This window comes from Cavia porcellus, unplaced genomic scaffold (assembly GCF_034190915.1).
Source record: "Cavia porcellus strain 051 isolate PalLab524CR breed Dunkin Hartley unplaced genomic scaffold, mCavPor4.1 scaffold_1, whole genome shotgun sequence".
NCBI lineage: Eukaryota > Metazoa > Chordata > Mammalia > Rodentia > Caviidae > Cavia > Cavia porcellus.
The window spans coordinates 162,054,008-163,147,371 of record NW_026947484.1 but is presented as its reverse complement, the minus strand read 5'-3'; the positions used below and the strand labels follow the sequence as shown (position 1 = coordinate 163,147,371).

The 1,093,364-nt window shown below is 44.5% G+C and overlaps 6 protein-coding genes, 6 long non-coding RNA genes and 2 other non-coding genes across 47 annotated transcripts; 8 read left to right on the top strand and 6 right to left on the bottom strand.

The window, feature by feature from the left end:
* The first annotated feature begins 1,803 nt into the window (after nt 1-1,803).
* Leprot (leptin receptor overlapping transcript) lies at nt 1,804-11,413 on the top strand. 2 transcript variants are annotated; one of them, XM_003478829.5, is made up of 4 exons: nt 1,804-2,169; nt 5,828-5,903; nt 8,523-8,709; nt 9,996-11,413. In XM_003478829.5, exons 1-4 carry the CDS (start codon nt 2,154-2,156, stop codon nt 10,110-10,112), a joined length of 396 nt encoding a protein of 131 aa, XP_003478877.1. In that variant the 5' UTR covers nt 1,804-2,153; the 3' UTR covers nt 10,113-11,413. The 2 variants fall into 2 exon arrangements, with proteins under 2 accessions (XP_003478877.1, XP_012998514.1); XM_013143060.3 differs by lacking the exon at nt 1,804-2,169 and adding an exon at nt 4,078-4,572.
* Nucleotides 11,414-74,517: 63,104 nt separating this feature from the next.
* Nucleotides 74,518-147,263, top strand: Lepr (leptin receptor). Of its 3 annotated transcripts, XM_063259056.1 has the most exons (20): nt 74,518-74,789; nt 90,655-90,729; nt 93,392-93,490; nt 102,556-102,882; nt 106,024-106,141; nt 112,722-112,930; nt 114,658-114,803; nt 116,637-116,781; nt 119,645-119,935; nt 120,088-120,205; nt 122,224-122,423; nt 125,288-125,436; nt 126,582-126,741; nt 126,846-126,928; nt 128,502-128,718; nt 130,543-130,725; nt 131,880-131,975; nt 132,995-133,097; nt 134,000-134,075; nt 140,847-143,094. In XM_063259056.1, exons 4-20 carry the CDS (start codon nt 102,570-102,572, stop codon nt 140,883-140,885), a joined length of 2,646 nt encoding a protein of 881 aa, XP_063115126.1. In that variant the 5' UTR covers nt 74,518-74,789; nt 90,655-90,729; nt 93,392-93,490; nt 102,556-102,569; the 3' UTR covers nt 140,886-143,094. The 3 variants fall into 3 exon arrangements, with proteins under 3 accessions (XP_063115126.1, XP_023417101.1, XP_063115124.1); XM_023561333.2 differs by lacking the exons at nt 93,392-93,490; nt 140,847-143,094 and adding an exon at nt 143,786-147,263; XM_063259054.1 differs by lacking the exon at nt 93,392-93,490.
* A 99,750-nt stretch (nt 147,264-247,013) lies between these two features.
* Pde4b (phosphodiesterase 4B) lies at nt 247,014-773,073 on the top strand. Of its 7 annotated transcripts, none has more exons than XM_063258980.1 (18): nt 247,014-247,235; nt 356,810-356,921; nt 363,925-364,163; nt 658,893-659,087; nt 666,993-667,029; nt 667,149-667,219; nt 675,550-675,599; nt 727,111-727,215; nt 734,102-734,214; nt 755,902-755,995; nt 761,101-761,279; nt 762,422-762,520; nt 762,646-762,810; nt 764,590-764,689; nt 766,602-766,756; nt 766,856-766,978; nt 767,656-767,838; nt 770,809-773,073. In XM_063258980.1, the coding sequence occupies exons 2-18, from the start codon at nt 356,877-356,879 to the stop codon at nt 771,172-771,174; spliced, it is 2,319 nt and encodes a 772-aa protein (XP_063115050.1). In that variant the 5' UTR covers nt 247,014-247,235; nt 356,810-356,876; the 3' UTR covers nt 771,175-773,073. The 7 variants fall into 7 exon arrangements, with proteins under 7 accessions (XP_063115050.1, XP_063115076.1, XP_063115056.1 ...); XM_063258986.1 differs by lacking the exon at nt 247,014-247,235 and adding an exon at nt 247,531-247,547; XM_063259006.1 differs by lacking the exon at nt 727,111-727,215 and having other exon boundaries at nt 247,024-247,235.
* On the top strand, nt 527,065-527,197 carry LOC111754326 (small nucleolar RNA SNORA1). Its single transcript, XR_002789029.1, has one exon. It is a non-coding gene; the product is annotated as a small nucleolar RNA SNORA1 (small nucleolar RNA).
* On the top strand, nt 535,960-536,078 carry LOC111754374 (5S ribosomal RNA). Its single transcript, XR_002789068.2, has one exon. It is a non-coding gene; the product is annotated as a 5S ribosomal RNA (ribosomal RNA).
* LOC111754252 (uncharacterized) lies at nt 652,465-655,389 on the bottom strand. Its single transcript, XR_002788947.2, has 4 exons — nt 654,914-655,389; nt 654,223-654,383; nt 653,511-653,581; nt 652,465-653,372 (listed from the first exon to the last, which is right to left on the bottom strand). It is a non-coding gene; the product is annotated as an uncharacterized LOC111754252 (long non-coding RNA).
* LOC134478277 (uncharacterized) lies at nt 678,994-681,115 on the bottom strand. The gene is made up of 3 exons (XR_010050785.1): nt 680,790-681,115; nt 679,523-679,594; nt 678,994-679,379 (listed from the first exon to the last, which is right to left on the bottom strand). It is a non-coding gene; the product is annotated as an uncharacterized LOC134478277 (long non-coding RNA).
* Nucleotides 712,160-714,429, top strand: LOC134478282 (uncharacterized). 2 transcript variants are annotated; one of them, XR_010050793.1, is made up of 3 exons: nt 712,160-712,628; nt 713,994-714,211; nt 714,296-714,429. It is a non-coding gene; the product is annotated as an uncharacterized LOC134478282 (long non-coding RNA). The 2 variants fall into 2 exon arrangements; XR_010050796.1 differs by lacking the exon at nt 712,160-712,628 and adding an exon at nt 712,740-713,061.
* On the bottom strand, nt 729,191-736,578 carry LOC134478276 (uncharacterized). 2 transcript variants are annotated; one of them, XR_010050784.1, is made up of 4 exons: nt 736,025-736,578; nt 731,767-731,880; nt 731,337-731,516; nt 729,191-730,078 (listed from the first exon to the last, which is right to left on the bottom strand). It is a non-coding gene; the product is annotated as an uncharacterized LOC134478276 (long non-coding RNA). The 2 variants fall into 2 exon arrangements; XR_010050783.1 differs by lacking the exon at nt 736,025-736,578 and adding an exon at nt 733,593-733,727.
* On the bottom strand, nt 737,521-738,413 carry LOC134478279 (uncharacterized). Its single transcript, XR_010050788.1, has 2 exons — nt 738,042-738,413; nt 737,521-737,929 (listed from the first exon to the last, which is right to left on the bottom strand). It is a non-coding gene; the product is annotated as an uncharacterized LOC134478279 (long non-coding RNA).
* Nucleotides 773,074-784,771: 11,698 nt separating the features above from the next.
* Nucleotides 784,772-797,264, bottom strand: LOC134478270 (uncharacterized). 2 transcript variants are annotated; one of them, XR_010050774.1, is made up of 3 exons: nt 796,830-797,264; nt 789,825-790,094; nt 784,772-787,151 (listed from the first exon to the last, which is right to left on the bottom strand). It is a non-coding gene; the product is annotated as an uncharacterized LOC134478270 (long non-coding RNA). The 2 variants fall into 2 exon arrangements; XR_010050773.1 differs by lacking the exon at nt 784,772-787,151 and having other exon boundaries at nt 789,171-790,094.
* Nucleotides 797,265-883,008: 85,744 nt separating this feature from the next.
* On the top strand, nt 883,009-1,059,270 carry Sgip1 (SH3GL interacting endocytic adaptor 1). Of its 22 annotated transcripts, none has more exons than XM_063258831.1 (26): nt 883,009-883,180; nt 883,789-883,921; nt 954,419-954,482; nt 958,538-958,562; nt 959,512-959,595; nt 961,240-961,311; nt 964,801-964,857; nt 968,746-968,800; nt 969,434-969,609; nt 994,510-994,534; nt 995,405-995,456; nt 996,851-996,936; nt 1,000,030-1,000,122; nt 1,002,768-1,002,842; nt 1,004,937-1,005,437; nt 1,010,598-1,010,728; nt 1,011,606-1,011,732; nt 1,015,659-1,015,724; nt 1,016,610-1,016,669; nt 1,030,786-1,030,897; nt 1,044,297-1,044,452; nt 1,045,533-1,045,665; nt 1,048,621-1,048,823; nt 1,049,955-1,050,019; nt 1,050,594-1,050,758; nt 1,051,607-1,059,270. In XM_063258831.1, the coding sequence occupies exons 2-26, from the start codon at nt 883,912-883,914 to the stop codon at nt 1,051,627-1,051,629; spliced, it is 2,616 nt and encodes an 871-aa protein (XP_063114901.1). In that variant the 5' UTR covers nt 883,009-883,180; nt 883,789-883,911; the 3' UTR covers nt 1,051,630-1,059,270. The 22 variants fall into 22 exon arrangements, with proteins under 22 accessions (XP_063114901.1, XP_063114895.1, XP_063114906.1 ...); XM_063258825.1 differs by lacking the exon at nt 883,009-883,180 and adding an exon at nt 883,295-883,404; XM_063258836.1 differs by lacking the exon at nt 883,009-883,180 and adding an exon at nt 883,422-883,570.
* A 635-nt stretch (nt 1,059,271-1,059,905) lies between these two features.
* Dynlt5 (dynein light chain Tctex-type family member 5) lies at nt 1,059,906-1,082,137 on the top strand. Its single transcript, XM_003479108.4, has 5 exons — nt 1,059,906-1,060,642; nt 1,061,702-1,061,817; nt 1,073,924-1,074,015; nt 1,080,104-1,080,228; nt 1,080,981-1,082,137. The coding sequence occupies exons 1-5, from the start codon at nt 1,060,559-1,060,561 to the stop codon at nt 1,081,182-1,081,184; spliced, it is 621 nt and encodes a 206-aa protein (XP_003479156.2). The 5' UTR covers nt 1,059,906-1,060,558; the 3' UTR covers nt 1,081,185-1,082,137.
* A 6,742-nt stretch (nt 1,082,138-1,088,879) lies between these two features.
* Insl5 (insulin like 5) lies at nt 1,088,880-1,091,633 on the bottom strand. Its single transcript, XM_003478825.2, has 2 exons — nt 1,091,396-1,091,633; nt 1,088,880-1,089,330 (listed from the first exon to the last, which is right to left on the bottom strand). Exons 1-2 carry the CDS (start codon nt 1,091,568-1,091,570, stop codon nt 1,089,098-1,089,100), a joined length of 408 nt encoding a protein of 135 aa, XP_003478873.1. The 5' UTR covers nt 1,091,571-1,091,633; the 3' UTR covers nt 1,088,880-1,089,097.
* Nucleotides 1,091,634-1,093,364: the final 1,731 nt, after the last annotated feature.

Here is a 1,093,364-nt window from a genome sequence, read left to right as displayed (position 1 = left end):
ATCAGACCCTTCCACAAAAGCCATCCCTTTAAATCTCTGAGTATCTGACTTTCCTCCTCCTCTTCTGGCCAGGAGGAAATTCTCTGACTGACCCTGTCTGCTAGAGGATCACTAGATCACTGTCTCCAACAGAGGCCCGGGAAGGCCACATGTTGAGGCCAAGGCTGGACACGGACCCTGGGAGTTTGCCCATCATCCCCCTAGATGGCTGTGCCGGCTTTATGGAACCAAAGCATAAAAGTGAAGACTCCATGGTTAGCCTTTGGGTCTTCAGTCTCAAAACTCCCTGTCATGTGACGACGATCAGATTCGCTTGTTAGGGTTACTCTGGTCTTTAGCTGTGATCCTTCATGTGGGTGGAGAAGGACTTGTGTCCCCTCTATAGTCAACCGGTCTTTTGTGTGGCCTGTGTGAGACACACTGCCACACAAGGGAATCGGCAGACAGCTTTGAATTTCCCGCTACACACCGATGTTACTATTATTTACTTTTTATTTTAAAAAGGGAAAAAATGAAACAAAAAAACAAGAAACAAGAAAAACCTCAAAGGATAACAATATAGGGTTTCAAAACAAGGTGGCAGGGACTTAGCAGAAATTGTTATTTTTATAATTATCTTCAAAACTTACTCAGATTACCAGATAAGACATGCAGAATTGATCCAATCCTATGAGTGTTAACTATTTTGTTCTAAGAGCAGAATTAGTAGTACAATCATTTTAGCTATCTTTTGTATATATACAAATTTATAATTTTTCTTTTTTCTTCGTTTTACTAATTATTTCTAATTATAACTCCTGCGTTTGGGGGCCCGATCTCTGGGGGATTCCAGGTACTGACAGTAACTGGGCACTGAGCTGGGTTTTGTTGCTCCCCATTAATTCTTCTGTTCGTGGAAAGAGATGCTGACGTTTCTCTCCCCTTCCTGGGAGTTTTATTCCCCCGGAAACGCGGCACGCGAAGGCGGAGCACGGCAAAGCCGTGTTCGGGGCAGCTTCCTCCCTGCGTGCTGGGGAAGCGGAAAGCAGACGCCGCTATCCGTGTCCGCGCGCGGCAACCCGGGCCAGATGGGGTCGCCCGCGGAAGCAGGCCTGGCGCCCGCAGCTGTGTTTCAGAGCTGCCCGGGGGCCGCGTTCCGCGCTCTGAGCTGCGGAGGCCCAGAACGCATTTCCGTCTACAACCGGCTCGGGTTCTGGTTCCGGTTCTGGTTCTGTCCAGACTGTGAGGCGGCCGCGAGCACGCGGCGAGCACGCAGACACTAGGCGTGTGCACGAGGGCTCGGGGACGAGCATGGGCGGCCTGGGGGCGGGGACCCCCTACTGGGGGTTCTGCGTGGGGGCGGGGCCCGAGAACTGGGGTGGAACTATATGCAGGGGCGGGGTTCTGAGAACTGGGCGGGGTTATGCTCGTGGGGGGGCGGGACTCTGCGAATAGGGGCGGGGTCGTGAACTGATGGGGCGGGCTCAACGCGTCAGGGATTGGATTGTAGGCTGGGGGATGGATTCTGCGAGCAGGAGTCGGGTGATGGGCCGTTGGGGGCGGTACTCTGCGGGATGGGGGCGGGACTATAGGATTGAGTTGGAGGCTAGGAGTTGACGGGAGCGGGGCTTGGGAGCAGGGGGCGGGGATGTGGGCGTGCAGGGGCGGGGCTCTGAGTGCCGGGGTGAGGATCTGCAAGGGCGAGATTCCGCGTATCGAGGCAGGGCAACGCCCCGAGGAGTTAGAACTAGGGTTCAGGCTCCAGGGGAAGGGAGTGGGGGGTTCGAGGCAGTAGGGGCGGGGTCTACGTGCAGGAGGCGAGATCAAGCTTGACAGAGGTGGGCTGTAGGAGCGGGTGACACGTCTGAGTGGCAGAGATGACAACCAGTACGGCAGTACTCTGCGTGGCGGGGCGGTGCTGCGGGTTCCGCTCCACGGTTCGGAGGCGGAGCTATGGACCGCGGAGGCGGGCCTTCGAGGGCAAGGAGCAGAATTGGTAGGGGCAGGGCTCTGGGAACCAGAGTGAATTCCTTGGGCGGGGTCAGAGTGACAGAACTCAGGGCCAGTAGGGGTGGTGTTTCAGGGGTAGGGGGCGTGGCCCCGCATGTCGGGGCGGGGCAGGCCTGTCCGGCGCGGGGAGAAGCCGGAAGCAGCTGCGGCCCGGCGCGGGAGCCATGGCGGGTGTCAAAGGTATCTCTGCACCCCGATGCTGGCAAGTGGTTGCAGGCCCCCGCCCGTTCCTTCTGCGGTGAAGGTTTCCCGACCCTCTCGCCCTCCTCGCCCCAGAGCGGCAGAGGACCATGTCGGGCCCTGCGGTTCCTCCCCAGATTTGGTGCCCTGGACCCAGGCGGAGCCTTTTCGAGACCCCAAGGACTCAGAGCATGGTCCGGGCCCCAGCCCGGCTCCGAGTTCCACATCCTGCACGTCCGTTCCTGCTCCGCCAACCCCGCCCCATCCCCGCACTTTGAGGACCCTTTGTCTACAGCGTGCTTGGCGTACCATGTGGGCCGGCTCGGCTGCGGGCGGGTGTGGACAGCGAATCCGAGCCCGCCCTGGCTGGACTCAGCGTCACTCTCTCTCTTAGGTGTCTTTGAATGGGGCAGGTGACGCAGAAGGGACCAGGAACCACCCTTCTGGGCCTTCGAGGGTTCTGGTTGGAGTCCGGGAAGTGGTGACTGCGAGGCTGTCTGTTGTTTGTAGCATGGCTTGTTGCCGGGGCGGCGTTTCTGAAGTTCTTGCTGTTTATGCAGAGCTCAACCCTCAGGGAATCAGCATCCGCTGACAGGGTGTGAGATTCCTTATGCGCGGGCCGTGGACGCTGTCTGTGCATTTAGTTATCTGAGTTGTGAGGTGTTAGCAGCGGACAGGGTCTTATCTTTGCTGGCCAACTTTCACCTTCAGTATCAGTTGAATAAGCATGGTTTACTTGGACAGTGTTCAGTGTGTAAAACGTCCCCGTGAAGCCCCTGCAGGAGCCAGAAGACAGGTGTCTCAGTAGGACACAGCTGTAGTCACGGCCAGAGACTGGCACACTGTAACAGTATGGGGTGTGGTGTGTGAGAAATCGAGAAGTAGAAGCAAGGCAAATGGGCCATGACATGGAAAAGGATTAAGAGACGGAAGCATTTTGCAGTTAGTTCTGCTTTTATTGAGAGCTTCTTTATGTTGGATACTTGGGATCCGATGATAATGAGAGTTATGAGTTACTGTTGAGTGACATCAGGAAAGAACTGCATTGCTGTGTGTGTGGGGTGTGTAACCAAGTTAAGATCACACTTGCTTAGGGTGGGCACTGGTCCAAGGAGCCGTATCCTTCTAGGAAGAGGAAAATTTAGACATGGAGACCTAAGGGGACGCAGGCAGCAGGGGGAACCAGAGATGGCCAGTGACAGCTGTGTCAAGAAGGGATGAGGAAGCTTGTGTCCTTGCAGCCTTTGGGGGGAGCCTGGCCCCGCCAACACCTTGATTTCAGAAGTGTCACCTCCAGAATGCTGCAGGAATCGGTTTCTGTTCTGAGTCACCAGCTAGTAGTAGCACTTGGTAACTGCAGCCTTAGCCTTGGGAAACAAATAAATATAGGCTTTGTAACCCTGCTCCAGGGAGGAAGAGGATTCTTTTCATAGGAGAGGCAGTGGCTGAATGCAGGGACCCATGAGGTTTCTCCTGCTGAGGGACAGAGCAAGGGTGCAGTATATTCCCAGTGGGAAGACCAGCTTGCGACGTGGGGCCACATGAAAGAACACACGCCTCAGTCTTTGTAGGAAGTTGCAAGGGGGAGGGTTAAAGCTGGGAGAGCAGGTAGGAGTCAGGCTGGTGAGTGTCAGGTGCCAGGTATACAGATAACTTGTTATCTGTATAAGCAGTTACGAAGTGTCGGCACCGGCCAGTGTACATCTACACCTGTGATTGGGGATTCATTGGAAGAGTCACAATGGTGCCAGGCAAACAATGGTAAGGATCTTGGCTTGGGCTGTAGCAGAGAGTTCAAGCAAAGAGGATGGATGGTTTGAACAAGGTCGGGGTCACTGCGCCACCTCAACTTGTGCTCTGTGGCTGTTGTGCCCTGAGGAAGACCTGCAGTGCTGTTTGGGAGGGATGGGTGGGGATGTGATTACCACACAGGCAGAGAAGTCCTATGGATTGGTGGAAGTGTAGGCCTGGCTCTCAGGACCTGCTGTGGCCTGCAGTCCTGCCTGTGGCTGGGCCCTGTACCAGGGGTTTGGAGTTGGCAGATTCTCAGCAAAAGTGTGGTTGGATCCTCAGTCAACCCCAATGTTAAGAAGGGCTCAAAAGAATCAGGCAGAAAAATGGTTGTGACTTTGAGAGCCTGGTGTGAGAACAGAAGGAGGAGGTCTGTGGTTCCCAGCCAGGTCTCAGGGAAGAAGTGTTGTAGATGGTCAGGCTCAGAGGAAGCAGAGCCGGCTATGAAAAGGTCATCTAGTGAAGTACCATGTGCAAAGTTACTTTCCTTTCCTGTCCTGTGTCCCAGTGAAAAGTGACCTGGCATGATGGCACTTGGGATGCTGAGGCAGGAGCATTCTGAGTTTGAGGCCAGCCTGAGCTACATAGTGACAGCCTGTCTCACACTAAAAGGTGGGTGTACCGAGTGTGAAAAGGTACAAATGAAAATGGACAGCGCTTCTTTGTTCTGTAATGTCTGTGCACTTCCAGGTGTTTTCTAGAAAAATACCATGCCATTTTCTCTTTAAATCTCCTCTAAAAGTAATAAAAAAGCAATGAAAAGATCATGCTGAGGATTACTGGTAAGAGAATCTGGGTTGTGTGCTGTTCGGTACTTTTGATTCTTCTGATTTATACTTTTTAGCAAAGAACAAGCAGAAAATCAGCAGACATCTGCATGGGTCAGTGTTTACTGAGTAAACTTTGTCCAGGGCGTCACACAGAAGCCTGCAGGTGGGAGTGAGTTTCCCGCACTGGGAGCTTGTGCAGATTGGCTTGCTGGCTTCTAGTGACAGATGGAGGGGATTCGTGCAGCAGGTGTGCAGTTGCTTGAGTCACTTCTCCAGTTTTGATTTTAAAGTGATGGACACAGCTAGGCACGGTGGTGCAGGTTTATAATTCCAGCACCCTGGAAGCCTGAGGCAAGGGCAGGAGGATCTCAAATTTGAGCCCAGCCTGGTCAACTTAGCAACTTAGTGAGGCTCTGTCTCAAAACAAAATGATCACAAAAGACTGGGCTTGCAGCTCAGGGCAGAGGCCTTGGTGCCACACAAACAAAGCGATGGGTGCGCTGGGTTGTAATCAGATAGGCTGGCGTAGTGCTGGCGTAGTCATTTATTTCTCATGGGTGTGGAGCTAGACAGCCTGGGTCAGGGTGTGAGCAGATCCAGTTCTGGCGGGGTCTGCTTTCTGGTCTGCAGTGGGTGGCCTGCAGGGGTGGAGAGGTGAGGGAGGGGAGTGGAGGGACACTGAGCCAGGCCAGTGTGGAGGTCTAACCCTGACTCCTCTGCAGACTTTCTGATTGTTTCCCATCCTGAGTGAGGGCTCCTGCGTGTGAGTGACAGGGTACGCAGGCACACGTTCTATAAAATGTGAAGTCAGTTAACAAAATAAGTAAAATATGACATGTGCTTACATGTGGGACATTTTATTCCCTGTTAAGCAAAATTGTTCACTGAGATATATTCATGTACTGTAAAATTGAGCTGTTTTCACATAAAATTCCAGTTTGTCGCATATTTGTGAGGTTGCACGATCATCACATCTGTCTAGTCCCAAAGGAATCTGCGCCCCCATACCGACTCTGTCCCATTAGTGATCACTCCTTTCCTGGATCCTTCCCACAACGTGGCCCTGGGACCTTCAACCCTTGTTTTGTTCTGCACAGCTCTGGTGGCGCTGTCCTTCAGCGGGGCAATCGGGCTGACCTTTCTGATGCTGGGATGTGCCCTGGAGGATTATGGGTAAGTTACATCTTGTCTGTTGTGTCTGTGTCACTGTGGGCCCCAGTGGTTGAGCTGGGTCAGTTTAGTACCAAGTGCTAATCAATGAGCCAGCAGAGCTCTGGCTAGGAATCTGGCCCCTTGGGGCAAAGCTTTTTAGAATCCATGCTATCTATTTAATTAAGCTCCTGCTCTGGGCCAGCTGGGAATAGAAACCAGAGTGGATCCTCAGAGAAGCTGGAGTGAAGGGCAGGAAATGGTAGGATCAGAAGGATCCCAGCTGTGCTGGAGCAGGAGAAAGCCCAGGACTCTGCTGGGCAGTCAGGCAGGGAGCACTGCCCGCAGAGGCCTGCTTGACCCAAGACTTGAAAGTGGGGAAGTTTCTCTGGGTGACGGGTGAGGGGACGAAGGAGCAGTCAACAGCTTTCTGTTTCAATACCTTGCAAAAGGAGAACTGGAGTGGGGTACATTGTGTGTGCTGTACCTGGAACTGAGCATTTAATTAAGGAGGCTGAGGCAGGAGGATCACAAGTTCAGGGTCTCCTTGGCCAGCTTTGCAAGACCATGTCCAAAAATAAAAGGGCCGAGGCTCACCCAGTGGTGGAGCACCCTTGGCTGTGAGCCCTGTAACTTCAGATACACAGACACACAGACACACAGACACACACAGACACACACACACACACACACACACACACACGCACACACACGCGCACACACACACACACACACACACACACACGGGCTCCCTCAGGTCGGGAGGCTGTCTTTGAGGGTTAGATTTTACTACTCAAGGTGAGGAGAGCAAGGCAAACTGAATGTGGTCAGCCCCGGCCAGGTGGAGTTCTGGACACCTTCCAGAATCAGCTGAGTGCACTGGCCAGGACATAGTGGCCGGCTGCCTAGCAGGAGGGAGGCGGAGTGGGCCTGGGCTGTTCCTTGGCTGAGGTTTTCAGTGATTCTGAGACCGATTCCGAACCCAGGTGCTGTAAGGGTGATGCTGGGCTGTGGCATCCAGAGTCGAGGAGGTGACCCAGCCCTGCTGGGGATAAGCTCATTGTGTGTCTCCGAGATAGTGACCCAAGATTGTCATTTGCCTTGGAAACCAGTGCGGCAGAGCAGCTGCCTGGGGGTGATGGTGAGGAGCGTCTACCCGCTGCCCTACCCCCTCCCCCCACGCTCTTGCACTGCAGCGACCCGGGGAGTAGAGAGAGGCAGACCCTGTGCTCTGAAGTCCAAATGTTGTTTTTGGCCTTCTCGGGGTTTTCCGATTCTTGGCTGTGTGTTTACTGAGCAGTGTTTAATGTTTCCGTTTTGTGTCTAAGCAAGCTTGCTCCCACAGAGCAGCTCTCAATTGGGTCTCGGAGGTTTCCTGAGCGTGCAGATGGTCTTGGGTTTTTTTTTTCAGGAGCCAGCAGCTCCAGGCTGAGCCTGGGTCAGGTGACAGCTGCATCCACCCACACCAAGTCTCTTCCCTCTGAGTCTTGTTTCCTCCCCGGGAAAATGCGAACCTTGCACTGGAGAGCTCCTAGCCCTGGGTCCCGGCAGCCGGACTGCTTGGTGGTTGGAAACACACTGGCCTCCAGCTAGTCTCAGAGGCCAGAGTCCGAGCTCCTCACTGCCGTCCAGGGCCCTATCCCTTTTTGCATTTGGTCCCTCTCAGCTCTCCTGGATGGTGCCTGCTCGGGTGGCTTTGCCAGCTCCCTCAGGTGTGGACCTGGGGCGCCCGTGTGCCCCATTTTGTGTTCTAAACAAGGAGTGACGCACTGTCAGTGTCTCACGGATGGGGACAGAGATGCTGGTGCTCACAAAGATGCAGGCGGGGGTCAGAGGACAGGTTTTAATAAACGTGAAATAAGGAAAGCTGGAAGAAGGACCCTCGCGTCGCTTTCACAGCACTGTGGGGAGCCTGCCTGAAGTTTTACCTGGCCAGCACATCTGTTTTCCTGTTCCTTGTTAAATGCGCTCCTGTGTTTCAGTCATTAAACAAGCGTGTGTGGAGCGCCCCCTCTCGGCCCTGGAGGGAAGTGAAGTGAAGATTGACGCAGGCAAAGCCCTGTTAGGAGTCAGGAGTCTGAAATGGAGGGGGACCCAGGCGCAGGCGAGTTGCTCAGCTGTGGCCACAGGTCCAGAAAGAAGAGCGAGAGACCCTGTGAGGCTTCTTAGCCCCTGGCAGAGATTTGGGCTTGGTTTTAAAGCACTGATGACTTTCAGGCTTGCACACTCAGAAGATCTTTATTGTCGTAGCATAGCCAGCCTGCTGCATTCCACAGAGATGATTTAGACTTTGTCCCTTTTTTTTGTTTTGGGATTTTTTGAGACAGGGTCTCACTGTGTAGCCCAGGATGGCCTCAAACTCACAGCAATCCTCCTGCCTCAGCTTCCCATGTGCTGGGGTTGCAGGCATGCACCACTGCACCCAGCGATACTCTGTCCTTAATCAAATTGCAGCTCAGTGACACAGAAAGCAGTAATGTTTGCAGATCATACCTTCTGCAGTTGTTTCTTAACGAGCCACGTACCCCTTTGAATCCTCACTGTTGCCCTGGCAGAAAGGTCTTGTGTTTTAATACCCGTTGGAAATAATGCTTTTAAAACAAGAGAATGTCTTGGCCTGACTGTGCTCCCTGGTGCCCGCAGCGTGTACTGGCCCCTGTTCGTGCTGCTCTTCCATGCCATCTCGCCCCTGCCCTATTTCATCGCCAAGAGGGTCTCCTACGACTCGGACGCGGCCAGCAGCGCCTGTCTGGAGCTGGCCTATTTCTTCACCACCGGGATCGTGGTTTCTGCCTTTGGCTTTCCTGTTATCCTTGCTCGAGTGGCTGTGGTAAGTTCCATGAGCTAGTGTCTTCCTCGCTGCACGGGTTTGAGCTTCTTTCTTCCCGGCCACCGCTGTGGTCGCCTCTTCTCAGCAGTGCTGTCCCCTGCTTGCTTGGTTTCCGCCAGCCTGTAGGGTTTGTTGCTTTTCCTTCTTGCCGCTCTTCCCTGGGCTCTCTCAGTCCCTGCCTTGGAAACCATCGGGCAGATCCACAGGTCACAGTACCTTCCTGATTGCAAAATGCAGATGCTTCCAGGCCTTTACAAATGGGAGTCTGGGATGAATTCCCCATGCAGCATGTGTGTGGAGAGGGACATGGTGTCTTCCTCTGCTTGAAGACACTGAATAGGATGACATCCACGGCCAGGGACACCCACCCCTCGGGGTGTTTCTTTATCTCCAAACACACACCATGCATGGAGTTTAATGCTTTGATGTTTACTGTCTTTCTTACCCTTTGCTTTTATTCTGTATTTCAATTTCATGAAACTTTTCCTCCGGCAAATATGTGCACAGCTCGTTAGTTTGCTGTTCACATAGCTTTGGAGCATCTAGTGTCAGATTCTGCCCCCACTCCCAGGGCACAAGAAGCTTTCCCCTGAACCTGTGTGGTCCAGGCCTGAGGCACAAGCATCTTCAATGCCTTGCCGGTTTGAACTTTGCAGATGCTGAAAGATTTTGAATAAATGATTATCCTTATTCTTCTTGAGCCCTAGACTATCATTTCTGAAGGTTTGCTGTCAGAATTCTCAGTTTTCCCGTTCAACACTGCCTTGTGTTTGGGAAAGAAGTTTCTCCAGTCTTCTATTGGTTAAACCAAAGCTAACAAAAGTTCCCACAAGGGGGCGCTCTTCCCCCCAGTTGAGCCTCTGGCCCAGTCCGCCAGGGTGCAAAGCAGCCTCCCCTGGGATACAGATTATTATTTAAAGGTTTTGCTTGCCTAGAGAGGAAACAAACACATCTGCAATCCCCCAGTTTCTGTTTTCCGTGAAGGAAGTTGATGTGTGCAGAATTTGCAGTATCCAGGGTTGTAACGGATCAGTCTGGATTTTTCCATTCGTAAAGCTGTCATTGTCAGGTGGAAGCAGGCGGAGAACGGTGCTTACTGGGGACAGCACTCATGCCGACAGCAGGCTTAATTAAGGAGTGCAGAGGCAGTTAAAGCCCGACTGAGTGGCTCCCTGCCCCCCTGTGAGGTGGCTCAGCCTTTTAGCAGCTTCGTGTGATATGTCATTGGCGGCTTCTAATGCAGGAGGAGGGGGCAAGCATCTAACCCTTCTGTTCTTGTTTTTCAGATCAAGTGGGGAGCCTGCGGCCTTGTGCTGGCGGGCAACGCAGTCATCTTCCTGACTATCCAAGGTTTCTTCCTCATCTTTGGAAGAGGAGATGACTTTAGCTGGGAGCAGTGGTAGCTGGGGGCGTGGGGTTCTGTAGACTCTGTCCGGATGTACACGTGCACACCTGCCCTTTTACTATGGTGTTTATATGCTGAGTTTTTATACTTTTCTATCATGTCACTTCGGGCAGACTTTGTAAGTAAGGGATTAGCTTTCCTTTCAGCAAGCAGAATTGGATTGCAGCATTTGGCCGGCTGTTCACGTGGGCACAGTGTGCTCAGAAATGCATATGGACGGTGTGTGGACAGCTGCTCACTTGGGCAAGGCTCCTAAGGCCCAGAGAGAGGAGACAGAGTCGGCTTCCCAGGTGTCCTTGGCCGCCCTTCTTCAAATGGGATCAGGAGATCACGGGTGGCAGCAGCACCTTGGGCCTTATTAGCAACGGAGACCTGAAGGCCCCGCCCTGCCCCAGTGTGTTTTTGTGGGTGTCCATGGGTCTTGTGTACACATTAATGCTTGAGAAGCTTTGCCTTGGACTAAGCATCGCCCCGACTTCCCTGCCCTCCTTTGGCTCGACCACTGCACCCCAACAGCAACTGCTTGCCCCTTTGTAAGAGAATGTCCCACTGCCCAAGTGAGTTCAGATCCCTGTGGAGCCCGTGAGGGGCACATGCTTGGAGCGTCTTGGCAGGTGTCCTCGGCTGGTGACCCGGAGCCCTGCGGGGTGGGGAAGAAGGCTAGGGCTGGAAGTGGGGTGTCCTTTGTCACTCCCTTTTGTAAGCACCCCACCCCTGCCTTGCTTTCAGCAGGGCTCTTGATGGCTCTGACTGCTGCTTCCTAAAAGGAGGAGAGGTCTGGGAGCTGCAGAGGGCGGGGCCTCAGCTGTACCGACCCCTCGGTGTGCTGCTTACCCTTCCTATGGGACTTTAAGCCACTTGTAACTGAAGCATTAGCAATGCAACGTCACGTGGAATCCCGTAATCATGGCTTTTTTGGCTCATCCTTTTACCCAAGACCTGTTGAGGAAAGGAAACGTGAGACATGGAACCACTTGATCCATTACGATGGTTGGAGAGCACTGATGTGCCGCCTGGGCTGTGTGTTTGGGACACTCCCGCCCTGAGGTCCACGCCCCAAGGCCAGCGCTGCTTCCCTTCCGGACAGAAGAGGGTAGCTCCTGGGGGAGACCGAGATGCTGCGTGGGCTGTGCATGATCTCCAGTTCTCAGTGTTCTGTTTACATATGGAATCGGTCAGATTGTAGTCCCAGTATTTACATTAGAAAAAATACTTAGATACTTTATAACTTTAACCAGCATTTTCAATCATGACACTTGACACTGTATTGTAATAAATTTCACTTTTAACATACAAAAAGAGTTTGCTTTAAAAAGTCTTTATTCTGTTTGCGCAGTTTTGAGCAATAATTTGGCCTGGCTGAGAAATAGCAGTAACTTTGGGGATGCAAGTTTTGAAAGTCCCGTTGACTCGGCAGAGCTTTTCTTCCTCCCGATGCTTCTACCTTTCACAGGAGTTGTTTATAGGTGTTCCAGGTCGCCCAGATGGCCCTAACGTGCATTAGAGCTTGATTGTATTTTTCAGAATGATATAAAATATTTGCATAAAGAACGTTGGAAGTGATTTTCTCTGTGTCTGAAGACATTGTGTTGTACCTGATGCCATTTAAAGGGTCAGCATCAGGTGGGGGCGTCGCCTATGCAGACGCACAACGCAGTTCCGTCCAGGTGCCTCGATGCCAGCTGAGTTTTTTTCCTGTCACTGGTGGCCGTGGACTGGTGGCAGCTGGTTATTGCTGAACGCGCTAAGAGGTTGACGTCACTGCTGTAGGGCGGAGAGTTGGTCTGTCCGGTGGACATCCACGCATATAGATTACATCCTGAGCTTGGGACTGCACTCCTGGAACTGTCCACTAGTGGGCATCCTTTGGAAGGCTCTCTCCTTGCATTCCAAACTACCAACTGCTGTAGACTTGCAGCTTTTCCCTCAGCAATGCCACTTAGGATGGGTGGCCAGGCCCCGGGCCCGGCCTCCCGAAGCAGGCTGAATCCTCATAGAGCTGACCTGTGACACCAAAGGCCCCTGCACCCAGAGTTAGGGGAGTTCTAAAACCAGGTGCTGTGAAGTGTTTGGAGGAAGGACATGGGTTTTCACCTCTTTTTCTAACAGCAGGGTCTTTGCACTTTCGTGTTGGCACAGCACTGCCGCCCCAGTGCCCCAGGACCCAGGTCCTACGGGAGGGTTCGGGCCCGGGCTCCTCCAGTGGGCACCTCCCCCATCCTTGGTCCCATTTCCCCCCCCCCCCCCCCCGTTAATCACTGGGTGCTGTTGGACAGAATAAGACCCTGCTCAGTGTCCTCCAGTGAGCTCAGGGTCCCTGCACAGCGGGAGCTGTCTCTGTTCCTGCAGTCCCTGGGGACAGTGGTGTCTGGGGACAAGACTGGTCCTGCAAGGTGCGTTCCTCAGCCATCTCAGCTGGCCTTGCTTGGCATGGCCCTTTCTCTGCCTCCTGTCCTGACCTCTAAGTATCACCCTGGCAAGGACCCAGGGACACCCCGAAATGCTTTGTGCCATTAATACGCCCTGTGCTCTCAGACAGGCTCAGATGACGTCACAAAAATGTGACTTTCCAAAATTGGCAAAACCCAAACTCTGTATCCTAGTAGAGCTAAAACACAGAGTTCACCAAGAAAAGTACACTCACATGTTAGCGACTTGCAGTCCTGATAAAAGCCAGGGAGATAACGAAGGTAGTGTGTCTGAAGCCCACCATCCCTCAGTAAGCTTAGTATTGAAATATTTACATACATTTTTCTTTTCCTAGTGTTTACATTCTTTGGTGAACTGTTTTAAGGATAATACCATCTTCCAAGCATAGTAATTACTTTATCCCGGAAAGCATTTTGTGGATGAATACAAGCTATACATTTCAATTCCCCTTTCCCTCTCTGCCTCTAAAGCTCTCTAGGTACAAAGCTCTCCCTGTGTAAATAGCCCAAGTGTCCCTGGGACCTCCCTGCTGTGGTCTCCCTGACTGCTGTGTTTGTCTCTGACGGGGCTGCTTTGGGTTGCCAGGTTGGTATGTGAAGAGAATGGCTGCTTATTCATTTATTTATTTAGTCTTTTTGTGACAGGGTCTCTCTGTGCAGTCTAGGCTGGCCTTGAGCTCACTTTGTAGCCCAGGCTGGTCTCGAACTCACATTGATTCTCCTGCTTCAACCTCCCGAATGCTGGGATTATGGGTGTGAGCCACCACGCCCAGTTAGATGTAAAACCTTCGATTCGCAGGTCACCCAAGCCTGTGTGTGTTACACGGGGCACAGTAGCGGTGGGAGGAGGCCCGGCCTTTGGGTGCAGATGATCTTACCGTGAGTGGTGGTTTGAGGCTGCATTTGCTGTGACTGAAGAGAAGCAGCCTGGATTAGGACTGCGGTAGCACGGGCTCCCCCGGGGTCGTCGAGAACGGTGGGTGCCCTTGACGCAGGTGAAACCTCCAGCAGCTGAATGAAAGGAAGGCTGTCCTGTGACTTGCGGTGTCAGGTGTTTGCTTCCAGCAGCCGGGGAGTAAGAAGGGCAGTGGCTTAGCACGTGAGCTTCATCTCAGTAAAAATCCAGTTTGTCTTCTTTCAATAAATTAATTTTAAAAATCCAACAATAGTAGAGACAATTCAGATGTGGGTCAACTGACCAGACCTGGTAAGTACTTAGCATGGGCGGTGCAGAGGTTCTCAATGGACTGTGCAGGTGTTTGCTCAGCGCTGCGGGTATGGTGAGAGCCACTGCAGTGCTCACTGTGGAGGAGGGGGTGTGTATGGCGTGTAAATTATACTTCATAAATCTGCAAAGCATGGTGACCAGGCGAGCATTTTTTATGGATTAGTGAAGTACATCAGTTATGTCTAAGTTTTCTGGGAAAACAGTTTCAGGAGTGGAGCCCACGATGAAGTAGCTCCAAGTGTGAGGTGCTTTTCACCTGCCTACATCTTTCTGGATGATAGCACGTCTGCCTATTTCTCAGATTCGGAAATTTGAAAATTTTAAATGTGTCTTAAGGATTTTTTTTTCTTAAGAAGATTTCAAAATTGTACAAGGGTTAAGCTCCACAAAATTGAGAACTGCCTCTGGCCACAGCAGTGATGAAGGAGAGACCCGAGCGCAGGCCTTGGCAGGCTCACATTTCAGTGTGCGAAGAGAGCTGATGGGGCGGGAGGGCTGCATGAGAGGAGGTACCAGGCCTGCGGGCTGTGGGCCTCACCAGGAGGGAGGGCCCTCAGATGGGAAGCCAAGGTGGGAGGCGAGCTCCCCGCCTCCCGAGGGCAGAGTGGGCCACATCCCCGGCTCGTTCTGGAGCGGGGTCCAGCTGAAGGGACCGCGCGGTCTGGGCCAGGTCACCATCCCGCTCCAGTCTCAGCCTGCGCCCCTGCCTGGGATGTGGAAATTCACACTTAGAAGATTTGCTGATTTATTCAGGGCAGCCCTCCCCACCCTGTCTCATCATCTAAAATGGAACATAGGTTTAAAACTGATGTTGAATTATTCCTTTAATTCTTTTATTTTGCCGTTTTTCTCCCTTTTGTGAATTGCCTGTTTCTTTTAGAATATTTGTCATTTTTATTGATTAGTAAGTGTTTTTCAATATTCAGATTCTAACCACTGACCTGCTGATATTTGTACTACACCAGCAAGCAATAGCCCTGTGATTTTTAAATTTTATATAATTTTCTTAGTGATTATTCTATTATTTAGCCAAATGCATTAATATTTTACCTAAAAATGTGAACTTCTGTGTATTCTTAAAGTCTTTTCTGTTACTATAGGGAAAAAATCACAAATTTTCTTAAGGCTTTTGTGAGCTTGTGAAGAATGTATTTATCTTTAATTCATCTAGAATTTACTTTGGTAAATGATAGGGAATATTTTCCCCAGTACCTTTAGGCAGGTATCTCAGTTGGTTAATTAATTGATTGTAACTTGTTTAATTTAAAATATCACCTTTACCATGTAGTAAAAATATCTACATAGTTTATATCTGGATTTCTCTTCTTTTTGATTTATGTAAATTGGTTATATATATATATATATATATATATATATATATATTTAACCCTAGCTGTATACTATAAAATTTGGTAGAATTAATTTGTACTTATTTTTCCTTTTCATTTGTTTTAAAAAATGTTTAAATAGTTTTGTGTTTATAGATTGAGAAATAAAAGGTACCAATGAAACAGCTCTGAATTTAGGAAGTACAGTTGTGTGCTAGGTGGACCCCTAATCAGGTTATGGTCAAGGTATAAGAAAGGGCTGTGTGGGTGATGTGACCCTTAATCCTCGGGATGGTGGGATGAGGGGAGAGAAACTGAACTATTCCAGTCTCAAGTTGGAAAGCTAGGTAGGGCGATGTCAGGAAATGCAGTTATTCTCTTACCTTTTCCGCCCTTCTTCTGGGCTTTTTCTTGTCTGAAGGAATCCCCACGTGGTTGGAAATTCCATGGGTTGGGGGAGCACGCTTGCAGGCGTCTGGGCAGGTCATGGGGGTGTGCCCTGGGGTCCCTGGCCCCATTCCCCTTCCTCTCTGGTGCTGTCCCCCACTCTGCTTCCTGGCTCCCAGAAACTAAGCCGCTTTGCTCCAGCACACCCTTCCTCCAGGAGGTTTCAACCTTGGACAAACCGTGAACTGAGTCCTCTTAAAGCGTGAGCTGAATTAAGCCTCTGTTTCCCTTAGGTTAGTAGCCTCTCCCAGCCACAGAAATGCTGACTGATACGGGGATTGCCCACTGGCTCAGTGGCTTTGGGAGAACTCCTGAATGAATTGCGTGTACTTCAGGGCTCTGCTGGCAATCAGAAGAGTCTAATTCCACACGTTTTACCCAGGGGAAGGAATTCATTTCTGTTTTTACTATTTTCTTTTTTGGCACTGGGGATCAAACTCAGGGCCTCTCACGCTTGCCAGGCAGGCGCTCTGCCTCTGAGCTATATCCCAGCCCAAGAGGAATTCATTGTAACTTGGATTTCTTTATTTAGCCCGTAAGCACTTTAATCTGGATAAATACAGCTAAAACACACTGAGAGCTCAGAATTAAATGATAATTTGATGGTTCTTAGTACAGGCTTAGGGCATGGTAAGATTAAATAACTTTAATTAAAATGTATATTTGTTGAAAGAGATTAGATTGTGATCTATATTTTAACGCTTACTTTTTAGCCTTTGGCAATTTAGAACAACATGGTTTCTTATTGTAGGCATCTTTAATTAATTTCCATATTTACCCCTTTGAACCCAGTGAGGAGTTCTTGAATTCTGTCTTTGCATCTTGTTTGGGTTTGAGACAGCTCTTAGCAACATGGGTATAAGTAACGGCCAACTTCCCAGCCAAGCTGAGTTAACCAGCTGGCAGCCTGGGTACCTGGCAGGATGCATATGCCCTCACATGCACCACTGCTTAAAAAACGAACTGCTTCCTGAAAAAGGCTGAGAGTGTGTAAACATTCTCACTACAATGTGAATGATATTTAATTCGTTAGACTTACACATACTGTTGGACATGGCAGCCATACAATTTTGTCTGTCAATTAAAAGAATAAAATGAAATGTGTATATGATTTCTTTTCTTTCTCTTCCTTTTCCATTTCTCTGTTCAGGTTAGCTTGTGGACCTGTGTCTTCCTGTGCAGTCAGCAAAGTGATTCTAGCGTCACCAGTGAAAACCTCACTCCACAAACTCAGGGACAGGAATGATCTCATGTGATGGTTAGTTGCATGTGTCAGCTTGACCATGCAGTGCCCAAATATTTTCTTAAACATTATTCGAGGTGCATGTGGGACACATTTCTTGATGAGAGTAACATTTGAATCACTAGAGCCAACAGTGTAGATTTCTGACCCTCTGTATATGAGCCCCATCCCAGCACTGAAGACCCAAATAGAACAAAAAGGATTGGGTAAAAGGAAATTTGTTCTCCCTACCTGTTTTTGAGCTGGGACACTGGTCTTCTGGCTTTGGACTTTGACTGCACCACTGATTCTCCTGGATCTCTTGCTTGTCAACTGTAAACCTTGGAATTTCTCAGCCTTTAAGCATATAAGCCTTATAGTAAATCTGTCTATCTATCTATCATCTATCGATCTATATCATCTCTGTATCATCTATCATCTGTCAATCCATCATCTAGCTAGCTAGCTATCATCCATCCATCCCTTTGACCTCTTCCTCTGGAGAATGCAGACCACATCCCACACTGTGTATGGAAATCAGAAACACCTCATCTAGTTTTTCTTCTGTTTTCCGGCCTCCAGTCTTGTCTGGTTCAGGAAAAATTCAACTCCAGTTTTCTTGGTGTTGAGATCCAGGATGGCACAGGGAACCTTGGTCCAGGGAGCAGGATTTCAGCCTTCTCATTCGTGACCAGTCATTCACCCATCACTGTTTGAATATGCATTGCCTCAGATTTCACGACCTCTGTAGCACCTCTTGAGCACTTTTGGGGCCACAGTTGTGCAAGAGGATCCCTGCTGAGGCTGAGCGCCACGAAGGTGCTCCCCTGTTCAGGTCTCGTCATCGTCCTGGGGCCCAGGGGGCAGCACATGGGTCCACACTGCTTCCTGGATCTTCAGATAGGACCCTAATATTGCTGTCGACTTCCCCTACACGATCTATAGATTCAGTGCACCCTTACGTACTCAAAATCCGAGCACGTATTTTCGGAGAGAGAAGTTAATGCACTGCTTAATTTTTAGGCACGTTCACAAGTGTGTACCAGTTTGGGTAGTGTGAGGTTGGTGAAAGGGCGGTCGTCTAAGTCAGTGCAGCCACTGAGAATGTCTGGAACCAGACCCACATCCGTGTGGCCACATAATCTTTGGGAAATCTCTAGGACTAACATTCTCAAAAAATATGGAAGGGCAGAACAAATGCTTTGCCCTCATGCAATTTACCTGTAAATGGGTAAGACAAAGAACTTTTAAAAATGACAGACATTTGCATCTTGAGACTTGATGGTAGTCAATGCCACGAAGCCATCAATGAGGAGGAGAATGTGGAGGAGAAGCTGCCACGCAGGACGAGATGAGAGTAATGGGAAGGAGCAAACACTGTGGGGCTGCCCTTGGGTTTATTCACTCAGTACTGGTTTATTCATGCTTTCTAGAAATCTTCATTGAACACTTGCTATGTGGCAGATATGTTTCTTGGCATTGCAGATACAGTGATGAATAAAACAGACCAAAGCCCTTACCTCCATGACACTTACTTTCTTGTAAGGAAACAAAGAACAAACTACACACACTCAGACACACTAGAGTATGCTCTCCATGTAAGCATTTCCCCTAATGAGCTAAGATGATTCTTGAAGCTTGGAGTGGCCAGTGCAAAGGCCCCAGGGTGAGCATTCCTGGAGCTGGCCGTAGGCATTGGAGGACAGCAAGAGCATGAGGTCCTGTGGGTTGGGCAGCATCAACAGGGCCTCAGATCACCATAAGGGCTTTGGTGTTTATGTTCTGGAGATGAGAAGTCACAGGAAGCATTTGACAAGGCGCGATTCAGGTTTAATGGGATTACTCTGGTTGTGTTTTCATTAAACTCTAAAGAGAAAAAGAAATCACTTTTCCAAATCAACATGTCTCTGAAAGAAGGCAAAGAGAACATCAGAGCACAGAAAACATAAATAAACATAAATAAATACACCATGTTCGGGGACAGAAAGCCTGGGCTCTGGGAGTGAATCATGGGGCTCTCTGCACAGCCCCTCTGAGGACTCAGGAAATGGCTCGGTTCCTGATTAATTATCTGCAGAGATCAATTTAGCTGGCAGTCGGTGCAGTGGTGGATGGGTGCTCAGGAAAACATGTTTTCAACAACATGTAATTCAAAATACCCGGAGCTCTGTCCTAGTGGGGTTAAGCTCCATGTGCGTCTTCCCTGGCAGTGACCGCGGGGTTCAATTGGCTGTCCTCGAGGCGGGTGATAGAGACAGTGGCACTCGAGGCTTTGGAAGGGGAAGGGACACAGTGCCCAGAAGCTTCTTGGGGGCCACCAGCCCTGCATGGGGCCCTCGGCACATGGCAAGTGGTTGTTCTGAGGCTCGTGCTGGGCTGGGTTTTAGCTCTGAGCAAAGGAGGTGATTCTGGGGCTCAGTCCTGTGACTGCATTTTATCCAGTTAGCACAGTGGAGGGTAGCTGCTGCTTTAGTGGTTGATGATGGCACAGTTCTCACCCTGCCTCTTCCCAGGGTGTGTTGTCTTCTTTGCCCTGTACAGAATCTCGGATCCAGCTCTCTGGCTGCAAGGGTGGGGGTGCACTGTGCAGTGGCAGTGAGCTGGAGGCTTGGGGTGCTGATTACCATCCCCCTGAGAGGCCCTTGAGAGTGGCAAGTTGTGCTGTTCATGACATGATCCCCAGGTGTGAGATGAACTGCGCTGGCACAGCTGGGATGTGGCCGCCTGGGCACAGTCACATGGGCACAGAATGACCCTTCTCTTGGGCAGCACAGCATAGAAGCCCTTTCCCCAGCTTCAGGTTTCAGAAATGCTGCTTCTATCCGTGCTTAATGTGTTTTGGGATAAAATGAAAGATTTTTCTTTATCCTTTTTCTTTTCTAAGTGCTGCGACCTGAACCCAGGACTTCAGTTCATGCTGAGCCGATGGTCTATCTCTGAGCTACATGTCTGGCCCTAGGTTTCCTTTTGCAAAGGGATGTCACATGTGCGGGGAGCCTGGCATTGTACACGGGCGAAGTGCTCCTTCCGGACACAAATGGCGTTCCTGGTTGTGTGTCTGCTGCAGTTTGAGTGGGGGGTTAACTGAGGCTTGTGCAGTTTCATCTCCTTTCTTAAAGCCTTGTAGCACATGAAGATAAGCCTGCCAGTAAACTGATTACTGGGATCAATCATTGCGTGTTTTCCAATTTATGTCAACTGACTACAGTTTTCTTTTACTGCAAATGTTTTGATTAATTTGTAGTTTTAGTGTATATGTTGTCAAAGTGAGCACTAATTTGCATGTTAAGTAAGCATCTCTACTCTGTAAGGATATTGAATAGGTTTTTATTTTTTGTGACTTCTTGTCCTCCTCCCCCTCTATTCTGTGCATGGTGCTGACTCACAAGAGTTGTCTTGGGTTTGTGTGTGTGTGTGTGTGTGTGTGCTGAGGAGCCAACCCTGGCCTGTGGGTGCTCAGTACACACTGTACCACTTAGCTGCACTCCTGGCCCCTCATCTTAAAATATGAGATTTAATTCATTACTCAGTTTCATGTTTTAAATGCCCCTAACCTTAATAAGCCAAATGCTCTTAACATCATAAGGATATCAATTTGTACAGTGTGGTCTATCCTTGTCAGCGGTTAGGCGAGCTTGAGAAAAGCGTGTATTCTGCTGTGGTTGGGTGAAGTAGTTTAGAGATGGTTATTATATCCAGTTAACTGATGGGTGTGAGTTCACCTGTCTTTCCTGCTTTGCACTGGGAATTAAACTCAAGGCCTTCACACTGAGCTACGTCCTGGCCCTTCTTTAACATTTTATTTTAAAGGCCAGGGATATAGCCCAGCGGCACAAGCACCTGCCTGGGAAGTGCAAAGTTGTGTCTGATCCCTGGTACCATAAAAACAAAAACAAAAACAAAAACAAAATTTCTTTTGAAAACTAGTCTCACTAAATTGCCTAGACTGGACTCAAACTTTCAATCTTCCTGTCTCAGCCTCCCAGAGAGCTAGGATTATAAGCGTGTGCCACCACACCTGGCTTGTCTTTATATTCAAAGTGAATTCCTTATAGAGAACACAGAGTTCCATCTGGCATTTTTATCCATCTGCTCCTGGATTCTCCATCTTTGGATTGGTGTTTTTAGACCACTGAAATTCCAAATGATTATCCGTATCATTGAAACAATAGCCACCAATTTATTACTGTTTCCGACTGGCTGCCATTGGATTTCGTCCCCAGCTTAGGCTCTGATGAGTTGGCGTCCCCAGCGGCAGATGGCAGATGTCGTCAGAAGAACAGAATTCTAGGGGGTGTTTCACGGTGGCTCCACCCCTCACTGGAAGCACGAGGGGATCATGTTTACTGTTGGAACCTGGCAGAGCATCTGGAGGTGAAACTCAGAAGCACAGGAGCCCTGCCGCAGTGCAGCGCCCACAGGAGATTGTAACTCCCGGCTGTCTGCACCGAGCCCCCCGCTGTTGGTCAGAGGTGGCTCCGGTCATGGCTTTCCTGTCCCGCCCTGCTCCCAGAAGTCTCCAATTCTGTGTGTTGGGAGCCTGTGTCCTTCCCTATCTGTCTCCAGTTATTTTTGAGGGGAAGGGGAAGTGGGTTTAAAAGGTTGCTTGTTTTCCGTTTGTTGAGCTTTTTACCTGGTGGGACTGAGTGGTGCCTTCCAGACTCTTCACATGCAGAACTGGAAACTAAAGTGCCCAGCGCCATCTGTTGAAGGCACTTCATTCCTTCCTCGAGTTGCTTCTGTATCTTTATAAAAAATAAAATTAACGGTTTGTGTGGCAGTCTATTTCTGGGGTCTGTAACATGTTTCAGTGGCTTTTATTATGCCTCCCATGTGTCCTGTGCCACACTGTCGTGTATGTAGCTCCATCTGTAACAAGTCTGTAAGTCAGAGGTGATGTTGGGGTTCACAGATCCCTGCTGAGATTTTTAACCCACACCCACTGAGTCTGTGGATCAGTTTGGAAAAGCTGACATCTGAACCGCGCTGATCTTTACAGTTCGTGAATGTGATGTGCGTCACTTGCTTAGGTATTCTTTGATTTCTTTAAAGCATGTTCCTATAATATTTATCTCTAGGTAGTTCATGTTTTGTGCATCATAATGTTTTAAATTTAAATTTCTCGTTACTAATAGCCAGTATACAGAAATAGGATCAACTGGTTTTTAAAATAAAAGTTGACCATCGTGAGTTTAGGAAATCTCCAAGACCACCCTGAGCTTCAGTAATCCACTCAGAGAACTCAGCAGAATTGCCACATTCATGGCTTATGGTTTACCACAGTGACTAAGTGTCAGTTAAAATCAGCAATGTGAAAAGGCACGTGGGCGAGATTAGGGGAGTTCAAGTACAGACTCTGGATTTCCCTTTCTGGGGGAGGTGTAGGAGTAGGGTGTCTTCCTCTCAGCAGTAAGGTGTGGCGATGTACAGAGTCTCGGTGGCCAGGCTGGCCCACGCTTTGGCATCCAGAATTTTCCTAGGAGGTCAGCTGTGTAGGCCACGCAGCGGTCACCTGCAGGGCTGCCTTCGGCCTGCTGCTCCCCAGGGGTCAGGCTATGCCGGCTGACTCAAGAAGCCACCACCAATCATGTTGCCAGCTCAGACACCCAGCACGGTAGTCACCTTGGACTAAGTCACATGGTTTGTTGGCTACTGGGCTGGCCCAAGACTCCCAAATAAACCAGGAGACACTGCTACCAGGCAGGGCCGTCCAGGGTTTTAGAGGTGTCGTCCAGGGGAAAGTTTATCCTTGCCAGGCCAGGAATGGGAGTATTTTCTTAATGAGCTTACTGGCTCTCTGTGTCTCTTTGGAGAAGTCTCTGTTTAGATCTGTTACCTTTTTAAAGTTGTTGCTTGTATATATCTATATGTATCATGGAATTGGAGTTCTTTCTGTATCTAGGTGCAAATTTCCTGACAGATTCATGATTTACCAACAGTTTCTGCCATCACTATGTCAGTTTATCTTTTTACTTCCTTCGTGGTGTCTTCGGGAGCATAAAAGTTAAATTTGATGAAGTCCAGTTTGTCTCATTTTCTTTAATTCCTTGTGTGGTTTAAACGATGATTTATTATATAAATTTAACTTCTTTAATAGGTAGAGGATGCTTTAAATGATCTCTCATCTCAAGTGAGCTTTGTCAGATTTAAGGAATTTGTCATGTATCTTTTTTTGTTTGCTTATTTGTTTTGGGTACCATGAACTGAACTCACAAACTTGTGCTTGCCAGGCAGGCACTTATGCTGTTGAGCTACATCCTCAGGCCCCTGGGGAATTTGTCCCTTTCATCTAAATTGGCAAATATCAGAGCATAGAATTGTTCATAGAATTCCCTTAGTATATGTCTAATGTATGTGGAGTCTGTAGTGATATTCTCTTTTTAATTCCTTTTTCTTGGTCAGTCTGATTAGAGATTTTTCTTTTGGCAGAGGATTCAACTTACTGTATAATAGAGAATTTCCTTTTAGTTCCATAGAATTTCACTTGTGTGTGTCTTGGATATCGTGGGTTTTCTTTCACTACCGGTAGCACGGCAGGGTCCGAACCCCACACAGAGACAGCGGCTCAGTTTTGGAGCTGCAGGTGGCCGTGCATCTGCGTTTGGCTGAGGGGGCTTGAGTGTCTCCCCTGCTCCGCGGTGGGACCCGTGTGGTCACCTGTGCCACGCCGTGCAGCCCATGATGTTGTCAGCTGAAGCCCCAAAGTCCTGGGAACAGTTTCGACTGGGATCCCCCAACGTTAAACTTGGAGGAAGAATTTTGAAAATTTGTTTTTCTGTTTGTTTGTTGAAGATGGGGGTCTTGCTCTGTTGCCCAGACTGTCCTCAAATCCCAGGGCTTCAGAAGCCCTCCTGCCTCAGCCTGGGACTTGAGGCGCACATCCTAACAACATTTTGTGTGCCTGGTGCAAAAGTAAGGCCCTCAATCTGGTCTTGGAACAAACTCAGGTGGAGCGGAGGGAACGCCTTCCCTGTGTCACTGGGGCCTCCTCTCTCCCCAGAGCACCCCAGTACGACCTTCCTTTGTCCCTTCCAGGGTTTCTTTTCTGTTCCTGCCCCGAGGCGCAGCTGCTGCCCTGGCCGCATCTTCAGCAGGAAGCTTCGGGCTCTGCCTAGGGCTCAGCGCGCAGGCCCGCCCTGCCCCGGGTGAGACTCCACTCTCTTCTCTGCAGCTCCGATGGTCTCAGCCTGTGACCCCTGACATTGCCATCCTTTGGGTGTCCAGCAAGGCATCTTCTGGCCATGTCACACACTACCCATGGGTGTAAAGAGTAAAAACAGTGCAAATGTGACACACCCTGGGGAACAGGGGTAGAGAGAGACACAAGGAGAGGCAGAGAGACAGAGACAGAGATGAGGAGAGACAGAGAGACAGAGACAAGGAGAGGCAGAAAGACAGAGACAGAGAGATGGAGACAGAGAGAGACAGATATAGAGACAGGGAGAAAGAGAGAGAGAGAGACAGAGAGACAGAGATAGACAGACAGGGAGAGAGAGGGAGAGAGACAGACAAAGAGAGACAGGGAGACCTAGAGACAGACAGAGACAGAGAGACTGATACAGGGAGAGAGACAGAGAGAGAAGAAGACAGGGAGAGACTGAAGCCTGCAAGGGGCGCCCTGCCGTCTCCATCCCCCCTCCAGTGTCCACTGTCCCCAAAGCCAGTGCAGGACAGTCGTCCTGGGACCCCGCCCCAGCATCGCTTAGGGCACAGAGGGGTGCGCTCAGAGCTGGGAAACAGTGAAGCTGTGCACATGGGAGGCTCTGGCCCTGGGCTGAGGCCACCTCTGCTGCTTTAGCCCCCGTGGCGGCCGCCCTGCCCCTCCCCAGGGGCTCGGTGTCAGCCGGAGCCGGGCCCCAGCGCCTCCCAGTGTCCCTGCTCTGCACCCTGCTCCCCGACTGTGGGTGTGGGTGGAATGGTGGATTTTCTAAAACAAACAGAGTCTTGCTTTGGCCTCTGTACCCCCTAAACTCTTGGGCATTTCTGTTCCTGTTTGTTCTTTTGTGGGGTGCAGTTCTGGCTGTCCACTGGGGGTGCTCAGACGCAGCCCCTTACTCACATGGGTCCCCTAAATAATGTTGTGAGTGTTACGTACCACTCGGAGAAAAGCAGAGACAGTAGTCATGGAAACCTTCACAGGAAAGATTGCCTCTGGAATACTGTGGAAAATACTGGGTCCTGGAAAATAAAGACACTCAGGTGTTGTTTTCGAACACTGAGCTCCAGTGAAGTAGAGAGGCTCCTAAGAAGAGAGGGCTTTAGGGAGGGGCAGCAGGTACCAAGCCTGAGGTCCCAGAACTTAAGGAACACTCAAAAAACAAAGCCAAACCCAGAATGACGGGAAAAGTCCCAGGGAAGCTGGAACTGGTGGAGACTTTGCAGTGGCCAACAATTTTTAAAAATGAGCAACAAAATCAATAAAGCAGCACTGGGTTAATATCCAGAGTATGAATTCGCAGGGGCCACCCTTACTGACACAACTGGGTAAATAGCTAGAGGTGACTAGGTCAGTGCTCCACAGAGAAAAACCCCCATCCTCATGCTCCAGGAGGACAGCAGGAGCATCTCCATTCCTAAGTGCGGGCTGTACATCAAACTTCCCCTAAAGATGGGAAAAATCACTTTACGGTGGAGAGACTGGACCCAGGTCCCCAGCGCCATCAACAAACAGTCTTGACAGGTACTGGCGGAAGTGTCTTTTTCTGAGGTACCCTCACCAGACCCGTAAGCTCAGGGTAGACACAGTGTGTCGGGGACTCACAGCCGAGATGCTGGGACTAAAGGGGACGTGGTAGCCATGTAGGAAGATGTATGGGTAAACCGTGCAAGTCAGCTAACACCTGCACATTAATATCAGCTTCCAGGAGCCACAGATAAGCCCTGCGAGATGGGCATAAAGGGGAAGGGTGAGTCGAGGCGCAGTTTCATGGGCAGAGCCGCCTGGGCTGGCACAGGACTTTCCCGTGACCCTAGGGCCATGCTGAAATGATTGAAAATGGGCAAAGCAGTGGTATTTTTGTTTTGCAGCTTTTGAAAAAAAAAACAATTGCAAACGCAGAAAGGATGGGACCTGGGTTCCTGTCAAGAGCGGAAGGAGCAGGGAGGGGTGGCTTCATCGGGAGCTGGGCAGGGGCCAGGTCTGTCCGGTCCACTTCCTCCTGCCCTGCTCTTTGCGGGGGAAGCCCGGGCTCAGCGCAGCTGTGACGGCAGAGCCAGGCTTGACGCTTCCTCCATGTGGAGTGTGTGTGCGTGTGTTTCTGTGTATTTGCACTGTGCCTGCATACACTCGGGGACCCATAGCCAGCAAGTGAAACAAGTGTGTGTGTGTGTAAGAAGAGGGATGTTGGGAGGACCTCGCAGGAGATGCAACCCCAGATGTGGATCCTGCTGCGCAGCACTGGCAGGCACTCGCTGTGCAGGAAGGGGAGTTGGGATTTTCTCATATTTCCAAAGAAGCTGGAAATCCAGATGTTTTGAAAAAGTCTGTTCCTCTCTTTCTTTCATGGGTCCCTGTTTGCAGTGCACATATCCTCGTCCTTCTCTCCCTCCTCCCTCTCTGGCCCCCCTCCCCCGCAGAAGGGATTTGCTTTCCTGTTCCGGATTCTCTTTTGCGTTGCTCTTCATCTGCACCCTGGGCTCTCACACGAGAGAAGCCGCACGCTGTGTAAGCCTGTGCATCTACTTTATTGTGCTCAGCACCATGGTCTCATGAAGGGCTCCTCTCCCAGCCTGGGCTTCTGGCTAAGATGGCTTCAGATGCATCTTGTCCCTGGGTGGGAGGAAAAATCCTTCCATCCTGAGACCCTGCAGAGCCACACGCTGCCACTTCACAGTGACACCCTGAGCAGGTGAGCTCAGCTGGGCTCTGTGGGCACAGTCATCTCGGGGGAGTTGGGGGTTCGGCTCTGTATCTTGAGCTGATCCTTGAGCAAAGTTGGAAGGTGCCACTGGCGAATGGCATGAGCAGAGGTCCGGGGTTAGAGCACCCAGTGTGACACGCAGCCGTGTGAGGACGTGTGGGGAGGAGGAGCAGACCCTGGGCTGGAAGCTGAGCTTGGACCCCGGTTTTGACGGGGCTGGTGGTGGAATGTGTCCTCAGCTGCTCCTGCGAGACCAGAAATCTGAAGTTAGGATGAGAACTTCAGCACTGACAGCTTCACTTCCAGGGGTAGGGGGCGTGCAAAGCTCAGTGAATTAACACCCCAGCTCTACTTAGGACAGCTGGCTTCACCTGACAGGGGCCAGGAACCCACGTGGGCCGAAGAGTGGGTCTGCAAAGCCTGTGGTAATTAGGTGCTCTGCAAACGCTCTGGCCAGGCTTGGCTGGCCTGTCACTTTCATGGGGAACAACTCCCAGACCCCCCCACCCCACATTAAGAACATGCTGTGTTCGTCAGCACCCCGCTTCTCTCTCAGCACCTCTGAACTCCCCGAGGATGAGCGAACTGATCCAGCTCAGATGAAACAGATACTCTCACCCAGCCCTGCACCCAGCCCACAGCGGTGATCTTTGATGTGAGATTAGGACAATTAGGCCGGAAAAGGGTTTGTTTTGGGGTGACACTGCCCCCTCTGCTTGCCTGTCCTTATCCCTTGGGCATCCTGGCCTCCTTTCCCCTAAGTTCTTGTCCACAATTTTTATTTGAAACTCTCAGCCTCCCCTGCGTCACTGGATAAGCCATTTCTCAGTAAACAAAAGTGTGCTATTTCAGACCCTCCCTGTGCTAATGCTGGTATTTCAGCGGCCCCATAGGGGCTGAAATAACTGCTGTCCGCATCGCCACCATCTCCAAGGAGATCAAATGTCGTTTCTGGGATTCCTGGTGAGCTCCTCATGGGTAAAGTATGAATGTCAGAGTCCAAGCCACGGCACCTCCGTGTTTAGAGTGGGATTTTGTCGTGGCTGGCGTCTTTGTGGCTGCCTCGTTTGCTCTATTTGCCTTGTGAGGAAGCTCAGAGGACTCTAATCTCGTGTACATCATAGAAAACAGTGCTTATTAATAGTAGTGACTATTAGCAACCCTGATAAATGGAACAGAAAATCACCCTTCCCAAACCCTTACTCTCTTCCCAAATAAGCAAACAGGGATAAGTTTTTATTTGAGTGGTGGGGATATGGCATTGATAAATTGGTACCCCATAGGGCTTTTCCATTAAAATTTATAACAAAAACCCCTAGACTTTAGGGGTGCTAACTTTAGCAAACTTGTGCGCTAGACTTTAGCAGGAAGTGAAACGGTGAACATCTTCATATCCAAGAGTGTTTTCTATCCAAGAAATCAGCATGAGGAAGGATCCTGTTCTTATTTCTAAAATGTCCAGATGTTTTGTCATCAATAGATAATTTTAATCACTCACTAAGGGTTGTTCAAAGTCAATTAAGTGATGTCAACTGAATAAACTGAATGATTGAGACAGCCAGTCATTGTTTGGGGGTAAAAAGTGGGAATGAGGGAAAAATGAGATACTATTTCTCCAGGTTCTAAACCTGGTTCCTGAGTAGCTGGGGCACCCAGAGGAGCTCCAAGAGTGTCCTGGTGAGGGGCCATAAAGAAAGACAGAGCTCGCTGTGTTTGACCGATAGACGAGGTGGGGCTGACGGGCTCTGTATTTTGCAGACTTCCTCTGTGGATAGGTTTTCTATTCTTGGGTTGACTGCTCCTAACTTTGCTCCATGCCTGGAGAAGCAGATGAGGTGGGTACAGCATTCGTGCCTGCTGTGTGCTGGGAGCTGGGAGCAGGACGAAGAGTGTGGTGGACTTGTGATGGAGACCACCGCAAACAGCTCTGAGCAGGATTTAAAATTAACTCACTGACTTTCTATGTTTACCTGTGAGTCTGCCCTAGGCCTCGGCCCCTTGCCTGGAGATGGGCAGTGGATTCAGAGTGAGTGACCCTCTGTGAGTCACTGGTCCTGGCGGAGGCCTGATGTGGCCTGTGATGCCCTGAGGCAGCAAAGGACAAGATAAGGCCACAGCTGGGGTTGGGGCAGTTAATTGACTATATCTGCAGGCATTTCCCTCCTGCAGTCTCAGTCCCACTATCAATGTCGTCATGGATATAAGACGGTTCTCCTAACCTGGCATGGTTTACTACCCGGAGAAGTCTTCGAAGTGACTCCCGAGGTCCTGCTCAGGTTCCCTGTGCTTTCCACGGTTTCCATGGTTCCCTTGTTTGAAAGCCTAATAAATATGGGCTGCCCAGAGAAGTCTTTGTCTCAGTCCCCAGAGTCTCAAACTCTGCAGAGGGCTTCTATCCTACTGGAGCCCTAATATCATACATCTTTTTTATCTCATGTACTTAAGCCATACCATAACTCATTAGGGAGATTGGGATCTTGGGCAGGTCCCCGATAGACTTGGTCCCTGCCTTTGAGAACATGTGCTAGAAGACTTTGGGTCCGGGCATGGAAACCATGAACAGCAGGTCTTTGAGGTAGACTGATTGCTGGCCACTGCTACTGGCCGAATACACAGGGAAGTGGGGTCACCAGACGGCGCCAGGGCCTGCACCTTGACAGTGTTCGTGCTGCCCCTGCCTCCTATGCCCAAGGCCTCGGCCTACATGACCAGTGAACAGTGACCTGGTGAACCTGTTTTCCTACAGACCTTTGTCCGAGTCTTTGGCAGACAAAGAGAGCCATGTTTTCACAAGCAGAATGCTACGGCAAAGGACCAAAGTCAGGGGAAGAAAAAGCCAGGGCAAGGGACTAAGCTGAACTTTCAGCTTCCAGAGGAGACTCACGCCCTAAGGCTTTATGTGGAGCTGTTTATCTCTGATTGGTTGTCATCAGAAGTTGGGACACAGCAACTCACACAACACATGTTTATTAAGCACCTATGATGTGCTGAGCAGGGAGCTGAGGGTTGGGTACAACGGAAAACTGGTTTCTCTGCTCTAGTTGGAGAGACAGATAGCCATGGAGGTGAATACAGACCTATGAGTTTTGAGGTGGTGCTACAGAAAGCGGTGGGGTGCCAGGAGAGCCGGGGGGGGGGGCAGCGAAGGCAGTGGGGTTGTGTGTGCAGCGTGGTATCTTCAAGTAAAGAAAGATGGGTAGAAAGGGACAACAGTTGTGAACAGAGATTTTCAGGCAGCTTGGGGCACAGGGTATACATGGGTGTGAATAAGTTTCACATTGTGAACAGTTTCTAAAGTCTCAAAGAGGGACATACGGTCCCACGGTACCAGAAACTCTCATGGCTCCTCTTCCGTCTGGCCAGAATGTGTCAACAGGGAAGCTTCGAAGAAGCCGATACTGTCACTACCATCTGAGGTGGGTGAGTAAGGACTCTTTTGCATCCCAGACAAATCTGCAAACTTCAGCATCATGGTAAGATGTTTTTCCACCTCTGTGCATTACGCCATCATACTTTAACTCGAAAGATAAAGAGCAGCTCAGGTCTGCAGCGCATCAAGTTCTTCTGGGGCCCAGGCAGGCGCAGGACAGAGCAGTAGCACACAGGGTGGGACGGGGAGGCGGAGCCGCTCAACTGCGCTGTGACTCAGAAACTTGGCCATCATGATGGGGGGTGGCTGGTAGAAGTCACTGTGATCTTTCTTTTCCGATGTTTTCCCCTATGCGACTCACCTTGTTCCTCATGCCATTCAGCTGCCACTATATGAAAAAAATGTCTTAGTCACTTTTCTTTCATTGCTGGGACAAAATATCCATGCCCCTTATAAAGGAAGGGATGGTTTATTTAGTCGCTGTTTGTGGAGGTTTCAGTCCAAAGGCAGCTGGCTCCATGGCAGGAGCAACACTTCAAGGCAGCAGCCAGAACAAAAAGGGGCGGAGCAAGCCTCTCCTCCCTTATGTTGTATACAGGGAATTGCTTCCCCCGCATCCAGGGCTGGTATAGCTCACAGAATTTCCTTGCCTCTTGCACAGGCTGAGGATATTTACAATGTAAGAACCTGGCTCCCTGCTGAGTCTCTTAGTTAAACTTCTACACTGCTGAAGTTGCTACAATGTATCAACCATAGCAGAATTGTATTTTCCTTTCTTTAAAGAGCCAAAGTCTCTTTCCCTCCAGAGCTGCTTAGACACAGGAAATGTGTCCTCTGACCTGCCGTGATAAATGGTCCTCCTCACAGAGTCCGAAGGGCTGGGCTCAGGGAGGGTGTTGAGGGTCCCACATTTGTCACCAGATGCTGCAACATAAGCGTGGGTTCCCTATATTCAGTGAGCTCCTTTCATGGATAAGAAAAGGCACGGCTGTTCCCAAACAGAATCTCACAGGAAAAAGGGATCTCAGTTAGTGCCCATCCAAAGACTCAGGAGCCCAAAGAACGTACGGGCCCCCTGACTCCATGTCCTAGAGGTGGCAGTGCTTGGTTTCCCATGGCAGTGGTTCTCTAGTTTTGTGTTTTTGGAGACAGTCTTGACGTGTAGCTCAGGCTGGCCTTGAATTCACAGCGATCCTCCTGCCTCAGCCTCCCAAGGCCTGGATTGTCAGCAGCAGGTTCTCTTGGGATGGAGGTGGGCTCCACCCTTCTTCAGCCCCCATGCAGCTAATGCTATCCTGATTGCTTTCTGTGTTCATGGACAGTGCCAGGAAGTGCACGGGCTCTGTTTGTAACACTCTGGTGCAGGGTCCCTAAGGGGCCACTGTATGCATCTTACGTAGCTAGGAGCATGGCTACATGCTCTAGCTACATTCAACACCAAGGCCCTCTTCGTGACAAAATGTGTCGTCCTTACTTCACATCTGTGTACTTGAACGCACCTCTTGGCCTCTCTTCCCAGCTCCTCACATGGCGATGTTTCCTGGGGGCTCAGTGTTAGCTGTGACAGACGTGGTAAAAGTCGCAAGAGAGTTACCGATCCTGCAATCAGGACGGGAGCTCCCCAGAGATACTTCCTGCATGTTTTATTAGCGGTGTTTACTTTTAAATATTAATAGCAGTGTCTGATTGAAATATGGTCACTGCTTTCAACAGTGACCAACTTTCATACTCTGGATATTTATTTTACTTAATGTATGGATTACTTTTCTTGCCTATATAGCAGAGAAAAGCGGGGTGGTGCCTACTCCTTTAGCATTGCTGTGGAAATTAACATAACACATACACCCCGTGTTATAATTGATAAATACGAAGTACTATTATCTTTCTTTTTTGGCAATAAGCAAAATCTGTGTGACTGCTGTCTAATCAGACTTGTCTTATACCATGTTTATAAATTTTAATTTTAAATATACATATAACAGATTTAAAAATCCATACTAAATTTCATGATAGGTAAATTTCAGCTAGTTGTTACAGCTCAAATTTCGGTTCTGCCATTCATTGAATATATATTAATAATCCTGTCTAGCTTTTTGCTACTTCCACCTTGGTAAATGTATTATCAATATCGTGAAGTGGTTGCTCACCAGGATGGAACTGAGAAGCAAATGTTCCTCTCTGTGGGCACTGTTATCAGATTGTGTGTTTAACAGCTACATGGGAAGTGTCTGTGTGCTTCTCTATGTGAATCCTATGCCGGTTGTATTCCCTAGTGATTCTTTTGAGTCTTAAACTGCAGGCTCATGATTCTGCAGATCTCCTGGTACTGAGGGCACTGAATCCTTTAATAAACTCCCAGGAAAGAAGCCAGCCCACCTGGGACTGAGCGGGGCCTCTCTCACCAGTGTCCTGGGCTCTCTGTGGCTCTGTTTCTGTACTCGTAGAAGTGAACAAAAACATTTGCCCTTCCCTTCCTTCTGATGATATGGTGAAGATGGATTTTAAGATAAATATTCTTCAAATTGGTGACATACCGTTTTCAGAGAAATTCACCTCTGGTTACTCAGTCATTAGCAAGACAAGTAGATTTAGTGAGTGACGTCTCTGAACAGCCAGCCTGGGCATTTGTCACAGGCATGTCACCCACAGACCCATGCTCAGTGTCAGCCCCGGCCTCTGCAGGCATCCATTGAGCTCAGGTGCTTCATTTCCTACTTCACAGCCAGCAGAGGAAGGAAGTGGGGAGACGGCCGGTTGATGGCCGGAAGCAGGCACGAGAATGCAGTAAAGCACAAACAGCCTTTTAAACATAAGCAGAGAGACAAAAGAATTACACCAGTCAGAAACTGAAGTAAGACCCAAGTCTGGGACTGCTGAGGGCAGAAGTACGCTGGGATGGTGGCGTAGGCTGCAAGGACCCTGCCAGATGATTGCCTGGCACCAGGCGTGGCGCCCAGCGGCCCCCATCTCCTGCGGGAGTTCTGCATTGCTGCCAGCTGGGCTTTGGCCGCATTCCTTCTGGAAGCTTTTCCTTCAGAATCACAGCCCGAGAGCATTTCCCTCCAGAGGAACAATGCTCAGGTCTGGGGCCAGCCTGGGTCCATGCCCAGCAGGTCCTCTTCCTGCCAGAACGTGGACATGGAGCCCTGAGCCCAGCTCATCCTCTTGGGGTACCCAAGCACACACTCCTGCTCTTCGGGCTCTCAGAGGAACCTGGAGGGGTGGCCTGGCCTTCTCAAGACTGCTCACGCCACCTTCCATTCATCTGGGGTGTACCCTAAAATATGCTAATAAAATGCTCATTTGCTAAGTTAGGTAAAAGTACTCTCTGATTGCTCACAACTTATTATTCACTGACGCAGATTCATTAACAAAAAGACTTGTTGTTTGTTCCATGTTTGATGTTCAGAAGCCACCAGATATTTGTAAAAAAACTTAAAAATATTTCCATACAACTTTGTTGGAATATAATTGAAGATAATGGGCATTAAAAGGAGGCTTCCCTACTGAAGAAGTCATTGATTTCCTAGTCACACCAAACAAGTGACTTGTCACTGCATACAAACCCAATCCGTGTCTTTACAGCTCAAATGTCCCCGGGGTAACTTGCTCTCTGAGCATGACTCTGGCTAGCTGCTTGTTAAAGTGACCACTGCCATGCAACCTTCCTGAGGACACCTCAAAAGTGGATATGTGTTTAGTTGGGACCAAAGTGCTTTACACCTTTCTACAAGGATTTCCATCTCTCTGCAGGTAATGGCGCTGTCAAGAGCTGGGACAAAGTGGTGAGCCAGTGGAGGACACCCGGAACCCCAGGCCTGTTGTGCACCCTGCAGTAGCCTGGCTAGGAGTGTGGAAAGGAAAGAAGGTTCCCTTTGCTGGAGATGAGCTCATGCCCGCATCTCTGGCCTGGTCTTGCTCCAGCCTTGAAAACCCAACTTCTGCCTGTCGTCTGCACCCTGTGCGCCCTTTACCCATACCGTGCTCCCTTTTAGGGTCCAGACCAAACTGTGGAGAAAAGCTCTGTTAAGCTGCTCCTGTAATCACCACGGTGATGATCTCGAGGCTGGCATGGGAGTGACTGATCTCCTTCTGGGCTTTCGTCACTTATTTCTCACAGTGTAGATTGGGGCGTTTATGTTTTAACTCTAGTTTCCCAGTTGACTGGAGCTTCAGGAAGATTTATAAACATATCTGACTGAAAATGTTGAATGCAACATGCCCAGAATTCCCAGGATCTTCTTGAACATAGAACCCCAAATACTAGGCGGGAAGGGAGCAACTTTATATCTGATTCCACATCAAAACTGCTTGGGGTGGGAGTCTCCTAAAAAGCTGAGATGCAGGAACAGCTTGAGGATTCCAGCTGAGCTTGCACAAGTGCTCAGCACTGTGGCAGCATCTATACTAAAGTCTCGGTGGAACAGAGAAGTTGACATGGGCCGTGCGCAAGAACGAGATGAGAATTGGTGAAGCATCTGACTTGCTTTGTTTCTCTGGTGTGAGAAACCCAAAGGACAAACAAGGAGTGTAATGGAGACCTGGAAGGAGGAAGAATGTGTTCAAATGGGCAGGGGCACAAGGAAGGGGGAGGAAAAAGGGACGGAAAAGAGAACAGAAGGGGAAAAGAAAAGGAAACAGAACTTTTATAAATGGAAAAGTGGGTGGGAAACAAGAAGGACCAAGATATAGCACGTTCAGGTACAAATGCCCTGTGATGAGTGTAATCAGTATGTGTGATAGATTAATGTAAAGTTCAATAAAAAATAAAATTATCCGGACATGGTGGTGCACACCTGTCATCCCAGCACTTGGGAGGCTGAGGCAGGAGGATCACTGCGAGTTCAAGGCTACAAAGTGAGCCCAAGGCCAGCCTGAACTGCACAGTGAGACCCTGTCTCAAAAAAAAAAAAAAAAAAAAAAAAAAAAGACATAAAAAATCACACAAGCTCACATGTGCGCACACACAGCACACAAAACATGCCCCAAACCAATCTTCTGAAGGTGATCCCCAAAGTCACTTTCCTGTGTTCGCATTCAATCTTCTGCAGCTGTGAAGTTGCAAACAGTATCAGGACAAATGTCACCTCGCCCATGGGCTCTTCCCTTGACTGCCTCTCTCCTGTCTTCATTGATGCTTGGGTGCTTTCTGTACAGTTCTCCACCTTCTATTGATCTTTCTCCCTGGGATGATTTTCAGGCGCTGTTTTCTCTCACTGTGGCCTCTTGGCCCCTGAAAGGGTGCTTGGGACAGAGGCAGGAGGCATAGGTCTCTGGTGATGAATCTGAATGAATCCTCCCCACCCACCATCCTGTTTTCTGTCCTACTGGAGGCGCAAGGCAGTGCTGTCTGAACACAGTGCTTCTTGGGCCTTGCTGAAGCTCCCTGGGTTTCTGGGGAGGCCCCTGGGTCAGAAGCTTGCCAGGCCTACTTGGTGGTCCCACTGTGCCTGGGGCCATCTGGCCAGCGGCAAGGGTCACAGGCAGGGCAGGGTCTTGAGGAAGAGACTGCCTGTCTTCAGTCAGGTCCCCTAGGAACGGGTTTCCAGCGTGTCCCGCTGTGGACCTCGCACCAGGACACGCAAGTGTGTGTGACACAAACTTGGGCCCCGCCCGGGGCCGTGTCCCCGCTCTTAGACCAGCGCCTTGCGGCTGCCCAGGTTACTTAATGTGTGGACTTTAACGCTCAGCGTGCTGCTTTCGGGCCTTTTAGTCATTTCCTGCAGAGCTCCAGCCCTGCAGGGACGCTTTTAAAGTGACCTGGCCATTCTGGATGGAAGATGTTGGGATTTCTATTTGCACTCTACGACACAAATGAGAGCGTTTCTGGCAGGACTTGTGCCAGGACTTGTGGCCCTCGTTGCTCTCATTCTGCAGAAACGGAGGTCTTTAGAGGCCCTGCTTTCATCACCGGATGTTTCCCAGCGAGGCATCAGGTCTGCACAGGCTCACTTGGAATCTGAAGTGCACAGAGGGGTGCTATGGCCTTCTAGATTATGTGAGAGGGGAGCAAAGTTTCACGGAGAAGCAGCAATGCTGGGGGTTGGGAGATCTGGGTCCTGATGGCTGCACCCTTGATTCTCAGCCCTGCAAGTCCCTGTTTCCCTGGATCCCCTCCTCACCTGGGCGCACGGCTCTGTTTAGTGGAGTTGTGAGTGTGAGGGCCATGGTGGAACCTAGACCAGCAGAGGAGCCCGCCCTGATTACGTGGAGCTCTGAGGCATGGCATTGGGCCAGAGCGGGGGAAGGGAGCATTTTGGGCTTCTGAGCCCAGTTCTCCTTCTGCGTGGAGCTCCATGCTGGCTGCTCCTGCTGCGTGTCCTGAGCGGCCGAGTAGTCTACTGGCTGGGCACACGCATCCTTGGGCTTGCTCCCTGTGGTGCAGCTCTGTCCTGAAGTTGAAGCTGGAGACAGGGAACCTGGTCTTATTGGAGACTTAATGAATTTTCTTTGCTAGATGGAAATCAAAAAAATCAGAACCAGTACAGACATCTCAGGGGAGGCAAAAGCCTAGTGAGCCACGAAGAACAGACACAATTGGAGGCTGTGAGCTCAGGGCTGGGTTTGGAATGCAAGCTGTGCCGGTGAATCTGCTTCTCAGTCCCAGAGCTTCAAGCAGGCACCATTTGGCAGGCTGAGGGACAAGGGGAGACCAAGGGCAGCTCTGCCTACTCCACAGGTCAGTGTGAGAACAAGCAGGGAGGCTCTTCCGGTCAGGGGTCCGGATGACCTGTGAAAATGGCTCGCTACCCTCTTGATCCAGAGAACGCCCCCAAATCATGCAAATCGAGAGGTTCAAATCTTTGTGTTCACTTTAAGAACACCCGTGAGACAGCTCAGGCCAGCAAGGGTGTGCACGTCTAGAAGTCCCCAGGTGTCTGAAGGGTGTCACATTAGAGAAGCAGTGTGTGCCTCTCCCACACTGCAGTGTGGAGTGGGTAGCAGCGCTCAGGCCCAGTGGCGGGGTTGGGCACAGGCACGGGGCCCAAATGGTGCCGACTTCTGCTTAAAATGCAGAGAGGGAGGCTGAACCGCAGAGTTAAATGTGGGCTCTCTGTCCACTGGATGGACCCAGGTGAACGAAGCACCCAAGATGCCCTGAGTACTTCCAGAGCACAGGGCTGGGTTCACCCATGGTGAGCTCCTCAGCCCCCACAGCAAGGTGGTCTTTACTGAAGGGAATGCCTGGTTCCTAACCTGGAAGAGGAAGTTGTGCAGAAGGAGAAGGTATCCTAGGAGAAGCTACAGAAACAGAACTTACAGCATGAGAATAGACTAAGTATAAACCAAATGCAAATAAAGTTTAAAAAATGTAGAGAAGAGTTAGGTAAAGAGTTGGATACAGTGGCGCATGCTTGTAATTCTGCAAAACCCAGGAGGCTGAGGCAGGAGGATTCCAAGTTCCAAACCAGCCTGGGTTACTTAGCAAGACCATGTGTTAAAACTTAAACAGGGCTCAAGGTTTTAAACTTTACATTTCTATAATGGCCAGAAATGTTGAACGTTCCTTCCCGTATTTATTAATGGTTTATACTTCTGTGAGTTGTCTCCATTTCACTTGCTCATTTTTTGATTGGGTCATTCATTTTTGGGGATCTAAGTTTTTTTGTTCTCTATTTATTATAGGTATTAGTCCTCTGTCTGAGGAATAGTGGGCGAATGTTTTCCCCGTTCTGTAGGTTGTCTTTTCACTCTGTCAGTTATTTCCTTTGCTGTGCCGAAAGGTTTTTAGTTTGCTGTAACTGCATTTGTTTGGTACTATTTCCTGTGCCAGCAGGATTCTGTTCAGAAAGTCCTTGACCCCACCCAGACTGCTCCCTGGGTTCAATCTCAAGTATTCCCTCCCCCCAAAAAAGTAGAGAGGAAAAAGATAAAGCAGTATGTAGGGTAGGAAAGGGCAATATAACAAGAAAAGGAAAATTTATCTAGGACTTACCTCGGCTGGACTCCTTGGGTGGTTTTCCTTCCAAAACCGAGTCAGCTAGGCTCGGAGCCACACATCTGGCTGGGTTCAGGTCTGCTCCACGGGGTTCTCCTCGTTCTGGGACAAATGGCACAGCAGCATGAGTTCTTGGGTGGAACCAGAAGCACAAGAAACAAGGTAGCTTGCACACACATGATTAGGATCACAGCTCTGGCCACATCCTCCAGCACACCATGGCCAGCACGTGTCTTCCCAGAACCAGCATCAGTGATGTGGGGAGCTACATCTCACCTGGAACGGGGCGCGGGGGAGCAGCTGCAGGCTAAAGAGGAACTTCCCCAACTGGTCACTGAAAAAATGCAACAATGGTTAAAAGCCATTGGGAACCTCTCAGAAATCCACAAAGTGTCACGGTGGCCAAGGCTCTGGGCAGTCCCATCTGAATAAGACCGCTTGGCTTCTGGTTGGTATCGTGGCTCTCAAACTTAGCTAGCCTCTAGCCTCTGCTCCACATGTCTGCTGAACTGTGTGGTTTTGGCCGAATGCACACTGGGAGATGCTGTTTCTGTGCAGGCGCTGGCTGTGGGTCCACAGACCTTCCTTGGACTCCTGACCCTGGATGGGTTTAAGGTGCTTGGAATGCCCATGCAGACTGTAGTTTGCAGTGGACCGAATTAGGGTTCCAGGAGTTAGAGATGGCTGTGCACCTCACTGTGAGGCTGAGGTGAGAAAGAGGTCGGCGCCAGCAGATTGGGCAGACAGAGTCCAGCTGAGGGTTCCCTAATGGGTTCTGCTCCCACCTGGGGGACCCCCGCCCTCAGGGATCAGGCCTGCTCAGGTGATGGTAGGGAGAAAGTCTCAGCCCAGCAGAGAAATCACCACTGTGTGATGTGTAGGGCCGTTTTTACTTTTTCCCTCCCCCAAATAGGGCTCACACAGCTTTCATGCTGCCCGATATTCTTTTGCCGTGGAAACCAAAAACTCTGCGTTATACAGTGTGTGAGAAAATTTGGATGTGGTGGTTTGAATGAACTGTGTTCATTTTATGCTTTAAGGTCCAGGCAGGCTGCACATCAGTGGAGACAGGACCTGGCTGAGTCTGGAAGAGAGCCGCATGCCAGCCAAGGAAGAGGCTCAGAGGGAGGATGCGCATGGCACACACGACACGGTGACAAGGGTCAGTTCAGGACGAGCGGGACTGCGGAAAGGGGCTCTCTCCAGCGTGGCTTTGCCTGGCGGGATGTGGAAAGCTCTGTGTTTGCTTCATACCACGTCTCATGAAGGGTTTCCACTCCCAGAGGCAACGTGGGATGAAGCTTCCGCAGAGTGTCTGTCATAGCAGACAGGATTCTGAAGATCACGTATCCTGACTCTGTAATTATACAAATGAGAAAATTAGGGCACAGAGAGGAAAATAAAGCGTAAGACCATTCAGTAGGAGGAGACCGAAATGGATTCAAATCTTACAGCTTTTGGTACGGACACTTTTCCCAGCAGTATTAAATACTACTGCTCCTCCTACCACTCCTGTACTGTTACTACTGTTACCACTGTGGGGAGCGCCCAGACGCTCCTCGACCCTCCATGAGAAGAGCAGCCATCTCCATCCTGGATAAGCCTGGCCCTGTCTCAGGGTCCTGATCTGTGCAGGATCTGTTTCTGCTCAGATCTATTTCAGAGCTGGCCGGGCTGTTTCTCTGTCCCTTCAGTGGGCTCTAAGCAGTGTGGACTGGGCTGGCTGTGGGGCTGATGTGTCACCCCTGGAGCAAGGCAGCAGGTCAGTGGTACCCCGCCCAGGGACCCCCAGATACGTGGAGAGCTGTGCTCCACGCTGTGGGCTGGGACTGAGCCTGGAGAAAGAGGCGGCGACTTCCCAGGGCAGATGGGACCATGCATCAGAGCTGAAGCACCGACCTCTGCTGTGTTGCACAGATCGCTCTCTCTGCGTTTCTTGCCTTCTGCAGAGGTCATGGTGGTCATGTAGTTCCTGCCACTCTCACTGCTACTCAGCCCTGAGCCACGCCCCTCATGGAGAATTAATAAAACCCGGGTTGGACCCTGGGTCATGGCCTTTGTTCTGGTGAACCCCATCTCGGCTGGACTTACGACCCTTGGCTCCCCACAACTGTGCATATGCCGCAGTGTCTTTATTCTTGCCTTGGGTTGCACCGGAAGTGGTAGATTGGAATTAATGCACTAGAATTCCGGTAACTTCTCCATGGGGTTGCAAACATAACCCTTAGGGGCCCCCGATGAGGACGGGAAAGGTTCTCTGTCAGTACCACTACTACTACACTGGTTCTGCTGCCACCGAGAAAGCCCCGCAGGCAGCCATCGCTCTAAGCCGTCACCTGGCTCACCCTCCTCTGCCTCTGATAACCCAGTGAGTCACCATCCCCCCGGTACAGACGAGGAAACAGGCATAGAGAGACCAGCAGACTTGTCCCAGGGTTACGTGCAGAAGAGGGACAGAGACAGGGCACGGCGTGACTCAGTTTTCAAAGCAGCACCTTGTACCCATTGGCTTTACCCCCAAAACTTCTGTCTGACAAGGCAACACATCAGACCTCTTCTGTCACTCAGGCAACCAGAAAACAGGCTTGGGACATCTCTCTATGCTGCTATAAAGCTGCTTTCTTAGGCAGAATGCTTATTGCTGGACGCTTTTCCCACCGCTGGATTCATCCATCCCTTTTTTCCTTCCATCTTTTTGAGCCCAGGCCTTGCGGTGCAGTTCAGGCTCACTTTGTAGCCCAGGCTCCATTTGTGTCTTCTTGAGTCATCTTTGGTAACTCATGTTTCCAGGCATCTATTTCTTCTGTGTTTTCCATCCTATGGAAATAAAGATTTTCCAAGTAGGTGTTGGAGATCTTCTGAATTTCCAGAAGATCTGTAGTGATTTCACCTTTTCATTCCTCAATGTGTGAATTTAAGTTTTTTCTTTCCTTTTGGAGATAAGGTTGACTAGGGGTTTATCAATTTTATTTATTTTTTTTCAAAGAACCAACTCTTCCATTCATGAATTCTTTGTATCGTTTTCTTGGTCTCGATTACATTAATTTCTGCCATGATATTTATAAGTTGCTCCCTTGTATGGGCTTTGGGTTTGGCTTGCTCTTTTTCTCCAAAAGCTTGAGGTGCAGCATTAGCTTGTTTACTTGTGCTTTTTCTGTTTTCCTGAAGGGAGAATTCACCACTGTAAGTTTCCCTCTGAGGACTACTTTCATTGTTTCATTGTGAGGACCTCTTTCATTGGTAAGTTGTATTTGCATTTCCATTTGACTGTAGATATTGTTTAATTTCTTCTTTAATTTTGTCTGTGTCCCATTGGTTGCTCAGGAGGGTGTTACTTTCCATGTGTTTATGAAGTTTTTATGGTTTCTTTTGTGACTAATTTCCACTTGTGTTGCACTATTGTCAGATAATATGCGTGGGATAATTTCAATTCCTTTACATTTACTTGAGCATGTTCTATGGGCTAGAATATGGTCTATTTTGGAGACTGTCCCATACGCAGCTGAGATAAATGTGTATTCTGATATGGTTGGTGAAACACTCTGCAAACTCTCCTAAGTCCATTGGTTCACAGGTTTGATTCAGTGCTGTTACTTCTTTGCTGGCTTCTCATCTAGTTGCTCTATCTCTTGGTGACAGTGGGGTATTAAGGTTCCCTATTACAATTGTGTTGTTGCTTATTTGGGTGACATCCTAGGTGAAATAGTAAAATTAGCAGTAACCATAGCATTGAGTACAATTTAGAAACTGACAAACTGTGGTAGCTATTGATTTTGTATTTCACAGCGTAGGAGCAGAGTCTACAGTTATATGACAGAACCAATCGTAAATTAGGAGTTTGTATGTGAAGTGTTTCCTGCCCCCGCCCACCTCCGCACTCTTTACCTGAGGTCCTGTGGTTGTGAATAATTTTTATAAAGAAAACAAAGCTCTTTATGGAAAACATTATTAAAGATGTTAAAACATGTTAAAATACCATAATGAATGAAAGATATGATATCGTGGGACGCGATAGCTTGTGTTATGGAAACTCTATGTAGTGGCACTAAAATAAACACAGGCCTGGTTGCCATAGGCTTGGCCACTGACAGCCAGTACTAGTGACGGCACCTTCAGAGTTCGTAAAGTGCCACAAAGAGCCCACGCAGCCTCGGCCTCCTTCGCTGCTCGGGTCTCACCTCTTCCTACGCTCCTGCAACCTCTCCCACCGCTGTCCCACTCTGGTTTTCATGTGTTCTCTTACATTTGCTATTCCAGGTTTTGGAGTGTTATTCCTCCAGATAACCACATGGCGGGATCTCTCCATTCCAGGGACGGCCGGGTGGAAAATCACCTCTTAGAGATGATTTCTCTGACTAATTCATCTGCAAAACGACCAGGCTCCATCTCCTTCCTTGCTGTGTTTTTCTTTACAGCTTTATCACCAGCTTATGTAGCTGATGTATATTTAAGTGTGTATTTGTATTCCTGCACTAGACTGTTAGCTCCGTGAGGGCAGGGACGTCCTTCTCATTCACTTCTAGACCTCTAGTTTCCAGCTAGTACCCAGCTCTTAGTAAGCCAGGCTTAATGAATATTTGCATAATCAGGAAATGCATCATTCTTTACAAGCTTGTATTCAATATTTCCACATTAACCACATGTTTCATGGTAGATTTTAAAATCTAGTTTACCAACATCAACTTGGGGACCTTGTTATAGGCATATGCCTTCCGATTTAAAATTCATTTAAACTTATTAAAGTTAATTTGGACTTGTCTTTTAGCTGATGATTTGTTTCCAAGTCATTCCAGTGCAGATTTTCCCCATTGCACCGTGAGTTCTACCTGGGGAGCATCTCAGGGGTTCTTGTAACCCTGAGCTTTGTTCGTGTGAACTAGGAAACGTGGTAATAGAGGACCCTAAAGGTGTGGCAGAGACTGAGCAAGGCACGTGCCCATCAGTTCTAGAAAGGCCACGCTTCTAGAAAGGCCTCGGCTCTTCCTACGGCACAGATGTGGTGCAAATGTGTCCCCCGGGCCCGTGTCTCAGCAGTGTGGACCTCAGTGTACTAATGTGAGGGGTGGTTGGACCTTTAAGGGGTAGGGCCCCCTGCAAAGTCACCATCCTTGTGGGGAGCTGACAGTTCTCCTAGGACCCTGGCTGGTTCTCAGACAGTAGCTGTTATCAGAAGCAGGTGCCTGGCCCCTCAGCTTCCTGTGGCCTCTCCTCACCTGCCACCCTCTGCCATTATGTGATGTACTCTTACTGGAGCTAATGCCATGGGGCTTGGACTTTTGACCAAATTAAATAAATCTCTTTCCTCTAAAAGTTACCCAGCTTTGGATATTTTATTATAGTCACAAAAAAGGTTTCAATAATAATTCATGATCTCTTTCATACCAAAAGAGCTCATAACTGGTCCTAGACCAGTGGAACCAAGAGGATTTGTTTAAATTAGTATCAGCACAAACATTAGATCATGCGCTATACCTTTTATTGTGGTTACTGGAATCTGAAAATTTCATGCTTCTTTTGAAGAGAAGGATTGAGGAATGGTTTAGATAATCCCAAGATACTTCTATGGTTTTTGTTCTGTAACTAATCAGTGTATATTCACAAGGAGGTCTGATATCTAGTCAGTAGACGGCCCACACAGGCAGGAATCTGCTGTGGGTTAGATTTAACATGTATACCCAGTCTTGTGTGTGAAAGGTGATTGGATGATGGAAACATCCTACTTATCAGTGAACAAATTCATTGATAAGCTCAGTAGCCAAGTGTGCTGTGAGAGGTGGGGTCTGACAGGCAGAAGTCTGTCCCTGGGGTGTGACCTGGAAGGGTATGTTCTTGCCCCTGGCTCCTTCTTCTCTTCCTGGCTGTCCTGGGCTGAGTAGCTTTCCTCCCCCAGCCACCTTTACTGTGCTGTTTCTGCCTCAGAGCCAGGTGACCAGGAACTGAACCCACTGAAACCACAAGCCAAAATAAACCTCTCCTCATTTAAGTTACAGGGGTTGGGTATTTTGTCATAGGCATGGGGCAGGGGTTAACACAGATGGACTTTGGAGATGCCAGGCAGGGAGCATGGACTTGAACCAGGGCTGTATTTATAGTTAGAAGTCACTTCAGCTTTCATTCTTGATTTCAAACTACTTGAGTTCAAATTACAGCTCTGCCACTCCCAATTAACTTTGAACCACTCACTTTATTTCTCCAAGTCTTGGTTTCCTGTAGCATGAAACATTTCTTCATCTATAAAACAGGGAAAGCAATGAGGATACTCAGGTAAGGCGGTCAATGCATGCACGTGTTTTGTAACTTTTATAACACATCTATGTCAGGGTGATCACAACGGGCCAGGTGTAGTACTGGCCGGAACACTTTATGCTTATGATTTTACCTTTTCTGTGTTATGTGAAGTAAGCATTCTGCTTATAGCCACTCTCTAAATGAGAGGAAAAAAGTAAAGGCCTGAAGTTTGCATTTAAAGCTCTCACCTTTGTTGCTCCTTCTGTAGCCACGGGGTGGGGTGGCGTACAGCTGACCTCCAAGACTGCTCACATGGTCCCTCCCCAGGTCACCGGCACACACGTGTGTGCACACACTCTGGAGGGCAGCCCACCGTGCTGCTGGTTATATTCTTAGTACTGTTTTCAATGTGGGCTAGTCAGTGTACTCCTGCAATGCTGTTACCCTCCATGCAGTCAGCGAGGCCAGCGCTGACGACATGTTCCCTGGAGCCCCGTGGGTCTCTGACCATTTCTGCAGTGCTGTCTGCTCAGAGTTCATGGAAGAGTCTGGGTGGGGAGCAGGGTCAGGAGGCTGCCCTCCACAGGAGACGGCGGCCCCTGCTGGGCCTGGAGTGGAGTCGAATAGTGCAGGTCTTAGCCCCCACCCCCTCTCGCCTTCTCTCCCTGGTAGGGGTCCCTTTGACAGTATCCCCAGAGCTTTCCTCACTCGGGGTCTGTAGTTGGGATATCGAGGAGCCTTCAGTGCGCCTCTGACAGCATCAATAGAGCTCCTTTTTCTGTCTTCCTTCCTGTAACCTTTGCTCCTGATCTGAATTCTGCCTTCTGAAGCAGCGTGAACTAAATACTCTTTCTATGCACCACAGACCTTCACAACGTGAGGCTGGCAGCTGGGCTTCCTTCAGGAAGCAGGAATTGCATTTCATTTTGTGCTCAGATATAACCACGGATCCAGCACAGTGCAGGTGATATAGCAGTCGCTCATTAAACATCCTGATGAACCCCTGAACTCTGGAATACTGGACCACTTCTCAGTCTCTCCTGCATTAGCTCTTCAACTGTGGACATGGTCTAGTCTGATAGCATTACTAACGAAGTGACTGAAACAACTGTTCTATCTGTGCGTGTAAAGCATCAAATATGAGCATGGACTCTTCTCAGAGGCGACCTCCCTGCGGAGGGATCTCGTGTTAGGTGTGAGCAGAAAAATACGTGGCTGAAGGACCCCTGGAGGTAGAAGTGGGCAGGAGTCTACCCCGCCATACCTGCCTGCGGTGCTGAAATAAGGGGGAAGGTCGGGTTTGATTTGGGCCCATCAGGTTCTTCTCTTGGGAACTTGTCTCTGTGCAGATGAGCTGAAAATTCCAACACCGAGGCTGGAGGTAAGGACAAGACTAGTTAGACTCATGGAGGCCAAAGTTTCTAAAGAGCCAGGCCAGCACAGCAGAGAACGCACTAAGGAAGATCAGCCTGCGAGGTGGACAGGTGGCTCCCTGGCCACAGCTCCAGCTACCGTGAGGTCCAGCTATTCCTCTTCCTGTCAGACCACCAAAGCCTTATGACAATCAGGGTCACATGGCACAGGACACAGGGACAGACACACAGACCCACAGACACACTCCCACAGGCTGTGTTCCTTGAAATCAAACTACTGCTGAATAAAAGTTTGTTCAACGCAATACAATACTAATTCCTGGCTCCCAGTCTACACGTAGTTCACTGGAATGCTCAAGTTTTCTTTCTTTCTTTCTTTCTTTTTTTTTTCCACAAGAACTGTTATTAAGACATTTGCAGAAGAGACTTTTTGGGAAAGTTTGTTCACTTAAAAAATTACCCTGAAACAATACATTAAGCAATCTACATGTGAGTATACTTTTCAGAGTTTTGGTGTTTGTCAGTTGCCACACTGCATGTTGCTGGGGACTGCATCTGATCATCTTCCCTTTTGGTTTACTTCTTATCCATAGTGAACAGAAAAACAAGCAGCCCACCTGCATCTACTTCATGAGCAGGACAAGGAGAAGGAAAGTTTGTAATCTGCATGTGGGCCTGGCCTGCTGCGGGCTCTGAGCACAGGATTTTGACTGTATCTATTTCGAGCGGTTGTTTTGAGTACATGGTTTTCCTCTTAGGTTCTGGTTGCTGGAGGTATGGTAAGCAAATATTGGACCCCTGAGGTGGTTTTCTGTAGCCCAGATGCCAGCACAAGACACCGATGTTATACTGGGTACGAATCCATTTTCAGTAGCGACAAAAGCAAGAGAAGAACAGGGCTTTGGCTCTGGGCCCTGCGGTCTTCATGGGGAAAATCTCTCAGCAAGTCTCTTAATTTCTATGGAGGTCAGTTTCCTCATTTCTGAAAGGCTCCTTATTTCTAAAGGCTATAAATACTGTAAACGTACAAGAGATCCGAAGAGGATTAAAAGATTTCACATCTATAGAACCCTTCCCACAGCGCTGTGTCCTTAGTGACCACTCAGTGGACAGCTATCTCCCAGCTTTGCTGGAATACTGAGGCATTCCGCTGTCCCTGCCCCCAGAGAGAAACGGAGAAAACAGTTTGCAAGGACAGGACTAAGGCAAGCATTTTAAAAGTGTTGCTGATGCTAGCTTTAAAATGTGAGGAATTTGTGGTAGCAGTGTTTATTATTGCTTTGTGCTGGGAGAATGTGGGTTTTCCTTTGCAAACAGTCCCAAGCTTCTTTTATTGTGAGAGCGAATTCCCTTGTGCGTTTTTCCTCCGTGTAGAATCTGTTTTCCTGCCTCACTGTGGGTTTTCTGAGCTTTGAACTTTTCTCACTTCTGTCCCTGCTGTTTTAGTCTGGCTCCGGATGATATTTAAAGAAAAAAAAGGAGAAATGGCAGCTCGTGAAAGTAAACATGTGTTTTTAGGCCCTGGGTAATTTTACAATAATTTTTCCTCTTTCTTAATCATTCTGTGAAAAATGGTTTATCCTGTGGATTTTTTATTCTTGGATTTAAGGCAAAAAACCCTCTCCAGCTGGGTGCTATGATTTCGGAGGTTGACCTCCTAGCATTCTGGTGTCTGCCCTCTCAGATGACTTGTGGAGGTGTCTTGAAAGCTCTTTACTAAGCGATCTGAACTCAGATTTGAACTAAATTAGAGAGGACCACAGGTGTGTGATTTCCTGACTGTCCGTAACTGCACACTTTCCTGGCCGTCAATCAGCCTCACAGAGGAAGCGGATGGATGCATGTGGAGTCTTAGGGCACAATAGTGATTGCACAGCCCGTGGCTTGGGTCCTGACCACGAGCTTACAACTCCAAGCTGAAGATCGCAGGCTGGGAGGTGCAGTTGTGCACCGGCTGCCCCTGTGCCTCCCTTTCAACCTTGCAACCAGGGAGGCGTGAGGCGAGCCTGGTCCTAGGCAGGTTTTGCTAGTTCAGAGGTGAAGTGGTTGCTGTTTGTCAAGTATTTAAAACCTCTTTATGGTAAATTGTCACAGACAGTTGGTTTCCTGTGTACACAAAACATCCCTCCAGGTATCAAAGAGTCTAAGGAAAGGCCCTTTCTTAGGTCTCTGTTTATTTAGGTTTCGGTCACAAAACTTCAGAAAAATCTGTGAAGCTCATATTTCTCTGAAACAAACAATGACATTTCTTAGTTAATCTCTCCCTGTTGCTAAGCGGATAGGGCGGTTGCTCTGTCATCCTTTACCTGTGCTTTAGTTAGGATTTCTAATGGCCTTAGGGTCAGATTCACCCACAAGGTTCATTGTAGAGATTTGTCTTGGAGGAGAGTCCTACCCCTGCGATTTTCCTGCCTAGTGGAGCTGTGGGATCGTTCTGGTGTACAAAGCGAACCTTTTTAGCAAATAGCCTGATGTTGTGGCAGGGAATAGCTGGACCGTCTTGATTACTTCACCGTTTGTCAGGGACAGATGGAAACACCGTGAGCCGGAACATTGAGTTTTGCTTTTACCAGTGCCCTTGTCTGTTAGGTGGTGTCTGTTAGGGGTACTTAAAGTAAAATGGATTGCTTCTAATATTGCCAGATGAGCTATAGGGCAGCTTTCCATTTAATTAACTTTTTTTATTTTTATTTTTCGGTTTGTTTTGTATTTGCTACTGAGAAAAATTGAGTGGACCCTAAGCCCTCCATCCATTGGGATGTCCAAGTTGCTTAGAACCCTTTTAGATGAGCTAAGAGCACAGTTTCTAGCTATTCCACAAAGGACAGGGGGTAATTTGTAAATTTAATTTTGTGTCAGTTATGATTTACTTACTGAGCTCAGTTCTGTCTCGCACAGGGAGGCTGGAGGCCTTGTGAGCTTCTCTATGCCTCCTCCGACTCTCCAGGCTCCAAACTACCGATTCCCACGTTCTCTCGCCCCTTCTGAGCTATCATGAATCACACTGATTTGGTGTCAGCAATATTTTTCCTAGTTGTTCGTCATTTTTTATTAGTACTGCTGTTCCCTTAGTTCAGGACCTCTTATTTCACTCATTAAACATTCCTTTATGATACATTAATGTATTTATTAATCAACAAGAATTTAATAGTTACTAGGGACTAGGTAGTAGGTATTGCTGGTATTAGTAATGCCAGCAATCATTAAGGCTGGGTGTTGTCGTCCTACCCAGGTCACTGAGAGAAGCCTTTAAATTTGTATTTTATGTATTTTCTGTCCCTACTCCAAATGCACTAAAAAATAAAATCACTGTATTGTTTACTTAGCGCTTCAGTCTGGCCTGCGAGCCCCTCCTGGTGTGGTCCTGGTCTCCTTTCCAGGATCATCTCATAGTTTGCAGTGTTTCAGATCAGTGCCAGATCATCATCGCCATGGTTCCCGGCCCTGCCTGGCCGAAGGGGTCACCCTGTCCCTGCCGATGGAGAGGTGCTTTCCTTCACCTCCTCCACTCAGAATCCCTCTGAGTGTGAAGCTCACCCACTGTGAGGGTCCCTTGTCCTGGGCAGCTCTTTCCCATCCGTCGCCCTTGTCCTTTCCAGTGGGCCCTCCAGCTTTGCTCCCCTCCAGCTTTGCTGGGTCCACGCCGGCCTTTCCTTCTCTCTTCTCCCACTCCATAGCATAGTTGATCAACAATCTTTATTTTTTTCATTTTTAAATTAAAAAAAAACTTTCATTGCAGTAAGATACACATCCTGTGAGGCTGGCCATCAGAACCATCTTGAGCACATTGAAATGTGAAATACATTCACATGGCCGTGCAAAATAATCCCCAGAACTTTTTCTCCTGCGGGCTTTCTTTATAGCTTTGAACAGGCATGTCCTTGCTGGCTTTGTCTTGCCTCTTAGATGGAAAGTTTCCTGGGCTTTTGGACCCCTTCTCAGGGTGTCCAAGGAAGTTGACTCACTTCTTCCTGCATCCTAACCTAACAAATGGGCCCTCCTCGGGCCCCTCTCTGCTGACAGCCCTGGCTTCAGGGAGCAGTAAAAGAGCCTGACGCTCTTTCCACCTGCATCACTAAGCGGGAGAAGCCCAGTGGGGAGCAGGAGTTGGCGCACAGGGCTGGTCGCGTCTGCTCTGGACATTTTGCTCTCGGGCTGAACCGTGGCACGGCGCTGTAGTTTTTGTTCTGGGAAGTGGGACAGGGCGGCTTTATTTATTTTCAGAAGGTGGCAAGCCAGGAACACAGAACGGAGACGAAGTCACCTGCTGGCCTAGGGTTTTCCCGACCAGGCTGGCAGTAAATAAACTGGACTGTCCTTTGATTGGAAGTAGTTGCTGTGAAATGGGTTTAACATTTTATATTCCTAGAGCTGGGTGTGGAGAACACTTCCTGGTTCCTGCTGTAAGTTGGGGTGACCCACAGTGACAGCAGTGTTGTGTCTTTTTGTCTAATACCCTCGTGCTTGCCCTGTGTCACCCATCTTTCAGCCACAGAGGAAGCTCTTCTCTTCCCTTTCTAAAGGTCTTCAGAGCTTCTGTCTCTTACATACCCCTCTTGATCTCATTTCTGGTTTCTTGAAACTTTTTTTCATCTGCATATTGCTTCTTGTGGTTGTGCTCTGTCTTCCACCGACATATACCCCATAGCATGGTCTTGACTTTGAATTCTCAAAAGCATCATGTATTTCAGGTGCTTCATATCACAGGGGTGTAGAAAAATATATTTTATTTTATTTTCATACCAGAAATCGAAGTCATGACCATGTGTTTGCTAAGCAGGCGCTTATGCCGCTGAGCTGTATCCATGGCCTGAGAAGTCCCTGAGCTTCCTTGACCCCTGGAGATATTCTGAGGACCGACTTTCCAGTTTCCAGAGTCTCCTGCCCTATGAGCAGTTTCTTTCCATTTCATAATTTTCTTCTCCTTCATGGTTCTTGGGCTCTCACAGTCCTTCCAGATGTATTGTTATGGATTAAGAGCTGGTGGTCCACTTAACACCAGTTGGATTACATCAGCATGGCACTGAGTGAAGATGCTCCACCTGAGGAAAGTTGCCAGCATAAATAGGTGGAGAAGGAGAAGGAGGGTGTTAAGGCGTTAACCTGTTGTTGCATTGAGGTTCTCCTGTGGGTTCTCCTACCAGTTGCTGTTTGAGCCGTTGGTTCTCCTGGAGAAGCTTTGGTCTTCACGTTGAGCATTGCTTCCTGGCTCTGGAGGGGAAGACGTGTGCCACTTGGTCTCCAGGATGAACTCTTCACGCTGGCTTCCTGGCATGTACCCGGCTGTGCTTGTCGTGGGAGGAGCTTGGGGCCTCCGTGTCGCTGAGGATGGCTGTGGTGTCTTTCAGGACAGCCCTGATCTTTGTTGTGAGTGTGACTTCTCAGCTCTAGCATAGAACCCTCATCCCATCAGCACAGCTTCTCCACCCACCCCTGGCATGGACTTTCTGGCTTCCAATGCTGATGTTTGGGCCTTCCTAGCATGGATCTGTAAAAGAGACTGGCATGAGTCCTTGTGGGTTCTCAACGCCAATTGGACTCGGGGAGGCATTGTCATGAGCTCTGGGTCTTCACCTGGACTCATGTGGGACATTGCTGTGGGATTTAGGCCCTTGACTAAATATTCTATATCTTTGGTGTTGCACAGAGATTTCCTGCATTTTCTTGTGTTAACTCCCGGTGACCATTATAAAAATAATATTATAAACCCCATGTCCGGATTCTAATTGTTCTTTGTGTACAACCCCTGTCCACAACATGTACTTCTTTGTGTATCTTGTTCTGGTCCCTACTGCGTGCTGGGACTGTCCTTCCATAACCCTAAGGTCAAACTTCTGTTTTCACTGAAAGGATAAGTATGTCCTTTGGAGAATTTAGTTTTCAAAAATGTTTTATTTCTATAGTTTTAGATCTAAAGCAAACTTACCAAGTTAGTCCCAGGTTCTCAGGTGCCGTCTACCTATTTCCTTTACTGTTGACCTCTTCTGTGTTGGTGTGGCTTATTAACTGTAGTCAGTGGATCAGTTCTGACAGATGACTGCTAACTCAAGGCCATGCCTTTTCTGGACTTCTTTAGTTTTTCCTCCTGTTCCTTTCCTACTGAGGACCCCAGTCAGGGTAGCGCAGGTCATTTACTGGTCTTGTCTCCTTAGAGCTCCTGACTGTGAGCCCGTAGTTTCTGGAACTTGAGTTTTGGTGACTGTGCCAGCCCTGAGGAGAACTGAGGAGATTGATTCATCCAGGACTATGCTTCCCCCACACCCAGGGCACAGAGACCCTCTCTGCTCGCTGCAGTCACAGCTCTGTGTGGAGCTGGCTTTGGCAGCTGTCTGGCTCTTTGCCAGCTGCCGGTCCGGCTTCCCTCGGCCCCCAGGTATTCCAGTCTCATCCTAGAGCCTGTTTCCTGGTAAACCGATCTCTCACACCCAGAGGGGCCCCAAGTGTGTATAAACTTACAGCCAGTCTCATCGGTCTTACACTTTGCTCACAGTGATAGTAGGGAACAGTATGATTTAGGTAAACAGGGACTGGGACCTGTGAGACAGAAGGGGAGATCAATGGGGAACGGGCTTCGCAGTCCTCTGAGTCCTACAAACGTGAACAAAATATCGTGGAAGCCACTCAGGTGACATTTAGAGAACTGAAAAGAGAGAGTACTCATGGTACGCTGTGTGCTGAAGATTATCACAGCAGGAAGGAAATGCCCAGTTTCACACCACCCTGAGCACGGAGCCGGTCGGCCCACAGAGTCTCAACAGGGTCTTGGGTCCCTGAAGTCTCACTGGGCCTCAATCTGCAATGCAGGGGACAAGAGAGAGCCTGGCAGATGGATTTTCTCTTCTGCCTTACAGAGCAGGTGCTGCGGGGTGGGGAGCTGAACAGGGGGAATCTCTGAAGCTTCTGCCTTGTTTGTAGCAGCTGGGGTGACGTCATGGTTGCTGGTGCTCTGCTTCCTTGGAGTGGGGTGCAAGTTGGCCCCACCCTGTGCCTGGCCTTCTGGGCTTTTCTCTGGGGAGTGGTTTTCCTCTCACACTCAGCACGGGATTGTCTTCTCTACAATCTCACTGCCCTCCTGGGTACCTGTAATTCTCCTGTCTTTAATGGCCCACTGTGCTCCCAGCAGTGCAATCCAGTGGTCGGTCAGGCACATTGTGTGGCTGGACCACCTGGAGTGTCTGTCCTCCGCATCACTGAAGTCCAGCCCTGTGCCAGTCGTGGCCCGGAACAGTCACTCAGCAAATGTGTTGATTGATGGAGTGAGTTTCGAGCTGGCCGCTGAATATCTAAGATCTTTTTTCACATCTGTTGCGGCGGAATGGAAAGTCTCACCTTACTTTTCCCACTGTCTACGTGAAAGTATTTCACTATTTAGAAGAAGCAGGTGTGTAGAAAATTGGTTGTGTCATATAAAACATGAAATCGTCATTATTTGATTTCAAAGAGTGCCAAGGCTGTTATGCGTCCTGGGCGGAGCAGGGGACCCATCTGTGGCACACCTGGAAGATACTGGGGTTCTCAGCATCCCCATCCTGTGCCTGGCAGCTAAGTGTGTCCCACTGCGCCCCCTTGCAAGGGGAGTGTGGTGCCCTGTGAGCTGGGAGGCAGTTCTGGAACCAGCAGAACTTGAGAACACACTAGCATCTCTTTAGAAATGAAGAACTCCAGGCCCCGGTGCAGACCTGAGGCAGAGTTCACTGTCACAGGGTCCCTGGTGAGTTGCACAGTAGGACTGGCGAGGCACTGTTGTGAGGCTTTGGAAACCCGGCACTTTAAGTCAGCTGGTCCTTCATGCACTGGGCAGCTGTTCACAAGTCTGAAGGCAGAATCCAGATGATTCCTGGGCTGAACTTTCCCAGAATGGTTCTGGGATGGGAACCCCCCCGTCCCTTGCTCCTTAGCATGGTTTGAATGCAGCTGGCAGTCAGCACTGCTGGGTGACTGAAGGCAGCGGTGGGCTGCGGGCTGCGGGCTGTGGCTCCTTCTGCCATGGTGGGAGGCCCCAGGAGCAGGGAGGGACAGGGAACATGATTGTTTATGTGTCCAAGGCGCAGGTCACACAAACAGGATGACGCCCTTCATCTCACCCTGGGAGTCTGTCTTCTGCAACTCATGGCTTTTCCCTCTCTTTTCTATCCTTTGCAGACAGCTCTTTAAACTCACTCTTCTTAAACGCAGCTGGGTGCAGTGGCGCACATCTGTCATCTCAGCACTTGGGAGGCAGAGGCAGGAGGATCGTTGTGAGTTCCAGACCAGCCTGGGCTATGAAGTGAGCCCAAGACCAGCCTGAACTGAATAGTGAAACCCTGTCTCGAACGACAAAACAAAGCAAACTAAATGCACCACACGCTCCATGGAGCAGCACGACAGGATTAGAATGTAAGCTTTTGGAGAGAAAGGCTAAAATCCTGCTTCTTAAAAATCTCTAGTTTAGTCCATACTCAACAGAGGAAGTATACTTCACAGGTTTGTTGACTGTACAAGTGAGTTAATGGGCCGGCCACATGGTTGCAAGATCTTGGTCACCATCATTTCAAAAGGGCGCCTAAAGTGTGATCATCCCTGACACATGTGGCATTGCTAGCCGGCCAGCTATTGTATGGGCTGCTGAGGAGGATCGGGCTCACTCAGTCCCCCCATTTAGACTTGGTATCCTGGTGAGCTCAGCCCCACTGTGACAGGGAATAGTAACACCATCCTTGGGACTCGCTGTGGACAATGCCCGGGAAGACCTCGGCAAAGTGTGTGTAGCTGATTGACTAGGACCTGGCGGGGGCACGCCCCTCCCTCAGCTCCTTTCCCTGAGTGTGGCCAGCAGAGCGGTGCACCCAGAGTGGATGGTGCGGCATCCCGGTCCTGGAGCGGTGAGGCAGAGCGTGACATTTTCTGGTATTGGAGGTAATAATGGGCAGAGACGGAGGGAGGGGAGAACAGGCTGCTCTTCACCATGGCAACAGTAAGTGCACTTAGTCCACAAACAGAAGAAGGCGCAGTGTCCATTTGGCCCCTGTTCCTGTCTCCCCTCACCCCCGAGTCCTCCTATGTTCCGTGTAGAGGCTCAGAGGACAGCAGCCGTCACCTTGCAATGACATCAGTCGCTTTTCTCTATGCCCAAGCCATGCAGGGGCGCGCCCGAATCTGTGGTAGTGTATCATTTAAAAATAAATCAAGGACTTCTCTAAAAGCTTGAAGAATAGCCCGAACCTCTTTTGTCCAGCAAGAAAGCATGACCGGCCTCTTCCAAAATTTGCATCTTTATTTCAGGCAATAAATTTGCAAGCAGGAATCTAGGTAAAGCCCCCTCGGCCCTCACCAATTCACTGTCCTTAGGAAACTGTGTGGTTCACTCATCTCCTCCTGGTGGTCATCAAGGCTCTGACGGAGAAGCACTAAGTGGTCCCGGTCTAAGGGCAAACTGACGAGGGCTGGAGCCACCACACCCTCCTGCTGTGGAGAGCGCAAAGGGTGCTTCTTCCTGAGCAAAACGCCCTGAGGGTGCTGCCGCTGCTGGAAAAAGGAAAACTATTAAATGCCTTGGACCATGAAACAGAGGCGTGGAGAGGAAATGGTAGGGAGGGAAGTGGGGGAGATAGGTAGCTAACCACCTGCACAAAACACAACTCTCCTCAGGGCGTTGGGTGGGTCCACAGGTTTCTTCTCTTTTTGGAGAGAAGATGAAAATTGACAGAAATGTGGAGACTCATTTAACACATTTCCCCAATAACCCCAAATTAGTCACATGCGCTGTAGGATGGGTTGGAGTAAGTAGATAAGGCAAGAACCTAAAAATAAACCAGTTTCTGATACAAATATCAACTCCTCCGTTTGAGTGCTGCTGGGGATTTGAACCCAAGGCTGTGCAAGTGTGAAGTAACTGCTTTGCCTCTGGCTGCATCCCTGGCCCTGTTTATCTGCTCTGTGACTCCAGATGAGGTACTGGATGTCTCGAGATTCCGGCTGCACCAGGACAGGGAGGATAATAAATTCTACCCCAGAGAGGTGCTATCAGGTTATGTGTGCAAAGCCCACAGGTAGGCTTAAAAAAAAAACAAAAAAAACAAAAAAATTACATTTCCAAGTGACCGCCACTGTGGCTTGTATCTGCAGGACCCCTTTTTCCAGCCTTCTGACATCATCCTGTCTTTCTTGTCTGTAGTCCGAGAGGTTTGCAAAACATTTTTATGAAGCTTCCATGACTTACTCTACGTGGTGCATGGCTCACTCCCCACCTCCCAGGGAAAGGTACGGCTCTGTGTCATAGCATAGCATGGATACACCCATGACTGGACCCAAATAACACCTCCTTATAAAATCATGTCTTCCAGTATAGTCTTTTCCTTCCCACTTCCTGAAGCTTTTCCCTCCACAATTTTGCTCTTTTTCTGCCCCCTCTAACTACCTTCCCTTCCCCTTTCTGCATATTGAAAGCCTTATTCTTTTAACTCCAGTTCCAATGATAGGTTCCCCATGATGTTTTCCTTAATCTTTTAGGCAGGAAGTGATCCCTCCCTTGACTTAGAAATTGCCTAATAATTCATCATGTATTAACAGTATATTCCTCTACATTTGTATGATGTCCGGCCCTTGGGCACGAGGCCGTCATTGAAGCTCCTCAGGGCAGCTGACAGTGCCAACCACCACATCCAAAGCCCTCCTCGGGCTTTGCAAATACTCTGCTTTTCTCGCTGTCCCCTTGGCTTCTTCTCAGGGCTACTCACCTCCTAGGCCTTCAGTGAGAAAGTGCTGCCCATTGAGGGACTTCGGACAGCACCACTGGAGGGTGGAGGCCCACATGTGGTGCTGGGGCGCCAGTGTGCTTGAAGCATCTCTCGGGCACCCCTCCCCACCTCTCCTGGCCGCAGTGTCCCTGGTTCCAAGGCCTGTGGTTGCAGGGCTCCAGCCTGGCCATCCCGTGGTCAGCCTGGATGCGCTGCCTAGGGTGTGATCCTGCTGCACCTGTTTCTGTTAGGGCTCCTGTCACGCTGGTTTCAGGCCCCCCCACGTCTCACTCGGAGTCCATCTGCATAGACCCTGGTCTAAAACCCAGTCCTGTTCCTCGAACCAGGGTTTAGGACTTGAACCCATATCTTTGTGGAAGTAGTGGGGTTCCAATTTCTTCATTCTCCTTTCAGATTAGGGTTCTTCACAGTGGTTTTCTTGGCTTTCTTCTCTCCATAGGCATTTAATTAAAAAAAAAAAAAAGGGACCGAAACAAGTGTTGTACTGGCAAATACAGGGATCTGTAAATCAGTTATAATAAATGCAAAGGCCAAACAAGCTATCAGAGATGCATCTTTGTGACATACTGTCCTGGAATATGGTTAATTTCCTTTAAAACCATGCTTGAGGTGATAGGGATTTTTTCTTTGTTGTTGAGTCAGGGTCTCGTTCTGTAGTTCAGGCTGACTTTGAGTTCACTTTGTAGTCCAGACTGGCCTTACACTCACAGTGATCCTTTTGCCTCAGCCTCCCCACATGCTGGGATGTCAGGCATGCACCACCATGCCCGGCAGATGGCAGGTTCTTTAAACAATTTGACGAATTTTACTTTGACAGGGTCACAAGGCTGAGAGTCCGTAGTGATAAGCACTGATCCTGCAGAGGTTTTTCCACACAGATACACAGTGGCTGCACCTTACAGGACACGGAAATGATCGTCCAGCAGAAGAGCCATCCTCAAGGCCGGCTGGGAGCGCTGGAGTGAGAAGGTGCCTGAGGCTGGGAAGGTGCTTGGAGGAGGGGCCTCGAGGAGGAGGGGGACAGTTTCACGCGTGGTGCGGCCAATGGGCGGGTGACTGCTGTCTTTGTGAAGGGAGCAGGTCTGAACATACGCAGACCCCTGCAATGTGCAGGGATGCTGAGACTGGCTGTCTGAAAGCCAAGAAGACTACTGAAGCAGACATGGGGGTCTGCTTTACATCTGTAATCTCGACGCTCTGGAAGGCTGAGGCAGGAGGATCCCAAATTTGAGCCTAGTCTAGGCTGCTTAGCAAGACCACGTCTAGAAAGAAACACTGAGAATGCAGCTCGGTGCAAAGGTCCGGGGTTCCGTCCTCAGTACTGAGAAAAGTCCTGCGGATGCATGGGAACTCAGCCTCCAGGCTGCTGTGGGAACTCAGAGTCTTTAAAGTCAGTTGACTGGACAGTCACCGGGGGGTCCCAACGTTACTCTGGGTACACCTGAGGTTTTCAGGAGAAGAGAAAGCCAACAGCAGTAAGCAGGGAACCTGTGGGCATTCAGAGCTATGGGGAAAAACAAGCGGGACCGATTGTTACACGCAAGGCCTCATGGTGATGGTGACATGCAGCAAACACGAGTGGGATGGGAGGAGGGACCTGAGTCCCAGGGCCCAGGATGCAGGCGCAGGAAGTGGCCAGGGCCAAGTCCCTGAGGGGCACCGCCTGGCCTGCTCCGACCTGGCAGAAGCAAGCCCGTGAGGCCGGGGCAGGAGGGTAACGGGTCATAGAGACATAGCCCATGACCACGGGGGCTGGGGACTCGCGTGGAGAGGAAGTTGGCCTCCAGGAGGGGCTTAGCCTGGAAAGGAACGGAGGAGTAGACAGAGGAGGGGTGGATGGAGGAGGGAAGGCGGGAGAGGAGAGAGAATAATAAATACTTCCCGAACAGCGGGGATGGGGGGCAGGCGACACTCGGGGACTCTACAGCACAGGGTGAGCCTGGATACATGCCCCCTGTGTGCCTGTGGGCACTGTGGGGCGATCCTTTCCCCAAGGCTCCATGTGGAAAGAAGGAAAAGAGTGACAAAGGGGTGACCCTGGTGACACCAGTCCAGCAGCTGACTGAGGTCAGTGTTGACAGTGGCAAGTTTGGGGATAGCGGGGGCCCTTGGGTGAGGTAAAGCAAATGGCACTTTGCCTCTTGGTGCCCCGCAACCCTGGCATAGAGCCACGTCTAATCAGGAGGAGGATGTTATTGAGCCATAGCTGAGAGCCAATCTCCTAAATACCTGGCCAGCACCCCCAAGCTGTGCAGGCCCCCAAAACAAGAAAGTGCTGAGAGTGTCAAAGCTCAGAGCAACCAAGGAGACTCGCAGAGTCATGGAAGAGATCCTGGGGAGGAAAAGAACATGTGCAGGACACCGAGGAATCTGAGGAAAGCACGACTTCAGCCAGCAGTCACATGGAGGTGCTGGCTTCTGGCTTGTGACCAACACGCCGAGCTAGTGTAGGGTGTCAGTAAGAGACTGGGGTGGAGGACACAGGAAACCACACCCCACTGTCCCCGCCCTGTCTATCTAAATTTTTTCTTTTTTTTCTCTTTGGGTCTTTGTGAGACAGGGTCTTGCTATACAGTTCAGGCTGGACTCGAGCTCACTTTGTGGCCCAGGCTAGTCTCGAATGCACAAGGATCCTCCTGCCTCAGCCTCCTGGGTGCTGGGATGACAGGTGTGAGACACTGTGCCTGGCTATCTAAAATTTCTAAAAGGAAAGTGGATTGAAAATCCCCATGCATCTCCCTGCAGCAGCATGGGGATGGGGGGCAGGAGGGGTCCTGCCCCGTGGAGGCCGTCACCTTGTGACACCCTTGATTCACACACGATGTTCTGAACCAAACGGAAGCATGGAGTGTTTCTGTTTTCTCCCTGTGTGAAGCTGAATTTCTCATAACGAGCAAGATAAAAATAACGCCCTGGAACAAGCTGCCCATTTCAGTACCACTTGGTGTCACACTGCTGCATACAGAGCCACTAATTGACAGATGTACCAAGTGTGTAATTATGAGCAATAGTGGATTAAAATTTCTCCTGCAATTAAGATGAAAATAATCAAGTGCCCCACCCCCAGCACGAGCGTGGCAGGGGCCCCCACCTTTGGCTCCTCGCTGTGTTTCCATGGGGTGGCAGAGATGGTTCCATGGTCAGCTGTCCTCGTTCTGTCCTCATCGTGGTCCTGGTGGTGGCTGCATTTGCTATTGGTCAGCTCCTGTCACTGCCAGCTATCACCTGGCCCTGGACATACCAGCCCCTTCCTCCCACACCCCACTAGCAAGGAGGAATGGCGGTTTCTGTGTTGTAAGGTCCTGGGAAACTCACCGTCTCTTATGAATGTAGTCTTTAAGCTTTCTCCATGCTGAGTAAAATGTCTCTTTACTGAGATATTTTTAGTTTAGCCCTTTGAGGATGCCACCTGGTTCCTGTCCGAATTCTTCTTTTTTTTAATTTTATTTAAGGAGAAAAAGAAAAAAAAGGTACAAGTTGTACAGAATTTCAGAAAAAAATAAACAGTAGGAAATCACTAGTTAATGGGTTACATACTGTCATCCTAGAAATATTTGTTCAAGTTACAAAATTAAAGCATATAAAGTGGACATTCAAACAGTGACACTGCAACAGTTCTGTTCAATGATCCACTGAACAGAACATCCAAAACTCAGTAATATCATTGTCTATCTTATACACTTAAGTATACATGCAGTTATATCATTTAGAGCACTTTGTTTTCCTCTCTTTTGTACAATGACTATTACACTTTTTGGGTTTTATTACTCCCACAGTTCTTATTACTGTTTTGGAAGAAAGTAAAACCAAATGTGACATAACAGAACAGAGTCAGTCAAATCAAAAGGGCGGACATAATAGATAATGTAAAAACATAATACAAGGTGATCAACAATGGTTACCATAATGCCTCCCACTATTACCAATAGAATTGCCTATATCATCAGTTATAATAAAATTGAACAAAACAGTAAAGAACGAAACCAACAGAACCAAAACATTGGAGACATTACAGGTCTTCAAAAGTAGATAATAGTCAACCAGAATGGGCATCATAATGAATCCCACTATCGTCACAGCTGTTGCCTAAACTTTCGAACCTGGTACAAGCAAAACAGAATAGAGGAACATCAGTCAAAACAAGATGGTGAGAGCAATACAGGGCTTCAAATCAAGTTAATAGAAAATCAAAGTGGGTTACTATAATATATCCTGCTTTTTAAAATTTATTTTCCCTTAATTAAAAGGATAAAAATAAAAAAGTAAATAATAAAATGGAGACTGAGATAAAAGAGGGCATAACAACAAAACAGCGCAGATCAAAACATAACCATTTAAGCAAAATAGTGTTTCACCACAAGATAATCCCGACATAAAAGTAGTTACCATATTGTCTCTTTCCTTGAAATCTTTGAGTATAACTTCGTATACTGTAGCATCAAATATATCAAAACAGTGTAAAACCATTCAAGAGAATGACAGGATTACAGGGTATTTAGAATCAACTATCAGAAAATGAACAATGGTTTCTGTATAATCTCCTTGTCTATAAAAGTTTTTGTTTATACTATCACATATAATAAAATCCAGTAAGGTACAACATGTTAAGACCTATGGAGACAGAAGAACAAAAGCTTGTTGGGACTTCAAAACAAGATGATATTAAATCAGCATTACCCATTATGACGTCGTTTTCTCCAAAATAGCTGTTCCTATCATCCAATCTTCTCTGCCTCATTTCTGTTGAGCTCTTTTTCTGTCATTAGTTGTCAGTTTGTCTTCTTCATTTTGTTTTCTGCTCCATTCATTGTGGCCTCTCTGCCATTATTTCTGGATTCTTCGTATTTTTCTTTTTTAGTATATCCTGCAGTATTCTCTGTAGAGTTGAATTGGTGGTTGCATATTCCCCTAGTTCCTCTTTATCCTGGAAGCACCTTGTTTTTCCATCAATTTCCAGGGATAGTTGTGCAGGATATATCAATCTTGGTTGGAGCTTATTGTCTTTCAAAGCTTGAATTATTTCCCCCCACGCTCTTCGTGATTTGATGGTTTGTGCCGAGAAGTCTGCTGTAATTCTGATGGGTGTTCCCTTGTAAGTGATCTGTTTCTTGTCTCTGACAGCTTTAATCTTCTGTTCTTATATTGGATTTCTGGTATTTTGATTATTATATGCCTGGGTGTAGCTCTGTTTGGGTTGTAGGTGGCTGGGGTCCTGTATGCTTCATACATCTGAGTATCTTTACCTTTTGCTAAATTAGGAAAATTCTCCTGGATTATTTCTGCGAGTAGCTTTTGTAGTTCATTTGTTTGTGTCCTTACCTCTTCTTTTATGTTCTTTATTCTTAAGTTATAGATCCTCTTATCATCTTCTAGTCTTTGTATTATTGCTGTTTGTTTCTTTGTTATTTTTAAGAAGTTTTTCATTTCATGCTCCCATATTACAAATCTGCCCTCCAGTTCAGATAATCTATCCTTAGTTTCTTTCAAGCTGTTATGCCAGCTTGCAATAGAGTTTTTAGTTTCCTGGTAATCTCTTTGAAACTGCTTCACATATTCTATGTTTTCTTTATTTTCTCCATCAAACAATTCTGCCCTTTTTTTCTGTTCGTCCATTCCACCATCTGTTTTTTCTTGGGTAGTGCTTAGCATTCCTCTAACTATTCTGCTTATGTCATGCTTCAGGTCATTAATAACTTCATTCCTGAACTCGTCTATGAGGCTCTGGAGATAGCGCTTTATGTCTATTGGTGCTGTGTCTGCTATTGCCTCTTTCTCAGGATTGGGGGCCGAGGAGCCTTCTTGTTGCTCCCTCTTCCCATATTCTTTGTTCCTTAAATACAAGCGTATATAGGAGGCCCAGCTTCCTTCCCTGTCGGCCACAGTCTGAATTGCGCCAGCTAGGTGTTCCTGCCCATCCCAGCACACCAGGGAGTTACGGACCGGGCAGCCTATGTGGGCCCCGTCCCTCCAGGTCAACCTACCGAAGGCTTCACCACTAGGGTGCACCTCCAGGCACTGGGACCTGGGTTGTGCTAGCCTACTGGGTCTCAACCAGCAGCATCACATAGCCTAGGCACTGCTCACCAGTCCCACTTGAGAGGGGGATATGTGACTGAGGTCACTACAGCACCCTGTTCCAGCAAGTCTGCCCGTTCCCAAAATGTCCTCTGTTGGAGCCTCCTAGACCGTGGAAGAGTCCCAGTTTCCCTCACTCACTGCAAGTCGATGCACGGCTCCTCGCCCCACGTCCCACTCTCAACTCCGTTCACCGATTCCCATTCTCAGAGCTTTTGCATGTCTTTCTCCCTGCCGAGCCAATTCAGACACAGCAGTGGTGGCAGGAAACCCAAATCGTGTCTTCCAATGGTGTGGGCTCCAGCTTCCACGCTGAGGCTTTATCTGTTCCTGTTATAGCACCAGGATTGCATTCCCGTTGGTTTCTCTCAGCCCAGTTCGTTCTTGGGACAGCAGGGTATATCTCTTCTTGCTAAGGATTCCTCACTCCGCACCATTTCTGGATTCTAAGCTGGGTCTCTCATGGAGCCTCGGTAGCTGTTGCTATCTGTCCGCCATGTTCTCCCGGCTCCTGTCCAAATTCTGATGGGTATGATTACTATATATATAGTTGTCAACTTTCTGTCCCTGGGAATCATGACAATCATACCTCACCTCCCGTTTAGGATTAAATAATGTTCTGGTTATTACTATTATTATTCAGCCTGAAGAATGTGTCTGTGTGTGAAATGATGCTGACCCTAAACATTATTGTTCCTGAGTCCTTATTTGGCAATAGGAAGAGTTGGCAAATCTGTACTGTTTCTCCATCTCTGAAATTTCACTTTTGAAATACAGCGTCTGGGGACCATTGATGATCTGAACCAGAGCTTGGCTTTGAATAGTGAGGGGAACTCAGCTGCAATTTATTTTACCACAAGAATCTTACAAATCTGGTGAAGCTGCCAGGGGTGTTCGAGTCTGGTTCCATTGTTTGCACAACTTCTTGTCCTGCTTGTGGTAAAGAGGAAATGGGTCTAAGGGGAAATGGAAGAGGTTGTTTCCTGCTCATTGCCAGGTGTTATAGTGTGTTCTGTGTCTCAAAACCAGACAGCAGGGTTCTATTTCATAGGAGAATGGCTGGGCCGGGGGCTAAGGGGAAGGGTTGGTGAGTTCATCTGTGTTTTTGGCAAGAAGTAAAAAGGATTTATCAGTGCAGTGATGGCCATGACAAAAATTCCACCTTCCCAGATCCAGTAGCATCTGCATGGGTACGACTCCAAAATCTGTTTTATTACGCACACTTACAGGAGTCATTTATAGATGACTGTATTGCTAAGCAACACACCTTGGGCCTCTGTGCTAACTAACTGGGTGTTTAAGTGGAATTGGTCTCCTAATAAGCACATCAGTCTGTAACTGAGTGGAAAACTGGGAAGCCGCCTCTGCCTGGCTCAGGAGAAGGGGAGCTGCATGATCATCAGGGCTCGGTCTCCTCGACTCCACATCTCTTCTGTGCTGCGCCTGGACCTCCTCCTTTGTGGTGTGCATCGTGTTGGATTTTGCTTGTGAAGGCAGCCACACGTCTCCTCCTAGTTTGCATGGGCTTAGAATCACTGTCCTGTTTTATTCTCCTTACTTTTTCCTCTGTGGTTAGCTTAAGACAAGACACAAAGCCGCGTCTCAGAATCCCATTCTTTCCTTATGCTCTTTGAAAGGACAGTGGTGGAAGGGAATGAACAGCTTTGTCACAGAGGGGGCTTTTTATAATTACAGCGCAAACGCCAGGCCTCTTGTCCTTCTGTACACCATCAAAGAAGAATCAGCAGACTTGAGAATCTCCTTCCTGTCTCTTTCTGCTGCTCAAACTAAATAAGGGAAACTCTGAGCCCTGATTTCTTTCTTATCTGGTGGTGGAAGCCAGGTGATGGAAGGCTCAAGAATGATCACAGGGTTTTCCTCCACGTGGAGAGAATGTACTCTGAGAGCTGGGCCGGTCACGGTGGGCTGGGGGCTCCTGCCTGTGCTCCCAGCCACGCCTGCTTCACGCCATGGCAGTGACCCCTTTCGGGCTAAGCTCCTGTGCTGGGCCACTCAGGAGGGTGCCAGGGACAGAAGTGTAGAGAGAATAAGGGTGACAGGCCCAGGCGTAGGGTGCTTCTGCGACTCGCTTTTCCCTCTGGTGGCCTCTGCTCTTCCCGTTTGGTCCTGTGTCCTCCTGGAAGAGTGGGTCGTTATCACCCTGTGTGTCTGGCCCAGCATTTTTGCTTTTACCCTGTCATCCTCTTCTGCTCCTTTGTCTTTGTCCCTCTGCCACAGGAGATCCTGATGTACACCGTGTTTGGAGCCTCAGAACTGAGGCTGCAGCATCCTGCTCGGAGGGGCACAGGGAGCCCAGGCAGCCAGGGCCAGGGGCTTCGTCCAGGAGACAGCTCTGCCCCAGCAAGCACGCAGTGGGTGAAAGAGTTTTGCCCAGGACATTATGATGGTGGAAGGCCAAAGTGGGATGTTCACCCTGAGGTCACTTTCTCCTTCCCTTATTACAGCTTCCTTTTTCCTCTCCCAGCATGCACGAAGAAAATTCCAGCCAAATCCTTGTTGTCATCAATGCCCACCCTGAGCACCACCCCGTCAGAGGTTACAGATGTTCCATACCCCATATTCCGGTTGAAGGAGACAGCCCTATGAGTTGTGTGCTCCTTCCCACATCCTCAGCTTAATAAACCTGTTCATTTTGTACTTTTGCTTCTCAGCGGGTGCTTGTGTCTATCAGCATTTCGCACTCAGTAGGGCCAACCTGTCTGGGATCACAAGTTCACAAGGGCTAATTCTGCATGCTTCCCTGAGGGATAAATGGAGTTTTGGGATTGTAGGATCACCCTTTGGAGACTTCCCATTAGCTCCTGGCATGGGCCATCCTCTCCCACCCACTAAGACTAAATGAGTCTGCTAAAATGAAGAACACCACTCCAGAGCAAGGTCTTCTTAGCATAAGATCATCTCTGCCCCCCTAAGTCACCCTAGGGCTACCCGCTGCCTTCTGTGTCAGAGACTCTGAATCTTCTGCCAACCTGGAATCTCCTGCTAGGCCTTTCTGTCACTGCACACACCCACTGCATCGCACACACCCATAAAGAGCGGCCGGTTTGGAGGATCTGAGTCTCTGCCCATCCTGAGGCACTGCCCACCTAGCCGCCTCCATGCATTACTAAATTTCTCTATTTCTCATTTCATCCTTCACTGAACCCCTCACACAGGCAGCTGGGGATTGTGGCCAGGTCCCTGTTACCAGCCTGAAACGGGACCGAAGACTCTGGAGCATCCAGGCCTGATCCTTGGCAGGAAGGGGTGAGCCTGAGCAGAATCCACAGCCGGAGGCAGACACAGCAGTCCTGGGCGCCCTGCAGCTTGGCATGGTGTGGAGCAGCGTGTGGGAACAGCGTGTGCCAGGGCCGGGATCCCGAGCAGCTTCACAGAGCTCCAGCGGCGTTCGGCAAGGCGTTCGGCAAGGCGAGGATGCAGGAGAAAATCTGGAGGTGCACATGGGGCTTAGGAAGCCTGGCCAGGGCACTCAGGGCCCACAGCGTGAGGACCGCACCTCTCTGGGTCTTCAGAAAGGCCAGGAGCAAATGAGCAGTCTTTGATCATCCAAGACCTCTGGCAAGGAACCACACAGAGAGCAAGGCTCGCAGGACAGACAGACAGAGGAGCCAGACAGATGCCAAGTCTGACCGGTGACCGAGGGGCAGAGCCTTGGTTATCCTGGCCTGGTGCTTTCCCTCCCCGCTGGTCCCTGCCGGGGCCTTAGATGTGAACAGGGAGAAGAGGAAGGAGAGGAAGGAGGAGCCACCTCTGAATTACTTACCACAGCGGAGGCTGTCTCGTTTGGAGAACATAGAACCACATGCGGTGTGCAAATTAGTTCAGGGTACATGTGTGTGCGCGCATGCATGTGCAGAGCATCAGGAAAATCAGAGCCCCAGGCCTCCTCCTTCGATGGGCCTGGGGTCTGAAGTGCATTTCCACGAAAACTTCTCTGATCTGTGTGGCTCTGAAATGATTTTATTCCAGCCAACGCTTTACGTGCAGCAGCCCTGGTAATGCTAGGGAGTAATTTCCTGTGTTTGCTCTCTTGAGATTCTCTCAGGGTATTCTTTTGGGTGCAAGGAAAGAATTAATTTGGCTACTATGTAAAATTTAGAAGATTTTAAAGAATCCTTTCTTATCCCCCAGTGTCTATTTCCAATAAATAGAGAAATGAATAAGAGATATAAGGCTATATCATGAAGTACTGAAAACAGGTTAACCAAAATTCCTTGAGGAAAATCACTATTTTGGTCCTGGTATTAACATTAAGCTTTGAGGGTAAATAATTTTTTGTCCTTGGCACAGAATTGTAAACAAACAACCTGACCAGCTAGTCTTTCAACCCGGACAGCTTTGGATCCCAGTGTAGACAGCTGTGGTGAGTGTGCTGCCCAGATGTTGGGGTAACAGGGTTTTCCCACACCTGCCGGCAGCGTCCCCAAGCTCAGGACAGGCCTTCTCACAGGTCAGGGTCTCAGGAACGGGGAGACAGCACCCCAGGGCAGCATCTAAATGACTTTAGTCCAAAGGACGAATTCCTTAAGGACATCTAATCTTGCACAGATATTTTCAAATAACTTTTTTCATGACTACAAGAGTAACATATAACTTGGGAAGGTAAAAAATAACAAAGCAAATTATTCATCCATTATTCTATAATCCGATGGCTATATGGCTAATGTGTTGGTGGTATATCTCTTTTTTTCTCTCTCTGTGCCTATATAGTTTAAATGTTGAGATTATATGATATATATTTTCTATATACTCTATGGAAATTTAGAATATAATCTCTCTTTGGTATGTGAATTTTGTTTTTATTTTTTATTTTCTTGTTTTTTGAGGCAGAGTTTCACTTGGTAATACAGGCTGACTCTGAATTCATTTTGTAGCCCAGGCTGGCCTCAGACTCGACAGTAATGGGATTACAGGTGTGCACCTCCATGCCTGCTTGTGCAATTGAAATAGTACTAGTAAGTGTATCATCCTTGTGAAGTACATTCATGGTTTATGTCAGATACTGCCCCCCCTCCCCGCAACTCTCATGCAATCATGGACTCAGCTGAGTCTAGTGTTTGTGATTGGTTCATTAGACAATGAACTGGGATTGGTGGTGTCAGTGCTGTACCTGCCCAGGGGTGAAGCCAGCATACAGTGTAATGGAGAGAAGACGGTGTCTCCTTGCTGTTTGTAGCTGCCCTGCCATGCCACACTGCCTTGGAGCTAACTGAATATGGACTGAATCCCCAAGAATTGTAAGAAATAAACTTTTCCTTCCTTCATTTTTTTTTTGTCTTTTTCATTTTTACCGGTACCGGGGATTGAACTCACGACTGCCTGCTTTTAAGGCAGGTGCTTATGCCGCTGAGCTAAATCCCCAGCCCCCATTCCTTCATTTTTGGCATCAGGTATTTTGTCTCAACAATGAGAGAAAAGTAACCAAAACGAGTACTATGTGTAAAATAAAGCATTTTTTTTTGTTTTGATGCTTCTGAATTATACAGATGGAGGCTGTAACATCTGCCTTTTATACTTTTATACAAATATTTTAGAGCATAAAGAAAAAAACAACAACATTAACAAGATTCAACCTTCACCCTTCGGCCATTTACAGAGATGTGCACATAACTAACGACCAGATGAGTTAGGTGGTCTTTCACAATAAAAAAGAAGATAAATTTCCAGATGCTGGTTGGCCACAGATGGTATAATTGCAGCTGCAGCTTGGAAGGTTCCAGAGAAGGATGGTGGGTGGGATTGCAAGGGGCAGATGACTGGGTGGTTTAGGATGGAGACAGGCAGCCAAGGAGCAGAGGAGGACTTCAGAATGGGGACAGCGTGACCCAAAGCAGGAGAAGGAAAAACGGCAGGGAAGAGGACTCAGGTTGATGGTGGGCAGCAAGTAGAGGAGGGGTCTGAACCCAGACCAGGGAAGTCTTTTTATCATCAAATCCTTCATCCAATCAGAAAGTATTTCTGCAACAACTCTAGGAGTCTACTGCTGTATGACGAGCTTTATAGGACTATGTCTTCCAGGACTATGTCTTTCAGGTCGATTCTGGCCTGAAAATAGTATTTTAGAGGGAAAGATTTTGAATAACATTAAAGAAAAGAGATTGTTAGTGCTTAAGATCATCACTTTTTTTTTTTTTTTTTTTTTTTTTTTTTTGGTACGAGGGATCAAACTCATGCTTGCCAGGCAGGCACTTATTTCGCTGAGCTAAATCTCCGGCTCCAGGATCGTCATATTTGGTTAGTTGAGATCAATTGTCCTTTTTTATTAAAAATATTGAAACTTAGCTTTCCCTCATTTGCCCTTCAGTTCCTTCCTGCAGTCCTCTTCTTTCGTGGTATTCTATTTGCCTTAACTCTGAGTCAGTGAAACCTTTGGAAAAATAGAATGTATTTTACTGATATCATTTTTTGCTTAGTGTGGAAAATTAATTTTAAGCTTTCATTAAATTGGCTTTTACATTATGTGTTCTGAAGCTTATCTTGTCAAATGCAGTTTGGTGTAGGCAGAGGTGGAAACTGCTCTTCACTGAAATTAGTGAGCCTGCTCATTACCCACCAATGGTGTGTTCAGTGACTCCCAAATAAAACACCTTTCCCTGCAGGGGTCTCCCCTCCTGTGTTTACTATGGTCTTAGAACCCATTATGTAATTAAACAGTTGTATTGTTTATCCAGCTAATGCAACTCAGTACAAGCCAACTTAAGAAGGCATTTATTCAAGCCCAAGAATACACGTGAATATTTATTGCTATTGATTGATTGATTTTTTTACCATAATAACTTTCAAATTTGGACCTTCAGTTTTATATTCTTAGATCTAAATATTCTGAACTCACTCTGTAAAGTCTCATTATGTATTCAGAGACCAAAGTTTTGCTGTTCCATCACCCTTTTCAGAGCGGTGTTAACAATGCAAAATCAAAACAAATGCCAAGTGTTGGGATCTTCACAGCCCAGCAGTCCCAAGTCACTTGCCTGAGTTTTAGTATCTGTGTAACCTCCCACGGCTTTAGGGGCTCGGGGTGTTGTCTTTTCACCTCCACCCGTTGGTTTCCTTTCACCTCTAACGGGGTGAGGAGCATAAAGCTGGTCAGAGCCCAGGAAGCTTCACTGAATGTCCCTGTAGTCATGGACACGGCCGTTCCTGCAGGGGATTGGTGCTCTGGCCTGATAGATCTTCCCACAGTCTGAGGGCACAGTAGGGCAGGTGCAACTGGAAGTCGTCAAGGTGCCTGGTGGTTCTCTGCTTAACAGAGCTGGTTGAAGTCAAGGCTTATGTAGCTATAGTTAATTAACAAGCTGTAATTTTCCTGTTTCAGAGTTGTCAGTTTGTCTGAACCACCTTGAGAATAAGGCACCTCGATATTTATCCTATCTATCTATCTATCTATCTATCTATCTATCTATCTATCTCTACCAATCTACCTATTTATCTGCTATGGTTCTGCATTGTGTTAAGCTGAGCAGTTTAGAAGCTGAACTAATTTCGAGACTCAGCAGGGAGCCAGGGTCCTTACTCTGTAAATATCCTCATCCTGTGCAAGAGGAGGGCACGGAGATTTTGTGAGTGCTACCCCTGCCCTAGGGGAGGGGGTGGCCTGCTTACAACACAAGGGAGGAAAAGAGGCTTGTTCTCTCCTTTTTGTTCTGGCTGCTTTTGCTGGTGCCACCATAAAGTGTTGCCCCTGTGCCATGCCACTCTTCCTTGGAGCCAGCTGATTATGGACTGAAACCTCCATAAACAGTGAGCTAAAGAAATCTTTTCTTCCTTCATTTTGGGTGTTGGGTATTTTGTCTCAGCAATGAGAGAAAAGTAACCAAGACACTATCAATCTATCTTCTATCTATTTATCATCTATCTATCATTTATTCATGTATCTATTATCTATCTAATCTATCATCTATCTATCTCTCATATATCAGCTATCTGTGTACCTATCATCTATCTAATTGATCTATTTATCATCTATCTCTCTATCTGTCAATCATCTTTATCATTCACAACAGGTGTAGGCAGAGTAAGTGAAGTGACCAGCAGCTTTGGAGGAGGAAAAGCTCATATTCTTTAGGAGGAGGCTCCTCTGGAGGCCAGGCAGCATTCACACTATGGAGCCCATTGCTAATACTCCAGATGGTCTTTGGGTCCACACTCTGAAGCCCTAGCTCCCCTCATAGATTATCCGGGGTGATGGGGGCCGCCCTCTCCCTCACTCCAGGCTACCCCCCACTCCACCCCCACCACCCCAGGCTGCCCGCAGCATTCCTGATGGGCAGCCACACACAGTTCCCTGAGGAGGAGGAGGAAGGGGAGTCACCTCAGCGGGTGGGCAGCCCACCATCAATGGCCGAGAAGATAAGAAGCTTTCCTTTAGATTTGTGTCTGGCCCCCTGTATTTCCCATCACTGTCATGAGTCATAGTTGCTTACTGGAGCCACATAGAAGAGTCTACCACTGGCCATCTTTCCAGTGTTTGAAGCTTCCTTTGAAAGTGACTTTCCTCCTGTTTTGTTTGGTGTTGTTATTAAAGGCAGTCTCAGCTCCCTAATCCTCTTTGTCCTGTACTGGAACCGAGCCCAGGGTGTCCCATACCCCAGGCGAGTGCTCTACCACTGAAATACATCTCCACCCTTTTTTATTTCTTACTTATTTTTTGCTGTTACCCAGGCTGGCTTTGAGCCTCTGCTTTCCTTGTCTGTCTCCCTAGGAGCTGGAGTCACAAGCATGCGCCTCCCTGTCCAGCTTTCTGCAGAGCTGTGTATTCCTTGGGCCTCTGTAGTCCTTAGAATTTTCTTCTTTTTCGGTGGGTGGTGTAATTGTGTTTGAAACGGAGCAGTTTTATTAGCCTACTTCCTGTCTATTGAATTTTGGGAACCTGATTGCTTTCTTTAATTTTGCAATTTTATGTGTTTTGTTTCAAGCTAGAAATTTTCTACTGATAAAAAAATTCAAACAACATTATAGCCTTTCCGTACATGTCAGAGGAATTTATTCTGGAAGAAAAAGATTTACCTGTAACATTTTTTCCTAGATAATCTCTATATGGGGGCTCTACTGGTAGGCTGGAAGGCTAAAAATCAAAGAGCCTGTTGTATAACTGAATACTTTGCCTTTTTAATTTTTCTGAGGCATTAGGAAAGAATTGGCTGGTCACTCCTATCACAATTCATTTTCCAGACAAGGGGTCTCCTAAATTTTGCACCTATTGGAAACAGATGTGCTAAAGACTCCACATAATCAGATCTAACAATTCTGTCTTATCTGCTTTTTCACATCACGTCATAAGCAGCAGGAAAGCAGGCTGCACCTCCAGCACTCCGGTTTGGAGATCTCAGCTGTCAGCCCAGCTCACTGTGTACCAGTCCCGTTCTCCATGTAACTGCAGGCATGGTCTGCTGAGTGTCTGCCACCAGGTGGAAAGCACTGTGCTTCCTTGAGCTTCTGTAACGTGATTCTCATTTCCTCCTGGGCTCTCACCCAGCAGCTGCCTGCAGGTCCATGTCTCACGGTGGTGTGGGTATGCTGCTATTCATTCGGGCAATGTTTTCTCTACCAGAGACACTCATGCCCATATTTCCACTAAGAAGTCGGTGGAAAACAAGACAGGCTTCTGCTGTGTTCTCCAGCGCTCTCCTGGTGCTACCCTGCTTGCTTCTGAAGTCGTAGCCACATTCTGGGTCTTGTGGTACCTGTGCTCCATTTCCAGCTACCAAAATTGGTCATGTTTTGGTGAGAGTGAGTTGGTGCAGGGGACGCTGGGCTCCTAAACCACAGCACTGACTGCAGAGAGGTTAGCGGGACTCTGTGTGGGACGAGACTCGGCCCTTGGGTGCAGATGTGGAATCTTCCTTTCCTTCCCCCCTCTCCTTCATGCCTCTCCCCAGCCTCCTATGCTCTTTCTTCCTTTTCTTTGAAGACTCAGCTCTGTTTCCAAGGCTTTCATCTGCCGGGGAGGCCTGATGGGACCAGGCGGGTCCAGGTTATCTAGGGCAACCTCTCCTATAGTCAACTGGCTATGGGCCTTGATCACATCTCTGAAACAAGACCTGTCTGTAACTCCCAGATTGGTGCATGCTGCCCGCATCTGGGGCTGTGCCCGGGGAAGTAAGTGGCAGACAGCACACCTATGGAATGTAACAACCCTGGGCTCAGTTCCCAGTACAAAGCGCAGGAGATTGGGGAACTAAGACTGCATTTTAGTGGCAACACCAAAGGACACAGGAGAAACCTGTGTTGGAAAGGAGACACAGCATGACAATGATTGTAATAATAATAATCATCATCATTATGACCATCAGCACAGGGTCTTCTGTCGTCCTCTCCAGCATCCAAGCTGCCTTCTCATGAGCTCGTCTCTTGTGGTCCCGTGGGTACTCAGGTACTCGGGGATTCATTCTCCGAGGTGTACCGGGAGTGACGGCAAAGAGTTCTACGTTATTGGCCGAGGATAATGGTCCTTCAGTTAGCAGTTACCACTGAGCAAATTGAAAACTCTTTCTCCATAAGACAAAGCTTCATGCACCTGAAGGATGCATTTCCTTTGGCTGGGAATGGCCTTAGGATTGTGTGAATACTGTGAATAGTCTCCCGCAGTGGAGTCCACTGAAATGATTAATCGCATTTTATCCCAATATTGTTTAGAATTAAGGTGTGGAATGGCACCCCAGAACCACAGTGCACCCTGATTTGGGTGTCTATTAGTCTTCTAGTCGTGTGGTTAAATAGCAGCTTCCTTCCCTAAATGTGTAAGTCCTCACCTAGGAGCCTGTGCATGGGAGCTTATTTGGAAAAAGAGATTTTGTAGATTCTGGGATGGATTTGAGATGAGATCATTTTGGGTCCTCAGAGTGGACACAAAACCCAAGGACAGCTGTCCTTACAATGCAGAGAAAACATGGACACTGAGGAAAAGGCACCCAGAGGCTGGAGGCTGGGATGGGAGTGTCCTGGCTTTAACCTAAACAAAGCTGGAAGCCCCAGAGGCTGGCGGAGGAATGGAGATGCTGCCAGTACTGGGAGGAAGTGCAGACCCCGGACACCAGGCCTTCTGGCCGCTCGGATGGGGGAGGACATGATCTCTGTGGTGTTAAGCATTAAGTTTGGGGCACTTTGTTACATTAGGACACTAATAAGCCAGTTCCAACCAGAGTCTCCGCTTTATTCTTGCCTCCACCCAGTGCAGACTTCTGTGTTTTTCAGATTTGGTGAAAACCAGGTTTGCATCTCTGGGTTTTTGGTGCTACAGATGCTGGACAAGTTCCTTGAAAGCCCACATGTGACATTTCTGAATACACTGGCTTCAACCAGTGGGCTGGAGATCCACGAGCTCTTCCAAAAAGTGCCACTGCCCTGAGATGAGGTCTCTTGTGGAGGTACAGGGGTTCTCACCCATGGAGCCCTGTGAGTGGCACTTCCCTTCTCATGCCAAGTGCCTACCACTTTCTGTCCCCTGCCGGTCCCTTCTCATGGGGGTGCGGGTCACAATAACTTCTAAGCGCCCGGCCCGAGGACCCCCTCTCCCCTGCTTCACCCTCTGCTTCCTTCCTTGTGCTGCACAGCTCCAAACTCCCTGGACACTCGCTCCCCTCCCCGCCGCCCACGCGCAGCTCTGAGCTCAAAGGACAGGACTGTCCCTTTGTGCAGGGCCCTGGATCAGGTCACCGCAGACAAGTGGGTGAATGGACATCCGGTGCCGAGAGCCAGAGGGTCACTGTCTACCTCCGCGTTGGACTCAGAGTGTACAAGGGTTCCTCTTTTGTCACTTGCTGTGTCCCCTGCCACTGCACTTCCGGATCCTAAGAGAAGCTGTGATTAGTGCAAGCACTCCAGAGGCCCCAGTACCTTTGAAGCACCTTGGAAGACAGGAGACTCACTGCCTCACCGGCCCTGGGCTGCTCCACTTCCCCTTGCTCTGCCACTCACTGCAGGCTTTACTGTAGCGTTTCCCACGGAGCTGCAGGAGGGCCTGGAGTCTCCGGGTTGGAGGGACCCGGTGGGAGGTTGTCTCTTCATTTTAGCATCATCATCATCATCATCATCATCATCATCATCGCTCAGGGGCTGAACCCCGGGCCTCTGCACTGAGCTTTCTTCTCACCTCCCTTTCTTATTGGCATCTCCACAAGGGGTTCAGTTGCCCAGGCTGAGCTGCAACTTGGGATGCTCCCGCCTCAGCCTCCCAGAGGGCTGGGCTCACAGGCGTCCCCTGCGGGAGACTGCGGTTCCCGCCCCCTGCGGGCTGGGGTCCTCCTCCCCTCGGCCAGCCCAGCTCCTCCTCCGGGTCAGGAGTTCGCAGCGAGCCGCGCGCACCGCAGGTGCCCGCGCAGGGATCGGGATTTGGATTCGGATCAGGATCTGGATTGGGATCGGAATCGGCCCCTTCTCTGCCCGACCCGGCGGACCCGTATCAGGAGTCCCGGGCTCAGGTGAGAGCGCCCGCGTCCTGCGCGCACCGCCGGGCAGCTCGGAGCGCGCATGGGGTCGCGGGGCGCGGTGAGACCACCTGCGGGGACACCAGCCACCCGGACTGCGCGATGGCACCCGCTGGCCTCCGACCCGGGACCGCGACCCGAACCGTAAGCCCGGAGAGGGACCTCGCTCTGCTCCCGCTCTCCAGCGAGAGGACAAGGCAACCCCGGAGCAGCCCTCACCGACCCCGCCCGGCCCAGGGCTCGCAGGGGGACCCGGGCCGGGAGAGGAAGAGGCCCAGCGGGGTACCCAGCGGGTCCGCGGGCCGGGAGGGCGATGCCCGGCGCGATCTCCAGAGGGGAGACCAGGACGAGGATGGGGCGAGGCCGGGACCGAGGATTCCTACAGAATTCCTACAGAGGCTCCTGAGCTTTACACTTAGAACCAGCAAAGAGGAATTTGGGAGCGATTTCCTATGCCTTGTCTGCGTTACTATGGTTACCTTAAGTTCCCCAATTACCTCATCTTTCAAGGGAACCTGTTGGAGTGAGATAATCTCTGAGGGCCTTTTAATAATACTTAAGGTGTCTCCCACCTGCAAAATGTGTGATTCTTTAACTCGTTAACTGTTAACAACTGTTAGGAATATCACAGGTCTCATGAAACTAACAAGCCTGCGTGGAACTTGGCGTTTGACTTCTGTGCGTTTATTATTTAGGTTTCCAGGACTTTCCAGCGGAAAGCTGTAGGGAAAGGAAAACACCTGTAAAGAGCTGTGTCGTTTACCCACGACTGCTTAGACCGCTTTCTGTCTGCCAGCAGGTGCTTCTGACTGCGGCGGCAAAACCGCGGGGCTTTAGCAAAGCGCGGTTCTCTCCTAGGACTGTACGCTAGGAGGAAATAAAAACCGTCCTGGAGGAAAACACAAATTATATCGTTTCTGCGGATTACTGCTCTTGGAGAGTACTGGTTACTTTTCAGAATCAGGCTGTGTACAGAATGTTAATTAAGAGAGTGGCTTCAGATCACTGTAAAACTGAGCTCCATAGCAGAGGCAGAGATGCAGACTTTAGTAATGCATTCAGTTGTCTTGGAATCAACCTCAGAAAATACCAGAGATTAATTAAACAGATGAGGCAGAGGTTAGGCATTCACACACCACACACACACACACACACACACGCACACGCACGCACACACACACACACACACACACACACAGAAGTGGATGAGCAGTGTCATGGTACAGTATCAGGGAACCTTCGCTTCTCTTGTGACTGAAAATAAATCCTGACTAGTCCAGCAGACAGAGGATGATGAGTGAGCTTTGGTAGCTACTTGAAATGTTTTGCTGATGGTATTTGCAAAATAACTGGAGAGTTAGTGCAAGTCAGGATAAGTTTTGAGGTGCTGGTGGCTCTTTTGGTTGGCTTTGACCTCAAATCATAAAATCCTCTTTCCCCATCCACAAGTGCTCGGTGTGCGGTGTGGAGAGCAGGATGGGTCTGATGGCTGCGCTGCGATCGTGTTTTAACTGATTCCTATACTTCTTGGCCTTCGGCTGGCAATGTCATTGATATTGAGGGCAGCAGGTGGCCCTCATGTCTCATGGTGAAGGAGGCGGTCATCTCCTGTGGGGCAGATGCGGAGAGAGTTAAGGAAATTGCGTGGGACAGAGCCCTGGCTGCTGGTCAGGAGTGCATGTGGGTGCTGGAGATCCAAGCAGACTCAAGCATGGCTCGGGGACATCCCCTTGGGGCCAGCAGCTTTCCTCCTCTTCTTCAGTGTGGGTGTCTCTTCACACTTAGCTCAGCCAGGATGGGACCAAATGGTTTGTGTTTGTGCACTGCAGTAACTTGGGGAGGGCTTGGAAATAAAACATGTCCGGAAAAAAACAATCTCTTGGCAGACTCTGCACTGTGTTCTCTATTCCAAGAGTCAAACACACATGTCCTGTGGAGTTCAAATAGAAAAAGGAGCAGACAGTCTGTTCTGTGAGTAGGCTTCCCTGTGATTTACACATTTGGATTTTAATTACATTAGAAAGGCACAAATATACCCCTACTGGCCAGAGTTAGTATGTATGGCTTTTTGGAGTTTCTATTCCAATGTATCTGCTTACAATTCAGGATATTCCTTCTGAAACACTTTTTATGATTCCGTAGTAATAGTATCTATGTCTTTTAACACACTTGATCTTGTCAATCTTTACAAAATTTCATCACTTTGAACGGTAACAGGTGCAGAGAGAAATACGTAAAATACATTTATGAGTTGACTAGCAGTGTGAGAAATCCCAACAGAAAGGGAGCGGCCCACTAATCCTCTCTGGGGACAGAACGCTGCTCCTACCAGGTGACTTGCTTGTCACAAGCCTAGTTTTACTCTTTTTAGAAAAGAAGGACATGAATATAGTAGGCATTCTTTTGGAGAGAGTTTTGTTTAACATTCTGTTTATGAATTTAAGCCATTTTTCCTCTTCCTGTAACGAAAGACATTCTGAAAGAATTGTTTATTGTTTCTGTTCCCAACTCTGAACTCTTTCTTAACCCTGTTCCTATTTAATTTCAGTTTTCAATATGTGATTTCTAATCACATTTTAGAAGTAAAAGAAATTATACGCAGCTTGCAGGAGCTGGGAAAGGTCATTTCCCCTCTGTCCTAAAAATAGAATAATCTGAAAATACTCGTAAGCAGGAATATGCTGATGATCCCTTACCATTACGTATCAAATGACCCTGAAGTTTGTGGCTTAAAATAACAGATACTGAGTATTTCAGATATAAAGAGTTGCTAACTGTGTGGGTCTGTTTTAGAGCTCTGTATTTCCTCTTTGGTCTCTTTGTGGTTTATTGGCCAATCCCACATTGTCTTGATGCATGCGGATTTCATGATCTTATGTTGAAAAGCGCACATCTCCATCTTGCATCTGGAGTCCAGGAATGGCTGCTGCATTCTCTGCTTTGTTGTGCTGTGTGTCACTTGGGGAAACCACTGAAAGGGGAAAGATTTGTTTGACTAATGATATCCCAGGGTGCAGTGCATGGCCTCCTGGCTCCCTTGTTTCTGGCTGGTGATGAGGATGAGGGTTTGCGTCGCGGGGAGAGGTGCAGCGAGGCGCAGATGCTCACCTATGGCAGCTGGAGGCAGAGAGAGAAAACCTTCGCCATCCGTGCACTTCAAAGCTGACGGCCGAGGCTTCTGCTGCGTGTGTTAGCTCTAAACCGTGACACTCAGAGCTACCCACTTGCTGCACACCGTTGGAAAGACTGTATTTCCCCCCAGGAGGTGTCTCTGTACCTTACCAAAAATCAGTTTACTGGACACATAAGTGCTTATTTCTGGGCTCTCCATTCTACTTCTGTGACCTGCCTTTCTGTCCTTATACTAGAACAATACTGTCTTGGTTACTGTGACTTTGAATATGTTTTGAAACTGAGTCCTGCAGCTTTGTTCTTTCTTTTCAAGGTCGTTTTGATAATTCTTTTGTATATTCATTCGGGTTTCAGAATGAGCTTGTCCATTTCTGTACAAGCTGGGAGTTGGAGTAGCATTAGAGTGACTCAGAGATCAAGATGTATTCTCACTGTAACAAAACTATGTCTTTTAATTCATGGCCTACCTTTCTACTTATTTAAATATTATATTTTTAAAATAATGTTTTTAATTTGGGGGGTTACTTGGGACTCAACCCAATGCCTCCCACATACTAGGTAAGAGTGTGTAGCCTTTTCTTCTCTTTTTTGTATTGGAGACAGGGTCTCTCCAGCTGGCCCGGGCTGGCCTTGAGCTACGAGTATCTAGCTTCAGCCTCTTGAGTGGCTGGAATCACAAGTGTGTGCCACCACATCCAGCATATTTAAGTATTTCCAGCTTCTTTCAATGATAGCTTATAGCATTCAATGTACAAGTGCTACATTTGTTGTTACCTGTATCCCTATGAATTTTATTCTTTCTCTTATCATTGGAAATGCAATGACTTTTAAAATCCATTCTGACTGTTCATTGCTTATGTATAAAATACTAATGCCGTTTATATGTTGATCTTACATTCTGCGACCTTAATGAATTTATTAGTTTTTATGCTTTCTTAGAGATTCCTCAGGGTTTTCTGTGTCAGATCGTATCGTTAGAGAACAGAGGCCCTCCCACTGCTTCCTTTCAATCTGGGTGCATTAGGCTTCTTCTTCTTGCCTGCTTGGCCTGGCCGGAAGCTCCAGTGCCAGGCTGAATGGAAGTGGGCGGAGCAGGCCTGCCCTTCTTGTTCCTAACCCTAGCCGGAAGTGCCCAGTCTTCTAGCCATCAAGGATGATGTTAATGGTCCATTTATTTGTGGCTGTTTATATCCTTACATGCAGGACATTTCCTTCTTTTCTTTGATTTTTTCTTCTTTTTTTCTAATTTTTATTTATTTTAAATGGAAAAAATAAAAGCAATAGAACAGATTTTCAAAGCAGGTTAGCAGGAGAGTTATAATAATTAATACATCGCGTGTTGTGGTCTTCGTAGCAGTGATTCGGAGTACAAGATACAGGTGCGGTATATTGCCCAAGCAATATTAGCACAGACCTTCCCTTTCAATGAACTAAGAGAAACTAGCAGTGTGACTATCTTAACTGTCTTGTGGATACACATACTTTTTCTTCTCCCCTTTCTTCCTTTCCCCCATCATAGTTTGTCTTTTCTTTTGAGCATTTTCTTCCCAATTCACAATATCTGTTGTACATTTTGGATCTTATTTACTCTTTCAGCTTCTCACACTAGGCAGACAATATGATATTTACACACGTGGGTCTGGTTTATTTCACTTATGAGTATGGTCTCCAGTTGCATCCAGGGACTTCAGGAACAAAACCCAGATTGCCAGAGAAATATTACAAAGAATCAACAACTGGGATCTCACTGTGTTAAAAAGCTTTTGCATAACAAAAGAATCACCAACAGAATGAAAAGACAACCCACAGAGTATGAAAAAATTATAGCTAATTGTCTCTTACACAAAGGACTTACACCCAGAATGTATAAATTGAAGAAAATCGGGGCCCTCAAATTCAAAGATCCAATCCAAAAATGGGCATCTGAGATGAATACGCACTTCTCAGATGAAGAAATACAGACAGCAAATTAATACATGAAAAAACATTCAGCATCGTTGGTCTTTTGAGAGATACAAGTCGAAACAATGCTGAGATTCCACCTCACTCCAGAAAGAATGGCTGTCATTAAGAAATCAACCAATAACAAATGATGGAGGGGCTGCGGGGAAAGGAAACACTTGTTGGTGGGAGTGTAGACTGGTGCAACCACTGTGGAGGTCAGTCTGGAGATTTCTAAAAAAGCTGGGATTGGAAGTCCCATTTGACCCAGCTATTCCACTTCTAGCCATATTCCCAGAAGAACTGAAAACATCATACCACAGTGATATGTGTGCCTCCATGTTTTTAGCAGCACAATTTGTATTAGCCAGATCTTGGAAACAACCTAAGTGTCCATCAACTGAGGAATGGATAAAAAAGATGTGTTTTTTTTTTTTTTTTAACACGAAGGAGTACTGCTCAGCCATAAAGAAGGATAATCTAATTTTTACTTTTATTAATACATGTTTGTAGTGCATGATGACTATAAGGAATTGGTACATGTACATAACGGGCCTTTTAAGCCATGGCATGGTGTCAGGATTGTCCAACACTTTTGTACTGATATGGTAGTGTCCTTTCCTAGGTGGATTACACTCACTCCTCGTGTTCCATCAACCCTAATCCTGTGCTGAGTCCTATTTGGGTGTAAAAATCCCTTTCCCATTACTGGGCTGAGCTGCTGGTATTCTGTCTAGTTCTTCTGTGATGTCCTTGTTGGGTTTTGGTACCCACGTAACTGTCCTCATAGCTGGATTTGGAAGCATTTAAAAGCTTGGTTGTGGGAGGTTACATTTTCCACTGGCAACCTTACCACGTTTTCCAGTGCCCTGGGACCCTACACATGAACACTTCTGTTTCCCCTTTCTTATTCTCGGTGACACTGACAGTTTGCTCCTTCTTCCAGGATAGTCTTTCTGCCTTCTCCTGCTTCCTTTGCTGCACTGAGCGGCCCTCTCGCGTCAGGTCCAAGTCAGGAGCTGACGGAGCCGTGCTGGACGTGGGCCCTGGCGGGGGCTGTGGTTCAGTCTCTGGGAATTCTCTCCTGCTTCTGTTTTGCATATAATTGCTATCATAATCAAATGCCGACTGTTATCAAATGCTTTTTTATACCTTCTGATGTAATGATGTACCTTTTCTCCTTCAGTCTTCTTTCTTTTTTAGAGATAAGGTGTCACTATGCAATTCAGGCTGACCTTGAACTCACTGTGTAGCAGAGGCTGAACTCACAGTCATGACAATCCTCCTGCCTCAGCCTCCCAAGTGCTGGGATGACAGGCATGAGCCACCACGCCTGGTCTCTCTTTCAGCTTACCATTGAGGCTAATTATATTAGGTGTTTTCAAAAATACTAAATCATATTTACCTTGCAATGCACTGCTCACCCATGTTAATGATCATTTATATGCATTTACGTTTCTTTTTCATTGATATCTACTCTTTGTGACTTCTTTTCTCCTCCTAAGAGACACCAACTTCAGAGGCACTGATTCTCAGTTTGTTTGCCTGTTTCCTGTGCGTTAGCTTCGGTTTTTATTATTTCTTCACTTCTATTTTCTGTTCTAGCACTTAAATGAATGTTTTATTAAATGCTGTGCTCTGACTGCTCTACAGAAGTAGTGGCACGTTATTATGCATCGTTTTTCTTTCTGTAAATATTTATGGCTTCGGCCTGCCTTTTATTTGCTTCTCCCTGTGAAATAGGTTGGAGATGCTGTTTTCCTTTTGTCAGTTGAAATCATACTCAGACTTCATTATGTGTTTTTGCCGAGTAACTTAACACACTTTCCATGATGGGCTGCTGGATGACCTTTGCACTGCTGCAAATGTGCCGCTTCTTTTGTCTTAGAAACGCTGATCCGAGAAGGTGAATCTCACTTATTTGTTAACACATGTTCACTGAGCACTTACTCTGGGTTGAGCATATTCTAAACATTGAACAAAACAGATGAGCACCCTGTGCTTGTCAAACTTAACTGGCCAGATCAAAAATACATGCACTTGGTAAGCAAATAATAACATATCGGAAGGGGAGAGGTGAGAGAAAAGAACAAAAATAAAGCAACAGAGATCAGTAAGAGGTGAGGGAAGGAGAGGGAGAGGGAGAGAAGCTGCCTGGGGAGAGAAAAAACAGAAAGAGAGAGAGGGAGGTAGGGAGAAAGAGAGAGAGAGAGAGAGAGACAGAGAGAGAGACAGAGACAGAGACAGAGACAGAGAGACAGAACGGATATGAGAAGCCAGTACAGGAGTCCAGGTGGAAGAATGAGTGACCGCGTCCTCCTCCTGGACAGATGACTTCTGCAGTCTGTGGGCATCGGAGGAAAAGTTTGTCTATTGATTTAGGTGACCGCATGGAGCCTGCAGAGACTCTGGAGCTTGCATAATGGAATCTCCTGAGGCTTTAAAACTGTGCAGTCCAGTTTAGGAGCAGCTGCTGCCAAATACCTGTTTTGTGAGTGCATGAAAAAATTTCCTTTTTCCCCCTCACAATTACATTTTTTCATTTTACTTTAACCAGCGGCTGTTATCTGGGTGCCTAAACCTAGGAAAATTAAGACGCTATAAACACAAGATAGTTGAACAATTAGGTTTCTGTAGGTACCAACAGAACTTCTGAACCAAATTGGGCAGCGTTTCACAGATGAAAGGGAAAACAAATTACACAGATAGGCGGACACGTGCAGGTATGCGTATGTGTGTGTGTGATACTTCAGGGAGAGAGAAGACCCTGTACACACACGCACTGTCACTTAACATTGCCACTGTGTCATTATGACGTAGTGACACAGATGCATTGCAATGCTACCACTGGCGCCAGTCCAACTTGGGGGAGGAAAAGGCTTCCTCACGGCACCAGCAAGCTGTAAAAATCACTATAGAAATAGTCTGTACGCAGGGATGAGGTGTCGTCATGCAGGCGGCAGGCGTTTTCCCTTCTGGCTGTCGTGATTTAATATGCAAATCAGTCTCCCCGGAGTCTGCTGACCTTTCTTTCCCCTGACCAGACAGTCTGTGGAATCTACAGTTCTTCCAAGGGGCTCAGTGGTCCTCCCCTTCTTCAGGGGCAATGCTGTGGCTCAGGTCTGGCGTGTTCCTCAGAAGTCTCGGGTGGCCAGGGGTCTCCTGGAAGGTGACTGCTGGCTCATGAGTCCTCTGGGGTTGTCAGCAGGTCAGCTCACTGTTGAGGTCATGCTTGGGGGCATTAGGGAGCAGCAACAGAAACTTCGGAGCCTGTGGAAGGGAGTGTTCACGTGTGTGACCTCAGGGCAGCACCTGGTCCTGTGTCCTTCTCCAGCTCTTTCCCTCCCAGGGTGCTTCCTGGGAGACACAAGGTGAGCTGCCCCCTCCACCACACCCTTCCACCCTCTTGTTCCTGCTGCCCACAGGCCCAGAGCAATGAAGCCTGCAGACCCTTGATGGACATCTCTGGAACCGTGGGCCAAAATGCACCTGTCCTTCGCTGTTTCCTCTAAGTCGTTTTTACAGGTGTTTGGCCACAGAGATGAAAGAGCACTAATTCATGATTCTTGAACCAGCAGTGACCCGTTCTCTCAGGCTGGCCGCACTTCCTTAAATGTAGGACACCGTGGGTTTTCGAGATACGCTAACATTTTTAATATTCCTGACTTCTTCAAAAAGTTCTACCTAAGTATTTTACAATACTCTCTCCTTATTAAAGTCTGTTTCATTTACTTTCTTTTCAATTCCGGGCTGTTGATAATAATATTTTTCCAAAATAATGTTGTACTCTGGGCTGTCAAGAACAGTGGTGCAGCTGTGCAGAACAGATGCCTCCTGACCGCTTCCATGAACGCTCCTGGTGTCGACATTAAAGAGAGTCTTCCTTCTGTGACGTGGCTCATTTAATCGTTACATTTGCCTAAAATTGTATCAGATTTTACTTTGGTTTATATTTATATCTTGGCTATGTGTAAAGGATTTGCCAATTAATTCTGTTTTTTCTTATTGGGAAAGAAAGTGTAGCCCCCCCCCTCGCATCTTTTATGCTTTTCAGTGTTCTGCTTATTCTCTGTATTTGTTTAGAATCCATTTCGTCAACCTTTTTTTAAATGAAGACTGCGATTGTATATTCTTTTTTGTTTTAAGAGACAGGGTCTCACTATGTAGTTCAGGCTGGCCTTGAACTCATAGTGATCCTCCTGCCTCAGCCTCCCAAGTACTGGCATTACAGGTGTGCCTGGCTTCTAATTCGGACTAGTGGCTTCAGTTTGACCTTCCTGCCCCATTTGCCCTCACATTTCCCAGCCCCATTGCGTGTCGTGTTGCCTTTCACCTTGGTGCTGTCTGTGCCATGGCTGCTTTCTAGACTCTTCTTTCTCACACTGCAGGCCCATTGGAGGGCCTGGTCGCCACTTTCTCCTGAATCCGAGTTTCTGGAGTGGGCATGGTGAGCTGATGAGTGTGAGAACCCAGAGAGGCTGCTAAGCCGAGGGCTCCTCCCTGCAGAGTCCCAGGACCTGCTGGCTGGCTGGCTGCTCCAGAGCACCCTGCCTGGGATTTGGCTGTGGTTCTGCACTTTGCACTCTACTAGCTGGTCCTCCGGCCACACTGAGGTTCTGGGAGTGACCCATCAGTCCTGAATGAGTTCCTTCCCACTTAGACAGGCCGGTGTTGGTGTCAGCTGCCCCAGCTCCCTGGATTTGGTTGTCGTGATTTACGTGTGAGACAGTCGTGTGGCAGGCACAGGCCGTCCCGCCTCTCAGCCTCTGCTCCTCACAGCTGAGCGCCTCCAGCGTGGACCTCCCACGCTCTCTTCACCTTCCTCCCTCTCCCCGGCATCCTCACCAGGCTTTGCACGTCTGTCCTTTGCTGCTGGTCCTGCCCATTGCTGCTGTGGTCATGAACGAAATAATTTCCTTTACTGTAATCCCGAACACGTCTCAGAGGAAGAAGAGAGGGTCTTGCTACACCATGTGAGTCATAATCTGATACCCCAAGGCGCTGTGTTCCTGTTGGCATTCTAGTAATTTGATGTGTAAAGACACCATGAAATCAATCAGTTGTTGCTTTCAGTACTTTGTGTAGTAACATAGGTTTGTTAAAATTTGGTTAATATTTAAATGAGGATGTTTATGTGCAGATTTTAAATTTCTGTGTAGGTGAGATGCAACCTCCCAACTCACCCTACTTAGCTCAATGACCCTGAGATCTGTGAATCGTATTTTATCTTTCTGCTTTATTTTAGGAATTAATTTCTGACAAGATTGCACAATGAGAATCATATCAGGGTTATAGTTCTAAAAATTATGTTTTCACAGTGACAGATGCTTATGCCAGGATAATGGAACATTTTGAAAACAAATTTAAAAGTGATTGAAGTCTTTGCCAGCGGTGCCATGGGAAAACATGACCAATTTTTACCCCACATGAAGAAACAAAAATGCTTCACACACGGACGCTACTAAAAATAAGTCAGCTTACTTTTATTTTGTTAAATTTTTGCAGAAATAATGTTGGAAGTAATAATGTTTTTCAGCTACATTTAAAAAAGGTGCTTGAATGGTGTCATTTAAGAAAGAAGTGGATTCCTCTTTAGCAGAAAGAAAATGCCAAAAATTAGGGGCAGGGCTTTGAGCTCACTGGTCAGAGGAGCAGACTCATCAGGATCACTTTTCTTACTCATGAAGATGGCTCAGTCTCACAGGCTTTTGGAGCTCGCTAGAGAATGTTGTAAACCATTTTCTTTCTGTCCAATCTCTTGCTTAAACACTAGGACTGTTTTGTTTTATATGTAAGGACACTTGATAGATTAAAAATAACACAAGCAATGATTCACAATAGAAATTAAGTCTGACTTCCCTCTGAAGACACCTGCTGTGACCGTCCAGTGGGCTGTAGATCCGGAGTTTTCTTTTGTCTAACATTTATAGTAATAACGGAAGGGTTAGTGATAAGCTCAGTGTGCTTTCTGTCTGACTTATGTGCAAGTTGAATTATTGCCTGCACATCCAGGAATCATAGATGCATCATATATGTCAGACCATGGATGAGTCTTTGTATGCTTTATAAAGATTTCTTCAAATATTTGTGTATCTTCGAAAGGTTTTCTTTCTAAATTCCTAAATAACTGATTAACGTGCTTTAAAAACACCTGAATGGCTTTTACCTACATACATGACTCAATAAATGTTTATAAACGTATGATGTTGTGGAGAATGAGAAAATATTTGCTTTGTAAGAATTAGATATGGATGAGAAACACTGTGTCTTCTTTCTGTGTTCTGGTTAAGTTTCATTGCTCATAATTGAAATGCAGGCATGGCCCCAGGAGATTGCTGTTGTCCTTTCTGAAAAGTAGGGTTACAGATCTGATATGATTGGGCTGTTTTTAATAGACATCTGCGACTTTTATCTGCTCCACAAGCTCAGTCTTTAGTGGATCTTATGAGCCAGTTTGCTCTGGACATGGGAACGTGTGCGGTATTCATGTCTCCAACGCAGTTATCCTGGTAATTTACTGTGGCTGGGAGGAGAGTTTGCCAGCTTCCCATTGCTGCGACAGACACCTGAGAAAGAGCTTAAGGAAGAAAGTTCTGTTTTACTTTATGGTTTTAGAAGGGCCAGGCCATGGTCATATGGCTCCAGTGCTTCTGGGCTGGTACCACGGGGGAGCATCATGGCCAAGAGGGCGTGGAGGGGGAAATCAGTGAATCTTGAAATTGCACACCGCTCTGATGACCACACTTGTTATCTTAGAAAGTTAACCAGGAAAAATGCCTTACTTTTCTTTCTGTGGGGCTATTTTTTTATTTTTCCCTTAAGGTGTTTTATTTTGAGTACTCTGAATTTTTTTGACCATAGGGAGTTTAGAGAAAATTATGTCTCATTATTACGGAGCATCCTCTGATTATTGGTGTCTGGTGTGTTAGAATTACTTTGCTCACTCTTCTGCTAGTTGTCCCCTTGCTCAATTTTTTTCTCAAAAGTTTAATTTTCTTTTTTCTGTGTTGTTTCTGTAAACCTTGGCATATTCTTTTGTTATAACTTAGGGTTCCCGTGAGTGTCTCTTGCGTTGAATGGAAGTGAGATGGCGCCTTTCACAGTGCTTTGGCCATGTGGATGTCCGAGTTTCACTTATGGTTCTTTCTCTGCTGTATAAGAATGAATCCGGATTCAGGGATTCTGACCATGAGAACAGCTAATGCTTTGTGTGGAACATGAGTAAATAAATGTTGTCTTACATAAATATGACACCTGATCTTTTCAATCATGGGCCAGTTAAATGCGAGTTCAGTCCCTTGTGGTGCTGAGTTTTTAGTCATTATTTGCATCAAAGCAGTCCAGTGGTGCGTTGTACTTATGACACATCGTGGCTATGAAACTAACTCTTGAGTTTACTTTATAAGCACATTTTATATCAGAAACAGGTAATATTAAAAACAGGTAGGAATTTGCATGTGTCAGTGTGATTAGATCATAGTGATTCCAAGCACTGAACCAGTTTCTAGAGACCCTAGAGAAACATTGTGAATCGGTGTGATAATGTGATGGGTAGAATTGGATCCAGGAAAGGCAGGGGCTAAGTGGGAGCCACCAAAGGCAAGGTGGGGACTTTACTGTAAGGAACAGCAGAAGCAGGGTATTGATTAGAACGTCTGGATGGTGTTGGCTAATTAATTATGGTATTTCCAGAAATGAGGAAGATAAGAAGCCTACTAAATTTTTACTGGATTTTTGTATAAAATTTCAAGGTAAGGGAACAAAAATCTACCACAGATTTTAACAACAACAATGACAACAAAATAACAACCACTGGACAATTCCTTCTGGCCTTCTGGAGGGGCCCACGGAGGTCAGGTGATCAGGGGAATCTTAGCCAAGACCTTACTCGCAGTGGGTCCAGTGGCTCCCTGACTCCCTGACCCCATCCTGTGGTCATCTCCCCAGTTTGGGATGCATAATGCGGATAGATGTACTCAATACTTGGGGAGTCCCTGATCAGTAGTGTAGGTGTTACTGTGGTACTAAAAGCCACATGGAAGCCACTCCAGTTTCCCCTACTGGAAAAATAGTAGATCAGAGCAACGTTGTATTCCTGTAGGGATCACAGAGACGACTGCCACCCTGGGGACTGGAACGATGCAGGGGTGGTGATCCTACCACATTGCCATTTCGCTGTCCTCCTCTTTGGGCTGAGTAGATGGTGGATGGGTGGGATCGCTACAGGGGGGTTACTGTAGGCCTAATCAAGTGGTGACTCCAACTGTAGCTGTTGGTCCAGATGTGGTTTTGATCAGATTACCGCATCTCTTAGTACCCAGCACACAGCTACTGATTGGGCAAATATTTTTCATTTATTCCTGTGCACGAGGCCCACTAGAAGGAATTCCCTTTCAGGTGGTAAGGCCGGCGATGCACCTTCAGTGTCTCATGTTAGGGTTTACTGGCTCTCCAGCCTTGTGTCACAGCTTGGTTCACAGGGACCTTGGTCCTCTTTCTCTTCCACAAGGCATCGCATGGTCCAGTGCATTGATGACGTCATTTGGCTGGACAACATGACCAAGAAGGGGAGCTGTTCTACTTGTTGGTAAAGAGTTGCGTGTCATAGGATGGGACATAACCCAGCTGAAAGGCAGGGTCTTTCTACCTCAGGGCAATGTCTATGAGTCCAGTGGGACAGGGCAGGCAGAGACACTGCTTCCAAGTGAAGCTAGGATGTTGCATCTGGGTCATTGGACAACCAAGAAAGAGGCACAATGCTCATGTTGGAGGCAACACATTCCTCTCTTAGGTGTCTCACTCTGGCCCATTTACCCAGTGACTCGCAAAGCTACTGCTTTTCCTTAGGTCCCAGATCCAGAGAAGGCGGTGCAGCAGGGCCAGGCTGCTGTGCAGTCTGCTCTGCCCCCAGGGACGCAGTGGGACTGGAGGTGTCAGCAGCAGGCAGGGATGCTGCTTAGAGTCTCTGGTAGCTCTCTTGGTGGATTGTAGCAGAGGCCTTTGGGATTTTGGAGCAAGGCTCTGCTGTTATCTCCAGACAACTACTCTCCTTGTGAAAAACAGCCCTTTGGCCTGAGAGTGGGCCAGTTGGTAGGAACTGAATGCTTGACCATGGGACACCTGGTTACCATGCGACCTGAGCTGCCCATCATGGCCTGGGTGCCATTTGATCCACCAAGTCATAAGGTTGGACATACACAGCAATGGCCCTTCATTAAATGGAAATGGTGTAGATGTGATAGAGCCACAGTAGGTCCAGAGGCCACAGGTGAGTTGTGAAGTTGTTCAGATGCTCACGGCTCCTACGCCTGCCATATTGCCTTCTGCTTCCCAGCATGCACTTGTGGCCTGGGAGGTGCACCCTGTGATCAGCTGTCAGAAGAAGAGAGGGTGAGGCCCTGCGTGTTGTGTGGGCACCATCCGCAGTGGACAGCCACAGCGTTACAGCCCTTCCCAGGACATCCCTGCAGGACAGTGGCGATGGAAATCTTCACAGGGGCAGCTCTTCAGGCAGTGACCTGGTTGTGTATTTTTCTTGGAAGAAAAAAACGTTCAAATGTGTTATTGGACACTGATTCATGGGCTGTAGCCACAGTCTGGCCACATGTCAGGGACTTGGAAGGAGGTGATTGGAAGATTAGCGGCAGACGTTTGGGGAAAGGAACGTAGAGAAACCCCTGTCCTCTAAGTTTCAGATGTTGGATGTTTTGTTCTGGTGATGAAAATGTAACACACAGGTGACATCAGAGACAGGGGAATCTGCTCATTTTGGTGGGGAGAGAGCGTGGTGATTGCCAGTACTGAAAGGGTTTCTAGACATGCTAGATGGAAGTTGCAGTGAGAGTTACAAAGAAGCAAAATCCCGCGGAAAAGTGATAGAGTGAGAAACAAATGCCTCAGGATGCAGCTTGTTTGCTGTGGTCTCTTTTCTTCCTAAGAGTAAGTTGTAAAATAACCAAACCCGCCCTTCCTACTTCCTCATCACGTGGTGCGCTTTCCCGGGCATGAGTTCTGAGACCTGTGTGTCAATAATTGTACATTCTTTGCAGGAAAACCGTGATTTCTATCCTGAAATAAAATGTCTCAGAATCATAGACAGCTCGGGAAGGGGCCGTAGACTAGGTCATCCCACAGCCTGGTTTGATTACAAGGGCAGGACTGACCCCTCAGGCTCCTGACAATATAATCTAATATTTTAAATTGAGTAGCGTTCACAGGAAAGCTTATCTCTAGAATATGAATACCTCATCGTGAGACTTCAAGGAATATGACCACTCTTCAATGTGAATATCACCTTATCTGCAAATCAATAGTTGGTGTTCATTTTGGGAAATGTGCTATATTGGAAGTAAACATGTCATTCTCTGAGTATAATCCTTCATCTTGGTGGCATCCTATTAAAGGCAAAGGCTTTGGAAAATAAGGGGACTTTAAGCATGAACTTTGAGCATGAAAACAGTGTGAAGATAGTGACATTGATGGTGCTGGGGTAGTAGTTATGCATTTAATCAGCACTGAGAGAATTTTGGTTCAGTTGAAAATTCAGTCTTCTCCTGTGATAGTTGTCTCGGTATGTACGGAATAAGGGAAGACTGATGTTTCTTTATGGTTACATTTAACCATGTAAGGTGGCATGTCCAGAGCAATCAGTCTTTCTATAACATGACTGAGCAGGGCATCTTTCTGTTGCAGAGGACTGCAATTTCAGGCCGTGTTTATAACCCTTGTATGTTTCTTACAGATAACTTGTATACATGTGTTTTCCTATGTGTGTGTTTTCTTTCAGGTTTACTAAAATCTGGTGCATGTCTCTGAAGAAAAATGATTTGTCAGACATTCTGTGTGGCTTTGTTATACTGTGGTAAGTTATTTGGTATTTATATATGAAGAGGAGATTTTGCTGTTAGAGATGCTATTTTCTTACTGCCTAACAGAATAGTCTTTTCCAGCTTGGAATTTCATACATGCTTGTGGTGAAAAATGCAGCCAATGAAAGTATAAATGCAAAAATCCCAATCTCCTAAAAATGACTCAGTAGTGTATTTTCCCAGAATTTTCACACACACACACACACACACACCCCACATCTGCAAACATAGTTGCATGGCATTTTATACCATAGTTGCAAACATTTTGTTTTGCCAGTTGCTTTTCCCACTTGTTTTCACTTTCTCATGACAGTTTGCCTTACCAGTATTTATCAATGAACTTATCTGTGTAGTAGTCAAATGCAGCGCATCCCATGAATGCACCTGACCAACTCTTGAACGTTAGGCGTCCGGTTCTTTAAAAGATAATGCTGCATTGGAATCCATACACCTGCAAGGTAGTTTAGCTCCTGAGGAGGAATTTCTGTCCTGAAGAGGGTGCGCATCTCAAACCCCAATCCTGGGGAATCTGCTTACAAGAGTCTGCATCCTTTGCTGCTCCGATAGACACAGGTGAGGGTGTGCGGCCCTTGCATTTCCACAAAGACGCAGTCACTATTCTCTTACTGGTTCTCTTTCCATTCCTTACTCTTTGGCATTTCATTTCATTTATTTGACATTTGTGAGGCTGAGCAGTTTCCTGACCATTTATGTATTTGATGTGATTTTCTAGTTCATATACCTTCCCCTGCTGTTGGCTTTTATTGGTCTCAGGTGAATTTTAAGAATTTCTAAAATGTGATAGATATTTCATCCTGTAGTAGGGCTTTCCGGAGAAGGAGAACCTGTGTGTGTGTGTGTGTGTGTGTGTGTGTGTGTGTGTGTGTGTGTGTGTGAAAGAGAGAGTGAACAAGAGAGATCGGGAGAAAGACTGAGAGTGAGAGAGAGAGGGAGAGAGATTGATTTATTTCAGGAACTGACGTGGGTAATTATGAAGGCTGAAAGTCTGAGATCCGCAGTCAGGAGGCTGGAGCCCGGGCAGTGGTTCTGGTCCGAGAGGGCTGGGTCCCTCCAAATCCAGAGGGCTGAGAGCCAGGGCAGCGGAGGATGCAGGCTTCTCCTGGAGACCTGGAAGAGCTGACGTCTCACTGGTGGTCCGGGGCTGGGGGAGGCCACTGCCTCCGGCTCAGGAGTGCCATGGGTGACTGCATAGGGCGGTCCACACTGCGACGGGGCTCAGATGTTCTCACTGGGACGGTCCTCGAGGACATACATGGAAGGGAGATTGACCAAAAACACCTGGGGGCGCTGTCAGGCTGCCACACACAGTGCATCCTTTTAAGTCTGAAAAACTTGCATTCTTTACAGGTATTTTCTTACTGCCCATGATTTGCTTTTTTAAAGCTTTATTTTGTTTTACAGTACAGACAATTAAGGCCTCTGTGTGAATACAGAGATGTATGATAGGATGGCACTTAAATAGATCAGCTTTCCTTAGCACATGTGCCACTATTAAATTATAAACATATAGCAGGCGACAGTCAAATGTCTGCTTTATCGCTAAGCAGCTTACTTCGTGATAATGTTGAGAATAAATGACTGTGCCCCGAAGCGATGGGTTTAACTTTCAGAGCAGTGATGATGATTTCAATGCCATTTGTCATGGTCCCTCTGGAAAGTGATGGCAAGTGTCATTGTCAGGGGACTTTGTCAAGGCATGGAGTTAGCATTGGAGAACACCACCTTTTTTTTTTTTTTTTTTTTTTTTTTTTATCAGAATGCTTTAAGAAGTTAAATGGCCGGGCATCATGGTGTATGCCCGTGGTCCCAGTGCTCTGGGAGGCTGAGGCAGGAGGATTGCAAATTACAACTCAGCCTGGGCAACTTAGTGAAACCCTGTATCAAGAGTAAATACAATTTTACAGAGCTCTAAGGACACGGGTTAGTGTGAAGGCCCTGGGTTCAATCCCTGATACCAAAACCAGCCAAGCAGCTGAAACAAACAAGAAACAAAGATAGAGAAAGAAATTAAATACATACCAGCCCCTCCTCCCAGCCCTGCAGGACTGGCTGGGAGAGGAAGCTTCACATGAATCTTGGAATATCTTGTCTTTCCAACTGCTGCAAACTATAGGAATCTTACATTTCAAGTCAGCCACACCTTGTCAATAACGTTTTTTTTTTTTTTTTTTTTTTTTTTTTTTTGTCTTTTTGAGACAGGGTCTCTATGCAGTTCAGGCTGGCCTTGAACTCACTTTGTAGCCCAGGCTGGTCTCGAACTTGCAAAGATCCTCCTGCCTCAGCCTCCTGAGTGCAGGGATTACAAATGTGTGCCGCCATGTCTGGCTTCAATAACCTTTTTTTTTTTTTTTTTTTTTAAAATAGGGAAACCTATTTTTCATTGATTTGTTTTTTCTGCTTCCAGTTCTTTTTCTTTAACTCTTTATTAAAAAAAGTTGACGTATGAAGTTATGTGTATTTATCCTGTAAAACAGGATGCTTTGAGGTCAGCACATGTCACGCAGTGGTTCTGTCTGGCTGATCACTGAGTGCGCTGCCTGGTACAGAGAGCACTTTTGTGGTGAGAACTCTTAGCACTCTCAATGCGACCCTTCAACTAGGGTCCTGGGACTTACTCTGTCTTGTTCGCTTCAGTGTCGAGCTCCCTGGCTTCTGCCCCGTGAATCCTCCCCAGCCTCTGGTAGTCCTCTTCGCCTGTTGACTTCTGTGAGATCCACTCTGCAGATTGCACAGGTATGCGAGGCCATGGGGTGTCTGTTTCTCTGTGCCCCATTTGTTTCCCTTATCGTCCTGTCCTTCAGTTCATCCATGTGGCTGCAAATGAAACTTTTTCTCCTTTTTATGATTGGATGATGTTAAATTTCTTCATGGACCCGTTGGTTGCTCAGGATCATGTCATTTAATCTCCATGTGTCTGTGAATTTTCTGAAGTTCTTCCTGAAGCTGGGCATGGTGATAGACACCTGTAAATCCGGTACTCTGGAGGCTGAGGCAGGAGGATAGGAGGATCACTGTGAGGTCAAGGCCAGCCGAGGCTACCTAGTGAGACTCTGTCTCAAGAAGACAAAAAATTTTTTTTCCTGTTGTTCATTTAAGGTTTTATTTCATTGCTGTCAGAATTTCAGTCTTAACTTCATTAAACTTTTTTGTGCCCAACACACAATCTTGCCTAGACAGTGTTCCCTATACAGGGAAAAAAAAATTTTGTATTCTGCAGTTGTTGAATGGAATGTTCTGTGCTTCCCTACGAGGCTCCTTTGGTCTGGAATGTGGTTTAAGTCTGTGGTTTCCTTGCTGATTTTCCTCCTCAGCTGTGCTATCTAATGCTAAAACTCAGGTACCGAGGCCTCCTCTTATCATTTCCCACCGTCTGTCTCTCCCTTCAGTACACTGAAAGTTTGCTTTGTATGTTAGGCTCTCTGATGTTGGTTGCAAATCTGTCTGCAATTATTATACCGCCCGCTATGTTAAATAGTTTTTCTATCTTTACAGTTTTGACTTAGGGCCTATTTTATCTGACCTAAGTGTAGCTGTTTCTAGTCTCTCTTGGTTGCCATTTACATGCAGTGTATTTTCCATTCCTTCACAGTCAATTTGTGTGTGTTATTATAGGAAAAGTAAGTCAGTCTCCTCCTTTTTTCCTCTCCTGACTCTCTCTCCTGCCCCAGTACTGAATCTCTTGTAGGGATTATATTGTTTAACCTTATTTTATTTTAATTCATTGACCAACTAACTGTCTACTGGCAAACTCAGTCCATTTGCATTCAAAGTAGTTATTATGTGTGCTGCTGAAGCCAGCACTCAAAGTAATTCATTTTTTTGTCTTGTTGAGACAGGGTCTTGCTATGCAGTTCAGGCTGGCCTTAGGCTCATTTTGTAGCCCAGGATGGTCTTGAATTTACAGTGATCCTCCTAACTCAGCCTCCTGAGTGCTAGTATTACAGGAATGTGCCTGGCTCAAAGCAATTATTGATAGGTACCAATTTTTTGTCTATTGTTTGGTTCTTTACATTATCACTTCCTCTTACTGTCTTTCTATATGATCAGATGATTTTTCTTTAGGCATATTTTGATTCCTTGATTTTTATTTTCAGTGTATCTGTTATGGACTTTTTTTCTTGAGGTTACCTTGATGATTATAAAAAGTATCTTAGAGTTATAATAAGTTCTCTTAAGCCAAAAGACCTTAATTTTGATTTTAAAAAAACCTGCACTTTTATTTTATCTGTCCCTGCATTTAAAATTTTTAATTTAACAATTTATATTTTTCTTGTTACACATCTCTTATTGAGGTGGTTAGTTTTTTTTTTTTTTTTTTTAATTTTTATTTAAGGAGAAAAGAAAAGAAAAAAAAAACAGTGAAGGGTACAAGTTATACAGATTTACAGAAGAAAAAAATGCGCAGTAGGAAATCACTAGTTAATAGATTACATATTGCCATCTTAGAAATAATTGTTCAAGTCACAGAATTAAAGTTTGTAGAGTGGACATTCCAGCAATGATACTGCAAACAGTTCTGTTCAATGATCCATTAGAACTCTGTGATATCATTTTCTGTCTTATACATTTAAATATACATGCAGTTATATAGTTTAGAGCATTTTCTTTTCCTCTCTTTTGTACAGTGACTATTACACATTTTGGGTTTCATTGCTCCCACTGTTCTTATTGCTTTTTTGGAAGAGAGTAAAACCAAATGTGACATAACAGAACAGAATCGGTCAAGTCAAAAGGGTGGATATAATAGATAATATAAAAACATAATACAAGGTGATCAACAATGGTTACCCTAATGCCTCCCGCTATTTCTAATAGAATTGCCTATATTATTAGTTGTAATACTATTGAACAAAACCGTAAAGGATAAAACCGACAAAACCAAAACATTGGAGATATTGTAGGTCTTCAAAAGTAGATAGAAGTCAACGAGAATGGGCGTTATAATGAATCTCATTATCTTCTCAGCTGATGCCTAAACTTTCAAACCTGATACTATTCAGCAAAACAGAATAGAGGAACCTCAGTCAAAAACAAGATGGTGAGAGTAATACAGGGCTTCAAATCGAGAAAATAGAAAGTCAAAGTGGGTTACTATATTATATCCTGCTATATTTTTCCCTTTAATTAAATGGATAACAATAAAAAAGTATATAATGGAGTGGAGATTGAGAAAAAGAAAAAGAGGGCATAACAGCGAAACAGGGCAGATCAAAACATAACCTTTTAAGCAGAATAGTGTTTCACCACCAGATATTTCCGACTTAAAAATAGTTACCATATTGACTCCCTCCCTGAAGTCCTTGAGTACAACTTCATATACTGTAGCATTAAGTATATCAAAACAATGTAAAACCATTTAAGAGAATGACAGCATTATAGAGTATTTGGAATTGACTAACAGAAAATGAACAATGGTCTCTGTATAATCTCCTTGTCTTTAAAAGGTTTTTGCTTATACTAACGTACATAACAAAATCCAATAAGATACAACCTGGTTAGACCATTGGAGACAGAAGAACAAAAGCTAGATGAGACTTCAAAACAAGATGGTACTGAATCAGCATTACCTATTAAGATGTCATTTTCTCAAAAATAGCTGTTCCTATCATCCAATCTTCTCTGTCTCATTTCTGTTGAGCTCTTTTTCTGTCAGTAGCTGTCAGTTTGTCTTCTTCATTTTGTTCTCTGCTCCATTTGTTGTGGCCTCCCTGCCACTATTTCTGGGTTCTTTGTATTTTTCTTTTTTTAGAATATCCTGCAATACTTTCTGTAGAGTTGAATTGGTGGTTGCAAATTCCCCCAGTTCCTCTTTATCCTGGAAGCACCTCGTTTTTCCATCAATTTCCAGGGACAGTTGTGCAGGATATCTCAATCTTGGCTGGAGATTATTATCTTTCAAAGCTTGAATTATTTCCCCCCATGCTCTTCGTGATTTGATGGTTTGTGAAGAGAAATCTGCTGTAATTCTGATGGGTGTTCCTTTGTAAGTGATCCGTTTCTTGTCTCTTACAGCTTTTAATATTCTGTTCTTGTATTGAATTTCTGGGATTTTTATTATTATATGCCTGGGTGTTTCTCTGTTAGGGTTGTAGGTAGCTGGGGTCCTGTATGCCTCATACAGCTGAGTATCTTTCCCTTTTGCTAAATTAGGAAAATTCTCCTGGATTATTTCTGTGAGTAGCTTTTGTAATTCACTTGTTTGTGTCCCTACTTCTTCTTCTATGTTCTTAATCCTTAAGTGGTGGCTCCTCTTATCATCTTCTTGTCTTTGTATTATTGCTGTTTGTTTCTTTGTTATTTTTAAGAAGTTTTTCATTTCATTCTCCCATATTTCAAGTCTGCCCTCCAGTTCAGATAGTCTGTCCTTAGTTTCTTTTAAGCTGTTATGCCAGTCTTGTATAGACTTATTAATTTCTTGATAGTCCCTTTGAACCTGCTTCACATACTCAATGCTTTCTCTGTTTTCTCCATCAAGCAATTCTCCCCTCTTTTTCTGTTCTTCCATTCCACCATCTGTTTTTTCCTGGGTGGTGTTTAGCATTTCTCTAACTATTCTGCATACTTCTAGTTTCAGATCATTGATAACTTCATTCCTGAATTGGTCTATGAGGCTCTCAATATGGTGCTTAATGTATGCTGGTGCGGCGTCCATTATTGCCTGTTTCTCAGGATTGGGGGCCGAGGAGCTTTTTTTGTTGCTTCCCTTCCCCATATTTTTTGTTCCTTATAAAATGCAATCTTACAAAGGAGGCCCGGCTTCCCTGCCTGTCAGCCACAGCCTGATCAAATTGCGCTGGCTAGTTGTTCCCGCCCACCGCTGCGCACCAGGGAGTCGGAGGAGGCAGCCTACGCGGAAGTCAGTCGCTCCTCCGGGCCATCGTCCGGCTCTGGGATCTGGGTTAGGCTAGTCTAGCCTAGAGAGTCCGCCAGCAGCGTCACTCAGGCCAGGCACTTTTCTCCAATCCCGTCCGAGAGGGGAATGGCGCCCAGAGAGATCTCCGCCAGAGTCAAACTGTGGTGGGGGGTCAGATTCTCACTCACCTCGCCACCAGTCAGTTTTCGTGTACACCTCTGTCCGTCCTTTTTTTTTTCGACTCCGTTCTCCCGTTCCCAGAGCTCGGCGCTCCCAGAGCTCGGCGCGTCTCTCCTTGCTGAGCCGCTGTGGAGATAGCCGGCCGCCGCACGGCGGGAAATCCAAACCGGTTTCCGATGGCGCGGAGTCGAGCCTCCACACCGAGATTTTTCTGTTCCTATTTTAGCGCCAGGACTGTATTCCAAGTTGGATTCTCTCAGCCCAGTTCGTTCCTGAGTCAGCAGAGCATATCTCTACTGATTCGTGTCTCCCTAGTCCGCATTATTTCTGGCCTCTGAGCCGAACCTTTCAGAGAGCCTCTGGTAGTTGCTGTTGTCTGTCCGCCATGTTCTCTGGTCTCCGAGGTGGTTAGTTTTGCTTTATCTTTTAACCTTCTTATTAATGATGTAAGTGATTTACCCCCACCTTTCCTGTTTTACTGTATTTTGCATCTGACAAGTGACGTTTATACTTTCGCGTTACTCATTATCAGTATTATTATCTTTCAGATTAAGGTTCTCCTTTAGTATTTCCTGTAAAGCAGGTCTGGTGGTGACGATCTCTCCCAGGTTTTGTTTGCATGGGAAAATCTTTATCTCCCACTTCTTATTTAATTATTTCTTATATTTTTCTTGAGACAAGGTCTTGCTTTGTAGTGCAGGCTGGCCTTGAACTCATGATGGTCCTCCTGCCTCAGCCTCCCCAGTCCTGGGATTACAGGCATGTGCCACCATGCCTGGCTAGCTCTCATTTCTGAGGCCCAGTGTTCCTGGTCAGCAGAGTTTTGTACCACTCAGTGCCTGTTGGCCTGTGAGAATTTCTCCTGAGAAATCTTCCGTGGGGCATGTTGGACCTCCTTTGTGTGCTGTTTGTTTCTCTGTTTCGGTCTGTTTTCAGGATTTTATTTGTCTGTTGGATTATACAGATTCTTGAGTAGTTTTGTTTGGAGCAAATCTAATTTGTGACCTTTGATCTCTGTACCTGGGTATTTGTATATATTTCCAGGACTGGAAATTCTTCTTCTCTTACTTCTTTATGCTTCTACCCCTTCCCCTTTGTCTACTCCTGCTTTGAGACTGAGTAACCCAAAACGGTGCTCTTTTGATGCTGTTGCATTAAGTTTCATGAGGTGTCTTCTGTTTTCCGTTCTCTTTTCTTTTTCACCTTGACTCACATGTCAGTGGCTGTTCTTGAGTCCTACACTCCTCAGCTTTGTTCATTCGGTTCTTGGTGCTCTGTGTGTTTCCTTTTTCATTTTATCTACTCTATTTTCAGTCCCATTATTATTATTTCAGTTCCCATTAATTTTATTTTTCTGGTTGCTTTGTTTCCTTGTTTCTTTGAGTTTTCCTCTGTAGACCTGGAAGGTTGCCACGCTATTCTGGAATTCTCTGGCAAGGACCTGGTTCAGCTCCATCGCTGGAGAATCAGTCCCCGTGCTTAACTTCGTGCCCTCTGCGATGTCCTGGTTCTCTGCTTGCTTTGGCCCAGGTGCCGTGTGCTGATGTTTGTGTGTTGGAGAAATGTGTATCCACATCAGCCTTGTCTGGGAGCCTTCTGTGTGGTCCCTCTATGTGTGACCCCTGCCACAGGGGCTGCAGCCTAGGCCTGCAGCAGTGCCCAGTGCCGGGCAGGGGTTTCCTGGCCACCAGGGCTAACACAGGATGGGATGTCCCTGCCAGCCAGTGGCCACTGAGGCTCCCTGGCCTCTGGGGTTTGTCTGAAGCCAGGACTCCTGTGGTGGGTCAGCTGCTGCGAGGCCCCTTGTACAGATGTGGCTTCCTGGCTGGCACCAGGGCAGGTGGGGAGGCTCAGTCTGTAGGCCTGGTATCTGCCTGGTGCTGGGGACCAAGGTGAAGCTTGGCTCTTTCCTCTCTTCCCCGAGAGATGGTATCTGTCTCCATGCTGTGCTTCCTGGGGTCCTAAACCTGGTGCAGACTGCGTGGAACTGTCCTGCCTCCGCCTCCCGTGTGTCTGCACCTGCTTTCCTTAGCACTTGGGACGATTTTTACCAAATCTTTGCAGATTTGTCCCAACTGGTGTTTCTGCAGGGTGAGCATCCGGAAGAGGCCTCTCCCCTGCGCTTCCCTCATGCGTAACTTTTGGGGACGTGGTTCCCACTGGTCTCTCATCATGTTCTGGTGAGACTCTGACTTTTAAAAAAAACTTGAATCATCTCATTTAGTTCTGAAGTTTCAGCATCCAGGTCAGGGTGTCTCCAACAAAACCCATTTTGTCTGGTGACTGTCACCCGGTGTCGGCCAGCTCTGGGCGCCTGTCTTGCAGCTTCGGGGTACAGGTGCCCTTCATGCATCCCTGCAGGTCTCCCTTGTCACACTGTCCCTTCTCATTGTGGCCATCTTGGTCCTTACAGGAAACACCCAGGACAGCTCTGCTCACAGAGATGTCAAAAAGCCACGTTAGTGGGGTTATCAGGAGCAGTAACTCAACTCTTTTGTATTCTTCAGCTAACTGTGTTGTGTGCATTTACGAGAACCACATACTAGCTTTTCGATTCTCCAATTTTTACTAGGTTCTATTTAGTTCCGTTTTGGCTTCTTTTTTTTGTCTTTTTCCTTTTTATCGGTACCGGGGATCAAACTCATGACTGCCTGCTTGCAAGGCAGGCGCTCATGTCGCTGAGCTAAATCCCCAGCCCCTGTTTTGGCTCTTTGAAAGGGTCATGATTCGATCAAGCCTTGTGAATCAAACAAGACCCTGGGATGTTGGTGTCTGCTGTTGGGGAGTCGTTCCAAAGGAAAAAAACATCATTTGCAAAGGGAATGTGCAAACAAAATTTGTCTCTTAATAACGCTGTTTCAATTGCTGCTGTGTTTGTGAAGTTCGTTATTACTCTTTTGGTTTCAGTACTTGAGGATGTCAAGCTAATTTCAATTCTGCTCACTGAATCGTCCCTGGGCAGTGAGAAAAAACCAATGCTTTTCATTAGTGGTGCTGCATATTCATATTTTTAAAAAACTAAAACACAATTCTATTTTTATAGACGCTCTGATTTCAGAAGCATATGCTAGAGGGATGGAAGGCACAGAAACACCAAACATGAGGATTTGTTTTTGTGGGGTTATAAAACCTAATTGTTATTGTTGTGAAAAATTTTTCATTTTTATTTTTATTAGCCTGTATTTGCAGGACATAATGAGACCCTCATTGTAAGGAGGTGGTACATGGGCAGCGCCACCTCTCTGCTCTTTCTATCTCCTGCCCTCTGCCTGCCCTCTGTCTCTTGGTCTCCTCCCCTTCTGAAAAGGATGTATCTGTGCATATTTATATTAATTTGCATTTGTAGAAAGGGTTAGAAACGGAGTTATTATGAACATTATTACTTATTACTTAAGTATTCTTACTTGCATTGGTTTTTTTAAATTAAAGATGTTTCTGAGCTGGGCCTGTTGGTGCACGCCCACAGTCCCCATACCCTGGGGGCCCAGGCAAGAAGGGCTGGGGCCGGAGCTGCGAGGGAAGGCCTGGGCTTAATCCCTGGGACTGGAAGAATCATGAATTACTTTTTAAACATTTCTGCTTTCTTTTATTTTAATAGGCTTTGCTTTAGTTTAATCAGGGTTCACTCTAGGGCACTCTGTTGCTTTTGACAGACTCACGCAGGATCTCACAGGTCCTTGCAGAGTAATGGCAGGGTTGTATGTGGTACCGTCGGTGCCCCTGGACTGCCCCCAGCACAGCTGCTAATCTTTTAACAGTTTTGCTTTACCCAGAGTGCCAGAGTCAAAATCACGCAGTTTGCAGCCTGTTCGGATTGACTTTTTTTCTTGTGCATTTAAGTGTCCTCTCTGTCTTTTCATACTCTTTTCTTTTTGGAACTGAATAATTCTCTGTCTCAAAGTTCTGCAGTTAACTTACCCTTTCATGAACAGCAGGACATCTTGGTTAGTTCTGTTTTCTTACGTGTTTACCTTTCCCATAATTCCTCAAAATGCCCATCCTGTACAAATCCATACAAAATCCTCTACATTTGTGTGTATATAGGGCAACAAAGTAGTTGGGTTCTACGTAAAAATAGATCATAAAGCATTAATGGCTTTATCTTCAAGCAGTTATTTAGGGTTATCCTTAATGTTGGAGGGTTTTGTTTTGGACAGCGCTATAAAAGTGTTCATGGTCTTTTGTCTGAAAAGTGATAATCCCCAGCTGAAGCTCCCTGGAAAGAGCTGGTGGGCACCATTTCCGGGAGTGCATTCATACGATGCCACATGTCTAGAGGAGACAGCCCAGCTGTCTCACATCACAGATGGTCCAGAGCCTCTCGAATCTCACAGTGAAGGCGCTGCTCACATCTGCTGCTGCTGTCTGTGAGAAACTTTAAGGAAGTTCTTTCATACTCATTTATAGAAATGCACATGCAGATATTACTCATTTATGCCAGAAGGTAGAATAAGTTTGTTACTCAAAAGGCAACTAAAATATTTAATGTTAGTTTCTTTCATGAAAATATAGATAAAAGGCATTAGATAAATGAGGAAAAATGAAGCACAAATCTCCAGAGCAAGGGGCCCAAGAGTGCAGTCAGTTCAGGAAATAAACGAGGCTCTCGGAAAAACACCCTCACGCCCAGCCCAGAGATGGAGCTCTTGGAAAGTCAGATGGTTATTACCGCACACTGCATGGCTGGATTCACACACTTTTCTACTTCCGTGTATCAGGCAAAGCGATCACTTGTTTTGTGCGTGTCTTTTCCATGCCTTACCAGAATTTCTTTATGCAATGGCCGCATTCAACCTGGCGTATCCGATCACTCCCTGGAGATTTAAATTATCTTGCCTGCCAGATAAAATGGATGATTCCTCCCTCTTGCCCACTGGAATCTCAAACAACGATTCAGGTCTGAGTGGCGAGAATGAAGCAGCACTTGAAGCCAGATTTAACTCAAGCGGCACTGACATTGCTGACTTATCCCAGGCAACCTTCCACTGTTGCTTTTGGAGTGAGCAAGATAAAAACTGTACCGTGCGTGTGGACCGCCCTGAAGGGGAGGCCCTTGTGTCCACAGCGGATTTTTCTGCTTTCCAGCAGCCAGGTAAGTACTTCAGTGTTCTAAAACAGTAACCGTTAAGTTTTAACTAGGTTGATCGAAGTGCTTTGATTTCTGAAATACATGAATAGATGCCTTATGGACACGATTATTAACATATATTGTCATTTTAATATCAATAATAAAATGAGGACTCATGATGTGACAGCCGTTAATAATAAGCCCCTAGCATTTAAGATTCCATAGAATGTAGAAAGAGAACTCTCTTTGCTTTCAGAAAAACTAAAGCTTGAGATTCCACTTGTCCTGCTCTTCCCTCTCTAGATGTCTTCCTGAAAGAGGTACAGGGATCCCCACTTAAGGGATCCACGTGTACCCGTGTCATTAGCAGCAGAATTCCTAAGAGCTGAGTCTCGGAAGCAGTCTGTACATCCATCAACAGACGGATGGATAAAGAATGGATAATGAACTGTATTCGCACACAGTGGAGAACTTCTCTGCCATAAAAACTGATACACTTGAGTCACATGTAGGAAAGTGGGAGCACCTTGAGGCCTTGGTGTTAAGTGAAGTAAATCAGACACACAGGTTTAAATATGGGGAATCCAAAATATAAAGAGAGAACAAAATAAAAGGTAGGAGCAAGTAGACGATAGGTCTTTCTCAGTCAGGAGGGGGATTAAGAGTAGGAGGGAAAGGGGGGAGGGTCGGAGGGGACAGGAGTGAGAATGGGGTTAAGATGTGTGAGGTCCACATACCGGCTCCTCACAGGGAGTGTAGCCGTTTTGCATCGCAAGCATGGACTGATAAAAATAAAAATTAGACAATAAGAAAGTGAAAAGTAAAATTCACTTGTATCAGTTAAAAAAATATAGCCCTGCTAGTCTACTAGATTTGCTTTGAAACAGAGAAAACACTTGTTAAATAAAAAATACAGGATTACCAACGAAGCTGTAGAATTAGTCGCACTTAAAACATTTATGAATAACGGTATTTTTCAGGCAAGGACTCTCTCTAAAACAGAATCCATTTTGAATCAAGGGATTTCTTCTGGTTGTTTCAAGTATAACACATACTAATTCTGCACCTGAAAATGTAAACAGAATTATTTCCGTGTCTTCTGGGAAGGCTAAACAGGGCAGAGCCCACACTCTGGAAGCACAGGCGTGTCAGTTAGCATTCACCTTGCAGGGAAGCCCGGTGCCCAGGGTCAGCTTGGAGGGTTTGCTCCAGGTCAGCCTCGACTCCAGGAGCCACCCTGGTCTCTAACTACCCGAGGGCAGCGGGGTTTCTTCCCAGGTGCAGTAATAGTGAAGAACTGCAGGTGTTGCCAGATGTCCTCTGATGTACAGGAGGCACCTGGCTTCCGTGTCGCTGAGCAGATGGAAGAAACCTTGCAGAATGTGAAGTCAGTTTAGGAATAAAGGGAAAGCAGATGGGTGCAGTGAAGGCAAGAAGTGAAAACGAGCCGGTAGGAATAACTCCCGCTGTCTCCATGCAGCTTGTAGCTGCTCATTTCGTTTCAAGTGAGCACCTCTATTTTTGCCTAGGGGATTGAGTCCAGGGCCTTTGCACTGAGCTATATTCCCAGCCCTTTTCAAAATATTTTATTCTGAGATGAGGTCTCACTTAGTCACCCAGGTTGGGCTTAACTTCAGCCTTCTAGAGCATTTAAGCAAAAAACATCTGTGACAAAATTTAACTTAGCTAACCAAGTGGTTATTAAATATTCTAAGAATGAGTTTAACAAGTCAGAGTCTTTTTAATGAGGTGTGGGATGGTAAACTCTGTTAGTACTTTTTTTAGTTCTAGAGGATTGTGACTATAGTGCTATTTTAACTCTGTAGTATAAATTGGAGATAACAGGTTTTGTTATGAGTGGAGTTTACTTTTTTGCACCTAAAATCACTGGGTTATATAGTGGTCACCTGAGGGTTATTCCTCCAAGCAGACAGAGGGGATTTATCCTTTCTGCAGTTGTGTTTGGGGCTAGTGATAGTACAGTCACAGAATTATGTTTTAAAGAGAATAAAACCAAGCAAAATAAACTCAATCAAAACAAAACAGTGTAGGTGATAACAGGAAATCAATAATGGTTACCATAATGCCTCTTGTTGTCTTCAAACAGCTGCCCATGCCATCAGAGAGCAAAATCAAACAAAACAGAACAGAATAGAACCAATAAAAGCAAAACAATGAATGCAACAGATGACTTCAAAGCAAGATAATAGTAAATCCAAAATAGCTACCATAATATATCTTGTTATCTTTGAAATAGCTGCCCATGCCATCACATATAATAACATCAAACAAGACAAAACAGAACAAACCAAACCAAACCAAACAGTGAAGATGATACAGGACTTTAAGCCAAAATAATAGGGAATTAACAGTGGCCACCACCCTCAGAAGGAGGTCCCCCGATAGATGCCACACTGCATATTGTTAGCCTCTGAGTAGCTGATCAGATTACTGGCTTTAGACCTGCAAAGTCAGTGAAACCCTAAACACTACAAGCATTAAGATGTATTTTACTTCTGTAGCTATCATCTCTGCCTGTGCTTCTCCAGATCAGCTGGTTGCTCACGGTGGGGGCGAGGCAACTTGACTCTTCTTGTCTCCCAGCCATGTGCCAGGAGGGGCTGGCATCTGGTTGTCCTCCTTGTGGTCTGCTCATGGTACTTGTTGGGCCATTTGTGGGCCAAGGGGAGGAGAACAGGAAGCCAGCCCCTTCCTGTGAGTTGGTGCCATGCACAGGCTGCGGGGAGGACAACCAGAAGGTCACAGAAATTTAAGACATGAGCCAGAGACCCAATGCTTTCATTTGCTGATGCTGACACAGGAATGCCCCTCCCTTGTCCCTTGATATTCCATGTGCTTTGTTTTCTTGAGAAGTGCGAATGGACCAAGTGAGGTGAAGCTGGAGCTCTTCTGTTCTCCTCAAGTAGCATGAGATGAAAGAGAGTTTGAGAAGAGACATTGATTTAATTCTCTTCTTTTACAATAAGAAAATCGAGGGCTTTCAAAGGGACTTGAGGCCTGGGGCAGGCAGGCCATTGGCCGAGTTGTTCTTTCTCTCAGAAGGGGCGGTGGGCAGCAGGTCTGAGCCACATGGACTTAGAACTCCTCGTTCACTGAGTTGCTCAGAGTGTTTTCCAGGCTTAATGCAGCTCGTTTTTAATCCAGGTGCAAACTGGAACGTGCAGTGCTGGGTGACAGGGGACTTGAAATTACTCATCTGTGCTGTGGAGCCCTCCCGTCAGAATCCTTGCAAGAATTATGACCTTCATCTTTTCTATGCCCTGTAAGTACTAGATCAATTCGCGTGGCCATTTCCACTATGTGATTATTTTTTTCAGTGCAATAACTTCCATAGAGTGAAGCAGACTGGGGACCCCCTGTCCCCATCTTCCCCTCACACCTGTGGACATCTATAGAATGGCTTGTGTTTTTTTATATTACATTCTTCCCCTTTAGGTTTTCTCCATTAGGGAAAAATTTTGTGTGTATTTCTTCAGGTATAGTTTTCTACATTGGACTTTATGTGAAATTAAAAGTACAAATAATATTTATTTGTCCTAAGTGGAGAGCTAAGATGGTAGCTTAAGTAGCTATAATCCCAACAGTGGACATACCCAAGCTCTAGGTCCAGGGTCAGTGCACACTCTGGATTTTAACTCTTTAAAACAGTTTCTCATTGATTCTTTTATCTAATGCTTAAAGGGTGACTTAACTTTTTCGTTACCACTCAGTGTAAGAAATGAGACCTTCCTTTCATGGAAGTGAAAATTCACAGTGGTGATTATTTTAGAAAACTTTTAATCAAAATCACTGTTACACTGGAGAATCCCCAAGAGAAACCTTCCAAAGGCTTCCATGCTTGACCAAGCATGTTTCTTAAGAAACTGAAAGCTGACATCCATAAGGGATTTAAAGCCCTCCAATATGTCTGTGAAGGGTTTGCTGTGTTGTCTGCAGTGTTGTTTGAGCTCCAATGTTAATGTTTGTCACAGAACTGGAGGAGAGATGCCCAGAGGAACATTTTGGAACAGCATTAGGCATTTTACCTTTGACCCATGAAGGAAATGCTTTTCTCCTTCAGGAGGCCCCTACTGTGCACCCCAGGCCACAGCTCAGCTCAGGAACTGCGGCAGCCCCGGGGCTCAGCCCCTCCCTGGCCGAATGGCTCTGGGGTGGCCAGGGGGTCTTTCTGGCCATGTCCTATGCTCCTGGTTCTAGCCTTTAGCTAGCAGTTTATAGCAGCAGTGTGTCTGTCTGTCTGTCCTCCTTAGAACATTTCCTCCCTCCTTCTCTCCCTTCCTGTGTTCCTTCTTGTCAAAGTGGACTCATGGAGTCTTATTTTGCGGGAGACAGTCAGTTATCAGCACTATTTTGTTACTCAGATTGACCCATCCTTGGGCAGGGGGAGCCCGGGCAGGGTGATTTCTGTGTTTTTGGTGCGGGGAGGATTTCTGACTTTCTGACATTCCAGGGTGCTGCAGGCTCATCTGACTCTTGTCCTGCCTAACACTGGGAATCCTCCCGGGGGCCACAATAGCTAAAATAAAATTTTACAGAGTGATAGTTACAAAATACAAGCCAGTGCCGACTGTTACTGAGTTGACACTGCTCCTGGCTTCTCAGTGCCCAGAGCTAGGTCTATACAGTGCACGCACGTACACACACATGCACACACACACACAGGAATCCATTTTCCCGCGTCTCTGTACACGCATGCACTGAGTAATATTCCTACTAAATGTCTCGTTCTGGTTCAGAACCACTGGGCCCCATCTCTAGCAGTGAGAAGCCTGTCTTTGCTTCCTCACTGCACACATTTCGTGTTACTTACTGGCTCGGCCTTAGAGTACACAAAAGGGGGTTTTGCAAGACTAACACATACCAAGCACATACTAAGGGTTGTTCACACTCACTTTGGCATCACCAAGGCTAAGGGTTACATGACAAAATCTTAAGTTCCTCAGTTAGTTAGGATAGGTCTTCTCTCCCACCAGTGTGGGTGAATTAGCCTGACAGATTGGAAGGTTCTTTTGTTCTGTTTGCATTCATCTTTTCTTCCCTTCTCTTCTTTGTCCTTATGGATTTTCCCCTTGGTAATGTCTTCCACGGAAGAGTACTTTGTGTTTTGCAAACTCTTTCTGTACAGTGCTCCTTGATAAGAGCTCCTCACCTGGGCGGGCTCTGTAGGTTGGAGGTGGAGCTAGGTTGTTTGCACCTATTAAAAACAAAACTCTGAGTTCCTCATAGGAAGGCTAGAATGTCAGCTTGCTCCAAGTGATTTTAATGATGAGATTAGCTTGAGACACCAACCGGATTCAAGTAATTTGGTATTAGCAAAGTAAAGTTTGGGGCAGCATTTTTACAGATTATCAGTCTGAGATTTGAAGTGACTTGATTAAACGGTTTCCGAAGCTGACACTCAGCAATTGCATTCCTCATCTTCGGTTTATCTGCTGTGTTTTGCTGTCACTTTAGGTAACAATCAGAAACTTGCACGGCACCGCTGTGTTATTCCCACAGTGGCATAGATCTTTGCTTAGAGAAGTTTTAATGCATTCTTGGAGAAATCTGGAAGGAAGGAAAACTGAAGCAAAAATCAGAGGACTAACTGTGCTTTCTATAACCACACGTGGCCACCAAAAATGAACTTTCTGACTAAATAGTTAGGTCTCTAATTTCTAAGTAGAAAATTTTTCTGGAAGGTAAAAGTTGCAAAGAGGTTAAACTTTGGAATGCATCTGACCAATGTTTTGGTATCATTTTTACCGTCAAGCAAAGCTCATTCTCGTGTTGGGGAATGAAGTAGCACCGTGTGTCTCTGTGTGTGCCTGTGTGTGTTAGCAAAGCATAAAATATTTTGCTACATACAGAATTTCCAGGAATTTCATAAAATTTAGGATGTTATTTTAAGCCAAGTACTTGTCTTTATTTATTTTGTAATTGCAGACTTTTTAGATTATCATTAGATATGGCTCCTTAAGGTATTTTATATAATTTGTGATAATGAAATTTGATAATATATTTAATGTGGCTTCTCTGGTTTTCTGTCCTTTGCCCTGTAAGTACCCAGCATAAGGAGGATGAGATATCCCTGGCCTGTAGGTCAGGTGGGCAGAGGTTTTCTTAAAGCACCTGAGAGCAGAGACCCCAGGCTCTCCGTGACGACTGCCTGGCTCTGCCTGTGTGATGGTCGAGCTCTTCATTTGGGGGAGCACCTCAGTGGTACCTGTGGGCATTGGTGTTTGAACTCTATGTTATTCCCCGGGCCATGAAACAATTTCCCTTTTTCTAAGTTTGCAGATGTGAGGAGTTGTTCTAGAGCCCTGGGCTGAAAGCTGGACTTGGCCTGTGGGTTGGAGTTTGCTGACCCTGGAGTTTAATTCCAAAATTAGCTTTAGGTTAATTTCCATAGTTTCATCGTGGAGTTTCTGTTCAAGTGCCTTGGGGAATTTCTGACTAAAGCTTTTTCTTTAATCAAAGAAATTGTGAATTGTTTATATTTTTATAGTAGAGATACTATGTAATATATAGTCATTAAGAATATATACTCATATATAATTTTTTCACATATTAAGATTATTAAAAAATGAAGTCGAGACTGAATAAATAGATAACATAAGGCTGGGGAAATAGTTCAGTGGCATAGCGCCTGCCTGGCAAGACTGAGGTCATGAGTTTGATTCCTGGTACCCCCCCGCAAAAAAAAACAGAAAACATAAGAAAAGTGATAGAGCAGATATTTATCTAAAAAATAATCAACTATTTCCACAAATAACCCCTGTATCAGAAAGGGATAATTTGGCAAGACCACCTTTTCTGAGATGATGTGATTCTAAGTTTATTTCATATTTTAGAAGGGAAAAACAGGCCTAGGATCCTATATTTGGGAGTTCTTTGGCCAAAGTATGACACTCAAAACCATGCCCAGATTTAGTTTTTTTTTTTTTGGTACCGGGGATCAAACTCACAACCTCACACTTGCAGGCAGGTGCTTACACCGCTAAGCTAAACTCCTGGCTCCGTGTTCTGACTTAGAATACCACTTTTTATTCTATTTGCAGTCCTGCTTTGTAAACCTTTTGTTTTAATTTTTTGAAAAACATAAAAGGCCTGGCTTTGGTATTTTAAAAATTTGTACTTCTTTGGCTTCGTTTAAATGTGTTGGCAAAATTGAAAGCACTAAATCATTCGGTGTCTATTTTAAGACAAAGTTTTGTGGGTGTGTAGCAATTAAAATTTTTCAAAAATGCTTTTATGTAAATATTTTCTTTGACACTCCCAACCACCCTGTGAAGGTACAGGCATTTCTCGGTTATACCGATTAAGGACAGAGTCTCATGTTATGAATGTCTTTTGTCTATGATCTTATGGCCAATAAGTACTTGATTTTATGTGCTTTTTACGATAATGTTAACTCCTTACACAGTACCCAGTGAGTTCTTTGTACATTACAACTCTGCAACTCTTGCCAGATTGATTTTTTTAGAGCTAAATTAATAATAAATTCAATATTAGGAAACTTGAAAATCTATCATCATTCAAAATATTTTGTACAAGTGGTACCCTCGCTGTGTGCGAGGGTTTATGGTCTGTTTTCATGTTTTAATTGTGTCTGAGTGTGCCCGCTGGCGTGTACGGGTCTGCAGCCATGCTTTTTCCACACTGAGTTTTTAGCAGGGACACAAAATTACAGTGTTTTCCCCCCAAAAGGGCTGCAGTATCTCTGAAGGCAGTGATGGTGCCTAAGCGCTACTGTGTTTTTGCTTGAGAGTGGTTTGGATGCCGTGCGTGGCCTTCGTGTTTGTGGGCAGCAGGGTGAGCCTGGGCCTGGGCAGCTGTGTCCAGCGCCTGCCCCTGTTCCTCTCACGCCCTCCCTCTCACTGACAGGGAGGTGGAGACTCTCTAAGTATCCCGCATGGTTACAATGAACGCTAATAAACCAGAAGCAACCGCGTTCTGGGTCTTGCTTGCTGTTAATTCTTATTTTTATTTTTTCTGAGACAGGGTCTCACTTTATAGCTCAGGCTGGCCTTGAACTTCCTATGTAGCCCAGGCCGGCCTTGAATTTGTGATCCTCCTGCATCAGCCTCCGCTGGGGTGCTGGAATTACGGTGTGCGCCACCACACCACAAGGATTACAGTAATAGGCAAAAGTGCTCACAAGAACCCTTCTATATTTTCTTTCTTTCCCCTTCTGTAAATAGCTTCATTGAGATAAAACTGATTTACAGTAAACTATAGATTTAAAGTATAAATTTTAATAAGTTTTGGTATATTAAATCATGCATAAAACTACCACTGTCATAATGAAAGTAAATATATTATCAGTCACAAAATTTCCTCTTGATTTTTCCTCTTGCCCTTCCCTACACCTGGGGAATGACTGATCTGATTTCTGTCACCAAAGGTTACTTTGAAATTTTTAGAATTTTATATAAATGCATTTATGCAGTATTTTACTTACCATGATTGTTTTGAGATTCACTGATGATATACATGACAATATTCAATCTTTTTCATTGCTGAGTAGCATTCCGTCATGTAAGCTATAGCCCAGGACTTTATCACTGTCCTCACCTGTTGATAGACAGTTGGGTTGTTTACAGTTTGGGGTGATGACAGATGAAGCTGTCCTGCCTCTGGCCTGCTTTTGTTTCTGTTGGATGATTCTGGGAGTGGTCCAGGTGTGTTCACAGGGTAAGTGTATGGTAACATAAGAATCTGCAGAGCTATTTTTCAAAGCTGTGTCATTTTCCTTTACCACCAGCAATACATTAGTGTTCTGGTTCCTCCACTCCCTCACTGACATGTGATATAGTTAGTTTAGCGCTATGCTGCTGTGTTTTTAACTGTGTATGTGTGTGGATGCAACGGTGGCAGAAACACCGAAACGACACCCAGGGCTTGGAGGCAGAGGCCAGCTTTCCTCATGAGGCACAAAGGCAAAGAGCACCAGGCAGTTCCCTGAGTACCTGGTCGTGTGGGATCATCAGCGACCAGGCGAGATCAGTGATGTCCGCTGCAAGACCAGGTTAACGACCGCGAAGCTTGGTACAGTCGACACCCAGCGGGCTCGGTCAGGCTCTCGCGGTTACAGGCGGCCGGAAAGGAAGGACAGAGCTAGGCAGTTTCCAAAAGAACAAAGCTTTAAAAATTTTTAGTTGTTTTTTCCTGTTTCATTTATTCATTGTTCCTGTTTTCCTGTTTTATTCCTTCTTTTAAGTTAATTTTTATGATTCTAGTCTTCTTTGCTGCTTATTAACTGTGTCTTTTTATTATTTTTGTGGTTGCTTTAGGACTTACAATGTATGTTTTAATATAGACTTGTGATATTTTACCCTTAAATACCACCACTTCACGAGCAGGGGAAGATGATCACAGCTGTGTACACACCTCTCCTGTCCCAAGCTTGGTATTAGCTCTATATAGTTCACTTCTACCTACCTTGTAAACCACCATACATGGCTGTTATTTTTGTTAAATGATCAGTGAGTAACCACCCTTTTTAGTTAAATTTCATTTCTTTGTGTGAAGCCCTGTTTCTGGCTGCTGTTGTTTCCCCGATCAGAGGACCTCCTGGAGCATTTTATAGAACGTGGCTGGGTCTGAGGACAGGCCTTTCCCCCGTGCTATTTCAAAGCCATTTCACCAGTGCAGGACTCAGGGTGCGGGACTGCAGCTGTTCTTTCCTTTCAGGGCTTCCCTCTCTTGCTGGTGTGATTTCTAACACTGCCTCCTGCAGTCCTTGGTCTTTCTGACCCTGTGTGTTTTTTCCGGAAGCCCCTTAAGCCGGTGCATGACACTTTTCCCATCCGTCCTACTTTGACATCCAGGTTAATATTTAGCTCTCATTTTTCATATAGCTTGGAAGTGGCAGGAGGCTCGCGCCTGGCTCCCCAGAAGGGTAGCTTTGAGATTGTCCAGTGCAACTGCAGCTCTGAGGACCGCTGGGAGTGTCGCGTGCCGGTACCGGCAGCCAAGCTCCATGACTCCTTCCTGATGTACTTGAAAATCACAGCTGCTTGGGCAACTTTTTGGTCGCCTCTGATGTCAGTTCAGCCCATCAGTGTTGGTAAGTGGTGCCTTAAAAGGCTGAGAAAGCTAAGCAGCCACACCTGTCCAGGCTGCAGTTTGTTTACCGTGAGAGAGAGATTTTTCTCCGACTTCTGTCACTTTCTAGCACTGGCAACAGGGTGACTGGGAGGAGAGCTGGGCTGTCAGCAGCTGCTGGGGGGAGTGAGCGGTGATAGAATTCTCTCTGCAGCTGTCGCTTCAATTCTTGTTTTACAACCAGGGAGATTTTCCATTGAGGCGTGCTGTGCAGGGCACTGAGATGGGAAAGTCAGAGAGCACGGACACGAGGCTGTGTCTGGTGCACACACGAGACTGAGCTGCCTTTGGTGGGCGGCTGGCTGGGTCTGAGGTCTCGGAGCCTCAGGTGTGGAAGCCGTTAGCAGATGGGGTTGTTCGGGGGACCCAGCTGGGGCTCAGGAAGAGAAAGCCTGCGGGGTGGTCAGCGGAAGGAAAGAGGGCTGAGCTGGACGTGCGGGCACAGGTGTGTAAGGGAGGTGGGGTGTGCAGCTGTGAGCAGGGCCACCACTTAGGAGGGACGCGGCGTCCACCCAGGTGGCAGCCTGGTACGGCAGGTTCAGTGGGGTGAGGAGGAGGACCTGACCAGATAGGATGGGGTGAGACCAGTCAGGGTGAGGGGTGCCTGGCGGTGACAGAGAAACCCCCCTCTGCTGGAGGAGGCAGATAGAGGGTAGCTATGGAACTGGGGGTGCAGGGGCCCAGGGAAAGCGCGCGTTTGCATTCCTAGTATTAATGCACATTAATATGCAGGTGGGATTCTGATATTCACGCACATTGATACACAGACGGGAACTGCTCAGGGTGAGGTTCAGTAGTTTCACATTGCTTTTGTGTCTTTGCTTTTTTTTTTCATTCTGTGTTTGATCATGGGGACCTCATAAAGTTTGCCTTGTGGCCTCCAGATTTTAGTCTTTAGTTATCTCTGCTTCTGAGTAATTTACATCTCTGGTAATCATCTAAGCTGAGGCCTAAAGGAGAAGAGGAAAGCTGTGTCTAGATCCCTGCAGCTAAAGAAAGTGAGACGCAAGCCATTTTACTTATTAAAAATAAAGTTCAAATCAGTAGATGTTTCAAGATAGTGATAATACCTGTGCACAAGAGTATGTGCCGACTGCAGAAACCTTGCAGGTAGAGGTGTGCAAAGAAAAATATGCAGCATCTCTTCTCCCACTTTGACAAGCTTCTGACTTTTAATATATATTTGTGCATATCCCTTTCATTAACTTTAACACATCAGGACTCTAAATGTGAATATATGATAAGCTTGTTAAAGAACATCAAGAAGATTTTTAAAATTTTATTTTGAGACAGGGTCTCACTGTGTAGATCGGGATGGCCTTAAATTCATTATGTAGCTCAGGCTGCCTCAAACTCATGGCAATCCTCCTGCCTCAGCCTCCCAAGAACTGGGCTTATAGGTGTGCGCCACTATACCTGGCCTCAAGCAGATTTTTGTAGCAGAAAATCACAAAGATCAAAGCCATCTAATTTACAGATTTATAGTCTTCACCGTTTAGGAGGAAGGAAATAAAGATACACAGGTATCTGATAAAGCAGACCGGTACTGGATCTTTGTTTTGGTTCTGTTATTAGCCTATGAATAAAGTTACCTTTTGTTGAAAGCCAGGGGAGGCTGAATTCACTGTGTTCTGATGCGACTGGACTGAGACTTGCTGGACTTAGACCTGTTGTCTTTTCTTTCTGAAGTCAAGCCGGAGCCACCGCTGGATTTGCATATGGAAATCACAGAGGACGGTCATTTAAATATTTCTTGGAACAGCCCGGTGCTGGCACCATTTCCACTTCAGTATCAAGTGAGATATTCCGAGAATTCCACAACAGTCCTTAGAGAAGTAAGTGTGCTTTAATAAACGGAGTAGAAAGTCCAGAAGCAGCGCCCCCCAGAGATACTTCTGCAGGCTGCGTAGCAGGCTCCTCCCCAAAGGAACCATCGCTGGCATGGCATGCAAGAGGTGTTTTGTGCACACCCCCAGCTCCAGGAAGAGCGTCACAAACACTTTGAGTAATTGTTTTCACTTCCAGATGACTGATTTTTCATTTTAGGCTTTTAAAAAATTGCCCAATAATTTATTTACAATGGGTGCATGTTCACTGTGAAGTGTGACAAATCTTTTTTTATTTTTATTTTTTAAAATCAGCATATCGAGATTGTTTTACTAGGTGGAAAACAATGAAGTAGGTGTAAAATTAAAATGATTAGGAAAAAGTAAATGATGGTTTATTGCTGTGTGTCCTGTGGGAATTTAACATGAAATTGCCAGAACTTTTCATTGAACTAAATATAGGGAGCAAGTTTTGTTTGGTTATATTAAACTGAAACTTGTAATATTAAATAATAATGAACAACTACAGCAATATTACGTTTTAATCAAGAAAGCAGCAAATCAAGAGTGCTTCTTTTCTGAGTATAATCTGTTTTCTCAAATTTTAAAGAGAAAACCCAATAAAAACAAAGACACACAATTTCAAAAGCAAGATGACAGGACACTGACAATGGTTAATATGTTTTGTTATCTTCACAGCAGTCACTCAGATCCCCAGAGGCAGGTGCACAACCAGCACACAGCACAGGCACGAACCGTGTTTTCGATGAACTATGAGGACCCAGTAGCATCATTATCTTAGCTACCTGAGTCTTGTTTTAATCATTCAGTGTTTGCTGAGCACCTACTTAGGGCCGGGGCCTGCTTTCTGAACATCAGGTGGCTTTGGGGAAACCAAAGAGGAGGGCCTGAAGGCTTTGGGGGTGCTGGTGGTGGGGCTGGTGAGGTGAGTGGAGGCCAGAAGGCAGAGACCTCAGACAGCAGTGGGGCTGGCAGGAGCCGCTCAGCAGGGCTTCTTGGCTCAGCTGAAGACTGGGCCTCCTGCACTGTGGGGCCCAGTTATGTGTAATTCAGAGCCATGTGCAGATCTGGGCCAGCTCTTGAAAGCTTGCTTTTCACAAGGAGCAGTTTGGTCACACTGCACCTAGTGTGGAAAAGGCTTGCTCATTTGCACTCTGGAGGCGGTGGGCTCTTGGGAGGCATCTGCCACTGTTCCTTGCATTCCTGGTGCGTTTTGTTATTTTTAGTCTGTAATTCTTCCCTGACCATCTTAAGAGGCCAGGGAGTTTCATAACTGGTGGAATTTTGGGGGAAAACAGTCTGTTCACCGTGGAACTCTTACTGAGTGAGAGGTTGTTTTGTTCCAGATTTAGATTCATGAACCAGTGATGACCAGGCTCAGGCTCTTCAAATCCTTCTTCCTGCCCTCCTTCCTTCCTTCTTTTCTTTCCTTCCTTCCTCCCTTTCTTCCTTCTTTCCTTCCTTCTGTTCCTTCCATCCCTCCCTTCCTTCCTTCCGTGGCCCTGGTGCCCAGGAACTCTTCCCCTTCTCTCTCTACCCTGTGCCGTGCTCTCTGCCAAGGCTGTTACAGGTGGCAGTGGGGCCTGGGGGTTTCCCACCATCCTTAGCTGCATTACCCAGAATTCTAAGGGTCCCACCCAACTGTGTGCTAATCACCACTGTGACTTTTTTGGGCCCAGGAGTGATGTGCAGACTTCTGCTTCTTGGTCATTGATTGCTGTTTTAATTCCTCATGGTGAGATTTTCTCTGAAAATCGATGAGACTTGCTTGTGATTACCTAAAATGCTTCACGAGCTGATGTGCTCACCTGCGTTTGATAGGTGGACGAGATGGTCTTGGCCCCGGCTCTGCTGGTGGACAGCGTGCTGCCTGGCTGCTCCTATGAAGCTCAGGTGAGAGGCAGGAGACTGGACGGCTCGGGGGTCTGGAGCGACTGGAGCACCCCTGGAGTCTTCACCACCCAAGGTGGGTCTCGGGACCCTTCCTCTGCGAAGGCAGTGCTCCCCAGTCTGCCTTCCCTGTCTCGCAAGCATCTGAAGCTTTGTGGCTCTAAAAGCAAAGAGGAGACACAGTGTGACTTTTTATTAAATTTCCTACAAGTTAACTTGATAGTTAAGATCGTGTTGACATTCCCGTGTTCACGTGCTTCCACCACATGCTCTAGTTGAGGTACTTTCTATTAAAAAATTGAAAGTCACAATCAAAACCCTGTGTTCAGGACACAGTTGCAGTGGTAAACCTTTAGCTGTCAGGTGAAAGGAAACCAAGTATCTTGGTTTGCTGCATATGTTAGATGTGAAAGTTTTATTTTCATATATACTTAACGCATGAAGTCTTTTTTTTATTTTTTAATTTTTTTTATCGGTACCAGGGATCGAACTCACGACCATGCGCTTGCAATGCAGGCGCTTATGTCGCTGGGCTAAGTCCCCAGCCCACAAAGTCTTTTTACTGTGGATGCTTGGATTTGACGTTTTCAGTGAAAAAGCTTCATAGTTTTGAAGACCAATGGGTTGGTGGTGGTGCTGGGGTTGAGCCCAAGTCTCATGAGTGCTAGGCAGGAGCTGTGTACCCAGGCCTTGAAGTTAGTTTTAATCAGAAAACTTGCACTTTCCTGGGAGAATGATCCCGCCCTGGCCCCAGCTACGCCGTGATGATGCGCACTGGAGTGGCTCCTCCAGACTTTTTCACTACTCAGCTTGCTTGGGGATGTGTGGAAATGCCAAGTGTGTAAAGTACCAAGCAAATATTCGAGCCATTTAGTGCAACTGGTTGATTTGTGATTACTTACTGCTTAGCAAGTGTTCACTTGTCCTTAACAAGTAGCCTTTGACTCTTGGGAAGCACCAGGGAATGTTAAACACTGCGGTAGACCAGACACCCATGACCGTGTGCCCAGCGTTTCCAAGTGCAATGGGGTGTGAGATTGATAGGACTGTGGGCGGCAGCTGAGTTCTTAGACCTTTCTCAAATGCCTGTTAATTGTTACCAAAGCAGAGGAGAAATTTACATCAGGCAGTTTGCAAGTGGGAGCTCTTGTTATGGGTTACCTCCAAGAATGGAGCCGTCAGAGGCGGCCTGTAAAGCCCCAGGAGAGTGCTTGGCCAGGTTAGGCGAGGTCCTGGTTTCCATGCTTCAGGCATAGTTTGTGTGCTTTTGAGTAGCTAATGCTGTTAATGTTTGTGAATAGAATTTCCTCTTTTAATAGAGTTCATTCATGTGAGTCTTGCAAAGGGATCACTACTGTGTCATGAGAAGAAAACATGTGTTCTCATGTGACATATTAAAGGCTGCATAGTGTCTCATGAGGCTGATCTCTGTTCATATCAATTATTCAGCAGTTATCGCCTACATTTTAATAAATTTCAGTGTACATTTTTAAAGTTGTCAGATTTTTGTTAACTTATTTTTTGTTTTTTAGTTTGATTGAAGCATTTAATCATGTCAGAACACGATAAATGTAACCGCATGTCTTGATTCAGCTTTAATAATGCACTTCATTTTAAAGTAAAATGCTTTGAATTTTTAAGTCATCTTTTAAAACTTTAACTTATAAAAGCTTATTTGTACTTTTATTTAAAAAAATAAGAATTATTCTGACATTTTTGAGGCAGTTAGTGATACATTTGTGTATATTAAAGGCAGGTTAAATTTGCTGGGTGTTGTGGCACATGCTTATAATCCCAGCACTCTGGAGGCTGCGGCAGGAGGATTGCTGTGAGTTGGAGGCCAGCCTGGGCTGCATAGTGAGACCCTGTCTCAAAAAAAAAAAATTACTACTAAGAGTTTTCCTGTTTCTATGTGATTATAGGCATATAAAACTGAAATGTCTTGTGTGGGTTGTAAATATACAGCCATTAAAGCTTAAAAAGCTATTACAGAACAGAAAAAGCCTTATGAAAACCAATGAAAAATTTTGTTTTGATTGTAGTGGTCACTCAGGTCATCCATGTGCAAACACTCAGGAACAGACAGCAACTTGCTTTAAACTGTGCTGTCCAAATACACCGATACTCTTTACTGTGTTTTAGTAGACGTAACCCCTTGCTGTGTAAACTGCTGCCTACCTTCGTCCTCCTCCTCACTGATAATAACAGGCAAACTAAGCTCCCAATAATAGAACATTTAAAAAGAGCGTGGAACAGTGCACAGGCATTAGAAATCAGGGTTTAGGGAATTACCGGTTCCTCCTGTCCACAGTCACAGGACACTCGTCAGTGTCAGATGACCCGAAGTGAAATCGCAGGTGAGTGTTTAGCGTTTCCTCTGCTCCTTACGCTGGTGCACTGTTCGCACCACATCTCTGAACTACGCTTCTTATTTTTACCTCCTTTCTCTCCTTCACCTGCTTATTGGAAATCTTCACATATTCCAACCGGACAAGCGGCCGTTGTTTTGCAGCCCGTCTGGTTGGGGGTTTTTGTGGTGTGGGGATTTGCACTGAGAACTCACCTTGAGTTTCACTGAATCCTACAGCAAGGTCTGATGCCGCTGTGGAACTAAACCATGTTCCACCTTAGCTGGTTTTCTGCCTCTCAGTTAGCAGGTGGCAAGCACCAATGGAAACATACATTGTGGTGAATAAGCTGGTGTCTTCAGGGGACAGGAGAAACGTAGTCTGGGGGTCACCTCCATGCACTGGAGAGGCGGGGTTCCTGTGACACTGCCCATCCACAGGTTGATAGGGTTATCTGGTTTTCAGTGCCCTTGCCGTGGCTCGGTGGTGAGACCCTGGGAAACGTCGTGGATCTCCTGGGCCAGGACAGGCTGCTTTCACGCTGTTTTCTTTCTGCACCTGACCGCCTGCCTCTCTCTCCTCACGTTACAGATGTCATTTACTTTCCACCCAAGATCCTAACGAGCGCAGGGTCTAATGTTTCCTTTCACTGCATCTATAAAAATGAAAACAAGATTGTTTCTTCGGAAGAGATTGTTTGGTGGGTGAACCTAGCGGAGGAAGTTCCTCCGAGCCAGTATGATGCTGTGAGCGATCATGTTAGCAAAGTGACCTTTTCCAACCTGAAAGCCACTGAGCCCCGGGATGAGTTCAACTACGACGCTGTGTACTGTTGCCAGGAACACCAGTGCCACCATCGCTATGCCGAGTTGTACGTGATTGGTAAGAATGCTGAGGTTTTGTTCATTTTTGACCCACGAATTGAATCTTGGCTCTAGGCTTTGCACTCTGATGAAAGATGTCAATAAAATTTTTTTCATTAAAAATTATTGGTGCTTTTACTTTTTATTAATATTTTAATGTGTTTTAAATAGATGTCAATATCAATATATCATGTGAAACTGATGGGTACTTAACTAAAATGACTTGCAGATGGTCTGCGAACCCAATGCAATCACTTGTGGGAAGCTCTTGGAAGTTGAGATATTACAGGTGCGTACTGCTTGTGCTGTGTGTAAGGTGAGAGGAACACTTTCTTTAGAAACATTGCCGTAGTAGTAGCCTCGTGGATTTTCTTTCTGAAAAGAAAGATAAAATATTCATTGGGAAATGTTTCAAGGTTTAAGTAAATTGGCGACTGTTGAAAACATTCACATCCAGGGTTTTAAAAAATTGTGATTTGTCTTTTTATTTCAAAGTATCTTTTCTGACAACCAGTCAAGGTCCTGTAATTGCATTTGAACTCCGGGGTCACACACAGGAAAAATTTGCAGATGTTTTAATTTGACTTAGAGAGTTAACTAGAGTTGAATATGATGGATTTAGAAAGCGTGAAACATATTAAATGATTTGGCTAAAGATTAATAATTTGGAAAAAACAGACAGATGAAAAGATTTAGAGAGACAAGGTGAATGATTTTTAAAACTAGATGATATTTAAGAAATAAACACTTAATAAAGAGCAATGTGTGCCAATGGGGAGAAATCTGTGCTATTTAGGATTTTTTTGTTTTATAAATATTTAAGACCTCTCAGAGCATCTGCTCTTGTCTCTGTAAAATGTATAATATAAAAAAAACACCCTTGATTAGAGGTTAGGCATGTTTTTATTCTTAGAACATTCCTTAGTAGTTTTCAAGAATGTTTTCAAGAATGCATTTGGCTTATAAGCACTGTTCCGGGCTTGTTTTTATTTGTACTGATGATTGGTATAGTGTACTCATTTGTTCTTAAAATCTGAAATTTCAACTTGAAAATAAACTACTTCCTCGAACGCTGAGGTCTGAAGTCTATTACTAGTGCTATGAGTCTGCTCTTATTTATCGGATTAGAAAAACATGGCTATTTTCTACTTTTATCCCTCCTCTTATGAAGGTTTAAAAATCAGTGTAGTCCATCTTTATGTGCTTTCTGCACAAAGGAGGAGTCTGTAGAAGACCATGACACAAACTCTGTCTGTGCCTGGTTTGCCTGGCTGCCAGACCTTGAGTGACCTTGAAACCAGCTCAGATGATCTGAGTTTCTTAATCTCAGTTTCTTTGGCTGTAAAATGAAGGACAGAGAGGACTTATGGAATTTGTATCAGCACTGACGATATATTTCACAGTTTTAATTAAATGGTAGAACTTCTAGAAAACCTTCAACACATGATAGTGGCCACCTTGGTGCCAGTGGTGCTAGCCGCTTGATTGCTCCTGGACACGGTTCTTATGCTGCTCCCCCAGGCTTGCTTTCTGTCCAGCGATGATTCTTATCCCTCATTTTCATTTTTGCGTTCACAAGGGTGTAGTTTTATTTTCCTTCTCATTTTTCTCCCTCCCACTCCTGTGGAAAGAGTAACTGTGACTTTTCACCATTTAAATACCTTGCTCAGAAAGGTAGGCAGTTGGCTGGTGGGCAGTTGTTTCAGAGAAGGAAATGCTACCTTCGTTCTGAGCTGGAATGTTGATTGGGACTCAAACTAGTTTTGCTTAATTTTCTTATCTGAGTATGATACTCTGGTACATAGTTTGTGTATGTATCAGAAATTGATAGTATTTTAACTATATTAAAATAGTAGGGTACTGGCAACAAAGCTATAATTTATTGCCACTGACGATTTCAATTGGTGGTGGCATTTAATTGCCGGTGTTAAGGTGTGAGGAATTTGTTTTCTTTCAGTCCCAGAAACCCCCATGTTACTACTTTTGACTTCATACTTTTACAATCGTGTCTCTAGCATGTAATGCCAGCATGAGCTAAAGTGGTGGGAGGTCCGCTCTGGCGACACTGTCTCCTTGTTGGAACAGTCATTTCTTCTGCATCCCTGTTTAGTGTATAGTGAGATCTTGTGTAGGACTTACTGTCTGTTTCTATGGAGAGACATAAGATTGGGAAATCAACAATGCCTCTCCAGTAGCAACAGCTGTTATTGGGTGGAACAGAACTCTTCTAAACAAGAAATCAAAGTCTGGAATATTTTCATTGCTTTCTTGATGCTGTATACTCACCGAGTGTTGTTGTCTTTTAAGGAGAAGCCTGTATTGCTCTGAGCGTCCATCCATTCACCCCGTATCGGAACCCAAAGATTGCCATTTGCAGGACGATGGCTTTTATGAGTGCATTTTCCAGCCAATATTTCTGTTTTCTGGCTACACAATGTGGATTCGGATCAATCACACTTTGGGGTCCCTGGACTCTCCACCAACGTGTGTCACCCCTGACGCTGTCGGTAGGTCAGACGGGGCTGCTGTGTACCTTTCTGTGCTTGCAGACCTGAGAGTTGAACTAGGGTCCTGGGCATGCCAGGCAAACACTCTACCACTGAGCTACACCCCCAGCCCTAGGTGCCTTTTTATTAGCATAGTTGGATCTAGAGTGATTTAGGGTTAATATTGTACTTTGCCATTTTTCTGATCACATTAGATTTTGAAAAAAGAAATGTTTACATTTGCAATGGAACTGAGAAGTTCAACCACAGAGTTTCATATCTTTGAGTTTATCTTATATTATTTACAAGTGTACTTTTTCAACAGTTGGAGTGTTATCAACATGCTGCTTGATGAATTATTTGGAATACTATAAATAAAACGTTTTAATAATGTTTTTATAAATAATGCATTATTTTATGTTTTCCTTCCAGTGTATTTATGAATACTTGGTGTTTTTAATCCAAAAGTTTAACTTGGATATTCTAAGATATTTATAATCTGAGAAGTCAGAACCCAAGGCTTTGTGAGGTTGTAAAACACAGGTATTCAAAGTATCTAAAGTAGGTTATAGCTCAGTGGCATAAGTGCCTGCTTGGCAAGTGCAAGGTCCTGAGTTTGATTCCCAGTACCAAAAACAAAACAAAGAAACCAAAAAACAAAGTATTTAAAGTGTAGTAAATAGGCAAAGATAATAAGATCTGTCACAATAACTTAAAAGATTCTTTTCAAAAGGTGTTTTGATTTCCAAGGACTCAGAGAGCTCTGGGGAAATTTGATGTCGATATCAGTGCGAAGTCTTTGAGAAACGACCTATTTATAATTATACAGCAGAGTTAAAGAACGTCTTTTGGTGCTGTATTCTATTTTCTTGTGAAACAGTGCCAACATTAATATTTTATTCATTATTTTTTCAATTAGTACACATTTGAATTAAATCCTATATTTTGTGAAGTTTAGGTCAAGCCTATTTAAATTACTAGATGTATTCTCCAAGATGACTTTCCAGTCAGCTGATTTCTCTTCTCCTCTATGTACTTCTCTTTTAAGCAGTTTTGCCGCAAGTGGTCTTTCCTGGTACTAAATATCCCAGGCCAGCAGGAAACCTGCTACCCCATCAGCACACACAACACACATTTATATGTGACAGACATGACTTGGATAACCTATCTGAGTAACCTTTGGTGGTTTGCTTTTCAAAACTAAATTAAAGAGTTTAAATTGAGCTTGTGTCACTTAGCAGGAGAAAACAGTGTGGAAATTTAGTTGAAGGATCCAGTCCCAGCTTCACCTCTTACTAGCAGTTGGTCACACGAATACTCTGGCCACCCTTAAATTGCGGGCAGCGGTTGGCGCCTTCCTATTGTGAGTCTCACTGCAGGTTTCCAGTCACCAACAATTACGCTTCAGAGAACACTGCGGCAAACTGCATAGCTACTAATATGTCCGTGTAATTCAGACAAGTGCGATTGTCTGTTTAACTCTTTATGGCCCCCTGACATCTTTTCCTGCAGAGAAACGCTCCATTGGAATAAAATGTCTTCACCATCTTACGGGGTTGGTGATGAGTCACTCCTTCGAATGTGAAGAATTACGTGAAATACATGTTAATGAAAAATGTTAGGAATTTTTATGAGCAGTCCACAGTGTTAGTGTCGATTGTTTAAGCAAAAAGTGATGTAAAGGATGCGACACCGTTGGCACAGCGGGTTTTGGTTAGAGAGTGAGATTCAGGGGCGAGACTGTCGGCAAACACGGGTGCTGTGCCTATCTGGCCTGGTCCCCTCCTTCCAAGAAGAGGGGCCTCGCAGCTGCAGTCCTGAGCTGGCTCTGCCCCAGCAGGTGAGGGTCGTGGCGGGTGTGGGGGGGATCCAAGGTGATATTCTCAGGAGAGCAGCTCCTCCCAGGCAGCACGAAAGGCTGGCACTTGCTATTTTAGCAGGTTCGTTGGCACGCCAGCTAGCTCTGTGCCCTCTGCGGGGACCTCTCCACCCGTGGTGTAGGCACGGCACACGCAGCAGCCTCACGAAGGTGATACTTGGCCCGGCCTCCCGGAGCTCAGTGCGTCCTGCAGTTTTCAGGTTTTGTTTCGGATGTGTCAGGTTTCTGCATTGTCCTTTGTTGTTAGGGAGAGTGGGTCTCCAAGACTGACCACCCGGGGAAGTGTGCATGGTGGGTGTACGCCTGTGCTAAAGTTTTGCTGTAGCTCTGGGAACAGCAGCATCATGAATGAGAATAAATCAAGATAGCTTTTTTCTTGACATTTCTATATTTTGTGGTTTTATGGCACTGTATCTTTACATCTATCTTGCTTATGAATTTATAGTTTTAAGAGCTGTTGTTTAAAAAAATCACTTGCTATTCAGGTCATCTTTGATTCTATCTTTCTGCTTATTTGAAAGCTTGTTTTCCCCGGCCTGTAGCAAACCAGTTTTTCTCTGGGAAACGACCCCTGACCTTGACCTTAGCATAGAAATAATTAATAATAGAAGAACAATCTGACATGCTTGCGATTGGATACAGATTCAAGGTGTGATTTTTTTTTTTCCTTAAAGTAGAACTCCCTGCAGAGGCAAGTTTGCTATTTTGATATTTACGTGTGTTTGCTGTGATGCCTTTTTACATGGAGAGTCAACTTCTAATGGGGTGTTTGTATTAATCTGCAGAATGACAGGGTTAGTCTGGTACTTTTTTCACCCTCTTTATTTGCAAAATAGAGATCTCCCTTTCCTGTATATCATGCAGAGTTGTAGGAGATCAAATGAAGTAGTGAACGGGAAACTTCCGAAAAGCATACTGCTTTATTACTAGGAAGTATGAAACATAGCAGTGCTTAGCATCACTGCTTTTAGTGACTTTTGCATAATGTCATTTTTAAAATTTCTAGTGAAACCGCTGCCACCATCCAAAGTGAAAGCAGAAATCACTGGAAATGTTGGATTATTGAAAGTATCTTGGGAAACCCCATCCTTTTCAGAGAACCAGCTTCAGTTCCAGATTCGCTACGGCTTGAGTGGGCAGGAAATCCCATGGAAGGTACCTGCAATCCCCATTTCTTTGCCTTGCTCCGCGAAGCGCTGTTTCTTACCATGTCTACAGGTTGGGTTGATCTTACTTACACAAAATGCATCCTACTATATGCTCTGTCTTTTTAGTAATTTGACTCGTCAGCCTTTTAAGAATAAATTTCTTGGTCCACTGTTTCCCAGCATGGAGCAGTGGCCTCACGCACCGTTCCTGGTGGTGAGACCGACCTCGTGGCTAAGCAGGAAACCTGCACCACTGCATCTCCCTCATGGGAGATGTGGTGCTTTGCATAGTAAAGGCTTGGAGACATCCTACCTTAAGAAACGTCTGTGACTTTATTATGGCACCTGTGTTTCCCACTCATTTATCCAATGAATTCTGTTTCTTTCAACACCTGTTCATGTTCTTGAGTGTTCCACGTGTGTTCAGTGGAATGCATTTTGCAAGAGGCTGAGTCATATCATTAATGGCCAGTCGCATACGGTGGCTTTGTGTGTCAGTATGGTGATGGTAGCCTGAGAGGACCCAGAACTGTCAGGAACTCGAGTGATGGCATTAGCTCACAGCAACTGCAGTTACAATGAGTGTGAGTTGGGTGTGGTGGTGCAGGCCCGCAATCTTAGCTGCGCTAGAGGCTGAGGTAGAAGATTGCAAGCCCAAGGGCAATGGGGGCGACCTCGCAAAAGCCTATCTCAAAACGAAAAGAGAAGGGGGTTAGCTCCGTGGAAGAGTTCCCCTGGGTTTGAGCTACAGCACTGCTTAGAAATGAATTAATACATAAACAAATAAAAGAACGTGACAGTTTACCTGGTTAATGAGGGAGGCAGTATCAGTGGGTGTCGTAGGGGGCCCTAGATACCACTGTTACATTCCGGACATCCTGGTGCAGGGGGCTGAGGACAGGGGTGAGTAACAGGGTGAGGGAGAGCCTGGGAAATGAAGCTGCAGGTGAACTAGTCCGGAGTCTTTTCACAGCAGCATCAGCATCACAGTGACACCCCTGACTAAGGTTCTGTGACTCTTCCTCAAGCCAGCTGGTGCAGTTGGTTCTCTCCTAATGTTGAAGCAGTGCTAAGGGTGGAAATCAAATGCACTCGCACCCTCCAGGTAGACCCACAGTTGCGACCCACCTGACGCTTTGCCCTGTTTTACAGACGCACGAGGTGGATGACGCCATGATCATGTCCACCAGTGTCCCCGTACGAGACCTATGCGCGGCCTATGCTGTGCAGGTACGCTGCAGGCGGCTGGACGGACTGGGGTTCTGGAGCGACTGGAGCAGCACTGCCTACACGGCCGTCATGGATGTGAAAGGTCTGCGAGCGTTTTGCAAACATGTCTCTAAAGTGCATCAGGTGCCCCTGAGAGTACTGCTGCCAAATCCCCTTCTATAGCCTGTACTTCTTGTCATTTTACAGTTCCTGCCAGAGGACCTGAAGTGTGGAGACGCATGGACGGCGACATTACCAAGAGAGAGAGGAATGTTACCTTGCTCTGGAGGGTAGGCTGTTCGTATGCTATTGTTAAGTTTGCTTTTATGCGCTTCAAAGAGATGCTTCAACGCTCCCAATCCAGAGCCATTGTGAGCCTCCTGGAACAATCTGCAGCCCTGTGCTTTCATCCAGGTTTGAGACTGCGGACCCAGGTGTGTCGTGGCTGGGCACCGGCCAGGAGTGAGGAGCCTTTAGTTCTCTTCTTGGCTTGGTCTATTACAGTGAAGTCACTGCTTTTTTGGCAAAGTCACTCAGACTTTTCAAGGCTCATTTTCTTCATCTGGATGAAACAAAAGATATTCAGTATTCCTCAGGGCCCCAACTTTATTCTTAATAATTCTGAATGACATAAATGTGCCTTGCCTTCGCACCCCAAGAGCATCTAAAAGAGACTATTCTGTCTGTATGATGGCATATAAATCATGATTTTTTGGGGGGGGGTACCAGGAGTCAAACCCAGGACCTTGCACTTGCCAGGCGGGCACTTGTGCTACTATGCTACAATCTATGGTCTTAAGTAGATGCAATCTAGAAATTTGAAAGTATTCTTCCTATCAAATAAGTTGATTTCTGTCCCAAGAAGTAGATCATTTGATCAGCGGGTACAAATTTGCGACTGACTTGGAAATAGAACACAAAGGACCCCAAGTGAATTAACACATACTTAAAAATAATTTCCTGATTTAAGTCTCACACCCCTGTGTCAAACTAGGGTATAAAAGACTTTATGTACACTTAGTTTGTAGTCCAGTTACATTATGATTTTGTGTGGTTAACAAGCAAGGCGATTCTAGGCAGTTCTCCATTTCAGTATTTCTGATTTAATGTTAGTGGTCAGAACTGCCACTGGCATTTGCGAAGCCCTTACATATTCCAAATCCCTCTGTGTCCGTCTCCCAGGGAATTCAGTGCCGGGGGGTGTCCCTCAGTCTGTCAGTGTGACAGCCCTGCGCTCCTCCCCAGTGTCGGGAAGAAAAGCCCCGTCTATCGTCTTGCCCAGCAGGGTCTTTTCTCTCCCTTTGCTGTGTCTCTGGATACTGGCTCCAAAGATCTGACGGTTTCTATGCAAAGGACAGGTGGCGAAGTCCCAAAGACAGGTTCAGCTCAGCCATAAGAAGAATTTAGTCGAGGTGGCCTTTCTTGCTCTTATTTATCTTCTCGCAGCAAACTCTCCTGGCCCCCGGGAGCTGTTGGGGTGAGGGGCGTCTTCTTTCCCCTTTCTTTTTGCTTTGTGCAATCTGAGAGCAAGGCCTGACGGCTTGTTGGAGGGAACGCTTCTCCTCTTCCTCCTCAGCCTTTGTTTCTTCAAAATGTGTGTGCAGCTGCTGGTGGAAAAGGGTTCTAAGTATAAGCTGGCTTTGTTCTCCTTGGTGGGTACAGTTGTTCTTTCTTTCTCTGGGGCTGAAGAAACAAACCTCAGAGCGGGGAACTAAGCTTCCACAGCTACCCAGATCCTTCAGGGAGCCAGTGTCCTCCCCAGCCGGCCTGGCCTGGCCCCTGTGCTCCGGTGGGAAATGCATAGTGTGAGCCCTGGGCACTGCGCTGTGGCCTTGCACTAACCCGTGCTCGCGTCTCCGGCAGCCCCTGATGAAAATCGACTCTTTGTGCAGTGTGCGGAGCTATGTGGTGCAGCATCAGACCCCCCACAACGGCACGTGGGTGGAGGACATGGGGAACCAGACCCACCTCACTTTCCTGTGGACGGAGCAGGCCCACACTGTCACCGTCCTGGCCGTCAATTCCATTGGGGCTTCCCTTGCGAATTTTAACCTCACGTTCTCGTGGGCGATGAGCGAAGGTAAGGAGGATTCGACCCCTGCAGAGCCTGCCTGTCTGGGTTCCCTTCCTTCTTTGCATGAAAAATAGCAAAAGTGTCGCACACTGATGGAGGTCGTGTGGTGAGACCCAGTCTAAACGGCATTGTAACAAGTGAGAACATTCTAGTATTTCTGCTCTTTTAGAGCAGCGTATGTCGTAGATCAGCATTTCTCATTCTGTAAAAATACATGAATCAAGCCATGAATTTTGCGACCAGAACCATGGGAAGAATTAAGTTCATGGACCGAGGTCCAGGCTATGACGCCTTGGTTTACAAGCTTGATTGTTTCCATGATCCTGGCTGCAAACTGAGTCAGATGAGTACTGAATCAAATGTGATTGCAGGCAGGTTCAGTGCTGTCCTTACAGGAGATTTGATTTGGTGCTCATTCAATCCAGTTTGGGATCAGAATCCGGGAGAGAATCCATTTTGTGAACTGAGGAGGCTCTGTACATGCAAGTAGATAGTATTTATTATATATAGCATACTAAATAGTAGTATATTACAGTATATTAATAATACTATGTATACTAATAGTAGTATATTACAAGTTTTTGTAATGTATGTGTAATAGTACCACAAGTTACCGGGATGCAGGCTAACGGCTAAGGCTTAAAAATCACTGGATTTCATTTAATGTGAGTGGTAAATCCTTTTTCAATAATCTTGACATATTTGATTAATCAGAGCATTGCAAACCATTTTCACTAAGAGTTTGTAATCTGGATTACTTATTCAAAGTATACATTTTTAATGGAAGATACAGATTTCTTGTATTTCTACTGATATCTGAAAGCCTTTACAAGTATTACTTCCTCTGTGAAATTTCTACGCGTGTGTGTCTTATCTCTTCTTTAAATCTCGAGGTGATTCCCATCTTTCTTTGACTATTTTGTACCCTGCCTTATAGTATGATTACTTTTAAACTTACAAGGTAAGCTTCCTGTGATTACTTGGTACTGTTTTACACTTAAATTTACACTTAAATCCCCTAAGGGGAGGAAATTTCAGTGTGAGGAACCTTATACTGGTGGCCCCACTTAGAGTCTAAAGGGTGAGACAGACACAAATCCAGTCATCAGACAGCCAGTGTCTATTGGTGGCTGAGATAAATGTCCTCAGGAGAGGAATAATACAGTTTCATGGAAGAAAAGAAAAGGGAGCCTGACATGGCATCAAGGGTCAGAGAACCCACCTCGAGGACATGGCATAGAGGTCAATGTGCTCTATAGTGGGAGTTGGAACTCAGTTTTCCCAAAAGGCTGGGGGCAGGGAAAGAGAGCCGGATCCCCCAGGAGAAGTCTTCCGGGCCTAAGATGGAACCTGCAGGAAGGCCTGCAGGGCTTCAGTGGGGAGAATTGGCTTCAGGATGGAGGACAGCAACGGTAGAGAGGTGGGTCCAGACTTGGCCCCCACAGCCTGGGACTGTCCCCTCAGCCCCCTGTGCAGGACCTGTTACCATCAACACATCTGTGCTTTGAAGGCCATGCTCCATGAGAGCAGAGCTCCGAGGGTATCGGAGAGAACAGCCAGTGGGCCTGGGCAGGATTCCAGCTGAGAGCAATTCAGACTGACAGATTCCTTCTCCTAGACTTTCAGGAGAATCCGTTTCCTCCCTGTATCATACACGCCTTTATCCATCTCTTTATTTGACGATGCACAAATGACTGCTGTGTATTATGTTTGTACACATTGGCTGCCTTCTCTTCTTCGCCCTGTATCTGTGGGTTATGCGATCCTCAAGAGTATTAGTAAATTTCCACTAGTTTTGAATTTAAATATAGATTTCCTTCTTTTCTTCAGTGAGCATCGTGCAGTCCCTCGGTGCTTACCCTCTGAACAGCAGTTGTGTGGTTCTTTCCTGGACTCTATCGCCCAGTGATTACAGTCTGATGTACTTTATTATTGAATGGAAGAATCTCGATGAAGATGATGAAATTAAATGGCTTAGAATCCCTTCAAACGTTAAGAAGTATTATATCCGCGGTAAGTTTCCTATACATCAATGTATTTCTCTCATAAACTAGTATGACACTGCAGATAAACAACTCAAGTTGTATAGCCAGTAATGAGAACTTCAAAAATATAGATGATACCAACATCTTCACACTGGTAATCCTATTACCTCGTCCAAAATTTCATTCTATTTACGTTGACATTTTTACTGTAATATTTTATACAGTTGTAATCATGTATCACATCGGGCATTTCTCCCCAGTCTTTTCTACCATTATTTTAAGTGGTCATGTCATGTCTTATTACAAAGTCTACTTAAACTTTTTTATTTGAGATTCTTTACGTTGCTTCCAACTTCACCTTTTAAAAACTGTTCTAATGGCTCCTGAGATCTATGACTAAACTGTTTCCTCAGCCACTTACAGTGTCGCCAGCAATGAGTGCTTGGCCAAAGTGTGAGGGTTTGAAGCTAAGGGTTGCCATGATCGTATCACACAACATCAGACCTGGAATGCAGCCTCGGGTCAATTTATTTATGAATTTCAAGGGAGACTGATTCATTACCACTACTGCCTACAGCACAGTCTCTGACTTTCTTTAAACCCTGGGGATATAGCAGTTAGACTTCAAGAGATCGTCCCCTGGCATAGCATTCCTATATTGTTGGCCTTTGCAAAAATCACTGCTGGATCTGTTTTGAGCCTAGCTTGCCATAGGGGTGATCGTTTTCCATGCAGGAGGACCCCTACACGTTGCAGGAGGACCCCTCTTTGCATCTTCTTTGCCTAGAATTTCACGAGACTTTAGTCTTGCAGACACCTTGATAGGGAAACTAAGTAATAAGCGTACTCCTGTAGAAAGGGATATCGTCTGTTTTGAGGATGAGGAAGGGAAGAGGGGTCACACTGTCCTGGAAAAGGAAGTGAGGGGAGGCAAAGACCTGTACAGCCTTGAACAGAACATGACTTAAAAAAAATTACACTCTTCTGTATCTGGGTTAGATTTTTGACAAATTATTTGGAAATCTGTCTCCATTTCTAGCGATTTGGGCTTAGATTAATTTTGCAGCTCCCCCATCCTCAGTTTGGTCATCAGCAGCTACTGACGTCTGTGTTTGGGTGCTTTTTAGTACACAGGCCCCCGTGAATAGTGGTTAAATGAGCTCTCACTTTTTCTCTCCTCAGATTATTTTATCCCCATTGAAAAGTATCAGTTCAGTCTGTACCCAGTATTGTTGGAAGGAGTGGGGAAGCCAAAGATACTAAATGGCTTCACCAAAGGTAACATCTTTACATTCAGTTTCCTTTTACACCTGCAGGCACTTCTTGGTTTATAAGGGAGTAATGTTGCCATTGGGTTATTATCATTTTCCTTAGGAAATCATGGAAGAGTTCCTAGGCTTGCACATTTAGGTATGTAAGGGGGGGGGGGAATCAATAGGAAATGGTTTTTTTTTTTTTTTCCTCTGAAAAGCAAGCTGGATAAACTCACGGGGCCTCTTATTATTATTTCTGATTCATCTCATTTCGTTTGGAGTGCCAAATTTTGATGCTGGTTTTTAAGTTGTCTTCAGATTCAAGCCAAGTCAAATAATGTAGCTCCAAGAGAGAACTGTCTTTGCTATAGAATAAAAATGATTGTAGAGATTATTTATATATTTTCCAACAGATACTGGTTGAACTTTGTTTGACGCACTAGAGATTGAATGGCAAGCAATCCTCCCTGGTTGCATGTTCTATTGGAAGTGGGGGCAGTAAAGTATGTAGAAAGTAACATCATTTAGGAATAAGTTCCATGAAGGAAAATACGGATAAGATGAAGTGATGGAGTTAAAATGTGGAATTTTAATTAGGAGGCCAGAAATGGTCTTTTTTGGAGCTACTTGAGCAAAGCCCCACATTCAAAAGGGCAGGTTCTTCCGGCTGAAGGGCAGCATGTGCAAAGGCCCTGGGGTGTGAGCAGGTGGCTCTCCATGTGCCAGAGTGCACAAGATGGAAACTGGCGGGTTGGGTAGGTCGGGGTCTTAGAAGCAGAGGGTGGGGTTCATCCTTGTGGCTTTACTTCACCAAGAAGGATCAGGTGAAGATACTCGACAAATCTTTATGAAAAGCTGTTTTGTTAAATTTGAAGTGGAATACTAAGCAAAGCAATCACCTCACTTCTGGGATCTTCTCTTCATTATTACAGTTTTGAATACTCGTTTATGATGAAATAAAAAAAAGCCTACCATCATTTTCGATACAGAAGGAAATGAGTGTTTTCTTAAGCTTGAGTTGTGTGAATTGTATTTCTTTTTCAGTTGATGAAAAGCACCAGAATGATGCAGGTCTCTACATAATTGTGCCGATTATTATTCCCTCTTCTGTCTTAATGCTGGGCGCACTGTTAATAGCACACCAAAGGTACTGTACTTGGTGCCAGGAATATTTACAATAAAGCCCCTGAGTGTATTTAAATCTAGACATAAAAGTCAAATTGTGAATATGCTTGTACTAAAATGTTTTTATCTGCATTCCCTGTATACTTCAGATAGCATAAACACGAGAGGGCTGTTTTCCTTTTTGATAGGACAACATAAACCTCAAGGAAGAGTTTATTCCCCCAACTCCCATGTTCATTCAGGAATGACACCCTTACAACAGGAAATCCTGGCCAGCGTGGTCTTGGATGTGGTCAAAGTGCTTGAGGTTTCTGCTGGCGACCACAGGTCTTTTGAAGTGGGCTTTAGTTTAGTAGTGACCTGGTGCAGCCGGTTTATTTCTGACCAGCAGAGACTGGCTCTAGTGGCTGGACGGGGCTGTAGCCTGCCTGGTTGTAGACACACAGCTCTGAGTCCCGAGGGTGGGCTGGGCACCATGTCCTTCTCTCTGCTGAGACATGCAGACCCAGGGAGGCCATCTGACCCATGCCGTGTCTGTAGAGATATTTGCCTTCTAGCTAAAAGGAGGGGAAGAAACTTTCAGAGTCTGACTTTATTTTTTAGTGACGTGAGTGATGGGCCATGTTTCTGACACTCACGTGATGGCCATTCTTAATATTATGTTTTCCAGGTAAAATCATGCAAAAGGTAACACAGTGCCTACACACGGCCTTCAATAAAAGTGGGCCATTTTTTTGTGATATTGATTATTAATTTGACATTGATTAATTAAGCGGGGAATTTGGTGAAATTCGTCAAAAGTGAATCTGACCTTACGGAGTTGCTGGTTTGATGGACTAATTTCTAGAGTGCATATTCATTAACTATTAATATTGTCAGTATGTATTTTTTGTGTGATTCTAATGCTGTGTTTATCCTTTGTAGAATGAAAAAGCTGTTTTGGGAAGATGTTCCAAACCCCAAGAATTGTTCATGGGCGCAAGGACTTAACTTTCAGAAGGTTACTTTTTCAGTATTTTCAACCCAGAAAAAAGAGGATTACAGTTTAGATGCCATGTGACTTCTAGGTCTTTAAACATTTTTAAGATCTAAAAGCATTTATTTTATTCATTTTAATATGAGTCCTTTTATTAATAAGATAGCAGGGATTTGTAACTAGGAAGAAACAAAATTCATTAGTTTATCATAGGGGAGCTGACAATATATATGTTTCTTCTAGTCACAATACATAATAAGATAAATGTTAGATTAGTAAGGGTCAGATCTGAGGAAGGATAGATACTGGGCTGCACTTTTTGGTACAAAGTGATTGTCTTTGGATAAGAGGATTAGAATCAATGATCTGTATTATTTAGTAACTATATTTATTTAAATCAACTTAAAATTGTATAAATCTTATTTTTAAACACTACAATCAGAAAACATGCAGTTATCCTGCTGAAGCTTGTGTCTATGCAGACAGTCCCATTCCCTGTAGAAGACCTAATAAAAGTCAGCTATAAAAATAACTTGAAATTAGTTCTATGATAGAATTTTTCAGAGAAAAAAACCTAGAGCTTGGTGATTGCTTTACTAACTTCACTTGTAACAAGGTTCACTTTCTGCCTATAAAAACTGAAAAAAAAAATCAGATTCAGTCTTTGTGTAAAACACACTATGTTTTTAAAAAGTAATTACTTGGAGGTTATGGTGTTCTTGAAGATCACATCTTTGTCATGACTCGTTCGTGAGACGCCCTCAGAGGCTGGCTGGGTCCGCAGCTCTCTCTACTCTGTCCCTCACCTGCTGTCCAGCTGTTCCTGACTTGGGCCTCAGTGGTGCTTCTCTGTCTAATTCCTCCAGCTTTGCAGCGCCTTCCTCCTCAAGGAGGAGCCTGCTCCAGGCTCTTCCTTCTGCCTGCCTTCCCAGAAAGATTTCTACCCTGCTTCTGCCTTGCTGCCCGTTGGGAGGAATTTCTTCCCTGCTGAAGTTCCTAGATCAATTTGCTGTTGGTTTATCGTGTGTAATGCTAAGGGTGAGGCCGCATTTTATCCCTCACGCATATTGGTGGAGCTCTTCTGGCTACTCAGAGCACTAGAGCCGAAGTCATTAAATATGGGCCACTGACTCTTAGCTGGAATGCCTGTTTATTATGTCTAAGTCGCTGAGATACTCCTCCATGCGTGTGGATTTTGCCTGTAATTCTCCATGCCTTGTTTCCTCTTCTGTAAAATGAGGTAAGCCATAGCATTATTGGATTGTTCTGGAGGTCACAGAAGCCAGCGCTTGTGATGCAGAAAGTTCTCAGTAAATATTAGTTGTTACTTTGTATCATGTGCATATTCGAGTTGATTAGTGTCCTTTCTCTAAGTAGGAGGGTTTTTTAGTAGGAACTACATGATGTCTAAACAAGACACTTAACGTTTCACCTCTGAATAGGTATTAGATCGGGAATGATCATTGTAGCATCTCTTAGACTCTGAAACTCTCTCCTGCCAGCATGTCACACGTTGACATCTCACCTGTGAAACTGTGAAAAAGCTTCTTGGATTTCCCCAGGCAAGGCTAGACCCACTCCAGCAAGATGCAGCTTGAACCTGCACTGATGGATTCCCTCCCATCCTCCATTCAGAAAATGCCTGGCACAGAGGAGCCTAGGCAGTGTGGGCAGTTGCACCAGGGAAATATTTGTAGACTATGTCCTACCAAAATTCTCCTTTTAACATTCCCGAAGGTGAACGTAGCTCCTTAGGGTACGTCTGCCCGGTATAATATCAAAGTAGACTGCAGTATCACCAAAATTTTCCAGATTCTGGGAAAGAAATGTGAAAAAAATTTTAAGATGTTTAATCCTTTCTTGGAAAATTGATTTTTTTAATTTCTGCAAATATTTGACTTTCTAATCCTATAAAATATTTCTAAGCCTATAAAATATTTCTAAGCTGAATGGAGGCACAAAAGCTTAGTTTATTACTAGGGCTTTGCAAGTACATTAAGAACAGATCAGTTTTGGAATATAATGAGAATATTTATGAAGTGAAGAATAGAACTTCAAAGATTTTATTAAGGCTAAAAATTGTTCTGAAAAAGATACAAACTTATTTATGATACCTGCCCTTTCCACTTCATTCTCCTGAATGGCTGAAATGTATTTTTGGAAGGGAAACTAAAGCAGGAAACCAAATATGCTAATTTTTTTAAAAGCCAGTACTTTAAGGGGTTTTTCAAAGAAAACACTTCTTTAGAACTGCTGCATGCAAGACATTGGCACACAAGGTGACACCATATGTGATTCAAAGTTTCTCCTAATGTAGTTTCCCCCGTGATCTTTTTCACATTACACTCTTTCTATAGTTTATTCTTCATCTTTTTTTTTTTTTTTTATCGGTACCGGGATCGAACTCACAACCACCTTTTAGATAAATACATAAAAATAGAATAATAGAGGGGTGGGGTGCCGCTCATGGTAGAGTGTTTTACTAGAATGTGTGTGTGTGACCGACCCCAGGACCTGCTATATAAACACAGTGTCTTAACAGTTTGCCTGTTGGTCTCATTCTTTTCATAGTAAGAGACACAGATAAAATCTGCTCTGCTTACTCCCTTTGCGGGTTCCAGCCCCTCTTCCATCCAGCTGTGCTCTGAGGCTTCCCAGGCTCACCTTTGTGTGGGCGTGGCCATGGGCAGTAACCCTTTGGGGTGTGGTCAGTGCTAGTCCACCACTTTGTTTCCAAGGACTTTTCCTGCCTGTGTTGTGGAGACGTCTCCATGGCGACAGAGTCACTGCAGCTCATCCTTCTGGACTGGTCTTTCACAAAGCAGCCTAGGAAGGCACCAGGGCTCATTCATCTGCACCTCCATGGCTGCATGCTTAAATTACCCGAGCTTTCCTTCCATCTGTAGGTCACAGACTGCTGCAGGAAGTGTGCCTGCAAATGTCTCTTTGTTACACCTAACATTTCCTACTCTGTCCAAAGAATATTCTTTGAAGACTATATTTCTTTCTTTATGAAAGAAGTACCTGTGTGTAGTTTAATAGTGAAATAGTATGAAGAACAGTTATTAAAAACCAGTGTCCTCCTCCACCTCCCCCTACTCTTAGTCTGGCTTTTCCAAGGCTCCTTCATTTTACTGTTGTGATTTTAGTTTTTCTGACAGTTTACCTTCATATTTCTAAAAAATCACAGCACTGAGCTGCTGTAAACTCTAGCTGCTGATTTCTGGCCCTCATAAACGACTTGCTCATTCAAGGACTTTTTCTCCCCTCCTTTGTCTGCTCCTATGCATTGTTTCATTGTTTTTACAATTCCTTGGTAATCTCGGGATTACGATTACTGCCGCTTCCGTCTTGTGTTCTATCAGAGAGACTTCCTTTTTGCTTTTTGTAAAATTAGTGCGCTAATTCAGTTACTTTCTTCTCCATTTCCCCCTCTGCTTTCCAATCCCTAGAAATTACTAACTACACTTTTACTAAAGTCACAGTTGGTAGCGGCCTGTGATCTATGTCATCCATGGGTTCAGTTTTAAAAATAGCAAGCTGCTGTATGGAATTTCAATCGTCAAAATTACGTAAACATTCCTTACAGAAACCGGTAATACTATGCGAATACTTTTCTTGGTGTATCCAGTGCTAAAGGAGAACTTTTTAGAAAAAGCCACTAGAAATATCCTACTCGATCAAAGTTGTGTCAGATGGCAGTTGGCTTCATCTTTTCACGAGTTTTTATCCTTTTTCTTTTGCTAAGTTTCTAGTTGCCTATCATCTGTCTACCCTTTACCCATTACCTACCATTTTTCGTCTGCCATCTCCCTGTTTATCCATCGTCCATCTGTGCACCACCTATTGTCTGTCTGTCTTTTCTATCAGCCTAACCTTTTGTGCGTTTCTGTTACATAGACTATTTTATCCAGCCCTGTCTTTCCTGGAAATTAGCCTAGCACAGTCTGTCTGGGATCCTTTCTCTGCCACCTTCAAAGCGAATTAGGCCTTCTGTGAAGGCCATAAACCCTCACTGCCACTCCAGAATGTTCCTTTAACTCATTTCTAGGCCTTGCTGCTTCCCAGCAGGCTTTTCTTTGTCTGTGCCAACTTAAGTAACCTCCTAAGAAAGCTCTGGGCTGGGCTCAGTCTCTGCATGCCTCAGATTCCTTCTGCTGCAGATTCCTATGCTGATAATTTTCTGGAGTATTGATTTGATTTGTAGTTTGAAAAAATTGTTCCAATAGAAACTTGGGGACAATTCCTTCCTTCCCTGTGTCCAGCGCTGTTGCTCAGAAGTTAGTACCCCCCCCCCCCCGCCTGCCCTGCTGACTGCGTGGTGTAGTTTTATCTTTTTAAAAACACTTTTCCATTCTTGATGTTGCTTGATTTCAGCACTGAGTCAAAGATGCTTCTTTTTTCAGTGGACGTGGTGTCATTTGAGGAGACTCAGTGTTTTCCCTTGGTGCTCTGAGAAATGCCACATGTCTTTGATTTCCTTCCTGTCTTGTCTCTTGGGTTCTCTCTTTCTCGTAGGTCTGTTTGTTTCTTTGCTGGATGTTGAGGATCTGTGTGGACTTTCTGTGCTTCATATCTCTGATCCCATGTTTTCTTTGCCTTTTTGTTTTGCATTCTGAGACCTTTCTATTCTTCTAAACCTTCATTGGAGTTTTATTTAACAGTATTATTGTAAATTTCTGAGTAATTTTTTTCAGAATATTCTGGTTTTATGTGTGTTATGGTTCTGTAGTCTTACTAGAAATGCCAATTAGAGGATTTTTTTGAAAATTTGACTTTTTTTTCTATCCCTTGAATTTTCTGTTTCTGTTGGATTAGATTATTCTCTCATCTTAACTATTTTTAAAAAAATCTTGGCCCTCCTCCAAATCTCAGGCCATCCTTTGCCTTTTATTGTTGTGTGGACTGAGAGGTAGACAGGCTTCCTGAGAGCCTGGGGCATATAGACAGGAATAGTTGTCCCAGGTGAGTGGCCTGGGCTCCGCCCCAGTGCCCAGAGGTGTGCTCTGAAGAGTGGTGTCAGCTGACAGGGTGGCTCTCTTTCTCTCTGGCTCTTTCTCAGTTGCTTTTGCAAGCAAGCTGTCCCTCCTTTTGGGTGTGGGGGCGCTTCACACACAGGGCCTCTCCAGTGTTCAGTAGAGGCACAGTCCCGCCCACCTCAGCCTCTCCTTCCCTGCTTCCTCCTGGATTCTCCTCCGTTTCCTCCCTGTCTTCTGGCTCTGCTCTGCAGGGCTGAGGACTCACTTCCTCTGCAGCTGATGCCTGCTCTGGATGCATTCTGGACTGCTCTGGACCTCCTTTGCTCATGTCTTCTGAGCTAACACTGCCCTTAACGCCCTCCATCTGTCCCAGCCGGATTTAAGCTGCTCATTCTCTGTTACCCTGCTCAGAGCATCCTCTGTGTTGTGGGTCTTTGTTTGGTTAATTCACATGCATTCACCCTAACAGCATCTGCAGGCAGGGAAAAGACGCATGTTCAGTCTGCACACAGTTTCTCTTTTACTTTAAAGATCAGAATCTTAAGACTGAATCCTTGGCACAGGAAAATGTATGGTCTCAATGGCTTTTCCCGTACTTCCATTTCACAGTATAAGAGATGACAAACCTTTCTTCTTTAGCATTTTTGCCTAACCAGTTATTTTTTTCCCTAAATCGAAATCATCTGAAGCTTTTCCCTTAGAGTTATTTTAAGACTCTTTGATCTGACTTTAATTCATTTCATTCCTTTGCATTTTGAAGGTTTTTTTACAATATTTTCTCTTATTTTTTCCCTGGTCCAACTCTATTCTCCTGTCTAAGTTTCTTACAAGTTTTCTAACAATTTAACTGAAGGGGCTGAGTAAGACTAAAGTCAAGTGGATTCTAGCTGGGGCTCTAACAGCTCCTCTGGATTGTTTATCAGCCAACATGGAGCTCATAAAGAGCTCAGCACTGTCCTCTTCAGAGCCACACGGATCCGGGTCTGGACTGGGCCTGCAGCTGTGTGGTGACCCTTGCACATATTTAGGAGATCTGGTGCGACTTGGAGTTGGACGCTCTGTTAGAAGTCGCTGATCCCTGCTGTGCTGTAAAGTGCGTGTTCCGGGCCTACAAGCATATATTTCACTGGTGTCCAAAATTAGTTCAGTTCTGTTCTTATTCCTTATCCCCCTCAGGTCATAAGGAATCAGGAGAAAATATGATTTAATCAGCTCAGTGCCATTCTAGCAAGTAGAAAAGGAATACAACAAATTCTTCTGCCCTTCTGTGTGTTTGGGATTTCTGTCATCTTTCACTGAGTTTAGAAAGATAGCGGAGCAGAAGAGAAGCACTGAGCTGGAGTCCTCACGCTGATCTGATTTGCGGTGTAACCTTACATTAAGGAAAAATCCCACCACAGAAGTTTTGTGATTCTCTTCTCCGCTACTTTAATATTTCCTTCTCTTTATTTTTAAATTTTTCTTCTCACCATTCTATCCTTTGTCTTTTTTTTCTTCCAAATGCTCCAGTATTACTGTGGTCTTGTCTCCTCTCTTCTCCCAGCTCCTTTCTTTTCTTCTGTTATTCTCCTGTGGTCTTCTGCTAGAGTAAATTCATTCTTACAGTATTACATTAAATCACAAATTTAAAAATTTCAAAAAGCCACCTTAGTATAATTTTCTTTTCCTAAAATGATACATAATAGTAGTATAACACAAGAACCTAACTTAGAGTCCAGAACCACGCCTAACAGAAATGTTTTGAAATCTTTCATCTTTTCCATCCTGTGTGACTTTTTATTTTGCTTGCTTATTTTGTTTTGTTTTATTTAAACAGAATGGACATTCTTTGAAGTCTGATCATGATCACTGCTGATGAACTCAATATGCCAGCTTCCCAACAATTCATAGCATCTCAGAAGATTTTTAAATTCTGAAGAAGGGGAACAAATCAAAAGCATAATTTTAACTATTGAGAACTAACATGTGGTGGATTATGTTTGTTTGAAATTTAAAATAGATATGTAAATTTGGGTCACAACAGAGGTTTGAATCCACTTCAGTTTGGATGTGTTATTTTCAGGCTATCTAAAATTTAAAAGTAATACTCATAATTTTGGGCTTGCTATCAATCATTTTCATAGCCATAAAAGAAAAATATTATGACTGTGTATGTTGGAACATATCTATCAGGCACCATCGTGTATCTGGTAGCGAGCGCTGTGGCCCAGCACACACTCAGGCTGACAGGTGGCTTTGCAGACAGAGGACGGAGCTGCAAGGGGCACAGAAAGTACTGCTCTATGTTTTTATGTCTCAAATTTTTCATTTTAGATCCCTGTTTAGGCACTTGAGCCTATGAACCGACCTGTTTGGGCGTTCTTTTGAATGTGTGGTAGCTTTTGTAGATGTTCTTTGGGTCAATCTGGGAATTTCAGTTTTTAATAACCTGAATAATGCCTTATGTACTAACTTTCATTGCAACCTAAAGAAAGCCAGGAGATGTGGCCTGTACTGGTCATAGACCAGTGAAAATTACAATTCCTATCAGAATAACCCTGCCTACTCAGGTTGGATTCCCCAGATCAGAAAAAAAAAAAAAAAGCATAAACTTCTGTCCACTTTGCTGGGCAGTTCTTGCCCAAATCTAATTTATTTCCACGGAACTGTCCAAAATGTTAAGCAGGTATGGAAATGTGCCATGATGCAAAGAAGAGAGAGTCTTTGGAGCTTTTACGAATAGTTCATGAGGAGGACAGGACTTTTTTTAAACTCTGAAAACAGACCACTTGCCAATTCTGTGAGTTTAGTACCCTAAGCATGCTCAGTTGTTCACAAACTAACATAGAGAGTTTGGGGATGAACCCAAATAATATTCAAATTTAGACTACCTGTGGATCACTTATATTTAGATTTTACTCATGGTTTTACTGGGATGTCTTAAAAGGTATAGGAAAGCGGGAAGAATGTACCTTTCTCCTCTTTTATTGAGTATTTACAGATGTCCTTGAAGTACAAAATCTGTGTGAAATTATGAACAGATATTCTTTAATTCTTCCCAGCTGAGTAAATATTTAATATGTGCCTAGACTGTTCTAAAATCTCAAAATATTGGATATTTGTGAAACAATTTTAACCAAACATACTTTTAGTAAAACTTATGACCCATATGTTTCAATACTGTATGGATACGTGATTCCTTAGTATTAATGAAATCTGCCATCTGAATGTGTTTTTAGAGGAGCAGTATTTGGTTCCAACAAATTAGTTACCTGCCATGAAGCTCCAGGAAACAGTGATTCTCTCAAACAAGCACGAACTTGAGGAACACAGAGAACAGGACTGCATGCGATGGGTTGTTTGATCTATTTTTGGTTTCCACATTGGTAGCATCTAATTCCTTTATTTAGGGATTTTAATTTTCAAGTTCATTTACATTTTAAGACAAGTCAGTGCATGCATGCACATACACAAACACACATGAAACCTTTAGCAAAAAACAAAATGACCAAGCAAGTATTTGAAGGAAACCACAAATCTACAGATTCTTGCTAGAAAGAAATTAAAGACAGAACAGCTTCTCTTCCTATATCATGTTGGTAGACTAATAGAAAAGGTTATATTAACACACGATTTGTCATTATGCAGTATTTTAATACCTATATGAGTTTGTTCTATTATTATTATATTTAGTGTTTGATATGTTCATTCATGGTTTTAACCACTGATACATTTCTCATAAGAGTTTGGACATGTGCTAAAAACTTGTATTTTTAAATGGAATGCACTTGCCAATGTGAGGAACAGGTGGGCGTGTCATGATCTCAGGCAGATGTGAAGTGAGTCTATTCATTTAAAAAGCGTGAAATTAAAAAGTTTAATGTATGATATACAGCACATTTTCTATAAAGCTCAATTCAGCTGTGCTAGCTTTTCACTGTGATGTATCTGTGGTGTTTTTATTTATCTTTTCAGTACATTCACACTGTATGATTTGAGCTTTCTGCATGCAGATTCTTGATTTGTACCAGCTCTGTAAGATTTTTGTTGTGATGTAACCATTCCTATAAAAACTCTAATGTGCATTTGTCTTGTGTATGTGTCTTCATTCCATGTCTGCTGCATATGTTTTTATATGAAGTTACTTACGAGGTATAGTGACTTACAGGTCTGTTACCGTTTCCATCATCATCATCGTTTTCAATAAATCAGCACCAAAGCTCTTCTTTTCCTCCAGCAGCCTCCAGCAGTTCTGAATAGTCACAATTATTTTCTCTTTGTGTCATTAAGTATCTCCAGACACATTTTGCTCATTTTATTATCTTTCAGTCTATGTTTTTTCTAGCTGGGGTTTAAATTTTCAGTTTGTGGGAATGTACTTCACTGTACCAATTATTAGGAGTTCTCTGGAGGATGACGTTCTCTGATTAACATGATGATTGTTTTTTGAAAGTTAAGCACCGTGGACACTGCCTTGTTTATTCCTAACCACACCACGGTGAAGCAGTGTTGCGCTCATTTTTACAGATGGAGCAGAGAGGTTAATGTACTTGGTCATGATGACAGAAGCAGGAGGACTCAGCCTCAGTCCATTTCATTCCACTCTTAAGCTCCCTCCCTTAAGGTTTTGATATATGTTTTAGTCCAAAAATAATTAACTAGTAGGAGGATCACACTCCTGCTTATTAGCCCTCCACACTTGCATTTCTGCGAGCATGGATTAATGAAGTAAAAATATTAATATAATCGAGCAATCCAATGTGTCTTTTCTTTTAGCCCGAAACATTTGAGCATCTTTTTACCAAGCACACAGGATCAGTGACCTTTGGTCCTCTTCTTTTGGAGCCCGAGACCATTTCTGAAGACATCAGTGTTGATACCGCATGGAAAACTCAAGAAGATGTGGAGCCAGCAACTTGGGTCTCCTTCCTTGCAACGGCACCTGACCCTGAAAAGGGGTCCACCTGCACGAGTGACCAGTGTGACAGCTCTGCCTTCTCTGCCAGGCGGGGCACCACTGTGAGCTGGGAGGAGGAGAGCCCCACACAGCCCTCCGTGAAGTACGCCATGCTGGTCAGCACCTCGAAGTCAAGTGAAACGGAGGAGGAGCCAGGGCTTCTACCTGGATCCATGGGCATGGGCTGCCCTGGCAGGAGTTCTCCAGGGAGAGACTCTCTCTCTGCTGGCTCCTGGGAGATAGAAACAGAGGCAACTTTTATCATATCAGATCAACAGCCTGACATGACTTCAGCACACCTTTCATTCTCCGAAGGACTGGACGAACTTTTGGAGCTGGAGGGAAATTTCCCTGTAGAAAGCCAGAGTGAGAAGTCTGTCTATTATTTAGGGGTCACCTCCGTCAAAGAGAGAGAGGGTGGTGTGTTTCTGACGGAGGAGTCGGGGGTGCTGAGTCCATTTCCACCCCACTGTCTATTTGCTGATATCAGGATCCTCCAGGACAGTTGCTCACACTTGGTGGAAAGTAATTTCAACTTTGGAACTTCTGGTAAGAAGACCTTTGTGTCTTACATGCCCCAATTTCAAACCTGTTCTACTCAGACTCAGAAGATAATGGAAAACAAGATGCGTGACCTGACCGTGTGAGATCATTCCAGAAACCTTCGGGTTTGTGTTCTGATGGCCACAGGAAGTGTCATGGATTCTTTTACAGCCGGGTACAGGAGAGAGAAAAAACTGTCATGGTGGAGTGTGAAAATGATTGTGTCAAAATTATGGATGTCTGTCTGTCATTAATCAAGAGGAGAGACCAATCAAAGAAATGTGAGAAAGCCTTCAGGAGCCGAGGTGGGTCTATGGACTGCTCCAAGGAGTCTATTCATACACGACCGTGGGAAAGCCTGTTTCTAGCCAGAAATATTCCCGCTTCTCAGCGAATACCTCCTTTGGAGCCTTAGACCTCTGAAGAAAGAACTAACCTCTATTTCAGCAACATCTTTAAGAGAGGGTTTCAAATCAACACCTGTGAGATAAAATTGTTATTTCAAGGGTGCATTTCCCCTTGGGTTGTCTTTGTTTTGCACTAATTCACACACCTACAAGTTTATACTTCATCCAGGTAACCTAGAACATTCTGGAAGCGTGTGATGTGTTTGTATTTTTGTAACCAGAACATTACAAAGCAGCACGAAATAGGTGTTCCATCAAATGCTGGATATAGAGCTGTGAATCCCGGCCCGAGGTTGTCCTGGTGCAGACAGACAAGCCAGCGAGCAGTCGCGTGCCAAATCTGAGTCGCTCAGCACAGGAGATTGCACGTTAGTGCGGTGTCACCCACTGCCAGGATCCGGAGGAAGAGGAAACGCACCAGTCTTAATTCTGCTCTGCAGGACACTGACAGGGCCACTGTGTGATCTCCTTGCATTGCCAGGCGTCACCGTGTCTGAGCCTGTGTGACTCACCATTGTCAGCCATGTTCTCCACCTGCACATAAACTTTCATCACTTCCTGAGCATTCTTGTTTTATAGGAAGCAGCCACTGTGCTAATACTGTAACTCAGTTACTGCAATAATCCTACGAGACATTTGTTATTGTTAGACTCCTTTTAAAGATTAGGAGATTAGATAATCTGTCCCGGGTCACAGAGTTAGTGGGGTGATAAAACCCTCTGCTGTTAAATAGTGGATTGTTATAAAAATTTAGGGAAAATTTAGACTGTCTTATACTTCAGGATGGTTAGATACTTACCTTTTCTTCCCAGGTATTCTATGAAAATAATTTAGGGGGCAAAGAGGTAAATGCAGGCTTTGGTCTTTTAAACTTATGATAAATCTGAAACTTATCTTTTTAATTTAAAGACCTTTAATGACAGCATAAGCTTCTAATCTGTCTCTTTAAATCTGAACTTTATGAAAAGAAATGCAGGTATTCATCATTCGAGTTATAGCTTCAAGTGCAAACAGATTGTTAGAAGCTAAGTTATGGGTCAGGATTTGTGGAATTTTGTTTCTCAGCTTGAAATCCTAAAGTTCAAAGATTAAAAAAAAAAAAAGGAAAAGCAAACCCACAAGACCCTGAGGCATGCTTTCCAAAGAGTAGGGGCTACTGTAGGAATCTGTGCCTTGTTTGAGGTGAGTTCCAGGTTGGCAGGAGGGCTAGGGACAGAGACCTTTTCTTTGTAAACCTAATCTTCAAATAATAGAAGGGCCTGAATGGGTCTCTCCAGCCGCAGGAGAGCCTAGACTTGGAATAAGGGTTTCTAGCCCCAGTCATTACATTCTTTTTCCAAAAAACCCGGTTTCCTTTCCAAGTATCAAACACATGGCCACATTGCTTCAGGAATACTGACCCTAACTGCCCAGAAGGCCAAGTGAGATTCCTCCTGGGGAATCCTGGCTGGCCTGTCCAGGACCCACGCCAAGCAGGAGACATCACAGACCCCAGGTTCATTGGAGAAGAAGAATCTGGGAGAGAAACTTTTCCCACATTCTATCTTGCAAGGGTCAGCTTGAGGTCACTTTCATGGACTCTTGTGAAACATTCGTTATTGAGGATACTGATTCTCAGATTTTAAAATATAAAATTAAAATTGTCCATGCTATGTTGGTCAAGGTAAGTTACATTTGGAAAAACAAAAAAGACAAATGTGGTTAGGAAAACCAGGAAGAGCTGTTTATAAGAGAGAACTAGGGCAGTCGGTGATTTCGCTTCCTGAACAACGCGTTTAAAACAGTAGAGCACCTCTGTTCCTATCCACCATGTGCAGGGAACAGCTTAAAATACAAAGTTGTAGGTTAGAACCGAGGTCTGTTCCATGCATGGTGAGCGTCAAAATGTGAATCCCTTAGGGTTTTATATTGAATGTGTTATTTTTATACGAAGTTTATCAAAATTTATTTTAGAAAGCTTCTGAAAAATGTCTATTTTTCAAAATTAATTGTGCTTAAGATGAAAGGCATTACATTTAATTTTATGAGGACCTCTGACAGATTAGTTTTCAATAACATGTTTATTCAAAAAATGTGGAGAATGCATTTGGAAGCTATTTAATTTTGTAGTGACAGACATCTATTGTAGATGACATATTTTTGAAACCTGTTTTTGAGTGTTTGGCAAACTGAACTTTCTGTTTAGTCACTGTGAGTATGGTAATAAATGTTATTTAAGTGTCAAAATATGCATCACTAATTGTTCTATAAAGTTATCCTCTTTCTCCTTTATGTACCCAGGTTCATAAAGTTTGTATGACCATATATTTTCACCTTTCATCATTATGAGGCATAAGCAATGTTATTATTTTGGGAGATGAAGGTCCAAATAGAATTATTATGAGTTAAGGTTACTTTAGGGTTATTTTATCTGCTGTATGAAGAACTGGTCCTTGTAGTCAGCTGATACGAAATTATTTTTCATCATTCCTCGATCTTGTCCTCAAAGTTCCTGCAAATACACCTCCTCGCCCTTGGCAGAGGTCGCAGGCATTTGCAGGTCCAGCTGTGTCCTCTCTGAGCTATGCAGTGGATCCCCGCAGGCTCTGCTGGCTTCCAGCCACTCGGGATGAAAGGGTATTCATTTTAACCACCAACGAAGATCGCTCGTGTTAATTAAGAGCGAGCTTTAATTTGCTTCTCTATCTCGTTAGCAAGTCCTGATGTATAGTGATCGATAAACATCCATTTTGTTTATTAGGTTTCTAGTAAACTGCATTTTTGCCACTATTTATCTAGTATGTTCGATCCTACTCGTCTTTGTGAAAATGCATGTTATTGAGGTAGTGTCTGCTTGTTATGAAATTAGTTTTTTTCCCATGATGAGTTTTCTACATAATGTGTTAAATGTACCAATTTCAATATTTTAATAGTCACATGGTATTTCACTTCTCAAAGAACAGTGACTTAATAATTCAGGATCGATGAACTTGTTTTTAATTTTGTATTTTTATGAGCAATACTAAATTGAGCGTTCTCATACAGACTTATGTCTTGGGCCTACTTTTGTACAACTACTTGTCAAGACTCTTGGTTGTGAATTAAGAAACCAACTCAAATCACACACAGTATTATACACCAAAATCCTAGCTCTCAGGAGGATCACAAATAGGAGCCCAGTCTGGGCAATTTAGCGACTTAGTAAGATCCTGTCTCAAAAAAATAAAAATAAAAAGATTGGAGATGTAGCTCAGTGCAAGGGCTTCAGGCTCAACCAGTTCTGCAAAGAGAAGGGGTGGGGGGAGAGAGAGAGAACCTCAGATTAATGAAAGTACCTTTTGGATATTTTAATTTTAACTTCAATGAATTTGAACATAGTTCCATGTGTTTAAACTTTTTGTGGTTTTCTGCCTTCATGTGGTTTGTTTAAAGTTCTGTTTGTTTACTAGAAATCTGTTGGTCTAATTCATCGTTATGCTTTGTGATTTTATTATACTTGAGATATAACACACCCTGCGAGTGCGGAAGCCTCCATTATAGCTTAGTGGACTCTTGGCACTTTGCCCCCCAAAGGTGTATGCTTTGGAATGCATGTTCCTCTGCTGGGACACAGGGTGGGTTTTTACTTCATTGTGACGGACACCGCCAGACAGTGGATGCATGAGCCCAGCTGTCCACACCATAGGACAGTGCGGCTGCTCCCCGAAGGAAGGACACCCTGACCAGTAATGGAGCCATCAGCCGTTACCCGTGGCCATTCTGATCATGTGTGTCACAGTCTCTCATGCTTTTCATTTGTATTTCTCTAATACGAGATGATTTTTGGTAATGATTCTCTTTCTGCCACGTTGGTTACTTGTATCATGTATATTTTTTTCTCTCTACTTTATTCACGCCCCAAACATTGTTATATTGAAGCCTTATGAAATCAGTAGTTTTGTTTGCTTTTGGGTGGTTTTTTTTTTTGGTACCCGAAACTGAACTCAAGACCTTGTGCTTGCCAGGGAGGCGCTGTGCCGCTCAGCCAGATCCTCAACCCAATCAGTCGTTTTTTTGAATTGGCTTTTGTGTGCTGTTTTCCCTTGCATCTCTGTTTTTCCACTTGGGGTAATATTCCTTCATCCTCACGAACTCCTTTCAGTGTGTCTGTCTGTGCAGTGATAAATTCCCTTGGGTTTTGCTTGCAGATATAACTTTACCCTGCCCCTCCCACCAGTCATGCAGAGTGCTCTTCTGGCCCTGTCTTCACTTCGGTTCCATGTGAGTCTTTCAAGCTCCAGCTCCCTGCACTGTTTTAGGAGCTCAGAAGAAGCCACTGGGCGAGGTGTCCACTTTGGTACCATCGGTGCCATGCGGCCCGTAGCTTTCCATCACATTGGGGCTGACCTGCAGCTTTTTCTGAAATGGAGAGCACTGCAGTCCCTTCTGGGAAGCATAGTCAGCAATTGGTCTCATGTTGTAGAGTGTGATGGGCCCACATGATGTTTGCCATGACCCATGCAGACCTTGAGGTTCTTGGGGTGAAGGAGAGGATGAGAAAATAAACTGGGGTTAGGGGGAGCCCTTATCTCCTGATGTGAGGCATAGTACCCTACATGCAGCTCTACCCTGCAGCATGTTTATTTATAGGCTCCAGAGAAGAATGTCAGTTTCAAGCCCGCTGCCTAGCAACTTGTCTGCCTGGCTGGCCTGGGCCCCTGTCTTCTTGGAGCTGGAACAGTTTGTGTAGGTGGCTTGTTTTGGGCTCTCTGTGTTCTCAGGGCCAGCCTTGCTTTAGCCCCACACACGTGATCAGTCTCCAGCCTCAAGGGCTCCCACAGATGTGCACTGCATTGGTCGCCTAGCCCGAGAGCTGGGCAGCTGTCAGCCAATCCCACCTTGAGTAGAAGGAAGGGAAGCCAGGGAAGAGTGCAAAGCCTTCCACAAACTGGGGCACTGAGCACAGGTCTGCGGGTCATAAGTCCACAGATACAGCCAGGGAGGCCGGGGGTTCGCTCTGCTCGCCCCTTCCTCTCCCCCCGCTGCTCCTGTGTAATGGCAGGCAGCGCTGTGTTCTGTTTTGTCAAGCTTCGCCCTTGTTGCTGGGAGGCTGAATCCAACACAAGTGCTTTGCCATGGTCACTACAGAAGTGTGAGGAATTCTTTGTATATTGCAATCTGTTCTTGCTCATACACTTGGACATTTGTCGTATTTTTCATTTCTATTTTGCCTGTAGTATCATTGCCATTAACACACTTTGCTTTCTTCCATCATTACATGTTTCCACTTCTTTATTCCCCCTGCAGCTTGCATCATATTTAGAAAAGTATTACACATTTAAACACTTGATTAATAACCAATTTTATACTATTTACTGCTATGACTTGGGGATCTGTATTTTTAATTTACTGAAACTTTATTTTAGTGTAAAAAGTAGAATCATGGCCTATCCTGTACTTTTTTCTTCAAGTGGCTGAAGTTAGTTGTCTCAACAGAATTGGATTCTAAGAAAGCAAACAAATATTCTTTTATTCCGCTCACTTAGCACTAAAAAATGCTTGCGTATTTGTGTTCATTTGGGGACTTTCTATTGTTTTTCATTGATTATTAAACCATTTTCTCCAGTACTAAATTCGTTAATTACCAAAGCTGCTTGATACATTTTGATATCTGGAGGGCTAGATTCCGTATCTTTGTCTTTATATCTAATTGATGTATTTTCCAGACCAATTTTCATTTAACCAAGTTTTTGAAAAAAAAAATTCAGTTGGCATTGCAACTGTTAAAAGCTTTGAAAAATACCACTTTTGTGTTTGTTGTCCCAAGATCATACGCCCATTTTAAGACAAACTTGGGAATGATACTGCTTACATCTTCCTAAGTAATGACCCAGAGAAATCATTCTGATCATATCTGTGATATTAATATTCCCCAGAACCCTAGTGGTGTGGTAGGTGCTGCTGTGGTCAGGGCAGCCTGCTGTCCCAAAGCCCACAGATAAAGAGGTTTGTCACTCAGTGCATTGCCTTCTTCCAGTCTGGAGGTGGGAATCCGCGCTGGGTACCCCAGTTGTGGTGGTAGGGGGCTCTTCTTCGAGGCTGTGACCCTCCGCTTCTTTCTGTGTCCTCACAGGGTGAATCGTCCGCCCTCCAGGATCATTCGTTAGAATTTCAGTGTATAAATCTGGGGGGGGGGCATAAGCCTTCAGCCACTATAGTGCTCCAAACGTCATACCTTAAACTCAGGCTCTCCACGGGGGACAGTCCGACTGGGTCTGTCCTTGACACAGCGCATACAGGGACTCCTTTCACTGGGGGGTCTTGGGGGAGGAAGCAAAACTCCACTCCTACCCTCAGAGGACTCTTGGGCGCCTTGAGACTTAAACTGACATAAGAGAGATGAATAGAAGGGAAGTGTACAGATGTAGTTCCTACATTTTCCACAGCACGGGAGCCTTGGAAGGGAGATGAAGGCTCCAAGAAGTAGTCACTGCTGCTGGACAGAGAATGGCGGGTGCAAGACGTGGACAGGTGAAGAGGTCTGGGCTGAGGGAGGTACATGGCTGGAGACAGGAGTGAGTTTTGTTTGTGTGGACTCCTTTGTCTTCAGTTTCCCGGACTTCGTGACAAGCAAGCTGCTTTCAGGGTGCAAATGTAGCTTAGGAATAGAGGGCTTGCCTTGGTGTAATTCTCAGCACCACAGAAAGAAAGAAGAACCCGAAAGAAAAAAAAAAAGAAAAAAAAAAAAAAAGGAAGGCAGAAAATAGAGAAGAGGAAGAAAGGAAATATAGAAAAAGGAAGAAAGGAAGATTTCTTTTGGAATAAGGAGGACTTTTTTCCCCCACAGGAATCTCAATACATTTTCAAAATTGGGTTAACCAGAGTGACGTTGTACCTGCTTTTCTTTTAAGCCCCCTTAATTTGAAATTGTCACTATCTGCAGCAGCTATTTTCTGGTGACATGTTCTTAACTCCTTCAGCTTACAGTGTCCAAGTTTAGACAAGAAAGTACGTGGTCATCCTAAGTATCAAGGCTTAGCCCTGCTGATGGAACTTGTTACTGCTGCTTTTATCACCTCTGCCTGCCAGGGGTCCCCAAATTTGTCCAGGCTTAGGATACCTGGAAGTCAGGGTACTCTTTAAGGACAGTAGGGAAAGTGGCTTACCTTCATCAGACCCCCTGCAAACAGCTCCCTGCTGGCCACTGGCTGTTATTTGCTTTTGATCCAGGGATGCGGTGAACACATGTTCATACAAATCTTTCCCAGTATAACATAAACAAAAAACTGCTGGAGAAGGATGTTGTTGCAATGTGCAGGTGCAGTGAAAGGGAGAGAACTCCAGAGGAGGGCACTAAGCTGGGATCCCAGGACCTCTGCGGCCGTTGTGGCTGGGTATCATCTGCATGCTCCTTGGATGTGCATGAGCTGGAAGCTCAGTCCTCCGAGTGCTGAAGCTAAGAGGAACTGGGGCCTTTAAGGACTGGGGTTCCCAGGTTGTTCCTGGGCCCCAGAAGGACTAGGGGAGCTCTTGTGGACACCGAGTTAATTCTTGTGGAAGTGGGACTTGGCAAAAGGAGGCTGTCCCCGCCCTCTGGCTTCCTGCCAGCCTGTGCTCTTTCCCTCCGGTATGTGCACCTGTGTGATGTAGTCTGCCAGACTGTGATGTGGCCAGCAGGTCCTCACCAGAGCCAGATGATGCTAGGGCCCTTCCTGCAGGTCTGCAACTGTGAGCTAAGTAAACCACCTTTCTTTATAAATACCCAATTTTGGGTGTTTCACTGCATTGCTTCCTCTTCATAGTGGGAAACTGATGGACATAATGACCTACAATCTGGTTCTGAGAAGTTTTTAGAGGAAAAAAGACCGATGAGGACCCCAGATGTGAGCAGAATAAAACTCTGACTGGGAAAGGAAGATTTATGGCTTTTATTCCTGTTTTAGTCATTGCTCTGGACTGAGTTGAAAAGATGAAAGTGAAAACACAGGTGCTCTGAGGATTCCTGTCCTAAGGGTCGTAGCCACTCATGTCTACACTAAGGTTTTCCTTTCTGTAGCTCTCAAGTTGGAAATCAGAGTGTCTATGTGCTTCAGAAAGACAGGGACATACTTAAAGTCTGAGGTCCGAATTATAAATAAAGAGCATGACACAAGATAATACAAACAGGAGATGAAGCTTTTGCAAAAGGAAAGGGACCTGAGATGGAGGGGGAGGGAAGGCGATGCAGAAAGAATTCAGCTGCCTCGTGAACATGCACTAATTCCCACACAGGATGTGATGTGATGGGTATGTATGTGTCACAAACACGTCCTCACAGCATGTTCCAAGCACCCGTGTCCCCGGGACAGGAAATGACCAAGCTGGAGACCTAGGCTGGCCGACCTCCAGGAACATCGCAGGTGCAAATGCAAGTGGCCTAAAGGGAGTCTTCCCTCCACGCAGATCCTGGTGACCTCAAAGACCCAAAGAACCTAAGAACCCAAGGTCATCAACAGAATCACACAAGGATGTGTCCTCTTTCCTGAGCTGCAGCTGGAGTGACAGGTGACAGTGTCAGAATCACAAAGATGGAAGACCAAGCCAATCCATCAGGGAAGGGAAAAGTTTTGGGCCTCAAAGACTGAACCCCTAAGCATATCCTTCACTCCCTACTTTTGAGCACCTCAAAGAGCAGTTAGTTGTCTTGTGGGTTAAGCTGTCTTAGTTAGGTTTTCTATCAACAGCTGAAAGCATTCAAGGCCTAGGAAAACAGTCCGTGGTTTAAGAGTAGAGAAACTGGTCACAAACAGTGCAGTGTGATTGATTCCCGAAATGCGTATCGTTCTGTAGTTTTAGTTTCAGAGACACAGCCCTGCTAAAGTGGAGGGGGATGGGGGAAATCCTCAGTTTGAGGGAAACACACAATCAAACATTAACACATAGACCGAGCCCCACAAAACATAAGAGCGTGTTTCTTCTTTCCGAAACAGTGAATTCAGGCCACATGAAATTCCTGACAGCCTCAGAAGTATGGAAAAGCCTCAGAAGTATTGAAAGAAGCAAATAGCAAATAGCTAGCGGTCTTAAGACACAAAAGTGTCTTCAGTGACAAGTGACACAGAACAGACTAGCTACCCTAGCTAAATTCAGATTCTCCTTGAGAATGGCAGGATGCATATCCTGATATAAAAAAATATTCAATTCTTTCTCACAGCGTAGGACTCACTGCAAAAGGAGAGTCGTATTGAGTACCTTGGGAGTTGTTGTAGTATGTCCTGTAAAGTTTCCCTGACGCCTTCTCTTGTGTACAGAGCCTGGGGCTTTGAGAGTTCCCGGAGAGACTCGATTTGCGAACTACTGTTGCCCTTTCCTTAGTGGGTATACATCCTCCCCCCTCTGGGGTTCGGTTTCCTTAACTAATGAAAGGTTTGCTTTGCTTAACTTCTCTGTGCTTTTCAACTTCAAATTTCTAAAGATCGCATCTCTTCCTGATACTTCTTTTCCTGAGATTGTTGATCTCAATCACAGGACAAGAAAGATCATCAGAAGGGCACATTTTCAACCCCAAAGCCACCTTTCTCTCTTGTTTCAGAACCAGGGTTCTTGGGCTGGAGTTCTCAGCTTGAGGAGCTCTCCTGTCACAGCTTTAGGTGAGCATACCACCCGCAACCACTGTGCTGCTGTGGCGATGGGTGGTCACGCCTCCGAGGACGGGTTACATGTAGGTAGAACTCGTGGGGGGCGTCAGCAGCCCATACAGGTGACAGCGACTGATGGGGAAATTGTTTTCCATAGACTACATTGCCAGCCCTGGCATGTACGAGAAGGATCTACTTATCTGTCTGTCTATCATATGTCTGTCTATCTATCTATCCATCTATCTATCATCTATAGTATAAATGCAACGAGATACAAAATGAATGCCCCTGGTCTCTCCTCTGAAAATTTCTCAAGTGAATATTCTGTCTACATTCTCAAAGTGTGGTCTTTCAACTATAATTTCATGGGAAAGCGTCCACGGAAAGTCATTTATTCTGTAATGAATAAATATTTTTTCATGAAGGTACCCTATACTTCTCCTGGACTCTTCCTGATGGAGGGCTTTTAAACTCTTTGCACTAAAGTTACCACACTTTGTTAGAGAATTTGATGTTGTTATCTTAATTAGCACACTTAGCATATCACCACATCCTACTGCTTTTATCTTGTGAGTGTCTGCAGATTTTACCTCCTGTTTCCCCAGTCTGCTCTGGGGCTCCATGGTGTCTCACGAGATGGTACAAAGTCTGTTACTTTCCAGTATGATGGTGCCCAGAAAGCAGAGCCATCTCTTCTAACCAGACCCTGCCTGCTAACAGCAAGTCTGCAGCACTTCCCAATTATCCCATGGCCTGTCCAGGTGAGCCCCTGACCTGTAAGCATTGAGGCTTGGGGGATACATGCAGACCTAAAACACAACAGTAACACTTTTGGCTGGCAGGATTTTCACCCTGTATCGGTCTCTAAGATTTCTTGAATTCCCCACTGGTCTCTAAGATTTCTGCAGAGAAGGCTGCTAACAATTCTAGGGCCCTCCCTTAAATGCTGTGGCCACTTTTACTGCTCTCCAAATTCTTTCTGGTGACTTTGGACAAATTAATTATAATTTTTCTTGTCGTAGACTTCACGTTGAACTCATCTAAGGTGCTTTGGGCTTCTGGGAGCTGGTAGTCTGTGTCCTTCCCTGAAGCTGAAAAGTTTTGGTCATTATTTCTTTAAATGAGTTTTCTGTTTCTTTTTCTTTCCTGTAATGCATACATTGGTTTGCTTGGTATCATTTATAAATCTTTATAGTTTCCTCACTTTTTAAATTATTTTTTTCCTTATGTATAATTTTAAATCTTTGAGTTCTCTGATTCTTCTACTTGATTGTGTCTGCTGTAGAGATTCTCCTTTGTTTTTGTCCCTACAGTTTTTGTGTTTTTTATTTTAGTTTTGTAGTGTTAGGGACCGGACCCAGGGCCTCACACATGCTAGGCTCTACCACTGAGCTCCCAAACAAGCCCTTACTGACTGTATTCTTTGCATATAGACATATATATGTACATGAATATAATTTTTATCATTTCTATCCATTTGTTGAGTTTCTCATTTTGTTCATGTATTGTGCAAGGAATGATCAAAATATATTATAGATGATGAAATAAAAAACTTACTATAGTAAAAAACACTGCAGTCTCTCTCAACAATCCTCCCCCTCAACAATCCAACAATCCTCTCAATAACCTTCTCCCTTATGTTGAACGCCCTTATCCCAGCATTCTTGCCATTTCTGAAGCAGTTATGGAAGTCCTCTTTCCTGAGTGTCTTTACCAGGCATGATCAAGAAATATGGTGAATGTTGCTGCTGCAGCCATGGAGAGAGAGCTGTGTGAAAAGGTCACTATGTGTCCTGATCCACCTCGCTCACCGGGCCTTGGCACCGTATGACCTGCAGCTCCTCCCACAGCTGCCTCAGAAAATGACAAGAATGATGAGAAGAGTGAGGCTGAATTGGAGGGATATTTTGCAGGGGATTAAAGGTGACATATCTTTTACTGCATTAAGTACTTAAAAATGCAAACATTTACCATAATTTTTGATTCAACCTCATTGTTTTTGATTGGTTGAAGTATGTATCTTTTTTGTAGCTCACTGAGGTTTAAGACAATTGTTTTGAGTTCTTAGACAGTTTGCACATCTTCATTTCTTTAGGTTGTGTTTCTCTGGTGACATCATATGTTCTTGGTTGGCAGGGCGGGCGGGGGGGGGAGGGTCTGATGGCCTTGAGTTGGAGCCCATGAATTTAAGGAGGTGGTCACTGCTGCTAGAAGTCATCTTCATCTGTGAGAGGTGTCAGGCATTGACTGGGTGAGCATGTGGTAGTGCTGACCCTAGCAGAATCTGAGGGCCAGTGTGGTCACCGGGTCTGGTGCTACATGAAGACCTTGCAGCCCAGCTAACACCAGAAGGTGTAGCATCCTTTTTTGTGGAATAAACTCTTCTCATTTCAAAGAATACTTATAATAATTCAAAGAAACAAGTGTTTACTTTAAGAAAATGATGTTAGCGAGATTGATCTTCTGTGTTGTTTCCTAATATGCTGGGAATACCAGAGATGCCAAAGGGTCACTTTACCAGCCTTCATATTTTAGACCTAACATACATCTCCCAACCGCAAGAAACTTTTATATGACAAAATCTTTCCTACTTACTGTTTCAATGGCCCCAACTATGTATAAATTATAGTCTTTGTGGAACTGATGTTGTTTCACCAGATGAATTTTCCATTCACTTAAAAAATGCCTTCTGTCACCCTTTGGACAGAAGCTGCCCCCTCTTGATTCCTCAGCAGTGACCCATGAGCACCCATCTCTGCTCAGCTTCTTTTAGTCCAGCTTGGAACTAGAACTAAAAATCCGGAAGAGACTGGAGAAGCACCGAGGGAAACAATTCCAAGATCTCCGTTCCAGCTCCTCCACTGGGCATCTCTCATGGAAAATCTGCCCTGAATATTTACAGATTTAAGCCCTTCTCCCTACTGCTCAGTCCAAATAACAGGGAGGGAGTTTGTTAGCTGCCTGTGTTCCTGGAACACGGTCATATGCTTGGTCTCATGTTGACCTTGGTCGTGGGCCTCCGCATTGATAAAATCACTGGCACTGGCCAGGGGTGAGTTACTGCTACTTCTTCACTGAGGTGGGTACAGGGGGATTTAAGGTGGAAGGGCACCTGGACTGCTGTGTGCCCATGGTGCTCACTAAGGTCTTCATGCAGTGGTATCACATGTCCCGTGCTTCAGCATGTTGTCACAACAGAGGAAGGGGTGACTCATGTTAAAGGAGGACACTGGAGCAGGAGCAGGCTGGGAGGAAACACACATACAGAAAGGGGAGAAGGCCAGGGGCCATGATTGCTTTTGGGGCCCTAGATGTCTGGCCCTCTGCAGAGGGCACTGGGAATGAGAGATGCTAATTATTTTCTCCATGGCAACTGACCCAGGAGAGCCTTGTGACAGATCCACTGCTTCTGTTCCCCAAATCTCCCTCTCAGTGACTTCAGCACCATGCACCCACTATTTGGAGCAAGGCTGTCTGGCACACACCTTTTCATCAAACCTGGGTGAGAGGCTGTGCCCGGTGGAGACTTGTGGCTGGGTTCAGCAGCTCAGTGGGCTGAGAGTGCTGGCTAAGAAGGGAACAGGAGAGGTGACCTGGCTATGGGGAGGTCAGCACAGTAGAGGAGAGAAAAAGCAGTAGAGGAAAAGAAAATTGAGCCTGGAAGGGACTCATGCTGAGTAACACTGGCAGATAAGCAAAATTCAGGACAATAGGTGGTCTTCAAAATCGCTGGAAGCATACTCACCTAAAGCCAGGAAAGTGTTGACCCTAAAACGTTACATAGGAGGGAATTTGTTTCTAAAATAGACAGACCTTATAGACACGGAGGGCTACTGCTGATCTTCAGAACCAGCAGACTGTGATCACAACCTTACTGCTCTGAGGAGTGTCTTACCTATGGGGAGCTATGCACCAGAGATGTGCAAAGTGACAAGGACAGCCATGGGCTTTCTTATGCTGGCAACATGTGACTGGAAGTTAAATGTCTACTTTGAGTTGTCTGGCCTGAACCTGGAAAGAAAAGCCAGTCCTGGATGCCGTGGTGGCCATGAGTGCTGCAGTCTGTTTCCTCAGAGGCAAGGTTTGCATCCGCATTCTAACATCAATTCTGCAAAGATTAAGTAACTTACATTCAGTTGGAATCAACTAAAATAGGAAGGAGTCTAGTATATAAAAATTTCTTGAGTTTAGGAAATGCACATTAGAATTAAAAAAAAATATGTGCTGAAGTGATTTTGGCAATTACAAAATTCCCAGAATATTTGTAAACATAACACAAGACGTATCTTGGTTCTGTCCTTCTATTCCTAGTACATTTTACAATTAAGTTTGAGCTAGCCATCCTTTTCTTCAAAAACTTTGCCATAATTAAGACACCAGTAGCAAGAGTATTTGAAATTCTGTGAAGGGTGGGGAAAGCTATGTAATGTACTTTTGGATATTTGCAAAAAGGCGAACATTAGGTGCCATTTGGAGATTACTGTCCATGTTCTGTGGATAACGCATGGCTATGTAGGAAAATATCCTCATTTTTACAAGATGTATGTTGAAGTTTTTACATGATGTATGTATGATGAAATGTAAAAATAGCTATAGCTTACTTTCAAATGGTTCAGTATATAGTATAACCTTATCTATTATATTAATTACAGACAAATACAAAGTCATTGAATGTAAGTGTTGTTCACTGTTATCATCCTTTTAACTTCCTGTCTGAACATTTCCATAGTAAAACTGAGAGGGAAACCTTTAAAGAGAAAATACTAGCAGGGGCGAACCTCCTTTGCCAGTGTACTTTAAAATATTACTGATGTTCTCTCTGTGCAGCAAAGTCCTGACCTCTTTATTTCTCACCGTTTGCCCACTAAGTCATGGGCTGGTCATGGGGAAGGGAACAGGCAGGGTGGACATCATCCATGGGGACATCACCTTCAGCTGTAACTTTAAAATAGAGCTTGTTTTAAGACAGTGGCTAAAGCAGTATTCTGGAAACCAGGACTCCATTTGAAACATCCATTCTTTCTTGGCAGTGATCAAGTACAGTGTTGAGAGGGCATGTCTCAGGGGGTTGATGGTAGATATTAGATGAAAAGGAGGTCTATTTATGATGGGGTAAATCACTGGGTTCTTCACTCCTCAGAGCATGTGCTTTTCAAAGTCAATCTTTGAAGAGGTTCTTTTGTCTCTCTGTCTCTGTCTCTCTCACATTCTGGGGACTGAATCCAGGGCCTTCATATTGACCTACATCTCTAGGCCTTTTTTACTTTTTTGATACAAGGTCTTACTAAATTGCTAACTTGCCTAGGCTGAATTTGAATTTGTGATTCTCCCATCTCAGCATCCTGAGTACTGGAATTACAGGTATACATCACTGTGCTCTAGTACTGGAGGTGTTATCTTCTACACGTCTTTCTATTCAGTAGCTCAGAGTAGCACAGCTCACACCAGCTTAACACCATTGACCCGTTCCTTGACCATCATGAACTACCGCAGCTTGATCAGGAAGAAGTTGTTAACCCAGATTCTTCTGTGTTCATTAAAGAAACTGAACTTGTTATTATAAACCTTTCTGTGAAGACAGCTTTAGCTCAGATGGCTTTACTGGTAAATGCAAATTTTAAAGGAAGAAATGATGGCAATCTTGCAGTCTCTTCCAGAATAAAAAGAAAATATGCTTCCCAATTAATTTTATTGGAATTAGATACCTCGTATCAAAACCAGACAGACCTTGCAAGAATGAAAACTAGACATAAGTACAAACATAAAAGTCTTCAGGAAAATATGAATGAATCAAACCTAGTAAAATATAAAAAGGATAATGATGTTAAACCAAGGAAGCTTCATTCCAACACCCTCAGGCTGATTTGTCATCATAAATTAATCAATGTAACTCCTCATAGTAAGTAATTTAAACAAAAAAATCATATGATCTTCTCAACAGTGCAGATAATGGATTTGACAAAATTCCATATTGGATATTGGCGATAAAAATTCTTACCAAACCATAAATTGAAGCGAGCTTAGCCTGAGAAACAACATGTAATAAAAAAATCCCTGCAGTTCATGCCTTCCTTAATGGTGCATTAATATTTAGAGCTCACCCTAAGCCTGGGAATGCCCAAGGACAGTCCTGCTTCTCATTTCCAGTTACCATCGCACTAGACATCCAAGCTATGAGATTTAAAAAGAAGGAATGAAAAGGAGAAGGCACATAAGTCAGACTAGAATAAAAGAAGGAATATATCTCATTCTGTTATATGGTGTGATGTTATATATGAAAAACATACTTCAAGGACTCCACAAAACCCGACCACTAATAAATCAGTTTAGCACATTTACGGGTTACAGTTATACACAAAAATTCATTGTATTTCAGTTACAATGGAACTATAAATTCTTTAACATGCCATTTAGAATAGTACTAAAATATACTGAGGCATAAATCTACCAAGATATATATTGGATGCATATACTGGAAACTATAAATCACTGATGAATGAAATCAGAGATATAAGCAGATACAAATACAGCATTAATAGAAAACACTTTGTTGCAATGTCAATTACCTCAATAATCTGTAGGTTAAATACTATGTCAATAAAAATCTAAGCAGAGTTTTTCATAGGTTTTGATAGGCTAATCCTAAAATTCGTGTGGAATGCCACAGAAACTCAAATAGCCAGGATTGTTTTGGAAAGAAGGACTGAGTTGGGGAGCTCACACTGCCTGATTTCCAGGCTTCCTATAACTCTCCAGTGATCAGGATGATGTGATACTGTGAAAGGACCGACTCCCTAGTCCTTGGAATAAACTAGAAATCCCCCAAATCTGTCAGACATGTGACAAATGTGATCAGTGAATGTTGACAAGGATGGCAAAGCTTTGCAGCAGAGAAAGGAGAGTCAAGAGAAGTGCAGGAAACCAGATATGCAAGTGCAGGAAAACACAGCGCTCAGTCTACAGCTTGCGCTGTACTAAAAACTAACCCCAAATGGACCAGTCTACATGCGCATTTTAAACCTGTAAATGTGTAGAAGACACACTGAAAGCAAACTGGCACCAAATTGAGTTAGACAAGGAATTTTTAGGCGTGATATGAAAAGTACTATTAGTGAGAGAAAACATGGACTTTATTATAACATTTTGCTCTAAGAAAGACTGCTAAAAATAAACTTCATACTAAGAGAAAATGCTTGCAATTCACATTTCTGGCTTAAAGGCCACATCCAGTATACAGAAAATGCTCAGAACTCAAAGAAAATAACCTGTTTTTTTAACGCATAAAAGATCTGTGCAAGTTTTTCACCCAAGAGGATATTATGTAGGTGAAAAATAAAGGCATGGAAAAGGGCTCAGAATCACTAAAAATTGGTGATGGTGGTGGGGCATGAGACCTGTCCCTCTACACATCTGTGAAAACGTCTGGAGTTGAACAGAAGCCTGCGGCTTCCATGTGCCATGTGCTCCACCGAGTGCCGGCAGCCTGAGGTCTCCAGTGTTGTTGGTCACAATGGGAGAGCCTTGACTCCCTAGACAGCGTTCTGCAGTTTCTAACAAAGTCCAATATATGTCAGCAAGTCCCCAGCACTCGTAGATACGTACCCAAGGGAAAGGGAAACTTTCGATCACGTGAGAAAAATACACACATCAATCTTCACTGCTGCTCTGCCTGTGAATTGTAACCGTCAAAGCTTGGAATAACCCGATGCCTTTCAGTGGAGGGAGGCAGAAATCGCAGTGCATCTGTGACTGTCACTCAGCAGCAGAAGGACAAATCACTGGATCCGCAAATGACGAGACGCGGGCGAATCTTAGTAACCTGTAGTTTGCTATGGGAAAGAAGCCACACCAAAGGACAGCGGACTTTTGGATTCCTCAGGCTGATGTATCGGGAGGAAATCAGTTGGATGTGTGCAGGAGCCCGGGGTCTGGGAGGCTCTGGGGTAGCGAGAAGCCAGCCTGGGGGGTTGGAGGCTGGGTGTGTGAGGGAAATACTTGGAGTAGGACTGAGTAGGACTGCACCAGGTCCCTGAACCTGTGCCTTTGCCAAGGCCTGTAAGACGACTCCACAGAGTGAGTGCTGGTGTCTGGGTTACAGATCTTACCCGGAAGTGGCAGCAGGAGGGGACACCAGCTGTGCCCCTTATGCCCGTAAGGAGTCTGGTGACCAGCACTCAGCAGGACAGAGAAGGAAGCTGGCCCCGGTCAATTTTAGAGAAGTGTTAAATGGATGCATATTATAAGGCGAAAGAGGGAGAACTGGACGCAAATCCCGCATTCCACGTGGGAAATTTACTTCTTACAGAAGTCTGGGGTGGGAATTTATTTAGTTACGGGGGTTGGAACAAATGTATAACCCATAAGGTGCGATCACAGTGTATGGTGATTGTTTAAGTTTAAAAAATCACATTGTTGATAACCCCCTCTAAATTCCCTTTGCTTTGAGCAAATTTACACTGTCATTCGCACCGCTCTCTGCAAGTGCTAGGATCCTCTCTTATGCTGTGTGGAGGTTTGGTAAACAGAAATCTGGTAACTGCTGCCGTTGAGTGCGATGCACAGGAGAGCAGTTCCTAAGAACACGGTTCTGGGTCCTCGTTCACCAGATCCCGCACTGCGTGACTTCTGGCTCCTCCTCAAGGTCAGGATGACCTGGAAAGGGACACGTTTTAAAGCAATTCAGGGCATCCAGGCAGCCAGGACAGTGCAGCTAAAGACACTCAACAAAAGGACCTTGAAACGTCCTACTGATATTGGGGTCTCAGGGGTTGTGACTGTGCCTGACACAGAACAGGTGATGAAGTGTAACGGATTTAAGTGCAATGCTGAGAACAGCACCATGCTGACCCTGCTAACAACTCACTGCAGTTAGACTTAAGAAGGGAAATTCTGGCAAAGCACCATCCCATTTCTTTTGTATTTGAAGTGGCACTCTCCTCATATTAGATTACCTCTTTTCACCTCACCAGATTTAGAAGGGGCAGCATAACTGACATCCGATGGGGACTGTCCCCGTGATGGGTGTTGTGCTGGTCACTCTACTCTGTTCTCACTGCAATCCTCACAATGCTGGACACCCTAGTGTGAAAGCAGGGGACGTGGTGAGTTTCCACTAACACAGAACCAGTACATACGGGAGTCAGCAGAGGACTTTAGGCCCAAATGTGTAAGTATCAAAACTAACTTGTCAATAGCAAGTTTGCATTGAAATATCCCTTCTTGTCTTCATGCTGTATGAACTGGCAGAGAAATGGGTGGGGACAGAGGTCTCCAGACGCCAACTCACAGGAATTCATCAGGGGTTGTCAGTTACAGTAGGACTCACTAAGTTACTTATATTGTGAAAAAATCAAAAACCAAAACACGAGTCAGGTAGACCTAATATACTTCTGGTAAGGCTGTATCCCGATCAAACCCACTGCGAGCTGACCTTGCTAGAAGCTGCAGATGCATCCCAGGCAGCTCTCTGCCTGCACGGCACAGCCGTGAGCGAACAGGACGTTTGCTGTCTGCTTCCCTTCTGATCCCAAGGGCTGACCATGGGCAGCAGTTTATCTTCATGGCTTGGCATTGGAAGTATCACACTTCATATCGCTATTCTAGGAAAAGATCAAAACTCAAAGTCTGAAGTATGAGGAGGTGAAGGGAATCACTTTCTCACCATCACAGAGCTGAAAAATGTCAAGTTGAGCTAGGGTAATATGAGAATTTCTGTATAAACATTGAAATCTTTTTAATAATTTTATTTAAAAACCCAGAAATTTATCTTTCAGTTTTGGAGGCTGGGAAATCCAAGATCAAGGCACCCCCTCTTTCCCAGAGGCTCCCACAAAGCCGTCTGATTTGCACTGTGCTCTGCTGTCACCTGCTGGTCATCCAAAAAAAGGCAGAAGGACACTGTCCCTCAGGGCCAGTGCTGGAAGCCCAGGGAAGACTCCAGAGAGTACCAGCTCTCAGCTCCTGAGTAAACACCCCAGACTTAACCCCTTTCAGCTGCTCTTATTTAGCCTCTAACCACCTTTACATCAGCTGAACACCCCCGGGGCCTCTCCTGGGAAGGGGAGCTTTTTTTTTTTTTTATTAGTGTGTTTGTGTTATGGCATAACTGCATTTATCATGGGGGAATTGATACATAGATGCACCCCATCTGAGTCACTTCCTTTGCCTTCTGCTTCCCTTCTAGTCAAAGGGTCACAGCTCTGTTCCTCCAACCCAGACCCATGCTCCAGTCCAGCAGGAAGTAGATCAGCTGTCACCCAAGTCCCTCAAGAATGAGACGGGAACAAAGATGAGACTTAAACTCAGGGAAAACCTAGACTGACCATCTGTCCTTAGTTCCTGAGAAATCCCCCAGTGGGAATGAACCTACGGCACGCATGCTGCAGCGGGCTGTTGGATCACTGAAATCTCTACAAGGTTCACCACAACTGCTCTAGATTTCTGCTGCTCCCAGTTCCCTGCTTTTTAAAGGACTTAGCCAGGATCACCTGCTCTGAATTCTGAAATCTGGTTTAATCCAGTCACCTGCTCTTATTTAACCTCCAGTCATTCTCACAAAGCGTTTGTGGTAGTCATTGTTTTCTGACCAGGACAAAATCCCTGACATGCACAATCTAAAGGAGGCAAGGTTGATTCTGGCTCATGGTTTAAGAGGTTCCAGTCCATGCTTAGCTGGCTCCAAGGCAGACATGTCACATGGAGAGGCCTGGTGAAGGATAGCTGCTCACCTCACGTGGCCAGGAAGCAGACAGAAGTGAAACAGCCAGACTAGGGGTCAAGGAGCAGACCTGGTCCTCAAGGTCTCAATCCCAAGCTCCCAAGTGTGCTTTGCTATTGCGGGCATCTCTCAAGCCACTGTGCCAACAGTAAAGAGGAGCTGGCACGGTATTCCAGAGCCATGAGTGTGGACAGGCAGCATCTGGGGAAAACCTTAGCGATGATGTGTGTATGGGTACGTTCACACAAATACAAGCGACATAAAACCGTGACCAGAGATTGATTGTCAGTAGTTCTTAGCTGACAGCGAGGGAGTGGTTGCTTCTCCTCACCTGCGTTTTCTCGTTCCTTCTTCCGTGGGTATTTAGTGCTGGCATTAATGCTGTTTAACTTACACAGCGTCTCGAATGTGGAGGATCTGGACTGTGGACCTGGGACAGATGGAGAGGAGCGCGCTGGGGCGAGGGGTCCCCTGGCAGGAGCTGGGAAAGCAGGAGAGGAAGGGGATCCCTGCTACAGATGGCTGTGTCCTCCCCTCCCCTGGGCACTATGAATGTGGTGGATGCAGGGTTTGTCCTCCCTGACACCACGGTCAGCTTGGCGTGGCGCTGGCCTTTCTGTCACCATGTGCCTTCTGCCATCTCTTTCTGCTGCCTCTGAACCCTGCCTTCCCGCTCAGTGCTAATTGTCCCCTCCCTTCCCCAATCTCTCTCCCCAGAGCCACTTGAGAATTTCACGAGTGGGTTACTAGACACAGCCGTGTCTCTGTTAGGATTCCCTTGGGGGAGGGGAGAGGAGTGGCCCCAAAGCACTTTTTTGCACTGGAAAGATCTGTACAAATCCAAGTTCAGACTTACCAGTGGTGCCTCAGTTCCAGCTAAGAGGGGCTGACAGGAGTCCCCGCCCCCATTAGCAAATGAACCCTCACCAAAGCAAAACCAAGTTGGCTTTCTCCCCGCTACTAATAAATTTCCTCCTCTCCTTTCTGGAAACTTTAGATTCTCTCAGAATCCAAAACTACAAGATAGGGGTTCCTTTTGCTCCCCCCATCTCAGCAACTGCTACACCCTGAAGCCCTTGTCTTAGGGTGGCTCTCCCCACTCTTCCCCACTGGACCCCCTGACTCTACCCTTTGGTTCTGCTCTGTACAGGGTACCCCCTCTTGGAGCTGTCCTGTTGCCTGCCCGCCTCCCCGTCCATCTGACCTGTCCACTGGGGGCTGCAAGTGATGATCTTGCCCTGCAACACTCACAAGTCACCCAATTTGGCCAAATAATATCTGAACTCTATGACTGGTCATATAAGCCTCCTAACAATCAGTCTCAGGCTTGTCGCTATTTGCTTCCTTGTCACCTGGTCAGAATTAGTCAGATTTGACTGTTGTCTTCAGGCATTCAAGCTGACCCGAAAGCCGTAGAGGAGAGAGATAGAGATGGAGATGAGAGAGAGTGAGAGACAGAGGGGAGAGAGAGAGAGAGAGAGAAAGAGAGAGAGAGAGAGAGAGAGAGAGAGAGAGAGAGAGAGAGAGAGAGAGAGAGAGAGAGAGAGAGAGAGAGAGAGAGAGAGAGAGAGATAGCCTCTAGGTCTTATTGGAGACAGCAGTATAGGGCATGCTGTAGAGAGCTGTCCAGGGCTCACTAGGAGTCTGGACCATGGAGCACCAAAGGCCCCTTTAGTCTAAGGGCGAGCAAGGAGGAGGAATCAGGTTGGGGCAAAGGCAGAGGCTGGGTTTGGGGACTTGTTGCAGAAAGCCACGGCCGGTGCCGCTTCCCATGGCCTGGGATGGCTGGACCCCAGCTGCAGGTGAGAAGTGCTGGGGAACGACGCTGAGGACGTCATGTCAGCAGGTCCCGCAGCGCTTTGACTTCTCTGGTCACCGAGCCCTGTGGCCTTGGTACTGCTCATCACTCTGCAGTGCGTGCGTCTACGTGGGTACCTTGTGATGGGGAAATCGGGGTAGGTTTCCGTCTAAGGAAGCTGGGCTGGTTCAGATGATTTTTTTCCCAAAGGCAAAGGGATTGGAAGAGCAAGGCTAAAAGACCGAGCTTTCAGCAGTGGATGAGAAAGCCCTCCTCTCAGCGGGAGCTGAGACCTGGCCTTCCAGCTCTATTTTAAGAAAACTAACATGGGGCGCTGCCCTGGGGCTCCCTCCCCAGGGCACCCACTCAGCACTGGCCCCAGGCTCTGGAGGGAGCTGCACTGTTCTGTCTGTGCTCACCGGCCTCCCTCTCTGTGGCCCTCACTTAGCCCCGGTGGATGCCAGTGTGCCAGGTCACTTGGAGCCATGTTATCGCCAGGAGCGGCCTTTGGCCTTTGGCCTTGCCCACTGGCCCGCAGGATTGTCCTACTGAGGTCACAGGAATCCAGTGACCGCTGTTCTGAGTGCTCTAGTGCTCAGCTCCTGTGCTGGAAAATAATTTGCCCAATTTTATTTTGCCCTTGAGTCTTTTGTTTTCAGGGTGCCGTCTTAAAAGGAGTGGTTCCTTCACATGTGTTCAGCGAAGGGGACACAGGCTGTTTCATTTCTCGCCGCCGTGCAGAGGAGGAAACAGGAATGTAGCTGCATTAGCTCACTCACGTTTGTGCAGCTGGGAGGTGGGAAAGGTGATTACAATCCCGGGCCATGCTGTTCTGCGGGGTTGGCCACACAGGGTCTTCCCTGCCATGGGTCTTGGCATTCAGGAAAACTCAGCTCAGTAGCAAGCCCATGTTTTTGTGCCAGGCCCAGGACTTAGTGGATCACATCTCCCAGTCTCCTCTCCGGCTGCTTTTAGGGTAGATCAGGCCACGGGGGCAGTGGAAAGAGACCCGGAAGTGGGAGAGGGGAGGGGACTTCCTGTCTGTTGCCTGTTCTGGACCGTGTTTCTTGGGGTCACAGACAGGTGCCTCCATGGCCCTGAGCTCGTAGGTCATGTCCATCTTGCTTGGTCACAGTCGCCAGGCTGGTCCCAGGCCCTCTGCAGTGGAGGTTTGAAACCCCTCCAGGTCACTGGCTGCCGGGTTCCTTTGACTGAGCATCAGGGCTGCAGGGCTTCCTCTGAGAAGTCTGAGTTCTGGTCTTCAGAACCTGCCCAGATCTTCTGCTGGGACTTCGCCTCTTCAGGGAGCTGAGGTTGTTTGCAGCAGTGCTGAGTCTCTGGATGACAGCTCACAAACATCACTCTATAGACTCACGTGTGAGTCTAGGGCTGGGGATTTAGCTCAGTGACTCAACTGCCTGCCTAGCAAGTGCAAGGTTGTGAGTTTGATCCCTGGTACTTAGAAAAAAAAAAGTGAGTCTTTGCGGGCATCTAAGCAAAAGTGACTTTTTTGTTCCTCATTGTATGTATTTATGTGTTTGTTCACATTTTCAGGCTGCAGTGACTACATTTCTCTTGGGGGCTGGTCCATGTGCGTCCTGTGGGCATCCCCTACCCTTGCTGTAGCTTTGGTCTCGTCACTGAGCAGCACAGAACGCTGTTGACTGCTTTTCCTCCCATGAAACTTCCTGGTGTCTTCTACGATGTTGTACTCTTGTGGTTCCCCTGTGTCTCTGGCCTCCCCCTCCCCATTTCCTGAGAAGACTTCTCTTTCCTTGTCTTGGTGTTTCGTAGGTCCTCTTAGAGGCCTTTTGTTCTGTCAATATGCCTGTTTTTCCTGGAATGGCTCATTCTTTCCCATGCTTATCCATTTTTCTGATGATGGGTAAATTCATGTTTCAGCCACATATTTCTTCCCAGTCTCATACTCATTTATTCCACACCCCCAAGACACTCCCATACAATCACTCCTCCAGGTTGCTTGAGAGGTCCTGTAGGGAGACCCAGTCTGACCCGGTGTGTGGCTAGAAAACCCCTGGTCTGCCTCTCAGTCTGAGCTGGTCGTCACCTTTGCATTCCCCCCTTTTCCTCTATGTTTCTGGAAGGAGCAGCAAACTCTAGTATTTGTCCAGCTGTCCAGGTGAAAGCAAATTCTGGGTGAACATCATGCCTCCTGCTTCTCCCTCACATCCCGTACCCAAGGACGTTCTGTAGATCATGTCCCTGCACTCAGGTTCACCGTGTCCATCATCGCCGTCACAGCTGCAGTCTAGGCCACCACAGCTTCCAGCCACCTCCTAACTAGTGTCTCAGTTTCTGACCATGATATTTAAAAGCCAGCTTCTAGGCAGCAGTGGGAATGTTTTCCCCAAATAAAAATCTAATCAGAGTCTTTCCCATATTTAAAATCTTTCAGTTCCAATTCTACCCTTACAATCAAGCACACAACCATAGCAAAGTTTGTCACATCCTTTACGATCTCGTGGTAGGTTCCACTAAGTGAGGGTTGTGTATTTTATGGGACAAGATGGTCACTTAAAAGTCTTTAGTTCCACTATGTCTGTGGGACATCAGCTGGACAGCACCTCGGGAGGAGACAGTGCCTGGGAAGGGTGGCGTGGGTCTTCTCTTTTGCTTCTAGTCTTGCTAGGTGACCTGTACCATTGCCTGTTGGGAAAGGAAGACAGGATGTTGAGAGATGAGGCAAAGCTGCCTCTTTGAAGGCACCTAAATGGTCTTCAGCTAGAAGAAGGGCTCTGTGAGTTTCCCAGGAACAAAGGGAACCTCATAGCTTCCCTTCTGAATTTTGCGGTTATCAGAAATTCTTTGATAAGTGAGTAGTATCAGTTGATAAATCCTCAGGCAACGAAAATCACCATGAGAGTAAGGAGCATTTGGGTGCTTGAGGGCCCATACTGACCCTGGGCTATGAGTGGCTCCTGTCAATGGCATTGGTATCCGTGGAGAGAGGTTCTGAGCCAGCAGGTGGGTGGGATGACCGGTCCTGTGGATCGCAGCCAGCTTCTGTCCTTAGCCATATCAGGGCTGGTGTGATGAGCCCACAGGGGCCATTTTTGGCAAGAAGAGATGTTATTCTTAAGGCCAACTGCATAGATTTAGTCTCCCAATGACAATGGCTACTTGTGAGGGGAACCTGCTACATGACCAGCTACATAATTGAGAGGACCTGTGTTCAAAAATAATTAAGGATTTCAAGACAGCAACAGCAGCAGGATTGGTGGCTCATGCTTGTAATGCCTGCACTCTAGGAGACTGAGGCAGGCAGATTGCATGTTTGAGTCCAGCCAAGGCAATTTAATGACCTAGTGAAACCCTGGTCTTAAATACAGAATAAAAAGAGCTGGGGACATAGCTCAGTGAGAAGGCTCTGGGCTCAATGCCAATTGTCTACATACCAGAGTCCAGTGTGTCTTTCTCAGGCCTGCATTCATGAACACTCATGAACACCGAGGATGAACCATCACTGGGACCAGTCATACTGGAGACCTTTCAACACGGAGTGGTGATTTGTTCTTGTAGCTATTCCAAACACCTCGGTCATTTTCTCCTTGTTGGAACAAAACAGCCAGCCCCCACAGTTTGAGAAAGAGATTTAGTAAGCTAACAGTCTGGCCTAGGAAAGCAGATGGTGTCACTGTGGCCAGGAGACCCAGTGTGAGGAGAGCAGTCTCTTCCAACCAGATCCTGCCGTGCAACAGCTCTGAGCTCCTCGGTAAATTAATCCACTGGTGAGTCCGAAACCGCTGTGATCCAAGAACCTTTTCAAACACCCACCTCTGAACACATGAGCATGTCAGTGGGCATTGTATTCTAAGCCATCATGTTTCAGTTATGCCTGACTCCCCAAATAATTGTGAGTATTTCTTGATGTGAAACACATTTAATCCATCTCCGAGTCACTGAAGGTTTAATGATTTCAGCACTGGTGAAAATTCCAAGCCCAAAATCTCCTCTGATGCCAGATCTGACAGTACATTCCTAAACTCAGGAGGCTGAGGCAGGAGGATCACCAGGAGTTTGAGACCAGCCTGGGCTACATAGTGAGTGCAAGAACCAGTCTCAAAAACAAAAACAGGAACAAAGTCTCCTCTGAGACTCAAGGCAAACTCCTAGCTGTGAGCTCCTGTAAAAATCAAAAAAAGAGAAACACTGCTGACATACAATGGCATGGGGTAAACATTTGTATTCAAAAGGGAGAAACAGGGATAGAAATGATTTAATAGCGTAGGACCAAAGCAAGATGGAAACAGAGCAGGACAAACATTAGATCAATGTCCCACAGCTGGGGTAAGTTGTGGTCAGTGGCCTCTCTCCTGGGTGGCTCCTCTCATGGCCTGAAGCTCCTCTCAGCAGAAGTTTCACATTTCTTGCATCTCCAACATCCTTGGGTCTCCACTGGACTTTGGCTTCACTTTCACAGGTTGATGCATATTCCTCTCAGGGGCACACTGCCTGGCCTCTTAGGTCATCTGAAATCTGTTTGGAATCTTCACGACTCCACAACTCTTGCATTTTGTATTCCTGAAAGATCAGTACCATGTGGGTGACTCCAAGGCCTACCACCAGCAGCAGCAGTAGCTTGGAGCCTTGGGACTATAGTAGACCATGGCTGCAGTAGCCTTTGAGTGGCTGAATGTCTGATTTATTTCACTTTTGAGTGTTGGGGTTTGTTTTAATGTAGTCCAACAAGAAGAAAAAGAACTATTTGTCTGAGGTAGCAGGTATAAAAGCCAACAGGCAAGGTGAAATAAAATTAAAGGCAAAGGTTGACACTCAGCTGTCACTTTATGGCGTACGGGAAGCAGAGGAGGGAACCAGTTCTGGGACCACACAGGGTACCTAAGGCCACACCTCCATGACCCCCAGACACACTCAGCAGTGTGCTTCACTACGCAGCCAGGTGTTAATTAATCCAGTCAAGATGACAGATTGAGATGACTAGTCACAGGTCTGCAGGCTCCCTGTGCCATTATACATCTGATTATCTTACAACTGCCACACTTGCAACAGTAAGGTTGAGGACCTGGTCCCTAGAGGACTGAGCTTACAGCCCTGCGACGTGACACTACCTTCGATTCATACAACACCCTTGTCACTGTCCATGCTGTGTGTGCTCTAGTTCTGGAGCTCATGGTCCTGTGTTGCTTTAGAATTTATTGGCTCCTAAGCTTCAGCACCCACGGTGATGACTGAGCTCATTTTAGTCTCAGGAACATGATTTTTTTCAAGTTCAAGATACATCAAAAGTTTTCCCTCAGAGGTTTCAACTGTAATCTTTGTGCAAAGCCAGAAAAGATGTTGGGAAGTAGGGGTTGGGGTGCGCTGAACACTTTTAGGGACCCCTGAGGAGGTGGGATAAGTCCTCCTCGCACCCCGCAGGGTCTCAGCCCCGCCACCCCCACCCCTTGCCCACAGGAAGGCAGCTTCTTACTCTGCAGCCTCCCCACCTACTTCCTACTGTCTGCTTCACCAGAGCTGGGATACAAGGTCTTGCATTTCAGCTAGGAAGGGCACATTACCGACATGTATCTGCCTACGAGAGGCTTTGTTCCCTAATTTGCAGACACCAAATGTTCTAGGATGGCCCTAGAGCCCAGGGCTGCCGGCTTCCCAAAACATATGGAAGTACCAAGCCTGAAGAGCAGAAAATATTGGCTCCCTACAAAGAAAGCTGCCCGGGTGAAACAAATACTTAATCAAATGTCTCCCAAGGAAAATACTTTAACTGCCTCTCAATTAAAATGTATTATGCTTCCATTGAACGGGATATGATGGAAGGGTTCATTTTAATGTTCTTGATATAACATAGGGCAATGAGTTCAAAAGTGAGACAACTCAGGGCTTTCAAAGGACCCCCAGGCCCCGGAGCATCGAGAGCCCCTATTTCTTCTTTGGAGGCAGCATAGATTCCGCTGACAGCCCATCAGGATTTGGGCCCCTGATTCATGCCAGGCTTGAAGGGAATGTTTAACCGGGTCCCGAGGTCCAGGTCAGGGTTAGGGTCTTGCTGCTGTGTCCCCATTCACAGTGGGACCCAGGCTATGTGTCTTATCCTTTTGCGGCATCTGTCCCCTTCTTCAGTGGATTCAGGGAAATCAGGGTCCTGGGAACAGAAAGGGAAACTTTCAGGTCAGAGTTCAGTGTAGGCTTCCAGGCCGTGAAAGCAACCCAGAGCAGAAGGCTCCTCGCTCTTCGGCTCAGAGTCAGGAAGCAGGTCTTTCCCACTGGCTAAGCCTAACACCCACCTTCCCTGTGAGGTACACTTCGGGCAGCGCACTGGGCTCTGGGGGTCACATGCAACCCATTTATCTCAACTGTGTTGCCCTGAGCTTCCTTCTGGATAGGGCTGCGGCTAGAAGCTTGAAAATAATCCCCAAGTGAGATTCTCCCTCCCTGCGTCCCCCCAGGGAGAGGACACAGAGTGAAGCAGCGAGCTGAGGATGTCCTGAGCCTCACAATGTCTTCGTTAGTGAAGAAATAGCAAAGGACACACACTCTGGGTCTTCTTTAATGCTCTATGTCACCTACATATTCTGTGTCACTTTCCTTGTTGCTTCTGTACCTGGCTTTTGCCAGAGCAGCAGATTTCTTTGCTCATGCCCTTTTGGTTTTCAAGCTGAACAATCCATGCTCATGCATCAGTTCAGGCTGCCTGGCGCTCCTCAAAAGCAGCAGAAAATGACTGCACCTCTGAGTGGTAACCCCTAGAATGGGTACGCAGGGAGCCCGGCAAAACTGAGCATGCGGGGACAGAGCCGTGCCATCTGCGCCTCCAGGCTGAACGCTGAGCCAGGCCCGCAGTGCTTGCGTCCTCCTGCAGGCCCGCTGCTGTCTTGCCTTCACCTTAGGACATGTGATTAACGACCATGGCCCCCCCCACTAGTTAATTTCTGTGTTATGTGGGCACCCAGTCCTTGACCGTAATATTTAACTCCTGGCAGATGCAGATTTTCTTCTAAGTGCCTGCATTTTTGTGTCCAAAAGGAAAAAAAAGATAATCAGAACATTCCCGAGTTATAACTCCATCTTCCTGACAGCAATCTTGACAGCATCTGTGTATCAAAAACTTCAGAGTGGGCACATTATAATTTAGCAATTGTAGCTCTAAGAAATTACTCAGAGGAGATAATTAAACCTTGGTAAACGTGTACACATTGGCATCTATTGATAATCTGAAATACCCGTGAGTATTAAAGAGATTGTGGAAGGCTGCAGTGCTCTTACAATTATGCTGTGGAACAAAATGGCACAGACGAATGCTTATAATTAATCCATTACCAGAGACAGCGAGGTTATGAGGCACTTTTTAGGAAATGAACTTACTGATTTAAAACCTGGGCTTTGCAAAAAGAATGAAAGAGAATAGGCAGATTATTCAGTGATTATGTCTGGATGATGGAATGAAAAGAAATTCTTAATTTCGTTTCCCTGTGCCTTACACCTTTTCTGGTGACCGGGTATTGCTATTACTGGTGCCCAGTAACTCAGGAGTTCTTTTCCTTCAGGGCGTTTAGGATTCTGGTTCCACTTCCTGCAGTATCATTTCCCCCTCTGTTGATCACAGCTCAGTCTAGATAATGATGAAACCCTGGGGTTCTTTGTTTTGTTTTGCTATTTATTTATTTATTGTACTAAGGATGAAACCCAGGGCCTTTGCACTGAGCTGCATTGCCAGACCTTTTTTAATTTTAATTTTAGTTTTTTTAAGTTGAGACAGGGTCTTTCTAAGTCACTAAATTGCCCAGGCTGGGTTCGAACTTGTGATCTTTCTGCCTCAGCCTACCAGAGTGCTGTGATTAGAAGTGTGCACCCCGGGATTCTTTATTATGTCCTGGCCCTTCAGCACTTGAAGACAGTATCATGCCTATTTGATTTGTTGTTTACTGCTCCCATTCAAATACAAGCTCTAGGGCTGGGGATATAACTCAGTGGCATAAGTGCCTGCCTGGCAAACAGAAGGTCCTGAGTTCCAGTCCCCTTACCGAAAACAAATATAAGCTCTAGGGGAGGGGGACTGTTGGTCACTCTTCCTCATTTTTGCAATGGCCCTCAGTGTCTTCAATGTAGCTTTCATGTTTAAATATTTGAAAAGGGTTGGAATATTTTGAGCTAGAACTTTTCCACATGCCCATTCTTCTTCACCCTCCCGACCATCTGATACTTTGATGGCAAATACTTTGTTCAGGACACTGTGGTGTCTGGAACAGATGCTAAAACTTTTAACATTCCCGTGGCCAGGGAGGGCTCAACTCTGGGGAAGTGTGCGGGGTTGGGATTAGAAAAGGCAAAGCACATGTGTGTTGGACAGAGAAGCGACAGCCCTAGAAAGGAGGTCACTGGCCACCTGGGGGCCGTGTCCTTTCTCTTCTCATTACTGCCCTGTTTTCCTTGAAGCAAGAGAGAAGGGGATTGATTGCAGGATGCAGACTGCCCTTCGGCCCGGGGGCCTGTGGAGAGCTGCTGATTAAAGGGCGGATGAAGCACTTTTCCTGTTTCATCTCCTTGAGTCTAGAACCAGCTGCGTAGCCAGTTGAGTTATTGCGCAGCTAAGCTGGGAAGCAGGTTACGACCTGATGCTGGACAAATAGTGGTGTTGGCTTCTTCACTGAGAGCTGATCAGCTCATTAGAAGCTCAAGGGCTGAAAAAATTCTACTTTCAATTAAGTGCACATCTCCTTACCCTCTGATGAGTTGAAGGGTTAAGAACAGAAACACAGACGTGCGTGTGTACTGAACAGCGCTGACCCAGAGCCTCTGTTTCCAAAGCATCCGTCACTGTGGGCAAATTGAGTTCCCCGGAATTGAAACGCTGGGTGCTGCCCTGGCTCGTTGTGGAGGCCGGGCCTGCAGCTGTGGGGTGCTGCGTTTGCTTTGTCTCTGTCCCCGAGGCTCCATTTATAAAACTAGAGCACACGGAGGCAGGTTGCATGCTCCAGCCTAAACCACTTTATTTAGAAAATGTGGAAAGCTTTGCTTTACTGGAGCCCAGAATGTTGATTTCCTTTGAGCACTTGCCCTACAGAAATGAAAACACAATATCCAGTCATCTTTCCGAGGGAGGAGAGGATCGTGCCAGGACTGGTGTTTCTGTTCCACCTTCGCTCACAGCACCTGCCCTGCATTACCAGCACTCTCAAGGAAAACAGAGTCTAAAGCTTCTGTTCTGATTTGGATTAGGAGGGTTGGAATGGCAGGTGCTGCTCTAAGATTGAGAGATTTGGGGTCAGGTTGTACAATTCATTGTCTAAGTATTTCTCACTCTGATATCTAGGGTACCAGCCAAACAAATGTGCAGAAGTTAGATCTCCATTGAGATCTAATTTGTCAATAAGGATTTCAGGACAGCAAACTTATGTGGCGTGTATCTGCCGCCTGCTAGGCCTGCGGGGCCTTCTCCTTCACTGGGTAGCACAATTCCTTGGTCAGAGAAAACCTCTGAGAAAACATTTTCATGGGGTAAGAACTAGAGGATTCTTCAACGTTACCCTGATCCTTACGACCTTCTGGAGACTCCAGGTTTTGCAAGGATCCCAGGAAAACCCTTGCTTCTTCAGCTCTCCTTAGCTGTAGATGCTAGTGAATCCATATCTGCCAACTGGTGTCACACCCTGTCCCCACACTGGTGTTGGAAATCCCCGTCATATTGCCCTTCACCAGTGGGTGGGCTCTCAGGCCCATCTTGTTACTGGCTCATCTTGTTCCTGTGTCCGGATAAAAGATCCAGAGAGATGTCCCTTTATCTAGGCCCTGACTGTCTCCTTCTGGGAGGGAGGTGTCCTCTGACTGCCTACAGGGATTTTGCTTCCACAGTGGTCAGCTAGTGGACAGCTGTGGACAATGCACTGGCAACTGTCACCTCCTGTGTGTCAACGTGCCCTGTGCGTAGACTGACTATACAGTTCAGGGCAGTGAAGTCAACAGCCAGTATTTATGTGAGGAAGCATCATGTTCTTAGCATGATCCTAAGCTTTGCCTGTTCTAGTTTATTTAATCTTCCTAACAGCCCTACAAAGAAAGTACTATTATGATACTGTTTTTAAAGATAGGAAATTGAATACAGAGAAGCAAAGAAAATTATCCTAAGATTTAAACAGCAGTATGATTCAGTCCAACCCATCTAATTCCAGAGTTCCTGCTCCTAAGTGATAATAACATAATGAGCATCTTTGGAGGTCAGCAGGATGTTCCGGCACACTGATAGGTTTCAGAAGCTGGGGTCCATACAGATTGCTAAATATTTTGAATATCAGCTCTTCCCCTTAGGCATTGTGAGGAAGATTTGTGAGGGTTTTTGTCCTGTGACTAAGCCCATTCTACCTCATTCTGGATTTCATTTTTTCCCAGTGTGTTTTTCCAAATGTCTAATACTTTTATAGTGGTCTAAGAATATAACAATATGAAACTATTGTATCTCAAATCATATGATCATGTTAGAATCAAAACATCCATTTCTTTAAAAATGCAAATTATTAAATCAAGTGTTTTGTATTGAAGTGGCAAAAATTATTTTTAATACTATTTAATGCCATGGGAAAAATAATTACATGTATGGCTGAACAAAAAAAGGCAAAATATTTACTAATAATGGTATCCTTCCAATTTCTTCTAATTAAACAATGTTATTTTTACAAACCATGTAAAATAATTTAATCATTCAAATTCACCTGTTACTGAAAGTTTCAGTTTTCCTCCAACAATGAACAGGAGATCTATGAAATGCACCCAACCAGGTACTATTTATGATTCTAAGCTACTTCCTCAGCTACTAATAATGATGCCGAAGTCTCTCCAGTAGAGGCCAAGCTGTAAGAGCTTTCTTGTTTGTCATAGCGTACATAATGTGAGTTTAAATTTTTGTGCTCTTAAGGGTCTCTTCATCAAAGACACTAACCATGCCATTGTGAAGCTATTTCTCACTTTGGCCCCATAAACTCCATTTACCTCAACTAGTCCCACAGCTGTGGTACATGATTGCAGCAGATATAAAGAAAGACGAGACAAGTCCTTGCCCTTGGTCTTGTTAAGATGGGCATTAAAATTAAATTTAATGCATTAAAAAGATAACTGGCAGGGTGTGATTCAAGGCAGCTTACACAGGATGCAACTCACAGCTATAGACAAAGCCATGCAGCACTTCAGAGGGAGAAAAGTTACCACGACTTCTCGGGCAGGAGGTGGGATTTGATCTGAGCCCTGAAGGAAATGTGGGACCTACAATAAGATGTGGGGAGATGAAAACACCCTTTGTCCATCAGGCCAGGTTGATGGAAAATGGTGATCACAGAAATAACTGTGAAAGGGTAGGAAGGGTCAGAGTTCAGCCTGAACCTTCGCTGTGTAGGCGAGGATGAAAAGCAAAAGCCAACTTCTGTTCTTGCGGATATTTTCCAGCACAACTTCCTCTCTGTCGCTTAAAACTAAGAACAGCACGAGTTTTAAATTCTGTTAGTATTTCTGGCACAGATGTACAAGGAGAGGACCGAAAGCGTCCTTGATGAGGCACAGAAATAGATCTCTCCCGTGGGGCTGGGCCCAAGGGTGCCCACTCCAGGTGTGCTCACTTGTCCCAGCAACCTGGGAAGCTGCAGGAGGCAGGGCACAAGTCTGAAGTCTGGGTGACTTAGTGAGATTCTGTTGCAAAAAAAAAAAAAAAAAATACGTGCAAGGACATGGGTTGTAGCTCAGTGCTCTATAAATTCAGTCCCAAGTACAGCACACACACACACACACACACACACACACACACACACACACACACACACACACACACACACGGTTCCAAAAGGATGCCAACAAGGGACAGGGTTGGCTGTGATCTAATTGATGACAGTGAAGTGACCATTTTAGACCCAGAAGGGATAGCAAACAGGAACGTGACTGGATTCTGGATCCAACCTCTCGCCCTTACTGGGACCTCTGGATATGTTTTTGCGGTACCCACAATCCCCGCTCCCTTCCTGGAGTATGGTTTGCATATGTGGGCTTTGTTATAGGCTTCCTGGGAACAAATACCTGCTTTGCTGTCATTCAGAGGTTAAATATTCTGGAAGCTTTTATTTTTCACATCTTAGTGCTTCAATTTCCCAATCCACAAAATGGAGTAAATGGTTATTTCCTACAGTTATTGTAGACATCGATGAATTCATTTAAAAATTAAAATAGTTCCTGGCAAAGAGAAGTACTCTGTGTTACTTACTTATGAAAATCTGCCAAATGAAGCTAATGGCAATTTATGTCTTCATTTTCTCTCTTGTAAGAGTTCTATAAAGCAATGAAGTGAAATTATCTTGTGAAGAATACATATTCCATTTATACAAAAAAAAAATAAAGATGTTGTCTGTACTCTTAAGAAGCTTACAGATTAATCCGGGACACATAGCCATTGTCTCCAAAACAAATTGCCTCTGGATGGTAAGGGCATCCAGGTAACTGGCATTATTGTTATGAAATGTGCTGGAACAGGAGGATGGATTCTTTGTGATTCCTAAATCCCCCAGAGATACTTTCCCCTCAAATGAGGCCTTTCAGATGTTTTCACTATGTATCTTTTCCTGGTTGCATCTAACATTGGAACTTGAGAGATTTTGTCAGCAGACTGCCAAATATTCCACCCCAGATCCATATGGTCAACCAGGTGAGCTCTTTCTGCCTCTGAATCCTCATATATGTACCAGGGGCAAAGGTACCTACATTCCCTGAATGTGATGGAGGTTGAGTCAAAGGTGGTTAACAATCCAGAAGCGTGCCTGGTATTGGGTAATTAACCTTGTACCACCCATCATTAAGTGTGCCATTGTTTCCTTCAACCTTGTCTTTCCGGAGGGAAATATTTTCCTTTTTCTAGATAAAATTTTCTCTTTGCCAGGCTCTGATAATTCTGTCTTTTGAAGTTTTGAAGAAGTCTGGACTGATCTGTTTAAAGTGTCCACACTACCAGGTTTCCTTTGCGTGTGGGTAGACAGCTGGTCCTTCCCTAGCTTGCGACCACTGGCTTTCAGGAAGGATGTATATTTCTGCTCTCTTTCTGCCTCCTCACCAATGGCCAGCTGCTTTTTCTGTCCCTTACCAAGTGGCCGCGCCACCCTGGCCTTTCCAGGGGATTCCTTTTGATGAGTGCTCTGATGGCCACTGTGCTCAGCAGCTTTGATGCTGGCAGTGCTGGATTGGACCCACGACCTGAATTAGTCAGCTCTCCTATCCCTGAGACACAATGTCCGAACCCACAACTTAAAGGAGGAGAGGTTTCATTCGGCTCACACTCTGGGGGGCTGAGTGCATGGTCGCTGGTCCACCTCATGGAGGAAGGGAATGCAGCACGGAGCTGCTTCACGGTGCCCAGCAAGCAGTGCAGAGGAACGGTGCTGAAAAGGACAGGGTGGGGACCATATGAGGTCCTCCAGGCCATCCCTCATGACCACGCAGACCCACCCAGGAGGATCCCTTAATCAGCCCTGGTTTTAAGGCCTGAGACTCAGCCCTGGTCTCTCTGCAGCAGATTCCTCTCCACTGGAGTTCCTCGCCCTTGCAGACACTTACCTTGGCGGAATGTGGCATGAGTTGCTGAGGCTTTCTGTCTTGTGTGGCCACTGTCAGGACCACAAGGACAACCTTTGTGTCTCACGCTGGCAAACTCTGGGAGTGTCTGGTTCATTAAACCATGACAGTTTTATTCTCTACCCGAATTCCATTTATCTTTACCACATGAAGTTCAGGACAACATTTCCTAGGGTTTTTCCGCTTTAGTGAATAACTGTAGCCCCCCATGGAAGCCAGAGATGGCCATTAATAACCCCAAAGTGCCTCACGCGATGCTTCCTTGCTTTGGATGAGGAAGGGTGGGGTCTCACGGCCAGGTGATGCTGTCTCTAAAGGATTCTCACACATGCCATCTCCGTGTCTGCCCTTTTAGCCCTTTCGTGGACTTCACCTGCATTTTATCTGCTCTGCACCACAGTACGCAAAACAGAGAGAGAACAAGTCTCTTTTTAATGCTCTGTCTTTTAAAACCACAGCTGAGACCAAGAAAACCCTCAGTTGTGTGTGTCAGTCTGTCTTCTCTTTTTCTCTCTTGGAGAAAAAAATTCTGGGTCAAGTCTTTGTCAGAAGCTGGCAGAGATTCCAACTCAACTGAAGCTGATTTTCTTTGTTGCTTAATTCCTTTAACCACTGGGAATGGATGCCAATATTCAGCCACAGGGACTTGGTTAAAAGCTTTTAAAATTTATAGCTGCGGGAGCTTGAAATGAATAACATCTTGAGGTGTAAGAGTGGCTTTACTGAAAACAAGCAATTCTTAATGCATTTCATTTAACTCTGAGAAGAATTAGGAATATAATTTGTAGTAGTAGGAGTTAGAAATTTGAAATGGGGGTGTGATGGTTTATTAAATGGGGCAACAACTAATGATCCTTCACAGAGTCACTGAAATCATCATGGTTTTCCTTCACTTGTCCTATTAAAATCTGTACCAACCAGCTTTACCTACAAAGCTGCTCCTAGGAAGGATGTTAGTGTGAGTACGTGCTTGCGGTGGGGAGGCAGGCGCTTTTGGTTATCCAGGTGGAATCATTACAGCCTTTCTGAAGGATAAACTGACAGTGTGCCTCGGCAGGCCCCAGAATTATGTAATCTCCAAACCATTAATTCTCTTGTGCAGATTTGTTTCAAAGGATGAAATAATACACAAATATATTTTTTCAAAGAGGTTTTTGCAGTGAAGCAATCTAAAATTGTAAATATAAATGCTTTACTAAATTATCATTTATACATGCGGTAGAATTTTATGAACTCCTTTACAGGATGAACAAGGGTAGGATATGAGTCCTTATTTATCCATAGAGAAAATGTTTAAAATAATGCAGTAGAGAAGATTATGGAGAACCGAATTCTTCACTCAAAAAATAACACATTTATGTATAAAAATATATATGCAGTTCCAGAACAGCCAACATGTTAACAGTGGATATTGAGAAGTGGAATTTTGAACGATTTATGCCTTTCTTACCTGTATTTTCTAACTTCTCCATAATGCATTTGAATTATGACCATTCAAAAATGAAATAATCAGAATAGGTTTTATGTGATCCATGATCAAGAAATATGTCAAAGAGAAGAAAAGTTGCATGAGTCCCACATTAAAAGCAGATAAATTGGAAGAAAAAATTATAGCTTAGTGCTAATGGAAAGTAAAAAGCTGGAATCTTTTTCAATGAATGTCATTGATTATCTGTTAATTGTATAATTTCATTCAGTGGATAATCTTTAAGATATACAAAGAAAGTTAGGTAGAAGTAGTTTTCTTTATAGTAACAAAATAAAGTAGATAAGCTGAGTAAATATTTTACTTACATTTGATAGACCCTGAATGAACGTCTTCAATGACCAATCTATGTCTATAGATTTTGAGAGATACACATTTTCCTACTGAATTGGGCAAGGTTATGTTTTCCTTTTGCTTAATTCTCTTCCACAGTAGAAGACACCAATTATGTGAAGTTAATTCAGGGCACATGAATGGTTCAGCTCATTTCTAACCTTCCTGAATGACCTTAATACCAAAATTTTTCATTACAGCATGAGTGAATTATTCTTCAGGGCAAATATTTCTAAGGAAGTTTTATGGAAATGGAAAAGCTCTAAATATACCAATTTATAGCTGAAGGAGAAAATTACATGTCCATAAATGGACATGAATGTCGGGCCCAGTGAAATAAGTATTGCTTGTCTCTGTCCAGGATGGAGCCCAGTAATAAAGACATGCCCTAATGGCTATGCAGGTGAGAGAGAGAAATGTATGTGCATTATCTGTTAGCTACAAAGCACAAAAGTGGAGAATAAATGGAAAATCATTAGTAGATCTCTGCTAAGAGTGTAAGGGAGAAGCCTAATGCATGAAGGGCAAACCGACTTCTCAGGAAGTGGTTATCAGATCTGTCACTCTCCTCCCGCAATCCCCTCACCTTCGTTGTAGTTGACCCAAAGACTTGGCCTATAGGAGAGACAGTGATGGGTATCTAAATTCTGGAAGCAAAGTGGGTGAAACACACAGTGAGATACACACACGCCTGTAACTAAAACAGGAAAGAAAGAGAAATATTCTATTAGAGTGGACTCCACCCAGTGTGGGGGGTTCTCAGGGAAAGATTAAAGTAATGATTTAGGCTTCAGCAGACAGACTAGATTTGTGGAAGGCAAATTTTTCCATGGAGGAGAGTGGGGTGGGGAGTGGTTTGGGAATGATTCAGTTTTAGTACATGAGCTGCTGAAGAACTCGGGGATGATTCAAGCACGTTATATTGATTGTGAGCCTTATTTCTATTATTATCACATTGCAATATGTCATGAAACAATTATGCAAGTCACCATATGCAGAATCAATGGGGGATGTTCTGGCTTGCATCTGGATGTCCCCCAAAGCCTCAAGCAGTCCTAGATGCGGTTTCCCAGAGGTGGCTAGATCTAGAGTGTGTGGTGTGGGGATCAAGGATGCAGTGCTTCCTGCGCTAAGGATGGATAGTGTGGGTAAGACATAAGGGACAGAAAGAGTTATTGTTTGTCACTTGTTGCTTACTGTTAGCTGTTTGGATGCTTTTTGTTGCCTTCTGCCTTCTTTGCCATGAACTGTTTCCCCTCTGCCGTGCTATCCTGCTTGGGAGCCAGCCAGCTATGGACTGAACCTCTACAAACTGTGAGCCAAATAAAACCCCTTTCTTCCTTTAACTTTGGATGTCAGGTATTTTGTCTTAGCAAATAAAAAAAGTAACAAAGATGGGCTCTGAGCTCATTTTCCTGCAACGGGACCACCCCATCTGGGGATGATGTCTACTTCATGGTTGCTGTCACTGCAAAGGACCCTGCTTAGCCATGGTGATAGTGGGTTTACAGTTTTTCTCTGGCAATCTTAGAATATTCCACTTTGTCTTTAATCAAGAACATGTGGAGATTTCAATTTGTCTTAAACATATTTTTAAGGCCAGTATCATTTGTGATATCAAGCAGTTGATTCTCTCCTGGCACAGAAAACTCAGTTCACCTGGCTTTTCCACAAATGAGTTGTGGATCCATTGTTTCCTGGTCTGGAGATCTTTTGTGACTGTGAAGTGATGCTCAAACTCTTTTGAAAGCTGAGATGGATGAAAGAAGATCCTGGTTCAGGCTCTTTCAAAATCCCTGCTAATGTTTGAAACATGTCAGACTCCTACAGCTCACTCGTTGCTCGTGTATTCCAGTTTGGCTTTGAATGTGTCCCCTTTATCTGCTGACACAAGCTCCACTGTTGTTCTCCCTTGAAGTGACAAGATGGGATTTTCAGAGCAGGTTGAATATATCACTCAAGTAAGCAATTATTGCACATGATTTTGTGTCACTGAAATGTGTTGCCAGTGGTCACTTTTTCTAAAAGAAGTTTCTAGAATGGCTCTTATAATGCAAAAACTCTGGTCATTGATCTTTCTTTAGAAACCATCTCACTTCTGGGTATAAGAGAAAATGTGTGTGCTCTGTGTCCATCTCCTCAAAGACATGAGTTAAGGGCATGCCTTTTAATTTCTTGATAATTATGATCACATCTTCAAATGTCATTAAGTTTAGGTGGCATTTTTGGCCCCTAGCATTTCTCTGTGGATGACAGAATATGGAGATTCACATTCAGGAACAGCCACTTTCTAGTGAAACTAAAGGCTGTCCTGTCATGGCAGCTGCTCTGCCTATGTGTATACCAACAAAATGAGCGATCCAGATGTCCTGATAATGTAATCATGCAAAGACATGAGGAGTCTGCAGCTGCAGTATGGGTGGAGAACAACAGTGCATATAATGTATCTCTGTGCACAATCTCCTGAAAAATATATCCCACAAAAACCAAGCATTGTTGTCTTGTTATCAACAATAGTAGACTGATCAGCTTGGACTGAATATCACAATGACTCCCTGATTGTGTTTAACAATTATGCCTCAACTCTTCCAAGGCAGATCCAGGGGCCCCCAATGAAGAGGAGAGTGAACACCTCTGGTAGGTGTAGAGCTGTACAAACTCAGCAAGACAGAAGTAAAGAAACCTGACAAGTTCACAGAAGACATGTATCAAACATAATGTCACTACCTTAGAAATGATTAGTGTGAACGTGGTTGGGGAGACAAAGAAACATTGGAAGAGCTGACCACAGAAGTTCAAAATACATGTGACAAATTTTTGTTTATTTTTGGTATTGGGAATCAAAGTTAGGACCTCTGGCCAGGCAGGTGCTCTGCTATTTCCCCAGCTATATCCCCAGCCTGGATTTATCAAAGTTAAAAACTTCAAAAAAAGGTGTCAGAAGGAAGCACCAGAGATAAAATATTGTATAGAGTTCATTAATTTCAGAAATGACCTATGTGAAGAGAGGGTTTCAGAAACTGAAAGCACAATGGTCAGTTATTCAGAGAAGCCTTAAAAACTGTACGAGAATGAGAAAAATCCTTCTAATGGCTCCTATGCAGCTGTGAGGAGACCAAACTAAGGCTCATTAGTGTTAGGGAGAAATTAGAAGGCAGCGCACACGGAATAAGAAAATATGTTTACAGAAATCTTAATGGAAAACTTCCCAAGTATGAGGAAAAGTATTAACACATAGGTACATGAGGCTTACATACACCAACTATCACTAAAAACAGAAGCTCCTTACAACATATCTTAGTCAAAATCTCAGATCTCCAACAAAAAGACAATCTTAGAAGCTGTCAGAGAAAAGCAAAAAGATCACATATAAAGCTAAGTCCATTAGGATTACAGTACAGTTCTCAATACAAACTGTAAAGGCTAGGAGAACCTAGATTGAAGTAATCAAGCTCTAAAGCAAACAGCATCCAACCTTGACCAGTGTATCCTGCAAACTTTTCTTTTACAATAGATGGAAAGATGGCATTTTACAACAAAAAACACTTTGAGAGATATTTGTACACTAAATCAGTGCTCCAAAAATTATTCAAGAATATCCTACACAGAGACAATAAAATCCACAAGGCTGAAAATTCAGATGCAATGAATACATCAAAGAAGGCAAATAGTTAAACCAAAAGGGAAAAATAAAGACATCAGCCACAGGTCACAATGGCAGGAATGAATTAATACCTTTCAGTAATAGCTCTCCATGCAAATGACCTCAACTCCCCAGTTAAAGATATAGATTAGCAGACTGGATTTAATGATCAGCAATCTGGCACATTCAAGAAATTCATCTAATCTAAAAGAAATTCATAGATTAAAAATTTCAAAGGATTTCACATGCCAGGACCCTGAAAGCAAATGGGGTAGTAATTTTACTCTCAGACAAAGTGAAGTTCAAGATAAAACTGATCAGATGAGGCAACGGAATAATTCAACAGGAAGAGATAACACTTATGAATATACATGGACTAAATATTATAGCACCTAACTTCACACACACACACACACACACACACACACACACACACACAAACACTGCTGGACATGAAAAATCAAATAAATACCAACCCAATCTTAGGTGATGACTTCAATACCTCATGTTAACAAAGAAATCGATCAACCAGACAAAAATCAACACAGAAATGTCAGAATTGGACCACACCTTTGAACAAGTGGATTTAATAGATAGCTACAGTGATGTACTCCAAAACATAGTACACATTCTTCTCAGCACATAGAACTTCCTCTAAAATAGAGCACACTGAATCCACAGAGCCTGCTTAAATAAATGCCGAGGAGTTGAAATCACCTCATGGATACACTATCAGATCATTGTGCACTGAAACTAAAAATCAATCACAAAAGAAACCACAGAAAAATTTATAAACATCTGGAAACTTAATAGCACACTCTGAGCATCCAACATGTCACAGAAAAAATCAAGCAATTTCTGGAATCAAAAGATGAACCAGTACAACACGTCAGCCTTTATGGGACAGAATGGAAGCAGTCCTAAGAGGGACTGCATATTTCAGTCAATGATGACCTTAGAAAAACAAAACTTGAACAAAATCCTAATGATGAACCTCAATGTGCTCACAGAACAATCCAAACCCAAACCTAGCTTAAGGGGGAAAATCATAATCAGAGGAAAAACTGATGAAATTGAGACTGAAAAAAGTCAACAACTCAAAGAACTGGTTCCTCAAAGGAATAAACTAAGTAGATAAACCATTACCTAAACTTACCAAAAGGAAGAGAGAAAGGATTCATATCAATTCAATTGCAAGTGAAAAAGGCAAAACCAGACCCTGCTGAAATTCAGAAGATAGTAACTACTATGAAAAATTGTACTCCAACAAATAGGAAAATTTGTTCCTAGACATAAATAAATTATCAAAACTGAATAAAAAAGACATAAAAATCCTGAGCAATCTAATAACATACAATGAAACTGAAATAGTAATAAGAAATCTCCTGATGAAGTAAAGCACAGGGCCTGATGGATTTACTGCTGACTTCTATGAGATATCAAGGGGTTGTAAGATCACCACTCCTAAGACTCTTTAATGAAATGGAAAGGGAAGGCATGCTCTCAGAGTGAAGCCAGAAAACCTGAAAAAGAACCAACTAAAAATGAAATGTACAGACCAATCTCCTTAATGAATATAGATGTAAAAATTCTCTGTAAGATTTTGGCAAATAGAATGCAACAAATCATCAAAAATATTATGTATCATGACCAAGAAGGTTTCATCCCAGGGATGCAAAGATGGCACAACATACACAAATCAATACACCACACAAACAGAAGCGAGGAGAAAATCCACATAAGCCTATCAATAAACACAGAAAAAGATTCGACAAAATCCAACATCCATTTATGATAAAAATCTGAAGAAAATAGGTGTAGCAGGACCTTATCTCAATCTGATAAAAGGTATTTATGACAAACCAATGGTGAATATCACATTAAATGAGGCAAAATGGAATGCTTTCCTTCTAAAATGAGGATGTCCACTATCACTACTCTTGTTCAACACAGCACTTGAAATATTAGCCAGAGCAATCAGGCAAGGAAAAGAAATGAAAGTGATACAGACAGGAAAGGAAGAAGTCAAATCATCATTATTCACAGGTGATGTCATCCTCTATACATAGAAGATCCCCAAAATTCTACTGACAGACTCCTAGAATGAAGAACCAAATTCAGCAATGCAGGATATCAAGTCAGCACACAAGAATGAGTAGCACCCCTGCAATAGTGAACTCGTCACCTCTGTTCCACTGGCACGGTCAGGTATGAGATTCTCATAGGAGGGTGCAGCCTAGGTCTCTCACATGTGCAGTTCCCAGCGGAGTTCCCGCTGCTGTGAGAATCTAACACAGAGCTGAGGGGAGGGGAGATTGGAAGGATTGCAGGTGACAGGGGCAGCTTTGCCTCTGTGTGCTGCTCCTCAGTACCTCCTCCTGTGCAGTCCAGGTCCTCAGAGCAATTGGCACTGGTTGGTGGCTTAGAGGCTCCTGGTCTAAAGAACAGGGAGCATGATTTGTGTTGTATACACCACACAAACAAGTGATACAGTGCTAGTTTGCAAATGTATACATTTTGCTAGAGACATAAAAGAAATTTAAATCTGTTTAGCAATGTGTCTTACTTCAAAATAAAAGGTCTCTTACTATAAAACAAAACAAAACAAAAACATTAACCTCAGATTAACTTAACTCTTGGAAGAGTTCCAAAAAATATTTCTTCTAAGCAATATCATTTTAATGTTCAATTAGAACAGGATTCTGAAAACTGAGGCACACAGGCCACATGTAGGCCACCGCCTATCTTTATAAACACAGTTTGATAGGAACACAGTGACCCCCATGAGGTGACATGGTGTCTGTGACAGTGTTTACATACATGCACAAGTTGTGAGTTGTCACGACGCTTTTAGACCAAAAAGCCCTGAAATATGTATACTTCCAGGAGAAGATGATTGGTCACTGATCTAGAAGGGGAAAAGAGGCAAAGCACAGACAAGAATTTGTTGAAACAACAAATGACAGGGTAGTGAACTTCTACATTTCAAAGAAACTTAATAGGTAAGTTCCCTTGTTTCCAAGGAATACATATTTTCTTACATTTTCAATGTCCTGGAGTTAATGTGAATGTTATCATAAATAAAAGTATAAACTTAACTGTTCACTGGATAAAATAAGAATGCCACAGTTGTCACTGCCTACAAAATTGGATGCATTTAACTTTTTATAGAAAATATCTCTCATCATTTTTCCTAAATTCAAGTTATACACATTGTTAAATGTACACTGTGAAACAGTAATAAATATGAATTCACTTCTTTACATCGCAAGTGTAAACATTCTACAAATATGTCCTAAGGGAAAAGCATCTATGAAGATGAATTTGTAAGATTAGTACTAATACAGCCAACTTTTGTAAAGCGATACTTGTTTCTACATACACACATCTATCTAGTCATCTATCCATCCACCCAGGCTGGAAGGATATGTGCAAAATCTTAACTACTGTTGTCCTCAAGTTAGGGAATTACTAGAGATTTCCCACTTTTCTCATATGTTTATTTAATAATTTAGAAAATGACACATAGTTTTAAAAGAAATCAAATTGTCTTAAGTATTTATATTATCAATATAAATTTATTAAATATTATATAAAATTTAATAAATATCAGATAATGGCTACTTAAAATATTTAAAATAGTATGTTTAACTTTTTTTGAGACAGGATCTCATCGTGTAGTATAGGCTAACTTCAAAGTTGCAGTGATTCTCTTGCCTCAGCCTCCTGAGTGCTAGGATTACAGGTGTGTATACCAGCAGTATGTATAATTCTTAAAGAAACAAAACTATTTATAAGAAGAGTTAAATGGCAAAGTGGAAATTTTGTAATAGATTTAGCAAAGTATGTGTTGTTATTTTGTAATAGATATAGAAGATTTTTAAGCTCTGTGTTATCTATTATATATTATTATGCTGTTTTTTGTAGCTGCTGAGACAAAATACCCAAAATCCAAAAGGAAGGAAATGTTGATTTAGCTCACAGTTTGTGGAGGTTTCAGTCCATAATCAGCTGGCTGATCATGCAATAGTGAATTCATCACCTCCATTCCACCTGGCACGGTCAAGTGGGAGATTCTCATAAAGAGCATGCAGCCTAAGCAGGGTGGTATAGCACAGGGGCAACACAGGGGCAGAAGACAGCAAAGCAACAAGAACAAAAGGAGCAAAGAACAAGCTTCTTTTCCTTTCACATTGTAAGCAGGCTACCTGCCCTAGTGTGAGCGTAGCACTCACATCATCTTCTGTGCCTTCCTCTTGCATAGATTTAGGATATTTACAAAATAAGGACCCTAACCCCCTATTGGAGACCACTACCAAGTGGCTCTGAGCAGGATTTAAATTTTACTAATTGGCTTTCTATGTTTATCTCTGAGTCTGTTCTAGGCCTAGGCCCCTTGCCTGGCAACGGGAGCTGATTCACAGTAAGTGAACCTCTATGAAACACTGGTCCTGGCTGAGGCCTGTAGTGGCCTGTGAGGCAAGAGATACCTCAAAGGGCAAGATAAGGCCACAGCTGCGGACACTCTGGCTCCAACCCCAATTAACTAGATAGAAACTACAGCTACAAGATTACTCCTACAGTCTCACTCTTTCATGTCTTCATGATAAGACAGTACTATTAAATTAACTTGATTCATGACTTGGAGATGCCCTTGAAGTGACTCCCAAGGTCCTGCTCATTGCCTGAACTTTCCTCAGTTTCTCCACCCCTTGTCCTTGGTCCTAATATAAGTGGACTGACCTAGAGAATCCTTTGTCTTTACCCTTGAAGCCTTGAGATTAATTAAAGGGTTTTGACCCTCCTAGAGCCCTACAAATCATACAATTTGTCTCTTTTTATTTAACCTCCGCTGTACACTCATTTGGGAGATCAGGGATCTAGGAGAGAACCCGATAGCCCCCTGCTGAGTTGCTTCATTAAACTTCTGAAGTTAGCACAATGAATCAATCATTACAACATCCTAGATGTAAACAGCTGCCCTAGGGCATGTCCTCTACCCTCTAGGATGTAGAACTGCTCAGTTACTTAGTTCAGCTCCTAAACTTCTCAAGTTGACACCGTGTATCAACCAGTATAGTAATTATATATTCCATATATTACTATGTGTCACAAATCAACATCAAAAGAGAAATCTTCACTATAAATAGTCAAAATCATGAAAAGGAAAGTCACAAAAGAATAAAAGTTTTCAGCTTGCTGGTAATCCAAGTAATGCAATAGAATTAACTTTTTTCCCACCCTACTAAGATAGTAAATTATTTTTAAACACTAAACTATTTAATGAAGAGTATTGACAATTTTTTTGACAGAATCCCATTAATGTTTCTTCTTTTCTGCACATGGAGGAATTTCAGCCGGATGATTGCTTCTGCTGCTTTTTCTGAATTTCTCTCTTACACCCTGCTACTTCCCCACCAGGGGGAAACCAAGCATGCACAGCTAAGCACTTTCTTAGCCCTAATGCCCAGCAGACCACCTGCAGACACTTTAGCTCTCTTTTCTGTAGGGTGAGTGTGTAGTGGGACACGTGCAATTAGCTTGTAAAAATCCAGTCCAAAGCAGAGCTGTAAGTTCCCCTGGTGCAGAGGTCCCCAGTGAACAAGCTGTCCTGATTACAGATACAAACACTGCTTTCCAATTCATGATTTATCAGTAATAAACCTGTTGTTTTTTCTTTTGTTTGAGTTTTGCATCTCTCTCTAAAAATATTCTAAGATCAAGGGCAAAATCATGAGAGCTCACAGTGACCATCTTTCTGAAGAGCAACTTAACAACTTAGCAATGTGTTGTAGCAGTTTTCCTCTTTGCTGGGGCATGTGTCTCTCTAAGAATTCTGGTAAGTAAAGCAATTGGAGGATGGACAAAGTACATCTATGAGAAAGTGTAGCATATTTTGTGATAGAGAAAATAAGAGGTGTTCAACCAGATAGTACAATTAAGGGAAACATGATGTATTTGTATATTATAGAAGGTTACTAAAATCATGTTGTAGAAAAGTATTTTTGGCACAGGAAACTATGCATAGTTGTCAGGGTTTATGTCTGTGGACCCCAGGCCTCATGAATTTGCATTATGCATCTGTGATTGGTTCATTGTCTAGTGCTTGGATTGATGATGTCAGGGCTACACCCACATAGGGGTGGAGCCAGGATGTGATATAATGGCAGGAAGAAGGCATGTCTTGCTCTTTTGTTGGTTTCTGCTTGCTGTTTGCAGCAGCCATGAACTGCGGCCCTGCCATGCCACCCTGTCTTGGAGCCAACTGAGTATGGACTGAAACCTCCAAAAACTAAGAAATAAACCTTTCCTTTCCCAACTTTGGGCATCAGGTATTTTGTCTCAGTGATGAGTAAAAAGTAACTAAGACAATAGTTAAATTTGAAAAGCAAGCAGAAGCTGCAAAATAGCACACACAATGTGACACCAATCCTGGAAGATTTATAAATCTTATAAAAGTGCATAAAGAGGACCAGTAGAGATTTGTGTAGTCAACAACCACACAGCACTGGGAGTTTTCAGATCATCTCAGAAAGATGTGTGATGAAGATGCACCAAGAGGGTGGGAACAGCTTGGCCCAGTGTTTAACTTCTTGAGGAGCAAAAGAAAGTAAATAGATATGTAAAAATGGCAATGATCCACTTACATAATAATTGGGACAAGTGGCATCTGATTAGGGTTACAGAGTGCATTAGCATCAATACGCCCAAGAGGTCTTTACAGCATCACTTTAGAGAGGTTAGAAAGGAGAGGCTAAAATTCAGAGAGTTTAAGTAGCTAAAGTTAAAAAAAACAAAGCCACAGAACTATACACACTCAGTACTTGGGCTTTAAAAGTATATAGATAACAGTTATGACATACACAGACTGGAGCTATTTTAAATCTTTTTCAAAGATTGTATTTTATATGCTTTCTAAAATAGAATCTCCAGCATTTTTATAAAGGAGGATGTAGAATGTAAAGATTTTTTTTCTTTCTGCCCACATTTTCTCTGAATCATCAGTTAGATGTTCTGTTATTGTTTAGTTCTTGAATCAATATTTATGGAGCATGGCAGTACCCATAATGCCTCAGGTCAGTAACTCTTCCCTAATCATTTTGACAGCCATGACTTTTCATGTAAAATACTTGGTATTTTAGTTTGAGATCCAAAGCATTAAGGAAAAATGTAAGTTACTTAGCCAAGACTTACCCAAATAGCATTCCCAGCCAATTAGAAATTAAAGCTGCTGTACTATTAAAGCTGCTGTAAACCCAGTCATCAAGTATTGTAATCTTCTTTCTAGTTTTCCGCTCAATCCAAAAAGTTATATTTGTAATCCCATTGAGACATTATTGGAATTCCAGCCAGTCAATTGCAATCTACCACCACCAATGCAACCTATAGCAAGAGTAAAGACACCAGTGATAGGATTATTTCCAAAAGATGTGAAGTATAAAACAAAAGAGGCCTTTATTCTGAGAACACAGAGAGAGAGAACTGACATGCCCAGACCATTGGAGTCTGGCTTTCTCTCTGTCAGACACGTGGCGTGGGGAGTATATAAGTAGCCTAAGCTTAGGGTAGTGCCCTAGGGCCATTAGAGATGCACAGGTATCTCACTGGCACACGTTTGGTGCCAGGGGCAGATTCCTAAGGGTGGGGGGAAATAGAGTCACAGGTAAATCCCTAGGGGCAGGGGAGATAGGAGCTTCCTGGTTCCGGCTGAGGCTTTCCCAGTTACAGTGTCCGGCCTGGGCCAAAACCCTTTCATATCCCATCTTATGATTATTATTATGAAAAGGGGCAAAGATTTCTCTCTTTAACTACTTCCTGCTGGCAGGGGGCACTGTACTGGAGTCTAGGGGAGTCGATGGGATGACAGTTGATGCCCAGGTAGACGCTGATGTCAGATGTTTTAGCCAGGACAACTTCACTGGTGAATGCACATATGTTAGGTTGGGAAAACAAAGAGACATGATGTTATGAGGAGACATGGCACTGTTGTATTTAAGGACCCAGGTGAGGTAGAGGGAAAGGTGCCTTTAATTTAGACATTGGGTCAACCAGAGAAGGAGAAAGGGGAGGGAATGGCTTTGTGACGCATTGTGAGGCTGTTTGGAGGATTAGGGCTGTGGGGAGAGAGAAAGTAAAGGAAAAATCAAGCTTTTGAAGAAGGTCTCTACCTAAAAGGAGTGTGGGACATGTTGGGATTACTAGGAAGCTATGGGTAAAGAAAAGAGTCTGGAATCTACATGGGACAGGCCCAGTCTGCAAAGGTTGAGTAGGCTGGCCATCAACGCCCACAACAGAAATCAAGGACTTACTACAAGGTCCTGAAAATTCAGGAAGTACACTATAAGTCACCCCCATATCCACAAGCTGAGATATTATCTTACCTGAGACCTCCAGTGAGACTCCAGGCTCTGACAAGTTTACCCAAGTGGGGGCTGTGAGCCCCAAACCCTGTCAATCTTCTGCAGCAAGTCCGAGCAAGTCAGTCAGTGACGAATCTGGCATTGACGGAATCTCTGTGAGGGCGAGGGATTAGAGGATGGCTTACCCATTCACTGGTGGCTGGGACAATTGCTCTTCTAATGCCCCTTAAGGCTGCAGTATGGACAGGGTCCTAGAGGAATGCCAGGGTTAGGGCAATCTTTTGCCCAGTGTCCTTGTTTGTTGTGTTTGAAGCACAGTCCAGGTGGGACTCGGGCAGCCACACCTTGTTGTGGATTTCTTGTCTTGGGAGCTCTGAGTGCCACTGCTAAAAGGTCAGACTGATATTTAGCAAACTTTAATTTTTGAGCTTGCTTCTCCTCTTTTTGAATCTTATCTCTGTTGGTGAAGACATGGAAAGCTAATTTAATTAGATCCCCTTGTGGAGTTTGAGGGCCATGTTCAACCTTTTGTAATTTTGCACAAATATCAGGAGCAGACTGAGAAATAAAATAAGAGTTAACAACAATCATCCCTTCATGAGAGTCTGGGTTCACATTAGTAAACTTAATTAAGGTTTCCCGAAGCCAATTTAAGAACACAGCTGGGTTTTCATTAGCCTCCTGGACCTGTACTAAAAGTTTGTTATAGTTGGTATGTTTGTGAGCAATCTTATTAAGGCCCACAATCAGACACTCAATCATCTTATGTAATTTTGTTGTACCTTGTACATTTGGATAGTTCCAGTTAGGATCTTGTTCTGGCACAGCTACAGGCCCAGGGTCATTGTCAGTGGTGTTTGCTTTATGTCTGCGGTCAGCTTCTTCTCGAGCTGCTTGCCAAAGCTGATTTTGCTCTTGTGAGCTGAGAGTGGTATTTAGAATAACATAAACATCCTTAAAATGTAAATCATAACAATTATTAATAAATTCAAATTGCCTGATATAATTCTGTGGGTCAGCAGAGAAGCTACCTAATTTATGGGTAATTTGAGATAAATCAGAAAAGGAGAAAGGCACATGTGTATTAACAAGTCCCTTGGGGCCAGCTTGCTCCCGAAGTGCCAGTAGAGATTGAGGAGAAGATTTCAGAGTAGATGGCCATTGGGCAGCCATCTGTCCAGTAGATGTGTGTGAGCAATTATCTGTAGAGTGGCTACAGAACGGCTGCCGGTTACTCTGGGATGAGGAAACACAGGTAGATGGAGTTTCACTGTGTGCCTTGCAGAGAGAAAATTGCTGTCAACAGCACAATGAACCATCATGTGGACTGCAACAGGGCGGCTGTTGCTGTTCACAAGAGGAGCCACAAAGGGGCGCACATTGACCGTGAGATCTGTCCCAAGATGGCAGTGCCCTGTCATGTGGCAGAGGGTTGCAACATGGCGACTGTTCCCAGCGCAAGCTGGAACACTCACGCAGCTTGCTGGAAGGGCAAAACAACCGAGATTGAGTGTGGTGAGCAGGTGGTGGGAATGCATAAGCTTCTTCATGTATAAGCTTCATGTATAAGAAATTGCAGTCCACTCTGAAAAGACAGCTACTCAAATCAGAAGCGTTCATCCAAGTACCCAGGTGTGCAGAGTTGCTTCCACTCTAGAAATAATTTTCTTGAACTTGGAACAGGAGTGGGTAATTATCCCCTGATAAGTTTATGAAAAGAATAGATTTCAAAAGTAATACGAAGACATTGCAGAATTTGGAAGTAGCAATGATGGCAAGGAATGGTTAAATGGGGGCAAAAAGGGGGAAATGTTTCCAAAACAGCGGCCCCAGGAGAAGTTCCAGTTAGGGCGCAAAGTTGGACCAAGGATGCAGGAGGACGGTACACTGCTGTTAAAAAAGAAGAAAAAAACTTATGAGAAGTTTCTAAGATCACGTCTCTATTAACTTTTTATTTTACTGGTATTAAAATATTCCCTTCATAGAGATGAAAATGGTAGTTAAAGGCAGTAGTTGTTTTTCCTTAATGATCTAGCTTGACCAAAAAAAAAAAAATGCTGACATTGTCACCCTGTGTCCCTGGTTGACACCGAGGTGCTGGAAGACCAGGAACTGGACCCGCGTGGGATCTGGCGGCAGAGCAGGCCAGCACAGGTGAGAAGAGCCCTTCTGACCTGTCTCAACTACACCACAACCAGATTTCCACCATCGCCGTGGCCTCTCTCTGATCTCCCGGCTACCTGGTCTCCTCTCTCTGTCTTCCAGGGCAGCCTCTCTTGTCTTGGGTCTTTGAACCGGCTCCCGCAGCCTCTGCTGGTTGGTGGATTCCTCACAGCTCTTCCCATCCTTCAGGGCTCAGCTCCCTGGACACTCCTGCTCTGAAGTTCCTAACCCCTCTTACCCCATCACTTTCTGGACCTCAGTTCCCTCCATTGAATGGTCAATTTTACTCTTTATTTGAGGTCTAACATAAATCATTTCTGATTTACTGACATCTGACTTCTGCCTTTCATGTTTTTATTTTTCACGTTTTGTGGTTGTTCTGGGTTGTACCTCTATTTTTGAGAATGCTGCCTAGCAATAACCAGTTACTGGGTATGGAAGAGAGGAAGGGAGAGAGGGAAGAGGGCACGCAGGAAGGAAAGAAGGAAAGGAGGAAGGGAAGGAGGGAGGGAAGAAAGAAGGAAGGGCGGCTGCCGCAACATTAAAATGACAAGAAAGGGAAAGTGACCATAGCGTGACCTTAGGGACATTTCGATTGTCTTGGCTGGGTGGCTGTCACCTTCTCCAGAACAAAACTCTGTGAGGAGGGCAGCCCTTCCCTGCGTTTTCACTACTGCATTTCCTGGGTCGGAAACAGGGCTCGACCCGAAACACTATTTTGTTAAATTGGTAAATGTGTGTTGTGAGCTCCACTGAGAAAATCCTGTGAAGTATGATTGAGGGACAATATCTGAACGACAAGAAGTAATCTTTTTCTAGTATTTCATCTTGAAAAAACAAAATCATATACAATGTTGAAATGAGTCTGTGACAATGTTTAAAATAATCGCAAAGCATTTCATTGGCATTCTATGATCCAACCTGAATTAATAAACAAGAGATTATACATTAATGCTGAGTGTGGTCTAGGGTCTTGCCATGAAATCTGTTTCTTAGATACAGCAGGGTGTCTTGGTTGGACTGATGCTTCCAGGAAGCAAAATGGAGAATGGTCCGGTCATCCTGGCATGCCAGGGACAGAGCTCCTGGGGGTGACAGTAGGTGCTGATGCCCTCTTCTGTGTCTCTTCACACCCACAGATGTGCACAGGAGCCTTCCTGGGTGAAGGCTTAGACCCACCAGTTGCTGGATTTCAAGGCATAGGGGTGTGTGACAGAGCTTCTGACTCTGAACCTTGAAAGGCTCCCAGAGAAGACCTGTGTGCTATAGGTTTGGTGCCCAGGGTGGCACTGCTGGAAATTGTGGAACCTTCTGGAAGTGGGATCTCCTGAGAAGTCCTTAGGTCATTGGAGAGGAGCCCTTGAAGGCGATTGCGACCTCTTTTTTCGCTTCCTGGCTGTGAGAGGTGATTTTTGCTCTGTCACGTGTGCTTGCCATAATGAACTGCGTTACCCTAGCGCAGAGCAACAGGGCCAACTAGGCATGGACTGGACCCTCTGAAACCATGAGCCAAAAATAAAACCTTTCAGTTCACAGCTCAACTCCTTTGGGTATTTTATCATAGTGATGGAAAAATAACATCACCAGATGACGGATATGGGGGAATAAAACTGAGTCATGGAGGGCACCTTTCTGCACAGAAGGAAAAGGACTGATATTCTAAGATAACATAGCCATGAGGCTCCTCCTTCTGAGGAGCGCACTGGTTCCTTGTGGGTTGGCATGGAGTTGAAGATTGGATCTTCTCCCCCTCTGCTCCTCTCTGTTTGTTTCCCTCCTGGGGAGAAACAGCTTCTATGTCAGTGGGGGGCTTCAGGTCCATATGTTAAAGTGATTTAACATAGCTGCTTACAGAAGTGCTGGAAACACCAGAGAACCCAGCATCAGGCTGTTCCAGCAGTGCCATCCTGAGCAGTACTGAGCCGTCAAAATGTCACCTTGTCACATTACAATGACAAAGGTGAAGAATTAGTACATGGCTGGAAGCAGAATTCCCCACTTCACCTATCAGCTGAGGAGCCAGGAGATGCCTCTAGTATTGTTGGTCCTAGATCCACACCCTTCAGCCACGATACAGGCCGACAAAGCCAGCCCCAGCCCTGACTCTTGACAACAGAGGCCTCTGTCATTACTGCTGCAGAAAATCCTCAGGCTTCCAAGGCCATGGCTGTCAGCAGAGGAAGTGAGAACAGCGGAGAGGTGGCCTTCCCATCACGCGTTGATCCTAAATCTTGTGTGGGGAGGATCTGCTCCAGAAGCCAGGTCAGCCCAAAATCAGGGTGCTCTAAGTGTTGTACCCTCTAGTGTGAAAAGCTGCTTGTAACACTGGTTACAGATGTGTGACATGGAAGTCATGCTTCTGGCTGCTGAAATACCTGGAAACAACACAAGCACTTCATTGGGAGGTGACTGTACCCTGATAGACTTGTAGGACTCTCCTTAGCTAAATGCACAAAAGACATTGTCTGTCCTATTTTGAAGGAGTAACAGCAGAGATCTCTGGCACCGAGCTGCCAGCATGGTGTTTCAGGTCTGCTGCTTCCCAGGCATCTGCCTCAGCTCCCACCAATCCTGGGCACAGCGGAAGCGTGGAGGGTGGCAGTCCTGCTTGAAGGAGCAGCTGCAGGGAGCTGCCAGTCTGGAAGCTGTGGGCTACAAAATTAGGCTGATTCGTGAACATCTGACAGCTCCTGGGGGGCCTGCAAGGAACTGGGGACCAAGAATTGTCAGTCTAGTATAAAAAAGAAGGGTCACCAACCCCAACATGCACACATTAGAATAGCCCTGTTTGAATTCATGTGGACTTCTCATTATATTGGCAAAGATCAGGAGCTTAGACAAAGTCCCTGAGTTGCCCAAGTCATGCCGGGGTACAGCTACCATTCGCGTCTCCGCAGGGTGGACATTTGTATGAGCCGAGATGACTTCTGGCTTAAACAAAGACCTCCATCTCCTGCTCCTTCAGGGACGAGGAAGTCTGTGTGGTCCCAGGACAGCAGGAACCCAACATAGTGCTCCTGGTTCCCTCAGCTCCTCCTCCAGGGCTGGCTTTTGCTTCCACTGGAGACAGGATGGCGGCCACAGACAGGTCCAAGCCTCCCATCCAAGCACAATGGTGGCATTTAGAAGAAATCCTTCTCTAAACCTGTCCTTGGAAAAAGCAGTGAGGTGAAGATGCTCTGCCACCCTGAGTAGGATCCTCCCCTGGAGGTGGAGAGGAGAAATGGTCCCTGGGACCATGTGGCTTTGTGGGGAGATGGCGGTACCTAAAGAAAGTCAGTTGTGCTGGGAAGACAGAGAAATGATAGAATCAGGGCGGGAAGGGCTGGTATCTGTTGTAAATCCCTATTAAAAACTCTTAACCACTTTCCTGAGGGGAAATGACAAGAAAAGCACCTTGTTAGGATTGGGTTGATACGGTGAAGAATGAGGAGCATCCCAGTGCTGGAGGAAAGAAGGCACATGGAGAAGGAGGGGAAAGATGGCCCGCTCCACCACACCCAACACAGGAGGGAACCATTGTGTGGTCCGTATGTCGGAAGTGCTTGCCCCAGTCCTGAACAAGGCTGTCTGGCAGCGAAGGCAGGTGGGACACAAAGAACTCAGGATGTAGAAAGATTCAGGGTGCCAGCGGGAGGAGTGTGCAAGAAAGCTATGGAAGAGAGCAACAGATAAGGGAATGGACAGGAAGGGCTGCCAGCCCTGCTGGCCTGTAAGTGGTCAGTGACGGGCAGTTGCTGGGATACCTGTCTAGGGGTGCAGACACACCCAGCCCTCAGCAGCTGCGTTCTGGAGCAAGGAAGTGGCTCTTTAGTAGCTGGCATACTTTGTGTCTCTGATGTCAAAAGTCCCTTAATGATGGGGGAATTCAGCAGAGCTGTGATTCGGTAGCCCGATGCTGGCCGCCTGGGAAGGGAAGTTTACCACCTCCCTGGTTTGCTCCAGGCCAACATGGAACTGCAGAATCCCAGCTGTTTGGGGCAAGGAGCAGGAGATCTGTGTTATAGTGCATGGCCTTTAACTTCCTCCTGGACTTTGCCTGGAAATAGCGAATTCACTGAACCACAAGGCACTGCCCAGGGCACTGAGGGTTACTTGCTAGGAATATTACCGTGCAGATGACTTCCAGGAGCTTTGGATCCCCAAGCTTTTGTTTTCTGCCATTCTTCCCAGGTGTGTATGGAGCTGTGTAGTACCTGGCAGTTTTTCGAGCAAGCAGATTTGCAGTGAATGTGTATTTCAGACCCACAGATACTTTACGGTCTATGTGCCTTGTATGTAATGCCTGGATACCTGGTGCTTGTATGTGCATGAAGCTGGTTATCTAAAATAATGCAGGAAAAAGAAGAAAAATGCCAGCCTTAGACAACAGCTGTCTTTTGGTGCCTGCTAAGCTATCCCACACTCCAACTGTGGTTTCCTGTTTGCAATTCTGTTTTGTGTGTTGGCTTCTTACTTTGGTGCCATTTCTGTCTCTCCACTTCAAGACCCTCTAAGCCCTGCTCCTCTGATTCCTGGAAAAGAAGTTTCTCAGAACAGCCCTAGCTACGTGGACTCTAGATTCAGCCCTCACAGAAGACTCAGGTAGCCAGATAAATCCAAGCAGGAACATTCTTTGCTCTTCGAGAGCCACGTACCAAATGTGGCCAGCTGTGGTGCTAGGCTGATTGTATTTAGAACGAATTTAAATTAAGATCGAGCCATATGTCCCCTCAGGAAGTCTAGGCAGAAAGCAGGGGAGAAGTTCGCTTCCCTTTGGGAAAATCAAGATTCATTATCAGGAGAGGAAAGCGTGGATGCTGGACACCAACCATGACAGCTGTCTCCATGGTCAGTCACTCCAGTATTCTAATGGGTCCCTTACCCCAGATATTCGCATTTCAACTCTATGCAGTGATTGCTTGAAATCTTGTGTCACCCTGACATCGTTTTGAGTGTAAATTTAGCTTCATCATACCAGGCATGGGCTTAGTCACCCTTGATGCGATTTCTTGTTCTGTCCCTCGTCCCAGTTCCTTAATGTGACATCCACCTTATGCAACTACCTCGTGGTGGCCCCCTGCTCATAGAAATGCAGCTAGGACCCCCTGACTGCCCTGTTGGTTCATGCACTTGTACAGACTCTGCAGAGGCTGCAGCTGCCCTCTCTCAGTGAGCAGGACCCGATGGGCCTTGGACAGTTTGGTTAAAATCCACCAAGTAGTGCTTCCTGCATGGAATCAGCTGGGATCACCCCTGCACTCCAGGTGAGTCTGAATCTCACACCTCTCTCTCTTGTGTTCCTCCTTCAATGACTGAGCATGTGGGTCTCTCAGTGAGGCAGCTGCCCCCCCCCTCTGGGCTGGGAAGCCCTAAACTGCATCTGTCATTTCCTGTGTTCTGTTTCCCTGTTCTCTGCATCTTGGTGCCTTGCACACCTCACCCTGCCTCCTTTCCTGATCAGAGCTTCCCTGCAGACAGGCTGTCTTGGGAGGAGTAAACTGAACACAGGTCAGACAAGAGCCACGCAGGCGTCTCTCAGTATAAACGTGTCTCTTGCCAATGGCCTCCTGTCATGGCCAGGCACGTAGGTCTTAGGTGTCTTCCAGGGTTAAGAAGTACCCCCGAAAGGCACTGTGAATACCCACAGTCCAGTTCCAGAACCCTGTCGAGCACAGCTGGAGTTTACAGTCACTCATGGGGGAAATGCCAAGACTGAGTTAGAAAACAAAATGCAACACCTCATAATTGAATTTTTGAACTGTGAAATAAAATTTCAGATCATGGGGTCCAGAAACCCAAATCCTTTGTGCAACACATCTTAAAAAGCTTAGCTTTCTTCTTGCTTCCTTTAGTTATGCATCTAAGAAAGGCATTAAATTTGGCTGACTTATGAAAATAGCAAATCACGCCACATTCTTTGGGATAAAGTCCCCACAGACTCGTTCCCAACTGCAGCACCTAGAAGAATCACTGCTACAAAACACACCAAGTCTGCAGCTGCTTAGTTGTAACAACTGCATAATACACAACACACCGTTAATTAGAGTCCAAGCAAAAGGGGTTACAGACCTAAAGTTTCCCACATGGAACAATCTCCTGATGAGGAACTTAGGGCTCTTGTTGACACCTGATTAAGTTTTAGCATAAACAGAGCCACCAAGAAATGCCTTACTTACTAATAGCAGGGGCTATGCCAAAGTCACATTTCTGGTTAGAGTGTAGACACTGTCCATCTGCTCTGTGCACACCAGGCATGGACCTTGCTTTGTGCAGGGCAGCACTCCATTTGGACAGTGCTACGCTGCGTGACAGCATCCCCGCACTGGCTCAATAAACATCAAAGAGTCTCTCAGTCACGATGGGTGGTGCCGACCCGTTTCCCACGGGCTCTGGGCAGAACCAGGGTCACTTGTGCAGTCCTTTCCCCTCCCCCCAAGGACTCAGGCCAGATGCAGCCCTGGAGCTGATTAATTCACAAGTGCAGCCACTTCCGGTTCCCACACCTTTGGCAGAGGCTGCAAGATGCCTCCAAAAGCTGTAGATTATGGAAATAAAAATAGTTCACAGAGTCGGGCATGGTGGTGCAGGCCTGTAATCCTAGCACTCGAGAGGCTGAGGCAGCAGAATTCTTGCAATTTCGAGACCAGCCTGGGCTACAAAGTGAGCTCAAGTTCAGCCTGTACTGTGTAGGAGATCCTGACTCAAAAAGACAAAAAACAAAACAAAACACAAACAAATTCATAGATATTGACATAGTTAACAAAGTAGCGTCTTTGTGTTTTCTTAGAAGTCACACATGGATATTATTCTATGTCCCCAAGGCTTACACCGATGAATTTTATTATTTGTGATTTTAGTTCTCCAGTTTTTTGAATGCAAAGAAGCTTTCCTTCTGTCATAGAGATCTTTCTGCTTTTGGCGGCAGTAAAACGGGGCAGCAGTCCTGGCTGGGGACAGGCTAAGGCTCAGGGCTGGGTCATCAACTTGGGGCCTAAGTAATAAAACCCGAATTACTGGATGGCACAGCCTGTGGAGTTTGGGGAACCGGACCATGCACCACCTGTCTCTGTTTCCCTTCTCAGGTCTGTAAGAGCACAGGTGCAAGTTGGCTCGAAGGAGGTGTCCAGTGGTGGATACGGCACAGTGTGTCAATGAGATGTGAGACCGAGACTAGTACAGGGTAATCTTAGTTCCTACCAGTAACGTTCAGATAGAAAGGGAGTGTGGGTAACTAACTTAATTCTTAACTGAGCAGGAAAAGAAGTGCTCATTCCATTCAACAGACAAGTCAAGCAAAAATAGCTGTCAAAGACACAGAGAAACTGGGATCATTTATGACATAAAATAAAAAAAAAAGTAAAACATGAGACCCTTTCTTTTGTCATCTCCTAACTTGTGTCCACCTCCATAAAATCAGTTCTGGGGAAAGGAACTCAGCCAAATTCTGATCATTTTCATTTGACCCGAAGTGAGAGGAAAGAGGACACAGGAAGGGATTTGTAATTCTCCTCCTCTTCTGTCTTGTGGGAAATGGGAATGCTCTGAGGACAGAGGGGCAACAGGGGAAAGTGAACACCAGCACTGAGTCTGGGGGAGCTCGGGGGCAAGGCTGTGCTGAAGCTTCAGTGACCAGGAAGGCGGAGGTGCGTCCGGGGTGGGCTCTCCCTCCTCGGGGCAGTGAGGCACAGGTGCGGGACGCAGCAAAGCATCAGCAGGACACGGCGAGGCTTTCTTGCAAAGCCTGTGGAAGCCGAGCCCACCAGACCCACCCTCAGATGAGGAGAGCATGGCAGGGATCCCCTCTCCTGGGAGGTCAGAGCAAACAGCGGCCATCAGGGCACCCAGCGTTCGGGGGGGGGGTACTTTTCAAAACACTGTGCAACAATCATGCAAAACATGCACAGTTTTCAAAAAATAGGAAAGAGGACCCAGAACATGGAAAGAAAAACTTGAAAACTGAGACTGAAAAACAGTAATACTCAAGAGTCACAAAGCCATGGCTGTGGTCACTTTTCACTGTAAAATAACGGAAATCACACACGATCCTGGCGTGGCAGCAGTTCCGCCCAGTTTACAGAGCCGCATGAGGCTGGAGGTAGAGGCGGTGAGGCCGGAGGGTTCTCCCACAGTGATGTCTGGCCAGGGATTTGGCTCAGCAGCTCAAGGGCTTGCCTGGTAAGCTCGAGGTCGGGAGTTCAATCCCCGGTACCAAAAACCAAACCAAAACAAAATAACCTCATTTGGTGAGGGGGAAGGATCGAACAGACTGGCCACAGGGCATCTGGAGAACCCATGCGCAGGAAAAAGTGCCAATGATCCCCTGACGGGAAAGGGCGAGAAGCAAAGGGCGAAAAACTATTCTAGAGATTATTATAGGTAAAAAGAAAAAGGAAGATGATGATGAAAATTATAAGGCATGACTAAACTTCATATTTCTGAACCAGAGAGTTCAACAAAGCAGATGAGATCTTCATGGATTAATAGGAAAACAATTCTGAAACAAATGAACTAAATATGAAATTGGTACATGAAAAAATCAGTGTAGAATGAATGTTTTTTTTTTGGTTTGTTTTGTAGTACTAGCGGTTGTGAGCTAGGACTTCACACCGTACTATATCTCAAGCCTTTGAAACGTATTTTAAAAAATTCTGGATAACCCCAAGTGCGGTAATCCATACCTGTGATCCCAGCACTCGGGAGGCTGAAGCAGGAGAATGGATGAGCTCAAGGCCAGCTTGGGCTACATAGCAAGACCTTATCTCAAAAAGCACCCCTCCCCCCAAAGAAATTCAAGGCAAAGTCTCACTAAATTACTAAATTGGATAGGCTGGGCTCCAACATGCAACCCTCCTGCCTTAGTTTCCTGGGATGCTGGGATTATAGGCAAGTACCACGATGCCCAGCCACTAATAATTATTATTAAAGATCTCTCTAAGTGTAAGAAAATAACCACAACATTAGAAAAGTAATTTACATGTTGAAGCTAGAAACTCTTGGAGCAAGCATTAGGCAACATTTCTATTTTTAGAACAATCCAGAACATTGTTCTATATTAGAACAATATAGAGTACTGTTTTTGGTCTTGGGCCTCTGGCTAACATCCTGACAGACCAAGAAAACAGTTTTCCTCTCTAGTCTATTCCTGTACATATGCACAGAGAGATGTCTATTACAGTCATCTCAATGGGCAGAGACTATCAGCCAAAGTTTTTATTATACAGTTTAACATCTGCCTGTGTTATTTATAATAAGGCTGTATCATGTGTTAAAATTAATGTCATTGTTCTAAAAAAAAACTTCCACAAAATACAGAAACATTTTTTCCTAAGTTATTTTTATATTCATATGTAAAGCAATAGCAATTATTTAAAATATCCCTAAGGCAACCTCAAGACAGACAAAAGACCCATGACCCAGTTTCTGCCTCTGGTTTCCAGCCCTCTGGATCACCTTGTGCAAGCCATTAAGCTGGTCACTCCTTGTTTTCTTCATCTGTGAGAAGGATGAGTCTCACTGTCCGTATTTTATAAAAAATGTATTTGTCCATTTTCTTTTGCTGTAACAGAACACACAGCGCTGGGTGTTTATACAGAAAAAAGTTCTCTTTATTTCCCATTCTAGAGGCTCACATGGCTGGCTGGAATCCGATTCATTCTGGCGGGAGCCTCACAAGCTTGGCAAGACAGAAAGCGTGAGACGGGGAGTCCTTACTCTGTAGGACACTTCGCTAGGAAATGAAATTACTTCTGCAAGATCCAGTCAACTCTGCACAAAGCATTGTCCTTTCCTGAGGGTAGGTCCCTCATGGCCTGATTCCCTTACCTAGGCCCATTTCTTGAAGGTGTCACCACCCTAACATTGCTATCACTCTGGGACCAAGCTTCTAGCAGGTGAGCTTCAGGGGGATAGACCAGCCCCAGCCCCTAGCAAACGGGAAGCAGCTGTGTGGCTAGGAGGACGTGGCTTGTTCTGGGGCGTGGCAAACTTCCAGATCCCAGGCAGTGAGACTTTCCTACCGCAGCTTGTGCTGGGATAAAAGCAAGCCACAGAAAGGATGCCTGCCTACGCAAAGTCTGGAGCATCCATTTAGTGGTGGCATTGCAGACAACAGGACTTAGAAGTGCTTTCATGTTTTTTCTTTCTAGCTCATTTTGTACACAAATTTGGTAATTCCTCACGCAAATTTCTATCCCCATGAAAATAGGTCTGTTTTCCTATGCATTTGGTAGTATTTTGTGTCTAATAAGATCTTTTGGGCTGAACATTAGTAAGAAATACTGTTGAAAGGTGACCTCTCTCTTTTAAAAGTAGAAATAACAGTTTTGTTTCTGGCAGGTTCCTTTTTTTTGGATCCACTTACACCTCACACCTGCTTTTAACCGTGTAACCAGAGACATGCCGAGTGTGGTCCTCTGGCCCGACTTGTGCCCCGACAGGGCTCCATTTGTACTGGTACTGATCACAAAGGCAGGAAAACTGTGCTTACTGCCTGGGTGGGGGGCAGGAGTGATGTTCCTTTCTGTTCCTTCTCCCGACCCCTGGGCACAGATCATAAATTGCTGATTCATCCAACAAGGAGAAGGGAAGTGGCGTCTGTTGGTACATCAGTACATGAAAGAAAAAAGAAGCAGGAAGCAGGCTTCCAGAAGAATTATTGGGATAGGACATTTATTTAATAAACGTGAGTTCAAATGTATCTCCTGCTGGAAAATCAAGTTAGAGCGTCCAGCCTCCCTGTGCCCGCTGGTTTTGAGCCAGCGCCTGCCAAGCTCTCCCTTGTGCTGTCCAGACAGTACCAGCTGAGGGCTTGTCCACTGTTGCAAAAATAAAACTGAGTAGTGTATTGATGATAAAGCCCTGAATCTTCTGGGTCCTGTTTTAAAATCATTACTGTGAGCTCATTTACTTCACAATTATTTCTTCACCTCCTACTATGTGATGTAAAATGCAGACACCATCAACAAGGACCTTTGCAGGACTGATGATGGTCTTCACATGGGCAGCCAGGCTGGCCTGACCTCAGGGCTGGCCTGGGCTGAGACGCAGCTACCGTCCTGTGTTCTTCCTCCCCTTACCCCGCCCCTCCTGGTCTTAGTCCTGCTCCTCCTCCTTCTGTTTCCATTCTAGTATCTCTTTGCTCTTTCTCTGCGCCTGTTACCATATCTTCTCTCTTACAACCTATTTACTCTCACATGCATGCAGCTCCAGCCAACAGGGAGCTCTGGATTTATATCTCTACAGATTTATTTCTGGGGAGACCAACCAGCTTCTGCTATCAGAAGAATGCTACTTGGCCAGAAGATGTGCCCAGTTTGGGATTAGATGATGGAGTACAGCGATTGGGCCCTTCATGGTTAGGGGTCCACTCTGGTGGCCAGCAAGGTAAAGTCTGCTACCAGAACAGGAGGAATGAAAAGGGGAGAAAGGATACTGTATTATATAACAGACAGCATTGCAAGCACAGCATCTCATGAGCAGGCCAGCAGAAAAGGGGTTTAGAACTGCACATTATTTGCCAAAGCAGATAAAGTTTAAATTAAAAGAATGCAAAGTATCTGATCAGAAAAATCTAGGCATAAAGAAACAAAATAGCCAAAAGTAATTTTTAAATGTCTTAACTGACTTCCACCAATGATCAAGGCTCAGCTTACATGTCACCTCTTGCAACATATTTCCCTGTGCCCCATGACTGCTGGGTTTCCCCTGATTAAGCCCATCTTCAAAACACTGCTGTGACTCTTGGTTGCCATGGTGGTGGTGAATTCTTTGTGTCTAAACGATTTTTCCCTTTGGTGATACGGTGCCCTAGTGAATGCAGGGTCAGGAGCAGAGTCTAACAGGTCTCACTGAAGTCTACACTCTATAGATGCTCACTTCTAAGAGACCTTTGAATATTCAAGCAATGTTTACATTTTAAAAAGTGGCTAACGATGCCCTGCCATGGATCTGTTCCCAGATCACTTCAAATCCTCACTTCAAACACACCCCACCATTCTTGCCACTTTGTGAAGCAGCTCTGGGATCCTCTTTTGTGTGTTTCTGAGCTGCGATTAAAAAATCTGGTGACCGCTGCAGCTGAGTGCCATGCAGAGGAAAGGCTGCTAGTAAAACATGACGCTGGGTCCTTGTCCATCCTAGCCTCTGGGTGGGGCACTGTGTGACCTCTGGGTCTTCCTTCCTGGTCCTTCAGAAGGACCAGGAAAGGGAAACCTTTAGATTCAGGACATTGAGGCAGCCAGGACAGCGCACCTGAAGACTCTCAGGAAAGAGAACTCCAGAGCTGCTGCAGGAAGTGGCAGGACTGACAGGGAGAATGTGTTTGAAGTGAGGGGGAGGGTTTTGGGGTGATTCATGGCAATATATTTTTCATTGTAATAAATTAAAAAATAATTCCATTAAAAAGTTACACTCCACAGTGAAATGAAGAGAAAGTATTGCTGCCCCCCTCCCCGCTGCCCCTCATCGGGTCCCTTGTGCACATCTGGGGAGGTAAGATGCTGCGTGGCCATCACCATTCTGCAAAATGCTTTGCTTTCTTCAGTGAGATGGAAACCACAACCCCACGTGTGCCCCCAGGATTCCTTCTCAGTCCTACAGTACACTTTAGGGGTCGGTTTCCAAGTTTCTTACAGTCCTTCTCATATGCTGGCATAATAATTCTTTACATTAACGTTCCCACTTAAATCACTGTAACCTCTGTCTCTGGTTGTACAGCACCAACACGAAGACCTGAAGGAACGATAACCATGTAAAGGGAGGGAGGGCTAGGGCCCTTCCAGTCTCCAGCTGCATGAGTCTGGCCTTGGGCATTGGCACCTGGCCGGTGGTTTCCTGGTCTTTAATAACTTTGCCTGTCAATCAATTAAGATAAACTCCTATTATTACCATTAATTCTCTGAGTGATAATATACACGAAAAGGGGACATGCATAAGCCAGGCTGCTTGTCTTCTGACATATAAATTATATTTCTTTAAAGAACTTAAAGGCTATTTTGTGTATATATCTAAAACTCAAACATTAAAAAATAACCATGGTTCTCAATAGCAGAAAGCACCTTTCTGTTTTAAAAGACAGGTGAGCTGCTCCTGGTGGCCTCCTCGCGGGCGACCTCATCTGACTTCTGCTTCCACTAAATTAGTGTCATTGCAGTGACACTTAAGGCTTCCTAACAGTTTAGGCTGCCTCTATTCAGGTTTAATCTAGCACAAAGAACAACCCTTTTCCTGGACTATTTCGTGTTTCCCGTTAGGATGCTGTGCTTATGGTAGTTGTATTCTGCAGCCTGTCTTCATAGCGGTGAGTCCTGTGGACCTGGGCCATCACCACCTGCAAAATCTCACCCAGGTGGAGGAGAGGCACAAAGGTCAAGGCCATGTGTGCCTTCCACCTGTAGCAAATTCCACATGAGGATCATGGCAAATGCTGCTGAGCCTGACACAGTCACCATAGTAGGGGCGTGTCTATGTGACAAACATGCCTTAGAGCTTACAGGAAATATTCATTTATTGCAAAACCTTTAAGGCTTGTCTGCTGCACAAATATTGTCTGACTTGCTAGCCATCTCCTTGGTCCTGAAGATATAGCAGTGAATCAATGATGGTGGCTCTGAGCAGGAAGTCTTAGGGGAAGTCATGGAGGAAGGGATATATTTTAATCTTGTAGAGTCCTTATGCTGAGCCAGCTTGCACAGCAGCCAGGCTCTGAATACATGAAGGAAGACCTGACTGCTGCTCTGATTTTCTAGCAAAGGTAAACAAGGTTGCAGAGCTCATGAGACTGGGGGGTGGCTACCAGCTGGATGATACAGTCTAGCATCACGCATCTCAGTGAATCACATGGGGCTCTTAAAGTAGCTAAGCGCTGGCTGGAAAATACCTGTTTTGTTTGTGAAGGTACCTAGAATACAGTCATTGGCTCTGTAGCCTTTGGAGATGTTCAGGTGGGTTGGTCAGAAAGGCAGGTAGCTCCCATGCAACCAACCCTGGAGAAGAGATGCCAGCTTACTGCTGTGCTGAAAAGAACTCCTACTGACAGTCGAGGAAGCCCAAGGGTTGCTTCCCCGAAATTATGGAAGTGCTTTGGGAGCAATAATAACCAAAAATTTATGATTGAGGAACCTTTGGGTAGTCTTCTCTTTGCTGCTCTTCAGATGAGCATGAGCCAATGAGGATGTGGTGCTTTGCAGTTTCTCTTTTCAGCCTTGAAAAAGGAAGTGAAGTAGATAAAAAAATATTTTGTTCCTAAAGTAGAAGAAGGAGTTAAAGAGAAATTCATGACTGGTACCAAGAGCCCGACTGGAATCCATACCTCTTGTCTTTACAGTTCCACCCCAGCCTCTCCACTATACAACATTGCTGAAGTACAACCACAGGGGCATCTCTGTGTTTCTGTTTGTTCTTCTGTGAGAAACCATTCTGAAGGTGGAATTCACGTCATCCTGCAGCAAGGGACTTACTATTGTAAGGGAAAGGGTGCTGTACAACCTCTGACAATTTGAAGAAAGCTCTGTAGATTAAAGAATTCAGTGCTTCTCCTTCCTGCCTGCTTCTTATCTATGCTCAGAGCCTGGGACCTGCAGGTGTGAGCCATCTCCCATGGAGCTTTATGTCTTGTTTATTTTGTGGCCAATCACTATTTCCTTTTTTTGTTGCATGTGATATCTGTGCTGTACACTAAAAAATCATTTTACCATCATGATGGGAAAGCTCATTCCTTTCAAATCTTAGAGGCATTAATCGATTACTGTTAAGATGAGAAATGCTGGGAAACAGACTTACAAACTCACTAGGTATTCATTAGGATTTAATTGCTTTCTAATACTGTGAAAGCTCAATAAATGATTGATGAAAAATTAAAAGGTATCTGTCTTAGTTACTTTTCTCTCATTGCTGGGACAAAATACCTGACACCCAAAATGAAGGAAGGAAAGGTTTATTTAGCTTACAGGTTTTTTTTTGAAGTTTCAGTCCACACTCAGCTAGTTCCAAAGAAGGATAGTGTGGGTAAGGGGCAACTGTTCATGGCAGCCACAAGTGACAAGAGCAAAAAGGGCAAAAGGAATAAGCATACCTCATTCCCTCTCTTATGCTGTATGATAGCTCCCTGTCCCTGGTGGGTGAAGCACTCTGACCACCAATCCCAGTGCTAGACAACAAACCAGTGACAAATGCTAGACTCAGCCGCCTTCGAAAGGCCTGGCCCCATGACCACATGAGGCTTTGCGGACATCCAAACACAAACCATAACATTCTACCCCGGACCCCCTAAAGACTCATGCACATTCTTTGTACAAAGTACATTTAGTCCATCTCCAAGCATTAGCAAAGTCCTAACAGTTTCCACATTGCTGAAAAGTCCATCTCTTTCAAGATGTAAGACAAACTCTTAGCTGTGATCCTCTATACAAATGAAAACAAAGTTAAACACTCCCAATATTCAAGGCACAAGATAAACATTTCATTCCAAAAGTTAGATACAGGAGGATAGAAAGAACTGGGTCAAAGGCAAGCTCAAAATCCAGCAGGGCAAACAAGTTCTCGAGTCCCAAGGTCAGTTTCTGCAGCAATTTGCTTGTGAGCTCCAAAAGTCTTGAGTGACTCCATCCCCATGGCACTTCTGGTGGTGGTAGCTCCCACAGCTTATCTCTTGGGCTGGCTTTGCTCCCTCCTTGCAGGTTTTCACAAGTGATCCATGCTCCTGGCTTTTCCAAACTTCTGGGTTCTCTGTTGAACCTTTGGCTTCATACTCACAGCTTCTCACATTGTCCTCTCTGGGGTACACTGCCTGGCCTCCCAGGTCTTCTGAAATCAGGATGGAAGCCTTTTAAATCTCAGAATTCTTGTATTCTGTGTGCACTTAAACCTAGTGCCACATGGATGATACTGAGGTCTGCAGCCAGTTGGAGCAGTAGCCAGGCTTTCTTCTGTCTTGGCTGTAGCAGTTGAATATCTGGATTGCTGGACACTCTAATTCTGATTCTGAGGAACAAATTCTCTATGTCACTGCCATTCTGGAACCTGGGGCAGCTGCTACCATTTTGGAACCTCATGTGGTGTCCACTGCCATTCTGGAACATGGTGCTCTGTGATTTTCTCCTCAAAGCAGTCTTTCACTTTTGCAGGTTTGAGGCTGCAAAGGGTGGAGACCTGCCACTTCCTGTGACCAGCCCCAGTCATCTTTTCTATTCTTCTCTTCCTTTTCAGCAAGCAAGATCTTAGCTCTGTCTTTACAGTACACAACTTTACTGAAGCTTTTTTCCTGGCCAACCTCACAGTGTTTCAAATCACCCTGCTGGGCTCTTTGATCTTGATTCACAAAATAAATCTGGGTAAAATCTGCCCCCAACAATAGCCATGCCACCACCTCCACATTAGATTGCCTTGAAATTTCTTCTGCCAGGTTAGTTATTCCACTGCCCTTAATCTTGATCTCAGGCAAAGTCTCTGGATATGAGCAAAATGCAGACAATCTTTCTGTCAAGCCATAACACACATTGTGTGGAGTCCAACAAATACAGTTCCTCTTCCCAGCAGAAATATCCTTAGGCCAGGTCTTTATTGGCAGGATTTCCATCAGCTTTCTGGTCTCCTGAGCTCTGACTAGAATCTCCCAGACAGAACAGCCTAGGAGTTCCAGGGCTGCTCCTTCAGACAACATCTCTGAACCCTTCCAGACTTCCCACAAGCCATTTCCAAAGGCTCTTAAATCACACGGTCAGGTATAGCCACATCAATGATCCCTCTCCACTCATACCAAATCCTGTGTTGGTTACTTTTCTCTCACTGCTGAGACAAAATACCTGACATACAGAAATAAGGATGGAAAGGTTTATTTAGCTTAAGTTTTTTTGAGGTTTCAGTTCATTCTCAGCTGGCTCCAAGGCAGGGTGGTATGGCAAAGGGGCATCTGTCACAGCAGCCACAGGTGACAAGAGTGAAAAGGGCAAAAGGGAAAAGCACACCTCCTTCCCTCCCTTATACTGTGTGCTGGTTCCCTCCCTCTGGGCGGGTGCAGCACTCACACTGCCAATCCCAGCACTAGACGATGAATCAGTCACAAACACTAGACTCAGCTGACTTTGAAAGCCCTGTCCCCATGACTGCATGAGGCTTTTCAGGGACATCCAAACACAAAGCATAACAATATCTTAGCTGAGGAGTGATTTTGTCTGCTATAAAAGCACTAGTGGACTGTTTAATTCTTTGTAGGACACGAATACAAGGAAATTAAAAAAAAAAACAGTGAACTTTTCTGTGTGCATGAAAAAACAAGTTTTTATAAGACCTGGAAGGAAACACAATTATCTTGTTTCTTCCTATGAGGAAACTAATACTGCTTAAAGAAAAGAAAAAAACATTTACCACTACATTATCTTGGGAGCAGATTTTTAAATCTACTATCTACCATTTTAACTTTCTTTTATTAGTCTTTTGGCTAATAAATTTGTGGAGTTGCTTTTTAAAATCTTTGCAGGGTTGCTGTTGTATTTTATAGAGATTTTCCTTAAGTTTTACATCTAATTTGTTCCTTCTATGGCTTCTGTTTCCAACACTTCTGAGTAGATGTTTTCAACAGGAAACCATCTCAATATATCAGAAACATTTCAAAATGCAATTCTTGTCCTTTTTTTTTTCTCTTTTCTGCTATGCTCCGAGCTCAACACTGAAGGCTATTTCTGAAATCACTCTTTATAAAAAGTCTTTGGGACTAATTCAAAGAGGCACTGTGAGGATCATTTATTCTCCCCTAGCCATTTAGCCAGCATAATCACCAAGACAGCAAATAATTTTACTGACTGCAAACAAGAGTCACAAATCACCCAAGCTTATCAAAACACAGAAAACAAATGAGGGCAATAAAACTGGAGAAGCAAATTACATTTTAAATATTCTTCCCATGTCAGTAATATGTTACCTATTACAATAGTTGCAAGGAATTTTAAAAATGCATGATCTCTGTACAGTCATGTTCCCAATGGTTTATTACCATAAAGTTTCATTCTGACAGAGTGGTTCAAATGCAGTCCTTCACCAAATGGCAGCTTTGCAGAATAGTTGGAAGATGGGCCAGTGCTTCCTGGACACATTGGAGGGTGTTACTCATTAGCTCTAAACATATATATCCAAGGAGTTGATTATACTCCATTACCATGTTTACCATTTAACTGGTTTACCCAGTTCCTTTAGGAAAATAACAACATAAATGCTTAGAGACAGCTTAGGTGTTTTCCAAAAGAAAGGCTTGGAATTGAGTGTAGAAAAGGAGAAAGTTAGGAAACAGGAAAGGTGGACAGAGGAAACAGAGGGAACCAGGGCCCAATGGTAGATGTTCCTGCTGTGTTCATGGTGTTATTGTTCCTAAGCTTCGAAATCCTGACTATCTGAACACCTGACTTCTTGGAGGTCTACCTGCTTCCTTCTATGTGAGACTGGGCCCCTTTTTGATGTATTATAACTGTGTCTACTGGACATGGGGCACTAGATGGTTTAGCTCTTTCTTTAAGTAACAGTCCCCACTCACTGCCACTGCTATCCCCTGGTGATAGTCAATAAGATCAGGAAAACAAAATGGATCTAACCTGGCTCCCCCTAGGCTAGCCAAGGCCTCTGACTTAGAGAAAAAATATGGTGAGGCCAATCGAATTCCCTCCTTGGGATTCTGAAATTGAAATGTGTATCCTGGAGCGAGCACCAAGGCAGGAAATCATGGAAATTGAAAAGCTGAGTCGAGATCAAGAAAAGACCCATAAGTTAGGCATGGTGGTGCACACCAGTCATCCCAGCTACCAAGGAGGCTGAGTAGAAAGGTCATGAGTTCAAAACCGGTTCAGTAACCTAATGACCATCTTAAAAATGAAATTTCTTTCTTTCTTTTTTACTGTGATAATCAGGTGATTTTTATTCTCTTTTTGACTTTTACTTTGAAGGTAGTAAAATACAACAGAACAAAGCCAATCGAGACAATGCAGTGAAACTGGTATAGTAGTAATAGTAATAGGTACCACAGTATATTTCATTATCTTCACAATAGTTGTCCATTCAATTAGGTATAGCAAAATCAAACCAAAAACCAGAACATAATAAAACCTATCAAAACAAAATATTGAATAGAGTAAAACAATTAATCAGAACAAAGCAAAAGAATGAAAACAATATTTGCCTTCAAAGAGAAGATGGAAGGAACTCCCCCGTATTTGCTATATCCATCCCAACAGATGCCCAGACCTCTGGCTCCCAGTTGCTAGCGAGGGGTGGGTGCTGGGTGGGGGTGGGATGGGATGTTTGATTGTGCCGGAAGGCTCATGGAAGATGCTGACTGGTTCTCTTCCTGGCTCGCCCACCACTCACTCCTGCCACAGCTGCTTACCAGGAAGGGGAGTGTGTTGCTTTCTTGTTCAGCGCCCTGGACATGGCTGGATCTCCAAGAATGAAATTTGAAGAAGGACTGAGGATTTATGCTTGTAGGAGATCCAAAGCCATTCTCTGAATTTTTTTTGCTCAGTGCTGTTCTCTCCTGGGAAGGACACTGGGCCCTCAACCAGGAGGGCTCCAGCGAAAGGACATCCGGGCTGCGAGGACGGGCGCCTGGACCCTGGCCCAGCGGTGGGGCCTTGAGAGCCAGCCTCTGGCTCTGCTGTTAACCTACCTATCTGTACCCCCATTCCAGGGTGAGCCCCCACCAGTCGCCTGAACTGAGGACCCTTCCCGTCCTCCAGGTTCCCATGAAAGCTCTATTCCTGTTTAAAAAACAAAGTCAGGGTGAGGATGGAGGTCTCTGGGTGGACAGTATGTGCCTACCGTGTGTAAAGACTCAGAGTTAACCCAGTCTCATAAACAAGGGAAAAGGACTCATTGCCCTATCACTTTCATACAGGGTAACCAGGAATAAGTATTATAATAGAAAATCAATCGAAATTTGGAAATAGATCAACAAAGACTATTGGTATTTCTGTCAGGTCGATGTGGGCTTGATTAAGCATTTATAAGCAGAAAATAAGTTAGACATTTTTATCTGGTAGACAGGCAAATGATTTCTGTCTGGTGGAACAGATATAACCAAAGTTACAGTTTCTCATACTGGAAGACATGGCCCTGTATCCTAGCCAGCTATCTTGTTTCAGTATTAATATATTAAATTCTCTGTAGACAGTTTACTTCTAAAATATTGTTCCGGCCTGTTTTAATGTCTTTCAGACTAACAAGTTAAGTAAAATCCTTGACATATATTTGTTTTCCACTGTACAAAGCTGTGTCTGAGAATATTTCGGGAACAATTTGAACGTTTTTAGAGGTCAGCCGCTGATGTGGCCGACACAGCTCCCCTGAGTAGCCAAGGCAGTTGGGTGGCCAGAGTGGTTTACCTCTAGGGCGCTAAGACTGGCGACTTCTTGGCTAGAGTAGACTCCAAGAGACAAGAGAACTTTGAACTTTGCTGATTCTATTATTCCCCACTCTAGTTTCAGCTTGGGCTCCTGGGATGTTTTCCCCTGGTTCCCAGTGGATTTGACTTTCTGATCCCACTGGGTGCTGGCTACCCAGGGATAATGCAAATCCGCTCTCTGCTGGGTGAGAGAGAACAAGCCTGGCTCGCTTGCTCACTTGGTTTGTGTCCACTCCAGGATGCACCTGAGAATTTCAGGCCCACGATGAGGAGCACAGCTGTCGGAGGTTTAGGGCGGTGTCTGGGTCCGGGTGTTACAGTGCTTATTACTTTCACCTGTGGCTAAATTGGGACCAAAGATAACAAAGTGTGAACACATTGGATCCCTGTGATCCTTCAACTCTGATCCCTATGAGCCTTCTGATTGGCTCAGGGAGGTATATAAGTAGTTAGAAAAACCCGTTATTTACTAACTTCACAGAAATAAAGAAATCAGACTTTTAATTAAAGTGCGTTAGACTTTTTAAAAAGAAAAAAAAGTGCTTCCGTGTAACATTCTGTCTCAGGGTCATTTTGTGTAGGATTCTAAGTTTCCATGATTAGGATAAATGCAACTGGTTTAATAAATTGCCCTTAGAAGTCAATGACAGCTCTTGGTTTTTGAATTATTCACTATGTAGTGTTAGTACATAAAATTTATATTTATTTTCTCATGTAAAGATGGGTAAGAGTAAACGTATTGGCCTTCTAATATTGGTTTTTCTGAACAGATAAATTCCCTGCTCTCCTCCATACTATTTAAGATCATGAATAATGCAAAATTGTGCTCCTCTGAATTAAATCATGCCTCCAGCAAATGTTTTTGCAACAGCAATCGTGTTTTACAGTGAGTCATTTTAAGTATCATTTCCACAATCCTTTGGTTGTTTAGATACTTATATGAAATTAAGAAGTTTTAAAAAGTAATTTTGAAATAGCTGGATAATTCAGAATTAAGATAGACTCCTGATACTTAATTACTAAGCATAATGTTAAATTAAGCGTATGAAGTTGTGCTTCTTACCCTATCGTACTCTGTAGAGTGAGTACATCTTTGGTTTATATAAATGAACAAATCCATTTTTGCTCATTAATAAGACAAAGAATGGATGGGGGAATATAGGTATATAGTTGGAAAATATTTCATAGTGAGCATTATGAAATAATATAATATTTGATCTATGTCTACTTATCTATTAAAAGCCTTGTGAATGACAGATCATGGTTAATGTTGTACCTTAGTCTTTCTCTAAGACAGAAGTTCCTTCCTTTAAAAGTTGGAATCAGTTCAATCACTGAAAGCATCTCAGGAGAACTGTAACTGAATACATGATTTGGTTTTTACCTAAAAGAGCGTCCTGTTGTCCTAAGGTAAAGAGTCACCTTCTTCAAGAAAGAACAGGAACAGGGACGGATTTGGGGAGCACACAGACTTGGGAGGGGCTGCCCATATCTGCTTCGCTTTGTAGCACTGAAGTCTGAAAAGGACCTCTCAGTTGTGTTGAATGTCCAAAATTCATATTGCTTTTATGGACACATCCTCAAAATGAATTTAAGAAACAAAGAGAACTTGTGAAACTTTTACTGCTGAATGTATTAAGATGAAAGTAGAATGTAGCTATCTCTTCGATAAAATAAGAAACTGGTGTTGACCTTTATCTTCCATGTAATCTACCAAAATAGCAGAGATTCCATCTCTTATCAGAATAAGCTATTTTTGGTTGACTTTCTCATGTATTTTTTTTAGGGCTAAAATTTATTTACAGTTTATAGAGCTAAGTTTTCATACTGTTTTTTAGTCTATTTGAAAATATTTTATGATCACCTTTATGATCCATAATCCAATATTAATCCACCTATAATATTTACTTACAATTTTTTTTTGTCTTTTTATTGCTGAAATCAGGATTTTAAATTAAGGGGGAAAAAGAAAAAACTTTCAGGACATTTTTCACATAGGACATTGCCTTTTACTTCCCACAAAAGTTTGCAGAGGTTTTTCTTTTTAAAAGAGCTGTGCTGAAATGGTTAAGTTTGATACTTTCCAAAATTGTTAATTAGATTAACATTACTATAATGGTTATATGGAAAGAATGGTCAGATCAGAAGAGATCGTTGTGCCTCGGTTCCATTTATGTAGGAATACAGCGCTCACGGTGATCTGCTGAGACATGCACGAGAAGGCTGTGGAATTCTTCGAGCATCAGCCTCTCAGGAAACAGGACTATCCTGCCCGTGATGGAAACATTTTCTCGTCTTTTTCCTGGTATTAATGGGCCGCTCTCCAATAGGTTGATTTATTCCTTCCTTCAAGACCTTTGCTTGAAGATCCTGCTGCAAGATTCCGGGTCCACTTTTTCATCGCACAGGGGCAGGCTCAGAGTTTGCAAAAAGACTGCTTGGTGTGGGTCTCCACAGTGACCTTGCTTGAGCGTTTTCAGGCTGTTTTAGGGCATCGAGTTCGGATTTTCAGTCTGGATGTTGATGCACTTTCAAAGCCCACTGATCATACCTATATCATTAATAACCTACATCAATAATGAGGGAAATTTAGTTGGGGTTTGTTTATACTATCGTTGATATTAACTTGAACATTTTATTTCTTTTGTGGATGTGAAGAGGTCCCTTTTCTTGCATCTTAAGCTGTTTCATTTAAGCTATCTTCTAACCTGTTTGATAGGTTGTGTTTATAGAACAAAATAAAAGACTTAAAATGATATTAGCTTCTATAGAATTCAATAATGACTGTTTTTATTGAATTTTCTTATTTTTTAGGATATATATATATATGCAATAAGAACCTGCCCTCTTTCCTACTAGTATGTAATTGACAGGTAAATTATGCATACCTGGAATACCATACTGGGCCATAAATATCATTTAATCGGGCATTGTAAGTTCACTGGGAAGGAATAAAAAGGGATTTTCTATGAGGAGCCAATGAATCTAAAGCTCTCCTAGGAAAAGTGGTCCACCACGTGGCAATGAATACTAAAGAAGGGTATTTACTCCTTGGGAGGCTCCTCAGCAAGTTTGCTGGGGAGATTTCAAAAAGAAATACATTTATTCCAGTAAATAGGTGCTTTAGATGAAATCAGGTATAGAAAATCTTGATTTCTTAGACTTGGGCTAGAAGGGCAAAAATATTTTTTAAAAAAGCATTTTCCCTTCCTTCTTTCTTCCTTTCCCTATCCCAGTTACTTTTCCCCTTAGAGCAATTTCTTACCCTTACACAGTATTTATTGTAGATTTTGGATTTTATTTAGTGTTTCAGTTCTTATACTAGGGAGACAATATGGTATTTACACTTGTGAGTTTGATTTATTTCACTTATGAGTATGGTCTCAAGAAGGAAGGGGAAAGGAGGAAAGAAGTAAGGGAAAAGGAAAAAGACATAATTTGTGTTATTGGAGATACCCCAAATGATGAGATACACAGTCAAATTATTAAAATTTAGAAACTGGTAAGAGAGATCACACTCAGTGCAGTGTTGGTCTTGACATTGTCTTGACCAGTATTTTACAACCTGGTAGGAACAGAGATTACTTTATAGATTTTTGTCCAATTCTCTTATTAAGTAAACGAATGACCAGCCATCTGTAAAAGGAACAAGAATACCAGGAAAAATCATCAATATCAATTCTGCAGAATTCTGGAAATTAACTATGAAACTCTGCAATAGTCCAAGGTGTGTTTATTTAAGATTCAAGAAAAACGGCTGCCCCTTGGAAAGCACCGAGCCCCTTAGCCCTAATCATACCTCTGTCTCACTCTTGCTCCACAGCAGCTTTGAAAATCCACAACCTTGAATCTACTCACAGTGAATCAGCTCCTAGCAGCCACTACGGGGTGCAGGACTGGTTTCCCCCCAGAAGTCACAGCTTGGGAGAACTGGAACTGTTTGACTTCTTTGGAAGTTCTGGAAATTACCATTCACATGGTTTGTCTCCTGTCCTTAAACACAATCGCATGGGGCTTGGGATGTAATTCAGTCTATAGTACGTGTGCCTAGGACCCGAAAGAAAGCTGGGTGTTCTTACACTAGTATTGGGAAAACCAGACTTTAACAGAAAAATTGTTACAAGGAAAATCCAAGGGAATTTTTATGATGGTGTGTCTATCCATCGGTAAAATACAAATGGAAGTACACATGACTCTGACAGCAGTGCCCCCAAACACATGAAACAAAAATGGATAGAACTGAAGAGAGAAACAAACAATCCATCAATAATGGAGATCTTAATACCTCTCTTGCAATAATGAGTACAATTAGGCAGCAAATTCAAAAGCAAACAGCATGCTTAACTCCATGAATCTGCTAGACCTAACAGATGTCTCCAGAATGCACCATTCCCCAGAGAATGTCACAGGTGAATGTGAAACTTCCTTCAGCGTGGACCATATGTCAGATGGTAAAACAAATCTCAGCAAAGCCAGGAGGATTTAAGTCCTATATGATAGTATTTACTGTGCATCTGGGAGGAAATTAAAAATCATTTGAAAGAAATCTGGAAAATTTACAAATATGGAGAAAGTGACATACTCCTGAATAACCAGATGACTATGGAAGAAATCACAAAGATAAATGTAAAAGTAAGTGACAGAAATAAAAACAACACACAATCTCTATGGGACAGAGACAATGCAGTGCCTGAAAGAATATTTATAGCAATGAACACATATATTAAAGAGGAAGAAAGAGCACAAGTAAATAACTTAGCTTTTTATCTTAAGAAGTCAGAAACAGGAAAGTAAATAATAAAGACCAGCATGGAAATAATGGAATATAATAAAAACAAAGGAAATTGGAAAAGCTGAAGTTCTTCATAACAATCTACAAAAGTGACAAATCTAATCTAGAAAAAGGAAGAGAATCCAAAATTAGTAATGCAGAAAGATATTACTATCTACTTACAGAGATTAATAAAGGATTATAAAGTAATAAGAAGTTATTGATAAAACTATTTTCAAGCAAATTGGGTAACCTACCTGAATGGGCTCAGGTCTAGAAAAAATTCCTGGCAATGTGGGGTCTTTGAAATCCTCAAACTGACTATAGGATAAATAGAAAATCTCAAGAGTCTGGGGATAAGGTATTTTATTACCAGTAATTTTAAAAAACTTCCCACAGAGGAAGTTTTAAAAAACTTCCCACTCAGGCCAAAATTACTTCACAGACGAATCCTCAGAGGTTGCAAGCAGAATTAACAATACTCATCCACACTGTTACAAAAGATGAGGCTATATTTCTCAAGCTATTCTGAAGAATTCTACAGGGCCAGTATTAGCAGTACTAAAATCCTAGAAAGACAAGATATGAGAACTATAGAAAGATATCCTTTTTTTTTTTTTTTTTGGTACTGGGAATAAACTCAGGACATCTCATCTACCAAGCAGGTGTTTATGCCACTGAGCTATATCCCTGGTGTAGACCAATGTTCTTTATGAACATAGGTTCACAGATCGCTAACAAAATACTAGCAAATAAAATACATCAGTTATAAAACATTACATACAGTTATCAAGCAACGTTTATCCCAGAAATACAAGGTTGACTAAGCATAAGATTGTCCATAAATGTAGAGGACCATATTAATTAAGTAAAGTATAGTAAAGCACACAGTCATCTTAATAGACACAGAAAAAATGAAAAAATCCAGCATCCACGTATGATAGAGACACTCATTAAACTGAAAATATCAAGGGACTTCTTCAAATTGATAAAAGTGACATAGGAAAAACTGTAGGTAGTATCACATTTAATAAAGGAAGACTGAATAGTTTACCTTGCTATTTCAAAGAAAGAAATGAGACATTTAGACTTCTCAGGAAAAAGTACAGTTATCTGTAAATCTATTTATAGATGGCATGATCTTATATAAACAAAACCCTAAGTGATTCATTAGACATATTAGAGACAATAAACCAATTCTGCAAGACTGCAGTACAGAGGGTTGATGTAAGCAAAGCTACTGTACTTCTATGTGATTGAAATGACCAGTTCAAAAATGAAATTAAGCAAGTAAATAAAAAAGCTTCAAAGAAATTAAGCAAATAAAAAGCTTTGAAGAGAATAGAATTCTTAGGAATAAGTTGAACAAAACAAGTGTGTATTTTGTATACTGAAAATTATGAAACATTGTTAAAACAAATATAAAAAGACCTAAATAAATGGGAACACACTCCATGTTTATGTTTTGGAAAACTTAGTGTGGTTAAGATATTACTACTTTATAAACTGATCAATAGATTTAGTGCCATGCCTGTTGTCGGAGTTTGTATCTGAAAGTCCTTTCAAAAGATCATGTGTTCATAGATGAGGGTTTTGGAAGGTGATTGGATCATGGCACTAATCCACTGGAGAGCTGATCGCTAACTGGGACGTTGGGTGGTCACTGGTAGGAGGACACCAGTCACTGAGGGCATGGCCTGGCAGGGTCTATCTTCCTCTCCTCTTGACTGTCTCTGCTTCTTGCTGCCATGCCATGAACTGTTCCTCCTGCACCGTGCTCCTCTGTTGGGCGGTTCTGCCCTGGAACCATCTGAGGTAATGGACTGTATGATATGGGAGGCAAAGTGATCTTTCCTTCCAGCTGTCCGGTATTGTGTCAGAAATGAGAAAATAATTGAGATATTTGCCAGCATTTTAGCTGTTTTTTTTTCTGCAGAATTGATGAGCAGATTCTAAAACTCATGAAAATCTAAAGGATACAGAATAGACAAAATACTTTTTAAAAAGAACAAAGTTGGAGAGTACACACTCGCTTCACATTTTCTGACATTACTACAGAGCTACAGTAATCAGAACAATATGGTCCCAGGTTAAGGGTATAAAGGAAAATCAACAGAATAGATTTGGGAATCTACAGCAACTTCTTACATTTATGGTTAATTTATTGTTGACAGGGTGGCAAAAATTTTTTGATGAAGAAATAGTAATCGTTTTAGCCAACAGTGAAAGCACAGCTGCATAGCCACATGGGAAAGAAGGCCATCTGATTCCTGTCTCACATCACTCACAAAAATAAAAGGAGATAAAAGATTTAAATGTAAGTCAGACTGACTGTACAGCAAAATCTATAACTGTTAGAAAAAACTGAAGAGTAACTTGAAACATTCTCACATATGACAAGCAATAACTAAAAACTGGATGTGCTGCACTTCATTAAATAAGCAGCTTATGTTCCTCAAAGGACTCCATTCACAAAGTGAGAGGGCGCCTGAGAAGGGGAGAGAGGGTTCTCAAGTCATACATCCAGCAAGGAATTTCTATGGGATAATAAGAAAACTCACACAGCTCAAAATAAAAAGAGCATCCCATTGAAAATGGGCAAAGGGTTCAAACAGACATTTATCTTTCAAAGTAGATGAACAATTGGTGAAGAAAAGTTTCTTAATATATTTAGTGTTTGGGGAAATGTGAATTGAAATCACAAGGAGATGTCACGTTAAACACGATGGGATGACAAATAGCAAATCCTCTGTGAGGACACAGAGAAGCTGGACTCCTCACACACTGCTATATGAGTCCTCACGCACTGCTAGCGGAAAGGCAAAATGATTGATCTGCTTTAGAAAAGAACTCAGCAGCTCCCTAAAGGTTAGATGCTCAGTTAGCAGCAGCCTAGCCATTCTGCTCCTTAAGAAAATTAACAGATTCACACAAAATCTTGTACATGAGCATCCGTGTAGTGTTAATGATCAAGTGAGAAATAACCCAAATATCCATCAATGCGTAAATAAAATAGGACATATGTGCACCCACATACAATACGTATTGTCCAGCCCTAAGAGAAGGCAGCATGAATAAACTTCAGAAACATTACAACAAGGGAAAGATCCAGACACAAAAGGACAAATGATTTCATTTATAAAAACACCCAAAATCTAAAGTGCAGATGCAGAAGGAGACTAGCAGGGCTAGGAGAGGGGTGAATGGGAAGTTCCTCTTACTCAGAACAGGTTTATTTGGGACTGATGAAAACGCGTCTGGAGTTACATTGTGATGATTGCTCCACAACTTTGGGAACTCACTAAAGCCCACCGACTTGGACCTTTTAGAAAGATAAACTACGTGTGACTTGAATAACATGTCAATAAAACTGTTATTTAAAAGCCCCTGAAACATCTGTGATAGAATTAGCCGACTGAGTTTACAGAGGCTGTGGCCACCGATGGCTTGCTGTTTGATTTGCATCTTGTCTCATCTTTATCTCAGACTGATTGCATCAGTTTATGCTTCCTTTTTGGGATTCAGTTGCCTTTTTTTTAAACTGAGAAGTGTGATTTATGTTTAAGAATCTGTTTTCTAAATTTCGCAGTGATTCCTTGTCTCTTTTACCCTCACGTCACTCATCTCCACTCTGTAGCTTGGATCCGACGGCCATCATTGGAATCACTCTCCGATTGACACCCTTGATTTCTTCCCCTGACCTAGAAAAATGGAATCTTGATTTAAAGCAATGCTGTCTCTTCTGAGCCTACGACAGCACCTGCAGAGGTGCTGAAGAACAATGACAACCATGCTGCCTGCATTAATTACATTCATGACCGCTAACTCCAGGGTGATCCCTGGGTTGTCTGACAAAACTCTTGTTCAGTTACTCTCCAGTCTTAAAAAAAAGGAAAAGAAAAGAAAGTCAAACGTTACAGCTCCTATCTAGATGTCCTCCCAAAGCCTCCTTTGGCTGTAGGAGAGAGGCTTTTCGGAGGTGGCTGGGTCTGGGGTGTGTGATGCTGGGGTTGAGGGTCCCCTATCCTAGGTGTGAGATCCACCCACACTAAAGCTGGGAGGCCTGCATGGAATTGAAAGAACAGAGAGGTCCACTGCACTCACCTGCTATTTCACTGCGTCTTTGCCATGCCATGAACTGCTTCTCCTCTGCAGTGCGGCCCTCCTGTGCTCTCCGGTCGTGCTCCTCTGCCATGGTCTGCTGCCATGCTGCCCTGCCTTGGAAGCAGCCAACTACAAATCAAAATCTCTACAAACTGTGAGCTGAAAAAAACCTTTCCCCCTTTAACCTTGGGTGTTGGGTATTTTGTCTTAGCAACAAAAGTGACTAAGACATTAAACTTCCTTCTTTGCTTTTTAAACTCTCCAATATCTCATCCCTTCCTTCAATCTAGCATCCCTATTTTCTATGAGAAAAGGCAATTAGCCTTTCTGACTGGGGTGAGATGGGGGCTCAGTGTAGTTTTGATTTGCGTTTCCCTAAGGGTAGATAGTGAACACTTTTTTCAGATACTTATGGACCATTTGTACTTCTTTTAAGAAGTGTCTGTATAATTCACTCGCCATTTACTGATTAATTTGTTGTTTTTGGTGTTCAGTCTTTTAAGATCTTTGTATATCCTAGATATTAACCCTCTGCTGGAAGAGTAGCTCACAATTTTCTCCAATTCTGTAAGGCAGCCTGTTCTCTCTGTTAGTTGCTTCTCTTGTTGTGCAAAACTTTTAAACTTGATGTAGTCCAATTTGTTGATTCTTGCTGCTATTTTCTGAATTACTAAAGTCCTATCAGCAAATTTTTTCCTGGGCCTGTGGCTTTGTTTCCTCCTGTTTGTTTTCTTTTAGCAGTTTCCATATGTTTTGATCCAGTCTATCATAGTCAGGGTTGCGCAAAGAACAATTAGAATCAGTACATGGAGTTTATAATGTTATTTATGATGGTCACCAGGAGTTAACACAGAAACTGCAGGAAATCTGTCCACAACACCAAAGACATAGAATATTTAGCCAAGGGCCTGAATCCCACAGCAATGTCCTGCATGAGTCCAGATGAAGACCCAGAGCTCATGACAATGCCTCACATGTCCAGCTGGAATTCTAGAGCCCACAAGAAGGACTCACGCCAGTGTCTTTCATGAATCCATGCTGGGAAGGCCCAAAGGTCAGCAGTGGAAGCCAGAAAGTCTATGTCAGGGTGCGAAGGAGCTGTGCTGGTAGGTTGAGGGTTCTACGCTGGAGCTGAGAAGTCACACTCACAACAAAGATCAGGGCTGTCCTGAAAAGCACCACAGCCATCCTCAGCGACAAGGAGGCCCCAAGCTTCTCCACTGACAAGCACAGTCGGGTACATGCCAGGAAGCCAGCATGATGAGTTCATCCTGGAGACCAAGCAGCACATGTCTTCCCCTCCGGAACCAGGGAAGCAATGCTTGATGTAAGAACCAAAGCTTCTCCAGGAGAACCAATGGCTCAAACAGCAACTTGTAGGAGAACCCACAATGTCTCAACGCAATAGCTTCTACACAATAGCTTCTCCTTCTCCACATCTCTATTTATGCTGGCAACTTTCCTCAGTTGGAACATCTGTGCTCAGAATCATGCTGATGCAATCCAGCTGGTGTTAAATTGACCACCAGTTCTTAATCCATAACACAGTTCTAACTGGGTTTTATACAAGGTGAGAAATAGAGAACTAACATCAACCTTCTGTAAGATGATATTTGATTTTCCCAGTACCACTTGTTAAAGAGGCTGTATGTTTGGGTTTTGTAGAGGAACAGATTCAATACAAAATCTATGTGTGATTGCACAAAGAGATAGGCTTACAGAATCAGAATTAGAAGAGTCCCAAAGACCATCTGCTGGATCAGAGGGAGTGAGAGGAAGAGAGAAGGAGAAAAAGGGAGAGAGAGACAGAGAGAGAAGGAGAGGGAGAGGGAGAGGGAGAGGAAGAGGGGGAGGACGAGGATTCGAGTATCTTGGTGTTGGAGACCTGGAGGATCCAGCAGTCAGAGGCCTGGAAGCCCATTGCCATTTGGTGCAAGTTTGTTTAAGAAGGAAAAGTTGGGCACATGCCTGCAAAACCAGCATTGGGAGGATGAGGCAGGAGGAACCATGTATGAGTAAATGGCCCCTGAATTACGTGGGCTGAAGGCTGAAGACTCTGTACTGTAAGCCTGAAGGAACTGAGGAACATCCAAAGGCCATGGCAAAGATGAGCTCTCCCAATGGAAAGGAAACACTTCCTCCTTCTTTCCCTTTTTATTCTATGCAAGCTACAAGCTGATAGGTAGGTGCTACTCATATCTGGGTGAATCTCCCCATGTGGTTGGCTGGCCTATATGTCAGTTATTCATGGAGACACCCAGAGTTTATTGATCTGCTAGGTGATTCTTATTGACTACCACAATTAACTATGGCAGGCTGTGCTTTTACAATGTGTATATTGGGCTCCTTTTTTCAGAATCAGATGCCTTTTAGGTATGTGTTTGTTTCTGTGTCCTCTAGTCTGTTCTATTATCTATCTGTCTATTTTTGTGCCAGTACCATGAAATGGGCCATTGTGATGTTTCTAGCTTTGCTGTTTTTGCTGAGGAGTGTCTTGCTGTTTCTGTGTATTTTGTGTTTTCATATGAATTTTTGGATTTTTTTTTGAGTTTTGTAGAGAATGTCACTGAATTTTGATGAGGATCTCATTGAATCTGTAGATAGCTTTGGTTAATGTGGCCCTTTTGGCAATATTAATTCTAGAAACCCATGAATATGAGAAGTATTTTTATTTTCCACCTTTTCATGTACTTTTAAATTTCTTTTTTCAATGTTTTGAAATTTTTATTGTTGAAATTTTATTTTTACCTGCTTAATTGGACTGAATATTGAATATTGATTGTTAATAGAATTGTTTTCCTGCTTTCTTTCTCATGTAGTTCACTACTCTTGGGTAGAGAAGCCATGAATTATTATTTTTTATCCTGCTATTTTGTCAGATTTGCTTGATGAAGTCTTTAGAGTCCTTTGGTGAAGTCTTTAGAGTCTTCTAAGCACAGATCATGTTATTTGCAGAAAAGAATGAGTCAACTTTTTCCTTTCCAATGTTGATCTTTTTTTCTTCACCTTGGCTAACTGTGCTAGCTAAAGTTTCAAAATCTCTGATAAATAGGAGTGGTGCAAGTGGACATTCTTGCCTTGTTCCTGACTTTAGGAAAATTGCTTTCAATTTTCTCCCATTTAGAATGATGTTGGCTAGGAGTTTATCACATGCGATCTTCACGGTATGGAGGTGCAATCCTTCAACATCGAATTTCTTTGGGGCTTTTAGCATGTAGGGGGCTTGAATTTTGCCAAAGACTTTTTGTGTTGGTTGAGATAACCATGTGATTTGTATCCTTGATGCTTTGTGGTGTAGTATGCTTATTTATTTGCATTTGCTGAGCCATCCTTGGACTTCTGGAATGAAGTCAGTTTGACCATTATGCATAATTTTTTAAATGTGTTGTTGAGTTCAGATCGTGAGTATTTCTATTAAGGATTTTCACATGTGTTCATCAGAGGTACTGGTCTCGTGTGTGTGTGTGTGTGTGTGTGTGTGTGTGTGTGTGTGTCCTTGGCTGGTTTTGGTATCAGGTTGACATAGGCCTACTAGAATGAGTTTGGAATATTCCTTCCCTTCATACGTCGTGGGATAGTTTGAAGAACATGGGTGTTAGATCTTTAAATTTCTGGTAAAATTCAGCAGTGAACTTGCCTGGTCCTGGCCTTTTCTTTGTTGGATGACTTTTTACTAATACTTCAATCTCATTGTGTGTTATTTTTCCATTTTGACTTTTTATTCTCTTGATTCAGTTTTATTAGATCATATGTACTTGGAAATTTATCAATTTTATCTAGATCCTCTAATTCTTTAAAATATAGGATTTCAAAGTAGTAACCCCTAATAGTCCTCTGGATTTCAATGATGGATGCTCTAATATCTTCTTTTTTCATCTCTAATCATATTGATTTTGGTCTTTTGTCTCCTTTGTTAGTTTGCCAAAGAGTTTATCAATCCTGTTTATTTCTTCAAAGAATCAACTCCTTGCTTCATTGAACCAACGTATTTTTCTATTAATCTCTGTCTCATTGGTTTTAGCTGTGGTCTTTATTATTCCTTTCCTTCTCTTGTGTTTAGTTTTGGTTTGTTCTTATTTTTGTAAGTCTTTAAGGTGAATTTTTAAGTTATTTATTTGAGTTTTTTTGAGACAGGGTCTCACTATGTAGTTCAGACTGGTCTTGAACTCATTGTGTAGCTCAGGCTGGCCATCAATTTATGACAATCTTCCTGCCTCAGTTTCCCCAGAACTGGCATTACAGGTGTGTGCCACCGTGCCTGGCCCTCTGTGATTTTTTGATATAAGCATTCATAGCTGTAAAATTCCTTCATAGAACTGCCTTTGATATATACCAAAAATTCTGTTATGTTGCCCTTGCATTTTCATTTGATTCAAGAAATTTTTAAATTTCCTCACTTTTTAAGTGATCATGGATTGTTCAACTTATTCCATCCCTATTTGTTTGTACAATTTTGGTAGTTTATCTTGCTGTTCATTTCTAGTGTCATTCCACTATGATGGGACAAAGTATTTTGCTATGGTTTACATCTGGGGTGTCCACCCAAAGCCTCAGGTGTTCAGAGGTGGGCATTATGGAAAGTGTTAGGGGGATGCTGTGCTCATTGGTGGATTGATCCACTGATGATTTTTCTGGCTGAGTGTGTAGTTATGAGGTCAGGGCCAAGTCAAAAAACATGGCTCACTAGAGGTGTAAGCTGGAAGGGCATATTTTTTCCCCCATGGCTTGCCTCTTTCTTTTCTGCTTCCTGGATGCTACCATGATGTAGCAGACTTCCTCCATGCCAGGTCATTCTGTTGTGCCATTTCTGCATTGGAACTGGCTGATCATGAGTTGAAACTTCTGAAATTGTGACCTAACATAAACTTGTCTTCCTTTCAGTTGCAGGGGTTAGGTATTGTGCTTTGGAAACAAGGAAAATGGAAGAAGATAAGTAGAATCATTTCTATGTTTGCTCTTAATCATGTGTTAAGAAGCATTTGAAAATGGTTCTCAGGATAGTTTGGAAAGATCTGGAAATTCTGGCTAACGAAGCCCTAAAATGTTATAAGCCAAACTCGATGGGAGGTTTGGGCCAGAGCTTAGAAGACCAGAATGCTGATAAACATACAGATGGTAAGGACCAAGCTCAGCTGGTTTCAGATGGAAGCAAGTACTCCATTGTCAGTTGAATTCAAGCATACATGTATTACACTCTGGAATAAAATTTGTCTACATTTTATTCTTGTCTTGAGGCTATTGAAGATTCAGATTAAGGGTGATGGGCTGATTGACAGAGAAGTTTCCAAGCAGCTCAGTGTTCAAACTATGACATGAATAATGTTAGATGATTTTAGCAAGATATACTATGAAAATCAGGAGCAAATTACAGAGTTAAATGACTTTAAAAGTTTGGAGTTTCAACCAAAAAGAAGCTGTGAAGTTGGAGTGAAGGAGAGTGTGGTGCTGAAAAGATTAGCATTAAAAATGAGCCAACTACTTTTTATTTGGACACTATGAAAGATGTCTCGTGTGCGTATCATTAACCAGAAAAACTGCCATTTTCAGGCTGAATGTGTAAGAGTGAAAGACTTTGCTTTGAGAAGGATCAAAAGGACCCACTGCTGGATAAGAAACATGCATGAAATTGCTTCTTTGGGATTTGAATCAGTGTTCAGCCATTCAGGCACTCAGAAGCCTCTGCAGCCATGACCCAAGAGTACCCAGATACTGCTAGGTGGAAGACTTTGGTGACTTTCACATGGTGCTGGATTTATAGGCACATATAATGCAAAAGTTGTGAGGTCAAGGAGGTTTCTACCCACATAGTGTGCCTGTTGTGAGAATGAAGCAGAAGAAACCAGGAATGTAGGCTGTCTGCTGAGAAAAGCCACAGACAGTGAACAAAGTCATCCCAAGAGAGAGACCTTGACACCTTCAACTAACATTGCTATGTGGTTATGGCCACCAATGCCATTTGGAAATCACGTCCTGTCACAATTTGCCCCAGAACCTACAGCTATAGGAGTAAACACTTGCCCTACTGGGTTTTGGTCTTGCTTTGATCTCATTCTTTTCCATATCCCCATTTCTTCCTTTTAGAATGGACATGTTTACTCCCATGCCATCATACATTGGAAGTGTTTAACTGTTTGATTTTTACAGGGGCTTGTATCTAAGTTTGCCTTGAGTCTTAGAGGAGTCCTCGGGTTTTGACTTTTTGAAAATGCTGGAACTGTTAGGACTTATGGCAACTCTAGAGCTGGACTAAATGTAGTTTTCATAAAAAGACACAGGTGAGTATTTTAGGGTCCAGGGATTGAATTTTACGGATGATATCTAGATGCCCCCAAAGCCTCTTGTGGTCATAGACAGGATTTTTTAAAGTTGTTTGAGTCATTGAGGGCAGTATTCATCAGTAAATTTATCCACTGATGAATCCTGGCTAAATGCACTATTAGAAGGTGAGGAGCTCAGCCGATACAGGTCATGGTGGGTGTGACCTGAAAGGTATATGTTTCTCCCTGGCTCCTCCTTTTCATGTCTGCTTCCTGGCTACCATGACTTGGGGAGCTTTTCTTCATGTGAGATTTTTCTATCATGCTGTTTTTGAGTTTGGAGCTAGTTGATCATGGACTGAAACTTTGAAACCGTAACCAAAATAAATACATTCTCTTTTCAGGTGCACTCTTTTCAGGTGCACTCTTTTCAGGTGTGTCTCAGCACGAGGGAAGTAACTAAGACAAAAGCATTTCAGTTTTTTTGTGTTGTGGCTTTTCATGTGACCTAAAATATGATCTACTTTAGACAATGTTTCACGAGCTGCTGAGAATGATATATGTTCTGTAGTTAGATGGCATATTCTGTACACAAGTTAAGTCTACTTAATCTTTGGTTTAGTTTAACTCTGATGTTTTTGCTTATTTTTTGTATGAATGACCTGGTCAAGTCATCCACAACTTTTGTATCATAATCTATGTATTCTTTATGCTGTGTAGCATTTCATAAATGTGAGTGTACCAACATTTGGTGCATGCATATTTATAATTATTTTATATTCTTGGTAGATTATTTCATTTTCCAATAGTGGCCTTCTTTGTATCATGGGACTAATTTTGTCTTGAAATCTGATTTGTCAGATATGAATACAACTTCTCATGCTTGCTTTCTGATTCCATTTGCATAGAATACTATTTTCTACTTTTTCACTTCAGTGTATGAATTTGTCAATGAGATGTGTTTCCTGCCAGTAATGAGTTGGGCCTTGTTTTCTTACTCTGTTCTGACAGTCTGATATTTTTATTAAGAGAATTAAAACTCTACATTCAGAGTTATAGAAAGTATATACCAATTCCTATCATTTTGTTGTTTTTTAATGTCTGATTCTTTCCTAATTCTAAATAGCTTATCTTCTTTTCTCTGTGTAATATTCCCTTAAACATTTTTTTGCCAAGGGCTTGGGATTTAGCTCAGTGGCTCAGGTGCCTGCCTGGCAAGCACGAGGTTGTGAGCTCAATGCCTGGTAAAAAAATTTTTTTTGCCATGCTGGCTTAGCGGTCACACATTTCTAAATTTATATATTCCTTGGAAGTTGTATATTTCCCTTTAATTTTATAGGATAGTTTTTGTGGTTATAGTAATCTAGGTAGAAGTAATTTGATGTTTCTCTCTTGAAGCTTTCAATATCTTTTTATGTTTTGTAATCTTGATATTTTAACAATAATGTGAAATGGAAAGGTTGTTTTTTTGGTCATGCCTGTTTGGGCTCTAAAAGCCACTGTACCTGGATATCTAGATCTTTTCTAAGATTTAAAATGTCTTCTGTTATTATTTCAGTAAGTAGATATCTATGCCAGTATCCTGAACCTTGACTCCCGTTACTAAATTAAAAATTTGTAAGTTTGATTTTATTTTAGCTGTGTGGTAGAATTCTTGGATGTTTTGTCACAGTATCTTAGTTTGTATTTATTAGTATTTGCACATGGCAATTCCTCAGCCTTATCTTCAAACCTTGAAATTCTGCCTTCTGCTAAATTTTGTCTATGAGTGATGCTTCCCACTGAGTTTTTATTTAACTTATTGCCCTTGTAATTTCCAGAATTTCTGTTTGATTCTTCTCAGAATCCTCACCTGTCACCCTCTCTGTCTTCTTTAGTTCATTCTGTCGCTTACTGTATCCTCTTTGAAGCCACTGATCAATTTGCTCATGTTCATCCTCTTACACAGGTTTACACTCGGTTTCCGGAAAGTTATGGACATTTGAGCAGTTGTTTCCCCTTGTTATTCATGCTTCTTGTGTTCCCATATTGGTATTTGTACATCTGTAGGGGTGGATGTCCCTTCCACTTTTATTTGAGGGTCCCATTAAGGGTTATCACTCAGAGAAGAAAGCAAACTGCGTTAAAATTGATGATGTTATTCACTACTAGTAAAGTGCAGTAAATTAGTAACTATTAATAATAGCTGTTAAAATGAAGTAAAAATTAAAAGCAACAACTCTCCCCCCATTAACAACAGAATAGAAATGTACAATATTGATGTGGGGTAAAGTAAAAGGCTAAAAATTATAAGTAATGAAATGGAAGGATGGGAAAAGGGGAAAACAGAAGAGGCAAAATTTGAAAAAGAAGGAAATGAGTGAAAAGAAATCTTATGATTTCTCAAGTCATAAGATGAAAAGAAGGAAAATGAAATTAAAAACCAATTCAAAATAAAATTCCTTTATTATTATTATTATTTCTCTCCAAGTTGTCTTCTGTTTCTCCATGATTTTTAACTTTCCTTTCATCTCTCTTTTGGTTCCCGGTGACTTTCTCTCTCTCCCACTAAGTAGCTGCTTTCCAGGTGTCTTGATTCCAGGCCCTGCAGAGGCTGGGACCCACCACCAGCTTGGATTTCCCCCTTGACATTTCCAAGAGTCATCACTGTCATTTCCTGGCAGTGTCCTCACTCCAAAACTAAGGCTCCCTCCACTGGTTCACAGGATCGCACCCTTCTTTTTCTCCCCATAGTGCTGATCCTAAAAATGCCTCCTAGTTCTTCCAGGTTGCTGGGTTATTCCCACACAGTGTCCAAAATGTTCTCGTATCTCCCTTCTGTACAAAGAACTGTCTCTTCAGCTGCTGCCTCATTCTTTGTTCCAAATCATAAACAGTATCTTCAGAAGACTTGTCTAGAATCATTATATCTACTATATACATGTCTTTCTCCCATTTTTTTCTTGAATGCACTTTATTTAAGCTTTTTTTCTCACTGCTTTGACTCTTATCAGTGTCACCAGTGACCTCTACCTGAACAGAAGCATTGTTTGGGTTTCAGTATTCATATTATTTGAACAGAAGCTCATACATTTTCTCTTTCAGCACATTGTTCCCTTGCTATAGGACTATCTCTCTTTCTTAGTTCACCATTATTGGATCCTCTTAATCTTCACGGCCTGGGAATTAGTGTATGTGATTTGGGTCATACCTCGTTTAAATTCATTGAATGGATGGACATGTCTAGATGTGTGACCTTACACACCAGCTTCACTCTGATACATTCCTAAGTCACAGGGCAGATTCAGCGGGATGGTTACGCGTTAGTGCATATGGAGACGGCAGGTCTAATCTTCTTGGCTGGTGAAAGCTATTCCAGTGTCACCACGTGGTTCTGGACGAGGCTTTCCCATCCGTCAGTTCACAGCTCAAGTTGGATCTCTGCATCTTAACTCCTGACCTTTGCACCTTAGGCTGCTGCACTTCCTTCAGAAAGGCCAACAAACCCCAGGTGTTTGCCAAGTAGCCTGGCAGAGTCTCAGATGAGGCACAGACAATATCTGACCTTGGAAATCACTGGAGTTAATGATGCACATCTTACATAACCCTGTATTCTGATCAGTGTTAGTTCTATTCAGTGTGTTTGATGAATTTGATTGAAAGAATAAACACAGGGCAAAGTCTTCTTATGTAATATTGGATTTTAAATAAAGTTTTAGTTTTTAAGGCTTAGTTTTCAGTGTGCCATCAGAATTGAGGCTGTTTTCTGCCTTCCCTACCGACAGAGTTAATGGAATAATGTGTGAATAAACTCTTTAGAGCCAAATATGCTTCATTAAAACTTGTATTTCTCACACTGCTTGGCATTTTTGGGATTAATGAAGCCTGTGATGAGCCTGGAACGACCCCACATCCTATGGTAAACACGTTACTATAACTTCTCAGGAAAATAGTAAGATAATATACATTTACAGATGATCTCAGACCATTGATTAATAAATTACATTCATAATTCTCCAAATTCTTAGATAGTGACTTACTGAAATATAGAAGACAGGAAGGATTGGTTGGTTTCATGTGGCCAAGCAAATTGACTTTGTCCATAGTCAGAAACATAAATGAGTGACTGGAATTGGTACTAGGAACTCTCTGATATGAGTCCTCATGAGTCCTCCCCAGTGCTCTGCAGTGCATAGTGCTGTATATATTACAAGTTATTGCATATTGCGGCTGTTCAAGGCTGTCCCAAGTCCTGGCAAACTCTCCTGCCAGCAGCTCGGTGGAACCTTAGTACCTACAAGGAAAACTCACAACTTTTGGGATTTTGTGTAGGCACAACTGGTAGCATTTCAAACCTGACCTCTCACGCTCTGTATTTCACGTTAGGAAGCCAAGAGAACTAAGTTTATTTATGAAGGAGTTTCCAGGAGAGACACGAAGCTTTGAGCTGCTGTGCCGTCACACTTTCCTGTCACAGCGGGTCACCTTGGTTGACGCTGGCCCTTCCAAAAGATGGTCAGAGAAGTGAAACCCAGAGGGGTCTGCGGTTTCCCAGAACACTCTTAATCTTGTCGCTCCAGGATTTTGACAGCGATTCTTGCATTGCATTTCTTTCTAGTGGTTTTGTAGGAGGTGAGCTGGATGTTATCCTGAAGTTTTCCTTGTCAGAGTTTCGATGGCTCTCTGGTACCACGCAAGAGCTGAGGTTTGACAAGAGCAGTTGAATTTGTAGATTCTTTGAGTCTAGTGAGCAGCTTGGCTCAATCAGCTGCAGCTTTGATGTCAGTCAGTCTTGGCCTGAAGTCTAACAGATCCCTTTTAACCAGAGTACAATAAATACATCATTTCTTTAGAAGGTGTTACTTCTTTTGACACTTGAATATGTGATTAATTAATGAAAAAAGAAGAGAACGTACCTGAAATATCCGTGTGAATCATGCCTGCTAACATGATTATACCTTGCATGTGAAAATTAGTTTGACCTTTTCACAGAAAGCAGCCTCTTGTAGTATATTATTGTTCTGTACGAGGTCACATCTTCCCTCAAGCTCAAAGACAGCATGCCAGATAAAAACACATAATTCACATTAGATCTAATGACTTTCAAATTTATTTTATTAACACTCAGCTAGATAACAATAACCACAGTTTTCAAATCAAACAATATAAAAATTTGCTGAAACTGTGGGCACACATCTCCCAGCCACCATTACACTTGTGAGATACAGACTCTCATTTGTGAGATCTGTTTGGAGATTTTTACAGCTCATGTTCACTTCAGACAAATACATATTCTTATATTCCTTTGGTATCCAGTGGTAACCAACTTGCTTTTCAACTTGATGATTTATTTTAGAAAAATTTCTATATGAATAAAAGAAAAGTTGTTTAAAAGTGAGTGATACAGTTAAAGTTTTCAGATGCCTCCTTGATGTATCTAGAAATAACCCTATAGGTCTTCCCTAATGACAGTTTATCGGAATAAATTCACTATTATTGCTGACTTATTCTTGCACTCTTGAGTTAGAGACTTACAAGTATGTTTGATTTATAAATTTATTTTTGTGTAGACTTAGTTATATTTTTCAATCAATATCATATGCTCTATCAAACTGAATTGGAAGTATTTCTTATTTTCCACACCTGTAATAAGAATTTTGGTGTTGTAAGAATAATACCTTTATAAATGAGCTGATAAAAATTTCCTGGAGATATCATGTTGACTTGATCATTTGGTTGAAGAGAGTAACAGAAAATTTCTCAGTTTTTTCTTTGTGAATTTTCCCTTGAAATCTGCTTTAGTGATGTTTCCACTAGAAGTGTCTACTGAACGTAGGTTTTCAAATCTATTTTCCTGTACTTCAGGATGCATTCAATATGGGTGGCAATAGATATTTAATATTGCAGTGGTTCATTTCTCTCATTAGAGTTACATTGAACTTTTGGGGGTACAAAACTGAAAAACATGTTATGAGAAACATTACAATAAGTTAATCTTTAGCATTATCTTCTCAATTTATATGTTTTTAATCCTTTATTATTTCCTGCTTTTACATTTTTCTTTTTTGTTGATTACCTTAATAATTATTTTATTTTTTTTAAGAATTGTTTTAGATGTCTTATTTTTCTATTTTTAAAATCTAGCTTTTAGAATTATGCATTAGTTTGCTTTCCTACAGTAACTAATTTTTTGAATCCTCTAAATTATTTACTTTATATTTTTGTTTATTTAGTAGCTTTTCTAAATTTTGAGTTGAGGCTTACTTCATTAAAATAACCCACTCATAAGATTCTGATCAGTAGTAGCTTCATTTATCACCCTTTAGAAATGCTACACTTTTCTTCATAAAGCTACTTAACATTTTTTGTTTGTGATTTGCAGATGATTTTCAACTAACTTCTGTATGCACAGAACTGCGATCATAGAATGTTATATGTAGTTCTTTAATTTTGCTTTTTATCTTCATGGAATAACATGTGGCCATTTTCTTTTTTTTACATTTTTTTATTTAAAGAAAGACAAAACAAAATAGAAAATGGGTAGAAATAGTACATACTTTCAAAGAAAAGAAATGAACAGTAATAAATCACTAGCTGATGTATACATATTGTCCCCCTATAAAGACTTGTTCAAGGTACACAAGTGGAACATATAGATGGGAATTCAACCAGGCAGACTGCAAACGGTTATGTTCAACTATCCAACAAAAACTAAGTATTATGGCTATCAATCCTATACACTTAGACATGTACGCATTTATCCATATCTTTATTTATGTTGAGACCTAACCAACTTATTAGATTAAAATACTTCTGAACAAAGATCAATAATATTGCTGGATTTCACATCATAACACTCTGGAATCAGGATTGGGTACTGCAGTGCCTCTTTCTTTCCTTTAAAGTTTTTGTTCATTACATCATGTATCATCAGATCAGTTCTCATAAACTGTTTATAGGTTTTATGTAAGCATGAGTCTTAACATGTATTTCTATCCTTTCTATATTAGAGGAAGAAACAGAACAAGCAGGACAGAACTAAACTTTTTCCTATAGACATATAAAACTAAAAAGACATAGAAATCTGCTGTATAAGGAGGTCTATCATGGTCACTGTGCTTGTTATCATCAACAGAACTGGCTATATCATCAGATAAAGTATAATTGAACATATCAGTACATAACAGGATTAACAGAAATACAACTTTGTAGATAGTATAGAGCTACAAAAACAGGTAGTAATCAAATCAGAATGATATCATAGGGAATCATTGTCATTTTCAGTATAGTTGTCTATACTCCTCAACTTGATACCATCAACCTTACAGTTTTGAATAAAATCTGTCAATAATAAGCAGCAATCAAACAAGTCAGATTTAACTAAGATCAGTTATGATACAACAGTATAAGTCATACAGGGATCCTGATTGAGTTAATAGGAAATTAAAGATGTCCACTGTGCTATGTCCTGATATCTTTGGAACAGCTGTTTGTGCCCCTCAAATCCAGTGCTTGTATACAAAGTAGGACAGAACAAGTTCCAACCAAGCAGAGTGGTGTGAGTAATAGGGGTTTTAATTCCTGATACAATATTAGCTATATCTTCTACTGTTTTTTTTGAAGACTATTCCTCCCCTTTATTCCCCCAGAATGAACTGTGTATTTTTGGGTCTCCCCAACATGCACAGTTTTGTATTGGGGGACAACCTGCTATTTACCTAAGTGTTTCTGAGCTTTCTCACTCCTGGGCTGGATTTCTAGTTATATTTCTTCATTTATTAAATCCTGTCTGTTCAACCTAACCATAAATACTGGTCTAGTTACTCCTATTACTCTCTGGTTTCCTATCACATTAAGTTCCATTTTCTCATGTTTGATTTTGGTCCATATAACCTTCTTCAGGCTAATTATATTTCCTATAAAGAGCCTGTTGGTGGTCCCTGCCTCTTGATCCACTCTGCCTGCAATTCTCTCTTTTTCCCCTTAAGTTAGTGTATCTAGGCCATCTATATTAGAAATTATATCCAACCTTCTCTGCCTCATTTCTGTTGAGCTCTTTTTCTGTCATTAGTTGTCAGTTTGACTTCTTCATTTTGCTTTCTGCTCCATTCATTGTGGCCTCTCTGCCACTGTTTCTGGAATCCTGGTACTTTTCTCTTTTAGAATGTCCTGTAGTATTCTCTGTTGGTGGTTGCAAATTCCCCTAGTTCCTCTTTATCCTGGAAGCACATTGTTTCTCCATTAATTTCTAGGGACAGTTGTGCAGGATATATCAATCTTGACTGGGGGTTATTGTCTTTCAAAGCTTGAATTATTTCCCCCCATACTCTTCGTGATTTGATGGTTTGTGCCGAGAAGTCTGCTGCAATTCAGATGGGTGTTCCCTTGTAAGTGATCTGTTCTTGTCTCTGACAGCTTTTAATATTCCATTCTTCTATTGGATTTCTGGAATTTTGATTATTATATGCCTGGGAATAGTTCTGTTTGGATTGTAGGTGGCTGGAGTTTGGTAAGCCTCATACATCTGAGCACCTTTACCTTTTCCTATGTTTGGGAAGTTCTCCTTGATTATTTCTGTGAATAGCCTTTGTAGTTCATTTGTTTGTATCCCTGCTTCTTCCTTTACATTCTTAATTCTTAAGTTATAGATCCCCTTATCATCTTCTAGCCTTTGTATTGTTACTGCCTGTTTCCTTGTTGTTTTTAAGAAGTTTTTCCTTTCATGCTCTCACATTACAAACCTGTCCTCCAGTTCAGATAATCTATCCTTAGTTTCTTTCAAGCTGTTATGCTAGTTTTCAATAGAGTTTTTAGTTTCCTGGTAATCTCTTTGAACCTGCTTCATGTATTCTATGTTTTCTCTATTTTCTCCATCAAACAATTCTCCCCTTTTTTTGTTCATTCTACCATCTGTTTTTTTCTTGGGAGGTGCTTAGCATTTCTTTAACTATCCTACTTATATTTTGCTTTACTTGGTTAAATACTTCACTTTTGAACTTGTTTATGAGGTCCCTAAGATATTGCTTTATGTGTACTGGTGCCGTGCCTGATATTGCATGTTTTCTGTCCTCATTCTCCTTTGCATTTACCTTTCCTGGATCAGTGTTCTCAGGATTGGGGACTGAGGACCCTTTCTTGTTGCCTCCTCTTCTCATATTTTTTGTTCCTTCCATACAGGCGTATATAGGAGGCCCAGTTTCTTTCTTTGTTGGTTTCAGTTTGTCTGAAGCAGTCCTGCCCACTGCAGTGTACTAGGAGATACAGACCCTGCAGCCTATGCTGGGTCTGCCCCCCTCCCCCAGGTCAACCTACTGAAGGCTTCACTGCATTAGGTTGCACTGCTAGGTGCAGTACCTTGGTTTGGGCTAGCCTATTGGACCTCAGTCCGTGGCATCACCCAGGTCAAGCACTCCCCACTAATCCCACTTGAGAGGGGAATATGTGACTGAAGTCACTGTAGTGCCCTGTTCTGGCGAGTCTGCCTGGTCTCAGAATGTCTTCTGTTGGAGCCTCTTTGACTATGGGAGGGTCCCCATCCCTCTCACCCACAGCAGGTCGATGCAGGTTCCTCTCACCTGCTGCAGGTTGATGCAGGTTCCTCTCATCTACCACAGGTCGATGTAGGGCTCACCCCCAGTTCCGCTCCCAATTTGGTCCACCGATTCCCGCTCTCAGAGCGTTCGTGGATCGGGTGAGTTGCAACTAGCAGGCTATCCCAGCTGTGCCAATTCAGGCGTGGTAGCATCAAGGTATTCAAGCCTCGAGTTTTTTAGGTGTTCCAATGGTAGCACCGGGATTGCATTTCCAATTGGTTTCTCTCAGCTTAGTTCATTCCTGGGTCGGCAGGGTATATCTCCTTCTGCTTAGGACTCCCCATACAGCACCATTCCTGGAATCTAAGCTGGCTATCTCAGAGAGCCACTGTAGCTACTGTTATCTATCTGCCATCTTTTCTTGCACCTCAATGATATGGCCATTTTTCACGAATACTATCTTGGTCCTCATAAAGAGCATATGATCTCTACTTTTGAAGCACCCAGAAATAGAATGTGTGGTGGGTAAAATTTTCCAGTTTTGATCTGTTTCATCCCACATCTCTCTCAGGATACCTGCTTTACACATGTTGCTGTTATGCATTTGGGTTATAAAAACTTTTAAGCCATATCTTCATTGGGTTTCTAATTTTTTGTATATATATCATGTTTGGTCTCATATATGCTTATTGGCTCTGAATCAGGACTGTGTGATAGTGTCATGGTTTATGTCTGTGCCCCAGGCCTCATGAGTTTGCACTGTGTATTTGTGATTGGTTCATTGTCTAGTGCTTGGATTGATGGTGTCAGGCTCCACCCACATAGGGGTGGAGCCAGGATGTGATGTAATGGCAGGAAGAAGGTATGTCTTGCTCTTTGCTGGTTCCTGTTTGCTGTTTGCAGCTGCCATGAACTGCGGCCCAGCCATGCCCAACTGCCTTGGAGTCAACTGAGTGTGGACTGAAACCTCCAAAAACTGTAAGAAATAAACCTTTCCTTTCCCAGCTTTGGGCTTCAGGTATTTTGTCTCAGTGATGAGTAAAAAGTAACTAAGACAGATAGTAAGGCCACAACCTCTGCTTTACCCTTGTTACTGCTTTATGTGTGTGTGTGGGGGGGGAGAGTATGAGGCTTTATCTGAGTAGAATTTTGATCTTCATTTCTTTTAATTTCAATCACTTGCATTTTGTCTTTAATGCACTTGAGGATCTTTTTAAAAATATGATACCTTAAAAAATGTATTGATTGAGAAACATTTTTCTCAGTTATTTACAGGGTGTGTGTGTGTGTGCTCTGCTCTAGGCCTGGTTTTCTTTGCTGTGTCTGTAAGTGTGTGTGCGTGTGCTCACACAGGTGTGTTTAGGAAATCACTCACTTATGGGTAACTTTGCTTTCTGGTGCCTCCTTTTGTAATTACAGCTTTGTCTAATGCCCTGGGTCCTCTCCAAGTCATCATCCACAGTGGACATTGGTGTGAATTCTTTTCTTTCCACACTGCATTTTATTCATTATCATATTTTGTTAAACATTACATTGCTTAGTGCTTACATTTGCATAATTGCACATGCTTTCTCTACTACTTACGTTGGCTTTAAATGTCATTTACTGATGGGTGTGTCAGTGAACTCATCCTAGTAACCACGACCTCCAGTAACCTGTACTCTGTTCTACATACCTGTGACTTGTGTCATTTCTGTCTTCTCAAAGCCTATAACATTCATTTTTTAATGTCTCAATTTTACAGAACAAATATATTCACTGTATACCACCAGCCCTCCTGACACTTTCCTTAGACTTGCTCCTTGTCACTTATTCTGTGACTTCTAATGTTTTAAAATGATGATCTTTGTAGGTGATGCCCAAGGGTAGCCTTCCATTACACTTGAGGATGGCATGTCTTATCCCACTAGGGAATTAGGATTTGAGTGCTTTACTGAAGGAGACTGAGAGTAAGTTGACTTATTGTTTCTTCTAAGAACATTTTCTTTTTGTTTTAAGACTTCTTTTTTATATTTAAAAATTGGTATGGTATGAATAAAGGGAATCTGAACAAATATGGAATGTAATCATTATTCCTTGGCATGTGTCTTGTTTCAGCCTTTGTGAATCAGTGATCTCTAGTACATAATGTTTATTTTCAAACTGTAAATTGAAGGTTTTTTTCAATATCAGCAAAGTTCTTTTTATAATTTAGTTTCAAAACATTTTTTCCCATCTACCGACAAGGTCCCTCTTTTCAGAGTCTCACTTCTATGTGTGTTGGCTCTGTATGCATTTTTGAACCACTATCATTGTAGCACAAATACTTAAAATATTCCCTTATTTTTCATTTAATGCTGACCACTCTCCTTGGATCTGTCTTCATGATCTTCTGTTGGCCACAATGGTTAGCTGCCTTTGCATTTTTTCCAACACTATCTTGATTTCTAGGATGGTTTGTTTTTCTTCTTCCTATTTTATTTTTATCAGCTAGATTTTTCCTCCTCATCTCTTACCTGAATTTTTTGTGTTTTCTTTTTTTTTTTTTTTGGATCAGAGATCAAACTCATGACCTCACACTTGCCAGGCAGGCACTTGTGCCATTGAGCTAAACCTCCAGCCCTTTCTGATCTTCTTTAATGAATTATATCACTTCATTAGTACAGTAGTGAACTTGCTTCCTTTAGAAAGATGGTGTCATGTGATAATTGAAACCATATAGTCTAGACTATGACCTCCTGAATCGGGCTCCTCCTCTAACTTACTTGCCCTTGAATAAGTTACTTACAACCCTGCGTTCTCATCTGCCTATGGTGGTGAGAAATGATACTTAACTCACAGAGATGTGTTGAGAAACCACTAAGCCCACATCTGCCCAGCAGTTACAATACTGCCTGGCAACGGTAAGAGCCGTGTAACTGTGATTTTAGGTTTATGACAGTGATTTGTTACAAAACTCATAGCTGAAATTTTCATTGCCTCTGTGGCCACACTTTTTTCCAACACTTGATAAATTCTGATACTCCTTTTCAGGATTTGTTTTTTCTTTATAGTGTTTTGGTATCTGTCTTATGCCAGTTTCTTCTTTATTACTATTCCTGATTAAACAAAATTTTTCTGGTGAAAGTCTTTGGAGAAAGTTCTGGAAACAGAGGCTTCAAGGTAGCCTATCAAACCCAAACTTTTACATGGTATGAATAAAGGGAATCTGAACAAATATGGAATGTTTGAAAGAGCAGATACTTCCTTTTATACATGCCCTGTGTCACTGCCTCCCACCCTGCTCTAGCTGTATTTGTATGACTGGGGTTAGCAATGGCACATTAGCAACTGTGATACACAAGACTGGGGGGCAAGAGCATGAGGCCTGGCCGGCCCTTGCTTCTGGGCATGCAGCTGTACCCAAGTGAAAATGTGCAAGCAGCTTCCTGCGAAGAGACCCTGGGGACATGCAGAGACCCTGGGGGCCACACAGACCCAAGATGATCCATCCATGCTGGACATTCGGTCTGTCATCTCCCCAACTGGGAGGCAGATGGGAAGCTTTTTAACCCAGCCTTCCAGGGGGTTATTATGGGAACAACAGATTACAGACCTACTTGTACTGCTGTCTCCAGAACAGGCTGCCTCCAATAATTCTGTGAATGCTCACCTCCAACAAGTGTCGGAAGTGACATAGGTCCAGTACCCTTTCTGTCATTGGGTCTCAGCTTCCCACTTCTTAGAAACAAGGCTCAGGGCTTCCACCATACGGAGAGATTTTAGCATCTTGAGGCCTGCAGGTTTGCTGTCCCTGAGATCCCCTGCAACTGTATTCCTGGAACCTGTGTCCTCTCTACATCCCTACTGGGCAGCTCTCCTGCCTTACTCCTGCAGGCTTTCGAGGCTCAGCAATCACCTTTCACGGTATGTTCTGTATTCCTGGGAAATGTCTTTGCTGGCATCTCCAAAGCTGGCTCATTTTGCCTTTCTCTGGGCCTTTTTCATGTGACTGCTGCCCAAACTCAGCAGTTTTTTTTGTATCTTTATAAGAAACAGTGGAATTTGTGGGTAAAATCTGTGTAAGCTTACGGGAAATAGCATTTAACTCCTATCTCAACCCCTGTCTTTTCTCTTTGCATAATTTCTAGGAAGAGACAGGAAAAATAGCTGACATCATGATTTTACTGGACTCTATTTAATGCTTCCTGCAACAAGAACCCTTCGGATGTATTTTCTGAAGATGAGGTAAGACCCTTAACAACAGTAGTCACCAGGAATGTGTTTCAGAGTTTCCGTACTCACTGAGGTGGTTGCTCAGAAGGGTTCCTTAGATTAAATCACAGTTCAGATTCCCATCCACAGCACCCTTGGGCAGTGGTCACCCTACAGTTCATAGTCTTATGATTGGTCTATGTTTACTAACTACGATTGGCCTATGACTACACTGCAGGAGGTCCTTGGCTTCCCTCCAGACCTCCACCACCTAGGTACTTCTCATCTGGAATTGGGGCTCAATTCCGGGTGATGGAGCAGGTGAATATATAGCATCCCAGCCATAGGCCCGGGCTTCTTCGCCCCAGCAGTGCAGAGCAGGAGTCTTGCAGGTCCCAACATGCTGACTGTCACTTCCTTGGCAAGCTGGTCCTTTAATATGCACGTCATACGGGGTCATATGGGAAGGAATTCCTGGCCCCATTCCTCCTCCGGCTAGGTAAGGCGGCTTCCACTCATGTCACCCGCGGCGTGTGTCTCTGCAGTGCGGGCCCTGTGTTGTCCATTTGGGGGCTTCCATAGCTATTTCTTCCGCCAGACGCTGGCGGTTGGGTGCAGGGCCTTGCCCTGGTCTTGCCTGTGCTCCTGGCCCTGCACCTGGAGCTGGTTCAGCACAAATAAAGGGCGTGGCCTGGTGTTCCCCGCGTGGAAGTGAGAAGCAGGTGAATGCAGTCCCCTCTGGTCTCCAGCTTGTTAAGGGGCTCCATAGGCGAAGTTATCCATTGCTCTTTCTCTTCGGTTCCTCGCCAGCATCCTTCTCCTTTTCTGTGGCTGAAAAGATTTGGACAGCTGGGGAAAAGAGGACCTGTGCGTGCCTGTATTTGTCTCCTGGCCTCTCTTGTACATGCACACACACATGTGCGTGCACACACACACTACAGGCACGCACATGTAGGCTCACACACTCGCTCTTGCAGGACACCCCCCCCCCACCAGCCGGGTGCGTCAACACTGGATGGTGCCTGTCTCTGGGGCCCCGGGCTCCCTGGTGAGGGGACCCACTCCCAGCCTGTCTGGGGCCAGCTCCTCGGGTTGCTGTGTCTGCCTGACGCGCCGACCCCGTGTGGTCCCTCTGGAGTCCTTTGTGCAACAGGAGAGCAGGGAGCTCCCACGCCATTCGCCCGCTGCTCCACCCCTGCGCGCCCGTCCCCTCCCCCTCGAGCCGCCCGGCCGGGGCCTCGTATCCGAGAGCGCAGGGGACCTCGCGGGGTGGGCGTGGAGCCGCGCCGCTGGCGGCTATGAATGGGGGCGGGCGGGCGCGGGGGTGCGAGGTTCACCCCGGGGCTCTCCGCTGCGCGGCTGATTGATGGACGCGCGGGGCTGTGCGTGATCCCGGCTCCGCAGGCGAGGGATGCAGCGAGCGCCGGGCGGCTGAGGCTGCTCCGCAGAACTCCCCAGTGCGGCGCCCGGAGTGCGGCGGGGCCGGCGAGGTAGGTAGGGGCCCGGGGCGGGCGAGCGGGGCGGGCTGCACGGGGCGGGCGGGTGGAGCTGCCGGGGGACAGCGCGCTCGGGCACCTCGTCCTGCGGCGCGGCCACATTGTCCCCCGCGCGCGGGCGAGGGCAAGGGCGCAGCGCGCACAGCCGGTGCCCCGGAGCGGGGAGCTCGGGCCAGCGGGGGCCTCCGAAGGGAGCGGAGCCGAGCTGGAGCCCCGATTTCTGCCCCACGCGCCTCTCTCTGGCTCGTGAGCCCCGCTGGCGTCCCCGGCCCGAGTAGTGGGCTCCGGTCCGCCAGGGCAGCCGAGGTAAGCGCTGCGGGAGCCTGCGGCGTCGTCCTGCAGCACCGGCGATGGCCACGCGCGAGCGCGCGGTGTAGGGGCCGAAGGGACCCGGGGGCCGGCGTCGTGGTCGTCTCTTGCAGTCCATCCGCAAGCGAGCCCCTTCCCGTCGCCTCGCCGGCCCTGTCTCTGTCCTCCTCCTTGGACCTCTTGGAGGGAGGGTCCCCAGGAAAGAAGGCAGCCGAGGCAGGATGCAGAGGCAGGAGGGTCGCGGCTCGCAGCCCAGCGGTGGCGATGGCATTGGGCCCCAAGATGGACTGCAGGCGGCGGGAGCTGGCGTCCCAGGAGTTTGTGGGTCCTGCTGTCCGGTGACAGGGGCATCCGATGGGCGCGCGCTTCCTTGGATAAGGAGAGAGGAACTCCTGCTCTCTCTGCTGGGTGGTGCGGTCCTGGACGGGCTCTTCCTAAGGCTCCAGCATGGGGATGGAGATCCCCTCCCACTCACCCTGTCCTGCTTGCTTTATTTTCTCTCCCCTCTTCCTGTTTTGCTTCCTTTCTTCCTTCCTTTCTCCCCAGACCAACTTCCTTGTCCCTTGCTTGACACAAAAATCAGAACTGTTGCCAACAGGTTAGAGCAAGCTCCTAGCTCCTTGGTGTGTGTGTTGCATACACATGACACACACATGCTGGAAGTAATATTTAAGGTAGACTCTGACACACTCGCTCGCATGACATCGCGTGGACATTGCCGGAGGAGGCTGCTGCCCACAGAAGCGGGTTCCCTGCGTCCTGCGTCTGAGATCTGAGTGAGAGGAAACCGCTCCGCCTGCCGTGGGCACCTTTTCAGTCAGGTTTCCAGCAGCTTGAAAGTTCCGGATTCTAGCACAAGAATCACAGGCTTAGTAAATTAGAGTTAGAATGAAAAATAATAAAACTCCAGATACTTTTTCTGTGGATCACCCTCCCCTTTTTTAAAAACTAAAAGCAGTCATTATGCCTGTACTTTTCAAACAATCGAAAGCTATTAAAGAACCTAGAAACGTTTTCTTTATGACCTGAGGAAGAGGAAGGGACCTGGAATTGAAGAGCCCAGTGGATCCACTCCAGGGAGGAGGAAGTTCAGCTTGATCTTCTCAAGCCCAAAGAGAGAGACGCTTAGTGTTGACAGGTGACCTCTGCATAACAAGTCCTCAGCCAGTCCTGCGTGCTTGGCAAGTGACATATTTTGCTGTATGTTTCCATTGTTTTCTTTTCCAAGTCGGCAGAATGCTGTTTTGTTCATTCACAAGCAGTGAGTAAGCGTGCAGTGGACCGGAATGGTTGAGGTGGCCCGATGGATGCATGAGCTGGTTCATCTGCTTACCTGTCTTCTCTCTGCGTTCCTAGCGGTCTGGCAGCCTGCCTTCTGCTATTTTTCTCAGCCGGTTTGTTTTACAGTTTACTTCGAGCTTGCCATATTGTGCAGTGATGAATTACCTTAAATTTCTCTAGAGGGTGTCTACTTGGACATGCTTGTTTGCTTTTATAATAGGGTTTGGTTTGGATTTGAGGAAGAAGAAATCAATCACGTATGGTTTTCTGAACTTGGAGCCCTTTGCTCATTTAGAAACACGTATTTACTAACAGGTGCTATGTGTGTACAAGTCAGGACTTATTTGGTAAAGACTCTGGACACAGATACAATATTTTCATTTTGGATTACAAAATGAACATTTAAAATCATGGAGAAATAAAGACTCCCAGGTTGCTTTAAATATCTTATTTCACTTCCTCTGGCTAAGAAGCAAGAAGTGGATGGAACAGTCTTGGGTTGGAATGTTTTGGGAGTCGGTAGTGCGTTTATCTTTTCTCACCCGTTGTTCTTCCTAAGTAATTCGGGTGGGGTGCTGCTGATCACAAGACCATGGGTTCCTGTGAGCTCGGCATAGTAGCCATCTTCTAGCAGTAGGGTGGGCACTGTGATGTGATGCTCTGTTTACAGAGGACTGTCGCTGGGAATGGCCGAGCTGAGGTGCCCCACTGTCCAATGTCGCACCCTTGCCTGGGCAGCTCAGATCCAATGACTGACTCGTATCAACGTCCAGCGTCTCACCATAACATGGATAAATCTGGAGGGTGACTGGAGTGGGATTTGCATTGAGCCCTCTATTCCGTTTGCCCATTTCTGCCTTTTCCTTATCCATCCTCAGGGGACCAGACCAAGGCAGTCTGAAGACAGTGCATGTTGGACTTCCTGTCCGAGCTGGTTTGTCCGGAAGCAAGCCAGTCACGATGCCCCTTCCTCACGCTCTCCCTTGTTTAGTTTGAACCCATTTGTCTTCTGAATTATGATGTCACATCTCTTGGAGGACATCTCCTCTCCCCACTCTTCCATCATCCTGTAGTTGATCATTCTTTTTGACTGATTGGATTAATTGAATTTCTTCAGCCTCTGTCTAGTGATTTGAATATTATATATCCAATGTCTATGCCTAGTGTTTATTTTTATGTTTTTAATACTCATTTTGACTTAGATGAAATAAATCACAGTATCTGTTCTTCCCTGAATGGTATAAGGCCCTGGTGGTGTTACCTTTCTGAATATTCCCTGTATTTCCCAATGCTGTGGGAATGTAGTTCCGCCACATTTTATCCCCCAGTGCCAGTTTTTGGGTCATGGCCTTTTCCTCTGATTATATGTACAGTCAAGCTATGTTAAACTTACCCACTTTTGGATTCAAATTCCTTCTCATGGAAATAGTTCTGTGCTAAGCATATACAAATGATGAAAATCTACTGTTTTTCTAATTTGTTTATTTGTTTGAAATTGTGTTTCATTGTAACACTTACATATCAGATTATCTCTGGGAGCAGAATCCTAAACTGAGGATGATTTTATTTTTTTCTCATAACTTTGATGATACGTTAGCCCCTGTGGTTGATTGCTTCTTGGCTGCACTGAAGGCTCTTCTTTGTGTTTGGTGTTGTGGGTGCAGTGCACCACTGTGGGCACATGTGGGTTTGTGTTTATGGCTCCTTTGTGGGGTTCCCTGTGCTTCTGTCATCAGGTGACTCTTGAGTTTATTGTTGGAAATTTGAGGGTTCATCTCGCTGTGTATTGTGTTTTCTCTGTCTGCTCTGCTGTTTCCTCTGATGTTCTTATTAGACTTATATTGGACTTGCTTTTTTAAATCTCCCATGTCTATCACATCTGTATTACATTTTATTAAAATATTTTTATGAAGCATCTAGGTAATTATTCAGGGCCACTTTCAGCTACGAGTTATGCCCTTATTGCTCCTCAGGTATTGTTGAAGTTGTCCTTTGAGCTGTGACTTATTTCTTCCTTGGGAGAAGCACCATAAAGTGCCTCTTCAGGCCGCCTGTTTATCCTCATAGTTTCCTATCCTTTTCTTTTTTTAATAGATTCCATCCTCCCTTTTGTCATTTCTTTATTGAACCTGCGTTTATTTTATAATCTCTTTCAGATTGTTCTCTTACTTGAAACTCTTCCAGGAGCCCTTCATCCTAATGGTTCGACCTGCAGGTTTTTCTAGCCCTAGAAATCCTGTCAAGTGCACTGTCTTCTTCCTGCGAGCTGTTATTTGAATTAACAACTTCCCTTCCGCTGGGTTTCTGTTTCTGCCTTTTCTCTCTGCTGACTTTCTTTCCCCAGTCCATTCTGCTGTGTTGTTCGGGCTAGATGCCTGCTGTTGACCCATCCTTGAGTTCCCTATTCCCTCTGTCACCTGTGCTGTCCGGTCCTGACTGTTTCATTCTGGATGAGTCCATGTTTTGGCACTGTAATTTCTCTGGGCCTCCTTTGATAGCTTATGCTTCTCTGCTGAGATTTTCTATGTTTCCTATTGTCTCTGGGGAGTTTGTATTTGCTTGTGGAAGCATTTTTGGTAACGGTAATTTGTAGGTCTTGTCAGGTGATTCCAGCGTTTACTTCATTGCCCTGCTGTCCTGGGACTACTGTCTCCTTTCATTCAAACTGTCATCACCGCCTGGACCTTTTGGGTATCGTCTTAGGAGGTCCTGGTCCCCTTTAGGTTTAGTGCACAGGTCCTGGCTTACTTTGCAGGCGGTGCTGTTGCCAGAGGCTGTCGGGTGATATTTTAGTATGCCTGGTTTATTTGCCTCCTCTTGCAGAAGGAATCTGTCCAAGTGGGGTCACGTGGTACCTGTGGGTAGGCGAAGGGTTTTCTTGGACTGTAGACAAGAGGAGCTCTCGGGCCTGGGGCTTGCAGTGGCCACTGCCAGTGCTTTGGGGCCACCTGGTGTTGTTGGCTGGACCTCAGTTAGATACAGTGGCAAAGCAAACCAACCTGGACGTGGGCTATGGGAGTCTAGGTCTGAAGACCCTGGTAACTACTAGTTACGGTAGGGAGTTGGAAGATAAACGCTACTGCTCTGTTTTTCCTATGATCTAGGGGTCACTAAATGATCCCCCACCCTGTTCCCACTGCTCTGAGTCTTTCTTTGGATGGCTTTCGCTTTAGTTCCAGGGTTTAATAGTTGTGCTCGGAGCGGAAGCTGGGGGAGATGAATGTGTATGTCTTGTTTGGGCAAGAATTAAATAGTCTGAAAAACTCTGGTTTAATTACTCAGACACATTATCTATGAGTTTAATGAAAATACTAGCTTTGATTATATAATGTGTATTGGTTGCAGAGACATAATACAAATGTCTGTTGAAAAACTTATTTACGCTAAATAATATTACCATAATTAGACATTGCAATGTCAAGTTGCAGCCCATCAGTGAAATCTAAGATAAAAAAATCTATGCCTGAAATTTTTTCAGTAAAACATTTTTCTCTAAGCTGTCTTAAAGCATTTGAAAAAAATCAGTATTTTAAAAAAATCTGTGTCTGTTTCTGTGATAAATATTTAAAAATTTCCTTATCAGATGTTCACTTTATATCTTAGAGAAAATAGGTAGCATTATTTCTACAAGCAACTTGATGATACTCCAAATGAATTAAGGAAAAGATACCAAGATTTTCAGTCTTTGGCTCTCCTGGTTATACAATAGTGCTGAGTCACAGAACTAGGGCATGTTTCAAAACCAAAAATGATTTTGAAAATCACCTATTTCAACTTTACTGTTTTCTATCTAAAAACCTGAGATCTTGAAAGTCTGTGAGGAAACATGTGATGGGAGGGCTTCTTTTCCAGTGCCAGGGAGGCAGGGATTATTTATTCTGAATTTATAATATTTCCCAATGTTATGTTTTCTTCAAGTAAGCAGAACTCCTTTCTTCTGAGAAAACGATGCACATTTATAGTGAGGTACGATTTCTTAGTACCCTTGTCTTACTAAGGAAAAAAATGAATTGTGCTTACATGCCGGTCTTTTTAAACAAAATGGGCATGTTTGAAAATTTGATGCACATATGGATCAATTATCCAGAAAAATGAACGTATACTCACAAATTAGCCTTTTTGTCTTTGAGCATTTATGGACTCCCAGGAAAAACCTCCAGGTACAGTTTTGCTTCACACTTATGCTAAGTGTGGGTTGTCTTTGCTGCTGAAAGTGCCTCACAGATAAGGGTGCATTTTATAGTCGCAGCATTGCCCTCTGTGGTCTGGGGTAGGACAGTGCCCTGGGCAGAAGGCACTGGTGAGCTGGGCCCACTCTCTCGTGGATTCTGGACTGCAATGGTGAGCAGGACACGGCGGGACCAGCAGGTGTTCAAACTGTCCACTGTCAGAAATACAAACAGGCAATTCAACCCACAGAGCATGCTGTCTCCTCCCCATATGTGCACACACACACACTCACACACACACACACACACACATACACACACACACTGGAAGACTTGCTCCTGTATGCTTTCCCTCTTATGGTGTAGGGAAGCCACCCTTGTGATCTGAATGTCCCTTTTTCCAGTCGGGCTCCCCTGGGTTCATGTAAAGCTAATTTCGATCATATCAAATCATCAAATATTATCAAAAAGGATAGAATATCATTTGCAGTACTCACTGAGAATTTTTGAGGGAGTTTTTGGAAACCACATCTGTGCTTTTCTTGTATCATAGATCAAAATATTTGAAGCCCACAGAATGATAGATGTCTAGAAATTCAGAGTTCAGGATGTCAGGCTGGTATTTGTTGAAGGAGTTAAACTCACATTAAAACCTGCTGTTTTATGCTTAAAGGACTATTCTAGGTACTTCGGTCTGACTAGTACAACTCTGAAGATGAGAAGAAAGATTGGATTCTTTTACAATAAAAATCTCAGCACAGAAAATACTGGAAGACCAGGCAAAAAGAAATCATCGATATGGCTTTTCCCCTAAGATTTTCCCCTCCTAAACATTAGGAGAGCTGGAAGAGACTGGCCTCAGGATTTCTTTTCCGTGAATGAATATGTGAGACGGAGGGATCAGAAGTCCTGAGCTGCCAGGCTGAGATGCTCTTGGTCGCCCAGTGGTGACCCTTGTTTAAGCCAAGGTTGTGAAGCAAGACTTAGGTCGTATTATTCTGTAAGGATCTCTTGGCCTTACGATTTGGTTAAACTTCAGGTCTGTGACATTATTTGACAAGGCAGAAGGGCAATTTTGTGACAGGTGCCTGTAATTCAGCACTATTCATAGGAAAACTATCCAGGAAAGCAACTTTTAAATTTGAGGTGATCAGAAATTTGCACAGTAAGAGAGGTATTACGTCATATAGCCAAGTCCATGGGGCTGGCATGTGACAGAGGTAGGGAACCAACCCCTTCATGCCCATGTTGGGATGCTCCCAGGTCTGCATGGTCTGCAGAGGTGGCTGTCGCTCCAGGACTCACTCAGCATCCATTAGGCCCCTCACCTTCATCTTCCTCTGCTGTACATGTTGGAAAATAGAACATTCAACCTTCTGGTCTCCTCTGAAACTAGATGTGGCTTCAAGGACAGAGGCGAGACGGAGGTTTCTGGGGGAATGCTCCCTCTCTGGACATGACACAGGACTTTTCCAAGAGGAGGCTGCTGTCCTTCCCCTCACCTACTCCTGTCACCCAAATGGGGTGGGTTGGGGTGGCTGCTTGGGTGAGCAGCCATGGGGTACAGAGGATGCTCAGCTGATACAGCAGGGAAGGAGGTGGCACTTGGATCTTTAGTGACACCTCAGGGCATCTGCACTTCTGACCTCCAGATTCAGAGTTCTACCATGAAATATAAGCCACGTAATTGGTTTTCTACTATTTTTTTTAGGTTTTTTATGATCGCAAGCCAAATGCCTTTCCAATGGAACGTGTTAAAGAGTGATGAAGATTTTGTATTTTATATCTTTGCCGAGTGAAATTAATGTCTACAGGTCTTTGTAATTTCTGATCCTGGACACCAAAATTGGGCAAGTTTGTATAAATATTCTCCTTCTGATGAAGCTGGAGTGTGAGAGTTTTGGATAACTTGTAAAATTTTCATTTTATTATTCATTGCTTAAAGAACAGCATGAAGCTCCCAGAGTTTCTGTTTTATATTGCTGAGAAATGATTTCACATTTTATTCAATGGATGGAATGTATAAGAGGAAAACTATTTCTGTGACTCACACCTCCTACTTCGCCATAATCTTTGGTGGGATAGGGATACAGCTGAGAATACCGATGAGCCTGGGGAGAAAGCATCCCCATTTGGGTGACAGGAAGAATGTACAGCTGAGTGGGTTGCCCTCTTTACCATTTAAAGGGAGCGTCTTTCCTGCAGTTATATTCTGACTTCACACTTTCACACAACTGAGAGACATGTTTAAAAGGAGAATTTTTATCTTGGTTTTTGAGATGGCAGAATCTCACTATATAGTTCAAGTTGGCCTTGAACTCATTGTAAACCCCAGGATAGCCTTGAACTTGTGGCTCCTCAGTGCAGGAATTACCACATCTGGTTAAAAAGGAGTTTAAAGGTTAAGGGCATATGGCCATTTGCAGTAAGTGGATATGAAAAAAAAAAAAAAAAAAACGTATGTGACACAATAGCTATACTTCTCCACTTGAACTTGCCTGATTTGAGGGTAAGGATTTAATTTTTGGGTTAAGCTATGCAATGAGAGAAAAAGAAGATTCCAGTGAGGATGTAGTGGTAGTATTTTCTTAATTAGGATTGCATTCATTTGGGAGTCCCCAAGAACTTGACCTGTAATACTTTAACAGATAAGGCCTTTGTTCTTCTTCTGTTTTAAAAAGCAAAATAGAAAAAAAAAGATAGAAACGATACAGAATTTAAAAAAATAGTAGGAAATTAACACTAGTTAATATATTTCACATTGTCACTTTAGAAGTAGTTGTTCAGGTTTCAAGATTTAGGCATAAAAATGATCAGACAATCAATGCACAAACTGTTTTTTTTGATGAACTAACAGATTAGCAGTATAGTTCTCTATCTTGTACACACACACACACACACACACACACACACACACGAAGAGATGTGTACACCTATTTACATATAATCTTTTCCCTTCTCCCTTCTCTCCTTTCCCCTATCCCAGTTCTTTGCTTTTGAGCACTTTCTTTCTCTTTCATTATCACAATACCTAATGTACATTTTGGATTTATTACTCTTTCAGTATTTTATACACCAGGGAGGCAATATGATATTTACAAATGTGAGTTTGATTTATTTCATTTATGAGTATGTTCTCAAGTTGCCTCCATTTACCTATAAAAGCCTCAAGATAATCCTTTTTATAGCTGGGTAATACTCCATTGTATAAAAATACCACATCTTTTTCATCCACTATGCAGTTGACGGGCATTTGAGTTGTTTCCAAGATTTAGCTATTGCAGTCTGTGTTGCTATAAATGTGGGTGCACATGTATCACTGTGGCACAATGTTTTCAGTTTTTCTGGGAAAATACCCAGAGGGGAATAGCTGGATTGAATGGAACTTCCTATGCCCTAACTGTCTAGATGACTTTTCATATCGGACGAGATTTTCGAGGATTTGCACTCATGCCTTGGGCTCCCCTGTGTTAGCGTGTGTCTTCATCTGTAGGTGGAAAGATAGGCAGTGCTCCTACCAGGCATGTGCTGCACCAGGGGAAGGAAGAGGGGATGAGAGAGGGCGCCCAGTGGCTGAGTTTATCTTTTGATTAGGAAGAGGAGAGGCAGCTGGTAGACCACTACAGGCATCTTACTGAGCAGGTGCTGTTAATGGCCAGGCCTGTAGCAAGTCTGAGAAAGAGCAATTTCCCCTTAATTTTAATCTTGGAATCCTGTTTTTCCCAAACATTAGAATTGTGTTATATAACAAAGACAAAAAGGTATGGACTTGGTAAACATTGTCATCGCATGTGAAAAATACTTCTCAGATTTCAAAATCATATTTTAGCATTGTCTCATAATCTGGACACATCTTAATATATATGACCGTTAAAATAGTTACTAGTTACTGCTTGCATTAAATTCACAGGACTTGCATTGGAAGTTCTGCATCAGCTGTTGCTGTGTGTCCAGAGAGCTGATCTGTCAAACTGAAAATAAATCTTGGTAGTCATTGGCATTAAGTGAACTGTGGCAAAAATGTCACAATTTCCTTTGGAACTTTAAAAGTGAATTCTAAAATCTGAAATTCCAAGGAATAAGACAGTGACAAAATTAGGTATTTTTTTTGCTCATGAAATACCATGCTTTTTATTGTTTTGAATTTGCATATATTTTGGGATATCTCGTTGTTCCCAACTATTACGTGAGATGTATGTTAATACCCAGTAACAGATATTTACTTATTTTGAAAAGAATAAAATTGGTTGAATCTCAGTTATTTTATTTTCCTACTCTCCTTCAGGGTATTCATGAAAATATGCCAGGTAATTAAGCTTTTATTCTCCGATTAAGGTTGGCATTCTACTTAGAAGCTGTTCATTCTCAGTAAATAGGATAATAAATATCTTTTGGTTAAATTTTTCACATTAAAACAGAGTGAGGCAAGTGTTTTTTAAAATCACTTTTCAGGTAGATATTACAAAGATAAAGGAAATAATGATGGTGAAGTCCATTGCTCTCTTCTGGGGGGTGTTGCATAAATTCTATAAATAATAATGTAACCAAGATGGTGGGTAGTTATTTCTAAAAGTGAGTATCATAGTCAAGAATTGAATGTGGTCCTCAACGTCAGTTTTTGAAAGAGAGGAATATAGTGATGAATGCTTACTTTCTTGTATTGAAATATCAAAGGTGTCATGGCTTGTATCAGGATGTCCCCCGAAAGCCTCATGCACTCATAGGTGAAGCTTTTTGGAGGTGACTAGTCTAGGATACATGAATATAAATCAAGAGTTTGTGATAACCAAATCACTACACTGATTAGTTTAGCATAGTTCTGGGTATGGATGATGAGAAGGCCCAGTTGAGGTGTGGGTGGCACCAGCCAATGGGCTTGTAGCCTAAATAGGAAAAAAGGGAAAGGAAGGCTTACTGCTTCCTGGCTACCCTGCTATAGACTGTTTGTCTTTTGCCATGCCCCTCTGCCATGCTGTCCTGTCTTGGAGTCAGCAGACTGAGGACTGAAACCCCTACAGATGGTGAGATAAGCCTTTTCTGTTTGAATTTGTGGGTGTCAGGTATTTTGTCCCATCAATGAGAAAGTGACTGAGACAAAAGTTAAGCCTTACAGTAAGAAAAAAATGTATAGAAAGCACTTCAGAGAGAGATGCTTTATTGAATGAAATAACATGGCAATATATTTTATTCAAATAGGAAAATCTTCTGAGTTTCTTAATTGTTTGGTGAAATGGGAAAGCGTGTGTTAAAATGTACAGTATTATTGTGGGAAATTGATTCTTAAATCTAGACTGGAACTTTAAATGATCATATCTTGGAAATCATCGGGGTCTGCTTGATTCATAAAAAATCTTCAATTGAGGCTTTTGTAATGTCTTCACTGACTTTCTTTCTTTTTTTCTTCCTTCCTTCTTTCCACAGTATTGAGAGTCACATCAAGGGCATACACATGCCAGCCAATTTGCCATCCCTTTGGCCATGGATTTTGTGCCTTGAAAGACAGTTTGAGATAGGAAGTTGTTCATTTTTTCCACCCGAAGTGCCATGTTTTCTCAGTGCTGGTCGTGGGAAAGAGGAATTGTATGGTGCAGTTATCAGTACACTTGACTGTGAGTCAAGAACAAGGTTCATGCCTCAGTTTTCCCACTAAGTTTTCTTTATAACAGGGTACATTCCATTGCTTTGTGTGAAAAAGCAACTGTAAAGTGTTAGGCATTCTGGATTTAAGGTGCTTAATATACTTGACCAGTCAAGGTCCTGGGAAAAGCCATGCATCTGTGGGAAGAAGCCGGGAAGTCCTTCGTGGTCTTTGTATGGTGGTGAGTTTTCAGGAAAAAGTTGGCCTGTGAAAAGTGCCCTGGAAATAGGTATAAGGAAAGGTACTTTTCTTTCTGCTTTGCCTTATTTTTGAGCAGTTTGTTGAAGGTAAATGATTACATCTGGGCTCCTAGGTGATCTATGCTAAAGAGACAATTGCTAAAATGGAAAAAAAATTGATCCAAATTTGAATACAGAATGCCATCCTTTGCAAGTCAGGTGGTACAGGTCATTTTGCCTCTTGTTGCAGTACCCTTGGCTTTAGAAAGTCTTATCTGATTGTCGTGGCTGCCTTCTGAAAATTAAGAGGAAAATAAAATTAAGGAGAGCCCTTAGAATGGGAAGAGTTGCCCATTAGCCCAAACCACCATGATAGCAGCGATGATCAGATAGGAGAGGACACCAGAGCTCCAGCTGTCATCTTCCAAATGGATATTTTTATCCATTGCACACAACAGGAAGCCTTTTCTTGGCCATGTAACAGCGCCTAGGTAGTCTGAGAGGGCTGGGAGAGCGGGCGGGAGGTGCCATCCAGTCAGGGCATGAAGGAATGGAGGAATTTCCTGGGAGAGGCAGGCCTCTTCCAGTTTACAGCTCACTGTCTGGAATTCAGTCTTATTCTAAAACTCTAGCAGCAAGAGAGGCTGGGATACATGGTTTTTCTTTAGTTCTGCTGTGTGTCTAGAGAAGAGCAAATAGGTTTGGTGATGGCCAGTGGTGTTTGCAGTATTATCACTCTGCAGATTTCTTTACCTCTTCCTCATTTCGGGGTCCCTGTTTCCTGATTTCCGTGCCCTGTTTTCTTGGTTTAATCCTCTGTATTGATGACATGGAGCACATCAGGATCTTCCTAGGAGACACTCTGTCGAAGGCAAAACTTCTGAGATGTTTTACACCTGAGAATGTTTTTCTTCTGTTTTATATCAGATAGGTGGTTTTTCCGAATGTAGAGTTCCAAGAAGTTATTTTACTTCAGAATTTTGAAGGCCTGCTCACCACTCTACCCACTGGGAAGTCTGTGTGATCATAAATCTTGATACCATAAAGGTGACTTTTTTTTTCTCTTGATACTTGGAATTTTGAAATTTCTAAGATGCTCTGGTTCCAGTCATTTCATTTCTAATTTCTTTTGTGTGGGGAACTCAGTGGTCTTTTCTTCCTAGGTGATCCTCCTTTAGCTCTTGGAATTTTTGTTAGTCACCAGTGAAGTCAATTCTCAAGTCCCTGAACATCTCATCTCAGGCTGTGAGAGGTCACCTTCTGTTGGTGGGGGCTTCTAAGAGCCTGTTGGCTGTCATGAATTGTTTATATAAAAATTTTCTGATGTAATAAAAAGCGCCAACAACCAAAAGTCTGATTTCATGAAATACTATAAGGTCTTCGATTTGTCTTCCTTTCTTCTCTCTATCTAAAACTTCTAAGGCTCCATTTCATCTAATCTGTTATCATTTTGATGATAGGATGCCTCATTGCTGTATCTATTACCAAGACAAACAGACTGACTAGCTGCAAATAATGTTTTCTTAGCACACATGATTAATTTTATATTCATTTAAGAATATGCTTAGACTTAATTATGTATAAAATTAATCATCTTTCCTACGAATGTATAAAAGGAAGCACTTTAGTATATTTAGTTTATGTCTTAGTATATAAACTAGATGAGATATTCTAAAAACTTATTCATATTCAGAATTTAAAAATTCACATTCAGAATACATCTCTTCAATTCCAGGACGTTACCATCTGTGTTTACCCACGCAGTACCACTTTTTGTGCTGGCGATAGAGGAGATGCCTATCGATTATGTTGATCAGGCTCACTTTGTGCTCCTGCTTCGGGGGTGTGACGAGTTTATTTCATCCCCACCGCTCCTTCCTGTTCCTCATGAGCATGCGACTTCAAGGTGCTGGGAGACTCTTCACTCTTGTCTTCTGCATTTTCTTCTAAGCAAATGAATGAGCAGGTCACAGCCTTGGATACATTTCTGCCCCTCTGAGAGCCATTGTAAAACTCTGTGTTTTGTAAGATCCATCCTAATTTCAGAGCTGTAGTAACAGGGAGATACCCACGATACTTAGGTGTCAAAATATCTGACTAATTCTCTAGAAATGTGTTATCTTTTTAAAACCAAGTTTCTTTATTTTCTGTCGTGTACCTCGGTTGCAAGGTAAAGAAGAATTTGAATTTTCTCAAAGTGAAATAGAAATGCCAATGTTTCCCGGGACTCCTCTCCCCCTGAAAGTGGCACATATGCCCAGGACTCACCTGTGCCAGGCAGTGAGGCGACATAAGGAGTCCCACATTATTGAGTCAGGCATTCCCTGTGCGGGGCCCCCGGGAACCGTGCCCGGAAGCCGCAGGAAACATTTGCAGCTGTCTTTCTGTCCAGACTCACAATCATCATGTGTGCAGATTTGTGACTTGATTTTTTTCCACTCAAAGTTGGTTAAGAAATGTAGATTTCTACTATCTTTCTGAAGTACCACATATTATTCTACTGAATAAATATATCATGCTTTATCGAAGGCACTCTCAGTGCACGTTCAGGTTGCTGTGTTTAACGTTTGCATTTTACCAGCGCTTCAGCTATTACCCTAATACTAGAGTCTGGGTTTGCCTAGAGAAGGCTGCATGCACTGTGGAAGCTGTTTGGCACCAAACTTTCTTCTTAAAAGATTATATCACTTTTTATTGCCATTAAAATGATCGCTTTTTTACTTCCCTTTAATTCTGGGTTTTGTGAGCCTTTGGTCAGTGTGAAAAGAGGCAAATGATTTCTCTGCTGTCTGATGCCTTCAGGGAGTCTGCAAAGCTTGTTAACGTGAGCACTGTCCTTTGTAGGAAGACAGTGAACCCCTGACAGCTGGAGCCACCTATGGGTGGGTGACAGTGGAGAATTCTCGGCTGGTAGGGGACGCGTAGTTATCCTGTGGAGTTCTGGGAGCTCCAGAGGTCGGGGGTTCAGGCCCTTTAGTCTTCGCAGACACCCTTTGGTTGCCTTCCCTAAGTGGCTGGAAGCCTCCCTGTTACCGGATTGCAGCTATTGCTTGCTTGGACCCCAGAGTCTGTGTCACTCAGAGCTGCAGCGCCCACATCAGGAGGTCCTCGTCCAGCCCCCCCCACTAGGTAGCCAGGGCCAGTGCCCAGCTGAAGCTGCGAGTCAGCAGAGGCTCCAGGGAGGCCCCCCAGCTGTGGGAGCACACAGATGTTCGAGGGTGAATGCTGTGGGGCAGAGTGAGGGAGCAATGACTGTAAATAATCGTCCAGACAGGAAAGGATGAGCGGACAGGTTAGACAGCTGGCCGAGGTCACACTGAATTGGGAGTGTGCCTTGAGTGTGAATTTTGTGAGTTTGCCTTTTACCTTACTGACTATCGGGGACACCTGAATATTTTGGAAACGTGAGATGGTGAGACCCAATAGGTGAGGGCTGGGTGGTGGTGGGAATAGATGCGGGTGATACAGAAGGTCTTATTCTCCCACCCCGTGGTTAATAGAGATGGTTTTATTTCATCCCTCCCCGCCTTCTCAGTTGTGGCTGATGTGAGTTGAGAGCTCCGGAATCAGCCGACCATTTCCAGCTCAGGGTGGTTTTTCTTCTTTACTTCCCAGAAAATCAATTTACGAAGTATCTCTGTTTCTAACAGACAGGCGAGGCCTTCAGAATATGGATAGCTTGTAAATGAAAGTGAAATTGTTTTTGAACATGCTACGTGGTATGTGGGTAGATAGTTGGCATCTAAAATTGCAAAACGGATTAGAAAGTGCAGCAGCGACACCCTGCAGCCTGCAGGCGGGCCCTAAGAGCTTTGGCTTTGCCAAATGGCAGCAAATGTGTAATTTCAGATGGGGACTGCGCTCATTAAGTCATTGAGACCAGCAAAGTTACATGTGTTCTCTTTCATTTGTGTACGGACGTATCTTTCACATTCAAAATATAGACTAAATGAAGAGATCTAAGCATTTGCCTTTGTTTGATTGGAACATTATCCTAAGCACAAGGAGTGAGATATTTTAAAAGGTCTTAACATTAGTAGACTGATTGCTTTTGTTGAAGTTTAAAATGTTCTTTTTCAAACAGCATTTATTACACTGTTAAATATAATCTGTTTTGGCTAAGAAGTTGAGTCCCAAATAAGTGAGTTCACTGCTGGTGTTACTGTCTGATGCAGTGATGTTCAGAGGTGGTCATAAAACCTCCTTGAAGACCATTGTGAAACCAGGAAGGTAAATATCTTGGGGCAAGTCACATGTGGTGCTCGCTTCATTTCTTATTGTGGGAGTTCTGTTCATTGTGCCTACAGCACAGTTGAGTTTGTAGTTCAGAAATTCCATTTTGATTCTTCTGGTAGCTGCTGCCAAGGTTCCGTCCTCTCCCTCAGCCTAGATAAGTCACAGTGACATTACCGGGCTGGCAGGAGGGTGCTGGCAGGAGCTGGTGGCCATGGGACCGGAAGGAGGAGAGAAAACTTTGCTTCTTCATGGTCACGTGGCTTCTCCAGTGTCCAGGCTTCCAGGATGCCTTGGTCCCTGCTTCTCGCTCTGGAAGAGGCATTGTCTCCCTCTACTTATGCAACAGGAGTATCTTTAAAAAGACTTACTGGGAACAGAAGCTGCCTAGTGAATTGTCCTGTGTTTGGCAGTAACCCGATCGCTATCGACTAGCTGCCAATGACCCTCTTCCCACTTCTGTCAAGTTGTGACAACCAAAGGCACCTCCAGACAGTGCCCGTGCCTGTTCTGGGGGAGGAAGTCACCTGAGGGTGAGAACGCTGACCCACATGATGTCATCGTGTCCCAGGAGCACCCTGTGAGCTCATGTCATTGTGCTTTAATTTACACAGAAGTAATAATTTGCTGAGGGTCACATTGCTAAGAGGTGTTGTCTTTAGAGCTCAAACTCAAGGGGATGACTTTGGATTCATTTTTAATGTATGTCATGGGCTATATCCTGTCTTCAGACTCAACAGGAGAGTTCTGGAAGGCTTGGACCATGTCAGATTCATTCTGTCTCTCTCTCTCTCTATCTCTCTCTCTCTCTCTGCCCCTCTCTGTCTCTCTCTCCCTCTACTACACTGACATTGTGTTTTAATTTACACAGAAAAGGATTTAATATCCAGCAGCTGTTTATTAAGCCAGTGACATATAGGTCATATTTAAATAAGGGTCTTTTAAACAAAATGTAGTTTAAGTGCAGTAATTAAGAATACGGCTTTTACAATTAGAGATATGACAGGTTTATGCTTTGTCCTTGCCATTTACTTATTATGGAGTCCTGGAGAAACTTTCGATTGCTTTCAGCTTTGCTGTTCTTAATCTGCTTGGCACTAATAATCCCTCCCATGGGGATTGTCAGGCATTCATAAGTTAAGCTACAGAAGCCTCCTAGCATAGTATATGACACAAGATTAAAATATGAATACTTAATATTAATAATAAATTGGCCTGGTTTTCCCTTTATGAGACTATTGGATACACTTTCATCTCAATCAAGTTAGAAAAATATTTCCTGTTGTCTACTTGTTATAACTTTAAAGTTGCTGTTTATTTAGATTAAATTAAAATGCATTAAGTAAAAAAAGCCAAACAGGGCCAGGGATTTAGCTCAGAGGCATAAGTGCCTGCCTGGCAAGTGTGAAGTCATGACTTTGATCCCTGGTACAAAAACAAACAAAGAAACAAACAAACAGTGATAAATGAGGAAAGTGGAGGCAAAAGTAAAGCAGAACAAACATGTTTCCTCCCAGTGTTAACCCCTTGGTGGCTGGGGCTGGGCTTCCGCTGGCCTTGAGAGCAGCTTGCTGACCTGGCCTGATCTCAGCTCTCAGCCTTCTGCTGTTTGGCATCTCCTGCTTCCTTCCCCAAGGTCTGACCTTTCCTTGCGTTTCCTCTGACTCATTTCTGGGCTCTGCTCTTGGCTTCAGCTTTGGTTGTGTCACTGATTTCCTAGGTTCCTCCCGGGTCTTCCCTAGGGAAGTAACCGGCCTAATCTTGCTTCTCCACTTGATTTGGTTCCTTAGGGTGCAGCGCCCGTCAGCCCCTGACATTCTTGAGATTCACTAATGGCTCAAAAACAACATTTTTTTTTCACCTTTTCCTGTTCTTTCTTGGCTTGGGTCGACCTGGATGGATCCCTTCCAAAAATACCGGGTCGTAATTGTGCGGTCAGTGATGTAAAATACCACACACACTGCTGAGACGACAAACCTGAGGAACTGACTCATAAAGGGAAGAGGTCGCCTAGCTAATAGCTCTGGAGGTCCACTCCAAGGTTAGTGGCCTCATTGCTTGGGTCTTTGGTGAGGGTTCCAGATAGCAATGGCACAGAGAGCGTGTCAGAGAAAGTCACTCACATCCTCCGTGGGGAGGCAGGGAATGACAAAGACCAGGGCTTGAGAGTCCCCTTCCAGGCCATTACTGCCATGACCCAAAGACCTCCTAGGACTGTAGAGACCCTTTCCCACCCTTGTTGGGGGCCAGGAAGGGTTGTGTTTGCAATCCCATGGAGAAGCTATTGGAATTCTAGTGAGTTAATTCCAATCCACCACTTCCAGGGCAACCAAGGGCAAGAATAAAGACATAGAGACCTAGAAACAGTTGTGGGGAGCGGAGAGTCCTAAATCCAACCAAGATGGGGTTCACTAGAGCAAAGGCCATGACTGAGGGCCCAACTGGATTTTATTAATTCTCCATGAGGGGAGTGGCTTGGGGCTGAGTGACAGTGAGAGTGGCAGGAACTACATGACCACTGTGAGCTGGGCAGGAGGAGGTCTGAGATCACCTCTGCAAAAGGCAAGAAACGCAGAGAGCGATCTGTGCAACACAGCAGAGGTCGGTGCTTCAGCTCTGATACATGGTCCCGTCTGCCCTGGGAAGTCGCTGCCTCTTTCTCCAGGCTCAGTCCCAGCCCACAGCGTGGAACACGGCTTTCCACGTATCTGGGGGTCCCTGGGCGGGGTACCACTGACCTGCTGCCTTGCTCCAGGGGTGACACATCAGCCCCACAGCCAGCCCAGTCCACACTGTTTAGAGCCCACTGAAGGGACAGAGAAACAGCCCGGCCAGCTCTGCACAGATCAGTACAAGGCGACAGGGCCAGGTTTATTCAGGATGGAGATGGCTGCTCTTCTTTTTGAGAAGAGTGTCTGGATGATTCCTCACATAGGACTTCCTTCCAGAAGGCTCTGCTGCTTCCCAGTAGCAACATGCTGGGAACCAAGCTTTTAACAATGGGCTTCTGGGACACCATGCAAACCACAGCAGTTTCCAAACTAACAAGAAATGCTTGTTTCATATTTAGACAGGAAGGCTGGGATGCACATGAGGAGCCAGCCAGTCAATATACATTTCACATCTTGCTTGGGAAATGTAGCTTCATTTATCCAGTTAATTGGTTAGGGCAGGCTATCATAATTGCCATTTAGATAGGAGATGTATAGGGAGAAAGAAGTCAATAATAATATTGAAGTTAGTGTTTTAATTTAATTGAATGGTTTTTTGTTGCCCTTGACTAAAGAAAGAACAGAAAGTAGGTACAATACAATTTTGGATAGAGAGATGGTATGTTGAGTTTTAAACGTATGTTTGTGCAATGTAAAATTACAATATCTGAAAAGTCTTGAAAAGTGATTCCAGAATTCCTAAGGTCAGATGAGAGAAACCAGATGTAAACCCTGTAGAGAGCCTGTATTTCCATTGTGGATCTATATAAATCACATGCAAAACTGTATTCAAAATGTTGTATATTAGCATAATTCTGCTGAGAATTGAGCTCTCCATAATTTTAAAGAATTACTACTATAGATAGTAATTAAAACCAGAGGACAAATTAACAAGAATTATAGTTTATGAGACAAAAGAAGAAAGTGAATCAAAGAGAATTTCAGGCTGTGTTTTTTTTTTTTTTTTTTTTTTTTGACAAGAATGCAACTGCACGAAAGAGAAATTTTTCTGGAAGACACATACTTAGAAATACTGAATTTGAGTTGGGACAGACCACTGGCACATTGGGAGGCTTTCGTGTCCTGCAGACAGGGTGAGAGGTCTGTAATGGTGACGTGTTGTCTTCTGTGGTGTGATGCTATCAGAAGCCCTGAGCAGAGGTGAGCGTTAAGCAGAAGACTAGAGAATCATGAAGCCTGCCCAGTTCAGTGCTCTGGGCCTCACTCAGAGTGCAGAGCCAGGTGAACAGAACAGCTGGGGCATCCAGGCCTGGTGACGGCGGCCACTCTGAATGACTGCAGCATTTTGCTTGCCAGAGCCTTGCATGAGGCAGCAGCTGCTGCTGGAAACACGCAGGGAGGGATCAGCCCTCTGTCCCTCTCGTTTGCCAGACTGTCGGTCTCTAAATCTTTGCGTCCTCACCTTCATAGTGACCCATCTTTAAAACAGATAGTGATTGTACAGACGTGTGCACAGCTATCAAGATGACAGGAGTGCGAAGTTTTAAAACCTGCAATAAATTGATAAAAACATGAATTGGAAGATACATTTCTAGAGCCAGTGGGTTCTTTTGTGTACTTTTGGCAATTTAAATAGTATTTATGGAAGTCTTGATTATTTACAACAAATGATATTCATGTATAATGTACAGTCTGACAAACGTATTCAATTGCAGAGTCACAGCAGAGATGCCACCTCCAGTCCTTTCCTGTAGCTGCTTTGTTCTGACCTCCATCCCTCCAGCCCTGGACAAACACAGCTCTACTTTCTTATAATGTGGATTAGTTCTCAGACCTGAGAATTTATATAAATGGAACTATATAATATGTATTCACTTTGTCTTTGTTTCTAAAACTTTAATGCCTTTTCTTTTTATTGCTATACATATATATCACAACTTGTTTATCTACTTACCTGTTGGTTGGCACTTAGGTTGATGTAGCTATTACAACTACATGCATTTCTGTGTGAGTCTCAGTGTGAACATATGTATTCATTGTTTTGGGTAAATACATCATAAAAATTAGTAATGCGATAGTTATTCCAGGCAATCAGAAAGTATATGGTTATATGAAAGTTATTGCATTTCACAGAGATAATCCTTTAATTCATTCTTTGGTTGAGCAAACAGACTTTGTGAGCCCAAGTTAGATATTGCATCTCTGCTTTTGCAGAAATTTAATTTAGGAAGTACCACTTTGGAAGCCATTGACTCCATGACTAAGTTGGTGTTTCAGGTCACAGGAGGACATAATTATTTATCAAATATTGGACCAGTTTTGGAGAAGAAACTGAACATTGTTGATTCTGTAAATCATGAAGGAGTACAACCAAAGTTTAAATTCAAACTGAGATAAAATGCAACATGGTACCCAGCACTGGGTGGGGGGCAGTAGGAGGAAAGTGGGTGATGTATTTATGGGATTCTTATTATCTTCATGCTTTTCTGTAAATCTGAAATGATTCAAAAACAAGGTTTTAAAATAAAAAGATTGTTGAGACCCTAAATGTGTAATTAAGAATTTCTGATCATTTAATTAATCATAAATCTAAAAACAATCTGACCAAAACATTCAATGGGTATCTGATAATAATATATCCTTATTAAATACACTTAAAGTCAATAATAAAAATGCTAATCCTTTGAAAGAAAAATGAGCTAAGAACATAAAGGCAAACAGTAAAATAATTTAGAAATATCACAGTGAAAGAAAGTAATTTACCTGCCTGTTTCTACAAAGAAATATTTAGCTAGATTAACACATTGGCTAATTTTCACATTTTGCAATCCGTTGTAATTGGGGAAGGTTTACTCATCTGATTTTAAGAATTTGAAAGGCAAGAAAATCCAACATGGATAGCTCAGTTCTTTTTCTTTTTTGCTTTTCCTTTGGATGAATCTCTGCAACTTCTCCAGTTTTAGAAAACCTTTGGGAGTCTCACTTGGTATCAAAACTCAAGTATTCTTTCATGATTCATCTAAAGAGTCAGAAACTACTTTTTGATTAATTCAGTTCCTTCTACTTTTAATGATTATTAATGCATTGTAGGAGTGCATATGCATGCCAGAGAGAGACAGAGACAGAGACAGAGACAGAGAGAGACAAGGAGAAAGAGAGGAAAGTGTGATTATCTCAAATCCTAACAGCTAATAAACATTGAGAACATATGACTTCTTTACAGTAATTAAAAAATTCAGCAAGGATGTACAGTTTTTCTGCTACTAAATTTATGAAGTCAGCTCAGCTTTCCAAAGGCAAGGTAGCCAGTATTAAAGAAATATAGTGAAAGGGCTTTTATAACTGGGTAGGAACACCAATTGGTAGAGTTTTCTTAAAAGGCAAATTCCCTGCTTGTATCAATAACCATAAAATGGTCCAAATTCAGTTTCAATTTTGTGATAAATCAAAGGTAGGAATCAAAGATGTCTCACAATGAATTATAAACAAGAATGTTAATCACAGTGCTATTTGTAATGGGCCTGGGTGGGAAATAGCTTTATTGTATAATATGAGCATAGTATGCTACTTATGATTAAAGCCATGAAAAGAATTTTTGAAGTGCACTTATCACATTGAGGGAACTAATATGATCCAGCATTGATTAGATAAAAGCAAGGTATAATTCCATGTGTACAAAGTGATCCATTTCCTAAGTACCTCTCCCTGCAAAATGAGTTTGGTAGAAAACATTAGCTTCTAAAACTGTAATTTAGAAAAACAACTTTGTAGCATAGGAAAACCCGTCACAGCCCCAAAGCAAACACAGCCCACCGTAAAGCAGAATATGAAGCAGGGCCGTTCACATGTTCTGGGCTTTTCCCTGAGCTCCAAACCAGGAGCAAACGACAGCCCCATGTCTCCTGATCCTGCATCTGGGGTGAGAGGACCCGGGCAAGGGTCGTTATCATGCCTGCCACATCAGAGAATCAACCAGGAAGGTAAGGGGAGGGAAGGCAGTCCACCCTGCTGCCCGGGACGGAGTTATCTTCCTCCTCTTCCTGTGCTTTGGAAGAGAGAGGAGGTGGTGAGAAGGTGCTTTACACTTTTTTTTTTTTTTAATTTAAGAGGAAAAAGAGAAAAACACAAAACAAAACAAAGCAGTGTAAGGTTACACATAATACAGAACTACAAAAAAAAAAAAACATAACAGTAAGAAATCACCTGTTAATAGATTACATATTATCATCTTGGAAATAGTGCTTTACACTTAACTTTAAAGACTCCAAGCCAGCCTTAGTGTGGTGGTACACGATTGTGATCCCAGTGCTTTGGGAAGATGAGGCAGGAGGATCACAAGTTCAAGTCCTGCTTGGGCAGTTTAGCAACATGCTTTCTGAAAAGCAATGCAAAAGAGCTGGGATGCAGCTCAGTGGTAGAGTAGCCCTGGCTTAATTCATGGTGCCGTACATGCAAGAGAGTCGATGACAGGTCAGCTTTCATTGGTGCAGAATAGAGGAGCTTTAAATACAGTGTAGTCCTGAAACTTAAAAATGAAAGGATTGAGCTTTAACCATCAACGCAAGGCTGTTCTGTAATTCTAAGTGTACGTGCGTGTGTGCGTGCATGTGTGTGTGTGTGTGTGTGTTGTTGAGACATCCAGTATACTGGTGAATATGGGTTTTACTGTTTTTTCCTGGTGTCACATGTCCAGTTCCAGTCTCCCTCTGTTTATTTTTGCAGCTCTTACTGATGTGTCGACCTGGCTCTATACGCAGAGCTGTTTTCTGCTTTTATAGCCTTGTGTTTGCAAGCTGCATGCTGTGAATGAATGAAAGGGAAAGAAGTGCACAGGCCAGAATGAATGGTAGCGATCTTCAAGGAGCTGGATAACTTCTCACTCACAGCTTTGGTCTTCCTCGGACATTCAAAAGCAGATGTGTGTAACTTACATCACAATAATTACATTTAAAAATATGTTCATGAGCTAGTCACGGAAGCTGGGATCCTAGGTGCTGCTTGGTTTACACTGCCAGCGAACCCATAGACTGTGTTCATTCTCTAAAGTTTAACACCTCAGGAAAATGTTTCTCCAGATGAGCGTGGAAGCTCTTTCCAGAGGGACTCAGGGGCCTGCATCCATTCTCTGTCCCTGGTCCTGCTCCATCTCATGTCAGTGCCTCAGCAGCCTCCTGGCTGTCCTGCTCGACCTCCCCCGCCCTGGCTCGGCCTCCCGGGGAGGTCTCTGCAGTACAGCCCTGGCTGTGGTGTTTCCTTGCTTCAAATTCGTCAGCTGCTTCCCATGTCACAAACCCCAGCTCCCAGCTGTCGCGCTGTCGCTGCTCCGTGCTCAGCCTAAACCTCCCCCTCTGTGTCCGTGCTTTCCTGGATCTGAATCCTCTTCCCAGGCCTCAGCCTCTCCTCGTTAAATCCCTCTTCACTTCCCTGCGGACTGTGGTTTTGCTGTGCTTCTGTGGTGCCTTTCCGGCCCTTTGCCCTTCCCCCCTTCATTTTCCCCACTGTCTGCTTTGGAAAAAATGACTTTTCTTTTAATGAGCTCAGTTCTACCTGGCAGAGTAATCTGTCCCTTTCTGCTGTTTGCAATTCCATGTGCAGCGTGGTCATATTTTGATTTTTGTAAATGCATGTCTTCCCTGTAAATCGTAGGAGACCCTCAGAGGTCCCAGTCATGTCTCCTTCTGCTAGCTAAGCCCTTGTTATGGAGTAAATGCTTCATATTTATATGTATAGCTGCAAAGAACTTTAAATGCATTGCCTTTTACATTCCCTGCAACAAGCCTCCGAGGTGATGCACAGAAAAAAGAACTGAAACTTAGAGATGTTATATTTATTCTGTTGTTATTTGCTTAAAATCTGTCCCTTCCACCAGGTGGAAGCTCAGCAAAGCCTGCGATAATATGAGAAAAGAGGCTGGCATACACCAGGGGGAAAATCACCCATGCTTTTCAGTAGCTTCTGAGAGCTGTGGCGTGGCTTGGTCTCATTCATGCCAGGTGCTCTCTGTGAGTTGGGTGCGATGCTGCTCACACCGAGGTCTCACTCTTGGATCCATCTGACAGCACAGCCTCTTCGTGACAGTGCCATCTGTGACAGCAGAAGCAGCGGGGACATGGAACCACACAGTGGCTTTTGAACTTCTGCCTGGTTTTCATTGGCCAGTGCCAGCCCATGGCAGGGCCCTGGGAGAGTGGATGGGTGGCCTTGCCCCTGTCTGGGGAAGGCTCAGCAGGGATGAAAAACCAAATATCTGACAAACAACAGATCTGCCCCCGGGAACCCTGTTTTGTTGACCACTTCCCAGCCGGTACCCTTAGGCCTTATTACACTTCTGCTTTGTTTTCAAATGTTCTTTAAATTGCAGGGAAGTTAGCTGGTGTGACCATAAAAGACAGAAGAGCAAGAATGACCACAGAGATAGGATGAGGGCAGGAACATAGGTTCAGACAAATTATGATCAGAAAACAGAATCCACATGGCAAAGCATAAGAGACAACATGAAACATAGCCAGACAGAGATGGTCAAATTTGGTTGGCAGAAGTCTGTGCTGTCAGACATTTTGGGAGCATGATGGCAGGAATAATTGAAGGATTTCAGATGTGACCAAACTCAAAATTTAGAAGTGATGGCATCAGTGTTTCTCTTTCAGGGCTTTCTGGGGTTGGGGACAGAGATGCAGGGAGGATCGGGCTTGCGTGTACAAAGAGGCTTTCATCCTACCTTGTACTCGGGGAGGCTGTGTCTCCATTTTCTCAGATGCACAGAAGGAAGGATGGGATTGATCTCTTGGGATCTTGGGAGCCTGAAACCAATCTCAGCAATGCACGGTAGAAAAAAAGTGCGGCTTCAAATGGTTAAGTTTCCCAGGCAATTTTGAGATTTGAGTGATCTTGTTTTGGGGTCAAAGTAAATATGAAATTGTAAAGATTCCTTGAATTGACAATCACTGACAAACTTAGACCACATGTGGTCAGAAATACATGTCAATGCAAGGTATTGAGTAGGATAATGTGAATTTCCTTAGGGAAAAGTCTAGAGGCAGAGAGCAAGAGCGTAAGTCTTCAGGGAGATGGATCAAGACTGTTTTCAAAGTTACTTTAACTCTTTGGATTTCAATTTGAATCCAGCCTCTGTTCCTTGATAGCAGTGGGTCTATGGGAAGGTTAATCACTTTGTCTCCTCCTTTTGTTATCTGTAAGGGGGATATAATATTTACTTTGACTTTTTTGATGAAGAATGCATATAAAATATTCAGCATTGATAGTAGCCCTGAAGGTGTACCACTAGAAGCAATTAAAATGGCAATTGCTCACCCATCCTTAGCTTTTAGGGAAGAGAAGGACAAGTGAGATTAGAAAGATTCAAATTTGATCAACCCTGATCTACTTTTTGAAACATTGTTAATCTTGCAATGTTAGCTTTCCATTGCTGTGACAAATGTTGAGATAAGTAAATTGGTTCATGGTTTCAGAGGGTATAGTCTTTGGTCAGTTGGACCTGTTGCCTTTGGGTCTCTGGCAAGGCTGACCATTATGGTGGAGAGAGTGTGGTGGGTCTGAGATGCTCCTCTTGTGCTGAGCCTGAAGCAAACAGGAGAGGGGAGTGGTGGTCCCAGTGCTGCCTTCAAGGCCCCACCCCAATGACCTAACTTCCTCCCGCTATACCTCAATTCCCAAAGATCCCTGCTCTTCCCAGTAGCTCCAAGAACTGGAGACTAAGCCTTCAGTAATGGGTCCTTGAGAGATGACTTGTGTTCTAGCTGATACAGTAAGTCAGGCTTAGATGCTGTGTGGAGGTCCCCAGAAGGGCAAAGTTCTTTCCCTTGAGCCTCAGAGTCCCATTAGATACTTCAGATCTTACTAAAAATTGTCATGTGCTCTGGTCATAATTTTGCAAAAGTTATATGGCTTGTCTGAATCCACCGAGGAGGGGACAGATGCTGTGTCTCTGCATGACTCCAGTTCACCGCAGCTTGGCCAGGCACAGTAGAGTACAGCTCACGCTGCCCCAGAAAGCTCACTGTACTGTGCCATTTATAAACAGCCAGCTTTCACTCTTGCTTAAGGTTGGAGGAGAGTAATTGCCATAGCAACTGCTACCCTCTTCAATTCAGAGGTGTGCAAGGGTCCCCCTTGATAGAAAGACTGGAGATTTGGGAGGTTCTAGTCTTCTTATGATTTATTCAAAGACTCTTCATTTTTAAAGCAATTTAATTCTCTTGTCACGTTTTCCTGGAAATTAGCATAGATGATGGTAATGCTTAGGACTCTCTGTTACCACTGAAGGAAATTTACTTTCTCTAGTCCTGGTCTCCAGGCAGTTGAAAGCTCTTTATCTTATTAAAACTAAATGGGAAATCGGCATCCCTATCTAGTTAGTAACCTTAAATATGTTTTGTCTGGATGTCTCCCTCATCCATTTCTCCTTCTGACTTCCTACTCTGGTTAATGATACCTGTTTAACTTTCTGCAAACATAAGCTCAGCATGGAGGGTTATACTCCTTATCCCACAATCTAAATTCATTGATCTGCCAATTTGGTCTGCCTGGTCCAGTGGTCCTCATTCCTGGCATGCATGACAGCCACCTGTGTGGTCTTTTAAAAGTGCTATTCTTTAAAGCCATCCATGGATACATTGGGTAGATCATCCATTCGTGTTGTGAAGCCAGCATTGCCATCAAAGCACCATGTGAAATAAAAAGATAAGATCTAATGCAGAGACTGTTTAGTTGTCACCCAGCCCACAAACTTGAGCATTAACCAGACAGCGCATGGCCCCTGTGGTCTCCTGGTCTATCGTTTCCTCCTCTTCCTTTCCAGTGGTCACCCTGTCTTAAATACTACACTCACCTCTCCATCAAATTTTGTTATGCATCTGTGCCTTCCTCACAGTAGATGGTCCAGTTTCATTGGCGCTTTGTGTAAATGTTTCAGGCCCTGGATGTCTGTGACATAGCTTTTATTCCTGTTATGTTGTTAATATTGAACATTCATCCCTGCTGTGCCAGCAGCCGAGGCTCATCATGTACTGCAGAATCCCACGAAAGACGATAGTGCAGTTCACTCACCCACTCCCTGAGGGATGATGCTTGGATTGTTTCCAGCGGTTATTTGGGGGCTGGGGAGAGGCTGGGTGCCCATGTTAAACTGCGTCTCTATGGCATGTTTCTAGGAATGGGATTGATTGTTGGATCGTATTTTTACTTTTCCATTTTCGACTGTGCAAAATAATGCTAATTACCATGATTATCTGCCAAGGTGGTTGTGTTAATTTTATTCTACAGTGTGAGAGTTGGTGCTGGTTCTCATCTCTATCGTCACGACTATTGCCTGCCGTGGTTTAGATGTCTGGGTCCCTGCAAAATTCACATGTTGGAATTCAGTCCCCAGGGGATAGCATTAAGAAGCAGGAGCTTTGCACCACCCAGCCTTGAGAACTGCTGAGAAATCAGTTTCTCTTATTGACCAGTTATTTAGCCTGTGGTATTTCTTTGTAGCAACATGGCCCCCGTCTTAGTGTCCAGTGTGCACGCCGGACGATGTGAAGTGGGGTCATACGGTGTTTTCAGCAGCTTACTACTGCTGGGCTGGCTACATCCCTGGCCCTTCGCACTGATTTTCGTGTGCATCTCCCGATAACTAATGAGGGGAATGTCTCTTCTTTTAGGTGTCTACCATTCTTGCTTCTCTGTGAAACTCTCATTCCTCCCTCTTGCTGTTGATCTGCAGTTTTAAAATTCTGCAGTTCTGAAGAGCAGCCCGGGGTAGGAGTGCTGGCCCTGTCTCCTCCATCTGTCCCTTCCTGGCTCTGGTCTTGTGTTGCTCTGGCCCTCAGCCTCTTAGGCTATCTCTTCACTTCTCATACTGTCTGATCCTTCATTCTCCTCACCATTGCAATCACACCAGATTCTTTTTCCTGCACCCCAATTCCGAGTGGTCATCCCCCTTCTTCAAAATGTCAGTGACTTCCTGTTTTCTGGAATTCAAGCCTGAGCCTCTTAAGTGTCTCTTCAGTCCCGTCTACCCGAATCCCTGACACTGAGATCTTCTGGTCTCTTCTCACACCCTCCCTCCTCCTGACCCTGACACTGTGCTACCTCCTTGTGGGCACTGCAGTGTCTTCCTTCCGTGCCTGCCCTCCCATAAACCCTTAGAGGTCGGAAGCAATCTCGCTTTCTTTCAGTCTTTTAAGCTGTTGTGATTGTCTATATTTCCCTTGTCCTCCTCACCACTTTCTACCTGGTAGTATCGTTGTTTCTGCCAGGCAGCGAGTCTAAGAAGCTACAATACTTTGTTCCTCCTGCCTCACTTCTGTGACTGTATATATGAGGTGAGCAAATCAAATTGCAGAGTGGAACTGGAACCCAAATGTGGGATTAATCTTTCTCCTTCCCACAAAACCAATGAACTCCTCAAAGCCAATAGCAGAATCTTCTAAGGCGCATGTGTTTTCCTAACTAGAATATTTTTCATTTGCTTGCTTATAGAGAGAAGAGGCTATAGGCTTTATAACTGTTGTGTAAGTAAACATAGTTAAAATCACATCATCAACTCTACCCTTAAGATATACTGAAAAAAATTCTTAGTGATAAAAATGGTAGATATTTTAGTGTGAGTTTGGGTAAAGAAAATAGTTTCATTCACTAGAATTAAATCTCTTGAATAAAATTAAGTAAGTAGTGCTGTTTATAAAAATATCAACAAGTCCCTATGCAAAATATTGATCAGTTATATGGATCTGTATAGGTATACTTCATATACCAGTGCATTCTCCTGTGTGCAAGATTCACAGCTGTTGGTATGGAATAGGCTTAGCTTACAGCAAGCCTCTCTGGGTGGTTTCTATGCTTTTGATGCTGAAAGTGACATTGTTGCAGCTTCTCCTGTGCAGGGAACAAGGAGGCTATCAGAGGCCAGGAAGAGCCAGGATTTCCCCAGACCACTGCAGTGGTTAGTTTGGGTGACTGCAAAGGTCCACTAGACCTAGGCAGTCTCTCACAGTTCTGTTGTGAAAGTCCCTGTCTTCTTCAGAGCAGTAGAAGACCTGCTTGGTGACACCAACTTATTTCTTAAGTTTTAAACACCAAAACCAGACAGACATATTACAGTATTCTCAGTAGATTTTTCTCAGTTAGCATAAAGAATTCAACAGTATATAAGTGCGAAAGTTACCCTGTTGACAAATGTTTAGAGCCAAGTGAAAACAAAGGTCCTTCCCTTAATTCACTCATATTTTCCCATTGTCTACATTTCCTTGGTGTTCACCAAGTGGCTAATGTGTGTTAGGCTCGGGCCACTCCCTAGTGACAGAAGGAGCTTCAGTTAAGAACTTTGGGGTTCAGTTGCAGTCACTGGTGAATTCCTCAGGACATACAGAAAGTAAGCAGATGGAGCTGTCCTCTCGAGGTGCTAGGGTGTGATTGTGAGGTGGAGGTTGCTCATGAGATCCTCGTAATCCTGTTGACATTTGAGGATTGGAAGGAAAAATTGGCGGGGGGGTTTTAGCTTAGTGGTGTAAGTACCTGCCTGCAGAGTGTGAGGCCGTGAGTCCAATCCCAGGTATAAAAAACAAAAAAACAGAAAACAAAAACACCCCACCAAAATGGAATAATCAGTCTATTTAGGGAGATTCTTACACAGATTTTGAGTTAGAGGATGAGACGTAGGAACTTGGGAGCTCTTGGGAACACAGTTGGTGTTTCCACTGAGGATAAGATTTCAGAAGAGAAGAAGAAGATCTGGAAGTTAAACAGCTGCTGTCTGTAAACTCGAATAAGAACTGAAATAGGTTTTGGCTGATGATAAAAAAACCATGATCTGCTTGTAAGAAGTGCACTTAATTGGGGTCTAACTAACTTGGTCAAGACTGATTAAAATGAAATGTGGATGTGGAAGGAGAATTGGGTCCAGCTAGACACCAGAATGTGTTTTCTATGAGTAGAGTGCAGGGAGGAGACCAGACTCGGAGTGCTGGTGGCATTCAGGGACTCACAGGAGAAACCAGAGAGGGAAAATGTCAGGGATGCTAGCGCTGCTCCAGATTCGAATCCACAGATCACAGCAGTCTGTGGAGCGCTGTGGGACTCTAACTCGGGGAGAGGGGGCATTCTTGAGTTCGTAACTATCATCGAGACTTGGTGGGACAGAAATAGAGGTGGAAACAATTTGGCTTCTGTAAATTTCAGTCACTGGTTTCCAACAGAATAAAGAGCGGTGATTGTGTGGGGAAAATCATAATTTCACGAGGAATGTCTAAAAACCTGATCGTGATTCCTGATGGAAATTATTAGGGTATGTGTGGACGGTAGAGCCTGAGAACAGGAATTGTAGAGCAGAAGTTACAGCTCCATTGTGTTTCACTTCTACTGCTGGGCACAGGAAGCACTGCCCTTCCCTGCCTCTTCTTTGAAGGTGACGTGACCATGGGGCATTTCTGTATTGTCTAAAAAGGAGCCAAGGGACTGAGTTACCCAGACCTGGTACATATTTGTGTTAGTGAGAAATAAATTTTTGCTGCATTGGACACTTACATTTTAAGGATAATTTGTTACCGTTGTATAACCAATCATATCTTCACTAATACAAAGATGCATGCATTAGAAAAATGATAGGTCGGTGGCAGCATAACATGTCATTGTGGAATGTGATTGCAACAAGGTTTTAAATATGAAAATGTTTTCTGGGGCACAAGATTCCAGAGACTGCCGAGACGTCAGGAGCTGTATTGTGTGGCAGCTCGGAGAGAAGCAGATGCCAGTGTGGCCCCTCTAACGGCCTCTCCACCCTCCTGTCAGCAGCCCAAGGCCTCTGAGGCCCTCGGGGCCCATCTGTAGGACTCACAAGGCTGAACAACCACAGCCACAGAAGATAGATTTTGTCTCAGTGGAAGCACTGTTTGCTAGGGAGAAAGGGCCAAACATGGGGTGAGATTTTCGGTAGTGAGGGGCGGCCGAGGAAGCGTTAAAGCGTTATTGGTCCGCTGACCATTTCTGCCTCGGTGTCGATTCTTAGGCCTCCTTGGTGAGTATTCTTTATCTTGTGGTCTACTTTCCCTTCCTTCGTGGAGCTGACTACTTGCTTTATATTAAAAACCCATCCATCATCTACGTATCAGTCAAGAAGTCTGCTGAACCAATTTTTAAATTGTCAGGTGTTTTTGGAGCCAGTTGTGAAGCACAGACATTATTGCAATTTTAAAATTATATAAAAAAGCCTTAGATACTAACTCTCAAAACTCATACCTGCTCATTACTTTGCTATGCTTCGCTGTTGTCTGTGCTCCTGAGCTTTTTTGCTTCGTGATTCCTGCATAGAAAACATCTAGCAACCACTGCTCCTCAGGTCTGCCCCAGCTTTGCTCCCAGCTGTCCCAGCTGTGGCTGGAAACAGCCGTGGCCCGGTATGTGCTCTGGGACACAGTGACATGCTGCATGGCAGCGCCTCGTTGGGCCCTTGCGGGCACCCTGTCCTTCTGTCTCTCTCTGCCTCTGGAAGATACAGACTTTGCTGTAGTCAGTGCAATTCTTGCTGCAGATGCTGTGATTACTTACAGAATAAATGAATGGCCCACTCACAATGAGGGCACCAGGAATTTTAAAAGAAGCAAGAAGAGAAGCCAGGGAGCGTGAAGGTGGTTTGCATGAGCTTGAAGCTCCCAAGTTTTCCTATGTGCTCGCTTTGGGTGGTGAAGAAGGTTAGTGCCTAGGAAATGGCTCTCACACCACTTATTTGCAAATAGAAGTGATCTCTGTTCAGGTTCTGCAGAGCGCTTCTCGGAGCAGTCCCTGAGTGACCCATTTGCCCCTGAAGAAAATGTGGCAGGTTTTCTTCTCTGGTGCTGTTCAGAAGGGTAAAGACATGAGATCTCAACCTAGAAAAAATCTTAATCCTCAAATCGTGATCTCAACAAACCTAAAGAAGAGCTAGGCTGGAGAAAACTCAGACTGTCTGACAGCCCAGAGTAGCTGAGGCCAGCTATGTGACCCTTGGGGAAGGCTGGCCATGCAGAAATGAAGGCAGATCGTGGCATCCATGAGAGGGGTTTCCGTGGAAAGGTCTCTTGTCTGAAGTGTGCTGGCCACTGTCAGGAAGCCATATTTTAGACGTGCTGTCTATGGACTGTACTGCTGTAGAGCAAGGCTCATTATAGAAACCTGTAGGCAGTTGTGAAGGCTGTTGATATGTTGATTTGTCTGTGGAAGTGGTTTTCAACAATGAAATATCAGATTCCACTAAAGATCTGGATTTCTGACTTCCCTTAAAAACAGGATATCTGATAACCCTGGGCCTGTATTATGAAGGCACAAGTTCCTGGAGCCTAGGAATGCTGCCCTTGGATAGGCCGCATCGTCCCTGTTATGACCGTCCCTCTAGGTCCTGCTGTCTGTACCTGGTCATCTCTGCATCATAAGGTTATTTGTCTGGTCCTCGATGCCACCGATACTGCTGCAAAGGCCCTTGCTCCATGGAAAGCTGATCACTTGCTGACAGAAGTTGCATACTGAGGCTGCGCATGGTGGCATACAGCTGGAATCCCATCAGAAATCCCTCAGCAGGGAGGGTTGTGAGTTTGAGTCCAGCCAGGGCTGTGGAGTGAGTTTGAGACTAGCCTGGACTGCATAGGAGGAGCCTGTTTCAAAAACAAATAAAACTTCCCTAATAAACAAAACTCAACTCCCCAAACTCAAATGTTACATTTGTTACTCAGCAGTCAGTCATGGTACTACACCATCCGGGTCTTACTTTCTTCTCAGCTTACAGTGAATAACTTTAACACCTATGTGATTCTCTAAGGGCTTCTGTTTCCAACTTTTTTAGTTCTTTTTTATTATTCCATCTCTCTCCATCTCTTCCTCCATTTCTACCTCCATCTCCACCTCCACCTCCACCTGCATCCCCATGTCCATGTAATCTAAAAGATTGTTGTTCTCTACGGTGTCTCTTAGAGCAGGATGTCTGCAGGGTCACTGGGGTAGCAAGGAAGTCTGAGGGAGAGACAGGGTCTAGGAAGCATGGATGCCCGTCCATTTCTGTTCTTCCTTTGGGTGAGGCCCCAAAGCAGTAAAACATGCTGATTGTGAAAGAGGATTTTAAACTCCAGGCAGACACTTCCCTTTTACTTATATCATTCTTTCCGAGTCAACATTGCACATAACATAAAGTGTTCAATTGCCCGAAATGTTCACTGTATACTTCTTAATCCTAAATGTACCAGCCAGCACCAGTCCTTTATCTGTAAGCTGCCATGGTGACAGATATCCTAGATACACACAGCTAAAGAACAATTTGCATTTTTCTTTATATATTGCACAAGATTCTCATTTATATAGAGGACAAAGTGCTCTAGATGCAAATGGGTAGCTTTTGAAATAGTATTTTTCAAACCTGGTTAACAAGAATAAAGATGCTGTCTCCAATGTACTAGCTACTGTAGTAACCTGTAAACCAGATTGTAAGTTAAAAAGCAGGCAAGTAAATTTCCGGGGATGTGATCTTGTCTTATGCAACTAATCCAGTATACTTCCATGGTATCCCCCACCTTTGGTTATAATACATTGTGATAAAAATAAAATTCATGTATTTTAGTTTTGCAGCTAGAAAAGATATGCGTAGTTATGTAAAAGGATTGTGTTTATCCTCTCAATTTCTTTTTGTTTTTGTTTTTCTGTTCAAATTAGAAATGTGTCTGTAGCCAGTAAAGCCTTCGGCTTGTTTATATGGAGTGCTTAAGGATTGATTTTGCTTTTGGAAACAGTTAAGATGTTTCACAAATACTTTTGTTATTTTGTATTCTAGATCATCAAAAATACATAGTGACAAGAAATTTAATTACCCATTGGTTGTGGAGGATGGTATTAGATTATGTGGAGATGAAAATGTAGCATAGGCATACTTTCAAGGTTTTACAAAGTGTCTAGCATAGAAAGTATTTGGGCTAGAAGGGTTTTCATTTTGTCCCCATTGTTCTACTCTCCTGTGGATCTGTCTGTGAATATATTCTATCCCCTTATGATGGGAACAGACGATGGTGACAAAACCCTGAGGGACAACTTGAGTTTGCCATGTTACCTAATTGTATGCCTTTATTTTCCTTTTCTTTTAATAAGAAAGGCAGAAAATTTTTTTTCTGTGTCTCTGTGCATTAAGAAAGACTCCTTTAGTGCTAATCATCCCTGCTGATCAATGAGATCTTGGATTTTTGCTGCTTAAAAATGACAAATGCAAGGAAAGGTTTTTGTGGCCTCAAAAGGCACTTAGAATCTAATAACTGTTTCGTATAATTTCATTGTGTTGGAAGGTGAACTTAGGTTGTACCAAGGAAAATAATTTATTTCTTAAAAGTAGTTGGAACTCCTGGCTTCTGTAGTGGGTGTATGTGAGATACAGAAATTCATTCTGTATTCTTTAGGACTTGAAACTATGTACCCTTAACAGATGACGTAACTACCTCTATATTATTTATTTTCAACTTTCCAGGAATAGATCGTGTTCTTTTATTAAATGTGTAGTGTGCTGTAATGTTACTATAGAAAAAAATAAAAGGGATAAACCAAATTAATGTAGTATGTTTAAATTATAAGACATGATTTAAAAAGAGGGTACCTATAATTATAGATAGTTATGCCATGAAATTTAACTATATCTGGTCAGTTACATTGTTCCTCAACAACTATGGTAGGCAGCATGGCTTAAATATACAAATATATGTATATTTGTGTAGACCCGTCTCTTGCTCTCTGTGTAAATATACATAGGCTTATCTGCATACACATATATATATATATTATATGTAATAACAGTCAGCATGGAAATGTTGTAATAGGTATTAGAAGCAAAGGAATGTAAGTTTCTTGAAAGATAGATTAGATAAAGAAAAAATATTCCCTGTAATACATTTTAAGGGAATAGATTAATAAAAATAAAAGATTAAAGAAAACCACACGGTTGTGTTAATTAAATTTGATTCACAAAATAACACCACATTGGCTTTAAAAATATTTTAAGACCTTAAAAATCGTCCCAACTTTTATAATAACCTCTTAAGAGTTTAGTTGGTCTGTCTTTAGCATTCTTCAATATTATGATAAACGTTAATGATCCTAAAAACCAAAGTAGCAGATTGGTGATTCACTCTGGCAAAATAGAAATAACAGTGAAAAAATATTCATAGAAAACTCGAGCTATTTAAGGCCCGAGCCACCTCTGCAACTGTTCAGCAGATGCCTAGGAGTTAGCTACTAGGTTCTGTGCTGGGCCCTGCAGAGCGGGGCACACTTCCTGTCTCCAGGGACAGGTAAGTGGCTGGTTTTGTGACTCGCATGTGATTTGTTCGTTCGTCTCTGTGCTTTCAGTGCCCAGCATAGGGTTGAACACAGGAAAGGCAATCGATGATTCCCTTGTCATACTGAATAAAATATTTGTCGCTAGCATGGAAAACAGGTTTTAGAATTACTGTGTCGTGTCATGTTCAGTTCCTTAGGAACTGTGCAAAGGGAAGAGAATAGAGATATTGGATCTCCTGCACTTGCTAGAATGCAAATTATTTAACAATATTGCAAGGAAGTGATGGCGTTTGGAATTTATGGAGTTAAATATTTCTATTTATGTGTAACTTAATATAATGGCAAGAGCAAAGTCTGGGGCTGTAATACCTGTAGGGTCACAGATGAGCAGCTGCCACTTCCGAGCCTGCGATCTCTCCATCTTCAACACGCAGCTGATGACCTCCAGAGAGTGGCCCTCCAAGCCACTTCGAGAGTGTGCAAGGCGCTGAGGGTGTGGAGAGCACAGTCTTACCCTTGGAGAGGATCCGGGCTTCGGCAGATTCAGTAGGCTTTACCAAAGTCTGTACTTCCATCTCCAAGTTTAACTTCTGGGTTAAAAGATCCAGAGTTTATTTTACTTTGAAGAACATTTTTAGAGTGACATGCAAAGATTTAATCAGTAGATTAAAATTAGGAAAAACCCTTTTCAACTTGTTATTATCCAAGAGAAATGTTGTTTTGGGTGTTTCCAATGCTCTTCTCCAATAGAATAACCCTTAACAGTTAACTGGGCGCTAACCATGGCATTTCTGAACTGTATTGCAGACAGAAATAGTGAAAGATAAACCGATATTTTTCTACTAAGAGCCCACTGTCAGCCTAGTCTTTCCTTGATTGTAGTTGTAGAGATGAATCTTAAACCATGGAAAAATTAGAAGGAAGTTGTAATTAAAACTATGCTGGCATTACTTTAAATAGGTTATTTGTAATAGACATCATTTACTAAATTACTGCCATTTTCAAGGTGTAGCTCAAATACGTTCATGCAAGCATTTATTGAGCTCTGTACCACACACAAAGATATACTAATAAAACCCGGGTGTGGTGGAACATGCTTGCCCTCCCAACACTAAGGAGGCTGAGGCAGGAGGATCATGGTTTGAAGCCAGCCTGGGCTACATGGTGAGTTCAAGGCCAGCCTGAACCACAAGGTGAGGCCCTGTCTAAAAAGCAAGCAAGCAAACAAACAAACAAAAAAACTACGTAAAATATTTACATATATGTGTATGTGTGTGTACTAATAATTTGAGGTCTTTCAACATTCAGAACTGTCTTAGGATAGGAAATGGATGCAGAAACACATAATCATAGTATTATGATTGAGGATTTCAGTGAAGAAATGGAAAGCTTGCCTGGGAAAACAGAATCTAAGTCACTGAAAGGTTACTGACTTTGTTCCTTCTCTTGCTGCTCTCAAGTCTAATTGAGAAAAAAATATGCAAACACTAGGAGCCGTAGGGCAGATTCTGGTAGCATCCTTGTCACCCCTTGGTCTCCAGGGTAGGACAGTTTCCAACAGCAGCGAGAGGGAACATGAGGGGCAGCAGCTCAAGGCCTTGTGGGACCCAGGAGGTGAATCAGACAGCGGGGAGTGGGCAGGGGCAGCAGTGGGGCAGCTTCCTGGCACAGCCCAGGGTGCAGGTAAAGGAGGAGCCAGGCATTGAGAGCCGGTCTGGGCCCCTGCCAGGGAGAGGTGGGTGGAACTGTGCTCTCCGCAGCTCAGGGCACCTGTGATGGGTGGAAATGGGTGACAGGGACAGAGTGAGGAGCCCTGCCCCTACCAGCAGTGTGAGAGCTAGAGAGAGACTGGAGAGACGGGCACAGTGGAACACAGTGGAGGGGACACATTTCTGTGCATCGCAGACGGACGCAGCAGTGGGACTTCATGGAGGGGAAGACTAGAGGTGAGGAGGAGTGACAGGAAGGGGAGAGGCAGGCACCTTGTTATTTCCTTCTTGTCACTGGGAAGATGATCTTGGCAGTAACAGGGAAGTCTGAGGGATGAAGGTTTGCAGAAGGAGCAGGGTTGTGGGCTCAGCTGGGGAACAGTCATGTAAAGTTGGGAGCTGGGAGCAGGGAGGGGGGTGTGGGAAGTGTCAGCTGGAATTGGCTCCGCAGGGAGGAAAGGTCTGGATCTCCTGGGGTCAGGGAGGAGGAGATTCCAGGCTTTGCAAAACACAACCCAAACTGTCATTTAATTTAGCATGTATCTATGGAGTGTTGCTGGATTTTGAAGTTCTGCAGAGTTCAGCTGACTTCTTACCCCAAGCTGTTGTCTGCCCTTGGCAAGTGTTTTTGGTGCGTAAAGGAAGACATAGTCTTTGCCAAGGATCACGCAGAAGCCTGAGAACAGCAGTAGAGAAGCGTAAGCTCCTGCCCTCCAAGAGCCCCAGTCAAGCAGAAGGCTGTGCTGTGGGGAGAGCTGTTTGCGAAGTGCAGAGGTCTCTGCAGAAAGGCAAGGTGGCAGCTGGAGGAGGAGGAGCTGAGCTCATGCCAGGCAGACGGCGGCGCTGAGGAGGGAGGTGCAGACAGAGGGCGGTGCACTGCCTGTGCGTGAGCATTTGGAAGTGTGTAGGGCCTTGAGGAAATTTAAATTTCACTGTGTATGTGGAAGTGGAGAGGGGAGAGCTGAGACTGGAAATGCACCTTTAATAAAAGAACTTATCTATCCACTAAGGCACGGTGACCTATTCTGAAGGTTTACGAAGTGAAGAAGTGATGTGAAAGTTACGCTGTCAGGCACAGATGCCACAAGTTAGATTCACAAGGCCCATTTTTTTCTACAATGGGGAGCATCCTCATGCTCCTTAGGAAGGCCCTGAAAATCCCTGAGGAGGATATTTAAAAAGATACATTTGCTGGCATCCTCCTGTCATTTGGTTCACCCTTTAAGACCTAGTTACCCTAATTCCCACGTGGAAAACTGTCCTTTTGTAAGATATGTGCTTCAAAAAGTACTGTTAATGTTTACCAAAATAAATGTGTTTTAAAATTTAAATAACACTGTGCTGTGTATTCCCCTCAGAATTTCCCCCTGGCTCCACACACTGGTCCCACTGTCCTGCCACGTCCTGCAGCAGCTCTGGAGAGCTCTCTCCTGAGGGTCTCTATGGCGCTGTCTTGACTGCCCTGATGTCTTGAATCCTTTCAAAATATTTCCCTTTCATGGTCATTTTGACTTTGGTGGGGAGCCGAAAGTCACACGGTGCCAGGTCCAGTGAATAAAGAGGAGGAGATTTAATGGCAATATATCTTTTACTGTATAATTTTTAAATTTTTAATTTAAAACATTCACCTTATAATCTGTTATGAGACTGTGAAAATTTTTCCCTACTAAAGCTGTGGGGGGTTGTGAGTAGCCTCTCATGTTATTAGTTAAAAAAATAAACAGTATTCAAATATCTGCAGCTTTTCTATGTCCTGTGTACACGTAGTGTTCAGTAGGTTATGCATTTACATGAAAAAGCTTAAGGGTAAAAGTTTCTAAGTGTGTACATACATTTAATCAGTTTCTTGGATTATGTTTAAACCAGTAGATGTTGAAAGACAGGACATATATTTTTAACAAGTCTGCTGTTTCCCTACATTTGCAAATAAGAAATTTTGTACTCAAACATATCATTCTTCCAATTTTTTTAAAAATAAAGATCTACTTTTTAAAAAGCTGTAATTTAAAATTTTCTTTTGGTTAAATATAATTGTGCTAAAAACGACATATCTCTACATATGCTCGCTTGGTAACGTTGACTGTGACTTGCCTTTTTCTGGGCTGTGACATAAGTGGGAATGGAACACTTACAGGCTTTTACCGTGTAAGGCTTGGGTGAGTGGATGCTTAGTGTTTTTTCTGCTTGTTTTTTAAAGTTTCAGGTAGTTGAGGCCTCCCTCCCCCGCACCCCGTTTTCATTTTCTGTTTGGCCTTGAGAGAAACTAGCTGCATTTATCTCAAACATTCTTTGTCCACATCTTCAATATAGAATCGTAATACTTGGCAGCCCCACAGTGCCCGCACCTGGCACTCATAACTTGCGTTATAAATGTTGACCTAGGGCCGATGGGCAAGACCTCGAAAGCAGACAGCAGAATGAGAACATTTATTGGCTATTGGTGATTACCTGGGTGCTGTAGGGGAACAAAATTGAGACAGAACTGTTTGCTATGCTTTTAGGGAGCCTACAAGTTGGCCAGGCTGTCTAGAAATTCTTTTTTGCAGAGGAATAGCGGTAGCACACGGGAATTGCTTGGTGTTGTCCTGATCATAAGTCTTACACTACCCAAGGACGTGTTCTTAGCGCTGGAATCACAGAGACCACTGTATTCTCTTCAGCCGGTGGAAATTCTGTAGCTAAACTGGCTTATTCCCCTTCCTCGGAGCACGGCAGACAAAATGGTTTACTAGTTTCTTTGGCATTGGATTTGGAATTTCACAAAAATGAAATGAAACAAAAATGAATTAGGAGTTCTTATCCTTTTATTCCTAGCAATTTTGTCAGTGGCATTTATTAGAGAATAATTGCTAAGGAATTTTGGGGTGACCGTGATTTGTACAGCACCTCTGTTTAGGGTGGTGCTTTGCAGGGATGGTGGTTTGACATATGAAGTGGGAAAAGTCCTAGCGGTTGAACTTGCAAATGCCACAGAAAGCTTTGCCCACCTATCTGCACGAGCCAGATCTTCACCTGGCATTGCTGCAGTCTAGGCTTCTATGATGTGATAAATTAGTTTTAACTAGTATTGCAGACAGTTTTTTCCATCTGTGGTAATATCTCAGCATCCAACATAACAACTTTGGCAGCGCAGGGGTGAGGCTTCTGTGATAAACGTTTCCCTAAGTATAAACAATTGTGAGGCGTTCATTGAGGAATGCACATCCCTTGCAATGTAAGCATGAGATGTATTTATAGTTTTCCTGTCTAAAATTTCTGCCCAGTTCCTTTTTAGAGTCCTTTAACAATATCTGGGGATAAATTGTGTCGCTTTCTAGGCCTGTTTAATTGTTTAGTTTCACCGATTTGAACCCTGTGTCTTGGATGTGAGTCGTAGCTTTCTCTCCCAGGGTGTGGCTGTGGTTGGGCAGAGTGGGCCTCTGATACCGTCTGAACTTTGCTCTTGGAGTTTAAGTTCTCCTCCGGGGCAAGTTGGGCAGTGGAGGAACAAGGAAGTAGAGATGTAGCCTAAGGAGTCTCGTCTTGGTGGGATGATGAGAACCCCTGCTGTTACAGTAGTCCACTCCAGACCTGGATGATTCTGGTCTTCTCTGTCCTCAGAAGTGCTGGTCTGTCTCCTTTGGGAAGTGATTAGTTTTACCCTCACCCTTTTATTTCTTGGGACTCTTTTAGAATGAGAGGCCGAATCCTTCTCGAGGTCTGCACCTCATTACTGGAATGCATGAGAACCCCGCCTCTGTCTCTGGCACCTCCTCAGGAATGTAGAGGACAGCAAAGTGGGTTCCCATCTTGCTCCTTAGAGCACACTGTGGCAGCATAGTCTGTCCAAGTCTTGCTGGTTGGCTGCTTCAGTGGACTTTCCATCTCCAGAAACCTCTTTTTCAGAAAAGGATCCAGTCTTTGCTCATGTGTCCCCCAGACTTTAGGGACCATGTTCTACACCCTCCTTGACAACTTGTCCACTGCTGGAAAGCGCTGTGTATTATTTGTGCCTCACCATGACATCCAACCATGGGTGACGTCAGGCCTTTCCAATCACCATGAGAGAAGCCATCATGGCCTCTCTGTGACCTCTGCAATCTCCAAAGTCGATAGAGGCCAAAAACCCTCAGTATATTGGGTGCATTGCACACCAGTAGATAAACATAGAACCAGACTGTGAGTTTACAGATAGGAAGGAAAATGAACAAGAGTTGAAAAGTCAGAATGTATTTAAAGACAATGATATAATTAGATGTGGCTGTGGAATGCAAAAGCAATGAGAAATTAAGCTTCAGGAAGGAGGGAAAATGTGGGGCATAGTTTGGAGATTCTCAAATGTCACATTGGCAATCTGGAATTAATTCGATTTAAGAAGCATTCTGAAGCTCACGTACTGAGGACTTGGCTCTGAGCAGAAATGAGGGGCAACTATACGGCACCCCAGCAACTCCTTTGGGTAATAGCAAGTGATTCAGAAAGCTGAAGAATTCCACCTGAGCATCTGGTACTTGCCAGGGTTATTACATTAATCGGTGTGGAGAGTCCAGGTGATCTACGTGTTAGGCACCTGAGTCAGAAGTTTCTGCTACTGGAAATGTCACAGAATTCAGCAGATGAGCCCGTAAAACGTGGGGGTCGATGACAATCTTCACCTGCAGTCACGGAGGTGATAGTGTAGTTTTTGTGTTCAGTAAATGACTTCTTTGGTATTGATTCCATGTGGAAAGGACTCTAACAGCACAGCAACAATATGCAACACATTCTCATTGAAGATGTTCCCTGTCATGGATTTAGAAACACAGCTTTCTGCTAGCTGTCGTGAGGAGACAGCATTGATTGCTGTTGTTATCACCATGGCCCTCAACACCAAGGAAGTAAATAATAGCAACATAAGTAAAGTAAGATAAAATGACAACAAGATGCAGCATTTATGGAGAGCTCACCCCACACCCGCCACTTTGCAAACTACTTCCCACGGGCTTCTTTGAGCCCCAAAATAACCCCCCGTAGAGGGGAACTGAAGCTTCACCTCTGGGTGAAGCTTCTGGATCATGACCACATCACTGGTCAAAGGAGGAGCTGGAACACCCCACGCAGTCTGCATGCAAGTGCTGAGCTCTTATGTGGCTACTCTGGCTGGGGGAGGTTGGGCCTCAGAATAGACTGGAAACAGTGCAGGGAGGAGGTGGCGGCAGCTTAATTATGAGATGCACAGCTGCTTATTGGGAGTAGCTCATGATACCCTGTGTGCCAGTGCCACCTGCATCGGTGGTCTCTGCTTTATTGTCATCTCTCTCGTTGCCTAACTGTGGAGCACAGGGTCTCGGAGCACAGGGTCTCGGTGTCCAGGGAAGCCCTCCTTCCTGTAAGCCAGAGCAGCAAGGCCCTGGCTGGGAATAGCCAGAAAGGCAGTTTTGTCAGGACAGTGAGGGCTGAGCAAGCTCTGGGGGATGGTGTCACTGAAATTAAACAACAGGAAGAAATGTGTTGATTAATTTCATTAATTTTAAATCAACCGTGAGATGTAATGTTTAAGTAATAAAATGGGCCATTCTTAATAAATTTTAGTTTAAATTAACTCAAATGCTGGTGAAACCTCAACCACAGTTAATGGGTGGTTTTTTCAAAAATTCTTCTGACTTCCGGAAGAACATTCCGGAAGAACATAGCAGCAGCTTCAGAGGCTCTCTGAGAAAACTCACTTGAAATCCAGGAATGATGCCGGGCAGGAAGTCCTAGGCAAGGGGGGATATTCTTTGCTGACCCAGGAACGAACTAAATTAAGAGAAACCAACTAGAAACGCAATCCTGGTGATACAGCAGGAACAGACAAGGTCTCAGCGTGGAAGCTGAACCCTGTGCCACTGGAAGCTGTGATTTGAATTTCCTGCAGCCGCTGCTGCGTCCCAGTTGGCATTTCGGGGAGAGAGGTGAGAAGGCTCTGAGAGTGGGAAGCGTTGAATGGAGTTGGGAGCTGGACTGGCCAGGTGATCTGCATCGACCTACGGTGAGTGAGTGGATCGGGGACCCTTCCATAGAGAAGAAGGCTTCAGCGGAGGACATACTTGGACTGGGCAGACTTCCCGCAATGAGATGCTGCAGTGACTTCAGTCACATATCCCCCTCTCAAGGGGGATTGGTAGGGAGTGCCTGGCCTGCATGACACCACTGGCTGAGACCCAGTAGGCTAGCCCAACCCAGGTCCCAGCACCTGGAGGTGCACCCTAGTGGTGAAGCCTTCAGTAGGTTGACCTGGAGGGGCGGGCCCTGCATAAACTGCCTGGTCTGTATCTCCCTGGTGTGCTGTGGTGGGTGGGAACACCTAGCTGGCACAATTCAAACAGACTGTGGCTGACAGGGAAGAAAGCTGGGCCTCCTATATATGCTTATATATAAGGAACAAAGAATATGGGAAGAGGGAGCAACAAGAAAGGGTCCTCGGCCCCCAATCCTGAGAAAGAGGCAATAGCAGACATGGCACTAATAGACATAAAGCGCTATCTCCAGAGCCTCATAGACGAGTTCAGGAATGAAGTTATTAATGACGTGAAGCAAGACATAAGTAGAATAGTTAGAGAAATGCTAAGCACCGCCCAAGAAAAAACAGATGGTGCAATGGAAGAACAGAAAAAAAGGGGAGAATTGTTTGATGGAGAAAATAGAGAAAACATAGAATATGTGAAGCAGGTTCAAAGAGATTACCAGGAAACTAAAAACTCTATTGAAAACAGGCATAACAGCTTGAAAGAAACTAAGGATAGATTATCTGAACTGGAGGACAGATTTGTAATATGGGAGCATGAAATGAAAAACTTCTTAAAAATAACAACAACAAAAAACCCAAACAGCAACAATACAAAAGCTAGAAGATGATAAGAGGATCTATAACTTAAGAATTAAGAACATAAAAGAAGAAGTGGGGACACAAACAAATGGACTACAAAAGCTATTCACAGAAATAATCCAAGAGAATTTCCCTAATTTAGAGAATGGTAAAGATACTCAGATATATGAGGCATACAGGACTCCAGCCACCTACACCCCAAACAGAGCTACACCCAGGCATATAATAATCAAAATTCCAGAAATCCAGTATAAGAACAGAATATTAAAAGCCATCAGAGACAAGAAACAGATCACTTACAAGGGAAGACCCATCAGAATTACAGCAGACTTCTCAGCACAAACCATCAAATCAAGAAGAGCATGGGGGGAAATAATTCAAGCTTTGAAAGATAGTAACCTCCAGCCAAGATTGATATATCCTGCACAACTGTCCCTAGAAATTGATGGAAAAACAAGGTGCTTCAAGGATAAAGAGGAACTAGGGGAATTTGCAACCACCAATTCAACTCTACAGAGAATACTGCAAGATAGTCTAAAAAAGGAAAATACCAAGATTCCAGAAATAGTGGCAGAGAGGCCAGAATGAATGGAGCAGAAAACAAAATGAAGAAGACAAACTGACAACTAATGACAGAAAAAGAGCTCAACAGAAATGAGGCAGAGAAGGTTGGATGGTAGGAACAGCTATTTTGGAGAAAACAAGACAATCATAATAGCTAGTGCTGATTTAGTATCATCTTGTTTTGAAGTCCCATCAAACTTGTATTCTTCTGTCTCCATTGGTCTTAAAAGGTTGTATCTTGTTGGATTTTATTATATATGATAATATAAGCAAAAACTTTTATAGACAAGGAGTTTATACAGAAACCATTGTTCATTTTCTGTTAATTGGTTCTAAATACCCTGTAATAATGTCTCTTGAATGGTTTTATAGTGTCTTGATATGTTTGGTGCTACAGTATATGAAGTTATACTCAAAGATTTCAAGGAAAGACACTATGGTAAATATTTTTATGTCAGGATATCTTGTGGTGAAACACTATCTTGCTTAAATGGTTATGTTTTGACCTGCACTGTTCTGTTGTTATGCCCTCCTTTATCTCAATCCTCCTTTTTAAAAATTATTTACTTTTTTCTTTTTATTTTTTTAATTAAGGGAAAAATAAATAAAAATAGCAGGATACATTATAATAACCTACTTTGATTTCCTATTTACTTGATTTGAAATCCTGTATTGCCCTCACCATCTTGCTTTGACTGATGTTCCTCTATTCTGCTTTGCTTGATAGTACCAAGTTCGAAAGTATAGGCAAAACTGTGAAGATAATAAAATTCATTATGACGCCCAATCCGGTTGACTATTATCTTCTTTTAAAGTCCTGTAATGTCTCCAATGCTTTGGTTTTATTCTTTATATTTAGTTCAATTTTATTATAACTGGAAATTCTTCTTAAAATAGCAAGAGGCAGTATGGTAGCCATTGTTGATCACCTTTATATTTTGTTTTTACATTATCTATTATGTCCATCCTTTTGATTTGACTGACTCTGTTCTGATATGTTGCATTTGGTTTTACTCTCTTCAAAAAAAGTAATAATAACTGTGGGAGTAATAAAACCCAAAATGTGTAATTGTCATTGCACAAAAGAAAAGGAAAGAAAGTGCTCTAAAGGTTATAACTGCATATATGTTTAAGTGTATAAGATAGATAACCATATTACTGAGTGTTTTTTGGATCATTGAACAAAACTGTTTGCACTCTCACTGTTTGAAAGTCCACTTTATAAGCTTCGATTTTGTAACTTGAACAACTATTTCTAAGATTAGAATATGTAATCGATTAACTAGTGATTTCTTACTGTTTATTTTTTAAATTTTATATTACCTGTACCCTTTTTCTGTTTTTTTTTTCTCCTTAAAAATTTTTTTTTCTGGGCCAAGTTCCAGTTACTTTTCATGTCCTGTCTTTAACCCCAGGCAAATCCTGATGTAATTTTAATCACTCTGGATTACACTTTCCTTCTAAAGTTTCCTATAAATGCAATCATAGGCTGTGTGTGACTGATTTCTCTTATTCAGCAAAATGATTCTGAGATTCATACATGTTATTGCATGTGTTGGAAGTTTATTTCTATTACTGATCATATCAAGTGATCATACTGTTTTATCATATTAAGATATTATAAAGTGTTCATTTGTCCTTGTTGAACATTTTAATTGTTCCCAGCTATGAATGAAGCTGTATTGAATATATACATCCAAATTTTTGTTTGTGTGTGTGACAGCAGTTTTTATTTCTTTTGGATTATTAGTCGAGATCTAATCAAGAGACAGAAATGACATACAGTGCTTTGAATATGGAAAGTTTGATTTAAAAATACCACTAATTTGGGGTGGGGGATTTAGTTCAGTGGCATAAACACCTGCCTGGCAAGGTCAAGGTCATGTGTTGGATCCTGGGTACCAAAAAACGAAACAAAACAAACTAAAAAACACCCCACTAATTTAAAAAAAAGAGGACATTATTAGTAGGTGAGAGGATTGGAGTAATGCAGAACTTGCTGCTAAGGTAGAAGGAGATTGTAAAGAATCTGCAAAGAGTAGTCTGGGAAAAGCCACTCCTCCAAGACCAACAGGAGGTAGGGAAGTGTCCATCAGGGGGTGATCCATTTGAGAACTCATGGGAGAGGTTCCCATGGGGAGCCTGGAAAGCTGTCAAGGGCAGTGTCCACTTGGCCACACCCCTGGAAAATTACTGTCTGGGCTTCCCTTTGTGCAGAGATGGGCCACAGCGGCACTCAGTGAGGAAGCCTGAGTGGGAGCTGAGCGCTTGGGTTTGAAGCAGTCTAAGAGGGTGTGGGAAGCTGGCTGGGTGGCATTGTGCTGCATGACCCTTTTCCCTGCTGGGGAAGGCTGTTCAGGGAACTGTCCCTGGGAGGCAGCACTGGTGGCAGACCACTGTGCAGGTCCTGGGGGGAGCTATGCACAGAGAGGCTCCTCTCCCTGGACTCTGCTACAAAGATGCCATGTTCTTCAGACTGCTGTGCTACAAAAGAAAAGCAGAACCAAACCCAGAAAACTGTGCTTTGCCACAGTCTGATGTGGGGAATGGGCATCCAGCCCCTCTCCTTTGCTGTCCTTCTGGGCCATCTCTGGGAAAGCCTCACATGGTGCCGCCTGGCCCAGGGGGAATGGTGACAGATGAAGTTCAGAATCACCGAGCAGGCAGTGAGGAGTGGGTACGGAGCCCGTGAAGTGGTGCCTGAAGCAGTGGGTCTCCATCACCACTGGATGTTGGCGTAGGAAATCGCCCAGCCCTTTCTAGGGTGGCTAGTGGGGCCATCTGCACTCCCATCGCTGATGTCCAAGGGCTTCGCTTACCTGGAATCATCAAATCATCACCAGCTCTTGGGCGCAAGGCTCTGTTTAAGTCATTTTTAGTAAATTTTCTTGCAAGGAATTTTATCAGTTTGATTGACAGTTTCAAAGGTCCTGCTCTTGTTTCCATGTGATCATTTTATGTTTCATTGATTTCTGTTTTTATCTTTATTTTCTTTAATCCATCTACTTTGCGTTTATTTAGCTACTCTACAATTTTTTTTTTTTTGAGTTGAGGAAGTGTTTTTTTCTCATGTTCTCCCTTTTCCCTTCATTCCTTTCCTCCTCTTAATATGAAATCTTAGATTATTGATTTGGGACCATTCCTCTTTCCCTACTGTCTTATTTTCTGATTTAAATCCATATCTTTCATTGTAATACTACTTTAGCTGTTTGTTATGCATTTTTATGTTTTACTTTCATTTTTATTTAGTTGAAAACTGATCTCTAGCCAGTATTTATGTGAGGATTTCTATGTAATTTTCTTTTGCAACTTCTAATTTGGCTATTGTAGTCACATAGCTTTCTCTGAATTATTACAGTCCTTCAAAATAAATTTATACTGACGTTATGACCCTGCTATTGTTTGCTATACTTTAGGTAAAGTTGAAGAAAACTTAGATTTTTACAATCACTTGGTATATATTTTGCAAGAGTCAGCTTGGTAAAATTGTTGGTAATGTTCAGACATTCTCTGTTCTTACAGATTTTCTCTCTTCTTATTCTTTCAACCACCGAAAGTATTGACTTTTCCAATTATAACTGTAAATGTGTTTCTTTCCATCCTGCCAGTTCCTGCCTCTTGTGTTTTGAAGTCTGTGACTAGAGACACAAAGATTTACAGCTGCTAAGTCCCCCTCAGCTGCTGATTCTGCTGTCTTTATGGGACACTTGTTTTTGTTATGATCTTGTTCATTGCATTAAAATCAGCTTTGTTTGATATTAACATTAGAAGTACAGGATTTTCAGGATTACTCTTTTAGGGTATAGCTTTTCCAAATCTTTTCTGTCATTTATCTATATGTTTATATTTTCAATGCTTTTTTCCTGTAGACAACATATAGTTGGGTCACACTATTTAGCTGCATTAAAGTGTTCAAACTTCTATTTAATATCATTATAGGAATGTTTCCATTTTTTTCATTCATTCCATCTCTTCTTCTTCCCCTTTCCCTTCCTTTTATACCTTACTTTGTTTTGAATTAAAAAAAATTTAATGCTATTGTACACTCTTATTTTTCTAGCTGTAACCTGTTGTTATAGCTTTTGTTTTTAAAGAAGTTTCTCCAGGAAAACCTTGAGAATTAAGTGGGGGATCAAATTAGATTAAAGTGCCCCCATTACACCCATTGCATGTAATGAAATAAATTCTTAATATAGAACTGGGTATCTACTGTCCTTTGGGAAATTAATAAAATCGTCCTCCTCACAGCTCCTGTGCTGGGGTACAGAGGGGCTGTTGTGTTGATTACCAGCGCTCTGTGAGGGGTCCCGGCACGTCTGTCACAGCCCTCCTCCAGGAACATCACGCCTCTCACTGTTTGCATGAGAGCAAACAGTTGCTTGTCCTTCCTCCTCCCCCACCTTTGTAACAGAAAGTACAACTTTGTAATCGCAGAGTAGGACTGCGTTGCATGTAAACACCGCGTTTTAAAATCCATCCATCAGGCTACTGCTAAGATTTAGCTACTGTGAGTTGCTCTGCTGTACACATGAATGTGCATCCATCGCTTGGAAGAATGTCTGTAACTGTTTTGGGAAGATACCTAGAAGGTCATTTGCACATTTCCAAGCTCTTCCTTCCTTTTTGTAGACTTAGTTTCTTTTATCATTTTCATTGCTTGTAAAACTTGGTTTTCTCTATTGTACAGGGCACCCCTGCTGGTATGGAATTTTCCCAACCTTTTTAAAAAATCTGAATACATTTTTACTTCATTCTCATTTACGAAAATGTGTTCTCTAAGTAAAGAAGTACAGATGGACAGTTTTTGGTTCATTGTTTTAAAGATGCGGTTGTACTGATGGCTGAGATGAGACGTTGTGGCCATCCTCATGCATTTCTTGTGTCATGTACCTTGTTCCCTGTAACTGTTTGAAGCATTTATCACCTTTAGCAATTCAGTTGATGTGAGTGGTGTGCTTGGCTGTGTTTATCTCCTGTGGGTTTGTCTAACTTCTTAGGTATGGGCTTAGCACTTGCATCAGTTATTAAAATCTTAGCCACTATTTTTAATATTTTGCCATTTCCCCATCTTCCTTTTTCTCGGAACATCAGTTATACGTGTGTTAGAACTGTTACTACTGTGTTTCAATTCATTGAGTTTCTTTATCTTTCTTTTCCATATTTATGATTCATTTTGTATGTGAATATATATTTTCAAATTTAAATGTTTTATTTTATTGTGTCTAATCTTTTAATATTATTGATGACTTTATAAAATATTATTTTATTGCTAGATATTCTATTTGTTTCCTTTCTATATTTAACTAGGACATAGTTACATTTGCTTTCATGCCCTTGCTCCATCATCTCTGCCAGTTCTGGTTGGTTTTTATAGACTGACTCTTTCCCCCAGGATGAGTCACATTTTTCAATATCTCTTCCATGTATAAGATTTGTTTTATTAGATATATGACATTGTGGATTTTGTTCTTTTCCTGTTCTGGTTTAGGTCTGAAACTTCCACAAGAGACTTGTGTGTTTGGAAGGTTATGGGTCATGGGGCACTGTAATTCACGCACGAGTTCACAGCTGATGTGCTGTTAGGAGGTGTGGCACGGTCAGAAGGGGTCATGGGGTGAGGCTTCATGGTTGGGTAATCCTCTCTCCCAATCTCTCTCCACTCAGCTTCTTGGCTTCCAGGGATTGAGTGTCTTTTCCTCTGCTGTGCCCCTCACTTACAGTCATTTCTGCCTTAGAGTCAGCTGACTGGGGACTGAAGCTGTGCGCCAAAATAAACCAGTCCTCCTTGGAGTCCTGGATATTGGGTATTTCGTCCCAGTGACAGGCATGTGTCTAGAACACATCCTATGCCCACTTTTCTAGGTGTTGGTTAAATTCCTTCATATTTCCCTGGTCTTTCTGAGGCCTTTCAAGAAGTCTTGAAACATTACTGACAGTGCTGACTGGAGATGGGTCAGCCTAGAACTTCAGCAGGACTTCCAGGACTCCCGGCCCCTCCAAGGGTCCCCGATGCCTCTCCCTCCGGGTCAGAGCTCACATGTTCCTGCCCTGTGTGAGCACCTGAACCCTTATTTTATGGCCTCCTGGCTCTTCTGCGCTTGGCTCTGTGATGTATTTAGTGGACTCAGCTCTGAGAACACGTCAGGAGCCCTTTCTCTGATTCCGCCCCTTCCCTGTAACTGCCCACAGCTTCCGGCTTTCTCAATCTGCCTGAAAGCTGACCTTGGGGTCCCCAGATGGCTGAGACATTGTGTTCTGCTCGGCCTTTCCTTGCCACAGGGTGGAGAGTGTGGCTCTCGGCAGGAAGCTGGGCTAGTGAAGGACTCATTTCACTCCTTTGCTTTATGTGAGGATCTCAGTTTAGTACTGTGTCTTTGTCTGTGTCTGAAAGCACACTTCTAAAAATATATTTCCCTAATTTTCTTCTTGTTTACAGTGGGCAGTGTATCAGGACTCATTGCTTTGTTACTAGAAGTAAGCTGTCCTTGTCTACCAGGTTTTGATGGAAGATGAAATTTTCTTGTGACTGAAATACACCTGCTGGTGACCCTGGGTGCTCCAATACCACAGGGTAGGATGTGCTAGTGATCAGAAGCATTCTTACAGGTTTGTTTGCTTCAGCCATGGAAGAGTCTGTGAGTACAGCTGGTCTCTCAGATACCTCATTCCGAGACAGCCCTTCTCCATTAAATGCAGTCTTGTGTTCTCAGTTGTTTCAGTTTCCTGTTGCTGAGACAATATCCAAAGCCTCCAAGTTAATGGAGAAAAGGTACATTTTGGCTCACAGTTTGTAGAGGTTTCAGTCCACAGGTGGCTGGCTAGCTCCAAGGTAGGGTGGCATAGCAGGGGTCCTGGCAGAGAAGAATTGCTCCTGACAAGCAGGAGAGGGAGAGAGAGAGGTTTGGGAGAGAGATCAAGGGAGGAGGAGGGAGGAGATAGATCCTTCCAGCCCATGCCCTCAGTGCCCATCTCCTCTGGCCAGGCTCCTCCTCCCAAATCACACTTAGCTATAGACTCCTCAGTGGGCTGACCCAGTGAGCAGCATCACACGAGTGTGTGAAGGTTTGCAGGGGGGACATCTACATACAAACCCTGTCGCCAGTGGATCACAAAGAACATCTTGGAGTCATCCTTGACTGCTCACCTTCTCTTTCATACAGCTCAGAAAATTCAGAAAATTCTGTCAGTGACACCCGTAAAGTACTCTACCACCCTGTCCCCATTTCATGGTCCCTGCTGGTGGTGCCTACCGGGGTTACTTTGCCCCTAGAATATTGCAGTTCCCCACCCCCTCACAACCTGCCCGCATCTCTCTACCCCGTTTACGGTTGCCACAGTAGCTTTAATAAAACTGGTAAAAGGTGAGTTGAATCCTGTTAATGCTTTGTTCTGGACTCTCTGATGATTTTCTAGCTACCCCGATTGGAAATGATGTCTTTCAGATCAGCCTATGAGGGCCTGCGCACAGCAGCTTGGTTAATTTCCCTCCGTTGGCTATACCTCCGACATGCTGAGGTTCTCTCTCTCTCTCTCTCTCTCTCTCTCTCTCTCTTTCTCTCTCTCTCTCTGTGTGCATGTCTACATTGCTTCTCTCATCATGAGCACATTTTCATTCACAGTCACCTTGTTTGTGAGTCTTCCCCGATCAGCCAATTTGTGCTTTACTCTACTTTGTTTTTCACTGTTTCTTGATTTTATTCAGTAATACTTATTATCATTCACATAGCTCTGAATAGTGTATCATTCAACAAATTTACTCTATCTAGAATGTAATCTTTAATCTGTTTTAATTACTACATTGTCTCTGTCCCCTAAGACACCACTGAGTACATAGGGTACACTCCGAGAGACTTGTGCATTGGTGAATGTTTGAAGCTGATGATCAGACACTTTTGCTTTCCAGAAACAGCATTCTTTGCCCTTGACCCTGTTCTGAAAGGCTCCCAGGTTCTTACCTCTGGTGCTTTTTCCCACAGGCCACCTAGCTTGCTGAATTCTCTCCTTTTTGCAAGAAGCTACATAGTCAAGATGACTCAGTGAGAGCTTTCTCTGTATTTAGATATATTTTCCTGGCATTGCAAACTGGTTATTTGGTTTGGAGTTGGAGGTCTCCAAATAGACTCAGGTGTATCTCCTCTGGAGTGGGTTATTTCTGCAGAGAACTAATTTTGTCATTTGCTTTCATTCTCAGATGGCAATATTAATTTAAGTTCCAAGGTAACTCATTTGTAGTCACCAGGAACCACTTTGCAAGTGTTAAAAAACGCGTTCACCGCAGCTGTGAACATTCGGGTTCATGTAATCAATGTTTATTCTCTGTCACTTCCTTGTTATAAATGGTAGTTATGTGCATGGCGAGTGCATAAAAGCCTACTTTACCCACATGTGGCTGAACTGCAGTTCTAATAATATTGTAGGTACCCGATTTATAATCTTTTTCATATAAGAAACTGTGTCCAAATTCTAAGCAGCTATAAAGGCTATCTGGCTGCAAATTCCAAGTAATTGGTCTACAAACATTTTAAGTATAGCTTGGTGGCGAGGCAGGATTTACAATTACTTGGGAACCTTTAGTAGCCTGGGATAAGACGTGTCAGCCAGCCTTGGCTCATATTGTATACAGGCACCAAGTGTTTAAAGGTGCTATACAGTATTTAGACCTAATTTCACAGCTTTTTAATCCTTCTTTCATTGCAAGTTGTGGTCCATCTGACTGTCCTCTACAATACAATATTTTCTTCTTTTGTGCCTGGTTAGCGAATCTCCTGGTTAGCGAATAACATTTTAGGATTGTCTCTTTTAGCATTTGAAAGCTTAGTGACTTTGGTTAACAGAAGGACAGAGAATTTACCCTAGAATGGCAAACAACCATTTGTGTGGCCCTTGGTTTGTTTGCCCAGGAGCCTTTTAGCAGATGGGGAGAGACAGGAGGCCTGGTTTTCCTCTGAATTCTGGTCTGGAACATCTGTGCAGATATCTTGATGTCATCGTGCTACAACTCGGACCCTTGGAATTGCAGAGGGAGCTGTAGAAATGACCCAACAGCATCCCTCAGAACAGTGCACTGGCTTCTGGATCTCATGATAACCATGGAGCAGGCCGAGAGTACATGGCATCAGTCTCTGGCCTGTTTCAGTGACTTCACAGAGGGTTTTGTACCTGGCCTAACTTCACAGAGGGTTTTATCCCTGGCCTAACTTCACAGAGGGTTTTATACCTGGTCTAACTTTCCAGAGGGTTTTATACCTGGTATAACTTTCCAGAGGGTTTTATACCTGGCCTAACTTTCCAGAGGATTTTATACCTGGCCTCATTTTCCAGAGGGTTTTATACCTGGCCTAACTTCACAGAGGGTTTTATCCCTGGCCTAACTTCACAGAGGGTTTTGTACCTCACCTAATTTTCCAGAGGGTTTTGTATATGGCCTAACTTTATAGAGGGTTTTATGCCTGGCCTAACTTTCCAGAGAGTTTTGTACCTGGATTAACTTCCCAGAGGGTTTTGTACCCAGCCTAACTTCACAGAGGGTTTTGTAACTGGCCTAACTTTCCAGAGAGTTTTGTACCTGGCCTAACTTTCCAGAGGGTTTTGTACCCAGCCTAACTCCACAGAGGGTTTTTGTACCCAGCCTAACTTCACAGAGGGGTTTGTATCTGGCCTAACTTTACAGAGGGTTTTATGCACAGCCCTATTTTTGTATATTTCATCCTCTTTTCCATCCTTCAGCCAGCCCTGTTCTATAACAGACCATTACTGATAGAGTTGGTGAGAGGGAGCCTTTGCTTTCATTTAAGAGACATTTGCCTCTGAGAATTCAGTGTGTGGATTCTTGTTTTTCTCTGGGGCATCACAATTTGACATCCTGGTATTCTGCCACTGATTGCCGTGCATGGCCCTTCAGCCCCCTGCATTTCTCAAACTGGCATTCATAGGTTTTGGATCTTTAAGAACTTATCTTTGATTATCCATGAATACAATAACAATGTGTATGTTTTCCATTCAGTGATATCAAACAACTGATATAAAATATTCTAGGTTCTCTAGATACCAAAGCTGTGTGTTATATTTATACTGGAACAAAGAGAACCTGAATCAGCATCACAAAAATTAAGTCTACCTCAGTGTGAACAGGGGGGACCTTGTAGAACTGAATTATCACTGGGTGTGTGTGTGTGGGGGGGGAGACAGAAGAATGTGTACCAGGCCACAGCCACCTTCTGGGGGAAGGTGCTGGGTGCCCGAGTAGCTCTAACCTTTGTGTACATTGCAAAATTTCCTTTTTGTTTTGTAATGCAATGAAGATATTTTGATAAGTAATATTTTTAAAATTTGGAATTGTATTTTAGTGTACAAATATATTGTCATGTCTAATGACTAATCAGTTGTCAAAGAGGAATTTGTCAGTAAGAAAACACTGAATACTAATCAATGGTAAAGTATACACTAAATAGTATTAATTAAGCCTAGAGCCACAGACATAAATAATTAAAATATATACATATATATATGTATATATTATATATCACATTAGTCTAATGTTTTTCAGGAAAATTCCTCATTCTTTGTACTTCCCTAGAGCAATGCATGCTAAAAACCACCTGTGACATCTTGCTTTACAGTTTACATGGTCTGTGGAAGAAAAGCATGTTATGTGATGGAAGATGGTGACCTTTGGTCCATGGTCTTTGACTCAGTAGAGCTTGTCTGTTGCAATCCTGCAGCGATTATGAATTAAGTCTTCCCCATCCCTGCATCGTCTCCTCCTCTCCAGAGCAGCCAAGGACAGGGCTGTGATTCTGCATCCATTGCAGCCCGGCTGGAGACCTGCATCCAGGGTGTTGCTGTGTCTGGACGTGGCTGGGTGAGGCAGGTACTGCCGCTCTGACTCAGGCAGACCCTTCAGGGGCTCTGTCGGTAGGAGAGGGGACACCGTGAGCCCTGTCTGGTCTTTCCCTGGACTGGTTTTTATCTCACAGGCAGAGGGGGTTGATCATTGGAGTCTCTCAGACCCCAGCAGTTTTCATTCATTTTGTAAATTTGCTTCAGGTTTCTTTTTGGTTATTTATGAGTTATAAACAAACGATTTACTTTCTTTTTATGTGAATAAATGTGAGTAAGGTTATAATGGAAATAATTTAAGCCAGCACAAAGACTCACAGTGTGTGCTTTTCTGTGGTCCTTATGCAAGGGAGATCAACCCATATGATGAACACTTAAAAATGTTATTACAGCGAAAGCCAGAATGCCATTAATTTTTTTTTTTTTTTTTTTTTGGTCTTTTTTCATTTTTATCGGTACCGGGGATCGAACTCACGACCGCCTGCTTACAAGGCAGGTGCTTATGCCGCTGAGCTAAACCCCCAGCCCCTGAATGCCATTAATTGTCCTGAAAATCTTCCCCTTTACTCCAAAGACATTTGTCTGGATCATTGTTGACACTTTTCAGAAGCAGTTCTAGAAGTTTTCTTTTGAAAGAATCTTGCAACGTTTGATAAAAAATATAGAGCGTATTTTTGAAGCTGAATGATTTTGATATCTTATAGTATTCTTTCCTACTGTGGAATGCTTGAAATTTTCTATAATAAATTTCAAAATACTCATTAAGTGTGCAAAAGAATATTTAAGCAATGTTATAAAGACAGGAGGATAGATTATTAGATTTTAGAGGAACTGTTTTTCAGAGCACAAAACAAAAGAATTCCAAAGCCAATTTTAAAATCCTGGGTGTCTAGGGTAAATCATTCCAAGTCTGTTCAAAGATTAGGGCTTTTTAGCAATCTACAATAGCAGGTAAGTGCAAAGCCATTTCTTTTTAACTTCAGAATATGTTTTTGTTTTTGCAGTTGAAAAGTTCTGGTTGATAGATTGGCGATTCCTTCCACTTTCTGATGTGCACGCTGAGACACTGACTTTCCCCCTGGGGCAGCTGGGGTCTCTGAATGCCCAGGTGAAGGCTTCTAGTATTTCTGCCCTAATCAGCTATGTAGATACTGTCATTTTTTTATGTGTCACTCGCAAAAAAGGGTAATAGATCTTTTGCAAAAGGGAAGGGAATCAAGGAAAGGGGGGCAGGAAGTGAGGCCCGAGGGGAACTGAATAAAGAAATAAGATATGTCGGGCACCGGTGCCGACTCCTCACAGTGCATGTAGGCATTGTGTACCTCACAAAAATTAAAATTAAAAGCTTTATTTACAGCATTATCTTTCTTTTGCTTTTTGCTTTTGCCAGCTGTTCCTTAGACAGAGGACTGATATCTAGCATATACAAAGAACTCAAAAAAACTTAGACCCCCCCAAATAAAAGACCCAATCAAAACTAAAAAGGGAAATGAATAGACACATCTCAGGAAAAGTACAAGTGGCCAGTCAATACATGGAGACATCTTCAACATCACTGACCACTAGAGAAATGCAAATTAAAATGACATTGCGAGTCCATCTTACCCCCCTCCGTGACCATCATCAATAAATCCAATAATAAATGCTGGTGAGGCTGCAGGGAGAAAGGAAGCCTTCTGCATTGTTGGTGTTGGTACTGGAATATAAACTGGTACAACCACCATGGAAAGCAATGTGGAGATTACTCAAGAAGTTAAAATTACCCAGCTATCCCCCTTCTGGTTACCTTCCCCAAAGAGTTAAAAAGATTATGTTATAGTGACCCATGCACACCTGCAGCACAATGCATGGTAACTAAATCTTGGAAGCACCTATGTACCCAGCAACAGATGAATGGGTAAAGAAGATGTGGTATTACACATCATGGAGTCCTACTCTGCTGTAAAGAAGGACGGACTTGAGTCACCTGTGGGAAAATAGATGCCCCTGGAGACCATGATGTCAGGTGAAACAAATCAGACACATGTGAGCTTCACTACCACCGGTTTCTCTTCTAGAAGAACCTAGCATATATACAAAGAGGGAAATAAAGGTGCTTTATTATTGATAAGTACCCAGAGGCTCATCCACATTTCCTCTGGCTCAAGCTTGTTTCATCTTTCTGACTGATGGATGGTACCTTGGGGGAAGCTCTAGGCTCCTCTGTGTCAGAGCCCTGCTGCTCTCCAGTGGGGCACAGATCACTAACCACCATGCTAGTCCCATAGGGAGGGAGAGCAACTTCTGAGAGAAATTCCCTTTCCTGCCAAGGGAAGGCTGCACAGACATGGCACAAAGGAATCTGCGTTCCAAAGCGTGACGCAGAGGGTGGGGTTAACACTTCCACAGCTCCCCTTTCCTCCACATGGGTAGGATTAGCCATAAGGCTTCAGTGTTTATTCACTCAGATAACACAAAGTTATCAGACAATTACCATGCAGTCAGGACTTTGCTAGGCCTCGATTCTGCACCTAGCCAGGGTGGTCTGACCATGTGCAGACAGAACCGTGGAAACCCTGGTCTGAGTCATGACTTGGATGTGTTCCCTGGAGGTGTGGGACAGAGTTGAGGCCGTGCAGCACTGGGAATGCAGACGGAGAATGTGGGTAAGTCACTTCCGCTTTGGATACAATATGTGCCATGTCCACGTGTTCCCAGCCCAGAGGTCAGCTCGGGCAGGGTGCTCCATGCATCATGTGCTCTTGTTTCTGTGCTCATAAATGAAGAGAAAGGTTCTTGGTCGGGGTGAGGGGATGGAGGTATTAAACATGATTTATGTAATTCAAGAGTCTTTGTTACCTGAAGGTGCTCAATAAAGGTAATCAGTTAAAGTTCTGGGATTTGAACTAACATTAGTTGCAACATTTTCTTTTCTTCTCTCTCTTTTTTTTTTTTTTTTTGGTACTGGGGATTGAACTCACAGCTTTGCATTTGCCAAGCAGGCACTTATGCCACTGAGCTAAACCCCTGGCCCATTTGCAGCATTTTCTGAAGGATGAATCAGAAGTGGCGTGCATGCGTGCACGCGTGTATCTGTGTGTGTGTGTGTGTGTGTGTGTGTGTGTGTGTGTAGGGGAGGCATAAAGAGTGCATGAGTTTGCAGAATGATGGGGGAGGGATTAATGTGTAAATGAGCTACTATATTTACTGGTTGTCATCAGAGGTTGAATCTCCATGATTCCAGTGAGAAGAAACTGCATGTGTTTTGTTTCTGGGAGAGAGGCTGGGTTATACTGCATATTTATCAAGAGCTGGCTTAAATTCATTCTTAGTAGTTTCTGAGATAATTCTTATATGAATTTATTTGTTTTAGATTTTAGCCTCTAGAGTCATGGAAAATTTATACTTATTATTTAGCTTTAATAGAGTTTAAACAATGTACATTTTGTGTTATTAGTAGGAAAGACAAACTTTCAATATATTATAGTATTTTTCCATTAGCTCATAGAAATGCTACAGTAAAGACAATTAGAACCACCAATCACTCTTGTGATAACTTTACTTTTGTTAGAGATGGTGAAAAATGTTTGTGGAAAGATTTGAGAATTCAGCTCACATATGTCATAAGATTAATTTTAGATTAGATTTTTTTCTATCCAGTGCTCACTTTCTCCATTTTTTACAATATTTTGCTAAGTTTAAAATAACCACAAGAATTTTGACCAGAGAAACCAGCACAATTGCTTCCCAAGAGGACTGATGCATTATGCATGTATGAATCTGTTCTACTCCAAGGTGAATAAATTGCAGAGTGAGGCTGAGAAAGGGATAGAGGTTTGCACACCCTGACTGTGCCTCCAGAACTAACACCCGTGCTCTTGGACGCTGTTCTGCTTTGGAGCCATGTCCTGGATGCTCACAGCAGCACCTCTTATTGCTTCTCAAGCATTGCATAAGCCGTTTCTCTGGTGTCCCGTTATCTCCCTCTCTTCTTATCATCTCCCCTGCTCCTCCCAAATTTCAGGAATGCGGTGGTTGGAAAGGAATCCATGGTAGGGCACATTGGCATTCTCCAGAGATGATGTGAGGTTTAATTTAGTAAATGAAACAAAAACAAGTGAATCAGTACATTCTGGCTGGCTGCTCAGATGCCATTCCTTCAGAAAAAAATTGTAGACTAACCAGAAAACCTGCCAAATACAACACAGTAATCCATGCCTGAAATCTCCAATGGCTAACGTTTTTACTGAGGGAAGGTGTTCCATTTTCCCATGCACGTTAGAGTTTTCGAGAAAAAAATAGTTCGAAATGATAAAAAATCTAAACATAATACCTAAAACTGAAGCCAGAAGAGAACATAGAGAAAACATTTCAACATATAGGCACAAGCGATGACTTTCTGAACAAGACCAGGAACTCAGGAAATAATAGCAAGGATGGGCAAATCAAAGGGTGGCTCCTCAGCGAAGCACATGATAGGAGACTGAAGAGGCAGCCTACAGAGTGAGGGAACCGCAGCCAGTCTTCCGACAGAGAGTTAATAGCCAGGTTATATAAAGAACTCCGAGAACTTCATACTAAAGAGAACGCACAATCCAATCGATAAAGAGGCAAGAGCCACTCCTCAAAAGAAGGTGCAAATGGCCAGTGGGAATTTGAAAAAAATGTTAACATCTTAGCCACAGGGGAAAATGCAGATTAAAACTCCACTGAGATTCCATTTCTTGCTAGTCAGAATGGCTACCCTCAAGAATACAAGCAAAAACAAAAACAAAAAATCCCCCCCAAAACCCAAAACCAACCCACCCCCCCAAAAAACAAGGCCATGGGAAAACAAACTTTGTTGGTGGGACTGTAAGCTAGTATAGCCACCATGGAAATTGTGTAGAGTCTGCTCAAAAAAAGGGGGAATTCCATTGATCTAATTGCATCACTCCTCGATATCCACAGAAGTGAGGTCGGAACCTTGTAGGGACAGCTCAGACTCCATGTTTATCACAGCGCAGTCCCCAATAGCCATGGCGTGACATTGGCCCACTCGCCCACCAGTGGGTGACCCACTAAGGAAAATGCGATAATCGGCATAACAAAGCATCATTTAGTCATGGCGAATGAAACCTTGTCCTTTGCAGGAACATGGAAGAAGTGGAAGACATTGTGTGGTGGATGTCCTGTAATGTTTACAATGCCTAAGTTTTATTGGTCTTGTTCTCTACTGTTTTGTTCAACTTTATAATATCTAATGAGATAGACAATTCTTTTTAAGGAAACAAGAGACATCGTTGATAACCATTGTTGATAACCTTGTACTCTGTTCTACATCATGTGCTATGTCTATCCTTGGTTTTGACTGACAGCTTTGTTTTGCCATATTTGACTTTATTCTCTCTCCCCCAAAAAAGTAATAAGAACTAAGGAGTAATAAAACCCAAAATGTGTAAATTTTGTTGTAAAAAAGAGCTCTAAAGGATACAACAGCAAGTGTGTTTAGGGGTGTTAAATAGCTGACCATATTAACGTTTTTGGTTGGATCATTGAACACAACTGTTTGCAGTCTCACTGTTTGAATGTCCACTTTGTATTCTTTGATACTGTGATTTGAGCAACTATTTCTAAGATGATAATATGTAATCTATTAACTGGTGATTTCTTACTGTCTTTTTTTTTTTTTTTGTAGTTCTGTATTACGTGTACCCTTACACCGCTTTGTTTTGTTCTGTGTTTTTCTCTTTTTCCTTTTAAATAAAATTAAAAAAAAAAAAAGACATTGTGTGGAGTGAAGCAAGTCAAGCTCAAAAAGACAAGCGTTTCCTGTCTTCCCACCTGGGTGGAATCTGGGAGAGAGATGGTTAACGTGAAAGGAGAGGGAGGAAGTTGTGGATGGAGCAGAGGGGCTGAGGGAGATGTTACTGTGCACAGTGTGCGTTCCTGAAAATGAAGAAGTGAAGTAGAAAATGATCAGTAAGATAAGCATCTCGTCCCCGTCTACGTTGGACTGAGCCTATGCCTTCTTTAATTTAGAGCCAGACAAGATGATCAGGAGGTAGAGGGACAGAGCAGCATGAGCTTGTCTTAAAGGTCCAACAGCCAGGCAGGTAAGTCAGAGTATCCAGGCCAACACCGTACAGTGCCGCCTCTGTTCACGAACGCTTTTGTTGGTAAACAATTTGGTTCACAAACAGAGGCATTTGGTAAAATTTTGTTCACCAACTCTGCCCTGGGGGTGTATGACCTTGGCCATCTTTTCACACACGCAAACGCAGCCACAATCCTGAAGCAAATTAAATTCATGAACCAAGGCACTGGTGTGTTGCACATCCAACTAGCGATGCTGACACTGGAGTAAGGACCGCGGAGACATTAAGGACAGCGGAGCCAGGGTCACTGCTGGGACTCTGGGGAAGATGGCCAGACCCCAGGACAGGCCTGATGACCGGGACCTGGTTACCAGGATGGCGTCCAGGTGGATGTTTGCTCCTAGGATGAGGAGATGCTGGTCTGTGAAGAGCAGGCTAAACTGACTTCTGAAGAAAGCTTTAACTCGTTCTCTGACTGAGGTCCTGGACCTGGGCTGGTGACAGAGAGCTGAAACACAGACTCTGCCCATTTCCGCTCCCTGCCCTGCTGAGGCAGGTCCCCTCTTCTGTCCACTCTGACCCGGTCTGCGAGTGTAGCTGTCAGCCGGGGCACGGCACGGTGGCTAAGGGACACGCTGGCTGACTGCGAAACCACATCAGCTCACTTAACCCCGCCAGGCCGCTGTTCTTCATCTGTGAAACGCAAGCAGTGATTTCACTGCATGGCTCTGAGGAGCCCTGAAAACGCCTAGCACCTTCCCTGGCACCTAGCTCGTGGGAACTGTAGTTTATTTTCATTTCTAGCAAGTTACTACGTGGAAAAAGAAGTCTGTGTTTGCCAAGGAGCCGGAGCCCAGTGGCAGGTGCTGCTGTGTGCCCTCATCTTCAGCCTCTGCCCTGTGCCTGCCTCTTCCTTTCTACCTGCAGCCGGCTGACCTGAGTGACGTCCTGAAACAGCTGTCAGTCATAATCCCGGGAGAGGCTTGCCGAGGACTTAATCCAGCACCTGGAGTCCTCGCCCTGCAGGTCTGGTTAACATATTAATCAGCTTCTCCTGTTTTGCCATCTGACAACACAGAGGTCTTTTCCTTTCCTTGCTGACGTGATTCTTTTGTGAAAATGCGAGCATTGTATTAGAGTAGGATGTGAACGTGCTGCTTGGTTGTTTTCATTTAACATAAAGAGCGGTCGAAGCTAGGTGTGTCCTCTTAATGGTTCAGTTCTGGTTTCACATGCAGTTTTATAAGAAAACCCTACATGCTAGGGATTTAGTTCAGCGGCATAAGTGCCTGCCTGGCAAGTTCAAGGTCATGAGTTTGATCCCTGGTACCAAAGAAAGAAAACCTGACATAAGTTATACAAAAGTTGCTATCAGAATGCTTCCTTTTACTTACCAAACCAATGTTTTTTAAAAAAATTTTTTCCTTCAAATTTATGCATCCCAGATTTAACCACATGTCAGAAAATGTGAATGTTTGAAAAACGTACTCCTGCCTACTCACCAATTATTTATGACTTAGAAATAATTTTCAGAAAAATGCTCAGATTTATTAGTAATGAGGATACATGTGCAATTTATTAAATAATTGTGAATAATTAATGACACATAGCCCCAGTCAAGAGACAGATTCTAGCCTTGAATAACGTGTGGTCATTAAAATCATCAGTGTTTTCAGCTCAGTGAGGACAGGTCTGAGCGACACTGGGCTCGGCAGAGAGGGAGAGGCGGGTGGAACACAGTAGTCTTCACGGTCTGGGACTCGGTACTTACACCAGAGACTTCCCAGCCTTGCTGGCCGGTGACTTTCTAGCCCTCAGCACTCCATGCCTGGTCACCAAAGGCCATCTTGGTTGGTTTCTTGTCGAGCGCCGGAGGGATAAGGGCTGTCTGCAGAGCACCGTGCTGAGGAATAGAAGAGTGGGTCCTACAGGCACTTGTAGCTCATCTGGAGTAAAGGAAATTCCTTCCTTGATATTTTGTGTGATCTCTGTAACATCTCTGTGAGCAAGGAAAACAGGTGGTGTGATTTTTTTTCTCACTTGACAGATCAGGCAACTGAGGTCTTCTAGATGGAATGGTTTGCTTCCTGACCTGTAAGCTGGCTTCAGAGCCACATTTTCATGTACAAATATCCATTTCTTGCTGAGCTTGGCATTGCACACCTGTAATCCCAGCCCTTGAGAGGCTGAGGCAGGAGGGTCACTGTGAGTTTGAGGTCAGCCTGGACTACCCAGTGAGACAATTAAACAGAAACATTCATTTCTTCAGAGATATTTAATGAGTACTTCTGTAGAAAACAAAAACAAAAACAAAACAAAGCCTGTGCCAAGTAGTGGTCGGTCTCCTGCAGCCGTAATGAGCCATGGAAGTGCAAGAGCCCCAAACGAGGAAGGCTAGACTCTGTAGCAGGTGATGCCAGCCCGTGCTCTGAGGAACGGGAAGGGAGGCAGATTCCTGGCAGGAGGATGGGGATTTCTGGCAGACTTTGTGGGGTGCACATCCTCACAGAGAAGCGGAGCTGGCTTGTGCAGTGAGAGGGGACCCAGAGGAACCAGGGTGCTAATGGGCAGCACTAAAACACGGCTAAGAGTGAAGATGGGGGTTTAGTCCTGGAGAGCAGGGGACAGTTTGAACTTTATGAAGTGGAGATGACGGAGGGGTTCTGCGCATGTGAGTGATGTAAAAGAATCAAAAGGTTTATGGTGGAGTCCATCCTAAGCTGTGCATTAAGGGTAAAAAAATCAGTTTCTTATTCATTAATTCAAAACATTTCTCTTCCAAAATTAACTCTGTCATAATTATAATAACCATAACAGACTTCATCATTCTTGTGAAATATGGAAAAGATCTTTAAAAATATTTGGAGATAATTAAGAATTCAAAAAAATTAACAATTTAATATAAAAGTACTCTATTTCTTTTTGTACTGGGAGTCAAACTCAGGACCTAGTGCCTGCCAGGCAGGTGCTTTGCCATTCAGCTATGAAATGAAAGAACTCTACTCTGTTGATTGATTGACTGTATGGAATGAACAGCTCTCTTTTTTAGTACGTAAGTTTTTTTCATGAGGCCACCGTGCAAGACCTGTATGTGTCTCATAGATGCATGGAATTCTACATGTCTGGGTTAGAGTTTGACATGATACTCCATAAACAGAACTAAATATTTTAAAAATAAATGTGATTATTTTTCATCTCTGTAAATTGTCCAGTATTGTTCACTCCAAATTGTTTATTCTTTATATTATACTCTCATTGTCTGTCTGTTGCTTTATTTATTTTCATGGAAGATAAAAATAGTTCAAAAATGAATGTAAGCAGGGCAAGATGACTTGTTTAGGATTTAAAGAACAGTGTAGGTGAACAGGGCTTTGTTATGTATTCTAAACATCAGTCTTTAACCTAAATCACTTAATAATTATTTTATTATAGTTTTAATTCTAGATTTTCTCACTGCTACTAATTAGAAAACTATGCAGGTTTCTAAAGTTGTAAGCATTCTTCAATGTGATTGCATCAGTTCTCTTTTAAAAATTAAAAAAATAATGCATCGGTACATTTTATATGCACAGAACGATCACGTTCATCAGAGGGAGTTTGTGCCTGAGTTTTTTTTTTCTCCATTCCCCTCCCCTCCCTTCAACCCCTATTCCCTTCCTTATTCATAAAAGCTTTGTTTCCATGTTTCTTCTTTTCTGTTTGCTTCTTCTCCCTTCCTTCTCTCTGCTCTCTCCTCCCTTGTTAGCTTTTTCTCATTTGACCATTTTCTTCCCATTTCCCAGTATCTAGTATATATTTTGGTCCTTATTTACACTTTTGGTTTCTCATACCAGAAAAACAATGCAGTATTTAAACATGTATCTCCAATTTATTTTACTTGAGTATGGTCTCAAGGTGCATCAGCGTGCTTAGAAATGTCTCAAGTTTATCCTTGATGGCTGAGTAGTACTCTATGGTATAAAATCCCCACACCTTCTTTATCCAGTCCTTGGTTGATGGGCATTTGTGCTGTTTCCATGATTTGGCTGTGACATGGGTACTGCTATAAACATGGGTATGCATATACTGCTGTGATATGATGCTTTTAAATTCTTTCTGGAAGATAACAAGAAGGGGAGTAACTGGGTTGAATGGAATCTATAGTTTTAGTTTTCTGAGGACTGTCCACACTGATTTCCACAGTGGCTGCCCCAGTCTGCACTCCCACCTACAGTGGGGAAGGGCTCCTTTTCCCCCACAGCCCTGACAGCATTTGTTATTGGTTAATTTCTTGATGACAACCATTTTTTTCTGGGGTGAGATGGAATCTCAGCATCGTTTTAATTTGTATCTCTTGAATGACTAGTGATACTGAATTTTTTTGTATATTTATTTGCTGTTTCTATTTCTTTGTCTGAGAAGTTCTATTCATTACGAAAGCCCATTTTTGGGTTAGGTCCTCAAACCTGAAGAATCTGGTCTTTTAGAATTCTTTATATATTCTAGATTTTAGTCCTTGATCTGAGGAACAGCTTGCAAAAATTTTTTTCCGCACAGTGGGTTGTCCCTTTACTCTGTTGATGTTTTTCCCCTCTGTGTAAAAGATGAGATCGAGATCCCAGTAGTTGATTTTTTTGTGATAGTTCCTGTGCAATTGGGGTTGTGTTCATAAAGTGTCTGCTTACACCAATGTCTTCAAGAGTTTTACCTATTCTGTCTTGTAGCATATTTAGTATTTTTGTTTTACTATTTAGATCTTTGATCCATTCCATTTTAGTTTAGTGGATGATGAAGGATATAGGTCTAGTTTTAATCTTTGGCATGTGGGGAGCTGGTTTTTCCAGCATTATTAATTTTTTTCAGCATCTGTGATTAAAGAGGGTATCTTTCTCCCAGTGAATATGTTTGGCTCTTTTGTCAGAGATAAGGCAATTATTTGGAGTTGTTTCTGCATCTTCTAATCTGTTCCATTGATCCTCGGGTCTGTTATTTTTCCCATTACTATGTTTTATATATATAGATACATATATATATGTATCTATATATGTATCTATATATGTATATATATGTATATATATATATATATATATTTTTAAATCACAGAAGCACTATTTTAGGTCTCTTGGTTCCAAATGAATTTTAGGATGTGTCTCCAATTCTGTGAGATGTGACATTGGTAATTTGATTGGGATTGCAACAAATCTGTATAGCAATTTTGGAAGTAGGGTCATTTTCCTACAGTGATTTTTTTCCAACTCAAAACAAGAGATACTTTTCCATTTTTTGATATCCTCTTTGGTCTCCTGTTTTCGGAGCACTGTAGTTTTCAGTGTAAAGGTCTTTCACTTCCTTCATTAGATTGGTTCCTAGGTACTTCATGTTTGGGGGATGCAATTATGAAAGGTGTTGCTTCCCTACTTTCTCTCTGAGTTTGTTATTTGTATACAGGAACACTGTTGACTTTTGAATGCTGACTTTGTATCCAGCTAAACTACTGAAAATGGTTATTAAATCTAAAAGTCTTTTAGTTCAGTTTTTGGGGCCTTCTATATAGAGTATCATGTTACCTGTAAATAATGATATTTTAACTTTTTCCTTTCCTATTTTTATCTCTTTTTCTTTCTTGTCTAATTGCTCTGGCTAATGTTTCCAGAACTAAGTTGGATAGGAGTGGTAATAGTGCACATCTTTGTCTTATTCCTGATTTTAGGTTGAAAGTTTCCAGTTTTTGTCCATTTAGTATGATGTTGGCTCTTGGTTTGTCATAGGTGACTTTTATAAGATTGTGATAAAGACCATCTAGTCCAATGTTCTCATGGGTCTGTATTGTGAATAGCTGCTGGACTTTGTCAAATGCTTTCTCTGCATCTATTGAGGTGATCATGTGTTTTTTGTCTTTGGCTCTGTTAATATGGGATATTCTGCTTAGCAATTTGTGTATGCTGAACCATCGCTGCGATTTTGGAATAAATGTGACTTGGTCATGGTGTATGATTTTCTTGATTATTTGTTGCATTCTGTTTGCCAGTATCTTACTGAGGATTTTTACATCTATGTTCATTAGGGAGATTGGTCCATAGTTCTCTTTTATGGTCAGATCCTTCTTTGGTTTTGAAATCAGGGTAATGATTGCTTGCAGGAATGAATTTGGGAGCATAACTTCCCTTTCAGTTGCATTAAAGAATTTGAGAAGAGTAGCATGAAGTTGTCTCTAAGTTTCTATAGAATTCAGCAGTGAATCTGTCATTTTAGGCTTTTCTTTGTTGGTAGAGTTTTAATTACACCTTCAATTTCATTGACTGATATTGGATTATTAAGAATTTTTATGTCTTCTTGATTGAGCTTTGATAATTCATATGTACCTAGCAATCTGCCCATTTCTTCTGTGGTGTGTGTGTGTGTGTGTGTGTGTGTGTGTGTGTTTGAGTTATGGTCTTGCTATGTAGCTCAGGATAGCCTTGAGCTCACTTTGTAGCCCGGGCTAGTCTCAGCTTGCAACAGTCCTCCTGCCTCAGCCTCCTGAGTGCTAGGATTACAGATGTGTGCCACCACACCTGACTTCTGTGTTTTCCATCTTATCTGAGTGAGGGTTTTTGTTTTTCTTGTCTTTTTTTTTTTTTTTATCGGTACCAGGGATCGAACTCACGACTGCCTGCTTGCAAGGCAGGTGCTTATGCCGCTGAGCTAAATCCCCAGCCCCTGAGTGAGGTTTTTGAAAGTAAGTATAGATAATCTTCAGGATTTCTGTAGGACCTATTGTGATTTCGCCCTTTTCATTCTTAATTGCATGAATTTTTTCCCCTTTTGGTTGGCTAAGAGTTTGTCAATTCTGTTTAATGTTTTAAAGAACCAACTCTTCAGTTAATTGATTCTTTATATTGTTTTCTTAGTCTCAATTGTACTAATTTCTGCTCTGATATTAATAATTTCATCCCTCTTATGAGCTTTGAGATTGACTTGCTCTTCTTTTTCTGAAAGCTTGAGATTCAACATTAGGATGTTTATTTGCGCTCACTCTGTTTTTCTGATATGGAAATTCATCCTTTATAAATTTCTCTTGTAGGACTGCTTTCATTGGGTCCCATAAATTCCAGTATGTTGTGTTAGCATTATCATTTAATTGCGGGAACTGTATAATTTCTTTTTTAATTTCATCTGTGACTCATTGGTTGTTCAGGAGGGTGTTGTTTACTTTCCCTGTGTTTATGTGGTTTCTTTTGCCATTGATTTCCAATTTAATTGCACTATGGTCTGATAATATGCAGGGAATGTTTTCAGTTCCTTTGCATTTACTTGAGCATGTTCTATGAGTGGGTATGTGGTCTGTTTTGGAGAATACCCATGCACAGCTGAGATGAATGTGGATTCTCATGTTGAGTGGAATGCTCTGTAGCATCTACTGAGTCCCTTTGTTCAAAAGTTTAGTGCAGTTCTGATATTTCTTTGTTGCTCCTTGTCTCAGTGATCTGTTTTTCTGACAGTGGAGTAGTGAGATCCCCTGTTACAATTGTATCAGTACCTATTTAATTTTTCATGTCCATTAGCATTATTTTATATAGTTGGGTGTGCTGATTTTTGCAGCATATGTATTTATGATTAGTATCTCTTCCTCTTGGATTGTTCTTTTAACAAGTATGTAGTGACCTTCTTTGTCCCTCTTAATCAGTCTTGGCTTGAAACTCACTTTGTTTGCAAATGGAATAGCTACCCCTGCTCTTTTCTGGGCTCCTGTTGCATAGGATATTTTCCATCCTATGACTTTCAGTCTATGAATTTATTTTTGAATTAAATGTGTTTCTTATATATTATTGAATCCTGCCTATTGATCTATTCTGCCTGTCTGTTTCTTTTGATTGGTGAATTGAGATCATTTATATTGATGGTGATAGCTGATGTGTACTGACTTATCCTTTATATGCTATTTTCCTGTTGCTGGTTCCCTCCCTCCCTCCCCTCTGTTTAATTACTTGTCTTGCCTGGTGCATTCATTCTGTTGGGGTTCTCCAAGTTGTAGTCCTCATTATCTGTCTCTAAAATGTCCTTCAGAACATTTTAGAGTACCAGTCTAGTGGTCATGAGTTTCTTCAGGTGTTCTTTATCAAGGAGGTATCTTATTTCTCTATCAATTTTGAAAGATACTTTTTCTATGTACATCAGTCTTTGTTCTCTTTTAGGGCCTCAAATACTTCACTCCAAGCTTTTCTTGACTTGAGAGTTTGTGTAGAGAGGTCAGCTGTGATTCTGATGGATTTTCCTTTTCTCTAACAGCTTTTAATATTGTGCTTTTACATTGAATTTCTGGAATCTTGACTGTTACATGCCTTGGGATAGACATTTTTTGCTCATGGATAATGGAGTTCTATGAGCCTCACTTATCTGTATGTCAGATTTTTTTTCGCAACATTAGGGAAATTTACTGCCATGACTTCTGTGAACAGACTTTTTTTTATGCCCTTTCCCCCATCTCTTGCTTTTTCATTGAGTCTGATAAATCTTATGTTATTCTTCTTTGCATTATCTAGCAGCTTCTGGATTGATTTCTTGTGGTCCCTTGCTATTTTTAAGAAATCTTTCTTTTCATGGTTGCTAACCCAAATCCTGTCTTCCATATCTGATATTTTGTCCTTATAGTGGCTCATTCTAATACATATACCTTTTTTTAACTGCCTAGATGCCTGTTTGACTCTGTTTCATGGATTCCATTTCTTTCCTATGTTGGGTGTTCATAGTTTCCATCATTTTTCTAAACTCTAGTTTTTTTTTTTTTAAATCCGTATCTGCTCTAAAATAGCTAAACATGTCCTTCATTATGATGGACATTTCTGTGGTTATCTAAGAAATTATTTCTAATCTGACTTTTTTCCAGGATCCTATTAATCTGCTTTGTTGTTTTTGTTGTTACCACTTTAGAGTCCAGGTGAGTCTTTTGAATCACAGCTTATTGTACCCTGGGTTTGTTTTTGGTGAAGTCTGTGGTTGCATCTTGCTTCTGTGTCTTCTAATTTTACATATATTTTAGTTTAATTCCTAGGTTGATGCTTGTAAATTGTTTATGGTAGTTGGCTTTATTGCTGGTATTGAGAAGCTTTAGAAAGTGACTGCTTCTCAGAGGTGTCTTCCAGGTATAGCTGACATTTTTTTGTTTTGAATCTTGCAGGATCCTACCTCTTCAACTTATTGGCAGTGAGGATTTACTGCCTATTTGGCCCAGCCTCTGATTATTTGGAACTAACCTATAAATTGTTTATGACTGTTAGGTAATCTCATTTGGCAAACAGGAAGAACAACTGAGTGAATAATTAGGTCACTTTGGCTAAAACAGTATCATCAACAGCCACAATAACATCAAACAGCCTAAATAACAACAAACTGTGATAACTATTAATTTGTGACCTTTAGCCATAGGTTTGTGGTCATATAACAAAATCTAAACCAAACCAGAAAGTTGTATACAGCAAATATGCCTTCAATATGGTGACTTTACCTTCAGGGAAGAGGCTTCAAAAAAGGTTGGGGAAATATAAGAAATATAAGAAAAAGAATGGATTAGAAGCAGGCTGGAGGATCAAGGAAAATTATTCAAACTTTGGGAAACTGATGAAGAAGAAGGGAAAGAGAGAAGAATGAAATAAAAACAGGAATAGAACAGCAACAATAAAACACTAGAAACAGTGTTCATGCTCATATGAAAGTAAGAACAATGAAGTAAAAAACAGAAAAAAAATGAAAAGAAGAAAAGAAAAAAATTAAATGTCTGTTTCAGGGCACCACCTTCTCTGTCACGCTAGTAAAGGGAGGGGCTGCACAAACCAGATCTGTGTTGATTAACCCAGCAAGCCAGCCGTGGATTTACAGAGGAGGCAGAGGTGATCCCAGCAAGCCTGCACCCCCAGTTCCCTGCAGTTCAGGCTAGTTTCTGGCCATGAGGCTGAAACCCTATTTGTTCAGCCTGAAGCACTCCATGTCAGCTTGAACCTGGTTCCTTGACTGACTGATTTAGACTTGGTTCTGGTTCTTCCTGACACTGAAAGCTGCTAGATGGAGCCAGCCTGTAGCTGCTCTGCGTTCCAAGCTCAAGTTTTCCATGATCCAAGATGGCAACCACCAATTGCCCTGTTGATGGCTGAACCCAAATAGCTCACCAGCCACTGCAGTCCACTGTGTCCACTACTCCATTCCACTGGTGCATTTCTCCATGGAGATCTCCTAGGTAGCTGGTAGTCACCATGTGGCTTCAGGCTCAAGCTGCCCCTCCTCCATGACCAAGGCTTAGGGAGACCACACCACACGGTACCTCCTTCTCCTGCGTAGAGGTCTCTCTCCTCCCTCCCCCATGGGCTAATAGGCTTTGATTCTTGCTTCAGACCCCTCCTCTTTCTTCCCAGTGCTGTATTCCATGGACTGGGCACCAAACCTTGAAGAGGCTATCTCTCCTGTACACTATGCTGCCGTCTTCCCAGAAGTCTGCATCAGATCTTAGATAAATTTAATGAATTCAGACAGTGCCCCTAAGAACATGTAGCATCTGTTTAGGGTCTTAAAGCTTTCTGTGAATATCTATACATAGTGGAAGGGCGTATTTTGTCATGTGGTTAAGACAGACATTAACACACTTACATACAGACATATTGTATAACACATATGCATATGTGTGCATAAAATCCCATTGTTCCAGTAAGGTTTATTAAGTTACAAAAGTAAATTTTTTTTGCAGGGAGGTATTGGGAATTGAACTCAGGACTTTGTGCTTTCCATGCAGGTGCTTGTGCTGCTGAGCTCTATCCCCAGCCCACAAAAGTAGAGTCTTTACTAAACGTCTTTTTATGTCAGGGCAAATAGATGGGCATTCCGTATGTGGTTTAAATCGTTGATGATGAGGGTTTTCTAATGATCAAATCCCTCAGCTATTGACTAATAAACTTGTATCATTGGAATGTACTACACACATGTAAAATTATTAACATTTATTGCTTGTATTCATAGTTTGAAATATCCGCATATTGAAAATCTGTCTCTGTGTAACAGAATATGTTTCTGTGTAACACTTTTCAATTAATGTGCTCAGAGAAATGTTAAAACATTAAGAAGGTGAGTAGGAAAACATTTAGAAAACCCTTAGATGAGGAGAGTGATCATTAATTAGGGGTTATGATGCATGATGTGTTATTTTAGTTCTACACACTGATCTTTACGGAAGCTGTGCTTTACTGTTTTTGTTTTAAGAAGGAACCGAGGGACAGGAAGGTTGCACCATTTCTCCTCTGGGCTCTTCTTCTAGTCTCTCATTGGTGATTTTTTGCTCTATCTAGACTGAAGCCAGAAAACATGTGTGTCTGGGAAACACATTGCTCCAAAGTCCACATCTTTGGAAAGTAAACCAAAGTGAGGAGGGGTGACGTGAATCCCAGGGGAACAAGCCCAGCTAACACATGAGGACCGTGGAGCAGGCTCAGGTGCACGAGTGCCCCCCTCCTCTTCCTGTGACATTTACTTAGCCATTTGCTTTGTTTAAAAAATGTTAAGCACTGGCCAGAGGGGTAAAATAAGCAGCTTGGTAAGGGAAGAAATAAATTCACTAACAAAAACCCTAGGCTGAATTTAATATCATGGCATAAGCATGTATAAAAATATTAGGAAAACATGGGTGAGATTGAATTTGGAGTGGAGAAGCCCAGGTCCACAGAGGGTGTGAGGTGAGGCGGGTTTAGGAGGGAGAAGACTGTCATGAAGCCAGTGAGGCGGGTGGGTAGGCACAGGGTTGGCCCAGACAGAGTGCGTGAGCTTAAAAGGGGTTGTGTGTCAGGTGCAAGGCTGAGCCTGCACTGCGGTCACACAGGGAATCTAAAAGTGAGGGAGAGAACTGGATACTGCACTTTAGCTCAAAGCCACATGCACGAGATGAATATCAGTTCCTAATCAAATGTAAAGGCTGTTTACTTGTTTAATCTCTCTCTTTTTGTGTTTTGATTTTTTTGTTTTTTGAAATAGGGCCTCAGGCTAGCCTTGAACTCCCATCAATCTTCCTGCCTCAGCCTCCCAGGCGCTGGGATGACAGCCATGTGCCACCATGCCCAGCATATTTGCTCAGTGCTTGAACATGAGTTACATTCATCTTTTCTCCCACTTTCATTGTTTCTCAGGCCATCTTGAAGTTAATGCTTGGCCTTTGCTTTTCTGTTTCTTGCATTATGGAAGGATCAGGAAGTACAAGTGTCAGAGTTACTATAAGACAAGTTAGGGTGATTCTCATGTGTGGCCTTTTACTCTTGTACCTTTGGGGACTGGATTTGGAGTCTAGTCGGGGTGGGGGAGCAATCTGACCATGACACAAGCTGTGGCACTTCAGCCTCCCTTTGGTGACTCCGGCTGCGAGCATTGGTTGTTCCATGGCTGGTGAGTGCTCAGACCACACATAGAGGTGAATCACCCTGGACTGAGAGGGCAGCTGCCAGGGCAATGCATGTTATTTCCAGGGGTGACATCTTCCTGCCCATGCTGGTTATTCTGTTTTATCCCTGGACTCACTTTCTGTGCTCTGTGCTTCTGTTATGGTTTGCATGTCTGTGCCCTCCCCCTAAATTCACGGTTGAGATCCTCACCCCTAAGATGATGGTCACAAGGCATGGGCCCTTTGGGTGGTGACGAGGTCATGAGGACTGATGAATGAAAATGGTACACAGAGAGTCCTGCCACCCTCCACATCTGCCATGCGAAGACCCAGTAAGAAGGCACAACTTAGGAGGCTGGAGAGGCGCCCTTTCTGCACACCAAACCTGCCCATGCCCTGACCCTGGACTTCTCCAGAGCCAGGAGAATTAGTCCCTGCCTGCACAGGTCATTTAGTCCTTGGTCTTTGGTTGCAGCAGCCCAGGTGGAAACTCCTGCTTGCCCTGTGGTTCTACCTGATTTGGGCCATTGGGAGACAGCAGAAGGCAGGGCAGGCAGAGAGGGGAGTGTGAGCGGCAATGACCTCTCCTCCTCCCTGCCTGACCATGGATATTGGAAAGGCTGTGTTCTCTGTGAAGAATGGGGTGACGGGCCCTCATTCCTGATTCCTCTTCTCACCAGGGTCTATGTAGCCCCATGCCCCTGCCCTGCCTCTCAGGCCTTGAGGCGGTAGTGATAGAATTGTGGCATGGCTAAAAAGATAAGAAGTATGAAATATAAATGACCTTTATTTTAAGAATGCAGGGAGAGACCCCCCAACCCTCTGGGTCTGGCATCTCCCCCAGGGTCTGAGAATCTCTCCGTCGGACACGTGGAGTGGGGGCATACATGTAGCTAGGTTTAGGGTGGTGCCTGAGGGGCATTAATGATGTGTAGATAGCCCATTGGTATTTGTTTCACACCACAGGTAAGTTCCTAGGGGTGGGGAAGACAGAGCCCCTTGTTTTTGCCTCTAAGGCTTTACCGCTACAGTGTCCGGTCTGGGCACTTTCATTTCTGTCTTATGATTATTATTATTATTAGGAAAAAGGGTGGAGATTCCTTTCTTTTACTGCTTCCTGCTGGAAAGAGGCACTGTACTGGGGTTTAGGGGAGTTGACAGGATCACGGTTGATGCCCATGTAGAAGCTGGTGCCAGGTGTTTTAGCCAGGACAACTTTATCACTGGTGAATGCACATATGTTAGACTGGAAAAACAAAGAGACAAGATGTTATGAGGAGGCATGGCACTGTCATATTTAAGGAGCCAGGTGAGGTAGAAGGAAAGGTGCCTTTGATTTTGATATGTCATTATATCAGGACCACGTTGAGGTAGAATCATTGCCACAGTAAGGTAGAATTCTGAAAAATAAATGTGGGAGTGAAGTTATGACAGGTGATTACTCCCCCATCTGAAAGGGTAAAAGTTAAGAGGGTAGGTAGGTAAGGCTTGTCTCTGGTATGTATGATGTGGGAATCTTTAGGAAATACTGTTCGGAGTCCTGCTGTAAGAAAGGATAAGAAATTAGAAATCAAATTGTATAACAAAACATGACAGCCTGAGAGTTGTGGCTGTGAGGCCTTGGTGAACAGAAATGAGTAGGCAAAAGGATGGTTAGATCTAGGGCTGGAAGAGCACCACTTAGCCTGAGTGATGTGAAACCAGGATGGCAGTCTAGCAACTTTGATCACTGTTGAGATGGCCAAGAATACCAGGTATGTGTCGCTCTAACCTGGTTGTAGTCCTTGGAATGATTTGCTGTAAAAGGACTTTAGTAAGTATGTCATCAGTCTCCCTGGTTGTGGGAAAGGCTTTTATGTATCCTGAAAAAGTATAAACAAAGTGAGAAGACAAAATTTATCTCTCAGTCTTGACCAGGGTTGTGTTTGAGAAATTGGTGAATAGAAAAGGAAGGGGATGGTCCATATCACTGAGGAGAGGTTTACTAGCAATAACAGGTGTAAGCTGTTGAGGCCTCAGTGTCTGGGTCAGTCTGTATAAACAAAAGGAAATAAAAAGAATTTTTTAAGATTTAGGACTGTAGAATGAGTGGTGGAGGGAAGATTTGGCACCACTGGGTGGATTGGGAAGCAGCAGTCTGAAACCTGCATGAAATAGGCCTGGTTTGTAAATGGCATAGGTTGACCATCAATATCCCCTAGAGACTGAGGACTTAATATTGCAGCCTGAAAACTCAGGAAGAACTCTGTATATATGGCCTCTATATACACAAGTATAGAGAATGTCTTACCTGAGACTTTTAATAGGACTTAGGACTCTGAAATGGACACCTTAAAGTGGGCTGTTGTTGGCCCTGAGCCCCATCATCTTTAGCAGCAAGTTTAAGCAGATCTGTCAGTGATGAATCAGCAGTGTTGGCATTTCCTGTGAGGGCTAGAAGTTAGGATGGCTTACCCACTCTCTGGTGGCTAGGACAGTCCAGTAGCCCTGGGGTAAGATCCCAAAGGAACACTAGGATGGGGCACTCTCTTGCCCAATGTCTTCTGCTGCATTTGAGGCATGGTCCATGGAGGGGCCCAGGCAGCTCCACCTTGTGTTGGTTTACCTGTTTCAGAACTCTAAGTGTCACTGTTATCTCTGTTGTTGAAAACACTACAAGCCATATTAAGGTGGTCTCTATGAGCTTTGAAGGTCAAGTTTTGCCTTTTTGTTTTGGGATCTGGTCTATAGTAGAAGGTATCTATAGAATTAAGTAAGTATTCAGGAGTCAAATATAATCAACAGGGTATTTATGACTTTATTAATGGCTTCTCATAAGGAGGACAAAGTCCAGGGAATTTTAGGAACTGACGTGTCATTTATGTCATATATAAGTATCTCTTTAAGTTGTTAAAATGTCTAATGCCATCTGATTTTTGGAGGATGGCCTGCTTAATTAACTTTTACCTTTTTATTTAGGAGAGAGATCAGCTACAGTGTCATTTAATATCAGTTGAATATAGTTAATTATGGCTCGGTGGAGGGCTGAGCCAGGGCAGGCAGACAGGCTGGGAAAGGTTTAAGTTTGGCTTCTGCCGCAGTGTTGATCTTGTTGTTTTGCATGTATCATATAACCCTTGTTTTGGAAAACAGCTAGTGGTTCCCAGCAAAAGGAATTTATAATTATCTCTTAATTTTAGTTGTTAAACATTTAGGAGATTGGTAACAGTACATTAAAATATAGGCAGTAAGCTTAACATAGAACATTACTAGTGGTTTACAGCAAAAGGAATTTATAATTACCTCTTAATTTTAGTTGTTAAACATCTAAGAGATTGGTAACAGCACAATACAATATAGGCAGTAAGCTTAATATCAACCATGAGCATTTTTAGAAGATTGATAAGATTGTACAGTACAATACAGGCAGTAAGCTATAAAACATTAAATGGCTATTAACCATGAGAATTTTAACATATGAACACCAAAGAAATTTGTGAAACATCTCTAAGCATATATCTGGATCTGAAAGAAAACATTTGTCATGGCTGGAGCACAAGAAAAATAAAGCAGAAACAATCTGAACTTTATAGTTGAAAGCACGAATACAGCATCAGATCAGCAACAATGAATTGTCTTAGTCATATGAACTTTGGTTGAGGTATCTCATATAAGGCTTTGGAGATTATTGAAGGCTTTAATTGATAAATAAGGCTGGTAAAATTACCAAGTGGCCACTTTCCCATTTATCAGTCAAAGTCTTGTCTATTGTCTTTTTATTACAATTTATTTAATCTGAATTAATCTTGATTAAATGGTTTGAGAATGTAAAAAAAAGGCTGGTGTGGACCAAGAAATAGCATTTCTGAGCCAAGCCGCTGAGCTGCTGGTCATGGGCGGGGTGCGCCCAGGGTGGGGGTGGCGCATGCAGAGTGTGCAGGTTGGCGGGTGCGCAGTGATGGCATGGCGGGAGCCAGAACTGCTGTAAAGACGGGCAGGGTGGGGGGGTGGAGTGCGGAAATGGGTTCACAGTGTGAAACTGGGACTGCTTGAGAGGTGTGGCGGTGGGGAACTGGGACCGGCGTGGAGCTGGGTCACCAGGTGGCACCAGGACTGCTCCAGGGGCATGTGGAGTAGGGTGTGGCATGAGAGCCTGACCCCACGTGGAGCTGGAGCGCAGCATGAGAGCTTAAAGTAGCAGTATCTCCCAACACTCTTTGGGCGCACCTCTCCCATCTCGGCAGGGAATGGGTTGGCGCGCACGGCGGGGGGTGGGGGTTGGGGGGTGGAAGGGGGGGTGCGGGGGGGGGTGGGGGGTGGAGGGGGGGTGCGGGGGGCGAGCAGGGAGAAAAGAAGATGCTGAGAAAGCTTTGAAAGGCTATAAAGAAAGATGCTATTCTCTTTAAGTGTGGGGAGGGGGAGGGATCCTGAAAGAGTGGGAAAGGAAGCACATTCCCAAAACAAAGGTTTAAAGATAGTTTTGTAAACTTGTCGTCGGTGTGATAAGGCATGATTTTTTTTGAGGGGGGGATAGGAAGTAGTCCCCAAGATAAAATCTGGTGTGGAGCCTGGCCCATGGAGTCACAACCAGGTGAGGCAATGGACCATGGTCTACTAAGTTTAAGTCATCACTTGTACTTTATAGGCCGATCGGTATTTTGGTTTCAAAGCTCGTGATAATTGGCCATCGCCAACACATGAGTGGATTTTTCCGTGGATTTTAGTAATAGCTCTGCCTGTGAGAGCTTAATGCCCTAAAGAACATGAGAGTTTCTCAGTGTGGGGCCTGGCCCAGAAAAACTGCCTTGGGCTGTCTAAGGATGTGAGAGCATCATGCAAATCCATGGAAGGAGGAGAAAATCTGTGAGGGTCTGGCCCAGCGCCCAGAGAATTCTCTGGAGTATGCTCACCTGTGATAAATTGGGCCAGTGTTGTTTGTAAACCATCAGTGACAAGTTTAACAGCTCCTGTGTTGAGAAGTGAGGAATTAATCCAGTACGCAGTCCAGTCTGTGAACAGCAGGGGACTCAGACTGGGAGGGTCCCAGGAGTCTCTTGTCTGCCCTTCCCGGTCAGGGAACCATATGATAGAATTGTGGCATGGCTGAAAAGATAAGAAGTATGAAATATAAATGACCTTTATTTTAAGAATGCGGGGAGAGATCCCCGCACCCTCTGGGGTATGGCATCTCCCTCAGGGTCTGGGAATCTCTCCATTGGACACATGGAGTGAGGGCATATATGTAGCTTAGGTTTGCGGTGGTGCCTGAGGGGCATTAGTGATGTGTAGGTAGCCTATTGGTATTCATTTCATGCCAGAGTAAATTCCTAGGGGTGGGGAAGATAGAGCCACAGGTAAATTCCTAGGGGCAAGGAAGGCAGAGCCCCTTGGTTTTGCCTCTGAGGTTTTACCTCTACAGTGTCCTGTATGGGCCAAAATCCTTTTAGTAGTAACTCCTCACTGGACCCTAAGTGTTGGCCATTTCTTCTCCATCTCCTGGGTGTCTTTCATAGCTCACTAGGGTCCACTCATTCATTGCCTTTAGGTTAAGCCCCTTGACACCTCTCAGGGTGGATCAATGGCCCCACTCTCAGGAATCCCTTTCATCCTTATCAAGGTTCTTTCCCCTTCAGTGGACCCATTTGTTAGTGTTCAAATAATAATTGGTGGAAAGGTCCCTCAGCCCCAGAGATCCCTAGTGTTCCAAAGCTTAGCACCTCTCTGCCCCAGGCCTGCCTCCCTGTGGTCACCCCCATCAAGTTGGGTGCAGAGTTTTGTTGATAATTTCCTGGATTGCTGACCTCAGACTCCCTGTCTGTTGTACAGTGTGAGCCATTTATAACATCATCTTTTAAAAGGTCTATGTGCTGGTTAATCACCATAAAGATTGTCTTCTTTCGTGATTAGCAATCAGACCCAGAATAAACAAAGCTTATGATTTTTCACCTTCCCAGTTCCTTTTCCTGGGTTCCTTTGGGGTCTTACACCCTTATGTTAATCCATGATCTTAGAAATGATCTAGGAAATGAATTACAGCCTTCAATGACTGTATGTCAATTTCTACTTACTAAGTCAGCAAACGTTTCAAAATTGAACAGTCCGACAGTGTTGATGTTCTTATATAACAGATGTATTTCTCTGTGGGTGATGGCACTGCAGAACAAAACCTCTTTGGGAAAGCTCTCCTGAATACTTATTCTTAAACAATTAAACTGAAGAACAAATCTATGTGGATAAATCGTCACATTTTAGAAGAAGTGACCACTGTTCAATATCTGAAAAAAACAGGGAATTCATTTCCTTCTGAAGCAAAGGAGAGCTTTGTAGCCCTATGAGCAAAGCAGGAAGCTAACTTTTTATAGTTTTGGGAGGGGTGGTGTCTGGAAACATGGGACCCTTCTGAAGAGGGCTGCTTAGTGATAGGTTGGCCCTGAGTTGTAGAAGAAGGGTTACCAGTGCATGTGTGTTCCTAATTGGCTGACTTTAGAAGTATAGTAGCTGCAGTATGGGGGGGGGCAAAGATGGTAGATAGATAAGAGCTGGCTACAGAGGCTCCCTGAGATAGTCAACTTAGAATTCAACATAATACAGCATGGGGAGTCCTGAACAGAGGGAGAGGAATTCTCTCATCCCAAGAAGAAACTAAGGTGAGAAGAACCAATCAAACATACAGTCCTGGTGCTATTATTGGAACAGCTAAAGGTTCAGTGCTCCTGTCACAATGGGCAACTTGCAGAGCCATCCGAGGTCCCACCACTTAGACTCACTGGAGGTGCAGACACACTGAGGTCAGAGGTCGGCAGTCAAATGGAGAGCTGAGCTGGTGGGGAGCCTGCATCGACCTGTTGTGAGTGATGGGAGTGGAGCCATCCCACCAATGGTGGATGACATTCTGGGACTGGGCAGGACTGGCAAGTACAAGGGGTAGCAGTGACTTTAGTGAGTTGTTCCCTTCCTGAACGGAATTGGTGGAGTGAGCTAGGCCTGGGTCATGTGACCTGGCTGAGTCCCAATAGGTTATCCAAAATCAATTCCCTATGGCTGTGGCACACACTAACCACACTAACCCAGTGAAGCCTCAGAAGTTTGACTGACCTGGAGGGGAGAGGCCAGCATATGCTGCCCCTATCTGAAACTCACTAACACACTGCAGTGGGAAGGGTCACCTAGCCAGCATGCTTCAGAAGAATTGTAACCAAAAAGAAAGAAACTGGGGCCTCCTGGAAGAAACAAAAAAGATAGGAAGAGGAAGCAACAACAAAAGGTCCCCAGGTCCCAACCCTGAGAACAGTGACCCAGGACAGGTAAATATAAAGGAGAATGAAAACACCAAACATGCAATATTAGACATGGCACCAGTGGACATAAAGAGATATCTTTGGGACCTCATAGACAAGTTCAAAAGTGAAATATTTAGCCAAGTAAAGCAAGATATAAGAAGATTAATAAAAGAGATGCTAAGCACCCCTCAAGCAGACACAATGGAAGAAGGGAGGAACTCAAACAAAGGAGAGAACCATTTGATGAAGAATACAAACAAAATATAGAATACATGAAGCAGATTCAAAGAGATTACCAGGAAATTAAAAACTCTATGGAAAGATGGCAAATCAGCTTGAAAGAAACTAAGGATAGATTATTCAAACTGGAGGACAGTTTTGCAATGTGGGATTATGAAAGGGAAAACTTTTAAAAAATAACAAGGAAACAAGCAGTAATAATACAAAGACTAGAAGATGAAAAGAGGATCTATAACTTGAGAATAAAGAATGTGAATGAAGAAGCAGGGGTACAAACAAAGGAACTACAAAGGCTATTCGCAGAAATAATTAAGGAAAACTTCCCAAACATAGGAAAAGGAAATGATATTCTGATGTATGAGGCATACAGAACTCCAGCCACCTACAACCAAAACAGAGTTACACCCAGGCATATAATAATCAAGATCCCAGAAATTCAATATAAGAACAGAATGTTAAAATCTGTTAGAGACAAGAAACAAAAGCCTATAAAGGAAGGCCCATAAGAATCACAGCAGACTTCTCAACACAAACCATCAAGTCAAGAAGAGCCTGGAGCGAAATATTCCAAGCCCTGAAAGGAAATAACTTCCAACCCAGATTGATATACCCTGATAAACTGTCTCTAGAAATTAATACAGAAACAAGATGCTTCCAAGACAAAGAGGAACTTGAGAAATTTGCAACCACCAATCTAACTCCACAGAGAATACTGCCGGGCATTATATACAGAGAGAAAAGCACTAGGATTCCAGGAACAGTGGCAGAGAGGCCTCAATGAATGGAGCAGAAAACAGAATGAAGAAGATAAGCAGACAACTGATGGCAAAAAAAGAGCATAACAGAAATAAGGCAGAGAAGATTGGTTATAATCTCTAATACAGATGGCCTTGATACACTAAATTAAAAAAAAAGAACCACACATGAAGTAAATCAGGAGACAGGGTCCACCGAGATGCTATTTATAGGAAATACAATTAGCATGAAAAAGAGTACATGGACTGAAAATCAAATATGAGAAAACAATGCTCTATGTGACAGAGAACCAGAGAGTAATAGGCTAACTAGACCAGTATTTGTGGATAGGCTGAAAGGCAGGCTTTAATAGGTAAAGGAATACAATTAGAGTTCAAGGCCAGGAGAGAGAAAGCTCAGAAACACTTAGGTAAATAGCAGGTTGCTCCTCACTCCAATTTAAAACCAAGGTTCTTGATCAGACCCCAAAATGCACAGTGTTCCCTGGGGAAGTGAAAGAGGAGGAAGAGTCTTAAAAAAAGATGGCAGAAGATATTGTTAATAGTGTATCAGGATTTAAACCCCACATTACTCGCACCACTCTGCTTAGATAGATTTTATTCTGTCCCAGTTGTCTACTTGCACTAGATTTGAGGGCACAGACAGCTATCCCAAAAACATCAGGATATAGCACACTAGTCATCTTTAATTTCCTGTTATCTTAATCTAGAGCCCTGTATGACTTATACTGTTTTATCATGACTGATCTTAGTAAAATCTGGTTTGATTGCAGTTTGGTATCGACAGATTTCATTTAAAACTGATATGATTGACAGTATCAAGTCTGAGAATATAGGCAACTACACTGAAGATAACAAGACTCTATGATACACATTCTGGTTTGATAACTGCCTGCTTTTGAAATTTTATACTATATACAAAGTTCTGTTTTTATTAATACTGTTATGATATATTCAATTATATTATGTCTGATGATATAGCCAATTCTATTGACGATAACAAGAGACAACACAGGAACTATGGTAGAACTCCTTGTACAATGGTCTTATATGTCTTTTTCATGTGTTTATAGGAATGTTTTGTCTTGCTTTGTTTTGTTTCACCCTCTAATATAGAAAGGATAGAAATACATGTTAAGACTCATGCACTTGTAGAATCTATAAAGAGTTTATGAGAAATGATCTTATGACACATGATGAAATGAACAGATACTTTGAAGAAAAAGAGACCCTAAAGTACCCAGTGCTGATCCTGGAGGGTCATAATGTGAAACACAGCAATAGTACTATTTTTGTTCAGAGTGATATTAGACTGCTTATGTTGGTTCAGTCTTAACATGGTTGAAGATATGGATAACTTCATGTATGTTTAAGTGTATAAGATTGACAACCATATTACTAAGTTTTGTTGGATAGTTGAACAGAACTGTTTGCAGTCTCACTGTTTGAATTCCCACTTTATATGTTCCACTTTTGTATCTTGAACAACTATTTATAACAGGACAGTATGTAAACATTAACTAGTGATTTCTTACTGTTTATTTTTTCTCTGAGCGTACATATTATTTCTACCCATTTTCTGTTTAATTTAGTCTTTCTTTAAATAAAATTTTTAAAAAAAGAAGTATGGTAGCCAATGAAAAGCTATTTCCAGTAGGCTGTCTGATTGGCTGGTTTCCAGACACACTGTGGTAGAAGCTAATTATCACGGACCAATGAAGTAATTTTAAGTACAGTTGGATAGCTCCTTACTACCATGGCCCCTTAATGACGAGTCTTTTCCCAGAAGTGGAAAAACTTTGTACTCTCAACAACATTTTCTCTAATAGAAACCTAGACATAATCTCCATATATATATTAATATGCCAATGATTAAGAAAATAATAGTTAGTAGGCCCCTATATAGTCAATAACCACTTTAATATTGAATAGCTGCATGATAAAGGCTGCTGATACAAAGATGGGTTAAAATTAGCTTTGAATAGAATTTTCTGGCTGATGGCAACCTTTGGAAGGAGGTGTGTGTGTGTGAAATGGCCGGCTCATAGAACTGTGCTAACAGATGCTTTAAGGTCCTGTGTGTTTAATGTATCCATATGGGTGAGTAGGCATATCCATAATTCTTTTCAATAAAGATTTTAAAAGATAAATGATCTAATAATCCAAGTCATGCAGGATTATTTGAAATTTAGTAGATGCTGTGGTTTGGGTGTGATTTATCTTCTCCGAAATTCACGTTGAAATCTGATTGCTCTGTGGTGGTTTTGGGAGGGCTCTGGAGAGGTCCATGCCTCGGGAGTGGCACCATCATGGATGGATTTGTGCCTTTCTCAGGGAGCCTGTTCTTGCCCTCCTGGGACTGGATTAGTCCCACACGAGTGCGTTGTTTTAAGCAAGGTTGTCCTGTGGATTTTGTCTCTCTCTTTCACATGCACCTGCTCACCTTTATTTTCTGCCACACATTAAAATGCCAGGTAATCATCAACAAACGCAGTCTTCTGATCTTGGACTTCTCAGCCTCTAGAATGTAAGCCAAAACAAAAACAAAAACAAAAACAAAAACCTCTTGTCTTTGGAAATTATCTAGTCTCAGCTATTCTGCTGTAGAACACAAACTGGACCAAAGAATCCTTGCCTTTACCGTGCAAATGAATTTATCTCCGTTAGGTCACAGCAGGGAGAGGGCAGTAGTCTTGGAACTGATGTCTTTGCCTCAGCCTTTGTTGTGTCAAATTAACGCTCATCGGACTCGTGGCCAGCCACTCACAGGAGATGTGTGTGCTTGCTATTCCAATGAGATCAGACATCATCTAGTTCACAGGGCTCACGGGGTTAGATGAGGCTCCTATGTGACAGTGCTTGGTAAACTGCAAAGCAGCATGCAGATTCTGTTATTTACCGATCTGCTTGTCATGCTTTAATATTTATACTATAACTCAAATTTAACAGCTAAAACTAAAATAAAATAAAATAACTTTAGGCAAATGCTTCACAATATGATGTATGTTTGGGAGGGGAGCCCAGGGACGTACCTGTGTCTGATGGCAACATTCGTGTTTTCATGTGGTGCCAGATAGCTCAGTCCCTGGTTTGCTCAGTCCCTTCCTAGGTTGCTGTGTAGCTGATGCTTTGGGAGGGTGCCCGAGGCCACCTACACGGGCACCAAGGGTTGCAGAGTACTTTTGCTAAGAAGCTACCTTTGCTTCGGGGTGTTGTATTCAGTGGACATCCTAATGGAAAGCTACGATTGTGTGGTCACACCTGTGCCACTCTTGGTGTCAGTGATGAATGTGGTCCCCCTCCCTGCTGAAGGCAGCCCGGGCTTCATAGCACCACTAAGGTCTGAGCACACCAGCAGTGCACCGACATCTCTTGGCGAGGCCAAGAATGCTAGAGTTCAACCTTTCAAAACATAAGCAAGGTGTCAATGTTACAGAAGTCTGAAAAATGCCATTGGGAAGATGAGCAGTGTAAAACTGCTGGGTTTCAAATCTTAAAAGGACTATAGGAATTCTGAAATTTAAAGCTTGATGAATATTTTCTGCACCTATGGCAAAGTCCACTGTGATAGTTGCTTATTTTAAAAATCTTGCCAGGGCATGGTGGCACATGCCTGTGATCCCAGCACTCAGCAGGAGAATTGTCATGAGTTTGAGGCCAGCCTGAGCTATGTGAGTGACTTCAAGACCAGCTGCACTGCATAGTCTTTGTCTCAAAAGAAAAAAAAAAACCAAAATCTTGATCGACTCTTCTACTTGAGTGAAACCAGCACTTTTGCGGATAACTTATTTGCCTTTTATTGCTTTACATTTTTGTGAAAAGATCCTTTTTATATAGAGATCATCTAGTGTGTGTACTACTCATAAGTCATATGTGTGTGAGTGTTTGAGCTCGTGAAATTTTGTGATTTTTTTTGCACAGAATGAAAACCCAAGCCTCCCTTGCCTTGAAACCCGGAGAATTCTGAAATTTGATGAGTGATACAGTAACACTGCCGCAAGGCAAACACGGGTAGTTTCAGGTGTGTTTTTCTTGCCGTGGAGACTCAAGTACCTGAACCAGCTGGATCAAGGAGCAAAGTAGACGTGGTGACTGAAATATACATGGGTTCTCAGTCTCCAAGGACTTTCACTCTACTCTTGAAAACAAAGTAAGCATATTGACCAATTAATGAATAATTGAAGTTAGCAAGTTGAGCAGAGGGTCTCATGAGAGACTTTTAAGTGATATTAACAACCAAATACAATGAAGAGAACAGACAAGCAGAAGGAAGAATTGTATGCAAACTGCCAGAGGAGAGGCAGTATGGAATAGTCACCACATTTTACAAGTTAAGGACTCAGCACTTGGAACACACACACGCATGCACGCGCGCGCACACACACACACACACACACACACGCTGAAGAATTAATAACCATGGGACTAGGGTGAAGGAACTAATGTACAGGTTGGGGCTATGTAGTGAGACGACCTGGGTTTGTGGCCCAACCTTTATTATTAGCTCTGTGACCTTAGGTCTCCAGCCTTGTCTATTTAAATGTAAAACGGCGATGGTCACATTTCTACTTATTGAAAATGTGAAATTTGCAAGAGAGAGGTGTCTGGCATATAGCTAGATATTTGGTCATAATTACCACTCACCATTTGTGGATGATGTGCTCAGCTTTTTGTTACCTTTCTTTGTTAACATCTCCTTGGATTCAGAGCCTGTAACTTTACTTTTAATTAATTAGTTTAGCATTTACATTTTAGGCATCCATTTAAACTAAGAGCTCAAGACAGATTGTCTACCAAGAGCATCTGAGCTTTGTATACTTTACAGAATCTAATAAATAAAAGTAAATAATTATCAGTTGATAGAAGTAAATAGTATCTCAAGGGCTGGTCATTTTGCTCTCTTTGATAGTTCCACTGATACCTACTACCCTTATACAGTTAGAGTATACTATATTCTTTAGTGAACCATTTACTCTGTATCTATCCCAGAGCAGAAACTAGTCTATCATTTTTCCAAAACATGCTTTTCTTATTTCAGTAACAAAAATCTGAGTTACATAAGAAATACTGGATAGGTTTCTATAGATGTAACTGATCTTAGCTGTTTAATTTGTTTATTTAAGTGTTTGAATAGACTTAAGATTGAAATGCTTTTAACTTACTGAGAGCCGAAGCAGTATTTCCAAAGCGCAATGTACTAATAATAGTTGATGTAAATTGTTCAGATGGATTGCATGATTAATGTGAAAAAAAATATTAGTTTTGCTTCTCGTTGTGGAAAATGATGCCAGGGTCTTGCAGAAGTCTCGGAGTTGCTCTAGGAGTCATGGCTGGAGTTGGATTCGCCCTCATGGCACCTGAGTTTCTGGGCCTCTAGGCTCTGATCATTTTCTTTACACCTCACGGAAAAACTGCTCCGCTAATTTCAGCAGTATGTGTCTTGTCTTTAATTTCAATCCATCTATCTGCTCTTTGACACAGGAGAAACTTTTATAATAGCAATTCCTCAAGTTTTGCTTCCTTGCTTTTTAAGTTCTAGAAATATCGTAGGTCATAGAATTCTAAAGCTATAAGGGAAGACGAAATCTCTCCCACAGCCCTTTGATGTTATTGTGAGGAAGCCAAGGCCAATAGTGTTACCCCACTTGTGTGAGACCACTTTGACGAAATCAGACGGGAATGCTTTCTCTTTCTAGTTATTTTTGAACTTGAGAAACTCCAAGTGCACATGAAGTAAACATTTGGGGAGGTCTACCACAATTGAGCCCCTACTTGGAGTTGAGTGATATTATCCAAATAGGTCAAGATCTCATTTTGCTGTTAAAAGCAATCATCAGGCAAAACATACCCAAAAGCCTACTTGTGCCTCTTGAACAACTAATAAGACCTGAAAGTCACAGTGTCTTCAGGTCCCAGACAGAATTTAAAGAGGAAATGGTAACTGTTAGGTCCACGCTCTGTCTGCCCTCCCCACTGAAATCGTGGCTGTGTCCAGCCACGGTCCTCGCATCCCCCTCTCGCTAAGGCAGGCTGCCCTCCTGTGCTGTGGTCCTTGTGCTTCTGCATCTTTATTATTCTGGTGCCTTCGGGTCAGCTTTTCACCCCTAAAAAGCAGATTTATGCCAGCCTCCCAGCCAAAGTAGCAACCAGAAACTTTTCTTCCTCTGTTGTGCTTGCTTTTCTAAGTACCGCCCCCTTTCATTCTTTACTAGCTAAGTTTCATGAGTAATTTGCCTCTATTTGTTCTGTCTCATCAGCTCAGATGCAGCCCTTGGACAGTTCTTATCTAAGTGGTCATAATTTCTATAAATTAAGACAGTATTCATTGAGAACTAATGTATCGGGAGGTACTAAGTAATGACGTGAAGGTAGAGTTCATGCAGAAGTTATAATGTAACGGAAATTTCCTGTGCTTTCAGAGAAGAAGGGTGGCTCCATGGCCTGTGGCTGTGCCAGGGAGCTGTGTGGGAATCAGACTTTGGAAGGAGTATTCTTCCTGCACCTCCTTCTGTCTTACCAGTGCTTGGACTACTAGGAGTTCATGGCTATCTTTCACTTGAACTGCAGTTAACAATGAGAGTGGAATGGGCTTATTTTAGATACAGTATTGGCAAGGTTTTCCCTAAACTTACACTGAAGTACAAAGGTCTTTAAATAAACAATTCTGAATAAGAAGAATTACATAGGGGCTGGGGATTTAGCTCCGCGGCATAAGCGCCTGCCTGGCAAGTGCGAGATCATGAGTTCGATCTCCAGTGCTCCCCGCAAATTACCTAGGAGGTTTCACATTAATCAGTTTCATTACAGTGTTTTATTTGCATATAGATAGACACTAAACATTAATGGAAATAGTAGAATCCAGAAAGCACACCATGAATATAGAATTAAATCATTTTCTATGTTACCCAAGTAATTCGATGAGGAAAAGAAAAAAGAATTTTTATCAGATAGTGTTAGATGTTTTGAAATACAGATGGAAAAAATTTTTAACTTGGACCATAACTCATGTCATATATAAATAGTCAATCAAAATAAACACAGATGCATAATAAACATATATAAATGGAACTAGAAGAACCTGTTCTATGTGATTATAAACTAAGTATAAATTTATTAGGATATGTAGGAAGCATATACCATAAAACAAAAAAACTTGGAAACTGTCAAAACCATTTTCTCTTTAAAAGATGTCAGTGAGAAAATAAAACTGAACACCTTGGCTTTGGAGGGAACATTTTCAAAACATATATCTTTCCAAGAATTTGTTTTCAGAATTTATACTTAACTCATAAAATAGTGAGGAGAACAACAAACAAAATTAGGATAAATAATTGGAACATACAATTTACAAAAGGGCATATGTAAATGGAAAATAAACACATGAAACTGTGTCCAGCATTGTTACTGACTGGTGAAAGGTCAGTCAACACTGATAATCCACTATTCCCCTCTTGTTAGAAAGGCTAAAATAAAACAGACAAATAGACTCAGCAACAAAGCAAATCACATTTGGAGTTCATGTATAAACAAACTGTTACACATTCATTGTGTGGAATATTACTCAGCCATAACAAAAGAATTCCTAGCACTTGTGAGATCATGCATTAACATCAAAAGCATTTCGCTAAATGAAAAAGCCATACACAGAAGGCTGCACAGTGTAGTGTATCATTCACAGTAGACTGTAGACAAATCTGTCATGACTTAAAGGATCACAGTGGTGGCCAGGAGCTAAACATTGGAGGACCTATTACACTCAGGCAGGAGGGAGCTCTTTGTAACTATGGAAAGTCTAGATCTTGATTGCCGTGATGTTACACGGTTGCCTCATTACTCACATTAAAATTGGTGAAATTTAATATGATATTTTTACTACAGATATCCTGATTTTAAAAATGGCACTTGAGCAACTGACAGACCTGGCATCCGTGTGACTACTGGCCATGCTTCCCAGTGTGTGCAAACATTAACTCCAAATGGATTGTGGTATTTAACATAGATGGGTATAATTAAACAACTTCTGTAATAGCAGTGATTTTAGTGCAAATCAGAAAAAAGAAAGAACACAAGATACACGCAGAAAAACTGAAAAGGAAAAGTAAAGATTTATAGAAGTAAATGAAAAACAAAGCACACTATGTGAAAAATACTGACATGACTAAATAAAAATTTTAATAAGCACATTGCCATTAACTTGTATGTGTTCATTTAAAGAGGGTGGGAGGGGCGAGGGTGTAGCACCTGCCTGGCAAGTGAGAGGGCGTGAGTTCGATTCCTGGTACCAGAAAAAAGAAAATAATAGTAATAAAAATAAAGAAGGAGGAGGGAGGGAGAGCGGGAAAGAAGAGAGAGAAGAGAGGGAGAGGGAGAGAGAGAGAGAGAGAGAGAGAGGGAGAAAGAGAACAGAGGGAGAGAAAGGTCTTCCACTGAATAAGAATCTTGGAATACAAAATACATAAAATACACTGAAAGAAAATAATTTGACTTTACCAATATTAAGAAGTTCTCTCTAAAAACATTACAAACTTTAAGGCAAATCACAGGCTGGAGGAAATATGACTGGAAAAGGAGCCAGGCATATTTCCATATTGTAGAGAGGAGCCCTTGCAAAAATGGGTCCTCAAATATGAACCACCCAATTAAAAGTGCTTAAAATACTTGGCCAGGGACCTAATAAAACATGACTGCCACAGGCCAGTGGCACTTGAAAGGACTCTCTGTGTCCATAGTAACCAGTGAAATGCAAATGAGAACTACAACTTAAGGCCACTTCATACATAACAGTTAAAAAAACTAAAATACCTGATGCTACGATCGTTGGTCAGAATCTGCAGCTACTGGAATTTGTACAAGTCATTAAATCTCTTTTGGAAAGCTACTTAGCAAGCTCTGCTAAATTTAAGCATAAGTGAGTTGTATTAAAGAGTTTCACTGCAAGTAATTTTGAAGTGAGATGAAACATACATGAATACACAAAAACTTGTATGATTTTTTTGTAGTTAAAGTCATATTTCTCCCAATGGTAACAACCCAGTTGTCTTAAAATATGAAAAAAAGGGTGAAGAAATTGAGACCTGCTCATAAAATGGAATGTTTCTTGGAAATATGAAAAAAGAATGAACCGCTGTATGGAAAGCAAGTGGAACTTGCTGTAATTAAGCTGAGGAAATGAGCTAGTCGGCCAGGGGTACGCGCTGTGACAGCACAGAAACACAGGCGGTGGCAGGCATTAGTTTTCAAGCTTTTATTAGTGACTTACAGTCTGTACTGGAATCCGAAAAGATCGTTTTCACATTTCTGGATGCAGTAACTTTACTAAGGTGAGACATTATGGATCGCTTCTCCCCAAAGGATATTGTAGCATTTTGTTCTTTTTTAATGATCTTGTATTTCTAGAAAATGATCTATAACCATACTTTTAAATATTTGCCTTTCTTATTTATTACCTTTTCAGGTTTCATTTCCTTTTTTGGGGACTGACTGTGTGAGGACTGTTTCTTTAATCACTATGTCTCCAATCCCCTCCGACTCTGTTCATTTTCAGGTCACTTTGTGTGCCCCTTAATGTGTCTCCAGCACTGCCAGTTCTCCCTGTGCTGCTCCCAAGTTGCCCTTTGTGTCTGTGCTGTTTATTGCCACCTGCATCACACTTTGCCAGGCCGTCTTCTACCACCGCTGCTGACTCACAAGCCACACATCTGACAGTTATGCACTGGGTGTCTGCACACCTTAGCTGGTTTGCACTGCTGTAACAGCACAGCTGTGACTGGATAACCTCTAGAGAAGGAAGCAGTGTCCTTACAACTCTGGAGGCTGCAGCCCAAGGGCAAGGCCCCAGTAAGGACCTGGTTTCCACATCCATGTGAGACTTGGAAGGGTCCTCAGGCAGGAGGATTGTCCCTCACCTGGCAGAAGAAGACCCATTCTTTAGATCACTCGATAAAAGACCCCAGCCCCCTCCTGGGCTGATCACCTCCCCACGGCCCACCTCCCAATAGGTTTATGGCTGTCAGGGTTTTGCACGAGTTTTGGAAGAGATGGACTTTGAACCATAGCAATGACCATGTGTTACTGTTATAGAGTCTACTGTGTGTCATTGTCTGGAGTTGATCTCTCTGTCTTTCTTTCATTCAGTATCTTTCTCAGTCTCTCTTTCCTTCCCTCCTTCCTTCTCTTCATCCAAACCCATACAGTGTAATGACAGTGTACTTAAAAGTTTTTTTACGTCTAGTTGCGTGACGGTATTTTCTGTAGAGTGTGTTTTGTCTGCCATTTATTTATTCTATGACTTTTTTTTTCTTTCAGTTTCTTTGCATATATCTTGTGTTCTGTCCTTTTTGGTTTTCACTCATCTTTGAGTAAAGTGAATTTTTGGCAGTATTAGTTGGGATTCATCTGAGAGCTGGGTCTGGACTCTGTCTAGGAGAAAGAAATTCCTTTTTCACAATTCTGTTCATGGAAGTATGTGATTGACTTGGCTTTGTCTTTATTTCTGCTCAGCCACCCTAGCCTGGCTCTGCAGGAATGGTTTGACTTTGAGTCTCCCAGGGGGACACAGTGTACTCTTTTCAACTATTCGGGTCTCTTGTAGTCTCCTCAATCAAGCTTTTGTCTCTGTTATTTTCTGGAGCTTTTTCAAAGCCAGCTAATGAGCGCCTGGTTCCATTGATTAGTGATCATGTCTCAGTCCTTATCTTGTCTTACTTTCCTGTGGTATGTGGTATGTGTGTCTTGCCTCTTAAACTTTTTTCCCTCTTTTGCCTCTGTGACTATTGTGTCTTTATTTTTTCCTATCTTTTGATGTCTGGTTAGCCTTCTCACTATTCTTCATTTAAAAGTCCACTCGTACCGAATTACTCTTTTATTGCCATGAGGATATATTTCCTGCAGTGCAGAGCTGAACGTTTGATCACAAGTATTCAGCAACATCTCCTCCCTCCATGATACAGGGAATAAAGTCCATGAGATTTAGTGTTACCTAACATGCCAGCCTGCCTGTGTCTCCAGCCTGCGGCTCCAATTCCTCAGCACCACCTGGCACCTCATTCTCTGACCGTGTTGGCACTTTCCTCTGGGTGGATTATCCTACAGTTGTTTTCCTTTGGTGGGGTCCACTCCTACCTTGGTACCACGCTCCGGCGGAAGGCTGTGCTCCCTTTGTCCTGGCCCCTGGGTTCCTTCCGTGTGCGGGAGCTGAGGATACCCAGGGCTCATCCCTGTTGCTGGAGCCCTGCGCCATCAGGGGCTCTTTGCTGGGCAGGGTGGCCATCTCCTGTGAGCAGTATCTGTCACATCATAAACAGATCCTGTTTTCTTTAAGTCAGTGAATGAAGACGGTCTCCTAAGATGTAGGATCAAAACTGATGCTTCACTTTCTCATCAGGAATTAAAAATCATGACCGATGATAATGTAGCAGGAAACTCACAGATGTCAGTGACAGGTATGCAATTTTCTTTCTCTTCACTGTTACACAGCAGAGTTTTACATTGAGTGTGCTTAACAAATGTTAATGGCAGTGATTTGACTATCACTTACGGACAGCTGAAAAGGAAATAATCATGCTACCCAAGTCATCTGCAAGAGTTCCCTAAAACCGTTACATTCTGCATTTGAAGTTTGCTGTTACATGTTTTTAAGAAACTTGCTCTACATTTCTACTTTTAATATGTAATTTCTGCAATGCACTAATGGAACATTCTCTAGTCTGGATTGACAGTGACCAGTGACTCATTTTTAATGATAATCTGGAAAGCAGAAGGCCAAGGATGTGTTGTGACCCAGGAAATGTTGTTTAGTTGATGATAAAGTGAAAACTGGGTGTCACTTCTTCCTCACTATAATTATGGTTGAATAACAGTTTGTTATTTCTAATAATCACCCTGAATGTAGTGTAATAAGCTTGGGGTTGGTGTTATTTCAGATGTGATACTCACTTGTCTCGTCTCCTGTCTTTTTGTGGTGCATCTTGTCAGATCATCTCAGCCTCCCTCCAGATATCTGGAGAGTCTCTCTCCCTTGTCAAGCATATGTTATATTTTCTTTGTAACAGGAAAATTCTAGCATAAATAGCACAACTGGAGAGTTATGTAAGGTCAGCTTATTTCATTGTGTGATTTTTTAAAACGGAAGTGAGGTTGAAAGTGGGCATCGCTGTGTGTTAATGGGGCTGGCACCCAGCAAACCATCTAATGGGGAGGGACCATGTTGCCCTCTGTACACGTCACAGGATCTCATTCAGTCCTTGCAGTGCCCCGGCAATGCATTGGCCTTTGTCACTATTTTCCAAATAAGGATAGTTTCAGTGAGTTCACATAAATTGCTGAATGTACCATGGCTAATTTGTGACAAAACTGGATTCTCCATTCAGTGTTCTGAAGTCATCTGGGGAGAGTTTCCGGTGTCCTGGATTGCACTGAGGAGAGGTGATGCTGGAGAATCTTCAAATGATTCCAGAAATGCTGTTCTCTTCTCCCCGTAAAACATGCAACATTGCAATGTTTCCTTCCATTGATCATGTATGATGGCACTCATATCAGGAATACAGACAACAAATAACTAATTGTTCACCAATAGAAATGACTCACGAAAGGCCACTCCACTAATTCAGCACTGACTGCTAGAAAAGACCAGCATGAGGTTTTGTTTAACTTATAAATAAATTAATCTCTTTCATCTCCCTGGTAATGTTCATGTCTTACAAGGTAAAGCTTTCTTGGGCTTCTTGGCCAACTCGCAGGAAGACGTGTCCGTTCGCTTTTACCACACCACGTGAAACTTGGCGAAGTCCCTGAGTCACAGCCATACCTTCCTCGTCTGTCCGCCCACCCTTGATGCCCCCACAGTACGTGGCTCTCATTTGTACTCCGTAGATTTTTATTGGATAAATGAAGAAAAAAGTGGTTTCTGAGCACACGCACACACACAACTTTGTGAGTCAATTTCATGGTATTGAAAGGCTTTTAAAGGTTAGGGTGCTCCCTAAAGTATGAGCGAGAACAACCGCTTAATTTGGAGACAGCAGATACAGGCACTGGACTGGAACGAACTGGGGACCAAAGGGCAGATTCCTGGGGTTTGGATTCTAGTCACGCCACTAACTAGGAGATGAGAAGTCATCTTTTACGCAGTGCTGTTTCTTCTGTAAAATGAGGGACAGGAATATGGCAAAGTTTCAAAGACAGTACTTGGTGCACACAGTTTGAAAATCGCTGCTCTGAGGCTTTCTTGGAGCACATTTTGGGCAGCGCTGCACTGGTTTTCGGGCTTTGAACTTTCGGGGGTGGAACCTCTTGCCCACTAATATGATACGTAGACCTTCAGAGCACAAAACAGATGACAGCTGAGCAGCGCTGCCTGCTCAGCCTTGTTGTCCTCTAATGCTGTCTCATCTGTTCCCTTTACTCTGCATATCAAATGTAGTACATGCTTGTTAGAGTCACGGGTGGGTTCATGCTCGGGGCAAAGTCTAATTCTGCTATCTTAAAAAGCAAGCTCAGAAAGGATAGTTTAGAATATAAAGGTACTTGGAGCGAGCCAAACCGATTTCCCTGTGCTCCTTTATACTGTTTCTTTATGGTTTATCAAGGCAGTGTTGTGTGTGATTCTGGTGTTATCAGATCTGTTTCTGCCTTTGGCTTTTGATATTGTTTCTTTTTTTGCATGTCCGTATAGACCCAGATACTCTGCCATTTCAGTAGGTTTGGAACACAATGCTTGGCCCCAAATTGTATTTCTGGCTTTAACTGGGGAATAACCTGAATTAATATACAGTTACTTCACTCAAACCAGTAAACATTAATTCATCTGTGCTCCTGGAAAAACTCTTCATGGACCTGTGATCATCCTCATACGAAGTCTGAAATGATATCCTATGTGTGTTTCTGGATAAGGAGCATGGAAATTTTGTGTGCTTACTTACTGGACAATAATGAGCTATTGCATTTTACTGTTCTGGTCTTATTCCCCCCGCCAAAAGAAAACATTTGAATCGACATGGAACGTCTGTGGTCTTGGAGGCTAAAATGAATTTGGTCAGATCCTGACTGTGGACATATCCAGACCGTCTGGATGGGCACAGTTTGAAAACATGTAGAAACAGCAGTAGTGAACGTGTCCTATATTAAGTCTCTTCTATATCAACTAAAACGTATGTAACTATTTAGGTAAAGGCCCAATCTAGAGGAAAAAGTACTCGTGCATTCTCAGTTAAGCATTGGCTGAAGCAGACGCAAATTATTGTACCTTATAAAGTAATATTTTGTGCTATAGTTTTTCACTCAAAACCTAAGTTTTCCAATTCAATGCTAATTCCTATAAGATTAGCTCTTAACAGGTCCCATATGGTCTGCACCCTTAGTCTTCTTTCTCTTTTCATCATTTTAAAGAAACCAGGGTAGGTGAGTGAGTCTGAATGACTCATTTGCCCTTTCTGTGCGTCAGAATTCTCAGCTACCAGATAGAGATAAACATAGTTTGGAGAATTACGTCAAAGGACTTGTGTGGGGATGTGGGATGGTGTCTGCCATGAAGCCGCTCCTATCCCTACCACAAAAGTAGGGGTACGCACACTGTGAACATTTACTGCTGGGGAGAAATTCTGCCCCTTCCCCCTCCCGCCTGTTGTGGGCCATTACGCTTTTTGTGCATTTAGGAAGAGCAAAGAGCCCATTTTACTGATGCACATTTTTTCCTTTTTTTTATTTTAAAGATGGTAAAATCCAACAACACAAAAGACAACAAAGCAGCAAAATTGGTATAGAACTTCAAAGCAGGATACTGGGAAAACAACAATAGTTACCATAGTATATCTCGATATCTTCACAATAGTTATCTGTTCCATCAGGTATAGCAAAATAAAATAAAAAGAATAAAGCCAATCAAAACAGAATATTGAATAAAGCAAAACAATCAGAACAAATGAAAACAGTGATAACAATACTGGATTGCAAAGACAAGACAGAAGGAAATCCCCATATTTGCTATATTGCATACTGAACCTCCCAAGAGAAGCTCAGACCTCTGGCTCCATGCCTGTAAAATCAACCAGATAGCACAAGCATGTAGTTGCTTTATGTACCTTAGCTGATATCAACTCAGCCTGTCCTCTAAACCAGCGGGGTTCTTACGGGGTGGGGGTTAATCTTCAGCCTGCACACCAGTAGATTCATGGGTGGCACTAACTTTTCTTTTCCTGTAAGCCATGTGGCTTGCATGGCTTACCAGAAGGGCTGGCTGGTTGGCTTCTTGTTGGGTCCTCTCAGTCCCAGCGTGGGTGCATGCATTTTCTCAGCAAATATTTATTGCTTGGCACAGGAAATTCAGTTATTAATATTGTTCATTGTGAGCTGCGGAGAGGTCTACAACTACACACGCCACTTACAGACGACTCACTGTGAAAAGCATTGTGAGGAGAGAGGTGTTGTAGGAAGACCTTGTGACCACCACAAGTCAAGGCTTTTTGCAAGAAATTACATTAGAACTGAAGGCTAAAACATGGGTTACCTGGTAAAGTGAGGGCTGTGTAACAGCTTAGAGAATTGTGAGACTAGAAAGCTGCGGTGCACGTGATCCCTGTGTACGGCAAACATCTACCAAGAAACAAAAATGAATAAAAAGCCATTCATTTTTGAATGAGTAAAAACCCTAATAATGAATGAATAAAAGGAATGAGGCAAGAAAGCAAGTGGAAACCAGAATAGAAAGTGGAGGCTGTGAAGGTAAGCAGGGCCCAGACCCGTGGGAACTGTGTTACTTATTATAAATCATCATATTAAAGGTTTTACATTATCCTTCAAATAACAAAAAGCCACCACAAAAGCGAGGCAAGGGTGTGACTCAGGCATTCCACATGGTGAAGGGAGCGCTGGGAGCACAGGCAGGGCGGGAGGAAGGGCTTCTCTCTTTGTTCCTCAGTCACAGAGTTTGTGAAAGGACTGGCGCCTCCTCAGTGCAGTGTCCTTGGTGACTCTTCTCCTGCAGAGGTGGCCTTCACTCGTTTGCTCGTTGAATGAACACCTTGTCTGTCCCTGTCACAGCACTTGTCACATTGCACTGTGACACATACCGAGGACACATGCCTTATTGTGTGACCACTGATTCTCCTCTTTGGAGACTCAGCAGTGGGCTTTTGAAGGACAAGGATGATGTCTTGGGCATCACTGTAGCACGCGTGGCATCTGGTCTGCCATGTGTTGGAGTCTCGGTCGCTTCCGTGGTTCCTGTTGTTAAGAAACTAATTTAAAAAGAAATGGTCGATATTCATGATGGGTGGAAATGGAGAGTTTAGATCATGAACGCCACTTAAAGTTATAACTACCACTGAAATTTGGAAATATTGATTAGGATCCCAGAGCAGTACTGCTAGGCCTATGAAAATGACAGATAGCTTTGAGAGCAGCATTGGAAGATCCACTTCGGGGCGTGAGTGGATGCAGTGTTTGGCAGTGTACTTATCAAGTGAATGGAAGGGGTTTCGGCCCTTTTTATGTCTTTGTGTACTCTTACGGTTCATTTTAGGAGACAGTAAACATTCTCTACTCTTTTCTAAGCCATCCTAATTGCATCTTTGCTTCACTGTGAGATAAAAGAGTTTTCAATACAAAATTACTCATTAACACCTGATTTGAATACAGGTGTTATTGTTTGGGTCTGAATGTCCCCTAAAGAACTTTATGGAAAAGACACAGCCACTAGCCTTGGGGCTTTTAAGAGGTGATGGAACCTTTAAAAGTTGTGGCCTAGTTAAAGGAAACGAGATCACTGGGGGTGTGGCATGGAAGGGTACATTTGCACTCTGGTCTTTTCCTCTCTCTTTTTGCTCTCTGGCTACCCTGGGTCAACTGACCTGTTCTACTGTCAGTTTCCACCATGTGGCCTGTGCAGACACATGTCCAAAGCGGCCAGGCCAAGGGTCCAGGGACTGAAACATCTGAAACTGTAAGCCAACATAAATCTTTGCTCTTTATAAAGTGTTTACCTGAGATATTTCATCACAGCCATAGAAAGCTGATGAATGTAGTATGGCTTTTTAGTGGGGCTGGGGATTTAGCTTAGTTCCATGAGCACCTGCCTGGCAAGTATAAGGTCATGAGTTTGATCCCTGACACCAAAAACCAAACCAAAACAAATATATATATATATATATATATATATAGCTTCTTGGCTCTTTTTTGTCATATTTAAGATGAGTGTAGAAATGATAAAACAACTTAAATATTTACCTTATAGTATTTTAATCTATAAAAATTTAATTAGCAATACTAGTTACTTTTTCTTAGAATTAAGAGGAAATGGTTCAATTCCTTAAAACTTTCCACTTAGTATTTCCTAAAGAGATAAATAGTGCAAAGAAATAGTGCTACAGTGATGCCCAAAAAATCTATTAAGGGATCATTTATATAAAGAAAAATATGGGATAAATTTGTCATTTTTTTCTCTGTTGTACTATTGCTGGAAGTTAACAAATTGTATACTAAAAATTCCTTCTGTTTGTCCACATGGGTATTGATTTCAGGTTGGTACACACTACCAGTAATTTGAAAAGAGCATAGTTAATGGAGAATTTGGCTTAAAGTGGTTGTTAAGGAAACGCGGTCTTCTCAGAGCACTACTTAGCGTAGCTGCTTTGCTGTCGGAAGACTATTAAAAGAACGCTATTATCTCTTTGTTACTTATAATTTTCTCAGGCTAAGCTAATGGTTGAAGCTCATATTAATTCCCAACACTTTCCAGTTTTTATCTCAAAGTCTCTGGTGCTTGTTGCCTAATTGAGCAAGCTGGATTTTCTTTCCAAGAAATGCTTAAATACAAATTTTAGATGCAACACTTGAACAGTTTTACCCAGAACTTGACTTTTCTTATTGTGTTGACTTTTCTCAAATTTGTTTGCTCTCCTTTATTTGTGTCCTCCTGCTCCACTAATTTTTAGGGGAAACACATCTTTCTACGTTGTTTACCTCCCTCATATTCAGATAGAAGGCAGAGGTAATTCCGTGTAGTTGTTCAGAATCTCTGAAACTGATGAGATAAAAATTCAAGGGAGGACTTTGGTGCTTGATGGGTTGGTTTCTGGACTGTTGGGTACCTAACTATTGAGTGTTGAAGACTGGGTTTTATAGACTGTGTTTTTCTCCCAATACTTTCCTGGAATGTCCTTAGATGCATAAAGTTTGCAGTGGATTATAATCTCTCTGACTATCAAGGAAACCGAAGGATAGCAAAGTTCTTCATTTTCAGTTGACCAGTGATTCCCTTCTCTACCACCTCTTCACATTTCTCCTCCCCAGCCAGAGTCTACCTGGCTGAGTGCTGAACAGGAGCCAGGGCGTTCCTGCATAAGCAGTTTATGGATAGCAACACCTAGGAGAATGTAGGGGCTGGGGCCAGAGATTGCAGTTCTGGCTTCCCTTTGTCCAGTATTTCTTCCTACAATTTGTACTGCCTTACATGCTAGCTCAAACTACATTCTAATTATCTTGTGCTAGCCTTTACGCTAGTTACTTTAAGAAATTAACACCCCTGATCTAGTGTAGCCATTGGTGTTTTTTAAAAATTTTATTTAAGGAGAAAAAGGAAAAAAAAGGGTACAAGTTATACAGAATTTCAGAAAAAAATAAACAGTAGGAAATCACTAGTTAATAGATTACATATTGTCATCTTAGAAATAGTTGTTCAAGTTACAAAATTAAAGCATATAAAGTGGACATTCAAACAGTGAGACTGCAAACAGTTCTGTTCAATGATCCAACAAAACTCAGTAATATGGTTATCTATCTTATACTTAAATATACATGCAGTTATATCCTTATATATCTAGTTTATACTTACATATACATGCAGTTATATCCTTTAGAGCACTTTCTTTTCCTCTATTTTTTACAATGACAATTACACATTTTGGGTTTTATTACTCCCACAGTTCTTATTACTTTTTTTGAAGAGAATAAAACCAAATGTGACATAACAAAACAGAGTCAGTCAGATCAAAAGGATGGACATAGTACATAATATAAAAATAGAATACAAGGTGATCAACAGTGGTTACCATAATGCCTCTTGCTATCTTAAAAAGAATTGCCTATATCATCAGTTATAATAAAATTGAACAAAACAGTAAAGAACAAAACCAATAAAACCAAAACATTGGAGACATTACGGGACTTCAAAAGAAGGTAATAGTCAAACCAGAATGGGCATCATAGTGAATCTTATTGTCTTCACAGTTGTTGCCTATACTCTCAAACTTGGTACTATCAAGCAAAACAGAATAGAGGAAAATCAGTCAAAACAAGATGGTGAGAGCAATACAAGGTTTCAAATCAAGTTAATAGGAAATCAAAGTGGGTTACTATAATATATCCTGCTATTTTTTATTTATTTTTTCCCTTAATTAAAAAGATAAAAATAAAAAAAATAATAAAAAAGTAAATAATAAAAAAAGGAGATTGAGATAAAAGAGGACATAACAACAAAACAGTACAGGTCAGAACATAACCATTTAAGCAAAATAGTGTTTCACCACAAGATATCCCGAATAAAGATAGTTACCATAGTGTCTCTTTCCTTGAAATCTTTGAGTATAACTTCGTATACTGTAGCATCAAACATAGACAATGTAAAACCATTCAAGAGAATGACAATATTACAGGGTATTTAGAACCAACTAACAGAAAATGAACAATGATTTCTGTATAATCTCCTTGTCTATAAAAGTTTTTGTTTGTATTATCACATATACTAAAATCCAATAAGATACAACATATTAAGACCAATGGAAACAGAAGAATAAAAGCTTGATGCAACTTCAAAACAAGATGATATTAAATCATCACTAGCTATTATGATGTCTTGTTTTCTCCAAAATAGCTGTTCCTACCATGCAACCTTCTCTGCCTCATTTCTGTTGAGCTCTTTTTCTGTTATTAGTTGTCAGTGTGTCTTCTTCATTTCACTTTCTGCTCCATTCATTGTGTCCTCTCTGCCTCTGTTTCTGGAATCTTGGTATTTTTCTTTTTTAGAATGTCCTGCAGTATTCTCTGTAGAGTTGAATTGGTGGTTGCAAATTCCCCTAGTTCCTCTTTATCCTGGAAGCACCTTGTTTCTCCATTAATTTCTAGGGACAGTTGTGCAGGATATATCCATCTTGGCTGGAGGTTATTATCTTTCAAAGCTTGAATTATTTCCCCCCACGCTCTTCTTGATTTGATGGTTTGTGCCGAGAAGTTTGCTGCAATTTTGATGGGTGTTCCCTTGTAAGTGATCTGTTTCTTGTCTCTGACAGCTTTTAATATTCTGTTCTTATATTGGATTTCTGGAATTTTTATTATTATATGCCTTAGTATAGTTCGGTTTGGGTTGTAGGTGGCTGGGGTCCTGTATTGCTCATACATCTGAGAACCTTTACCTTTTGCTAAATTAGGGAAGTTCTCCTGGATTATTTCTGTGAATAGCTTTTGTAGTTCATTTGTTTGTGCCCCTATTTCTTCCTTTATGTTTTTAATTCTTAAGTTATAGATCCTCTTATCATCTTCTAGCCTTTGTATTATTGCTGTTTGTTTCCTTGTTATTTTTAAGAAGTTTTTCATTTCATGCTCCCACATTAAAAATCTGTCCTCCAGTTCTGATAATCTATCCTTAGTTTCTTTCAAGCTGTTATGCCAGCTTTCAATAGGGTTTTTAGTTTCCTGGTAATCTCTTTGAACCTGTTTCACATATTCTATGTTTTCTCTATTTTCTCCATCAAACAATTCTCCCCTTTTTTTCTGTTCTTCCATTTCACCATCTGTTTTTTCTTGGGTGGTGCTTAGCATTTCTCTAACTATTTTACTTATATCTAGCTCTATTTCATTAAATACTTCACTTTTGAACTTGTCTATGAGGCTCCGGAGATATCGCTTTATGTCTATTGGTGCCGTGTCTGATATTGAATGTTTTCTGTCCTTATTCTCCTTTGCATTTACCTTTCCTGGATCAGTGTTCTCAGGATTCGGGACCGAGGACCCTTTCTTGTTGCCCCCTCTTCTCATATGTTTTGTTCCTTCCATACAGGCATATATAGGAGGCCCAGTTTCTTTCTTTGTGGGTTACAGTTTGTTTGAATCTGCTGGCTAGGCATTCCTGCCCACTGCAGTGTACTAGGGAGACAGAGACCAGGGCAGCGTATGTTGGGCCCACCCCTTCAGGTCAACCTACTGAAGGCTTCACTGCTAGGGTACACTGCCAGGTGCTGGGACATGGTTTGCACTAGCCTACGCAGTCTTAGTCCGTGGCTTTACCCAGGTCAGGCGCTCCTGCTTGAGAGGGGAAAATGCAAATAAGTCACTGCTGCACCCTGTTCCAGCTAGTCTGCCCAGTCCCAGAATGTCCTCTGTTGGAGCCTCCTTATCTATGGAGGGGACCCTGTTCCTCTCACTCACCACAGGTCGACGCATGGCTCCCTGCCAGTTCCACTCTCAACTCCGTTTGCCAATTCCCACTCTCAGAGATTTCGTGTTTCTATCCCTGCTGTGCCGATTCAGATGCAGCAGCAGCAGCAGGAAATTCAAATCACGGTTTCCAGCGGTGCAGGTTCCAGCTTTGGTGCTGAGATTTTATCTGTTCCGGTCATAGCATTGGGATTGCATTTCCAGTTGGTTTCTCTCAGCTTAGTTTGTTCCTGGGTCGGCAGGGTGTATATCCCCTTGCTTAGGACTCCTCACACTGCACCATTCCAGGATTCTAAGCTGGCAGAGAGCCTCCATAGCTGCTGTTATCTATCCACCATGTTCTCCCGGAAGTCCGCCATTGGTGTTTTGTGAACCAGTAAGACAGCATTTCCAAAGATATATAAGGCTGACACAGGGTGGTTAGATTTGGTTGTCTCAGCTAAAGTCATTAAGAAACAAAAGGAAGAAATATCCATGCCTCATTTCATTGTCATCACTTGTACATTGGCCTCTGCACAGGAGATAGGATGTTGAGTAGGGTGTTTCCTGTTGGGGAAAGGGCATCTGTCACTGAGCAATAGATGGACAGCCACCAAGTGCTCCACACCCTCTAAGGAGTGCATATGCAAATGGCAGCAGGCACCGCCTTCTGTGCCCATGCTCCCTAAGACTCTGAGTCCAGGCACACCTTTGCCCCCCTCATCTGTCACCTGGCTGGGGGAGGGGGAATGGGGGAATATGAAGAGGTGGTAGACAAGGGAATTACTAAAGAAGGGAGTTGTTACCCAATGAAAATGAAGAACCACTTCTAGATACGAGAGGGCTTTTTATTAAGTGGATGGTCAGCTTCTGAAATCCTTTGGTTCCACTTAGGAAAACTAAAGGAACTTAATGCAAGATACTGGTTATATAGTTATTGAATGATGAAAATGAAAAGAACAGCTAAGCGGCCCAAAGATTAAACACTTCAAGAAGCTGCTACCATTCTAGGGCTCAGGGAAGACAAGGGGAAGATGGCGTCACAAGGGGATGATGGCATCACAAGAGACGAGAAGGACTAAAGGAGGGTCAGCAGGGTAGGAGCTGGGACCACTGAGGGGTCTCTGAAGCTGGTGAGCAGACCTCTGAAGTGGGAGTACATCACAGGCCGGTTCTGGAGCTGCAGAGCAGCAGCCCCACACTGCTCATGCTCCTACAGGGAAAAAGAGGCTCCCTCCTCCCCAGCTCTATTCTGCTTCCTAGCAGAGATTCAGCCCTTAAAGGAAGCCAGCTGGCAGGAGAATCTGTGAAGTGTTATTCACAGTGTTCTGACCCCACCGTCACAGAGCGGAATGGTTGGCTCAGGACTGACAGAGATTGGTAAATAATTGGAGATGTCTTATTTCTCTAGGGTCGCCCTCATTTTCTTGAGCAATGAGAAAAAGAAATCGAGGAATACAGCAAGGCAGAGAGAAGAACTAGCATCAAAGCAACCTGTAGCTTCTCATCTTGTTCTGGACCAAGTGGGACCTGTGGCTAGAGCTGTTCCCTCATTACCACACTCAGCGCATGTTCTCGGGGGGAGGGGACCCTATCGGCTGGAGCTCAGGATGGGCCAAGGCAGTGCCAACCCGGGACAGGCAGAGAGAGTGCTTCCTAGCGTGAAGTCTGTGGATACTGCCTTAAAGAAGGCATCCGGTAGTCTGATTTGCCAGGCATGGTGGTGCACACCTGCAATCCCAGCACTCTGGGAGGCTGAGGCAGGAGACCACAAGTTAAAGCCCAGACTGAGCAAGTTAGGGACTTAAAAAGAAAGAGTTGGGGTTGTAGCTCAGTGTGTGTGTGGGGAGCCCGAAGTTCCATCTTCAGCCCCTTCCCTCTGCAAAACAAACAAACAAACAAACAAACCCCCCAAACACCACAAAAGCCTGAAGTCTTAAATGCCATCTGAGCTGTTGTTAAGGAAGAGGAAATAAACTTGACATTGCAGATGGGAAGCAATTCTTGGAGGAAAATTAAAAACCAGTTCATTCATATCTGTGTGTTACCAAGTTCGGAATGTTCCATAAATCGAAGCAATAGGTTGAAACCTTACTGCATACCGTCTCTAGGACAAAGGACAGCCTGATACAGAAAAAGAGTATTTTCTAAGAATTCCAAATGTCACCTTTATTTTTCTGCTTTCTCCATGGTGTGGTCCAGTAAGTACACATGGTTTAGGGTTTGTAGAAACTGATCAGTGTCCACTGAAATTCCTGTCAGGCAGTGATCACTGAAGTTGATAACTACAACCTGTTACAAATCAAGTTCCCTCAATTACTATCACAGTCAGGTCCTTTTCTTCACTTTAGACTTTAAATCTATGAAACAAGGGAAATTCAGAAAAGATGAAATTAGATAAAGAATATCACAGTCCTTGGATGTAACAGAATGTCCAATGAAAGTTTAAAAGCATTTTTTAAGTGAAAGGAAAAAATTATTGGAATATTCAAGAAATTGAATATATAGCCATCACATTAGAGATTCTTAAAAATACTTTGTTTTGATGAAATACTTTGTCTTCTATTTACTTCTATTACTTCTATTTTACTTATTACATAAGTAAAATTTATGATGGAAGAATAATGTTAAGAAAATATGACCTCTCAGTTTACAGTGTTGCCCTTAAATTTGACAAATTGTAAAACTTCAGTATCTTTTAAAATACCCTTTTTCTTCTACTATTAAAAGCACCATTCTAAAAAATTAATCAACTTAATTTCTAGTTCCAACATCAGAATAAATAAAAAAAAATTTTTCTGGCTTCCTCTTGGAAAAGAGGGCGGAAATATCTGGTCTGCTGTAGTGACAGGTGAGGATACTGGCTTTAGAACCAGAAGTTTTTTATTTTTAATCCTACACAGTGGAGAGTGTGACTGAGCATCTGGATTTCCTCGTCTGTCAGGATAAACATGCCTACCTCATTTGGCTGGTTGCTCTTGGGAGATCTTGAAATCACTTATGCAGCACGCTCACACTGGCACAAAGCAAACCCTTTATCTGAGCTTATCTGCACAGAAGGCAGGAAGACCGACAATCATCAGCCATAGAACACATGTAATCCTTTTTTCTCGTGTTTCTTGCAGCTCCCAAGCAGAATCAAAATTGATATCCATGAGTGAGGACATAAAATTATTTCTGCCTCACAAAAGCAACTTGAAATAATGCCTTCCCAGAGGTCTAAATCCATTCTAGAGCTTTGAGGAGAAGTGACTCATTTATTCTTTGGATAGCTATTTGTGGAGACGCTACTTGTGTCAGCCACTGTGCTAGGCACTGAGGGGGGATATTCTAAAAATTACCCCATGGCTTTCTGCTTCTTGAGAACAAGCCTTTATCAGGTAAGGCCCTAATGAAAAACAGATTGCAAATGGAAAGAGAGAGAGAGAGAGAGAGAGAGAGAGAGAGAGAGAGAGAGAGATCAAGGGAGGTGCTGTTTACAAAAGATATGAACCAAAGCTGAAGATGACCAGGGTGTCATGAATCACCATGGAGCTAGCTAGTGGGAAACTTCTACCAGTTCTGTCTATAAAGAGCGCGCCTGAGAAGACTTCAGCTATTTCCTCTTCGCTCTTCTCATCCCCTGAGACCAGCTGCCCCCCACTGAGGCCAGAAGGCTGGCGGAGCCATGGCACAGGGAGGGATGGAGAAGGAGAAAGAGTGGGAGGTGAGGGGCACCTAGAAAGCAGTCTGTCTTTCTTGCTTTATTTCTTCTTTTCTTATAGAACAGATGTTGGAGGGTTTTTTTCTGAATATAAAAGTAATATATTTATATTACAGAACATTTGGAAAATTGTCTTGTAACTTGTAAATCCTGCTCCTTATTAGCCTTGACATGTTGTGGTTGAAGACACATGGATTTAGCCAGCAAACTCTCACTCAATGAATTATAAAATATAAAATTTATTTTCAAACTTGAGAACTCACAAAGATCTCTTATTTATCAACAACATCTGCTGATATTCCTCTGGGACATTTTGTCTCCCTGGCTGTCATTAAGTTTCCTTACTGTGATATCTTCCTGTAAGTATCACATTCTTGACACATTATAGGGTTTTTTCCTAAATTTTGATCATCATATTGTTCTACACAACCTCCACTGAACACAGCCTACCCATTATTTAAAAGCAGAAAGAAACTCTCCAGTGACCCTTCTACAAGTTCTGCTGCTAACCTTTTGCATAACTTTACTAGTTTTCCTATGTTCACATGTTTCAAAGGGCTGCAGTCACTGAATGTGTAGACATGCACATCTCACATTCAGAGCTGAGTGTACTCTTGATTGTTTTTTAAACTTAGAAGTGTAAACATTTTTTCCAGGTAAGCCCTATAGAGAAACTTGAGATTAAGTAGAACTCTGTGAAAAAATATCTGCTCCTTGCCTACTTTTTTTTGGTGGATTTCAAGAATTTATAATCATTCCTTCTTTGACATATTCCAAGGAAATTCTTTCGCCTGGCAAATTGAGTCAAGTCCCTGCAGAACCTCTGGGTTTCTCTCTCTCGCGTGTTTACAGAGGCAAAGGTGAAATTTCTCCCTCCCCCCAACTCTCTTATCTACTTTGCTGGTTTTACTGCCAGCTCCTGCATAATACAGTCCAATTATGTGTTAGAAATTCAACCTTGGTTTCCTGGGTGATGGTACAATACCACTACTTAGTATTCCTAGTCACATAGCTATGATTCCATCCCGCTCTTAATCTATATATATCTTCATGTTAGAGGAAGGCTTTTAAAATCAGTATAGATCAAGAATGTAAATGTAAGGAGTGAGCAATACATAGCAATTCTTGGCTCAGCAGCAGTATAGGACATTTTCGGTACCAAAATCTTACAACTGCCATACGGACCATCGCTTGTTTCCAGTTGAGTTCTGCAGACTCAGAATTCTTCAGAGTCTTTGGTCAGCTGTTGCGTAACAGGATGTTTGTTTGCAACTTGTTTTCACGGCTTGAGTTTTTATGCACCTAGGGCAAGTGTTCTGGACCCTGCAGACGCAGCTCGCACAGTTAAGCTTTGGTAATGTCACTGAAGGTTTCTGTTCCTTTCAGTGACCTACACAAAGCAATTGTCATGACTACTGCCTCTCTGCCTCAAGGAGCCAGATTTGTGACCCAAACCAGGAATTTCTAGCTTTTCTAGATACTGGTTGTAACATTATCTGTGACAAATACTTTGGGTGTTTACACATACAAAAAGTTTAAACTGTTGGTAAAAACAGATTAAGATTTTTCTCTCAAGAGTTTTATTTTTTTTTTTGTAATAGTCTCCTTTTCCTTCTGGACAGTATCAAGAAATTATGTTTTTAAAATTCTGAATCTGATATTGTTTAATTGTGCTACTTTGGCCAAATAATTTTTCTGGCCCTCTCTTCTCTCAGAAAAAAAATAAAATAAAAGTAATTGTACAGACAGTATGAGGACCGAATGAGCTATTTTATAGGAAACTATCTAGTAAGCTATAAGGCTTTATACAAATGTGTATTATTTTATATTTGCCATGGTCCTTGATTATTTGGGAGCTAATTTCCACCCTCTTTTTTATTTATTCTCTCCTCCTTGGTGTGTTTGTGCTAACCTCTTGGATTGTATATTTTGGGAGCCTCTTTCTCAGCATGACAAATTTAATTGCCTTGGAAAATTCTGCTGCTGCATCTGGGGCCTTATATACATTCCAAAGGCAAGTTTCCAGAAGATGCGCACTCTGTTAATGCTACACGGCTGAACCTTCACTGTGCCTGTTTCTCTTGTAGGTCTTCACAGTTACCAGCAAAATTGCCCTGAACGGCAGAGCTCCCGAGAGTGATCTCTCCCACCTTGATGATGAAGAAGAGCAGGAGTGTGATGACTGTGACCGCGGACGATGTAAGTGGCAGCACCATGTTCTCTCTGCGCTTTAGTCACTAAAGAAGTCATGCGCTGATGATTCCATGCAGAGGCACACGGGGGCGTTTGTGCCACCACTCTGTCACTAGGTCTCTAGCTGGCTGGCACCTAGACCCGAGGTGGACAGCAAGAACGAGTCCCTCTCTGCAGCTTGCCAAGGGGCTGCATTTCAGCTTTGTAGTCCTCAGTCACAAAACCACCAACCTCCAGCCCATGCTGGCTTCCCGTCAGTTACTTCCGCTTTTGCTCTGCCCTGTGACCCCTCCTTTGAAGACATCCTTGCCTGCTTTGACCCAGGGAACCCCTGGGAAGTCACTCCCATGGTAGTGTCTTCCACAATTACTTCTCAGAGGTTGGTGACATACGTTTTGGGACCTTGGCTGCCGGTGAGTTAGCTTCTCCTGGTGTTTCCGGGAAATGCAGACCCTCAGGACACAGCTCAGATGTTGGATCAGGCTGTACTTTAGCAAGCTCTGATGACTGTGGTCTGTTGAATTTGTCTGAGAAGCGCTGCTCCAAGTCACTTGAAGACATCTCTAACCTCACTGCCATCATAGCTTTAGTTTTTGGCCAGTTGGGATTATCTCCTTGCTTTCAGTTGACCTATCTCCCATTAGTATATCCTTAATTGCCTGTTCTTTACACCTGCTTTTGTAACTGAGCTAGGCATTCTATGCCACTAACTAGCTGCACCAAAGGAAATAAGGGTGAGAAGAAGGGACAGCAGGAGGAAGAGGACTCAGGGCATGTTGGCTCCAATTTCACAGGTCGAGGAGGCCTAGAAGGGACTTGGACCTGCCAAACAATAGAAAGTGCCATCCGGGAAATGCCCAGGCTTTTGGGGTTCTTTTCAACTCTTACCCTTCCTTAAATTACATGGTACTTGCGCAGATGGAGGACCCTTTGCTAGCAGCCCTTGGCTTCTCCTAGGTGTTTACCGGAAATGCGTAGTTAGTTCCAGGTGGAAGTGGATGGAAGTCAATCTTTTCCCACGGGCCCTGCTGTGGTCTAGCTGAGGAGAAGCCTGTTTTCCCAGGTCTTTGTGCTCAGTGTCCACCCCGCCCCAGCGCTCCCTGGGCTGGTGGCATGTGTACAGCGGTGGGTGCTGCTGGTGAATGCTGGCCATCTCTGCCAGAGTCCAGGTGCCAGCCTGAGCTCTCTAGTCCTTTGAAAGACGGGCTCCCAGCCTGCCCAGCCCTTGGAGCATTCATTTCCCGGTCCCGGACCTGGGCCCCAGAACCCACGCCTTCGCCCCTCACCTTTCTCTTCTTCTGTGTGGGAGAACCTAGTCAATGTGTTCTTTTCTCTTCACTTTCAATGACATTTTTCTTTTCGTTTCTCTTGTCTTTGCTCCTGAACCAAAGGTGATGCCCCTTGTTATATGCTAATTTCCCCACACCGGTGGCAAAAAGCTATGGTAGATTTCTGTGCACTGCTTAGAATCACTAGAAAGAAACTTTTGGAATTTAGAAATTCTTTTTTCCTTTTTTTAAAAAAAAGAGCCAGAGAATGTCACTTACTAGTATTTACAAACTGTCTGCATGTACCAAGGATCTCTTTTTTGGAAGATTAAAACTGAGCCGTGTTTGTAAATGACAGCCAAACCATTTTTTCCTCCATCCCATTCTATCCTATCCTATCCTATCCTATCCTATCCTATCCTATCCTATCCTATCCTTCCCTTTTTCCTTCTTTTCTTTCTTTCTTTCTTTCTTTCTTTCTTTCTTTTTCTCTCTCTCTTTCTTTCATTCCTTTCTTCCTTCCCCTCCCCTTCTCTCTCTCTTTCTCTATGTGTCTCTGTCTCACTGTGTCCTTAAGAGAAATAGTCCTGCAGCAATGGTTGCCACAGTTAAGGGAACAAGAAGTCTGCTTGCAAGAACCTCAAAAATGAAAAACCAAAACCAGCAGATAAATATTACCTGGATTTATCCTATCCAACATGATGGGCTCTAGACATGTGATTGTTAAGCACCAGTCTGTATAGAAATGTGCTATCACATTGAGTTTTAAGTGTAGATGCAAATATTTAAGAAAGAGGCTGTCTAACGATGACACTGCATTATCATTTCCGATATGTATTTTAATTATGTTTTATTTATCCCATTCTGTCTAAATCTATCATTAAAATAATAATGCCCACCTCTTGCTTTTTACTTCTGAGTGTGACGATCATGTCAGGGAATTTACAGTGACGCCCCTGGCCCTGCCTTGTCTGCGGCTGGCTTTCTGGTGGGCAGTGCCAGCCTTGATCTCAGGGCAGGGCAGGAGTCAGACCCTGTGCCCACACAGTAGGTTTTCCTCACAGCAACACCATTTAGCTGATCATGTTTTGTATTCCATACCCAGGGGGTAAGTTTTTACCCATTAGTCAGGGACATTTTATTACATTTGATTTTATTTTAAGTCGGCAAAACTTTTCACAGCAGTTTAAACAGTCATCTAACATTGATGTGTCCTCTATCATGAGTCCAGTTACAGTCCTAGGTCCTAGCGAGTCAACAAGACACAGCGTAATGTCTGTGTCTCCTTGGAATTTATAATCCAGAGGGAAAGAGAAATAAATTAGCAAATGTAAAATTATCTCAGCTATGAGAAAGGCCCCAGAAGAAAGGGAGGTTAGGCAGGGGTGGGGTGGTAAGAATGGGGAGCTCAGTGGGGAGGTGGAGGAGATGGGAGATGTGCAGAGACAGCGTCGCAGTAAGGGGTGAGCTCCAGGGAGGTCAGGGAAGAACCTTCTGGCAGTGGGAGGGGAGGACACCAGGGCCTTTCTGCCTGTGGGCCAGACGCTTGGTCTGTGGGAATAGGGAAGTGAATGAAGCCTGGGTGCTGTCCAGCGTGCGTGTGGTGCACAGATCCCTCCAGGGGAGGCTGGGTGTGATGGATGTCACAAGAGCAGTAGGTGTTCCGTGCTTTGCCTTTGAGCTAAATTCTAGAAGAGGCAAATTAAATGCAATCCAAGTACCAAACACAATTAATGATGACTAATGGGATTATTTACAGGGTAGGGAGCCGGGGTTTGGGGAGGAGTTGAGAAGGAAAAGTGACGGAAAGCTCTAGAGGAGAAGAACCAGTACCTGGCAAAGAGGGAGAGTGAGTATCTATAATTGCACAAGTAGTGTGTATGGCACTCTTTGGGGGTACGCTCGTACCTGTACTCTATGTGTAATATGTACGTGTGTGTGTGTGTGTGTGTGTGTGTGTGTGTGTGGTATTTCAGCCAGAGGACAGATATCCACATCTGTGCCCTAGCTGTCATTTTGCCTTTCTAATCATGGACACTAGGAGATGGTTCTAAAGAAGGGAAAGTGGCCAGTGACAGTGACAGGAATTACTCCCAGGCCACTGACTCTTGCAGTTGGTGATGGCTGTCTGGATAAACTGCATTTTTCCAAGGGAAAATCACTTTTATTTTCATTTCATGGACATAATGACAGTGAGCCTTGAAGGGGACCTGAGGGCCCATTGGTGGCACCTGTGATTTCCATCTCTGGCAGTGGCTCACCCTGGAAAGGACCCTGAGAGCTTGTTATGGATTAAGAACTGGTGGTCAGCTTAACTGGATTACATCAGCATAGTGCAGAGGGTAGATGCTCCACTTGAGGAGAGTTGCTAGCATAAATAGAGATGTGGAGAAGGAGAAGGTAGGGATTGAGGTGCATTGAGGTATGGAAGCATTGGGGGTTCTCCTACGTGTTGCTGTTTGAGCTGTTGGTTCTCCTGGAGGAGCTCTGGTCCTCACATTGAGCATTGCTTCCTGGCTCCGGAGGGGAAGACGTGTGCTGCTTGGTCTCCAGGATGAAGTCATCACGCTAGCTTCCTGGCATTTACTCAACTGTGCTTGTCGGAGGAGGAACTTGGGGCCTCCATATTGCTGAGGATGGCCATGGTGCTTTTCAGGACTCGGTTGTGAGTGTGACTTCTCAGCTCCAGCATAGAACCCTCAACATGTCAGCACAGCTCCTTCACCCCACTGGCATGGACTTTCTAGCTTCCACCACTGACCTTTGGGCCTTCCCAGCATGGATCCATAAAAGAGACTGGCGTGAGTCCTTCTTGTGGGCTCTAGACCTCCAGTTGGACTTGTGGGAGGCATTGTCATGAGCTCTGGGTCTTCATCTGGACTCATGTGGGACATTGCTGTGGGATTCAGGCCCTTGGCTAAATATTCTATGTCTTTGGTGTTGTGGACAGATTTCCTGCATTTTCTTGTGTTAACCCTGGGTGACCATCATAAAAATAATACTATAAACTCCATTTCCTGATTCTAATTGTTCTCCGCACAACCCCTGACTACAACAGAGTTCTACGTGTCCTTTGGATAATGTTTTGTGCCATTTTCTAGTCGTGAGTTTAGCTGGAAGAATTAAATTAGCAGCACTCCAAAAATGACCAAAATAAACAAAAGACGCACAGGTAACCACAGCAATGAATCCTTTGCTACTTATGCCTGAACTCCTGGACATGCCAGAGGTCCTCACTTGGCTTTGATATGAGGATGGGACAGGGACCTGTCTCTGGGTGTCCTCCTGTCCTGTTTCTCAAGCTTCTCCTACTCAGGTGAAGGATTTCACACCAGCTTTTCCTTTGTGATAACTCTTTGGAAGCAAAACTAATGATTTGTAAACAAGTATAGGAAGTTACAGCTCAGCTGTGTTGTGGAGGGTTACGCAGTCATCAGTTACATCTTGCCACGTAGGATGCATTTAAAAGGTCCTGGTCTCCAGAGGCAGCATTCAGGTCAATGTCCATTCCCCAAATTCCCTGGTGAACATGGCCGGATCACAGTGGCAAAAAAGCGAAATAAGGCCACGACCACGATTTCAACCTCAGAAATGACTGCATTCCATTTAGCTTTTGAGGCTGTTAGTAATTTGGAGGGAGTATAATATAAATTACAGGTATGAATTATAGAATTTGAGTAATTATGAGTAACTCTGCAGGAGTTAATGAGTTTTTTTAAGTGATATCAGTGTTTCCAGTATTTAATTTAGTTTCTGAAAAGCTACTCTGTTAAGCTTCTCTTTTGTGGCAATGCATTTTGTATTAAGGAAATTCTTCTCATTCAGAGAATGACTTTAAAACTGTACATTCAAGTTTCTTGGAAAGTTAATGTGGAGACGTTATTTTGTGACAGGTGTGGCTTAGTTGTTTTCAAATAACAAATGGAAAATAAGGACCCGTTTAGCTTATTTACTGCAGCAGAATGTGGTTGGCAATATTTTCTTTTCCTAGAAGGGAAAAATGTCCAGTAACTGTGTTCACAGGCCTAGTGCCCAGTGGTTTGGCTAAAGGATGTCTTTGTTTCTGTTCTTCTGGTGATGTTTCTCTCATGAGAGGTACACAGCATGTTCGAGACAGATTTCCAGATAACTGCAATGTTTTTTACCTGCGTGTTTGGAACTAGACTGATAATTTACAGTTATAATTTCTGGTTTTCAGTTTGTTTGTAAATAGCATTAGGAAGATTTTTTATTTTTTGCTTTTCAGTTAGTCTGTAAATCTTTTAAGAAAGAATCATATATTCTAAGCTTTCTCTTTAGACTCTAATTTCTAACACAGACACACACCCAACACATGCGCACACCCATGCTAGGAGGGGGACACAGTGATTTACTGTAATGATGTTACTAAGCAGTAAACATAATATATTCCAGGATATCTCAGTCCTTAGAAAATTCTAGTCTTCTTTCTATTACTGAATTGTGGCTCTACTGAAGTTCAAATATGTAAGCTGTATTTCAAAACTGTAAGTCAGGCATAAGGAAATGTGATGAAAACCCATTTCCAGGTAGGGAAAGTGGACTCCTGAAAATTTCTGGGCTTGTCTTGTCCAGATTCATGTCATCAGAAATGGCCTCGTGTGGATCAGATATGTGTAAACTGTCAGAACGTGTTTCTCTCAGGAAAGACGCCAAGCTTTTCTTTCCTGTTGAATTATTCTTATGTGAACTAGCACAGTAGTGGTTGTGTCGGGGGAGGAAGACAGAGAACTCGTGTTAGTTTATACTTTAGGAGGTCAGGTCTCAGGGGCTTTTGTGTCCCTTTTCTGGGTACCTCTGCTGCTAGGGCCACAGGATGAGTTTCAGGTGAGCAGCCTTGGCCTGATGGTGAGAGTCCTGCTGTCTCTGCTGGGTATGGAGAGAAGGAATGACCGCTTTTCACATGCAAGCTGCTCTCCACGGCCTCTGCATGTTTAGCCTTTGAGCAGATACACACGGTGCCCAAGACAGAGGTTCCTTTGGGAACCTCACTGCCAACAGTACCAGGACCCGTGCTCACTGAGGGGTGTGGCAAGGGTAAATAACCTTGTCATGGGTCACAGGACAGCGCTTTTATCCCTCCACAAGGGTCTCCTTCAAGTCAGCATCAGGGCATGCACTCGAATGTGTCCACTTTGGATAGACTGTGTCTATTCTTTTTATGAGCTCTTACATAATTTAACAAAAACAACACAAAATCTCCAACCGTGAGAAGACTTTTTTTCTAGATAGGGGTAAGAACCACCAGTTGCCCACAATTACCAACACCCTGCTGCTTTAATACAGAAAATATTTTTACTTTAAAGCACTGAATAAGGAATTTCATCCTTGATTATAGTTTGTTTTCCTGTTGCAGAATAACGTTGATTTCCAGGCTATATGGGGAATTAGGCAGTCTTTATTGTAGCAAATTTTTTAAGAAGGCAGACAGAAATATGGAAAGAAAGAAGCAGCCCTCCATTCCCTGTGTTGCTCTGGTAAACATTATCCAGGGGTCCCGAGATCTCCAGGGATACACAACTGACAGGCTTGTTTAGAAGTTGAGTCCGGCACCCCAGCCAACCCAAGCTGTGTGTCTCAGTGTTAGACTCCAGTTGTGAGAAAATTAATCAGAGACTCACAAGTGACAGCTTTGAGCATTTAGTTTTTCATTGCAGTGTAACATTTTAAAACCTGAATTTCGTTCTCTTTTCTCCTTTCCTCTTTTCCTGCGATTCCTCCAGAACGTTAAAGATTATTTTGAGTGCAGCCTGAGTAAGTCCTACAGTTCTTCCAGTAACACTCTGGGGATCGACCTCTGGCGAGGGAGAAGGTGCTGCTCCGGAAACTTGCAGTTACCGCCACTGTCTCAACGCCAGAGTGACAGGGCCAGGACGCCTGAGGCGGACAGCATCTGCAGACCCACCACGCTCCCCCTGACCACGCTGCCCAGCATCGCGATCACAGCTGTGAGCCAGGAGGGGTGAGTAGCCCCACGTCGCGTGCCAGTTATTCCAAAGGCGAGTTCGTGGTATTCAAATGTTAGCTATTTGTGGAAGAACTGAGACGGCTGACATTTGGAGAATATGTCTTGCTCTGAGTAGCAACATTAAGGTCTTTTACAGTGACAATATCTTCTACTTCTTAAGATGGAGAAGCATGTTCCAGGGAGCCCACTGTGGGGAAAACAAGACACATTTACGTTCTGTCAAAGAAGAGCAAGGTTCTTGCCTATGATTGTTTTCTTTTTCCCAAAAATACTCTTCAGTGTGGATTATTTTTTAATTTACAGGAGTAAAATTATTTCAGTCTACTAAACTTTGAGTGTATCCCTAGTTTATTTCTATTATAATCCTACTTTACTAATCTCATTTTTGATTATCTATAAAACACTTCATTATAAATTAAAAGAGCAAGGAAAATTGTGATGAGAGACATCTAGACTCTTTTGGTTTCTATTTGTGTAGAAGGCTATATTAAACTACTGTCAGAGTTAAGGACATGAGTTCTTAGAACTGTGCTTTAACAGTGCAGTGACCTTACTTCAGATGTGTGTGTTTTAGCCTGCACTTAACTACAGAATTTTCTTCCTATTTCTTTTCTCTCTGCATAATGTTCAAATATTTTCTAATAATAGCTTATATATACAGCCTGGGATTTTATCACTATCAGGTAAAATATTTTCTTGAGGTAAACCTTTCATTTTAAATCATAGAATTTTAAATCATGATAATGTGGTACTTTTAAAATCATTTTTTGTTTCAATCATTTATTAAGAGGAAGGGCTAAACCCAGTAATGCACAGCATCTCTGCAGTCAGTCACTGTTACCGATGAGCTTTTTCAGATGGTATGCGTTTGCTGGTGTCCTGCCACAAGCTGAGTCTGGGTGAATGCTGGAGCCGTATTAGTTGCTGAGTTCCTTGAATAAAACCCTTGGTAAAATGTACCATATGGAATTTCAGTTCACTGAGCTCAGAGGTATCCTAGGAGTCACAGAACTGTGCCTTCCTTACACGTGCCTAGGCGCTGATACCTGAGGCTTGCTGGGCTGCCTCTCCTGTGCCGAATGGGTTTAGTCGTACATAGATGGGGACAGTACTTCCTTCACAAGCTCTTGAGAGGGTCCAGTGAGTTTCAGTTTAAAAGGTACTGAACTTAGTGGACAGTGTGTTAGGTAATCAGCAAGTTCTGCCTCTTGATCACTGTCCAGTAACTGCGTCTCTCAGCAAGCAAATGTAGGGTGAAATAGAGGAATTTGCTATTATCCAGAGACTCTGTGTTATGCAGTCAGCTAACAGCATGTTAGGACTTCATTCAGAATATGTCTGCTTTATTCTGATTAAACATAAACTTTTTAAGGTGTAACAGTATTTGGTCATTAGCTATAAAATTGACTTTTAAATATAAACGACTAAAAGATTTCTCTGCACGGTTGACAAAAGCTTTCCCTGGAATGTTGATCGTTGAGGACTAATAAAATGGCTGGCCAAGGGGTCCAGTTCAAGGGAGTTAAGCAGGGCTCCAGCCTGTGTTATAGCCTTAGATTTGGTAGTGTCTACAGGGAAGCAAGGTGGCTGGGATTGTGTGCCAGGAAGGATTGCACCCATCTCCGAGAGCTCCATCAGGATGGAATCATCATCTCTGTGTCTGCCGGCAGCCAGCGGAGGCCTGTAAAGTTCTCGAAAGCAAATAGTTCCCACTTTATGTGCTTTTAAGTCTGCGGTAGCCACTCGAAGCTGCCATTGAATTGAGAAAGTTGTCACAGACAGTGTGGGGATGAGCGGCTGTGTCCCAGTAAACCCTCATTTACAAAAGCAGGGAGAGAGCTGGGTTTGGCGGAGCTTGTTCACCGTGTGTGTTCACCTGTGTGCCAGCGTAGTAAGGATCTGAGGGACGCAACTCCTGACTTGGTAACTGCTTTGACATTGACCAAGCACAGAAACTGACCTTACTCCCTGGCTGCTGTGCCAACTTCCACATGAGTATGTGGCTAAGGTGCCCTGGACGCACCAATGAAGTTAGTGATGGTGCTTGACTGAGTACCAATGAACGGGGCTTCCCAGTGGTGTCTGAAGTTAAATATGAAAACATTACTGTAAATGTAATCCCTTTGGTGATGAGGGGAGGTGGCCAGCATTGCAGACTGAGGCCTGGAGTATAAGGATAGTGGTTTATGTATCACACAGCAAGAACTAGAGAAGACCGAAGTCTGATTTCACTGACTTCCATCTTGTAGCCTTGTTTCTTCATCCCCCAAAGACACAACTGAGTCAACAGTGGAGGTGATAATTCCTGCTTCTTGGAGTTTTAGTGGAAAGAAAGGAAGTGTTTGTAGTGCTTGGGGTACAGTAACTAGCAATCAGTGGCTGTTGTGTCCTTGTGGTTGCTGTTACCGTTTTTATTTTTGTGTATAGCTGGAGGAGAGAGAATTACATATTTTCCACTGGGGGAGCTTCTTGGGAAACCTCAGTCTGTGTTCTGGAACCAAATGGAAATGTGTTGAAAAAGAAAGTCAGATACAAGATAAGACGCTGATACTGGAATATGTGATAGGTTTGTGGAAAAGTAGCTTCCAAGGCTAAACACCATAGCCACACAGGCTTCGCATTCAGTTATAGGAGGTTCTGGACCTGGGCAGGCTCCCCTCCCCCCTCTTTGTAGGGTGCCCCAATACAGTATGAAGCATGTCAGATTGGTAAATACCCTATTCTTATGAGAAAGAGCTGTGCATGGCTAGTTTCTCCTTCTGGAAACACCCACAAAATTAAATTACTCCTTGTACCCTGGAGGAGAAAAATGAGGAAAGAGGAAGAAAAAGTCCAGAAACATTGTGCTGGTGGAATTCCTGACACTGGGGCGGAACATCAAAGAGAGGCAGAAATGTCCCCCCATGTTTTGTTAATCTTGTCACTTTTGCCTAGAGTCTGCCAGGGCCACAGCAGTTCTTCAGAAGGGGACATGAAGAACACTCCAGGACACTGTAGCTACAGTCTTTGTGACGTTGTTCTCACATTATCAACCTGCTGAGTATGCAAAGGAAATCTGAAATCCAAGTTTCTTGCCCTTCCTTGTCACTAAAGTCAAAGAATTGAAGCCTCAGATTTATCCTCCTTATCTCCTAATTCTCTCGTTTTGTTAGTGGGTTGTCAGAGTTTGCCTTGGTGAGAGGGTTTTCTGCCTAGCTGTAGCCTGAACCATGGTTCAAAGAAAAGGCTGTAGCTCCTTCAGTTACACAGAAACAACCGTACTGCAATGTCAGGCGTCTGCCTTGTTTCACTATCTAAATTTTTAAAAAAATTTTATTTTAGAGAGAATAAAACCAAGCCAAACAAACATGATTAAGCCGATCAGAGCAATGCAAGCAATATAGGACTTCAAACAAGACAACAGGAAATTAACTATGGCTACCATAATGTCTCTCGTTTTCTCTAAAATTGCTGTCCCTACCTTCACACATAATAAGATCAAACAAAACAGAATAAAACCAGCCAAAACAAAAGAATGAAAGCATTATAGGACTTCAAAGCAAGGCAATAGGAAATCAATAGTGGTTACCATAATAATCCTGTTATCTTCAAAATACTTTTTTAAATAATGAAAGAAATTTATTGGCCTATCACAATGATCAAAGCAGTATCCCATAACCAAATTTAAAAAAATAAGCCGATTCTGAATCTTAGAAGTCTATAGTTAATCTAGAACTTAAATCTTTCTCCATGAAGAGCTTACACTTTGACTCTGTCTAGTACTTTTGTTTTTACAATACTTTTTTATGTACTTTAATTTTTTAATGTATTTTACCCCACAAAATATTAACTTGATTTTTGCTTTCAATCTTTGATTTGGATTTTTGAAGGTATTTTCCAGTATCATTGTTTTCAATTGCTTCTCTATTTTCTCTGAAAGGCGAAGTACCTGTAATACCCAATGTGATAAAAAGAAAGAAGAGGAGGAGAAAAAGAAGGATAAAAAAGTGTAGGGAAGGGGAAAGAAACAACAGTAAAAGCTGGAGAACTGACATTCTTGATTTAAGTCTTACTATGAAGCTATGGTAATCCAGAGCCAGTTGCATTGGAAAAGATGGAACAAACAGATCAATGCACTAAAATAGTCTCCAAGTGTCCTCACAAAATACAATCAGTTAACCTTTGAAAAAACAAAGCTCATAAATGGCACTACCTACATGCAGAGAGTAAAACTGGACCCAAATCTTATATCTCTCACAAAAATTAAGGCAAAGGGATCATATTCCTAAATGTAGAGCACACAAGTATAGAACTCCTAGAGAATAGCCTAGGAGAAAATCTAGGCTACTTTCACTTTTGCATTGAGCTTTTAGATATAACACGTGAGTAGATCTATTACTGTAAAAATGATGAATTAGGCTTCATTAAAATTCAGAACTTAGTTTCTGTGAAAGACAGTGTTTCAAGAATGAAAATCCCAGAGCTGGAGAAAATGGTTTTCAAGAACCTGTCTGATAATGGTCTTATACCCATGAATATTCATGAAACATTAAAATTAAAACAATGAGAAAACAATCTAATTAGGGAGTGGCAAAGAGAATATGCAGACAGGAAATAAGCATTTGAAAAGCTGTTCAGCATCATTTGCTATTGAAAGTAATAAATTAAAGTGATGATAGACACCCCTCCACACTTGTTAGAATAGCTAATCCTCAGAACTGATATTACCAGTTGCTGGTGAGAATACAGACCTACAACAACTAAAAGCTGTCATTCACTGCTGATGGGAATACAAAATGGTACTGCCACTGTGGAAGATACTTGGGTAGTTTCTCACAATACTTGGGTAGTTTCTCACAAAGCTACCCATAGCATGACCATAATTTCTAGCAATTATGTTAAGTATTTACCCAGCTGATATGGATAAATTCCCATATATTTTATATGGGTATTTGTGTCTGTACTGAGACCTGCACACAAATGTTTATAATAGCTTTATTTGAAAAGAAATCTACCAAAGCTCAGAAGCAATCAAGACATCCTTTAATAGGGGGACTATAGATAAGCTGTAGTACCTCTGTGCAGTGGAAGATTATCTAGGGCTCCAGGACAGAAGGATACTTTCAAAGAATTCAGGTGTCCACAGGATGTACGGTGTGGATGGAGATACGGCTTGAATAAAAACCTGGGAAGACTAAGTTTGAAAGGTGGTCAAGGGTCAGGTCTTGAAGGATCTAAATGAAAGCTCTGAAAGTTTTTTTTTAAACAAAATGAATATAGATGTGAATGTTGTAGGGTAATAAGGCACAGCATAGAAATTGTTTGGTAAGAGACACTGAGTATTGTAAAGCCAGAGAGGAAAGTTTCAGAGTGTGTTGAGGGACTTAATAAGTGAGGAGCTGTGGAATGTGAAAATAAATAAATAAAAATTAAAAAAGGAAAATATGAGCAGTATTATGGTGGAATGGACGGGAATTGGTGCTCAGCTGAACGTGGGTTTGGAGGCAGGTGAGAAGCCCTAAGTCATGGAGAGGTTTCTGACTCGATCAGCTGGATGAATGGTGGAATGGTATTGCCATGAACAGAACTAATGGTACTGCCCACAACAAAACTAAGTCTGGAGAAGGTAGGAGGTAAAGGATGACAGGTTGGGTTTTCAATAGACTGAGTTTAAGGCACACACCGGACATGTGCTAAGTGGATATTGTCTGGATATTTGATGCGTGTGTAGTTGGTTAGAAATCATTTGTGCAAGCAGCAGTGTCAGGTGGAATAAGTGAGATTTCCCAGACCTAGCTTGTTGGGGAGAATGAATATCAATCTTATCCAGAACTAAAGACCTAGACCAGGGAACAAAGGCAGAGGCAGAGATGGGGAAGAGCAAGCGAAGGAGAAGGCTAAAGATAAGCAAGTAGGAGTAGGTGGAACTACAGTAGGAAATTACTATGAAAAGAATCCAGGCGTTAGATCACAGAGAAGCCATATATGCAACCCAGAGGACAAGTGTCGTGGAGACACACAAAAGACCTTTGGATACCTCAATGGCGTGAACTCGGGTGGCTGCAGACTGGTAGGTGGCTGGGCTCAGCCTGAGGCACCTACCTGGGAAGGTGGAGGTTGGGGAGAAACACCCACCTGTGTGTCGGTGCTGCTCTGGTCCTGTTGTTAGATCGTTGTTTTGCATCCTGGATGTTGTATTAAGAAATGGTAAAGGTGAGAAAGTAAAACCAGAAAAGACACATCCGTGGGAACCTAGAAAGAAAGGATAGCAATAAAAATTACTTTTTCAAGATTTTTGTGGGCAAAACGAAAGAGAACAGAAGCTGATTGGGGATAAGCAAAATCAAGGGACAGTGTTTGGTGGGAAGTTGGCTGTGTGTGCTGAATAGAAGTGACCAGTTCATCAAAAGATGGAAGATAAAGAGTCCCAGTCAGTCATTGATTTGAATACAGTAGGTGGTGCATAGCGAAAAAGGACAATCAGGGAAATTAAAAATATCTTCTCTCGAGATCTGTGAATCCCAGGAAGAAGGATGAATCTATGGGAAATGCCAAGAGAGAAAGTAGAACCTCACTGCTGAAGGTGTCGCCGACTGTCAGGGGGTGAATTCATCAGAAATCATCAGAGTTCGGGATCCCAAGGGTTGAGCGGATCTGAGATTTTGTATTCCTGGCGATCCTTGCGGGATCGCCCGGAAGCCAGGTTTGCAGAGCTGTTGGCCAATGAAGTAGGAGGTTCGGTCTCGGTCCTCTGCTGCGAATGAGCAGGTGTGGGCTCCCCTCTCTCCTCTCAGCTGCCGGCAGGTGTGGTACAAACCACAAAAAGCTAGAGATTGTGTCTGAGGTATTTGCTCTTCCAGGGGTGGGCTCGAACTTGCAGGTGTTAAGAAATGGTGCCTCTCCCCTCTTAGCCATGCATGGGCCTGTTTCAGCCTGGTTCTCAGTTGTGCTAGCGAAGGCTCACCACAAGGAAGCCAGAGAACCTTCTTTCCTGCTCTCTTTCTTATGGTGCCTTATTCATATGAAAGAGTTCTGTTTTGTCTTTTGTGATTGCATCCAAAAAGACAGGAATTTAACTTCCTCTCCCATCTCTGATTGCTGGAGGGCTGTGCTTTGCCTCGCTGATATCTGGCTATTATACTTGTGAAGGAGGTGATTCTCTTAGGGCCTGTGGCCTCAGCCCCAACTTTCACCTCCACCAGGGAGTGGAGTGACAGTGTGCCTGCTGCTGCCTGGACAGCTGCCCGGAAGCAGTTTTCCGTGTTCTCATCATCCTGGGGGAGGGAGAGCTGTGGAGGAGGTGGCTCTGAACGAGGGACTGATTGCTCCCATGATCTGTCATCAGTTGACAGACCAATGAGTCTTTCCATCCAAACAGGGTCTGCTTCTCAACTGCACAGCGAGAGCCCTATTTAAGGACCAAAATACCCACAGATGTTGTGGGCAAATATGCCAGAGATTCAACAAAAGCTGGTGTGAGGGAAGGAAATGGATGACGCACACATATGAAATCTGTTGAGTACAGAAGCAGCTTTAACGATTTGTGTGCAGTGTCTCACTTGCAGGGAACAAGTCAGATTGAGAGGACCTTCTGGCTCTCATCTTGCGGCTGTGAGTTTCTGGATGATGGATGTTTAACATCTTGGGCTACCCCTTCCACACCTCATGGTTTACAGTGGGCTCTTCTGTTATCAGCACAGGCCTTCTAAAAAGGTACCTAGAGTAGATTCTGGCTTATCTGATTATGATAATGGTGTAATATTTTATAATACAGATAAGATGATCATGATAATACTTTATAGTACATAACCTGTCCCTCTATTTTACTTACATTTAACTCCACAGCAACCTTGTGAAGTAGGTATTATTCCTTAAAAGCAAACTGACCGGTGCAGCCCCCACAATGAGACAGAGGATGCTCTTGTGGGTAACAGGAACTGCCGCTTTATTTACACGGGCTCTGGTTTATATATTCGGCCGTGACCAATCACAGGCTGCCACGAGGAAGCAGGGCTGGAATGGGACGCAGGCTCTGGCTACTATACCCAGCTGTGGCCAATCAGGGGTTGCCACAGAGTCAGCACGGGGCGAATACGGAGTGAGCACGAGGTGCGCACGGGGTGGCTAGTTTAGAGAGGGACGTAACGCATTGCGGAAGCTGACGTGGTCTTATCGTCCTGGGCGGGGGATGTGTTGAGTGCCTGCGCCCGACAGCAAACCCTAACAAAAATGGCTGCAGATACAGTGTAATAGTGGGGATAAGGGATTTCATAATAAAGAGAATGACCCTGTTTTTGCTTGATGACTGACAGCTTTCAACTATTACCTCTCTTATTTCCCTTTTGCCCCATATCTAGGAAAGGTTTTTAAAAAACTGACATACATTTTGATGGGATTGCTTTGTATCTGTAGATCTTTTTAGCAATGTGCCCAATTAAATAATATTAATTCTGCTGATTTTTGAACATGGGAGGCCTTTCCATGTTTTTGTCAATTTCTTTGTTCTCTGTCATTGTCATTGTACAGGTCTTTCACATTCTTGGTTAGGTTTATTCCTTGTCTTCTTTTTAAAGATGGTGTGCATGGAATTGTTTTCCAGATTTCTTTCTCAGTGGATTTGTGTTGGTGTATAAAAGTTATTGACTTGTGTATTTTTCTTTTGTATACTGCTACTTTTCCAAATCAAAATGCCCATGACATTCTTCACAGAACTATAAAAACAGTCCTAAAATTCATGGGGACACACAACAGATTCAAAATAGCCAAAGCAATCCTCAGTATAAAGAGCAATGCTGGAGACTGCCACAATATCAAACTTCAAGATAGACTGGAGCCATAATAACAAAATCAGCATGGTACTGGCATTAAAAACAGACACACAGAACCACAGAATAGAATAAAAAAAACTCAGACATACTCCCATAGCTACCACGAACTGATTCCTGGCAAAAGTACCAAAAACTCATGTTGGAGAAAGATGGCCTATTTCATAAATGCTGTTGAGAAGTGGATCTCCATGTATGGAAGAATGAAACTAGGTATCTCTCATCCTGTACAAAAACTGAGACTGGATTGAAGGCTTAAATGTAAGACCTGAAACTTGGAAACTACTAAAGAAAACTTTGGGGAAATATTTTAAGATGTAGACATTGTCAACAACTTCCTGAATAGGATACTGGTAGATCAGGAAATGCTTAGGTAGCAAAACCTGATCAATGGGGTTGCATCAAATTAAAAAGCTTCTATAAACTGAAGGGATCAATCAGCAGAATGAAGAGACAGACTAGAATGAAAGCAATCTTTTTTGGCTACTCTTCTAACAGGATTAATATGTAGGATATATAAAAAACTGAAAATACCAGAGAGAGAGAGAGAGAGAGAGAGAGAGAGAGGGAAAGAGAGAGAGAGAGACTGACTCAGTCATGAACTTGAATGACAACTACACTGGCATTTCATCTTACCTGAGTCAGAATGATTGTCATCAAAAATACAAAAAACAGTAAACACTGGTGAGGATGTGGGGTAAAGGAGCCTCCATGCACTGCTGGTGAGAATGTAAATTAGTGTAACCACTATGGCCCTTCGCGTGGAGGGCCTCAAAAAACTAAAAATCTAACTGCCATAATCCAGCTTTGCCATTGCTTGGACTATCCGTGAAGCCCTTGAAGTCAGCGTCCTATGGAGATGCTCGCGTACCCGGGTTTACGGCAGCGCAACTCAAGGAGCAGAGCTGGGGAACCAGCCTGGGTGTCCGTCAGTGCTGAAAGGGCGTGGGAAACAGAGTGCCAGAGAAGCATGGAGTCCCGTGGTTGGCAGGAAACTGGAGACCTTTGTGTTAAAGTGAAGTAGGCCAGACTCAGAAAGGCAAGCACTGTGTTGTCTTTTCTTGTGTATGGGATGGAGGGGAGGGGAAAGAAACCTGGAAGTAAAAAGGAGGCCGCTAGAGAAGAGAAGGTGGCAGGACGGGGGACAGGGTCAAAGGACGATCCATTCGTGAGTGATTCTGCCACAAGGAAAGCCGCTGTCCCTTACCATCAGAGGCACTGATTATGAGGAAGAAAGAAGGAAGAAAGCACAGAAACCAGAGCACTCCTGCCATGGTGCCGTGACAGGGGAAGCTCCTGCCTCTTTTCATCGGGACCCTCATACCAGTCCCGAGTCCCTTCGTCATAAAAGAAAGAAAAAGCCAACCCAATCAACTTGTTTCTCCTCAGACAAAACCTGATCCTTTCTCCCTGGGAAGAATGTGAATAGTAAACGTGGTTTCACTCCTGTTATTTCCACGTGCCTTTCACCCCACTTTCAGCAGTACCCGGGTAGGGGGCTGCCTGGTGTCCAGCAAGGCAGGTGAGGCACCCAGATGAGGTCAGTGTCTTAGTTTTAGGGTGGCTAAGGGAAGGGTTTATTTTTTCAAATGTGGGTCATTTTGGATTTGGAAAGTGAGCTTTGTTTTTGGCTCAAGGGCAGACAGCTGAAAGGTGAATGAAACTGACCTCCGCCCTTCTTTTTAGTAGTTATCACCAAATAGGAGAGACACACTTGTGAATTAAAGACACAGAGAAACAATGCCACACACCGCGTGTGTAAGGTAGTCTGAGGACACGGAGGAGGAAGTGGGGCAGTAAGCGTGTGAGGTCGTAGAAGCGTCACAGAGGATGGCCCTGAGGAGACTCGCATTGGTTTCATTGGGCTGCGGGACCTGGTGAGTGAGGAGATGCAACTGGAAAGGGCTTCTGTGTCTCTCTGGGATTCTGGACTTTGTTCCAGGGACCCTGGAGAGCTCTCAGGGGCTTTACAGAGTGAAGTGCAGGAAGAACATGGGTATTTAGTTCACTCGGAGGGCAGGATGGAAGACAGCACAGAAGAGCGAAGACAGGAGATGACTCAGAGTAATACTGCTTTAGTCCAAGCAGGGCGGGGGGGGGGGGGGCTGGATGAAGACGGGGCCCCGGACTGAAGAAGAGCGTGCCCAGCACAGGGCTCGGGGGCTCAAGGAAGACAGAGAAATTCTGTTTCACGGAGCTTACACTTGGGGTGTAGGAGAGCGCCTCCCCCTCCTTCCCTCCTGTAACAGTGAGAAGACTCCAGGGCTGTGGCTGAGTGTGTGGCCACTCAGGGAAGAGATCAGATGTGAGATTTTCTCATAGCTTCTCCTTGGTCTCCCTGGACCTTGCAGTGGGCTCTGGGCAGATGGCACCCCTGGAAATGCCGAGGCTCCCTTCTCGATGCCCTTCCACTTCTGCTTGTTAGAGCGGACACTCGCTCAGGGGATTTCTTGTCCCATGTGCCCAACCCTGGAGAGGAAGCAAGACCAAAGCATGAGGGCTGAACACAATGGCATCAGGAAGAATGGTCACACCAAACTGGGTTCCAGTGTGAAATAACTAAAATTGAGTCTTCTTGTTTTGGGATTTTCTGTGCCACAGAAGCTGAACCTACATCATAGGTGATCTTGGGTGGTGTGTGTGTGTGTGTGTGTGTGTGTGTGTGTGTGTAAATGACTGCAGAGGAGATTTAGGTGAGCCCCATTGTAGGGACAGTTGGGGGGTATAGGTGGGGATGCTAGGACATGACCTGGATGGCTGAAGGTTGTGTGTTCACACTCACCACAAACTGATCATACAGTGAAATGATGACCTATACTCACTATGTGCCCTTTAGCCCTCTGTCCCCACCTTTACCTCAATACAGAAACAAAAGCTAGGACCCTGATTGGCCAAGATTGCACCAATCAGTGAAGCACTTACTTTTAGGAACCAGCCCACCCCTTACAAGTATGAGTACAGTAGTCCCCTGACCCTTGGGAGTTTTGGTCGAATCCCCCTGCCTTGTGGCATGTGCCATTGCTTGGCAGCTGTTCCTCACATTCACAACCTCTTTTACACCTTCTCTTAGCATTGCTTTCTCTTTTTTTATTTTGACTAAGAGCTGGATTCCTCCTCTGCTGGGACCTTCAGTTCTTTGTTCCTTGAAGTGAAGGTGAGGAACCAAGATATACGGAGGGGAGAAGCAGGGGCAGGAGGATGTTGAGACACTTGGCCCTCAAAGACCACCTGCCCGCTTCTACACCATGCTGGCAGGCACTTAGGAGTCTAATGTGTAAATATATCGCTTGCGCACAAACCGAGTGTGTTACGCTTCTTATATTATTATTTGAAATAGCTCCTACCTGTACTTTGCCGGGAAGGAAGAGGTTTGTGGACTGCCTAAGCTCCTCGGACCAGAAAGATGAATTGTGTAAGCTACTTACGTCTGAGTGTGCCAGCCAGTGGGATAAGCGAGGCCAGAACAGACTGGTTCAGTTCTGTATTTCATTATTCACTAATTTTGGATGAAGTAGGTTGGTTAATTAATTAATTGATAAAGGCAAGAGTCTGTTCTTTGAAGTGTCAGTTGATTGTCACAGTAATTACAGTAATTAACAAGAAGACTACAGGCAGAGACAGTTGTGAAGAGGAAATCAGCAGGGTACTGTGCTGGAGGAAGCCGAAGGTGAGGGAAGGAATTGTTCTCTTAGAGAAGGGGCCCAGAAGTTCTCCAAGAGGAGGTCATGTTCCCTTGATACCCATGTGATACAAGGTAGGCACCGCAAAACTAGGAGGGAGGAAGGAAATTCACAGGCAGAGGAAAGAAAAATACAAAAGGTAGGGGAAAGTCTGGAAAGTCCCCAGAATGAATGGGGAAGCCACATAGCCCAGAGCAGTTGGGTCACCTCATCACTTATGGACTATGGTAAGGGAATTGCTTTTATTTAATTTATTTTGTTTTATTTTCAGTCTAGGTAAAGAGTCACATGAACAAGTTCTGTTTAAAATTTTATTTTCAGTTGACAAGTAATTATTGTGTGTGTGTGTGTGTGTGTGTGTGTGTGTGTGTGTGTGTTATGGGTTGTGTTTGGATGTCTCCCCAAAGCCTCATGTAGTCATGGAGAGGCCAGATCTTTCGAAGGCAGCTGAGTTTAGAGTTTGTGAATTTCCTGGTCCAATGCTGGGATTATGGGTGTGAGAGCAGCAACCTAGTGGGCGTGGCCTGCATATCAGATGAGGGACAGTCTTCTCTCTAAGCTCCTCCCCTTTTGCTCTTGCTGCTTGTGCCGTCTTCTGCTGCCATGAACTGTTACCCTCTGCCTTGTGCCGCTCTGCTGATTATGCAATGAAACCTCACAAATAAACCTAAATAAAGAACCTTTCTTCCTTAACTTTGAGTGTCCAGTATTTTGTCTCAGTAATGAGAGAAAAGTAACCAAGACAGGATGTATGGTGAATAATAAATTATAGAATGATTAAGGAGGTTCTGGCACTTCAGAATTTCTCTGCATTGAGAACGTATAACTCCATCTCTTTTGAAATATGCAATTCATTTTTATTTTCCAGAATCTGTGTGTTGTGCCCTTGGACACCAGAATTACTATTCTTCTCTGACCATGATTCCTCACCTACTGACTAACCTCTTCCCTTTCCTGTCCACTCTTAGCCCTCAGACCTCAGGTGACCACCATCACTCTCTGAGTTACACATGGTACCATGTCATGGCATCAGGAGGAAGCTTCTCTGAGCTTCTTGCCTTGGCCTCTTCATGCTCTGCCAGTCTAAGAGGTAGACAGAATTGCCTCACCTTTGTGGTTGCCACTTAGTATTTGGAAATCGAGGAATAGAATATTACATGCATTGATGTAGATGAGAATTTGTGGGTGACCCCATGCCAGGCTTACTTCAGTGAGCACCATATCCTGCTCATTCATCTGCATCCTCAAAAAATGAGTTCCCTGGAGTTTTAAGGCTGCAGAATATTGTGTTGAATATATGGACCACATTTGTAAGATCCATTCAGCTTTTTCAAGAAACACTGAACTTGTTCCCATGTCGTGGCTTTTGTGAATAATATAACAGTGAATGCAAAAGTGAAGACTCAGTGTCAGAGGGATTGGGTTCAACAGCAAAGGGGAAGTCATTCCAAGGTTGCAAACAAATGTGTGAAATGATATGATTTCTTAAAATTCATGCTTTGTTCCTGGCATGTGGCTCGGTGGCAGAGCATTTGCCTAGCATTCACAGTGTCACGCACTTGATCCCCAGCATCTGAATAAATAAGAAGATAATATGATTTTTTAAAAAATAGTATTTTGAATTTGGGTACAGTGGATTTTAGGGGCGGAGGCAAAGACAATAGCAGGGAAGTTTTTTGAAGTGGGTGATGCCAGAGGGGCTGGGGAGGACTGAAGGACTTTGTTGATACTTAGGAGACTGACGGAACCTGCTATGAAAGGTACATGGAGGGGAAGACACAAAGAACCAATTCTGTGGTTCTTTCTTGAGCAGCTGAGTTGATCATGATGCTGTTTGTTGAAAGTGCAAACATAAATCAAAAGCTCCTTTTTGGACCTGGTTAGTATAAAAGTGCCATTAAACTGTGAGGTCCTTAGGCATTTTGGTATCCACATCTGAGCTTCAGGGGAGAGCAAGAAATTCAGTAAGTCATCAGGATATTTGGTATTGATACTTTAATGTTCATTTTATTAGCTCAACATGGTGGTACACACTCTTAATCCCAGCATTCTGGGAGGCTGAAGCAGGAGGAGCCTAAATTCTAGGCAGCATAGGCAATTTAGCAACATAACAAGACCCATCTCAAAAAAATAAAAAAGGGTTGGGGCTGTAGCTCAGTGACAAGGCCCTGAGGTTCAATCCTCAGTATAGATAAAAAATTCATTTTACTTATGAAATAATTGCAAATAAGCTTAAAGTACAGAAAATTCTTTAATGATCAGTATAATTATCAATGTACCCACCATTTATATGTAACCAGTGTTGATGCTTTGCATTTTTGTGACAGAAATCTAAGAAATATCATACGGCTGTAAGGTTAAGGGAGTGAGCTCCTTTGTAAGGATGCAGAGAGCAGTGGACTGCAGGTATCTTGGTGTCCACGCCCAGCTCCACCTCTTCTGCCAGGAGACTGGTCCTGGAGGGCAGGATCCGAGCCTTGGGTTGATCAGAGTCTTGCCAAAGAGCAGAGCACAGGGATTTCCCCTGGGAGGAGGACAGCTTGGAAGGCCGCACCAACGGGCTCCAGGATGAGGACTTCTGGATCCTGCGTCAGCATAGCTCTCAGAAGCTCATGTTCTTCAAGAAATTCACATCTATGGAACTCTACCCAATATCCTACTGCAGGACTTCTAACCACTACAGGGCAGCCAAGCAGGGGGGCCTAGATTTTTTTTACTTCTTAATCTTGAAGAGGCCAGAGCAAGATCACAGAGGTTTTCTTCTGATGGCTTTGTTTCCTTCAATACCAATAAAGTGCCCACCGGGCCACTGCTGAATTGAGAGGTGGAGACCTGCAAGCCTCCTATGACACATCAGAGCTCTTTCCTCTGAGCCACAGTGAGCAGAACAGGAAACACGCTGGAGCAGGTAAGGGTCATGATTTACCAGAGAAGAGTCGGGCAAAGAGGAAAAGTGGAAGAGAGACAGCCAGACAGTGACCTAAGTCCACAATACGAAGTCCACAAAGGGATTCAAGAGCAGCACAAGAAGATGTCCTGGAAAGAAAAATTATTTTTGAGAAATAAATAGCAAATGAACTGAAGCAGAGTGAAATCTTTAATGTGAGCAACAGTATACACACAAACACAAATGCCCCACACAACTCCCTCATATGGAACTAACTAGTGTCTTGGAAGATCAGAGAGGAAAGTTATCTCAAGTGAGAAAGAAAAAAACAAGAGACATTGAATGCATTACAAAAGGAAATCACCAGGGGCTGATCAACAAGCCCTTACATGCACACCATGTTCTGGAAGAACAAAGAGAGATGCAGAGAAGAGAGCCACGGGTGAATAAATAGCATCAAATAGTTCCCGGAATGTAAGGAAGTCTTAGCATGCAATTAGCTTCTAATTCCAGGAGAGACTGGTGAGAACAGACTCACACTGGACACTTTCTAGCCAATCATCAGAGTTTCAAGCCCACGTGTGCAAGTGCTTGGTTTTAAGCTTTCAGCAGCATGGAACAGCTCAGTAGGGACCTGTGTAAGATGGGCTTTGAACGTTAACCCTCAAAACGAGCAGCAAAACTCAGGAAAGGTGATGAAGTGTGTGATGTATAGATTATTAAGGAACAAAGCTGACCTGTCCCTGTACTTGGCCAGCATGTCATTTATAATTTACAATGGATGTGACTAATGCTAAGGACCTTGTTTTCCTGGGTTAGCCTGGTGGCCTCAGTCTAATCACACACACTTCAGTGCTTCCCAGCTGCAGAGAGCAGGGAGATGGTGGAATGAGAAGGATTTGACTTCTGTTGCTGGCCTTCAGGATGGAGGAAGTGCCAGGAATCCAGCAATGCTGGGTGGCTGCTAGGAGCTGAATAAAAGGCAAGAATAGACTCTTCGTTCGTTAGAGTGTAGATATCAAACGTCCCCCAGAAGTCTTGTGTGTGGAAGGTGGTGGGACCGTACTGGTCACTGGATTCACCCACAGATGAGTCCAGAGCTGACTGTGCTGTGCGGAGGTGGGACCTGGCCGCAAGTGGTCACTGGGCCCTGGCCTGGAAGGTGGAGCTTGGGCTCAGCTCCTCTCCTCTCTCCCTGCTTCCCAGCTGCCGTGGGTCAGCACCTTTTCTTCCACTGTGCCTCTCTGCCATCCTGGCCCTGCCTTAGAGCCTCTTGTTCCAGATGAGCTCTGCTGACAGATTTGGAAACCTTTTCTTCTCCGTGGGTCACGTGGCCAAGCCCGCAGTCCAGCTGGTGATAGTAGCTGGAGGCCTCGATAAACAGCTGGTCAGTGGGATGCTGAGCTCCAGGGAGCCCGTAGCTCCTCCTTCGCCTGCTTGTTGTTGTCTTGGCTAATGATCAGTATCTGCCTTTTAAGTGTCCTTGGGGACCCCAAGTCACTGACTTTGGCCAGCTGTAGTACAGCTCCATGTTATACAATCGGTCTGACTGTTTCTTGGCCAAGCCTTCTTTTATGTGGCTATTATCATTTTCTCTCCCTGTATCTTTTGCCTATTTATAAAACAACAACAGAGGTCTAAAATTAAAATGTCAAAGTGCTAATTAGTTGTACCTTCTAATAGCGTAAATAATGCTTTAAATAAATATTTCAGATTTGCGCAGATTCACCACAGGCTTTTTGTGATCATAATAAACATGTTTGTCCCCCCTTTCACCTACTTTGATCACCAAAATGTAAATTATATACAGAGTATCAATAGAGTAATTCAATATAAATATTGATCAACTGACAATTAAATCTAGTTCCTCCTCTGCCAATCAGACTATATTGGAAAAATACTTGTGTGGGTTTCAATTTAATTAATTTTTTATTAATTAAGTTTATTGATGCATTTTAGGTATTATACATAATAATCACATTCATTATAGGGAATTCATACCTGCATGTGATATAACTTGATTCTAAAAAAAGAGTCAATTTAATTTCTCAATACATTTGATCATTGGTATCAGTATTTTGATATTTTTTACAAATTTAATAAACTATTCTTAACAGTAATATGTCTGTTACACAAAATGGTAGTTACATTATGAATTAGACTAATATTATAAAATAAGTCGGAAGTAATTTCTCAATAAGAGCAGCCCTTTTCCAACAAATGTCATAGATTGGGGCATAAATCAATAGACAAATCTCAATAAATTCTATATTGAAAGTCCTTATGGGCACAGCCATATGCTCTATTTCATATTACAAGATTACACTCACAGGTTTCCAAGTGACCTTAATTTTCAGTAATAACCATTTCCACCATCTGCAAGTTCTCATCACAGTAGCTTTGCAATTCTGAGTTACTGTGCTATTTGTGTATTTTGATTATTTTGTTATAAGATACTGGCAGTAAAAGAGAGTCTAAATCTACTACATTTATAAACTTCCACAGGCTAGATAGACAATGTATCCCTCCAAATTTTATTCCATGGACTTTTGTTACTGAGACCCCAGGCAGAAGCATAATTCATAGTCCCTTTACTGACAGTTGTACAGCCCTACTCTGGGACCTGTATTCTACGGTGTTTGGTATCTGTTGGATTTTTCTCCATTTTTATAATACTGCATTGTGCACAGAACGCTTTCTTATTCCTCCAATAGCATCCTTTTTAAGCAAAAAATGCAGGCCAACTACGTGTTGTTCCCCTTGCTATGGTTCTTACCAGTGTGACCAAATTTTCCTGTTGTAAGCCTCCTATATCTGTGCTAATTTCTCTCAGGTTTCTTGTAGATAATTTCTGTTTATCAAGCAAGCCATTGCCATAGATTGTCTGTTGCTTGACTACAAACTGAGTATATGTTTGGAACCAAAAATGCTGAGTTCCCTGTAATCACTTCCAAATATATTTTAGTATGAGTGCTGAAATAAAAGTTCAAAGAGAGTCCAGATTTTTCAGTTGTTACATGTTAAGAATTATTGTTCTTCTTAGCTGAATTGATGTTATCCTGGTCATTCATTGGCTCATTCATTCCTCCACTATTTATTACCATGTGATTTCCAGGATTCATAATACACGAGGGTGGAATCCATAAATGATCTCTAGAATGAGGAAAGGACTACGTTTTAAAGGAGGGGGAAGGCAGAGAGGAAGAAGAGAGTGAATAGTTCTGGCAAAACAGGAACAAGGAGATCTGAGCCAGCAAGGACCAAGCAATTAAGTTTTCCACACTGCAGATAAATCAAATAAAATAAGGGCAGGAAGTGTGATCTGAGTTTGGCCATTTGAAGACCACCTATGACTTCCTGTTCATCCACTTTCGCCTCTGTGAAGCTGACTGTCTTGGTTCCTAGATGAGGGGTCCTTTCACCAGGGAACACATTAAGAGTTCCAAGAAAGTAAGGCACTAAATGCTACCTGGTGACGCTGGGTTCTTTACACCAACAGACCAGTGTCAACGGGCAAAAAAAGAAATTAGGGTATTGGCTGAGACAGCGGCTCCAACCATCGTGGGAAGGAGGATTTCTGCTGCATCATGGGAATGGAAAGCACAGGTATCACACAAGTTACAGCAGAGTAACAGTAGATGAAGCTGTGTGTATTTTTGTGTCTTTATGCCCTGGCCTGTGTGTTTTTCCATATGACACTGTAGAACCATACTGTGGCTTTTGGCTTATTCTTTCTCCTAAAGAACAGTTCCACCCTTCTTACGGTTTATGTCTTAGCAGTCTCCCAAGAGGACTCATGTGCTGATAGGTGGACTTTTGGAAGGTGGTGGGCTGTGGGGGTGACATAGCTGACTTCCAGTGAGGAGGTAGGGTCCGGCTGGGAAATGTGGCTCCTGGGGGCGTGGCCCAGAAGGGTTGATCTTCCTTCCCCTGCTCCTGGTTTCTCTCTGCACTTCCTGTCTGCCCTCCTGCCCTGCTTTTCCTGTGTTGGTGCCAGACACCTGTAACCACGAAGCAAAATGAAACTCTCTTTCTTATAGGTTGCCAGGTATTATGTCTCAGTGACCAAGAAAGTGGCCAAGACACACATCTTACAGGGTGTCATCTCCATACTGGCCCCTCAGTGGCACATTTACAGTTCCTTATGTTCCTTTGTAGGCTGGTGTGGGGGTTATAGGACCAGTTTATCACCTTTCTGCCTTACTTCCTTCGCTGGAGTGTGACCCTTGGCCTGCATTGCTGCTATATTGGATTACAGTTGGTCATCATATACTTTGAGCCCTTCAAGTGTAGGCTGGCTGATATACTGGAGGTAGGGAGAGAAAGCCTACCCCAAAATGCATGTTAATTCCATTTAGATTGAACATAGCCTCTTGCTGGGTGAAAGAACCCTGTGTTCTCTCATTACCGTCCACCGAGAGATGGCGTCTCCTGGGCCATTTCTGGGTGTCAGTCTCACCGATCAGAAACAGCTGTTACTAGATTAGCTTTGAAGAGATGGAGTCTATGATGGGTGTATTCTCAACCTCCATCTCTACTACTGTGGCCATTTTGTTTACAAGGTCACTGTCCAGGCACCAGGTGGCCACGGTCAGAAATTGACCCACATTTACTGGCCAAATCACCCTTTGACATCTCTCCATTGGCAGTGTGAGCACACCACACAGTAATCCCTGAATTCTGTGCCCTCTCCAGTAGGTTCATCTGTGTGCTTATTACCCAGATTTCTCATCCCAGTCTTCCAGTGTGGCTCATTCCCAGACCCTGTCCAGTTATTAGTCTGTGTTATGGTTCATGCCTAGATGTCCCTTCAAAGCCTCATGTGACCATAGAGATTTTTCAGAATTGGCTGAATCTAGAGTGTGTGGTTGATTCATGGTGCAATGCTGGGATTGATGGTGCTGGCCTTAGGGGTGGGTGACTGCTGGATCAGTCCACTGACTGGATTGGCACTGCTCTAACCTGGGTAAACTGGATATAACATAAGAGACAGAAGAGGCTTGTCTCCGTCTTTCCCTCTGGTTGCTTTTGAGGTCTTGAACTGTTGTCTCTCTACCACGCCACCCTTCCTTGGAGCCAGCTGACTATGGACTGAAACCTCCACAAACTGTGAACTAAATAAACCTTTCCTCCTTTATTTTTGGCTGTCAGGTATTTTGTCTTAACAACAAAAGAAAAGTAATTAAAAATTGTTTGGCCATCGCAACTGTAGGCCACTTCTCTTCTTTTCCTACCTATCATTTTCTGCAATTAATTTTTAGTTTCTGCCCACATACTGAGTTGATCCACCCATGAACCAACTGGGCTTTTCCCTCTTCTCCACCACAGGTCACAGAAGACTTTCCATAAGTTCATAAGCACAAAACAAGGGGAGCCATAGGACAACAGCAACAACTGGCTCAGGGGCAAGGGACATATGTTTGTGTAGCTTTCTCAGACACTCTGGACCGAGTTAAATCAGATCCCAGTTGTATCCCACCCATTTTGTGGTGGGCTGCAGCTGGAGTCACCAGACTATTCATGCCTTGTTGAGTCTGTCAGTATCACTGTATGTTTATTGACATTTAATACTTGCTCTAAAAATCCCTGCCCTCCTTTGAGTTCTATGATGTAAACATTTCCACTGTGGGTGAGTTCAGGGGCTGCGATGCTGGCATAGGATGTGGGAAGTGGGCAGAGATGTTGAAGTACAGCCTGTCTGTGGGCTATCACCACGTTCACCTTCTGGTCATCAGCTCTGGTCACAGGGTCACTTGGTGTCTATTTCTAGTGGGTCCAAGGGTGCCAGGAAATTTTTTTTATCATCAACAGTTTATAGTTTTGTGCTGCTGATGCTATAACTTTGCTCTGAAACCCTAAAAATACACACTGGAGATAACATTTTAATTCCACAAATAGCCTAGTATTATGAATCCAAGTAACAAGCTTGCATCTTATGCACAATCCTTCCTTGCCTGGTGTCTACTTCAAGTTAATATTTCACTGCATTATTGGATGGACAGATCATTGCAGTATTTTTATGCTGCCTCTCAAGCTCAAAGATGCTTCTCAAGCCTTCCTTTTCACTGCTAGTGAGAACATAACTCCCAACCTGCTAGGTGTCAGACGTGCTGAGTTCATGGCCCTTGGGAAGGAATTCCCAGGACAAAACAGAATATGTGCAGGAAAGATGTAGTAAGAGAAAGCTCCTGAGAGACAGGAGGAGCCCTGAATGGTGTGCCCATGCGGCTTTTCATCAGAGGTAACTGATATAACAGAGTCACCAGGTGGGTACAGCGTGGTCAAACTACTGTTAACCTGGGGGTTTACAGGTATATAGCTACTTAGCCTGTGTTGACCCAACAGGGAAATGAGTCATGTAGCAAGGTGCCTGGACAGAGCAGAGGCATCGTCCATTGTGGAAAGGGAGGGGAGTGTGGGTCCGGAAGTTCTGGTTCCAGCAGTGTGCATGTTGTTTAGCTGGGCCCCCTGGGTAGGTGGTGCTAATTCCAAGACCTCAGGCTGCTGTTCCTCTCACAGGCCTGGCCACTGCCTCTGCATCCCGAGGCCTTGCTCTCTTCAGATTTGCCTACAGCCACAATTCTCAGGCCTCTGTTTTTGAGCTGACTTCCTTGAGAGCCCAGTGCCTTTCTGACAATATATTAATTTTTATTTGACTTAGATGCCTAGGAGGCAATGAGTAATGTATCCTGCGCCTTGGAGTCGATATGCCAGGAGGTCTAAGAATTCTGTCCACGTGGCAGCCTTAGCAGTCTCTCTGGGTTTTTGTCTCCCTTTGGAATACAGTTTTCCAAAGGATCCAGGGTTCTTGCCACTTCCTGCTCACCCTACGCAATTAACATGACAGCCTCAATATCCCAGGGCAGCATGACGGTCTGCAGAACATCCAGGTGATCCCAGGCTCGTCTGACAGCGTGACAGAAAGCAGCAGGCCAGCCCCGGGGAAAGCCGAGGGGCCACTCTTGTCTGCCCACATGAATGCGCACTCATTTTGATTCCTCTTCCCGATAAGAATGAAAAAGGATGACATCCCTTCGTTCAGCAGCGATGTGCCAGATAGAAAAGACTGTGTCCATCTCTAACAAAGAGGTCACACGCAGTCCAGGGCTGCAACAGAATGGTCGCTCCGTGGGAGAGACTGCTGCAATCTTCTACAGCTCTTTACCCTCCGGCCAGGCCAGGATGTGTTCAGTGGGGTCCTGCTGGGGACCACCACCCATTGCAGTGCCCTTTCTGCATTTACATGTGCTTAGATAAGTTGTCTCCAGGACTCTGGCCACTCATCTGCTGGACATGATTGTAGAAGAACAGTAGTAGGCTGAACTACTTAGATCTGCAATGTGTGACAACAGTCGCAAAGCGACTTGCCTGTCCACCTCCCTTGCCCCTAAGGCAAAATGTCCTGAGAGCCATTCCCGTGAATTCTGGTCAAGGCTTCCTGTCTCACTCAGCTAGTGAGAGGTTCTGCCCGCCTTCCTCCTGGTTCCCATGGGTTTGTGCTGCCTCTTGGTGTCTGCGATGGTCAGGTCCCATCGTACCTATTCCTGTTGTGTCCTGCCTACCTCCATTTCCAGGCTTTTTAGTGATGCAAGCGGTCCCCTAACCTTGCCGCATGGATACAGGAAGTGTCTTTGGGTCTCCTTAGGGTGTAGGGACTCAGTGTTGTCCATCTTGTAGAATGGACCCCTTTCCTTGTATTCATGCTTCGCTGGGTCTTTGGATTCCTTCCTCCATCATTCTGTGCAGCTCTTCTGGTATCTCTGCATGTTGGCTTTTTAATTTTTCAGGCTTTCGGGGGCCATCCCCATAGCCTATCACATCTGTCACTGGTTAAATCCTGCGACATTGGAAAATGTATCGCAAAACTTTTCCCAGTGCAGCTTTGTATCCTGTTCTCGCCTCGGTCTGTCTCCCTTCAGGATCCAGGCTCCATTCCCTGTGGTAACTAGTTATCTGGAGCCTGAAGCTTCGCAGGCAGAGCACTGCTCTTTTATCTTGGCTGGCTCAGCGCTTCCTGAGGCAGATTATGCTGATATTTGATGCTAATTACAAGCTGAGGGAGGAAGCAGGACACTTGTTAAGGACAAGATATGTGACCTGAGCTTTGTGCTTTGAGGCCTCTGTGTAACTTTAAGAGAGGGAGAGGGAGGGAGGTAGGAATGGAGGAAGGAAAAGTCAAAGAGAGAGAGAAGAAGAGAGAAAGAGAGGGAGAGAGGGAGAGGGAGGGAAGCGGAGAGGGAGAGGGGGGAATTGTGGCTTCTGGTAAGACAGAACTGGCCACTTCCTTAGCACATAGGATTCATGAGTCCACATATCTGTGTCTACATAGATAGCCCGTCCAGTGTCAGCCCCACTCCCTCCCAGTCAGAGCCCTGCCCTTTGTGCAGGACTAAGACTGAGCCTTCTCAGAAGCTAATAATTAAGACCTGTTCTCCAGCTATGTCTTCTGCAGGACTGGAAGTTTCTGTGAATGCTTCCAGAGAGGCCCTCCCACCCTCACACTTTGCGCTAATTTGTTGATTAATAATGGAGCTGCCAGTTTTCATTTTTTCTCCTCAGTCACTGGAGCTTAGCAACAGCCAATCAGTTCCGCAGCTGCTTGAGCTGTTAATTTCTCCTACCTCTCTAATACCTAGGATGTTGCTCCAGGTGTTGCATCTTTGATCACTATCAGTGAAAGGCAGCAAGGGCTCCAGCTTTGCAGGGACTGTCCTATTCAGCTGTTGTGGCGGAAGGGAGTCTCACTGTGCATCCGCTGGAAAACTATGGAGCTTCACACTTTCCATCTTCAAAGTCTGCTTCCCAGGAATACTCCTGGTGTCAGTCATCTTAGACTGATAAGGATCCATGTTTGGAGAAATTATGGATGTGCTCTAAGGAAAAGAAGGCAAGGGAAGCATAATAGGGAATGGGGAAAAGCAAAAATGCGGTCTTAGTAGAGGTTATCTTCATTCCGAGCCCACAGGCACTTGTAAAACAAATTACACGACAGAGCTCAGCCTGCATTAGGTCAGAGGGACTGGCCTTGTGCATCTCCTGCCAGTGAGTTATTAAGTGAGTCAGCCCTGGCAGGAAAATGGGAGAGGTGAACCTCTCAGCTCCAGGGGAAGAGTGCAGGGTGCTTCTCTGGAATAGAGGTGAATGGTTAATTACTACCCCCATCATTCACAGCAAATAGGAAATGGCACAGTCATTAGAAGGGAGATAGCTGGACAGGACAGCACCCGTTACAAGTGTACAGAGCTGCTCTGACTGGAATGGTCAGCAAATGGAAGGGGCAATTCTGCATCCTGGTTGAGAAATATGTTTGAACTATTTGGAAATCTTTTCTGGGTTTGTGCAGTCACTTTTCCTTCTGGGACAAAATGCCTGACATACACAACTTTGAAGTGGAGAGATTTATTCTGGTTCGTGTTTCAGTCCATAGCCTGCTGGCTCTAAGACAAGATGGCATGGCAGAGGGGCAGAGGAGAAAAAGATGCTCATGTCACGGTGGGACAGGATGCAGACAGTGAAGGGAGAAACCAGGAAGGGGGAGTCACCCCTACCCAGTCATATCCCCAGTGACCTGCCTCTTCCAATCATTTCCCACTTCCTAGATGACCTCTGTTATTTAATGATCTTTCAGAAGCTCCACCTATAAATGCATGAGGCTTTAGAGGACATCTAGATATGAAACATAACTTTCTGCCCCTGCCCACCAAGAGCCTCATGGAAGTCTCTTCGTGAAAATTGCCTCTTATCCATCTCTAAGAGCTATGAAAATCCTAGTAGCTGCAGCATTGCTGAAAAGTACAGGTCCAAAGTCTCCTCTGAGATTCAAAGCAAACTCTTAGCAGTGAGCCCTTGTAGAAATCAAAAATAAAGTTAAACACTGCTGATACAGGATGGCACGAGAAAACATTGCCACTCCAAAAGGGAAGACAAGGGGGATTGGAAGCAATCACACCAAAGCAAGACTGAAACTCAGCAGGGCAAACATTAAACCCTGTAGCTTCCATCCCAACACATAGGGCAAGTTGTAACCAGATGTGAACTCCAAATGGCTTTGGTGTCCCAACTTCTGTGGCACCTCCTGGCACCTCCCCCTCAGCATCTTGTTGGCAGGCCATAAGCTTGCAGTTTTGATGAGCAGACATTCTATATTCCTGGCTTATCCAGCTTCTGGGGTCTCCACTGTACTTTTGATTTCACTCTCACAACTTCACATACTGCCCTTTCAAGGACTCACTCCTGGGCTTTCTTCTGAAATCTGGGTGAAAACCTCCTTGACCCCACAACTCTTATACTTGGCATGTCTCTAAAATCAGCACCATGTGAATGACAATAAGGTCTGCTGAGCAGATGCTAGGTCCCCTTGAAGAATGGCTAGAGAAGCCTCTGAGAGCCTAGATGGCTCAGCACTGTGAAAGGAATTCCAGCAGACCAATTCTCTAGGTAGTTTTTCTCTAGCATGGTGCCCCAGGGCGCTCTTCTCAAATGTACCCTTCGTAACTTTGTACCTTTTAGCTTGTGACGGGTGGAGTGCTATGGATTCTCCACATGCACTCAAGGCATCTTTTCAATTGTCTTGATACAAAATGCTTAGCATCTTTTTAATGCTGGTCTTCTTTGTAATCAAGCTCTCCTCAGCCAAAACTTTGCAGGGCCTTCCTTTCTGGGAGAACTGATAACTTAAAATCAAAAAGCAGAACCCAGGCAACAGCTCAAACATTAGACTACCTTGAGGCTTCCTAATCTAGATTAGTTAGTCTACCACACTTAGTCTCCCACAAAGTCTCTGGACAAAGCAAAATGTAGACAAATTTTCGGCCAGAGCAAAGTACACATGATCTCTCAACTATGTCTGCCAACAGAGTATTTCCAACTGATACCTCCTGAGACTGAGCTTTACCATCTGCCATTTTATCAGCATCTTGGTCTTCTGTGCTCTGATTGGAATCTCCTATAAAGATATGCACAGCAACAGCCCCACTTATGTGGTACCAAAGTTGTCTTAGTCACTTTCTTCATAGGTAGGGAAAAATACTTGACACCCATAACTTAAAGGAAGAGAGATTTATTGTAGATAACAGTTCAGAATTGTCAGACCTTGCATGGTGGTGAGCCTGGCACAGAGGAAAGTTGTTCATACCTTGGAGAACAGGAAGCAGAGAGTTAAGGGTGAAACCAAGGAGGGAGAAACTCATACTGATCACTTAGGTTCATATTTTTTCCTCCCTCCTTTCTACCTTTGTTCTGTGGTTTGACTGGAGTGCAAGAAAGTAAGAAAATCTCTCAGATGCATTGTCCCGTTTGGAATTATCACAGGTGAAAGAAAAATACATTATCATTTTGCTTCCCACGAGCAATTAAAAATGCGTCTATTTCAGCATGCATCATCTTGGAAAAGGAGACAGAAAGGAGAGAGGAAAGGGACAACCCAAAAGTAATGCGTGATGGCTGAGAATGAGGTTTAAAGCCAGTGGCTCCTGAGTTAACTTACAGAGGTTTATAATTAGAATCATTCTGTTCCCTGTATTCCCCCAAAGTCTGAGCTCATTATCGCAGGAAAAATCTGTGTTATATAAGCACTCGAAACGTGGTGTCACATGCTGAAGTGCTGTGAAAACTATGAAGATGAATCTGTAGAAATCAGGTATCATGGTTGCTTTAACTGAACCTCTGCAAGTGTGAACTGAAGTTATTTTCACCTTTTATCTCATTTCCCTCAGACATAAACCCTTGCTCCAGTCTGAGGTCTCCTTCCACTTGCAGTTGAATCTCCTTTCTACGCTCTCCTTCCTAGCTATGGAAATTCCATCCATGGCTGATTCTTGGCTTGGTTTGCAGTCAGTCACTATGAGAAAGTAAATCCTGACACTCACAAGACTGATAATGAGGGCCAGTTTCTCTGCAGAAAGATGGTAGGAAAGCTTATGGGCTTCCCCCTTGCCCACTCGGATTCTCCTTCTTCTACAGAATTAGCCTTCGATGCAGCGGTGTTCTCAAAGTGGAGACTCCAGGCCAGAGACTTAGTATCTCTAGAAAAGTTGTTAAAAATAAAAAATATTGGCTCAACCTGTACCTAAAATGCAGGATCAGCCCTGGTGTCCATCAACACATGAATAAAGATGATGTGGCATATATATGGTTGCTTTACTCAACAGTAAAAAAAATGAAGTCCTCTCATTTGTAGCAAAATGGATGGAATTGGAGCACGGGATTTTAAATAAACTAAATGTGCTGTCTCATGTGTGGAGGCTTAAAATAATCAACCTGGTTACTAGAGTTGCTAGGGACTGAGAAGGGTTCTGGGCGGGAAGGGACAGCAGAAAAAGGGTGACAGGATGTGACCAGTGTACTTTGTGAGTTTTTAAGGAAATATAGTACCTTGTGTCCCATTAATATGTAAAATTAATATGTGTTAATGAAAATATAAGGCATACTGTGGCCACTAATCATGATATGTCAACACGAATGACATATTGGGTGTGTCTGTGTGTGACTGATGTAGATGTCAGCAAACTGAGGGGAGAAGACCCACCCAGGTTGTGGGTGTCAACAGCCAACAGGCTTATAGCATGGATGGAATAAACAGGGGAAGGAAGAAGCGTCTCCTTTTTGAAGAGTTCCGATCTTCCTGAGGGCGTCTGTCCTGTGCTCTCTTCCCCTTTGGATATTGTTCACAGGACCCTAGTTCCTTTAGCCTCCCAATGCAGACTCCCGTGGACAATCCTCTAGTGAGCTTGTAGGCCCTGGACCTGCACTCTTGGCCTGGAGCTGCACCTTTGGTCCCTCTTGTTAAGATTCCATTGTCCTGAGCTGAGCAGCTGCAGGGTCCTTCAGCTTTCCAGGGAATGGACGGCCATGATGGACTCTCCTGTCTCTAATCTTGAAGCCTACTTAATAATCTTTCTAGAATAATTACACGTATACTTTCTACTGACTGTCTGTTCCTCTAGAGAGTGTTAATTTACACACACACACACATACACACATCACACACATCCTGAGTGTGATGCTGCTTTACTCATTGTCTGGTCCTTGAGACCCAGTGCCTGACACTGACATTGTAGTGGAGGTGAGGTTTACTTGGGCTCAGTTGTTGGAGGTTTCAGTCCGTAGCTGCCTGGATCCGACACAGAAACAGCTCAGTAGAAAGGTGTGAGGGAGGAAACCTGCTCACATTATGGCGAGGGCGATAAACTCTTCCAGGTCACGCCTGTGATGCCTCTTTCAGCCAGGCCCCGCCTCCTAACATTTAGCCATGAACTCAACCCTGGGAATCAATGCAAGGTTGAGCAGAGCATCCTCTGAGCCAGTGACTTCCAAAGGACCCACCTCTGAGTCATGGGGGGACATTCCAGATCTAAATCGTAATAGGTGCTCATAATCCATGTTTTAATAACCTTTCCACGTGACTGGAGGGCTCCTAATTTAGGGGAACTTTTGTTGATTGGGCTGTCTTACCATTTGCCTTCAAAACCATCCTGGTGGCCTCAAGGAGTGCTCCCCAGTTTAGCACACCAGACCAAATGAAACCATAATTGTCCTGACACCACTGGAACATTTAAAATAACTTCCCTAATGGCTTATTCATAATAGACAGGAAATGAATTTCCAGAGTATTATATAATTGGATACCATGATTCATAAGCTATGGAAATATGATGGTTAAAAGTACCATATTTATAGTCAGACAAACTCAACTTTGGTTTCACTCTGTCACTTAATCGTGTTGACATTCAGGCTCTGCATCTGTGAATGATGATGATAATCTACCTTTAAGACTGCTATGAAAGTTCAGTGAGGTCATGAAAGTGAAGCTCTCAGCAGAAGGCCTGACTCAGAAGGCGAGCATTCAATGGCCTTCAATCACCGTGGGTTCCTCATCACCAGGTCATGGCTGGCTGTCAGCGATTCCCTCCCAGGGCGCCTCTTTACTCAAGGAATTCAGCGGCAGCCCTAAATATGTCTTGGGGCCTAGGCCAGGAGAGATGTAAGAATTCTCTCCTTCGTGTACTATTACCTGATTACAAATTCTGGGTCGCTATCTGAAGGCCTTCCCTCCTGTAGTTACTGATTTTAGAAACTCTAACAAGGCCCTATAACAAGAGCAGAAATGGAGCCCCACACAATGTAGATTTATGTTTATAATTTTCAGAGCACAAAACAAGCTAAAACTGCTATTCTTGAGTTGGTGGCATGAGAGCCCCCCAATCCCTGGACTCTATGTGTGTGCCCCTCACATGACAGAGGGCCTTAGCAGCTGTGACCAGATGAAGGATCTGAGAGGAGAGATTATCGCAGACCATCCAGGGCTCTGTGATCACTGGGCTGTGGGTAAGGAGGAGGCCAGAGAGTCCGAGAAAAAAATGTGACAGAGGATGTGAAACTAGGAAGGATGGGGGCCAGGAGAGAGGAGAGCCAGCAGCTCCGAGAAGCTGGAAAAAGGCAAGTAGTGAATTGTGGCCTGGGGCTTCCTGGGCAGGACCCAGCCCTTCTGGGTTTCTTAGGTCAGGACCGGCAGCAAATACGTTTATATTATTTTAAACTACTATGCTTATGGTGATGTCTTATTGTGATATTAGAGGACTAATAACCCTCCTGTCTTCATAACAATAGGAATTTTAAATGTGTACCAATATGTTTTTGTGACTCCGAGGCTCACCTCTATCAGTGATGATCAAGTTAACAACGTAGTCTTTGAGTAACTCAGTAAAAAACAATAAAAAGAAATATCTTTATGTCCTCTTTTTATTCCATGACATTTATTTTTCTTGCCTTTATTTCAACATAGTTGAGTCGTATTGTTCGGAGAACTTTTTTTTTTTTTTCATTGATGGTATCAACAAGTTAGATTAACTTTCTGGAGTTGTTTTAGCTCTGGGACAATTTAAAAAAACTATTTCCAATTTGGAAAAGCAGTTTTATTAGGGCAATAGCAACTGAATGGTCATTCAAACTCTTAAAGGATGCTTGGATTTACAATAAATCAGCAGTTGACATGTCATGTCCATGCATTTTAAGGGGGTGATAGGATCTATCATTATGATATAAGAATGATCAAATATTTAAACTAAGCAAGTAGATCATTTTATTTTATTTTTGTTTTCTACAAGAGCCCACTGCACCCTTCCTCCCTGAGAAGACAGATTTGAACTTTCTATTCTTTGACCTCAATCCTTCCCTGAGCTCTGCAGCCTTACCTGTCTCCTGTCTTAGGTTCTGCATGGCTCCGTAAACCTCCAGGCATTGGCACGCAATGCCCTTGTCTTCTAGGACTGGGATAAAAGAAACAGAGTGGAGTTTCCCTGGCTGGGGACAGTGTATGGTGGACCCTCTAACACCAAGCCTGAGACTGAAAGAACTTGCCCTCTCTTACGGCGCAGTGAACTTCCTACCCACAGCAATGTGTCTTTCTCATAGTACCCAAAAAAAGGATTACAATAACAAATGTGTGTTAAATTACTAAGTGGCACACACACAGGAACAAACACAGAGTTTAGACAGATTCCCCAACTTGCATTATTAGCAAACAGACATGAGATTCTGGTCTACTTTGCTCTCACACTGGTCTCATCCTGCTCTCCTGGCTTCTTCCTTTAGGAGCAGAGTTTTGTTTTCCTTTATCAAGGTTAATCATCAAGCATTTTAACTATGGTCATAGTTCACAATTGGCTTATATTTAACTTCCTGGGGAGAGGCCTCTTGGTTCTCTTTTTAACTTTTATGTGTCACTCAGGTGTTATAAGTAACACGTGGTTTAATTATTTATTGCCTAACATTCTACTCTATTGGGCCCTCAATTTCTTGAACACAGGGATTGTGTGTTGGTAATTTCTTCATTCTAGGAACTAATTAGAGTACAGGGAATATATTAGGAATCTTTAGATTACAAAAAGAGAAATTTACTAGCCACCATAATTCAGCAAATATAGAACCATTAAGTAAAGGCGTGACATTCTGAATGACTCAGATTTAAGCTAAGCAAGTCTTTGAGGCTCAGATTCACAGCCTCGGGGATATTTTAAGAGAAGTCCCAAAAAGATTCCGTGGTTTTCTCCGGTAATTTATTCACATATGGGCCATTCCACACTGTCAGCAAGTTATTTCTTATAAGATCTAACCTGAAGCCATAACCTGTAAGTGACACACGGAGGCCCCGGAGAGTTGCTGGAACGGCAGTGTTTCCTTCTCACTGCTGCGGTGCACTGAAGAGTAAGGAATGTCTTAGCTCAGCATGTTTTAAAGGGCAGAAGTTATGGCTTCTGGGGAAAACAGTCCTGTTTTAATTCGGGAAACACAAGGTGTTGGCTTAATTAGTTGTGTGGGAGCGCTTCAGATACTACTTGAAAATCTCTGTAGCTTTCTTTCACTCACACTCCTTTGCAGCCAAAAGCATCCTTTTCCCCATGTTTTTGAAGCTTCTTTATCTAAAACACACACATGCACGCGTACAGGAATGTGTGCCCCTGTAACCCCGTGACAGTGCTACTTTAGCTGGAGAGTGGGGAGAGGTGCAGATTGCAGGATTTTGAGTTTCTGCAGGTTTGCTCTTTGTGTCTTTGCAATGTCCCGACTCCCAGTTAATGCGAATGATGTGAACAATAACTAAGAAAAGGGCAATGGAGCATTTCCCTAAGGAAACCCACCCCTCCCCTCCCTGACTCACCTGCCCTGAAGCAAAGTACCTTGGCTGTGGGGAACCTCCACCCCGTGTCTATGGATGTGGCTGTCACTGTGCTTCCTTTCGGGGTAACTCACACAGGCGCCTGCTAAGGGTGAGCAGAAGGAAGCCTTTCTTGTGTGACTCTGTCATCATTAGTGTCCGTGTAAATCCTGCTTCTCTAGTCTCATGGGTCACAGGATATTAGGCAGCTGCCTTTCCTACATGCAAGTCTGGTCGAAAGCCTGATTCCCTGGGATGCTCTGACCTAAGTTAGTCTTGTTTTCAAAAATATCTAGTTCCCAGGTCCTTTCTCCCACTAGAGTAACACTTAAAATATTTACACCATTCTTGAATGTTAGTCTTGAATTCATTTTTAAAATCTAATGTAATGCCATTCTAAAAAGTCAAGACTCAGAGTCTAATTAATTCACTAACTTGCTCAATTGTCTTGTTTTTCTCCAAACAAAGGCACTGAATGTTGACCATAGAATCATAAATTCTATGATTCAAGTTGTCCATGGGTGTATGCCTTAGACACCACAGCCCTCATTGGCTTTAGTATTACATTCTGTCCTTGACTCTTTGTTATATTTTTTATTCTTGTCATATATTTTTAAGATGTAGCCATAAAAATGGATATAGAAAAGGAGGCCAAATATATTATAATGGAGAAATTTAATATGTCTAATATGTCTGGCTCGTTTCCCACAAAGCATTTAGAACCAACCGCTGGGTATCCAGGGCTGGATTTATGGGCTTGGACCTGAATCCAGAGTTCTGCTTTCAGAAGGTCCGAGCTCTGGATTTAATGCTTGACTGCATCTTCAGTTTCAGAGTCATTTTCAACAAGTAACCCTGTATTTTGTTTCTTCATAATAGTGTTCCTGGTCCTGCACAGAGTCAGCACTGCATCAGTCACCTCCCCATTGGTGGAACAAAAAGCCCAAGATCCACGCCTTAGGGAGAAGGGGTTTATTTTGGCTCATGGTTTCAGAGGGCTCAGTCCATGGTTTGGCTTGCTCCAAGACAGAAAAGCCGTGATGGAAGGTTATGGTGGAGGAAAGCCTCTCAACCCTCTGCATCCAGGAAGCGGAGAAAGAGAAGAGAGGAGCTGTGGCCAAGAATGCCACTTTAGCTCACACCTCTCCTGACCCACCTTTTCTGACTGGGCCCCACCTAACAGCACATTCAACTATGCACTCAGCAACGCAACCGCCCCCCTGTAAGAATGGCACCCTCATGACCTAACCATCTTCCCAAAACTCTGCCTCTAACATGTGAGGCTTTTGGGTGACATTTTGGATCCAAACCATAATAGGTAGATGGAGGAAAGTAGCCTTCATGTCTGAAATATGTGGGTTCAAACCCTATCTCTGTCTTCCATGTTTATGAATGAACCACTTTCTTCATTGAAAAAGTATTTATTACTGGCCCTGCAACTTAAACATTTGCAGGTTAAAAGTCAATGAGAAAATATAACTATAGTAGCCATTATGGGAATAAACCAGATTCAGTTTCAGTCCATGGGTTCTGGGATTGGATTTCCTAGTGTATACCTGAATTCTACAATTGACTAGCAGTGAATACCCTAGACAGGCATTTTAAACATTCCTGTGTCTCATCTGAAAATCATAGAATTGTTCTAAGTATTACATGGTTTAACTGTAACTTCTCGGCATGGTACCTGGTCCGTAGCATTCATGCAAATGATAGCCATTACTGTTTTTAAGAAAGGCACCCACACTCTTCTGGAATTCATCATCTAGGGAGAAAAGAAAGGAATCCTTTGGAGAGAAAAGATTGGGAACGCATTTTAAAGGGTTACCATCCTGAGCCAGTCCCTCTGGGCTCACCAGCGTGCCCCAGAGCAGGAGGGAGGCACTCTCTTGTCGATGTCTTGCCTGGGTAAGTCTGGAGCACACCTTCATACCGGTTTGCCTTTGTGAGAGACCTCTAGGAACACAGATTCTTCATGGGTTGTGTGGTCCCCGTCTTCAGTGCTGTATTCTTGGCATCTCCTCGGAGCACAGTTGCTTTCTGTGTCATGATTTATCTCGTGAGTCACACTTGAGTGAGGAGTCCACAATATGCTCTGGAAGGAAAGCCTAAATTCCTAGGAGTTTTGGGGTTTTTTGGATGAATCCATGTGTGGTGCAGAGAATAACTAAACCAAACCGACGTGAGGTCTGTGTGAAGAAACCAGCCTCCTCCTGCTCTTGGTTTCCGTGTGGAAGGAGTTGTGCTCTTCTGCATGGTTATGTTGAATTCCTAAGCCACAAAGCGATGGCATTTGAGGTTTGACCCTGAAAAGCAAATAAGAATTGCATAAGTTCGTGGGATAGAATCCTTAGGGTGAGATTAGTGACCTCCGGGAAAAGGAAGAGAGAGGATGTACCCTTCTGTCCCTTTGTCTGTGCACCTGGGAAGCCCCTGGGGGATCCCAGTGAGGACACAGCCACCTTCCAGCCAGAAAGCAAGCCCTCACCAGAACCTCTCCCTGCTGCTGTCGGGTCTCCAACTTGCAGCCTACAAAGCTTGAGAAAATCACTTTCTGTTGTTGAAGCCAGCCCGGTTGTGCTGCATGACTCCAGAAGCCTGAGGTGAGGCAGTCCCTTTGGGTAGCTTCCTTCTGTCATGAGTTTTCCCCTTTTGTCATTCGGAATGCCACTGTGTGCACAGTAGTAGGTCAGATACAGAAATATTTAGGTTAATAAAACAGAAGGTGTTCCTCTTTCTCAGAGCATTAAGAAAGGATTTCCTTTCTGTTGTGGCCCAAGTTGTGTCCCCAAAACGATATGCTATGTCTGTGACACAGCATGCATGCGACCTGAGTTGGAAATGGAGTCTTTGCCAGAGTCACCCAGGTGAAGTTGCACCAAGTTGTGAACAATCGTTAATCCAACAGGGCTTGTGTCTGTGCAGGGAGGGAGGGTTAGAGGGCAGCTACAGGCAGCTACTGCCTAGGACGTGGCCCCCAGGGGAAGTAGAAGGAGGCCAGGAAGGATCCTACCAGGATCTCAGAGAAAGCGCAGTCCTGGTGACGCTGCGGACTTCAGCTCCCCTGCCTGCAGAACCAGGACAGGCTGCACCCGGGTCCCAGCCAGCTCCTCTGCGGTACTTCGCCATGGCTGCCCTAGAAGACGAACATTTGTTTTGTTCACCTGGTCGATATTTTACTTCTATTTTAGTTTTTCTCTCAGTGATTGTCATCAATTGCATTCACCATCAAAGCGAGTGCACAAGCGACACCGGGCTGAGAACCAACTGCATTCTGCTTGTCTGTGCTGAATGGTGACCTGGAGAAGAGAGCTGCCATGAGCACAGAATCCAGGCTGTGGTTCCCTCGCGGTTTCCTCCCATTCAGTAAGCGCACCTGGTCACCGGCAAACTGTAGACGTGTCTTCTGTGCTGCGCGGGTGGTATCAGCCTCTGAATGCCAAGTCTGTGGTTGATGAATGGCCACAAAATGAGTGTGTTAGTGACGGGGGGGGGAGCTGCACAGCCGGAAAGGGCAGAGGACTGCGTGCATCGCTATCCAGGAGCCTGTGGGTCCGGGTCTCACTGTGCACATGCTCTTCACAGAGCTCTGTGTACACTGGGTGTGGTGGCAGAGCTGTTTGGGAAGCAGATGCAGGAGTGCTGAGACACTGAGGGCAGAGCCGGGCTCCCCGGCAAGAGCCTGCCTCAAAATCAAAAAGGAATAAGAGCTAGGCAATGGTTCTCTAATAGGTGAAACCCCAAAACTACGCAAAGGGCAAAGTTACCGTTCGATAATAAGCAGGGAGCCGGCTCTTCTCACTGGGAAGGGGCTCAAGAGATAGGAGTGGGGCAGGAGAGGAGGGCTGGGGGATGCAAATGATCAGGTCCGTGACAGACATTTACCCGCTCCACCTGGGAATGCAAACGTTATGTATTGGAAACATGGAACAACATAAAAACGAGGCTAAGGATGGAACTCAGCCTCTGGGTTCAACCCCCAAATACTGTAGAAAGTTAAGTTTGCATCTCCTGGTATGTGCCGGAAGAGTGATATGGGATGTATTAAATAATTTAAATTTGAGCTCATTCTGTGCCCTCCGTAAGCCAGGATATTTCCCTGTATTTCACTTTTGCAACACAAGAGGGCACCGTTGTCACACTGTTCACTTCCTGTGGGTCTAAGGCTGCTGGGGTTGTGCGTAGGTTTAATACACAGTACCTCTTTCACGTGGGTAAGCATTGGGTAATTGTGCAAACACTGACCTAGGCTGTTATCTGCGTGACGTTTATTTCAGTGCTAGTTTGGAGAACAGTGTCCTCTGATTAGCATATGATATTTGCTTCCTTCTTTCTGACTCTGTAATAATCACCTAGTTTTAAGAAGACCTGTATGATTGTGTTTTAGAGGGTTCACATGTGGCAGTTTTCTAAAAACATGAATTCCTTTAATTGACTTTTCAGTGCTATTGCCAGTAAATGGGTAGGGTGCCAGGAGATGAGACTGTCTGACATCAAGGATGAACCACCCACAGGCTGACCGGCTTCCTGTGGGATGTGACAGCCTCTGCAGACAACAGTGTGACCCTGTGTGCCGGCAGGACCCTACCCATGATGCCTTTGGAGAGCAGTGTTACTATGACTGATAACACCGAGTGTCATTTTTGGCTGCTTGTGATGTCTTAGATCCTTTATTTACTTTATTTATTTTTAAAATTAAATAATCTTGCCAGCTATATGTTACCGCTCCCATTTTGCAGATTACAGGCCTGACCTTGGCTAGGTTTGCTCACCCCTTAGTTCATGAAGCTTGGAAGTGGCAGCGCCACTGGGAAACCCAGGCTGCCGCTCCCTTAGCAGGAAAGGATGTTGAATTTAGCTTTCAACAAAAATAGTGATTTGGCTGACCTGTCAGACTTCTTTATTCGGTTTGACCTGGGTGACTGCAAGTAAAATACAAGAAGCTACATAAGTCTAGATGTTAGTATTCAGGCACTGCTTTCAGGGCATCACGTCTGAAATGATCTAATGCTGCAGGTCCGGGAATCTTGTTCTCAAGTGAAGACTCCAGGATCCTTGGAGTTGTTGTTTTTCTGTACCCTGAACCAGTGACACCTGGAAGAGAGAGTTTGCATCTGAATGGTAGTACCCTAGACTCTCTTAACGCTGGGAAACCAAGACGGCAAAGACAGGGTCACCTTCTCGGTGTCTTCCAGTGTGGACATGGGAGCCAGAACTCCACGCCAGTTTTGAGGAAGGAGGGACTGAAGCAAGGCGGACTGCTGAAGCAGGTGGTCCGAGATTGCTAGGGAGTGAAATTCCCAAGCTAGCACTCTCTGTTCCTGCCCCTTTAGGAGTCAGACATGCTTGGCTTTTAGTCCCAACTTTGCCATTTTCTTGTGTTTGGTCTTGGGCAAATTTCCTGAGCATCAGATTCTTCATCTGTGAAAAAAAGACAAAAATAAGTTCCAACTCCTCAGCACTGTGAAATATGTATTTACTTACAATACACACACACCCATACGCATTTATGCATGTACGGATATTAGTAAATAATGGCCATATTCTCTTAATCTCCTCTGCGGTGGGATGAGGACATCAATGTCTAACTCAAAGCCACCTGCTGTTCTGAGCAGTGCCCACGGAGCCCGCTAGGTGTCTCCAGAAAGCTTCAAGTTCAGGAGCAAGAAAAAAACACGTTTAGGAATGTGGTGCATAAATTGGGGAAAAAATGTACGTGCAGTGTCATGGCTGCTTTCTCTGATCATGACTCCCAGCTGATTAAATGCTTCTACTTTTGTTCTTATCTAAGTAGTGCCAATCAATAAACATTTATTAAGGACCTAATATCCGGCAGGGAAATATTTGTGCATTTTAAAGATGTCTAATTGTTGTAGGCAGTGGGGTTTGAACAGTGAGCAAAGACACTGACCCCTTGTCCGAGTGGGAAATGCAGAGGTTTGCTGAGGACTCAGGGAAGAATGAAACTTTCGGCCTTCGAGGCAGTGGAGGCTGCTGTTTGTACAGAGTGGGCTGTAAGACCTCCTGTGAGTGAGGGAACATGGGTGAAGTAAGCAAGGAGCCACAAGATGTATCGGAAATGTGAGTTCCTAGAACAGGAAGCCAAAGCCTCACCGATGCGCTTGCTGTGCTGTGAACCTGTGCGGAGGCTGGACTGAGCCACAATGACCCCATTTCCCCGTAGTAGTTCATTGTCTCTTCGCCAGCTGCTGTCTCTCATAAGTAATGGCATGGCCCCGCCTTTGTGGGCATGCATTATACGAAGCATGGCCATGGTTACTACCCACCGGGTAGCTGCCCCAGGCTAGGATGGTCCTCACAGTTTCCCTAAACAAATGTGATTATTTGCCGTTCCGCAGAGACTCCGGCTTGCTTTCTGTAGGGAGCCTATGCTGAAAGCTGGAGAAGAAATGCTATTGTCCTAAGTCCAGGACAAGGTTGCCCAGTGTGAGCACAGGGGACTGAAAGCGTGTCATAATGGCAAAGCTGATGGAAATCCACCTAGGGGTACTGTGCATGAGGACTGTGCCATGCAGGCTGAGGCTCAGTTCATGAGGGGAGGGCAAGGTGGGAGTAGAGTCCCTCATGGCCTGCAGCTTGGACCAGTGGGGTGTCCGAACACAGGAAATGGCGGGGAAGTAAATGTGGCTGGAGATATGCGCCAGATGTGTTCCTGTGCCCATGGGCAGAGAGGGTCAGATGCTGCCTTGAAAAACATCGCCTGGCCACAATTGATTGGGTCCAGGTGGAACTGGCCCAAATGTAGCAGCACCTGTCTTTTCCTGGGGACATTGGTGGAACTGGATTCTCTCAGATTTCTAAAGCAAGGACCTGAGGACTTGCTACTCAGCGGAGGACTCTGGAGTGAGGAGCTTATCCACTGGGGGCTCAGGAAGTCCTTCGAGGCCATCTGCAAACTGACTGGGAGTTCTCTAGAGAAGAGAAAAAATGGGAGAAGTACAGAAAGGACAGGAGGTGGGAAGTCACGCAGTTTCCAGACAGAAGAGATGGAGGGAGCAGGTCCTCAGTCTCTGGTGCTTTTCAGTTTCTAGGTCTTCAAGCTCTCTGTATGGCTCTTTCCTGTCTGGGATCCTAGCAAGTTCTTTCTTATAAATTTAGTGGACTGAATAATCCACAATGCAAACCAGCACGTTTTTAAGACTGGGTGCAGTCTGTTGTTATAAAAGCAGTGATTGAAATATATGCTAATTAAAAAAAACTGTTACAATAAAAGATACATTGCCATGAATCTCACTCAGAATCCTCCCGCTTACCTCCGACACACTGACCCATCATTCTCGCCATTTTCTGAAGCCGTTGTGGAAGTCCTCTTCAGTTTTTTACAAGTTGTGATAAAAAATATGGTGACTGCTGCCACTGAGAATCATCTAGTGGAAAAGCAGCTCAAAAAAGCACAGCTGTGTGTCCCCCTCCATCTTACTCATCAGATATGGTACTGAGTCAAAATGACCAGTCAGGGGAACTATCTTGAATCAGTTCAGGACCTCCAAGCAGCCAGGACAGCGCAGCTGAAGACACCGAAGGCTCCAGAGCTGCTGCAGAGAGTGGCAAGAGAGTTTGGATGCGTGTGTTCAAAGCAAGAGGCAGGATTCTGAAGGGTGTGGAGGGCACTGTGTCTTCTTGTAATAAAGTTTTCAATAATTTAAATATCACCAGATTTTTCAATGACATTTGGTAGATATAAACTGAGAAACTCTTGAGGAAGCTGGGGGTTCCCAGCTCTTCAAGTTCTCCAGTTCCTAGGAGAACTAGGAAATGTTTAACCCCTGGCTCTGCAGAAAGCAGCTCTATGAGCACCTGAAAATAGCCCGGGACTGACTGGCAGTGCTTTCGGATGCCTATGCTATAATTCCGGCTCTGTGGTTGGCACCTCCCTGCTGGTACAATATCCATAGCCCCGAACCGTTCCTGAAGATTTGACAAAGTTTCCCCAAGCTGTGTCAAGTTGGTTCCTGCCTGGGATCCTAGCTTTCCCCCATACCTCCTGCCTTTGTTTTTATTTGAGGTGCTTGACTTTGTGATCCTTGGAATTCTAAAAGTACAGAGCAGAATGAAATCCGTGCATTTGCACGTGAGATTAGGCTGTGGGGAGCCAGAACCACCCACCTTGCAGTTTCTCACAGGGAGAGATGTCCCTATGGGTGCCCTGTGTGCTCCACTCTGTGCAGCACAGTGAGGGGCAGGCGCTGGCTATCAGTAGGCAGATAACTACTCACCCCAGCTTCTGCAGGTGGCCCTGTTGTGATGTACAATTTGCTTGTCAGTGATGAGACAGTAACCTGTGACAGCGGTCAGTCCACTCTCAGGGGTCCCAGGGACCTGGGGGCTGACCACTCACACAGATTCCTCAGTTTTCAGCTCACCGTTCTCCATCAAATTCTAGACTTCCGAAGGCAGGAAATGAAGTCTATTAATTCACCACCAAGCGGCTGCCTCTGCAGCATCGTGGGTGGTAGCTGGCTGATGAGTGGGTTTCCTCCACTGCATCCCCGTGGTCCAGGGCAGGCATCCTCCCATGCTTCCTCCATTCTCCGAGTAGCTCAGTATTGGCCTTCTAAGGGGCAGACACTTGCACTGTGTTTTAGAAAGAAACTAAAGTTGCCAAAGCTGGCTATGCGAGCTTGGATTTTTCACTTACATCCTTACCTGGAACTGAGATTGTTCTGTTCCCTCCTTTCCATTCCTGTTTCTGTTGGTTTTATGTGAAGATCTTCACATTTTCAGACTTTCATAAAATATCAGAAGGATTCAATTTCTGCCACAGTTCCTAAAAGCAATTATCTCATTTGTTTCTGAGAAGTGGTAAGAATGGAAGGCATTTCCTGGGAATGTCCTGAATGTGTTCAGTGACTGATGTGGCATTAAGTAACACTTGGATGAAATTTATTTCAAGTCAGCGGTGTATGTGGGAACACACACATGTACACACACACGCATACACATACATGTGTACACACACACGTGCGTGCGCGCACACACACACATGCACACTTGCTTCAGTAGTGTATGTGGGAACACACACATGTACATCCACATGTGTATACATACACGTGCATGTGCACACACACACACATGCACACTTGCTTCAGTAGTTCTCAGCTGAAATAGAAGGTAAAGAAAGGACAGTTCTGTCCTAACACCATCCTTATGAAGTGAGTTGTTGAAGCAGTTGTTTAGTTATAATAAATCTTCCTAGGTTCTGTGCCAACCAGAAAGAATGGTCTAATAATTAAAAGTTTTCTGAGGCCAGTTATTCCATAGTACTGTAACAGGTAAGCTGTGAGATCCCAGGAGGAACTGGAGACCATCTCAGCTCTGCATAGATACACGTTGCTACTTCTGATTATAGTGAGATAAATAAAACTTTTACAAACTACAGTGGGAAAATTAATTCCCCACAGAAATCTGTGTTCTTTCCTGGGTCTGTTCCTGTCCTGTTGGTGTAAAATCACGATGCCGTGAATCTCAGTGATAGATGTTCACAGAGAAATATGTATAAAAATGCTGGCTAAGATGTTTGAAATTCTGGAGAAAAAAATGAAATTGTGTGTGTCTAACAAACAAGCACTATTTAATTTTGCACTGTTTAATGACAAATTGCTATAGATCATTTAAAACCATGTTGTAGTTAGAATATTTGCTATATTGTGGAAAGATAATTGAATTAAATTTTCAAATGTTGCAAAAAGCTACAAAAATACATGATAACATTTTTTACATACTGTGTGCACATGTGTGTGGTAAATGGTGAACATATGATGTCCTGATGGTGGTTATGCCTAGGTGAGAGACCAGTGTCCCACTGTCCTGCTTACATTTTTCCATGTGCTTCTTAAATCTGGGAGAGAATCGAGTTTTACACGATTTACTATAAACCAAGGCACACATGTGCACTGAGTTTATGGAGCAGACAGGTGTACGCAGATCCTTAGATCCCTGCCCTTTTCTTTAGGGTGAGTTGTGGAAGGTGAGCGGGGACAGCGAGGAGGCGCGTGGGAATGCCTCAAACAGCAGGGCCCCTGTGTGGCCAGGAGCACAAAGCCTTTATTGTCCTATTAATTGGAATTTAGCTTTGTGTAGTCTGGTTACAAACTTCAGGGAAACTGGTGCAGGATCCTATTCTCAAAGGCTACAGAGCATGCATTATTTTCCAAGTGAACCCAGTACAGCAAGATGGTATCCTTGGAGTGAAAATTAATGCATTTGATATGGAACAAACTGCAGTGGCCACTTTTGTAGGTGGACAGTTTCAGGGGCATGTCAGCTTTTCTACTTAAAACGAATCTCCTTGTTCCCTGGGAATCTAAGACTCAGCATTTTTATTTATTTATTTATTTTTTTGGTAATAGTTTGTGGGGAAAAAAATATCTAACAATACACATTGCCAACCATGATCATTCTCAATTCATAGATCAACATTTTTTCGAGTTCATCTCTGCAGAGTAAACATTCCTGGCACCCACCTTTCACCCCTAATGCTTAGCTCAGGTTCTGACACAATAGACTCTCAGGAAAAGCCGGCGACCTTGACTGAGCTGGAGAGCGAGGTGGCCTGGAGGTGCTTACCTGCACTGCTCTTTGAAAGAAGAACCTGATAGAAAGAGGAATGGACTGAGTCTGGGGACCTGAGTTCTAATCTCAGCTCTTCGGCCGTCTCTGGAGGCTTCTATTTTTACTCCGTCTGCCCATTTGTTAAAAAGGGTTGGGTCCCATGGGGTGTCCTTCTCTCAGATCTGAGTACATGAAATTCTAGGGTCCCCTCGTGTTTTTTCCTTGCTCTCCCTATTGTCTGGGCTCCTGTGTTTATTAATTACCCCGGGTGCCATTGCATGAGCCCTCTGGATGGGAGGCTTGGTGCTGTGTTGTGCAGATTGGACCTGTGGGGCACACATAGAACCAGGCCTTGGGCTTCTCCCTCCAAGGAAGAGGGCTGGGCTCCCTTCTTCTTTCCCCTGCCTCCCCCAGAATATGCAGATATTTTCCCTTTAGGTAAGATCCTGCTGGGGAAATTGTTTGTCACCACAGAGTGCTCTTTGATGAGACAGGGATTTACAAACACTAAGCTCCTCATTTGCATTTCCATGGTGAATTGTTTGAATGGACCCAAGTAATGCAAATTAGAGGCTTTCTAGTTTTTAGTGACTTCATAGGTATACTTCCTGTTAGGTAGATAGAAGGTTTAATATGTAGTTCATAAATCCTATATTATAAAGCATATTTTTAAAGTACCAGAATAAATTAACCATTTGGAAGAATGTTTTGCTTCAACAAGTAGTGGCTCAGATTGTCACATAATCAAGCTACAATCAAGTAGTTTTCCTTTACTATGTGATTTTTCTTAATGCAAAGCATCTCCAAACTTTAATACAAAGGAGATAATTACACAAAAATATTTTGGCAAAGAATAACCATATTGTTTAGACCTAAGACCATGGTCAAGGGAGAGTGTATTAAAATCTCTCGGCTGGTCTTATCTGATAAATGCGCTGCCTTCCCAAGCTGGCCATGAGGTGGTGGCAGGCAACGCTGACTCTGGACTCTGGACTCTGGACTCTGTATTTTGGTCCCGCTCACAGTCCGCTAACCTTGGTGTGCACGAACTGGACTGATGGTAGTCACACTAGACCCCAGTGCAAGAGGGCAGAAAGGGCTGTGCAGGGTGCCCCCTAGCCAGGAACCAGTGGTTGATGGCTAGCTACAAATTGCTGGTCAGAATGGTCCCATGTCACATTTTCGCTCAGGAGAGCCAGGAAGCACTGTCCCACCATCTGTCTGGCAGGAAGACAGCTGCGATACTTGATGAGTAACTCTCACTGCTTCATATCGTACACATGGCACCGAAGAACTGTCCCCAGCCGCCAGCTCTCTTCATCTGCTGGGGACTCAGTTAACTGTTGGCTATCCTAGCAGTGGCTCCAATTGAGAAGCCGTTTTCAAAAACCCGTATCCAGGTATGGATGGTTTTTAAAGTTCTGTGGTGTATTGATAGAATTCCAGATGTATCGTGCAGTTTTGGATGATGGCAATATTGCCAAGATGTGTTTCTACAGTTTTGCGCATGGATCACCTCATTACTGTGATTTTCAAAAGGATCAAACAGACGGGAGAGGAGAGGTTAGATTAGAGCAGGGTTTTGTTGTTTGATTCTCCTTTTCCCCGTTGTGTTTTCCATCAACTCTTCCAGGGTTCTGCTCTTTGCTGGAATTTCAGCGTTAATTCCCTGACACGCTCTGCCAGGTCCTCCTCACTGTCTGTTCTGAAGCCGGTTCTGAGCCTCAGCAGAAAGGATTTGCCACAAGATCATTGTTGGTTCTCCAACGTTCCTAGATATCAATCTTGAAAGTTCATTTCACGTCCAGCCTTTGTAGGTAAAGTAGTAAACAGTGTGCGAATGACTTAATTCATATCTTCACCCTCAAGGATTATTCTTATTTATTTGCTCACTTCTTCAGCACACTTTTTTTGTACTCTTGCTATGTGGGAGGAACTCAAATTGATTTCACACCCACATATTACTAACAATTGATGCAAAGTAAAGCAATGATTTGTAAAGTGAGCTAGTTATGCTCTCAGGATCCTAGAGGTCCTGCTGTTTGCTGTGAAACCGAAAACCCCTGCCCCATAATAACTGTGTCCTGGAATATGTGTGTAGTGGCAGGGAGCGGGCCACCTGCTTTCCTGTGCCTCTGGAGGATTATTGGACTGTCACTGTTTAATATTCTGGATCCGGACTGTATTTCCTTGCCAGCCTAAGGAGAGTGACTGTGTCTACAGTGGGCTCACAGTCTAGCAGGAATTCAGGACATAAAGCTCACTACATCGTAACAGATTCAGTTCTCATGCAGTCCATGGCCAAATGGGAGGGCACCTGCGTGAACATGCAGTTAACAAGCATTCAGTGCGGTGAGTTCTGTGGTACAAGCACCATCTTGGAGGACAACTGCAAAATGACTGTGGAGACTCAACCAGAAGGGGGCAGGAGATCTTCCAAGGGTGGGGTCACGGAGTGACATCTCCCCAGCTTTGAGGTGGAGCGTGCTGGTGTAGAGGATGGGAAACACTGTGAGCACAACAAGCAGTGAGAGTGATCACATCCACAGACGTGTGAGCGTAGGTAAGTGTGTATCAGCGGGGTGGGGTGGGGTGGGGAGTAGGGGGTGGTGGGCAGCGGCAGATGTTGCTGAAGGAAGATTCTGGGCCAGACTTGCCTTGGGTGTGTCTCAGAAGGGTCTCCTTTCAGATGTGAAAGGAGAGGCCTGGAGCTTCTGAACAGACGTGAGCTAAGAGCACTGGGGTCTGTTTTGCAAATACCTACGATCAATGCATCTTAGAAAGACTGACTGGTCAGGCTGAGAAGGTCAGAGAGGCAGGAAAGGAGAAACCAGAAGCACTCTGACCTAGCAGTATACAGAATTTAAATTGTGGCACCCGCAGCCTAACTGTGTCATGGCTGGGTTCTAGGCAATTGGGACAGGTGACTAATTCATGTACTTTAACTCAACTCATTAAGACCATATGCTTAGAAAATGACAACTGGTCCTTTCATAGCTTGATTACCTTTTCTACACCAAACAGCTCCATTTTCTTTGAATGCGGTTGTCAGAAAGCATCAGATGTGAAAAAAATCTATACAGTGTGAAGCACTTGTTTGGGGTCACTATTAACAGATAGTCCTGGGAGTGACTGGGGAGGTTTCTAAGGGACTCATTTCATGAACAGCTTTATGTGACTTAATTCACTTAAATGTTAGTGAATAAAGTTATGTCCCACACGTGGCCACTGCCATGGTTTGCGGGATGTAGACGACGTGCTCAGGCATTTATTCCACCTGTGTCAGGGCTGGAATGACAGTCCTTGACACTGTTCAGAAGCAGTGCTGTTCTTGGCTGCTTATGACAGCTCAAGAATAAGAGTGATTAGCGTCAAAATTTCTAACTATAGATATTACTTCTAATGTGTCTATGCAAGAGTTTTCCCATCACAATATCGATATATAATTTGACAGCCTTCAGAAACAAACATCAGTGTCAATAGTGAAAGGAAGAAGGTCAGACTTTCTTCTTCCTTTGGTTTTTTAAAACGCCATGTCCTGTATCTTAGGAAGAGAAAAACAATTTCTGAAAAACCAAGAAATGCCTGTCACTCTTGCTGCTCTGATATAAAATTATACTGCATTGGCCAGGTAGACCAGGTGGAGACGGGGGCACAGAACAACTTTGCTAAATGCATTGTGACTGCATTTGCTGAATTTTCTGTTTCCTGAAGTAAGCAGAGTTGAGTTTTACAATTCTAAGCACCAGGTTCCTTGCCCTTTAACTTACAGGTGAGAGTTGATGCAGGTGGTCACTTATTTGGGCATTCAGTTTGCTCTTTAGACGGTATGTTTCCCGATGGCCAGAGATTATTCCTTCAGGAGCCCCCAGGTGTGTTTTTGCAGTTCTCTAGCTTGCCATGGCCCCAAAGATTCTTTGTGATTTGGGTTATGCATCTCTTACAGTGCTTGAGTTCTTCAGAAATTCATGTATCTTAACCTTTTGAGTCTTCTGGTTATTTATTTTTTCCTATAACTTTTTATAGGTCTGGATTGAGAAGATATTGTAAAGGTGATTATTTCCCAGTGCAAGGGACAATTTGTAGTCTTCCATGTCAGCCTTCTGGGATGGAAAGACCCGTTGGCCAAAGGGTAATTCTTCAACTGCTGAAAGTGGAATTAGATGAGAGACAGAATAAGCCTGAGGTTATCTGGTTCTTTCTGCAAAGTAGAAGAGAAGTGGAGAGAAGTACAAGAGGCAGCATCCTGTCTTTGCACCCTGCCTCAGTCAGTGCTTCTGCAGGGCTATTTTTGGAAAGTGTTCTCAGTTTCCTCACAACCTAGATGCAATTATACCTCCACTAGTTTTATAAACAGGCTTTTTGACTCTCATGCGGAAACACTTAGTGACATGTATTTTTACGTGAAGACAGAGAGACTAACACACTCTATGATTTTCAACTTGTCTAGGACCAAATATGTACTGAATGATGCCTCTGTGTCCTGCCTAAAGTTCAGTGTGACATATTTGCCGCCTTACACCAGTTGTAGACGAGTGACTATTTTATTTTGAAGATTCTTCTGATTGCATTTAGGTGAAGTTCTAGGAACAAAGTGTTCTGTTAGCCGAAAAATCTACCCGTCTGTTTTTCTCAGGAAAACCAAAGGCTAGCCAGCTATGAACATTAGCTAATTGACAATTTTGGAAAAGATTCAGCTCTAGAACCAAAACCTTGTCCCCATTAATTGGAATACCACAAAGAAACGTTCTTTAATGGAGTTCCATTTCCACAGAAATAAGCTGAAGAGATATGAGTGACAGAGAAGTGCTTCAATCACGGGTAATTACGAGTGCATGGAGGTGAAGAGGCATTCAGACTCACTGACTTTTTGCACTCTATTTTACGAAGCAATTGAGTTTTTAAAGAAGATACTAGGGAAATTGCGTAGGAATGAGACAGGGCTGGGTTTAAAGGAAGCCTTCAATAGTTTTCAGCTTTGAATCTCTGAACCTTAAGTGTGCAGTGTTATGATATTTGCAAAACTGTACAACACAGCAGACACCCAGGAGTTGGTTACTAGTTTCTTTTGTTTTTCACTTGTTTTTAATGAATGATCAAGAGCTGCTGTGAGGGGAAGATTTCAGAAAGTTATTGTGTGAAGCACTCCAAGGAAGAGACTATAAATTCTCTGCCTTTAAAGAAATTGCCAGAGTTTGGTTGGGGAGCAGGACATACACACTCACCCAACAAATCCTTCTGAAACAATTCTCATGTAAAACACACAAACAAGGCAACCATTCTGAAAGGCAGAAATGCAGCGTGTGGGTGATGCTCATGTCATCAAGCTGGAAGCGCTAAATCCTTACCATCCTCTCTTCCAGTCTCTGTTTAGAGATTCCTCCCCAGCTGTGTTAGTAATGCAGTACTGTTCCTGACCTCAAAGTTGTTCTTCAGAACCATCACCCATCACGGGGGTGCATCCTACTACAATAAATGGCATCGTGTTTGTGATGATCTTGGGTTGCTTTGGCTCAATTCCATATTAAGATCGCCTTGTTATTGGCAGTGGGCCACCTGTCACTAAAACTGTGTCTTTAAGTTGGCTCCTTGCAAGGGAAGTGATTCAGGTGTTAATAAAATCGTGTGTTCTCATCGTGATCAGGTTATATTGCTTGGATGCTACCACTTACTCCTCCCTCATCTGTGGCCATCCTGGCCCTTCATGTTCTTCTCCATGGAATGTGACCTTGAAAGCCTTTTATCTTGGTGTCTCAGGCAGTGACTCAACTCAAAGAGCAGCTTGTTTTTCATTCTTAAGCATTTTCAAATTGCAGAAAAGCCCACACTCACTATCTTAGCTGAAGGTACCTCGTAGCCCAGCAGATCTACATTAAGAAAACCTGACCAAGTAGGTGTAATTCTGCCATTTTTCTTTTGTTCTCAGTATGTGCTGGAATTCTGTGATCTCAGAAACCATGGCAGATTGCCGTGCTCCAAACTACTGGCGTCAGAATCACCTGAACATTTCAAAGCACAGATTGCTGCCTTGAATCCCAGACTGTCTGCTTCAAAAGGCAGCAATCTTTTAAATCAGGTTTAAAAAAATGTCTTTAGGAAATATAAACCCAAGTGATACTGGTTACGAAGCTACACTTGGCAAACCACTGATATAATAAAAAGCACATAGAATTACAGGCAGAAAAGCCTTTGGAACACCATTAGTGGTGCTTTGACCATAAACTTCGTGAGCTTCAATGTTCTCTCTAAAGTCTTCCATAGAATAAAACTTGTATAGTGAAATAATGCTAAGCATCACCGGAGAAATACTTCAAGTATTTAGTAAAAGTAATCCAATAATCCCTCAGGAAATATTTTTCCACTTGTATGCGGTTTTGCACTTTGTAGTAAAACAGAAAGGTCTAACTGCTCTCGATACAAAAGGGAAATTGGGGCAGTGATATATTATCTTGCTCTTTCTTCCAAGAAATTTTATATATGCTATCTGTAGAAAATTACTGTATGGTATTCTAAAGATCATACTATATTTGCTCTTTGGTCTGAAAAGCTTGCTTTTTTTCTATGAGGAAACAATTTTATTTTTGAAGTTTGCTCTAGTGAACAAACAGTAACATGGCAAGGAACTGTAAACTGGGCGTCCTTGAAGCTGTAGTTTCCTTCTTTAGAGTGAATACTTCGAATTGAGGGTGATCATGTCTATAACACTTTTCAGATCTCGTAAGGACTCTACTACCCGAATATATATATACCAGATTGCTTTGCAAATGCAATGCCATTTACATTTTAAATTGTAATTTGTTCATTTACATGAATTATCCTGCAGAACACTTGGTATGAACATTTTTGTCTGTGACTGAGAAATTGAGAAACAGAAAGCTTGGAGGAATTGCTCGAGGATGATGAGGAACTCATTTAGGTTTGATCTCAAAGCACAGACTCTCCATAAATAATTCATTCGCTGAGGTCATTCTCTGCTTGATTGCTCTTCAGTTTACTGGGAGTTTAGTTTATTTCCACAGAAGTATTTTCACATGCAGATTCTTAAAGATCGCAGTATTTTTCTGCTTAGTAATCTTCATAAAAAACACCAAGAGTCCTGTCTAGGAAATTCTGTGTTATCTATGGCAAGATAATTCTTAGCCTAAATGCCATGTTTTTGGCCGGTGTAAAGGATAGCTTGGAACTGAGAAGGGAATTAGAACACTTCCCATAAATCTCCCTGACAATGAGCTTAATGTTTTGAACATTGGACCAGTTAGAATTTTATACAGATGTACAAGTTCCTCACCTTGGCATCTTATCTCTCTTTTATCCATCTGGAATTTTAAAATGCCACTAAACGTTATTGCTTACCACATATTTTTGGCGATCTATGTTTGAAATGTTTCCTTAATCTTTATAATCATCATCATCATCATCATCATCATCTTTTGCCAGTATTTATTGAGCTATGAAAACTATGAAACTTAAATTCAGAGAATGTTCCAATTTCTCTACTGGCGCGAAGCCTCTTTCATGAAGTCCGCCCTAGGAAGAAAGGAAAGTGCCTCTGATCCTAGATCTTCTACCTAAAGGACATGTCGTGGCCCTTGGGCAGTCCCATCCTCCAACAGCTGGCCTTGAGTCTGGAAAGCAAAGCGAGCCCTCTCTGCAGACAGCTCTCAGTACAGATTGTCTTCCTGCCTTGGCGAGGCTCCTGCCCCTCCTGTGAATCACTCCCCAGTACACAGTGTCACCATTGTGTGATGTGACAGTGGGAACCCTGCTGCTGGTGCAGCCGCAGCTTTGCTGGGAAGGTCACAAGTTCATGTCTGCCTTGCCTTCCCGCTAGCAAGAAGTCTTCTCTGGCGGACCAGAGACCCACACTCTGCCCCTGCTCAGGGAGGGTTTGGCTTGTCGTGGAGCCCCAGCAGTGACGGCCAAGTGGCTATGTAGTAGAGGTGAATTTGCAATATGGTTCCTTCTTGCCTGTGGTCTGTCACTCAAGTGTCACTCTCAGCATCTCCTCTTGGTAGCTGGAAAGATGAACTTGCCTGAGTGCCTGGTGCCTCGTGGGAGCCCAGCGTAAAAGCAGTTTCAGTCTGAGCTTGTAGCCGAGGCAGGTGGGTGCAGGATATCTGCTACCTGGCAGGTCCCGGCGGGGGTGCTGGAGAGGCCCTGAATGCCACTCTCTCCCTGGAACTTACTCTGCCAGGTAGAGGCACTGCCCAGGCGTGGTGGAAGTGACTGGCTGAGTACACGGCAAAGGAGGGCTGAGGTGCTGCTGCCGGAAGGTCTGCGGGCGCAGCCTCTCTGAGAGAAGACAGGTCAGCAGAGGCCAGGAGAAGGAAGGACGGGGACCACTGAAAGATCAGAGAAAGTGAACAGCCACCAAGGAGTGGGTAGGCTTGGCCGTGTGACAGGAGCACCTGCAAATCCAAGATTTACTTAGAACGAGGCTGCTCTGTTGATAACGACTATCCACGCTTATGTCCCACACTTCTGAAAATATCACACTGAGAAAGAAAGAGCTGCGACTACTTAAACAACCACGTGGCTAGAGGAAGGCATCAAAGCATACTTCGGGTCATGGATCTCTGTCCCAGGAGAGCTACGGCAGGTTAAAACAATATACTTCCTATATAATGTACTGTAACTGCTTTTTTAACAACTGCAAATGTACAGAAAGTGGTGTTTTGACTGTCTATCTTTAGTCTTCAGCTGCTGCTGTCACGATTCAGAACTTTGGATCGCTGCCTTCAGAGGCACATTTCCCTAGCTGTAAAATCTCCCATGGAGTCTACAACTGTAACATAGGCTGCGACGTTAGTGGGAAGGTGGACAGTCTGCCTTTCCCCTTCATTTGGTTCCCTTCTGTGCTCGCATTTTGGTGAAGATGGCACTGGGGCCGCAGTGTAGGACAAGCAGGGCTATTTTATTTCAGGAGCAGCAAAGTTTATTTGAAAGGGAAAAATGAAATGAGAGAGAAATTGGCTCTGCAGAATGAGCTTCGGTCTAGTGAAAGAGGGAAATGTAAGATAAAAGCACACCCTGGGGGGTGCAGTCTGGGCTGGCCATAATTGCAAGCGCCTCCTCCAAATTTCGAGGAAACCTTCGAGAACTTCCACATGTGCTCTCTAGGGAGGCGGTGCTTGGGTCCTGCCCCTTGAGCTGATATCCCGTCTACGCATCCTATCACAAACCTGCTCCAGCGCTCAGCAGAAGCCCTTCAAGAAACACCAGTAAGTGTCAGGAAATCTGGGAACCAGAACCCAGAAATGGTGACCAGAAGATGAGAAGGAGGATCCCTGAGTGTGCTGTTGGATTTGGTAGGAAGTGGCAGCTTGGGTATCTTCTAAAATTTTATTTATATCCAAAACAATGAGAAAAACTTAAAAGGACTAAGCAAGAATAGGGTCATCAATAATTTAGACTCTTGCCTCTAAATTTTCTAAATAAACCAGAATAAAATGAAAACATTCGTTCTAGCTAATGGAGCATGCATTAAAGTTTCAAATTCCAAGCTAGTGCTCTCAAAAATCAGTGTGGATTTCACAGTATAGCATTATCTATAGCAATGAGAGTTAGGGAATTAAGTATTTAACCTAAGAGTTCCTAAATGTGCATATAAGGATTGCTCATCGGAAGATGACAGGGGCTGGAAATAAAACCATGGGGCAATGTTTCTAGCGGTAATATTTAGGATGAAAAAGTGACGGACACACATTAAACATTCTAAACTTTAGCAACACATGTAGGGCAAATAAAGTCTGATGCTGAACAGGGTTGAACAAACGTGCTAAAACACAGTAAACCCATAATTCTCTTTGAAAATTGCCTTAAGATCAATACATGTGCATTCAACCAAAATCATTTCTAAAAATAACTCATTTATAAAATACACTTACTGCTGGGGGAAAACTAATTTCTGTCACACACTCAGGTTACTTTGTGTTGTCCTGAACTATGATGTTAGGGCAGGTGTGTCTAAGATTCAAGCTTCAAATATAACATACAATTCAAATTAGCAGGTTTTTATACAGTGAGTTTTGTTTATTTGGGACATAGGGGTGTTTCTTTTTCATTTTTCCTTTGCAAGGAAGTGGAGCAGATTAAAGTATAAACTTTGAAGTTGGATGACTTTAGGCTGTGCCCTGGATTAACCTGATGATGTTGGATAATTCGCTGTCTGCAGTTCAGCTGCTCCATCTATACCGCATAGGACAATGATGTGGGTGAAAGCGCCTAATGTGCAACAGCCTATCAATCAACACCATGTGCTAGATCTCGTTGCTTAACTGACTCTTCTTCCCTCTCTTGTTTCCTACCGTATCTGTTATTTTAAGAGGGCTGACACAGGTCGTGTCCCCAGAGTCCTCAGAAAGAACCAACCCTACCATCCCATGACTTCTAGACTTCTAGTCTCTGTAACCGTGAGACAATAGATGTCTATCATTTGTGATGCTTAGTGTAAGTAGCAGGGTTGAACTGTAACAAATGCTTCAAACTGGAATTTGATCATGGGAGGTGACTGGTAGAGATTTGAGATTCTTGAGGAAAATGTCTAGGTTCCTTTGAAGACACTGCTGGGCAGAAATAGGAATATGGGAATGTCTGGGATTGAGCCTCAGACGGAAACGAGGAATGCACTGTTGAAAGCTGGAGAAAGGGGGAGTCTTGTTACAAAGTGGCCTCTTGATGTTTGGTTTTGTGAAAAGTAAAGCTTGTGAATGGGGAACTTCTTTATTTGGCTCAGGAGATTCCTGAGCACGGTGTTGCAGGCACACCCTGGTTTCTCCTTGTTGCTTGTAGTGAAATGTGAGAAGAGAAAGATAAGTCAAAGAAGGAGTTCTTCAAAACCAAGTTCAGCAGAGCTTGAAGGTTTGGAAAATTCTCAGAAATCCCAAGGAAGGGTATTCAGAGGCGAATCCCCAGGGTGTGATTGCACAGCTGCTTCCTAGGGGGCATGGAAACAGTGGGCCAATCAGCATGGAGGAAGAGCCAAGAATCGAGGTGCAGTTCTGCAGGAAGGATCTGTAGAGGGCACTCTTATCTGATGGCTGCTATCTCTGTGAATCCCACCGGAATGCAACACGTCTCTGAGAGTTTTATGTCAGCAGAAACCCTATTAGCTTAGGCGGAAGTGGGGAAGGGATGGGGTGAAATGAAGGAGGACTTGAATTCCTGGCATTCTACAGGGAAAGGGTTGTCAGAGCTGCTGGTGGCAGACGGGCTTTATCTATAGGAAAGCGCCGGCAGCCAGAAATGCTTCAGAGGGCAGTGACGCCGGTCCCGGGCATGAAGGGTGAGCTTGTGTGCTCTTCCAGAAGATGGATGCCTGCTGGTGCCAAAGAGCAGAGCTGGTGCCATCAGAGTGGTGGACCATGAGGGCAGCAAATTGAGTCCCAAATGATTATTCTCAAACCTTAAAGCCACAAGGAATTTCCCCTGCTAGTTTTTTACCTACCTGTGACATACTCCCTTTCTTTCTTCCAGGTTTTCTCTTTTGCAATCGGAATGCCCATCCTCTGACTGTCTCGCCAGTGTTTTTTTGAAGACAGATAACTTGTGTGGTTTTGTAGGTTGCAGATGGAGAGGAACTTTGTCCCAGTTCTGCTCCAGCTTTCCCCATCCCTGACTTGGATGATTTCAGTGAGATTAGGGTCTTCCCTTGGGTAACTCGTTTAGAGATGCTGGGATGCAGTGAATGGACATAAATTTTGGGGACTGTCATAGATTGAATTGTGTACCCCAAAATGAGTATATTAAAGTCTGCAATGATTGGATCTTTGGTGTCCCCCAAAAGTCCATGTGGTGATGCATTGATCCCCAGCATGGTACCCTTGTGGCGGTGGAGTTACTAAGATGTGGGGCCTGGGGGAGGTCCTCAGCTGCCACGAGCAGAGCTGGGGAGTGTGGGACGCCCATCTCTGACGTGCTGTCTTCTGGCCTTCCACTTTCTGACCGCTGGGTGAATCGCGTTGCTGCACTCACTGGCCCCACACAACGTGCTCAGAGCATTGGCGCCACCTGCATGGGCTCTAAAACTGCAAGAGGAATGAAACTTCTTTCTCGTTGTCAGTAATTTACCTCATGTATGTGTTATAGTAATAGAGAGCTGATTAATGTCAAGTCCTGAATGTGACCTTATTTGGAGAGATACCTTGAGATTGTCAACTTAAAGTCATTAAAGTTGGCACTGTTCCAGGGTAACTGACATTCCTGGAAAAGGGGCACCTTGGCACAAAGATAGGAGTACAAAGACAGCAGGAGGACACCAGTGGAGGAAGAGGCCATCTGTAAACCAGGGAGAGAGGCGTGCGACAGATCATCCCTCAGGCCCACAGCAGAAGCCTGTCCTGCCAACGCCTCACGTTTGGACCTCCTGCTTCCAAATCTGTGAGGCAGAAATAAGTTTCTAGTGCTCAAGCCACCCAGTGTTTGGACTTCACTATGGTGGCCCCAGCAGACTTCCCTCCCCCATCTCCATGTATGCAGCAGAAGTTTGATACAGAGGGATGAAGTACAGTCCGCTCTGCATGTATACAGATGGGCCCAAGAGCTGTAGCCACTCAGGACAAAGAAGAACAGTCTTAGCATTTGTTGGAGGTGTGCAAGTGACTTAATCATTAGTAATTCCAGTTGGTAGAGCTTCAGCCAACAGAGGTTGCATTATTGGGAATCAGGTTTTGGTTTAGCATAAATAAAAATCTACTCATAATTTGCGATTAAAACTGGACAGAGTTTTCCAGGTGTTCTAATCAGGACTCAAGGAAAGGTAAAATAAGGGGGTTTTATAATCATTTATTTGAATTTACTCTACTGACATTGTAGAACAGGGGTCACGTCCAGAGACTCTGGCCAAAATCATCTCTAGTATTTAATCTCATAGGGCAGTCAGACTGGAGATAAAGCATGGTGAAACACGAAGAATCCAAGTATCAAGGTAAATGAAACAGTGCCTGGCTTTGATCTCTTTTAAAGGGAGAACAGGTAAATAAGGGTGCAGATAGGTTTAGAATCAACTGGAATCAGACTCTATTAGGCCTGCTGCTAGACTGGAGGTATCACGAGGGCAGGAATAGACCTAGCTCTTCACTGTAGTGTTTCTGGAACTGGCACAGTGCCTGATTATAGTTGACAGCCTAATGCCTAAATGAATAACTAATGTCTACTCAGATCCTGAGTCTTACCTATTCATTTCTCATGTAAGAAGCCTGTGTGACATGTAAAAAATAGTTCCAGATAAAGAAACTAATGCATAAAGAATTAATTGTGATCCTTCCTTGCTAAGAATGTAGTTTTTCATTAAAGAAATAATTACATCTTTAAGAACTACAGTATCATTTCCATTAAGATTTATTTATGTATATAGAATAACAGTTCACAAAATGTGAAATAAAAAAAGTTAATTGATAATTTTACATAACAATCAAGTCACAGCTATAATAAAATTTTCACGAAGCTTTTTAGATTTTGGGTTTTATGTTTGGTTTCAGATGTGCAAACCAGTAGTTCAGGCTCATCCAAGGACATGAAAGTCGTGTTCTTGCCACATAGTCCCTTTTTGGCAAATCACTGTCTGAAAGATGTCTGAGTTAGTAAAAATACATGAGGAAGGAGGACAGGGAGACAGACGATGTTCCACTAGACCATTGTGTTTTAAGCTACTCATGGCAACATGACCAGCCGTGGAGAAAGGAGATGGTTGCTTGGGAAGTGGTCCCGGCAGGACGTACAGGTGAGGTGCCAGCTGGAGTCCACCTCTAGAACGCCTTCTCTCTAAATCACTGTAAATTATTCAATGATAGATTCTCTCAGGAGCAAGGGGACCAATTACATCAAAGGTTACGCTTTAAAAGTGACTGTGGATGGTGTAAGATGTAAGGTTTATCTTGGTTCTGGTTTTGAGAGTTTAGACCATGGTTGAAGACAGAAATGGCCTGGTGGAAGGATATGGTGAAACAGTTGCTGGACCCAAGGCAGAGAGGGAGGAAAAGAAGGAAGGGAGGTAAGGAGTCAGAGAGAGAAAGAGGGAGGGAGGGAGGGAATGAGAGAGAGAGAGAGAGAGAGAGAGAGAGAGAGAGAGAGAGAGAGACAGAGAGAGAGAGAGAGAGAGAGAGATCCTTCTTGATTATGCTGCAGGGACCCTTCCCTCCACTAGATCTCAACACCTAGCAGCACACGAATTCATCAATGGATTAACCTACTGATGCATGCAGTGTCCCCACAATCCGGTCATTGTCCCAAAGCCTCCACCTCTGATCTCATGAGAATTTGGGGGGAGTTTTAGGTCTAGACCATAGGAAAGGATTATAAGCTATAAAAACAATTCAAAACTTTCAGGATATTCTTGTATTATTTAATTAAAAGTTCTTGTCATCGGACGGCATCTTGTCATTGGAAGGCAAGATACTATCTCTTTGTTTCTTTTCTGTCAGAGTCTTATTTATCTAGGATTTACATTGTGAGTAACATTTTGGTCATTTTTAAAAGGATAATGGTACACAGTGTATTAACTGTTGATATTCCCTAATAATTTTATGAAATTTTATTTTTTCATTGAAGAGTACTTTTTTATATTTTCTTGATTAATATGTGCATATGCTATGTTAAAATTCTAAAAAATGAAAAATGTTCTGATCCTAGTTAAGATAGGAGTGCTATCTTTCTTCAATTTTTTTGTTCCTTTAGGTAGCTTTGACTGGAGCATGGAGCAGGTATTTGAGAACACCAACCTCAACCCCAGCCCTAACCCTCACCCTAACCCTAACCCCCTGCCAACAGGAAGATGGGAGAAGACTCGCACAGAAAAGAATCAATCCAACTTAAAAAATGGGCAAAAACTTAAGTAGACACTTAACCAAAAGTTACGTAGATGGCACATAAGCAATGGGAGGATGGTCAACATTAGCTGTCAGGGAAATGTAAATGAAAATCAGAGTAAGTTACACCACTCATCTATTGAAATGGCTGAAATTTTAAAAACATAGGTAAGAAGTGCTGGAGAGCTTAGAGAGAAGCCACTACCCTCAGACGTTGCAGGTGGAGACGAAATAATGCAGTTGGTCTGGAAGTCAGCCTGACATTTGTTACAAGGACGAGGCTTACACTTTCCACACCACCTGGGAATTTCCCTCATGGGTATTTACCGTGGAGCAGTGAGAGCCCATTTCCACAGAAACACGGGAGTGTTTGTGCAACTTCATTTCAGAATTGCCCCAGATGTCTTTCAATACGTGAACAAATAAACATATCTTGGCACATTAAGACAGTGGACTACCGTGTGAACTGTTCCTACATCTGGGCTGAACTTCTCAGACTTTAGGCTGAGTGAAAGAAGTTGTCCTGAAAATCTTAAATACTATTTGGTTCTCTTTAAAAGATATACTGAAAACACAAATTTACAGTGATGGGGAACAGGTTGGGTTGTGAGGAGACGAGATGAGGAACGAGAGGAGACTTTCTCTAAGGGTATAACGTGGAGAGCTCCCGCTGGGGAGGGTAGTTGCTGGAGCTCTTCTGTACCCCAACTGCACATCGTTGTGAAGCGATGTGCCCCCAAAAGGCCACTGTCATTGCATGGTGAATTAAAAAAATGAAAGAGACAAAAAGTAACCTAAAAAACTTTCTAAAACTATAGATTCTCTTTAAAAGTCTTTCCAGAAAATTCAGGATGCTTCCGTATCACGTGTCTTAAGGCTTTGTTTTTATCCAGGCTAATACTGAGTTGTTTTGATGGTACAAAATATTTGTGTGAAATTAAATTGGAGTTACTTCTTAACTCTAGAATTTCATGACTAGTCTTGGTAGACAGTGTTCTGTTTTCTTCATTAAAAATCAGCAGCCCATCATCATAATGTGGCTGAACTGACGAAGGTCTCCAATATGAACAGATTTCAAATTAACACTCTATAGAATGAATAAACAGATTCTGAAATAAAGTTAAGAGGCTTTGCTCTTACAATATTTGAAGCATTCTTCATATTTATATGTATTCTGTACTCATTAAAACTTACTGAAATATTACTTTTAGATAATGTGGCTTAGATAATGTGATAACGTGGTCCTAGCTCCCACATGTAAATGAAAACACAAAATGAATCCCTAACACTGTTCTCATCTTCAGAGAGCTGGAGGGGATTGGATTTCGCTTCTCCTAGATGTGTGCTGACCTCATCTGTAATCTGTCGCATCACAGTTCACCGGACTTACATAAATAAGCATTTGCGTTTAAAGATTTTAACTGTAGTTTAATACAGTATCATTCTACCTGTTTCAGAGACAGATAAGATAGAAAGTAATTTTTTAAAAAGATACTCATTTTAAAAGTAAGAAGTCTTTCTATTCATGCCTTAGTTTCTAACGTTTTCTCCTTTGTCTTTGAGATTTTATTCCTTGGAAATCATCCACGCAGACAGCTGGGTGGCAGGGTGGTATTATCTTTGGAATGGTAGTACCCTCCTTTGAGGTGGCTTTTAAGAAACTCTGCCATGCAAACAGTTTCCTTGCATTGAAGCATCTGACTCATCCTCTCTAATGCAACTTGATGTTAACAATGACCTAGAAAACAAAGAAGCACTTCCTTAGTATTCTTATTTTATGTTATCTCCCTTCTCAGAATGTGCCCTGTGAAAGAGGCACCTAATTACTCTACTGAAATCAGAAAGCTGTCAGAGGAGGGAGTTTGGAAAATGTGTTCTACTAGTGGGTCACCTCATGAATGGAGATGACAACACACCAGCCTCCTGCTTTTACACTGCAGTGAAGATAAGAACAATGTATCTTGTTTAAAAGAGGTGATAGTTAAATGGTAAACATTAGCTCTTATGAGCTCCAGTTTGAGAGAGAGAGTTCATTCTAGTTTTGCTTAATATCTCCCTCCCCATTCCATTCTAGAAGATTGGTCATTTATTCATTCAATTAATATTTATAGAAGTATTTTCTGTTAAACAAAAACTATCCTGCAGTAGAGAGTAGAAGAGTGAAGCAAACAAAGGTCTTTCTCTCATAAAACTTGAATTCTAGGGTACTAAATGTATAGTAAATAAATAACTAATATCCACTTAATATATGCTGGCAAACACTATAGTTTTCAAAAGGTCATTATGGAAGATTCCATCAAGCAAGCGCTATTTGGGTAAACACTGGAAGCAGATGAAAAAATAAATCATGCAGATGTCTTGGGGAACAGGAAGTTTGCGTGGCATAGTGGATGAACAAGGACAGGGCAGGTGTGGCTGGAGGAGAGTGAGTTAGGGGAGAGCAGGAGGAGATCAGGTCTGTTTCTCCCTTGATAGTGCCACCTCTGAGAGCCGTATGATACTTAGCTCAAGTATCCATTCCACAAGCTTCCTCTTCCCTAGGAATCAGCTCACAGTACCAGGCGTGCGGGTTAAAACCTCTTTCGCAGCATTACCTTACTTATGATGAGTAGACAGACAGCATCCTAGGGATAAAAATGAAACATTCACCTCGCATCATCTTATAAAAATAACATAGTAGATAACTTCAGACCTAGGACATCTGGTGCTCGTGAAGATCGACTCCTAGTTCTAAGGCTAAGACACTCTGGGGACAGGTATTCTTTTTTCTGACCCATGGGTTGTATTTGTTTTTAAAAATTTTAGGTAGCACTGGTATAATGTAATAAAATGGGTGCTATGCAGTGGGAAGGCCTGATTTGGTTATTCCGTTGGCTCTTTGACAGTTATGCTATTTTGTGTCTTGACATTCTTATCTGAAGACAGACAAAATAATGTACATTCAATAATCAGCTGTTGAGTATCTGCTCTTTGCCAGACTCTACCATCTCACATTCTAGATATAAATATCATGTGAGACTCCATCTAGCCCCGAAGGATCTAATAGTGAATATCATGAGGAAACAAAGCAAAGACTTCCAACAGCCTTTGATATATGTAGGATCAAATGGAAAAAAATTAAAAAGTTTACTACCATGTCTGGAATTCAGGAGGTCTCATGTAATGTCAGTCCCACCTCTATAACCCTCATTTATTTGTGGTCATGGATGTCTTGAACGCTTAAGGCACACACTCCATGCCTGAGCTACATGACCCAGCTCCATCTTCTTTTTATTCTGAAGAGTCTCCAGTTAACAGTGAGCTTCCAGCACGACTAGAGGGCTATTTTCATTCAGTTGGATATTGTCTGTGTTTTTCAGTCATGTTAGAATAATTCTCTAGCTCCATTTCTTCAAACCGAAATAGAAAATGTCTGTGGTTTGTGGTGGTAGAGTTAAATATAGTGGCCTGGGCGCTGCCGTACATCACTGGAGAGGACTCAGCTGTTTTGTGTCTGCTCTGAGCTCACTACGTTGCCTTTGATGGGCGGGAAGGGATCTATGTGTCTTTAACTCAACCAAGTGTAACGATGGCACTCAGAGGGTATAGTTTTAGCCAAAAAGAGCTAGTGAAATAGAGACCTAATTGATGATTTCACTGTTCGTGGTGATAGCCTTAACTCTTTTCTCTTACTTTTTCTTTCCTTTTTTATTAGTGTGTTTGCCTCACATAAGAAATGCTTTTGCCACGGAGTGTTGGTACATACACAGATGACACCATCGCCTCTCTCTCCTCCCTGCCCTCCTGCCTCTGATCTGCCCTGTGTCGCCAAATCCCCTTTTGTATCCACAAAGTATTTACCTCCCTGCTTCCTATCATCTATCCTTTATTTTCCTCTTTGCATTATTTATGCTTCGGGTTTCTCGTCTAAGAGGAACCATGTGATATTTAACCTTCCGTGTCTGATTTATTCCACTTAGCATTTTGGTCTCGAGGTGCATCCATCTTCCTACAAATAACTCAGATTCATCTGTCTTCTCAAATATCTGGCTTTGCATTTGCAGGAAATGAGAGCAGTGTTATTTTGAGTTTGCTGTTGTGCCAGGTATATATAATCTTATTGTACAAAAACTGAAATTTCCTGCCTTTAAAATGATTTTATGAGAGTTGAAAAAGTGTCATGGAGGGAAAATTTATTCTGGGTCAACTTTCAAAGTTCAAAGGCTATCAAATATAAAAGAATATAATTATGTTAATCGCAAATAATTTTATTACAAAGTCATTGAACCTTTAAAAACATTTTAAACAATGTTATCATACTCGTATTGCAAATCTATAATTCTCTTTGGTTATAATTAATTGGCCCCCTGTTTCCATTTAGCAAAACTGAAGTGTCCTCAATTTGTCTGTAATATTTGCTACATTATTAGTATTATTGCTTATTTTATTTAACACATTTAATGGTGTTTTTACTATGGTAAGTTCCTGATTCTTATTGTTTTAAAAAATTATAGATAGCAGAAATTTTGTTATGTGACTGGAAGACGTAGCTGGAGTTGAGGTTCTCAAATAATTACTCAGGGCAGATATTTAACCACTGGTGAATTGAAAATCACTCATTTCTGCTTTTGAGATATCACGGACTAAGGATTCCGTGTGGACAGAAAGGTTTTGTTCTGCTCATCAGTCCCTCTCCGGGAGCTGTGACCACACATGGGCTCTGTTTGCTTTTCTTCTGTTCTCTGTTGAAATGCAGCAGTCCGTTTGCTCTAGTCTTCTCCTACTGTCTCCTGTTTCCCATCTTCTTGATTTCTCTTTGGCTTTGGCATCTGACACTGTGTCCTGTTTTCCTCTTGCATTTCGATTCTAGGCACAGATTTTAATGGATTTACCTGTAAACATATTCCTACCCCTCTACCAGTGATAAAGTAGCCAGACTTGCACACAGTTGGATTATCTTTTCAATTTTGCATTTCAGTTAGCATCCTTTGCTATTCTTGAATTTTTCTAGGGGAGGCCGAGTTAATAAGCTTTACATGCTTTTGAGAACTGTATTTCTTAGGTCAATTCTAAAAACCGTTTTAACTGAGTACGGGGACAGTCGGCAACGTGGAATGGTGACATGGAAAGCCACAAGGTGACACATAAACTGGCAATAACATTGGAAAACAGTTGCAGTTGCACTATTGTGCCATGTTAGGTGAGTTTACATCAGTGTTTCCTAGTCTGAGCTCCAGTGAACATACAGCTAAATCTGGCTCATGAAATTTGTCATAATATGTTTGGGAAGAAATTCCTAAAATGTTTAGTATATTTTGGCAGCTTCAAAAAGTAAATATGAGAAATATCTTTTGTGGCTTCAAATTGCTATTTTTTTTCCTTACAAGTCACTCTGAGTCACTGCAGAAGCGTAAATCTTTCATTCCAGTATTAAATCACGGTATTTTTGGAGGGAAAGTTTCTGATTTTATTTCATAACCCAACAGATAATAAGTAATTTTGACCATATTCTCTCTCATAATGTTACTAACTGCCCATCTTCTCAAATGGGGTGGTCAGGATAGCTCCGAATACGTAGCAGAGTTCGTTAGGGTACAGCTTTATAACTGCATTACAGAGCACTCAGTTGGGAATCAGAAAACATGGGCTTCAGTTTCAGCTGTAATGTGGGCAAACCTATGACCTTGGACAAGTCCCTTCTTTCTCTAGCTCTGTTTCGCTGCCTTTGAAAGATTTTGCAAAACCAGGTGATCACTGAGATTCACTATGAGTCTCAAATGCCATAACTGTGCTTTTGTTCATGCTGTATTTTAGTTAGGTAAATACTGATAACCTGTAAATCAGTGGTTTAAACCCTGTTATGCTTCAATCACTTCCCGAATGGGTGATGTACAATCCACTCATTCCTACCCGTGGGGACAATTTGGCCTTATTTAGCCTGTTAGAAATTAGCTCATCTTTCACCAGAGCACATGAGAAACACAAAGGGCTGTGTAAGCCCGGCAGACGTCACACCTTCATGGAGAAAATGAGTGTGTCCCTTTTGCAGTGAAGTCCCATTGTGACTCATTCCGTGTCTGCCACTCTTGCTGACTACCTGTAGATCTTCATCAGATTTATTTGAGATCAGGTTGGTCTTGTTAATAGTTACATTTAAAACACCCAGGAACATGAAGCATCAGAATATTGTTTCTACTTCCATGTGTCTTTGAAAGGGTAGAAGGTGTATTCCAGGGCTAAGTGAAATGTCAGGTTGCAGTGTCTGCTGCTTGTGGTACTCACGCACAATCCTTGGCAAGAAAGTACACACACACACTCTGAAGTGTGCATACCGCACAGTGACCTACAATATCCTCTACACCAACCTGCACACACCCACACACACACATACACACGCATGCATACTGTCTAATTTTTATTTCACATTATCATTGGGAGCATCCATCTGCCCCCAGTGTTACCTCCTTTTCAATTCTGGGGAGCTTTGGCTATCAGGTGAGTCTTGGCAGCTAATATAGAGTGTGGTTGTGAGCAACTTGTGAACAATGAATCTTAACAGAAGAACGAGCAAAATGCTTATTGGAATAAAAATTAGCCTTCAAATTCCTGAGGGGAATGAACCAAATCCAATGTTTCTCTGCTCAGTGGCTTTTTTTTTTTTTTTTTTTTTAATTGTTGCTGTTTGAGATTTTCCGGGGGGAAGGGAGGAAATAAGAAACTTCAGCAAATCAGCTCTTTGATTCAGAACTGGAATTTCGAGGCAGTTTTAGCAAGGCTTCCTGACACTCCTTGACTTAATCCATCTTTCCTGTGATACAAACGGGAGCCTCCCCAATTTTGTGAGAATCTGAGCAATGGAGAGTGTTTTTAAGGGAGAAACTGCTGTTGTTTAAATACTCGGGGGCCAATAGCATTTGGTAGGTGGAGTTTGTGTTGCGTGCATTATAAAACAAAATAATTCTGAATGAAGACTTCAAACATTAGCTTGCTGGGACCACTCTGGTTCTGCCTCTGTGCAAAGGAAACAAAGGGCTAGGTGACTGGGCGTTGCTTACTATCTGCTAGCAAGTGTGGCTTGTGGGCTAAGATTTTTAGGAGACTACAGGGAAAGGCTTTATCAGGAGCTCCTATGAATATTTCATGAGTTGATATATTCAGCTGAATGAATTCAGGGAGCGTCAGTGTGGAGCTCGCAGACAAGCCTCACCCACGAGGAGCTACTGACATAGGAAGCGCTTCGGCGCATTTGCAGAGGCGAAGCCAGCCTGATAAAGCTCTCTGTGACAGCCTGGCTTGCCATTCTTCCAGCATGCTGCTCTCGCTCTGAGCGGCTCCTCTGTCTGAACCACAGCTCAGCAAACCAAGCCGAGAAGGGTTTGCAGACTGCTCAGCCTTCTCACCTGCAGCAGGGTCTCTGCTATGTCCCAGGGGTTTGTTTTGGGCGGTGAAAGCTAGCGCTTTGCACAAGACATGACAGCCAAAAATTCCTCAAAGGAACTTACTGCTTCTGAGCCTGACGTTTGCATAAAGACTTTCAAGGAGCAAATGCACTTAGAACTGGAGCTCCCCAGGCTGCCGGGAAACAGACCCACGTCCCCCAAAATCTCTCCGAGAAGTTCGCCTAGGAACTCCCCATGCTTTTTCAGAAAGTTGCTGGTGAACAAGAGCATTCGGCAGCGGCGCCGCTTCACCGTGGCTCATACGTGGTAAGCCGGGGTGGACGGGGATCCGCGGTGCGTGCATCAGCAAGTAGATTTGAAATTTCGGAGGCAGAACATGCGAGTGGGTTCTGAGTGCATACCAGAAGTGTGGGTGCATGGGGACAGCAGGGCAGCTGCACCATGCGTGAAGGCAGGGTGTGCTAGATAATCGCTGTGCTAGGCTGTGACTGGAGGGAGCTCGGAGAGCACAGCTTTTAAAAAGGCACAGTTGATTCAAGGTAAATGGTGGAATAAAGGAGTTTTTAAGAATCAGATTTTGGTCTCTGTTGAAGCCAGAGGTGGCTCTTTTGTTTGTGTGGTGTATTTTGGATGGTTTTTAATAGGATACTTTTGGTACAAGAGTAAATATTTTCATCTTAGTTCTAATTTATTTCTTAAGGCTGTGTATCAAGACTATCTTAATCCACTGCCTTCCCATGTTTATAGTGCATAAAATGGTGAGGTTTTATTTTGTTGACTTTTAGTTTTATATGAGTTAAGGAATGATATACTGCATTCTCACTTCTGAAATGGCATGATTTCTTTGATCTGCGTTTTCAAACTACTGTTATCTTCAAGAGCCTCTTGTTTTTAAACAATAACTTAAAATGTACAGACATTTTGGAAATGCCTGTGAAATAGATTTGAGAAACCTCTGTTAAAACCACACTGAGTCTGCTACCTTTCATACATGTGTTCCAGGGGTGCAAACATACTCATAGGGCCTCCTGCAACCAGTACCTAGGAAATGTACGGAAACACACAGGAAGCTAGAGTCCCTGCACTTGATGAACCCAGGCCACTGCAGATTTCCTTGAAAGATCTATTTCCTTTCAGCCTAAGGTACCCTCCAAAGTCGATCATCTGAGATTGATTTAATAGGGTCTATAGCAGTGCAGGGAGCTAACTCGGCTTCTCTGTCTCCATGCTAGGTTGCTAACCAACATCATAAATGAAGATACCTGGCTTTTAAAAATGAATAGTCCCTTGACTCATTTCTGTAAATGTTTGTCTGCCTAATCTCTTGTATAATTCATTGGCAAATTAGAGTTACCTCACAAGGCTATAGCTGGATTTTGGTGACCACCATGTATTTAGCTATCATGTACTTTACCTGGCTAGTTATGATGTAGTTATGTCTTTTGCCTGGGACTGTTGAGTATGTAGTTGCTTTATTGGATATTGTTTTGGTCATCTTCATGGTGAAGTAAATCTTGCTATTAATTGTAATCTATTACTTGTGGAACATATGTGGTTAGTTTTTCAAAAACCTACCAATGGGTAGCATGTGTAGGAAGAGAAGGTTTACATAAAAATATTACTCCTTTGAAAAAGCCCCTCCTACTTTACCTCACCTCTAACATATGTCTATTTTAATCAGGTTTTCTGAGTGACAGATCTGCATAGGGAAGATAAATAGTTATATTGTCAGTTAGATCTCATAAAAAAGGAAACATTCAGCTAGCTAATAGATTCATATGTCTTAACTACTCAAGGGAATATTAAACAATTGTTTTGACCATAAGGACATTTTAATTTTAGATAACTAGTTCTCAAAGAATGATAAATATTCTTAAAACCTTGGTGATACTTTTTTTAGTGTATCATTTTGGTTTCTGACTATAATAATGTGACCTTTCTTTTTCTCAGAATAAATTTTTGATGTACTAGGAACAGTGAGCTATAAATACTAGCGATTCTTTTTACTTTCTGAAAGAACCAAAATTTAGAATGATTAAAGAACCAGTTTCCCACATGCCTTATACAAAGTTTCTTGCAGCAGTTTGCAAAAAGAACCACTTAATGATATCAGATCAGTTATGCTAATAAAATGATTTTCTTTTATGTGAGATAAAATAAAATTTTTCACAACTGCCATAAAAGAAAGCACATGGGTTTGGTATAATGTTCTCCAAAATATACTAAAGGAATTTGCTAATCATCTAACTTATAAAATAACTTTAGCTGTGACCATGATTCATTTTCGCCTTTTTCTTTCTTCCAATTCACAGAACTCCCCTTCTTAGGTTTCTTAGTAAAGCTGTATGTAGTCTGTTCCCAGCTCCTAAGTCTATACATAATTATTTCTGTTTTCTTATCTGAGTATCTGCTTAATGTTTTTCAAATTCACTTTTATAAAATATGTAATGACAATCTCTACTTAGAAAATTTGCATGTATCTTATGTATTGGAATGACTCCCTAATCTTAAAAAAGTATGTGCTGCTTTTTTTTGCCTGCTGTGGGCAATAGTTGCATGCAGACATCAGAGCAGAAGTGCTTTATTTTTGCCTCTTTTTCATGATGAAATGTCACCAGCCTTGCATGATCGATGATTGGTGTTTTCCAAACCATGCATTTGAGTTAGAAATTCCAAGATACGCACTTAGAAGTCTCTGAAAATGTGTTATTACTTTACAGTAGACAGTAGACTTCTGTTTAGAAGATTGGATTGTTTTGATTCCAACTTCAAGATTAAAGTAATTTTCATGAAGGATCTAAACAATGAGGAGGGTGTTGTTTATCTCTTGACCCATTGAACAGCTTTTTATCTTCAGTTACTTGTAACTTCATACTTTTGTGATATGAATGTATAGTTCTGATTTTGAAAACCCAAAGTGTGGCAGAAGATTTGGGGGACATTTATGAAATTCTGCCTTTGAGATTGTTTTTGAGATATCTGAAGAAACAGAGATATTCATTGTGCCTTCACTAATCAGAATACATACACGGCCCCAAATCTGGAGGGAGCTTGGACAATCACCTCATTACTGTCTTGTACCCTTGGAGGGAATATCAGTCACCCATCTCTGATATGTGGGAACCTCCCCTATTCTTCAGACTACAGAGAAGGCATTTTCCTCACTTTTCTTGGTACAACAGGTAACTTCCTAGTCACTTGTTAGAGAATTCTTCCTCATAATCTATATAATTTTTTGTCTTTTTCTTTTTATCGGTACCAGGGATTGAACTCATGACCGCACACTTGCAAGGCAGGCGCTTATGCCACTGAGCTAAATTCCCAGCCCCCATAATCTATATAATTTTTATGCAATATACAATCTTTCCCCCTCTAAAGATAGTAAGAAAAGACTTGTAAGAATCTGCATAAATCTGAAGAGCACCATCAATTGGTCCCAGGGTTTTTTTTTTCAATTCCCTCAACATCTATAACTGAGCTCTTCTGTGAAACAAGGAAAGAGAAAGATTCCGATTCAACCTACATGGTTCGCAGCACCTGCTGCATTTTATATTCTTTACTAGAACATTCACACGTATAATCTCACTTACGGTTCATACTCCAAATATAGGTTCTTTCAGTGTTTTACGTTGCAGATATAAAAAGTATTCTGAGCTTCTGAACGGCTTCTCAGTATTTCTGTGCAGTTAATCACTGTTTTGACTCTGAACCATGATTTTGAAATTTTCTAATTCTGCTTTAAATTCTAACCCGGGTACCATATTCCTCGTTAGATAACATGGGGACAGCTGGATGAGGAGCATGTCCCCCTCTGCAGGGTACACATGGATGTTCAGTATTGCTGGAAGGGAATTGGGAGATGACGGCTGGCATCCTGAGGTCATCCAGTCATTTAGCTCCAAGTCCAAATCTGAGACAATGACTTCCTAGGCCCAGTGTCACCCTGCCGGGGATGCGCAGTGCCCTATTGTCTTGTCTGACACTTGTCGTGCTGGGTGCAGCTTTTCAGCCTTTTCCCATGTGCTGACGCGCCCGCCTCAGTCTTCCATTCTCGTTGGTGAACAAAGCTGCCGCTGGTGCTCTCGAGGCCACCCTATGTCCCTGGACTCCTGTGCAGGGAGCGTGTGTCCGAGCAGCTTGTGCAGGACAGCTGGTGTGCTTCTAGGCAGGTACTATGCGCAGAGTTCACCTTCCTCTTCCTCTTCTGCCTTCAGGTCCACCTGTGTCTTGAAGTTCTTGTCTAGTGTTAACAAAGATTCACACAATAGGTGCTTTGGTGTTTGCTATTTGAATGTAAAGTATTCAGAGCCACGGTTCATGTTGTAAAGGAATGGACACGTGGCGAGCCAAAGCTGGACTCACTGGGGAGGCAACAAAAAGAAACCAAAGACAGCACTCGCCTGACCTTTCTGTGGATTCCAGGCACACAGAGGGTAGAATACAGTGAGTCCCAGTTTTTTTGCTAAATCTATCAAACCTATGTCTAGTATTTCTCTTCAGTTGACTTGAATTCTTTCCTAGCAAACTGAATATTTTTGAGAGATGTCCAAGGTTCTGCATGTTTATTGATTGAGCATCAGTCAAAGAAAAATATTTGTTGAGGTCCTTTGGTGTACTGGGCCCCGTACCGGGCTTAGTGGTTACAAAATGAGAAGGAGAAGGAGCCCTCAACTCATAGACTGGGTGGAAGACAAGCTTATAACTTTCAGTGAGCCAGAAGAGTATGAGTAATGCCATCAAGGTGTGATGGTCAAGGTGGCAGAGGCCACAGGAGACATGACCATCACCAGACCGTGAGCCAGTGGGCGAGGGAGGCATAGAGACGAGATTCCCCTCATGTAGGGTCTGGAGGGTGAATAGGAGAGTCCAGGCAGTGAATGAGAAGAAAGGGTAATTTTTGGCCAAGGCATAATAAGGAAAGAAACAGTGAGTCTGTTATTTATTCAGCATTTATAACGTGTCTGACATCCTTCAAAATGTCTTTGAACATTTTACCCTAAAACAAGCCCGTGGTTTATGTACTGCAGTCTGGTCATAACCTATGTGAAATGCTTGGGATGCAAAGTCTTTCAGATTTTGAATTTTTGGATCATAGAGGTTCAACTCATGCTAATGGTTCTACTGTACAGTCAAAGGAAGGAAGGGCAGAGGGTGTACATGATTGGCCAAAGGAGTATTTCATGACAGTGGCTGAACTGAAGGTAGTCTCAGCATGGGGAGCCTGCATGCTCTTGGGGTTACCTTACAGGATGGCAAGTGAGAAAGACAGAAAGCACGGCCGTGCACATCATAGGGAACCACAGCCTGAGGTTCTAGGATCATTACGGGACGTGGGGCTTTTGCCTCTCAGTGGCAGAGAGCCTCGGTTTCTCCTTGGGGTTTGGAGAAAGTGTGAGGAAAGAATTGGAGGACAAGGAGGTTAGATGCAAGGGGAGAAGCAGCGCGTGCGTTTGAGAGGTAATAACGTCTAGTTGTATTCTGTGTCCCAGTTCAATGCGACCTGTGCTCATGACGTTCCTTTATGATTTGACCAGTTACTGTTCATGGTAAATGGGAAGAAAGTTCGTGAACTTGGTATTCCTTGTGTCCTTTGGCTACAGCAGGATGCTCTAGCTGTGACTATGCCCCACGTGTGTCCCGAGTTGTCATTACCCACGTGCCTGGAATGATGGCTGGGTCGGCAGAAACCCTGTCATCTAAGCCCTACTGCACTAGACGTGTTTTGCATTTTGCTTTAACTGAAATCTCCTCATGTGTTTCCTTTTTAAAATGGGAATTGTCTCACTTGAATCGAAGGCCAGGAGAAACCTATGCCACATAGCTTGAGTCTGCTACTTTCATCAAAGCAGGCATTTTATCAGTCAGTCTATAAATGGCATCTTCCTGGCCATTTAGGTTCCTCGGGTCTTCAATATATTGGATTTTTAAAAGACTTATGGTAAAAAGGGCCTTGCACAGAGACAGTGAAAACCCTGAGGAGGAAGGCCAGAAGGAGGTCCTGGAAGCTTGCTTACTGCCTGACTCCAAACACCTTTTACAAATTCTATTTGCTTGCTTTTTCCATTTCTCCCTCTTTCATGATCTCCCAGCTTTTCTCCTTGAGTTTCAAAGAGTTTCCTTCTTTTGCATCATTGTCAAGCACCACAGCTTTATGCTAGGGGCATCTAAGTGGTCCTCACAGGAGAGTCTGAACCCTTACCTGTGCCAGGAAGCCCTGGTGGTCCGGTGTCAGGCTGACTCTGCCCTCAGCCCCTGCTGTTTGTGTGTGTGGGCACTGGAGTTTACACTGACAGCATTCTCAGTCCTTTTATTAGTTTTTAAAAATTTTTTTGGCACCGGGGATCACACTCACGAGCTTGAGTTTGCCAAGCAGGCACTTACGCTGCTGAGCTAAATCACCGGCCTCTTCTCAGTCCCTTTAAAGACAGGGTCTCACTAATTGCTGTGTTGCTCCAGCTGGGCCTGAACTTGTGATCCTTGTGCATCAGCCTCCCACACTGCTGGAGTCACAGGCAGGCACTGCCATGCTTGGCTTTTATTTTTCTTCTTGACACCTATTACCTGAAAATTGTAGCATGCTTGCTTGTTACATTGCTTTTTCATCATCTAGCATCTCTACTAAATTGTAAGAGGGCATCGATTCTGTCCTGTTTTTGTGTCTTGGAACACACAGGAAAGCCTGTGATTAAATATATATTTGTTGAGAAAAATAAAAAGAAGCATGCATATGATTTCTATTTCCTATTCTTTATCCTGAGATCATCTGTACTTTGCTATGAATGAGAAGGAGGAGGAGGAGAGATACTTATCCTGTGAGTGTCCTTACTCCATCCATCCCTTCATACCTGTGCTCACCTTTTGCCAGAAGAGTTCCTCTAACTTGCTTCCTGTTTTGCGCTCTGACTTTTGGATGCAGGTTTAATTAGATCTCACCAGGGCTAAGTGTTCTGCATGGCAGCCTGTTTAATGAAGCTGCTGTGAACCAATCACTCTACCCAACCTGTAGTATTATTACAAGTCACCATCTGTCTAAAACCCCGAACAGTTATTTGTTTGGTTATTATTCCTGTCTCTGATGGCACAGTTGGTGCTTCCACTCAGGAAAGTGCCACACACCTCTCCTTCACCATCTGAGTGAGGTTGCAAACAGAGCAACTGGTTTGTTATTTCGACTGCAGAGTGTTTACTTATTACAAATTAGAATATTCAATCATCTATATTTTTGTGACATTTGCAATACTAAAAGCTGCAGCGATCTGAGTTTTTATGGGATTGCCCCCGGGAATACAGAAGTCAGGGCTTGTCGGCACAAGTGTAGAACTTTTCACTTGGTTCTGTCTCCTTTTATCCACCCAGGAGGCTGGGGACTTGTGTCACTCATGGGAACTTGATCAACACAGATACCACTGTGTGTTAAGTTAAAAAAAAAAAAAAAAAAGTAACCTGGTGACTTTTTCAGGTTGCTTCTTGCTGGAACTTAGGCATTTTGTCTTCAGAGAAAGACTAGTAAGGACCATGTCCAAAGATCTTTTGTGCAAGAGAATTCTTGTGGCACTGTGTGTCATCTGGAAGTGCCAGACTTGTGCTCCTCATCCAACTCTGTTCAGGCTGTTGCCAATTAGAGAGACAGGCCGTGGTGTGGCTCTAGGAGAACCTCTTTCTATGTTTTCTGGACATCAGTGTCCGGGTATCATTGGAGGATTCTTTGAAAACATGAGGACTGTCTGCTTCCTGTCCTGGATCCAGCAAGGCAACGTGGGTAACCACAGGCTTAGGAAGCTGGCGATTCTTGTGTAGATTCCGTAAGCACCAAGTGCTTCAAATCCACCTCCTTAAGAGAGAACGAGGGCAGTGAAAAATGAAACCTGTGTGTCTCTGCTCAATAAAGACACAGAAATTCCCAGATTCTGTGTGTCTAACTGCACAGCACTGGAAGTTGGGGAAACGAAGAGAATGAAAGTATCTGTTGGTCCAACAAGGTCACTGGTAGCGAGCATTTAAAATTTCAAACCATTGCGTGGAGAGTCCACTGAGTACGCTTTGCCTGGAATTACCCATTGTTAATCTGGCTCCGTACTTGCCTCTGGATCCCTTTCCATATGCAGAGTCCATAAACACCCTGTTTACTTTTGGCTGAAGAGAACGCATTCAGCTGGGCAGCAGTAGTATGGGTTTTAAGGTATGCAACTGTGTCTGTTCCACCAGGATGTCCCCATGTCCCATTTAACAGTTCGAACTCTTGTTAACTCCCTTTGGTTAGTTTTTGCTGTTTTTAGTCCACATTTGCCATACATCATGTGTGTTTTTGTTGTAAGGAGGTGGTCCATGTCCATGGCACATCGTGATTCTCTCTCTGTCAGTTTCTCCACGTCCCCATATGGTCCGTGTCCCTATCTCCCTGTTTCCTATGATCTGTCTTGTATTTTGCTGTTGAATTTATTGGTATTTTGGGTTTCTCATATAAGAGACACCACACAATAAGTGTGTGTGTCTGACTTATTTTACTTACCATTATGGTCTTCTTATCCACGTGCTAACATATTAACAGGTTATAAATAAATTTGAAGCCCTTTGTTTTTTTAAGTAAACCGTTGAAATAAAAGGGGAGGTGAGAAGGATCTGTAATAGTTTATGACTTTCCATTAGGATAATTGGTTGGTCTTAGGCACTTGAAGAGCTTCTAAATTATGTCTCTGCAGGCTGCAAATTTCCTTTTCCATGAAAGCAGGTAATTTCTTTTTCTGAAAGCATAAAACTTGTATCATTTGTGTTGAGCATGATATAATGTCTTATATTATATCATTGCATACTTTTGAGGTTTATTTTAGCAAATCTTGTTGTTTTTAATTTGGAACCTTACTTTTAACATAATCTTTGTTTTGTGCTACTTAACTTAAAGTCAAGGAAGCCAGGTTCAACATCAGTATTTTCTCTAGACTTAATGTTGAAATTTTAGGCTGACCAATGAACTGTCTTCAGCTGAAGCTCCTTCATTTGCAAATTGGATAAAATAGCCTTACCTTCAAATATTCTCGAGTGTTAGTTTAATTTTAAAAACTTGTCTGTCTCACCTACTAGCGATCTATCTTTTGATTTAATGTAGTAAAGTGCTTAACACAATATTTCGTGCACCATAACTCATAACGGATGCTGCTGCTTTATTATCTTCCTAAATCTCTGAACATACATAAACATTTGTATTATTGTCAGACTTGATTGGTGAAACAGAAACTAATTTTTATTTTCTGAAAGCATTTCTGGGTAAGGAATATGAATAGTGACGTACTGATTTGAAAAAGTCAGAGTACACATGGGCTTATAAAGAAATACGTTTATGATATTCACATAGTGACAACTCAGTATACCGGAGAACAATATCACTCATTTACTCTCATGTAATAATAACATCTTAATGAACTGAGATGATTTGTATTAAACTACAGCAATGATCGAGAGACCCAGTATGAAGTGCTTATGTCCCCTGTAAAAGGTTTTGTTTTGCTCTCATGAATGTATCTTTAAAAGCTGTTCGCTATCATTCAATGTATGAGAGAGGAAGAGACCACTTTAAAAGTCATTCTGTCCATTTGCCCCAATTAATTTGAAAGGAAAAGGAGAAAAAAAACATAGGAAGATGCCTGGTCTATTTCAGGAGCGTGCATATAAAAAGCCAATATAGGACTGAGTGAACAAACGCCTGGGAAGAATTCCAGCTCTATCAAAAACTCATTTCTTACCAAATGTCTCCTCGCCACTCTGTTCCTCCACAAAATTAATAAGCTCAGAAGCAGTGCTGGGAAGGTGTGAGAGGGCCCGTGGCTTGTGTCATAATTACTTCAGTGGTTTACACAGGACCTTTTATCTCATCAGCAGGATGGTTGGCACCTCCCGAAGGGAGGTCAGGAAGGCAGGACAAATACCTCATGACATCAAAGTCCCTCTTGCTGGTGTTTGACCTGCCTAAGACTCCTGAGATTTTACTGTTGAAATCTCCTGTAAAATTTGGTTTCTTAGCATTAACCTGACCTGTCCTTTATCTGTCATCCAAATGTAAGCTCACCTGTGAAACACGATTCCGTCTCTAAAGTGCTCCTTTGTAGCAGAACCACAAGGAGGCTGAAGGTGGCCAGAGCTAGGGAGGCGGTCAGTTTCTGTGAGTACCCTGGATTACTTTCTTCGATTCATAAAGCTGTATATTAGTTTGTATTTATAGTTTTGTGTTTTATAGCTATAATTTTAAAGCCCAATTTTATATCTTAATTTTTAAATAAATCATTTCTGCTACATCATTGAATTTTTCAAAGTAAAATATTCATAGTAAAAATTAAAATACTTGAAAAAAAGAAACAAAGATTACAGCATTTTTTTCAACAGACTTTAAGTTTTGGGCAAACCATTTCATATGTCTTAGTTCCACTTTTTACATCTGCAAAATTAAAAAATGCTATTTACATTTCATTAGGGTTCCATGAACATTAATTAAAAATATATGAATAAAATCATTAGTATGATCCTTGCCCAATGGCAGGCAATCGCCAGACATCAGCTGATTAACATGTCCAAAGCATAATATTTCACATAAAATTATATTAATCACTTAAATCACTTATGTCATAGATTAATTAAGTTTGTATAGCCAACTGTAGTACACCTTAAATATACTTTTTCAAATCACTTAACTATTACTTAGTTTCATGCGTTACTTTCTTTTGAAGCCTGTATTAAGTGTCCTTACTTTAATAAAAATTTTAAAAATCCTATGTGGTATAGGTTATGTTCATTCTCATTCTTCACAAAGAAAACAACAAATGACTTTGGCCAGAAAAATAATCTTTTGTTCTTCAAATTCCAATTACAGTACCTTCTTGAATTTTATACTTTTCTCTATCAGTGAAACTAGACACCAGTGAACCCTAGTTCTTTAAATTAGAGGCGATGATTTTTACTTAAAGCCATGATAGTAAGTCTTTTTCAAGTACTAGAGTTTCTCCGAGGTTGTTTTCCCTAGGTTTAGCCTTTAACCTCCTGGTGACCTGTTTATGTAAGGAAGTTTATTCATAGAGGCAATGGAAAAGTTCCGCGAATCTAGAGCTTACAACCTAGATATAAATCCTGGCGCCGTCCTCACAAACTGTTTTATATTTAATTTTCACTTTGTGAAGCGGGGAGACATAGTCATTTAACCTTTGTGAGCCTGGACTTCTGAATCAGTAAACTAGAGACAAACCAGGAATGCTGATGTCTCTGCATGACATTTACAAGTATTGGTTACTTCGTGAGAAACATGGCCGTGAGATAAGGGAATGAAATTCCCAACCTATTATATGTCTGGTATGAGTCTGTGTTCTCTAAAATCAAAGAATGAATTTTAGGAACATTGGAGGTTAGGGGCAGAAATATTTATTGGGGAAAGAAAGCTTTTGTCTGAGAGAGAGAGACAGAAGGGATCTCCAGTGGGTTGCCAAAGATTCTACCTTTTATAGGATTTTTATAGAGTAAAACCATGAGATGAGGCGGGTCTGAAGTTGGGGAAAACTGGGGACTCACAAGTCAGACAGGCATGGGATGGGACAGAGCTGTGGTCGACCAGTAAGCTTAATTGTTCAGGTAAATTTGACCAAATTAGGGACAAATGGGAGTCAGGTAGCAAGCGAGCATTCTTTACAGATCAGGGACTCCTCCTGTAGGGGTTGGGATGGGGACTCCTGGCTTCTCAAGGTGACCCATACCTAATCCCTAAGCATTATACTTAAGGGTGTGGCTGCATTTGTTTTGCTTTCTGTCCTGAGATCTGGCCTGCAGCAAGAGGTATGTATCCCCTCCACGGTCACCAGACATCTGGTCCTCTGTGCCAGCTTCCTCCCGGGCCCAGCCCTGTCTGACTGTCCGTAATATTTCTAACATGCTCAGCTGCCTGTAACAGCAGCAGAAAGGTAAATTTCCTGGACAAAATAATGATCAACCATTAGCACAGACTATTAATAAAGTATAAAAAGTGACGGGCTTCACCTCAGGGCCGTGGGTTTATTTCGGTGGCATGGACAAAGCGTCCTGCTAGAAACATTAGTAAATGCCTTAAAGGGTGCAGCAGATTTTCTTTACAAAAGGTCAGTGGCCTTTGTGCTGTGTGGGTCCACTTGGGTGGGAGATCGTGGGAATGAACAGTATATTTGGATCTTTCCTATTCTGGGTGGTGGTATCACTTTAGTGCTTCCTGAAGAAAGATAATACCAAGCTCATGTGAGCAATGTGTAATGCACTGTAACTTGTATTTAACCTTTATCCAGATGACGTCACAACATCTAAATCAAATTGTCCCTTATTTCCTGGTGGTTTCCAAGAATACTTAAGGATGAATGCAAAAATAAAGGTTATTGCTTCTCTTTGGACAAAGACTTCCCTTTGCCTTGTCATCGATCAGGCTGATTCTGTCTCTCTGCAATTTAAAGGCAGGTAAAGGTCAGGTTTTTAAGATAAGTACATCTACTTAAATGAATCTGCAGGCCATTAAAAATGGCTGCTCAGGTAAGCTGCTTTCAGTGACAGTGAGAAATAAAGGAGACTAGGTTTGGACTTCATGAGAATTTCTAGTTCTGTCTAAAATAATAAAAGTGGGAGTCTTAGGAACCTATCTGGAAAGTGTAGATTAAATTAAGCAACTGCTTTATCTGAATACAGCTTTGCCGCAGGCTCTATTTTGAAGGTGTTATCTTCATAAGTACACTGCTTGCTCAGGATTCAAGGGATTTGAGTTTTTATGCAGCTGAAGCAGTCCCCAGTGCACCGAGAGCTCATGTGCCTACGTTTGCTGCTGGCCGCTCTTTTGCCAGCTGGGACTAATAATTACCTGCCCCCTACTTGTGCTGAGGGATGAATATTCCGTAGCACTATAGCAGGGTCTGGGTCTGCCTGTTGGCAGAGGAACAGGTCCACAGCATTCAGAAGAGAAAGGGATGCTCCTCCAAAGTTCTGGGTCCATCCAATTTTTTAAACATTTCACCTTTAGAACACCTGAAGAAATTTCACATCTCTTGTGAACCCTAAAAACCGCTCTCACCCAGTGTTAGTACCCAGTAAGTTTAAGCATTTGTGTTTGTGGCCATGTTGGTGTGTTTTAGCCTTTTTTTTAGTAGGTAAAATCCAGATAGGCAGAGTAGGTTGTGCTTGCACTTGCTAAAAAAAAAATCTAAAAATTTTAAGCTCACACAGAAAAACATGAATTGTGGCTAAGTGGGTCACCACGTTATGCCTCAGTACATGTAAACATTTTGCACCACTGAAGTCCTGGTGGATATATTGTCCTCTCAAACATTTATAATTTCTGTATGGCGGGTGTGTCAGGTTCTTTCTGCTAGCTCTTTGCAGTGACTGGCTCATTACTGCAACCTGTGATCTGTGCGGTAGCAGCCAGAGCCTCTCTCCTGTCAGACCTTAAATCAGTATCTATTGATCAGTTTTGAAAGCAAATGTGTGTTGCTGGCGGATGCAAACACAGTGCACTTTGCCACCCAAGAGCCTCAGAGTGGGAGAGAAGAATGCGTGGTCTTGGCTTGTGAAAAAAGACTTTAATTATGTAGACACAAGTGTTACAAGTATAAAATATATAGCATCATCCTTTGCTACCAGGCAGTGCCAATCAGACCAGGCAGCTAAAGGTTCTAGGAGCCTCCAGCTCCCAAATGCTGCTGGAAAACATCCAGAATGATCACAGCCTCATGTCCCTTGTCGAAATCTTCCTTTTCGTGTGGGCCTGGTCAGCTCATTTCTATTTAAGCATCACTGACTCATTGGGCTTAGTAGGTGATTTCATCTTCAGGGAACAAATATTAAACCTTAAGAATTGATCTCTACTTAGGTAATCCGGCACATCAGCAAGCAGAGGTGGAGGAAGACATGGCAGAGGACGAGAGGTGCTCTCCAGCCACCCAGGCATAGGTAGTGGCCCGAATGTCCCTGCGGGTAGGTGTATTTACACACCAAGTCAGCCCCCTTCCTGCCGGTACCTGCTTTCTCCTCCCCTTCCCGTCTCTGTGAGCCACCTCTCTGGGTATCTGGATAAAGCCAGCCCCCCCAGGGCACCCCATTGTTATCCTCCTTACCCATAATGCCTCTGCACAGGTCCCTCCTGCTTCCTGCTTCCTTGGTCTCCTTGTGTGTTAAGTGATTTCTGTTGGTCCACAAATGCGCTGACCCATGTTCTTCACCAAGGCTTCTTGACCCAGGCATCCTTCCTCCACTACCCTGCTCCTCTTACCATTTCTAATAAAGCTCTCTTCCATGATTGTCTCTGCTGCTTTCCTGGTTGCTTTTCTCTCAGTTCTCATTTGGAAACTTCTCATCAAGCCTTCTCCCATCTGCACGGAAAGTGTTCTGAGCTCTGTCATCCGTGTGCCAAATTGCATGACCTCATCTTGCTTGGTCTGTCAGCAGCAGATCACTGGGGCGGTTATTACCTTTTTCTGAAAAACCAACTTTTCTCAGATTCCAGGACACGAATGCCTCTTGTTCCTCAGCAGCCTCAAGGGGTTTGCCCTTGGGTTTGCGGACTTTCTGAGTAGTGGAAGGGCCCAGAGAAGCATGAATCTCTCTCTCTCCCTCTCTCTCTCCCATCCTTTCCCCTCCCCTTCCCCGCTCTCTTACTTCCCTCCCCATCTGTCTCTTGTTCTCTCTCTCCTTCTCTCCTCTTATTTTATTGTCTGTAAGTATTCCCTAGGCCAAGTACCTCACTTAGATCATGGCTTTAAATACCATCTGTATGCTGATGATTCCCAAATTTATATTCCTGGCAAGATCCTTCCTCTGAACTCTAAACCTATATATCTACCCGACTGCCTTCTTGAGAGCTAAACCTTGGCTCCTCCAAAGCTGTTGTCGTGGTTTTTGCCCCCTCCACCCCACCTTTTACAATCTGTTCTCAATCTTCTCCATCTCAGTAAAACGCAGTTCTGTGTTTCCAGTTGCTCAAGCTACAAATCTTGCGTGACTGTTTTTCTCTGATATTTCACATTCCATTTGCATCAACAAATCCTATCTGCTCCACTTTGACAGCGAAGCCAGAATCTGGCCATTTTTGTTTTATCACCGGCAGCCAGCACTGCTATCCAAGTCTCTGTTACCTCATGTGTGGATTGCAAAACGAACCCTTACCTGATCTCCCTACTTTTACACTTTCTGCTTTATCAGGCACTCCCTGGGAGACTGCCAGGCCAAGCCTTTCTATGGTTGAGGCTCTGTACCCCACCTCTGTATAGAGTCCCCAGCACATCTGGTCCCAGTCTGCATGGTGTGCATGCGCCACGCCCACCCAGGCCCCATGGTCTCAACCTTTACTTCTCCAACTTCCTACCTTCTCTCCACACCTCTCCTGCCATGCTGGTCTGCTTCTTGGTCTCAACCATCTTGTAAAAGGCCTTTGCTCTTTCTAGTTATCAAGAAAGAATTTCTCCCAGATACCTGCATAGTCTTTTTATTTCCCTTTTCTGATGATTGCTTCCATTTACCTAATTGGAGAAGACTCAGCTCCTCTATGTAAAGCAGCCTGCCCAGCCCAGTCTTCCTGATGTCTTTAGACCTGCTTTGGTTGCTTCCACAGCTCTGCCAGCACCTGGTGTACATCTGCACCATGAGCGTGTAAATACGGACACCTAAGCGCATATCCGCATTCATGTCTGTGTCCTCTGTATCTAAATCCATCTTATTCTCCGCCTCTCCCCACTAGACGGTAAACTCCATTGAGTGAAGAGACAAATAAATTGCAGGCTGTTTGGGCCATTTCCAAATTTAAGTACAGAGGCCCCAAGTTTAATGAGAGAGAAATGTGAACAGATCATCTAAACTGCAACATGAGAAATAAAATGAAATGGTGAAGTAACTACCCCCCGAGTGGTAATTTTATCTGCAAATTAGGTATGTGAGAAAAATACACTGAATTTACAGTGAGAAAACTTAAATTCATGTTTGGATTATACTGTTGAATAGTTTGGTGAATAGACAATGAATCCAGTCTCTTCTTCCTATTGTACGATCCAAAGAGTGCTATCAAATTTGTCCTGTGGATTTATGAAGGGTGGCTTGGGTAAGATGTCCCTAAGGGGCACTGAGGAGATACTGGTTTCCTCAGTTCGCATGTCCAGTACTTCCCTTTCCGTTTACAGAGTTAGTTCTCTATCACGCATTTCACTCTCAGTTCTCCAGCATGCATTTCGCTCTTCTACAGTTTCTCGAGGACTCTGTATATCTGACCTCATTGCCTCCCTCCCATGTTCATCCCGGGAGAGTTTTGGGGGCATCACCTAATGCTAAGTCAGACTCACCCTCAGAGTCCTCTTCATCCTCCCCTTGCTTTGACCACATCAAAAGGACGGACGATCCCTTTAGTTCTAGTTCTACCGGTACAAAGCTAGACCAATCTTTATTGAAGGGGAGCAAGTGAAGATTCATTTTTTAATTGGAAGCTTGTCTCTTTAGCTCACAGTATGAGTCATTCATCGTGTGTCACTAACAGGTGGATGCAAAAAGGATATTCATGGAGTATACACACAGGAAGCTGCCCCTAAAGACCATGACCTCTGGCGCGTGTTACAGCCAGGGTCCTGAGACAACAGCAGCAAGATGAACATTTTCAGGAGAGATACCACAACTGTGCATGCTGTATAAAGGAAGCGTGTGGAAGACGCAGAGATCAGGTGTCACTGTATTAGACTACTCCAGTGGTGGCGAACCTCTGGCACGCGTGCCTTAGTGGGCTATTCGTGTCATTGAAAGCTCTACCCCATTCGCCATCACTGACACTAATCTTTCTGAAGAGTTGTTTCTGATGGCCAGTAGCTGTGGCACTCATGTGCCTGTCTTTTTGCTTTAAGGTGTCTGTTTTGCTGCTCTTGTGTAATGAGTTATGTTGGGGTATTAGCAGCCCAGAGGAGAACTAATAATATAACATCTGAAATCATGGGCTATGACAGAACCCACTCACATAATTATTTGTCAAGCAATTAGGATATTTAAAAAATGTGAACAGATGTACAATAGACATTAACAAAATAAAAAAATCCTTTCTATATAAACATAATGGATAGTTATGCTTTTCTAGTGGTGTTAACTTAGAGTCTCTTTATTCCAGAGATTCAGTTGAGAAGTGATTGTTAATGAATACCTAGAACTTAGTGTTTTCCTTTTTATATTATTATCATAAGAAATACAGAGAATTAAATCTTATCACTTTTGCCCATTTTTGTGGACTTTCATGCTAGCTGGTTTTAACCTGTTTTTCACCAATTGGGAACTCTTAAGGGTTGTTTAGTTTTTAATGAAAGGCCATCTTTCATGGAGGTTATGCCCTAAATATTTTCTGGTTTTGCAGTAGCATACATGAGACATACTCATTGTGTTTGGATTGGGATTTTCATTTTTAACATGCTCTCGAATTCTCTCAGCATTTAATGTTTCCATCTGGTCCTCATAAAAGATTTCCCGTTTGTGATACCACTCAGGCTTCTGCTCGGGGTGCATCATTACAATTCCATCCATCCCTCCGGATACTGTTTAGGCTTTGGGTTTCTTTTTGTTTTTGTGTTTTTGTAATTTATTATTTATGTTTCTTTCTTAAACCTGGGAATAAGATTTGGTTTTAACGGTGGGTGCAACTCTCCCTGAAAATATTCTTAGCGTGCAAACCGTGACAGCATCTTGGTCCTCACATCCTTCAGTGCAGTTTGAAGCCGGGAAGGCAGGAAAAGTTACCACAAGGCGAGTCCAGTCCCAGGAACAGTGTCCTCACAGCTGTCTTCATTTAACAATCTGTCCCCAGTCTCCACAGATGGAGGAGATATTTTCAAGGACTGGAACTTGTTTTTTTTGGAATAGCTAAACAACTAGGAATTCCCCTTGCTGGGTTAAGTAGAAAGCGCTGGGCACAGTTTGAGGAGTTCCTAGCTTTGCGGCAAGTCTTGTCTGCGTAGCTGGATGTGTGCTGTTTGTGGATTTGTTTGCTGAGTACTCCTGTGGCCATTGCTGCGTGCCGAGCAGCACTCATGATTTCACACAGATGAAGTAATTTCCTCCTCATAGCAGCTTTATGAAGAAGACACCATTATCATCCTGTGGAAGGATGGGACACAGACACAAAGGGACCACAGCTAGCAAGTGGTGGAGACAGAGTTCCCCCTTAGGTGGTCTTCACGGCTGGATGATGCTTCATGGCTGATGATGTCCAGCTGCAGGGTACAAAGAGGCCATTGTGCCTTTCTCAGAATTGAATTGTGCGTTCTAGGCATGTTCCTACCCGGCCTCATGCTCTACTTACAGTCAGTACCCAGAAAATGCTTATTTTAGAGTTTCATGAAGAGCTCCTACAGTAACAATGGAGTTTATTGTCACCTGAAATAGATGGGAGCAAGGACAAACTACTGTGAGAGGTAGTGAAGAGGCTTCTCCTCTTCCAGAATGTCAGGGAGTTCTGGGCAGAATATGCCTAAGACCTCAGAGAGATGTCTCAGAGTTTGGATTTTCAGCTGTGGAAGAGTTGTCTTCATTTCACTAATTCCATTTTATATTATTTCTCTAAGTCTTCTTTAATCATGCGGTTTTATTGAAGCAGCAGTTGATTGTGGGAAAAAACGTCAAATGTATCACCTTAACTAAGCGTACAGTTCAGTAGCGCCCAGTGAAACTCACACTGTGAAACCCATCTCTGAACTCTCTTCATGGATTGAAATCAAAACTGTGTAACAGTGAAACAGCTCCCCATTCTGTCTTCTCTTTGGCTTATGGCAGCACCACGTTGTTTATTCTTCCTCTGCCTGTAAACATTTGAGTTGCTTCCATCTTTGGGTTGCTGTGAATAATACTACTGTGAATGCGGATGCACACATGTCTCTTTGAGATCCTTCTTTCAGTTCTTTTGTGTATATACCTAGAAATGAAGCTGTGGATTCCTATCATGTTTCTATTTTAGTGTTTTGATAAACTACCATACTATTGTGCATAATGATTGTGCCATCTAACAATGCAACAGTGCACCAAGATTGCATTTTCTCTGTGTCCTTTTCAATGTTTGTTATTCTCTGTTTTGAGAGTAGCTGTATTTTCATATGAAACATGTTCAGGCCCTTTGCATGTTTTTTGTATTTTTATTTTTTGGTTAATAGTCAATTGTAGGACTCCTTTATATAATCAGATATGTTGGTCACTTATCAGATCCATTGTCAGATGTATTGGTCACTTTTGTCCTGTTGGGCCAAAATACCTAACACTTGCAGCTTAAAAGAGAGGAAGTTTATTTTGGCTCATGGTTTCACTCCATGGTGGCTGGCTTCATGATGGAAATGTCATGGGGGAAGAGTGCTGTGGAAGAAAGCCGTTCCTCAGGCAGGAAGCAGAGAAAGGCAAGAAACAGCCAGAGTGAGAGGGAGGGGCTGGCAGCTGGACATGTCCTCCCGAGACACCTGCTTCCCCCAGCCAGATCCACCTCCTAACAGTTCGTTCCGCTGTAAACTCATCAAATGGGCCGTTTCATGGAGGAAGCCACTGCCCTATGAACCAGTCACCTTCCGAGAGCCCTACCTTTGAACACGTAGGACTTCTGGGGGACACTTTTGATCGAAATCATAACATCAGATAAACAATTTACAAATATTTTCTCCCTTCTGTAAATTGTTATTTCACTCTATTGACTGTATCCTTTGAGGCAGACAAGATTTATTTATGTCTGCTTTATTCCCTGGGCTTGCTTTGTGTTATTCCAAGAAATGCCTGTTAAATCCAATGTCAGGAAGCTTTGCCCTCATGTTCCCTTACAGTTTGGGTCTTGTACTTAGGCACTTGACCCATTTTGAGTGGAGTTTTGCTCACAGTGTAAGGTAAGGGTTCACTTTGGTGTTTTGCGTGTGGATTTCTGGCTCTCTCACGTGACATTCGTTGAAAGCATTTGCACAGCTGTCAGTGAAACGCAAATTGCATAGCTTTAAACCTGTGATTTTGGTCAGATTATGGTCCAAACTGCAATATATTTGAAGGAATCATTTCTGTAGTTCTTACCTGGAGCACTTTTGTCTCCCTGAGGACATTTAGCAAGGTCTGGAGAAGTTTTGAGTTGTCAAATCCTGGGGCAGCAGGAGTAGCTCGTGCTATTTGTAGCTCTTGGGGAGAGGGCAAGGGTACTGCTCCACGTCCTGCAGTGCACGGAGGGGCCTCCTGCAGAAAAGCAATGTTTGGCCCCTTGGAGCCCGCAGTGCTGTGGCTGAGTGTTAGGTCCTGGGCTGCAGTGGGTCGGGGCAGTGCTGTGGGAGTGGACAGCTGGAGAGTTCTGTTTTCTTTTTCTTTGCTATTCAAAGGGTTGCCATTATGACAACAGAGATGCCACCTAAGGGCACAATTACATGGCTCATTGGTTTTGGAAGAACACTGAATTTTATACACATCTTGTTAGATTTTAACAACAGAATGCTACTCAGCATTACGTTTTTGCCTTTTAAGACTGTTCTTTCTTACTTTTTCTTCCCATAACTTCATCCATTTACATATTCACTTTCTCCGTTCATTCAGAAAGCAAATAAATAATTGTAGGTTTTATTGTAGCATTTGAGGTCTTATTGAGTGGTATAATTGCCAGAGCTTACAAAAATGCCTAAGGTCTGCTTGGCCCAGCTACTGTAGTTTCTATTTTGAACTACTCTGAGAAAAATGTCCAAAGGACAAAATAAGTCAGAAGCAGATTATTTTACAATAAGAAGAGAATTTGTAATATTTGGACTTGTATTTGATTTTCCAAAGCTTGATTCTCTGCTAAACTAAGCTGGAACACATAGTAATTTTATATTGGATGGTCAGGGTCAGGGAAACTTTATTGAGGAGGTCATGATTGAGCTGAGACCTGATGGGCTAAAGTCTTTAGCCATGAGAACATTTGGAATTAGGGTATTTCCATCAGAAAGAGTAGAAAATTACAAGTGCAAAGGTTTTAAAGTGAAGATGTGTGTGGCATGATCAAGAAATAGAAATGAGCAGGTGAGGCTGACACCACAAGAGAGCCAGAATAGCAGCAGTGTGATATATAACGGAGGTAAAATCATATTTCTTTCTTCACAAGAAGAGAAGGAAGCATGGGATGCAGCTACTCCCAGAATAGGAAGAATCTCTGAGTGATTCTTTTAGTTTTAGAGATCTGCTATTGACCGATGTGGTAGACAACTTTCCGTGACTGCAACAAACAATTGAGATGATCAAGTTCTACAAGAAAGGTTTGCACTGGCTTACAGATTTGGGGGTGTGAGTCCATGGTCAATTAGTCTTCTTGCTTCAGGACTGTGGGAGGAGCATGGCTTGGAAGCTTGTTCAACTCCCAGGAGGAAGTCAAGGAGAGAGAGGAAGAGACCAAGACCTCACAGTGTCCTTTGAGTACATGCTCCCCACTGACCTAAGAGCACCCATTACTCCTGACTTCTTCAGGTTTCCATGACTTCCTGATGGAGCAGCTTGAAACTGTGACATGGGGGCCAAGGGGTATCGTTGCAGGTCTCAATGATGGCAATAGGTTATGGAAGGAATTGGTTTTTTTTTTTAAGGTTGACTCGTATTAGTAATTATTGTTAAGGCATTTATTCAAAAACTGATCAAAAACTACCAAGTACTGCCTGCATTCCTGGCACTATTTTAGGGGTAGGAATTGAAGAGTCTAAGACAAACAAGACAAAATGTATGTCAAGGGGTTGTGGTGTGTGCATTAATGAGAAATTGGCTGAAATTCTTCTAGTTATCGACTGTGACCTTGGGTAGGTTCCTTAGCTTTCTGTATCTGAAAACCTCTGACTATAAAATGAAAGATTTATTGTAGCTGTCTTCTGGAGCTGAGAGATTAAGTTGGTATTTTAGTGACAATTAGCCATTGTTATTATTGTTGTTATCATTATTGATCCTGGGAGCGAACTGAGGACCTCATGCTTGCCAGGAGGCACTGTGCCACTGAGCTATGCCCCAGCCCCTGTTAACTGTCATTGTTGTGATTGTTTTATGGAAAGAAAGAAATGAGGTGATTCAGTCCCAAAGATGAGAGCAATTTAAAGTAAGAGGTGTCGTTTGAGTTCACTCATTTACCATCCATTAATTGAATGGATCATATCAGTTCCCCCCCCCCCAGTTCCAGACACTACCTCCTTCTTTTGTACACACTGCCTTCTTGCAGCCTGGATTACCTCGGATACTGAGATTCATCTGTCAAACTTTACAACTTGCATCATCTTCTTCTATGCAATGTCCTTCAAAGCAGGAAGATATATGAGAGATGTAAATACACAAATAATCACTTAGTTAAAATCGTGAACAGTGATAGCAAGTGTAATCCAGCCAATAGGAAGAAAAATTTAACAATCATATTAACGTGTATAAAAGACGATGAAGTCTCCTAACCAAGAGATACCAACATAAGAGAAATAGTAAATCCTGGATATGATAAGAAGAACTAGAATAATCCACAACCTTGCAGATTCCCTAATCTTCTATTTCATTCATGTATCTTACTTAAATATTCTAGCAGTAAAACATAAACAAATGGAGTTTCTGCTTGTTTTGGGTCAGCCATAAATAAATAAGGCACAGAAAAATGTAGCTTACTTTTAACTGTGGGTCAAACTTTACATGGGAGGTGTTTGGAAAGAATTTGTTCCAAGAGGAAGAACATGTAGGGTCTTTCCCAAAGGAAGGAAGTCAGCATTTTTGTGTATTTCTGGGGAAAAAAAGAAACAGAATGAAGATCAGAATTAAGCTCAAATAGTGAGTCTTAAAATGGAACAGGAAAGATGAAGCACAGTGCTGTGGGATTTGGATTGTACCTACATACATTTTTCTTTGTCATTTTAGGTGTACACACTTCATATTCTCTATTAGACTGTTGAATCCTAGAACAAAGAGTTGAGAACACAGAATTTATTGCCTACATATAATCAGATCTTTCATTGTGCTCTCTCCATAAAGTGTCTTTAGTACATATTTGCTGAATTGCTATATTCAGTTAATAAAATAGCTAAAATTGAAATTGAAAGAAGAGAATTCTATCATTAGACTTAGCTTGCAAATTATTATATATTGATGTGGTTAAAAGTTTGCCTAGATGAAAGATCAAAACGCAGTACAGTGTATAGTATTTACTGTGGTTAATATTTGTTTAGCGTCTCTAGAACCTAATTATCTTTCAGTTCATTCTCTGTGTATTTAATGCTGCTGGCAGATGGCTGATTTTCCATGGTCAATAATCGCATATAGAATCAAATATTCTTGCTAATCCTGTTTTCTCTGCTGGAGCATAGTCAGTGTAATGGAATGAGTAGCGTTTCCCATAGTTTGGTAAATTTTTTTTAAAAAAGCTTCATTTGTGATTTTAAGACTCAGAACTCTAAGAGTATCTAAAATAAAATGTAACAAGTTATCTTTCCAGAAAAATTTCTATACCATGCATTTCTTGAGTTTAGAAGCTCAGCTGAGAGTAGCAACTGAGTATTCCGTGACTACATCTATTTGGGAAGTACACAAACATCAATGATGATAATCCAGCATTGGTGAGATATTTAAAATTTAAGGGTGTCTTTGAAGAACAAGTTATAGTTTACCAGTTGTATAGAGACTTGCATGTAAAGGCCCAGTTTAACTGTCACTGTCATAATTGTATTTAGAAACTACTTATAGATTGATGCTTGGGTAGCTAACTATCTTTCATACAGCTCTGCATGCGGGGTATGATGATGCATGCCTGTAATCCCAGCACTCAGGAGGCTGCAACAGGAAGGATCATTGCAAATTCGAGAGCAGTCTGGGCTACAAAGTGAGCTCAAGGCCAGCCTGATCTGCACAGTGAGATCCTGTCTCAAAAAGATCAAAAAGTAAAAAAGTACAGCTTTACACATGATAAGAGTCCTAGAGATAGAAATCACTTTCTCTCTTACTTTTATATGTATCGTGATGCATTAAGATAGTCTCTAAAGGAAGACAAACATTTTAACCTCAAGGATAATATAAAGGATACATAGTTTTGACTTTTACAAAAAAGTGGATTCTGATTTCATAGATTCTAAGGTGATGTATTTCAATTTTGTGCTTTGCTTGTGCAGACACAACAGATACCTCCCAAGACATCTGTGAGATTAACATCTTTGTACCACACATCGAACTCTCTGAGAAACTTGCAGTGCCCATCAGATGCTCAGCCTGTCTGCCATACAACTCAGTGTAAGGGTGGGACTGAAACTAATGCCATTTCTTAAAGTATCTGTGGAGCACCGTCTTGTGTTAGTGGGTTATGCTCATGTTATACCTTGATCTAATCATTATCCATCAAAAGCCCACTGGTATTGAGGCAGACAGCGACTGTGCATTATAATAATTAGGTGATTTATGACACAAACTGTGACCTGAAGATAAAATGCCAGAGTATGCAATGATGACCGTAACTTTATGTTATAATGACAAACCTACTTATAATTGAAAACAACACTTCCTACCTTTTCCCTGCTTTGGGGACAAATTATACCCTTATATTACTGGTAATTTCAGTTTTTACCTTTAAGTGCATAGTATGCGTTGACATATAGTTGTAATGCAGATGGAAATTTTAAATAGCATTTCCTGGGGCTAATGGTCTTCTGTGTGTTTTATTTTGGTATCATGTAACAACAACTAAATGCATTAATGTTTTTCCTAGCTTCTTATCATCAATTAAGGGACAAAATTTGCTTTATTTAAAAAGCAAATTTTGTAATATATTTGCAGTTCATGCAGATTTATTTAGCTGTCCTCTGAAAAGTTATAGGATAAAATATCACACCATGTCACAGTTATTTCAAACCGAAACTCCATGAGAGTTCCTTTGCATTCAGGAACACAGACAATTAGATATTTGCACACCAACTTTTGTTTGTTTGATCCTTTGTGCAGCACAAGCCCAAACCCAAGCTGAAAGCCTATCTTGATCCAGTTTGGGGGACCAGTTAAATAGATAATGTACTTGGAGAGGTACAGGTAGGACTTAAGTGTATCCTGGTTCATTTCTGGGTATTATTGAAGCTTCCAGCCAAGGTACCTTTGTTTAAGTCAGCTGGTCAACAGTAACTCAAAGTATTCACTCAAGACTGAGGTCTATTCTGTACTGTGCACAAAGACGTCAAAGAGAAGTTATCATCATGAGCAGGCACATGTCAACACTCAGGGGTATAATTTCCTTCTGAAGAGTTTGCATTAGTGTTGACTATACTAGAGACTTGTGTTTTTGAACTACTGTTTAAAGTCTGGCCTGACAATCGTGTTGCTGGTTAGTGGTTTGGGTGCGAGGATGTGACAGGCAGAATAGGCTTCAGGTTAAGGTATCTGGCACCATAGTAGGCAGAGTCAGGAAGGGAGGATTCCAAGCGTGTGGGAGTCACTTAAAGAACATTTAGGAACGGTGCTGTTTTGGTCCCTCAGGGAGTCTGACCAGAAACCACCCTTTGGTACCTTGGAGAGCTCCCATGGCCCTCTAACTTGACTGTGGCTAAAACCCTGCACCAGCATGTGTGTCCTGAGCCCTAGGCCTACCTGATTAACCTGTCATTGTGCTGGACTCACAAGGAATAAATGCAACTGTACTTCAGTTTGCTATGCTTAGATGCATGGTGCTGGGACCTCATCTTCCTCCTGTTAAACCCTTGTCTATCGTGTGAATCATGGGTAATATTTTGAAGTTCTTTAAAGGGCCCTGTGCACAGAAGGAGACAAATAGTCCTATTGGGAGTTCGCAGCATTGGCACACTCTCTTTCCAAGGGAAAGAACAGTTTTTGGCTGAGACGGGAGAAGTGTTGCCAAGGACAAGGTGGCATATGCTCGGTTCCAATTAGTACAATTAGGAGTGGAAATGATCAACACAACCGAAGTTGAGAGCAAGAAGTTTGTCCCGAGGTAGGGAACTGGGGAAGTTTCCATACAATAGGGCTTCATATCTATGTGAAGTTCACATATTCTTCAATGAGAAGGGACATACTATTATCCTAATGTTACCAGGAATAGTGATATAAGTTTTTATTGCATACCCTATTTGTATAATTAACTCAGATCCAGCCAGGTGTGGTAGCACACAGCTATAATTCCAGCACTTGGAAGGCTGAGGCAGGATTGTCATGAGTTCAAGGCCAGCCTGGGCTCCAAAGTGAGCTCAAGGCCAGCCTGGACTACTTAGAAAAACAAAAAAGTTATGAAAGCATTCAAGAGGAAGAGGGAATTCTAAGTGTTAAAAATGGCCAACACCAACATTCCACTGACTTCAGAGGGAGGCAGTTACAAGGCAAGGTCTTTATCTTAAGATGCTTTACACTCCACTCAAGGGAGCAAAGAGATATACAAGGGTAAACAACAATAGGATAATTACTACTTTCATAATAAAAAAAAGAGCAATGAACTATAGTTTCTTTTTTTTTTTTTTTTTTTTCGTTTTTATTGGTACCAAGGATTGAACTCACGACTGCCTGCTTGCAAGGCAGGCACTTATGCGCTGAGCTAAATCCCCAGCCCAGCAATGAACTATAGTAAAATTTAATACTAATGCTAAGGGGATAAAGCTTAGGAATAAAAGATGAGTACTGGACAGTGCTAACTGGGGCTCCATGTGGAGAATACTCACCTTCTGATCATAGTGACTGTCGTCTCTCATATCAGTGCTTCCTAAGTGTGTGTTGTGTGTGCTTAACTCAGAATCAAGCTAGGGAAGAAAAGCCATAAAGCAAAGGAAAAATAAAATCTCCTTGCTACAGCCAGATCTTAGTTGTCTATATTACCACCATTCATGGTGTGAATCATTTCAGGCTGGGTTTATTTTTAGCTCTGGACTGCCTGCCCACCATTTCTCATACTCTCACCTGCCTCTTGATTTGGAGGACCCTGCTCTGAGACCATCCAGACCAGTATCTTCCATTAGTGTGGAGTAGGGATGCTTATGCTTGCAGAGTCCTAGAAGAATAATGTTTATAAATGACAGATAAAGACTGTATTCAATAGTATTTAATCAGATCTTTTGCCAAGACAGTTTCAGAACATTACTAAAAGAACAACTTCAGCTGGACAGGGTCTTCTTGGAACTAGAAATACTTCTGGGGCTGTTTTCCATTCAGTCTCTAATCAGATAACCATCTGACCTGCAGTAAAACCCTTGAGGCATCACCAGACTCGGGGGGTGAGCGTTTCCAAGACGGGATGCTCACCTCTTGAGAAGGTCTCACTTCAAGCTAGAAGCTATTTCTGACTTTCTGTTGTTCCAGTTTCTTTCCAGGGAAGCAAGAACAACTAGGTAAACTCTTAATTCTATTTAATAAAGTGCATCGTGTAAACAATTTGCGTGAGGAACTGTCTAGACCCTGTAAATGGTAAAATGAGAATAAAGCTATGACATTTGCTCTCAGTGGAAAGACAGGTATTTCATAAAGTTTTCATGTCATGGAATGTGTGTATAGATATATTAATGATAACACTTTCTCCTTTTCATCATTAAATAGTACTCAAACTCTTGATATCTATATAAACTTGATGTGTTCTTTCATAAGTGAACACTGAGAGAAGGAACATCCTATTATCCCAATGTTACCTGGGATGGTGGTGCAAGTTTTTTATTGCATACCCAGTTCTACAACAACTCAGATCCAGCCAGGTGAGATAACATACACCTGTAATTCCAGCACTTGGAAGGCTGAGGCAGGAGGGTTGTCATGAGTTCAAGGCTAGCCTGGGCTCCGGAGTAAGTTCAAGGCCAGCCTGGAGTACCTAGCAAAAACTCTATCTCAAAAACAAAACAAAACAAAAATAAAAATTAAAAAAAAAACTCAGATCCAATATTTACGCGAGCATTTTCAAATTATAAATTTGAATGACCAAACAAAAGTATTATATGTATAAATAAAATATTTAAAATATTGTGTATATTCCAATAGTCTATTTCCATATCTCGGTAAAGTGCCTGAGACACCCCACTTTGGAGACTGTGTGGTAGAGGGTAAGATTTATATCTAGAAAACTGACTGAGATAATACTGAGAAACTCAGAGATCTTTAAGGAAGTATATGGCATAAGTAATGTCTGAAAAACACTTTAAAAGAAAACTGTGAAGTTTTAATAGAGAAGAATGGTATAAAAATCAATTGTAGCAATACATGAAAAGGGTGCAGAAGTTTGAAACCACACCAAGTAAGCTACAATCTCAGTCTCTCAGTGGGACTCCTGCATAGGGTGGAAATTGATGATTTTATTAAAAATCAATGTTTTGTTACATCACAATTATACAAAGGCAAAATTTAAATATAGAAAGAAAAAAACAAGAAAGAAAATAAAGCCTTTTTACCCTTTCCTTTTACAGTCTAATATCCAGTATATCTTACGACCATTTATTTCTCAGACTTGAACCGGAATTTGTATTTTCTCTTCAGATTGTTGATTCCATATGTGTTTCCAAAGTCAGCCTGTGGTATCACCATCTTCTAAGTCTCCTGGACCCCAGCATTTATCTCAACACCTCTCTTTCTCAATCTGAAATGAGTTGGTTACCAAATTGCCCTGATTCTCTGGAATATCTAAGCAAATCTATATATTCTATAGATAATGATAAACACTTAGGTCTTCTACCAACCTTCGAGGTTTGTATTTTTTGTTTAGTTGCCTGCTCTGAGAAATCTTACATTATTAATTCTCCAATAATTTAGCATGGCAAATGAATTTCAGGAATCTTACTTTGAGTTGTAGTTTTGAGGAATCGCGTGCGCACGCACGTGTGTGTGTGTGTGTGTGTGTGCATGCATGTAAACCTTTAGTAATGTACTTTTTCTTCCTGGCCAATGAAATGTTGTGCTGTTTTCACCATCCTTCTTAGATGTACAGCTCTGAAAAAGAGCTTTCAAATATCCATAGCACTTGGCCAGTGCTGCTTTACATAGAAATGCAGGTTCAGTTGTTCCCTAGGGAGCGTGCTGGGACAGCACTGGTGGCCTCGCCCAGGTTTAATGGTCCACTGGGTAGAAGGCTCAGGGCTCCATCTGCACTGCCCGCCACCCTTTCTGTTTGATCCAGCCTGGCTTTGCACATGGGTGATTGATAGTCTCACTCGGCGTGGAGGCTGGGGTTGATGATGTCACCAGTCCCTTCTGAATCTAGCTGGTGCTGGGTCTTGTGTCCTCGGTTATCCTGTGCCCTTGTTGCATGAGGCTGTAGCACACAATGTAGCTTGAGTTGCAAACCTTGGGCTTGGAGTGAGACAGTCTGGATATTCACCCCATTTTTACTAACTGTGATAGGAAGGGATGTATTCAGTTTCTGTATGTTTTGTTTCTAAAAGCTGTAAACGGACCTTGCTATCGCACCTGATTCACAGGTGAGAATCCCACACATCCATGCACACAAAGCACTGAGGACCCCAGTCAGCGCACAATGAGTAATGTGTGTTTCCCATTATTGCTGTTCATACCCAGCACGCAGCATAGGGCTTGGGGTGTGCGGTCTGCTTCCTAGGAACTCACAGCCCTGCTCCCTGCCAGGAACTTGATTCCAGTTTCTGTCAGCTTGGTTACTAGGCACAGCAAATGCGGGTACATCCTCTTTACACAAACCCTTGCTCTTCCCTTCAGTGAGTCAACCTACAGGACAGTGTTGGCAAGTGGCCCGTTGAGGAAGGGTGTGCAGCACACCTTGTAAAGCCGCAATGTAACCCTGCAGAGCAGATTATACAGCGCTCGGCTGGGGAAACCTACTTTTCTCTTTTCATGTCTGCAAGCCAAGATTTGCTTTGCATAATCCTATTAGTTTGTGCCAGGCGTTGTTGCGAATGTACATATGCAAGTTCTTGGTTCTTGTTTTACCTGTTAGATTTTACACACTTTCCTGTTTACTAAAATAATCCAATAAAATTCTAAAGCATATGATCAGACAGGATTCTAAGTGGCTAGAACATAACTTAATGAAGCAGGACTGAATAGAAGTAGTTTGAGATAACTGTGATTTATGTTGCAAGTATTTTACGGCAAATTTTTCTCAACTTGTCATTAAAAATGCGCTTTAGACTTAGCTATGGCCTGTTGAATTTTATTCCTTAAAATAACCCCAATACTGATTCATGTTAATACTTATGAATGTTACTATTTTTTCATATGAAATACAAAGTCACTTGTTAATATAATAACTAAGTACTGATGAAATTAATTCTTAGTTGTAATCACAACATAATGAAATGTTTCCTACATCTAGATATGCAATCATGAAATACTTTAAATCTTTAATTTAGGGTAGATTTAATTTTATAATATTAACTTTGAAATGACCACTTTTAGACTTCTGCATGACAGAATGGAAGATGCTATTTGCCTGAGATACAAATGTACTTTCAAGCCGTTTCTTTTCTTTTCCATCACAGTCACTGACCTGGATTTCAGAAGAATCCGAGGGAGCCAGTGGTATGCTGAGCTGTGATCACACAGGTGACACTCAGGACCGAACTTCTGAGGCCAAATCTTATCCAGCAGGCATTTAAAATAAGCACACTAAATGAACTGATTAGAAAATTATGAGCAGACCAAGAGTCTTTCTTTATGAATTAATGACAAAGTAATTAAACTGCTATTCTTTCCCCACTTCCACTTTCCCCAGCTCCTTTGCAGAGGGATGGGGAGGGGCTCGGGGAGAAGCGATGCTTGCTCAGAAACAGGTTTGCAGGGAAAAGGTGGCTCCTGTGGAGAAAGATGCGGTGCGGTGCACTCACACTGTAAAATCAAGTTTATATTTCTTCAATTCATATTTCTGAGTTAGTAACTTTGAAGGAGAACGAAATACTTCAGTGACATATAGTTAAGTGTGGATGTGTGGGGTGTGGTCCCCTGTTATTCCAGAACAGGCTGTCAGTAAATTAGACAGCTCTTGTTTTTATTTTTAATTATTGATCGGTTGCCTGTTAGGTTCATTTCCTATTAATGTGGGGTTGGGATTGTTTCTGTCCTTGCTCTTTGGCTCTGGGTGAAGCCCATATGGTTCTGGTGCTCACAGCTCTTTAATTATTCAAGCTCAAGGTGGAAAAATATCATCAAGTTTTGAAAATCTAGATCACTGGTACTTTTTTTTCTTTTCATCTAACAGTAGAACTATTTTCTGAAGTTAAATTATAATCTAGACCCAGGAGTTTCAATTGTCTGAAAACAGAGGTGCTTGGCTGCGTACAACAGGGACTTTGGCTTCCTGTGCCGTGCCAGCTTCCCACCCTTCTCCACACAGCCCAGGAGGGGCTTCTTGGATGCCTGGGACCCCTGGAAGGACGCAGGTGTTGGCTGGAAAGTGGTCAGGTAGAGTACAGCACAGGCTCAGACTCGGGCGACTCTGGTATAAGAATAAAACCTTGCCATCCACCTGCCCTCTCCCCAAGCAGGCCGGCTTCTGACCGTTTCCTCCCCTATAAAATTAGGGGTAACATGGGACCCACTTTGTAAAGCTGATTGCAGTAATGAGTATAAAGAGCTTGGCTTGCATTATTACTAACAGCAGTGTTTAGCACTCTCTCCTGAGACATCCACCCGGGGAAACAGTGTTGGAGATGCCTATTTCCCTGTGACTTTCCCAGTAAGAGACTTAAAGACTCCCAATTATAATCCTGAGGCACACAGTTGAAGCTTTTTCTCAGTTCTAACATTTAGGTAGGACATATATAAGATGTACCCACTTAAAATTATAAGTGACAAATTTTCCCTGCAAATACTGCACTGGTAAAAATCTTTAGGATACCATATAATTTCCTTTGACAGTATGTACAATATTTGAGACAGTTTCACAAGTGCAGGATTGCACATGTGATCTCTCCAAGTGCAAGCAGACTATTTTTTAGGGCAGAATCACTAACATAGAAGCTTTCAATGCCATGACATTATTTCCTTAATTCTTAGTAAGAAATTATTCCTTCCTCCCTTCCTTCCTTCCTTCCTTCCTTCCTTCCTTCCTTCCTTCCTTCCTTCCTTCCTTTCCTTTCCTTATTCTCTTCCTTCTTTCCTTGTGTTGCAACTACTCAGTGCCAAACACTATTTTATTTCTGATGTAGAAAGGAAGACGAGTGTCCCTGTCTCTAGGGCTCTGGCGGTGGCTGGCTGCGTGCCTTCCAGCTGTGGCTATTTTATCTTCATGCTGTGCAGCTGGAAGGTGAGAGATCTGGCAGGAAGCAGCCTGAGGGCGGAGTGATGGGAGCAGCACAGTGCACCCTGCTCCTTTCTCTGTCCGGGCCTCCTGGCTTCCCAGATCTCCCGCCAGGCCCAAACTCCCCTTGTGCTTCCTGCGGCCCTGGCCCCAGCACTTCCCTGAGCTCAGAGAGGAGAGAAGAGAGGAGGAGACCTGGCTGCCGTGCTGCCCGGGCCTTGTGCATGCGATGCTTCCATTCACCGACTGCATCCAGAGGCCTCTGCTGAAGACAGTTATGTCCTCGGAGGTCTGTCGGTGCACATGTGTTGGGAAGATGTATGCTTGAGGTACACTTATGTTAGAACCCTAAGAGCTGGAGAGGGGCAGCTGCCTGGGACCGCAGAAGACAGCACCAGATGGAAAACGGAGCAGGAGCTGGAGAGGAGTCTGAACGTCTCCTTTCTCTCTTGTAATTTTTTCCATTCAAATCATCCCGTGCTTCGTAGAGTAGCTATTAATATTGCACTTTAGGTTCTTTAGCACTCGGAGAGGGAGAGACAATGGGTTAAGGCTCTGTGAGTCAGCTCCTCGCTGACAGCCTGACTAACCTAGTGACATGGGTCCAGCCCCTCTCCCACCTGGGCTTCCAGATTCCTTCCCCCTCCCCCTCCTCCCCTTCTTCTTCCCCTCCCTCCCTCTCCCTCCTTTCCTGCCCCCTCTTCATCCTCACTTCTCTCTCTTTCCTTTTGGGAGCTTCTTCTGTCTCCTGTTCTGAACTGTTTGTTTTCAGATCTCCCTCCCTATCTCTCCCAATGTTTCTCTATTTCTCCTACTTTATGAGGAAGCTTTCTCTCTCTAAATATGCTGCGTCCTCTTAACCCTTACCTGCATATGCAAGGATTTTGAATCCCATGTTTAAAATGTTAACTGAAGTTATTCAACTAAGATCGACAACCTTAATTTCTCCTGTTAAATAAGAAAGAGGTAGGAAATCTGAAATTTCACTTTTGAAAGGGAAAATGTATTTTTGTCTTTTTGCAATGGGTTCCAATCCTCCTTTGAACTCGAAATCATATTTCAATAGAAGAACAATCATCAGTCTTGCTACCAGCTGTTCTTAAATGTTATTAGATGGAAATTTTATTTTTACATACTGTCACATTATATTGCTGGGCTGCCTGGTCCTGCTACCAACTTTTAGGCTAGCAAGGTTCATGAGTCTGCACAACTACAGAAACCATTATTTGAAACATAAATATTACATAAGCAGAAAGAGGGGAGAAAACATCCAGGCACTGAAAAATTCTGTATGAGCCTCAGGCTACAGATCTGTTAATTCATGCGTAAACTTTGTTCTTTCTCCTGCGCTTTTGTGTTCAGATTCCTAACAGGACAGAGAAACTTGCCCTGGCCCTCCTGCTCTGGAAAGGGCCCTCTCTATTTCCTTTTTATTTCTGTCTCTTTCGGGTCCGTGTGCTGGTTCTCAGTCCTGGGTGTGAAGCTTTGATCTGACCATTGCATTCTCTCTAGGCAGCCCTAGAGCTGGACCAACGTTGGCACTTCCATCGGCTGGACCAACCACGACATAAAGCATGTGCTGGTGATGGGTTTTCTCGACCCTTCCCACCTCCGGGCCCCTTCTTTTCTGCTCTGCAATATGGAGAGTGGCTTCCCAATCTTCTGGATTCTTCAGGCCCTTTCTGAATCAGTCTTTCACTATTGTGCATTAGATTCACCAGTAGCTTGAGTCTGCTCTCCCAGTTAATTGCAAACATTGGCTAAACTCAACATGAAATTACAGCGGAATGAAACATTGGCATAATTTTCAACTATAAAAATGTTTTTAAAGTTTTGTGTTGCAGTACAAATTGCCAATGGGAGATATTTTTATTATTAAGTTAAAGATCATTTAGACTTTACACAAGTCTAAATTGGGTGGTAAATCAGAAAAAAGTAAACCACAATAAAAGAAATTCTAGAAATTTAAAAGAGCTACATAATTTGAGTAGAGAAAACATGGGAACAATCTTCCAGTGGCTCAGGAGGGCAGCAGTGAGGAGATCTAGGGAATAAAGCCGGTACTTGTTGGCATGGGACACGGCGGGAGAAAGTTGTGCTGTGCTAAGAATTCGTTTATGTAGTCAATCAATCAGTTGGTCCCATATCAAAACAATTATCCCATTGTTCTCACCTTGTGGCAGGAATTGTGCTCTCTGTTTGGAGTTCTAGTGGTAAGAGCATTAGGTGGAGTTGTTGCCTATATAGGTCTTCCTTCCATAAACACAGAAAGAAGACGGTGGCACAGTTCACAATAACTAAGCCACAGAAACAGCCTTGATGCCCACGGGCGGGCGGAGGGTACCGAGAACCTGGTGCGTGCACTGTACAGGGTGCAGGTGCCGGGTTTATACTGAAGTCAGCCATAAAGAAGAGTGGATAATATCATTAGCAGGAAATGAACAAACCTGGAGGACATCATGTTAAGCAAAATCAGCCAATCCCGAAATATTATGCTATCTCATATATGAACCATCTAAACATAAGTTCAAAATAAAATTAGGAAGGATGATGGGAAACTAGAAGGAGACCAAGGGGAGGAGGCAGACAGGAGACGGGGTTAGTGGGGGAGACAGTAATCAAAATAGGCTACATGCAGTTCCAATAGACCAAAAAAAATCTCCTCCTGTATTACTAATATGTGCTAATGCAAAGCATTTCAGGTGGCATACAAAATATATACACCACGTGGTGTGGGGATTTTTACAGGTCACAAGACTCTGCAGCTGGAGTCTTGATATCTGAAAAGCAGGGTGAGAGAATGGTGATGCAACATGACCTAAAACTTAAACTGAGAGCAAAGAGGAATTTGGTTTTTTTGTTTGTTTGTTTAATTTAAGGTTGCAAATTATTGGCCTTTCAAGGTTTAGGGAAGAAGATTCTGCATTTTGCCGGCAGTTGAACAGAACAGGGGGAGAAGAGGCCTGCGAGACCCTGAGGTGGTGGAAGGAAGAAATGGAGGTTAGGATCTGGAGCAGAGGGAACAGCGCAGGTGCAGCTGAGGTTGTCGGTGGGCTCCCAAGCGTGTGTGTGTGTGTGTGTGTGTGTGTGTGTGTGTGTGTGTGCGTGTGCGTGTGCGTGTGTGTGTGTGTGTGTGTGTGTGTGTGTGTGTTGCTTTAAGGACGGTGACAGCATGTTGATCAGAGTAGGACAGGAAGACAAATGAGTTGGCAAGGAGAGGGAGCCAGAAGGTCACACATCAACCCCCACAGGTGTCCACGTGAAGAATGTCTCACGTGTGACATCTTTTCAGTTTTAATTGAAAAATGGAATCAAGCATATCTGGAAAGTCATATGTTCAGCAAAAATCTTTCCCTATTCTCTCAGAAAGAGTTATTGCTACTCCCTCAGATTCCCACAGAATTCTATTTCTGGGAGCACACACTCTCTAAAACAATTAATTATTTACGCCCTTGTTCCCTGAATAAAACTGTTAGCTTCTCACTGTCTAGGAGAGCTGTATATTTTGCATGGGCTCCTGGAGGCAGAATCTGGACACAGGTGCAAGTGGAAATTGTACCTGATTGGTGGGACCTCTAAATGGACAGTCAATGCTGGAGGCTTTGATATTTTTCTGATATTTTTGCATTCTGTCTTATTGCTGAACTTCTTAGTATGTCTCCAAGTCAAAAGCCTTGTAATTGGGTAAGAGGCAGTGTTTATCTTGTTCAAATCAGCTGCAGGTCCAAAACAGGCAAATTGGTAGCTTTTCAAGACATAGAATAATGTTTGATTTATTAAATGGTGTTATTATTTAGTTTTCAATATGGAAGAGAATAAGATTTTTTTTTAAATTTTTTCATCCTTAATGTCTGGTCTCAGAAATTTTCCAGTGATGTGGCTCACCTCTCTGTCTCTCTGTCTCTGTCTCTGTTTCTCTCTCTGTCTCTCTGTCTCTGTCTCATACCTGTACATACATATATATAGTATCTGTACATACATGTAGAATGTATCTATATATACTCTGTAGCCAAATAAACATGAATTTAAATCTTGTTGAATTGTTGGATTCACCTGACTGTGACCCAGAAATGTCATCGTTTCTGAACCTCAGTTCCAGCAAATGAAAATAGTGAAAATTTTCTCTTCCTTTCCAAAGTTTATAGGAAGATTTAAAAAATCCATGAACTGTAGTTCATATACAATTCATAGTGTCTGTTATTTTATGTATGTTTTGTGGTACATTTTATGCAGTTGTGAATAGACGTAGACAATGGTTAGGTTTCATAACTGACTTCACGTTTTCCGATCCACTTTCTGGACTTATGGAAAGGAGGTCTGATTTTAATCTCTGTCCATTTGACAATGCAGGGCTGAGAGGAGGGGACGAGCTTCTGTGTTCATCTTCTTCCATGAAAACCCCAGCTAAGCTTGAAGAGGGAGGATGAGCTGGGCTTCCCCTTAGGGAGGCTAACTGCACTGTCTGTGTGCTGGCTGCTCCTGGGCCTCTGCCCATCTTTCAGCCTTTTCCATTGCAGTGGACACCAAGGCGGCGGCGGAGTGCTGCTTGGTACTGGTGTCCTTACTGCCAGGAAACCTTTCCGCAGGAAGCCATGACTGTTACTGATCAGGGAAACTTCAGGGTCTCTTACAGTCAGTCATTCCCTATTCTCTTCCCTTCCTTACAGAGCAGGGAGACGGAGGTGGGAGACACAAACACCCTTTCTTCCCGCTCCCTGGAGAAAGGCTATGGAGAGGGAGTGGGCTGGATCTTACAGTTGCTTGCTGCGGTAAGCAATTAAAATGACAGGTGACAGTTCTCCTCTATAAACCAGCCATCGGGGAGGGGAGAGTTACCTGCTTTGGTTATTGCCTTTAACAAGGGTATACGGAGGTACAGAGCCCTGGAAACAGAGTGAGTTAGAGGGTGGGTAAGAGCCGGGAGGAAAAGAGGTGGCATTTCTACCACAGCACAAAATACATGATGTGTTTGAGATGTTTTTTGGAAGCAGTTTTAAAGAAGCAGTTTTACTCAGGAAATAAGTTTTGGCCAGGAAGGAGCCCAAGGAAGAAGGAATCTGGTTTGGGGTGGCGTGTAGAAGGACTGCGGGTGCTATTGTACAGGCTCTGTGCGGAAGGCAGTCCTGACCCAAAGTTTCCGGGCAGTGGAGGAAGAAGAGAAGGAAATGGGAAAAACAAAACCATCCTTTTATACTCGATGATTTTGTTTAAAGTCTAATGCGTCTAGTCTTCTTAGTTTAATGCCCCCTCTTAAAAACAAACAAACATAAAACCAGCCATTCTTTTCTGCAATTGGCAGGATTAGAAATGACTAGGAGTTGAAGGTGTCCTGAAATGATTTCTTGTTGGGGAGAATAATTCCTGTCTAGAGTTGACCTATATAATATTCTATAAATGCAAAACAGGGGGTGGTGATTTCTTAGGCAAGCATGCTCGCCAAGCAGCTGAGAGATCACAATGGCCAAGAGATAAACTACCAGCTTAATTCCAGTGTTTCACTAAGGTACTGCTTGGCATGATTTGGGTCCTAGATTTTTTTTTACTCTATATCCTTAACCCCCAGTAGTCAAAGCAGCTCTGTCGTTATGGTGGGAAGGCCCTGAATATTGATCCGCATATTTTCCCCAAAACCAAAAGCTACTAATATGGCATCTGTAACTTCCTGTCACCCTATCTCACTGACCTCTTTCTTTGTCTGCCCTTGAACTTATCATCCAGTGTCTGACGCTTCCACAAAATGCTGCCTCTGTCTATGCAGATGGCTGGAACATTTTCATTCGTGCTCCGCTTGCATCACCAGTGAAGTCCGCGTGACAGGGCTCGACGTCTGCTAGGAAGCAGAATGTTGGGCCGATTGCCTGTGAGGTTGGGGTAGCGCTGTGTCCTGTGAACTGCAGTTAGGGTTATGTGCTTTGTAACAGTGCTTTCCCCTACAAAGAAGTGAGCTGTTTTCCTGAGTTTCTCTTCCTGGGCCATGAGCAACCTGAGGAGAGAGTGCTGTCTTTTGCCTGAGGACACACACAGCATCTAGTGTATAATCTGGTGCAGGGTGTGACTCAGTAAGTCAGTAGGTTGAAAGAATAAATGAATATATAAGTTTCAGGGGTTCTATGTAATGAGTCTGAGCAGGTTAATGTTAAATGTTTTCAAAGGAATTGCTTCTCTTGAAGAAAACAAATCCTCCAATTCTGTTTTCATTACAAAAGTATAAAGGTATATTTAATTAACGATTTTCAAATTTAATGTCATAAGTGGCAGCTGCTAATTATGCAATAGTTTCTTGGTGATTATTTTCCCTGGACACCTTGCACTTAAACAAATATTAAAATTATTTGCATTCATGTTAGACTGATTGATACAGTATGTCACATTTAAATAGTTAAAAATAAAATACTTAATGGATACTTTTAATGAAAAACTAGCACACATTTTCTAAAAAGGGGCAGCTGAACAGAATGACTTAGTTTATGATGTATTCTAACATTAATGAGTTTGAAAACGATAGCTTGTTTGCTTATCTGAAGAAAGTGAATGTTGAGGTCCATATATTGGCTCATTATAGCAGACAATAGCATTTGTTCTTGTCACATACCTGAAATAACTTTTCAAGTGTGAGGTTGTCTTACTATGAGAGCCAGAATGACACCCAAAGTCCAAGGTAACAGAGGGGTGAAAGGAAATAGAAGAGTCAAACAGACCTGAGTTCAAATCCTGCCTTCCTCACTGACTTGCTTTGATAGTTTGATAAGTTATCCAGCCTTCTTCGGAAGCTTTTCTCCATCTGGTTATGTTCATAATGGTACCAGATCAAGTTGCTGCTAGAGATTTGAAGAAATAATGGAGGACCAGGGCTCCACCCAGTTCTCAGTGTCCAGCGGCCTCCTAGCAAAGCATCATCTTCTGCGAGGGCACTATTCTTATCTTACTGTGTTCAGTAGTTTTGAGTCAGTTTAGATTTAATAAGAGCTTTCACTGTTACTAAAACAGTTCTGATCTGTTAAAAGAAAGAATTTTTTTAATGAAAGAAGACTGAAATTTTGGGTCAATTTAGATTCAATAAATCCTTTCACTGTTACAGAAACATTCCTGATCTGTGAGAGGAAAAACAATTTTCAATGAAAAGATGGATTACTGTGCAAGCAGAAAGCAGATATAATTGTTGCCAATATAAAAATACATTTGATGTATTTCTTAAAAATTGGTGACTCTCCAATGCCTTTCTAACTTCCAGGCACCAACTGTTGTAGTCAGGGGTTGTGAGGACAATAATTAGAATTGGGACATGGAGTTTATAATACTGCTTTATGTGATCACCCAGAGTTAAGACAAGAAAATGCAGGAAATCTATCCACAACACCAAAGACATAGAATATTCAGCCAAGGGCCTGAATCCCACAGCAATGTCCCACATGAGTTCAGATGAAGACCCAGAGCTCACAACAGTGCTTCACAGAAGTCCAACTGGAGGTCTAGAGCCCACAGGGAGGACTCACACCAGTCTCTTTTATGGATCCATACTGGGAAGGTCCAAGGTCAGTGGTGGAAGCTAGGAAGTCTATGCCACTGGGGTGAAGGAGCTGTTCTGGTAGATTGAGGGTTCTATGCTAGAGCCGAGAAGTCACATTCATAACAAAGACCAGGGCTGTCCTGAAAAGCACCACAGCCATCCTCAGCGACATGGAGGCCCCAAGCTCCTCCGATAACAAGCACAGTCGAGTACATGTCAGAAAGCCAGCATGATGAGTTCATCCTGGAGACGAAACAGCACAAAGTCTTCCCCTCCAGAGCCAGGAAGCAATGTTTGCTGTGAGGACCAGAGCTTCTCCAGGAGAACCAACGGCTCAAATAGCAACTTGGAGAATCCACAATGCTTCCATGCCTTAGTGCATCGCTTCTTCTTCTCCACATCTTTATTTATGCTGGCAACTTTCCTCAGGTGGAACATCTATGCTCAGCAGCATGGTGATTCAATTCTGCTGGCGTTAGGTTGACCACCAGTTTTTAATTCATAACACCAACAGAATGATCCCAGCAGATGAAATCGAAACTGTACCCAGAGAGGTAGTTGTGTACCGTGTAACCTATGCTATGTTAACTATTTTTTTGAAATTCACATAGTCTTCCCAAAAACTTGTGGTTATTAAAACAGGGGATTTTTATGCAATTTGTGAGTTTGTTGTTAAAATCCATTTGAAGGCTCTCTTCAAGAAAGAAGAGGAAAGGCAACCAGTGTATCTGTGAGTGGTCTTACTCAAGATTCCTGAGCGCTTTTGGAACAGCAAGAGGAGAAAGTCTGAGTCCTTTAACAGTGGCTCTTTGGAGTTCTCAGGAGAAGCAAAGGCAATAATTGGAAAAAATCCTTTTGAACTTTTAGCTAGCTATAGTGTAAAACAAAACAAAATAAACTAAGGAAATTGAAAAGTCAACTAATTGGATTTGTGACCCTGCTCAATCAGCCTTTACTAACTCTTTGCACAGAACTTGGTAGGTGGCTTTTGTGATAGTCACCCAAGTAATCTGGAAATTCCCCAAACTCCTGTTGGGTAGGAAACAGAGGCCTCTTTTAAAGCAGCACAGAACTCAGCAGTTTGGATTTCATGGAACCGGTTTAGTGGTTGCAATTGGGACATGGAGTTTATAATACTGCTTTATGTGGTCACCCAGAGTTAAGAATTGGGACATGGAAGTTTACAAAACTTCCGTATGAGAACCTAAGGGAAACAGAAACCTGTATCACCTGCGCGGCTGCTGGGTTAGGGTCTAGTTAAATTATCCAGGATCCTGGTGATTGTTTTTTTTTTTTTTTTTCTGAAAAATGATTTCTTTCCAAAGATCAACAAAACTGTGAAAGCCAAACTCATGAAAAACTGGCTTCTGATGGGAGGAGAGGAGGAAACCCAGCGTAACCTGGTTTCTGGCATGGGAGCCCTGGGCACTGGTCCTGATGGAGCCACCACCAAAAAGGTGCTGATTCTGTGTTCATCAGGGAAGCAAGAGTTTTGTGTTTTCTTTTAAAGCAGCAGTAGTGGCAGATGAGAAAACTGGGTTGAGCGTTAGCAGTTGCAGCTAGCGAGGGACTACGCTTGGTGAGGACTGAAGACATAATTGTGGAGTAAAGCTTGGTTATGAAAGGGCACTGAACATCTCTGAGTGCCTACTAGTTTTTATACTAAGCATCTCCCATGTACTTTCTCATCTAATTTCCTTATCATATCTATGAGTGGGAATTATTTTAACCTTGTTTTAATTTCAGGAGACATTGACCAAAAAGACCATAGTTTCTTTCTTGAGGTCATATGATAGGGAAAGATTGGAGCCAAGACCACACTACAGACCACACTTCAGGTGTATCTCAACCTCTCTCCCATATACCAAGTTGTAGTATGAGGTGTTTATAATTTATCTCTTAATTGGATCGATTTATCAACAGTAAGTGAACTTTGCTCAAAATAATCGAGGTTTTTTTTTGTTTTGTTTTGTTTTTTTCCAAAACAAGCTATTGTAAAAGCTTTAGCATGCTTAACTGTGCTCATTATAACTTTGATGAAGTTCAGTACCATTGGGAATCTGCTGTGAAATAAAACGACTTATATTTAGAAGACAAAAATAATGAACCATTTGCATATGGCCAGTGTTCCTGTCTGATAATTTAGGGTTCAAATAGCTTGCTGTTTGGATTGCTTCAGCAGATTGATCACAAGCTCAGTGTTTTTCAAGTAAGTATTTGAAACATGGGGTACATCTTTAATTAGATAAATATTTCTGGGCTCAAAATGAGCAGAGAAATTTTAGGAAATCAGTATAGTTATAATTCATGGAGGGCCAAGTCACACTGAATTTTTTATGCTTCAGGGAGTGTAAGTGAAGTATTCTGCATAAAATTTATGAAGGGAAGATTTTTAGAATTTTGAATAAAGAGCTCTCACAAAACTTCTATATTATCCTGACTTCTATGATCATTTCCTGAATATCATATCTTACTTTTCCTGGAATTTAAGGACATCATTTTAAACATTAGTTATTGAAGCATTCTGTTAACTTACATCCATGCAAATTTTATGAAACATAAACTTGAGGAACAACTGGTAAAGGCTTTAATAAGAACAATAACTTAATTAATGATGCCCAACTTTTTTAAACCAAGGATTGATTTTGTGGAGGACAACTTTTTCCAAGGAGAGGGGCAGGATATGGTTTTAGGATTATACTTTCATCAGGAATGCACAACCTAGATCACCCCAGTTCACAATAGGGTTCAAGCTCCTGTGAGAATCTAATGCCACAGCTGATCTGACAGGAGGTGGAGCTCAGGCAATGATGTGAGCCATGGGCAGTGGCTGAAAATACAGGTGGAGTTTCAGTCGCTAACTGCTCACTGCTCACCTCCTGACACATGGCCAGGTCCTAATAGACCCTGGGACCTAGGTATTAGTTTGTGGCCCAGGCATTGGAGGGTCCATGATTTAAGCTATTTAGGATATATATATCCTATATATATATATATATATATTTAAAGGCTCCTATGAATGGAGTAAAATATCCAATCGAATCAGTTTATATTGGCCTACTTGTGCTCTAATGCCAGCCACATGGTGTAGGCAAAATTCCTACGTACACAATCTTTGTCTTGCTAAGGCAAGTTACTTTCTCTTCTGACGGACTTTTTTCTTCTTTTACTCTTTCCCTTCACTATTGAATCTCAAGCTAGTACTAGGTTACCTGATATCAGTTGTTTCCATTATTTTGAAGTGAAATTTAACCGTTCTATCTCCTGGTGAAGCCAATTGCCAGAAAGAAAGGCTCTTCAGCTCAAAGTTAGAGATACCAAAATCCTTACAATCCCTTCAAATACCCACCGCACACATGTTTTACTGAAATGACTCAGCACAGTGCCTCTTGCCGAAATGTTTTACTGACTGATTTCTCCTAATTTTATTCAAGGGCATTGCTGGGAGTTCCCAGAGCACTAATACAGTAGCGACACTGTGAGCAGTTAGTTCTCATTTAGTGCTCTGCATGCAGAGGTGGCTAAGACATCTGCTCGACCCCCAAGATGCTCGTGTTATGGTGAGGAACAGGGGCATCAAGGTTGCGTGCATGTGGACTCTTGCTGAGGGATCTGTACAAGATCTGCTCGGAGAAGAGATGTTCTTGAAAAATGATTCTCCAAGTATGAATGAGAGCTTCGGGAAATGAGAGTGAGCCCAAGAGGCAGTGGGGAATGACATGGAAATAAATGAGTGTGACAGGAGCTGTGCACACTTGAAGTGAGGGAGGTGGACAGAGAACCAACGGGAAGGTGAGAACCAGACCACAAATGCGGCCATGCTGGGAGTGAGCTTGGGTTTTGTCCAAGGCAGGGACTTCAGGGCTGTGTTTATTTTAGCTGAATTACTCTCTGTGAGAGTGCAGCAGAGACCTTTGAAAAGTGTGACCTGGGAGGCTGGGACCCCAGTTAGGAACACTGAGACTTGGACCAGTCTATGGGGTACAGATGGAACGGGAGACACTTTAGAGAAATCTGTTGTTGATTGCCTGTGACATGCAAATTCGAAGTGCTCGCATTCAGCAGCAAGGATAAATCTAGATTTTTCTGAGACCTGAGACCTAATACCATTTGATAAAAAAAGGTGAAATTTTGAATTTGAAATTAGGCTCCAGAGGATGTTTATTTGAAATGCGCAAAGAGATCACAAGGTTATGCATCAGGTCATGAAAATAACAAAAGGCACAAACCTCACAAATACCAAGAAAAAGAAACATCATTGTAACGTCTCTCAGCTTCCCTTTACCCACAGGCCAAAACTGTCTGTAGCCATTCCAGTGTTTCTCAACAGAAAGAAAGGTGACATAGATCTGAATTCAGAGGGCTTAGGAGAGAGCAGTCCGCCTTAGCATCTTTTGTCCTCCATAAGAAGTTGAGTTAGCTACATCTGGTGGACACCAGCACAGAGGTGGAGTTACTCCTTTTCATCTTGTACGTGAGAGAGTCTCAATTTTGTATCGAGAATCTGAATTAATCTGAATTAACAGAATTTACATGTTTTGGGCCACGGGGGTGGATTAATGGCTATTCATGTTAATGACAGAGGAAGCATGGTGTCCAGTGGGGAGAACTTTGTCACCTTGCTTCACAGAGGAATACCACCACACTATATATTTATTCTTGTACCATTCTGAATGAAGTGTCCAGAGGTTGAGCAACAGTCAACTCTGAAAGAACCAAAACCTTGAAACTCATAATGAATCAATGCAGACAGTCTTTCTGAAATTTGTCTCCAACTTGAGATACCTGAGCAGAAATAATTGTAGAACTAATGTTATACCAGATTTTGTAAATTGTTTTATTTATGGAAGACCAAAAAGTAGCACTAAAGTATTGGTTCCTATGATTTTGTCCCCATTTTCATGTCTGCTAGTCAATCCAAGAGGACATGTGGCAGGATTTGGAGAAATATCCCACTCATGGAGCTTTTAATCTTCATGGTGAGACAGGATGGAACAGGGACCAGGAGCCGGAAGCCTGCAGTGAAATATACTGGTGGACTCCAGGTTTCTGCTGTGATTTCGTACCCACTGAATGGGATGCTAATACCCTGTCTTAATAGTGTGCTGATTGGATTTTAGGTGTTACTGCGTGGAAGGATCCTGGAAGTAGTGTTTAGCATTTCAGACAAGCACCACATAGGGATTTACTGTTGTCATCATCTAAAAAGAAGGAAACACAGCTTTCTGGAGACTGGCATGGCAATTCCTGTACAATAGGACCTGTCTGCTTTCCCCACGGTGCCAAGTATGCTGAGCTTGAAGCTGGTGTTTCTCAAGCCATTCCACATGAGGGTTCCCACATCATCCGTAATACCCAACAGATGTTAAACTGCATTAAGATAAATCCCTTAGAGGCGGCAGGAATGTCTGTAGTGCCTTAGACAGACACATGGCTCCATGTTTCTTGGGATGGGCTGTGAAGAGGGCGGAACAGGAATCTTTCTCTGGGAGCCCAGGATAATAGCATCATTACCTTGGGCTGTGGATGCACACAGCTTTCATCAGCTCTGCCAAGACACTGACCTCTCCAGCTTTGCTGGTCCAGTGTCAGAACCCTTAAAGAGGCAGACTGCAAATGCCAGTGAGGTGAATTCCACCCCGGCGTTAGCTGTGCTGTCTGGTCAAGGAAGGAGCTGCTCGTTTACTTAGCATTTGCGATCGTGTTGACACTGGGGTGGCTACCTGTGGGTGTGGATAAGGCTAAGAGGCCACAGAGGGACATATGAGTCACTTCCATGGAACGTGTGGATAGATCCTGTTCTCTGCATCGTGACTAGAGCTGTCCTTGGAAGCCTTCGTTTCGTGTCCTCGTTTATCTGTTGCCTCATGGCACCTCGTCCCTCACCTCAACAGAGAGCTCGGCACTGTCTCCTTCTTGTGCCTCAGAAACAGCCTCTGAGTGCAAGGTGTAGGTGACTCCGGGCATCGGCCCCATCGGCTCTGATTGGTAAGCCTTCATTACCCAGGCATCGCTTGTATTTACGAGTAAACCTCTTCTTGCCAGCCACCCCCACACCCCAAGGCTTCCAGATGAATTGTTTCCCGACAGCCAAGGAGCAATCAACTGCACCATCCTCCTACGTAGCAAGCAGTAATCTTTCCTGCAGTCAATAGCACGGGCTCCCACAGTTGTGTCCTCCCATGACTTGGGGTTGGGGAGGAAGGATGCTGACCAGGTACTACTTAATTCAGGAGGGCAGAACAGCATGTAGATGCTACCCGATGTGCCTTTCAGTAATAATCTGGAATGTGGGCCAACCATGTCAGGCATGATGGATGCCACAAAGGAAGTAGTTACAGTCAAATAAATCGTGGGACTCAGGGGTGGCTTGTTAGGAAGGAGTGATGTGATTGTCTGGTCTCCTTTATTTTAGACTTGTGGAGGGTGAGGCGAGGCACAGTGGCCTTGTTCAGGAGCCCCTAGCTGGGTGATGCTGGAATGCACTGAGTCATAGCCTGGTCTCTTTCTTCTCAAATATTTTAGGCCTGAGAATGAGTTGGAAAATGTCTGAGGAGTTTGTATTGGGAGACTCCTTGCAGATATCCATTCTTCTTTCCCTCATGGCAGAGCAGACACAGGAAACCCACTTTCAACATGTCTGTACATCAGTGATGGGCTCGGCGAAGGAGTTAAGTGCAGACTCCTCTATTTCTAAGCATCATTATCATGTGGAGGGGAGAGAACTGCTGGTGAATTAGCTCGGATCCTCCGTGACTCTCTGCATTACAATTGCTATGGTAACCGATTAGCCCGCCGAACTGTGGAGCTTTCACTAGATCCTCAATATCTTATATTTGAATTTTGAAACTATGTATTGCTTGTTGAGAGCAGAAAGAGTCTAAACTTAGGATAAGATTAGATTCTATTTCAAATTCTACTGAACCTGAAGCCTAAGTGACCTAGATTCATCTGCAATTCACTTGCATTATTATGAATGGGGAAAGTTCGATCCCTGAAAGTTACAGCTGTCAAGTCCTTAATCTCATGCAGCTTGTGTGCAGCACTTCTGGTGCCCGGCTACTGGGGAAGACAAGAGGGTGGGCGTTGGCATCTCATGCTTAAAAGCAGAAGTAGTAAGGCTTGAATAGCAAAACACCCTCCCAGGATGGCTCACAAAGTAGAGAGAAGATGGTGGAGAGAAATTCTGAATAAAAGTGGCTGGGATATATTGTCCCAATGAAGCCTCCATTCCACTTTGACAACCTCACTAACTCATGTAAATACCAAGGAGCTGATTTGCATTAAAATTAGTACACTGGCGTCCATGGTACATATGTACCTGCAGGGAGATCCTGAGTAATCCTCCCAGTGAATACAGTGGACATTTCTCAGACTGGGCTTGGCGCTTACTGCCCCATGGCCCAGATGTTTTTGAAACTCTGGGAGGCGGCAAGGATGGTCTGCACACAGTGGATGAGCTCCTGGCACTGCCTTGCACTCCTGGTTCACCATGTGTGCCTCCTGTCAATGCCCTTTTGTTCTGCAGAAACATAAACCCAACCCTCTGTTAATTTTCACAGTAAAAATGGAAAAATAAACCTAAGGTTCGAGAAATGTTTTTTTTTTGTTTTAAAAAAAAAAGCAATCCACACGAAAACCCTGCACAAAGAAGTAAGGATTCTATTTTCATATACAACTAAAGGAATGTTTTCAATGCAAGTACTTTGGGGGAATAGGCAGCAGGATGTCCCTTTTCCTGAGTTTCTTTGATTCTGAGATTCACTGTTACACCTGTGAGATCGAGGTGGTCTCAGAGCAGTAAGTCACAGAGGCGCTTCACACTTGGGGCTGCTCCTCCTGCCTTCAGCCACAGTATATTTGACTCTTTAGCAGTGGAAAATCTATGGCTGGAGGCTGATGATTCAGCTGCCCAAGTGACCTATTGTATCAGTGGCTGGGGCAGGAAGGAGGCTCTGTACAACACTGCTGCCACCGTGACATTCATGACATCACTGAGTGGAAATAGAATCTGGAAACTCCTGGAAGCTGTGGCTTCTTTGCTCCACTCTATGAGAACCTAATGCATCTTAGGAGCATGATGGGCTATGCAGATTTTCAGTGTATATTTAGCAAGTTTATAAATATGCACACACTTGCCTACATAAAAATATGTTCCTTGACTTTTCCTGCTAACCCACGAGGCTCTCAGTGCCCTACTGACTGAGAAGACGTTTGATCTGGCATCGTGAAGCCATGTGCATTATGTTAAAAGACAGAGCCTTTTAGATGATGCAGCATGGGAGCTCAGCAGGTCCAGGAAACACAGGACAGGCTCTGCTGAGAGATCCATTTGCTAAGAGCACCCTTTGTAACCTCATGGGCTGGAGATGGTGTCAAAGAGGGAAGGTGTCCTGCCTGGCTGTGTTAGGTTGTGGCTTTGGAGAGGGGGCACATTATGGTTGCTATAGAAACCAGTTCTGCTCCAGTCATGGACACACAAAAGACAGACTTCAGACTGAGTAGTGGGGAAAGGGCTGCAGGATGGAGCGCACCGATGAAAATTGAAACAGACTCTGCAAACCGGTCCTGATTGAGAGATTTGCCCCACGCAGGGGTCGGGGAGCCAAGTCCTTAAAGTTCCCCAATGGACCAGGGCGATCAGTACCACAACCAGATGGGTGCAAACACGTGACACTTTGCTGCATTTGAAAGTTGACCCCCATCCAACCTCTTTTCCTGTGAGGTTTCTTTTTGAACCCTGAAGTCTTTCTTCAAAGTCAAATGGGGGAGAACAAAATAGGGAAAACATTGAGATTTGTGGTGGGTTGTGTGTTTGCTTTCTGAGTTTCAGAATTTGGGGCAAGTCACTTGACCAAATTTGAAGATAAACATAATACTAAACTTTGAATGACTGAGTTAGTGTTCGGGAGATCCAACTTTAAACCCCTGCCACAGGACCAGCATTTCTACTCGGAGACCAGCATTGAAAAGGGAATCTGGGGTATGAGGTCTGAGAATGAAGAGAAAAAGAAAAGAAAAGGGTTATTCCTCTTGATTTCTACCTTTCAAAAAATAGAATGGTTTGACTATGTTTGAATACTGTGGGTTCAGGTAAAAACACTTATAACCATAGTAATCTGTACTTGGATGATAGTTTATAAAATGCATGGGTAAAATGGTGTAAAAGTGTTACTTTTGACTTCAAAAAGATCTTATTACTGATTTGCCTTGGTAATTTGCTTGTTTGGATGAATTGCCAAATAAAGTTTTATTTTAGCCTTCTTAGCATGTCACACATAGCATATGCAAGGGAATACTTCCGTAAAACTCAGCCCTTCCCGGAACCATGAAACCTGGTCAGAGAAGAGCTTGTGAGCATGCAGAGTGGGGAGATATGTAGGGTCCAGGCAGCTCCTCACCTGTTGTAGTCAGGGGTTGTGCAGAGAACAATTAGAATCAGGACATGGAGTGTATAGTATTATTTTATAGTGGTCACCGGGAGTTAATACAAGAAAATGCAGGAAATCTATCTGCAACACCAAAGACATAGAATATTTAGCCAAGGGCCCGGATCCCACAGCAATGTCCCACATGAGTCCAGATGAAGACCCAGAGCCCATGACAATGCCTCCCACAAGTCCAGCTGGAGGTCCAGAGCCCACAAGAAGGACTCACACCAGTCTCTTTTATGGATCCATGCCGGGAAGACCCAAATCAGCATTGGAAGCCAGGAAGTCTATGCCAGTAGGATGAATGAGCTGTGCTGATAGGTTGAGGGTTCTATGCTGGAGCCAAGAAGTCACACTCACAACAAAGACCAGGGCTGTCCTGAAAAGCACCACAGCCATCCTCAGCGATATGGAGGCCCGGAGCTACTCTGACAACAAGCATAATCGGGTACATGCCAGGAAGCCAGCGTGACGAGTTCATCCTGGAGACGAAGCAGCACACATCTTCCCCTCCAGAGCCAGGAAGCAATGCTTGGTGTGAGGACCAGAGCTTCTCCAGGAGAACCAATGGCTCAAAGGGCAACTCGTAGGGGAACCCACAATGCCTCAACGCCTCAACGCAATAGCTTCTCCTTCTCCACATCTCTATTTGTGCTGGCAGCTTTCCTCATGGGGACATCTACGTTCAGCAGCATGGTGTTTTAATTCTGCTGGCGTTGACTACCAGTGTTTAATCCATAACATCACCTAAGTCCACTTCCAGTTATGCTTCGAGTATGTCAGATCAGGGGTGCTTTCTGAACTCCGTAGCACTAAGCAGTTTTCCAAGACAGGATAATTGGGAGCCAGACTCGCTGTGAGCCCAGGAAGGCAGGCTGAGTGAGTTCCCTCATCCCGTGCAGAACTAAACGTTTGCACCTCCCTCCCACGTGAGCTCGAGGAGTGTATTCAGGCTATTTGAGACCCAGTACTACTGTGCATTCTCTTGGAGCCTGTTTCAGCCTCTGCAGTGTGTTTACTACTTAACAAGTGGCTCCATGTATGCCCTGGATTTATTTTCCTTTCATCTCATAGTAAGCAGATAATTAACTAAGTAACTGAGATTTATTTATCTTTCCTTTAGCGACTTCGTAGTATTTTATCATTCATTCGCATGTACAAAATACATGGGTGCTGGTTGAATGAAGAACACCATAGGGGTCTGTGTATTTGCACCCCAGACAGGAGAGTTATGTGACAGCCTGACTGTACCTGAGCCCTACCCATCGCCCTTTTCCATAAGGCGTGTGAGGCCCCATGCTAGCTGCTGGCTCTGGCTGTTTGTGACATCTCAGGTGTGTGGGAGCAGCCCGGTGGATAGCAGTTGTTCATTTCTTGGAGCAACCTAATTAATGTTGTCACAGTTACTGTCACAGTGAGGCACTGGAGACACCCAGAGGGTAGGTGACCTAGCTGAGGTCACACGGTAGATAGACGCTGACACCAAGACTCAGGTCAGCAGGGTGGCCAGCTGTCCTGGTTTGTCCCCATCTGAGGGTTTTCAGCCATGCCAATCTCAGTGGACAGAGCAAGGTCCCTCCAGGTCCAGGCTGTGCCCTCAAGGGCCTAGAATCTCGTAGAATGCAGCTAAAGCCATGGTCAGGTGATTCTGAAGTCCATGTTCTCCTAGTTCCACCTGTTGGTATGGTCTGTGCTTTTATTTTTTTAAAAATCACAAAGGTATCCCAGCGCAGTACCCCCACACTTGGGAGGCTGAGGCAGGAAGCTTGCCAGGAGTTCAAGGCCAGCTGAGGTGACATAACACAAGTTTGCCTCAGAAAGAATTAAATAAGCTGAGAAAAATTCTGAAAATCACAAAGGTGATCATAGTATGTTTGGATAGAGGTGCTTATACAAGAGCCAATAAATTCAGTTTGATGGATGCACACCTACAATCTTCATTATGATTGAGAACAGCGCTAAAAACAGCTCTACAGGTGGATCTGGTAACCACCCAGAAGCTTTTATTTAACATCTACAACTTGGTGTGCTTGGAGGGACACACACATTCCGCGACACCTGGCTGTGGGCAAGGGGGTAAACACGATCACTTGCAAAGTTTTCTCCTACCTTCCCTTTAAAAAGTAAGTCCTAGAGCTGTGTTGTACAACACAGCGCCCATGACTGGAAACAGTCCATCATCATGCGTTCGTAGCTCATGCGATGGTTCCTTAATGGGTCTCCTCGGTATTCTTGTGCCCTGGTTTTGCCCCAAAGCCTAGTCTGCGTTTCCCCTAATCACGACAGACTCAGGGTAGGTCCATCGCTATTTTCCCCTCCTCCAAGGATCACTGCAGAGTGATGTCTGCTGACTTTCTCGTGGACACCCTGTGTGGCTTCTCTCCGTAGGCTGTGGGTCCGGGATGTCCCATGCCTTCGTCTTCTTCCCTGGCCACGCGCTGAGGAGGCCGCCCCTTCCCCACGCCTTAATCCCCCCCCCCACCTCGTTAGTCATTTTAATTCCGTCTCTACAGCACAGCTCAGATAAAACTGCCTTAGACTCTGAGAGGAGAGAATCCAATTAGGCCCAGGTTGCCATGGAGACCCTGGAGGGAGGGTATCCATTGAGTGGAGTTTTTAGGGATGCAAATGATTGCGATGAGAATCAGTGATGTTGAAGTTTTGATTTTATGGTTTTAGATTTTTAAAGGAGAGTAAAGGAGTATTAAGGTTTTAAAGTTTTTTATTATTGTCAGTAGCGTATGTCGTGATGGTTAATCGCAGGCATCTTGAGGAATTAGTACCTGTGCATATGGAACCTTGGTCTCTATTACTTCTCCTTTTTCCCACCCTCCTCTCCCCGCACCCCTCCATATCCACAGAGTCTTCCTCCCTCTTTCCATCTCAATTTTATTTTGCTCTTTATTAATATTTTAGGTCTCTCATATTAGAAAACCCATGTGATATTTCTTTCTTGAAGGTATTTTTTAATTGTATGAAATTAATCATGAATAATTTATGTGTGGTTTTTTTTTTTTTTTTTTTTTTTCTTTTTTGAGACAGGGTCTCTCTATGCAGTTCAGGCTGGCCTTGAGCTCACTTTGTAGCCCAGGCTGGTCTTGAACTCGCAATGATCCTCTTGCCTCAGCCTCCCAAGTGCTGGGATTTCAGGCATGGGCCACAGTGCCTGGCTAATCATGAATAATTTAGCCACTGCTGAATTTAAGAAATTTCTGAAGTCTCTGCATTCGAAGGTGGTGGCTCATAGATGCATGGAAACTTCTTGAGCTTTATTGCTTGAGGGTTGGTTTTGCATCACAAAGCGTACACTTCCCTAACATTGATCAGATAACACCCTGCCATCATTCACTAACTTCTCTGAGTCCTGTTACATTTGGACTAGCAGAACCTGACACTCAAAATTGCTGTGAGGATGAAAAATAGGTAAAGGGTTAACAACCCTGCCAGCAAAATAGTATTCTGTCCTCCAGCATGAAAACCCCCGAAAAGCAGCTGATTTCAGCTTTCTAATACCCTGCTAAGATACCAAGCTGGTGAGCATGGATCATTGTGGTTAGTGCAGTGGGTCAGAAAGAAGAAATCATTTTTGAACTTAGCCTGTTCTTTCCCTCCTTCCTCTGGTAGGCACACTCCCCCCAGGGCTCAGTGCTAAGTGTTTAGGAAACCAGATTTTTAAAAACTTTCTACAGCACACTCTTATAGAGGGTGATATGTTAGAAATCAGAATAATGAAAGTAAGTTAAATTGTGAAATATAAAATAAATCATAATAACACCTTGAAAACTTTTGCACTAAACATAGTGACAGGTTGTGGAGAGTTTGTGGCAGCTTATCTCTATACACAGAGGTAATTGCAAGAAGCATTTCATTAGAGACATAGCTTGCATTTGCATTTCAACAGATACTTTTTTTTTTTTTTTTTTTGGTAAATACTCATGGCTCTAACTATTTCTGGCTTTCATATCCCTAGGACAAAATACTGTAAATAGGAGCAAAGTGGTTTTATTTTCTTCCTATGACAGATTCAGCTTTATTATTTTGATCTTTTTATGGCCTGTTACATAGATGACACTTACTGTTTCTGATTTTTTACATGATTATTCTAATGCATAGTGACTTTCAAGCCACTGGGCCTTTTGAAGGCAACAAGAAAAAAAGTTGGTGGAAATAAATAGCATTTTAAATATTAGTTTGAGTTCTTTTTTGCATGCAATTTTGTTTTAGATCCCTGGTCAATTATGGGGTGCTGTTGAGAGAGAATGCCTTTCCTGGCTGGGGGCAGAGGGCACTATATCTCTAGAAAAATAGTCACAGTGATGTGATGTTAATAGCTTTGCAGATGAAAGGTGACTAAATAAACAGAAAATACAGGGAGGGTGTAGATGTGGAAAAGCAAAAGATTATTCTCTTTGCAATTCATCTTTAATCATTGTGCCAGAAAACAGTGAGCCCCACAGACAGTGACCCCCACAAAGATGTCCACAGAGACGCACACCCTCACTCCTGTGATCTTCCTTGGTCAAAGTAGCTTTGGAGATATAAAAGATGTGAACCTTAAGATGGTCAGCCTATCCGGCTTCCCCAAGCGTGCCCCATAGCATCATATGCATCCTTAAGATAGCAAATGTCTCCTGCCCTGCCTGGCCACAGTCGAGGGGACTGTCAGTGCCTCCCCACGTAGATACAATGCTGACAGCTTTGGAGAAGAAGCACAAAGGTCCTGTGGCAGGAAACTTACTGAGAATCTAGAAAGAAATAAAGGAGGAAATGGATTCTCCCCCAAGAGACTCCAGGAAGGATCACAGTCCTGTGGACCGCTTGATCCATGCCTGGTGAAACCTGTCTCTCCCTTCTCACCTCCTGATCTGTCAGGAAATCAAGTGTGTTACTGAAGTCACTAAACCTGTGGTCTGCAGTGGTTTTTGGTGTGGGATTGGGATTGAACCAAACCAAAGAGGCCTTCCACCACTGAACTATATCCCTGGCCCTTTGCTTTATATGTTATTTTGAGATATGGTCTCCCTAATTTGTCCCAGGCTCGAACTTACAGTCTTTCTGCTTCCCAAGTAGCTGGGCATCGGAGTTTATTTGTTATACCATGTATAACCACCTATGCATGGTATATTCCATGGAGGGGAATATTTTATTTTTTGTTTTTGAACATACGGGTGTTCATTTCTATTTTGGTCTGTCAATAATATATATTTCAATTATGATTGCCTGCCCAAGGGAAATTCATTTCTAGGAGGCCATATAGCCTTACAGAGAGCTTGCTTCTCGCAGAGGGTATTTATAGATTGCGGGGTGAATGCCAGGCACTGTAAGTGCTGGAGATGCTGGAGACGTGTTTCCGCTCTTACCATTTTATCACAGTGTTAGTCCTGGCTGTTTCCGTCAGATTCTTCCTCTTTCAGATTGCACATTTCTTGAGGAAAAGGGCTTTTCTCTTCTTTTTTTTTCCCCACTCAGCACTGCTTTAGCATTATAATAGCATAAACAATTCTCAGAAGAGCTAATACATGTATCCTCAAAATACTTTAATATTTCCGTGCACGGGTGGAATCAAGAGACAGCTCAGTTTCCTTGGCTTTATCCTTGATGTTAAGATACCTCTTGTGGTGGAACCCTGGAGAATTTAAAACAATTTTTACCCAACGTGGCAGAGAGCAAGGAAAAAACCCAAATAGAATTCCAAGTCTAGACACATACTTGGATTCCAGCGCTGACTTCAGAACAGTTTCTAAGTAAGTCGTTCCGTGAAAACTAAATTGTAAATGACAGATCTGCCAGGATTAATTCTTGAACTCCTATTGCGTGGCATGCTTCATGAATGTCAACAGCTCCTATTTGATTCGCAAGGGACTTCAGCCAACAAATTATGTCTCGTGGTTTTCAGTCTGGCTCCATTTGTCACTGGGCTCAGAAGCTTCAGGAATAAATTTTCAGGGCTAAAGGACATAGACTCTTTTTCAAGTGTTTTTGACTACTACTTCTCACATTTTAGGCATTATGCAAAAGTAGGGAAAAAGAAACAGAACCTAACATTTGAGAAGTTTTCACTTCCTGTGAAAATTCTCCTGTATTCGAAATATGTAATACCATATCTATACTTTCCCTGAAAAGATTTTCAGAAAGATGTGACACTGTCAACACGCTGCCCACCACAATTGCTACCAGATATGTGTGTGACTGCTGGGCCCTTGGCATGTGGATAGAGAGCTTAAGTTGCACACAGGATAATTTGGAGCATATACTGGATTTTGAAGATTTAGTAAAGCAGGAAAAAGTTGGACAGCTATCTCCTGAACATTTTATACTGAAAAATGTTGAAGTGGTACTATTTTAGATGCACTTTACTCAAGAAAATATACTTTTAAAATTAATTGCACCCATTTCTTTTTTTGATATTGCTATGAGAAAATTAACATTTATATATATGCTTTGCCTGTGATTTATTTGTGCTTGTCAGTACTGCTGTAAGTTTTCCAACGAGTCATTTCACTGGCTCATGAGGAGAAGATGGACAGCGGCGTTTGGATAATGGACACTAAAGGAGGTCATTATATGGCGCTCTGTGTATCTGGCCACTCCCCTTCGGGCTTCTTCTCTTCTCCAGGCCATTGGGTCAGACAGCTGTCTCTTCCTTGCTAAAAGAGATGCTCGGTATGCTAGAGCTGGGAGAGGGACAGGGCACCGAATGCCACCAAGAGAAGTTAATACAATCGAGAACGGGAGCAGCAGCGTGGTCCATGAACAGTAACTGGGCTTCTCTCCGGAGGGCTCTAGAGCTGCCCCTTGGAAATAAGGAAGACGGCCTCTCCCTCCTGGGTTAAAGATGGTGTGTTCCTTCTAGCAAGAAAGTGAGTCCATGACAATGTGAGTTTTTAACCTAATCTGCCACTGTCTTCATACTGAATAATAAGTGAAATGATCTGAAATGATAGAATTTATCATTTTGTGGTGGTTAAGCTAAATGTGTCAACTTGGTTGATTTGGGACCCTCCTACGGGATTGGTGGAAAACATTTCTGTGTGTATAGGGGTGACCAAGAGTGTCCTGGAAAGATGCTCTTGGGGTCTTTGTCTGGCCTCATCCCTTCCTCTCTGGTGCTGTTTCCCTGTTCTACCTCCTTGCCTTCATGAACTGAGCATCTTTTCTCCACCATGTCATTCCACCATGGCATTTGTCCTTGGAGCCAGCTGACCGTGACTGGCTTCCCTGCAACAGTAGACTGGGTTAAATTCCTGCCTCTTTATGTTGTGGGTGTCATGTGTGGAGTTCCAGCAGTGTGAAAGAGAATTTGCACACTGTTTTTTGAAATACTATTCTTAGTGCCTAAAGAAGTGGTCATCCAAGAGGTCTTTATTTCTAAAAAACAGTCTGACATCTCCCAGACATGAGTGTAGACTATCTTTCTACTGAGCGAAAGCTCAGTTTCAGGAACAGGATGTCAGGGCAGAAATACTACCATACAATGGATGCAAGCAGTGGAAGTGAAATTATAAGTCTATAACTCCTGGTCCAAGTAAAAGAGTTTTTTCATCTTTTGTTTCAAAGTTTTATTCAGGTGCTACGGCTGACACTCACTGTGTAGAGCTGATAGAAGTTAATATTGCTAAGTAATTGGATGGATTTTATTTATGCTGATCCACCAAAGAAAACCATCAACTCTGTGTTAGCAAAAAAAGAGAAATTTTAAATATCCCCTCTTTGTACAGTGAGCATCTATTTCTGAAGTTCTTAATTATCTCCAGGGAAGGAGGGACATAATAGTGAGGTTCATATATGGAAGCCATTTAAAGTGAACACACTTAGTTCCCCAAATGGGCCTTTGCTTGTTTTAGGAGCAGAGATGGGAGTTTCCTTATTCATCTAGTTTTGCAAAGATCTTGAATAATTTTGGCATGTAAGCACTGGAAAATTACTAATATTCTATATCCTGAGTCATGCAAACTGATCATTTTATTCAAGTAAGCAAACCCAAATATTATAATATTTTCCTTAAAATAGGAGGCGGAGGTGGGGGACTTCATTACTAAATGCTGTTCTCTACTTTGCAGTAGGAAAGTCAGTGCTAATCATGGAAACTGCGGTCACTATGGCTCCTAAATAAAAATGGCACCCCGTGCAGTATAGCGGCCAGGGAGTCAATTTGAGGAATCTGGAAAGCTGTCTTCTAAGAACTAAAAGTTCTCTCAGATGGCAGAGGAAATTAAACTTGTTCTGCAAGTGATCTAAAAGAAATGATGATAAAGAGCAGGAAATTTCTTTAAGCATTCCTAAAGAGCCTCATAACAGACAGAGATTATTGTGACATTGGTGGCCCTCCGAGGTTTCGTACCCCAGGAAAGGAAGTGGTAAACAGAGGGCTGACAGCTGTCCACAAGGTCTCCATGGTGGGAACTTACCCTCAAATAGAATTTAAGGCATAAACAAGCCAACTTTCAAAGATGCTTCAACATTAGGGTTTTATGGAAATGTTGATTGGTCTCACCTGTTTTCTGAAAAAAGAGACTTACAGTACCCGGACTGCATTATCCATTGCAACTCTGAATAAAATCCACTAATATACTTAAAGTTGTTGACCGTTTGTACAGTTCTCTGTGATCTCTTTCCATTTCCTCTTCAGTGGACAGAAGAGCGTGTTTGTGTGTGAGGATCTCATACTCCAGCAGCGACCTTTTTCGGGGAGATGGAAAGAGAGGCGGTGTTTTGGCAATCCTCCCACTCAGTCCCGGATCTGATGGTTCTGCTGGTACAGTGTGTCACTATCTGATCTTGTAAAATATTGGCCAGCTAAACCCTCCTCAAGCTTATTGGCACACAGATGTCTCATGGTAGATACTCACTTTGTACATTAGTGGTTCGGATGGTGGGTATTTGAAAGGCATCAAACTGAAACCGTCACAAAATTGAACATGAAGAGGTCTTTAGTTTCTCACACGTGTGGAATGTCAAAATGTTAGAACAAGCAGAGGAGATGGAGGGTGTTTATTTCAGTGGTGATAAATTCTGGATATTATTTAGAATTCCCTGGAAATTTTTTAAAATGTGTATTAAGGATATGGGTCTCCTGCTGAAAGATCCTGATTTCTTTCTTTTGAAGTGTTGCTGGGCTGTGGTTTGTCTTTGACAACTATTGAAAGGTTTATTCTATTGAAAGGAGTCCCTTTGCGAGCCAAGATGGAGAGGCACGATTTGTCTCTGGTTTTGTTTTACTTTGTTTTATTTTTCACTTTTGCAACATATTCTCGGAACCTCTCAGTCTGGAAAGCACGCTTAGGAGAGCCAGAACGGAAGCTACCCCACTGGCTCACCACAAAACAGGCAACATGGACACTCACTCTTGAGGAACCTGAGAGGTCACGGTGTCTGCAGCAGTGTCTGCAGTTATTGAGCCGATCTTGCTTTCTTTGACTGTGGTTTTGTAAGAAATTCTAACGGGTTCTCCAAATTCTGATCTTCCTTATACTCAATGAGCTGGCCTGTCTTTGAAATGCAATTCCTTGACCTGCTATGCTCAGCATTCCGCCTGACATTTCACCCGTCCATGTGTCACTGGAGATGCAATAGGTGACACAATCACTGTCCTTTAGGTGACTAATAATCTTTTAAAGATGTAAAATCATGTCCATGAATTATATAAAGAACTAGCGCAGCTCTGTAAGAAAAACAATGGTTTGGCCAAATCAGGGAAGTCTAGGAACGGCTTCCTGGATAGAAGGAAGGAAAGCAGGATGGAGCAGGGCTGAGAGTGAAAGGGAGGATCATTCCTGACCAAGGGCACTGCAGATTCCCCTTCAGTTTGCTCTTCGATGCCACATAGAGACCAGGATTTCGCTGCATCCCCAGGAGCAGTTCATGAAAGGTCAGGTGCCATGGAGGCTTCAGTTTGGAATCTGACAGCCTCAGAGAGTTAAAAGGCTCCTTACAAAATGTGAAAAGAAAATTAGATTCTTGATTTTGGTAAACTCCTAAATGAAGAGGTGTAATATTGTTATGCATGTTCTTGGACTTTGGATGCTCTGAAAACTTTCATAAATAAGTGCAATGATATAAACAGCTTGGGATGTTTTCGATGGGCAGGGTTTCCAAGGAGCAGCCACGCTCCTGTGCAGAGAGGGCAGTGCTCAAGGTGCCTTGAAGAATGCATTGCGCTTGTTGATCCAGATCAGATTCTTTGCATGTTCTATTATTTCTTTCTACTTTGTCAGACAGAAACAAATCTCAGTGTCTTTTGGTGTATTTAGAGTCACTGATGAGAACATAGGCCCACCAGGGCCTTGGACAGCCCACTAATTTCCTGTCTAGCCTTTTGAGCGGGTAGAGAGCAGTAGATCGGCAGTTCCCAGTCCTTTCTGTGGAGTCCACAGGATGGACGATGTGGCTCCATGGGTTTATGTCATCGATGTGATAGCGGTGTTTTCTCCTGTTTAGAGCACCTTGAAGAAATGGCATTGAAGTAAAAAGAGTACAGGAGAAGTAGCCCTGAGGTGTGGATTAAAGCGAACACCTTCTCTGTGAGCTCGTTTACTTCAGGAGTTTCCACCGTTTCTCAGAGGTCATCACAGCTCCCTCTCAGCCCTCTCAGCTCTCTGCTTTAAAAGCTAGGGAATTTTTGTATATTTTCTTTGTAACCAAATTCAAACATTTTACAAATATGGAAAGAGAGACTCATTTTTCCTAACAATCGGTCCATAGACCCAATATTTATTTCTAGAGAATAATTTTTTTGTTCTGTTTTTTGAGACAGGGTCTCACTATGCAGTTCAGGCTGGCCTAAAACTCACTGTGCAGCCCAGGCTGGCCTCAGACTCGCAGTGATCCTCCTGCCTCAGCCTCCCAAGTGCTGAGATTACAGGTGTGCCTCCGCATATGCAGCTCCTAGAGAATCACTTTGAGTTGAGTCTTTTTATGGCCACCCCTTTCAGCTCACAGGACCTTCTCTCGGGCTGTGTTGAGGAGCAAGGGTCTAAGGCAGGTGGAAAGGACAGCTCCTTTCTGCTTCCCAGCCTTGGCGTCTTCCACACCCTCCACCTGCAGCTTATTCTCACCTCACCCCATGAAATGCACTCCCACGGTGAAGTCCACGCCTGTGCTGCTCCCCAGGGAGTCTTTCTGAGTGCCTTCCAAGGGGCGCTTAGCTGCTGGCCGAGCCTGCACCCCCATCACTGCATCTTCTCTGTGACAGTTGCAGATGCAGTTATTACCTTCACATAGGAATCAGAACTCCCCAAACGCTGCGAGGCCTAATCCATTAATCCATGCTTTACCTTCTTGTGTGTGTGTGTGTGTGTGTGTGTGTGCATGTGTGCATTCTAATTTTAAAATAAAAAAGAATAAAAACAATGATACCGATTTTCAAAACAAAATAATAGGAGATCAACAGTGGTTAACATTTTGCGTATTATTATCTTCAAAGTAGATGCTCAGCTTACAAAATACAAGCATGAAAAATATGATCAGACAATCGAGCAATGAAAGCACAAACTGTTCTCTTGAATGAACTAACAGAGATTGGTGGTGGAATTTCCTCTCTAAGTGTCCGTCTATGTATCCGTGTGTCTATCTATCAGCTTTCTCCTTCTTTCTTTTCTCCTTTCCCCACCCCAATTGTTCTTTCATTTTGAGCAGTTTCTTTCCCTTTCATAATTATCTATTGTACATTTTGCGTCTTATTTACTCTTTAATTTTTTTACACTAGAGAGAAAATACGATGTTTACACGAGTCTGATTTCTTTTGCTTATGAGTGTGGTCACAAGTGAACCTACACAGGCCTCAAGTTTATCCTTCACAGCTGAGTAATACTCCTTTATAGAAAAATATCACCTCCTTCTTATCCATTCGTCAATAGATGGGCATTTGAGCTGTTTCCAAGATTAGCTATTACAAATTGTGCTGCTATAAACATGGGTGCACATACATCTCTGTAGTGTATTTCCAATTCTTCCATGAAAATACCCGGGAGGGAAATAGCTGGGTTGAATGGGATCTCCAGTGTGTGCTTTCATTGATGTGTGACAGGTCTAGCTCCAGTGTGGAATGAGAGTGTTGAGCGTCTTGAGTCTCGGGCTCGAGGCCACACAGGCCACTTTCTGAGGAACCAAGTGCCTTGTGCTCTTGAGTTCCTGATTACTTTCCAAATGCTGAGAGCCTCGAGTCCTGTGAAACACGGTAATTCCTTGGCCAAATTCATGCCCCGCTGTTACGCCTGAGGCATAAGGAAACGGGGTGGAAGGGCAGTGCTCACACAGGAGTTGGTCAGAAAGTCTGGTCCCCTGACTGGCAGTTTTCAGCGACCCCTGTCCCCTCCTGGCTTTCTCGCTCTAGCTTTCCTTTCCCCAAGGATCTGATGTCCACCAGATGTGCTGAGGGCCCGGGAGACCCTTACGGAGCTCTGTTCCCACCTAAATCTCTATTGGGGGTGAGCGATGTGGTTAATATTCTTTCTTTTCCTCTCAGAAACTCAGTTCACACTAAAATGTAGAGCAATTCTTTAAAACAACAACACCGCCTAAAGGACGGAGGGATTTTTCGTTTCGATATGTTCATTTCTTAAATTTCAAAATGGGAAATTACTAAATGTGTTAAAGTAAATGAACTATCAAAGCCAAAATCAGAAGCAGCAACTTTTATAGAAGATGACAGAAGATGCTGCTGCATAGAATAATCCATAAAGAGCGCACAATATGTTCTCTCGAGGGCTCTAAATGGGGAGGTGCTTTCCTATTGAGGACTCGCACCACTGAACATGATGGTGGCATCTGGGGACAATCAGAACTAATGATGGACCCAAGTCACCTAACGTTGAGTTAGTGTTTCCCTTCCGAGAGTAACAGATAATTTGTGCACAAACATTGAGGTTTCTTTAGACTGAATTAGATTTTCATGCTCATGACTATTCACATGTTAGGTTTCACTCACATGCTCCCCGCCTTTGTCAGTCAGAGACCCATCCAGGGCAGGATTCAGACCATGTGGTTGTAGCAAGAAGATGTTAATGAAGGTACCACTTACAGAGATGTGGTTGGCATAGGAGACAAAGCCAGGGTGGATAAGACATGAAGAGAGAGGAAGCAGTAGGACGCCGTCTCTGAAGGGACAAGTGTTACTGGTCAGTGAGCCAAAGCTGAGGAAGTCACTGCCCAGGGGGAGTTGGAGACAGAAGGTTGGGACTGCTGATAAAAGCGAGGAAGAAGAGGAGAATGAGGGGAGGACAAGGGGGAAGAAGGGAGAGAACACAGGTAGAGGAGAAGGAAGGCAAGGGAGGGCAGGAGAGGGTTGTCGGAGGGAGACCAGAGCTGGAGTCCTGAGAAAGCTGTGGTCCATCTCTCATTTGCTTTCGAGGTCCTGCTGAAGTTTAGAATTAGTGACCCTCAAATGGAGGCTAAGTGGACCTTTTTGCTCTGCCTTTTACCAGTGGTTTTCTCACTGGCTCATTTTCTTCTGGATTAATTTATTTTTGGACTTTGAAGTCTGCTCTTTCCTGCTGTCTGTAGGGAGCTCTATAGTCACAGTGTGCCTTACTGATTTCTTGGATTCTGCTTTCCTCTCTGTGTTAGAAATAAGTTTCCACTTGAGTACCAGCTCCTAACTGTTAGCATTTGCTGAAAAAAATTCCGAATAAGCTTTAGGTACTTGGTATTTTCTGTCAAACCAGAGGCAAAATATTATTTCTTGCAAAATTTTGCAGTTGTTTTCCAGAAACTATATTTTTACTCTGTTTCACAACTGTTAAATGAATTTAAAAATAAGATAAATTTTTTTTATGACTTTGAAGTAGTAAATATAAAATTGGCTGATTTTTAAATTACTGACATTTAAAACATTTTCATTTTAGATTTCTGTATAGAACTTTTTTCAAAAATTTGGATCAAAGTTCAAAATTAGCTTAGAAGTAAATTTAAAAATAGTATGTTAATTCTTAAATATCAAATTCATGATTTGTAGTGTTATTAATAGAAATGAAGCCAAAGATTAAAATTAATATGTTCTTAGTTTATATCAAATTTTATCTCATGTATCCATTTATTCCTGAAGCAAAATATTTATTTAAAGACTATTCCCATATGTCACTGAATAAAAATAGTCATGAATTTTAAGTAGCATCTTGAATTTAACAGCATCAACTTGTGGAGAAAATGTACACTTTAGAACTGATGAACTAATAATTCATGTGCCTATATAGAAAGAATATATGTGTGATCTATTAATAACTTGTGGTTGGTAAATAACTGATAACCTAGGATTTATAACTACAGATAAAGCAAATAAAGTGAAATTATCTGGTCCTAATTATAATTTTTACATGCTGTTTTGTTTTTTTTTTTCAGTAAGTCTTTTTAAATGTGTATTTCTTCTGTTATACTTCTTTGATATTCCTGCAGTGAGATTACAGAATATATTAAGCATAGAATTTGTCTTAGTTATTTTCCTGATTGCTGAGACAAAATATCTGACCCCCAAAATTGAAGAGAAGTTGATTTCAGCTCAGAGTTTGCAGCAGTGTCCACAGTTGCTTGGTTATAAGTCAGGGCTGTGTGGCAGAGGGCATCACAGAGAAAAGCAGTCCATGGCATGGCAGGCAGGAGGCATCAAGCAGAAAGCCTCCCTTTCCCTTTTATTCCCTTCAGGCTCCAAGCCTATTGGTTGGTGCCACTCAGACCTAGAGTGGAGCTTCCATTACTCACACCCAGATCTGTGCTAAGCCAAACAGTGAACTCATCTGGTGACCACATCCTTAATCCAGTGTCATACACCCATAACCCAGCCACCTGCATGAAACCTCACCTGTGAGCACCTTAGTGATAGAAAAGACTCTAGAGACCATGTAACGATCCAAGGTGAGCCTCTCAGTCACAGAGGAGGGAATCAGAGTCAGGCCAAACTTTCACAGCCACCTAGGTGGTCAGCAACAGACTGGAGATTGAAGTCTCCTTCTCAAACTCTTGTTCTAGTGTTCTGTCCATTTGTACAGTGTAGTTTTAAAGAGCTAGAAAGACTAGTGTCACAAGTTTCTACTCTATTTTTATCAGATTCATATATTGGCTCCAATGCTAATATCTCACTTAAGTGCTAGGGTTCAACTGTAATTTACCTAGCATAAAAAGGGCTAGGAACATCTTTGTGTCATCTGAGGCTGTTTTAACAATAGGTTTCGACATAGGAAAATGTCATGTTTCTTGTTGTTTTAAATGGCTTGTCCACCCTGCTTTTGACTGTTCTGTCTTCCTTTCAGAAATGAAAATTGTTTTTAAAGGTATGAGTAATTTCTATGCATAAAAAATAGAATATAAAGAATTTGATCATTTATTTAATCCTTAACAAGCAGTTAATTTTCAATTTTCATGAGTATTCTCAGATACTTAATTTGTTGTACTTAGTAATGAGGTAATTTCCACCTCTACCTGCATTCTCATTATGTACATTAATACATTGTAGAGTAATATAGAAATAGTAAGATTCAGATAGAGATGTATATTGAACACATTCAACTGTCTTTTGTTATGAGAACCATTGTTGTGCTTTTAATCTGCTTTCTGGTATATTGCTGTCTAAATTCACTTTTGTATTACTAATTACATGGAAAGAAAATGCTTGTCCGATGTTTTATATATTTGGTGAGCAGAATTCATTACACAAATTTCCTAAATGTTCAAAGATTATTTTTCAACATAAGTCAGAAATGACTGGTAGTAATTTTATTGAGTAAACACAGTTGATTTGCTTTTGATTTTAACTACACTTTGACATTGGATTTGTTGAACTGTTAATGCAGATGAAATGTTTTAACCTTCAGAAAAATGTCACTAAAAATGAATACTTTCAGGAGGCTTCTTATAGTCCTTAAAAATCCCCAGAATATAATTATGCACATCAGTACCATTTGATTTTCTTCATCTGGGCTAAAAACTTTTGTATCCACTTCTGCCTGCCAATGATTTTTATTGTAAGCTTCTATTCACCTTCCCCAGCTAACCTGAGATATGAACCTTGACTTAGGCTCCTAACTGGCTGTGTGATATTTGTCACACTGCTTGATCTTAGACCTAGCTTTCATATGTGTAGAATATAGAAAATGAGAATTTTTGTAAGGTTATTCTAAAAATGGAGCAGGATGATGAATTTTTTGATTCAGCTCACATTGTTGCATGCATTTTAGCCACTAGTTTTATTTTAAAGTATTTATCAACACAAAAAGAAGCCATAGATTGCTAGAGTGAGGGGATGTATCAGCCACCACAACCACAAGGCTTGGAGAGAGCTGAACTGATAATTGTTCTTGTGCCTCTGCAAAACCAGGAGCAGAGAGCAATGGGGAAGGTTATAAATAGAGTCGCACAGGGCAGAAGCACACAGCTTCTGCCCAGGGAAGCAAGGAGAGAGTAAGCAAGCACTGTGCAAAGCGGGAATCCGGGTAAGGAGCCTTCGAGATTGAGGGAGAAGTTATTAAAACTGAAACATAGTTGCAACTATAAAAATAAAGCCAGTGAAAATGCGGTTTTGAAAGCAGAAACTCTGTATTTTTTAAATCCAAAGCCAACTCCACTGTCTTCAGAATTTGTACTTTAAAATTTCTGCATTTGAAATTGATCTCATAGTTGAAGTCAATGACATGTTTTTTCCCTCACTGGATTAGCTTAATTTTATGGTTGGTAATCAACTCACATCTCTGGATAGAGGACATAAGATAATACACTCTTTGTTGTATTAACCACTAGGCTTTTACCAACGGCAGATGAGGTTAGAGAAAATGGTTCTCATTTAAATCCATTCCTAAAACATATTATGTTAAGCCATGTTTTCTTATGAAAAACAGAAGCAAGATGTAGAATATAGTGAGACACTGAAAAAGACATTTGACATTTTGATCAATTCCTTATGACTAGGAAGATGTGTTATTTATGGTTTGAAGGGGGTAGGTGTGTGTTTGGTAGGTAGATTTCACCTCACAGTACGGCCAAGTCACTTTGGATTAAGATTTATTATTTCCTTCCTGCAGGCCTGAATTAGAAGCATTCCATTTTTAAAAAAAGATACTGAAGCAAATTACAACTTTGCATTGCCTAAATAGGTGTGAGGACCTGATGGATGTCTTAGTTATAAAAAGAGCAGGAATCTTTTGGAGAGGAGTGGTAGACCAGAAGGCAGCCATTCTAAGACTTTCCAGATGACACCATTTCTGTCTGGAGACCATGTTAACTCCCCATCCTGCGCTCTTCGGGCTCCACTTGGTTACTGAAATTCCTCAGCTGTCAGGCTCAGAGCCAGGGCTCCACTCAACTTTCCTAGCCTTGCTCCCACTGTGGTGTCTTCAGATGCAAGGAAACATACCTTCCTCTGAGCACCCTTTCTTCCCTTCCCATGCAACTCATAATCTCCCTTCATTCTGAATTATCCTGTGTTCCCAGTCTCTGTGATAAAATCCCACCAAACTCCAGAGCACAGCTGGAATTGCGGTCATCCAATAAGACACTTTCCTTAATCATCACAGTATTAATTCCTAGTCTTAATTCTTCCATCCACCACACATTTTTACTTCTACTTCTAGCATTTGCTACGATTAGTTTTTATTACCCTAATTTCTAGATAGCTCTAATGATCTTTCCTAATAGAGTTCACACATTTACTGAGGACATAATGTATTTGGAATGTAGCAGTAGAGAGATGTACTTATTCTCTCCATTCTAAGAACTAAAGCCTAATGAAAAAGCACAAAAAGAAAATATCATGATGCAGTGTAAGTGCCACTGTACCTATATAACAGAGCATCGTGGGACACAAAAATTGTAACACCTAAATTAACCTTTACTTTGGGAAAAATGAGGGTCTGGATCAGAAAAAACCTTCCAGGATGAAGTCAAATCTTAACACTATAAATAACCCTTATTGATTCTCTCCTCTAAACCATTTCAGGTGAAATTCTCTTGTTTCCAGGATCCTACCCCATGATCATTAGGATCATAAAAAAATCACACTTTTCCCTTTTAATTATTAGTGAAAACCTCTGTTTTAATATATATTTCACATCTCTGTCTCTTTCTCTCTCTCTCTCTCTCTCTCTCTCTCTCTCTATATATATATATATATATATATATATATATATATATGTATGTATTTGTGTGTGTGTGTGTGTGTGTGTGTGTGTGTGTGTGTGTACGTGCTGTGTATTTGTATGTCTGTTTGCCTGGGGGTGTAAAACCTCGACTAGATTTTTACTCAGTATTTCTGTACACTTGTTACTCTGCAAATATCTGTTTCATGACTGCACACCCTTGGGAAATGGTGAATTCTTTTGGGTAAGTGCTGCCGCCCCCTCGTAGTCACATGTGCCACACAGAGCAGGCGTTTGGTCACCGTAGTGAGCTAGATGGATTAATGTGTCTGTGCACATTTTTCCCTCAGGATGAAAAGGCCTGTTGCAATTTTTAGCTGGAATGCATGCGCATTCTTATTACTATACATAGCCCGTAACTATACAGAGGAAAGGCTTTGAGGGTGGAAGAGACAGATTTGCAAGCTGGAGAGAAAAATAAAGGCACTAGGGGAGAGGAGATGGGTGGAGGGAGAAGTCCACTGTGTAGGAAGGTGGTAAAGTGACACACAAGCGACAGTAAACCGTTTGAAAATGGCCCCAGAGAGCTTGCTATTTTAAATTCATCTTTGCTGGGCAAGTCTACCATTTTTGTGCCTTTGGGAAAAGTAGAGATTTAGGTTGGGGGGAAAAGTGGAGAACTTCAGATTTCCAAGGAAGAAATTACAGTGAAATAGTGAATGACAAATTTATTAGGAAGGAGAAAAGAAACGAGATCATTGCTACAGCTTGGCATATTTTACTCTTTGATACTCCTATGGGTTTAAGAACATGTTTTTCAGACCTTAGTGAATTATATCTATGAGGATTTCTTTGTTATTGATTTTATAAAAATGTTTCTTATCATTAAAAACTTATTTATAAATATAATATATGCATCTTCTATGCCTTGAGTATAATATTAATAATGCCATTTTAATGAGACTTTAAGTATTGCTTTTAATTTGCACTGACTAGAAGCTGAAAATATAAATACAAAGAGAAGATCTCTGCCAGTGGGGTGCAATAAAACCAGGTTCCACTTTTCTACAGACACATTTTCATGTGAGATTTTTCCTGAGTGTAGAATTGCGTTTTGGTTCTTTTGGCATTCTGCTTCCTGCAGAAACACAAAGGATCTCTGTTGAGGACAGCATGGTCTTTGGTTCACTAATGCATGGAAATCATGTGATCCCCGATCATTCCAGGTGTACAGAAATGTATCCTACATGAATTTGAATTAAGTGCATGATGTTTAATATATGTAAGTTTGTAGGGTTCAGTTTTAAAGTTCTTGCTGAAAAATCTTTCAGATAATATGTCATGAAACAATTCTTTCAGCCATGACATACTGACACGCAAAGAGCTCACCCAAAATACATGGTTTCCTTCCAGATGTGTATAACCTTAAAGGTCATGCTTAGACAGTGTTTTCTTTTTTGGAGAATTGCTTTCCCCTTCTTCGGAGTGAGGTAGCATTCCAGAAACAGGGCACATTGACTTCTTGTGGTTGCTGTGCGCCTGATTATTATGGATTCTTTATATCTGAAAAAGTGGGCTACAAAAGAGTGTCTTTAGATACTGTTAGACTGTGTTTTTCATAATCTTGGGAAGAGACAGCGTGTTGATATTTCATACTGTGTAGACGACTAAAAAGCCCTTTCATTTTCAGATGTTTGTGCAACTTTATAGGTGTGGGAACTTACAGGTGAACTGGGCCAACTTTTCACTTTGAACAGAAGGTCTACAAGGAAGTTTGGTGGCACAAGGAAGGCCAGGTCTCTTATTTGTCAGTGGAGAATAGTTCGAGGGTGCTTTGTCCAACACCCTCATCTCTGTGAACCAACCCTTAAGCCACCAGGGGTAAGTGACCTCACCTAGAGAGCTCACTGCCCGGGGCTCTTCAGGACCGAGCCTTCCCTGTGCACACTCCTAAGAAGAACCCTCTGGACTCCACTGAATCCCATGGAGTAAAGTGTGTAAAATGTAACCAGGACACAAAAGACACAAGTCCAAGTCAGTACCAAGTGAAGGAGAGCCGTGGTCTCTTCCACAATCATTTGACTGACTCTCTCTTTCTGTCTAGTTAGCATGGACATTTTCCCCCTGAGGATCTGTACTTTTTGGGGCACCTCTCTGAGAGTCATACTATTATGAAAACTCTTCTGCTGATTTGAGTTTGCAGAGTTTCTTGGAGGGGAACATCAGAGGAGCTCGCCACCTAGTTAACAGATGGCAGGTGACGTGTTCCCTTTCGTAGAGCAAACCTGGCCGTTTTGAGAATGTTGGCACCTAAACAATGTAACCTTTTAACACGGCTCGCAGACACCCCACTCACTGGGATTCTGTCTTTCCACAGAAAAGAAAAACTGGCTGGAGTGAGGCTATTGAACTGCACATAATAAAAATTTCCTGAATGCCTGCAGTATTTTAGGTACCTTGCCAGAGTCTAGGGATATTCAAGATATAAATTGAAGGTGTATAATCTACTGGGGGAGGAAGGCAAACAAGCAGAGGATTGAGTATATTTTGCGTGATAGATATAAAAGCGTGGAGCAAAGACGCCTGTTGCACACTTGTGAAATCAGAGGAAATTGTTTGGGGTGAATGTGAGATAAGTGGCCAAGCAAACAAAAGCAGTCCTGTTGCTCTGACAGAAGTTGTACCTAATCTGTATCATTTTTAAAATATTAGTCACCCCAAGTGGAAATCCCATCACCACTAACCCATCGCTCCTGTTTCCCTCTGTGCGGGTCTCTGGCCAGCGCTGGTCCACTTCCCCCTGCAGTCTGTGTGAATTCGCCTATCGTGGGCGCTCCTGCGGGCAGAAGTGTGCAGTGTGGGGCTTTTGGTGTCTGTCTTATTTCCAGACTCAGGTGTTTTCAAGGTTGCACTGTGACATTGCACGCATGTGTTTTGGCTTTTTCTGTTAGCCAAATAATATTCCGTTGTGTGGATAGACTGTGTTTTATTTGTCCATTTGTCTGTTGATGGCCGCACAGGTATTTCAAAATTCAGCTACTATGAATAATGGTTCTATGAGTATTTTTGACCAAGTATATATTGGAATAGCTATTTTCAGTGGTTGGGGGATATTTATATTTGCTGAGTATATGATAATCTTTTGTTCAACTTATTAAAGAACTCTCTTTTTATTTTTTAAATAAACTTTTAAAAAATAACTCCCAGGTTTCACATTTGCTAGTTCACAGGTGTTTTAGGGAGTTAGGAAAAGGTGTCAGGATCTATATTTTCACTTCTTCCGAGATTTAGTAATATCCTCTTAGATATGAAAATAGAAAAAATAGCAGGGATAAAGCGCCTTCCTGGCAAGCACGAGGTGGTGAGTTTGATCTCTAGTACAAAACAAACAAACAAACAAACAAACAAACAAACAAAAAACTAACTAAAAAAATTTACCAAAATTATAATCTGCAGTAGATTTTTAGGAAGGTCGTAGATCTAAAGGGCGTGGGGGTGTCTCCTGTCCCGTATCATCCCCTTTCACCAGGAGTAGTGGGGGAGGCCTGGCTGGCCGCTTCCTGGTGGACCTCTGCCAGCCAGCAGACAACGGAAAGAGACTGCCAGGTCATGGAGCTGGTTCGCCATGAGTTCCTCCTCATCAGGAAGAAATATACTGCACATTTTTAGATCTTTTTTTTTTTCAAGAAACACTGGAAATGCGAATTTTCATGCAATCTAACTTTTAAATCTTGGAAACTCATTACATTTAAAATAAAATAATAACTATTGTGTAGGCCAAGACAAACAAGTCTGGGCGTCCACTGATGACTTCTCTAACTTCCTCCATGTGGCGCTGCTTAGAGGGCTACACCAGCGGTGGACTCTGTGATTGTGGACACGTTTGTAATAAATACCTTGACCCAGGCATTGATCTAAGCATTTGCATGTAACGTGTTCTGTTAATTTAATTCTCATGCCAATTCAGTGAGCAATCTCACTGCCATTGTTCTTGTGGCACACTTTTCAAAGTATTTCAGTTACTTATTTTTCGAGCTGACCTTCTTGGTACATCAGAAGCTTCTTGCGAGTAACAACCATGTTCTATTTATAATTATGACCCCAGAACTAAGTCCTCTGCCGAATACAGATATTCTGCCAGTTTTGGTTAGCAGTGCATGCATTATATCTGTCCCTGCATACAATTCTAACGGTGGAAAAATCATTACTATTTAAGGTTTTCTATGTGCTTAAGACAGGGTCAGGCATTGGCCTGGGTATTACCCTGTGGTTGGCACAGTGTGCAGAAGTCTGCTACTTGGACTCTGGAAGCAGAGGTAGGCTGACAGGAGTCTTGCTCCCGCCAGCTATGATTTGTGTGATCTCAGTCACATGACACATCTCCATGTGCCACATTTTAATTATCCTCAGAACGGTGACCACGTTCACAGAATAGTTCTGTCTAACCCGTCCTAGCGATCACTCTGTGCTCTGTACTGTTGTAAGTATTTTGCAGGAATTGTTTTTCCTAATGGCACCCAGTTGTGGATTTTGTGGGGGCGTAATGGGGTCTATCAATAACCACTGGGCACAGTTATTATCATTATGCCCATTTTAGCAAATATGAAATTGAACTGCAGGGACTGGGGTATTGTTCGAGGTTCCATGGCCAGGAAGCTGCAGAAAGCGGGGCCGCTCTCAGTACTCGGTGCAAGGCTTTCTCCTCTGCCTGTCTCGCTGACTTGTTCTCCTGCCTCTTCTCCCCTCCAGTGAGGCGGTATCTACGTCAGCCCCAGAACCTGGTGAAAGTCAGCAGTCTCCCCCTTCTCCGTCCTGCTCTGGTGTTTGTGGGCCAAATTGGTACAAAATTGTGATCCTTTTCCTCTATCATTATCTTAAAGTGTACTTGAAGTCCTAGCAATAGATTTTTAGATGTAAACTGTTCCTTTTTCTCTTTCTCCTGCACCACACCCTAGTATAGGTGCTGGTATTAAAAAGAAAGAGAGAGAGCAAGCCTGTAACAAGTGAGATTCTAGAAGGGCATGGAACTGCGCTATAACTGATCGAGATTACATTTGTTCTCCTACCTGTGGATCGCTTACAGCTTTGGGGGATGGGCAGTACAAGAAGGAATGGGGACTCTGCTCAACCCCCTACCACAGCTCCATCCCAACACTTAGGTTTTCAAGAAATGCCCCTGAGTTTGGAGCCCTAGCTAGGTGCTCAGGTTAGGCTCACGTGCTGTTTCTGGGTCACTTAATTCGGCACAATGCAATCACAGGGCTTAACTATCACGGTCAGAAATGTAATCTCGATGAAGGCTGACTTTCTTTGAGCTGATTTAGGAACGCACATGTATGCTCTGATGGCTCACCGACTGAGTTTTTCAGCCTCTCTCCCCTTCCCTTGGTCTGCTTCAATCCCAGACATTTCCAAGTGAAATGTTACTATGTCCTGTTTAAAACTCTCCCTGCTGAGTTGGGCCTTCACTGGTGACTTGATCTTACTCGAGGGTTCCGCCCTGTTATCCTTGCCTTCTGCACCTCGAAGCCTGCAGAGACCACACTGGAAAAGTATCCCACGGAGCTCCTGGCATTCTCAGTGCCCCCACAGGTCCTATGCAGAGTAGGTCATCAAATGTATTTCACATGTTTTCAATGTAGTCCTGGACAGCCACGTGTAAGAAATGAAGGAGCTTCTGAGAATGCTCTGATCAAGAGAATAGAGGAAGTTGTTTGGAGAAACTGTTAGAGGAGTTAATTACACACAGTTTGGCCCAGCAGAAATGAAAAGGAGAGTGAACGGCTCTCTGATATTATTTGAAGACAGTAAATGGCAAGGTAAAAAAATGTTTTACAGAATACAGTGAAAGCTATTAAGAGAGATGAGAAAGAACTGAGTATGGGAATATTTAAATGAAGCATGTAGGAGCTCTTTTAAAATAAAATTTATGAAGTTAGGAAGTAGTCTTTGCAGTTAGAAGTGGAACCCTTTCTTTAGAGAAATAAAAATAAGCATAGAAATATATACTAATAAGTTTCAATCATAATCTTTATCAGACGATTTACAGGATGTTTTTCTAGTGTTTACTACTTTCTTATTTGAGCAACCCTTTCACTCCAAGAAGGACTCATTCTGTCACTAAATGTTTCCATCATGTGGAAAACCCTGTGTTGACCTGTCTGAGATAGATCTAGGGTACCATCACTGAAACAATCTCATTGTGCTGGTGCATTTTGAGAGGAATGCAGCTTGTGACATTTCCATGTTCTTGTTTCAGTTTCCTTTTTCTGTGGTGTTGTTCTAGGTTCACAGGAAAGCGGTGTTGAAGTATTACTAACCCATCTGTTTCGGTCAGTTGCTCATTGCTGGAACACAGTGCCTGACACTCATAACCTAGAGGAGGAGAGGTTTCTTTTGACTCAAGGTTGCAGCCCACACTTGGCTGAGTCCAACCCAGGAATAGACAGACAGAGAGGCACAGCAGTCCAGAGTCTGCTCAAGTGGCAGCGGCCAGGAAGCAGACAGCAAGGGGAGGCAACGGGGTGAGAGACACACGTGCCCAGGTTCTGTCCTCAGTGACCTGCCACTTCTGACCATGCCTCCCTTCCCAACGGCGCACTCAGTCCTGAGCTCACCGGTGGGTAAACCTACTGAGGAGTACAGCACCCCACGATCCAATTGCCTGCTAAAACTCCTGCCTGAGTGAGAGAGCCTTTGGGGAATAGTCTTTACGTTGTTTTTATTTTAATGTAATACAAATATATAAGGAAAATATAAAAAAGCACTCTTCTATGAAAAACTAAAACACAGCTTCATAACAAAATAATTAGAGAATAACAATGGTTATTACACTGTATATTGTAAAAGAATAACCAAAATATCCTTGGTGTAAACTGTTGCATCCCCTCCAAATACTCGTGTGCACCTTGTTATGTGAAATGTATTTATTCCATCTCTAAGAGTTGCCCGAGTTTTAATAGTTCCAGCACTGCTGAAAATATCCAAGTCCAAAGTCTCCAATCCTTGCTGTAAACTGTTGCATCTCCTCCAAACACTCGTGTGCAAACTCTTAAGTGTGAGCTCCCATAAAAATAAAAGAATGTTAAATGCTGCTGAGATTCAATAGTGCAGGGTAAACATTTCCATTCCTAATGGGGAGAGTGGAGGATAGAAGGGAATGGGGGCAAAGCAAGATGAAACTCCAAAAGGCGATGTCAAATCCTGCAGTTCCATGTCCAACATCTGGGCAAGTCGTTGTGAGCTGTGAACTTCAGAGGGCTTAGGCGAATCTGCCCTTGCAGCTCTGCTGATATTTGCTCTCCTGGTCTCTCTCAGGGAGGCTTTGTTCACTGCCTGCAGCTTACCTCCGAAGATATTTCATGTTCCTGGCTTCTGCGATGTCGTAGGGTCTTCACTGCAATTGTAACTCTACAGTCCCTGCTTCATGCACCATCCCTCAGGGGCACACTGCTAAGCCTCCAAGGCCAGTGGTGGCAAACCTACAACACATGAGCCACACAGGCGTCTGTCACATTGCAAATGCTGTCCCAGGCCCCCTTCTGAAATCTGGGTGGAAGCCTCTGTGATCCAAGAACTCACGCATTCACTTTTGCATTCTTGAGCCTGGGAAGGGAATCTTGCTGATTTCTAAGGTAACCTCAAGGCATCTTCGCTATTTTCCTGATGCAAAGTAGTTGGCTTCGAAATTCTTTTAGTAACCAGCCTCTCTCCTCTGTTCTAAATTTGTGGGGCTTTCTTTCTGGGGAAGCTGAAAACTTTTAAAAATGGAGATTTTCCTCCTATTTCTTGTGTGAAACTAGTTAAAAGCAGTGAGCAGTACCCATACCACCCTGAATATTGGGTTGCCTTGAAATCTTCTCTGCCAGATTAATTAGCTCACCACCCTTACTCTCAATCTATTGCAGCCTCAGTCCACGAGTAAAATGTATTTCAATTATGGCACAGTGTAGTAATTATTGTTATTCTCTGATTATTTTGTTAAGAAACATTTTTTTTTAATAGAAGACTAGTGCTTTTTCATATGTTCTTTATTAGGGTATACAGACTCTGCCAAACTGTAAGTCACATGGTCTTGAGTTCAATGCTCAGTAGAATCCTTGTTCCCAGCTGACGCCTCCTGAGGCTGGCCTTTGCTGACCGCATTTCTAACATCATTTCTAGTAGAGCTCTGAGTTCTGACCAGCATCTCCCATCAAGCTCAGTTTACAGAATTCTAAGGCTTCTCTAGCTGGCATCTTAAATCTTTCTAAACACCTTCTGCAAACCAATTTCAAAGGGTTAAAGCACTCAGTTTGGTAGTCATGACTCCATTCCTGATACCAAAAATCTCACTTTTTGGGGGGAGGGGGCTGGAACATCCACAGCTCAAAGTTCAAAAGCTGTGTTTTTGCTTAGAGTTCATGGCCAGTCAGCTCCAAGGCAAAAATGGGAAGGCAGAGGGGCCTGGCAGGTGGAAAGCTGCTCATGTTACGTGGCCGGTGAGCTGAGGGCAATGGGAGGAGCTAGCAAGGTAGATACAGCCTTTCACGTCATGCTTCCAGCGACCACACTTCATCTGCCAACAGCACACTCAGTGGCTGAACTGGCCAGTGGACAAACCCACTGGTGAGACATGCACCCTGCGAGCCAGCCACCTTTGCAAAGCCTTGCCTTTGGGGGGACGTTCTCAATCTGAACCATAACACAAGGCCCCCAGATTCTAAGAGATTAACAATAGTCCATTCCTGTAGTATACCATGTGGAAAAAATAGCATGAAATACAGTTATTACTTTTAGAAAACCAACCACTCCTGAGGATAGTAATATTTTTGGTAAGAGAAGACATTGGAATTGAAATTTGAACTTATTACTTGAAATTACTGTTTTGGGGGAAACAAAAACAAAAGGAAGCTTGATAAGAGAGGTAAAATTCAAAATATAATTATTGTAAGTATTAAGGAGGATGTTAATGTTTAGGCTCTATTGCCACGGGAGCTTTAGCTTATAATAAAAATGATGGAAAGTCTATGCCTAGTGGGAAACACAGGAATGTGCCCCCAGGGGTCCCCCGCTGCTAGTAGGAAGGACCTATTTTAGAGGCAACATTGATGCGTTCACTGTGTAATAGGTGCACTCTGTTTAGCTTTCTTATCCTTTATTAGAGCATAACAAGTTCTTAAAGGACAAAGCGGCCTCCCGTGATGCATTGGGTTCCAGTACAGACTTTCTAATAGTCCTTCTCTCTTACTTAGTCTTCCTGGCTCCATGTTATTGCCCACTCTGCCGGGCTTTCTCTGTGATCTTCTCCTCCATGTACGGAATTTAATTTTGAATGTACTAATTCCTTGTGCATCCTCTGAAAAATTCGTGTTTAGTTTTTAAGGGGTAAGGATTCTTTTGGTAGTGTAGATTGAGATTAGTTTGCATCAAGTAGGTGTCTTTTGTGTTTTCTTAACTCTTAATTAGATTCAAAAAATTCAGCGGTGAACGACAGTAACAGGAGCATCAAAATAGCACAAAGCCACAGAAAACAAAGGTTGCAGCCTTAGAAAACCATGAGAACAGCAAGGAAGATGGGAAGACAAAACTAAAAACACCAATCCAGAAGGCCAAATAATTAGACAGCAGCCAAGTCTAATTAGAATCAATAAATATATAAAATAAATGAATAAAAGTAAAATATCCTTTTGTGTGCTTGAAAGAACAACTGGGATAGGGCAAGGAGAAAAGAAGGGAAAAGATATTATATATATATGTGTGTGTGTGTGTGTGTGTGTGTGTGTGTGCACGTGCGTGTGTGTGTGCACGCGCGCGTGTGTGTATACAAAATAGATAATTATACTACTAATCTCTGTCAGTTCTTCAAAAAAGAACAGTTGTGCTTTCATTGTTTGATCATTTTTTGTACTTAAATCTTATAATCTGAATAACTACGTTGAAAATAACCATATGCAATATATTAACTAGTGTTAATGTCCTAATATTTTGTTTTGAAATCCTGTATCATTTTTATTCTTTTTGTTGTTTTTTGTTTTTAAAATAAAAAAATTTTTAAAATAAAAATTGATAAAACAATAAAATATCTAAAAATCAAAGGTGGATTAAAAAACCCTCCTAAAATATCTGGAAAAGAAAGATAATCTGCCTTCAGTGAGCAATATTTAGGGGAAGAACAATTTACAGAGCAGATATTTCAACAGTAATGATTAAAATAGAAAACAGTATTTATAAAGTGATGATAGAAAATAGTTTTCAACAAAAATTATGTGCTTACTGAAATAGTCTTTTAGAAAGACAGTTTTCTGGCAAAAGATGAAAAAGAAAAAGAAGGAGAAGGACGAGGAAGTGGAGGAGGAGGAGGAAGAGGAAAGAAAGAAAGAATGAAATGAAGGACGTACAAAGCAACCAGAAAACAAACTGGCAGCCCAAGTCCCTATGTGGCAGTAACTACCTTGAATGTGAGTGGATTAAATTCTCCAATAAAAGAAACAAATAGGCTGAGTGGATCATAAAGATAAGATCCAGCTGAGTGTTGCCAGAGTTTGCTATGGATAACACACATGAACTGAGGTGAAGAGATGTAAGAAGGTGTTCCATGCCAATGTCGAAAAGTAGAGTAGCTTGTATCATATAAGATATTCAGTCTAAAGCTGTGAAGGACAAGGAGAGACATTAGAGAATTAATTAGTTTGCCAAGAAGACACAACAACTGAAGGTATATATGCGTGAAGCATCAGGACATCTAACTATCTAAAGCAGTTACTAACTGACTGAAGGGAGAGATGGACTGAAAAAGCGAAACAGTCGGGGACCTCTCCGTGCCACGCCCTGCAGTGGAAGACAATCTAGACAGGACACCAGTAAAGAAGCACTGAATTTGGAACACAATTCAGAACAAGTGGGCTTTACGACAGATACAAAGCATTCTGTTTAATAACAGCTGAATGTATTCTTTAGAACAGATCATACATTGTGCTACAAAGCATATGTGAGCCAGTTTCAGAGGACTGAAGTCATATGGAGTATCTTTTTGGATCATCGTGGTTAAAATAAAAATAACTGGAGAAATCGTGGAAAATACACAAATATGTACACGTTATACAACAGGTCCCTTAGTAGCATTATTTTTACCAAGTTATGGAAATAACCTAATTGCCCATTAATAAATGAATAAATAAGGAAAGTGAAAGATGCACAAATAAACACACACGTGCATGTGTGCACATACACACACGTACAGACTATTGTGTTTGTGTACACACACATACACACACACACACACAGACTATTGAACTACTACCTAGCCTTTAAAAATATACTGGTCCTCTCATGTGTGACAACATGGGTGAACCTGGAGTACATTATGCTAAGTGAAATAAGCCAGACACAAAAAGAAAATGTCGCAGGGTAGCACTCATCCTGGGATCTAGTAAATGTGAGCTTGTAGAAGTGGAGAGGAGAATGGTGACTTCCAGAAGCTGAGATGAAGGAAAGGAAGGAAATAGGAGGAGCTATTCATCAAAAGATGAGAAGTTTCAGAGGAGGCTTTTAGATCCATCGCCTGGTGAGGTGACTAAAGTCAATAGCAAACATTACATGGTTCAGAAAAATAGTGTATTTCAAATACCTCACCATAAAATAATAGGTATGTGAAGTCATGGGTGGGTAGCTTTATTTAGATACTACGTTGTTTATACGTATCAGATTATCACATAGGATAACATAGACTTATACAATTAGGATTTATCAATCAAGCAATAATAAAAATTTAAAAAATCATCAAGGCTTTGTTGACACTCTTCTCTTGGGTATTAAGCCCCACTAGCCTTTGTGAATCTAACACAGGTGATATTCCATATTTATTAATTTATTACTAAATAATAATGGATTTTGAGACTCCAAAGCTACTTGACTGTCCAGAACCCACTCACTCCTGGGGTTGCTATGAGATCAAATAAGATCCCTGTAAGAAAAACCCACATTCGTACACCCAGTGTGGGCAAGATTCAAGAAACAATAATCTGTTCGGACTTTATCTGGAAATCAGATAAGGACTTAGAGATGTCAAGAGGGATCCAGGTCCCACTGGCATCATGAGCCACAACCTTCTCTGTGCTTGGGTGACGAGGAGTCAGCTGCTGAGTGACAAGATGTGGTGAACAGAAAAGGGAGATCTGGGAGTCCTGGCTTTGGGCAGTTGCTAGTGTAAACTCTTACTCCGTGTGACAGGTGCTGTGCATAAAGATCCCAACCTTTGCTTCGCCATGGCAACATTCTACATGGGAGTGAGAACCATGTGTGTAGCTACAAATACTCAAGATTTTAAAAAATGCTACTTCTCCTGCAGTAACACCGGGTGCTTATTCCACTAGTCATCTATTCAGATGTCTATGCCTGAGCCTGGGGCGTCTCCTTTCTTTCCATGGGCAGGCACCTTGCTGGTGTACCTAAGCCAAGGTGCGTATCCAGCTGTGGGTCTGAAGTGAAGTAATGTTTAAGCAGGGCAAGGTCTGGATGAGTTTCACTGCTTCTCCAGATTTTCACTGCTTGGTTTCTTTCTTGACAGCAGACCCTCTTGTCCCAGGCCAAGTCCAAGTGCATGGGCTGTGACATCAAGAAACACAGGTTCGAGTGCTGCTTCTGTCATTTTCTAGTCATAGGACCTTTGGTCAAGTGCATAAGTGGTTTCTGCATCATTTATTCAGTTTCAAGCAAAGATATCAGTCTCTGCTGCACAGAAACTGTGCTGGAAAATGCTTAGAACATGCACAGTCAGTGTGCCTTGGGATTCATGGCAGTCATCAGCATTATACTGTTACCGCTTAATTATCTTCCGGAAATGAAATTCCTTCAGTGTAGTGTTCATGGGTGAAATGTGCTTGAAGTGTAGCTTCTATGATTGAAATCCTGGGATAGAGACACCAGTGAGGAAGGCAGAAGTGGAGGTTTCCCCTTCTGGAGCTCAGAATCTAGTGGGAAATAAAAACATCAGACAGTTATTGGGAAGTCATTGTGATTCAGTGTGACCCTTACCCTACATGTCTGCCCTATGTAGCAGCCACAAATTCTCTCCAAAGAAAGTAAAGAGCTATCAATCATAACAGATTTCAAGGAAATCCATCGATACCAAACAGCAATCCAACAAACCAGATTCAACTAAGATCAGTCATGGTATAATAGTGTAAGTTATACAGGGTTTCAGATTAAGTTAATAGGAAATTAAAGATGATTACCATACTATATCCTGCTATTTTTGGGATAGCTGTGTGTGCCCTCAAATCTAGTACAAGAAGATAAACTGGAACAGAATATAATCCATAAAACAGAGCAGTGTGAGTAATGTGGGTTTTAAATCCTGATACACTATTAAAAATATCCTCTGCCTTCTTTTTTTAGACTGTTCCTCCCCTTTCACTCCCACAGGGTGCACTGTGTATTTTGGGTCCCTCCAACTCCCTCATTTTTTAGATTGGGGGTCGAGGGGCCACCTGCTATTTACTTAAGTGGTTCTAAAACTTTCTCACCCCTGAACCTGATCTCAAGTTGTATTCCTTTACCTACAAAGTCTCAAGGTTTTTCTTCGTTATAGCTAAGTAGTTCTCTATTGCACAGAAGTATACTGTCTTTCCAACCTATCTGCAGGTGCTGGTGGAGTTGCCCCTATTTCTCTCTGGTTCCCTGTCACATAATGATAGCTAGTGAAGATCCCTGATTGTCTTGCTTTGAAATTTATGTCTCTTACATTGCTTTCTTATGTTCTATTTTGTTCTGTTGTGTTGTGTTCAATTTTACCCTCTTTTAAAAAAAAAATGTAAAGATCTTTTTAAAAAGTAGCCCAAAGGCTCCCTCCAGTCCTTTGCCGCCTGCCTCATCATAGGCTTTGCTGCTTTGTGCCTGGGATCCGCCACTGCCTGCTGGTTAGTGTCTGTGCCTGTGGAACCTTCTCCCTGTCTCTCTTCCTGCTCGGTCACATTAAGTTTCAGTAAACTCTGCCTTCGGCTCATCACTGCCCTGTTCAGGAACTCTAAACAGCTTGCTTGTTCCCCTCCCAGCAAATCCAAAGCTATCAGCGAGCTCACAGGATGGCCCATCACGTGTCCCCACCCTCGCTGTGTGGTCACACTGTGTGCTTCCCTTAGAGCAGAGCCCCCTCTGTGCATCCTGGAGCCAATGAGTCTCCTTCCGGTCACTGTGATCCTGGACGTGGCTAAGCTGTGAGTGCTGGAGATGTGGGAGGTGTGTGGTAGCTGTTTTACACAGTTAGTTTCTAATTCTGACAGCAATCGAGACTTCTTAGATGAGATTATCTTGAGTTGCACAGAAAGAAAAGGAGCCTGAGAAGAGAAGAGTAAGGTCATGGAATCCAGGACCCAGACTGCTTTCCTATGATTCCTTTCACTCTGCCTCTGCGTTCTGCTGCTCCTTTGACCCCAAATGTCTTTCTCCTCATTCTACTGACCCGCGACCTGAAATTCTCTAAAACCTAAGCTCTTGTGCAAGTTTTGCCTCTAGGAAACTCTTCACTCTTCCTGTCTCTGCTGTTTTCCTTTATCTTTGACCTAAAATACTACCCATCAGCGCACCTGTACCTTTGCATTGTGTGCTGTTATTTAACCTGTGCCAGTCCAGTTTCCTTCCAATGCCCCTTCGTAGGTGCTGAAAGGGCAGGCCCTGTGGATCCTCCATCCCGCCTCAGGGGAGCCACAGAAGGTGCATCCCCTAATAGGCCAAGCTGCCACTTTTAACCTTTGAGCTTTCTCATTTCCTTGGATCCGAATGGGAAGCAGAAAAGAAGTTGAGTGAGCATTAATTCAATTTAAAAACATATGTAAGAGGTGTTTTATGAGGATATGGGAAACAGAGAGAGCACCGGTTAAATGAAAGAAAACAGGAAAACGAAGGTGAGACCTGTGTTCCTGGGAAAGGGCGAGAAAATACACTGCAGAATCCTGAAGTTTGGCTCCCCTTCCTTGCAGTCAGAGGTAAAAGCAGAAACCTCTGTCCATGAGATAAAAGCAAACCAATTGCTCATGAGCAGTAAATCTATTTTTAGTCTCAAGTCCAGACAGAAATTTCGCTCCGTGGAGTCTCATTAAGGAGAAATTGGGTAAAGTAGTGAAAAATACCCTGCCCAATCTCATTACAGCACTTACCATAAAGAATGTCATAGCAATCTTGCTTATAATGACTTGCAGTCTAGCCAGTAAGATATCATAGCAACAAAATGAAATATGTAAGAGCAATTTCTTAGATGGGAATCAGGGCAAACATTGTGGGTTAGACCCCTGCACACTTATCTAGTAGAGGGACCAAAGGAAGGCTCTGGTCCAGGTCACTCTTCCAGGGTCGAGGGGCTCAGAAGCAGGTCTGTGTGTGTGGCGGGGGGGGAGGGGGGGAGCTGGCTACATGAATAAAATGGGATCAGATATGTCAATCTCAGCTTTTTCAGATATCTGGTGGTCTTTTTATTCTACCAGAGAATTTGCTGGGCTTAATAGAAACTCAAACCAGACTGAAAGGGATCCTTCCTGATGGGAACTATGCAGGGCCATAGCAAATTGGGTTGAGATTCTGCATCCAGTTCTTGTTTCAGCTAGGAACAAAAGTAGTGGTCAAAAAACTGAAGGTCACACAGTGTCATTTGCAGAGAGTTCACAGGGTAGAAATTATGGGTACTGGATGATTAGTGTGATGGATTTTGAGGTGCACAGGGCTACACCAAGTGTTAGGATTAGTGAGGATGGATCTGAAAGATGGCAATGACAGGTTTTGTTCTAACTGCTGAGGAGTGGTCCCCAGTGTGGGGGACAGAATCACCCAGGAATGGTTGTCAGCAGGCACACTCTTGAGGTCCACCCAGGACCAACTGTGTCAGTGTCTTTACCATATGTCTTTGACAACTGCATTTCTAGCAAACTCCCCAATTGATTCTCCTACAGGCTAAGATTTGAGCATCACTAAGTTAGCCATCAACTGGGCTGACCCTGCAGGCTCCAGACAGAAGTATTCAACTGCTCCTAACCTAACTCGGAGCTATCTTTTAGTGAGACTTAGAGGATTAGACATCATTAAATTTTTTATGAAACCCAGAATGATGAAGGAGGTTGGAACAAGTCACTGAATTAAAAGGAGATTTTTATGAGACAAGTGCAGATGGAGAAATTTAGTTCTCTTGATAACAGGAGAAGGAACAAATTTAATGAAGGGGCAGTTTTAATATGAGCTAGCAAGCACATCCTGCCATTTACCTTCCCACAAAGCAACTCTAGGGGTATTTTGGGAAAAGGGGGAACTAGAGTGTCACAACATGCAGCTAGGGAAATAATACCTTGGCCATGGAGGAAAACAGGAAGATAGGCTGGTGTTACAAACTGAACGGCCGGGCCTCAGACTCCAGAATGCCCTCCTGCTTCCGGGACCATTGTGCCAGCATGAGTCTAAAGACTCAGTGCACGCAACACACATTTCCCTTGGTCTTGACAGGTTGTAGGGAATCCTGTCAATTTTTGTTTTTTTAGACTCAAAAATAGGTGTTTTGACTGCAGGTTTATGTAGCTGTCTTCGATGAGGAAATGCTCAACCCACACTGCTACCTGTTGTGTTGTTTTGTTTGTTTTAATGATATTAACTAAAGAAAGAAAGGATTGGGAAACCAGGCTTGAATCAAAGGAATCCAACAACTTCAGTAATGAAATGCTACACAGGCTTTTGCAGTAGGAAATCTATGCAATCCTACTGCTAATGCTATTTTCACTATAGGGGTTCATTGAGCCTATTTTATCAGCTCAGCGGGGTTCCATGCCTCTATCCTATAAGAAGAAAATCAAGGTAATGAAAAACCCTCAGGTTTATGGGGTATTTTATTAAAAGCATGTTGCTTTGGTCTCAGATACTAGTTGCAGCACCACACAAGCAGAAAATGCCACAACAGCTCCTAAGGGAAAATCATTGCTTCGTGCAAATTTAAAATTCCTCAAAGTTCACGCAAGGCAATGTGATGTTAGTATTGTGCATCTTTGCTACCTGAGATTTTCATGAAGGAGCTTGCAGATGCAGTAGAAGAAACTTCAGCTGAGCTGTGGTGTTGCCTGTCCAGGGCTGTTTTCCAAACCATCCCTCACCTCCCTGGTCTCTCACCCTCATACTAGTTCCCTAGCTCATTAAACTACAGGATTCTAATTAGTGTGCTACTGTGATCTGCCCAGTGGGATTTTACTTATTATTCCTGTTAATAATCACATTTTACTTTTTATAAACTAATTCTCTCGTATGTCAGTGATATTTTCACACTTGACTTTTAGTTTCTGAAAATCTTAACCCAATGGGTTTTTTTCATTTTTGTTTTGCAAACACTACTGTTGGTTCCATCTCATGAGCATTTCATTCTCAGCTCATCTCCATCCTGATTCTTGCAGAATGTTAAGGTTCCTGCTAAGTTCTGGGACTGTTAACTCTACCACAGCATGCCATCGAGTAGAGGAGATAGACTTGGGAGGAGAGAACACCACGACCATGTGACGCAGATGATAGCAGAGCTGTGTGAAGAGAGAAGTGAAATGGAGAGAGCAGATCTTTGATTTGGGTCTTAAAGGATTGTGTGAGCATTCATCAGATCTGAGAAGAAATTCATTTATGCCAGGGAAAGTGGCCTGCAATTTCGAGGGAACAGAGCTGTGGATGAGCAGTATTTGGATTACTTGGAGACTAGATAGTCATTCTGTGTCCATGATGTCAGAGTCAAAGGGCTAAGAGTGAAGCCAGGACCTGGGTTCGGTTGGGGAAGCCTTTGTGCTCTGCACAGGTGGGTTTAGACTTTATCCTGTGTGCGCTGATAGGGTGACAGGACTCTGAGAAGCATCTTGGAAAGATTACTATAGCAGGAGTGAATAAAATAATTTGGAATTGGGAGATTGGTTAAGGTTTGTAGCAATATTTCTAAGATACTGGGAAGGAACTGCAACTTGGGTAGAGTCCCTCTGCTTGGAAAGTTATTGCCAGGAGAGATTCAGTGAGCTTGTGTTCGGCCATTAGAGACAGAGGAGAGAAGAGAGAGAACACAGAGAGTCGGGGAGTTAGCTGGGTACCTGTCACCTCAGACAAGCCAAGTGTGAGGGAAGAAGTGAGTTCAGTTTGACAGTGATGCACGTCTCTGGGAGTCCCGGAGATGTCCAGTGTTTAGATGAAGTGGCCAGGAACTCTGGAGGAAAGTCTGGGTGGGGACGTGGATTTGGGAGACTTGGGACTTAGAGAGGTGCAGCCCAAGTCACAGCGTACAAAGCTATTCATATGAACTGTTTTGTAGCTCCCACATTTGCAGATTCTGCTGAGCTGCTAATCCCTAAGTATTCTTCCATCCGCGGCTGCTGTGGCAGCCTCTGTACTTGTGTTTCTGTACTTTTTAGTTCTAAATGAAGTAGAAACCTGTTGCTGCATCTCTATTCAGAGTTATCCTGTTGAGTATTCAGCAAGGGGAAATCAAGTGGACAGAATTTGGACTCTGGTGCTTTGTACTCATTGGAACTTTTCTTCCCTTTTGCCAGGAGCAGTATCATTTCATCCCGTCTGCCTTGTAAATTAGATTTGGCTGTGTGACGCACAGCATTTCGCTGTTACAGTGGGAGTGGACAGACTGCATTGTCTCCAAGGATAAACCGTGACAGTCAACTCACTGTTTACTGCAGCCTCTGGCCCTGCCACTGCAGTCTTGGAGATAGGACCCCCACCTTCTCAGCCAGGGTCTCCAAGTCCCTCCAGCGAGCAGAGAGCCCCTAGGCCTCTTGTCAGACTGTTTGAGTGAGAAGTAGAATTTACTTCTTTCAGCCTCCAAGATTGTTACTGCTCTTCTCAAAGTCAATCTGATTGGGAAGAGATAACCTTCTGGGCCAAGTCCTGGCTCAGTGACTAATTAATTAATAGGTAGCAAGTTACATATCTTTTTGAGCCCGTGTTTTGTCATTTGGGGTGGAAATTATGGTATTTAATCTGAAAGAGCCTCTGTAAGCAATGCTGACACCAGGTACACAGTGCCTGGGAAGTAGTGGGCATTTGCTATGCTGCAGCCTCCATGCAGCCTGTTAGGTAGCTGCTCATTTTTAATGTACTGAGTTTGTAATGTGTTCTGATGGCTGCTCCTCTCAGATTTGTATTGTACTCAGGCATCTTAGACATGTTGTCTAATTATCTTAGCAATTTCTAATAAAGGGAAAGAAGACCAAAGACAGGATCAAGGGATCATGACGACATAGATGATCTCGCAAATCATGGATTGTCATTCTGTGGAGTTGCACACATAATTTACCCCGTCCTTAGCTGAAGTGTTCATCTTGTCCTTCATAAGACAGAGCTTTTTAAAGAGCTGCCAGGAACTTAGCCAATCACCTTGCAGAGACAGAAGGTGAGAGAATCGCGAAGGGTTCCTGCAAACCAGGTGTTCAGTGATGTTTGCCTCTTTTCTCAGACAAGCTTGTTGCTCTGTGTGCTCTGGAATGCACAAATAATTTCCCAGCCTTCTCTTTGCTTCCAGTGGAATCCTAAACCAAAATGCCCATCACTGCCGCCGCAGAGTTGATCTTCCACAATGGCTCTGAGTATCCGCTTAGACCATTTTCCTCATTTAAAACTTACCCACTTGATAGAGTTTATGAAAAACTTTATCCACTCAGATGTCAACTGTAAATCTAAATCTACTTAAGGGAAAATGCCTAAGACTATACTCCATTGATTTATATGGATGAAAAATTTAACGTTTAGAAAAAAGAACACAGGATAATAAGAAGTACATGTGATAAGTTCGATTTGAATTGGTTGTTACAGTGCAAGAGGTATGATTTTGTGATAAAGTGACCCCGGCTAACACAGAAATAACAGAACTAAAAATATATATTAGGATTAATAAATTAAATATACTTATTTTCTTTCTTTGTTTCTTTTTTGCTTGTTTCCTTTTCTTCTTCTCTGTCTCTTTTTTCCATTTTTCTGGGTTGAGTCTTCTGTGTTGTCCCCCAAAACAGATTCTCCTGACTCAGTCTCCTGAGTAGCTGGGATCACAGGTATGCACCACTGTTCCCAACAAGACAAAATGTGTTTCTAGAATAAAGATGATTAATTTTAGAGCTAGGTTTGGTATAAAAGGAAATTTTGCTGTAATGATCTGGTCCAGCTACATAGCCTATTTTTCCCAGAGATGGTAAAATATTCCCAAGCTGGAAAAATTCTGAGGTTGGAAAAATATTTAAATTCCAAACAAGTTTAGATGAGTTTCTAAATACATCAATAATGTACCATGGAGGACAGGGCAGTAGACCTTGGAATATAAGCATGGCATTGATGTGGAACTTGGGGTGCCGCTGGGCCCCAAGCTGGAACTTACATTAGCTGGGTCAGAAGCTTGACAAGTTTAGTTACATTCTTTTGTTCTTGCAAGTCAAACATGTTCTTATAGTCCAGTTACTGAGAGGAACAAATAGCCACAGGTTCAGGAAACCTGTGGAGGACAAGGTCATATGCATATTCGTGTGTGCATCCATAACGGGAAATTACAATTAGGAAACATCTTGGCAGTTTTAGGAAAAAAGCCAGGCTCATCTTATGCTGTGTGGAAGGAAAGAGAGAAATGTCAGAAGTTAGGTGTAGCAATATTCAGTGACAGTGTGTTTTCTTTAAAATCTGTCCCTCTGTGGAGGAGACAGCAGCTGCCACCACACCACTTTCCCCAGGTAACCAAATTAATTGGGAGAAGGAAGAATATGTGCCCTGAAACCATGCTTTAACACGGTGTCTTGAGGTCCCTTCCCATCAGCCCTGAAACCCTCGGGTGCCTCCTGTCATCCCTGTCTGATGGCCTTCCAGCCATGACAGTGGAGAGATTTAACTGGCAATTAAAGAGGCATCCTAGGTTTCTTTTTTTAAAAAGTAACTGTAACTTCAAAATCTTATTTTCCTAGCATCTGTTCTGTTCAAGCCAAGCCTACTGTGGTGATTTTCATGGAGACAATTCAGTGGTTTCCTAGCAACCAAGTTTCCTGTGGTTTCCTTGGTTATATGCAATGACATAGCTCTTGTGGGCAACTTCAAAAGCACAGATAAAAGCCCTTCGAAAGAATGGGATTCTGGAAAATCCAGGTTACTGCTTGCTGAATGTCTCTAATGAAGAAATTTCTTCCCATGGGCTTTTTAACACTAATAAGTGATAATATGGAGTTTTTAAAGTGATTATGTGTTCTTTTCCATGGTCTCTCATATGTGTTTGATGCTAAAATTTTTCCTGAAGTTTGAATTATTTTTTCATATCTTTTAATTGACTAATATCCTTAGATATATCCAGCAGATTAAATTTAAATACTTCAAAAAAATAAATGACAGGTCATTTTTTAAGATTTAGCTGCTCAAGAATATGGTCCAGCAATAGTGAGTTGTTTTTACTAATAGATTATTACTGTTAACTCATTTCATTACTAATAGCTACAAAAAGTACTTAGGAATAAATTTAGCCTAGGAAGTGAAAAACTTGTGCATTGAAAACTACAAAACATTGGTGATAGTCTATGAAAACGACAGAAGCAAATGGAAAACATTCATGAATTGGAAGAATTAACATTGGTAAAATATCCTTACTCCCCAAAGAGGTCTACAGGCTCAGTACAATCTCTTTCAAATTTCCAGTGATATTTTTCACTGCTATGCATGAAGCCACCAGAGACCCTGCAAAGAAACTTTGGACAAAAGAACATGGCTGGAGGCATCATGCTACCTGACTTCAAAATATATGGTAAAACTACAGTATTGAAAACAGGAGGACAATGGAATGAAAATAGATATGTAGACCAGTGGAAAAAAAATGGACTTACCAAAGCCACATGATGGGAGACAAAGTTTCTGATGAGTTGTGTTGAGGCCACTGTGTTCTCTGCTGAATGGTGGCTCACCCTCATGCTGTAGGTGTGTTTTTTTCCTACTTTTTCTCGACCCAAACTTGCTCTGAAGACCCTATTTCTTTTCCTACTTTAAAAACTCTTCAATCATTAAAAGAATAATGAATTGTGTTGCAATAATCAACTGTTTGCCTACAGAAGAATTAAGTTTAGACAGTTAACCCACAGTATAAAACATTTCAACTGGAAATGAATTAAAGGCATCATCGTAAGACTTGACCTTGTACAACTGCTAAAAGGAAATATAGGAGAAATTTTCTATGATGTTGCTTGGTGTGATCGATTTTTATATGATTCCAAAATAGACAAATGGAATTTCATCAAACTGTACATCAAAAAGCAAGAAATAAGGGTAAACAAGCAACAAAATGGAAGAAAATATCTCAAACCATATATCCAAGAAGTCAATATTTAAGGAACTCAAAGAACTGAATAGCAAGAAAATAACCAACCCCATCTAAAAATGAGAAGAGGACCTACGTAGACATTTCTCAAAGGAAAGCATACAGATGACCAAAAGGTATATGAAAGGACTGCTTTACATTGCTACTCCATCAGAGATGTACAAATTAAAACCCCAATGAGATTTTACTTCAACTTGTTGCAATATCTGTTATCAAAGTGCAAGGTAAGTGTTGAAGACATTGTGGAGAAAAGGAAACCTTTTTACACTGTTGTCAGAAATGTACATTAGTGCAGCCATTGTGGAGAACCATACAGAGATTCCTCACAAAATTAACATTAAGACTAGCATAATTATTACTGACAATCCCATACTAGGTATCAAAAGGAAATGAAATCATTGGGTCAAAGAGTTGTCTGTACGCCCATGTCTATTGTGAGATTATTCATGATAGCTGTGATACAGAAGCAACCTAAGTGTCCACGCGTAGATGAATGCATAGGGAAAATATGGTACATACACAAAATGTTTAGCCTTGAAAAAGAAGAAAATTATGTCACTTGTGACTACATAGAGGAATCTGGAGAACATGATAGTAAGTTAAATAAGCCAGGCATAGAAAGATAAATATAGTACTGTATGATCTCACTCGTCTGTGGAATCTAAAATACTTGGATTCATTAGAAGTAGAAAGCAGAATGATCCTTACCAGTAGCTGGGAGGGGCTGAGGAAATGTTGGTCAAAGGATATAATTTGTAATTAGGTAGAAGAGGTGAGTTAGCCCGGTCAGGGAGTGCATGCCTGTAATCCCAGCACCAGGGAGGCTGGGTGGGAGGATCACCCTGAGCTTGAGGCCAGCCTGGGCTACGCAGTGAGTCTACGGGCCTATCTACATAGTAAGACCTTGTCTAAAAAAAAAAAAAAAAGAGTTAAAAATCTGTTGCACAACATGGTGATTGTAGTTAACAAAAATGTACTACTGTAGCATTGAAAATTGCAAAGGGGCTAGGTTTTTAGTCTCATCACAAAAAATGAGCTACTATGTGAGATGATGTGTATGTTCATTATTTGACTTTGCCAAGATGTCCTAAAACAACATGTTGTACAAGGTACATATACATATATTATTTATGTTTGCCAATTAAAAGTTTTAAAAATAGCTGTTAATTTATATTTACTAACAGGTTTCTAGTATCTATATGACCAATATTAATTAACTACTGTTACAATCTTTCCTTCAAAGTTTAATTCTGAATAAAGACTATATTAGGCTACTGCCTAATATTACTAATATTACTATATTCTCTACCTATATATGTAAAAGCCATAAAATATCAAAAGAAGGAAATACAAGCTTGCACAATTAAAAGTGGAGTGGATGGTGTGGAATACTCATCTTTGCATCTTCAAAGCCTGGCATAGAATGTAGCTTGTGATAGATATGGAAGACTGAATTAATGAATGAGCAAAGATTAATAGCTTCTTTGGTTTTGCCAGTGGAAAGGAAAATTGAGGGGAGGATCACCAAGCTAAGAAAAAAAAAATTTCTGAAAATAGAAAACTATGAATTCTACACATAAAAATTTTATTATTTGAGTCAAACTATATTCCTTTGCATATTATTCATTTTTCTATTCAGATGTTTATTATGGCCCTCCCAGACAGGTACTAATTACTCAGAGTACAGAGACGAACACCTGACTCAGGAAAGGTCACATTAATCTCCTCCATCTGGATCAACAAAGGCTAAAACAAAGAGTTCAGCATCAAAATTGACCCCCCCCAAATCCTGTGATATGAGGATGGCTGGAGCATGTGCTGCCTATTCCAAACTGTACATCCCAGAGTACCAAGGCCACTACTCAGAGTACAAAGAGGAATGAAATTCAGTATTGCTCCTGCTTCAAGAAAGTAACATGACAACCTTATAATTACAGTTCTATAAAGCTGAATGCATTGTTCTGTGAGTTTAACAACGACACCTTTTCTTTGTTGGTGGTGAGGTCCCCAGGGATGTTTTCTCAGAGGAAGTAACAATTGAGCTGAGAGAAGGGTTGGGCAGTCATGGCTGGGAGAAAGTTGGGTGGGGGTGGGGAACAGTGCAGGCAGGAGGATGAGCATCTTCAAAGAGACTTCAGGGGAATCCAGAAAACTCCGGAGAGCCAGGGCCGTGGAGAGCTGAGCAAGCACAAAACAAAAAGAACCCAGTCTAGAACGATCACTTATATGAGGGGTTGATCAGTTGACTACACTGACTGTTTAGGGGAAAAAATGAAAACCTGGTGCATAATCACATTTCAACATTTACAGTACAAACTGAGTATCCCTTATCTGAAAAGCTTGGGGCCAAAGGTGCTTTGGACTTTACAGTTTTTATAATTTTGCATAAACATAATGAAGTATCTTGAGGATGAACCCAAGTGTCAGTGCAAAATCCATTTTTGTTTCACAGACAGTTTACACACATAGCCTGAAGGTAATTTCATACAATATTTTTGGTGCATCTCTGTTTAGTTTGTGACCCATCTGTCACCTGAGCTCAGTGGAAATTTTCTACTTGTGGGGTCATGTGGGTACTCAAAAATTTTGGATTTTGGAGCTTGTCACATTTTGGCTTTTCTGATGAAAGATTCTTGACCTGTATTAAATGTGTTTACAAACCATCTATGATATTGATTTGAGATGAAAATTCAATTTCAAAGGTACTGAGATAGTTGGGCACCTATAGAGTAGGGCTTGTGCCACAAAGCGGGCACTTGGACAGAATATCCTAGCAGATTAGGGTTCCACCACAGAGAAATGAAAGGTGGGCTTACAGCATCAGTTGTCCCAGCAGGAGACTGGAAGTCTAAAATTCAGAGCCAGGAAGAGACTTGGTCACGGGGAGGAGGAGAAAGGAGAGTTTATTGAAGATGGTCATATAGAAGATACTCTGTAAACATCATTCAATTCTAAACAGCTCATGACAGCTCACGCTTCTTCTTTTGTTAATATTATGAAACTGAGGAATATTTAATATAAATAGTATATGTGAAACCAGAGAGGCTGGAATTAGAATCTGTAACATTCATGGGTTCTATAGCCATGTTTTCTTCTCAGGGTAATATATCATATTTCCATTCTTCTCTGTTGCAGTTTAGATCAAAGAGTCTTGATATCAAGATGCTTTTTGTCTAGTGGCTGCCCATGCGAGAAGCACAGGTTTTTAAAATCTTTTTTCTGATGTTCTGAAAATGGGCAACTGTAAGCCTAATTTCAGGTTTAATAGAACCATTTTATGCATTTTAAAGAACTGTATTCAAGCACCCTTTTCATTACATGCTTAACAATTTCCTTTGAACTTGACGTACTTGGAATTGACATAATCATTTCGGTCTTAAGAGGAGCAGAAGCAGAGTCGTTCACACTTGTACCCCTCATAACAGTGTCAACCACTGAGAACTAAAGGGCACGAAGAGTCCATTTGGGCTCAGAAGTTCACTCATTTCTTAATGTTTTTCACTCAATGTTTTCACTTAATGTTTTACAGAAACTTTTCTGTATTTCAGGCACAGTTCTGAGGAGTGTGGATATTGTACTGAACAAAATCCTTGACGTTATGGAAAAAAAACACACATAATGCGACAGAGTATAATTCATGATCAAGGAGTTAGAAAAGATGTGACATAAAATAAATAGGTGACAGCACTAATGTGGCCAAAGACTTTCCAAGGAAATGAGGCCAGATCAGAGACCCCAGGGGAGCTGAGGGCTGTCCGTATAGGGAGGACAACTCAAGGCCGAGGAAACCGAATGTGCCAAGACTGAGATTTGTGAGAAGTTGGGAAGGTTGCAGGATTGGCTGCATGGAAGATCTTATGAAAACTCAGCGGTGCACAGTGTTTGAAGCTAATAAGCTGAGTTCATACTCACCGTGTAGCAGATGTGCAAAGTGCTACCATTCCCCTAATAAGCCTTGCAGCTGCACTACATAGTACACTTAATAACTAACATTTATAGTGTCAGTTATCACACTAAGTGTTTAAATCATACTAATAGATAGTGCCCTCCCACATTTTACAGATATTGTTATGATCTCTGTTGTAAGATGGGGGGAATTGTGGCACATGGGATTAGGTAATTTCCACAAGGTAGCATAGCCCTTAAGCGGTGAAGTTACATAGTCTGACTAGAGATTTGCATGCAACCATCGTACACAAGATGGTGTGAAAGACCTGAGATTCAGTGGAGAAGTGCAGCTTCAAAGCCACACGCTTTGTAAATGCAGGTGGGTTTCAGCTCTCCCCTGCATGGCCTTAGAATTTGAGTGCTTAATCACTACCCTGTGCTCTGTAGCACCCTTGACCTCAGAGAACATTTGCTGTAAACTCGACTTCGGGAGGTAAGGGAGGTTTACTAGAATGTTCGTGAACCTTCTGAACTAGAAGAATCTTGGTTTTGATTGGGTTCTCTTCTTTCTAGTGCGCAATCTTGAGCAGGTTAATTAACTTTTCTAACTAAGCCCTACTTTGCTCTCTGTAAAATTTGGACATTCGCACTTGCCAAACTATGTGGTTAAAAAAGGAAACAGATGACGTGAAATGTCTTTAACAGCACAAATATAGGTGAGGCATTGATAGACCTGTGGAATGCTCTATAATGTTCTGGAGAGGAAACCATGTTTCCTCTGTCACATGGCCAATAGGACAATAGCCAAGAAATAAATCAGATTTCTTGATTACTGTGTTTCTCACACTAAACCATGCAAAGGACTTTGTAGTGACAAGATTCATTCGAAGACAACCTGCCAGTTTCTCTGTGTGACTCTTGTTATATTTAGCTCAGAATCTGTGATATGACTTCCTATATAACTGAATTGCTTAATTTTGATTTTAGACGATTCCACTCCATGTGTGCATGTTACTGGGGACCTTTAAAATTTGTTTTATTTTGAGAAAGGGCCTTGCTAAGTTACTAAGTTAGCTAGATAAGGCAGGAACTCACAGTCCTCTATCTCCACCTCCTAGAGTGCTGGGTTTAGAGTTGTGGGCTACCACACTAGGCTGGGTCATGTTACTTCAGCTTTATGTAAAGCATCATGGATTTCTGTATAACATAATGTGCATCCTTCCTGCTTTCCCTATCATATTATAAAATCCTCAGGCTGGTTTCTTTATATGTTGGATTCTGTATCCTTAAGGTTTTCCTTCGAGTGTCCATGGAAAGGTTTTCATGTTAGCAATCTTGCAAGTCAGCTACTGTGACTCTTTTCCAAATCTGCTTTGTGGACAGGACAGATACTTCATGGGCAATAAACTGCACCAATTTTAAGTGCAGGGGCTTGATACATTTTTGCAAATGAATCCAGTTATGAAACCATGGCCATAGTGGTGAAAAGGACTCTTCAGTGTGAAATGCCAGCCAGCAGTCTCTGTGCTCCTCACTAAGTCATGGTGTAATTATAAAAAGCACCTGGATTTCAAAGTCTTAGAAGGAAAAAAATTTAAACATTTCCTAATAATTTATGTTTTATAAATTGACAATATTCTGATGCATTACATAAAACATCATTACTAAAATTTTGCCATTTGCCATTCTGTAGAGATTCAGTAACTTGTGCTCTTGTTGTGGGTGGTATCTCCAAATGAATATCCCCTAGTTTGTTTATTTGTCTCACCACTGGTAGGTATTTGATTGTCTTTCAGTTTTGACTATTTTTAGTTAACTAGCATGAACATGGTTTGCTTCCTATTGGATAAGCATCCGAAGAGAGTGGGTGGCATGGGAAATGTACATCCAGTGCTGGAGCCCAGCTGTTTTCCCAGCTGCTTTAACAACCTAACTAGCAGTGGCCAGGATTTAGTGGCTCCATGTTTTTATACACTTGTTAGTGGGGTCATCTAAGTTAATTTCAGCCACTCAAGTGGACACCTGTGTTTCCTCACTGAGTAGTTTTACTTTGTGCTTTCCATGTGCCTATGATTTTGAGCATGTGTTCATGTGCTTATTAGACATTCATATTTCTTCATGCAAGTTCTTTGCCAGTGTTTTCCACGTAGTCTGCTGCATCCAAAGATCAAAGGGTTCTGACTTTTTGTCTTTTGAGTTTACAACATTTTCTTCTGTGGTATTTAACCTGCTGGCAATAGAATACATTGTGTTTTTTAATTTTAGCTATTACAGTCTTTGCCTCTGAATTTCCAGGTGGCTCTTATGCTTGAAATACTTGTTTCTTTCCTATATTCTTTTCTTGAAGACATGAGAAATACTTGTGGTAGTTTTTACAGATACCTACTTAGAAATTCTATCACATCTGTTATTTCTGGGTCTGTTTTTATTTGTTGATTTTTTTTTGTTTTTGCTTATTGGTCTTATTTTCTTATCTTTTTATTAATTGCATCACATTTGTAGATTTTGGGTTGTTTGCAACTGGAGTTCACTGTATGTTTTAAAAACAACTGATAGACATTGGTTTTGGATAGTTGAGCTACTTGAAATCAGTTTGGTTCTCCAATAGCTTGCGTTTAAATGCTGTTTGAGCAAGTCCATAGTTAACGGTCAGAGCTAACTAACCTTTCCCGTTATAGTGAGAAGAACAAGCTGGGATTCTTGTTGGTGTTCTGTGTCATCTCTTGGGCTTGTGGAACCATAACTGTGCTTAGTTCTACACGAATGCTGAGAACCGTTCGTGGTGAGGTTCCTTCTTCAGCCGTGGGTAGTTTCTTCTATATAACTGCACATCGGTGTTCAGCCAGACTCCAAGGGACCCCTGAGAGGACCCCATGGCTCATCTTTAGGATTCTGACCTGCATGTTTTAGCCCCCTTAAACTGTCATCTCTTTCCTAATTCAGCAAGGAGCCAGAGTCTATTGGCTTCACCCTCTTTGGACAATAACCTAGCAACCGCCTTTGGATTGTACCCTGGGCATTGACTGAATGTGTCCGGTTCCGTTACCTTATTTCAGGAAGCATAGTTGATTGTTCCTCTGATTTTTTGCAGTTCTCCAGTTATTTCAGGTGGAAGGATTAATCCACTTATATATCATGGCTGGAAGCATTAATTGTGAAATAAAATAGCTTTGAAATACACACATGTGCATACACAGATTGAGTTTTGAGTTTCTCTTTTTCATCAGCAGTTCAAGATATCAGCCCTACCAGGGGTTCTTCAGGAAATCTGTCTTAAATTATGCTTTCTGGGTTCCAAGAAAAACTAAACCAAGAGTGTTAACATTCAAGAAGGGAATTCTACATATTATAATGAATAGGTCCGTTTCTAAATTTTCAAGAACTTGTTTCTGTATCAAATTAGAGCATTAAAAAGTATGTTTAATTGGAACACTTTCATTTAACTATCCATAAATGTCTTCTTGTCGCTTTATTTCCAATTGTGCTTTTAGCTTTCATTAAGACTGTATCAAAGCATGTTGCGTCTTGTAAATCACACACACACACACACACACACACACACACACACACACACACACATGCACACAAACCTGGACACCAGGAAAATAGAATCCCTATAATACATCTTCTATCACTTCCTCTGTCAAAATCTGATTTTCAGAACTCTTGTTCCTGGGTTGGTGAAAGACTTAAAAAATTTGAAATAATGAATTAATGGATAGCATTTAATAGATTTTTGTTAAGTTTGATTCTGACTTTAACTTTATAATTCAGATACCTTTTTCATTATGCTTTTTATATTTATTTTAATTAAAGAGTGTTGTAGTCAAGAGTTGCAAGGAGAACAATTATATATAGGACATAGAATTTATAGTATTATTTTTTGATGGTCACCCGAGTTAAACATAAGAAAGCGTGGAAATCTGTCCACAACATTAAAGACCTAGAAAATCCAGCTAAGAGCCTGGATCCCACAGCAATGTCCTGCATGAGTCCAGATGAAGGCCTAGAGCCCATGACAGTGACTCAGGCCAGTCTGTTTTACAGATCTGCACTGGGAAGGTCAAAGGTCGGTGGTGGAAGCTAGAACGTCTATGCCAGCAGGGTGAAGGAGCTGTGCCAGTAGGTTGAGAGTTTTCACTGGAGCCAAGAAGCAATGCTCAAAATAAGGACCAGGGCTACCCTGAAAGTACAACAGCCATCCTCAGTGACATGGAGGTCCTGGGCTTGCTAGGGTTTCCCACAGTTGTGTTAGGGTTTGTGGAGAGCAGCTCCCAGACCATATTTGTGGGGAGAGTATTCTGGAGGTAGAGTTTGATCACCCTTCCACCCCAGAAAAACATGGCGCTAAGTCAAAATACCTAAAATCTTTGCTATTACCTCGGTACAGCTAGTAAGACTGAGATTTTCAGTTTTTTCCTTTGATTTTCAATAATTAATTTGAATAGGTGTCAGTTTTATGTGCTGAGATCTTTTAGAGATTTTTTATTTGTTTTTCAGAAAAAGGTTTGTGCATTAAGCTCTACTTTGAACGTGGGATTTTCCCATTGAATATTCAGAGAAGATAAATGTGTCTGTCTGTTTCTGATTTGAAATGTTATGAAAATTTAGCCAGTCTCAGACAGACCAAATTCTTTAAATCATAAATCATCTTTCCAGCAGTACGTGTAAAATACTGGGATTAATTTTACTATGACTGAACTGATCAAGTGAGCAATTATTGCTTCACTCAGCATCTTTGAAATGCTTCAGAGTCACTCATACAAAGCCTCATTCCAGATTAGAATGAGCACAGTTGATTGGTGTCCAGGACTGGTCAGGGTGGCTGAAACTGGGATGCAGGTCACACTTCCATCACAGTAAACATTTATAGTGGTGACGGTGAAACCTGTGACATTTTGCCTAATGCAAAGTGTTGACTTTCAATATTACAAACGAATGGTTAAGGAATAATATAGACTCTAGGTCATGGGCCAGAATACCAATACTATGTATAATTCAAATCCTAGGCTCCCAAGATATAAATCTCAAGAAAAACATTGGATGTAAGATCCCAGGAGTTCTGAATTTCTCCTTGTCGATAATACAGGTGGAGACAGAATTGTGGCAAGGCGATCTTGAAGATCAAGAACCTCATTAAAGTGACCTTGATAAGTTTTAAAAAAATCTAATGTGAAATTCCTTAAATAAAATTTTATTTAATTCAAAAATAGTTACTCATACACTTTTTGACTTATGAGAAAATATCCAGGGTTATTCTCAGCTCCTAATGGGTGGCTTCTGCTAAAATTCCTTCAAAATATTGTTGACATTTTAACTTGATTTCAACATTTAATTAATAATATAAAATAAAACAAATGAATATCTTTTATTATTAGGAAAAAAACCCAGAAATATAAGTCCTGCTCTGGATCACTGAGATCTGCTTCTTCAATCTGCTGACAAACACATGGAACCCTTTTTCTCAAACCCAAACACTTTCAATATGTGAAGCTAATGATGCTGGAGTTGAAATCGGAAACCCCCTGTCCAGTTTATTCACAAATTACAGCTGTTTGATTCCAAATGCTTTACTCTATCATGCCTTAACTGCCATTTCAATAGTAAAAGTTTCCTTCTAGACAATACAGCATAGTATATTTTTCAGCAAATGAATTATTTCAAAAGAAAGATCTTATGGTTCTTTAGGAAAATAATACATGCTATAACCTATACATTAAAGCTTATCACTAATAATAAGTACCACTTCTGTTCCCTAGGAGCTTTTGCCTTAGTGATAGGACTGGGTATTAAACATATTTCTAACTTGTTGATTTTGTCAACAACTGACTTGTACCGTGAAAGAATCACCATGACTCTTCACCTGAAGGTTAAAAGGCGTTGTTCGCATGCTGAGGGTAATAAAGACAAATCCTGGCTTTCATAGGTCTTTCCATATGGACTCATCTGCGTGTGTACTCAAACCCGAGACAGCGCAGTGATGAACGTGTGTCTCCCAAGGCTCAGAACGTGATATCATTCGTTCTTTTTCCTGGCATCAGATTCTTCTTCTCTGGCTTCCTCTTTTGTGTTTTAAACCTCTGATATGGGGCCAGCATGTCTGCCATTGGAAAATGGCCCTAGAATTCTTGATTTCTTGGATGTATTTATGGTGATGCAGTAGACATTAATTTTGCATGACAAAGCTCTAGAAGGAAGATGGTTTTTCCTAGTGAGGCTCATAGCACCTTTCTACCCTGCACATAGCTTTCAGTATGATGCTAAATTCACAGAAAAATAAGCAAATAAATTCTAGTCACATAACACAATATGATCTATGTCCATGGCATGGAATTGGTATGATGACCACTACGTGCAAAGAATTAGCTGTAGCTATTTGCCCTCTGTGTGATCTGTGAGAATATTTTGGGCTTCCCCATGGTCTCTGAGTGAAATTCAGTGTTTACTGCAAAACCTGTTTACATTAAGCTCCATTAGTTTCTGGGAAATACAAAGTGATAGGCCACCGTGAATACAGAAAAACGTACCAACCACACACAAATTAAGATTGAGAGGCAGTCTTCATTATTTTTAGGATGTCCCTGAAATTAAAAAAAATAATAAATTCAGGTTATTGATATTCACTTATTTTCTCCTATTTATTAGGGATTATGATGTAGCTTAAAAATTGTTTTGATTTTTGCACTTAGAAAAGTTTTCAGCTGATCGTATAATTAAGAAAAGAGCAAAAAGTATCTATCTTCCCACGAACCTTTTTATGGTAAACCCAGCATGATGACTGCAAAGAGATTTTATTTATTAGCCTCCTTACATCAGGAAGTGATACATTTTCATGCAGAAGTATTTATTTTGAGGCAGACAACCTACTTATTTCTTAGCATTTTTCCCTGTAGGAGCTTTCACAATCCTGCCTTTTATGAGACAGATGAAGCAAGACCTTCTAATGACAAACTGGCCATTGTAGAAGGCAAAGCCATTCTCAGCTTGTGGGTGAAGGCGATCAATCTCAGCTGTGTAAGCGGCAACCTGAGACAGAAACAGATGTCTTGCAGCCCTTACTGCTGTGAAAGGAGCATTAGCGTAAAACACCTGCAACAAATCTCTGTGCATAGGGCGAAATCTGAGTTAAGAAATTGCACGTGGATTTTTAAAGCAAGATGTACATTTATTTTCACATTATTTTACATGGGCTGAATTGTATTTATTTATAGTGTCCAGGATGTTTTAGAATATATGCTTCTTCTATCTCAGACACCTAACATTTTTCTGTGGAGAGAACATTTAAGGTCCAGTCTCTTGGCAATTTTCAAATATACAGTGAATTGTCATTAACAGTAGTTACCTTGTCATGTAATATATTTCCTGGTCTTTTTGCTCCTGTCTAGTGAAATTCTGTATTCTGGGACCCACATCGCTCCAGTTCCTCCTCCCCCTGCATTCCAGTACTCAGGCCCTGGTCACCATAATTCTATTCTCTGCTTTTATCAGCTTGATTTTTAGATTCTACATATATGTAAGATCATCCAGTATTCGCCTTTCTGGGCCTTGCTTATTTCATTTGACATAATGCCTTATAAATCTGTCCATGTGGATTAAATATTTAAAGCAAATGGATTGAAGACTTGAGCATAAAGATTTGAAACTGTAAAACTACTTAAAGAAAACACAAGGGACATGCTTCCTGCTACTGGTCTGGGGAGAGACTCCAAAAACATGATCAACAAAAGCAAACCTAGAAGAAAAGGATTGCACCAAACTAAAAAGCGTACGCACAGTAAAGGAATCAATCAACGGAGTGAAAGAATACTGTGAAATGGGAGAAAACACCTACAAACCACGCATCCAACGAAGCATTAATATATAAAATGTACAAGAAAATCAAACACCTCAATGCAAGGAAACAACCGGATCTTTAAAAAAAAAATGGGTAAAAGACTGAAAGGACATTGCTCTAAAGAAGAATTATGAATGGCTGAAAGACAGAAAGATGCTCAGTACCGTCACGCATCAAGGAAATGCACATCCATCTGTCTCAATGCTTTTTATTGATAACGTCGTGGTGTTGATAGATGTGTGTGTTTACTGTCTATACCCAAACTACTCGGCTGCTACCTAGAAAACAGCCATAAATGAGGCTGACAACCGACTCATCAGACTAAAGACATGATTTGGTGTCATTTCCTAGTGAAATTAGCTTTGTAATCCTGGTTGTTTGCTGAACTTAAACCAAACCGGCACTTAGTTTGAAAGCCCCTTCCCCAAATCATCGACTGCACTCCGTTATTCTCTTCAGCGACTGTTGTTCTGCCCAGTGTCCTGAGGCCAGTGCTGATTCAGTCAGGCAGATGGAGAGGAAGTCTGATTAATGGAAATATGATACTAAAATATCCCATGCTAATCACTGTGCCTGCTCACTAGCAGATAAGGTAATTAATGCACTGTACTAAAGATGCAGAGTCTGTGACGTTCCGTTTCAGAATGTCCTGGCGAAGATCTAGATAGACCAACAGATGTCTTGGGAAATTTTAAAAATTCATTTTTTTGTTGTTGTTTCTTAGACTTTCTTCATCAAATTATATGCGAGAATGAAATAGGTGATTGGTGATGAGGAGACAATTCTGTGAGTGACTGTAGCAGCAGTTGTGGAGGTGAAGTTACAAGCCTGGGTGAGCAGTGCTTGGATTCTTTACCACAGGCTCTGTTAGTAGGGCATCAGGGGCTGAATCTGGGGACATCTTAAACTAATGCACAGGTGACACATTCATTTCTGTGCGATACACCTAGATTAGATGTTTTCTGATTCGTGTGCATGAAGAAAAACCAAGATGTTCACTGTTGACACTTTTCAATGGAAGTATTAGCATTGGTGTAAGTTTCCACCACTAGACCAAGGTTTGGGCACCATAGAAACCAGACTGTTCTGGAGAGAAGTTTGAGTGCCTTCATAAATACAGAAAGATGCCAGAGAACAACATCCTGATCTTTGTTTAGTTTCAGTAGAGAGAAGAAATGAATGAGCATTTGAGGGAATAAGTGATCCCCAAAGTGAAGGCAGTAACTTCTGGGACATTTCTGAGTACGAAGGCGGGACCTCCTCACACCTCATTGCTTCTAACCTAGGCAGCCTGAATTAATTGGGGAACATTGCAGGACCCATACCTGGCTTCTGGGACCCACCCCTAAAGAGACAGGAGAGGCCAGTGCCTCTAGACAGACTCTAGAAGCTGTATCTGCTACCAAACCAACTGGTCAATGTGATTGTGTGAAATGAAGCAAGAACCAATCGCCTGGTTCTTGGCATAAGTCAAAGAGGGTAGGAAAGCTTAATGGCTAAAGTCATAGACTCTGACGTCAAGCCGTCTATATTTACACGTTATTTACAAAATACCTGCTGGCTAAACGTGAGCACGTTAGCTTCTCTAAGGCTGGCGGGACGATAACAGTGTCTACCTCATGTGTTTGTTGGGAAAATACATGAGAGAGAATATACCCAAAGCAATTAAAGCAGCACCTAGTATGTTCTGAGCGCTCATTTAAATATCGTCTACTTAAACTACATCTACAACGCAGGAGAGTGACTCTGGCTACTGTCACTGCCACGGCTACATCTGTGGTCATCTTTCCTCTCTGGTTGGGAACTGACCAGATCCTCAGAGAGGTGTTAGGTCAGCAGGTTTGGGAGACTTGTAAGCTGATGAATCTGGCCAAATGGGGCAGGACTGGGCTTCCTTTGGAACACTTCTGAAGCAAATGTGAAAAAAAGTCATCTTGAGGGTTATCTGGATAAAACAAAGAATCTCCATCAAATTACTTACTTCTGGGCACAAGAAAAAATGATGTGATTTTAATCACAGTGCTCAGGCGCCCAAAATTCTTACTAATATGAGAAGATTTGTGCCCCACGATTAATCCATCAGAGCCTCAGATGATACAAATTTTGAAATAAGTGTGTAAATAGTTATTCTATGACTTTAGAAGAATTGACACTGTTTTATTTTGGTGGAATGCACATATATAACAAAAAGCTTTCCATTTTAACCATGCACAAACACACAGTTCAGTGCCATTAATTATAATTGCATTGCTGAATGATCATCACCACTATCTACCTCCAGAGCATTTTCATCTTCTCAAACTAAAACGCTCCACTTCATTTCACCGTGCTCTAAGTGCCTGCAGCCTCCACTCAGTTTCCTATTCTATGCATTTGACCACTCTGCAAACTTCACATAAGAGGACTCGTCTTATTCCTTATAAACATGACTGATTCCACTTAGCATGATGCCCTCAGGCTTTACCCATCTTGTCCTGTGTGTAGGAGTTTCACTGTTTATTTTTGAAAGTTGAGTAACAATCCATTGAGAAGTTTTCATTTCATTTATCTCTTCATCTGTTGGTGGGCGCTGGGTTGTTTCTACCTCCTGGCTTTTGTGAGTAGTGCTGCTATGCACATGGGTGTAACAGTAGTTATTTTTAAAGACTGTTACTTACTTTACACTTTCCATTAAAATAGACTTTCTGCCTGAATGGTTCAAATCAAAAGTATGAGTCAACTTTGTACTACTATAACAAAATACCTGAGATAACTAATTTAAAAAGAGGAAAGGTTTTAATTTGAATCCTGTTGTGGAGGTTTTAGCCCTTGGCTAGTTGATCTCATTACTTTTGGACCTGTGATGTGTCCATCCATCATGGGGCATGCACAGCACAGAGGTAGGGGGAAAGGGGAGGGCTTGGGGCCCTAAAGACTTACTCTTCCCTCTTAGGCTCCATCTCTTAAAAGTTATACTCCCCAGTCCCCCAGGAGCACCATAAGCTGGTGATCGAGCTTTCAACCTATGGGCTTTGGGGTGCACCAATATAACCATAGCATTTGGCTTTTCTTGTGTCTCATTTATTTGACATCGACCTGATATCTTACAACAGTGATTATTGAGATGAGCATGCGTCCATATCATCTGCCCAGAGTGTTGAGGTAAGCAGACCGCTGGGCCTGACTCCAGAGTCCGTGATGGATAAGCTCCTGGGTGGGACTTGAGAATTTGCACTTCTAATGATGGTGTGTTCTTGGCCCTGGGATCACATTTTGAGAAAAGTGCTTTACAACATTGTCTTGGTTCAAAAAATCTCTGATACTGGCTTTGTTGCTGGATTTGTCACTTCGAGCAAGCAACTTTCCTCCTAGTCCCCTATAAGCCAAGGTGGATACACTAATATATATGAACTCCAGTTTAAAAATGCTATAAATCTGAATATATATAATATAGAATTTTGGGGAGGACCCAAGGGTGCTCTCCGGTGAACAGAATTTGAGATTTACCAAGATGCTTGTTTATAAAAGGGTAGAAGGAGAATCCTGAATCATGGTTCAGTTGCCCAAGCTGTCACTGAGAGAGACATGAATCACTGTGCCGTGTCTCGGGTGGAGAGGAAGAGCACCCTAACCCTAATGATAACTAACCTTAACCCTAATCCTAAACTGCACGCAGTGAGTGGAGATGGCAATCTTGCCATCCATGACCCTTTCTCGAGGCTCATGGCGAGTCTCAGGAATGAGACCCCAGAACAGAGGCCCCCACCTTTCTGCACTTTCTCCCCATTGGCTGAAGGTAGGCCTAGAGAGCCCAGTGAGGCTGCTTAGGCAGGTGGGTCTTTCCCAGAATAAACAGAGTGCAAAGGGCAGCCAGAGCATGCTGAGGCCTGGCACAGGGGAAGCAGCTGGGAGACTTCCCATCTGCTAGGAAATGTACAACAGTGGTGTCCTTTAAACACAGTTAAATTTTTTCTGCTGCCCCCAGTGTGACTCAAAATCATGTTTCTTTGTTTTTCCAGCCCCAACTGAGTATAGTTGGTGGTGTCTAACAGATGTTCATCAGTCATATTTGTTAGAGTCTGGGCTTGTTTATGTTGCGAAAATGTTTGCAGGTGTGATCACACATGGACAGCTTAGAGAAGAAAGCCAGCATCCCTAGGTGGCTTTGTCTTTCACTTTGACCACGGACCATTGTGATCTCTCTGTGGTGGGTTGATTAGAAAGGCTCATACGTGTTTTTAAAAAAATTAAAAAAGAACAAAAATAATGAATTTCAAAACAACGTAATAGGAGAATAACAGTGGTTAGTATATTGCGTATAGTTGTCATCAAAGTAGTTGCTCAAATTACAAGATACAGACATGAAAATGGATCCATCAATGAAAACACAAATTCTTTTTGATGAACTAACAGAGATTAGTTGTATAATTATTTATCCTATGTATGATATGTATGTATCATATATATCTATATAAATACATATTATACATCTTTGCCCTTATTACTTGTATATGGTCTTTTCCCTTCTCTCTTTTCTCCTTCCCCTCGTCTCAGTTGTTTTTCCCTTTTGAGCAGTTTCTTCCCTTTCACTTTCATAATATCTATTGTACATTTTGGATCCTATTTACTCTTTGAATTTCTTATACCAGGGTGACAATATGATCTTTACACACACAAGTCTGATTTATTTCACTTATTAATAAGGTCACTAGTTACATCCATTTACCTACAAAAGCCTCAAGTTTATCCTTTTTATAGCCAAGTAATATTCCATTATATAAAAACACCACATCTTTTTTTTATCTATTCCTCAGTTGACAGGCATTTAGGTTGTTTCTAAGGTTTAGCTATTACGAACTGTGCTGCTGTAAACATGGGTGCACATATAATCTCTGTGGTATAATGTTTCTTCTGAAACGTTGGATCCAGAAGAGGAATAACTGGATCAAATGGGACCTCTGAACCTATTTTTTTTTTTTTTTGAGTAATCCCCACACTGACTTCCATAGTGGTTTTATCAGTCTACACTGCCACCAACAGTGAATAAAGGTTCCATTTTCCCCACCAGCATTTGTTATTGGCTGATTCCTTGATGTTAACCTTTCTGAGGTGAGATAGGATCCCAGTGTTGTTTTAATTTACATTTCTTGAATTACCAGTGATGTTGAACTTTTTATTTATTTGCCATTTGTCATACTTCTTTTGACCAGGCATTTTAAAATTTTGCTTGGTTATGTTTCATAGTAACAGAGAATATCAGCATTTACTATAATCATCATTTCCAATAATAAAACAACTTACAGATCACAACATCTTTGGCCAGACTAACCTCTTTCTAGTGTGCATTGATCACCTTTTCCTTGCTGAGACAAATGCCTGACACACTGTAAGGAAGAAAGGTTAATTCTGGCTCCTGGTTTCAGAAGGGTCAGGCCACGGCCAGCCAGCTGCAAGACAGAAATGGCACGGTGGAAGGAACATGATGGGAGAAAGTTTTTCAGACTATGGCAGCGAGGAAGCAAAGAGATAGAGCGAGAGCAAGAGCTGTAGCTCCAAAGGTTTGCTCCAGTGAGACTCCTACATCCTCACATACCTTTCAGCTATGAATTCATCCCTGCATGCAATAACCACTGAGGAGCACAGTGACCACCGTCCACCCACCTTCTCAAAGCTCCACTTCTGAACACATTTTAGGGGTAAACCGTAACAAATTAGACACAAATTAGTTTCTGAGGGTAAAGGAGTTCAGAGATTTGCCATTTTAGAATTTTTAAAATTATTTTTTATTTTAAAGATAGTAAAATACAACAAAACAAGACAGAACAAAGCCAATTAAAACAATGCAGCAGTCTACGGCCATACCACCCTGAACGCGCCCGATCTCGTCTGATCTCGGAAGCTAAGTAGGGTCGGGCCTGGTTAGTACTTGGATGGGAGACCGCCTGGGAATACCGGGTGCTGTAGGCTTTAAAAAAAAAAAAAAAAAAAAACAATGCAGCAAAGCTGGTACAGAACTTCAAAGCAGGATAGTAGGAAAGCAACAATAGCTACCATAGTATATCTTGTTGTCTTCACAATAGTTGTCCATTCCAGCAGGTATGGCAAGATGAAGCCAAAAACAGAACACAATAAAACCAATCAAAACAGGATGTTGAATAAAGCAAAATAATCAGAACAAAGCAAAAACAGTGAAAACAGTATTTGACTTCAAAGACAAGATAAAAGGAAATTCCCCTATGTTTTCTATATTATCTACTGCATGTTGGGATTTGTTGACTTACAGATGTGAAGCGTGTTGGATACTCCTGAGAGACGCTAGGACTGCTGGCCCCAGGCCTGCACAGCCAACCAAACAATACAAGCATTTAGTTGCTTTATGTACCTGAGTTGCTATCAGCTCGGCCTGTCCTTGGAACCAGTGGGTTGCTTGGAGGGGGTGGGGACAATGGATGGTGTTGGATAGGCTCCCAGGAGGCACTATCTGACTAGAGGAACCCGTGTGGCTTGCACAGCTTACCAGGAAGGTAGGCTAGTTGATTTCTTGATTTCTTGGTTGGTCCCCAATGGGAGTCCCCCATGGGGGTCCCAGCATGACTCATTCTTTTTTTTTTTTTTTTTGTCTTTTTCGGTTTTTTATCGGTACCAGGAATCGAATTCACGACTGTCTGCTTGCAAGGCAGGCACTTATGCCACTGAGCTAAATCCCCAGCCCCTGCATGACTCATTCTTAGGACAAATCTAAAACAAACAAAATGACACGAAGCTCTAGATCCAAGTAGCCCAGGGGAGATCCTGGGAAGATTAAAAAAAAAAAAAACAACAAAAAACCTGTCCTTGAGTCATACTTAAAAGCTGAACTTGAGCTATGGGCCAGAGGACTCTTGCCTGAAAAGAAACCCAGTCCTTAAAAGGTAGAAATTTTCACTAGTTTTCCCTTGAATGTTTCAGTATTGCTTCCTTTTCTCATTTCAGAGCATTTTGTTGCAATTTATAAGTTTTTATTTAGAGAAATTATTTATGGAATGTCTAGCTGATCTCAGACGCTAATGAAGGTAGAATTAGATCATATTCCACTCATGTTATAAGAAAATTAGGAAATGTCCATTGAATTAATTACGTAACTGCATTAGTACAGATATACACGGGCAGGCACAGGTGAGCCTCTGACGTTGGAAGCTCACACTTAGTAGCAAGGTTTACTGCGAGCCAGACACTTTCCATGGGTTTTCTGTTAACTGACATATTCAAGATGACAGTGGTGGACAAGCCGACCAGGACACACCGAAGTCTGCAACACCTCTTGCCCTGCCACTGCCCAAGGGTTAGACACTGGTCTCCCTTTGTCTTTGCTGCTATGTGTTTCCGTCCTGTGCCTCCAGCACCCATGCATCCACGCCTTATCATTGTGAATCATTTTGACATGTCCTTGGGCTCCCAGGGCTGCATATCTATAAGTCAACAAATCCCCACCGAGGCTCTGTGGAGGAAGAAAAGAAACAGACTCAGAGAAATGAGACTTTTGCGGGATGCCAACCCCAAAACACTGCAGAGCAGAGCTTCCAACTGGGTCTTCCAGTTCAAATCCAGGGCTGCTACCTAAACTGAAGGACTGGACTGCATTTTTGTCTGTAGTGACTGTCACAGCCCCCCGGAAGTGGCCAGGTTTCCTTTTTTATTCCTTTTCTCCTTTGATGTTGAGTCTTTGTGAAACAATTGGGGTAGGCATTTAGAATTCGCAACCTCTGGAAGGTGTTTTCCCTGTGGATTTGCAGCAAGCCTGCGAATGGCTTCAAAAAAGGTTAATCTGTTTACCTAACCAGAACATTCTCTACTGCAGAGAAAAGCTAGGCATTGTACGCTGGGCTGCTCCAGATGTCCTAGGCTTTGAGCTGCTTTATTTGCATTTGGTATTTCAAAGCTGGTGATCAATTTACAATTACAAGTGTCATAAAAATTTCACTGTAACTAGCACTTGGTGAAGGAAAACATCAATTTACATTATCTTGCAGAGTTGGAAAATGTCTAAGTCATTTATAAAACAAAAATGGGTTTCATCAAGACGAGTGGTTCCGAAATTGCTATTGCTGCTCTACGTTGGAACCATTTTCTAATAACAGATCCTGTTATTTTCATGTGTTTTATATTCACTGTGCTCATCCGTAATAAGGTAATTCCAATCGTTGAATGATACAGCTGCTCCAAGAGAGTGAAGAGCACAAACACGAGGAAGAAAATGAAAGAGCTGATTACAGAATGTGCCTCGGGTGCCTGTCTCAGTGGCACTGGTAGCTTGATTTACAGCGAGCCTGATTCCACACGTAAGGTGTTTCTTACTCTCTGTGTCTCTTTTAAAATACAAAAAACGTGTTCCCTGCCTACACTGTCAACGAAGTTCTTACAAGTTGGAGAAGTTCCTGGAGATACCTTCACTCCTTTAAATATGAGAGAAGGAAGAAAAAGATAATAAATGTGTGTTGAAATACCGTTCGGAGAGTTCATCGATAAAAATAAACTTTCAGTTAGTTGGTGCATGAGCCAGGCTCTGTCCTGAGAACACTGTGTGCGGGAATTCATTTAATACTTGTGAGCACTTCCGCCACAGTGCACTGCAGTGGCCTTGACGCCTCCGCACCTCTAAAACTCACAGATTGAAAACCTAATCACCAGTGGGACGGAAGAAGGAACCGGAACTTTTGGAAAGTGATTAAATTGTGGTGGCAGAAATCTGGTAACGGGGAATAGAGCTGGGAAAGTCCCAGAGATTTTCCATGTCCTCTTCCACCATGGGAGCCACAGCAAAAGGCTGATCTGTAAACAAGAAAGCAGACCTCGGCAGGAAACACAGCCACCAGCACCTTGATTTTCATCTTGCAAACATCCAGAGCTGTAAGAAAAGCATTTGTGTTGTTTACAGGCCAATGACTGAGACCAGAGTGCTTTCCGGAGACAAGGAAACTAAGGTTTAGGGTGGTTCAGAGGTTGTTTTAGGTTCTACGGCCAGTGAGAGGTGGATAAAACTTCAACCAGGCAAGTACATTTTCAGATAAAAGTGAAATCCAAGAAAAGGCAGGCAGCACCAGTACTGGATTCCTAGTTTTATTATTTGCCTGATAAAAATAAAATAATTGGTGGGTAAATTACGTAACTCAAATGAAAAGCAACCTTGGGCTGAAAATCTCCTGAAAACAAAGGCTATGTCTTAACCATTTTTGGATCTCCTTGCATATAACAGCCCAAGAATTTTGCCTGGAATCAAAGTCTCTAAGATCAAGAGTGTGCAATCCAATCTACTTTTGAGATGTTTTGGTGTAAAACTTCTTCGGTCTGTTGAGTGATAGGACAGTGTTTCTTTCCTCAGTTTCGCTTCATTGTCTGATTGTGGAGCATAAATAAGCAGCATGAACACTGATGTTCACTGTGGGTGTTGCGATCAATACTGACTGATCAGTATCTGAACGTTAGTTCAAACTCCTGACAGCAATGATTTACCTTAGAGCCATGGTTCTCTTCTCTGACACACTTTTGGGTCAGTGAGGAAGTACTTAACACACATCACTGACCTCTTCCTACCACAGATCAAATTGATGTGAGTACCTGGAGTCATTCTGAACTTAGGATTTTTTTTTTAACAACTCTGTTGATCATGTGCTTCTCATACTGAGAATCACTCTTACAGAGCATATAACTACAAGGGGTTAGGTTACCCATGGAGCTGGCTGGCTGTCCAGCCAAGGTAATGTCCCATGGTGTTATTTTTGTGAATTCATCAAGTATTTAGGTAAACATTTTGCCTTCAGTCTTTCATATGAGTTAATCAGACCCTAGGAAATTCATGGCATCTTAATCAAATATAAGCTTGTCTGATATCAGGTATATTAGAATGCCTAAACTAATGAGATTTTCTATTAGGCACATCCACTGTCAGAAAATCTCTTCTTTATTAATTAGCTGGGAAGACAAATTTTTAAGGTTACTGTTTTGGCAGGCCAGAATCTGAGCAGGAAAAACAAATAGTGTTGGGGTACTTTGCTTAATCTTAGTAAAATACTCCTGCCTCAAATACTATTCATACTATGCTCTTTGTCCAAATTCTGATGTCTTATGGATTCAAGACTGTCTGGATGTTTTTCATCAGTGTTGCCAAATCTACTTCTTTGACTCCTACCTTCCTTTTTATGATTATGTACATAACCTTGCTTCATCCATGACGGTTTTTAGCACTGGTGTTACTGTGTTTCCACTGTGTGTTTAGACTACATTAGTTAACAGTTCTCAGACTCCTAACGCCTCGTGTATGAGAGATCACATGTGCAGGAGACAGACAGTCAGACGGAGGACGTCACAAGCATTAGAAGATGGTGACTTTGTGACCTCCTTTCCCACTGAGACGCTCAGCCAGGCTGATGTTCATTCCCATGGGCCCACCCAGATTTTCAGATTTGTAAATTTGCTCTTTCCATTTCTTTATTTCTGTCTTGGCATGTTTTTGGCTCTCTTCTCATGTCTAACAATTCTCCATTGTCTGTTTATATCTAGGGATGAATTCCTTAAAAAGCTTGTTTGGAGCTCTGTGTTCAAGGGTGGATCTGGTTTTAAGGTAATCAGGCAATGAGGGGCAGGATATTTGACGGGCTGCTTACTGCTGAGTTCCCCCTCCCCCGCCCCTCACCACACACATACACACACACACACACACACACACACACACACACACATACGCCACCTCTCAATAGTGCCAAGCTGAGAACAAATCCTTTAACAGATAGGCCTTGGGGGTGATTTCAGCTCTAAAGTACAGCGGGAAGTAATATACACAGAATTCACCTGGACATTTTCAGGTCCTCAAGGCTCTAACTGCTTTCTGATGCCTATCATCGCATCTGATATGGAGCTTTATACACAGTGATTGTCACTTTTCACTGATAACCTGAGAACATTGCTGGCAGCACTTTAATAGGTAAAATATCACTTCAGGAATTTATAGAGTCATTTAATTCTTCTTTGCTTCTCTGACATTTTTCTTTTGTATACATCACGATTGTTGAAGAAGAGGAGGAGTTACATGATAGGTACACATGAGGTGTTAATGCTTTCTCTCTCCCCACGCCAGATCCACAACTGTTATGTCCTGGGTGGGTTACAGTTGGTGGCATTTAAGATATGAGTAAGCAGACTTTGCTTGTCCTGTCTTTTCTTTCTTGTTTACTATTGCATAACTTCTTTTCTTTTGACTGGAATATTCATCCTGCCGCTTTTTTTTTTTTTTTTTTTTGGAGACTCCCTAAGTGCAGTTTTTCAATCAGCTCCCTCTTTGCTGAAGCCTCCCCGAGTCTGACAGGAAAGGCTAATTCTCTTTTCTACTGTGTCACCTTCTCATGTTTTTATACTGAACTTCTTCACTGCATAAGCAGCAAAACATTTCAGAGAGTCAAGGTGACATTTCCAAGATTGAACATCAGAAGAGCCTCCAGGAGTCTGGGCGCAGGACACACACCCTGCTGAGGGCCCTGCTGGGCTCTGGATCCTCTCAGTGTTTGGTTGAATTCCAAAGTAGTTGGAAGAGGTGTGTGTGTGTGTGTGTGTGTGTGTGTGTGTGTGTGTAAAAGTCAGGAGTCTGTTGTAGGAGGCTTGCTTTGAAGACCTCCGTACATGGAATCCCTGTATTTGCAGAATCTCAGCAGTGTATTTTCCATTGTGATTTCAGTCAGCTGTTTGGTGGCTTTTGGTAATTTAGTCCTATACAGGCAGGTGACTGGACACCTTAAGGATTTTGCCCTGAGATGGGACCCACAGAATGGCTATTTGTGCAGCTGGCTATATCACAGGCCAACAGTATGTCGCCAGAAAACAGGGAAGAAAATAATTCTTTCTGATGAGAAATAATGTTATCTCTAGCATTCTCTAAAACCAAAGCAGAAAAGCAAGAGCAGTAAAACCATGTCCCATGACCCTACCTCATAACCATTACTGCCCCAATTCCCAGTTCTCAGGCTTGGCACAAGCTTCAGCTGAATTTCTGCCTACCAGAGGGATGCTGAGTTGTGGATGCTGCCTTTGTTACGAGCTGAACTGTAATTTCTTGCAGACATTGAAGTTCTGTTCCTAGCACCTGTGAACATGACCTTGTCTGGAAAGAGGCATCTTCACAGATGATCAGGTTGAGGTCACAGCGTGGGCTCTATTCCAGTACGACTAGTGATTTTATAAACGAGGCACATTTGGACACAGAGACAGATTTGTACCCTACTAGTCAGCTCTTTGTCACTATAATGAAGTACCTGACACAGGGTACTTACGGAGAGAAGGGGTTTATTGAGTTCCAAGTGTGAGGTCCGAATGGTATTGTGCAGGCTTCCCCAAACCATCTACTAATGCTGCAGACCACCGTGATGGAATGCAAGTTGGAGCAAATAAGTGATAATGTCTTAAGCCAGGAGCAGAAAGAAAGGGAGAGAGAAAGCTTGCTCCATATATAGCAGCCCTCTTCTGAGAACTCCAGGGATTCTTGTGCAGTGCCACACTGATGGTTGCAAGATCTCTCCCTGGACTCCACCTCTTAAAAGCTGTTGCCTCCCAGACGTGCTTTCTAGGGACCAACCCTCCAATGTTTCTGGATGACACCACTGAACAACCACATCCCAACCCTAGCACACACAGAGGGAAGTCAGTGAGGTAGTGGAGTGCCATCTGTGAGCCAAGAAACTGCTGACATTACTGGAAGCTGAGGGAGAAACAGGCTGCAGATCCTTGAGCTCTCTGAGGGCAAGAGCCCTGCTTGATTTCAGACTGTGAGCTAATACATTTCTGTTTTGTCAGTTACCTTGTTCCTGGCCCTTTGTTACCACAGCATTAAGAAACAAATAAATCACTAATTGGCTTTCATCTCTGTGTCATTCCTTCAAGTCTCAGTTCTTTGTTTCCAAAAGAAGCAAAGAAGTTATCCTAGTTACTTTTTTTTCTTTGCTGAGACAAAATATCCAACACTGTAACCTAGGAAGGATTTAGCTCACAGTCTGTAGAGGTTTCAGTCCATAATTGACTGGCTCACAGGCAGAGTGACATGGCATAGGGGTGTCACAAAGGAGAAACAGTTCATGGAAGGCAGAAGGCAAGGCCAAAATCAGCCAGCAGCAAGCAACAGCAACAGCTCTTCTGTCTCTTGTATTCTTCCCAGGCTACACACCCTTAGCATGGGTAACACTTGTACTGAGGGTGGGTCTTCCTATTATCCACACCCATCTAAATCAATCAGTGGACTCCGCACACCCTTAATCCAAGCATCACACACTCTGGAGTCAGCCACGCCTGCAAAAGCACCACCTTTGACCATATGAGGCTTTGGGGCACTTCCAGACACAAGCCATAACTGAAGCAGACAACATGATCTACAGCTCTGACTTTACCAAGTCCTCCTCCAAGTTGACTGATGCCCTGGATGTACAGCTGAGCCTCTCCACCACTTGCTTTTTGATCTTTGGCCTACCAGTGACAGCAAACCTTTTAGAACTTTCAACAGTACAAACAGCCCCACTGTGCTATGTGTGCCATAGGCTTGCCATCACTGGCCTAGACCCAAGGTTTGGCTTGAGAGTAGCAGAGCCACCTCCCCTTTCTCATTTATCCTTCCCCCTCTAGACAGTAGTGATGACAAGAACTAGAGAAAAACCCACCATGTCTTACACAGATGTCACAAATCTCTGTTGCCATCCCGCCTGCCTCACCATGTCATGGGGGCCCATGGCCCGTGCTGGAGCCCCAGCCTGCATTTAGCACACAAATAGAATTTATTTGCCCATACAATGCTTTATTTAAAAAAAAAAAGCTAAAATTTCCTGGCATGATTTAAAAATTGCACGATTTCAAATTGAAACCCAGATTTCCTAGCAGAGTATGTTGGTGTCCAGCACAGTGACAGTGGGCTGTGTCCAGCTCATCTCCATGAGAGATGGTCACCACCTCACAAAGAGCTATGCATTCCAGCCTGGCACTGCCAGGGCCCCTGTATTCATCCTATACTGACCATGTTCTGGCTTTTCTCATTTCTGCGTTTGTGGATTTCCCCAGGGAATTGGATGTGGGGCCTCTGTAGGCATCATGGTAAAACCATTTATTTCCCTCCTGTTTGCTCTGGAGGAACAAACTTAGTTGGAGTCTGCCTCAGAAATCTCTACACTAGCACCTATGCCTGTGCCCAGTAATGATCAGGTGTTGTATGTTGTGGACATCAATCAGATACTTAGGTAAAATCTTCTTTTCCATTGTCTAAAATAAATCAATGTTTGAAATACCATGAGATCTGTAGACATAGATTGGGGCCGTGCACCTCAAGTTTGGGGTGAGGTTATGCGGAGGATGTGAGGCATCAAGCCTTGAAGTGGAAGATTCAAGAAGGAGGCAGATGTGTAAAAACGACTTCAGACAGGCACAGAGGAGAATTCAGAGAAAGGAAAGTGCAGGTCTGTGGGCAGGCTGGGAGGAGGGAGATAGCTGGGAGAGCATTAGCTGGGACACTTGGACATGGTAGGATTTGACTGATAGGAAGAAGAAGGAAGGTTTATTTGGGCAGGAATGGGGTAATTTGGAGAAATAGTGGGGGCAGCGGTGGGAAGGAAGGTGGCGAGGGTAACTTGGAGCTGCGGCTGTGGGAGGAGCCAGACCTCAGGGCTGTGGCTGTGCCAGGCCTAGACGCACTGGAAGAGCCTTGAAGGACTGTGCTAATGCCTCGCTGTGATAAGGAAGTTTGCATGGGGCTGCTGCTCTGCTCGGAAAGGCGGTGATGCTCTGGATTGCCTCTAGTTGAGTATGGAGGTGGAAACTCTCCCTTCTGTGTTTTCCCCCTCCCGTAGGCTGTAGGGGAATGGCCAGCGCAGGTCTGGGCAGGCGGCTGCAGAGTAGACCTGGAGCCGTCTTTGTCTGCCCTGCTCCTCCTCCCCGGCTTTTGGACACAAACCTGCCAGTGTTCTTCACTTTTATGAGTCTTCTCAGTAACTGTGGTTTCATTTTATGGTTGTTTGAGAGAACGAACTCGTCATTTTAAACTTGAACAAGACAAGTCTATACTCATGGTTTTTTCTACCTCCTTTCATCCTGGTTTTTTTCTCCCCCGTCTCCCTGGCTTGTCTGTCTCCCTAATCTCTCTCTTCCCTCTTCTTCCTCCTCCTCCTCTCCTTCCTCCCTGCCTTTACAAGATGACGCCGAGGTTCTGCGTCATGACCTCAGAATCACGAGACCTGGGTTACAGTCCTGGTGCTACTACTGATGACAGATCCTGAGAAAGATACTGAGGCCCTTAAGCTTTCGTGTTGTTTAAACATGCCAAATGAGATAATACTGATACATCGCTCACAGACCCATTGAGACTGCTTTTACACTGATACGTGCACAACACGTAGAACGCTGGCTGGACCATGGTGGGAATTCACCGTGTGAGCTGTGATTTTTATTGTTACTGTAGCTGCTTTGTTTTTCACACTCACCCTGAAAGAACATGGATTCTTTGCACACACACACACACACACACACACGGAGAGAATTAAAAGGTAACTGTTTCTTATTTTTTGAGATTTCTTTTGTCAACCTTTTTTTTTTTTTTTGTACCGGGAATCAAACTCATGACCTTGTGCTTCCCAGGCAGGCGCTTATGCCGCTTAACTAAATCCTTTAAAACTAAGATTTATTTTGATGTTGCAAAGATTTTTGTTATTATGGAACAACATATAGAATCCAAAAATTAAGGCATATAATAACTGAAATACAAAGGGTGATCAAAATAAGTGGTAGGTTTAAACCTAAGTAATTTACTGTATTAAAAGACACATCGTCATGAATCCCCCTTTAGATAATTCCCCTTCCGGCACCTTTATCCCAGCATCTTGACTCTTCTGAAGCAGCTCTCCAAGTGCTCTTTCCTGAGTGTCTTGACAAAGCATGATTTTAAAAAATGTGGTGAGTGGCTCTGTGGAGCAAAATGCAGCAGAAAGGCAAGTTTGTGAAACACGACACTGGCCTCACCCACCTCTGTCACTGGATCTGCACGGAGGCACTGCTGGGTCTTCCCCAGACTTGCAGTGCCCTGAAAAGTACAGTCCTGAAACAACTGCCCACTGCTGCAGCCCAGAGAGCACAGCAGGAGACCCTTGGGAGGAGCCCGCCAGAGCTGCTGCAGAAAGGGGCAGGAATGGTGGGGTGAGAGTGTCTGAAGGCAGCGGAGAATTTTGAGGGGGTTTGTGGAGCTGTGTATTTCACTACAAATACTTTTTAATGTTTTAAAACAGTCACCGTGTTGACTGCTCACACCTCATATGCTGCTGGATGCCGACTGATAAGTGGGTTAATTTCACGCTTAGCATCCAAAGGCGCTTTTGGAAGCACATACTGTACTGTAGATGTCTTTCATTTGGGGTTAAAGTGGCTGTGATGTGACATATTTTATGAGTACGAGGTCAGATGGTCTAGCGTTTTAGGGGAGCAGCTCAAGAGCTCTATGTTTTGATGATCTATATCCATTTTCTTTTCCTTTCTTGGTATCCAGCACATCGTACTTTGGCATTTGAAATTAACAAATACACTTTATTTGAAATGGGTGACACAATGAAATTCTAATTCTTTTTATGAGGACAGTGCTGATTTTGTGGTCATTGCTGTTGTTAATGCTGTTGTGGTTCTGAAGATGCGACCCAGAGCCTTGCATTGCCAGGCAAATGCTCTGCCCCCAGCTGCACCCCGAGGTGAGTATGACTTTACCAAGAGCAGACAGAGCAAACAGCTTAGGGCCGCTCTGAACGCCGGTGAGTGCAGTGTGTTGGACAACTGAGAACTGCTAGGCTGGGAATGGAAGGATGTGAGTGTCACATTCAGGGCCCCAGTTTGAGGGTTCACCCTTCAAGTACCTTTGCACCCCTGATCCCTTGGCTTCCTGAAGCCCTGGTCCCCTGGGCACTTTCAGATGTTTGCACAGCAGCCTCACCTTTGATCTGCGTGATAATGGGAGATAGGTGGGAGATTAGTTCCCCTCCCCGCAGCTCCCTGCTCCACCCTTCTTTCCTTCCTTCCTTTCTCCTGTTCCTTCCCTTTTCTTCCTTTTCCTTTTCTCCAAAGGCTTTGATGTCATTCTGTTTCTGTCAAACCAGGAAGTATTGCCATTAAATACACAGATACTTTTCACCCTCCTCACATCAATTAAATCAGTTCATCCTATGAAAGACTGGGGCAGTCTTTATATTACACTGTGAGCACCCCTAAACCAAGAACAGCGCACCCCTCAGAATATCAGGTCGCATTTACTCACATACATGAGACCAAGAGGAACTGACCTGTGCTGTGTTACGTAAAGATTCTCCCTGTTCTGTGTACTTCTCTGGGTTATTTCAGCACAGCAATGACGAAAACAAGATTAACTGATCCAAGAAAGGTACCATTTACACACAGTGGAGCGCGCTCTGCTGTAAAGGAGGGGTCCATTGTAGGAGCGTGGATCTGCCTTGAAACCATAATGTGAAGTGAAATAAATCAGACACACGAGCTTAAATAACATATACCACGAGGTAATTATGAAAGCTCTTTCAAAATATGAAACGCAAAGCAAATGCAAGGTATTGTTCTCCTCGGCTAGTTTTAAGAAAACTTCTCTGCTCTGAAATAGGTCTGCATGACACCACAAAGCAGTTAATTTTATTTTCTGAATTATGGATCCGTCTCTCGCAAGGTGCTGTGCTTAACAACGTCGGCTTGGGTAATGCAGTGGTTGCCAGGTATAAATGTAGTTCCGTGCTGACTTTTGCCTTAGCTTGAAAATGGAAAATGATCGTTTTATGTGGTGAGTTCTGAAGAGCTGACAGATTGACAGTGATATGAGACAAGATCTAATTTTATACCAGCGCAGCTCAGATAAAACAAAAGTTCTGGTGTTGGAAAGGACACGTGTACTTGCTCATGAAGCCAACACAGCTGGCCACCTTTAAGGTGCCTGGCACTCGTGTTTCCAGTGTCCGCGTGACTGTTAAAAGGACGGGATGCGCTGTTGAAAGGCACTCTGTGGATCGTCTAATCAGTTAATGTGATGGGGAACCTGAAAGTCAGGAGGGTGAGCGGACTCCTTGTGGCCACATGGCTTTCCAGGGCCTGAGCTGGACCCTCTGTATATTATTCCATTGTTTGTCTCTGATGATTGGAATTCCTCCAGGTTGGACGCTGAGGGCCAGTTCTGTACCTTACCAGTGTATTCTAGGCCATTCATCCATCAGAATATATTCAGTCTTCATCTGAGTCCTAGGGTCTTAGTCCATTTTCTATCGCTTTAACAGCGATTTATAGAGGTTAGAATTTATCTGGCCCATGGTTGTGGAGGACAGGCGGTCCGGAGGGCGTGGTGCTGGCTCTGCTTGACATGAAGACTAGGAGGGCCTCTCCTGTTCTCTCCACAGAGTCATTCGTGCCACCTCCGGGTCTTCACCCTCTTGACCTCATGTGTTCCCAGGTGCTTGCTGGCGTTCTTACCCCTAAATACCTCTGATAGACGAATCAGGGCTTTGGGGCTCTCAGTTCTGGCACTGAACTTTGTGGGATACGGTCCCAAATGGTGCCTCTTAGGTAACTGCACTGCGTTAAGTAACCACAACAGCACCCGAGGCTGCTTTTCAGGAGCTTGCTGTCTAAGAGGCCAGGGAGGGAAGAAAAAGAGTGGCTGATAATTTAAATACTATGTAACAAAGGTATCAGACATCAGGGACACCCTGGAAGGTGCAGAGAAAATGAATGGATCCTTACACTTGTGAGGACACTCTACAAGATTCCTAAGAGGCTCACTCCAGAGTATAGAGATTGTGAAACACAAAGCCAGGGTCCTGCAGCCTGAGGTGAGAAAGGAAACTTCACACTAAACGAAATCTGACACTCTGGATTGCACCATGCAACAGGACAGGACATTGATGGAAAACACAGTAAATGTTAAGGAAAACTGTAGTTTAGCTAATAGTAGCATGTTAAATTTTTAGTGTTGATAATTGTAATATGGAAATGCGTGATGTGAATGCCAGAGGATGTCTGTGAAGGGTGAAGTAGAAATGACAGACTCAACTATTTTTGTGATTTTTCTCGGTTTAAAATTACTTCACATTAAAAATCTGTGAGAGATAACTTTCTTTGCACAATAGAGACATTTCTTGGTAATGATGTTCAAAACTAATCTAAGTCACTGTATTAAATAAAATTTGAACCAAAAATTGAAACATGGATATATTTTTGTAACATTTTTATTCCAGAATTTAAATAAAATATAGAAATTAAATAATAGAATTCAAGAATATGATTAAATTTGCCAACATAATTTTGACCCTAGTATTAGTCATAACTAATTTCAGAATTAACTTTAATCTGCTTAATACTTTACCTATGTTTAGAATTTTATCTGAAAAATGGAATATAATTCAGAAGAAGAAACTATCTGACTTTTCCACTGTGTTCAGGTTGACTCTAGGGCCCCTTCTTAATAAAGAAAATAGAATTTGTTTCCTTTAGAAAACGTGTTCTATTTCCAGGAGATGATGCTGGCTTGAGATTACTAGCATCACAATACTTTCTCATTATGAAATTTTCTAATAGCTCATACTTTTCTTAACTTTCTTTGTGACAGAAGATTATTATGCTCAGAAAATGAATTTAATTAGCGAATTTCTTAAGCTGTTCAAATATAAGAGTTTTCAAATCATTCTATGTCAGTAGTTAACTTTTAAGGCATCTAGGGATTTGTTTGACCTCAACTGAGCTAAGTGAGTTTTATTGCATATTATTTCTAATAATTGCATATGTTTTACAATGTCACTCATTTAAAATAGGTGGGTTCTAAGTTTAATTACCAATTTTTTTTGCTTAAAATTCTGTGCAATCAAGGTGAAAGGATTTGTTTCCAAGGAAACAAATGCACTCTATTTTTACCACATAAAATGTTTTCTGGGTGAAAATTCCATACCAGTCTCCAGGGAGACATTGTGTCAATAAGATCCTTCTCATTGGAGATGTTTCCAAAGAAACACTTTTTTAAATTTTTGTTTTTTTTATCGGTACCAGGGATTGAACTCACGACTGCTTGCTTGCAAGGCAGGCACTTCTGCGGCTGAGCTTCGTGAGTTCGATCCCTGCTACCAATAAAAAAAACCAAAAAAACAAAAACAAAAATGAAACAAAACAAAACAAACAGGGGCTGGGGATTTAGCCCAGCAGCATAAGTGCTTGCCTTGCAAGCAGGCAGTCGTGAGTTTGATCCCTGATACTGATAAAAAAAAAAATTCTTTTTATTTTCCCCAATCAGCCTGTATTTGTGTAATCATCATGTTATTAGGTTTCAGAAAAATTGACAATAAACACATTGACACATTGACCTCACCGTATTAGAGTCATAAAATGTACGGTTTGGAGCAAACGTACGTTTTCTCTGACCATTAGGTTATGTTTTTAGTGGAGCCTAAATAGCAGACAATGAGGATGTTCACTTGAGAGGAAATGGCCTGTTCTGAAGATGACATTTGCCATCCTGAAAGCTGCAAAAGAACTTCACTCTTTATTGGTATTTATTTGAAGTTGGAGGTGACTGGTTCTCAGGAAGCATATTTGAAAGTCACTTAAATAGCTGCCCTTGCGTACTCCGGAGAGGGGGGAAACCACAGAAACTGGGAGTATATATTCAGGTCACTAAAGTCTGAGGTTGTGTTCTGACCTACCTCTTCCTAGAGGACTTGGTCTTCTCATGGGAGTGCTTGGAGGTAGAAACACTGTATTATCTGTTTTGCAGCCTGGACCTGGGGTATAATAAGTGCCAGAAGCACATTTGATGATGGAATTAAAGAATTTAATTAATATTACATCAGAAAGACACATTTTTGAAGTAGAAAACACTATATGTGGAGTAATTGGAGGGTTGGGGATAGCATACTATTTATTCAAAATTAATTAGTTCTATGATTTTGCTAGTATGTCATTGACACCTTTATGTAAAACAGGATACTATCTGCCTCATGAGGCTGTTAATTAATGTTTTATATATATATATATATATATATATATATATATATATGGCATATTTATTGGAGGAATTGTTTTAAAATGTGGGATCAACTCCATAAAGAGGAGTGTGAATTCTTACTTTATAAAAACAGTAACTACATAATTCGATTTTCTGTGAATTCAGATGCATTGTTGCCTAAAACGTAGAAGTGATTTAACTCTGTGAAAGTGTGCTTCTATCAGCCAAAATTCCCAAATCTCTGTCTTCAGAGCTTCAGTGGATATCCGCCTGACTCAGCCCACTTAGCCCGAAGTTTACATGATATTTACAGTTGTGTGTTAGCTATGAAATGGGAAGAATCAGACAATGCCAATATTAACCTTCAATCGTTTGTGAGTGCTAAACATATCTTACTCACCAGGGAAGGGATAGTGGTTTAACGTTTTGAATTTTTCTAGTACAGCTTAGATACACAGTCTCTAAAATATGTGGGAGAATACATGTTTTGGATTTTTTAGAATTGGAGAATGTTTACATATGCATAATGACAAATCTTGGGAATAGGACCCAAACATAAACTATAAACAACCTGATAGAAATCTTGCATGTTACTTTTAGTAATTTTTCATAATGTGGAATCATCTACCTTTGGCATCATGTAGGCATTGAAAAAGTTTTGGATTTCAGAGCATTTTGGATTTCAGATGTCTGGACTGGAATCCTCAACCTGTCACAGCAAATTAACTCCACAAACACTATTTCTCGGGGACTTAGTATGTGCCAGCATGGTGCATGCAATGGGGACAGAACAATGGGTGAGGGATGAGGTCCCTCTGCTGTTCCAGGGCTCTGCAAACAGGAAGCATGGACCCCCACCTAGACCCCCACCTCTCGCCACTGAGAACTCAGAGGGAAGTGCAGGCCACTTTAGGATCCGTGAGAAGAAAGTTCTAAGCAAAAAACAGAGACAGAGGCCTCTGAGGGAAAAAGAGGGGCTCCGAGAAACAGAAAGGAGGGGAGCTGAGCGGGCAAGGGCACGGGTAGGGTGAGGCTGTAGGGTTAGGTGAGAACTGACCACGTGTGGGCTCCGGAAAGGAATTTGGTTTCATTCTCTGTGTGTGAGAAATCTGTCCTGTCTGCGGTGGGAAGTGTATCTGAAGCAGTGAAGTGAGATGGTCTAACTTGTATTTTTAGAAGATCCTTCTGGTTGTGGAGTGGCCCGGAAAGCACATGAGATCGTTTAATAGCCCATTAAGCAGCATTTGTCCTGGGCTAACAGGAAGAAGCAAAGCAGTGTGGGAATGCAGGAGGGATGTACTAATGGAGTTTGGTGGATCTGAGTTCAGCCTACATCTCTGTCTCTAACTGCAAGTTTTCTTGATTCCCAGAAGAAGCGTGTTGTCCTGTAGTCCTACTTGCTTATGTTCTGGTCATGATTGAGGTGGGGGAATTTTAACCCAGGCCTCTTCTGATCCTATTTGTGCAGGATTAGGAGATTGGGGCTTGTAGGCAGCAGTGGCCTTAAACCTTCTCCCTTAGGGGTCTCTGAGCATGCCTCTGAGGGATAACCTCCTTTCCGAAGACCTTTCTGTTCTCAGAACCCCAATCCAGGAGGTGAACTGTGATAGGCTGCTCACTCTTTCTATGGATCCCTTATCTGCTGACTGAAAAGATTTCTGACCTTCCCTGGGACATTAAGCTCAGAGACTATATCTTGCCTTGATAGGAGAGAAGTAGTAGAAAAAAGGTAGGGAGAAATAGAGCATGATTTTCTATCTCAAATATTGTATAGATACAATTGGGGGGAGGAGACTTCTGCTAATGCTATTCACAATGCAACACAGTATTTTCTAATTTGTGAGCTGGAAATGCAGATAAATAAGTTGAAACCAAAAGAACAGTTCACTTGTGGTGCCAGAAGCTTGCTGGCTTCCTGAATCAGAACATTCTCTGATTCAGTCTGAAAAACAATGATGTCTCAGGCAGGAAGACTCCATTTGGCACTGGAGTTGCCAATACAAGCTGTACAGAGATTTAAACCCTTCTCTACTTAATACCAAGCTGCACTAAGACAGACATGGCATACCCAACAACAGCATTTTGGAAGGTATCATGATCCTTTACCACATTGTGGGACCATCTTGGCCCCTATTCTTTTCTTTCTGATGTTTCTGGGCTGGCAGAAATTCCCGTTCATGTTCTCAGGTACTCTTTGTCTTGTTTCGCATATATAAGATATGACCAAAAAATGCAGTGAGTGTTTAAATTAAAAAATAAAACAGTAAAAGGCACATTGCTATGAACCTGCTTTCCGAAGCAGCTCTGGAAGTTCTCTTTTGTGAGTGTCTTTGTTTATTTGTTTTTTTGTCTTTTTCCTTTTTATCGGTACCGGGGATTGAACTCACGACTATCTGCTTGCAAGGCAAGTGCTTATGCCGCTGAGCAAAATTCCCAGCCCCTTTTGTGAGTGTCTTAAATTGCCCTGTTACACCTGCCTCAATGTCATGGATCAATTCAAGACACTTACCTTTCACAGGTATTTTGACATTTTCACAGTGCTAGGTCCCGTGATTAAAATGGGTGAGGACACTGTCATGGGGGTCTCTATTGGATGGCACTTGGTGGTTTTTATCACACCTCAGAAAGACACTCAGGACAGAGGACTTCCAGAGCTGCTATAGAAGGTGGCAAGGGTGAAGAGATGAATGTACTTAAAGAGAGAAAAAGAATTAGCGGAGTTAATGGCAGTTTATCTTTCACTGCAGTGAGTTTATAAATTCTTAGATATTCATCATGTAGTTTGATGACACCTCCTACCTTTAGGTTCAGATGCCAGGGTGAGTCAGTGGGCTGTGTACGAATGCTGGCCCTTGCAGACATCATACAAGATTCTAACCATGCTTGATTCCTTCAGTGGTCTTTAGTAGGTTTGTGATGTCCAGGACTATTTCACTATTTGTAAATAATGAACAAAGCCTGTCATAATTTTGGTTGGAAGGGTAAATGAAAAATCGTGATGAAAGAAATGTAGCTTGTCGGAATGGAGTTTAGAGTTGCACGGATCAATGAAATGCCATCATGTTCCTCAAGCAATATAATTGAGCAAAGAGATATAAATAAGCAGAAAAGTAGGGTGTATGGCAGTCTATGCAGAAGAGAGATCTGTGTCAAAGCAAGCGTGAGAGAGGTCAGGCGTAGACCAGTGGTGCTGAACCTTTTGGAAACCCAGTTCCCGAGCTGGAACCCCAAACCCAATGATTTATAGCAAAGTGCCAATACTGAAATTAAACCCAAGTGTCTAATGTGTGGGCTCGGGAGATTGGTCTGCTGTGGTGCACATGCCTTGGGTTCACCACAGACCATATGAAAGAGCAGTAGCAGAGTTGGTTTCCTGAAAAAAGTTGATTTTTAGGATGAAGAGTTTAGTGGTGTAGCGTAGGCTGGTGAGAAAGACATTTCGGGCTTTACTCATGGGATGACTGAACCCAGCCACTCAGCTGAGCGCCCAGTGCTGGTGTGTTTGGGGAAGCAAGAGTGTACAGTGGTCTCTGACCAGCCCGATGTGCAATTGGAAACATCTTATAGCTCTGGGTGAAAACGGGAGAGCTCTAAGGCACGGGTTATTCTTCTAAGGAACACACGTGGAATTCTTAGGGGATGCGAAATCAGTGAAGGCCTTGATACTTCTTATTCCTATTCTCAGTAACTGTCTCCAATAAGTGACTCAGGGTATCTGAAGTAGAGTTGTGACATTGAGGTCAGGTCACACCCATTCCTCCTCTGAGGTGGAATAACAGAAACATGAATTAGTGAGGTGACAAGAAGGGTAAAGAGTGAAGAGCAGGGCATGCTTAGGGGTTGACCTAACTCTTGGGAGTACGTACGGACATCAGGGATGGCTGATATCGAGACTGAGAAATGTACAGAACTCGGAAAGCATGTATGTGAGGGCAGCTTTAGTCTGGAACACGTGTAATGTGGGTGATATGTGAGCATCCAGGCTGAGGTGCACGGTCGGGTGCTGGAATTATGAATTTGATGCTCATAACCTCAGAAATCAATGTATTCATGCACTGAACAGCTGGTCTTGCTAGACAGCAAGCATTGACACTTTTAGGGTCACTTCCATTTCTCAAGAGCCTCATTTCTGCAATTAAAGTATCTGATCTTTAATAATAATTGAAATTTCAGGTTGGTATTTTAATTTAAAATTTCCATCCTTCCACATTTTGGATGTGCAAAGATGAGAATAGTACAGGAACGATCTCCCCTGATTGGTGCCAGCAGAATCTGCTGTTGGGTTGCTCCAGGTGTCCCAGATATTCCAGTGTGACCCCTCCCCCTCTGGGCACTTCCATGGGCTCACTAGAGAATTAGCCAGTGATCTGTGCTGACTACAGCTGGTGACAGGAGCAGTGCATCTCCTTCAGTAGGTTCCTTGTGACACCCAGCGCCTCCTACCACTCCTGCCACTCTGCTTGGTAATAGGACACTCGTGGGGTTCTCATCTAAGATGTCCTTTCCCCTTCCCATCATGCTCAGTATCAGGGTACGTTCTTCTGGAGTGTGGTATTAGCTGACACGTGCTGAGTTGGGGCTTTCACCAAAACCAAAGTAGAACAAAACTCATTTTTATCTGGTTTTAGAGAGGTGGGATCATTCCATGAGTGGTGGTAATAGAAAGGGTCTTTCTTTCTTCTTTTGAAAGACATACTTTTGAAGGGTCTTCCCCTTCAAAGTATGTCTATTATCCCTGTGACCAGGACGCCCACAAAGGAACACAGACAGATTGCATAGGGGAGACCATCATTTGGAAAGAGAGCAGAGGCAGCGGACAGAGACCGTGAAATAGCACACATGGAGGAGGGAAACCACCATAGGAAGCAGTCACAGAAATGACCGAGCTGGGAATTGCAAGGAGCCAGAATCACCATGTCAGACGCCGTGAAAAGATGCAGCTGGGTGCGGATGGGAGGATGTGACATGTAGGAATGAGGAGATCGTTGCCACCTTAGCAAGAAAATCCAGTTAAAGAAAAGGAAATGGCAGCTTTGGATGAAAGATAAGTGCTACTAGATGTTGGATGGACGAGATGTAAGATCCAAGTGGAATGATTTGAATAGGAGAAGCTTAAGCAGTATTTCCAGAGATGGGACTGCAGTGTTCTGGGGGCCAATTTGGAGAAGCAGGAGATGAGAGAACAGGTGGTGAGCAGTGAAAGTTGACCAATTTCCATGCCTTAGGAGGAATTGGAAGGAGGGAGATCAAGGGGACGGGAAGGAGGTGAGGACTGATGAGAAGGAAGAATTTCTCTTCCTCTGGCATAAGGATGCATTTCGATGTGTTTGGCCATGTAGAAAATCAAAGCTGATGGAACTTTGAAAAAGATCACATGAGATGGCCTTAGTTTCCGCATTGAGGTAGAGTATAAAGCTACTCAAGGTAGCGAGTCAGGGTTTAGCCACGTATTCTAATCTACTCATTTTGAAATTAAAAGAGCCACGTTGAGTGGAGTAGTAGTCTCATGCTTAACGGAGAGATGTGCAGACAGTGATTCAGGATAATTGAATGACTTCGTAGAGGTTACCCAGGTGGCTGATGTGAAATCTGAGCCATGCCAGGGCTCTATGAGTTATTAGGGCACTGTTTTGTCTTTGTCAGTCCATCAGAGCTGAGTGGTAAGAATGGAAAATTATTTCAGGATGAAGGAGATCCAACCTATCCCGCCAGAGCCTCAGGTGTCCAGAGTGAGGGCCTTTAAAATGTGATTACATCCTTGGGGAACTAGATTCATCCATGGATTGGTCCAGTGGTGCCTTCCTTTGCTGTCAGGAGGTGGGACTGGGCTGGAGGATGGGCCACTAGGTCAGCATAAAATCATGGCCCATCTTCCCGCCATCTCTTCCCTTCTCTCTCTTCCCTTTGGCCGCTGTGCGGTGAGCAGCATTGCCCTGCCCGACCCTCTTGCTGTACTGTTTGTGTGTTGGAGGCAGCGAGTCCCCCCCTGAATCCTCTGAAAGCTCTGAGGCAAAATACACCTCTCTTTCTTTAATTTGAGGGCGTCAGATATTTTGCCTCAGCTCAAGGAAAGTGACTCAGACAATCATTAAAATAGTTGGAAGTTTGCATATCTTTCGTCACCTTTCTCCTCTCTTTTTAATAACCAAAGTTTAACAATTATTTACTAAATATCTAATATCTTCTAGTCACCAATGGGAGTTATGCTGGAAAATCAAATATGTGGCTGATATTCAGCAATCAGTTATTTTGTTCCAGGAACCAATTTAAGTATTTTATACACAAAAATGAATAGAATCCCCAAAAAGACCCAGTAAGAGTGTAATAAACTCTTATTTCCATATTACAAAGAGGGCAACCAAAACACCATGAGGCTTCCTAACTTATGTGCATGTATTAAGTGTCAAACCAGGCTTGCTTAGCTCTGGCAGCCTCAGTCCTGTCCATTGTAATCTAGTTTCTCCTTCCTGGCAATTGGCTTCTTTGGAAAAGAAGAGAGGAAAATGGGGATCCTTTTTTAAACAGAAACAAAACAATCCATAGCAGGATCAAGTTAATAGTGTAAGAACTAAAACGTGGTGAATCCACGCCACCAGAGCTATCGTGGACTAGCTTGCTGGGCAGCTAGGACGGGAGTAGTTTGGCTCCTTCTCCTCTGAGGGAGGTGAACGCAAGTGCAGCTTGAAAGCAGTCTCAGAGTCCATCAAAATCATGCCCTAACTTCATCGCTGTGAAACCGTGGACAGGAGTTTTAGACAAAGGCACAAATTCACATTCCTCCTTCCGTGCCAATGGATACTTGTTGAATCTTTGCTCATGGATTTGCTGTGTTCTGGAGTTGTTTCTTGTCTTGATTTGGAGACCATTTGCCTCTGTATCAGACAAGTTTCACTAATACTAAAGACTCAGAAGTGATTTTTCAGTGTAGCTGATAAAACTACAGTAATCCATTTGTCCGGGTGGTCTTCCATCTACAAATCCTTAGATTCTGATGTGAACCCCAAATCAGCCAACAGACCTTCCCACCCAGGGGAACTCCTCCTTAGGACTTTTACTTCCTTCAGACCCAAGGCAGAACCTCCCCAGCCACTGCAAGAGGCTCTTGTAATGCTGAACCCCAGAATTAAATGGGTGGCTTGATCCTTCCCATGGTATGGAGACTCTTTATCCATCACAAAAATGTACTGACTTTCTTCTTAATTCAGCCACTCACATCAGGAAGGGCAGCTTGTGTTGGGTCTCAGAGGATCTGTTGGCAACCTCTGCTTTCATTTTCGGCAGCTGAAGTAACATTAAGGAAATGGCTTGGAACAGCACTCAACTGGATCAGAAGTCTGATTCGTGGGGAAACTGAGGGAGGAACACAAGTTCAAGATAACGCTGGGCAGCCTGATTACTTAGAGAGACCCTGTCTCAAAATGGGAAAACAAGAGTGTAGCTTACTGCAAAGGCTTGAGCTACCAGAGGAATAAAGTCCAATTAGAACATGGATCAAATGGATCCTTAGCTTGGAGTCTCATGAGGTAAAGTCAAGGTTTCAGATCTTTGAAGACAAAACCGTGTTCCTATCGGTGCAGATTGTTGGTAGAATTCCGTTCCTTGGGGCAGTGAAGGGGAGCCCATGTTTTCTTACCAAAAAGCACCCAGGAGCCTCTTTCTGCTCCTTGGCTATTTTCCTTGTCAGTGTGTCCCTTCACCTTCAGAGGAGCCAAGGTGCATGCTGCCAAGACCTTGCATTTCCATGTCTTCCCCTTCTGCTGGGCACTGAACCCAGGTAGAAAATTGAAGGTCACCCTTCTATCCTAACGTAGGTAACTTTAGTGACATCTGAGAATACTCTTTTCTTATGTAATGTGGCGTATCCACAAACTCTGGACACTCAGCACATGGGCATCTCTAGAGGGCCTTCTGGCTATTGTATCATCATGTAGGGTCACGGAGACATCATTCACAGCAATCACTGAAGTCATTGTCCCTACAAGAACACACGTGTGCTCCAGAGCTAGACATGGACTGCCCCTCCAGCTCCACTCAGAATGGTGGACCTGACTTGAAAGAGAGACATTCCCACTGACCATCCCATTGGCTCTGTACCAGGCATGAGGTGCCTCCACCTGGGTGAGTCACTTAGGAAACAGGACATTTGTACTCAGATGGCAACAGTTCTCATAGATCTGACATAAGATGGTATGTTAATTTCTGAGCAGATTCCAGGAAGATCAAACATTAGCCTGTGCTTTGGGAAAATGGTAAACAAACAAATAAACACACGACAGAGCAATAATGCCTGGAAAAGTATGCCTTCCTTTTCCTCTTGATGGCTGTCCATCCACACTGCCCATTTAAATTGTCACCCGGATATAATGAAGCAAAGGATGGAGAGCACGGTTGGCTACCGTGTTATCTGTTCCACTCACCCTCGATGCAGCGGCTGTCTCCCAAAACCAGGAAGGCCACGCACTTGAAGACATGACCTCAGAGGGCCAGCAGCTAGGAGAGGTTGGCCAGCCCTCACTGATTTAAAAATAGAGAAGCAGGAAACAAAGGATTCGGTGCAACTTGTACAGCCACAAATTCAATACAAAGAGTGACACATTATTACATAAGCAGCATGAAATATAATTTAAATGTCAACAGAACTGAAGATTCTTTAATTACATAAGGGAAGCTTGCAAAATATGTTAAACATCTTGATTTGTACAATACGAAAAGAGTAGAAAACAGAAATGGCATTGTTTTATTGTGTGGAGATATAGAAATCAGTCATGTTTTCTTGCTGTTTGTAGGGATCCTTATGTGTGTTTTGCCCAGTTTTAAAAATATTCATCTTTTCAAAATGCTCATGCTTTCAGGGACTGTGGATAGAGCTGAGCCATGAGGGCGTTGTCTAACATGACTGCTTAACTGCAGTATGGGGACATGGTAAAGCCACCCTGAGTCTTACCGAGGAAGGACACATTTTCCCGGGGAGGAGGAGGTGTCTGTATGACTCTCTACCACTTGGAATACGATTTCACATACATTTTTGCTCTCTTGAAAATCAGTGTGGTGGCAATTGGTTTTCCTATTTCTACCACCCACTTACATTTTAGATCTCTGTTTTAAAGCTTCAGAGAGATATTTGAAAACATCATATTAACATTTTAGGTCTCTATCTGGATACAATATTTCCACATATGCCATTCTTTGGCAGATGCAGGATTGTACTAGTTTTTTGTTGTCAAAGATATCAATCCAAGAAAGGCTGAGTATACACATCCATATGTATGCATGTTTGTACACATGCATTTATATGCTGTGCATGAGTAAACTACTTCTAGAAAAGTTTTTTTTTTTTTTTATTTATTAAACATGCACTGTGCTTCCACTGCATTCCCCGAAATGATCTGAGCACCAAGAATTATTCAGACCTGGTACCCTAGGCCAGAGAGCTCTCAGAACACTGCTTCAGGAGAAATTGGTTCATGGTGCAGTAGCATCCAGCATACATGTAGAGAGCTTTGGGAATGGAGATGGCTTTGTTTTAATGAGTAAATCATCAGAAGTAATTTGCTCCTTTGGGTTTCTGATATTTTTGGTGTTCTCAAAGGGGTTTACTTTCCCAGTTTAGCAGAAGGCAGGGGACGAAGGAGAGGAGAATGAGTTAGAAAAGGAGAGTCCAGAGTCTTCTCAGAAGAGCTCCCCAAGACAGGATGGTTTTCCTGCTCTGCCTCTTAGGAACAGGAAGCGGGGACCATTTCCCTCCTCCAGCAGGAAATATTGGACCATCGTGATCTTTTCTGGACTATGAAAAGATGACCCGAAGGACATTTTAGGGCAGCTGCCTGTAGAGTACCATTTCCTGGCCAGTCCTGGGGAGTGTTTCACCAAAGCACATGGATCTCTTTCCCTGGGCAGCAGTGCTCAAACTGAGGCACCCGCACAGTGTGCTGTGGACGTAAGGTGTCCTGGAAGCAGAGTGGGGGAAACAGCAAGTTGTCAATAAACAGCAGCAATGAAGGGTTCAGAGCCTCTGCTGCTGCTTCGCATGGTTGCTTTCCTTGACTCAGAGCACTCAAAACTCAGAAAAGCTGCCATCTTTTGCCAAGAATTCAGTATGCAAATACTTTCTAATGAAGAAAGCCATGGGGGAGGCTTGAAATATTTTGCAGGTGCCAACGCATTGGCTGTGTTTTGTTGTGTAACAAACAGCACCATTAGAAAGCAAGCACCATAGAGTTTGTCTACAAGGCCATCTGCTTTAAAAATAATCTGAACCCAGGTGAAGGGAGCCGAGGAGAGACCCCTCCCATCACCTCTCAGCCACTTCAGGAGCCAAGCTGAGCAGAGCTCCAGGAGGGCCCCCAAACACACACACACAACTGCCAGGACTCCTGAGAACTGCTGGGAAGCGAAGGGCCAGAGACCCAAGGAACACCAGCCGCACAGGAGGGGGGGGGGGCACACAGGATGGACAGCTGAGAGGATGGTGTGAAAATTCCAAAGGAGCAGAAACAATAGGAGCCAACAGGTGACTGAGTCTCCAGGGGCCCAGAACCAGCTCCTCCAGAATCCAGGATTCAGTAACTGGCTCCTTTCTCTTGATTTTGTTTTTCTCTTCTTTTTCTTCTTCACCTTCCTTTTTTAATTTCTTCTTCTTCGTCTTCTTCTTTTTTTTTCTTCCTTTCTTCCTTCTTCCCTCCCTCCCTCTGTTTCCTCTTTCTTTCCTTTCTTCCCTTTGCTGTTTTTTCCTCTATCTTCTAAACAGCTAGAGTGAACTCAGCGCAGAAAATGAATCCTATCTCCTGAACCCAGAGACCAAGCTCAGAAAATCCCTGGAACACTCTTTCATTCTTTCTTTTCTGCCACCTTCTCTAGTTTCCCAGCTGTACGCAGCCACCCTTTGTCCTCCAGCCTTGCTTCTACTTCCTTCCCAGTGTCTCTGTTTTATACACCATCCTCCCAAATTTCCCCCCACAGGATAAGACCACTCTACCAAAGGGAAAGATTTTGCATACAAACTCCTAATTTGCGATTGGTTCTGTCATATAAATACAGACTCTGTTCCTATGGTCGAAAGTACAAACTCAGTAGTTACCACAGTTTGTCAGTTTCTAAATTGTGCTTTATGCTCTTGCTATTGCTAATTTTACAGCTTTAGCTAGGATGTCATATCGATTGTGATCAGTTGTTCTCCCTTTCGTAACAATCCTGTGGAGCTCTGGGGTAATAACCTCTCCACAGCCCTACACCAAGGGACCAGGGACTGAGCCAAGCATATCAACATCCCACTCTTAATTAATTGGGAAGGTAGGATCTTGTAACAGACACAAAACAACACAGAAGAAATCCCTGAAAAACAGACTTTTCCTAGAGAGACCTTGACACTAGTGATATAACTACCTACTACAAAAACTCACAAAGATCATCACAGACAACAAAATAGAACAAATATTTTGAAATAGAAAATGACAAGATAAAAAAGCAAAATACAATCTCATATCTCCAGCTGACCCAGAACAAGCCCAGAACAATGCCATAGAAGGAATTTGAATCATACGCCTAAAATTTCTGAAAAGATAGCAACCAAAGAAAAGAAACAAATCCATGAGGCTACAGAGCAAATCAAATCAGAAATAATCTCTCAGGTTAAAAAGGAAATGCCAACATTTATAAAGGGCTTGCTCAGGAAATCTAGAGTAGAGATAGATTTAAAAATGGATGATGGTAGGAAGAGGATGGAAACAGTGAATGGTCAGTATAGGAAAGAAATAGAATGCATGAAACAGGTTCAGACAGATGCCCAGGAAATTAAAACTCCCATTGAAAGCTGAGAAAACTGAAGACAGACTCTCAGCCCTTGAAGTCAGGTTTGTGATTAGCAATCATAAAAAGAAAGATCTAAAAATAACAAAAGGTCAGGGAATAACAATTAACATCTGCAAGATGACACAGAGAAAAATAATATAAAATAGTGTCAACACAAATAACATAAAAAAAATTTGCAGAAGTAATTTCTCAAGCATGGGAAAAGAATCTAACAAACAGATGAATGAGGTGTACAGAACTCCGGTTAGCCATAACCAAAATAAATCTACACCCAGAAGTATAATAACCAAGATCCCACAAATTCAGTACAAGAACAGAATATTAAAAGCTATTAGGGCAAAGATACAGATCAGTATAAAAGGAAAGCCCATCAGAATCACGGCAGACCACTCAACACAAGCCTTCACGCCAAGAAGAGCTTGGAGTGAAGTTATTTCAGTTCCTGAAAGTAAACATATTCCAACCCAGATTAATGTACCATGCAAAATTATCTTTCCAAATTAATGCAGAAATAAGATACTTCCATGACAAAGGCCAACAGAAGAAATTCATGACCACCAAACCAACATTACAAGGGGTACTGTAAGATATTCTAGACAGACAAAAATGACCACAGTTCCAAGAACAATAGAAAAAAACCACCAAGAAGGGCAAACAATTATATGGGGGGAGGGGGTTTAGAGCACCACCAGGAGGAAAATAATATGACAGACAAGCCAATACACATCAGTTAAAGCCATCAGTCCACCAGTCAAAAAAGCCTCAATCCAGCAATCAAAAGAAAAAAACTGGCAGAATTAATCAATAAACAAGATCCAACAATATGCTGTATACAAGAAACACATCTAACTTAAAAAGAAATTCATAGACTAAAAGTCAAAGGATGGAAAACAATACTCTATGCCACAGGAACCCAGAAAAATGCAGGGGAAGCTATTCTGTTTGCAGACAAAGTGAACTTCAAATCAAGAATAATCAAAAGGTATAAAGAAGGTCACTACATACATGTTAAGGGAGAAATTCAAAGGGAGAGATAACAATCATAAACATATACCCAACTATATAAGACAAATATTAATAGACATGAAAAATCTAATAAGCAATAACACACTTCTAATACAAGACATTAATATGTCACTGTCACAAACAGATAGATCAACTAGACAAAAAGTAATTAGCAAAGAAGTAACAGGACTCAACCAGACCTGTGAACAAATGGATTAGGTAGGCATTTAAAGAATGTTCCACCCAACAACATCAGAATACACATGCTTCTCAGGTGCACACAGGATCTTTTCTAAAATAGACCATACTCTAGTCCATAGAACATGTGTAAGTAGATGCAAAGGAATTGAAATTATCCCATGCATATTATCTGACCATAGTGCAATGAAATTGGAAATTACTGGCAAAAGAAACAGGAAAAACTCCATAAACACATGGAAATTAAATAACACCCTTCTGAACAATCAATGGGTCACAGACAAAATTAAAGAAGAAATTAAACAATATCTACAATTAAACAAAAATGCAAATGCAACTTACCAGAACATGGGGGACACAATGAAAGCAGTCCTCAGAGGGAAATTTACAGTGGTGGATTCTCACTTCAGAAAAATAGAAAGAGCACAAGCTAATGCTGCACCTTAAGCTTTTGGAGAAAAAGAGCAAGCCAAACCCAAAGCCCATACAAGGGAGGAACTTTTAAAGATCAGAGCACAAAATAATGCAATTGAGACAAAGAAAACAATACAAAAAATTAATGAACTGAAGAGTTGTTTCTTGGAAGAATAAATAAAATCGATAAACCCAAGACAAATCTTATTAAAAAAGGAAAGAAAAGGTTCAAATTTATGCAATAAGGAACAAAAATGGTGAAATCACTACGATCGTGTGGAAATTCAGAAGATCATACATACATACTTTGAAAATCTTTACTCACAAATCATAGAAAACACAGAAGAAATGGACAGATTCTAGGAATGCATGAGTTATCAAAGCTAAATCAAGAAGATATAAAAATTTTTAATAACCCAATATCAGTTTAACCAAATTTAAAATGTAATTTAAAACTTACAAAGAAAAGCCCAGGTACTGGTGGATTCAAAGCTGAATTCTACAAGAAATTCAGGGCAGATTTAATGCTAGTACTCCTCAAACTTTTAATGAAAGGGAAGCAATTCTTACTAACTTGTTGCTGAAGGCAAGTATTATTCTGATACCAAAGAAGAGAAAGACCCAACCAAAAAAGAGAACTACAGACAATCTGCCTAGTGAACACAGATGCAAAAATCCTCAACAAAATGCAGCAAAAAGGATGCATCAAACTGTCAAGAAGAATATACACGATGATCAAGTAGGATTCATCCCAGGAATGCAGAGATGGTTCACCATATGCAAGTCAATAAGTGTAATACATCATACCACCAGAGCCAAACACAAAAATAACACAGCCATCTCAACAGATGCAGAAAATCTTTTGATAAAGTGCAACATTCATTCATGATAAAAATCCCACAGAAAATTGGAATAGATAGTTTCTACCTCAATCTGATAAAAAGCTATCTATGATGAACCAACAGCCAACATCATACTAAACGGACAAAAACTAAACAAGACAGGGATATCCACTACCACCACTCCTATTCAATATAGTTCTGAAAACATTAGCCAGCACAATTAGACAAGTGAGAGTAATAAAAGGAATAAGGATAGAAAAGGAAGAAGTTAAACTATCATTATTTGTGGATGACATGATACTCTACGTAGAAGACTCCAAAATCTCCACCGAAATATTTCTAGACTTTATCGCCAAAATCAGCTGTGTACCTGGATACAAAGTCAATACTCAAAAGTCAATACCATATCTATTCACAAACAACAAACTCACTAAGAGAGAAATTAGGGAAACCCTTCCTTCAATAATAGCATCCCCCAAAATGAAATACTTAGGAATCAGTCTAACAAAGGAGAGCTGTACACTGAAAATTACAACACACTGAAAAAAGAAGTTGAAGAGGTTATCAGAAAAAGGAACAATATGGCTTGCTCAAGGATAAGAAAAACCAACATTGTGAAAATAGCCATGTTTCCAAAACCATTACACAAATTTAGTGCCATTCTGGCAAAATACCATTCGAATGCCTCACAGATCTAAAGAAAATACGCCTAAATTTCATCTGGAACCAGAAGAAACATAGAATAGCAAATGCAATCATGGATAACAAAGGTCAGGAAGGAGGCATCACAATTCCTGATTTGAAATTGTACTACAAAGCTACTGTGATAAAACCAACATGGTACTGTCAAATAAGAAAGCAGACCTGAGAATCAGTGGAACCGATTAGAAAATGTAGACAAAACTACAAACACACTTAGTTACCTTATCTTTGACCAAGGGCTAAAGCATGTTCACTGGAAGAAAGAACCTCTTTAATATAAATGGTGCTGGAAAAACTGGCTTTCCACATGTCAAAGGCTAAAACTAGACCCGTGTCTATCACTGTGCACTAAAACAAAGTCAAAATGGATCAGAGGTCCATATCAAAACAGGAACACTAAATCTACTGGAAGAGAAAATAGGTGGAAATCTTGAAGACGTAAGAGTAGGCAGAAAGTTCATGAACAAAACCCAAACTGCACAGAAACTTGTTCAAAACATAAACAATTGGGATCTCATTAAAAAGTTTATTTATTTGGTAGGTGGGATTGAACTCACTACCTTGCACTTGCCAGGCAGGCTCTTGTGCTGCTGAGCTAAATCTCTGCCCCTCATTAAAAAGTTTTTGCATATCAAAAGACATCATCAACAAAGTGAAAAGAAAACCCACAGAGTGAGAAAAAATTTAACCAACTGTCCCTCAGACAAAGCACTTCTATGTAGAATATATAAAGAATTGAAAACAAAATGAGACTCCCAAATTCAAAGACCCAGTCCAAATATGGGAATCTGAGATGAATACAGATAAAGAAATGGAAATGGATGAAAAAATGTTCAAAATCACTAGTCATTTGACAAATGGAAATTAAAACAACGCTGAGAATTCATCTCACTCCAGAAAGAATGACTGTCATCAAGAAATCAACCAATAACAACCGCTAGCAGGGCTGCTGGGAAAATGGAACCTTCCTCCTCTGTTGGTGGGAGTGTAGACCAGCATAACCGTTGTAGAAATCAGTGTGGAGATTCCTCAAAATCTAGAGATTCCATTCAACCCAGCTATTCCACTTCGGAGTATCTTCCCAGAAAAATTAAAAACATTGTACCACAGCCATTATATGTGCACCCATGTTTATAGCAGCACAGTCTATAACAGCTAAATCTTGGAAGCAATCCAAATGGCTGTCAACTGAGGAATAGATAAAAAAATGTGGTAGAGGGATGGGGATTTAGCTCAATGATACAAGCACCTGCCTGGCAAGTGTGAGGTTATGATTTCGATCCCTAGCACCAAAAAAAAAAAAAAAAGTGATATTTTTATATAATAGTATACTGGTCAGCTATAAAGAAGGATAAACTCGAGGTTTTTATTGATAAATGGATGCAGCTAGTGACCATATTCATAAGTGCAATAAATCAAACTTACATGTGTAAAAATTGTAGTGTCTTCCTAGTATAAGAAACTGAAAAATTAAATAAGATCCAAAATGTACAGTAGATATTATGAAAGTGAAAGGGGAAGAAACTGCTCAAAAGGAAAAAACAACAGGGATGAATGAAAGGAGAAAAAAAGGAAGGGGAAAGAAAAAATACGAATATATATACATGAAAGATAGCTAAGACAGTTACACTGCTGATTTAGTTCATTAAAGAACAGTTTGTCCTTACAATGTTTGATTGATTCTGCATGCCTGTGTCTTACAGTCTGAGCAACTGCTTTGGAGATAACAGTATGCAATGTATTAACCACTGTTAATTTCCTATTATCCTGCTTTGAAATTCGGTATCATTGCTTTTATTTGTTTTTTTTTCTCTTTACAATTAAACAAGTATAACCCTACTGTAAGGGGAAGCCACTTCCAGAGTAGGTCATATGTGATGGTGTGTGTGTGTGCATGCGTGTGTGTGTGTGTGTGTGTGTGTGTGTGTGCACAAACACCCACAGGTGAATAAGAATCTGTATTCTAACGTTGCTGTTAGCACAGAGCATCTGCCCCATGGACTGAGTTTTGTGTCCTATGGGAAGTGCCTTAGTCATACTCTGATTACCGAGGTTGGGCTCTTGTTTTGCTGTTTGGTTGGTGGCTGTCACATTTGGTGATCTTTGTGTGTTTATAGCCTTCGGTTCAGAAAGGGGCTGGAAAAAAAAAAAGAACATTTGAGGTTGCATTCAACCCTTGATTGACCACCAGGCAAGCTCTCTAAACACAACAGTCCTCCAGAATCGGGCAGTGGGTGGGTAAGACAGGAATAAGAGGAGAAGAACACAGTTCCGCTCGTGTTGACACTGTAGATCTCTCTGTGTCTTCACAGGCATTTATAAAGGGCCATAGATGCAGTGTGAGGACCTCAACCCAGGAGCCAGGCGATGAATGACGATAAGAAGCAAGAAAATCCGTGATTCTCCGTGAATCACGAGTGTCACAGTAGTGTAGAAGGTACTTCCTGAGGGCCCCTCTTTTGGTAGACACTGAGCTATAATAGAAGACAAAACGCAGCCCTTGTCTTTAGCATTTATCTTTGAGCCATTTATACAACGATATGCTGACTTATTTTGGCCAAGGAAAGGTAGAAAGTTTCATTGAGTAGGTGACGTCCAGGTTGAGCCTTGACAATGAGGGACAATATCAATAGGTAGAAAGAGGAGTGTGGGAGTCCTTGGTCAGCACGACTGAAGGATTCTGGAGAGAGGCAGACAGCAGAGACCAGGAGGATGCCATCATGGATCAGGCTAGCATCATCAGCGGACCCGTGGCACTCTCAGGGCCACAGTGCTTCTAGCATGGGTGGCATAGTGGGCACTGGAAACTGCTATGTGCTTATAGCCTTCAGTTTAGAAAGCAGCTACAATGCAAAACCATCTGAAGGTTCTAATTCTAATGAGCAGGCTCTTAATTCTGAGGGCAAAGAGCCCGTGTAAAGTCCCCTACCTTCTCAAAGCTTGCTTAGAGCCAGCAATGGTTGCTTAGCGCCCTCTGCAAGGCTCGTTAAAGGGGACAGACAGCTGACATTCATATCTCATGTTGCCCATTCCCCTTGTTTATGGTCAGTTCACACAAAGATGGACAGTATGTTGATCAGCTTTCATGCTGTTGGACAAAGTCCCTGACACCCACAATAAAGGAGAGTTCATGGTTCCGGGAGGGTCAGCCCCTGGTTGGCTGGCTGCAAGGCAGGGACATCACGGTGGAAGTCATAGTAGAGCAGAGGAGCTTAGTTTATGCCAACCAGGAATCAGAGCAGGGGAGCAGCACCAGAGAGGAAGGGACCAGGGACCAGAGACCAGATATAGACCCCAAGGTCACATCTCCACAGCCCACCCAGACATACTCATAAGTGCTTTGATAAGTCCCTAGGCTTGACTGAAGTCAATTGGTTAATAGAGCTTGACTATCATATTCAGCCTTCTAGTAACCAGGATGGCAGAAACAGGACAGAGCGGAATCCTCTGCACGCATCTGCAAAAGCTTTTGTCTGCCTGATGCAGACTCCTTGTTATAGCAGAGAAATAAACTGCTGTAGCCAGGTTTCTACTGATGCAGTCGGCATCAATCCTGATGGATAAGGCTGCATTCTCCATGCTCAGAAATCCACAAACTCGACCGCTAGTGCCTAAACACACATTTACTTTAACATTAATTTATCCCTTTTAAACACTATTGGTTGTCTATTGATGTGCTGGGCACCATGGCAGGCGATAAGAAAGCAAAGCAGACTGGCATGGCGCATGCCCAGAAGCTCCTGAGAGTCCATGCATGCAAAAGGAAAAACCGTAAAGCAGGATTCAGAGCAGGCCCCTGAGAAACCACAGAAAGCAGGTGGATGGTTAATTCAGAGGAAGCCAGGCAGATTCAACAGTATCACATGCCTATACTATCTTTATGGATGTATAACTCAGGCATTGCTAAAATGCACGGAACAGAGGGCTGGGCTATTACTTTTCTCCCTGCCATTTAGACCTCACTGTAAATAGCTGGATAACAGGCCCCAGATACATAAGCACGCCCTCAGGAGCTATGAGAGTTTATGTCCCACGATAGTTAGAATATGGACCTTTTACAAGGACAAAAGCACATTCTATGTTTGTGTCCCGCATAGTCTGTCCTGAGGTCTTGAGTCTCAGAAACCTTTGGAAATCATTTCCAAGATTTCTACTTAAGTAGAAATCTGTGATGTTCTGATCATAGTATTGGCTTTCCTAGAAGCTTTTATCCCTTACTGCTACTTTTCCGTTGAGAAATGTGGGGTGAGATAAAAGCAGCAGGAGGCCTTTCCCGCAGTTTCTTAGCTGTTTGGCATTCGCAGTGAACCGTTGTGTTTTTACACACAGATACTGAATATTGTTCCTTTTTCCTAATTATTTCCATAGTGTGACAGCACTGATGCTCGAAAGTGAATAACGACCCCTGCTAAGAATATTCAGTGGATGTAACATTAGCTTTGCTTCACAGAAGTCAGCAAACATAGAAGAGCATTTGACAGGCCCTCCAGCTGCTCCCCACTCCTGGAAGTGATTTCCAACACCTGCAGTTAGATGTTGTGATCTGCCTTTTCCAATCAGAGCATTGTAGGGATCCATTAAGGCCAGTTCTGGTGGACAAAACTCAGGAGAGGCCAGAGCCTGGACAGCGTGACTGCTTTGGACTTGTTCTGCTACGTCCTTTTGCTAGAATCACTCAACAGCTATGCTCTTGTACAACTCTCAGGCACTGTTCAAATCAGAGTCTGTGCCAAAGGCGGCTGTGAAGTTGTGTAATGAACACTCCACAGCCCTGGGCCAAGATACTTGGAATCTGCTTGCCTTCACATCCTCACACACTGGGAGTTGGCCTGCTGTCCCGAAGCCTTCAGGTTACATGCTAAAATTTCACGTAAACTTCACTGCCATTGCATATACATCTCTTTAGTATATAAATCATGCTTTAAATTTCTTACCACACAGCACAATTTAATATGTCATGACAACTTCTATGTTTAAATCTCTATGATTCCTTATAATTAATGCATACAGAAGATGGGCCATTTCTCAGGTAAGGACCTATATGCAACTCATAAGCCCGGAAACTAGACCTCTTTTGATTGGTTAGTCCACATTTGCAAGTGCCTTTGTATGACCATGTTGGGGAACTGACCAGTAGCCTTGAAACAGGTCGACAGCCTCTGAAACTACAGTGAGACCATTTACATGGTAGGCACAGTTCATGTGGGAGGAATGAAATTAACATCTGATAATTGATCCATATATTTTAGAAACTGCTTTAACACTGGAATGTGAACTTCTTCAGTCAAAAAGTAATTTTTTCTTTTGATGGGGGTTGGGAGGGTAGAATTAGGGTCTCACTATGTTGAACTCATTTATGTAGCCCAAGCTAGCCTCAACTGGAGGTGATCCTCCCACCTCAGCTTCCTACGTGATGAGACTACAGGTGTGCACCACCATACCCAGCTCAAAAAGTATTTTAAAAGATCCTTAGTGTTCCCATTGTCATAGACCAATGGAGACCCTGACACCCTTAGGTTTGCTAAGTCACTGGAAGCCCGGAGAGTTGAGAGGAGCTGCCAAGTGCAATAGGTAGGACTGACGTCTGACGGTGACTTTGCCTGACAGGACACTGTGGTAAAACCAAATCCTTTCCCACGAGGGCATCTCAGAGTTCTGTTCACACCACCAGATAACCACTAGGTGCCCAGGTGCCCAGTTTCCTCCCAATGACCACACAGTTCCAGGGCAGAAGGAAAACAGACTACACGTACCACACTGCCTTTTCTGGTTCCGATATCTGGTGCAGAGTAAAAGCTATTTTCTAAATCTGGTAAATCTACTTGTCAGCCATATTCAATCAGACTTCATGAAGGAATGAGCAAATTACAAATGTCAGTAATAGGCTGCTTCCAAGGGATGCTTTTTCCCTGCTTTATTCTGCGTCTTGAAGTTGCACTTAGAACTGTTCAAAATCCCTCAGGAAGAGAAACCAGGATGAGAAAGCCAGACTCATAGTTGCTGGGTCCTGACGGGTGTCTTTAACGATTTGGTGTTCCTCTGTCATTTGAGGCTCTAATTACAGCAAACCTTACCAAGTCCTGCAGAAAGACAATGGAAATAAGAATAAACATGTTCTTTTGGCCGGGACACACTGGCACATCTGCTGCATCAAAGAGATAGAGTCACAGAGACGCAGTGATTTGCACTAGCTTGACCAGAGAAGTTTCTATGACCTGCTTCTTGTGATCCAAATCCTGTCTATTCAGAGATGCCAAAATTCCCATCTTCTCTGAAGTCTTTCTATGATAATTCCATTTCTCGTGATGACGTCCATGTTACTCAGTGTAATTTAGCACCTATTTGTTATCTGTTTCAGAACTACGTGAGTTTGTTCACGGAGAAGGCATCCTGGGGGTGCTACGGCCTATGGACTCAAATCTAAATTGAAAATGTTTCCATAACTCCCAAAAGAAACCTGTGTCAGCATTCACTCTTCTCTCACCTCCCTAACCCCATGACACCACTGATCCGCTCCCTGTCTCGAGAGCTGTGCCTGTTCCAGGAGTTTCATACGAATGCAATTATCAATACATGGCTTTCTGGCTCATTCTGTTCACTTGGCCTAATGTGTCCAGCGTTCCCCATAGAGTGTATACATTAGTGCTCCATTCTTTTTTATTGTTGAATAATGTCCTGTTGTACGGACATAACTGTATTTTGTTTACCTGTTTATCAGCTTAGTCATTTAGGTTGTTTCTGCATTTCGCTTACCCTACATAATGCTGGCCTCAGCATTCATGTCCCAGAGTTTGCATATAACTAAAAGGAGAATCCCAATCCTTCTAAAGTGGCTGCACAGTTTCATAATCCAGCCAGAATGAGCCATCCCGTGTTGCAACATCCTTACCACCATTTACTGTTGTTCATTTTTTTTTAAATTTCTTTCAGCCTTTCCAGTGGATGTGATATTTAACTATAGTTTTGGTGTGTATCTGTCTTGAGTAATGATGGTATCTTTTCAAATGGGTAATGGTCTTTTGCATTTGTATTTTTCCTTGAAAACTATTTAAATATCTATTTTTAAATTCCATAGTTTATCTTAATCAATTGAGTTCTTTGTGTATTTTGGACAGGACTGTATTCTGTTTTCCACTGCATAGTTCTCAGTGCTTTCTTTCCTGGATTGTCTTCTATCTTGTTTGGTAGTATTATTTGTGGCACAATATTTTAATGAATTAAATTTGTAATCTCTTCCCACTTGTCCTTTGGATGTTACATCATTGCTTAACAGAAGGTTGTAAAGGTTTCTTCTTGTGTTTTTCCTTTTAAAAGTTTGAAGTTTGGGTTCTTATATTCAGGTCTATAATACAGTTCAAGATAATCATAATATGCTTTGCATTAGGAGTCCAGCTGCTGTCTTCTTTTGTGTGTGGTATCCATTTGTCTCCCTGCCATCTATTGGAGACTGTTCTTTCCCCTGGGATTGTCTTTGTGTCCTAGACCAGAAATGTATGGATTTATTTCTGGACTCTTATACTTCACCAATCTATATGTCTGTCTGAATGCCAGCACCGTACTGTCTTGATCATCTGAAATCTGGAAACTGGGACCCCTCAAACTTACTCTCTTCCAAGACAGTTTTGGCCCTTCAGGAATCTTTGTAATCTCCTATGAATTTTAACATCAACTTCTTTATTTAAAAAAAAAATGGGGGAAGGTGTGTTGAGATTTTGGTAAGTATTCCATTAAACAGAGATCATTTTAAGGAATATTATCATCTTGACCATATTATCTGATATACTGCCTTCCAGCTAGTACTCATGGGATGGCTTGCCAGTTCTTTTCATGTAACTATTTTCAGCACTGCTTTATAGTTTTCAGGGTTCACATGTTCCCTCTGGCTTGAGGCCCCGGGGGCACACACATGACTGGCCATTCGGGGGCTTGTCCTGCTGGTGGTGGAGGGGTACAGCCGGGTGTGGGACTGCTGTGTGTGTACCACAGGTGACTCCAGCTGCCCAGTATCGAGACATACAAATTCCAGCCTTGTTGTGAATGTGTCAAGACCCACCTCAAGGCTCGCCTTCATCATGGGCATTTTTTATGTTCATAAATAACGTATCAATAGAGAACGGCTGACAATCAGGTCAGGTTTGTTCCTCTTTCTTCTTCTCCACTGTTACCCATTCTTTGCAGGCAGGAACCATGCTTGAGCGTCTCTTCACCCCTCCCCCCACTTACCAGGATGCCTGGTGCGGCACCCATTCAATTGCGATACGCACCTATCACACTGATGGAAGACTCAGCTGTCCAGAATGAGCATTCCCTGGCATTTTAGAAACCTGAGATAGACATCTCCGTAGACATCACCCAGTGCAACGCGGATAAGCACTCATTGACGCTAAGTCTACTGAATGACAAATTAATATTTTAATGTCAGCCGTGCATTTTGAACTCTTCAGTAAAAGGTACCATAAAAGCCTCAGCGTAGCTATAAAAATTGAAATGATAAAAATCTGTTGGCATGACATCTCTTTTTGAAAATACAAAAACAGCTCTGTTGTGTTTTGATGCATAATTACATTTGAAGGTTTTGGGCGTGACTGAAGGTTTGGGGACTCCGGTGATCTTAACAACCATGCTCAACAGGCGAGGAAGGAAAACCAATTTCCCAAGCTGTTCAGCGCCGAGCTTTGTGTGCCACTTACAGAGATGCCTTAGGGGCCGGGAAATTCGGAAGCACCTGGTGTTCCTAAGGACAGAAACAGACCTAGTGCTTTTCCTGTTCTTCCTCGGTCACAAAACAAAGATGTGCAGACCCAGTGGCAGCATTGGCTGTGGCAGGAGCCCACACCTATGCCATCTAAGCAAGATCAATGCTTCTAGTTTTCATCGCTGGGGATCGAACCCAGGGCCTTGCACGTATGAGGTAACTGCTGTGCTACCACCAAGCTGTAATCCTGTACCTCCCCCTGCCTGAGGGCTGAGCTTCATATCAGTTGGGGTTTCCCAGAGAAACACAGTCGATATGGCTAGACGCATATGTACCCACAGATTAGATACATAACTTATTTGAAGTGACTGCTTCTACAGATGTAGGGTCTGGTGAGTCCCCTGGCTAGGCAAGCTAGGATCCTAGCAATGCAGGCTGGAGTGGAGTTTGAAATTCATAGGTGAGGCCAGCAACCTGGAAATTGAAGCAGGGGCTGGCGCTGCAGACTTGGGGCAGAATTTCCTTCTCTTTGAGAAACCCGTTTTGGTCTTGAAAGTCTTCAAGTGACTGAAGAAGTGCCCCTCTCACTGAGACAAGTGTCTTTACTTAGAGACAACTGATTTCAGATGGTGGGCGTGTCTTTAGAACAGCTGCACAGATCCATGTTTGATCAATGCTTAGTACTACAGTCTAGCCGGGTTGTTACAGAAAACCAGTCATTACCAGGTCCTTTGTCACAAAGTGCCTGCATTATGGTTTGCAGAAGCAGTGTGCCCCCAAAGTCTCATGAGTGTAGAAGCTGACTGGATCCTGGGTGCTATGTGAATTAGTGGACTCTTCCAGTGATATGTTCCCAGCTGACTGTGCTGCAGGAGGTGGCCCTGGCTGGAGACGGTCACTGAGGTTTGACTTGGAAGAGTGCGTGCCTATCCCCGCCCACTCCTCCCTCCTTCTCTCTCTGTCTCTGTCTCCCTCTGTGTGTGTCTCTCTCTGTGTCTCTTCAGTCTCTCTCTCTCTCTCTCTCTCTCTCTCTCTCTCTCTCTCTCTTTCTCTCTCCATCTCTCTCTCTCTCTCAGCTTCCTGGCTATCATGACTTGAGCACTTGTTTCTCTGCCAGACCCCCCTGCCATCCTGTTTCTGCTTTGGAGCCAGCAGGGCCTGGACTGGAACTGTGAGCAACAGTCAACCTCTTCTTTAAATCTCAGGTGTTCGGTATTTTGTCCCAGGGGCAGGAAATGGGCTAAGACAGCCTGACCCCCTTCTCTCACCTCACATCCCTGCACTTGCCTGCCACACGCCAGCCTGCTGATGCTGCCCCAAAGGGGCCCCCTATCCCTAATCTACGTTCTCCTTCCTCCCACTCCACCCCAGCTGTCAAAGGCTCTTCCTCCCCCTCAGCCTGTGGCATCCTTGTCCTTCCTGAACCTCTCAGCCTCCCCATTTAGACATCATCCCTGGAGCCCCAGCAGACTTCCGGGCAGCCTCACCCTGCTTTGCCTGAGTCCTAAATGTATTCATCGCAGCCACCCCCTTCCTTCCTGGTGGCCAGATGGATCCAGAGCCTCATGATTTGTTGTGTTGTTTTGTTTCAGTGTCTTTTCTGCCCCAGGCCACAGAGCTTCCATGCGTGTGCACCAGTCTTTATCCCCAGTGTCCAGCAGGTGCTACGGCAGCTTCCCAGGAAGACAGGATCAATTCGACAAGTTTTCAGCACTCTGAGACTTCACGGTCTCATGGGGAAACAGATAAGCAAACTGCAGGTGTCTATCAGTAGTTGTTGAACCGAATTAATCCCCACGATAGAAGCCTATTTGCTTTAATTCCACTCCCGACTCCTCCCACGTACAGACATCAGCCAGGGCAGACAGTAGGCTCACAAGGAGCCGGAAGGCTGTGTCCTCAGAAGCCTCACAGAGGGGCAGGGTGTGCAGGGTGATGCAAGAAACATCAAGGAGGACAGCGGAGCCAAAAATATCCCTGTTGCTAAGATGCTGACATCCACCGTTGCTAATTCATTCATTTGGGTTCATAATTAACCTATCACCAAACGCGCTGCAAGGAATCACCAAGGAACTATGGTGGCATTTCTTTCCAATGCTCCTTGCTTCTTTCATTTGCACTGTTTTCTCTTCTTCCTTTAAGACTTAGGTAAATTGTGCCCCCACCCCAAAAGAGTCCCGCCATCCCAAGAAAGCAGGTAGGGAGTTCTCTGGGTCCTCAAGGCATCCTGCATCTGTTTAAGCAGCTAAGCATAGGGAAGGATAGATTTTTCAGCCTGTGTTCACCTGAGTTCTCCAAGAGACTGAGCTCTTCAAGGAGGAAAACATGTTTTTCATTTGTATGACCCCAATATCTAGCACAGTACCAAGTACATATTGGGGTGCTCTCTTAGGGCTGGTGAATGACCTTGTGACTCTGCATAACAATGTGTCTCTTGTTTGCCTGGGTCTCCTGTGATAGAGCGAGCCTGGAGCATGCATAGGGAACAGTCCCTGAAAGAGTAGTGAGCGGTGGAGAGAAGAGAGCTGGGCAAGGGGGAGCTTAGGGAAGCCACTGTGTGGGGCCGTCCTGGGTACTGTGTCTGTGTCTGCTGTTGTACATTTTTGGGGTTCAGTCATAAATAAAATTCCTTGAGAGTGCATGTGATTTTTATGGGGGTCTACAGGACCCAGTCTGGAGCACTCACCACCAACAGGGGTTTGTCTGGAAGCATTTTGTCAAGCATAAAGGTGACTACATAAGCTTCATTTGCAAAGAAAAACTGCTTTTGAAATATCACTTACTTCTGGCTGAATTGCGAGCCACAGTCTTCTCATGCCTCAACCTCCAGTCTATTCCTGCTTTCCCTTGGCTTCAAACAGTAAATGAGTGAAGACAGATAGGAAGGGTTTTCTCAGGTCCCTTTGCTTGCTTGCAAGGCATAGATACCTACCTGAGTTTTCTCAGGAGATGGGGCAGGAATTTTAAAGACACGTCTAGATTATGTAAAGACTGGACTGGATTCTCTCTTCCACTCTAAATGGCAAATGAGTTCTCTTTCTTGTGTGTCTCCCTCCGGACCTGCTCCAATTTTGTCTTGCTCAAACTGCCTTCTGGGTTTTCCTCTTTCTTTATGTCCTTTGCTCACTACACTTTCTCCCCCTCACAAGTTCACATGGCCCCTGGAGTACCCCAGATTCCTCTACCTTGTGGCTTCTTGGAGATACCCTCTGATTCCCATTCAATTTATGTTGCCACAAAGGTGAGTTTTTAGTTAATTTTAGCAACAGATTGGTTCATTTCCTCTCACATAACCAAGAAATGATTATGCTTCACAGCTCCCTGAGTGTCAGTACTTATCACTGAATTACTTATTATCTATATAATGTAGTATATGCTATTATGTGTCCTACAGGGGCCTGGAGCTATGCTACGTTCTGAGGTGCATTGATGCATTTTCTGTTGCTAGTATCATGGTACCACTGACTTAGTGGGCAAAGTAGTTTATCTGGGCTCAGAGCTCTGATCCAAGGTTGAAGAAAGGTTGAATCTGGTGACAGCTTCTTGCCGGCAAAGTCTGGAGATGGTGTTGAGGCCGAGGAGCACATGAGAGCCCCAGCTAGCGTGGCGCAGACGCCCCTCTCTCAGGGAGAACCCTTCACTGCTAACCACACAGGAGGGCGGGTCCACTGGCTCCTGCAAAGCCCTTTACCTGAGCTTTAGGGAAGACAAGCAACACTCAACCCGTGGCATGAAGACCCCAATGGACCCCAAGCATGTGTGCCCCGACGTCACACCTGCTAGCTCCGATCCCTCCACTTCCTCACCCTCTTCCCATCCACCTTCTCAAGGATAATGTCTCCAACAGTGAAATCAAACACACCATCCCCAGCTTGAGACCATTAAAGCTATGATCATTCAAATTTGCACAAACATGTTTGTTTTCTGCTTCACTAGACTTTTGTTTCTGCCCCTGCCCAACCTCCTGTACTTTAAGCATGTACAAAGTCAGTGTTATTCCTGAAATTGTCCTCGGGGCTCCATGCCCTTGCTTTCGCAGGTAGCATTCAGGAGAAATAGGAAGTATGAAATGAATTTAAGAGACAGGTTGATGGGATCTGCCATCTAGCAGGCGTCATCTTAACAAATGCGCAAATTTCCCAAACCCAGCTCTGGGGGTGCTCTGCAGTGCAAGCGCTCTGCGTCTTTGTTGGAGCAGACTTTCAAAGTGACATTGTGTTTCCATCTGACCTCAGATCCGGCAGGAACGAGTGAATGACAAGACCCAAAAAGGGTGCGTTCATGGCATCAGGAACAATTCCATCCTTTTTCAAATTCAATAGCTATTCTTGTGGTGAACAAAGCTACTGTTATAAGTGGAACACAAACAAGAAGTAGGAGAGAGTTTAGGGGACCATAAATATTTATAATAGGGACACAATGCAATGAATTGTCGATGTCCGGTAGGAAAAGTTAAAGCGGAAGTGTTTATTTAGGTCAAATTATTAAACATCTGACACTTGGGTAGCCTTTTAAATTGAGAAAACACCCTTTATTTGTTACTCTGTTTAACTTTAATTTCTCGGCCTCTCCTCTCCTTCTTCTGCAGTGTGCAGCCTGCTGTTAGTGTCTCCAGCCCGCGTACTCCGTCCTGAGGCCCGGGCCGCATCCCTGTGGGTCTTTTTTCATTTACAGCACAGCCCAAGCGCTGTCTCTGTGTTCTTTACTCTTTCTCCTGACTCCCTGTCCTCAGCTACCTCAGGTCTGGTTTTATGGCCCACAGCTCCACTGCAGTCCTTCTGGGGGTGTTCTCTGGGGAGCTCCCACCCAGTTCCCTCCAGACAGCGTTTTCCTCTGGCTTCCCAACACCCTCCCCACCTCCTCCCTGCCAGGCTGCTGGGTTCTTGTCTCTGTCTACGCCAACATCCAAATTGGTCTCAAGCAGGCCTGACAGCAGATGACCATGTTACTCCAGCTGCCTCTGGTCTCTGCCTTAGGACTTGAGCATCTAGTGACTCTTTCTCCCTTTGGAGAGGGATCTCACGCTTACCCCCCTATAGAGGAGCTCTGGAAGACTCCCCTCATCCAGCTCAGGAAGACACTGACCCAGATAACCCCTTCTTGCCAAGGGGTTCTAGGGGCATCCGGGCTTCCTCACCTGCAGAAGAAACCCCGATGTCACCCTGATGCCTCTCCACTGGCTTTGCCCTTCAGCTGTACCAGGCATCTGGCAACACTTTACCTGCCTTACTATCTCTGCGGACTTAGGCCAGCCACAGGTGTCACCGTCTACATGTGGGATGGTTTACTAACTGGGCTGTCCCTTCCTTTCCTGCCTCCTTTACAAGCCTTTCTCCATCGGACAGCACCAGTCTTCCTCTACTTAGTGCCCTCTTTTCTTTCGGATTCTGCTCGAAGTTCCCTCGTCTGTTTCCCATAGTCTTTCTCCCTTAAGCAATGTCATTATTTTCTTATTCATTTGCTGTTTGTTTATGGCCTCCTTTTCCCCTCCCGAGAATGTAAGTCCAGAGAGGATTGTTCCTTCCTATATTTCTGCTGTTGGGAACATTGTTAGGGCATTGTAGATGCTCAGTAAGTATTCACGGAGTGAAAGAAGGAGGCTTGCACATAAATCCTTTGATGGGAAGCCACGTCCTCTTGACAAGAGCCGAAAACTGTGTGATGAGCGTTCTCTTCCCACACTTTTTGGTATCTCTAGGGTATTCTGGGGACATGCCTTGAGAACCCCAGCTTCAGATTCCGGTGGATAAATGCAGATGGGTGTTACTAGGACAGTTGGGTGGCCACAGTCTGGGTTGGTGGCCTGCAGCACCATGTCTGCGGTTTAGAGTCATCTCACATTCTTGCTCCACAGCACGCAGTCAAGGCACCGTGCCATAAGTGGCAGGGGAACCACTTCCAAAAAATCAGACTTCTTAGGTTTTTGCATTTTGCCCCACTGAAGTTGAAGAGAGCAGGAGAGAATGTGTGTTGATTGCAGTGCTGTGAATAGCAGAGTCTTAAATAGGAACTTGCATGAGCTTGGGCATCCTGCCTCAGCCCTATCGCCTTGCAGTGTTCTCCTTTTCCTTTCCAGTGATTACTTTAAACCTCTTGTATTACCTGCTTTTGCTGTCTTTGAACTCAGGGCTCCCCACCTTTGCCTGGCAGGTGTTTAAAGTTGTTCCAAGAAAGTCCACGGCAGGATGGGGCAGCTGGCATTTTGGGGGAAGCGCCTGTGTGCCTGGCTTCTTAAGTCTGTTGTCGTGTTTGATCTCAGGGTTCCTGAGCTGGGTATCTACTGATGGTTTCCTCTGTCCAGAGCAGCCTCCTCCCCACTTGTAGGAAATCTCTCTGCCTCATCTGAACCCTGGTACGCTGCAGCCCTACCCCAGCTGGCTGGAACCATGTTTATGTGACCAAGGTGTGCCATAGTCCTCGCAGAGATATTTCACAGGCAGCAACGGAGGGCAGAAAACACTCTTTCCTCTGATCACGAGGTGGAGTCACACAGCCCACAGCCCTGTCCCACTGTGTGGAGGAGCTAGACTGAGAATGCGCTTGACATCCGGAGAATAGAGGCACCCAAAGGTGTCTGAATCCTCCCATTCAGCTGCCCTGAGGTTGGCACTGCTTCTCCCCTTTCAGTGCTCACAATGACTCTGTTGTGGTCCCCATCACTCCCCCATTTCCTGCAGTGTCCATTTTAACTGGTGCTTGGCACTGGCAACTCTGCAGGAACCCCAAATGGTATGCAAATCTCCACTTTGCAGATCCAAATCCCAGAGCACAGAGAAATCAGATGACTTATTAGCTACTAAGAGGCTAAAGGAGACTTCGATTCAGGTCTGTGGGTCTCTCGTCAACCTCTTCTCTGTCCCCTACAGTGTCTGTGATTCCTTTCTTACCCCTCAGAGAAGTGTCAGCACTCAGGGAGTAGTTGCACATGCAACGTGGTCTCCTTAGTGTTTCATTAATATTTTTTAAGAGACCCCCCCCTTTTAAAAAAATAAAGGAAAGAGAAAGCAATTCTAGTATTCAGTTAGCTCATTCAAATCCATTGAAAGTTTTTTAAAAAATTATTTGCAAAATAACCACATTGGACTTAGTGACTATGGCTTTCTTTTTTCATGGAAAGTTTTCTAAAATCGAATTGCTCCTTAGCACCCCTGAGTTCTAAATCTGAAGCTGCGTGTGCCCTTAGGATTTATTTATTTATTCAGGAGGCGGTGCCTGAGCCAAGCTGGCTTTAGACCCCCAAGCAGTGACTCGGAAGTGGCGCTGTCGTGGCATCAGTGTGTCACTGTGTCCAGATCACAATCCCGTCCTAAAGGACATGTATGCGCTGCAAGGGCAGGGTGAAAAACTATGTACCATGGGTCTTCTGGAAGATGAAAAGATGATCTTTGCTCTCTTTGAGAGAATAGCATAGACTCCTACATTGTGCATTTGAAGGATTGTGCGCATCTCCTCTAGCTCCTTCACAGTGAGTGCCCCCCACTCCTCTGGGGCACTGGGGACTCCTAGATGGTCACACTCAGTACCACCAGTCCAGAGAAGGTCATCTCAGCACTGACAAACACCGGCAGGCACGGGCATGCAGCCATGCAAAGAGGCACACGAATGTGCATATATGTGCACACACACGCCACAGAATGGCCTTTTGTTTTCTTTGGAATGCTTTCTTAGACAGGATGCTAGGAAACTGTCCCCTGTGAGAGCCTTTTGATATTTGCCCATATCTAAAGTACCAAGATAATATTACCCTGAAAGCATTTCTGGTTTAACAATTCTTTGAATAAGAAAATCAATTCATCTTTTCCATAGAAATTCTAATTTATTTTAAATTCATTATTATATGGCACTTCATTACTTTCAGGCTGTCCTAATGCAAATTACTTATTTAAATTACCTACTAAAGCCACGACACTGACGCAGATCAGAGGCTTCTCACTGAACGTCCTACCTGATTAACAGCTGTCCCGATTTCCTCCCCACAATTACCATCGGACTCACCTGCCAGCTGGACTGACAATCTGTCCTTTTTGTGAGCATGTGCAGTTCTGCGCATCCTGTTTACAAAGCCTCCGTGTCTTTTGCTGTACCGTGTGCCTTGTTTATGCAATAGCGTAATTTTTACTCACTTTGTGTTCGGTTATGCATTATAGCACTGCATATATAAGAGTTAAGAAAACTGAAGCAAAGTCATCATGGAATTTCCTCTGACCATTTCTTTGTCCTGACTATTATTATGATGTACATACTATATACAGTTCCTTGTCTAGAGACTGGCTCAGTTAATGACCTAGTCACAGGGATTGAAACTTGGGTGTTTCACGAGGAGCCTGGAGGCTGTTGGATTTTAGGCACATTCTCTAGGAATGTTGTGTAGATAAATACAGCAGCCATGAAAAGTCTTCAAAACATGTATTATTTCTACAGTATCTGATACTGGGGAAGATATCAGATTTGCTTGCTTTGCTGCAGAAGAGACTGATTTGGAACACGGTCTGATGAGACCCACTGATCACGTGTGACACAGGCAGGACAGTGGGACCGAAGGGCCAGAAACTATCAGTGTGACTTTTCACTTTCGCTTCTAAGCACTATCAGCTTCCCACAGTTCTTTGGGTGATCATAAAACCGACTCCTGTGGTGTTAAATAAGTTCTCAAACATAAATCAGCTCTTTAGAAGTGATGTCACCTTTGAAACTTTGTGATAGGCAGAAATGCCTCGTATCCTATGGGTACAGATTTTCTTAAAGGTTTTCTATGTGCTTCTGAACCACGGGGAACTCTCGAACCCTTAATTGTCCTGGTTCTTCTTGGCTCTGGGATTGTTATACGTGTTTAGTTTTTGTCTCATACTCCTGGCTACTCAGCTCCTTCGCTGTACACTTTAGACACCTTCTTGTCCTCCGCGGCTTTCACCGCAGACCTGGCAGAGCAGTGGCTCCCTGAAGGCCGGCCTCACTGTCAAGCTCATCAGGCATTCCTGGTGGTTTTCACAGAGTCGAGCAAGGCTGTGGTTCTGCGAAGTCTTAATAGTCCATCTGAGTTTCTTGGTCCCTCGCAGTGAGCTGCAGAAGCCCTTTCAGGTGTGAGCTTGAATTGCACATTTCACACTGCGGCTTCTGGCGACGTCAGCGGCGGCGTGGTCAGTGTAACCCTGAAGAATTCACAGGATGCTCGCAAAGGGCACGTGAGGAAATACAGGCAGAGACGCCCTATCGATCTGCAAAGATCCTGTCTGGCTTGTATCTATCTGTTTTTGCAATCCTGATTATTGATGAGCACATTCTCTATCATAAGATAGTCTGGATTTTTGGACTAATTTTCTGACCCATGAAGGATCAATACGGCCTGAAGCCACTGATATGATGATTTGTTGGTGGCTGATGTCTTTTATATTAAAGGTTATTGGAGAGCTCAAGTTCTGAAGGAAAACAAATCATTTTCATTGAACTATTTGGATCATGTGATGCCCAATACAGCTGCTTCTCACTTAGCAAGCAACCTGTTAACAACTGTTTGGATTTATGACCGAGGTGTGTTGTTCAGACTTACGACCCATCTCCTTTACGCAGTTCTAGCCATCTTGTTGATAGAACCTCAGTGTCTTCTCTTTTTTTGGTATGGTGTGCCTTGTTTATACAGCCTGTAATGTCTGCTGATTGCACTGTGCCACGTAGGACTGCAGCTTTCTGCTCTTTCATACGTGACAGTACTGCCTGCGAAAGTTACGAAAATTAAAGCAAAGTCATAAAGTTGGAGTTTCCTTTGACCAGTTCTTTGTTCTGGATCATGTAATGTACACACTAAATACAGTTCCTCATTTTACAACCAATTCAATCAATGACCCAGTCACAGGATTGGACGGTAGCTTGGTGGGTAATGAGGGGCGTCTGTGTCATTACTTCTGTGTCGCCTCTTTCTTTCTTATCTTCCCAGCAGCTCTATTTGCAGTTAAACGTGAAGACACTGAGGCTCCGTGAGATACTACGTGACTCTCTCGGGAACACAAGTTTTGTAAGCGGTGGTTGTCTCAGGCATTTATTCCCACCTTGTCCTGCTTTGGCTTCCAGGGGTACGAAGAGCAAACGCTGAAAGAAACAGACTCATGGAGGCTGGAATCCCAAATTCACCCACCAGCGTGGTGATCCTGAATGGACAGCTTTACCTCTGGGTCTGTGATTCCATATTCTTCGAAATGGGGAGAGCCGTTAGGGAGTTATAAACTTATGGTATTTCCTGAGACACTACAGAAAGCCCTGGGACTTACAAATGCTGATGAAGGTCAGCACTGTTAACTCCTTGTCTTGCAGTAGGGCCTCACTAAGTGGCTTTAGTTCAAACCCAAGCGCTTTTGCCTGCTACACAAAGAAACAAAGAACCAGAAACAGAAAACCCCTGGAGAGAGGTGTTCGTGCTTCAGGGCACTCAGGACTTCCTGATTCTTCACTTTCCTCTTGAAAAACTACTGTACAGGGGCTAACTGGAAGGTTTCCCAGAGTTCTCTGGCGGTGTGGTCTGTAACCTTGCCATTAATCCCCACACAAGTGTGCACACACACACACACACACACACACACACACACACACAGTGATGACTGCGAGGGAAGGAAGGAGGCGACCCTCACTGCTGTTGGTGTGGGGCTCATCTCTAAGCATCTAACAGAACTATAAGACTCCTAGGGAAGCAGTTTGGGGTAAGTCACCTCACTTCTGTTTCTGTGACTACAGATCTCTGCTTGGCGCCCAGTCTCCACTGACTTCTGGTCAGGGTGTGTAGATGAGGTGAACTGAGGAGTGAGGATTCCAAGTTGACTGGACAATGAATTAATTAGGTTTTCAGGGGTGGAGCTCTAACCCAACATGACTTGAGATCTGTTAGGGTTACTGTGCTCATGGACCATCACTGAACTTTTCTTAGCTCATTTTCCAGTACCCTAAAGCAAGATAATGATCTGCCAACCACCTAGGGTTATCTAAGTTTTCTTCCTAGAGGAGCATTAGCCTAAGATTCTAAAGAACTGTATTCCAACCTTTGCTGCTTCCTGCTGGCCACCAGGCTGGGTGGCTTTCAGCCCTTCTTGAGACTCATCTGTGGAAAGGCATTTTAGCAAACCCTTCCCTTTCATTATGAGTGAAAGATAAAATTGACAGTGGACAGGATCGCGTGGAGAACTGTACCTTCACCGGCACTGACACACAGACAAGGGCTGAGTTGAGTCTGGCTGCCAGTTCTTTAAGATCAAGATGAGGGTATTCTTTTTTATTTTTTGCCAGAAGATCATTACCATAGATGGGTAAAGATAATGATGTGAAACCCTTTGAAAATTCTAAAATAATATCTTAAGATAAGTTATTAGCTCCATTACTAACAGGTTGTTATGATGATGATTTGAAGAAGCCTATGTAATAACTATATTAATCATTACAGCTGCTCTTATTGTTTCTAAGTCAATTAGTTTTTTTATATTGAAGAAATACTTATGTCAGGAGACTGCTGGGAAGGAAATAAAGCTTCCAGCACTGCACTGTGGATGGACTTGCTGGCGCTGGCGGGCGTGCAGCCCCAGAGGGTGGCGGGGCTGTGTCTAGCGCTGCTGTGACTCATGGCCCAGGGAAGCTGCCTGCCCAGGCGGGGCAGTCTCACGCTGCAGCTGTCCATGCCCTGCCTACCTGCCCATCTGCCACTGTGAGCTTCAATCACCTTTATTCCTTGTCGGTTTTCTTCTGAGTGAGCCCTCAGTACCGACCTTGCACCGCCTCTGTCTGTAAGTGTGTGAGTCCTTGTCTTCGCTTTTCTTGCATTCATTTGCAGCCCGCTCAGCTGAAGGCCACGCTCCACCCATCCGCACTGAAAGCCTCCAGTAACAGAGCCAACAGCACCATTGGAGGAGGGCATCCTAGCCTAAGTAGCTCATGAGCTGGCCTCAGGCGCCATACTGAGGAATTTCTGTAGCCAGTAGTTGGGCTAATGAAAAGCCCAGGGGTCTCTGTCACACTGTGGAGATGCAGAGCCCAGAGTCAGAGGACTCACATGAGGATGTACCTACCAGGCGCATCTCTATGTGCTTTGTGTGGTTTTCTTTATTTAATTACATTGGAGACCTTGTGGTGCTACTACTATAGCTGATTAACTGTGTCCATGGGAAAGCTGTGGTCTCCTTCTTAGGCTCACTTCCGTTGTAAGAAGGGAACAAAAGTTCTTCTTACTTCAGAGGCTTGTTGGGAGAATCAGTAAGATAAATGGAAAAGTATGATGCCATATATATAGTGTATATATGCTATTATTAGTATAACTGTGACCCTTAATAATATAGCATTTATTACGAGAGGCAAATTACGGTTTATCATTTTCTAAGAGTAGTATCTAAAGATCAGTTTTTTTTCCTCTCAGGAGACTAAAAAAGAAAATTTTCCTCTTCAGTTTTGGTAATTAAGCTAAACAAATTTCATTGCCAAAAACTTAACACTGCAGACAGTATAAGCTCTTAGGTACCCCCTCCTAAGAAACATATACCTACAAAACTCGAGAAACTTCAAAGGAAAGCTAATGTAACTGATAAATGCCTTGAGTAAGACTTCAGCATTAAAGGTCACTATGCAGAATCAAGTACAATTCTATATAATTGTAACAAACAACTTGAATTAAGAAAGTACTTACACTAACAATAGCGTAAAGAAGAACACAATACTTTGAAATAAATTTCCCAAAGATATTGAAGTCTTATGTACAGAAAGTTACAAAAACTACCTAGAGACATTAAAGAAGACCTAAGTAAGAGAAAAACATTCCATGGTCACGGATGGGAAATGACAATTTTTAGATCACACTATTCCTCAAAGTGGATTTACAGAGTCAACACAACCTTATTAACATCCTAATTGCCTTTCAAAAACAAAGGGATCCTAAAATTAATACGAAATTCAAAGGCCAAGAAGAGCCCATATGAACTTGAAAAAGATGGAAGTGGAGGATTCCCTGCAGTGTAAGCATCTACTAAGAAGCAGTAGTATTTTATTGATATAAAGAAAGCCGGTCCATGTAATAGCTTTGAAAAACCTGAAATAAACTCATACGTGTATGACCCATCTATTTTTGGCTCAGGTGCCAAGACAATTCAAGGAGAGGAAAACTCTTGTCAATAAACTGCTAAAACACATGGGAAAGAATGGAAATGGAGTCCTATTTCATGCCATAGGCAAAAGTTAATTCAAGATCAAAACTATGCCTAAAAGCAGGAGCTAAATGTGTAAGACAACAGAGAATTACATATTTCTGACATTAGATTAGTCAGTGGTTTCTTAGGGCAATAAAGTCACAGATAACCAGGAGATAGCAAGTGAGATAGACTTGAATAAAATTAAAATATTTTTTCTTTTCGCCTCCAAGAGCACCATTTAAAAAATGAAAAGACTTTTTCATAATCCACAGAATAGGAGAAAATGTTCATTTGTGAATCAACTATCTGATAAGGTATTTGTTTCCAGATTATGTAAAGAACTCTTACAAGTCAACAATAAAGAAAATCAAATAATCCAATGTTTGTTTTTTAAAAGGCAAAGTATTTAAATGGGACATTTATGCAGCAAGGCTATCCAAGTGGTCAATAATCATATGAAAGTAGGTCCAAAGTCACTAACCACCAGGGGAATGCAAATTAAAACCTCATGAGATACCACGGCACCCCTACTACAATGGGATATGTAAGAAGGCATGCAGTGACAAATATTGGAGAGGATGTGGAGAAATCAGAATTCTCAGCCGCTGCCCGTGAGGTCATGCAGAAGGTGAGCCGTGCTGGAGATATTTGACAGTCCCTCAGAATGTTAGGCACAGAGCTGTACTATGACTTGGAGATCCGTGACTAGATTTATATCCCAAACCCAGAGCTGGAAGACTGGGAAGATAAAAACATCGCCACACAAGGTGCGCGCATGTGTCCATGGGGACAGTATTCATATGTGGTAGCTTATAAGTGGAAAAGCATCAGCAGAAACAGCATGGTGCACATCCTTACACTGCAACCTTTTAGAGCTAAAGAAAAATGGAGCACTGCAACACGTGACAGCGTGAACCAACCTTGAAAACTCCACACTGAGTGATAAGTGTAGGATTCACTTGTCTGACTGATTCACACTGGCAAATCCATGGGGATATAAAGTCTACTAGCATTTGCTAGGGGTGAGGGGTTGGTCAGGATTCCCTGACGTGGTGAAACCGTTATCAAATTTGGTACGAACTCTGACTATACTGAGAATGACTGAAGGGGATACCTTATGAAAGTGAACTTTACAGTATCTTAAAGCTGAAATTTAAAGTAAATAAATTCTGCTTTTTGACTGATGCTATCAAAATGAAAAAGAAAGTGGGTCTTCTTTTTCTTATTTGGTTCCAGTCAAGAGTCAAAGCCCAGTCTCTCGATGTGGATGTGTTGTGAATTAATGTGAATTTTGTGTGAGTTAGCATGAAGCAGTGAATTAGCTGCACCATTGTCTTCAAAATTCCATGTGTCAAAGACCCCAACCTTTGATGATTTATGTTTCTCTCATAGTTATGACAACAAACATTCCCCATGCTGTCCCGTCGCCCGGGTAGATTAAACAAACTGTGTTTCCCAGGGCCTCTTCCTTTTCTGTTGGTTCCTTCTCAATAATTGCATCCCTCCCCTAGCCTCAGAACAAGTAAAGTCTTTCCTATGAAAGAGATGCCATGAACACCGTCCTTGCCCATCAATATTACTTTCATGAAAATTAATTATGAACCAACCCAATTGTCTTCTTCCTTGTTAAATGTAAATGTGGGGATATATATATATATATATATATACACATGCACATACTCAGTTACAGACTCATTCATTTTCAACAAATATTTATTGAGCAACTACTTCATGCTAGATGCTCAAGTAGGCACTGACCTCAGAGCAGTGACAAAAATACAGAAATCCTCTGTCTCCTGGATGTGGATTCTAGTGCGGAGATAAAATGATGTGCCTGGTGAATCGCGTGGTTCCACAGAGAATGATGCACACTGTGAAAGAGTAGCAAACCCAAGTGCAGGAGTGCTGGCGTAGGGGTGGCCCCGCTAGGCCTCCAGGCAGAATCCATCCATGTGGTGATTTGAAAGAGTGTAGGAGTGAGCCATGGAGCCACTGGGGAGGCGTACTTTGAAGGACCTGGAATACCCATTGCAGCCCCCTGAGGCAGAGGGCACACTGGCGTGAGCTCCTCACCACCTCAACCTCCAAACCACTACCAGGATTTGCCTCCACCTTGGGCCAAGTGACGACCAGCTGACTGCCTGAGTTGAAGACCTATCCTGGGGGTGACGTTGAAAATAAGCTTCAGAGAGGCAAAGCCACAGGACAGAGGCCATTTGGAGGGCTGATTTTCAGCTGGACACTGTGGCACATGCCTGTAATCCCAGCACGTAAGAAGCTGAGGCAGGAGAGTTCTGAGTTTAACACCAGCCTGGGCTACACAGCATGATCAAGTGAGAGTAAATAGCCAGGCTCTGGGTCAAAAAAAGAAGGGAGGGGGAAAGGGAGGCGTGAGGGAGGGGGAAGAAAACTGTACTTCTGATCCTTGGGCTTCTGAGGACCTGTGGTTCCTGTATCATTGCTGTCACTGTACGAGATGAGCCCTGTCCTAGGCCAGGTTCTCAGAGCCACTGCAAAGGTCAGAAAGTCCAGATGTGGAATAAAATCTGAAACGAAGAATAAGAAACCCCAAACAGAAGATAAATAAGACGAAGGAAGGTCTAAAACAGATGGGGGGAGCTCTTCCCACCCAAATCTCATCGGGCGACAGTCTGTAGTCACAGCATGGGCCAGAGTCCTTGGGGATCCAGAAAGCAGGGACCCTTGTGCTCACTTTGATGCCCTCTTTGGGGTGTCATTTGTCACCCAGGGACCTGCCTTTCTATCTTCTGAGGTCTGAGGATCTTTGAACTGGTGACAGCGCTGCTGGGGGAATCCTGGTCCTGGGGGGTGCCAAGGGCCTGCATGTCTACTTAGAGACCGGCGTGCCCGGGCTGAACATGGTCTTTAGATTCAACCCTGCATGCCCAGCGCAGCCAGAGGAGCTGGTCCCAAGCCGAGAAGGGGAATTCATTACTCCAGCCGCACTGTTATTTCTTTGTGTAACATAGACATTTTCTGTGCTCTGTAATCTTCTGCAATGAAAGGGACTTTGAGTCTCCCCGGGGTTCTGCCCTTTGTTGTGGTCTACCATATGTCGCTCGGGGAAACCTGACCCTGCCTGAGAGGTGCTCTCTCCCGTGCACTGAAAGGGCTGAAAAACACAAATCCAGTCGGACCGGACGCTCCCGGCTGCCCGCACAGAGCCCAAGGTGGAAGCAGAGAGGACTGCGTGACTCATCTGATCCCTGTGAACCTGGACGAAAGGAAGCCCCACACGTGCTGACCACCAGGCACGGCGGAGAAGACAAAGAGGGTCCCAGAGTGACAGGGAAAACAAAGGAGACTGCTGAGGGCGGCTTTTCTTTCCCTCCAGTTTTGGGAACTCCAATTCCTTCCTTTTCAGGGTTGAGTGAGATGAGACGCTCCCCACGCCGTGGGAAGCACCCTCAGACCTGGCTGCAGATCGATTTTCTCATTTGATTCCTACAGGAAACCGTGATGAGATTCCCGTGGAGCGCTTGTGTGCTGACTGATAAGCCGTTCGTGTTCATACTGAAAATGATATCACTCTGCGGTAGCAAGAGACACTGCCATCAGAAGGCGCAATAAAAGGACAAAGAGCCCGTGGTGACTGGGTGGCTGCGGGGACTCTGGGGAATCAGTGACAATGCACTGAGTGGCCGAGTGGTGGGGTCCTGCTCCCGTTCACCCCCTCGGGATGCTGAGCATCAGTGACTTCCCTCCTCCTCGGCGACACTCGTGGATATGGTAGGTGCCGGTGACGCTGTGGGCAGCAAACTTTATCTGACAGCTCGGGAATAGAGCAGGGAGACACCTTCCAGCTAAACCCCTGAGCAGCAAGGACCTGCCATCCGCAAAATGCCAGGGGAACTATTGTGATTTCTAAAACTATGTGATTTTTTTTTTAAAGGAAAATACTTGGAGTACATGCATACAATAAAAGTTTTTTTGTTTTTTTTTTTTTTTTTTTTTTTTTTTTTTTGGTTTAATTTTGGAACGATAGAAAGCACTGAGTGGAATTTCCTGCAACAGTAAATTACATTTCCTCAGGCCCGGGAGAAATTTGTGCATGATACTCATTTTTCTTGGCCTGAAGTTTAAAATAAAACTATATTGGAAAAATCTTTGCTCTATTATACTCTTCCAAAAAGAAGTATAAAGTAATAAGCAGTTACTATAAATTGCAAAGATTTTTTAACCACTCCCAAATGCATATTTCAGGTGGCTAATGAATAGTTAGTGAATTTAAAAAAACTTGAGCTCTGGAGGGATTTAAGGTATTTTGTTTAAAAATGCTTCTGTTATCTGTGCAGTGTGTCTCCATTCTGAGGTTAGCGGTAAGAAGCAGAGACTGATAGTCTGGGTGGGAGACAAAATAAACCAACACCCAGCCCCCAGTGGTGATCTGTGTGATCTTATGTTGACCTCTCTCTGGGTAATTGCATAATCCCAGATTTATATTTATAAGGGAACAGAACCGTGTCAACACGTACTTCAAGCGTGGCATTGCTTGTTTGGAATTTCCTAAATTTTTTAGCTATTCTGAGTGCACGCCTCCTGCAGGGTGGAAACTAACATAATTCTATGCTGACATAATTCTTTGCTTGGTGCCTAGGTCAGTGCCTCAGTAATTCACTCAGTATCATTTTGGGGAGAGTTGGTGAGAAAATCAGGACCCTTACTCTTATTCTTATCTTTGAGCCTAATTAATCCTCATGCATCAAACTGCAAGTTTTTTTCTGACCACTTTTTTCTAGGATTAATCCAAAACGTGAAGGATAGGCAAAGGAAAAGGGCTTAAAATTTTTACTATTTCCATCAAATGAGAAGTTCAAAAGAGGATTTTAACTAATTCACTCATAAAAAGAACCATCTTCCTCCCATTTTAATATAACTTCCATCGAAGGCAGTTGTGAACTTCAGGGATAGAACATTAAAGTTCTGCCAAGGAATAAAAAAAAGGGAGCAGGTTCCTTAAACTAGCAAACATTTGAGTAGATACTTGTGGAGGTGCTTGGCCTTCAGACCTGTCATATAGAATTAATGTTACTGTGAATTCCCAAAGGGAGACATGTTTAAGAGGAGAGAAAATGACGTGAACTACCTCACCTCATACTTTAACACGGTGAAGTGCCTATAGATTTTGTAGAGGATCCCTGCAAAAAAAACATCTGGCGATGTGCTATGGTTTCAGTGAAACAAACGCTGCCTAAAGAGCCAAATCAGCAGAGTTTAGAAAAAACTCTAGTTTCCAAATGCATGAGCTTGGATGAACCTGAACTCCAACTGACTTGTTTGTGAATAAGTTTATAATGCCTTCCTTGAAATAGTGTAAAAGTGTGGTATGTTAGAAGCACCTAACGTGAATACAGGCACAAAAATGTTCACATAAAAATCAAATTCAAATTAAGAATGAAATGTGAAAAAAGGATATTGCTAGTAGGTGTCTGACTATCATGTTCATATGAAACAAAAAAGAGCTTAGCTAGTGCCTGGTCCAGAATTAATTCAGCAAGTGTGAGCCTCTTTTCTTCCTGTATCCTCTTTTTCACATTATCTGTGGGTTATTCTAGCCCCAGTAGAAGTCCGGATTGTTTTAGTAATGAAACAGTGTTTAGATCCGCTTTCTAAAATTCTTTTCTCTGTAAAATAGTGAGTTCCTTCATCTTTCCACCGTACACTCATTGAGCTCTAGTTATGGACCAGGTACTATGTTAGGTTTCTGGAAACAGAAGATGTATGAACATCAGGTAGGGTGAAACCACAAATATCAGTTATAAATCAGTGTGTACCACAGTAATAAGCATGGGCGTAACTTGCTTTTAGAGCACAGATTCTGCATATCAGATGAAAATATAAAGAAAGTGACCCAGAATTAAAATTTTTGATGGATAAGTAGCCCACAGCAGGGCAGAAAACTAGAAGCGAGATCTTCCAGGCATCATAGAGCATAACTTGACTCATTTGGGCAGTGATGGTGGTGTGGGGGAGCATGATTACTTTTCTAAATCACAAGAGAAGTGACTGCTTGAGACAGTGCTGGAAAGGCTGGATGAGCCTTCACAAAGACTTCAACTCTATCCGAAGGGATAGGAGAGGGGACTAATAAGTACACTAAAACAAGAAAAGACATAACCTGGTGTGGAGTCAGCCTTCAGGCAGGGGCCAGACAAGATAGTTTCTATGGAGGCCTGGGGTGCTTCCCAAGAGGTAGAATTATATTCTGTTTTAGGAGGAAAAAATTGAGATGGGTACTGCCAATCCCACAAGGGTTTGGTATGTCAATAATCTTTAAGGTACACTGATGGCTCCATCACTCTCATATGGAAATTAGAAATGGCACATCATAATGAGACTGTTAAATTTTAGGTGGTGGAATGTTTTCACATTTCAACAGCTAAGGCTTGGAAGCCTGCCTAAGTATCCTTGTAAGCTCTCAACTGACAGTGGTTTATCTTTTCTATATAACTGCTTACGAATTAAACATACATGTGTCTTTTCCCAGTTGAACTCGTTAGATATCTATATTTCTAAGTTACTTTACTTACACTTTTTTTCCTATTGAAACACAGTTAACAGTGTGTTTTTTCCTATTGAAGCACACTTAAATTCAGGTGGGAAAATAAAATTGAACTCTCCATTTTTCAGTTACACCCACATCAGTTAATTATATGTTAACAATCACTTAAAGGCTCTACAGGAGCCAAACTTTAAAATTAGAACCCCAGGGGACTTTCTTCAGCAATGAGAGAATTATTATTTTTGTGGTATTTTTACTTCTCAATTTCTACATGAGTCCTAGAGTGAGACACACCTGGATGTAATATATTTAGTGGTGGTGTTACTGACAATCTGGAACAGTATTGAGTACCGTGGCCATCTCCTTAGAAGCTAAGTAACACATTTGTAAATGTTCCCGGAAACATTTATTCTTTGGGCTGCTTAAAAAGTCAAGGAGTGTGACAATTTATTTGTCACTGCTAAATACTAAGTGGAAGCTGGAGGCCCAAGAGTGTAAGAGCCAGTGTGTGAACCATTTAGCTGCAGTCTTGCTGTAAGAAGTAACTCTTGCTTTGAAAAGACCCTTTACTTTAATTATTTAAGCCAGCCTGAGAAAAAAGGTGTGCCTGAGACCAGGTCCCCATGATAAAGACCCCACATATCCTAGATAGATGAGTAGAGCAGATGTGGTGTTTACACAACATGGAGCACTACTCTGCCATAAAGAAGGATGGACTTGAGTCACCTACAGGAAAACAGATGCCCCTGGAGACCATGATGTTAAATGAAGTAAACCAGACACACAAGCTTATATATGCATAGCTTCTTCCATATGATAAACCCAAATTATAAATAAAGAACAAAATAAGTGATCAATAATAAGAAATAGGGAGATAGCTCTTTCTCAGATGGGGAGGAGACCAAGAGATGGAGGGAGGGGATAAAAGGGAGAGAGAAGGGATGAAAGCAGGACCTGACATGTGTTATGCGCCTGTGCCAGCTCATCAAAGGAATTAAAGGATCTGCGCTCTGGACACGTACTACTAAAAAGCAGTGAATCTGAATATTCACGAAGATTTGAATACAATGCCTCTTACCAGTAATCACTGATAAGTACAGACAGCAGAAACAGTTATTTCAATCAATAGTTCATTTATTCATAGATACTCAAGACTTTAAAAGATGTGTTCATGTTTTCCTTTTTTTCTGTGCCGGGAACATTATTCTCTGAGACTTTAGCTGTAAGCAAGCCATACAGGAGAAACACCTGCATTTGAACTATGGTAAGGAAAAACATATAATGTTTCTTCTTTTTCCTATTTGATTTGAAAAAAAAAAAAATTTGCATCCACACCCTGTAAGTCACTCAGCTATCTCTTACCACCTGTTTGCTGTCCTCTGCATGAAGCTAGGTGCTAGCAAGTGGCGTGTGACAGAGCCATGGATCACATGCCTTGATCAAGGGCAGAGAAGCAAACTCCTTCCATGAGAGTATTTCCTTGACAAGTCATGCAAAAGATTCTCTTTCACTAGACAAAGAGCAAGATAAAATGCACTCTGATATAGTCTGAAAGATCCTTAGGACCTACAGACTGGTTAGAAGCAGATGGCTCAGGCCATGGGTCCAGGAGAAGACCTAAAGTAAGTTGATTGCAGGAAGGAAAGGAAGGCCAGCTGGCTTCCGAGACCTCACTCCCTGTCAGAACTGCAGCTTCCTCTACTACTGTTGAATCAACAGAGACAAAACTTCCCAGCTGAAGACAAACTAAAACATATTTGCAGGACTGCAGATCAGTTGTTAAAGAGCAGCGAGTCTGACGGACTGTGTCTTGAGAGAGTCCTGACTGCACAACTACAGGCTGGACAGACAGGGCTCCCCCGCTGTGTATGGGTGCAAGTACCCCCACTCGTGGGCGGTTCCTGCCTCCACTGCAGCTCCCCTAAGTCAGCCCGGCTGTCCACATCACGGTACGTCTTCCAGAGGCTAGGACTTCCCTCAGAGTCGTGCAGTAATTTAATTTTCTTGTGATAATTAGAGGGTTGAAGGAAATAAACATCTTAACTACCCTCTTCAACTGATTCCAGTGATGGAAGCACAGATGAAATTAAGCATTTTAAGACAATCAAGTTATGAAACTGGTATTTCTATCAAGGCTATTGTGCCGACTAATTAAAACTTACCTTTTGAATTACTATCTGCTTTTAATAAAGGATCAGCTTTTAATAAAGCAGTGCTAATGCAGTTCACATAAACTAGCTCTGTTTCCAACCAAAGGTTGTTTAAGTTCATGAATCATTTGGAGTTTGCTGTGGATGGCGTGCAAGGACCGATCCCAATCACAGTGAACGTCAAAGTTCATCCTCCTTTTATGGGAGACTAAGACTGCGTTCCTTCACTAACTGCGCATTTACTGAGAATCTTTTTCCCTGTGGTCAGTGGACAATTCTTATGAGAATTAGTCCTAGCCAGGCTCCTGGCCTTCTCATTGGAGAAACAAGACACTAAGAAGACGCCCTGGGAAATGTCATAAAAGAGTCACGCAGAAGGCCCAGAAAGTCCCCTAGGAGAGGCAGCACAGAGGGGACACTGGACCTCAGTCCCCAAGAAGAGAGGGGAAGCATGCCACATGGAGACAAAACTAATGGGGGACGGTGGCAGGGATGCCCAGGACTCACCCAGAGATAGATAAACCCTGTAGATGGACAATGTCTGTGTCCCCTCCTGTGTTCCTCACTGTCACGGTGCGGTGTGAGCTCCAGGGCAGGCACTTTGGTCTCCCTTGTTAACTGATGAATCTTAGTGCTTGGAACAGCTTTTAACACACAGGAAGTGCTTAATAAGTTCTTGTCAAACTAATGAGTGAGCAAATGTGTGCAGTGCATGTATGTGTACCCATGTACGTGTGTGCACACACGTGTGTGTCTGTGTGCACACATGTGTGTGTGTTGGAATTGTAATTTCGAGTCTTGGAACTTGAGCATCTCCAGGAGTTGAATGACTCAGTCATTTGCCCAGCCTTGGTCTTAGAGCCCAGTAGCTCCTGAGAGAGACTTGGCCTTTGTCTGAAAATTAAGAATTGCTCTGCTGTCTCTACTCCAAGAGCTGCCCTCTCTACTCCAAAGCCCTGTCGTTGGTCAGCTCCTAATCTGCCGGCATGAGGGAGTCAAGCTTGGGTTTGGGTCCAGAGCGTATACAGTAAAGCCAGATCAAAAATATTCAGGCTGTGTGGCATTTTAGAAACCTCCGCTTAGGAGGAGTGGGTGCAGGTCATTGGTGTTTCATTGATTTCCAAGTAATCAATCCAAGACTGTGGGGAGGCACCACAGGTTTTGTGAAGGCAGTGTTGCAGAGTGGTTCAGAAAGACGACTTTCAGGGTAGCAGCCCCTCCAGGCCGTGATTGGCGGCACTGTCCATTGAAATTTCAGGCACAGAATCTAAAGAAAAAGCTTTGTAAGATACAAAGAACACAGTCCTGGAGTTGGAGTTCAATCCACATTTTACAATAGCACGTGGCTTCATTACAGTGGCAGCCTTGCCTTAAAAAAGATAAGAATGGCAAAAAAAGAAGAGGTTGCACACACGTCTTTTATTTGCTGATATATTATTTGAAAAAAGCTCAGGAGAGGTGACATATTCTGAAATTATCATGTAATGATTTTCCCCTTCCCAACAAGCACAAAATAAATGAAACTTTCTTATACTCTTTAGAGTACTTGGCACATATTCCATGTTCTTCATCAGAACCTATTAGATAGGTATTATCTTTACATTACAGATTAGAAACCAAAGATTTTATGAAACTAACTTTCCTGGTTACACTGAGCAAATACTGAGCTAAAGCTGAATGAAAATCCCATTCTCTGCCATTCTAAAATCCTTATCTTTCTACTCTGTGACAAACGTAACTTGTATAATTATCAATGTATTGGTAATCATTTTAAATTCTTGTTTATAGAATAGTTTACAAATATTTGACTTTTAGCTAATGAATATATGTATTATTTTGTGCTTTTTTATGAACAGAAAAATGAGATTCATTTTTGTTTATTCAAAACTCATCAATGCTATTGTCTGAAAACATTTTAATTGCCTACCAATGCAGCAGTCCAGACATTTTTACAGCATTGATGCAGTGGGCAGGGAGGAAGTGTATGCAGTGTGGTATTTATGAAGCTGCCGTGAATAAGTGAAAGATCTCAAGTGAGTTGGGATAAGAAAGCACCAAGCTCCATGCTCAGTTTCCATCTCCAAGTCATCTGTCAGAAAGGACCCAGCGTCTCTTTTTATTGCTTTGATTGATTAGTCATTGATTCATTAGTGCTTGTCAGTCTTTCCATGGAAACTCACCCATTGCCATGGTTAAATCAAAAGCCCCTGGAATGGTGAGTGGGTGCTGTGCATGCTGGGGAAGTGCTGTTTGTGAACGGGCAGTGGGAGCGGTACACGGGTTAGGCAGCGACACAGCACACAGCAGAGGATGGTCGGGACCAGAACGGGAACCCAGAGAAGAAAGCAGACGGTAGTGTGGTGGGAAAGTGGGATCTGCCCAGTGACCAAATGCAGCCTCAGCATGGCTGGTCCCACCTCGAAAAGTATTAGGAGGAAAGCAAAGTGCACCAGAGTCGAGGCTTGGTAAGTGTGAGCTAGGCTGCTGGCACATTCCGAACCCGCACTGTCTAGGACAATGGCCAATCAGTATTTGCCAAATGAATGAACAAATGGATGAACGATTAAGTGATCTCATCGTTCGGGTCATTTGAACCAGTAAACATTGCCAGTAAGTGACTAGTTTGCTGTGTGGACAGATGGAGGCCCTCACGCTGGTTTCACTGCAGTTTCCGGATTGATGCTATACATCGTGTGCTTCCAGTAAGCAAAAAGAGCCCTCCGTCAGTGTGGAATCTCTAAACCCAATTCCAGAATGTCCGTTGTCTTTCTCTACCCAGCATCTATTTCTCAGGAGGAAAGATATGAGTTCTCCATGCCCAGGAGCTCCCCTGAAACTCCCTCCTTTATCCCTTTTCCATGTTTCCATTAGGCAAGATCATAAAGGTGATTATTAATTTTTTCATTCAGCGCCTTTCGAGAGCAGTGCGCCGTTCTGTACCTAGGTGGGAGCAAGAGAAATGGGTGAGCTGTGTTGTGACTTTTCCGAATGCTCAGCTGAGTGGGAAGGCTCTGCTTTACTTTTCTGTTCACTATATAGTCCAGGCTGACCTCAAATTTGAGACAGTTCTCCTGCCTCACCTCCCAAGGGCTGGGGCACAAGTGCCCACCACCACGCTGGCTTACTTTGTTCTTCCTGGTGGTGGGAGTAGTGATAGCTGTGGGAGGTGTGTGCGCACGTGCGTTTCCATTGCTTAGCACAGTAGTTACACCGAAGCACAATGTACTTTTTAAAACCAACCTCTGAAAATAATAACCGTCACATCTGGAGTGTCTCTGAAGTGTCTTACTCATGTACCCTTTCCTTTCATTATTGCTGTCCTCGTGCAGTGTCACTAAAAGACATGTGTCCACCAAGAGACAGAGCTGAGCCACAGGCACATATTGCCCACGGGCCAGTGCCCGCCTCGGTACCATTACGCTAAAAGAGAAATCAGGGATCTGGTTCAGGGCTAGAGCATTTCCAAATATCAGCCCTAAAAGTGCCACACTAACTCTCTGTGGCTATACCTTTGACAGTTGTCACACACCTGGAGGAGGGAGAAGAGACTCATTGTAACCCTAAGGGCACTTGGATCCCTACCCACTGTGAACACGATAGGATTGGGGAGAACCTCGTTATTTGGGTTCACCTAGACTCCTAGTCCTGGCATTTAAAGACGTTCTCGTGTTTGTTCCTCATTGCAAAACTAAACCTCTTGTATAATGGCCTTTCCCATTTTTGGACTCTGTTATTAAGTTAGAGAAATGTATATCACATATGGTATCAGCTGATGAAATAACACAGGGGAGCTGCTGGTGTTTCATGGGTAATAAATAACTGCCGTGTAATACTTTTTTCTCTGTTTCTTGTCTTTGGCCAGTTTGACTTTCCGGACTTCCTGGCTTTAGATCGTATTCAATTTGGCTACCTAACCTTCAGACTGATGTTGATGTTTTCTTCCTTATTTTTATCCCCAGTCTTATTTCTAACCCAAACTGCAGTGGATTTGTTGGAATTCCTTCTCTCTGGGGAGGGTGGACTCTCCCTAGATCTCCTAGGTAACTTTTCAAACAACAAACAAAAACCCATCTTCAGGGTGTTTATTAGTGAGGCTTGTTATGATTGGCTTTGGGTGTCCTTAGCATTTCAAAGTTACCTTTTTAAAACATCCAAGAAAACAAAAAGAGACAGAGTGGAGACTTTTTATGCAAAACTATATAATTAGATTAAGTGCTCTATTTTTCAGATTCCAATATGCGAGTGTACACTCACACACGTAAGGCTATTTATTCCCATGAGCTTGAGAAGTCTGTAAATAATATTCTGTGTTTAACAAACAAAAACCAGTTGGCTCTGCTTTCTTTATCTTCTTCTTAGTTTTATTTTGGATGTTTCTGAAAGAAATGTTAATTCGCAGAATGTTAGATTTCTTCCTGTCAGTTGGCAAGGGGCATTTTTTTCTTTTTTCTTTTTTTGTCCTCTCTCTCTCTCTCTCTCTCTCTCTCTCTCTCTCTCTCTCTCTCTCTTTCTCTCTGTCTCTCTCTCTCTCTTTGTCCTTTGTTTCCAAAATGAGACTGAAGCTGTGCTATATACATGTATATTTTTTACTGGACATTTCTTGGCCACTGGGTAAAGTTTATCTTGGCTTGTAGTCATGTTTTTGGAAAAGGAAGTATTTTGCTTGTTTTAATTTCTATATAAAATACATGCAGAGAATGACCTTTAATCACTTGACACATGAAGCATTAAAAAAACGGCTCCTGTACTGAAATTAAATATTTGAGTAATCCTCTTGTTTAATTCAGTTTTAATTGCATTATTAATTGTCACGAGCAAAATATTCCTAGGAAAAGCTGAACGAATCCTGTAACTGCAGCCTTTACTGCCTAGAGTGATGAAGTGCCTTTGATTTGGTGCTGAGCCAGGAGGGCTTGATTGATAATATCTGTCTCGGATGTCACCCTGGGAGAGAAGAACAAAACCTCAGCAGACGCGGTGCCTCGCAGCTGTCTCCGCTGCTCCAGTTTCTCGGCCCCATTGACGTCATCGAGAGGTTTCAAACCAGCCTGGGGTGTCTAGTAAACCTGCACACAAATGAAAGGAAGAGACAGAAAAGCAGTGATTCACGGTCCCACGCTCTGTCCAAAGCGGAGGCTGCTCTGTTCCCGCACATCATGGGCGGGCAGATGTTTTTTTCTTTTCTGCATTAAAAAAAAAAAAAGAAAGAAAAAGGGATGTCATCCTCTGCCAGAAATGCAGGAAAGCCTCGACAGGGAACATGAGTCGTGCCAGCCTGTCTGCAACCAGATGATAGCACTATGAGCCATGTTTATCCCCGGCTCTCCAATCCCTAGCCTGCGCATAGTGGTCTCCCCAGCGGGAGCTTTGAAGCTGAAGGTGGCTTGGGAAGGTGCCTGCCCCGCCATGGGGACTCCTCCAGCCAGCCAGGCTCAGCCGCGTTTGTCCCTGCTCCTTGTCCTCTGTAGCCTTTTGTCTGCAGTGCCAAACCCGGGGTCTGGGGGGGAGGGCGGGGCGTATAGGAGAATAGAGGAGGGTCAGAGCATTTTCCAGGAGAGACTGTGTCTCTCTGTTTCTTTGCTTCTTTGGAGAGGGGGGCTATTTTTAAAGCTTCTTGACCAACTTGATACATTAAACTCTAAATTTAAAACAATTCATAGTGAACCCTTTCTGAATCCCATGACCTAGCATTTTAGTAATTCGGCTGAGCACTGATACTGAAGTATATCCATGGGCTAAGTTTTCACCCGCTGGACTACTTAGCTGCCAGGGAAGGGCAGTGTCCTCTTTTCCCCTCTTCTCATCTTCCAGCTGGAAATAGCAAGGAGCAGCTCACAATCACTGAGTAGCTTTCAGTTCTCACTCGTGCTCCATGACTTATGATCCAACATGGCTGGAGCTTTCTACACCTTCAAGTTTACAGAGTGTTATGGTCTTCATTTTCCCAGGGACGCTGGACAGACAGGATGATGTTCGATAGCCAGTCCTGTGTTCTAATGTTTGGAACCATTTCAGTTGAGCACGAATGTACTGACATCTATCACATGTGGTGGGGGCTGTGGGGTGAAGGTAAGTAAGACATAGCTGTGGGCTTTGGGAACTTAGAGAGCTGGGGATAAGACACGAATCCACACGGAACAATCACAAGGCAAGGCAGAGGCAGGCAGGTGCGCAAGGCCAAAGGGTGGATCTTGAGTGAAGGAGAATTTCAGGGAAATGCTTCAGGACCGTGGTCGTGTGGTTGGCAAGGCTCCTGCATGCACAGCAGCTGTTGGTCTGAACCTGGAGGAACCGGTGAGAGGGAGGCTAGGGCCGTTAGTGGTCCCCTGAATCCCTGGTGAGGAGGGTCTAATAATGGAGATATTTACAGATAAAACAAATCTGTGCCTTTGGAAAATCGGTTTTGCAGCCACTTGCAAGGAGCCTAAAAGAAAAGAGAACCGGTGCCCATGGCTCCGTGGATACTTGGGGATGGGATGAGAGGTCTGAGGAATCGGAACCGCATGGGAACAGAGGAATCCATACATTTGTTTCAATGTTTTTATTGAGCTTCAAATACCTGTCACACATTCTTCTGGGTCTGAGACTATTACAGTCCAAGACTAGTAGAATCTTACACTTTCGGAGTCTTTCCTTCGGTAAGGAAGAAACAGGGAGATGAAAAAAACACACGGGGAACTAACAGAGTTTAAGTGGTTCTTGGCTTAAGAATTTCTTAGCTTGAGTGTGCACCCCCTAACCTTAGCTGAAAACCACGCTTACTCTACAAAGTCAGCTTCGCTGGGTGGGCAGGAGCACCTTGCAGGGCACCAGGGCCCAAAATACGAGGAGGACCAGGAGGACGCGCTGTGTGAATATTACCATCATCAGTAGCTGGGGAGGGCTGACTGGGAGCATTTTTCCTATGACGGAACAGTCTTGCAGAGGGTGTAGTCTGGGCAATTGTTTCCTCCTCCACTTAGCTGGGACGAACCATTGAAATGTCTTTATATTGATGGTGCGTTTTCAATAATCTCCAGAAAGTTATCTCAAAGATGGGTGGTGTAGAGGTTACCTTGCCATGTATTTTTACCTTTCTGCTTCTGTGACTGCTCTGTACCCTGACGTAGTTGTGCCATGAGGGATGCTGCTGTTACTGCGCAGGAACTCCTGTCTCTGAGGTCCCAGAGCCCAACGAGAAAGAGCTTCCGTTCTGAAGAAAACACCTGCTGGATTGGCGGGTTTGTGAGTGATACCCTCATAATCACTCACTACTGTACACATTTAGCTATCTTTTTGAGGTTATTAACACAAATAATGCAGGTGGCTTATCCTACAGGTCTGCAAGCTTCTGAATTTATTTAAAAGGCCGATCTTTTGGCTATGTTACTAGTGAGACTATTTTTACCATTTATATTTAAAATTTAACAGAAATTAAAATCTTACTTCACACCCAAGTAAATGTAAGGCACATAACCAGATTAACATCTAATTGACAGAATGCTTGGGAACATCAGTAACGATCTTCTTTATGTGTCTGATTTTTGCCAAGTTGATTGTGAGAATTCACACCAGGAACCTTATCTGGATGATTTTGAGAAGTCCTATTATTACAAGCAAGATGATAAAGTATCCTTCATAGTGGCAGTTACCACCCCACGCACACAGAAATTGCAAATAGTACTCAGTAAATACTATATATGTGTGTGTGTGTGTGTGTGTGTGTGTGTGTGTGTGTTCAAGAATTGATACCCAAAATAATCATTAATCTCAGTCTCTCTCTCTCTCTCTCTCTCTGTCTCATTGAAGACTCTTGTATTTCTGCATAACTGAACAAGTCTAGGCAGTTAAGTAGCCCATTTGAACAGTGACCTCTTTTTGTCAATAAAATTTTAGTTAAAAAACAGGCATAGTGACCGTGATTCTTTGCTGTTATCTGGCTTAGAATTCAACCGGGCTGTGCTGGCCAGTCCCTCCCTGGTCCCAGCCACCCTCTCCCGGGCACTGTGTTCACTGTTTGCCCTTCCACATTGTACTGGGTTTATCTGTTTTGATGACTCCCTCACCCTAGGCCATGCAACCCTTGAAGAGCTGACAGTTCCCTCCACAGTTGCATCCACAGCTGAGGCAGCCTCTGGTAGGCCTTGGGGAAACACAGGAAATGTGTGTTCTACTGGGCTAAGGCCATGGAGCCCTGGCTTTCACGGCTTCCTGAGCTACACTGTCCAAGAAAGAGCCCTTCGGTTCCTGGTGCCTCTCTCTTTATCACTCTGGGTACATTTCTGAGCGCTGAATAAGTTGGGGGCAATAACAATGATGTTGGGGTCGGCTATGGTCTGACGAGCATTAACTCTGTGCCATTCTGTGAGCGCTAAACACAGAACATCCCATCTATCTAGGTGGACAGTCCACATCCCATCTTGCAGATGAAGAGGCCAGAAGTTACCCTGTACCCAAAGAGAGGCAGATTTTCAAGACTTGGGCAAGTCGAGATTAAGCCCTGGCTTTCTGGCTTACTTTTCACTCTTGTGGGGAATCTGGCAGTTAAAGCATTTCAAACCCGTAGGAAAACATATAGATTTTACCTGTGGACAAAGCTAAAATCTAGTGAACATATAGTAGTGAAATGATGATCACATGTGTTTGTCAGTGGAGGAAAGTTTCTGAGTTTTTGTTCACAATGTGGAGAGGCAGCAGTTTCTTCGAGGAACTCCATGTAGTTTATCTAACCTCTTATACGTTGGATGTGTTTTGGAACATTTTTTTTCAAATTGCCTTTGCTTTGGGTCTTAGAAAATTCAATCTATATTTTATGCAGTGGTCACAGTAAGGAGACAAAGCACTCGAATTCTAATCTAAATTCCATATTTGCCCAATGGTATGGTCCTGCCTAACTTCACACACTTCCTGAGCCTTGTTCCAGTTGTCACATCACAGAAGGGACACCCTGACCCTGTGGGTTTTCGCTGACCTACTTCCGCCCATGACTCTGCTGTGATCCACTTGACTCCAAGCAGCTCCAAAGATCAGTGTCCACTTAATGTGGTGATAAAAAGCCTGAGACTTGTGAAAGCACTGCTGGAATTAAATTTCTAAATAATTATTTCTACTGGGCTTTTCCAAGACTTGGGATTATTATGAAACTTTATGAATGAAAAAGACAACAGTTCTCAAAACATGAGCCTTTTCCCGCCCTTGGCCTGTTAGCCATTGGAAATGATGGTCAGGGCACCTTTAAAGCTGAAGGTAGCTGATCTTCAGGGACAAACCCTGAACTGAGGTTGCTGCCTCTACACTGTAGGCATGAAAAACATTTTTCATGGCTGAGACTATAGTAGCGGTAAGTTATTAAACTTCACACTTTGGGGAAGCCATCTAGGCCACTTTTCTGCCTAAGGCCATCTCACATTTAAACCATAAAAAGAGAAGAGAAATCATTTTCTATTTTCTAAGAGAGATTCCACAACTTCCCTTGGTATCTTGTTTCGGTAAATGACAATCTCACCTGGCAGCAATCATTTTTCACGGTTCACCTAAGGCTCTGGGGCCTGTGTGACTCACTTTCTTGTGTCTTTAGGTGTAGAATCATTTCTCATGCACAAGAAGGCTGTGGCCAAGAAGCCGTCCGACTTTCCTCCTAAAGCCAAATTCCTTGAAACTCTCATCATTTCTTTTTGTCTAAGTCTTTAATAATCTTTCTTTTGCACATAATCTTCATCTTCTCAGCTGTGAGACACAGAATAATATATCATAGCATGCTTAGCTATTTAGGCCCTGTGATCAAATGGCTGAGTACACTATATGAACTTGATAGCTTGGATCCTATTTCTATTTGAGCAAACATCTGATGATAATTTTTCTTTACTATAAATGCAAAGCGTTGCACTGATTCAAGAGAGATAGCAAAGGTTCACATTTCCTTAAAAGTTCTGTGTTATCATTTTTATCCTTTTTTGGTTTTAAAAATTTAAAAAGATATGCACTAAACGCTAATAAATTTAGAGAAATATTTTTTAAAATTTTGCCCACCACTATTTTCCTCTAAGTTCAATTTTCCTGCTAAGCAGAAACTTACAGAGAAAGGCAAGAATGATGTTTGAGACCAAACAACTCTAGTTTCAGTCCTGGATATAAAGGGATACAATGACCAAGTTTGTTCTAATTTCTGAGCTGTGCTTACCTATCCACAGAAAATGACAGTAATAAAAATAGTGAGCCTTTTGAGTGTAAAGATCATTTCTTACTGAGTTATCTCTAGGGCCCAGCCCAACTCATAATGCAAGTTAACCCTCACTTGGTTTTGAATTTTACTGAAGCATCGCTTGTAAGAATTAAGTGACATTTTACATAGGAAAATATTTAGTCAGCTGCTGAACTCCATGTAACTTGTAGTCATTACTATTAATGATTTTATAAGGATCATTATTATGAGATTAAACCAAACCCTGCTTTGTGCTTGCCTCTGTACCGGGAACATTTCTGGTACCCATTTGCTATGTTATCTTGTGACAACATTACCTAAAAGTGAGTTTCCTAAAGTGAATGATCCATGGAGCAAAGCACATGGCCTGGAGTTTCATCCTTGAGTTCTTCCGAGGAGCAGCCTAAGAGCAGCAAATGAAACTCAGATGTGACACAAGTGACCTCCCAGAGTGAATCAGGAGTCACTTCAGGTGAGCAGGGCCCTTGCTGAACATCTGCCTTTTTGCAGGGTGTCTGGACCTTGGTACAGCTTTCTATGAGGCAGAGGAAATCTGTGATCTCTCGGATGGACCCAAGCACCCAGCAGTTTAAGTAACATAGCTCAGCTCATCAGCAGCATGACTAAAAGGAGTCTCTGCTGGCCTTTCATGGGCCAGAGAAACAATACAAGGACATCTGTGTGTCCAAGACTTAAAAGCTTTATTGGTGTATTCGCCTGTCTGCAGAGCCCCTTCCCAATCTCCTACTTGGTTTATAAACATTCAGTTCAAGGAAAGTGAGCGTCAGAGTTACAATGATTCAGGTGCGGTCTTTCCTCCGCCATATGGTGGAATCCTTGGGGGTATTCCCTAACCTCTCTGGCCTTGGCTTTCTCATCTCTAAACTGGGAAATATGCTACCTGACTCCTCTGATCTCGGCACTGTTGGGTTCTTGGTAACTTCAGGGCCTCCACTGCTTTCTGTTCCCCTCTCCTTTGCCTGTCTCGTAAGGAAGGCTTGGCTGGCTAATATGATTTACAAACCTGGTACATTCCATGGACTGAGGAGACCCTTGTAAGAAGCAGCTGAAATTCCGTGATAGAACAGCTTATTGGGTTTCTTTTCAAGAGTGATATTGATTGCTCCATAATGACTCAGACCTATGAACCTCTGAGAATGTATTGCTGTGTGAGGAACTAAGTTTTTATAAAAGGAAAATGCAGCTTTAAAATTAGGATTGATGACAGCCTGGCAAGGCCAAACAGGCTGGGAAAGAATTCTGCGTGGGGAATTAGGATCACTGGGTTTAGTCCTGGCTCCTCTACAGTCTAGATAACTTTGGGCAGGTCACTTTTCTTTTGTTCTCCTCTCCTAAGGGAGACAGTGTTGTGCAAGGCTTTTTCCTGCATTGGCAGCCTAAAAGATGGCCCTGGGCATCATTGCTCTCCCCAACAGATGCTTCCTAGGGCACAGATGTGTTTAGACCTCGCTTTGGGGTGCTGTCAACACTCGTAAAATCTGGGGCTCTGCAGAGTGACCAGGCCCTTAAGTCAGCACACGTCCATAGGAAAAGATCAGTGGTCCCTGTGTGAACTAAAGACGACTCCGGAGACTCCGTGTCCCTCGCTTGTCTGTGTCACATGGGAAACTTGTTAACTCATTCGGTGAGGAAGTTTGTCACTAAACAGAAAGTCAGAGGGACAACCAGCAGCAGCAGCAACAAGAGGAACAATGGAAAAGAACAAAGCGGAGAGCATAAGGGGGCATTAGGAACTAAGAAAAGCCATACACACACACACACACACACACACACACACACACACACACACACGGGAAAAAATCAAAGCAGCTCTAAACAGGGAAAGTCACTGACTCTTCTAAATCAGATTTCAAAGATGGAAGTTTGGTTCCCTTATGGAATCGCAGCCCCCTTGAGTCTGCCCAGGAGAAATATCACTCTTGAGAATTCGATTTCTGCCAAGCTAGAAGGCAGAGATATTTGTGACTCTACCACTTAAGGCCTAAATTAGGTCTCTTTATTTAATGAAAAATGTATTTGCAAAGCTTGTGGAAGTATTTTATTCCTCTCCATTCCCCCCCCCCCCCCAGAAAGGATGAGTCTCATGATACAGTCCACCTGGAGATCTGTTCTCGGCCATAACAGGTGATAAATCTACCTGATTCTCCCAACCGAAAACGACAATAACCCGTGGATGGTGCTCTCCCTTAGTTAGCAGCAGCCTTTTCTATTGTTAGAGGCAAGAGAAGGACCTGCCAGAAACACACTTGCTATTCATGCTTATTTAAAATAGAATACTTAGTAGGGGTGTTGCAGGCAGCTGAGGCAGAGTTGCATACTCTATAGATTTGCCCCCTAAACTATAGCAAAAGAGCTGGGGCTTTGGTCTCTTTCTATGCCGAAGGAAGATTATATATCTCAGAAACCACTTGTTCCTACTGATCCCTTCTCTGGATCTGAGTTTCTCCGTTTTGTGTGAATTCATGTTTTCCTGTCAAAAGGAAAATGTAAAAGACATTAAGACCTAAGGGAAAGCAAACAAGAAATACATAGGCAAAGTCTAGAATTCCCAACGACCGGAGAGGTGTCCTGGGATTGTGTGCCAAACTGAATTTGAGGGAGAAACGAGGCCCCCTTGCTGTGTTTATTTCTGTCCAAGACTTGCTGCCGTTCCCCCGGAGTAGAACAGACCAGGTTTCTGCTAAACTGACAAATGAGCATGGTTGAACTGAAGGAAAGAGAGTGAGCCAAGGATATGGCACTGCTTTTGATATTCTGTCAAGAGCTTTTCTGAACTTAGTCCATGACTGCGACAAGAAAAGACTGAGATACAAGAATCTGAGAGGCTATCAAGTAGGTTGTGGCTTTGTATTAATACACTATTAATGTTACTGATGCTAATTGGAATCTACAAACTTCTGGGCAAATCAAGTGCAAAGATTCTGCAATAAACCCAATTGCATTTCCTAGAGAGTCCCGGATGTAGAGGCTTTTTCCTTAACCCGATATAAATTGCAAAACAGCTGGTGTTGAGTTCTAAAACTTACTTTTCCACTCATCCACTGGATATGTAGTTATTTCCTTAATTTAAAAAAAAATCATAGAAGTTTATAAAAGAATTGTGTGCCCACCATGGAAAATTTATAAAAGTAACAAGTATAAAGAAGAAAATCCCTTATACTTGATAAAACATGCAGAAAGCATAATCAAAGGAAGTAAAGCAAAACATAGCCCCGCTGTACATTGAACGAGGCATCTTGGAGAATCCTATGCTAGCCACGTCTGTTTCCAGAGCCTCAAAGGCCTCTAGTACTCCCCTGGGCCTCCTCCTGGTCCTCTTCACTTTGGCTATGTTTTGAGTGTTTTTGGCAATCCAGAAAGAATGACCAAAAAGCGCCTGCCTTAGCAGGGTTGCCCAGGCTACCCTGATGAAGGGCTCGGTTGTCTCCACTGCATCCAAGGAGAACTAGAGGTGGAGACTTCCCAATAGCTCTTCGCTCGCTTCCCCGCAGAGATGAGCACTGGTAATGTTGCGGTGCTTCCCCCACTAGCTTCCTCCCTAGCCCCATGTGTTAGTACTGTTCATGTCGTTCAGTCTGTAAAACTTTCAGTCTCTCTTTCCCATGTGCTATTTCCTCAGTAGCACCCATTTCACGTCCGTTTTACCAAATAACGGCAGGCAGCAAGCCCTGCGTTGTTCAGACCTTCACATCGGCTTATTCGCTCTCTCTGCCCTGTGACTTTTGTTAACCTGTGTGCACAGCGCAGGTTCCAGGCTTCCATTGTACATCCCTCTCCCACAATGCCATGAAACATGCCGATGTTACTATTTTCCCTGTTTGCATATGAAGAAAGGAAATCAAAAGAGTCATTCAAGTAGCAAATGGTCCTTTCTCTCCAGACTTCAGGTCCCACTCCCTGAGCCCAGCCTTGATGGGTCCCCTGTATTCTTCTGGATTCCAGTAGCTCTGCTGCCTAGGTTTTCAAGGCCCCTCCTGCTGCCAGGGAGTTTCTAGAAGCACTCAAGGATCCCAGGAATGAAGGGAAGGTGGGGAGGAGTTGGCGGTTCATGAACTATGACCTCCCAGGATTTGGTATCTTTCCCCCTGAGGCTCTGCTGTTCATCCTGGATAACCTGTCTCCACTGTACCCCGGCACTCTCACACTAGCCCACTTTCCCTCGCCCCCCACTTTTCTCTTTCTAGTTCAGTTCTCTTCTGGGAAACAGAGATTATACTCTGCAGAAGTGAAATTATGGGTCAAGTTCAGAGGACCAGGAGAGGCTCCTGGGTCTATGTCCCTGATCCTGTGACCTCCGAGGGGACACACAGCCCAGCCTCTCCTGCGTCCCATTCCACAGTGCAGGGACCAGAGATTGGAGGTCTGCCGGTAACCCCCAAAAGGAAGATAGACAACGTAGGCAGAAGACCTGGCCATTATGTTAGTGTCCCACCACGGGTCACATCCCTGACTCCTGCAGCATACTGGATTCCGTCCAGTGTCAGAAATGTCCAAGGCATGGACATCTTGGTGGACAGGTGCAACAAAACAGAGCTTCTGGGTTTATGGTGGCCAGGAACAGCACAGGGGAAGCACCCCAGAGAGAAAGCCACAGTCCCCTCTGCCTCCCAGACCCATCCAGAAATGTTGGCCCCCACTCCCTGGCCAGTACCCAAGCCAATCAAGTTGGCTCAGTGAAGCTTAGCTGTCATCCTCCTGCTAGATGCACAAAGCCGTCTACTGCTTCCTGTCTTAAAAGGCAGAACCTGTTGGGTGGGGCAATAGTAGAGGACAGTGCGAAGTGTGTGTCACCTTTCAAAATGCATTCATTTTGCCAATAACTGGCTTGGTTCAGCAATATACACAGCTAGAGACTTGTGGCGGGTGGAGAGGCTGGTAAGTGACACACCTGCGACTGAGTGTGGCCAGTACCAACACACGTAGCTGGTTGCTTACAGAACAGAAGATAAGGAACAGACTGTATCGTCAAGTGCAGAAGCTCAGAGACTGCATCCTCCTTGAGCTCTGGGGGTGGTTTTACCTGTCTTTGGGCCTCTGGCATAAGAGTTTAAAACACATAAGTTAAACGGAGGGCAGATGAGAGGGTAAAACGCAAGCCAGGCTCACTATGAAAGCAGAGCCCATAATGGACTGGCTGGCCCCAGCCCTGCAGAGCTTTATTCTGTGTCTTTTCAGGCAAAAAAAAGTCCAGCACTGAACTGATTTAGCAGTGAAAGATTCCCAGGGCTTGTGCTGACGAGAACCACCACGTGGTTTCACAGCTATGAGAAACCCAAAGTATAAATGAAGAGCAAAATAAAAGCTGAACAACAGGAAGTATAGAGGTGTTTCTCAGATAGCAAGGGGAACAAGAGATGGAGGGAAGGGAAAGACAGGGGAGAGAAGTGAGAGGGAGAGAAACGGAAGGAAAAAGTGGAAATGGGGCTTTTGCAGATGGGAAGAGGACCAAGAGCTGGAAGGAGCAGGGCGAGGTGGGGGATAGGGTTTAAAAATTTAAGATGTGTGATATACATCACCAACTCCTCATGAGGAATGGAATCATGATACACCACAAAGACAAGATGGACAGATAAAGTAATATAAAGACCAGATCTCTTCATAACAAAATAAGAAATACTACATTGCTTCTCTCTGGCCACCAGCATTGCTAGACATCAGAATGGAAATGATCAAGCTCACACAATTTAAAGGACAAGCATGAGCAAATTCTTGGTTCCCATTTACATCAGCAGAGGTTTTGCTCTGTTTCTGGAGTAATTTGTTTATAGTCGTGTTGTTTGCTTGTCATCTACTGTCATACTCATAGGTTTCTGTGGCATCGTTTTTTATTAATACATAGATTTACAATGAGGTCAGTACGGTATTTATTAAAAGGCAAGCAAATTAAATCTTTTTAATTTGATTTACAGATTTAAGTCTCAAGAGTTTAGAACTGAACCCCAATTCTTTACACAAATGGCATTTGTTATAATAAATATTCATAAACCACATGGCACTGAAAATGTAAATTAATTTTTCGCCAGTGAAGAGCAGCACTTCAAGGCAAATGAAAATCATTTTCGAAACAGAAATGTCTTGTATTTTATAGTGGTGGTTTAGCTCTATTGTTGACCTTGTTACTGGCAAGAACTTCAGAAATCGACTCAAGTTTGGGGGGTTTTCTAAACAATTTCAAATTGCGAGGAAATACAGTTTGCTTAATTTCTTACATGCAACACAAAGGGAAAACCAAAACACTGCTCTCAGATACAGTCCCAATGGTAGCTGTGAGTGATGGCCAAGGGCAGTCATGATGCTAGAGGAATCCATTTACTTCAGTGCTCTGAGTTTTACCCAAGGAAGCCATGCAAAAGTTATGTAATTATTCCTCCTGGATGGGTCTTCTTCTTGGTTTGTAATTACAAAATACTCTTTCAGGGTTTTCGTATCCTGAAATTAAGTCTTCAGAGTTGCATAAAAATCATAAGGTTTGATCTCAACCTGTTTATCCTCTTTACATTTGTTTTTACCAATTAACAGTATAGCTTCCTAGGTGCTAAGATGTGACTTATCTTTTGTGTGAGTCAGTTACTTAGACTAACTTTAAATAAATCTGAAAAGAAACCTCTTATTTTCACAACAATGTGGTATATTTGTCTACTTCTTAAAATTGCTTCCTGCATAAATTAAATCGTCTATGCTGCTGATGCTTTCTGCTCTCTAAATGTGTTCTCTTGAGTATTTTCTGTTATCTTGGGCCATTTCTCATCCATGGTAAGTAATTGCCATGATTTCCTTTTATAGGAGCCTTGAGGGACAGTCACAACTCTTTGACATCAGCAATTGTTGATCCTGGCTGCCAACCCACCACTCTCCAACTAGCACAACTAAGTCAAGCATGTGCCTTCTGGACCATGGGGATAGAAACATAACTCAGTGCTCAAAAATTTCATGATCTAGGTAGCACCGGTTTCTAGCTAGCTGTTCCCAAAATAGAGATGTCATGCAGGTCACTAACATGTGTGTAACTCTTGAGAATTCTTCTGGGATGACTACTCAGGTAACTGTCAAGAAAAATGATGGAAACCATCTCCCTTAGAAGTCACCGTATCTTTGTAATTGTCTTTATGAGAAACTTAAGACACGCTGCAGCATAATAAGCTTATGGTCCTAACAGGCTGTGCAATAAACTTATTAATTTCCTACCATGTGCGTTTGCGTCACCAAAGTCCCTTCAGTATTGTGAAACAGGACTCTCTATATGTCATTTAATGGACCGGGATCACAAAAGCGGACTGTTGTGAGTAGTTCCATTAAGTAAGTGTTAAAAGCAAAGATGTTTAGTTGTTGGGAAGTAATGCTGTGCCAAATGCTTTGTCTGTATCATTTCGTTTAATTCTCATGGCATCTTCTTGTGGTGGGGGACTATGCAATCCTACTGACAGATGAATTGCTGGCATTTAAGAAAGGCCTTGTATGTCCCAATTTTTTAACTCACAAGGGCCAGCAGACGAGACATTCTTGACTCCAGAGAACATTACCCCTCCCTGTGCAGCCTCAAATTATTCCCGACTTCCAAGTGAAGCTCAGTACCTTGGATCGGATATGAATCCTTAGTCTGGTGCTTATCTTCCTCCTGAGGCTTAGACCTTTTCCGTGTGAAATCATCAATTTAATGATGATTTCCGGTCACACAGCCATTTGCATGCAAGTAGCCGCGGGTCTCTGATTCATGCAGAGAGAAGCTTGTAAGTGGAACTGCTTGGTGGCACTGTGAGCCTGATTTGCTGTTTAGGGAAACAATTATTTACTGAGATTCTTCTACCTGCCTATTTTATGTTACTGCCTCTAACTTCACAGTAAAATAGATGAAGGAGATCTCTTTTCAACAGTCACTTTCCTCCGGCACCGAATACAGTAGACTCCAGCTAAGATGTGACGCTCCCATTGTCTGCTTGGTCACGTGTTTACGCTCCATGCCACGTGCGCTGCAGTCCACATTCTTAATGAATGCACCGCTTTTAGGGTCAGTGATCTTTCAACTCCCCATGCAAATCATGTGGGTGGCTGTCTCTGTCACTGAAACCAGTTCTCCATCTCTTAAAAAGTAGGTGATTTAGGGCCAGGATTCAGGGTTGCTCACACCATCACTGGGAACCTGCACAACACAGCTAGCAAATAAGGGGGAACCAGGAAAGCGGGCGGCCTCCAGGACCATGGCTGAGTTCACCTCCCGAACCAGCGGTCACTGACTCTGCTGGCACAGCTGCTGCTCGAGACTCCGCCTTTCTGCTCCTGATAACAGGACTGCCAGTGACTATGCGCGGCTCACCTTCCAGCCCTTGGCCCACTGCCTGCTGGCCATCCGCAGTGCTCGAAGAAACTTCCAGTGAGGCGCCCAGCCGGTTGGGTGGAAGCGGAGGATTGGCAAGAGAAGACACTTTAAGGTGCAGGCCAAAAACCTTGATCTTTAGCTTGTGACGTCAAAACGCGCTGGAATGTTTTCCTGTGGCGACAGAGCACCCAGGGGCGCCTCGGACTGGCCCAAGGCTGAGGAGATAAGGTGCCTTCCACAGCCTCACCTGAGTCCTAGGCAGGGAACTTGACACCCATGGTTTACTAGTTCAGGGTCTCCTAAGACCCCATGCTAGCCGCATCAAGCTGTGCACTCCGTCCCGTTCTTTCTAAAATTCTAAATGTGCATTTTTAACTATAGCCTCTCTTTAAGCTCCATTTCCTTCTTTCTAATTCACTGAACAAACTGAGGCTGTACGAAAAGGACTTCCACATATACCACTTCCTAGGAATTATTACCACTCAAATGCACATTTCTGCCTATAAACGACTTAACTATACTTATATCTAAGGCCAATTAAATAATAACGTCTCCATGTCAGCCTGAATGGCACTGGTTTATCAATAATAGAATATTATCATGTTAAATTCTGCACATGCATCATATGATTCAATCCTTTCAGCACTGTTTCCTCATATCACTAACTTTGATTTATTAATAAAGCACATCTTAGGGGAGCTGAGTAACTCATCTGATGTCCTGGGAGTACCCAGATTTTATCCCTTCTTCATGGTACACGCTGCAGACCGTAGAACATGGCACTGTTGTCCGGCATGTGCCCTCACTGTGGGATACCTAATCGGCTTCCACCTGCAGCCCAGAAGCCGGATACTCTTTGCCCACAGGAACCCCAAACCTCTATCCTTGAGGCGTCTAACCCTGGAGTTCCTGGGTATGTCTCACTGATGCACATCTCTGCCTTTAACCACTGCACGGGGAGTATCAAAAGTGCTCCAGGGAATTCCTGCTCTCAGAGGTATTTCCCCTCCTCTCTATGCAATGGCAGTGGCCAGCTAGCTGCTCAGTGTGAATGCCCTCAGATTTGGGGCTCACTCCTGTCCTTTTTCAAGAAGGCTGCTAACAAGTTGGGTCCAAATGGGATTCTTCTGGCAGGAAAGTCCCTCTTCCCCATTGACCTTCCCGTTGAGTGACCTATCCTATTTCATGGCACAGAATCTGTCTACATTTGCCCCGAACCTTTGACTTCTGCTTCCATGAGCTAAGCAAAGGCCCGGACTGGTGCTGGTTCTCTGGCTTCTGCTTTCCTTTACCCCCTTTCCCCCCAGCTGCATCTGTTCCCGGAGGGTTCTTCGTCCCCTACCTGTGTACACACTCCTGTCGCAGCTGTCTTCTCTTCTCTGTCGAAGGGCTCCCAGTCCCCACATCTGCAGGGCCAACTGCCCCACATTCTCAAGGAAGCCCAGCATGTCTTCCTCTCCCACCGAGCTCTTGACCCTACTCTGCCCTTGTTCTGTAGCGCTGGCCACTCGAGTTCTAACACACTTCTAATTGCCTTCTTTGTTAGTTACAGCACTTCTGCCTTCCTAGGCCATTAACCCCTCATGTCACTTCTTTCAGGTTCACTGACATACATGTCATACCCGAGGTATGCTGACCAACCCAGGTCCATCCCAGACTTTCATCATGTGTTTGTTACATCAGCACCCATCCTGGAGCCCCCACCCTGATCCTTGATCTGAGACCTGCTCACAGACCCGGGACTCTGCCAACACCTGCATTGTCACTGCACTACTAACAAGGATAGGGTGGAGTCATGGCCACTCGCCCTGCAAGACAGCACAGCAGTGTGGCAGCAGAACCCGCTCTTGCTCTGTATCCTACTCAGAGGGGACGCTGGGACAGCACATGCACATGCCCTCCAAAATCCATGCAGGGTTTGTTCCTCTTTCTTGACACTGGCTCAATCAAGCCCTAGCTCATGGACCTGGGTTTCTGCTGTTTTTCCTTGTCTGCCCATTGATTTGGGTCCTGCAGTCCTCATTAAGCAACAATAAACTCCTTGAAGAAATGTCCTTGCTGTAGAAGCTAGAAAAAGCTCCTTGGGTTTTTTCAGTAGCACAACATGACTAAGTGTCACCAGAAAGAACCAAAAGACTTTGATCTCTTGTCTTCAGCCTAATTTTGCTGTCCCGTTAGGGAGCACCTTTCCAGATGTTTTCTTCCAGACATTACGATAAAGACCTTTAACCCTACCATCCCTTTCAACATTTACACTAAGAAGCCTATTAATGCTTTAAGTAGAACTTTCGGTGCCCAGATCTGACATGCTAATTGTCCCATGGGATACCTTTGACCTTAGAATTTTATTATATTATCTGTGGCATCTCTGTTTTTATAGAAAATTAATCAGGCTTCCCAATCATTCTTCTTGCAAAGTCATAGGCTACATGGAGTCTCTTAAGCTCACATAAGTTTTGCTTTTTTTTCTTTTAGGATTTCCTCTGTAAAAGTTGATTATATAATTGATCACCAACTGTATATATAAAAAGACAATTTTTTTTGGTCTTCCTGCTTGAAGGAAACCACATGTATAACTGAACTTCCTGTGTTCGTGTGATTTTGTTCCATTGTGCCTCCACCGTATATTTAGTTTGAGTTGAATTTTAAGACTCTTTATGTGGCTTTTGTCTCCAGGGCAGATTTAGAACTTCATTTATTCATTTCTTGGTCATATGGCCTCTGAATAATTTGTTAGAAATGCAAATATGATTATCTGATTGTCTCATCTGCATCTAAAATGCTCTATAATTTCTATCATTTTTAGGAGAAAAAAAGTCTTAACTAATTAACATGACCAAAAAGATTCTCTCTGTCTTCTGGGCTGTACACCTGACTCAGCAGTAGTATAGTTGCCCAGAAGGCATAGGGACCTGGGTCTGATCTTTAGCATGGCAAAACAATTAAAAAATAAGAAAGAAAAAAAGAAGAGTTTCATTAGTTAGTCTTGCTTGTCATTACAGATCTTTCTGCCATCCATATAGATGCTCACTTGTACAAAAATATTTTAATATCAAGAAATTAGATGTTGCCTAAACATACCTGTGGTAAGAGACATACTATACTGTGATCTTGGGAATAAGACAATAAAAGCTAAGCCACACCTTTTGTTTCCCAATAAATGAAAACTTCTTGTTTGTTTGTTTCTTGGTCCACGGAATGTCCCCTGGTTCCAAATTAGAGCAGTTATTTCCTGCCTTCAGGGAACTTATACATCTGGGGTTATTACTGCCTTGTTAATGTTGTAAACATAGAAAAGTTTCTATTTAGGCAAAAGTAAATCAAATACATCCTAAGATCTTGTATTTGTCTCTGCTTTTCCTTCTGGTGTTTTACTGTAAGGCTGAGGGATTTTTGAGGAGACAGCGGGTGACATCACAGAGACGAGGGCTAAGCGCCTGTCTGCCCAGTACTCACTCTTGGTGAGATACTGAGCTCACAGGCTGCTCGTGTATTACTGGGCTAAGTCTGAGATAAGCATTTATGTTAACTGTTCATACCTCAGAAATGTCTTAAAAGTCAGCAGTGTCTTACACTTGATGAAATATGCCTTCTCCACTAAGTTTCATTGATCAAAAATCTGATAGAGCAGGGAGATCATTTTCCCAGCTCACAAGTCATAGGACCAGGATTCCGACTGAGGTCTGATAACTTCCATATTCCCTAATACCATTACACGGTTGCTTCAGAGGCAGAATACCTTCTACTATTCCCTGTGATGTATTCCAGATTCACAAAGTTCTCTAGGGGAAGAGGTCAAAACAATCTCTGTGCAAATGAAAGCGGTCCAGACTCATAACATGACCAGGCTTGCAGGGGTAGATGTTCAGGGGAGCCTCATCCCCTGGTCACCACACTGCTGGAGGGGAGGGACTGGGAGTGCAGGTGTTAAAAATGAACGGCCTTGGGGAAGGTTGGGAGAAGAAGGTCTAGACCGTGGTTATAGAGAGCAGAAACTGGCTGACTGGTGGTGGGAGGTTTGGAAAGAGGGAATGGGCTGTGTGACAGGCAGGCAGAGGAGCCTCAGAGGTGCGGGTTTCAGCACAGGCGGTGGGAAGATGCAAGCAGAAAGCCCCAGCGATCTCTCTCAACAGGTCACAGGCAGCAGGTCCATAGGAAGGGAACTACTTGGCATGAACTCTTCTCACTCCAGAGGCAAATAGTTTTGACAGTCGGATATCATGATTTTTCCAGGATGTACCTAGGACAGAATCTCAGGGGTGGAGAGTGTGTAGGCGAACAATTCATAGCGCTTGGGGACTCCTGGTTTCCAGCCAGGCTTTGTAGAAAGAGGATGGAGGGCACACCAGTGGTTCTGTGTACTCCATGTTGTGAAGGTTAATACGGGAGCTTGCAGGAGGGACAAGCTGGCCACTGGCCACGTCACTTCTGGTGGAGTAATGCTGTTCTGTGTACGGCTGAATGAAGGTAGATTCCACTACAGGCCAAAGAGCTCTGTGGTGGCCCGTTTCTACTGAGTCTTCAGAGGCAGGAGCTTGGTGCAAAGCCAAACATGACAGGAAAACCAGATGTCCCATACACATTCAGAACAGCTCATCAGTGTGAGCCACAGGGGATGGGACAGGGCTTCCTGGGACCCCTGAGTGAGCCTCATCCTTTCCCCCATACAGCTTTTCCTTCCATGTTCTTCCTGGAATCTTGCTTAGCTTCGGGGGGCCCTGACCCTTGAAAGGAGAGGCCAAGGGGTAGCTCAGGGCCTCTCTGCACCCTGCCTTGAATCTCTGATAATATCTCAAAGCACAGCGCTGTGTTAAGAGGAAAGCCATAGAGCCAAGGCCACGCGTCTGGTCCGCGGTGATGGAGGGGAAGCATGACACTTCTGCAGGATCAGAGTCAAAAGCAACATGGGTTGTGCCTCGGTAACTGAATGTGCTTGCAAAACTGTAGGCTCTGCTTGGGATGGCATCAAAGCATGCTAGCAAAGACACACACGTGCACACATGCGTGCACACCCCAAACTGAGCAGTCCTACTCTGAAAATCAGAAATCCTTGGAAATTCTCAAATCCAGTAAAGTCCAGACAAACATCCCAAATTTGGAAAAACTGTGAATCTACAGCACCTCTAGCCACAGGCATTTCAGGTAAGGGTAATTCACCCTGTTTAACTGGTACTCAGTTTTCTGTGTCTCTTTGCTGAGTCCCCAGGTGCCCCAATATTTGATCAAGCACTGTTCAGGGTGCATCTGTGAGACTGTTTCTAGAGCAGAGGAACACTTCTGTTGGTGATTCAAGCAGAGAAATTTGCTTTCTCCAATCTCGCTGGACCCCATTTCCCTTGGGTTCTGTTTCTCTGAAGTATCCAGACTGATACAATGTATTTTATGAAAACAATTAGACAAAATTATTCAGAGTACATCCCCAGGAGGGTTGGAATTTTGTGTTATCCAGAGGCAGCACTGCATTCCAAGATGGGGCTCAGGCTCCCCCCGGCTTGTCTGCATTGCTTATGTGGACTCCATTCAATGCATCCAGCTGATTGCTAGTTACCTACGCTGTATTGCTTTAAGAAAAGCTTGCCACAGTCTCAGCTAAGGTGAGGCACGTGGGTCATGGGTCTGCTTTCTTAAGAGCTTCTGATAACATCGCAAGGCATAACTATTAGCCTGGGACGGAACCTGTACTCACTTCCACACTGGCCGATTCATAGTTACTAAGAGAAGAGAGGAGAAAGGGAACTGGAACAACTCCTGGCAGCCACAGGAGTGGCACGGTTTGCTGGAGGAGCTGGCATCTGGCAGTAGCACAGCCGTCAACCTGCCCACTTTCTCTGGACCTCGCTGGGACCCTCCAGATCGCATTGCCCGACCTCTGCCTTACCAGTGACCTACGGGAGGGGAACCAAGGACGAGCTGTGCCCATGGATGCCAGCCCAGCTAGAGATGGACATGTTTGCTGTTGTGGTTAAATACGGCTCTGAGCTTAAATGCCTCTTTTTATTCTACTCAACCTGCTTCCTTTGCTCCATGTGCTCCTCCAGCATGGAAGATGTGACAGGTCACTGAGCATGAGAGGAGGAAGGCAGAGACCTGTATCGGTCTCACTTTCCCCACTGCTTTGCTGTGCCCATGCGTGTCCCTAGATGGCCCCAGATGCATTCATTTCTGAAGGCCATGAGAAACAATGATGGTAGTTAGGGAGTGTGTCTCACCTGGGCACAGAAAGGACACCAGTGGGGATGCGTGTGGGATTCGGTCAGGGTTTACTCCCAGAAGTACACGCAAGGTTAAGGCAAAGGAGAAGGGAAGCTAAGATGTCCAAGACCAGGAGGAGGTGGTCACCACTCTGAGACCTGGAGAGCAGGAGTGGTGAGGAATTGAGCCTAGGCATAGGGTTAAGGTGATGGAATGCGTCCCCACTGTCTCCACTAGAGCTTCAGCACCAAGCCAAAAAAGGAGCCAGAGAAGCCTCGTACTGACATCTTTCTTCTCCTGCTTCCTACCTGTCTCCTGATAGGCCTCCCAGCAGCCGGGCTTAGCCAAAGCCACAGAGCAGGGGAGCATGGTCAGCCTGCTAAAGCCACAAGATGCTGGAGGAAAGACCTCAGGGTGAGGACAGGAAGAGCCAACCCCGCTGCTGGAAGCATCTACATAGTTTGGCTCATTGGTTTTATTAGCTATGCACTTAGTAGGGAAATACCATTTAATCAAAAACTTTGTTTCTTGGTTAAAGATGGTGTTTTGTCATGGAATTAGTAACTACCTATCAAAATTTCTGGTACTGAAATTGTATCTGGAATCTTCCAAATGGTATACCTTTTCTGCCTTATGGGACTGATGAAGGGAATATCAAGTCAGTGATATTTTGAGGATATTTGTATTTAGGGCTATAGCTCAGAGGTACAGCATTTGCTTTGCATGGATTAGGCTCTGCAAAAACAAAAACAAGTCCTACTCAGAAATTTCAGCAAAGGGGGAATATTTTGTCAGTGAAATAACTTTAGTTGAAAGAAGTTTAATTGCCCCAAAGTTAGGTGTTTGTTTGGCATTTGTCTTTTTGAGACAGGATCTTGCTATGCAGTTCAGACTGGCCTTGAGTTTGTAGCCCAGACTGGTCTTGAATTTGCAATGATCCTCCTGCCTCAGCCTCCCAAGTTCTGGGATTACAGACATATACTACAATGCCTGGCTCCAAATTCTAATAAGTAGGAAATGGAAGAACTGATGCTTATACCCAGGATTTTTGATGATTGAGACATTTTTATGTCCATTAATCAGTGGTGCATATAATTGAATGCTCATAACATAAACGCATTTCTGTAAAAATCCAGCTGCCCATCTGCCATCTGCTAATTCCTTCTCTAGACTCCTTTGAAATAAAGGAATGAACCATATCTGTATCCTTCTCTACCACACCCTTTGTGTGACCTTAAACAAGATCCTTTACTCTTGGAATTTCATCTGGAAATGAGAGCTGGGATATGCCAATGGTTTGGAGTTAATGATTTTAATCATAGTTCAATTTCTAAAATAATATCCTTGCAGTTGGGGATATAGCTCCAAGGTACATCATTTGCTTTGCATGGATTAGGCCCTGCAAAAACAAAAACAAGTCCTACTCAGAAATTTCAGCAAAATTAATAAAATCACCATTCTCTGGATAAAGCCTGGAGAGAGGCTTCCAGTGGAATATTGCTCGAAAGTGTTTTCCCGGATCCTGACCTGTCTGGGCCCTGCCACGCTGTCAACGCCCAGGTCAGTCCTGATCACTGGGCTGCAGCCGACTCTGTCCGAGTATGTGGGTTGTAATGGCTCTGCCTGCCCCATGTGGACGCAAATCTGGACGAGCTCTTCAGCTGTGCTTCCAGCAGCAATTAATGTCAACACACTGGCTGTCGTTCCAGGAGATAAGGAAGAAGAAGATGTGTATCACTTCTTCAATCAGTGGATCGGGCCAGCTTGTGAATCCCTAGATTTTTCCAGTTCTGAATTTATGAGAGGCCACCCACTGGGATTGTAGTCCTGTGCACTGGAAGGGTGGGAAATGAGCCGTGCTTCCCAAGCCCAGAGTACAAAACTTGGACCATGTGTGTGGATGTGGAGAGGTTCTGTTTAGGTGCCGTGAGGGGTAGGAAGGAAATGAACAGAAGGTCCAGCTGGAAGAGTCGGGAGAGGCCAGGGGGAGGCCGCTCATTGGCTGGCATGGATTCTGATGGGCGGTGGAGACACCAACGGGCACTGTGAGGGCAGCGGCTATTGAGAAAGGGATTGGAGATGAGGATGCACGGGTTAGGGATTAAACTGACAGCACTGAAACAGATCAGTTAGTGAGGGAGGAAGGAGAACAAGGAAAACATGAGAAGAAGCGGCACTCCTGGGGAACAACCCACCCAGTGCCTCTGTCAAGCTTCGGGTACATGGCTGGAGATTAACCACCCATGCATGAGAAACGCAGACCCATCAGTGCCCACCCAGAGCTGCCAGATCGAGGACAAGGAAGAACCCGGTTCACTCAGTCGTGGGTGGCTGAGGTCTCAGGCCAGTGACTCAGAAGGCATCTTCATGGAGCCCAAGACACTGACTGGGACAGGGAGTCTTGGGCCTCAATGAGGGCAAAGTGGAGGTGCCACTGGGCCTTCATCATGGGAGAGTTCAACCCTCTTCCTTCTGCTGTTCTTGCTCCTCCTCCTCCTTCTGCTCCTCCTCATCCTTCTGCTCATGCTCCTCCTGTTCCCGCTCCTCTTCCTGCTGCTCCTCCTTATCCTCCTCCTGCTCCTCCTCCTGCTCCTCCTCCTCCTCCTCCTCTTCCTCCTCCTCCTCCTCGCTTCTGTTTGGAAACCATGAAGAAGAGAGGCACAAGATGATTTGTTAGACATGCTTGGAGCTCTGTGATTACTGGCTGTCTCTTTTCCTTCATGGTCTCAGTCCTGTTTGCCAAAACACACTATTCCCAGGTAATCAATCCTTTTATATTTTACAGCTTACCAATTGCCACCAGCTCAGAAAATTTAAACTTTCCCATGACCTGTCTGAAACCTTTTCCCTCACCTTTAGAAATACTTTGGTCTTCGAGGAAAAGGATCCCGACAGACCTTTATACCTATATACATGATTTCACCACTAGGTTGCATGATTCTTAAGAGCAGAGATGATATTTATTCATCTTCACATAGTTGCCATGAGGCAGAGCCTGAGTCTGATAAAACTGCATAAATGTTGGCTGAATGGTTGCAAAAAGTTATGAAGAAAGCAGTAGCCATCTCTCTTTCACTCTGTTTTATCAGATTTTAGTTGTGGGGTTCAATTACATTTTCCTTTTAGAAAAAATCCTGCTATCCTAGCAGTGATGAATTACATTTTTTCTAGGAATAGCACTTGGTAGCATTAGTATCCCCATCTCCTTGGGCTAAAAAAATAAAGTCCAATCAGCTGTCACTTAGAGGCTACAAATAGATAGAGATCCTACTCTCGCCCAGTTCCACACCTGCTGAGAGCTTAGTCCTGTACAGCCTCTGCAGTGTAGGCTCGGGAAAGGTAAGTTACTAGAAAGTGCTTCTAATATGGGTCCCTAAGCCATGGGCCAGGGTCAGGGCAGTGTGTGGCAGGTCCCAGTGGACAAATATGTGGCACCACTAAGGTGGCAGGTTGCTCATCCTGCTCTCTTGGCTGCTACTAAGAATTGGTGCTTTTATTTTTCTAAAACAGAGTAAAACGAACAAAGCAAATCAGAACAATGCAAGCAACACAGGACTTCGAGACAACAGGAAATCACAGTGGCTATCTCAATGTCTCTTGTTCTCTTTGAAATAGTTCTCCATATCATCACACACAAATCAAACAGAATAGAATAGTATAAAACCAGAACAAAATAATGAAAGCATTACAGGATGTCAGAACAAGACAAAGAGAGACATGGCGGTGGCTGTTGTTGATTTCTATTTGTCTTGTTTAGAACTGGTGCTTTTAATTGGTGCCTTAGACATCTTGCAGAAGTCAAAACATTAGTCAATGTCATAGCAAAACAGTTATTGCTGATATAATTAATTTCATATGTCGTAGCATTTCCCAAAGCTGTGGTTTTGATTGTGACCACAAGGTGTGTCATCTGTGGGGAACTAAAACCCAAAAGAATGCACGAAATCAGGCCCCATTTCCCTGTAGACCTTTGGGTTCTAGGCTCCATTTTTATTTTTCTTTTAAAGTGTTTTAATGGTTGCTGGGGCAGACAATGACGTTGGAAGCTACGTCACCTCTGCCAGCCACCAAAGAGATCAGGTTTTTTCAGCTCAGATTTCTCGGTTGGACCGGGCAAACACCCACCGGAAGGTCACTGCTGAGGAAGGACCTTTCAGAGAAACAGGATGAGACAATTACAGAAATGAACTGAGCCTCACCCTTAATAATAAAATCAGAGAGCCAGAGCAGAGGGGACTTTCAGGCAGCAAGGGGCCAGTGAGTTAGAAATGAAGACCAAAGACAACGTACTTTGTACAATTCTGGAAACTTCTGCCACTTGTCTGATTTTTATTTTTATTATTCTTTGGCAGTTATCCTAGAGTGACAGACAACTCATAAAACTAGAAAGGCTTCCGCAGGGAATTGGAAGCTGGAGGAAAATTCTCAAGAGTAGGGAATAGCTGCTTAAGTACAAGACAGACTAAGTCAGAGGAAGAAGGAAACGTGGGAAATATCTGGAGGTTTTGGAGGTGATCAGGGCACAAGCGGTGGAAATGCTCAGGAGACCGAAAGCTTTCCGTCTTCCTGGACGACCTCAGAGTACAGTAGCTGATAGCAAGAATGCTCTTTGATCCCCCTGGACTGCAAAGTATTACAGCTCCAGATTAATAGTCGGGACTTCTGTGCTCGGGTCCTTTCCGGTTAGCCTCACCTCCTTTCCCGTGTGAGAACACATTTCATGGTTTCCAAAGGGCGCTTCATAAATTCTAAGGGATACGGCGGGAGACAGTCAGGAGCCTGGTACATTAGCATCCTCTTCCTGTGGTGGGAGTTGAGGGCTTTTAACGTGGCTGTTAGTTATCAAAGCTGATTCCTGCAATTGCAGAGAGGCCTTGGTGCTGCTTGGAGGCCAGGCTGGGAAAGACCGCAGAGCTTTCTGCATCATAAATGAGAAGCGATGCTCCCTTTGAAGGCCGTTGCTCCTTCAGGTTGCTAATTTATCTTTTTGGCCCCAATTTATCCCTCCCCACTCTCATTCGCAAATGGCCTTCCTGTCTGCTGCTATTTCTTCATGGTATAGGATTGGATTTACAGTGACAGATGTGGCAAATTTAGGGCTGTAGAAAGGCGTCTTAACGTTGTTGCCAGAGCTTCCCGGAGATGGGTGGTAACATCGATTGGAATTGAGAGTTCCTTGAAGAAAAGTAAATCAAAAATGTTGCCAGGGCTCCAGGAGTGATGGGAATCTGCTATCTTCATTTATTTTTCCAATTACGTCTTGGCTATTTCTATCTAAATTGATAAGCTGAGGTATAAATTTTACTACTGTTAGTAATGAGCAGCAATTATAACATTTATCTAATAAATCGTGAGGTATCTGTTGCCATTAGGTTTCTTACAGCAGCTTTTGGTTTTGACTTAGAAGAAAACTTATTGAAAAGATGTCAGCAGCTCTTACAATCCACTGGAAGCTTAGAACTTGGCAAAAACCAAGTGCACCTTAGAGACAGAGTCAGGACCTCCAGACAAGACCTCCAAACAGAATGATCTGAAAATAATCACCTTGCTGGCATGGACAGGAGCTCTGTGCCTGGCCTCTTGGTCTCTCCAGAACGTCTGAATTCAAAGGGTGGGGCACCCTTGGCCCAGCTGGGTTCACAGGAGCGCATCTTGTTTGGTTATGCAGAACCTCTGATTATTTATTATACTAGCAGCCATTAGACAAAACTGCTAAGGGGAAAATGAGGCATTTTTTTTTCATGGAAAATGTATACTCAGCCACCAACAAAATAAAACATTATCTAACTTAAACTGCAGCAGTGCTCTGAAGTGTGCAGGTGGTATTAGAAGCGTTTTACACATGAAGTAATTTAGAATTCAATACAGTAGATGAAATCTCCCAACTCCTGTAGCAATCAGGATCCAATATTCAAAGGAAAGTCCTCTGTTACGCCTCTCTCTCTCTCTCTCTCTCTCTCTCTCTCTCTCTCTCTCTCTCTCTCGTGCTTTAATGTACAGTCCAATCAGGCTCCTGAGGACCTTCCATCCTGCGTCTGTTCCTTTCCCTTCTGTGTTCACCTGCCCTTCCACATTCCCCTTGTCTTTCTTATTCTCTTTAGTTATTCCTGAAAGCTTTCTGAACGTTCTTTCTAAGCAATTTGAATTTGAAAAGGCAAACTTTAGGTGCTGAGTATGTTCTCAACTTTCCTTCTGTATCCATGCCAACACAAGGTAGTGTGCGCTGGCACTGAACATGCCAGGAAATCTAAAGTGAAGGTGACTTCAACGAGAAAAAGGCATTTTCACAAAAGCCACTGTGAGCTGTGTTTGTGGTGACTTTAGAAAGTCATGGGCTACCCTGCTTCCTTCTCTTCTATCTTCTTAGTGTTGTCTTCCAATTTCAAAACCCCTTTCTTAGTCATCATGGTTTCTGGGGCTCTAGCTGGTTGGTCAGGAGTTCCAGGAGAAAAGTGGAAGGGTCCAGGAGGGCTTCACTGGCTGCTTGTGGTCTTCCTGAGAAGCCCCTGGGAAATCCCTCCCAGCAGCCTCTGCTTGCATCGTTGGCCAGATCTCAGTCATGCAGCTACACCCAGCCCAAGGTAACCCCTGACTGAGTCTAGGCTTCCTCCTTGCCCTGAAGATGATACCTAGTTCTCTGCATTGTTCCGAGGGTCAGGGGAAGTGATGCACAGGGGCACTTCCTGACAAAAGGCTTAGCAAATGACAAGCACCTGCAAAAAGTTTGTTCCTGTCTACTCTCTCCATGAGGCGGGAGTTTAGGATAAGTGTGGTACCTATCCTAGTTCCTTGACTCTCATAGAATCTTATGGCCTAAAAGAGCAAAGCTTTTTAAAAGCACGCCTTCATCAGGATATCAAAAGTGATATTAGCTAATTCGTTGCCATTAAATCATTGAACTTCTCTGCTCCTACGTTTTGTCAGTGTGTGATGTGAGTAACAAAACCTGTCCTGAGGAACTGTTGGGAGAACATGTGATAAAACATGAGAGTGTGTTCCTGGCTTGGTTTCTGATTTAAGACTGGGTGCTTGAGAAATGGGGGTCATTCTTCACCCTCTCTCCACCCCACTGTGACAGTTATTTATCAGTAGAGGCTTTTATCTTTGGGGCATTGCATTGGCATATTTATGGCTTTCTATAATGATTTTTTTAAAAAAAAGAACAAAATAGATGATTAATAAAAATCATTCAAGTGATTTGTTTTTCTCCTTGTGAGCTCAGGCTGCTTCAGATTCCTGACCCCTCAGTACCATGTTTTGAGGTTCCAATATCTTGAACATGCATTCTACATGTGTCTACCATGGGCCAGAATGTCCCGGAGAGCAGGTGTTCAGCAGTAAACAAAGCCTGACAGGGCCTATGTGCTGAAACACATTTTAGAGGCACAAATAAAAAGTACAGGAACATTATAGTGATAGGGAGCAGGGCATACTACGGAGACCAATCAATGAGAAAAGGAGACAACCCTCCAGCTCTCCCTTACTAGGGGAAGCCCAAGCCTCCCAGAAGCCCCCCAACGCTCTGCGCCATGCAGCCTGACTCATCCTCTGGTATGAACTAATCTCTATTGATTTCCCCTTGTGCTGCTGGAGTCCTAGTCTGGGAATCACAGTGGTTTTCTGCCCCCGTACCCCCCCGCCCCGGTCTCAAAGTCCTTCCATCCATCTCTGTGCTCAGACTGACTTAGGGCTCTCTCGGTCTCTGAGATACTTTTGTAGTATTGTTTAAACTCCCTTTTGCTTTATTTTCTGCTGTGGTCAATGTACTGTGGGCTCTAGAGACAGGGGTCTCTTCCTTTGCTTCTCTGCTTGGGGGGCTTTGTATATCTATCCCCTGAGACCTGGCCCCTCTGCAGTGCAGGCTTTGAGACCTCACCGCCCGCTGCTTCTCTGGGGTGTGGTCAGTCGCAAGCTCCGGGGTCACCTCCTCCACACGCCAGCCACGGCAGTGTCTGGCTTTGGTTGCCCTTGCAGCAAATTGCATCATTATCTGTGATAACTTCTGCATTCACATAGGGGATGTTGCCAACACCCTGGCACAGTTATCTTCGGTCACTTTGGGTAAACTTTGCTTCCACACCAAGCCGTCTTCTCCCACATCTGCCGTAGGGCTCCTCACTGCCAGTATCTAAACGGTCTCCAAACGTCCATGCCAGCAGTCCACATCCACTCCATGTCTGTCTGCCTGGCTCATCTCTCCGTTCCTTCCAGCTTAGACTCCCTCCCTGGAGGACTTTGAGTTCATCCCCGCCCCCTCTTGTCTCCATCCCTCACCCCCTAACTGCCTCAAACACATCCCCCATCTCTTTCTTTAGCCGATGTATGGTTTAGTGCTTCTCTTAAAATCATTCCTTTATCAACACCCTTAGCCACTGGCCAGGATGCTGGGCAAAATTTCAGAGCTGGTTAAATCAACTCTCATCTAGAGAACGCCGACACAGGAGCAGCCGATCATGGAGCAGAAAGGGGCGGGCGTCCTGCTTAGGCTTATTCTGCAGTGAAGACCACAGACCCTAGATTAGCCATCAGTGTCACACCACAGTTTTACTACGTCACTTTCCTCTCCCAGCATCCAAAGTAGCCAGTTTGTAGCATCTTGTCTCTCCTTAATCCTCCCACCTCCTTCCCTAGCCAATCCTGTAGCATCATTAATCCTGTCCTGCTCGCTTCATTGCAGAGTTCCAAGGATTACTGCGTTCTTGGGGTGAACTCAGATGTTTGTCCACCTTCACATTTCCTAAGAGCTTCTATAGCGGACCAGTGACTGGTGGTCAACTTAAACACCAGCTGAGCTGAATCAGTGTGTTGCTGAGTATGATGGCCCCCAGAGGACTGTGGCCAGCATGAAAAGGAGACCTGGAGATGAAGTAGCGTTGTGGGTTCTCCTAAGTGGTGATGTTGTTTGCAGCCGTTGGTTCTCCTGGGGGAGCTCGTAATGCTGGCTTCCCCGATATGAAGTCAGCTATTATTATCAGAGGAACTCGGGACCTTGTGGCTAAGAGTGGCTGTGGTTCACTTTGGGGGAGCTCTGGTCTCTATCGCTTCCTGGCTCCAGAGGGGAAGGTGTGTGCTGTGTAATGTTCGGCAGAAGCTTAACACACTGGCTTCCTGATACAAACTCAGCTGTTCTCATCAGAGGAGCTTGGGACCTCCATGTCACTAAGGATGGTGGTGGTACTTTTGTGGGGAGCCCTGGTCTTTATTTTGAGTATTGCTTCTTGGCTCCAGTGCAAAACTCTCAACCTACTGGCAGAGCTCCTTCATCCCGCTGGTGTGGGCTTTCTACCTTCCACTGTGACCTTCGGGCCTTCCCAGCATGGAGCCATGAAATAAACTTGTGTGATTCATTGTCGTGGTCTCTAGGTTTTAAGCCTGACTCAAGCAGGACATTGCTGTGGACCCCCCATCAGCTGGATTCCCCGGGTCAATTAATGACAGATTCCCTGCACTTTCTCTGTGTTTGATTCTTGGGGTGGCTGCCATAAGTAATATTACAAATCATGTGCCCTGTATGTCTTTGTTCTCCTTAAACCCCTGACTACAACAGCTCCTGAGGAACATGTGTCCCCTTGTGCCCCAAAGTGAGCTCCACCCCGGCTAGGAGTCTGTCTGTTCTGGCTCCTCTGGTTTCTGGAAAAAGACTTAGTGGGCCAGGTGCAGCTGGACTTTTTCTAGACTACAAATTATCAAATGAAAAGGAATAGGCGATGATTTTGTTCACTCATCCTCTGTCTACCTTCTGTGGATTCCTACTATTTTTTAGTCTCCAATTTTATTTTGTTTTCTTGGTGATTGGCAGTTTTAATTCCCCATTTTTGCTTGAACTCAATTTTATTTTCATGACTGTGTAATAATTTCCCATCAATAATTCACCTGCTAACAGGAAGGCATGTGTCCATTGCGTGGAAAGCATCCTATTTGACTTAAAGCCTGGCAGACCGGGGCGATTTCTTACATGGGTTTGAGTGCTAAGTATCTAGTACAAAAATATTTTCCAAGAAGTGGTTCTTCATTTGCATAAGTTCACAGTCATTCTGCTTCCAAAGTTTCAACTTTATGTGGAATCACCGAGGCTGGCTTAGGAGATGAGAGAATAGGGGACAATGGTGACCATGGATTCTAATAGATCTTTCACTCGGCCCATGAAGTGTTTTAAGGAAATGTAAGCTGAGAATGAATCTAGTTCACCAAGATCCCAAATATTGTTTCTTACTGTCTTATATCCCACCAATGTTTCTAAACAGACTTTTGTTGAGAGCCTCTGTGTCTCCGGCCCTGCTGGGTCCTGGGCTATAGAAGGAAAGAAGAGAGAGCAAATTTACAAATCTCAGGAAGTCTGCATCCAAGTGGAGGGAGACTGATAAACATGAGGGCCCAAGTAATTCAATGAGAAGGTTTCAAACAATGGTGCATGCAGCGACGTCAATAAATAACGATGAGGCTGTGTGGAGCAGCAGGTAATGATACTGACCAGGAGGCCCAGGGGCACCTTCCAAGCAGGTGATATTTGCAGGGAGGTGGCGGTCAAACTTGGATTCAGAAAAACACTTAACCCTCAAACCAACATGCTTAACCTACATATGACACTGACCCACAAAGCCAGAGGCCCTCAGTGTCTCCACCCTGAGAAGCAAACAGTGTCCCACTCCAGCATTTGCATAAGGACATCCCATAGGATTCTTCAAAGACATGGGCCAAAACCATACTTTAAAACAATTTTCCCAGCTGAATCTATTTTTTTTTCTCCTTCTCATGCCAGTCAATGGCATTATTCACTGCTCAATTGTTCAAATCAAAAGAGTCCTTGAATTTCCTGACCCAAGGCACCCAGTTTGGCAGCAAGGCCTGATACACTGCTGCCAGTGTCCCCCAAGTGCACCTACTCCCACCACATTCATAGTGCCAAACCCCCGGGCTCCACCACCAGTTCTTCAGGACTCTGTTTCAGGGGTCACTGGTCTTGTTTTCAGCCCTGGATCCTATGAACTACTGTGACTTTGCGACATCCCTTCCTGGGTGCTTCCACAGTGACTTGTCCACACCCTGGGCCACCTCCCTGCAAATATCACCTCCTCGGAAGCTGATCGGGGTTTGGCAGTACAGATGAGACAGCGCTAAGTTTGAGGGTTAAGTGTTTTTCTGAATCCAAGTTTGACCTTGAGCGAGGTCCTTAAGTGATCAAGCCCTGACAACCCTCATTTACACAAGAAAGTTAAAATATATACCTCACAGGCTGACTATGAAGAGGAAATAAGTTAATTTATGCAAAGTTCCCAGGCAACTAAGCAAAGTTCCCTAGGAAAATGTAAGTATGAAGTGTATTGGGTCCTATTGGTTGAACACTCTGAAAAACGCCTTTTGTGTACCAAATCTTCACACTTCCCTTAAGCCAACATTATCAGCTAAGCATCAGTCTTCAGGAAACAGAAGAGATAAACACAAGTGCAGACATAATTTTTACTTTTGGAAAATGTGCCAGTGTGACCCACTACCACCCCTAACCCACCAAAGAGGCAGGCAGAGATAGGAGACCCAAGCCAAGCGATGTGTACCTGCATGGATTTCCAGATTCACAACACAGCCACACACCTACTTCTCAGCCTTGAGATCTGTCACCTCAAACTTAGCACTGTCTCATCTGTACTCCCAAACCCCAATTAGCCTCTGTTTCTTCCTCCTCCAAGGTGATGACTTCAGTGGCTCGGGTGGAACTCCTGACTGTTTTCCCTGGTCCCCATCTTTATCACACATGCTTTATGATCACCTCCTGTGAAATTACTCTGCACACCCCACGGTCCCCTGTTGTCCCCTCATGCCACCCTCCCTTGCTCACTTTGCTGCCCGTCATTCCCTGCTTCCCCGCCTGACACTCAGCTGCCTGTTCTCCTAGCTCTGTTTGCCAGCCCAGCGGCCCTGCTGCAAATCAAGCTCTGCTGCTTCTCCCTCCCTGTCCTCCTCCCTTTCCTCCCCTTCCTGCCACGTTCCTGCAGAGGCAGCATCAGGGTCTTTGCACTGAATGGCCTGCTCCTTCTGAAGCTGGTTTCTCTGGGATTGGCTCAGCTCTTCTGCCCTGAGGCTCCTCACAGTCACCTCTCTGCAGACCTAGTACCTCGGCATCCGGTGTCCGTTAGGATGGCTCTGATCTGCAAGCTAAGCAATGAGGATGGTGACCCAGCAATGAGGGCTGTATTGGCTTCGTGCAGCAGGAGTTTCAGTGGTGTCACTAAAGATTCAAAATTCTCCCATCTTCTTTCTCTACCATCCTAGTTTTTACTTACCTCAAAGTCACAGTATTGCTCCTCGAGATGAATCAGGTCCCCTGATCCAGGCAGGAATAAAAAAAGGAGGAAAGGACACAGAACAAAGGAGGAGGCATTTTCCTATGTGGTGAGGTTTGGTTTCTAAGGGTTGGACTAGCTGAAATGGCTGGCTTTGAACTCCATTTTAGCCTATAAAAATGGCAATGCTGTGTGGCGGACCTAACATTTGGATAGGAGCACATTCCCCCGAGATTTCTGCCTGACTCACTGGCCAGGACCATGTCACCAGGACACGCCTAGCCTCAGGGCTGAGTGGGAAACAAAGATCAGGTGAGATTTTAGGGACACAGCTTGGCTCCGCCTGAGTCACTAGTCTTTCAGCAATCTCTCCAGCCTCCTAGGTTTGGCTCACATCTTTTGCAAGTCATTGTCACAAAGTGACCAGCACTCCATGGAGGAGATCGGCTTAACCTCAGCTTCCTGACCGTGTGGGAACTCCGGAATCTGCTCTGTGGTGTCTTGAGCAGTTACATCTCAGAGAGCAGCACAGTGACTGTGCCACGAGCCCTGAAATGCTCCGTGTAAACCATTCCACCGTTCAATTCTAACACGGTTCTCCTGGCCTGGCCTGGCCGGGAAGCCTCAGAGTTGAACCCCTGCAGCTCCCCATTTTGTCCTCACAGCACACTTTCCGCTTCCTCTTGTGTCACTGCTTTACCCAAGAGGAAACCATAGCTCAGAGAAGTTAAATCCAAGACCCGTTAGCTGGCAAGGGGCACATCTTCTTTCTCGGGGTAAAGCTTCTACCCAAGCCATTACATTAAACTGTTTCTGAGCGGGGATTTCCCAGGATAATCATTCTCTGCTACCTGTGAGATTCCTTGAGTCATTCTGAGAGTTTCTTAATGGTTTTGACAAGCGAGGGAAGCTCAGCTCTTTCTAAACACTCAGAGTTGAATGTGCCCTACTCCATGGGCTTTCCCTTCACCATTCCACTCTTGCACATACTTGGATTGTGGAAATAGCAGGAAAAATATTCCAGATGGAGAATCATCTGGACCAGCGGTGGGCAGCCTATGACACTCATGCCACAGCAGCCAAGCAAAGCCCTCTCTGTTGGTGCTCAAGCCAAGTCACCCCAGCCAAGATCTGAGAAACTTACAGCATGCAACCACAAAGACCATGCTAACTGTGCAAAAGCTGGCTAAATGCAAATGTTTACCTTTTAGTGAAAGCTATTCCATATCACTGAAACCTCTGCTTTTGTGTTATCGCTTTAAGACTATGGATGTTCATGTGTGAATTGTCACTTCTGAACTCAGTATTCCGGGTTAATTGCAGTGCTGTGAATTCAACATTTTAAAAAAGTGGCTTTTGGGTTACAGTTTGGGCTTTCAGCATCTTTTAGAGCTTCCAGTGACACAAACAGCCTGCTGCAGTATACATGCCATAGGTTCGCCACCACTGATTCAAAGACAAAGTGTAAGGGGAAGACAGTGAGCACAGCTGAGAGACGAGCGTGACTCGGCATGAGTACAGTGCAGGGACACCACTGCAGTGACACGTGAGCCTAGAGGGTCAGGTTCAGATCATCCCACTAAGACCTCGACTAATCGCAGAGGCATCTGAACTTTCTTTTTTCAGCAGGGATGGTGAATTAGAGGTTTTCACCTTGGAAAGTTAAATGACACTTGGTGTTTTGTGCTACAACTTTAACAAGCTTTTAAAACTTTCGAGTACTGACCAAACATGAGAGATTTGTGTCCTTTTTTATTACAGAATTTTTCCAAGATAGCAATGAAATTTATGGTTCAGAAGGCCTATTGGACTTTAAATGGGCAAAATAGAAAATCAACTATCTCCCAAGTCAATTTTCCTAGTAATAATGTAAGTTGCCACTAGTAGTAATAAGAAATGACCTGAAGCGTCTCCCAATTGCATGATAAAAATAATATCTAAATTTTAAAACTGGCAAGGGAAGTTGAATATTATGGCTTCCTTGTCTAGTGTAAGACAGAAGAGAATTTTTAAAAGTGGGTAGAAGAATAGTAAAGGAGTTAAGAGAATCGCTTGTAAAATTCAGAAGCAAAATACTTAATTATTACAGAGAGACTGCTTGAGGTGGTGGCTTTCATTTATCTAAGTCATGCGACATGACTGAAGTGACACAGACGGGAGTACATCCCTCTGTGAGTCCCGAGGGTGAAGGTCGTCAGCGTTGTGTGGGATTCTTGAGAGTGATGTTTTGGTTGGACCTGGTAATTTTCAGTAGGTTAACTGAGTATTAAAGGGAAATCCATGCTGAGGGAATTGGTTGTATAAAGATAGAACGAGATGAAATTATCGACAGAGCTGAGGAGTATTCAGGGGCGACTATATCCAGGAAATCCACCCTTCAAAAGTGTCATTCAACTGCGAGCTGCTCAAGGACCAGGTGCATGGAAGCAGCAGTTGAAAGATGCCTTGCAGATGTGTTTCCTCAAGTACTGGGATTCAGAGGCCACTGCTGTTTCTGTTTTCTGAAAAGATGAATCTGTAAAGTAACAATGCCCTCTCCAAGATGCGAGTCTCAAAGCTAATAGAAAACTGAAGAGGAAAATTAATTCATATCGTTTAAAAATAACGACTTGTCTGTTTCCAAGCACTGTTCCTACAGTTCTCTTTTAAGAAGATTACTCTGGGAAGAGACACTGATGTAAGGTTTTTACATTCCACACAAGGGGTGCAGTGCAAACTCCAAGATCACCACAGCTCCCCAAGACCTACCTGACTCCTCCTGGCATTAAATGGGGTGGGGTCTGAAGGGCAAAGACATGCCCTGTGCATAAGTGTATTGTTTAAGTACAGCAAGATCTAATTTCTAAAAATAATGATGAATATTAACCAAGGCTGGAGACATTGCTTATTATGCTCTGATCAAATCACGATGCCATTTATTTTTGGAACATTGACGTTTCTGAAGCTCTTTAGGTATAAAATCAATGCTAAGTAGTTTTAGAGAGACAGAAGATGCGCTTTAAGGTTACCGGAAAGCTGGGGACAACAGTGCACTTGCACAAAAGCAGTATAAACTGTAGCTGCTACTTCCAATTCCCCAGGGCCCCATGTCCTCCTCTCTCCTTTGAACCTGTCTGGTGCAGCTTTGGCTGTCTGGCTGGTCTGTGAATTCGTGTTCTTCCTGTAGCTTCCACTATTTTAACCAGAGTAGGAGGTCATTCCAGACAGACCCTAAAAATCATCTTGGAAACACAGAAGAGTGCAGAGAGCCCAGTGTAGGAACCCTCCAACTTTCCGAGTCTGCAAGAGACTAAAGAGGAGGGCAGTGGAGAGGGCAAGACCCTGAAAACTGAGTGAAGAGGGAACCTGTGTCAAAGCTTCTGAGCCTTGAGAAGGGCAGTGACTGAGAACTGGGTTCAGGTTTCAGCAACATGTAGGGCATTCTGAATGGGAGGGCTCTCCCGTGAAGAGGAACTATGAACCAAATCTCACTTTTTATTTATTTATTTTTTTTAGAGACAGAGTCTCACTGTGCAGTTCAGGCTGGCCTTGAGCTCACTTTGTAGTCCTGGCTGGTCTGGAACTTGCAAGATCCTCCTGCCTCAGCTTCCCAAGTGCTGGGATTACAGGCATGAGCCACCATGCCTAGCTCGGACTCTTTAGTATAGCTAGTCCAGAAGAAAAGGAGGGTGGGGGAATGGAGATGGCAGTAAAAACACATTTTCTGTTAAAGCTCCCTGCAGTGTTTTAGGTCCAGTGGAGGTTGTACTGTTGTCCTCTGCTGTTTAAACCTGGGTGAGCACTGAGTGAATTTGAGTGTGTTTGAGGCTTACACATGCTGCTGTGAGAGATGAGGGACACAGAAGTGGTTACATGGTTGGAGGAGGTCAGCACTGCTGTCCTCTCCCAAGGGGACAGTCTTGGTGACAAGAGCAGCTAAAATTTACCTAGTTAACAAAATTCTATCATGGGGTAATGTGTTATTAACTTCAACGCACATGTACCTCAGATCTCTAGGCGTTTCCATGCTACACATCTACGTGAGGTTCTTTCATCTGCATCTCCCATTTCCTCTCCTCCTTCCCCACCAGCCACCCTTGGAAACCACTGTCTCTTTCTCTTCTCTGTACAGTCGGCCACTCTCTGTCTCTGCACACACACATGCACACACGGACACACACGCAAGCTCCGCCATGAGTGAGATCACATAGTCGTTTTGTTCTGTGTCTGGTTTACTTCATTGAGCACAATACCTTCCAGGTCTGACCTTGTCTCAGCAAATTGCAAATTCCTCTTTCCAAAAGTGCGTAAGTTATTTTATTGACTGTACATATGCTATATTTTCTTTCTTTTTTTTTTTTTTTGGTGGTATCCAAGACATTTACCTTGAACTACATTCCCAACACTTTTCAAACTTTTTATTTGGAGAGAATGTGTTGGTAAGTTGCCCAAGCTGGACTCAGACTCGCACTCCTCCTCCTCAGCCTCACTTAGTGCTGGGACCTCGGGGCTAAGCCCTGCGCTGGCTGTCCCACGCTCTCTCTGCCCCTTTGCCGGTGAGTGGCCATGGGTGTTATTTACAGGTCTTGGCCGCTGTGAGCAGTGCGAAGTGAATACAGGGATCTCTGCGAGGCGGCGATTCCCTTTGCTCAGAGTGTGTGCCCAGGGGAGGGCTGGCGAGCCACGAGGTCCTCTGCTTTTGACTTCTTCGGGAACTTGTGTAGGTGCTACTTTTTGCTATGGCTGTGCCAGTCTACGTGCCTACCAACAGTGCGTAAGTCTGTTACCTCTGGAAAGATGACCTCTGAAAGTTTTGTTTAAAAAGAAGTTCCAAAAAATAAGGAGGATCACACAGGGTGATCACAGGCCTTTTTTCATTTTTACAAGATCATCTTTATCAAGGTACAAACAACATGAAAAAAATGTACTTTGTAAAATATGATATTCCAAGGCTGGGCATGCTGGTACATGCCTGCAATCCTCCAGGGGCTGAGACAGGAGGTTTGGGTGTAGCCTGGGCTACATAGTGAGTTCAGGGTCAGAGGGAAGAACAAAGTGAGACCCTGTATATATATATATATATATATATATATATATATATATATATATATGTTGGAGATTATGAATAGAATAAAATAAAATAAAATCCCAACACACATGTACACCAGTGAAACCCCCTGTATCTTGGGGCTCCACCAAACCCCAAAATTCCCCCTTGCAACCCCGCCACGCCTCCCTGCTCTGCTCTGCTGCCCCTGGGAAAGCGCTCTCTGCTGCCCGTCCCTCAAGCTAAGTTTTATTTTCCAGACCTTTACATAAACGAGTCGCACAGTGCTGCTCACGCAGGCCTTTGGCCTCCCACTCTCAACATCACGGTTTAGGACCTGTCCGCATTGGTGCCAGGATCTGTAGCTGGTTCCTCCTTGCAGCTGAGTGGCGACCCTTTAGAAGGGTCGTTTATGCATCCACCAGGCACATCTGTGTCGTTCCGACTTTTCCTAGCATGATCTTCCACGGTTGGTAGGATGCCGCTGCCCCCACCTTGCTGCTTCCCTGCCCACCCGCATCAGGTTACCCTGATAGGAGTCCGCGGTGGTGTGACCCCGGGAGGTCAGAAGACAAACTCCTGCCCGCTCCTCCCCACGGGGAAAAATCAGGCAGTGTTTTACCCACAAGATTGTTAGCTGGCCATTTTCAGCCAGGCCCTTTAGCTAATTAAGGAACTGTCTTACTATTGGTTTTATGGAAGTTTTTCTTTTTAAATCAGGGTTGCATGTTGGACTTTGGTAACTGCTTTTTCTGCATCTGTCTTTTATGTGTTTTCCTGACTTTAAGATGCTGATTATTTTGGCTTTATTTGTGGTACTGAGGAGGAGACTGGGGCCCTCACACTGAGGTAGGTTCCCAGTCCTTTTTGATTTTTTATTGTGATTTGGAGTGTCACTGAATCTCTAAGCTACACAGGTTGGGCTCAAAGTTACAACATCCTGCCTCAGCCTCCCAGAGTTCTGGGATTATAGGTGTGCACCACTAAGCCCAAGGTACATCACTGTTTGAGTATTATATTAACCGTATATTTTTAAGATAAACTCCATTTTACCATAATGAATAATCTTCTTCATATACTATTAGAGCTGATTGCTATCATTTCTTCCAGGTTTTTCGCACATATGTTACAGGGACATTGTGGGCAATTTTCCTTTTTTGAGGTGGTTTTTTGTTTTTTGGGTTTTTTTAACATTCTATTTTTAATTTATTTTAAAGAAGGTAAAATTAAATATAACATAACATAACAAAACAGATCGTAAGAAAACAATTTAAGAAACATAGATTTCAAAGCAAGACCATGGGAGATCTTCACTGTCTATCATATTGTCTCTTGTTTTCTTCCAAATAGTTGTCCGTATCTTCATAAATGTGAATGCATACTGAACAAAATAGTACTAAACTGATCAGAACAGGATGATGAAGGCATTTTATGTCATCAAGACCAGACAGTAGGGGAGTCAAGAATGACTGCCATATTGTCTCTCATTCTCTTCAAAATACTTGTCCATATCTTTATGTATGTTGAAATTATGTGAGACTAGACTAATATCACTCTGAACAGTGAATAATAGTATTGCTGAATTTTATATCATGATGCTACTGTATTATCACTAGCTATCTTAGTGTCTCTTTTTCTTCAGAGTATTTGTTCATTACATCATATATTATATAATCTATTCTCGTAAACTGTTTAGAAGTTCTACCCATCCATGAATCTTTACATGTATACCTTTACATGTATACCTTTACATGTATCCTTTCTGTATTATAGGGAAAAACAGATCAAAACAAGACAATAAAATTCCTAGAAAAACATGAAATGAAAAAGACATATAAAGCCACAATACTAGGTGATTACAGTAGTTACTATGATGTCTCTTGTTATTTTCACTAGAATTGTCTATATCATTAAGCATAATATAATTGAACATAGCACTCCATAGCAATATTAAGAAAAACACAACGTTGGAGACATTGTAGGACTTTAAAAGCAGTTAATAATCAAACCAGAATGGGTATCCTGTTGCATCTTGTCATCTTCAGAGTAGTTGCCTCTACTCTTAGACTTGATACTATCAAGCATACCAAATTCGAATAAAATCAGTCAAAATGAAACAGCGATCTAACAAACCAGATTCAAATAAGATCAGTCATAGTAAAACAATGTAAGTAATATAGGGCTTCAGATTAAATTAATAGGAAATCAAGGATAGTTACCGTAGTATATCGTGCTATTTTGGGGACAGCTGTCTGGCCCTCAAATCTAGTACAAGTAGACAGACTGGACCAGAATAAAATCAAACTAAACAGAGCAATAAGACTAACGTGGCTTTTAAATCCTGATACACTATTAACAATGTCCTCTGCCTTCCTTTTTTAGACAGTTCCTCCCCTTTCCCTTTCTCAGGGTGCTTTGTATATTTTGAGTCCCACTAACTCCTTTAGTTTTTAGATTAGGGGGGGCAACCCCTTATCTACCTAAGTGGTGCTGAACTTTTTTTACCCCTGAGCTTGATCTTGAGCTGTATTCCTTTACCTACTAAAGCCTCAAGGTTTTCCTTCCTTATAGCTGAGTAATTCTCCACTGCACAAAAGTGTCATGACTTTCCAACCTGTCTGCAGCTGCTGGACAAGCTGTCCCTATTTCTCTCTGGTTCCCTGTCACATAGAGCATCGTTTTTCTCATCTTTGACTTTCAGTTTATTAACCCTCTTTCAGGTTGAGTATATTTCCTATTCAGAGCATCTGGATGTTCCCTATCTCCTGATCTACTCTGCCTGTGTTTCTTTTTGTTAGTGTATCAAGGCCATCTATGTTAGAGATTATAGCCAACCTTCTCTGCCCCATCTCTGCTATGCTATTTTTCTGCTGGTGGCTGTCTACTTCCTTCTTCATTCCACTGTCTGCCCCATTCATTGAGACTTCTCTGCCACTGTTACTAGAATCCTAGTATTTTTTTCCTCTCTCTAGAATGTCCTTCAGTATTTTTTGTAGGGTTAGATTGGTGGTCACGAACTCCCACAGTTTCTCCATTAATTTTGAGAGACAGTTTTTCAGGGAACATCAGTCTGGGTTGAAGGTTATTTTCTTTCAGGGCTTGGAATGCTTCACTCCAAGCTGTTCTTGGTTTGAAAATCCAATTTGTGTCAAGAAGTCTGTCATGATTTTGATGGGTTTTCCTTTATAGGTGATCTGTTTCTTTTCTCTGACACTTTTAATATTCTGTTCTTGTGATGAATTTCTGGGATCTTGATTATTATATGTCTGGGTGTAGATCTGTTTTGGTTGTAGCTGGCTGGAGTTCTGTATGCTTCATTTATCTGGATATCATTTCCTTTTACTATGCTTGGGAAGTTTTCCTTGATTATTTCTGTAAATAGCCTTTGTAATTCATTTGTGGTTACTCCTGCTTCTTCGCTCACGTTTTTTATTAAGTTATATTTCCTCTTGTCGTCTTCTAGCCTTTGTATTGTTACTTCCTGGTTCCTTGTTATTTTTAAGAGATCTTTTCTTACATGATCACAAATTGCAAATCTATCTTCAAGTTTTGAAAGTCCAACTTTAGTTTCTGTCAAGGCATTTTGCCAGCTTTAAATGGAGTTTTTAATTTCCTGATAATCTCTTTGGATCTGTTTCATGTCTTCTAGATTTTGTTTATATTCTTCATCAGTGGTTTCTTTCCTTTTTCTGGGTTCCTCCATTTTTCTGTGTCTTCTTGAGAGGGGCTTAGAAATTCTTTTATTAATCTTTTGTATTTTGCCTCACTTGAATTAGAATTTCAGTTTTAAGTTCGTCTATGAGATCATGAAGATATTTTTTCTGCTGATGCTGTGGTCGATATTGCATGCTTGCTGCCCTCGATCTCTTCTGTATTTACCTCTCCTGGGCTTATTTTCCCTGGGTCAGTGACTGGAGGCTTTTTCTTGTTTCTTTCTCTTGTCATGTTTCTGGTTTCTTTCAGACAGGTGTGTGGTGGAGGTCTCAGGCCCTCTCCGTATTGACTACAGTTTTCCTGAAGCATGGTGGCTGGGGGCTTGCTGCCTTCTCCAGTTAGCTGTTATCTGAGGTGCACACGGGGACAATGTGGGCTGCCCCTCTTCTCTAAGCCAGTCAACCAGCGAGTGCCTTCAGCACGTTAGTCTGTACCATGCGAATGTCACCGGTTTGCGACCGTTTCATCCCTGGCTGTTGGGTCCTGACCAGGGGCTTGACCCAGCCCAAGCAGGTCCCACCAGTCCTCTTTGGGCCATCAGTGGCCGGCTGACCCTGCTGTGATTCCAGGTTCAGGCCCATCCTGTCCATCTCTAATATATCATCCAGCCGGTAACCAACCCCCACCAACCCTGTGGGACCCAGTTGCAACTCTCCACGTTGGTTCTGCTCTCTGTTGCACCGCATCCTCCTGCCAAGGGCCCTGGGCTCACCAGCTCCCAATTTCGGAGGCCTCAACTTCAGTGAGATCATGAGTCACCTGACTCCGGGACGTGCCCAGCACAGCATGGGACCCACCCCAGTGAGCGAGTCTGGTTCCAGCCTTTCATCCACGTTTTTTGTTCCTTTCTTTTTTTTCTTTCTCCTTTCCCTCAGTTTCTTCCTGGTCTCCTTTCGGCTGGTCTTCTCCATGGTGCTAAATTCTAGCGTCTGAGTTGTTTTTCTCAGAGAGGCTCTCAATCCTCCTACCTATCTAGCCATGGTCTTTAGACCCTCTTTTCTGGAGCTTGTTTTCAAGTTTGCTATCAGAGACACCCTGACTTTTTACACTGAGTTGTGAAGTGTTCTCTAATCCTCAGTGTTCTGAAAGGATGATATGAGAGGTGTGATTTCTTTAAATTTTGGCAGGCAGGTATTCTCTTTGTGTGTGGGTAGGAATGGTTTAAACTTTAAACTTTAAATTCTGTAACATATACAAGCCTATTTGTGTTTTTTCCTCAATTTTTTCAATGAATTTTATTGGTGCACTCCTGAGCTACACAATGATCACCTTTATCACAGGGAATTTTACCTGTGCATAATATCCCTTGATTCCTCATGTTTGTAGCACTCAGGGATCACAGTCCTGTGGTTAGTTGGTGCAGGTCTGTCGATTCTTTTTTCGTTCCCTTCGTCTTCCCTCCCTCCATCTCTTTATGGTTTTCCCATTTGCAAAAGGTCTCTCTCTCCTTACTATTATCTGTCACTAGTTTTGCTCTGTATTTATATTTTATTTTCTCATATAAAAGAAACCATGCAATATTTAAGCTTGTGTGTCTGTTTTATTGCCCTTAACCTTAAAGGTACATCCATTTTCCATTTTATATAAATTTCAAATTTCCAGCACTAAAGTCACTCAGACTACCGGCTTTCCTCTTCTTAATAGTGTGCCTTTAGAAGCCAGTCCAGGACGTCCCCTCTCATTATTAATACTGGTGACTCTCGCATGTGTATTCCCTGTCTCTATCTCTGTCTCTCTGTCTCTGTCTGTCTCTGTGTCTGTCTGTCTGTCTGTCTCTCACATATCTCAAAACCTGACTGGAAGTCTCTGAATTTTATTGATCACTTGAAGAACCTGTTTTGGCTTTAAACTTGAGTAGGAGTTTATGAATTTTATTGACTAAAGAATTTGTTTAGCTTTATTGACATTTCTATCAATAAACTTTTCTGACTTATTTCCATTCTGTATTTTATCTTTGTTTTTCTTTCTTCCCTTTTGGGGTTCATCTGCTTTTATTAAGTTAGACATTAACATTGTTTATTTTCTTATTATCTGGTAAAGACTTTTTGCGCTACAGATTTCCTTATAAATACTGATTTCCCAGCATCTCACAAACTTTGATACATCGTGTTTTCATTTTTATTCAGTTCAGAACACTTTAAACATCCCTTTTGATTTTGGCTCTGACCCATGAATTCTTTAGAATACGTTTAGTTTCTGAATAACTGGACCTTCATCGGGGATCTTTGTATAGTTGATTACTAACTTAATTACACTCTGGTCAGAGAATAAAGTTGGAAAGACTTGGGCCTTTGAGAAACATATTAAGCCTTGATTTAGAGCTGAGAATATTACCCGTCTTGGTAAAGGTCTGCATACACTTAGAAAAAAATGTGTATTTGGTTATTATTAAGTGTGTGTTCTGTCAATTAGGCCAGACTGAAATGTTCAAATTTCTCTTCTCTCCATGGAGTTTCTGTTTGTTCTATCAGTCATTGAAGCTATCACTGTAAATGTTTTTATTTGTCCTTATCAGTTTCTGCCTCATGTATTTTGGAACTCTTACTAGGCATACAAGCATTTAGAACAGTTACATCTTCTAGTATATAAATTGACTCCTGTGTATTATGAAGTGATTCTCCTTATTCTTGGTAATATTTTGGGCTCTGAAATCTGCTGACAAACACGCTATAAATAGAGCCACTCTTGATTTCCTTTGATTAGTGCCGTCCTGATAGATGATTCCCCACCCTTTCCCTTTAACCTACTTGTGTTTTACACATTTACAGTAGTCTATTAAAAGCAGCATTGGAGTCAGAGCATACGTTTTATCCATCTTGAAAATAACTGCTTTTTTGATGGTATGAACAGCTATTTTGAAGAAAACAAGACATTAAAATAGCTAGTGGTGATTTAATATCATCGCGAATTGAAGCCCCACCAAGCTTTTGTTCTTCTGTCTCCATCAGTTTTATGATGTTGTATCTTATTGGATTTTACTATATGTGATAGTATAAACAAAAATTTTTATAGACACGGAGATAATATAGTAACCATTGTTCATTTTCTGTTAGTTGGTTCTGAATACCCTGTAATACTTTCATCCTCTTGAATGGTTTTATACTGTCCTGATATGTTTGATGCTATAGTATATGAAGTTATACTCAAATATTTCAAGGAAAGAGACACTATGGTAACTACTATTAAGTTGGGTTATCTTGTGGTGAAACACTATGTTGCTTAAATTGTTTTGTTCTGACCTGTATTGTTATATCCTCTTTTGTCTTAATTTAAAAAAAAAGAAAGAAAGAAAGAAATGGGACTGTCTTAGTTACTTTTTACTCATCGCTGAGACAAAATACCTGAAGCCCAAAATTGGGAAAGGAAAGGTTTATTTCTTACAGTTTTTGGAGGTTTCAGTCCACACTCAGTTGGCTCCAAGGCAGGCTGCATGGCTGGGCTGCAGTTCATGGTGGCTGCAAACAACAAGAAGGAACCAGCAAAGAGCAAGACACACCTTCTTCCTGCCATTACATCACATCCCGAATCCACTCCTATGTGGGTGGAGCACTGACACCGTCAATCCAAGCACTGGACAATGAACCATCACAAATGCACAATACAAATGCATGAGTCCTGGGGGCCACTGACATAAACCATGACAGAGACACCCTCAAAAAGGAAAATAACTGCCTTTTAATTATTGTGTTTAGTCCATTTACATTTAAAGAGATTCTTGCCACTGCCAGTCTTGACATCAATAAAAACAAGTTCCTTTCTTCCTCCCTAAGACTAGCAGAGAAAAATGAGCTCATGTAATCCACATGCTACCACTTGGCCCAACAGTGCTGTTATTTATCGCACCTGTCCTGTTAAAAGGAAAAGCTTTAGACAAATTAAATTTAACAGCATTATCCCATTGAAAATCCTCAGCACCAGAGAGCTCCTGAGAGCTTCCTTGTGCCCTAGGGGCAGACAGCATGGAGCAAAGGGAGGAATGGTGGCTCGATTGAGTAGAACTGTGCATCTTACTGAGGCCAGCCTGAGAGTCCCCGGGTAGCAATCACAAAAGGACACTCTTACAGTTAGACCTCCCCTGTGTACTGAAGTGGATGGCAGGTCACTGCATAAGGGTTCAAAGTATGGAAGCCAACTCAGGCCAGATTTAGTTTCAGTGAACAGTTCTTGATATCTTCTTGTCTCTTTCTCTGCACTGTTTTTGGATAATTGTTTCATGCCTCCATTTTCTTTCTTTTATTTGCTTACTTAACTCTTTGTTTAAACAATTTTAGTGTTTACTTTAGGATTTATAGTGTATGTCTTAATTGCGGGTTACCTGCAAGGGATTTTAATGAGAGGGACCCAGATTTACAGCTGCTGTAATTTCTCTTTTGTCTGGAGAGTTTTCTTTAACATTTCTTGGATTTCAGCTTTGCCGGTGATGAGATCTTTCAACTTTCATAGCCCTGAGGGAAGCCTTCTTGGCTATTTTTGTTTGTGGGCTGTTGCTTTGGATATAGGTCTACAGTTTGCTGATTTACAGTGTAGAAGATGAGGATGGAGACAGAGCGACCATCCTGTGGGGGTGAAGTCCGCAGGAGGGAGGGACGCAGGATTCTGAGACAGACAGGCCACAGTAGAATTCCGGAAGTCAATCTGGAGTACAAGAAGGAAGAACAGATATCTGTAGATGAGTCATTTGCAATGTACCCAATCCCAGACGAGGTTTCAATCCAGGACCCACCGCTATACAGCTGGTGGAGTGGCTGTCAGTGGGTTCCTCAAGCTCTTAGAACTGCAGTCTTCATGTTCATAAAACAAGCTTCTTCCTTCCCCCAGAAGTGATTAGCATGGAGAAATGAGATCTTGGCCTGACACTGACCTGCTGTGTGCGCTCAGTACCACCCAGGAAAAGAGGCGTCACTCCCAAGCCTTATCGCCTATGTGAAGAAGAAAAAGTTCTGGGATCTCAGCTTCTCACCTATACTGTCTCTTCTCTCCCTCTCCTCCCCCTCCATCTCCCTCCAGAAGAGCACGTATGAAACCCAAGTGTCCGGCCATCCGCCTGTGTGATGCTCACCACTGGTAACATTTGGCAGCCAGATGTTAACTGACGTCAGCATGATTGAGTGCTAGTCTGCCAGAGGCTGAGGCATTGATTTCCAATTTCATGGTTATTATTTGCATTACCACTGCTCCCCCTGTCCTTGTGCTTCAGCCACAAAGGAGAGAGATGGCCAATTCATCCTCAAGCGAATATAAATTATATTTTAGGTACAAAATTCTAAAAATGCTAAGTGCTGGCACTGACAAATCCGGGACTGGAAATGCATCCCCGATGAAGAGCAACACCTGCTGAAAGCTAATGACTTAGGAAATTTGATCTGAAAACCAGTCTCATTTTCCAGAATCAGTTCAGAGTAATAACCACAATAAAATATTTCAAACCTGTGACATGTTTACATCAACTGATATTTTAAATTTGAGTTTCCTTAGAATTGGTGTGGGAGTTGGCCCAAAGTTAGAAAATAAATAATTCTCTCTCCAGAGAAAGAGATGTTTATCATTTTCTCCTCCTCCTCCCCCTCCTCCCCTCCTCCTTCTCCCCCTCCTCTTCCTCCTCCTCCTTCTCCTTTTTGTTTTTCTCTGTGGTGCTGGGGACTGAACCCAGGGCTTTGTCCATGCCAGGCAAACACTAGAACCCTGAGCTACACCCCCAGATGTTGAAGAAACCCTTTACAAACAGGAAGAAGCAGGTCTTCTCTGAACCCCTGACACTGGTGGTGGTGGTGTTTAGTAAACCCACACAGTCTCTTACATTTGTGTTAATCCGATGAACAGACATTTGTTAGAACTAGCAGCGTGGCCCAGGCAAGTGCTAGGCACCAGGAGGGCAACAGATGGCCCTCAGGGAGCTTACAGTCTAATAAGAAAGGAAGACAATCTTTAAAAGGATGCATAAATGTAGCAAAAATCAGGAGTAGGTACTCCAAAGAGGAGTGACCTATTAAATAGTGGGAGAAGCATTTTTTTAAATAAGGCACTTCTCCAGCTTTTAAAGAATGGTCAGGCGGCCATGCAAACAGCAGAAGAGAAAACAAGCAGAGAAGTGAGCCTTTATCCATCCCTTAAACAGATGTTCACAGCTCGTCTATATAAGCTGGATGTGTCAGAAATGAGAGAAAGATCGTCAGCAAACGGAGCACACACATGCAGGGCAAGGATGATGCCACATTTCTGAAAGCTGTGTCCAGGCCGAGGCACCCTGAGCAGAGGATGGGGTGGCCCGGGAGGAGCCTTGAGATTTGCAATCCGTGGAAAGGAGCTTGGATTTTACTCGAAGTGCAGCATCAGGCTCTCATGATGTTTTTGTTTAAAGACTGATCTCGCTGTCATGGGAGAGGGTTTGCAGGACAGGCTGTGGGGCGAGCAGAGGCAGAGAGATCCCCGGGGCCCTTCATATCCTGATGGAAATCCGAGTGCTCTGAAGCCATGGGGGCTGCTGGGAAGTATGGTTCCCCTGTAGGATGGACAGCAGGCATTGGCCCACAGGAAAGAGAAAGACAGTCAAATTCCAGATGGTTCTTTTCGGTGTGACAAGCTACCTCAACTCAAGACAGAAAATGGATGGGTAATGGGTCAGTATGTGAGCAGGTACAGGAAAAAGAGGAGAGAAGAGAGCAGCTGCAGTTCAAATAACCTTGCACTTCCTGGCCCAAGTCACAAAGAGTGGAACCCATCCAAATCCGGAATTCACTATCTCCGGGGCTGACGTGTTCCCCCATCACTGAGGTATACAGACAGAGGCTAACTGACCATTTCTCTGCAATATTTCAGGTGCTGGCCGCCAGCTCCTGTCTAGAAATGACTTCCAGATGGCATGTGACAATTTACAAAGGCAATAATTTCTTAAAGCTATCCCCAGTTGAGAAAGAGCCTGGTTCTCCCAGATTCATCTCATTTCCCTAATTGCCTGTGAGCTCCGGAATGCTGGCACCGTTACTTCCCTAAAATATTTTATTTAATTAATTGATCTCGTTATTGGCAAGCCTACCTGACTTATAAAATGGAGTACTTGTATCTTGTTAGGAGAGCATTTGAATATCTCTTACTACTTCTTTTAAAAAGTAGAGAATATAGTCTGAAACCTGTTGATCTAGTAGGGTGATCTGTGTACCCAGAAATGCCTACTGGGTACACAGAAGGTCCTTCCCCCACCCTTTGTAAGATCTTCTTGAAAAGTGTTTCCCCTCACAAACACTGTGTCCTTCCAGGGGACCTCATCTTTACTAAGATGAATGCAGAACGTGACTGACGTAAGTTGTCACGTTCCTTAGCAGATTTTAATGAATGAACGTTGGACCGTCAGCCTGTGAAATTTCAACCATAATTGGAAACAGAAAGAAACTTGCTCTCACATTATAACATTCTTATTTCTGAACACATTTAAAAAAAAAAAAAAAACCTGGAAATAGATAAGACATTTTGTAAATTTGCCAGCGGTGGGAAATGGTCCTGTAATTAGGAGGCAGGATTGTTTGTGTCGGTCTTATTTGTCTTGGGCGTTAAACTGTATGACATGGAACTAACACAATGTGACTGTATTAAGGCTTGTAAAAAAATATGCTCCTGAGCATTTGAAATGAAACTTTAAAGACGGCCTCTCTCCTACAGCCTCATAGGGAATCAGGGGTTGGCGCTACTTTTCCAGTTCTCTGTTTCTTTGGTGAACTGTGTCCAGCCCCAGGAAAAGATTCCAAGTGGCAGCTGCAACAGTTTGCAAGCAGAGTTCTCAGAAGCAGGATGCTTTGTGCCAGAGCACCGGAGAGGGATCTCTGTGGCCTGCTCTTCTCGGCCTCACCCACGCCCCACGGTGCGGTCCTGGCCGTCTCCTCTGGTGAGCATCCTGCGGAAGACTCGGTACACACAGCCAAACCTGGTCCTTGTTCCTGAGGTAACCTTGAGAGACGACAAGAGCAGGGCACAGGGAGTGATCCTGTGTCTCCGCTCGACTCACGGCTCTCACCGGAGCAGCCGCCAGTGCCAGCTGTGATAGACACCAGGGCTTCCTGGGACACCTCGGTCCCAAGCCACGTCCTCTGTTTACTTAGCAGACATCGATTCAGTGCCCACTGCTTGGCCAACATGGTCTTGTGCACTGGGCTGAAATATATTAAGTAAACCTATAAAAAGGTAAACTAGATGAAACCATGCCTTTAGAAACACTACCCTCTGAGGGAAGCCTAGAAAACTGACCATGTTCTGAACCAGTGTCATGTGACAGACCTACGTAGCCACCCAGGTACTTAAACACCTAGACACTAGCATAGGTGTGGCCATATTGTGACTGTAATATCTCTAATTATTATTTTAGTTGCTCATGTATACTTAATAAGGTGCATCTTCATGTATGGATATTTACTAATATATAAAAATGTGTATACTTATATAGACCTACATATAACAACAACTAGAACGATATACTATTGCACAACAACTAACTCGGCTCAGAAGAAGCTCAAGCATAGGGAAAATGGAGTCACCCGCTTGACCCAGTAATCGGCACAAAATCCCAAGTATCATCTGAGCAGTTCTTTGGCAAAACAGGTGTAGAGGAGGAGGCAGCCCCTACATGACTTTTGTCGGATCCCAACTCGGGTGACCTCACCGAGGACGCCAGGCTTGCGCCCTGGGGGAGGGCAGTGGACAGCCCCGGAGCTCTCCTGGGTGGACCTGCTGACCACCCAGACTGCAGCAGCGGTCTCCTCCGTGTCAGTCCCTGCTGCACTCTGGAGTTTACTTTTCTTCCTCCTTGGCCTTCACCGTGAGCTGGATCTCTGTTACCCGGCCCGACTTTGGCTCGGGACCCTTCTGTCTCACACATTGTTATTTTCTCAGGCTTTGTGCCTGGTGGGTACCCAGTAAGATTTTAAAAAGACAAGTGAGAGATCACCACTGTTAACTCAGAACCACACTTGAGCACAAATCTTTTCAACTCTCAAAAGGCCCATGCAAGGCCCCAACTTCAAGGCCCTCAGAGAGCTCCTACCCCACGCTTTGTCCCCACAGAGAAATACTGAGGGGCGAGGGGCAGGGCTCAGGGGTCTCCATTTCCTTTCAGTTTGTCCCTCCCGGAGCAGGCACACACAGACCCCAGGAGCCCAGAGCTCTGCAGCCGGGCACTGCCTCTGGTGAAGCCTTTCTGGAGAGAGCAGCTTGGGGTTTTGTTGCCACGAATGTAATTTTCAAAACCCCTGGGAAGGACAGAAAGCAGTGGGGAGCTGCTTGGGGAATTCAGGTGGGTTGCACATCAGAGGTCTCCTTTCTGGACAGGGAAGGGGGCCAGAGACCTTGGGACCAGGTTCTTGGATGGAATTGCAAGGCTTCGCTATAGCTGTGACCGTAGGAGGGCTCTCTTCCTGCTAGCCACCATTCTTCGGGCTTCGGTCCTTTGTTAGAAATCAGGACTGGCTGCTGTCAGTCCTATAAATGTCAGCCACTGTGGGTGGAGGCCCATGTCTCCAGCCAGCTGGCCCTTCTGGGGGAGCCAGGTAGCACCTTGCGGGGTGACCGTGGTAAGTGCGTTAATACCTGGCTAAACAGCAATTTCTTCTCACCAGAATAACCAAGCATTTGAAGGTGTTCACTTCTAAGTCTGATCAAGGGGAATCTTCTAACAGGACATTAAAGAAACAGCATCCGCCAGCACTCCCACCGCACATGCAGTCTGCACACAAACGTACAGCTTAGGACACACAAAACAGTTCTCGTCGGCAAAGCATCCTGGCATGGCGTTGCTAGGATGCTGCAGGGAAGACAAGGACATGGATGTGAAAGGCTAGAAGACCACCGTGCCTTCCCTGAGGAGCTGGTCTGTGGTCTGGGCCTGCAGGAGGTTTTAAGCCCAATGGAACTTTGTGGCAGGTAGCAGGCTGAAACTGAAACCCTGTGTTCATTCGGGAGGTGTTTGTGTGTGCCTTTCTGCTTGAGACTCAGTGCCAGGGTCAAGAAATATAAAAATGCAAAGCTTAGTTCCTGCCTCAAAGACGTCATAGTCTGATGGAGAAGGAGAGAGAGCTACACAGAGAAACCCAGCACATCGCGTCAGATTCCGGATCCAGAAAGGATCTCGGGGACACACGGGAAGGACTGGGCCAGACGGCAGGGTTTAATAAAAAGAGCTCGCACGCTAAGATTTCTCAAACAAAGCCTCTGCTGGGGCCTCTGCTTTCTCCTTTTTGAAACTGAGCCAGGAGAATTGGCTCGCCCGAGCTGTCGTGAGGATTCAGCGATGCCGAAGATACCCAGAGACTCATTCAGGGAAAGCAGGCAAGCTGGAGACAGCAGAGCTCTCTCTCCCCAAAGGCAAGAAGCAGTGCTGCTGGGCTCCAGAGTTTAAACTTCTTTTGTGGAGTCTGCAGTCCCTTCAGGGAGCCCATTTGTCAGGACGAGATGGAGAGACTTGCCTGGAGAATGCTGAACAGAGATGGAAAATGCCCACTGGTTCATGAGAAATGATCTCTTTCTGGGAGAGAGCACCACAAGCCCTTCTTCCAGAAACTGGGGTGTGGAGGTGATTGGGGGTCAGGAAGCAACCATTTTGGGACAATTTCAGGCAACTGTGTAACTGCCTGGCTCCACTAGAGTTCTTGCAAGTAAAGCATCTCTTGGTTTAATCAGGGGTGTCCTGTGCTCCTTGGGGTTCAGTTCTTAGCCCTCACTTCCCCTTGCAGGCTCCTAAAGAAGGCCGAGTCCTGTCTCTGGGCAGCCCCAGGGCTGGGATGGAGGCTGGGAGCCCCGAAGACACAGTCTTCTGCCACCTGCTGGTTTTTCCTGTCACCACCCAGCCCCAGCTCCCAGACAGTGGAGGCCACCAGGGGGTGTGGGGCAGAGGACACCCCAATTTGTTTATAAAAACACAAGGAGATGAGGGGAGAGCAAAGAGAAGCTGCAGAAGCGCGCTGGACCTGTCAGGGCCAGTGCATCCATGTGGCCGATGCAGCTGGTGAGGTTTCTGTGCAGGTCTATTGTGCTCAGGGAAAACACAGCTATGCTGAAAAAAAAGAAAAACAAGAATTTAATTTTGAATCACATGATTCATCAAAGAAACTGAAGCCACCTCTTGACAGACTTGTGCAAAGAACACGGGAGAAATCTGCATCCCAGCTTCAGAGAGAAACATGCAGAGTACCTAACAGCTTCTCGACTTGGTTCAGAGGACCTCTGGAAGATGCACTGCTCATGGGGCTCTGGTGCAGATGCCTGCAATAAAAAATGAACAGTATGTATTTCCCAAGGGTAACGGCCTCATGGGAAGCAGCTCAATAAATGGAGAACTGGACTGAAAAACACACGTGCTGTGATAAAGTACGGTCAGCCCATTGTTGGGCTGGGATTGGTCAACCACAGAGAGAAATCGTGAGAAAGTGCTGTGTCCGTGTGGAACTTGCAGAGGCACTGTCACAGCAAGGTTCTCCATGGACCACTGAGCACCAACCGTCCACCTAGCACTGATGTTGTGAGAGGCACTGACAGCAATCTGGAGGGGCACTGGCTGTCCGGGGGTGCTGGCTGTTCATTACTTCAGGTGAGGGGCTTGAGCACCCTTGGATGTGGATATCACAGGGGGTCACAGAGCCAGCTCCTGTATGCTCTGCAGGACCAGATCTGTGGTGAGGGGACCAGGGCTGCGTGCGTGTGTGAGCACCTGCAGATACTCGGGGCTCCCATGTCCCTGGAGAAGGTGGCCCAAGTCAAGTGGAGAAGCCAGGGTCTTGTTGGAGACAGCGATGGGAAGGGCGCTCCAGCTCCAGGGACCCTCCTGGCTCACCTCTGCCATCACCTGCCACCCCTCCCCCAGGAGCGGTGAGATGGGAGGTCTAGATGATAAGCCAGGCACTCACCATGGAGGGTCAGCCGGGGTAGGCAGGTCCAGGGGAGCAGAGACCTGCAGACTACAAATCAGGACCCTGGGGAAGGGCCGCTGGTCCCAGAAGAAAGGCCACAGCCCATGCTGTGCCTGTTCCCATGCTGGATATGAGCACCTGCTCCAGGCGGGTGGATGCTGTGGGAGACCCAGATATACGGTAAATGTTTGTAAAAAAAATTATGAATTAGTGAAAGAAACATTGCCGTTAATCTTTGCCCCAACTCTGCCTCCTTGATTCAAGCACACTTTCCCCTTCGTTTTTGCCACTTTCTGAAGCAACTCTGAAAGATCTCTTCTGCGAACACTTTTATGAGGTGTGATCAAAAATCCGTTGACTTCTGCTGCCAAGCCTCGTTCCCTGGAAAGCCAGGTCCTAAGATACGAGTTGGCTCTCCCTCCTTAGTCACTGGATCTGGCTCTGGGAGACTCCTGGCTCCTCCCCCTAACTCAAAGTGACCAGGAAAGGGAAACGTTTTGAATTGGTTCAGAAATCCAGGCAGCTAGGACAGGGCAACTGAAGACCCTCAGGAGAGAGGACTGAAGAACTGCCTCAGAAAGTGGCCTAAGTGACAAGGAAAGCGTACTGAAGGGAAGGGAGTGTTTCGAGGGCATTAATGAAAAAGCATCTTTTAGTGGCAAAATGTTTTTAAAAGTTAAGCACTCACCTTAGTTCTCCCTTACACCGCCTGTGTCCTCAGCAAAGCCTCTAATTCTCCCCCTCTTGCTCTCTGAAATTTCCTCATGAGGTCTGCTGAGCTCTGAAGTGACCGTTAAAAAAAAAAAAAAAAAAAAATGGAGCCCAAGAAAAGTGGCAGTTCTAGAAACAGCAGTTATGGTAAAGTCCTGTGGGGAAAAAAATCAGGATCCAAAAACTCACAGGGAGGGGAAAAACTTCAGCTGGAAGAACTCTAAACTGGGAGTGCTGGTGCTATGCTTTTCCCTCTCTTCCAAGTTTTATGCAGCATTTTCTATTACTTCCCCTAGTGGCTTTTCAATCCCAAAAAGCCCAGTGGTCAAAACGGACGCCCTGACCAAGGCAGAGGCTAGAGTCACCCCAAGTCAGTAATGACCCGATTTGTGTGTGTGCTCCTGCTGTGGTGACCCACGTGCCCGCCTCACTGTGGTCCAGCTGTGTAGGACATTCATGTGGCTGGTCAGTCTGCCCCAGGCCTCTGCCCTCACCCTGTATCTGTGTGATGCATTGTGATGACGGCCCACTAATTCTGCTGTGACAGGGGCTGGTGTCTGGTTGGTGATTCATGTTTGTTCCAGAGTTGCGCATCTGTGTTGGCTGCTTTGAAACGGCGCCCCAGGGAATATGAAAGGCCATTTGTCTCACTAAGATGGCTTCTTTGCACCAGGGAATTCTTCCCCGGGTTCCTCTAAATTCTAGCAAGCCTCCTTTGAGAGTAGACAGGCTCAGGAACCAGACATCCCACCCAAAGAGAGATGGCATGGAGGGAGTTTGGGTGTGGGGGTCCGAGCCTGGCCGCTGCACTCACCCAGCAGGGAAGACCTTCTGGATGCTAAGGGCATGAGGAGCGGGGTGCCCTGGGGCACTCACGGCCGGGAAAGTGCTCTGTGGGCTTTGCCTCTGCCCAGCAGAGTGGGAGAGAGGGCGGAGTGAGCCATGGTGGAAGCCAGCCTGGAGAAAGTTCTGAGCGCAAGACAGGCTCCCCAGCTTGGCATCACTTCTGAGCCTCTGACATAGGTGCACACAGCAGTGGCATTCACAGCCTTCATGACTGGTTCTCGCATGAGCACTGACCAGGGAAATGGAGCCAGGCCACAGGCTAGGGTGGGAGCTCCCCAGCAGCCCTGCTTGCCAACCCTTTGGCTGCTGGATTGCCACGATGTCCATCATATCCCGGGGCTGGGACAGTGGCTGGATGTTCACTTCCAGTTGTCTCAACACCCAGTAGGCTATGTAGGTGCCTAACAGAGGAGCTTCAGGGTGACACACATGCACTCCAGAGCTTGTGCCCACCACCAACTTCGTGTCATCCCACTGTCCCCTCCCGCCTTCCCTTGGGAAGGGCAGAGAGCCAGAAGCCTCAGAACTCACAGATGCTGCAGCCTCCACAAAGGGGCCCTTGATTTTGCTCAGCTGCTCGTGCAGATCGAGGGAGGGCTGCCAGTTGGTATCACTGTCTTTCTCTTGCTTCAATCCATGCAGCTTCCAACGTGGTCACCTCTAGGCAGAACGGCGGCTGGCTGGGCTGGGTGAGTGGCTGCCTGCCTGCCACCCACCAGCCCACTGGCCTACTGGGGAAACCCATCCACGCATCTGGGGAGCCCACCTAGGTACTGGATTAGTCTTTTTCCTTTTACTTGTGAGAGTTTCACTTGTCACTGTTTATCAGGCTGCTGGAGTTTGCAGGTTGTTGGGTAGATGATGATGATGATGATGATGATGATGATGATGATGATGATGATGATTAGGTTGGTTTGGTTTTTTGAAACAGGTTCTCACTGTGTAATCCAGCCTGGACTGGAACTCATTACACAGCCCAGAGTCATTCAGTGATCTTCCTGCATCAGCTTCCAATGTCCTGGCCAAGAGCATGTTTGTTTGTTTTGTTTTGTTTTTATAATCCAGAGACTGAAAGGAAATCACACTCCACTGTCCCATGGCCCATTTTGGAACTCTGTGAGGAGGGAAGTCCAAAACCATGAAGAAATGAGTTGGGAGACGTGGTCTCCCATTGCCCTGTCTACAGGTTCCGGCCGATCCCTCCTCTGCCTGATTCTGTGGGTTCATTTTGCACGGTTGCTATTCCTGCAGTTGGCCATGGTTCAAAAACATTAAATGGAAAAATTCCAGAAATAGATAGTTCATAAGTTTTGAATGATGTGAGGACATCGTTAAAATTATTCTACTCTGTTATTATTTGCTATTAATCTCTTGCTAAGCCTACTTTATAAATTCAGTGTGGCCATAGATATGGACCCCTAAGGAAACTTTATACATCAGATTTGTCACTCTCTTCTGCCACGGGAAAGGCAGTCAAGGAAGTTCTGTTCTAGCCCATTACTTTAGGCACGGTGTGTGTTCTCTAAAATTTTACGCACCTCAAATGCAGAGTCCAATCATATTCATTAGGTTGCAGGCTTTTTAAGGTTAAATGAAATAATAGATTAGAAAGCACTTTGTAAACTGAAGAAATATAAGCAAAATCCACCCAGAGAGAACAGCATTGTCAGAAGTAGCAAAAGAAAAGAGCAAAGAACAAAAAACATTTTTAAAAATACATGCAGGGCAGCTGGATGATCCTGAAGGAAGCCAGCTATCGGGGTCCAGCTGGGCCAGGAGCATCTGAACCCCAGAGTCCCTCTTCAGAGGGTTAATGAAGGAGCAGTGTGTGACACAGAGACACAATAGCGACCAGGTTGCTGTCATCTGGGGACTGCATATGCAAGGAAAATGGGTTTGGACCAATACCCGAGATCGTAGGAAGGACACAATGCCGAAGGAAATACCAGGATGGGGCGGAAAGGGAAGGAAATACCAGGGGAGGGAAGGGAAGAGACAGAGACGGGGGTTTAGCTCAGAGGCACAAGCGCCTGCCTGGCAAGTGCAAGGTCGAGAGTTCGATCCCCAGTACAGAGAGAGGGGGAGAGAGAAAGAGAGAGAGAGAGAGAGAGAGAGAGAGAATCTCCACTACTCTTGTCTACACATCCATTGATCAGAGTTTGTTCAAATAATTGGAGGTTTCAAAAGAAGGTAAAACTCAGTCATTGGTGGAAAAATGAGTGCAGTGTGAGACTACAGTATTACAAGGAATAAATCAGACCCAGGAGCTTAAATGGTTTCTGTTGTAAGAGAAGCCCTAACTCTAAATAAATTAAAGAGCAAAATAAAAGACACACAATCGGGGACTTTAGTGCAAGGAAAGGGGGACCAAGAGATGGAGGGAGGGGGCAGGCAGGGCATGGGAATAAACAGCAAATGATTCTGGGCTTAGGGCCCCATACAGGGTGAAAGACACCCCGGCAACCTCGCTGCATGCCTCCCCAGGCCTGCTGGGCTTCCTCCTCCGGAGAGCAGCTTGCCAACCTTCAAGGGCATCCGGCTTCATTGGATTAATTAAGTCATTTTCTTTGGGTTAAACTTGCACAGGAGTGTTACATCTCAGGTCAAGGCTCCCTGACCAAATCTCGATGTTCTTGGAGTGACAGTCTGTTCCCAAAACACTCGGAATCTGCACGCAGAGTTTTTAGCAAGACCATGATGCTTGTTCATGGCGGGAGGACGCCTCCCTGGTGTGACAGCTGGGTGTCTGTCACCTGGGCTGCAGTCAGTTGCTGTGCCGGATGCTGGGGCTTGTTATCACCACTTAGGGTGGGTGGTGCCCTTTCCAGATTTGTCCCAGTTGCTCTGCAGCTGGGCACCCCAGGCTCCGCCTCGGGGCTCGCAATCTGGGTCACTGCTGACAAACAGAAGATTCGGATAAATAACCATGTGGGACTTGGTTTCCTGTATGCAGGATGGGAACTGCGAGGGCAGCTCAGAGCGGTTTCAGAGTCACCATTGTCCGTGGCATGTCCAGCTCTGTGGACCTGCCACACGTGGGCTCAGGGTGGGCATTCACTGTCCCCCTCTGTGGCTCACATGTAACCTAAGTTTCCTGCTTTCTCTTCAAGCTTTGACGTGGAAAATGGCCCTTCCCCAGGTCGCAGCCCACTGGACCCTCAGGCCGGCTCGTCCTCGGGGCTGGTCCTGCACACCACCTTCCCCGGGCACAGCCAGCGCAGAGAGTCCTTTCTCTACCGATCCGACAGTGACTATGACTTGTCACCGAAGGCGATGTCGCGAAACTCGTCCCTTCCCAGCGAGCAGTGAGTACAGCACTTGTCACCCTGTCTGGTCTGACACTGAGCCTCTCCTTCCAGCCATCACCCCCTTTCGCTGCTCCCCTTTCGTTCCTTCACTTAAGGCAGAGGCAGGAGGAACCCTTAGTGGTCACACATTGTTACCCTCGCTCTGCAGTGTGGAGATTCATAGCTGATGTCTCCAGGGCTGTTAAAACCTGAGATGCAGTGTTTCGCTCACATCTGTTATTGATACTTTTAAAAAGTTTTCACTGACCTTCATTTCCTGAACTGGTGAATCATTTATGGGATGAGAACCTTAACACATTTTGCAAATCAGGCTCCAGAGAGAAGAAAAATGACAATTGGTCACCGTGTTCTCTCCCACCAGCCTTTGCTTGGTGACCACTCTGTCACCCAGCTGCACAGTAGGACCCCTCTCTGGAGCCCTCCCACAGCACCCACCAGGCTCTGGCTCCTGGATGAGACACAGTGGATTCTTTTGCCTATTTTTTTGTTCTTGTTTTGTTGCTATTGATTGAAGATCTTTAGTTTTTACTTAAAGAACAATGGCAGGGCTGTGTGCCTTGTTTATTAGATTTCTAAAATCCATTAAAATTGGATCTTGAAATCCTTCCCTGAAAGGTTTCTGGGCATGCATACAATTGTTTTTTAACATCATATGTTATAAAAATATTAGTAGTTCCCTAAAAGTTGCCAGTCTGGAAAATTCCACTGGGTTCTCTTTTTCTGTTAGAGACAGCCAAAAACATTCACCTTCTTGTGATGTGGAAAAGAGACATTTTAAACTGCAGTAGCCAGAAAGAGTCCCCCATAGCACTTCTGTGGACAAATTTGAATGAAGCACCTCAGTCCTAAACTATTTCCACTATGGTGTACCCCAAATCTCACATATTTTCCCATTCATTTGACAAACACTTACTGCTACCTCCCTACGTGGGATGAAGTATGCTAGACTATGAAAAAAAAGATGAACAAAACAGAGGGAAAAATCACATGAGTCAAAAACAAATGCCATTCACCAGAAGTCTGCATGTGGTCAGGGGGAGCAACAGCTATATAGGAATGATGAAAGGAAGACCCAGGCATGTGCATACATCCACACTACAGAATGGAAAGGAACCAACATCTAACAATCATTTACCCTGCCTCCAGGCTCTCCACATCTTCTCTGTGTTACCCGAGTAGCAGCCCTGTCTGCAGCTGGGGAAACCGAGTCCCTGAGAGATTCTGTGCGGCTGTATTTTATGTCATATCTTGTGGTGTAGCTAAGGATGATTGTATTAGCTCCATTATCTGTGGCTGTAATAAAATACCCGAGCCTAGGTAGTTTATAAAGAAAAGAGGTTTGCTTGGCCCAGCATCCTAGTGGCTGGAGGGTCTCAGTGGCACTGGTCCCTGATTGTGTATCAGTGGGGCAGAGAAATGGAAAAGAAGCCAGCCACATGCAGAAGGCTCTGTGTGAGTGTGACAGCCTCATTGTCCTGAGAATAACTCACTCTGCAGGAACGCCACTAATGCTTTCAGCAGCAACAGCCCGAAGACCTAACTGGCTCATGCTGTGCACCGCCTCTGACAGACCCCCTCCTCCCAGGGTCAGGGTGCTGCCCACCTGGCCTCCAACACCTGACCCTTCGTGGGACATGTTCAGACCACATCCAAACCCGAACAGTAACCACGTGCAAGGCGCCTGAACTTGCATCGTGTCCTTCCCTCCAAGCGTGGCAGCTCTCCAAGCAGGTGGCGCACAGACCACCCCGAGCAAAGAGACCCAGCAGCGGCTGCTCAAGTGGGCGGGGCTTGCCGCTGAGGTTCGTGTGGTGGCCCTGCATGGTGAGACTCTGGCGTTCCATTCTCCACAGAGAGCAAAGGCTCGCTATTCCCCATCGTGAGAGAGCATGGGAAATGTGGTGAGCACAGAGGAATGAGAGCCTTATTCATGGGGTATTTTCAAGAGAAGAGGCCAGCTTTGGAAGGTGGTCATTCTGCAGGTCCATCCCAGAGCTAAGCATTCTTCAAGCCCATGCTAAACAGCACAGTGGGGCTCTAGGCTAGTCACTCTCGGCAGAAGACACTTTCCAAGTCCAAGATTGCACTGATGTCTCCCTACTTGGAATCGAAGGGTTTTAGGGAATTCACACTTGAAGAGGCCTTAAAGGTCACAGTGCAGTGTGGCTTGTAGCTGGCAGAGCAGGGACCACCCTGCATGCCCCTGCGTCCAGGGCCCCTGTCACAGATGTGTCACCCTTTGTGCAATTTTAGTGACCAGTAAAATTCCCTCCAGAACTTCAGAGCCTACATGGCATTGCTGGCTTTAAGTTTATGCAAGTAAGGTTTATATGTGTAAATCACTTAGTATCACCTCACTCTTCAAAAGTAGGGACTTTAAAAACAAACGTAGGAAGGGTACAGTTTCATAAGAGCGGGAGCCTTTCTCAGGAAAACCCGTTTGTCAGTGTAATACCATTGGCTCTAACATCAGTGGAGCCAGAATGTGTTCAAGTGTTTGGGAGTAAACGACACATGATTTTGTTTTGAAAGCATTTCAGCATTACAGGAAAAAAACCCCAACAAACCAAAAAAAACTTCTCTATGTTCGTCAGTTTAGGATCTAGGAATTTACATTTCTCAATATGACCCCCCAAAAATAGAACTTGATTAATATCCAGATTCTTCTGGAATTCCATCCATTTCACTCAGGCCTTTGGATCAGTGCTCATAAAGTCTTCCTCTCAGTTATGATCCCACAGGATGGGCGGGAATGACAGAGCGGAAAAGCGGGTCCTGGACTCCGGTTGCCGACAGACCCAGGAAGAAGACGGGGTGAGGAAACAGGAGCCCAGCTGCCCAGGCCTGGCGGGCTGCAGGAGGCCCCTCCCGGCCCCTCAGGCTGCCCAGGGCAGTGCTGCTTCCAGATGAGGCAGGAAACTGCGTAACTCCACTTCCTGCACCCTAATCCTGGAAGAAACATTTCTCCGATGATGAAGTCTTTCAGGAGAGTAGGAGGAGATGACGAGCAGGGAGACTAGTAACGTACGTGAATGGCAAATTAGAAGTGGCTGTAACTAAATAAGCCCTTCTAGTGAAGGGGAACAAACAACCACGGGGTCCCAACAGGCGATTTCGGACACCTTCCTGGATATGGTGATAACCGTGGGCTTCTGTCCAGTTCCGGGGTCACAGACATCTCTGGAGTGATGCCTTTGCACACTGAGACTCGGGTGGGAACACAAAGTTCTAGAGATCAGGGAAGCCTGCTTGGTTACCAAGAGCTCTGGCAGGATCTGCCTGGGACAAGAAGAGCTTTGCTTGTCCACCTGCGAAGCACAGGGAAGAAGGCTGCCCCCGGCCACCCTCTCTGCAAAGGCTTCCATCGGAGAGGAGCTTCGGAAGCTGCTGCTGACCCGAGGACTGGTGATTTCTGGAAAGCTGTGTCAACCAAAATGAGACCTAGAACCAAGAGGGTGAGCACCAAAAATAATTTCTCAAATTTAAGACTTGGTTATTGATGAGTTTCCCAAAATGTACAAGGAGGGTTCTGTGACTCCAGTTACCAGCTGGATATTAAGGCGTGGCGACTCTTGGTAGGCTCTAAATTGTCTGTAAGAGACAGACACATGGGTGGAGTGTGTCCTGTGTCTGCTGTTCTATGCAAAGCCCATGTCAACTCCTTCACCTCCATGTCCCCAATTCCGGGTCCTGTCCTGTTCTCACTGTAAAGACAAAGGCGTGGGAGATGCCCAATGGGCACCAAAGCTGGCCCCTGGGGTCTGAGAGGCTCAAACCATGTGTGAGGCCAATACCTCAGCTCTAAGTGAGGTTGAACACCCGCGTCCTGGTGCTAATCTGTCCTCTGCCTGCCTTTCCAACTGTGCTGAGGATCTTATTCATGCTTTGAATAAATATCTACTTAACCTTACGTACTTTGCTAACAAATAAGGCAGTGTCCCTGCCTCGGAGGGAGCTGAGAGTAGCAAAGGTGTAAACAGAGCCGGTCGGGCAGGCCGGAGGCCCGGCATGACTGACTCTGGCGTGGGGAGCGTTGTGGGGACCGCAGCTCAGTGTGGCTGAAGCGGAGGAAGGAGAGATGAGGATGGAGAAGGAAGGAGGCCTCGCTGTGGAAGACCTTGGAGGCTGCCCTTCATGCTGTCAGCAAGCTGTGGGAGCACAGAGCTTTTTAAAGCAGAAAAGCATAAAAGGTGTTCGCAATGCTCTGTTCCCATGGGAAGGGAGGTTTGGACAGGGAACGGGGTGAACCCCAGACAGCAGGCTGCGTTGGTGATCACGGAGCGGAGCTCAGGGGTCTGCATCCCAGCAGGTCCGGCGGCACCTGATTAATGTTTGCCAACTGAGATCAACAGGGACTGGTGGCTGATTGTGAGGGTGGGCAGAGGAGCTTCAAGTCTGGCCAAGGAGACGGACGTTTGCACCCTTCCCTGGGATCCGGGGCTTTCTTATATCACAGGAAATAATGACTGAAGGCATTGAACTGTGAGGTACAGGATAAACAGGAACACCGCGACTGAGCAGGAACAGGCCTGAGCGTCCTGAAGAGAAGAAGCAGACACGAGACTCCATGTGTAACATTAAAGATGCCTATCAGAACAGGCCAGGGGGCACTGGGGTGGAGAACACAAAAGGATTTTCTGCGCCAGCCCCCGTCCCTGGGACTGGTACCCGCATAGCACTTGCTTCATCCCCATGGGACCACGTGTCACAGGTGAACTTAGGACGCCAGGAGGTTGCCTTGTGGCTCACAGCAGGTGCTAACACAGCTGAGAAGGGAACACTGTCTTTCTGCAAAACCGGGCTCCAAACTCAGCTCTCTGAAAGACAGACAGACCACCATCGCTTTGGAGAAAAGTACAGATGCAATCACGGGAGGAGGGAGGAAACAGAGGCTAAATTAATACATAAAATTGAGAGTCAAGGCGAGAGAAGCAACATTTTGACCTCCAGAAAGCGAGAGAAGCAACATTTTGCCCTCCGGAAAGCCACATCATTTCCCAGAGCAAGACCTACACTAAACTGAGACGCCGTCCTAAGATTCATCTTCCCGTCGCCGCGCTGTGACAGTGTAGTGTGCCAGTCTGACCACTAGGTGGTGCCCGCGCCACGCCTCTGAACAGCTGAATGTTCCAGAGGAATTGCTTCCCCTGGTGGCTTGGCCAAAGGAATATGGCTTTGATAATCAAGATCTTTGCTATTGTGAAGCCAGTGTGCTCTTCGTTAGTAATATATCCAATCGCTTTTTAAAACTTCAGGATATTTCCATGGTCTTTAAGCCCCCCCCCCGAACCCGTGTGTGTGTGTGTGTGTGTGTGTGTGTGTGTGTGTGTGGGTGTGGGTGTGTGTGTTTTCTGAGCCTTATTACAAATCATCTGAGGATCTACCTACCAGTCTTTATCCCACGTGCATTAGCTTTGGCAACTTGGTGCTTCCAGCAGGCCAATGTCAGGGAACTGCGAATCCTCCTCCTGCTTCTGAATATTCTCTTCTAAGTCTCAGAATTCCATAACGATACACCTCTGCCCTGTTAATATCTGCTTCTTCCACTGGATCATTAGTTCGTAAACCTTAGTCACCTCACAATTCTTTCCCAAATGTCCCAGGCACTCTCTGCAAGGAGTGTGTGCTGTGTCATTTCACTTGAATCAGATATTTAGACTTCAGAAGTCCAAGAGGCACCAAAGATCTGCCTTACTCCGGATTCCTTACCTGGTCCCTGGACTCAGCCTGACATCTCATGGACGAGATGAATTTCACATCAGAACCCTGAGCAAATGGCAACAATTTTCATTCATCTCAAGTCTGGCCCAAGAAAATAGCCTGGGGAGGGGCGGTGTGGGCCGCAGCCCACCACACCACTCCACTGATCACAGTGGGTACTCTCCTAAGGCTGCCTCGCCCTGAGGCGACATTCCAGGAACCCCAGGTGTTGGCTTTCTTGTCTCTGTAGCACCTATGCATGCTGGATGTTTTCCCACTGCGGTGCCTTTGTTCTTGCCGTGTGCTCATTGCCTGCCTCTACCTCTGGCCTTTGTAAGACTTGCCCCCCAGTTCATCTTAGGCACTCTCACTCCATCAGTCTTTTCTCCCTCCTCCAGCTGATACCTAACCCCTCCTTGGACCCCATTAGGCATCTGTGGTTTATATTTATCCATCTCAACTCCTGTCTGTTTCAGTTTTAAACGTATTATTGTCTCCCTTGCGTGGTTTTGATTTTGAGGATCCTAGTTCCTGTGTAGTGTGATTTCCACCTTTGAGCTTCCTCTGTAAAGAAAGAAATGTGTTTGAAAGTACAGATTTGGGGGCAGAGCAGCCTCAGTTCTACTGATTAGCTCCCTGCTAGGTAAGAGCTGCTAAACTGCTCCAAGGCTTTGTGTTGGCTGTCACAGGGGGGCAGTAAGGGTGCCTGCTGCCCCCAACCTTATTGCAAAAATTAAATGAGATAATGCACAGAGAAGGTCTCCAGGCAGTCACCACACCGAGGATGCTTCATCTTTGTCATCGCACTTTGCATCCTCACTATTGAAAGTGAACCCGTAAAGACTGAGCAGAAGAGGCGTCCAGCTGGAGGTGAGGACAGAAAAGCACCACAAGGAGCCAATGCTAAAAGTCTGTGTTGGAGAAGGAACCAAGAAGGACATTGTGTGAGCATGTGAGTGTGTGTGTGTGTGTGTGTGTGTGTGTGTGTGTGTGTGTGCATGTGTGTGGTGTCCAGCTCCGGCTCTCCCAGCCTCCCGTAGTGGCCGGCACAGGACAGCTGCTTAATAATTGCTGGTTGTGCTCATATGCATGGGCATGGCTAAGCCGGTCCTGGGGTCGATGGTAAGGAGGGAGGGGGCAGCGTCCCCAGCTCCTGCGCCATTGCTTGCACTCACGCCAGGACAGCAGATTGGCCTGGTCTTGGGACTTGGGCCATCTCATTTCCTAAAACCTTCCACAAGGGGTGGGGAGTTAGCTCAGCCGCACAGGTGCCTCCCCTGCAAGCACGAGGTTGAGTTCGATCCCCGGGACCAAAGAAGTATCTAAAACCTTCTACAGAGAGCCTGCTGAGTGTGGGCTTAAGGAGAGCAAGGGCTAGAGAACCCTTTTTTCTTTTTGTCTTTTCCAGACAGGGTCTCACTAAGCTGTTCAGGCTGGCCTTGGGCTCACTTTACAGCCCAGGCTGGTCTCCAATTTGCAATGATCCTCCTGCCTCAGCCTTCGGAGTGCTGGGATCATAGGCGTGCACCACACACCCAGCTTCAGGAAGTATTCGTGACCAATCCTGAGTACAGATGGACAAGATGTGAGATGCAGCTTGGTGGGATCTCGGGGCTTAAAGGAGTGACTTGTGTGGCTTTAGTAGGGACAGTCTATACATGCCCATTAAAAGCATTTCTGAGGTACTTTAAGAAAACAAAAATATGTTAACAACAGAAAAGTAATGGAATTCCCAGACATAATCTGTGTGTGAATGGCGTTAAGCCTGTGGTCTAAAACAACAACAGCCAGGAAATCCAAAGTTCCCCTTTCTCCACCCTGTTATACCATTTTTTCCGATGCCCTGAGTGCCTCGGGGAAGCCCCTTCTGATTTCCGTGGCCCTGGAAGCCAAACCCACAGGTCGCTTTGAATTACAGGACCCTGCGTCAGCTTCTAGTGGGACTGCGGCCTGAGGGTAGGTGATTACTCGCAAAGGTTTCCTGGGAAACCACTGCAGACCTGGGCAGCATGGACCTGGTGCTGCTTTTTTTCTTTCATGCCCTTGGGATCGCCATTTTACCTAACTGTGGGTCCTCTGCAGGCCAAAAGGTCCTCTATGGCATGGGGCTGCTAACACCGATTCAGTCTGCCCCAACCTCTAAGACCCCGTAATTACAAGCGGACAGCATTGTAAAATATGTCTTTTCTCTCTCTCCACTAGACATGGTGATGACTTGATTGTCACTCCTTTTGCCCAGGTACGTGCCACGTTCACCCCGGTTCACTTTTCCTCTGCCCTGGGTGTGGTTTGTAAATGTGGCTCTCACCCTGGCCGTGGGCCCCTTTGTCCTCACCCTGTGAAAAATTTTCCTCCTAGGTGCTGGCTAGTCTGCGCAGCGTGAGGAACAACTTCACCCTGCTGACGAACCTCCACGGAGCGACCAACAAGTAAGCACTGACGTTCGTGGGGCCGTGAATTTCTTTCCACGAAGGCAGAAACACTGAGAGCTCTGAAAGGAGCCCACACTGCTGGGCTACACTCACCCCACAGGGAAACCAAGCCTGGGATAGAGCGTCCTGGAAATTGAGAGCAGGTTAGAAATTGCTAGAAATGATCCGGTTTGAGTTTATTAAGTTTGGGACCCTGAGTATTTAGCCCACTGTAGAAAATCAACAAATAAAATGAAAGGAAGCATCTCATACATTTGCCAGTTTGGAAGTAATGACCACAAATGCTATTAAAAATGCTTTTCTATAGGAAGGTATGAATTCAGAGCCCCCCAAATTAAAAGCACCCCAAAACTCAGGTCCAAGTTACTGTGGTTTCGTTTTGGAGGGTAATATAGAAACAGGTTCCTGGAGCTGAGGAGGAAGCAGAATTATGTTCCCTTCTGTCCCCAACTGCATAGTGAGTGCGTTCCCTGCAGTTAAGGCTTCTATTCCTTGGTCTCCTCATCTGTGAAGCAAGCAGTGGAACTGGTTCCCTGCAGTACCTTTCTCCTCCGAAGCCGTCTTCACCCCTGAGCCCAATCAAGGACTATGACGCTCACTTCGGTGCACATTTAAAAAGCGCGTCACTGTCCCTGAGCATCCCGGCACCCATGATCCAGAATGGCAGGGCTGAAGCAGGCTTTTAGAACCATTGATTTAGGCAGATACGGTAGCATAGGCCTGTGATCCTGGTACTCAGGAGGATGAGGCAGGTGGATCCCAAATTCAACCGCAGTCAGGGCAACTTAGCAGCTCAGCAAAGCAGGTCTGAATAAAAAATATTTTAAATGGCAGATGATGTAGCTCGGGGTGAAGGTTCTGGGTTCATCCCTCAGTTCCAAGCACACACACGTGTACACACACAAGACCACTCATTTAACCTCTTGCTTTGTTGGAAGAGAAACCCACATCTTGAGGAACCCAACAACCAGCAAATGAAAGGATGTACGCTAAAGACACGGTAGAGGAGAAACCTACATCTCCTGAGGCTTCGGCCAGCGCTCACCACAGAGTACCCCAGCTCTGCAATCTTTGTGAAGTTACCGACAATCCTGTTTTGCTTTTTCCGGAACTGAGCTCAGGTGTAGAGTCTGCTTTCACTGACAACTGTCGCTGACCTCTAGTTCATGTCCAGGCCTCTTTGGGTGCTAATTTACTCCCCTCGATGGGGCCATTCCCAGCCTGGCTCCCTCCGCTTCTAAATTCTTCTCTAAACTTCCACCAGAGTAAACCTCCCCATGAGCTGTGTGGCTAGTGTTGCTCTCCAGCTGAAGGCCCTGCAGCCATCCACCGTCATCGCTGGCCATTAGAGAAATGCAGACAAAAACAACACTGAGTTTCATCTCAGCCCAGAGAGAGTGGTCACCATGCTGGGGAGGCTGTGGGGAAGAGGGCGCCCTTCTATGTTGTCAGTGGGAATGTAGATCAGTGCAACCACTATGGAAGTCAGGAGGGAGAGTCTCCCAAACACTACAAAGAGAGCTTCCATTTAACCCAGACAGTCCCTGTCTAGGTGTCTTCACCAAAGTGTTAAAGTCGTCCTACTATAGTGATCCACGCACCTCTGTGGGGAAGGGGACCGGAAGGTGGTGAAGGGGAGGAAGGACGGGGAGGGGATGAAACATGAATAAGGATGATTTGTGTGCCTGTACCACTCCACGTGGAGCATAGTCATCATCACTGCAAGAATGAACCGATAAACAAAAGGTTCCCACGCAGGTGGCTGGCCCCCGAGGCACCTGGTGACCCAGCTCGAGTTAGTGAGGTTGGGAGCAGGTTGGATTTATTTTAGTGCAGTGTGCAAGCTGAACGCTCCTAATCTGAAAATCCAAAATCTGAAATATTTTGATCACTGTCGTGATGCTAAAAAACAAACAGCTCCACCCTCGACCCCATGTGACAGCTTCAGTGAGTGTAAGTACAGTGACGTGACCAGTAACCCACCACGGGCTGTGTGCACACGGCATGTGTGAAACACAGGTGAATTTTGTGCTTGGATTTGAGGTTCACTCCTTAGACACCGCACTAGGAATATGCAAATATTCCAAACCTGGTAAAAGCCAGAATCCTGAAACCCTTCTGACCCCGGGCATTTGGGATAAGGGATTCGCATGTGGGCTATGAAATGCGGAGGTTGTCCGCCAGCCCCCCAGAGCGGCCTTCCCGCCTGCCCACCCTAATGCATTTGTCTTGGGCAGGCTGCTCGCTCATGCACCTGTGTGAGCATTGACAGATGTTTCTTGAGCGTCTACTCCGCTAAGCACTGATGGCACAGTGGTGATCAGAACAGTCAGCCACTCTGCCTTGCAGACTTTCCAGCCCCTCTGCTCTGAAGCAGCTGGGCTGGAGAGCAGGGCAGGGAGACCAGGTCTCAGCCTTTCGGGGCCCTGTGGTTCCCTGCAGAGCCCCTCCCCAGCAAGGTGGGCTTCCTGTTCTCTCTTCTGGCAGTGGGTCTTCCCAGGTCCCAGGGCTGCTGAGTCAGTTGCCTGCCTTTTATAATAGTCTGCTCTGGCGTCATCTCTAGTGTTACCTTTACCGAGATGCTGTCTCTAGCCTTCTGGGGCTCTGCTGAGTGTCCCTCATTTGGCCTGAGGACACTAAAGATCCTGCCCTTCTCTCCTGGATCACTGCCCGTCTCTGCTTCTTAAGGAGGAGATTTGTGTTTATTTTCCTTTGACTTCCCAAGAATTAACAGAATGCCTGACATCTAGTTTTTGCTCCATAGCTGCTTGACATGCATATGAGTTTCTGAATAAATAATTGTTGGAAAAAGATTAGTTAGGACAAAAAAAAAAAAATGAAGAGCAATGCCTTCCCTGTCCCTGCCCCTTTTCTTTATAAATGTGGCCTACGAGTCACACTTACTGGCTTCGTAACTCACTTCTAACCTTTGAAAATTGTGTACTTGGACAAATGAAATACCTTCTCTCTATCTGTTTCCTGATCTAGGATTGTTAAGATGATTAAATGAGGCGGTATTTCTAAAGCACCTAAAATAGCGCCTAGCACCGTGAGTGCAAGCTATGGTGACTGACAGTTATTTCTCCTGCTGAATCCAGAGACACAGGGGCTTCACGTCTGGCCCTGCAGTAACAATCATCGTACTTGATAGTCACGTATTCTAGATCACCTCCACTCCATGCATAAGGAAGCAAGGATGGAACAACTAAAGGACTTGCACGTGACCATGCAGCTTCTCCCAGGGAGGCCATCCACCTCTCCCTGCAATGCTTTTCCCATCTATTGCACTCTTTCAGTCTCCTGGGTTACGTATGGGAAGAAAGCCCTGGAAGGCTTTGGAACAGAAAGCTTTCAGGAAGCACTCAGGACTAGATGAAGGTTAGAGAGCCTGAAAGGGGAGATGTGAGCTGAGCCATATTTTCGGGAATGTGCATGGGAAAGCAGGCCCTGGACCACACAGACATAAGTGAGGTTGCGAGGAAGGGCAGGGTAAGGAACAGGTCAGAGGTGCTTACCATAAGCAGACTCAAAGCTGCCACACTGCACAGCCCTAAATGGGGGGTGGCATGGCCAGGGGGTTCTTCTTTGCAGTAGACCTGAAATGGGCAGCCTCACCCTGCTGGTTAATAAGCTGTGTCAGTTTCGACTCTTTCTCAAGAATCAGTTCTATGTGCAGCCTTACTGTCCTGTGGTCACTTTAACTTTTAGGAACCGAGAACCAGGGAACCGTGCTCGCCATGCAGAGCACTTCCCCAGAGTCGTTCCCATACTCTGGCTAAGGTTCACCCTCAAATCATGGTCATCTCATTCCTTCGTGTGACCACAATTACCAACCAGACTAGATCTCCAACAGCAAGACAGCGTCTTTTAATTTTCTTCATATCCATCCCCATATTTGAACAGAGTTGATCACATTAGTAATTTCCAGTATTTCTTTGTAACTAACACCGAACAAAAATTGAAGCCAGGACAAATATCCATTAGCACCTCTCCAATGGAAGACAAGATAGATCAGTGTAGCCCAGGCTAAGACCTTCGGGGCGGGGTTGGGCCACCAAGGGAACAAGTTAGAGAACTCAAGTGCAATCAGTGCAAATCTGCAATATTTCTAGAAACTCAAAGCCCTAAAACAACAGGATAAAATGCAAGAAAAGGGCATAAAGACAAGACATCTGCCTGGAGCAGACACACACCCACAGAGGAGTAATTTACACTGCCAGCTGCAACTTAAGATTGGTGGGATTCAGAAGTTGCTTTCTGGCCATGTTTGACTGGGGCTGCAGTGCACCACTCCCTGTCTTGACTGCAACACTGAAGCAATAATTATGTCCTTGGAGTGGTTTTAATGAGACATCTGGCTCGTGCGGTTTGCTGCATGAAAAGGAACTCCCACGTAGAACCATACTGCTCTGAAGTTAAAGCTTCTTTTATCTTGGCTGTTTGCTCTGCACAAAAGTTGTGCACTGTGGGCTAAATTCTGCCACCCAAGGGGTGAAAATCTCCAATATCCTGTCGAGGTGATTTCTTCGCACTTCCGTAAGACCTCCAGTTGAGGGATGCTTGGGTGAGCCTGCATTGCTTGGCTGCAAATTAAAGCCTATGTTTCTTCTGTCCCGGAAGTTAAGTTTGAAACTGTGGCTTTCATTTAGAGCTGCTAACTCAGATAAGCATCCCTAGAGCACTTCCTGGCTGCCAGCTTGTGCCAGTGGCATGGTCGTGGGTACAGTGAGGGTGGTCACGTTTGGTTATCAGTAAGCAGAGAATGGAGCTGGAAGCAAAGTACCCTCTTTGTCACCCAGTGCTGTCACTGCCTCACAAAGGCCTGTGGCCATCCGGAAATCATGTCACATCTGTTTTAGCAATCTCTCAAAGCGTTATTTTGTCAAAGGGGCTGTGATCTTTGGGAGAAAACTAATAACCACTTAAATTTTTTAGTGTATAGTTGAAACCTCTTTCATTGCTTTCTGTACTCTGGCCTGGGATTTTAATTAGCTGAGAATAATAAATTCTTGAGCATTCAGAACTGGAAAAATCCTAGCCACATTTCCTCAGCGTAAGCAGAGAAAGAGATGGAAAACCCCTCACCCAGAACCTGGCACATTGTAAATCAGTAGTAAATGTACATGCTGCCTGTTCTCCCCTCATGAGGAACAAACTAAAAAGCTTGGTGAGTTGTTGAGGCTTTCACAGTGGGAGATGCCTGAGGCAGCGGCGGGATTCCCGCCTTCCTGTGCATGGCCGTGTACTCTCCTCCTGGTGCTATTGGAGCTGGAAAAAATTAGCTGCCAAGGCTCCTGTCACACTCTGCACCAGCCAGGCATGCAACTTGTTCCGATTCTTCTGCTAGTTAGGGACCACCGGAAATCAGCCAAGCAAATCCACTTTCTCTCGCACACATCACAGTTTGGTATCAGGCACTCCCCTGCCCCATAAGCCGTGCTATGGCTTTCGGAAGCCACTTGTGCATCTAAAATGTACCAAACCTCTTCCTTGCAGCAGGTATCAGGCATAAATGATAAACCAAATGAACACAGTCCCTGCCTTTCCAAAGCTCCTGCACAGGGAGGCTTATACAAATTAATAACTCTAAATAAAAACCATAGTTTCAAAAATAATTTTGGAGCAAAGGAATGTGTATCATACCTCTGATTTCCAGGTAGAAAATTGAGATTTTTGACATTGAGGGCCTCCTAGATCTGAGAGTCCTTCCCTAAAAGTCTTTGGCACTCAGGCAAAGATACAAAAATATCACAGCGTGTTAGGAATCTAGCAGACGTTCATCAGACACTTGAGTTACCCCAGATATCACACTGGCTTTGCAGCAGCGCAGCTCAGAACGCACACAGCCTTGGTTCACATTTCTCAGGTGTGTCGGGGAGATGGCGAGGAAGAGGAGGAATAGGCTTGGGCATAGGGTACTGCAAAACACAGGTGAGGGCCACTGCAGGAGGGGGGCTCTCTCCAGGAGGAGATGCTGGGACGTGTGAGCGAGGTAGCACCTTAAAGAGGGGCACACAGGTGCTGTGCACAGAGGGCACAGGAGCCACAGCCCCAAGGGAGCAGTTCGGTTCAGGGAACAGCACCAATACATAGGGGAAGAAGGAGCAGATAAAACATTCACTCCAAGTTGCCGGCTCCTCGAATACATTCATCTCAATGTTTGGTTCAATGCGTAGTTCCTCGGTGTGCTCGGAATTCACACTGTTCACCAGAAGGCGAAGCTGGTGGTTCCTGCAGAGGGAATAAGAAGAGGGGTCAGGACCACATCCTGTTGCTGACAGGTCCCAAGTTAGGGGTGCAGATGCTAGGACCTGTGTGAGTTGAACAGGAGGAAATGACCCTGGAGGTCCTAGGAGATCAGCAGGAGGACCGTTCTCAGCCCAGGGGTTCATGTCTTTTGGAGAAGATGCTGGGCCTTTGAAAGCTGGAGGTCGTATTGCTTGCCCAGCAGAGGAACAGTCTAAGCAGTGGCAGGAAAGATACACCACATGTCCATGCGAAGGAAGCCCTGGAGTTTGACCTCAGCAGTGTAGAGTCATTTTTTCCCTTCACCCATCTGTCCATCCATCCGTCTACCCATCCATCTATCCATCCATCCCGCTCATTCACTCCTTTATTCTTCCACTCAATAATTATCACCCAGGACTTGGCAGATGAAGGGATATCTTTGGTTCTCCCAGTAGTAAACAAATGTTCGCTGCTGACACAGAATTTCCCTGGCACCCAAAGAGCCTTCTGTTGAACGCTCATCCGACAAGGCCCATTTTCATCCCAACTTGAAATTTCTGTCAAGGAGGAAAGGATCCTTGAACGCACTCAGCCAGTCAGTGGTTGGAGACGGAAGGTCAGATGGGGGAAGAGGCCGCGGAGATAAGCTGGAGAAGCGTGCTGAGGCCAGAGAGCAAAGTACTGTGCTAGATCCAAGAGTTCAGAATTTAATCTCTCAATTTTTCTGGTAAGCAGTCCTCCGTATGGGTGCAGACATTAGCAGCTGATAGCTGGAAAAGCTGCCCTTTGGAGTGAAGAGTCATGGCTTAGAACCATGTGCGTCTCAGCTTCTCTGAGTTACTCCAAGTAGAAGCTAGGAGGTACCTAGCACTACCCAACTGGAGGAGGGCAGCCCTGGAGGACAACTGTTGCCTTCTCTTGTCACATGTGGGTGCCAGTTCCACGGAGGGTGCCTGGGGTCATCCAACTAGAAAATCATCAGTAGTGTAGACCCTGTCCAGAAACTGCAGGTACCAAGTAAGGTGACACAGTAATGGGGTCCCTGAGGGAGCCGGGACAGTCTGCAGCACCTGAAAACCCAGCACAGAACTCTGCTTGTTTCTCACACTCCCTTGCGCCTGGGAATGAGTGGATGAGGAAAATACAGATTCCCCAGCCTGGCAGCGGCCTCTCCGGAGATGGGGAAAGGCACTCACTAGTTCCCAAATGATCTGATGCTCTCCCAGGCCCTCTGGCTCACTCATTGCCAATACCCTGAGCCGGGGTGGCTGGGGTAGAGTCTTCCTGAGTCCCAGTAGCTCTGCTTGCGTGGTCCCAGGCAGAGCAGCATCAGCAGTGCCTGGAGGTTTGTCGCAATGCAGACTGCAGAGCGAGCCCGGGCCTGCTGAGTCAGGAAGTCCAGAGTGGAGTCTGGGAGATTGCTGTCCAGGTAACAGCGACAGGCCCCAGCACTGACACACAGCTCCGTCCTCTCCTGGGTCACTCAGAGCCTGGCAGAGGGTTTTGTGCAAAGGATGAGGCTGGTGATACTGATGTAGAGGTACAGAGAAGGGAAAGAAAAGGAGGAGAATCCCCAGTGCTGGGGACCTGGTTTGTTCGCTTGTTTCCCCGACCTTGCTCAGTGACAGTGCCCAAGGTCCTCCATGCAAAGACTTCCCTCAGTGACAAAAGTCAGATTCCTGATTTCAGGATCTGTGTGACCTTTGCCCAATGACTTTGCCTCTCTGGGTCACCATTTTGTGAGGTGCAAAAATTCCGCTGGGGCTTTTTAACCACACTGCCCAAAGCCATTGGAGTCCACCCTGTCCTTTGGGGCAGGACCCAAGCCAGCATCTTCTCCTGTAAGTCTCCTGGACCAGCATGGCTGGGGACTTGGAGCAAAGGCCTTCCCTCCTGGAGCACCTGAGCCTTCTGGGGCTGCGTGGAGGGAAATTCCAGGCCATCTGTACATGAGAGCAATGCAGCCAGTGGTACGGGTTCTCCTTCCAGAAGTGGCTCTGTGTCACTGGGTGGCCGTGAGGATTGCAGGGCTCTGGTGCCACAGCAGGTGGGGGTGTGAATGCATAAACTCAACTCAGTCCCCCTCTTCTTCTCCACAGGAGGTCCCCAGCCACCAGCCAGCCTCCCGTGTCCAGAGTCAGCCTGCAAGGTAGGCCGTGTCACTTGAGATCTGCTCCGTGTTTCAGGGTCGCCATTGGCCCACTGTCTCAGGAATGTGTAGAGCAGGCAGGTGTGTTTGCGAACCCTGACTCTCAGAAATGCATCTCTCAGCAGCCTTTTCCAGTGGTACACTCTGCTTAGTGTGAACCTCAGTGAAAAGCAAGAGCAGGACTTTGGCCATCATGTGGCCCTGCTTGCAGGATGAGGGGAAAGTAGATACCCCTGTCTCCCAGCAGAGCAGCCAGGGGGCAGGACTGTGTTAGATGCAGCGTGACCTCAGCATCCAGCCCCAAAGAACTACAGGAGGGACAACCTCAAAGAGCCCAGGTTTCCCTCTTAGCATCCACTGCAGGTCCTACTGGACGCTGCCTCCTTTCTGAGTGTGAAGCCGAAAGTTCTGTCCTGATCACAGTCGTTTCTTTTGAAAGTCACCCAGCTTTTTCTTCCAAGGTATAGCTTTTAAGAAGAACTGTTCTCTTAGCTTTCAGAGCTCTGCTGTCAGAGCAGCACTGAACACTCAGGAAACTCAAGGCCGTAAATGACCTTTCCTAAAGTCGAAAGGGAGCTTTCCTCCTTGAACCTGCCCCAGAATTGTGGCAGTGAATTTCAGCAAAACGCAACAGGAGAACTGAGATCTCCTGACATCTACCGCACACTGGTTCTGCCCTGCTGGGGCGTGGTAACCACCTGCTAGCATTATGACCTTAAGTGTCACGGAAGTATTTATAAAACTTCTAACACCACAGAACAAAGGCAGCGCATTCGGTCGGCTCCCTCACTTCTGAAGTATTGATGGTAGATGCTTTATGACATATTTTTATAAGATTGACAGCAAAAATAAAAGTGAAAGAAAGACATTAATAAAGGCGAGCTTAGTCGAGAGCTCTATGGTACAAAAGAAAAAGAAGTAAACAGCTCTATCTATGGACTTCAAAAACCCAGTGGCTGGATGTATTATTTCCTTCAGAAGTTTTATAAAAAGAAACAAAACAGAGTGTGCTAACATATCACTGGCATTACATATTCGGAGATCAAAGAAGCTGGTTTTCGAAACTCCTTCATTTCTTCAATTGGCCTGCCGGTGAGGTGCTCCTGCCGGCATCTTTGTTTGCCAAATTTAATAAAGATGTTTCTGACATCCGTTTGGATATTGAGATGTATTTTTTTCCTTGGGGTAAATACTGACAAACACCAGGAGCATAGGTGATATCTACAGTTCTGTAAATGTGCTCATTAGGTACAGAAGCTAGGTGAAATCATTCCGTGAGTATTGGCACAATAACCACAGCTTGGCAACTAGAGGCTCTTTTGCTAAATTCTTTAAAACAATGGAGCACAGAAATGACAATGCCACTTAGGCAATTTGTTTTCATCTGTCTCTGTGGCAAACTACAAAAATCCTGGCTTTTCATTGGGAAGAGAATGCAGTGATACCAATTATTACGTAATTAGGGGTTTCAAAATCCTCTCGGCGTTTAACCACAGTCAGAAGAGGAAGGAGGGAACACATCCCGTGTTTTGTTCTTATTATCAGCTTAAATAAGCCAGGCAGATTTTTCCTGTTATTTTAATATTTATCAGCATATGACAAAGAGGGGTGTTTAAATAGTAGCTTTTAAAGAGTAACAAAAAATAAATGGCTCAGATGACAGACTGGAGAACCGGAGTGCTGGGTTTAAAACATGATGGTTTTGTGATCATTAGATCAGGGTTTCAGTTACTGAACTCGTGTGTTTCATTTTAAATCTAATGTGAAAGGACAAGAAAGCCATGATAATTTAAACAGATTTAGCAACAATGTAGTTTATTAGCAAGCACTGACTTACACAACTGCTTCTTATGTAGAAGCCAACTGTAGAAAATCATCCTTCTCCTCTTCCTCCTCTTCTTCCTCCTCCTTCCCCCTTCTCCTCTTCCTCCAAATGAATGAAGTTCAATTCATTGTAAAGTTAATTGTCAGAAGCCAAAGTTACATTTGCAAATCTTTCATTAGCCTAAGTGTCCAGTGCGGCCATCCCTCCACCTGAAGCCCACTTCTTGTCCAGTCAGACCAGGGTAATTCTCAGCTCTCCTGGCTCCATCCAAATTCCCCACCTTTGAACAGGGATTTTAATATTTTGAATTTGGTGTAAGTGCTGCTTATTGTGCTGTGGCGACCGTTTAACTCCAAGATACGATGACCCTGGCCAGCACACCTTCCCTCGGTGGTGCTCATGCTTTTGAAAGCAGGGGCTACATCTCCCTCAACCCTGGCATTCAGGGCGCTTTACTATGACCACTTTGACATAGTAGGAACACAGTAAATATGGAATTGACCAACACTCTAAAAATCCCTAGGACTTTGTAAGTGCTCATAAAATTTACACTTAATAATGAGCTAATATTTTTACCTCTGTGGCTATGAAAAATACTCAGTTATGTTTTTCATCTACTGTGTATTAAAATCAATCATTGCATTGAGATCAAAAGAGGTCTGAGGCCATTCAATGCTCGTATGTGTCCGTGTGTTCACATAGGGTCCAGCACCTTGCATGTGCTGGGCAGCCCTCCACCACTGACCGGCGGTCACATTACATTTCATTTGACTTTTATTTTGAAGCAGGGTCCTGCCAAGTTGGCCAGGCTGTCCTCAAAGTTGGGATCTTTCTGCCTCAGCCTGCAGAATAGCTGGGATGACAGAGTGCTCTCCTGTGCTAGGCTTCGGTTTTGAATAAAAAGAGTTAAATATAGAAAGCTAGCATTTTGTTCTGCCCCTTGAACAGGAAAGCCCAGGGGAAAGGTAATGGAGAATTTGAAACCTAAGAAAAAGACCCAAGCGGGTGTAACTCTTCCTGAGGAGGTGAAAATGTTATGAGGCCGGGCTTAATGAGGACCACAATTTCTGTCACACTTTGCTGTTTCAAAAGCATGAATTCTAGACTTTTAAAAATTGTGTTTGGGGTTGAAGCAGAAAGAAAAGGGAAAAAAGAAAGAATAAATAAATGCAAAATAGGAACGTGAAGCCTGTCACCTATATATAATCAAATTGGAATGTGAAGTAACCTGTGGGATTTCAGACCCCAGCTCTGCCTTCGGAGAGAAAGAAAGTCAGGGGCTAGGAAAGTCCAGCACTTGTTGTCCCCCATTTCCAGCGGTTGACCCCTTCCGCCTGCGTCTCTGCGGCTCCTTAGTGATTACAGGTAGGCGCTTAAAGGGGGAATTTGCTGAGAAGATGAATTATCAAGGGAGCTGCCCTTACAAGATGACTGCTTCACAAAAAGATGAGAGAAATGTTGTTTTTAACACCAGCACCTCCGAGTCATATAAATGTGATTTGATTGGTCATGAAATATGTCATGTACAGTAGGTGACATTTAACAGCCGAATCGATATGGAGGGTGGAATGTTTTAAACTAAGATTTTATTCCAAAGTTTACCAGTAAACCTCCCCAGCAGGACCAAAATCAGACTGTTCAGATGTCATTGCATCGTGGAAATGACCAGCCATGTCACAAAAACGACTCCACAAGTGCCTGGAATCGGCCTGTCTCAGGCCGGCATCCACGGCCTCCAGGATGTAAGGTGGTTTTCAGTGTTAGCTGCTGAGAACACATTTCGGGAGAAGGCTGGGTTTGGGGAAATAGGATGGAAGGCAGGGCAGCCCAGCAAGGCTGAAAGGAGCTTGCCTAGGTGAGAAACAGACTTAATCAAGATTCTTGTAGTGCTCCAGGGAACCCATCTCTTTTCTCGTGGATCTAGGCCAGGCCAGACTCTTCACCGGTTCATGAAACTGAAAGAAAAGCCTTTCTTCTAGGAAGCCTGTTTCTCCAGCAGGGCTGCTCTATAGCTCTGCAGGGGGGTGACTATTTCTATGCCGGCAGTGTTGCCACACAGACTGGGCCCAGGACAGGGACAGAGCACCAGGTGAGTTACCTTGGATGCTGCTGAGAGATTAGAAGGTCAGGACACTGGTGCAGGTCTCCTCTTCGCCAGAGCTTCCAGGGCCTACAACAAGAACAGGATCTTGGGTACACAGATGTGAGTGAGGGTCCTGAGGATGGTGTCCGAAGGTGGGAAATGCAGGCCAGCACGGGGAACCCTTACTCCGGGTGTACAGGAGGCAAGAACTGTCAGGCCGATTACAACCCTTACGGGCAAGCAGGAATAAAGTCAATCTTGTTACCAAAGGCTATGGCCAGGGCCAGGAAAAATTTTTTTAAAAAGGAAAATAAAGAAGAAAAACAGAAACGAAGAATATCATACTATTTTCTTTAGTGTTTGGAATGCTGTGAGACATAAATTATTGGGATAATCAGCTTAATTACCACCTTGAGAATCCAGGCGGCTGCATATAAATAAATAAATAAATAAAACCCACAAGAAAACTGCAACCAGGGAAAAGCCCCAGTAATTCTGGGAATAACTCCCCAAGTGATTGCTAAGTGTTACTTTTGTCTATAGCAGCCCCCCACTAAAGAAAGTGTACCCCAGAACATCAACACTGAGCCAGTTATACTAATTTGTGATTATTTCATATATGTCTCAATTTAGGTCTGGTGTAGTTGCAAAAATATTGCCGAGACAGCTTAACTATAAACAGTTCAAATGCCATCCTTCGGGAAACATTGCCAAAAATTACCCTCTGTGCTTTAGTAACAGCCAGTTTCACTAGTTCAAAATTAATTCTGAATGTAGTATGGCCATTTCTTTGTATTAAATGTGACCCATGAGAACCACAGCTGCTAATCCTGGGTTGCTTCAGGAGTTGAGTTCGTTCCAAGGGGATTCCAGTCCGAGTTTTTGCTCTGCTGAGAAACACCAGCCGCCCTGCCCCCTGAAAGTTGGAACCGTGCATGTTAGTAAGTATTTCAGTTATGCTATTGACGTCAATGGAGTCATTAAATAGATTGCGGGCCCTCCCAGAGGCGAATCACTGCCAGGGACCTAGATACAGACACGTTTTTTACAAAGACAACCAACAGGTTTTTGCTATAGCAGTAAGCCAGGCAGAGGGAAAAGTTTATATTGTAGCAGACCTATCTTCAAACACAGTTTCTTTTATTTCTTTTGCATTTTATTTCCGCCCTTCCTTTGTCTTTGGTTTTTTAAGGCTCAAGAAGATACCCAGATATTGTTGCCTGACTCTCCTGTACTTAAATCAGAGAAGGGAGGTACCCCACTTTCAAAAAACGAACCTCACCTTTGCTCGGGACAGCCCATCCTGGTGTTTATTCGGTTGCATAAACGATCCAGGCAAATCGCTATTGTCTGCCAGGAAGGTTGTGTTTGATATATAGCTCCCTGAATAAACAGTTTCCTCCAAACACACACACACACACACACACACACACACACACACACACACACACAGACGAAATTTGTCCTTTCTGCCGCCTCTACTGGGCTCCAAGCTGCAGCCCCTCCTGCATGAATCGACCTTTATGCACCAGCTCTGCAGCTAGGGGTGGAGGAGGAGGCTGGGAAGAAAGAGTCGCTCTCCAGGCTGCATCCTCCGCAGCACCCCCTCCTGCAGGAGGCTGTCCACGTGCCCGCGTCCTCCCAGACCCCAGCTGGCGTCTGCCTCAAGCCTGGTCATGCAGCTCCCTGAAGAGTTGCATTGGAGAGAGTCCTTTAGGAACCAGCTGCCTCTCTCTGGGCATTCTTAACAGTTCTATTTACCTGGGCAGCTTCAGGAGTCATACCTAAAAATCAACCCACACCGGAACTCTGCCATCTCCCAGGGGCAAAGCCAGGAGCCATCGTTAGCAGATTGCTGCAAAAGTGGCTGTAGAATGGTTCCCTGTGGTTCACACCTTCCCCTCCCCTCCTTGGGTGACCCCCTTCCTGGTTACTAAGCTCGGTTGTCAATGCCAGGCATCTGCACATCACGATAACCCTTTTTGGTTCATCCACACACCCAGACCCTTCGCCCCCACTCCCATGGCTTCCTCCTTCTCCATCTCTGGCTTGAGCAGCAGCATTGCCACCTTCTCTTTGAGCTCTCGTCACCTGCCACAGTCAGTTCCTTCAGTCTCTTCTCCGCCTGTCCCTCCCTCAACCTCACCATCAGGCCACTTCTCCTAGGGTTCAGTCACCTTGTACCAAAACCACATGGGATCCCTCCACCTTGCTCCCTGTGCTTGGTCTTTCCCTAACCTAATCCAACCTCTACTGTGGTTCTGAAGTACTTCGAGACCAGTTCCCGTCATGGTGTGGTGTGTGGCTATCCTTGGCCTTCAAGACAAGATCAGACTTCTTTCCAGGTCTGCAGAAAAGCCCCTGATTTTTCTCCTATTCTTTCTACTCCTTGCCTCCCAAAGCACAGCTTCTGGCTGGGCGCTCTGAAGGTACCAGCCTTGGGCTAGACCAGACTCTCCTGCCTTCCTGACTTTTCCCATGGTGTCCCTCTTCCAGGGCTGCCCTTTCCAGAGAATCTCATTTGTGCCCTGTGTTCAGGGGTTGTCTGATATGGACACTGTGAACAAGTCCTTTGTGTTCTCTGATTCTTGGATGCTGGAGCAAGGATGAACATGCTCCGCTGCCAGGCCCCTGGCATAGAGTGTGTGCGCAGAATACTCAGCCCCCTGCACCCATTCCCAACTGGAAGCCCAATGTTCATCCCTCCAGACAGTCCATCTGCCATCTTCGGGATGTGATTCGTCCCAAATTACTCAAAATATTGCCTTAAAACCTCCGCTGCTGCCCTTGTCGTACAGCATTGCAATTATTTAGCTAATTTTTCCCTTCTAAGTCAAGAGCATCCCAATTCCAAATACTAACCATTTTTGTAGTACCCTTGTGTAGCATAAAACATAATAGATACCCAGTAAATGTTCACAGAGTTAGCAAGTTCATGCGTGAATGCCCATGGCTTAATCTAAAAGCACTGGAAAGGGTCCAAGGTTCACATCTGGCTTTGTTCGGGCTTACCTAAGTGCCCCGTGGCTCAGGGGATGTACATGGGGCTGGCATCCTTGGCCCACTGGGACTGCATGTGACTTTCAGAGCACTTGAAGTCAATCTTCATTGCCTATCACTTCAGCAAGAGATGCCAATGTTAAAAGAAATGGAAGAAAACAAATGATGTCTTGTTGATCATCCTGTGCTAGGGATAGTGAAACTTTTAGAGACTGAATGCCTGTCTTGTTTATTTTTCTCTCATTGCTGAGACAAAATACCCAATACCCAAAATGAAAGAAGGAAAGTTTATTTTGCTCCCTGTGTGTGGAGGTTTCAGGGTGTCGTGGCACAGGGGCAGCTCTTCAAGGCAGCAGCCAGTAAAAGCAGCCAAAGCAAAAGTGGAAAGAACAAGCCTCTTCTCTCTTAGTTTGTAAGCAGGCTATTTCCTCTCTCTTTGGGTGGGCATAGCTATCACACCATCTGCATGCCCTCCTTTTGCACAGACTGAGGATGTTGCAAAGGATGGACCCTGGCCTGCTGCCCCGAACCACTTAATTAAATTTCTAAACTTCTCAAATTGACACAATATATCAACCATAACAATGCCCAAATTGCAATTCAAGATCCAAGTAATTATCATGAAATGCCAAAGTGCAATTAAACCTGAGTACTGACCAGCCAGGTAAAAGCTTCATGGGGTCATGGCTCGTGACGTTGTCACCTGTGCCCTCACCCCTGTCTGAGCATGTGCAGGGCTTCTCTGTACTCTTATCTAACACTGGATGCTGGGCTGCTGGGGCAATGCTAGGGGCTCTTGCCCCACCGGCAACAGGGAGGGCTCCGCGTGCTTGCTGCGGCATGTGTGCCACAGGCTCGCCACCAGTGCCCCATGCAGTGTTAGTCTCTTAGTGCCTAGCACAAAGTCTGCACAAAGCAGATACTTAAATAGCACATGGAATGGAATTGAGTTGGGAATCTGGGTCAACCACTCAGAGGAGTTACTTCTCTGAGACTCCCTTTTTTTTTTTTCCTTTTTTAAAATCTGGAAAAAGAACATTTCAATATGCTATCTCTTAAAATTGTTGTTGGATTAAATTAGAAAAGCTATGTATCATGGTTGTTAAGTAAGCCAGGCTGCCTCTATCAAATTCTAGCTCTACTATGAGTGACCTTGGAATAAATTATTTAGCCTTTCTGTGTCTCAATCCCCTTCTCTTCAGTATTGGGATTGAAAATGTCCATGTCTCGTATGTTCTTTGAAATGGTTAAAACTATTCAGTGTTGGTATTGTTAGTCCGGTAGAAGACGCCTTCCTCAGCACCCGGCCTGCAGCAGGTGCTCAATGTCTGGTCGCTAAGAGCCCAGGCCTTCTGGTATCAGTCGGGAACCAAAACAGAAAGCCAGCTTGGCGCTTTCTAAAAGGTTCTCCCTTACTTCCCTTCCACAGTGGTACAGTTCAGCCCTCGCCTCCAGCTTTGCTTTCGATGGTTTCAGTTAACACAGGTCTGAAAAATCTTAAATTAAAAAGTCCAGAAAACAAAACCCAATACATATATTTTAAATGGTCTGCCCTTGTGAGTAGCACGACAAAAGTCCCATCTTGCTCTTTCCTGCCCGGGGTGGGCATCACCACATTACCCAGAACATGCACACTGTCGGCTCCACCTGCCCTTGGTGGCTTCATAAACCTCTTGATCATCAGGTTGGCTACTGTGCTATCACAGTGCTTGTATTGAAGTCACTTTTATTTCACATAATAATCACCCTATTTTATTGTTAGCTGTTGTGCCCTTTACTGTGTCTAGTTTGTAAGCTGAATTTTGTAATAGTTATGTATGAACATAACCTTATACATTCGGTACTATCTATGATTTCAGGCCCCACTGGGGTCTTGGAATGTCCCCTACATGGAGAAGTGGCCACCACTATGTGACTTAAAAGGAAGTCCTTTGAAGCTGAAGATCTTTCCCCTGCAACAGTAAAACTCTGTCTCTATGGAAATAGATTGCAAGCTGATGGTAGATTCTCTAGGACACACAATGGGAAGCGAGGCAGACAAGAGGCAGGATAGTGTCTAAGTGTGGCTGTTTCTCTTGAAAGCAGAGTGCAGAGACATATGCTGAGTTACTTAGGATTCTGAGAAGCCAGGCCTCAGCTAACTGAGAGCTTTCTCTTGCCTAAGTGTATGTCGAGGGGAGTGACTCTTTGTAAGACAGCATAATTACAGCTGCATGGAGCTTCCAGCTGTCCCTGAATCCAGCCTTCGGGGTGCAACTATACAGGAACTGGCATTCACGCAGGCAACTAAGTGGGGAGCAGAAGGTGGGTGCAACGCTGCCTTTGCAAACAAGATGATTCCAACTGGCAGAGCCCGGCACGGAGACAGCTATGACTCCTACAAAGACGTCAGGCCCTCTCCGGTTACTGCTGACAGGGAAAGCACCGTATACGGAGGAGGAGGCTGGGCAGGTCCAGAGCAGGATAGATAGAGAAGTCTGCTAGGAGAAAAAGGAGGAAGGAAGGGGTGAGCTCAGTTCCTTTTCTGCCCCTGATGCCAATGGGCAAGAGTGGACTCAGCTTGCTTGCGTCTGTCGAAGGCCCTGGCTAGTACTTGATGGAGTGACCTCCAGAGCTGTTCTCGGAAGCCAGGAGCATTTCAGGGAACGGTCTTTCACACAAGAGAAGAGAAACAAAGCAGGGACTGTCCCCTCAAAATAGAGAGCAGGCAACAGAACTGACTGGGTATTCGTTTATTGTCTTCACTTCCTCCAGGCCAGAGCTGTTGACAAAGACCAACAGTAAGCCCTAGGAATTTGGCATCCCTTCTGTCCTGCTTTTGGCTGTGGCCGTGGAGTGAGCTGGGGCCATGGCGAGGGTCCCAGACCTTTGTTCCAGGGTAGGCAGCCAGGTCAGGTACCACAGGCTTTTTCTCTGCTCCCCAGCTCGAACTCAGCCCTTGAAACCACCAGGGTCTCATCTGGCAGCAGAGAAAGCGCAGAGATAGAGGTGATTCCCAAAACCCCAAGAGGGGACCTTCCAGTAACTGGTTTGCACATATTATTGGTCCTAGATTGCAAATCTGAATAAAGGAGGCTCGGGCAGTATCTGCAATTCACCCGAGACAGCACTGCTAGCAAATGATGGAGCCAGAGCCAAACCTAGATTTGTATTTCATGAAAACCCATGCTCTTTCTTCTGAGTCCTAGACCGCATCTTTGGTGTTACAGACCACATCTTGGGTGTTACAGTTTATGAGAGGGACAGGGAAAATGTCACAACAAGAGAGCAAACGAAGTTCACTGACCATCACCAGCCTTCAAGGTCCCTATGTAAGAGACAGGTTACTTTTTTAGGTACTCTGGCCCTGCCATTTTTAGTCTGAGTAAGCCAATGTGCAGCTTTGGCGCAGTGTCTCACCTGGCTCCATGACTCATGCAGTCTTTTATTTATGAGTTGCTTATTGAGTGCCTGCTGTGTACAAGGCACTGTGGTAGCCGCTGAGCATGCAATCATGAAAAACATACACTAGCACCTCCTCTCAAGGGGACTCAGCCCAGGAACCCCAGAATCACACACCTGGTGCTTCTGATGAGGCTGTCATGGAGGATCCGCTGAGGGTTCCAGCCGGCCTTTGCCTCACTTTTCCACCTGTAAACCTGGGGAGAATTCTGGTATTTATCAATCAGGTTGTGGTAACATTTACCTGAGTTATTATATATGAATCACTTCCCATCCTGCCTGACCCCCAGTATTATATAACGTTTGCTCTAATTATGCTTGTCGTGCACTGCGGTAGAGACTGAAGACAAGTATGTGACCTTGAACTTGAGACCTGAGCACCCTGGAAGGCTGAGGGGGTGGATGGCTCCTGGGAGACTAACCAGCACCTCAGGGTGCTCAGCCCAAGCCGGAGTTGCTAGGACAACAGAGACGGGAGGCTGGGGGAGGTCAAGTGGGGAATAACTTTGTAGATCATGGCAGAGGACTGCAGTAAATTTAGTTGAGAGCCATTAAAATATGTTGAACAATAAATTGTGCGATCCGATTTGAATTTAAATAGACAACTTCTTTCTGAGTCCCCAGTCTGAGTTACTGGCACCCGCCATGTAACCCTTAACTTCCCATCCTAATGTTCAGCCCCTGCCCATTCTGTCCACTTCCTGAGTAGTGGACAGGATCTGGTCTCCAATGCCTGGGTTGAAGCCCAGTTCTATTGATTTCTTTCTCCAGGATTGCGGGCATGTCACTGGACTCTGCTGGGTCTTGGTTTTCTTATCCGCGCTACGGGCACAACAGAGCCTGCCACCCTGAATGACGGGACCAATGCTAGTTAATTGTGGGAAAAGCATCTGGAGTAGCGGGCAGCCCGAGGAAAGCTCTAGACAGATGGCACTGTTTTTAGTGCCTTTTTATTGCCTATCTTCCTGTCCCTCTGCACCTTTAACCTGTGTGTTCAGGGCTGGCACAGAGCAGGTGCTAGGATTAAATTTGCAAGGAATGAATGAGCAAGGAAGGAGACGCTGGCAGGTGAGAGGAGAGAGGCCTCCGTCCTGGGCACAGAAATGGCCCAGGGTCAGGGTGCATCCTGATGAGCAGGGGTTTACCTCTGGGGAGGAAGACCCAGAATGGCTCTGCAGCCGCCTGGCTGCTCCTGCTTTGGGAACTTGAAACAGTGTCCTGGGGACAAAAATTTGGTTTCCAAGCCCGATGTCAATCAGGAGCCAAATCTGCACAGACAGGAGACTGAGCTTGTGAAAGGGCTTTCCTCCTCGCAGGCAGCCCGCCGCTTCTGCTGAAGGCAAAGGCAAACCTGAACCCCAAGACGCTCCACCCACTGCCTTCCCAAAGGCAGGGTCACCCAGGATTTGGCCAGCCCATCGGAACGGCACCAGCGCAGGTACTTCCTATTCAGTGCTGTGTGTCTCGCATGGCCTGGGGACCAGGGCCGGTGCCCCAGCCCTGGAGGGGGTGCGCCTGGGTCTGCAAGCTCCAGGTCTTCTTGCAGGGTTTCAGGGCCAATAGCACCTTCGTTTCTTCTCAGGGCTGCACAGCCTTGACAAATGGCCAGTGCCAGGTTTTGGCAGTGCAGCTCTGTGTGTGTGTATCTGTGTGTATCTGTGTGTGTGTGTGTGTGTGTGTGTGTGTGTGTGTGTGTGTGTCTGTGTGCGCGCGCACGGGCATGCACACACAAACACATGGGCGCCTTCCTGAGTACTGGTTTGTACTCTCTAACCCCAGGGGAAAATATGGGCTATTCATGGTTTTTTGTAAGCAACCTGAGTCTCTGTCCTCATCAACCTGTCCTCTGTTCTCAGGTTAGCACACACTTCTTAAACCGGGGAATGTCGCTGTGGTAAATAAAATCTAGACTCTGATCTTGAATGGATACCGCATGGAACTAAGGAACCAGATGGGGAAAGGCCTGTTGGCCAGGCCTTCTGGAGAGGCAGAACCAGTGGAACACTTGGGGTACAGACTGGGCCCCAGGTCCCAGCATGGGTGCGGTTGAGGTCAGCAAGACAGAAGAAACACCGATGCCTGGACACAGGACCTGTTCTTTTCTAGATAATCTCAGATTTTGCTCTTATGACACTCAACTGACTAGGCAAGGCCCACCAAGACCATTGAGGGTCATCATCTACATTAATTTAGGTCCTTCCACTCTGATGTTAACCATACCTACCAAATACTCACACACCAACACCTAGAGGCACATTAGTGATTAAATAACCAGGTACCCAGCCTAGCCACCCTTAAACAAAAACCTCGCTTTGGGAGGCAGACTAAACTACAGATAAAATATATACAATCCAGGAAAGTAAAAATGTATACTCCTTCTAATTGAGACTTACTGCACTTAGTATTGTTTTGAAACTTGGCAGAGTGGTATACACCCATAACCCCAGAAATCTGGGAGGCTGAGGCAGGACAGCAGTAAGTTCGAATCCCACATGGGCAACTTGGTGGCTCAGTGAGACCATTCCCAAAAGAAAAAATAAAAACTGGGACTGTGGCTCATGGTGAAGTCTGTGGTTCAGTCCCTAATATCACACACCCACACCCACCCACACACATACAGAATTGCTTTGAAAACTAAAGGATCCTTTGAGAGACCCAAAACACAAGGACTTGCTACTGGCCAGTGTGCCCACTGGCCAGTGCCCTGCAGGCATGTCCCTGCTAGGTCCTGATGGCAACATCCACTTCCCCATCTTCTCACTGTTTGCTCTGGGGGAGGGGTGGTTAAGGGAACCTCTCCTGGCCTTCCACTGTGAGCCAGTGCTGACCAGTGTGTGGCTAAGGCCCCAAGCCTACCACTTACACTCCTTTAAACCTGGGTGAGACAGGTGCTCTCTCAAGGGCTAACTTTGGCTGGCTGTGACTCTGGGGCTGTGAGCAGGAGAGAGGGATCCTCTCCACGCATGCCCCTGGTTTCCAGTGTAGAGTTGGACACATCCCTACCCTCTTAGAGAGTGTTGACCAACTCCTCAGGTCACCCTGAGACTTTTTCCTCCTCCAATCTAAATATGTGAATTTCCCAGTCAATCTCCTTTACCCTCTCCATCTTGGGTTCCATTCACCTCTACCTTCTAAGCCTCTGACCTCAGTCCTCGGGTCCTCGTGTCCAGCAAAGCTTTGCACCCTGATCCCTGACTCCTGTGCCTGCCTCTCCTCTGGGCCGTCCTAGACTAAAGAAGCTGGTGGGCAAAAGAGCAGAACCAGCAGGCACGGTCCGGAAAAAGCTGGGTGATGGCAACCTGGGGTGTAAACCTGACACTGAGAGGTGTGGGACCCTGTGGTCCTCACCCGCGATGCTCCTCCCCCTCTCTTTTGGTAAACAACTCTCCCCAGCCAGCAAGTGACACTGAGCCTCTTTTCCTGTGGAGGTGGGAAGTGCTCCTCCTCTGCCACTGTCCAAGTGCGCAGGTCAGCTGCTTGCTCTCCAATCCTCAACTTTCTGTAGAGTGGATGGATTCCTGCACGCGGACAAGTGGAGATTCTCCCTGCGCTATGGTACCGTAGCACAGGACTGTGGTTTAATAAATCGGTTTGGGGTCCACGCTTGTTTGGCTTGTTTCCAGAGAGTTTCCATACAAGGCCAGGAGTGGGTTTCCATACAAGGTCAGCATGGTCTGCACCAAGGACCAGGCCAGCTCTCGGGAAGCCTGCAGAGGACACCTTTGATCATCGCAGCAGCCCCTTATGAAGTCAGCATTATGCTCCCAAGTTTTTAAACCACTCAGACAGGTCCTCTCTGAGGGTTACTAGTAAAAAGCACTTGGTGGCAGAGCTGGGGTGAACTCAGGCCTCTGGGGCCCCGTGCCTGTCCTTGCCCCGTCCTCTGTGTTATGAGATAAGGAAGAGAGACACTCAGAGACAACATCCTGCAGCTATGAGCCCACGTGTCGAAGTTTCATCTGCTTTTCCAGTGGCTCAAGCTGCCACTGACCACACCCACAGGCTCTGAGCTTTGCTTATCCCCACATTTTTTCCAGATTCTAGAACTGGAGAGAATGTATGCAAAAGTATCTATCAAACTCTTGTGTCCTCTTGGTGGAATCACTGAACCATGGTGGGAGGGATCATGTCCTCTTCTCTTCTAGGAGTGGGGTTCAGCATGGGCCCTCCCAGCAGGGGAAGGTGCAGGAAAGGTTCTGTGGAGTTGGCAGGGTGCTGCTGGCAGAGGAGAACCCCTCTTGGCACCCAACACATGGAGAGTTAGATCACAGATCTTCAGGGAAGCGGGCGTGTCCTGCTGGGCCTCCCAGAGGCAGCTGTCCAATTCTGCGCTGTCTCTGGAAAGCCCCATTTTGAATAATTTGCTTTGTTCACCTTCCCTACCTGAAACTCTGTGACTTCAGTGCAAGAGCAGTGGGCTGGAACTCCGGAAACCTAAGGTTTAGAACCAGTACCAACTGGGGGAGTGTGACCTGAGGTCAAACCCTTTAACCTACCTAGGCCACATCGTCTGTATTTTGAGTTATTCTGAGTGCTGTGTCTAGAATCCAAACTTCCAGAGCCCTCAAACTGCTAAAAATGAACCCTGGCCCAGGAATAATGGCAAGTGGGTGTCAGGAAGGAGAATTCCTGGGAACTGGGAGTCTGGAGTCCGAGTCTGGGTCTCCCTGGTCTGGCTCTGAACCTCGATCTCCTCCCCGACTCCCCTGACACCGGGGAAGGAGCACTGCATCTTCCCTGCCTTCTCCATGGGTCCCCTTCAGCCCTGCAGCTGGCACGACTGAAGGGCAAACATTCAATGAAATGAAAGGGACTGGGTTCCTCACGTGAGCCCAGAGACATTTTCCTAGGTGGACCTGGAGGCAGGCTGCCTGGGGTTAGACTCCGATCTACTGCTCTTCGGGCTAATTACCTCCTGACCTGGCCGAACACTTCAAGTTTCCTTCGTTTGCCTTTTTTTCATTGTTAAACCAGTCTTCTTAGAGTGGCTCTGAGAAGCAAATGAGTTATTTCATGAAAGACGCTTCCCACAGCATCTGACCCAGTGGTGTCCTGATGTCACCCCCGCGCTGGCAGGGCTGCAGGTTGGTACATCAGCAGCCCCCTTGGGCCAGGAGTCATGGAAGGTTGAAGTGGGTCTTGTTCACTGCCACTTCATAAGTGTTTGTTGGAACCAGCCATCTACACATGTGTACAACGCTTCTGCTGTACGCAAAGTCCCTGCTGGATCCTTGGTTATAAAAATATCCAAACATCTCACCACTTGCTTAGGAAGAATGACTGCATCCAAGAGAGTCCATCAGTGTAAATAGAAACAAAATAGTTCTCTTTATTCTACCGGAACACCCATCTCCTTTCTTTACTTCCATCCTTCCTTCTGTGTGACTTTTGTTTAAAAAAGAATAGGGAGGGAAATACTCCAAGTATAAACCTACTAATTGGATCAGGCAAGCTATTCTAGAGGGGTGGGCTTGGCAGTATGCTGATGGGGAAAAGCCTCTGCTAGAACTCTGGGTTCAGACAAAAGCGTAGGTTTCCTATTTTTAATAGGTTTCCTATGTCGAGGGAGGGAGGGAGAGAGAGAAAAAGATACTTATTTTCACTGGCCCCCTGGTTCACAATCCAGTCCCTCTGAAGCTCCAGATTCCCCCAGAGCACATGAGTCAGGCGTGGTGCTGGTAATGTGGGCACAGACATGAGCATGACATGGTTTCTTCCCCAGGGGAGGTCATGCTCTTGTGGGACAATTACTATGCAAACTGGTGTATAATACAACATGATTGGAGTTTGTCAGAAGCATGTATAAGTGTCCCTGGCAGCCGAGAATAAGGAAGGTCCTTAGAAGCAGGATCCTGCTGTGGGCACAAATACCGCGCTGCCGAGCTGCACCTTGGAGATTACAAATTAGCTCTCACGGAATTTTAAGCATTAGTATTTCCCATACCTGGATCAATCCGTACATGGCAGAGCTTTTCAGTCCTTCCAGGTTAAATCACAGGCTACCGAGGCCTCCACAAGCCAGCAAGCGATTAGGAGACTGCTGGCGAGGGTCATTAAGACAAGAGAAGTGTAACACTTCAATCTGAGCTCTGCCTTAAGGGAACAAGCAAAGTGGGAAAGAGTGTTCCAGAAAGCTAAGTGAAAACAAAGGTCCAGAGGGCAAAAGAGTGGGTGGTTGTTCGAAGAAAAGTCACCCTCAGACCTCTGCAAAGCCAGGAGTGGGTGAAAGGATGTGGTGGGGACTGACAGCAAAGACGTGTGGGAAGAGAGACCAGAGGCTCTGTATACCTAGCTCACAGGCTGTGACTTTACTATGTACAGGGAGGAGTCACTGATATTTGCTCAGCAGGGCTCTACATGACCAGAGCTCTGTGTCCCAGGTTGGGTAAAGTCACACTGGGGACAGGAACAGCAAATAGCACGAGGCTTACAGTACGGGGACACCGGAGAGAGTGATGACTCCCAGCCCACCCATCAGTTTCTGTTGCTTTCCAAGCCTTAGCCTTCTCAGCTGTGCCATAACCCAAGGTGACTGTCCCTGAGAGCTCGTACACAGGACAACTGTGCCAAGCTGCATGGCTTGTCACTCTGTAGGAGACTGTTATAGGCCATTTCCTTGTATTGTGTGTGTCTCAACACAACCTGAGAATCCTTAAAGAGTTCAACATGTATTTATCCATCCCCCGCCAGTTCACTGTCCAATCACCACCAAGGAAACCAAAGACAACACGGTACAAGCATCGTTAGTTCTAGTAGCCAAATTATTACCATCTAACTGTCCAGTGGCTAGTGAGTGGCTGGACAAAGGGTGCCTGGACTATCCAGTCACAAGAAACAAAGGAGAGGGTGGAGGAACTCAGGCTATCCCGAGAAAGCACCCAGATACTTGATAGCACAGATTGTGTGATTCTGTCTATGTGAAATATCCCAAAAGGACAGTTGTGGTCAGGGAACACGAGTGATACACAGGGGATTCTATTAGGGGGAACAACAGTACAATAGCTACGTGTTAGAAGTGGCCTATATGCCCACTCACGGATGGATGGGTAGAGAGTATGCCCCACCCATATGCCGTGGAGAACTTCCCAGCCCTACTGAAGGGTGAGTCTGAGTCATTTATAGAAAGACAGATGGAACTTGAGATGGGAATATAGAGTGGAATAGATCATGCTTTCTTTAGTATGAGAGACTCAAACCATAAATAAATTAAAGAGTAAAATAAAAGAGAGGAAGTAGCAATAGTGGTGGACTGTGGAGATAGGAAGGCGTTCTGGAGGGGCGGAGCAGGGGGAATAGAACTGCTCAAAATTCGATTGATATACATCTCCCCACTCCAAGGGATGCCTATGATTGCTATACATTGCAAGTATAGACCTGTGAAAAAAGAAAAAGCATTACAGTGATAAGATCTGTCTCGGCTGACGACAGTGAGGGTTGCACTGGGAATAAATCTGCTAAAAACCAAGGAAGAGGTAAAGTGGATGGCCTGGGAAGCCATGCAGCAGAGGAGCAGATAGAGCAGAGGGTGAGCAGAGGCACCCGGAGGCTGCTCGGTGGCCGCGGGAACCCTGTCTGGAGGGAGAACATAAGTGATGCTGTCACCTGGCTGCTGCCCGGAGACAGGGCAGAGGTCCTTCTTCCCGTCAGCAAACAGCGCTCACGCTCATGCATTCCCAGCATCTTCAGGTTGTAAAACCAAATCCAACAACCCAAGCCAGCCAGCAGGTTAGGTAAACACGAGCTGTGTAACCAGATGGGTCCCCCACCTCGGCCCTGGGACTCTGAGGAGGAGGACACCAGCTCCGGGTCACTGAGATCTGCTGGTGAGTTTCTCTTCCTATGTAAACCTGCAGGAAAGCTTGTTCTGGGTTATGAACTGAAACTTTGGGGAAGTGGAACTTTGCATGAGTTTTGTGGATGTTCTTCCAGACCAAGTCCCATGGTGAGGGAGCCCCCCCCCCCCAGGCTTCGCTTTGGTTTTAAAGCCCTGCTAACCCTCATTGCAGCCCATAGCTTGGGAGAGGCCGGACAAAGTGCCTCCCGGGGGTTTTTCCTGCATTGCATTTGGTGATGCGTCTGCCACATTGTGAAAGTATATCATTAATAAATCTGCATTTCCCAAAGCAAACAAGGCGGTATGGCCCTCGGCACTGTTTGCTGTGTGCCCATGTGAGGTGTTGGCTTTTTCAGCCTCTTACGTGGAGGCTCTGGTGCTTTCCACTGCCTTGGTGAAAAAAGAAAAAAACATGCGAGCCTTCCTAGTTTGCCTATTTTGGCCACACACACGGCGGGCAATTTGTGGTCTCCAAGTCAGGACTGCCCATTCCGGAGGGTTTGGTAGCCAGTGGAGGGGCAGTGAAGTCCGCAGGCAGGGCAGTCTTGAGTCTGGAAGTGCCTGTGTGGGAAGAGAAGCCTGAGTGTCCCTTGGTTTTACGACATCCAGGCTTTGAGTCATTCACTGTCTCTGGGGAGCCAGGGAAAGCTGGTGGGCGTCTCTTGGGGTCTCTACGTGCTCCAGCTTGAAGAGGCTGGGAGAGGCCGTCATGTGGCACAACTGACTCCACCAACTTGGGCAAGCCAGTGCCCGGTTGGCCTCATCCCAGACACTCCTCGGGTGTGCGTGACAGCAGTCCAGGCGCTGTGAGAATGTTATACTGAGGGCCGGGTCTGCAGCCACCACAAAGTGTACAAGTGAGGAGGGTACTGAAACGTGACCCATTTGCCTTTACATGACAGCACAAGTGGCAAGCAGTAGCTTTTAAGTCCCTGGAGACTTTCAGAGCCTCCTCCCACCCCCATCACTGGCAAGATGAGTCTGCCTCCGAACCCAAACAATTTGATTTAAGGCTCTGAGAAGAGATAGCAGAGAGGCCATGAGATTCGGTGTCAGAAATCTCTGCCCGGCTGCCAGTTACTGGGATCCAAGCTTCAGAGGTGCGTAGCTCAGAAGTGGTGTGGTTGGATGTGGGCCCCAGCAATCACGGTCTAAGCCCAGCAAACAGCCTCAGTGTCCACACTGCTCTTTGTGAATGAGAAGTGACCACACCTCTACGCAGCTATGGAGCGGTGGCCGGGGATCTCGGTGGAAGATGAGAACCCTGGATCTCCCTTGCCTGGGTCCTGATTCTAGCCTGTCCTTTAGCAGCTCTGTGATTTAAGCAAGTAACTTATCCTTTCCTGAAATTGTCAAGTGATCAAATTAGGGTAGTGCTGCTTCCTACCTGCTAGGGTTTTTTAATGAGAATTAAGTGAGTAAATATTTGTGTATTTTTCAGACTAGGGCTGGACACAGCGCGTTCTCTGTACACACAAATCTGTTAAATAAAAATGAGCAAAATACTTGTTCACATGGCAATGCATGAGGGTTAATATTCCAGAGGGGCCGGCATGTCCTGTTGCAAAGATGCTGAATGTACATGAAAAGTTTCCTGCCTGTCTCCATTCCCTGAACCAGGGCCTGGCTTGCAGTAAATGGGGGTCTTGTGGGCTGGACACTCGGGAACAGACTTTGTCAAGGATAAACAAATCAGATTGGACTTGGCTTAGGAATTAAGCAGGAGCAGGGCGCTCACAGAGGAGGCCGAGAATCTAAAAGCTGGAAAGAGGATCAGGTCACAGTCACAGGTTCTCCTCCCTCCACAGAGTTGGCCACAGATTCTGGAGAATGATTTGTTAGGGTCCAGCTCTTCAAGTGGGTTTGGCCAAAGCTCTGCTTTAGTTCCACGGTTGCAGTGGCTCAGGTTAGCACTTCTATGGCTGCCGAGCACTTCGGTTCTCTTGCTCATTTGTTGAGAAAGTGTTCGTGTAGACTCCAGCTATTTTGTTAGGTTGTGGTAAATAAAATAGAAGTGGAACCTTCTTGGTATTTTAAATCAAGAAGGAGAAACAGAGGATAAATAAGAAAAGAAATAAGTCTGGCGGCGACTTTGAAGGATAGTGTCTTAGTAACTTTCTTTGTCACTGGCCAGAATATCTGACACCCACCCCTAAAGGAGGAGAGGTTTCCTTTGACTCACAGCGTTTAGAGGATTCAGCCTGTGGTCAGCTCATTCCAGAGGAGAAAGGGCACAGTGTGAGGGGCTGGTGGAGGACCACCGCTTCTGTCACCGTGGCCAGGAAGCAAGAGAGGGGGAAGGAGTCAGGGAGGGAGGTGCACATTTCCAGGGCATTCTCCCAGCCGCCCATCTCCTAACAGCTGCACGCTGCACGCTGCAGTGGGCAAAGTCATTCGTGATGAATCCATGATGATCCTCTATCTAAATCATATGTGCTGTAAGAGGTTACAGCAACAGAGCACAATTGGAGATGCAGAAGAGTTAGTTAGACCGGAAAATGCAAGGTCTGTCTAAGGAAGTGCATTTCCACTGAGGCTAGAGAGTCAAGAAGCAAGAAGAGAAGGCGTGGTCTGTTCCAGGCCGACAGGAGTAACGCACAAAGGCTCTGAAATGGTATGTGCCAGAGAGAGGACTACTTTTCAGTCAGGAGTGGGCGACAGTGACGTTGACGGGTAGGGACCAGATCTGGTAGGGTCCTACAGGCTATGGTAAGCAGTTTGGGTTATAGAAAACAAACAAGAAGCCATGATTTAAAAACACATGGCAAGGAGTAACATTTCCCCTTTTGTTAATACACGTTCATAGTTCGTGTATGTCCTTAAATCAAACCGAGGGCTAAAAGAAGAAATGAGGGAAATCCGGAGAGGTGGGACTTTGCAGTGCGCTTCACTGGAGATGTGAAATCAGAACCCTAAGCATGTCTGACACCAAATGCAGGCAGAGCTGCAGAAGAGTCATATCAGCAATGTACCCCAGTGGCTTGGCTTCATCTGTGCTTAATCTGGCGACAGAAATCATTTCCAGGGGTGCAGTGATAATCAGGGGCCCCAGTACCCCCCATGAGCATGCTTGCTCTGTGAGGATTTCCAGAAGCCACTTGGGAGATGTGGACATGGGGATCTTCCACCCTGATGCTACTCTCGCTTGAGGCGACCATAGAATGCTGGACACTGGCCGCCTGAGTTTGGGCCTTGTACCTAAGGAGTCCACACAGGAGGCTGTGCCCCCATCAGCCCCCTAGGCGGCCAGGTTTCTCTCTGTTTCCAGGGATCATCCCTTGCATGTGAGCTCAGCACTGCCAATCCCCCTGCCAAAGCCTCACAGATGAAGACGGGATCTGTGATCCTCACCTGACCCCTGGCGCTTTGGGCCCAACAGCGCAGAGCCAGCATCCACTGAGCACCTGTGCTGCAGGAGGATCTGGGCCAAGGGCTTATCATCTCCCTGTCGCAAGGGTGACAGCGTGAAGGTTGGAGAGGTTAGAAACGCTTTCTAAGATCAGCAGGTCAACGAGTGGAGAAGCCAAGGTAGAAACCAACTGAACTACAGGATCTAGGGTTTTGGTTTTGATCCTACTAGGAACTGAACTCAGGGCCTTTGCACTAAGCTACATCCTCAGACCTTTTTGTTTTTAAATTATATTCAATTTGCCTTTCACTTTCATTAATTACTAGTATCAAAACAGTTTTACTTTGTGCTGTGTTTCATTGCAAGCCTTTGAGCTATGCGATGAAGCTATATTAAGTTTTTTTTTAATTTTAAAAACAAAAGAATAAAAACGATGATCTAGAATTTCCAAACAAAATAATAGGAAATCAACACGGGTTAATATATTGCATATTGCTATCTTCAAAGTAGTTGTTCAGATTACAAGATCTAGGGATTTAAAAAAATGATCATTGGTACAATTTAGGTACTGCAGTGATCACAGTTATCTTAGGGACTTTGTACTTGTACATAATAGACCTTCGCTTGTCTTTTCTCTCCCTCCCATTCCCCTCCCCTGCTGTTAATCCCCTGCCCCTCCTTATTTACAAAGCTTTGTTTCCTTTTTATCCTTCTTCCCTCATTTTCTTTACCCTTCCTTCCTTTCTTCCTCCCTTTCCCTAGTTCCTCTTTCCTTTTGAACAGTTTCTTCTCATTTCACAATATCTCTTGTATAATTTGGTTCTTATCTACACTTTCAGTTTCTCACACCAGTGACACAACACAATGGGTACGTGTCTGATTTATTTCATTTAGGAGTATGATCTCAAGGTCCATCCAGGTAGCAATGAATGTCTGAAGTGTATCCTGCTTTATGGCAGAGTAACACTCCATTATATTAAAAAAAAACACATCTTTCTTATCCATTCATCAGATCATTCCAGCGATGCAAATTAAAACAACACTGAGATTTCGTCTCACTCCAGGAAGAATGGTTAGTATCAAAAAATTAACCAATAACAAATACTGGTGATGTGGGGGAAGGAGAACTCTTCTCCACTATTGGTGGGAATGTAGACTGGTGCAACTACTGTGAAAATCAGTGCAGATATTTCTCAAAAAAACCCCAAACAAACTAAGACTAGCAGTCCCATTTGATTCAACTAGTCCCCGTCTTGGCATTTCCCCCAAAGAACTGAAAACATCACACGATAGCAATATATGCACACCCATGTTTATAGTGACACAGTCTGTAATAACTAAATCTTGGAAACAGCCAAAATGCTCAGACCTTTTTCAATTTTTTTTTTTTTAATTTTGAGACAAGGTCTCACGAAGTTACTAAGTTTTCCAGGCTAGACTGGAATGGGGGATCTTCCTCCCTCACCTCCCAGAATGCTGGGAGAATATAGGCTCTTACGAGATTCTAATACAAAATCAGCCATCATTCTCAGAAGATCAAGCTTTTGTGCATACTTTACTGTTCTACAGACTCCTCAGAAAACACATGGATTTCTCCCTATTCTAGGCTTCTAGGAGAGATTTCATCTCTCCCTATTCTAGGTTTCCACTCTCCCATGTTCTCAGAATGAGACCCCAATTCATTTAGGGTGATAAGAGATTAATGGACTGTATTCCTATCCCGTGCTTCTGAAGACAAATGAAAATTGTATGGTTAGCTGCTAGTTTCACAAGCTTAGTTGTCGGTGTCACTCCCGGCCGGCAGGAAGGACACACAACAAAGTCTGGCAGTGGACAACCTTTTCTTTTATTTTCCTTCTCCGTACAGCCTGCCCCGGGAATCCTCCCGGCCGAAGCCTCTGTTGGTCCGCTCCCCGCGGCTCCTTGCGTGCTTCTCCCTACAGTCTGTCCCGAAGCCTCTACCGGTCCGCTCTCCGCGGCTCCTTGCGTGCTTCTTCTGCTTCTTTTGCTTCTTCTTCTTTTTTTGGCGGGAGAGGCACTCACTTTTATAGGGTTACAGTGGCCAACCAGTTCAAAGCGCGCGATGCGGGCTGATTGGCTAACATCAGTTGTTGCTAGGCAGACTATCTTACAGGGCGGGTTGTGAAGCAGGAGATCTTACAGGGCGGGTTGTTTACCAAGCAGGAAGCAGGAGATCTTACAGGGCGGGTTGTTTACCAAGCAGGAAGCAGGAGATCTTACAGGGCGGGTTGTTTACCAAGCAGGAAGCAGGAGATAAGCGCCATCTTAGCACACTCGATGGGAGGGGTAATCTAGCTCAGGCTTTGCTCTTTCCTACAGGCCTCACGTCCACCAAGTAAGGCGACCGGGCTCGGCCGCGGCTCCCAACACTTAGTGACCTCCCTTGGGGTCCAATGTGCTAGGACGGGTGACCCAGCATACAAGTTCCGTGGTCCTAAGAACTATGATCTTTTCCCACTGTGGAATTATGAATGGAGATTTGATCTTTATAAGAAATTTCAGATGATTAAGGTCAATAAGAAAATTTTAGTCTCAAGACCTGGGCATCTTAACTGTCCAGGCTCTTTGTGGATTTAGGGATGATAAGGTCACGGTGATGACCTACTTTTGGGTGATTGCTCAGGATTTTTAGTAGCTGAAGAATATCTGGATCTTTACACGCTCTCTCCTCAGCCAGACCCGGGGATGCTCATGAGCACTGAACAGGTGATTTGAGAGGTCAGACCTGGGGAGCCAGCATTTTTAAATAAAGCCCCGGGTGGAGGGGTGGAGTGATTCCTGTGTAAAGTCTTAGAAACACTGAGTAAGCATCCTTTAATTGTTTGATTCCTCTCCCCTTTCCGTATTAATTAAAAGAACCCCTAATGCTTAGCTATCACTGTCTATTAATAAAACCCAGTGGCCGGTTGAATGGTAATTTGCCCGCTGGTACTTTATGTTAATATTTCCAGAATAATAATTCTCAGGCAGAGACTTCCAGTCCAAGTTAGAAGATAAAGAAATTGAAATGGAAGGAGACCAAGGTTACACGCAGTTACTAAGAAGCATCATGAAGGTGTAGAATGATTCTGCAGTCCTCTAAAGACTAGGTCATTATTGGGAGGTAGGTGATTATGGATCAACATCATAGCATTACTGCGTACAGGTCTCGAAGGTGGAGTTAGCAGTACTGGCTTTGCTTGGTTATTGTAAGAATGACAAAGCACCAAGCCCATGCCTGCCAGATAGCAGAGACTGGTGAAAAGGTGGCTGTGGTGACTGAGTGGAGTCAGCTGCAGAGTTAAACCAATATGTCACTGTTTTGGCCACTACTGGACACCGTAAGTTCTACGCAGTTCCACAGGAAATACATCTCACTCATCACTTAAGCCCAGCGAGACACTCAGCCCTGCCACTTCCTTCTGTTTTTCAGATTTGATCAGTACCCGAGCCTCCCTAATGCTACATAATTTGGAAAGTGACATTAATATTCCTATTGTCTTTCTGTCCTTTTAAGCAAGTTTGAATGAAGTCCAGCCATTTTTCCAGTGGCTCTAAGCCCTGATGTTTGCAAAGGGCCAGAACTCCCTGGGGGAAGTTGAAAAACAAACCCAGCCAGAGTCCCCCGCTGACCCAGCGCCCGGCTCTGCCTTAATAACCTGTTTGGGGATGACACGGCATTTGGCTTAATAGTTCCGATTGTGACACAGGGTGATTCAGGTTTTCTCGTGCACACACAGGAGCCTCACAAAATGACCTTTTTTGAGGTCCTGGAGGTCAGGCAAGCAAACAGGGAGGAGTGCTGGGCACTCTGAGCAAAGCAGTTCTGTTTTGACGCTGCTTGTTTGGACAAATGCCCCCTACTCGTGTGCTGTGGGCAATGCTGTGGAGCTCCTGGCATGCTGACTCAAGTGTGACGGAAATGAAGGGCAGATTCTGAAATCCCCCAGAAAAGCACCCCTAGGCACATGGGATCCAGCTATTTCTTGCCATTTGCTTTTTTTTTGTCGGGGGGGCTTTTTGAGACAGGATCTTGCTGTGCAGTGCAGGCTGGCCCCAAACTCACTCTGTAGCCCAGGCTGTCCTTGAACTCACAGCGATCCTCCTGCCTCAGCCTCCCAAGTGCTGGTATTACAGGCGTGTACTCCCACACCAGGCTGCCATCTATAGCTCTACTTATCTTCTCCTTTTGCCTTTAAAAATGGTTGAGTTGGGTATTTCTTGAGCGTGAGCTGTACACATTGCATATGTCACACCAGGTCTATGGAAGCAGGAAGCTGGCTAGGACCTGTAACCTTTTCCAGTCTTCATTCTCCTCCTCTATAAAAAGGGGCTTAGGCTATATGAGTGATCCCCAAGTTCTTCAAATGTGGCTTAAGAAAGCACTTTAGCTTTGCACTTTAATTGAAAATACACAGATAAAAGAAAAGCGCCTCCAAACCAGGGAAATTAACCTTGACAAAATCTTCTTAACCCATGAGAAAAAAAAAGCATAGAATCTCATCAAGAAGCCATGGAACCTGCATCAAGGCCAGGTGTGCGGTTTTCTTATCTCCTCATCCATACGAAACTAGTTGAGAAACACAGGGCCAGACAATTGCTAAGATTTCTTTCAAGTTCAAAAAGTTTGAGATTCTGTGTCAACTTCTCCTGATACAGCAGGTATTTTTTGCTGCACAGAGAAGACCTATTTAGTCTCAGAGAAGGATAAATCATTAGGACTTCGCTGATACCCTGACCTTTCCAGTGCCAACTTCTCTTTATTCCCAGAGAAATGCGAGTACTGACCCACAAAATATAAAATCTTCCCATAATTCTCCTGATCTTAGCCATCAAATCAACTCCGCCCAAAGTGAATTTGGATTTGTCTTGATCAGTCTTTTCCACCTTCATAGCCCAAATTGGTCAGATAATTTAGCTAAGAAATATCAATTAAACCACTTTGGTTGTTTTTCTTTCAGACTTTTATGACTCACATCAAGATCAACAATTAACAGAAAAGAAACAATAAATCATTTTTTCTCTTTAAAGCTGTATTTTATAGATATTTTGTTTGCCTCTTAACTAATCTTTACTAATTCAAGTTGATCAGACCAAAAAAAAAAAAAAAAAGAAAAGAAAAGGGATAGAAACAAAATGAAACACAGTAAAGAAAAAAAAAAAAACAAAGAGTATAGAAACTGGCAAGAGATTGAATTAGGAGAGAAAGTAAAGAACAAACTCCAAGAGGAATTTTGGGGGGAACCCCCTTGCAAAGGCAGAGGGGACAGAGGTGCAGCCTAGGGTGTGTTCTGTGACTCACGTCCTGGCCTTGGCTTACTACCTGGATGACTCATTTGGTGGAAACATAGCTGAGACCCAGAACTTTCCATAGGCCCCAAACTTTCTTGGAAGTTTTTGCAACTTTAGTTGGTGTGTACGTTTGTTTCTCATGTTGTAAAAAGTAGAAGCAGTGACTTCCTATCAGAAACAGCCCAATAGCCCGGACGTGGGGTTTGTCTGCAGAGCCCCTTGAGATTTGAAATTTTTTTCCATTTTTATTTTATTGGTCAGTGCTTGCAGGACACAGTGATCACATTCCAGGCGGGGACTGGTACATGTGCAAAACACATCTTCATTCCTTTATTTCTCCCTCTCTCTCTCCCTCCCTCCGTCTCTTGATCATGGACTGCAGAATGTGGAAAATGTTAAAGGACCTGGAACAGATCCCTTCCTGAGCAGTGTCTCTTTGTCTCCTGAAGGAACAGATCGAGAGTACATAGATCCCCAAGGGCACCTGTATGGGGCCAGAAACTGCGAATGGATTAGGGGCTCCCCGACTTTTTTGCTATGACCACATGCGTTTTATATCGGGACTACACACACATGTTCATGTGCTTTATGAAACAATGCTTATTTTTCCTCCACATGTTCAGCCTGCTGCCTTTTAGTTTTTCCGTCTCATTCCATCCTATTCTTCTGTTGTTTTAAGTAAGGGCCAGCCGAGATCTATGAAACAGATTTCACAACTCACTCCCAGATCTGAGTGTATTCTCCAGTTTCTGTGTCTGCCAGCCCCTCCTAAATACACACAATATTAAATTCAGCACAGCTGATATCCAGAACCGTCTCTCCCATGCTCCGTCTCTCCTGCCAAAATACTTCCAGCTCCTCGAACCCTGTACAGGTTTTGAATCTTGAATGGCATTCTTTCCACAGAGCACTTTAGTACATTCCCTTAGCCAGACCGATCCCACCGGGTAAGACTCGATTCAGGGGTCAGTTCCCCTTGCTCCTGGACTGTTTATTCTCCACTTTGCCCAAGCATCCCGGGCTAACCTTTGTCTCAGGCTTCTCAGGCTCTGTCATGATGCCCAATTACATTCCTTCCTCATGGACTCCTGGCAAGGCAAAGCTTGTGTCTTGCTGTATAGCCACTGGAATGAGTCTGATGCTTGCCATGCCTCTGAGTAATAAGTTTTGGGCAAATGAGAAGGTGTTCTTGTCAGACCCTTGGAGTGCAATAGGCCGATGTCTTGGTAATCTGTAGTCTGGGTACCGCAAATAAGAAAGCACCTTTTTATTACGGGTTCCTCTGCAGTGTAGGTGTTGCACCGAGCCTCATTAGAACCAGTGTGTTGTGATTGCTGCTGTCGGGAGGTAACGTAGCAGAGCACGGTAGTTAACACCTCAGGCTGGCAGCACATAGAATCCGTTTTCTCATCTGCAAAGTGGGAGCAGTGATCTTCTCCAGCTGCTTTGAGGATAGTGTGGATGTTGCTAAATAACAGCACATAAACTTCAGGAGGACAAGAGTTCCTGTGGCTTTGATTTATTGTGATAGACCCAGAATATCTGTTGAATCAGTGGGTGCTCTGCCGTTGGTAAGAGTTCCTCTTCTAACTTACATGCTCAGAGATTTGGCTGTCACCTGTGTGGACGTGCAGGGACACAGAGAGAAGCATTTGGCTCTTGCCTTCCCTGAAGAATGCTGTCTTTCAGGCTCTTGGGCCAGAATGAAGTTCCGTCTCTTGCAGGCTGCTTGAGTCCGTGCGAGCTCTGCAGTTCAGACTCACAGTCCCCACACACGGGCCTTTGTCCCTCTCCTCTCGCCTGTCTCCGTGCTGTACATCCGTCAGCCGGCCCCCACTCACCGAGGAGGAGACTCACAAAGATTCCAATTCACAGCCTGGGGGGAATCATGCAAAGTCCCAGTGTTCCTGGACCTGCTTCTTCTCTCCCTCCACAGAGGTCCTGTGTCCGACCCACAGGGGTGGCACATCCATTGTCACCTCGCGTCCTCTGCCGTTCCCCATTCATGAATGGCTGTCTGTGTTCAGGGTTTCTTTTTGGTCTTTCCCGGGTTCAGCACTTGTTTTCCTGAAAGTTGTTGTCAGACAGCACAACCAGGGTATTGTTTTAAGCTCTTTCAAGTTTCATCAGCTCACAAACATCTCTACATATTCCATGTCTACCAAAACCTGAAACTCCAATTTTATGTAGTTTTCAGACTACTTGGTTACTTGGTAAGCTGCTTAAAAGCTAGCATAGCTTTTTGTTGTTGCTGCTGTGTTGTTTTGTTTTGTACTGAGAATTGAACTCGCGACCTCATGCTCGCCAGGTACTGTGCCCCTGAGCTAAATCCCCAGCCCCTCCATTTCTATAACATACCTAATGAATAAAAACAAAAATACACGCCAGACAATATTCTCTCGCCCCTACTCTCTTACCTGTTAATCTAAAATATCCTTTCATTATAGAGAACTTGCTCACTCATTACAATCTCTGGCCTTGCATTTCCCAGGGGTGAAGAACTGGGTTCATGCACAGGGCTGTGCTATTACCCTCCCCATTGCATTTAAAAGTCTACCAAGGGGCCAGGGATTTAGCTCAGCGGTGTAAGCATCTGCCTGGCAAGTGCAAGGTCAGAGTTCAATCCCTGGTACCAAAAAAAAAAAAAAAGTCTACCAAAAGCTGTTTTTCTCACTTGTTATTGATCTTGGTATCACTGGAAATCGCCATATCATCAGTTCCTCAGATGCGAACTCAAACGGCACCCATGCAAGAGAACAGAAAGGCATGTGGCACTGCATCTAGTTTCCTACTCACAAGGAAAACTTTTGCCCCTGGGTTGACTTCTGTTTTCAAATAAGGTGATTCTAAATTCTCTCTATATAAACAGAATTGTGAAGTTCACTCACCTTTCTGAGGTTGCACAACTCCTGTGGGATTGATTTGAATCCAAGTGTGCAAAACCCATGCTTGTTACACTGCTTACACCATCTCGGAAGGCTGCAGCTATACCTGTTATGTTATGAAGCCAGGCAGGGATGCCCAGCACTGGACGTCTCTTAGATTCACACTTTGCAAATCATTCTTGAATAAATTCAGGGGAGCGGTTCCCCCTCCTGGGATCTCAGCCTTGCCCTCTGCATCACCCCTGTAGCCTCAACAGTCTTTTACGGGACCGAGAATCTTTACTGAAGCAGAAAGTGCTGAGTTTGTAATAACCGTTTTTGCCCTACTTCTTTAGCAAATTATAAATTCGACAGCGGAATGAAAATGTCAGGGGAAAACAGTCTGTCTGCGTGAATTCAGGAAGGTGTGAATATTAAAACTCCACCAAGTGCATTTGGAGAATGTGTATTTGCTCAACTCCGGACTAGCCTCGGACGTCCGGAGGAATGTCTTTCTTGCTAGTGTTCGTGACTCTCGAGGTTTCTGTGTCATTCTCAGACCTGATGGGCTCAGCCTGAGATGGGCAGAGTGGACAAAGGCCAGTTGCTTCCTTGATTAAATGTGGGTTCCATAGATTTTCACTGCCTCCTCTCAAGTCTTCCTTGAGATGACCCTCGGTGAGCTCTGAGAGCCTGCCCAGCGCTCTGAGTGCATCCTGGGTGCTAGGGCAGCCACGCAACCTCCCCCCTGCTCCCTAGGCGCTGAGATGGCCATAGGGTGGACAGAAGCATGACACTGTCTCCCCACTCAAAGATCCGCCAGGCCTGTGCCCTCACTGATGACTTCTGCACGCCTCTTTTTTTAAATGCAAGGGAGACCGATGTGGGGTGGCTTTCCTGTCCCCGTGTAGCTGAGGTTAGAATCAAGCGAGGATCCAATCATCTCTTTACCCCCAGTCCATAGTGCCTTCCGCTCCCGGGCACTCACTCACCCTAACACTACTCTGCCCTTGGTCGGAGGTCAGCAGTGGGCAACCATGCAGTGTGAGAAGAGCCGCAACTTCCAGTATGAAATAGATGTGGACCCTGCATTTCAGCCTTCACCCTGCCTGTGATTCCCCAGGGGGTGTGTGTCCCTTTCAGAAGGTGACTCTAGGCCAGGGTTCTCCCTCTCTACCCTGGCTGGGTTGGGCAAAAAGAACTGGCCACACACAGACCCATTCTTCAAAGCCAGATGTCTGCTTCAGAAATGGTCAACTTATAACTTCTTACTGGAGTCTCTGCCCCAAACATGGCAAGAGCGATGATTAATATTTAAGAAGGTTGGGACTGGGGATTTAGCTTAGCGGCATAAGCACCTGCCTTGCAAGCAGGCAGTCGTGAGTTCAATACCTGGTACCGATAAAAAAAAAAAGTCAAATATTTAAAAAGGTCAATATTGAAAACCAAGCTATTAATGCTAGCGAGGCCTCAATTTCTCTCAGTGCAGGAGCGAGCGTGTGTGTGGAATGTGTGTAACATGCTTGTCTTTGTGTGTGCACAGGGCAGGACCCCCTCGACCCTGAGAATAGTGCGTCTTTGCTCATGGGGGACCACAGAACATGCAAAGCTTCATGCCGCTGCAGCGTTCACCAGGTGTTGGCTAAGCAGATTTTTTCCAATTCATAATTGTTAATCATTTAAGGACACTCTGTTCCACCAGCTGGGAGGTGCTGGTTTGATCAGCAAGCCCTGCCAAGGGCCTGGGGCACCCCGGCCCCGGAGGAGGGTGCAGGTGTGACCGACCAAGCGGGAGGGGGCGGGACCCTCGAACCCCTTTCTTTCATTATCGTCATCCTTGTTTCACTTCATCTTGCACTTGCCCTAGATGTGCCATCTCTGTCCCGGAGCGGGCAGCTGAGGCTGGGGGAGGCCCGGTGACTTCCCTAGACCCTCAGTGCCAGTGATTTGTGCAGCCAGTATGCCACCCCGGTCTTCTCCCTACTAGGACACCACTATTTTTTTTTTTTCTGGTTGTTGTTTTCAGCTACAGATTGCCTGGCCATATATTTTTTTAAATAGGAGGAATTAGAAAAGCTTTTGCAAATATGTGAATGCAACTTAGTAGTAGAATAATAGCCATGAAATCACAGTGTTAAAGTTTATTCAAAACTGCCTCAAACTGGGTCATGGGGCCATCCTGCGGCCTTTCCTCCTGCGGGCATGATTGAGCTCCTGTCCCAGATGATCCACTTGGATATCCCGCCCTTGTGAATTTTAAAGATGTGTTTCTTGCAGGAATCGCTACTGGACTTTTAGGTAGTGATTTTGTGATGATCCAGATACAATTAACTCAATCACTGGGTTTTTGTAACTCTGGGAGAAGCTTGTTCAGAGCCTTGGCACCTACTGCTCATCTGACTGACCTTTTCTGGAAGCTGCCTGATAGCTGCCCCGCACCCAACACAGACAGGGTTCTGGGCTGTCCAATTACACTAAGCCTAGAGCACACAGATGAGGGCACAGGGTCACCAAGCAAGAACAAGCGAGGCTGGGCTGCTTCCAAGTTGCAGCGAGCTGCTTATATTAGTTTCTACAGGGTTTGAGGAAGGCCTACAGCAGGATTTTCAGATCCAGTCTACCCAGTGGATTTGTAGAGATCACAGAAATATACAGCTAAAAAAGAAAAAGAAATACACAGTTCAGCTGCAAAGAAGCCACCTAGAGCAACAGTCTCTAGCTAGGTGACATTTGTAAGACCCTTCTTTATATCAGTTTCCGCATTTGCGAAATGAACAAGAAAAACACAAAGCATTACAGATGGCCCAGTGTGACACATCCTTCTACTGGTCCTCTTACTGTTATCACGATCTGGGCTGTAGGCTGGTATGGCCTGGGAGAACTGGTGTTTTGACTTTTGAGCTCCTGTTTGATTTACTGTCAGCAGATGATGTTAAAATTGGCTTGCATCAGCTGAGCAAACCTGGATGGGCAGTGGGGAAGGGAAACAGGGAGTGGCTGAGGGTGGCGGCTGGAATTAGAAAAATAATCCCTTGCGTTGTAGAAGTTGCAAAGTACTTTCCCGCCCATTGTCTCATGGGATCCCTGCAAATCTGTGCACAGATATTCTTAGCACCATTTGACAAATGAAAAATGTGAAGCTCGAAAGATGAAGTGACTAGCCTGGGTATACAGGGGTAGGGGGGAAGACAATGCTAAAAACAGAATGAAAGCCAAAGAAGGTCTTGCTTCCCTTATGCAACAGATTGGAAGGTAATCAGAAACTATAATAAAGCTTTTCGGCTCTACTCGGGCAACATTGGATTATCACACTCAGGAACTCAGCTTTTCCATGGGCTTTCACACATGCTCTTCTTGAGGGTCCCCTTCCCCTGGTGGTTTCCCATTTGGAGACTACTTCCTCCAAGAAGACACAGGCTTTGTTAGAGATGCCAATCACATGGTCTCCATGGCACCCAAAGATCACCATCACTGCTGCTGGCCACTGTAATCTAATGGACCATGTAGGAGTACAGCCCCATTTAGGGTCCAAGAATAGTGAGTCTCTATTCATTTCCAGGAGGTTGACTTCTCACCTTTATAACTGAGGTCCAGCTCAGCAGAGTCTGGATGAGTATTTCTTGAATTAATTTTGCATGATCAACTGTAAGAGATTTCACAGCTCCCCAAGGGTAGGAAGAGATTTAAGCTTTTATTCTCAGCCTCCTTCCAGCTTTATTCAGGTACAACAGGAAAAGAAAAGTTGTTCATCCTTTGGAGGACAGTACGGTGCTCTGCTATCCAGATATCGGAGCATTGATTGGCATGTCCGTTGCCTCACACAGTATTTTGGTGTGCGGAGAACATCTAAGAGCTACTTTCAGCAATTTTTCCTGTAAAACATTATTATTAAATGTAATCACTATGCTATGCAACAGACCTCCAGGAATTACTCCCTGTGCCTGACTGATGCACTGTCCCCTCTGATCCATGCTTGACGCCACCAAAGACTTTGCTGCTTCTTGGAAGGAGGTTCTCGGGAAACCAAACTTAAGGCATTTGCCTAAAATCTTATTTCACTCCCAAAGTAAGCTTAAGAGTTGGGACTAAAAGGGCAACAAGGCCAGGGGTTAGGATTTGTGTGACTGTATGGGGAAAGGAAAGAGCAGATATTTTTGGAGTTGCTGGAAAACTTAGACGTGACACTGGTCCTACTCATGTGTCTGGGGCTATTGCTGGGGATCAAACGTCATGCCAAATTTCTAGCTCTCAGATATCACTTTCAGGAAGGGACTGGACTTGCTCCTGTGGATATTTATAACTACTTTTCCTACTTAGTTTCAGTTCAGAAGGCCCCGTAAGAGACCTGAAATGTGTTATCTGAACCACAAACATATACGGTATCTTGTAAGTTTGGCAAATGATGATAGAGACCAAGAACTCACAAGTATTATAAATACAGATTGTGGCATTTAACCTAATGCCTAAACATGCAACAGCCTTTCAAGTATTTAGGGATTAATGATCGTGATGATCATATGAATCATTCTAGTCTTGCCATTGAGGACATTTTGCAATGGCAGATTCTTTAAGACGTGCACAGCTCCACAAGGGCTGCCTGATACAGGCATTGTGCTGTATTTTCAGCAACGCAGACACAAGAGATCTGTACACGAATGGTTAAGCATGTGTTCCAATAAAACTTTATTTGCAAATCAGGAAGTAGACTGTGTTGGGTATGCCGTAGTCTCCTAAAATTTCAGCTTCCAAATCCTATTTTTACTATTTATTTCCTTCTGAAAAATCTCTCTGGGGGTCTCTATTTCCCATAGGCAGAGGTCTTTCTCTGCTCTGCACTGAGTGGTATCTTCACACTCCGTTGTATTCAATGCTGTTTTTCTTTTCTTTGTGTGCATCTTTGTGTTGTTCTGCGCAGATCATATCCTCAATCATGGCTTCTGCTGAGCCAGGTCCTTCCCATACTTTACAAGAGATTTCTTCAAGAGGGGTAGCGAGGTTCATATCAGATTCACCTGAGAAGTCTTTCACATTAACAGACTGCTCGTCTCCCCTGCTGAATTCTCTCTCGTAGGCCTGGTGAGAGCAGAGAGGACAGTCTTACAGGCTTCAGAAATGTTGTTCAGCCTGTTCAAGCCCTTCCAACCCTCACCCCAAACCACTCTTTTACATCACTGCCAAATCCTATCTTCTCCAAGAAGCCTTCTCTGACCTCCTTCACCCAAACCGAACTTCTCTTCCTGTGGGCCTCCTCCCTGGGTCCTCGCTGGGCACAGAATTCATTTTTACATCAGCTGTACTATCGAGTGTTTAAGCTTTTCCTGGCGCAGGCACCGTCCTGGGTGCTGTGGGCCCAGCAGTGAACCTGACCATAACACCCTTCTGTTTGGGTTACGGAGTGCCCGGAGAGGGGTTTAGAAGGATAAGAGATGGTACTTTCCAGATAGGGAGGTTGGGAAACACATGGTAATGTAGCTGAAATCTGCACAATTAGCATTAACAGCAGGAAAAGATCCTCCCCCATTGAAAACACTACTGATCCTGGGTGGTTGGAGTAGAAAAACTCAGCCATGATCAAACGTCTTCCTGTTTCACACTCCAGAGAAAACACAGCATAGAGTGAATCTCAGTGTAAGGACAATTCTGCAGTAAAGACTGATTGTAATGTAAGAACTAAACAATATACTGTTTATCTGAAATTTGAACTTAACTGGGGAAACTGTTGCTTGTTGTTTGGTTGTTTTTGGCTATGTTTTACAACCTCTGCATTTTACTTCTAGGAAAATGTGGCCCAGCGTGACTTGTACCTGATACATATGCTGCAGCTTCTTAGGAGTGGGCCTGGAACAAAGTCTGACTCTCAGGCAGAAGCAGCTCAGCTTCGTGCTGGTGTTCCAGGAATACCACACTGTTTTCTAACGGCTTCTTTAGTAAACAGTTTAGTAAACAGTGTCTCCCTGACCACATTTTAAGAGTGGATTGCCTAGCACTTTTCTAAAAAATCATATCTAGATGCAATGTTAGTTCCTTCATTCATGTCTTTTATCCCCCGCCTACTGCCGTCCTGCAAAAAGCACACTATTCTGGATATAAAGGTGATACAACCCTCCAATAAAATGGGGGAAATTAACTTACAATAGTCATTTTAAGTCAGCTTAGATGATATTAAAGGGCCAGAACGGATGGATACAGTGGTCTGGACTTCTGAGGAGAAAGGGATTGCTTCAGTCTTTTAGAATCCAAGAAGTCTTCATGTGAAAGATAACATCATGAGTAGACCTTGACTGACAGCAGGCATTCCACATGGCATTATAAAGAATGCCTTCATGGGTACTGCCAGTTGTGCAGATTTCAGCTACATTACCAACTCCAAAAGGCAGTGAAAAGAACGAGGCTTTGGGAGGGGCCCACTCTGTGATTGAGCAAAGATGTTCAACCAGAGTAACAAAGAGCCCTGAATGACAAATCAAGGGCTATGGGTGGCTTGGACAGGTTTGGGAGCCAGTGAGAAGGCCACACAGGAAGAAAACCAGGCTGACACTAATATAGACCACAGAGAGCAGGACCAGGAGGACGGTGCGAGTCCTGGTTAGTTGAACAAGGGCTTAACCCTGATTTATCACAAGTCAGGAGGAAAGATGGGAATGAATGAAATAGACATTTCTGAGGCCAGATCCCCAAGCTGCCAAATGATAGGATGTAGAGATTGATGATAGAGCAGATTAACTTTAGATAACTTGATGTCAGTGCTATCAATAGATATAGGAAAGTCGGGCAAAGGGGCTGATTTCAGGTGGGGAGATGATGATTTTTGTCCTTTGAGACATTCTTTTATAGAATTTCACAGCTGTGGGAGTCATCCTGATAATCTTCAATCTTGTTTCATAAAAAAGAAAATTCAGCAGAAGGGAGTGATTTCCTGCGGTCAGGTATTAAACTGGTGGGATTGCCAACTTCGGGACTCTTATGTCCTGTTTTCCCTGAATGTGCTTCTTTGTAAGCTGGTCCGTTTCAGGATGTGTTCACAGAGGTAGGAGTGATGTGTGGCAGGACGCAGGTGGCGTGATGAACATGTAAGAGGCACTGGGCACCACCTGGAGCCAAGCAAGGTGCAGGAGGCATCTGAATGGAAGCCGCGGAAGCAGGGCAGACTCCCAAGAGATGTCCTTCACCCGCATGGGATGTGAGGCTGGCAGAGAGGTGGTTGAATGAAGGTCGCTGAGCCAGAAGCAAGACTCTATGGTCAGGAAGTGGAAGCAGGCTGTAAACCAGTTTGGCTGGAAGCTGTCAGTGAGCAGAGAGAGATGGGGAGCTGCAGCTGCTGGGTCCCCCAGAAAGCTTCAGGTAACTGTGGGTGGGAGGAACCAAAAGAAGTGTGCACGGGGCGGTGGTGGCAGAGGTCAGGGGTGGTGGCAGGGTAGAGGACAAAGGAATGAGGGTGTAATGAAGCTGTGGGGTCCTGCAGAAAACCCAGGGGAGCTGGAGAAAACATGGATAAAAGTGGAAGTAAAAGCTCTGAAGGCCTGGGGGCGGGGTGGAATTTAAATTACCCTTTATCTTATCTGTGAGGTAAGAGGTTGGGTCCTCCCTGGGCTGCAGGCTGGAGATTAGAAGGGGAGAGGGGAATTTGGGTGCAGTGGAACCCTTCTGGCCTGACAACCTGGAAAAGCAGTGGGGCAGTGTTAAACCCTGCAGGGGTTCAAGTAGTTTATTTGTGGTAAAACTGGGGAAGAAGAGAGAAGATGGACAATGGGAGTCTCCTCCAAATTCCCACCAGGTGGCAAATTTTGTTTTCTTGGCTTTTTTCTTGTTTATTCTTTTAATGGCTCTTAAAAACACGCTGCAGTGCATGCTGGGTAAAGAACCAACCAGGCTTGGCGCATGGGGGAGGGGGGGAGTGGTTAGGAGTTAGGAGAGTGCAGACATGCTCAGGGTAAGTTGGGGACCAGAGGGCCTCTGCACCAGCCCTGCCGCTGGCCTTTGCATGTGTTTTTCATTGAATCTTCAAACTGAAGAATCATAGCATCACAAGGTCAGCATCACAGGCCCAGCTTTACAGGTATACGTCCTCAAACTCAGATCGGATAAGCAGTTTAGTCAGAAACACACAACTCTAGCCAGGCACAGTGGTGTATACCTGGAATCCCAGCACTGGGGAGGCTGAAGCAGGAGGATCACATCGGGTTGAAGGCCAGCCTGGGCTATCTAGTGAGTTTAGCGAACTACATAGCGAGACCCTGTCTCAAAAAACAAAACAAAGAAAGATGATGCACAACTACAAATAGTAGAACTTCCTCTTTAAACCAGGCCTGCTCTAACCCAGGCCCCAGAGGAACATGCAAAGGGAAACAGATCGGTAGGTAAGGTTAGATGAGAAATCTGGGCAGAATGCACAGAGTGAAAACTTTGGTACATTGCCATTAACCCTCAAAATCTCCTGCATCCCTTGGAGCATGCCCATAGGATGCTCCTGCACTCTCGAGGTGGCTCTGGAAACCCTCTTCCATAAGTGTCTTAGTTTGCTGTCCTGGCTGCCTCTGGGTCCTGAGTACAGGACAAGACTATAAACCAGGGATATTTGGGAGCGTCCCGGCTTGCTCTGTTATGATCAATCCAGGGTCCTACGAGAATGAAATTAATTCTTCCCCAGGGCTGTCATTCCCACTGTGCCTCGCTTCTTAACTGTTTCACCCCACTTCCCACTACCAGCACATTGAGAACCCCGCTCCCAACACACAAGCCCACAGGGCACACGAAAGCCATCTTCACACTGCCACACACGTGCAGACCGAAGAGCGCTCAAGCACAAGGGCACACGTGAGTGCACTGCCACAAGGGAAATCCTCATGACCCACTCAGGCGGGCACGAAGCTCACTGCCAGCCCCACAGACAGCCCCTCCGGCCCTCTTCTCAGGCAAACCAACAGGTGGGCACTCCCTTAACTTCTAATGTTGTAGATGAGTCTCTGCTTCTTCAGAACTTGAGATTTAACCCTGCTTTTCCCACATAGTTTCTGGTATCTGGTGTCTTCTGTTCCACACTGACGTCCAGGGACCTCAACCCTGTGGTTGCAATGGAATGAATCACTATGGTAATCTCATTACGTGTCACATGTGCTTTCTCAATAAAAAACGAAACTCGGGCAACACAGCTCTGTGTGTGTCTGTGATGGACAAGTCTGTGTAGCAGGGTCTGTGTGTGTCAGAGACACATCTGTCTGACACACATTCACACACAGCCCTGCTGCGACTCCATTCGGTGGAAGGGGTGTGTGGGAAGGCACCATAAGAAACCCCGGCATGAGGTTCTCAGCAGCGCTGTCTGCAAATCAGAACGGCATTGTCAACTCAAAAATGGTTTCAGTGCGTGTCCTGACATTTCAAAGGAAGAAAACTGTCCCTGGGAGGGTCTGAACTTTAGGGTTGGCCAGACTATTCTTAGTTGTTTGGAAACAATGTGCACATAGTCCTGGAAGTAGGTTTAAGGCAAGGCCAGCTGCTGCTCAGTCATATCTGTCTGGGAAGGCCCTCTGTTGACCATTCCGCAACACCAGTATAAATAACCGGCTACACCCTAAAACACATGACGTAATGCTCTGGAAAATGATGTCCCGAGTGCTCAGAGACTTAGCTGAGTATGTGGGCAGTGTATTGAGTGGATCCTAAAAGCCTCATGTTACTTGGTCTCCCCGAGGGCTCCAGGTCCTCTTCTATAAAATAAAGACATGCTCTCTCCGCGCTCCGGGCCACCGGAGGATCCGAGGGCTTGTGGGAGAGTGCTTGGCGGGCTGTAAGGTAAGAGGGCGGTGATGCTGGTAGCCATGGGTCCTCTTCAGTTGGTCACTGCAGGTCACCGTGAGTGGGAAACACCCAGATCCAAAGGTTCTGGTTGCAGCAGAGGTTATAGCAAACCGAAGGAGAACCAGGTCTCTCGAGCTCAGCAGCCTTGGGAGAGGACACAGGCTCTGCCACTTTGGGGCTGTATGACTCCAGGCAGGTTTTTCAACGTCCTGCAGCCATAGAGATAATGACACTCCTTCTATTTGCCAGGAAGAATAGGCAGGTGTAAGAAAGGGACGCTGGCACCACACATCACACACAGACCTTTCCTGGGTCACCATAACCATGTTAATGACAATGAACAGCCACCGAGCACCACTGACTAGCCAGATACTGAAAGGCACTAGCCTCCAGGCCGCCTCCAGTGGTTAGAGATTTTATTATTTAGGTGATTTTTGCTGAGGGATGACAGAAGCAAGCTAAGGACCCTGGGGCCCTTGGTACATGGTGGCTGTTTACCTGCAGGATCAGGGACTGAAAGGAATTCTGCTGAGATGAACTGGCCTCCTCCTGTGCACCCTCAGCTTCCCAGGGAGCCCTGAGGAGTCTGAAGATAAAGGAACACCTGAGTGGGGGACCCGAGACCTGGGACAGCCTCTGGCTCAACACATATTTTGCAGCGAGGGGCTGGGCAGGCTGAGCAGCTGTCAAGCTTTGGAAGGAACCTGCACCTTCCAGCTCCTGGGTGGAGCTCCATGACTGTCCTACCCCACAGGTCCTCCCTGGGAGGCGGCCTCAGCTCCAGTGTGCAACAACCATCACCTCCCGAAGAGCTGGGCATGGGTCTTTCTCTTCATGGCATCACATGAACAGTGCAATCATTATTGGGAAATATGTGTTTAAATAGATGAATTTCTAGGGTATGCTCTTCTCATTCAATATTTACATCAGAGACCAACATCAGAGGTCACTCTTCAGTGCCGGTCTTGCTGTCTTGTGTAAGTGCTGACATCTGTCCATCAGCACCCACGCCAGGGGTCCATCTCACCATCTTGCTCTCCTGCTTGTGGGGAGAGCTGCCTATTAGTGCAAGGTTGAGACATCACAGTGCAATGGCCCAGAGGAGGATCTCGGAGTCCAATGAGGATAAGGGCACTGGCTGACGAATTCTACACACTTTGAGACTCTGAATGTTTTCTTCTTTGTAAAATGGAGGAGATGACATGTACCTCAGGAGGTGGTAAACATCAGCAGTACGTGAGGTACAGGGTACCATGCTTGGCACTCACCAAGTACTCAGCAAACATCTTACATTAGAGGGATCACGAGTTCTGTGTGGCTATTTTATCTCCTTCAGCTCTAGAACCTTATCTAAATGTGCAGTCCATATACCTTTGGATGGTGCTGTGTGGTGCATTGGAGGCATTCAGAGTTCCAAAAGAGTGGGAGAGAAAAGAAGGAAGGAAAGTAGAGGTTGATGGGCGTTTGCCAGAAACCCCAGATGAGGCCCCAGTTCCTCCAGCCACTCCCGGTGGAGGTGCAGCCTCTCAGTGTCTGTGAAATGGGTTCTCTTTGATCCGCACAGAGGGTTCATTAGTGCGCACCTTGTTACAAGTGATTTAGGAGAATGTGTGTGAGCACTGTGCACACAGAACACACTCCCTGAATCGGCTACCGTGCCCTTGTGCTGAGCAGGTAGGAAGCACTGCTTCTTCCCTGTGCCTAAGGACTGGTTGGCCGCTGGCATGACCACAGCCATCGTCCGGAGTGGAAGGTGTGGAGTCAGGAACCCCGAGGAGGTCTCTGCCTAGGACATGGTCTGCCTGCAGCCATGACAGGTGACCTGAGAGACCTGCTGGACGGGGCCTTTGCTCCTGATGTACCCCTCCCTGAGGGCCCAGGAGCAGCAGGACAAAGCGTGTGTGTGTGTGTGTGTGTGTGTGTGTGTGTGTGGGCACCAAGCCTGCCCAGGCTTATCTGCTGTCTCCCTGGTCAAATGTCACCAGTATTATTTTCTCATTTCCCTCATAACACACATTTCAAAGCAGCCAACTCTATTGCCCGTGACGTAAATGGCACAGAGGCACATCTGGGGGCAGAGGGTGGCCCGGTGCCAGGGAAATAAAGAGTCAGAGCTGGCTCCTGATGGCCCACTTCCCCACGTGGAGTGCAGGGCCTGCGGGCTTTCATCCTCCCCTTTGAGCCCCAAGTTTCTCTTTCCTGGGGTTTGCGTCTCCAGGGTCTGGGGTCCCCTGGAGACACTGATACAGAGCAGTTGGCTTCAGTGGCCCCTCTTCTCTGCATCTGAGTGAGGCATTTACCTGCCCAGCATGGCCAGCCTGCATTCTTAAAGTTGGGGCTTGCATCTCCCCAGGAAGCTTACAAGTGAGCTCCCGTGGGTGCCGTGGTGTATGCACACAGTAACACACTGGTGGCTTAAAACAACACTGATCAAGGTTTGGCAAGGTGGCAATCCTTCCTGCAGACACTAAGGGGAAATCGTTATTTTTCCTTTTCCAGCTTCTGGTAGCTGCCTATGTTCCTTGGCTGCTGGCCCCATCCACCTCCACAGGCCACAAATCAGCTCATCTCTCATCATCCCTCTTGCAAATTTAGGGACCTGTTGATCACCCTGAACCCACTGAAATAATACACGATAATCACCCACATGTTTTTAAGGTCAGCTCATTAAAACATTCTCTTTGTCTGCTCTCATTTCCCATCTTTGCCCTACAACACACCGTGTTTATGGGCTGCAAACAGGAGGGGATCATATCCTGGAAAGTCTGTTATTCTGTCTACCCCAGGTAGGAGGAGTGTCTTGAGAGCTTAGAAAATCTCTGAGGCAGGCCTGGCTAGCTGCAGCCCCTCCCCCAGCCATCTCCTGCTTTGCGAATGAAGTTTTATTGGCACAGGGCATCGCGCTTGTCTACATCTAGTCTGTCCGTGGTAGTACTCCGCACATCTCTGAACCTGCCTGTCACTCTGCAGAGCGTGCCTCAGGACCCTTGTGGAAGTCTGCTTCATAGTTTTCTTTTTTGCAGCTCTCCTGGCCCTCTGTTAAAATTCTGTCAGTGCTGCCTCCCAGCCTCTCTTCCACTACCTCAGTTTCCCAGAGCTGTTTGACCCTCATGACAACTCCAGGCACCGCCAAAGGTCTCGTCATTTTGGAAAATGCTGTTCTTTTCTAAGAATACATTTACCTTTCCTTCTCTGTCTCTTGCCAGGCCAGCTCCTATACATCCTTTAAAGCCCTGCCCATGCACAACTTCTTCCAGGGAGCCTTGCCTAAAGCCTCCACCTAACGTGGAGTAATTTCTCCCAGTCTTTCTCTATTTCCGCTTCCTGTGCCTCTGACTGCTCCATGGAAGGAATACTTGTGCTTCCTTGGGATGTCAGCTCCCTTTCCCCTGTCTCGCTCTCATCCTCTGTGGACTGAGGACTTGGGTGAAACACGGCCAGGCTCGGGGGCTCTTCTGGGCCTACTGTGGGCAGAGAAACCTCCTGCATTAAGTGTTTGTGCTCAAGAACTGCCAATAACAGGAGGTATTAGCACTTGAAGCTCGGATGGCAACCAGGACAATAAGGGTATGGAGCATAGCGAGGTGTTGCTGGGACCCTCAGGCCAGTTGGTCTCTTGTGAAGGCCTTCTACCTTCCTGGGGGACCCTGCAGCCTCAGCGGGGCATCGTGACCATGTGCCCTTGTGCACTGTCACCTGACCTGGCCTCCACCCACCCGCTGGAGAGTCAGCCTGCACCCTTGCAAGCTGGTGCAAATCTGGCCAAACTCCACGTGGTCCAAATTAGCATCTTCCTCCGCATCCCAACTCCCTCTGAAGCTGGAAACCTTCCTCTCCCCTCCCTGCTGTGTCCTGTCTGCAGGAGGCGTTTGTTTTCCTGTTTTCTTCCAAACATCGCTTATCCCTCCTCTCTTCCCTCAGGAGCCTACAGTTGACAGAGCTTTCTAGCTCTTTCTTATACAGAGCCCTAGAGCAGGATCCCTGCCCACGGTTTCCTGATGAGAAGCCTCCTGAAGACTCTGCCTGGGTGGCCACTCCTGCCGCCCCCACCAGGCCTCTGCCAGGTGCAGGGACTTCCAGCTCCTGCACCAAGCTCTGCTGCCTCCCTCACCTCCCTGCCAGCCAGCCCGGTCTTCAGCCTCAGTGGGGCCTGCCCCCTCCCTCTCGGAGGGTCCCCACCTTTCCCCTTGACCTGGCTTGTCCTCCGGATCGCATCGGGGTGCATTGCCACTACCCCTGAGGAAGCACCAGCCCCTTCTCTGCTCCCCAACCGCCATTCTGCCCTTGATCTTCCCAGCCCATGCCCTTCTGACCACACATGCTGAGGACACGTGCCTGTGTCCACTGCTCTGTGTCCCCCGGGCCTTCATTCTTTGTATCCCCATTGTGATCTGCTACTCAGTCCAGACACCAGGCCCCCTTTCCTGCCAGGCTCATGGCTTCCCTCCTCCCTGCTCCCTCGCCGTCTATAAACGACTGTTCATAACCCCACCCCACAGGCTTGTTTAGAGGGCTAGGGTTTTTGTTGTTGTTTTGGAATTTGGGCTGTTTCCGTGGTACTGGGGAATGCAAGGCCTTCACCCTGAGCCCCGCCCCAGCCCTTATTTATTTGTTTATTTTTATTTGTTTTGAAAAGGACTCTCACTAAGTCATTCAGCTGTCCAGGCGGGGCCCCAACTTGCTATCATCCTCCTGCCTCAGCCTCCCTAAGTGCTGTGGTGATAGGCCTGTGCTGCCAGGTGCCACCTTGATTGGGGGGACCTGCACAGCTAGTCGTGATAACTATAACTAATGTCACCCCTGTTATCTACCCACGCCACTGTGCTTCAGCCTCAGTGCTAGGGCTCTTAGCATTCCAAGTTAAAGCAAGTTGATAAAAGGGATTTGATCCCTCCTGCTCCCTCCTGGGCTGGAAAATTCCACTCAGGTCCACACACTACATCTGGCCAGGTATTTATTAAACACCCACTGTTTACCAAGCACTGTTCAGGGGCCTCTCTTGTCATTGAATCACTCCCTGTTCCTCAGCTCAGACCTGGATCCCCACCTGAGCAGAAATGCGGGATGGGAACCCTGCAACCCCGAGCCTTGGTCCCAAGCCGGGCCCCGGAGGCCTCCATCACTGCCCATGCACCCCTGCCCTTCCACAACCGAGGCTGCAGCCCAGAGCCAGCTGGGACTGCTGCCGGCTGGCCCGGCTACCCAGTTTCAGAGAAGTCCTTTTGAATCCAGGCTACACCTACTTGAAACTCATTCAAAATGCAGGCATAATTCATTCATTCCGTGAGTCCAATCAGGGAGCGCATTCTACCCAGTAAATTTGCCAAATTAAAGCAATCCCTCAGCAGCCTCGCTCCATCTCCCATGTCAGCCCTGTGCTTCTCCAAGACATCTGTAATATCATCACTTTTTAAAAAAGATTAGCATCCTCTTGTTTCCTACTGGGTCAGGGAATTCAACTTTTTCTAATCCAAGGGAACCTTTTGAAGTAGATAACATGAGATTGTATGACAATAGCCAAAGCAAAGCACAAATAAACCACAAACCCTGGGTAAGGAGAGGATGGCTTTACATCAATTACTCTAGGAATCTGTTATCTAGGTGATCTCAGTCTTAAGATTACCGGGATCAGAGTCCAGTTGCTATATGTGTGGAGATGGCCGAAGAGACCATAAAGTCGCAAGTGACATGCAGAACATTTGCTGTCTTTGTTGGGATGTGTGTGTGTCTGGGAAGAAGATTGATTTCAGCCAGGGTTTTCTACCTAGCTTGCACATTTACTTTGGCAGGATTTCACTGGTAAATATTGGTTTGAACCAAACACTGAAATCTTTAATCGCGTTTAAACAGACTCTGCATTATTCTGCAGTAGACACCTCATCGGAAAGGAAGAAACAGGGAAAGAGGGAGGGAGCCCAGCCCATGGCGGTTTTTTTTTCAAGAGTCAGAAGGAAAAAAAATCAGAATTAAGTGAAATTCTTCAGAGGGAGAGATGCCAAGAAAACCACCGCTTCAATACAAAATTTTGTTTTCCTAAAGTCTGGAGCTCTGTGAAGTGACGTAGTTTACAAACCAGGGGAAATTAGGACAGGCACGGAAGTCCTGCTAAATTAGGAGAAATTGGCCAAAGGAAAACGCGGTAGCTGTGACATCCACTGTGTTGGCTTCTCCCTCCCATTCTCAGAGCATTCTTGTTTGCTACTTTGTCGAGTCGAGTTGCCATGAAACCCAGAGCCTAATTTTATATTTTGTTGGAAGTTCTGAATCTGTCCCATAAGGCAACTTCTTTCCAAGCCACAGAGGCCGCATGGAGCATAGAGTTAGCCTTTCCTAGCATGCGTACGCATACACACACACACACACACACACACACACACACACACATACACACACACACAGAGTTCTACCTGAGAGTGGCTTCAGGAGGTCCCAAGTCTGCCGCACTGATAAATATTGACTTTGAATTCGAATTCAGACTGGAGGAAGGAACTGAGTTTCAGCACGTACTTAGTGTGTGATTTGAGGCAGACTGTGTAACTTCTCTGAACTTCGGTTTGCTGGCCTATGCAAGAAGGATCACAGTTACTTACGGGGTTGTCACAAGGATTAAGGGAGGCAATGTACAGAGTCTCTCCTGGGCAGCCTGATTTGCAGCAGGTCAAAAGTAAAATGATGCCAGTCCGGAGTCTCCGTGGGCCCAGGTCATCTGTAAGAACTGCCACAGGGTTACGGATAGCTCTGGACACAGTGCTGGCCATAGACCCTTAGCTGGTCTGCGTCTAAGTCTGACCCATCTAAGTCTCTGACCCTGGGAAAGTTACTGAATTTGTTTCTCACCTACAAAATAAAATGATCCAATATATATAAAATAATGCATTGTCAAATGATGCCAGAGATTAAAGTAGTGGACCTAAAGTATTTAGAAACAGTGACCAATGTTCAGTCAATGCTAGCTGCACCCATCAAAATCACCTTTTTTACAGCAAGCATTCATGGTAGGATGAATGGAGACCTCAGAATGTTTAAATTTCAGTCACAGCCTTCTGATTTGGAACCATCCCCCCTAACAGAAATACAATGCCGGGCCCTAGGTAATTTAAGATTTTCTAGTAAGCACCCAGAAAGAAACAAACAGTCAGTTCTGCGTAACTCACAGCTACCATTTCGACATGTGACCCAGGGTAAATACCTCTCGAGCTGCTATGTAGCTTTTGTGACACACGGTCTGAAATGTCACATTATCCCCAACTGCACAGTTCACGTCGGGCTGAGCACTTTTTAACTGCTGAGTGGCTTCCTGTGATTGGTGGTAGCCAGAAAGCCAGATTCTAAAATGATACCCTTCACCTTGGGGAGCCTCCATGATGTCATTTGTAAAAGGAGAGATAACTTCAATGCCTTGGCTTTGGGGTTGGGTACTTGCAACAAGCTTCCTGCCCTTGGTATAACACTCGCACGCACAATCAAAGGCAGTGCTCCTCTCAGAAGGTGGGTGCCCATAGTCCCCTGTGAGCTGACTCTTCCCCCAGGTGGCACTAGAAAGAGACACTTTCCTGTAGGTGGACAAAAGAATTTTAGCTGGCTGTATTTCAGCAGACTGGAAAACCTCCGGTCTCTTCCTCCTCTCCAGCCACAAAACTTATGCTCAGCAACGAATAGATTTCCTTCTACTACTCTTTACTAATTCTTGAAATTTCCTGGACAACTTTCATTCTAAATATGAGGCTACGCTTACGATGTGAATTATGTGTGCATCAATTGGATGGCACCTCAATTTGAAACCACATTGATTCTTAAGCTCTGAACTTTTGCTATAAATAATAATTTCTGATATTAATAATTTACCATGCACTCATTCTCTGCCACGTCTTATAACTTTACTGCTATCAGATCAATAATGTATCCTATAGGCTGCATTGCATAAAGCAATACTGCTGAACCTGCACTCAGAAAGCCTCAGTTCAGGTCATGGGGCTCTGTTTTCTGGTTCTGGATTTGAGTTGAAACCTAACACTCTCTGAGCCTGTGTTTTCCTCTAAAATGCAGAAATAATGAGTGATCTCTCACAAGGTACGACAAGGATTAAAAGAGATGACACATAAGAAAGTGAACTATAGCTGCAAAACATTAGGCACCTATAAAATGGTATTAAAAGATTTATAAAGCACTTTGTGCATGCCGTTCTTGTATTGAATAATTTCCAGTGGCCCCACATTGCCCGCCAAACCAAGTCAGATTACTTAGTCTAGCATAAGAAGCGCTCCAAGATCTGGCCAGAACTATGGTACTTTTCTCCCTCCACCCAAACCAAGTGTTCTAACCGGACAAGATTGACATATCTGTCTTCCCAAGCAAGACTGATCACCAAGATGTATTTCTGACTTCAGTCCACCCCTCATGTGCTTTATTGCTTTCTTCATCTTTCCACCGCTCAAAATTCCACCCACTCTAAATCTCTCCTGACCTCTCTTTCCTCATTTTCTTAAACGCAGTCTCCACTGACTTTTCTTGAACTTTGCCCATGTCTTTCTTGTGACGGCTGAAAACCCCACTCTAGTAATATTAAGGCTACTCAGAGAAAGTTAAATAATAAAATCTGTAGGAAACTTTGTTAAAATCTCACTGAAAAGTAGGACATTCCTTAGAACACTAGCTAGTCTGGAAATCTAACCAAGAAAGCAGACACACATTGCTTGCTGAATAAGTCAGCAGGAGAAGGGGTTTGTTTGCAGACCTGCATAAAATGGACTAAGAATAAGAGTTTTTGACATCACATCTTCAGTAGTCTTCAGCAATCCCATTCCTTTCAGGAGTGGGTAGCCTATCTTTTGATATGTTGAGCAAATCGGCCGACCCATGTACATATTTTGAGCCAGTGCCAGGGAATAAATGTTCTGTATTAAAGGCCAGCCAGAAAGATACGATCCTTGTTCTCAAAGAGGAAAACATCTAAGCAAGGAGAGAAACCACTGCAAAAAATTATGATCAGCTGGAAATAGTAGCCTGTCCAGAGTTCCTTCCACAAGAGCTCAGAGGGTGTTTTGAAGGCAGCGTGCAGGAGATAACCACAGGCTGCAGTGTCTGAAGATAAGCATGAGTTAGCTGGAGCAAAGCTGGGGAAGCCACTTCAGCAGCCGGAACCAGTGAGCAGAAACAACTGCCGTCTATTGCAGCTGTGAAGAGCAGCCGAGAGGAAAGCCCCCATGTAAGGCATCCAGCTCATGTTCTGCTCTGACGTTTTGCTGACAGAGCAAGCCTAAGATTATAATTTGATTTCTAATGTACAGGACATGAGATGACCAGAAGTCAGGAATCTCTCTCTCTCTCTCTCTCTCTCTCTCTTTTTCTCTCTCTGTTAATACATTGACCTCTGATCTGTTACCAGATTCTTGTGAGTTGGACTCGTTTGAGCCAAATGAACTCAATATCCACAGATAAAAATCTCACTTCTGGGCCTGAAACGCTGAGGTGATTGTGAATTTTGGTCATCAACCAAACCACCACCCTCGAGGCCAAATAGTTTCAAGTCATGAACGCCCAGATCCATCGATCTCTGTCTCTACCACTGCTGCACCATTCCGACCTCTGTCATGTCCTGTGTAGGCTGTGGCGATTTACAAAATAAGTTTTTGAGTCCATTCCTGTGGCTGGAACAACATATCTGAGCAGGGATAATTCACAAAGAGCAGAAATGTACTATCAATTGAGATTTAACTTGCATATAGATACAGTTACTGTTCTCATCACCTAGTCAAGAAAACAGACTCAGACAGTTTAATAAACTTCTCCAAGCCAGGTGTAATAGCCCACACCTGTAATCTCAGCACCCTGGGAGGCTGAGATAGAAAGACTGCAAGTTCAAGCCCAGCCTGGGCAATTTAAGAACTTAGTAAAACCCTACCTTAAAAATCAAAAGGACAGGAGATGTAGATCACTTCAAAGGCCCTGGGTTTATTCCCCAGCACCATGGAGAGGTGGGGGAGAAGAAGGAAAGAGAGGAGGAGAGAGGAGGGGAGGGGAGGGGAGCAGGAAGAAAAGGAAAAGGAGGAAGGAAGACAAGAAAGAAAAATTCTTCCAAGCTCAGGTAATAAGTGGTGGTGCTAGAATACAAATAAGCTTTTTTTTTTTTTTAATTTAAAGAAAAGGAAACAAAAAAAAAACACATGGAGATTAAAAAAAAGGGTAGAAATAATACAAAATTACAGACAAACAAACGGTAAGAAATTGCTGGTTGATAAGTTACACATTGTCATCTTAGAAATAGGTGTTCATGTTATAGAATTACAGTATTTAGAATGACATTCAAAAAGTGACCCTACAAACCATTCTGCTCTATGATCGAACAAAAGCTCAGTAATATGATTATCAGTCCTACACATTTGTTTTACATCTCAAAGAGGGTAAGATTAATCATATCAAAACAGAACAGAACATTTAAAAAAAAACAATTTAAAGAAATACAGATTTCAAAGCAAGTCCACTGGAGATCTTCATTATCTAACTGTCTCCAGTTTCTTACAATTAGTTGTCCCTATCTTCACCCACTTTATATACTTATTGCATATTATTGAACTAATCAAATCATTACAGGATGATGAAGTCTTTTTAGGTCCTCAAGTTCCAAATTAGGGAAGACAATAGTAACTACCATCGCATCTCTCATTCTCTTTGTGATAGCTGTCCCCATCTCTACATATGCTGAAGTTGAATTCAAGAAACCAGTCCAATGTCATTTTAATCAGCGAAAAATAGATTGTTAGAATTTATATTATAATGCTACAAAATAAGCCTCGGGTTTCTCAGCGTCTCTTCCTCAGTCCAACTCCAAGCTCCTGCATCTAACCACTGCTTTGTACCCTTGACAAATCTCTATTGTAAATGTTTAATTTGTCAGAGAAATAGTCAGAATGCAAATTGCTGCCATCTGCTCCCCTTCCTGTGTCCCTGCCCTTCAGCACCAAGGCAGGTAGGTGGCTAAGCCCCTTGGGCTTTCTTTGGGGCTGAAGGTCCCTGTGTGTAAAGAGTGGGGACCGATTCTGATTAGATGCACGCAGCGGTGAGTCTTCCAGGAGAGCCTTTCTCGGGAAGGGCAAAGCCGTGGGAAGAATGGGAATGAGGGTGAAAGGGAGACAGGTGGGGGCTGGCTCCGTAGACCTCCTGGCAGGGCATCTCCGAGAAGGAAAGGGCTGCGCAGACCATTTGGTCAAACGGGCCAGGGCGCTTAACGCAGCAGGAGTGCAGAGTTTAGAAACACAGGCTCCCTCATCATCTGGCTCTTCCTTCTCCTCCATTTCTCCCTCCCCTGCCTTTCTTCTTCTCATCGTTATGAGTTTGAGCAAGCATCCTGTTACCCATGCCCAAGCCCCACTTTTCTCACGTGCATCATGGAAAATATGTGTCATCTTCATAATAGTTTTTATTTCGTGGATTTAGTTTTTCAAGGAAAAAATGAGATCTGTGAGTGAAAGTGCCTGGCGAGCTGTCAAGTTATATATACAAGAGCTAGTTGTGACTGGAGCTCTTTCTTCTGGTCTTAGAGTTTGCTAAAAACCGTAGGCATGACCTACTTTTCCCTGTGACTTCCCTTGAGGGCTGTGAACCTGCCCTTAAGCGGCTACCTGGGGCCAACTCTGTCATGTGCATTTGCGAAATTGCATATTCATAAAGACACGGGAACAAGTTCCTGCTGAAATAAAGGCCATGCAGGGCTCATAGCTCTTTCCTTGGAAAGAAGACACTGCCAGTCACTAAGTATTCTGTAGCTCCTGGGCTTTGTTCTAAGAATGTGCTACTTCAGCTTAGAGCAACGAGCTTTTCTGCAGCAGCATGCTGTAACACAAGTGTATTTCACTGAGAGAAAGCATCCAGGTAACTTCTAACAGAGAAAAGTACTGCAGATTAGAAAGGGGAAAGGGGGGAAAATCCTAGCCAAGCCCATCGAGTGAACAGGACAATATGTTCAGTCTCACACCGCTAAGAACGGAAAGGCTGGTCTCTTAATGCAAGAACCTGTTTTACATTTCAGCAAGCATCTACTGCATTATGGAAAGGAATCTGAGACATACGTGTGCTGACTCCAAGACACCGAGGCCCCACTGGGAATCACAAAGGCCCTCTGAGCCGCAAGCTGGTGCGTAAGGCTGGACTGGTCTGTGGAGGGCGAAGGATCCTTGAAGCCACATGTCGCGCACGGGACATTAGAAGCCTGGGAAGGAACTGACTCCAGGGACCCGCCTTTCGGGGAATGGAGAAGGGGTTTCTAATAAGATCATTCAGGATGGCGACAGCACCACTTCTTAGGTAGCTTCCTCTGTGCTTTAACCCAGCGCCCCAGCCAGCGGCAGATAGAAGCTCAGTATGCTTTTGGGGAATGAGTGGTCGAGTGAAGGAAGGAAGGAAGGAAGGAAGGAAGGAAGGAAGGAAGGGAGGAAGGAAAGAAGGAAGGAATGAAGGAAGGAAGGAAGGAAGGAAGGAAGGAAGAAAGAAAGGAAGAGCTTTCTGTACTCTTCTCCGTGTCTGCTGTACCACTGTGCCAGTGTCTATTAGGGGTGGCAGGGACCCCGACCAACCCCACCCACACTGCTGTGGCCTAGGGTTAAAGTAAAACTTCACCTGTATAGCTATCACACGTGTAAGTCTACCCTCAGGAAAATGATTCAGGATGACAGGGAAGGGAGTCAGAAGGGGGAGAGGGTTCCTGCCAGTCCGTTGCTGGGGACTGGGTGAGTCACCGGACCCTAAGAACATGCTCAAGCCATCTTCCCGTCTCCGGGGGAAGGAACAGAGGCACAGTGGGCTGCTTATCCTGTGTGCTGTCACTGCTACCACTCAGCACTTGTCAGACGCCAGTGTACCTCCCTGGCTCTGAGATGGTGTGAGCGTGCTGGCCCGTGTCATACTGAAACCAGCCTCTCTCTTGATTATGGATCAGCAGTGTGACACTTACTCAGAACCAGCTACAGACACCCATTGCTGAGGCCAGCCAGGGAAAAGAAGGGCATGGGAAGAAACCCTGCTCTTGTGTCTATAAGCAAGCTCTCTGCAGAGGGCACTCTATTGAAAGCCTGCACTGAAAACTGACAAGAAAGAGCAGTGCCCCAAGAACCAGTGAAGAAGTCAGGGGCTTTTTGGAAAACAAACACCCTCACTTCAGCAGGATGCAGATCGATGGATGGATCATTGCCAGCCTCCACAGAAAGAGCTCCAAGCCCCACAGGGTCACTCGCCCACAAGAAGAGCCACTGTCTTGACTTCTACTATTGTGGATTCATTTTTACCTCTTTTGAACTGTGTGTAAATTGAAACGTACTTTTTAAACGTACACTTTAGGGTGTGGTTTCTTTTTCTTCGAATTTATGCTTAGGAGATTCACCCCCACTGTCACAAAATGGCAATAATTCTGATTTGCCTAACTATGATTATAACCCTGCAAATAATTACCACCTGCTCTAATAGGAAACATCCAATTCTATGAGGTCCATGAGCAAAAACCCATTTAGATTTCTTATGTGCTTTCTCTGAGAAGAAAGTGGCAGAGACCTGACAGCTGTGTTCCTGATATTGGCAGAGCATTAGTAAAATTGAATTTAGATGTGGTTTGTAGGAAATGTATGCGTGGAGGGCGGAGTGACGTTTTTCCTCTCCAGTTGTGTGTATCTGGGGCCCGAGCACACAGCTCTCCTCGCGGGCTTCCTCATCTGTATGAAAAATGATGAGAAGTACAATTTCAAAGTGTAGTGATACCAAGCAAAGGGCCTCTGTCCCTACTTTTGCAGCTCAGTGGAGAAATAAGGTCACACATTGACACACAGGCTACAGAGATAGCTTCCCGTCCAGCTCAGCCCAGACTTCACCCCTGCTAGGACCCATTCTGTGTGTCTTCTAACTATGAACAGATACCTGTTGGTGGCCAGCAGAGGTTTCTGATGATTCTTTCCTATTGTTATTCTTCTCTGGATACAACTGCACACAAACATACATGCACATGTGCACACGCACACATACACACAGCTACAGGATTGGCGTAGAAAAACCAGAAAAGTTGGACTATGAACCAAAATATTAGATGACCTGAAAAATTATTTAAATAGAATAAAAAGAAACAGTTTGTACTTTGCAATTTTACTTGAGTCTATTTCTATTGTACACATTCTATTTTACATGCACACATACACACATATACACAAAGTCATGTGTGCCAAGGAGTTAACAATGCGGAGTCTCTACTTGGTAAAATGTGAGATTTATCAAAGCTTTGCTTGTCTGTGATTTTCTAATTTTCTGCAATGTACCTCTCTCCCATCTGCAGTGACAAATGAGTGATTGGCAGTGGCCTATAATGAAGATTTACTGTCTCACGTCTTCCCCATGAGAGCAGGGTATTTTCCTTTTCCTCATTTGAGAGAGAGGGAGATTTAGTCCCGGAGAATCGAATCTGCTTGAGGTCACCCCAGAAGCCGACACAGCAGGAGAACTGCACAGGGGCTTCTGGGTAAACATTGCGCAGTTCGTCTAGGAAGGGCTGTGTCAAGTGGGTCAGAAAAGGGAAGAGGAGACTTGGGGACCGACACCATTTAGAGAAGCGGTTGTGCAATTTTAGACAGAAAAGACCCAAGCGTAAAGTGTAACTTTAAACGCAGCATTTGCAGGAATGTGTGTGTTTGCAGGGCTGAGTCCTCATTGTCACAGATCACATACAGGCTGCCCGGAAACTAGGCGGGCTGCTGGCTCAGTGGTTCCACCTTTGACTTCAGAGTTGGTGCCGTTCAGTGAATTAGGGGTAATCACAATTCTCCCATGTCGGTCCGTCCGTCACTCAGAGATGTCGTAAAGATTCATCAGCAGTGTGTCTGGGATCTTCTGAGAAAGAGCTGATTGTCTAGTGCACTACCGTCAGGCTGATGTGCATCCCAATCGTTCCTGCTACTCGGGCTCAGTTGCAATCCCCGCCAGACCCACTGAGGAAGAAAGTCTCCTTCTGCAATTCTGATGGACTGAGAGCAGGGAAATCGTTGAGGAAGGGAAGGAAGAGGAAGGGAGTTGCTTCTCCCTGCTCCTTCCCTGGGGAAAATCTTATTTATTTATTTATTTATTTATTTATTTTGTCTTTTTCGTTTTTATCGGTACCAGGGATGGAACTCACAACTGCCTGCTTGCAAGGCAGGCGCTTATGCCTCTGAGCTAAATCCCCAGCCCTTTTTATATTTATTTATTTATTTATTTTTGTCTCCTGGGGAAAATCTTATAAACTAGGATTGACTGTGGGACCGTCCAGGCCACACTGTCCGTCCTGACTTGCATGAGACTTCTGTCTGTACTGAAAAGCGCTGCTTCTTCTTGGCAAGAGGCGTAGGAGAGAGGGCCCTGTGCTCCGAGGGCCCCGGGCTTGCAGTCCTGAAACTCAGAGTTGATCTTTGAATTTTTATTTGGTAGGTGGAGTCTAACAGGACAGCAAAACACGTGCCCAGTGCTTGGAGCCTCGCCTCCCCCTACATCTTTATTTATTTAGGCCACCACCTTCTTTCTCCTGGGCAGGTTCTCACTGTTTTGGGGGTTATTTATTTTGGGGGCTTTTCATTTTTGTGGTGCTGGGGATCAAACCCAGGCCCCAAGGTATGCTATGCAAGCGCTGTAGCACTGAGCTACACATGTCTTCAGCCTTTGGGTCACAGTTGTGTGCTCCCTCTTAGCTCCAGCACCCCAGGAAGCACCCCATCTCCTGCCTCCTGCCCCATCCATGACCCTTGTTTCCCTGCTTTCCTGGCAGGGGCCTGCATGCAGCCACAGGAAAGGTCTGATTACAGCACCTGTGCCTGACGGATCTAAGCTACACATGGTAGCAGCCGCTCTGTCCCGGGCTGGCCACACGGTACCAGGGTAGACAAAAACCCTGTTTTGAAAAGAGTGAACCCAGGATCACCTCTGGTCCTAGCATGACCCAGAGATGAAGCAGCAGTCCTCTCGGGATACATGTAAGTCCCTAAAGGGCTGTCTGCCTCGGAGTGGGGCACCGCAGCCCTGGGAAGAAGAGACTCCTGACTCTGCTTCCCCAGGGGCCATCCCTGCCCTGGGCACAGCGGGTCAGCCTGGCCCTGGCAGGAAGTGATGCCCAGCAGCTGGGAGCTGTGTGTGCACCCCAAGTCATCCCAGATGTGGGTCTCCTGGTCAGCTAGGAGGGGATCTGCCCTTACCCCCTGGTATCCCGATGCTGGAAGGAATAGGACGTGAAAGAAAACTCGCCCAGCTACTTACTCACTGTGACAGAGGTGCCAGGGTAAGGTAAGTATTAACCTCAGTGAAGCCAGGATGTGGGCCCATGGGACTCTGCGTTATCCTTGCAACTTTCCTGTCATTTAAAAGTTTTTAAGGGCCAAGGTCATAGCTCAGTGGCACAGTGCTGGCCTGGCAAGTGTGAGGTCCTGAATTCCATTCCTGGTACCAAAAAAAAAAAGAAGAAGTTTAGGAAAACATCTCATAGCAGAGAGAGAACGTAGGAGAGAGGGGAGAAAAATCTTCAAACTCTGGAAGCCCTAAGTACAGTGCACTTTTCCTTGCTGTCTGAGCACGGAGCCTTCACCTTTCCAGGGACTGCAGACAGAGCTTCGGATTCTGATTCTAAAACCCCCTGCCCAAGGTGCAGGGCTGCAGCCTCCCACCAGCCCCAGCTGGAGCTCTCCCTCACCTCTGTCCTCTGGGTCAGGCCTTGAGCTTCTCTGAGTACCATTTACGTGTCCCGGTGTCTCCTGGAGACCAACCCCAGAAGGGAAGCCATGGCTTCAAAAATCCTGGGGTGGACCTAACACAAAAAGCAAGTGATGGATCAAGACAATATTGCTTTCATCAACTGGGCACCCACATCTCAGATTGGACCCAGGCTAGGAGGCTGCTGCCTGATCCTCCCGAGAGAGACAACCAGGGTCTTGTGGCAGCTCTACCTAGGCTTCAAAGGGTCCCTTTCTTTTTTCTTTTCTTTTTTCTGTGCTTCTGTTTGTATAATTACTGTATTTCCTAGGTGAAGCTGGAATAGAAGTAAGATTTTTGTCTTCCTCTTCCTAAAAAGAATGTGCCTTGTCATCCTCCAGTCCTTTGGTCTATCTGCTGATTCCCAGAGCTCTGCATGAACTGTTTACTCTTCTCTGTAGGAGTGAATGTTTGACCCTGGCCCCCAACAACAACAGGTTGTAAAGGAGAGGCACCTGGGGAGTTGGTTAGACTTTTTCTTCCCTAAGGGCAAGGAGTAAGAATGAAGGGGCTCTGTCTTCAGGAAAAGCTTCCTTGGAAGGAGGCCCTTCTGGAAAGAACCCCAGGAGGCAGGGCGTATCTCGGACATGCTAGGCAGAGAAGGGGGGCTCTCTGTCCTGAGGCTGAACTGCAGAATGAAGGAGAAGAACAGAGGGTGGTGTGCAAGTCTAGCTCGAAAAGTTTTCTTAAAAACACCCCAATTTCTTGTCTGCACATTTCTGAGGAGTGTGAAAAAAATGGAGGAAGTTACCTCTAGTGGTTTTGTGGGTTTTAAAGTATGACATACAGGATATTGAGTGTTAACCCTTGTTTATCTGGAAGTGTCCCACATACGAGAGATCAAACAGTGCAGCGATTCTTTGAAATATGGGGAAACATGCTTCTAACTGAATACCACAGACACATAAAAATATTCACATAATAATAAAGTTATATGGCCCTACTAGGGTTTTTGCATAACTATATAAAAAATGTGTTCTAAATCTGTCAGGAATGTTACATTACAGCTTTATAAGATTTTTTTTTAAATTTCTTTAGCGCCTATTGTATGCTTACGTTGGAGAAAGCTTGGTCGAATTAATGAGTGTTGTTCCCTTTGACAAACAGCCAACCATGTGTGAGAGTCTGGCTGCTTTTTATAACTGTCTGATGCTTCGTTAGTTCATCTAGCATTATAAAATTAATTCAGTGTTTATTAACATGGGTTTCTTAAGTCAATAACCCAGGGTATTTGTTTAGACCCACAGCCTGTTCAATATGAAATGGCGTGCTGTGGATGAATTAAAAAGTTTGAATTGTCCAGCGAAAATAGGATCTTGAAAATAATATTTTTGTAGGGTGTCCTGAGAATATTGCCAGAGAGGGCAGCTTGTGGTGGGGATGGGGGATGGGGTTGGGGGATCAGACCCTCCTCTGCCCCAGCTTTGACCAGACACAAGTCCCCAGTGTTCACATGCGGCTCCACCTGGAAGTCTGGTTCAGAATTTCCCTGTGACCCTGGCCCTGGCGGAAGGGAGGTTTGCGCTTTGTTTAGTATAACAAGAGCCTGAGACTTCCCGGGCAGTCAGACAGACGTGCTCACCAAAAACCCCAGACAGTTTCCCTTAGACTGAAGTCTTATCGGGGAAACCTCATTTGCCTCTAATTAAGGAGAGGTTGGGAGGGGAGGAAAGAACAGCCCAGAGGCTGACTCCAGCGGGTCCAGCTTCGCTGGATCCAGAGTTATTCCGACTGGAACACGTCCAGTACCCCGGAATGAATGAGCACCTGGTGTTCAGCCCAGTGATCGCCCGATTCCCACCGCAGGCTTCATTTAGGAGAAAAGCAGTGAGGAGAGGAGGCTGCTGAGTCCGCTTCTCTGCTCGGTGCAAAGGCTCAGAAGTGACATCACACACCTTGAAGAGCCCGGGATGACTAAGGCAGGGAGAGAAAACGCGGCTGCCTCTGCCTTTAGTTTCAGGGCACATTTATGCAGATGGGGCGGGAGAGCTGGTCCCGCCCTCTTCCTCAGAGGAAGTTTCTCGGTAGTTCACTGACACCTCATCCTGGCAGGGGGTGTAGACTTGGCCCCAGCCATCCTGTCCTCCCTCCAGCACAGCACCACGGTGATTTGTCCTCCTGGTGGAGCGTGTAGGAAGGAGTCGTCGCCCAGTAAATAATGAAGGAGCAAGGGGGCACCTTCAGTAGCGCCGGGATCGGCAGTGGCAGCGTGGACTCCGTGGTGGACAGCCTGCCGCAGCTGCAGCCTGACTACATGCCTGTGTGTTTGTTTGCAGAAGAACCTTATCAAAAGCTAGCGATGGAAACGCTGGAGGAGCTGGACTGGTGCTTGGACCAGCTAGAGACCATCCAGACCTACCGCTCCGTCAGTGAGATGGCTTCCAACAAGGTAAGGCTGGCCATCCGGGGGCCACTGGCTGGTCCTGTGGGCAGCAGCCTGCGTGGGGGGCAGCCCCAGCTGCCTGCCTGCCTGCCCTGAGAGTGTGTTTCTGGCTGTGGCTCGATGTTCCCCGGTGCTGCACTGGCTTGTGTCTGGGTGCCTCAGCCCGTTTAAAATCCCCAGTGAGGTTTGGTGTCTAAAACTCAAGGTATCTAAACTGATACAGCTCAGATGCGTGGAAACTGAAAGGTTTCTGTAAGCTTCCAACTCACTCTACAAATGAAAATCCTGGGTTGTTTTTAACTTTTCTCTTTTTACAGTTATCAGAAAACTTGAGATCTGGACGGGGTGGGGGGTGTACAGCAGGTTCCACTGCAATGAGTTGTTAGGTTAGACATATATTTTAAACAAGGAAATAATTTGACCTGCTTAATACCCATGAGGAAAAAAAAAAAAAAAAAACCAGATTTGCCTTGAAGTTTGATGAATTCCTCTTTCTGAAAAGAAGGACAGTTGGGGATTTTCTACCATTTCTTTTGAGATGTGGGCATGACCTAAGATAAAAAAGTAACAATATACTTTCCAGAGACAGAAAGTTGTGTTTTCTGAAGTTTGCTGATTTTCAAGCTGAAAGCAAGGTCCACCCATACTGCAAAAATAAAAGGTTTTATCTGCAATATCTAGACCAAATTTATGTCTTACAGAACGTTAATTATCTATCATATCATTTGTGTAACACTCAGGCTTGGAGTTCTACTTTATACAAGTTATATAGTGAGAGGTGTTGCCTGCTTGTATTTTTTCCTTAGAGGAAAAAAATGTATATGCAGAGTTATAGAGTTTCATAAATATACATATATGGAAGCTTAGTTTGACAAAGGGAATGAACGACCTTCTACCAGGGGTTGTGAACCTCTGGCATGTGTATTATCTGTTTTTCTTTTAAGATGGAAGGTGTTAATGTACGAGTTGTTTTTTCTAAACTAAAACCTCAGTATTCGGGTTTAATGGCAGGGTTGGCACTTTACCATAAATAAGTGGGTTTGGGGTTGCAGTTTGGACGCTCGTCTGTAAAAAGTTCTCCACCCTCCCCAGAGCACACTTCCAGGCTCTCCGGTCACTCCAGCTGGACACACAATGTGACTGTCTTGTGTCTCTGGGGCTGGAGAAGGATTCGTAGAACACCTGGCTGTAAGCCTGTAGCAGCCTCAGGGCCTGTGAATGTGTGTCCCTCCTCCTTCCCTGGGGTTCAGAGTGTCAGCTCTGAATCCAGGCTCCTGGCTCCTGCTCTAAGGCTCTGGACAGAGGAAGCAGAGATGCTGAAAGGTGGAGGTCTTGGCCCAGGGACCCTTGTCACTCTGGAGCCCTTTGTTTGTGGATAGATAAAAGGGCAAAACTAAGACTCTTTGTGAGATTTTAGTTCAGAGCTCGTTAGTGGGGTGGAAATATGAAAAGAATACCTTGAAGTTTAAATATCATTGACTGATTTGGCTGAAACTCTCAGCTGATGGCTGACTTCAGGGACTTTCCAGGCTGGTGTAAAACTCAACTAGCTCCTTCCCCTCAGGGTGCCTCAACTGTGTAACTTCTCCAAATCACACCAGGCCTGCACCCTCGGGTGAGGAGAAGGACTTTCACACTTGCTTGGCCTCCCAGAGAGCATTAGCAGGTACTCTGGGCCCTCAGAGCTGATGCCTGATGCCTGGGTGACACCTAGATCCAATATTTGGGGATTGTTTTTCAGTAGGTTTTACCTCTGTGGACACTGTGGCGGTATGGGTGGTGCTGATGGTGTCACCAAGCCAAAGCAAGTACTCACCTGCAGAAGGAGGAAAAGAAGATTCCCAGAGAATATACGAGTTGCAATTCCTTTTTCGCTCTGAGTGTTGGAAGTGTGGTGCTCTGGCCACTTTTGCGTCTGGGATGCTGACGTGGGATGTGGTCTTATCTGAAACTGTTTCATGTTCAGCATCATAGCCGATGAGGCTGTGACCCCTGGCTCTGTGTGGGGCCGAGTGAGAATCTCCCATCCCTCCAGCTCCTGTTTCTCCGTGATGGAGCGGTGGGCAGGAAGCATGAAAGCTACAGGGAGCTCGTCCCGCTCCCCCCAGAAAGGGTGGCCCCTGGTGCTGTGGCCTCACCTACTTCCAAAGTCTGAGGCTGAAACGTTGTAAGGCAAAGCAGTTACCCCAGTGGAGGAGGGGCGCCCACCTGACAGCTGACGTCAATTTCAACTCTTAGGAAAAAAGAGCTCTCTGTTTACTACACTCTCCACTTTTCATCTTAACTGTTCAGACAATTGCTCCCGGTAGAGTTAAGCACAGTGTAAACTGTGGCTCGAAGGATATAATGCAATAGAGAAGATACTGCTGTTACCAGAAAGCAATTTGATCGATACTCATTTTAGGGGTGACTGCGTTACCCGTGATGAGAATAACCCACATTCCACTTTAAATGTTGTCTAAATGGTTTGAGGCCCCCATCCAAGCTGCTGTTTGAGAAGTCACCCTCTCAGCAAGAAAGAGTCGCAGAGCAAAAAATGAGTGCGAGGCTGTTTTCTAGAGGGAGAAGGAGAAAGGTGTGAGCTCGGATTTGGGGAACTGCGGTTCCAAGTATGCTGGTCACCTCTGACTTGGGCTGATTTACTTCACTGGCTCAGTGCCCAACCCATATAACAGGGATAAAAGCAGTACCCACCCCATGGGGTAGATGCTGAGTGGATGGAGATAATGAACTTACAGTACTTAGTGAGGCACCCCATGAACCCCATGAAGCATGAGTTCAGTCAATGGTCACTTATTATCCGCATCTACAAGTTTTGCAAAAAAGAAAAAACAATACCCAAAAATCCTCCATGTCCCTACTCCTGTCTCAGCTAAGTGACTGCCGCATTTTGTTGCTAATGCCAGATATAAGAGGGTCCATGTGGAGAGCCAGCGTCACACATTGCGGTACACGTAGGTGACCTGGAGCCAGTCCACATGCAAATGGTGGGGAGTTGTTTTTGAGTCTGGTGGGGGAAAAGCAAGTGGGGGTTCCTGCTCACTTTATCTGGGTAGAGCTGGGCTTTGCCTCTATTTTTTTTGTTTACTGGATTGTTTCCCTTAACTCTTAAGGAGTCTGAATGAAATAGAGTAGTTCAAAGATTGTAAATTTTTTTGAGATAGGATTTTGCTATGTAGCCCAGGCTGGCCTGGAACTCATGGCCACCATCCTGTGTCAGCCTCTCTAGTCCTGGGGTTAGAGACGTCTGGCCTCAAAGATTATAATTACCTTTCCCAAGTGGACTTCAGAGCCCAGGGAATTGAAGAACTGTTTCTGTAACTTACAAAAAAGGCATAGTTTTCTTGAGCCCTCAATGCTGGCTCCAGGCCAAACAGAATTGCAAAATTTGAGAGAAAGTTGCAGCCAGGTAGATTCATGCTACAGATCATTTTCTCCAAAATGTGGCAAGAAGAGGAGGAAGGTCAGGGAGAGTTTTACGAGGCAATGATATTGTCTTGCTCGTTGAAAGGGGTGTCTGGGAGCCTTCGGCCAGCAGCCTGCCGCGCGTCGGACTTGTCAGAGGGCTCCGCTGAGCGGCAGATCCTCACTGGTTCATTTCTGTGTTTCAACTTTCAACACCTCCTGAATTAGAACTGTCTTAACTTGAGCAAAAGGCACCGGAGCGTGGATGGCTCCGTGGCAAAACAGCCCGATGTTTTGAAAACAGGATGCTTTGGCTCTGCAGTATAAAAAAGAGGAACGGAAAGAGAAGCAATGTAGAGAGGAAGAGAGCAAACAGCCCCAGGAGGATCCCCGGCCAGCGGGCCCGAACAGTGACCTATCCCCCTGACCTTCACTGTGGCTCAGTTCCTGACCTCCTGTCGCCAAAGCCGACCGACGTCATTGTGGGAGGATAGCAGGAATGGTGCAGCTGCTGTGAGGGTGACTAGAATTTCCTGTCCCCTTCCTGACAGAGGCAGTCAGAAAGGAAAGGCCAGGGTTGCAGCAGCCCGGGACAGCTCCAGGGAGGCATAGCTGGACTGACGGACAGGGAAAGGGAGGAGCTCTGCCTTTCTGCAGAAGTGCAGCTCCCCTCCCGGGACTTTTGGGTGGGAAAAAAGTGTCTAAAGTGTCACAGGTACTCAGCACATAGGCAGTTTGTCCAAAGAAGCACACACTGATAGCTCATAAGGAGTGACGTTCATCGCCTGTCCCTATCCTGGCTCCCCCCCAGATGCCCTCCTCTGAACTTCTCCTTCTCTCCCAGCTGTGCCCTGGGACCATTTGATGTCCAGGGTGAAGATCTGAGCCTACTTGGTGACAGTCAGTGTGCTGTTCTCACCATTTGCTTTAGAGCGAAGCTCCAGGACTTGGCCCTTTGGAAAAAGTTTGGGAAACCTGCGAGCCTTTCCTAAGTTCTGCTGAAATCAGCCCCCAGGCACTGTGTCTGGGGAAGTCAGCTCTCCTGGCTGCACAGGTTTTGTCTTCCAGTTTTTCAAGAGCAGCTGGCACAGAGGAAGATCGTTGCCTGAGCTCTCAGAGGAGACAGAAGAGAGTCCCACAGTCCCCCCAGCCCAGCCTGGAGCCACTTGGAAACCAGGCTGCGTGACTCGGGCGGGCGATTGAGATGGGTGGATCGTGCAGGGTGGGGAGAGCTGATTTCTGTACAGCAGGACTGTCACGAGCTAAGGGCTGCACTGGGTGCAGTGAAAGCCATTGGAGACAGATCTTCTGGCTGACAGATTCGTCTTTGCTCTCTCTCGCCAGCTGATGTGGGCAGCCGACCAATAGTTGGAAGGCACTGATGCCACATTGGCCTAAAAGCCCATGGTAGTGATTAGAGCAGCACCGTCCTCAGCAACCTTAGCACCAGAAGGGTCCCTTTCCTGGACTCCGTGCTTCAGCGAGCCTTGGCCTTGTCTTCCTCCACCTGCCCACTGGCCCGAGAGGTGAGTGGGTCAGGCGGAGGGGCCTCCTGCACACGCCTCGAGGCCACACTGTGCAACTGCTAGACCCTAATAGCCATTGCCCACATGACCTTAAACCCCCTCGCCGGGCCTGTGTTGACCTCGTCCCCTGAATGTGCTGTGGGAAGAAACATTCTCCAGACAAGAGGAGGCAGGAGGTGGTCACGTGGTGGGGGAGAGAGTGAAGCAGGAGGAGCTTGGACCCACAAGGTAGCAGAGGCTGCACGCAGGCTCCACATAAGACACCTGCTGCTAGGTACGGGAGAGAGAGGCTGGGGTACAGGAGCAAGGCCCCCAGCGCTACCTCATCCAAGGTGCTGACCAAGCCTAACTTCAGTCAATCCCATGCTGTGACTCCAAACAGGAGATGGCATCACTTGTGTCTTTATATACTCAGGCTTACACATACAGCCTCACACGTGTGTGAGGTGACCTTGAATTGGGGGCAAAATAGAGTAAAAATCAGCTCCGGTGGCTGGGTGGGCATTCATGCACTTTTGATGCAATTTGTCTCTCTTTGCAGCTGAGATGTATATACAGTGAAGTATGGAGGTAGCAAATAAAACAACAACAACAACAAACATATATCAACAACAAATATATACATACACACACACACACACATATATATATACATATGCGAATGAGCCTCGAGTTTGAGTTCTTGCTGTGCCTTTATTTGCAAATGTTAGTAAGAATGATTAAATATTTGATTGTTTACACTTTCTTATTGATCATCTTGATGGCCTCTTTCAGGTCTTATGTTTATTGATAGAATAATAATAGTAAAGAAGGACACTGCTGGGATGGGTGCAGACTCTGTATGGGCCTCGTACTAAGCTCTTCACCCAGAGTTGCTCACAGCGACACTTTAAAGTAGGCACTGTCGTTATCCCTGTTTTGAAGACCGCTCAAAGGACTAGAAGTGACTTAGCCAAGGTGTAGAAATAAGGGAGCCATGGCTGAGAGTCCTGTGCAACACTTGCTTAGCAACATCATGAGGAAGAAAAGGAGAGAAAGAGAGGGATAGAGACAGACAGGGACAGAGAGTCAGCATTCATATGCAAAGTCATCTGGCTAATCACCAATGACCCCAACAAGATACAAACACATAGAAAGACATTTAGATGTAATTAGCAATTCTTCTAAAGGAGTTGGTGGTGGTTGATGGGACACTGTATTCTTCCAATTCTGGCCACCCTTCTTTCAGTCTGGTTCAAAATTCGAATCCACACCTACCACCATATTTCCAGCCTGTGGGCTGGCTAGTCTTGGCAGGGAAACACAACCTACTGACAGTGATAAGAAGGAAGAATGATTTTAACCAAAGAGCTTTATTGTAGAACACTCACGGAAATGTAAATAACAGTATTGAAAACATCTACTTTTATTTTGTTTAACTTGAGTATTTCCATGTTGGAATTTGGAATGATTTCCTTCCCTAAATTGTGCCTACTTAGCCCAACTCTTTCTGCTAACTCAGTCAAAAATTCCTCAGAGGGCTGATCTCTAAAGACAAATGGGGTTCAAAGAGGGCTGTTACCTTTGTAATTCTGGATAGCTGATAAAGGTTATGTCCTCCACATCTCATAGATAAGTCCTTTGAAGGGGAGCCTCACTTCTCCATGTGAGAAACACAGTTGGATGCTCAGATTGTCAAGTAGAATCTAAAACTCTAGTCTGGAAAGAGTTATGCTGCATCAGTGGCACAAATGTTGGTTTCTATTTTGTTTACTTCCTCCTTTCCTTTTTTTCAGGGGAAGGGGCATTTTTTAGAGCCGATTCCAGTCGAAAAGCCCACCAGGTTCTATGCCATTGTTGACTTAAAAAAAGAGAGGCCAAGGGTTTTGCACAGTTCTGCTGAGGGCTTTCCCCTCTGAGGAACAGTGCTCTTAGCAAGTGGACACAGCTGGGCTGTCGGAACCCAAGGTGCTCTGCACAGACCCCCAGGACACTGTGCCTGGGAAGGAGGTGTCCCATGCACCATCCCTCCACTGAGGCGCTTCCTTGCTCCCTTCCAGGCCCTCTCCAGGGCCTCACCGGCCCCCACGACCTGCCCACATGTACGTGCTGTTCCCCTCAGTTGGTGCCAAACTGCCTGGTCTCCTGGGTATTTTACTGTAACTTCCTTTGTTTGATTTACTTTCAAGTGGCCAAGCACTTCCACAAAGAAAGGACTGTTCAGTTATTTTGAAATGAAGAAGACAGTAAAACTCCTGTGTCTTTTGTTTCTGTTTTGGGGAGTGCCTGATCATCTTTTCCTCCTTGTGGAGTCAATTTTAATGCTATAAACCACGCCATTCTGCGTATGGGTCACAGAATTTTCCCTTCCCCTAATCCCCCTGCGGTCTTAGCATGCATCCCTTTGGAAACCTGAAGCCTTCATTGACTGAAGTTTAGTAAAATTTATTTAAATAAATTCATGTTTATAGCTCAGTTACTTTGGTCTTTTGAAATAGTTGAAATGATTCGAAATTTAAGTAGGTTTGAAGCTGATTATGAAAAACCTTGGTCACATCCCCAGCTTTCTTTTCCCAAATATTTTGCATAATGATACAGCCTTAAGGAATTATAAAAATAATTACAGTGCAGATAGCTAGAAGTAAAAATGATGAAATCAACTCAAAAGTTTCAGTCTTAGGACAATAAATATTGCCCTCCAATATCTGAAAAAAATAAACTTTAAGTATTGGTTTTAGAAGTAAAACAGTAAGAAGAGAAATGGTCACTAAATAAAAATACATTTCTAACTCAACCACACTGGCTATGGAAAAGCCGATCAGACAAGACAAAGTGAAGCGTTTATTTGGCAACTATTAATATTTGTGTCACTGAGGATGGTGAAATTCCATAAATCAAACAAAAGATGAGTATTTTTTCCCTAGCTGATGGTTGTACGTAGCTGCACAGCTGCAAAATCTTACATGCTAAACTCAGGGGGAGCCTTCAGTATTACCACTGGAAGTGATGGTAGGGATAAGAAAAGTGAAGTGTGCATTTTCTCGCTCATAAAATGTAGGGATTAAATATTCAGTGCATTCCAAAGAACTTTGTAAAATCTGAAGCACCGCTCACAGAGAAGCAATTGTATGACGGACGGTGTGAAGGCTGTAGAACTCAGCAGGGTAACTCGTGGGACTGCGGCTCTGAGAGCCAGGTCTGATCATCAATCCACCTTCAGCAAAGCCCGCTGACACTTAGGAGAGGCATGGCTCACTTTCTTGTTAGAATCGGTCGATTTTCAAGCTTCTTATCCTCCGTGTTCCTTTCTTGAGTAAAGCTATCCATGTCGTAAATACTTCAGGTAGAGAGGACAGTTTAAGAATACTTAAAATTTGATGATCAAAATGAGAGAGGAAATAGTTGGAATGAGTTACTTTAAACGTTCCTGCTCTCCTTGGTTTTCTCCACTTTTTATTATTTTATTTTCGGAGTTAAAAAAAAATCGTAAACTATTAGAAAAAATCTCATCATACAAAGGCAACAGAGATTCTTATTTTTAGCATTCATTAAAATGATGCCCTATAGATCACTTTTTCCAGTGTTTTCAGCCCAAAACATGATCCTATCTCTTCATATTCATTTCCATTACTGATATGTAATGTCTATGTGACATTAGCCATGAAAAAGTATACGTTAATAACTTACCCATTTGCAATAATGTTTCCAACGTGTCATCACCATAACTTGAACCTCTTGCTTGTTATTTTCTTAAATTGGGTGAGATCCTCTTACAAATGGCACTCGTGAGTGAAAGGCCAGGAAGATTTCTGAAGCTTTTGTTCCTTGCTTCCTTTCTCACGAACCCTACTGCCAGAGTTTTAGTAGTAAAAATGTCCTGTGGTTTGAGTAAGTGCCCTTAACTTCTTTCTATTTCTCCTTTCCTCTCTCTGAATCTAAAGATGAGACTAGGATTTTTACTGACTGGTATAAAAGTACTCCAGCCTTTGAATTCTTTCTACCATATATCAAGGCCATAAAATCGAGATGGGAATCCAGTCGGACCCTCGCCTAAACCCTGATGGGTTCTGCCCGAAGGCCCAGTGTAAAGTTCTCAAGGCCCCACTGGTTTCTTGATGCTTGAGACATATCACAATCCCCCCAGGCAGCTACTGGTTAAGAAACAATATCAATGTAGTTAATGACTTGTAAGAATTTTAAATCAAGTACATCTCATTTGCAGTGCAGAGACATGCTTTGATGTATTTAGGCAGCTGAAGATGAGTTTTAGTATTTGTTTAGAATTTAGGTCTCTGCTAGGTTCCTCAAATATTTTGCTACAAAATATGTATAGTGGTCCATTAATCTAATTTTTTAAAATGACAAGATGCAGAAAAATCATGAAGATGACTTGGGGAAAGTGGATTGTGTTGGTATAATGCTTAGGAAAGGAAACTATTTCATGCCTGAAAGATCCTTGACATCCTGACACCTCATTTCTAGTCACTATTTATATTGTAAAATAGGAAAAAAAAAAAAAAAAAGCAAAATGTCTCAGCAAGTACTCTCGGAAATGAGAAGAAAAGTCCTAATTCTTGAATAAGCAAGTTTGGTGTTTTGGCTGTTGGAATAAGATATACAAGATTTGAGTTTAAAAAGCTTAAATATTTGAAAGCAGATTCCACTTGGAGGAAAAAAAGAGCACGTAAGAGCCAGAATAATTATTCTAGGGTAAGAGGAAGAGACACAAGGAAAGCTCACAGCCTAAAATTTAGCAGTTCCTATTGGTCGCAGAGTGGCCTTTCACCTTCCTCTCACCCTCATGTCAGAATCCTACTGAAAACAAAGGTTTAAAGCTCAGAGTTCTATCACTTGAGAATGAAGAAATATAGATCTTTATATCACTTTTGTAATTTCATTGCCTAGAAAGCTTTCCCTTGACCCAGACATGTAGTTGGCCCCAATCTATGAACTTTCTTGTTGTGCGCCTTCTTTCTTGGCTTTCTGTTTTGAAATTCTTTCTTCTGTAGCCTTATCAGATTTTTACTGCCCATCCTCTTACCCATTTTATCAGGAGACATCACGGCTAGCATTTTAGTTATCTGGGATAGTCCCTTTGTCTGCTCTAGAGTACAAGCTCTCAAGAACTGACATCATGTCTCGAAATGTTCAGACTTGGATAGTACCAGGCTACAAGCCTCAATACATCAGAGCTCAGTTCCTGCCTCACTGTAAGGAAGGCCATGAGCAGCAAAGCAAAGCTTTTGTCTGTTAGTAACAGTTGATTTTTTTGTGTGTGTCAGAACTCGAACTCCAGACCTTGCACTGCAGTTGATTTTTGATGTATTTTATTTTAGAAAATCATGCAATTCTAACTAGGAGTTTGCTGGTGTAGACAGGTTTGGTAGATCGCCCTGCTTCCACCTCTTACTGGGACAGGCAGTGGGAATAACACCCACCCACCTCCCTCCCCCAGCAGCACAGTGCAGTGCTGAAGATGAAAATCCTTTTAGCACTTCCAAAAAGTTTCACATTTGGAGCACGTTAGCCTATCGAGCAGGGATGTACCAGTTCCTTTTGATTAGGAGAAGTTAGAGACATCCAGCAGGGCACGCATGAGATGGGTCACAGCTCCAGATATCCCACTCGTAGACCACGGTGGAACCACCCAGCCAGGTGCCACCCATTTACCCAGCTGGAAGGGTGCAGGGCCCTCCACGTCCGGCCTCCCCGCCTGCCCTGGCTCCCTCCTGTGACTGAATCAGATGATTGAGATACATCTGTGTTGACTGACGCAGCGTGCATGTTTGCCGGTGAGCTGCCAACGGATTTTCCCTGCTGTGTTTTAACACTTGGTATCCGGTTGCACAAAGTCGATTTGCATGTTTCTTACATATTACCTGGGTGCTTCCTTGAGGATATCTCTAGATCTACCTGTATTATTATTTTTTAAATTTAAGAGTCACCATCATTTAAATTCAGAGAATTTATTTTCACTGGACTTAGTTCAAAGTCCTACTGTACTCATAGTTCTCTTTGGAGTATTAAAACTCTTAAGGTGATTGTCCAATGCGTTATATGTCTTAGATAGTAAAAGTCACCAACTGGAAGAAGCTACGTACTGATTTTTTAAAGAAGGGTTTTGAGGACCCTTAATAAGCACTTTGTTAAAATCAACACTTTTGCCAAAAATAAAAACATAAACCAATGGGCAGGGTAAAGTCTCTCTGTAAAAAAGAATAAGTATGTTGCATTTAAGAGAGTAAAATACCAGCTCTTTTATGATACATAGATATTCAGGAGAGATTTTTTTTTTTTTTTTTCTGTTTCGGTCACTGCTTTTCCAATCTAAGTGTGTGAACCAGACTTCATTTCCCAGAAAACTCCCAATCTGCCTGCAGCGACCTTGGTGGCAAGGAAATGCTGACTTCAAGGTCCATTTCCTCATTTACAGCTCGTTTGCTCTCACAGCTCCCTGTGGAACCAGGGCAGTCTATGTCCATGGACGTTGGCCTGTGTTCTTGTGGACACTCACCATGTGTGGATCTCATTAGATCCCATGGGCAGAAGCAAAACCAATATTCAAGGCAGAGAGCTGCACCGGCTGTGCTGGTGCAGGCCTGGATTCCCAGCTCTCTAGGAGGCTGAGGCAGGAGGATGTCAAGTTCAAACCCTGCCCAGGCAATATGGCCACTTAGCCTGTCTCAAAATAAAACATTAAAAAAAGAAAAAAAAAGGCCAGAGTTGCAACTCAGTGCAAAGCCTTTGCATTCAATCCTTACCACCAACAAAAGAAAAAGAAAGAAAATAATTGTGCAAATCCTTCAGCAAATCTTGAGGCTTATGGTCAAATATTCCTCTCTTTTTCTTGAGGTTCAATGATTTGAAAATTAAAGGTAAAGAGAAATGGCAAGGTAATCACTGTGTCCTTGTTTCCTGTTAACAAAACGTATAATCACAGAATTTGGAAGCTGGATGTCAGCCCTGGCTCCTTCTCATGTTTTTTCAGACCTCAGTTTAGATGTTATCTTTTCGGGGGAATCTCCTCTAATTACTCATCTAAGCAGTTTGCTGGCATAACAATTTATGGGTTTTGTTTTCAGTCGTAAGCGTGGCTTTTACTCATGAGAATATGAACTTAGGAGAGACTTTATATTATCTACCATGGGACTTTATAGTGTGTCTATCATGTTCACATTGTACCCTCAGCTTTGAGATCAGCCCTAGGTACATGGCAGGCAGTTAAATAAGTATCTCTGTGAACACTGCGTGAGGTTCAGAAACTTAATCTAATTTGTCGAGAACCGAATATGTTAGGAGTAGCAAATCCACTAGAACCCAGCAATCCTCTTCTCTGTTGTGCAGCAGAGGTACTTGCTGCACCTAATTCCATGTTTTTTTAATTATTAAGCTGGATGAGAAAGCCCCTATCTGGTTCACAACAATTCCTTGCATTTCTCCCAAAGGGTAGGGATGTGTGTTGATGGGCGGGGATGGTTATGCACCAGGGGATACAGGGCTCTATTCTCCATTGCTAGCTCACTGGGGATGCACCTCTTACCCCACTGCATGTCCAATCCATCCACATCCCTTCCACGGGATGGGATTAATTTCCCCTGCGAAAATCTGACCAAAAACACATCCTTGGTGCAATTCTCCCTATGCCAGGCGATCTGGTTAGCCATGGCCTTGGCCGATACCTAGAGTCCTAAAAATCTCTCGGTTTGAAATAACTGGCTACACCAAGGAGGCAAGCATGGCCAGAGGTCCTGATTCCAGTATTCTTTCCTCATGGTGTGGCCCCAACAGTCACAGCCCCTTTCGGGTTATGGTTTTGATCTGACGCATTTCAGCTCTCCTGGCCATGCTGGTTTTACACTCCTTAGACTGGTGAATAATCTAAATGTCAACCATCAAGCCTGCACTCCTATGAGTAAGCCATGTGTCACATAATCTCTATGACACAGCCCCACATCACACCTGTAGCGACGTACTATGGGAATTCTCTGGTTAATTATTATATAAGCGACTGTCAACATGCAAAGCATTAAAGTGCCAAAGGACCAACGGAAGCCTCCATCCACAAACAAATGCAAGGTGAGAACATTACCATGAGCTCAGATTCTTGTAAAATTCAGAGATGAAATCTCACTTCCGGTCCAAACCTTGTGAAGTAAAGAGTACCCAGAAGGTCTCAAAACACCTGACCAACCTTACAAAGATAATTTCTAGTTTTCCCGCTTTAATGACTGGAAAGCTCGGTCTCTGAGATCTCATTGACCTGGGCTAAGTTACAGACCCAGATGGGTTGAGACTCAGCTGCACCTGTGCCGTAGTGCTGCGATGTGTGGTCAGCCCCAGCATATCTGTCCCCACAACCCGACCATTCATAGCCGCTGTGGCTGCCACGGTCCTAATAAACCTGTACCTTGTGTGGTATGGAGCGTGCAACGCACACATCTATCTACTCTTAGTTACGGTGGGCTATAGTAGGCAAATCAAACTGCAGAGCAAGCTTCACAGTCTCTGTTCACAGAATAAAGTTTTGTGAGGTTGCTGTTTTCATTGTTTATGATTTACAGGTCTGTTCAAACCACCAACCTGTGACAGATTCTGCTCCGTTTGCATGCATGTACATCTAGCATGGAGGTTACCAAAACACTAAAGCAGGGAAGAGAGGGCTTTCGGGAAAGGAAAGGACAGGCTGGTGTAGCCTATGAATTTCATTTATGTGTACGAAAGGCCTCAGATTTGACCTTGAAAATTGCTGCTGCAGTGGGCCGTCCACGCCCTGAGAAAACACTGACCTGAGGCAATTCTGAAGCCTCCCCCTTGTCTTTTTATTTGTCCTTTTGAAGGAGTATGTGCAAGTCACCACTTAAAATCAATAGAATTAATATTAAACACCCTGTATGCAAATTAATGCAATTAATATTTAAAACCCTGCACGTCACATGTTCCCCTTAAGAGCGTGGAGGGGTACCGTAATTTCAAATACAAGCTAGGGTAGATTTTTGTAAGTGTAAACACATTGGGAATTTTTATTAAGCAGAGTTTAAAGCAGCCCAAGAGATGCTGTAGACTGAAAATGGAAATCAGCTCTTACAAAAAATCATGGCCAATATTTATAGGTTATGAAAACTAAAGTAAGTCTATGTGGGCGAAGGTTTCCTGTTTGTGCAATTGATTGTAGAACAGATGCAAAGGTCCTGAAGCACAGGTCTAAGTTCCCACTGGTCAGGAGAGGACTCTGGGCTCCACGGCACATGGGTCAGGTGTGATTCTGGAGGCAGAAAGTTCTGGGAGTATCATGCATGCCCTGCAGCCTGGGGCTCACTCTGAAGCCTGCTGTGAACGTTGGCCATTAGATCTACACAGAAACCACGGAGAAGGCGCGGATGGAGGACAGAAGCGTGATGAAGGATGTGCTTTGATTGTTTGATTTTTCTCAGTTGCTGCCATGACATCGGCCACCGCTTGAAAGGGCCCCTGTTGTATTTACCATGCCCCTCTCGAACTCTGCCAAAATACCGCCTTTTGCACTTTCTGTTAACAGACGACTTAACAGGAAGTAGTGATGTCAGCAAGATTGTCTGGTCAGGGGCCAGGAGCTGATGCGGACCTTGAGCTTCTCAGAATGAAAAGCTTTTGTTGAAACAAGTCTGAAATTTTAATTATCTAAAAATACTATGTAATGCCTCTAAACTTGACACATTCTGATGAGTGTAGATCTTTGAATCTCTCTGGATTTTTTTTTTCTTTTTTGTCTTTTTGAGACACGGTTTTATTGTGCAGTTCAGGCTTGTTTTGCAGCCCGAATGGCCTCATAGCCCAAACTGACCTCAAACTTACAGCAATTCTCCTGCCTCAGCCTCCCAAGTGTTGGGATTACAGGCATGCACCACCACATCTGGCTTGATCTTTGAATAATTGGATGTGTAATATCTGTAACATACTTACACTAAAATTTTTTTTTGCTGAGCATGGCAACACAGCCCTGCAATCCCAGCACTATGAGAGGCTGAGGCAGGAGGATCACAAGTTAGAGTCTGGTCTGGGAAGTTTAATAACCTCGTGAGTCTCTATCTCAAGATGTGTAAAAAATGGGCTGTAGATGTATCTCAGTGTGATCTCCAGTAATGAAAAAAAATTAATTTGAATTTTGAATCTAACTGAGTGTCATGATTTTTCACTTGCTAAGTCTGACGACCCTACTTATGTGGAAATTCTATATATTTTGCTTTCTCTATATTATATGTTGTGAAGTATGTAGAATACATACAATATGTGATACATAATACGAAGTATAGAATATGTAAATGTAATGAATATTAGACAGTTTGTCAAGTATGAGGTGCAGCAAATGTATGAGGCTTTACACAGTTTCTGCTAGGTGTCATTGGCTGTTCAGTTGGGTCACTGCCACTACTTCCAGAGTTCCAGAAGCACTAGGTTGCGGAGCTTTGCTATCAACATTCTTATGGGAATTGCGATGGCCAAAAAAACTCCTATTTTAGGGTTCTGCTAATGTGTGTATGTTTCTTCTTGAAATGATCTCAGAAGTTCTAAGAAAAATGGGTAGTAAAGGAAAGAGAGAGAGAAAGAAAGAAAGAAAGAAAGAAAGAAAGAAAGAAAGAGGGAGCTAAAGATTTTGAGCATTAATCAGGACCTAATCTCAAGATGGAGAGCAGTTGTCTTCAGTTTTTTAATTGTTCCCAGTTCTCTGAACTAAGAGCCTGCAGATCTGTTCCAAGTATGCTTTGCATACCTCCCTTGAGCAAATGCCCATCCTCTACCCAGTAAGTAGGATTCATTCCACCTTCATCTCACCATGAATGCCAATATTTTACTGCAGAAAGATGGTAAAGATACTCATGTTGCTTTTCATTATTTATTGTGGTCACTGCATCGCTGGGCAGTTGTGAAGAGCAGCCTCTCAGCAATGATGGGCATGAAAGAGTTTCCTTCCGGGCTGGCCAGTGGGTGCTGTCTGGCCACGCCCCTGGTGTTTGCCGGAGCTCCGGCTCCTTTTGGACCCCCAGGTCCTGGCTGAGTCCCTGTTAGCCAGCGATGGCATGGCCTTTACTCCTTTTTTACCTGGCTGCCTACCTATTTTACCTGCCCTTCAAACAAGGGAAAGCTGTCGTTACGACAAAACTTAGAGGGAAGGCAGAAAGGAGGGAAGAGATGAGATACCCAGTATCGGATAACCCGACTTGCTTGGCATTTCGAGTTTCATTAAAGGTTTTGGAGAAAGTGTACTGTCTCCGTGTTCCATATTTCTTTAAATTCTTTTGTTTTCATTGTGGTACTGGGGACCAAACCTAGGGCTACTCTACCCTGAGCTGCATTACCCTACTTTTGTCTACTTTTTCTGAGGCAGAGTCTTCCTAATCATCTCCAAGACCTTACTTAGGTCTTCTATATTTTAAGTCAAATTTGCAAAAGAAAGTGCAGGCTTTTATGATTTAAAGTCCATTTCTTTAGACTTCATGTCGTCCCGTGAAAGATACAATTTTTTTAAAATCATACGAGACCTCAGAAATTAGCCATTGGGCAGCTAAAGAAACTGAACCCATAGCTGAAGTACAGAGGTGTCAGGGAGTTCATCTGGCTCAGGGAGCAGCAGAGTGGAGAGAGAGACAAGTTCTGCTTGCAACCCTTTCTCAGGACCTGCACCACCAGTTTCAACCTATTTCTGCCACTACCAGCGTTTTGTGATTTGGGGGTAATTTTCAACCCATTTGCTTTCCTGCTGCCAGGGAATTCTTACAAAGTCATGACTAACAAAGTATAAATTGTGAGTCAAAAGTTAGTCCCTAATAAAGTCATTGTGACTTTAATGATTTCGGCAGTTGTTTCTCACTGCAAAAACAGGAAGATCCCACACAATGAGGCGCCTGCCTCACAGCTGGGCTCCTACGTAGACGGGCCACCCACAGGAGTCACCACCAGGCTGTCTTCCTCTCTTTGGCACCTTCTTCCCGGTCCTTACAGTCTTCTCCTCCCGACTTCAAGAGGTTATCAATGAGAGGGCACTGCCTGCCGTGTTAGCTAGTCTAGGATAGGCTGCGTCTGATCACTTTGGATTCGCCCTGGCTCTTCTGTGGGTTTGATACTGGACCCTTATATTATCTGCCCCCCCCCCACCAACTGCTTAGTCCATAGAAATACAAAAGCACCAAATTCCAGATTTGTAAAGATCCGTGCCTAATTATCAGGACAAGCGCAGCTTCTCTGTGGATCTTCCTACAGCCTTTAACTAGTGCTCTGAAGAGAAGCCTAGAAAGTTATACTGTTCTGACCCTTCAGAGAAATTGGCTCAGGAGCCACAAATTTCCATGGACAGCCTGAAACTAAAGAAAAAACGGAGCATCAAATAGGGTGGTCCTGCCAAGTGTAACTGATTTTCAGCTTACTGTATCTGTTCAGTCATTTCTGACTTGTAAAGGAAGCCTATTTAAAACATCACAGATGACTTTGTAGAAGAGACATATTACAGGTAAATAGTATTCAGTCACTTATAAGAGAAAACGGTACTTTCATCCTTTTGCAAAAACTAAATGTACTTTTTTCAAGCAGCATTTGTAAGTCCAGCACGGGAGGTTTTGGGAGGCACTGGTGGGATTTGGGTCATAAGGGTTCATTCATAAACCTTGCTCATCTGTTTTGAAAAGGAGCTCTGGCTGTGCCTCCGGGACATCGTTTCTAGGTAAGCTCTAACAGGGTTTTCTTGTGAAGACAGATTCTTAAAGAAAAGTAAGATCTGTGTACATCAGACGCTGGAGACCCATTTATTTTTGAAATAGTGAGCTTTTGTTTGTGGCTTTCCTGACTGCATCTGATGGAATAAATATTGTCCAGTCTCTTTCCGTCTCATAACTCTTTGGAACACAGTTTAATCAGGACCTGTCGTAACGTCCTATCTGGACTAAACCCCCTTAACTTGATAAATAGACAAGGAGCCTCCCAAAGTCTCAGACTGTAAAATCCTTCACACTAACCCCTTTCTTCCTTTGCTGGTGACTTATTCCTACCGACAGAAGCATTTCTGACACTGCTCTTTTTCTCAGTACTCTAGAGGTAGGTTTTATTTTCGGAGAAGTATTGGTTACTGGTAAATAATTTCCCCAAACTGGAGGAAGCTGACACAAAGCTTATCATAGAATCATGAAAGGTTAGGGCTGAGAGGCTGAGGCTCTGAGATCATGAGTCACCTTCACTTCTATCACACAGAAGAGGTAAGGTGACCTCACAAGGCCCTCCGAGAAATGGGATGAAAGTTGTGGTTGGTCCATGGTCTCAGAGCTGCTTCTGACTCTCCACGAAAGACCCCATATGGCAGTCAGATGCCACCAGCCCAGGGCTGCATAGCTGGCTCCCCAGCCTTAGCCTCAAACATATGTGGCATGGGTCCCGTTCTTTGATGTGTCTGCTCCCACAGGCCAGCCCTAATGGCTCTGATGGGATGCTACCCCACTCGGAATGTGAAGACACTCCCCGTCTGGGCCACGTCTCCCCCCTCCCCCTATTTTGTACAGAGTCCAACGTGAGTGGGCCCTTCAGAAGTGTTTTTTGATGAGAGCAATGCTTGCCTTAGTCAGTGTGGTTACAAACAGGAGGAAAACCAACAGTTGTTGCTAGGCAACATGGAAAAGGCCGGGTTGGTTGCTGACATTGAGTGACCTCTGTTTGCGTACTTGATCATGCTGGGTGTCCTAGGGTTGTCTGAAGATGACTTTGTTTTCTGGTGGCAATGCCAGGCCCTTGGCAAAAGGGTCCTAGGGAGAATTTGTTTAAGCGTGGGAGTAAGGAAGTAAGGAAGATGGTGTTTACTGGTTAACTACTTAACAGGAGAGCGACCCCATCTGGAGAAGAGAGGAGAGGAGAGTGGTCTGACCCTGCAGCCTCTGTCTCCATGCTGGGACTGTTTGACATCTCTCATTGGGTCCTCCCACAGTAGGAACCCTAGAATGAAAAGAAAGAGGAAATTACTGCTTCTTCTACTCTGGTTCAATTTCTACCTGTCCCTGGCTTCTCTGCTTAAACTCTGATATGGCTGACAGAACTGTCCCCACCCCTGCCAACTGGAAACTATTGTAGTTTAAGGCACTCCTGTGCCTTAAAAGGTTTGTGTCTGCTAGAATGACAGCTGTTTTAGTGCAAAGAGTTTTGTTGGCTCATTTATGGTCTAAATGCTGTGTCTCCATTGTTTGGCCTGCCCATTTTAGGCATTCAACAAATGTCTGTTGAATACATGATAAATGTCACTATCACAATGGTACAAAAGTGACTCCAAAATACCCCTAAGAATTTCAGTGATAATGAAAGAAAGAGAATGAGAAAAGGAATTGTTTGATTATCTTTGGCTAAGACTGGTGCACACAGAAAAAAATTACAGGACAAATCATCTATCTTTATGCTTAATATGGGATTTTTTTCCAGTGGTCCAAGAGAAGCTTTGTGTCTTTGCTAAAATTCAGCAGATAGTCAGAGCATATAAACCTACTTTTCTGTTCTGAGTCTTCAGTGAAAGTGAGGCGGAAAGGTGGTTGGAATAAAGCATTTTGATTGTAAAGAAAATGATTAGCATGAGATTTGGCAAGAGGCTCAATGGCACAGATGTGCGGTGAGTAACCCTGGCTGACATGATTGACAGAGATGCCTGGCTGTGGGAAAACACACATGTACATGAGTGGGGTTCCCTAGAAAGAAGGCAATGGGGCCTTTGTGAGGACCATGCAGAATACAGGGAGTCCACAAACAGCAGTGCTGGTTTGCATTGGCTTTGCCTGGAAAGACCAGGTTTCTGGGTGCAGGAGGTGGACAGCCCAGGGCTGGGATACCCGGATGGATGCGGGATGCCCATTGGAAAGGGACGCCTCAGGAAAGTCAGCCAATCCCATGTGAAGGCCCTTCTGTTCCCAGGCAGTGCTGGGGGAGTAGAGGGGAGGGAGCGGTGAGCCAGGCAGGGAATCCCACTGCAGGGGCATTCACAGATTGTCTTTTTTGCCGGAGCTGCAGTGCTGGTGAGGAGAAAAGAGCAACAGCTGCAGGAAAGGAGTGACCTTCTCAGCCTGTGCTAGGTTGTGAGAGTGAAATAAAACCAGATTTAACTCCTGAATACTTCTCACATGAAGGAGAGATACAACACTAAAATACCACCTGGACACTGCCGCCCATAACCCACCACAGCATTCACCGTTCATTCAGCACCTTGTGTTTTCTGACACAAGATCCCAAGCTTAAATGAGTTTGATCCATTTGTCCAGTGCAGCCTTAATGTGCATATTCATGAGTTAATGCATATTAGGAGCACAGCAAATTGCACACCGCCAATGAGCTGCTTTATGAAACATTAACCCCACCCGCATCCATTCCATTGTAAAAGAAGGCTAAATATGGTGGGCAAATAACCCTCCCAGAAAGCCACTGTTAAAATAAAAATGTACTGGAAGCCTCCCTCTCCTGAAAACAGCTTCAGTGCTAACCTTTGTCACTTTTTAAAAAAACGTCCACAAAGGGAACTGATCCGAAGCACCCTCACTCTGACAGAATTGCAGTGGTTGGGCAGTCCATGCATCTGCAGAGACCAAGCCTGCAGGGAGGGAGAGGGTTAACAAGTACCTGCCGGGAGGGGGAAGGGCAGCACTTCAAATTTCCTTAAATATTCATGGGGCTTCCTCCATCTCAGTCTTCTCCTTTTTAAAAGATGGCTGTGTTTCCCCTGCTGGACGCAGCATTGCTGCTCTCTGCAGAGGCTGGCGGAGTAGGACTAACCTGGGCAGGAAGCCCGGGGGGCCACTAGGGCTGTTCATCATTGGTGAGAGCTTGGAGGCAGCGGCTGGGCGCATTTGGAAGGCTCAGCGCTCCTCCTGCACAACCTGATCTCATATCTCACTCTCCTGCTCTGCCAGGAGACCAGCGGAGCTCAGGCTGCTGGCTGCATGGAGGGAGCGCGACGAAGCCTTTGTTTCCATTAGGAAATGCCATCGATTATGGAGGCTTTATCTTTGCTAAGTCTTGGTTATTTCACCACTGAATCTGCCGGGCTTCCCTGACTATTTTGGGATCCCTCTCTCCAAACTGAATTCTTTCAAAGGAATTTGTGGATTGTGGCTGAGAAAGCCTCCAAAATGCCCGAGGCAAACTATTTGTTATCTGTCTCTTGGGGTTACATCAAGGTGGGTGCCTTTGATTGCGTTCTGTGTGTGTCTGATGGCATGTGAGCTTTATTTTCTGTGAAGTGGGAGACATGGATAATGATTTAATTTGTGCGTTCCTTTAGCTCTCTGGGGTTCTTATTGCGAATAAAAGCATGCTGTATTCCATTGTATTAAAGTGTCCTGGGAAGGGTTTGAATCCTGTTCTCATGCAACTCATGGTTTTTTAAAGGATGACTTTTTTTTTTCCTTTTTCCTTTAACTTTTCACTGCATCACTGTCACTGAAAAGCTTATCAATCCAAATTGAAGTTCAAAGTCAAGGACCAATAACTGTGTTTTTGCAATAGCTACATTTTTCAAGTAAAATGATTCTTAAATTCCTTTTCCTGTCTTTGCATCTTCAAAAGAAATCAAGTGTCAATTCTAAAGAAGTTTAAGGAAATGTTTCATCAAATGATGTTGGAATAGCATCAAATTAAGGGCATGGTATGTTCTGTGGCACCCATATCATCTATCTGATGCTATCTGCTTCTCCAATCTCCTGATTCCTAGAAAGTAAAGTTGGAAGCATCAAAAGAGATCATTTTTTCTGTTTTTAAAGATGGCTAATTCTTTTTTTTTTTTTTTTTCCATAAACAGTTCAAAAGAATGCTGAACCGGGAGCTGACACATCTCTCAGAGATGAGCCGGTCTGGGAACCAGGTGTCTGAATACATTTCGAATACTTTCTTAGGTAAGATATTAACTGGGCAAAAGCTATCAAATATCTGAGCTTTTTCAAGGTGAAATTCCTGGACACCTTGAAGGGCATCCCACATGAGTTTGGGCCATAGCAAGGCACAGCTATTTAAAATAAGAACTGAAAGTAATCTTTGAGAGAAAAAGCAAGCAGTAAGATGATGTTTTAGAAACCTATTCAAGGCAGAAGGTTATTATGGGCTAGTTGTATTTATATGACCAGAGGTACTTCACCCACTGCCTTCTCCACCAAGACCTCCAAAACAGTGGGACAGAGCCAGCCACCCCAGGGCTCCTAGCTCCTGTGGCATATTATTTCAGTCTTCCAGTGACCGGGCTTTAGGGAAAAGGTTTCCTGTGGGATATTCTGTAAGAAATATACTAGAGCACCGATGCTAAGGTGACTCCATGAGAATAAGCTTTGGTAGTCATTTACCGATGGCTTTGCTAAGTTATTTCTTAAAGATAAATAGTGGGGGAAGGGAGAATTTTCATGTCTTTAAAAGGTTTGGTCTTCACTAAGCAAAATTATTGTCTTCCGAGTCTAACTAGTTGTATCCTCTGTGCTCACATTGCTAATTCTTAACCCAGGACCCTGAACCAAAGGTTTGCTTGAAGGATCCTCTGCCACTGTCATGAATCTTGCTTGACTCTTAGGGATTTCTAATCTCAGGTTTAAAGGCAACTTGACTGTGTAATGTAATGAACCAAGTGGGACACCTTTAATTGAATAAGACCTAGAGAACCTGCACCTCGGTACTTCCGTGTGGATGAGCAGCATTTAGGTTCCAATTCTGTGAACTGCTAAATTATGCCTGTTTATAAAATTTCACTTTCCAAGGAAATGACCCATTCTTACAGCGGAGACTCACACCCTCTTGTCTTGGCATAGCCCCATATCCTTAAATCAATGGCGTTTGCCTTGACGCGGGGGAAGCACACACCTCTTCTGGTTTGATTCTGAAGAATCAATCCTGTTTCTCCAACACCAAAGTAGTTCCTGCTATCAGCAGATCAATCAGCAAGCTCGCTGTGCAGCCTGGCACGAAGCTCCTGGCGTCCCTAGGCCACCCGCGGTCTCTGACCAGGATCATGGGTGCTTCCCTAATTGATTCTGTAGTCAGCTCAGCACTGCGGTGCCTGCTTTTCCCCAGCTGCAGTTGCAGCAGCCTTTGTCAGAGAACAAAGAAGAGGAGTTTTTCTTGCATCCTATGTCCCAGAAGTGGCTGGCGTCTAGCGGAACAGAAAATGTTCAGCAATGGTCCTTTTCTTCTCCGTACTCCCCCCTCCTTTGTTCCTTTGAGTATAGGAATCTTCCAGGAAGCATTTCACAAGCTGGGGGCTGTCTTAAGAATGTGTGCAGGTTATTGACAACAGTAGAGAAGGATAAAGTCAGTGAGTGCAAAAATTCATTTTGTTTCATTAGAGGTTACATTCTAAAATACCAGTATTTGTCTCTACAGAAGAGCCTGGAAGTCTCTAGGTCCTTCCCTAAGCAACCAGGACCTCGCGTTTGCAGTCTCTTCCGATACCCACTTACCAGAGACAACAAGGGTGCCTTAGTGTTCTAATTAATCTTGGTTGTCCACAGTGGCTATCAAGGAGGAAAGCTGATAAGATAATATAGACTTGCAATCTCCACAGACAGATGTCTACACTTGAGTATTCTGCTTGCAACTAAGGCACCTATCTTAAAGAAGACCCATTCTTTGGCTTCTTCTTCTTATTCTGAAGATTAGATTATGTAGAACAAATTGTTGAGAAAGGCTACTGGAATCCCAGTTCTTGTGCACTCTTGGCATTTGGAGCATGGTGTGCACTTGCGTGTGTGTGTGTGTGTGTGTGTGTGTGTGTGTGTGTGTGTGCTGGAATATATGTGGTAAACCTCACCACATGTGAGAATTTTTTAACTTCTTACACAGATATGGAAAGGAAAACAGCTGTGTAAGAGATCTCCCATTTTACAGATGAAGCAACTGGTGATGTGTTTGTGTTTGGAGTCTAAGATTCTGACGTGCGCCCAGTTTTTAACTTGACTAACACATGCTTGGCAGCCTGGACCCTCTGGGGTGAGCCTCAGGCTTGCAATTTGATAATCTTAATAAACAATTGAATAAATATACATTTTCAAATGGCAGGAATTGGAACTCTTGGCTCTATCTTATGAGCTGCTGAGGCTCTCGGAGGACTGTCCAGGCTTCTATAGGAACTGTCAGATCTCAGAAGGACCATGCTGTCCTCAGGGTGTAAACTCCTCCCATTAAAGGAAAGAAAATTGAGGGCTTGGAGAAGAAAGTAATTGACCGAGGTCACTTGGCCAGTGCATTTCTGAGCTACCGCTAGGACTTAAGTTTCTTGATGTCCAGACTTAGAAACCCTGCCACTTCTAAAGGGGTTCAGAATATATGGAAGAAAATCGTATTTAAAGGCATTTAAGTAATATGCACATCATTTGGCGGGAGGAGAAAAAGGTCTTTAGGCATCAAGAGTGTTGAGTCTAAAATATAAAATACTGATGAACAGTTTCTAGGAACAGGAAAGACTTGGGTCAACCATCCTAGTCAGCAGTTTAAATCAAGATGCTGACCTTAGAGTTTAAGATAAGCGTAAAAGCAGTATTTCAGTAAATCACTGCGGGTTAAAGTGTGTCACCCAGGGAGGAAGGAAATCCCTTAATCCAGGGATCTCTGAAGCTTGTGTTGTTCCCACCTAAAGAGATGGGGTCCAGGTGGCCAGGTGGAAAGGCAGGCATAGACTGCAGACCCATCTGGGCACTTGACAGGTACCGTGGATAGGATGGTGGCTTCCAGGTGGCCGACATGAAAATAAATCAGAGTGTGTAACAGCAGGGTCATAGAGAAAGATGTAATTGGAAAGGACATTTAAAATTTTTTTTACATGCTATATTGCAATTTCAGTAGTATTTTTACAGACAGAAAAAGAAAAGCACCTGAAAATCTGGAACAGGATTTCCAAGATGTGAGGAAAAGGTTTTGGGAATGTTCCCTTTGACAAGATGCTGGACCTAGCAAGGAGAACAGCACCCTAAGGCATGCCTGAGCAGGGGCCGCCTGTGACTTGCGTTTTGCTGTCTGTGCTGGTTTGCTGTGCACTGGCCCACTGCTCCCGCTGCGTTCTGATGATCCTGTCAGTGTAAATTTGCTAAGGGTTCCTTGTGACTTTGAGCCTGTCGCAGGCCACTTCGTCAGTGTGCTGGCTGAGCGTTTAACAGAGGAAATTCAGAACCTGGAAGCCTACCAGCCACCGTCCAGGGCTTGCACAGGGAGATACAGTCCTGTGTCTGTGAACTGAACTCCAAGCTCAACAATGCATTGAGCTTTAATTAAATGAAGGGGGGAAGCCAGGAGCCCCTTAAAAGATGAGTCTCCCCACAGAGGCACAGGGGCGCCTGACCGTTGCCTCTTTAGCCAGATGTGAGCCGCCGTGATCGGGAAAGGCAGGAAAGAGACTTCTAAGGAAACCCTCAAGGCCCAGATTCTGCGCATTACATCACTGCCTGGAACAAAATAATTGCGAAAGAAATATTTGTTAAATACACTGCCTTTTGAACTTGAGCAAGTTGCTGACTTCATCTGAAAATGAGAGAATGGAATTAGCACTGGTTCCTTGTCCTGGTTGTCATCATCCGAATCTCAGGGGAATCTTTGTAAATTTTCCTACTCAGAGGGGCAGAGCAGGTGGGGCCCACAAAGCTGTAGTTTTTAAAGTTTTCCTGGGTACTTCTGGCACAGGATTAGGCCAGAAACCCCTAAAGGGGCTGAGATGATTAAAATTCCTCCTTCTGCTGAAGGCTGGTGGGCACGGAAAGACCATAGAGGGGTAAGAGAGATGAGGACAGCCCTGCCGCAGCCCTGAAGCCAGGTGACAAGGTGCATGGGGAGGGGCATGGCTTGCTGTGGTGAATCCCCACAGGAGCTGTGCAGGCAGAGGACCCGGGGGCCGCACATGACCGAGGCATGGTCTCATCCTCTCCTTCTGAACATGTCATCTGGAAGCATGTCATTTCTAATGGAGAAGTTATTTCTAGACTGATTGTCCCTGCAATAAGCGGAGATAGATGTGGGTGCTTTTGAGAGAGGGACCTCAACTCTGCATCTACGGGGCGTCATTTAGTCTTGCGGGGGGGTTGGGGGTTCCTCTGGAGGTCTCAGAGCCATCTATCTCCCTGGGAAGTGAGACAGGGCGGGCATGCTTCTCACAGCCCCATGTAAAGGAAAGTGCTTCCACTAGCACAAAGACACTCTCACTGCTGTTACCTCTGTGGCTACTTTGTTGTAACAAATTTTTAAAAATATTAAGTGAGATGTATATTTAATGAGCATAAATATGTTAGTAAATGTAATTCCTATTATAACTCAGAGGCCTTATTGTTAAAAGGGGAGTTAATAGACATGAAGCCTAAACTAAAACTGAAAGTATCGTCTTTCTCTAAACTCCAAATGGCAACAAACTGAGGTTTTAGTGTACTTATCTGAAAATTATATGAGCCATTTATTTTTCCCATTTAAACCAAACCCAGCTAAAGTCATACGAGTTTTTAAAATTAGAAAAAAAGATGTAAAACATAATAAAATGAGCCGAACATGAAGTTTATTGCTATTAACCCCGGGTTAACTGGCTGACGAATATTTTTTTGTTATATAAGCATATAAATTATTCGCTTTAGTAAAAGCATTATGTGGAAGTGTTGATTTCCATTTTGGGTACTGGGGATCCAACTCACGACCTTGTGCCTGCCAGGCAGACACTTGTGCCACTGAGCTAAATCCCTGGCCCTTAGATTTCCATTTTGAACATAGTTTTCCTGACTAATGTCAAGAAAAGAGTGTTGGGCTTGGATCTTGACTTTGCCCACCTTGGACAAGTTTCTAGCCTCTTTCAGCCTTCAGTATACTTAGTGATCGTAAGTACTGTTTCCCCTGTCTACTTGCAACATTGCCCCAGAGATGCAGAGAGGTCATGCCACGAGGGTCTTTTACAAGATCAAACACCCACTGCACAGGGTAGGGCTGTTTGGGACATTAGGTGAACACTCGTCGTCACATCTGTGCTGAAAACGCACCCCTTTGTGTGTTGCAGACAAGCAGAACGATGTGGAGATCCCCTCCCCGACCCAGAAAGACAGAGAGAAAAAGAAGAAGCAGCAGCTGATGACGCAGATTAGTGGGGTGAAGAAGCTGATGCACAGCTCAAGCCTCAACAACACGAGCATCTCCCGCTTCGGGGTCAACACAGAAAACGAAGATCACCTGGCCAAGGTTTGTGGGAGCCGGGGTCCTGTGCCCGGTGTGCCACGCAACACACCTACACCTGCTGACCACAGCACAGCAGCGGGGGCCCTTAGCTTTGTCCTTAAATTTGATGATACAGAACCTGACAGAGCTTCTTTGTCCATGCTGAGGCTTCTGGCTGAAGATCCTTCTTCCCTATCAAATAGACCCTTTTATGTCCTGAATTGGCAGCTCCAATTTTACCCTGGGGACATTTTGGGGACCATCTACCAAGGGCCAGCAGGAAGATTTGCAGAGACTGAGAGGGCTGGAGAAGGCACAAAGAGACAGAGATGACACGGTCTCCTGAGCCTAAAACCCAGGAATAGGGGAAGTCACGGAGCCACCGTCCAGGTTCTTGAATGGTGTACATGGTGCCTTTTGAGGCCCCTGCAGCCTGGCCAGAGGAGGGAGGGCTTAGCACTGACTATGTGACCCTTCAGGGAAACCTTCCAAAAGCTGCCAGTAGCTCAAGGTTGATTCAACTGTGGGCCAAGCCTCTGGCCCTTACTAACTTATGCCTTCCATCAGAAAATCTCAGAAAAATCCCATAGCACAAGCCTGAATGATTCTTCTTCCAGGTCTGACTGTGGCCCAGGAACCCTAGGGTATAACTCATGACTGGCATGCTTCATGGCCTTTCACATGACATCAGGGTTCATTTCTGCACGGGGTAGCACCCAAACTCCTCTGACCTGACTTCAGTATTAGTAACCAAAGGGCAGAGGGCTTCCTCTGACTCTGTTTTCTAGCTGTCACTGTTGGGCAAGGAGCATCAAGGAGAGAGGCAGGGAAGTGAAGCCAGGCTGCCCTCTGGTCCTTAAGTGGCCACGTTGGAAAGCAACCCTGACTGATGCTGATGCTGATGCATAGCAAATGTAGGTCAGCGACTCAGCTTATAAATAGATGCGCAGTTTCCCTTTTCTGAAAAGAGAGAAAGATACACAAAAACACGCAGTTATCCCGAAGAGTCTTTCCCTCGGTCTAAACAGTTCTGTGTTCTGTCATCCAACAAAAATACTCTAAATCAGTGCTGCAATGATATGGCAACCAGTGTCCAAAAAGAAAAGAAAATTAAAGCAAATGTAAACATGACCGTTATGCCTAAATTCCTCTGCTTTTGATCACAGGAGCTGGAAGATTTGAACAAGTGGGGGCTGAACATCTTCAATGTGGCTGGATACTCACACAACCGGCCTCTCACGTGCATCATGTATGCCATTTTCCAGGTGAGCCAACGGGCCAAGCCGGTGACCCCGGTGGGCAGCTCCTTTTTCCTCCATGCCAGCTCGGTTTTGTAACTTTGCCTCTTGAACACCTGCTTACTCTGACCCTAATCCATCACACTACTCAGGAAAGAGACCTCTTAAAGACGTTCAAAATCTCCTCTGACACCTTCATCACCTACATGATGACCTTGGAGGACCATTACCACTCGGACGTGGCCTACCACAACAGCCTGCACGCCGCCGACGTGGCCCAGTCCACCCACGTTCTCCTCTCCACGCCAGCCCTGGACGTGAGTGCTCTCACTCTGTCTCCCTCCCTGCTCATCCTCTTTTAAAGATCAGTGCATGTCCCAGTATTCGATTCGTCATTCACTATGGGTAGTACCCATCAGTTTTGTTATTTATGAAAAGACAGTAACATGTCTCCTTCCTTCACTTTCTAATACCAGAATAATCCTTCCTTTGTGTCTTTTCTAATTGAAAAATTACTTAATTATTAATTAGCAGTATCTGTGCCTTACTCTTCCCTGTGTTCTGAGTAAGGAATACAAATGTCTTGATTAGTGTCTGTACACTACATGCATGAACTCTGTGAGTTCCCCATCAGCATCCCAGATCCCCTGGGCAACCTCACAGGCATATAACATAGAAGACTTTGCCCTGCTCCTGTTAGGAGTACACATCCCTAGGCTTACTTTGCTTGGAACTTGGCAGGCAGATTTCTTAGGTGAAAGGAAAAGTAACCGAAACCCTAGAGCAGAATCCATAGTGTTACAAGGAACAGCAGTGTGCCATGGAGCCTCAGTCAAGACCTGAGGAGGTAGCTGTGACCCCTTCCATTTCAGATTGATGCTCTGTTAGGGACCAGTGTCCTGGGCAGTGTGTCTAGCCGTGCTCTCACTGGCAGGCGGCAGTGGGGGCCAGGTAATTCCCATATGTGCTGGCCCACTGCAGGGGGGCCAGCCTGGTCCTATGCTGGCACCCAGGCAAGCTCAATTCAGGAGGTGAAGAACAATTGATTTTAAACTCTGCACAGTTCTGTGGCTTGGCTTCCCTGAATTCTGAGAGAAATCTAGGAGAAACTGGGGGAATGAGAAGAGCTAAGGATGCTTGATCCTCTGAAGGAAAGAAACAGGATTGTTTTCGTTCTCTTTATGAGTTCCATGCATGTGAACAACACTATTTACCACATCTGGTGTTATTGATGACTGTGGTATGGCCAGAAATTGGCCATGAGTGTCATTAACTTTTAGACAAAGGATACAGTAATGTGTGCTAGAGTCATGAAAATGGGCTTTCTGGAAGAGGTAGTTGGCATTTGAAGGACCCGAGGATGAGGAAAAAAATTTCTGCCCTAGAATCAGCTGCAATTTGTCGCTAATAAATACTAGATTTCAATCACTCTGCCTAGAGTGGGGGCCAGAAGCCTTCATGATGGAGCCTCAAAGAGTTAGAAAATGTTCTGAAACCCTGCCTGTAGCAACCCTTGTGGATGTGTGCTGGATGAATGAATGAATGAATGAATGAACGGAAACTGTGACCATACTCTAAATTTAGCTTCGGGAAATGATTGATAGCTTCTGTTCCAAGTCTGGAACTTAGCTTTTTTTCTCTGAGTTGCTCAACCAGAATAGGAAGGTTGCCGTACATATCTCAGAGCAGAGCCAGTCTGACAAGCTCCTCTGACTTGTGTGTGCTCGTGTTACATAATCACCATGCTGCCACAACACTGGTCCAAGGAACAAACACCAGGTGTTCTCACACACGCACATGCACACACATGCACACACACACACATGCACACATGCACACGTGCACACACCGAGAGCATTGTGCTACTGACTTTCCAAACCTCAGACTGATGTAGCCACAAGCTCTAGATGTCATCCCTTTCACATCAGAGACTTTATGGCGATAAGTGAATCCATGCTCAATTAGATTATCCACCGAGCTATATGCAACTCATCAACCCCTCCCCTGACAACAATGAAACGGGCTCCTTTCTGATGGAGGACCCAGCTGGACAGGCCCTGGGATGCAGGCTTCAGTGGGCTCCTCTTGCTCTGCAGGCTGTCTTCACGGATCTGGAAATCTTGGCCGCCATCTTTGCAGCTGCCATCCATGATGTGGATCACCCTGGAGTCTCCAATCAGTTCCTCATCAACACAAGTGAGTTCACCACCAGAACATTCACGTGGATAATTGTATGACTCACTGCATTTTTTTTCCTCCTAATGTTTTCATTGTGGATAATAACAAGGGCAATAATGAGGTCATCCTTCTATTCCACTGAAACTGTTCAGGCCTTTCCTGGATGTGGTGTCCAGTCTGGCAAGGCAATGTTTGAGCTGCATGGAGACCTTGAAGAGGGCCAGTAGGAAACCATGAAAAGTACTCAAAGTTTGGCAAATGGGACATGGAAGGGAGGAATAACAGATTTGGAATTGTGTAGTGAGGCAAGGAGCCAGTCTTGGCAATAACGTGCCAATGACTTTGGGTTTTACACAGGGCTCTTTCACACCACACAGGGCTCTGCTGGTGTCTCTGTCTCTGCTGGGGAAGCAGCCACAGGTGCTGGACTTCAGCAAGGGAACCTTTGAACATCAATAAGGTCCCCCAACATGCAGTGGAACGGGATTCCTCCAGTGCAGGAGCTAAAACCATGGAAGGTTCCACACATTCTCTCCCAACAGCGTGGGTTTGTTGTGGACTGGCCTGGCAGGAAGATGACCTAGCAGCCCCCAGGAATGGGGTAGCCCTCAGCCACCAAGCCATCCTCAGAGATTTGTCTTGCTCACGTTTGATTTTCTTACTAAGAAAATGCACTGTCATTGTGTACGTGGGGAAAATCTCCGTACTTCTCCCCCTGAGAAGAGCAGCTGTACTGTGTGGTCGTGATTGACACCAAGTGCTGACAGTTGCATTGGAATGATGTTTGCTGTAGGAAAGAACCTTTGTTGTCAGCCCTGGTCCTTTATCATCAGAATGTGAGTCATTTAAATTGAGAGTGCACTGTTTTAAAGAATATCGTTCTTCTATTGAAAGAACACAGTTTGGGCAGCCATTGGCCTGTGTGGGTTACATCAACTGACTTAACGTGCTGCCAAGGATGAACCCAGGCTGATCAATTAGCTTCCTTCAGGAAAGGAATATTTCTGCTACAGACATAAACATATAAAGCCTACTTGTATGCCCATGGTTATGCAAACTGCAGAGAGTGAGCAGAATAGAGTCCTCGATAGCTCCCAAGAGCCTACCACCCTTTCTGAGGGCCATAACTCCAAGCACCCTCTTACAGGAATGCTACACAGATGACACCTCTTAAGCTAAGAGCACATTGCCATACTTAACTGTCATCTTGATTAAAAGAAAATGTGATTGTGTGGATTTGATGGCTGTATTTCCAAGCACTGTCATGGTGCTTGGTGATGGTGTCAAGGTACCTACGGGTACCTGCCTATCACAATTTCTGGCATAGAGAAATAAAAGACAAGAAGTTCAGTGTCAGGATTGTCAAAAAATTATGAGTATCCAGTTGTCATATTTATAGAAAGTTTCAAAAAGCTACATTATTTAAATAAAGCAAAAATTTACTCAAAGTTGTTATCCTCTTTGAAAATCAGAAGCTTACAATGACCAAATTTGAGGGAGCGTAGATAAAAGTGAACTCAGTTTGAAAATCTTAATGTACAAGATAAAGTTCAGTTGTATTTTGGTTTCATTCTTTTCTGAAGCACAAAATGTATGAAGACATGAGGGTAATTATAAGCTGAGATAAAAATATGATTTAGTTGCTTGCGGGTGGTTTTACATACTTTCAGTTTCTTCCCACATTGTAAAACCAGAGAAAGGTCTGTGAGAGGCAAAATTCTTCTAGCCGAAGAGAAAGCAGAAGCCTCAGTATCTGCTAGAAGCATTTTTGTGTTTTGCTTACAAACTATTTCTACCAAGAGGCAGACCCTATGGCCGGAGCCCCTTGTACAGAGCTAGATTTGATTGTACACCAAGGTAACGCCAGTGTTTGAGGCCCATGGTTCTTGCTCTGTCTTTTCTGAAGTTGCCATGTTTTCTCGTTTATTAGATTCAGAACTTGCTTTGATGTACAATGATGAATCTGTGCTGGAAAACCATCACCTTGCTGTGGGTTTCAAGCTGCTGCAAGAGGAACACTGTGACATCTTCCAGAATCTCACCAAGAAGCAGCGTCAGACGCTCAGGAAGATGGTGATTGACATGGTGAGACCCCAGCCTCACCGCCCTGCATGCCCCACATCTGTCATGCTTTCCTAGAGGCTGGATTTACCAAAAAGCTCTCATTTTTGTTATTTTCCCAAGGTGTTAGCAACTGATATGTCCAAACATATGAGCCTGCTGGCAGACCTGAAAACCATGGTGGAAACGAAGAAAGTCGCAAGTTCAGGAGTTCTCCTCCTGGACAACTACACAGATCGCATTCAGGTATTTAACCAAACATTGCGTCACCATAGCACAAACCAAGTGACATTTTGAAAAGCGCAAATTCAGTTAGTTGCGTGTCCTAGGCTCCTGTAACAGCTTGGGGCTTATTTTAAGAACAAACTTAGGGCAATGGACATGTGAGCTTCTCTAATTGGTGAGAAAAAACATAGCTATTTATTGAATTGTTTAGTTCCAAACTTAAATTGCAAAAGCTACTCCTAGTGGGGCATACATGATGTTGGCCCCGCACTGATGTTTGAGCACCTATCCCTCCAATTTGAAGTTTGCAAGGTCTGTTTTGGTTCTACAAATTGCCATCACCTGGTGTTTCCTTCCTGTAAATGGAGACCAAGAAGCCAGCTACTTTTAGTAATTCCTTGCATTCTTTCCAAACGGAGGAAAGGCAATGATAGCAGCATTTAACCTCCGACATTCCCTCTAGTATTTAAATTCCAAGGCTGTCAGTCTACCAAGGTGCGTACTCCCTGAGGGGACCTTGAATGGTAAATGGCCAGAGTCTCTAAACCGCTATAAATCTGCCCCATGGGATATGTGTGTCGTAATTAACTGGCAACTAAAAAGTCCCTGAGTTTTGCGCTGGACTATAAGAGGGACAGGATGTTCTGGTAGTGTTTACACTTGATCTTTACGGGCTTTCCAAAACTTGACGACTCCAGGTCCTTCGCAACATGGTACACTGTGCGGACCTGAGCAACCCCACCAAGTCCTTGGAACTGTATCGGCAGTGGACGGACCGCATCATGGAGGAGTTTTTCCAGCAAGGAGACAAAGAACGGGAGAGAGGAATGGAGATCAGCCCCATGTGTGATAAACACACTGCTTCTGTGGAAAAGTCCCAGGTACTGTGTCCAAAGTGTGATTTATCAGGGTTCCAGTGAGCACTCCTGACTGTGGAACTGGGGTGCTTGGTCTGGTTCCTCTAACAGTGTGTACGTGTGTGGATGAGTCGGTTAAGGAGCAACTGCGGGTTAAGTCTGTGAGGTGTGGGCCTCCGCTGCCCCATCCACTGTGCTCAGCCTCGTGGGGTGGGGATTAGGCGGTCATCACAAAGCATCAGTGTTTGGACTGTGGGTCTGTGCTCTGTTTAGATAATCAGCCCTGACTCAGCAGTCAGCCGGTGTTGGAGCACTGCCGTCTCCTCCTTCCCTTTCACCCAGCTCTGTGCTCACCCGGATCGCAGCCCCTCACCCTTGTCCCGAGCACTCCTCTGTGGCCCTCTGGCCATCACCAGGTATCCTGCCACCACCCCCAGAGGTACTGCAAGCCCTGTCACTGAGCCCTTCCGAGGGGAACATCCTGTACCTGGTGTTTACTGCTTATGTCCAAATTCTGTGTGTTTCTGAAGACAAGAGAAACCGTTCTAAGGCTGCAGCAAAGCCCCAGACACCAGCTGCTGCAGGGTATGAACCAGCTGGAGGTATCCTTGCCGCTGCCTCTGCACAGGCCTTAGTGCTCACTGAAAGGGTATTTTTTAGGACACTGAATAGTCCAAACCACAGGTGATGTGACTGAATACAGACATCTGTCCAGTCTTTAACTCAAAACACTTGGGAGCTTTTTGTTTCCTTGTGTCTAGCCTCATTCCCCAAATACCTGCAAACCCCAAATTTGCATATATTTGTACTATCAATGTATAGTTCCCTCAAAATTCATTTTTGTTGCTTCTTAAAATCTGAGTGTAGCATCCATGAAAATTATCTAAAGCCTCATGCTATAACAATGTAAGATAACATTAAATTAATCAGGGCCGATGGCAGTACCATATGGGGTTTAAGTGGGCCCCGGTATGAGTGAAGAGAGCGTCTTTGCTCAGTAGCAGCAATGCTTCGTTTGCACAGTGCTCGTCATGGCTTTCTGTGCACTGTCGCGCGAGATGAAGAAAACAGGGGTTTGGCCAGGGTCCAGGAAAGACACGGTCCTCTAGGTCCTGCTCAGCAGCTGCTGTGTTACCCAGCTGCCTTCTCCCCAAAGATCTCCCCGCTCAGTTGTGATGGACAGGCGGCCCGTGACAGCACTGCCCAGTCCAGGGTTCCCGCAGATGGACTCTGCTGAGCTGGCTCTGATTTATCTGCCCACAGAGCTCTGGATTAGGTGTTGTTAGGATTTGCAGGGTTCTCTCAGCCAGGACCTAGGAAGTAAGTGGGGTGACCCTTCCAAAAATTCCCGAGCATTTCTCAGCAGAAGCAAAATGAAGAAAGGAAAGGACTGTGCCGTGTCCAGCTGGCTCAGTCTTCTCTTCGCCTTGGGATCATTTCTGATTCCTAGAAAACACCTTGAAAATCGTCCCCAAACACATTAAACACACATAAAGGAATGAACAAGAGAGAAAAGGAGGGGGGCAGACACAAGAGAAATATCTGAATCATTCCACAGTTAACTTCTGATAGCCAGTGTAGATCAGAGATGCCCCAGCTTCAGGGCAAGAGAAAAATCAATCTCAGTCTCTCTCTGTCCCTCTTTTCTCTCCCTCCCTTGCCCTCCCTTCACCACCCCTCTCCTCCCTTCTCCTCCCTTCCTCTTCTCTTTTTTCTCACTCACACATTTAAGTACATAGTTTTACATAAAGTTGTCACATATGACCAAAGTGTTGACCGGAGCACAATATGGCAGTATTAAATGACTGGTTAAATATCAAAATGTCAAATAGAGGAAATTTTCCAGGGGAATGGAAAGATAGCTCTCTGAGGTCTAGTGTCCCGTGGGGGCCTTGCCCATGTGCCCTGAGTCCCACCCAGCCCAGCTTCTCTCAGCCCAAGACCCAGACCGGGGAATTCCACTCCCCCTGTCTACCTGCCCCTCGCAGCACTGGTTTCCTGTTTGTCCGACAATGGGGGTCAGCAGGAGGCCACACCAGGATACACACAGCAGCCCCTGTCAACCGTGACAAAGCCATGTGCCTCGGGCTTATTCCCTGAAACCCCAGCGAAAGGAACCGCTTCATTGTTTTTATTTTCCTCCTTCGGATGGAAATGACTGTGGCCCGGTGGATGCTGAGCAATCGCTGGCCTGTCCACAGAGGGGATATCTGTTTGTTTAGGGCTTGAATTCTTTTCGAGTGTCTTATCCAATTTCTCTACAGCGGCGAGCATCGCCCAGAATGTGCGATTCCAGAGTGGACCGGGTCCAGCTCTGGCCACTTTGTCACAATGGCATATTTTAAAGTCATCAGGGAAAGAATGTTGACTCAGTTTAGACCTGGGGCTTCCTTGTTCAGAGAGTGACTCACACAATCTGAGGCTGACGAAGTCACTCCCAGACTTCTTATCTGGCACAGATAGAAGGAAAGGCAGTGTGCGGTTAGCAAGGGGACGCGGGCTCAGGAATCAGACACATTAGTTCTGTGACTTCTGCAAGAAATTTCACCTCAGTCAGGAGCAGGGGCTCATACCTCTCATGTCCTGCTCTAAGAGGCAGGAGAATCAAAAGTGTCAGGCCAGTCTGGACAACTTGGTGATTTAGCAAGGTCTCAATTAGTTAAAAGGACTAGAGATGTAGTTCAATGCTAAGGCCCTTAATTCAAATCCTAGGAATGCAAAAAGAGAGAAAGAAAGAAAAATAAATAAATAATCCAATGTAGCTTCAGTGAAATTCAGTTCCTGGAAGACAGCACTTAGTCTGGGGGATAAGAATCATGTTGTATATCATATCCAGTGCAGGGCTGATTACATAGTAAGTGCTCAGATAAATAAATCGTTTAGTATTGATTGCTGGGTGCTGTGACTTCTCCTAGCATGCAAACCGCCACCACTGGCGGCTTGGTCTTCATCGACCCATTGCAATAACAGAAAAATAATCTTGTTTTTCTCCAGGTTGGTTTCATCGACTACATCGTCCACCCATTGTGGGAGACCTGGGCCGACCTGGTCCAGCCAGATGCCCAGGACATTCTGGACACACTAGAGGACAATAGGAACTGGTACCAGAGCATGATTCCCCAGAGCCCCTCTCCGCCACTGGAAGAGAGGAGCCGGGACTGCCAGGGCCTGATGGAGAAGTTTCAATTCGAACTGACCTTGGAGGAGGAGGACTCAGAAGGACGCGAGAAGGACGGGGAGGGCCACGGCTACTTCAGCAGCACCAAGACGCTTTGTGTGATCGATCCAGAAAGTGAGGATCCGCTGGGCGAGAGCGATGTGGACACCGCGACAGAGGACAAGTCCCCAACTGACACCTAATCTCCCTCCCCGGGGGGAAGGACACCCCACCCTTGAGGAGCATGCAAGCTGTGGGTAGGACCTGCCCACCATGGGACGAGGCCTGCATGGGACAGAGGCCACTGGCCTTTCCGGTCACTGAAGTTTGGGGCCAGAACGCAAGGCCGAGGAGCAAACAGCAGCTCAGGAAACCCGCGGTTGACTGACTGGGTGACTTGCCCGGCCTGTGAGCTCGGCAGGGAGCTGAGGGTTGGTTCTGTGTAGCACAGGGCAGTTCCGGTCACAACCAAAAAGCTTGAACACGGAAGACACAAAACTGAGAGATTTCTCTGCACTAAAGTCTCGGGCGCTGCCCGACTGGTGGCTGAACTCACTGACTAATACCTTCATGGATAAATCTGCTCACTGTCCCCTTGTCTGCCGACCTGTGTGCCTTTTTTGTAAAACATTTTCATGTCTTGAAAATGCTTGTTGAAACACCTAGCATTTAGTACCAACTTCTACACTGATAAGCATTCAAAGTCAATAGACACTTTTTTTTTTACTCTTTCTGGGAGAGAAAAAAGAAAAGAAAGAAAAATAGTCTTCCTTCTTTCTTGGGCAATATCTTTCGCTTTCCTACCATTAACTTTTGCAAACAGACAAAGACACACACTTTGAACCACATTCTACTTCCCCGTTTGTCCCATCTGGCTCACGGTGGCCCTGGTGACTTAGCTCTGTTTGTTTGCTTCAAACAGTTCTTTGCCTCTCGAGGTCTCACTGTTTGTGCTAGGAAGAGGAAAAAAAAGTGAAACACACTGGGGCAGGACGAGGCCCTTGTGTAGCCTCAGACAGGCACAGCGACCTCTCTGTTCAGGCCTGACCCCAAGAGTCGCGGACCCGACCTCTCCCTCTCCCCACTCCCAGCCGTTTCCGGGGGATCTGCCCCTTTTTTTCTTGCACTGCCTCTCACGCTAACACCTCCATTCCCATTGATAACCGTGTATTTATTACTTAATGTATATACTGTAATGTTTTGTAAGTTATTAATTTATATATCTAACATTGCCTGCCAATGGTGGTGTTAAATTTGTGTAAAGACTCTGCCTAAGAGTTGCGACCTTTTCTTGGAATGTTTTGTATTGTGTATTATATAACCCAGGCATCGCTTCAGAGAGATGTACGGCCCCTCCCTGGGCAGTCAGGACAAGGAAGGGGCCAGGGACCCCAGACCTGGCCCTTTCCCTGCCTGAGTTGCTCCAACCCTTTATGAACCAGTTTTGCGAACAGGATTCTCACATTAGATACAAAATGGTTTATACTGAGCTTTTACTTTTGTATAGTTTGATAGGGGTAGGGGCAAAGGGCCACAGTTTTTAGCCTTGTTTTATCTAAATCTGTGTACACAGGAGTTGGGTTATAACTGGGTTCTACTCTAATTAGGAGTTCGGTTCCAAAAAGCAACACTACATTTGCTCACAAAAGATTCTTCCGGTTGTCCCCAAACTACTGACTTCCGCAGAGCTAGCCTCCTGCCTGCTATCCCGCGGGAATGTCGCGTTCCCATTCACTATGGAAGAAAATAATAAAAACAATGTGAATTTTCATAATAAAATGTGAACTGATATAGTAAATTATGCAAATGTGAAGCTTCTTCTGCTAACTCCTGTTAGGTCTTTTCCTGGTGTTGTTTCAGTTTGTAAAATAAGTTCCATGCTTCGGTTCAGCGTTGTGACGCAGTAGCTACAGAAATGGCACAAGCACGCATGGCCAGCGGGTCGTCTGTCTGTCCGTCAGCACTACACTGTTCCAGGTGGACATCCTATTGTTTCCCAGAGTTTCTCGCCATGTATGTTACAGTACTATTGTTATATATTGTGCAAATGCATTCTTAAGAGGCTTTTATATGAGGTGAATAAATGGAGCATGATTAGATTAGCCTGCAGGCCCAGTCATTTGGCGTCCAGTTCTGGCATACGAAAGCAGACTTTCTTTCTCCGTTCCCCTGTTGCCCCCACCAAGAAAATGAAACTGTGCCCAGCTGAGGTTGCAGAATCTTCCCAACGCGTCCGGTCGCTTGGAGCATTTCTCTTTTCTCTTAGCACTGCTTACACCTGCTCAGTGGTGCCAGGAGAAAAAGCAGTGAACCAAAACCATTTTGCTCACCTCGCAACGTCGTCTAGCTCTTTAAGGGTGGGAAGAGGCTCACTACCAGAGAAATGAAGGGCACCCTCGTCTTGGCTGGGAGTCCTAGGAACATGAACCAGTGTCCCCGCATGTTCGGGCTGTTGGAGGTCCACAGACCCACTGGACACACAAAGACTGCAGTCCACAGGGCAGGGAGGAGGCCCTTGCTCCTCACAGTGATTGGTGGGGTCTTTTGCTGATATGAGGCTTACACTGTTCTTCCTGGAAAGAACTGTGTAAGTACTATAAATAAAATACTTAAATATTTTGTTGAGATATTCAAACCATCAATTACAAAAAAAAGTTATCGTTAGAAATGCTTTGTGTGTGTGTGTGTGTGTGTGTGTGTGTGTGCATGCGTGCGCGTGCGTGTGTGCGTGTGTGTGTCTGCCTGTGCGTGTGTGAGGGGGGCAGAGAAGGTCCCAAATGAGAATTAGTGAGTGGTTCCGGGAAGTGATCTGTGAAGCAGCAAAGGTCTCTATTACCGGAATTCCATCAGTGTGCACAGAAATTGCTGTTTCTCTGGGAAGACAAGCGGCAGGGAGCCAGCGCTGCAGGAACAGCCGTCCCTTGGTCACAGAGGTGACTCCCCTAGGATTTTCCACCATCCCCAGTTTTTGATAGGAGCTCACCATCTCTGAGCTTTCCTGCTTGGTGAAAGTGAGTGTGTTGTCAGAGCTATAAACCTGACTTTCATCAGCACTGCAGCTATATGTATTTATAAGTATTTGCACGGGTGCTTTCTCCTGAGAAGGGGTTTTTAACCTTTGCTGCAAAGGAGAATCAAGTGAAAAATTAGCATTTTTAAAAAACACTGTTGTTTTGTCCCGTTCTCCTCCCCAGATTTCTGACTGGAGGCCTTGGATAGAGCCTTGGGCATTAGATTTTAAGAACAGTCACAGGTAATTGTCACATGCAATTGCAGCCAAGAACCACTGCTTCTGAACCAAAGCCATGTGCTTTCTTTCCCCAGCAGTCTTCAGGCTATCATCTTGTGCCCTGTGTTGGCGAGCTCCATATAACTATCTTGCATAGCATGTTGGATTCTTTCTTATTTTATCTTTCTCATTTAGTTCTCACCTCACCTCCAGGTAAAATGGGACCCACAGTTTCACCAGTTTCCTAGGTAGAAGTCTGAGAAAGGCCAGAACTCAGGCATCTAAACCAACTGTGTTGCCTGGGGTCAGGGGCCCCATTGTTTCTTTCATTCCCTGCTCCTAGTGTCATACTTGGGACAGTTGACACTCACATGTGTGTTGATAAATCTGAATGCTGGTGACAGCGTAGCCACAACTAACAGGAAGACGAGAGCAATCTGTACCCTGGGAGATTCCACTCGTAGCTTTTCTCCCTCTATCTCCAGATTGCTCTCCCTACGCAACCCTGACGCCCTCCCAGAGTGAAAACAATGGTTTGCATTTGTTCTAACTTTTGTGTCTCTCACTAGCAAGCACTCTGCGGTAGCTAAGTGGAAGTGTACTACCCTGCAATGCCAGCCAGTGGATGGCTCCAGAAGACAGGCAGAAACCCTCTTCATTGAAATTGCTTGTGAAATGCGTCCACCTGCGTAGTTTTCTTGGAAAAGGAGTAGAAGTCACGGGACCGAGGAAAATGTGGCTGACAGACCGATGTTCCAGGCTTTTCCTAACTCTTTCTAAGCCATGGGATATGAGAAAATCACTTAAGTTTTTGAGTGGAAACTTTTTTCATCAGTAAGCGAACTAACAATAGAGAGCTGGATACAAAATCAGCTACAGGATTACGTACAATAGGTAGTGGCTAAACCTTTGCTGTCCAGATGCATGTATTCAAGAGTAGAGGGATTTGTGAATATTAAATAATTTTGAAAAATTGCCTTCTGACTTTGAAAAAGAATTCTTCAGCAACACATTTTGATGTAGTGTTCTTGAAATTAAGTTCTAGCTGACAGAGATTTTTCTACATGTATCTCAACATTCCAGAAGGTAAATACTTGCCTACCCATCTGCCAGTAGATGACTATGTTGATAATGATTAGCTCGTGGAATTGGGAGGAGACCTGGAAACATATTGACTGCCCTCTTTCCATGCTATGGAAACCCACTGAAAACATGTGTGATTGAAAACATCCAGAGAGAGAAGGCAATAGTACCATTTGAAATAATGCCAACTGTTAGATGTTTACAATGGAATCAAATTGCATTCCCTTAGAGTAATTTCTCTGGTTTATTCTTTTTTATCTGTAGCCTAATAATATATATAATTCCTCAGGTAATTTCTTGTTCCCACTGAATATAAGAGCCGAACTTTCATAGATTTTGACTGTGACCTTGGGAAAGGACATATGATCTCTGTGGTCCTCAGCTCTCACTTCTGTGAAATAGAGGTAGCAATAATGCATTTACATCCTAAGATTATCACAGAAATCAAACAAAGTAATGCTGTGAAATAGTGACACTAGGGCCTAGTCTGGAGTATGCATTAGCAAATGTTTACAAATACACAACTAGAAATAGCATATTTTGTACAAGGACTGGCCAAAATACAGTGTGTGTTTGAATTTTTCTAAAAACAAAATATTATGGTGAAAGACACATTGTCAAAAATTGCCCTCATAATTCTCCTGCTTTGAACACACTTATCCCGTCCTTCTTGCTGCTTTCTGAAGCAGCTCTGGAGCCCTCTTTCCTGGGGGTTTTTAGTTGAGTTGCCCTGGCTGCCTTGATGTCCTGAATCCACTCAAAACCTTTACAGCAATTCCTGTCTAGCATTACGGAGTGACCACATCCACCATATACATAGGATGGAACATCACAGGGGTCTGATTCTTCTCCAGAGTCAACATAATCCTGCGAGTACCCATTTTGAATGGATTCAGAACATTGAGGCTGCTACAACAGCACTACTGAAGACCTTCACGAAAGGGGACTTCCACAGCTGTTTCCTCAAATGGCAAAAAAGATAGGACAAGCATGTTTGACCAAAGTGGAGTATTTTGAGGAGGACTAGTGGCAACAGATTTTTTTACTAAAATTAATTTTTTTAAAAAAAAAACTCATTTTCATATTTCATGATCACACCTTCTATATTATAGTTTCTTCAGCCACTTTTAACATAAGCACACAGATCCAGTTATCCAGAGCTTGTTAAACTGTTAATGGTAGGATCAGTGACTCCAAATCAAGCATGATCGTTCAGTCATTTTAGGGCACAGTCTGATCCTTGCCTTCTCTTGTTCCGAGCATGGGTCCACATTCCAAGATGCTATTCCTTAGAGGGCACTCACTGCCTCACCTGGACGAGGCATAGGATGCTTACAGACAAACAAGGCCTTCCACAGGACCACTGGTCTCCTCCATTCTTGAATCTTAAAGCAGAATGATCCTTTCCTGTAACATTTTATGTGAAAGGAGACAGTAGAGTATCGGGTGTCAGCCTGACCTGTTGGTAAATTCCATCTCCAGCAAGTGCTTGCTTGGTTTCCTTTTCTGAAAAAGGAGAAAAGAGATCCATAGCCAAAGGTTATTTAGGAAGACAGAGCTAACTTATGCACAAGGCCTGGCTCATTGCAAGCATACAGAAAATGAGACTTATTAGTAATACTGATACCCACTAAGATGACTAAATGACATAATTTAAATGCTCATATCATTGGTTGTTAGTATTGGTTGTTAGTATTTTTGACCTAAAATATTTTCCTGATAGCTCATTGACTACCTCCCCTCCAGCATCTATGTTCTACATCTTTGATAGTGATGTGTTTTATATTTCAATTTTCCTTGTTAAGTACAGGAAAGGGTGGACAATTAACACTGACCCTCTTGTCACTGTTCCACAGTTAATAGCATTGAGTCAAGCATAAATTCAACTATGTGCACAATCATCCAGAGCAATGTAGATATGTTTTAAGTCAACAAAAATGTGTTCAAACTTTTTATAAACAAAGCAAAAATGTGTTAAACAAAAAATTTTCCGTTCTTGATAGAATTTATTAATCCTAACATGCTAACTCTGGTTGCATGATCTGTCCTTGGAGAACATATGCTAATAGTCTATAACTGCTCACACAATTGATATGATGCTTGACAATCTATAGTGCCAGAGTGTTTCTTTCAAAAGAGGGGAATAACATTTGCCTATCACACATTCCTAGAAATGTGACCAATTTTGTATTCTTTCTAATTTCTGAAAAAATAATCCACTGTGAGCCAACAACACTTGGGAAAGTCCTTTTGATATCTCAGGAAATCATGTGCCTACAGACATGAAGCCACATAAAGAGCAGAGATGCTATCGAAACACTTTTTTGCTTTTCTTGGCCAGTCCCACAGATGAGCATGGTACTTACCCACTGTTAGATAAGGGCTTATCTCCTTCTAACTGAAGGAAACTGTCCTCTCCCACCAAATCTACAGTTTCAGATATGATGCTTGCGAAGTGATAAAGGGAGACCTGTGAGCCAATTTACTACTTCTTATCAGTACTTTACCACATACCATGGGATAAATCAATCAATAATTATATCTGCAGGAGTGGGAGGGGAGTAAGCCCTCTCTTGCCCATCATAAAAGGTCATAACCAACATGCTTAGAACAAAAGATAAGTTTACATGACACAGGAGCCTTCAGATTAGAGATCCAAAGATTCAGGGCAGACTATTCGGTTTTGATGCTTAGTTTTGAGGAAACATGGACAGCTGTATAGAAATATGATTGAACAGAAAAGGCTATGATTTAGTAGAAATAGACTGAGAAGAAAACTAAGCAGGGTCTGCCTGTTCAAATCCCTTGCTCTCTCTAGGTAGCATTCTTTCTTCTGTATCATGTGGGTCCCTGAATTTGTTTAGATCTAAAATGTCTCCTGAAGGTCTCATGTGCTTTGAGGGTGATTGAATCATGGGGCACTATACTTATCCATGGATTAATGCAGCACAAATTCAATAGAGGATTGTGCTGTTAGGAGAAGGTGCTTGGTTGTAGGATTGTCACTGGGGCATAAGCTGGAAAGGTGGATTCTCATCCCTGGCTCTTTCTTTCTCTCTCTTTTTACTTGGTTGTTATCATTGGTAGGGCATTTTCCCTCAAAGATGCCCTTCTTCCTGCTGTTTCTGTCTTGGAGCTAGTTAACCATGGACTGAACCCACTGGAAACTGTGAGTCAAGATAAACCTCTCCTCCTTTAAGTTTCAGGTGTTGAGTATTCTCTCTCAGTGAATGACAGGCTAATATACAAAACTAGTACAAAGAGTGAGGCCATGGTTGTGACTATATCTGACAATGTGTTTTAGAAGCATCTGGAACAAGTGTGTAGGAAGAGCTTTCAAAGGTTTAGAGATACAGGTTAGAGAAGTCTTAGAATGCTGTAAGAGCCAGATGGGTGATTCTGTAACTCAGAATGCTAGTGGGAGCATAGATAGTAAAGGGCAAGCTCAAAAGTTTTAGTTGCAAAAAGAGACTTTACATGAAACTGGACTAAAGTCATGCATGTTTAATTTTGGAAACAAAATTGTCTACATTTAGCTCATGTCCTAAGACTGTGTCAGACTGAATTCAAAGATGGTGGAAAATTGTTCTAGTTGAGGAAATTTTGAGGCAGCCCAATGTTCAGGCTGTAGCATAAAGTCTGCTGGATACTCTTATCATTATTTACAGGGAGAATCAGGGCAAAACACAGAGTTAAATTATGTGAAGCTCAGTGAGAAAGGACTTTCTTGTAAGGTTGAAGCAAAACATGTTTTAGGTATATGTGCTGCTGAAGTGAGCACAGTTGAAGCAGAGGAAATTGCAGTTGCTGACAAGATTAGCATTTTTTAAAAGCCATACAATGGCTTTGCACCAGAACAATGAGAACCATGACTTGAAGATAGCTCAGGAATCAGCAAGACCATATCGATCACAAGCTTAAGAATCCAGAAGTGTAAACCTTTCATTTGAGAAGAGAGCCTGGAGGCCCTCCCACTCAGAAAAGAAACTGGTTTTCTAGAATTCATTTCACTATACTCAACTATCCAGACACTCAGAGGCCACTGCTGCCATTGTCCAAGGGAACCAGGCTACTGTTTGAGTGACAGCAAACAAATCCATTCATCAATCATGTGGTGCTCATTCCTTTGGCACACAAAATGCAAGATTTATGGAATCACAGAGGATTACTTCCAGATTTCAGAAGAAGGAGTGGAAGGTCAGACAGTGTGCTCTAGAGAGAACAATGAATGAAGTTGTGGGAGTGAAATGAAAGTGCATTGAAGATTGCAGGGAGTGGAGGTAACAGGAATGTGGGTGCTGTACACTAGCAAAAAGAGCTTCGTTATGTTTGTGTTATGCCTAAGTTATATAACCAAAGTAGCTGTAATGTCACCATATTGTTCTGTATGCGTCTTTTTTTTTCTAGGTGACCTAATTGATATGTTAATCAATGCTCCCCTCTGTAAAGAATTGGAAATCCCTGGAAACCTGGCCTAATTGATATGTTAACCATTGCTGCCCTCTACAAATAACAGATGTTATCTAAAATTGGGTGCTAAAATAAGTTGACACAGGATTGTTAATTCCTGCTAGACTTCTTTGTCCACTGCAAAGGAAAACAAATGTCTTCCTCACTACTTAGTAGATTTCCTGATCCACACCAATAACCCCTTACTTTGTAAACTGTGCTTTCTACAAAAAGTCTAAAAAATTTTGAGGGAGACGCACAGCTTTTGCAAACTCCAACTGCACTGTGTCGCTGGGCCCAGAATAAAATAAATCAGCGTTGCTTTTTAAAAAACATGTCTTGCCCCATTTTTGGACTCGAGGTTGGGGGCCCTGAGGGGCTCATTTGTGGATTACAAGAGTGGGATGTCCGCTGAGGAAAGCTACAGGAGATGAGTAGCACCAACTCAAGAGAGAATCCTTGTGAGCTGCAACTGGCCAGACCACAGAAATAGGGCTGAGCAAGCCCTTTGAAGTCTATGTCTCACCACAACCTGCCCTGACTACTAGACACAGAGCTGAAGATTTAATGTTCACCCTACTGGATTTGGGGCTTGCTTTGGTCCCATTCTTTTTCATTCTCCTATTTCTTCCTTTTGGAATGGGAATGTTAACCTATGCCATTTTCTTTTGGAAGTATTTAACTTACCTTTAGATGTCTACAGGAGATTACAGGTAAGAGCTTGCCTTGAGTCTCAGAGGAGAGTTTTGTCTTTGACTTTTCAGTAGTACTAGAGCTCCTGAGACAGGGATGATGCTCAGAGATGGAATGAATACCTTTTGCATGACATGGTTCAGACTAGTTCATGAGACCAAAAGTCTCATGTGTTTGGAAGGTGACTGGGGCTCTGGAGTGCTATATTCATCAGGAGATTTGCCCACTAATGTGTTCAGTAGCTGAGTGAGGCTAGGACATGGGATATGGTTAAAGGTGGGTGACTCTGGTGTGACCTGGAAGAGTGTGTTATTATCCCAGTGCCTCCTTTCTCTCTGGCTTCCAGCCATGGGTTGAATGGTTTCTTCACTATAGCCTCCACTGTACCTGTTCTTCCTTGCAGCCAACTGAACATGGACCAAACACACTGGAAACTGCAAATCAAAAGTAAACCTCTCCTTCTCTAAGTTTTGAGTTTTGGTCCTAGCAACAAGAAAACTGAATCAAACAGACCTTTCTGGAATGGGAGGGTATATGCACAAACTATTAGAACCACTAGCCAGAGAATCCTTTAATGGAAAGTTGTTACACAAAAATGTAGAAAAACAGTCAAAAGTATATTTTTTCAGGGTTTTTTTGTTTTTGTTTTTGGCTGACTCTGGGACAAAGAGTTGTGGTTTCTGTAACCTGGCTTAGGAGGAGGAAGTTAGCTTTTATGGCTCCTCAAGGGACAATCAGGGGTGAACAACAGCAGGCAGCAGAGGGTCAGAGAGGAAGTCAGCTTCTGGGTCTTCTGTGGTCCCACTGTCTGAGTTCCAGCAAGTCTGTAACACTTTTCAGGCATGATTCTAAGATATGTTCTTGGTCCTTAGGTATTTGATGATACAGAAAAATAGACGTAGAAATAAAAATCTCTGCAACATTGTAAGAAATGGTAAAGTAGAAGCACACAGAGAATACAAGTATGAAAATGATCCAGCCCGTGGATCAATCTGTGGGGTGTACATGGAGGGGGAATGGGGATTAAATAAACACATGGGGGAGACAGAGAGAGACTGAGGCAAGTAGAGAGAGTCCAATCAAGCCCTGTTTATTACAGAAGTGATCACATCTTTTATAGGCCAAGGGCGGGCTGGTGGGACAGGAAGAGGCTACGGGGATGAATACAACAGGGTCATTGTCACGTCCGGGTATGTGATGTAAGCAGGAGAAGATTATGGTTATGTAGGCAGATGCATTGTGCCCATAGGAGAGAGAGAGAGGCAGGGAGGCAGCAATGGGGCTGTCGTGCAGCTCCCTACATGAAAACACCACAAAAATGAGAGCATACAACTCTCTCGGGGGAAGAAGATGAGGGAGCACTTCTCATAGGGAATCTCAGATGAGTCTTCACAAGTAAGTGGGGAGCAGTCAGCAGACCAAATGGATATGGAGAAAAAGCAGAAAGCCCTCAGTTCCAGGTGAAGCAATGACAGGGCCTCAAAGAATGTTTTTGGGACCCATGCAAGTATTCATTCTTTTCAAAAATATTTATTGTATACATACTCTATGAGTCCAGCTCTGCCAGACACTGGGGATACAGAAATTTGTCATTAAATCAGCTGCAGAGAGGAGATATGACATAGGGGAATGAAAATCCTGAACTACTATGTCTGGTTCAAGTTTGTGTTTTCTAAAATCAGAGAATGAATTTTAGGAACAATGAAGGTTAAGAGCAGAATATGTTTATTGAGAGAGAGAAAGCTTCTGTCTGGGAGAGAAACAGAAGGGGTCACCAGTGGGTTGCCAAACACTGTCTTTTCTAGGGACTTTTGTAGAGTAAAATCATGGGGTGTAATAGGTTCAAGGTGGGGAAAACTGGGAACACACAAGGCAGAAGGGTGATGGTGGGACAGAACTACGGTTAGCCAATAAGATTAATTGTCAGGTAAAATTGATTAAATCAGGGACAAATGGGGGAAGCCAGTCACTTAGAAAGTGGGCATTCTTAGAGAGCAGTGACTGTTCCCAGAGTGGGTTAGCATGATGACTCCTGACTTCTTCAGGGTGATAGGGAGCTATTTAGAATACCAGTCCTTAGGTTACCTGGTGTGTTTGTTTGATCTTTTGTCTTGAGGTCTGGCCCACAGCAGGGAGTGTCTATCTCTCCCACAGCTGCAAGGTACCTGGGCTTCTGCACTAGCTCTCCTTGGAGGACCCAGCCCTGTCTCACTGCCTGTAATATTTCTATCTCACCTGCCTGAAACAATAGTAATAAGGCGTGACCAAAAAATATGTTTGATGCTTAAAGTTGAAAATAATTTATTTAAACTAAAGACAAAATATTCAGGACGCCCCCTTCACTTCACATTTATCCTGTCATCCTTGCCACTTTACGAACAGGTTCTCTAAGTCCTCTTCCATGAGCATCTTTACTTGTGCTGTTGCAGCTTCCACAATGCCCTGAATCGATTCAAGACATTTCTGTTGCACGGTCATTTTTAATTTGGGAAAAGCCCAATGTCGCACAGTGCTGGGTCCAGTGAGGAAGGTGGGTGAGGACTCTGTAATGTTGTTAGAAGCCTGCAGCAACAGCAACTCCCATATGTTTTTATTGCACCTCTTAAAGACAGTCACAAAAGGAGGCTCCAGAACTGCTTCAGAAAGTGACAAAAATGACAAGGTCCTTGTCCAAAGCACTGAGGGGGACTTACAGCAATGTGTTTTTTACTTTAGTGATTTCCAAAATCTAAACATTCACTGCATATTCCAATCACACCTCATAATAATGAAATTTTTAAAAAATGAATATGTCCCTAGGAAAGTATACAAGATCTCCAAAGAATGGAAATACACTCATATGAATGTTTTTTTTTTTTCATATGAATGTTATTAAAAGAAACCATCATGGCGAGTTGGGAAGGAAGGGGAGGTGAAAGCATTCTGTGCATTTAAAAGCAATTTGCCCAAAGCTCCATGGCCAGAGGCAGTGGAGCCCCTGCAGGAACTGAAAGAAGTTGGTATGACTTGAGGTGTGGAGAGGTGAGAAGTGGAGGTACAGTGATTGCACAGGAATGGAAGGCTATTAGGATTGTGCCCTTCTTTAAACACAGTGGAGATCCACATACAGTTTGAAGTGGGGGAGAAACATCTGCAATCAGGTTTTTATCCTGAGACCATGATAAAAATCTGATTGTAGACACCCAGCCAGGCAGCACAGGATCTTATGCATCTTGGTGATGGATTATGTTAGGAAGAGATTCAAGAATAAATATCAACACTTTTGGCTTAGGGGATTAGAAAGGTGCCGGGTCATTTTGCAGAAACCAGAAACATGAAGGAAGTTAGTTGGCAATGGGGCACAATCTGGCTTAGGAACGCTTATGTGGGGTTATCTTGGTGACATTGGGGAACCCAAAGAAAAAGTCTAGGCTGAGAATTAATCATGCAGACCACATATAGGACACTCAGAGTTACAGGACATCCCAGGGAGAGAGTGTGTAGAGATAGAAAGAATAAGGGCAGGAATCATTCTTGAGATATTCTGGTATTTAATGAGCAAATAGAAATGGATGGCTTGTAAACAAGATTGAGAAAGAAAAACCACAAAAAGAGAAACTACCAAGAAAATATGGTTCCCAAAATGTGGCAGGCAGCTGAGTTAGTTAAAAATACTACAGGCAGTGAGACAGGGCTGGGTCCTCCAAGGAGCCAGTGCAGAAGCCCAGATGCCTTGCAACAAGCAAGGGAGATAGACACCTCCTGCTGTGGGCCAGGCCTCAAGACAAAGGATCAAGCAAAGGCATCCATACCCTTAGGACTGACATTCTAAATAGCTCCCTAAAATCCTGAGGAAGTCAGGAGTCACGCTCCCAACCCCTCTGAGAAAGTCACTGCTGTAAGAATGCCTGCTTTCTATGTGACTCGCTTCCCCATTTGTCCCTAATGTAATCAATTTTACCTGGACTATTAATCTTATTGGCTAACCATAGTTCTGTCCCACCTTATGCCCATCTGCATTGTGAGTTCCCAGCTCTCCCCACCTTGAACTTATCTCACCCCATAATTTTGCTCTATTAAAGTCCTTGGAAAAGACAGAGTCTTTGGCAACCCATTCAGGACCCCTTCTCTCTCTCTCAGACAGAAGCTTTCTTTCTCTCAATAAATATATTCTGCTTTTGACCTCCATGGTTTCTAAAATTCATTCTTCAATTTTAGAGAGCATGAACTCGTAACGGACATAGTAGGCTGGGAGTTTCATTCTTCTATACCAAAAAGAGCTAAAGGAAGAGAATATTTTAAGGTGGAAATTCTTGTAATCCACAAACGAGTTCCCAAACTCGAGTTCAAAAAATGAGGCAAAAACATATTTTAAAAAACAGTGCTGATTTATTTTATCCTGGGCCCAGTACAGTTGGAGATTGCAAAAGCTGGGTGTGTGGCTCCCCCATACTTGCAGCCTTTATATATGTATCACTGTTTACAAAGTAAGGGGTATGGGTGTGGATCTGGAAATCGGCTAATGAAGATCTTTGTTTTCCTCAGCAGAGAACAGAGGAGTCTAGCAGCAATTAACAACCTTTTGTTATCTTATTTTAGCACCACATCTGTTATTTAGAGAGGGCAGCAATGGTTAACATATTAGGTCACCCAGAGGGAGAAAGGAGAAGAAAAACATTAACAGAACAGTTAGGGTAACATTACAGGTATTTTGATATAATACAAATATAACGAAGCTCTTTTTGCTAGTGTACAACGTTCCCCACTGATTTTGTCAGTGAGTCAAATTATTGACTCATTGGTATCTGTTTATAACCTTGCGTGTGCCTTTAAAATCATAAGCTTTTAAGATCTTTGACAGTTTATCAGCTTGTTTACAATACAAAGCCCAATAGGAGAATCAACAAAGGTCTTGCAGCTGTCATTATTAAAGCTGTTAACCAAAAGGAGAAAGAAAACCAACATTTAAATTTACTCTGTTCAGTCATACAAGTAACAATTTTTTTTTTTTTTAACTCAGACAGAGGCCTCTTTGGGGTCTCTATAAGGGAGAACACAAGATTATCAGTTACATTTGGCCATCTTAAGCTTGAAAGACTCCTTGGAGGGAACGACAGTCCACTTATCCATAGGTTGATTGCCTTTGGAAACTGGGACTTTTTTGAAGTGGGAATGATGAATCCAGGCAGGCTTTTTGGCTACCATCACAGCTCAAGAGATTCACAGTGATGTTGCTTGATAAGGACCGGTGGTGTCTCAGGCTCTACAGCAGGGCGTTTGTCCTCATTGAAATAACCAGTGGATGGAGGTCAGAACTGGCTGAAAAGTCTGGGGGGTACTTAATAAGATCTTGATTAGCTAAATCAGCTAATTCTTTTTTTTTAGAAACCTTAAGGATAAGAGGAAGTGGTCTCCCATACAAAGCCTTGAAAGGGAAAATACCTGGAACATAGAGGGTATATCACACATACAAAAGAGCAAAAGGAAGGAGATGCACCCAGTTCTTGCTAGTGTTTAAGGCCATTAGTAATTATTGTCTTTAAAATCTGACTTATCTTTTTTTCTTGTCCTGAACTTTGAGGCCGATAAGCACAATGGAGTTTCCAATTGATCTGCAAAGCTAAGGTTAGTTTTTGAGTTATCTGGGCTATAAAAGCCGGGCCATTGTCGGACCCCACGGATAAAGGGAGGCCAAATCAGGGAACTATCAGGGCTGACTCAGACTTAGTAGGCAATGCTTTAACCCATCTAGTAAAAAATATCTATCATTACTAATAAGTACCTGTTTTTTTTTTTTGTTTTTTTTTTTTTGAAGTCCAGGCTTTCCCATTTTTGTAAAGTCTATTTCTCAATGTTTTTTTAGGTATAGTCCCACGTAATGAGTGGTTTCTATTTGTTGCAGTTGTTTTGGGTTTACCAAATGGCACTGAGGGCATCTGAGGCTCACAGTTTGGGCTAGCTTTGATATTAGCCCCCAGGGATCCCTCAAAGTTGAGTCACCAGATGCAAGTCTTTTAAGGTGCAAATAGGCTCTGGCAAAGTAGGTGGGATCAGCTTTGAAGAGGAAGAGAGAGACACCAGGATATCTCAGGGAGGGTGACAGGTAAGCGGAACTTAAGAGTGATGTGACAATGGTATAATAAAAATGCAAATATTCCAATAGGAGAAGGAAACTAAAAATACGGAACAATGGTAGGACTACTGCACGGGTGGAGGAAGCACACTTAGAAGAGGACACTTGAAAACGGCACAAGATAGATGGGTTTAGAGGTGCACTAGAGGGAAACTGAAGGTGTTCCCTCTGACACACTTTCTTCCAGGGAAAGAGCACTGGCTTCTATTCCCTATCACACTGTTGGGGAAAAGTTAGAATGTGGAATGTGTGTGTGTGACAAATCTACTCTGCAGCAACCTTTGAATATGTAAGGCGCTTGTGTACAAGAATAAAATTAATTTCCTCTAAATAACACTAAGACCCAGACCAATAGAGTTTATGAGAAGTTTTGATTGGACTCAGAAGAAAAACAAACTAGATTTTTGGACTAATCTTCTTGTCCCAAATGGAATAATTTTACTTACCATATGATGAATCTTCAGATGAAGACTTTTTATTCTTAGGGAAAATGCAAAGGGAGAGTCTCAAACAGGATATGCAGCCCGGATTTTAGAGCTTTGAGTAGCTTTCTCCTCTTTATACCACGAAGACTAGGTTTTCTGCCCTCTTCAGCCTGAACTTCACTCTTCTCTCTGGCAGAGAGAAGATTAAGAAGTAAGAGTTACCGAGGTATGAGATTAGGTATGGAGCAAAATCCATCCCACAGGGCATGTCTCTCAGAGCCAAGGAGGCACAGGGCTCATGTGCAGAATACAGGACCCAGGACGGCAGGGAGAGCCAATCAGAAACAGTGCTATTTCAATTCCCCATTTACATGTGGCAGGAATCTCTGACAGGACACTTTCAGTCTGGTGCTAGGCCGAATGTCCAGTTGACAGGACAGCAGTCCCGATGCCTTGTATGCATGCGGGAGAAGCCAGTTCCAGATATGAAAGATCCCTTTCCCTTCTCGCATCACGAGTCTGCTCCTCAGAGCCTGCTCTCAGCCTGCAGAGCCTGCTTCTTTCCCACCTTCCATAAATATACCTCCCCCACTCCTTTTCCACGTGTCTTGTCCAATTCTTTGTTCAGGATACCCAGAGCCTGGAAAAGAATTTCCCTAGGACACATTAACCAGTAGTGTTACCAGTTACCACCCTGAATTTTATTATTTCTGCACTATTGGCCCATGTAGAAATAGTCCTCTGTCCTCTGTGTGTGTGTATGTATATGTGTGTATGCGTGCATGTGTGCACATGCGAGTGTGTGGCAGGGAGAGGGCAGTAATGTTTGCCTGGGTTTTCACCAGTGCAATTTTTCACCTAGCTTATCCTCGCTTTTCTATTTGTTTTCTTGCTTGCTTGCTTCCTCTGACTATGCACACACTCATGTCCACCAAGTGTCCTACTTGAGTCTTCTATCTACTCCCAATCTTTTCTATTCGCTTTGCGGTATTTGTTCCTCCTCTTCACACTTTTTTAATCCATTGTTTATAACCTGGGCTTTGCTGAGACCATTCTTACATTTATAAGTGTTTCTCACTTTTTTCTGAAAGCCAAGTCAGGCTTTCCTGAGAGACCTTCCTGCTGCCCTCCACAAACAGCAGAATCCATGTTGCTCTCAGCAAACAAGATTCAGAGGCCATAAAGAAATTTAGGTCTGGCCCTGCAATCCCCTGGAAGCCAGAATGCACACCAGTGTCCACACACCTTTGCTGACTGTCCTTGGAACTTTGACCACATGCATTCCATCCAGATTTCCTGAGACTATCAACCCTATTCCCAAACCTCTCGATCCCTGGGCCTTCCTCAGTGCTGCCTGCTGATATCACAGTGATTCCAGCCTGCTTGTATGGACACAATTAAATCTGGTCTTTTTTACAGTCTCACTCTCTGGTGTTTACACACACACAATTAATTAATGAATACCGGTCATCTGTCCATCCCTTTACAGGCTCTGCCATCTCCATTCATAGATGTCACTGCACAGACCATCACAGATTCCACAAATCCCGCATAGGCACCACCAGCTCCATTGGCATCACCACTGCCATCAGCGCCATGCAATCCTCCCTACCAGTTCACCTTTACAGATCAGAAGCAGCACAGAATTGCCTCACACCAGCTCAAGCCAAGACCTGTAGGACCTCCTTGTATCTGTAAAGCTCCTGCCCTAGGCTATCGGCTGTGTCAACTTGGAGCTTGCCAGGTCACTTTTTCCAAAACTGTCTGTTATTTCATCACCAAACTCTTCCTCTTTGTGATTACATGGAACTGTGGTTCCTTTAGTTAGTTCCCCCAATTATAAGGAAGGCTTACTGAATTAAGAAATTCCTGAGTCCCTCCTTTACCAAATTCTCTTGAACACCGATGTCTCTTAGATGGTTTCAGCCATTTCCTGAGTAAATTTTTCTGTTCCTTTTGAGACCTCTGTGTCTAAACTCTTCACCCCAAAGACCTATACAGGAACATACAGAACCTCAGCACTTGACCATACTATTCAGTTTTGTGTGGTCCTATAATCCATCAGAAATGATTTATTATTTGTATGACACTTCCCAAGCACTGTCTATACCTTTAGATTACAAAAATGAGAAACAAAAAGATGCATAGACTATTCAGACAGACATTAACCAAATTAATTACAAAAATAATTGTAGGAATAAGTAGTAGTTTGTTTTGTTTTTGATGGCACTTTTATTTTCCTTGTTGGTCTTTTAGAGTTTATATGACAAACCTATTCCCAGACACTGAAGTCTTTAATATACTATGACTTTCCCACAATGTACCTTATTCTTCTAGGAAACCACTTTGCCCAATCCGCAGGTGTTTTCTAGAGGTGTTTTCTAGGTTCTCTTGGTCCTTAACCAAGAATTGGTTGAGACAAATGCAAAAGGTAGCGAGATGTTATATTTATTAAATGCAGGAAAAGGAACGTGCTCTGCAGAATGAGTGCAGGTTAACTACAGTAGGAAGAGAATGCACTGCACAGGACAAGGGCAGACCACTGTGAAAGCCCAGTACAGTGGCTCAGCACTGCAGGGCAGCCATCTTTGGCATCCTCTGCGCTACAGGCTGACGTCACATCTAGGTCATCCTATTAAAAACCTGCTTGAGTCAGCACAGTGAGTTCTATGATTGGTTCCAGGTGAAGGGCTTGTGGGAACTGGTCTTCTGCCCATGTCCCGAGTCTCCATAATTGACAGGTCATACTCCTTTGTCCATCTGTTTTGTCACACCCTAATCTCCCAAGCCAAAGGACTTTGAATTGAAAGAAAAGCTTGAAATTTAGCCAGAGTGGCACTTCTCAAACTTGAATGTGCTTACAGATCACCTAAGCCACCTGTCATAGCAGGTCTGGGGTGAAGCCTGAGAGTCTGTGTTTTGGCGAGCTCCTTGGGGATGTCACAGCTGGTATCTGGGGAACATCCTGAAGAGCAAGGATGTGGTCAATCACCATCATATTTCTTCTTTTGCCAAACGTAGACTGAATCAAATTCTTTCCACAAGGCCAGGGCACCAGGAAATGTGGAACAGCAGCCTCAGCCTCCAGTTCCAGTCAGTGTGAAGTAACAGGAATACGATTTACCATTTCACCTGAAACAAGTAAAAGAATCGAATCTGATGGTTTTCAAATCGTTAAACTTCAGTCAATGAAGAAGAGTGATTCCCGAGTGACAAGAAACCCATGAGACAAGCCTTATAATTGTCCCTGTTTGTTTCATTGAGAGTTTCCAAACCATGACAGAAAGCGTGGTAAACCAAGCAGCAGCCACCTTTGACTGGCTGAGTGGAAGGGTGGAGAACCTTCCTCTCAGAAAGGAGAGAACTGCACAGGTAAAGGGCTCCAAGGAGACCCCTGGATACCACAAGTTCAAGGGCAGCCTGGGCTATGTATTGAGTTCAAGACCAGCCTATATAGCAAGACCCTGTCTCACAAGAAACTATATATATATATATATATATATATATATGCTTGGAAAATAGAGATTTTAAGAGACAGTCATTGATTTTATTGAGCTTCACTTAGCTTACTAGCTTACCTTACAGGGAGAAAGGCAGAGTAGAACTTCCAATTATAATTCAGTGGAGGAAACATCTTGCTAACAACGGTAAGCAGAAGGTCCTAGAAATCACAGTGCATAGGTTTTGCTAGGTCTGGTTAAAGATCAGGGTATGCTAGAGCTCTGAGAAAATCTGGTCAGGATTCTGTAGCTGCAATTTAGTCACAATTTAGTTTGATCTTTCAATGTTTGATTTAAATCACACACATTTGTGCTTTCACAGTGATGTGAAAAGTGTATGTGTTTACGAGTGTGTGTGTGTGTGTGTGTGTGATGTACTGCCAGCAGGGGGACTGGCAAATGGAAAATGTTCAATCAATATCCAATAAACCAACAGAAATTCACAGCACAGTCACACATACACACACACACCCAGAGAGAGAGAGAGAGAGAGAGAGAGAGAGAGAGAGAGAACCCACTGAACACTCGTGGAACCCCTAGAGCTGCCTGTTTGGATTTCAGGGTTGAAATTGCTCTGTAGTCTGCCTTACAGGCCTCTGACCTTGCCTTTGAGACTATGTTAGGAGATTCGAGGTTCAGTAACAAGTGACCCCAACTCTGATGACTTACAATAACAGAAATAATAATTCCCCACAGTTCCAGAAGCCAGCTGTCGAAAATCAAGGTGCTAGCAGCCCCATCCTTCTCACAAGGCTGCAGAAGAAAATGCTTTGGCTGCTCCGTAGCTCCTCCCAACTTCTCGCAGGCATTCCTTGGATTGTGGCTGCATCGCCCCTGTCTCTGCATCTATCTCCACATGGCCTCACCTCTTCCCCTGTGTGTCTGGCTTTTCCTGTTCTCTTATAAGAGTACTTGTTATTGGATTCAGGCGCCCATTAATTATTGAGGGTGAACTAATCTTAAAACCTATATTCATATCTGCAAAGACTCTCTCTTAACATAAAGTCATCATGAAGGGGACTGAAAACATATGCCGGATAAAATAAAAAACAGCGTCCAACAAATGGTGCCAAGAAAACTGGATACCGATCTGCAGAAGACTGAAACATGATCCCTTTCTGTCACCCTGTGCTAAAATCAAGTCCAAGTGGATCGGTGGCCCAAAACCAGAAACTCTGAAGTCACTGCTGCTAGATAACGTAGGGCACACTTGACGAAGTAAGACTTCCTGAATAGTGCTACATAGGAATAAACACCAAGAATCAACAAGCGAGTGGAACTGCATCAAGTTAAAAGGCTCTTCCACAGCAAAGAAGCAATTAACGGAATGAAAGACAGCCCACTGAATGGAAGAAAAACTTTGCTAGCTAATGTTCTGATAGAGAATTAATATCTAGACTATATAAAGAGCTTAATGACCCCAAACAAATAACCTAATTAAAAAATGGGCAAATGAACCGAGTCCACACTTCTCCAAAGAAGTTTCAAGTGGGCAGTAAGTGTATGAGAAAATTTTCAACATCTTTAGCCATTAGAGAAATGTAAGTCAGAAGTAGACTGAAATTTTGCCAGGGATGTAGCTCAGTGGCATAAGCGCCTGGCAAACGCAAGAAAGCAAAGTCATGAGTTTGATCCCTGGTGCCAAAAAAAAAAGTAGACTGAGATTTTATTTCACCCTGAATGAATGGCTATCACCATAAACATGTACTACTTCTGCTACTACTAAATAGAACAGGAAACACAGTGAATACCAGCCGGGATGAGGAAAGAAAGGAGCCCTCCTACACTCTCAGTGGGAATGTAAACTAGTATAACCACTATGGAAATCAGTGTGCAGAGTCCTCAAAGATTAACTATAGAAAACCATTGGAAGCAGCTAGTCTAATTATGGGTAGGTTCCCCAAAGAATTAAAATCAGTCATACTATAGTGATCCATGTGCTGAGTTTGGAGCTGCACAATTCATAGTAACTGGCTGTGGGAACAGCCTTGTGTCTGCCAAAGATGAGTGTAAAAAATGTGACCACACACATGTGACTATTACGCAGCCATAAAAAAAGATGAAATCATGCCATTTGCAAGGAAATTGATAGAACAAAAGAGCATCATGCTAAATGAAATAAGCTGAACACAGAAAAGGTTAAACATGGTGCAACTTCTCATACATGGGAAACGAAGTAAATAAATAAGCATTGACAGGAAAGGAGGATGTAGGCTTTTGGAAACAGAGAGGTCATCGGAGGGAAGCGGTAGCAAAGGACAGGGTGACCATGGGACAGGACGGGATTGAGATATCAAAAATACAGGCATCAATTTCCAAAATGGACCTCACCATTATGAATTATCAGCACACACTAATTTTTTTAAAATGAAGGGGAAAAAAGAGAAAACAGAATGCTTTAAAAATCACTCTAGAGCAATAGGAAGAGGGTGCTTTCAAAGCCCTTGAAGAAAACCAGTGCCAGGTAGCACTCAGGCCCCTCCATCTCCCCCACACCCTTTCCCCTTCTGCCTTTTGGTGGGGAGGTTACAGCCTGGTGGTGTGAGACAGCACTGCTGCTTGGGCAGCAGGTCTTTCTTTAGCCAAGCTGTTTTACTGCGTCCGCATGCTCCTGGCACTATATTATATGGAGGGCATGGATCTGTGAGCAGCTGTAGCTCCGTTCCTGTTTGGCTGTTAGGTGCACCCTGCTCCATGGCAGGACGCAGATACATCACTCTCTTGGGGGCCTGCTTTTATGTCTCTGTGGTGTAGTGCCTGTTTACATTTCTCAAAAATTAAGATCACCTCCACAAACAGTAGGGGTTAGCACTTGGTTAGGACTTTTAGGGGCCACAGTTCAAGTCACAAAATATCCAACACAGTCAAGACCACAATAAGAAGGGTGAGGCTCTCAGTATTAGGTGCCAGATATAAAGGGATGCTCTCAAATTTGGTAATGAAGAGAGTTGTGTAGTGTAACACTTTCAAAACCAAAATTAATGGGAAAAGGCAGTTGTGAAGAAGCTAAGACCTTCTGTGAGTCAGGACCTGCAGACTGACTGGGCAAGAGCCAGTGGCCAGCTCCTTCCAGTCTGCAGGCAGGAAGACAAGAAGAGCTTTGTCTCCCCTCCCCCGGGACCAGTAAGTGACCAGCTGATCTGGAGAAACACAGGCTGTGATGATGGCTTATGAGGTAAAATAGAACCTAATGCTTGTAGTGCTTAGTATTGCTCTGACTTTGCAGGCCTAAAGCTGGTGGTGTGATCATCTGTTCAGAGGCTGTCTGTATGTAGTATAGCATCTATAGGAGATCTCCTTCTGAGAGTGGTAGTCATCGTTAATTCCCTATTATCTTGTTCTGATTGTTTTGTTTGGGTGTGTTTCATTCTGTTTTGTCTTGTTTGATTTTGTTGTGTCTGATGGCATGGGCAGCTATTTCAAAGATAAGAAGATGTATTATGGCAGCCATTTTTGCACTTACTATTACGTCGTTTTGAAGTCCTGTATGGTGTTCAATGATTTGTTTTTATTGGTTCTATTCTATTCTGTTTTGTTTGATTTTGCTATGTCTGAAGGTGTGGGCAGCTATTTTGAAGACAACAGGAAGCATTATGGTAACTATTGTTGATTTTCTATTATCCTGTCTGAAATCCTGTGTCACTTACACTGTCTTGTTTTGATTGGCTCTATTGTGTTTTATTTTGCTTAGTTTTATTCTCTCTAAAACAAATTTTTTTTCAAAGTCAATGTTAAATAAAATGTAAAAATTTGAAAGGCAACTGGTACTACCTTTGCTTTGTTTCTTTGTCTTCTTTCTGGTCTCCGATATGGGGTTCAGCTTTTCGCTGGGGTCCAGCAACAGCCCAAGATTCCAGCTCATGGTGAGTGTGAGCTTAGCCCTGTCCCGTGTCTTCAGGGTGTCTTTTAAGTCTCCCTTCTCAGAATGCTGCTCCAGGGAGATGTGCTGGGGACCCAGAGCCAGGCCAAGCTGGGATTTTCCTCCTCACATAAGCTTATCTCCCAGAATGTGCAAACGTCTCCTGAGAAGCTAATTAAAATGGAATCGGAGCTGCCAAGTCCGGGAAGCCTGCAGGGGAGCCTGGAGAGGCTGCCACAAAGAGTTATCAGTGCACACACCCAGCCCCACACTGTCACACCAGACAGGAAAAAGGGGGTGGTAGTTGCTGCCCCCAACTGCCTAGGAGGCCAACAAAAGGCACTAGATGGGCACAAGAGTGACTGAGTCACTACCTGAGCGTGGTGGGTGGACGGGGGCTCAGGGACAGAAGGAGAGCAGGAAACACCACTCCCAGGCAGCCCTAAGAAAGAAGACGTGTTTACTGGGACTGGCACCCTACAATGGAAGCTAAATCAATGAGTCAGAGCAATAAGCTGGGGCCAGGAGAAACATTAAAATACAAAATCTGACATGACCATTGAGAAAGAATATTTTAAGAGATTTCCCAGGCGTTGGTAAAAGTACATTAAAACACAGTACCTGGGACACACTGAAGAGGAAAGAGGCAACGTTTATCAGAAAAAGGCTCAACGACTTTCCCTGAGGGCAAAAAGGAAGAATTTCCTAAGTGGCAAAGCATTGCAAACCTGCGTGCGAAGGCTGCTGGGTGTAATATAAACACACCTCACATTCACAGGGAAAGCTAGTGTAATTTCTAAAAAAAAGATCAATGATAGTCCTGGGGGATTCAACAACCTGATTTTAAAATTCATCTAAAAGGTCAAAGCAGGAAAGGAACTGAAGAATTTTTGGAATAAAAAGTGGACAAGAAATCACAAGTAATTAAAATTATTATTCACATAATACTTAAGAAAAGAGTTAATTTTTTAGCTAAGAAAATGGACACATGAAACAGACTTAAGGGCCCAGGGATTTAGCTCAGTGGCATAAGCATCTTCCTGGCAAGCATGCAGTTGTGAGTTTGATCCCTGGTACCAAAAAAAACCAATTAAGATCCCTATATGTATGATTTGAGAAAGTGTAGACGCTTTATAGATAGTTTTTGAAAGGAAGTCTTGCTAGAGAAATCCAAAGGGCCCTCTGTGTAGGGAAAATATTGGCCTCATAAGAAACAAAATAAATGCAAGTGAAAGTGATGACAGAACTCCATTTGTCACATGGATAAAAGGATTTTTAAAAACCAAGACTGACAGTGACATTACAGCAGAAGTTAAATTTCACCTGGGTGATTCGTAACAGAACCATCAGTAAGTACATATTTTTAAAGTGTTTTGCGTACTATATGTCAAAAGCAAAAAGTTCTGATTCTTTAATAATTTCATTTTTAAGAGAGACTGGCTGAATAGAAGATTTAAGCTTATATGTATATTCATCAAGAAAATATTCTCTCTCTCTCTCTCTCTCTCTCTCTCTCTCTCTCTCTCTTTTTCTTTTTGGTATCAAGGATCGAACTCACGACTGCCCACTTGCAAGGCAGGCGCTCATGCCACTGAGCTAAATCCCCTGCCCAAAAATATTCATTATAATATTGCTTATTATATAGAGCTTACAATAGTTTCAATATCCGAAAAGAGGAAAATAGTTGCATGCCAAAATAATAGAATTCCATTAAGATAATCTTTTGAATAGTATTTAACTGTGTATTTCTATATTTTGCTGAAAATTAAAAGCTTTACAACAAATATAAATGTGACACACAAAAGCACACAGATACATACTATAAAAAGAAAGAAAGATAGATTAACATTGATGTATTCATATTGGCTTTTTCTAAGGTACAAACTTTGATTATTTCTTTTTTTCAGGCTTTAGATTTTTTTTAACAATGACAATACCTTACTTTGTCACCAGAAAAAAGCATAAAACTATTCTTTAAAGGGTTGATTATCGGCTCATTGAATGTTTAATGTTTAGTGAAACAAATCAGAAACACAAGTGTGAATATCACATGTTTTCTCTGATTTGAGAAACCCAGAGTACAAATCAGGAACAAAATAAACATGGGTAATAAAGGTAGGGAGGAAAATCTTTCTCAGGTGGGACAAGACTGCGAGATGGGAAGGAAGAGGACGGGAGGAGGACAGGCCAGGAATAAAGCTGAATTACACACAGCATCGGCTCCCCACGGCGAGCGTAGACACAATGCCTGAAAACATTAAAAATGTAGCCCTAAAATGAAATAAGATAGAGTGTTAAGAAGAACCTCACCCAATTGTCTCATTTTCCCCATGAACCGGACTTAGAGAGCTAGATGGGTGACAGATGCCACCCCACGCACTCCCACCAGGACCAATCATTTCAGAGGGCAGGCAGGTGTTCCAAGCAGGCCTCCTGCAGACCAGAGAGTGGCTGTCTGATCAGGCCTTCGTCCTGCCTCTGACACCAGCCCTCAGCCGGCTGACCCACCTGCAGGTGCTGAGGCCTCTGTCCAGGATGGCCAGGGCCCTCTTATCCAAAAGGGCATAAGCAAGCTGGACCTCTTCTCGTAGGCACCGGGTGTACACGAAGGTCCCCTCCCACTTGAAGTTGGGCATTGATGGTGGTGGTGGTGGCTGGGTCATTCCACAAAACATGTTGGGAAAGACCAAGCCCTGCTGTGCAGGGACCTTGGTCTCCAAGGCCTTCCAGGAGCAGGGGAGATAGTGCGTGGGCCCAGAGAGGCTGGACATCAGGTGAGGGGAGGGGACCCTGGTGGTATCAGGTTGTGAGGTGCCTTGACAGCTGTGCGTGGGAACCTGTGGGGTCAAGAGCAGGGCTGGACCTGAGCTGGAGGGGGAAGTAGCCAGAGCAGGCCACAGGCTCAACCACAGAGAGGGGACAGCTCAGCACAGCTGAGGAAGCAGGAAGCAGGCCACAAGCCAACAGGCAAGTCCGGCGTGGGTCCCCAGCCTCCCTGAGGGGCTCTGGGGCTGTGCGTACTTCCTGCCTTGGCTGTGCATCCCCCTCCTGGCTCAAATGGTTTCGAAACAAGAGGATGAGGTCGAGGCAAAACCTAGAGAGGAAGTGGCTGCAGCTGGGTAAGAAAGCTGCAAAAATGCTGGAGGGAGGCTGGGGAGCCAGCCGAGTGGCCCCGCAGTGCCTGCTCAGCCTGGGGACGGCAGAGGCGCTGGGGTGGCAGGGACACAGAAGCCAGCGCCCGTGCTCTCTCGCACCAGCCTTCCCAGACTCGGCTTCCTCATGCACACAGCATGGACAGTAACAGCCCAATCCCTTCTCTCGGGCTACTGGGACATGTCCAGGGTGTGGACACTCAGTGACTATCACTTTATTTTTTGAGACCATGTCTCCCTAGCCTGGCCTGGAGCTTGCTGAGATCTTCCTGCCTCGTCCTCGAATGCTGGGGCTACAGGCGTGCGCCATTATGCCTGCCTTGAACTTTCACTAACTTTGAAGCTTTTCATCTCCTGGAGACCCAGACCTACTGGATGTATTTGTTTTTAAAGATGAATGGCTAAATGAGTAGTCACTTTTTGAATCACTTTATAGGAACTGACTCCTTCTTCCCAGAAAAGCTGAGACTCTGAGGAGCTCAACCAGTTAGGTAAGGTCTCTGACCAGGCAATGCAGAACGAGAACCACATGCCCTCAGACTCTTGCCTCCAGGACCAGCCTTGCCCAGCACAGCTCCCCCAGCTTCCTCACCTGCTGCCATGGCAACGTGGCTCCTACCCCTGCATCCTCCCATCCCCAAACACATCCTGTTCCGCTGGCCAGGCTGACCAGGGCCACGACATCAGCAGATGCATATCCTGGGTGCAGAGCCACCACAGGTCACAGGCACCCCTGGACAGGGCACACCTAACCAGTACTACCCACCAGCAAGACACAGGGGCCCTGAGGAGAAAAGGACACCCAAGCCCAGATCCCGCTGGGCAGTGAGGGGTTGAGGAAGCCTTTGGGACCCTGAGAACTCAGAGAGGGAGGGTCAGAATCAAGGGTGTGAGAGAGGCCATGGGAGAGGGTTTGTCACACTGAAGCTCCCACAATGCTCCCTTGCCATGGCTTAGCTTCATTCTACATAAAGTAGGAAACTGAGGCTCAGAAATACAAGAAGGGTGGCCTTCTGAGATAGAGACACATGACATTGGTACCCAAGCTCTATTTTTTGGTTTTGCTGTGCAGTCCTTGGCAGGTAGTCTAGGCCATGGACTGGTACAACCCTGACATCCATGTCCCCCTCTCCACCCTGACAGAGGGGACAGGCTGGGCCCTTGCTGAGGTACTGCACCCGCATGCTGCCAACAGGATGCAGGAGCCCTCCTTGTCACTCTTTCGAGAACTGGAGGGTCCCATCAAGCTCAGGGTCACCTGGACAGGTGACTCTGGCAGATGTTCCTCCTTTGCAGAACACGGCAATGCTGCGAATCCAAAGACGATGTCTGAACACTGTGTCTTTAGATGCAGCATCCTTCTGGAGGACACTGCCAGGGTGGTGGTCCCTGAGGTCACGCAGGACAGTTCTGAAGGGCGGCAGGCTGCATGGCCAGAGCCACTTGGCTAAACTCAGCCTCAGCCTGGCTTACTCCAATGGTGACTGTTTCTGGAACCTTGGGCTTTGTACTATCAGAACCCGCGCTATGTTGAAACTCTGTAGAATTCAGGGGAAATCTTTGCTGGGTCAGAGCCCAAGCTGCTCTCCCTCTAGGACTTTCCAGGTCTGTCTGGGCTCAACATCAATCTACTTGTTGGAGAAGTTTTTAGGCAAGTGCTCTCTGTACCCTGCCCAGGTTGTTGGCGAAAAAACTCCAAGGTGAGACTTTTATGAAAGGAAGAGAAATCACCTCCGCCTGAGTATCCTGAGAACAGAGGCTGGCAGGAGGGAAAAGGGAAGGGCCAGCATTTGTCACAAGCCCAGTGTCCACAGGGCTGTGACTGCCACCTCGCTTGGCTCTCATCCTAGAGGCAGGACACATTGCCTCCACTGTGTAGAAGAAAAATCCCAGTTGACCAATGTCACCCTGAGAGGCAGAGCTGACAAAATTTTCTCTCTTGGCTACTTCCACAGTGGGTTGCGGGCAGTGAAAGAGCTCTACACTCTACAAACAGGGCTGTTTGGAGTTAACCCTGAGCCCAGGAAGGATTGTTGCACGGCCCTGGAGAGTCCCTAACCTCCATGAGTCAGGGCTCCTGTGAGTTTGAAATGGCTTTACATGAGGGAGACGCTGTGAACAAGGGGCTGGATGACGTGATTGGAAAGATACACAGGCTTTTTACTGGATCACAGAGCAGCCCACAGAAGGAGAAACCTGGAACTCAGCCCCGTGGGGAAGCATACAGCGCTCCAAGGGGGCATTTCCCAGGGGAGGAACCCGCGTGGCTGCTGGGGAGCTGCTGTGTAACTTTGGCGCTGTCGCCTCACACCTGACGTCAGTGACACCTTTCTGCCCATCTCACACTCTGTCACCTCCATGCAGACTCGGAGCCACCCAGCCAGAGACCTGTGATGTGGGGTCCATAGCAAGGTGAGCCTTGCCTCCCTCCTTCCTGGGCAGTCATGTGATTCCCTGAGCAGGGCCTTTGCCCACTGAACTTTAGTCGGTGCTTCCAGTGCTCAGAGCCAGGTGGCCATTCATGCTTCCAGACTCGAATGCATTGGTCTGTGTTTGTTTGTTTGTTCCTTGTGTCTCTACCATGCATCAGCCTCGGGGCTAGAAAATTAGGCACAGGGACGATGGAATGGATGAAATATGAATGCATGTTCACAGCGATAGCATCCAAGACACCCCTGAGTATCTAAAGGGACAGATGGAGTTCCAATTTTCAACTGGAGTCAAAAGACAGCTTGCAGGAATCCAAAGGAAGCCACCCAGGTAAAGTAGAAGAGGAAGAACAGTACAGAGAGGACAGCTTGTTCAAAGGCCCTGTGAGGGAGGGAGTGTGGACTACATGAGGAGCTAAATGAGTCTCAGCGTTCAGAGCACGGGGACAGAGTGAGCGAGATGTTAAGGAGGAGGCCAGAAGGGTGAGCAGGGGCAGAGAGTGCAGATTCGAGCTTTGTTTTCAGAGGCATTTAGAACCAAAGAAGTGAGATTTTTGGTAAATCTGCACACAGTGGTGACATTGTATTGCAGAGGGACAGCCGTCTGTAACTTGCCAGGACCACTCCAAATGACCACTAGTGGTTACGGGAATAATGAGGAGGACGCTGTGGGTCTCCCTGGATCCTGGGAATGGGCACCATCATCCATAGACTGGCAGGCCCAGTGTGGGCTGCAGTGTGCTCTGGGCACTTCCTCGGGCAGCCCAGCATCTCGGCTTCCCAAGCCACAGAATGGGCTGCCAGCACCATCCTTCAAGGGACTCCGGGAGGATCCTAGGGGCTCAGAGGCCTCAGGAGCCCGCCTGATGGTGTCTGTGATAATCAGCTTCCCCAGTGTGCAGAGAACAGCCACAAAATCTGTAAACCTGGAAAACCACTCGGGGTGCAGGAAGAAGCCCCAGAGCAGCCAAGGCACGCCCCCCTCCCTCTGTTCTCTGTGTGCCTGGAGATGACCTGGGGTGAGGCGGGGCCCAGAGAACTGGGACAGCTCCCTCAGAGAGAGCCAGCAACCCCACAGCATGGGGGGGCGTCATTTTTCTAACAGACAGAGGGACTCAGGGTTAGCATCTACTGGAGGACAAACAGAACGAGTGACTACCGAATGCAACCCGAAACAGGCAAAAAATAGCAAAAGAGCATGAAGATTCGTTAGCAAACAAGGCGCCAGGAAATACACATAAATTATAACACGAGGTTTGGGAGCTCCTAAAGGTGGGGGTAGCTTATTTCAATAATCTTAGCATAGGAAGTGCATAGGAAGGTTCTAGAAGAGTAGAAATAAGCAGTTTTTCACTTTTAAAAAACTGGTTTTCAAAACAGTAAAACTGTGCCTTTCATTTAGGGCAAACCCTTGGGGGGATTTCTAAACATTTAGTCACCCACGTTTTCTCTACTATCTGGGGTATTTGTGATAACTTTGATTTTAGGGTGCAAGCATCATCGGAAGTCACTGCAGATATTTTGGCGAGGAAAATTGAGGCTCGAAGTGATCAAATGAGTTGTCCAAATACACATAGTTAGAGAGTGGTAAAGCTAGGGTTTGGAGGGGGGAGGGAGGAGGAGGAGAAAGGAAAAGGGAGGGAGAGAAGAGGAGGGAGAGCAGCAATCCCTGGTTCAGGTTCAGGGGAGTTTCCAGAACAAAGGAAAGAGGGAAGGCCTTGGCTTGGTCCCCAGAGGGAAACCCCCAGAGCTCCTGAGTGCTCACTGGGCTTCAGGACGCTAAAGAGCAGAGGAAATTGACCTGGTGAGTCCAAGCCCACCATGGGAGGAGGACAGCTCCCTCCCCCATGTATGGTCAAAAGAATGAAGCAGACAAACTCCAGGCCCAGAGAGGGCTAAGGCCTGACAGTTGTCCTGTTTTCTTTGGCCTCAAGAGGTCCTGGCCCAGAGACAGGGGAAGGAAGATGGAGGTGTTTTAGGGCAAAACATGAAACTCTTGACGCAGGTTCAACTCAGACAGACTCTGCTGTGTACTGTGGTTCTAACGTGTACTTATATTGTAATCCAAATATTATAATCCCTTTTCCCGTCCTCCTCACAGTCCGGGAAGTATATGTTTGTCTTCCCATTGAAACGTTACCGGAATCCTGGCAAATTAATTCCGATCTACCACCTCCAGTGCAACCCGCAACAAGAATAAAGGAACAAAGTTCATAGTTACAGGCAGTCAAGGGGTCCTGAGTCCATTATTAACTCGTGAAGGAAGAAACAGCCCAAGAATGAGTGACAGTGAGAATGGTAGGAATTATGTGAGTCAGCCATATGCAGAGAGAAGGGAATGCAGAAAGACCAATCTGCACAACTCAACTGGGGTAGTGTTTAAATGTTAGGGGCTGTTGCTTCAGTTCCTGATGTGTAAACTTTTGTGCCCTCGGAAGTCATAGCCTCTCATTCTGAGGCTCGAACCCAATTGACATTCCTGGAGCTATGTGGCTCTGCTGTCCCACTGTGCTCAACCATTTATAGGGAGACAGGAGGTGAGGAAACAGGAAACTGTCAGCTGGCTTCAAAGATCACACATCAGGACCTCAGCTGGCCCTATTTACATTGCTTAGAGCCAACTGAAGGGAGAAGGAAATAGCTCAGCCAGCTGTACATCTACGTGGAGATAGAGCCCAGTTTAACTAATGTGGAAGGGATTGTTCTGCATTCAAGGGGAGCTGTCTGTATGATCTTCTACATACTTTGGCTCAGTGACTCCTAGCAATTGCCATGTGGGTCCCCAGAGTACTCAGGGGCCAGCTTTTCAGGCTACCTTGTTGCTCCACTACACTTTCCCCTGGTCTGGCAGCTCTACCGCATGCAGGGTGTTAAGGTGGCACATGCCAGGATCTGTTGTAATGCCACCCGTAATGGAGGAAAAGAACTCTGAGGCTGTCTGCTGGGGTAAACTGGGTGCCCCAGGCAGCAGGGGGCACTGATAGAAATTGAGATGTGTAAAGCCAAGGACCATTCTGTTCTATGGATGAGACCTTGAGGGTAGGGTCAGACCCAGTCTGGCCGCCACACTGGACACACACCTGCTAGAAGGGCCACTTTTCCTCAGGCCACCAACCTTCACCACATCCGGGGTTCTTCTGGTAAAGCCCAGGGTTCTTTTCTCTCCTCATGGGAGTCTATGAAGGACAAATTTAGCTTCCTGGCTCTGCACCTTTGATTCTGAGCCAGACAGAGGACTCACATGACTCCGCCTGCTGCACCCCGGGGGACAGCATTTGCAAACACCAGCTGCAGCTATGGCTCCGTGACCCACACTCTTGAGGAGCTGTGCACACGCTGCACTTTCGGCAGGGGTCTGAAGGGAATTTGGGTCACCCTAAATGGATCTCTGTAGGCAAAGGTCCTCTCCCTCCCCAGGCCTGGCTAGAGATGCCCCATGTGGGGAGGGAGCTCCTAGGGGTTGGGAGAGCTCCAGGCTCGAGACAAACTCCCCATACCCTATTTCTCCAAGGCCCTTGAAGGACAGCTGTCCCAGAGCTGTACTGCCTGGGTCTCTGCTCCAAATTGCTGATTGACAGGAGATCTGATGTGTGACATGTGCATTGATCCTTGGATCCTTTCTTCCAGAAAATGCTCACCTAGATAACCTCTCTGTTAAGATCCTCATTACAGAGCCTCCAGATTTCACAGGCCAATATCCTGTATCTTCCTCTGCCCCTAATGTGGTATCCTCCAACCCCACTCACACCCAGCAAGCCAAACACACTGAGGCTCAGAGTGGCTGAGTCAGAAATTACCCCAAGGGCTGTGATCAGAGCTGGAGTGAGGAGCCTGAGAGACTCTTGGGGCAACATCTGATAAGCAGAGAGGGGAACAGAACTGGGCAGAGGGAGATGTGGATTCAGGAAGAGATAGAGACTTCAGCTAACCAATTGGGAGCTATGAAGGTAGGGTGGCTCTTGTGGGATGTCCCAATGTGACCTCTCTGCTCTTTGTCCCTTGCAGAGGCATTCCTGAGAGGAAGGGTTGTGTGTGACCTGAGCCAAGGCAGTCACCTTAGGTTGAGAGAGAGCAGTGCTCCAGGAGGAATGGAGCCCTGGGACACTAGCCATCAGCATCCCAGGTGCTGGGCACACAGAACACCTTTGTTCAAAAGAGGAAGCTGGACAGCTCACAGAGACCCAGGGAAGAGCAGTGTGGGCCGGGGGCCACAGAGTCCAGTGACAGGACAGGGACTCAAGCTTGGGACTGCAGACCTCAAGGCAGCACACTCCCTGTGCCACCAGCTCATCCACCTCTTGCAGAGCACTTGTGTGCAGTCTGCCACGGGCCAGATGTGCACTAATTGCATGGAACTCCCAGTGCACCAGTTACTAACTCCCTTTCCTACTGGAGGAAGCTGTCTCCCGTGTGCTTGGCCACCTGTGTGGCGCATGGCACACACAGAACATCTGTCCGTATCCCACCTTTCAGGCCCACCACTGTTCCCTTGCACGCTTGATAAAATGAATTTCTAGCTTATCTACCCTGATGTCACTCAAATCACAACCTTATCACAAAACACTCTTCCTTTCAGGCACTCAGCAAATACACCAGGTTGTACCAGGGCACCTTGAACGAAGCACGCATTCTCTCCCTTGACCTCATCGGGTGAGGGTTTTTCTCCCTCCTTCCTAGATGAAGGAAACAGAGGCCTAGGTAATTCAATCACTGACCCAGGATCACACAGCCTGGATTCCCATGCACATCTGCTTCGCTTTGACAAAGTTCTTTCATTCATCCTCTGTTATTACACAAACAAGTCCTGGATGCGTACGTGCTGCCCGGCACCACCCAGGCACCCTGCAGTGGACAAGCTCTCCTCAGACCAGGCACTCGAAGTGCTCTGCATGGCTGCTTCCTTCCAGGCAGAACCAGAGCGCAAAGGCTGCTGGGCTAGCAGGGACGCGAAGGATTGCAGGAGCAGAATGCGGTGGCCTCTGCAGCCAGTAGCTACTCAGCTGCAGCCAAAGGCTGCACATGAGCTCGCAGACCCAGAACTGCCTTCCTGCTCTTCAAGGGGAGCCAGAAACCTAGCTTTTGTGAGAAATACCTTCGTATTTCAGAATGGGGGGGGGGAATCCAGCCATTTTGCGTCATTCATGGGGACTGAACAAAAGGCACATGTGAGCTTCATCAGCTCTGGGGTACCACAGGTGCCCGGGGACCCCAAAGAATCAGTGCATCTGAAATCTCACAGGAACACATCAAGTGCGCCCTACATTCTCAGTCCAGAGACGCTGCCATGCTGCAGGAAGGCCACGTTCTAGCTCAGGTTTTCTTGCTGGGAGAGCTCTGCGGCCTCCGCAGGGCCTTTCTCTGTTCCTTGAAGCGGTATTCTTTCCGGAGAGCAGGCTATTTGCTGACCTTCTTCTGTCAGGAAACAGCTTGATTGTGGGCGTCCGCAAACAGAGAGACAAGGCTACGTGACCACAGCTCACGACCTCCTTCCCCCTCGTTCCCGCTGCCCCCAGATGGTCCTGAGATAATGCCACTGCTTTCCTGCAAAAAGAAGAAAGGAGAAGAAAAAAACAGCATTCCCCAGCCATGCTGTGATCCTTTCTGACCGTCTTGGGAACACAATTTTTCACCCTGTACCCGGCTGTCACCACTTCCTCTGTCTTATCTTCAGAGGGCTGGAAGACCTAGCTGGTCACATCAGTGCAATCACCAATAGCGGCGGGAGTGCAGGGCTCACGTAGACCACACAAGCATGCAGAATTGGAGTTCTGCGCCCCACTCCCCATGAAGGAAGCTTACCCTATGTTTGGGAACAGCCTAGCAAACCCTCCAAAGTATACATGACACAACCCCACTCACTCTCTCAGCCATAGAGATTGATATTCTCTAATCAAACAAGTGGCATTCTTGCCTCTCACAAATCTCCTGGGAGACTAAAAACAAGATGACCTTAGCCCACAAACCTGGCACCCAGCCCAGCTTTGATCTCTCAGTCCGGCGGCAGTTAGACAGCATCTCTCCATAGCCTAGCTGACAGCATGAGAGGAAAGGGTTGGGCCCAACCAGCAGCTATTGCCTGGCTTCCTGGACATTAATCCATAGGAGGAAAACCAGACCTTGGAGATGAGATCAGGGTTGGCTGGCATATAAATCTGAATCATCACCTAGGTGCAGAATCACTGCCAAATATGCAAGATCGCAAACTACGGAAGATATACCAAGCACACTGCTTGACGTTGGCAGCCCCTGGGACTGAGGCTTTTACATCTGAGGATTGTGTTATTTTCAGGCTATTCTCCATATGTATGCCATGCCGTGAGTTTAGATTTGCTGAGGCACAAATTTGGGCGCACAATGACGCGCATGCCATTCAGCAAATGCATGAGCCTCGATGACTACCTGATGCCTTCCTCTAGGAAGCTTTGTGTGACTTCATTCCATCCTCAGAGAGAGCCCTGCCAGAGAGCTTTCAACACTGTCCTGTTAATATATGGGAGATCCTGGGCTGCAATAAGATTCACAAAGATAAGGATTTGAAAAAGCCTCAAACCGAATCTCACTTGTATATCACAAGCACCGAACTCAGGCCTCTCTTTTCTCCTTGGGATGATCCAACCCAAGGTGAGGATGGCAGGAGTGTGGTGGCCTGGGGTCTTCTTAGCCTTGCCTGTGTGTCGCCTAAGGCCTGCCCAGGTTGAGATGGAGTTAGAGCCTCCAGGATCTGGGCTTCTACTATCTAGGAAAGACTTAACCCCAGACTCCTGGTCACTGTCCCACTTTGACACTCACACGGGACACTTCCTGGCCTTCAAGGATGATCTTTGTCCCTGGAGAATACCCCAGGCCAATACCCCAGAATCCCATCAAAATCCAAACAGATGTTTTAGAGATTTGTAGACTTTGCAGAAATTTGCTTGTTTTTTTGTGGGTGAGCAGAGGCGGCCGAATGGGAGCTTCCTGGAGACGCCCAGCTTCCCACTCTGCACCTCCCTTCCCACCTCTTTCCCCTTCCCTCCATTCCTACCCCCCTGCAGGAGATGCAGGTCCTCCTCTTCCTGTGACCCCTTGCCTGATTCATGGAGCATTGCCAGCCAAATCCCAGGCCTGGGGAGCTGAGATCTGCCCCCAGCAAGGTGATCAGAGTGTTTTTCATGGAAACATGCTTGCATCTCTCCTAGAAGAGTAAAATAGTCTCTGTTGGGTGACATGAGCGGGAGAACTGTCCTACCAGTGGAGCAGGATGTCCCCAGAGACATGGAGCCAGGAGAAGCATCTAGATGGGTGATGAGCCCAAAGTACTTTGAGATCCTTCCAGCCCTGATATCCTGATTGCTCCCAGGGTTGACAGGCTGAGACCAGGAAGGAGCCAACGCCACCATGGGCTTCGCTGCAGGAAAATAGGTCATTGTACCAAGCTCCTCAAAACTTAGTTCTATGCCATTTAAACCCCGTGCTACCTGAGACCAGATGTTGTGTTTCCCAGTTATCTCACACCATGCCTGCTGTACGGTGCTAGCACCCAGGAAAGGTCTGGTCCTGTTATCTTTGTTTTTTCATCCTTGTGAGGTTGTCCAAAACACAGAGGGAGCAGGACTTCATCAAGGTATTAAATGAGGAGTCAGAAGAAATAAGTTCCAGTACCCTGTGTGTTACTTAGTTCTGAGAGTGATATTGAAAGTGTCACTTGACCAATCCGGGCTTGTTTCCTTACCTGGAACTGTGGGTGATGATAGCCATGAGCTTTGACTGCCTCTAACAGTTGTCCTGGGTCTTACATAAAAAGATCAGGGTCACTGCATCCTGAAATTTCAGTAGCCTTAAAAACTAGTCACCATGCCAGAGGCTGACACATCTCTCCTAGACCCCCATGCCACAGTTTCCAGGCTCTCTTCTCCCCACATTCTGGTGCTGGCCCAGCTCGGCTGAGTCCTGCCGTGGTGCTCAGGCTTCTGATGAAATAAACCCAGGCCTGCTCCCCTATCACCCTCCGTCTCCCCTAAAGCTCACCCATCATCAAGAGCAAGCTTGTGATGACTTGGAGGCTGCCATTCTTGGGAAGCATGTCTCATGTTATAATCGGGAGCCTTTCAGAGACACTGTATCCTGAACCAATGAGAAGAGCAGGATGGTGTGGCTCTCACAGAGCAGGTGACCTTCATGGTACCCAGGCAGCTGCAATCCACTGAAGGCGGGGCAGATGTGGCCCCTGCTCTGTCCGAGCTCCCATAAACCAGCTGTGCCACCATGGTCACGTGGATCACGAAGCAACGGTCCTTCCTCCCAAACTGCTCTCCTGTGTGCCCAGGAGTGGAGACACGCACCCAGTGATCCCCAGACTGGATTTTCAGTTCCTGGAGCTGAATATGAAAGAAATTCCAGGCAAAGAGATTCCAACCTTCTGCACATTCTCCACAAGCAAACATTCACTAAACCTCAGGAAGCCAAGCACGAAGCCCAGGTCGGGGGTCACTAGGCTGAGTGAGGTGCGACATAGACATGATGTCAAGCTCTTTCCATGAAAATAAATCAGCATAGAACGAATTCCTTTTTGAAAAAATAAAAACAAAAGACAGTGATGCTTCCCAGCAACTCACAGCGGTATAACTGACAGCCCCACCCGGCACCAGAGGCACGTGGGGGATTTGCTCAGTATCCACGTGCTGCCTGTAAGCAGCAGAGGTAGACTTTGAGGGAAGCGGGCATGACAAGCTGATTGTCCTCAGCCTCTGCCACCTGTCCTTGGGATTCTGTTGAAAGCATTAGCATGAATCACACAGAGAAGTATGTGTGAGAACAAACCCCCTGCTCTAGCTGGTAAGTCAGATCCCTCCTGCTCTACACCCCTGTGGTCTCCATCCCCCACCACGAAGCCAGCCGTGGACACACACAAAGGCAGGATGGGTTTTCACACCCTGCTGAGCCAGCGCGGACCTGGAGGGCTGTGGCCTGTGAAGTGCGTCTCTTCCTCTGCATCAGCACAAGTCAGGACCAGAATGTGACAGTCACAGCCACATACACAGCTGGAATCTGGCCTCAAGTGCCGGGGCTCCTCCACTCTTTGTCTGGAGGCATTCATTTGGCCACAAGACTTGCAGATCCAGGGAGGACTAGAGTTGCCTTCCGTTTCCATGACAATCACATTTCTTTTTTTTTGTTGTTGTTGCAGTAGACCTGCCCCAAGCACAGCGCAAGCTTGGAATCATTTCTTAATACATTTTCTCAGATGGTTGATCCATGGCTGGAAAGGGAACTCCCTTCTCCAGTCTACGACTCATTCATTCCCGACAGTGATGGGTTCCTTCACGGGGCTTCCTTTAGCTGCAGAGAAATGTGGTGTTCATGGAAACTAACAGAAGTAGATTTAAGTAAGCATCCTCTGTGCCTTAAATGATTCAACTATTTTGAAAAACAATTCTGAAGTGGCATTTCTCAGGGCCAAATCACTTTGGTTCCCAATAACTCATGGCAACAATATTTTCTGACTGTCTCCTTGGCAGCTACTACAGCATTCCCAGCCACCTCCAGCTCCTCCTCTGCTAATTCTGGGAGTCCTCAGGGAAGAGCTCATGTCCTCTTGAGGACAGCACTTAATCGCCACTTCCTCTTTTCCTTTCAGGATTGCAGCAGTGATGTCCTTGTTTGCGGCCAATGACAAAGCTCCCGCGTGTGCTCTTGTTTCTGGAATGTGGTGACCTCTGCATTTCAGATGCCCTGGAGGCCCACCCTGCCCATGCTCCAAATGTGCTTGGAGCTGTCTGTGCCCTATGCGAAGACAATTTGGACTGTGAAGTTGCAGCCCCTGCTGCAAGCCACAGTGGTCAAGCACCTGCGTCAGCTTTGCACCAAGAGTGGGAACAACTCAGACCTGACCAAGAGCTGGTGGACAGCGTGTGGTCAGCACCTGGGCTCTCTGATCCCTACCCTCAGGGGTTAAGCTTAGGCTTCTCCTATTCCCAGGGTGATCTAGGAGAACATGCCTCACCGAAGACAGAAGAGAGAGGAGAAACTTGGGCATAGTCTTTGAAGGACCATCACCAGAGTGACATTTCTCAGCAAGAAGCCGAGTCACACATCTGACAAGAGCACTTACCAGGCAGGGGACCAGGTAACTCGAAATGCAGTATCTTCTAGACCCTGCATTTCTTCTTTGCTTCCTGCCTTGCTCCATGGAGGAGTTCGGGCAGCTACTAGAGAAACCCAAAGTCAGAGAGGAACAAACAAGAAACCCCTATAAACAAAAAAGAACCCAGGTTACTGGGGTATGAAACAGAGTGGGAGGGAACAGGGTTCAAGTAAAACAACTGCTCGTGTGGCCCTGAGCTTTCCAGCAATGGCTCCGTGTGAATGACGAAAGTCTTACAGTTCTTAGAATTTGTTTTCCATTTCTTAAGAAAGACAGCTTACATGAATAGGAGGAAATGTCTCCCAAGAGGCCTTGGAAAGTGTGCTTTGTGAGTAATTCTAGAAAATTTGGTTGGCAAAACCAAGGGGAGCCCTGGCTGGGACAGAGAGAGATGGAGGTTCCAGGGTCTCCGCCAGCTGTGCGTGAAGTCTCTCCTGCCTCTACTTCCCGCTTCGCTTCCCCTACCTTTTCCAGCATGGTCTCCTCATGGGTTCTATCCCACGTCCCTCAGAAAAACAGTTTCTGCTTCTCATCCTGAAGCTTAGAAAACAGTTTGGGCCCCAATCCACGTGGATGAGCAGGGCAACTTTCCTGACTGAAGCTCGCAGTCAGACCTGTGTTTCAGCCACCCTCGATCCCCAGTCACTCAGCATCCCCAGGGCTCCAGCAAGGGGTGCCCTCTAGTCTCAGACCTGAACACCACTTGTATACACACATGGCCCAAAATTCTGTCTCTGGCCCCTCCTGTTCTCCTGAGATCCCAATTCCTATGTCCAGCGCCTCCAATCACGTCAAGGTTAAGCGATTACCTCTGGGTGTCTAATGACTAACATGCTGTGGGTGCTTCTTCCAGAGCTTTACCTGCTCATGTCTCCTGAGCTCAGGAAATGGCATCTCCATTTGTGCAGTGAGTCCATTAGGAAACCTGTCTGCTCTGCTGTCATGAAGATCCGAAGCCCAGCACTTCCAATGCTGGCCTGTGTCACCCTCTGAGTATCAGTGCTCAGTCTCCTGCTTGACTGCTAATGTAGCATCCTCTGCAACTCCCCTTTTCAAATTTTGTCCCTGCCCCAGGCCAATCTCCCCCCAGGAGCCTTCATAATTTCATTGCAGTTATATCAGGTCATGGGCAGCCCTTGCTCAAAACTTTCCAGTGCTGCCCTTGTCTTGAACAAAACCTAAATAAGGCACAGCCTGAAGGCTGTATATGACCTGGCCCCTGATGATACCTCTGACCTCACTTTCAGGTGATTTCTCTTTCTCCATGGTACTCTCAGTCATGTGTCCTCTTGGTCCTGGGACAGGCCAACTACACCCCTGTCTGGAGGTTCTTGCTCTTGCTATTCCCTATACCTAAAGTAGAGTTCCTGTATCAGCTGTCTGTGACTGTAACAAAATACCTGAGACAATCAACTTCCAAGCAGGGAGAGACCTCTGGCTTCTAATGTGGCAGAGCAGAATTTAAAATACTGACTTAGAGTTTCAGAGGTTCCAGTCCCTGGTCCCTTGGGCCCATGGTGAGGAGGTCCATGGTGGTGGGAGCACAGAGTAGAAGAGCCCTGTTCAGCCTACAGTGGCTGAGAAGCAAAGAGAAGGAGAAAGAGGATTGCGGGCCTCCTTCCATGTACACCCAGTGACCTAACTACCTTTGCAGTTTCCCCGCGATGTTCCTGTGTCTCAGTGGTGCTACCCAGAGACCAAGCCATTACTACATGGGCCTCTTAGGGACAGCTTGGATCCAAACCAGGATCATCCAGAGCTCTGTGGGTGACTCGTCTTCATCCTCAAGTACAAAATGCCGTCTTGCCCCACTCTCTCCCCTCCTTTGTTTCATTCCTCCTCCCAGAACTCGCTGCTGGGTTACAATCAGCTGCGCTTTGGTTGAAGTCTCCCCCAGGCTGAATGTGAGCCCCATCTTTACCTCTGATGGGGGTATGGCCTGCTGGCTCACACAGTGTCCTCAGCACCCAATGACTCACTCATTGGCAAATGCATGGCTGAAGGAGCCCAACATGAGGACAGTAGAGCATCAGAAACTGAGTGGACGAGTGCCACTGGCTGGGAACATGGCGCTGAACCAGATGGACAGACTTGGTGCTAACGGTGCTCAGCAAAAGCGACATTGTTAAATAGTAGCAGCAGCACAATCATCGGGGGTGCCGTGGTAGTGGAAGTGTGAGGAGGAGGCAGGCACTTCTAACCTGTTCTGACTTGGAACCTGACATCTCAGATGAAGGACCCTAGGACACTGACCTCCCCCCAGACCTGGCCATGCACAGTGGGTCCTGACTCTGGTTGAGAGGAAGAAAGGGGAACGTGTGCTTGCAAAGAGCAGGTGCTCAGTGACTTTCTGCTGCTGCTGCTGCTGCTGCTGGGAGACACTGACTTCACGGCCTCCTCTGTAGCCTCCGTCTGGGAAAATGGCTGCTATTTTAAATTCTGCTCTGCCACATTAGAAGCCAGAGGTCTCTCCCTAGCATATAGAGATTGGCTTCACCAGTGTGTTTTCTTGATTAGGAGGAACACAGAGAAGGTGGCTTTGGTCTATAGCATCCATCACAGGCATCTAGGGGAGTGGTGGCTGGGCACCAATCCCATCCACAGGGGCTTTGGTATCCGTTTTGGCTGAATGGCCTCAAAGCCCTCCTGAAAATTCTGCAAGCTCCCTATGATCCTCAGAAAATTCCTTTGATCTCATGTTCAGGATGAATAACCAGGCTGGTAATATGCAGCTGGATTGGTAAGAGGGTTAACGTCCTGGGCTGTGTCCCGTGTGTTTGCTGATGAAGGGCTCATACAGGTCATGGGTATGGAGTCATCACTGCCTCCAAGTCACTCTTGTTCCCTCAGCCTTTCTAAGGGCAACTGGAGGGACGCCTGCTGTCGTCCTCTTACATTGGTGGCCATGCCCATGGGCACCTGCACAGTCCCCAGCCTCAGTCTCCTCCTCTGTCTCCTTCCAGTCTGCATTCATCCAAAATTCACTGAGTACCTACTACATCCAGATGTGGAGGACACAAAACTGAAAAGATACTGCAGTTCCCAGGGAAGAATTCAGATTCCAGGATTCCCAGGCTGCAGCAGGAGCCCCAAGGACCTTGGGATGCCATCTAGTGCCTACAGTGCAATACAGGCTGAGCTAATGGCAGGGCACAGACTTTGAAATCGGAGTCATCTGGATGCCAACTGACTCTAACACCACCTGGTGCATTTGCTAAATTACTTTCATCTCGTGAGCATCAACTTCCTCATCTATAAAGTACAGTTAATAATGACTAATCCATAGGCTGTTTGTAAACACTGAATAAAACAATGCACATGAAATGTTTCATAGAGCGCTGGATTCTTCCAGACATTCAGTAAATGTTATGAACAACAAGTCTCTATAAGGATGTCAGGAAATCCCCTGTAGGGGGAAGAAAGCTTAAGGAAGCGCCCTCAATCTGAGCAGCCAGGTGCACCTGCGCATTCTCTTAGTCAACCATTATTCACTTTGGCAAATTGTTCTTTGTAACATCCCAGGATGAGGAGTATCCTGTTTTGATTCTTGTATTTTGCAAACAGAGGAGTTAATGAGCTCACCCAGGTGCACACAAAATGCATGCTTTTACCAGTAGAGGCCTTTTGAGAGAGGAGACTGCAGAAACCTGCACCTGATGCCCATGATATGTGCAGCCTCGTGGAGGACCCAGAAGCACACAGCTTCTAAAAAACATCACAGGCGCCACTAGGGATGAGTTAAGAGATGGAGCAGGCTCACTGCAGGGGCAGGAAACAGCCAAGGACCATTTCTTGGTGCAGGACTAGAGTTACAGGAACACAGGCGGGCTGGGAGACAAGAGGGGTGGTCGACAGGCTAGTATAAAGGAAGCCAACTGGAAAACCGAGCCTTAAGGGAAAGTGGACAGGAGGCAGACGGCTGGAAGAGGCCTGCTTGAGAGGAGATGGGCTATGTAAGCAGACCACAATGGGAGGTAAGCAGACCACAGTGAGGGAAGAACCAGCAGCAGCTTCTAGAGACTCATCAGCTAGCGCGAGGTGGGCGCCCACCCAGTCTTAGCCAGTCAGGGGCTCTGGCCTGGAAGAGCTGTCTCCAGACCACTTGTAGCAGAATCACCTAGCACTGCTAACAATTTGGATTCCTGCAGCACTGATCGACCAGGGACCAGGACGCAGTTAATCAGGCTCCTTGTGATGGTTAAGGCCTGCTGACAGTGGGGATTACCTGTCCAGGGTGATCTCATCAACCGTGTCTGTTTCACAGACATGGAAACTGGGGTTCAAAGAGATCAAGGCTGTTCCCAAGCTCACATGGGTTATCTGGGGCTAGGACGAGGTCTTCTAGTCCACAGGTTGACTTACTCTGCTGCACTGTGCAAGACTGGTCCCTAAGAAATGGGTGCAGGAAGAAAGCAGGAGACTTTGCACTTTCAAAGCAGTCAAGTGGAAAAAGACAGGCTGAGGCCTCCTGGGTAAGATTCGATTGTCTTCAGACTTCCAAGGAGGCTCACTAAGCAGGCGGCTCATCCCCTGTCTTGACTTAGACAGGGCCACCTAACTGTGGCCACTGCAGGCGCTGAGCCGCTCGGACCACCCTGCCCTTTCTAGAAGATGGCAGTGCAGGGAGCATTTCCTGACTTTACTAACCCAGAGAGGGCAAGATGTAGAGATGCCCAATCGACTGGCCCTGCTGTCCCCCTCTTTGATAAGCAGTGTTATTCAAGAGGCCAGATATTGAATTTGGAGGAAGTGGATGCAGGCTAAGACCTTTTCTAACTTTCTTATTTGGGATAGGTTAATTATGGCAGAGTGCGGCCAGGAGATTGGCTCAGCTAATTTATAGGTTAAAAAACAAACAAAACCAAAGAGAGCAAAGCAGAAACTCAGATGCTCTGATGAGTAACACTTGTTCAAAGTTACACGCACACTGAATCCCCAGATCACCACTTCTTCAACACGAGAACAATCGCAGCAGGGCTACCTTCCTCACTAAGCATCTTATGTGACTCAGATAGGAAAGTAGGCAGAAAAATGCAACACGGGCGGGCTCGAGGTAGGCGTCAGGGACCCACCACCTCCCCCTTCTACATGTGTAAAATGGTCACAGCCAGCCACACACACGCTCACAGACACCCCCACACACATACACACATACACCATGACATCCTAGAAGATTTATCTTAAAGGAACTTGAGAAGAGAAAGACTAACTCCAAGCAGGATTGCATTTACAAAGGTCACCTTCAGGACCTGAGCACACGTGTCTTGACTCACCACCATGGCTCCCGAGGAGCCCTGCCAGTTTGCCACACTCGTACACCTGTAATTCCGAAAGCCCTTGACTAGCTCGCTCTTTCTTGCTCTCTCTCTCTCTCTCTCTCTCTCTCTCTCTCTCTCTCCTTCCATTCATCTCCCATTTTCTGCCTTGTCCTTTCTGGGGAGCAGAGAGTGGACATCCAGCACCATGTGCCCAGTTAGGGCGCCCAGTACAAGGAAATTCCGAGCTGTTATTTTGGACCCAGGTTGCTCAGCAAGGTCAAAGGCTCTGAAGACCTGGAAAGCCAGTGACATGGCTTCTCCATGCATGGCAGAGTTTTTATACACAAGATCTGCATTCATTCAAGGACAAAATCAAACACCGTTCTCTCAGCTTCACCATAAAAAGTGATGGAAAAAACCCACAGAAGCCAGGGACGGGATCTTTTTACTTGTTTGTTTGTTTGTTTTGGTTTTAGAAAATCATTTACAAGGCGAGCACTGTAAGCAGAGCTCTCACTGGAGACATGGGCTTTCTTTCATTGAAAATACTTGCTTTCTTTGCAGTCTCTTTCAGTAGCCATATTATGTAGCAAAGTTATAAGATCTTAGAGAGAATTTATAATCCAGTAAACCCTGTGCATTCGCTGAACACAAATCCAGTCTTCAGTTCAGACCAATGAGGTGAGACTTACCTGCCAAATAACTTCAGTAGCCTCGCAGAGATTCTCACCTACAGAAGAATCTGGAAGCCACTACATAGGTAGGCTTCGGGAGTATGAAAACGTGTGTGTTCCTCACAGTCAAGTAACCTGTGGATTCCAGTCACATGTTTGCAGGCCCTGGTCTCCACCATGCCTTCAAGATCACTGCCTCTGCTGTGCACTCGGAGCTCAGGCCAAGAGAGCAGAAGGCACAGAAACACTGCCTCAGGCTTCCTTCCTGCCATCAGTTACTCTCTCCTCTCATCCAGCCGCCTTCTCCACCAACACCCAGCAGTTAAATGCATCTATTTTTAAAGTTACACTCTTACATACCCTAGCTTATGGGCTTTCTGTGTGGTTGCTGCTTCTCAACCTGGTCTCCGACCCAGAGGCGGGGGTGGGGGTGCAGGACCAATCTAAGCTGATGCGTCAATAGGAGGAAGGAAGTTGCTGGGGGGGGGGTGAGGGGGGATAAGACAAGACGTGAAGACTGCAGGGGTGTGGCGCCTGGAGCCAGGAGAGTTAGGCACAGTCCCAGCTCTGTCATTAGCTTAGTGTGTGACCTGAGGTGAGCCAATCCTCTCCAGGCACAGGATACTTGGGATAAAGCAGAGGTGGCTACACAGGAGCCTCCTATCCCGTGTGCAGTGCCGAGGCATTGTGCCGCCAATGGATGCAGGTGTGCTATGAATTACAGGAGCCCTAGGCACCTGCAGTGCCATCACAGTGTCCCTGAGTGGCATAGGACTCCCACCTTCCTAGTCCTCAGAGACAGAGGCGGATGTAATGGGCCACATGTACCATGTTTTGTGTCACCACAACCTCTGACAACAGCCAGGAAGGTGCTCAACTGCCTGGGCGCCCAGGGAGCCAGCCGAGGAAACTCCCCATCCTGGACACAGCCTATGGGCCAGGAGGGAGTCTGTGTCCAGGGTGCAGGTCCTTGGTGTCCAGCCCAAGGCGCAGCCGGCTGAGGAGGAGTTATGCAGAGATGGGACAGGCGCACTGGGTCTCCCCAGCAGCAGGTGTCGGCCCAGAATTTCCACCTTTGCCTGGATCAAATACTTCTGCCGTGTATCTGCCGTTCAGATACTCTGCTGTGCACACACAATGTGCAGGCTCTAGGCTGATGGGGCTATTTTGAAAGGCAAAATAAAAATTTGGATTTGAAATATCTTTCTTTTTCACAAAAACTGAAACATGGATTTTCCAGTCCTTAAAAAATAGAAGGGAAGCCATTGGGTTCTTCAGCTACCTGTCTTCGAGGTGCTTGATGTCCTGTGCGAATGTTCTTGCAGCTGACAGGACAAGAAAGGTGAAACAAACGTCAAAAAGTGTCTCCATCCTCGCTGGTGTCGCCCTCATCAGCACAGTGTCTGTTAGGGAAAAGACACGTCAGAGGGAACAAGTTAAATAGAGTCCAAGTGCACAATAGATATTGTGAAAGGCAGGAAATTGTTCGAAAGGAAAAGGGAACTGGGATAGGGGAAAGGACAGAAGAGAAAAGGGGGAAACGCGAGTCAGTCACCCTATTGATGTCCCTGAGCCCCTAGAGAGGGAAGCTTTGTGCTGATACCAACTGGAGAAATTTGAGCGCCCATGTCTCGTACTCTAATAAAAATTTAAGAGAGAACAACATTCAGTGCTTTAACTATCATCTTTCTCATTATTTTGCTATGCAATTTTGTTTTATCTTTCTCCATAAAATAAAAAATTAATGAATAAGAAATAAAAACATTTTTGAGATTTTTATTTGGGAACTTTATATCAATTTAACATTTGTTAAATGTTTCCTAGATATTTCATAGTTTATTTTCCTTACCAATGTATAAACAAGGATGTAGCTATGGCTGCCTATATTATTACAGGGCAGTGGTTTTCAATGTGAGGTGATTTTGCCTTGTGGGGAACACCTGACAATGTCAGGGGACACCAGCCAGCTGCTTCCTGCTAAGGAATGCCCACTAAGCACCCTGCTATGCACTGGAAAATCCCCCACAACGAAAATAGTGGTTCCCCAAATGCCAGGAAGACCAACAAGAGCAGCTCGGGCCAGACTCCTGTCTTCTCAGGTGCTGGTTCCTACTCATGAGCATTCTTGCAGGGCAGCGCAGGGTAACTGGCCGCTGGCTGTTGGGGCACAGCCAGCAGTGGCCCCCTCTGAGCCCCAGGCCATGTCCTTGCTGCAGACCCAGTGGACAGACATGGCGTGAACAGGACTTCCTGCTGCCCGTGGGTGCCAGGCCATGGGTACTGGCCTAACACAGTGAGCATTGGAGATGCACTCGGAACTTCGGTGGCTGCACCCTCAACACCTCGGATGCATTTGTTCTTCTTTCCTGCTCTGCGTTTTAAAGTTCCATGTTCAGAAAATAGCATTTTTGTTCCACTGAGCTGTGACTCTTGTCATCTTGCAACATTTCCCCTTAGCCAGCTCCCCCATAACTCACTGGTCTCCAGTGCTTAGTTCAAAGCGGTCCCCAGTAAACAAACCCGGCCCTGCATCACTGGTCAGTTGGCTCCCTTCTCCCTGCCCTGCCACGTCCTCAGAAGTCAAAGGCCCTCATCTTTCAGCATTAATTCTCTGCCTCCAAGGCTACACACCTCCCCGGCCCCTCTCTCAGCAGACTGTGTTTGCTTTTTGGCTTTCTTTCTTTCTCTTCTTTCTCTGCACTTCAAGATGCTTCAAGCTATTGAGGATTAAAACAGTCTAACCAATCTTACTCCTTTATCAATATGGCTCTGACGACCTCTTTTCAGTTTTCATCAGTTTTCATAGCAGATGCATACCTGCCACCTAACTCCAAGGGCAGGTGTAAGGGGACACTGGGTACTTGCTCTTATCTGGGGACTTCATTGGGCATGAACCCTCCAATTAAAACCTGCTGTCAGGTAGAAGAAAGATCACTTTCACAGGGCCATGGCTTTGTGAGTTTAAATCACTTTATTTTGCCTATCTGGAAAACAACTAGAAGGTTGCTTAAATTCTAACTTTAAAGGACAGAAAAAGCATTGAAATTTTTTGAAAATTATACCGGTGTTAGGAAATGCACACTTTAATGGTATTGACTCATTGTTAATGTGTCATTTCTATTGAAACGAGGAAGCTGGTTTTTACAGTTGGAGTCAGGAAATAGTTTACATCCTCTGTAGGGCTTCAGGCCCCTGGAAGATCACGGTCATTGATGTGACTGGCGATAGCACGTTGGTGGTAGTGAAACCAAGCCATGAATTCATCTAAGGAATATAAATTAAACCGCATGACACTCTTAAGTGCAATAATATTTGTTTCTGTTTTGCTGAGGAGGAAACAGAGGCACCAGGTCAAGACAACCTGACAGTTCTGACCAAGGAGGGCGGCAAAGTGCAGTAGGACCTAAGAGGAGCTAGGGCCGGAACAATAAAAAATTTCCCATCCTCAACTTCACGATTTCAATCCCAAAATGCAACTGCTTAAGTCAAACACTCGTTTTTATGGCCTTATTAATTGTAGTGTTAAGTTATTGATCAGAAGCAAGACATGTTAACGTTACTTTGGGGAATACTTAATTTATTGTCCTATTTGCAAATGTTACTTGAGGTTTTTTCTTACATGTCAGAATCATTCCCATCTGGCAAAACAGCATCCAGTGGTTTCCCCAAGCCCAAAGCTGACCCCCTTGATTTCCTTTCTCTTCCTAATAGGCAGATGAGGTACAGTATCAAACTTCAACTTAGGATGAATATTTGGAACAGTGGGGCTGAGAGTTTGGGAAGAAAACGTGTCCTGTTGGTGTGTGTCACAAAGTTGGGGCCTCCCTTTCCCTCTCCGGTCTTGGAGAACTCACCTAAACCCTGGTCTACATCTAAAACCCACTGGAAGCACAATGTGTATTAGGACACAAAATGTTCAAGTCTCCCAGGAGACTTAATTGTTCAGCAGTTCCAACTGGACGGTAGATGACTCCATCCATAAGCTCCTTACAGAATCCACCCCGTACTTTGGTGCACCACGTTACATATGTGGGTGTTTAGTCAAAACGCTTTCGTGGTGGTAATGCAGGAGGCAATTTGAGAGGTGTCCAGAAATGGACAGCCCCAGGTTCTGGTGGCTAAAGCTTAATATCCTTGCCAACATTTCATGTTCTAAGTCTTTTATTTTTCTTGTAGTCACTCTAATAGGTGTGTAGTGATCTCTGTGACTTTAATTTGCATTTTCCTAATGGTTAATGATTTTAAATATCTTTTCAAGTTATTTTCCATAAATATATCTTCTTTGATAAACTACACAGACTAATGAATAGATAAATAGATAGATTCAACTAGACAGACAGCCATGTATAACATAACAATGCTTTTGGTTAATGATGAACCATGCTTATGACAGTATAAATTCCATTATCCCCAGAGCAAAGGGCTATTTACCATAGGGATTTTTTTTTTCTTTGGCGGTACGGGGGATCAAACTCACAACCTCGTGCTTGCAAGGCAGGTGCTTATACCACTGAGCTAAATCCCCAGCCCTACCATAGGGATCTGTGTTAGTCCACATATACAGTCTGTAAAATAGAGAACACTTTAATAATGCACTTCTCAGGTCATATTTTTGCATGACATATGTATAATAATCAAATAAATTATTTGCCAATATCATCTGTCAGCGTATTTATGATCTTTCCATTGTTTTAACAGTAGTTTCTAAAGAAAACAACTTTTAAATTTTGATGCAATCCAAGCTATTAATCTTATTTTGTGGATTATGCTTTTGAGATCCTATCTAAGAAGACAGTATTTCTCATTGCTGGAACACAATACCTGACACAAGTTAAAGCAGGAAAGGTTTATTTTTGGCTTACAGTTTGTAAAGGTTCAGTTCATAGTCAGCTGGCTCCAAGGGAGGGCAGTATGGCAGAAGGACCTGGCCAAGGGATAGTGATGAACATCAGGAAGCAGAAAGAAATCAAGGGAAGAGGAAAGGAGACAAACCCTTCCACATCACACCCCCAGTGACCCACTGATCCACCCAGGCTTTACCTCCCAACATTACATTTAGCTATGAACTCATCAGTGAACTAATGCACTGATGAGTATTGTTATGGCTTATACCTGGATGTCCCCCCAAAGTCTCATGTGCTCATGGGTGGAACTTTTAGGAGGTAACTGGGTCTAGGGTGTTTGGTACTTGGATTAAATGGTATGTGGTACTAATCAGTCCAGTGATTGGTTTACCATGATTTTGGATGTGGATAAGGGCAAGGTCCACTCTAAGTGTGGATGCCATCAACCAGTAGACTTGTAGCCTGGATGGGGTAAAAGCCCTTTCGGCTTCACTGCTTCTTGCCCTGCCACGGACTGTTTCTCCTCTGTGATGCCTCTCTGCAATGCTGCCCTGCCTTGGAGCCAGCCACCTAGGGACTAAAACCTCTACAAAGTATGAGCCAAAATACACCATAAACTTTTCTTTTTCTAACTTGTGGGTATTATGTATTATGTCCCAGCAACATGAAGTACCTAAAACAAATATCACACCCCCGTGACCCGATCACCGGCAGAAACCCCACCTACGAGTGTGTAAGGTTTTGTGGTACATTTAGCCATAAACCATGACAACCAAAGTCACAGGAATTTTTTGCATTTTAAAAATTATATAGTTTTAATTTTTAAACTCTTATATATCATGCAATATATATACAGAAAAATTTCTTTCTTTGCATGTGGATATTCAACTATTCCAGCATAACAGGCAAAAAAGCATCATTTGTCCACAGATATTCTTTTGCACCGGTCACCATATATATGCAAACTTTGTCTGGCCCCCCCAATCTGATCCACTGAGCTCTTTGCCTGTCCTAATGCCAGTGTGACACTATCTCAACACTGTGACTTCAAAACAAGTCTTGAAATCAAATAGTGCTACTCTTCCGATTTCACCCCTCTTTTTCAAAGTTGCTTTAGCTCCTCTGAGACACTTGCATTCCCATCCAAATTTTAGAATCAGTTGATCAGTTTCCACAGCATCCTGCTGGAAGGTCAGCAGCAGGATGTCCAGCAGGGCTTTCTTTGTTCCCCTTCCCCAAGCCACACCTTGGTCTTGAGGCAGCACAAGGAGAACAGACTCAGCTCATCTCTCTGGCATCTCTGTTTCTCCCTGCCTGGTAGCCAGAGCCCTGCCAAATGTGGCTCCACGTAGCCCATCTTTTGTCATTGTTTCCAAGAGGGGCTTCTTCTGTCTTATCTAGAATGAGGTCAGTGGTGAACATTTTTTGAAGCACCTTCATCTTTTGAAATATCATATTGAGTTAGGTACACGTGACCTCAGATGCCTTTCTCCCCCCCATTCCATGGTGGGTGAGACATCAGACCATCTCTCAGACCATCTCTCAGACCATCTCTCTTGTGTCTCCATTGCTCATACAGTGAGATGGGTGCACTAGCGAACTACATCTCAGAAAAAAAGAAGACATTTGCATGGATTCAAACTTTATCATAAAATGATTTTCAGCGCAAGGAACTTGAAAGCCTGCCTACCTCACAGAATGGCTTAGCGCTACCCTTAAACAGCACAGAGAGTAATCACCTGCAGGGAGCCAACCACCAGACACTCGGAAGAGGTTTGATAAGAGCCGGGAGCTGCTCAGTAGTACAGTATACATCTAGCCTGTGCAAGGCCCTAGGTTTGTCTCTAGCACATTATAAAAACAGTGTGATTATGAACTTCAGTTTCAAAAACCTGACAGAAAGGTTTCATCACTGTTTTGGTAGTGGTCTCTGGCCAACCGCAGGTGAGTTGGGGGTTTGCTCCTCCAGAAAGTAGCATCGGGCATGGTGCCTTTTCTTGGAATCTGCCCCTGCCACTCTTAGAGCTCTGCAATGTGGCCTGGCAGCCCTGCAGCCCTACAGTCCTGCAGCTACCTCTGGTGACCTGAGATCTCCCTACACTTGTCTCTGTAGCCTGAGAGCCAGCACACACTCACGGCACAGCGCCTTCTCCCAGCCCTGCTCTCTGTGTGTCCTGTCCCTGCCTCTGAGCAGCCCGGTCTACCCTGGACTGCTGCTGCTGTCCTGCTGGGGGCCTTGATCTTCAGTCTCTGCTCATGTTCTTCCTCCAGTTCCCTGTAAGAAGTGTGTAGCTTTTCTTTGACGAATCACACTGCCTTGCAAGCTCTGGGAACCTCTCCTCCAGATACCTCTTCCTTGATGTGCTCTGTCTGGGCCACACAGTGACAGTAAAAAGATGGTGCTAGGAGGAGAAAGAGGGGCTGGGATGGGGAGCAGAGGCCCAAGGGTGCTGCTTGCAGGATGGACCAGAGCCCACATCCTCTTCGTAAGAACATGCGTAGACCAGGGTGACAAACTCACCCACAAAACCAATGAACTTAGAGACAGAAGATGAGAGCTGGAAGAAGCCTGGGGAGAATCAAGCTTCAAACTTTCTTCTAAAGAAACAAACTCATTCCAACAAGAATCTGTTCTGGCTGCAAGGGTTGGAGAGGCTGTCTCGGTCCCATTCTCCTTTCACACCCATTTGTACCAGCAAACACACACACATGCACACACACACACACACACACACACACACACACACACCTTGCTGGGCAGCCTGATGTGTTTCTGAGGGCTTCTTGGGTCCAAAGGAACAAAAGCAGAGTTTGAAAACTGCTGGGCAGATTGGATATTTCCACCTGGAAGAAAATCACTCGGATCCTTGGAAAGGGAGTCAGGTCTCAGAGCTTCCGGTTTCTGTTCTTTTCATGAATTAATCTACTCTGCCACCTCTGTCATGCTCCCCACAGATAGCTCTGCCTTCCAGATCCAGAGCTGCAGAAATCTCCTCAGTGCGGAGCCAGTGTTAGGAGCAGTGTTGCTGGAATGAGAGAGAAACACCTTCAGTTTCTCTCAGACAGGAAAGTGTGTGTGATGCCCGGATTGAGGCAGCTGGGAAAGATGAGAGTGGGAAAGTAGGTTCTGCTCAGAAGGCAGCTGCACCCAGCAGGCCATTCTAAAACCTGCATGAGTGGTTTTCGAGCACCATCCAGTGGCACAAAGCAGTACTGTCGCTGAAGCCCAAGTGACTCTGCCTTCCTCTATTTTGTCAGCCTCACGTTGTCAAGATTTACACCAGGCATTGTGAACACATAAAATGTTGGTTAGAAAATCTGACTTCAGCCAGACCTCCCCCCCAGCCCTCACCCACACAAGCATTTCTGGTCTGCTGTCTTCACTACCAGGCCTCTGCCACAGCCTGGTAAGACAGGCCCCTCTCATCCTTCAATCGAAGGTCCAATGTGACTTCTGTCAGCTCGAGCCCTAGAAAACAAAGCCACTTAAATGCTAGGCTCGTGGCATGAGCATTTAGAGGAAAGCGTGCTTTGGTAGAAGCTCTCTGGGCACTAATGACTCCATTGTCCATCTGAGAAGGCAGACAATGGCACTTCCTTGAGTATTAAAAAGTGAGGCGTCCAGATTAGGGTCATCTCTACATACTTCTGGAGACAGATTCCTGAGCTGGCTTAGCTTGCTTGAGGCCCTGAGTTTCATCCTCAGCATGAGAAAAAGGAGGGGTGAGGGGACACAGAGGGAAAGAGAGAGAGAGAGAGAGACAGAGAGAGAGAGAGAGAGAGAGAGAAAGAGAAAGCAGGCAGGGACTGTGATGAAAGTGGAAGTCCCATCGTGCCTTCAGAAAGATAACCCATGAGACTTGAAAAATATCTAATCCATGGGTACATTCTCTTCCCTTTCAATTTTTCATAACTTTACTTTGCAGATGTTGATCAAACTGCATGGAGTTAGGCAAAATTATGCTTTGCTGCTAAGATGAGGGTGGAGGGTCACCTCCGATGGGTACCCTGGATGTCTCGGTGGCTGGGCAGTCTGCTGCCGGGAGAACTCGTACTTTGTCCTTGCCTTTGGATTCTTTTCTAAATCATAAACTACTTGATAAGGCTAAGAGTTTGTCAGTGTTGACTGATAGGTTCCAATCATATTCTCAGTGGCTGTGCCAATATGGGCAAATCATTTCACCCAACTGGCCTTGTCTCTCTCATTGGACTGGACTGGACATGGTAATGAAAGTCATGCATCCTCCTGCAAAATGGTGCAAAAATCCTTGCAGATTTAGACATCACAAATTCTTGGCCTGATTCAACTCTTGTAGCTTATCAAGGAAATGCATGGACTTCAATTTCTAGAAAAATGATATGCTACTTACTCTGCAGAACTTTCTTGACAAAATATAGTGAGATGGTTAATTACACAAATGTAACAAACATAGTTTTATGAAGGCCTAACTAGTAAAACCTTAGCAGAGAGCATTAAGCAGTAAGCCAGTGACTAAACACGACTGGCTGTGCTTACGGCGTTCTACACCCTCGTCACCCCACATCAGCAAACTCCTGAGAACCAGGCCCAAGAACTTCTAACCCACAGGGTTATGTAGAGTCACAGTAATGACCCCATTATTCTAGTACAAATTTGCCATCATCATCAACATTCATACTGCTAGGACACAACATCCAGCAACCACAATCTAAAGGAGGAAAGGTTTCACTGAGTTCACATCTTCAGGGGATTCAGCCCAGGGGCAGCTGGCCCTGAGGAGGAGACACCATGGTGGAAGGGTGTGGTGGGGTAAAGCCGAGTATCACATGACAGCCAGGAAACAGTGGTGTGTGTGTGAGTGTGAATGATTAGGGACCACAGGTAACCCAGTGTTACCTCCGTGGGCCACCCAAGACACACTGAGTGTGCTTTACTAACCTACTAGGTGTATCTTAACCCAGTGAAGTTGACAAATTAGAATTAATGGCCTTAATCCACGCCTTGTCAACTTCACATCCAAACCCAGCCCCTTAAACCATACCTAATTTCCAAATAAAGACAATAGCAAGGTCCTAATTCCAGCCAACATAATAAAACTATTCCTATTCACGTGGAAATACAATAATTCCATGGCATGGGTACTGTGTCAATAGTTCTCACATTTTTTGGAAGTCTAAGTCTTTTCTGAGAATCAAGACAACCTCTTAGCTGTAAACCTATACAAATAAAAAATGAGGTACAATTCCCAAGTTACAGTAACATAAAGGGAATGTTCCCCTTCTAACATAAAAAAGAAGGAGATAGAAAAAAGTAGGATCTAGCCAAGCGAATATTCAGTCTTGTATTCCCATGTCCAGCATTGAGGGCCTGTAGTGATAAGATATGAGTTTAGGAAAACCCAGTGCTGATGGGGATGCAGACAGCAAAGACAAAGCTCAAGAAGTCTGGGTTGGGAACAAAGACTCCACTGCCATTTGGACTAGATACCAGGTGTTTCACACTGGCAAAAAAAAAAAAAAAAGTTCACATTTTTCTCAGGTTCTAAGAATTTTCAGGAGAAACAGATTAAGGGCAGTGAACTAACTGACTTGAAGGAGGAAATTTCAAGAGAGCCCAGCATTCAGAGCATGGCATAGGTACTGGTGACTGCTTTTAGCCAGATTTTTAATGAGAATAGAGGGGGGAAAAGCAGAACAAATCTGCTTAGTTTATGATGGTCAGGAAGCAGAGTAAGGGAACAGTGCAGAGAGGAGCCAGATAGGAACTGTACATATCACTCAAAGTCACACCTATGTGATCCGCCCAGACATACCCAGGAGTGTATTTTACTAATCAGTTAGGCGTTTCCTTTCCAGTGATGCTGACAAATCAGGATTCATGGTCACAGCAGAGGCTGACACAGTTTTTGCTAGTATCAAAACAAAAGAGGAACTTTTGAAGAAACACTTAGTCGTTTTGTGTTTCTGTTTGTTTTGTGGTACAGGTGATGAAACCCAAGGCCCAACTCCCACTAGGCAAGCACTCTACCAGTGAGCTATGTACACAGCCCATTGTTTTTAGTGAGGAAGGCAAACAGTGTACATAGGAACAAGCTTTGCTGCTAGTGAAAGTGTCTAGTATATATTACAATTTTAAAAGAGCTTTTGCTCCAATATTGACAAAGAGAAACCTCCCAGAAACATAGTGTTCTACAGCGATAGTACATAGTAAGACCAGACAAGACCTGTTGAGTCTGGCCACAAGAGAAAGCATATAGTGACATTTGCTGTGTTCTCAGCAATAGGTTAGACATAACAGGCAATTGAAAAATAAAGACAGATTCTTAGATTTACAGAGCAGAGACTTAGAGAAAGAACCAGATATGAAAGCACTTTGAATGGCTTCCCTGGAATTCTTTTTTGAAACTGCTATTATCATGATGACCACAGCAAATAAGAGTAAGTTCCTGTATGTCTCCACTGGAGTCTGTATCTGCTGTGCTAGAGACTTCTTTGTTGCTGGGACACAATATCAACCTAGAAGTTAAAGGAGAAAAAGTTTCTTTTAGCTTACAGTTTGTAGAGGTTTCAGCCCAGAATCACCAGACTTCAAGGCAGAGCAGCATGGCAGAGGGGCATCACAGAGGAGAAACAGTCCATGGCATGGCAGGCAGGAAGTGATTTTTCTCTTTCTTTATTCCATTCAGGCTACAAGCCTGAGTGCAAATCTCACCCAGGGTGGGTCTTCTGTCTTCAGTAAATCCATTCAACCATATCCAAAACTGTGCTAATCCAGTTGTGGACTAAGTCAGTTATTACACACCCATAACCCATTTTCACACACCCTAGATCCAGCCAGCCCCAAAAGCTCCTCTTATGAGAACATGAGACTTTGGGGAGACATCTACATACAAGTCATAATATCTGCATATTCCCTGGGCTTCATTATCAACCCCTTCCGTCCTCCAGGGTGTAGAGAAACAAAAATAGAGCATTCTAGCTGTTTTGGGGTAAGGTATTAACAATATACATATACTAATAAATAATTCTGAATCCATGTTGTAATATTTTTAAAAAACTTCAAAATCTAATCTAGTTCTCTCTCCATCAAGTATACAGTAACCACAAGGAGGTGGTGGTAATATTAATAGATAACATCTATACTTTTTCAACTTATTCAACAAATGATTGAATTCCTCGTTAATATATGTCAGGCACCCTTGTAGATAGTGGGATATGACAAGAACTTCTGTTCCCATGGAGTTTACAATCTAGACAGGAAGGCTGATGATGAAAAACCAATGCTTACCTCTTATGGTGTCTCCTTGTGATATGTGATACGGGAAAACCAGGGTGGAGGACAGAGGGTAACAAGAAGCCATTCACTCAGGTGGCCAGTGAAGATGACCCTTTAATACAGACATCACAAGAGATGACGCAGGTGACATGTGAGGAAGTGCTCTCCAGCTGGACTTCTCGGGTAAGAATAATGGTTCTATATGAAGTTGGTTGAGTTTCTGGAACTTTCTGTGCTTTGGATTCCTCCTCTTTAAAGTGAAAATATTTGCAACTGTTTCACAATGTTACTAGGATTCAGTGTTTTACCTGGGTGTTGATCTTTTCCATTGCTATGACAAACTATCTCTAAGGTGGGTACTCAATAAAGAACCTTATTTGATCTGCTATTTTGGAGATCTCAGAGCATGGCTCTGGCATTTGGCAGCTCTAGTGAGACCCTCTGGGCTATGTCACAGCATTACTGATGGCTTCATGGTGAAATCACATAGGAGAGGCAGACAGCACAAGGCAAGAGAGGAACGTGAGTGTGGTCCTGGGGTCCAGCTTGCTCTGAGAACTAACTCTTTCCATAAGATGCAGGTTAACCGCTTCCGAGGGCCATGGTCCAGTGACCTCATTCCTTCCCATGAGGCCTTGTGTTCTGAAGGCTCCACCCTTTTTACACCACACTGAAGACGAAACCTCCAGCATATGAACCTCAGGGAAACCACCTTATCTCAACCACCACAGCAACTGAGGAGAAGCAATGCGGAAACCTGTTTCCCCCACTTTTTAACATTTTGAAGTCAGGAGCATCTCACAATGAACAGAGTTTAATTTGCTAATGGCCATGCAGTGCTTCTGACTGATGATGATGTCACTGGGTCTTCTGACCTGCCACATCGGGATCGCTGCAGGAAAAAAGAGGACACAAATCCTAATAGTGGGAAAACATTCTCTGTGACACCATGTTGTAAGAGCCAGGAAGCTCGGTTATCAAAACTGAGGAGAAATTTCTGGAACTGGAAATTTCTGGATCCTAAGGAGTACACCATGATGCATCTCTTGATGACTCTGTTGCTCTTATTTTATGGAAAAACTTGAGCTTGGACAAGTATGTCAAAACAGCCTTTAAAATGTAAAGGAGCTTTAGAAATGGTTTGAATAATTTATTTTCCTTTTTAGATGGGAACAAGTGTGAGCTCTGCCTTTGAAAACTACATCCAAACAGGGTCTCCTTTCCAAAAGAACAAAGTAAAAATTCAAAGTGATGAGAAAGCATTGTTCATATTTAATTGTCAGTGGTTTTTCTTCCTTCTTGTTCATAAAATAATGTGTGTCTCCTACAAAGGCTGTGTCTTAGCATCCATGAGGTGTCACTGAATGTTTTAGGGTAATGTTGGGCAATAGGAAAGTTTCAGCGAGCACTCATACACTCAAGGGATAATCACACACTCAGAGAAATGTGGGATGCGGGGCCAGCAGAGGCCCCTGCACTGCTTCCACTGGGCTTCTGTAGGTCCCCAAACTACCCAGGATACGGAGTGGAGAGGGGGTGCTCTGCAGGATTCCCAGCTATGGCAGCTTCCCGGCTCCTTCAGCCTCCGATGGAGCGCTGAGCAGATGGGGTGTTTCTCATATAACCAGGGGGATCACAGATGTGACCCTGGAGGAAAGAGGAGCTGAGAGTGCCTGGGGCGGGGAAAGTTTCCCATCCTGCCACTGTCAAAGCTCCAAGCACTTCCAGAAACCTAGGAGCCATATCAGAGAAGAAAGACACTGGGAGAACTGCGAAGTGATTCAATTTTAACCAAAATGAACTAAGAAAACCTATGTGGTGCGACAAAAAAAATATGATAAATGTTTACATCTTTTAAAAAAAATTATTACATGGGAACACATTGCCATGGATCCCACTCAAAATCTTTCCTCCCGCATCAAACACGCTCGTCCCAGCATTCTCACCACTTCCTGAGCAACTCTGAAGTCCTCTTTCCTGAATGTCTTTAGTTGTGCTATCGTGACTGCCTCCATGCCCTAAATCAATTCAACATTTATTCCTTTTTTGGTCCCTTTGACTTTGAGAAAGAGCCAGAAGTCACTCAGTGCCAGATCCAGTGAATAAGCTGGATAAAATCCACTAAAATGACAATGTTCCTGTAAACTACCAATGAGGTGGGATCGCTAAACACAGTGAATATTTAGATTTTAAAGTAATCCCCCTAAAACACTCTGCCTACCTTCAGACATGCTTTTTGTCCTTGGCAGTGTGTCTTTTATCATAGTAGCTTTTAAAATTTAAATTTTTGCCATATGTTTGATCATTCCATGTAAATGGTTACTCAAAATTGGTGACATCATGGCTCATTCTTAACAAAACAGGAGTTCAAGGAAGAACTCTACTTAGATCTAGGAAAAAGAAAACAAGTATTTTAACATACTTAAGAATGTGGCTTGAAATCTCTTACCTGTTCTAGGCAACTATCCCAAGAAGAGACATTAGTTTGGAGGATTTATGGGTGGAAGTGTTGTAATTTAAATGTGCTATGTGGAAGGAAATTTCTTCAGTTACCTGCAAGTGGTCCTAATCTGGCAGATGATTTCTTCTAAGAGTATATACCAAGGGATTAGCAAAATGGGTAAAAGATATGCTTTGGTTTTCAAATGTGGGCTTGTCCATTAAATTTTTCAGTTTAGTGATGCATGGCTATCTATTTTGGGCTGTGAGGGGTGAAGGATGCTGGCTGATTCTTTTGCAGTGGATGGATTCAAATTCTCTCAACTATTAGACGTTGCGGAAGATTAAGAGTGTGCCAAAGACATGTAGAGAACGGAAATGTGAATGCTGAGCAAGCATCGTGGAATAATCTGCAAAGTGAAAGGCAAAGACGTGGCTTGTGCAGGAAGAGACAAAGGCCAGAGTGAGAGGGGAATGCTGGAGAACTGCACAAGGATGATGGGTGTCCATCTCCAAAATCCTTGGGCAGATAAGGACCTGCCCAAGGAGGGAGGGCAGCCGTCAACAAGAAAATGTTTATGCGCTATAAAGATTATCACAAGCACAACTGAGATAGAAGGTTATAAACTGTGCTTTTCTGGATTTATCTGGTTTCGCCATTACTTCCTAAAGGCTTCATTAGACGTCTGTGAGAAGTTTTATTTGGAGCTTTGGCCTCTGACTTTCTGTCACTGCTGCCCCCTGTGCCTGGCCTCTCAACGCCCATGTCCCAGCATCCTGACCGCAAAGGACAAGCTGCCCTCACGGCTGAGCACATCTTTGTCTTACCTCATAGGCTGTGGAAGACAAGCCCACTGGACAGACCGCCAGTGGAAGTGCTGAGACCTCTTAGCTACACCAAGAGTTCGGGGTTTTAGTTTTTCTTGTTCTTATCTGAACTTCCTATATTCATTAATTTTAAAACTATATTTAAACTGAGCATGGTGGCACCGGCCTGCAATCTGAGATATCTGGGAGATCAAGGCAGAAAGATCACAAGTTCAAGTCCAGCTTGGGCAACTTAATGAGACCTTGTTGCAAAATTTTAAAATATTGTTCAAAAAGTTGGTGATTTAGCTCAGTGCGGAGGACCTGGGTACAATCCTCAGTAGTGAAATAATATAAATACGCAAATGACCTTCACCAGTTTAACCAAGAACATCCTTCAAGGTCCAATTCAAGAGCCCGTGCTATATGATTACAGTTTCACCAGATTCCTCTTCAGTCTCTGATAGAAACTTTAAATAATTGTTTTTAATCTACATAAATTCCATCTAAGGTGACAAAAAGCCTAGAGATTAGATATAACTATTCCACATGTCAAGGATGATTGAAAACCAGTACTAAGCACTGTAGAAACTAATTAGTTAATTTTGTAGTGTACAGTCTTATGAGTTTTGGCCAACACACATTGTTGTGCAGCTGTGGGTAACAGGAGAGCCACCGTCACCCACAAAAATCCCCTTAATCTGCCACTTTGGTGTGCATTTCCTTAAACATCCAGCCACGGCAACTATGATGTGCTGCCCACGTAACCCTCAGTGCCCTTTAGATTCAGTAGAAACTGTAGCGCTGGTATCGCTACCTACTCTGTTCATTTGTGGTTTTGCTCTCTTATCCGCCTGACTACAGACTTCTCAGCTGTATGGATTCCAAGCATAAGCTTCGCTTTCCGTGATTTTGTCTGTTGCTATTTTTTCCATTTTATTTATTTTTGTGCTGATCTTTATTTTTTTCTTTTTATTTGTTTGGTTTAACATGCTTTTATTTGTTTGGTTTAACATGCTCTTCTGTTGCTCATGCCTTAAAGTGGGTACTTGGATTATTACTGTCTAGAAACTTTTCTTCTTCCTTGTTGCTTTGTCCTTCTTCATCTCACGCTATAAATTTCCCTTCGACTACTGCTCTAGCTGCCATATGCAAATTTAAATACATTGCATTTTTATTTTCACTTACTTTAAAACATTCAGTCATTTGTCTTGTTCTTGGAGCTTAAAATGGTGTGTCCAGTTCCCAATATTTTTCCAGGATTTTCTAGATGTTGTCCTATCAATTTTTAGATCAACACAGTGAGAGAATTTGTTTTTTATTATTTCAGTTCATTTAAAGTTCTTAACATTTGCTTTATGGCCTAAGGAAACCCTCTCTCTGTTCCCCTTCCCACCCCCTTGGAAATGTCTTATGTTCTTACATTGCAGGTGGGATGTCACACTAGGATCACTTTTGTCGGTTTCGTTGATAGCATCATCTGTGTCTTCTCTACAGCTGCTGGTATTGAAGTCTGTTTGCTCAGTTACCAAGAGATGATGTGCTGCAGTAACTGGGTTTCCAGAGCTGCCTTGGGTCTCGTTAGGTTTTGCTTTAGGAACCTTGCAGCTCTGTTGTCAGGATCACACACGTACAGGGTTGTCACCTCTCCTCTGTCACTGTGCGACTCTCCTCCTCATGCCTGGTAAAACCCACTTTGTCTGGTGCGTGGCCCCTCCAGCTTCCTTTCATCAGCATTTTCATGAGGCTTCTTTTTCGGTCCAGTTGATTACATTTGTATGCAATCTGATGAGGTCTACTTTTGTTTGCTATGTCCAATTTATGTTTAATGTAGCTGTTGACATATTTTTACTAAAACTGATCATTTTTACACCGACTGTGATGGCACATGCCTGAAATCCCAGCACTCATCACGAGGCTGAGGCACACGGACCACAAGTTCAAAGCCAGCCTGAACTACACAGGGAGACCCTGTTTCAAGAAACAAAGACTAAGATGTAAAACACAGTCTTATCACTCCTTTAGTTGCATATTTGTTCCACTGGTTTCCTGGTTCTTTTTTCTGTTTATTTTAAATCATCTTTTTGTATCCCTCTTTTACCCATGTACTTTTAGAAAACATTTTCTTTTTAGTGGTTGGTCCAGCACTTACAATAGTCCTTATTAACAAACTGCAGTTCCCAGAAAGCTAAGAAGAAAGGGATCCGGACATTTTTACCATAAAGAGGTGGTAAACATTGGAGGAGATTGATAGTTTAACCTGATACAAGCTTGCACGATGTACGTGTATATCAAAACATTCACAGGGGCTCATTAATACCTAGAATTTTATGTATCAGTTCAAATATATTTAAATAACAATAAGCCCAAACATAATAAAGCACATTTCCTAAAACAAGGTTGCAGGATTTGCAGTGTAGTGTAAAAAGCTTGTAGAACCCTTCCCAACCTTTCCTCCCATATTTGAGACCACTGCTGTCAGACATTTCACCTTTACAGCTGCCCAAACACAGCACTCCTACTGTTACCTTACGTGGCCAGTGATTTGCAGTGATTTAAAACAAGTGAGAAAGATAATTTTTACGTCCATCTTTATTGGTGTCCTCTCTAGAGACCTTCATTCTTGGCGGACACGGGAATTTCTCTCTAGCAGCAGACTTGCTCTGACGGAAGAGCTGTCTTTCACACACAGTGCAGCTCTCTCAGCTTTCATGTCCAAAATGTCTGTATGCCTCCGTCAGCTTTCAGATGAATTTTCACTGGGGGTGGATTCTAGGTTTACAGATTTTGGCTTTATTAAGCACTCAATGGTAACACGTCGGTATCTGCTACCTTGCCCGGATCATAGCGTGCATTCAGTAGTAACTGTTTTCTTTGTTTCTCTGTGTATGTCTTATTTTCTCAGATTCACTTTGTCTCCTTATTTTTTATTTCCAGGAGTTTGAACGCACTCACTCTGTATATGTGTTTGTAATCGCTATGCTTGGGGTTTCCTGATGTTCTTGGGTCTATTTTTTAACATATTTCACCATCGTGGGAAACTATTGACTATTATCACCTCAAATACACATTTCTCCCTTGTTCTCTCTCTTTTTCTTCTAGCATCCCAGCTACAGGAATGTTAGATCATTTGGTTTATTCTACAGTCTCTGGGTTCTTTGGTCTACTCTTTGAGTCCTTCTTGTCCTCTCCTCTGTGTTTGAGTTCGAGTATTTTCTTCAAGATCACTATTCTCTTCCTAACTGTATCAACTCTTCTGATCATTTCATGGTGGTCATTTTTCATCTCAGTTTTCATGATTTTCATTTCAAGCCTTCCTATCTGCTCTCTGCTTTGTTTTTAAACTTCAAGGATGATATTCCCATAGTTATATTTTCATTCCTTGGCCCACCATATTTTCTCATAGAATAGCATTTTAATCATAGCTAATTTAAACTTTTTATACTCTCCAGTCTCTCTGAGTCCGATCCTACTGATTGCTTTGTCTCTTGACTGTGATGGATAAATCTTTTTCTGGCACGCGCTGTTGAATACAGTATGGTAAACAGTAGAGACTAAAGTGAGTATTTATGCCTAACAAATAGCACTACTTCTGCTTCTGCCAAGCTGCTGAGGTTGGGGTTGGCAAATCCAATCAGCCTTCCAGCTGTTTGTTGACCTTTCGCTACCTGTCAGTTTAATTACCATAATATTCGCCTGTCCTAGGGGAGGATTGTGTGATGGCTTTGTTCAGTGGGTCTCAACTCCTGAGCTTTAGACCTTTCCTGTGTGTTTCCAGGACAGAGAAGCTGTCTGTTCAGCCCTTTTGCCTATCTTCTGGCAGTGCACTTCTGTCCCTGGCCCTTGGCACCACTAGTATGGTAGTGGGGTGTGTTGGTTACTTTTCTCATCGCTGAAACAAAATACCCAACACCCAAAGTGGAGGAAGAAAAAATCTGTTTAGCTCACTGTCTGTGGAGGTTTCAGTCCATAATCAGCTGGCTCCAACAGAGGGTGGCTTGGCACAGGGCCAACACTTCAAGGCAGCAGAAGACAGCAAAAAGGGGAGAACAAGCTTCTCGTCCTCCCTTATATTGTAAGCAGGCTACCACCCCTTCAGGGCTCACCTCTGTGGTCTCCTCTTGCACAGGCTGAAGATGTTTAGAAAGTGAGGACCCTGGATCCCAGCTGAGTGGCTTAGTTAAACTTCTGACCTTCTCAAGTTGACACAATGTATCAACCATAACAGGGGTAAGGGAAGTCTCTGTCTCTCTGGCTCTGCCTCCTCCTCATCCCCTCCCTGTGTCCAAGGAAGGGCCTTGAAGTTGGGTTTGCACAGTGATCTTCCCTCTGCCGTGGAGTAAGAGACCTTGTGTGATCTGAACCCAGTTCTGTCTCCTACCTTCTTTCAATTTTACAGAGTTGTCTTCTATTTCTTTTCTCCTTTCTCTCCCTTCCCTAAAACAGCAAATAGAGAGTTGCTTTCTACTTTTTATCCATCCCGTAGGTGGACGGATCTCCACCTGTGCTGAGAAAAGTAGGTAGCAATCTAAGCCTTTTGTTCCTTGGAGGATAAGGGGCTGGGCAGTGTTTTGTGTTTTTCTTGTAGCAGTGTTCCCCCTGTGTCCAGGCCAGTGAGAAAAGTGAGAGTTTTACAGATTTCATGGGACCTTCTACTGTTAATAAGAGAAAGTTTATCTGCAGCTTTCTATAACCTAGATGGAATCTCAATGCTCCAGTTGTATCTTCTTAAAATTGTGAAATTTTTCTTTTTCTTTCTTTCTTTCTTTCTTTCTTTTTTTTTTTTTTTTGGCTTATAAATTCAATGCATAATCACTGCAAATATTTAAAGTTAGTCAAAGTTACCATTTTAAAAGATAAAATCAAATAGAAGTCATTCACACCAATGCAACTCACTGAGCATCTATTCCTCCCATTTGCATTACAAGCTTTGGAGAACAGTGGATGAATGTGAACTGAGATTGTCATGGAAGCCCCAGTGATGAATCTAAAGGTGTTCAGGTACCACACACTCATCCTGGTGAGCAAGTTCCAACCCAAGTGTGCAGACCAAGTCCACATGGGTCAACCCCGGGCAGAGGTCATCAGAGCACTGACCTCTGAGACACAGATTCCCTAGTCCTCTCTTCACCTGGAAGTAGCATCTTTCCCTGCTGTGTCCCTAGCACCTAGAACACTGCCAGCTCATAGTAGTTGTGCTATAATAATTCAGTTTTATGAATAAACACATAAATGAGGCAGGCTCTGTGCTTCTTTTGCAACTATTGTTGAAGCCTCAAAAAGACTGTGTGACCTTCCCACTGGTCATAAAGCTGAATGGGAAACATGAAATAGTCCACAATGGGAAATGTGAAATTGGCCCACCAGTTACATCCAAGCTAAAGATCAGGTAGTGATAAGTTACTTCTTAAATGAGATGCATGTTGCTTGATAAACTATGGTTTTGATCGATTATTACTTTTGGATATATCCCTAGCAAAAAGAAGCAAAGAAGGGAAATTAAACCTAGAAGGCTAGCAGAGGTGTGAAGAAAGCTTGGTTCCCCCTGAGCAAGAGTAATTGACCCCGTCCTTCCTTCTTGCTCTGTGATGGACAATGGAGAGAGTAGGCATCCAATAATATTGGAAAGGGTTTCATTAAATAGCTGCAGGAAAGTTGGGTAGAATTTGATAGAGGAAAAAAAGTCAAGAGAGAACAATTCAGCTCTGTGCAAAACTATGCTTTATGGAAAAGATACTTGAAAGGATTTAGGGAAGGAGGAATCGAAGTATCTGGGACCCATCATAGAAAGCTCCAACACCCAAAGATTTATTGATCATCATGAGTGACCTCTGAATGCTCAAAAGGGTCATCAGATGGCATTAACCACCTTCCCTCTGCCTACCCTACTACTTGAAATCTACAGTGTTCTCTAACAACAAATTCTGTTTCTGTATAAATTATTTTTCACAGTGTAAAAAAACTGTCAGTTTCTGTGCTGCCATTTTACCCTACTTTGCCGTTGCCCTGGTAACATCACAAGATAAAATGTGCCATTGTGCCCACCTGTGCTGTCAAAACAGATGGCATTGTCTTGGCACCAGAGTATCATGGTGACTCCCTGGACTGGCTGCGGGGACTGTCTTAGAAGTGTTAGTCACTCACAGAGAGGATCACACAATACTGCTGTGCGTGTGAGTCCCTTTTAATCACTAGATTGCTCCAGAATGGATCTCTCCCTCCTTGCCCATCAACACAGGATGGGGCTACAGCACCCCAGGGTTCCGGGGGCCTGTAATGGATATCACTTGCCACTTTCCTACTGGGTACAGCTTATAATCTCTGTCTCCATTCTTCCCATTTTGTGTAGGTATCCATACCCCCCAACTTTGCCTGTCATATTTGTGACTTCCAATAGCTGAAGCCATCTGCACCCCAGAAAAGGATCCAAATAACTAAGACACCCACACTAATCCTACTCTCTTGCCAGGGATTTGTTCAGAGACCCAGGGGTATAAGATAATCAGCACACAGCACTTCCCAAGGGACTGTACTGGCCCAGGATTAAGGACACAAACAATTTGGCCCAAGCAAGAACTCTGAGAATAGCGTCTGCTCTGTGCTGGAGGAAAGGTTCTATTTCATCAGTTAGACAAGAAGCAGCACTTATTTCACCATGGTGATGGTGACCGGTCTTGCTGGAAGAGTGCAGAATGCAAGCCCGAGCCCAGAGCTGGCACCTGGTGGAAGGGCAGTGCAGAGAGACCGTGGGATAAGAGTCCAGGCTCCTGATCATGCCTGGCTTGTAGACGGCCCCACCTCTAGACTTCCTGTGCTATGACGTAATGCATTCTATCATTGCTTAACATAGTTTGGAGTAAGGGCTTCCTGTTTCTTGTAACTGAGGCTATCTTAGCTGATATAATTCTGGAATCTAATAACAAATACGTGATCTTGGACAATCCCTTCTATGTCTTCATATCTCAGTTCTACCAAACAATGGAGGAGTTGGGTCAAAGTTTCCAGATTCTCTTTTGCTATTCTAAACTCCCTGTCTGAAGGGCATGGCGTGGTTCTAGGTACCATGAAGTTTCAAAACAATTTGTAAGAACTCAGGCTGGCTTCTAAGGTCCAAAGCTTTGAACAAAGATGTTGCAACACCTTTCAAGAGCAACAAGCCCTCAGTGGTTTACCTGAAGTGAGATGCAGCCCAGCTGGGCAGTCTCCAGCTGGGGCAGGAAGCTCGGGGAAAGTGCAGAGCCTTTGGGGAGAAAAGCGCTCCTCCTTTGCTAGCACCCGAGCAGGGAGGGTGGCTGGTGGCTTTTCTGCCTCCTAACCAAGAGGATTCTGGGAAAATCCCTCACAATGCCTGCAGGTGTCTGCCAGACAGGGAGACTTGAATTTGTCCCCAGGCAGACATTTGTTTGGCTACTGACTTATTCTACCCTCCGAGGACAGGGAGAGATGACAGTTCTGAAAACCACAGCTCTGAGAAAGAGTTTGGAGTGACGCAGGCTGGAACTGACCCGAGATTTCTGTGAAGACACCTAGAAAGGTATGGGACGTCCACCTGACTCTGAGCGGCCAGCAGGAAGCTTCTGGGAAAGCTGGGAACAATTAAACTCCTCTTGGGTGGGGCTTCCTAAGTCACACAGCTGTGCAGACAGGAGGTGTCCTGCAGGCAACAGTGAGGACATGAACCTCTGCCACACCTAATGTGAGGTCTGCCCTACATCAGACACCAGTGAATATTTCTGGAGGAAAGCAGAATGTTGATCGGTTAGTTCTTCGCCCCTCTCACACTCTCAGCAACGCACTCTGTGGAAGACGGGAGAATAAAGGCAAAATGCTCAGACTTCTGGTCCTGCTTTTTACTTCACTGTAACTCCAATCCTCCACCCTTTTCTGGGTCTCCTTCATGCAGCCAGGATACAAAATAAGAGCCTGGTCAATTGGGGCGATGCTATTGCTTTTTCCCCATACTGCAAACAAAGCAGAACAGACCTTAGTTAGGCTCACTCACGATTCAACAGTGAAAATCTTGAGGATCCTCTGAGCGACCTTCACTTCAATTTCTGAAGCCCTGGCCGCAGCATGGAACCCACACGCTGGGGCCTGCGCATTGTCTGCTTTGTCTCTGGTCTGTCCGGAAGACCCCTCTGCTCCACAGCAAAGAGACCCCGAGGCTTTCTTAACCCTCCCATGTAAGATTTGGAGCTATCAGGCCATCTTGAGCATCCTTTCTAGCTCTTTTTTTTTTTTTTTTTTTTTTTTTTTTTTTTTTTTTATCGGTACCGGGGATTGAACTCACGACTGCCTGCTTGCAAGGCAGGTGCTTATGCCGCTGTGCTAAATCCCCAGCCCTAGCTCTTTCTTTACCTAATCCCTGACTGGGGTTTAGCCAACTTCTCTTACTAATCTGAATGTAACACTTTTCTGACCTTGCTTTTAGTACCATTGATGTCTCCCTGCGTTCATTCCTATGAATGCTTTTTGATTGCTTTCCCCCTATCCTTCGTGTTAACAAACTTCTTTGAAATTCAAATTGCATCCTCTAGGGTGCTAGCCACTCTCTCTGCTGGAAAGATATCAACAGAGCTATCCATAGAGGGAGATTCTGTTATGTTTTTAAGATAGCGATGTTTTTGAAGGATAGAATCACCATCCTTGTTTCAGTGGTCAGGAACCTGAGGTCCCAGGGGTCAGATGCGTTCTCCAAGTCTGCTGAGCTACTTGTAGTACCAGGATGCGAAATAAGAGCCTGGTCAATTGGGGCGGTGCTATTGCTTTTTCCCCACACTGAAAACAAAGCAGAACTTAGTTAGGCTCACTCACGATTCAACAGTGAAAGTCTTAAGGATCCTCTGAGAGACCTTCACTTCAATTTCTGAAGCCTTGGCCGCAGCTTTGAATGCAGGATACTCTCTACACCAGTGGTTGGCAGGTTTGTACATAACACGAATTAGAGAAGAAATAATCAGCAGGGAACAGATACAGGCCACCACTGTTCCATATCTTCCCTGCACCACACTCTGAATCTGGGATTCTTAAAACAGGAAAGGACTGTGCGAAAGGTTCTTGTCTGTGTTAAACTTTTTTTTTTTCAGCACTGAGCACTGAATCCAAAGTGCTCTTTTGTTTAGAGTATTGTGCTACGTTGTGTTTTGAGACAGGGTCTCCTCGCCAAGTGGACCACACTGTGACCTAGCATGGCCCCGCCGTATCCTCGTGAGTGGCTGCAAGCAGACACGTGCCCATTGGTGTACATCTTACTTATGACTGACTGACTGCTTGATTGACAGATTGATTCAGTTCTGGAATGGAACCCAGGCCTCCGTACATGCTGGGCAGGTACTCTACCACTGTCCTCTACTGCTATCCCTAGGTCTTACTTATTTATTAATCATAAAACAAACACATCGAAGAAAATATCACTGGTATTTGTTTTAATGACAGGACTCAGGTTCTGATAAGGTAAATATTTTCTTCAAATTTATTGCCAAGAAATTCTGGAGCTGGTTCACAGCTCAAGTGGGTCCAGTCCATGGATTTTAACCCTTTGTGACTAAAGCAGATTAATTCCTCAATCACAGAATTCTGTCCTACAGTCTACCTGGAGTGTCACCTCCAGCTTCATATAGAACATTCAGGCTTGGGCAGATTTCTGTTTTGAGTGGAAACTCTTTCTGTACTTGAAGAATTCTTTGTTTTCCTTCTCATTTTAGACACCTAAAATTTGCCTTCCAGAAACTTCCACTGAGTTCTTATGCAGCCCCTCACCTAGGCAGGCTAATTCTTGGTAACTCTTTCTTTCAAAGCCTCCCATTCTCCGAGGTCCTGAGTCCTCACTTCTTTGGGGAAAACGTCCAGTGTTCTCTCAATTATTATTAACAATGTTTTCCTTCTAGATTCCAGCCCGAGTGGTGTTTCTTGTGTATCGGATTCCCAGTGTCGCTGTTGAAACACAACCCCCAGGAGAAGACACAATTCTCCAGCCCTAGCCTGTTCTCAGCTTGACATTAGATCTAAATAAATGCAGCCTAGGCTTATTAGCTTTTTCCATGAGGATCTCAAATACTGAAAACAGATATTCTGAGTGCCACTCTACGAGGCTGAAGTACACTCAAGAAACTCTCCAAAACTTAGCTAACAGCACTTTAGAAGCATCCTGTTAAAAGTGAGCACAATTAACATGCAGCAAAACACAGCTGAGTTGAGTCTCAAGTCCCAGCACCACAGACTTTTATAGGAAATCACAAGCCACTGGCTCCGAGCTGCTCTTGTGGAGTTAGCCGCGGAGCCAAGCTGTGCCTACGGGATCTTTGCCAGGTTCTGTGCAAGAGACATGCTGGCTTTCATCTACTGCTATTTCTAGGAACTCCCAGTTAGTGACATGTGAAGGACCACAAAAGCGAGACTGGATCATACACCAAGAAACTGGCTTTATTCCTTTGCCCAGTAGTAGAAGCAGAATGTTTTGTTTTCTTGGGTTCCCAGGGCACTGCTTGAGCTTTTCTCTTCCACTCAACGGGGGTCAGCAACAAGCTAGACTCCGTTACTTTGCACCCTTGATAACCAAGAAAGACAAGGAGCCATGGAGAACCCTCTGGCCAGCTCTGAGTAACACATCGCACTCTTACTGTTAGTGCTAAAGTGATGCACGATGAAAGAAAACGTCCTGTTTTGCATATCACAGCCAGCAAACATTGCCTATCTGTATTTTGGTGATAAATAAAAAGGCCAGTAGATTGCAAGCAATGTGAGAAACTTTCTACCTTTGCTATCCTACTCCATGCTACAGGTAATGTTGCAATGCCTGTGGTTAATAACTTAATGAATCAGTAGAATCAAACCCACCTTCGGCTGAAGTCAGCCTAGTTCATGAGCTCTGGGCGTCTCACTGGGGAGTCTAGACTCTTCTGCAGTGAGATGGTTTTTAGATTTTGTTGCTGTCATTTTTCATTAGCATTCCCCGTAACTTCTGCTCCCACATGAAGTTAGATTCTCACTCCATAAATTAGTGTGGATTAGCCAGGTGAACCGAGGCTCTCCACGCAGACCGTTTTGTTTTTCTATCTTAGGAGACAGGTTGTGATCAAGGGAGCCTTTTTAGTGGACGCATCCATCGGAGAGCTCAAGATTCCCTTGCTAAGATGAGTAAGGTCTGCACTGTTTCCCCAGCAAACACACCGAACTGGTGACTGTGGAAGGGGAAGGGTGTTTCTATTAGAACATAGAAATTTTTGTATTCATTTATAAACTATCAAATCCTGGACCAAGGAAATCCTTCTATATTCAGCCAAGGATGTTATCTAAGAAAGGAATGGGACTTTTTTCTTGTGTGTAGAGGGGTGACATTTTTCAAAGGAGAGGTGTTATCCTCCAACTGAGAGCCCTCTGAAATTAGACACAAATGTTCTAACACCAAGACGATGGTCTTCAGGGGCAATGGCTTCTGGATTAGTCCGTGGGGGCTGTGGGATCATAGGGGGATTGGTGCCCTTACAGCAGAGGTAGAGGAAGCGTGTTTGCACCTTGCATCTTGTGAAGACTCAGCTGAAAAACACTGTCTGTGGCACAGAGAGAGCTTACTCACCGACACTAACTGTGCCTTGCCCTAGAGCCTCCAGCCTACAGCACCATAAGCAAAGAACAAAAGCAAAAGCACAAACCATCTAAAGCTTTTTTGTTATAGCAGCCTCGATGGACTAAGTCAAGAGCATGGGAAGCTCCACATAGTGGAGTTAGGAGTTCTTCCGTCAGGAGGAAGAGATTCTCCTGTCTGACATTTCCTAAAAGTGGTCCCTGCCAGCCTTCCGCCATCCAGGAGCATCAAGAGCATTGCAGAGGAATTCATGGGGTAGGAAGGGGACTCTGTCCCACCAGATCTCTAGCGGCACTCTCTGGGGGTTATAATTGGCATTTCCTGGGTTAGGATTTGGCTGATACCTCCTCCATACATGGGACACTTCAGCTCCTTCTCCAATGCCCAGTGGGTGGTCACTACTCCATGTAGATGCATGTGTGTTAAATCATCACACTGTATACTTTGAATGTATGTAATTTTTACTTGGCAATTAATTATATCTCAATAAAGTTAGGAGGGCAGATATTTTAGATCAAGTCGATCTATTGTAAGCACAGACTTTCCAAATGAACATAATGGGCATTATAACATAAGCAGTTTTAGGAGTAAGACAAATACTTCTTCATCGTACCAGGATTATCAAGAGTGTAGAGTGTCAGAAGTTACACATGAAGGTATAGTACATAAATAAAGAGATGCTTTTCTTAGCACAAAACTCACAGCATTCAAGTTTGGGATGAAATAAGAGTCAGCTGGTGAATGGGCCCAGTCTGTCCCCAAGAGTCACCTATCCTGTTGGAGTCTGTGACTGCCTTTCTGTGAAGCACCATACTGGCCTGTTTGCCCTCACACCCTGTCCAAGCCAAGCCAAAGAGCCTCTCTCTCAATTTCTCCCCTCCCACAAGGCAAGCGTAAATATAACCAAGGGATATTTTACAATGTACCCAGATAAGAAAGGAGGAAATACATACAAAGTACTAAGAAACACAGTCAACGTTTAGTCTAAAGAATATTTGATAAAATTTTTGAGTGATGTAGAAATAAATTATCTGGTAGATTCAATGAGATCAAAGAAATTTAGATAAGTTATTTCTAATCAAAAATTTCAAATGGGTTTGATCCAGACTGTAAGCAAGTCATGTTCTGGAGGGTAGAACATCATGTGGTCCAATTTTTTGTATTTTAGAGTATTCAAGACTGTAAAAAGAACTATTCAACTGCATAAAGGGCTGGGGAGGAGAGAAAATTGAAACTCAAATCAGGCACACCGGTCATCCAAGTTAACATTTACTGTCTTGCCTTCAGCTCTCCATGGGCACGAGTCTCTGAAATCCATAATGAATTTCTAATTAAAGTTAAGGCTGTCAATGCTACTTTATTAAGGTACCGTTTATTATGGTCACTTATTACCTTGTAACCAGAGGTCACTCAACATTCCGCAGGCTGGACCTTCACTTGCAATGCTGTCCTGGTTAGCATTTTGGAGACAGGCCCTCTGTGGAGGTGAGGGGCAAGCAGAGACCAGGCGCTGAGGTGGGAAGGTGCATCCCGCACAAGCTCAACCTGGCAGAGTCGCCCACAGATCCCTCGACTCTGCCCCGCCTGTCGCAGCAGCTCCTTCCTTGACAGTGATGCTATTCTGAGGCTGAGGACGTGACACATGCTCTCGTATGTCATTGTGAACATGATTCCTGTTCTGCCGTTTACTCCATCCCCTTTGTCACCCCAAATTCCTGTCTCTTTCTCCTCCCATCAGTGTGTCTATGCAGGTGACCTATCCCTCAGGACTTGGCCCCTCGAAGTTTTAAATGCCGAGGGTCTGTGTGTAAACATCTGGTGTGTGAGATAATCTTTAGAGCTGAAACAGACCCCTAAAGGGCAGGAGTCTCCAGTTGCCACGGTGGGAGGGACCCTTTCCTCCGGTGGGATCCTGTGTAAGACAGATCACATATCGCGCAAGACACCGGGTGGCAGAGCTGACCTGAATGAGCAGGGGCACAGGATCCGGTTTGCACTGTGCACAACTTCACACAAGCGCAGCTTTGGGATAAGATAGAAAGAAGATTAGGTTCACGGAGGGTGATTCTTTAAAAAGAACTGGTTAGGGCTCATTCTTGGAATCTCCGCTCAGCGCAAACAGTCTCTCTGCATTTGCTGCTCTGGTTTCTGCGGACGCGTTCAGGCCAGCTCTAGTTTTTCTGCGGCCCCTGGCGAGCCCATTGCTAACAATGCTGAAGAAGCTGGAAGCTGCAGCCGAATGTCACTGCAGGGCCAGTGCTGACCATCAGAGCTGAAAACCAGAAGGAGGAGGCAGGTCCCAAAATTCCCATGAGAAATGCACCCCAGCTACACCAGGACTTCCACACGGTATCTCTTCCTAAGGGTCCCCTGTCCCCCCACCCTACAGCAACTCCTTGGGGACAAACACACACAGTGGGCCTTGGGGGGGGGGGTCCGCATCCAGGCTGCAGCAGAGAGGCACTCACGTGGGAGCCAGCCAAGCAGGAAGCAGGAGCTAGCAACGGGCGTCATGATGCACTGTGGTGAACTATATTTTCAATTCCTATTTTATGTTATAAATCTCTACTATGTTTACATGTAGACTTGAAAGTCTAAATGGAATTTCTCACTTATGAACTAAACTGTTTTCTTAGAATTGCAACTATAGCTATCTTTTATCCAAGGAGAGATCAAGTGTGACTGAGGTGTGTGATTCAGACCTCCCAAGTTGTTTGGAAGAAGTAGCTCACAAGAGGGTTCTTAGGGGGTAGGAAAGGAAGGATTTAAAGGTCAGAGTTGTCACTGCAGTCCTTGTCTTTTACCATGGCATTTGCTAGAGTGGCACTGCCAGAAGAAGGGTGGAGTCTTCAGGAGCCGGGGACCTATGAGAGGTCCTTCTGTCTGGTAGGGTCAAGGTGACCCAGGAGCCCCAGCCTCTTCCCTTGTCCTCTTTTCCTTTCTGTCCATGAAGTGAGCAGTTTGCCCACCATGGGCTCCCATCATGGCTCTCTGAACATCCCCCTAAATCAAGGCTCCGCCCGGTCACAAACTGGAATCTAAAACTGGCAGCCAAAGCAGCCTTTCCTCTTATGAGTTAATTACCTCAGGTACTTCATTATAGTGGCAGAAAGCTGATTAACACACTCCCTGAAGCCAGAAGGAATACTAATTCTGCTTCTCCTCGAATCCTGATCATTCTGTCACTTTTACCAAGGACTGGTTTGTTCCTGGGGATGTTAAGCCACCCTGGCAGGAGAGTAGGGAGTAGATGCTTCAGGACCTCCTGACCTTAGAGGAAGATTTGTCATCCTGGAGATAAAAGTGGCTTCTTTCTGCTTTTTCTGTGTGATTGTGTGAGCACTTGGGGATGCCTCGGCCATAGAGCAAAGATGGGAGGACCCTTACTGGGTCCTCAGTAAGGTACAACCTTCCTGAGTTGGCAGGCAGTGGAAGAGCCTCCCTTCAGATGCCTACTTAAGTAAAATGACAGCTTTGTTATTGTTTAAACCACTTTTAGTCCTATTCTGCTTTTCAAACTGAAAACATCTTGAAACTATGTCTTAATTATTTTTCTCATTGCTTGGGGGCTGGGGATTTAGCTCAGCGGCATAAGCACCTGCCTTGCAAGCAGGCAGTCGTGAGTTCGATCCCTGGTACCGATAAAAATGAAAAAGACAAAATACCCAACACCCAAAGTTAAAGGAAGAAAGGTTCATTTAGCTCATAGTCGGTAGAGGGTTCAGTCTGTAGTCAGCTGACTCCAAGGCAGGGTGACATTGCAGAGGAGAAACAGCTCATGGCAGGTGGTAGGTAGCAAGCAAATCAACAAAGGATGATCACAGCTCTTTCCTTCCCTTCTACTCATCCAGGCTGCTCAGGGCGGTCAGCGCTCACACCCTCATCCAGGTGCCCTCGATCCTGGCATTGCACCAGGAATCAGTCTCGCATCACACACCCCATATTCAGCCCCTCTGAAAAGCCCCACCTCTGAGCTGTTGGGGCTTTGGGGGACATTGAGACACAAACCGTAACATAATCTTGTTGGACTGAGTCATATGACTAACAAAGAATTTTTAAAGCTTCCTCCACACTAGGTTGAGAGAACAGTGGTAATGCCACTCTCAACTTTGCCACCAAAACTTTTTGATAAAACAGAAAAATAAATGCAAACTTTCAATGTCCAGACTCTCATAGAATTTCCAAAATATTGATGAGATCTTGAAATACAGAAGTTGTTACATAATGTCTAAGAGAAAATCTAGCTGACATCATATGCAAAGTTTATTGTTTGCCCATATAAAAATTTAAACTTCTAAACATGACAAGTAATTCCATAATCAAAACTAAAGGACACAACAACTGATTAAGAAAAATCTAGGTAACATATATGTTAAAAAGTGTTATTAGCACTATTAATACAACATGATATTTTACAAGCCCATGAATACAAGATGTTAAAAAGGAGAAATGGCCAAAAGTAAACCCACATAATAGGCATAAGCATTCAACATTAATGCAGTTAAAATAAAGACCAGGAAACATCTTTTTTGGATAACAATTTATCAAGATTTAACACTGACAAAGGATTGGTGAAATGATTACCTTATAAACTAATAGAAGTATATTACAGACTTACCTGATTAAAACTTCACAACCGTTAACAGAAGTTAAAAATAGTAATACCTTTGACCTAATTGTGTTGTTTTGTGGTGTTTCCCTAAGAAAATAATCAGAACTGTACAAAACTACGGTACATGTATCAACTTCCACTGGGCACTAGCGAGACAGCAGTGTCCACAGTGAGATGAGCAGGTTCCGTTCAGTGCGGTATCATCCCAATTTGGTCCAGGACCACAGCATTGGGAAGGACTTCTGGCTGGTTTGGGAGTGCAGTGACCTATCTGTAGGACCTCAAGCATCTCAGGCTCTCTGACCCGCATTGCTGGGCCTGCAATTCTCTGATATCTGCTCAGACCGCTTCATTGCTAGGAACTCTGCTAGCGACGAACAAACCAGAGCCCCTGAGCACCCGCAGTCAAAGCCATTAACTCAGTTGATGAAAACATTTACGAGCCCGGAAAGCACCATGTTCTGTTATGTGTGCCGGGGATGCAATGCTGTCAGACTCAGGTCGGGTTCCAGGTTTGCTGCCTTTGTACCCACATTGATATCCCTACTTGAAGCCCGTGGATCAGATGTTTCCTTCAGCCAACTCTGTTATAAACATTGCCTGTCCCTTAACGACTAACTTTTTGTATTATTTTAGAGATAGAACTAAAATAGATCAGAGAAAAATACTTTTTTTCACAACCATAGATGTTGTAAAATACACCCTACTCAGTGGTAGCTGCAGGTTTTTCTGGGAAAAACAAACAAACAGAAAGGTAATGGAAAGGCAAATTGGGAACCAGGGGGTAATAAAACAGAGGAGAGCCCTAATGAGAGTTACCCGATTAAATTCTGTGGGGGATACGAAATGATACTCCACCCCATTTTCTATCACAAAAGCATTCATGTAAGGCCTGCAATTGTAAATAATTGTTCCAATCAAAGATTTAAATGAGACACAATAGGGGGTATGTAAACAGTCGGTTAATGAAATGAACCATAAAAATCAGATAAATTGTTCCCCATCAGCTACAATGCAGCTTCCCCTTGGTTTACATTTCTACGGAGCGTGAGAAGAGGAAGCCAGGTGATGGTTGGCAAAGTGTGGTCACTGAACCAGAGGCCTTGGCGGGTCCCGTGAATTGTCACTTTGAGGTCTGACCGTACGCGGTCAATGGAGACAAAAAAGTCCACAAATCAAAGCCATTATTTCACACATAACCACCACAGCTCTTAGTTAAAAAGTATTTTCCTTACTTTTTAAAAGTAATTGCAACAGTTACTTGGTGGCTCTTTAAAGATTACTAGAGGAAATTGTTTTTTTAAGTCTGATTTGAAGCCAGGTGTGGTGGCTTATACCTATAATCTTAGCTCGTGGAAAGCTGAGGCAGGAGGATCATTGTGAGTCTGAGACCAGTCTGGGCTACAAAGTGAGCTCAAAGCCAGCCTGAACTTCATAGTGAGACTCTGTCTCAAAAAGACCAAAAAAAATTAATTAATTAAAATCTGATTTAAATATAATACAAAAAATTAATTAAAATCCGATTTAAATAGAATACGAAAATAGAAAAATATTAAACATATAACTGATGGTTATTTTGTGGATTTTAGTATAATCTTTTATGTTTTGTATGCACAGGTATATAAATCTAGTGCAAAATGGGAATTATCCTGTCTCTAAAATTCGTATCTTGCCTTTTTCATACTTTTGGTCATTTTAAGCACAGACCCAAGAAGTTTGTTTGACTAAAATATTTATAGCCTTTTAGAAACTGCAAATTAGAAGAAAGATTTGAAGACTGTTTAAGGCAACTATACTCTATGCAAAATGAATGTCTAAGGTTTTAGTAAGTTAGAAAAATATTTGGGCAAATACATAATAAAAATCTCAGGATGGCAGGGAAGCTCAGAGACTGTATGTGTGATCCAGCCTGTGTATAAATTCCCCACGTATCATCCTTGTTACAGGGCTACCTCAGTGCTGCTTCCCATTGGACCTCTCCACTGTCGATGGCTCTTGGATCAGAACAGCACTAAAGCCCATAAAAGATAATCTAGTCAGATTCAAAATAGGAGGTCCAATTGGTAGTGGGCTCTCTACCAAGTGCTGATTGGACTGGGTGCTAAGGAACAGAAAGAGTTTGACTAATTAGATACCCAGGACCAGAGCAGTGATTTCAGGTTGGGATCATCCTCTGTCACAGTCAGGCAGGGAAAATTACTGTAGACCGTGTGGGGACCTCACCAAAGCGTACCATCATGGAGTTCCTCAGTCCTATCCAATAAAGCACCTGGAGAAGTAGGGAGGTACCTGGAAGCTGAGAACATAATCACAAGTCTTCCCATGTAGAAAGAGGATGCATCTGCCCAGGCCAAAAGGAATGAAAGGGAGCAGAAGCAGCAGGGCACCTTCACAGAGCCCACAGACGCACTCCAGGAGAAAGTCAGCATTGGCTAGCTGTCCGGCCCATCCAGAGGTGCTGCCCAATCACCTATCGGGGCCATAAAGACAAAGGCACACAGACAAGGCAAAACTGTCCCAGCCTCTATCTCACCTCCCCAAAAGATGCAGATCACAGACATTTTGCTCTCCCTATAAAGCAAAGATAGAGGGGAATAAAGAGAAGGTTCAGTAAGGTCAAATCTGGATGACATTAGCTGCCAGTATCTTAGACTCATTTGCTTGTGCACCATGGAAATGTACTATCTCACCTGTGGTCTAGAGTTCCATAACCAGAGGCCCATAGTCAGGGCAAGTTCCTGGGCAGCATCTTTCCAGTAACACAGGGCCTCTCGTTATTTCCACCTTTCCATTCAGCCACCTACAGCAATGGCTGCTTCCTCTTTTCGTGATGTTCCTCAACCCATATCCACTACATGAAGAGAGAAAATCTGCTTGTGTTCCTCCCCGAGGCCACCTGCTTAGACCAGCACTTCTTGACTAGGTAGGATTGTAACCATCACAGCCTCATAAGGGAAAATTGGTGGTGGTCCAAAGACAATTTTGTTCGTACTAACTGGGTGCAGCACTGTTACCAGCATCTAGCAGGCAGGGATATAGATGCAGGATCACACTTCCCTCAAGAAACCAGGCCCTGTTGATACAAAATGACAACAGAACTGAGACTGAGCACCCTGCATTAGACTAAAGCTTCATGCAGCCAAGAACATGTCTGCGCTCACCAGCGTAGTCACAGTCCTAGCAGAGGGCCTGCTGCAGAGGACGAGGGTGGCACACATCTGCTGGAAGAACTGGTGCAATAAACTTGATCCTGAGGGTGTTCCGTGATGTAGACAAGGTCAGTGCCTTTATCCTTCCCTTATTTTGCAGAAAGATGCTAAGCTCAGAGAGATTCAAAGCCTGACCTCAAATCAGTCACAGAATCAATATTCAATTTCAACTTCCCTAAGAACGTCTAGCGATGTTCTTTGTTCTTCTCCTTGCTTCTCCATCGGCACGGATCTTGATCTAAGACTACCTTCAACCAGATTCCAAAGACAATGCTTCCAGTTACCACACATGGACCCTTAGTTCCTTAAGCCAAGTCTGCTTGTTCCAATGCACCCTCTCTCCGAGCCCAGGACCAAACTCACCTTGCCTGAGTGGAGTCCGTGTCTACAGGAGAAGCTGTTTTCCCCAGCTGGAGAGCCCTGAATCTGCAGAAGTCTTGATCTATGCTGCAGGGTGAAGTCCCAGCTTCACCCAAGACTTCAGCCAGATATTGTTGATGTTCTGCTCTTGGTGAATCCCTTTTCCACACTGCTGGAAATCGCTTTGTAACCAAAATGATCCATAGTTAAGGGAGACAAGATGTTTGTCCTCTTGCTTTGAATTTAGTGGGTCCCACAACAACATCTTCATACAAAACTCAGGTGAGTCTCCAGGGTCTGAGTTACCTGATGACAACAAGGATTTCATGGAGCCTGAAGATTAGGAAGAACCATCCCAACAGGATTGCTGAGCGCAGAGACTTCTGATTGTGAGTGTTTCAGCACCCCAAGCTTCACAAGAGATGCTGATATGATAGGATAATGTACACCCATCACCCTTAGCATGGTAGCAGTTTAATAGGTGCTCACTTCCTATGTCCCCCTTCACCTGAGGGCTTTTAAAGCTCCATTCATTTTCTGGCAAAAGGGTAGAGTTTCGGGTTATGCACACACCCTGGTCTTTGTTGTTGTTGTTTTCTTTTTGCCTTTTTGAGACAGGGTCTCACTATGCAGATCAGGCTAGTTTTGAGCTCACTTTGTAGCTCAGGTTGCTGTCAAACTTACAACAATCTTCCTGCCTGATCCTCCTGCCTCAGCCTCCCAAGAGCTGAGATTACAGGCATATGCCACCACATCCAGCTTTTTCTTTTTCTTTCTTTCTTTCTTGCTTGCTTGCTTGCTTGCTTGCTTGCTTTCATGTGTGTGTGTGTGTATGTGTGTGTGTGTGTGTGTGTGTGTGTGTGTGTGTGTGTCTCTTTTTGAGAAAGGGTCTCACACACTCTGTTTTTAAAAGTGTAGAAGGAAAGAAGCCTTAAAATAGAATCTCATAAGAATAAAAAAGCTCCAACTTTTACCCTTATTTCTCCTCATGTTTACTGAGCAACTCAATGATTAGTGCAATGTAGATGCCACTATTTAAAAGAGAACTTGGGGAGAATGGAGACAGCTTCATTGAACAGTCATGCATCTGTTGGCAAACACGGATGAGTCTGTTTTGTGTAACTCTACTTTGGGTACTTCAGATGACTCAGAGAAGCCTCAGACTTAAGTTTTGTCTCGAGAAGCTCAGAATATTTTAACTTAAACTCTCAGAGAAGGGACAAGAAAGACTAAGTGTAGAGCTATTACCAAGGTATAGCACTGATAAAAATTTAGTCTCCCAAAAGAGTTTCAACACAGTACAAAAGGAACAATCAAGTACCGAGCAGTGGAAATTAAATGTGAACCAATTACTACACAATGAAGATAGATGAAGGGTGACTTCATCTGGGAAACTCCCAGAAATCAGATCAGACATGAGAGAATTTTTAAAGGACACACAGTGTTTGAGCCCAATGGGTTCCCAATAGATGGTCCGGGCTACATTACAAAAAAAATTTGTTTATAGGATTGAAAGTTGATTTATTTGTTTCCAAAACATACACAACTCTAGGAAATGATTCATCATTTCTTGATATATTCTTTTTGAATTGAGATTACAGAAAATCTTCTTTTAAAAAAAGTGGGCTTTCAAGGTAAGTTCATATATACAGTCACATGTACTGTGTAGTGACATCTGGACCAGTAACGGGGTCCTTCAGTTATATCACCCAGCGGCACTGTGATGGTCCCACTTATATAAATGTGTTCTATGATGTTCTCATGACAAAGTCACCTAAGGACACACTTCTCAGAATGTGTATCTGTTGCTAAGCAACGAGTGGCTGTCTCCCATCCGTCATTTCCTGTGTTCTTCCTACCTAGCCCCCAGCGTCTGAGCGGCTGTTAACTATCACGGATGTCATGAGGCAAACAGTTCCTGTCTGTGGTTCCAAGCTGCCCCCAGGAAACTTGAGAATAACTTCCTTGTTCCTGCATCCTTTGGGCCCCCTTCTGGGTGGCTCTGGACGTCAATGCCTCTCCTCTTTAGCCACTGGTGTCTTCCTAGAACTCAGATTTCAGTGCACAACTACCTGATTTCAAAATCCTCGCTGTCCTTACCAACAGTCTCCAGGAAAGCGAGCACTTGGAGATTATAAAAGTATTCCCAAGGAGAACCCAAGCAAAGGTAGTTTTAAAATAACTGATTCCCAATAAATAACTTTTAGTTACACTTTTTGCCAAAACCAGTGTCCTTGAGATGCACCTGAAGTCAAAGACCTCTACAGTTGTTTCTCCACTTAAAAAAACAAAATAAAACAAAAACCAAGCAAATGTCACATTTATTCTGAATTGCTTTGGGTAATTCCTCTTTCAAATACCTGTGGAGTCCAAAATGGAAATAATCTGAGTATTAGTGGAGACAGTATCTATCATCAGTGGGTCCTAAAATCTATTGCAAGTTTCATAAGTTCCATGTCCCTTGTTCACAAAAATTGAATAAAATAACCCAAAATGTTAACCATTAAACAAAGTTTGAGAATTGATCAGTATGTAGTTTTTAGACACATAACTTATAAAAAATTCCAAAAATGGGTCGGCGATTTAGCTCAGTGGCACAAATATCTGCCAGGCAAGTGCAAGGTTGTGAGTTCAATCCCCAGTACCAAAAAAAAAAAAAAAATTCCAAAAACAAGAACAGAGGCCCAGTGCTATAATAAAACTTCCACTTCCACCTCTCTATTTTCTTCAGAATAACATTTTTAAATATAAAATGAGGCATAGAATTAATGCTGATCCTTGACCCATTCTAACAAAAATTATTATTTATCCGTGGATTTTAAACTAACATTTAAAAAAAATTATTATTTGTATTAAAAAATTCCGTGCCAATGAAATGGTAATGTTTAGTATTTTTTGAAATTTTTATTTATGGCTTTTGACAGACTGTACATATTCTATTGAAATTTTGAAGAGGTTTGCTAACCAACTATGTTCATTGCTAATTTAGAAAATGTTTTCATGCTTCAAATTTTCAAACTCATTTTGAATTTTTGAATTTTACCTAAAGAATTGAGAAATAATCTTGTGCTACTAAAATAATTGTATTGATGACTCTATCAACAAGAAAATTAAAGATTTGAGTTTCCAAAATTTTCTTTAATGTTAAAAAAATTTTTAGGATCTTAGAAGGAGTTGTTAACTAAATGCGCCATAAATAAAAGTAATTATTAGGATCAATTTCTGAAGGAAGATGCACCGCGGTGTGAGAGTGGGTTTCCTGTAAACAGAAGGACTCGGCCACGCAGTCTGCCATCTTGGAATGATGCAAAGCCCTGGGCAAGGAGGGGACCAGGTGGTGGCCTTTACAACTGTTTAGGGAACATTTTTCTCTCTCTGCTGCTGATCTCATCTCAGCCTGGCTAGAACCTGCTTGTACTCTGAGTCGTGGAAGCATAACTAGGGTATGTTTGATAGCGTTAGGGGTGAGGGGGAGATAAATTGTCTCTTGCCAGAACTAACAAGGGACTGACAACACAGCAGCCCAAGCCTGTTTCAAAAAAACATTCTTTTATGGAAGTCCTGGGAACACTCTAACAGAACAACACAAATTTGTCCAACTTTCTAGTTCCTTCCAATATAAAACCATGCATCTTGCTTAATGGGTTAAATACAGGAAGCAGCAACATAAGGCATTCCCCAACAAATTAATTTACCAAGACAAGTTTACTTCTTTCTTGGAGAAATATCTTGCTGGGCCTCAGTTTCTCAATCTGTGAAGTGGTGACAATAGAGGTACCTCATTCATAGGACCATCTGTGGAAATTAATAATAATGGATGGGTACAAAATACTCAGAACGATGCCTAAATATCTTCAACACTCATTAAGGTCAGCATTCATTACAAGAACAGCGTCGGTACCCCCAGATTCCTGACTTGGGTCACTCATGAGTAGCTTCAAAGGCCTCTCACATGGAGAGATGTGGATTTGATGGGGGTTCCATTTGTATAACGACCTATGTGAGTGACATAGGGGGCCACAAACAGGAGACTGCTTGGCCAGGGAGCCTCTGGGTTTTAAGCTGAGGTCATTTCTTTTGATAAAGAAAATGATTTATGGAGAGAATATACAGCTACAGAGCTCGTAAATAGAAAAGTACTTGACATATCAAAGCAACAGAACTGTGTTTTTGGTTTAGAGACTGACAGAGGTACTTTAAATTTAACCACAACAGACAGGAGATACAGAGCTGCTGTCTCCAACACCCAAAATTATAGAGAGATATTTATAGTTTTGCGGAATAGGTAGCTTAAATTTTGGCAGAGAAAGAAAAATGCATATATGTGTATGTTGCAGTCAGGATTTGCAAAGGAAAAGATATAATACAGGACACATAATTCATAGGATTATTTTATAGTAGTTTCCCAAACAGTCACTTACAAAAGAGTACAGACCTGTCCACACACGGACCCAAAGAATCTAGCCAAAGATCTGGGTCCCACAGCAACGTCCTGCATGAGTACAGCTGAAGACCTAGAGCCTGTGGCAATGCCTCCCCACAAGTCCCCCTGGAGGCCTAGAGGCCACAAAAATGACTCATGCAAGCAAGGATCTGCTCTGTGAAAGCCCAAAGGTCAGCAGCGGAAGCTAGAAAGTCTGTGCCAGCGGGGTGTAGGATCTGTGCCAGCAGCTGAAGGACCTGCACTGGAGCCAGGAAGCAATGCTCAAACTAAGGACCAGGGCTCCCCTCAAGTGAACCCCACAGCCATTCTCAGCGACAGCAAGATCCCGAGCTCCTCTGACAAAGAGGACAGCCGAGTTCATGTGTCAGGAAGCCAGCATGACAAGCTCCCCCAGGCGAATCAACAGCACCTTCTTCCCCTCCGGTTCTCCATTTACGGTGACCCTCAGGCCAGCACCACACTGACTCAGTTCAGCTGGGTGTTACGAGTTGACCATTAGTCAATCCAATACAGCAGACAATACAACACACAAATTTAAGACCAGAAATAAATAAAATATGTATCTTTCAATGATTACTTAAGGTTCACATAAAATGTGAGAAACCTAAAAATAAATCTAATACAAGATTTTCATGAAAAATTAATAAAATCTTATCAAAAGACTTTAAAGAAGACTAGAAAGTGCTCACAAATGAAATGGTTCATTATGCACCGCCTCTGCCCCAGATCATCCTACAGAATCAAAGATGATAAAAAATGAAACTGCAACCAAGGTTTTCCTGCCACTCGATGTGACTGGTTGCTTTGTCCCCCACTCAGAATCACATCATAAATGAAGACTGTGACAGTTAGTGTGTCTGGAGACAGGATCTTTAAAGGGGTGGTTAAGCTCAGGGTGTTCCTGAGCGGGGATGACCATTGTCTTTACAGGGAGGGGACATTTGGACACAGCCAAGGATGAGAGATGACATGGAGCCTCTATAGAGAAGGCGGCCACCGTGAAGTCAACCAGAGAAGTCTGGAACACATTCTCACCTCACGGCCCTCGAAAGGAGTCAGCCCTGACCGCCCCTTGATTTGGACTCCCAGGCCCCAGAACTGTGTCAGAAGTTGTGAGTTCAATTCCCAGGACCAAAAAGAAAAAAAGAAATGTCTGTGCCTGAGCCACCCGGTACATACTGGTTATACAGCCCTGGCAACCCAACCCACTTGGGAGGACTTTTCTAGAATTTTATAGAGAAACAAAGGACCATGAGCAGGCAAGGCCTCTTTACCTTGTTCTTTCCTTCTTTCCTTTATTTATTTATTTAGGTCTGGCAATTGAACTCAGGACCTTGCACTTGCCAGGCAGGCACTTATGCTGCTGAGCTATATCCCTGGCCAAGGCCATTTTCAAAAAGCAAAGAACAAAATGAAACAGAGTGCTGCAGAGGGCATTAATTTTACTACATGCTATGCTCACTGAAACAGTGGGTTTGGTGCAGAAACTGTGCCAGGAAGCACACCATCACTATAACTGAGGACCTGAGGCAACTGACTTCAAAGAGTAAAGGTTTATAGGGGTCTCAGTTTGGGAGGTTCCTGCCCATCACCAGATGGCCTCTAGTCTTGGGTCTCTGATGGAGGTTCTAATAGCAACACTGGGGAGCACAGGACAGAGGAAATCTAGAAAGCAAAAACAGAAAGAGGCCAGGGCCCTTCCATTCCCTTGGTGGCACCCTCCCAGTGACCCAAGATGCCCCAGAACATGCCACCTCCTGAAGGCCCCCTTTGATAGTGCCAGCCAGGGCACCAAACCTTTAACATGGGGGTGTTGGGGACATAAATCCAAACCTCAGCAGGGACCAACAGGTTGCCAACGTAGAGGGGAAAGCGCAGAACCGAGCCTCGGCTTGAGGAAACTCCGCAATGATGGGTGTTGGTAAAAGCTTCAGTCAAAGGATTGGGGAAACTGATGTTTTGTGGGGAAATGAAACTGAACTTTTACTTCACATAGCACATAAAAACCATGTCACCTGGACTATAGAGAATACATTCAGACTTCTAGAATCTACTGGGAAATATCTTTACATTCTCAGGGCAAGAAAAGGTTCATTAAACATGATACAAAAGTCATAGACATGTAGAAAGTGCAAAGAATAACACAACCACAGTCACAGTGAACACACTCACACACTCACAAAACACAGCGTCAGTGTGTGGAAAGGTATGTTGCACAGCAGAGCAAATATTTACCAGATATATAACTGACTAAAGAATTATCCTCAAAATATGCAAACAACAAATTGCTTTACAATTATAACACAAAACTGACGTTCTAAAAGGAGACAATGTAGGAACAGGCAAATTTCAGAGGAAGAAAGCCTCAATCTCAGGAAAATGACAATTAAAGCCACCCCACGCAGAAGTAAATGTAAGAAAGTCTGTGTCTTGGTTACGTTTCTCTCATTGCTGGAACAAAATATCCGATACCCCAATGAAGGAAGGAAAGGTGTATTTCACTCGCCGTTTGTGGAGGTTTCAGTCCGTAGTCAGGGCGGTGTGGCACAGGGCAACTGCAGCCAGCAAAGCAGCAGGAGCAAAAATAGAGAGAGCTCAAGCCTCTTTTCCTCCCTTACATTGTAAGCAGCCCACCCCCACCCAACGTAGGTGCAGCACTCACAAAGTCCCCGTGCCCTCTTCTGGCACAGGCTCCAGGTATTTACAAAGCAACGATCCTGCCTCCCCTTAAACTTCTAAACTTCTCAAGTTGACGCAGTGTATTAACCATAACACACTCACAGGGATTCAGAGTAACAAATCTTATGAAGCAGGATTGTACAGAAATAACAATCTGCGAATTAGATCCAAAAAAAGATATTGCTAAAATTAACAGGTAGATAATGTATTTTGAGGGAACATTTAATATTCTGGAAGTAGCAATGAGAATATAAAAGTATGGCTTGGAAGAGATGAAAAAGAAAGCAATCTTTTAGAAAGGAGAAATACAAAGACTGAAATTAGAACTCAGCAGGCAGGCTGAATAGATGATTAAACAGAACTGAAGATAATTACAAAATCAGAAGCTGAAGAAATTTCATGTTAGCAGTAGGCAGGATTATTTCACTGGCAGTCATTTTCTGTTATTGATTTCAGCATATACATGTAACTCATGGATCAAAAACCCATAATGCAAAGAGAAAACACTTAAAATTGAATGTAAAAATCACACAAAATAGATGAGGTGTAGCCAGGGCGGTGTTTGAAGGAAACAGGTTGAAAATGGTAATATTAGAAAATAAAAAGAAAAAAAGAAGAGAGGTGCAAAATACACAAACCGTTTAAAACGTAGGATGCACACAAGAGAAGCAGCCCAAAGAAAAAGGAGGACAGAAAGAGGAGGACTATAAAAACACAATAGAAACTCATTAAACAGACCGCAGAGATAATAAAGTTCTGCAGTCCAAATCCAGTGACACAGAGCGAAGTGAATGTGTAATATTGATATGGGGAAAGAATCTCCCGACCTGGCTAGCTGTCCAGTATGAGTTTGTGTTCTCTAAAATCGAAGAGTATGTTGTAGGAGCAACGGAGGTTAGGAGAAGAATATATTTATTGAAAGAAAGAAAGTTTCTGATTGAGAGAAAGACAGAAGGGGTCTCGAGCGGATGGCCAAAGTCTCTGTCTTTTTAGGGAATTTTTATTGTTGTTTTTGTTGCTTTGGTATCAAGTATCGAACTCACGACTTTGCCCTTACCAGGCAAGCGCTTGAGCCACTGAGCTAAATCCCTGGCCCAAATGATAAACTTAGGCAGGCCTGGGGCCCGCAGGTTCTCCCCACACCCCTGGGTGGGCTCGAACCGGCAGCCTTTCGGTTAACAGCCTAACACGCTGCTGGCACCACGAGGCATTTTAGGGGTTTTATAGAGCAAAACTACAAGGTGAAGCGGGCCCACGGTGGGGAAAAACTGGGAATCACAAGGTGGGCATGAGGTGGGACAGGACTATGGTCAACCAATCAGATTACAAGTGTAATTGTCAGGTAACATTGATTAAGTTGGGGACAAATGCGGTAGTCAGCCATGCAGCATGCAGCAAGCACGAATACAGACAGGGGCTCCTCCCTAGGGCTCGGGATGGTGACCGAGGTGTCTGTGTCCTCAGCAGCTGCAAGGGATCTGGTTTCTTCAAGGGCCCAGCCCTATCTGACCGCCTGTAATATTTCTATCTAACTCAGTCACCTGTAACAATATCTATGTTAAATTTATCTCAGCTACACAAGGTTCTAAGTATTAGAAAGTCAGTTAAGTTAGTTGGGCACAGAATGTTATGAGGGGGGAAAAAAACACTTGAAACTCTCAAAAAATGTGGGAAGTACAGTCAATAAAACTCAAAATTCCTGCTAACGATTCCTTGTAAACTAAGAAAGAAAGAGAATGTCTTGAATCTGATATAGATTATTTTTTTCAATCCTCAGGGAAAATGCCATGTTTACCGCAGTGCTCAGGACTGCCCCGTTTTATGGATGGATGAACCAATGCTGGGACAATGTGAAACCTTAAAAAGGGGGGTGTCTGCTGTGAGTGGTTTGTATTTTAAAATAGCAGTCAATAACTGAGTGTGGTAGTGCATGTCTGTAATCCCAGCACTTGAGAGGCCAAGGCAGGAGAATTGCTGTGAGTTCAAGGCCAGCCTCGGCTACATAGGGAGGTCAAGGCTATGCTGGACCACATAGGAAGGCTTTGTCTCAAAAAAAAAAAAAAAAAGCAAAACAAAACAAACCACATAAGGAGAGTATTAAAGGTGGAACAGCGCCCTCCTGAGGACAATGTGGATTTAGCAATCAGTGTCAGGAATGCACCAGACGCCGTTATCCATAACTCCAAGGCAGATTAGAGTTATGGGGCTCCTTGTCCGAAACCTTCCAGGTTTTAAGGCTGCCGTAAGAGAACTTCAAGCACGCGCGGGGTCTCTGAGCTCAGAGGCTCTCTGTCACCTGCCCATGGAGCTGGGCGACTAGACAGCTCTTTATCCATCTTCGCCCTCCGGGAAACGGGACGCAGCTCTTCTCACTGAAAGCAAAGCCTCTCGTGATTGTGGGGCCTCACAGGAAGGCATTCCGGGGACACTCGGTTTTCTTGCTTTGGCCTGTAAATAGATTGGATTTGCATTCCTCTTTTATCATGAAAGAGTGACATATGCTAATAAGAACTTTCAAGTCTACATAAATGAAATCACCTTTAGAATTTATTGCCTTTTAAAAATACTTCTTAAAGGGGCTTCCAAAAAATATCAAATTTATCATGAGGCTTAGCCCTGAAGGAAAAAAAAAGTGATGAGAATTTGGAAAGAGACCACAGCTGAAAAGACCTCAACTCTGCCTACACTATTTCATTCTCATATCTAAACGTTTACTAAAATTCAATAGAGCAGGATAGTAAGATATATATATATATATATATATATATATATATATATATGTTTAAATTCTGCAAGCTCCCATTTGAAATATCTCACAATAAATATATTTCAAAGGTCATACACTAAAGTGATTTTGCTTTTTCAGTACAGTTTGGAGGGTGATAAGAATTAATTGAAGTTCTGTCATGCAGTAGGGCTGTGTGACCTTGGCTATGTTCATTTATCTCCCTGCACCTCCCTTTGTTTATAAGTAGAAAAAGAAATGAACATATTACCTTCAATGTCTTTTGTGAGCTATCATTCTACTCCTGTAAAATAAAGATGATGTTTAAAATGTACTTTGAGTTATCTTACAATTCCGGATTGTTTACTCAGTGTAAGTAATTGTGCATTAGCAGAGCACGCTAAACTGTAAAGCCTCAATAAACCCAAAGTCCAAGGGAAGAGAAGGCATGGAAAGTTTTTCTTGGCCAACTTCACTGCAAGGAGAAAATAAAACACCATTGTTGCAGATATTCAAAACTTGCCTATTTCAATCTTCAGCTGAGAAACTAGAATTTCTCTATTTCCAAATCTTTAGCTCAGGGGCTTGGGAAATGTGAACAAAGCTAGGATTCTACAAGAATGTACACCAACCTATTCCCTACAAATGGAGAGGTTCAGCAATTTTCAGTCTTCTGCCAAAATGCAGCCTTGTCAGAAATCTGCCCAGCAGTCAGTCAGACAAGAACGCGAGAGAAAGGGGTGAACAGGGGAGGCTGTGGGGGACAAAGGCCGTGAGCTGTGTAACCTGATGGTTACCCCTCAGCCCCGGTCTGTTATTCCCCTGTGTCTGGCTGAGCCTGGTGTTGCCAAGATTTCCATTTTCCAAGAGCAGATACAAGGCTGGACCTATCTGGGATAGCGGAGGCCCTCATATTCACAGTTGATCCCAATCGTATTTAAATGTGTTGTCTTTCAGCACAACGCCAAGCAAGGGGCTCGATTTAATTCATGAGTCTCCGGACCGAGGAAAGTGTTGCTTTCTGTCTCAGCTCTGAGGTCTGAGGTCTGAGGTCTGCCAGCCCGTCTAAGGAGGTAGGGTTACCTGCGACCCGGGCATCGCTATTCCACATGCGTTGGCACCGCTGGCTGCTGGCTCACTCTCATGAGCGCCACGCCTCCCGTACGCGTGCACTTGGTGATGTTGAGTTGAGTCCAAGCATCACAGCCTGGCTGTCCATGTCCTACTATCTCTGCCCAGTGACAGCGCAGTCTCCCCTGCCTCACCCCGCCTGCCCCCCAAGTCACGCTGTGGACCCTGTCAGAGTGTACTGCAATCCAGCCCCATGCCCCATGCATTTTCTCCACCCTGAACGCTGCCCCAGGAGTCTCAACTCACCAAGCAGCCTCCGACCGCTCATCATCTGCCCCTTTTGCTCCCCTTATGCCTCAGCACCCTCTTCTGCTTCCCACTCAGTTCAAAACTTCCAAAGTCAAACCAGGCATGGTGATGCAAGTGTATAATCCCAGCATTCCCGAGGCTGAGGCAAGAGGATCTCAGCAAGTTCGAGGCTCGCCTGGTCTACAAAGTGAGTTCAAGGCCAGCCTGAACCACACAATAAACCCTGCCTCAAAAAAAGACCAAAAAAGAAAATCCAGTCAGTATTTACAGCTGCTTCCCGCACACTTCCATCCCTCAATCACCTTTCTCTTCCTTTTACCTGGAGGCAAAACCACACGCCTGGTTAAATCCAAATTTCTACAATTTCACGTCTACATCTCACTTGAAAGTGCTTAGGGGAAAAAATTCAACCATACCAACAAAAGTCACTTTAACTTCCTGAACAAAACCCTCAAGCACACCTGCCTGACGCTTGTCTCTGTTTCTCAGTTACCATGGCTGTGGGAGCCAGTATATGCTGGTGGTGTAAATACACAACGATGGGGGAGACCATTTTTAAATCAGGGAGTATTGGGAAAATTGTAGGCAAGATACATCACAGTGTGATAAGAAGGAAAGCCTGGAGCTTTCTGCATGCTGCAGATAAATACAGTGTCTCAGCAAGACAAGAGTCCATTGCAGAGCCAAGTATGCGAGCAGAGAGTCGGTGTTCATATCTGAAGCCTGCTAAGGTAACGCTCACCTGGGAGCAGGTTCAGAGCTGGTTAAAGACCCAGCAGAGAGAGAGAGAGAAGAGAGAGAGAGAGAGAGAGAGAGAGAGAGAGAGAGAGAGAGAGAGAGAGAGAAAGAGAGAGAAGGGCTGCTGGTGAGGAGGTTAGTGCAGCTTTCGCAAGTTAGTTAATCAGCTCAGGTGGGCCTGCTGGATTGTGCAGGATGTCCTGCCAGCGAGAGAGAGGCAGACAGACACAGACATGAGGAGCTTCGGTGGCCACCTGGAGAGAGGCCTGGAAGGAGGAAAGGGATTAACAGCTTTGCGCATTTTTAATGTAAGTAACACTACTTAGAAAATGTCTTCACCTAAGAGAACATCCCGTGGTAAGAAAAAAGATCTGAACTTGGATTTAAAACTTCAGGAGGAGAGAGCACACTTCAAGTGGGTGGGAATCGTGTGAGGCTTTAGAACTAACAGCAAAGGGGCTGAGAAGGAGCCTCTCCATCCCCACTGGTTGATTTGCTCAAAGAATTGCTAGAACCTCTATATGAATTCAGTAAAGCTGCACAGTACAAAATCAACATGCAAACAAGTAGCATCTTCATACACAGATAATGAGCTTGCTGAAAAAGATATGGAGAAAGCAATCTTATCCACAATAGCTAAAAAATGAGATACCAGAATAAAATGACCACAGAAGTAAAAGATCTCCATCATGAAAATTTTAAAATATTGGTGAAAGAAAGTATAGAGGACACACAAAAATGAAAGTTACCCCATGTTCATGTATTGGAAGAATCAATATTGTTAAAGTAACCATACTAGCCAATGTAATCTATAAATTCAATGCAATTCCTATTAAGATACAAATGACTTTCTTCGTGAAATTAGAAGCAATTTTAGATTCATTCAATTTAAGATCATATAAGATTCATACAAGACCAAAAAAAAAAAAAAAAACAGAGTAGCTAGTTATCCTAAGCAAAAATAAAATGTTGTTGGCATCACAACACATGTCTCCAAAATGTTCTGCAAATCTATAGTAATTAAAACAGCAATAATCCTTAAAGAAATCTACAGTCATTAAAGCAGCACTGGCATAAAAGCAGACACATGAATCTCGGTAACAAAACAGAGAAACTAGAAACTGATCCACAGCCACACAGCCAAATGGTTTTTTATGAAGACTCCAAGAACAAGTAGTGAAGAAAAGACAATCTCTCCCATAAATGGTGCTGGAAAATGGGGATACGCATATGCAGGAGAGGAGTAAGTGCCTTTCCCCCGCTGTACACAACAGCCAACTCGACAGGGTTCCAGAACCAAAATGCTAAACCCAAGACCATGAAGTCACTGCCAAAATACAGTAGCAAAGCCACCTTAATGCACGTAGACAATGACTTTTAAGACAGGCTTCCCAAGACACTTGCAACAAAAAGGGAAAATAAAAGAGGCTGTGTCAAACTGGGATGCTTCTGCACGGCATAGGAAGTAGCAAAATTAACAGACAGCCTGCAGAATGGAAGAAAATATTTGCAAGCTATTCATCCAACAAGGCGTTGATACCCATATGCAAAGAATTCGAAAAGTTAAACAACAAAAAACAACCCAATTTTAAAAATAGGCTTAAAATAAAAGCAGGTGTTTTCTCCAAAGAAGACATAGATGCGGCCAACAAGTACATGAAAAGCACTCAATTTAAATAATCATCAGAAAAATGCAAATGGGAACCACAATTAGCTGGTATCTAACCCCAGATACAATAGCTATCATCAAACAGGCAAAAATCTTAAAATGCTGATGAAGACACAGAAAAAAGTGCTCTTGTACCATGCTGATGAAGCCACAAATTAGTAGCACAGCTACGATGGAAAGTAGCACAGAGATTCTTTAAAAAACTAAAAATAGAATGAGACGGAAACGAGGAAGAAACCGTCAATGTGTGCTGTGTGCGTTTACAAATACACCAAAATGCAGTTCACTAGCCTATAGAACTAACGTGCACCAACAGAAAGTCTTCACAGAAAACCGGAAAAAAAAAAAAAAGAATGGGAAATGGCTGAAGATTTTATTTTTCATTAATGAAAATCCTATTCTTCACCAAGCGTTTGGGTTCATTGCAAATTCTACAGTATGTTGAATTAACCTTTTGAAAACCTGGTAGCATAAAAACCCAGCTGTGTGCTGGGCTCAGTGCCCACCACTCTCTACCTCATCTTCCAGGAACAAAAGCAGAAGCGTCCAGGGTCCCTGACCTCAGTCCTTTCAGACACTGACCATATTCGCCCCTGTGTCTCTGTCGTTTTTGTTTGCATGGCTTCTCTCCTGCTTGAACCTGCTTCAGGAGGGTCACCTGCCTTTTTTCCAAAATTGCCAGGCAGAACTGAAGGATAGGCACTGTGTGTGCATGAGCTTAGCCAACACACACACACAAACACACACATACATTTGCACACACGTACATGCTCATGGGTGGTATTTTCCAATTTCCTCATTTGTATTCGCCTCTGAAAGTGACACCCAGAGCCAGCCAATGCATTTAGATTCATCCCTAGAGGAGTAGTGTAAGGTAATTATGTCCAGTCTCACCGTGTAGGAGGGAACCAGGGCTCACAAGAGGGAAATTACTCCACTAGCATCCAGTGAGCGGAAAGCACAGAATGAGGCTTAAAAACGCAACGTATGTGATTTCCAGGCCCAGGCCCTGACACTGAGATGCACTCTACCTGCAGGGAAACGTAGGTGAGTACAGCCCGTAAATGTGACCAAAGGAACAAAGATAAGGAGTCACTGCTCATCCTGAATCCAAAGAGATTCCTGCCCTAACTTAGTCTTGGCTATCATTTAACTAAAAAATGCCCGTCACTAAGCGGAACCTGAGTTATCTCGCATGCAATTTAGACATTTGATGCCACATGTCATTCTAACACAGTTTACCACGTACCAGTCAGGAGATAAGCTATCCCCTCAGAACCTAATGGATCTGCTCTCCAGTTCAATGGCTCCACTTTATAGATGGGTAAACTGACAGGGAGTCTGGGGCACCTGCCCAAGGTCATCGAGCAGGAGAATCACTGAAGAGGAGCTGGAACAGAGCTCTCCCGATGACCCAGCAGCACTCTTTCCTTCCATCACTACATCAGCTTTGCAAGACACGGCTGCATGCCACCAAATAATATGCTTGTCACAGACTTATTGAACACCTAGAATGTGTCAGGCACTATGACACAGTAGTAGCCAAAAGGAAGTAATCATAATAAAGCGATTTTTCCTGGGACTTACAGATTAGTGGGAATTAGGGACATTTACTATCAAATAATTATATGAATATAAAATCACATGCTATAGTAATCACTATAAAAACTTTGAGGTGCTGCTGTTAGAGCACGGTCACTTTGACCTGCTGGGTAGGTCAGATCTGCAGGAAGTCGAACTAAGCTTCTCTTCGAAAGTGATGCCTGATCCAAAATCTGAGTGAAAGGCAGGATTATGAAGCAAAGATAAACCATAAGTGGATCCTGTCTGCAGCTGCTATGGACACTTAGCTTCCCAAATCCCACAGAATATCAAAGTAAAAACCAAGCCAAACACACACCCACATCTGTCAATCTGTCCACAAACACAAAAGACTCAGCCTTGGTAGATAAAAAGCAAATTACCTACTTGGTCAACCAAAGAGTGAAGGAAGATTTACTGCTTGAAGAAGAGCCTTCGGGATACCTCCCAAAGCAATGTGTCTCCCCAAACAAAGAAAGCAGGAGACTTTTACGGAGGACATACATGCGTATTCCTTTAAGAAAAGCTAGTGATCCCATGTAGAGGCAGACCCATTGCTGAGTTTGCTCAGGTAGAGTTCATGACTCTTCCCACATGAAAAGTTCAAAAGAGCAAATGGTAAAGTCCCCTGGGCAGAGACCCTTACATAATACTGAGCTTGTGATGAACAGAGTGTTCCCGGCACCTGCAAGACTCCTCATGACTCGGTGAGTTTGGCTGGGTTCTCATGGTTTTCTCTGGAAGCCTTATCTGCATCAAAGAACAACTTTACAGCCATTCCCAGTGATTCAGAAGCTCACATCCCTGACTACCCACAAGGACAGGGCTTGCCCCTAAAATTACTGCCCACCGTGTAACGTCTCCAGAAACATGGTCCCTAAAGCCAGCGTCACCTTTAGACAAACAAAATGAAGGCACAGGATGGACCAAATGCCTGGCAGTCACTTTCTGGTGTGAGCTCACTAATGGTAGGCAGGATGAATGCTCAAAAGGAGAAGTCAAAGAAAAAGGAAGTCAAAGAAGCAAGTGCTGCTGCAGGTGGCAGTTACAGGTGGCAGTTTGATGATGGTGATCCTTGAGAAACTATAAAATGAATGACACAGCTATCTATGCTGTTGTTGGCTTGGTACCACCAACCGCTTTTAAGGTTGAAAACTACAATGCCCAGGATACCCTTCGGGTCGGAACTTGCTAGTGAAGAAAGTTGCCCATTGGTTGGAAAGCGGAAGTGAAGCGGAAACCATTGCACCAGGGAGCTCATGGGCATCCTTCAGGCAGATTTCCAGAATCCACAAGCTCCTCTGTACACCGGGGGCTGCGGAGGTTTCCCCGCAGGAGGTGACTTTCCCTGTTCCAGCACTTTCTCTGACATCACAGTGAAAACTTCTCCACTCTTCCAGTCTCCACTCCAGACATTTCAAATCTCCAGATGCTTCTAATCTGCTTAACCTCTATTTCTTACTTTAAAGTAGTTATTCTCACCATACTTGCTCTGATTATTATTTCCCCCCAAATCTCAAAACAAATGCACTTTCTGAAATTAAGAGGTACACAGAAACATACAGATATGATGGTGTTAGTTCTCTGACATGATTGCAATTAAGTCAACTGTCATTTTCAGCAGAAATGGACCATGGGGAGTTCACAGAAGATGTCTTCATTGCTTTCCTTGTCTCTAGGAAAAAAAATACACAACACCCACAACTTAGACGAGTACAGGTTAGTTCTGGCTCACAGTTTTAGAGGGCACAGTCCATAGTCAGCCGGCTTCCAGGCAGGAACACTGCTAAACAGGCGACAGCTGCTCCCATGGCAGCCAGAAAGCAGAGTATGAAGGGACACAGGATGAGGATGTGGCCTTCCAAGTCATGTCCCCAGGGAACCATCCCAGCCAGGCCCCGTCTCCTGACCACAGGTCAGCCAGAGCACCTCGTGATCACCCACCTGCCAAAACCTCCACTTGTGAGCACGTGCCAGTTTCAAGGCTCTGTCTCCAAGCTGTAACTGCAGGAAAATTAGATAAATTATCACTGTAGCCATCTGGGGTCACGCTCCTGTGGCAGCAAAGCAGTTGGCTCCTGGGACAGACTCCTACAATGGGAATAATGTGTGTGTATCAGGACTGCAGGCTGGAGCGGCTGCTTCCAAATGTAACTCAGAAAGCAGAGAGGAACTGAGGGGCTTTAAAATCCACCCTGAGATTAGGTAATCAGAATACTCCCACAGCTGTCCTGGAAGAAAACTTATTTGTTGAATCCTCAGAGTTGAAATTTTTAAAACCAAAACAAGAACAAAAAGCAATTCCTAAGGATTATCCTGTGGGTAGCAGAACTCTGGTGTAAATGCATGCCTATGCAGGGAATCTCTTGCTATATTTAGGGAAAAATCAGGATTTAAAAAATTGCAAAGAGGCTACCAGTTCAGATTTTTAATTAAGCTGAGGATCTGGAACCCCCAAGTTCCCTTTGCCAGGAGAAGCAATCTTTCCTTTGCAGTAAAAGACAGTTAGGGCTCTTTTACCTACAGAATCTATAATGACTACTTCAGGATAGTTTCCTTGTAAATAAAAGCTGATCTTGAAGACAACTCCCACCAACCCTCGATTCTCATCGACCCTTGAGTCTCATATGACTCAAAACCCAGGATATGGCAAATGGATAGGAGTTCGTGTACTGTTTCACCAGTGAACACCTGTAGAAACTGGGAAAATACAGCTAAGAGTCCTGGAGAGTGTTAGTTCAGGGCAGGGCGAGTATCATCGTGCATCTAGGTCAGAGTGTATTTATTAATATGAATATGTTAAGTAACAGGGATGATTCTGATAGTTTCTTGGCTGGTTGACTGCAATCTGCACCTAGGAGTAGCCTGTGCTTAATGAAGCTAAAATATCTAAACTCCCTTGGTTTTAAATTCAGGCACTATTGATACTTAGGGTCAGATACCTGTTTGTTGAGAGCTGTGCACTGTGGATGTCTCACAGTAACGCAAATCGTAAGTAACAGAAGTAGCACCTCCTCCAAATTATGATGACGAAAATGTCTCTGGGCACTCCCAGGTGAGAGAATGGCATTCAGCGGTTTATGGAGGCGTGGATGCTGGAGTGGATTCCCAGTGAGCGGCCTGCTTCCTTCCTGCTCATTACATCATCTGAGAGGGCGCAGAGCACACAGAGCTCATCGAGACCCTGAGAAAAAGCACAGCCAAGGCAGTGTCAGCATCCTTGGAATGCTCTGCAGTGGAGGCACAGCAGCAAGCTCGCTGAACTCAGTGGGCGCTGAAAGCCCAGAAAATGACCAGAATGGTTCTGCCTACAGGGGAACAGGAGGTGACTGGTTCATTATGGGACCCTCAGGACCATCATGAGCTACATACGATAGCCTTGCTTGGTTCGTACACATGAATGCAAATGATGTGCAAACTCGAGCTGGTGAGAAAGGTCTGGCGTGAATTACCCCAATAGTCACACTTCCATGACAAAGACCCAGGCTTGAAACAAGTCACAGATCTAGACTCCTTTTTAAAGGAAGAGCAGACACGTGGCGTTCGTTATGGCCCCTCCAGTTCTCAGCCTCTGTGAGTCCCTTGGCAAAGGAGAAACCGAGGGCGCAGGTGGAATCAAGGTTTCTAGTCAGCTGGCCTCCAAACAAGAGATCATCCTGAGCTTTCCGAGTGGACTCATTGAAATCACAAAGGTCCTTAAAGATGAAAGAGTCAGAAACAAAGGTAACACACAGTGAAGAAGATTCTGCTGCTCACTGTTGGTCTTGAAGACAAATGTGAGAAATAAGCCTGGCAATTTGATTCCCAGAGTTGGGAAAAGAGAGAAGACTGACATCTCCAGAGAGGAATCACTACCTTGATTTTAGTCCAGTGAGACCTATTTTAGACTTCTGGCCTCTGAATCTATAAGGTACTAGATTCATGGTACTTTAAGGTGCTACATTGCGGTAATTTATAGGAATAGACAGGGAAAACAAATGTACTGGGTCCCTCTTGCAAGGTTCTACTACCCTTATGAGAGCCTATACTATAAATCTTCCCCAAACTTTTCCAAAAGGAGTGTGTGCATTTCCTAGCATGAGTCCCCCTTGGTAAAGGGAAGCAGCCCAACTTTCCAGGGTTAGTAGAAAGTTCAGAGCTGACTGTGCCCATGCCTGGAGATCCAAATGCCAACCACTATTTCAATAGTAAAAGCAGGGCTTACCGAGCTTGCATGATAAAGTTTCAGTTCACCGCTGGCTCACTGGAGATGCGGTAGATCTCTAAGCTGTGACTTCTCCCCTTGTTCTGCAAAGCATAGGGTTTTGTGGATAGTGATTAACAGCTTAGAGCATTCATCCTGGAGTCAAAAGGCACAAAATTGGAAAATTGTCTACAAGGAGATCTGGAGAAAAGCTATATCCATAAAACTCTCCAAGTTAACACAAAATATGTGTTTATTTATGTCCCGTGCACTTGTGTACCAAAGGATTCAGATAGCAGAGGAAGCTTTCAGTAATCTTAGGTACAAATGACCTGTGTGTAGAAGTCATTTGCCATTTGCCAACCATTCTTGTCCTCGCCCTTGGCGCTGGTCATCAGAATGGGCCGAGTAGCAGGAGGAAGACTCCATTCACCAGGGCCTTTGGCTAAAGTTTCTGGCCAACCTGCCAGAAGCAAAGATCATTGCTGAGACCTTGAGTGTGTCACCGTTCCCTGGGAGGGCCGTCCAGCTGTCCAGTGGCAGTGATTTGTTCTTACGGAAACAAGCATTCCTCAGTGTGTATTTCCCTCCCCTGCTGCCAATGCTTTGACTAAAACTCCCATCTTTGGGTGCAGAGAACGTCCCGTGACCTTCTGGTGATGCTACACAGGCTTCATCTTTAATCACGGAAGGAGATTTACAGGGACTGTAGCGTGGTGGGAGAGCCCTGCCCTCCGAATTCACTCGCCTTACCACATTCTCTGTCACCCTGAAGCAGCTCACCTGACAGAACACTGGCATGGCCTTTGAAGACAGCGGATTCCAGCCTTAACAGACTTTGCAGGTCTGGGGAAATGTGCCCAGGGCCATCGGTGCTGGAATCAGCAATCAGGATGTTGTTTCCGGCACAGGCAGATGCATGGACTTAGGCACTTCACAGCTTCTCTCGTATCTACCCGTCACAGTCCACTGAGGTTTCTCCTGCTTGCAACACATGCCTGCTTCTTTTAGGATCCTAACTCCTCAGAACAATGGAATCAACAATAATTATTTTAAACTAGAAAATACAGTTGCCCTCTGACCACCGAGCAGACACCTCCAGCCACTGAACCAATACCAAAGTACATTTCTGAAAAGGCTAAGCAGTTCATCCCGAGCCTGCTGCTGCAAAATAGGAGTATGAGGGTGCAACTAGGACCCAGAAGACTGGAGGTGCCTCTGACTATTCCTGTGCCCTGACCCACAAGAGAGTGGAAAGTTATAGAATCCTATTAAAGCCAGAGCCACTAATAACAGACAGCTTTAAGAAATACATGGTGGCTTGGTTACTTTCCTCTCATTACTGGGACAAAATACTCAACACCCAAAATGAAGGAAAGAAACATTTATTTATCTCATTGTTTGTGGAGGTTTCGATCCATAATCAGCTGACTCCCCAGCAGGATGGCGTGGCACTGGGGCAACACTTCAAGGCAGCAGCCAGCAAAAGCAGCCAGAGCAAAAGGGAAGAGGTGGAGAGCCGGCCTCTTTTCCTTCCTTGTATTATAAGCAGGCTACCCAACCAGCAAGGGCAGGTGCAGCACTCACAGGAGCTCTGTGCCCTCCTCCTTGCACAGGCTTACCGATATTTATAAAGTAAGGATCCTGGCTCCCTGCAGGGTCTTAGTTAAACTTCTAAACTTCTCAAGTTGACACAATGTATCAACCTTAACACCTGGGTAACTCTGCTGGGGGAAGAACCAAGTGAATCACTTACTGAAGACCAAGAGACTAAAGAAAGTTTAAGAAGGATAAATATAATGATTATGGCCAAGTCATCAGTTATAGAAACAATAGTTATAGTGATTATTCTCATTGTCTTTATTGCTCTGGCCTGCTTATGTTTCCCTTGTCTTTCCTAAGTCTATTTTCTCACCTTCAGTTTTCTATTATTTAAGACATTGTAACAAATGATTAACCATGTATTTTAGCATTCATGTTTTAGTTTCCAAAGCACAAGTATAACTCAGCTAGATAGGAATAGGCATTATCTAGAGATAATTAAAATGAATTACAGGACTGAATCTACTCTTTGAGAAGAGATGTTTTGTTTCTAAGAGATGACTACTGTTGGGAGCCGCGGCCGAGCCCGGTCGCCTTACTTGGCGGACATGAGGCCTGTAGGAAAGAGCAAAGCCTGAGCTAGATTACCCCTCCCATCGAGTGAGCCAAGTTGGCGCCTGCTTCCTGCCCCCTGATTGCCCTGGCGACTTAAACAGCCCGCGCAATAGATTGGTCTACCTAGCAACCAATGACGATGACCAATCAGCTTGCATTGCTTGCTGTTGCCCTATTGGATGATGAGTCCATATATATATATATGTGACCCTCCCTGCGAGAGGAGATAGAGAAAGTCCACCGGTGAGAAAGGACTGGTGGCAGAGCAGAGGCCTCGCGGGGCCCACGCGGAGACAAATAAAGGCAAGATTGCACACCATCAGAATCTGTCGCGTGTTCTTCCTGCCGGCCGGGAGCGACACCGACAGACTACATTACAATAAAGAAAATAAAGAGAAAGTATGATATGATTATATTCTTTACTTAGGAGTTAAATGTGGTTAAGATTACTGGGAATATAGGTCAAATTTCCAAAGGAACAGACTTCGCTAGTATTTTTTATCAGTTTGTTAGTAGCTTAACAATTCCCTATTGAGCCTGGAAAACTCACTTCCTAGAATCTCCTTCTCTGTAGTGCTGGATTAGAGTTCTCCAATACGAATTCTCCAGTATGCACAAGGCTTGGAAAGCAGAAATGAAGTACACAGAAGTTTCAGAGACTTCGAAATCCCATGTGGCAGGGTTCCACATTGCCTCACAGGCTCTTCCTAGAAGTCACCAGCGTGCAAACCTTCCTGCAACTTGTCCATTCTTTCCCGATACCTGTCTTTCAGTCTGATGTTGTAATTGCTGCCTGAGTCTCCAGCTTCGGCCTTCCAGGTTTTCCCCAGCACTTCTTACATTTGTGCAAGCCATGTTCTCTCCATGAAACCCGGCTGTGCCCTTTAATACTTGAGTGGCTCTATTTTGTTGAACAAACTCAGGCTGATATAAATGTGTGACCATCTATGGTTGTTTTGTATTCTGTACCCATGGCCTTGGTGGCAGTGGGTTGTTATATAAAACTAGGGAAATCAGTAAACATAGAAAGGCGTCAGAGCTGTGACACGCAGGTCCTGTGAAGCCAGCAGGAAAATTGAGGGCAGACCAGGCATACGGACCTGGAAAGAATGGTGGTGGGAGCTCCAGTGTCTAGAGCTCAATGCCAGCGCTGAACTACAACCAATACTTCAGGCCTCACCCGCTGGCTGGAATCAGTGCCATGCCTGGCATTGTTTTCAGCTGTGTCAGATTGGGTTCACCACCAGTGCAGCCGATGCTGCCCATGAAAGATACCAGTGATGCTGCTCAGTGACGCTTTAGCAAGGCATGGTCTGGCAGGGGAACACAAATATGCTGAGGATTCCTGTGGCTCCGAACCAGAACTAGGGCAAAGCCTACACCCATAATATTAAATTAACACGCCGAATTATCATCAGTTGATGCTGCAATGAAATTAGCCGTCTCCACACTACTTTGGTTCACAAAGGGAACACGCTTCTCATCTCAAATCCATTTCTCAAGTTCACCATGTGTATCCAATTTAGAGTGTAGAGTTCCTCACTTAAAAAGAATTTATATCCCTGTCATTATTTTTCAAGCAACCTTGAAACTGAAATGATTTATTCAGTAAGACCCTTCTCTTCTTCCATTTTATGGGAGTAATAACTTGGTGTAATTGTCAGCTGTGAAAACGATAAGATTAGAGAACTTGCTAATGTGTCTCTTTGAGGGTAGAAACATTTCACTGTAACCTACTTCCAAGCAAGTGGCAAAATAAGAGCATAACAAGTTTTTTAAAGAGAAAAAAAACCACCACATAAGCATACTGATTTTTTTTGGATGTGAAACTTAATCCTTCTCTTCTCAAACTTTAAAGCCTTCAATGAATACTATAGCACAATTAGTACTATAGCTTGGCTATACATTGGTCTATTTAAATTGGCAGCCCTCAGTCATCTTAGGTTATATATGCACTCAGATTCTGCAATCAGTTGGGCTGCATATGGCTCCTGTTCTGGACCATAGTTGCAGAACCTTCCAGAAGCACATGGTGCCCTGCCCAGTGTTACAGAAATGCTGCTCACCTTCAGCTTATACACATGTCCATGCCTGTACTCACTTACCCATGCTGTGCATGACACACGCCCGGCCACATGTGACAGGACTGAGGGTGGCAGAGGCTCCCTGCACTCCCCCTATTTTTCTGTGCTGCCAGCAGCCTCCCTCTCTAATGGGATCTGTTGACAAGGCCCCTTCTGGACACTTGCTGACAGTGACAAGGAGCTTATGGGTTTTAAATGGAAAGGATTTGCTAAATAAAGCCTCGGTCCAAGCCTTCACCTCTCCCTCCCAGAGGTCAGGGCACTAAAGTCTGCGGTAGCTATGGCAATCACAAGGGGAACCAATGAATTATTGACATCTTACAGCTTGCGCTGGACACCGATCCCCAGTGAAACCCAGTTAGGAAATTAAGCTCATGCAATTAGATTTTCAAAATGAAAATGCAGAGTGGGAACATGGCTTGCTTACCCCACAGCCATGTAATCTGAGGCGGTGTGTGCCTCCTCCATGCACTGTCAGAGATTGATTATCTCTGATGGAGACCTCACTACATTATCCCAGTGAAATTAGGACTCCCCAGAGCCATAGCTCCTTTGTCTACAAACTAATTCTATATGATCCTGGCTCCCCAGCTAATACAGGTTCTATATGCAAAAGTCTTTGATAGCCTTTTCATTCTGTCCTTAGGTCTAGCATGGGATTATTTAGTTTTTAATAAACACTTTAAAAATGGAAGTGAATACTGATGGAAAATACCATTGTAGGATGCAAATGGCCTTCTTCTGATTCTTATCAAAAAATGGTTTTGTCCTCTGAAATTCTCATTATGGCTCTTCTCCTCCACATCTGTTTGGGAGGCGCTCAGTGAATGTGCCCCTGCTGAGCTGCCTCTCCAGCCCCTGTGCTTGTCTCTGAACTAAGCTGATGCACTGATCTTATTTGGGCAAGCAACCTTTTGTAAGAAAAGAATGTCAAGTCTCGCAGAGCTCTTCTAGAATAAATAGCTTTGGATGGCCCAAATCCTGTGGTTCCCACTCCCTGGTCCATTCAGCATGCTTTCTGGTCTGTATCTTTTCGTGTCTGCCTCCTACATCTAGCATTTTATCCTTCTCTTGAGCATGTTTACAGCTCGCAGCATAACGGATACGGACGCGTTGGCACTTACTGGAATGGGCGACTCCACTTTGAACACATTTGCAAGAGACAGCCACCTTGAACTTGCTTGAGCAAAGTGGGGAAGTTCACTGGTTCCTGATATGTCTGTGTTCCCCCAAAGTTCACGCTGATGTTCAATTCTGATGCAGTAGTATGGAGAGGAGAGGTTTTTAAGTGACTCGGTCATGAAGGCTCCTTCTTGTGAAGGGGATGAGACCCTGTAGAAAGAGGGGACCAACTTGGTCCCCTCGGGAAAGAAAACACAGCAACAAGGTGCCCTCTTGGAAACACAGATGCTGACGTGGTGGACAGAGAGAATGTGGACTGAAATAGGTGCCAAAGTCATCAAGGAAAGCTTGGCCTGGAGCTGGACTGAGGCTGGAGAAAAGATAACTATCATGAGAGAAGCCAGGCAGAGGACATCACAGAAAATCTCACTAACAATGGCAGTAAATAAACCACAGAAAACTGACGTTTTCTCACCCTTCCTCCTCCTTCCAACCCTTTCGTTGGCCGTGAACAGTAGGACCTAGGGAAGGAGAGAGAGCTGCCACCAGAGTAGATATGGGAGGAAGCAGGAAAATAACTCATTAAAGGAAAACCAGGCTGGTCTAGGCAAGGTGATGCTGAAATTTGACTGTAATGGTTTCACCTACCATTCAATCTGGTGTCCAAACAGAACACTGGAGGAGGGGTACTGGGGGAATTCAAGTTGGGAGAAAGGAAGGTGAGGAAAAGAATAGGACTCCATAAGAGAAGGTCTGTGGCAGTATCAGCCCTGCTTACTCAAAAGGGTGCTCAGTCAGTGCCTCCACTAGGCATCCTCTCCCCATCCTGCCTCTCCCAAGAGCTTTGTAAGCTAAATAAAAGTCTGTAAGTCTGTGCGCAATCATTGGCTTGCTCACCTGCCTCCTCTGTACTGTGAGTTTCTTAAAAGGGTTGTGTCTTTTTTCTTATCTGTGTCTGGGTAAGTACATGTTTGTTGGGGAGATAAGTGTGATGGTGGTGTGTGCCTCAACACATCAGCGCTGGAACTCAGCCCTTTCTTCTTACTCACGCTGGGTAGGTTGGCTTTCTGTAAGTACCTGGAACAGTGTGGTCCAGGCAAAATGCAGTATGAGTCTTGTGGGTACTTCTGCGAGACAGAATACTTGACACTCAAAATGAAGGAAGGAAAGGTTTATTTAGCTTACAGCTGTTGGAGGTTTCAGTCCATACTCAGCTGGATCCAGGGCAGGGTGGTGTGGCTAAGGGGCAAGCCATTCCTGGAGGCTGCAAGTGACAAGAGCCAAAAGTACAAAAGAGGAAAGCATGCTTCCTTCCTTATATTGTATGCTGGCTCTGCCCCTGGGCAGGTGTAGCACTCATGCTGCCAATCCCAGCACTTGACAATGAACAAATCACAAATGCTAGACTCAGCCACCTCCATGACCACATGTGGCTTTGCGGGGAACATCCAGACACAAACCACAGCAATGAACCACACACGTGACTTTCTAATAAGTACATTAAAAAGAAGCAAGTGGAAGTAACTCAATCATATGTTGTATTTAGCCAAGTGAATAAAAACATTATAATTTACACACATAATAATGCAAAAATTATTGAGATATTTTACATTATATTTGTATCAAGGTCTCCTCCAAATCTAGCATTTTATATCACATACTAGGGACATTCCAAGTGCTAAATGTCACATACAGCACATGATTACCATATTACACTGTGCAGTCTTAGAGACTAAAGTGTATCTAGTTCTTTCTTTCTCAATAGCCCCTACCCTTGGAGTTTCCTGCAACTCTTTTTTTAATAATACACATTTTAAAATATATCACCCACAAAATATTATCCACACATATTACAAAGAACTGAAGTTTATGCTCCTCCGAAGATTCATACAGTGGAATCCAACCCTCCTTATTGGGAGGTAAGGTCTTTGAAAGGCCAGAGTTCTCCTTGCTGAGATCCATCCCCTCATGAAGGGACTCCAGATAATCCCTGACCCTTCCAGGATGTGAGGGCACAATGAGAAGGTTCCAGCTTGAACCCTCACCAGATCGTCTGCTGGAAACTTGCTCTTGGGATTTCAGCCTTCAGAACCATGAGAAATTAATTTCTTTTGTTCACAAGTTCCCTAGTTTTAAGTTGCTATAGCTACTGAATGGATTACATATATACAGATATATGTAAATATGATGCATACTAGTAAAGAGATTAGTACTCTGAAAGTTTAATTCTTTCACAGAATCTGATGAAAACCAGGCAGTTCTCTGACACTTGAAAAGGGCCAAAAAAGTTTGGAGAGTATTAGGCCAGGCCTACAAAATTCCACTGGCCTAAAGGTAATCACGGGACACCTCACAGACTCAAAGAACAGTGAAGAATAGCATCTTCCTAGGGACCCAGCTAGAGATGGTAGTGTGGTGAGCAGTGCATACCACATTTCATTTCTTCATCTTCCTGACATCCATAGAACAGTATTAAATGTTAAAGAACAATAACAACATGGGACTCCTAAGCAACACTCCTGAATCTGTGTCCTGATAATAGGCTCTTCATTATGTCCCCAATTGACAAGTGGCAGACTGGTAGTTAGAAATCTGTATGTTTTATTGTCCTAAGGAAGTTTTTAGACATCATTTTTGTATGATTTTAATTTATTCAATGACATAGCTGAAAATTTGTTAAATATATATTTTAAAAGCTATGGAAATAATGATATAACTGCTGTAGGTTAATAGTATGAATTATATTAGTAGTAATTCTTCATGTTGAATTATTTTTCCTTATTCTTAGAATAAAGTCTAATATATTATGATACATAGGTATACATACATGTATATCATATTTTTGAAAACATGAATTATGTTCACCATTGTATTATTTTAGATTTTTGGCATTCATGTTCATAAGATTGAGCTATAGTTGATTTTTATTGTTTTTGTCATGTTTTATAATTTATCAAGTGAATTTTAGAGCTTCTCATCTTTTCCTAGTTTCTTGGACTGTTACAGCTAGCTACACCAGAGTAAATATTCTCAGAGACACAGCACTGCACTGTGCTCAGCAGCCTCTGCTGCAGCCGTGCTCTTGTGCTCCACTCCTGCACTCACTGGCCCTGCCCAGGGTCAACGTGCATCCCCTCTGTCTCTGATGGTAGCCACAGCATTTAACAATGATCAATAGGACGTCTTTCCTACTTTCATGCATTCTTTCTGGCTCTTGTTTTGCTCTTTGGTCTCAGTAATCTTGGCATTCCTAAAACTATATTAAAACTAAAAAATAGACTACAAAAACAATTTTATGATTTTCAGTGCAGGTCTGGACTGAGCAGCACCACAGTTGGTACCAAACCCTGCCATATCCACATGGGTATGGTACATAGCTTATGGGCAAAAGGCTCCAAGAATTCCAGGGCATGTCTAGAGTGAGTGAGTCAGTAAGTAGGGTCTGTACCCCATAAGTGAAGGATAGAACAGTGTACAGAACGCCTCTCCTTCATCAAGTGGCATGCATAATAATGCACAGTAACCTCCGAATGTCTCTGCTGCCTCATGGTCTTCCTGCAAGCTTTATCTTAGGTTCAATGAGTGATGTTGGTGTGGCAGGTAGCTTTTGCTTCATCCTTTCTTCTTTTGACAATATCTTCTCTTGCCCTCCCATCCTGTAAGAGCTTCCTAGCATTAAGGGTTGTTTGTGGTCTAAGCTGCTTTTCTCCCTGCCCATTTTAGGCACAATAGTGGGTACATGATACAGATTTTGTTTTAACTAAAACCCATCATGGCCATCATCCCCTTGGTCCAAGGGGAGAGCATGATCCAAGCCAGTGACACCATCATCATCCCCATCATCACTGTCCTCCCTGGGTGTTTGCTGAAGGATGTTTTGGATGCTCAGGTTGTGAGGATGTGATCTTAGAGAATGCTAATGGCCACTCCCTAATTATCGGGAGAAAAGCTAGTAAGAGGATCTGTCATGCCTGAGAGAAAGGGAGAAATGGATAAAGCCCTAAATAATTGGTTCTTGTAATTGTCCTGGTTCTTGCTTTCCCTTCACTGTTCAGCTCTTCCTATGATTCTATAACCTGCCCCCCAATAAATCCCTCTTTAGCCATGTTAGTGAGAGTTGGAGTTCCTTCATTTTAAATAAGAATAGTGAGCATGAAGAGACAGACAGACCTGTTACCCCATGGAAATCCAGTTCCTCAGGTGGGTTTTTTTTTTTGTTTTCTGATTTTGAAGGCTTGGGCAGCATTTTTCCACCTGCACCCACTGAATGACCTCATTGCAAAAGTGAGAAAGCAATGGATGTGCTTAGACCTCGAACTTTCCCCTCACGTCCCTCTCTTGCTTCCTTAAACTCAGTTCTTATTATCATCTTTCTCTTTCTAAAATATGCAGATTATCATCAAAAACATTAAACTTGGGGAGTGGTGAAGAAATTCAGTGTTTACAATAAGAATATCAGAGGATTATGTTCTAAAACACACAGATCGTGACAGCACCACCTTGTAAGTGTCATTTTGGAAAAGGGGGAAATGTCCAGTGGCTTCATCGAGTAAGCCAGGGCCCAGGACAAATCCCAGGTGGCGCCTGAAAGCCTGGAGTGATGTGAGCATCCTGTCTGCATCCCAGACAATCCCAGAACTCAGAGGCAGGCAGTAAGTTACCGATCTTATCCCAGGCCCTTTGACTTCCATTTCAGAACTGCAAAAAAATACGCTATTATTTAGCAGACAGAAATTCTCCTTGGCACTTGTTGAAAGGCCAAAACTGTACCCAGAAGTGACAAAATGTGGTTACAATCTAAAGTACTGCACTCTTGAGAGAAACTAGCCTTTATTCCCAGAAAAACCTATAAAACAAAGGAAGATGTTCCAGTCTCTGATGGATTTGGTTCCACTGTTCCTAAGCCTGAGTGAGGCAGAGAATCCTGGGTAGAATGGTGTGATGGAGAAAGAGACAAAGACAGGAGAGAGAGAGAGAGAGAGAGAGAGAGAGAGAGAGAGAGAGAGAGAGAGAGAACCAAGGAGAGAAAGAGGTTTAGACAGGAGTGAAGGCTTCTAGATTATGCTCTCAACCATCCAGCTTCCTCCTCCAGCCTCCTAAACACTGCAGCCATGAACTCACAGCACAGCGCCCCCATGGTCTGATCACCTTCCAAGAGCACCACCTCTGAGCACATTAGCTCTGGGGGAATATTCTAGATCCAACCATAGCATCACGCTTCCCTGAGCAGAGCTCCTCAGCATACCGCCCTTCTGGACACCTCATGGGCTCTGTCACAGCCCTGTTTGTCTACCTGTGTCATACAATTTCCAGCTGGCATAGACATCTTTGCTTCACCTGCCAGCTCTTCTGTGGTAATACTAATTCCGAAACACTCACACGGAAAGCTTTTAATGAACACTCCAGACGCGACGCTAAGTAGCCCACTGGAGGGCAGCTGGCACACTGTGGGCCATGACTATGTTTGTCACGAACATTGTTTATAGCACTGTGCAGTAGGTTTGAGATGGTGATGTTACTGTGATTATCGCTGCTTTGTGGGTAAGGAAACTGCAAGCACAGGAAGTTGCATCACCTGCCCATGGTCAGGAACCTGCAGAAGCACCTGAGATGCGAGTCCATCACATTCTGTTGGACACTAGGACTTGTGCATGCCCCATCCACTGTAAGCTAACTTGCTGACCGCATACACACTAATCAATCCCTTCTGCAGTAACCGGCCTCTAATATCCAAGTTGTTCTCATCCAAGTTGTTCTTAAGGCCGGTTTTACTTTGGAAATCATTGCCCTTTAAAATTCAGCTTCCTTGCAGATACAGGGACAAGTGACAAATATCTGTACTTTCTCTAGAGGTTTTCATTTTGAAAGAGGCCACCAAAAATATGTGCCCTTAGGGAGAGCAATGGACTTTCAATGCTTCTTGTTGCTAAGGAGCTGCCTTTTTGTTTTTAGCTATAATGTGCTGCTTCCTTCTGCCTATTTAGTGATGTTTTATGCCCGCTTCAACTATTTAGCTGTATTTTATTTTGTGTTTCTTAGTCCGCAGCACATCAAATTAGCACTGGTGGAAAAAGCCAGGCCACATCAGGGGCTGAGCAGTACTGAAAGTTTATGAGTGTTGTTCACTTATACAGCACATATACTAAATTTTGTAAGTGTGAAAGGGGTTAACGTAATATAAGATCACTACTTAAATTTTAAAAAAACTTATTACAGTATAAGACACACCGCCACAGTGTGGTCAGTGTGAAGGGAGGGGATTCTGAGTATTTTGAGGAGGATCAGTGGCAACATGTTTTCTTCCAATTCTGTCAAAAGTATTTTTATTTAAATATCACTATATTTCTGATTTTTCAGTGATCAACCATTTATATTTTTTTCTGTCGAATAAAAACACTCCACTGTGTGCTTACCAATTTATTCACTGGATTGACACCATGTGACTTCCGGCCCCTCCCCGAAGTCAGAATGACCAGGAAAGGGAAGCGTTTTGAATGGATTCTGATCGAGGCAGGCAAGACAGCCCAGCTGAAGACCCTCAGGAGAGAGCTCTCCAGAGCTGCTGCAGGATGTGGCCAGAACGGTGGGAAGTGTGTGCGGAGCAAGGGGAAGGGTTCTGAGGGGATCGGCGGGGGTGCCTTGCACTGTACTACAATCTTAAAAAACATTAAGACCTTCACGGTATTTTTCAATCCCATTGCACCCTGTGCACGGCCAGTGTGTGCCGGAACCTCAGCCCTGCTTACGCGGTGCACCTCCTGCAAGGCTCTCTGCGGTTTTCTTCCATCCTAGTATTAGTCGGGCTGGGAACTCTGCAGGGTGGAGAGAGGCCGGTACTGCTCTGTCCTGGGCTCCAGAGAGGCCTCCTTTCCTTCCCTTAGTTGAGTCTGCCTGAAGCCACCCGAGTCCCTGGGCCTGGGCCTTGGCCTGGCGTCCCCCGGAGGGCTCAGATCCCTGGGGAGCAGTCACGTGACCATCAGTCCCAGCAGCCCGGTGCCAAACGCTGTGGCCCGCGACGCACCCAGATGTCGCCCCTGGGAGCCCAGGGCCCCTCCAATTTCCCCGGGCGCACGGCTGGGTGCCACGTCCGCTCCGGTCGCGGGACGAAGAGAAGGCGGCCGGGTTCCTGCAGGGACCGCGGCTGGCGGCTGGGGGCGCGGGGAGGACCGCGGTCGGGGTCTCCTCGGTCCGCTCGCAGCGGTGCCTTCCCTGCTCCTCCCGCCTCCCGCCCCAGAAATGATTCCGGAGCCCCGCTCCGCGGGTTCTTTTGTTTCTTTGTTTTAATGACAGTTCCCAGCCCTCGGGCATGTCGTGCGCAATTAATTCCCTGGCTCCCTGGAAGGCAGCTGGGGTGAATTTTTTTATTTTTTTCTGCATCATCCTTTTGGGGATAATTGTTGATGATGTGACGTCAGCGGATTGAGGTTTCTGTGCTGAATGTGTGTGTGTGTGTGTGTGTGTGTGTGTGTGTGTGTGTGTGAGAGAGAGAGAGAGAGAGAGAGAGAGAGAGAGAGAGAGAGGCACAGATGTGCGCAAAGGCCACAGACACTGACATTTCGGAATTTGGAATCCAGGGTAAAGTCAGATGGGAATACAGTGTGCTGCCAGCACTTCAGGCTGCATGGGATTATTAAGAAGTTTTTCTTAAAAAGAAAAAAATCTCCGCAGCGCCCGCTCTGCCCTGGCCAGCCAGGCCCCGCAGGTGGCCGCGCGCCCCTCGCCGCCTCCCCGCGCGCTCCAGGTGGGCACGGCGGCCCTGAGCCCTGGGCATTGTGTCAGGAGACGCGGCCGTGCCATGTGACGCGGGCCAGCGGGAAGGGATTGGCCGAGGCGGCGCAGGCGGTGCAGCGGGCCGGCTCCTGCCTCTGTCTCCCTCCCAGCATCTTTCCGGGAGCTGTAGGTGCAGCAGCAGCCATGGCCTGGCGCTCGGGGTAACCCTGTCTTCCTTGGGCTCCGCAGCGCGCAGAGCGGACCTGCAGCTGTAGCAGCAGCGGTGTGGCCGGGAGCTAGCCAGGACTCGCCAGCGTATCCTCCTGGGCTTTTCCAGACTCCTCGGAAATTAAGGAATGCGATTCCGCCACCATGATGGAAGGTAGGATGCTCGCCGCCGCCGCGCTTGGTTGGCTGGCTGGCTGCAGGCAGGGTCTGGGCTGAGCGGCCTGGGAGATGTCTGCAGCCGGCCTGGGCTGGGGGGCCGGCCTAGAACCGGGTGGCCTGGGGTTTGCATGCGAAAATGCTGCGGCTGGCTTCAAACAAACCAAGGTTCTGACTAATAGAATCAAAGACCAGGGTTCCAGGCAAGTCAGAGCCAGCAGAGCGCTTCCCAGGGCCTTTGAGAGAGCAAAGGCCCAGTGTGTGCAGGAAGCCGAGACAGAGCTGGGAGGCAGCTCGGCAAATGAGTAAGTTGGGAGAGAAGATAAGGTTTTCTGTGCCGGGTTCCTGGAACTGCCTGATTAAACATTTACAATGGAAACTTGTTTTCTGAAATTGACATGAGACAGGGGAGGTCATTGACAGAGTTATAGCCGCTGTCCTTTTCCAGAGGGACAGCTTAAGCATTTAAAAAATTTTTCTAAGATATTTTTATCTCTGCAATTTGCATCCTATTATTGGAGCCAAGGATGCAACACATTTGGGCCATAAACTGTATTTCACGGGGATGTCATTTGAACAGAGTGAGACTAGAAGGAAAATATCTGGGCCTTCTGGCTTCTGAATCAGGATTTTCTTATGTTAAAAAAAATTGTGCGTCTGTGTGTGTGTATGTGTGTGTGTGTGTGTGTGTGTGTGTGTGTGTGTGTGTGTGTTCTAAATGTTCTCTCCATGCACTGGTTCTTAGCCAAGCCTCAAATGATTGCTTGCTAGTTATCTTTTTTGCACTCAATGTTACGTGTAAGAGAAACTTTCCTTAGAGAGATGCTATTTAAACTATGTATTATTCTAGTAAATTACTGTTCCCAGCCGGAGACAGTGACAGTCAAGATTGCCTCAGAAAGGCAGCAAACTGATCAGAAAAGAAGCAGGCAGCTCTGTGCTGGCTTTGATTTTCTGTTTTCACACTACAGGGCGATGTAAAACTCCTGGCCTTTCCCAAGATGACAGGCAGAAATTTGTCCCTAGCCTGGATTTTACAATGCAGAACTGAGTTCATAATGGGTCTCCAATCAGCCATGAAAATGGCAGAGAGGCCAGCTCTCCAGCCACGGTCTGTCCTACTGATTTCAAACGTTCCTCAGAAATTCGCCAAAATGGGCTAAGGGGAGGGTGCTTTCCAAACACAGCCATGTAGCCTGTACTTATGTGTCAGAGTTGAATTCCTTTTTTTGCTCTCTGTCATTGTGGTAAATGTTGTTAATGTGATTTGAAAAAGTGAAGAATTCTGGAGTCAGTGCCTTTAGATTTTAGAAAATAGCCTTAAAAGCGAGATTGGGCATCATTTTGTTATGGAGCCTGGCCTCGTTTGCAAAGGGATCCCACTAGTTCCTTAGATATAGGCCTCAGTAAACTGGGATTGCTAGCACTGTGAGGTTCAATCGTGTTTCATTCACTCAAAATGAGTTTAACCTTTGACTAGCAAGGCAAGGCAAATAGACAATCACTTGATGGACTTTCGATGACAGGCTCATGCAGCTTATTCTCTTAAGAAAAATACTCTCGCCTGTCAACGTGCTGTGCTCCTCCAGCTGAATTTCATGTAACCTTTCTTGCTAATGTATCTGCCCACATTCTGACTAGCTGCTGATCTTACACCGGAAGTGGGAAGATCTGTCCTTTTACTTCATGCCCTGCAAAGGTAGCGATGACGACGGTCGCTCCTGAGTTATTCTGGGAGTGTGGTCCACTGTGCCACTCCAGAGTGCCAGGTCAGAGTCCTGTGATCGGCTTCTGTAAACTACCTAATCTGAGATGAGACCTGGAACAAAGGCTCGTGTTGGCATGGGATTAGCACCACTGCTGGTCTTGCCAAATTTATCCAATACAGGATATTAGTTTAGCACTGGTAGGAATTAAAGGTGACACTGGACACAGGGGGCTTCTAGAGGATCCTTCTCAGAAACTGGACAGGTGTGTTCACCAGTTTAAAGATTTAAGTGCACCAAATGGTGTTTTTCTATCCATGCTGCCTACTTAAATGCTTTTCGAGCCTTGTTCTCTTACTGGCTTAGTGACTAGTGACCTTGGGAAAGCAGGTAGCATCCTTAACTGGAAATCAGTTTGGCTGCCAATGAATTTCCACTCAGCTGTCATCTGGGGGCAACGTACACTCATGCTTCTGGCAGTGCAGCCCAGAATTTCGCCTCTGCATTGCTCTTCCTCTGCAGGCCGGTTGTGGCTGTTGTCACCTCCACTTAGCTCACCTGGAGAGAAAGCCAGGCCATCCCATCAGTCACAGTAGCCTTGGAAAGAAAGGAGTCCTCACCAGACATCCTCAGATGCTGTCATGATCACCCTCTGCCCAAGCATCAGTGAGCCCCAAAATATCTGGACAGCGTCCTGGCCCCACTAGTCCAGGTCTCTGTCTCGTACATATGTGTGTCACATGCCTGCACTACCATCCACACAAACATCTTTCAAGAGAAGGAGAGAACATGTGTGTGTGTGTGTGTGTGTGTGTGTGTGTGTGTGTGTGTGTGTATGTGTATGTGTATGTGTGGTGTGCGCAGGTTTCTACAATGCTGAAGTGCTGCCAGCTGCTCAGGAGAACAAGGCTATGACTTCCCAAAGCCTCTTCTCTACTTTGTGTAGAAGAGGAATCGACCTTCAGCAGCAGAGCGGCTCCTAGCTGAAGCGTGCATCCTTTCTGTGGAGCAAGACATAGGCTCTGCTCAACCAGTGCCTACTGGAAACTCTGGTCCAAGTGGAGGAATTGCCCTGCCTCCCGGGGGAGTCCAGTAGCATGAAAGGAGCGTTAATCTTTCTGCAGGGATCTTAAGCAGGGGACCAGTGGTTTGTGTCTCTGTGGTTCTATTTCAGCTGTTTTGTTTTGGTTTTTTTTTTTTTTTTTTTCGACTGTATTTTAAGGGATTCGATTGGTTGTTTCCTAACGTTTGTATTTTTTGGCAGTGGTTGGTTTTTGAGTTGCTTCTTTCCAAGAGCGGCTCTTGGTGGGGGTGAAAAGGACTGAAGCCAGTCCTCCACTGGGAACTGCGTCCCCAGCTGCTCTGCTCACAGTGCAGTCCGCAGGGCCAGGCATCTGGTGAGGGGCTGTTGTTGCACATATCACTATCAAGGTTTGAAAATGGCATTTTTCAAGCTACCTTTCCTAAGAGCTTTGAGTCTAAGTCAGGGTTTTTAGGCTGTGTGCTCATCTGTGCAGCTACCTGGAGAGCATTTCCTTGTCTGTGCGGAACCAGCTAAAGGGATTTGTGTTTCCAATTGAGGCTCTTAGGTACTGTATTAATGAAAGGTAATTTTCTGATTGCCAATGGCTTCACTCTACCAACGATTGTCAAGTTAATGAGTATATTTTTGAGAGTTTAATTGCTGTTTCAAGTAATAAAATGTTATTAATTTATTACTAACAACCTGAAAATAAGTGTGGTCTGTTAAGTAGCTCAGCAATGCCTTTGCTAAATCACACACACACACAAACACAAACACACACACACACACACACACACACACACACACGAATACACTAAGGCAGAAAAATGTTAGAATGGAGTTTGAAGCCAAGTTAGTTTAGTAAGATTCATCTTTCTGATCCTCTAGAGATTTTTTGTTTTTACTTTGTATCAAGGCGAACATGTTAGCTAAACTAAAGAATAGACCTTTATTTTTTTGGTTGCTTAGTCTATTTCTCTTTATTTTAAATATGGGTACTCATAGTACCATATTATTTAATTCCTTACTAATGCCTTGTGTGTCCAAAATCATTATTTAGATAATACTGCATAATTTGTATATAATTAAACTTTTGTTTCAATAAAATTTATAAGCAGAAACAGACTTTTTCCCATATAGAAATGGATTTTTATAATATTTGAAGAGTTCTTCAACGTGATTAAAAGTGAGACAGAAGATTTTAAAGTGGGGATGCTCGTGCTAGCACACACCTATAATCCTAGCCCTCGGGGGGCTGAGGCAGGAAGATTGCCTGGTGTTCAAGGCCAGCCTGGCCTACACAGGGAGCTCCAGGCCAGCGTGTACTACAAACAAGACCCTGTCTCAAAAAACAAAAAACAAAAAATTCTTGAAGTTGGAGCTGTTCATTTTATAACTAAGATGTTTTAAAGAGCATGCTTTCAACTCTACCAATCCCCTTCCCTTAAATGAAATCAGTTTAGAAAGTGTAAGCATGCCTGAGAGATTCGGTTTTATTTACTAGTCCATGTCTACGTAACGTCCACACTCCTTATGAGGATGGCACCTGAGCATCACCCTTTGGTCGTTTCCTCCCTCTCCCCTCCATCCTTACATGATTTCTATCTTCCCTCAGGTCTGTGTTAGAGATGTAGATGTGTACGTTCCCACCCAGTTCTGAAGATCAACTTCTAAAGTGAAGTCTTTAAAACAAATCGTACTAGAGAATCCTAGACAATTCTTTCTTATGCATTTGGCACATAAACTATCGGTTTTCAAATCAGTGAGTCATAGGAAGTCACCGACTCACAATTTTTATGTTCTTGAGACTTTCTTTGTGCGGTGGCTCCTCCGAATGTATTCTCACACAGGAACAGTGTGATAAAAAAAATGCTGGCTAGTCTCACACTAGTCAGTCAGTACCTAGCTGAAATACTAAATTTTAGCCGTGAAATGTTTAAAGAAAAATATGCTTCCCGTAGTAATTAACCAGAAGAAAAGGATGACCTAAATGTGTTCTTAATTTCAAGTTTTATTGGTGTTGGATATTGCTGTTAAGACTTCCAGCAGGGTTTATCTAAGGGAATTGTGAACAAAAGAATTTTAATTAGAGAAAATGAAGAGAAGCTGTAGAAAAAAATTTAAGACTTTTCAGAAAAAAATTTTTTAGATATTTTCGGAAGTTTTAGAGACTCATGTCACTGGATTTTGCAATTTCACTTCCATTTTTTGTGGCTTACCTCTTCTTGATTCAGTGTCATCTTAGGAACTGCTCTTAAACTAAGTGAGGGTGTTATGTAAACTCACAAAGAGTAGCAGAAGAAGGAGAAGGACTTTATTGAGGGGACCATAAAGAATTGGAAGGCGAAAAGGGGTGGTGGGTTTGTGTTTCTGAAAATGTCCCCAGGCAGGAATTAGCTGCCTAGGAAGGTCATCGGAGACGGATGGAATGGGGATCTGGTGTGAGGCAAGGTCTAACAGCTGGCTGATGTCCTGTAGCATCAAGTGAGTCCATGGCCACAGGACGGCTCCCTAACTGGAGGGAGAGCTGGAGAGTTCGGGTGCAGAGAGGGTTGAATCCCCACTTCTGGAATTGGTGTCCGTTCATTGAATTACAGAATATTAGAAAGATAATTGGCATCTAATTTTAGGTCATTCACCCCACGTTGCTTCCTTGTTTAAAAGTTTCAGTTTCATCCCGTTTCTCTTAAAACCCTTAACCTAGAAGAGTCTGCATGCACTGGTCTGCTGTCCCCTTCACACTCATCCTAAGGTGGCCTGTCGTCCCCCGTGCTAAGGAAAAGTGCTTGGCTTCCCCTCAGCTCTTGCCTTAGCTGAAATGCTCTTTCTCCAGCTCATGGAAAGGCAGTTCTCCTCCTGCTCCAGCCAGCCCCCTCTTCCTCATCATTCTCGTCCCATGCACCCACCTTAGGCCCTTGAGTGCTCAGGGCGGTGTTCATACACTGTGCTTGGTGGGTTAGATCCGCGAGGGCAGACATCTGGTCTACCATCATCACACCAGCTCCTCCAGTGCTCAGTGGAGGGTCAGCACATGTGCATGTTGAATAAATGAGCAAAACTAGATATAAATGGCTCAGATAACTGTTTGTTGCATGTCGTTAGATACTGATTAAGGCATTATGGTAGATATAAAAAAATAAATGCTTTTTGTTTCTCAGTGGAGAAACAAAATGTGGAAACACGCCACAATTAGGACATAAGAACACGTTATGAAGTGCTAGATTGAGACGCAGAGACCGCATTGTGAGACATTGGACTTTGGACCATTTGGTGACTTTCTCCAAGGAAAATGATTTTACAGTGGAGACATGTTGTGGCCAGCTATTGAAAGACTGCGTCCGTTGGTCAACATGTATATGAGTTTTTCTTTTCTCTCTCCCTTTCACCTTCTTGGATTTTTGCCTTTCTTTTCTTCAGTTTCCCCATCTTCCCCTCCTAGTTTCCCCTTCCTGGGTTCTTTTTCCTTTTCTCTGCTTTATGATCACGTTTGGAAATTGGTAGCTGCTACAAATTACAGTGTTTGACTTGGATTGAAGAAGGTTAATTAAAAAAATAAATGCAGGTGAATGTAAGATTGTCTGATGCATTTATGTGAGTGATGGCAGCCTGATGGTATGTGAGGTTTTTCAAATGCCAAATTATTTCCGATCAGATACATTGTTAATCTTAGAAGCTCAGTGTACTTGCTAAATTGGTACCATTTTGGCTTTTTGTTAGAAAGGACAAAGACCTAGAAATCAGTGATGCGTTTGAGTCTGTGTACTATTTGTGCTTGGTGGTATGTGTGGAGAAAGTTACTTTACTTTCCAAGACTATTCCTCACAAATAAAATGAGTTTACTAATCTGACACACCTCTAGACCTTCCAGCTCTAAGAGTCTCTGGCATTTTCTGAATGTGTGAATTCCCCACATCTGTTTGCTCCCGAGGTTGAAGTCTAAGAATTGATCCCACTTTACAGTGTAATCACCCCTGACGCACACATACATAGTTCTGGTGCATTGCGAGCTTCTTTCTGTTGGTTTGCTCTTCCTCCATTATTGTTCTGTAAGGACACCACAAATTGGTTTCTCATCTTATTATGAGATGAAAGATGAAAAATGAAGATGGAAGATGAAAAATAGGGCCTTATACGGCCTTCCTCTGTCACATGGAGCATAGAACTCCTTCCTGGGGCATCAGAAGTGCAAGCCTATTTAGTAGGTGTCAGACACTGTTCTGGGTGATGTAATGCGGTGCTGAACAAAAGAGGCAGAAATGTCTGCCTATATGGAGCTTCCTATCAGGCACGAGAGAGAGGTGATTTAAAACCGTAAGCTGTGGAGTGCTTCCATAGGAGTACGTACTTTGGAGAAGACTGGAGTGGGATGGGCCTTGAAAGACCTCAAGGAGCAGTCACGTGGGTCAGCTTAAGGGACTGGCAGAGGACGGCAGCTATGTAATTTAGCTGAGGGGTCCAAAAAGCAGGGAAAAGCAACCTCAAAGGCTCAGAAAGGCACAGGAGCAAAGCCAGAAGGATGCTAGTGAGCACAGGAGCCAATCAGAAACTAGGAGGGTGGTGGGGAGAGGCACTCAGAGAAATAAAATGTAAATCAGCACTGAAGACTCCTTTTCAAAGGTAGAAAAGCCAGTTTCCTTTTGCAGAAGACTGTCAACGTTAGGCTCTGTGTTCTGCGTGTCAGATGACAGGCAGGGGTTCTGTCAGATGACAGGAAAACTGGGGTTCTCATACCCACTCCGCAGAAATGTGAAGATGGTGGCCCTCAGACTCACTCCACCACTGTGTTTAAGAACATGGGTGAGTGTCATGGCCAGGTCTTAGCGCATGATTTCAGCTCCAAAGATAGAACCAAAAATTGAACAGATCTATCTAGGAGAAACATAAGGGTTCCCTTCCATATTTAAACAGAAGGAGTCCAGGGCTCAGTGAGGTTAAGGGACTTGCTCAAGAAGACCAACTAACAAGAGGCAGAATCAATGTTTGCTAGCCAGGCTTGAGCCCCAGTGCAGTGCCCTTTGTGTAATTGGAAAGTCTCCTTTTCCTTAGAATTGTTTGGCTGTGTCTCTAGCTGACAAGGAAACAGCAGACCACCTAGAAGGGACATGATGTTTCTTCCCAACTAAGCAGACGGGTATAATGATCAGATCTTCGTCCTTCAGTCCAGGCAATAACGTGAAACACCCTGTTCCGGCAGGCTCCCTGCAGGGTCGCTCACTGTGCCCCAGGATTTCATGATGCAAAGTCTCGCACGGCCATGTCGCTGGTCCCATGTACTCAACTTTCACAGTGTACATTCCACAAAGCGTTTCTCAGAAAGCCTGGCTCCCACTGTGAACAAAAGCCTTTTCTCCCAAAGGACAGTCCATTGTCACTGACACCCTGTGAAAGTCTCATCCATTACTGTGAGCACATCATAGTGTGTGCCATCATCTGAAGATTAGCCAAGGTGATCCAATTTCATTTGACAGTTGAGGAAACCCAGGCCAAGTAGAAGAACTTAGCCCAAAGAGAACAAACCCAGGTTTATTTTAGCAGTGATTCCAAAAATGTGAACAGACAAAGACTTGGAACCCATGATATCTTTCACATTCAAAGGTGCTGAGGCTGGCTGGGTGACTGCCAAAAGACACACAAACGAATGTGTCCCCAGGGTCACGGCTCTGCTGAGAGCACATACAATGTGACCATTTATAGCCCTCTCCACTGCTTTCATGGCTTTTGCATCTGCCTTCCCCAAGTCAGTTTGGCATGGTGGAAGCGCCGAACTTTGAAGAAGAGCTCTTCCTCCTCACTAGTTGTATGACTCTGAGAAAGTTCTGGAACTGCTTGGCATAGCTTCCTGTGTGTAAGGAAGGAATCATGCTGGGTTTTGCTGTGGAACTCAGATAAGATAGTAAATTTTAAAGCACCTGAAAAAATGTGACACAAATGCCATTTATTTCTTATTTCTCACTCCCTGGTAATCCCCTTGGTGTCTTCATGTCTTAGTGTTCAGAAGCTCGACGTGACAGCTTGCTGGTTTGCTTTTTGTGTAGATTATTGGGGCAACTCTTCTACAGGGGAAAACGTGCAGATTCCCTCTTCACTCTATTGTTCGTTTTTTTCTTTTCTTCATTTTTTTTTTTTTTATCGGTACCAAGGATCGAACTCACAACTGCCTGCTTGCAAGGCAGGCGCTTATGCCGCTGAGCTAAATCCCAGCCCACTTCACTGTACTGTTAATGTGTTAGCATCTCCTGTCAGCCTTTAGTCCCATGTCTGTGGGGGAATGCTGCCCTTCCCAGCCATGAGGAGCATCAGGATTCCATCACAGCTCACTCTCTCTGCTTCTCTTCTCTCTCTTTCTCTGTCTGTGTCTATCTGTCTTTCTCTCTCCCTCTCTGTTTCTCTGTCTCTCTGTCTGTCTGCCTCTCTCTGTTTCTCTTGCTCTCTGTCTCTCTCTCTCTCTCCTTGGTTCTCTCTCTATCTGTCTCTGTCTCTGTCTCTGTCTCTCTGCCTCTCTGTCTCTGTCTCTCTCTCTGTCTGTCTCTGTCTCTCTCTCTCTCTCTCCTTAGTTCTCTCTCTATCTGTCTCTATCTCTCTGTCTCTGTCTCTCTGACTTCAGCAACTACTTCAGCTACCTTCACTGCAGGTCACCGCTGCTGTGAACTGCTTCGAGTTGGCACCTGAATGCTCTTACTTAGCATTTCCTATAATGGCTGTTTCCCAAAATTACAATACAGTGCCACACAGGTGGTCTAGCTGTGCATCACCATGAATGCCCTTAGGGATTCACTGAAGGTGACATGTGCACAGCTGCTCACACAGCTGCCGTAAAGGTGGGAAATGGACCCTGACTCCTACAGCTCTAACCAGCCAGTTTCTCTCCAAGTGTCTCTCTTAAAGAACCACATCTCCAGAGAGCCAAACTACAAGTAGCGTTTGGATTCGTTCCTGTCCCTCCTCCAGGGTCCACAACAGCCATGCACGACCCCCGCTCAAAGCTCTGAGCTCTGCTCTCTTCCTTCCACCTGCCACTGCCACATCTCATCAGCCTTCACTGTTGCCACCTCCCAGCATTCTCCTAGAAGCCATCAGAGATCAGTGTGTCACCCGGCACCTCCCGAGTGTGCCATGCCAGGTGGTCACACCCAGGCCGCAGTGCACCTTGTCTTTCACGGTCCTGCCTGGGCGGAAGTCCTGGTCACTCTCTCTGTACTGTGTGTGCTATTCGTTCCTCTCTGAATGGGCCTGAAAGTCAGTTCCTGTCGTTCAAGGTCAAACAACAGTGCCCTCTTCATCCAAGGCTTCCTGTACACAGCAAGGCAGGTGTGAGGAGCTCCCCTCCTTGGGCATGCCCGGCCCTTGGTTCTCACTCCAAGGCCACGTGGTGCTGGGCATGGGCAGTCAGGCAGGCCCGGTTCATCCCTATGCGTGTGAGACCTCAGGAACCTAGGAAATCTATTTCTTCATCGTGAAGATGAAAGCGATGGTGACAGTCTCTTTCTCATGGGTAATTTAACGTGAAAGGTTGTGAGAAGTAAATCAGAGTCTCCAGAGCAACAGAGCTGAGCCGATAGGAGCTGTGTCTGAGGGGGAAGACTTTGGGGAGCTGGCCTGCACATCTGTAGAAGATTGGCGTGACAGGTCCCCCAGCATCCCAAATCTGTAGGACAGGACAGGCTGGCAGGCTGGTCGGTGCTTCTGTCTTAGCTCCCAGTGGATCTCAGGTGCTGTATTTTGTCAAGGCCATTGCCTTCTCATACCTGCTGTGTTTGTCCCTCATGGAAGGCCCAAGGACTCTGCTGGAACAGGGATCGTACCTGACTCCAGTTGACATTTCCCAGTGTGTCACATGCAGTGGATGGGTGACCCCCAAGTAAAGATCAGGCAGGGATCGGAGGCACTGGAAACATAGCAAGGCACCTAGCAGTTACCATGAGAACTGCCTATGTTAATATTTGTAACCCAATTAGCAGAGCAGTTGGTCTGAGTAGAGGGGAATTAAGTGCTCCCCTGATGGGCTGTCAAAGGCTCCCCGATAATTCCTGGGTGCAGACAGTCACAGGCCTGTGCTCTCTGCTTACCTAGCACCCCCATCTGCGGTGTGGGAGCCCCATCCCCACCCTGGCTCTGAGCCACCCCTCTCCCAGCAGCAGCAGTTAGGGCATCTAACCCTCACACATGTTTGCCTGATTTTTCATTACTTTTTTCTGCTTTTCAGAGTCCAGGTATCATTGGAGAAAATTTCAGAAACAGGAAGGTTCAGAGGAGAAGTTGAAGTAGCAGTAACCTCTCTGTTAGGAAATTAACAGCAACTGCGCTGATTTGTTGACGGCAGAACACAGAGTTAGAGACAGATGAGCTGAAGGTCTTTAACCATCGTATCTGTCACATGCAGGAAATGAGACCCATCACATGAAATTGCTGGGAAAATAAAATAAGACAGTGAATATTCACACTCAGAGTTAGCATGGGGCCTGGTGCAGGAAGCTCTCAGTGACTGTCAGCTCTTAATAGTTTTATGATCAAAATACATATTTATGTCAACAACTTATAAGGACGTGTGCATATATACACACATATGTGTTGTTTCCTTATTTTGCTTTAGATTGTAACCACTAGCCTAGACAGTGTCTTTATTTTATAAGAATGAGGGCTCTGGAAATGACTCCCAAAATTTAAACCCTGACCTCTTGACCCTAACAAGCTGTGTGAACTTATTCAAGTTATTGAACCCCATGGTGCCTCAGTTTCTCCTTCTGTATAAGATAATCTCTGCCTAAAAAGGTTATTATGAGGGTAACATTAATTCAATCTACAATATGTGTTGCTATTAATATTGTTTTATATTCTATACATTATATAACATATATGTAGAGAAAAAAGTATTTTTTACACAATCAGAAAGTGTTAGTTATCATGAAATAGTCTCCAAAAACATTATTTTTACTGCTTGCCTAATTTATCAATGCCTTTGGTCCTATGTTTACACTATTGTCTGGAGCTTAATTTGTATTGATTTAGAATGGCTTCGATTAATAGCTACATGGTGCCATGTAAATTTTGACTCTTATTTGATGTTACCTTGGTAAAATCGAGCCAGAGTTCGATTGAGCTGTAGCCCTAATGTTGCACCCAAGAAAGGGGATTTTTGGAAAAGCCCTTAACACTGGAAGGAGAGAACAAGGTGGTTGAAGGAAAAATTGATTTTAATTTTAAAAATCCTGACCTCTCCGGACACCACTGCTTATTAGTTACGAGATGAGCCCAGGAATGCGGTGGGTGGCTGGCAGTGACCTCCTCTCCGTCAGCTGGCTGTGTGCTCTGGAGGAGCCACCACTCGGTTTTTGTCCCATCTCTGTAGACTGGTAAATAACATGAGCATTCCTGACATTCCCCCTGGGTTTTGCAATAAATATCAAAGCACAAAATATGTGCCGAAGTATTTTGAAAACCATAAAATTGTTGTCTGAGTCAGGGAGTATTATTATCTTAGTATTTTGGAAACTCTGCTCTCAGCCGAAGGGTTTGGTTAGAGGATTTCGGGAGGGGTAACAGGATCTGTGATGCTACTCTCACCTCCTTTCCCCATAGCCTCTACCTTTCACGGCTACAAATAATTTCCTTCATTTCTAGAGACTTATTTAGCGAATGATTTATTAGAATGGGGAAACTGTGTAATTTTGGCTGCATGTCGTTTTAAACCGAGGAAAAATATTGTTACTAATAAAGAATGTGTAGGGGGATCCTTGAAAATCCAGTCCAAGTGTTCAGCTGAAATTGATCTGGGCCTAGTTACAAAACCAACACAGTTCTGTGTTCGATTTCAGAGCACAGACAGAGATGATTGGGTCTAATGCCCTCACTCTAAACAGCAAGTTAGGTTATTTAGTCTGGATTTCTTCTCCTGACTTTTCTCCATCTACTGACTCGTGACAACACAGGAGTTGATTCATTGAAGAGCAGAGCTGGTCGCACTCACAGTCAAAGTCTGACTTAGATCCTGAAGGAGTGGCTTTGTGGCAGTGGAATCCCACGCGGCAGCCACGGGTGCATGCCTGAGGCTCACGCAGGATGCACCAAGTCCTGGCTCTAGTGGACTCTAAGTTCCAGCATAAGGAATTGAAGAACCAAGTGAGTGAGTGAACTAAATTAAGGTAGCCTCAGAATCATGTGGTGGACGGTGGGAACAGTAGGTGACAGTGACTACTTTAGGTGCTGGTCAAGGAAGGCTCTTCCAGAGTGAGTGCATTGAATGGAGATGTCACCATGTGATGGCAAGCAGAGGCCCAGGAACAGAGCGTTTCAGGATCCCAGGGACAAATGGCCAGAGGCTTGGTAAGCCCAAGGATCAAAAGCAAAGTCAGTGCAGCTGGAGACCAGTAAGGAAGTGGGAGAAGGTGACAAGACTGCGGTCCTGCTCGGCTCTGTGGGCAGTGCCGACAAGTCTGCAGCTTAGCCTGAGGCCATAGAAAGCCACTGGAGGGGCCTATGGAGACAGGCATGGTCTCATCTGCATCCTTAAACAATTACTTTGGAATTTGGATGGGTATCTGTGCTACAGATGGGATTCTGGCTGTTTTGGTATGTTTCTTGTTTTGTAAGTGGGTGTTGACTTGAATCTGTGCACGATAAATATCCTGATGATTTTGTTTAAATTTTACATTTATGTGGGGGGCCTGATGGAGACGGGAAGGAGTGGTCCCTTGCCCCGCCCCAGGCCACCCATTGACACCATCACAGATGAGGGCTGAGGGATCAGAGTGAAGACTTGGTTCAGCCAGTGAGCAGACTCCTTTTCTATCCCAGATGGTCCTGGTGTCAGGCATTTTCAGTGGCATATTGACAGGGGACAAAAAGACAGCAATAGAGAGCCAAGTGTGTCGTGCGCTTTTGTTCGTGTGGTTGTTTTTAATGGCTTTGAAGCAGTACTTCGATTCTTTGGTAGTTTGATGGTGAATTCATTGATTTTTCTGAGCTGGCTTTCTTCACAGAGGTGCCTTCTCTGTAGACCAGAGCAGAAAGGTAGGGGACCTCAAGCGCCCCGGCTGCCAACAGAGACTGACCTCTCCATGTCCTGTGTCCCCTTTTGTCCATGAATGCTTCACCATGACTGCTCGTGTGCTCTGGGAATTTCTTCAGCTGAACCCCCACTCTCCGCCATGCTAGGTTCACCTGTGCTCTGCTCCAACCTTGGAGCCCCTCTCCTCCGACCTTTGAGGAAACCCTCCATGCTCCCAAATGCATTTGTGCTCCCAGAGAAGAGCTCGGCTGTCCTGCAGGCGGGAGCTGTTCCTGGTCCTTTTCTGCTTAGCACCGAGGACCCTGGTGTTCTTTCTAACCACTTATGGGATACAGAAGCAAGGGACATGGGCTTGCAGGTTAGGCTAGATTTGTGTTCAGATCCAGGCTGTGCGACTTACTGGCTGTGTGCCTGAGACCCGTTTCTTCCTCCTTCCCTCCCTCCCTTCGTTCTTTCCTTCCTTCCCCTCTCCTTTCCTTTCCTCCCTCCTCGCTTCCTTTCTGCCTCCTGTCTTTGTTCCTTCACTTCCTTCTTCTCTTTCCAATCCGTCACCAATCCACAAGGTTGCCGCCAAGTCTCTACCGAGGTCCCAGGCATCGTGCTGTCACCAGGTGCATGGGATGGGTAGACTTCATGCAGTAGACCTCGCAGTGCTCACAGCTTTATGATACAGATGCTGAATGAATATGCATAACAGACAGCTGTACCTGAGCCACACGTGGGAAGGAGGTAATGACTGAGATGCTGAAGACCTTCTGCAATGCAGGGCCTGGCCTAGGAAGGTGGGCTGAGTCGAGGTGGTTTATGTTTACGACACTGTGTGTTTCCAACATTTCCTGTTTCCCTCGCTTTCAGTGGGTCACAACTTGTCATTGTCAGCATCGCTGCTGTGACTGTCAGTAGCACAGTCTATACTGGCGCCCATTTGCTGAGCTTTCCTGCATCTGCTGCAGGTGCTCGACAGGTGCCTTATACACTACTTATTGATCCTTGGTGGCTCCCCGAGGCTGGCTGGGCTCCATGTTTCCTGACCCTGGCCGCTCACCTCATTTCTGCTCCTCTATCTGAGTGTTTTCTGGGCTTATCACGCTGGAAGTCAGGAATATTTTGGTTTCCATGCACTTATTAACTCTCTTAGAAGGCTCCTGGCTCGATGTTGCTTTCTCTTGAATGTCCTTGTGATACCAGAGTGGCTGCTACCATGTTGCTATCCCCGAGTAAAGCAGAAGTCTCTTAGGAAGTTTTCCAAACAGAAAAAAGAGCAAACTCCCCCAGCACACTCTGCACTGTGCACCCCGTTCTGACTGAGTTACAAACTCAAGGGCTTTTCTCCCTGGTTTTTGGTAGCATTTCTTGTTCACTGCTGGCCTAGAGAGCAAGCCATTCACCCAAGCCAGGCCATCAGTTTAACCCTCAGACTTTCCTGTCTTTCCCTGCAGACACTGAGAGCCTGTGGGTTTTGTAATTTTTATCTCATCAGCACATCTGTGCGACACATATCAAGGCATGGTGAACCCTTGATGTCCTTGTCCAACAGGTGACAGGGACACTTCCTTGCAGTCCCCGTCACTTCTTCTACCAAGGCTGCTCACAGCTGACTTCACTTCTTTGTCCCCTTCCCTCCCCTTGTCTGATTAGACCTTATTAAAATAGCTGCCTTCAAACCAATGACAGCTCCCGCAAGCAGCCCTGGCCGCTGGATGTTGTGTAGCGTGTAAGACTGAGAATTCTACTGCTGCTGAAATGTCCCAGGATTTTTCTTAAGTAGGTGCAGCTGTCCTGACTCCTCTGCCCCCCCACCCACCGACTCTCCAGGAAGAGGAATACGAAAGCCCTGTTCAGATTTATTAGTGTGAAAATAGTTGTCATTTCTTGAGCCTTTGCTAAGTGCCCAAAACTGCGCTTAAATCATCTATCTGCATTCATCTCATTTAGCCTTCATAATTCTATAATTATCTCCTTTCTATAGATCAGAAAACAGAGTCTTCGGCAGAGTGTCGCTCACCGCATAAATGGAAAAAGTCGTATTTTTGTTTCCTATAATGCTGTGAAGGATTCATAAAGTATTTGCTAAAGCAACTTTAATAAACTGTATTGGATGTTTTAGATAAAATTGTGAATGCCCTTTTCGGTACTTAATACAGTTCTCCTATGCTAAAGTAGGGATTTTCTTTCTGTTCGTTGCTTAACAGTTATTGGGGGCATCTCCTACTTTCGGTCACAATCAAGTTTGCATTGTACGGCATGTCACAGGAGATTCAAGCACCCGTGGACTTTTGTTTGCTGTGACAGTAAAAGTAATTCCGACTGTGGCTTGGGAAGGGTCACAGCTCCTACCGTCACATGAATAGCTTCACCGGAGCTGGGGCTTGGATTTATTAATACTCCTTACAGATGCTCAGTTCTCAATAACTGTAATAAAATGCACATTTTAGAAATGTGTAAAAATATGCAGCTCCTCTCCAAGCTTATTTATAGACCTGACATGGCACACTTATGCGATCGACTCCGAAGTAAACAGAGATACAGTCCTAGGCGCTAGCTTCCGCCTGGCCCTGGGCTCCCGCTCTCACGGCCTGCTTTGCGGTCAGAGCAGAGAAAACCGCAGCAGAGATGAACCTCACACAGTGTCCAGTCACACAGACAGAAGGGACCCCAGAGTGAAATGGACCCATCGAGAGGTGGACACTGTCGGGCAAGGCTAGCAGTCATCACATTATCAATCCATCCTCAGGACTTAGTGCCCCAGGCTCTGAGTTTGGGGCTGTTATTCACATAGGCGTAGCGTGTCTGCCACCGTAGCTCTGTGAGGGTCATTCTTAATCCCACTTTTTCTTTGGTAACTTTTCATGTTTGTTAGTATGCGTTTGCGACACCTAGCGATCTCGTGTCTCTGGGGAGTTGTGCTTGTTCGTAACACACCTGATTTTTTTTTAATGTCTCCTTTCCCTGCCTCTCTTTTCCTCCAACTGTCAGTCTCCTTCCCTTTTGCAAAAGACCTAGCTCTCTGTTGCCTGTTACCTATATTTTATTTTGCTCTTTGGTTTATTTGTGATTGGGCTTCTCATGTGAGAGAAGCCATGAAGTATTTACGCCTGCGTATCCGAGGCTCAGGGTCACAGGAGAGCTCAGCGCATCAGAATGCAATGACACCCTACCTCACTGAGGGTCGGCAGAGGTGGCCTAGATGGCACGGCCCTTGTCCGCTGTCACAGGGAAGGATGTAGGTGACACGGGAACTCTTTATCCGCCCTCATCACCCTTGGCTGAGCCCTTGAACGTGCCTGCTTTGTCAGCTGAGATGCAGCAAACTCACTGTGTCCCCGGGGCTGCGTGCCCTGGCTCACTGGACCTCAGCCTTCTTTTCCACAACCAGTTACGATTCTCCTTCTTTCCTTCTCTTCTTCCTTCGTCTCCGGTTCCCTCACCTGCCTCGCACCTGGCTGCCCCTTCCTGGGTCTCTGCCCTGGGGTTTCTGCCCAAATCTCCCCACATTTGCTTGGTTCAGAGAGCAGCTGGACACCAGCAGTGAGACAGCAGCCTTCGGAGTAGAGCGGGGCAGCTTGGCTTTCAATCCGACCCACGTCCCTTCCTCCCTGCTGTCTTGGTGAATTTACTTCTCTATTCTGTGCTGCTGACTTCTGTTTCTTAGCTTTTAAATAAATATTAATACAATGCTGGTTGTACCTGTTTCATAGAGTCGTGTGAGGAATAAAAAAGCCATCGTATGTGAGGTGCCTAGTACCTAGTAATTACCTAGTCAATCCCCATCGTCTTTCTCTGAACTCCTGCAGTGACAGGTAACGTATTTCGGAAAAACCCATCATGGGGATTAGAGAGAAAGGAACCGTCTCCGAGGAAGAATGCAGAATGAGTCGTGGCTCTAACATGCTTCCCATTTCTTCGTTTTCAAGTTCCCATTCACCACCACCATGAGAATTGGCCAACTGCCCCTGGGACCTCGGAGACCAATAATACATCAGTAAAGTTTCACTTTTCTCTTTAATGCTTGAGACCTCGAGTCCTGAAGTGCCAGCCACGCATCTCCAGTGTGGGGAGAGGCTGACACGAGCTCCGTGCTTTGGGCTGGGGTTGACGCGAGTCCTGCGGGAAACAGATGGCTTCTGGTCCCCTGCAGTGGGAGGACACAGACACTTGCTTCCCACCAAGGGTGGGACAGAGGAGGGGTTCCCAGGGACCCTCAGAGCCAGTGCTTTGCAGGAAGCCTTGACTTTGACGTTCCCAACTTCCTATTATGGATGAGTTTACTGTTTTCCTCTTCAGAAATACCATCAGCCAGAGTGGGGCAGAGAAAAGAGAAGCCATTTGTCTAAGATCCATCAGATTCCAACACCTTCTTCTCCCGCTGTCCCCGGGTGGCCATGCACCGTCCTCTGAGACCACCATTCATGGCCTCAGTGGCTCCATCGGTGAAATGACAGGGTTGGCCAGTGGTTGTAGAGTTTCCCTCTGGCTCCAGCCTCTGGGCACTCTGGGGTTCCCTTCGGAGTTTGGAAGCATGGTTATCGTGATCACTTCCGAAGTGTCCATCCACGTGTGCTTGAGCCAACCCCAAGTGCTGGTTCAGGCCACTGCCACCTGTCACTGCATCACTGAATCACACTGCAGCCTGGGTTAGCACACTTCCTAGGCCAGGCGCACAGCCTTGTTTCATCACTTCTGAGGAAATCCCCTCAGGAATCCAGTGGCACTCCAAGAATTCTCTTCCCCTCCTTCTGCATGGATGTGGCCCTGACCCCAAAGTTCCTGGGGTTTCGGAAGAAGACAAGACGTGTTGTGGACTCTTGCTGAGGCTGATGCAGTGCAGAAGAGAGGGAGCCCAGGGACTGTGCTGCTCACCTCTTCCCACCTCTGTCCTTCCTGTGTCCAGGGCCAAGGAAGGTCCATGGCTATGCAGGGAACTCGGATCCCAGTTCTCCACTGCTTCTCCTGCGACTCTGTGACCTCTCTTTCTCTGTGTAGAAGTCACAAGACAGGAGTGAATCCTTTGGAATATAACCCTCTTCATCACAATCCAGCCATAAAACCCATTGCCTTCTCACCGCATGATCTTAGAGATTCTCTATCTGGAGCCAAGTTAAGCCTTTAATTATCTCAGCTAATTAGGAGGATACTGAACCACATTTTCCTCATCTTCTTTGATAAATTTGATAAATTTTTGATAAATTCAGTCACCAAGCGCTATCCATTCTCTCTTCCAAAGTCTGTTTCTTTCTTTGTTTCTGTAGCTGCCGCTGAGATTGTGGACCTTAATCCACTTCTGGGATCCTGAAGTAACTACAGGCTGTCCACACGCCCAAGGTCTACCCATTTACCCTCCCTTGTGTGCATGTGTATGTGTGTGCTTGTGCACATGTGAGTGTGCATGTGTGTGTATTTCTCACTCTTATCCAGACCTCAATTGTTCCTCTTTCACTTTTCATGGTACCAAACCCTCCCAGCTTCTAGGAACAAAAGCTCCCCAAAATAAACTTCCTGTTCTCCTCGGCTTCCATCTTTATCTGATCTCCGAGTCTCTGCCAAGGTTTTACTGTGACTCATTTCATGCAATTCTTTCAAGGCCTTCAAGGTCCAGCCCAAGTGTAGAGAAAGGCCTTGTCCATGTTGGTCATCATCAGAAGGCCCTGATGCATCATCCTGGTGTCCCACACACACGGCGCTGGGCTCAGGAGCAGCACTCAGGAAGCATCTGCTGACCCGTCCAGTGGGCCTCTTCCCACTGTTTCCCTGGCCACTGCAACCTGGTTCCTAGCCAGATTCTCTCAGCCTTACTCTTGGCCCCAGGGTAGCACATCAACAGTCTTGTACTTGCAGAGAGAGCTGTTTTCTTTGCACCCACTCACAGAAAACTAAAGTTGGTGAAACCAGAAGAAAGCTTCAACAGGAAGAATCCTTGCTCTGCCATTTTCCATAGACTGGGGATACAGGAGCATTTCTATGTGTTGAGGCCCTGTGCTGAGCACCTTATCAACACCCTACTCATTGAAGGATTGTAACATTGTGAGGCAGTGCTATGTTATCTCCATTGTACTGATGTAAAAACAGAGGTCCAGACAGGTTAAGTAATGAGTCCACCATAAGAATGCACCAACATGGTTGTCATGGTTTATGTCAGTGGCCCCCAAGCCTCATGCAGTTATGGATGCAACCAAATCTAGCGTTTGTGATTGGCTCGTTATCTAGGGCTCGGATTGGTGGTGTGAGCGCTATACCTGCCTAGGGGTGGAGTCAGGATATGATGTAATGGCAGGAAGAATGTGTGTCTCGCTCTTTTGCTTTCACTTTTGCTGTTTGCACCGGAATGAATGGCTGCCCTGCCTGCCAGGCTGCCTTGGAGCCAGCTGAGTATGGACTGAAACCTCCAAGAACTAGACGAAATAAACCTTTCCTTCTTTCATGTTGGGCGTTGGGTATTTTATCTCAGCAACAAGAGTGAAAAATAATTAAAACAATGGTTAAACCTGTATTTAATCTAGATATGTGGGCAAGAGCGCGTGCAGTCCTTAGAATTATACTGAGCTGTCTCTCATGCCACTGCAAGCACTGCAGAGTTGTCGAATGTGTCCCCCCTCCATGGCTGGAAGGAAAAGCAGCTCCCCTGTCTTCTCTTACAGTCAGTGGAGCCCAGTACCATAATGCTTAGAAGCAAGAGCCTCTTCATTCCCCTAAGATGCTCCCCCAGCAGTGTCCAGGGTTTTGTGCACTATGGTTTTGACACCAATAGCAACCCCACCATAGCTGGTTTCCCTTTGAAGGGATCTCTCGACCCTCAGAGAAGCCATACACTAACAGAAGGAGTTGCCTTTCTCTAGGAAGCCCTGCTTCCAGGAGCTATCCTGGTATGTCTGCGCTGGGAAGCTCTTAGTGGTGAGCCACTGGTCAGCTGCATAAAAATGAAGTGGGCATTTGTGCTTCCCTGCTGACTGAGTTGGCTTGAACTGACGTGGGTTCAGTTTCACAAAAGCTAAGACAGGCCTGCGTCCAGGCTCTCAGTGGAGCCAGAGGAAGGCAGGCTGTGTGCCTGCTTCTTACAAAGCATGGCCTTGGATGTGTGTCACTGCTAGCCTTTAAAACCAAGACTCAGAGTCCCACACCCCAAGCCCCAAGCCCTATTCCTGGTGACAACTGAACCCTGCTCAAATGCGTGTGCAGATCAGAAAGTGTTTTCTAAAGGAGTGTAGCCATCGGGGATTAAACTTTCTGTCACGCAAGGTCTCTAACCTGTTCCCCACTGATGATTCTGTCTTAATATTTCTCCTCTACACATGAAAACTTTTCCCTTCTCAAGCCTAGATCTCGGTCATAGCAATGCCAGTTATCTAAGAGAATATCAGCTTGGTCAAATTATGTGTTCTAAGTGTTTGTTTGACAATTGTATTTACAAACTTAGGAGCTTCCGGTCTTCGTGTGGTGCACGTTAGGCTCATAACAAAATTTCCTGAGGCAGGAACATGAACCGACCCCTTAGGGATGCAGGAGTTTAGATGGGGTCCATTAGAGAGTACACTGGCTGTCGGGTCCAGATCTCTGTCTCTGCGCTCTGTAATTCTCTGGAGCAGTCATTATAACACAGGGCTTCTCCTCCACATGCAGGGGCACGTGCTAGTACCACGTGAGTGACATCTCTTTAGAGTGTTGTACAAATGGCTGCGACATGGAACTTTTGGAATTTCCCATTTCACACTCAGGCAGATGTTACCAACCAATCCACTGCACCTGCCAGATGCAGCCTGCATCCAAATCTTCTACAAGAGGTTAACTGGATTTGATGCCTGAAGATGGGAAAATTATACACCGTGGCTGGATTTTGTAAGGTCTGGAACAAGCCGTTTTCCCTTCTGTTCATTTGAGCTTGCGTTGAATGCAGGTTTCTCGGTACCCTCCCTTCTATACTTGGGTCTCTCACATGGTACTTGCTGTGTAGGCTCTGAACAGATCAGGATGACTTTTGCTCTGTTCGCCTCCAGTAAAACGGCTTTGAGGTGCTTTGGGAGGGGTCGGGGAAGGGAAATAGGTAGACTCCAGTGGGCCCAGGTTCTGTGTGGGGAAAATGATGTGTCAGCCGGAAACACACTGTGGTCCCCAGGACAGCCCACTTCTCGGCTTTCTGGATAAATGTTGCCATGCCCCAAGTTAACTTCTGTTAGGAAAGGAAATATGCTAATCCTTAGACGATCCTTGGGTTTTGTGGATCTGAGGATCTGAGACTCAGTTTCCTGTACGTCACCACTTCTCTTTCCTCTCTCACACCTCGCCCTTCCGTCTGAGTAGTTGGGTATTGGGTTGCAGCCTGGGACAGGAGCTCCACGGAGGTGGCCCACGCAGGACACCCATTTGCTTCTTCAACTGGAGTTCCAGATACTACCAGTGGGTAGTTTGTTGAGTTTGAATGAGGAAATCAGTAGGTGATAAACTTAATATATAGGAGAATGGTTTAATTTTGGAACCTTACCTCAGGGACCAATTACAGACCGTTCTGCTGACTCCTGATTGCAAGAAGTTTTCTGAAATTGGAATGGACTGCGCTCATCTCTGTTACACTCCTTTTATTCTGAGAGCTGGCTTCGCCACCTTCCTGCACACAAGTGTCACGCTTCTGTGTAAGTGTACACATGAGTGTGCACCAGGATGTAGAATGTGTAGAGCAACAAATAGAGGTCCAACCCACCCTGCTCTGAACAGAGGGAAGATTTCTGCTCCCAGTTGAAAGAGCAGAGACGCCAGAAACAGGCTGAGGAGCCGCAGAGGGCGTGGCTCGCGGTGCCCTTGAAGGCTCAGGCCTTCCTCTCCCCCTCCCTCTCCTCCACACCCCTGTACTTGCCTGTGATTGTTACTGATCTCAGCCTCAGGCGGGCCAGTGTCCAGAGGCAGAAGGCTGCTGTCTCTCTGACATCTGCTCAGAGCCTGAGTATTTTTCTCTTCCATCTTCACAGTTCGTCAGTTCCCAGAAGCTGCAGGCAAATGTCTCATGGTCTATGTCTCGGGCCCATGCCTAACCCAATCATTTCACTCGGGGGATGAATGACAAATGTCTTGGCATAATGAAGGTGGTCAGGGCATCCTGCTGGACCCAGGGAGGACAGCCCAGCCTCCAGGACGCATCTGAATATGTGGAGGAGCAGATACCTGAAGAAATCCTGGGTTTTGTTGGAAAGAGACAGTGTGCTCTGCCATGGGAAGAGAGAATCCAGTCTGAGTTGGTGAGCCAGCAAGTATCCATTCAAGCATGCTCCTCTGCAGGAAGCATTTACCCCATCAAGGGCAATGGTCCATCTTGCCGCAGCTCTGCAGCAGGGAGTCCCAGACCCTCTCTCTGCTTCACCGCATTGCCCTATGCAGAAGCTGACCTCTAAAATGTTTGCTTTGACTTTGAAAAAATGACCTCTCCTGCTGCTCTTGATTGGGCAGCTGAGCTTTGATGCTTAGGAGAAGGAAAAAGGATGTAGCTAAGAAACAAGCACCTGCTTGATTGTGCCCTTGCAAACTCGTCCTTGGAGCTCAGGCTTAACAAATCAGCAGAACTCCGCAGACCAACAGTCACTGCATCTCACAGTGCTACTTTCTGCGTGCATTGCGGGGCGGGTTTCCTCCATGTAGGCACTAGAGGAAATTTACAGTGAGCAAGGAAAACCAACCAGCCTGCTTGATAAGATTCCTGGAAGACCCAGTGAACTGCCAAAAACTAGTCATAAAAGTACATTAAGAGCATGTGTTCCTTGATATGAATTCCTATAGTTAGAACATGCATTACCCGAACCTTCTGTTCCTAGGCATTATCAGCGTTGCTAAAGTGGGAAGGAAGGGAGGAAGGAAAGAAGGAAGGAAGGGGAAGGTAAGGGAGGGAAGGAGGGAGGGAGGGAGGGGAAGAGAAAGGAGAGCAAAGAGGGGGAAGAAGCAACGATGCATAAATAATACAACAGATTCTGAACCCAAATTGCCTGAGCTTAACACTGCCATCGAGCTGTGTGGTCTTCAGCAAGTACCTTCACCTGCTTTTTTCTAACTTTAAATTAAATTTCTTTTTCGGTTATACATACTGGGTTACCATGAGATGTTTCAATTGCATGTATAATGTAATGTTTAACTTGGGTTAGATGCATTGGCCTCCTTAAATATTAGTTCTTTTTTCTGATGAGAATATTAAAATCCTTTCTCCTATGATTTTGAAGCATACACCTTGTAACTGTAGCGGTCAGCGGCCTCGCTTGCTTGGGACTGTATACTCCTGTTTACTGTAACAAAGCGCCAAGCGGGCTTCTGGGGACCACTTTCTCCTCCCAGTTTTCATGTTGGCAACTTTTGGGACTGCACCTGAGTGAAATCCTGCAGTTTTTATTTTTCCGTGCCCAGCTTGTTCCACTGAACAGTGGTCTCCAGTTAATAACACGCTTTCATGCTCGTAGTGCTGTGTAGTATTCCACGGTGTCTGTGTGCCACATTTCCTTTACCCTTTTCTCCATGAGTGGCCACGCAGGCTGGGTCCCTTCTTGGCTGCTGTGACCGGTGCCACAGTGAATGTGGGAGTGCAACTGTCTCTTCTGCAGGCTGACTCAGCTCCTTTGCTGGGACCCAGGACAAGACTCTGGATGTAAGGCAGTTCCATCTTAGCTTTGGAGGAACCATGGTAGAGTTTTCAGTTCCTTCCCTGCCAGCAGTGTGCAAGGCCCCCCACCTCACTGGCATCTCCTGTCTTTTCTTTATGATAACAGCCGTCCTAGGTGGTTTGAGATGACGCCTTTCTGTATGGCTGATTTGCGTCTGCTCGATGATGAATGTCTTTATGCTCAGCTTCCCCCTCTGTAAAATGAAGACAGAAACCGCACACACCTTGTTTGACATTACAAGCACTAAGCGTGCCTACAAACAGAAAAACGTGTGGCACAAAGGAAGCCCTCTGTGAGTGAGCCTGTTCTTCCTTTGTTTCTTCCACGAGGCGGGTCCTGTACTTATGCATGTTTCTCTAACATGATAGAGAATAATCCTAAGAGGTCACACGGTATTGCAAATACCACCGACCAATAATAGCTGGTGTTCCCTGACCATCTGCTATGTTTCAGGCTGTGCTCTGGCTACCAAACAACCAGCATCTCACCGAAGCCCAAAGAACTCCTAGAACTGTGTTTCTCTCTTTGCCAGTTTTACAGGTGCGGGCCCTGAAGCCCACAGAGATCAGTGCGAAGTGCTTTCATGTTTAACTGAACTAAACAGAAGTCTTAATTGTGCAGTGGGTCGCAACCTGCTGTACAGGACCTTGTGACAATGCAGTGCCCCGGAAGTGAGGGGGTCACAGCTGTCCCACGGCCCAGCCTCTTGCTCCTAGGGAAAGTGTATCCTGCGTGGTCTTGGACAGGCAGTGTCACAGCTTAAGTAGCAGAGATACAGCAGACACTTGCTCTGATCAGCCCTGGCTCTACCCTCAGCTTTCCGGTGAAGCTGCAGTGAAGTCATCAAGGGGACCAGTGTCTCTGCAGTGGCTTCACATCTGCCTGGAGATCTCTTGTGGCTCAAGTGTCCATTCCCTGGTCAGGTCTCCAGCCAGAGCAGCAGCTGCAGACAGTAACAGCTCTGGGCTCACTCAGTCTTGGAAATCCAGACACTGCTTCTGTAAAGTTTAAGGAGATGCAACAGATTCTGTCGGCCAGCACAAGCTCGGACTCCCACGTCCCCTGTGCCTGCCATCCTGCCCAGAGCCCCCTATAGGCCAAGCACACGGAGGGTGGGGGAGACACAGTGCCTGTCCACACAGGGTCTCAGACAGTGTCATCTTCAAATCTGGAGTCTGCACAATAACTAGTTTGAATTTCTCATTATGTTTCCCCACCCCCTCAAATGCAGTGATACTAGCAGAAACTTGTTTTGTTGTTGTTTTGTCTTTTTGAGACAGGTCTCACTCTGCATTCCAGGCTGGCCTTGAGCTCACTTTGTAGCCCAGGCTGGTCTTGAATTTGCAACAATCCTCCTGCCTCAGCCTCCCGAGTGCTGGGATTACAGACGTGCACCACCACACCCGGCTAGCAGAAATTTTTAAAACAAGAACATGTTTGCTAGACAAGGATTCCAGGGAGCCAGGATTCCTCAGGGAGATCTTGGGACTCCTCGAGGATACCTTTGCCCATTAGAAACCTGGCTGTGGTCAGCAGAATGTTCCTATGATGCTTACTCAACATCGGTTGGTTTATTTACTCTTTGCCAAAATATTGTGGAGCATGTTAGATATGGAAAACTGGCCCCAGGCTATGGGCAGGAAGAGTGGGGGGAGACAGGAAGAGCTGGATCTTGTAGCAAAGGAAGTTGGGGAACTCATGAAGCACCCAGGACTTGCCTGGAACCAAACTCGGGCAGGAGATAGGAAGCCAGGGTCTGCAGCCCTGAGGGGCAGGGGTGGGGATGAGAGTGGCTTGGGAAGGGTCCCCAGTGATGACCCAGTCCTGCAATTTTTTAAATGCCTAGCAATTTTTAAAGCTATAGACACCTCCAAATTCCATCTGAAGTCATCTGCCTTGCCACAGCGGGACCTTTCCTTTGCTGTTCCCTACTTGTTGTGGTGGCTAAATCTTTTTACCTACTGTTCTTTTATGTCTGGCATTTGAGGGAAATTGCAGAATGAGTGAGTCACTATTGCAGTAAAGCATAAGCAGAAAGTGGGAAGACAGGAGTTTAGCCATAAGCCATAAGCGGTGAAGCACCAGGTTTCTGTGCAAAAAGACAATTTAAACAAAGCTACCCCAAAGAACAGTGTAAGAGGGAAAAGCCAGGGTATGCATTGGCCCAGGGGCTTGGGGTTTATGACATTTCTACTTCTGCAGGGCAGGGCGTCCACAGGCCAAGGACTGGCTGTCCATTTGGCTGGCTTGTGGTTGTTTGGGGGAGCACACTGTGTTGTGATGAGAAGGAACATAGTGACACATAGTGGCTTTTCTTTCATGGGTGGCCATGGAGGAGAGGGAGAGGAGAAGACCTGTTCCTCTCCCCCCTGTCCACCCCACTCTCCCTGCTGGGCCCCCACAAGCGAGGACAGTGCTTTAAGGATGTTGGGTGATTCAGAGCTCTCCACCAGGCGGGCTGCGGACTGGCTGGGCAGCTGGGAAATTCTGAATCACAGGGGCTGGAATGTTTTGTTTACTTCCTCTTCTCGGGCTAAAGGGGAGCGAGGGTTTGTCCTCCACCCTTCCCCCCAGGGTGAATACTTTCCCAGGTCTCTGATCTCCCTCCTAAACTGGGTCTGCCTGTGCTAGCTTCAGAGGAAGCATGTCACTCAGAACCCCGGATTTCTTTGCGGAAGGCAGGGAAGGAAGGATGTCTCTTCTCTAACCCTCTCCTGCTAAAGCTGTTGCCCCTTATTATGAGCCTCACGTTGCACATAAGGTCCGGACCAGGCAGCCAGCCCTGCCGGGAGAGGACGTGCATGGTGATTGTGAAACCAGATTGCTCAGCCAGGCCCGCTGGCATCCGTTCTTTAAACCAAATCAAAAGTCAGCATGGAGCAATCCAGTAAGCAAACCCCGGCGATGCTGGGGCTACCCGCGCTCTCTGAGAGTCCATTAGACTCGGGGTCTTCCTTGCCCTGGGGTTGCAATGGTCCCCAACAGGTCGCCATGGAACTGTAGGAGCTGGGGTCAGCCCAGCTGGTTCACAGCACCCGGGATGACACTCAGCATTTCGAAGTGAGCTGCACAGGCCCAATGGCTAGGGAGCGGTGTGGTCAGACTTGAACTCAGGTCTCTTCTGGCTCTGACGCTGGCTCTTTTGGGTACCTCGCTGAAGGGGCAGAGTGCTCTCAGCTGTCCTCCATTGCACATGCAGGCTGTGTGGTGTGCGCCTGCGTAGGACCTGTTCCTCCACACAGCAGGCTGTGTGACAGGGAGCGGTTTTATGTGAGGACCGATCCTCCAACAGGCTGGACAGTGTGGGATAGCCAACACCTAAAGCCAGCAGCAGAGTCCCCGCCTACCACTTCCAGAGTAACGGCTTTACACACTTCCCTTGCTACGCTTTTGTATGACTTCCAACACGGTGGGCTTGTTTGCACCAGCATCTCCACATGCGCATGGATTGCACCGTGATCTCACCACGGCTGCGGTGTGGCTGGTGACAGGCGTCATCCAGCTCCCATCTGCCGAGGACTTGTGCGATGATGCAAGGCAGGACTGTCATGCTGGAAGGATCTGATATTTCCATGCCACATGCCATTTCCTCTTTCCGTGGCCCAAACGCAGCCCAAGGAAGCCCCTCCACCCTGAGGAGAGGCTGGAGTCAGACATCAGCTGGTGTTTCACGTGAGCCTGGACCTGGGGCCTGAGCACAGGGAATGTGCCATCCTTCCATCCCTTGTTTCGTTACTTACTGGCTGGATGATGACGCTTCTTACGATAATACGGGGGCTTGGAGCTATCAAAGATGTCCTTTCCCCAGGGAAAGCCAAGGTCCGGAGAGCTTGGGTGCCTCCTCCAAGTCACAATTAGGAACAGGGCAGAGACTGGGTATCCAACCAGGACCCCTCAGCACTGCGAATTCTATACCATCACAGCCTCTAAGAGAGTTCAGCTTCTCAGGGAAGAATTATCTCTGCCATGTCTTGTCATCCAATATGTAATCTGTTGCCTCGCTTTTTGGAAACAAATGTATTACAAGGATGGTGCTCTAATGACCTCTAAAATAATTAATTCCATTTTTTTATTGATTGGGGCTCTTTTCTCTGTTTATTTTTTAAACATCTTCCTGTCTTACTCTGTTATGTCTTTGCAAAAACTATGCAGGTTGTCAGAAACAGGGAGAAATTCAAATTTAAGTATTCTGCGTTAAGTTGTAAGGGATGTAAACACATAAACCACGGCTGCCAGCACACAAGACTTGCACTGTGAGGACAGTAAAATCTGTAGGTGAAAACGATGAATCTGTAAATAATCTCCAAGCAAGAGGAGGCGGGCAGGAAGTACGAGACAGCTCCCAAGAGAGAGGAGACCCTAAATTTGGAAGTCGTAAGGGAAAGAGTTTCTGAGGTCTGGGACAAGGATTCTGGGAAGCCAAGAATGTCTCCTTGGGGTCAAGAAGCTGGAAGACCCTGGATCCCTCAGGAATATTCAGTGGCTCTTTGGCCTCCTCTGTTCTATACCCTCTGTTCCCTGCCCCGTTTCCCCGGGTCAGCTCCGCACAGCTCGGTGGGCACAGGCAGCAGCATCATTGCCCTCACGAAATGGACAGCGTGATCTTTCAACAACAAAGCCCACCAGTTCTTCCAGATCCCACTTCCGGGAGGAAGCAAAGGGCAGGAGGGAGAAGCAGAATCGTCATCTGAATTCTAAGTACACATACTCCTGTTTGCACACCGTTTTATTTCAGGAGTGTCCTCTGGAACCCTGTGGCACACGGCACAATTCTTACACCCGGTGAGAGGTGTCTTCCTTTTACACAGAGAAACTGACCATTCAGTGACAATATTTTGGAGCAACCGGACTATAAGAGCCCATTGTTAGAAGGACAGAGGATGATTTTCCTGGTGGCAGGAAACACCCTCGGTGCAGTCAGCCGCTAATTTGCGACTCGAGTCATGTGACAGTCCCAAGATCAATAGGAGTAATGAGAGATCCTTGTCCCTTGGGCATCAGCCTTCTCCCAAGCTGACTCTCTGTCTATCCGCCGTTTAGATTTCAGAGGCATCTGCAGGAGCAGCTGATAATTTGGAAAGGGAAGCTTCTCCGTATTTACCTCCAAAATCTTTCAGTTTATCCAGAAAAAAAAAAAAAAAAAAAAAAAGGAGGAAAGAGAGAAAAAAGAAACGGAAATTTTTTTCTGAGGAAAGAGTTCTTTTAATTTTTGGACCAATGACTGTTTATCCCAGCCTGCAGCACAATCTACTTCAATGAACTAATTCCTCTGAACTAATTCCTCTTTTTTTGGGGGGGGGGCTGAGAATTGAACCCAGGATGTTTGCACTGAGCTAGATGCCCAGGCCTTTTTAGTTTGATATTTTTGTTTTAAGACAGGATCATGCTCTGTCACTACTCAAACTCAGTCCTGCCTTGGCCTCCCAGAGTTCTGAGATTGCAAGTGTGCGCTTACACGCCTGGCTGGAAATAACACACCTTAGGAGTGAGTTGATCTGAGTCTCACCTTAAGAATACCACTTAGTGCATCTCAGTTCTTCATTTGTGATGTGGGTAAGATATTGAAAGCATGAGAGTTAGGACAGAATGGTGGAAAACAGGGAACATCTGACTATTCTTGCCTTCCTCGGACGCATTTCCTTGACCCCTAGCAGCATCCCATCTCTGCCTTGAGGACCAGTTCCCCACACAGCACACAGCACGTGGCCCAGGCCTGGCCAATCAGTAAACGATGGTGCTTGCTTTGAAAAACTAAAGGGATCGAAGCTACTGGGCCAGGGCACTGTGTGCAGTCCAAACTGGCCCAGTCAGAACGAACTTGGGGAATTCCGTAGAAGCTACTGAGGTGCCCTGTCCTGAATTAAACTGGAAGGATGTGAGCCTGGAGCTGCCGGCTTCAAGCTGTGAGCCTGAGAACATCCCACAGAAAAGGACAGTTTAATTCTTCCTTCTCAATCTGTGTACCCTTTCTTTCCTTTTCTTATCTTATTGCACTAGCAAGGACTCCTAGCACAGTATTGAAAGAGAGCGAGAGAAGACATCTTCGCTTTGTTCTGACCTGAGTGGGAAAGCTTTATCAGGGTTCAGCCTGGGGCTTGTTGGCTGCAGGGTTTTGCAGATACTGTTTATGAAGCAGAAGATAATTTCTTCTACTCATTTACTGGAAATTTTTATTATGCGTGGGCCCTGGCTTTCATGAGCAGCTTTTTCCTCCATCACGGTGTGATCATGTAGTTTCCTTTAGGATGTGGATATAATAGATTACATTTCCAGACTTTTCAAACAAACAGCAAAATATGTCATCTATATGCATATATATATATATATATATATATATATATATATATCATGTCTTTAAGTCTAGCCTTATAAATTAGTTTAGAAATATTCCCTCTTCTGTTTTTAGGAAGGGATTGTAGAGAATTGATCTAACTTCTCTCTTAAATATTTGTGAAGTACAGTACCAATCATCTGAGACCAGCATTTCTGTTTTAGAAATGACTGCCCACTCCTACAGCCCAATTTCTGTAAGAGCTCCAGGAATATTATCCATTTCTTCTCGCGTGAGCTCTGGCCATTTGTGCCTATTACATGATTGGTCCATTTCCGCCCGCTTATCAGATTTGTAGGCATAGAATTGCTCATGATTTTTATTATTCTTTCCATGTTCATTGGATCTATGATGAGGTCTTATCTTTTATTTGTGATTTTTTTCTTAGCCTGTCCAAAGGCCTGTGTTTCATTGATCTTTTTAAAGAAACATCTTTGATTTTGTTGATTTGTTATTATTTTTTAATGTTCTTGACTTCACAACATGAAATACCATAGATGGTGCGGTGTAAATTTTCATGACAGCATCCCAAGACCCTTCTAAGGCCTCCCCTAAATGGTATGAAGCAAAACAATATTTTCAAAATTTACTTTTACAGTCTTCTAACCAATTATGCATGTGAATGAATAAATTAATATTCATTTATCTTTTTCTCTACATCCTAAGGCTGAACAACTTGGAAAACAAATGTTGAGCTTTTAAGCACTTTCCTGAGGTGTTAATAATTAACAGGCAAATATCCAACAGGCAAATCAAGTCTGAAGGAAATTCTATATTCTCTCCCCGGCTAGTTGATCTCTGGTACGAGTGTGTGAACATCTATCTAGTTTTGTCTTTCTATTTTTGAACGTAGTGCATATTAATTATGCAGAAGACTGGGTTTCTTTGGGGGATTTTATGCATGTATGTAACATACTTCAACCATATCCACCCCTTGAGAAGTCTCAGCGCTATCCATCCATTCACCCGATCAACCAAGCATTGAGACACATAGTGGACACACAGGCCAGCAGTAATGTGTGGGCCCAGCACTGTGCGAGGCATTGTGGATCCAGGCCTGGCTCTCCCCAGCCCGGTAGGGGCTCAGAATCTTTTGTCCTCCTCTCTTGCTTACCCACCCTGGTTCCTGTCCTTCCCTGAACTTAGAGTAGGTTTCCAGTCCTCCAGTGATTCTACTTGGAATTCCTTTTCTAAGTCTCCAGTTTTCCTGCCTCAGCTTCCCCGACCTCCTCCCTCCTGTAACACAGTCACACCTGTAGCTGGCGCTGTGTCCTAGCTCTGCCGCTGTGGACCTGCCACAAGGGTCCAGGACGGCGCCTTCTGAACAGTGAACCTCACACCTCGCATGGCTGCTAGCAAGGCCACCAGATGGCGAGTGCTCTGCGTAGGATGCAGTATGATGGATATGGTACCACTACAAAGTATTCTTACCCTGAACACATGGAAGCCGAGCTCAGAGAGACCCAGGAAGGTGCCGGTTACAGGAAAGGCAGGAGAAAAAGTAAAGGACATCGATACAGAGGCAAGCAGAACAGTGCAGTGGTGTGGGATGTAGGAGCGGGTGGTGACAGGAAGTGCCTAAGTCAATGAACCAAAAGATCCTTATCACCTAGGGCAGCATGGGAAACTAATCGGGGTCCAAAATCAAGCAAACGTCTAATCAGATAGACATGTGTGAGGTAGGATGCATACGTGTGGGCCTGATTAAATGATGCTGGTAATGCACGGCACCTTATTCAGCTGTGAAAACAGACTACAGTCTACAAGGACAGGTCCCAATGCAGACACTTGGAGCTGGAATGGAATTAGGAGAGAGCTCTGCTTTAAAGCCACTCACTTAAAATAAAGCAACACCACGAGATCTGGATGCTTGTTGAGCAGTGGATGTTGTTAGTTTGCGTAAAATACGATGCTTATGGAATATAATTTTCCTATTGTTCTTTTCCATGTATGCATGTTTTCATGGTAAACGTTATAAATCATTTGATCGTGTGTACTGATTTTTTTTTTTTTAACGGTACCAGAGATCAAACTCACGACCGCCTGCTTGCAAGGCAGGTGCTTATACTGAGCTTGTACTGTTGTTTTAATCTGCTGATTCTCTGCTGGGTACAGAACAAAACCCGAACTGGAGGGCGTATTGTGTGAGTTGCTTACCCACTGGGCCACGGGAGTTTGCAACCTACTTCTGAGCCCTGGGTCCCCTGTATCCTCAACTCTGTAACCTTCGATGGGTCCAAGTTGGGATGAAGCCCAGGGTTTCCTTGCTCCCCTTCTCTCCTAGCAAATGTACCCAGCCCTCAAGAGTCAACACAAAATATTTCCCACGGAGACCAATAAGGCTGAGTCCTGCGTTCTAAGCCTGCCCTTCACCCGTGGTTCTTACAGCCCAAACCAGCATCCCGAAATCCCCTCTCTCCTCCGCCACCACGGTGCCCAGCCAGCTCAAACTGCTGGAGAGCACTGTTCACGCGTTTGTCTCGTGGCCTGAAGAGAACAAACTCAGAAACTGTTTTTTTCTCTCCATGTTGGTCACGCATCTTGTAAACCTTCTCAGGATCTGATTTTCCTAGAAAGTCAGTCACGGTTCCAACCTCTCAGGCCTTAGAAATGCGCTACTATGTCATTTTATAAACACCATCAACAAACTGGCCCTACCACAAGACTTAATGATTTTTGGAACAGCTGGGGTTCTTCCTCAGTAAAACACTGACCCTTGCTTCCTGTAATGGACTCTTTTCCCTGACTCAGCAGCTGTGAGCTTCTACTTCATTGCTTGGTGTTGACTTCGGATTTAATTTCTCGGGCTCCTCCCTGAAGTAAGTCCTCATGAAGGCCGCTCAGCTTATGTGGCTGCGCGTGTTATTTTCTCCTTAGATTATGAACTAAATGCTTTTAAGCTGCATGCTCTCCTCTTGTTTCTTTTTAAGTCCTGAAGACTTTCGATATTATCAGTCTGTCAGTACTTTCATGTTTTCTGAGTGTTTTTGAATTAAATTTGATTGGAATTGAAGTAAATTTGGTAAAAATTTGGATAGTTGCAACCCATAACACTTTTTATGTGCCTCCATAGTTAAATCTTCTTTAGTGTGGCTACTTTTAAATGTAGAATATTTTAAAGACTGTACCAAAGCTAACAAAAGCTGACAGATGAATCATTCACTAACAAATAGATGATGCAATGTGGTACAGACACATGGTAGAATATTATTTAGCTATGAAAAGAAATGGGGTACTGATATATGTTTTGTCCAAATTTTTTATTTTATGAACAAACAAATTTCATAGCAATAGTTAACAGCGTGTATAATTATTTCAGATAATGATACTCAGAGCATGAGACATAGACAAAAAAGGATTCTCTCTTGCACAGAAAAAATAGATAATACAGAAATGAACTTAGGAGCTGTCACATAACGCCATAATATAGCATTATTTATTCCCTTTATAGAAAATGCTCAAAATAGGCAAATATGAGCCACAGGAAAGTGGATTAATGATTGCCTAGGCTGGAAGGGTGGAGATCAGTGAGGACCGACTGATAGTGGGTTTATCTGTGGAGTGATTAAAACGGTCCAGGGGTAGGTGTGGAGTTGTTCGCTAGGTCTGTGAACGTGGTGCATCCTACAAAATGAAGCCCTGGCGATGTGTGAATTTATCAAAAGTCTTCTCCACTAGTGGAGCCTCAGGGGTCTCTGGGCTCAGCTGGCAGCTGGGGGAGGAAAAAAGAAGTTATTGTATTGTATTGTCCTGCATTCTCCGCGTGGGAATACCCGGGTCATTCACGTCCCAGGCCCACTGGGTGCGTGGCACATGCAGTTCCAGGAGACTCCTGGGGATGGAAAGCAGTTGTGTGACCAGGAGTCAGAGCTTTGGGTGCCCAAAGGCCAGCCAGGCCTGCTGTGGCGTCCCCGCTTCCCAGGCCTCTTTATTCTCCCCATGCCTGACCCCCTGGCGGGCCAGTATCATGGCCCTGGGTTAGGTGCTCACCACGGTCACTCACAGGGCGCATGCGGTGTACCAGACAGGTTAGGTTCCTGGTCCTCAGCAGGACGAGTGCACATGGGGCACATGGGATTCCCAGCTGGCTCCTTCCCGCCCTAGGCCAGGGCCTTTCCGTCAGATGGCACTGTCCCCAGCAGGTCTGTCCTTCCTACCTCCTCCCCTTAGAAGACCCACTGGCTCCTTGCTGCTTAAGGCTGTGTTTTCGTATGAGTGTAGATTACTTTTGCCTGCACTAAAATAATCGAAATTAAGACACCACAGAGCATATGGTGTGTGTGTGTGTACATGTGTGTGTTTCATCACCAGTCCTTGTTCCAAAAATTTACTTATAGATTGTATCTTTTTTATCTTTCCATGTGTGAAGATGCTATTTCCTTTCATGAAGCCATGGTACTGGTGGATTGTTTTTAAGTGACCTTCGATTCTGAAACAGACTTACCCTTAGGGTTTGTCCGCATGTGGGCAGGTGTGTGCTTTGATGGCCACAGAGCTTTGTAAGGTGTCCCCTTGAGGGAAGGGTTCAGAGTTGCCACTCACAGAACATTTGGAAACCACGTCTCTCTCATGGCCTCATCCCGTGGTCTACATGTTGGCCACCTTAGAAGGTTCCTGCCCATGCGTGGCCCGTGGAGATCAGAGCGAAGGGTCCCTAGGAGTTCAGGAGGTGCAGCTAAGAAGGTGGGGGTGGAGGGTCCCAGCCTGACTGTGGTCCATAAGGTGCCTTTTCAAAGCCCCATTGCCCTCAGGCAGCTTTCTCACGCTTGTGTTTACTGGATTTACACCCAGAGTCAACCTGGGTCTTTTAGCTACTTTTACACGTACCCTAAAATCTCATGTGGCTCTGCCATTTACCTTCAGGTGTACCCCCCCCCCATCCTTTTTATTTGCTGTGGTTTTATAAATGAGCCCCCTAAAACTGCCAAAAATCTCGAAATGGGAACTCAGTACTCAAAGCACACAGTTAAACCCAGTAAGCATCCAGCCTGTCACCTGCACAGGTATGGGTGTCCCATGCCAACCTGCTAGGACTCAGGGTCCATTGGTAGGAGAATGAGAGAGTGGCCGCTCCTATTTTAGCACCTCTTTATTTCTATTCCATGCGCTCTAAATGATTAATTCTGGGGAATGGATGCTTCACCGCACCGTCATACCGAGGGCTTGATTTTCTGTCCATACCTGGAAGCTGACAGACTTCAAAGTAAATCAAGTAGGCATATACGTTTTAGAGCTTAAACTGAAAGAAACTGTGATTTAAGTATCCTGGGAAGACAAGGAGAGACCCAGGCTGCCTTCATCACCCAGGACTTGGCGTGCGCCTCAGCAGGTGCTGGTGTCAGCAGCAGTTCGGTCTTTGGGGAGGGCGCAATGGCTGCTCCTGCCCGAGATTGCTGCTCGCACGAGCACCAGGCCTGGGGCTGGGAGGAAGCTGCAGAGGGCTGGGAGGGCTGGTATTTATTTATCACAACAGGAGGACAGAAAATAGGGACTCACACCACCAGCATGGAGATGGCACTCCGTGAGTGAGTCCTGCACAGGGAAGTTCTTGTCCTGACCAGAACCATTTTCTCCCTGACGAGATGCTGGAACATACACAGGATCACAGGAGATGAGCAAGGAAGGGGAAACCTTTCTCTGTTGTATGAACTGAAATCATCGTCACAAAGGCACATCTGGTGACTGAATTGAGGTGATGAGTCCATTCTAATGTGGGGTCCAGAACATGCGCTGCCATGCTCAGCCACCTGGTCCAGGGTCCAGTTCTGCTGTACCCAAGCCTTAGGACATCGTTAAATTGTGCACCTTTGCAAGGGGCAGAGTCTCATCTGTCACATGGGATCGGTAGTATAGGGTTGTGGTAAGGACTGAAAATTGACCAGTGTCCGTGGCAAGCACTTGTAGAATCAGTGGCCATTTTTCTTGCTCCGCTGACTGGTAACACCTACCCCGAGATCTCCTGAGCCAGTCTTTACATCTTAACCATTTTATTCCAAAAAAATCCAGCCCTTCAAATTTTTCAAAACCATTTTCAGTTTTTTTTCTTCTCCTTCTCTAATCCTTCCTCTCTAAGTCGGTGAGAATGGGGAGTGGCCAAAGGCCCAGCCATCCCTAAAGGACCGTGCCTTCAGACCAGCCATGCGTCACCCGAACTTTCCCATCTGGGGACCGTTGGGCAGCAATTGCGAACTGGACAGGGAGAGGTGTGGTCCTTTCCCCTCCCACCTGCTCCTCAGGGTGCAGCCCAGCTGCGTCCTGCCTGGTGTTCGGACTGCAGCTGTTGCTGTGAGTTTCTGATGATGCTGTTGGTGCTGTGGTCTTGGAAGAGCAGCGGCCAGAGGGTCAGGACATGCCCAGGTATCTTGAACACCTGCCCACCTGTTTTATCCTGGCGGGGTAGTTTTTCCCCAGGTAAAAATTTATGTTGCTCCTGAGACCACCTGCTCCTAGCTCTGCTCATTCAATGTTTTGCTGATTCTCCAAGGTCCACCTCAAACAGCCATCCCCACACGGTTCTCCTGGCCTCCCCCATGCTCCATCTCCATCTTGACACACAGCATCAGCTAATGGCAGAGATCTGCTTATGGAAATCTCCTGATGAATCTGGTGACACAGCCCAGGTCAGCCCAGGGAAAGGACCCCTAGCAGTATGGTGGCTCATAGACTGATCCTGAACAATTCTTTCTAATCTAATTCTTGTTTTCTTCTAATTCCTGTTTCACGATTTGATAATCATTCTCTGGCTTTCATCCAGCATAACCCCGATGCTTAATTAACTCATTAATGTCACCCCTCCTGGCTTCTGATTGTCACCACAGCAGGTGCGGGTCATGTGCAAGCTGAGGACACGGGGGAGAGACGTCACAGGCTATTCTGGCTGGTGGGTGTTACCTTCATCCTCTGTGTTGTAGTGACAAGCACGTTTATCCCGCGTGTCTCCCCTCACCATAAACGCAGGCACTTGGGTTTTTATGTAAGATGATGCTTTGGCCAATGGAAGGTGCTCCAGTGATTAATAATGTGAACCCGATGCACTGATTTTCTTAGCATCTGGAACAGCGACCCCAGTGCGGTCCTCCTGTGTTGTGCTGCGTACCCGGAGAGGAAAGGAGGACAGAAAGCACACAAGGACGGCAGCTCGGTCCTGGCTTCGCTTTGCAATTTTCCTTTCTTTCCCTCTTTTGCACTCTCCCTCTATGAAGTCAGCATTCAAAACCAGGTGGTCAATTTTAGCTTCAGAATTGGTTTCAATGAATTATTTCCCTCTTACGACCTACACTTACCAAATTTCACGTAGTCATTTTTAATTTTTTTAAGAAGTCACCTCTTGAAGCAATATGTGTAGTTTACTTTTTTTTTTTTTTTTTTTTTTTTTTTTTTTTTTTTTTGAGACAGGGTCTACTGTGCAGTTCAGGCTAGCTCAGTTTGTAGCCTAGGCTGTCTCAAACTTACAATGATCCTCCTGCCTCAGCCTCCCAAGTCCTAGGATTACAAGGGTGAGCCACCACGCCCAGCTTGTATTTTATTCTTTCTGTGATCAGATGTAGAATCCCATTGTTTCCTAGTACCATGCATTACTGGGAGTAAAGACACCCAAAGGGAACTCTGGATGCTGAGCCCTGCTTTGGAGTTTCTGAGTCGGGACATCTGACACAGGTCGGGCACTGAGAATGTGTTTCTTTTAAAAGCTTCTTAACTGGAACTGATGAGCCACTGCTGTGGAAACCACCAGGCTGAAAAGAGTAAGTCCTTCCCAGTAGGAGCCCTTAAGCTGTTCAGGGAGATCAAGCCCCAGAACAACAGCGCAGGAGCTCTAATTACACTAGGAGAGACCTTGCTTGTGTAAAGTGGTCACTATGTGTGAAGCTTCTCACCCTGGGCCCTCAGTGACTCCCTGTCTGCTGCTAATGCAGTTGGTCGTATGCTTATTTTCTCACACTAGCATGGAAGCAGACACTGATCCCATGCCAGGAAACCTGAAGTCCTGGCCTGCCCTGACCCCCACTGTCAACCCAGCATGTTTTGTGCCCTGGACTGCACCAGGGATTATCTGGCCTGAGGTGTTTGTTGATGGTAAAATGAGTACCTACAAAAGTGAGCAGAGCGAACGGCAGACGCAGGTGCCCATAAAATGAAACCTGGGTGCAAAGATGCATCTATAATTATGCAGCTGTTTTCCAGTCCCCGGGATGAAAGAAACTCAGCAGGACTTTTCCTCTCTCTCTGCAAGTACGCCAGGGAGTGTGGGTTCACGGCCACTCTTTGGGGGTTTGATTATAACTATGTACACCACCGAGAGGCTGACCATGTTTTGCGGTGCAATACTTTATACTTATTTTCCTTTAAGGAGCTGAAGTGATGAGAAGAGACTGCTCCTCCCACACGCCAGTCCCCACTGAGCTGTCCCCAAGGTGCCCGTCCCCAGCCTTGCCCTTTATGAGTGTCCACAGCTCACCCCTCGGTGTACAGTAAGACAGGAAGTCTCATGGTCAGGGGTTTCTGTGTGGTCCTGTAGACAACAGACAAGGACATCGAGGGGCATAGAAACACAGGTCTGTGCAACTGTGGCAGAGGGCAGAACGCGTGTGCGGAGGCTTTCAGGGACGTGCACCTGGCGAGGCACCTACGGAAGAAAGGCCAGCTGATTAGCGAGCAGTGGAGGCTCTTCACGGTCCTGCAGCCCTCCCCGTCCTGTGCTGTCTGTTCCGGTTACAACGGGATTCTCGTAGCATTCTCACTGTTTTACCTGCCCCTGCCTTGGCTCCCGGTGCCGGCTCTGATGGAAATCATCATCATTGTCCCTGGACGGCCTGTATGACACCTACTGGAGACTTCGTACAAGTAGTGTTGGCGCCAACAAAAGTGTTCTTGGCAACGCACCACCAGATACAACTGGCCGCTTCCTCCTCTTCCCTGTTCTAGTGGATTCAGACTCTGCTCATCCAGCGGCTCTCACCCGTGATTTCTGAAGTTGCTCTGAACTGTTCCTTTCTCCTGTTGGCAATGATCCTCCTGCCTCAGCCTCCCGAGTGCTGGGATTACAAGCATGCACTACCCGCCAAATGAAGCAACTACACTTTTACCTCTAGTGTCAGGATACCCGTGTCCCAAACACAGCCTCTCTTCTCCAGGTCCCAAGCTTTCGCTCTCCTAAATGATCGCTTTCCCTCCACCGGCTTATTACAATAGCTCTCTAATTCTTTCCTGGTTCCAACATGGCCTCACCCCAATGGATTATCCATGGACAGAGGGCAGCCAAATTTGCTCTTGGCTTATTTAATCTTCACCACTGCAGAAGACCGGAGACTTATCCAATGTCACATCAACAAATGGAGACGTGAGATATTAACTGAACTTGTTCCGCAAAGTGTCAGGTGCCCGAGTCCCCTCTGTCCCAGGAGCTCCCAGGGATGCGCTTTCTCATCCCGCATGCGTGGAGCTGTCCCAGACTGATCTGAGCCTGCAATGGAGATCCAGTGTCCTCGGAAAGCTGTGCACGCAGCTCTGCTGGCCACTTAGTGAAAGCAAAGCGAGGTAGTGATGGGCGTCAAGAAAGTTAGGCAAAGAGGCTGAGGAGGAAGGAGAGAGAAGGGGAAAGGAGGACAGAGCTGCAGCTCCAGCGGACGCGGAGATCCAGCTTTGCTCCTTCACCCTGCCTGTGTAGGGCAGCAGGGTCCGCGTCCAGGCCTCGACAAGTCTTTCCAGCGCTTTTCCCACTCCCCAGCCCTTAGAGCTGGCAGAAGAGGTCATCGGTGACCAGTAAATGGGGAAGCAGGGCAGCCCCCGTGACTCTGAAAGAGCTTATAAATTCCGGATGAGAAAAGTAAACCCGACCAATAAGGGGTGGATAATAGTAAACATCACTTGACCTGCGGGGCTGTCTCCATCAGGGAGTGGATTTTCCCCCAAGTGTGTTTCTCAGGGGAAAGGCGGGGGCCCTTGGTGCGTGAGGCTAGCGGGTGGTCTTGGGCTGTCCACATCTCAGCCAGGACGCTTCCCACAGCACAGGTCAGGCCTGGGCTGCTGAGCTAAATGGGGAGCATTGTTCTCTTGGATGATGGAGGAAAGCATTCAGCTCTAAGATTTTTATTAAGTGAAGAGAAAGCATGCTTCACGGGCCTCTGGTGATTTTTTTTTTTTTTTTTTTTTTTTTTTTTTGTAAAAGGCTTTGCAAATTAAGGTCAATAGAAGAGGAATTAACTCTTTACAGCCAAAGATATAGAAAGGAGTTATGAGTCACTCGTGCATGAATTAAAGTGAAGAAATAATCCACCTTGAATAAGCTAGTGTTAATAAAAGTTGGCCACAAAATCTCCTTCTCAAATCCTTGTATGGCTGTTAACTTTAGCAGAGTGGCCAGCAGGTATGGCATGCTAGGAAAAAACAATATAAACTACAGGAACACGTTGCTATAAAGCAAAGCTAATTTATGATTAGCGTAAAAATATAAACTCCAGAGTAATTTCAGTTCACAGATATTTACAAAATTCTGTACTATATCAAGTGTTTGATATCAGTTGACTGAATTATCTGTATTATAACTGGCTCTTTAGACCGCCTGAGAAGTGTGTAGTAAATCTGGACCTATGAACAGCTCCAGACAGGTCCTTCCTAAGGAAAAACCAAGAGCAAAACAACGGCGAACCAAATCCCAGCTACCAAGGCATGCCAGAGCAGCTGAGCAGCTCCGGGGAGCCTAGAGATGGGCTGGTGTGAGCAGCGGCCCAGATGGCAGCGCTTTCGCTGATAGTGACACAGTCGGGACCGTCCAGTGTGACTCGTGTCCACTTGCACCTGGATCCTCCCAGGCGTTTCCTGTAAATCCAGGTCAGCCCCCCGTCTGCTGCCTCCTGGTCAGTGAACCCCAGGAACCCCCCTGCTCTCGGTTTCTGGGTGTGTGCCTGTGCACCCTCAATTTGGCCGAGCAGTGGGGATTAATTACTCACTTAAAAGCTGTGTTTTACCTTTGTAGAAACTGATGTTCTTGGTTTTTTATTTTCACGAATAAAAGCCCAAGTTATTGAGTTCCTGATTCAATACATTTCAGTGTAATTCTCTGGCCCCAAATACCACATCATTCAGCAAACTAGAAAGAAAAATCCTCCGCTACCTCGGTTGTGTCCCTTCGGTCAGAGTCTCCTGTTCCCCATCTCCCCATCTCTGCTGTGTGAAGCCTGAGCATTTCATTCCTCTGAACTTACAGACAGTAGTCAGCTCATGGGAGGAACTTGATCATGGCTCTGTCACGTTACTTTATCTCTGGTTAACAAAGAGATATTATTTAACTCGTTCCGGGAATTTTTTTGCTAAAGAGAAGTCCAGCCCAGAAAGGGCACCAAGTGACCTCAAGAAATATGTTTGAGATCACTTAATAAGTAGACTGTCTAGAGTCCTGGGTTTTGGTGGCTTGTCTTTGTTTTTCTTGTTTGTCTTTCACGTAGTACCAAAGGCTTGTCAGTACTGATATTTTGGCACAGGCTTTCAATCAGACTATAAACATCTTTTATTTATGAATTGGAGCCCAATCATTTTCCTGTCTCCAATAACCTAATACTGAAAAAAGATGAGTTAAGGTGAATGTAATTTCCCCCAGCCATTAGAGATAACACCTGCCTAGAAGCTACTCTGGATTGTGCAACATCTTCACAAATCAATATAGGCTCCTTAAAGAGAAGCAAATATCTAAATATTTAAGTTAAAACAGACTTTAAAATTACGTGTCCAGCTCCTAGGGGTATACTTACCTCTTCAGTCACCCTTGTCAACACTCTGCAGCCCCTCTTCCTCACCCAGGCCCTGTTAAAATCCTGCTAGCTCCAGAAAGCTCGGTAACACCATGGACAAACCAATCTGTTTAGACAGCTGGAGGTGTCGGTGGGGCTGTATCCTACGCGTCAGAGCCACTCGCGTCTATGCAGTGCTGTGGGACTTCTTTCCCTGGGTTATCTTCAGAGAGTTCTGCATTGGTGCACACCTAGCAGTGTCTGAAACGTGACAGCATTGTTCCACAAGCTGCAGTGATAAGTGTGATCTACAGAAAGCAGCACTAGCACGGGTGTGCAGATCACGCCTGCAGCTGGATCCTGTGCCCATGAATGTTACTCAGCACAGGTGCCAGCCGACGGGGGAGCCTTTCCTCGGGCTAGGTGCTCTCCTGACACCAACACCAGCTGCCCTGAGTTGGCCGCACTTTGCGCATTTCCCCAGTGTTCCACGTAGATTGATGGCCATGGTCACTGCCGCAGCCCCCAACATGAACAAGCGTGGTAAATTCTTGCTCTTTCCCGTGCAGTGAGCTCAAGTCACACCTCCGCTTGACAGCCTCCCTTTAATTATGTTCCAGTTGCTCCTGTGTTTTCTTTTATTGCCCCAATCATCTGTGCCCTTTAGCCACTGATTGGTACTCTGTGCTTTGCGCCTGGTCACAGGATGATTTACGTCTTGCTTGGAGACCTTTCCCTGTCAGCCATTCTCCACACACCTTTGCCTGTAGTGCAGTCTTGGCCTGAGTTTGCTTGCTTTGTTCTGTCTTACTGCTCTTGACTGTCTGCAATAATTTTACATTTATTTTGAATTGAACTCTGCTTCTCTGGGACTTTGATTCGTTGTTTTTATTACCTGCCTTTGGTGCAGCATCTTCCAGGTTTTCTCTTGTGGAGGCTGAGACTTTGTGGTGTTGCGTAGGAGGAGTGTGGGTGTGAGGTTATATTAGCGTGGGTATGCAGCTTTAAAAAGCAGGCAACTCACTGTGCCCTCCTCCATGGGCAGTGCTATTTCCAAGAAAATAAAGAGCTTTCAGGTTTTATGGTGGGTAACTAATGAATACCAAGGTTCATGCCCATACAAAAGTGTGCATGAGAGAAAATCGGAATCTAATGATGTCCCTAAGAGCTTTGCTAAAGCAACCTGCTGCCTTCCTGTCCAGTTCTATTTGAGAGATGAGTGTGAAAGTCTCCAAATATAATTTTGGGTTCATATTGTTCTTTTAAACCCATCTTTGTTGATTTACACATTTTGCAGCCTTGTGGTTTGATGTTTGCACATTTAAGATTGCTAATGCCCCTTTTTATCACGATATAGTTTTGTTCTATATCTCTAGTAATTTTCCTATCCTGATACCTACCTTATCCAATACTAATATAGTTATTCCTGCTTTGATTAATGTTTGCATAATACATGTTTTTCTTATTTTTTTAATTTTGAAACTATGTCATATTTGAAGTGAGTTTCTTGTAGACAGCATATACATGGGTCATATTTTTAATCTTGTTGATCAATCTCTGTCTTTCAGTTGAAATATTTAGGCCTTTTATGTTTAATGAAGCCATTGACATGTTATGGCTTACATATGCCATTTTTCAATTATTTTTATTTTCTACTTCTCTGTTTCCTTTTTCCTACTGTCTTGCATGCTACTATTTGAATTTTTTATTCTATAATTTTAAGTGTATCTCTCTGTGTAGTATTTCTAGTGGTTGATAGAGACATTACATTTTACAAACACAGCTCATCACAGTGTATTGTGTCATCATTTGCCTTTTTAAGTACAAAAATTTTACTTCTATTTATGTCCTTTTACCTTCTCTGACTTATATTATTGTCTTTAATATTTCTATTATATGATTTAGAATCACATCAAACTGTTATAATACTTGCTTCAATCATCAAAGATAATTTATCAAGTTAAGAGAAGATGGGACACTATTATGTTTACTCACATTTTTTGTTGCTTTCCATTTTCTCCCCTCTCCCAATACTCCATGTTTCTTTAGCCTACCCTGCCCTTCTAGTCAGATAACTTTAAGGCAACTTTTAGAGTAATCTGGTGGTGATAAATTACCTTCCCTTCTCCTGGCATCTGCTCCTCAGGGTCTGTCTTGATTTTCCTTTATTCTGAAGCCATTTTCCCTGAGGGCTAGAGTCTGGGTGGATGGAGGTTTTCTGTTGTCGGGTCCCTGGCTTTGGCACTTAACTATATCAGGCCATTGTCCCCTGGCCTCTGTGGCATCTGATGAGAAAGGCACTGTCATGGGAGTAAGGTGCCACATTTTCTGGGCACTTTGAAGAATCTATTTCTTTTACTTAGTTTTCAGAAATTCAGTTGTGATGTGCATGGTGGTCTTTGGACCTGCCCTCTTGGGATGCTGCTTGGCTTCTTGAGTTTGCAGGCTTCTGTCCCTTGTCCTCTGTCGTATTTGGAAAAATGTAAGCTCTGTTCCAGGCATGTCACCTTTCTCCTCTTCTTTTGGGACTCCTGTGATACAAATGGACGCAATTTTGCTATAGTTCTAGTCTTTAAGGCTCTATTCATTTTTCCCCCTCAGTCTATTTTCATTTTTCAGATTTGGTCACTTTTATGGTTCTGGTTTTTAGTTCACTGATTCTTTCCTGCTGTTGAGCAGGAAAAAAATTTTAAATTATTTCATTTATTGTATTTTTTAGGTGGAATAAATCAAATCCCTAACCCAGTCTCTGCCTTGCCTGTATTGCTTTCTTTGGGTCTCTTGAATTGTTGGAAATTTCTCTCCATGACACATTAAAACTCGGCTCCCTACTTCACCCAAAAAGATAGATTGCTGCAGTACCTGGATTTATGTGGACACCACAGTACATTCTAATTCCCACTAATTTTACCTTAATGAATTCCAGCAAGTCAGCCTCCTGCTAATGAGACAATCACGCTGAACAATTAATTAGCCACATTACCTCCACTTTAAAAAGTCCTCCTTTCTTCTTCATTTCTCAGTTAATAATCTGCAAAAAGATGGAGACCAGGGAGGGAAAGAGCATATGACCCAGCAGTGTGTATCCCGCCATCTTTTTCCAGTTAAGGAATCTGCTGTATTTAACCTTTATATAGAAGAATCTGCCAAAGTAGCTGTCATTTTCTATTCATTATTTAGATCCTCTTTGTATTAACTTCAATTAATAAACTTCTGAAAGGGTTGCATTTTGTCCTTTGATTAGGGAAGCTGCTGGGAGATCATCTTTTATTATTACCAGCTCAAGAAAATTGAATCCTCGCACATGGGTTTGTCCCATGTAAGTGTTAGAATACGGTTGTAAAATGCTATGTAAGTACTGAAGCCCGCTGCTGAGGGTGCTCTGGTCTCCAGGAAAGTACGTGCTCTCCTGCACCATCAGCATATCCACCTGCAAACTGTGACCGTATCTGAGCCTCGCCTGCTCCCGGAGCAGCCAGAGGACAGGGGAGCAATGGTGTTTCAGTGCCCAGTGAAAGAGAGGTTTGCTAATGTACAGGAGTTTTCAATATTTGAAGCCAACTTCTCAAAGGCAGTGATGTATTTGGTCTAATATTATGTGGAAATTTAATTTTTACAACAAAATTAGAATAAGAATTAACCAAACAAGGTTGATTTTTTTTTTTTTTATCATTTCTACGTCATCCTTCTGAATTTACCATTTCACTCTAAATCCGCAACCTGGGAAACTCCAAGCACAGTTACCGGTGCAGTTGACCTCTCAGGGGACCAGCTTTTCATCGTTTGTTTTTCCCTTCTGATTTCACCTTTGGTTTGTGTCTGTTAGCAGTAGATTCTCAACTGGAGAGTGTCGTAAAGGGAGCCAAAATTTTATTGTTATTCAAAATCCCGTATGTAGGGGCTGGAGATTTAGCTCAGTAGCATAAGCACCTGCCTTGCAAGCAGGCAGTCGTGAGTTCAATCCCCGGTACCGATAAAAAAAAAAGATCAAAATCCCGTATGTTGTCAAAGAAGAACGCGCTGCCTCCTTGCTTCCAGAAGCTTAAGAACAAAGTGTAGTAGAAATTTAATTTTTTTAAAAAATCTTTCAAATGAAAGAAACAAGCAGAATTCCCACCTTGTTTTCCACACAGGTTTTAATCAGTATTAGATGACAGCTCCCATTCTGTTTTCTTTACTTAGATTCCCATACCCACCTGAAAAGTGTTTTTAAGCAAGGTTTAAGATAAAAAAAAAAGCAAACAGTTCAGGGGTCTTTCATGACTGGAAAGAAATCGAATGAATTCATATAACGCTTGCTGAAGAGGCCTATTTCAGATGTTGTTTTCTTAAATGGTTTGGACACAAATATTTCCTATGTCCTTAACCCCAAGGTCTCCTTAGCTTCTTACAAACAAGCAAAACAAATTTCCTAAACGCTGAACAGAAGGGCAAGATTCTTTAAGGAAAATTTAAACTTTTGGAGCTTTGTGGGGCGTAAACTCTGCAAAGCCAGGCTTTACCCCGAGACATCACCCAGCTGCTTACAGTGAAACCCAAGCACAGTGGCCAATGCACTCCTAAAGCCCTGACTCTTTGCGTCTCATGGGCCCAACCCTGAACACACAACAGACAGTGATTTTCAACAGCCTATTACTAAAACATTAACCACAAGGAAAGCATTCAGTAGTGGGTCATCTTCATTATGTTGTGGAAATGTCTCACTCTTTAAACCTTTCGTGGCCACAGAATTTCCATTTCTAAACATCACGTCCTTCTCAATGCATTGGGGCTGATTAAATCTCACTACTTCTATAAAACTTTTGTCCAGCGTTCGATAAAGTTTCCACTGCATTTGTGGACAGTGACGTGCAGTTGCCACCTGGTGACAGATGCCACACATCGCGTAGTGCTGCCTGCTTCTTAAGATTTTAAATTCCATGGGGACAGGGTTCGAGCAAGACCTCAAGGCGCTCCAAGTACAGCCGCTGCCACATCTAATCCAAAGCAAAAATGATGCTATTCATCCTAATAAGCATAAGAGAGCCTAACAAGTTTCAAATTTTCTATACTTGTTTTTTAAAAACATTCTTTAAAACTCTTTCCCAGTTGTTGGAACCCCAGTCAGATGTATAGATGGATGGCCTACTGGATAATATTGATCTATTTGAAGATTAAACACAAATATTGTGTTCCTTGCTGTGGGCATCTGCCTACATCTGTCTGTCTGATTAATGGAGCCCTGCAGTAAATCTATAAAACCAAGGCTACAATAGGAAATAATTTTCATCAGAATTATTAGTTTTATGGTGTGTTATATCAGACTTTCTTTAGATGAAGGACATATTCTATTTCTGGATGAAAGCGATCCACTTGTCCTCATTTTTAAACAGTCCCCAGTAAAACCCCATTCAGCACTGCTGCTATCTTAGTGGGAGGTGAAAATTTTGTTCATTATTTTACAGACAGTGGAAGCATATTTAGATCCTGCACCAGTAGTCAGTCTGGAATTCTGTGTGTTCAGGGCTTTTGCTCTGAAGCTGAGTGCTGGCCACACTGACTCAGGAGGGAAAGAGATCTTTCCCCTTTCCCTGTAGCTCAGAGTTTCTCCTCGCTTCCAGGGTTTGGTACCAAAGTCCCGAGCATCTTACCAAGCTTTTTCTTTTTCACAAGAAACCCTGATCTAACTGTTAATAAAATCTCCTCAATAACCAGACCTTGGTTAAGCTAACAATCTGATTCTTAAACTAAGTGTAAACTGGTCAGAATGATCTCTGCTTTCCTTTTTGATTAAGTCTGTTCTTTGGCAATTCTGCCACTTTTTTCTAGAGATTTTATACTTTGCAGCTGTGTTTACTTCACAGCAGAATTGAGCAGAAAGGACAGAGACTTCTCCCAAAGCCCGAAGCCTCCCCCCACACCTGCCCTGTCATCAACATCTTAAATGAGAAGAGAACCTCATTACTATGGGTAAAATAGGATGTGTTATTAACTCCGGAGTTCATGCTTTTCACTAGGATTCACTTTGGTGTTCCACATTCTGCGGGTTTTGACAAATGTGTATGACCGTTATTCACAATATAGAATTACACAGAGGCGTTTTACGAACCTAAAGATCTGTACTCCACATGTCTGTGCCTCCCTGGTCCCTCACCCTGACAGTGAGGATCTCTGTGCTGCTGTAATCATGCAATAGGTAGCCCTTTCAGATTACCTTATTCTACTTTGTAACATGCACTTGAGTTTCTTCTGTATCTTCTTGGCATGATAGCTCATTTCTCTTTAGCACTGAATAATATTCCATTGTCTGGATGTACCAAAGTTTACTTATCCATTTGCCTACTGAGGGGCCTCGTGTTTCCTTCCAAGTTTTGGCAGGTTCTACAAGCACTGCTGTTCGCTTCCCTCTCATTACTACTGGATGAGAAACAGGGGAAAGGGCAGAGGGAGTCCTGATTACTTCATACAACTGCATGTGAATCTGCAAAGGATTTTTAAGACCTCTCATGAGTACTGTGAGACTCACAACTGTATCTCACAGCAAGTGTCAAATACAGGGACTGTTCCTTCACAGTACTAAGAGAGAGAGGGCCTTCTTAACCTGGCTATTTTCTTAAAGCATCCTGATGTGTCCATGCTGGAGATTGGCCCCAGAGACTTATTTCCTCCCTCATCTGACCGTAGCCACCTGTATGAACGTAGAAAACTGCTTTGCCCACATTCCGCCAGCCCAAACGCCTTGTTTAAAAATTGAAGAAATGTTGGTTTAGTGTTATTGGCTTTGTTTCCTACGTTTGCTATAAAATCGTAAACTAAGTAAAGAGTGAGACCTGATGGTTTTCCTCTTGAAATCAAGGAAGAGGAGAGTGTTATGGGGTTCGGCCAGAGATGACAAAAACGGGGCAAGCCTGCTACCGATCAGCCCCAGCCCTGCTTCTCCCACAGATGGTAGGGGCTCAGCACAGCACTTAGCCTCTCTGAACCCCTGGGTGTCCCCTCGGAATCCTTCTTAGAGTAAGTAGGCTGCGGGGAGCTGTACATTGCCATCGATGAAGAGAGGAAGCCCTGAATCAGCTCTGGCAGGCTGGCCTCCTCCCCAGCAGATGGGGTTTGTACTATACGCTATCTCCATCCATGCCAAATAAAAAGAATTCTATGCATTCACATTATGTCTCTTCCTCCAGCCTCACCTCATCGAAGCATGAGTCATATGCTTGCCGACATGCTTTTGTCTTTCATAAACATAGTCCCTGATATGAGTGTAGGTTGCATTTGAAATATAACGTTCCTCAAAAAAATAAAAAATAAAAAGCTCATGCCACGTGCAGCTGGCGAGCTGTGAACAGATTTTAAAGCCCTGCGTAAATCAAACAGGCAGCACAGCTGGCCGGGGTGGAGGAAAGCAGGTCCTCTGGGGTAGGTGTGTTCCGAAAGCTGTTTGTCCTTTTTTGCAGTAATTAATCCGAGTGTCAAAGCTGATCAGTATCCATGTGTTGCCAATGGTGAGTATTTTTGGTAACAAAGCTGCCTGTAATCCAGAGAGAAGGGGGAAATGAGTGGTTTGAATTGATTTTCTTTGCATGCGCATTTAGACTAGTAAAGGAAAAGCAGTTAGAGCTGCCCACCCACAGACACATCAGCGGACAGAGCAGCTTCACCTCATTCCGCTCCGTCCTGCAAGGCTGCTGTGTGCCGGCTTTCTCATCTGCTCTCTGCACTCGACAGAGCGCACTTCGGGTGGTCTTTACTGTCAGCTATAGACTGTACCTCTCAGTGAGTTCACATCTTCACAGAGCTGGATTTGGGGTGGCCACTGTGGTGAGAAGCAAGCACACCCCAAAATCATTGTGGAAAAAGAAAGGCGGGAGGCTTATCACACCCATTAGTAAGCAGCCATGGTTATTTACAAATACAGTAAAGTTGTTTTTCTGTTAATTTATGTGTGTGTCATTCCTTAGATGATGCCTAGAAGCTGTCAGAGACCTGAGGGCTCATCCAGGTATTTGGACCTAGCTGTTTAATGAGGTGAACTGTTAGGTATTTTTATTTTATGAAAATGTTACTTAGACCTTAGGGAACTGATGAACCTCAACCCGGAGGTGCGGGGGAAATATACTGCTTCCCGGTTCCTTCCTGTCTTCCAGTGGCATTCCAGAGGGTGGGCGTGATCAGCCTGCCTCTGCTCTCAAAGGGGCTGAGCCCCGTGGGTTTTCCAGTGGTTTGTCCAAGTCTACACCATTGCTAAGCCATGGGGACGTGAGGTGCCTAAAACTTCCCAGCTCATCAGAGGCAGAATTAAAACAAAATCTTTGTGTCCTAAATCTCCTCTTAGGACTTCTTTCTTGGAGCCAAACCTCCCCTCCAAGCCCTCTCTCGTCCTCCTCCTTGCAAGTCTGAATTGGGATGTAAAAAGAGAGATGTCCACGCTACCTATCTTGTTTCGGTCCTGCAGGACGCATGCTGATTCCACGACTGCCCGCCTTGACCTTGAGTATGCGAGGCAAATGCCAAGACATCCCGGGCCGAGGGTCTGTGTCCCAGCTGGAGAAACCTGGGATGGTATTAAAACAGCGTCGGGGCTCCTATAACCAAGGAGCCCCCGAGGTCCACCAGGGCGCCTCTCTCAGGTTTCCTGTCTCTAAGTGGCTGATGCCGCCTTTCCGGGAATTAGACACTTGGGATCTGTTTTCAACCCGGTGAGCTCCAATTTAACACTGAGGAGAGTCAGGATTTTCCCTTCAGCCTCCCTCAGATGATCCTTGATACCATCTTTTAAAACCAGAAGGATAAGAAGATATGAAAACCAAACTCTGACAAATGCCAAAGGACCTTTACAAGATGGGATGCATTGGCCCCTACACATAGGGTACTGGAAGGTACAGACACCCCTCACTCATGGGGTTTTTTCTTCTGTCTTCTTCCTCCTTCTCCTCCTTCTCCTCCTCCTCCTCCCCTTCTTCTTTTCTTTGCTTTTGTTCAGTAACTTTTAACTCTCAGCCTTAGGACCTGTTCATTAGGCAGTCAGATTTGTGCCTCTAGGCTCACGTCAACATGCTGATAGAAGTGTAATTTTAAAAATAACATTTATTACAAAGCTGTGTTACTATAACTCCACATATGGAGCAAAAACGGATCTCTCCGATGCAGTGCTCCTTTGGTCTGAGCAGCTTTCCGGTGTTCAAATATTTATTGAGTGGATATTATCTGTGAATCATTCTGCTTGAAACTGGAGCCCTAAGGAGGAGCAGGCAGAGAAAGGGCCTCTTGTCCACGGGAGTCAGGTGGATGGAAGAGCGTGGTCTGGAAACAGAGGCCACACGGTATCCTGTGGGCCCAATGCGAATGGCTGAGAAGCCAGGGACCATGGGTGATGCCAGCAGAGGCCCAGGCAGAGCCAGCACATGGGCTGGGCCGTGACGGGCATTGGTCTCACAGGCTGTGCATGCAAAGAGATTTTAAAGGGAAAAAGAAAGGGACTGATATAGGGCAGGAGCGTGATTTAATCAAATGTGCAAATTTACACCCAAAACATTGGAGAATGACTCGGAGAGGTACAGGACCAAGGAAGGAAGACTTCCCAGATCCGACTTCCCCTCTGGGCATGATCCTGAGTGTCACCTCCACTTCGGAGAACAGAGATATGGACTGGATTGATACCAGGGCTTTTCTGGAAATGGTGGGTCCGAGTAAATCTGCCTGCACAATTTAAGTGTTATGAACAGTAACTTTTACAGAGCACTGTGGCTCAGCCACCCAATGGGAACAGGCCTGGGTCCCCATCCCCTCGCAGATGCCTGACCCAGGCACCAGCGCCTGGCCACTTCTGCACGTCCACTTTTCTTTCCAGTGTGCTTTTTTTCACTCCTGTAACTTCTGTTTCTCTCGTCTGAAAAGGCCAGCAATGACCATATTTCATAGAGGGTGAGAATCCCCTGATGATATTTAACCTCACCTCGGCTAATCTGTGAATAATTACTGAGACTATTATGGACATTATAATCTAATTAAGGTTCTTGGTGACAGTTCCCCCTTATGCTTCTTCCTAGAGGCTCTGAGATGTTAGGAAGCCCAGTGGCCATTGCTGCCTCACGTCGTCCTCCTGCGATGACCTCCTTCACCCAGCTGGGAGGCATGGCCAGTCTCCCCCACGGCTCTTCCTCCCGCATGTCCCTTCCCAATATGACCGCTTCTGAGGCTTGGTCTGTCCCTGCCTCTCCTCCCAGGAGGCCGCAGAGCTCAGCCATAAAGAAGGATAAACTTGAGTCACTGGTGAGAAGCTGGGTGCACCTGACACCACAGCGATATGGGAGGTAAATCAGACACGAGCTTCAGTACCGCTTGGCTTCTCCTGTGCCAGAAACCCAAAGTGTAAATAAATTAAAGAGCCAAGTAAAAGATAGACAGTGGGAATTGGGGAGCAAGATCTTTTACAGAAGGGGAGAGATCAAGAGAGGGAAGGAGGAGGAGGGCAGGAAGGGCAAAGGGAGGGAAACAGAACTGAGCCCTATTCTGTGCACACACCCGCTTCCTGCTATGAGTGTAATCGTGATACACTATAAACGGATAAGAATAAAAATTCTTATAAAAAGAGGCCGGCCATGGAGTGTAGAGGAGAGGGTCCTGCTCTGCCCCTTACTGTAGGAGACTGGGAAATTGACCTCTCTAGGCCTCAGTTTTGCATTTCTTAAATGGGAGTTCCATGGCTCATGGCCCAGGGTTGTTGTAAGGGAGCTCGCTGCAGGGATCAGATTGGCTGTCATCCACCACGACAGCCGAGGCACTGCTGCTTCCTGGTGACCATCCCCATGCCTCAGAGAGATAACCAAATGCCAGCAGGGCCTTCCATTGTTGTGTCCTTCCAGCAACCCAACTTAACATGCACAGGACCTCGACTCTCCTGCCCCACACTTACTCTCTTGCACTGTGTTTTCATAGCACAACAAATGGGCCATTATTAACTCTGGTTACTTAAAATCCATGTCTGTGTTTGCCCTCTGTCTTAGTTACTTTTCTTGCATTGCTGGGACAAAATACTCAAAAGTCCAGATGAAGGAAGGAAGGGTTTATTTAGCTCATAGTTTGTGGAGGTTTCAGTCCATAATCAGGTGGCTCAGAGGCAGGGTGCCGAGGCACTGGGCAACATTTCAAGGTGATAGAAGACAGCAAAAGCAGCCAGAGCAAAAAGGGAAAGGGGAATAAGACTCTTTTCCTCCCTTATATTCTAAACAGGCCACCTACCACCCCTGAGGCAGGTGTAACACTCACAAAGTCTCTGTGCCCTCCTCTTACACAAGCTGAGGATGTTTACAAAGCAAAGATCCTGGCTCCCTGCTGATTTCCTCAGTTAAACTGCCACTGCTCAAGTAGACACAATGTATCCACTTAACTATGTATCCACTATGACTGTGTTTCCTCTTGGTCCAGCCCAATCCCAGCCCTAGTTTCCTTTACTACATTGTATCTCTTCCTCTCTATTCCTCGCCCCTGGCATGCTGCCTCTCACTAAGGTCCCTGGGAAGTCCCTTTGGGGGACTTCTTCAGCCCTCTGTAGTCTCAGAGCACCTTCATTCTGTCCTCCTGGTTTCTGACGTTCTCTAACAAACCAGAACACAGCTGCTGCTGTCTGTCCCTGCGTAAAACCATTCAGTCATTTCTGAGAGAAAGTCTTGTGTCACTAATCAAATGGTATAAAAAAGTCTCAGGACCTTGGCCATCCTGTTAAGCGTTCTATGCATGGTTTTCTTTTTGTTCCAGTTGTTCTGAGGTGCTCTACCCCTCCCTGCCGTCTCCCACCTCCAAGTATTTGTCGGTGCTGCCTCTGTTCATTGTTGGTAGAGCACAGGAAATTTTCTCTCTCCTGCCTGATGCCCCTGGGGTCTCTGTAGTTCACCTAGCTGTGTCTTAAGAGAAAACCGCAAGCCGGAATGAGCTGGATAAAAGCCAGTCGTGCACGTGAGGGTCCAGTGAGCTGTGGCCAAAGACCACTGACGTCAGAGTTGGGGTTCACCGGGTATCTCTGCATGTCCCCTTTTCCTCTCTGCATGCAAACTTTTCCATGAGGGGATTCTAATGAAAGCATAATATAGAAGGTAAAAATCCTAGACCTGGAGTCAGACACAAACCCATGTAGATCTCAGTGTCACTTATGCACCATGCGACCTACATGAGTCACGTATTCCCTCGGGAGTCTCCAGCTGCCCACAAGCGCAGAGCGGATGGGCGACACCTCTGCCTCAGGACTGATTTAAGGATTAAATGGACAAAGTCTACAAGCCAGCCGGAGCTGTGACTGAGCACAGGAGGGACCGGGCTTCTTTCTAGTCACTTTAAATGGCCACATTCCTCACTTCTAAAGTATCTGGAAGGTTGTCTTTATTTTCCTTCCCCTCTACTCAAATTTGATGGATGACCCGTGCGGCCCAGGAAGAAAGAGGCAGGCAGCTTTGTGAGGTGGACATGACAGAGGGCTTGGCTGATTGACTGTAACTCAGATTGTCCATCAATGAGGCTCCAGGGACAGACACTGTGGACGCTGACCCTGACGGGGGCTCTGATGCCTTTCCAGGGACTGAGGGACATGCTTCTCCATGTGCTGGAGATTCACTGGGGTGCTCGGTGTAACTACTGAGATAATTCATTATGTGCTGCTCTTACGCATTAACGTCAATAACGCGTCCCAACAGAGTAGAGAGGGTTGTAAAGTGGCTTTTGGAGGGACACTGAGGCAGCCTGGGGGGCAGATGGATGTGCTTTGTCAGTATTTTATGAATAGAGGGTCCACAACTTTTATTAGATTCTCAATGGAGCCTGTCACCACAGAGAGATTAACCAGCAAGGGCTCTCCCTGGTGACAACTCACAGAGGCTTTTACTGCTGCACTTCTCCTCGGACCCCAAAAAAAACACCCCGCTGAGGACAGCCGGGAGCTGGGCGTCGTCTCTATCTGTAAGCGGATCTGTGTCCCCCACACATCGCTACCCCATTTGCTTTTTAATATAACGGACATTCCAGGTTCCCTCTTCACAGCTGTTGGGACACGCTTGAGTTTACAGGACCCTTTCCCTGTCCCTGTCCCCTAATTCAAAACACATTCACTGGTTTCCTCAAATGACATGTTCTTTGGGGACGAGGAGCCCAAGCTTGAGGTTTTATCATAAGTGGGCCTCAGAGAGCCCAGGTGCAATACTTATAAATACAGTGGTGCCTCGCGTCACAGACTTCATTCTTTCCATTCTGATCACAAACAGAACTGGATGGGAACCAAATCAAATTCAGTGGTTAGGTTCAGTGTTGGCTTTCTGGGGAAATTTGTTTGGTTTGTGACCAGAATCCTGGAAAGAATCAAGTTCATGAGCCGAGGCACTGGTATAAAACCCGCTGAATGCCACAAGTGCCCCCAGGCAGGTGAGAACCCACGAGCAACTTCAGATGTGACCTCACCTGCTCGCTGGAGATGGCACAGGTGGAAGGTGGTGTGTGGGAATTTGATGACTGGGGCCACCTGAAATGCAATCTTTGAAGTCTCTGTCTCTGTTGCCATAAAGGCTGCCACTGCAGAGACAGGGCAGTGTGGTCCTCTCCTCCTGCCCTCTGACCATGCACCTGACTCCAGTGTAAACAACAGGGGGACATGGAAGCTTAAAACAAAGCCCACCACACTGCCACCAGGGACGCCCTGTCACAAAGACTCCTTCCTCATCGCTTCATTTTCTCCAGAGGCAAAGCCTACTTAAAAAATTAACAGTCTGGTGTGCTGGCACAGGCCTGTCATCTCTGCTCTCAGGAGGCTGAGGCAGGAGGGTCACTATGAGTTTGAGGCCAGTCTGTGCTACACAGTGAGGTCAAAGCCACCATGAATTACACAGTAAGATTCTGTCTCAAACTAAATAAATAACCAATGGCCCTGTAAACTTCAAGATTAGGCTCTGTTCCATAATGAAGCCTTTGGTACACTTGGGGAAACCCGAGTATATGAATCCTGTCCGAGAACAGACTTCGTGCAGTGAGGAGAGTATCTCCAAGTTAGCTTGAGGACATTCTGCTTTCCATCATTGTTGCCTGGAATGCAGGGTGCCCCAGGAGAGGCACCACAGCAGGAGCAAATCCACAGGGCGCCGTGGACAGAGAGCTGGCTAGAGCATGGAGAGCGTTTTCACGTGGCCAGCGTAAGGACTCAGAGTAGCAGATCACGCTGGGGAGGACAGGTCCCTGGCGGTCTCCCTGGGATTTGAGAGCTGAGCAGGTTCTGCTGAAGCCACCGAGGTGCCGTGGCAGACTCTAGTAATGTCTCTGTGTGACCATGAAGCGCTTGCAGAGACTTAGCAGGTACAGGGATGGCGCCTCCCTGAAGCGGGACACACACAGCACATGAGAGGCGAAGCCCAGCGTGCCTGCTTGTGCACACTGCCTGCTTCACAAGTAGAAGGAGTGTGCCCGGAGTAAGGATAGCAAGGGTAGTGAATGGCTGAGCCAGGAGTCGAGGCGCCCAGTCTCTTCCCCAGGCACACAATGTGAGCGTCTTTGTGTACTGCAGCACAGCGGGTATGTTCACACCAGAGCCAGCCCAACTCTGTGAATAGCGTGTCACACAAAGACACTGTGATGGTGGGATATCACCAGCCCGCGGGAGCTGGGTCTCATCTCAGAGGCCACCATTGTACCTGTGCCCTGCCCAGCACTGACCAAGACTTCATCATGGTGCTGCCAGAGCAGGAAGAGGAAGAGCCCGGAGCAGGCTTGGGTGCTCAGAGTTTCAGGGAGAATCCCTGGGCCAGCCCCAGTGGGAGGCTGGCCAGCTTCAGAACTGAACACGCAGTGTCTCATGTTCCCGGAAGAGCAAAATGCACTGGAGAAGGACCCCAGCGTTAGCACGACTCCATACCTTTAATATTAGGATCTTGATGCCTCCCCAGAGCCCACGACAACTTGTTCTGTTTGGTTTACATCACCTCCAACTTCCCTTCCGCCTTGGAGATGACAGTCTGCTCACCTGGAGAGTCTACTAAGTGTAATTCCCAGAAAATGTGCTCACGATTTGCTTCAGTGCTCTCGTCATGGGAAATGTGATTCAGATCATCAGAGCGAGGCTGTGCAGGGTACAGGGCTTGCTGTGCTGCTCCAGACATGGGGAGTAAGGCGGTGCATTTATCACAGAACCAGAAAGGAACGCTACACACACATCTACAGAATTATTCAGTACACAGGAGTGACAGAAGACAGATACATCGTTGGTGCCCTGTCTCTCTCAGTAAGGGTGATTACTCAGACTGTTATATATACTTACAGCACGCACACATGCACACGCCCACTCACAGTGAATGTGCAGGATGGTAAAGGCGTGGAAATTTGAATCCATAATTTCCTGCCAAGCCGTGGGTCTGCTGCTTTCATCCCGCTCAGCTTGGGCCGTGCTCACCACACTCCAGGCTGACATTGATCTCCACCTGTTCCGTCACTGGGCTACGGTACCTGGTACCTGTGCCATGTCATTTCACCTCTTTAGCACTTGCTCAGATGCTGATTAAAAGTCCTCTTCCAAAACAAGCACGCTTTGCACAAATTGTGATTTTTTTTTTTTTTACTGGCCAAAGAATGAATAGACAAAATCTTTTAAAGTCTTCTTTAATCATCATCTTTAGGGGAAAAATTAATTCAGCAAGCCATAATATAGATATATACCTTTTATTTCCATCTCATTATTTTTAAAGATTTACCTGAAGGTCAATTTTATATTCAGATTGAATTTCTAGCAAATATTGATTATGAGCACCTTTCATGTCTTGCTGCCCTATGCAAGACTGATTTGCTGTTCATTGCCAGCCTATGGGGAAATATCAATGATGGATTTTCCTTGGAGAGGGAGCTCGGGTAAAGGGCATGGCTAGGGAGGAAGATGAAGAATAATACAGCTATTAAAAGTATCTATGCTGTGTCAGCGTCTGAGGTCATCTTGATAGATTGTTGAAAATTACCAAGATTGTCAAGAATCTCAGCATTAGTGTTACCCAGCAGAAGCAATTGGAGGGGGACCTCCATTGGGTTATAAGAAGAAATGACTTTTCTTCCTCAGTGCAAGAGAGAGGTCTTCCCATTGCAACTGGGTCAAACTCTTCACACTTAGAAGAAACACACTGTTACTATAATTTACTGTCTTCCTGCTGTCAATCAAATGGCACTGAGAATTATACACATAAAGGATGGTGACTTTACCTGGGGAGCACTTGACATCTTTTGATACTTTTTTTTCATTTAATGCCATAATCTTAGGAACCAAGCATTTTGCTGTTACAGAATGTGATTTCTTGAGAGATTAAATGATTTTTTTTCAGCCTTACACAGCTGGTTATTGACACAGTTAAAACCTGATTTCAGGTCTGACTGCAACTCTAACAAATCTCTAAAAGGTCTGATATCAGAAGTTATGGATAAACAGAAAGCTCTAAATTAGTCTGAATTTCAGTTAAGATCGTCAAAATTGCCATAGGTACATACTGCTGCAAAACTTGTAAGAACTAGGAAGTACTCAGCATTCCACTGTTCGGGTGAGCTAGATGTTTCAGCTAGAGCAAGCCTGTGACATAACTCAACCACAGATCACTTCTCAAATACCAATCTTCATTATGTAGCCTGGGCCTCCCAACACTGCTGCAACACTCACTGTAATTTTGAGTTTCGGTGATTTAGAAAATACTAGGTCTCCTTGAGCTTCACGCTGCCAGGTATAAGCCAGTCCTGCTGCCTTGGCCATTTGGCCGTAGGTGCTGGCACTTGATCCTAGTGTCACACTCTTGTCCCTTCGGTAGCTGCTATTGTGCTTAAAATCCAAGTCCTTCACTTGACCTTCAAACACTTGCTGATCGGCTCCTGAAAACCGTCTTGTGTCTCCCTTCCCCTAACACCACTTGATTGCCTCCCTCGAGGAGCAGCCGGGGAGGAACTAATGTGGGTGCAGCTGCCTCATGAAATGGATGTTGGGGGTTTTGCAAATTCATCACTACCAGTTCTCGGAGATTGGAGAAGAGCAAGCCAACCCACGATGGAAATGTTTGCCCTGCTGAGCTGGCCACGTAAAACCAAGGGCCTGCAGTCAGAGCATTAGTAAAATAAATGCAGTTTAAATGTTCAGAATGTAGCTAAGAAAATAGCAGTAAGATCATTTAGCAAGAAGACCCTGAGCGGCAGCTTAATAAACCTTCAGGGCTGGGCATGCTCATTTTCCAGGAGAATCGACCTGAGGGGAGACCGAGGGGGAGCGGGTTTTCACTGCAGCCAGGTGGACCTGTGCTGGCAGCGGGAAGAATTTTGTGGCAGCAGATTGGGGGCCCATTGGAGTTTATAAGCCAGAGGATGAGGGATAGGGTGAGGATCCAGTGATGACGATGGTGGTGGCAGTGGTGACTGTAAATCAGCAAAAAGGATCAATCCAGACGCATTCCTGAGGCCCTTAAGTCCTCTTAGAATGTCAAGCTAAGCTGTACCTTTAGTTCTTTTTCCAATCTTTTGTTAAGATGAGAGCTGATCATCTTAAAAAGTAACCTCGCCGTTACACAATTTGCATGTCAGATGGGGCGGGCCCGGGCCTCTTTCTGTCTCTCTCCGCCTCTTCTGTGTATTAGTTTAGAACTAAACCAAAACAAGTGTGTGGACTTTATGTTCCAGCTTTCTCTTGTAAAATACTAACGAGTGTGATGCAAAGCATTCAACAGGCATCTAGCAACAGTTTATAGATTTTACCAGAAAACATCCTCCTTCCTCCCTGGATGGAACAGAGTGAACGTGAAAAGCACTTCTGTTACTGTCCAGTTTGGTCCAGTTTGCGTTCTCAAGGACTGAACGCTTCTTTCTTTTTCTTTTTCTTTTTTTTTTTAACTTTTTTATTTAAAGAGAAAAAAAGCAAAACAGAAAAAAGGGTAGAAATAATACAGAATTTCAAAAAAATTAACGCTATGAAATCACCAGTTGATATGTACTGCCATCTTAGAAATAGTTGCTCAAGTCACAAAATTAAAGCATAGCAAAGGACAATCAAACAATGAGACTGCAAACCTTTCTGTTCAATGATCCAACAGAAACTTAGTAGTGTGGTTCTCTATCTTACACACTTAGACTTTCATACAGGTATATCCTTTAGAGCTCTTTCCTTCCCTTTCTTTTTCATTGGAGTTTTTTTAAAAACTGAGATTTGGTGAATTATACTTTAGCTGGACTTTCCAGTGTGTTACTGAAATCAGAGTCTGTGTGAGCAGGGCCCGTGAGTTTCCTTGCTTTCTTGGGCCTGCGTCAGACTGGGGAGGGCCAGGGGTGGCCGGCAGTCCAGTGAACCGGTGAATTCAGGGAGAGAATGCAGCGGAGAAGGAGAAAATAAGCGGGAGCAATTTGGCAGGTCACGGTTCTAATGGGGCAAGCCTTAATAATTTCCCTAGAATCTGACAGCGTTCTCCATGAAGGGCCGGGCTGTGGCTCTAGGCCGGAAGCTGGCAATCCCAGGCTCCCTCCAGCTTGGTGAGAAGCACACTGGCTTCCTGTAGCCCGCACCGGAAAGATAGCTGATTAAAGCTTGTCATAAACTCTGCATCCAGAGTGAAGGTTTCACCAGAGCTGCCCTGGAAAGTCTCCCCCCGCCTTGCTGTGTGTCTTCCAACCCTGCTCATCGCTCTGACAATCCTCGAGACTGAGTTCAATTTTATTGTGATTGTTACAACAAAGGAAATTGGAGACTGAACATTTTCTGATTTTCAGCTTTTGATGTCATAGTTTTACTTCTAAAGAAACAGAGCCACAGAGCTGCTGCATGCAAGTGCTGGAACCAGGCATTTAGCTGGTCTGACGTAATCAGTTAGAATAGCTGATTTCCGCTTGTTCTGTAATATCAAGCCTCCAAGGAAACGGAGTGAAATCTGCCTCGAGGGGTGGCCAGTATGTTTCAGGTGTAACTCACGGTCCTTCCACGCTTTTGAAATTTACAGAAGCTTTGGGACTGTTCCTGAGGAAGGGAGACTGGGAGAAGCTCAGCAGCGTGACCCCAGAAGGAGTGAAGATGAGATTTTATCCCGTCTTGAAACTTAATGCGGACATTTTTCTTCCCAGCCAAGTATGCTTCCCATGGTCTTTTGTTGATGTGCTTAAAATTCTTAACAACTTCCTCAGCCCATCCGCACATTAATGTTCCACAGTACACGGCGAAGTCCTTTTGCTTCAAATGGATTCCATGACTATCTTCCCTAACATTCTCTCCTGTGTCACCGGAAAGCCAAATAGTCCTTTGATAAAAATGTACTCAAGTCCCTTGAAGTTCTTAATTGCCTTTTAGAAATGCCCGTTTTAGTGTCTTGCCAGTGAATTTCCGCGTAGCCAATTGGCACATCAAAGTGTCGTCCGTATCAGACTCCCGCAGGCCATTGCTTTTGGGGGTGGCGTTAACATCTCCAACAGCCTCAGCTCCACATGACGGGCCCTGCCTTGCAAAAAGACTTTGTGCCCCCCAAGCAGAGAGGACCCACATCTCCTCTGAGCCAGCTGCACACTAATTCAGCGTGTTGGGATCGAAGAGCGCACTCCCACCAACCCTGAGCAATGTATTGCAGTTAGAAATACAAATACACAGAGCTGCAAATAGACACTTACTGAGGACCACCATGAACTGGGGTCTGCTGGAGCCTGATCTCAGCTTGCCTGGTGCTCACCTGTGTTAGGTACCCCATAAATCCAAGGTGGTAGTCCATCATTAAGAATCACGGGAGGGACTGGCCTCCATCTGAACCAGGCTTCCACCTTTCTGTAAGATCTTTGTACAACACAGTCTTGAAATCGGATCATAGGACCTACATGTAAACTTAGAGAAAATGCAGGTGGGCAAAACACCCTAAGGTCTGCTAACAAATCTGGTGCCCACCCCAGCGAACATGTACCGGAGGGCAGTCAGTATGCAGCCTTCTGTTGGGGACAATTAAATTTGCCTGTTTTTTATTACTGAAACCAAATGTTTGGCTGAGTTCATGAAGAAAATAAGTAATTCCATTACACACGATTCACCTTTCAGTAACCCTCTCCGCTGATGAAGACGCAAGCTGAAAACTCATATTTATTGGAGAAATAATCCATTTAGCCTGCCGCTATGAGCTCCCTGTATGCTTACAGGGAAGCAAGTAGAGATTTCAACATGCAAAATACAGTGTTGGTGTTTAAGACACGTACAGCCTTGTTTGCCAAGAAAAAAAAAGTTTCCACTTAAAAAACATCTCCCCGCTTTGGGTTTTGAATAAAAGGGGGAAATGAGTCGTGATGGCAAATGATTTGCTCTCCCCAAGTCAGCAAGGACCCTGGGCCCTCGGTCTGATGGGGCCTCCAGGATGTGCTGTGCAGGTAACGAAGCACCTGCTCCTGCCCCATGGCTTAAGTAACAGCCCCACCACCACCACCATGCTGCGTGGGGCCGGGTAAGGAAGAGCCTGGAAGATTTCCTCAGCATGGCAAGCACTTGTGACAAGCCTTCCAGTGTCTACCTAACAAGGATGAGCCTCGCCCGCCTCTCAGCCTGGTGTCAGCCCAGCCCCCCACCTTCCTCTCCTTCCCTGGCAGAGCTGGGGAGTGCTGGAATTCAGATGCCAACTTCAGAAAAGGGCATTAAAAATTATTCTACAGGTTCTGAAGGGCTTTCTAAACAACAATAGTAAGCAAAGCCTTGAAGGTGTGTACACTGCATACTGGGCACTGCCCGGGCAGTGACTCATACTGGGGTCTGTCTGCAAGAGTCTTCCTGGCTTCCGACCCAGGTCCTATTCTCTTTTTCCTGCTTTTTCTCAGACTTTGGGAGAGGAGCTGAGTCTCTCTGGTCTGTCATACCTTCACGGGTCACTGAATGGATTGGCACAGGGCTGGGCACAGATAAGTACTTAATACTCAGGAGCTGCCTTCACCCCCATGTCCACTGACCCGAGGGTTACAGCATGGAGATGAATCTTAACTGTGCTGCCCCGACCTTCCACACATAGTCCAACTGGGATCTGAATCCAGATCTTTCCATTCCAAAGAAATGCCAGGCATGGTGGCACACACCCATCATCCTAGCCCACTGGGAGGCTGAGGCAGGAGCATACAAGTTGGAGGCCAGGCTGGGCAGTTTGCACAGTGTGGTGCGAGCTTGTGTCAAAACAGAAAATTACTGGAGATGTGATTTAGTGTGAAAACCTAGGTTCAGCCTCCAGGACTAGGGGGGGAAAAGGAAGGGGGGGGGCATTCCCGGGCCTCCCGGGTCCTGTCCCTGCTTCTGCCTGGGAGACAGTGGGCAGGCCTGGGCCCTCCCTCTGCACTCCAGCTCTTCTGCTGACCTCAGTGGCTGCCACGGACTCCTCCCAGAGCTTCTCCTCCCCCTTTAGGGCACTGGCCCCTTGAGGACCCCGCTCTGAGCCTGGTTGTGGCCTCCTCAGGCTCTGCTAAAACCACAGGGTGGGGTGAGGGAGCAGGCACACCCCAGAAACATGACCCCCAAGGCAGCATATGTTCGGCAACCTGAAAGACAGTGAGTGTATCGGGTGGGGAAGAGCTGTCACAACAGCACAATCGCAAGGAGCAGCTGCCCACCCAGAACCCTAGCCCTGGACCCCAACTGCCCCTGCCTTCCCCTCCCAGTCCCAGCTGCGTACATCTGGCCCCAGCCCAGCCTCACACTGCAACCAGTTGCTGCCCAGGTGTGAGGGAAGAGGACCTCCTCCTCCTCCTCTAAGCAGATGGAATGCGGGAGCTCAGGATAGGGGCCAGGCATCTCCTGGGCAGACCCTTTTCGAGCTGAGCTGTTCCTGCAGCTGACACTGTTCTGGTCCTGCCAGCCATGCTGCTAGGTAGCTTCTGCCTGTAGTTCACTTCCACCTCAGTAGTTTCTGTTTAGTACACAGCTCTGGAGGGCTCCCTGGCCCTGCCCATATGTAGGGGGCAAACAGGCAGGTTTGATTTCAAATAACATAAAAGATGCAAAACAACCAATTTCCCCACCCCTCGAAAAATCCTAAATTCTTTTGAGTATCACATTTCAATGTTTTACCTAAAATTAGTATATGGAAGAGAGTCCAGATTGTCATTCTCAGAAAATCCCTCTAAACAATTCTAATTTCAGTGTAATATTTAAAGGTGGCTCAGATTCGCAGTTTAGTTTAATTAATGAATCACTCACGGCTCTCCTCACAGGAAAAGAAGGTGGGCAGAGGTCATTTCTCTGCTGTTCTACTGCCCTACACTTACAAGTCTGTAAACTCTTAAAGCCAAGAAGCTCTAAGATGGGGCTGGGGATTTAGCTCAGTGGCTAAGCGCCTGCCTTGCAAGCAGGCAGTTGTGAGTTTGATCCCTGGTACCGATAAAAGACAAAAAAGACAAAAAAAAAACAAAAAAAACAAAAGAAGCTCTAAGATGATTTATGCTGTTGGGTTCTTAAAATTAGGTTGGGGAATCTTCAGAGAGAAACATCAGTAAGTATAATGGTGTCTCGAGTTGAAAAAATTTTAAGTAAAAAAAAAAAAAAATGAGTTTTTTCACCTATAAGCCATCATAGGAAATGTGTTCACATCACCACACAACTTGCAAATACCAGGTACAGAACCAAGGCTAAAACTCTTATGAAAACAATACAGGGCTTCAGAACAAGGTAATAGTTTATTTAACAGTGGCTTCCACCTTCCCTTTGTAGATTTTCGTCCCCTTTCACTTTCACAATATCTCTGTACCTTTTGGTTCTGCTGTGTTTGGTTTTATTATGTCTGGTTGATGATACTGTGATGGCAGCTACTGTGAAGATAACAAGAGGCATTGTATTCATTGTCGATTTCCATTTATCTTGTTTTGAAGTCTTGTCTTGCTTTCATTGTTTTGGTTTGGTTGGCTTTATTCTGTTTCATTTTGTTTGGTTTTATTCTCTTTAAAATTAAAGTTTAAAAAAATTCATGAAACAGTATTTATCTTTTCTACACATGATGCATGTTTACTTTTTCTTCTCTACTTCATTTTTTAAATGGAGGTTGCACACTAACAGATTTTTTAATAAGCTTAGAGGAAGGGCCTAATTTGCACTTTGCAAAGACAATTGAGAAATGATGAAGCAATGGTTTTAGAGAACATTCCACCCATGCTCCACTGAGGGGAGGGGGATAGACAGCACCTCTTGGGGATGGAGCTGCTGGCTTCGTGGGGTCTGCCGTCAAACAGGGGTGATGCATGTGTCAGCCACTTTGCATCTTGTGGACAAAATACCCACACCTGCAATCTAAAGGAGACTCAGTTTCAGTGGGTTTAGGGCATGATCAGCTGGCTGCCAGGCAGAGGAATGCTGTCTACTGCATGGTGTCCAGAGGCAGAGGGGGGGGACTGAGGACAACAGTGCCCTGTCCAGCCATGCCCTTCCCAGGGACCAGCCTCCAACAGTGCATTAAGCTACTAAAACCCCATGACTTAGTCATCTTCCAAATGCATGAAGACTTTGGGGGCACATTTTGATCTAAACCATAATTATTCAGTGGTACGATCTGGTGAGAAATGATCAAAGGAACAAGCAGGATAACAAAAATGTGTTTATGAGATGTTTGGTTTTTTTTTTTTGTCAACATTTGGTACTTGAGAGAAAAGTTTGATGTTCTTTTGCGAGTCCTCATGGAATTACTTGTGGTGGTGATCACTAAGAGCACAGATCTGTGACTGGTAGATCCTGATTTCTTTACTAAGAATTTGGGGACTTTGACAACCATAAAACAGTCACACGGCCACAAACTAGAAACCTCATTGCCTTTCTTTCACTTCTTCCCCACCTATTCCCATTTCCTTCCCCTGATCACAGAATAACCTAACCCCAACTGTTTCATGTGTTTGCTCGTTGTGTTAAAATACACATTCCATAAACTTTTTCATTTTGGCCATTTTAGAGGATAAAACTCAGTGGCGCTCAGCATATTTTTAACCCTTGAGAAAGTATCCCTTAGCGAGGTCCAGAAATTTTGGTCACCCAACAATGAAGTTCCGTATGACAATGTGGTCTTTCCCAATTCCCACGCAACCCAGTCTCTGTCAACATCTAACCTGCTTCCTGCAGCAGTAAGTGGACCACTTCCGGTACTCTCTACCAATGAAATCCACAGTATGCAGCTGTCTCTGATTGGCTGCTTTCACTGAGCATAATGTTCACAGTCATCACGCAGTGTGCATCAGTACTTTGCTTCTTTCTATGGCTGTATAGCATTAGTATAGATGTGGCACAGGTTTATCTATGGATGGAAAGTCATATTTTAAGGGGAATTCTATTTACAGAAGAATAATAGGTGATCGTGCATACTTTACAGCTTTGATTGCATATGAAAGTGTACATGTAACATAAAGACTTTTATAAAACTTTGGCATCTCTGCAGAAGCCTGACAGCACATGAGATAGCGCTGGACCTCACCTATAGATTCAGGGTTTTCCTGGACCTATGGAAAAGGAAGCTGTAGATATCCTAGGACAGAGCCCTGACCAAGCCCAGCTTCTGAGGCTAAAGTGCAGAAAGCAGGTCGTCCAGAGTCTCTCTGGAGATGCTGCAAATGAGAAGACATAACTTGAGCTTATTACTTGAGGAAAAAACACTGCCTACTTTTCCAAAGGGCATGTAAGAGACCCAAATTAGACAACAAATTTTAAGAAAGATAACATAGGCAACGAGTACCTGGCCACTGGTTGGACAGCAGGGTCAGGAGCCAGCAGTGATGGAACTTATTCTGGTCCTGTGCTTTCATCATCGCTGACACCAGTTCTAAATGTATTGCTGTGTGTTCCATAGCATCGTTCTCAACACTACCTCAATGGAAACAAGCTTTCTAACCTCCTAAAAAATAAGTCTATTTAAAATGTTTCTCATTATCGCTCTCTGTCAACTTGCCTGGTCTCACCATTAGGACCACAGGAAACAGGAAGATCTTTCAGGAATGGGAAGAGGACTGAGAGCCACAGGGAGGGAGAGAGAGGAAGTGAAAGGCATTGATGTATTGAACCCTGGCACCCACTCGCCATTAGGAATGTGATCGTTCTGTCCCAGACTAACAGCGATGAATTGTTTCCTAAATACACGGAAGCTGGGGGTGTCTGAGTTAATGGGGGACTGGAAAGGAATTAAGGGTGGTGGAGGTGGGCCATGGGGTGGTTCTACCCCATCAGGTCCTCATCTGCTCCCGGGACCCACTCTCGCCCTGGATCAACAAACTTCGCGTCCCAAATGTCCCTCTGTCTTGCTGCTGGCCCGGGAAGAGTCACATCATTTCTCAGAAATGTAAGTGAGCTGCACTACTAGTGATTCCCAGTTCACTGGAGGGGAAGCTTTGTGTCAATAGCGATTAGAGAATTCTTACACCCATGTAGCATCTTTGAAGACGACACTATGCAGTGTACTGTCATTCTCCTTATTATTTTGTTATGAAATTGTGTTTTACCTGTTTTCCATAAAATTTTTAAAAAGTAAAAAGAACGCTTGGTTTTTGCCCTCCCATTCTTGGTAAAGAGCAGTTGACCAAGGTTCAGGCTCCACCCCAGAAACAATTTTACTGTAGAAACTGACTTTAAAATCCTTGCAGAGTTCTGGAGTGAAAAGCGAAGCAATCACTGGCCAGAATGACTTGTCCTTTCTTTGTGAAACAGGTCATCGGAAGTGGTGTTCAAAACATGTTATACCTATCACGTCCTTGACTGTCATTTCTCCCTTTTGAAAAGGTTGTTTGAATATTTTAAATAAACTCTCAAAACCCAGGATCCTGCCTCTCCATTAATTTTTAGAATAGCTGATGTGATTGTTTCTCCATGGAGCTTCTAAAAGTTTTGAGATGTGAAAGACTTTTTTTAAAAACTTTGTTTCCTGTAATCTTTCAGTGCTTTTTTCTGATTTTCATAAACTCAAATCTTTCCACTTTTCACAGTGGAGAACTTTTTGTGTGCTTTCTCTTATTCAACAACTTGATTCGTTTTTTTCCTGGTTTATATTTTGCTGTATCCTTATCTTATTTTGCTGTATCCTTACTTATCATGTTGAAGTGTGTTCTGCATAATGGGAGCATCAGTTTCTGTGAAAGCAAATGTACCGAGTGGCCCAGCATTGTCTCGTGTGAAGGTGTGCAGATTCTTCCGTGTCTTATGCTGGCTGATTTGCAGACCAAAAGATAGAAGCACAGAGACCATGTGACTGTGTTAAGCAAAAGCAATTAGAAATGCCGCTAGGAATGGACTCTATGTCCTTAATTCCTGGTCCAGAGCCCTTTCTGCTGGGAAATGGACAACCCTGACACTGGTGACCTAGTTCCTACTGGCTGTTGTCCAGATATCATGGTCAAAACCAGGACAGGGCTTATGGAAAACTACCAGTGCCTGATCTGTTATTGATTTGATATAATAATGGAATTTGTGTGTCTTTTTGGGTCTGTTTGGTAGAGGGTGCTGTCTCTGATGGGCTGAGGTACAGGAAATGAAGGACTTGAGATGCGATAATAGCATTCACTTTATGGTCCTGAAGTCACCAGTGGTCATTCATGAATATAACATCCCGAACCCAAAGTTAAATGGCAAACGCAGAAAGCTGAGACAGAGTTTGAAGCCCAAGGGAGAATGTCGATTGCATAACTATGATGCTTGTTCCTATAAGGAAACAAGACAGTTCGAGGTGATAAAGAACCAAGAAAAACAAACAAAATTAGAAATGATAAGGAGAAAATGTTCTTAAATATTATGGGCAGATAGTTTTAAATGCCAGTACATTTTCCTATAAACTCATCATGGGAAGAGTAACAGAGAATTATGTGGGAAGAGAATTTTTTTAAAAAATTGACATTTTAAAGAACTAAACATCTTAAATGGAACAATGGCTGAAATGACAAATTAGGTGCACAGAGACATCTGGGAGAGTGGATTTGATCGGATCCTCAGAGGCAGATACCGAGTGACTCAGCTCAGCCCAGCGGTCGGCGCTGACTCACGCTTTGGAAGATGGTGTCATCAAATCACTGATTTTGGTCTGTGCCAAACAATGCTCAAACACCGGTGCCTTTTTCTAGCTCCATTTGCCAGGACAGTGTGCCAAAGCGCCCCACACTGAGCCCAGGCTTTGGACGGTGATGGGTGCTGGGTAAATTTAAACAACACTTGCTATCGAGAAACCCAAGCCCCAGGTGGCCCCATGGAACATGCAGGAGGTGGGAATCCCAATCAGGGGTACAGGAAATGGAGAAGAGCCCCACAGCTGAGCTCAGATTGTGAGGATGGAAGAAAGGACCCTTCTTAACGCAGGGCTACCCGAATGGTTCAACATTTTCTGATCCCTGTACAAGAAGTCGGAGATGTCCAGATAAGAAGGCATCAGTATTTGTCCTAGAGAGAGTCAGGGAACTGGCATAGTAAATAACAAGGGGTAGATTTTGATATATTAGAACATAGATGAAGCAACATTTCCGGAAAACCCAGAAGAGCCAGCATCTTGCCCTAGGGTTCAGAGGCCCTCTCAGAGGACGTGACCTCTTCAGGGATGCGTGGAAATGCTAAGTGTTGATAAAACAGACAAGCACTTCAGCCAGGGGCGAGGACCACACAAAAAGTGGCCATGCTGCCTGATGCCAAGGAATGGTCGATGATCTAGTCCAGCTATGGAGCTGAAGGGGCGCGAAGAGGCAAGGTGGGAATCCAGGGTGCAGAGCTGGGTCAGGTAGGGGTACCTCTCCTGGCACGCACGCCCCACATGATCTGTCTTGGTATTACCCAGCCTCCAAACTATGTCCAGCCTGGAAATGGCTGTTCTAACTCTGTGATTCACCCCCTGGGCAGAGCCTCAATTCGGGGGCTGAGTAACGGTTGTCTAAGAAAATCTCATAATCTTCTCCATTACCATCCATCCTGATGGTGCCTACGGTGCTGAGCGCTCCCAGCGCCAAGTCCTGACTAAACATCTTCTGAAAAATTATCAATAAGCCACGCACACAGCTGTACGTATCTGCAGATGCACAGCTGAAGGGCCTGCCACTGCTCCTGAGCATGTGTGTTTCACAGCTGTGCTGCAGGTTTCTAACTGTGCCCATGTAGGCTGCTGAGCGATTTCTTTGACCCTTTGCTGTTTTCCCGCAGGACTGAAAAAACGTACAAGGAAGGCCTTTGGAATACGGAAGAAAGAGAAGGATACTGACTCTACGTACGTACCTTGCCTCCCCAGCTAGCTCCTTCCTGAGAGAGGTTGCTATCAAGTACTTCCCATGTTCCCTCACTGCTGGGGAGCTGCAGTTGCTCTGCACAAAGCCTTCCAGTCTGTAGTGACAGGTGCAGGTCTTCTTTATGGTCAGGCTCTTAGGATGTGCTGTTTTTTTCACTACCTGGTATCTATGCTTTCCAGCAGTCTTAGGAGGCAGAAAGTGTGACGTTACTTTAGGGTACAGAACTAAAGATGTTCATTTCCGCTTCTCAGAGCTGCTCCTGGGGCTTCTGAACCGAGCAAACAGCAGAACACCTGTTTAGGAACACAGAGGTCTGCTAGATAAAGTCCCTGAGCTCTTTCTCCAGACATCAAGATTTTTTTTTTGAGGTGGGGAGATGTCAAGATTTTGTCCAAACAGAATCGTAAGCCATCTAGTGGGGTGTGCAGCCAGAAGGGGCTCACTGGCCGCAGACCAGTGCCTAAAGGGGGCTTTTGTAGGTTTAACTGATCTCGTGCAATTGCCCATGGACACCCATAGGCCCTCAAAAATGTCAATAGCATGACAGCCTCATTATAATCCATTCTATGTATTTGATCATGTTGAATTCTCCTTCAGAAATGTGGGCTGGAGCCCGGCATGGTGCCACAATGCCTGTAATCCCAAGCACTTGGGAGGCTGAGGCAGGAGGATCATTGCAAGTTTGAGGCTAGCTTGGGTTACATAGTGAGTTCAAGGCCAGCCTGAACTGCATAGGGAGACCTTGTCTCAAAACCAATTGGCCTGATAATTCTGAGCCACACAGGTAATCTCAGCACACAAAGTCAGCCAGCTGAAAACTCAGGATTCCAGTTCAAAACCAGTATAAGCAAGTGACCACCGACTGGCTACAGCTGGTCGTGAAAATGCAGGTCTGGGATGGTCCACTGCAGGTCAGAATGGAGCACGCTAAACCCCTCATTTGATAGAATTCCTAGAAGTCGTAAAGCTGTAGAGGCACAGGACTCTAGCTTTCCATTCTGTGCATTTTTATGGTGCAGAAATCTAATGCCCTTGGGTGCCTGTCCCCTGTGAACTCGCTGGACAAAACACTGTACACATTAAACTCTTCCATACAAGCGAAGGAGAGCACACATTTGAAATGTCCCCTGTGGCCCTCCGTATTTAGTTAATGCTCAGTCCACGGCCCCTGCTGCTATTATCTATTATCACTGATCCAAGTTGATAGTCACATGTTCCCTGTGAGCAAAGGAGGTGGAATTTCATGGGAATTAGAAGGCGAGGAGGCTCCAGTTGGGAGGGCGGCCTATGGCTTTGGGGCAGGGGGAGCCTCAATCCTGGTTTTCAAGAACTCAAAGACATCGATTTCATGCACAGAGGCCAACAATAGCACAGGGGGAGGTGGGAAAGTGGAGGAGGAGCTAGGAGGAGCCATGGGGTGCAGGGTGACCCCCCCCCCAGGGGACACAGGGCCGAGGTGGAAAGGAGGTGACATGGGGGCCAGGCAGGAGAACCTTAGTGCTAGGATGACCAGTCTGGGTTTTTTTCCTTCGGCAGTGGTCACCTTGACACCTTGGAAGTTTTTCAGCCACGGAATGCAATGAGCTGGGGAGATGGGAGATTTTTGTGTCATCTAGATACGGAGTGCTGGAAGTCTCTTTTTGTTATGTTTGTGCTTGTTTTTCCTAAATGAGTTAGAAGCAATTTTCTACAATCTATGCCATTTCTTAGTAAATATGACATTTTCTACGCATTAACCCAGAATAGCTGATGTTCCGGCTGGTGTTGGAGCACCTGGGCTCCTGTCTCGCCTCTGACCAGAGCAGCATGGTCTTAGAAACTATATTTTGCTTTGCTGGGCCTCAGTTTCCTCATCCATTCGCTGGAATCTCCTTGCCCGAAAGGGGCAGGCACTATGTAAGTCAGTCAGCCAGCAACGTTTGTCAACACCAGCAGCAAACCACATGTGGCCTGGGACTCTGTCCCTTGCCCCTCAGCACATCCCAGCAGAAGCCAACCCATCATGCTGGGAGACAGTGTTGGTAATTGTACTGGAGGTTTCTAGGGTGTTAAAAAGTCAAACAACCCCTCTCTAAAGAAAAAAAAGACGTGGTATGGTGACCCTCACCTGGAATTCCAACCCTTGGAGGCTGAGACAGGAGGACTGCCATAAGTTCGAAAGCAGCCTGGATTACATAGCAAGATCTCACCTCAAAATAAAAATAAATAAATAAATAATAGAAAAAAAAGAGGTGAACCTCCCTGAGACAGGCTGAGCTAATTTACCAGCGGGCAAAGCCCTGGTTTTGTGTCACCATTTCTAAAGCAATGAAAATAAAAGTTTTTCTGCATGGTTTTGATTAGACGCCCAGTGTCGCTGTCCGGCCGTCTCAGGAAACATAGGCTTGCAGAATCCTGAGTTCCTCTTCTCAGCCTCTTACCTCGCAGTGCCCAGATCACTTACTGGACAGCAAATTAGCTGTGCACTGGTTCCCCCAGCAGCAAGGGTCAAAGGGCAAACTGCCCTGCAGGAGCCTCTGTTTTTCATAAACCCCTGTTCTCTAACTGGGTCACACAGCATTTTTGGAAAAGGATTTACAATCACAAAGGGGTCAGTGAGCTGCTCTGGCCACTTGCTGGCCTTCACCTTCCATTAACGCCCATGGGAGTCTTGAGACCTGGTTGATGGAAACTGTTTTCAAGGGCTGTCGCCCATGGCTGGAGGTTGCTAAGCAACCTGCTGGGGCAGCAGCGCCCTTCTGCTGATTGAGCCTCCCCAGATAGAGCAGGGAAGGACCACAGCTTCCTGATTTGACCAGCATCACCACAGCTGATGGCGAGGGAAAGGGGTTGGGAGGCAGTGCCTGGCAATACAGTTTGTCTCACTGATATACTTCCTAATCCTCGAAGTCATTCGATAAGCCCCGTAGTAATATCTGGGCTGCAGAGATGAGGAATCAGGGCTGGAGAAGTTCAATACTTGCTGAAGCCCGTGCAGAAAATAGGATTTGGAGCCAGCATTCTTGTTCGCAAATGAGTGTCTCTGCCTTTATCACCCACACACCCAGGTCCCCACAGGCTCTGCGTTTCTCTCTCCCTCCCCACCAGCCTCTCTGTCTCCTGCTGTGGCCTCTCCCCCCTTCCCCTAGAGGAAGCAGTAAGGAATTACCTTACCTGGTCCACCTCCAACCCTACCAAACCCTAGAGGTGTCCCAGGCCACTCCAAGCACTGACTGACAGACGTTGTTGTCCCAGCAGTACAGCTCTCTCTCCAAGCATAAGTCTGGCTCTTGGTTATAGCTTCATATTTCTAAGGTCCTTACAGAGTGAATTACAATCTGGAGTTTCCCACTGACCATAGCGACCTGTCTACCTCCCCAAAGTAACACTAAAAATCTCCACCAAGTGTGAAGGGGTTACAAAAGGGAAAAGAAATTATAGGTGACTCCACTTTTGATCACTAAGCATGTGTGGGAAAGCATTGTAAGCCTGGTTATCCTACTTAATCAGGTGCTGGGGAACATGTCCTGTGTCTCAGAGCCATGCAGCACTGACGTCTGGACCTCCAGACTCACCTTCCTCAGGAGATGCTGACCCCAGCTGCTACCCTTAGTGTCATCATAGCCTAGTGACCTTGGACTCCCCCGTTCCCACTGCCACATCATCTGAGGGCATCACTTAGCAAATATCACCCTGTTTTCTGTTCTTGCACAATTGAAGGAGACATAAATATAAAAATACAGAAGAAGGTCCAGCATTTCAAAATAAGCTGAAAAAAAAAAAAAACACCAGGAAAGTGTGTTATTGTAAGAGAAAATTCAGGGCCACTCATGGAGTGGGGGAGTAAGAGAGAAGAAATCCGTTTATCCTGCCTTGTGGTAGTAGAGAATGGAGCCTGCTAGACGGGCCAGACTATGAAATGTCTTACAGCAGTTTTAACTCAGTTTTCCTCGGCCAGATTTATGGGGTGGGGACGTGGGGGGGACTGGAAGGTGGTGGTTGATGCCTCCTACTGTGACTGATCTTCATAAATGCCACCCATTTCTTTCTGTTGCAGAGGTTCCCCCGACCGAGACGGCACTGTAAGTATCTAAACGACCGTTTTAGCGGGTTTGCATTTAACCTGTGCTGTTTCCATTGCTGAAAGCCCCACGACTTTTTCTTTTTTTTCTTTTCTTCCTTTAGGGGGAAAAAAATCCAGTAGCTTGGCTAGCTTTTCAGACCATAATTGCATGGGGCAGAATATAGAACTGGTGAAGCAGGACTTATTTATTGCGTTCTCCTGCGCCCTGCCTGGTAGTGGGAGGTAAACTGAGCCTGGGGAGGACGGGCAGTGCCGCACGCAGGGCTTGCTGCCATCCTGCTGCTCCGCCTCCTCTCTGAGGACGTAAAAAGCTCATTATGTGAGAATGTTTTTCTGCAGCCGAGGCCTCAGAGCCATAAGGAGCCAGGAGCCAGTAAAATTAGAAGTGCATTTCCCCTTGAGTCAGCTGGGCTTCAGATACATTTTCTATATTAAATTCAAAACTAAGGAATGGCCTTCAAAACCATTTATGCCTGAATTTACAGCCTAAAGGAGGGAAATCTGTCCGCTGGGCTTAGCTGTAGCAGGCGCAGACTCCTCGCTGGCTGCCAGGTCGCCTGCTGTCTGATGACGCTGTGGCGAAAGCAGGCTGATGGGACTCTGCCCCTACTTCTAAAACAACTCCCTTTCCTAAGTCAGATGCCCCTTCACAGGGTTTAAAAGAGCAGCTTTACTGGAAGAAAAGAGATGGAGTCCTATTAGGCCCTCTGGGCCAGATGGAAACTAAAACCTGGTGATTAAAAAATACACTCCCCCAAAATCACCTTTTATCATATTATTGGTAAATTGGGGGGCTGGTGGAAGCTATAGCAGGAGCTCTCCCCTATCACACTCCTAGGTTCCTAGGCGGGGTGCCTGGGGACCCTGCGGTTCTCCCCGGGAAACGTTACAAGATAGACTGAAATTGACCGGCCGTTGGGTACCGCTATAATCAAGGCTCTATTCAGCAGGGGAAAAAACAGGCCCAGAAGACCCAGCTCCTCCTCAGCTCTTGCTTCTGGTTCAGAGCCCTCTCCTTAACTCTGTCTCAGGTACACTCTGCCCCCATGTCTGCTCTCCACTGCCAGCGCCCATCCTCCTGTCCCCTGGTCCCCAGCTCCAGCTCCCCAAGGCCCCGTGAGCGCATTGCTCGGTCCTGGCCACTCGGGGGCCAGATCGCTGTCTCTGGCGTCTCTCGTTCTGCTCCTCTTCATCTGCCCCATTCTGCTTCCTCCACCCCTCACACTCCACCGCTGCTTGTTGTCTCTGAGGCCCCATCACCACCTCTGTCTTCTGCTTTTTGACAGCTGGCAGGGACAGGGGATAGGGCATTCTGGACTCGTCCTCCTAGGTGACCTTCCTGACAGCATCGCAAGCTTCCAGAGTTTTTTGTTGGTCGTTTTACATGTCTTTGCACCTGCATTAGAAATGCCATCAGTGCCGCTGGGCATGGTCAGTGAGAAGAACACTTGGATTTCGGTTTCTTGGGAAAGACAGCAGGACGGTCCTGAGGGCTACATTTCAAAGAGGTGCATTTTCTCCAGAAGAGATTAGATGGCTTCGTGGGTAGCTAGAAATGCTGCCTCAGCTTGAAAGTTCTGCTTTATCCCCCCAACTCGGTCAGCACCGCTCGAAACCCCGCACAAACTTGGCTAGATCCAAGTATCTGGTTGCGTTTGGCCCTGAGGAATCCCAGCGTGACAGTCTCTGGGACTCACGCTAATGCCTTGGAGACCTGTTGTCTGCTGGCTTGGTCCGCTTTGGTACGGCCGACCTGGCATCTGAAGGATGGCAGGTGGGGTGTCTGAAGCTGTACTTGCAACTTGTGTGTTTCTGTAAAGTGCAGACCGTGTGGACCTGGCTGGTGCCCACGATCTGGGTGACCACACAGTGGGCCCGAAAGCTCTCGGGCAGTGCGGCTCACTTCTCACTCTCTCATCATCTGTGCAGCCCATTGCTGGGGTTTTGCTTTCAATTGCCAGGGGCTTCCTGGCAGGGCCGCGGGGGTGCAGGGGTGCTGCTCTTGCTGGCTACTGCTCACTGTACCCACAGCGGGCAGAGCTGTCCACCACGGTGTCAGGACTCCAGGCTGCTGGGTGTGACTCACATTTTAACCTGGTGGTGAACTCTGATTTGCCCAGCGTCCACTTGAACTTTCCTCTGAGCCCTCCGATTTCCTTCTGCAAATGAACAGAAGCCTGGGTGTCACGGCTCTCCCTGTGAGGGGCTCTTGATTGCAGGGAAGGCACAGATTCAGGACCGTTGGCAGAAAAGATTCAGATTCTAGGGATTAGTGACCCCCCAGAAGGGGTTGGATCAGGAGAAAGCAAGGCCAAGGTGGAGCTAATCCACTCACACTTAGATCAGGGAGACAGCTGTTTCCATCCGGTCTCTGCTTGTTGTCTTGGTGTCTGTTCTCTACTTGTCAATGAGAACTAGATCCACACAGTCCCGTGCCTGGACTCCTCTCCCTCCTCCACCTTGCTCCCTGGCCTGCTGAATAGAGCCTCGTTATGGGCCCCCAAAACCCTCCTTGCAGGAGGAATCCTGCCAAAGATCGGTAGGCCGTGTAATTTGGCCTAGAAATGTTTTCTCCTATGGTATGTTTGCTGACTCCATGTGATTCTTTATATGTGTCTTGAAGAACAAACAGATCCTTTAACAACTTTTTTCTACATGAAAACAATCAATTCCAGCAGCCCAGCCCACATGAGCCTCCGTACAGTTACAAAGCAGAGTGCGTGCGGGAAGGAGCAAAAAAAGCTTCGGTAAGGAAACAGATTTTAGTTTAAAATTTCCAAGGGGTTGTAGAGACAGTGAGTAGAATCCCAATTTGAGATTTGGAAGACGCTGCCCCTTCTTCTACCCCTCCTTCTGAGAGGAGACTTTCGTAGGGATTTTCAAAGTACAACTTCAATACCTGGGGCTGACATTTTAATCAGTCATTAAGGTCTCGGTACTGACATCCAAATAGTCTTTTTAAGAATGATCAGGCACTTAAAAAAAACGAAGAAGAATTTTTGTTTCATATGTCCTGGATAAAAAAAAAGATTCAGATTCTAAAGAGAATCTGCTATCTAAAGAAGCCTTTGGCTATCATGCAAACATTGCCATGAAAATAGAGTAGCATTCTTTGCCAGGATCAGCTCTCTATCAGTCATCTCGAGGACTGGCCAGGACCCTGTTCCATGGAAACTGTGTTCTTGACCAAAGGAGAGAGACCCAGGGATGCTACACCTGGGCCTGGCTGTGCTGTGACCACCGCTGTGTTACCCAGGATGGGTGCCAACGTGACTATTTAGTTAAAATGCAGCCCTGGCCACACTTACACCAGCTTCTAAATACTCCTACCCCCCACTTCCCCATGGCTACCATATTGGCGAGCACATCACCGGGCCACCTCTATCTTCTCAGTTCCCTGCACTGTGCTGCCCTGCAGCACCGCTAACAGAATGATTCCAGTCTACTTTGATCAAGATACCGGGTGGGCAATGCATCGGTCTCTGTACCACTGCCCAGCCTAGGGCCACTACGAAGCTGTGAACTGACCTCAGAAAAGAGTGGCCCTCCCCAGGGGAAACTGAGAACATGGATGAACGTGGGACTGGGTACAGTCGCTACTGTATTTGTCGGCTTAGTTCATCATATTATCTGAGGCTAGAAAACAAGACTAAATAAAAATACCCATAAAAAAATAACATTCCCCATGAGCCTCAACTGTCTTTAATAGTAGTCACCTGTGTAAGTGGTAACGGCTCCCTCTACTAGGTGTAGAATTTTAGAAAAATTTTAGAGGTAAAAGGATACACTACTCCATTTCGAAGAGAAAAATCCAGGCTTCACACTTTAGTGAATAGCTGGCTCACGCAGCTTTCCCGGTCAATGAGGCGTCCATCCCACCCCCAGAGCTCTGCCCCTCTGCAAAACTTTTACCCTCAGCAGTTGCAGCTGGAACACGGGCCTTGCTTTTTCCTTGGGGTTTAACAAGAACGATTCCACAGGTTCGGCCTCACTATAGCAGTTTCCCTTTGTGAAACCAGAATGTTTGTAAGAACACAACTCACGTGAAAGAGGCCAAGCTGCCAATTTCTCTGATAAAACCACGGGTTTGTGTGTGTGTGTGTTGAGTCTCTGCTAAAAACAATGTATTGTTATGACTTGCTGTTTTGTGTTTAGTATTTGTTTTTAAAATGTTTCTCTCTTAACAGGAAAATTTTCATAGGGTTTGCCTTTCCTTTCTCTAAACCTTCTATTGGTTTCCATAGAAATGGAAATTTCCACTCAGCCCAAATATAAAAATTCAGGCATTTCTTTATATGCAGTGTTAGATATATGTTAAAAGTTGTGTGTGTGTTCACTTCCACACACATGGACGGGCACATACACGGTTTGCTCAGCTGGACACCCAGACTGCCTTGTTTTTAAAGGGCTGTAGTTGTAGAGATGGTATTGTCATGGAAACAAGCTGTCAAACTTTGAAATTGTTGAACTCAGCGATTTAGCTTTCAGATGGCAGTGCTTCACATTCTGGAATTATTCAGAAGTGAAAAGCGTATTGATAGCAGTAGTGTACTAATCACAAAATTTCTGAATTTACTCCTCTGGAATCAACTTAATTTAGTTGATTCCTGATTATTATAAATTAAATTTCATATAAAGCTTTATTACACATGCTTTCTAAGAAGGAGTCCATGCATTCTGCAGTGAAATCATCTACGAAAAGTGCAAAAAGACAGAAATTTAGAAAGAAAACAAATATGACGAAAGTAGGAAGCATGCCTACTTCCAAGGAAGAGAATAATTTTTATTATTTCACGATAGGTTATGTTCTCAGCAGCAGCTTCCTGCAATGAATACGCACAACATTGATGTGGCACGTTTTTAAAAGATCTGTGAGTGACGGAGGACGTCACTGAAACTTTGTTTAAAGAACTAATTCCATGGAGGTCAAAGTGAGCCCAGAGAGGTGCGCAGGCCTGTGTTTGGTGTGCAGGCGTCTGGGGCATACGAAGGGTTTCCTGCCTTTGGGACTCTGTACAGTGACGTCACATTGCTGCCCCTTGTGCCCTGGACCTTGCTAACCCACTGCCAGCTCTTAGGGTGCCCGGTGAACATTCAGGAAGGCTTAGCTAAAGATCCTCTTGCAAACAGAAGCTTCCTCCCCGCACCTATGTGTCGAACTGAGTGTCAGCCACTTACACTGGAGTTCCAGGGGCCACTGTTTGTGATCGCAAAAATCACAAGTGCTGTCTGCAGCCTCCTGCGCCAGCGTCCAGTGCGTGTTGTCTTGAGTTTCACTGTGTGGTGCAGACATCACTCTGTGTGGTCAGTGTAAAGGTGCTGCAGGACAGACTGTCCATGAACAACTCAATTTATGTTTCTGTCATTTGTTCACAGAAAGTAGAAAATCAGCAAATTTCATTTGGGTGTTCTTTGTTCACTGTTGTGGTCGTATGTCATGATTATACTTTGAGATAAAGTTCTTCTCTGGAAAATCTTTAAATAAAACTTTAAGATAATCAAGAGCCAAAGTAAAACATTAAGACAATCAAAAGCAGAATAATGTCAATTTCCAATCTACTCAAAAAGATACGGGCTCACAGGGGGAGGGAAGCCATGGGCCAGGGAAATTCACCCTTAATCCCGCAAATTTAGTAACAAATCCCTCTATTTTAGTAACTGCCATTTGGAAGGAATATCAGTAGTACTTGTATAATAAGATACTGAATAAACTAATCTAGAGCTGACTTCTTGATATTTTATCTAGCACTTAGCAAAATAACTGAGTCAAAGTTTGAAAGGCTAACAGATCAATTAATAGTTGGATGAACAGTCTTTAGATATGTTGGGATTAATTATATATGAGAGCAACAAAGAAGTCAAGACGTTTCCTATATATTATTATTATTATTATTATTATTATTATTATTATTGTTATATGATGCCTGGTTGTGTCTCCTGAAGGTACAGAGGATTAAATTAAAATGCAGATGTTGCTAATTCTTGCATAACTAAACACAGTTGAGCCTCTGCTTCTTAATAGCTCTCTGCCTGGGTATCTACAGGCTTGGGAAGTGAGTGTGCAGAATTTTCCACTTATTGCCCAGCATCGTTTCATACGAGGCTGTTCCATTTGTCTTTCCAGTGCTGGATTTTTTTGGTACATACAGATGAGACTTCAGTGGTTTCTGTTCTGTTATTTGTTTGGTTTTCATTGAAATGCTCCCCTCCTGAATTTATTTTGAAATTTATTACAGAAGAGAAGCAACGGAGCACCTAATGGATTTTATGCAGAAATTGATTGGGAGAGATATGTGAGTATCAAAATATTGTCTCTTTTATCAAGTTCTGGGTAACTTAGAAATGAATCGAGCTCAGATTTCTAAGACATAGAGAAAGGTGAGAGAGTCTGTATCTTTGAGGAAGTGTCACGCTTGCTGGGAACACTAGAGTTCAGACCTGGGCTGGAGACCTCCCTGCCCATGTCTTAGCTCTGTGCAGCCTTAGAATAGTTATTGGCTGAGGCTAGTAGAGCAGTTATTTTCCCAGCAAATTGAAGTCAGTATGGTAGTTTGTATTACTGCGGCAAGGACCCAGTGAGCTGACTGTTCGCAGAACATTTTGGGATATACCTAGCCCGACTTGCTTTGTCTAATAGTAACTCTGGGTGTTCCTGCCCAGACTCTATTTCTAAGCAGCTGGAAGGGTCGAGGTAAGCCCATTAACCACTGAGTCCTGGTTCTGTACCAATCATGACAGACTCTTGGTAGCGACTTTTTCTAGGTCAGAGGACAACCCGTTTCTGCCTTGAAGGTCACATTAAATACCCAAGCTCAGGAACCCACAAGACACTTTCACTCTGGGCCTTTAGAGAACTGTGAACATTCTCTTTCACAAAAATTAAACCTTTTGCATATTTGTTTTTTGTAATAAGCGTGATCACTTACTGTGTATTCACTTTTGTCAGTTATAATAGTGAGTGCTATTAAATTCTTTCCTCCTGAAAAGAAAAACCCTCCTTTAAGCATCCTGTGGGGAAAACAGAGGCTTTGGGAGGTGAAAGTCTTCGTATTTGCTGCCTCTGTGGTTGGAATATGTCCCGCCAGCAACGCGCTGCCTGTCTCCTTGCACACACAGTTCGCCAGCTGAAGTCCTTCTGTGTCTTTAGCACTTCAATCCTGCGAATGTTTAACAGCCCCTGATTAAACTAAGATTATTCACATAATCTGAATGTATCAGGAAAGGTACTAGATAGGAAGAGGGATTTCTTTTCTCAAGATCAATTCTTTCTGACCTAGAAAGATTTTGTTGTGCTCTGTAGGATTCAATATACAAGAATGGTAAACTCTAAGTAAATAGGAAGAATGACCAATAAACTATCAAATTATTCATCAGATACTGCAGGCAGCTTCCCATCCATCACAAAAGCCCTGATGTCTAGTGCTCATGTCATGATGTGTTTAAGTAAAGCATCACTTCCTGAAAATTAGTTTGGCCTTAAAAACCAGGTCACAGGACTGGGAATTTAGCTCAGTGGCATAAGCACCTGGCAAGTGCAAGGTCATGAGTTTGATCCCCAGTACAAAAAAAAAAACCCACAAAAACCTAAGTCACGCAGGAATTGTTGTATGCATGCAGTAAAAACCACTTCTCTATGTAATAAGAAGGATTTTATTCTCAACATCATCCTCATTCTGGTGAGGGAAGGGATATCTGGGCAGGCGGAGTGGCACTGGCCAGGACCCCAAAGAAGACAATGCTGCACTAGCCAAACGGGGAAGTTCACAATGGGACCGGAACATGGTGGCACTGGCTTGTGATGCCAGCATTCTCAGAGTCTGAGGCAGGAGGATCTCAAGTTCTGGTCCAGCCTGAACAACTCAGAGAGCTACTGTCTCAAAATATGAATTTTTCTTTTAAACTGGAGATGTAGCTCAGTGCTGCTAAATTCCTGGTACTATAAGAGAGAGACAGAGACAGAGAGACAGAGGGGAGAGAGAGAGAAAAGAGAGGAGATGGAAGAAAAGAAAAAGAGAAAGTGCACAGTGAGAAGAAGGTACAGCTGAAGGAAAACCAAGACAGGTTCATTTGAGTGAGGTTGAGGAGGAGAAGCGGGCTGGGATGCCCAGGTGCCGGGCTTCACTCCCCATGCAGTGTGAAGCCGTGGCAGGTTTTCGGCAGGGAAAGGACCCCCAAACATCTGTGTTTAAAAAAATCCCAAGCGATTCTGAGTCCTACCAAGGCCAGACAGCAGGGAGTTCACAGTGAATGCTCAAGGCCTGGTGGCTTCCAACGCAGGAAGCAGCACGACCTCATTTAAATGCAGAACCACTTTTCCCTTTTTTTTTTTTAATAAAAAATAACTATAAAAATGATGATGCTGAACTTCAAAGCCAAATAGCAGAAGATGAGCAGCGGTAATGTGTTGGCTGTCGTCCCCTTGAGAGCAGTTACCCAGGGTCAGTTTCGGAGGAACAGAGCAGGGCCATTCCACGGCGGCGGCAGGGGGGTCACAGGTACCCATTCGCAGGGAAGTGGGACAGAAACAGCGGGTGGCTCACAGATGCCACGCAGGCTGTGATAAACACTACTTGCTGCACACAGAACCTGCTGAAGGAGGGATTTTAGGTCACGCGTGTACACACACTCAGGCGGTCACCCGATAATAGTGGAGTGGAATGGGATGGTGGTAATTCAGTCACTGGGTCTGTATCTCAAAACATCAAGGATTCCTTACACGGATGCAATAAAGAAATAAATTTTAAAGCTGGTGGTCCGAGCCAAGCATCTTGGTGCACACCTCTCATCCCAACATTCAGGAGGCTGAGACAGGAGGCTCGCCAAGAGTTCAAGGCCAGCTTGGGCTGCTCAGTAAGTTCAAGATCAACATGAAAGGCATGGTGAGACCCTGTTTCAAAAAGACAGAAAACACTGGCCTTTTCCATGGAGTCCAGGGCCCATTCTTTCTCTGGTGGCCAGCCATTCTCCTTCTTTCAGTGACTCATACTCTCCTCGGTCCCGGCCTCTCTCTCTGCCAGACCTGCAGGCTGAGCCTCAGCAGGGCCAGTGTCCCGCTCCTATGTCCCTCCCGCCCCCCACAGGGTCCACTCTCAGGGTGCCAGGTCTGCCTCGTGTCCCTGGGAAATGCCCTCTGACACCATGTCAGTTCTTCTGTAGTGACTGGGTCCTTGGTTCCTGAGTCTGTCCCCTGGACAAGTGGGGCTCAGCTGTGAGCTCAAGGAGCGGCCTTTTCTCTTTCCTGCCTTTTCCTTAAAAGCACAAGACATGTGTTATCAGGCTTGATCAGCTGCAGTTTGTACCCAGGGCACAGACGGGGTTCTATCTGAAGTTCCCCTTCCCCGCCCCCTGTGCCTCTCGGCCTCCGCCTGCCCTCTGGGGATGGGTCTCCTAACGGGGCTGAAGCCCCACCAGCCATGAGCCTGCCCCAGCCCACTGCCCAGCCTCCCCCACTCAGTTCTTTCCCTGGTGCAGGCCCTGCCGCCCTGCTGAGGAGAGACCATTTCTCTGCCCCCTCCTGGCACACAGAAAGCATCCTGCAGAGACCTCCCTGGGTCCCACACATGTCAGCAATTTCCTCTTCCTGTCAACGCTGGTGGGCTGTTTTTATGTCTACAGGTGTTTTGCTTTGTTTGCTGTACTAGGGAGTGAGCCCTGCAGTGCTCTGGCACTGAGCTACATCTCAACCCTTATTTTTAAAAAAATTTTTTGAGATAAGGGGTCACCTAGAGTCTCACTCAAGGGGGACTCAAACCTGCCATCCTCCTACCTCAGCCTCCCTAAGTGCTAGGGATTCAGGCTTGCCTCACCAAGAAAGGCTTGATGATTTACATTATGTTACTTTTGTTTTGATTTTTGGCTGCTCAAATACATTTCAGGTTCCTCAAGAAAAGTAATTTACATTTCGATCCCTGCTTGCTAGGCACAGTTCCTGGCTCACAGGAAATGGTGAAATAAACTCTCTTTACGCGCAGACTCTCAATGGCAATCCCTCCTTTCTTTTCAGAGCAGAAGGGTTCCCCACGATTCTTTGGGTAAATATCTAAAGATACACTGCTCGAAAGTTAAAACCTTAGCCCACTAAAAGGAGAGACTTACCTGCATCCTCAGATGACACTAGAAAGAAAACAAATTCCTCCAGGCCTTGGGATAACGCCCGCGGTGTGCGCGCTTGTGTTTCCTAGAACTCGCCTGAGCTGGACGAAGAAGGCTACAGCATCAGGCCCGAGGAACCCGGCTATATCCTTTCTCCGGCTGTTTTCATCGTGATATTTATTTTCTCCCAGAAAACAGTAAGCAGCGAGATTCAGGTTGGTGAAGGTGATGGCCTCACCTAAGCTTCTCTGCCCAACATTAGAGACAGATAGATAATGCAGGGAAAAGGCCAAGTGCTAGAAGGTGGGCGCTTTGCCCTGACTACTCAGAGAGGAGAAAGAGAGACAGACAGACAGAAAAATACTATGCTGAAGCCCAGTAGTGAGGATTGTGGGTGCTGGGCCATCTGCTGAACCCTTGGGGCAGCATCTTTGATGGTCACTAGGAAGTAGCCACCCCGCTGTCCCTCCAGCTAGTTGCCATGCAAAGCCTGTCTGTCCTCGAGCCCCTGAAGTGCCACAGGCCGCAGGCAGCCGTGCTCCTCTGAGGATGTGGGGTTGAGGCTCCCAACAGCAGCAGACACCTAGCTGTTACCCACCCTTCCTTCTGAGCGGCTGTCCTGATCCTGTCCTGAGGACCCTGAAGAAACCCCGCCTTTACCTCCTTACTTTCCTGTGCTTGGCTCTGGCTCCCCACCCCCACAGCCCCTCTGGTCCTGTCCCTGTCTCAGGCTGCTCAGCTCCTCCCCACGGAAGACAGTCTTTAACTGTGCTCTACCTACCAAAGGAAAGCACTTCTACTCCTCCAGCGAGTCGGAGGAGGAGGAGGAGTCGCACAGGAAGTTCAACATCAAGATCAAGCCTTTGCAAGCCAAAGACATCCTTAAGAACGCGGCCACTGTGGACGAGCTGAAAGCATCCGTAGGGAACATCGCGCTGTCCCCATCGCCCGTGGTGAGTGGCGTTCTCATGCTAAGCGTGGGTGATGCTGGATGGAGACCGTGTCCTCCTGCGTGCGGGGACTGGGCTGGTCAGGAGCCTGCAGCACAGGCTGCCGCAGGAGCTCAGGCCGTCCCCAGAGCGCTGCTGTCAGACTCCAGAGAGTTAACTCACTCAATGCCGCACGTGCTGTGCCTTCCAAAGTGCTGGAAAGGATGCACGGAATCACTGCTCCTTTATATTCCTGCAGGCACTACTTAAAGAGAGCGCTAGAGAGAAAAAAATAACAAAAAAGATAAATAACCCAGACCCACTTCTGAAACAGACTTCATGATTACAAAAAACATGAAGTTCACAACAGTGAGTTTTTTTGTTTGGGGGTTTCTGTTTTGTTTTTGTCGTTTTGAGTGAGGGTTGTGCTATGCCTTTCAGGCTGGCCTTGGGCTCCCTTTGTAGCCCAGGCTGGTCTCAGACTTGCAGTGATCCTCCTGCCCCAGCCTCTGGTGTGCTGGGATGCCTGGAATGCATACCACGCCCGGCTCCAACAGTGAGTTTTAAAGACTCATCTTAGTTTCCTTTTTCTCCATAAAATTACATGAAAGGAAAAGTTTTTTTAAAATGGTTTCTCCTTGCTCTTCTCCAAAAGGAGATACTAAAAATCAGTTGAACTTGGTAGTAAAACCTCTGTTCTTCATATTTTATTATCAAAGTGGCTCAAACACGCATCTTGAAAGGCACTTCAAGTGCAGTTATTGACCAATTCATGTTAACCAAATCAATATTCTCTTCTTACAATCTTGCTTCCCTTCCTCAATTCCATCTCCCGAATTTCTTTAGTTTCTGAATTCTAAGTCTCAAATCATGCAGTGTTTTTCCGTGATGTTTGGTAAATGCCACCACTGTTCTCCAAAAGTCGCCATGAAGCGCTCGACTTTTCCGGGGAGCAGCCCGCCTGTCCCTGCCTCTTCCTGAGGGCGGTGGGGTCTCTCCGAAGCTTCTGCCTGAGCAGACGGGTTAATAAATCCAGGGCCATTTTCAAGGTACTTCTGGAAATATCTCCACCAGCCTTTCTGACGGAGTCGTACTCCGTCATCCTTTGAGAATAAACTTTCACCTGCCTGGGAGGAAGTCGGAATGATGCCTTCCTTAGACCCTGGTGCTGAGAATGACCAGGCCCACTACTGCTGTGACCATTAAAATGTTTGCTAATTGTAACGGACCACAACAAATGACAGCCTAAGTCATATACATGACTGTCAGTCATATACTCACCGGCCACCCAAACACAGACTGCTGAAAAGGATGGGGTAGGTTAGTTTTCTTGCACTTCTCTAGCACAAGGTATAGACCTTAAATCCATATGTTGGCCTGTGATTTCTAGGAAGGGGGCGTTATAAATTCATGCACTTCCACTTTTCAGCTGACACCTTTCAAATCAATTTGCACTGACTATAATTTTTATTGTGAAAATGTATTAAGTTCCAGGAAGCACTTCGCATATACTTCTCCATAGGGAATAATAACGTTAGGGGCGCTTGGAAGCTGCCTCGGGTATGTGAAAGAAGGTGCGTTCTCGAGATTAAGTGAGCAAGTGTATGTGAAGTCAGATTTGCTGGGAGCATCTCAGAAACACGGTGCACGTGTGCTGCAAGCTGAATGCATCCAGGGGGGAAAAGTCCTGCATCGGTGACAATGCTGCCTGCCCACCTGCGAGGCTCCCCACCCTGTGGGTTGCTGAGGGTGCAGGGAAAAGGATACTTGTAGCCTCTGAGCTTCGCTCAGCATCACCTACTGAAGTCCGATATTGGCAACTCCCCAAGCGGGCTCCACTCTTCCTCCTTCACACCACACCTCCGACTTCCCCTCCTACGGGAGAACTCGCTTCTCCTATTACTGAGGATCCTCTAGTTCGTGTCATTTGTAGTGTTTAGTATGGAAAAGTGAGCTGCTCATGCTTTAATAAGGAGAGAGCGTGTTTCCAGATGTACATAAATACACAGACATTCTTAGCTGCAGGATGCTTGTCTTCTAGAGACCCACATGTCCTGACTGTGATCCAAAATATAGTGCATTTAAATTTCTTTAATTTTTATGACCATTAAGGACATACTGCCACTGACCCCCTAAGCATGGTCCCCCTAGCACTCATCTCATCAAATGCACTCATCTGATCACTCTGGCCCCTTCCTGTAATAACTCTGGAGAGCTCTCTCCTGAGGGTCTTTAGTTGAGCTGACCAAGCTGCCTTGATGTCCTGAATCGACTCAAAATGTTTTCCTCCCTGATCATTCTGACCTTGGGGAGGAGCCAGACCCGGTGACTGAGGTGGGTGAGGACCCAGCATCGTGACTTCATGAGCTGCCTCTCTGCTGGACGGCACTCGGCGGCAGCAGTCACTGCATTTTTGATCACGCCTTATAAAGACACTCAGGAAAGAAAACTTCTAGAACTGCTTCAGAATGTGGCGAGTGGTGGGATAAGTATATTGAAGCAAGAGGAAGGATTCTGAGGGGCATTTGCTGTATGGTTCACCGTCCTTCACATCTTCCATGATCAGTATGCAGTGTCTCCACAGCCAGGCAGGTAGAAATAACCTGAAATCCCACTGGCAGCGTGACTGAGGTGACAAATGATTTATACCACTTTAGCTCTCTCCAGCCAGACTCTTACACTTCAAACTGCGGAAAGCTTAGAGTATATCCAGATATTTCATGGAGGGCATGACTGTCATTCAGAAACATCAATCAGGGCCAGGGATTTAGCTTAGTGGCATAATCACCTGCCTGGCAAGTACACGGGTGTGAGTTCAATCCCCAGCACACACACACACACACACACACACACACAAAAACCCCACCTCAATCATTACATTCAGAGAAACAGAAAATTCCAAATGACTTGTAGCAGTGGTTCAGGCTGAATTTCTATTTCTTTTGAAAACCTTTAAGATAAAGTTGTGTTTCAATTGTTCTTTTTATTCATCTATAAAAACATATCTATGAACTGTAACCCATTTTACCTTGAATCAGTTTTTTATTTAGATAATTACCCTGTACTCTCTAAATGACTGAATTACTTGCCAAATGAGTAAGATTAATTAACTAATCATTTGCATCTATGCACATATACAATATAAACCTATGAGAAAATGACTACTCCCGAAGAAAATGCTTCAACACGATAGAAAATTGGGGTTTCGTTACCAACAAACATTCTAGTGTATAGTTAGAAAAATAAATACAATTTCAATCCAGACCTCTCTTTGGTCAGCAGTTTTTATATAAAAATAAAACATAACATGGGCAGAACAAGACCAAACAACTGAAAAAGAAGGATGTAGGTAGGCATTGGCTCCAGATGAAGGGTGCTACTTTGTATTCTTATCCAGCTGCAGCCTCTCATAGTAAGACACCATGCTCACAGGTGAACAGTGAACACCGCATAGGTTTTAATTGCTGATTTGAGATCACCAGGAGGTACCATATTGGTTCATCTGCTTTACCTGAAACCAAAGCAATAATGGCTTAAACAAAATATGTGATTGGTTTCTCTCCCACATAAAAGTCAGCGTTGGGAGACTACCCAGAGGATGATACCCAAGGATGGCTCAGAAATCCAGGAACTTCTGATGATGTTCCTGTTTCCTGAGGGTGCTGCTGCCTGCCACCAGCAAGCCTTCAGAGAGAGGGAAGGGACAATGAAAAGCTAATAGCTTCCCTTAACAGTCTCACTGAGAAGGTGTGCATGCCCCTGCCACTCAGATCCCCAGACCTTACTTCAGTTACATGGACAGCGTAGCTGCAAGGGATGCAGGGAAATGCCATCTTCTGCCAGCTAAATTTCAGATTCTAGAACTGAATGACAAGGAAGTGGTTGTCAGAGGACATTGGTAGTTTCTGGTCTGTTTTAGATAAACTCAGTTTATTTGGGGGAGTTCATCAGGAATTGGGATTTTTCCCCCATTTGTCTTCAAAATTACTTCCTGAACTAACTGAATTCATGATGTCCCCTTTTAAAAATTTCTAATTACTGATTTTCAAGAGGCAGTATTGTTGTACTCCATGTCAGCTAATAGTTGAAGGAACAGATAAAAATTTCAATGCAGAGTCACCCCATCGGGTTGGTACATACCTCTCCAGCAGTAACAGTGCTTCTGTTGTCTTAGGAGATTCCCCACTTTTCAAGGTGGGCTGTTTTGTTGTTGGAAGACAAGCCTTCCTTCCAGTACACCAAATGTCCTTGGGTGGGGTTGTGCTTTTTAGAAACTGAATGAAGGATAAGGATCTTCATTTTGCCAACTGGTTTCCCATGGAGCAGCCTGACTCCAGCTCAAAATGTAGTGTGCAGGGCACTTGTGAAGATGTGACCTTGATCTTCACCCCTGCAGGATAGAGTGGGAAGTGGGAGAAGCTGAACCTTTATGCACATCCACCCATGGCCTGAGCTGGCCCCAGAGGAAGTCTGGAAGTAGGGTGACCGGAGCCGACGCAGCCTTGGAGAAGGCAGCACTGTGCAGCTGAGGCCAGGTATGGGCTGCCTATCAATAATGCTTCTCCGTGGAACACACCATGCATAAACATACCCACAGATGTGCAGTGGTACCAGCACAAGGTCGGAGCACTGTGACTGCTGACCACAATGCATCACCTACCTGCACATTCAATGCACCTGGCCACATAGTTCCATGTGATTCACACAGTGATGGATACTTTATTCAATGTGGTGGTGGATTTGAGAGACTTGGAGGACCCACAGCCTTGCCAGGCTCTGCCACACAAGAGCCCTGGAGGAGAGCAACAGGCTGAGCACTCCTGCTTCTCTGTGCCTGCACTCAGGGCCACCCCCTTCCTTCCAGGTGCTCTCCAGCCACCTGTGAAAGTACTCCATCCTGGAATTTGAGGCCCTGGTAGCAGTGTGCTAAGGAAAGAGTGTAGCTCGGGCACGTGGCTGGCTGGGCCCAAGGCAACACTCTGCTTTCCTGCTCCTCTCAGGACCGCTCTGGAGTCCTGAGCTCCTCTCCCGGGCACTCAGGACAATACCGGGCCTGAGGGATTTCGGCACAGATTGTCATTGGTCTTGACGGGGTCCAATCCTTTCAGCTTTGTTTACCCAGCGCTTGGCACACTGCATAACACACATTAGGCTTTTCAAATGTCATCTTCTGCCAGCTAGATGACCAACAGGAGCCCACAGAAGGTCTCGGGGACAGTGCCTCATCTCTGCCGTGCCCTCCCCCTGCTGGGCCATGTGGTATTTGGAGCTGGTTCCCTCTCTTCGGAGAGTCCTCCTCTGTGTCCCCAGCTCCCGTATCCTGCTGCTGAAGGCAGCGAGGTAACTTCGCATCCTGGAATGTGGGTGTCTCCATCCTAAGGCAAACTCTAGGTTAGGGGTTTGAGAACCTGTTGCCTTGCCTGGACTTTCACTCCTAGTCTGATCTAATCCCCCTTCTAGGGAGCTCCTTTTACATCTGCTTTCTCCATTTTGGACTTTGCCAAGTAACTTTTTCTTTCAAGACCCAATACCAACTGCACTTCCTTTGAAGCTGTTGAGTTAGAGGAGGGACAGGTAACAGGCCAGAACCCAGCCTCTCACCGGCTGTGCTGTTCAGGCAAGGTGTATAAGCCTGGTGGGACTTGGTTTCATCACTAAAATGGAAATAATGGTGCACGCCTCTAATCTCAGCACTGCGGAAGCTGAGGCAGAAGGATCTCAAGTTGCCAATCAGACTGGACAACTTAACAAGACTCTATCTCAAAAAAGAGTGGGAGAGCCAGGGATTTAGCTCAGTGGCATAAGCACCTGCCTGGCAAGTGCAAGGCCGAGTTCAATCCCCAGTACCAAAAAAAAAAAAAAAAAAAGTGGGGGGTGAGGCTGGGGATGTAGCTTGTGCAAAGGAGCTCACGCATGCATGCGCACACACACGAACAATGACAGCAAATCTACAAGTACTGTTGCAGTGAATGTCCATCTTTTGGTTACTACAGTGTAAAGCCAACCCCCAAGGAGCATGCAGAATGGGCCAGGGGATAGCATTCCTGGCCATTTGCTCCCACACTTTCAGGGTGGACATAAACCTCCACAACATCATCCAAGAAACAGCTTTGTTCTTAAAGAGTGAGGTGTCTTCTGAAAGGAACTAAAGAAAATGATGGCACCAGACTGAATGTCAAGGAAACATGGCTTCACCAAAAAGCAGCACAGTCAGAACACAACATGGAATGTGATGCACTGGAATGGGTTGGGATGGAATGGAGTGGAGTGGAGTGGAGTGGAGTGGAATGCGGTGCGGTGCAGTGGAATAGAATGGAATGGAATTGAACTGCATTGAGCTGAATTGAGTACAATTTCCTTTAAGGTGATTTGAGAGAAGCAGAAATAGATGCTTGATGTCATAATTATTCAAACAAATGGGCTCTGATTCCTTAACTGGTGACCTAGGGCACTTTATCAAACCTGTGCTTTGATTTCTTCATCAGTGATTGGGCCCAATTCCCAGAGCTATTCCAGGGGGCTGCTTGAGGTTTGAATGAAACCCTAAAGTAGATCTTATGTTTTCTTTGTCAGAGTTATTGCAGAGCCCAGGACATAAATTTAAGAGATTACACTGGTAATAAGCCAGGGGACCCCAGTAGCCAGGCTCATTTGGGTCCGAGATCAGTGGTATTCCAAGCATCAGACTGGCTGGGCACAGCACTAACTTCCGTGATGCCTGTGAGCTGGCGTTGAAGGTGATTCCAGGCCCTTCCTAAACCGTCATGAGCAGCTTCTGTCCTGCATGAGTGGTGTTTGCAGCATGTACAGTACTGTGTGCACCCTACCAAGTGTGTTTCGTGGATAGAATGCTCCTCCTCACTGCTCCCCGAGTCATTTCACCAGGACTTAGCGAGCACCCAATGGAGCAGCACTAAGAACTTAGTGCAGAGACACCGCAGGGCCTGTCAGTCCTTCTTGATGACACCACCTTAAAATGATGAGACAACACCATGAGACGCTGTTGCTAGCAGCTTAAATTCCCCTTGGGGACCACCCTGTCCCATCTTCCCTTCCGTTTTCTGATTGAAGGTAGGGTCTGCTGCAGTCAACTTAGGGTTCCCTGGCTCCATTGCCCTCCCAGACTGTCTGATATGGACCCCGACGTCCCTCATCCTCAGAGATCTACCTCAGAATGACTCGGGCTCACTGGGCACTTTGGCACCAGGCTGGCTTCTGTGGTTCTCATGGACACAAAAAACCAAATATTAAGGGTGAAAGTGCGGTGTACTTTTTCTCCCTCCTAACGTTCTACTTAGACTCCATTGCTTTGTGTGGTGAGCCAAACTCACTGCAGGACTGAAAAGTTTATTTCACCTGGAAGGGTACAGTGCCATACTGATTGAGAAATTTTGCGAACCAAGTTTGCACTCAGCCTCAGCACACATTAACCATGGGACCTCAGACAAGGTACTTCACTCTTTAAACCTTAGTCACAGTCCCAGCTTAACCAAGGGCAAATGAGGTGACCGAGGCTCCCCACCTCCCAGCACACCTGGGAGGATTAAAGAAGTAAGGTCCACGAAGTTCCATGGACGGCCTGTGACCAGCACGCACAATGAGTGCTCAGATTTGCTAAAGGACCCCACACTCTGCCTCACTTGAACACACTTCTCTCACTGTCTTTGCTTCTTTCAGAAGAATTCTGGAATCCTCTTTTGTTAGTGTCTTTTTGAGGTACAGTCACAAATGTGGTGACCGCTGCTGCCCAGCACCATCCAATGGGAAACCAGGCCTGGAAATCGTAAGAGTGTCCTCGCCCACCTTATTCACCAGAGCTGGCACCATGTGACTTCTTAGTTCTTCCCACAGTCAAGGTAACTGTGAAAGGGAAGCACTCAAACCCATTCCAGACACCAAGGCACCACAGCAGCTCAACCGAAGACACGAAGGGGCGCGTCCAGAACTGCTGCACACAGAGGCAATAGCGATGGGCAGTGCTCCGAACGACAGAGGGTGTTTGGAGAGAAGTTAATGGCAATGTGTCTTCTACTGCACACATTTAAAAACTTCTTTCTCTTTCAATCACACCTCCTTTGTAAATAAAACCCAAAGGAGGTTGTTGTAGTCTGGGGTTGCGAGGAGAACAATTAGAATCAGGACACAGAATTTATTATTTTATGATGGTCACCCAGAGTTTAATACAAGAAAGTACAGGAAATTTGTCCACAACACTAAAGACCCAGAATGTTCAGCCAAGGGTGTGGATCCCACAGCAATGTCCTGCATGAGTCCAAATGAAAACCCAGAAACCATGACAATGCCTCCCATGAGTCCAACTGGAGGTCTAGAGCCCACGAGAAAGAGTCACCCAATCTGTTTTATGGATCTGCACTTTCAAGGCCCAAAGGTCAGAGGTGGAAGCCAGAAAGTCTATGCCAGCAGGGTGAAGGAGCTGTGCTGGTAGGTTGAGGGTTCTACACTAGAGCCAAGAAGTCACACTCAGAACAAGGATCAGGGCTGCCCTGAAAAGCAACACAGCCATCCTCAGCAACACGGAGGAGGCCCTGAGCTCCTCGGATGATAAGAACAGTCAAGTACATGCCAGGAAACCAGCACGACGAGTCTGTCCTGGAGATAAAGCAGCACATATCTTCCCCTCTGAAGCCAGAAAATAATCCTTGATGTAAGGACCAGAGCGCCCCCAAAGTGAACCACAGCCACTCTCACCAACAAGGTCCCAAGCTCTTCCAATGACAATAGTCAAACTCACCATGGGGAAGCCAGCATGACGAGCTCCTCCAGGAGAACCAGCGGCTCAAACAGCAACACTTGGAGAAACCCACAACACCTCACTCTTCTCCACATCTCCATTTATACTGGCAGCTTTCCTCAGGTGGACCATCTATGCTCAGTACCATGCTGATCTAAGTCAGATGGCGTTAAGTTGACCCCCAGATTTTAATCCATAACAGAGTTCTGTAGTAATTGCCAGCTATTATTAATCAGAGCAATTGTACAGTGTCCCATGATGACTACTTTCCACACTTAAAGTTATAGGCCACTGTGAGAGTCTATGGTGGTGGGGCTGGGGATTTAGCTCAGTGGCATAAGTACCTGCCTTGCAAGCAGGCGGTCATGAGTTCGATCCCCGGTACCGATAAAAATGAAAAAGACAAAAAAAAAAAAAAAAAAAGAGAGAGAGAGAGAGAGAGTCTACGGTGCTGATGGTGATGCCAGGGGTTTGGTGGTGATGCTGCATGTGATGGTGTGGGTGGTGATACTGATGATGGTCACGGTGACGGGCACGGGGATGGTGTGGGTGGTAGTGCTGGTGATGATTGAATGATGGTGCTGGTGCTGGTGGTGATAGTGTGCTTGGTGGTGGTGGTTCCAGTGACACTGATGGTGACAGAGATGATGGCGATGGTGTTGGAGGTAGAGACTGGACAACTCGAGTACCGCCTGTGTACATACTGTGCAGAGGCATCACATACATTCACACATGTGCCATCACAGCAGCCTGTGAAAGGGTTTATTATTACCCCACTTTGCAGGTGAGCATATTGAGGGATGAAGAGATGGACTCACCCAGTAAGTGAAGTTAAACACTCTGAATTCAGAAGTCCAGTCTCTAATTCAGAGCTCTCAACTACTGTTATGCTTCTGTTGATCTCTTGACTGTCTAAGGAAAGCTCACTAACTCAACCAAAGCATTTTGTTTCCAATATCCGAGTACCCACACCCTGTGAGGGGGGCTGAGGGATGCCCAGATGCCCAATGACCTGTTCCAGAGCCTGCCTCCTGGCCTTCCTTGCCAACCTACAGACCCTACAGTGTCTGTGGCACTCTCTGGGTCATTCCTCGTGACAAGTGATCCAGCCTAAGCCAGCACCCAAGCAGGTCTGGCTTGAATCCTGCTGTGTCATCTGTGATTCCTGATATACTAAAATTCTCTCATCTTGCATTCAGACATTACGCACCTTTGTTTTAAATGTGAAGAATGACGTCTCATTTTTGTCTGACTCAGTTTCTCCAGTCAGTGACTCAGCAGGAACTTTCTGTGTCACTGTACTCTGTAGTAATGCCTTGTGCTGTAGGAATGCCCAGAGATGAGCAGAACTAAAGGAGTATGCTATGCTCGGGTGCCGATGGGACTCAGACAGGGACAGACACAGAAGCAGCTGCCAGCTGCGGGTTTGAGATCGGGATTTGAACTCAGTACCTGCTCCCTTTATGCCTAAAGTGCAGTCAGCTTTCTCATCTGCAGGGCTGGGGTCTGCGTATCAGTTACGCCAAAGATCACTCTCGGCTCTGGTTTGCTGCTGTGTGTTCTGGCCTAAGAGTCTCGATTGTGGGCGCAGATGGGAGGCGCGGCAAGGGAACCCTGAAAGCTAGGGCTGTGTTTAAAGGTGAAGGGAAAGAGGAGAACTGCTGAGGGTCTGAGCAGGCAGGGCTGCGGAGCCTGCATCTCCTCTTCTCGGGCCAAGGACAAGGTTCTCACCCCTGACCCTGTGGTCCCAAGTCTGTAAAATGAGAACAGGGTGTGAGGACGGATGGAGATGACGATGCGGATGCCCCAAGAAGCCATGCTGCCGCCAGGTCCCCTACAGCTGTGCTCTTTTCTCCTTCCTGTGAGAGACCAGGGAGGCAAAAGGGAAATAAATACAAAGAAGGGAGCCAGGAAGACGGTGGTTAGGAAAGAGGGGAGGAGGAGGCCCTCGGTCTGCAGGCAGCTGGTGCCTCCTCCCTTTCCCCTGCAGCACTCAGGACAGGAGAAATTACAGAACCTAGCGTTGAGCTACGGAGGAGCTATTCGTCTCATCCACTCCTGGAAGTTTGCGATCCAGAACAGAATTGTTGACTCAAAAAATAAATAATAAGCAAGAAGAGGGGAGCCAGCTGGGAACAGGAGACAGCCTAGTTCCAGGTGGCCTGTTCCAGGTGGCCTGCCCACCCTTCTACCCCTGACCGAGCCTCCCTCCCAAGGAGCAAACTCTGTGCCTTCCCTGCTGCTTGGGGACCTCACCTCCTCCTGTCCTTGCTTTGCACAAGGTTCGGCGCCCTTCAGAGTTCAGCAAAAACCAGGAGTCCTCCATGGGAGGAGGAGTGCACTGTCTCCTAAAGGGCAGCACCGCCTGGCTGCAGAAACCCACAAGGCACAAGGAGAGAGAGAATGGGGCACACTGAGCTGCTCGGTGACCAGCCAACCCTGAGACCTGGAGAACCGAGGCTCAGCTAACGTCCTGCCCGGCCCGGAAGCTTCTGGGCTAACTTGATTCGGGTCTGTCTGGACCAGGGCTCTACACTTGGAGCCTAGAAGCTGCCTTTCCCTTCTCCTTGACCTCGGAGACTTGGCAGCTGGATCCCAGATGTCATCAGCAGCTTCTCCAGGGAGAGCGGAAGAGCAAAATCAGCTGCAGCGTGCAACCAATGTGACATTCTTGGTGCTTTTCTTTTTCTTTTTCTTTTTCTTTTTTCTTTGTCTTTTTTAGGCAGGGTCTCAATATGCACTTTGTAGCCTGGTCACGAATTTGCAACGATCCACCTGCCTCAGCTTCCCAGGTGCTGGGATTACAGGCTTGTACCATCATGCCTGATTTTATCTTATTTTATATTGCAGGCTTTACAGAAAAGGATAGATGATGAAATGGGTGGAAAGTTTCTCTTTCAAAATATATTGTTCTCTTCCCTGCGTTTTCACTGCCTGCAAAAAAGTAATATTGTGTCTATTATACTTTCTTTCCTTCACGGACAAAAGTGTTTTTCCTGGAGAATTCTTCACTACTTCCGTTTCCTGACCTATAAAGTTACTTTCCAAGCCCTCTCATGCCCTCTCAACTTTGGCAAGAAGAACCCCTGAGTGTCCTCTGATCTCCTCCTTGGAACAGTAAAATGTTCGGTGTTCAGTCTGACGCCTTCCTCATCGCATGACCTGTTTAGGTTGGACCCTGGGACCGTGGTGTCTGGTTCTGATGTGTGAGGTGCAGAGTCAGATTTTCCTTGGGGAGTTTCAGATCCTTACACAAGCCTACCATTTGAGGGTGGGTACCCCCTCCTCTGGCAACCGCAAACGCTGCATTTCTGCTACCAATTTAAAGTCTAATTGAATGAGACCGTGACTACCACCCTGATACATAACGCTGAGAGAACTTGCCAGAAGCAAGGGATCCTTCAATGGTGCTCTTTTAGTTCTGATGTCAATTGGAATAGTAAAAAAAGAAAAGGCAATTTGAACCCTTCTGCCTTCATTGTGAGCCCCCGTGCTGCAGAGCTTAGAACTTAAGACACTTTTGAGTAACGAACAGCCAGAAGCAGACTAGGGTGAGCTCTAAAGAAGCCATTAATTTGGAAAGTAAGCTTTGATTAGTAGCATAATTGGAAAGCAATTCGTGGGAGGCTGGGTTCCTGCTCCTTCCCTACTGGGCTACTTCTAGAGCCAACATACTGAGCGACACATCGCAGGCACCCAGACCACTGTCTTGGGCTGTGGACACTATTCCCCATGACAGCGATGCAGAACCCGTGGTCTGACCATAACAGGGTGAAGTTTACACTCCTGTGTTAGTCCTTGTAAAAGGAGCACATTTGGGGTTCTAAGTTTCTTAGAGCTTTCCTCTTCGACTTCCAGCAGTTTCCCCACTGCCTCTTCTCATTTCTTCTAAAAGTTGTTTTAAAAGCTGACAAGTGTGTTTTCCATGGGTCCCCAGGTTGTGTCATAATCATCCTCCCTCAGCCTGCACAGCCGCAGGACATCTGTCCCTTCAGCTGCAGTCTGAGGTTCTCTCTGTCCGTAACCCTCAGCCCTGAGCCTCAGGTACCTGTGATTACATTTCCTAAACTCGCAACTATTTTTGTACTAAAGGGTTTCTATAAGGGCCTGAAGAATAGAGTGAAATACCTGAAACACTATTTTTTTAAAAAAGATCCTTTATCTCTTTGCCCTCTGAAGAAGTTTTTTGTTTTTGTTCTTTTACTGTTAGAAATCATAATGATAAATAAAACTTTTACTTGTGTTAGAAAAAATTAGAATGCAAATCACCCACATTAATTATATCAAAAACCACTCCTGGAGATGAGGTAAGGTTTATGCCATTCCAAAGGAAGGTGGCATTTTTCAGGTCTCACATTTGTGGCCCTCAGACCTGAGGACCATGACACAGCCATGGTCATGGAACCCAGCGTGCTGCTGGTCGGGTCTGATCTGGTCCTAGTTAGGACAGCAAAGCCCACAGGGCCTGACCTCTCTCTGCTTTGCCCATTTAAAACTCTCCTCAGCTACCTAGCCTGTTTGAAGCCCATTTTTGGCTTGGAATTGCTCTTTTTTATGGTACCAGGGATTGAACTCATGACCTTATGCTTGCTAGACAGGCACTTATGCAGCTGAGCTAAATCCCTGGCCCTTGAAGCCCATTTTTATATGGATCATTTTTTAACCTGTACATGGGGATCAAAATGATCCACCAAAGAGTGGTAACAAACAAGGGCAGACGTCAGCTCCAGGGACTTCTCCGTGTTGTGCCATTTGTTTTGTCTGAGGCACTTCTGAAAGAGAGGCAGGAATTTCTCAGTGTCCGCATTGGAGAGGTCCAAGGAAGGATGGGAATGCTCACATCGGAGCAGAGTGAGGCCACAGTCTGCACTGTGCAGCACCCTCATGGTCGGATGCCCCAGGACTGCCACGCCTCCCTTCTGTCCCCTGGCTCCTGATGGGCCCTGTTCCCCCGGAGCTGCACCGTGACCCCCTCACAAGCTCAGGGTGTGCTAGGTCTCCTCCTCCAGGAAGCGCCCTCCCCTGGCATTCCCAAACTGCGTCGTCCTGTGCTCAGCTGTATAGATCACATCATCTTCTGGAACACTTCACACTTTGCTGGCTCACTCCATCGGCTGCTTTTAACCATCTCCTGCTTCCCAGGCTGAGCTCCTCAGAGGCTTCCTGCTGCTCCTTCTGCTGTTGGCTGATAGACCGAGAACCGCGCCGGGTATTTATTAGGCACTCAGGAAGTAGCTGTTAGTGGCTTAATCATTATTTGTTTTTGCTCATTTTGAATACCGGAGTTGTTATAAATGATTCAAAGGAGGTGATCATTTGGTAATAGAATTGCACTGGTTAAAATATTCAGGTCTGGAATGCAGCTGTTCTATTTTTAAAGTTAAGCAGCTGCAGACTTAAAAGGCTGACAGATCAAACCCGACTCCTGATGCCTTGATCTCACTTGATAATGCTTGATGCCAAAAATTCGCACGGCCACTTAGACCCTTGCTAAGCGCTGAGCCCTGGGACTGAGCTGGGAGCACAGAGCCTCCATGTGAGGAGCAGCTGACCCAGCCCGGCTGCGAGTTTTCCCCCATGCCCTACAGTTAGCTTCGGCTCTGCTCTTGAATAGAACCCAGCTTTCACCGTGGCTGATTGCCAGCCCTCCCGAAAAAAAGAAGGTTCACAAGCCCTGACTAGGATGAGCGCTTGCATCATCAAGTTCTCTGAAACATTAACATCCAGGGGGAGCATCCTGGTCTTTGTAAGAGCAGGATCTATGTGGCCCCTGCAGGGCTGTTGATCAGATGGGCAAAGTGACTTCAGATCAGAAAGGGTTCCCCCTTCATCCTTGGGACAGGAGCTTCCCTATCCTGGAGCCCACCCAGCAGTGTCTTTAATGCAGCTTTTCTGTCCGAAGTCCACATATCTTTCTCCATTTTCATTTCTATAAAAGTCAGCTCAAATGCTATCCGCTCATTTTAGATCGAGATTTTTTCATTTCCCTTAAAGCAAATTGTCATGTTGTACTTTTTCCTTTGCTTCCAAACATTCTGAAGCGACTCTTCAGTTAAGAGGTGGTAGCTTAAGTGTTGGTAGATCCTAATTAGCAAAGCAACATACTGAATAAAGACAGTTTAATGTACCCTGTGGCCAGGGCTGGAAGATGTAAAAAGGCCATGGAAACCCTCATTCACATGTTCATGCTGATTCTTCTTATTTTAATTGAATGAAAGACCCTAAGGAAACAGAAGTTTACCCTCTCATCAGGGTTTAGCCCCAGGGACTGAAACACCCTAGTTGTGCAAGCTCACCTTAGAGAAGCTTACTGGTGGAAACTTCCAGAACTGCCTGGCATGATCCACTGGAAAGATCCAAGGTTATTTTCCAGAATCTGTGATCTGTGTGCGTTTGGCTTCTGTGTTTCTAGATCTCAATGCTGACAAAAGCCCAGAAAGAGGGTTGAGCCACTGTGTAGGGGCGCCAGCGTGAATCAGATTATCCTATCCAGAGTCAGACCGTCCGGGCTCTGCCCCTCGGTGACCATAGCCCTAGAGCGCGGCCGAGCCCCCTCAGGCAATCAGAGACGGCAAGGAATGGCAGCCACACAAGGCAAAGCCACAATAAATCAGGAAATATCAGCAGCCAGTGGCATCCTTGTCCCTTCACCCTCACAAGGCAGCAGTTACCCTTTCCTTACAAATCACACTGTTTGGGTACAGTGGAATTTGCCCAAAGACGTCCAGAAAATAAGGGGTTTGGTTAATTGGAGGACACAATGTCTCACGACCCTCCTTCCACACTGACACCACCTTTAAAGCCATTCAATTTTATCCCAACATGATGGCTGTGTGTAGATCGAGAACTCAGACCTGGTGAATAATCTGCATTTCACTTGCCGAGAAACCACTGCTCTCAAGCAGCACCGGGACCGCTCCCCTCCCGGGACGGCCTCCCATTCCTATCTATGTCGCTGGAAAACTCCACCCCGCAGATCTCCCAAGATTCCACACAGATGTCTGTGCAATGCAGGCCACTTCCTTGGAGCCGAGGTCACCAATGGGGTAGAGAGAGCACCTAACAATGCAGGAGGCTGAAGTGGAATACTCCGGGGGATCTGGAAGGAACCGATCCCAGTGGGACCGCCTGCCTTGGGCCTCTTGCAGCCCAATCCTATTTGAGGGAGAAATTCACCTTTCCATATCTGCATTTTAATGTCCCCCCCAAAAGAACTCATGAGCATGTTCGCGTCACTCTTATGCATGTGGCAGAGGGAGCTGGGTGCTGGAGAGAACGTGTATGTGACCCTTGCCGTGAGTTTTTAATCTCCTGGATGAGAAAATCACATAGAACTTAACAAAAACTGCAAAAATATATCAGCCATGCATACCTTCGTTTTCCCTGATGCTAGGAAATGTGGAGAAAATGGAAAAGCCTGCAATATTTGTTATATCAGGCAAAAAAATTGTGCTGCCATCAGCTGAGAGAAGGAATGTTTTTTCCTGGCCGGGAGGCTGGGGAAAGGTTTCCTCTGAGAAAGGAGGTTCCTGGCCTTGCACAAGGAAGGAGGTTTTGAGCAGGGAAGAGGGAGAAGCAGCACAGGCAGAGGCGGGGAGGGCATGAGCAGCGGGCACCTGGGGAGGTGACGAGGTGACCAGAAAGGGCAGGCTTCCAAAAAGGACAATGGCTGGGGATTTAGCTCAGCAGCATAAGCACCTGCCTTACAAGCAGGCGGTCGTGAGTTCAATCCCTGGTACCAGAAAAAGAAAAAGGAAAAAAAAAAAAAAAACCCAAAAAGGACAATGGGAAGGCAAGATGCAGGTAGAAGGCATTAATGCCACAGCGTGGAGTTTGCATTCTGTTTCCAGTGACCAGGGAGGCACTGGAGGGTCAAGGCACCATGGTCCTTTACTGTTTTTGGAAAATGACAACGGAGATAGTGGGGGATCAGGGACTGCTGGCCAGGGGAAGAACGCAATCATTCCTGAAATATGAGGACCTGGGGGATGAGAGGTGGTTTCCCAGGAACCCCCATGACTGCGGCCAGTGAGACTTGGGGAGAGACGGTAAGTACCAATTTCCCAAGCAAGGGATGGAATTTCTGGGGCAAACTCCCACGTGGTGCTGTGAGCCATTCGGGCTGGCTATGTGCGCAGCGCTGGCCTTCTAACATGACAAGGCCTTCTTCTATCTCCAAGGCAAAGTCTGATAAAAGCAAGCCCCTCAAAGAGAGTACAATGTGCGCGCCTCTGTACCTGTGCCCTCCAAAACTGGACTAAAAATGATGGCCCAGACGTGGCCATGGCGCAGCGGAGCCCAGGAAGCATTTACAGAAGCAGCTGTCCCCAGGAGCTGCCTCCAGCAGACAGCCAAGCGTCTCTTCCTGGAGACACAGCTCCCTCTCTCACTGTCTTTTATTTTTCCTCCCCCACGCCTGCGCTCTTAGAGGAAAAGTCCGGTAAGAAATACCAAGTCCTGTCTGTGTTTTGACCAAACGTGTCCTGTTCATTTTCACCATCTGCCAGTCTGACTGTGTGTTTGATACCTAAACAAGGCTTTGGATGTCAAAAACAAACCTTGGCAACCCAGGACAGGGTGTAATTACACACACGGCGGGCAGAGGAGAAGGTCAATCGCTACGTGATTTTTGCAGCTCTGTTATTAAGGGCCGTAGGGTGATTTCCTAAAGATTCACTCCTGCCTTCCTGACAGGCATGTGATCAAATTTCTTACATCCTAAACTGTATTTATTGCAACTCCTACTCAAATCAGTTGAGGTAAAATATAGACACCATGAGTGAGGCAAATACTTTTAATTTTTTAATGTATAACTGGCCTGGGAAAGGAGTCTTAGGAGGCTAAAACAATTTATTGCTATTCATACTGCTTTTTGTTTTAGTAAGTCAGACCCTTCCTAAAAGTGTGGGTGACTAGAAAAAGATTTTTATAAAATGTAAATAGTCACTCGGTGTTACAGTTAAGTAGTAGGAGAAAACGGATACTGTGTACCTGTATCTTTTTGCTTTGGAGCATTGTGGGACACGTCTTTAAAGTAATAAATAAATTTGAAAGGGGAAAGGAAATTACGTTCTCGGTTGCCTGGGTCTGTAGGAACAGGTCCCCTGCTTGGCCAGCCCAGGCGACATCTCTGGTAAAACCTGGAAGTGGCTGGCGGTTCTGCTCCCCTCCCCCTGGCGGGCGCTCCAGGAAGTGCCACCATCTGTCACCTCTGCCCCGTGGGAGACCCCAACTGGAGGAAGTCTGAGTGACAGCAGGGAGGAGGAGGAGGAGGAGAAGCACAGAAACAACCACGAAATGCACCGAAATGTGGGTCCAGGCCTTTCCATTCCCCAAAATAAAATGAGCATCTATATCAATTCTGGTTGGGACCAAGCCACGTGACCCACCTCTGTCACTGAGGGCCCAGCCTGTGCCCAGACCATGAGGCAGGACCCCCAGTGCCCCTTCACCGTGACCCTTCCTGTGTGGCCAGCCCTCTGCCCTCCTTGACGCCGAATCCTTCTCTGAATTACCAAAATGTAGCCCCTTTAAATACTGAAATTGAGCTGTAGGAATCTCAGACTTCTCTGCTCCTCCTTGGTCTTCCTCCTGCTTTAATCACAACACTTGTGCAGTTTCACTTCATTTCCTCCTTACCTTAATTATTTAGTTATTGATTGTCTTTTTGAGACAGGGTCTCACTATGTAGTTCAGGCTGGCCTTGAGCTCACTTTGTAGCCCAGGCTGGTCTCGCACTCACAACTATCCTCCTGCCTCAGCCTCCCAAGTGCTGGAATTCCAGGCGTGCACCACCACGCCTGGCCCATTCTTACTTTAATAAGAACACTTTTTCATTTTCACTTCGTTTCCCACTCCCTTGCTTCATTTTCCTTTAGAGAATGTTTGTTCGTCCTGGTGGCTCTTCCACTGGGCATCTCAGAGCGATGTGTCTGTTACCGGAAGGCTCCCTGCTTCACCTCCCACTCGGGGTTTCAAGATCTCCCAACCACAGGGCATGGAAACAATGCTATTTTCCATCCTGAGTACACAGGAAGGGATTTAAACACAGGCAAACCCAACCGCAGCGGGTGCTTGGCAGACGCTCTGTCTTCATCCTGAAGCATTTAAAAACAAATAGGGAGATCGGCTAGGATCATAATAATAAGCCTAATGATCTTACGTTCCAGTTCTTTCCTAGAAATTTCTGGTGACGTGAATCACTGGATATGCTTTGTCTAGACTGTATAAAAATATTTGGTGCTTTAGAGTTTATGGCCCATTTTTATCTGGTTCCCTATATACACTGAATTTAGCAAATGAAGATACTTTAAAACTTCAAAAATTGAGGCCGGTTTATCTAGTTAACTTAACGAGCAAGAGAGACTATGTTTGGTTGCTTCGTAGAAATATCTCAGAGCAATCTATTAACATGGACTGAACTAAGGTGTCCTGGGGACTGGGGCTGTAGCTCAGTAGCAGAGTATTGACCTCATACACATGAGGCGGGGGGTTCAGCCCTCAGCACTAGGGTGGGAATGAAGACTGGGGTACCCTCATTAACCAGTACAAATTAATCCTGTGATACTGAAGTAACAATGCAAAGCCACTGCAGGGTAAAATCCCTGGAGACCAGCAGGACTCGGCCGCAGTGTTTTCTTTTAAAGGTGCATCCTTATAAAAAAAAAATCATATAAATTTTGGAATATATGTCTGCATTCTAGTGACTAAATCATAACCTAGCAAGGTCAACTCACTTTAAAAATAACCTCAAAATACACAGTAAGAGTAACCTCAGAGTTGAACACCAAAATTCAAGTAGGAGGATAAATATGATTTCTGTAGCCAGGTGTGATGGCACGTACCTGTCCTCCCAGCAATTGGGAGGCTGAGGCAGGAGGATTGCTGTGAGTCCAAGGCCAGCCTGGGCTACAAAGTGAATTCAAGGCCAGCCTGAACTGCATAGTGAAACTCTGTCTCGGGAAGACAAAAAAAAAAAATTTCCACAGAGATTTCCACAGTGTACCCAAAGACCAGGAGACTTGTACTACCTATGCCTGATTAGGAATGCAGGGAATTTTGTTCCGAAAACCAGCAGACCAATTACAGGCTCTGCTTGAGTAATCAAGGTAGCTGTAAAGGGATCCATTATGTGTGACACAATGTCTGCCATCGGAGACAAAGTGGCCACCTGCAGCCCCTAAACAACGGAAGAGGCATTTCATCTGTATGTGCGGTTCAGGATAATTTTAGCTCATTTTAAAACTAGAGCCCAGGATAGAGCTCAGTGGCACAGCGTCTACCTGGCAAGCACCAGGTCACAAGTTTGATTGCCGCTACCAAAAAAAAGGGGGAGGGGGGAGGAGAATTAAATAAATAAGTGGTTACAAACTGGAGTATTTGAACTTTAAAAAAAATCGGAAATTTCATCTTCTGAATTTTTGTTTTCTGAATAAATCAAGACCAAATACTACATTTGTTTTCTCCTACTTTGGAGGCAAATTCTCTACACTGGTAGACCCAAAAAGAATGCTAAGTGCTTAAACTTTTTAGGAAATGACAGGAGAAAGGGTAAAATAAAATCCGTGAGGATGGGTGGAGACAGCCCTGCCCGGCAGGCTCCTCTGTGATGATGAGGGGTCTCGAGCCCATGCACCAGGCTCCTGGAAATGTTTTTCTCCTGAGTGTTCCAGAAAGCTCTTAAGGAGCGTCCTCAAGGCTCCTGCCCTCTCCACTCCCCACGGCTTCTCGCTGTGTCTTTCGGCTTCTCATTAATCAGTGTGTGGCCGCATGAAGTGGGGCGGCGAGTCTTGGTAGAAGAATTTTGCAAATGAAATTTCCAGAATGTTGTCTCTGACTATTAAAAAAAAAGCATGAACTAATGATTAAAAGCATAAGTTTTTAATGCATTGGGAATTAAGATATAACTTAGTTCAAGTGGATTAACATATTTTAGATTCTCTTCAGTGTACTTCATAGAATCCTTAACTGATGAATTTTCTTGTGTTAAAGATTCCACTTCTGCATGGTTGCAACGAGCATTTTATTTTGCATTCTTTTTCATAATTTTATGTTGGGGAACTTTTTATTTTAGTATCCTGTTTGCTATATTTTGAAAGTTTGTCATGAAATTCTCACATTTTATTTTAAAAACTTTCATCTGGCTTCTGAAGAATGATGAAGACTAAACTGTTATGTGTAAGGTTGTTTCAGATTTCCTCAAAATACAGTATGGCTGGGCTTTGTGGCTTCTAATCCCAGCACTCAGGAGGCTGAGGCAGGAGGATTGCTACGAGTTCCAGGCCAGCCTGAACTACATGGCAAGATCCTGTCTCAAAAAACAAAAAACAAAAAACAAAAAAAACCAGGATGGGTTAGGCCAGGGATTTTAAGCCAACAAATATTGATAATGTATCTCACTTATTTTCTAATTGTCTTTCAATTGCAGTCAAGTACACAAGTTCATGAGAAAAGTGGGATTGTTACAGACCAGTGTCTGAAAAATAAAGTATTTAAGCCTAACAATCCCAGGTAAAGTTGACTAAAATAAGTAAGTCTAAAGTCCAGCTATTTAGCGCTGTGGTCTGAGAAGTCACCAGTGCTAGGCGTCAGCCACGGTGGCCTCTGCCTGACCGGAGCAGGAAGGCCAAGAAGAGCAGAGAGAGGCCTGGCTCCGTCTCTGCCGTGTACCAGCCCAAGGCTCAGGACCTCACTTCCCTGTCCACATCGCAAAGGCCTAGGCATCTGGGGAGGCCTCCGGGGTGTACCAGACACAAGCCCGTTTGCTCTGTCCTAGGGTGTGGCCCCTCCTCATTGTCTGGGCAGCTTCCCTGGCCTCAGCTGTGGGAGATGCCCCATGGTGATTCCAGATTCACCCGCACCCCTAAGTGAGACCCTGCAAGCCTACATCCCATCCTCCCCCTGTCCCCCCACCCCCATTCAGCAGGAGAACCCTGCAGAGGTAAAGCGAGGGGAGCTTGCTGGGGGGAATGGACAGCCACCATGGTGACACTGGACAGACAGGGAAAGCTGAGTGCCTGCATGCAACCTGCAGACCTCGTCCGGCCCAGCAGTTGTCTGGGGTTCCCCTCTCCCCCATTGCCCTTGCCTACCCACTGGAAGAGGCTGCCCAAGTCACCAGGTCAGGGACAGACACTAAAAGTGTTGCCAATCTCCCTTTGGGCACTGGGAGGTTCAGAATGGTTCACATCTACAATGCTCATACACTCTGTACCACTGAGAAAGGCCTTTCTCTGTACCATATGTCCTCAAAGTCCCCACACTCAGAATAACTTGGAGAAAAACTGACTTTGCAAGACATTAAGAACATGGGCAAACATCTAGTGTGTCTCTGCCTTGCTCCTATGTGTGTGTCCTAAACCTGGGCCGTCCATGTGGGCAAAGCTGGATCAGACCCTGGTCCTCTGTAAGGGCCTTGAACCCCATTCTGCTTTCACTAAGCCCTGGACGCCAGGCCCGCCTGCTGCCCTAGCCTAGGCTGCCCTGGTCATGTGTTTTATGGCTGTTTTGCAATCTGTCACCCACGCCTGCTGACTGACACTTCACGCTCTGACTTGGTATCTGTTCTCTCTTCCCTTCTGCTGGTCACAGAGGCGCAGCCCGGTAAGAACTCTACTCGTTCTCCCTTAAACATACACAGAAAGTCACTACCCAGGCAAGGAGGCCAGGCCGATTTCCGGTGCCTTTGTGAAAACCCAGAATGAAGGAGGTGCATAATTTAGGGTGACTCTTGAAGCCTTGGGCTCTCTGAAGTGGTGTTTTATAACTGTCAGAGGACTTGTCTGTAATGGGCTAAATTCATACGTGGGGATTTTAACTCAGTGCTAAATGTGAAAAATAGGTGTGTGTGTGTGTGTGTGTGTGTGTGTGTGTGTGTGTCCAAGAACTGCCCATGGCCAGAAAGCACCAAAGAAGCTGATAACAAAGGAAACAATGCAGAACAATAAAACTGTAAAAATAATTAGTATGAATAATAATAAGGGATCAGTTAATGACCTATTTTGTTTCAAGCCTGAATTCAAACCTTGTCTGTGGGCCTCGTTTATGTGGGTTGAGACACTGATACATGCTTGGGATTTCCACTAGGGAGCGGGGCAGCATGCACGTTTAGGTCAGTGCCCTACACTGTCACCAGGCTCGTCATCCCTGAAACTTAGACAGGAACCGTCATGAGCTAGAGTGAGACTCAAGTTCTTTAAAACCAGCAAAAGAGGAGCCTTTGCTTGCTTGATGTGCCCCCCTATTCTCTCTCTCTCTCTCTCTCTCTCTCTCTCTCTGTCTCTCTCTCTCTCTCTCATACACACACACACACACACACACACACACACACACACACACACATACACACGCCTGCTTACTTCCTTCACAGAGGAGATGACACTGAACCAATCTGTCTAAAATATCCCCTTATCAACCCAATTAGTCCATTACTGTCAAAGGCAAACACCTTGCCCGGGAGGACCGCGTCCTCCCTGCGTGTGGTCAGTGCCAGCCTGGCTCTAGGTTTCCGGACTGCCATATCAGGGCCATCAAAGATCCTTTCTGCCTGATGCCAATTCCTCCTGACCAGTCCCGTGTCTGTTCCTGCCTCTCCTGGTGACAGTGTATTCTCTCTAATTTTCAGACAACAGCGTTTTCCTGTCTAGTTCTTCCACAGGTAGCTGGCACTTAACCTGTGATTATTTGTTCAAGAGGAACAATTGTTTGCAGGGAATCTTTGGTGTTAATAAAAATGTCATGCAGACTCCTTTGGTGCCTTTCAGGGACAAATATCTGTGAAGTGAATTGATGAGCATGAAAGAAGTCGTTTGCCTTTCTAGTACATTTTTATATGGAGAGATAAGGAAGTCTCAGCTCAGGCCTCCCCACCCCGACAGCTGGATTTCAGTCCCCTGTCCCCTCAAAGCCAGGCCCCACTAACCTTGTGGCTCATGACTTGATATTAGAGCAGGACCTTGTCATTGTCCTTCTCATGATGCCAGGGTCCTTAACTCAGGAAAACAGTTCAGCCCCATTTACACGATTTACTCTAAACCTTAGCTCACAGCTTTATTAATCCAAAAACAAATTTATATTTGCTTCTGGATTAATAAAGAAATAAATGCATTTGTTTCTGCTACAGTGTTCTCTAATGACCATACCAGAGGGAAATGACCATAATTATTAAAAAGTTTTTGTCGTTGTGCAGGACTTTTTGTTTGGGACATACAGTAGAGGAAACATTGCATTATTAGACAAAATACAGGAAGAGAGGGGGCGGCACCCCCCAGGAAACACAATGGGCCTTGGTCTGGACAGCCATGGTGCCTCTTTCTAAATGGGTCCAAGTGCCCCCAGACGCAGTCGTCCTGTGTCTTTCCTGCCAGCACCCCATGCTAAGAACCTTCTGGAGCTTTCTGCTTTGAGTCCAAATGTGCACTGAATCAGTTCCTCTGTGAGCTGAATTCATCTACACCATGGCGTTGCAAATCCGGAAGTGATCTGCTCACATAATGTGTTCCTGCATGGGTTATTCTTGCCCCAGTAGCACCATGACATGCGCTAAAGAAGCTCCTTCCAGGTCACAGATTGGTGGCAGACCCTGGAGAGAGGGCATGTGCATGGCTTGAAGTCCCCTGGCTCCCTGAAAAAGACAGTCCATCGCAGGGTGCATTCCCCCAGCTTTCCCCTTTCTATGATGCTTACCCCATTTCTCCTTTTAAACCATACTAGTAACGTGTGGTTGTTTGTACTAGTAATGTGGGGGCCCCACCTAATTAGAAGCAGACAGAACCCCTAAGTACATCTTAGAACTTTCAAATATCAACCACATGGGAACTTGGGCTTACTTCCTTATCGGCTAGAATTCAAAAGGGGTTTTGTTTTTAATGGATGGTTTGCTATTTGTCTTCAAATCCCAAACCCACTCAGGTAAGGGGCGGTGTTTTCAGAAGCCTTAGAAATCACCCTCCCTCCCTCTCCTAACTTCTGGGTGAAATGAAAACTGACCTGTGTGTGTGTGTGTGTGTGTGTGTGTGTGTCTACAAATCCCACAGTGAATGCCAGCCCGAGAATTGCATTTGTGCCCCTCTGCATTTCTTTGAGTTTAGTTTAAATGCAATAACAAAAATAATACATATTGTACATAATATATATGTGGTCCTAAGCCTTATAGTGTCTATTTCTAATTCTAGGGTGCAATTAAAAGGAACTTATCCAGTAAGTATATTTTAGCTACCAGAAATAGAGTACAATGTCAAAGAAGAAATAGTTACTTGGATCTTGGCGGATATAGACAATTTGAATTATTCAGCTTGGGTTTGATTGCTAAGGCTTACTTTTTAAAAATCTTTTCCAGTAAAGAATCCTTATAAGTAAGAGCCACTTGGGGGTTGCAAATAATATTTAAATTCAGAAAAAGCATGTTTTTGGAGAAGCTTTGCTGTTTTCTTCCCATATTTGTCAACTCTTGCTGTATCAGTTAAGTTTAGAAATGGATATAATCTAGAAGTGGGCATGGAGGAGGGTAGAAAAGAATCAAAGGTCAAGGCAGCCTACATATTCCAGTATAATTTGAGTGAAAGATTATAGTCAACCGAGGTATATGATATAGGTTACGATATATAGGGCATGATTTCCTCTGCTGCATACAACACATTCTAGGAAACTCTAAACTCATGATTCATAGCTAAAAATGTCACATTTGCTTGGAATCTCAAGAAGAGAATGGGCAGAGAATACTGGATTCGTGCGCTATGCGCAGATGGCCCAGCTTAGCATCCTCTTACGGTGAGGGAGAGCCGTATGCTGTCCCTAAACCCTGCAGTATACAAGTCTTCCAGTCCATGGCTTTGTTTATGGTAGATCTTGGTTAACGAGGTTTATACATGCCGGAGAAAACGCCACTCCACGGGCCAGACATACGGCGATTGCACTGCCGGGGGAGAGGGTTGGTTTCGTAAGGTTTTCAGACTGAGTTGTTTACTGATGGGACTTACGTCTCTGTGTATTTCCAAACGTAGTTCGTAAGACATATGAGGAGGGAGTGGTGAATGTGGGCCTAAATGGGTCTTTTGTCCTATACATAAGGTGAAGAAGTGGCGAGACCCAGGCGCTCCACGCCGACTCCAGAACTCCTAAGGTGAGCGCAAAAGGGGTTCGTGGTGCTCTATGCAAGGTGTCCCAAGCCTCTGAGAATAAGCAAGTGTCCTCCGGGCTGAGCTCTCATCCCCTGCTGCTGAAGGGCTTCCTCGACAAGCACTTAGTGTGGTCCAAATGGATTCTGTCTCGTAAATGCAGCCCAAGGAGGCCTCCAGGGAAGCAGCCTCACTCTAAGCTAAAGTGACCGCCTGCCCGGCAGCTCGGTCCTCTCACTGTCAGGGAGGCTGTGGAGCTGTGTGATGAGGTCCTTGGGTTTCTGGCACTCGGATCTGACATAGGGTTACTGCCCCACAAAGACAGGCTTGTTTCCTTGGATGCGATTTCTTGATGCGTTCCACCTGCCATGCACCAAAGGGATGCTCAGTTTTGGTTTTCGGTTTTAGCAGAGCACTGTTTTCCCAGTGTAGCCCTATGAGTGAATGTCGCGTACATGTGCATAGGTTTCCGAAGAGACCCATTTCGCTTTACAATCTGGATCTTTTTAAAGCTTCTCCCCACTCTGCTTCCTCTTCCTCCTCCTCTTCTCTCTGTCTCTGTCTCTCTCTCTCTCTCTCTCTCTCTCTCTCTCTCTCTCTCTGTCATGGGGATTGAACCCAGGGCCTTCGCACTGAACTACATCCCTAGTCCTTTTCTTAATTCCTTTTTTTTTTTTTTAATTTTTGAGATGGAGTCTCTGACTCAGTTGCCCAGGCTAGGCTCAAACTTGCCATCCTCCTGCCTGTTTCACAGAGTGGGGGCTCACAGGTGTGCACCCTCAGATCTGCCTTCCTTTTCCCGACAACCAGTGTAGTTTAGTCATTAGGAAATAGGGTGAGCGTTTCCTTCCCGACCTCCCATTCCCCTGGGCATCTCTCTGAGACGTGCCATGCTGGGGTACTGGGACGCTATAAGGGGTCCACTGAGCAGAAGGGGAGATGATATCAGAATCATAGTCTCTTATTCAAACACAAACTTCTTGGCAGCCTATCACTGAAGATCCATTCCCACAGGGATGTGTGGACACACAAATGGCCTGAGATCCCAGGACAGCCAGGTTTCTACCAAAAACCCCGTGTCTCTGACACTATCTCTTCTAGACATAAAAGATCAAGCTGCTTTGAGAGAGGTTTTCTCCTTCATTTATTCCTGCTGGTCTGATGCCCTGGTCCTGCCCTGAGAACCGGGATCTTTATTTGCCATCACTCTCGTCCTGTGATGTCTTTGACATCTTTAGTAACACTTCTCAGCTGTGCAGGGTTTTGTCCACATTTGCATGCGGAAGCACAGGGGTGCACACACACTGTTGCTTTATCAGCACAAATATTCGAAAGCTTGTATGCTTTGGAGGTGAGACGTTGAGCCCTGCCTCATCCTGCCTTCCTGTGTGTGATGTAGCAAAAAACCTCCAGATGACACCGCGGCCCTGGCACCCCTCTTCGGCCCGCCCCTGGAATCGGCTTTTGATGAGCAGAAGACAGAAGGTAGGAACAGGTTTTCTTTCCAGTAAGGTGTATCTAGAATAAACATGAATTCCAAAGCATGTTTTTAACATATCATTGGATCTTCCTGGGAAAAATGGGTTTCAATCCACAATGTGTAATTGAAAAAAAGTGATTTAAAATTTTAAAAGTCCCATTGCCATGACTTCCCCTCACAGTCCCACCCCTTGCTTTGCACACACTCCTCCCACCGTCCTGGCCATTTCCTGCAGCAGCTCTAGGGAGCTCTCTCCTGAGGGTCTTTAGCTGTGCTGTCCTGGCTGCCTTGATGTCTTGAATCCATTCAAAACATTTCCTTTCCTGGTCATCCTGACTTTGGGGAGGAGCCGGAAGTCACACAGTGCCGGATCCAGTGATTAACATGGATGAGGCCCCTGGGTTAATTTTTCATGAGCCTGACTGTGTGCTGGGTGGTGCTCAGAAGCAGCCATCCACAGTATCTGTGTCATACACTCGGGGAAAAGAACTCCAGAACTGCCCCCAGAACATCGCAAGAATGGTGGATAAGTGTGTTTGAAGGGAGGGGAGTGACAGGGAGGGTTAATCTTTTACTATAATAAATTTTTTATCTAGCAAGTCACCATTTCTTGTGATCACACCTGAGAGATGTGCTGTTAAGAACTCAATTCCTGTGTACTTTGCAAATTTCTAATAGTTGGACACTGAAAAATTTTACTTCCAGAGATAACCAACAGCTAACAAGTTCACACCTCAAAAGAGGTCAGTAAAGATGAATTCATATGTGCACCCATGCTGGCCAGGGAGTAAAAGCCCCAGGACCAGACCCCCAGCATGGGAGACATGGGTGGAGGTGACCTCCTCACATGCGTGGCTCTCATTGTCGCTCTGCTGTAGACTCTGACCACACTGGCTCTGGGTAAAAGTGGCGTTTGGATCACTCACTGTAATTATTGTTTGCTGACTTGAGACCCAGGAATGATTTTCAGACATTTTGCAACTTACAAAAAGACAGACCCTCATCTCTGGCATTATTGGTGCATTTACCTGTTAAGGATTTATTCTAGAGTTAAATGTCTGACATTTTAAAATTAACCATGTCTTCTGGATGGAGAGAAATAATGTATACCTTGCTGATATAGAATAAACCTGCTGGGAAGGAGATCCAGTTTCTTCTGGAACTGTGTCTATGCCCTGTGCAGGTGCCCCTGGGAGGCATCTTGGCTAATTCAGAATGTCTTTATAAAAGCTGTTTGCCAAGGCATGTGTGTGCTAGTACTGTCTCTCTAGGACTCATTGGTGGAGTGTCCAAAGTTTCAGGGAATAGTGCTTAAAAACCCGATGAGCAGACTATGCTATGATTAACAAAGAGGTCTCAAAGGACAGTAAATTAACCAAGGGAGAATCTGGATTCACGTTCACCGTCCAGGAGTAAACCATCCAGGGCTGGTGGGGAAGACCTGTTTCAGCCAGATCTCATCCCTTGCTGGACAGGAGAAGGGTTTGGGAGAGGCCAGGGATCTCACTGCCTATTGTAAGAGGAAAGTCTGGGAGAGGATCGGGTCACTTCTTGCCAAAGCCCACTGGAGGGAATTTGATGTGGAGTGGGCAGCTGAGGATGATGATATTGTAGGGAAATGGAGGAGGGGTCCGGGAAGCAGCCAGCAGTTGGCTGTCCCTGACACTTCCCCAGGCTTGGTCAGGAGCATGAGTGCAGAGCAACCAAGAGCCCCCTCCGGCGACTGCAAGGCTGTCACCCAGCATCCTGGTGTAAAGGTGGCCAGAATCCTGGTGTAAGATTGTCCTTTGTCTTATCCACCCAGCTGTGCTCAGCCTTATTTCTAGGGTCATAATTGTAAGGTGACCAGAAGTGGGCTTTGACATGTTGAGCCTGAGTCCAACTATTTAAGAAATTCCATTGCTGTCTGGAAGCCTGATACAAAGCCGAAGCAGGTCTCCCACATCCGGTCACTGCCTTCCTTCGCACTGAGGGACATAATGCCCCAGCAGTCTTCACGATCCCTTTCTGACCTACTCACTCCTTCGGATTCCTTCTCCTATTGCTAACTTATAAGATTTAGGGGGAAAGTCCTATAATTTGGGGTCAAATACACCTGGTTCTCATTGGGGTTTCTTTAACTTTCTCTACAGACAACTTACGGAATCACTCAAAACCCTTGGTTTCTGCTCCCAAAAATGCCACTGAAATCACCGACTTGGTGGTGTTGGGAGAATCAGCATCACGCCCCTGTGATAGGTGATCCGTCTACACTTTACAGACTCTGTTTATATCCATTGCCTTTTTTAATCCGTAACGCCTGGGGGCACTTTCACTGCTTCCACTTGACGTGGAAGGCAGGGAGCTCAGAGAGGTTACACGACCTGCTGGGGGTCCACAGTAAGTCCAGAGGCTACATTCAAACCCAGCGGGGCTCTCCAGCATAACCCATTATTACGAAAGCCCAGCTGAGAAGGGTGGGCTGGGCACACAGTCACCATAGGATTTTTAAAAATCAAAGCAAGAACAAAGACCAAAAAATATTAAGCCCTGCATCCTCAGGACCAATACCTAATTGTCCTGACTTACCTCAGATCTCTAAGCACTTGTTTACTTTTCTGGTTCTCTGAAGACATTTCCTAAGCGTTTCTAGGGCAGTCTGATTTTTATAATATTGTGCAAGGTTTATTTAAGGACTCCGGAACACCTTTAAAGAGAGGATCCTGTGCGCTGAACTGAGAAACTTGCAGTTTTGAAGCATATTCATAGCTCACTTTAAATAAACCACCTTAGAATAAAGCAAATGTCCCCCAACATGAATGCCTGAGTTTTCAGATGGGCACTCAGAGCAGAGCCAGTGCGGGTCCTGATATTCAGGGTGTCCTTAAGTGACCCACCAGGCAGAAGCCGAGGACTCTATTTTGAAAGCTTTGCTATGGCTCTATGTCTCTGCTTGAGAAGAATGAAGAGCAGCACATTAACCCTAAATGAATCTCCAGTATGAAGCAGGGAAGAGACTATGTTGTGAAGCTCAGCTAAACCAAAATTTTTTAAAAGTCAGGGTAAGGGGTGGTTCTTTTTTTAACTTACCTTGGAAAATTCTCTTCTTATATTTTCAGTTCTTTTAGATCAGCCTGAGATATGGGGTTCAGGCCAACCAATTAATCCAAGCCTGGAGTCACCAAAGCTAACGAGGCCTTTTCCCACTGGAAGTAAGTTATATGTCTGCTCTGTCTGGAAAAATAAGAGACTCATTGTGTTGTCTGTCTGCGCAGGGAAATCAGGCCACTCTAGAAAGCCTGCGTGAGCAGCATTTAAGCTGGGCAATGTCGAGGAGATGTTGTTCTGCTAGCATGGTTTTAGAGCTAAAGAGACCTTGGCAGGCTAGCGAGGCAGTAATAAAGTGAATGTGACCGATCAACCTTGGGTGGGAGAGTCTTCTGTCATCTCGTTTGCTCATCCATTTCCTTCCTTCATTAATCACTGCATTGCAAATGCATGTGTAAGAATTCCTTATGGTCGGAGCCCTGGGCTATCACCCATCACAGAGGTGCTCCTCCCAACTGCGGCTGCCTAGGACAGAAGGGACACAAGGAAAGGAAACAGCAGCTATTGAGAGCAAGAGAGACGAGACTATGCAGTAGAGGGAAGCTGGGACAGGGAAGTGGGGATATGTATGTAAAGCCACAGCCACCCTGCTCACTCTAGCGAGCTCAGGTGGCTGGAGCAGGAACCTGAAAATGTGTGTAACCTTTCACCTCTGGTGGCTGCACTCTCTGGAATGGATTACCCATTGGAGTACCCATCAAAGCCACAAGCACGACAGATCTACTGAATTCCCCTTCAGTCGCACATAGTCAGGATGCATATGGAAGAGGTTCCTTAAAACACCCTTGGAGGACTAGGTCATGGGAATATGTATTTGATTGGGGAAGGGGAAGTACAAAGGGGATTTTTACTCCTTAAAGCTCACAGATAGACCAGCTAATACTTGTTGTGGGTCAGCATCTCCTGAAACTTGCATTTTGTTATCTGATACATGATCCTAGGAGTTACTGAAGGAAATCAGTAATCAAAACCAAAGTGGTAATTCATTATGAACACTTTTGCAATAAAATCAACAGAGTGAAAAGTAAACCTACTGTTTGGGAAGAAATTTTGCCAGCTGTTCCTTAGATAAAGGATTGATACTAAGAATTTATAAAGAACTCTGAAAAAATCAGACCTTCCCCCCAAATAAAAGACCTAATCAAAAAGCAGGAAATGAAATGAATAGACACTTCACAGAGGTACAAGTGGTCATTAAATATATGAAGAAATGTTCAACATCTTTGGCTATTACAGAAATGCAAATTAAAACCACACTGAAATACTATCTTACCCCAGAGAAAAATGGCCATAAGTCAAGAAATGAAATAATAACAAATGCTCGTGAGGTTGCAGGGGAAAGAGGGACCTTTCACCACTTTTGGTAGGAATGCAAACTGGTGAAATCACCATGGAAATCAGCATGGAAACTCCTCTACAAACTAAAACTGGAGATTCCAGTTGACCCGGTTATTCCTAGCTAAGTATCTCCTCAAAGAGTTAAAGACATCACATCACAGTGATCCATACATACCCATGTTTATAGCAGCACACATAGCTAAATCTTGGAAGCAGCCTGTGTCTTAGCCACTCTTCTCATTGCTGAGACAAAATACCCCACACCCACACATTAAAGGAGGAAAAGGTTATTTCGGCTCACAGTTTGTAAAGGTTTCAGATCATAGCCAGCTGGCTCCCAGCCAGGGCCTCATGGCTGAGGGGCATCCCAGAGGAGAAGCAGTCCATGGCAGGGCAGGCAAGAGCAGCAAGCAGCAAGCCTGTCTTCCCTCTCTCTAGATTTCATCTAGGCTGTCAGCCTACGGACTGGTGCCACCCACACCCAGGACAGGGTTTCCACCATCCACACCCAGAACTGTGCTAAACCCATTTAGTTCTCAGGAATCATTAATCCCAATATTACACACCCTAACTCCACCTACCTCCAAGAAGTGCCACCTACGAGCACATGAGGCTTTGAGGGGGACACCTAAACATAAACGGTAACAGTTTATACATCCATCAACAGGCTCACTCTTGAATCTCCCAAACATGAACAATAACAAGAAAACACATATTTAAAGGAAATAGGAAGAAATGTATCCATTAAAACAATAATTTCTAATTTCACCCACAAAGTGACAAGCCCAGTTCACAAGGGCAAATCCTAGGATAGCAGCTATAATACTGTAATTTTTTCCCCAACATTTTGTTTGGTTACCATTTTTATGAACAGAATCTGGTCATTTGTTTTTGACCTAAGTCCCTTTGCTTCTGATATTCAAAATTATACTGAAATTTAAGAACTACATCTTTAAGAAATCTTTCCAGGCCCAATTTGGGCAATAATGTCAACACTGAGTTACAGACAGCTCTCTGCCCCTCCACCCAGCCCGTTACTCTTGAATCTGGCTGTCCATTAATATGCTGTTCCTTGTTAGTCATAAGTTCCTGGGCACCATTACCACCCCAGGCCCCTAAATGCTGGTGCAGGAGATGAGACTTAGTATGGTTTGAAGTTTGAGAATGATATTTGAACAAGGTGAATGTTGATATTAGTGTTGTCATCTAACATTCTCTTGACAAAGGCCTGTTTTAGTAAAATGCACGACTCCGAATAGGTTCTGCTTTGATCTCTTGACCTTGAACTTTAGAAACTGTAGACCTTCATGACAATCCTGTCCCGGTATCAGGTGTGTGAGTGACAGTGTGAACCACTCGCCTGTCTGGGGTGCATGGCGCCATCACTAACTCTCCCCTTCTCTCTCCACAGCACCTCCACCACTGCCTCCGAAAAATGTCCCAGCCACCCCACCTCGCACAGGCTCCCCCTTAACGGTTGGACCAGGTAAACTTTAGGTCTTTTGTGTCCCCACATGACTGGCAAACAAAGCAGGGCCCAGGGCCCCCCACGCCCTCTGTGCCGGTGCTGTGGGTTTCGAGACGAGGTCTGCAGCTGGTCTGGCTTTTGATGCAGGCACTGTGCAACCTTATTTTAAAACCACTCCACACTTTGCCTGGAGTAAGGACAGTGAGCCCTCCATTGATTTCCCTCAGTGTGATATTGTCGGCCCGCATTAACTTACAAAAGAACAACAAGAACTCATGGTAGGAGAAGTCCCTCCTTCATGGACCACTCCCCAGCTCAAATCACACTTCAGTGGTTTTAAAAGTAGTACTCTCAAAGCACGATTCATCTTTCCGAGAACCAATGAAAGTTTTGCTAAACTAAAACCTGTCCAGTCTGTAAAATCACCACAAGGGTTTAGGATGTGCAGTAGACCGTTGGTGGAGACTTCGCCCAGGAGAAGCCATTCAAGTATTTACTATCTTGTAGTGACGAGACGCAATGAGATCATGAAACAGCAAGGAACGGCCGCTGTCTTTAGACGGACAGCTCATAAAGCACATGTTCCTATCCGTTACCATCAATGCTGTGTATTCGTACATTTATAATGCCAAGTCTCACCGCATCTGAAGGTGGAAAGTAGCAATGGTCATTTCTTGTACCCGGACCTGAGAACACGGTTCTTTGTCACATTTGCAATTCTCCAGCAGCTTCATCCTTTGCTATGTGTGTAGTCTGGTGAGCTTGATAAGTGCAGAGTATTTACCAACAAAAAGACAGGGAGACACAGTCATTCATGAAAATTATATTGGCTGCATCCTGCCAGAGAATCATCAAGAGTCTCATAAAATAAGATGCTTTTGAACCCAAGCCATTGGTGCTTTCCGAGCTCCTGTAAGTTATGCTAGTGATAAATAACCCTACTGGAAACATAATTAGAAATACAGCGAGTCATGCAAAAAGCCACCTCATTTCTCTGTAACCTTACAGCATGGAAGTTAATTTCTTTCAGACAAGAATATCAAACTGGTCCTTAAGAGTCCAAGAGTTATTTAAGGGCAGAGAGGCTTCTGGTCATGCCTTCCAGTTACTTAGTTAACAATTTTTATTTTGAATAACCTCAGTTAAAAAAATAATTATAGTTCTTCAAATTGCAATTGTTATCAGATATTTTCTGCAAGCTATAGAAGACAGTGTTTCCCCCTTTTATTATTGATACAAAATTAAAACAATAGCTGCTGCTAATATTTAAAACAAAGCAGGTGTTTCATATTACACCCTCTGAGAGCAGGGTTCACAGTTATGCTCATGACGTTAGCAGGTTAGACTTGCTGAGAAAAGAAATCATGAAGCTGTGTTTGTGATTTTCTTCTCTGTTAAAGAGGCACCTGTCCGTGCAGTGTCCTCATAAGCACCAGGCACCTTCTCAGGAGCCCATATGGGGGGGGGGGGGGCTGCAGGTCTGTACGTGGGTATGTATGCGTGGGCCTGTAAATGTGTGTGAAGATCTCTCTTTAATCTTAGCACTGTGTTTCTGAGATATTTAAATGAAGAGGCTCTGTGGCTAAAAGTGATTTCCACTATTTTTAAACTCACAGGTATTCCTAGTTCTCCTAATATTTCTGTTGAACACCCTAGAGCAGATGCTACAACAGCTCAGGGTGATTTTCAGCGGTCGGTTCTCTGCATATTTTGCTGTGTGCCTTGGATGAGGCCCGATACCCAGATGCAGCCTCCCTTTGGGGTTGGTCTGCACATCCCTGGGAGCCTCACAACTGCCCAAAGCGCTCGCCCTGAGCAGCCTGGAGAGATGTAGCTCACGCAGCACTTTAAATGATGACAAAAATAGCCAGCTGTGGTCCCCTTGCAGAAGTGTAGAACACAGCGGAAAAACATGATGCTCACTTTACGGGATGCGGCCACCCCTCACTATCAGCTCTAACCCAGTGCTTTTCCCTCAGGAGAAATGCCCACCCAGGTCCCACCCTAGGAAACACATTCACCAGGCCTGGCTCAGGCTCTCCACCCTTTCCCCCCACAACTAAGGTTCCCCAAGTCAATTACCAGTTTAAAAACCAACTACTTTAACCACAGGAAATGACCAGACAGCCACAGAGGCCAAAATCGAAAAGCTACCATCCATCAATGACTTGGACAGCATTTTTGGCCCGGTGCTGTCCCCCAAGTCCGTTGCTGTTAACACTGAAGAAAAGTGGGTGCAGTTTTCGGATACGTCCCCGGAGCGTGTTACCCCAGAGCTGACTCCAAGGGAAAAGGTGGCTTCCCCCGCGGCCGCTTCAGACAACCCGGCCGGCTCCCCAGCTCCAGGCTCTCCTGGGCCCCCGGGACCGCCGGGTCCTCCCGGGCCTCGCACTGTACCATCTCCGCTCAATCTAGAAGACGTGCAGAAGAAAGTGGCGGAGCAGACCGGCATTAAAGATGATTACTTAGAAGCCATCTCATCTCCTAAGGATTTTGGGTTGGCACAAAGAGCAACGCCACCTCCCCCGCCACCACCCACCTACAGGACCGTGGTCTCGTCCCCGGGGCCTGGCTCGGGCAGTGGGACCGGGACCGCCAGTGGTACGTCTTGGGGTGCGTGTGCTCGTCGCGGACCGGGGAATGGCCATGGCCGCTGCAGCCTGAGCGACGCCCTCTTCCCGCCTGGCACCCAGTTTCTGGCTCCTGCCGGTCCTGCCTGGTCTGGGTGTGCCCCGGGCCCTGGCATGACCTCGCCTGTCCAGTGCTCACGGTGCAGTCATGGTCCCAGTCTGTGGATGCGTCCCTCCTGCTTGGCACCCCCAGCCCCTGGAGTCCCCCACCTGCCCCTCCGCTGTCAAGAGGCTTCCGAGTTTTAGAAGAGAGCGGTGATGCCATTGCTTGACCTTCAGGAAGGAGCTGAGAGATTTCACAGCGGCGGGGGGAGGGGCGCTGAGGTCAGATGCCAGGTATTTGGCAAGGGCCTTAGGTTTTTATGGTCAGTGTGGGGAGATGAGCCTACTTTCTTCTTTTTCTTTATTTCATTCCTTATTTATTTACGGTCTTGTTTTGGTTTTTTGAGGCAGGGCTTTACTCTGAAGTTCAGGATAGATCGAACTCACACTGTACCCCTGCCTGCCCTTGAACTCACAGAAATCCTCCTGCCTCAGCCTCCCCAGTGCTGGGATTACAGGCATGCTCCACCATGCCTGGCCTTTCCTTTTTTATGAGTAAGGAGAAAACTATACCAATGTCTCTAATTTGCCTTTAGAAAAAAGAAAAAAAGACGTGAGGTTTAAGAAGGAAAATCAAGAGATTTTAGAGACTGGCAAAAGGGAGGTAGGAAGTGAACAGCTGACACGAGGCACCCCAGCCCAGTCCAGCTGCTGCTGAAAATGAGCTCCCTCTGAGCTCCCCGGCAATCTGCTTATCAGGCTCCAAGCTCAGCTCTAGGTGTGGCGACAGGTGATGAGACATGGGAATGTGCTGGGACTCTGGATGGAAGCTGTCACGTGGAACTTAATGTTTTTGCCTTTTTTATTTGAAGCTGCACTTTGTTTTCTAATTCTGAAAAGCCTGGAACATTTGTGCGTAAGAGAGAAGCATCACGATTTTGCAAGAGCACTTATTCCATATCTTTATTTCACTGCTGCCCAAAGGGCAGACCCTAGGTCCCTTCCCTCCGATGCATGTGGCTTCAGTTCAGGCCCTATGGGGGGCAGGGTGCTATTTTTTTCTTTATCTGCTCTGAAAGAGACAACCAGTGTGAGGTGTCTGGATCTAGGAGACCAAGACAGGCATTTCCATTTCCGGTGGGGATGTTCCAGGGCTGGCTCTGTATCTGCAGGTGCCTCTGTGCAGCCCTGGAGCCTCACCACACACAGAACTGGTATTTTGCATCATTAGGGTACTCTAGCCTGTCTCCCCTCCAAAAGGAAAATTATTCACTGCTCAAATAGGTTTGGGCAGATTTGCGTCACATGGAAGCCGCAGAGGCCTTTGCCACAAGACATCTGAGGGCCTTGACTTTGCCAGCAGTGACAACCACAGTTCACGCCCCGGCACTGTGCCGCGCACTGCTGCACCCTGACTCAGCCTCACAGCAGCCCCCATGGTTGGTTCTGTCATTGCCCCCATGCTACTGAGGCAGAAAGTGAGGGTCAGAGCTGTCACCATTTTGCACCCGTCTACACTGCTAGGGTGGACACCTGGGCGTCAGAGCACCAGCCTGGTCCCAGCCTGTGTTCTGTGTCACTGCACTGTCCAGGTGCTTGTCAGGTTTAATCACAAAATGCCCCAACTCATCCGCCCACAAGCATCCTTCTGTACCCTCCAGTGTCATCATCAAGATCACCAAACCCTGCTCTCTGAATCTGGTTCTCTGTGGCCTGTCTCTAGTTCCAGGGAGCCAGAGAACCCTCCTGAGAGCTCCCATTGGCTTTCCTAAGTATGAGTCTCCACACCTACTTGGACAGTAATAGGTTAAACCTTCAGGTAGCAGATCCCAAGAAGCTAGGTATGTTTAAGGAGGGTTGTGCCTCCCTGGTTGTCTAGGGGACCCCTTCTTGAGTCAGGTCCCCTGGTTCCTGCAGAGGGGAACCCCAACACTACCCACAGAGCAGAGAGGTGATCAGCATTTCTTCAGTTGCCTTCCACAAAGCCGTGGGAGATGTTTGTGTAATTGATTTGAGCATCGATTTAATGAGGAAGAGAACAGTGTTGACTTTTTCTCTCTGTGATCTTTGAAAGTTTGATTTTAATGTTTATTTCCATAGCTTTTTGGAAATTATTTTTAGAAGTTAACAGTAAAGACTTGCTCCTTCATAACTGAGCTGGTGAAAACTGTACTTTGCTGGCATGAAAGGGTTCCATTTCTAATTGGAAGATGGAACGAGCCCAGTGAAGCTCATGAATAAATAAAGTCCCAGTTTGGGCAGTGCCTAACCTTTTACTAATGAGCTACACACAAACCAGCAAATGTAAACTCAGAGGATTCCAAACAACAAGACGTGGCCCATGGTTTTAAAGATAAACAATGGATCTCAAGACCTGCTTTTTATAATACTCAGCTTTCTGGGTCCGACAGGGTCAAACTGGGTCCATTCTGCTCCCAGGAACATGTGAAGCCACGGTCCAGGGGAGACTTACTAAGCCTCAGGCTCTCGCCAGAATGCCCTGTGGTTCTAACATACTCCTGTAGTGTCTTTATAACTGCACAAAAAATCTATGACATTGGCTCAGTAAAGAAAAAAGCAAAATAAACGCGAGCATCCACAAAGGAGAAGGAAAACAATGAACTTGTCAATTAACCATTTTCTCTTGATTTTTTTTTTTTTTTTGGTGGCTCTGCATCAAAAGGCAGCCAGAGATTTAGTTCAGTGGCTTTAGCACCTGCCAGTGCGAGGTTGTGAGTTCAATTCATGGTACCAAAAAAAAAAAAAAAAAAAAAAGACCTAATCTTCTCCACCATTGTTAGCATCTGTTGCCTTCTATTTAGGTAGCAGTCAATATTTTAGCAAATGCTTTCATAAACATTTGCAATTTGGATTATCACAGCTACCTTGTAAGACAGAATGATACTTTATTTTAAAAACTACAAGGAAACTGAGGCTCAGACAGATGTAGACACTGCATCTGAGGAGAGGTGGGGTCAGAACACAGCCCTCCACTGCCTCCATCTGGTATTGTCTGGTACCCACAATGCTGTGAAGACAGCCCCCAGTAACTTCCCAGTATTACTGGAAGGGGATTTTAGACTTCTGGTCTGCAGCAAGAAGGGAAACTAAAAGCAGCTAACCTTTTCCTGAGGCTGCTTCAGATAGTGTATCTCTTACATCTCCTGGAAGAGAAATGCCCAATGTGTTTGGGGCCATCCCTCTGGCATGGTTTCCCCAAGGCCCAGGGCCATACCCTCCCCTGTCCAGAAGAGTCCCTGAAACTCCTGACCCAGACCTCACTGTACAGAACACGTGTGGCCCACCCGCAGCAGGTGCACAGCTACTGACAGAGCCACGCCCCCACCAGAGCCTTCAAGCTCTCAATATGCTGAGATTTTCTGCAGTATTTTTAAGGACTCAATTGCTCAAGCAAAAAGGTTGGATTCACGTGGTTTAAAGGTGGATTTCCCACCTCCATGGCATCTCTTCTGCCTTCTGAAAATCTACCAACATCACCCCCCCATGACAGCTTCCCAGGGAAGCCTGGTAAAACTGTCCCCATTTTTTGTTTTGTTTTTCTAAAAAGAGCTTTAGCCACCGACTAAGTCCATTTATATGGAGGGAGACAGTTGTAGACTCACTGTGCCAAAATAAGAAGAGGTTTTACGCAGTGTCGTGGGACTCTGCTGTCTCTGAAGCCACGGGAGACTTAAGAGCTTTGGAGCTGAGGGCCCCATTTGAACTTCGAGATCTCGGGCAAGTTAGTATCTCTGAGCTTCTGCCTCTGTTGCAGTGAAGAGGTGATTGCTCCCTTACCAGCCTCAGGGACCAGGCAAAGCGTCTCGCACAGATCCTGGCCCCATAAAGTAAAAAGGGAAAGTACAGTAAAGAGAGAATGCAGTGGACAGCGATGGTGGAGGCAGGTGGAGGTGGAGGCAGTGGCAGTGAGCACTGCAGATTTTATACCAGTGGGACTTTAGTCAACACAGCAGTGCGGAGAAACACACTCAGGATGCCACGTGGTGTAAAAAAGAGAAGGGAGGGACTCCAAAGAGTCCTGGTTCACTTCAAAGCTCTTTGACAATTCAAAAATCTAGGGTCCCAAGGTGCTGGTCATGGACTCCAGAGAGCACAGTTCTGAGCTGTGACCATGAGGAGTGCAGGCTGGGGAGCTGTGGGGAGAAGAGGGAGGATATCTTCCCAGGACAGGATTCCTAAGAATTCTCTTAGCTAAGCGGCAATCTGTGTTTCAAACCGAAGTGATGAAACTTCTGAACGGCCGCTGCCTGAATACTGACCCGACCACTGTGAGGTCCTGCCTGAGAGGCTTCCCCTGCATCCCAGACACATGACTGAGGACAGGCGTGTCCCCCACCCCGAATGCAGAGTCCCCGCTGGGGTGCTGACAGTGTGCATGCCAGCCTCTGTGTGACCTCCGTGTTCGTGCGCTTGTCATGGGCAACCAGAAAAGTAAATCCGAGAGGCTCTTCCGAAATTCCCCATGGAAATCACCCAGGAAAACCCTGCGTGAACAGACAGCCAGGCTTCTCCTTCCTCAAGTCCTCCAAATTTGGCACCACAGAGCACTCAGCCAACACCTAATCCATTTTATTATGATTTGTCTTTTCTTTCTGTTAACAGCAAGTGTTCAGGGCCATTGATAAAGGAGTGTTACTATTTTGACAAATGGTCCATCTTTAAAATCTCTAATGTGGATAAATCATTTTCCTTTGGGCAAGATTTCCAGGTTCTCTTCCATTTTTACCTTGAGTATAAATTCTGAATATAAAGAAAAATCAAAAACTTTGTCGTAAGTTTGGTGTGTATGTGACCAAAGCCGCCCACCGGCCACCCAACAGTCACAAACCTCTAAAACCGTAGCAAAGGATTTACCTTTCGGTGGCTGCCCCATGACAATGACAGTAATGGGCTGCAGCTTCTGCCATCAACCATAGCTCAAACAAGTAAGTTTTTTTCTTTATTAAAAAAAAGGGAAAAACCCATGTGTGCCGCAGTTTTTAGTGTAAAAATAAAGCTGTTCGTGATTGGTGAGGCGTGGTGACACCCGTGCTCCGGAGCCTGGCTCTGCAGCCACTGCTAACGCCTGTCTGTGTTCCAGGTGCGTCGTCGCCTGCCCGGCCAGCCACTCCCTCGGGTCCTTGCAGTGGAAGCAGCACCCCACCACCACCTCCTCCCCGACCTCCATCACGACCAAAGCTGCCTCCAGGGAAGCCTGGAGTTGGAGACATGGTAGGTGCCCCTCTGCCCACCCCCAGGAAACAGACAGCGCCAATAACACATGACCCCAGAACACCCTAGCAGGGGACTTGCTCCACTTCAGGGCTGAGCAGTAGAGCTCTCACACGAGGACCCCATGGAGCTGTGGGGAGGGTCTCCCAAAGCTTTCCAGCCAAAGTGTAAGGAGACAGGAACAGGACCCTTAAACCCTCCCTTGGCCTGCAGAGGTGGAGGGTGGTGTTCAGTTGGGCCAAACCTTTAGAGAGAGAAGGTCCCTCTCCCAAAATTTATCCATTCTGTCAACTCCAAGCAAGAGTGAGAGTTTGTTCTTGACCTGATTTGATACTGGCTTTTGACACCACAGAAAACCAGTTATTGGTGGCTGGCATGCTGGGTGAACATCAGGAGGAGAACGGTGGCCTGATGAGCTGATTACTGGGGTCTTTCACACTCTCTCAAGGACGAGGGATAGCAGGCTTTCTGTGCACACAGTTAAGAGGCTTGCGGCTGATTTCATGGGCATCGGTGAACTGAAGTCACCAGCGACGACATTCATGATGCATGGGTCATGGCTCTGCTAGCAGAGTCCAGGATTCTGTGTTATGGATCTTCAGAGGTGACTGAGCTCTGTGCTATCTTAGTCCCCAGGGGTTTGCGGAGCCACACGGAAGACCCCAGCCTCTCCAAGCCTAGCACACATGCTGAGTTTCATAGGCTGTGGTCAGGAGCTCCTCCTGCTCTGCCCCTGCCCCTCAGACACGCACAGTCCACCTTAGGGTGCACAGAAGGCTGCGATGTCCTACCTGGGGCTGGGAGACCTTAACGATAGCGAAGCAAAGTACTGCAAGCTGTGTGTCTAACTCTGCATCTCTTCTCTTCTCCCTTATAGTCCAGACCCTTTAGCCCGCCCGTTCATTCCTCCAGCCCTCCTCCGATAGCACCCTTAGCCCGGGCTGAAAGCACCTCTTCAATATCGTCAACCAATTCCCTGAGTGCGGCCACCACTCCCACTGTCGGTAAACAATCTCTCCTCTCTTTCCCTCTGTTTGTGGTGTTGACCGGCTGTGTCGCCCAGGCCTGTGTTTCTGGTTGAAATTGTTCCGCTGTGTGTTCTGCTCCCATCACCTAACCCTTCTCAGCAAAGGAGGCGAGGGGCTTCCCAAACACAAACAGCGAGATCATGAGCTCCAGGGGGCTGTCCTGTCTTATGCAGCTCCCTACAGAGAGCTGTATTCACAGAGGTATAGGCGACACTGTGGAGCCAGGTCCCCACGGTTCAGTTCTTCCTCACTGTACGAATCGTCTCCTCTAAGGGGAAATGGTGAAATTCCATCCGGGCACCACAGCAGGAACCATGACACTGGTTTGTTTTCTGGACACAAAATGATCTCTCTTTCATTTTGGAGTTGTCTTAAAGTTGACAAATGGTATAAACACAAGTATTGTGAGACTTCCACAAATTTTTTTTTTTTGACCATGTTTTTCCTTGTGCTCTGTCAGTGTCTGTGGTCAATTTTCCCAGAAAAATAATAATAGTGAGTCATTGCTGGCATTTGGGGTAAACACCTTTGAGCCTTGTGCTGTACAAGAGTGAAGGGTTGAGTGTCCATCAGCTGAACGGGTCGGTCCCGGGTGGACGCACCTGGTTTTGCCCCCACCTCCCATCGGCCCCTGCTGCCCTGTCCCCTTCTTTGCATGTGTCTGGAATGTGGAACTTTCTCATTCCTTGTCTCCTGGCGACCTTTCTTCCCGCCTGTTTTCCTGTGTCATCTGGACCCCTCCTCACTTCCTCCAGGTTACCAGCCAGCTCCCCAACCTGCCTCACTGCCCTGGTGGCAGTGGCCTGATCCAAGGCTGGGACTCTCTGGATGAGAAGCTCCCACCCTGTTTCCCCAGAGAAGGGGGGGCTATCTGTTAAAGGGCCCATGGGAATGTCACTTCAGGCCATCCCAAAGGACCCTTTAAATTTCCTGAAAATACAATCAGTTACCAGCTGTGTGTAAGGTACTGTGAAGGGGTTTGCACTGTGTGGCCAGGTCTGCTTATCTTCATCACTGATGGGGCAGATTGGGATTTCCCATCTCTCAGTGTCTGACAGCTCATTGCTTTCTGAGTTTTTGGTTTCCTGTTACATCTCAACTTTTTTTCTAACTCTCTCCTTACTCTTCTTGATGGAGACATCCTTCCCTTGCCTCACTGTTTTGCTCTCTCAAGGGGATCGGTCTGGCACCCCTCCCCTGTCCAGTGTGATTGGCTTTGGGGTCACAGTGGGAAGTGGGGAGACAGGCCCCAAGTGACCCCAGTGAGCCATCCGATGCCTCCTCTCATCCCTCTGTGACTCTGCACATGGGCGTGGGAATGGCCATGCTTTGCACTGTGCCTTTCTGTCCCCCCTGCCACAGAAGTCGCGCATCCCGGCCAGCAACTCTGATTCCTAGCACGTCTGCAATGCATTCTTGCAAGGCAAACCGAGGCAGGGTCACCAAAAAAAGCCACAAAAGAGAAGGGCACATTGCTTCACTGCTGAGGGCACCCTGGCCTCACTCGCTGGCTTCTGCTGCTTTCGTTTGCCTTGATCTGCCCCCTCCCCCCCGCAGACCCCAGCCTCCTGCTCATTTCCTGCCCGTGGTCACCTGACAGCCCCTTTGCTCCGAAGGAAACGTAGCATTGCTGGGGCAGAGCAGCAGCTGTGTGGCTGGCACTTTGGCTGGGCCATGCCCAGGAGCCCTACTTTGGGGGCTTGGATGGTCCACTGACCAAAGTAAGATGGCCCCAGGTAGCCAGTTGTTCCCTCACTTGGAACACAGGTGTGGGACTAAATGAGCCAATTTTACAGTAATTTTTGAGAACTAAATTTTTAACAGCAAATCTAAGCTTTCTACATATATAAGAAAATGTCCCTCAAAGGCTGTGGATATTAAATTTTTCATAAAAGCTCTAATATGGAGCAATAAATCTGAGACCACATGAGAAGACAGAACTTTCCATAGATTGTGTTATTGAATTTAGGATATCCTCAATTTAAAATGCATCATTACCTCACACATATTCAAGATTTTCAAAAGCTGCCCAGTGAAATTTTTTAAATATGAATTCTAAAGCCCACCCCGGCTTTAAACAGCCGAGCAGGTGACACCATGCACAGCAGAGCCAGTGAAACACAGCAAGCGCTTGTACTACAGGAAGCGCACGAGACCCAGGGATGTTAATATTCTGAGGACAGGGACAATGTTGAATTCTGTTGTAAGAAACAAATTCCTGGACCGAGATACGATACTGGAAATAATGGAGAGTTTTCTCTAATTGTGAACAAGTTTTATTACTTCTTTCTTTTATCTGTAATTATGAGGAGCTTGTTTAAAGTTACTGAAAAATCTTCCTCAGGACTCCCCTGCAAAAGGACCCAAGAAAGACAATTTTTCTTCTCCATTGGTTTCACTGTGTATTATATTCCTTAATTAGTAGTCATGTGTTTGACTTTATACCACATCCCAGAAATCCATAATGAAGGAAAAGCAATCTTTATGGCGACCAAAGACTCAGATGGATTTTGATGTTTCCTCTGATGTGGAACTTTGAGGAAAAGTGACTTGTATTCAGTGATGGAACTGTGGCACCTGGAACATAAAGTATTCACCCCAAGATGGACAGCAGCTCTAAAGCTTTCTTTCTTAAAAAAAAAACTGTGGCAGTATCAATTACTTTGCACAGAGTGCTATTTGCAGGCAGAGCCTGTCCCCCAGATATTACAGGATCTGCACTGACTTGTCCTGGCCACCTAAGAGACTCAGTGTGATAACGGAGATTAACAGGTGATGTCTGAAAACCTTAAGAAATGACAAAAGGCAGCCTCCCTGCCTTAGTCCCACAGCCCAGGCAACAAATAAATAGAATATTTGTCAAAAACTGGATTATTTTTCTACCTCTTAGGTTAACTTCTCAACTTAGTAGATCAGTCTTTGTACAGATTTTATTCAATGTTCTAGTAAGGTCATGATCATACTCTTAGGACTTGTAGTATTCTTTTTATTTTATTTTACTTGTCTTTTTGAGACAGGGTCTCGCTATGCAGTCCAGGCTGGCCTTGAGCTCACTTTGTAGGCCAGGATGGTCTTGAACTTGCAATGATCCTCCTGCCTCAGCCTCTCAAGTGCTGGGATTATAAGCGTGCCACCACACCCAACACATTATTTTCTTTTTAATCACATAGAATAAAAACCTCAACCACCGGCATTTGACAGTTAGTGAGTAGAGAAACAGTGTAAATCCAACACTGATGAGGACCTAAGCCATGTCACCATGTTGTGACCAATTCTTGGAGACATTTAGACACAGCTGCAGGCCATAGCCAACGATGGCACCCTAAGGACACTGTCCAGAGTTAGCAGCCCATAACCATCCAAGGCAGGGCAAACTGAAGCTGGGTGCTGGTGAGGTGGAACTGGGATAGTTCACACGAGGACCTGGGGCTCATGCCGTGCTCTTACAGCCGTGTTTGAAGCCAGCTTCTTCTCCCTAGGGATGTGCACACGGGGTGACACTGCCGAGCTGCTGAGACCCAGCAGGAGGTCCCTGTGGATGGGCCTGTGTCCCGCCCTTGAGCACTATGCTGAGCAAAACACATTTACACAAGTTAATATGAATGACAGCACCTGTAGGGACTCCCTCAAATCAGAGGGTGGGCTTGTTTTTCCTGGACCTGACTTCTGCCAAATTCTCAGATGCTAAAATCTGATGTTTTTAAAATTCTAGTTCCTTCTCGTAGAATCATTATCCAGGAAGCGCATCACTGTCTATATTCTAACCACAACCCCAGTGTCTTTTCTTTTTTTCATGAAAGTCATTCCTGTGTTCCTATTAGTAAAGTGCACTGCTTGATTTCATTTGGGATTTGTTGTTTGTGTTTTTGTTTTCCATTTGTTTATGTTTCTTTGGTTCGTAGTGTCAGAAGATGATGTTTTTTATGACAAACTGCCCTCGTTTGAAAGGCGCGGTGACATGCTCGCAGGTATGGTGCTAGCTGAGTGATCTCTAGATATTTAGATTTTAAAAATCCAAGCCATTACCCATCTGAATGCCAGACCCTTCATAGATCCGATCCTCACCTAGTGAGCATCCAGCGCCCCTTGGGCGCACCCCATTCATTTACTGTCCAGCAGGGAACCCATGCCGCTGCAGCGTTTTTAAGCGGACATGTGAAAAGCGGCAGGTTGCATGACAGTTTCTCAGTGAAAAGGTTCAAAAAGGTGAGAGGCCATTGCTTCACGAATTTCCAAAGGGAGAAATCACTTAACCGCTCAGCGTCACATGTCCGATGACTGCTTCTTTCCTGAGAACACAGCCGAGCTCCACTAGAGCACACTTTCTCTGTTGTATGGAGGTAGAGGGTGTCTTGTGTCCAGATGCCCAAGCCGACTGCAGAGGAGGGGATGGAAGACCTCCCCAAGCTTCCATGAACTTTAACCTGATGAGCTAAGCTAACATTCCAGGCAGCCCGTCATTCTGAGTTTACCTGCTCGGAAACCAAGAGGGGGATGACACTGAAGATGAAACAGTCACAGCGGCTGCCGAAGGAGTTTGCCCAAAACCGAGCAGTTAAAGACGCTGGTGCCCCTGCATGGCCAGGAAGATTTCCGCTCCAGGCTCAGCACCCCGCAGCCAGCTTCCTCCCACCGCACCCATCCCTTAGGCTCCCACGCTTTGCTTTTGCTTTCTGTTTTCCCAACTAAAAAAGCCCAGACTACCAGCCCCCCTGCCACCCTGCACGCTCAGGGCATGCAGTGCCTCCTCCCTTCCCTGTAGCGACATAGGTGATCTGCTCTGTAACTCACGTTTTGTCCTTCTCTCTCCCTCCTTAACCTTCCCCATCCCGCTTCAACTCCTGGCCATACAGAGAATGAACAGCCTTCCCTCGTCTGGTTTGACAGAGGAAAGTTTTATTTGACTTTTGAAGGTAAGTGGTGCATAGCATACCAGATTCTAACTTACACTCCCCCGTCCTTCCTCCCCCGGGGCGTTGTAAATCCCAGCTCTCTTCAAAAAAGTTGAAAAAATGCTATGGCTACTTAGAAAATTTTTATGGCTAAAGGAAACATAACATAAATTTGATTTGTCTGTGATCTTCAATTTTTTATATTGAATAAATCAAAGTAATTTTGCAGTTAATATTAGTTAATTGAGATCAATTAAAACAAAACAAAAAAGCACAGCTTTTTGACCAATGAACTTAACTCTGTCAACCAGGGCTCTCTCCTAACTCTTGCAAATGGAATGCAACAAATATACAGACGTTTTGGTTGGTACTGGCATTTAAGCTTGCTTTGGACAACACGCAGTACTGTACATGGTAAATATGTATATATCCTATGACAAGGTGTGCCGAGGAGATTAGAGAAATGTGAAAAAGTACGGTTTTCGTGGGCTTGGTTTGCAACTGAAATGGCCACAGTAAAATGGACAGCTATGGCTGGACTTGCCATTTTAGGAGAACATGACAAATAGACATAAATATGGTATCAAATTTCCAAACTCAGTGTTTGGTAATTGGCTATGTCCTGAATTAAAGATTAACATTCTTCTGCTCTCTATTTAAGTTCTACACCATCTTACATGCATGTGATAAGTGGCCCCTTTAAACTAATTGTGGGGGGAAATTAAGTCATTTAACTTCATTAATGGGCCACATCCACACAAGGATTTATCACACAAGCCCCTAGTTGCTAGACATTAAAGACCCAAATTCAATCTTGAGGTCAAAAGTTGGTCAAGAAATACTCAATTCTAGAACCAATATTGAACCTGTCTTTGTGTTTAATGACACTAAGTAGACTTTTCCTAGCTCAGGTGCATGATTTAATGCATTTTTAAAAATTAGCATAGCTGGTACTGTGAGTGTAGCTTTTTTTTTTCAACAGTGAAGTCTGTTTGCAAGGTACCCTAGACACAGAAGCCCTCAGCTCAGAGCAGGTCGGTAGGTGTAGGAAAGATGCTCTCATTTCAAACTTTTCAGATACTCCGATGACATTTCCAACTTGGGTAGCGGACAGGTAGCTTGGCAGCTGAGCAGTCTTCTTGGGAAGATGCGTATTTTCCTTGTGATAGCAAAGCCTTTGTTGCCTTAAATCATTAATTTTATAATAACCAGGATGCAACGTCCAGAACCTGTGACCTCCTAAACCTCGTTTGAGTCAGGTGCAGTTAAACAGTGTCCAGCACATCCCAAAAGCAGCAGCTTTGGCTGAGAAGGCTGGGAAAGGAGACCATTAGACCAAGGATCTACTCACCAGAGCCCCAAAGCTTTGCTGAACGTATTTATGTTATAAGCAGCTCCGCTGAAATCGGAATCTGTTCATTTTAAGCTGGGGAAAGGACGCATGCTGGGTTCTGGATGGTGTTTTTCGAGTCCACCCCAGTGCATATCCTGTTGAACCTGTCGGTTATCTTCTGAAGTGACAAGAATGGTATTTCCACCACACATGGGCCTGCCAGACATTTGAACAAATCCCTAGAGCTTCTGAATATCGAGATGTTTCCAAGAATGTGCTGTCCCTCTCCTGCATTAGCGTCCACACCTGCAAATCTCTCTTGCAAACAGGGGTGAGAAAATGAGCAACTGCTTGTCACCAGAGGTCCCTGAGTGTCTCTGTGTCTTTAGCCTCTCGCTCCCCACACAGCCTCCTCCTGGACACCCCAGCTCTTGTGTGTTGAGTTCCTCCCTAGTGACACCCTTCCCTGGTGAGCGCGCTGTTACTCAGGGTTACACACCCCGTAAAGCAGGTGCAGTGGTGGGGAGCCTTTAGCTCAGCAAGCATGCCCACAAGCTCAAGAAGGCCATGCGCCATGCTCGGGCGGGCGCACTGCTGTTATTTACATCTTGTCGCTGAGCAGCGGCTCTAAGAACTAGGAAGCTGCCCCCAGCCTATGCACCTAGCCCTTGGTTAAACGCGCCCCGAGTGATGTTTATAACCACTATGAATGTACACTGCACCACCCAAAAACCATATGCTTCTGGGCAGTTAATTTTAGCATCTTTAAAATGTAAACAGGTATGATGCCTACATGTCAAGGTAATTAGCAAAAAATCAAACAAAACAATGGTTTGTTGAGGTACTATTCAGTGTGAAAGACCTTTGAGGCTGCATTCAAACAGAATGAGGAGAATTAAAGCAAACAATCAGGACCAGGTTCTGTGCCCAACATGCGCTTTTCTCGTGTTTCTTCTCTCTAATGCCACCGTCAGTCCTCTAGGGTGACCAAGCCGAGTGTCCTGTCTGTCCCTCAGACTGGCTGATGGTGCATTTCCCCCTCTTCTGATCACAGTGCTCTAAATCATGGAGCCATTTCTGAAGTACCCCTCACTCAACAAGAAGGTAAATACAGTCTGACTTGGCAATGGTAGTTTTGCTGGAGACTGAAGCTGAAGAGAGGAGGGGATGAGCCCTGTGGGTGCATAACACTTGCCCAGGGGCAGAAGTCAATTCCAGACCAGGATTTATGACTGCCTGGGTTACCAAACGGGGCACTAACACATGTAGCATGAAGTGTTCTCCCTGTTAAAAATGAACAGAAAAGTTAAAGATTGGCTCATTTATTCCCTCATTCAGAGGCTCATGACTATTCTACAAGCTCTGCTTAGCTGTAGGCTTCTCTGTGGGGAAGATGGTGGTCAAACAAAATGGCTTCCAGGAAGTTACAGAAACTGAAAAGCTCATCACTTCCTGGAAAAGGCACATTGGAGCTGGTACCAGAGTAGAATTGAAAAACATTTCAGAAAAGTACAAGAGGTTTTTTCCCCCTAACTAGAAGACTCTAGAATAAGTTCTTGAAGGAAGTAAGACTTGAGCTGGTTGACATTCAAGGACAAACAGGATATAAAAAAGCCAAGGTGGTCCTGTTTGAAGGGCAACTTGAATATGGGGTGGAAGGAATATCTAGGGTTTCTTGTCCACATGAAATAAAAATGAACTGGCTTCTATAAACGTTTAATATATCTTGCATTTCTTTGCTTATGAATAGGGACATTTCACTTTTCTCTTCCATGTAGTATGCGCTCACAGGGACAATTTTGAAATTCTCTGCATGTCCCCTCAATAACCCTAGACATGTAGTCAGGTTCAGGGGAAGGAATCAGTTGTGCTTTTGTGATGTTCTGCTTGGACTTAAAAACAGCTCCGGACGCTGATGCCTGTTTGTGCTCATAGTTAATATTCTTTAGCAGGAGACAGGATTGTCTCATATGTCCTCTGCATTTGTACAAAATTGAGTACGATGGATGCACAGTAAAATGCTGGCAATTCCCGTGCCCCTAACTCTGCTATAGGTAGACAACGGATGCGGAAATAACCAACACATCCGTAAGAGGTCTCCACAGCGCTGCCACCAAGGCAGACAGTGTTGTGGCCGTGTTCTCTGCACTAACTACTCACCAGGTACCTGTGTGTGTGACACCATGAACGGCGAGGCAAGACAGCCATGTCCCTGTCTGCAGGGGACACAGAAGTTATCCGTTAAGCAAGCGGTAGCAATAATGTATAAAGAATATTATAAGTAAGAGGACAGAGTGCCACAGGGGCACGCAGTGGGCCCTCGTCACCTGGCCTGGAGCTGGGTGACGGGAGAAATGTTAGTGGCTTTTAAATCTGGGGACAGCTTGCTTCAAATGAAATGAAATGTGGCTGGGTTATAGAAGGTGTTACCCCAAATACATACGGGGCTTTATCCTAGGCACTAGAAAGCTCTCCATATCTGTTTACTCTTATGTATACACACACATGCACATATCCGTATGTGTGTGCGTGTCTATATATAGAGATATGGAATGTATGCTTCATATCAGAAATAAAGAGGTGTGCGTGCGTGTGTGTGTGTATGCATGTGCACATGTGTGTGCGTATATATGTGTGTGTGTGTGTGTGCATGCGCGTGTACTGCATGAGCCCTGGCATAGCTCTCTGGTCCGACTTACAGCCCTTACACACTGCTATTCCAGGCGAGTCACCTGACCTCTCTGAATCTTAGTTTCCACCTCTGGATATGGGGATAACGATGGCCCTTATTTTATTTCACTGCATTGTGATGTGGTGAAAGTCAAAGTTAAGCCTGCCTCCGTGCACACCACCTACTCGATGAGCATTGGCGTTCCTGCCCTCTCCACCCTCACAGCCCCTGGCCTATGGCCCGGCGCTGCCCCATGGCTCTGGCTGCACTGCAGAAGTCTGAGTTGGGGACTCAGGTTTTGCACACCCAGCCTCCGGCAGCCTGGTATGCTCTGGGCTGCTGTGCGGCGCCCTCCCTGTCAGTGGGGGCTGTGAGCCTCTTTTCCCATGCTGCTGTGGAGCAGGAGTTACAGCTGAAGTGTGGGCCCCCTGCAACTTCACGGTCCCCCACTTCCACAGCAGGCTCCTGGAGGGGCCATACCCCACCCCTACCCCAGCAGCACATCCTCGGGGTACAGTGTGAACCCCGGTAGGAGGTGTGGACTAAAATCTGTCACCATTGTTTATTAGAGAATTTATAAATCACGGTGTTTCAGCAGATTTGAAGCTAACTGAAACCTTCCAGAGAGAAGAATGGAAAGCTGAATCCCAGAGGGGACTACTTTCCCTGGGGACAGGTCTGAGCTTTCCTCCCACAGCAGCTGCCTGAGGGCCTCACAGATGCTTTTGTTTTTATTAGGAGTCTTTAGCAGAGTTGTCCATAGATTTAGGCTACATACTGTACTTTTTTTTTTTTTTTTTTTGAGGGTTGGGGGACTAGGTCATTAAATTGCCCTGGTTTGAATTAAAATATCCTCCTGCCTCAACCTCCTATCATGGTGAAATCACAGGCTATACTACTGTTTCTATGGGCTGAGGCGGGGGCTTAGTGGTAGGATGCCTGCTTACTATACATGAGGCCCTAGAAAAAATACTCTTTTTATGAAGCTCTCACAACCCTGGAAAGGTAACATAAATTCACAAAGAAGATATAGCAGGTATTTAAAGAGATGGTGTCAGGGCTCGGGAACATCTCCCGTGTCTAATTAATCCCTCTTATGTATCTGGATTAGATGTATTTCATTGGTGCCACATACTCCCCAGCCTGTTAGTTGGAAAAGGCCTTTACAATATACAAATGTAATCACCAAATGAAACGTTAACATTAATGAATCTGTAACAGATGCCAGGCGTGTGCTAAGAATGTTACAGTGCTTCATTTATTGGAAGACTGATATGAAATCACTAAGACCAGCCCTTGGGATAGGTCGTAGAAGGCGAGCACTTTGCCGTCATGCTCAGAAGGGTGGCAGGAGTGGCACGGCACTGCCTTTCAGGAGGTTTTGGTGACAGGGACAGACTGGATGCTGGCTACTCCTCTCCTTGGATTCTCTACCCCCAAGGCTCCCACAGCACGCCCCCCAGAAGCCACGGCTCGGGGGATCCCCATCCTGGGGGCGCTCAAAGCAGCCACCATCTGCCTCTGTTCCAGGGACCCATTCAAGAAATGGGAGAAATAGGGATGTCACAGTGCAGCTGAAAACCCCACAGTAATTCTCCGTCTGCTTACAATGTTTCGCCACAGTATGGAAGTCACGTATGCACACTACAGAAAACCAGGGGAGGTCTTTATATGCGACTCTATGTGGGTGTGTGTGTGTAGTTTACGTTATCATTCAGAATATAATCATGCATCTTCTTCTTTCAACATGAGAATGTCTTCTATGCCATTACAAAATATTTGGAAATACTTCTTAATTTTTTCGTCCTACTCATGATATTGATTGAAGCATATTTTTTAAAATTCAAATAATATGGGAAAGTATAAATACACAAATATATACATATATATCACCTCAAAAACACACTCGTTAGCGATTCACATGAATAACACTTTTACTTTGGGGTGAAAATTCTTGAAAGAGACTGCATGTATCTACGAGACAGAGACAGACAGGAAAGGCACACATTTACTTGATCACACAAAGCCATCCAGGGAGACGTGCACCATGGTTTACCAACTTTACAGGCACAAAATGAACTTTGTTAAGTGTAGAAAAGCATTTGTTTTCTGTCCAACTATGGCACACAAAATGCAAGTCAATATCTTCCATCAAACTATCCGAAATTGAAAACAAATCTATTTTACTTTCAGAATCTACAGATTCATGCGAATCATGTAATGTTTCATCCAGTGAATTACTTTTTATACCACAGATTTAATTTTAAATTTGCAACCCACCAAAAATTCCAAAATTCTACCCCGACTGAGTTCTCCACAGCTTATTTATACACTGCTGCAGACTGCACAGCCTTCATGAGACACAGTATCAGCACCCAATTACTCCTCCACAATGCAGGCCAATCATAATCCATTTGTCCCATCGTTCAAAATTCTGTGGTTTAAATTTCAAAGGCTATGGCAACTTTTCGTGCCCACAGTCACACAGCAAGGAATATTCCAGTTCATTTTCTGTGTGCAAATAACTTTTCACTTTCTTACTGCATCAGAGTACAACCTTTTATCTTTTCCCTTTTCTGAAAGTGCTGCCAGAGGAAGGACCTGAAATGTAAGTTAAAATTCCATCGCAGAGGGGCATCCCACTTCAGCCCCTGGTCTCCCCTGACGAGACCATGAGACTAGAGGCTGCAGCCCTACAAGTGCAAACATCAGCCGTGGTGACATCAGCCGTGGTGACACCTGCTCCTTAGCAGCAGCTGAGTGTCCTGATGTTGACTGCAAAGTGTATCTCATTCCAGAAAAATGAAAATACTTTCAGAACAGTTATTGATATTCAAAGAAGTAAGAACATTTTAATGCAAACAACACACAAGAGGTCTGTACCCTTTAGGCAAAAGTAGCCCCTTAAGTTTATGATACATACACACAATATAGCAGGCATGACCTGAAATTACAGTGCAGGTCTTAAAACATGCACTACAGTGAGAGACACATTGCCGTTAACACCCGTAAAGTGCTTCCCTCCCCTTGCACACACCCAGGCCATTGTCCCTATGCACACACCCAGGTCCCCTTGCACACACCCAGGCCATCGTCCCACACACTTTCTGCAGCAGCTCCAGGGTGATCTTTTTGGAGTATCTTTAGATTCTGTCCAGACTGCGGCTTTGTCCTAAATTGATTCAAAACATGTCCCTTTCACAATCATTTTGATTTTGGGGTGAAGCCAGAACTCACACGGTGCCAGGTCCAGTGAATAAGGCAGTGAGGACACGGCGTCGTGGTTTTATAAGCTGCCTTTCTGTTGGATGGTACTCAGTGGAAGCAGTTACCATATTTTTTATCAGGCCTCAGAAAGACTCATGAACGAGGATCCCAGAGTTGCTTCAGAAAGTTGGGAGGATGAGGGGGTATGTGTGTTTGCAGTAAGGAAGACAGTGATGAGGGGGGATCTGTGACAATGTGTCTTATACTGTAATAAAAGTTTGCATTTAAATTTTAATTTAGTATGAACATAAGGTTTGATCACCCAGTGCATGTGTGTATAAATATATAAAAAACATCATTTTTTCACAAATGACGCTCATGAAAAAGCATCTCAAATACAGGATTTTATAAACACTAGCAAGTAAATAAGTGCAACTTAGCAGTAAATTCAAGAAGGCTGCAGACAAGAAGGCTGTCTGCAGGAGACTGTGGTTCTCAGAGGGGTCCCGTCCAGGACAGGGAGGTGGCTCCCCGGGTTTGCTTTCTGAGTTCCTGCCCATTATAGTCAGTTCTGAACTGAGGCAAGAATGGCATAAATTACTAAAAACTTGATGTTTAACTTTTTTAACGGATGCTTAAGGAAAAAGACACCACAGAGCACAGTATACCAGTTTGAGTTAATCTGAGCTCTGAATAGCTGCTTTATGTAAAGACACTTTGAAAACTAATTACGAATCCATCCATTCTTCCTGTATAATCCACAGTATTTTTTACAGACCTGTAACATTAGAAATAACACTGCCTCTTCAGATTCATTTTAACCATTTGCAAACTGTGAGGTATAATGGTTAAGCCTGCTAATCTGATCAGTTTGAGAGCCACCTGGGGTGAACATGGCTCACCTTGGATATGTCTCAGAGGTCACGCACACATGACCTTGGGGTGTCCAGGCCTTCATCCTCACCTCTTGGGTGCTGTTCCTGTTCTGCTTCCTGTGCACCACAATGCAAGTGGCCCACCAGGCCTTTCCATCATGATGTTCTTGCCCTGGAGCCAGGGACTGAATGTGCAAAAACCGTGAGCCAAAATAACCTGCCCTCCATTAAGCTGTGTCAGGTATTTTGTCCCAGTGTTAGGAAAGGTGATCCATACAGGTGCTAGATCTGTTTCTCTCTCTCTTTTTTTTCTTTGCTCTCATTCCTTTCATATCTTTCTTCTACTTTGTAGAAACAGTGAAATTATTTAATCTGACAAGTTTTAACTGCTCCTCACTGTCTCTGCAACTTTTTAATGTACATAATCATTCTAATGTTTCTATAGTATTATATAATATATAGTACATACATGTACCTACCTTTTATTCATTGATGTTTGGATTTTTACCTTTGTTTTACTATGTAAAATGATGCAGTGAATAGCCTGGAACCTGTAGCTTTTGTTCGTGTCTGAATTTACCCTAAAGATGAATTATTAAGAATGGATTTGCTGTGTGAAGGATGGTCACACTGCAAATATCACTATACATTGCCAAGCACCCCTCCCAAGTGCTGATTAACATTTCCCTTCAGCACTGTGAGTAACTATTTTTCCATGACTTCACCAACACAATTAGTCAGTATTTTTCATTTTTCCCAATCTAACTGGGAAAAAGGAGGTTGTAATTATTAGCATTATTTGTATTACTGAACATTTTTAAATGCCTGCATAATACTCCATCTTATACTAATTGTGATTTATTTCACACACATTTATGCTCATTTTAGTGAGCATTTTGGTTTTTCTCTCAATTGTATCCTAAGTCTTAAAATATAGCTCCTACTATTTTTTTTAAAGTTACTTTATTAATCATCACTTGAGGGATGGATTCATCCTTCCAATGGAAGCTCTCAGGATTCTGTTCTTTCTCCTAAGCTAAAAGAACCTCTAATCTCTTCATGCTTCTTTCATGTGCTAAATGCTCAAGGTATTGAAGGGAGCCTGGAATAACAGTGATGACTCAGTCATCGTGACAGCAGGCAAGACACCTGTCACTGCTGATAGTAATGCAACTGTCACCAACCTCCTGCATACTGCACACCACTCCTGCAATTTACCCAGACTGGCGAAACTCCTTACCCAGGTGTTTTGCGTTGGAGACACTGAAGTTACTCAATTCTGAAGGCAAAGATCGCAGTGACAAGTACTTACTCGACTCGCCTTCTTCCCAATATTCACTTTTCCACATTGCACCAAACATACATCCCTATCCTTTATCCATGAAATGCAGAGCCAGTACATCCTATAAATATCTGACTTTACCAACAATGCCTAATGCAAGGCATCTATTTTGTAAAGTGAAATTTCCAGTCTTGGTATAGATTCAGAGTTTTAGGAAGTCAAGAATAGTGATGATAGAACTCTGCTTCAGTAACACCATCACTGTCCGAGGAAGTCTGACAGAAATAAAACTATTAATAAAGAAAAATATGCTTACGTTATACCTGGTTTAAAAGGAAACTGAGAGGCCTTAGGAGAATTTATAAGACTCTCAAATAATCCTCCAGTAATAGTCCCATCTGTGATCATCTGTCCTGCAGTGAGACGATCACACTGCACTGTCTTTTGCATGACAGTCTTTATGCTCTTATTCACATGCTGGTACCCGTCATTGCCCACTAGTTCATGTTTCATTTCTGGAGACGACACACGTGTGTGTCTCTCTCTCTGCACACACACAGGCCAGTGCAGCAGGTCCATTCTGGTGAGCCTCATGACAAAGCACACAAGCAACCAAAAACAGGGAAAACCATTCTTTCTACCAACTGATCAGTTTCTTATCCACTGACAGAGCCCAGCTAGCCCACATGTTCAGTGGCCAACAGAAAACTGATCAACAAAAACCCTCAAATGGTTTTGTCCCACTCTGCCACCAGGCTAGTTTTCCCCAAACCACAACTGTTTGACCCATTTTTCATCTTGCTATGTAGGAATTTCACATTTCCTTTTGCTGATATCTTTCTCAGCAGTTCCGGCTCAGTATCACAAAAATTAGAGACAATCTGGAGGGAGCACCCTCAAGGAATCTGTCATTATTCCTGATAACTTCTTCTGTATTACCCCACATTATGGCTGTCACTGCAGAAATCAGTGATTGTTCCTGAAGGGACTGAGCACTGTGCCAAAGGCTGTTCCTCATTTTACCTTTAGAGCAGGCCTCCACTGCGGGCTTACCCCCTGAGAGGTCACTTAGATCACAAGCGCTGGAAACGTTACTCAGTTCCGGCTGTATCTGGTGCTCAGCCCATGCCCATAGGGCCTCCTAGGTGCTATTTCTGGGCCTTTCATCTAGTTTTATCCAAAGCACTAAGATTCCAGACTAAGGACAAACCAAGGGAACGACTGGTTAGGGAGCCCCTTCCCACTGCACAGGGAACCCCTGTTCATGCTCTGTGGATACTGCAATTCTTCTAACTTCAGCTCACTTAGAAAAGTTAACATCATGGACTTTCGCTGTTTTATTCACAAGAATTTCACAAAAGAGTATTAAATGCTTTGCAGAACATCTGCATTTCCTGCCACACTCCACACACGCACGCTCGCTGGGGATTGAATCCAGGGCCTCTGGTGCTCCCACATCCCCCAGGCCCTTTTTACTTTTTATTTTGAGGCGGGATCTCACTAAGCTGCCCAGACTGGCCTTAAATTTGCAATCCTTCTGCCTCGGCCTCCCAATCAGTGGGGGTGACAGTTGTGCGCCATGGCATTCAGTTGTCTTTAAGAAGCTTCCTCGCCTCCGATCTGCGTTATTCTCCCCCTCTAGCAGTTCCCCACGCTGTAGCTGCCGTGGCGCACTACGTCCTGTCCTGCAGGCCAGGGCACTGTGCTTTTCTGCAGGTGTCCCAATCTGAGCCCCAGGCCGCCCGAGGGAAAGCTACAATTTCAGGGCCCGTGCACGGGTGCACTACAGCCTCTGAACGCTGTCCACAGGCGCGCTCGGCTCCGAAAGTACCCACAGGCTTCCATAAGATTAGCAAAAGGGAATCGTCATGACAGTGAGGCCTCTAATTCATTCAAACTCAGCCAAAATTTCCCAAACATTTCTACAAGAGTCTTGACGACCTAGCTCCTGGCCAGCCAAGTTCTGCCGCTTCCACGTCTCAAACCTCAGTACCCAGCCCACACCCACTGCCCGCTTCCGGGGTTTCTCACCTTGCTTCGCCCGCACTGCCCAGCCGCTGTCCTCGCTGGGCCTGCTCTTCTCCCTTGCCGACATTTTGCGCATGCGCAGACCCTGTGCCTGCGCATGCCCTGCACCTGCTCGGACTCAGCGCATGCTCAGACCCTTCATGTGCACCGCCCTCGGACGGTAGTGTCTTCTCAGCACGACCTTCTGTTACCTGTCCAAGCAGCAGCATGAACTGTGCACAAACCTTATCCTTTAAAGCGTTTACAGATGTTTTGCCCCCTCGCCAAACCCCACGTTGTAAGTACATGGCGATTGTACCCTGCTCTCTGCACTCTGTCCTTGCTAGAAAAGCCTTTCTCCTCCAGACATTGGTTCTTAATAAATATCTGAACCAAGAAGTAAGCCGAGAGACCGAGCAACACTGGTATAGTAACTCTGTCTTTTGCACCTTCGTTGTCTATGGATGCACATAAACTTCACTTCTCTGAGACCCGCAATGGAAAAGTCAGTGTGTATTTACCAAAGAGCAATACATTCGTGCTGTTTTAGGAACTTGGAGTCCTGTTAAAGGAGTTTAGTCGTAGTCCTCCTTGTAAAAGGTCACAGTCACGCAGGCTGCAAAGACTTAGACCTGCACATTCCAAAGGTTTTGTCCTTAACTGCCTGCCCCGAAACAGCACCTTGATTGGCTGCCAAGAAGGCAAAACAATATACTCCTCAGAGCCTAGATTTTGAATTAATACAGATCTCAGTACCAATGGTAAATTTCTGCCTACAAGTCGTACAAATCTGAGCAAGTGGCATAAACTCTTTGTGTGTGAATCAGCCTATTTTCTATTACTGTGACAAAATACCTGAGATAAAAAAGGAAACGTTTATTTTGGCTCAGTTTCAGAAGTTTCAATCCTTGGTCATTTGGCCCGATTGTATTGGACCTGTGGGGACACTTTGGTGGCAACATGCATCAGAGGAGACTTACTCACCTCATAGTGACCAGGAAAGGGGGGACAGCAAAAGTCCCAATACCCCCTGCAAAGTCGAGCCGTTAGGGACCTTACTGCCTGCTTTAGACCACAACCTCTTAAGGTTCTGTCACCTTCCTATTGTGTCGTAGTTTGGTGATCAATCTTTTCACTCACACGTGAACCTTGGATACACACTAGACCCAAATGCAGCAGCTCTATCAACTGTCAGATAAAGATAGTGCTTACTGCAAATGTAAGACACACAGAAAGTGTGCAGTAAATAATGGGGATGGAGGAGATGCTGGTAGCTAGTGGTGGTGAGGCTGATGGTAATGGTGGTGGTGCTGGCGATGATTACGGTGGCAGTGATGGTAAGGGAGGTGGTGAGAGATGGTAATGGAGGTGGTGAGAGTGGTGGTGAGGGAGGTGATAGTGACAGTGGTGATAAGGATGGTGGTGATGACAGTGGTCATGGTGATGGTAAGGATAGTGGTGATGATAAGAGCACAAACTGTAACTCCTAAGGACAAGGATTGTGTTTATCTTGGAATATTCAGCACTGGCAATACACAATCAATATAAACAAAGGTTTGTTGAGCTAATAATCAATTACTCAGTCCAAGAGAAGGCAGAGAAGAAACGGGTCAATACAAACTCCAGTGATCAAAAAAGCTTGCTTCAGGAAGGAGGCACCCAAAGCCAGGGTTTTCCCACAGCTGAAAAGGAAAGAAGTTACTGAGGAAAAAATCATGACACCGAAGTGTGTAGTCTGTGCCAGTGTGGGGAGGAGTCAACAGTTTTTGTTCCACAGGGCGGGAAGTAGGGAGCAGGAACGAGAGTGATTTTCACTTTTCTGCTCAGACCATGCCTGGAGATAAGCTTCCAGCCAGCAACACTCAGCTCCATCTTTATGGACACCACTTGTCTCAGTAAATCATAGTCTAGCTGCTTCCTATAAATACACTGAGAAAGCATAAAAAAAATACGAGTGTGATAGGGAGGCAAACCTGGGTCTGAATTTTTGTGTCACTGTCTTGAGAAAGTCACTTTCTCTTTGAACTTTGTTTAGCTTTCTCTTCTATAAAACACAGCTCATCATCCCTGTCCCAAGGGGCTGAGGTGGAGATTCAGTGAAATAATTCGTGCAAGGTGGTTCCTGAGCATAGCAGGTGTTTAGCAAACATGCCGGGGTTTTTGATAGTGTAAACTGCTGCATTTATGGGCTTGTGCCAGGTCAATGTGGACATTTCAGTTACATGTGTCTGTAGACATGTGAATTTGAGTTTATTGGTCAAAGGGTAATTGAGCTTGTGACATGGAAAGAGTTCAGACAGGGGCAATACGTGGGACTCCGTGTCACATGATCCCCCTTTACTCCCTGTCCTATCCAGGCGAAGAAAAGCAGAAAAGGTTTTTCATTTGAGCAATTGATTAGTATTCTTAATAAGAAATAGGAAGCTAATAATTTGGTTTATTAACCACCTGCTGCACAAACTGTCATGCAAATACCGCCTGATGCTTCCTGCAAAACATTTGAAAACTCTTGTTACTCTGTCCTTCTGCTTGGATTTTCTCCTATAGCGAGATACATGGTAGAATTAATTTCAAGTGTGTTTGTCTGTAAACCAGCCAAATATTTCCTTGTGAATACTTGAGCTCTGTGTGGAACACACACAGCATTGTGGTTGTGAGCACACTTGCTTTTGGTGTTAGATTTTACGCTTTAATCCGTGAATGAGCTTTGAGCTCTGCCCATAGGACTCCCATAATAAACCAAACCTTTCCATTTCCTGCAGGTTCATCCCGGGGACCCAGCCCCCTAACCATGGGGGCCCAGGACACCCTCCCAGTAGCAGCGGCTTTCACAGAAACCGTCAACGCTTACTTCAAAGCTGCGGACCCCAGCAAGTAAGCCCCAGATCCCGTCACCGTGTGGTCTGTGCTCACCCTGGCTAGCAGGGGACACCCCATCACCTTGACGGTATTCCTTAGGCTAAAGCCAAGAAGATTTCCATTCACCATAGCAGGCGACTTGCCTAGAATAAGGGATAAAATTGAATTAGGGATGTTAATGCACCACTTTTAAACAGGTACCAAAACATCCCATGACATCGTACTAACTAGAAATCTCTCTGTTGTGGTTGCTAGTAACAGAAAACCTCAGTCTAATTTTACAACAATCAGGAAGTGTATTGTCTCCCAAAAACAATACCCAGATCATGACTTTTGTTGCCTTTGTCTTCCCAGAATGAAAACCACCCACATGTAAACTGAAACAGTGCATCACTGAAATGAGAACAGAAAGGAAAGCACAGGTTCCCAAAATGTCCACAAGGAAATTGATGGTTTATTTTTTTAATTAAAAAAATTTTTTTCTTTGGTACCAGGGATAGAACTCATGACCTCAAGTTTGCCAGGCAGGCGTTTATATCACTGAGCTAAATCCCCACCCCTAAAAGTTCCACAAGGGAACAAGTAGTGCGTTGTCTTTAACTAAGAAGGACGGAACGGCCCCACGTAAACTAAAATCACAGCACAGGAAAAACTCACCACTCTATTTTCATGAGGCTGATTTCACTCGTCACCACCCACTGACTTGCCCTGAATGCGTAAGTGACATAGTTTCAACGCTTCTAACACACAAAGAACAGCTGGGGTGTGGACCAGACGTGTGCACTGGGTGGAGCCCCTGGGGACCTCACAGGGACGAATTCTCCAGCACCTGCTTCCCAGCTGGCTTTCCATCACTCCTGGATCTATCCAGAGACCTAGGTGGTCCCCACTCCACCGCTCGGATCCGCAGCACCTCGGGTCTCTTACGGGCTGTGCTTCCTGCTTTAGTGGAGTTTTCTGGCGCATGCTGGAGTGACTGGTCCCTTCTGATCCTTCATGATTCCTCAGTAAATCTATCAAAGGGAACCTCCCAGCTGGGCATGGGGAGGGGGGCACAGCTGTAATCCCAGCACCCTGTGAGGCTGAAGCAGGAGGGTGGCAGGTGTGAGCAGTTTAAAGACCTGGTGAAGCGCTGTCTCAAAACAAAAACAAAAGAAGTTAAAACAGAGGCTGGGGTTTAGTGTGAAGGCACTGAATTCAATCCTTAATACAAAAAAGAGAGAAAGAAAGAAAGAAAGAAAGCTCACTCCCCCCTATAAATCACTGTTTCTTTCTTAATAGCCTTCTCTCTAAATCCCACATTTCTCTGTTGTTTGTCATCTGTGCCTTCCCTAGACTGTAAGATCCACAGAGCTGGATTTTTTAAAATAGTGTTTATTTATTTGTTGGTTTTTTTTTTTTGTCCTGTATTCAGGCTGGCCTTGAACTCACTACCTAGCCCCCCAGGCTGCCCTGAGATTTGCAGCAATCCTCCTGCCTCAGCCTCCCAAATCCTGAGATTATAGACATGTATAACCACACCCAGCACACATTGCTAGATTTTAACTGTTTTGTCCACCAGCATATCCTCAGCACCTCAAACAGTCTCTGTCACTGAAAGTTCAAAGTGTATTTGCTGACCCAGTGTGGCTGAGTTACCTCATACTCACAGAATGGCTGCTGTGTGCTCAACAGGAAACACCTTGAGGCAGTTGGAATGGAAAATAAGACTTGCTCATAAAAATAATGCAAAGTCTACCAGAGAAGAAGTACAAACATTGTGCCCAGAGAGATCAGAGTCCTGAATAATACTACGTTTTTAATTCCAAGAGGAGACAGTGCTGTGTCGTCTGCGACCCTGGCATTCCAGTGGTGTAGTGCTGAGCCTTCTGGGGTCAGCTTCCCTTCCAAACTCACCAAGCCTTGAGCTGCAGATGTGTTTGCACCCCGTTCCGCTAACATGGTCCATAGATACAATAGTGGCTCCTGCCCTGGGAGCCGGGAGATCCAGTTTCACTGAAATTCTCAGATCTGATACCGATACAAACAAGCGTTAAGGTCAAAAAAAGGAAAACTCCCTTTAGTGGGTAGAAAAAATATTACGTTTCACATAAAAAATCTCATTCACGTCAGCAGGGGTAAATCTGTAAGTCAGCAAATTGTGACAGTGGAGACACAGAGATAGAATCGAGGACCGTAGAGTCTTACATCGGACCACACAGATTACACTGTCCACCCACCCAAATCTACCCAGTCCTGCAAGTCTGCGGAGACAGGAGCTGTTCTGCTCATCTGTTAAGAATTATCCTCTGCTCAAAAAAATAGTAGTCACAGGGAATAAATGTTTGCTGGCCTAATAAATGTCACCCACTCCCTCGCTAATTTGTTTTTTTTTTTTTTTTTTTTTTTTTTTACCTGAGACAGGGTCTCACTATGCAGTTCTGCGGGATTTTGTAGTCCAGGCTGGTCTCCAACAATAATCCTCCTGCCTCAGCCTCCCGAGTTGTAATTTGCTTTTAAAAGAGAAGCTATAGCCCCTTCTAGGACAGCTCCCAGGTCCCCTGAACCCTCTGGGGTGTAAACGGGGGTTCCCTGCCAGCTGAACGCGTTTGGGTCTCTGTTCCCATGGTGACCCCTTCCGCAGCCCCTGGGATCCAATTCCCAGGCACGGAGATGGCGCTTCTCCTCTCGGGCTGCCATGCAGTGCCCTGCAGGCCTGAGCCCTGCAGGAACCAAAGCAGGCTCAGCCCAAGTCAGCACAGAAATCGGGCGAAGTTAAGGGGTCTAAAAGGTGCAGGAGGACGGCAGCGGTTTGCTGGGGGCAAGGGAGGGTGCAGTGCCAACTCCCAGAAACCAAAATTCACACTCAGAGCGGTGCCCAGGTGCAGCCATCCCTGTCAGAGGAAGGGAGAGACACAGGGCGATGCTGGGAAACTCATCCCACCCCCCGCCTCCCCCCTCCTTACCCCCACCCCCACCCCCACCTTCCCTGCCCCACTCACGCCTGGCCCTAGCGAGGGGTCTTTGAATGCGGGCCTGGCCGCCTCCCCCAGCAGGCTTCCAGGAGTCCAGGAGGACAAACACTAGATCTTCCCTGGCAGTGTGACGGTCTCCTGCGCCCTCTACTGACAAGGTCTAGCCTGGTCCCTCTCAGAGAAGATCCGCAGAAAGGCCCAGCATTGTTTACCTCTTCAGAAGAAGCAGTAAAAGACACCAAGAAACTGCGAGGTGATGAGCCAGTCTCCTGGTGAAACCGGCGCCGTGGATCTGAATCTCGGGTGGAAGCGCAGGGGACCTACAGCAGCCAAAACAACGCTGAGACAGAGCAAGCTTGGAAGACTCAGGCTTGGTTTCAGACTGTTATTAGAGCTACAGCAATCTCGGCCGTGGTGATGGCTGAAAGGCAGACAAAAAAGGTATCAGCAGAACAGGAAGACGGAGCCAGAAGCAGACCCCAAGCCCACGAGGAAGATGAATGTCCACAAAACTTCCGAGGTCTTTCGGTGAGAGGGGATTGTCCTTCTCACAAATGGTGCTGAAATAGTTATTCATGCACACATGCGTGAGACGAACATAGATCTACATTTCATGGTGCATAGAAACTGCACTAAAAATGAGTCTCAAATCTAAAAGTAGAGCTTTTAGATTTAAAACTTCTAGAAGAAGATATAGATGGAATTTGGGGATGTTAGGGTTAGCAAAGACTCCTCAAATAGGACACCAAAAGAATAGCTGGGTTAAATATCCCTTGTAAAAAGCAAATCAATGAATTAAAATTTTTGCTCCCCAAAGTACTCTTAGGAGAAAGGAAAAAAAAAATCCACAGACTCAACAAAATTTCTCTGAATCATTTATATGGTGATAGGTATCTACAATGTCTTAAAATGTAAAATTCAATAAAAACAAAAATCTTGATTAAACGTTTGGCAGAGAATTTAAGCACATGCTTCTCCAAAGCAGATAACTGATAACAATGAGGACAAGAAAAGATGCTCCAAGTCATTAGCAAATTAAGTTAATGATGTTCCACCAATCAGAATAGCTAAAATTAAAAACACACATTTTACCAAGTATTGGTGAGGATGTGGAAGAAACTCTCACACACATCTGGATTTCGAATTGAGAAGACAGTTAAGTAGTTTATTTAAAATTAAAAGTATACCTACCATAAGATCCAGTGATCCTACCCCTGTGCTTACCAAGAGAAATGAGAACACACTCCACAGGAAGACCTGCATGCATTGGTAACACTATCGTAATAGATAAAAACTGGAAAGAGACTGAATGTTTTTCAACAGATAAATGGATTAAAAAAGAAAAAACTGGCATAGCCATACCCACACAACAGCAAAAACAACCAGCTTTTGATTTGTGCAACCAAAAGGATGAATCTCAAAATAATTATTCTGGAAGAAAGAAGCCTGAACGTCCCCCTCTCAAAAAAATATACCTTTTGATTGTGTCATATAAAATTTTAGAAAGCAAACTAATTCACAAGAGACAGAAAGTATCATGACAGCTAGCCAGAGATGGGTATGGGAAAGTTTGGAGAGGGAATAGTCTTGGTTACTTTTCTCTTGTTGCTAAGACAAAATGCTGGACACTCAAAGTTAAAAAGGGAAAGGTTTATTTAGCTCACAGCTTGTGGAGGTTTCAGGTAAGCATGGTGAGGGCAACAGCTCAAGAGGGCAAAAGGCATCAAAAGCAGCAAGAGCAAAAAGGGAGGGAAGCAAGCTTCTTTTCCTCCCTTATAATGTGCAGCCTACTGCCCTCTGGTAGGTGTAGCACCCACACCATCTCCCTGCTCTCCTCTTGCACAAGCTGAGGGTGGTTACAGTGTGAGGATCCTGGCCTGGTGTTGAGTCACTTTGTTGAACTTTCAAACTTCTCCAATTGACACAAGGTATCAACCATTAGAGGAAGATACAAAAAGGAAGGAGGAAACTTTTAGGGATGGTGGAAACGTTTATCTTGGTTGGACAGTGTATGAATCTGGTTGTCAGCGATGGAACAAATGCCTGGCATATACAACCTGAAGGAGAAAGGGGATTTACTTTAGTTCATGATTTTAGAAGATTCCATCCATGGCTGTCTGATGCCAAGGCAGAAACATCATGGCAGAAGGCAGTGGCTGAGGAAAGATGCTCTGCTGGTAGCATTCTGGAAGGAAGGATGGGAAAGAAGCCAGACAGGAAGGGGCGGACCAGATGGTCTCAAGGCCACGCCCCCTTTACCCACTTCCTGCAACCCAGGCCCACCTCCTAATGGGCTGCTTAGCTAGGAACTTGGCAGGGGTCCTCACCCTTACAGCCCAAGCACCTCTCCAGCAGTTTCTTAGGCCAAGCTGACAATCAAGACTAATCGATGAACATCACGCACACTTAAATGCAATCTCACCCTGTGCATAGTGCACCGAGTGGAAGTGAACATACTACTTAAAGCCTTTTGTTTTGTAACAGGATTGTTCTCCCAAACTATCACCTTGTTGAATTAATCGCTTTTTTCAATTTTTATTTAGTAGCACATTTCTGTGTTAATGTCTATGACTGAACTTACAGCTGTGACTAGAAAACAAAGTAAAGGGATAAAAAACTTAAGTAGGAAACAAGACGTTGACCACGTGAGAACATAGAAGACAAGGCTGGAGGCACTGATTGCGTCACTCAGAGAACTAAAATAAGGCCAGCAAAGTGTGACCGTGTTGTGCAGTTTAGTGTCTTCAAATATTCTGCCAAAATTCACAAATCAGAAATACAAGAGTGGACTTCTAGGAAATGGCAAAGTGGTGAGCAGCAGAGAAAGAGCCTTTCCAAGATTTGGTGTCCAAATGCTGGCGTGAGGAAGAAAACACGGAGGGAAGCTGGTCCCCACACCCAGGGAGCATCTGAAGAGAGACTTGAAACTGGTGGGCAGAGTGGAGAGAGAAACTCCAAAGAAGAAGGAAGAGACAGGTGGCACTTTTTCCTTGAGCCCAGACTCACCACATGGGAGGTAGCTTGAAATTTCAGACACACGGTGACTGCTGGTGACCCCAAAGCCCTCCACAGAGAGGTGCACAAGTGTACTGGAGTGGAGTGGTGGTGCAGCAGACTGCGTGGCTGGTGAGTTTTCCCAAGCAAACTTCCTGCAAGAGCGGTGGGCGATCTTCGAAGGGGACCCACTGAGCTCAGGACTCTGAGTGGCTGCCAGCTCTACCTGGTTCCCTTCCAGTCCAAGCCCACAGTGGACGTAGGGACGGCTGCAGGCTCACCCAGTCTGGTGCTAGCCCACCAGGCAGAGCTTCAGTGGAAATGGGGGTGCAGGCTCCCTGCGATTATCCTCCACCCGCCTTGGAGTTGCTGCCAGCTTGCTGGGATTGATCAGTGTGGATCTGTCTACCAGTGGCAGCAGAGACACACCTTGGAAGGGATATCTTTTCCTTATTTGCTTTTTGTTTTTAATTTATTTTTTCTCTTTGTTTTGTTGTGTTTTGGGGAGTTATTTAGTGGCAGTAGTGGTGATGGTTGTTTTGTTTTTCCTCATTGTTTGTTCTTTGTTTTTATATGAGTGTGAACATGTTTTCTAGCTCTTTGTTATTCTGTTGTTCTGTTCTGTTCTTGTTTCTGTTTCTTCCTTCTCTCTTTCCCCATCTTCTGCACCAGTTCCTCAAAGTTTACAAGATCCAGTCTTGTTTTTAGTCTCTTCCTTTACTTCTATTTTTCTATTATATCCCATAACCTCTTTTAAATTGTCTCCCCAAGGGTAAAGTTGCCATATTAAGGCCTTATTTATTGTGTACAATTTTCTGGTTCATTTCAGACTTTGTTATATAATCACAACTCTAGCACATACGGTTAAAGCTGGCAAATTAATGGTCATCTCCATTTCCAGTTTCTAGGCTGTTTGATGCTATTGTTATTGATGATTGCACTACTTTAGCCAGGGTGACATAACTGTTTTAACCAGTTCTTCTTCCCAGTACAGGCCAGTGCCAAAGAAACAAGAGCTGGACCAAATAGATAGCAACTTTTCATCCCCAATAAATTGAAGAGAGAGTCTTGGCAATAGACTGAAAACCCAAAAGCTAGCTGTTACCTGGAAGACATCTCTCAGAAGTAGCCATTTCCTAAAGGTTCTAATTACTAACAATAAAGCTAGTATTTAGTATTATAGTAGCTAGTGTTTAGCTGGCACAGGCAATTTACAAGCATCAACCCAGGAATTAAGCTCAAAAGAAATACAAAATAAAAAGACACTTAAACAAGATGCAACCCCAGACTTAAAGCTCACCAAAGGCAAACTTAGAGGGCAAAGAGATGGAGCAATCTGAAAGCCACTACCTGGCCTCTCTGAAGTGGTAACAACAAAGCAAATGAATGAGACTGTAGAAGAAATCAAGTCAGAAATAATTTCTCAGGTAACTACAGAGGTGGCAACCATAACAAAAGATGTGCTCAGTGACTCTACAGCAGATGCAGATCTTTTTAAAAATACAGGAGTTTAGGAAAATGATGGAAACCATGAATGCCCATAATAGAAAAGAAATTAATCCATAAAACAGATTCAAACATCTCTAGGAGCCTGAAATTCCATTGAAAGTATATGTGGCAGATGAGCCAATGTGAGGACAGAATCCCACATACAGAGGACAGGACTATGGCTAATGATCAGGAAAAGAAAGATTTCCTAAAAGTGGCAAGGGACATGAGACATTGAGCCAGCAGCTAGTAAGCAATCAAAAGAAGAATGACATGAGATTGATCAGAGTCAACCAAAAAGGAGGAGACACCACAAATAACATTAAAAACCTGTTCACCAATGTCATGATGGAAAGCTTCCCTGGCAGAGAAAAAGACTTTGACATATAGATAAGTGAGATGTAGAATTTCAATCAGTCAAGATAAAAAAAAAATTACAACCAGTCATATAATAGTCAATTCCTGAAACTTAACACCAGAATAGAATATTAAAAGCTGTTAGAGAAAAGAAACATATTGCCTATAAAGGAAAACCATTAAGAATCATGGCAGACTTCTCAACACAAACCCTCAAGTCAAGGAGAGTAAAGGAAAACAACCTCCAATCCAAATTTATATCCATCACAAAACTATCTTTCAAAATTGATGGACAAATAAGCTACTTCCATGAAAAACAACACCTGAAGAAATTCATGACCACCAAGTCAGCACTCCAGGATGTTCTGAAGGACATTCTAGGAAGACACGATAAGGACTACAGCTCCATGAATCCCAACAGAAGGAATCCATCAGGCTAGAAAATCAATTAAAAAGAGGGGGGAAGTGAGCCAACGGCAAGAAAATAACATGACAAGGATAAGTCAATACTTATCGGTTATAACCATCAATGTTAATGGTCTCAATTCTCCAATCAAAAGAAACAGACTGGTAGGATGGATCAAGAGGCAAAATCCAACAATATGCTGCATATAAGAAACATTTAGTTAAAAAAGAAATTCACAGACTGAGAGTCAAAGAATGGAAAACTACTCTAAGTGACAAGAACCCAGAAAGAAGCAGAGGTAGCTATTCTACTTGCAAACAAAGTAGAATTCAAGCCAAAATGAGTAAGATAGACCAAGAAGGTAACTACACCCTTGTAAATGGAAAATTCAAGAGAAAGAGATAATAATCATAAACATATATGCACCAAACACTAGTGTACCCAACTATATAAAACAAATATTAATGGATGTGAAAAAACAAAAACATCACTAATACAATTGTAAAGGGGGACCTCAGTACCCCACTGTCAAAAATAGATGAATTAGACAAAAAAATCAACAATGAAATGTTATAATTGAACCAAACTTTTTAACAAATGCACTTAGTAAATATCTAAAGGGTGTCCTTTGCACAACATCAGAATACACATTCCTCAGCTGCACACAGGATGTTCTCATAAATAGGCCACAAACTAGCTCATAGAACATGCTTAATTAAATGCAAAGAAACTGAAATTATCCCACACATACTATCAGACCATACTGTAAGACAATTGGAAATCAATGGGAAAAGAAATGAGAATTTCATCAGTACATGGAAATTAAATAACACTCTCCAACGGCTCACAGATAAAATTAGAGAAAAAATTAGACAGTTTCCACAATTAAAAATAATCTCAATACAGTATACCAGAATTTATAGGTCACAATGAAAACAGTCCTACAAGGGAAATTTATAGCATTGAAAACCCAAATCAGGAAAACAGAGTGAGCCCAAACAACTTAATGTTGAACCTCAAGCTTCTAGAAAAAAAGAGTGAGTCAAGCCCAAAGCTCATAAGATGGAGGAAATTATTAAGATCACAGCAGAAATCAATGCAATGCAGACTAAAAAATACAAAGAATCAATAAATTGAAGAGTTGGTTCTTTGAAAGAATGAATAAAATCAATTAACCATTTGTGAGCCTTATCAGAAAAAAAGACTGAAATCATACAATCAGGAAAGAAAGAGTGAAGTCAAGACAGACCCTCCAGAAATCCAGATCATCTACCCATACTTCAAGAACTTGTGTTCTAATAAGATGAAAAATTTAGAAGAAATGGACAGATTCCTAGATACCTATGAAGTACTAGAGCTGAATCAAGAAATTATAAAAGTTCTAAATAAACCAATATCAGTCAATGAAATTGAAGACATAATTAAAAACCTATTGAAAATAAAAGCCCAGGCCCTGACAGACTTATTGCTGAATTCTACAAGAAATTTAGAGAACATTTAATTTTCACTAATTCTCAAACTCTCTAATTCATTTGAAAAGAAAGCAGTACTCCCAAACTCATTCCTGGAAGCAAGAATTACCCTGATACCAAAACCAGAAAAGCACTAAACTAAGAAAGAGAACTACAGGTCAATCTCCCAATAAACATAGAAACAAAAGTCTTCAACAAGATACTGACAAACAGAATGCAGCAAAACATCAAGGATGTTATACATCACGATCAAGTAGAATTTATGCCAGGCATGCAGGGATGGTTCAACATATGAAAATCAATACATGTAATACATCATATTAACAGAACCAAGGACAAAAACCACAGGATCATCTCAATATATGGAGAAAAAGCATTTCACAAAGTTCAATATCCATTCATTATTCAATAAAAACAACAGAAAATTGAAATAGTCTTTATCTCAGTCTGATAAAAGCGATCCTTGACAAAAAAACAGCCAACATCATACTAAATAGACAAAAACTGAAAACTTTTACTCTAGAATCAGAAACAAGACAAAGATGTCCACTTTCAATACTCTTATTCAGTATAGTTCTGGAAATATTCGCCAGAGCAATTATACAAAAGAAAGAAATAAAAAGAATAAAGATAGAAAAAGAAGAAGTTAAGTTGTCATTATTTGCATATGACATGATATTGTATATAGAAGACCCCAAAAACTCTGCCAGAAAATTTCTAGATTTAATAGCCAAATTCAGTAGCATAGCTGGATACAAAGTAACACTCAAAAATCAATAGCCTTCCTGTACACAAATAAAAACTCACTGAGAGAGAATTTAGGAAAACCACACCTTTCACATAGCATCCAGAAAAATGAAATCATCTAGGGATCAATCTAACAAAGGAAGTAAAAAAATCTCTACATTGAAAACTACAATGCTCTGAAAAAGGAAATAGAAGAGAATATCAGAAAATGGAAAGATATTCCTTGTTCTTGGGTAGGAAAAATCAATATAGTGAAAATGGTTATTCCAAACTGCTATGCAGATTTAATGCAATTCCAATCAAAATTCAACAACATATCTCACAGAATTAGAGAAGACAACCTTAAAATTCATTTGGAACCAGAAGAGACCTAGAATAACAAAGAGTAATTCTGGGCAACAAAGACAAGTCAAGGGACATCATTATCCCTGACTTGAAACTATATTATAAAGTACCGTGATTAAAAACAGCATAGTACTTGCAAAAAACAGACCTGAGGATCAATGAAACAGACTAGAAGATGCAGAAATAGCTCCATACACTCTAAGCTACCTCTTCTTTGACAAAGAGCCAAACACCTTCACTGGAAGAAAGATCACCTCTTTAATAAATGGTGCTGGAAAAACTGACTTCCCATATGTTGAAGATTAAAACTAGATCCATTATCTTTCACTATGCACTAAACTAAAATCAAAATGGATCAAAGATCTAAATATTAAAGAAGAAACAGTCTATTGGAAAATAGAATAGGTAGAACTCTTGAAGACACTTGTGTAGGCAAAAACTTTATCAAACAAAACCCACACACAAGAAATTTTATGAATTTCGTCTTATTAAAAAGCTCTTTCACAGGACAAGAAATCACCAACAGAGTGAAGAGACAACCTACAGTGTGGGGGGAAAATTTTGACAACTGTTCCTCAGACAAAGCACTACTATTTAGAATACATAAACAACTTTTAAAAAATCAGACCCTCTCACATTTAAAACCCAATCCAAAAATGGGAATCTGCTGGGGATTTATTATCTCAGTGGTGTAAGTGCCTGCCTGGCAAGCAAAAGGTCATGAGTTCGATCCCTGGTACAAAATAAATGGGCATTTGAAATGAATAGACACTTTTCAGAGGAAGAAGTAAAAAAGCAAATAAATATATGAAAAAATGTTCAACATCACTGGTCATTCAAGAAATGCAAATTAAAATGACACTGAGATTTCGTCTCACTCCAGGAAGAATGGCAGTTATCAAGAGATCAACCAATAACAAATGCTAGTGGGGCTGTGGGGAAAAAGAAATGCTTCTCCATTATTGGTGGGAGTGCAGACTGGTGATTCCTCAAGAAACTGGAACTAGGTGTTCCCCAGCTATTCCTCTTCCTAGTATCTTTCTGAAGAATTAAAATCATACACAGTGACATATGTGCACCCATGTTTATAGCAGCATATTTTGTAATAGGTGAATCTTGGAGACATCCCAAATGCCCATCAGCTAATGAATGGATAAAGATGTGGTTTTTTTGAATATAATATAGTACTATCTTGGTTACTTTTTTCTTGTTGCTGGGATAAAATACCCAATGCCCAAAGTTAAAGGAGGAAAGGTTTATTTAGCTCACAGTTTGTGAAGGTTTCAATCGATAATCAGGTGTCTCAAGGCTGGATGGCGCGGCACAGGGCAACAGTTCAGTGCAGCAAAAAAAACAGCAAAAGCAGCAAGAGCAAAAGAATGGGAAGCCTGCCTTGTTCCTCCCTTATAGTGTAAGCAGGCTACCACCCCCTAGGGGTGGGTGGTGCGGTCACATGGCTCCCTGCCCTCCTCTTGCACAGGCTGAGAATAGCTTCAAAGTGAGGATCCTGGCCCCATGCTGGGCCATTTCATTAACTTCTAAACTTCTCAAGTTGACACAATGTATCTATCAGCCATTACAACCCACCCCTTGTCAGTGTATCAACCAGACATTTCCAGCTAAATAGATGGACCTTGAGGCCACACTATTAAGGGAAATAAACTGGACACACATGTATAAATATCACATTGTCTCTCTGATGTGAGAAACTGAAAGCATAAATAGAAACCAAAATGTATAATAAATACTGTGAAACAGGATTAAAAAATGTCCAAATGTAAAGGGGAACTACAGAGTGGGGAAGTGGAAAGGAAGAAAGGGAAAAGACAAAAGTGATGAGAAAAAAAGGCAAAATAGAAAGAAAACTTTTGGAAAGAAATTGGGAGGGGAGGAGAGATTAAAGGGAAGGTCAAGAAATGGGGGGAAAGAATCAAATTGTATCATGAATGAGTATACATTTCCATGAGGAATGTAAACATGTAAACCTAAAATGTACCAATAAACTTAATTAATTAAAAACATCATGAGAGTAGATTATTCTGTTTATGAAGATTTGACACTTCTTAGAGTTCAAAACACATTCAGTAAAGTAGCTGGATAACTGTTAGGCATACAGTGTGCAGATAAATTAGAAGTTATTTAAGTTGTTGGGAGAGGTCAGGTAAAGTTTGCCTTCTCTCATGGTGCTGCTCACTTGTAATCCAGCACTCTGGGAGGCTCAAGCAAGAATATTGCCAGTGTGAGCCCCGCTTGGGCAATGCAATGACTTAATGTGACCCTGCCTTACACTAACCAAAACTGTTAAAATGGCTGGAAATGAGCTGGGCGTGGTGGCGCGCACCTGTACTCTCAGCACTGGGAGGCTGAGGCAGGAGGATCCTTGCAAGTTCAGGGCCAGCCTGGGCTACAAAGTGAGCTCAAGGGCAGCCTGAGCCACATAGTGAGACCCCGTCTCAAAAAGACTGGGGTTGTCTCTCAACCTGAAATTCCTGGGTTCGGTTCCCAGTACTGGAGCAGAGGTGAGGTGGGAGTTACTGTCCTTCTCCTTCGCTGTTTTACACTGCTACGCAAATCTCTTCCTTTCACGACTTTTTTGATCCCAGCCAACTGACCTGGGTTTCCTCTCTTTCCTGTCCCATTTTGCTATCCAGATGTATCGTGAAGATTACTGGAGAGATGGTATTATCTTTTCCTGCTGGCATCACCAGACACTTCGCTAACAACCCATCCCCAGCGGCCCTGACTTTCCGGGTGATAAATTTCAGCAGGTTAGAACACGTCCTGCCAAATCCCCAACTTCTCTGCTGGTAAATATGACTTTGTATATATTTTTAGAGCTTTGGGTGGCTTGGCACTTTGTTTTCCCCGTGAAGAGCGTACCCTAGCACGGTAGCAGAGTTAATAGGCTTGAGACATAAAACTTTAACCAGCTGTTAATGTTTCCACGGGTGACTGTGTGTGTGAGTAGCTGCCAATGCATATTTTAATAGCCAACTAGTTAATCTGCTTAAAGAGGCATTTAAAGTAATAAAATCTGAATTAGTGACAATTTCTTCACTGTGCTATGATCAGGAGGCATAAGGCATAAGGATGGCGAATGATGAATCAAACAAGAAGAAATTCCTCTGGTTGTATTAGCATCTTTTTAATTACATAATATTTGAATTGCGAGCTCCTCCTCACAGGAGCTTAAAAGTCTTTTTTTGTGAAACATAACTTCGTTTGAACAGTCATTGTTTTGCTGGGACTTTCCATGTATAACTTCAAAGTACCTCAAGCGTATTTCTTTGCATAAATATATTCTTCTAAACCTGAAGTGAGTCTCCACTGTGCATATGCACCTGCCTGGCCACACACTTGGTACTGAAGGGATCAACTGTGTCACATTATTCATTTGCAGACAGCAGCTGTGGTGACATCCTCCTGTCGGGGAAGTCCACATATTCCGTCTAAAGGTCTCCCTCTGTGGTGGCCACTTCCCCCCTTTATTCACATTTCCCTTGTGAAGCAGCCACTGTCATTTTTCTGGACCACAACAATGGCTCCCCACTCTGAATCCAGTCTTGCCACTCTCAGCCACATTTTTACAGCTCGATGACCTTCCGTGAGATACTTCAAGATGTCTTTGGGCCACTGAGTTTGGTTTTTAAAAGCCACCAACTACCATCAAGATGGCTAATGGGACAGGCTACTCATTGAGATTTACAGCAGCCTATGGGAATTAATCTGTTACTATAACATCATTCAAAAGTGCGTCTGTACCAGAGCCACAGTGCTGTGTTACCATAAGGACATAGAAGTCAGGTGGATTTTTGCTAAGGTGCTTCCTTTGCAGATGGTATTTGTTATAGGATGCTACTCAACTGTTTTTCTTCCCAACTGCATAGTGATAACACACAGAATGATGCCAACGCCAAGGAATTCTGGGTAAACATGCCAAATTTGATGATTCATCTAAAGAAAGTGTCTGAACAAAAACCCCAGGCTACCTATTACAATGTGGACATGCTCAAATACCAGGTAAGCTTGTTCACATGGCCAAGGTGTCTCTTTTGCAATAAAAATTTGTATTCTAGATGACAATAAAGTAACAGTCCTTTCCATAATACATGAAAGCTATAATTGTAAGAAAATAGAAGCCTTACAGGACTATTTGAGGGAGAGTGACAAGGATATTCATACATATTCCCAGTTTAAACTCAGAAGGGAAATATTTTTATTTAAATAGTACAGAAATATGCTACAAAAAATGAAGTTGTGATTCCCATGAAGATTGTATTTAAGTAGATCACTGTCATATTACTAAGGCCATTTGTGTATTGGTCGCTTTGCCATTGCTGGGATGCTGTAGCTGGCACCCACGATTTAGAGAAGGAGACCCACCCGGACACACCCCTGAGTGCCCCTGTGTAGTACAGACACCTGTCTGCAGGTTCCCTGGTAACTGGGAAGCGCAGTCATGTTTGGGATACACAGATTTTTACTAAAACACAGCTTTCTCCGTCCAAAAAATAATTATCTGAACATATTTGATCACAAAGTTACCATGCACTGACAGTGATCCACAGGGGCTGGGGACGTGCTCAGTAGCACAGCACTTACCTAGGATATCAGGCCCAGGGCTCCAACAGATAAAATCAAAACAGTGGCCCAAGGAGTCACGTGGCTAGAGTGGGATAGCCAGGCGCTATGGAGTCTTATCTAAGATCGGAGTATTTGCTGTGTCAAGGGTACTTTTAGGTAAAGGCAGCTCTGGGCACAGAGAGTTCTCAAATACATAATATGTTGTATCAGACATTCTATTGATACTGAATTATTTCTTAACATTAAGTTTTATTAGAACTGTTTCCTAGGATTATTGCTCTAGAAAAACCCAGATTGTTCCCTTCGAATCATTAAAAATAAGAGGTTTTCCATCAGTGGTGGTGATGGTTAATCCTGATACAAAAGCTACTTTGGGTTAAGAAACATCTAGTGAACAGATGCTAGTACTGAATTAGTACCATATATATATACATATATGTAAATATATATTATATATGTATGTGTGTATGTGTGAATACGTATTAATATATGTTAACATATACTTATATATAAATAACCATGAAGACTAGATGTAGATGTGAATCTTCACTCTGACACTCCAGAGAATCTTGTTTAATTGGCTCAGGATGGGATGCAGGTGTCTGCATTTTTGTATGTTCCCTGAGTAATTCTAAAGCATTTTATGCATTAAAAAACACTTAAAGTACTGTGAGGATCATTGAAAGCAAACCACCCCTATGATGGTACATTTTACAGAAACGCAAACAAATGTAACATATTTCCTATGAGAACAGTTTCGTTTAAATGTTGGACATTATAGATCAATACAGGGCCAGGGAACACAGTATGCACCATATGTTCACCACCTTATCATTAAAATATGATAGAATCCATATTTTAAAATTTTTCTCCCAAGATACAAAAAAACTTGTTTAGTGCTGCTTGAAGCTGGTGAAAGAAATGGACTTGCCCAGCGGAATGTTTCCCTAAATAAGAAGTTAAATTTTAGGGTTCTTTTCTGGTTCTCATGTGTAAGTGTGAAAATAAAATGGTGGTGACTTTCCTCCAGGGATTCTAATTACAGACACTGCGTTTGCACTGACATTTTCATCTCAGATTTATTTTTAAATTGTGGCAACTTTTAAATCCTGTGGCATTCTTTTGATCTGCATATTTGTTATTAAGTGAGCTAAAAGTAGACAGTTCTTCGACAGCAGTGCGAGCTTTGAGCAAACCCTCTAGTGCAGGCCAGCCCTGAACTCAGGAGACTTCCTGACGGCTGACCTCGGGCATTCAATGGCCCAAAATCTCAGTGTCCTGTACTGCATACAAAGGTAATAACAGCAACTCCCTCGATACCCCCAGCTTATTGTAAGAGGAAGTAGCCTAATACTTCAGACCCTTCGAGGCGGAGCAGCCCTAGTCCTGCCCCAATTTTCAAGTGCCCTCTGAAGAACTACTTTTGCTGGCATTCACTGTGTTTTCCCACAACGCCGTCAGGCAGCGGTGCTGCACGACCAGCATTTTGTGCAGCGTCCCTGAACTGTGCGCATGTGCACTTTCTGGGTAGCAATAGCATCTCCTGGAAATGAGGAGACCTAGGAACTCCCCTTGACCTCCGCGGGAGAGAAAGTGTGGTCCTGGGCAGGCAGGACAGAAAAGAGCCAGGGAGGAGAGATGTAACTAGGCCACCAGAAGAGCGGAACTGCTAGAGGCACTTAAAGTTGGAGAGCTGTGGTGATGGTCAGCTGGCTGTGTGTGCAAGCAGCAGTCCCATCTGTCATCCTGTAAAGGGACCCATTCCAGACTGATTTCCGCAGCAACCAGTCCTGCCTTGAGAGTGCCCCCCTCCCGAACGACCCTGAGGGTGTGTGGTCACCTCCCAGAGAATCCTGTGTGTTCCCCAAAAGCACAAAACGTGAACTGCATGCACATTCCGCGAACTTGGCCTAACTCACTGAAGGTTGGGTCTAACTGGAATGAAACACTTCCATTTAGAGGGCCTGGGTCGAGTCCTCACTTTGGGAAATCACAAAGGAGTGAGAACAGCCCGCTTGGTGTGTTGGGAAGCACGAAAGTGGGGAGAACATTACTAAGGGATGCTGGCTAAGGCCTCAGGTCCTGGCTGGGTGTCAGGCTCTGTGCAGTTTGAGCCCTTTCTGTCCTCCTCACCACCAATGGGCAAAGATGATTGTTACAGTTCCCACTGGGCAGAAGAGGAAACCCCTGAGGCTCAGCGTGCTTCGGTGACTTGTCCAAGGTCACTCAACGACAGTCCACGCAGGTCCAGCTCTCTTTCTCCCGTCGGCTCTCGGCGGGCCCACTGGTGAATGTACAAACACGAGTGTTGGAACCCTGGGTCACCAAGACAATCACAGCTCCTGGTTTGTCCACGCACCTCACACGTCCTCTCTCCTGTCGTTTGGCAAGGTGTCGGCACGGGGCATTCAGTCCACTCCCCTGAACCTGGCAGTGAACTGGCGATGTGAGCCCACCAGCACCGACCTGCGCGTCGACTACAAGTACAACTCGGACGCCATGGCCACCGCGGTGGCCCTCAACAACGTGCAGTTCCTGGTCCCCGTAGATGGCGGGGTGACCAAGCTCCAGGCTGTGCTCCCCCCGGCCGTCTGGTAAGCAGGGCTCCCTTGGGGACGGAGCCAGGGCCTGGGGACTGGGCCACATCCCGGCCTTTTCATGTGTTTTATCTTGAGACAGCCTCGCTGCCTCACTAAGCTGCCCAGTCTGGGCTCAAACTTGGATCAAAGGCTTCTTAACACATGTGTTTAACAAAGAGACCAGGGCAGCTGCCCTGTGGGCAGCTCCAGAGGGAAAAGGAGAAACTATGGGGGCCGTTTGCTTTTGTCCCTGTTTTTGGCTTTTTTTTTTTTTAAACAAAATAGAAAAAGAGGCAGATATAATACAGAATTTCAAAAAGCTAACAGAAATCAACACTAGTCAACACATTACCTACTGTTATCTTATAAGTAATTGTTCAAGTTACAAAATCTAAGCACAAAAAATGATCAGACAGTCAGCGACAACACAAACCATTCTTTTTGATTAACTAACAGAGAATTAGTAGTGTGGTTATTGATCTTACACACTTACTCAGGTATGTACTGTTATCTGTGTACACCTACAAGTTGTTCTTTCCTTTTGAATACTTTCTTTTCCTTTCATTGTTACAATATCTATAGTGCATTTTGGATCTTATTACTCTTTCAGTTTTTTATTATTCTTATTTATTTTTTACACTCGGGAGACAATACAATATTTACAAATGTGAGTCTGATTTATTTCACTTTTGAGTATGGTCTCCAGTTGTGTTTTTGGCTTTTTAAAAACATATTTTAACATTGGATGAGTGTGTGTTTGCAGTGCACACCGATTACACACATGGTAGGAAGCTGGTGCAGGGACAAAACACGCCTTCATTCCTTCTCACCTCTCCTCTCCTTCTGACCTCCCAGCTGACAAATCTGTTTCCCAGTTTTCTGTGACCCGACTTTTATTTGGCTCCATAATTTATTGATACTGTAGGATTCTCATGCAAGGGACGTCATGTGATATCTAAGCTCGAGAGTCTGATTTATTTTACTTACCATTAGGTTTCAAGGTGCATTTCCCTACAAACTCGCGTGACCCTTCTTTAAGTTTTTAAATAGGAGTTAAAATTTTGCAGATCTGTTTTTTTAAAGTGGGCATTATCTGGGAAAAATATAGACTGCATCTGGGCAAGCCTTCGTCTGCTTTGTTTTCAGGAATGCTGACCAACAGAGAATACTGTGGAAGATCCCCGATATCTCCCAGAAGTCAGAGAATGGAGGTAGGGATGGCAGACTTGTGTTATTTAATAGGTGAAGCCAAAACTACTTCTAGGTATCAGCCAGCTAGGAAGCAAAATACATGTAGTACTAAAAACAAGCAGAATGTCTGATGACCTCATTTTTGCATTTAGGTATATCAGTCAGTGGTAGCAAGGAATCCTCCAACAGCTCACCCTCGGGCCCTTTGCCTACCCCATTCACCCCATGCAGGCGTCCCCTTGGGTAAGGGGCACCCCGCAGTCCCCAACCCCAACCCCTCACCCCCTCCACGGACCAGCTGTGGTACCTTTCCTCTGACCAATCTAAGGGTTGAAAGTACAGGGCTCTACATACAGCGCGCCCCAAATTTTTTAAAGGACCATTTTTCTGACTTTTATCAGTGTGCAGAGTATTTCTCTTGATATTCAGTGACACACTTTATCATTACACCATCCCCGAAGAATGTACTATTTCATAGCAAGTCCAATTTCAGCCGGGAACTTTTCGAATATAATTTTCCAAATTGCATCTAGTCGTGTTGACTGTCATGTTGTAATAATAATCTTTTTTTTTTTTAATTTTTTTTAATTTCAGGGGTGGGCTCTCTCTTGGCAAGATTTCAGTTATCCGAAGGTCCCAGCAAACCTTCCCCGCTGGTGGTGCAGTTCACCAGTGAAGGCAGCACCCTTTCTGGCTGCGACATTGAACTTGTTGGAGCAGGGTATCGATTTTCACTCATCAAAAAGAGGTTTGCTGCAGGTCCGTGGCTGTCTCCAAAGTCATTTGCAAAAATCAGGTTGCTTTTCACATCATGTTCCCCTCCCTTGCCTTAAAACTCCATCCCTCTGAGAAGGCAGCCCCACTGTGGGAAGATATAGAAATCTAACAATGAACTTGAAGTCAGGAATCGAGAATTCTCTGGACACTGCTTTGGCCGAGCTGTCCAGTCATTCACCCATATCGATGTGCGTTTGAGCTCAGGGGGATAAATTCTACTTTTATGACACTGGTAAAGAAGACAAATGCTCTTGGCTTTTGGATTTGTCTCCCACCTGAAAACTTAAAAAAAAGAGAGACAAAAGTACACACAAAATGTATTTCACGCTTAGATTCCACTCCTTGGAAACCTGTTCTCCAGCAGGCCTGTGTAGATTTTAGATTTGGCAGCTTAACTGAGACCTGGGAGGATCTGTGTTTTGTTTTAATAACAACCATAAGAATCTTAGGCTCCGGACTGGAACTGTGTGCCCATGAAATGGCTGTGGCCTGATACAGGTTTTATTGTGCACAAATGATAGTTTTTTAATGAGGGAGGATCCCAATAATAGGTTGATTCCATTTGTCAGTGCTGACTGGTATAAATCCAGGAGAGGGGTGTGAAGCTTTGCAGTGTTGGGGATCCAACCTAGCTGTACCACTCAGCCGTCTCCCCCAGCCCTGAATCTTGTTTTGTGTCCTGCTGTCCTGACGCAGTTATTTTATATCAGTGTCATACTGGAGACTGCATGGCAGGTGGCTGTAAGAGAGGGCGGAGGGGTGGAAAGATTATTCACACGGTAATTGTCTTCCAGCCTGCAGGTGACCCGCTGATAATGTTTCTTTTGCAGGAAAGTACTTGGCGGATAACTAATCAAGTCTTTCACAAGGATTCAGAGAAGTCTCACACTCCAGCACCGTGGTATGAGAACCAGGTTTTAACTCCGGCTGGATGGGAACACACTCAGATCTGCGGGTGGGAGGGGGCTACCCGCAAGCCCATGATGTGGGGCGCTGCTGGCCTCACTGGTACCGTGGTGACCGATCCTACAGTATTTACTTCTAGGTGTAATATTGTTACTGGTTTTAAAATGTAATTATTGTATTTGTAAATTGTACTCATTCTGGTAAGGCAGTTAGACCCTTGAGTTTTACATTTTACTATTCCTGAAGCGGATGTAATTTAAACTGTGGTATGTAAATTTAACAGTAGTACTGTCTGAATGGCGCAATGCTTCCAGAGGTACCCTGTATTTTGTCAGTACATAAAATTTAAATATAATGTGGAAAGCTGTCAGGAAGGGGGTGCCAAATATTAAAAAAAAAAAGCTTAAATGGAATCAGGCAGAAAAAATTGCTTTTCTTCAGTCTTTAGTATCTTTTACTCTAGTGCTAAATGAAAGTTCAGCCTTCGAATGTTGAGTGGGTTAAATTCAAGATACTATTTCAGAAAAAAAATTCTAAGGTTACAGCATATTCAAAGAAAAGCACTAATTACCACTTTTTAAAAGCTTTTTTTTCAAACTGCAAATTTCATAAAAACGCAAACTGTAAACAGGGCCTCTTATTTTTATAACTTATGTAAAAATGGGAAAGCAATTCATATTTAAAGTTTAAGTATATTAAATTATAATCAAGAGTAACGAAGTGGTGAAGTCTTCGCTACTTCCCCTCTCTCTACAGCTTAGCAAATGTGGAGATTTAGTCAAACTAAAACCAAAATTGAGATTTTAAGTTTTCAAGACTTTCCATAATGGAACTGGTTAACAACTTCTGCACGATTATTCTGAGCAGATGGTCGCTCCCCGACTGCAGGGAGAAGGATACCTCAAGTCTTCCTCTTTACCCACAGGAATAAAAATATCAAGACCGAGGTTCTTAGGGGGAAAAATACTTTTTATTTCCTATTTCAGTCCAGAAGGAGAATTTTAATTGTCATCATTTATACCCTATGGAAGGAACAAATACGGTTTAAAATTGAATTCTGTTCACGTTATTGTGCAATAAATTTCCTGTTGGATAATTCAGATTCATATTTGTATAAAATGCAAATCTCTTGTCATTCTTGGGGAATCAAGAGAAGACTTTTCCAAGCCATTTCACTGTTACAAAATACAATAAAGACTGCAATTCTTCAGTCGGGAAATCAAGGGAGAACAGTGCGGGCTGTACCGGTTGTAAAACCTTCCTGGTTACCTTCCAAACATCAGCCTTCGTTTAAATCAAAAGCGTGTTTTAAACACAACCAATCCCTCTTCTAGACTATCTGATTAAATTACTAGAATCAAGCAGTTTACCATTCGTTGCTAAATTTCATCCTCTAGTCGCTCAAATTAGACAAAGAAACTTTAAGTTTTGGAATCAAGTTAAATTTTTTAAGTCTTATCTTTAAAACGAGATTGTGACAAGCAGTTGTTTGTAGTGGAACTTTTAAAATTAGTATTTGTACTGTTTAGTCAGTGCACCAAGATATATGCAAAAAGGTGGGATTTACCTTCACAGGTTCTTAGGATTCAGACTCTCACCCGACTCCCCATAGCATTCTGGTATTGAAGGTTTTTTCAACAAATTAATTAATACACCCATTTTAAGTAAAGATACTCAATTTGGTTTTGAAACCAAAATAGAACATTACAAAACAAAGCTTACATCCCGTGAAGCCCGTGGAAATTTAGAACACAAAAACCAACAAATGGTAAGCAGCAAAAAACTAGAATTATCCAGCATACGAATATAAACATGTGTTTTTAAGTAATCAGTTCATGAAAAACATACTGAATATTAACAAAGCATATTAAAATCTGTAAATATTACTGGTTCTCATGTCTTTCTCTTGATATATTATTTTATATAGATTTAGACTGAATTAGTAATTAAACACAAGGGGTTTTTTTTCAAAGAAATTTTGTTGATATTATAAAAGTGTAAATAAAAGTAGGTTTGAGTAGTCCCTCACACGATTCACATGTTTGTGGGAGCTAACTTTGAAGCTATAAAGAAATCTATGATCCCACAATTGGTCTTTCTGAAGCAGAATAGATTCAGTGATTTCAAAAAGTACCAAAGCTGATAACCAGAACCTTAGTAGACAAGGTGCCCGCCCTGCATGCAGAGGGGGCTGGCGGGAGCCAGACTGCAATGTTTTGTTGTTTTTTAATTCGTGGGTTATAATCTCCTGCTGCACCCACATCCTCAGTGCTGAAGAACAAGAATCCATGCTCTGGAAAACAACCCTTGTCCATGCCAGAGTCTCAGTTATAAAGACCTCGCTGTCAAGTTAGGGTCCCTATCAGACCAGGCTACTCCAGAGCCCTGCGATCCTCAAAGCCAGGGTTTAAAATAGCAAGAAAGGATTCTGGTTAAGGAGTGCATCACTTCCTGCAAATGATAACTTTAAAAAGCTCTGCTCTAAAACTATAGAAAGTATCAATGATGCTAGTTTGTTTTTAGAACATGGAAAGTATGTTTTTCTCTTCATTAAGCCCATATTTCATGAAATTTTTTAAAGGAAATCATCATCGATGACCTGAATTTTATCAGAATTGGAATTTATAATGGCTAAGAATTAAACTTTTAATTTTTTAAAAAAGGTATTTTTGCATGGAAACTCATTGTGTAGTCTTTGAGAATATTTCACCTCTTAAGAAAGAATGGCCACATACAGGTGGTTTTGATTGAATATATGCATAGGAATGTCTTAGAAGGCAAAATACCGATATTCTTGTTTATATATATATATATGTATATATTTTTTTAACTCGGTCTTAATCCGCAAAGTACTTGAGCCATAATCACACACATTTCCATTTCAAATTTTCTTTTCAAGGAAGCATATAACCACACTAGTCAGCCCCGGGTCCTGCCCCGTGACCTCCCATAAACCAGCTGTTCCAGTTTCTCTGCTCAGAGTGAGCGGGCAGGACTCGAGTGGTTTTCAAGCTTTCTGTAATAAGACTTTATAAATAAAATTGTCCATAGAATCCTAGTAGGCAAAACCTCTCCAGACAGTGGAAGGAGCTTCTCTAGCAGTCTAATTTAAACACAGTGACAACACATAAGTCAGATTCAAAGTGTCTTCCAACTCTGAGGTTCCACAGTTCTACTGCTCTCAGATAAACCAGCTCTTAAGGCTTCATAAATAAATGTGTACAGTCACAGTTATTGACTGATACACAATAAACATGGCCATATACTTGAGCGATTTTTTTTTTTTTTTTTTGAGACAGGGTCTTGCTATGTAGTTCAGGCTGACTTGAACTCACTATGTAGCCCAGGCTGGCCTCGAACTTGGAGTGATCCTCCTGCCTCAGCCTCCCCAGTGCTGGGATTACAAGCATGTGCCACCATTCTGAGTAGCTCATTTAACTATAAAAATCCCACAATTCTGAGACTATTTTTAATTTCTACTTATTTACAATGACATTGAGGCTCAGGCAGATTAATTAATTTGTCCAAGGTGACACTACAACCTGATTATCTTGACAGAAGAGAATGACCTGTTTGCTCTGTCCGTTCTGGGAAGTCTGTTTTGTCTGTTTTATTTGACTGTCTGTACTCCACTTGAATTCCAGGGTGAAGGGCAGTACTTGGATTGAAATGAGGATAATTTCAATAACAAAACTGTCAAAAAGAATCAGTGTTCCTTGAAGTGTGATATGCAGACCACTTACATTCTCAAATGAGAGACAGTGATTGGACCAAGCCATGACTCCTTCCCCGCAGCCTAAAATGCAGTGATGTCAATCAGTTTAACTGAGTTACTCAGTCTCTAGGGGTGAGACCTGGGAATGTGATATCGATAAGCACCCCAAACTCAAGAATCATTGCCCTTACAGATCTCTAAGGTCTTTTTTGAGTTCAGACATTGTTTCATATTTGAAACACTGAATTATAACTTGAATACTATTTTTACAGTTTCATTCTATCCTCTGAACTTCCTTCAATCTTAGAAGGAAAAAATGGGGCACTTCCTCCCAAGGAAAATCCCTACTCTCTGTGCTTTCCTGTTTCTCTCCTCTCCGCAGTGGCCTGAAGTGCGCTCCCCCGTTTGAATATTCCTGTCCTTTTTCGGTGTCTTAGGAGACCAAGGGGTGGGAGGCAAGTGACACGCTGTCCCTCAGCCCACTGTAAAGTCCTTTCCTCGAAAGGGACGCGCAGGCCTCCCACTTGGGAGTGGACTTTACTTATTTTGTAGGCTTTGCCTTTACAAGCGCCTCTGAGGACCCCACTCTAAGAGTTATAGCTTCATTTTTGCATTCTTTGTTCAGAATGGTCATGGGTTGTTGATTCAAATAGAGATACAGTAAAATATGCAGATGGCTACTGAAGGGCTGAGTGTGTGTGTCCTCATCTGAGCTTTCTTTTCCCCAAAAGAGTACTCATCTGAGCAAAATCCCATTTGGGGTCAAGGAGCCCATTTTGGCCCTGGATATGCTGATCAGCAGTTTTTTAAGAAAGGAAAGCAGGATTTTTTAATAACGTTAAAATTGGGGTGGGTTCTAAATACAGCTTTAAACTGTAATAGACTTCCATGAAGTGAGCAAAGCAGACCACACTACGTTAATGAAACAAACAGCCCAAGACACTGGCCCACCTCCTGCCCTTCACTAAAAATTCTGCTCTCTAAAGTATGTATCTTGTTTTCCCCACTTTTTTAGGGCATTTAATGTTAAATTTCAATGACGGAAGGTAGAAAGGAAAAGGAGATCGGAGTAAAGTGTTTAAAGTCTCCAAATAGATAAACCAAGGACAGAGCATTAGCAGGTGTTCCATCATCTGTGGGATGCAGGACTGGATTTTAAATATTGCATTGGAAATTAAGTCTCCTTCCTCGTAAAGTGTCACATCTTCGTATCTATTAGGGTGATCGCGGTGAGACTTTAGTTGACTGGCCCTTGTGTTTAATAGCTGGTTTCTGGCCGGGGATATAGCTTGGTGGTGTAAGCGCCTGCCTGGCAAGCATGAGACCGTGAGTTCGATTTCTGGCACAAAAAAAAAAAGCTGATTTCTGTCTTACTGGAGTAATCTTAGAGAACAAGCTCTAGCTGGCTGATTTTCAACAGGAGGAATTTAGACTCCATTTTAAAGTTATTTTCCCCCTGACGCACAGTATTTCTGACTCCCTCTTTCTGTCTTTAGAGTAGGGCATCACCCGTCCTAAGTACACTTCCCACCTTGTAAGAAAAGATATTTCAACGAAAAGTGAATATACGTAAATGTTCCTATGTCATAAAGAAGAGAAGTAAAGTTGGTCAGGCCGTGTTCAGCAGTACCACAGTGTCTCCCGGTCCCATTAATTCTGCCAAATACTCACTGCAGTCTGAGGACAAACTGTCCTGTAGGGCCCTCCGCGTTCTTGGATACTGACAAGAAATGTTGTGTTTTAATGCAGCTTCAGGAGGCTCCTAGATCAGGAAGACTTTATTTCTAAGCACCCCTTGAAAACACTTCGGGAAATTTTCCTCTTAACACTAATTTAGGTGTCTTTCAAAAACGTCAAATAATAGCATCAAGAATGCTTTGCGAAGATGTTTCTAGGATGTTTTTAACTGTAAGAGAAAGCCTGCCATTTCATGGGAACTGCTGTTTTTCTAGTGCCTCTAAGTGAATTTGACTTCGTCATCTAAAATACACGAGAAATGAATTCTCTGTAGTTTTTTAGTATTATCTTATACCTTTGGCCAGCACACGGTGCCCCTATTTGTTAAAGATGTTCAAATTCTTGGCAATATGGAATAGTTTGCTAAGCAGCTTTAAGAAACTGATCTTCACAAGTGAATATTGACAGTCTTTGTACATAAGCTTGTTAAAAAAAACTGTATGAAAAACATGTTAGCTCCTGCTAAGAGCAGCGAGCTATTATCCGGCAGGGGATACGAGGGTTCTAAGGTACATGCCAGGGTGATTTTTGATAATTTTACAAACTTTCCTTTTTTACATAAACTTACCATGCTTCCTTTAAACCAAATCCTGGGTCAATTGTCGGTAAAGTGTGAAGCTGAATCACTTGACAGTCTCCTAAGTACAGTTTAATGTTTTAATCTACTCAGAATTCATAAATCATAAGCCACCAATAACTTCAAAATATTTCATTGAATGTGGATACCATACAAATGTCAGCTCCCCCTCACTCCATCTTACATGACTTTGTTGTCATTTTTCTGGCCAAAAAATGCTTCGTGCTTTCCTATATCATCATTTCAAAGCATTTTAGGTAATACACCAAACAATTATCACAGGGACCTCCGTCACAGTAGCCAAAGCCACATGTTTTCCTTCCCCTAGACGTCCTAGCATGACAGTTGTCACAGTTACGTTGATTCTGCAGCTCAGCCTCTAGCTTGCAGGTGACTGTGCCTAAGGAGCACCTGCCTGTCCCCCATCTCTCTTCCTAAGGCCTCTTCCCTTCCCTCCTCTTCTTCCCCTTCCCGGTCCTCCTCCCCTTCTTTCCTCCCTTTCTCCTTCTCCCTCTCCAGCCCCCCATACCACCTTCTCTCAGCCTAAAACAAAGGTAATTGGAAAATTGCTGCGCAGTAATCTTTCCTGAAACAGCCTGAGTTATTACGATGGTAACGCAGTCTTATCTAGGAGCAGAGTTTTCCTGCAGGCCAAGCAGCGATTTACAGAGGTGGCTCTGTAAGCTGTCTGAACGCCGCTGTGTTCCACTCTAAAAGAATTTTTTTTTCACTCTCTTAGGAATGTATCTATGTAAATGAAATGTTGAATTTTTAACTTTCCTTGCTATTAAGTGGCAATGTAAACCATTGATTTAAAAAACAAAAACTTGTACTTTACCAATAAGGAGCTAGGAAAAGAATCTCAGAAAATTTTGCTAGTTCTAATGATAATGAAATGCAGCCAGAAAAGGAGAGGACCATCCTATCCTTGTGAACTTGAGAGTATCAGTGACCCATGTGGCAAAAGTACACTGAATTGCTTTGTCATCTTGTAACTGAGAATATAACTTCACAAAATACCTCCTGCGTAAAATATTCATAAAAGGCATTGTGGATCACAACACTCAAGATGCATTTTAAATTTAGTCTGACTGTCGCTGCCTCGAGGTTTATTCCTACATGCTCGATTCAGTCCAGTTTCCTGATAGCCATTACTGCTGGCCAGGGAGGGGAGCTCCGCTGTGTCTATGCAGCCCTCTGAAAACCAGCCCTGCCACCCAGGCTCGATTCCTCCCATGGTTTACAGGGAGCTTCAACTTGTGGAAGGGAATCATGAAACCATCTTAATGTTACTTGCCTTATACGTTAGGAAAAGTGTGGATATCACCTTTCTGTAAATAATGATTTTTATAAACTTCTTTTCCCTTCATGATTTTCCCGGTCACCCATTTCACAGAATCTTGAATATGCAAGTCTTTATCATGACACAGTCCTGCAGATAGGTTTCCCATTTTGAATCAAGTTGAATTCTACATGTGAGTAAGTTGTTATTGAAATGTGATTTTTTTTTTCTGGAAAATAAATGGGGAAAAATGAAAATAAATGAAATTGTGAATCTCTTTTATTGCCAGTCTCTTAAATGTTAATCTGCATTTCTGGGAAGCATTCTTGCATCTGGGAAGCATCTGGGGTGGGGAGAGGGCAGAGGTCTGGCAAAGGCAAGGACTTCAGAGTAGGGTAAATTCCAGCTCTGAACCAACTGTAGGCTGGAGGGAGGGTGTTACCCAATGAGTCCCCATTTCTTTATTTTAAAATAAAATTAAAACTTCAATATCATTTTCCTTCTCTTATCTGAGAAACCCAAAGTATAAATAAATTAAAAAACAAAATCAATAATAAGAAAAAGAGAGAAAGCGCTTTTTGCAAATGGGAGGAGGCCCGGGAGGTAGAAGGATGGGGAAAGGGAGGGAGGAGAGGGACAGAAAGAATTCTGACTGTGTGTCTGCTCAGCCCTCCCACCCCATGGCTGCAGCCATTATGTACTGCAAACATGGGCTAACACAAATTTAAAACGTTAAAAAGTAAACACACGAGCAAGCACGAGGTCTTGAGTTCAATCACCAGTACCAAAAATAAAAAAGTAAAAATAAAATTAAGATGGAAATCTACTGTTTTGCATCTGAAAAGCTTTTCAAAGCTGAAGCAACGTGATCCTCAGACCATGGAGTCATTAGCTCTTTAAATGAGATAGCATTTAATCCTTCTCTTAGTGGCTCCAGATACTTCAAGGGAGGAATGCAGTAAATAATCCTTTCCCGGCCTTGCCTTTCTGAGGAAGGGGATTGGGAGGGACCATGAAACCTTTACGCCCTCCTTCCAACCCTGTCCTGTCCATGCCCTGCATGCTGATTGAGATCCTCAGCGGTGGCCGTCCAGGCTCCCTTCTGGGCTGGTGCTTGGGACACTGGTCTCCCTTCTGCCGAGGCTGACTGCGGATGACCATGACCAATGGGGGAATGCACCAGTCCGCAGAGTCCACTTGGTTTGCTCTGCTTTCCGCTCCGGGCCAGGGAAGCTTGCACAGGGGAGAGAAGGATGGGTGAGGCCAGGGCGTCCTCCTGCCAGGCGCCGAGGGCCTGAGCTCTAATGGGATGGGATGAGTCCTGCCCAACAAGGCAGGGCACCGCCAAGGCCTGGTGTCCCTGCTCGGGACCTGGATCTGCTCTTCCGGGGATCCTGGACCTGGCAATTGACATCGGAGCCTCAGTTTCCCGCATCTGGAAGGGGAGAGCGAGCCTTGCTCACAGCGCTGAGATGAGAGAATAAAACCAAATCTTTCCCAGCAGCTGGCGAAGCTGCAGGGACTCTCTCCTTCTGTGGCCAGGGGGCAATGTTTGGGAGGTCGCCATGGAGACCGAGGGAGCCCGACGCCTGCAGGCCAGGAGCGCAGCTGTGTGTGTCCATGTGGAGCCTCTGGGCCAGGGGGCAGCGGTGAGCGCTGGAGCTGGGCCGTGGGAGGACGCGGGCGTGGACGTGTGCTCGGGTGGTCAGGGGCTCTCCGCCGCAGATCCAGGGCCCCCAAAACAAATCAAAAAGGAAGCAGGGGACCCCGAGTTTGGGGGGGCAGCCCCTCAGGGTCCCAGACTCTCACTGTGACCCCGGCTCTGCCCGCGGGGCGCACAGCTGGGAAGACACGCGGGGACCTGGACCTCGCAGGGTGCGGCGGGGATTCAAGGGGACCGCGGTGCGACACACAGGGGCACACAGAGAGATGCTCACCCCTACACGCGGGCACAGAGGTTCCCCCCCACACCCCATACTGCCTCCGCCCGCTGGGAACCCGCGCTCCCATCCTCCGCTCACCCTTGCTCTGCGGCTCAGTTCTGGTTTCCTTCTGGTCTGGCATCTCGGGGTTCAGGTTGTGGAATCTCCTACATGAACTTCTGGTGAGCAGCGGGGCCGCGGGCAGACGCTGGGGTTTCAGTCTGAGCTGTGCAAAGCCCACTGCTGTTGTCGCTTTTTAACAAGCGCTTGTGAAAGCAGCGTCTTTAAAACTTAATTCTCAGCCGCTCTTTCCAAAATAAAGTACTATTGCTTGAAGAAGAAAAAAAAAATCGTTCTTTGGGGAAAATGGTTAATTTTAATTTTTAAAGCAACAAAGAACATTTTAGCAAGCTTTTATGAAGATTAAAGGTGGGAACCATCAAAACAAAGGTTTCAGGGTTGGGGGTCTCATCTTTCTTCCCCTCACGGGCCTCTTTATTTTTTCAATTACTTTGTCCCTCTTTGCTACGAAAGTGTTTTTGCAGCCACTTTGTGTGAAGGGCCGCATTGCTGTAACCGAGTGCTCTCACAGCCTCCGATTTCCAGGGCTCCTGGCAGAGTAGGCACCTCTCCTGCATCGCTCCTGAGGAGCATGCAGTCCGCTCACCGGGGTGGCAGAAAGCGTCTGTGAGCTGTGTTTGGGTGGCTCGCTGGCTGGTACACCAGTTGAAATATTTTCAGATCTTTCTACTGTTTTACCAAATTCTTTTTCCCTGCAACCTGAAGATGTCAGAGGGCGCTAGAGACCCGGCCGGTCCCCTGCCGCCGAAGCACAAGGGCAGCCTGTCCTCTCTCAGCAGCCTCCAGCTCCGCAGGAAGGAAGCGCAGGGCCACGGCAAGGAGTGAGTGGACACCTGGTGCTGCCTGTGGGTCGTGGGGCGGGCGGTTCTTAACTCAGATCAGGAGAGAAACAGGCACCTCCATGGGAGCAAAAGAGACACCAGCTAGTGAGTGCAGGTTAAATTCGTCTTGGGGGCCACATTCAAAATAAGAGAGAGCATTACAGAAGTGAAATGTTGGTGCCTGCAGCATTCTTACTGTTTCAAAGGCTCCCCTAAACCCCTCGATTCCAAAGACATCCCACGTGCATCGCAGACCAGCTACTCTTACAAGATTTCTTGGGTTCTCCTCTGTATCATATGTGTGTGTGTTAATCAGTATATATGAGGTGTCACACAAATACAGTATGTGTTTGACTGTTTAAAATTTATTACAGCAAAGGAGAGACTTCCATGAATCCCCCCAAAACACTTTGCCTGACCTCGGGCCACATCCTGCAGCTGCTCTGGAGAGCTCTCTCCTGAGGGTCCTGGCTGCCTCCATGTCCCGAATGGATTAAAAAGTTTCCCTTTCCTGGTCATTCTGACTTTGAGGAAGAACCAGGAGAAACACGATAGCAGGCCCAGTAACTGAGGAGGATCAGGAGGTACTGTTTTTATTTGACAGAAATTATCTTAAACATTTCAAATCAACTCAGGACATCCAGGCAGCCATGAAAAGACCCTCAGGAAAGAAGAGGCCCAGAGCTGCCCCAGGAAGTGTGGAGAACCATGGGATAAGTGTGCTGGTTGAGCCAGGGGTATTGCACGAGGGGTTAATGACACTGTGTCTTTTCCTGTGATGCTTTCATTTAAACATTCAACACATATTTCAAGAACCCTTTGTATGTATACAATCCACTTAACATTAACACAATTTCTGTACTGTATTTTCTTAGTCTTTCTGTGTAGCCTTTTGGGTGACTGTCTAATATTTTGTGAATTTATAACCAGGGTTAGTTAACACTCTCCAATTGTTAAGTAATTTAAGTTTGTTTCCACTTTTTCTTTTTCACTTTACAGTAAGGTTTGACTTGGTTATTTCCCAGCGGGACAATTAGTGGGTCAGAGGCACTGTTTTTGGTTCTAGCTACATATTACATTTGCTCCCCTAAGGAGTGGAATCAATTTTTAATACCTTCATGGGCTGGTAAGTAAACAAGTATCCGGTGGAGCAGTCATGACCTTATATAATAGAGTTGCCTTCCGAACAGTCTCCACAGTGTTGAAGGATGTGACTCGCTCAGTCCCCAGGCTGGGACAGTTTTTACGCATGGGGAACAGGAACCAGGAGAAGTGGAAGAATTCGAATCCTGAAGCCAAGGTGTTTCTGTTCCCAGAGCGTGTTCATGCACTTGGTTACAGCACTGTTTCCCAGCCCTGCAAGTTTGAGGGTTGCACATGCAAGCTCTTCTCTCTCTTGCACGTGGTGGGGGAGGTAGCAATCCTAGCATGCAAGCAAGAGGAGGGAGCCAGTTAATCCATGGAGAGGAATTCATTCCTCTGCTTCTGACCTTAAAGCATTCCGGCTGCTCTTTCCAATATCTAAGTATACAAGTTCTACTTAAAATGATTTTAAAATAATGACTTGCTTAAATTCAATTTACTTATTCCAGGAAAATATGTAAATGAGGATCTGATGTAATGCCCCCGTGATTCTTTTAAAAATGCCTTTGTTCAAAGACTACACTCACGCCTTTATTTGCATAGTTTTTACTCTACCTCTTCCCTTTAAGAAACAAATTAGAAAGTCATACAGACTCAGAGGTGGGTCAAGCTTGAAGAATTAGAGGTTAGTCTTTCTCTAACTCATTACTAATGAACATATCGGAATAGATTTTTTACTAACACCTACATTTAAGAGGTAATTATTTTGGTCTGGGCCTCTCACACATTCAGAAAGTATCCTCTAATTGCATTTTATGAAACAGCAAACAGCCTCCAAGTGCCGAGAACATTTTGGAGGCTGCTGCCTGAGTCTCAGTCACACTGGCTTTCCGTCCTGAGCCCGCAGTCCGCTATGAGACATCCAGAGCATCCCTTGTGCATGCGTCTTTAGCCGGTAGGAAAACCCCAAAAGCTTAGAATGCAGGCACCATTTGAGATATGGAATGGCACACTTCTTGCATTTGGAAATCACTGTGAAATAATCATTTGCAACATATGATTTCACTGCAAAATAACTGACAGGTCAAGGGACTTGAGCAGTGCCTAGAACACGTCCCTGGCACCATGTACCCGCCGCCCTGCAGCACCCCACCTCTGGTTGTACCCCCACACCCCCAGTGATCTCTCTCTGGCCTCCCGCCTCTGCCTCAGCTACTCCCCCACAGGGAAACCCTCTCCTTGCCTTCAGTTCCCTTTGTACAGGCTTGTGCTTCCCTTTCCTGTCCTGTCCGACCTGAGCCCCAGGAAGCCCAGTAACTGTTCCGCCATAAACACCTTCACTGCCAAACTGAGGCGGCGCTGTCTCCTGTCCCCGCCCCCCCATCTTCTGCACAGACCTGGACTTGGTGACTGTCTTTTCCGCCCTCCTCTATCCACGGTGGACTTGCTTGCCTCGGTAGCCATGGTCACACTGAGTGAGACACGGGCTGTAAGAATAGCAGCAGACCTGGCGGGAAGCTGCTCCTCAGACATAGCCTGAGACCAGCACAGACTTTGTCTCTCTCCGTTTCCACATCTATGGTCTTCCTCAGTCATGCAGCAGCGACCCCGGGCCCCGTAAACACCCCGTGCCTACTGAATTATGCAAGGAAGGCTGAGTGTGGCGGTATTCAGCATCATTCTCAGTAGCTGTTTTCAGGGCTGGGTCTTTTCGGTCTCAGTTATGTTTATTGTAATATAATTTTCATGATTCATTAAAAAATAAAAGAAGCACCTAAGGCAGATCTTCTATGTCAACGTCATAACCATCGGCGTGTGGGTGTATCTCTTTCCATCCCTACCTACTCACCACCCTCCTGCGTCTGTGTGTTTCGGTTTTGTTTGTTTTTCTCCAAAACCATCAGTAACAATGGAGATGGTCTCTGCTAGCATTTATTGTGCCCTTGCCATGGACTCACTTATGCCGGCTAGAAACTCTGGTGAGGGATTGGCAAGCGACACCCAAGTGCAAGCACTGGCTGCCACTTATGTGGGACGGTCCCTTCACTGAGTCTGGCTTTTGCATTGTTGGGAAAAAAATCCAAAAGAAGAGCATGATTTTGTGTCACATGAACAATGACAAGAACTTGCGCTTCTGTGTCAGTCCATGAAGTTTAGTGGACACAGCTGTTCTCATCATCTTCGCGTCCTCTCCTGCTGCAGTCCAACTCAGGGACACGGAGTCAAGTGCTGGCAATTGTCACAAGGACCACAGGGCCACAAGTACCTGCCCCAAGGCCCCTTCGGGAAGCATTTGCACATGCTCCATAAAGATACAAATGAAGAAACACAGGTTTAGATAGGGTGGGGCTCTGACGTTAGGATTGGAAATTAGGGGGGAAAAGCTTGCACTGAATTGGCCATGACATCTTTTCTCATTGCAAGCTCAGCCTTGACAGACAAGAAACAGTGTTCTCTTGTGTTCTCAAAATGGAAACAGAATCCATGGGGTCAGGTGACATCCTCAGGACGATCTGATGTGATGTGCACCTCACCGTCCCTGAAGCCAACAGTTCCAGTAGCAGCTCACAGCAAAGATCAGGGATGGAAGCACTCCACTTTGCATCAAACTAAAGAACAGTGATGTCATATAAGCAGAGCTTTCTGTGGGGACCCCGCTCCCCACCTGGATCTGTCCATGGAAACTAACGTGCTGGGGAGGGAGCCACAGCAGTGTACTTTTCAAACATTCATTCAAGATTTAGTGAGCATCTACTATGTCCTCCTCCTATGCAGTGTGGTAAGCAAGGAATGGTGACTGTGGTATTCCGACAGACAAACGCCTTTTCTACCTGGTGACTTTTGCACAGTAGGCCTGGTCTTTCCATCAAAAGTAAGCAAATTGGAAAAGATTGTATTCATCACCGCATTCTAAGCATTTTCTGAGCCACATAGGAACAATCTCTGCTTTGTAGAGTTTAAAATCTGCTGGGAAAGACAATAAACAAGTCATTTTTAATGGGACGGATTGATTTCACGATTGTACCCGGTAGCACTGACATTCACAGGCAGTAAGGGAACCTGCAGGCTGAGGCCAGGCTCCAACCCCTGCCAGGGTCAGTGATATTTACCTCCCACACGGCTAAACCCTAATGAGAACTCGCTAAGGTGCAGCTTCCTTGCAGAGAGAGAAGCCAGGACGGCTGAAATGGCCAGGATGGCAAATTAAACCTCAATCTAAAATCCATGAGCTTCTTAGAAAATACCTATGGACTAAGCAGAGAAAATATGGCATTCCCGTTTCTTTTTATAAATGAGAAAATGACGCATTTCTGTAGATCATGTTGGGAGACAACTGGCTCACGACAGAGGAGACTGAAAGGGGGCCCTTCCCCGGCCCCGGACAACAGCAAAGGCAGTGGGAAGCCAGCAGTGGGGAGTAGGGAGGACCTGGGTTCCAGGGGAACGAGCGGGTCTCAAGTCAGATCAGAATAGGAAAAATCAAGCCCTGAAGCAAACAGTGTTTTGATGGCTGTAACTACAGTAACTCTGGCATCTCTGTCTAACAAAGGACACAAAAGATGAAGCTCCTAAGCTGGGAGAAGATCGATTTTTAAAGATTCCACCTGTTAAACAGTTCTTTAAAGGATGTTGATTTTAAACACAGTCTGAGAAGACAGAGGTTTTCAGAAGCAAAGCCCAAAGGTCTCAGCAGGACAACTCCAGGCAGACTGAAGAGATGCTTGCCCAGAACCAGAAAAATGTTTTGGTTAGAACAGGATCACGTTTGGGCCATCAAATGGCAGGAAGGAGGAGACCACCCACCAGACAAGCCACAAGAAAAGGACGGCTGCTCAGCCAGGGACCCACAGAGTTTAGAAAACATTGAAGTGAGGGACCAGGACTTTGCTGCATGGAAATGAAAATCAAAGCTTTCACCACAGTGCTCAAGGCCCTGGACGCAGCCCCTCACACCCTCCTAGCTCAGCCCCTTCCCGCCCAGCTGCTGCAGATGCGGCCCCTCTGGGGTGGCTTCCAGCCCGGAGAGCCTCCTCCCAGTGCAGCACTCTGCCGGGTGGAGCACTCTCTATCTCTGTCTCTCTGTCTCTCTCATCATCCACGCGGTTCATTTTCTCACCTCCTTCTTCATGATGCCTCTGTCACTCAGTTTTTTTAAAACTGCACTCAGTATGCTCTCTCGCCCTCTCCAAAACCCCTTGCCGTGTAGAATCTTCTCATATCATATAAAATTCACTTGTCCAGAAAACTGTATTGTCTACCAGGGTAGTGGAGCATGCCTGTAATCTCAGCACTTGGGAGGATAAGGCAGGAGGATCGAGACAAGTTCAAGACCAGCCTGGGTTATGAAGTGAGCCTAAGGCCAGCCTGAACTGCACAGAAAGCCTTGTCTCTAAAAAACAAAACAAAACACCCGTATTGTCCACTGCCTGCCCTTCCTGGTTAAAATGTAAGTTCTATGAAGGCAGAGACCTTTGTTCCAGCACTGTATGCTAAAGACCTAGCAGAGTGCCTGGCAGGTAATGGCCTCTTAATAAATATATTTTTTTATTGTTGAGTGATATTTGTAGTCTGTAAGGACAATTACAGACAGGACACACAATTTATAGTATTACTTTATGATGGTTACCCAGAGTTAAATACAAGAAAGTACAGGAAATCTGTCCACAACACTAAAGACCTAGAAAATCCAGCCAAGGGGCTGGTCCCACAACAATGTCCTGCATGAGTCCAGATGAAAACCTAGAGCCCATGACAGTGCCTCCCCCGGGTCCATATGTCCTGAAGCATATGTCCCTAGAGAACGCCTCAGTGATCACCTCCTCCCCTCTTCCACCTTTGAGGGACACCTTGGCTTTTCTTTCCACTCTCACCTTCTTCTCTAGTAAGATGGAGCCAATAACATGAGTAAAATCCCTCCCATTAAAACCCAGTAAATTTAGCTGGGTGTGGTGGCGTACTTCTGTAATTCCAGCACTTTGGAGGCTGATGCAGGAGTACCGTTCTGAGTTTGAGACTATCCTGGGTTACAAAGTGAGCTTAAGGCCAGCCTGAACTCATAGCAAGACCCTGTCTCAGACAAAAAATAATAAATAAACAAATCAAACCCAGTAAATGTGTTATAAACTCAGTGGCCGCACAATTTAGTTACTTTGCTGAACCAGGAGCGCCACCTACTGTCGGGGGAATTGGTATGCTCTTTTAAACACAGACAATTCCCAAGTGCAGGACTTCTTGTGCATATTTATCTTGTGTTCTGTATCAGGTTTCTAGAACAGAGTCTACATTTCTAGGCCCACCACTATGCCTGGCAGGCTGGGCAATAAATACTTGTTGAAGAATTAAAAATAAGAAATATTATTTTTTTAAACGTACACTGAGGATCGGAAGCTTCTGTTTCTCTACATGCTCTGAGATCTCTCCACTGGGAAGCAGCACATGAGTTTAGCAACAGTTTACACACTCGCATGCGCACACTCACTCACACACACACTCACTGCCCCTCAACCCACCCGAAGAGAGCACACTTCTGTAGATACAGGAGATGGACCTGCGGACACTCCTGGCCACAGATAGAAGGAAAGGGAATCCTGACATCTTGCATCATGATTGTAAAGGCTGTAAGATAAGCCGTGCGTTCAGATATCACCTCTCACTGCAGCCTCTGGGCCTCTAGGTAAACAGCAGTGTCCTGCATGGTTTTTTTCCCAAAAGCAAGGAGGAAGGATTTTGAATGTTTACACCACAAGGAAATGATAAATCTTTGATTAGACAGACAGGCTCAACCTGATTTGCACGGTATGTAATGCGTGCGTGTATTGAAACATCAATCAAAAACATTCAGTTTTCATTCATTTAAATAAGTAAATGCTAGAGGGAAAATCTACATAATAATGGCAGAAGAAAAGACTTCTCAGTAATAACACAGCGCCATGATGACCGGTGAGACGGAATTGAAATCAGTCCCTGCCTGCGAGAGTCACAGAAGACAGGCCTTGTGACTCAGGAGCTGGTCAGCAAGCAATGTGCGAGATGTTTTGGAGAAAATGGAATTTTATGAAAGCATCAACGTGTTCCAGCTTCTTCCAAAGAACGCCTTGCCTCTTTTCTGCAAATAATCAGAAGATAATACAGTGATTTGGGGTGCATGGCTAGATGGGCACTGCTGTGGGAAGCGCAGTAGGCTGAGCTTCGTGGGAGGCGCAGGACTGGCCAGGGGGCCCTGGCAAGAGCTGCGCTGCAGCCCCTGGATGGATGCATGGGCTCGGAGCAGCCAGGAGCGGGGCTGGGAAGAAGCCTCCCCGGGCCATCCAGCCACGAGGTCTGCACTGACTTTGCCATTGGGACAGTCAGCAGCTGACTGTCTGTGAAAGCTGATTCCAACTCTGTCCAAGTGTTAACCAACTTGGTGTTAAAATCACACATGTGATAGACATTTAATAACAAAGTTCCACAGTGTTGCTCTTCTCCCTGTGATAAATCAATCTGTTCGATTTCTGTAAAACCAGTTTATTCCCTATTTTCAGTCTCTAGGGTTACTTTCAATCTCCCTTCCTTTTCTAAAATTTTATAGCTCTCTTAGCTACCTTTGGCCAACTGGAAGTCTTTTCCCTATGGATACCAACAAGCTGATAAAACACATGGACAGCAAGGACGCTTCTCTTTTTAAAAATAAAATTGACTGCAGCATCCTGCTGCAGTGAGATTGTTGCCATGGCCTGAAACTCCTCCTCGTCTGGTTGTGATAAACACCCCTCGAGTTACGGCATACTTGCCAGGCACTCGCAGCTGGTTACTAATTTACTTTCTGAGTGTCTCCTGTGTTTCTCTTTAAGGATTTTAAAGCACTTGACTGCAGCCATTTATCAATAGCAAAAGATGCTGAGATCAATAATACCCCAATTTTAAAACACAGAAGCTTTTAGTTTTAAAAATGTACTAGGTTTACACTGCAATTTAATGTTTACTGCTTATACTGCAAGTGTTTTCATCTCTTCCGTTTTACTTTTCTTGAAAGCCAAATATTACTGAAATTGAGTTCTTTTTCCTTTCCTTTCTCCCCAGTCCACGTCATTCCGCTGTGAGAACAAAGTGATTTGGCTTTGTACAAATACCCCACGTTGGTCTGGAGATGCAGCTAGGTGGTAAAATGCTCCCCTAGTGTAGGTGACACGGGTTCAATCCCCTGCAGTGCATAAAAGCTAAAAAGAGGAAAGAAGGAAAAATACCATGAATATGTTTCGTTTGTTGGTTTGCTGTTGCTGTTGTATTTGTGGCACTGGGGGTTGGATCCAGAGCCCTCCCAGGCCCATCATTTTTTCATGTTTTATTCTGAGACGGGGTCTCATGAAGTCAATAAATCATCCTGATGAGGCTCGAACTTTCGACCCTCCTGCCTCAGCCCCCCAGAGTGCTGATTACAGGCCTGCACCACCGCACCTGGCTTAAACACGATTTTTACAAAGTGAGATTTTCTGACCTGGTTCCATGTCTGGGGGGAGATGCAGCCAGCCTTCTGGGGTACTGAATGCATCGGGCACCACATTTTCCTTCTGCCCACTCAGTGTTGCATCCAGCAAAATACCTGAAACCTTCTTCCCTAAAGCCTCACCTCCTCCGTAAGGCAGGCTCCAAGACAAGCTTCATTCCACCACCAGGAGTTAAGTTGCCCTGAGTTCCAGTTTGTATCAGTTGTATCCAATGCTTCTTATATAATGGTACATTTGTTAAAAACCCCAGCAACTAGAGGTATCAACAAAATAGAAATTTATTTTTCTCTTACATGAAGGAAGCCAGGAGGGAGGCAACTTGGGGATATAGGCTCCTGTCATTCTGACCTAAAGCCCACAAGATCACCTCAAGACCCACAAAACTGCTGAGCCCCTGCCATCACAACCAAGGAGGAAAAAAACAGGTTCCTATTGGTTAGACTGATTGTAGTTAGTGGTTTAGGTTCTTGCTGTTTAGGAGTGTTCTCAAAGTTTCCACCCAACAGTTCCATTTACCTCTTACTGGCTCAAAAGCCACCGAACTATGATACCCTAAGAATTCACCTTTAATCCAAAAGGAAATATTCTCACAAATTCAGGGTTCCATTCACAAGCAAAGGAGAGAAAATATCTGAAAGCAAATGACACTTACAGCCCTGCTGCAAAGTTCATTACTAATTTTTTAGCAGCAGAATATTGAAATATCTAAATGCCCTGGAGAGTACATGGTTAAAAACCTGCAGAATACTATATTTTATGCACTGTGCTGATATTTAAAATATCAACATAGATTACTCTTTGTTGCCATGGTAAGTTAGCCATGACACAATTTTAACTGAAAAAGAAGAAAGGAAAAAAAAAAAAAAAACACAGCATCTATACTAGGATCCCATATGTAAAGTCATATGTCTCCAAAGACATTTGTTAAATGTTAGCAGTATTTAGGTAACTGCCACAGTTGGCAGTTTTTGTGTAACACTACTTTCCTGTGTGTCTTCCAATTTTTACAATCAGCATACACTATTCAAATGGTTACTTTGGACCGGGTGTGATGGCGCACACCTGTAATCCCAGCACTCGGGAGGCTGAGGCAGGAGGAACGTTGCAAGTTCAAGACCAACCTGGGCTACAAGGTGAGCTCAAGGGCAGCCTGAACTGCAGAGTGAATGAGTCTCAAAAAGAGAGAAAGAAAGAAAGAAAGAAAGAAAAAGAAAGAAAGAAAGAAAGAAAGAAAAGAAAGGAAAAAAAGAAAGAAAGAAAAAGAAAAATCAAATGGTTACTTTGGAAATACAAAGGTGCTGAATGCGATCTTTGAGAACTCAGGAAGCCACCTGGAAACTTGTTTGAAATCAGTCATAAGCCGCCAGCGTCTCCACTGCCCTGAGAAGCAGCTTCATAGTTTTAGTAACATAAGGTACACTTTGTTAACTTTCTGCAACAAGGAACACAGGGATAGCAATAACTTTTTGTAAAATCTTTATTTCCATTTTGGTCTTAGGCTGACGGGAACGATTCTGCAAGTGAGAAGCAGTGTCATTCTGAGCTCACCTCAGAATCAAGGGGTTGTGCAGGGCACAGGCTATGCAGGGCACCAGGATCCTTCTGCACAGCCTGCCACACCTGCAGGTCCCTGGGTGGGGATGGAGGTAGGAGGGGGAGGATGAGGGGGCGTGGTGGGGACCACCAGAGGGGTTTCAGAAGGGAGGTACCAGTCCAGGCATCATGGAGGGGAAAAAGCAGCTGTGATTTCTAACATCCCTTCTTCGGGCTGTGTGGGTGAATCTCCATGGGTCCTGTGCACTATTTTGTAGGAAAGGATTTTAGACTAGATGATGATTGTTACAGATTAAAACCTGGTGGTCAACTTAACGCTAGCTGGGTTACATCAGCATGGTGTTGAGTGTAGATATCCCCCTGAGGGAAGTTGCCAGCATAAATAGAGACGTGGAAAAGGAGAAAAGAGGTGTTAAGGCGTTGAGGCATTGTGGCTTCTCCTACAAGTTGCTGTTTGAGCCGTTGGTTCTCCTGGAGAAGCTCTGGTCCTTGCATCAAGCATTGCTTCCTGGCTCCAGAGGGGAAGACTTTGTACTGCTTGGTCTCCAGGATGAACTCATCACGCTGGCTTCCTGGCACGTACCCCACTGTGCTTACCGTTGGAGGAGCTCGGGGCCTCCATGTCGCTGAGGATGGCTGTGGTGCTTTTCAGGACAACCCTCATCTTTGTTGTGAGCATGACTTTTCGGCTTCCGTGTAGAACCCTCATCCCACCAGCACAGCTCCTTCACCCTGCTGGCATGGACTTTCTAGCTTCCACCGCTGACCTTTGGGCTTCCCAGCGCAGATCTGTAAAGCAGACTGGCATGAGGCCTTTTCGTGGGGTCTAAACCTCCAGTTGGACTCATGGGAGGCATTGTCATGAGCTGTAGGTTTTCATCTGGACTCATGCAGGACACTGCTATGGAATCCAGGCCCTTAGCTGAATATTCTGGGACATCAGTGTTGTGGACAGATTTCCCGTACTTTCTTGTGTTAACTCTGGGTGACCATCATAAATAATATTATAAACTCTGTGTCCTGATTTTAATTGTTCTCCTCACAACCCCAGACTACAGCAATGACTTTCTTAGCTCTGCAGTTTGAGGCAGTTTGCTAATTCCAGGTGACTTAGAACACAGTGCTTTAAGCATGCACAGAAAGAGAAATCTCCAAAGACCAAAAACCAACATCTTTCTCCCTCCATGAAAGCCAGAGCATCACTGGCTGGAAAAGGGGTCACTGTGATTGTAGGCACATGTGCGCCACTGTGTCATCCCTTTAAATGACATCTGTCTTTGCAGGTGAGGGGACGGGAGGCACTGGGATCTCATTAGTCATAGTGGGTTTCCTCAGACCTCAGCCAAACTCAACACTGAAGGACCCTCGTCTTCACTTTGGCCAGGTCACCTGCTTAGCACCTGGAAAAGCTCAGATTACCTCGATAACCAAGCAAAGCCCTTCTCAGTGCTGAACAGGGAGATGGTGTGTGCAGGCTTATGATACTTTGGCTGGGCTGCATTTTCTTTCACTGCATAGATGAGTTTCTTGCTTTTCTTTTAGACACTGAGTATTTGGGGGTGCGTGTCCCACTGAGGTTGTGTAAGACACTCCATGGACATATGTTTGCGTCCCCACATTTGTGGGTCCCTTGTGCCATTGGCCAGCTCTATCTACTTGAGAGGAGCTTTTGAATCTATGCTCATGAGGCCCTTTATAGTGGCTTTTCAAGCATGCACTCCTTCTCCCGGGTACACAGATCCATCCTGAGCACCTTCAGGATTATCAGACACTACAGCCATCGATAGTGGCTGTGGCCACCACACTGGAAATCCTCCAAGTGACTTTTCGGTGTCTCTGCATTTTCACCTCGAGATCACTCCAGACTTTACACATGATCCCGGCGTGTGGACACAGGACCTACCTGAACCTCTTTTCCAGAAAAACCAGCTTCGTTTTTGTTGTAAACAACAGCTAACCTGTGCTTTCTCCCTTGCTCGTAGCTACGTAAGTACTGTGTCTTACATGGACGAACCCAGCCAGCGCGATGAGAGCTCTCGCCTCACGGTCCGAGTGGAGAACACCTACCAGCTGGGTGTGTTCCTTTGTTGCTTGCCCCCATTTGCAATTTCTCATGTGGTGAGTGATGTCTGTTACCTGGGAGCTGACAGCCTGCCTGGGTCTCGTCTCTAGCAGAAAGGAGCTTCATTAATTGAGACTCCAGGCTCTGCTTCATCTTTCTCTGCTAACTGGGAACAGTACCCATTGCCCACTTGCCCGCATCAGTGTCGCCTAAATACCAAGCAAATAAACGGCCGAGAGGCACAGAGGGGTTGACCGGCTGGTGAAGGAGCCCGGGGTGTGTTCCCGGCCAGAGTCGTTAGATATAAATATAGGTGCGCATCAGGTGAAAGAGACCTTCAGTGGTTTTATCCAACAAAACCACCTCGTGTTGTTGATCAGTGAAGGAAAATCCTCCAGGGTTTGCAGGTCCCTGTCCACAGAGATGTTTATCTGTCACCACTGCAAACAAAGACCCTGCACCTGTCCCTGCGGTCGGGGGGGGGGGGCCCTACGGCAAATACCTTTTGCCATTCCTATTTCTTCATGGATTACTTGTTTTCTCTCAATGCACCTGTCTGCTATTATCTGACTGTATCTGTAATTACACTGCTGTATAGAAATTCTGTAGAGATTTACCGGGGGGCCGCAGGAGCCTCTAATGACCAGGGTGTTTCCATCTGAGGCCAGTTCACCCGAAGGAAACCGTAAACCCTCAGCCCAGCCTGCCAGACCTCAGAGCCCGTTTTCTATAGCAACCCCCAAATGCATGGAAAATGAGGCTCCAAATGAGCCTGCTGGTATTTTCAGAGCCCTTGCGGCGCAGTACTAGCTCCAGCCTTGCAGAGAGTTTTCTGTTCTTCTTGTAGCCACGCCCCATATCCTTTAGGGCTTTTCCACCAAAATCCCTTTCCTAATGTTTGGGTCACAGAATTGTCCCAGAGGGGATCTGGGTTCATAGAGAGAGCAGGACTGATTCCGTGATGGTGAATCAAAACCCCGGAGAGGAAACTCAGGACAGATTGTGTGGCAGTTGGAGAAGCAGACATGACCGTGTGACCCAAGCATACAAAGGGACTGTGTCAGCTTCTATCATTTTGCCCAAGCATGGAGCCCGAAATGAAAACAACCAAATCCCAGCAGCATTGTTTCTGTCCCAGTGCGGCCGCCTTAGCCTGTTGGGTCAGGGAGTGAAGTTTGGGGCTGTTTTTCCCCAGCGCTGGCCGCTGAAAGATCTTCATCACTGGCGACTTGAGTCAGATTTCCGCCAGACGAAGGTAGATCCCAGTGTTTCTCCTCCATAAAGTGACCTTGTCACAGCTTCTTCAAATAAGCAAGCTAAATCGTATTGTCAGTTTTAGCACTGTGTGGTGGACCAATTAGAAAAGTAACCTTTTACAAATAGCATAGCACAGATAAAATATTTCTGTATTTTCTCCTAAAAATATGTGTGAACTATTTCTCTGTGATTGAAGCTAATTATGCCTAGCAACCCATTTTTGAGAGCACTTGGCTGGCCTTTTTATTAACACTCAAAATTCTATTTTCACTCCCACTTATGGCCGGCTTATGTGACATCAACCAGAAGAGTGGCGGGGAGGGTCCGTCACCAGAACTATCACGTTTAATTCGTTTTTCATTCCAGCCAGTAATGCCTGCATTATCTGAACACAGCTTAAGTGCATAGCATGTTTGTCCTCCCTTTCAATAATTACAGCTTCCAAAATCCAGGTGAAACATGAGTGTAATTCATGTGAGGAAGGTGGGGTGGGAAAAGCAAGATGTATTTCTTAGATTTCTTCTTTAGACTGAGATCGGGTGTATCTGAACTGAATTCTAGCTTTGGTAAAACCTAGGAAAATGAATTTTGAGCAAGGTGATAAATCGTTCCTCACCTGTAAATATTGATACCAGTCCCTGTGTCCAAGGAATGCTGTGACAGTCACATAGGAAATACATTTCCATTGCTTCTCATCCATCATGATGGCTCCTAAAGTAACAGGCGCCAGGATCTCTAAGAATAACCGTCTGCCTGAAATGCAGTGTAGCGTCCTATTAATTATGGGATGAGTTTGCTACAGGACTTTCGCTAGAGCTGTGATTCACACAGTAACTGATTCTTTTTTAAAAAACTTGATAGTATCAGATGAGATAAGAGCTTTGGAGAGCCGGGGATTTAGCTCAGCAGCTCAAGTGCTTGTCTGGTAAGTGCAAGCTTGTGAGTTCCATTCCCTGTACCACGAAGAAAAGAAGAAAACCAACCAAACAAGAGCTTTGGGTGGCCCTGAACAGCCTGCTGAGCAGGAAGCCTGCATAATGGGCTGTGGATCCCAACCAGAGAGAGAGACCCCTTGAGCTCAGCCTCCACTCAGGCTCTTGTGAGCCATCAGGTTTTGGGGTGGGAGCTGGGGTCCTCCCTGTCTCTTCTCCATCCTTCATGGTTCTCATTCTGTCCTCTCCCACCTCTTCCTGCAAAGCGCAAGAACCAGGAGAAGGTGGCTACACCAGTAAGGGTGAACAGGGCAGTTTCTCAGGGCCTGCGAGGCACTGTGGAAACGTTGTTGTTTCATCTCACTGAATCCTAACCAACAGAGACCAGGTTACAGTTCTTCTTCCCTCAATTTGGGGGAGTGTGGCGCAGATCTGGTAGGGCACTTACCTTTAGCTCTCCTCTCTCGAATCTATTTCTAATATTTTTCCCCTAGTCTTCAGGTCTTCGCCTTTTGATTTCTAGAACATTTTTTTTCTTCCTAAGGAAAAATCATTTCAAAAAATAATTCCATAGAAAAAGAAGAGCTGCTGCCCGATCAGTCAAGGCTGAGAGCAGCTGGGGTGCTTCTGCCTGCGGGGAGTGGAAAGCTGGAGTCACCTCTTCCTTCCGTTTCAGTCCCCGCTATCCAGTCTGAGCAAGGCCGGGGCTGATTCTGCAGGTCCAAGGGAGAGACCACAGCCAAGTGAGGAAAACATTTCTATTGCTTTATTTCAAAGCTTTTCTAAGATGTAATCAGGTTAATGAGATTTTTTTTCTTTCTTTCTTTTTTTTTTTTTTTGGTACCAGGATTTGAACTCAGGACCTTGTGCTCGCCAGGCAGGCACTTAGGCCACTGAGCTACATCCCTTGGCCCAGGGCTAAGGAGATTCTTGAAGAGCAGCTAAGCAAAAGGCTGGAATGACACTGGCACAAGAGTCCGTGGGTTCTCCTAGGAGGGGATCCCTGCGTGAAAGAGGCTCCCTCTGCATCGGTCCCCGTGGGCTCAGTCTCCCCAGGGCCTGGCTTCTTCCTGCCATGGAAAGCGGGTCCACACCATGCTGGGGGTCATAGGTCATAAGGTTGCTGCAGAAATTGACAGACTCACTTCTTTCCTGCCTCAGTTTAAAGTAAAAATTCCAAGAAAGGCCTCTCCGGGGCCAGCCTGGGGCAGTGTCAGCCCTGGGTCAGTCACCTCTTCCCTGGACATGGGCTCACAGGAGGCAGCGGTGGCCCCTGAAGGGCGGCAGATTGCAGGAGGAAGGGGGTCTCAGGGGAAGGGGGAACGGTGGAGGGCACCATGCCCCCAGGGGCAGAGTGTGACGCCAGGGACAGCCAGGCCTGCCGGAAGGATGCTGGTCAGCTTAGGGACCCATGACCTGAGTGCTGGGGACCCCGGGACAGGGAGGGCCTGCGTGTGAGGGACGTAAGGTGCTCTGCAGTCCAGGTCAGTGTGTTGTTTCTAAGCTTCCTCAGCACTGAAGGGGGAAATCACCTTAGGGTTTGGCTTCTTCCCACAGAAGTAAGAATTGGGAACCTGAGAGATCCGCAGCGGGGAGACACAGAGCTGGGAGTCTAGGGTGTGCTCGCTGGGCCTGGCCTCTCTGACCCCCGGAGGCACACCCAGCTGGCCCAGGGTCCCAGGCTTGGCCTTCTCTTGAATTCAGCCCGTGGAGACAGAGCCCAGCAGGAGACAGAGAGGGGCCTGACCTGACCTCCTCAGGCCAGGAGAGGTAGCTTTTCCCCAGGAAGCCAGCTCTGCTGGGCTTTCCTAGGAGCTCTGTCCCAGATTCTGTGAGATGGGGTGGGGTTTGGTCACACCCACTGTCCCCACTCCTGCCCAGACCACCCTGAAGGGACTTCTCCTTAGATCCTCTTGCAGTATTCCTAACTTGAGTGTCATGTATGTCTCTAGAAGCTGCCTAAAATACAATTTTAAAACTTCAAAACAACGCTTCTTAATAGATACTGACAACTATGAAAAAAGAATTCAGTATAACTGTTTTTCCTTTCGGTAGTACTCAGGGTTGAACCTAGGACTTTTATCCTGAGCTGCATCCCCAGCCCTTTATTTTTATTTTGAGACAAGATCTTTATCACTCAGACTGGTCTCAAGCTAGCAATCCTCCTGCCTCAGCCTCCCAAGGGTTCTAGGCATGCATCACCACGCCCAGCTGGCTATAACGATTCTTGATCTCCTTCCTTGGTCTTTATCTATTCAGCATTCAGTGCCCAGCCTGGCACACCTGCATGCCATACAGTGACCCAGATACCCTGAGGGCCAACGAGGTTACAAGTCCAGGATGCAGGATAAGCACAGGTTCGCATGAAGCTTTGACCCCAACTGCAGGAAAGGTGGCCGAGAATGTAAACTCTGAACCCCAGGTCAGACGACCCTGAGTGTCCACCTCAGCCCCGCCCCTGTGTGACTTGGGGCTGGTCTCTCCAAATGTCCAAAGCCGTTTCCCACCTGTGAAAGATTACACATGGTAAATACGAGGACAGTGTACGTCACTGGGGCTGACATGTGGAAAGGATTGGCAAGCAGGGGCCCGTGCTGTGCAATGATCTTTATCTGTAAAATGGTTAATTCTGTGGTGATGCAGGTCTGTAATCCCAGTATGCTGGGAGGCTGAGGCAGGAGGATTACAAATTGGAACCCAGCCTGGGAAATTTAGCCAACAAGTGATATTCTGCCTAAAAAATAAAAAATGTAGCTTAGTGCAGAGGCCCTGACTTCAATCCTTAGTACTGGCCAAAAAAAAAAAAAGTTCAATTTCGAATTTAAATAGTATCTTTTTTTTTTTTTTTTTTTTTTGGCAGTCCTGAGGATTGAAGCCAGGGTTCAAAAGTGAAGCTGGCCATAGTGGCACACACCTGTAATCCCAGCACTCTGGAGGCTGAGGCAGGAGGATCATTGCAAGTTCAAGACCAACCTGGGCTACACAGTGAGCTCAAGGCCAGCCTGGAATGCATAGCGAGACCCTGTCTCAAAAAGGAAAAAAAAAAAAAAAAAAGAAAAGAAAAGAAATGGACTCAACCATTATGATACCCATAGCAGTGAATTGGAAGGAAGCCCAGAGCACTTTTGCTATCATCGAGCCTACGAACAGCCAGGCAGTGTGGACCGCTTTGTCCTGGGGGGCAGGCAGAAGGCCACTTGAAAAGGAAGACATCTGAGCTGCACTTGACAGGAGGCTGGACAGCTGGGAAACGAAGCCCCACTTGAAAGAAAGAGCCCAGCAGAGCCCCACAAGCACCCCTGCAAAGACAGAGGGGAGCGGGCTGGGGGGGGCAGGAGGAGCCCTGCAGGCCTGGCCCAAAGGGAGTGAGACCTAAGCCTCAGGGTGGGAGGCTGGAGGGGCAGCACCGGAGCCCCTGGACCTTAGCATTTCGGACAGCACAGCCCAGGAGAAAACCTTGGGTGCTGGCCCTCTTAGGTGATCTGGGGGGTTCCAGAGGCCATGGGCTTCTGGTCTTCTCTCAGAGAACCTGACTCTGCGACTAGGTAGGCCTTCTTTCTTCCTTAGCTAGAGGCCTCCCAGGTGACAGATACTAAAGATCTCCTTGGGTTTCAGTATTCATTTGATGAGCCACAGGACAGGTGGATACAATCTGAAATGACATCTTTGGTTTTTTGTTTTGTTTTTTTGGCAGCACTGGGAATTGAACCCAGAGCCTCATACATGCTAGGAAAGCACTCTACCACTGATTTACACACTCAGTGATTGGTTGATCAATTGATTGATTGATTGATTGATTGAGACAGGGGCTTGCTAATTTGCCCAGTCTGGTCTTGACCTTGTGATTCTCCTGCCTCACCCTCCTGAGTATGCAATGATTTCTTACAAAGAAATTCCATCTATATTTTCAGGTCCTACCAAACATTTTTCTGTGGTCACTGTCAATCGTATTTTGGAAGATGTGTTAACAAACTATCTACAGGAAGAAAAATATGAACCAGAGTTCTGCAGGCAGATGACTAAAACAATTTCTGAGGTGTGTATCAGGCTGACCCAAGGCTGTCTATGCTGCAGTATAAGCCAAGAGCACAGTTTACTTGCTACTTTTTGACAAGGGATTTATTTTCAGTAGTAGCTAAAAGACATGTTTATATTTTATTAAAATATTTATTAGCTCATGCTGCATGTGTATGTATAAAAAGCCTTTATCTAAAACAATCCTGTGTATTTTGCAACAAAGATACACAAACCTACCCACTTTTACGAAGTTTTATGGATTGTTTTTTCTCCATGGCAACTGTTGAGCACTGTTAAATACAAACATCAGTCTCTAAATACATTTCTAGTTTTATCAACTACAGGGCTTCCACTTTCTCATTGCTTTTCTAACAAACTCTTTAATTAACATTCACACTTAGTCATATTATAGGCGATTCAGATTATGTTCCTGTCATTAGACATAAACAAGACAGTACAACCCTTCTGCCAGGAAGAGAAACGAGCTTAACCGAGCTTTCAGACAACGTAGTAACCTGTTAAGTTCTCTGCTCTAGATGACAGTTTTTCCATGTGTCTAGAAAATGCAGACTTACTGCTGCTGTTCCCATTCTTTCCCGGAATGTCCCATCTCATGAGGACAGTACTTACAGGAAATCATAGGCACAGTTCCGAGACAGTTACTGAAAATAACAACGCTCTGTGCTAGTTCCTTAAATGAAACCCACTCTGTTGATGACAAAAGCTGAGATTTTCATGTGGCAATGTTTCCATGTCTGTTTTAATTTCTAGGTTATTAAAGCCCAGGTCAAGGAGTTAATGATTCCACGATATAAACTAATAGTGGTCACTCACGTAGGACGCCTGAAGGATCAGAGCTTGTTTATCGGAAGCAGATGCCTCTGGGATCCGAAAAGTGATACTGTTTCATCCTACGTCTTCAGAAATTCTTCTCTCTTTGCTCTGACCAGTGTCTATGCGATTTACTTTGAGTGACTGCAAATGAGAAATTCGGCTCTTGCTTCGTGTTCACAAAAACTTGATAGCCAAAAACTCTGAAAAAGAAACAAGACAACAGTTCAAATGGATGACAGCTTCCAGAATTTTTAATAATCTGAGAATTGGGACAATAGGGTGAGTAACCCAAGACAGAATCTCCTTGGTCTGGAGCAGGAACTAGATTGCTTTTCAAAAACGCAGACTCTTATTAAATATTACTTTGGGTGTTGATTATTTTAATTGCTCTTTAATGAGAGAGAATTTCCAGCATTACGTTTTGATAAAGAGAACTTTTAGAAAAGTATATGGGGGGCTGGAGATTTAGCTCAGCGGCATAAGCGCCTGCCTTGCAAGCAGGCGTGAGTTCAATCCCTGGTACCGATAAAAACGAAAAAGGCAAAAAAAAAAGTATATGGCTACATTTCCTGACCCCAGTCTGTGAGAGTAAACATTCAACCGGAATACACAAATGATCCATGTTAATGTGGCTCAGTGCTACATGGAAAAGAATTCTGGTTTTCATCTGGCGCTTAATAAATTGAGCAGCATTCATTAACTGCAATTACGGTTATGTGTACCTGACAGTTGGAACTGCAGAGGTAGAATTAATGACTTCATAACAATTAGCCTGGTCCGGTGGGACTGAGAGCTAAAACTAGGCACTCTGGCAGGGAAGCGACCCTTTACCAAACTGCAGAGGGCAGCACGCTGGCTCTTTAATAACGGAAGCTAGGAAGTCACAGCGGCTTTTTAGGACAACCCAGTGGACGGCGCTCTATTAAATATGCATGATGCTTAATGGTAAAAGTATCAGTAACATAAAACACTCAGTTCGCAAGAGGCACTGCCTTAGCATGGACACTGCCTGTGAGTAGATTTTCCTAGCTTAATGAAGTTGTACACAAAATACGTTGCGGGTGGCTTAGCAAATAAAATGTATGTGTTTACTATTTTGTCTCTGTGTGTTTAATGCTAAAGTGACCTGGGGTGGTTTTGAATTAGAATTTACAGGGCTGGCACAGTTTATTATTCTGCTGTGAATGCGTCGAGCGCCATGGGTCATTTATCTTTACTGTGCTTTCAACTTTCGTGTGAGTGGGGAAACGATGCCGGAGTGGGGCCCTTCCTCCAAAGGCTGACGCCAGGGACACATGTCAAAGGGCAAAGCAAATTGTTCACATACGGAGAAAATTAGCAGGGCTGTGGTCTTAGGGAAAAGAGGAGCCATGACTCTTGTTGGGAAGAATTTAATCAGTGGAAGAACCAGTCAATGGTTTATAATTTAAAATGTTTTGGTATTATACTTTGTCCTACAAGAATGCATACTTTATCCCTTTCCTTTGCTTTTTGTTTTGTTTTGTTTTGTTTTGCCTATAAGGTCCCCTTTCAAAGTGATTTTTTTCAGTTTTGTTCCTTCTTTCTGTGTGTGCCTCAGTGGGAACATATCTGCACAGTAAGGAATCACAGCCAGTCACTGTCCGGCTCCACTGGACAGCTCTGGACCTGGGCAAGACTGCAAGTGTAGTGGGTGAGTGAGCTTCATATTCATTACCCATGTGGATGCGTCCCATCCGGAAAGTATCGCAGGGCCAATTGCATAGTGATTTCGCTAGAATAAATTAGAATGAAGAGCCTCGAGATAACAACTGGCTACAGAAGCTCCTTGAGATAGTCAACTTAGAATTCAACATAATTCAGAGTGAAGAGCCCCAAACAGAGGGAGATGAATTCTCTCGTCCCAAGAAGAAATTAAGGCAACTTGTCAACCATCCGAGGTTCCACCGTGACTGGGTGAGGTCCTGATGCGACTTGCCGGGGTCCTGCTGCCACTTGCCAAGCCGTCTGAGGTCCCACTGCTTTGACTCACTGTTGGCACAGTTACATTGAGTTTGAGGGTTGGCAAGCAGAATGGAGGGCTGAACTGGCAGGGTGCATACATCGACCTGTGGTAAGTGACGGGAGTGGAGCCATTCCATAAATAGGGGGGCTCCAGTGGATGACATTCTGGGATTGGGCAGGACTGGCAAGTACAAGGGGCAGCAGTGACTTCAGTCAATTGTTCCCTTCCCAAACGAGATTGGTGGAGTGAGCTAGACCTGGGTTATGTGACCCGGCTGAGCCCCAATAGGTTACCCAAGGTCAAGTCCCTGCAGTAGTGGCACACATTAACCACACTGGCCCCGTGGGGCCTCGGAGGTTTGGCTGGTCTGGAGGGGAGGCAGCGCAAAGTAATACAGTGCAGGCCACAGCAGCTTGACTGATCCAGAGGGGAGGGACCAGCATGCACTGTCCCTGTCTGCAACTCACTATCACACTGCAATGTGAAGGGTCACCTAGCCAGCGTGCTTCAGAAGAATTGTAACCAACAAAGAAAGAAACTGGGGCCTTCTGGAAGAAGCAAAAAAGATGGGAAGAGGAAGCAACAACAGAGAGTCCCCAAGTGCCCCAAGTCCTGAGAACATTTACCCAGGACAGGTAAATACAAAGGAGAATGAGAACAGCAAACATGCAATATCAGACACAGCGCCTGTGGACATAAAGAGATATATTCGGGACCTCATAGATGAGTTCAAAAGTGAAGCATTTAGCCAAGTAAAGCAAGATATAAGAAGATTAATAAAAGAGATGCTAAGTACCCCTCAAGCAGACACAGATGGAAGAAGAGAGGAACTCAAACAAAGGAGAGAATCATTTGATGAAGAATATAAAAAATATAGAATACATAAAACAGATTCAAAGAGATCACCCAGAAATTAAAAACTCTATGGAAAGATGGCAAATCAGCTTGAAAGAAACTAAGGATAGATTATCCAAACTGGAGGACAATTTTTCAATGTGGGAATATGAAAGGGAAAACTTTTTAAAAATAATAAACTTTTTAAAAATACAAAGCAGTAACAATACAAAGGCTAGAAGATGACAAAAGGATCTATAACTTGAGAATAAAGAATGTGAATGAAGAAGCAGGGTACAAACAAAGGAACTACAAAGATTATTCACAGAAATAATTAACAAAAACTTCCCAAACATAGGAAAAGGAAATGATATTCTGATGCACGAAGGCATACAGAACTCCAGCCACCTACAATCAAAACAGAGCTACACCCAGGCATATAATAATCAAGATCCCAGAAATTCAACCTAAGAACAGAATATTAAAAGCTGTTAGAGACAAGAAACAGATAACCTACAGGGGGAGGCCCATCAGAATAATGGCAGACTTCTCGACACAAACCATCAACTCAAGAAGAGCCTGGAGCGAAATATTCTAAGCCCTGAAAGAAAATAACTTCCATCCCAGATTGATATACCCTGCTAAACTGTCTCTAGAAATTAATGGAGAAACAAGATGCTTCCAAGACAAAGAGGAACTTGGGAAATTTGCAATCACCAATTCAACTCTACAGAGAATAGTGCAGGGCATTCTAAAAAGAGAGAAAACTACTAGGATTCCAGGAACAGTGGCAGAGAGGCCTCGATGAATGGAGCAGAAAACAGAATGAAGAAGATAAGCAGACAACTGACGGCAAAAAAAAAAGAGCATAACAGAAATGAGGCAGAGAAGATTTTATCTAAAACTGATATGATTGATAGTATCAAGTCTGAGAGGATAGGCAACCACACTGAAGATGACAAGACTCTACGATATACATTCTGGTTAGATAACTGCCGATTTTTGAAGCTCTATACTATATACAAAGTTGTGTTTTTATTAATACTGTTATGTACTGATATATTCAATTATACTATGTCTGATGATATAGCCAATTCTATTGGAGATAACAAGAGTCAACACAGGAACCATGGTAGAACAATTTGTACAATGTTCTTATGTATTTTTTTCGTTTCATGTGTTTATAGAAATTTGCTTTGTTTTGTTTCTACCTCTAACATAGAAAGGATAGAAATACATGTTAAGACTCATGCATGTGTAGAATCTATAAACAGTTTATGAGAACTGATCTTATGACACATGATGAAATGAACAGATACTCTAAAGAAAAAGAGACACTAAAATACTCAGTACTGATCCTGGAGTGTCATAATGTAAAACCCAGCAATAGTATTATTCTTTGTTCAGAATGATATTAGCCTGCTTGGGTTTATTCAACCTCAACATAATTGAAGATATGGATAATTGCATGTATGTTTAAGTGTGTAGGATTGATAACCATATTTCTAAGTTTTTGTTGGATAGCTGAACAGAACTGGTTGCAATCTCACTGTTTGAATCCCTACTTTGTAAGCTCCACTTTAGTATATAAAGTTAGTAGAACAAAATATAAATATAAAGAATATAAAGTTAGTAGAATAACTATTTGTGAGAAGACAATCTGTAATGAACTAGTGACTTCTTACTGTTTATTTTTTTTCTTTGAAATTATGTATTATTTCTAACTGTTTTCTGTTTTGTTTAGTCTTTCTTTAAATTAAATTTTGAGAAAAAAAAAAGACACTACAGTACCCAGTGCTGATCACGGAGTGTCATGATGTGAAATCCAGCAATACTATTATTCTTTGTTCAGAATGATTTTAACCTGCTTTAGTTTGTTTAATCTAAACATAAATGAAGATATGGATAACTGCATGTATGTTTAAATGTATAGGATTGACAACCATGTTACTAAGTTTTTGTTGGACAGTTGAACAGAACTGTTTTCAGTCTCACTGTTTGAATTCCCACTTTACAAGTTCCATTTTTGTATCTTGAACAACTATTTGTAAAACAACAATATGTAAACAGGAACTAGTGATTTCTTACTGTTTATTTTTTTCTCTTAATGTATGTATTATTTCTACCTATTTTCTGTTTTGTTTAATCTTTCTTTAAATAAAAGTAAAAAATAATAATAAATCCACCATGTTAACACAAGTAATGTATTTTATGAAAACCATAATTTTACAAACCAACAATGTTGAGCAGGACGAGAAGATGGTCATTCATTTTCTGCAAGTCCCTAACGGTTGGCTGAATAAAATCTGGTTCAGTTCCCAAAATGACTTTCATCTTCCTCCGTCTGTCACGGTGTGCTGTGTTGGTTTACACAGTAAGAAATCCCACCGCACATAAATACGAAGTTGGGAGAGATTATTTCAATAACCTTTTCAGATAATTTTGGCCTTTTTAAAAATAATATTCTACCTCAACGCGACATGTGATTTCCTATTAAAAGTCGCATGTAGAATCTGAAACCATAGCAAAGATGTTTTTGTGCTGTTAGATTGCATTGTTTGCACTTTGAGTGGATCTCTTACACATTCACGGTTTTTAAATCATTTCAAGGTAACTGCTTCACTGAGATTTGCAGAGCTCTCAAATGATGATGCACTTTATCACACGATATGAGAGCCAGCCTTATCCAGGATCAAGAAAATCACCAACAACAAATGCTGGAGAGGCTGTGGGGAAACAGGAACTCTTCTGCACTGTTGGTGGGAGTGCAGACTGGTGCACCCACTGTGGAGGTCAGTCTGGAGAGTCCTCAAAAATCTGGTATTGGAAGTTCCATTTGACCCAACTATTCCACTTCTGGGCATATTCCCAGAAGTACTGAAAACATCATGTCACAGTGATATATGCACACCCATGTTTATAGTAGCACAATTTGTAATAGCCAGATCTTGGAAACAACCTAAATGTCCATCAACTACAGGATGGATAAAAAAGATGTGGTATTTTTATACAATGGAGTACTAGTCAGCTATAAAGAATGATCATATTGAGATATTTATAAATAAATGGATGTAACTTGAGACCATACTCATAAGTGAAATAAATCAAACTCACATGTATAAATACCATGTACTCTCCCTAGTGTAAGAAATGGTAAGAGTACATAAGATTTTATGGTAATCATGGTTACCCATTACATTGCTTTGAAGTCTTATAATGTTTTCATTCATTAGTTGGAATGGTTTTATTCTGTTTTGTTTGATTTTATTATATATGATGGTATAAACAGCTATTTTGAAGAAAACAAGACATTATGACAGCCATTGATGATTTAATATCATCTTGCTTTGAAGTCCTACCATGCTTTTGTTCTTCTATTTCTCTTGGTTCTATCATGTTGTGTCTTATTGGATTTTAATATGTGTGATGGTATAAACAATTTTTTATGGAAAATGAGATATTATAGTAGCCATTGTTCATTTTCTGTTATTTGGTTTTGAATGTCTTGTAATACTTTCAGTCTCTTGGTTTTATACTATTTTGTTATGTTTGATATTATTGTGTGTGAAGGTATGCTCAACTACTTCAAAGAAGAGAGACATCATGGTAGCTACTGTTAATATCCAGTTGTCTTGTTGTGAAGTGCTGTGTTACTTACATTGTTCTGTTCTGATTTGCTTTGTTCAGTCCTCTTGTGTTTTATTCTCTTTAAAATAAAAAAATTATAAAGATGGGCTTTCAATCATTCTTTAAAAATAAATGCTTATTGGAAAAAAGCAGTTGATTTTAAGCTCAACCACTTGACCAACTCTGGGTTCCTACAGAGACAGAAACCATCCTCCAGAGCCCGCCAGAGCACCCCTGCAGTCTTCTGGTCATATCACCTCAACCTTGAAAGGACACGTGATCAAGGGCTGAGATTTGTGTAATCAAGAGCATTCACCATGAAACTATATTCTTTGTTTTGTTTTTAAGTGCCTGACAATAAAAAAGATTTTGGCCACCGCTACCGCGGGTTGTAAGGTCTTCACTCACATGGGCCAGTGCACCTTTGGTTCTGACTGTTATGTTTGATACACTGTGTCACCCTGAGCAGTTTAGAAACTTAACTAAGATATGCAGCAGGGAGCCAGGGTCCTTACTTTGTAAATAGTCTTTGAAGTGTTGCCCCTGTGCCATGCTTGGAGCCTGCTGATGATGGGCTGAAACCTCCACAAACAGTGAGCTAAAGAAATCTTTCCTTCCTTCAGTCCCAGCAGTGAGAGATAAGGAACCAAGACACGGAAACACCACGCACTTCACTGGGTGACTCAGAATGCGTTTACCTGATTCTGCACAGCCTCAGTTTCCCCATTTGTGTGCTGATGATAAAGTACTGCCCCACTCATAGATTATGTGGAGGAAAGGTTACATACCACGCACAACGCATCGACACAGCGTCTGCCCGCTGTGTGTCAGACGCTGTTGGATTCACACTAGAGAATCCACGAGTGGAGTCCAACCACTGCGACACTGGAGCAGCTGGCTGTCACTTATATTCTTACTTTTGTGATAGTGTCACTTTTTTATCACTTGGAAAGACATCCAATCACATAGCAATCTCCTAGCTATGGGGCAGGCGCTGGCTTCTCAGGAAGATAAACAGAATTTCCTTTTATCCCTGCAGCAGAGAGGACCAGAAGGGGCTCAGGACCCAGGCCCACACTGAGTTCCCCCCGTGCATGGAAGTGATGGAGATCTATGTGACCCCAATTGTGCTCAAGGTCGAGCTGCGTGTTAGGAAACCTGTCCGAAGCCCTTCTGAGGTTCTTATACCTCTACACGCATCAATGTTTTTATTCTCAGTAGCGCACAGCAACTCGAAAGCAAAGAGCTACACTGGTCGCTTTTGGCTGATGAGATTACAGCTGATTTGGCTTTCTTCGTAACACATGTGTTTTACGTTTTCCTAGGATCAGCATTGTCTGTTTACAGCTGAGAAGTTATTTTACATTTTTTTAAAGGAAAGCACCATGTGCTTGATTTAATTGTATCTTTATTGCAATCTCACAACAAGAGCTAAAATTTGGAAAGAAGAGAGCATTCACCTTGGCAAAGGGAGAAGACAGGCTTTGTTGTGGTCTCAGCCACATTTTAGGGAAGGGCCGCCTATTTCCAAGCCATCACTTGCGTGCAGGGCTTGGGTAAAGGGTGGGTAAGCCAGGGCTGGAGCTGTGTCCACGCACTCTATGTCTGCCTAGCAAAGAGCGCTCAGCTCGGTCATGGAGCAGCCGGTGGTGCAGCACAGAGTTCGCAGATCTCTTCTCAACATCACTGAACGCTTCTCTGCCCGCCGGAGCGCCTGCACAGGCATCCGTCCCTCCCGAACAAGCTCCTCTCCTGAGAAATCCACCTCGGCAAGGCTGCGGGCTGGGTTTTCCTCCGAAGCCTCATGTCTGTCTGGAGGCAGGAAGGAGTTTCTTTTCTCAGCTGCAAGAAAGAGAAAAACAAAATAACTGCACCACTTCGAGGCAGGGATGGCAGCAGCCACCTTCTGCTCTCAGAGATGTGAATTGGATTTCTGAGGCTGCAGCAGGAGAATGATGAGTCCTGCCCCAGCGGGGCAACTTAGCAAGACCCTGTCTCCAAAATACAGCAGTGGGGGTGGAGATGTAGCTCCAGTGAAGGCCCTGGGTTAAAGAGAAACAGAAACTTGGGAAAGGCTTACTTTATAGTGCGCTAGGACTTCAGAGCCATTACTAGTACAACACACACGGATCCATTCTACTGCTCCTTAGGGTTCAGGCTTATTCTGCATGGGTTTTTCTCCCTCGTGCATCTTGATACTATTTTTCCAGAGATTGATCTACATCTGGGTAAGTTACGCTCACTCTCTTATGGTGGAAATCATTACTGTCTCTGTTAACATCTAATCCTAGGTTCCTCAAGCAGGTTCACCTGTCAACACATTAGACTGAAAAAACGAGCTCGCGGGCCCCTGTTCAAGTTATTCTGTTCCCAAGTCCATTCCAAGCTGCACTGCAGCCCTAACAGCCCTGGCCATCTATATAGTTGTAAGGATCTATAGTCTTTACAGACACATCTCCTGTGTTATATAATCAGATTTTTCAAATTCCTGATTATAAATTTAGCAAATGCAAACATTTGTTAAACTGGAATCTTCATAAAGGCAGCTACAGAAAGACAAGTCTGCTTGCCGTGTTCACACGTGAAACCTCAGAAGCTGGCTTCACAGGACAGAGGAGCCCTGTTGCCACTTGCAGCTGGGGCGGGCTCGGAGGTGGGCAGTGTTGGCCAAAGAACATAGTTTCCTGCTGATAAGATGAATAGGGGTGTTAAGAGTTGTCACAAAGCTAAGGGTATCGGGGTGGTACACACTCAATGTAACCATCCCATGATGTACAGGGCATTTAACACACAACTGCATATGATAATATACACAATTTGACCTATGAAAAAAATAATAATACATAGACTCTTACACTCAGTATTGGATTACAAGAAAGAATTCCAGTCAAATGTCTGAGTTACTTGAATTCAAAAGCTAGAGCCTCGCATTGAAGACAGCCCCACATGACTGCTGAAACACACTGGGCTCTTTCCTGTCACGGAAACTGCGGTCAGACAAACCCCCCCGCAGAAGGCCTACTGGCTGCCCCCACCCGCTCACAACTCCCCAGATGGGACAGTGTCTTCGGGGTCTCAGCCCCATACCACCACCCCTGAATGCAAGCAGCCCTCCTTTCACCCGAGTCTCAGCTCAGACTAAGCGGAGTGTTTGGAGTGGGACCAGACAGCCCTGGTTAGCGTCCAGCCACACTGCTGATCCGCGGGGTGGTCAGTTTCTCCTCAGTATGGTGATAAGCAGTGATAGCATCACTGATTTCAACAAATCCTTATCAGAAATCTGCTCATGAAACCTCCTGGATCTTAGTAAATGATCAACAGAAGTTAGATTCCTTCTCCCGCCCTCACCTGATGCCTGCTTCTTGTCCACACCAAGAAGGTGCTCCCCTCCTCACCACCCCATCCTGCCTCTCCCTGCCACTCTCTACCACGGCGCCTGCTGCAGACCTGAGCTCCCGCACCTGGCCTTCCAAGTGATTCCCCACAGAAGGACTAGAGAACACTATGCTCACCTCGCTCCAAAGCCAATTTCTGCTTATTTTGATAATGTACCTCCCTAAATTCATAGAGCAGTGGCTCCTCTTCAAGAAATAGATATTAAATAACCATTTTAAAGTAGTTTATAAAAAAGAAAAAAGGGCTGGGGATTTAGCTCAGCAGCACAAGAGTCTGCTTGGCAAGCACAAGGCCAGGAGTTCAATCCCTGGTAACAAAAAAATTGCCAGATGTGGTGGTACATACCTGTAATCCCAACACTGGGGAGGTTGAGGCAGGAGGATCACAGCCAGACTGGGCTACATAAATAAGTTCAAGGCCAGCCTGAATTGCAAAGTGAGACCCTGCCGTTCCTCAAGAAAGGAAAGGGACTCCTAAAAGGGGGGATGAGGGCACTGACAAGCAGAGTTACCTTGCAGAGCTGGCGGAATCCCCTCGGCCTGCCTCCTCCAGCGGGAGGTGGCACAGATGTAGACCACTGTCCTCACGTACTCTAGCCCGCACAGCTTCACCGTGTCCTTGCTCCTCGCCTCGGGGATGGCGAACAGGACACAGAGCATGACCAGAGCCAGCTTGGAGCCCTTCATTCTGTCCAGGCCCAGCGGGAATCCCCGATGTGGTGCACGGCCCAATGTGTCCTGAGGCCACCCTCACCCTCCTGACCCATTTATACCGACTTTCTGATGGTTTATTGGCCACACGGCATCGTAACGGTGTTTACTGAGCACGTAGGCTGCGCAGGGAGGCTCTGATAATGAGCTTTTATGGCCATGGCCAGTGATGCTGACCCCGTTTCTGCTGTCAGCTGGACCCGCATGTCTCAGGACCTGAATAACCGCATCTCAGACTGAGAAACCTCACCTAAGGTTCTCCCAGTACCAAGCACAGCATCTGTGCCACGGCTTTGGGAAATCACACTCAATAATGCAGGTTGTCATGTCCTGGGTTGTCATGCCATGACTCCTGGTGTGGCAGACCTAGGATTCTAAGCAAGCTATTCAAGTGTGTGCATTAGTCAGGGGCTAATTGGAGAAAACAGGCAGAACATGAGATGTGTGAGAAATGACATGATGGGCTTATGATGGTCAGCCCCAGAGAGGACGAAGGAGTGGGCAGAGGGCATGTGCAGGCCAGAGGCAAAAGGACCCTGTCCAAGCCTGGAGCTCAATGCAGTGTCCCGTGCAAGTCCCCACCAGCAGGCTGATGGCTCTGCGACAGAAGGCCGAAAGGTCTACTGAAGGGTCGAGGAGTCTACCCCGGAAAGCTGAAGGTCTACACTGGAAGTCAGGAGACGACGTCCAAGCCGAAGGCAAAGACTGGAGCTGCTCCGAAGAACAGACCTCATTCGCCCTCCCTCCTTCCCTTTCATACCATCCACGGCATGAGCCACCCTAGGGAGCAGAGCTTCTGAATGTCTGAGTTGATGAGATTAATCAGCTCCCACAGTGTGCATCCCTATAAAATTTGCTGATGATGGGAGCTTCCTCTATGGGCTAATGGGCTTGACACGATATTGGCTTTCTCTCTCTCAGAACAGACAGGGAAAGATAGAGAAAGCTTCTCTTCATGACTCAGGGGAATTTCTCTAACTAAAATCACCCTTTCTATCCTGAAACTATGACAAAGATTCCCTTTCAGGGCATGCGTTCCTAGTAGGAAGCCAAACCCATAATCCCAAATAATGATTTTTTTTTTTTTTTGCTTAAATATCTCTGTGAACCCATTTTTGCAAAACTCTTACCTAAACTAAGCAAGTTGCATTTAGAATCTTAAAGTACGGTTGATCTGCTTTTTAGCAAGCTGAATAACAATTCTACAAAGTTTGTGGAATGGGTATTGAAAGTACAGTCATATGAACAATATTTTGCATCCTTTTCTGGGTTCCACTTTCTTACCACCCATTTTAGCAGTTTCTTAAATGCTCAATTACTAAGAATCAAAATGAACAATTAACATGCAACTCAACAACAAAATAAAAGCAAAATCAATATAAATACAACAATAAGAGAGTAGGCCAGCACTGTTCAAACAGGACATACGAAGGCCAAATGAAAAGGTGGTGGCCATCACTAATCACTAAGAGATTGCAAATCAAATACGAGATGAAACATCACCTCTCCCAGAAGCAGGTGTTGGCGTGGTGGTGGAGTAAAAGGAGCTCTTTTTTTTTTTTTTTTTTTTTTTGGTCTTTTTCATTTTTATCCTTACCAGGGATCGAACTCACGACCGCCTGCTTACAAGGCAGGTGCTTATGCCGCTGAGCTAAATCCCCAGCCCCAAGGAGCTCTTGGTGGGAAAATAAACTGGTACAGCCATTATAGAAAGTAGCACCCACATTCCTCCCAAAATTAACAATAAAATTATCTCATAATTCAGGAGTT

Coding starts and splice junctions, on each gene's coding strand:
- Leprot (XM_013143060.3), top strand. CDS start 4,485: ATGATGGCACTTGGGATGCTGAGGCAGGAGCATTCTGAGTTTGAGGCC. Junction 4,573..5,827: donor AGCCTGTCTCACACTAAAAG/GTGGGTGTACCG, acceptor TGTTCTGCACAG/CTCTGGTGGCGCTGTCCTTC. Junction 8,710..9,995: donor TCCTTGCTCGAGTGGCTGTG/GTAAGTTCCATG, acceptor CTTGTTTTTCAG/ATCAAGTGGGGAGCCTGCGG.
- Lepr (XM_023561333.2), top strand. CDS start 90,690: ATGATTTGTCAGACATTCTGTGTGGCTTTGTTATACTGTG. Junction 102,883..106,023: donor TTCTGCTTTCCAGCAGCCAG/GTAAGTACTTCA, acceptor TTTTTAATCCAG/GTGCAAACTGGAACGTGCAG. Junction 131,976..132,994: donor ACTAAATGGCTTCACCAAAG/GTAACATCTTTA, acceptor TTTCTTTTTCAG/TTGATGAAAAGCACCAGAAT.
- Pde4b (XM_063258980.1), top strand. CDS start 356,877: ATGATGAAGAAGAGCAGGAGTGTGATGACTGTGACCGCGGACGAT. Junction 766,757..766,855: donor GGAAGATGGTGATTGACATG/GTGAGACCCCAG, acceptor TATTTTCCCAAG/GTGTTAGCAACTGATATGTC. Junction 767,839..770,808: donor CTTCTGTGGAAAAGTCCCAG/GTACTGTGTCCA, acceptor GTTTTTCTCCAG/GTTGGTTTCATCGACTACAT.
- Sgip1 (XM_063258831.1), top strand. Junction 958,563..959,511: donor CCCCCGACCGAGACGGCACT/GTAAGTATCTAA, acceptor GGCTCTATTCAG/CAGGGGAAAAAACAGGCCCA. Junction 1,016,670..1,030,785: donor GTTTTATTTGACTTTTGAAG/GTAAGTGGTGCA, acceptor CATTTCCTGCAG/GTTCATCCCGGGGACCCAGC.
- Dynlt5 (XM_003479108.4), top strand. CDS start 1,060,559: ATGGAGACCGAGGGAGCCCGACGCCTGCAGGCCAGGAGCGCAGCTGTG. Junction 1,060,643..1,061,701: donor CTCTGGGCCAGGGGGCAGCG/GTGAGCGCTGGA, acceptor TGCAACCTGAAG/ATGTCAGAGGGCGCTAGAGA. Junction 1,061,818..1,073,923: donor GCGCAGGGCCACGGCAAGGA/GTGAGTGGACAC, acceptor CCTTGCTCGTAG/CTACGTAAGTACTGTGTCTT.
- Insl5 (XM_003478825.2), bottom strand. CDS start 1,091,570: ATGAAGGGCTCCAAGCTGGCTCTGGTCATGCTCTGTGTCCTGTTCGCC. Junction 1,089,331..1,091,395: donor GATTCCGCCAGCTCTGCAAG/GTAACTCTGCTT, acceptor TCTTTCTTGCAG/CTGAGAAAAGAAACTCCTTC.